The sequence below is a fragment of the Schistocerca nitens genome, chromosome 3, assembly GCF_023898315.1.
Source record: "Schistocerca nitens isolate TAMUIC-IGC-003100 chromosome 3, iqSchNite1.1, whole genome shotgun sequence".
In the NCBI taxonomy this organism is placed as follows: Eukaryota; Metazoa; Arthropoda; class Insecta; order Orthoptera; family Acrididae; genus Schistocerca; species Schistocerca nitens.
The window spans coordinates 851,814,036-852,961,655 of NC_064616.1; the positions used below are offsets into that span (position 1 = coordinate 851,814,036).

Below are 1,147,620 nucleotides of genomic sequence, written 5' to 3' on the forward strand. Positions count from 1 at the left end.
CACACAAAGACATGTTAAAAATCCTTTTTTTTTTTTTTTGGGGGGGGGGGGGGGTTGCACATGCTACAGCTTAAAATGAGAAGGTTAAGATTTTTGTGCCAGACCAGGATTTGAAATCGGACATGAACCTTTTCTGGAGACCTTGAAAAGTTTGGAATCATGGGGAAACAACAAAACAGTCATCCTGAAGATGGGTGGCAGAGTTTGTACTTGCTGTAGCTTCTGTTTCTGTCATGGCCCAACCTATACCAACTTTGCTGCAGTCAGTAGTGAAGGTATATTGTGTTTAATATCAATTTGAACCCATGGTACAACTGTAAGCTGTTCAGTTGGCATTATCAAAGGTAAAGAGGGTCTTCGTGCTTGTAAAAGTGGTTGTCTGAAGTGTGAATCGAACCCAGACAGTAAGCATATAAAGCTAGAATTATTCCAACAGACCACCAAACTACATGTATGGTTTGTTCATAATTTTGTCGTAATGATGTATGCTCCACACTGGATGAGAATTCCAATTCCCTGGAGGTGGATCACATGCTGTACAAAACATTCATTTCCTTGTTTGTCAAAATGCCATTCACCATACACACAGTGCATACTTTTGACTTTGTTATCACTGAAATAAAATCACATAACAACCATCTGCACAAAGTGGCAACATGGTAGGATACAACATTTCTGTAGAAAGCTCTTTTTTTTTTTTTTTTTTTTTTCCCCCTCCAACTTAAGCTGCTGTGGTGGTGTGTACATTTGTAGTGTCGTAGTAAATATGACCTGTAGCCTATCATTTGAGATATTTTGTTCACTTTGGATTTAATAGAGAGTTGCAGGTAGTAGAAACAGCTCAAAACAACATTTGTGCCTTATACGAGGAAAGCACAACGAAGAAATCACATCAGAAAATGGATTTCTTCTATCAAGTAGGATTATTTACACGTGAATTATTTGCCCTGTTTAAGAAGACAGTTGATCTTTGATGAAGGACATTTTTATGATTCAGCAATGTGATCCACGTGTTTACTGGCAAATGTGATGAACTGCAACCTTCATGAGACACTTGCATTGAGTGGCCAATGTTGGGAAAAAAAGAAAGGGCAGATGATTAAATGCCCTTTTGCTGATGAGGTCATTAGAGATGTAGCAGAAGCTAGGACAGGGGTGGAAATTGACATAAACCTTTCAAAGGAAAGATCTATGCATTTGTCTTATTGATTAAGGAAATAACAGAAAACCTCAATCAGGATGGTCAGATGGAGATTTGTGTGTTAACTTCATTAAAAAATAATGGTTCGCCCTAACAGAAAAATATCTTAAACAAAGGCCAGTGTGAGTACACAAAATATAACATTGTGTGTCCGAAGACACAAATAGGTGTTCCATGTTACTGGAAATGTCTATCCATCACAGCTGGCATCTGTTGCCAACAACTGAGATGCCTTGCAATTGCAATATAAGAGAAGCGACAAAGGAAACTGCTGCAAGAGTTAATACTGCATGAAAATGTCCATCTGCGCTTGCTGTTTTCATGAAAGAACCTATCTAGGAGCTTGTCTGGAAAGCCATTCCTACCAAATTTGTACTTCTAATCTTGCTCCCTCAAATATTTACCTTTCTCGCTTTTCATCAAACAAGTATTACAAATTTTTTTTGTGGACAACTATGCACTTTAAACTTGAACTGACATCATCTTTATCTCTAAACTAGTTGCTTTCTACAGGCGTGGAACCAAAATCTGCCTGAGTATCATCAGACTGTTTTAGTTAATATGAGAGGATATAATGTTGATTGTTAATTTCTCTCTTAAGCTTTTTGTTATGTTCAATAAACCAATGAAAAACACTACACAAATATGCACTGTTCTTATACAAATGAATTACAACGTACCACAATAACCTTACAACGAAAGCGTAATTTAGTAAAACAAATAGAATCCGTTATATGAGCCTGTTCAAAATTTTACGCATTAGTAAAATATTGCGCACATTGACTTCAATATGGTGTCTCTTTGTGTGTGAAGCCCTGTGTGTTACCCAAAAAGTATTTCAGAACTACCATGGAAGTACTTAAGCCTGACAGTGAGAGTACACAAAAGAAATTCATTTCCACACACAGTTCAATCATATTTTGTATTCGCAAAAAATTAAAAATTCTGTCAGTATAAGTAGAAAAATATAAGCTTTAATAAGGGTACAATGTCACAATTTCTCAAATTTTTCATCTTTAGCTCAAAGGGGTAGTAAATTGAGGTTTCAGGAATGCTTAAGATGGAGAAATTATGATTTCTGTACTGAGTTTTGGTCTGGAGGATTGTAGCTTGGTAAGAAAATAGGTAAAAATATGGCAAAAGTCAAGGTCTCGAGCAAGATTGGAATCAAGAGCTAACAAGGCTTCCAGTTTACAAAGTGTCCACGTTTCATTATAAATAGTAAGCAAATGCTCTTGTTGCCGTATAGCGCCTGATAACACATAATTTAGAAAGCATCATTCATGCAAAACTCAGCTTGCCCTTTTCTCACATGATAAACTGTGACTACGGATGAAGGGCAACAGACAGGGTCTGTATTTCGAGATTTATGAAAAGCATTTGGCACTGTTCCCCACTGCAGACTGTTAACAATGGTACAAGGATATGGAATAGCTTCACAGATATGTGAGTGGCTTGAAGACTTCTTAAGTAAGAGAACCCAGTACGTTGTCCTCAATGGCTTGTGTTCATCAGAGACAAGGGTGTCATCAGGAGTGTCCTGGGGAAGTGTAATAGAACTGCTATTACGTTCCACATGCATAAATGATCTGGCTGACAGGTTGGGCAGCAATCTGTGGTTGCTGATGATGCTGTGGTGCACAGGAAGGTGTGATTGCTGAGTGACAGTAGGAGGGTACAAGATGACTTGAACAAAATTTCCAGTTGGTGTGATGAATGGTAGCTAACTCTCAATGTATAAAAATATAAATTAAGACAGATGAGTAGGAAAAACAAACATACAGTGTCTGAATACAGCATTAGTACTGTGCTGCTTGATACAGACATGTCATTTAATGATGTGGGTGTAACATTATAAAGCAATACAAAATGGAATGAGTGTGTGAGGATTGTGCTAGGAAAGGCAAATGACTGACATTGGTTTATTGGAAGTGTTTTGGCAAAGTGCGGTTCATCTGTAAAAGAGACTGTATATGACATGCTAGTGCAACCTAGTCTTGAGTGCTGCTTAAATGTGTGGGATCTGCACCAAGTCAGATTATAGGAAGACATCAAAGCAATTCAGTGGGTGGGCTGCTACATTTGTTACTGGTAGGTTTGAACAATACATAAGTATTACAGATATGCTGCGGAGCTCAAATAAGAATCCCTGGAGGGAAAGCGACATGCTTTTCAAGGAACACTATTGAGAAAATTTAGACAACCGGCATTTAAGGCTGACTGCAGAACAATTTTACTGCCACCAAAATATACCTGTATTTCGCGTAAGGACCACCAAGATAAGATATGAGAAATTACGGCTCATATAGAGGAATATAGACTAATTTTTCCCATTCTCTCTGCGAGTGGAACATGAGAGACAATTACGAGTAGTGATCCAGGCTACTCTCCACCAAGTACTGTATGATGGCTTGAAGAGTATGTACACTGCTGGGGGGGATAGTACACCTGGAAAGACAACATCAATTTTGATCTGATGATGGCATATGCCACCTGGAGGATATAGTAGATGTACTTGATAATGGTTTCAACATCATCTGCCAGCAGATAGGAGAGCTGCACAGCTACCTGATCGCCACCTGTGTCTACCGTTTAATAGAGAATCCTCACATCCAGAAGACTCATTTTGTGGTGCCAACATGTAAACCAAGCAGGCAACCATGCCATGGAGATGTACTCATGCTTCCTGCAGCCAACTGAGCGAGTTTGAAAAGTGTCACATTGCTGCCTTCCGTACTCATGCTTCCTGCAGCCAACTGAGCGAGTTTGAAAAGTGTCACATTGCTGCCTTCCAAGTGGTGGGATGGTTCTTTTGGAGAATTGCCACACATTGGATGTAGTGCGTCATTTGTGCAATGATGCAGGTATCAGTGGTCATTTAAACATTTTCACACCAATGGACGAGGTTCTGGACATCCACGCGGCACAGATGCCCGCAAGGATTGTCATACTGTAAGGGCAGCAGTGGCAGCACGGATAAGAGGGCTTGTGAGCCCAGATGTGTAAACATGACCAGTTGCGAACTGGTTATTAGGAGTAGGACTATGTGCACTCACACCTCTAGCCTGTCTTCCTCTCAACCACAGCATCAAAGTGCGCGGCCTGACTGGTACTGTCAGAAGATCTCTTCGAAAATGGATTGATGCACCATGGTCTTCAATGATAAAAGCATATCCTGCCTGCATGCAAGTGATGTCCGTTGGTGCATATGTCGTAATCCTGTTGAGCACTGTCTTGTAGCATGCATTTATCCAAGATATACTGGCCCCACCAAAGGCCTTATGATGTGGGGTGTGATAAGCGACAGCTCTCATTCACCTTCGGTGTTTCTAGAGGGGACACTAACCAGTGCCCGGTATGTGCAGAATGTTGTTAGACCCTTTCTTTTGGCATTCTTACAACAGAAGGTGATGTGTTGTCCCAACAGGATAATGCTCTCCCAACCACTGCCCGTAAAACTCAATGTGCTCTGCATGATGTGCAGCAGCTTCTCTGGCCAGCATGATCTTCAAACTTATCTCCAGTTGAGCAGGTGTGGGGTATGATTGGACGAGAAGTGACTCATATGACTCGTGAGCCATCATGCCAGATCGAGCAGGCATGGCATAACATATCCCAGGGCAGTATTCACCATCTGTATGATCAACTGGATGCCAGAGTCAGTCCCTGAATTGCCACCTGTGAAGGCTACACCACATACTAGTAAGGGTGTTTCAGCATGGGTTGATACCTGCTAACTCTGCTACTGATCTGTAAATGGAATCTGTTCATATACTCTGTATGAACTGTTGCAATAATAAATCTTGAGTGAATTGGAAACCTCTAAAAGAATGTACCAACTATTTTTCTAGCAGTGTATGTAGATGTAGAATTTGCAATGTAGAATATGAGATTAGCTATAGATTCTGCCTGGAACAACCTTCGTGGACTAAATACATAAATTTGATAACCTGATGTTACATCTTTAGTGAGAATCATTCAGATTATTTTTTGCACATGACAAAAAAATGTGAAGTGAATTAGCAGGATAATTCTGAACCTCTCCTGGAAATAAATCAACGGCCACGTAGTTGCCAAACACATTCTACAATGTTGCCCATTCTCCACTAGACTAGTGCTAGGAAGAACACGTTACCATAGCCAATGTGTCTTGCTAGCACCTGGGAAATTCATACGTCAAAAACATGGTGGTGCCAGCTACCACAGAGTCGAGTGATAGTCAAAATACCTCAAGTACAGATGGATGTGTTTTATTTCGCATTTCTGTAACTATGATTTGGGGCTAAGGTGTAGTTAAAATTAATATCTTTATGCACCAACTGCAACTAGATCATCATAAATAAGAGCAGGAGAAATTATTTGGGCAGTCATATCTATTACTGGTTTTCAGTCTTACGCATACTACAAAGCTATTCACATTGTTGGCATCATCCGACACAAATCACATTATGAGCATATAACGTTCTTTTTAATATCACATACTGAAAAAAACTGTTTTCCCTATGCATGCTTTCAGTGGCACCACCCCTAATAATAAAACAAATAAAAAGGCAACATAATACTGATTACTGAATGTGAACATCGACTAAGAAATTCCATAAGTTGTGAGTAACATATATTTTCAAATGAGGAAAGCAAACTTTGCAAGGAAATCATCTGCAGTTACCAAAAATAGGACTCAAAAAGCTGTAAAAAAAGTGAAACAAATGGATGAGTGCATTCCAGCTTCTGATAACATGAAAGGAGAAGCAACTGTGATGAGAGTATGGGTCAAGGAACACCAAACTTTGCCATTAATGTCTAGAATATGTCATCCTTAAGGAAAACTGTTATTTGGTCTATAAAAACCAAAGGAAGAAAAATTATCATATACTCATAGTTATAACAATATAACTGCTGATGAATGAGATTTTCAGTTTCCAGACTGCTTAAGAGGGAGAAAAATCAAAGTAACATGATGAGCTTCACCTAGGTGTGCAAGGGACAGAATTTCTATGTAGCTCCTTGTGGTTGGTGCATTTTGCTTGTACTTTACTTCCTATCTGTTCATTGTTTTCATAATTCTTGAAATTGCCCCTACATGGCAAACAAATGGTAAATACATGTCACTGAATATCTCTTTGAGCCGTTTTATGCACTTGCTTTGTTAACTCGACTGCAGTGGGGAGTGTCCACCACCTGCTACTACTACCATCACAATCCCAGTGCTATGCAATATCCAATCTCACTACGCGCCACAATTATGCCATTATGGGAAAAATGTATCAGCGTACCTGGAGCAACTCCCAGGTTGTAGATACGCTGCTTCCAGTCTCCACATAACCACAAACTAGGACGTTTTGTTTGGTTGGGAAGCTCAGCAATGATATATTTACAGGAAGACAATCATAAAGAGAAAATACAATAGTACACAAATCACAGGAAATTAAGCACTTCCCACAGAAACAATATGGTTTAACCTATTTTAACGAGAATAATGTACAGGGTGACCATAATTAAAGTTCCAGTTTGAAAATGCTGTAGAAAGAGAACCACTGCTCAACACGCTGTCAAGTTTGAACAGATTATTACTGGGGAAACGTCATGGAACAAAAAAGAAAAAAATTATGAAAATTTGACGAAGTTGTTGTAAGCATCTTAACGTAAGTGGGGTCGGCTACAAATGACAGATGACTCACAATAAGACAGATATGGTGTCAGTTTCACAATACACTGTCTGTACTGCACAAGTTCAGCAGTCAACAGTTGTGGCACTGGTAGCTAAGTAAGCCCATCCACCACAACAAGGTTATACCAAACAAGAGGGGAAAAAGTGGTGTTTTAATTGTCCTGAGGCCAATAACAGCATAAAAAGCAAAATGCATTGGTTTGTAATCGACCAGGGGGCAAAAACCGCATAAATAGCAAAGTTCCATTGGTTTTTAAGTGTCATGAGACTGGCGCAAGGCATGTTCAATATGCTGTCCACTATTTTCTGCCAAAAGTTGAAATCGAGAAACAGCATGTTCCACAACAGATCGGAGTGTCTCGGGGTCACATTCAGAACTGCGAAATGTGAGCCTCCAGTTCACCTACATTCATAATTAGAGCACTGAACACAACAGCTTTCAGATAACCTCACAGCCAGAAGTCACACGTATTATGATCAGGTGATCTGGATGGCCAAGCTGTAGGGACATGACGGCTGACAGTTCTAGTATTTGTGAAATGCCCGTGAAACAGCTGCTTCACTGACTGTGCATAAAGTCACATTTTGTGGACTCACACTAGTCATTGCTTGAGATTTTTTGTTATGGTCAACCATTATTTTCCTTTTATGACGTTAATACACAGTGGTAAAAATCCTCATCTGAGCATCCTGATTTTAGTTTTCCATTATTGAGAGTTCAGTTTATTTCCTTCCCACTCCTAGCTTCTGCCTCATCTCTAATGACCTTGAGATAGGTGGGATGTGTAACACTAATCATATTTCCTTTCTGTTTTCCCCTACATCTTTCACTGAATGCAAGAATCTCACAAGTGTCAAATGGTCGCAGTTCATCACATTTCCCAATAATCAGGTGGACCATATGGGCAAACTGTAAAAATTTCCTTCATTGCAGGCTGTTGGTCGTCTTAAGTTGGCAAATAATGCACATCAAAACGATCCCACTTGCAACAAGAAAACTAGTTTCTGATATTTCTTTGATGCACTTATTCCATATGTGGCAGAAATGTTTCCAGCTGCCTCCACTGCCTTTATTATATCCAAAGAGAAGAAAATGTCGGAAATGCTAACCTTTTTTCCTGTTTCACACACTGTTTCCTAATTCTTAAACAATGTTCATCTAAACCTTCAACTATGCCATGTTCTGTAAGTCATCACAAAAACAGTTCTAGAAGTTCAAATAAAAAATTAAGATTGATAAATCTACCTACAGCAACCTGCAGGATGACTTGCCAAACAAAATTGTCATGAACTTACACACCAGCCTACTTTTATCAGGTTAATTTTGCCCTTGTAAATTACACTTCTGAGGCATCTTTGAAACCAAGTTTTCTATTTATTCGGGTGGAAGAGACCTCCAAATGCAACGAATTTGCACTGACAGCTGTTTCGAAGTGAATTTTGTTTGCACTTGATGCAACGTTAAGAATGGGTTTCCCGAAAATAGTTTCATAATAATTTTTTCCATTTTTGAGGCAATTTACCCGTTGTGCCACGTTCTTCAAAGCCGTGCACAGTTTTAATCAATTTACAGCATGTTAGCCACTTTTGTATAAATGCCTTTGATTTCCCCATATATTTAGACACTGCAGCATGACTCATTTTAGGATCTTTAGGGTGGCTAAAGAGAACCACGAGTCTCAAAACCTGACATGCAATCTGCACTCATGTATCTTCTTGTATGTTTCAGTCAAGAATTCAAAGCAAACTAATGCTTTACGAACATGGCATTGGCTGTGAAGGAACTAAGCTGATATCTTTTACCATTTGTATGTAATGCCAACCACACTCTTAGCAGACTTATTTCAATATTTTTCACATCATATGCTGCATTAAAGAGAGAGAATGCAGTTTTGCATATTGAAATATGGTATAAAAAATAAAGAGAAGAATGTGCTTGATATCTTGGCTTCACCAGTAAACAATAACTACATACAACACCACAGCACTTCAACTGGAAAGCAGCAGTTCCTGCAGTAATGTTGTATCTTACCATGTTGCCAATTTGTGCTGATGATTGTTATGTGGTTTTATTTCAATGATGACAAAATTATGTCAAAATTATGCATTATGAAGCAGAGGCAGCAGGTGAACAGTGATGCAGACGCGTGAAGAAATGAATGTTTTGTGAAGAAATGTATGTTTTGTATAGGCTGTAATCCCCCCAGTGAGTTGGAATTATCATCCAGCATGGAGCACCCTTCTTTATGAAAACATCATGAGCCCAGCTGTATGGGTAGTTTGGAGGTCTGCAGGAATAATTCTAGCTTTGTGTGCTTAAAGTGTGGGTTTGATTAACACTACAGGCAATCATTTTTAACAAGTATGAACAGGCCCTCTTTACTTTTGGTAATACCAATTGAACAACTGTGGTTTCAAATTGAAATTAAACACAATGTACCTCAGTTACTGCCTGAAGGAGAGTTGGTACAGGTTGGACCATGAGAGAGCTGCCAAGACTCTTGTCACCGGTAAGCTTTCTTAATGAACCAGTCACCATGTAAGGTCAGAGACACTTGTTTCTTACTGTATTTGAATTAGAGATGTTGAAAATATTGATGCTGGACTAGGAATCTAACACTAATGTCACCTTTTGTGGGATTTGACACCTTCAAGACAATTGTTTTGACATTTCCCCAAGATTCCAAACTCCTCAAGGTTTCCATAAAGAGTGCATGTTTGCATTCAAACCCTGGTCTGCCACAAAAATTTTTATCACACCATTTCAAGCTGTAGCATGCGTGCTCCAAATTAAAAGTGAAAAATAATGGTGATTTTTAATGTGACTGTGTGTGTTGTCAACAATAACGATAGGTGCTGGTTTCAACTCTCAGTGAGAGACAGAATTTTTCATCACGCCATTTCAGGTTCAGGCATGCCACTCCTGGCTACTGGTGAAAAATAATTCTATAGTTAACACCTCTGTGTGTAGTCAACAATGATAATATGTGTGGGTTTGACTCCCATATCAGCACAGAACTTTTTGTCACATTATTTCCAGATATGACATGCACACATCTCACTACTGCTAAAATAAACTGATACTAAAATCTAGTCATGGCTAGAAAATGAAGGCAATAGATGTTGGGTTCACATTCCTGTGACACAAAATATTTGCCTCATTAGTTCAGTTTCAGTCATTTCACTACTGGTGAAAAAATTCAGTATCTAACATTTGATTGTGCTTAGTTAACAATCTGATTATGTGCTGGTTCGAATCCACATCCAGCACAAAATTTTATGCCACTTGATTTCTAGTTTAAACCACACTTTGTTACTTGTGAATGAAACCATATTTATGGTCTGTTAGTTAACAGGGACAATAATTGTTGGATAGAAGTCCCAGGGTCCCAGTCCAGTACAAAAATTTTAACCATTTAATATCAAGTTTAATCTTTCTTTTTGAAATGTCACTGGTTGTAATAAATGAGTTTAGAAGACCAAGCCATCTTTAATAACATGTTTCCTGATAATTGCATTATTTATTTATTTTCGTTACAGCCGTTTATGGGCTATGTTCACACAACTTCTCTCACTTTCTAAAGTTCCCTTCCTTCCTCTTTCATCAGTACTACTCCATCAGTTGGCTCACTCATGCGCATTCTTCTCCCGAGAATACTCTGTTCTTCCTCGTTTTCTCCTCGAAGAAATCCTTCACCTCTGTAACCTTTTTCCTAAAGAGCTGTCTGTTCACAATTTCTTCTGCTGTGATCCTGCATTTTTCTAGATCCCAGTGCACTTCTTTCACCCAGGGAACTAGTGTCTTCCTGTTCTCCTGGAAGAGAAGAATCTTGTTGGCGAGCCTCTCCGATTCCATTCTTTTAATATGTCAATAGAAAGACAGTCTTCTTTTCTTCATTGTGGTGATGATATTTTCAAATCATTGATAAAGTTCTTGATTTGATTTTAGGCAGAACGTAAATTCATTAGATTTTTTCAGGGCCCAAGAATCTTTCTAAGGAATTTCCTTTCTTTCTTTTCCAAGTCTGAAAGTCACTTCCTGGCTATTGTCTCAGATTCATATAAACATTCAGGTTTGACGACTGTGCTGTAGTGTTGGAATTTGGCCTAGTATGAGAGTGATCCAGATTTGTGTGTGTTCTGACACAATCTGAATGCTATTTCCATTTTTCTTGCCCGTTCTTCAATTGTTGCATTTTCATTGTTGTTTGGGGTCAAAATCTCTCCTAGGTGCTTGAACTTCTGAACTCTCTTGATGTCGCCATACTTCGTCCTCATTGTCCAGACTGGATTATTCTGGAATTAATTTTCATCTGGACTGACAGCCATAGAGACCTGTGTTTTCTAGAGATCTCTTTTAGTATTCATTTTGTATTGTCAAACAATTGTACCACAGGGAAATTAGAAGAGCTGCAAGAAAGTTACTTTATGTGGGTCACACACTAATCAGACAGAATGCAATTCATGTCATTACAGATATTTTTTAGTATGATCGTATATAACAATGATGAAAATGTACAAAATTTCTTAAATATTTACGTATTTAAAAAATGTCAAATATCTACCTGAACCTACATGGATGCAATATAAAAACAACATAACATTTCAGTTGATCTCGGCTACAGTCATGTTATTTCCTTATCAAAAAATATCTTGAAAACATTGTGTAGTTTCAAAGCATTCATATCTGTATTTTTCTTGACAAGTAAATGCAATCTTTCGAATAGCTATTTCTAACGTGCTACCCTCAGTATCTACAACAGACACCTGCAGCAGAACCACTGAAGTTCCTGCCACCACCACCACCCCCCCCCCACCCCCCCCCCCCCCCCACCACCACGAATTAACCTTAAGGTTAATAAAGATGAAAATGAGCTTGGATTGGACAATGATAGGGGAGGATATATGGTGTGTGCTTTTCAAAACAACCATCCCAAAATACGTACACTGAAGCGCCGAAGAAACTGGTATAGGCATGCGTACTTAAATAGAGAGATATGTAAACAGGCAGAACACGGCACTGTGGTCATCAATGCCTATATAAGACAAGTGTCTGGTGTAGTTGTTAGATCGGTTACTGCTGCTACAACGGCAGGTTGTCAAGATTTATGAGAGTTTGAACGTGGTGAATATAGTTGGCATGCAAGCAATGGGACACAGCATCTATGAGGTAGTGCTGAAGTGGGGATTTTCCCGTATGACCACTTCGTGTGTGCACTGTGAATATTAGGAATCTGCAAAACATCAAATCTCTGACATCGTTGCGTCCGGAAATAGATCTTGCACGAATGGGACCAATGACGACTGAAGAGAATCGTTCAACATGACAGAAATGCAACCCTTCCACAAATTGCTGCAGATTTCAATGCTGGGCCACCAACAAGTGTCAAGTGTGTTAACCATTCAATGAAACATCATTGATATGGGCTTTCGGAGCCGAAGGCCCATTCGTGTACCCTTGAAGCTTTACACCTCGCCTGGACCCATCAACACCTACGCTGGACTGTTGATGACCGAAAACATGTTGCCTGGTCGGATGAGTCATTTGGAATTGTGTTGAGTGGATGTACATGTAAAAGTATGGAGACAACCTCATGAATCCATGGACCCTGCACATCAGTAGTGGACTGTTCAAGCTGGTGGAGGCTCTGTAATGGTGAGGAGCGTGTGTCATTTGAGTCATATGGGACCCATGAAGCGTCTAGATATGACTGACAGGTGATACATACATAAGCATCCTGTCTGACCACCTTCATCCATTCATGTCCATTGTGCATTCCCATGGAGTTCGGCAATTGCAGCAGGACAATGTGACACCCCATATGTTCAGAATTGCTACAGAGTGGCTCAAGGAACACACTTCTGAGTTTAAGCACTTCTGCTGGCCACCAAACTTCCCAGACATGAACATTACTGAGTATATCTGGGTTGCCTTGCAATGTGCTGTTCAGAAGAGATCTCCACACCCTCTTACTCTTACAGATTTATGGACAGCCCTGCAGGATTCATGGTGTCACTTCCCTCCAGCACTACTTCATACATTAGTCTGAGTCCATGCCAGGTTGTGTTGTGGCACTTCTGCATGCTCGTGGGGCCCTCCACAATATTAGACTGGTGTACCAGTTTCTTTGGCTCGTCAGTGTATTAACACATTGGCTGCACACTTAAGTGATGGATGTTTCAATGGCGTTAGACTGTGGCCACACAGCAGTCAACATTTTAAATAAAACCTGAACTTGGTCGGCCGTACAGGGATTTAAACCTCACTCAGGAATGGGTGTCTAGTACCTTTTGGCCGTGGTTAACTACACTGTTGTTAAATGATTATTAAAAAAACTGCTACCTGTGAATAAATTCTTTCCTCATTCAGCTATATAGTGATATTTTGTTCTCTCATCCACTCATGAACTTTGCTGATAATCATATCAATTGTTGTGTGTGAATTTAAGTTAATTTCCCATTGTACTGTACTCCTGGGAGAGACTAAACTGCTTGTGCTTTTGGTTTTTCAGTCCACAATTTTACAAAACCCATTATCATGTCTGTGTCTACTGTACAGCATCTCCAGATTCATTTCACAAATTTATGATATTTCATGAGTAGTCTTGGAGAAAGCTTGAACTTTCACTTACAGCAGTTCCCGTTTCTTTTGTCTTCCCCCCCCCCCCCCCACACACACACACACACAATAGGTTACCAAGCAATAACAGATGTGGCATGTACCATATTTGGCAATTAACATTTCCATTTAATCCACAATGGTGGGAAAAAGAAGTGCACCATTTACCTTTGTTCCTTTAACTTCTGTGCTATGCTTCCAACCTGCATAACATTTTCTCAATGATTTTAAGCTTCTTGTAGACAATCTGCATTATTGCCTTTCAGTCTAATTTGTATACTCGGTACTTCCCATTTGGGCATATTTATATTTATCAGGCAAACTACTGAAAACCTAAATATGGATGGCCAACCACAGAATTTTTAAACTCATTTCTCCCAAATGCAAGCCCAGTGCACAAACCACTGTATCACTGCACTGAAACTTAACATTTTTATTGTGTTCAAAATACTCTTTGCAGTTGTGCGACTCATATACAGTGCGACAACTGGACACTCGTGGGAAGAAATAGGAGTAGAGAAAAATTTGGTAACATGTATAAACACAGTTTATTAAAAATATTTGCACTACAAAATGTACAGTGAGTATTTCTCAGTAGTTAATGAAATTTTCAGCTGAATTAGGATATTTCTTACTCCATTTGGAGACAAACATCTCTCCACACAATTAGAACTTTTAAATTCATATGGTAATGTACAAAAAATAAAAATAATAAAAAAAAAGACTGCATCAGGCACCATATGGTGGTGGTATTTTCTCTGGGCCCTGAGCAGAGTATAATGATGGAATGGTGCTTGTTCCTGCTGCATTATTGCTGGGGACTGCTTGGTGGGTTCCACTGTCTATGTCCTCATATACAGTCCTGGTTCTGCCAGAATTACCTGAAAAATTCCGGATTAAAGGATTTAAATTTTACAAATATTGTAACATGAGTACACGCTTATGTATAACATAGTAACTCTTATGGTTACGATGCCACCCAGTTACATTATATGAAAAATGTACAACTGGCACTTAAATTATTAACTCTCACAAGGAAACATCCCTAACTTGATCTCATATTTTAAGGAGAAAAAAGCACATCTGCAAGATATTAAGCCCATCAATCAACCTTTTACAAAATTTTGCACTGGATCAGTATGAGAATATTGTTAAAATAATACTGAATATATATAGGTGTGAGGTTGAGATATTACACAGTCATATTACTTACTGTTATTCAAGTAGAATAATGTGTGTTCTTAAACCAGATTTTAAAACTCACAGAGCAGATTTGTGCACCTACCCCCTCCTCTTCCCTCTCATTTTCAACATCTCGCAAACAGAGCACTGGTTGTCACTCTGCTGTACTGTATTTCGCACTCTGGCATTAGGTGGTGGTGGTGGTGGTGGTGGTGGTGGTGGTGGTGTAGTGAATGACCAGCAACCAGTGCATGCAAAAGTTTGAGAGTGGTACTTTCAGAAGGTTATAACTGCATACTTTCAGAATTATGGCCCAAATTTTCACTCTGGCTCAATTCCTGGGGCTGATACCTTACAAGTGCGCTTTTTCCTCCTCAAAATATGAGGTCAAGTTGGTGATGTTTCCTCGACTGAGCAAGCTTTTCAGTAGTTTTGATATTTTTTTCCAGAGCTCAAGGTGAAGGCTGGGAAAGTGCCTCATAATCCACATTTGGGCAAAATGATGAGGGTGCTTAAATTTCTTACTTTATGAGTTTGTATCTTTCTGGAATGTGGTAAGTGATTTGTTGTACTGGTACTGCTTTAAGGAGTAGGAGCATCCAGAGATGATACAATAAAATTTCAGGAAGATATGCATGAAATGCCATAATAACAGTCACTACCTCCCAACAATTTTGAAGTGCTGTCAAATTGACAGTGTACTTTAACAACTGTGACAAACTTCTCCTATTGGAAAGCTACAAACACCCTATGTCAGTAGCAAGGGTGGGTCCGGTAATCATTGGTGGAGCAAACTATGCAGAAATTGGTGGCAAATACAGATTGTGGTCAACATCACAACTAATGATGCAAGTTGTGAGACTAGACTACATTCCTTCCAATGATATAAGTACAGTTGACAAGACTAGCCATTGTGCTTTGATATGCTCACCTTCTGCAGTTTTGTTCTGAGAGATGACTGCAGGCCTCTGATTCTGATACATGTGGAAGGCCTGAGCCAGATACTTAGACAATTCTGTGACAATCCACATTGTGACTCATGACAAATGAGTGACACTGGGTGAAGCAAATCTCCTGTTAATTTTGTTTTCATTACTGCACAGTTTAAGTTGGGAAGCCATTTTCAAATTTGTACATGGTGTTCAATGATGACAATTTTTCAGATAGTTGACTCTCCACCCAGTCAAGTAACAGTTACTGACCACACACAACCTTCCACAAGATGAAAATACGGTATTAGGAAGCCACTCTACAAACTTTCACAGAACTAGTCCAAGTTGGCTAAACCTAAAAGACGAGCTATGTAAGACTCAAGCGAAATTAAATCAGTCTCCCCTGAGCCTGTACCACTGGTCCCTTTCAACCTGGGGTAGGAATGAACTGACTCCTCCCTCCCAAAACCATCACTTTTTCTCTCCTGAGGAAAGAACGAACAGTTCCAAGAGTTAGGAACAGTTTCTCACTTTTAAATGAGTGCTGACAGTGCTGGAAGCTTACCTCCTGAGGGTAAATACTGGCCAGCTATTCTCTCTCTTTTTCACTCATAGTTTCATTTATAAGCAAATCAAATGGCAGCCTTACATTTATGAGTTGAATCTTTCCACTAATTAAAAATCTGGGAAGTGACCCATGCTAGAATAGGCCTTAAGTCAGTGGGGGGTCTGCTTAGCATGCACTTATGAAGGTTGCATGAAGATCACAAAATTATTGACATGTAAGAGTAAAGGAACTGTTGGTAAACCTGAACTATTAGACAGTAAGAAAAATACCAAATATCTCATGAACATTTTCTTAGGAAATTCCAGGAACTAGCCTTCCGGGCACAATGTATGAATAGGCTACAACGCTCTACTTATCACTGACAGAAATGAAGCAGCAAAATTAGACTAATAACTTGCACAATTGTACAAGCAAGCAGTCTGTGAATGGAACTCAAAGAACCCTTAATATATGGTGCAATGAGACAGACACAACCACACACTTCACAGTGACCATACAGTATAGAATAAGGTATTAATTACAATGGTCTTCAGGACTCTATAATATCTAGAAACAAATAGCAGCATAGCAACACTATGAAAGCCTGACACCTGTATGTATTTAACATTTTGCAGGCAACTGCACAACAAAAAATTCTTATCAAACTTTTTTGTTGTCCTCCAAACTCTTTCAAAATCCATGTTAGACACCAGTCTGCAATTAGCTTCAATTAATAATCTGTACATTTACATCTGCATTTATACTCAGCAAGCCACCCAACGGTGTATGGCGGAGGGCACTTTATGTGCCACTGTCATTACCTCCCTTTCCTGTTCCAGTAGCATATGGTTCGCGGGAAGAATGACTGCCGGAAAGCCCCCGTGCGCGCTCGAATCTCTTTAATTTTACATTCGTGATCTCCTCAGGAGGTATAAGTAGGGGGAAGCAATATATTCGATACCTCATCCAGAAACGCACCCTCTCGAAACCTGGACAGCAAGCTACACTGCGATGCAGAGTGCCTCTCTTGCAGAGTCTGCCACTTGAGTTTGCTAAACATCTCCATAATGCTATCACACTTACCAAATAACCCTGTGATGAAACTCGCTGCTCTTCTTTGGATCTTCTCTATCTCCTCTGTCAACCCAACCTGGTATGGATCCCACACTGATGAGCAATACTCAAGTATAGGTCGAACAAGTGTTTTGTATGTCATCTCCTTTGTTGATGGACTACATTTTCTAAGGACTCTCCCAATGAATCTCAACCTGGCACCCGCCTTACCAACAACTCATTTTATATGATCATTCTACTTCAAATCGTTCTGTACACATACTCCCAGATATTTTACAGTGTTTGTTCTGCTATCATATAATCTTGTAGTTAGCAGAAGGAATACTACAACTTTTTTTCCCAGGAGTAAGTCGGAAACAGATGTTTCCAACATAAAAACAGACTTGTTTACATTTAACATTCTACTAATTTTCACATCCTGTTTACATTTAACATATTGGTAATTCTTTTATGCTGCAGGTGTATCCGACAGCTTCTTATTAGTTACCGTAAATCTAATTTTCCTGGTGTAGATGTGCCATTCATCATGCTACTTGTGCATATTTTGACAGTATTCAGGCAATAATGATGTTACTGACACTTAAGAAGACAATCATAATGTAATTTTGAATGAAATATTCTGTTTTAACATTTAAAATGAAATACTTCAGCTTTCAACAGCTGTGTGTGCCACTGTTGTCAGAACTAAAACTACTGACTACTGGGGTTGTCACAGTGTCCCATTTATACAAATGAGGCAGCAGAGTCTGGAACCTTCCAGAAGACAACAGAAATGACATGAGTGGGAAGCTGAGTTGGGCAGCTGGCTATTAATCTGCACAGAGCCTAAGGATTAACCTCATGAAATACCTACAGGATTACACTTGACTGATATTTTTATTTCTGATGAGATAGGTGTAATTGAAAGCCACCAACTGGAAGACCGACACAATAATGGGTGGATGCAATTTTAATTTCACGATACACGAGGTCAAATATTTTGAGAGGTTACTCCCCATACAAATAAGAATTTTGTTGCACTGTCCACTTGTGGCACGTAAAGGAAGATTAAGGTTTAATGCCCCTGTAAATAATGAGATAATTGGAAACCAAGCACAAGTTCAAAATTGGAAAGGTACGGAATGTAAGTGGTCACTTCCTTACTTAGGGCTCCTCTTGGCTTTTACTTTAAGCATCTTAGAGAAGCTAAGAGAATCCTAAATCTGAATGGCTGGACAGGTCCCATGAATGTAAGTCCCAGCCCACAAATTCGTGTATTCGGCGAGGGACTACTTTGAAAAAGAAAAGGAAAACAGTAAGCCTTATTTGTTAAGAGAACTGCAGCAGCATTGAAAATAAGCAAGATTGCTTTTTGTAACTACAGGGAAAGAACACTACAGTATATACAGTGGTGAGAGTGGCACAACAAGGCTGAACACACCAGCAAAGAAGCAGCTGAGGACAAAGCCATTGACTGCTTTGGACGATTTCCTTTTTTTTTTTTTTAGGGCGCAAAACTGCTATGGTCATTAGCGCCCGGTCCGTGACTTAGGAAACAGTAAAAAACCGAAAATGGAAACCAGCAGCAATGGGAACGAAAGTCATAAAATTGGAGAAACTAAAAGCAGAAGGAAGGCTCAAAAATCCACTACAGAAAGGGGTTGGTTGTCCCCAAAAAAAGCTTCAAATGACTGACATCATTTCACTGGCACTAATAAACTCGAGAACGCGATCGGCTGAGCGCGTGTCATCTGCTAAAATCGACGATATATCAGGCGATAGCTGTAGACGGGAGCGTAACGGATTAAAATAGGGGCAGTCAATTAAAAGGTGTCTTACCGTCCACAGCTGAGAGCAGTGGGGACAGAGTGGGGGACGATCGCCGCCTAAAAGATGTCGATGGCTAAAAAGACAGTGCCCTATCCGAAGTCTAGTTAAAATTACCTCCTCCCGACGACGCGTTTGGGAGGAAGAGGTCCAAGCACAAGGAAGAGCTTTCACGTCCCGCAATTTATTATGGGGAAGTGTCGACCAATGCGCATGCCATAAATGAACAACACGACGACATAAAACGCTCCGTAGATCGGCGAAGGGAATCGATCGAATAGCTGGCCGAAGAAGAGAGACTGCAGCCTTGGCTGCAATATCGGCCGCCTCATTTCCACAGATACCAACGTGTCGCAGGAGCCAGAGAAACGCCACCAAGACGCCCCCCAGGTGGAGCAAGCGCAGACCGTCCTGAATCCGGTGGACCAGAGGGTGCACAGGGTAAAGAGCTTGGAGACTGAGGAGAGAGCTGAGAGAATCTGAGCAGATAACGTACTGTATTCGCTGATGGCGGCAGATGTAGTGGACAGCCTGGAGAACAGCGTAAAGCTCCGCAGTATAAACCGAACACTGGTCGGGAAGCCGAAAGGGATTTTGGGTGTCGCCAACAATATAGGCACTCCCTACACCTAACGATGTTTTCGAGCCGTCGGTGTAAATAAATGTGGTGTCCGTCATTTATACACATAGAGCAGCAAATGCCCAACGATAAACAAGTGAAGGGGTACCATCCTTGGGAAATCGACAAAGGTCACAGAGCAGGCAGATCCGGGGAGGGAGCCAAGGCGGTGCTGTACCCCAAGTTGTCAAGAAGGTTTTAGGAAAGCAGAAGGAAAGAGAATGGAGCAGTTGACGGAAGCGGACTCCCGGTGGTAGTAGGGAGGAGGGGCGGCCTGCATACCCTACATCAAAGGAGGTGTCGAAAAAAATGTCATGGGCTGGATTAGCAGGCATGGAAGACAGATGGCTAGCATAACGACTCAGAGGGACTGCTCGCCGATTGGACAGCGGAGGTTCAGCAGTCTCAGTATAAAGGCTTTCCACAGGGCTGGTGTAAAAAGCTCCAGACAGTAAACGTAATGCACGGTGGTGGATAGAGTCGAGACGCCGAAGAATAGACGGCCGAGCAGAGGAGTAGACTATGCTTCCATAGTCCAATTTCGAGCACACTAAGGCGCGATAGAGGCAGAGAAGGACCACTCGGTCCGCTCCCCAGGAGGTACCATTCAGGACACGGAGGGTGTTGAGGGATCGCAGACAGCGAGCTGAAAGATAGGAAACGTGGGAGGACCAGCACAGTTTTCTGTCAAACGTAAGACCCAAGAATTTAGCGACGTCTGAAAACGGAAGGTTGACAGGTCCTAGATGTAAGGAGGGTGGAAGAAACTCCTTACGTCACCAAAAATTAACACAAACGGTCTTACTGGGAGAAAAACGGAAACCGGTTTCGATGCCCCAAGAGTGGAGGCGATCGAGACATCCTTGAAGATGTCGTTCAAGAAGGCTGGTCCGTTGAGAGCTGTAGTAGATCGCAAAATCGTCCACAAAGAGGGAGCCCGAGACATCAGGGAGGAGACAATCCATAATTGGATTTATGGCGATGGCAAACAGTACAACACTCAGCACGGAGCCCTGGGGTACCCTGTTTTCTTGGGAGAAAGTACGGGAGAGAGTAGTGTTCACCCGCACTCTAAATGTGCGCTCTGCCATAAATTCGCGAAGAAAAAGGGGCAGCCGACCTCGAAAGCCCCAAGAGAACAGTGTGCGGAGGATGCCTGTCCTCCAACAGGTATCGTATGCTCTCTCCAGATCAAAAAATATTGCTACTGTTTGGAGTTTCCGGAGAAAATTGTTCATGATATAAGTGGAGAGAGAAACAAGATGGTCAACTGCAGAACGATGCTTTCGGAAACCGCATTGGGCAGGTGTTAAAAGACTGCGGGGCTCCAGCCACCAAGCTAAACGGCAATTCACCATACGCTCCAAAACCTTACATACACTCCTCGTGAGAGAAATGGGGCGATAGCTAGAGGGGAAATGTTTGTCCTTTCCAGATTTCGGAACAGGAACGACGATAGCTTCCCGCCATCGTCTGGGGAAAGTACTGTCGGTCCAAATTCGATTGTAAAGGCGAAGGAGGTAACGCAGACTATGGGATGATAAATGCAGCAACATTTGGACGTGGATACCATCTGGTCCTGGGGCGGAGGAGTGAGAAGAAGAGAGTGCATGTTGGAGTTCCTGCATGGAGAAAACAGTACTGTAGCTTTCGCGATTTTGAGAGGAGAAAGCAAGATGTCACACTTCCGCTGCACGTTTCTTCGGGAGAAACGCTGGCGGGTAATTTGAAGAGCTCGAAATCTCAGCAAAGTGCTGACCCAATGAGTTAGAAATTGCGACGGGGTCCACTAATGTATCATGTGCGACAGTGAGCCCAGAGACTGGGGAGAGACTAGGCGCGCCTGAGAACCGTCGAAGCCGACTCCAAACTTCCGAGGAGGGAGTGAAGGTGTTAAATGAGCTAATAAAGAATTTCCAACTTGCCTTCTCGCTATCGCGGATGACACGACGGCATCGCATACAGGACTGCTTATAGAGGATACAGTTGGCCAAAGTAGGATGGTGGCGGAAAATGCGAAGAGCACGTCACCGCTCACGTAATGCGTCACGGCATGCCTCGTTCCACCAAGGAACTGGGGGGCACCGGGGCAATTCGGAGGTGCGTGGTATTGAACGTTCCGCAGCTGTAAGAATAACGTCTGTAATATGTGTGACCTCATTGTCGACGCTAGGAAAGTGACGGTCATCGAATGTCGCTAGAGACGAAAAAAGTGTCCAATCGGCTTGGGCAAACTTCCAGCGTCGCGGGCGCATATATGGCAGTTGAGGCTGCAGTCTAAGGACACATGGAAAGTGGTCACTCGAGTGTGTATCATCAAGGGCGAACCATTCGAAGCGCCGAGCTAGCAGAACAGTACCGACCGCAAGGTCCAAATGAGATAAATTTGTCGTGGAGGCAGACAAAAATGTGGGGACCCCAGTGTTGAGGCAAACTATATCCGCTTGGTGGAAGACGTCTAGCAATAGTGAGCCATGTGGACAAGGATGTGGAGATCCCCAAAGCGGGTGGTGGGCATTAAAGTCCCCAACCAGCAAATAGGGGGGTGGAAGCTGACCAAGAAGATGAAGCAGATCAGCTCGTGCCATTGGTGTGGACGATGGCATGTATACAGTACAAAGAGAGAACGTGTATCCAGAAAGGGAAAGACGGACGGTGACAGCTTGGAAGTAAGTGATTAAGTGGATTGGGTGATAATGGAGAGTATCATGGAGAAGAATCATGAGTCCTCCATGGGCTGGAGTGCCTTCAACAGAGGGGAGATCATATCGGGCAGACTGAAAATGAGGGAGAACAAAGCGGTCATGGGGACGCAGCTTTGTTTCCTGAAGACAGAAGATGACCGGCGAGTAGGATCGTAAGAGGATCAACAATTCATCCCGATTGGCTCGAATGCCGCGGATATTCCAGTGGATAATTGACATAGGGTGAACAGAAAATGGAGGAATGTGACCAAAGTTGCCGTCAACTCAACGACTGCTCAGAGCTTGCAACTGACAGCATGGAGTGGCATTCAGCCGAAGGCAGAAGATCCTGATCCATAGGTTGTTCAGGAGCAGCTCCTGCCACCAGCGATCGGCCGGTTGATCGGCTGCCAGCAGTGCGTCTCGGCGACACAGAAGACGGCTGAGGGTGATTTCCGCCAGGTGGTGCTGTAGATGGGACACGCCTTGGCGGAGGAGGAGATGAACTGGGTTTCTTTGTAGCCTTCTTGGAATTATGATGTTTAGAAGAAGGAGGAACCGATGGTTGTGAAGTTGGGGTACGTAAAAAATCTTCACGAGTGTGCTCTTTTTTCGAAGACTTGGTGTCTGACTTTTGGGCTCGAGATTTAGCAGAACCCGATGAAGGGTTAGCCATAGAGTGGGCAGGCGAAAGTGGTGAGGTTGAACGGGCGATCTTTGCGCTGGCCGATCTGACGACCGTGGTACTGAAGGTGAGGTCGCAAGTCTGCGTGGCCGCCTCCTTTGTTGGCCGAGGGGAAGCAAGGACAGTGCTGTATTTTCCTGTCTGAGGCACGGTGGGCTGTCGACTGGCAAATAATTTTCGAGCAGCAAAGGTCGACACCTTTTCCTTCACTCTGATTTCCTGGATGAGCTATTCGTCCTTAAAAACGGGGCAATCTCGAGAGGAAGCAGCGTGGTCACCCATACAGTTGATGCAGCGAGGGGATGGAGGTGGACAAGCACCCTCATGGGCATCCTTGCCACACGTAACACATTTGGCCGGATTGGAACAGGACTGGCTAGTGTGATTGAACCGCTGACACCGATAGCAACGCGTAGGGTTCGGAACGTAAGGGCGAACGGAAATTATCTCATAGCCTGCTTTGATTTTCGATGGGAGTTGAACTTTGTCAAATGTCAAGAAGACAGTTCGGGTTGGAATGAGGTTCATGTCAACCCTTTGCGCAACTCTATGAACAGCCGTTACGCCCTGGTCAGACAGGTAGTGCTGAATTTCTTCGTCAGACAATCCATCGAGGGAGCGTGTATAAACGACTCCACGCGACGAATTTAAAGTGCGGTGCGCTTCAACCCGGACAGGGAAGGTGTGGAGCAGTGAAGTACGCAGCAATTTTTGTGCCTGGAGGGCACTGACTGTTTCTAACAACAAGGTGCCATTCCGTAATCTGGAACAAGACTTTACAGGACCTGCAATTGCGTCGAAACCTTTCTGAATAATGGAAGGGTTGACCGTGGAGAAGTCGTGACCTTCATCAGACCGAGAAACAACAAGGAACTGTGGCAACGATGGAAGAACTGACTGTGGCTGAGACTCAGTGAACTTATGTTTGTGAGCAGACATAGTGGAAGGTGAGGAAACCATTGCGGAAGAATCCCCCATGATTACCGGCGTCTCCGATGGCGCGCTCCTCCCTTGTGGGAGCCCTCTCTGAGGGCACTCCCACCTTAGGTGATTGTTCACACCTCAGGTCACACCTCCCGACAAACGGACAGAGGGACCAATCGGCACTTTCGGAAGGTATCAGCTCGGGTAATCACCCCTCCCTGAGCCTGGCCGTTACCAGGGGGTACGTACGTGTCCTACCTGTCTACCCGGGGCGGGGAATTACGCGTTACCCTGTCACCGGCTACGCTTGGAAATGCGTGGGTCGGCCTTCAGACACGCACAGGGAGGAAAAGAGAGAAAGGGAAAGGAAAGAAGAGGGGTCTCAAACGCCGCAGCGGAGAAAAGGGTAAAGAGAAGAGGTAAGGAAAAGAGAAGGACAAAGGAAGGATGAAGACATACAAGCAAGGAAGGCGAAGAATGCGGTACATTTACAAGCGTCCGTCTCTGGACGTAGGCACAAACCATACTCCCAGAGGGGGATAAAGGGAAGGAAAGAGCCAGAGGTGAGGGGGGGGGGGGGGAGCGAAGGTGGGGATGGGGAAGGATGCAGAAAGGGAAGGTATGCAGCCCGGAAAGGAAGGAAGGCCACATTAGCTCGGGGTCCCGTGCTCGCTACACACGTATCCACAAAAGAGTTGTGGACCCCCTGGGGGGGGGACGATTTTTGAGAAAGACGCTATTTGTCCTCATACATATGGCTATTATAAGAGAAGCAAACATTCCACTCTACCTGTGTCACTTCACAAAGATGATCTTTCCAAGAAAGCAAATTTTCATTACATACAGTACTAAAAGACAGGCTTGAGCTATTCAGTGTTTAATGGACCCAAAATATTGATGGAAAGGACAGATTTAATCGCATGGCAGTGTATATTTCTGCACAAGATCAAGGTTGAAAATATAGTGTGGATAGATGAAACGTGGGTTAATGCCAGACATTCATTATGTAGGGGCTGGAGTGATGGAATGCCACAGGGGACCAAGGCAATGCCTGTTGGAAAAGGAGGGCACATTATTGTTTTATATGCAGGTACGTCGAACAGTTATGTGCCAAACTGCTTGTTTATGTTTTGTTAAAGAAAGACTGGTTATTACCATGAAGAGAAGAACAGTGTGGTTTTTCAAAAGTGGTTCGAAATGTTGCTTATGACAAATCTGACAAGTCCATCTGTTATTGTCATGGGCCATAACCCCTTATCATTCCGTTGTTCACAATAGGACAATGACTATGGCAACAAAAAAAGAAGATATTATTCAGTGGCTGAAATGACGAAAAGTGGATTTGAAAGAATCTATGAAGAAGGCAGAATTACTCAAGATTATGCCATAAAAGAACCACAATTTCTGACATATGTAGTTTATGAGAGTGCAAAAAGGCACGAGCATGAAATTGCTTGGCTTCCTCCATATCATTGTCACTTCAAAGCCGTTGAAGGGATATGGCCGCAAATAAAAAATTATTTTCCTACATACAATACAAAATTCATTATGTATGAAGTTGAAATCTTTTTGTAGCAGATATTAATCAAGTACAAATGAGACATGGACAAAAATTATTGTACTGTTCACAAGTGTCATCAGAGAGGCAGCCAAAAATGAAGGCATTGTGGAAGAATGCATAGAAAATTTAATTATACAACTGGGAAGGAGCAGTGAGAGTTCGAGCAGTGCCGAAGAAGACTATTTCATGTCACATTCTGACAGTAATTAGAGAGGTGTTCCTCCATTAGCATAGCTACAACACACTCCGTAACATAAGGAGTGACCAATCATCATTATTGTGAGTACCACCTTCAGATTTTAACTGTTAATACTTTGCTGTCCACACGTCTCGTACAAATGTATTCGCTTGGTGCCGGCAGTGCTAGTTCAGATTACTTGGCTTGTCGCCAGCCGTTCTTGACATTATCGGGAGGTTATACATTGTTAAGTTTTCCTAATCTTGTTGTTAGTTCTCCTAAGGTCACAACCCTGTTTCCCCATTCTCATAAAATTTCAGAGATATACATAGATAAATAAATACAAAATCTGTTTGTTTCATATATTTGTTTATTTGTATTGTCTTTGGTACTTAGTACTACTCTTTCGTAAGATATGCAGCAAAAAGTCTCCAAGATGTAACGCAACTCCACAAGACTTGCACATTAAGTTTGTTGTTCTCCATTTTTTGTTTTTGCTACATACATGGCAGTTACTTCATTTTCGTTTATTCGTTTCGGAAATAAGTATTAGCTGGTGTTGCTTTACGTGGCCGGAAAGTCTGTCAACCAGATCATGAGGAGACGAATGCAATGTAGTGGCAACCCTTAAGTTTTGCTCAGAAGCAGGTACACTGTCTTTTGTCCACGAATCACACACCTCCAATAAAAAAAATCGTGAAATCACTCTTGTGGTCTGTACTGAAATATTGCCACGTATGAGACACATTAAATAATGCGCAATTAAAGAAGTACATGCAAACCTTTTTTTGACCATTTTATAATTTTTCTGTATATAGGGTAATAACTCAAATATTGGTCTGCCCGATCCACTCCTTTCATGTATTTGTTGTAGTCTAATACACTTCAGCTTTTTTATTGTGTAATTGGTTTTTCTACATTTTCTTTGAGTGTCAAAGTGGCATTATGTATTGTAGAGATCATTTGTATTGTTTTAGTTTTCGAAGCTCTCCATACCTGTGCGAGTACTTCACCTTTCCATTGATGACAAGATTCAAACACATTGACTTTTGCGTGCTTTAATTTTTCCCAAAATCCTATATTTTGCCGTATCATTCCACAAACTCTAATTTTCTTTTCCAGTAACTTCTCTGCAAGTTCTACACTGTTATAATTATCCATGTAGAGGTCATGCCACTTTCCATAAGAAGGTGTCAATAGTTCAATCACCGTTTTTGCTAAAGGCTATCATGCACCGCTATATATCTTGAATGAGGAAACGTATCCCACACTCTAATCTCACAGCATCTGAATGAGTATGCCATATTACGTCATTTTCGATGGATTGTAAACTTTAAAATTTAACCGTCCACGCCACAGTATCATTCCTTCATCAATTGAGATGTTTTGACTTGAATTAAAGGTCTCTCTCAACTTTTCAGAAAACAATCAATTACGAATTGCACTTCGAAAAGCCAGTTGGCATTATCCCGTTAATTATTGTTGTCAGAAAAAATGTAAAAATAATAATATTTGTCTGAATCAGATGTGGGACATTGTTTTGTGAAATATCGGTGTGTCTATCAATGGATTCGTTGACCAATAATCAGTGATCCTTGCTGTTTTTTTACAATTCCCATAAGGACAGCAAGCCTAAACCATTTTCGAAGTTTGGGTCCCATAATGTCGACAAATTTGCCATTTTTTAAAATCCAGTTTCCTTCTACTGCAATTCTGACTATAGTACTTGTTGGTTTTGTTGCTAATATATTCAAATAGATCATTCCCAATATACAATTCTATGATATTCTCGATGCTCTGTGTATCTTTGGGAAATATGTTTGGACTGCAAAATCTTTCAAATTTCTTACTGGTCCTTGGTAAATCAAAGTCTGACCACTGTGCACTGTCGTCGTCTTCTGATTCATCCAAATCAGTTGGCAACTGTAGCATTCGCCGAATTCTTCTTGAATGTATTTTAGTATCTTCTGACAATTCTGCTTCACTTTCATTTTTTTGATATTCAGTGTCTTGTTCCCACTCGGCCAAGTCGTCTGAAACGTCAGACAAGGCGTCCACGCATTCATCGTAAATAATCTTACTGTCTCTCATCTGCCATGATGAAAGGGCACATACTTGGTGACGTGTATAACTTATTGTTACCTAAATAAAACACCAACAGAATGCAAAAGATACTAAAGTGCTGTCGCTTGCCACTGCGCGATACTACGCTCACGACACCACTGTGTTGTCGCCAGCCACTGTGCGATACTATGTACACGACACCACTGTTGTGTCACTGGCTGTTGACTGCTGTTTCGTGCACGGCACCACTGTGGTGTCGCCGGATGGCATATTGTTAATATACTGATAAATTATTCAGTCTCTCATTGCAGAACTAATTAATATTGCTAATATTTAACAATGGAAACAAAAATTGTGAATTTTCGATTTGAGAAAATTTTTTTCATTTGTATTTTGAAGTTTGACAAATAACTCGATGCTGTTTCGGGATATTAGATACTAAATATGCTCATTTACATTTTTCGTTATTATACAGGGTGTTCCATTTATCTGGTGACCGTCTGTGCAGTGCAATGGATACTGGGCAATGAGAGCTCCGTTGCCCATTTACTGCTGCGGTACAACATGAATACATTTAAAATTTAAGCAAATAAATTTTGTACTCGCCAATGTCATGCAATTACCTGCCATTATTTTCCACACATTTCTGACATCTACTCAAGAAATTATCACATGATGTAATTATGTCCAAGATACTGAATTAATTGATTCACGGATATTATCCTCGAGTTCCTCTGTCGTGTGAGGATTTGTTGTGTACACTTCGTCCTTCAGTGCACCCCACAAATAATCACATGGAGTTAAATCGGGACTTCTCGTGGTCCAGATATTGTTACTAATCATTCTTTCATTGAACACATCATTAATTGCATGCAAAGAAACATTGGTCATATGAACCCTTGCTGAATCCTGTTGAAGAAATGTGAAGCTTCATTCTCTTTCATTTAGTTCATTAAAAATGACTGCAAAATGTTTTTTACACATCTTTCACTTGTAACTGTGTCATCAAAAAGAATTGGGCCTATTATTCTGTCACCACTAACTGCACATCACATCCCTATTTTTTGATCATGACATGGTTCCTCATGAAGCACAACAGGTCTACCTGCGCTCCAATGTTGACAGTTTTGGGAATTAACATACCTGTGTAATGGGAACCAAGCCTCATCTGACAACAGAATGAGGTAAGGATCCATTTCACCTTCACACACTTTTTTAAAAAACCCATTCGCAACACTTAACCCTGTGTGCAGGATCACCAGGTCGAAGTTATTGTACTACTTCTACTTCATAAGGCCTTAGACCAAGCAGCTTAGCACTTCTTTGTACAGAGGTGCACAATATTTGTGTTTGCTGCAAAAGATGTCTAAGACTTTTCAGGTATGCAGTGTCATCGCGATGAGCTTCTGTGAGCACCATACGTCATCTTCTATGCTTCTAGTCTTTAACACTTCTCGCTTCACAAAATTTATTCACTAATTTGTGAACTCCGTCACAACTCTGAACTCTAACACCTCGAAATTTCTGTTCAAACAATCTCCGAACAGTATGGCGGACTCTCTACACACAAATGTATCATAAACAAACATTTGTTACAGAATTGAATAATTCGCTCTTGCCATGGTTGCATTCGCAAACTTCCCTGTTACACTTGTGATGCCCGTTTCACTGCTCTAATAACACAGCTCGACAAAGTATGTGTGTATGGCCTTCAGGCATGGCTGGCCTGCAGTATCCCAGGTAGGCAGTCATCCGATAAATGGAACACACTGTATATTACAAGTAGCAACTGTAACTAAATTCATGCATACACTATAGCTAACAGCACTTATGGTCCTGGGTGAACCAACAGAATTATCTTTTTAGGTTTGCCTTCACTTGATCGAATGTCTTCTGCATTTCTCGTGTCTAATGCAGTGACTGCTGGCCACTCATGTTCTTTACCATTAATCCTGCTAACAGCACCTGCGCACTGGCCACCCTTGGCAGATGTCGATTGCAGTTTCGTGCTCCTAAAAACCTTCCAAGTTTGTGGTAGTCAGTTGATCAAAGTATCTCTTCAATTATGGCTATTTTATCCTTCAAGGGGCACATCCCAGCTGCTGACCGTTTGTCACCAACGAATGTCACCTGCTGTTGCCAGAACATGCTTTTTGCCTTACTGATTACCATTCCATATTTATTGATGTTCTCAAAAATGGCCCTGAGGTGCTCTTCATGCAACTCCTCTGACTTTGAGAACACCAGTATATTGTCCAAATATACAAAACAACTTTGCAGTCCCTTTAGCAGCTCATTAATAAACCACTGCCATGCCGTGTCTGTGCTGTGCTGTGTTCTTCAAGCTGAATGGCATTTGCACACACTCAAACAAACCAAAGGGTTTTGTTACTGCTGTCTTTGGTATATCCTTCTCAGTTACTTTCATCTAATAGTATGCTTTTCTTGTAGTCAATTATGCTAATTATTGTCACTCCTGCCAGAACTCTGGTGACATCCTTGATGATGAGTATCAGGTAGTGGTCAGGCACTGTACCGGTGTTTAACACCTGGTAGTCACATAGAGCTTCCAGTTGCCATCTTTTTTTACCATGTGCAGTGGCGACACTCGGCGGCTATCAGATCTACATAGCATGCTCACCTTACACAAACACTCAAATTCTGCCTTTGATACTATGAAATGGTCTGGGGCTAACCTTTGTTGGAGCACTGTGTTGTGCAACACCATTGGCATATGCGCCATGTTGTTGCCACTTTCGTCAGTTACCACACAACTGTGTGTGTGTGTGTGTGTGTGTGTGTGTGTGTGTGTGTGTGTGTGTGTGTGTGTGTGTGTCATGGTCCAACTTTTTTCTGTCTTAGCATACCTGTGATGAATTCTCCTCTTTCCTAATTTGTGTGGTGCTGATGTGTACCTCTATTCCTATCTGACACAGGAAATTGGCAACCACTACGACCTCTGCTAGCACAAAGGTCGATCAGTAACTCTGCTGGAACCCTTAATATCTCAATTTCACATTTTCTCCATCATAATCTTACCTGCTGAGATTCCAGTAACCTCTTCAGAGGAAACTTATTTACTCAAAGTTTTCGCCAGGTTGTTCAAACTATGACAAACTCAGCAAACTAGTTATGTGAATTTTATTAGGCACAATGCTACATTAATAAAGGAATAGTAATCACATACTTATGAATATAAACAAGCAAACAGCAGTGTTCTTTTTGTGGCCTGCCATGCCTACTGCTGTCATATGAGTGTGCACAAGTGGCGGTGGTGGTGGTTAGCGTTTAACGTCCCGTCGACAACGAGGTCATTAGAGATGGAGAGTGTGCACAAGGTTTTGTGAATCTTGTTGCTCTGTTGCCAAACCACCGGTGATACCAACAAATCTGTTCCTGTTGGCTGTTTTGGGCAGCTCTTAATTGTTTCTTGGCCAGGTAAGTTTTTCTAGTTTTGCAATACTACTGACACTTGCCTCTGTAGTGCATCATATTGCTGTTAAGCTTGTGCATTTGTTTAGTAATATCCACGTGCTGGCCCTTCCGTATTGCTGCAGTTTCTTGCTGTGTGCAACCATCTCACCATTGTCACGTTTGCTCTATGTGTACTGTCCAATTTTGCATAAATTTGGTCTGCCAGTGTTATCAGCATCTAAACATCGTCTCTCACCAGACACTACTGCTGCCCTGACTGCACCTTGCAACTACGCTAGCCACATGTGTCTCCGTATAGCATATGGTAACTGCTTCTGCAATGATTCCTTGTAAGTACTACCAATATTTGGAGAGTGTGTTCTATCTTCAGTACCTGTTGTATATTTTTACCTAGTGGTTTACACATTCTGCTGATCAACAATATTTCCAAGCATGTATACCGCTGTTTTACCAGTGGATTAAGTATGATATCTGCACCTATGGCAGCTGCCCTGGTGTCTGATGCTTTTACTGACACTGCAAACCTCATGCATTCATCTTATCTCATTCTGTTCAAATGCCAGCTTAAGCATTGTAAACCAAAGTTCCGGTTTGTTCAGCGTTAACTGTGATGTCTGCACCTTCGTTTGGGATTCATTTGTTGCTGCACATCTGCTGCTAACTGCTGGACTTCGGCTCACTGCAGAATTCTCCTGTTCCTCAACTGCCAACTGCAACCCAACTTCTCCGATAGCTGCTAACTCTCACTGTGTGCGCATGCATGTTTTGCCCCTTGACTCAACAGTATTGCTTAGCTCTGCATACCCATTTGTGTATCTCTGGTTGGTTGCATGATCACCACTCATATGTTGTATCCAAATAATTACCACACGTCAGGATTTCTCTAAACCTTATTACCAATCTTAGGCACGCATTGTCAAAAGAAATGCAAAATATTACAACCAAAGACAAATAATTAAATCCAAGGCATAAAGCAACTACCAACTGGGTCTGCTCCAGGGAATAAAAACCAACTTGGACTGTGCACACGTCACTCTGGTGGCAACAGCTCCCACAATGTTATTAGTGTTTGGCTGAACATCACATGTGTATCCACACAAGTACTGTGGTTTTAAAACTTCCTGGGGTTGTTTTTACTTGTGATAGCTCTGGTACCTAAGACAGAAGCTTTTCACAGCAACTGACTGTGGTACAATATGCTTTTCTGTCAGTGCGTACAACCTGTGGGGCACCACCTATTGAAAGTATTTCATCACTTTAGGCAAGTGAACACTCAAGATCCAGACTTTCACACCCATTCTTAAAATTAGTGAAGTTACAATATGACAACAGTACCATTAACAAACAATAAATCTAGCCTATTTTGATGGTCTGTATCGTAATCCATAAAATATTAAAAGAACTCTATGTGTTAAAGCATAGAAAACACTACGTAAATAACACTTACACCCACTTTTTATTTTCCTTGCACTTTTATTGGTGCTAAACCTTATGAATTGCAACATTGTCTAACTAGGTCCAATGCCGTGCGGGTGGAAGAGTAATACTAATTGTTTTAATGCAGACTAAACAGTTTAAAATTTACACTACTGGCCATTAAAATTGCTACACCACAAAGATGACATGCTACAGACGTGAAATTTAACCGACAGGGAGAAGATGCTGTGATATGCAAATGATTAGCTTTTCAGAGCATTCACACAAGGGTGGCGAAGGTGGCGACACCTACAACGTGCTGACATGAGGAAAGTTTCCAACCCATTTCTCATACACAAACAGCAGTTGACCGGCGTTGCCTGGTGAAATGTCATCGTGATGCCTTGTGTAAAGAGGAGAAATGCATCACGTTTCCGCCAATTCCAGGAAACGCATTTGCATTTCCTGACCTATCCCAATGAAGACGGTACAAAGTAATGGCTGTGACAGGTCTGACCAGAAGATTTAACACAGCCATTCCACTGCTAAACTTTTCACCTGAAGCTGAAATAATACAATGGCATGTAAATACACAACCGACACGGTCACATTGTAGCCTATCGTGATTGCGGTTTATCGTATCGCGACAATGCTGCTCGCATTGGTCGAGATCCAATGACTGTTAGCAGAATATGGAATCGGTGGGTTCAGGAGGGTAATACAGAACGTCGTGCTGGATTCCAACGGCCTCGTATCACTAGCAGTCAAGATGACAAGCTGTAACGGATCGTGCATCCACGTCTCTATCCCCGAGTCAACAGATGGGGACGTTTGCAAGACAACTACCATCTGCATGAACAGTTTGACGACGTTTGCAGCAGCATGGACTATCAGCTTGGAGACCATGGCTGCGGTTACCCTTGACGCTGCATCACAGACAGGAGCGCCTGCGATGGTGTACTCAACAACAAACCTGGGTGCACGAATGGCAAAATGTCATTTTTTTGGATGAATCTAGGTTCTGTTTACAGAATCATGATGGTCGCATCCATGTTTGGTGACATTGCGGTGTACGCACACTGGAAGCGTGTATTCCTCATCGCCATACTGGCGTTATCACCCGGCGTGATGGTATGAGGTGCCATTGGTTACTCGTCTCTGTCATCTCTTATTCGCATTGACGGCACTTTGAACAGTGGATGTTACATTACATTTCATTTCAGATGTGTTACGACCCGTGGCTCTACCCTTCATTTGATCCCTGTGAAACCCTCCATTTCAGCAGGATAATGCATGACCGCATGTTGCAGGTCCTGTATGGGCCTTTCTGGATACAGAAAATATTAGACTGCTGCCCTGGGCAGCACATTCTCCAGATCTCTCACCAATTGAAAACGTCTGGTCAATGGTGGCCGAGCAACTGGCTTGTGACAATACGCCAGTCACTACTCTTGATGAACTGTGGTATCATGTTGAAGCTGCATGGGCAGCTGTACCTGTCCATGCCATCCAAGCTCTTTTTGACTCAATGCCCAGGCGTATCAAGGCTGTTATTACGGCCAGAGGTGGTTGTTCTGGGTACCGATTTCTCAAGATCTATGCACCCAAATTCCGTCAAAATGTTATCACATGTCAGTCCTAATATAATATATTTGTCCAATGAATACCCGTTTATCATCTGCATTTCTTCTTGGTGTAGCAATTTTAATGCCCAGTAGGGTAATAATCTGTGATTGTAGGAGCAGTGCTACTTCATCATTCAGCACACCATAGAAATTTGTAGATAGAACAAATTATATAGGTGTGTTGCATTAACAGAAATGCAAAAGCAGAAAAATGCATAATAAGCTTCCAAAATCACATATAGCTTGTGCAGAAATTTTGTATCAATTAACTAAATTTGAAAATTGTGTCAGGGATTAGTAATTAATGATTACCAAATATACCACCAATTCCAGGGAATGCATTTGTATTTCCTGACCTATCCCCATGAAGACGGTACAAAGCAATGGCTGTGACAGGTCTGACCAGAAGATTTAACACTGCCATTCCACTGCTAAACTTTTCACCTGAAGCTGAAATAATACAATGGCATGTAAATACACAACCGAATATTTTCAACCATGTTCAAAACTTAATATATCAGGGAATTAACAAGTATTAAGATATTTGTTGGAACATTACACATTAGGCCATTAAAAACACTTATTGTCTCATTACTGAAGGCAGGAAGCAATATTACACAGTCAGAAACTAAATATTTGACACATTATGAATCACAAAAGTTTATGAAACTGACTGTGCAGCATATCTTCTAATGTGAAAACCTGTGCAGGAATAAATTTAGCAGTACTGGTAGTGACAGTCACATACAAGTTTATTCTTTGCATGCTAATGTACATGGACATTAAGAATTATTCTTTACTTTCTTTAGATAACAATTGCAATCTTTTTCAGATTAGGAAGGAGAACGAGCAAGTTTGCTTAAAGATTGCTTAAAGATTGCGCACTGAGCATATTCATTTATTGCTCTTTGAGCCCAAATTATTGCTATAAAATTTTAAACTGTAAAATTAGATCATAGTAATGAGTTGTTAAAAGAATGTAAACAACCCAGAATACCTTTCATATTTTTTACATCACACCCAGAAAAAACATAGTGATGACAACGTCTACAATCTGTTCTAAGAGGTATGAAGATAATTTATAACAGAACAGTATTTACTCACTAATACACAAGTAAAAAAAAAAAAAAAAAAAAAAAAAACAGGTTCAGCCCTTTCTCAATTTTGAGAACACTAAACAACTGAAAAACACACAGTGGCAACTTTTAAAATTTGATAATTAAATTAAAATACAATTTCAGAGCTTCACGCGCACTGCTTATAAAACTGAACAAGTTGATGCACTCTTCAATTACATATACCCACAAACCAACACAAGGAAAAGAAGTAAATAAATTTAATCAGCCACAACCACCACAGCTAGGGTCTTTTGCCTATTTTATCTATTCACAACTGATATTGTCATTTCTTCTTAGGTATTTCCAAGGACAGTTTCTCTGTTGGTTAATACTGATTTATTGTTTTAGTTATTAGTGTGGTTACCATTCAACACATACGCCCTCCACTGTTTGATACTACTTTTTCTAGTTTAGTAATATTTAATTCTGAACAAATATGTTCATATCTTTTCCTGTTAAACCACACACACACACACACACACACACACACACACAGGGTGTTACAAAAAGGTATGGCCAAACTTTCAGGAAACATTCCTCACACACAAATAAAGAAAAGATGTTATGTGGACACGTGTCCGGAAACGCTTAATTTCCATGTTAGAGCTCATTTTAGTTTCGTCCACCTACGCTCAATGGAGCACGTTATCATGATTTCATACGGGATACTCTACCTCTGCTGCTAGAACATGTGCCTTCACAAGTAAGACACAACATGTGGTTCATGCGCAATGGAGCTCCTGCACATTTCAGTTGAAGTGTTCGTACGCTTCTCAACAACAGATTCGGTGACCGATGGATTGGTAGAGGCGGACCAATTCCATGGCCTCCATGCTCTCCTGACCTCAACCCTCCTGACTCATTTATGGGGGCATTTGAAAGCTCTTGTCTACGTAACCCTGGTACCAAATGTAGAGACTCTTAGTGCTTGTATTGTGGACGGCTGTGATACAATATGCCATTCTCCATGGCTGCATCAGCGCATCAGGGATTCCATGCGACGGAGGGTGGATGCATGTATCCTCGCTAACGGAAGACATTTTGAACATTTCCTGTAACAAAGTGTTTGAAGTCACACTGATACGTTCCGTTGCCGTGTGTTTCCATTCCATGATTAATGTGATTTGAAGAGATGTAATAAAATGAGCTCTAACATGGAAAGTAAGTGTTTCCGGACACATGTCCGCATAACATTTTCTTTCTTTGTGTGTGAGGAATGTTTCCTGAAAGTTTGGCCGTACCTTTTTGCAACACGTCACTGGCTATTATTCCTTGCTCATCTTTTATCTTTATAGCCCCGTTGTCACTACCATGTAGCAAAGATTGAATGTAATCACATTATAAAATTTGAGCAGCATTTCTATGCAAATTTTTTTTACCAATGATCACTGAAAAATTCTGCATAAAGAATTAAAACCAACCCATTTATTATCTTTCATTGTTTGACTCTTATTTGATAAAGTTGCCTTAATATTTTGAATGGTTAAATTTTTCTATTATCTGACTTTATTTTAATTAGGTCTTTAAAGTCTGAAAAAGCAGATTGTTTTATTAACAGAAATATTCAAATTTTAGTCTTTACTAAGACGAGGGGGGAGGGGGCGGCGCGGGGGGGTCCCATCAGATATTACGGCGGGGGGGGGGGGGGGGGGGGTCCCACCATAGTTAACAAGGACCCATGCCCCAACACAGCTTAAGGAACCTATCATTTCATTTGCTAGGGGAGTGGTTACTCCCATAGTTCCCTAGCTGTATTTGGCCTCTTCTGCTATTTACTTTGGTACAAATATCTCTCTGTTCCCTCATGTTGGTCACACCTACCAACTTTTGTTTCTTCAACACAGACAGGTGAAGCTTTCTAAGACTGAGGGTACATCAAATGTCCTTATCTAATTGTTAAACCATCTCTGTATGGATTAATAGTCAGATGTGGTTTCATCAAAATTTCTGATATGAAAGCTCCATCGTACTCTTACTTGGCAAGATTCCAGTAAGCTCTTCAGAGGAAACTTATTTACTCAAAGTTTCCACCAGATCGTTCAAATTATGACAAACTCTGCAAACTAGTTATCACGTGAATTTTATTAGGCACAATGCTACGTTACTAAATAAATAATAACCACATACTTATTAATATAAAGAAGCAAATATCAGTTTTCTTACACATGATTTAACAAACTTTTATAAAGGAAACTTGTGTGCACACAAAATGTGAAACTGTAAACAGTCTGTCCTTAGAAGTGCTAAAACGTGAATACAATATTACAAAGTAAAAGCTAAAATAAGAATTGCATTATCGCTCTCTTACAAAAGCATTTTTATGAGCCAGTCTCTGAAAGTACATCAAATCTCACTCCAAATTATTTAGGAAGCATATTATTCATTTCAATAAGTCTAAAAAATTCACTTTATAATTACATCTGTTTTAACAGAGTGCAGTGCTGTTGGTTTATTACCTCTGCTCCCTTGTCTACATATGCGAAACAAATTAATATCAGTTGTATGAGGCCAAAAGTAAATGAAAACTGGTAAAACTGATCACACCAAAAGCAATTTTGAAAGAGATACTTTATATTTATGGGGGAAAAAATCAAACTAAACTCTGCATTACAGAGGTTTTAAGCTCCCTCTAGTAAAAGAGTCTACATAATACAAAATTCACGAACACAAAATACAGCACTGTTAAATTGTAGATATCAAAATATCAAAAACAGGACATAGACTAAGGTCATATACTTTGTAAACAACAACAACAGCAGCAGCAGCAGCAACAACAGCAACAGTAACAGCAACAACAAAAAATAACAACCTACAGCACCATATGTTCTGCGGAGCTGACCATGGCTGTGGAACAATTCAAAGTCTATCATTAATAGGGTCTGTTCTCAAAGAACTTCCGAATGCTCCTTTAATGACTAATGACAATGACAACAGTGCGCTCGTGCCCACGCACATACACAAATGGAAGTTGTTACTTGTGCCATAAAAAAATTGGCACATATGTACAACGGTAATTCCTATGTAGCAGTGATTTCAATCCCTGAACTTTAACAATATGATAAATTATAGAAAGTCATCTAGATTTATTTCTCAACTTCTTAGAATTGCCATTTTCTTGCCTTATGTTTGTGCAGTTACTTGTTAAATACTTTTGGCATCATCAGATCATATAAATCCAATATAATATGCTATTTCAGAAGGCAAAGTAGACATAGAAACATGTTTGTATAATATTGTGGTTTCGTATTTCACATCAATAAAACCTATGTCGAAATTCAGGGCCAGAAATAACATCCTGAGGTGCAAAACCACAGGAGGTTAGAACCACTGCATTGGCTGTTTTGCAACTTTGGTGCAAAATATGCATCCCCTGTGTGGTAAAGGACAACCCATGTCAAGACTGTGGGCCCTGCCTTGATCCAAGTTCGCAAATTAATCACCGGGTGCCTAAAACCCACCCCTGTCTAAAAGATACACTGTCTTGCTGACATTGCACCTGCAAGCATTCACTGTGAAGCTGCTCATGGTCAAATGCAACTGAAGGTTGAGAACATTGAAGCTCACCAACTGTTTGGCCTTCAACAGTCTCAGCCTAGGCAGAAATAAAGGGAAAGTTTCCTCTAGACATCAAAGCCTTTGGAAGTACCTTGAGATAAGGAAAGCCTTTGGAAGTACCTTGAGATAAGGAAAGCCTTTGGAAGTACCTTGAGATAAGGAAAGCCTTTGGAAGTACCTTGAGATAAGGAAAGCCTTTGGAAGTACCTTGAGATAAGGAAAGCCTTTGGAAGTACCTTGAGATAAGGAAAGCCTTTGGAAGTACCTTGAGATAAGGAAAGCCTTTGGAAGTACCTTGAGATAAGGAAAGCCTTTGGAAGTACCTTGAGATAAGGAAAGCCTTTGGAAGTACCTTGAGATAAGGAAAGCCTTTGGAAGTACCTTGAGATAAGGAAAGCCTTTGGAAGTACCTTGAGATAAGGAAAGCCTTTGGAAGTACCTTGAGATAAGGAAAGCCTTTGGAAGTACCTTGAGATAAGGAAAGACTTTGGAAGTACCTTGAGATAAGGAAATACTTTCATTGTGGAAACCCAAGCACCAAGACTATATGGACACATGTGGACATTTCTGGCTGGTTACAATGAGAACTGGGGGGTTTGGAGGTCCCTAAACTGAATAAAAACTAGTGTCGACAGGACTAAGTCACTGCTCAACTCGTGGGGCTTCACATCAGAGGACATCAAGTGCAAGTGTGACCAAGAACAGTCAGCCATATGTGCCAATGTCATCTCTGCCCACTTTCATGTCCATAACAAGATTTATTGTCTGGCAGTGACAATACCCTAAGTGTAGATCAGTTCTGGAGAAATGTTATCTGCGTGTAGATTTGGTCAATTCCTTTCTCTTTTTAATTTTTTGTAATATATGTATACATAACTATGATTGTTATGTTCTCATGTTTATATTTCATTCTATATATTTGACATACTTCTGACATGCATAAATACAAATAAATTGAGGTGTTGACTCAGACATCCCAATTAATCTTATGTTTTTTTGATACTGACCCTTGTTTTACAAGTTTTAAGTTGGGATCTGGGTGATAGCAGTAGCTGAAATTATGTTATAAATAAAGATCCTTATTAAATAATTTAGACAGTTTTATTCACAAAATGGACCAAAATAAACTAGCATTTTTGTCTGGAAGTAGTACGATCCTGGACTTGTGCGTTTACCACAAATATGAGAGTAATAATTACAGCTTTGAAACTGACATTTAATAGATTTGGAAGTTCATTTACAAAAGTAAATAACAAAAATACAACATGTTACGTATTTTGAACTCGTCAGCCAGACTTCGATTTTATTCTTATTACTAAGGATTTCTGCACTCTGTTCTCGAGGAAACAGTCCTTCCATTTAAGTGGAAGAAGGCAATTAATGTTATAATTGCAATGAAAGTTCTTCGATTACAGTATCAGAACTTATGTGAAGTTATATGTATAGCTATCTTTAAAAAGAACTCTTCAAGGAAGCAACACAGCGTGTGTGTGTGTGTGTGTGTGTGAGAGAGAGAGAGAGAGAGAGAGAGAGAGAGAGAGAGAGAGAGAGAGAGAGAACAGGGGTGGGGGGTTATGAATAAATATATTAATGCTACAAGTGTACATCAGAAACAGCATGCAGAGAACATTATAATGAATAGCGAAGTACATTAACTATGATACACTAAAGATAATTACTAGAAAAATAATAAAAGAGTAACTGACCCCATATCATATGATGATGGAAATTTCTTTTAAAAGAGACTGCAATGAAAGATAAATGTATTAATTTCATTTCAAAACCAGATTTCTAAATTCTTACTAGAATTCACTGACAAATCCTTAAGCTTATCAGCACACTGAAGTGTAGCAAGGTGGAATAGATCCACTTGTTATAATGCACTCCCAATAAATATACTATTATTTTCTGCTATTTCCTGAATGCAATAAATATACCATTTGTATATAACCTCTAAAACATTTCCAAAACATTATTGAGTGTATAATTTAGAGGCAGCCAATAATTACAGTCTAAGTAATTTATATAGCTCCATTTTCTTTAATGAAATATTCAGTCAACTATTCACTAAAACTATATGCTCTTCAAAATTCAACAGTTAATGATCCTCTATTTTAGGACATTATTTGAAAGTCGCTATTCTTGTGCTTCTAAAGAAGATCTCATTTTTCCTGAAAACTTTATAATTACAAAGCTATCTTTATTCAGAATAGTCAGTTTTCAGAATAATAATCTCAAAATGTATTCCTTTTAAAAATTCAATGCTGTTGTCCCATAGTCCTAATTTTCCTGTTTCCAAAAAGATATATTTTTTTCTAGAACAACATTTTAGTTAATGAAATATCTTAATCAGAAAATTAAAATTTTTAGAAAAATCTTAGCAGGCTTTCCCAGGGACACAGGTGTACGGCCAAAATATCCTTACATGAAACAGAGTTTACCATTTACATCATTTTGAAGATAGTTATGCAACTGTTGATCAAAATAATAATTTCACTGCCTAATACGTATACTGAGGTGACAAAAGTCACGGGATAGCAAAATCCACATTACAGATGGTGGCAGTATTGCATACATGAGGTATAAAACAGCAGAGCATGGGTTGAGCTGTCATTTGTACTCAGGTGAGTCATGTGAAAAGGTTTCAAATGTGACTATGGCAACACAATGTGAACAACAGACTTTGAATGTGGAATGGTAGTTGGAGCTAAACACACGGGACATTCCATTTCGGAAATCGTTAAGGAATTCAATATTTTGAGATCCGCAATGTCATGAGTGTGCTGGGAATAGCAAATTTCAACCATTACCTCTCACCATGGACAACACAGTGGCCAACTGTCTTCACTTAATGTCCAAGAGCAGTGGTGTTGGCACAGAGCTGTCAGTATTTACAGACAAGAAATACTGCATGAAATAACAACAGAAATCAATGTGAGACATACAACAAACATCCATTAGGATAGTGCCACAAAATTTGGTGTTAACAGGCTATCACAGTTGACGATCAACACAAGTGCCTTTGCTAACAGCACGACGTTGCCTGCAGTGCCTCTCCTGCATTCATGGCCAGTGGGTTCATGACCACATCAATTGGACTCTAGATGACTGGGAAACCATGATCTGGTCAGACGAGTTTCAATATCAGTTGGTAAGAGCTGATGGTATGGTTCGAGTGTGGTGCAGACCCCATGAAGCCATGGATCTCAGTTATCAAAAAGGCACTGTGCAAGCTGGCGGTGCCTCCATAATGGTGTGGGCTGTGTTTACACGGAATGAAATGGACTAGATCCTCTGGTCCAACTGAACCGATTATTGACTGGAAATTGTTATGACTGGCTACTTTGTGACTCTTTGCAGCCATTCAACAATGGAATTTTTGAGGATGCCAATGCGCCATGTCACCAGGCCACAATTACTTACAATTGTTTTGAAGAACATTCTGGACAATTGTAGCGAATGATATGGACACCCAGATCGCCCGACATTATTCCCATCTAACATTTATGGAACATAAGAGGTCAGTTCATGCACAACATTCTGCACTGGCAACAATTTCACAATAATGGACAGCTACCGAAGAAGCATGGCTCAAAATGTCTGCAGGGAACTTTCAACAACTTGTTGAGTCCCTTGTTGCTGCACTATGCCTGGCAAAAGATCTGACAATATTAGGAGGTATACTGTGACTTTCTGGATCCGAAGTCCAACTTGTCCCTCTCTACAGCTGCATAGTAATGATGAAATGCCAGATCCTGGCTTGCTTGGCAGTAGCTTTTGCAAAATGTTTGGCCAGTGTCTGAGCGATGTCTCCGGGCGTCATTTGGAGACATGCCAGTGCTACTATTGGTCAACGGCTACTTTTACCAGAAATCCTCCTAGTGGCTTCCCCTACTTTTGTAGAACTGGAATGGTTAATGGAGTCCAGGAACGCTTGGCATGATCGTTTTTTGTTCTCCTTAATGACACATCGAGCCTGGGCTCTTGCGACTCTACATGCCGTGAGGTTTTCCGCTGTCGGGTGGCGTTTAAATCGTCGAAGAGCTGCATGTCTGGTCCAGATGGCTGAGCAGCATTCTCCTGTCCACAAAGGTGCAGGTTGCCTGCTAACAGGAATGAAAGACTGTGGTATAGAGAGGTCAGTGGCATGACGGACCACACACAGCATGACGGACCACACGCAGCATGACGTGGTCCACCCATTCCTGAATGTTGTCACGGTGTGCAAACACAGCCAACTGGCTGAACAGTGCCCAGTTAGCCCTGCCAGTCATCCATGTTGGTGGCTTCTGTTTCAAATGCACCATCCAGTAGGTGAATGTGGATTGGGAAGTGGTCACTGGAATGAAAGTCGTCAATTACCTCCCAGTGAACATAGTCAGCAAAGAATGGAGAGCAGAGACATAGGTTGATGGCCAAGAATGACCCAGTAGCAGCAACGAATGAGTGGGAGTACCAGTGTTTATGGTGCACAGCTCTTGAGATGTCAGGAGGCTCTCCAAAACCTGGCCCTGAGGGAAAATAGTGGCTGAGCCCCACAGGAGATGATGGCCACTGAAGTCTCTCAGGACGACAAATGGTCAGGAGAGGTTTTCCGTAAGATCTGTGAGAGCCTCAGAGTCTACTGCATCCAGCAGAGGTAAATACAGAGAGCAAACTGCAAACCTCCAACTTGCAAAAATTGCAACTGCTACTGCTTGCAGGTTAGTAGTCAGGGGAAGAGCAGAAGAATTGTGCGCATTAGTAACAAACACTGCGAACCCTCCCTTGGCTCTTTCCCCCCATAGGTAATCCTTGAGGTATTCCCCCCATAGGTCATCCTTGTTGTATACCTTATAGCCCCACAGCAAGGGACATCTGTATCTGTAAAATATGTTTGTTGTAAACACAAGCACAAGGGGCGTGCCTGTGCTAGGAGTTTCAGTTCCTCTACGTGATTCCTGAACCTACTCAAGTTCCACTGTAGTATGGGAGCCATGTCATTGGTGTGGTTTTAATTTACCCCTATCTTTGCACTGGAGAGGTGAGGCACTTGTAGAGTGAGGGCAAATGGAGGGGCTGCTTGGATCCGAGGCATCCAACTTCACGATGTCCTCCTCATTAGTCAGAATTGCCATAATGACATCAGACTGTGCCCGGGACAGCTTGTGATCTGAATGTTTGGATAATTTCCCTACACCCTATCCCATCGAGGATGATGGGGAAAGGGGACGTTGCGAGGCACTCTGCTTTACGTGTGCCTTCTGGATGCTCACTGTGGGAATGTTGGTCTTTCCTGTTGCAGCTGCCTGGATTGCTTTGTCCTTACTCTTTTTTTTCCTTGGCATGTACAAGTGCAAGTACAGGTGCTTGTGGTGGGTAAGGCACACTAGACATTGTCTGTGCTGAAGCGTCCACCTTGGGAATAGGTTTCTGCACCAAGGAAGAAAACGAGATAGCAAAAGCAGGCAGTTTCGATACCTTATATTATTTTTTTTGTTTCAGCAAAGGGGGTCCGCTTAGTCACTTATTTCCTGTATTTTGTGTTCCTCAGCAAAAAAAAGGGCAGTCTCGGCTGCAGACTGGGTGGTTCCCAGAGCAGTTGCCGAAGACCGCTGGAGACAGGTAGTCAGTCCCACCATCATGAGCTGCTTTTCCTTACTTCCCGCAGGTTGCTTCACCTCCACAACTCATGGCTGTATGGCCAAAACACTGGCATGTATAGCACCACATTGGGTTTGGTATTAAGGCCGAACATTAAGTCGAACAAACCCCACCACAATATGTTCAGGCAGTGTCGGAGAATTGAATGTGACAATGAAAGTGTCCATCTTTTCAGTGTCTCCATTAGTCCTTCACGTTCGTTGCTCCACATCAACTATCCCCTGAGATGCCCATTCTTGTTTCATTTCCACTATGTCCATGTACATGATATCTCAGCATGTGACACGTTCTTTCAGGAGCTGAGAGAGGTGTGCATCTCATCAATGATATATTCATCCAGTTTCTGCAATTTCTTAAGAAGTTCCACCTGCTGTGGCCTGTTAGTTTTGACCAATAGTGAGCCATTATGCAGTTGTTTTATAGATTTTAAAGTGACAGCAATGCCTTCCTAATCTTTAAGGATATAGAAAGGGACACTTTTTCAAATGTCCATCCTTCCTCTTTATCACCAAAAACAGGTTATTATTCAAGACTCCACGAGTCCTTTCTGAAGTCCAAAGTATTATTATCAGGAGGACTAGCCTCTCTCATTCTTTTGGATGAATGGGTGTGAATACTCCCGGGCAGTACACCCTTCCCACTGGAAGGAGAAGATGATGATTTTGAGGGTTCCACCTCGGGAACCAGCTAGGGAAATAAGGGTCCACTCAGACAGAGCCCCACATGGCAGGTTCCCCAGAGTTCGCTCACTAACGACTGTTCCACCTCAACAGCCATACGCCCCATCAGCACGCAGCACATCTTGAGATTGAGGGTTTTTATGGAGGTTTATTCCATCCTTGCGATCCAAGCCGTCAAGCCAAGATTCCATTCCCTGAGACACACAATGTTCCATCGCCACACCACATTGTGGTTGCTGAAGCATGCCCAGAGTTTATGGTGACGGGGGACTGGCAGTGCTTAGCAGTCTCCAGTTCAGGAACCCTTGCTGTGCCCCTGAGGGTGCATGTACTGAAAGCAGCCATCTAAACAACCATGGTTTCGACATTTGTCACTGGGATTCTGTAGCAGAACAATGTTAACATCCTGACTAACAGCTACTGAGGTCAGAATGTAAGAATGAAGAGAGAAAGATTGTTAAAAATGTTCTCTGCATTTTTACACTATCTGACTAAACTACATCTGTCAATGGAACTTCCCCTGTAGGCACATTTAGTTCCTTTTCTCCGCATCAAACTGAAATGATTTTCCAGAGTGGATAATTAGCTTACTAAAAACTCTGACAGCCAAATTCCAGTGGGATTCATGATTTAAAATGCCCAGTACAATATCTGACAAAGGAAGAGAAGGACAAGGCAGTTGAGAAACAGGAGCTAGCGGAAATTGAGACCAGGAAGGTTATGGAAATAAGGTGAGCATTTCTGGGAGAGTACTAACCCAAGCAATTCAGAAAAGTTAATGTATGGCATGGCTGCTTTTACAAGCAGCTCTGACCCATAGGTCATATTCCTGTGGAAAAGTGAAGTGCTGCAGTCTGGAACCGCGAGACCGCTACGGTCGCAGGTTCGAATCCTGCCTCGGGCATGGATGTGTGTGATGTCCTTAGGTTAGTTAGGTTTAACTAGTTCTAAGTTCTAGGGGACTAATGACCTCAGCAGTTGAGTCCCATAGTGCTCAGAGCCATTTTTTTTTGAAAAGTGAAGTGCAAAGGTGAAAGGCCTGTCCGTCCCCACATCTGCCCACTACCTCTTATTCCAGCTCAGTCACTGGCATTTTTGGACACATCAAAGGCAGACATCTGTGGAAGCTCATATATCATTTTCACTGCACAACACTATTTAGATATAACCAACAAACTATTGCTGAAGGACAACTAACCACTCAACTGCACAGCCAAACACACTACTGTTGATTTCAACAACTGATTCACAATCTGTGCCATTTAGATTCTCCCAATAAACACTAGCTTTCCTAAACTGCACATACTCCCTGGTCTTAACAACCCCCACATTCCCTCACTTCTCCATTATATCCCCATCCTAAAAACCACTTCTTTGTCATATCAGCTTTTGACTGTCTGTGAATGTTGCTTGCTTCTTGTTTACCAGCAACTGGTAACTTCACCTGACTCTGCAAAGTTGATGTAAGATGATTGTAGTTATATTTGATGTCAATGTCTTATTAGTAAAGGTACAACTCTGCACAACTCATGAGGAAGTGCTGCCCACAAATGATTTGGCACTCTGTAAAGTTCTAAATTTAGATTACACATTTTTTGGAGCATATATTTCATACACCAGATATATCACCTTCTGGATTGCATCTACTCCCGTACATGAAGAAATTTGTGGTTAGGAAAAATTTTCAACCCAATGAGGGGGTTATGACACCTGTAGATTGATATTTTGCAGACGTTCCAGGATGTCACTTCAGGAAGAGAATCTATTCACTGGTGAAATATCACCATCCATTGACCTAAAAGGGGAGTATGTTGATAAATAAGATAAATCTTAATTCAAATACAGTCTTTATGGCAGACGAAGAAATTTTTATGTACCCACATAGCAACTACTTTTAACATAGCAGAAGGCAATCAGATTAAACTGTTCATTTCCTGGTGGACCTTTCAACTGTATTAACAATATCCATATGTAAGGTACTGAAGAAAATTATGGAACCTGATCTTTTTATTACATAACATGAACTCCAAAGACATCAACTATAACACAAAGAATGCAGTCATGCTCTTAATACAGAACATGACTGGCAAAAGAAGAATACAGGAGTTGCAGTCAAAAAGTAGGCTGTTATATGGTATTAAATGTTCAGCTGGAATTGTTTCTATTACTTTTTGGAAAAGTACAGAACACTTCCTTAGCTTTGAGGAGAGAAGGGACTGGGGTAAGATGAGGGCACAATGCAAGGCTACATTCCAATGAGAGAAAGCCTCAAGATCTGAAGACTGTGAGTCCACTACCTTTTACATATATTATTCTTGCTTATTTCACTGAGCACATGCACATTTTTGTGGGTGAGCATTGTCTCTGACAATAACTTAATTCTTTGAGTGAATCTTAACGTAATCCAAAATGTCATCCCTAAATTTCTGATCAGGCACCGGGAAAGATGAAGGCACAGAGTAATTATTTACCCTGAAAGCTGTCAACAAGAAACAAACAGAATGGCACCCCACAAATTTCTCTCAATGGTTTTCAACATATGTCAATGTTGCCTTCATTCTGCACATATCACAATGAGTTGAGAATCACAGTCTAAAGGAAACTAAGTGTCTCTGCTTGTGGACTAAGATAACCCATGTACTAGTCCACCACAATAATCAAATTTTCTGATATGCTGGGTGAGTTATAGATATGTCATGGGCTTCAAGACCTATGCATCATACATTCATTCATGACTGTATACACAACTGTGTTCATGGATGTCGTTCAGTCACTGGCACTCACTTTCAGGCAGTTTCAAGTGTTGTGATTATTCATTCAAAGTATTCATGAAAATGTGTTGATCATCAGTGCCCAAATGTTGATAACTGTCTTAACTCCAGGTCTTGTTTTATTAACATTAATATCCTGCACAGTTAACAGGTCACTGCAGGCTGTACCCTTAGGCCTCTAACAATACCAGGCTATCCTTGCCCTGCTCCAGTCTTTTACATGCACGCTACCAACATATGGAAGAAAAAAGCTGTCAGTTATTTTGGCTGTTTTCTCTTACAGACAAAAAAGACCACTCTAACAGTTGTGATGTAACCAACCATTACCTGAAATGTTTAAATTCTTTTTTAGTTTCTAATTTATGAAGCATGTGAATTTGTCAGGAAATGTAAAAATTTTCCATCAAAGAAAATGAAAACCACAGAAGCAAAGAGTGAAAGGCAAGCATTACATCCAGTCATATGGTAAAGGTGGCACTAGAACACATATTTTAATCAAACTGAAGGAACCCAATTATAGAGAAGAGTTGTCAAATTCCATTCCAGAACAAAACATCTTAACTCAATAACACACAAAAAATAGAATTAAGCAGGTGGACAATGAGCCATGGTAATTAGAGCTCATTCATGACCAAAAATTTAAAAAGACAAGACAAATAATGGCTAGAACAGATAAAGAATTTCTGAAAGACACTTCAAGACAACATTGTTAATTTATTACACAACTGCCATCAAAAATTTTTTTACTGTTACTCTTCTCCTCCCCCCCCTTTCCCCCAACTAATTTCTTTATTTCATCTTATTTCTTTCGTCATCCCTAATTTTTACATTTTCAATAATAGTATCAATTTTTCTTGTCACATTGTCCGCCCTGCACTTACATTACTGATCAAGTCCCTTTGCCAATACAACTGATTTTACCCCTGGTGGTGGTTTTGTCCCAAATTATTAATAGATTTCCTCAATATTTGTAGCCATTATAAATATTTAACAACAATATGTAAAGACAAATAAGATGCTTGGGTAACAGTGGCAGATGTAATGAAGCTGAGAAAGAATACCCAAAATGCCTGGCGATTTCCTAAGAGATTCTGTAGCAGTGGCATGCAAATGTTACTGCCAATCAATTAGCCCATCAACTTCTCATGAACAACAAACATGAAAATTGAAAGTCATGCAAGAATGGATTCCATTCCTGGAATCTGATTCTGAAAAGTCTAAATTACACCTCTACAACTGATACTGGTTCTTCATTGGACTCAATATGTTCCACAGCTACAAATTGTTAAGCTGTGGGAAGAGGTGCAACTTTAAGGGTAGCACATCTGATAAATAGGTGGATGTTTCAACATTTTGCATTTCAAATTATTCAGTTCACTAACAAATCATCTTTGGGGTCAGGTGCACTGTAACAAATGAAGATGATTTTTGTTTGTTTAGTTTTTAAATCCACATCCCTATTCCTGTATTTTGATCCTTTAAGATGGTCAAGAGGATCTGTGATGCACACACCCATAATGGTCTTAGACTATGCAAAGTATTTAGGTAGTATAATCCCCTTTGGTGCCCAGATAACATTGGACACAACCTTTCTGCCACACAAAACATTTCATTTGACCTTTGGTGCAAGGTCACTGGCTTCCATTCACTGCACTCATTGCTGTTTCACTTCTGGAGTTTGTGGCACAGTAAAAAATCATCACACAAAATCCACTGAGTTCTCTTTAAAACAGTCTAGACCTTTATTTTTGCATCTGCTTTTGATCAGCATTCAACCACTTTACTGGAATTAGGTGTGAGGCACTGAATTGATTTCAGTCTTATGTGAACAGCATGAAGCAGGAGGTTGCTTTACATTGTGATATGGCTGGGACCAAGGTTCCATCTGATGGGATACCCTAATATGGGAATTTTTCAGGATTCCAGTCTAATTATTTGCCATCAACTGTTTCAAGCAACTGTAAAGCTACCAGCATCTGACAAGCATACTTTTAGAAATTCAGGCCGTGAGCTGAATAATCAAATCAAATCATGTTTTGAAGATGAGCAACTTTCAGTTCATGAGTAATAGACCAAATTTTAGTTCCAATAAAATATGATACAGCCAGTTTCTTTGAATAATTCTGTTTCTGTTGACATTAAAATATCTTAAAATGTTGGCACTATAAGTGAAGCAGTTTTTTTTTTTTACGAACTTATGGTAGCTGGGAAGTCCTTGTGGCTAGCACACATGCACATCACCCTGCATAAACTGACTGAAGCTGCCTTTACGATAATAATATTTGCTAGTCAGCACCATTGATCAAAATAGATGACAGGGGATAGAAAAACAATTAAAATCGCTCAAAAGAGGAAAGGCTGCTGGACCTGATGGGATACCAGTTCAATTTTACACAGAGTCTGCGAAGGAACTTGCCCCCTCCTTGCAGCGGTGTACCGTAGGTCTCTAGAAGAGTGTAGCATTCCAAAAGATTGGAAAAGGGCTCAGGTGATCCCAGTTTTCAAGAAGGGATGTTGAACAGATGTGCAGAACTATAGACCCATATTTCTAATGTCACTCAGTTGCAGAATTTTGGAACACTTATTATATTCGAGAATAATGACTTTTCTGGAGACTAGAAATCTACTTTGTAGGAATCAGCACGGATTTCGAAAAAGACGGTCATGTGAAACCCAGCTCGCGCTATTCGTCCACGAGACTCAGAGGGCCATAGACACGGATTCCCAGGTAGATGCAGTGTTTCTTGACTCCCGCAAGGCATTTGATACAGTTCTCCACAGTCATTTAATGAACGAAGTAAGAGCATATGGACTATCAGGCCAATTGTGTGATTGGATTGAAGAGTTCCTAGATAATAGAATGCAGCATGTCATTCTCAATGGAGAGAAGTCTTCTGAAGTAAGAGTGATTTCAGGTGTGCCGCAGGGGAGTGTCGTAGGGCCATTGATATTCATAATATATATAAATGACCTCGTGGATAACATTGGAAGTTCACCGAGGCTTTTTGCAGATGTAACAATGGAAAATTTTACTGAAATGCAGGAGGATCTGCAACGTATTGACGCATGGTGCAGGGAATGGCAATTGAATCTCAATGTAGACAAGTGTAATGTGCTGTGAATACATAGAAAGACACTTTATCATTTAGCTACAATATAGCAGGTCAGCAACTGCAAGCAGTCAATTTCATAAATTATCTGGGAGTAGACATTAGGAGCGACTTAAAATGGAATGACCATATAAAATTAATCGTCAGTAAAGCAGATGCCAGACAGATTCATTGGAAGACTCCTAAGGAAATGCAATCCAAAAAACAAAGGAAGCAGGTTACAGTACACTTGTTCGCCCACTTCTTTAATACTGCTCATCCGTGTGGGATCTGTACCAGATAGAGTTGATAGAAGAGATAGAGAAGATCCAATGGAGAGCAGCGCGCTTTGTTACAGGACCATTTAGTAATCGCGAAAGCGTTACGGAGATGATAGATAAACTCCAGTGGAAGAATCAGCAAGAGACACACTCAGTAGCTCGGTACAGGCTTTTGTTGAAGTTTTGAGAACATACCTTCACCGAGGAGTCAGGCAGCATATTGCTCCCTCCTACGTATATCTCGCGAAGAGACCATGAGGATAAAATCAGAGAGATTAGAGCCCACACAGAGGCATACCAACAATCTTTCTTTCCACGAACAATACGAGACTGGAATAGAAGGGAGAACCGATAGAGGTACTCAAAGTACCCTCCGACACACACCGTCAGGTGGGTTGCGGAATGTAGATGTATATAGAAACTTCTCTACTTTGAACACTTTCATTCCTTGATGCACTATCCAAGAGATATGCAGTGTTAATTCACAAAGCTCAAGCAACTACATAATGAACTGCATAAATTTTTATTTGCCCCTCTGATTTTGCCATGCATTGAAACAGTGATTTTCTTTGTGCTTCTGGAGGGAGTAGAAAGCCTTTTATATATTGTATAGGGTGACACAGCTGCCCCTACAACCATTTTTGCAACATGCAATATTATATCTCGCCTTCACAAACCACATGCATGATTTTCATTTACTTTCATCACTATGCACAAAATATTAGCTCTTCAGCAGAAAAGATGAACAGGACTTCTGTAAGAAATTTTATGTAGTTAAATTTTGTACTGGGATACATTTTCACTGTAGGTCTTATAAAAGTGACCTTCAAATGCACATCCATTCCCAAGTTCAACCTCCACCGGTCAGGATTTCTTGTATTTTGTTCATAGCACTCCCTCCTACCACTGTATTGCATGAAATATTTCCGGAATTTGAATTTTTTTTGGTCTTCAGTGACTAGCATTTTTACCCTACCTGTTTAGTCTAGCACTTACAAAGTATAACTGACATGTGTGTAGATTTTACCTAACAATTTTGTGAATTTTAACAGCATAAAATAAACAATTTTATTGTTATAAACTTCAGGATTTCTGACTATGAAACTACCGTGCTTGTAAGGATTAAGTTTGGACTAAAATTGCTATTTTAATTAGTTTTAGCATAACGATTACAAAAGTCATTTTTCTTTCATTACCCTCATGGTCATGTTTAAATTATGAATGTTAACTATGCCAATGGCTTAATAGCCCCACCAATAGAGGCCAAAAAGGACTAATATCAGGAATAGTTCATAAAGTTGGAAATATTTGAACAGTGCTAGAGAGGAGTGCCACAAACAACATACTAGAAATCCTGACTGGTGAAGGATGAGAGTGAGGTGGAGGTGTGTCTGAAGATCACTTAAGTATGTTGTTCTTGAATAACTAACACCGTGGCCTCCAGCAAAAATACTTTCCAGCACAAAATTTAATTATGTTAAATCTCCTATAAAAAAAGTCCCACTCATTTTTCTGTAGAACAAGTAGTTTGGACACAGCGAGCAGGAGAATATGAAAATCTCGTACATGGTTTATGAAGGCCAGATATAACACTGCAGGTTACATAAAATGACAGCAGTATGGACAGCTGAATTTTCCTGTATATAGGAGGGGGGACCCGAAAGTAACTGGAATCGTAATGATGCACATTATGTACTTGTAGTAGCACGTTGCACCGCCAGAGGGTTGTAGTAGGAGCTCTGCTGAGTCATTCTGCCACGCAGCATCACCCAACAGTGAGAAGTGTGGTTTCTTTGGCAGTTCTTTGAGTATGCGTACAGTGCAGACATGACACGAGGAAAAGGCTAGTTCTTACGAACAACGTGCGGCAGTGAAGTTTTGTTTCTTGCTCGGCAAGAATGCAGCAGAAACTGTTGTGATGATTCAGACAGCCTACAAAGACCATGCTCTTAGTAAAACGCAAGTGTATGAATGGTTTTCTCTGTTTAAAAAGGGAGAAATGGTGGTTGAAGATCAGCCCCATTCCAGTCGACCTTCAACTGCTCGAAGCGAAGACAACATCGACAAAATCCGTGATCTCATCAGTGAAGATAGACTCAAGACAATCAACCAACTCGAGAACGTGTCCGGGTTGTCCTGGAACTCAATTCAGCGCATCTTGACCATCGATTTGGGGATGCGAAGAGTGGCACCAAAATTTGTGCTGAAGCTTCTTACCGGAGATCAAAGGGATCATCGCGTTCAAGCCTGTCTCGAAATGAAGGACGCGTTCAAAGATGATCCACATTTTTCCAACAAAATCATTACAGGTGATGAGAGTCATGGTGCTATGTGTACGATCCAGAACGTAAACAGCAGTCATCACAATGGAAGTCACCTGGCTCACCTCGACCAAAAAAAGCTCAACAAGTGAAACCGAATGTGAAAACGATGTTGATGTTTTTTTTTTACACTCTGAATTTGTCCCTGAAAACCAGACCGTAAACCAACAATTCTTTTTGGATGTTATGAAACGGCTTCGCAGAAGTTTGTCTGTGAAAACTTCCGGCTTTGTGGGATTCTGGTGTGTGGTTCCTGCATCACGACAACGCTCCCGCACACACGGCTCTCAGCGTTCGCCAGTTTTCGGCCTCAACGAAGACGACTACCTTGACCCATGCACCCTATTCACCAGATTTAGCACCCTAGAACTTCTTCCTATTCCCGAGGGTGAAAAGAGGTTTGAGAGGGAAGCGTTTTGCGGATGTGGAAGACATAAAATGCAGTGTCATGTAAGTGCTGGCAGGTATCAAAGAGAACGAATTTAAAAGGTGCTTCGAACACTGGAATGAACGTTTGGACAAGTGTATTAATGCTAATGGAGAGTACTTCGAAGAAGATTAAGGTTGTATTTGAAAACAAAGTATATTCTTTCTAGAAAGAAATTCTGGTTATTTTTGAGTCCCCCCTCATATATAATCACTTCCAGGCTGTTTCCTCTCCCTCCACTGAAAAGGGGGATGGGGTGAGGATGTAAAAATTATAGAAGTGACCAAATTGGAATCATTTTTTAACTATCCTGCCATAGATTGTGTGCTTATTTTCATTTCAAAAATAATTTGATTTCATTTATGGTATTACACACTCTTACAGTTCTGAATGACTTTCACTTCACTGAAAGGACATACAAAATGTAGCAAAACTGTAACAAAATACTTATTTTCAATCAGTAACAAACTATATAAAACAAAGTTCTGGTAAGTATGGTTATAATTACTTGAATAGAAGTTGTATTGCATTGGTGGTGGCAGTTGTGATGGATACCATGATGTAGGAAGTGACACCAGTGTGACATGGTGTTTTTTCTATTTGTGGCCAGTTAAAACTGTGTCAGACTGGGACTTGAACTCTGATATCTGGCTTTAATAGCCAGTGTGTTACTAATTTGGATAACTCAAGCAAGTCACTTTACCCAACTCAAAGCTTCAATTCAGCAAACACTTCCACCCAACCACTTCCAAAAATAAATGTACAAAATACTATATTCAATGAGGAATTCAGCGAGATCTGCTGTAGATTAAATGAGGTTCAGTGGCAAGTATAAAATGAATCACGTGGAAACTTTTAAACACTTTCACCGCTAGTCTGCCAGAGAAATGCAACTCATTACTTGAACTAGACTACTGCTGGCATAAAAATATCTAGTGATAACAAAGGAAACATGCAGAACTGAAATGCAATAAAAGCCCAGGAGTTCATAAATTTTGATGAACACTATAAAAAAAATTAAGTGTGTTGTATAGACAGGAAAAGAAATTACATTAAATTCATCCAGAAGCAAGGAAACAAATTAATGGCAGTTTGGACAGTCATTAAACCATAACTTTGAATTAAAGCCAACAATTAAGAAACTTCAAAAATTAAGATACAAGATACACTGGTGGAGAAAAGACTGCAACACAAAGGAGGAGTTGTGTGACAAACAAAAGTTGGAAGGCATGTTTCTACATCTGAAAGATGACGTCCGTTCCATTGTCACAGCAGTCGCATAAGAATGACACTAGCAGCACCACTATGAGGATGCAAATCACATGTGCTTTAAATACATGCTATAACAGTCGTGAGCGACAGTTACCTTTGAGACTGGATGTGATGAGTTCATGTTTGTCAAGAATGCCTTTAAGGCAGCGGCGGCACCGCAGCCGTCACTATCAAGACCTCACCGATTTTGAACAAGGTCATATAATAAGGCTATGAGAAGCTGGATGGTCTTTCTGCAATACTGCAGGAATGTAGCCACTGTACACGACTGCTGGCAGCAGTCGTCACAAGAATGAACGGCTGCAAGGTCGCACTACCGAGAAGGAAGATCACTGTGTTAGGCACATGGTTGTGGCGCATCGTAACCACATCTGCAGCGGCAATCAGAGCAGCGGCTGGCACCACAGTGACCACAAACTTTTACAAATAGGTTACTCCGATTACAGCTCTGAGCCAGATGCCCTGTAATGTGCGTTCCACTGACAGCGAACAGCTACCATTTCCATCTTCAGTGGTGACAAGCGAGAGATCGTGGGAGGGCAGGTTGGAATTCTGTTGTGTTTTTTGATGAAAGTTGGTTCTGTCTTGGTGCGATTGATGACTGTGTGTTAGAAGGTGGCCAGCTGAGGGCCTGCAGCCAACCTGTCTGCATGCTAGACACACTGGACCCACACTTGGAGTTAGAGTCAGGGATGTGATTTTGTATGACAGCAGGAGCACTCTGTGGTTATCCCACAGACCCTGACTGCACATTTGAAATTTTTACATAAATCTGATAATTTGACCTGTTGTGCTGCCATTCATGAACAGCATACCAGGGGGTGTTTTCCTACAGGATAACACTAACTGATATACCACTTCTGTAACCCAATATGCTTCATAGATTGTTGACATGTTGCCTTGGCCTACTTGACCACCACATCTATCTCCTATCGAGCACATATGGGACATCATTGGATGACAACAACAGTGTCATTCACGTATAGCATCCACTGTCCCTGTATTGACTGATCAAGTGCAACAGGCATGGAACTCCACACCACAAACTGACATCCGGGACCTGTACAACACAAAGCATGTTTGCATGCTTTAATTCAACTTTCTGATGGCTAAACTGGCTATTAATGTACCATCAGTTCACATCCGCAATGGCTTTTCTCACGCTTATGTTAACCTGTGCCTACAATTTTAATCACTCAGATATGTTACCTAGACAAATGTATTCTCGAAATTTCATTACTTTATTTTTATTTTCTGCTAGTGTAGTTGTACTGTAAATCGTGCTTAAATACTAGAACAGTTATATGATTTCTTCATAACTGTAGCAAAATATCTCAATGTAAAACAATACCCAGAAAATGAACATTTACTCTTTTTTAATCTAAATGTAAATTTTCTATTAAATTTGATGAAGGGATTGACAAAGAGGTGGAAACAACAACACTATGCTTAAAAAATAAAAACTATGTTGAATGAGCTTTTGGTATACAAGCAGGCCTATTATTCATGATTATAAATCAGTCATTTGAAGAGGGATACTTTCCAGATTTGCTAAAATATGCTGAAACCAAACCCTTAATAAAAAAAAAAAGGCTCCAAAGACGACATTGAAAACTACCATATTGTCCCTCCTCTTACAGAATTCCCTAAAATCTTTAGGAAGTTTGTTGCAATACAATTAGCAAATTTAATTTAAAAAATTGATGTCACTTCAGATTTGGTTCCCAAATAGGCAATGGCACAATTTCTGCTATTAACGAGTTTGTGGAAAGAATTAGTTTATCCATAGACAAGTCTCAGAAAACTGCAGAAATTTTCTGTGACTTACCAAAAGCCTTTAACAGTGTAAACCACTCTTTACTTCTGCAGCGACTGGAAAAATAATGAACTAATGGCTGATGTTTGAAATGGTTTGAGTTATAAGAGGGCAAGTCAATTATTAACCACAAAGTAGTTATAAAATTTTATTGTAATCAAATAGAAAACCTACAAGAACATAATTTTTCAACAGTCTCCTTGCGTTTCAACGCACTTGGTCCACTGTTGTACAAGCTTCCTGATGCCCTCATAAAAGAAGGCTCTCGGTTGACCTGCGATCCAGGAATGCACTGCTTCTTTCACTGCTTTGTCTGAGGCAAATCGATGGCCCCTTAATGCCTGTTAGAGTGGACCAAAAGTGATACTCAGAAAGGACAAGATCAGCAGTATATGGAGGATGATCCAGTACTTAAAATTTGAGTTTCTGGAGCATTTCAGCAGTGTGGGCAGCAGTATGCACACGGGCATTATTGTGCAACAACACACCACCTTTTGACAGCAATCCTCGGCGTTTTCTTCGCTTTCCCCATAATGTTCCAGTACTGGACCTTGTGTGGCCCGAAAAAACCGTAAGCACGTTTTACTGCAGACAGTTGGGTCTAACTTTTTCTTGTACGGCGAATTCAGATGTTTCCCTTCCATACTCTGCCATTTACTCTCTGGCTCATAATGATGGATCCATGTTTCGTCACCAGAAGTGATCCTGTCCAAGTTGCCCCCTTCATTACCATAGCGATCCAAATGTTTTTGCAAATGTCCAAGCGCGTTTGTATATGCAACTGTGTGAATTGTTTTGGGACCCATCTTGCACAAACTTTATGAAACCCAAGTCTGTTGTGGATGATTTCGTAGGCAGAACTGTGACTAATTTGCAGATGATGTGCCACTTTATCAATAGTGAATAGTCTAAGAGAATCATTTCATGTGACTTCTCAATGGTTTCTTCATTTGTGGCAGTAAACTGTCGTCCGGCTCCTTCATTGTGTGTAACACTTGTGCAACCATTTCAGAATTTTTCAATCCATTCGTAGACACTCCATTGTCGCAAAACACTGATCCCATACTGTACCCAAAGTCTTCCATGAATTTTGGCCCCTGATGTGCCTTCTGACCACAAAAATGGATCACTGAACATTATTCTTCTTTGGTGCAAATGGACAGTAGAGAAGCCATGATTAAAGCACAGCAGCAATAACTAAACTAACCTAGCAGCTTGAAAATTGCAATGATATAACAACAAATAAACAAAGCATGCGTCATCACCGTAAAACAACAGTACTAGTAAAATAAACAAAAATATAACTAAATTGCAGATAATAATTGACTTACCCTCATACATAACAGGCAGAAAACAATGGGTCATCGTTACATAAGTCAACAAAAAATATCCCTAAGAGCAGAAAACTATTTTAAATGGACTTCCATGAGGTTCTATATTAGGGCCAATCCTATTTCTTTTTTATGGAAACAACTTGCCACTCAACAGAAAATCCCATTCAGTTCTACTTAGAAATGACATCAGTGCCAATTGAAAATAGTAATGCCGACAAACTTCCCAAAAATATCATAGGTGCCCTAGAAAACAGGTACTGGGTTCTATCTAAATGGATTAAAATTAAATATTTCAAAAACCCAACTGATGCAATTTAAAATCAAACAATCAAAAACAAATGATATTCACATCAAGCACAAAAATTGGGAACACCTAAAGAACATAGATTGTGTAAAATTCTCGGGAACGCATTTGGACAAGGCATTGTCATGGTCATCACATATTGCGCACCTGGCAAATAAATTAAACAAGCTGGCATTTGCCACGACAATCTTAGCCAATACAATCTACATGCCTGAATAGCGTACATTAATTACTTTGAATCCCTGGTGAGACACAAAGTCTGCCAAGCTTTTGTGGTCGGTTTGAGCGACCGCAGTTTGTTGTCCGACACTTGCAACCATTCAGTCTACCACTGACGCATGATGCATTTGTCAGAAAATGATAATAGCATGCAACAGGATGGGACATTGATGGACAGCACCATCCCAACATGCTCCTTCGGCAGCTTTATCAGCCATGTCGTTACCCTGTATACCAACGTGGCCAGGTACCCAGCAAAAGATCACCTTCTTGCCACGGCGTTGGAGCCGATGTAAGCAGTCATGGATGAGCTGAATCAGTGGGTCTACCGGATACATTTGGTGAAGCGCTTGCAGTGCACTAAGAGAGTCAGAACAGAAAAGAAAACTCTTACGGTAATGTCTGTGAACCCTCTCCAGTGCCATTAGAATGCAATATAACTCCGCATCATAATTTGTAAATTGTTCCGGAAGATAAACTTTAAAAAACCTATCAGGGAAAACTGCACAACAACTGAGAGCATTCCCCTGGTGGGATCCATCTGTATAAATAACGATAAAACTATGGTACATACATAAAATAGACTAAAACAAAGTTGTAAAAACCATATCTCGAGTACAATTTTTCGGGTACTGCTTCAAGCTTAAAATCACTTTGGGCCTCCGAAGACACGAAGGCGGCTGTGCGTTCCATCCCTGGGTGTGTATTTTCATGCGCGAGAGATCCAGATCCTTGTGGCAGGCCGTAGCACATATACCAAATGGCTGGGTCGCTTGAGGCCGATTCCTGAACAGTCATTCAAAGGCAGGTTGGAGCACTGAACTAAATGCCAACGACTGGGGTGATGCTGAGATTTCCAGCGCCTGTCGAGCCAAAAGGATATGCCGCCGAATCCAGAGTGGTGGTTCACCAGCCACTACACACAGACTCTGAACTGGGCTGGTACGAAAGGCTCCAATCGATATCCGAATGCCCGCATGGTGAACAGCATCTAACATCCGGAGGTAGCAAGGACGAGCCGATCCATGGACCACACTGCCATAGTCTAAGCGTGACCTGTCAGCTCCCCATGTTTTTCTCCCAACGAATTTCAAAATGTTCAACAACTGGAAGCCCTTTGTTCGTAGGTCTTTCCGGTGTGGGAGCCATGTTAATTTCGAGTCAAATAATAAACCTAAAAGCGCACTGTGTCTTGAAAAAGCAAAATACGGTCCCCCATTGTAAGCTCTGGCTGGTTAAAACTCTGACGAGCGTGATTAAAATTGACAAACACAGTCTTCTCAGGTGAGTACCGAAAACCAGTTGTCTGGGTCCAGGTTTCCAGCCTCCTAATGATCAGTTGTAGCTGCCTTATCATCGTATGATCAGAGGAAGAGTAGAAGACTGCAAAGTCATCCACAAACAAAGAGCATTTGACAGGGCTCCTGACTGCAGAGGAAATGCCCTTGATAGTGATGGCAAACAATGTGACACTGAGGACACTGCCCTGGGGCACACCATTCTGCGGAACATAGCAATCAGATATGGCATCGTCAATGCGATAACAAAAACGCATGTCCTCGAGAAAGGATTGGATCGGAAGTGGTATGCGTCCACATGGTTCCCATTCATGAAGTTGGCGAAGGATGTTGTACCTCTAAGTAGTGTCATATGCTTTTTCTAGGTCAGAAAACACACAAACTAAATGGTTTCGGTGTAAGGAGGACTCCTGTATTGCCGTCTACAGTACAATTAACTTGTCAGGAGTGGAACGGTAGCACCTGAAACCACAATGGGAGCGGCTCAGGTAGCCTCGGGATTCAAGCAGCCAGATGAGGTGGCAGTTGACCACGTGTTCAAGAGTCTTACCCATACAACTAGTAAGGGCGACACTCCGATAACTGTTAGGGGTGCTACGGTCCTTACCTGGTTTCCAGAATGGAATTAAGATTGCCTCCTTCCAAGTCATGGGTTACTGTCCATCAAACCAAATATGATTGAAACAAGAGAGGAGCAGACCTTTCGTTTCAGGGCACAGATGACGAAGCATGGTATAATGGATCTCATCAGGTCCTGAAGCAGTGTCTCTGGCTGCAGATAAAGCTGATTCCAGTTCCCACATGGAGAATGGAAGGTTGTAGACTACTTCATTACGCGAGAAAAAATTGAGTTTCCTGATCTCTGCAGTCCGACAGAATACCTGAACAGCAGGAGCTTGTCTGGATGACTTAGTAACTGTAAAGAAGTTTTCAGCTAAAATGTGAGCCATCTCTTCTTGGCATGTCCACCAAGACCCCATTGTTTGACAAGGCCATAAGGGGATGTGGACTACCCTTGCCTGAAATCCATCTTACTGATTCCCAAACATGTGCAGCGGAAATGGACCGATTAATGAAAGTCTTGAATTACCTCCAGGAAGCCCTCTTACATTCTTTGATCATTCGCCTTACATGTGCTCTCTCAGACCTGAAGACATGAAGATTTTCTGTAGTTGGATACTGTTTGAAGTTCTGAAGAGCTGTCCGTCTGGTCTTGATTGCCAATCGACAGTCTTCATTCCACCAATGTACAGGCAGTAGTCTGAGGTGGTTACTAGACCTGGGGATAGACTCTGCGGCAGCCCTTTGGATCTCAAGAGTGATATGGGCCATCGCCTCTTGTGTACAATCCTTTTGTTCAAAAACAGCCTGTCAACTGTACTGTAACCAATTTGCCCTTTGTATCATCCACCTGCTTGGTCTCCTGTTGGTCACTGTCCTAGGCGGCAGACAAATCCACACTGGGAAGTGGTCACGAGAATGTAAATCTGGAGCCACTTCCCCCTGAACTGAATCTGCAATAGCTGAGGAACAAAAGCAAAGATCAATAGCTGAAAAGACCCTGTAGCTGTGGAGAAGTGAGTCGTCTGACCCGCATTCAGAAGACAGATATCCTCAAAATGGACAAATTGCTCGATCAGCCGACCCCTGGAGCAAGTAGTAGCCGAGCCCCACAGCACATTGTGGGCATTTAAGTCCCCCCACAAGAAGGAATGGGCGCGGGAGTGCCTGGAAAGGTCTGCCAGTGCATCCGCATTCAAAGTGTCATAGGGGAGGGGAGGGGGGGGGGCAGGTAGGTACAAAGAACCTGTGATAGCAAACAGTGAGGAAACGTTCACAGCAATTGCTTGGATGGTCGTGGTAACAGGGCCAACAGAGGAGTGGTATCTGTCATCAAGAAAAATAGCCACTCCACCTTTAGCCCTGCCTACAGTAGTGTCATCTTTCCTGTACATGTGGTAGCCCCGTCGTGTGTGCGCGCGTGCGCGCGCGTGCGCGCGTGACTAAGATGCGTTTCTTGTAAGCAGATACAGAAAGGTTTATCCGGGATCAACAGCTGCAATTCTTCTAAATGTGAGCGATATCTATTCAAATTCCACTGCAACACCGAAGCCCCTATGGAAACCATTGGGTAGCGATGGTGTTTCTTTTCTCTCTCCCTCTGAGGCGGTGATTTACTGGGTAGGTCAGGGAGAACGTTAGCCGGTTCCGCGTTCTCTAGTTGTTCTGACTGGAAGTCCATATCTTCAAGAGCATAGTCGCCATCAGAAAGGGAGAGCGCTCGTCATTCCGAAGGCTTACCTAATGCTTTCGTGGACTTAGAACTACTTTTAGAATGATGTTTTTCTTTACTGACAGGAGGAGGACGCTGCCTGGGTTGCAGGGTGGCTTAGGTGGCTTCTGAAGTTGAGGAGTGGTATGTGGCTACTGCTGATGGCTTGAGAGGGACATCAGTTGAAAGTGGAGCATTTCCTCCACAGGTACAGCAACAAGTGCATGTGCTTGTACTTGAATCTGTGGTCTGAGTTTGTGTGAAGGCATCACACTTAGCTATCTGTTTTTTAAGGGCTGATGCAAAAGAAATTGCAAAAACTGGTGGTTGCATGGCTTTGTAAGCCTTTTTAGCTTCACCATAGGGTATGCATCTCTGTACCTTCAACTCTTGAGTTTTCTTTTCCGCGTTGTTAACCCCACACTTTCTGCTCCACACTGGGTGATCCCCAGAGCAGTTAACATATTTCGGAGGAAGTGTACAAGAAGTCTCTGACTCTTGAATGGAGCCTCCAAAATTGCCACATGTAGCCTTCCCATTACATCCCATGGTGGTATGGCCAAATCTTTGACATTTATAGCATTGCATGGCATTATGAACAAATGGTCGAACCTTAAGGCAGATATAGCCAACAAGGATATATTCCAGTAATCCAGGAGTACTAAACATTAGAACAAACATTGCCGATTTTTCCAATTTGTCATTGACTTTCCTCATATAATTCTGCACCTCCTTGACGCCCACATTCTTCCACTCTTCACGCAACTCTGCGAGGTCCATCTTGATTGTACCTTAGCAGGTAACCACACCCTTACACGGGTGTTATACAATTCAGCTTCGATTGGGTAGTCACCTAAGGCCTTAGATCTCAGAAGCTTAGATATTTGGGTGGAATTAGCAGTTTCCACCAAAAGCGTTCCATTACATAGTCTTTTGACACTTTTCACAGACCCAGCAATACCTTCCAATGCCTTGTTAATATAGGAAGGGGATATCTTCTCAAAGCTTCCCCCCCCCTTTCTGAATAATTAACAGGTTTACCACTGTGAAGGACTGACTGTCTTCAGTACGTGAAACCACTACAAACTGTGCTGCACCTGGAAGGGTCTTTGAATCCATAGCCTCAGTCCATTTACGTTTCGTAGTCGTTGAGTGTGAACATGATTGGCTCATTATGAGAAAATCCCCCATGATTGCCAGCGTCTCTGATGGCGTGCTCCTTCCAACTAGGGGCCCCCTTCACAAGGGGGCGCACCCGCCTTTAGGTGATTGCTCACACCTCAGGTCACGTCTCCCGAACACCTGGCAGAGGGACCAATCAGCAATTTGGGAAGGTAGCAGCTCAGGCAATCACCCCTCCCTGGGCCTGGCCTGTACCAGGGGGTATGTGCAATTGCTGACCCAGGGCTGGGAATTACGCATTACCCAGTCACCTGTGATGCATCAGAGGCATAGACCAGCCTTCAGTGCGCACAGGGAGTAAGAAGAAAAAGAGGAACCTCAAGTGTCAAAGTGGAGGAAGGACAGGAGAAGGGAAACAAAGAAAGGGAATGAAAAACAGTGGAGAGATTGTTCTTCTGTCAGAGACTGACAATGTGGAACATTCCCAATAACACCCCAAACATGTTCCCAAGGGAGAGGAAAAAGAAGAGCAAGAGGAGAGACATGCAGCACAGAAGGGAAAAGATGCTGCAAAGGCTGGGGCCCTATGGTAGCCAAGCACAAACCCACCAAAGAGTGGCAAGCCCCGTGGCGGGGGCCTCTGTGATACAGAAATATTTAACTGTGCATCTGGGTATTTACTGTTTGTGTGAAGGCCTCCCAGAAGCAATTTATGTACATAAAATCTATTTACTTTTTCTTAATGTATTTAACATAAAAAGATGAGCCTTTTTATGGTCCTCTAATAAATTTGACTCCCCATTTGACAAAATTGTGGCTATGTCCTTGGAATATATTAAGAGTTTCGTGCCTGTAAATATATGCTCTAACTCTCTTTATACGCAATGCTAATCTACAAGCGCATGCTCAAAAGTAATGCCTCTGAATTTTTTTTTGTGAAAAATCAAAGTTCTTTAAATAAAACAAACATTTTACATATTTATTTTTCATATCTATATATTTTCATCCCACTACCACTAGAAGGCTCCAAATTTTAGCATGTAACATGGTGGCCTGTAACAGAACTATATCAGTGTGTGAGAAATGGTATACGTAATCGAGTTTTGACTCCAAAAACTTCGACACATGGAACACCCTCTCCTTTAGTGATTTTCACCTTTTTCTGAAACTTAAAGAATGCCTTCAAGGACTTCACTTTGATAGTGATGAAGTGTTCCAAGCAGAGGTGAGGTTGGGGCTCTGTGAACAAAGTCAAACATTCTACATTGATGGTCCTAACAAACTGGTCTTTCGCTGGGAGACATGTGTGTGTCATCAATGCATGTTGAGAAATAAATAAAGGGACATGAAGAAGAAAGATGCAGAATATTGACAAAGCTCATTTTATTTGAAAAATGATTTTAGAGTTTTCACATAAATTCAACAATTTTAGTAAGTAATTTCCAGCTTATGTACAGTGCTAGAAATGAACAAAAATTCATGCTTCTAGCCCCAACCTACAGTTATTTACCCAAACCACATAGTACATAAAATCTAGAGTAGATTGCTGAAGAGATAATTGTACAGTGTGTTAGTCCAAAAGTGCTATTGCACAGGAGAGGAATTCTTGAATGACAGTGTCATAATTTGAGCAGGATATAGCAAACAGAACTGAAATATGTAAACCTACAAATTCTGTTTTAACAATGATTTGGTTTTCATATAGCGTGTGAAATTATTATTAAAGTTAGATTCTACAACACCAAAATATCTTAAAACTAGAATTTAGCATAGTATAATGTTGATTAGCCTCCTTCAAAATAAATCACCAATTTAACTTTAATTTTATGAAACAAAGTTCTGATTTCAAATCATACAGTTTCTCCTACAGTGCTGTTGAACTAGCACCTCTCGGAGAATGGTTATGGCAAGGAGTTTGGCATCCCTTCCAGGGTCATTACTTGAATGGGATTACTCTATTCTTTTGTGGATATTGCTCTGTACATGAAATGGAGGTTTCATGCTAACATCCTGAAACCTACAATGTTTTCATTCCTCTTGTATAAATCAACTAGAAGAAAAGTTTTCATTTTATGTGAAACATTTTGTTTCAGATAGTTATGTAGAAATTCATAAAGAGATACCTGTATTTTTATCCCTCATATTCATGCCCTATAAGAAACAGATGAATGAAAATGGCAGAATCAGTTAACAGAACAGCTGCATCCATCAAGTCAATCACTGAGTAAAGACACACTGATAATGACATACATTTTTTGATACTGTTAGAATATACACTTCCTATCATGTAAACGCAGAAACTTCAGCAGCATTTTCCAATAACACAAGTAGCAAATGATCAGTATCAATGAACACTAAATTAATAAATTAAGGTTACTGAAAGAGATCAAACTCTACTAACTGTCTAAACCAAAACAATGTATTCCAGACAAATTCCCTTATAGGTGTACTTACCTCTTGAACTTGAAGGAAAATAGATGATAAGTATCACAATATCTAAAGCGATGCACAAGACATTCAGCATCAATGCCTGAAATAACAAATCAGCATAAAAAGGTTGGTTTTAACACCAAAGAAAGTATGTTACATATTCAGTGACAAACATTTCTTATTTACATGAAAATACATTCATAAATGAGAAAGCTCTTGCTACTTTGTAGGAACCAGCTACTAAGAAAGCACATGCAGATTAAATCTTTTTGGGTCTAAAGATAATATAAAAGTAGTACAGCAACTGTTTGTATGAGGGTTGGAACTTTAATAGTGGCAACTATTTATTTACAACGTAAATGCAATAGACATGTTTCATAGTTTTACTGCCCTATAAAGTAGTCACCAGCATTGTGTATAACCCTTTACCAGTGAACTGGAAGTCATAGGATACCCTTTGCAGTGGCAGTTGTATTGACAGTTCGAGTGGAGCTGTCTATTGCCTGACAAATATCTAACAGCTGTGAAGCGAATGCTATGAAGTGCCTCCTTCAATTTAGGAATGAAGTTGTAGTCACATGGGCTTAAGCCCTGTGGAGTGTGGTGGGTGGTACAGCACTTTTGAGCCAAATCAGTCATAATTTGCTTCGTATGTGCATGAGCATTGTCCTCCAAAATGATGGGCAGGTCCTGCAGAAAGTGTTGCTGCTTCTTTCTCAAAGCTGGTTGCAGGACCCAACCAATGGCTGCTTCACAACCCGTGCCATCTGGACCCTTCACCCCAGCACCAGCTTTTCTGAACTACATAGATAGGAGTTACCCTTTCAACACATCCCACATTCTCGTAATCCAGATGGCATCAATCTGTGCTAATCCCCTGCACTATCTTCCCTCCCAGTCTCCTCTTCCTCTGTCGTACCACCCTATCCCATTAAAATCCCTTACATTATCATCAACATGCACTGCAAGAATTCTCCAGTTAAAATGTCTAAGTGTTGCATTTCTCTCTCACAAACCTACTGCTCCCTCCAAGCTATGAGTCACCCTTTTCCAAACCTCCTTCATGTTCCCATCTCTCATTCCCTCACTCACTCCACACAACACAACCCATCACCCCAGTTTACAGTCTACCCGGACTGCAGAGAGAGAGAGAGAGAGAGAGAGAGAGAGAGAGAGAGAGAGAGAGAGAGAGAGAGAGAGAGAGAGAGAACGGGGGGGGGGGGGGGGGGGGGGGAATGGAGAGGGTGCCTTTTGTAGGCCAATTTGAGGTTGTTTCCCAGCTTCATAGACCATAAGTGTGTCATACCAAACTTCATTTCTACTTGTCTTGTATCACTGTGGTACATTGAAAACAGCTAGATGGGCAAAATATGTGGTGGGATAGTCCAGCAATAGTACACAAAGAAACAAATTTTATTTAATTTCACACTGAAACTGGAGAACAGTTAAGTAAGAATATCACCAAAGCAAGATGATATTAATTTCAACTCAAAAGGCAATCATTTTTCCACCAGCATTGACGCAATGAAGTGGCGACTAAAGAGAACTTTAACAGATACGATATATGCTTTTTGAAACTCCGAATTAGACTAATTCTACACTATACAAGGCGCAAGTAAAAACATAACATTTGGGGGAAAAAGCTCAAGCCATCAAAATTTACTAGAAGTCTGAAACTATAAAAACATTTTTAGGCTTCATTTTGATAAAAGATATTTATAGTTAATTGCTTTTAGAAGTTATGTCTATTATACAGCTTTTTGTCTCCAGTCACATCCAAAATACCTAGTCAACCAGAGAGAAAACTCATCTTAAGACAAATTCACTTATAGGAAATAAAATTACTGCAGTCATGTATATCCCAACTTACCATTTCTGTTGCATCAGAAGATTCCTTGTCCTTAATAGCCCAGAAAAGAGCAATGAAGAATAGAAGTGAGTAAAAGAAATATGAATCTGGACACCAGTCGCCTTGTAAGGCCCTGAAAGTGAAGGGACGTGCATATTTTAATTGACAAGCTAGCAGTGTTAGTAACAAGAATATCAAACAACTGTTGTGTAAATTGTCTAGCAGTACATTCACCAACTTCCTTTAAGTTGATTAGGAATGGAGGCTATAGTTAAAGTATTTTAGAATGGTAACATTAAGAACAATGGAGTCTACTCACCATGTAGATAATATGAAGTGTATAATAAATATAACCTGAAAATGAAATACCCATGATTTTAATACAAAATTCTCCAAAAACAAACAAATCTTTTAGCTTATTACTTTCTACAGAATTTTTATAATTCTATAATTAATACATATCATTTTAACCAGTGTTGTCAGGGGGCTACAACCTAGAGGGTACATGACGACCCCATCACAACGGGCTGGCTACCGTGCTGGATTTCGGGTGCCATGGAAAGTCCATCATGATCGTAGGTGCAGATGGGGACGCACTATGGGCGTAACTTGTACAACCCATCAGGCGTTTAGGCCCAATTTGAGGAATAGTGGGTATGGTTACAACGCCGTTACAGTGCTGAGTGCCAAGGTCTTAGTGCACGGAGGACCAGTGATACACCACGGAAGGCGTCCTTCCCCCAAAGGCACATACTTCTGTAGAATTTTGAAAAATGGAGGTCAAACCCCAAGGGGGACCATCACATGGAAGGCCGAAACGGTTGAAACTACTTTTAGTCGCCTCTTACGACAGGCAGGAATACCTCAGGCCTATTCTTACCCCGGACCCGCAGGGGGACTAGTCAAGTTGTGCCACAAACTCCTCTTCTCCCCAATCCTATTCAATACCTCCTCATTAGTTATGTGATCTACCCATTTAATCTTCAGCATTCTTCTGTAGCACCACATTTCAAAAGCTTCAATTCTCTTCTTGTCCAAACTATTTATCGTCTATGTTTCACTTCCATACACTCTATACAAATACTTTCAGAAACGACTTCCTGACACTTAAATCAATACTGGATGTTAACAAATTTCTCTTTTTCAGAAACGCTTTCCTTGCCATTGCCAGTCTACATTTTATATCCTCTCTACTTCGACCATCATCAGTTATTTTACTCCCTAAATAGCAAAACTCCTTTACTACTTTAAGTGTCTCATTTCCTAATCTAATCCCCTCAGCATCACCCGATTTAATTTGACTACATTCCATTATCCTCGTTTTGCTTTTGTTGATGTTCATCTTATATCCTCCTTTCAAGACACTGCCCATTCCGTTCAACTGCTCTTCCAGGTCCTTTGGTGCGTCTGACAGAATTACAATATCATCAGCAAACCTCAAAGTTTTAATTTCTTCTCCATGGATTTTAATTCCTACTCTGAATTTTTCTTTTGTTTCTTTTACTGCTTGCTCAATATACAGAGTGAATAACATCGGGGATAGGCTACAACCCTTTCTCACTTCCCTTCCCAACCACTGCTTCCCTTTCATGCCCATCGAATCATAACTGCCATTTGGTTTCTGTGCAAATTGTAAATAGTCTTTCGCTCCCTGTACTTGCCCCCTGCCACCTCCAGAATCTGAAAGAGTATTCCAGTCAACACTGTCAAAAGCTTTCTCAAAGTCTACAATTCCAGAAATGTAGGTTTGCGTTTTCTTAATCTATCCTAAGTCAAGTCATAGGGGCAGTATTGCCTCATGTGTTCCAACATTTCTACAGAATCCAAACTTATCTTCCCCAAGGTCAGCATCTACCAGTTTTTCCATTCTTCTGTACAGAATTCGTGTTAGTTTTATGCAGCCGTGACTTATTAAACTGATCGTTTGGTAATTTTCACACCTGTCAACACCTGCTTTCTTTGGGATTGGAATTATTATATTCTTCTTGAAGTCTGAGGGTATTTCACCTGTCTCATACATCTTGCTCACCAGATGGTAGAGTTTTCTCAGGGCTGGCTCTCCCAGGGCTATCAGTAGTTCTAATGGAATGTTGTCTACTCCCGGGGCCTTGTTTCAACTTAGATATTTCAGTGCTCTGTCAAACTCTTCATGCAGTATCGTATCTCCCTTTTCATCTTCATCTACATCCTCTTCCATTTCCATGATATTGTCCTCAAGTACATCGGCCTTGTATAGACCTTGTATGTACTCCTTCCACCTTTCTGCTTTCCCTTCTTTGCTTAGAACTGGGTTTCCATCTGATCTCTTGATATTCATACAAGTGGCTCTCTTTTCTCCAAAGGTCCCTTTAATTTTGCTGTAGGCAGTATCTACAGGGTGTTTCAAAAATGACCGGTATATTTGAAACGGCAATACAAACTAAACGAGCAGCGATAGAAATACACCGTTTGTTGCAATATGCTTGGGACAACAGTACATTTTCAGGCAGACAAACTTTCGAAATTACAGTAGTTACAATTGTCAACAACAGATGGCGCTGTGGTCTGGGAAACTCTATAGTATGATATTTTCCACATATCCACCATGCGTAGCAATAATATGGCGTAGTCTCTGAATGAAATTACCGAAACCTTTGACAACGTGTCTGGCGGAATGGCTTCACATTCAGATGAGATGTACCGCTTCAGCTGTTCAATTGTTTCTGGATTCTGGCGGTACACCTGGTCTTTCAAGTGTCCCCACAGAAAGAAGTCACAGGGGTTCATGTCTGGCAAATAGGGACGCCAATCCACGCCGCCTCCTGTATGTTTCGGATAGCCCAAAGCAATCACACGATCATCGAAATATTCATTCAGGAAATTAAAGACGTCGGCCGTGCGATGTGGCCGGGCACCATCTTGCATAAACCACGAGGTGTTGGCAGTGTCGTCTAAGGCAGTTTGTACCGCCACAAATTCACGAAGAATGTCCAGATACCGTGATGCAGTAATCGTTTCGGATCTGAAAAATGGGCCAATGATTCCTTTGGAAGAAATGGCGGCCCAGACCAGTACTTTTTGAGGTTGCAGGGACGATGGGACTGCAACATGGGGCTTTTCGGTTCCCCATATGCGCCAGTTCTGTTTATTGACGAAGCCGTCCAGGTAAAAATAAGCTTCGTCAGTAAACCAAAGGCTGCCCACATGCATATCGCAGTCATCAATCCTGTGCACTATATCGTTAGCGAATGTCTCTCGCGCAGCAATGGTAGCGGCGCTGAGGGGTTGCCGCGTTTGAATTTTGTATGGATAGAGGTGTAAACTCTGGCGCATGAGGCGATACGTGGACGTTGGCGTCATTTGGACCGCAGCTGCAACACGGCGAACGGAAACCCGAGGCCGCTGTTGGATCAACTGCTGCACTAGCTGCGCGTTGCCCTCTGTGGTTGCCGTACGCGGTCGCCGTACCTTTCCAGCACGTTCATCCGTCACGTTCCCAGTCCGTTGAAATTTGTCAAACAGATCCTTTATTGCATCGCTTTTCGGTCCTTTGGTTACATTAAACCTCCGTTGAAAACTTCGTCTTGTTGCAACAACACTGTGTTCTAGGCGGTGGAATTCCTGCAACAACACTGTGTTCTAGGCGGTGGAATTCCAACACCAGGAAAATCCTGTGTTCTAAGGAATAAACCATGTTGTCTACAGCACACTTGCACGTTGTGAACAGCACACGCTTACAGCAGAAAGACGACATACAGAATGGCGCACCCACAGACTGCGTTGTCTTCTATATCTTTCACATCACTTGCAGCGCCATCTGTTGTTGAAAATTGTAACTACTGTAATTTCGAAAGTTTGTCCGCCTGAAAATGTACTGTTGTCCCAAGCATATTGCAACAAACGGTGTATTTCTATCGCTGCTCGTTTAGTTTTTATTGCCGTTTCAAATATACCGGTCATTTTTGAAACACCCTGTATCTTACCCCTAGTGATATACACCTATACATCCTTACATTTGGCCTCTAGCCATCCCTGCTCAGCCATTTTGCACTTGCTGTCAATCTCATTTTTGAGATGTTTGTATTCCTTTTTGCCTGCTTAATTTGCTGCATTTTTATATTTTCTCCTTTCATCAATTAAATTCAATATTTCTTCTGTTACTCAAGGATTTCTAGTCCTTTTTTTACCTACTTGATCTTGATCCTCTGCTGCCTTCACTACTTCATCTCTCAAAGCTACCCATTCTTCTTCTACTGTATTTCTTTCCCCCATTCTTGTCAGTCATTCCCTAATGCTCTCCCTGAAACTCTCTACAACCTCTGGTTCTGTTAGTTTATCCAGGTCCCATCTCCTTAAATTCCCACCTTTTTGTAGTTTCTTCAGTTTTAATCCACAGCTCATAACCGATAGATTGTAGTCAGAGTCCACATCTGCCCATGGGAATGTCTTACAATTTAAAACCTGGTTCCTAAATGTCTGTCTTACCAATATATAATCTACCTGAAACCTTCCAATATCTCCAGGCTTCTTCCATGTATACAACCTTCTTTCATGATTCTTGAACAAAGTGTTAGCTATGATTAAGTTATGCTCTGTGCAAAATTCTCCCAGGCAGCTTTGTCTTTCATTCCTTATCCCCATTGAATATTTACCTACTACGTTTCCTTCTTTTCCTTTTCCTACTATCACATTCCAATCACCCATGACTATTAAATTTTCGTCTCCCTTCACAATCTGAATAATTTCTTTTATCACATCATACATTTCATCAATCTCTTTGTCATCTACAGAGCTAGCTGGCATATAAACTTTTACTACTATGGTAGGCGTGGGCTACAATAATTAGTTCACTATGCTGTTCATAGTAGCATACCTGTGTTCCTATTTTTTTATTCATTATTAAGCCTACTCCTGCATTACCCCTCTTTGATTTTGTATTTATAATCCTGTATTCACCTGACCAGAAGTCAGGTTCTTCCTGCCACCAAACTTCACTAATTCCCACTATAACTTTAACCTATCCATTTCCCTTTTTAAATTTTTTAACCTACCTGCCAAATTAAGGGATCTGACATTCCACGCTCCAATACGCAGAATGCCAGTTTTGTTTCTCCTGATAACTAAGTCCTCCTGAGTGGTTCCCGTCCGGAGATCCGAATGGGGGACTATTTTACCTCCGGAATATTTTATCAAAGAGGACACCATCTTCATTTAACCATACAGTGAAGCTGCATGCCGTTGGGAAAAATTATGGCTGTAGTTTCCCCCTGCTTTCAGTCATTCATAGTACCAGCACAGCAAGGCCGTCTTGGTTGATGTTACAATGCCAGACTAGTCATTCATCCAGACTGTTGCCCCTGCAGCTACTGAAAAGGCTGCTGCCCCTCTTCAGGAACCACACATTTGTCTGACCTCTCAAGAGATACCCCTCCATTGTGGTTGCACCTACGGTACAGCTATCTGTATCGCTGAGGCACGCAAGCCTCCCCACCAACGGCAAGGTCCATGGTTCATGGGGAGCATTTGAAAATAGGGATGACTTTACTCATTTTTAAAAGAAGTTGGGAATATTCCTTCTTCTATGGCTAAGTTTATGATAAAAGTCACAGGATTTACCACCAATTGCATGTGTAATATCTGTTTTCTCAAAATCTAGAGAGGCACTTTAACTACTGTTTGGTGGGCAAGAAAGCCTTACGAATACTACTTGCTTTTGGAAGGATCATATTGTTGCTGTATTCATCTCTGTGTCACCTTCTACAATTTTTACTCCCACACTTCTCTCCAATAAACTGGCGATCCCCTTATGTCTCAGAATGTGTCAAACAACAAATCCCTTCTCTTAGTCACATTGTGCCACAGATTTCTTGTCTCTTCATTTCTATTCAGTAACACCTCATCAGTTACATGATATACCCATCTACTCTTCAGGATTCTTCTGTAGCACTATTTCAAAAGCTTCTATTCTCTCCTTGTCTGAACTGTTTATTGTCCACATCTCACTTCCATGCAAAGCTACACTCCAGACAAATACCATCAGAAAAAGACCTCTTAATACTTAAATCTACATTCAACATTAAACTTTTCTTCAGCAACACTTTTCTTGCCATTGCCCGTCTACATTTTATACCTTCTCTACATCGGCCGACACCAGTTATTTTAGTGCCAACTTTAACTATCTCAGCACCTCCAGGCTAATTCGACTACATTCCATTATCCTTGTTATGCTTCTGTTGATGTTCATCTTATATCTTCCTTTCAAGACTGTTCATTTTGTTCAATTGCTCTTCTGTGTCTTTTACTACGTATGACAAACATGTTAAACCTCGAATTTTTTATTTCTTCTCAGCGAACTTTAATTCCCACTCCAAATTTTTCTTTGCCTTCGTTAAGTGCTGGCTCAGTGTACAGATCAAACAACATTGAGAATAGGTTACAAATCCATCTCACTCCCTTCGCAACCATTGCTTACCTTTCATGACCTTGATTCTCAACTACACTACTCGCAAATAAAATTGCTACATCACGAAGATGACGTGCTACAGACGAGAAATTTAACCGACAGGAAGAAGATGCTGTGATATGCAAATGATTAGCTTTTCAGAGTATTTACACAAGGTTGGCGCCGGTGGTGACACCTACAATGTGCTGACACGACGAAAGTTTCCAACCGATTTCTCATACACAAACAGCAGTTGACCGGCGTTGCCTGGTGAAACGTTGTTGTGATGCCTCGTGTAAGGAGGAGAAATGTGTACCATCACGTTTCAGACTTTGATAAAGGTCGGATTGTAGCCTATCGCAATTGCGGTTATTCGTATCGCGACATTGCTGCTCGCGTTGGTCGAGCTCCAAGGACTGTTAGCAGAATATGGAATCGGTGGGTTCAGGAAGGTATTACGGACTGCCGTGCTGGATCCCAACGGCCTCTTATCACTAGCAGTCGAGATGATGGGCATCTTATCCGCATGGCTGCAACGGATCGTGCAGCCACGTCTCCATCCCTGAGTCAACAGATGGGGACGTCTGCAAGACAACAACCATTTGCACGAACAGTTCGACGACGTTTGCAGCAGCACAGACTATCAGCTCGGAGACAATGGCTCCGGTTACCCTTGATGCTGCATCACGGACAGGAGCGCCTGCGATGGTGTACTCAACGATGAACCTGGGTGCACGAATGGCAGAATGTTATTTTCTCGGATGAATCCAGGTTCTGTTTACAGCATCATGATGATCGCACCCGTGTTTGGTGACATCGTGGTGAACGCACACTGGAAGTGTGTATTTGTCATCGCCATACTGGCGTATCACCCAGCGTGATGGTATGGGGTGCCATTGGTTACACGTCTGGGTCACCTCTTGTTTGCATTGACAGCACTTTGAACAGTGGACAGTACATTTCAGATGTGTTACGACCCGTGGCTCTACCCTTCATTCGATCCCTGCAAAACCCTACATTTCAGCAGGATAATTCACGACCGCATGTTGCAGGTCCTCTACGGGCCTTTCTGGATACTGAAAATGTTAGACTGCTGCCCTGGCTAGCACATTCTCCAGATCTCTCACCAACTGAAAATGTCTGGTCAATGGTGGCCAAGCAACTGGCTCGTCACAATACGCCAGTCACTACTCTTGATGAACTGTCGTATCGTGTTGAAGCTGCATGGGCAGCTGTACCTGTACACGCCATCCAAGCTCTGTTTGACTCAATGCCCAGGCATATCAAGGCCGTTATTACTTCCAGAGGTGGTTGTACTGGGTACTGGTTTCTCAGGATCTATGCACCCAAATTGCGTGCAAATGTAAGCACATGTCAGTTATAGTATAATATATTTGTCCAATGAATACCCATTTATCATCTGCATTTCTTCTTGGTGTAGCAATTTTAATGGCCAGTAGTGTACTATCTACATCTACATCCATACTCCGCAAGCCACTTGACGGTGTGTGGCGGAGGGTACCTTGAGTACCTCCATCGGTTCTCCCTTCCATTCCAGTCTCGTATTGTTCGTGGAAAGAAAGATTCTTGGTATGCCTCTGTGTGGGCTCTAACCTCTTTGATTTTATCCTCATGGTCTCTTCGCAAGATATACTGCTTGAATCCTCAGTGAAGTATGTTCTCGAAACTTCAAGAAAAGCCCGTACCGAGCTACTGAGCGTGTCTCATGCAGAGTTATCCACTGGAGTTTATCTATCATCACTGTAACACTTTCGCGATTACTAAATGATCCTGTAACTAAGCACCCTGCTGTCCATTGGATATCTCTCTCTCTCTCTCTCTCTCTCTCTCTCTCTCTCTCTCTCTCTCTCTCTCTCTCCCCCCCCCCCTCCCCCCTCAACCCTGTCTAGTACAGATCCCACGCCGGTTAGCAGTATTCAAGCAGTGGGCGAACAAGTGTACTGTAACCTACTTCCTTTGTTTTCGGATTGCATTTCCTTAGGACTCTTCCAATGAACCTCAGTCTCGCATCTGCTTTACCGACCATTAATTTTATATGGTCACTACATTTTAAATCAACCTTAATGCCTACTCCCAGACAATTTATGGAATTAACTGCTTCCAGTTGCTGATCTGCTATATTGTAGCTAAATGATAAAGTATCTTTCTCTGTATTCGCAGCACATTACATTTGTCTACATTGAGATTCAATTGCCATTCCCTGCACCATGTGTTAATTCGTTGCAGATCCTCCTGAATTTCAGTACAATTTTCCATTGTTACAACCTCTCGATATACTACAGGCTTTTTGTGGATGATGATGTAGTATATCGAGAGGTTGTACTGAAATGCAGGAGGATCTGCAACGAATTAACACATGGTGCAGGGAATGGCAATTGAATCTCAATGTAGACAAATGTAATGTGCTGCGAATACAGAGAAAGACACTTTACCATTTAGCTACAATATAGCAGATCAGCAACTGGAAGCAGTTAATTCCATAAATTGTCTGGGAGTAGGCATTAAGATTGATTTAAAATGTAATGACCATATAAAATTAATGGTCAGTAAAGCAGATGCGAGACTGAGGTTCACATATCCGCCATATTGGCGGGTGACCTTGAACGAGTTTCGCCTGGCCGCCGCTAGGGCGCAGAGGATCGCGCTATAGTTCTAACGAAGCGCGATCCGCAGAATTGCTTGACATCCGGCGCCGCCATTGCGGTTTATCTTGGCGCTACTTCCTGCCGCGCCCAGTGTTATCAGTTGTGACGTCAGTTCTACTGAGGCAGCTGCACGCTCATTCAACTCGAGGCAGCAGCACGATACACACAGCCATGCCGTACAGGAGGAGGATCTACAGGAGGAGGAGCAGAATGCCAGTGTATAAGAGTGTTGACAGCTTTTCAATTACTCCAAACAAAACAGGACAGCAAGAGTTATTACAAGGACCTATTACGTTTGTTGGTTGCAAGATTCAATTTTCGTGTACAACTACAGAGGTAGTTAGTGGAAATTCTTGGCTAACAATTGCAATAATTTTTTGTGAATAGCAACGGTCCTACGAAACTCCCCTGCGGCACACCTGAAATCACTTACTTCAGAAGACTTCTCTCCATTGAGAATGACATGCTGCGTTCTATTATCTAGCAACTCTTCAATCACGCAATTGGCCCGATAGTCCATATGCTCTTACTTTGTTAATTAAATGACTGTGGAGAATTGTATCAAATGCCTTGACTTCCGCAAGAAACAGGGCATCTACCTGGGAACCCGTGTCTATGGCCCTCTGAGTCTCGTGGACGAATAGTGCGAGCTGGGTTTCACACGATAGACTTTTTCAAAATCCATGCTGATTCCTACAAAGTAGATTTCTAGTCTCCAGAAAAGTCATTATACTTTAACATAATGTGTGTTCCAAAATTCTACAACTGATCGACGTTAGAGATATAGGTCTATAGTTCTGCACATTTGTTCGATGTCCCTTCTTGAAAATGGCGATGACCTGTGCCCTTTTCCCATCTTTTGGAATGTTCTGCTCTTCTAGAGACCTACGGTACACCGCTGCAAGAAGGGAGCAAGTTCCTTCACATACTCTGTGTAAAATCGAACTGGTATCCCATCAGGTCCAGCGGCCTTTCGTCTTTGGAGCGATTTTAATTTTTTTTCTATCGCTCTGTCATCTATGCAACAATCTAGAGATGGAACTACAGTGCAGTCTTCCTCTGTGAAACAGCTTTGGAGAAAGACATTATTTCGGTCTTTAGTCTGTCATCCTCTGTTTCAGTAGCATTTTGGTCACAGAGTGTCCCGACATTTCGTTTTGATCCACCTAGCACTTTGACGTAAGACCAAATTTTCCACTTTTGAATTCACTCAACGCCTCTCACATAGCCCTCTTCACACTACATTTCATTCGTGTAATTTTTTTTTTACCTGCAAGGCTTTGGCTACGTTTATGTCTGCTGTGAAGTTCCCTTAGTTTCCGTAGTAGTTTTCTAACTTAGTTGTTGTAGCACAGTGGCTCTTTTCCATCTCTTACAATCTAGCTGGGCACATACTTATCTAATGCACATTGTATAATGGTTTTGAACTTTGTCCACTGATCATCAACACTATCTGTACTCGAGATAAAACTTTTGTGTTGAGCCATCAAGTACTCTGAAATCTTGCTTTTTGTCACTTTTGCTGGACAGAAAAATCTTCCTAACTTTTTTTAATATTTCTATTTACCGCTGAAATCATCGATGCAGTAACCGCTTTATGACCGCTGATTCCCTGTTCTGCATAATTGTTTCAAATGGTTCGGGTCTGTTTGTCACCAGAAGGTCTAATATGTTATCGCCACGAGTCGGTTCTCTGTTTAACTGCTCAAGGTAGTTTCCAGATAATGCACTTAAAAAAATTTCACCGGATTCTTTGTCCCTGCCACCCGTTATAAACGTTTCAGTCTCCCAGTCTGTATCTGGTAAATTAAAATCTCCACCCAAAACTATAACATGGTCAGGAAATATACTCTAAATATTTTCCAAATTTTCCTTCAGGTGTTCTGCCACAACAGCTGCTGAGCCAGGGTGCCTATAGGAACATCCAATTACCATGTCTGAGCCTGCTTTAATCGTGATCTCCACGCAAATTATTTCACATTTCGGATCTCTGTCAATTTCATTCGACACTATTGCACTTGTTATTGCTATAAACACGCCTCCCCCTTCTTCACTGTCCAGCCTGTCTCTGCGGTATACATTCCAATCTGAGTTTAGAATTGCATTACTGTTTATATCCGGTTTCAGCCAACTTTCCGTCCCTAGTACTATGTTGGTCACAATGCCTGTTTATTAACGGTAACAGTTATGGGACCTTTCTATAGAGGCTCCTGCAGTTTACTATTACCACATTAATATTGTCATTCCCTGTTGTGTTTTGCCTACTGCTACCTTGTCACATCTCAGGAGGAGTCTTGTCGGGCCTAGGGAGGGAATTCTCTAACCTAAAAAACCCACATGTGCACTCCACACGTACTCTGCTACCCTTGTAGCCGCTTCCTGGGTGTAGTGCATGCTTGACCTATTCATGGGGATCCTACATTTCTCCACCAGATAGCGGAGGTAGAGAAATTTGCACCCAAAATCTCTGCATAATCGCCCGAGCCTCTGGTTTAAGCCTTCCACTCAGCTCCAAACCAGACGACCGCAATTGGTTCTGGGAACGACACTACAAATAGTTAGTTCAGATTCCACCTCACGAGCAAGGCTTTCTGCCTTCACCAACTCCACCAACCGCCTGTATGAACTGAGGATGACCTCTGAACCAAGATGGCAGGAGTCATTGGTAGCGATATGAGCAACAATTTGCAGTCGGGTGCACCCAGTGCCACATCTCAGGTGATATCCCCCTAGCAAGAAGATAGAGTGAACACTGGCCTTCTTCCCTAACCTTTCCACTATTTCCCTAAGGGGCTCCATCACCCACCTACCATTGGAGCTCCAAATCACTAATAAACCCCTCCCCCCCCCCCCCCCCCCGTGTGCCTGCTCGGACCTTGCTGAAGGAGCAGTCACATGTCCACTCACAGACAGAGCAGGCGACACCACACCGCCAGCCTCCACATTGACCCTCCACCTCGCACGACACGAACACTGTTGAACTCACCACTCCCCTTGGGGGAGAGGGTGGTCCAACCACGTCTGGTTCCCGTGAAGATGTCTCGAAAGCAGGGACGGTGGGAGAAGCATGTAACACCTGGGGTGTACCATGCGACACACCACAATCCCCACTGCCGCTACACTCCGAGGCAGCAGCCTGAAGACTGCTGATGGTGGGCATCAGCATGTGTCTATACAAGTTGTATTTTACCCCTGCTACATTCAAAATTCACATATTATCTATTCTGATATAAATAAATATGACAACAGAAATACCAGGGTGGTATATGTAATGGGTGTGGAGACAGATAGAACTTGCCACATAGTTGAGGCAATGAGCAGTCAATACATGTGCATTCTCTATTAGTTAGCTCCAAAGGAGAACATTGTCCGAAAGCTTAATAATACAAGGTGAGGCAAAAAGGTGTTGACATTAAATATATGTTCTCTTGTTTTTATTTTTTGCAGATTAAACAACAGTGTCCCAATACTCCATATAGGAACGAAGAAGGATAGCTGCCTGGATGGACATCTTTCAGTCAGCAAGCATCGTAAAAGAAAAATTCGAGGCCTGGACTGGACTGGCTTTCACAAATGCACCTGACAATCTGTAGAATCTATGAGAAGTTTGTAATGATGGGGTCTGTTCAAGACAATTGCAAGGGGAACAGCGGTAGAAAGAGGTCTGTCTGAACTGAAAGGAATATCATGCCAGGCCAGGAAGTGACTGTAGCCATCCCAAACAAGGCCTCATGCAGACTCTCTAGAGATTAACATTTCTTGAAGGTCAGGGATTAGAATTTTGCACTGTCATGTAGGAATGAAGCCATACCACTCACAGATTCTGCAGCAGCTCACAAACATGGACAAGCAAGCACGTGTGAGTTCTGCATAAATTATCTTGGAAATGGTGCACATGGAGCCTGACATTCTGTTCATGTTATAAGATGCAGCAACATTCCATGTCAGTTGTCATGTTAACAAGCACAACTGTGTCATCTGGGTGACCAAGCATCCTCTAGAAGTTCCAGAGCACATGCGAGATTCCCCCAAAATGAACATTTGATGTGCAGTGAGCAAATCTGGAGTGATTAGACCCTTCTTTTTTGAAGAACAGACCATCAGGGGAAAGAATTACTTTGCTATGATCAGCATGTTTCAGGAGGAGAACACGCCACTTCCCATTCTCCAGTGAGGGTACTTTCAAGATGGCACACCTACCCATTGCAGTCAGACAATTTGGGAGTACCTGAACATTCAGTTAACACTGGATTGGTAGAGGTGGTCCTCTCCCATGGCCAGCATGTTTACCCAACCTGATGCCATGTAATTTTTGGCTGTGGGGCATGTCACTGACCATGTCTATGCCAGCAAACCTAGCAAATTGGACAACTTCAAGCACCTCATCACTTAGGTCGTCACTTATATCCTTGCCCACATGGCCCACTGGACCTTACAATCAACAATGGACAGATTCTAGACAAGAAGAATCACATTCCAGTCAAGAGTGTTGCTGCCCACACCCTCCTCGATGGACCTTGTATATTTCTTGGATGTTCACCTAATTTTAGCTTGGATATAAACGACACATTCTCACATGGAAATGGATAGTTCACTGTTGCCATAGTGAGAGGTGGTAGTTGAGTTTCTAGTGTACCAGGACTTGAAAGTTTTAATGATAGAGATGTAATTGCCTATCTTACTTATCATATGCTTGAAATTGCTAATAAAGACTTTGGTAAATCTGCTTATGAGTCTACTTCTCTTGTATTGTATACATGGAACAAAAGAATACCAAATTTAAAGCATGTAACCAAATCCTTGACTTGTAATTTCATGTGATTGTACAGCCATTTAATGTTAACATTTTTTGCTTCGCCCTGTACTTACTGTCTTGCTTACATACTTAACTGCTTAACACCCCTACTATACAGAGAGTTGTCAGTACTACCATCATTACTGATATAAATGAATGTTCAAAAGAGTTACAGTTGAGTTTATAAAAATATATTTCAAGCAAAGAGTGAAGCAATTTGTCTATTTCCATATTAAGCTCATTAATTTTTGTTACCACCACCACCTATTATAATAATAGTAATAATAGTAATAATAATAATAATAATAATAATAATAAGGCAAAGAAAGCTCATTTCTAAAACACTGCAAGACTGGACACAAGTAAAGACAAACTGTAATAAAATTATATGGCACTAACAGCTGGGATACCACATCTGGGGTTGACCTATTTAACACCTTTTTGGCAACTTGTGCAATACCAGTACCCCCATTAAAAAAAACCACCAACCCATCCGGGAATTTACCCTGGGAACCCATGATCTAGAGGCCATGGCACTAACCACCAAACCATGAGCTGTGGGAAAGGTGTGTGAATGCAAGTTTTCCCTGAAAATGTGGGTGAGAGTTGAGGAAGGCAGGACAGGTGATTCTGTTTGTACTTCTGCAAAGCTTAATTTCTGGATTAATTGAAATCTCACACTAAATAAAGTGAATAAATTTACTGGATGCCTACACTGAAGTTACAAGAATTATTGAGTACTAACAAGAAACTAGTTACTCACCTTCAAAGGGTTATTTATTATATTCAGTTCCACCATTCTTCTGGATCTCACAAACTGCAATTACTAACAAGTATCTGAAATTCTGAATAAGATAAACAAACTGTTATATGACAAAGTATATATAGACACACACACACACACACACACACACACACACACACACACACACACACACAAGGCAGACAGACAGAATGTAAATCTATGCGTAACTAATTTTATGATCCACTTCACATCACGCCAAAAATCCATTTGAATGAACAGCCTGACAAGCACCTCAAAAGTAGAAACTCATTTCCATAATTACCTGACAATTCTTTTTATTCCAAAAACCTGTAAATTTAGTTTTCATAAAGAAGTGTATGAACAGACGTAACACACAGAAACATTGAATACCTCACTAACATCTGTCTCACATCTTAGTTCACCCGAAGTATAACCAATTCCACTGTTACAAATAAAATGAATCATTTTAAATATACTTAGGGTGAACTGTAACAAAAAAGTGAGTGTGGCTATTTCAGTTATATACAGCTTACATTTCATTCATAGGGCAGGAACTCCTCAGCTAGGTTAATGGCAATACTCACTTCTGAGAGGTCAGTTTAAACCATATCCAGTACCAATATGCAACCAAGTTTCTCTTTTGGATTTGATGATGCACTCTTCAGCAATCTGATCTACTATGGTGTTACATCAAACACCTTACAGTTAAAATTAGAATACAGAAACAGATTGTATCCATCAGACGAGCAGTGTTACGGGAACAGATACTAGAATATAACAAGCATTATGTATTCATACTTGGGCCCCTTGCCATTTCTAATATTTCTATATGACTTTGGGTGCAATTCACAGATACTTTAACAACTGATATGGCCGTATCTTGTGGCAAAGAACCTACACAGAGAATTCATAAAGCAAATGTTATATTCAGTATAACAGAACAGTGGGTCAAAGAATAGAACATGAAAAAGATTATGATAACTATTGAAGATCTTATGTAGTCTTGGTGATACTGGGTTCTTGGATACATAGGAATTGTGAAATATTGTGTGTGTGTGTGTGTGTGTGTGTGTGTGTGTGTGTGTGTGTGTAAACATTCACACATTGTACCTCTTTTAAAAATGAAAACATATAACATGCTCATGCTCTCTCTCTCTCTCTCTCTCTGGTGTACCATTCACCCTTTCATTGCCACATCAATTACAGAATTTTTATTATTTTATTCTATGTCTATTTCTAATAGTATCATTGACTGGTACATGATTATCACTTTGTAAGATACAGTAAAATTTGAAGAGGTTTGGTATTTCAACAAAGAATAGAATCTGCATTAAACTCTGCACTGCTCTAGGTGTACCATAACAATTTTTTTTTATAGTTTCTCCACAAGGAACTTTTCAATTTGTTTCATGTTATTCATAACCAACAATCACACAGTCTCTCCCCCCCTCCCCCCTTTTTCTCCAAACACATCGAGGAGAGAAAAAAAACTATACATATGTTATTTCACTTTTTAGTATTGATTTGGCATAAATTTTAAAGAGCTTGTAAGGAGTGAATGTGCTGCACTCTTATCTGTCAAAGTAATACAGCCTAGTGAACCCGCACACATACTCCTTTTTTTATTTTTTACAATTTATGTTTATGTAAATGCATAAAGCTTTGTTTGTGTCTTAAGATTTTTGTCACAAACAAAGCAATAAATTTTAAAAAGTCAGAAGAAATTAGCGCAAATCATTTTATTGTACCATGCAAAATGATCTAATTAAATTGTATATAGATCACAGACTGCTACCACTTTTTCCATACTGAAATACTTTGAGAGATTGTAAGGGTACATTGTAGTTCTATCACCCCATTTTATTTCTGATCAATATTTTATCACATCTCCGGAGAGATTTAAGCTCTGGGATGATTCAAGATTACACATATAAAAAGAATGAGTACTTTTCATAGTCATAAATACCAGTTTTCCATAGCTGAACACCAAGAGAAATTATTTTTTAACACACTTTGAAATACTGCAGAAAACAGCTTCAGGACCAAACTGTGTGAATCTGAATGCACTCTGCAAGTTTGAAAAAACACCCGCTAACAAGATCATACTTGCCCTGTCCTAAATCATGTACGGGCTATTAACAAAAGTTTCAATTAAAGCAATCCACTCACTGTAATACCTACAATAATTGACAATTTGCTAGTTTACATTTTAAAATGATATAATACACTTTACTAGAGGAAAATATACTTCAAACCCAAAACTAGTTAAGGAAATGAGTGATAATAGCTTTAATAATTTACATTTTGTTTCTGTCACAATGTGGGTGAAAGTTACGCAGTAGAACCCCTTGCATTTTTCACAGTTTATGTTCAATATATGTGAATGATCTAGGCCTACATTAAAACACTCATTGCATAACTGTCCATTTCTTAACATATTCTTTTGGAATTTATCTTGCAGTTTTAATTTTTAAGATGAAAATCTGGCAAAACGCATTGAAATATGGAGTGTACATAAACATTAGGCTATGCTGCAGATTGAAGTGTTACTATGTCCATTATGTGGCATTCACATTTGTTGGCTTTGCCTGCTTACAACCAAATTATCACCTTTCTACCTAAACTATACCTCAGGCGACACTAAGGATCAGTGTTGCCACAACCACGATTTCTGAGAGGGTGAGTGGTCCAATATCACACTCACACCAGCATGTGTTCATAAAGAAAATCGTTTACTAACACAGTAAAGTTAGAATTACAGGAATAAAGAAAGGAAAAAACTTGTTATTTTGCTTGGATGTAACATCTCAAAACAAGACTTACATATTACATAAATAATTTAAATGCTCTTAGCACCAATGAAGTAATTAATGGAGATACAGTTGTAACAAATACTGAAGTCCTGTTCCGACATGAACTTGTAAACACGTATCACCTTCAGTGCTGCAACTACTGGTACACAGCATTTTCGCTCAAAGACAAAAACAGCAAAGCTGATCATGGAGAAGTAGTTACAAAATTACTGCTGGTCTAAAACAGAATTATGGATAGCTGATGGCACATTGGACAGATCTAGATCCACAAAGAATAAGATCAATTTTTTCCTTCTCAGTGAAAAGACAAATGACATGGACTATAGATCATGAAGAATTAACAAATTTTAAGCTGTTACATATTACAATTTTGCTGAACACACACTTCAGATATTACCACAGAAATGAATACATCACTCATTACATTCAAATGTCTTTCTTTTGCATACAACACACCACATAAAACTTATTAGTATAAACAAATATAATGGTGGCCTAACATGAGAATAAATAGCCAACTTCCTCAATACTGAATTGTTGCTTAGTTCGGTGGACGGCAGTGGGGATTGGGGGGGGGGGGGCATGGAATATCAGTAGCAAAGCAGTGTGGAGATGAATTACAGCTGAAAGAAAAATATGAGTCTTCACTAACAGTTAAACCACGAACAGAAAACAAATGTTTCTACCTAACAGCACGAACAGATAGCTAAAGCATCAACGGTATATTGAGTGCACCAAGTTATATTACTAATATTGGCAACTGGTCCAGATGTGGCTAGCAGATGCTCTTCTTTTACAAAACAGATAAATAGTTGTGTGTCAGGACAACTACATTCACTGGATGTGAAAATTTGGTACAATACATTTATCTGAGGACGCCTATTAATGATACTAAAAACTGTAACTGGGTTAAAAATGTGACAACACAACTGAAAAATTAACTCGGAAGGGGGAGGCAGGGGGGCGGCGGCAAAATGAAATTCTTTTAGACTAAAGTACGCGTTACGTAACTTTTCAACAGAGCCACAGTTCAAATCGGAGAATACTCCGGTTTCTGTATCTATAAGCCAATTACAGGTTTATATCACTTCATATTTCGTCATCACACGTCCCATAAACGGTTTTAACGTTAACTCTAAATTCCAAAAATAAGTAAAAACTTACTTCTCTTCAAGAGCTTGACAAGTCACTATATCTGCTGATGATATCTCATTTAAATCAATACCGCCGTCTCACTGACGCAACGGGGAAAATGAAGCTAACACGCTGAGCATTTAACTTATCACGATACATACACAAACATCCCCACGCGACGATGACAGTTCTGCCGCGCCAGAGTTATTTTATTTTGTTTGTGCTTGTCACGTGCATTTCTTCTGATCCCACAGTGTAGCTTGTGAAACATCTGTGGAGAGCCGTCAATGTGTGTAGAAAAATGCAGCGAGGACGATCTTTTTACGCCCCTGTCCACTTAATAATAATCAGTTTTGTGTAAATGTTAGTTAAGAATTTCAATTTCCTAATCAGAGTTTTATTTTACAAATTAGCAACAAAGTACCAGAGTTGCAAGCGCTCAAAAAAGCAATAAAGCTCACATAATACAACGTACAGAAAGCTGTATAAAACCTAAAATTGATAGAAGTGAGAGTTTTGAGGAAAATTTTTGTGTATGCCGAAGGGATACGCTAACGTGATATGGATAGGTTGTATTTGTCGCAGCAAAAAGAAGCTCAAATCCACCGAGGTGGAAACTTAAGCTGCATGCGTGATGGTCTGGACAAGACAAAGTACCAAGGATAGACATAAACTTACCACTGCATCTTTTTATTGACCACCAGAATCACGTACAGATGCAACTGAAAAATTTAGAGAAAACCTCAGTTCTTTAGTATGCGTGTTCCCTTACCATACTTATCGAGTTATGAAGGAAATTGATTTCAACCGTTGCAGTGACATCACTAATGCTACCGGTCTTAAGAAAATCAGCATTTTATCAGAATGTTCAGGGTCTCAGAAGCAAATTAATCTACTGGCTATAAACACTAGTCATAATGGTTTCTCAATATATGGAATTTCTGTAGGGATATTGAATATTTTCTTCAAAAATGAGAATATTGGGTATAGAGGAATGTTATATACGAGTCACCGGCTTTGACCCGTGATATAGGAAACGTATGACAAAGGCCGCAAATATAGCGATGTAATGTGATGATATAGGCGAGTTTTTCAATGGAATGAAGCTACTGATCAGGCCGTCAGGACAACCAGGTTTTGTTAATATCACCTTCGTTGGCTTTGCCGATTCACAACCAAACTGTCACCTTCCTATCTAACCTAGACCTCGGGCAAAGCTACAAACAATCTGCTTCCACAACCAATTTCTTTTGCTTTGTATTCAAAGACTTCGCCAATTAGCAACAAAACTGTTTGTATATATAGCCAAAGAGGATGGAGAATATAAGCAACACAACAGATTTACATGTATAGTTTGTAAATTATTCCATGTAATCTAAAAGCCTAGGTCTATAAGAGGAGTCTTATGATTCATGTAATTAGTATTGTGTTCATATGTCACTGTCGAAATATATAATTTTTTCAGATAGCATAAAATGACCTTGATAATTGCATCTCTCTAATTATTCATTGTTTATAAGAACCATAAAGTAGGGTTTCTTTGCACCACATTTGGACAGTTTTTTGAACAAAGTCTTTTAATGCATAGTAGTTTTGTAAAACGACTTTGAAAAAGGGCTTAGTCTGTTCCATAAAATGCAAAAAACTATCTACTACCCGTAACATACAAACACATCAAAGATATGTTTTTAATATTTAACAATATTTTAAAAATTGGAACAAGGTAGCCCCTGGAGTGGGTTACTTTGCTCCGCTTAATATAAACATCATTTTAAGACAGGATAATAGCTTGAGGCAATGGCTTGTATTACCTTATAGAGACATACTAAATCAACATTTCTGTATTTTTTGGTATTAAAGGGACAAAACTAATATAGCTCCAGGGCAGCGCAATAGTTTTTATTTAACATGCAAGTAAGTATCAGACATGAACAAAATTTAGATTTGTTTTGTTATCAAAGAACTGTCCAATGTTCCATTAGGTATGCTGGCGTGTCAAAATGTCAGTGACTATACCAGGAAAATATTTTCATCAACTTTGAGCAGCCCTGTAATGGAGAAAATGCTTCTTTTACTTAACTGTTTTGAGGGGGGTTTATACATTCAATTAAATCATCCCATTTGTGAAAAAGGTACATCTTTATTTACAGGTCATTTCCAGTTGTTGAGAAATTGCAGTATTTATGGTCGCACCATCTTCAATAAAACTTTCAATAACACCAGGGTAATGTTTATTTTTCATACTGTGCAACCACAAACACAACAATCTGCTTGTTGATTGGTGTCAGTTCTTCACGTGGTTTCGACTGGTGCTCTTCATTCTCAGCAGAGGCCACTAACACTTCCATTTGATTCCTTCTGTGTGATTCTCGATCTTTGTTCAACCTTTTGTCAAGAACAAGTTCTTCTATTAAGTCTTCATCACTAGAATAACCAGGTACTGCTAGATTTTTTTTCTTGAGTTGTATACTAGTAACTGCCACTGGTTTAGAAGCATTATGTGACACTTCAAGCATGTGTTCCATTTTTATGGATTCCAGGCATTCTATCAGATTTTCAGTGTTGTAAACTGCATATAGGCAAAGTCCTAACCACTTGTACGATACTATAACAACATAAATGACTTAGTTGTATTCATTTTCAACTAATAAGATTCCTGCCAAAATGAATGAGGTAAAACAAAGTTGTGAAACTAGTATGGAGCTACTTTGATCCACTATCAGTGGAGCAAATTTGCCCCATTTTTCCAAGAAAGTAACATTTGCAGCTGCTTTCATTCAGACAGTCATCAATAACTTGTTGATTACAAGTTTGTGGGTATAATTTAGATAATAAATAATTTACACATATAAATGAACGTCATTTGACTTCTGTTTAAGATGTTTTCTGGTAGCAAAACACCACTTTTTCGTGACAAAAATTATCTCAAAAATACGCTGGTACAGAGCTGATTGGCAGAAAAAAACCAAGATAAAAAGTGGTAGAATAACTCAACATATGATCTAATAGAAACTGTCAACTGTTGAGCAGAATCAAAACTGTTCCCAAACGTTTCTTAGAATATGTGCTAGACAGGACTGAATCTTTTTTCAGAGTTGGAGCAAAGTTACCCACTAGGGGCAAAGTAGCCAAACTTTATGGTAGTTATTTTAAGGTTAGTAAGCATGTCTTCTGTAGATGTAGACCTGTGTAACTCGATGCAACATGCAGAAAGAAACTATATGTATATCACTGTTTTTAGATGCTTATATTAAGATAATCATTTCTTTTATTGACATATTCATATTAGTGTGCGATTTCGAAACTTATTATTTTGTAATTTTTTAAACTCCATGCAAAAATGTCATGTCCAAAACCATTGTCCTGAATGGTCCACAGATAAATAAGACTATTACTTTCTCTAGGCTGCCTTATGTAATTCAGTGATAAATAGTGTGAATTTGTCTCTATCTGGACTTTCCTATGTATATTTTATTTATTTTCTGTTAGTCTTGTGTAATATATAGTACCTTTGTTATAATGATGAAATCTATACCAAGAAATTTGTCTAGAGATGAATGAATAAATAAGTAAACAAATATACTCTTCTACATTACGATTTCTCTGAAACAAAGCAAAAATTATCTATATTTTTGCTGACTTTAATGTTCACTTTTCGAGTGCAAATAGTAGTGGGACTGAACTTTCGCACTTAATGAATACATATAATTTCATTGCTTTTGTTGATTTTACCTCAGCAGTCACAGATACCTGTAAATCTCTCTCTGACAACATTTTCATTAACATGACCAGAAGCCCCAACATAACAGTAAAGAAAATTTTAAACTTTTTTTTGCCCATGATGACCAATTACTTATAATCAGAAGTGTTAACACATATACCAAAATCAATGTATGTAGTACCATTACAGAAAAACTTATAGGCTTAATAAATTCTTTACAGAACATAAACTTGGATCCAATCAATAATGTTGAAAATGTAGATGTTAAGTTTAATCTATTTTCCGAGATTTTATGTTCTTGTTTCAATCAATCATTCCTAAAAAAACTGTTCATGAAAACTACTGTGTACCCACTGATAAATGTTAGATTACACAAGGGATCAAAACTTTGCATAAATGGAGATGAGAGCTGTGTGCTTCATTTTGATAATCCAATGTCCTGGAGAGAAAAGCACACTACCATACTGCAATATCCTAAAAATGGTTCTGAAAAAAAACAGAGAGTATGACTATTAGGTCTGGAATTGATGCTTCCAATAACAACATGAAGACCATATGGGGTATAATAAAAAAAGAGAAAGAAGAGAAATTTCACCAGACTCCAACATTGGGGAATCAAACATGGTGGTATCGTTTCCAAAACATCTGAAAAAGTAGCAGAGATTTTCAACAATCAATTCCCATCAGATATATTCCCAAACTGAACGTAGGGGCTCTTTTACTGAATGTTAGATTTGTTGAGTATCTCGTATGGAATACCTGCAGGATGTAAGTGGGGCATTGTCAAGTGTAAAGTCTCACAGGGCTCTGTGCTTGATCCCCTTTTGTCCCCATCTTTGCTAACGACCTTCTAATGTGTACGAGCTTTGAGGTAAATTTTCCACTTTTTGCAGATGACAAGACTATCATGGTTAACAAAGAAGGTAACTGTAATCTGGCTGTATCTGGCATAAGGAAGTAAAAAAAACTGGGTCCTGGTTTGGATGAAATGAGGTGTAGAAGTAATCGGCTTTCCACGAAATCAGACTCTTTGGCCTTTCGGGAGACGATAGTACACGATAAAAATCTCAAATCCAAATTGAAAAAAAAGAATAAGATCAGAATATTTTGAAAAATCATATATCAGCGAACACAGTGACACTATGAACACCGAAGTGTGACTCGCATTACGTCACTCCTTTTACTAATCACGAGTTGTCCATCAGACACAAATCTAAGCAGCAGATGAGAGTGAACAGTGGTCGCGAACAGAGTTCATCATTCTTATCGGTGCTGGAGAGTGTAAACACAGGAACTCATGCATTTCAGACTATACTCCGTATTTCTACTTGTTTAGGATGTTCATATAAACTGATTTTTAATATGGTACTCAAATGAAGATAGGGAAACACTCCCAATAGATACTGGTTAAATGGTAGCAGCTGGAATTGCATTTTATACTGATTCCATTTGCGTGTATAGGAATTAGATCCCCATAAAACAAAAAATCAATCAGGTTGGCCATAACTTCCAAATCAACCAGAATGTAAAGGAACCTAACATGCATTTCCGTTAGCAGATACAGAATTAGTTTCAGCAACTGCTATAGCTCGACAGGTGCAGCACAATGACTGGAGATTATCAGCAGTGGCAACAAAAAACCCAAGAGCAACAGCCTATACCTCTAGAACTTCTACCACCCTATCATGAAGAGTTTCATCAGCCCATGTAGCCCCAGTGCGAGCTACAACAGCAGCAGTGGGAGCAGGGCATGAATGTGTCAACACTGCTGATCACAGGAATCTGCATAAAAATTTGACTTGAGTTTATTGAACCATAGTGCCAACAGCTTGTTACATTTATCAAATCACATATGCAGAAAAATTACAAAATCTATAGTTGATTTAAAATTATTTTACAGTGTCTAAGGTAGGTACAATATTTATGTCTTATGAACATTCACTTATCAACTACAGACAAAACAGAATATAAGAAAGAACTCAACAGAGATTGGAAAATGTACACTTGAAAATTAGAGTATTTATACAACCACAGATAGTACACAAAATTCCATATACACTCATTACTACTGGAAAACAGCATGTTGATTACATCTCCTTCTTCTTTCTTCTGACTGTCGCAGAAAGTGGTACCCCTGATGACTATGAGATGTAAATGGGAAGGAGTTGACCCATGGTTAGGATGCATTCACAAAAAGGTGGCTACCAGTGTTTTGCTCACCTGAAATTATCGAAACTAGGGAGTGATTATAATTACTGGTTGGAACACAGCATATTATTGACATGGCATATTATGAGAGATTGAAATGCGCCAGTCCTCTGCCCATGCTACCTCGGCCAATTTCTGCATTCATAACTTGAAAGCAGATGTTAGTAGATTGAAGTTCTTTATGGGACCAGCTGGTCGACCTTTTCATTGTAAAAGAATCATGAGCTGGCCCCATGAAATGGAGATACTCATACCTCTTCAGCCGTATAATTTCCAGTAACTGAATATTCATTCCACTTTTCCACTTTTGGTTTTCAGTAACCTTCAAATAAGTTTTTGATTCTGACACTATCAATATGTTCTGGAGCTCTGCATGACGGCCAAATATGAGAACTTCTCGAATCGTTATCGCCTCTGCATTAATAATTGAATAATATGGTGCAGACAGAGTTACTTAAAATATTTCAGTTTGGGGACAAGAACTGCACATTGTACAGCTGCTGTCTCCTGATATCGAGAGCGGTCTGTATACTTGTGAACGAAGTGTGGTCAATAAAAATTAATGTAAAGCACTAAAACTTTAACTGATTGTGCCAAACCAATTGTTCCTAAAACTGTAATAGTGAATATTGAGGTTTTTCATCAGATATCTGAATGGGATTATGTTGCTACATGTTTGAATCCAGTGACTGATGACCAGCACTGAGTCTAATGCTGCCACAAGTAGAGGGAAAGGGTTCTGCATTTCTGATGAAGACATTAATGGAAGACTGTCTCTCAGTTCTTGGAGGAGGGTGAGTAACCTACTTTATTTTAGGCAGGTGACTCCTCTAGAAAGAAAATACACAGCATGTTCAGCGAATTACAGTAAGGCTTCAATGGAATCAATGTGTTGCTCCTAGGCAAATCCACAGCCATCTGAACTGTATCATGTCAAATTCATGAGGTGCACATTTAGTTGCATTGTAATATGAGAAGCATCTATAATCGATGATGAGTAGATGAGGCCATTGTCTATGATCAAGAGAATGTAAGGGCCTGTATCTCATCAAGTTCCAGCTTCAGATGTCACAGTGTTAATGTTATTATCTGTTTTCTTGATTGCATGAGATATGTGGATCAGTCAAGATTAAGAACATGTCACATACCATGCCTAAGACCTTCACTTTAGTCTGTGAAGCCTGGAAGGCAGGGCATGAGGTACTGGCGGGAGTAAAGCTGTGAGGACAGGTCATGAGACCTGGCAGGGTAGCTCAGTCGGTAGAGTACTTGCCCGCGAAAGTCAAAGGTCCCGAATCCGAGTATCGGCCCAGTACACAGTTCTAATCTCCCAGGGAGTTTCATATCAACGCATACTCCACTGCAGAGTGAAAATTCCTTTCTGGAAACGTCCCCTCGGGCTGTGGCTAAGCCATGTCTCTGCAATATCCGTTCATCCACAAATGGTATTCCTGCAAGATTCACAGGAGAGCTTCTATGAAGTTCGAAAGGTGGGAGACGAAGTACTGGCGGTAGGAAGACTGTGAACTCAGGTCGTATGTAGTGCTCGGGTAGCTCAGTCGGTAGAGCACTTCCCTGTAAAAGGCAAAAGTTCCGAGTTTAAGTCTTGACATGGTACACAGTTTTAATCTCCTAAGAAGTTTCATATCAGTGGATTCTCCTTTCTTCTCTTTAGATGCTCACAGGAAAGAAAGAATTCCTAATAGGATGTCTAAGCTGGTTGATTACTCCTTTTAGCGACTAAACTACTGAAGATGGCGCAGTTGAAACGGTTAAGCTGTTGATATATAACTAGTGGGTTAACATGTAAATGGTCCTGCCTGATTTACGCAAAGAAAGTCAAGATCGTGACGTGTAGAAGAAAGGCATAAATCGTCTGCATACTGGAGAGTTTTAATGCGCACTGAAACAGCATTGTCCATATTTAGTGTAGACATGAAAATAGAAAAGAGTTGAGGGTTGAGCCATGGGGCAGTTCTTTTGATGCTGTACAAGGACTGAGTAATTTGTTCTGGAAACTTACCTATACAGGGCGAGTCTTCTAAACCTTACACCACAGATATTGCGGAAATGGAAATTGCTATTGATGTGCTGGTTTCACAGAATGGATAGGTAGTCAGGGGCTTGAATTGTTAGCCAATCAACAGATTATAACAATACTTAGAAAGTGTATTTTTTGTGTAAACATACACTTTTTTAATTGATGCAGTGCCTATTGCGATTTACAAACTACAAGTAGGGTAAATTATAATGTCAGTGGAGTTTGTTGCAGGATCGTTTACGAAATATTGTATTTTGAAAAGTTTCCACACTGACACTTGTTTGAGCCATTCAGCACACCTAGTTGCTTCGTAAAATGTTGCTATGTTTGCTTACAGTGTGCTTGTGTGTCTCTTGTGTGCACTGCAATTTGCTAGTCAGTTATTGCATAACACATGTGTGACGCAGTTATATGCATTCTGACAAGTAACGAGACAGTTGACCATCACAGGTAGTGTTGAAAATGACCATCGGCAGCAGCAGTACACTCTTCCATTCTGGTATGGAACGACTGCTGCACACATGCTAGCATTTCAGCGGAGATGTCCGAGCAAGCTGCAGTAATACGTCGTTGCATATCATCAGGTGTAGCTGGTATTTCCTTGTAGACAGCGTCTTTCAGCTTTCCTCTCAAACAAAAGCCTACAGGCGTCGAATCCAGGGAAACAATCTGTGAAGTCATGCTGTAGTACTTTATGCTTTATAGGCTGGACAGCCATGTACTTGGTACAGCAGATTTCCCACAGTTTGCAGAGGAACATCTTCTAGCATCCGTGGAAGAGGGTCCGTTAGGACGCCGCGATACTTGTGCGCGTTCAGTGTTCTATCTATGAAAAACAGCCCTATGGGCAGATGGTTCACTATCCCAGGCCACACGTTTAAACTCTGTGGACACTGACATTCTGTGCGACAAAACCAACAAGGATTCTCAACAGTCCAATTGTGCATGTTTTGGTGGTGTACCTGGCCATAACTGGTAAATGTGGCTTCATCACTAAATAAGATACATGATATATCTGAAGTATCTTGTCTTAATGCACCACGTACAGAAGTTAACATGAGTCTCATAATCGTTTCCATGGAGTTCTTCATGGAGAGAGTTGTGACGGATGGTATCTATGTCGATGGAGAATGCATAGGACACTTGCCTGGCTCATGCCATTGTGCAGGAGCTGACATGAGGATCAACTGCAACAGTATCCTGAACATCAATTTCCCCCTCTCCTGTCGTCACTTGTTTCCTTCTGTTACGTTGTCCAGATATTATACTACCACTTTCACGTAACAGGTTGAAGAAGTTGATAAAGAACTGTCGATATGGTTGACGTCCATCGAGAAATGTTGCCACATACACCATACGAGAACGAACTGCATTCTTGCTACACTCTTCATACGCCATGAGCTTGTCGGCTTTTTCTGCACTGGTAAAACCCATCGTCCAATCACGAGTGTCACACACTAACTGACTACCAAGTCGCAATGTACTCAAGGGACGCACAAGCACACTGTGAGGAAACATAGCAACGTTGCACCAAACAATTACGTGTGCTGAATGGCACAAACAAGTGTCAGTGTGGAAAATTTTCGAAATACGATATCTCATAAACGATTCGCACTATGATCCTGCAACAAACACCACTAACATACTATTTTACCCTACTTGTAGTCTGTCAATCCAAACAGGCATCGCTTCATTTAAAAAAATGTAAGTCTACACAAAAATACGCTTTCTAAGTATTGTTACACTCTGTTGATTGGCTAATAAATTGAGCCCTTGACTACCAGTCCATTTTGGAAAAACAACACATCAATAGCAATTTCCATTTGGGCAATATTTGCAGTGCAAGTTTTAGATGAAAAAATGAAATGAAATGATTGTGTGTCATCGTTGGCCAGGAGGCTCCATCAAGGGAAGTTCGGCCACCGTGTTGCAAGTATTATTTCAGGTGACACCACTGTGGGTGACTTGCACATCAGTGATGATGAGATGATGATGATGAGGACAACACAACACCCAGTCCACGAGCAAAGAATATCTCCAATCTGGCCAGCAGTCGGACCTGGGCGTGTTACATGGTAGGCAAACATGTTACCACTCAGATACGCAGGCAGACAGTTCTAGATAATTCCCCCTGTATATGTAAGTTTAAGGAACAAATTACTCAGTTCTTGTACAGTGTCATGAGAACTGCCCCATGGCTCAACACTAAGTCCTCTTCTGTTTCAATATGGACAATGCTGTTTCAGTGGGCATTAAAACTCTCAATTAAGCAGACGATTTATGCCTTTTTTCTAAACGTCACGATCTTGAATCTCTTTGTGTAAATTAGGCAGGACCATTCGCACATTAACCCACTAGTTGTATGTCAACAGCCTAACCGCTTCAACTTAGACATCTTCTGTAGTTCAGTCATTGAAGGATGCAGTCAACCCGTTTAGGACTCTATTAGCAGGTCTCTCTTTCCTGTGGGTGACTAAAATGAAGAATTTAATTTTCTCTCTGCAGGTGTCCGTTGATATTAAACTTCCTGGCAGATTAAAAACCTGGCTTGGGGCTAAGAAATGAAAGAGGAAGCCGCCTGGTAGAATTTTGCACAGAGCATAACTTAATCATAGCTAACACTTGGTTCAAGAATCATGAAAGAAGGTTGTGTATATGGAAGAACCCTGGAGATACTAAAAGGTTTCAGATAGATTATATAATGATAAGACAGAGATTTAGGAACCAGATTTGAAATTGTAAGACATTTTCAGGGGCAGATGTGGACTCTGACCACAATCAATTGGTTATGAACTGTAAATTAAAATTGAAGAAACTGCAAAAAGGTGGGAATTTAAGGAGATGGGACCTTGATAAACAGAAAGAACCAGAGGTTGTACAGAGTTTCAGGGAGAGCATAAGGGAACAATTGGCAGGAATGGGGGAACGAAATACAGTGGAAGAGGAATGGGTAGCTTTGAGGAATGAAATAGTGAAGGCAGCAGAGGATCAAGTAGGTAAAAAGACGAGGGCTAGTAGAAATCCTTGGGTAACAGAAGAGATACTGAATTTAATTGGTGAAAGGAGAAAATACAAAAATGCAGTAAGTGAAACAGGCAAAAAGGAATACAAACGTCTCAAAAATGAGATCGACAGGAAGTGCAGAATGGCTAAGCAGGGATGGCTAGAGGCCAAATGTAAGGATGTAGAGGCTTATCTCCGAGGGGTAAGATAGATACTGCCTACAACAAAATTAAAGAGACCTTTGGAGAAAAGAGAACCACTTGCATGAATATCAAGAGCTCAGATTGAAACCCAGTTCTAATCAAAGAAGGGAAAGCAGAAAGGTGGAAGGAGTATATAGAGGGTCTATACAGGGGCGATGTTCTTGAGGATAATATTATGGAAATGGAAGACGAGGTAGATGAAGATGAAATGGGAGATATGATACTGCATGAAGAGTTTGACAGAGCACTGAAAGACCTGAGTCGAAACAAGGCCCCGGGAGTAGACAACATTCCATTAGAACTACTGACAGCCTTGGGAGAGCCAGTCCTGACAAAACTCTACCATATGGTGAGCAAGATGTATGAGACAGGCGAAATTCCCTCAGACTTCAAGAAGAATACAATAATTCCAATCCCAAAGAAAGCAGGTGTTGACAGGTGTGAAAATTACCGAACTATCAGTTTAATAAGTCACAGCTGCAAAATACTATTGCGAATTCTTTACAGACGAATGGAAAAACTGGTAGAAGCCAACCTCGGGGAAGATCAGTTTGGATTCCGTAGAAATGTTGGAACACGTGAGGCTATACTGACCCTACGACTTATCTTAGAAGAAAGATTAAGGAAAGGCAAACGTAAGTTTCTAGCATTTGTAGACTTAGAGAAAGCTTTTGTCAATGTTGACTGGAATACTCTGTTTGAAATTCTGAGGGTGGCAGGAGTAAAAAACAGGGAGCGAAAGGCTATTTACAATGTGTACAGGAAGCAGATGGCAGTTATAAGAGTCGAGGGACATGAAAGAGAAGCAGTGGTTGGGAAGGGAGTGAGACAGGGTTGTAGCCTCTCCCCGATGCTATTCGATCTGTATATGTTCAACAAGCAGTAAAGGAAACAAAAGAAAAGTTCGGAGTAGGTATTAAAATCCATGGAGAAGAAATAAAAACTTTGAGGTTCGCCGATGACATTGTAATTCTGTCAGAGACAGCAAAGGACTTGGAAGAGCAGTTGAATGGAATGGACAGTGTCTTGAAAGGAGTGTATAAGATAAACATCAACAAAAGCAAAACGAGGATAATGGAATGTAGTCGAATTAAGTCGGGTGATGCTGCGGGAATTAGATTAGGAAATGAGACACTTAAAGTAGTAAAGGAGTTTTGCTATTTGGGGAGCAAAATAACTGATGATGGTCGAAGTAGAGAGGATATAAAATGTAGACTGGCAATGGCAAGGAAAGCGTTTCTGACGAAGAGAAATTTATTAACATCCAGTACTGATTTAAGTGTCAGGAAGTCGTTTCTGAAAGTATTTGTATGGAGTGTAGCCATGCATGGAGGTGAAACATGGACGATAAATAGTTTAGACAAGAAGAAAATAGAAGCTTTTGAAATGTGGTGCTACAGAACAATGCTGAAGATTAGATGGGTATATCACATAACTAATGAGGAGGTATTGAATAGAACTGGGGAGAAGAGGAGGATGTGGCACAACTTGACTCGAAGAAGGGATCGGTTGGTAGGACATGTTCTGAGGCATCAAGGGATCACCAATTTAGTACTGGAGGGAGACTAAGAGATGAATACACTAAGCAGATTCAGAAGGATGTAGGCTGCAGTTGGTTATGGGAGATGAAGAAGCTTGCACAGCATAGAGAGCTGCATCAAACCAGTCTCAGGACTGAAGAGCACAACAACAACATCAACAGTGTCTAAAAGTATTGTTCCATTTAAATAGTGTATGTCTGTACAAAAAACACATTTTCTAAGCGTTATTATAATCCGTTGATTGGCTGACAATAGGAGCGTATGACCACCAATCCGTGCATCAATAGCACTTTCAAAATGGCTCTGAGCACTATGGGATTTAATTTCAGAGGTCATCAGTCACATAGAACTTAGAACTACTTAAACCTAACTAACCTAAGGACATCACACACATCCATGCCCGAGGCAGGATTCGAACCTGTGACCGCAGCGGTCGCGCACTTCCAGACTGTAGCGCCTAGAACCGCTCGATCACTCCGGCTGGCCAATAGCACTTTCCTTACCCACAATATTTGAGTTGCATGTTGTAGGTGATCCACTTTGTATGGTTCTGTGCTCTAGCAAATGCTCAAAGCCAAACAACAAAACCTTTTGGACTGCCTATATCGCTTAATGTTTGAAGTAGACTCGGAATTGCAAAGTAGTAAGGCTGTGCCAGTTCGGGGACAATGGGCCCATTAGTCTTCTTAAGTAAACAAAGCCAGCCACTTATTCTGTTTATTTCCAAAACTCATGTAAATAAACCACACCTCAATAAGCCACTTACAGTATTATGCAGTATTTATTTTAGTCAAATTTATGACCTAATTATTTCAATGGTTATAATTTACGACCAACAATAAAAAAATGGTTACCTATATATTTATGCTACCTTACCTTAATTGCTATTATTCACAATATCCTTATCTCAGTTACTATCGTCAGTCACCCAAAACTATACATTGCAGTCAAATAAGGCTGCCCAGCGCAAGCCAGACACTTTGACATTGCAATGGATTTGTTAAAACGCCAGGAAATTAAAAAATGCAAGTGATATAGAATGGTCTATGACCTGCATCTTCCAGTATTATGTAAAAAATCACACCAGCATAGTGCTAATTACAGAAAGCACAATTTCTGACGTGATATAACTTTTTAAAAATGTGTTTAATGTAAGGAATTTGTCCTCACAATATCAGGGTGCTCAAGTAAATCAAAATGCACTTCCTGACATGTTATAACTTTCTAGTGATGAATCACAATGCGTATCCAGTGTAAGGAGTGAGCATCAAATAGTTCCTGCCACACGCAGATGCTGGCACAGCATGTCAGGTGGCCAATAAACAATGAGTGGAGACAGAGAGAGAGAAATAGAGAGAGAGATAGATAGATAGGTAGATACATAGAGAGAGAGAGAGAGAGAGAGAGAGAGAGAGAGAGAGAGAGAGAGAGAGAGAGCATCAAGTGCATCAAGTGGACTCACTGTCTAATGATGCACTCCAGCCTCCTCAGTGTTTACTAATAGGGTCATGTGTAGTGAACAACTGTTTGGCTATAAACAAACTCTGGCCAGAAGCATTGGGGGAACACACTATAGACAGGCATCTCTTTGTTACTCTCTGTCTAATCGCTGCCATTGCATTCTACAGAGGCGACCAACAAGTCACACAATGCTCTGAAAATACTCACTTATCTCTGTGTTATACCAGTTCATATTGTAGGTAAGCTATGAGGGTCACCATACTTCCAACTACGTAGTTTCAACTAGTTTTCAGTGTCATCCAACTACCCATTACTCTGATCAAAAAGACTCATGTTGTAAATAGGAGACTCTAAAATTTTTAGCAGCGTAGTGAAAAAGAAAACAAATGTTCTAATACAAAAGCTTTTCTTAATTTTTACATGCACATTTTCATGCAAAAAACAATTCTTTTTATACTTATGTTTGCTGTAGTTTTAATAACATTGAGCTTATTATTTATCTTATAATTTAAATCTTCATTAAAATCATCTGACTCTTTTTCCAACATTTGAGAAGAAGGTATGTTCTCCAAACCAAAATTAGCCAAGTGCATAACGATGAAATGAACATCATGCCAACTCAAATGGTGGAAAGAAAAGGTTATGTGCCATGGCAATTGGTAGTTGGAGTTGCATGCATTGTGTGCTGCACTGTGGAACTTGCCAGCTGGATGTCAAGGATCCCTGTGTGGAATTTCGACTTTTTTTCTATAATGACAGCCAACAAACATGGAAGTTCATTGCTGCGTCATATACAGGGTGATCCAAAAAACGTTTCCAAGCTGACATAGTACATTGGGAATACAACAAGAATCAGTAATCTCATAGGAACCAGAGATCGCAAACGCCATGAGAGTGCACTATGATCGGAAGAGGGCATTGCTATACAAACATGGGCAGAGCACATGGAGGTTGTAGCCATTAATGCCTTGGAAGCGTTAAGGGTAACATGGATGGCTACACATGCTGCGAAATGGCTGAGATGAATTTGATTTATGGTGTGGCCAACTGCCACAGTAGTGTGATTGCATCGTGTGAAATATCCCAATACAAAGGTGCCATGTTACACATTATTCGCCATCCTGCACCGCTAATTGTCGGAACTGGCTCGTTCTATGTACACAAGCTGGATGTTGCTCGCCAACAACCAACATGGAGATCTGTGGCTGAAGAAAACGTTCTCAAAAGGGTACAGTGTATACCATCAGCAAGTACACAAGGTTTATCCCAACCCACTTATATCCCCAAACCCTTCGCCTGTCGCATTGTGCATGACAAAGGAGTACATTCATTTCATTTCCAGTGCATCCAGATGTTGCAAACAGGGGACTACAATGAGTGCACGGTATGTGAGCATAGGTTCCTGCAGGAATCCGTTGCAGACCAAAGCTTCACAGCAAGTGTCCTCTTCGCTAATGAAACTGCATTCTCACTTGAAGGTGTGATGAACGTTCACATCCTGTATATGTGGGCGGATTTGAAACCACATTCCACACATACACATGCCTGACAACGCAAATTTGCCTTTAAAGTGTGGGCTGGCACTGTCGAAGACTGTTTAATTGGGCCGTACATTCTCCATGATCTACTTGTTGGTTGCATGTATCTCATATTCCTGAGAGAGGTTTTGCCAGACATGCTGAAAGGTGTTCCCATGCCTTTTCGTCGTTGTATTCAATTTCAGGATGATGGAGCCTCCACAGACTTTAGCAGACAAGTGAGGGCACATTTGCAGGCGACCTTTTCTGGCCGCTTTCTTGGTCATGGTGGGCCAGTCGCATGGGCACCATGCTTACCCGATCTGTCGAAAATCGAATTTTCCTGTGGGAGTATCTACAGGGCCTTGTGTATAAAACATATTATGTCACCGAAGGACCTAGTGGGCAGGATCATTGCAGCAGTAGGATGTCTCAGAGATACACCAGATATCTTTAAGAGTGTGCACTGTTCATTGCAGCATCGATGTCAAGTGTATCTCAGTGCATCTGGACATAACTTTGAGCACCTCCTGTAGTGAGAGTCCATTTGTAGCATAACTGCAACCTTTGCAAATGACTGGTCCTTGTTGTATGCCCAATTGCCACGTCAATTTGTAAATATTTTTTTGAATCACCCCACAGATCATTATTTTCCTATGATTCTGTCATTTGAATGTTTATGCAATAAATCACAATATTCCTCACTGGTTGCTGAAGCTCAGAGAGCAAACATCTCTCTGGATTTTACCCAATGTATGAATTAAAATGATTATGACTCAAGTAATATGTGTGTACAGCATGGTATGCCACCACATAATGTAGTGTCATTTTGAAGATAAAATGTGAGGTATTGGGATACCCTCTCAGCACATTATAGGGGCGAGGAGCCACTCAAACTCAACATATACTACAAAGGGGATTTGCTCCTGGTTGTGGACATTTATGAATTCTAAGAATTTATTTCCCTCAGTGGGCTTTTCCACATGTGCTGGTTCCTGCATAGAGTAATCCAGCAGATGCTCTGGTAATCGCTCACTCATAGTAAATGAGCTGAGACATCCAGCACAATAATGTCATTTACGACCATCTATACTCAACAGGGAGGAAGTTATGTGAGACATGGTCTTGACCTAGGTGTAATGTGGTTTCTCCCCCTGAGAGAATAACAACTAATCTACATGTTTCTCACGCTAACCAGCAAAATTAGAACAGTGAAGGGGACCAATGACTTTATGTGTAACAACACCATTATCTGCCTTGGTTTTCCCTAGGCTGTAAACATGAATAGATATATGAGGATTCTGCCAATTGAATTTAGATAAGCTCAGGAGTTAAATGGGGAAATTGATACCATCGAAGCTATAAAATCCACGAAAATCATCCATTTCGTTCCAAGTTGTACTTTTGGGATGATTCCTGTATTTTCTTTCACAATACAGTAGTGACCAAACAATGGAAAAACCGTCATCTTTATTTTGAACTTTAAAACTGTTCTGTTTTTTAGCTATGTTCTCTGTGCATGGGATATATGTGGGCTCCCCATTTAATGAGTAAAAACATGTGAATGAATATTCAGGTGATGCACATGGCTGAGTGCCTTAGCTGAGCTCTTTACTGCATTTCAGAAAATAGGTCCAGTATGACACCCCAGTCATAATCTCAGAACCACTCAGCAATTTACATGCCCTGTTATATCACACCATTTCCTGTCCAAATATGGAAAATAATCTTCTGGTCACCATGACCATCTTTTTTTTAGTATTGACTGAGTTCATGGCATAAAACTGCATTGCACTTAATGGCAGAACACTGCAGACCATTCACGGTTTCAGGAAACCGTCTTTCCAAAATGGTTAGACATGTGTTTAGGAAACGAATTGGATCCTGGTAGCCTTAGTCGAGTTATCAATGCAGGCATATTAGATCCTGCCCCAGATGTGACTGTAATTATTTTAAGCTGCTGTGCTGCTAACCTGGTGCTGACCTACACTAGTGCAATGGACAGGGAAACTACTGCTAGTCAGTAGATAATTAAAAGTAACAGCTGATGGTCCAGAATGAGCTGGACTGGTTCTACCTGAGGCGACATCTACAGTCTGGGCCAAGGTGGTGTTGCTGCTGCGAGACTGCTTCCAGACAGTAGCTTATGTTTGTATGTTCTGCCTCACTTTTGGCTCACTAACTCACTCATGAGTTCGTTAGCTAGTTCACCAAAGTTAGCCAAAACATACAAACTTTAGCTACTACAATATAAATTTTTCAGCTCAAATTCACTACATTTTAAAAGGTGAATGTAAGAAAATAAATTTAATATAATTTTTTATAAAAGGTGAATGTAGGAAAATAAATAAAATGAATTGGTTAATGAAAATTATTCACTAGCAGTCATGAGGTTTTTTATGAAGAGCAGTTTGTAATTGTCTTTTTAAAGAAGGTCTGTTCACAGTTTTACCACAGTCACATGTGACTTTAATTGTTTGGTAATGATACACACATTTTCTACATATATTTCGATGTCCATCTTTTCGATGTATATCTTTATGAAATTCAGTAATTTTTTTTCATCCATACATTGACTACATTGCTTTAGCTGTATGGTATTGTCTATATAAAGATTATGAATGACTCTATATCACGAAATTCATTATTTTTATTTTTAAATTTCTTCATCCTTTTACATCTCATCTGCTCATTTTTAATCAGTTCAAAAGCCCAACTAATAATTAATTTAGAAAATGTATCTGGTAAAATAATCTTCAACTCATCATTAAGCTCCATACAATTTTATTTCTCCATATCTAGTATTTAAATATTCGCATCCAGTAACAATATATAAAACATTTATCTCTAACACACTTATTTTTTAATCTCTTTTGAGGCACTTGCATTGTTGAGCCTCTTGATTAGAGTCGCCCTTTATTTAGGTAAAATTTTAATAGAGACATAATTATTTTTACTTTTACTGTTAAATTTTATGCTTTATAAATGGACTGAGAAAACTACAATGATATCGTACTACAGTTTATACTGTTGAAGAGAGAGCAGGAATGATACATAATAGACCCAAATTAATTTTCTTATTTTTAAAGAAGAAGATGATTATGAATATGAAGATTATCCTGATTATTATGAAAATGACAGTAATGAGTAATGTCCATAAAGTAATTTATCAATTTTATTTACCAAAACAAATCTTTTATTATCATGAGGGCTGAATGCTTTCTTGTTTATTTCAACTCTGCATATTTTGTGCTTTTCACTTCAAATCGCATGAATTTTTCTGTACTGTTCTCTATCGTTAAACAAACAATCTTTATGACCTTCTAAACTTATTCTATTTTTAACAACACATTTCTTAACTCCTTTAGATTTTTTCTCTATTTTATCACCAACTTTATAAGCATACATTATTGATCTTAAAATACAGAATTCTTCCATTATTTTCCCATTACATTCATCTTTCATTTTTCAAAAAACGTTCTTGTTTACTTGTGGAATTCCATAAATATTATTTGCTGGATAATCACTTGTATCAAAATAATTAATCATCGATTTCATGTGCTCATAAATATCTTCGTAAATGTAACTGTCTGTATCTTGATATTGTAACTCAATATTTTCTCTGTATTTTGATTTCACTATTCTATAGTGAAAATCATACATCAATTCTTTAGATGAATCTATTATACTCATTCCAACATAGATAGGCTTATTAAATGTGATTTTTGTCTTGTCAATATGGATAGCAACAAGAGGTTCATGAAATATACTGCTTCCTTTAAAGTTCAGATTTGCTCTTAATTTATCAAATTTTTCTCCATCAGATACTAATTTTATATCACGTCTATTTCTAATATTTTCCATTGTCTTCCCACATACAGAATTATTCATTTATAGAAATCTTTCTCAGAGTGATTTGTAGCCTTGGTCCTCATTTTAGTATTCAAATCTATATATTTCTTCAACCAGTCTGATTGATTAAATTTTAAAATTCTCTGTATGTTTGTTAATTTCATTCTGAGAGATAAATACTGTTTAAGATTTCCATAATGAACTATATATTTATGTTTGTCATTCAGCGTAGTCAACAACTAGCTCTCTTTAGTTCCTGGTACAACTTTATTTTCAGAAACTAATGGTAAATCTTTATGTAAATCATGTAACACTTTCGAATATTCTAAATCTACTTCAAAAATATATCCAATTTTAGCAGTATCTGATATTTCACTTATTTTTGCACAATCACACTTAACACTCAGGTCATTAGACCAATCAAAATTATTTGTTTTATCCTATTCAAATTCACCAAATGGCAAATGTTGACTCATAGCATAAACATATAAATTGTTTGCAACTAAATATGCTAAAGAATTCGATATTTTTTATCATCAAAATCTTTTAAGTATTTATAATTTGCTTTTACATATTTTTTCAACCATAACAAACATATCATAATCATCTAATAAATCAAGTGGTTGTTTAGTCATTTTCAACATTACATCAAATGATAAACCAGGTACATTAAAATACCAAGATGGATCTAAATCACAGGCTTTTATACAAGATTTTCTAAAATTTTCAAACACATCAGACAACAACCGTACAACAGTTTTAAGTTGTAAATCATTATATTCACTTAGATTTTTCATAATAAATTTTTCTCAAACTGTTTTTGCATGTTTATAATCGTCATCATTTATTTTACAGTCGTCAGTTTATTGTAAAATTCTTCTTTTCTGGTATTTGTGTTTCTTTAAATTTCTCCGATGAATCTATGTAATCATATGGATAAACAGCTTTTCTGATCACTAGACTGACTAAGTCTTCTGAGTAAAATTTTCTAATGTTTTTCATTTAATTCTTTTTCAGATTTGTCTAAAGTTTGTCAAGTGAAGAAGCTATAAGTTTAAATTTGTCAATAAATCTCACCTTCAATGATCCTGTCTTCTTTCCAAAACTAATATATGTATCTTGATTTTTTGGTATTAAATCTATTTGCTTATTGTATAACCAAGTTCTTTCACAAACAAATGAGAATCATATCTAGATAAATTATGTAAATAAACTGGTGCGAAAGTTTGATGTTTAAACTGTAAATCACAATTATTACATAATGGATTTATATATTATCTGGTCAAATGATCATCATGATGAACCTTTTTATTTTTCTGTGAGTAGTGACATTTACACAAGGTACTAATTTTAGATTTATTGTGTCTTGATTGTTCTTCAGTAATTAATGGACTAATTTCTTCAACTTCAGAATATATACTTGCAATTTCTTCCCCTTTTGTTTTTATACATTCAATAAATTTTTGATGACAATTTGGTCCTCTATAAACAACTGGATCTTTATAATGTTCATTTACATAGTTGATATAATAGCAGAATCCACTTGATTCGTGTTTTTGATATTTGATTGTATATGAACTTTCTGGATTTGGTTGGCTATTATCCATTATTAATAGCAAATTTTCGGAAAGAGCATAAATAACAAAAGGAACTTCCAGTGTATGTTGATAATTTTTAAAACGAACATATCAACCTATTTCTAGCATCTCTACTTTTAATGGTTTGTTAATTAAGCATTTTTTTGTATGACCATCCAAATTTTTCTTACTGTTGAAATGTAGTTAACACATATCACAAATAAATTATGGTTTTGTGTCTTTTGTAATTTGACTTGAAACAAGTCTAGGTAAATTTTTTATCCAACAATAGTGTGAATTTTCACCATTTTTAAATTATAATAAACTTACATGTTTCCCTTTCTTACATGTTGTAATTTTTAATGGATACAATTGATATTTTTCATCAAATGAATTAACATTAACAGATACATTAATTCGACTCTCAATTTTTGCAATATGATCAACCACTATAGGAAATTCAAGGTTTTGAAGTTTCTGATAAAGACTGAGACCACCATTTTATATTTTTTTACTCTTTCTGAATTTTTATCTACAGGATACAATGCAGATTTTATTGCCCACGGAAAATATTTTTGATCTTCATTTTTTACATTAATATGGGCTTTTTTACTTTTTATTTTATCTGATAATTCAATGTAAGATGATTCTCTCAATGGAACATAACTGTTAATACCTAACTGAAGCTCAATAATTCTGTTTAATGTCCCCTATGATCCACGAGCTTGAAAATCACCCATTCTCGATAAAATGTTTCATTTACTTGTTTTAAATTTTTTAATTAACTTTCTTCCATGTGTGATCCTATAGGTCTGTGCCTGGAACTGAAATTCCATAATATTTCTATTTGACTGCATTTGGTACTCACAAAAAAGTTTAAAAGCTATTTTCAGTCCTTGATATATTTTTAGATTATCTTCCACAATTTTCATAATTATGGTTTTACTGCAGTCAAGAAGTGATTAGGTTCAATTGAGTTTACATTATTCTGAACATTTTTCGTTTGTAATCTCTTTGAAAATGCAGTTTCTACTAGATAATCTCTAATAGTTTCTGTCTCTCGATTTCTCAAATAAATTAGTATGAAAAGGAAATAATAGTTCATTATTCGTTCTGTCGTGACCTAAGGGTGGGTTGTGCTAGGGATTGAGCGACATGGATCATGAAAGGGATCTAGCTAGTTGACCTTAGTGAGAGGGAGACTTTTTGATCTGGCTAAGATGTTAAAATCCCTGGTGTGAAGGTACAAGGGTAGGAGGTGATAGAAATAAACTCTTCTGAACGCTACACAAGTTCTAGTTTATTCAGTAAGAATACAGATCACCCTAACTGCATTGGTGGTTGTATCCACAGGATGGCCAAGTCTTTCACAGTGACGGTCTTTAGACTGTGTCTGCTCCACTTGGTCCTTCTATTTATAGAAAACAAAATAATTTTTTAAAAAAATTATGGTCTCAAACTTTCAAGGCTTCTTATTTGTTATTTAATTGATATTTAAAAGTTAAGTACAAAATTTTTCTAATTTCTTATTTCTCATATATTCTAAAGAAAATTTTTACATTTTCTGTCATGTTTATCTTTATGTGATGGATTTATATAAAAAACACTTAAATACTTAATTTCTTGACCAACTACATTATTTTGTAGCCGGATCAGCGACAGCTTTGTCATTATTCATCGACAACAATATTTCTGAATGTTCTTCACTCGGAATTCGTTGTCAATGACCTTTATAGTAATAGTTGGCAATATTTTTTTCACATATCCAAGGAATTCGATTTTCATTATAATTCTTTAAACGATGTTTATTTACGCAATGGCTACACAACGTTCTACAACCATATTTCTGAAAAGTAAACTTATCAATTGACTTCTCAGAATTATAACATTTACAAAATTTGGATTGGATTGGGTGCTCCATTTATGTAGAAAAAATTTATTAGTTTTGCAAAAAAGTAAACTTTTCCAATCTTTAATGTATCTTTTAATATATTTGTTACCTCAACCACTAATGTTATACATTTAATACCAAATGAAGATAAATCACTTTGGCCAGCTCTAACCACTTTTTTTAAATTCATTATATTTGTAGACAGTATCATCCTTGAAAAAATATGACATTCCATTAGTGTACCTAAATGCAGAATTCATTTTAGTTGGCAGATGTGGAAATTCTCTTGTTATAACTCATTGTGATTTGTATGTAAAATTACACTCATCTAATTCCACATAGAAAAGTTCATTAAAGAATAAAAACGTTTTCCCTGAATAATTGTTGACTGCACCATTTAATAAAAAGTGTTCACGTAATCCTGTAGCAGAAATCAGTTTAAACTATCCTGAAATTAATTGCAATGTTTGTAAATTTACCATGTATATTATATTGTAAACAAATAATACAACTTGGCCACTTCGTCTTTGATATATTCAATCTATTTTTTGGGAATTTTGAGGTACGAATGTTAACCAACTAGTTATCAGTTTTGGCTTATTACCACCTCTCGAAACCCAGTTCTTATGAAAAATGTATAAAACCACATTTAAAAAAGTAAGTGATCGAACTTTTTCATTTGACATAATGACTCAATTAGTTCATTTAGTAGAGAAGGTTGTGTTGATGATGGCTGAACTGCTACAGTTAGTTGTGTCATTATTTTTTACCTTACAAATTTTGAATAGCATCAATATCATCTCGAAATAATTCTAAATGTGAACAACTATAGTATGGATACATTATTGACTCATAAACATCTAAATGATATAAACCTAATGAGTGACCAATTTCGTGATCTAAAATTTCAAATAAATTTGTCAGGTGTTTTCGTGTATTTTGTTCAGTTTCTAAGTACCATAACTTATCATCATCCATATGTATCTCTACTGGATCATTATTCTTATTTGGCAAAATGCATGACCTAACACTTTTGCTTTTCCGTCTAGATCCTTTGGAATCGATGACCACATATTTCATTTTTATGTCTTTGTCATTTATTTGAAATTAAAATAGCAGGGTTATTGTTATTGAGATGAAATTTAATATCAGAATAATTTTTGCCATAAATGAAATTCTTTTTCTAATATTACTAATACTTACCCAATTGCTCCTTTATAGAGTCGTTTTATATCCTTTTGTCCATTTATACATACTAGTTGTATAAGTTCTAGAAGAATGTCTTATACTGCATCTAGTTAGATTCATAAAATTTAAATCATCTTCACTTAACTCGCTAGTGATTTCAAGATGATGTGTTAATTGAAAAAACATTAATGATTCTCTTAGTAGAGGTTCAGTAACTTGAGTATTTTCTGTTCTTGATGAAATATCTAAGTATCCACAATCAGATAAATGCTACTTTGCTCTTTTCATTTGCCAGTACTATTTTAACAAAGAACAATAGCAGAAGTACCTTCATTGATATACACTCCTGGAAATGGAAAAAAGAACACATTGACACCGGTGTGTCAGACCCACCATACTTGCTCCGGACACTGCGAGAGGGCTGTACAAGCAATCATCACACGCACGGCACAGCGGACACACCAGGAACCGCGGTGTTGGCCGTCGAATGGCGCTAGCTGTGCAGCATTTGTGCACCGCCGCCGTCAGTGTCAGCCAGTTTGCCGTGGCATACGGAGCTCCATCGCAGTCTTTAATACTGGTAGCATGCCGCGACAGCGTGGACGTGAACCGTATGTGCAGTTGACGGACTTTGAGCGAGGGCGTATAGTGGGCATGCGGGAGGCCGGGTGGACGTACCGCCGAATTGCTCAACACGTGGGGCGTGAGGTCTCCACAGTACATCGATGTTGTCGCCAGTGGTCGGCGGAAGGTGCACGTGCCCGTCGACCTGGGACCGGACCGCAGCGACGCACGGATGCACGCCAAGACCGTAGGATCCTACGCAGTGCCGTGGGGGACCGCACCGCCACTTCCCAGCAAATTAGGGACACTGTTGCTCCTGGGGTATCGGCGAGGACCATTCGCAACCGTCTCCATGAAGCTGGGCTACGGTCCCGCACACCGTTAGGCCGTCTTCCGCTCACGCCCCAACATCGTGCAGCCCGCCTCCAGTGGTGTCGCGACAGGCGTGAATGGAGGGACGAATGGAGACGTGTCGTCTTCAGCGATGAGAGTCGCTTCTGCCTTGGTGCCAATGATGGTCGTATGCGTGTTTGGCGCCGTGCAGGTGAGCGCCACAATCAGGACAGCATACGACCGAAGCACACAGGGCCAACACCCGGCATCATGGTGTGGGGAGCGATCTCCTACACTGGCCGTACACCACTGGTGATCGTCGAGGGGACACTGAATAGTGCACGGTACATCCAAACCGTCATCGAACCCATCGTTCTACCATTCCTAGACCGGCAAGGGAACTTGCTGTTCCAACTGGACAATGCACGTCTGCATGTATCCCGTGCCACCCAACGTGCTCTAGAAGGTGTAAGTCAACTACCCTGGCCAGCAAGATCTCCGGATCTGTCCCCCATTGAGCATGTTTGGGACTGGATGAAGCGTCGTCTCACGTGGTCTGCACGTCCAGCACGAACGCTGGTCCAACTGAGGCGCCAGGTGGAAATGGCATGGCAAGCCGTTCCACAGGACTACATCCAGCATCTCTACGATCGTCTCCATGGGAGAATAGCAGCCTGCATTGCTGCGAAAGGTGGATATACACTGTACTAGTGCCGACATTGTGCATGCTCTGTTGCCTGTGTCTATGTGCCTGTGGTTCTGTCAGTGTGATCATGTGATGTATCTGACCCCAGGAATGTGTCAATAAACTTTCCCCTTCCTGGGACAATGAATTCACGGTGTTCTTATTTCAATTTCCAGGAGTGTATAATTAAAATATTATAAAGCATTTTTTCCCAAGAAGAACTGGTTAGTGCTCAAAATAAAAATCAATTTCATTTTCATCTGTTTGACTTGGAACATTGAATTTAATATAATTTCCACAATATCGTCAATTCTTTTGTTCATATAATCATTCATAAATACTCTTTTTATCAAAAATATGCTTACACCCTGTTTTTACAAATTGGTGATTTTCATTAGTTAAGCATATAACACATTCCATATCTTCAGAGTGTTCAATTACTTCAAAAGATTTAAATACACTCTCTAAGAATGCTTTTGACAGATATTTATATTCTAAATTTTGTCCTCAATAAATTTTGTCTTTTAAAATCCATTAAAAAACCCTCATTCAATTTTTGAACAGTTGATGTACGATCCCAATTCAATTTATCTTTTAATTCTCTTGTAAAATTTTCAGACAATTTATGTCTATACTATATAACTTCCCAATCTAATTTATCTTGAAATTCTCTTATAAAATCTTCAGATAATATCTGACTATATGATATTTTTTACAAATCTAATTTCTCTTGAAATTGTTCATTGCAGTGTATTTTATCTTGAAATCCTCTTGTAAAATCTTCAGCTAATGTTTGATCATATGATATTCTTTCCACATCTAATTTATCTATAAATTCTCGCATAAAATCTTCACACATTTCTTGAAGAGATGAAACAGCAATTCAATTCAATTCATCTTGAAATTATGTCATAAAATCTTCACTCAATTCTTGTTTATAAAGCATTTCTTTCGAATCTAATATATCTTGAAATTCTCTTACAAAATCTAGAGAATTTTTTTTTGGAATATGGATATGTGATTCCAATTCAATTTATCTTGCAATTCTTGCATAAAATCTTCATTGAATTCTTGATATCTTGAAATATCATTCCAATCTAATTTCTCTTGAAATTCATTGTTAGTGTTGATCATATCAATAAAGGTCTTGTTTTCTCATTTTATAATAACATCTAATTCCTAATTGATTTGCTCTAGTTCTCAGTTCACTGACTTTCAGATTAATTAGGCTCACCATTTATTAGCAATAATTATTAATAGTTTTGTAAAAAAAAGGGAAATCAAAAAATGAGTTAATCATGAATGATATTTTGTGATTTATTCAATTTGGAATTTCATACTGGAAGGTCATCCTGAATTAAAATAATAATGAAAATCGCCGATCGAATTTTATAATTGTTGAAAAAAAGATAAAAAAGCTGTTTTGATAACAAATGACATTTTGTGCTTTATTAAATTCCGAATTTTACAAGTGCAAACCACCACCTCTGGAAATATAAAGCAAATTTAACGACATCTAATTAATTCTTTAACAAATTACATCCTCGAATATAAGGAAATAGAACAGAGATGCAATTATTAAAAATGTCGATAAAGAAGGTAAACGAAATTTTAGAAATTTTTCCGACGTCGTTCTGAGAGACCTTTTAGAATCTGAAATTTCTATCATACCTAAAAAGAACATTAAAATACTACTTGGTGACTTCAATGTGCAAATTGGGGGGGAAAAGTAATTTAGGACTATTGTAGGTGAATATCCAGTGCACTCAAGAACAAATAGAAATGGTGAAAGGCTGAAATTGTGTGAAATTTTCCAGTTAAAACATTTCCAAAAACTACCAAGAAAAGCCAAAACTTGGAGACATTCGGATCCAAACCTAGAAGAATTTCAAATCGATCACATAGCAATATCTAAAAGGTATATCATGGAAATTATGAATGATAAAATATTCAGAAAGGGGAATTAGACTCAGATCATTATCTCTCTAAAACAAAAAAGGTGACCAAGAAAATGAGCAGATACAACACCACAACAGCTAATATTACAAAAGAAAATATAGATAATTTTAGAGACGAAATTAAGACAAGTAAAGAAGGTGATTGCGCTGAACTCCAGATGCAAATAACTGAAGCAGCAGAGAAAACTTTAGGATTGGCCAAGAATAAAAAGAATACATGCTGGAATGTGGAATGTGAAGAAGCACTAATACAAAGAGCTCAAAAATTGAGAAAATTGAGAAGTTCGAAAAAAGAGGAAGTTCTTGAACAATACAGACAACAAAGATAAGAAACAAAAAATAATCCAGAAAATAAAAAGAAACTTTAAAAGTTCTCAGCTTATTGAAACAGAAGAAAAGCTCTTAAACTGTCCAGATCCATCAGATAAAATAGAATTTCCAGTGACACCTCTAAATCTAGAAGAAGACTTCCGACCAACAGAGCTGGAAATTCATGAAGCCATCAAAACACTCAAAGACAATAAAACAAGTGATGAATTCTTCATTACTGCAGAATTGTTGGTCAGAATCAAAAATCATGAAGGACCTACAACTGCTTCTTGAGAACGTTTGGAAAACTGGAAAGATTGGAGTTGAGTGGCAAACAGCATTAATCCACCCACTACATAAAAAGGCTGACAAACAAAATGTCAATAATTACAGAGGACTGCCACTTCTGCCAGTGGCATACAAAATATTATCAAAAGTTCTCCTGAACAGAGTTGTAGATACTTCAGACAAACAATTGGGAGAATATCAGGGCGGTTTTCGAAAGGGAAGATCCACTGCAGAACAAATTTTTAACTTTAAGTCAATATTTCGCCATAGAATGTCACCCAGCATACCAATAATAGTGTCATTTATTGATTTCATGAAAAAATTTGATTGTATGGACAGAGAAACAATAGATAAGGTCATTAGAGAATTTGGTGTTAAATCAAAATTATCAAACACTAACAAGTACAAAATCTAAAGTCATATTTATGGCAGAAGTTCTCAGCCATTTGCAATAAAAACTGGTGTTAGACAAGGTGATGTTTTATCACCTTTGCTGTTTAATTGTGTTCTCGAAAAAATTGTAAGAATCTGGATTCTGGAGCTAAAAAATCACAAAATGGAACCAATAACTGTGGGAAGGAAAACAAATGGAATCAAGGTAAACTGGTTGGCTTTAGTGGATGATTTTGCTATACTTTCAGAAAACCTGACAGAAACAGTTATTCAGATTAACTTTCAGGAAAAAATAGTAAACAGAACTGGTATCTAAATTTCAGATGAAAAATCAAAATTCATGACAAATATAAAAAAATATATCAAAATTCATAGAAACTCAAATAGGTAAAATAGATTGAGTAAATAAATTTAAATATCTTGTAGAGACTATACAGCAGAATGGACTAGAAAAATCTGGAATAGATGTAAGAATTAACAAAATGGAAATAGCAGATGGTTTGACCAAAAATATTTACAATAAGAAACGTATGTCTATAAAAACAAAAGTAAAACAATACACCATGGTGGTTCGACCAGAATGTTTACATGGATCTGAGTGCCTAACAATGTACTACAAGATGGACAGACTTGAGGTATTGGACAGAAGGATTATTAGAAAAAAATGGGTGCAATAAAATCTGCAGGTGGTTGGAAAATAGAAAGTAATGAAGAGATCTACAAAAACATATATAAAATATCTTAAGTAATGGCCAAACGAAGATTAACTTTTTCGGACACCTCTATCGAATGGATAGAAACAAACTAACAAAACAAATACTCCCATATATCTGGAAGAAGAAATCGACAATAGCATGGATTACATAAGTAAGGAAAGATCTACAAAGAAACAACATCAAGGAATCACAAAAAAACAAAAAGAAACCGTTTTAAAAATGAAATGCTAAATTTGGAAGGCTTTCAAAGTAGAAGAAATAAAAAATCGAGAACATCGACAGACGAAAGGAAGAGACTCCATGGGTAGAAAATGAAGGAATACTGGAAAAAGTAGGAAGCAACATCAAAGGAAGAAGAGTAACTGAAGTTTTTAGCATGATCCTAGTTGGTCAATATGACTGTAAAAAATATTAATTTGACGTTGGTCAGTTACAAACGTTAGAAAAAATGTATGCAAACACTATATTTATAAATCAATCTGCACTACACGAGTTTATATTCCGATCTGAAATGCCCGCAGCTGAGAAATTTACAGATTGGGTAAAAAAAGAAGTTTTACTACCAATCAGAAAACATGGTCAATATCAACTAAAATCAACTATTGAAAATGTACAAGAACGTGCTGAAGATTTAAAAATTGATAAAGAAATGGCTATGTGTGTTCTAAAGAAATGAAGAGAAGATATTCAAAACTTAAGACAGCTAATTAATGTGAAAGATGAAATAATAGTGAAATACAATCACATGTAGTTACACCAAGTGAAGATACTAATTTGACACATATCTTTATTCTTCTAAAATTATTTGATGGTGATTGTGAATATGATTACTATGTCAATAGAATGCTAAGAAGATATGTACAAAGACAGCTATATGGAAATGTAGACTGTTATACAAGTTGTGAACAAATGTTAAGACTTGAATACTATCCTAAATCACTAAATTTATACCAAGGAATAAAAGAAAATTGGACCATTGCTGTCATCTCCACTATTTCAATACTTTGAATAACTATAAACATGAACAATTGATTAATGATATTAATATGCTTCATCAGCGACAATTAAAGCAGTCTTCGACAGCATCACACTACGTTAATATAAGTTTTTTGACACATCTAGGTCATAATATTTTATTCATTATGGAATTTCAGGTCTTACACTCAGATACTTGGAGATAAATAGTAAAATTGAATAGAATTTCAGATGGTATGAGAATACTGGCAGAAAATATTAATGATAATAATAGGAATTTAGTAAAAACACTTAAATGTTTTAATTTTGAATACACTAAAAAACTGACATAAAATAAATTTACTTATTTTTTACAAAACTAATAAAAATTATTTCTCTTAAATGGGGTCGATTGTAGATCTAATCAACAACATGCTTACATATAATAATAAGCAAGTGATTATTGATGAAGAGAACAATCCTTGGTTTAAAGCAAATGACATTACTGAAATTTTAGAATACAGAGATACAAAAAACCAATACACAAAAGTGTAGATGTTGATGACACAAATAATTATGAAAATTTAAAGGGGGTTTCTCAGTCCCTATTAAGAGATAATGAAATATCTTCAATATTTGTCAATAAATCTGGATTATATTCTTTAATTTTAAAATCGAAACAGCTGCAAAACAATTTAAAGGAAGGGTAACCCATGAAATTTTTACCTTCAATTCTACAATATGGAGAACACAAAATGAAAGAGAGAATAACTCACATGGAAAATTTAAATAAAATCAAAGATGAAAGTGTAGAATGGTTCAGAGAAGTAATTCCTAATGCAATTGGAATAATAAGCGAAAGAAACAGAGAAATAGATGCACTCTTACCTCATTTGATTCCTCAAACAGTTGATGAAAATTTACGACCAATCTTTATTCCTTTGGAGTTATTTGATGATGAATGTGGTTATAATTACTATGTCATTAGAACACAGTGAAAAAAAATTATGGAAACTGCTACATAGAATCGAAGATAGGCATCCAGATTGTGAACAAATGTTGAGACTTAATTACAATCCTAACTCAGTCAATTTATACCAAAGAATGAATTTTAACAGATTCATTTAGAGATATAAATATTTTATATTTGTTTTTTCATTTCAAGTGATGGCTTATTGAATTGTGTTACATATAAAAATCCCAGTTCATCAACATTGAATCTTTTTATCTCTATTTTAAAATCAGTAGGCGACATGTTACGATTTACATTGGCTTCAAATAAAATAATTCTCTTGATTTTGACATAATACCAAAATGTGTATTTCAATATTTCTGTACCAGGATTAAAATCAAACTTCAGTTAATGTTTGTCACACATTCTGTTCTGAAAATCACTTATTGTAGTGTTAAGTCTACCTTTGAAAAATAATCTGTAATAGCTTTTTCTACTTTCTTGTTCGTAAAGAAATTTGTTATAGTGTTATAGTTATGTAGATGAATCTGATTATTTTTTTATTAAGCTGTGCAGCAGTGACATAGTTATAAAACCGTGTTAAAATACTTGTGTATTCAGGTATTGTAACATATTCTCTCTCTATGTATTGTTTAGTAACTGGATCATAAGCATTTACTCGATCTTTTATATCTACAGTTCTTCTACCTTTATAATCAATATAAGTTTTAGTTGCTTTAAAAATGGTGTGAAGTTCTTTATGAAAATGTTTGATTAAGCTTTCTATTTTTGGATCAATTACACTTTGGATTTTTTCTAGATCTCCATTCTTTAATTTCAAAAAAATGGTTTAAGTGGCTCTAAGCTCTATGGGAGTTAACATCTGAGGTCATCAGTCCCCTAGAACTTAAAACTACTTATACCTAACTAACTTACAGACAACACACACATCCATGCCTGAGGCAGGATTCGAACCTGCGACGTAGCGGTCGCACGGTTCCAGACTAAAGTGCCTAGGACCACTCAACCACATCGGCCGGCTTCCGATTATTTATTCCAACTTTAAGCAGTATTCATTTCGAAAAATGTCCATTGATTAGATTCAACATATAATTAAAATTGTAACTATCACACAACAGTTTTAAAACGAACAGACGCAAATGACCACATATCATTTCATAAAAATTTGTATAAGTTGTATTTTATAATACAGCTGATTTGAACAGAGATATTTAGCCAGTTCTTTAGGAATATTTCCCCAAATCGTCCAAAAACAAAATTTTCATAATGATTCTTATAAGTACGAATATAATAAGATGTATTAAAATTAACTACTCCACATTCATTATTGTTTGGTTCATTAGGTGATTCGTTAATCATAAAGACACCACGAAAGTGATTGATTTTTAATTGTTTAACTAAATATTCTATGTAAAAATTAGGTAAAGGATTATTATGATTTTTGATTATTTTTTCGAATTTTTTTGCTTTTTGAGTCTAGCTTTCTTTTCCATTTCTAAATTATGTCTTTTTTGTTCTTCCAATTCCTTATTTGCTTTCATTTTATTTATAACCGCATTTGCAATTGCTGCAGATATGCCATCAAGTGAACCAATTGTTGGAAGATATAGCAAAGCTGTTAATAATAAAGGAAGAATCACACTATCATGTTTTGTTAGTCCTGCGCCTTCTTTCTTTTTTGTTAGATATTCAATGTCTTTTTAACAAATCAATAGTTATAGCAACAAGCAAATATGCACCTGTTTTTTCTCTTTCTTTCTTTTTGGAACATTAGTGAAAACTGGTTCAATTGCATTTAATTGATCTTTATTTAATTTAAGTTTAATTGATTTTGACTTTGTTTTGCCACATGGAAGCAATATATATTCAATTGTAAAGCTGTTCATTTATATAGATAAAATTTTATTAAGGAGTTATAAACCTCATCTGTTTTCATCAATATCTAATCCTATTCCTAATTTTCGTTATCCATACAATACTTCTCGAACTACAGTTGCTGCAATTTTTTCACCTAATAAATATGACTTATATGCATATTTTCTTTTCTAGCTAGCTAAAGTTCTTTATCTGCTTCATGTCTTTTTTCTAAATGATTATTATCTCTATAAGGTATATCATGTTATTTACAAGTTTCATCTAATGGATTAATCCTAGATCTCCTCTAGCTAAACTTTCTTCTAATTTGGTTCCCAAACCACAAGATGGATAACTAGGAAGATGCATCAAGATTGGTTATTTGTTAATCAAAGTTTTTACAAAGCTTTTTCCATATTTTTCCCTTTTCCAAAGTGAATGTGGTAGATTATCAAAAATCTAATCAAATATGGGTTTCCTTTTGGATTATTGATAATAAAATCACTAAACGTATTTTTCAACATCTAAGTTATTCCAACTTTCTCATTATGATCATTTTTAATTCCTGCTAATGCTTCACCATGAATTACTGCTAATATATCGACTAAATCTCTAACATCATTCATCCAAACATATTTAACTGGTTTTTCTGTACATTTTTTAATTAACCATTTACCCATTTTATCAGGTGAACGTATTTATGAAGAATCTGAATCTGATGGTACTTGATATACTTTTGGAAAATAGACATTAAACATTTCTTTTATCGGTTTATTGTATTTTTACCTCTTTTCAGAATACAATTCCCTAGCATGGTATAATATATCTGCATGGTTTGATAAATCTTACCATGAAATTTATTATCCAATGAATCCATAGTAGTTTGTTTTTTAGTAAATCTGTGCCCTCATATTTTTTCCACCAATTTTTAATTTATCGCTATCGAAATCAATAGGAAAACGTTCAACAAATTTAAATCTATCAACAGGTCTTAATCCAAAAGTTGGTTCTTCACTTTGATTAATATACTTACAATTCTTTTGTTTTCGTTTTTTAACATTATCAGACTGTTTTTTTATTGGACTGAATCTATTTTAATTTTTTGACATATTCAGACTTTTTTCCTCTTTTTCATATTTATTCAATGCATCTTGAATTTTTGATTCACTTAATGTATAGTCATATTTTCCTGGAATATCATCAGGCGAATCATGCAATTGTCTAATTGGTGATAAATCTCGAAAATCTTCATGATGGTGATATGGAATCATTTGTTTTTCAACTTCTCTGTTTTCTGTAATAGCTTACAGAACATTGTAGCCTAATCGTTCGACTCCTTGTATAACTTGTTGAATAGCATCGATAACTGGTTGATCCTTTTTATGTTTTTCATATTCTGTTCTTGGGTGTTTTTCCAAAACTCCAATTGTTCTTTCAATTCTTCAGCTTTCTTTCTATTCTGTTTGGCTTTTTTAACAACCCTCAGATTATATTTTGCAAACATTTATTAAGGGTGAAATCACATGAATTAAAAATTTAATGTTTATGTAGAACGTTTATGTTTGCATTATGTTATGTTGTTATGAAATGTTCTATTTCATTTCTGAACTTTCCTTCATTTGTTTTTCTAGTCATATCTATCGTAAAAAATCCAAAATCATCATTCCAACATTATTAAAAATTACTTTAAAATCGCCAAACTTTAAATCATCTTCAACAAATTCATGATAAATATGATTTAAATTTGTGTCATTCTGTCTGAAAATATTTAGAAAATTATGATTATCTCATACCAATTGTTTTGGTATTTTTGAGTAAGTTAGAGGTAAATAAAAACGATCTATTCCTTTATGTCTTTCTCTAGTAAAATATTCTCTAACTACATTTTCATTTTCGAGATGAAGTCATCAAATACAGCAATGGAATTATCTAGAAATTGATCTAGTGCAATAACTTCATCACTGTTTTCAATAAACATAGTAATCTTTTCATTATTTTTATCTTCAATTTTTGTACACATTTTTACAGATTCAAAATGTTTTTGGCTCATCTAAACTTTTGAAGTAAACATACAAGTGATTAATTTTATTCCAATATAATCATCCCAGATCTAGAACATAATTATCAATCATTAATGTATTTTTCCATAACCACTTGGTCCTATGATTGCACACCGAAAAGAATTTGCTAAAAGTTTATCATGTTTATTTTTTGATTTCTTTTCTGATACTCTTATTTTGGGTTCCCAGTCAATTTTTTTCATTAATTTTAAAAACTATTAATAAATGTTTCAGTTAAATTAACTGAGTGTAAGGTCATCTGTCCTTAAAAAAAGATTGACTGGACCTATACCTGAAAGTTATAAAAATGTTTCGCTTGTTGGTTTTTATTCAACTTTTTTAACTCCGAATATAACATCAAAAAATGATAAATTATATATAATGATGGAGAAACGATAGAAATTCCAATTGGTCAATAGACTTTGAAAAATTTAGAAAAACTTATTCATTCCAAGAAACCAAAGAGTCACATTAACGCACATGAAATTCTGAACAGGGTTACTGTTGATAGTAATGTTAAATTATATATGGATATAAAAGAAGATAATGTTGCAAGTATACTAGGATTTAACAATCAAATTATTGAAGCTAATGAAAAGACTGTTGCTAAAGATGTTCCTAAAATTTTTCCCCTTGAATTAATAAATATAAATTTTAGTCTGGCTGATCGAAAATTGTGAAACATGATGACCATTTTCACAGAAAAACTTATATTATTGCTTCATTCAAACCTACTGCTGAATTTGAAGCATCAATAATTCATGAACCACATTATCCAGTAACTATTGCAATTTTTGATGCTATTCAGGATTGGGAAATTACTATAACTGATCAAGATGAAATTTAATTGGGTTTAATGGAGCTACAGTAACAGTTGTTTTAGAAATGACTTAATCTTAATAAATTATTTTCCTTAATAAAGCAGTGACAGCTAAAGCAGTCTTTGTCTGTGTCATGAATAAAATCGAGAATTATCAATTCTACTCATTCCCTTTGAATGAGAAAACTAAAAATAATTTAAATATGTCAAATAAGGATACAGAAATTGAAATAAATATTGGCGATGGATGGCTTCTTCCGAATCATGCACAACTTTATATGAATTTCAGTATTATTGAAACTGATGCAACAGGTTATCCAACATATGGTGGAAAATCCAATAAAAATTAATAGACAATTATGTGGCAAAACTGTTTGATTTTATAAGCATAAAGAAAGGAAATAATATTTTATCTAGAATGGAACATCCTATTATTTCCTCATCAGTTTTACTGCATTTGACTTCAACTGTTACTGATAAAATAAGCTTAGAGTGGCATATTCTTAATAATTGAGTAAGAGATGTGAAGTACTATATCCATTATCAATGCTTGGTGGATTTTTTAAAGATTATAAGGAAATTATGTGGGAAGGAGATTTAACTATAGTGTTTACTAGAAGTTCAAGTCTTGAAGATGTAATTCTTCCATAATGATGCTGGAATTGAAATAAAAGACACTCTTAGAAAGGAAGGAAATATTATCATTGAATCGATGGAAATTCGTGTACCAATTGTTAAATATGAACCAAATTACGAGTTAGAGTGATGAGAAAATATTCTGAATAATCCAAAAATTCCGTTATCTTTTTAAGAACTGTAGAAGTTGCTGCATTAAGTGGCAAGAAAAATTTTCAGTTAGATATCGTGAATTACTATAACTCAGTGGAATTTGACATGCCATATTTTCTAGTTGTTACAGTTCAGACACATCTTAAAAATAATCAGGTAATTGATGCATCATTATTCGATCTTGTTAAACTACAGAATATATATTTTAAAAATGGAAGAAACGAAATTTTGCCACAGGAGATGTGGAATATTAATCCTCCAGATAAGTTTGTCATAGCATACAACGGATTTCTCGATTTTAAACGAGTTACTGTACTATAAGGAGTTGTGTTTTAACTATTGTTACATTTTATTTACAAATTCGACTCTTCATACAAAAGTATATTTTGATAAAATAGTTTGTGTTTATTCAAAAATAAATTGGTGAATAATGGCACTTTTAGAACATGCTTTGTCACTCGAATAACAACTATATATACGATTTATACATAGAATTTCTTTGCACTGCGGAGTAAAAAGCAGAATTCCTATAGAAACTGATTCAGGTGGGCAAATGTTATTGTAATTTGCTATCATAGTTCACTGTTTGACCCCATCAAGAAAAAGAAGGTGCCAATAAGAGTCATCAGGAGCTCCTCCATCCATTTCAGAGGCAGATGACAAGATGCAACAAGAAGAAAAGAAGTTGATGGGTGGATGATGAAGCAACCAAAGTTGCAGGACAATACGCGACACTCAGAAAAAAAAAGTCCCTTGAGGGTGAAAATGAAATAAAGAGAGTACCATCAAGAAGAAAAACACCCCCCAAATTTTCCTTCAAATCGCGTTGAAGGTTTTGCATTGTTGGACAATGGATTTATTTTAATTCATTTTATTTTTTTCCTGTTGAAGTTTATATTCTTTAAATGGAACAGCTAAAGCAATGTGGTATGTGTGTAGAGAAAAAAAATGTTAGTGAATTTTACAAGGATAAATATCGAAAAGGTGGATATCATAGAATGTGTATAGAAAGTAGTAGAGAATATCATAAAATAAATTTTACTTGTGAATGTGGTAGAACTGTATTCAAGAAATCACTCAAACAACATAAGCAATCAGGAGTTCAAAAAATCTTATTGCTGCTGAAGAAGAAAGAATTAGGAACATTTTAGGTAAGAAATAGATTGCCATAATCAATATTATTTATATTATTATGTTCGCCTTTTATAAGAAATTATATTAAATTTATTTTCTTACATTCAACTTTTATAAAAAAAATATTATATTTATTTTCTTACAGTCCCCTTTTATAAAAATATATTAAATTTATTTTCTTAAGTTCTCCTTTTAAAAATATAGTGAATTTAACCTGAAAAATATATGTTATAGTAGCTAAAGTTGGTATGTTCTGGCTAATTTTCGTGAACTAGCGAATGAACTCAGTTGGCAGAACAACTGAGAGAAAATTTGGAATACATTTCACATAAATTTCCTCAGCATGTTATAGTCTTAGGTGGAGATTTCAATTTACCAGATATAGACTGGGACACTCAGATGTTTAGGACGGGTGGTAGGGGCACAGCATCGAGTGACATTATACTGAGTGCACTATCCGAAAATTACCTCGAGCAATTAAACAGAGAACCGACTCGTGGAGATAACATCTTGGACCTACTGATAACAAACAGACCCGAACTTTTCGACTCTGTAAGTGCAGAACAGGGAATCAGTGATCATAAAGCCGTTGCAGCATCCCTGAATATGGAAGTTAATAGGAATATAAAAAAAGGGAGGAAGGTTTATCTGTTTAGCAAGAGTAATAGAAGGCAGATTTCAGACTACCTAACAGATCAAAACGAAAATTTCTGTTCCAACACTGACAATGTTGAGTGTTTATGGAAAAAGTTCAAGGCAATCGTAAAATGCGTTTTAGACAGGCACGTGCTGAGTAAAACTGTGAGGGACGGGAAAAACCCACCGTGGTGCAACAACGAAGTTAGGAAACTACTGCGCAAGCAAAGAGAGCTTCACTCCAAGTTTAAACGCAGCCAAACCCTCTCAGACAAACAGAAGCTAAGCGATGTCAAAGTTAGCGTAAGGAGGGCTATGCGAGAAGCGTTCAGTGAATTCGAAAGTAAAATTCTATGTACCGACTTGACAGAAAATCCTAGGAAGTTCTGGTCTTACGTTAAATCAGTAAGTGGCTCGAAACAGCATATCCAGACACTCCCGGATGATGATGGCATTGAAACAGAGGATGACACGCGTAAAGCTGAAATACTGAACACCTTTTTCCAAAGCTGTTTCACAGAGGAAGACCGCACTGCAGTTCCTTCTCGAAATCCTCGTACAAACGAAAAAATGTCCAAGGAATAGAAAAGCAACTGGAATCACTCAACAGAGGAAAGTCCACTGGACCTGACGGGATACCAATTCGATTCTACAGAGTACGCGAAAGAACTTGCCCCCCTTCTAACAGCCGTGTACCGCAAGTCTCTAGAGGAACGGAGGGTTCCAAATGATTGGAAAAGAGCACATGTAGTCCCAGTCTTCAAGAAGGGTCGTCGAGCAGATGCGCAAAACTATAGACCTATATCTCTGATGTCGATCTGTTGTAGAATTTTAGAACATGTTTTTTGCTCGAGTATCATGTCGTTTTTGGAAACCCAGAATCTACTATGTAGGAATCAACATGGATTCCGGAACCAGCGATCGTGTGAGACCCAACTCGCGTTATTTGTTCATGAGACCCAGAAAATATTAGATACAGGCTCCCAGGTAGATGCTATTCTTCTTGACTTCCGGAAGGTGTTCGATACAGTTCCGCACTGTCGCCTGATAAACAAAGTAAGAGCCTACGGAATATCAGACCAGCTGTGTGGCTGGATTGAAGAGTTTTTAGCAAACAGAACACAGCATGTTGTTATCAATGGAGAGACGTCTACAGACGTTAAAGTAACCTCTGGCGTGCCACAGGGGAGTGTTATGGGACCATTGCTTTTCACAATATATATAAATGACCTAGTAGATAGTGTCGGAAGTTCCATGCGGCTTTTCGCGGATGATGCTGTAGTATACAGAGAAGTTGCAGCATTAGAAAATTGTAGCGAAATGCAGGAAGATCTGCAGCGGATAGGCACTTGGTGCAGGGAGTGGCAACTGTCCCTTAACATAGACAAATGTAATGTATTGCGAATACATAGAAAGAAGGATCCTTTATTGTATGATTATATGATAGCGGAACAAACACTGGTAGCAGTTACTTCTGTAAAATATCTGGGAGTATGCGTGCGGAACGATTTGAAGTGGAATGATCATATAAAATTAATTGTTGGTAAGGCGGGTACCAGGTTGAGATTCATTGGGAGAGTGCTTAGAAAATGTAGTCCATCAACAAAGGAGGTGGCTTACAAAACACTCGTTCGACCTATACTTGAGTATTGCTCATCAGTGTGGGATCCGTACCAGATCGGGTTGACAGAGGAGATAGAGAAGATCCAAAGAAGAGCGGCGCGTTTCATCACAGGGTTATTTGGTAACCGTGATAGCGTTACGGAGATGTTTAATAATCTCAAGTGGCAGACTCTGCAAGAGAGGCGCTCTGCATCGCGGTGTAGCTTGCTCGCCAGGTTTCGAGAGGGTGCGTTTCTGGATGAGGTATCGAATATATTGCTTCCCTCTACTTATACCTCCCGAGGAGATCATGAATGTAAAATTAGAGAGATTAGAGCGCGCAAGGAGGCTTTCAGACAGTCGTTCTTCCCGCGAACCATACGCGACTGGAACAGGAAAGGGAGGTAATGACAGTGGCACGTAAAGTGCCCTCCGCCACACACCGTTGGGTGGCTTGCGGAGTATAAATGTAGATGTAGATGTAGAGTGAGCTAGTGAGCCAAAAGTGAGCCAGAACATACAAACTTTAGCTTCTCCAAACAGTTACAATATTCCGATGGGAAAAAAACATGATGTTGATAAGTAATGCATGACGATTCTGAACAAAAATCGTTTGCAAGCATAAATATTTTTCTGGTATTTATGTAGACCACAGTCCATGCCAGTGTCGATCCATTTGGAGTACATCTCCTTATCATTATGAGATTGGATAGTTCTCAATATATTATTCACCTTGGCATTGGGATCTATATATGCCACCACCAATCATTATGAAGCACACCTAGAAACAAAGAAAATATGTGACAGGAATTGTATATGTTATGTTGAGGCCCTGCACTTGTTCAGCCAGCAACCAACACCATAGACAGGTTATGCAGGTGTGGACCTTGCACGGGCAGCTCTTCAGACGATAGACAAGGTGGTTGCACTCTGCCTGGACATCAGGTGGCAACCCAAGTGCCACCATGGTCACTGGTCCCACAGACCTTTTCTCCTCTCCTTCTCTTCTCTGAATGTAATACCTGCAGTATCCTGGTGCTTGGGCCTATTTAGGCTGGCGCCCAGGCTACATTCGAGCAGTTCGTTCAGAGTGAATGTCCTGTGCCAGGCACTGATTGTGAAAGCATTTATGCAATCAGAATTTCACTCTGGAGCCACCACTATGATGACGATGCATCCACATAGATCTTTGTTCCCAGGAGCTGCCAACTATGGACCTACACCGTTTGAGGTCTCTAAACTGAAAAGACATGGCATCTGACGCTGTGACCAGCAACTGGACTAAGTAATATATGTTTTTGTTTTTCATTGGCAATACTCCAGACTTACACTTTTGTGCAGCCCTTCAGGACTATGACTGCGACACACTTAGTGTTTGGATATTGGATTTTGGCACTTTCAATTAACTTTAGCATTATGAGACCTTCAGCCTTCAGAAATTATTCTTGTTCTTCCAGTATTCAAGAAGTGACTTGTCAGAGAAGATTGTTTATGTCAGTTATAACAAAACTTCATATTCATTTGATACCTGGGCATTTTTCCTGAACTGCCTCCTGAGGACACATCAGTTGACAACGAGGTATTTTTTTTCGAGTCAGTATATCATGTGTGTGCTCTGACACAGATAGACAGTGTTTTGGGCAGTGTTTGTTCTTCCTCTTTCAAGTACACTTATTATCATTTTACTTCCAGTATGATGGAAGGTAAGGTCCAGGTGTTGTTTCTGCTCCAGCAGATGCAGAGCACCCACAAACTCCTGACTGAGTGACTGGCAGCCATCTCCACATCACTTCCAGAGCTCTCCAACCACTTCCCCTGCATCTACTCTATGGTCAAGGGTTTCCACTCCCCCCCACCACTGTAGCATCTTTACAAGAAGGTTGAGCGGTGGGCAAACTACGTCACATGCATGGAACTGCACTTTTTCACATAGCCTATGGCGCCACAGGTGATTTCCAGCAGAGTGCACTGGCATACATGTGGCTGGACATTTACCACTTTCTGCAACAACTAAATCCAGTAAGGAATCCCTCGCTCTGACCTATGACAGGTTAAGTCCAATTTTGAAAATTAGGAAATTTGTGGTAAGTTCATATGGGACCAAACTGCTGAAGTCATCGGTCCCTAGGCTTGCATTCTACTTCATGTAACTTAAACTAACTACGCTAAAGACAACACACACACCCATGGCCGAGAGAGGACTTGAACCTCCGATGGGGGTAGCTGCACAATCTGTGGCAAGGTGCCTTAGACTGCACGGCTATCCCCTGTGGCTTAGTCCAGTTTGTTAAAATACTCTGACTCCCAGGTGCATCTGGTGGCAGCCTGCCACAAGTTTTAAAGCAATTGTATGGGCTTTCCTTTCTCCAAGAATTGATTCTCATGCATGCTGCTGATGAAGGACTATGCACTGATTTCTTTAAACTGAAGGACCCTTCCTTAGATACATGTCTCCCCATTATCAGAGCCTTTTAACTGTCTGTCAGATTATTAGCCACCCTGCATGACCCATCACAAGTGTTTGCTGCTTGTTTAACACACTGTGTTCAGCCCCAGTCATGCTCCCCACTCAGGTCAGATCCACACAATGCAGGCAAAGAGTTAGTGGTCAGATGGTGGCCTCAACAGCTTCCTTCCCGCAGCCAGTGTTTTATCAGTCACCAAAGACACCACTGCCTCAACCACCTCTTCTGGGAAATCTGTACAGAGAGCTGAAGTGTGCCAATAAGGACTCAAAATGAATAATTACTGTGCATGTATGGACCTCTCAGATGTGGGGTAGGATGAGATGACGGACCTGTTCCCAGACATGTGATACATGCAATCTGTGCTTCTTCACTCAGAGGAATCTCTATCGCTCACAGTAGCCAACATGTCTGAGATAAGCAACTCTGATAATGAAAGTAAAAAAAAGGAATATTGTTGAAATGGAAACAGGGCATCCAAGAGCACAGGAAGACTGTATTACCATGAAACTGAATGAAAAGTTGATTAACAAAAAGTCAGAGGTTGAAAATATTTTTAATAATCATCTTTTTAAACGTTGTGGAGAAAAATAGGATTCAAATGTTCATTAGAAAAGGCAAAGCTCTATATGGAAGAGGCAATACCTGTACAATTTAATAAAACTGAAATTCTGCCCATCTCTCCTTCTGAAGTTAGGAAAATGATAAACTAACTCTAAAGTAAAAGCTCGCACGCAATTGATGGCATCTCTAACGAAGTATTGAAAGCTCGTTCCCCACAGATAAATAGGATTCTCAACCACATACATAATAGCTCACTGAAAGAGGGCATTTATCCTGATAGATCGAAATATACTATTGTTAAACCATTGCGTAAAAAAGGGGATAGGTCTGATGCCAAAAATTACCCCCCAGTCTCAACGCTGACAGCTTTGTCCAAAAATTTTGAAAAAGTAATGTACTCATGAGAAGCTTCACATATTTGTAAAGAAAAGTACTAACAAAATGCCAATTTGGCTTTCAGAAAGACTTTTCAGCAGAAAATGCTATATATGCTTTCACTAATCAAATTTGATAAATTCTCTAAATAACCAAACATCACCAGTTGGGATTTTCTGTGGTCTCTCAAAGCCTTTTGAATGTGTAAATGATGGAATTCTCGTAGATAAGCTTAAGTATTGTGGTATGAGTGGAACAGTTCACAAATGGTTCATATTAACTGGAAGAGCACAGAAGGTTGAAATAAACAATTTAAATAATGTGCAAAGATCAGCAGATTCCTCAAACTAGGGAGGTACCAAGAATGGGGTCCTACAAGGTCCAATCTAGGATCCTTTGTTGTTCTAAATATATTTTAATGACTCTGTATTCATGAAGGTGTAAAACTAGTTCTTTTTGCTGATGATACAAGTATAGTAATGACACTCAAGAAACAAGAATTAGCTGCGGAAATTGTAAATAATGTCTTTCAGAAAATTGTTCAGTGGTGCTCCGCAAAAGGACTCTCATTACTTTTTGATAAAACATAGTATGTACGGTTCTGTACAGTAAATGTCACAACACCATTAATAAATATAGAGTTTGAACAGAAGTCTGAAGCTAAGTCAAATTATTCCATATTAATGGGTGTGTTCATTGATGAGAGATTGAACTGGAAGAAAGACATTGATGATCTACCAAAATTTTTGAGTTCAGCTACTTATGCTATAAGGGTTATTGAAAATTTTGGCGATAAACATATAATTAAATTAGCTTAATATGCCTATTTTCATTCACTGCTTTCGTATGGCATCATATTTTGTGATAATTTATCATTAAGAAAAAAGGTTTCATTGCACAAAAGTGTATAATTAGAATAATAGTGGGAGCCCAGCCAAGATCATCTTGCAGACATTTATTTAAGGAACTAGGAATATTCACAGTAGCTTCGTAATATATTCATATATTCACTTACGAAATTTGTAATTCATAACCCATCCCAATTCAGAAGTAATAGCAATGTGCGTAGCTACAACACTAAGAGAAATGCTAATCTTCATGACTGTGTGTTAAATCTAAAATTGGCACAGAAAGGCTTGAATTTTACTGCAAATAGCATACCAAATAGCATAAAAAATCTGATAGACAGCCAACCAACCTTTAAAAACAAATTAAAAGAATTTCTAAATGATGCCTCGTTCTACTCAATAGATGAATTTTTAGATATAAATTAGTAAGCTTACAAGGAAAAAAGTTGAATTACGACATGTAAAGAAACAATTGTTAAACTGTTACATTCCACATCATTATGGAGTGTCGTATTCATGATCTATGGAAGAAATATTAATCTAAACTAATCTAATCTAATCAACATTGTGCCCATCCAGATGCAGATAGACACAGTGTCCTCCATGACCATCATATATTGGTAATCTTATTATCACTTAGGGCTCCCACTCCTTCAACCTTTTGACGCTCTGCTGTGTAGTTACAGCAATGACATCTCTACTGTCAAGTGTCTGGGCGCCAAATCCTACCTAAAAGACCTCTCTTCCAAGTTTAGCTCAGTCTTCGTACAACACTCCTCATGTGTCAAAGTTTTTGAAGCACATGTGGCTCTTCTCCCAGCAGTGACACCAAAGCTCTTCAGAGTCAGAAATGTTCCCGTCACGCTCTGAGATAAACCTTGGCTGGAACTAACGTGATTGCAAGAATAGAGTATTCTCACTTCTATTCCCAGCAGTCTATGGTCCACCCCGACCACCACCATAGAAAAACCAATCGGCACATTGCACATTTACAGGGACTTCAAGACAACCACTAATGTCGAATCTGTCACAGTCACTTATCCTGTTCCTAAGGTAGAGGACCTAATAACCTGCCTCACAGGTGGAAAAGCATTTGCCAAGATTTACCTCCATAACTCATATCTCCAGCTTCAATTTGGCAGGTTTCTCGCACTTCTTGGTGATCAATACGCCATTTGGATGGTTTCAGTATAAGAGACTTCCATTTTCTGTGCTACCTCGAGCATGTCACCTGCAGTGTGGCAGGTATGGCAAACTATTTAGACAACATTCTTGTCACAGACAAGGACATACAGGACTTGGCTAACAACCTGCAAGCACTGTTCACAGTCCCCCAACAGGCCAACCTCAAGTGCAATAAAAACAAATGCTGTTTTTTTTGTTCGCCAAGTGGAATACTTGGGTCATGCAAAAATGTGCATCAGGCATTTCCCCACCCTGCAGTATACTGAGGCGGTCCAAAAACTTCTAACCCCCACCAACACCATCCAGCTGAAATCAGTGTTGAGACAACTCAATTATTTCCTTAAATACACTCGCAGCAGCCACTGAAGAACCATTACACCACCTCTTATGCAAAGATGTTTGCCTGTAGTGGACCTCAGCACATGATAAAGTCTTCAGGGATTGGAACCCCATATGTCTTAAGGGCATATGACCCCACCAAGTCCCTGAACTTGGCAGCTGATGCATCAGACTATGTGTTGATTCAGGCCTTTCACATGTGATTGATGAGGTGGAACGACCAACTGCATTTGTGTCTAAGAGTCCCTCCGCTGCACAGAGTAACTACAGTCAGATAGAAAAAGGAGTCATAACCATAATATTTGGCCTAAAGAGTGACATGGGCGCCAAACTTGTCATTTACCACACTACCAAGGACTCAGTGCTCTATGAGTTACTCTGAATGGTGGAACATGGTTGGCTGTTGGCCTGCAAACAGGTATGACATCCAGAGGTCTAGGTATTGGCAGGATGAACTCTTCACCCTTAATGATGTGCTCCTGCTCCAAGGTAACACAGCCATACGATGGTCATCATCCTGGTAGCCATCCAGCAGCATTTATTGTCTGTCTCATGCGTTGGCCACTGGGGTGCTGTGCTCAACAAGTGCCTGGCCCACCAACATGTCTTTTGGTGCGGTGTGGGGTTTGGGATTGGGTTGTTTGCGGGAAGAGACCAAACAGTGAGATCATCAGTCTCATCGGATTAGGAAATGACAGGGGAAGAAGTCGGCCATGCCCTTTCAAAGGAACCATCCCAGCATTTACCTGGAGCGATTTAGAGAAATCACAGAAAACCTAAATCAGGATAGCCAGGCTCGAGATTGAACAGTCCTCCTCCCAAATGTGAGTCCAGTGTACTAAACACTGCGCCACCTCACTCTGTAGGTCGGGTGTGGTTGTGGCTGTCACCAACATGGTTACCTCCTGCTTCACCTGACAGAGCAAGCAGGCTATCCCTCCATGTTTTTTCCTTGGCCAGAATATGCCGCCCCCCGGTCCCAGCTACACCTGGGTTTTGTGAGTCCCTTTCTGGAGTGCTCCTGGTTAATCGTCATATACGCTAGCAGTGTCTTTCCCTACATCTCAAACATGTCTACTGCATCTAGAGAGCAGTCTATTCAAACCCTGTGTCCCACAGTTTTTCAATTGAAGGACTCCCGGAAATTATTGTCTTGATAAACATCCCCAGTTTGTTTCCTCAGAAGTCTCTGCTTTCTGTGAAGCAAATGGAATAATGCTGATACATACTGTGCCCTTCCACCCTCTTTCAAATGGTCTAGCGGAATACTTTGTACCCTTAAAACCCAGCTGTTCAGGCTCCATCACCATCAAACTTTGGATGAGGCCCTTATACTCCTTTTGGCTTCTTATCGTTCCACACCCAGGACAGGTCAACATCTGCAGGAAAGCTCTGTGATTGACCATGTTGGGCGCTATTATGTAATACCAGTCCCACCATCACCTCCTCTCAGCAGTCTGGCTGCCGCTGTTTCTCTCTCCAAGATCCTGTGTGGACCCTTGTCCTTACTAAAAGCCGACAACATTCGATTCCTGTGGTCGTTTTCAATCATCAGGGCAGCGCCATCACTGTAAGCGCCTTAGCGAACTGAGGCCTCACTGTGGTCCTCTTTCTGAGTTCAGTAGTCTACCATCATCTTTTTTGCCAGAGGTGGAGTCCTCCACAATGCCCATCCCATACACTGCCGATCCATCTCAGCTCCAGCCTTTGGCCAGCACCCTGGAAGGGTCCGCAGCTGCTCAATATGCAAAATCATCCGGCCGCGGTGGTCGTGCGGTTCTAGGCGCTCCAGTCCGGAGCCGCGCTGCTGCTACGGTCGCAGGTTCGAATCCTGCCTCGGGCATGGATGTGTGTGATGTCCTTAGGTTAGTTAGGTTTAAGTAGTTCTAAGTTCTAGGGGACTGATGACCACAGCAGTTGAGTCCCATAGTGCTCAGAGCCATTTTTTTTGCAAAATCAGTGCAATGGAGGCAGACCTCAACTCCTACCCCCCCACAGCCACCCCAACCGCCAGCTAGGACCCAGCCCCTTCCAGAGGCATTGAGATGTGCTACCACCTCTCCTCCCCTTCAGGGCGATGGGGCAGGGGGGGGGGGAGAAATGCTATGAAGAGGCCTTGCACCTACTCAGCCAGCAACCAACAGCAGAGAAAATGCAGAAACGGACCTTGCAGGGGACAGCTTTTCAGATGAGGGACAAGGGATGGCAGCATTCTGCCCAGTCACCATGTGGTAACTCAGTGCAGTCAGATGTCACTGACTCCATGGACCTTTTCTCCTCTGTGGGTCACGTGATGGAAAATAGTACTTGCAGTGTCCTGATGCCCAGGCAGTATTTAGGCTGGTGCCCAGGTTAAGCTCAAGTAGTTCACTCCGAATGAGTTTCCTGGGCCAGGCACTGAATGCAGAAGCATCTCCACAATCAGAATCTCACTCTGGAGCTGCTACTACTTTGACACCGTGGTCCACGTTGATCTTCAGCCCCGGTACTTACCAGCTGTAAACCTACACCATTCATGACCTCTACTCAGAAGAGGCATGATCTTCAGCACTATGACCAGCAACTGGACTTTGTAACATTTGTCTCTGTGTTTCATTGGCAGGACAGAAAACTTTAGCTTTTACTTGTCCTCTCGTAACTTTAACTTTTGCAAGTCCTTCTGAACTTTAGTAGTGTCATGCTTAGTGTATGGATATTGGATTTTGGGGATTGCAACGTACTGTAACATTTTCAGGTCTTCAGACTTCATATACATGGTGGGGTAAATAAAAGTGGCCTAGATGAGTGGATACAAGTGGACGTGAATTCGTGGCAGCATTAACGGAGGGGGAAAAGACCTACAGTTACTTTCAACTGGATGGAACAACTGCCCATACAGCTAGCCGAACCTTGGAGCATATTTACGCAGTCTTCATGCCTGACAGAGTTGTTAGCAGAGGTCAGGGCTGTCTATAAATCCGTAAGAATACGAGGAGTAGGAGATCTCTTCTGAACAGCACTTTGCAAGGCGTCCCAGATATGCTCAATAATGTTAATGTTTGGAGAGTTTGGTGGCAAGCGGAAGTGTTCGAACTCAGAAGAGTATTCCTGGAGCCACTCTGTAGTAATTTTGGACGTGTGGGACGTCGCATTGTCCTGCTGGAATTGCCCAAGTCCGTCGGAATACACAATGGGCATGAATGGATGTAGATGATCAGACAGGATGCTTACATACATGTCATCTGTCAGAGTCGTATCTAGGCTATAAGGAGTCACATATCACTCAAACTGCACATGACTCCACACCATCACAGAGCCTCCACCAGCTTGAACAGTCTCCTGCTGATATGCAGGGTCCATGAATTCATGAGGTTCTCTCCATACCCGAACACATCCATCTACTCGATACAATATGAAACGATACTCGTCCGACTAGGCAACATGTTTCCAGTCAACAGTCCAATGTCGGTGTTGACGGACCCAGGCGAGGGGTATAGCTTTGAGTCATGCAGTCATCAAGGGTACACAAGTGGGCCTTCAGCTCCGAAAGCCCATATCGGTGATGTTATGTTGAATGGTTCGAACGCTGACACTTGTTGATGGTCTAGCACTGAAATCTGCAGCAATTTGTGGAGGGGTTGCACTTCTGCTATTTTGAACGATTCTCTTCAGTCGTCGTTGGTCCCATTCTTGCAGAATCTTTTTCTGGCCTCAGCGATGTCGGAGATTTGATGTTTTATCGGATTCGTGATATTCACGGTACAGTCGTGAAATGGTCATACGGGAAAATCCTCACTTCATCGCTACCTCGGAGATGTTGTGTCCCATCGCTCGTACACCGAGTATAATACACAATCAAACTCACTTAAATCTTGATAACCTGCAATTGCAGCAGCAGTAACCGATCTAACAACTGCGCCAGGCCGCGCAGAGTGGCCGCGTGGTTTAGGGCGCAATGTCAAGGATTGCGCGGCCCTTCCCACCGGAGGTTCGAGTCCTCCCTCGGGCATGGGTGTGTGTGTTGTTCTTACCGTAAGTTAGTTTAAGTAGTGTGTAAGGCTAGGGACCGATGACCTCAGCAGTTTGGTCCCTTAGGATTTCACACACATTTGAACAGTTATTTGAACTGCGCCAGACACTTGTCTTATATAGACGTTGCCGACTGCAGCGCCGTATTCTGCCTATTTACATATCTCTGTTTTTGAATACGAATGGCTATATCAGTTTCTTTGGCGCTTCAGTATAATAAACTTTATTTTCATTCGATTCCTGGGCATTCCTCGTGCTCCACCTTTGGCGGACCCAACAGTATGTGAACGTAATTGTAGATATGTAAATTACTGCTTATGTATTCAGTCATCTATAACTGGAGTCTATTGCTGTGAACTCATATTCGAGATTGACGTCACAGCGTGGGATGGAAAAATATCAGCCATCTCATCACATTCAGTGTCGACGGCTGTGACGTTAACCCATTCTGCCACGGTCGACTCATTACCGAGCACACCCGGAAACAAACACATTTGGTAAGCACAGTATGCAAAACTAAATTATTATTGCAGCAAACGAATTACCACTCTTGTATTCGGCCATCTATAATCGGAGCCCGTCACTGCGAGCTGATAGCTGAGAATTCCATCATCAAATCCACATCATCTACATGAGAGCAAAGCATCCCATCATCAGGGATCTGGCTCTCTCTGATATAACGGCCAGTGACAGAGCACCATCCCTGGGTGCTGGGCAGTGTCGAGTACCGGAATACTGGCTCAATATTTCCAAAAAACGCAACGGACGATGGCGTATACGCATCTAATTGAAATATGCCGACTGAAGGAAAATGCTGCACTTGGTGGTCGGCATATGATTCCTCATTCCAACTCAAGACAAAAGAGTATCCAGCAAAACCTGGTCATGCCAATAGGTTTAATAGGAATGTGTCTTACAAAACGAGGCTATGGCAACTATGTAACTACATGCAGCGTGGCTAAGAACAGGTGGCATGAACTCTGCGCTGTGCTGGAGCTGTCCCTTTAGCTCAGTGAGACAAGGCAATTCTGTGGGGAACAGATATGCAGACTCGCTGATTTCCCAACTGCGTTCGCACCAAACTTTTTCTTTTCAATTAAAGTGTCAAATTGTATCCAATTTACCCCTCCACAATGCGGTATCTTGTGTATTTATTTATCTCACTCTTACCTTTACTTAAACATTTAAGACATAGCATGAACTTCTTACAGTCGTAAATGACCACTTTGTTTCGTCCATGACACAAATAAAGCCAACAAACATTTGTTTATCACCTACTCTTTTCAACCTCTACTTGCAAAATATGATTGACCAATGCTCATTAGATGACAAAGGTGTAGAAATTGGAGGAAGAAGAGTAGGGTGTTTGAGATTTGCTGATGACATGGTACTTCTAGCCACAGGGGAAAAAGAATTACAGGATTTGGTGGACACCGTTACAACTAATGGAAAAAAAATATGGAATGAAAATTAACGCAAATAAAACAAAAATATTGGCACTAGGAAGAAAAAATGGAAATAAAAATTATGCTGAATGGAGAACACTAGAACAGGTGCAAAATTTTAAGTATCTTGGAAGCAGGGTAGACACCGACTGGAAGTGCACCACAGAAATTAAAACAACGATAGCAATGGCAAAAGAGGCGTTTTATAAGAAAAGGAGAATCTTCTGCAGCGGTCTGGACAGACAACTCAGAAAGAGACTCATAAAATGTCTTGTATGGAGTGTTCTTCTATATGGCGCTGAAACATGGACTATGAGGAAAAAAGACAGAGAATGGCTGGAGGCTTTTGAGATCTGGACATGGCGGAAGATGGAAAGAATAAGTTGGGTGGACAGAGTAAAAAATGAAGAGGTACTGAGAAGAGTGGGAGAGGAAAGACAGTTACTAGATGTAATAAAGAGAAGAAAAAGAAATTGGATTGGGCATATATTAAGAAAGAATAACGGACTGATAAAAACAGTTTTAGAAGGTTATGTAGAAGGGAAAAGGAAGGAAGAGATTCCAGATACTTGGATGACATGATGGACGGTACAACATACAGCAGCCTTAAGAAGGAAGCAATGAATCGCAGAAAATGGAGAGGCAAAGGACCTCCTAATATAGCAGGTAACTGATGATGATGATGACATCCATGGGTGGAGTATTATAAACTTTTTCCTTTAACTGTCCCACAAATAAAAATCTATTGGGTCCGGGGAACGTGGAGGCCAGAACATTAAATCTCCACGACCAATCATTTTCCCTACAAAAGTTTCATTTAAACAGAAACGCACATTGATTCCAAAGTGGGGCGGTGCACCACTACGCTGAAGCCATAGCTGTCGCTGAACACCAAGTGGAACGTTTTCTGACGCGTCAGACAAGTTTTTGCGGAGAAACGTACGATACAGGGGCGCATTCAACTTGTCTGGCAAATTGGTAAAAGCCTACAAGCATTCCTCCCACGATTTTAGCCCACAGGTTCATGCCAAAGCATGCCTGAAAGCCACATTCAGGTGTGAGATGTGGGCTGTGTTCGGACTAATAACGGCTGTTGCAGAGGTTGAAAATACCTTCACGACTGAAGCTACATTCGTCAGTCCGTTTCACGTTATTTATAAAATGTTCGTTATCTTCGACTTGGTGCAAAAGTCGTTCACAATACCGAATGCATCAAATGCGGTCTTCTGGACGCTAGTTTTGAGTTTACGTGTAGTGATATGTGTGCAGTTCTTCATCGTGCAACACGTCCAAAACCAGTCTTTGAGATATCTGAGGCTGCCTTGCAGTATCATGGGTATTTAACCCATGTGACTGGTGAACGATTTAAGGAAATATGTCATCTGTTAGTGGAGTACGTCTAGTCCTCGAATGACCTCTATCAATTATTTGTGAACAAAGATTACCGGTTTACCCTTAGGCGTTGCTCCAGGCGACGAAAAACATTCTTATCAGCCTTTAAGGCTTCCGAACAGCATACGCAAGAGCAGCAGCAGCGTGGTTATCAGATGCATCCAGCAGCAAAAGCATATCGTCGTATTCATCGTCTGTATACTCCATTGGAAAGCTGCCACACATGAAACTAACAAGACCAGTTATGGTTGTACACTGTGCAGTTAGTAGAAACAAATATGCAGTTCAATGGATCCCACTGTCATGTGATAGGCTACAATCATGTGACAAAATAATGTCCTGAGTAAAAACGTCGAGAACTGGGGAAAGGACTTCTAAAAAATAAAAAGGAACGTGGTGAGTTTCTTTGTCGCCTTCCCATTTTTTTCCGCGAGCGGTCACCTTAACGGTTTTTTTACAATAGACTTTAGTTTTATTTTTTTATTTTTACGGATAGGGATGTATAGGGGTAAAAATATGTTATGTGTGACCATCACCAAAATAACAAATAATTAAGATCAAATAGGACGCCCTCCAGGCGAAAAATAATTTTGTGCAGTTAGCATCTCTAACAAAAGAAACATTAATGGAAGTAAAAACGCCCGCCCGGCGAAACAAGCAAAATAGCATCTGCTCGCCGCCCAACCTGCGAGTAGATGCACTCAGAATCCCAAGCAAGTCAGGCATGTTCTGGGCACGTGTTATCGGAGAATATTCCATTTTGTCGGTGCACTGCTCTGACAGGTGAGTCCTGGCATTACATACTCACAATGAAATCACCTTCTCACATGGGTGACACTCCAGCTGTAGGAGGGGGTGGGGGACCCAACAAAGCACAACTCAAACAGTTAGCATAGCACTGACGGTGTCTCGAATTGTGTGTGAGAAAGGTAAAGCGATCCTGCAGAAGTGTCCAAAAACAAGTACACTCTTATCTTCTTCAAGAAACAATTAAGAAACTGATGGGTCCTTTATCCAATTTACCGCATTGCTTTCATAAATGGGAAATAGGTCTCATCTGGGAAAGGAAGTGAGTTCAGTGCAGTGGCATGGGGAGCTGTACATAGAAGAAAGGAAATCATTTTTCATCAGATACCAGGTTGTACAAGCGTTTGTTTTGAGGAGGACATGTTGCGGTGCACAGGACGCCAGACCATGGGCCATGCGACCATAAGATATTGGCTTTCCACCACATTCTGGGTAACATCTCTCATCATTAGGCGATAAATATCACGTGCTGTAGGGTTCCTGGTGCAAGACACGTCGGCATATACATAACTGTATTCGATGAAAAAGGTCCTGACATGTGGGAGGGAGACAGAAATATGCGAGACTGCAACTTGCGTCGCTTGGGACGGAGGGACCAGTTCATCAATCAAGCTTCCCGTTAATCTAGTTCGATAGAGGGTCCACGATTTAACCGTTGCACATACATAAAATGCTGTCGCTCTCGCATGTACGTTGACAAGTTCGAGGCCACCATCTCAAGCAGGAAGAGTTATCATGTAGTAGCGGACTTTGATGATAAAACTCTTGCTTACAAAGTAGACAAATGTCACATGCAATTTGTGTGCTATTGCCTTTTGCATTGATAAAACCTGTTCCAAATGAGGTAGTCGTGAAGTCAGATGAGTGTTAAGAAAATCCACTCATTTTATCATATCCAATGCTCCCAGGAGGTTGCCACAAACGTTTGTGCAGACCATTTGAAGGAGGCATTTATAGCTAAGTGAGACTACTCGCTGTATATCATGCACGAAAGTGATCCTCAGACATTTGCGCTTGTCCTTAAATGGCAATGGGAACACATTCCCTACTGGGAGACCTCTCCCAATGAACATAGCACCAGACGTCGTCTGATTCACATGGCTTTCCATAGCAGTCCCATATTGGTTGATCCATTCCAGTGCCTCTCACACTCTATCCCCAAATAGATCCAAGAACAACAGGTCATCGGCATATGCACGACAGATGAAAGCTCATTGTGATCTTAGTCAGTCGGCTCTGCAAAGCGTGTAACAATGGTTCAAGGATGATGGCTTGAAAAAGCATCGACAGAGGACATCTGTGTCAGACCAACTGCCTGACAGTAATAGGGCCTGCTGCACGGCCATTGACTAGCACTCATGATGTGGCCCCTCGGAGGAGTTGCAAGACGATGTGTGCAAATGAGTGGGGGAAGACCATCTCTCACAGAACTTTCTCTAGAAAGTCGCGAATCACTCTATCAAAGGCGTCAAAGGCGTGGTCGAAGTCCACTGTCACTAAGGCACTGTGTATGCAGCAGGCTCTAATTTACCGTCTAATAAAATCGTCAGACGATCAAACACAATTACAAAATGATCTAGAGAGAATTTCTGTATGGTGCGAAAAGTGCCAATTGGCACTAAACAAAGAAAAGTGTGAGGTCATCCACATGGGTACTAAAAGAAATCTGATAAATTTTGGGTATACGATAAATCGCACAAATCTAAGGGCTGTCAATTCGACTAAATACCTAGGAACTACAATTACGAGCAACTTAAATTGGGAAGACCACATAGATAATATTGTGGGGAAGGCGAAACAGAGACTGTGCTTTGTTGGCAGAACACTTAGAAGATGTGACAAACCCACTAAAGGGAGAGCCTACATTACACTTGTCCGTCCTCTGCTGGAATACTGTTGCGCTGTGTGGGATCCTTACTAGGTGGGATTGACGGAGGACATTGAAAAAGTGCAAAGAATGGCAGCTTGTTTCGTGTTATCGCGCAATAGGGGTGAGAGTGTCACTGACATGATACGCGAGTTGGCGTGGCAGTCACTGAAACAAAGGCGGTTTTCTTTGGGGCGAGATCTATTTACGAAATTTCAGTCACCAACTTTCTCTTCCGAATGCGAAAATATTTTGTTGACACCCACCTACGTAGGGAGAAATGATCAACATAATAAGATAAGAGAAATCAGAGCTCGAACGGAAAGATTTCGGTGTTCCTTTTTCCCACGCGCCATTCGGGAGTGGAAACGTAGAGAAGTAGTATGAAAATGGTTCGATGAACCCTCTTCCAGGCACTTAAGTGTGAATCGCAGAGTAACCATGTAGATATAGATGTAGGCACTGTCAGGGCTATGGTGTCGCGATAATCGCTGAGTGCTGTCTGAATGTTACTGTCACCACCAAAGCACGTTTGATCCCAGGAAGAGTCGAGGTAAAAATCTTGAAGTCACAGTTTAACATGGGCAACGGCCGATGATATCCAACTCCCCAACCCCCAGATGGCTTGGGCGCTGGGATAAGCAGGGCTTCTACGAATTCAGATGGCTGGAGAAGGTCAGGGTTCATCAGTTCCTGATACATCACAGTCCAGTGTGAAGCCATGATGTCATGGAATGCACAGTAAAAATCCAGCGGGAAGCGGTCAGGATCTGGGGATTTGCTTCTCTCTCCCTTATGGAGAGCATCAGCGACATCATCAGTCGTAATCGACGCTGTGAGAATCTCCACAGCAGCCCCATCAAGGGTTCCTATCAACGAGTGGAGGACATCATTCATTGCTGTGCTGTCATGGTCCTCTGCCCCACAGAACTGTTTGTAGTGGTCCACAAAGGTGCCTGTGATATCATTCTGGGACATCAATTGGCGACCATCTGGTATGTCGAGGGCGTGGACAAGCGTTCTCTGACAAGACTGATTCTCTTGGATAATAATCGAATTTATCTTCACCTTATTCTGTTGAATTTCAACCTGTCTTTGAACAGAGGGAGCGTGTCCTGAGAACTTGTGGAGAAATGTGGAATAATATTCTATGGTATGTCGTTGCCACACGCTTGCGTGCCGTATCCTGAAGATGGGCGACATTCAGATTCCATGTGCCTCGATCGCATCACACTTTTTGCCGCTGGAGGGAGACAGTGCAAATGTAGACGATATGGTCAGAGAAGGCTGTAGGCCGTAACACAGCGTCAAGCACGGCCAAGATGACTCGACGAACGTCTGGTGAAATACAGGTTGACAATTATTGAACTGTATGAAATAAAATCGTCGTAACTTCTGAACTGTTGGCTTTAGGACTTACAAACTGTACGATTGGCCGCGGGGCATGATGGGAATTGGTGTGCGTCTGCGCACAAGCCTTGTTGTTGCTGGCCATTTGCATGTGAAAATGTCATGGTAAATGTGCCTGAGCGCATAGCGCTTGCGAAGACCTACTATGCGAGCAATAACAGCCCAGCTGCGGCTCAAAGGAAGTTTGTGGCAGAGTTCAAGCTGAAGACAACCAGTTCAAGTGCGCTAACAATCAAGAACTTGATTAACAATTTTGAGAGAACGGGTAGTGTTCGTGATGGCAGTGTTCGCAATGTCAGTCGTCCAAAAAGGGTGAAAACGCCTGAAAACATCGACAAGACAAATTGTTGTTGAAGACCTGCATCTCTTCCCATACACAATTCAAGCCCATCAGCCATTAAGCCCCAGGGCCATGGAACAGCGGTTGTGTTTCGCCAACACTATTGTCCACGGAATTGACAAACAGGACTTTTATGTGAGATCGATTTGGTTTAGCGACGGAGCCCACTTTCATTTGGATGGGTCCATCAATAAGCAAAATTGGCGCGTTTGGGGGACTGAGAATTCGTATTTCGCGATCGAGAAGTCTCTTCACCCTCAACGGCTGACTGTGTGGTGTGCAGTATCCAGTCACGGAATAATCGGTGCGATATTCGTTGATAGCACGGTGACTACCAAACGGTACGTGAAAGTTATGGAGGATGTTTCTATCCCCATTACCCAAAGTGAGCCTGATTTCCAAAAGATATGGTTCATGCAAGAGGAGCTCGACCCCATCGAAGCAGGAGAGTGTTTGATGTCCTGGAGGAGCACTCTGGGGACTGCATTCTGGCTCTGGGAAACCCAGAGGCTACTGGTATGGACCTCATTTGGCCGCCATATTCTCCAGATCTAAACACATGCGACTCCTCTTTGTGGGGCTCTAGTTCAAGACAAGGTGTACAACAATAACCCCAAAACCTGAGCAGAAAACAGCCATTCAGGATGTCATCGACAACATCGATGTTCCGACAGTTCAGCGGCTCAAGCACAATTTTACTATTCGTATGCGCCACATCATCGCCAATGATGATAGGCATATCGAACATGTCATAACCTAAATCCGAGTATCTGTAGTGACGTTTACGTGTTCAAAAATGTATGTGCACGCCATAGTGTGTAACTAATTTACGTTTTTTCCATATAGTTCAATCATTGTCACCCTGTACATATATTCAGGCTGATCACCATGCATGCAGTCCCAAGTGTTGGTGAGGTTCAGTTCATGCACAAGCAGCTTGGGTTCCTGGCATGTGGTAGAGTGGGGATTTTGGTCCTTCTAGGATAAAACACAACTGAAGTCGCCACCAAGTAAAATATGCTCTTAATGGCAAACGGGCGATCTCTTCCGAATAGACTCACGACTGTCCTCATCGCTTGGCCATGCCAGAGGAAGCATAAACATGAATGATTCTGACACCATGGAAGGGCACAGCAGTACCCCTAGCCGATGGTAGGTAAGCCACTTTCTCTACCTCAGTATCTTGCTTTAAAAGTACAGCTGTGCCACTACCACTGTTAGCATACAGTGTGAGATAAGAAACATAACCATAGATAGTCAGAAAGGTCTCTAGTCGAAATTCCTGCAGGGGGCTGTATTGAGGTCTGACATCCTCACTATTTCACGGAGAAATTGTACTTTGACAGATGTGCCAGTGCTGTTGACATTGACTGAGCCAAGCCTGTAAGCTTTTCGTGGAATGATGACTACTGGGACGCTCATTGAGGCAGGAAGAGAAGTAACTCACAGGAGTGTCATCCCAGCAGGCAGCACATGCCTGTCCAGTACCTGTGTCGATTAGAGGTCGTGGGTTGGAGCAGCAGCATCTGCAGCTGTCGTGATGTTGGGTGTTTTGTCTTCTACATCAACAGAGCATGCAGAAGTGTGTGGACACCGAGCATCCAATGGGGAACCTGTTGAGTCCGAAGTTGTTGTTGTGTCTGCAGTGGAAGAGTGGAGCTAGTTCAACTGCTGTTCAGTGTCCATAGGTACAGTGCCTGATGCACGCATTGATGGTTTTAGCTCTGACGAGTAGTTGGCTTGTGGTTCCACCACAGAATCTTTCATTGAGAGATGATCTTGGTACATGTGATCCACATCATCTTGATATTGTGTCCTGCAGGTATCAGACAGGGTGATCTGCCATTAAGATGTCTCTCCAGCGACCATTGCTTGCGCACATGATTTCAGTGTCTGAAGACGACTGGCGTGCCTGATGGCCATGCACAAAAACCTCAGTAGGCACAACTGGATAAGACAGGTGGTATAGGAGGGGGTAAGGGCTTACCCTCAGGTAATACCAGAGATGGAATGCTTCAGCAGCAGGAATCAGCATGGACTGCGATCAGTCTTCGTTTTGGAGAAACTCGACATACGTCATTGGGAATGTCGTCAGGGTGGCTGTGACAATCTCGTCTCCAGGCAGTAATTGTGTGATTCTGGGTTTCATACAGCTGAAATGCAGGTGTCCTTCTTGGACACATCCTGAACTTTTCTTCGGCTGCTCATCGTAAACTACAATGGGACCGATCCACCAATATATAAGTAGGATGGCACATGTTCGGTTCACTCTATGTGGATCTGCTGTACCCTTTTGGGAAACCGGTATATGGAGAGTTGAGCACACGTTTCAGCTGTATGGCTAATCACCTTCCCATACAGGGAGAATGCAGATAACACCACCTCTAGAGAGACCTCAAAAGGAAGTTAAAATACATGGATTGTCCACATTTCAAGTCCCGCATGCTCCACAGTTACATCACTGAGGTTTCCATCAGAGTGATGGAATTGAAGACCACTTCTACCTGCATGTAGAATTCTGTCACATACATTGATAAGCCAAAACATTATGAGCACTGCCAGCGTGACGTTGGATGCTGCCTGGTGGCATTGCGGGCACATGATGCATATCAACGGTATGTAAGTGGAGCACACATCGACAGGGATTACCCTAGCGAAGATATGGGCTACAAATGCGGAAATCCATTGAGATAAGCGACTTTGACAAAGGGCAGATTATTATTACACATAGCCTATGAACGAGTATCTCGAAAACGGGGAAGATGGTGGAATGCCCACATGTTACTATCGTGAGTATCTACGGTAGGAGGCAGAAGGGCAGTGAAACTACCTCTAGGTACTAAATAGCTGGACGTCCACGACTCTTCACAGAACGTGACGTTCAGAGGCTTTTCTGGCCTGTAAAGTACGATAGATGGTGATATGTGGCATCTCTTCGTCTAAAGTTATCTTGAAGAAAATCAACAAGAGCGTCTGATTTTTCTTGAGGCCGGTAAAGTGTACCAGCTACGTTTGTCTAGAGGCGAAATTCGAGTTCTGGCGCTGGTGGAAATTCTGCGTCCCACACTGAGGCGTCAGATAGTAGAGAGGAGAGTTTGTCAGTCCATCTCTGGTACTTAGAAGTGAACTCCTGGAGGGAAAGCGCTACTATTTATTCTGCTGTGTTCCGCCAGCCGCGGTAGACAGCATTATCTTCAAAGAGCGCAAGACAACAGCCACTCTCGGCTTACCTTCACATATAGCATGGTCAGTCACCTCCTAGATGGCGCACATACGAGTAATTACTTTACGCTGCCGCTACAAGGCGTTCAGGAGTTACGTCTGCCACCACAGAGAGTGCTGAAACCAGGAACAGTCTGATGCATCCCCCAAATACATCTCAGTTGCACATTAATCTGCCAAACGCAAGATTTAATCAGCTGTAAACCGACTCTCAGCCAGTTATCACTCAGTTGCCTTCAAGTGCCTACCGTTCCCGGATAATTATCGGACAGTTCTCATCAGTGAACGTCCAGCAGTTGCCAACAAGTTATCTACAGCTGCCGACCAGTCCAGTCGTTGAACAATTAACGCCAGGTATCTACGGTTAGTCGAAGTAATAGTCAAAGTGTTTATCAATTTAGAGACTGGGCCGGCCGGAGTGGCCGAGCGGTTCTAGGAGCTACAGTCTGGAACCGCGCGACCGCTACGGTCGCAGGTTCGAATCCTGCCTCGGGCATGGATGTTTGTGATGTCCTTAGGTTAGTTAGGTTTAAGTAGTTCTAAGTTCTAAGGGACTGATGACCTCAGAAGTTAAGTCCCATAGTGCTCAGAGCCAACCAACCAATTGAGAGACTTAACTTGTAAATTATCTAACTACAGTCCATACTTAACTTCAACTAGAGTAATTATTCATTATATACTGTGTTAGGTTAGACTGGCTTCAGAACATTAACATCGGTGACAAGCCTGCCCCTCAAACAAAAGCTCAATATGTTTTAATGTGTGCTACATGCTTTTAATGACTATTTTTATTTCTCATGTGTTGCCATAGCTATTCTATTGTAGATATACAATAACGACCCAAAACATTGCGACCAACTGCTTAATAGCTTCTTTGTCCGTCTTTGGAACGAGATGCATCACTGATTCTGCATATCAGGGACCCGACAGTTTGCTGATAGGTGATAGGTTTATGGAGATATCTGGCATTAGATGTCTACGCACAGACCCCGTAATTCGCGTAAATAATGGGCCGCTGATTTGCGTACACGATGATCGCGCCAGATAGCGGCCCAGATGGGTTCCATAGGATTTAGATCAGGCGAATTTGGTCGCCCAGACATCAGCGTGAGTTCACTATAATGCTTCTGAAACCACTGTGCAACTGAGAAGACATCAAGCATGAAGGGATGCAGGTTGTTCGCAGCTGTCAGCGTGTCTTCGATCACTACCACAGGTCCCATGCAAGAGCAGGAGACAGTCTTCCATAGCATAATAATGTTTCCACCATCCTGGGTCCGTAGCGCGCTACACGTTTCTAGCCGACGTTCACCTCGATGACGGCGTTTGTGGAGACGACCAGCGACCTAGTGAAATGTCCCCTTAGAAAAATTTATACATGACTGTGCTTAAACTGACACACAATATTTTTAGCGCAACGCAATCTGACTTTCAATAATCCCTACAAAAGAATGGCCCTGACTAACATTAACCTATACCTTTCACAAATCACTTACCTCACAAAAATCTTCGTTACTCGAACTACAGCAATACAGCGAGCGCCACTACTGCCAGCTAAATAAAAGATTCAAACTACGGAAGGCACTAACTACTGATAGGCATAGTTAGCAAATGAAAGATTTTAATAGAGAACAAACAATGTATTTACCTTAATAGTCATAATATACACTCCTGGAAATTGAAATAAGAACACCGTGAATTCATTGTCCCAGGAAGGGGAAACTTTATTGACACATTCCTGGGGTCAGATACATCACATGATCACACTGACAGAACCACAGGCACATAGACACAGGCAACAGAGCATGCACAATGTCGGCACTAGTACAGTGCATATCCACCTTTCGCAGCAATGCAGGCTGCTATTCTCCCATGGAGACGATCGTAGAGATGCTGGATGTAGTCCTGTGGAACGGCTTGCCATGCCATTTCCACCTGGCGCCTCAGTTGGACCAGCGTTCGTGCTGGACGTGCAGACCGCATGAGACGACGCTTCATCCAGTCCCAAACATGCTCAATGGGGGACAGATCCGGAGATCTTGCTGGCCAGGGTAGTTGACTTACACCTTCTAGAGCACGTTGGGTGGCACGGGATACATGCGGACGTGCATTGTCCTGTTGGAACAGCAAGTTCCCTTGCCGGTCTAGGAATGGTAGAACGATGGGTTCGATGACGGTTTGGATGTACCGTGCACTATTCAGTGTCCCCTCGACGATCACCAGTGGTGTACGGCCAGTGTAGGAGATCGCTCCCCACACCATGATGCCGAGTGTTGGCCCTGTGTGCCTCGGTCGTATGCAGTCCTGATTGTGGCGCTCACCTGCACGGCGCCAAACACGCATACGACCATCATTGGCACCAAGGCAGAAGCGACTCTCATCGCTGAAGACGACACGTCTCCATTCGTCCCTCCATTCACGCCTGTCGCGACACCACTGGAGGCGGGCTGCACGATGTTGGGGCGTGAGCGGAAGACGGCCTAACGGTGTGCGGGACCGTAGCCCAGCTTCATGGAGACGGTTGCGAATGGTCCTCGCCGATACCCCAGGAGCAACAGTGTCCCTAATTTGCTGGGAAGTGGCGGTGCGGTCCCCTACGGCACTGCGTAGGATCCTATGGTCTTGGCGTGCATCCGTGCGTCGCTGCGGTCCGGGCCCAGGTCGACGGGCACGTGCACCTTCCGCCGACCACTGGCGACAACATCGATGTACTGTGGAGACCTCACGCCCCACGTGTTGAGCAATTCGGCGGTACGTCCACCCGGCCTCCCGCATGCCCACTATACGCCCTCGCTCAAAGTCCGTCAACTGCACATACGGTTCACGTCCACGCTGTCGCGGCATGCTACCAGTGTTAAAGACTGCGATGGAGCTCCGTATGCCACGGCAAACTGGCTGACACTGACGGCGGCGGTGCACAAATGCTGCGCAGCTAGTGCCATTCGACGGCCAACACCGCGGTTCCTGGTGTGTCCGCTGTGCCGTGCGTGTGATCATTGCTTGTACAGCCCTCTCGCAGTGTCCGGAGCAAGTATGGTGGGTCTGACACACCGGTGTCAATGTGTTCTTTTTTCCATTTCCAGGAGTGTATATAGCAGTTCATGACATCCAGTCTTACAAATTTCAAAACTCCGCCATCTCTCTCCCGACATCCACCACTGCTGGCGGCTCACCTCCAACTGCGCAACGCTACGCGCTGTTAACATCCAGCTGCCCAACACTACAATGGCAGACAACAATGCAAACTAGTCACAGACTGCACACAGCACAGCCAGTGATTTTCATACAGAGCGCTACGTGGCGTTACCAATAAGAAAACCTAAACAGCCTATTTACATAGCCCCCATGCTCCCCACAAAAAATTTTACAAATTGTTTTGGGCAGTGGCCAATAATGATTTGACAAAATTTTTCATAATTACAATAACAAAGATATCAAATGCACACACTTGTTGATACAATGTTGGTCTAAAGCTAAAATTTTCTCACTGTCCATAAAGACAGTCCTGATCATTCATCACAGTAAAATTGCAGTGTTTTTCTCAAAGTCTGAGCAGTAAAAGAAAATGCACACGGAAGTAGTGGATTTCCATGCAGTCTTGAAGAAGTAGTGTTGTCCTTCCAATGGAAAGACAGTGCTGACTCTTGACATGCAGACAGGTAATGGGCCACAACAGAGCAAACCCACAGCAGAGTCATTCGAAGGTTTGAAGAATATTGGTAGGTAGGTCATCACAGAGTAGACCTACTGTAGTCCTGGTAGAGATTACAGTATTGGTGGGCCACCAGAGGTGCAGACCCACTGCAGACCTTGTAGAAATAATGGTACTGGTGAGTCAGCAAAGGTGTAGACCCACTGTAGTCCTAGTAGAAATAATGGTATTGTTGGTTCATCAAAGATGCAGACCCACTGTAGTCCTTGTAGAGATGGCCAGCAGCCATCTGTTGTGACTGTGCAGGTGCACAATCACCATTGAAGAGTCTTGCGGATAATATAGCAAGTCCATAACCACCACTTGCGCACTCACAAAGTTTTTGGAATTGTCCTTAGAACCAGCAATGCTGTTATCCAGTCCCTTGCTGAATGATTAACACACGTGCAAACACTAACAGTCCCTACTTCTCACATATTGTCCATATACTATGACCAACAGAAACGTGTGCAGTGAAATGGAACTTACAAGTTAATAATATGATGAACTGGTGTCAATTACAATTTTATAACATAAGAATACAATTACAAAGGTACAAAATACATCATTAAAGAACATATCAATACAGATAACATTTGTAGTACAGGCTTTACAAAAGAATCGAAATAACATATACATCAGTGTTACAGGAATTATGAGATAAGTTAATATATAAAATAATGAGAATAGTTTTCGAAACATTAATTTCACACATGAGCCTTAAAACAGAACAGAATAAATAATGTCTAAACATCTTTACAAAGAAAATAACATATTATTAGAAAAATTCCACAACATAACTCATATCAGCTAAACACATAAAGACAGGAAAAACACAAATATACAAGAGTACACAAACACATAGGGGGATAACACAATGGAAAGGACAGGGTTCATTTTCAGTGTAACATTTGGTACTGCAGTATTTTGCAAACAAAACCTTTTTTTTCTTGGAGATCTCCCTTCGTTCATCATTATTCCCAAAAAGTCCTATCTATACCTGCTTTCTGTATTTTTATGTTCACATATTTCTCACCTCATTATTTATTTCCCATTATCTTACCTCATCATTTATTTCCAAGAAAATCCTACCTAAACTTGTTGTCTCTAAAACCTTTTTTGTTCATATTCTCTTTAAAAATACTTTTTTGGCCAAACCATTTTCTTATAGCTTCTCAATGCATTTCTTCCAATGCATCGCAACTCATTCTCTTATATAGTCTACCCCCTCTTAAGCTAACTTAAATCTACTGAGCTCAGGTGCTAAACTAAAGGACGAGGCAATGCAGCAGCACAAAACAATTAACACAAACAGCAATGATAAAAAATACAAATGGCAAAGCAAGCAGCATAAATTAGCAAAGCAAATGCAATATTACAACAAATATAAGGCAATGCGCAGCAAACAAGAAAAATAAATTCGTAGTAAAACTGGCTTAACAGAGTAATAAAAAGTGAAATTTAGTAGCACTATGCCTGGCACACAGCAGCAGCAAATGCAATAACTTATATCTAAACATGACAAAGCTCAAGCAGAAAAAATATTACAGTAAAAATGGCCATGTTTAATACCTATGTCACATCTTAACACTAGGGTGATGCATCACGAGAACTTACACTAGCAGATAAGTTACCAAGTCGTAAAAAAATTATTTATGCAATTCCTGTGAAGGGAAATGTCTATTTATGTCCCTCGTTTTCTTGGAAGTAGATCATAAATTTCTTATTGACTGGATCTGTAGGCATAAAATAACCATATTAGTACATCTATTAAATTTTACTTCAACCAATGCTGCAGTGCAGCTAGAAACTAGATATTAAACAAAATGAGTAAATAAATACATAAAGCAAGCCATATGGCATTTCTCTCAACTAGCAAGACAATAGCTGTGAAATGTTTCTCATCGTTTCATTAGGCATTTTAGTAAATATCATAAATTAAGAACTCTACAGTGTAATCATGTTTTCAAGTTCGAGGGTGTCGTATTTACGATGTTTTCTACAAAGGAATGTCAATAGCGAGGATAATGGCCTCCTTTTTTCTCCACCTGTGCCTCTGAAAGGCACACACTAATGGCTTTTTTCCAGGCGACTGTCGCGCAGCTGCCCACGTAATGTGTCGTGCCCATGATGCTTTACTTGAAGGTCACTTAACTTTCTTACTGAAATATTTACAACACCAGTTTGCACTACAGTGGCAGTCTCATATACAAAATTTCACGGGTCGAGAATTTGCGTTGCAAATGTGTAGAAACAAAATCTTATGAATATAACAGTGTCCAAAAAATTTTCGGCGGCATTGTAATACACTCACACATTTACATACATTTCATTACTCTTAAAGTACGATTCTTGGTTTCCAAAAACCTTTTCCACAAATCAGAGTCCTTAACCACTACTCATTATTCCTTACCTTATTATACATATACATATTCATCGACACTTCTTCAATATTTCATCATAACAGATACGTAGCATAGTCAAATTCCTCATATAGCATCAACTTATAGATCATAAACATATCTCAACAGCATAATACACATCATCGTCGTAATAATATCATAACATCTCAGTGAATTCTCAAAATCGTCGTAGCTTCCTCCAATAATTTCAAAACCTAAAAAAAATATTCTCTGCTCATTTCAATAGTGTCATCTACCTCAAACGTACTTTAAAAATCATGATCCCATACCACATACATCATTCGAAGCTCTCATAGCATCACAATGGTTTCGAAAAAATATGAACAGTTCACAAAGTACAGACAAAATACAATTTCGTAAGTGTCAAGTTACCCAACTGTGTAATTGCGTAAACATGTGTCACTGATGTAGTAAAAAAAATGTTTATCTCTCAGTTGAATGATCAGATAGCGGTGTAATTTGTGTGTTAGAGAAATATGGTACCGATGTGTAAAGTTGTAGAAGCAAATACCATATTAGCTAGGGCTCCTTGTGCTTGCCAAACACATGGTACACAAAGTAGGCGTGTACCCCCTGAGGATTAATGTAATTATACCCTCAGGTGTTACAGATTACGGCAATGGAATGAAATGTATCACGGAAAACCTTTGTATCATTGTACTTCAAATATCTTTAAAAATAAATAATTTAAGTACAAAATTAATCACTCAAATACGTGTCCTGTAGCGCTAAATGTGCGTCTTGCTGTAAGATAATCTCTGTGGAAGTGTCGTAGTTATCGTCCTCTGTAAGCAAAGTTCTGCTGAAGTCAATGTACTTACCTCATCATAAACGAAAGTGAAATGCTTTGCGTATATATATCGTAGTTATTACGTACCCTACCATGATCAAGAAAGTACTATAAAGTGACGTATTGTTGTGCTACGAAAAAGTCTGTCTCATTGTAGCTATACCACAAAAGTTACTACTAAAACATATTTTACTTTCCAGAATAATGCAGAAAAACTGTGCAGATATAAAACAGATGCAGCGCAAAAGCAACAATGTAAATTGTGTCACACATTAGTAGCGTCATGATATAATCGTGTTGCTGTCAAAGAAACCAAATACTAAGTTATCTTTAATCTCACAGAAAGTACTTCAAATAAAGAATGTATTTTCAAGTAAACCAGAATGTTGCATTAAAATCTCATTAGCAGTATATGTTCTAAGTATGTGAGCCTTATAGTCGTTACGTTATCGCGCAACTAACAAGCAAGAATGTACACACACAATAACACTGTGTCGTCTGTTCACAATAACAATGCATTCGTAATTACTGTCTAAATATGTTCCATAGGTTCTAGACTGGATAGTTAACTTTAAAACATAGTTGCATGTTATTAGTTTCTACGTGTGACAAATTGTACTAGTAACGTGAAGTGAAAAATTTTATGGCAAAGATTAAGTTAAAATAAACGGTTTTATAGGTGGAATGTGGTGCAATCGTTTACCCTTCCTGGTACGCAGAGTTCCAGCTTCAACGAAATTATCATGTGGTATATGGTACATCGGTAAAGAAGGCTCAAATTTTTCTCAAGGTTAGCATCCATGTTATTTTTCTCTGAGCCAGCCGGCGCACGTGGCTGCCTGCGGTGCGAGTCATTGTCTGTCTCTTTGCTGGCGCGCGCCGTTATTGGGATTAGGAGACCGAACTTCTACAAATTCACCTTGTCGAGAGTGCCCTGCTCTGTTTGTATCTCGCCAGTTCTGATGCAGTTCAGGTCTGTCGTTACGATCATATCGTCTGTCGTCATGTCGGTAGATTCCATAGTTTCTTTCTTGTCGGTCACGTGGTGGAGAATTTCTCCCTGAATAGTAACTGCGCGCTGGACCGTTGTGTCTAAAGTTATTCTGTCTCCCTTGATAATAATTGTTTTTGTTCCCATATCGTCTGTTTCTATGGTTGTCTCTGTGATAGTCACTACCGCGGAGAGGTGATCTTTCCCTGTAATTATTACTACTCTGCCCACGGTTGTCATACGGGTGGTGTCTGTTTTGGTCACGATTTACGTAGTGAGAATAGCCTTGTCGTCTCCAGTTATTATTTCTTTCATCGCGGAATTGCGACGGATTGCACCTGTAATTGTTGTGTTCCTGTTTTCGCATTCCGCGTTTATCAGTGTCAATTTCTAATTCTTGTAAGAGTCCCTGAAAAGCTTCAGTGTCGTCTTTGCAACGTCCTGCTAAAATAATATGTCGTAAATGTTCAGGTAATTTGATTAAGCAAATGCGGATGAGTTCTGAGGGGCTGTATGGGTTTGACAGGTACTGATTCTTGTGCAACATGTCATCAAAATATTTCACAAGACTGGAGAATTCAGATTGTTCGAAATGTTTCATCATTATGATGCTATGTTTTACTCAGTCTTGTGTAGCTTGAGACCAATATGCTGAGAGGAAGGCATGATAAAATTCTCCTTCACTGTGACAATCGTGAATGACCGATCGCATTCTTACAGCTGGTTCATTCTCTAAGTAGCCACACATAAATTCTAATCTGTGTTCTAATGACCGGTTGGGAGGAAAACAATGAGAGAATTGATGAAGCCACGCCTGTGGATGAATGTCGTTGCCAGAATTCTTAAATGTTTTGAATTTACGTGTAGTAATCAACAGCTTATAGTCAAAATCATCATGTCGGCGAGTCGCATATCGGTCATTGTTACGTCGTTTCGGCGGTTCCATCTCAAAATTCGGTGTACCTCGCCAATTTCTTTCATAATTTCCGAAGTGCCCTGAGTTATTATTTTGTGGCTGTTCCGTATTTCTATGTCCCTCTTCCCGTATTGGAGCACGAGTCACCTCTAAAATATGTAATTCCTGTATTACCTGTGTCAACTGATCTTGTACTTCCTGGATTTCTCTTTGGTGTTGCGTATTAATTTGATTCTGATTTTGTTTGAATTTCCTAATTTGTTCGCACTCTTCTGTGTCATTAAAGACTACCGGTTTTATGTCATTCAGATTATCATCTACCTTCGTAGATAAATTATTTAGCTGATCCGAAAGTTCAACTACTTTCTCTGATAATGAACTAATTTCCTCCACGTGTCTTTCTGAACCAATTTTCAGAGTATCTACTGTGTCCTTCAAGTTTTCCTGAGTTTTTGCAAGTTGCGTAACCGAATCGGTAGATGCAACTGAGTCAATTTTAGCTTGCAAGGTGTCGTGATTTTCATGAACTATAGTTTGCAGTTCCTTTATGGCTGCTTCGTGATTCTGCAATGCATTTTCATGACGCGAAAAAATAGGTTGGAAATGAAACTTCCTGGCAGATTAAAACTGTGTGCCCAATCGAGACTCGAACTCGGGATCTTTGCCTTTCGCGGGCAAGTGCTCTACCTTCTGAGCTACCAAAGCACGACTCACGCCCGGTACTCACAGCTTTACTTCTGCCAGTATCCGTCTCCTACCTTCCAAACTTTACAGAAGCTCTCCTGCGAACCTTGCAGAACTAGCACTCCTGAAAGAAAGGATACTGCGGAGACATGGCTTAGCCACAGCCTGGGGGGTGTTTCCAGAATGAGATTTTCACTCTGCAGTGGAGTGTGCGCTGATATGAAACTTCCTGGCAGATTAAAACTGTGTGCCCGACCGAGACTCGAACTCGGGACCTTTGCCTTTCGCGGGCAAGTGCTCTACCATCTGAGATACCGAAGCACGACTCACGCCCGGTACTCGCAGCTTTACTTCTGCCAGTATCCGTCTCCTACCTTCCAAACTTTACAGAAGCTCTCCTGCGAACCTTGCAGAACTAGCACTCCTGAAAGAAAGGATACTGCGGAGACATGGCTTAGCCACAGCCTGGAGGGTGTTTCCAGAATGAGATTTTCACTCTGCAGCGGAGTGTGCGCTGATATGAAACTTCCTGGCAGATTAAAACTGTGTGCCCGACCGAGACTCGAACTCGGGACCTTTGCCTTTCGCGGGCAAGTGCTCTACCATCTGAGATACCGAAACACGACTCTCGCCCGGTACTCACAGCTTTACTTCTGCCAGTATCCGTCTCCTACCTTCCAAACTTTACAGAAGCTCTCCTGCGAACCTTGCAGAACTAGCACTCCTGAAAGAAAGGATACTGCAGAGACATGACGTAGCCACAGCCTGGGGGATGTTTCCAGAATGAGATTTTCACTCTGCAGCGGAGTGTGCGCTGATATGAAACTTCCTAGCAGATTAAAACTGTGTGCCCGACCGAGACTCGAACTCGGGACCTTTGCCTTTCGCGGGCAAGTGCTCTACCATCTGAGATACCGAAGCACGAGTCACGCCCGGTACTCACAGCTTTACTTCTGCCAGTATCCGTCTCCTACCTTCCAAACTTTACAGAAGTTCTCCTGCGAACCTTGCAGAACTAGCACTCCTGAAAGAAAGGATACTGCGGAGACATGGCTTAGCCACAGCCTGGGGGATGTTTCCAGAATGAGATTTTCACTCTGCAGCGGAGTGTGCGCTGATATGAAACTTCCTGGCAGATTAAAACTGTGTGCCCGACCGAGACTCGAACTCGGGACCTTTGCCTTTCGCGGGCAAGTGCTCTACCATCTGAGCTACCGAAACACGAGTCACGCCCGGTACTCACAGCTTTACTTCTGCCAGTATCCGTCTCCTACCTTCCAAACTTTACAGAAGCTCTCCTGCGAACCTTGCAGAACTAGCACTCCTGAAAGAAAGGATACTGCGGAGACATGGCTTAGCCACAGCCTGGGGGATGTTTCCAGAATGAGATTTTCACTCTGCAGCGGAGTGTGCGCTGATATGAAACTTCCTGGCAGATTAAAACTGTGTGCCCGACCGAGACTCGAACTCGGGACCTTTGCCTTTCGCGGGCAAGTGCTCTACCATCTGAGATACCGAAGCACGAGTCACGCCCGGTACTCACAGCTTTACTTCTGCCAGTATCCGTCTCCTACCTTCCAAACTTTACAGAAGCTCTCCTGCGAACCTTGCAGAACTAGCACTCCTGAAAGAAAGGATACTGCGGAGACATGGCTTAGCCACAGCCTGGGGGATGTTTCCAGAATGAGATTTTCACTCTGCAGCGGAGTGTGCGCTGATATGAAACTTCCTGGCAGATTAAAACTGAGTGCCCGACCGAGACTCGAACTCGGGACCTTTGCCTTTCGCGGGCAAGTGCTCTACCATCTGAGATACCGAAACACGACTCACGCCCGGTACTCACAGTTTTACTTCTGCCAATATCCGTCTCCTACCTTCCAAACTTTACAGAAGCTCTCCTGCGAACCTTGCAGAACTAGCACTCGTGAAAGAAAGGATACTGCTTCTGTGTTTGTTCAAGTGTGGTGTCTAACTTTTGAAGATTTTGTTCCATTGTGTCTAACTTTTGAAGATTTTGTTCCATTGTGTCTAACTTTTGAAGATTTTGTTCCATTGTGTTTAACTTTTGAATATTTTGTGCCATTTGTTTCTGATTTTGTTCAAGCGTTGTGTCTAATTTTTGAAGAATTTGTTCCATTGTGTCTAACTTTTGTAGCCTTTGTCCCATTTGTTGCATTAACTGTAATAACAATGCACTGGTGTCTGAAACATGTTCCTCAGTGCTTTTCGGTAGTGAAGTTGCACCGGCAACATTCACATTTTGACAAGCAGAAAATGTGTCTTGACTTATTTGAGAAAACGGTGAGGACCTAAAACCTGAATCTGCAGTATTTGCAAAATTGTGTCCTGTCATTCCCGATTCTTGAGGCGGGCTGTTTCCGACCGATCGATCGATACTGCTTCCCAGTTCGCTAATTGTTTCACTGTCTACACCATTGTTTGCCGCCCGCTCCATTTCCCTATGCACAATTACCATATTACTACTTTGAACATTAGTTAATTCACTACACGGTGGCGCTAACACACTGCTTTCGTCTTCACTATCATTTCTCAGTTTACTTTGGAGCCTAGTATTACGTTTTTCACACGCCATTATTGTCACAATATTTCACACGACAACACAGAAAAGCACAATTGGAAGAGCAAAATAAGAAAACACATTAACATAGCATTGAAAATGATATCTCGTTAATTGCAAGCGCAGCTGCGAAATACTTGTTGCAAATCTACATGCATGCCACAACTGTTTTACTGTACAAGAATGAAAAACTACAACTACAAAGGAAATTCTCTCTACAATTACGCGCTAGCAATAAACAAAAGCTACACTAATTACACAAACTACAAGAAAAAATCAGAAGATTCCAGTGAGGTATCCTCGGCTAAGGGTCGACATATGAAACGTCCCCTTAGAAAATTTATACAAGACTGTGCTTAAACTGACACACAATATTTTTAGCTCAACGCAATCTGACTTTCAATAATCCCTACAAAGGAATGGCCCTGACTAACATTAACCTATACCTTTCACAAATCACTTACCTCACAAAAATCTTCGTTACTCGAACTACAGCAATACAGCGAGCGCCACTACTGCCAGCTAAATAAAAGATTCAAACTACGGAAGCCACTAACTACTGATAGGCATAGTTAGCAAATGAAAGATTTTAACAGAGAACAAACAATGTATTTACCTTAATAGTCATAATATATATAGCAGTTCATGACATCCAGTGTTACAAATTTCAAAACTCCGCCATCTCTCTCCCGACATCCACCACTGCTGGCGGCTCACCTCCAACTGCGCAACGCTACGCGCTGTTAACATCCAGCTGCCCAACACTACAATGGCAGACAACAATGCAAACTAGCCACAGACTGCACACAGCACAGCCAGTGATTTTCATACAGAGCGCTACGTGGCGTTACCAATAAGAAAACCTAAACAGCCTACTTACACTAGTGTACCATGAGTGTGACTGACCCGAGGAGCCAACATGTTTCCCTTGATCTACGATCAAATCGCGATAATCCAGTGCCAACTGCAGTCGTAATCTACAATATCGTTGGGTCAACATGAGAACACATAGGGGTGGTCTGCTGCAGAGCTCCATTTTCAATAATGTAAGATGAACGGTGTGTTCCGAAACACCTATGCGTGCTCCAGCATTGTGCTCTTTCGGCAGAGATGAAACGGATCACCTTCTATCCTACTTCACAGAGTACATAAGCCTCCGAACCCCACGTTCTCTGGAGACTCATGGACGTCCAACCATTTAGCACCTAATGGTAGGTTCGCTGTTCTACCTCTTCCCATAGATGCTCACGACAGTAGTACGTGAATATTCGACTAGCTTCACCGTTTTCGATATATTAGTTCACAGGCTTTGTTTAGTAATCGAGGGCCCTTTGTGAAAGTCATTTATCTCAATAGATTTCCTCATTTGCCGTCCATATCTTCGCTAGGATGATCCCCCATCTGTGTCTGCTCCGCTTACATACTTTTGTTATCGCGTCACGTGCGCGCAATGCCACCAGGCAGCATCCAACTTCGCGGTGAGCAGTAGTCATCATGTTTTGGCTGATCAGTGTATTTCCCTGTGAAGTGACCGTGGCAAGCGTGCAAATAGGCCACTTCCCAACAACCACGGAACTCCGTAGCAGGGGGTTCGTTTCCTGCTACCTTTAAACTGGGCACCTAAGTTATTGGTGAACGCACTATAAGCTGGTGACAAGGTAAAGTCCTTCACCTGCCAATATCACATAAGAAGGAATAATCCCAGTTTTACATAAACTGGCGACAAGAACAAACTGTGATAACTGTCGATAAATTTTCAAGGGGATTTAAGACAGGATTTCAGCTAGTACAATTTAGCTGGCAAACAAAAATTTTGCGCGAGTGAATATACAGATTTATGTGGTAACGTTTTCACACTGCGTGGCCTTTACATTGATTACTGATTGTTTAAATCTGTCTGTAGATTTCCAATCCCGTTTCCTTTTCGGGAAGATTTCAGAGAATTTTGTTAACTGTTTTGGCTGGTATTTTTCAGATATGGCTCAACCTGACTTGTGCAGCCAATGATGTTGTGTTTGCAACAGCACTCAAATATGCAAAGCTGCTTCTGGCGAGGCTGGCAAAACTAGAAGCCGTGAAGCAACATTGCCAAAAATTATTTAAGATGCTGCCGCCATCACTCCCGGCGTTCGACCGGAAGCTTGAAGCTTGGCACAGTTATATCTCTCGAATGGAACAACATTTTACTCATACATCAAGTATTACGAGATGCTGGGCGTAAAGCTTTCTTTATTGCTAATCCTGGTCGTGAAGTGTTCAAATTAGTGAAAACGTTATGTCCAGTGACTCTGCTCTATGCAGAAATGAAAGGTAAATTAGAATCATATTTTGGGGCTCAAATTGGTGTTGCCGACGCTAGGCATGAATTTTTTCGGTGCTGAATTAGGGTTATGGAAAGTATATTGCACAATTACACGGCTCAGTTAGAGAGTGTAAATTTGAGTGCGAAAACGACGAATGTTGAAAGTCAAATGCAGCTTCTCTCATTCAAGATATGCTGAACATACACTTGCTAGACAGTAAAATAAAGAAAGAAAGATCTGTTTAGTTAATCTGTTGTTGCAAGACTCTGCCATTAATTTGGGCGTCTGAACAGACGCAAGCATCAGCAGACGCGATACATTTTGACGATGCTGACGTGTCTGCAACACAAACACCTCGCTTTCCCCAGCACTCAGAAAGGGTATGCCAAGAACACGACATAATCAGATTCCATAAACGATTTCTCTAATGCTAAATCAAAATCCTATGCACGCTGTCGAGTTAACTACACGCAAGAAACTGTTTCTTTCAAAATAAACAATGATATTATTGTAAACAATCATACAAAAGTGGTTCAGAATAAAAATTAAAGCGAACACGTACAAATCAATAAACTCTCACGATCAATACGTAATGTGAATGCAACAATTTCAGGGAATTACAAGGCGTTATGTGTAACAATTTGTGTTAAGATAATGCCATTAAAATTTTAAACTGACACAGGCTCGTCAATTTCCATAATTAATCTATGGGCGTACAAGAAATTAGGATTACCGAAATTGAATGAATTTCAGAGTTTGCTGGTTAGTTACAGTGAACAACAGATCGCTATCAAAGGTCAATTTATTACAGATGTTGCGCGCAAGCAACTTACCAGACAGGCCCGATTCATAGTTCTCATTTCACAGATAGTAACAAATTGGTTCGACTTTGATCTATTCAACACACTTGGCTTAACTATTCAGGATGGAGAGAATCAGATTCATACTAGTGTTACAAAATCTGTTGCAGGGAACATGATCATCTTGAAGAAAGTGGTATTATATGCTCCATAACCAGTAGTTAACGGGCAACACCAATTGTGATAGTACAGAAACTTAATGTCACACTGAGATCTGTAGAGATTTTAGAGCGACAGTCAATATGAAGTCCATCACTGATTCTTAACCATTTATGAAACTAGAAGAATTGCTGTCTGAATTAGTGGGTGATCTATACTTTGCAAAACTTGATCTCAAGGAGGCCTGTTTAAAAATAACTTTGGCTAGCGACACACAAAGATTCATCGCTCTAAATACTCCGTTCGGTCTATACCAATAAAAGAAGTTACCATTTGGAACTGATAGCGCTCTGAGTTTGTTACACTGATATTTAGAATAATTAATTAGGAAGTCTCCTCACGCTTTGAACTATACGGACTACATCACTGTCTCAGGAAAACCTCCAGACGAACTGTTAAATAATTTGGGATCTGTCTTCAAAATTTTGCAAGTTGCAAATTTAGGATGTCATAAAGATAAGTGCACATTCTTACCGCGTGAATTATAATACTGAGGACACATTTTGTCTGCACACTGCATCAGGCCGACGCTGCACAACATAATGAAACAATCCAAACCCTTCAGGCTCCCAGAGACCTCAAGTAGTTGTGTGCCATCTTAGGACAAATAAATTTCTACAAGAAGATCATTCCACATGCAGCTTGCATAAGTGAACCACTTCGCCCATTATTATGCAAAGGCACAAAATGGAATTCGAACAGTGAATGCTAACGTGCATTCGGCAAACTGAAAAAAATCTACTCGACGCCAAATGTCTAACAACATATCACCCTCTTAAAATGTAGAGAATTGCAGATAACATGTCAGATTACTGAATCAGCGCCGTTTCATCGCATTGAAAGCATGGTTTTGACTAGCCTACAGCTTTCCCGTGAAAACACTGACAATTCCCCCGAGGAATTGCACTCAGATTTCGAAAGGCACATTTGCAATTATTTTCTATGTTAAAATGTTTCATGGATATATTTACGACCCTCGATTCATTCTATTTATGGAATACAGCCATTCGGTGGGTATCTTTGGGCCAAGCAATACCGTTCCTTCCAGAACATCTCAACGTTTGCAGCATTGTTCGCTACTTTTGTCGAACTATGACCACAGAATAATTATCAGATCCACAGAACAACATACAAACACAGTTTTGTTTTCATGACTGCCAATAGGGAAAGATAAAAAGCTCGAATCTTCAACAGGAATATGTTTTTCATTATATTTAGTTAGCAGAGACATTGTTGAAAATTTCCCACTGAATTTTAATTTGATTGCAAAGTTTGTGCCCAAGATTCCAGTTTTATCTAAGATTAAACAGTACATTCAGATGGAGTGGCCTATAGATCTAAAACGTTGATAAATAGCCCGAAATTAAATAATACTAGCACATGAGGCATGCTCTCACCGTTTAAAAAGCTGTCATTGTGATGAATTCAGATTTAGGAAAGACACGCTTGGTTAGTTGCAAAGTCCTTAAGTCCAAAGTACTTCAAATGCTACACTAGTGCCACTGGGGCATAGTACATACCAAACGCATTGCCTAAGAGCAATGCTATAGGAAATATATAGACAAAGATATCGGAGTGATGCTGTCTAAATGCCAATTATGCCAAAAGTACCAGTCAGCTCCTCCACGTCGATGTTTTCCGTGGCCACAGACATTGGGAGCCAGGCCACGTTTGCTGCACCATTTTTAGGTGGTTACTGGCTCATCATTAACCTTTTTTCCTAATCTGTGATCATCTATGATCATCTGTGCTCCAGATGTCATCGATTGCATTCAAGAAAACAATTCAAGGTATGTCAAGGATTTTCTACATTCAACGATTGTCAAAAGCAATAGTTACTGACAATGGCAATCAGTTTTCTTCTCATGAGTTCAAACATTTTTGTGAAAGAAATGGTAGTTCACCCTTTAAAACTACATCTGGAAACCAATGGATTACCAGAAAGATTTGTACAGATCATGAAGTCGCATATGCCACAGCTCACACAGCAGTATAGTAAGGATAATGTTTTAGTGATATTTCTCTCTCAATACAGAGCCACTCCTCATGATGCAATATCTCTACCTGAAAGACTACATGGGAGACAACACGTATTTTATGCCAATTTTAAAGCCGTTCGTGCATCCTTAGCTCGAGCATCAACGACAGTTGAGACAACAGTTTTTTTAAAATTAATGATCCAGTACTCATAACAATGTAGAAGCATAGAAAGAAATTCTGGGTACAAGGCAAAGTAATACAGTATTTCGATGATGTCATGTTTAAAATATTAATTTCTCATTGTGTCTCAACACGCCATAGGGATCAGATAGGGCTGCAACGCGCTCATACACATATGGGCTGAGCTCCTAGGCTGCACTCTTTTACAGACTCACACGCCTTCGATGCAGCCAGCCGTCTGGAGGATCTACAGATGAAGTCGGGCAGCCCCCGACTTCGTCTCCGGCAACAGGGCCCAGCTGTAGCCAACCAGTGACCACCAGCTGGAGATGAACGTCACGCCTCGTCTCACAGACGAGCCTATGAACCTGGACGGGGCCAACGTTTGACCGACCGCCCTCTCACTGATGTTTTGGGTGTTGTTTCCAACGGTGCCACAGGCGACTGCCAGGGGAGCAACATATGTGCACCCACCATATTTGCACTGGGGATGAGGAAGCAAGAAGTGATTCTTCAGACGAAATAAATCTCGGGTGAACAGCCTTGTGTGAGTGTACAAAGGACACAATATTTCGGCAATAGACCTTGTTTCCATCATCAGGTGTGCTGTGTACATCAGGACACCTGATGATGGCAACAAGGTCGATTGCCGAAATATTGTGTCCTATGTACACTCACACCAGGCTGTTCACCCGAGACGTATTTCGTCAGGAAGCAAGAAACTACCGAAGACAACTTCATCAGCTTCACGCCCCCCCCCCCAGGGATGGTGTATTGTGTATTCGCCAACTGCGGTACACAATGTCATCATCAGACGGCACCATACAACAGGCAGTCTCAGCGAGTAGTATGGTCAATCACCTCCTACATGGCGCACATACGAGGAACAAGTTTATGCTTCCACTACTAGACATTTTATAGGCCATCCATTCGCCAACTGTTCTATCTGCCACTACAAAGGATGCTGAAACCCGCAGCTACTTCAATACTGAGAATGTTATGCACCTGTCGTCAAATGAGAGATTTTTTAGCACAACATGGTTCGGGACTACATTATCCCATTATCAAGTGCTATAAAACAAAGAAACAAATAAATACATTGCAATACTACACATACTGACACCCATTTAAATATCTAAATTGCCCTGCAGCATAAGATCGTTGAATTTTTTATGCCATTAGTCACCGTCAAACGCAAATGGTCAGCAACAAACACATATTGTCAAACATTTAAGTCTTCTGTGGACATTTCATGTCGACGAATCATACTCTCTCAAGGCCCAGTTGTGAACTAAAGTCAACTGCCTTTATTTACCGAAGATAGTACTATGCTATAACGTATATACATGGCCCAGTCACATTAACGTCACCTCCACCTATGTTCGACATCAACGTGCAATAACCACTCACAGACGACAGGGGGCAGCACTAGCAGTGGAGGTTAAACAAGCCGTGTCGGGGACAGAAAGGGGGGGGGGGAAGTTCTCATGAAGTTCGGATATCTACAGAACCAGATAGGAATATTGGTGCCTTGTCTTGTACACTAAGGTGACAAAAGTCATGGGATAGTGATACGCACAAATACAGATGGCGGTAGTATCGGGTATAAAAAGTATAAAAGGGGAATTCATTGGCGGAGCTGTCATTTATATTCCGATGATTCATGTGAAAATGTTTGCGACGCGACTATGGCCACTCGACGGGAATTAACAGACTTAACACGGACTGGTAGTTCGAGCTAGAAGCATCGGACATTCCATTTCGGAAATCGTTAGGGAATTCAATATTCCGAGATCCAAAACGTCAAGAGTATGCCGAGAATGACAAATTTCAGCCATTAGCTCTCACCACGGCTAACGCAGCGGCCGACGACCTTCAGTTAACGACCGAGAGCAGCGGCGTTCAAATGTTCAAATGTGTGTGAATTCCTAAGAGACCAAACTGCTGCGATCATCGGTCCCTAGACTTACACACTATTTAAACTAACTTATGCTAAGAACAACACACACACCCATGCCAGAGGGAGGACTCAAACCTCCGCCGGGAGGGGCCGCGCAATACGTGACATGACGCCTTAAACCGTGCGGTCACTCCGCGCGGGCAGCAGCGGCATTTGCGTAGAGTTGTCAGTCTGACAGACAAGCAACACTGCGTGAAATAACCGCAGAGCTCGATGTGGGACGTGCAACGAACGTATCCGTTAGGACAGTACGGCGAAACCTAACGTTAATGGTCTATGGGACCATACGATCGACGTGAGTGCCTTTGCTAAAAGCACATCACCTGCAGCGCTTCTCTTCAGCCCGCGATCATATCGGATTGACCCTAGACGAGTGTAAACCCGTGGTCTGGTTAGATGAGTCCCGATTTTAGTTGGTAATAGCTGATGGTAGGGTTCGAGTGTGGCACAGACCCCACGAAGCCATGGACACAGGTTGTCAACACGGCAATGTGCAAGCTGGTGGTGTCTCCATAATGAAGTGGGCCGTGTTTACATGGGATGGACTGGATCCTCTGGTCCAATTGGAGCGATCATTGGCTGGAAATGTTTATGTTAGGCTACTTGGAGACCGTTTGTAGCCATTTATGGACTTCAATTATGGATGATAATGAGCGATGTCAGTGGGCCACAACTATTTGCGACTGGTTCGAAGAATATTCTGCTCAATTCGAGAGAATGATTTGGCCATCCATATCTCCCGACATGAATCTCATCTAACATTTACGGGCCATAATCAAGAGCTCAGTTCGGGTACAGTATCCTGCACCGGCAACGCTTATGCGATTATGAGTGGCTTTAGAGGCAGCATGGATCAATATATCTGTAAGAGACTTCCCACGATGTGTTGAATCCACGCCACGTCGCTACAATACGCCGGGCAAAAGGAGGTGCGACACGATGTTAGAAGGTATCCTATGGCTTTCGTCACCTCAGTGTACATTTACGATTGGTGTCATTCATGCGACAGGCCTGAAGATGACGCGATTGGTAAGTCGAAACTGTTTGCCTAATAAAACAGTATCAAAATACCGGCTGTTGGTATTTCATCGACCAGCTGCTGTCGCACGCTCCTGAGCCCAAGACAGAGTTACATTTACTCCATATGTTTAGGTCGCTGAACGACACTGAGGTCCAAGAAAAACAGAAGACGACACACGCCAGCGCACAGAGGCAAGACAGAGGACGCCGGAAGCATTTATGCAGCTCAATTGGCTGAATTGGCCCAACACCGGTTGAAGGAGAGATGAACGAAATAGGCGTGACAGGGACAGGCGTCGTGATCCTCACCAGAGAGTGCAAGGCTGAACGAAACACAGGACCGCGGACGCTATGTGAGTCGCCTTCAAGCGTCGCGTAAAGACAGAGGGTATGAAAGTAATGTGTGCGCGCCACCAGTGGCCACGGCTAAGGCACAGATGCCCGAGACTGTATTAGTAAGTGGCCAAAGAGAATAAGATTTCCCAGGGGACTATTCATTTGAAACTATCACATACGGAATGTGTGGCACTGGCGATCAGAAGCGCAAGGCGACATTGACTAGCATTGTGATGACCCAGAGATACCTGAGAATGGATACAGCCGGTGTCCCCCCATCGAGATAGCCTTGGAAGGAATCAAGAGCAGGGTGCGTCTGTATTCTGGTTCCAAAGAGATGACGCTTTCAACGTCATTTTACTCAAAACCTGGAGTGTGTGACAATAAATTAGGTGAGATGCCCATAAAGAAATTCCCACGTTTCGTGGGAAAAAGGAGCGTGTGGAAAAACAGTTCCTGGTGTCGGTAAGCGACGGAGGAAGCAACCTTCAATTAAATGCAATGATTATCGACTTTATAATCAGCAATGATTTATTCCAGAGCAGAATGTATTCATGGACTGGACCACAAAAAATGTGACTAATTTGTTTAAAGATCCGATTGCATAGAGTTCAAAGGGCACTATTGGCGCATGTAATTTAGTAAATTATAAGGAAGGCAAAGAAATGTGTATAGGTGGCCCGTGAGAACTAAAAGGTAATTTATTAGATGGAACAGGGGTTCCAGTAGTAATGATCATTCCAAGCACCTAGCCGATGTAAGAGAATCTGATAGACATGTCACGACTGCTAGTAGATTAAAGAAGCTCGCATATTTGTTGATATCGTTTGGTAGGTAAGAGGCCGTTAGCCTCCCCATGCCGCCCATGCGAATACGGAAGTCACGCACCGAGAAGAACACACTAGTACGTAACAGACGAATATAAAGATGGGAAGTGGCGTCGCCATAGTAATGGAGACGCTCATTTGGAGCGGAGAGTGCAACAGAGATCGCAATGTGGCAGAGAAACACTTTGAGTTGCGATGAGTTGCGATAAGAAAATATAGGAAATGCCCCCCCCCCTCCCCCACTAGCAGTGAGACTCGATGTTGTCCGTCCACAGAAGCAAGAGTTACAACAGTTAGGTGATTGTCAGAGGACGACGAGTTTCTCCACCCATCAATGTGGTGGGAGAGAGGGCGAATACCTCATTCACATGAGGTTGATTAATTGTAAGGACTGGAAATACTCAATTTTTGTCAATGCGTTGCATGTAATCATAGTTATTACATAATTATTGTGGTTAGATAATAATTTCAGTACATGAGGACTATAGGATATTTGTATGGATGAGACAGAGACAAGAGCGGATTTAGCGTTTGGTTGTGAGGCAAGGGGGATAAAGGATTGTTACTGTCCTTCCCCCTTTAAAATCAAAAAGAGTAAAACAGCCTGCTGTCATTCATATGTGTGACAGAAGTCTACGTTTAAATAATTTAACAATAAAATATACCTACAGTCATACTCCACCAGCCAACTTACAGTGTATGGTGAAGGGTACATCTTGTATCACTACCTTTCCTAAGTTCCATTTGCTAATGTCTCATGGAAGACTGACGGTCGGTAACCTCCATATTAGTTCTCAGTCGCCGGCCGTGGTGGCCGAGCGGTTCTAGGCGCTACAGTCTGGAACCGCGCGACCGCTACGGTCGCAGGTTCGAATCCTGCCTCGGGCATGGATGTGTGTGATGTCCTTAGGTTAGTTAGGTTTAAGTAGTTCTAAGTTCTAGGGGACTGATGACCTCAGAAGTTAAGTCCCATAGTGCTCAGAGCCATTTTTTTTAGTTCTCAGTGGGTGTGTAATACCGATTCAGGATATAAAATGACCTTCGGGGCACTCATTGAACTTTAAGGTCATCATTTGCACATGAAGTGATCACCCATGATGTCATCACGACCCCCTCTCCCCTTCCCCTACCTTTCCTCTCACCAGCCAATCAACCTGAAGTATCGTAATGAGGCAATCAATCGGAATGTAACTGCAAGTTTCTGAGACCTATTTTGAAGATATGCTTTATTTCTGACACCTTCTCTTGAAAGTCAAAGATATTTGCTTAAAATTGCTTACTCACACAGTCGATACAAACCAGGTTGACACTCAGCATATTGAATGATGGGAGCGACCATGAAGGCATCTGCCTCTGCAAATACTGTACTATTTTGTCATTTAAAGTTCATCTCCGATGTGTGCGATAAAATATTCTCAAATTTGTATGATTTATAAACCCCTGTAAATTTCATATCTCTCTCTGTCCACCGCTACCTCATTATATAGGCAAGAAACGTGGGTTGTCGTGCTTTCAACTGCCTAGTTCAAATACTTTTCAAGGTCACCCAACTTTCCACTTTTGGTTACTTTGCTAGGTCATCAATCAAAAGACAGAAGAAAAAATAATCTTTTTTGGTTTTGAAACAACCATCATAATGCTGTTATCTGCGGCAATGTACCCAAATGCTTTGAATTTTTTTTACACTGCATTCAAAATAATTTATTTAAAAATTATATAAAGTCTGAAACTTGCAGTATTTTTGGCCATTCTCTAAAGTATCTGAAGGTTGTGAATTCTTTTGCACCATGCTCAAAATAATTTATCCTAAAATTATGTAAATGATGTAACTTACAATGTTTACAGGTACTTTACACAACTAGTATATTGACGAGAGTTCTGGCTTAAAGAGCAATTTGGAGTAAAAATTCCAGGATGCAAACCAAGAATCTAATTTCAGTTTTCCCCAACCAAAAAATTTATGTACACCCACAAAAACAATTTCTCATTTTCTCATTTTTAAAATTTACAAATCTAATAAATTTTATTCTTGATAAATAAGAACCACCAAAACTAATTTTCATATATTGGAAAAACCAAATTCTAATTTTCTCAGTTAAAAATTTACAAACCTAATGAATTTTTTCTTTATAAATAAGAACCCACGACCTATCCATATCATCTACTGAAATTTTAATTAAAAATCTCAAAGGTACATTTTAACCATTAACATTTTAATAAAAATAAAAATCAAAGTTCATTCTACATGAATACATCTACATATATATATACGTGATTACTTAAATTTTTCTGTGCGAGCTCTGATTTCTCTTATTTTATCGTGATGATCATTTCTCCCTATGTAGGTGGGTACCAACTGAATGTTTTCGCAATCGTAGGAGAAAACTGGTGATTGAAATTTCATGAGAAGATCCCATCGCAACGAAAAACGCCTTTGTTTTAATGATTGCCACTCCAATTCACGTATCATATCTGTGACACTATCTCACCTTTTTCGCGATAATACAAAACGAGCTGCTCTTCTTTGAACTTTTTCGATGTCATCCGTCATTCCCACCTGAATCGGAACCCACGCCGCACAGCAATACTCCAGAATAGGTCGGACAAGCGTGGTGTAAGCAGTCTCTTTAGTAAACCTGTTGCATCTTCTAAGTGTTCTGCCAATGAATCGCAGTCTTTGGTTTGCTCTACCCACAATATTATCTATGTGATCGTTCCTATTTAGGTTATTTGTCATTTTAATCCCTAAGTACTTAGTTGAGTTTACAGCCTTCAGGTTTGTGTGACTTATTGCGTAATCGAAATTTAGCTGATTTCTTTTAGTACTCATGTGAATAACTTCACACTTTTCCTTATTCAGGGTCAATTGCCACTTTTCGCATCATACAGATATCTTATCTAAATCATTTTGCAAGTCGTTTTGATCGTCTGATGACTTTACAAGACGGTAAATGACAGCCTCATCTGCAAACAATCTAAGACGGCTATTCAGATTGTCTCCTATGTCGTTAATATATATAAGGAACAATAGTGGGCCTATAATACTTCCTTTGGGGACGCCGCATATCACTTCTGTTTTACTCGATGACTTTCCATCTATTACTACGAACTGTGACCTTTATGACAGGAAATCACTAATCCAGTTGCACAGCTGAGGCGATACTCCGTAGGCATGCAGTTTGGTTAGAAGACGCTTGTGAGGAACAGTGTCGAAAGCCTTCTGGAAATCTAAAAATATGGAATCAATTTGACATCCCCTGCCGATAGCACTTATTACTTCATGAGTATAAAGAGCTAGTTGTGTTTCACAAGAACGATATTTCCTGAAACCATGCTGACTATGTGTCAATAAATCGTTTCCTTCGAGGTACTTAATAATATTCGAATACAGTATATGTTACAAAACCCTACTGCAAATCGACGTCAGTGATATAGGCCTGTAATTCAGCGGATTACTCCTACTTCCCTTTCAGGGTATTGATATGACTTGAGCAATTTTCCAAGCTTTAGGTACGGATATTTCTGTGACCGAGTGGTTGTATATAATTGCTAAATATGGAGCTATTTTATCAGCATACTCTGAGAGGAACCTGACTGGTATACAACCTGGACCGGAGGCCTTGCCTTTATTAAGTGATTTAAGCTGCTTCGTTACTCCACTTCTATGTTTCTCATCCTGGCAGTAGTCCTTGATTGGAATTCAGGAATATTTACTTCGTCTTCTTTGGTGAAGGAGTTTCGGAAAACCGTGTTTAACAACTCTGCTTTAGTGGCACTGTCATCAGTGAAGATATTGATTACGTCTTGCTTTATGTATGACCAGAATCTCTTCGGATTTTCTGCCTGATTTTGAGACAGAGTTTCGTTGTGGAAATTATTAAAAGCATCTCGCATTGAAGTACGCACCATATTTCGAACTTCTGTAACACTTTGCCAATCTTGGGGATTTTGCGTTCTTTTAAATTTGCATGCTTTTTTCATTGTTTCTGCAACAACGATCTGACCCGTTTTGTGTACCATGGGGGATCAGTACCATCACTTATTAATTTATGTGATATATATATCTTAATTGCTGTCGATACTATCTCTTTGAAAACATCCCACAACTTTTCTACGCTTACATGATCAGATCGGAAGGAGTGAAGTCTGTGTCTTAAAAAGGCGTTAAGTGCATTTTTATCAGTTTTTTTAAATAGATATACTTTGTGTTTCTTTTTTATGGTTGTGGGTGTTACGGTATTCAGCCTAGCAGCAACTGCCTTGTGGTCGCTTTCCCTTTATTCGTCACAATACTCATTATTTGTCCAGTATTACTTGTCGCTAAAAGGTCAAGTATGCTTTCGCAACCATTTACGCTTGGAGTGGGCTCATGAACTAATTGTTCAAAATAATTTTCTGAGAAAGCATTCAGTACAATTTTGGATGACGTTTTATGCCTGCCGCCGGCTTTAAACATACAATTTTTCCAGCATATCGAGGGTAGATTAAAGTCACCACCGACTATAATTGTATGAGTGGGGTACTTACTTGAAATGAGACTCAAGTTTTCTTTGAACTGTTCAGCAACTACATCTTCTGAGTCGGGAGGTCGGTAAAACGATCCAATTAATAGTTTAGTCCGATTGTTAGGTGTAACCTCCACCCATACTATTTCACACGAACTATCTACTTCAATTTCGCTACAAGGCAAACTCCCTCTGACGGCAATAAATACTCCACCATCAACTCTATTTAATCTATCCTGTCTGAACACTGTTAGATCGTTTGAAAAATTTCGGCTGAACGTATTTCCGGCTTTAGCCAGCTCTCTTTACCTACAACTATTTGAGCTTCTGTGCTTTCTATTAGGGCTTGGAGCTCTGGTTCTTTCCCAGCACAGCTACGACAATTTACAACTACAATACCAATCGTTTCTGCAACTACCTTACTGTGTTTTACCTGCCCAGTTTTAGACGGACGTCCCTTCTGTGGTTCCCTGAGACCCTCTAACCTAAAAAACCGCCCAGTCCCTTCCACACAGCCGCCACCTGCGTGTAGTGGACTCCTCACCTATTAAGCGGAACCCAGAAACCCACCACCCGATGGCGCAAGTCAAGGAATCTGCAGCCTGCATGGTCACAGAACAGCTTGAGCCTTTGGTTCAGACCCTCCACTCGGCTCTGCACCAAAGCATCACAGTCGGTTCTATCGACGATGCTGCAGATGGTGAGCTCCGCCTTAATCTCGGAAGCAAGACTGGCAGTCTTCACCATTTCCGCTAGCCTCCCGAAACCAGATAGAATCTGCTCCGTTCCAAAGCGACAAACGTCATTGGTACCAACATGAGCCACCACCTGCAGTTGGCAGCACCCTGTACTCTTCATGGCGTCTGGAAGCACCCTTTCCACATCTGGAATGACTCTTCCCAGAATGCACACGGAGTGCACACTGGCTTCCTTCCCCTCCTTGGCAGCGATGTTCCTAAGGGGCCCCTTTACGCGCCTAACGTTGGAGCTCCCAACTACCAGCAAACCCACCCTCTGTGAATGCCCAGACTTTGCGGGCCGAGAAGCTTCCTCTGGAACAGGGTGGACGACTGCATCCAGCTCAGAGACATTGTCAGCCACGAATAACGCCCGAAACCTGTTCGTCAAACGAACTGGGGAGGTCCTACGATCGGCCGCTCGGAAAGTTTTTCACTGCCTGTCAGACTTTGGAAAGATCTCCCACTCGACCACAGGAGAGGGGTCAACCTCAATGCAGGCAGTACCCGGGGCGGCCACAGCAGTGGACCGATTGGAGGACATGTGGGAACTGCTCGACGTCCCTCACATCGCCGCGTTCGATCCCCCACAGTGACGCCCCTTGGCAGCAGCCTCAAGCTGTGCCATGGAAGCCAAAGCAGCCTGAAGCTGTGAGCTAAGCGTCGCCAACTCAGCTCGCATCTGTACACAACAATCACAGTTTCTATTCATTACTGCAGTCGCTCCTGTTTGAAGCTCATAAAAATATGTAACAAGCAAACGGTGTACTCGTCTTATTAGTAGCAGTAACTAGCGGTGCTGCTCTCGCTGACGGTCTAACCGACTGAGCTGTTCTAACCAAACAAACAAAAGCCTGTACAATACGAGGGTAGATACAAGCGTTGATAACAACGGCAGTACTGTACGCTACACTGTTATTAAAGTAACAGGTTGTGCCTAGTAAGCGCTCAAACACGCAAGAAATTTCAAAAATAAACTAGTAACTACCCAGATAAGTGAAAATAAGTCACTCCTGTTTGAAGCTTGTAAAAATATATAACAAGCGAACAGTGTACTCCCCTTATTAGTAGCAGGAACTAGTGGTGCTGCTCTAGCTGACGGTCTAACCGAGAAAAACAACATAGTGACCAACAAAGCTGAGTTATTAAAAACTTAGAAAGTTATAGGAACGGAAAGTATGGACTCTGTTATAGACTTAGAAAATTATTGTAATGGAAATGGTTATTGAAATGTAACTAGACAAGATGTGTTGGAATATATTGATTATTTTAATAGGAAAGAAATGAGTAAAGAAATGGAGAAGAAAGAATTAAAATATAAAAATATAAAAGAACTTTGTTCAATTGCTAAAACAGAAAACTTAAAGAGTTATTCCAAACTTAATAAACAAAAGCACTCTTATTGTAAACCCTGTTGACAATATTAATAACAACGATAACAATAATGAATCGAATAAAAATCTTTATAACAACTTTATCAAATCTGCAAAACGAAAAAAATAAAAAACTTTGACTTTTACTAAGTCAATTATTCAATCTATCAAAAAATCAGAAGTTTAAATTAATAATGACAACGATTTAAGTAAAAAATCTTTACTTGATCTTCATAAAATATGTGAAACGAAAATTTTAAAAATTATTCTGATCATAATATACAGCTAATCAATCTCATCAGTAAATCAGAGCCAAAATTAATAATAACAATAATGATAATTATTTTCAAAAGCATCTAGCAGAAAAATATCAATAAATTAAACAAACAAAATATCACAAAAATTTACCAGGTTACAATTTTCTAGATGATGGAAATTTTTTCAAATCAGCCAAAGCAATTCAAAGAAAAGTTCAGGTTTCATATCAAAGGTAGTAAGTTATGGAATTATCAATAATGATAATATTGTTAAACCACAATCAAATTAAAGTTTAAGTAGTTGCCAAATTAAAAAAAAATATTTTAATACGAGGAAGAGCATTATAGTTAATATGAAATTTTATTATTATTTTAGTAGACAAGGTGAAATACAATGAATTAATCTTAAACCCACTAAGCAAGTTTTCTGAAGAATAAGTGGTTTAGAAGATTATTATAAAAAATAACCAATAAGCTCTTAACTGCAATGGACAAAAATACAACAGCTAAAATCTGGGTGGTATTTATTTAATTTAGATAATTTAGAATTTAAGTGTTAATAAACAATGTAAAATTTTTGGTTCATCTTATATCGATTTACCTGAACTAATTTAAAATATAATAGCTGTATTTAATGTAATAACACGGATAAAAATGTTTCTGTGGGCTTTAAAATCTGAATTATGCATTATAACCATAAATTCAGGAAGACTTAATAATTATAAGATATTGGATCATAAATAAGAGAACTTTTTGAAAAGCAGAAAATTAATTTACCTGTGCAGGTAAAAGAAATTCCAGAATTTGAAAAGGAATCTAATATTTCAATTACGGCTTATGCGTATGAAAGCAATGGAGAAGATGAAAAAAAATATTGTATATCCTCTTTGCCATACACAAAAATGCAAGAAAAACAAGTTAATCTTCTTTTTAGTACGAGAAGAAAATAATTCACATGATTGTTGGATAATAAAATGGATCTGGATTAATTAGTTCACAAACAAGTGAACACAATGGAAGAATTTATCTTTGTGGTCGATGATTAAGATATATTCATCCACAAGAAAAAATAGGTAAGTAGTAAAACAATAGCAAAGAACATAAAGAAGAAAAAATGGATATTTCGAATGTTTTTTAAAAGATATTAAAAGTTGCCAACCAAATCCTGAAAAATCTTAAACTAAAATAAAAAAATTTAGCAATTTGATTCAATTACTATGTCAAATTTTGTAATTGTGATTACAAAAATCCTGTTGCATATACCACTACAGATGAAGCAAAAACATTCTTTGAAATGTTAAAAAGAACAATCTAGAGAAATTGCTAGAATATGTAGTTGAAATATTACAATGAAAATGACTAAAGAAAATTAAATCTATTTTATAAATTGAAAACCTTGGGAAATTTGTGAAAAAGAATTTATTTTTGGTGAAAAGAAACCAAAAGCACATTGTCATTTAAGAGGAATATGCATATAGAGATTGTAACCTTAATTACCAAAATACTATATTAATTCTAATTTATATTTATAATTTAACAAATTATTATGTTCCGTTGCTTATTATAGAATTAACTATATATAATAAAGATATTTATGCAAGCACATATAATGAACAAAATATTTTTCTTGTAGTAATTATGTTGAAGATGGATTTACATTAAGGAAAATTTCAAGGAGTTACGAAATCTGTTGTGAAAAATGAAGTCGGTTTTGCTGATTATAAGAAACGTTTAGAAAACAAATTAAAACAATATAGCGAAATGAATTGTCAGTCGATAGTTTAAGTATGAATTATATGCTATTGAATGTGAAAAAATTGTATGGAATTAGCTATATACAATAAAGATATTTATGCAACCCCATATAATGAACCAAAATATATTTATTTCAGTAACTATGTTGAAGATGGATTTACATTAAGATTCCTGAATACATTTGGATTTATGACTTCAAGTATTGATAGATTTCGTTAGAAAAGAACAATTTAGAGAAACAGCAAACTATTTTGTAGATGAACAACTACTCGTAGATTTAGTAAATAAAAAATGAGTTTACCATTACAAATACATGGATTCTTAAGAAAAATTACAAGAATCTAAATTCCCAAAAAAGAATATTTTGATTCAATACTTAATAAAGATAATATTTCTGATGAAGAGTATAACACATCGGAAACACATTGGAAAAAATTCAATTTTAAAATTTAGATGAATATACAAATTTATGTCATAAATCTAATGTTTTAATTTTAATAGATATTTTCGTAAGTTGTAGAGATACATATATTAACTCTTATGAACTTGATCTATCTTGGTGTTTTACTGCACCAGGATTATTTTGGGATACTATGTTCGAAATGACAAAAAGTCAAATTAGATTTATTACATGATTATATGTTTTTAATTCTCAAGAAAGGAATTCGAGGTGGAATTTTTTAAAGTATTAAAAGATCTAAAAAATAATATAAGAAAAATATGAAAAATTTTAAGCCAACAAGTAAATCATATTACATTGAATTATATGATGCAAATAATGTGTCTTGTTGAGCAAAGTCTCAATTTTTCCCATTCAAAAATTTCAGTTAGGTGGAACCAGAAAATTTTAATTCTGAAAACATTCTTAAAATGTCAGATGGTCACAAATATTGTTTTATTTTAGAAGTGGATTTAGCATATCCAAAGGACTTAAGTGATTTACTTAAAGATTTACCATTTGCAGCCGAACTAGCAAATAAATCATTTAAAACTTTAAAAAAATAAAGAAATATATATATTACATTATGGAAATCTTAAACAATGGTTAAATCTTGGGTTAAAATAAAGGAAAATTAATGAGTTCGTTTGAACTATCAGACTGGTTCAAGCAATACATTGATTTTAATTACGAAATGAGAAAAAGGGGTTCTAAACATTTTGCAAAAGATTTCTAGAAGTTCGTGAATAATTACGAGTTTGGAAAAACAATGAAAAACATTAGAAACAAACAATACATTAAATTAATTACAGCTCCAGGAAATATACGCACTGTATTTGAAAACCAAATTATGAATATACTACTGCATTTCCAGAAAACTTATTTGCAGTCCATATGTTTAACATATAAATTATGTTAAATAGAAAAGTAATATTCGAAGTGTTTTCTACATAATTCGAAACTAAAAATGTATCATGTTTATTATAATGTTACAAAACCAAAATATGGTGAAAAATACAGTTTATGTTTAGGGATACTAATTATCTTTTTTATGATATAAGAAATAAGGATTTTTATCAAGATATGAAATCAGTGTTTGGTAACTTTGACACAAGTTACAATCCATAAGACAATGTTTGTGGATCTCGACAAGTAAATAAGAAAGTCTTGGAAAAAATTAAATAGGAAAATTGTGGAAAATTATGATAGAAAACGTAAGTTGGTGATAAAGGAGAGAAAAAATTTCAAGGATTTACGAAATCTGTTGTGAAAAATGAAGTCAGTTTTGCTGATTATAAGAAACGTTTCGAAAACAAATTGAAACAATATAGAGAAATGAATTGTTTGTGGTTTGTTGAAGTATGAATTATATACAATTGAATGTAATAAAATTGTTTTAAGTTCTGAGGAAGATAAACGTGTTGTATTATAAAATGGAATTAATACATTACAATATTGTCATATAAATTAAACCCAAACTAATACAGAACATGATAAAATAATTTCTTAAGAATATTAGAAAGTTGCAGAAAAGATAAGATAAAATAAAAAATTAATTACTTTTTAATATTTTTTCATTATACGGTAATTTTTGATGTACTGGCAAAAAACATTTACAAACATATTTTCCACAAAAATATTCAACTTTTTGATAATCTATTTGTTTTACTTTTTGGGTAAAGTAAAACTCTTTTTTCATCTTTTGAATGATCGCTGCTATGAATATATTTAGAAGAATTTTTAATCTTATTTCTACATTTTTCACAAATAAATGTTTTAATGTACCACTTACGAAAACCATTGTTTTATTTTCTTTCTTTTACAATATTACAACCTGATTTCGAAAGAATATTCTGTTTTGTTATTTTAATTTCTGTATAAATTTCTTTTTGTTGATTGCAGAATGGAAAAATCATTTTATTTCCACTTACCATTTATAACGAAAGAAATTTATTGAAATAAAAATAATGAAAATATACATTAAATTAATGGAGTCGCTTGTGGATCCAGAAATTAATAAACTTATATACATTAACAAACAAGTTTTAATATTCAGTGGTGAAAAAAATAATTATTGTTTTTGTACATATCATGGTGGTTAAGTTTTAGGATATAAACGTTCTCAAGAAGGTATACAGCAAACATGAAAGAAATTTCACTGAAATTTCATAATGTTCAACCACAATCGAGAGTTATTGATGAAACTGGATGATATTCTTTAGTTATGTATTCACAATTACCATTTGCTGAAAGTTTTCAAGATAGGAGTTATAAAGAAGTTTGACCATGCATTAGAAAACATGGTGAATATGAAATGAAAGAGAAAATAACTCACGTGGAAAATTAAAATAAAACCAAAGATGAAATTGTGGAAAGTTTCAGAGAAGAAATAAATACATTATCACCACACATTGTTGCTCAATTAAGTAACCGAAATATAGGACCAACTTATGTTATTTTATAATTACGTTATTTTAATTATGAATAATATGTTAATTGACCAAATTTAAAACTGTACAAAATCAAACAGACGTTATCAGAAAAAGACATCTAAATTGTGAAGAACTCTTAAGAATTAGTTATGTATAAAATTCATAAAATTTATATATGTGAATCAAAGAAAACTTCAGAAATGTTTGCCACCGAAATTATTTCAGTATTTTGGTTGAGTATTCACGAGATCAATTGCATTAAAATATAAATAAACTAGCAAACGTTTCTTAGATTATAAAACTAATTTTTTTGTAATCAAATTCTAAATAACATTTATAAAATTTGTTATATTCATCTACTAATCCAAACTCACTAAATCTATCGTTTTATTCCATCAACTCAAATTTAGACACTCAAATAATTTTGACACTAAATCGTCTTTTCAACCCCTGTTTGATTATCAAAATATACTCTATCTTCTTTAATGAAAGAATAAGCACAATGAAAATAATATTGATTGTCAAACATGTTTAAATTTTCAGTAACGAATTCCATTTAGGTATAATATTTTAATTGACATAAAAAATTACTTTACTTATATTTACCCAACGATTGTGTGAATTATCAAAACGTAGCCATTTAACAAATGCTTATCACCTTTCTCATTTAAAACGTTTTCAACAAGGAAACCATCAGGATAATTTGTTTTAAGTAGTTCTTGTTCACAAAACTTTCATTTTTTTGCCATTTAAATATTTCAATTTATGTGTGATTGGAGTGGAATGTGTAGCAACTTCTTTTAAAAAATTTCTGTTGATCAATTTCTGTGCAATTTTTTTAAAAAGTTGCTTTTAATTTAATTACTCTTACTTTATCAACTATTTTTTATTGTGGTTCAGTATCTAGCAAATTTTTCAACAAGATTTCTTAACTTCCTTGATTCTTGTGTTTTGGGGCTATTCTTATCATTCAATGTTTTGTATTATTATATTCAACAGTCAGTTTAGAAGCTAAGTTTACTCATTTATAATTTCCTTGAAGAGCAAACTTCTTCCACACTCTTTCTTTCAATGTTTTATTAAATTGTTCAATTACAGTTGCTTTGAATTCACTCAAACGTAAATAATGATTAATGTTAAATGTTTCCATTAATTCTTTGAATTCTTTATCATAAAGTTCTTTGGAATTATTTGTTTTTTGTTTTCTCAATTCAAATATTTTACCAAAAGGATCAACTATGTTTTTACCTGTTGTATCTTTAACTGGAATTAAACAGGGAAATTTTGAAAAATATCCTTAAGAGTTATTAAATATTTCTATCCTTTATTTATTTTTAAGGTTACTTTCAACTGACCTGAATCCATCAGGTAGCTATAAATCATTCACTCCAAAAGAAATTACATTTCTTCTTTTATAACTTTTTCTAAATTGTTTAAGTAGTTCATTAATAATTTCTTCAGGAATCTATAGAACATAACCCACAAAATGTTTTAGCTAATTTACTACTTTTACTTTTACAAATTGAACAAAGTCCTTTGATACTTTGATTTTCAATGTTTATTGTTAATCTACGATAATTGTGTGTTACAGTGAACTCTTTGCACTTGAGACAGTAAATGAGATTATCATTGTTCGTTTACATAGAATAAAAGTAATTATATTATTTGTCCAAATAAAATTATCTTTACATCAATTAGAAGAGTTCTAACAGAATATTTTAATGTTACTGTTAGAAAATTATCTATGGAAACAATTTTGATTGCTATGATTTCAGGAATAGTTTTCGAAGTTCGTTAACAACACTTATCCATGTATCAAAATCATTGAATGTGAAATTTGTCAATACGTATTTATCAACAGAAATAACTCTTTTACGCATTTAATCAAATTCATTGAAATTGTGCATTTTTTGTTTGCTTCCAGTCATAAAAGTAAATTCAATAATTTGTTTCTCATATACTTCATAATTACGTTTCTTTAACTAATTTAAGTACGGAGTTTACTCCATTTTTTAAATAACTTAGTCAATTCTCTTCTTTGTAGAGTAGTTACTTAGTTCTTGTTTATTAATATGATTATTTAGTTGTGTTCGAATACTTGTGTATTCAGGCTATGTAACAATATTTGTTAACTCATTCTGTAAATAATTTTAGTTCACTGCATCGTTTTCATCAATTGGATCATTAACACTCACAATTATTCTACCTTTAAAATCAATGTAAGCCCTAGTTACGTTAAAAATTGCATTTAATTATTGAAATTGATTATTGGAACTGATTCATTATTAATTTTTGTTCCAGTGATTAAAAATCTTTTATTTTTTCTTAATCAGTGAGTTTATTTCCAAAAAGTATTTTTCATGAATTTAAAATACCATTAAACTTGTAATTAGTGCAAAATAGTTTAAATCAAATAAACAGAAATGCCCACTAATTACTTCATTGAAGATTAATATCATTTCGATATTTCAGTATAAATAATTTTTTCCAAATTGTTAACCAATTGTTTAGGTATAAGTATTATATCCTTAATTTTATAATAACAAATCCAATGAGTACCAACACTGTCAGAAGTATCTAAATTTACTATTCCATAAATGTATGGTTCATTAAATATTTCATCAATCATAAAAACGCCTAGAACACATTTAATTTTTAATTGTTTAACTGATTCTTCTATGTCAAAATTAGATAAAGGATTAATAAATTTTTCGATTATTTCCTTGAATTTTTTCCCACTTCGACTTAATTTTTTTTCTATTGTTAAATTATGTCGCCTTTTTATTATTTGAAACTACATTTGTAATTGCAGCAAAAACCCTAGCAAGTGAACTAATAGTTGCTATATTTGGAGATGAAGCTACTAATAATGGAAAAAATTAACATTAGTGTTTTGTTTCTTTTTTGGTTGTTAAATATTCAATAATCTTTGTCACATCAGAAACAGCTAATGTAAAAGCCAAATTAGAACAAGTTTTTTCTGTGTCTTTCTGCTTTGAACATCGCTTATAATTGGTTCAGTAGTATATATTTGTTCATTATTTAAATTAATTTTAATTCATTTTGGCGTAGTTTTCCACTAGTTAACATTCTGTAATCAATTTAAAAATTATTCATTTATTTAGATTTCAAAATAATAAGGAATTTTTATAAACCATATACATTTTGATGTTCCATACATTATTCCTCTAAGTGCAGTTCAGTAGTTTTTTTCCCATAATGAATAATTACTTGCATTATTCTTTCTTTTGCAAATAATTGAAGTTTTTTATCTGCTTCATATCTTTTTTTAAATCTTTAGTATAAAAAAATTCCAGTTGTTTACATTTTTCATGTGATGGATTAATTTCTTTATCACTGACAGGTTTCAGTTAGATTATATAATGGTAAGACAGAGATTTAGGAACCCGGTTTTAAATTGTAAGACATTTTGAGGGCAGATGTGGATTCTGATCACAGTCTATTGGTTATGACCTGTAGATTAAAACTGAAGAAACTGCAAAAAGGTGGGAATTTAAGGAGATGGGACCTGGATAAACTGAAAGAACCAGAGGTTGTAGAGAGTTTCAGGGAGAGCATAAGGGAACAATTGACAGGAATGGGGGAAAGAAATACAGTAGAAGAAGAATGGGTAGGTTTGAGGGATGACGTAGTGAAGACGGCAGAGGATCAAGTAGGTAAAAAGACGAAGGCTACTAGAAATCATTGGGTAACAGAAGAGATACTGAATTTAATTGATGAAAGGAGAAAATATAAAAATGAAGTAAGTGAAGCAGGCAAAAAGGAATACAAACGTCTCAAAAATGAGATCGACAGGAAGTGCAAAATGGCTAAGCAGGCATAGCTAGAGGCGAAATGTAAGGGTGTAGAGGCTTATCTCACTAGGCGTAAGATAGATACAGCCTACAGAAAAATTAAAGAGACCTTCAGAGAAAGGAGAACCGCTTGTATGAATATCAAAAGGTCAGATGGAAACCCAGTTCTAAGCAAAGAAGGGAAAGCAGAAAGGTGGAAAGAGTATATAGAGGGTCTATACAAGGGCGATGTACTTGAGGACAATATTATGGAAATGGAAGAGGATGTAGATGAAGATGAAGATGAAATGGGAGATATAATACTGCGTGAAGAGTTTGACAGAGCACTGAAAGACCTGAGTCGAAACAAGGCCCCGGGAGTAGACAACATTCCATCAGAACTGCTGACAGGCGAAATTCCCTGAGACTTCAAGAAGAATATAATAATTCCAATCCCAAAGAAAGCAGGTGTTGACAAATGTGAAAGTTACCGAACCAGCAGGTTAATAAGTCACGGCGGCAAAATAATAATGCGGATTCTTTACAGACGAATCGGAAAACAAGTAGAAGCCGACCTCGGTGCAGATCAGTTTGGATTCCATAGAAATGCTGGGACATGTGAGGCAATACTGACCCTACGACTTATCTTAGAAGCTAGATTAAGGAAAGGCAAACCTATGTTTATAGCAGTTGTAGATTTAGAGAAAGCTTTTGACAATGTTGACTGGAATACGCTCTTTCAAATCCTGAAGGTGGCAGAGGTAAAATACAGGGAGCGAAAGGCTATTTACAATTTGTACAGAAACCAGATGGCAGTTATAAGAATCGAGGGACATGAAAGGGAAGCAGTAGTTGGGAAGGGAGTGAGACAAGTTTGTAGCCTCTCCCAGATGTTATTCAAACTGCATATTGAGCAAGCAGTAAAGGAAACGAAAGAAAAGTTCGGAGTAGGTATTAAAATTCATGGAGAAGAAATAAAAACTTTGAGGTTCGCCGATGACATTGTAATTCTGTCAGAGACAGCAAAGGACTTGGAAGAGCAGTTGAACGGAATGGACAGTGTCTTGAAAGGAGGATATAAGATGAACATCAACAAAAGCAAAACGAGGATAATAGAATGTAGTCAAATTAAATCGGGTGATGCTGAGGGGATTAGATTAGGAAATGAGGCACTTAAAGTAGTAAAGGAGTTTTGCTATTTGGGGAGCAAAATAACTGATGATGGTAGAAGTAGAGAGGATATAAAATGTAGACTGGCAATGGCAAGGAAAGCGTTTCTGAAGAAGAGAAATTTGATAACATCGAGTATAGATTTAAGTGCCAGAAAGTCGTTTCTGAAAGTATTTGTATGGAGTGTAGCCATGTCTGGAAGTGAAACATGGACGATAAATAGTTTGGACAAGAAGAGAAGCTTTCGAAATGTGGTGCTACATAAGAATGCTGAAGATTATATGGGTAGATCACATAACTAATGAGGAGGTATTGAATAGAATTGGGGAGAAGAGAAGTTTGTGGCACAACTTGACAAGAAGAAGGGATGGGTTGGTAGGACATGTTCTGAGGCATCAAGGGATCACCAATTTAGTATTGGAGGGCAGCGTGGAGGGTAATAATCGTAGAGGGAGACCAAGAGATGAATACACTAAACAGATTCAGAAGGATGTAGGCTGCAGTAGGTACTGGGAGGTGAAGAAGCTTGCACAGGATAGAGTAGCATGGAGAGCTGCATCAAACCAGTCTCAGGAGTGAAGACCACAACAACAACATCACCTCTATCTAATCTTTCTTGTAACATTCCTCAGGGACCACAATAATTATAACCAGGTAAATGCATATAAAGTTATAGCAAATTATCCTTTTCTACATTTTTCACTTTCCCAAACTGTATGTTTTAAATTATTAAATATTTTAATTAAATAAGGAATTTCCTTTAGATCATTAATAATAAAATCACTAAATTTATTAGTTTTTATTTGAATTATTACAACTGCGTAATTATAATAATTTTTATTTACAGTTAATTCTTTACCATCAATTACTGTTAAACTATGATTTAATTGATGAACATCATTCATCTAAACATATTCCTTGGTTTTTCGGAATATTTTTTTTACTAAACCTTCACCAACTTTTAGAAGTGAATCAGTTTGATTTCCTTCTGTAAAATTAGATAAAATTCTTCCACAATTATTTTAATCAAATTAAAATATTTATTTCCTTTACCTGATTTCATTTTATTTGAATTACTTTAATTATAAACAGCATTTGAGCAGCATAAAATTCTTACATAATGTTGTAAATCAAGAGAATCAAGTTCTGTACTTAAATCAACAGTAGTTATTTGTTTGTAGTTAAAAGATACATTAATCCATCCATTCCTTCACATTCTTCTTCATCAGTTTCTATGTTATAGCCATAAAAATAAACATTATCTACTTGTAATTTTCCAATGTGTTGAAATTTACCAATGGGTCTAAATCCAAAAATATTATCTTCACTATAATTAACAAATTCTAATGTTATTTCACATATATTTCTAACATGTCTGTCTTTTGATTTTCTTTCTTTTTCAAACTTTAAATCACTTAAAGTATCATCACTGTCATATTGTTTAAATGATGAAATATCATTAAATTCTTCTAAATAATGTCGTTTATAAAGACTCATTGCTTTCCAGCTTCCCCTTTCCTTCAATTCCTTTTAGAACTTTTTCTCCTAATCCTTCAGTTTTTGGTTAGCATTTTCAATTATATCGATAACTGGTCGATCTTCATTTTCAAATTTTTCGTATTCTGTTCTTGGTTGTTTTTTCCATATTTTAAACTTTTCTTTTAATTGTTCCTTTACTCTACTGTTTTGTTTGGCTTTTTTAAACAACTTATAGATTGTATTTTTCAAACAGTTATTAAATAAAAGAATATGTTAATCATGTTTATTTTATGCTCAATGTTTATATGCAATGTTTATTTTTAATGTTTATTGTTCAACATTTATACTTAATGTTTATGTTCAATATTTATGTCCATGATGTACACAACTCTTAATCTGTTATCTATATATACCTCCATTTATGTTTCTTCTCATATCTGTGGTAATGAGACAAAATTTATCATTATTCCAACATTTTCCTTAAATTTACGAAACTCTATATCACCACCAACAAATTCATGATAAATATGACTTAAATTTGTATCATCTTGTGTAATAATATTTTAAGAAATGAAATTATGTCTAACTAAATGTTCTGTTGTTTTTTAATAAGTTTGACTTAAATTAAAACAATCTATTCCTTTATGTCTACCTCTAGTAAAATATTCTCTAACTGTGTCTTGATTTTTCAGGATTCAAATCATGAAGAACTAAAACTTAATTATTTTAATATTCATCTAATGTAATAATTTCATCATTGTTTTCAATAGAATATGCCAGCTTTTCAATAACTTTGTCTTCAATTTTATCACATCTTTTTATGCATTCTGGACATTTTGTTGGTCTAACTTTTAGAATAAATATAAAAATGACTGTGATTCTTCAGTTTCTACAGGCGTATTTTATAATGAAATAAATCTCGGGTGAACAGCCTGGTATGAGTGTGCATAGGACAATATTTCGGCAATCGAACACGTTGCCATCTTCAGGTGCGCTGATCTACTGACCAGTGTTGGACCAGCACCATGTATATATAGGATAGTTCCCTTCCCGCTTCTCCCTCAGGCTCTTCCGATGAGTTGGTGCGGCTCCGCGCGCATTCCAGGTAGAGCGTCAGTTCTCGCGCCATCTGGGCTGTGCGTCCTAGGTCTTCTCGTTCAGGAGGGTCTGCCGACACTGCTCTCGTTATTCTTCCCTCCTCCCCCGAAGTTGGTAGACTCTGGAAAATATCATTTTTCTTCTTAATCCGGGTGATTGCGGGTTCCCACACCTTCCTAAGGATGTAACCGCTGTTATGATTTAGTTGTGACTCATTTACTGTCATCTCTATGCCTTCTTTGTTGAGACAGTCCCAGTATTTGCAAGTTTGTGTCAGGGCTTTGGTTTGGTCATAATCCACGCTGTGGAGTTCCGACAGGCAATGCTCAGTGATTGCGGACTTACTGGGCTGTTGGAGTCTAGAGTGCCATTGATGTTCTTTGCATCGGGCCTCAATTGTACGAATGGTCTGGCCTATGTATACACTACCACATTGGCAAGGTATCTGATAAACCCATAATTTACGTAGACCAAGGTTGTCCTTGACATTACCAAGAAGGCTTTTGATTTTGATTGGGGGGCAGAAGATGGTTTCCACCTGGTGATTATGTAAAATACGTCCAATTTTTCTGGATAAGGCCCCACAAAGCGGAATAATAGCCAAGGCCAAACTCCTCCTGAGGGTCATCCTCAGTTTCCGCCGGTGCTGCAGGTGTGAAACGTAGAGCCTTCCGCATTTGCCGTTCCTTGTAACCGTTCCTCCGAAACACGGTCTTCAGATGGTCCAATTCTTGTTGGAGACTGTCTCTGTCGGAGATGGTGTGTATACAAGAGTTTTGAGGACGCCATTCTTTTGTGCCAGGTGGTGGCAGTTATCCACATGTAGGTACAAATCGGTGTGCGTCTTCCTCCTATACATGCTGTGGCCCAAAGTGCCATCAGCTCATGTTCTGGTCTGTTCACCTGAGATTTATTTCATCATACAAATGACTATATTTTCCAATTTAACTATGCAGGTGCTAAAATATAATTATCAATCATTAATGTTTTTTTCCACAGCCACTTCATCCTGTAATTAATATCGAATTGGTAAATGTTTACCCTGTTTGATTTTTAATTTCTTCTCCTGAATTATTATTTTCCATTCCCAATCCATCATTTAATAACATAATTTTTACTACCATCAATGAGTACATTATTTCGACTGTGTGATAATTCCCCTGTTCTGAAAGAACGATTAACTGTTCCAGTAAGCAAAAATTATAAAATTGTTTAACTAGTTGCTTTTTATTAAAATTTTCTAACTGCAAATATTACATCGAAAAATAATAAACTTTACCGTGACAGAGAAACAATAGAAATTCCTCTTGGCCAATGTAGTTTGCAAAATTTAGAAAAATTTGTTCATCCGAAAAATTCAAATATTCATTTTAAATATGAATTGTTGTAGAAAGTGATTAAAAATTTTACATGGATATAAAAGAAGATTATATTACTAGTGTTTTAGCATTTAATAATCAAATTATTGTACCTATAAAAAAACTGTTGCTTAAGATGTTCCTAAAATCATTTCATTTGAAATAATTAATGTAAATTTTAATTGGTCTATTTAATGTTTGTTAAATATAATGATCAGTTTCATTGAGAAACTAGTATTGTTGCTTCATTTGAACCTAATTCTGAAATCTGTGGTGCAATAATTTATGAACCAAATCACTCTATAAGTATTCCAAATTTCGATACTATTCAGAATTCAGAAATAACTATAACTGATGAAAATGACAAATTTATTGATATGAATGGTGCTTATGTAATGGCTGTTTTAGAAATGAATTAATAAACTGTTCCCTTAATAAATCATGAGCCAAATCGAAAGTTATCAATTTTACTCACTTCCTGTTATTGAGATAACTAAAAATAATTTTTATCCACCTAACAAGGAAACAGAAATTAATAGTAGTATTAGTTATGTGTGGATGCATCTTGATTGTTAAGAACTTTATATATCTTTTGATCTTATTCAGACAGATGGAACTGATTTTTCTGTGTATGATGGTAAATCAAATATTAAACTAATTGATAATTATGTTTTAAAATTGTTATTAGAGTTCAAAAAGGAAATAATATTTTACCTGGACTCGAACATCATTTTATCTCTTTTCAACTCTTATTTGATAAACTTAACCACCTTTGAATAAATTAAATATGAAGATCATATTATTAACAATGAAAAACGAAAACCAAACAAATATGAAGTTGTTTATTCACTAGAATTATTTGGTGGATTTTTTGAAGATTAAAGAGAAATTAATTTTGAAGATGAGTTCACTGTAATTTTTACTTGGAGTTCAAGAAAGGATGAACAAGATTTTATTCTTTGTTGAGCTGTGGGAAATGATAATTCTACACTTCCAAAAGAAAATAAAGTTGTTGCAAAAACCTGAGAAATTCGTTTTCCTGTTGTTTAATATAAACCAGAATGTTCACTTGAACTAGAACAAGAAAAACTTTAAAAACCCCAAAAATTCCATGTTATTTCATGAATCCAATGAATTGGCTTTGCTGGTTTACAGGGAAACAGAAATTTTATACTTAATATTACTAATTATTATAATTCCATGTAATTTGCCAAACCAATAGAAAACATAATCAATTACTCAATTCTTCTTTATTCAATCATGTTAAATTACAAAATATCCATGTTAAAAATGGAAGAATGAAGTTTCTCCTCAAGAATTACAGAATCCTGATCCATCAAATAACTTCTTAAAAGTTTATGATTCTCTTAGAGGTTTAAAAGAATAACCCTATTAAATGATGGTGTAAATCTAAGTCCATTCAATTTTATTGAAAATTATCCTCTTTATGTAATTAATATGTCTTGAAGAATGAATGTTTCAACTTCTCAAAAAACAACAACGAAATTACGTCCATTCCTTAATGAAAATATCCCAAATGATATAATTTCATATGTTATTATAATGGGTAAAAAGAATTTAACTTATGATTTGCAACACAGAAGGCTTATTGAATACTTTTAATTAGAGAAATGAATAAAAAATTAGAAAAACTTAAAGACCTTTTAACTTCATGTTTTAGTTTCCTTTTGAAATATTTTCAGAAAATGAGAGAAGGTAAAAACTGAAAACTATAAATTTTCAAAAATTAAAACGTTTTCTAAATGTTTGAATAAGATATTAATTTTTGATTCCTTAATTTATTTGTATACATATAAATGAAAGTGGATGGTAGCATTGAAAATCTATTAACTGGACTTAACAATTATAGTAATGGTTGTTCAGAAGTGTTCACCAAACTATCAGAATTTAAAAAAACGTAAATCTTATATCATTTCAAAAGCTGAAAATTTACCAACTAAATCTGCTGGTATAGCTTTATTACCTTTACATGATAAATATAAAATGACTCTTCCAGATCATTATACTGAAATCTTTACAAATGATGATGATAAATTAAATTTAATTGTGGGATTACAATTTATTTATTGTGAGGAAAAAGAAATAAAAACCTATTCATATTTCTGAATTTGAATAAATTTTAAAATATTTGTATTTTTCTTTTAATTAAATAAAAATTTTCTTTTAGTATAATTTTCTATGTTATTTTAAACAGCTTAACTTTTTTGTTAATTTTGTATATGAATTTGGTATATGAATTAGGTATAGAATTTGGTTGGGAAATACAGCAAAATTAGATTGTTGGTTTGCACCCTGGAATGTTTACTCCAAGATGTTATTTGGGGCAGAACTCTTATATAATACACTACTTACAGAGTACTCAAAGTATCTGAATGCTCAGAATTTTTTTTCACCATAGCCAAAAGTATTTGTACAAAAAATTATGTAAAGCAGCATTTGAATGCAAATGGAGCCTCAAATTTATTATTTTCCTAACCTTAATTGTTATCATTGTTATATGACACTTGTCTAGTGTCACAGGGCTGGCAGGCAGGCAATGTCAAAGTTTAACTTGCTAAATAAGCGTTTTGCCTATTCTGATAAATCTTGTCACAATGACTTCTACTATATTTGACTCTCATGTTTTATACACCACTTTCACAAATATTTGTGTGTATGTAGAAAATAACACTTTGATAGTGTGTGTGTGTGTGTGTGTGTGTGTGTGTGTGTATGTTTGTATGCATATTTAAATACCATGGCAGCACTTGACAAGCTCCACAGAACAATTTCAATGTAATCTGTGGGTTCATTGCAGTTTACGGCAAGTGTGGGCCTAATTAACTATGTTCTTTCAGTAATTCACACTACTTATTTTTTGTGTTCTTGTGTAGTATGTATTTTAGATAACACATATTTTCTGCAGTTATAAGCCTAATCTTGTTAATTTTACAACATAGATCTTTTAGAGATAACTTATAATGTCAACTGTCTGTTATTTTCCTATTTAGGCATGGAAATAGCATTTTGGTAGTTCAAATTCATGTTTTACACTCTAGTTTGACGAATAGTTTTTTGTATGTGGAAAATAACACTGTGACACTTGATGTGAGCCATTCATATTTGTGAATTGCTGATGTATTTTTGTTATACTTGAAAAGAGCACTGTGACACTCGACAAACGTCATACTTTTTAAAAATAAGTAATTGGACTTTGTCCTTGGCGTCTGCTGAAGTGAGGTTGCACCTTTTTCGAAAATAATGCCATCTTTGAACCTGACACTATTTTTACAGAGTTCAAGTAATATTATGCTCATTAAATACAGAGTTACCTATGTGTAGGCAAGTTTATGCTATAACCTTTGACTTTCAAGTGAAGGTTTTGTAAACAATGCGTATCTCCAAACTTGGAGCCAGATACTTGTAGCTACATTCTGATTAATTGCCTCATTTTAATACACTGACAGAAGGAGTTGTGTGACATAAACGAAAATGGTAGGAGGGTTTCTACATATCGAAAACGATGTCTATTCAAATTTCGAACCAGTTGCATAAGAGTGACACTAGTAATGCCACTATGAGTATGCAAATCACTTTTGATTTAAATACATGCTCTGACGGTTGTAAGCCTTAGTTACCTTGGACATTGGATGTGGTGGGATGATGTCAAGAATGCCTTCAAGGCGGCAAACACGCCAGTATCAGCATGTCACTGAGGTTGAATGGGGGTCTTGTCATTGGGCTACTATAAGCTGAATGTTGCTTCTGCGTTTCTGCAGAAAGACTTTGCAGGAATGTAGCTACTGTCCATGACTTCTGGCAGCTGTGGTCAGGAGAATGTAATGAAGACCCAGCTTTGGATAGTTTCGTGGCACTGCTGAGAGCGAAGACCATCATGTTCAGCATATGGCCCTTGTGCATCATACTGCATCTGCAGTCTGAGCAACAATTGACACCACAGTGACATTATGAGCTGTTAGAAATCAAAGACTTCAAGGAAAGCCCCATGCCAGAAGCCCTGTAGCGTGAATTCCACTGGCCCCGAACGACCACCATTTGCGACTTTTAGTGGTATCAAGCAAGAGCTTATTGGAGGGCGAGGATGGAGATCTGTTGTGTTTTCTGGTGAAAGCTCGATCTGTATCAGTGTCAGTGATGGCTATATAATGGTTAGAAGGGGGCCAGTTGATGGTCTGCAGCCAACCTGTCTGCACGCTAGACACACTGGACCTACACCTTGGATTATGGTCTGCAGTACAATTTTGTATGACTGCCGGAGCACTCTAGTGGTTATCCCATGCATCCTGACTGCAAATTTGTACATCATTCTGGTGATTCCACCTATTGTCCTGCTATTTATCAACAGCGTTCTGGGCGTGTTTTCTGTTGTGACTTGGCAAGACAGCCAAGCCACTAGGAGATAGCCAAAAGGCACGCGTTTAAGCTCATGCAGGTTGGCGTGAGGTCTGGAACAGTTAAAGGAGTTGAGTCTAGTAAAAAAGTACGTAGCTTCTGGAATACTTAACTTTAATCCATAATTGGTGAACATCGGTCTGACGGTACATGCATCACAAGATAATAGCAAATGATAATGGCGCCTTGCTAGGTCGTAGCAAATGACGTAGCTGAAGGCTATGCTAACTATCGTCTCGGCAAATGAGAGCGTAATTTGTCAGTGAACCGTCGCTAGCAAAGTCGGCTGTGCAACTGGGGCGAGTGCTAGGAAGTCTCTCTAGACCTGCCGTGTGGCGGCGCTCGGTCTGCAATCACTGACAGTGGCGACACGGGGGTCCGACGTATACTAACGGACCGCGGCCGATTTAAAGGCTACCACCTAGCAAGTGTGGTGTCTGGCGGTGACACCACATTTTCCAACAGGGTAACGCTCGCTCACATACATCTGTTGTAACCCAACATGCTCTACAGAGTGTTGACATGTTGCATTGGGCTGCACGATAACCAGACCCGTTTCCAGTCTAGCACATATGGGACATCAGTAGATGACAACTCCAGCATCATCCAAAAACAGCATTAATCGTCCCCGTGTGGACCGACCAAGTGCAACAAGCTTGGAAGTCCATACCACAGGCTGATATCCGGCGCCAGTACAACACAAAGCATGCACGTTTGCATACTTGCATTCAACGTTGTGGCGGTTACACCAGTTATTAATGTACCAGCATTTCACATTTTCTGTCGCTTACCTCGTGATAACATTAATCTATGATCTTGGGATGTTAATCACTTAAATACGTTACCTAGACAAGCTTGGCATTAATTATTTTTTGGTGGTACGATCTTCTTTTCTGTCAGAATATTTTTCAGTGATTGGCTAAAGGGTGGAGGGGGAGTAGAGGAGAAAGGGGAGGGCAGGTAGGAGAGAGAGGATGTGGAGAATAGGGATGGGAGTCTACATGACGTCATGGGTGATCACTTAATGTGCAAGTGATGACCTTCAGAGTCAATAATTGTGTTCCAGATCATTTTATATAAAAAAAACTCGGCATTGCATAGCGACTGCTTTAATTTATCAGATTTACTCATTGTGGTCATTTCGTGGGATGCATGTATGAGAAACTAATATGTTGCTTGACTCTTCAAGGAATGTAATCTTTCACTCTTTCAATATTTCAACAGTAAACCTCTCATGTGCAACGTCTTACTTTTGGATCCTGACACAGGAGATATTTGAGCATGTGCGCTGACGATCTGGCGCCGACCAAACGATCCTATCACGAGACTTTTCGCTTTTCGTTCGATTTTGTCCGTATCTTGTACTAATCTAACCGGACTGGCGAGCAATGCTCAAGAATCGGTGTTTTGTAAGCCACTTCTTTGATGATTGGATTGTATTTGCTAAGGATTCTGCGAATGAATTCCAGCCTGGAATCCGCTTTCCCTACTTTTTTATGTGGTCATTCCACTTTAGATCGCTCCAGACAGCTACTCATAGGTATTTCACAACAGTTACTCTTTCCAACGATTAATAGAGAATAGTGTAATCGCATAGTAGTGAATTTCTTTGCCGATTTATGCGCAGTGCGTCGCAGTTATTTATGGTCAGGGTCAATTCTAGTCCTTGAACCTATCATTAACCTCTACACGTCTTTCTGCAATTCTCTACAGTCTTCTGAAATTGCTGCGTCATAGACAGCCATCTACGTTACCAGCCTCATGGGCTTCCGATGTTACCATGTTACCCAGTACATCTCATATATGTTGTAAACAGTACTGATCCTATCGCACTTCCTTGGGGTACTCGTGAAATCACCTTTATATCTGTGAGTTCGTGTGGTTTTTTTCCGTTAAGTGCGCGTGTTGAGTTGTATCTGTGAGGATGTCCTGATTACAGTCGCAAATGTTGTTGGATACAAGGTAATATCGGATTTTGTTCACTACACGAGGAAGCGGAACAGTATCAACTGCCTTCCTGAAGTCCAGGAAAAGACATCAATTGGGAGCCAATGCTTACGGCATTCTGGGTCACACGGAAGAACACAGGTAGCTGAGTTACGCAAGATCTCTGTTTTCTGTAACCATGTTGATCTTTAAGGAGAAGATTTTCCTCACAAAAGCGTCATAACAAGTGAGCAGAAAACATGTTCCATAATCCTACAGTTTATTGACGTCAGTGATAGCGGTTCATAATTACGTGCATCTGTCCAATGACCCTTTCTGAAATTGGTAATGACCTGATCTTTCCTCCCGTCGCTTGGTACCATTCGCCCGCATCTCGTGGTCGTGCGGTAGCGTTCTCGCTTCCCACGCCCGGGTTCCCGGGTTCGATTCCCGGCGGGGTCAGGGATTTTCTCTGCCTCGTGATGGCTGGGTGTTGTGTGCTGTCCTTGGGTTAGTTAGGTTTAAGTAGTTCTAAGTTCTAGGGGACTGATGACCATAGATGTTAAGTCCCATAGTGCTCAGAGCCATTTTTGGTACCATTCGTTGCTCCAGCTACCGGTGATAAATTACTGCTAGAAGGGGAGCAAGTTCTTTTTCATAACTTCTGAAGAATCTCACGTATATTGTCGCAGAAGAAGCAGAATAGCACCGTGGTATAGTGGATATGATACTAAACTGTTGCATGGATTGTCGTGAGTTCAAAACTCACCTGGACTGTACAATTGCCGGCCGGTGTGGCCGAGTGGTCTAGGCGCTTCAGTTTGGAACCACGCGACCGCTACTGTCGCAGGTCCGAATCCTGCCTCGGGAATGGATGTGTGTGATGTCCTTAGGTTAGTTAGGTTTAAGTAGTTCTAAGTTCTAGGGGACTGGAGACCTCAGATATTAAGACCCATAGTGCTCAGAGCCATTTCAACCATTTTTGACTGTACAGTTCTAATTTCTATATTCGGTTCGAGTACATTCTAGAAGTATCCACAAATGTCAAGAATCATTGTACTGGAATGTTCTGTAGCTGTATATATACTGTATGTGTTCTGGCCGGAGGCAGTTCGCTCCGCGCTCTTGTATGTGCAAGTGCTGAATAAGACTTCGTTAAGTGAAATTAGTGTTCGTCATTCATCTGATTACACATTCTTCTACGTGACATTATTCTGATGGAGGCGATGGGTATTGGAACTTGTGATAGCGCACATTATCGACGACACGGTGACTCCCATCAGGCACCGACAGAGCCGCCGTTTACGTGGCGAGAAACCCGAGTTCGAGGCATATTCAACAGATCGTAATCTATCGGAGGCAGAAGAAGAAGAGGACATAACGATGACAGCAACTGTGTGCCACGACATGAGACATCCTTCCGGGTTCTCTGGTGACGATGGCCAAGATCCAAACAAGTGGCTGAAGGCATATAAGCGTATAGCCAAATTTTACAAATGGGATGACACCGTGTGTTTGGCTAACGTATTTTTCTACTTGGAGAGCACTGCCAAGCAATGGTATGGGAACAACGAGGAGTCTTCAAGAAGGGTCGTCGAGCAGATGCGCAAAACTATAGACCTATATCTCTGACGTCGATCTGTTGTAGAATTTTAGAACATGTTTTTTGCTCGAGTATCATGTCGTTTTTGGAAACCCAGAATCTACTCTGTAGGAATCAACATGGATTCCGTAAACAGCGATCGTGTGAGACCCAACTCGCTTTATTTGTTCACGAGACCCAGAAAATATTAGATACCGGCTCCCAGGTAGATGCTATTTTTCTTGACTACCGGAAGGCGTTCGATACAGTTCCGCACTGTCGCCTGATAAACAAAGTAAGAGCTTACGGAATATCAGACCAGCTGTGTGGCTGGATTGAAGAGTTTTTAGCAAACAGAACACAGCATGTTGTTATCAATGGAGAGACGTCTACAGACGTTAAAGTAACCTCTGGCGTGCCACAGGGGAGTGTTATGGGACCATTGCTTTTCACAATATATATAAATGACCTAGTAGATAGTGTCGGAAGTTCCATGCGGCTTTTCGCGGATGATGCTGTAGTATACAGAGAAGTTGCAGCGTTAGAAAATTGTAGCGAAATGCAGGAAGATCTGCAGCGGATAGGCACTTGGTGCAGGGAGTGGCAACTGTCCCTTAACATAGACAAATGTAATGTATTGCGAATACATAGAAAGAAGGATCCTTTATTGTATGATTATATGATAGCGGAACAAACACTGGTAGCAGTTACTTCTGTAAAATATCTGGGAGTATGCGTGCGGAACGATTTGAAATGGAATGATCATATAAAATTAATTGTTGGTAAGGCGGGTACCAGGTTGAGATTCATTGGGAGAGTGCTTAGAAAATGTAGTCCATCAACAAAGGAGGTGGCTTACAAAACACTCGTTCGACCTATACTTGAGTATTGCTCATCAGTGTGGGATCCGTACCAGATCGGGTTGACGGAGGAGATAGAGAAGATCCAAAGAAGAGCGGCGCGTTTCGTCACAGGGTTATTTGGTAACCGTGATAGCGTTACGGAGATGTTTAATACACTCAAGTGGCAGACTCTGCAAGAGAGGCGCTCTGCATCGCGGTGTAGCTTGCTCGCCAGGTTTCGAGAGGGTGCGTTTCTGGATGAGGTATCGAATATATTGCTTCCCCCTACTTATACCTCCCGAGGAGATCACGAATGTAAAATTAGAGAGATTAGAGCGCGCACGGAGGCTTTCAGACAGTCGTTCTTCCCGCGAACCATACGCGACTGGAACAGGAAAGGGAGGTAATGACAGTGGCACGTAAAGTGCCCTCCGCCACACACCGTTGGGTGGCTTGCGGAGTATAAATGTAGATGTAGATGTAGAAGTTCACAAGCTGGGAAGTATTCCAGGCGGAACTGCACAAGTATTTCGGCCACACACAACGATAGAAGTGCAAGGCTGAAGATAAATTAAAGTGCAGGGCACAGCGTCCAGGAGAAACTACAGCATCCTATATTCAAGAAGTCTTGGAGCTGTGTAAAGTAGGGGATCCTAGAATGAAGGCGGAAGATAAGGTTGCACATCTTATGAAGGGTGTTGCCAAGGACATGTATCAAGCCCTACTCCTGAAGGAGGTTTCGACAGCAGACGACTTCATAAAATGGTGCATCAAAAAAGAATTACACGCAAGAAGTTTGAACGGCTTCCAAACGTCGTATCGATGTCTGTGATGGAGGAAGAAACTGATTTTACAAATGTTCTTCGTGAGCGCGTGAGAGAGGAAGTTCAGAAGGCACTTGGATTGCACGGCAAGCAAAAAACCGAGACGCTTCAAGAGGTAATAAGGGAGGAAGTGGAACAGACATTGAACGCAATCTCTCGTTCTTCATTCCCTTTAATACGGTGAAAAAGTCGAGACCCAGGCGGCGTTACGTTCCTACAATGCCGCATGAGGAACCTGTTTGGGCACCAAGGAAGACTGATGTCTGGAGGACCCAGGATAACCAACCAGTATGTTTCCACTGCGGACGACCGGGACATGTGGTATGCTATTGTCGAGAAAGGCGTAGGATATTCGACGAAGCCCGCTCCAGAAGACAGCAGACCGATATTTGCCGACGCCAACTCCGGGACGACGAAGATGAACAAGAAGATGTGGGTGCAGGACGACGTAGGTCACCATCGCCGCAAGCTAGCCGCTGGAGAGGGCGCTCCCCAACACGCCGATCAAGGTCTCCATCGCCGTTTAGAAACTCCAGCCGATCACCCAGCCGCCGCAACCTGAAAAACTAAAGGGTGCGGCCTTCCTTGGAGGTGAGGCCGACGAAGAGAAAAATCCTCCGCCGTCGATCATTAGAAAAATGATAGGAAACTACGTCGACATCCTCATGCATGGCCGACCAGCCCAAGCTCTTGTGGACTCTGGAGCATCAAATTCAGTCATTTCGGAGAAGTAGCGTCGCCAATTGCAGAAAACCGTATTCGTCGACAGCAAAACATCTCTGCTGGAGGTGGCTAATGGGAAATATGTAAAACCTACAGGAAGATGTACCATTCGTGTGGGTATAAGTGGCCATACACAGCCCTTAGAATTCATTGTCTTACAAGAGTGTAGTCATGACGTCATTCTCGCATGGGACTTTTTGAAAGCTTCTCAGGTAATTATAGATTTTGGTCGCTCGAAGATTATGCCAGACCAGATGAGATACTGTGGACAGGAAGATGCGCATCCGAGTGTGTGGAGACTGTGCTGGATGAAGTGGTCATTCCTGCAGTCAGCGCTAGAAAGGTAACTGCCAATTGTCATGCCATGCATCAACCAATGGCTCTTGTAATGGAATGTAAGAGAAGCATACTACTGAAGAATAACTTGGTCATCCCAGCCTCTGTTGTCTCATTTAAGAACGGATTCGGTGAATTGTGGATAGTTAACTGCAGCCGAGAACCGAGAACCGCAGATCCTTCCAAGTCGCTTGTGCGTAGCAAACGCTGAGCCGTTAATTCAAGAACAGCTGAGCGTCATAGAAACCTCCAATGCCGAGTCTGTGGACGAAATTAGCGCTAACACTACGAGACAAGATCTAGCTCGACTATCTCCAGATCTCAGCCGCGCGGGATTAGCCAAGCAGTCTAAGTCATGGACTGTGCGGCTGGTCCCGGCGGAGGTTCGAGTCCTCCCTCGGGCATGGGTGTGTGTGTTTGTCCTTAGGATAATTTAGGTTAAGTAGTGTGTAAGTTTAGTGAATGATGACCTTAGTAGTTAAGTCCCATAAGATTTCACACACATTTGAACATTTTTTAGCCAGATCTCACTAAGGAACAACAAAGAAGCTACTTGCCATTCTTCAAGAGTTCTCTGCTTCAGTCCATAGGCGAAGAGCAAATTAGCAAATCGACGGTGAAGCACCGGATTAGCACTGGAGACCATCAACCAATAAGCCAGAGAGTATACCGTGTGTCAGCAACGGAACGTCGAATAATTCGCGACGAGTTAGAGAAAATTATGAAGAATGACATCATTCAGACTTCGCAGAGCCCATGGTCGTCACCAGTGGTCCTCGTCATGAAGAAGGATAGCAGTTGGTGCTTTTGTGTTGATTACAGGAAGCTTAATAAGATAACTAAAACGAAATTGACGATACACTAAATTGTCTGAAGGGGGCTAAGTTTTTCTCAACCATGGACATGTACTCGGGACACCGGCAAATCGAAGTAGATGAGGCTGATCGTGAGAAAACTGCATTCATCACCCCTGATGGCCTGTATGAGTTTAAGGTAATGCCGTTTGGTTTGTGTAATGCACCAGCAACTTTTGAACGGATGATGGATAATCTTCTAAGGCACCTGAAGTGGACGATGTGTATTTGATATTTAGATGACATTATAGTGTTCTCAGAGAAATTTGATAAACATATAAAAAGACTGAGGGCCGTTCTGTGGCCGAGCGGTTCTAGGCGCTTCAGTCCGGAACCGCGCGACTGCTACGGTCGCACGTTCGAATCCTGCCTCGGGCACGGATGTGTGTGATGTCCTTAGGTTAGTTAGGTTTAAATAGTTCTAAGTTCTGGGGAACTGATAACCTCAGATGTTAAGTCCCATAGTGCTCAGAGCCATTTGAAACATTTGAGGGCCGTTCGTAAGTTCTCCAACAAGGCGGACTGAAACCTAATCCAAGAAAGTGTCTCTTTGGAGCAAAAGAAATCAAAATACTTGGACACCTTGTGTCAAACGAAGGTGTGCGGCCAGACCCAGAAAAGGTGAGATCTAAAACGGAATTTCCTATTCCTAAAAGTATTATAGATGTGAGCAGCTCCTTCGGATTATTTTCTTATTACCGTCGTTTTATCAAAGAATTTTGTATCAAAGCCAGGTCACTCCAAGAGTCGTGAAAAGCTGATGCTAAATTTATCTGGGGTGGTGCTCAACAAGATTCTTTCGATGTGCTGCTAAAAACTCTGACGACTGACCCTGTACTTGGTCTGTATGATGAGAGAGCACCTACAAAACTACACAGAGATGCCAGCGGGTATGGGATCGGTGCTGTTCTGGTACAAATTTGGATGGAAAAGAGAAGGTTATAGCCCATGCTTCTACGACACTTACAACAGCCGAGAGAAACTATGTGTCGCACTGTGGAGAGTGCCAGAGGAGACAGGCAGCTCCTCAGAAACCATCTGGCCGACTCATACCAATTCCACCAGCCGAAACGCCTTTCCAGCTTTTTGGGATTGACCTCCTCGGACGATTTCCAACGTCTGCTAGTGGTAATAGATGGATTATTGTTTGCAGATTATCTGACACGCTATGCCATTACAAAAGCCGTGAAAACAGCCGAAGCATCTGAGGTAGCCAAATTCATCGTGGAAGACATTGTATTAAAACACGGTGCCCCAAGGTTGTTAATTACGAATCGAGGGAAAGTTTTCAATCGAATCTTGTGACAGGGATAAACCGTCGATGTAACAATACTCATCACATGACGACTGCCTACCATCCGCAAACTAACGGGCTTACTGAACGCCTTGAATAGACCTTGGCCGACATGCTATCAATGTTCGTCAATGTTGAGCAGAGCAACTGGGATGAGGTGCTACCTTTCATGATGTTTGCCTACAACAGTGCCAAACAAGACACCACAGGATTTACGCCATTTTTCCTGGTGCATGGGCGTGAGGCGACTACGACGATGGACACTGTGTTTCCGTTTACATCCTGATGACGTGGACTACGACTACATCGGCCAGGTGTTAACCAGAGCTGAGGAAGCTCGGCAGTTAGCTCGACTTCGCACGCTGCAGGCTCAAGAAAACAATCGCCGAAGGTATGACGCGAGCCACCGCCATGTTGTCTACCAGCTTAGTGACCTTGCCTGGATCTTCACTCCTGTTCGGAAGGTTGGTCTCTCTGCGAAGCTCCTCAGGCGCTACTTTGGACCTTATATGGTTTTAAGACAGTTGTCTGATGTTACTTATGAAGTTGAAGATTTCGACCCTGACACAAGACGACGAAAGATCAGATATACGGTCCATATCCTTCGGATGAAACCGTGTAAGGATCCTGCAACCCAGGATAAATTCGAAGCTCCAGCGACAGGCAACAAGCGGAAAGGTGACGAAGAGCGTAGCGGCAAAAGAAGTTCTAAGAAGATCACCGCCAGGGCGGGAATCAGTCATCGGGAGTCGGAGAATGCAGGACTCGTTCCCGGACTAGGACGACGTAACACCAAGACACTGTTCACTTAAGGACGGAGCAATGTCATAGCAGAAGCTGAGTACCAACGTGGTGTAGGGTATGATACTAAATTGTTGCATGGAGGGTCGTGAGTTCAAAACTCACCTGGACTGTACAATTTTAATTTCTGTATTCGATTCGAGTATATTCTAGAAGTATCCACAAATGTCAAGACTCATTGTACCTGGAATTTTCTGTAGCTGTATATATACAGGGTGAGTCACCTAACGTTACCGCTGGATATATTTCGTAAACCACATCAAATACTGACGAACCGATTCCACAGACCGAACGTGAGGAGAGGGGCTAGTGTAATTGTTTAATACAAACCATACAAAAATGCACGGAAGTATGTTTTTTAACACAAACCTACGTTTTTTTAAATGGAACCACGTTAGTTTTGTTAGCACATCTGAACATATAAACAAATACGTAATCAGTGCCGTTTGCTGCATTGTAAAATGTTAATTACATCCGGAGATATTGTAACCTAAAGTTGACGCTTGAAACCTCCGACGTTCAGTTGCGTGTTGTAACAAACACGGGCCACGGTCGGCGAGCAGCATCTGCAGGGACATGTTTATGATGACCGTGTTTACGAGTGTGGCTGTAGTGCACTGTTGTGATTTGGTCTGTGGACTGTAAATGTATGGTGCGAAATCATTGGCGACCACCTCATTGATCCTCACTTCATTGCAGGGGCCCAAACAGCTGCAACATGCATCGCGTTTCTACGGAATGATCTGCCCACGTTGCTCGAAAATGTCCCACTGGAAATGCGTCGACGTATGTGGTAACAGCATGATGGTGCACCTGCACATTCCATAATTAACACTAGGCTGACCCTTGACAGGATGTTCGACGGGCGTTTCATAGGACGTGGAGGACGCATAAATTGGCCAGCCCGTTCTCCTGATCTTACACCTCTGGACTTCTTTCTGTGGGGTACGTTAAAGGAGAATGTGTACCGTGATGTGCCTACAACCCCAGAGGATATGAAACAACGTATTGTGGCAGCCTGCGGCGACATTACACCAAATGTACTGCGGCGTGTACGACATTCATTACGCCAGAGATTGCAATTGTGTGCAGCAAATGATGGCCACCACATTGAACATGTATTGGCCTGACATGTCGGGATACACTCTATTCCACTCCGTAATTGAAAACGGAAACCACGTGTGTACGTGTACCTCACCCCTCATGGTAATGTACATGTGCGTCAGTGAAAAAGACCAATAAAAAGGTGTTAGCATGTGGACGTAATGTGCTGTTCCAGTCTCTTCTGTACCTAAGGTCCATCACCGTTCCCTTTGGATCCCTACGTAATTCGGTGCTCTCCGATACACACGATCGAACAGCGGAGGAGTGGTACTCAAGCATCAACTTTAGGTTACAATATCTCCGGATGTAATTAACATTTTACAATGCAACAAACGGCACTGATTACGTATTTGTTTATATGTTCAGATGTGCTACCAAAACTAAAGGGGTTCCATTTAAAAAAACGTAGGTTTGTGTTAAAAAACATTCTTCCGTGCATTTTTTTACGGTTTGTATTAACCAATTACACTAGCCCCTCTCCTCACGTTCGGTCTGTGGAATCGATTCGTCAGTATTTGATGTGGTTTACGAAATACATCCAGCGGTAATGTTATGTGACTCACCCTGTATACTGTATGTGTTCTGGCCGGAGACAGTTCGCTCCGCGCTCTTGTATGTGCAAGTGCTGAATAAACCTTCGTTAAGTGAAGTTAGTGTTCGTCATTCATCTAATTACACCTTCTTCTATGTGACAATATCTCATCAGTTCCAGATGCCTTTCCACCGTTAAGCAATTGTAGTTGCTTTTTTATTCTGTGATCACTTATCTGGGTATCTCCCATTTCAACTCTCTTGCGGTGACTAAACTGAAGAACTGTATTACAATCAGTATTCAGTATTTTGGCCTTCTCTCCGTCATCTTCCATTTCGGTGGCAGTATGGTCGTTGAGCTACTAAGTAGATGGCTTCGTTCCGCTTACTAACTTTACCAAAGACCAATACTTGTTAGGATCTTTAGTTCAGTCGATTGGCAAAATTTCATCTTAAAATTGATTGAACGCCTCTCTACTTTTTCTTTCAACCCATTTTCGCTTCTTTCAGCTTTCGTTTTTCAGCTACTATTTGACTTCGCTTATACCCGTGATGTCACTTTCGTAGCAACTTTCTAACACAATTATGAAACGACTTCCTATTTTTTTTCCACATCTTCATCCTCAAAAATGAATAACTGATATCCAATTCCCATATTCTCTGCAATTTGTGTCGTGTCCCTCTTGCTAATCAAAAATATTTTCTTACATTTCTTAACATTCCTTGAAACACCCATAGTAGTTGGTGCTATCACAGCATTATCATCACTGCTGGCCTCCTCTACGTTGACTGATTTGAAACTTTAAGTCCTACGTGTTGCTGGGAGACCCAAGACGTTACCCTTCGTAGTAGGGTAATGGGTGCGGGAGGATCATTTGTCTGTGCAGGTCGCATACATTAGAGGCAAGCATGCTCTCAGGGGAAATGATGACATCATGCCTTAAGCTATTGTTCTTCTACGCCACTTTATATCAAATTTCTGGTACCGAGCGCCGCGGGTTTCAAATCGGCGCCAGACGTCATGGAACTCGATGACCACTAGAGGTCGCTGCAGCATTCGCGCCGTAAGCCATGGCTGTGCACGCTCCTGGCCCTAACGTGAGGGCGCCACTGTGGAGCACGTGGTCCCAGCGGCCAATAGCGACGTACCCTGTAGTGTATTTAGGCGGCTGCGTTTCACTCAGCGAGGCCCCCCCCAAATTCTATCAGTCCCTCCAGATCCTTGAGCGTCATGCACTCCGCCTCGCCTTCCGTATCCGCCTCCCGTCCCCCACGCGGATCCTCTATGATCTCATTCCTTTCCCCCATCTCCTCCTATTCCTCGCACATATCCGCATCCTCTACACCTCCCGCCGTCTTGAACCCCCTCACCCCCTGGTTGCTCCTCTCCTCTCCCATCCCCGACCCCTGCCACGTCTTCACCGTTGTGTCCCCCCTACCCTCCATCTCTACACCCTCCATCTCCTTTCCCAAGGTGGCTTCCGTCAACTCCCCCTCCCGGATGATGCCCTCTCTCCCTCCATTTATCCTTCCTATCAACTCTGATCCTCACTCCCCCTCCTTTCCTCCGTCCTCTCCCTGGGCTCCCTCTTCCTCCCCCCCTTCCCTCCTGTGTTTTCTCCCCGCCCATCCTCCCCCTAGGTCCCTTCTCCCCCCCCCCCCCGAGTCCTTTTGCATTCCCCTCCTCTGCCTTCCCCACTCCCTGGCCCGTCTGCTCAGCACCCCCCACCCCTCTTATGGGTCCTCATTCTCCACTGGCTTCTTTCCCCCCTCCCACCCTTCCCTTTTCCTCTCCTTCCCCCCCTTTTTTATTTCTCCGTCTTCTGTCCTGTTTCCCCCCCACCCGCTCTCGGCTGTGGTATGTCATGTTTGTGCCCACTTTTTAGTGCCGTGTTTAAGTGAGTGTTCGGTGTTGTCCGTCTTTCCATAGTGATGCGAACAGAAATCATGCTGTCGCTGGGTGTGCATTTTATATTTTGCGAACAGAAACCAGACTGTCGCCGTGTTTTTTAACTGTCTGTCTGCTATTTTTCTGCTTCTTGTATCGTCAACCCTGTGTTTTATGTTTTAAGTTCTAGAATTTTCTGCCATTTTACCTTTAAGTCACCGATTTTCTCGCCAACTGTTGTTTTTTCTTATCTTCATCTTTTTAACGCAAATTCTGTAGGCTGAAGAGCGGCGTAGTAAGCTGCTGCCAGCGCGCCCCCTTCGGGGGGAATTGAAATTCAATAAAGAAAAAAAAAAAAAAAAACTCAGCGAGGCAGTCTGGTATACGCGTTGATTCAGTTGACATCTTGCTTACAGACATCGTGTTTACATTGTGTGTTCAAAAATGGTACAAATGGCTCTGAGCACTGTGGGACTTAACGTCTGAGATCATCAGTCCCCTAGAACTTAGAACTACTTAAATCTAACTAACCTAAGGACATCACACACATCCATGCCCGAGGCAGGAATCGAACCTGCGACCGTAGCAGTCTCGCGGTTCCAGACTGAAGCGCCTAGAATCGCTCGGCCACAGCGGCCCGCTTTCGTTGCGTGTGCTTACTTCCTGTTTATGAGTGGGCGTTGTTTTGATTTCATGAGGCTGTCTCTTGCGACCCCGTTGCTTAATACTTTGTCGTTGATCTTGGTGACTTACTCTTGCCTGTCCTTCCATTCCCGTCCGTCCGTCTTCTTTCTTCACGGGCCACTCGTGCCGGTCCCACCACGTTTTCGTTATCAGCAAACCCGCGATAGGAACTGCCGCGGAAACAACAAAATTGATATTAAATTAATTATGCAACTTAATTAGACTGACCAATCAATCAATTCAATGACACCATCAGTTTTTCCCTAGCAAGACGTGGCCACCGATACAAGCGCACTTTTCTTTGTCACCCTCCCTTCTGGGATATCCCCAACACTCCCCCGTCTCCCTTTCCCTCCCCACACGCTTTTGAAGGGGTTACTGGCGCACCTAGAAGAACCTGGCGTGTGCTCAACAGAATCCGATATGGACATGAAAGAAAAAAATGGCTGTGAGCACTATGGGACTTAACTTCTGAGGTCATCAGTCCCCTAGAACTTAGAACTACTTAAACCTAACTAACCTAAGGACATGACACACATCCATGCCCGAGGCAGGATTCGAACCTGCGACCGTAGCGGTCGCACGGTTCCAGACTGTTGCGCCTAGATCCGCTCGGCCACTCCTGCCGGCGACATGGAAGAACTAAATCCTTCACGTACAAATCGGAACTCTCAGACTCCGTGTTGTGAGACAGTGGAGCAACAGAACAGCCTGCTGAACACAATGTAGAGGAATGTTCCAATAGATGTTTTCGTGGAGGCTGGAATTACATAATTAACACCTCGCCAACAACACTGGATTGGATAGACTCTTTGTTCAAAATGTTCAAATGTGTGTGAAATCTTATGGGGCTTAACTGTTAAGGTCATCAGTCCCTAAGCTTACACACTACTTAACCTAAATTATCCTAAGGACAAACACACACACCCATTCCCGAGGGACGACTCGAACCTCCGCCAGGACCAGCCGCACAGTCCATGACTGCAGCGCCCAAGACCGCTCGGCTAATCCCGCGCGGCGATAGACTCTTTGGATATCAGTTTGTGATATAATTAGTGACCATAACTCTTGTGCACTCCTTTCGTTATGTATAAATATTTCTTTGGTATTGTGTAAATATCTCTGTAAATTTCACGTGTATTTCCGTACGACAAATAAATAAATAATAAACTGGCGCACTTTCTTTGTCACCCCCTTAACCTATCGTTCTGTTCAATGTCAGCACTTTCGATATCAAATTAATTCACCAATTTATTAAATTGATCGAAAAAATTGGTAAGAAATAGTTCAACTGTGCTACTTCCCCTCCTCTTAACCTACTGTGCCACTTGCAGTATTCTGTAGTTGAACACGAGCTGCATCAGGTGAGGCCTGAGTTATACGATTAGCCCCCCGCCCACCCAACCAAATGAATTGACTAATTAATTAAACCGACATGCTTTTGTGTGGGGACAGTTTTCCTTTGTGGATACTGCCCCCTTCTGGATATATTGCTTGACTGGCGGGATATCTATCGCATTGTGTGGAATATTGTTTATTTAAACAATTTGCCAGGAAAATGATTGCAGTGTGTGGAATATTTAAACAATTGCAGCACTCTTTATATCAGATCGCGTAAGGAATACCGTCATGAAGCACTCACTACTTGTAATTACACTGTCACAGATGGCGCTAAATGTGACCGGCGAAAAAAATCTCCCAATCGCGTCGCTGACTGCCACATGAATCACGTCACTACGCACGACACTGGTCAGGGACTGCCGCAACTGCCGCATCGCGCTAATTCTCCGCAAACAAAGCAACTCTTTGAAATATGACACCACACTAGCTTCCTGCCTCTCTCTCTCTCTCCATTTCCCTTTCCCTCTCTCCTTCTCTCTGTCTCAAATGGTTACTACCTGTTTGTCTGAACCAACGTATGCAAACACACACAGACTAAGATTTCCTCGTCACCCCTCCTCCTTTCCAACCCCATCCCCCACCCTCCCCACCCATCAAAGGACTTAAACCCATAAAGAATGCATAATATGAGCCATCAGTTGTTAGTCCCATTGGCGGAGGAATGGAATGAATTTCATACACCCAGGCCAGCATGTGTGTACCCTCATCCCCCCCCCCCCACATTATTTATGGTATTTTAATCAAGTTTACGTGTTTTCCATAAATGTTCGTAATTTTACCGGGTTTTCTCTAATTTCAACGCATTGTACTCAATTACTCGAGGTCCAAAGCATCACTTTCTACGAGCTGTCACGTCAACAAAAAGTCTCTTTGCGTCGATTGCATCATGTTATCAGCCAATGACATTGCAGCATGGTTCTCATTTTCTGTATTATTGCTAAACTACTCCCTCCATTACTCTGTGAGGGTCATATACATGTGGACATCTCACAGAGTAATGGAGGGAGTAGTTTAGCAATAATACAGAAATTGAGAACCATGCTGCAATGTCATTGGCTGATAGCATCACGACGTCGACGCAAAGAGACATTTTGTCGACGTGACAGCTCGTAGAGAGTGATGCTTTGGGCCTTGAGTAATTGAGTACAATGCGTTGAAATTAGGGAAAAACCTGGTAGCATTACGAAAATTGATGGAAAATACGTAAAATTGATTAAAATACCATACATAATGTGAAGGGATGAGGGAACACACATTTGGCTTGGGTGTTTGAAAATCATTTTGGAGGGCCGTTCGGAGATGCTCCACAATGCGACAAAATCTTCCAGTTTCCGTACGCTGAGATGTCTTCCATATTTTTGTCAATAACAAATACCACCTCTGTCTTTTTTCAACCATCCTCTATGTTGTGGGAGCAGCTTAACCTGCACCCCGTGATGCCCAGCTCTCTGTGAGAGCCGATGGATCGAAACGTGTAGGTAAGCGATATTCTGACGAAAGGGGAGTTGAGAGGTGAGCTCTATACCCCTTCTTCTCAGTGTTGTAATGTATGCAACATATTACAACCTCTCACATACGTCTTGCGGAGTTACAGCAGTAAGAAAACTAGGAGCTAATACGAAGATTTTTACCGAGAGACAATCAGCAGCAGAAGTTGCATCTTTTGTTTTCTCGCTAAGTAAGAGACAACATTCCTCGATGATGATTGAGTGCCTACAAATGGTTGGAATGACATCTCAACAGATAGACTAAATTTACATTTACATCTGTATGCGTACTTTGCAAGCCGTCTTACGGTTTATGGCGGAGGGTGCACCACTACTAGTCATTTCCTTCCTCTTCCACTCGCAAATAGAGCGAGGGATAAAGACCGCCTACTAGCCGCTTCAAGAGCGCTAATTTCTCGTATCTTATCTTCGTGGTCTTTATGCGAAGTGTACGTTGGCGGCGGTAGATTCCTTCTGCAGTCGGCTTTAAATATCGGTTCTCTATAGTGTTCCTCGAAAAGAACGTCGTCTTCCTCCCAGGAGTTACCATTTGAGCTGCCTGCCGAGTGTAATCCAAAGCTGGAAAAAATTACTCACCATGCAAAGCGACTCTCATGATCAGTTTAATTGATTAGCCTATCAGTCTGATATCAGTGACGTGTCGCCGGGTGGGGGAAAATTATGTCCAGTTATAAGAAGGAAATAGATTTAGATGGGCAACTGATATTTCTAGAGCAACAGTCGTCAGGAGGAGCTATTTCCGATACTTCGCTCTTTGTCAAATGTCACCATATTGGGGCTGCACTCGTAATATTTAACTGTAATTACACTGATAAATATTTGGCTGGTTTCCTTGGATGACTGCCTGCAATCCAGGTGCATGGCAGAGGTAGCCAGTGACTGGAACGAATGGACATATCCAGCTCAAGGCTGTCGGGAGTGATGAGTACAAAGAAAAGTTCCGGCTGGAGAGCTAGCCGTCTCTTTCCCAAGGCTGCGGAGGCAAGTTCCATCGGCAACCCTAACGATGCCCTCTGCATAGATGAATATTGAAATAACCAGTATGCTGGAAGAGTGGTGACAGAAGCGGATGTATGTGCTGCATGAGAAGAATCAATATGGTGAGCGTTTGCGTTGGACAATTATACCCCCTCATGTAAATTGATCATCTGATGGCTGGGCGGCCACGGTGATACGCTATTTGGCCCCTGAGCATCTAGTACAGCAGGTGTGCTAATACTGGAAGATGAGTGTGCAGCTGCTGGTGTGACGATCACACGGAGGTGGCCTATGGAATTTTCCGCGATATCCAACACCTAGCCATGACAACTACTGCCACGGAATGAATCGTGGTTTATGTGTGTCATGTCTAGTGCTTCTCTATACATCGTAGTGGTCTCTGTCTTGCAGTGGTATTTGTTATTGTCTCTGTTCTATCACACAGTAGGCCCTCACTCCTCCTCCTTCCAAATGGAGCGGGGTGGACCAACTTAGGAATTCTATAGTGTTTTAGAAAACAACGTGAAATTCCCGACTCAGCAATTTATTGTACCCGATAGTGGTATTATAAGCATGCATCTACCCAAGTCCTTACCAGACTGTTTAAAGATATGGCGCAATTGAGCTGAAATTTTAAATTCTTAGCTATCTCCAATGCTCAGAAATGGGCTTCCTGAGAAACGACCTAACTGTGTCTGTATCCACTAATAAGAGGTAGGGAAAACATTTGGAAGGGGGAAGAGTAGGGTTTGAAAACCGGCGGTTGCGGGTTTGAATTCCAGAATTTCTACATATACCAGTCCTAATGTCCACCAACAGAATGCAAGGGAAAACTGCCTACACCCAAAGGGTATCGATTTAATTAATTAGTCAATAAACCTGATAGAGTGAGGGAATATTTACAAGACAGCCACAGCCTTGCATTTTCGGAATTGCCGGAGATTTCCCAGGTATCTACCGCTTTGTTCAGGACAAAGGAGGGGTTAGTGTGGCACAAGACAGATGCTACCTACTTCTTCTGGAATGTCTTCGTTCCCTCTGCAGTATTAATGGTTTCTATAGCAATGGATGTGTGAGAATAGAGGGATATACCGACTACCACCACCAAGTCTGCATGAGCAGTGGGGAGACTGGTGGACGGCGTTGGAAGGGAGGAGGGGTGGGGAGGATATATTGGCCTGTGTGTGTTTGCATACGTTGGTTCACACAAACAGGAACTAACCGCTTGAGACACAGAGAGGGTGAGAATGAGACGGAAAGGAGAGAGAGGCAGGAAGTGGGCCTGGTGTCAAATTTCAAAGAGGTGCCACTACCTGAAGCATTGTTTGCGGGGGATTAACGCTCTCCATCAGCTGTGGCGGTCCCTGACTGGTGGCGATCACGGTGCAGTAAAACCGGCCCGACAGTCAACGACGTGATCGGAAGTTTTTTAGCCGGTCACTTTTAGCGTGATCTGTGACAGTGTAATTACATGTGGTGAGTGCATCATGATGGTATTCCTTAGGCGATCTGGATAAAAGTTTGTCTAAATATTCCACACACTGCTATCAATTTCCTGACAAATTGTTCAAATAAACAATATTCCATACACTGTAATAGATTTCCCGCCAATCAATCACTGATTTCCAGAAGGGGGCCAGTTTCCATCAAGGAAACAGTCCCACACAAAAGTATATCGATTTAATTAATTAGTCAGTCAATTTGATTGAGTGGGAAGGGTGTTATTCGAATAACTCAGGCCTCACCTGATGCAGCTCGTGTTCAGTCACAGAATATAGCAAGTGGCATATTAGATTAAGAGGAGGGGAGGTACTGCAGTTGAACTATTTTCCAGTTTTTTCTATAAATTTAATTAATCGGTGAATTAATTTTATATCAAAAGTGCTGGCATGGAACAGAACAATAGGTTAAGGTGATTACAAAGAAAGTGCGCCAGAAACCCCTTCAAATTCGTGCGAAATTCAGAAAGTACGCTCGTATCGGCAGGGTGGGAGGGGGATGGAGGGGGAGGGAGGAGGAGGGGGAGGGAGGAGTAGGGGGAGGGAGGGGGTCAAGGATTTTCCAGAGGGGAGGGTGACAAAGAAAAGTGCATTAACGTCGGTGGCTACGTGCTGCTACGGGAAAACGCATGATGTCATTGAATTTATTAATTGGTCAATTTAATTAAGTTTCATAATTAATCTGATATTAATTTGTTATAAAGCTACATAGAAGAACAATAGGTTAAGGGCTCACATGAATCAGTGCAATAGCTTAAGGCACTATGTCATCATTGCCTCTGGATGTATGCTTGCCCCTGATGTATGCGTCCTTCACAAACAAATTGTCCTTGCACCCCCATTATCTTAGTACTCCCCTCATGAGTTGGTTCTCTAACTATCTGCTTGAAGTAATTTTTATATTAGAAATTCAGAATAATCTCTAACGAATCACTGTTCCTGGCACCATTTTTATAGAATGGCTCTCCCATTCTATAGATTGCAAATTGGAGTGTGCACCTATTACAATAGCGTGATCAGGAAACTTACTCATCATACGCTGCAAGTCCTCTGTGAAGTACTCTGCCACTACATGTCCTGATATGAGTGGTCTATAATAGTATCTTAATACCACCATTGACACACTTTTGATGCTTAGCTTCACCAAGATTATTTCACTTTTGGATTATCTTATAACCTCACTAGATACTATCATGCAGTATGCCAATAAATACGCTGCCACCTTTGGCGTCTATTCTATCTTTGCGATATACACTCCAACTGATTTACAATTTCGTTGTTATTGTATTGTATTAACATTTTCGGCCAGAGTTATGTTCTGAATACTATGTGGACATTATTGCCTTTAATATGCAATACGAACGATGGGACCTTACCATGGATCCTCCTGCAGTTTACTAATGTCACGTTACCCTCTGGTGTTCTGGGTCTGCGAGGATGAACGTTTTCTGAGAGTAATGTGGCTGACATATTTTCGATTTCGGTAAGCTGTTAATCACTGACTTAAAGAAACTCCCGTGTGCACACTACATGCACTCTTTTACCACGGTAGTCGCTTCCTTTGTGCATGCATGTCCGATCTATTGAGAGGGGGAGGGGGGAGACCGATAATTCTCCATCTTATAGCGGAGGCCTAGAAACTACCAGAAAATATCATTGCCGAATCGTCTGAGCCTCTGGTATGGACCTTCTGTTCTGTTCAAAACTAGACAACCACGATCAATTCCGGCTACGATGCCACAAATAGTCAGCTGAGCTAGCGAGCTACATACGATGCTACCACCTAAAGAATCTGAGGATAGACTCAGAATCCAAGCAGCAAACGTCACTCATGCTGACTTAACCAAGAGTTGCACCCTGTGCATCCAATAGGCGGTGGCATAGTGTCCTCCACATCTCAGACAAGATGTCTCGGCAAACATACTGAGTGTACACTGGCTTTAAGATGCTTGCTACTTTTCTGAGGGCTTCATTACTCGCCTAGCGTTGGAGCTCCTGATGACTAGCATACCAACCCTCTACAACTGTCCAGACTGGACAGGAAAAGCGGTTATGGCCCCAACAGGAAATACATCTCATGCTGGTTCAAGTCTGTGATTAACACTGGGCAGCGCCTTGTACTTGTCGCTAAGGCAAAAGGGGACAGCTGTGCAGCCGGTTCCAACTTATGTTCTCCGCACAGAGGCAATTAACCCAACACCTGTCCACCACTTACGATCAAGCAGAAACACTCAGACGAGTCAGACGTTGCACATGGGAAGATGCAGTGTGGCATGTACCCGAATTCGCCTAAGGGGATTGGCAACCCTTCAGGCACTGAAGCGTCACAGCTTTGCATCTGCACAAGGCATTGCCTCCCTGGATTGTGTCGGTCACAACAAGGACGACAGATGGCAGGACAAGGGCCACCTGAGGTCCTGCATGACAGGGACCTATTTCCTCCGCCGTATCACGTGTGCGGAACTGGATCGGTGCGAATTCCTCTGCGCCCCGGTTGTATGGTGCGGTGCAAGCCAACACGTTGGTAGTTCACTCAGCAGAAGTTCTTGGTCAAATCATATGCCCTCTCTTAAAGTCCATCGTCAGAGGCTGCTCGAAAGCCACCACAGTGGGTCCTACAACTTTCCAGCGATATCCTGAGACGTACCTGTAGGCCAATTACGCCTAAAACTCAACCTCTGTCGTTAGGGATTATCGGTGGCTTAGTCTACACGTCCCACTATGTTTATTCACTGTGTGTTCCAATCGTATGCGCGTTAGTGTCTGAGAAGTTGATTTCTTTTTATTGAGAAGAGTTTCTCCTTTGTTATTAAATCTCTCTATGGTGGTCCAAATAAATCCTTGTTTTTGTTTGCCTGTATCTTATTATTACTTATCAAGCATCTCCTCATGAGTCATATAGCAGTGACGACACGATGTTTGAACCCAAGGGGCCAGGTGTGTTTTTTTTTCTGTTCCTTATTCTCCCAGCTCACCTGATATTCGATTTCTTTTTCTTGTTTCTCCGTGGTCAAACAGCCAGTTTTTGAATCCCCTGACCTGGCGCAAATAATGTTGCTGTATCTGCAGTCCATGCAGCATGTCATGCAAGGATTAATCGCCATGGTAGCGAGCTTTCCAACAGCGTCCGCCAATGGCTCCCAGTGGCCTTCTCGGCCGGACCTTACGGTTAAAGGCTTTCGCGACGCATATCCACCCTTCCCGTCTTTTGACAAAAAAGACGAACATTGGGTGAACTTCGTGGCGCGCCTTGAGAGGCTGTTTCTGGTGTATGGTATCACAGGCGACACCCATCGTAGGGCATTTCTCCTCGCCTATCTTGTACCAGAGGTTTACCGTCTTCTTCAGCAACTGAAACCTGAATTAGAACTACATCTACATCTACATCCATACTCCGCAAGCCACCTGACGGTGTGGCGGAGGGTACCCTGAGTACCTCTATCGGTTCTCCCTTCTATTCCAGTCTCGTATTGTTCGTAGAAAGAAGGATTGTCGGTATGCTTCTGTGTGGGCTCTAATCTCTCTGATTTTATCCTCACGGTCTCTTCGCGAGATATACGTAGTAGGGAGCAATATACTGCTTGACTCTTCGGTGAAGGTATGTTCTCGAAACTTTAACAAAATCCCGTACCGAGCTACTGAGCGTCTCTCCTGCAGAGTCTTCCACTGGAGTTTATCTACACTCCTGGAAATGGAAAAAAGAACACATTGACACCGGTGTGTCAGACCCACCATACTTGCTCCGGACACTGCGAGAGGGCTGTACAAGCAATGATCACACGCACGGCACAGCGGACACACCAGGAACCGCGGTGTTGGCCGTCGAATGGCGCTAGCTGCGCAGCATTTGTGCACCGCCGCCGTCAGTGTCAGCCAGTTTGCCGTGGCATACGGAGCTCCATCGCAGTCTTTAACACTGGTAACATGCCGCGACAGCGTGGACGTGAACCGTATGTGCAGTTGACGGACTTTGAGCGAGGGCGTACAGTGGGCATGCGGGAGGCCGGGTGGACGTACCGCCGAATTGCTCAACACGTGGGGCGTGAGGTCTCCACAATACATCGATGTTGTCGCCAGTGGTCGGCGGAAGGTGCACGTGCCCGTCGACCTGGGACCGGACCGCAGCGACGCACGGATGCACGCCAAGACCGTAGGATCCTACGCAGTGCCGTAGGGGACCGCACCGCCACTTCCCAGCAAATTAGGGACACTGTTGCTCCTGGGGTATCGGCGAGGACCATTCGCAACCGTCTCCATGAAGCTGGGCTACGGTCCCGCACACCGTTAGGCCGTCTTCCGCTCACGCCCCAACATCGTGCAGCCCGCCTCCAGTGGTGTCGCGACAGGCGTGAATGGAGGGACGAATGGAGACGTGTCGTCTTCAGCGATGAGAGTCGCTTCTGCCTTGGTGCCAATGATGGTCGTATGCGTGTTTGGCGCCGTGCAGGTGAGCGCCACAATCAGGACTGCATACGACCGAGGCACACAGGGCCAACAGCCGGCATCATGGTGTGGGGAGCGATCTCCTACACTGGCCGTACACCACTGGTGATCGTCGAGGGGACACTGAATAGTGCACGGTACATCCAAACCGTCATCGAACCCATCGTTCTACCATTCCTAGACCGGCAAGGGAACTTGCTGTTCCAACAGGACAATGCACGTCCGCATGTGTCCCGTGCCACCCAACGTGCTCTAGAAGGTGTAAGTGAACTACCCTGGCCAGCAAGATCTCCGGATCTGTCCCCCATTGAGCATGTTTGGGACTGGATGAAGCGTCGTCTCACGCGGTCTGCACGTCCAGCACGAACGCTGGTCCAACTGAGGCGCCAGGTGGAAATGGCATGGCAAGCCGTTCCACAGGACTACATCCAGCATCTCTACGATCGTCTCCATGGGAGAATAGCAGCCTGCATGGCTGCGAAAGGTGGATATACACTGTACTAGTGCCGACATTGTGCATGTTCTGTTGCCTGTGTCTATGTGTCTGTGGTTCTGTCAGTGTGATCATGTGATGTATCTGACCCCAGGAATGTGTCAATAAAGTTTCCCCTTCCTGGGACAATGAATTCACGGTGTTCTTATTTCAATTTCCAGGAGTGTATCATCTCCGTAACGCTTTCGCGATTACTAAATGATCCTGTAACGAAGCGCGCTGCTCTCCGTTGGATCTTCTCTATCTCTTCTATAAACCCTATCTGGTACGGATCCCACACTTCTGAGCAGTATTCAAGCAGTGGGCGAACAAGCGTACTGTAACCTACTTCCTTTGTTTTCGGATTGCATTTCCTTAGGATTCTTCCAATGAATCTCAGTCTGGCATCTGCTTTACCGACGATCAACTTTATATGATCATTCCATTTTAAATCACTCCTAATGCGTACTCCCAGATAATTTATGGAATTAACTGCTTCCAGTTGCCGACCTGCTATTTTGTAGCTAAATGATAAGGGATCCATCTTTATATGTATTCGCAGCACATTACACTTGGTTACATTGAGATTCAATTGCCATTTCCTGCACCATGCGTCAATTCGCTGCAGATCCTCCTGCATTTCAGTACAATTTTCCATTGTTACAACCTCTCGATACACCACAGCATCATCTGCAAAAAGCCTCAGTGAACTTCCGATGTTATCCACAAGATCATTTATGTATATTGTGAATAGCAACGGTCCTATGACACTCCCCTGAGGCACACCTGAAATCACTCTCACTTCGGAAGACTTCTCTCCATTGAGAATGACATGCTGCGTTCTGTTATCTAGGAACTCCTCAATCCAATCACACAACTGGTCTGATAATCCATATGCTCTTACTTTGTTCATTAAACGACTGTGGGGAACTGTATCGAACGCCTTGCGGAAGTCAAGAAACACGACATCTACCTGTGAACCAGTGTCTATGGCCCTCTGAGTCTCGTGGACGAATAGCGCGAGCTGGGTTTCACACGAATGTCTTTTTCGAAACCCATGCTGATTCCATCATCATTGAAGAAGTAAAATTTTAAGTCGCAGACCACGTTGCTGCAACATGGCACAAATTTTTCAGCTGCCATAAGCAGCAGTATTCAGTACTACTGGGAATCGATTGCGACCCTCCAAGGCGTTTCTTGGGACTACCAATTTTGTGTTCCAATGAAGCATGTAAACAGTCTCACGCCATGTCACTTGTTTGGGATATGCTCCTGTTACCCACACCTGATGAGGGACTTTGGTCAGACTTACTGCAACTGAAAGACCCTACATTGAATGTTTGTCTTCTGGCTGTTCAAGCATTCGAGCAGTCCATCCATGTGTCAGCTACCATACGAGATCCTTCTTCTGTCTATGTGGGCTGTCTACCAGCTACCTGCTACCCAGGCAGCCCATGCTCTCTACAGACTCACTGCCAATTGGTAAACAGGGACTCCCCACCTGCCACCCCGAACAGTTGCCCTCCTACATACTTAGCACCAGCGTCAGTTGAGCCATGCCATCACAAGTCACAAAGCGGAGGTCTGTCAGGCCTCAACCAAGAAGCACGTGGATTCGGCTTAAGTGGACACTTTCCTGATGGAGGAATCAGACATGGCGGCCCAGAAGTGCTTCACGTCTGTGTCGTTCTTCCTCTCTGGGATCGAAAAATGTTCGTCAATGATCGGCTTCCAGATGGACACTGGTTCTACCGCCTCGATCATCGTGTGGAACACCTACAAGTGGTTAGGCTGTCCCCCATGGTAATCGTTCTCCCAGCGTTCCACAGTTACAACAATGACATAGTGGCGGTCAAGGGACAGATCACAGCCCTCTTCCAATGTGGGACCACTATCTTCTACACACCTCATCATACAGTGTTTGAGCCTTCTACTACGGGCATTGCGGGATTTGAGCACATATCACCCTCCAGCCCTCTTCCAATGTGGGACCACTATCTTCTACACTCCTCACCATACAGTGTTTCAGCCTTCTACTATGGGCGTTGTGGGATTTGAAGCACATATCAACTTCGTCCCAACGGCCATGCCCCTCTTTTTCCTCTTTTTCATGGCTCAGAATGTCCCATTCACCCTGAGGGATAAGTTACATGTGGAACTGCAACGTTTGCAAGACGATGGCATCTTATCAACTGTTTCCAATAGTCTGTGGGCAACAGCCATCGTACTGGTCGACAAACTGGATGGATCTCTCGGCATATGTGGCGATTTCAGGAAGATGATCAACGCACAATGCATTGTGGATACTTACCCTGTCCCAAAGATAGTCGATATTCTTACTCTACTGACTGGGGGCAAGGTCTTCGCGAAGTTGACCTCAAGGACGCATATCTACAGCTTCCACTGGATCAGGCTTCTCGTGAATTGCTGGTAATCAACACACCTTTCGGTCTCTTCCGCTACAACTGCTTCCCCTTTGGGATTACGGGCACCCCATCGAAATTTCAGCGATATTTGGAACACCTTTCGCGGGAAGTGCCAGGCATAGCCAACTACCTAGATGAAATTATCGTTGCAGGACGGTCCGTACAAGACCTGTCTGATAAGCTAGACACTCTTTTCTGCGTCCTACGTGCTGGAAATCTTGATTGTAACTTGGAGAAGTGCCAGTTTTACGTTCCTCAAGAGGAATATCTGGGACATATCCTCAGCTCTGAAGGAATCCGCTCGACGCTGCACTATATCCAGACTATGCACGATTTACTGCCATTGACGAATGTCAAGCAACTTCAGTCTGTGTTGAGCCACCTGAATTACCATCGTAAGTTCATTCCCCATTCTCAACTATCGCTGCTCCGATGCACTGTTTCTTAGGCAAGAATGTTGCGTGGAATTGGGACACTATCTGCGACCAGGCTTCCCAGGCCCTTAAACGGACATTGCTTCAGTCTACCTGTCTGATGGCTTACGATCTGAGACTTCGCGTGGTCATCGCGGCTGACGAATCCGATTATGGTGTAGGAGCCATCTTCTCGCATGTAGTCGATGGTGTGGGACGACCAGTGCAACTATGGATAAATAGAAAAAGAAGCCCTGGATATTGTCTTTGATTTTAAAAAATTACATTTTACCATACTGATGAACCACAAACTACTGCTGTCTCTATTTCATGCCAATGCCAACATCCCTACAAAATCGGCTCGCCGACTTCAGCGATGGGCTCTGTTCCTCACCAGTTATTCCTACGAAATTCAGTACCGTTCTACGACTCGCCATGCCAATGCAGACCTACTTTCGCGGTTTCCAGTGGTTTGGAACTCCTCCTTTCAGTCCGATACAGACGGCTGTCGCCCCTTAGATACTGTAGATGGAACAGCTCTCACCTCGTTCCATATTGATGCTAAGCTCGTATCCCTGCGTTATGTGGGAGGCTAGGTTCTTCATGAACTTCTCATTCTGGTCCAATGGGGATGGCCATTGGACTTCCAGCAGATAGTCAACTCAGCTGTTTAAGATTACTGGAAACGCCAGCATGAATCCTCTGACCTCAATGGTGTCTTGTTGCCTCAGGGAGAAAATGGCTGGACTCGAGTGTTCATCCCATCCCCTATTCAACGCCAAGTGCGTCACCAAGGTCATTGGGGAGTCATACCGACAAAATACCTGGCGTGGCAGCATGATTTGGAAGGGATAGACAGTGACATTGCTGGCTTGATGGTCACCTGCACATCTTGCCAAAGCAAACAAGCAGCCCCACCGCTATTTTCCATGGATAGACTCATCGACACCATGGTCATGACTCCACCTGGATTTCACCAGCCCTTTTCTCAGCCTTTCTTGGATCGTTGCAGTCGACGCCAGATCTAGTTTTCCATGCATCTTCAAGATGTCTTCTATGTCACCTCAATATGTGATTCAAGCCTTGACCCACATCTTCGCAACTGAACGTCTGCCAGAAATAATAGTCAAGGACAATGGGCCTTAGTTTACATCTACCAAGTTCATATCTTTCTGCGCATCCAACGGAATTGCTCATGTCCACAGAGCTCCTTTCCACCTAACGTGCAACAGTCTGGCAGAGCAGTTCGTTCGAACATTTAACGGTCAGCTGACGAAGCTTTGCCATCACCAATCTCTCGATGATGCACTCTCCACCTTTCTGGCCTCCTATAGATTGACACCACAGGAAGAGACCAGTCCAGCTGAACGACTCCATGGACACCTGCAGCGATCGCTTCTTTCCCTCCTCCACCCACGACAGTCAAAGCAGCAACCATCGTGAGGTCGTCCACCTCGCTTTTCCATCCATGATGACGTCTGGGTCCTGACTTTCTCCCGGCATGGATGCTGTTGGACTCTGGAGATAGTGAAACAGCTGTTGTGATGGGTGATGGTCGAAGTACAACTCCTGAATGGTTCATGCTGTCTCACACATTTGAACCATTTCGCCCAAGGAAACTGTTGTTGGAAGCTGACACAGACTCTGGGCCTTTCCTTGTTCCAGGTACATCTGCGCCACAGGCTCCACCCCTGGCAGCCCCTTCATCTTCCCCTGTGGAGGGTGGTCTTCCAGTGCCCACTTCTGGGCCAGCATCAATGGACGTCGACCACAGAGGTCGTGATCCACATCCACTAGATGCCCCTCCTGACGCCATGGAAATCAACCCTGACGTTGAAATCAACTACCGACTCTCCCATCCACTTGCGTGGGAGGGATGCCATGTACTTGACGTTCGCCTAAGGAGATTGGCTCCCCTTCAGACACTGAAGCGTCATGAAGTTGCACATGCACAAGGCGTTGCCTCTCTAGGCTACGTCGATGACAACAAGGACGGCAGTTGGCAGAACAAGTGCCACCAGAGGTCCTCCATGACAGGGACATATTTCATCCATCGTGTCACGTGTGCGGAATGGATTGGCATGAATTCCTCTGGGGCCTGGCTATATAATGCGATGCAAGCCAAAGCGTTGGCAGTTCGCTCCACCGAAACTCTGGGCCAAATCATGCGCCAGTCAGGACCCGGTCGAAAGCCACCGCAGCGGGACCTACGACTTTCCAGCGATATCCCGAGACGTACCTGTCGCCCAGCTGCGCCAAACGCTCAACCTCTGTCGTTAGGGATTAGCAGAGGCATAGTCTTAGCATCCCACTACATTTATTCACGCTATGTTCCAGACGTGTGCTTGTTAATGTCTGAGAAGTTATACTATTTTTATTGAGAAGAGTTTATCCTTTGTTATTAAATCTTCATACGGTGGTCGTAATAAACCTTTGGTTTTGTTTACCTGTGACTTATTATTGCTTATCAAGCATCTCCCCGTGGGAGATATATACTGAAGCGCCAAAGAAACTGGTATAGGCATGCGTATTCAAATACAGAGATATGTGAACAGGCAGAATACGAAGCTGCGGTCGGCAACGCCTATCTAAGACCATATGTGTCTGGCGCTGTTGTTAGATCGGTTACTGCTGCTAAAATGGCAGGTTATCAAGATTTAAGTCAATTTGAACATGGTGCTATAGTCGGCGCACGAGCGATTGGACACAAGATCTCCGAAGCAGCGATGAAATGGGGATTTTCCCGTATGACCATTTCACGAGTGTACTGTGAAAATCAGGAATCCAGTAAAACATTAAATCTTCGACATCGCTGCGGCCGGAAAAAGATCCTGCAAGAACGGGACCAACGACAACTGAAGAGAATCGTTCAACGTGACAGAAGTGCAACCCTTCCGCAAAATGCTGTAGACTTCAATGCTGGGCCATCAAAAAGTTTCAGCATGCGAACCATTCAACGAAACATCATCGATATGGGTTTTCGGAGCCGAAGGCTGACTCGTGTACCCTTAATGACTACACGACACGAAGATTTACACTTCGCCTGGGCCCGTCAACACCGACACTGGACTGTTGATGACTGGAAACATGTTGCCTGGTTGGACGAGTCTCGTTTCAAATTGCACAGAGCGGGTGGACGTATAAGGGTATGGAGACAACCTCATGAATACATGGACCTTGCATGTCAGCAGGTGGCCGTTCAAGCTGGTGGAGGCTCTGTAATGGTGTGGACATGTGCAGTGGAAGTAATATGGGACCCCTGATAAGTCTAGATACGACTCTCTCAGGTGACACGTACGTAAGCATCCTGTCTGATCATCTGCATCCATTCACGTCCATTGTGCCTTCCGACGGACTTGGGAAATTCCAGCAGGACAACGCGACACCCCACATGTCCGGAATTGCTACAGAGTGGCTCCAGGAACACTCTCCTGAGTTTAAACACTCCAGCTGGCCACCAGACTCTCAGATATTAACATTATTGAGCATATCCGAGGTGCCTTGCAGCGTGATGCTCAGAAGAGATCTCTACCTCCTCGTATTCTTACGGATTTATGGCCAGCTTTGCAGGTTTAATGGTGTCAGATCCCTTCAGCACTACTTCAGACATTAATCGAATCTATGCCACGTCATGTTGCGGCACTTCTGCGTGCTCACGGGGCCTCTACAGGATATTATGCTGGTGTACCAGTTTCTTTGGCTCGTCTGTGTAGATCAGTGAAATAGTGTTTTCCAGGGTATTCCAACGGCACCAAAAATGTTGCAGCTTTCGTCACTGGTGCCTCCATCTCATTGCAGCTTAGAACAGTAGCCTGAGGCCTATCAGCCACGTCCAACGCAGCTTGTGTATAAAGTGGAAGCAACAATTCGGCAAAACACCCAGAAGCACACTATTAACGACGACATTTCTGATGAAGGAAAAATAACGATGATACTGGATTGGTACATACGTTCTTGGTGTTTTTCCGTAAGTTTAATGAACACAATAGACATAGATAAGAGAGACTTTAGTCATTGATAACACATTCTCCTTCGCTATTTATAACAGTCTGCCAATGCGGCGGTACGTCTTCGATTCTGTGATTGTAGAAATCGCATGGTTTGAGGCCTAGATCTCATCGAACCATATTCGGAGCTCATTTTCGTCCAGGAAGGAAGTTCTTTGAAGGTCGTTCAATAGGAAGCGCGAAAGGTGAAAATATGAGGGCGCAAGATCAAGTGAATAAGGAGTGTGCGGTGTGCGGGATGACTTCTCAACCCAACTCTTAAATAGTGCTTTTTGTCAGTCTATAAAAATGCGGGGGGAGGGGGGGGGGCGTTATCGTGTTGTAGCAGCACTTCACAGAGTCTTCCTGGTCGTTGTTCTTGGACCGCGTCTGCAAGACGTCGAAGTTGTTAAAAACAAATGTCAGCTATTCATAGTACACCACACCGTTGCCGTTCCACCAGACATGTAACATTACTTTTTTGTGGATGCGCGAATGTCTTTGTACGGGGAGTTTCTGCTTTGTTTGGGCTCAACCATTCGTTCCTTTTCCTTACCTTAGCATAAAGATGTCATTTCTCGTCATCAGTAATGATACAGGATAAGAATTGTTGGTGCAATCAGGCATGCACATATGGCCACCCGCTGATTTTTGTGATGCGGTACCCATACACCCGATTTTTGAACCCTCCCGATTGCATGCAGATGTCGCACGATGGTGGAATGACCACAGTTCATGACATTTGCCAGTTCCCTCATACACTGACGTGGATCCTTGTGGATTAATGCGTTTAAACGATCTTCGTCAAACCCCGAAGGTCCACCTGAACATGAAGAGTCACTAAAGTCAAAACGATCCTCTTTAAAACCAGAAACGCATTTTCTTGCTGTATCCTTGTATTATCTCCATACACGTGGCGAATGTTTCCTGCTGCCTTCGCTGCTGTCACCCCTCTGTTGAAGTCGAACAGAACATGTCGGGAAAGTTCCTATTTCTCCACTTGGCACTCCGTTTGCTAGCATCCAGAGCTCCACTCAGTCTCCAAATGACAAAATGACAACATGTAAACTCAAGTAGCAACAGTGAACTACAAGTAAAAAACTTACAGTCGATGAATAAACCCATAGCAACCGGAATACTAACATGCAAAAAAGACAACTACGAGCTTATGCACGAATTTAATATAAGCTAGCCGAAGAAGAGACAAAAAACAACAGAAAAAGGTGGCTCACTGAGTAACGGGCAGACTAGAAATCCAAAAATTTCTGGGTTCCATAATAAGTTGGTCCTAAGATTTTTACTGTCTCTTATCACGTTATAGAAATTCTGAAGCAGCACCAGTGAAACTCTTAAGCGATGATCACAAAGAAAGGCATACGCTGAAAGTTAACTGTTTATGTATTTTCCTACTTGTTTCTACGTGATATAACTTTATGTTAATGTGTAGCTGTATGTAGCCATTAGCAACAGTGTCGTGCATATACCGTGATGCAGAAGTGCCATAACTATACTACTTTTGAATATAAACATGAATTGTGTGAATTTCCTCAAATATGTGAGATGCAATTACGCTAAACAGAAAGTGACAAACCGTAAATGATTAATACTTGGATGTCAAGAGTAAAATTTTGTGGTATACTGAATCCTTATATAAACAATCAAAAGCTTAACTGTCAAGTGTCGCATGTTAAATCTGTCAACCGTGCTAAAATGCACTATGGTATAGAAACAATACTGATGATCACTGTTCCTAATTACAACGCGCAATAGTTGGTTTTGGCCCTATGATTTATTTTTACCTACGCAATAGACAACGCTGTTCTCCTCTGCTCTAAAGTTAGAAATAAAATGCTGAGCGGTATGTTCCTGAAAGAAATCACTGCACGGCTCATAGCCTTAACATTTAATTTAGCTGCTTGTCAGTAAGTATAGGTACGTTACCGGGAATGCAGCTAGCTGATCTCGCAATTGCTGACAGGATGCGGATCTGTGATGTTATCCTTACGTCTGGGCAGGATTACTCACTAACGTGGGTCCATCGGGTGACAGAAGTAATCGAAAGTTGTCTGAGCGATTTTGAGGGCAGAGGAAAAAAGTGCCACGGGAAAAAACCTTAGTGACAGTCTGGGCGGATAGTAAGAGCAGACCCGGTTTTCTTGCTTTTTGTTGCAGACCATGTGAGGATGTGAATATGTAAATAGCGGGTATCATGCAATGCTCGGTACCAGTTTCATATCCAGTGTTCATCGTAAGACTGTCAATCCAGTCGATGAGAGGTAAACAAGCCAAGTCGTCGTCTCATTGGTCGGTTTTATTATAAAATCGGCTGTCTGTGTGAAGGCAGAGTGGGGTTTGTTTGCGTTTCATGTGTGTTTGGCTTCCCTGCTGTCGCCAGTTTGTCGGCTATGTTATTCAGCTGGCAGTGCCAGTTAGATTTACTGTATTGCAGGGGATCACCGACATTCCGTTGCTTGTGTGTACTTAAACTAAGCGTATCATAGGTGGTTAATTATCCCTAAGGAGGAGTGTCTTTGGACAATTATGATTCCACCTACGGCTGTGATCGTAGTTACACAAGTTATGGATGAAAGGGTTGTTCGAATATCTCGAATTCCTATGTAGTCTTGTGGCGACTTTTGTGAAAACTGCCGAGAGGGTTTCAAGGCAGTACTCACTGTGAAGGTCCGCAGTGGGTGTGTATCGTGTAGCATTACTTAAGATACATAAAATTTGTTCTGTATGACCTGCAGGCGGCGCAGATGTCTTGGATTTGCGCATCCCTAGACTGGAGCAGCGTATGTCATCAGCAGTCTAAAGAATGTCACGTACATGGACCTCGGCGCTCCTATCAATGTGCTTAGCCTGTCTAACATAGGGTACAGTTGTTTGAGCCTCTCATACGCTTTGTTAGCGACGTGTTGTATGTGCCCCCCCCCTCGCCCCCCCCCCCCCCCCCCCGGAAGATTCTGATCCATCCAAACACTGAGGTATCTCACTTTTTCGCGGAAACGGATTGGACGGGTGTGTAGTGTTATTTGTCTACAGAGTTGGTGTTTATGCTGTTGCCTCGGTCTGCGTGTAGACAGAACAACTTCACACTTACCGACGTTTACTTTTATACACCATTTCTCCAAACAAGGCTCAACTGTTTTGAGTGCTGTCTGTTGTTATGTTCTATGGTTCTCAGTCTTGCGCTAGAATGGATATGTCATCCAGGTAGATGGCACCCATCGTGTCTCCTCTCCTCTTTCCCGAATCTCAAATAGTGTTGTAAAGCTGTAAATTCGATCTTCAGTAGTGTTCGGGTGAATTTAATGTGCAATTTAGGATGAAATACTTAATTTGAACCCTCATTCTGCTTACCGAGTGTGAGAAATCTAACATAAATACAATTTTATTTTTATCGAATTTTAGTGAAGATCATGCATATTAAATTTCAGAAACCGACAAGCTGCGTATTTTTTAATAAGTTATACAGACAGTTCAGAACGGAAAATATTTATTTTTAAGGCCGATAGAGCTTGCAAGTGCGGTGTCTTAGATATAATATAATAAATGATAAATAAGTGTATTTTTTCGAAATATGGACCCTGAATTTGTCTTTCGACATGACACATCTCCCTGTTACTGTCTTTGGTCGCCTCATGAGCGTTTATAAACATAGTATGTCGATCTGCAGTTTAGTGGTACATTGTAATAAAACATCCTCTTACCTCCTGGCATCGAACATCTTTCTCCTTCCTTCCTTCTTAATGTGGCATTTATTTGTCTCTTGGCTATGTCATGGATGTCCCGTATTTTTATTAGGAGGTAGTGTTATTTAAAAGTTGATTATAGGAGATACAGTCTATAAACCTTGTAGAGAGATTTGGCACCATAGTTCTGACTGCAACAATCGCCAAAGTTTGTTATTGTTTATAACCTCCCCCCCCCCACCCCACCCCCCGTCGGAAGTTCGAGTCCTCCCTCGGGCTTGCGTGTGTGTGTTGACCTTAGTGTAAGTTAAAGTTAGATTAAGTAGTGCGCAAGCCTAGGGACCGATGACTTCAGCAGTTTGGTCTCATAGTCCTTACGACAAAATTCCAAATATCCATATAACCTCTGGTAGACCTGAGTTATTTGTAACAACAGCAATAATGATCATCGATTCTATTAGTAATGCACCACCTTTATTCCTCCTATAATGGTGCTTGAGAGCAATTTAAATGTGAAAATATTTAATCTGTGTGCGTATTGTGACTTCCGTCAAGAGTAGGCCTAATTAATTACATTCAGACTTTATGTGCTTGCCTGCTTAGCATAGCCGCGCGTAGTGGCCGCGCGGTTTGAGGCACCATGTAACGGATTGCGCGGACCCTCCCGCCGGAGGTTCGAGTCCTCCCTCGGGCATGGGTGTGTGTGTTGTTTTCAGTATAAGTTAGTTTAAGTAGTGTGTAAGTCTAGGGACCGATGACCTCAGTAGTTTGGTCCCTTAGGAATTCACACACATTTGAACATTTTGCTTAGCATAGTTTTTTAGCTAACATGTTTTTTCTGCAGTTATAAGTCTTCTTTGGTTAGTTTAACGATATCTAACCCCTAGACCCAACTTATAAAAAGTCAACTGTTATTTGTAACTAATTAGGCATGAAAATGACATTAGAGTACTTCCTCTTTAGAGTTGACAATCATGTTTTAAGGACTAATTTGGTGAACGTGGAAATTAACATTATAATACTTGATAGACGCATTTTTACAGACATTTTAGAATATTTTGACATTTTATAAGCATAATAGATGTGGAAAATAGTTAGTTTAACACTCTGTTATGTCTTAATAGAAGTGTGGCCCATGGATGGAACTTTGAACGTTTTTGCTAGTGCAGACATTTGTTGGTGACCGTAAGCAACTTGCAGCACGAAGAGAAAACTTTTGCCATTTTTGCCAGTGAAGCCATTTGTTACATTAGCATTCGATTTTACATTACGGTTTTAGGTTTTGTGGAATAGTATTTAAAATAAAACTTAGGTTCGACAGCCATGTACGCCAATTGCTAATTAAGTATTGCATTTTATAAGAAGACGTCGTTTTTTTAAATTATTAACAGAGTATATATTATATGCGCCAACGGCCTTGCCACAGTGGCAACACCAGTTCCCGTTAAATCACCGAAGTTAAGCGCTGTTGGGCTTGGCTAGCACTTGGATGGGTGACTGTCCGGGTCTGCCGAGTGCTGTTGCGAAGTGAGGTGCACTCAGCTCTGGTGAGGCCAAATGAGGAGCTACCTGATTTGGAAGTAGCCACACCAGTCACGAAAACTGACAACGCCCAGGAGAACAATGTGCTGACCACATGCCCCTCTGTATCTGCATCCAGTGACTCCTCCGGTCTGAGGGTGACACGGCGGCCAGTCGGCACCGTTCGGCCTTCAAGGCCTGCACGGAAGGCGTTTGTCTGTTTGTTATATACTCGTTCCAGTATTTCCTAGCAAATGAAATAAAGCTTTGAATGAAATTTACAGATGCGATTGGTGCAGTCCATAAAAGAGGTTTTGGAAATTAGTAATGCAGACCTAGTTTGTCATGTTTTACTCAATTCAGACACTCTGATGTATTTTTCGATAAATATTTGGGATACTTTTGATCACAGCCCAGATGCAGCTACATTGTAATTCGCTCTTTCAATTTAATTCTTGGTTGTGATTGTAGGAGAGGTAGTCATCATCATCATCTTGGATAGTTTCCAGCCACTGGCTGGGTCTGTCGGGAACACAAGCCTCTCCATCGTGTTTTGTCTTTCCACCATTCCCCCTCTTCCACCTTCGTCCAGTTCTCTCCTCTTCTCGTCACACATTCCTTCACTCCCTTCACCCATCTATCTCTTGGTCTTCCTCTGGGCCTCTTCCCCTCCAGTTGCAGCTCAAACATCCTCTTTGGAATTCTTCCCTCATCCATTCTCTTCATGTGTCCATACCACTGCAGTCTTGATTTTTCAATCCTGTCCTGTACTGGTTCCTCCTTTAGTCTTTCCCTCACATACACATTTCGCAATCTGTCTCGTCTTGTTACACTCAACCTGCTCCTCTGGAACTTCATTTCACTTGCCTGTATTCTACTTTTGTCGCTTTTGTGCATTACCCATGTCTCACTTCCGTTTGCCAATATGGGGACAAAGTAGGTTCGGTATATAATTCCCTTGGATTTCTGTGGCACCTCCTTGCTCCAAATAAGCCCCCTAATGCATTTGTAGAACTGCCCTGCTTTTCTGCACCTTTCATTTATTTCCATTGCGTTTCCCCCCTTACTTTCAATCATGCTTCCCAGGTACTTGAAGTTCTCTACCACTTGTAGTTTTTCCCCTCCACAAGTTATATCCACATTTGGCCTATTCTTCTTCCTTGTTGTGACAGTTATTTCACTTTTCTTTGCAGAGAAATGCATTCCATATTGTGCTGCCGTTGCCTCCCATGCATCTAACTGCTCTTGCACCACCTCCTCGCAATTTCCCCATAACATCAGGTCATCGGCAAAAAGCACTGCTTTCATTTTATGATCTCCAATTGCATCTGATACTTGCTGTAGGATTTCATCCATAACAATAATAAACAATAAAGGCGAAAGTGCACTTCCCTGTCGCAGCCCATTTTCCAGCTTGAACCATGCAGTACATTCCCTCCCCACTTTCACACAACTCTCACTTCCCTCATACATTTTTCTGACTTTTCGTGTTATCTCTTCATCTATCCCTTTTGCGTTCAGCACATCCCAGAGCTTGTCCCTACAGATACTGTCATACGCCTTATCAAGGTGGCCAAGGTGGCGTGTGATGTATATATTTTGATAAATAATTCATCCTGGAATCTCATTGACTGTTGTAGAGTTGTCTGCAGTGTTGAGTCCCGCTTTGAAATGTTCCCAGATGGCCAGCGAAGACGTGTCTGGAGACTCCCCGGACAGCAGTGGGATACCAACCTGACTGTCACTAGCCATACGACTCGAGAACCAGGAGGCATGGTCTGGGGTGCCATTTCTTTTAATAGCAGGACCACTTTGGTTGTCATCTGTGGCACCCTTACAGCACAGCGGTAGGTCGACGATATTCAACGCCCCGTTTTGTAGCCTTTCACGGCCAGCTATCCTAGGCTTACATTTCAGTGACACAATGCACGTCCGCACACGGCGAGAGTTTCTACTGTTTGTCTTCGTGCTTGCGAAACCTTACCCTGGCCAGCAAGGGTACCGGATCTCTCCCCAACTGATCACTATGGGCAGGGCCTTCCAACCATCTCGGGGTTTTGACGATCTAACGCACCAGTTGTGCAGGAATTGGCACGAAATCCCTCAGGAGGACATCCAACAGCTCTGTTGGTCAATGCCAAGCCGAATAACTGCAGAGCTGATCCAATGCGTTACTGACTTGCTCAGTTTGTGAAGCTCTTTCTCTTGAATAAATCATCCAATTTATCAGAAATTATAATGATTTGTTTATCTGTACATGTACATCACTTCTACCGATTTCCGTCCCATTCGGATGACCTCTTGGTCGTGTGTCGGTTTTTGTTCCAGAATTGTTTCTCACATGCTAAGGTCGGTGGCTGTACCCAGTCTTTGAGGGTCCTGTGATGTTATCTTTCAACGCTAGACAGCAAGTTGCTTGTGCTGCGCTGACCTACATCGGTACAGAAGGTGTTCAACTGTTGCCCTGACCAGCACTTTCTCCTCATATATTACCCACTGGGGAACTTCTGATGAGCTGATGATGAATTGCCTAGAGAGTGGCACTCCACTAGTCACCAGTCACTACGACTGATGAATTCAGTCATACAGTTGAAGCAGCATGGAATCACGTACCCGTATCTGTCATCTATGCTCAATTTGACTCTATTCTCAACTGGGTTTTTAGGCATTGTTGCTGCCAGAGATGACAACTCTGCGTACTAAATTTCGCATTATGTGTACTCGTAAATCATTCTCTATACTAAAATGACACACACAATAAGTAAAATTCCGTTATTCGCTTGGTTTCAAAAAACAGTGTAAAAACACTAGAATCTACTGTCACCCTTAGAATAACCGTGCAAGGATTTCTAAAGCTGACCAATACAAAACATAAACAATTACAAACAAAATACCATTAAAATAAGGTGGCTACTTCCCTTGCATCTGTGCCCTCCTAAGATGTACTGCCACATCAGTGTCAACTGATAAAATAGATAAAAATGGAATTCCAAATGTTGTCCAGGATACATACAGCGTCACAGTAACAGCTAGACTCTACATGCGTATAATGGCAGCGTTAAAAAAAACAGCTACGCTGATGAGCCAAAACATTATGATCACCTGCTTAATACCTTGTTTGCCCGTCTTTGGAGCAAAATACATCACTGATCCTGCGCATCAGGGATCCGACAGTTTGTCAGTAGGTTTGTGGAGATATGTGGCATTAGATGTATATGCATATGTCATTTAATTCGCGTAACGCGGTGCGAACGAGGTGATGGCTCCCGATAGTGACTCAGATGGGTTCCATAGGATTTACATGAGGCTAATTTGGTTGCCGAGACATCAGCATGGCCGGCCGTTGTGGCCGAGCGATTCTAGGCGCTTCAGTCCGGAACAGAGTTGCTGCTACGGTCACAGGTTCGAATCCTGCCTCGAGCATGGATGTGTGTGATGTCTTTAGGTTAGTTAGGTTTAAGTAGTTCTAAGCCTAGGGGACTGATGACTTTAGATTTTAAGTTCCATAGTGCTTAGAGCCATTTGAACCATTTGAACATCAGCATGAGTTCACTACAATGATTCTGAAACCACTATAGCAAGGTTCTGGCTCCGAGGTTCAAACAATTATACTGCTGAAAGGTGACATAGTCGTCGGGGAAGACACAAGCATAAATGGATGCCCAGCGTGTCTTCGATTACTACCACAGGTCTCATGCAAGCGCAGGAGAATGTCTCCCATAGCATAATACTGCTCCCACCAGCCTGCGTCCGCTGCGCGCTGCTCATTTCGAGCCGCCGTTCACCTCGATGACAGTGTTTTTGGTGACGATCATCGACCTATTGTAGCAAAAATGTGATTCACCCAAAGAGCCGACAAGTCTCCATTGATCGACAGTCGAATCCCAATGGTCCCGTGCCCATGCAATTGTAATCGACGATGCGGTTGGGTCAACATGTGAACATATACGTGTGGTCTGATCTGGAGCTCCATGTTCAACAATGTACGATGAACGGTGTGTTCCGAAACACTTTTCCGTGCTCCAGCATTGTGCTCTTTCGGCAGAGATGAAACATATCACCATCTATCCTACTTTACAGAGTAGACAAGCCTCCGAACCCCAGGTTCTGTGAAGAGTCATGGACGTCCAACCATTTGGCACCTAATTGTAGTTTCACTGTCCTCCTACTTCTTTCCGTAGATGCTCACGACAGTAGCACGTGAATATTCGACTAGCTTCACCGTTTTCGAGATATTCGTTTTCAGGCTAAGCGTAATAATAATCTGCCCTTTGTTAAAGTCGTTTATATCAATGGATTTCCCCATCTGCATGCCATATGTTCGCAAGGGTGATCCCCCTTCCTTGCCTGCTCGTCTTACTTTTGTCCCCGCATCGCGTGCGTGCAACGCCACCAGGCGACATCCAACATATCGGTGGGCAGTGGTCATAATGTTTTGGCTGTTCAGTGTATATGCATACATAGTCCCTGTATCTTCCTGAAAGCCACACCCCGCAGGCAAACACCGAACTAACGGAAGTGAACACTTCGTGAATGTAGGAATGAAATCCAAATTTTGTATCCTTCCTGGTTATGCAATTTTAATGGCCAACAATATAACTGAATGAGCCTCTGGCCACTAATACGCTTTGCAAATTTATCTTGTTTATAGGAGCCCGAGATGCTTGAGAAATATTCCAGCCTACTTCACATAAATTTTTATGAGCAGCTTTCGTCGTGTAGGATTAGAATTATTTAATATTTTGGTAAATGATTGAAGCGTACAGTTTTCCGGCCGGGGTGGCCGAGCGGTTCTAGGCGCTACAGTCTGGAACAGCGCGACCGCTAAGGTCGCGGGTTCGAATCCTGCCTCGGGCATGGATGTGTGTGATGTCCTTCGGTTAGTTAGGTTTAAGTAGTTCTAAGTTCTAGGGGACTGATGATCTCAGATGTTAAGTCCCATAGTGCTCAGAGCCATTTTGAAGCGTACAGTTTGCTCAAGACAAAACTGACAACCACGTGATGCTTTGAATCCTTTGGTTCCTCACTTCAGTAAAAACGTCATACGACCAAATTGCAGATAAATGATCGCTGTACTGTGGAACTACAGATTTCTTACTGCGTAAAACTACAGTGATGCGTGTTGGAAGACCGGAGCCGTATAGAATCAGACTGTCCATGAATATTTGTGAAATATGTCACAAGTCATTGCATTCCAGGAACAGACCTTCACCTCTACAGTCCAAATAAAAATAAGATCAGTTTCTAGAATATATTTTCTTGTGTCATACTTTACGAACACCAAACATGATGGTTCGAGGTACCAGTATTCTAGACACTCCAAGCTATAGATGCTCTTGGCAGCAACGAAGTTCGCCTGCTACGATATCCCTCATTTAATGGTTCAAATGGCTCTGAGCATTATGGGACTTAATATCTGTGGTCATCAGTCCCGTAGAACTTAGAACTACTTAAACCTAACTAACCTAAGGACATCACACACATCCATGCCCGAGGCAGGATTCAAACCTGCGACCGTAGCACCCGCGCGGTTCCGAACTGAGCGCCTAGAACCGGTCGGCCACAGCGGCCGGCCCCCATTTAATTATATCTATGGATATCCCTTCTTGCAAGGGAAGTTTGTAAGAGTGCTTTTTTATAAGATACCAATTCGCTAGCCGAGCGGTCTGAGGCGCTGCAGTCATGGACTGTGTAGTGTCGGCAGACTTGCCAACACTGCGCACACTAATTGAAAGAGGCGGCCAAGATGCACGCGCTAACTCACGAAGGATGGAGTGAGGTCTGAAACAGGATACGTAATGAATGTTATAAAGAAAAGTACGTAGCTTCTTGAATACTTAACTTTTAATCCATTTGTATACAACATTCTTGATGAGACATCTGGAGATTGTGGCGATACAAGTGAGGCTCTTTAGATACATGCAATGTTACAAATGGCGCCTTGCTAGGTCGTAGACATGGACTTAGCTGAAGGCTATTCTAACTGTCTCTCGGCAAATGAGAGAAAGACTTCGTCAGTGTAGTCGCTAGCAACGTCGTCGTACAACTGGGGCGAGTGCTAGTAAGTCTCTCGAGACCTGCCTTGTGGTGGCGCCCGGTCTGCGATCCTGACAGTGGCGACACGCGGGTCCGACATGTACTAATGGACCGCGGCCGATTTAAGCTACCACCTAGCAAGTGTGGTGTCTGGCGGTGACACCACAGACTGTGCGGCTGGTCCGGGTGGAGGTTCGAGTCCTCCCTCGGGCGTGGGTGTGTGTTTGTCCTTAGGATAATTTAGTTTGAGTAATGTGTAAGCTTAGGGACTGATGACCTTAGCAGTTAAGTCCCATAAGATTTCACACACATTTGAACATTTTGAACCAATTCGCTCTTAGATTGGCCGTTCATGTGTCAGGTCCCTCACTCACCATGTGTGAGATTTCTTCGGTAGTTGAGCCGTCAATACAGCAGAACTGTAGATTCGGATATAATATTTCTGAAACGTTTTTATCACGGTCACATCAAAGAGATTTGAGTTGATGTGGCGAATTATAAAGGCTCTCACGGCAACAGTTGGTTACTTTATCAAATATTTGTTTTCGGAAGGTAAGATTGATCGTTCTATGCTTTTAATCTCTTCTTGACATCACTATGTGTCACATGCGGAGAGATGTAATTAAAACTTGAAGATTCCTTCGAGCTGACGCAGTCTTCTGGGACGTAATTGGAGAAGCAATTCATCCTCCGTTAGCAACTGTCTTCAGTGGAAAGAGAACCAAGTGTATTATTAGATCTATGGCCGCTCACTTTTATGAGAGCAATGATCTCTCTGTACTATGTTTTTAAATAATGCTGCGGACTTTCTTGTTCTTAGTCCTGCTTGGGTGATCATCATATTCTTTGGATTTTCGAATCGCTGTCATCAACAAGAAATTTGCACTTGGAGAATCACTGTAAACGTTAGAAGTTAGTTTCAATTCACTGATACCAGTACAGGAAGTTAAGGACATAATGCATATTAAAACAGTTTCCACAACATAAACGGCATTTATTTTCATATAAAACATGAATTACAATAACAAAATATACAGTGAACGTATATGGTACACAAAGAACTCTTTAAGAATAATTACGGCTCTACAGAGATACAAATACATGAATCAGCATTCCATAGAGATTTTTTTAAGTGGTAATTTTTATATTTTTTAAATACCCGACCAACCGATCGGGTGATCTTAAGTTTCTCACTCTGGGAAGCAGTTACGAACAACTGTCAAAACACCATTCTCAAGAAGCACATTCGCTCTTAACAGAGGAAGTACTATTGCGTGCCAACAGAGAAGAGAAAATATAGACAATATTTTCGGCTGTAAAATTGTCATTAGAACAACTGATTACATGATTAATCACATATGTTACACTACGATACTAATTCCGTTTAGGCAGCATTACACATGTAGAGTTTTCATATAAGAGCAAGTTATAACTGCTCATAAATAATGTTTACAGCAAACACGGTTTCAACAATTATTTTCAAAATAGTCGAATTCCATAAACACATTTAACACCCAACATATAAGCTGTGGGATAATATTTTTGGTTCATCTTTACCTTAAAACATTTAATAAGTGCAATATTCTAAATATTTAGATGAAACATGCCATAGATAATTAGTTCAACAAGAATGGAAAATATACATTTGGCTTAAAATGCGATACTTTGTGTCAAGTTTCGTCTACAATCGAATTTTCATAACGTTGAGGCAGGCCAAATGTCAGGTGTATATCTTGTTATTCGATCACCGACCCACAACTGCTGCGATGCTGAGGAAAGAAAGATCAACCCTATCAGTTCTCTTTACCATTCCACTCACAATTACCCCAAGATTATTGACATCTATATACAAGAATGACTTTTCGGTAGACAAGTGTTCTTTGTTTTATTTGATGTGACACATGTTCGATAAATATTCTGGTCATTAAACAACTTCTTCAACTTATGAAGAAACATAGATGGTTTCTTATTTATTTTATAACAGTTACATGGAGGCCGACTCAGATAAAATGTTTCTGTATATAAAGGAAATATGTTCTAGCACGTTAATCTGGGATCATTGCACTGAATGAATGTTTACCTTCTGTTCGGAAGGGCCATTCGTACAGTTAATAGTTACGATTCATTTATAGATGAGGTGTACTGGTGCACTGAACCACAAACCAAACAAACCGCTAATGTTTATATCAGTAGCAAAACGTGGTATCGTGACATGTGCAGATGGATTCTTTTACTAAGAGACAAGTTGATAGCACTCTCCCTGTTGTCGTTTTAATGTAGAATTGGTCTCTAATGTGAACCACACTGATTATCCTAGTCTATTGGTTCACTCCAGAAAGAGAAAGTTAACATTAGATACGAAACAAGAATGTTTATCACACATTAAATAAAGATTTTGCTGCCTCTGAAACACGTTTGTGATAATAACCATAAAAATATCGATATGTTGTTTTGATGGTTCCATAAGAAAACACTATACACTATCCCATAGGCGACGAAGATGACTCCGAGGCAGCAGTTGTATTTACATGTCGCTAAATGCACAGCAGATTGTAAACGTTCTCGATAAGATTACTATATGTCACGCTCTAAAATTATTATGCAATACTCGCAGCGATCCTAAATAAACATACTCTGAAGGAGATTTTGGTAGGGCTAATCGAGTTGTGTGTCAGAGCTGCACTGGGCTACAGTCGCCTTAGATTTTCTCAAAGCGGGAGAGTATTTACTGACAAGTTTGGTGTTTCCTAAAAACGTAAAATGCGTGACACAACCGAAAAGACACATTGGTACCATCTTTAAATTCTCTTAATGGTTCAGTCAACCATTTATTTATGCAGCCAAACGAAATATGGACGTAGTACTGCGGTATTAATTGTCAATGAATGATAACTAGGCCGAAACAAAGATTTCGATCTATGGGATAAACAATAACCAATTCCTTCCAGATATCAGGAAGATATACGACTAGAGCATTTAATAAATTATAAACATTAATATTTCAGTGTCCGAGCAGTAACTTTAGAGTGTTTGATGTGTATCCAGTGGAATATTGGCGGAGGTAAAGTGCACGTTTTTAAAATAAACTTTTGACTGATTATGAAATTATTGTAGTGATTTTTCAGTAATTTTTCAAAATTCAGTGAAGAGAAGCGAGTTCAAACCGGCAATAGAGCAAATTTGCGAAAATCTGTGTAGAGAGCAGAAATACACATCAACGTAAACAAACTTCTTGATTTTTCAGCGGGGTTGGCAGTTTTATAGAATCGTCAAGCCAGCTGTACATCTGGAACTGTTTATTCTATTAGTCATGCCAGCAACATCTAAGAAATCACATCGTAAACCATAATCAATGTGTCTAGGATATAATTAACCACTCCGTCTACAGGCCACAAGTGGCCCATCGGGACCATCCGACCGCCGTGTCATCCTCAGTGGAGGATGCGGATAGGAGGGGCGTGGGGTCAGCGCACCGCTCTCCCGGTCATAATGATGGTATTCTTGACCGAAGCCGCCACTATTCGGTCGAGTAGCTCCTCAATTGGCATCACGAGGCTGAGTGCACACCGAGAAATGGCAACACGCATGGCGGCCTGGATGGTCACCCACCCAAGTGCCGACCACGCCCGACAGCGCTTAACTTCGGTGATCTCACGGGAACCGGTAGGATATAATAAACACATCTGATATTCCATAAATTTATTTTTTATGTTCTGCTAAAGGTGAAATGGACGCGTAAAAATACCAAAGGAAACTTTATGTTGAGTGCAATTTAGAAAATGTACACTGCGAGTCCCCAGGACGGCAGCTTAGTTCGGATTTGGCCACACGAGATGCAACGAGAGAGGAAAGGAAGACTGTGGCAAGGCACCTTATTTACGGTCCAGGTTCTCTTCCCGTCGAAGATCACAGAAATTTTCGTAAATCAGTCATGAATTCTTGATGAACTTGCCATATTTCTTCTTAGTTTAATTCTATTACAAGAATAAATGCTCTTGCTTTAACAATTTCGTCATCGACAATGCACAATTTGACGATTTCGTATATTGCTATGAGGATTACGTCTAATTCCGGCAGCCTCAACAAATCCTAAAATATTCTCTAATATTTAAAGAAATTTATTGTTTTGATAGTGGATTAAATCAAGCGATATAAGCCGACCCAACAGAGCCTAGCGGTCATTAAAAACGTCCAGTCACTGATTTCTTTTATATGCAGCCTGATGTTCAGTTGTATACAAGAAACTAAGGTATGGACGTTATCAATTATTTTAATTTGGACGACAGTGTAATATTTAGATTTACACACACCCCGTTTGCGAGGACTCCAAATTATTCCATAAATCGCGGAAAACGAATAAAAGTTGTTATAGATAAATGGGATGTTTACGGAAAAGTGGAGACTTTTGGCGAGTCTATTTCTGAGCTGTAATGTGCTAATAAATTTAGGAAGTTTTATCGCGAATCATTATTTAAATTAACTTTGAAGAAAGTATCGCAAATAGCGAAATGTGTGTGGTAGTCAGTTGCATTACCACCGTCGGACCTAAATCTGTCTATCAGTTATAGGATTCCTGGAGTCCAAACCAGAGGCTTTCAATCTGATGCAACGTAGAATTCACAACAAAGAATTACAAACAGACTCTTTACCATCGTAGATAGTTCTCAATAAATAAAATCTGTATCTCATTCATGAAAGCTAGTTACAGTTCATGTTCGGACATTCGTGGTAGCTTTCTGAATAGTCTGTACGAACGTTACTACCAGTGGGAGGAGAAAAGTGATAAATAATTTTCGTGATGGGTTACTACTGAAGAGCATAAAAACTCCTCTCCATCAGTCCTTTTATAGAGACATATTTCTGTGATCTGGGATGGCTTCTTTGCTCTGGCAGCGAAACGTTTAAGTATCCTCAGCTTGCACCCCTAGCTATACGTGTAACTACACTGTGGAGAGCTGGAGACTAAGCAGCCGTCTATTTTGTTCCCCCAGCACTGAACAAGATATGGAGTGGCAACCACCACGCTGCAGGAAAGCTCTGATATTAGAAGAAGGCTAAAATAAACCCTTGGTTATTACAAACACTGCGACAGTCCGTCGCACACTTTCTACCACCTGGACTGCCCTAAATCAGTCCGCTATTTCAATTAACCTTTTACGGACGAAATGATTTAGATAATCAATGATCAGAAACAGTCTGAAAAGCTTGTAAGGGTGCTACAGGGTAGGTTGCGCTGAGAAATAATTGTTAAGAAAATTACTCCATGCGCTTAGCCGTTTCCGAGATAATTAGCATTGAAGTTAGCCAACGAGGCTGCTGATCGCGTCAGGCTGCCCGCCGAAGACGGTGATGCCAAAATTTATTCTTCGAAAACCGAACAACAGAGCGATACAATAACTGGACGTGGGGCGCTAGCAAGGGTCGAACCCGAGCCAAAGGCTGAGCAGTCTCGTGCGCTATCGTCTTCGCTAGCAGAACTTCTGACACTAATTTTATCTAAAATGTCGAATCAAAACGCCTGCAGCCGTCTAAATTTTCAGTTGTTGTTTTATTTGAGCAACTAGTTTCGGAGCTACATTACACCATCTTCAGGCCCCCTGACCGACGTGTAGGAAGAATCGCAACTTCTGTCCAGTCAAAATAGGGGCCAGCATTCAGTGAATGGTAACCGTAGATTTTTGAAGTAGCAGTGCCTTCGATCATCACTTGCCGATTCACGGCGTAATGTAGCCCTGAAACTTGTTGCTCAGATAGAATAACAACTGGAAATTTAAACGGATGAAGATGGTTTTGATTCGACATTTTATATTGAGCAGCAGAGATTCCGCAACCATCTGTAGAAAGATGGACTTACAGAGACTAATTTTATCTGCCGGGCAGCTTGAATTTGGGAGTAACGCATCGAATTTTTTTCTTAAGAATTATTTCTGAGCACAGCCTACCCTGCAAATCCCTTACAGGCTTCTCAGACTATTTTTGATCTCTCTATCCTCTGACAGTAATTTCAAAAATCAAGATTTATGGTATATTAATTTTAATGGAATACACCTGATGACAGAGGTATAATGCTTCGAAATGAGTCCAAGATTTTTAAAATAAAACAAAATTTCTACGATTTTTTTATTTTTCAAGTCAAAGTTTTTTTGGAGTTTACTCAGAATACAAATTTCTTTGTTTGATTTGTTTGGCTTATTCACAGGGGTCAAACGTTAGAACAGCGTGGCGGGAGAGGAATATGTACATTCCATAAGACACTGAGAAAACGAATGACACCGGTGATTAAACTTGAACTATTAGCACATTTTGACATCATATATGTTACAAATTCTTAATACATTAGCTCGATGTTACCTTTCCTACAAGCAGCGAAGATCAGATGATGCAACTCTCCGTGACCCTAAGACAGAGATGAAACAAATAGTTGCGAGGATATCTCAACAACTGGCGACTGGCAACTATCTCCAGTGCTTTCACACACGTAGTCGCTATGTGTTTCATATTAGAAGCCAGCTCTAAACGCAATCAACTCGAAACAACGCACTGAAATAGTGTTTGATATTTAATAAAATTGCTGCCTCAAGATTTTTGTCTAGCGTCTGAGCGTTTTTCCACTTTTGAATGACTTACGAGTTCTTTTTAGGAATATGCAATCAGGACACTTTCCTGTTCGATAGAGTTTTTTAAATGTGAGAATTTAACGTGTTTCAGCAGTTTCGTAAAAGCGAAGTATCGATCTTCGTCAAAGATATCCCCCACGATGGGGAGGAATTATGGTGCGTAACGATAATGACACATGAAATGATAATTAAATAGACACCCTAGCTGCAAGCAGGCGTTGATACACTTCATTGGGGACATGTTGAAAATGTGTGCCCCGACGGGGACTCGAACCCGGGATCTCCTGCTTACATGGCAGACGCTCTATCCATCTGAGCCACCGCGGGCACAGAGGATAGTGCGTCTGCAGGGAGTTATCCCTTGCACGCTCCCCGTGAGATCCACTACATTCGTAGTGCGCCTAATAGATGTTTGCCCATCATACTCAGTACTCGTGGCAGATTAATCTACCAAGTCCCGTACGAGTTCGGGCATAGCATGTGCGTTCGCACAAGAAGGTCAAAGGCCGGGAACCCATATTTTTAACTATATATGACACACTTGGTAAAGGCAGCTGTTGGGTCGCCACAAAGTCTTAAATAAGCCGTATTTCGAAATTTACCATAGAATTATCGAAACGGATGAAAGATTAAAAATGACCCTGGTGTAATATGTGGTGATATGGAATAGCAATGTAGAATTTGTTTTCTTCTTAACGTCTTAGGTATTAGACGAACACTATGTCTCCAAGGATAACGCTACCGAAAACAGTCACTGGATGGCTGTATTACGTCTCAGTATCCGTCGACATGATAATAATTTGTATGACGGAGCCACACATGATCACAAATAACATGAAGAGGAAAGCAGCCAAAAGACTAACCATTTTTCTCCTGAAAACTAGCTTATCTTGGCAGTCTTGATGTTCGGACCACGGCAGGATTTTGTGCTTTTTACATACACAAGTATTCCCAGAGGAGAAAGACAAGCTACGAGGCAAATGAAACCCCTAGAACCGACGAACATTCGGAGTCTTAATACCTTAATCTACTAAACAGATTAGACGACTAATAGGTATTAATGATGGTACTAAGAGATTTAGGCTATCTGTAAATAAGAACGTGGAAGAAAGCATTTGTTTAGTGATGAAGAAAGTGGGAATTAAAAAGTATTTGGTAAGAGAATCTGACTGCGAAAGACCATATTACACCATTGCAGATGGCATGACCTTGAAGAGATAGTAAAATATGAGCAGGGCTGTAGATGTTTCACGTAAGTTTACGAGGTAAGAAACGGAACTTAATTTGATCCGTTCACTGCACGAGAGATACTGCCTCAAAAGGTTGTCGATAATGTGCAAAGGTAGCAACTTATTCTGTGTCAGCATGTAACCAAAGTCATTCTTTTTAATTAATTTTGTCGTTATACTCATTTATGCTGTATCTTAAAAAGTGGCCGAAAGTGCTGCATCGATTCACTTAGCAGAAACGGGTCATTGCAGAGGTGGGGAATTCAGCACACAAATTTAGGTGCAATACCTACGACGTGCAAAGTGTTGGTGGTAGAAATCGTTTGTGGGAATTTACTCCAACTCTCCTTGCTCGGCTGAAACGTACAGATCAAAACTCAGGTGCTTATGAAAACTATAGTGGAACCTCCGAAAGTCGTGGAGGACGGGATAACTGCACGTGATCGAATCCAAATCTGATCCTTCTGAGAACGGTTTCAACGTTCTGTTGCTCAGCTACCTCGGTGTGTTTCTCATCCTCTGTAGAGATGATCTAGGTTCACGTTAAAATCAGGGATGAAAAAAAATTAACCCAAAGATTTAGCGTCGAGATCTTAATGAGACCGAGCAGAAGTACGAACTGGACATGGATGTCGGCCTCTATGTAATTTCCTTATGGTCTGATTAATAGAGTGCTCAGTATTTTGCACCACGTCAAATTCTAACTGTGTTCATAGTGTCATCTGCTCACGTATTTGCATATTAACGTTTCTAGCGTAAGTAACAAAGTGAAAACGGCGTTCGTTACGCAGTTATCTGTTAAAAACGGAACTCGTGAAAGTTTTATGGCTTTGTAATACGTAGATATGGCTGATGCAAACGAGGAGAAAGGTTGAAAAACTGTTCAAAAATCTTTCACTCCAATGAAAATACACAGCTTTTACATCAAGGTTTGCCATTCGCAATTAGGGGAGCACGTGTGAAACAATTTCTACAGCAAAATCATCGGTAGGAAGGATGAAAACTTGACACTGATGAGAAAAATCGCCTCACTCCTTTCCCGAAATAATTTGATACTGCCGCAGCAGTAGCATTCTTCTACCCAAAAAAAAGAAATGAGTAAGCCAATGAAATAACAATCTCTTTAGTTACAATATTATCTTTGGTCAATCCCTGCGTTAGAAATTGCAAATAACACAGTGATTCTTTATTTTGTGCTTTAAAGAAACTTACCTTTTCTGCTATAATATTGACTATGGTAGCGTCATTTTTATATCCGCCGCTATAACCAGGCTCAACAATATAAAATAGATTTCTTCGATAGGAAAACCACGAAAAGCGATAGCTTCTTTTGTAAGTACAGCAGAAAAAATATTGCTGTTGGATTGCATTCAACGATGAATAAATTCCACGTAACTTTCTTTAACGGTTTAACAATCTAAAAACTATAGGGGATTCAGAAGCACTAGCGTCGAAACAGACATTTAATTGATTGCTGATTTCTCTGCCAGCGGCTTCGACCTATCTTCCGGCGCTATTAATCGTATTTTTGTTTCTATCCAGGCGTGGTTAACAACAGGAAATGTACCTTTATGAAGAGACCATTCCTTCTAATGTTCATCGTTTACTGACTAACACAGCTGTGTAAAATGTCCACCACAGATAAATCTTACTGAATGATTTTTGGATGTTAAGGCTGCTATTGCAACACGCGTTTTCTGTCGGAATAAGAGACACGCCGTCGATAAGACTACTAGCTTTATTAATCAACGGGAAAGCTATGATTAAACCATCTGTCTCTATGCTCATAAGTAGTATCTGAATGATTCGGAGAAAATTCAATAAATGTAATACTGTAGGATATTGTTTGCTCTCGCAGGTGACTTTTTTCGTGATGAGTAACTAGGCTTCAATAAAACCGAATGTAACCTTTAAAGATGACACGTTCGTCGAATTGAAACCAACCTCGCATTTACGATATTTTCCGACCTCTGTAAACGTACAGAACTTCGCCAGCTTTCCAAACAATTAGTGATGAAAAACAGCGATCGGCGTGCGCCATGTGCTTCCAGACAATGCGTACGTACCACTTGTCTTAATCAAATTTCACCATTGGTAATGCTGATAAATCACAGAAAATTCCAAAATGGAAAGGACAAAAGTTAGTGTTCCGTTACGCTCCACTTTACTCGGACCTGCTCCTTTTCTGTAAATATCTCAAGTCACTTAGTGGTATGTTCTGTTAAGAAAAAATGAAAGAAAATCAAATTACAGAAAGGACAAAAGCAGTAATTATTACGTGGAATTTGGTTGCTATATCGATATTCCAGGTATCAAGTGAACTTCAGTTACCGCCTCAATATTTCTGTAGAAATGGTGGGGAATATAGCTGGTAACGTGAGGCAGGATGGCTGCAACTACGAATACCTAGACTAATTTCTGCTAAGACAAAAATTAAAAATGTGTATCAGAACGGATATGATATAATTTCATTCCAGTTCGTGCCTACTAGGGAGTACGACGGAAAAGCTTCGAATTTTTTTTTTTTTAGTCAAGGTTGAGAACTATTTGTTTGTCGAAATAAGTGTGAAAAAAGAGAAAAAACAAATGTTGATCACATTGATTCAATGGAGTCAAAGCGTAACATGTCGAGGCCGAAAGGGCATGAATAGCAAAAACAATGTTATTTCTCAGGAATTTGAAGTGGCTATAAGTATTTAGGGAAACGAAATCTGAAAAGCTAAGTAACTGTTTTTCTCAATATCTAAGACTTAAGATATCGTATTGAGTATTGACTTAAAAAAAAATATTTTACTTATTCGTCGAGCTACGAGGGGAACATCAGTAAATTTATAGACAGAACTTGTTGTATGTATCATGAATTTCATTACACGTCGTGAAGAACTGCTATTTACTTCCCTCATGTTATCGTGAGACAAGATTATAGCAAATTATTATTCACCATAATTAGTACAGGAATACCCTGGACTAGAATTTGAAATGTGCACATCCTCAGGAATCATTTGAAGACGATTTACATCCTTAGTCGTGTTTATTTATAATAAGTGATCGTAGACAAGTCTGATGAGTTTGTTCTTCGGCGTCAATTGTTCCTTACCGTGCTAGGGTTTTCTATGTAATATAATTACTAAAGTAGTTCCGTATCTGAAAGCTCGTTTATCCTGAGAAGTTTCATGCTTCTAGATGCGCAGGATCATTTTATTGAAACTGAAGAGAATACTACAATTCCAGGAAACAATTGACTAAGAATAGTATGCAGAGTTGACTTAATTCGCCAGAAATCAGATATTTCTCTTGTGTCACATATGCGTTCTACGCAGACCACTCAAAATTAGTCTCTTGATTAATGGCAGATGATCGCCTAACCTAATTCAAATGTGCCACGGCAACGAGTACACTCCATATGACTTTGCGTTAACATTATTTATTACGTTCCAGCCTTGGCGGTGGGGTCATGGTTGAGTGTTTATACTCGGTATCACTGGGGCATTGACCAGCTGTGCATTATTATAAATTCATGCGCAATTATTTGGTTGTGATTCCACGTAATCATCATTAAGAAGCCAACAGCATTTATCTTGCCGAGCCAGCACGTCCATAGTGTATTATTAAGTGGCGTAATTTTGGGAGGATAGTGCATATAAATTGAGCACTCTGGCTGGAGGGCTTGAACCATTTAGATGCAAAGTGTGGCTTGTCTACCGCCTCCGTACCTTCCCACACCAACAGATTTACAACACAACACTAATTCCGGGGAGACTCTAAAAACCTGACGTCTCAACAAATTCTATTAATCTCAAGATGTATCAGTAGCATGAAGGTTGCTATTTAAAATAGGGTCCGCAAGAAGAAACTGACAAGAAATAGGTCGCAAAAGATGTTTCGGATGATAAAATTTGTTAGGCAGCGATGAATGAGTCCTGAGTGCATTTGCTAGAGATGAAAATCTCTTTTTAATTACTACCGCGAACACTTTCTAGCTCGGTCGGCTCCGTGTGCTTCCAGAACTAACACCAAAGCTTTTCTGACTGAGCGCAAACAAGAGGAAGATCCCATGAGGAAAGATTATAGACTGAAAAATGAACAATGTAATTGTTTGCAGATCACAAGTTTTTCAAACTTTCGAGCTTGTTTTCGATAGAAAATCATCAGGAGATGAGCACCGTCAAAGACACTTGATAAAATATGTGAAAAATGAAATGTTAATGCCATCAGTGAAGCTACACTACAGCGAGAATCCACGCAACGATCTAAAGCACTAAGAATAACTCAACAATGCTATTACATCCAATGGAAAACTCTACGTTGGAGCAGACACACTTATAAAGATATATACTGAATGCAGGATAAACATTTATTCAAATATTTTTCTAGCAAATCTCACAATTTACACTTAATCCTCTCTCATGTATAATCGAGAACACGGCGCTTTGTATATGCGATACATTACAATTTTGTGTTTCACACTAAGTTATATGTACATACAGCAACATTTAGATACTGTTCAAAACTCCAGGCACTACATACTACTCTGTATACAAAATTTATTCTTCTATGAACTCCTACCTTTCCTCAGAATCTCTTAAATGTTAATATATTATCACGCCCACTTTAATATATTGTCATATTTTAGAAATCATTTACACCTTCGTATTTCACCAGAACGCTTACTTTTCCATTTCAGGTAAACATGAAGCGTTAACTAAATGATGATCAACTTACGTGCTTTCAGGTGAGGAATCACGAGAGGTTTCGTATAAGAGGTTTCGTGTACTTGAGGCTTTCAGATAAATAGGGGCCAATAGATAATGGATGTGTTTTAGTTTTCATACAACTGCATAAGTACACTACAAAATGAATACAATAAGTTAGTGAACTGGTGGATAGTCATTACCAAGTTAAAAGCACTCTGAAGTATTGTAGCGATTACAGTTGAGCTCACAAAAAAACTTTAGGGTTCAATCACAAGATACAACCTAACTTAAAAGACTGCCCTAGACTACTTAATGTGGCAAAAGTTCGCATAACAAATTGGTTAGAGACAACCATTGATTTTTGACGTGACAGTGACAGAGGTGTAATGAAACATACTTTTATATAAAATTTCAGGTAGCAACGTGAATGGTTAGATCAGTGTAACTGCAGAACCAATTTCAATAAGGAAAAAAGACCGTGTGTATGCTTTAAAAATTAAATAATAGTTATTTCTATTACTGCTGTAAAAGTTGTGATTTCGTTAGACACTGTAGAAGAGTGAAAGTTGTATACAGAAGACTGGATAATCGGTACATCCTATAGCTATACGAGATAAGAATATTCACTCCCCAACATGTTAAAGGTACGTTACTTGCGTGCTTAGACAGCTGTATGAAGACTGAAAGGAGCGAGAAATGTAGAATTGGACAGAAATTTTGTGTTCAGCTCGTCAGTGTTAATCTTGCGACTATAATTACTGTAAATTATTATGGAATGGATCTGAAGCGCTGAACTAACACTTCTTAAAACATTGTATGTTTTGCTCCATAATTTCCTAGAAAGTGTTTACATGACTGTAGAGTGAGGAGAACTCTTTTACGTTCAGATTCATGTTCAGGGAGACTACCTTCTTTAGTCTGGTCATATACTAGATAAACAATGACATAACTGAAGGCACGTGTGTGCAGCTACATTTTTTAATTACTTTGAAGTGGTTCACTTGTATTAGGTATTTTAAAGAAGCTATTGCTGGGAACATGTTGGAATAACCAAGATATGAAATCCTCCTCCATCAGTGATCTGGCTTTCTGATGACAGGTGACATCAATGATCCAACTTAACTGCTTAACAGCCACTGTGGCATTTCGGTGGATATACTTCGATTAAGCCTGTGAAAGTAAGCTAGAGTCCTTCATCATGCATTTATGGCACTTGAGACCATTTGTACATGCACAGAGGAGACTAAAAAATCAGTGAACCAAATGTATAACAAAATTACGAAGACTGGCAGTCGAAAATTCTGAACTCTTTACAGTTATGAAAAAAAAGCTGTACAAACTGAAGTATTGTGAATTTTGATGAAACTCATTAGCACGTCCAATAAGGTACTTGAGATACTGAGTTGCAATGAAAATTATTGTGGGATCTGATCGTATCATGTATTCCAGTGTTCTTTTTTTATAGTACTGTAGAATGCATGTTCCTAAATAATTGTAATAGTACAAGATTTTGCATAAAAACTCCCTTAACGAGGATTAAACTAATCTGCAGCCTATCATTTACGTCTATTGAGAGGCTTCACGAGAGACTTAAGTGAAAGTTCTAGATGAAGCATTTGCTTCCTTGCTGAGATAATTCTACCATCAAATGTGTTTTTGTTTCTCAGCCTAAAAAATAGGTTTCAACACTATACCTTTGGTCTTGATAACAGTGTACTATACTGTTCATGCATTTATGTTTACAAGTAACACTTTCTGCTAACTCAAAACAAACATGAAGTAAAATCTCATCAAATGGTTTCTGTGTACCATGACTGCAAAATTATTTTTGTTATTGCGTAAGAGCCACATTTTACAAGCAAAATTATGTGCACACTTTCAGCAACTCATGAATTTTTCGACTACACTTTGTACGTGAAAATTCAGAGGAAACTACAGTTCAACTGCAAGATCCTTATAAAATTTTTGTCAAATGAGAAAAAACTCTGGCTTCCATAAATAGTAAAATGGGCTAATTGTGGAACAGTGTTTTAATGTAAGTGATAATGTAAGGCTTTTTAATGACAATATACTATTGACTGGGCAAGAAACTTTAAATCATTTAAAGGAGCAAAAGAAGTTGTTACTTTGTAGCACTGCATGAATTTAATTTTATTTGTTTTTGTACATCCAGAGTGTAACTAAAAGTTTGATGATAAACAAGCTGAATCTGTGCGATGTTGATAATATTACAGTTGGGTTACAAAAATACTACAGAAGTCAATATTTCGAGCATCAACTGACAATATATCTTCACTGTTTGGATATTAGGCAAAACTGATTAAATTTCAGTTCATTGTGTTATTTATTTCAATAAAAACCTATATCTGGCAGAAATATGAAAAAGCTGCGAAGAGCCAAAGAAACCATTTGTGGGAATGTTAGTAGAACTGTCTGCCATAGAGAAGATTACAAACAAAATTTTCTTATGATCATCTTACTAAGTCAACCCATGTTCATCATAATCATCATTTTTTAACTGATTTGCTATTTGGTAAAAGCTGTAAGTTGTAAACTCAATTTTCACACTGGATCTGATAACTTCTCTTTCCAGCAATACTTTTCAGTGGACTCAGTCGAAGAGATTATTAAAATGATACATATAAGTATAAACGTATTGTATTTTATGTAACTTTTAAAATGCCACTCCACTCAGAACTGATATAACTTAACAAGAGTTTCCAAATATCTTATAACACGAACACTTATGATTAAACATAACCTTTCAATGATAAATCTTTACATAAACTGATACTGATAACACCTAATGTGATGTTAGAGCAATAAAACAAATATAAATACAATAAATACAAGAGTAATAATTAGGATGCTTCAGTGAAACCTCCTATACTGGCTTTCTCTTCCTACAATGACTATCAACCACAGATTGGTGCACCTAAGTGGTTGACAAGGAAATGAAAACAAACATTCACAAATAAACACTGTATCTGATCCTAAACTGCATAAATTTGCTGCAATTTTTATATGAAGTATATATGTACATATAAGTATGTCTATGCTAAAACTTTTGAAGACTGAAATTATACATGAATGCAATGTGGAATCCTAGAGACTTCTCAGTTTCACCCCTAATGGTACAAAGAAACCCAAACATCAATTCTTCATGAAAGAGTAACTTGTATGAAGTATAATTTATTTGGGAAAAAGAACAATTATGGTAGCAAGAAAATTAGTTCCTTTGCTATGATTCTTTGAATGTTGCACCGGATTATATGAGAAAGTGACAGCTCATTACATTTGCAGATACAAAACAATGAAAGACTAGATTGGAATCTGGCACTGTTCCGTTATTTTGTCTGAAATGATTCTCCAAATGCTATGTAACATAAGGCACAGTTATTCACAATATATATTTATATATATATCTGACACAGTCTCAATTCATGTTGGTTTGGTATTTCACAGGGCAAATCTTTAAATGTTTACAGACTGCTATGGAAAGCTTCACCATCAATCCAAACAAATTTTGGAAACACTTACATCCCTTCTCATCCATTTAGTGACAAAATGATGTTCACAGTGATTGATGTAAGGGATTTAATTAAGTCAAAGAGTTTTAAATGCCATTAGAGATCACCAATGAGATTGCCAATTACATGTCATACTATTTTCTTAATTACTGTAACGAAATTCTGTTTGCTGGTACATGATTTGCTGAAGATATTATGTATATAATAGTGTAAAGTGAAAGCTTTTGTTTTGTTATGGTGCTCCTGTTAGACAACAGTATGAGCTACTCTGTGTTATTGACTGAAAACTTGGGTGTTAAAAAGAACAGTCAATGTTGGACCCTTCATTTCTGATAATGGTCCTTGTTAGACCATCAAAAGTGCTTAATTTTCAGAATTAGTTACTAAATGTTCTGTCTCACATAATGTATGTGCAAGAGTAAACATTAGGACTGAACAGAAATATGTATAGGAAAAGAAATGCTACATACAAAATTTAATTTTAAATAACCTGTGAAGAAATTAAAAAAGCTAACTTAGGATATGACACACTTCTGTCTTATTGAAAGTATGTACCACACAGTCTCACCTAATTCTCACCTTCATGTTAACATGGTAATTAAGTTTATGGATTTTTACCAAATATTTAGAAAGTACTTCTCTTTACAGTACTCTGATAATCATTAGTTCCTGAACACCTTTTTACTGTTGTGTGAGGTCACAGATGATACCAGCAGAATTTATTTTGTAATCTCTTCAGAGTGAAGAAAATATTAAGCTCTTTATGCTCATGAGAACATTTAATAATAATAATGACGATCTTAATAATAGTAAATACATATGAATTTTAAAACGACTTGCTTCTATTAACTGGAACACACTGAAAGAACATTATTTCGTGTAATACCTCATTTATCATGTAATTTCTATCCATGTAGGTATCCAAACTACTTTTTGTCCAAGCTGATACATTATCTTAGAGTAATACATGGTCTCCATTCCTAACTTATTATTTTATATTCTTGGAGGAAAACTCTTTGTATCTACGTATCTATTAGTATGAAAGAAATACAACAGAATGCTTTAAAATGTGTGGCATAGCAGACGAATTGCTCGCTACAAATGACCACTGTTCTTTAGAACAGACCATTACTGATAACAGCAAGAAGATCGAAAAATAACTATATTATAGTTTCTGTGATTTTTATATCACTCTATATAGATACAGGGAAGAAGTTATGTATCACTATGTGAGGTACAAATGAGCACATGGGTTTGTTTTCTGAATATCAATGGCAGAACAGTAAGTGATAATTTGCCATTCATCATGACTGTATTGAGCATTCCTATATCAGTTGCCAGTATCTGTGCAAATTTTTTATATTGATTTCTAAATGCATGAAGCATTCCATAGCAAGGATCTCCACAAAGGATGTACTCGCCAAAATTCCAGTACTCATTAACTGGTTAATTGTCAGTTGAAAAATACGCTACAAAAATTCAATTTGTGAGCATTCATTTTCCACTGTATACATAAAGTGGAGTGTCTACATTCCTATACCTAAAACAACACAGGGACTGCATTTGTTTGAGTGTAAGGAAGGAAGGAACATTAGGGCATAACATCCTATTGATGATGGGGTCATTAGAGTTGCAGCGTAATCTTGACTGCAGTAGAATGAGGAAGGAAATTGGCTATGTCCTGTTCAAAGGAAACATGCTGCCATTTGCATTAAGAGATTTAGGGAAACCATGAGAAAGCTAAATCTGGACGTCTGGACTAGAATTTTATTTGCCAGTGTGAGTCCAATGTCAGACCACTGAATCACCTCACTTGGTACATTCCAATGAACTGAAACTTCTCTTCCCAGTTGCATTAAAATTTCCAAGCAGCGAAAACTTGTTGTACTTCCCAGTGATGATTTAGGCAGTATAATGTTAGAAAGTTATATGAATTTTTCTTATATATCTCATAAAACAATTTCATCTCAAAATATAAATTGAAATGAAATCATTGTATCAATCTACATCTACATCTACATATAGACTCCGCTAGCCATAAGCGGAGGTACAAATGCTTAGACATATGAGACCCACGTTGGGATGGTAGTGTCACAGGAAATGACATTGTTGATTTTTGAATGACTGTTCAACTGAAAACAAAGCCTAATGAAATGTGTTCACATTGTAAATCTCATTTAAAGAAATGAATAGCAGCTAGCAAATTTAATGACATTTAATTTCTAATTAATTATTTGGTGTGAAGACTATTCTTTTCAATAGAAGGTCTTTATGGGCAAAACTATAAATATGTCAAGCACCCAGTGTTACTTTGATAAAAATGTGCACAACTAAAATTATCTAAAGAATACTGATGCCAAAGTACTTGAAACTGATACATCCAAATCAATATGATCAGATATTTTCATACAGCATGCCAGCACTAATGATTTTATCTATTTGGTGACGTTGAAATTGGTATAGGAACGTCACCTGCCTGGAAGAGCTCTCATGCATGAGCTAACTTATACCTACAAATTCACATTACACTACAAAAAAAAAAAAATTGTCCGTATCGTTCTTCAGGATCAGTACTTTTTCCTACAAAGGTTTTAAAAGTGGGGAGGAAGGTTATAATTACACAATTCAACTAAGGACAACTGCAGCTGAAAAAACTATTGTAGATCGGCAATCGCGTAATACTACAGTCTTTACTTTCTTGTACAAGTGTGAAAGCCAGTACCTGTAGAGAGCACACAGTTATAACTGAAACTGTTTTATTATTTGACACTTGAATTTTAGTTATTACCTCCTCCTGGAAGTACAAAACCTTTTCATGAGAAAGAGTAAAAGATTCTTCAGTTCACATACCTCCAACAATGAAGATATACTTGTTAAACCGATAATTCTGTTTTGCTTTTCAGACACACTAGTATTGTGGAAGCACAGCCAAACAGTTTATCTTGTTGATGACACTTCAAACTGGCATGGAATTATTTACATGCACTGTTTCGCATATGGATATGTACTCATGCCTTGAGTTCACAACGAAAATTTGTTCAGCTGTAAAACTATTTCTAAACCAAAATTGGCAAGAAATTCTTTTGCATCTTGCTGATGCGGATAAAGGATCTACAAGATAATTACTAAGCTGAAATAAACACATATAACATTTTATTTACAAGACATCGGCATTAGTTTAGGTCGTTGTGGGAGGAACTAGAAGGTATATTACAGCTTGGCATAATTTTGAATTGAGACAGTTTCGAGCTAATGACACTCAGACAACATGAGGCTGTGATGTTAATAGCTTTTTCGAGGAAAAAATGACACGTACATGCACAGTTATTTACTGAATTAGTCATTCGAACTGTAACCTAAATAATTCACAATTTCATGAAAATTTTCGTAAAATAATGATTTAACCATAATCATTCTATGTTCATCAGAGACGTTTTGGAGCGTGTATCAAGTGCAACAGCTGCGTTCAGGAGTAGCTCGGAAATTAAGACAGATACTTAATAATGTTTGAATAGTCACAGAAGTTGTACTATTTACACACTTTATATTAGTTTGAGAGTTTGCTAGTGAAACCTCGACCTCAGTTCGGATAAGACATTTAGATTCAAAGTTTCACTAGTTTCGAATTTACCATCATAGCCTCTTTCATTGTAGAGTGTCACGTACACAGTCTTCGTTGTAAACCGGCACTCAGTACCGTGAATAATGAGGCTGAGACTGGAGACTGTAGGACTACCTTTTAACACTTTTCGTTGTACACAAGCTTTTGCCGCTTTCTTTGTCGGTATAATTTGCACGAAGAGAAGAATAGAATAAAAAGGATTATAAACATATTCAGGAACTAAAAGAGTCGGGCAACAGTGCCTAGGCGAGAGAACATCAGTAGTGTCTGTCCCTGCACACTGAAAATGTGTTCGCGTTTGGTACTCACATCCAGTTTTCTGTATTCGTCGTACACTGTCAGATGACACACGGTACTGTTTTGCCATTACAGACGTATAAGGGGTCTTAAAATATTGTCGCGTTCGTGTTACAGCGGGAATGTTCCTCCGCCTGTAACACTACCCAGGCCGTCGTACGTGAAATTTAGATATTATACAAATCATAGCTAACGACTTTTACGGACAGGGGTTCTACACAAATATGAATATATATGCGGTAGGGTGGTCTACTGCGTGTGCACGCGGAATCCGTACTCCTCGTCGGAGGAGGACGACGAGTAGTGGCGTCGCGCGCGGCGGAACTCTTTCTCGAGCGACTGCGAGATGTTGCGGCGAGCGCTCTGCTCGCGGAACAGCGAGTAGAGGTTGCTGCGCTGCTTGGGGCGGCTGGCCGCCGGCTTGAAACTGCGCGGCCGAGCCGGCAGCGGGGGCGGCACGCGCTTCGGGTCGTCGCGCGGCCGCGTCGTCATCTCGTACATTATCTCCTCGTACACGTGGTACTCGGTGGCCGGCTGCTGCGACGGCGGCAACGGGGCCGGCTCGGGGGGCGACTGCGTCTGGTTCTGCAGGTCCTCGATGATCTCCAGCATGCACTTGGCCACCTCGGAGAAGCGTCCAGAGCGCGCGCCGGCGCCCGAGGCGGAGGCGGCGGCGGCGGCGGCGGTGGCGGCGGCGGCGGAGCAGGACGGCTGCGCCACCGGCAGCACGGGTGGCGCCAGCGACAGAGGCAGCGGCAGCGGCATATTCACCGCGTTCAGCGCCGGCAGCCGAGTCGGACTGGCGCTCGCGCTGGCGCTAGGGCTGGCCGCGCAGCTGCTGTCGCTGCTCGACGATGACGCGGCGCCCGCCGGGCCGCCACTGCGGCTCTTCTCTGCAACACAACGCACGTGTTCCTTTAGCTGCAAGACGTGGTGACCAATGGTTGGTTTCAACTTTTGTAGTCCTGTCTTCCTCAGTCGCGTGTAATATTACGGTATAGGGATGGCTAGAGAACAAATGTAAGTATGTAGAGGCGCATATCACTAAGGGTAAGATAGATACTGCCTACAGGAAAATTAAAGAGACCTTTGGGGAAAAGAGGACGACTTGCGTGAATATCAAGAGCACAGATGGAAACCCAGTACTAAGCAAATAAGGGAAAGCGGAAAGTTGGAAGGAGTATGAAAGGAGCTATACAAGGGCGATGTTCTTGAGGACAATATTATAGAAATGGAAGAGAATGTAGATGAAGATGAAATGGGAGATATGATACTGCGTGAAGAGTTTGACAGAGCACTGAAAGATCTAAGTCGAAGCAAGGCCCTGGGAGTAGACAACATTCCATTAGAACTAATGACAGCCTTGGGAGAGCCAGGCCTAACAAAACTCTACCATCTAGTGAGCAAGATATATGAGACAGGCGAAATACCCTCAGACTTCAAGAAGACTATAACAATTCCCATCCCAAAGAAAGCAGGTGTGACAGATGTGAAAATTACCGAACTATCAGTTTAATAAGTCACAGATGCAAAATACTAACGCGAGTTCTTTACAGACGAATGGAGAAACTGTAGAAGCCGACCTCGGGGAAGATCAGTTTGGATTCCGCAGAAATGTTGGAACACGTGAGGCAATACTGACCCTACGACTTATCTTAGAAGAAAGATTAAGAAAAGGCAAACCTACGTTTCTAGCATTTGTAGACTTAGAGAAAGCTTTTGACAATGTTGACTGGAATACTCTCTTTCAAATTCTGAAGGTGGCAGGGGTAAAATACGGGGAGCGGAAGTTTATTTACAATTTGTACAGAAACCAAATGGCAGTTATATGATTCGAGGGGCATGAAAGGGAAGCAGTTGTTGGGAAGGGAGTGAGACAGGGTTGTAGCCTATCCCCGATGTTATTCAATCTGTATATTGAGCAAGCAGTAAAGGAAACAAAAGAAAAATTTGGAGTAGGTATTAAAACCCACGGAGAAGAAATAAAAACTTTGAGGTTCGCCGACGACATTGTAATTCTGTCAGAGACAGCATAGGACTTGGAAGATCAGTTGAACGGAAGGGACAATGTCTTGAAAGAAGGATATAAGATGAACATCAACAAAAGGAAAACGAGGATAATGGAATGTAGTCGAATTAAATCGGGTGATGCTGCCGGAATTATATTAGGAAATGAGACACTATTTGGGGAGCAAAATAACTGATGATGGTCGAAGTAGACAGGATATAAAATGTAGACTGGCAATGGCAAGGAAAGCGTTTCTGAAGAAGAGAAATTTGTTAACATCGAGTATAGATTTAAGTGTTAGGAAGTCGTTTCCGAAAGTATTTGTATGGAGTGTAGCCATGTATGGAAGTGAAACATGGACGATAAATAGTTTAGACAAGAAGGGAATAGAAGCTTTCGAAATGTGGTGTTACAGAAGAATGCTGAAGATTAGATGGGTAGATCACATAACTAATGAGGAGGTATTGAATAGAATTGGCGAGAAGAGGAGTTTGTGGCACAACTTGGCTAAAAGAAGGGATCGGTTGGTAGGACATGTTCTGAGCCATCAAGGAATCACCAATTTAGTATTGGCAGCGTGGAGGATAAAAATCGTAGAGGGAGACCAAGGGATGAGTACACTAAACAGATTTAGAAGGATGTATGTTGCAGTAGGTACTGGGAGATGAACAAGCTTGCACAAGATAGAGTAGCATGGAGAGCTGCATCAAACCAGTCTCTGGACTGAAGACCACAACAACAACATTGATAATTTTTACTTATGTACCAAAAAAAATGGCTCTGAGCACTATGGGACTCAACTGATGAGGTCATTAGTCCCCTAGAACTTAGAACTAGATAAACCTAACTAACCTAAGGACATCACAAACATCCATGCCCGAGGCAGGATTCGAACCTGCGACCGTAGCGGTCTTGCGGTTCCAGACTGCAGCGCCTTTAACCGCACGGCCATTTCGGCCGGCGCACTTATGTACCGTCTGACAGCAACTGAAGAAAACACAATTTTAGTGCCATACGCGTTTCGCCTTTATTTTCTGCAAGGCATCATAAGTGGGCTGGAATATGTACATATGTTTGCTATTTAATTTACATTTTTGTGGCTGTACCTATAGGTTATAAACAGTACTGGTGGTTGGTATTTCCTATTAAGTAGTAATGTTTTGAACTGTACTTACAGGTTGCGTGGACAATTTCTTACATATTACGCTCCTGTTGCATTTTTGGTGTTGTTGTTCTTATGAATGCCAATTAGCGGTTGTTTTTCCACATTCCACAGCACTATGAACTGAACGCTTGTTTCAATGCAATGTTTTGGTTTCTGTTGCCGACTGTCAAATGTTTTTGCCAAAGATCGAATGTTATTGCCCAACTTTAGAGTGTAATTATTGAAGTATCTGTGATCTGTTCGTGTATGCATTTGTGTGTGTGTGTGTGTGTGTGTGTGTGTGTGTGTGTGTGTGTGTGTGTCCAGAAGGTGAAGGGGGGAAGAGTTTTTTTGTTTTATCTTATTTCCTTCATTAAGTGTAGTAGGGAGCCTGTGCTGATGTGTGTTTGTTCATTTATCACATGTTTGTTTTCTGCTATGGCTTTCTGGATGTGGAAGTTTTCTTGCGTTTGTATAGGATGTTTATCATGGTTGCTTATTCTCATTGTATTCATTTCTTGTTCTATGTTTGTAGGATGATGGTTATGGTGTTTTAAATTTTCTGCAAATGTGTAATGGTTTGTTTCATACTTCCAAATGATATGTTCTTTGTATCATGTTTCAAAATTCCTGCATGTCATGCCTATGCATACTGCATCACAACTTTGACATTCAAGTTAATATATTCCTGATTGTTGGAATTTGTCCCTCTTGGTAGCTGACTGGCTTAGGTGCGATTGGAGGGTTTGCCCTGGCTTATATGCTATTTCGAAGCCCTGTCTCTTTAGGATGTTTGTAACGCTGTAACAGTTTATGTGTGTAGGCCATGCTGTACCATCTGGTTCTTTTCTATGTGGTGTTGTCACTGTGTGTGTTTGTTGAGTGTGTTTGTAAGTTTTCAGCTTGCGAGTTCTCTTGTATTCTGGAAATGTTGTGTTTGTTTTGTATTTGTGTTTTTAGTTTTTGATTGAGCCTGTGTACCACATGTGTGTCATATCCGTTGTTCCTAGCTATTTGTATGATTGTACTCATTTCTTGTTCATAGTTTCTCGTGTTGAGTGGGATTCTGTTTAATCTATGTAACATGTGTCTTAGTGTTGCAAGTTTCTGGCTGTGGGGATGATGGATGTGGAATGTATTATTGCGCCTGTGGCTGTTGGCTTTCTAAAGATGTTAAACGTATGTTTGCCATTTTCTTTTTTTATTGTAATGTCAAGAAAATTTATTTGAGTTTCTTTTTCGTTTTCAAGTGTGAATTTTATGGTTTGATGAGCTTTGTTTATTTCCGAATGGAGTTCATCTATTTTTTTGGTTGGTTGGTTGGCTGATTTAGGGAAGAGGACCGAACAGCGAGGTTGTGAGTTCCATCGGATGAGGGAAAGATGGGGAAGGAAATCGGCCGTGTCCTTTCAGAGGAACAGTCCCGGCATTTGCCTGGAGCGATTTAGGGAAATCACGGAAAACCTAAATCAGGATGGCTGGACGCGGGTTTAAACCGTCGTCGTCGTGAATGCGAGTCCAGTATGGTAACCTCGCTCAGTGGTGACCAATGAGAACGTGTGAATACAACTCCTTCGGCTTATTGTGCGAAGGGCTCGGATATTAAAACAGTTTCAGGCTTTACTAATCTGATGGAATTAAAATTTCCTTGAGACATATGAGTCTCAACTTTGCCTTCGATAATGACAGAAACTGAAGAAATCAATTAAATTTTTGCCACGACCAGGACTTTAACAAGGATCTCCTGCTTATGAGGCAGATGTGCTAAGCGAAACATTACTGTAGAGTATGTTAAAAGCCAAGTTCGATGCCCTCTGTAACAAGAATTTCAGTTCACGCCTTCAGCCCATTTTTCCCCTTCTTAAAACGTCAGTATTGCTGGGGCTCTCTGGTATTAGAACAAACCAGAGGTTTGTACATAATGGGTAAATCCTGCCCGTACCTCAGGCGTTGGTGATCTATTGATCTGATGGAATTACAATTTCATTGAAATATGTGAGTCTCAAATTTATCGTAACAATCATGGAATTTAAAGAAATGAATTAAAATTTGTGCCACAGCTGGGACTTGAACCTGGGTCTCCTGCTTACCACTCCGTTAGCCATACTCTATGACGCCCGCACTGTTTGGTCAGAGAGGCGGTGGCCCTCTGTAATAAGAAAACTGAGTAAAGGAATCAACGATCAACTTGAACGGATGTCATGTGACGTCCGCCCAGACCAAACGCAACGAGTAACACAGAACAAAATAAAGAGATAAAAAAAAAATATGGTGTAATGGTTAGCACATCTGCCTCGTAAGCAGGACACCTGGATTCAAATCCCGCCTGTGGCACAAATTTTAATTCATTCCTTCAGCTTATATCATTATCGAAATTTCAGGAATTCTTGCGAGCTCAGGAAATCTGGTATTAGGGAATGTAGGGGGGAACTCGCAGGCTCTCTGGGGCAGAGGTGACGTTCAAAAGTATTACATACTGCAGCTCGGTAGCGAGCTGTCCTCACTGATCCATGAAGATATTCTGCCAGTAATGAAAGGTTCAAAGAATTTGTGAGTGCGCTCCTGTGCACGGACTTATGATAAGTTATTTCCGATTTTAAAGCCTCCAGCCCAGTGGTTGTCAGACATTTTTGGCTTGAGAGCCAGTACTGACACTGGAGGGTGACAACTCGGGCCACCACGAAAGGTGGAGGTTTTGGGGGGAGGGTAATGGTCACTCAAAGAAAAACTCAATTTTCATCAGACCATGTTTACTGTTAGAACCACACCGCTCAAACATTTTGAATCTGCACATTTTAAGATATCACGCCAAATATTTTAAGTAAAAAAGTAAATAATATATTGGAACTACATGCATTTTTCTGAAGGCTCACGTAGTGACCAGCTTTCTGTACCTAAGCCGGTAATGTGGCCAGTGCTGTCGCAACAGATCCCATGTTTGTTGTATGATTTCCGGGTGCATTTTCTTGGCACCTTCGTGCCCTACTATCAGAGAATACAAAGCGATTACAGCTCACCGTTTTGAATCGGACTTTCGTATTAGGCCAAATATATCAGAACAGAGACTATAATGAAGCTTTATTAATTCAAAGTTGTCAAAAAGGCACAGAATGGCGGATGACAACTTTGCATATACAGGTTGAACATTAATATAACCGGCAAACTGCAGGGTCGGTTTCCTGAATGGAACTGGAGGAAAAAGGTCCTATCAACAAGTGTCTGGAAATGCATCGTTGCCACGGCAGATGACGCTGATTAATGACAGTTCCTCTGATCATGTGCCGTGTGTTCCTCGTGTGTTGCAGGCTGTGTGATTGACACAGCGTATTGTAACCAGTAGAATGGTCCGGTATTCATGCCGATAACAAGTCCAGATGGTGTTTGTGAAGGGCCAAGTAGATGGAAATGCTTGAGAGGCAGCACGGCTGTATCAAAACCAAGTACCCTCATAGACGCCAACCACACCACACAACATTTCAAGCTCTTTTTGGGCGTGTATGTGATCATGGGTCCTTTCAGACAGACGAAAGTGCAGGGAGGTGGCGGACTGTGCGTAGCCCCTATTTGGAGGACCAGGTATTACAGGATATTGAGACGAACCCTAGCCCAAGTTCCAGGCAAGTGGCTCGCTAACATGGTGTAAGCCTAAGTACGATTATTTCTACCCTGCATGACAATCGCTACAGTCCCTATCATTTGCAATGCTATGGAGGCCATTTTGAACACTATTATGACGTGGATGCGATGCAGCTCTGTACTATATTCCAGAACGATTTGTTCTCATTGCACGCATACCGTCCATTACCGGACGCATGTTCACAGGGCCTTTTTCCTCCATTTTGATTCAGGAATCCGTTCTTGCAGTTTGTCGATTTTATTAATGTTCACCCTGCATAATATGGTGTAAAAGTCAGTCTGATCTGTAATATTTTGCGTGATACGTGGAAGTAACTGACTTATTAGGGTGAACACCTTGGCCACTTTTCCTGAGGAGTAGTGTGACCACTTTTATAGATCGGACGTCCTGTCGGCGGTAGTGATCCATACCGGTCGGGGTGGCCGAGCTGTTCTAGGCGCTACAGTCTGGAACCGTGCGACCGCTACAGTCGCAGGTTCGAATCCTGCCTCGGGCATGGATGTGTGTGATGTCCTTATAGTTAGGTTTAAATTAGTTCTAAGTTCTAGGGGACTGATGACCTCAGAAGTGAAGTCCCATGGTGCTCAGAGCCATTTGAACCATCTGAAGTAGTGATCCACAGAAGAAACTATCAAATTTAAATAAATAACAAGGAACTACATTTTTAGGCCAAAAGACTCTGTTTAAACATTGATATTGTACAAATTACTACGCTTCATACAAGGGAGATGACAAAAATAATGTAAAAGACTTATCTTACGCCAGAGTACTCAAAAACAAAAAAGATTTTACCAAAAAATAATGAGAGAAGCTTCTTCTGCCATTATCACTGACAACAATGGCGATGTATTTTAGAACTCGTTTGACGATTTTTTGGCAAGCGGTAACGCCGTTCAGTTAAAAAACGCAGCCAATGGCCACTTTCCGCTACCGATCTTGCCATTAATTGGTAACATACATAAATTAGTATTTATATTGTATTCTATTGTATGGAACTGGGGACCTTGAAACGACGGCGAGGCTTCGTCCCCGCCGTAGCCCGCAGTGGTACGCAACCCTGAACAGGTTCGTCTACATGTATATCTACATCCATACTCCGCAAGCCACCTGACGGTGTGTGGGCGGAGGGTACCTTGGGTACCTCTATCGATTCTCCCTTCTATTCCAGTCTCGTACTGTTCGTGGAAAAAAGGATTGTCGGTATGCCTCTGTGTGGGCTTTAATCTCTCTGATTTTATCCTCACGGTCTCTTCGCGAGATATACGTAGGAGGGAGCAATATACTGCTTGACTCCTCGGTGAAGGTATGTTCTCGAAACTTCAACAAAAGCCCGTACCGAGCTACTGAGCTTCTTTCGTGCAGAGTCTTCCACTGGAGTTTATCTGTCATATCCGTAACGCTTTAGCGATTACTAAATGATCCTGTAACGAAGCGCCCTGCTCTCCGTTGGATCTCCTCTATCTCTTCTATCAACCCTATCTGGTACGGGTCCCACACTGGTGAGCAGTATTCAAGCAGTGGGCGAACAAGTGTACTGTAACCTACTTCCTTTGTTTTCGGATTGCACTTCCTTAGGATTCTTCCAATGAATCTCAGTCTGGCATCTGCCTTACCGACGATCAACTTTATACGATCATTCCATTTTAAATAACTCCTAATGCGTACTCCCAGATAATTTATGGAATTAACTGCTTCCAGTTGCTGATCTGCTATATTGTAGCTAAATGATAAGGTTACAGCAGTCCACTCACCCCACCACCGCCCCACACCGAACCCACAGTTATTATGCGGTTCGGCCTCCAGTGGACTACTTGTCCGACGACTAGTACGTTGTGTTTCGTTGACACTCGCAGATCGGCAGCACAGTTTGTGAAAGTGCCAACAGCGCAAAGACTGGACCAACGAGGAATGGGGTCGAATGTTTTTCTCGGATGAAAGCAGATTCAGTCTGAGTAACGATTCTGGACGTACCCCATACGGTGATACACACTGCAGATCCAAAAAAAACTGGCATATTCCAATACAGAGATATATAAACAGGCGGAATACAGCGATGCGGTCAGCAATGCCTACATAAGGCAACAAGTGCCTGGGGCAGTTGTTAGATCGGTTACTGCTGCTACAATGACAGGTTATCGAGATTTAATTGAGTCTGAACGTGGTCTTATAATCGGTGCACAAGTGATGGGGCACAGCATCTCCGAGGTAGCGATAAAATGGGGATTTTCCCGTACGACCATTACACGAGTGTACCGTGAATATCAGGAATCTGGTAAACCATCAAATCTCCGACATCGCTGCGGCCGGAAAAAGATACTGCAAGAACGGGACCAACGACGACTGAAGAGAATCGTTCAACGTAACAGAAGTGCAACCCTTCCGCAGATTGCTGCAGACTTTAATGCTGGGCCATCAACAAGTGTCAGTGTGCGGACCATTCAACGAAACGTCATGGATTTGGGCTTTCAGAGGGGAAGGTCAACTCGTGTACCCTTGATGACTGCACGAAAAATGGCTCTGAGCACTATGGGACTTAACTTCTGAGGTCATCAGTCCCCTAGAACTTAGAACTACTTAAACCTAACTAATCTAAGGACATCACACACATCCATGCCCGAGGCAGGATTCGAACCTGCGACCGTAGCGGTCGCGCGGTTCCAGACTGAAGAGCCCAGAACCGCTCAGCCACCCCGGCCGGCTGACTGCACGACACAAAGCCCTAAGCCTCGCCTGAGACCGTCAATGCCGATCATGGACTGCTGATGACTGGAAACATGTTGCCTTGTTGGACGAGTCTCGGTGCAAATTGCATCGAGCGGATGGACGTATACGGGTATGGAGACAACTTCATGAATCTATGGATCTTGCATGTCATCAGAGGACTATCCAAGCTGGTGGTGGCTCTGTAATGGTGTGGGGTGTGTACAGTTCGTGTGATATGGGATCCCCGATCGACGGACTTGGGCAATTCCAGCAGGACAATGCGTTACCCCACATTGCTAAAAAGTCGCTCCGGGTACACTTTTCTGAGTTTAAACACTTCCGCTGGCTGGCACAGTTCAGCGTTATTGTGACAATTTAGTCCTTCTCCATGTTCGTCTTTTCAGGGGTGAATTCGACCCTGACTTTATTTTTATGGATGACAATGCGCGACCGCCTCGAACAGCGCAGGTGGAGGACCTCTTGGAACGAGGAGATATTCAGTGAATGGACTGGCCTGCGCGTTCCCTGTACTAAAACGCCATCGAGCACGTTTGGAAGGCGGTGGGGACACGTAACGCAACACTTCCACATATACCAAAGACCGTCCAGAAGTTATCAATCACGCCCTACCACAAGAACCCCTCACCATCTCTGTGGCAGCATAGGGACACCTTGCAGAGCATTCATTACCGTCCGTAGTGACCACATACCCTATTAAAATGCCGTCTTGAGCCGCTAGTTCGAGAGCCCACACACAATGGAAATACTCCAAGAAAAATAAAAACGAGTAAACGGTGCACCATTAAGGAATTATTCGAGTGGGACGGAAATCGGAAGATGTGATGTACATAAACATACAAAAAAGGGTAAAATTTCAGAAAAAGTGGATGATTTATTCAAGAGAAAGAGCTTCACAAAGAGAGCGAGTCAATAATGCATCGGTCTACCTCTAGCCCTTAAGCAGACAGTCATTCGGCTGGGCATCGTTGGTATTTGGGATCAGTTCGAAACTGGACTCATCACTGAAGACAATTCTACTACAGTCAAGGAGATCCAGGCCGAAGGTGTGTCTGCAGACGCCCCAGACAGCGCTGGGATACCAACCTGTCACCCGCCATATGGCACGACAACCAGGAGTGATGGTCTAGTGGTTCTTTTTTACGGAGCAGGACCCTTTTGATTGTTATCCGCGGCACTCTTACAGCACAGTGATGCATCGACGATATTATACGCCCCGTTTTGTTGCCCTCCATTATAAGCCCTCCTGGGTTACATTTCGGCAAGATAATGCCCGCCCGCACACAGCGAGAGTTCTGCCGCTTGTCTTCGGGCTCGCAAAATCATACCTTGGCTAGCAAGATCGTCAGATCTCTCCCCAACTAAGAACGTTTGAAGCATTACGGGCATGTTCCTCCAACCATCTCGGGATTTTGACGATCTAATGCGCTAATCGGACAGAATCTCACACGATATCCGTCAGGACGACATCCGACAACTGTAACACTCAGTGCCAAGCCAGATATTTTCTTGCATAAGTGCCAGACGTGGACCAACAAGTCACTGACGTTCTTAATTTGTGAAGCTCTTTCTCGTGAACAAATCATCCAATTTTTCTGAAATTATTATCATTTGATTTTCTGTACATATACATTACATCTATCGAATTCCGTCCCATTCGGATAATTTCTTTGTGGTGCGTTATTTGTTTCTTGTCTTAGAGTGTATTTTAGAGCTTGTAGCTACAAGCAGACCTGACCTTATCGACAGTACCAGTACAGAGATAGGGATTAGTAATCATGAAGTCGTCATAGCGAAGATTTTTACTGAAGTTAACAAATCAGCCAAGAGAGCTAGGAGTGTTTTTCTGCTAGGCAGAGCAGATAAGGAGTTTTTAGCATCGCACTTAGACAATGAATGGCCATCATTTACTTCAAATATGATGGACGTAGAGGAATTATGGGCAAAGTTTAAACTGAGTGTACATCGCGCCCTGGAGACGTATGCGGCATGTAAGTTGGACTAAAGACGGAAAAGACCCACTGTAGTTTAACAATAAAAATAGAAAATGCTGGGGAAACAAAGAGTGTTGCACTCTTAGTTCAAAAGACAAAGCGCAACTTACGACAGCCGAAAGTTAATAGAGATTCACGCGTCAGTAATAACAATTACCACCGTCATACCTTAGCAGGAGATCTTGCCGAAAAACCGAGAAATTTATGGTCATACGTAAAATCGCTAAGCGGGTTCAAGGCTTCTGTCCGGTCATTGTTGACGTGTTTGGTGTGGCTATAGAAGGAAATCTGAAGTTTTAAATTTTACATTTAAGAAATCATTCACGAAGAAGTATCGTACAAACATAACGTCGTGTGACCTTCACACAGACTCCCGTATGGACGACATAGCAACAGGCAGCCTTAGCATAGAGAAGCAGCTGAATCGGGGTGGCCGGGCGGTTCTAGGCGCTTCAGTCTGGAACCGCGCGACCGCTACGGTCGCAGGTTCGAATCCCGCCTCGGGCATGGATGTGTGTGATATCCTTAGGTTAGATAGTTGAAGTAGTTCTAAGTTCTAGGGGACTGATGACCTCAGATGTTAAGTCCTGTAGTGCTCAGAGCCATTTGAACCAATGAATTGAAAACAAATAAGTCGCCAGGTCGCAGTCGAATCCCAATTCGATTTTACAAAAGTACTCTACGGCATCCGCCCCTTACTTACCTTGCATTTATGGCGAATTTATCGTCCAGCGCAGTCCCAAGCGACTTGAAAAAAGCGCATGTGACTACTGTATATAAGAAGGGTAAAAGAACGGATCCGAAAAATTACAGATCAATATCCTTAACATTGGTTTGCTGCAGAATTTTGCAGAACAACAGGCAGATTCCCTATTCCTAGATTTCCGAAAAGTGTTTGACGCGGCGCGCCACTGCACACTGTTAACGAAGGTACGAGCATCCGCAATAGGTTACCACACATCTGAGTAGCTCGAAGACTCTTTAAGTAACAGAGACCAGTGTGTTGTACCCGACGCCAAGTGCTTATCAGAAACAAGGGTATCGTCAGGGGTGTCCCAGGAATAGATAATGATGTTTGTTTGTGGGGCGCTCAACTGCGCGGTTATCAGCGCCCGTACAAATTCCCAACCTTTGCTCAGTCCAATCTCGCCACTTTCATGAATGATGATGAAATGACGAGGACAACACATACACCCAGTCATCTCGAGGCAGGTGAAAATCCATGACCCCGCCGGAAATCGAACCCGGTCCCGGGAATAGGACCTCTGTTATTTTCTGTATACATAAATGGTCTGACGAACAGGGCGAGCAACAGTCTGCGGCTGTTTGCTGAAGACACTATGGTGTAATCGAAGATGTCATCTTTGATTGTCCGTAGGAGGATATAGGATGAATTATACAAAATTTCTAGTTGGTGTAGTGAATGACAGCTAGCTCTAAATGTAGAAAAATGTGAGTTAATGCAGATGAGTAGGGAAAAAAAGTCCCATATTGTTCGAAACAGCATTATTGGATGCTGACACAGTCATGTCGATTAAATATCTAGGAGTAACGTTAGAATATGAAATGCTAGTTGTGGTAAAAGGTACCCTCCCCCAGGCCCGTCAAGGTGGCTTCCGGAGTATGTATGTTTATGTAGATGTAAGAACCATGTGTGGTGTCACCGCCAGACACCACACTTGCTAGGTGGTAGCTTAAATCGGCCGCGGTCCAGTAGTACATGTCGGACCCGCGTGTCGCCACTGGCAGTGATCGCAGACCGAGCGCCACCACAAGGCAGGTCTCGAGAGACGTACTAGCACTCGCCCCAGTTGTACGACGACTTTGCTAGCGACTACACTGACGAAGCCTTTCTCTCATTTGCCGAGAGACAGTTAGAATAGCCTTCAGCTAAGTCCATGGCTACGACCTAGCAAGGCGCCATTAGTTACTTCATGAATCTAAAGATAGTCTCACTTGTATCATCAAGAATGCTGTATACCAAAGGACGATATAAAAGTTAAGTGTTCTAGTAGCTACGTCCTTTTCTTTATCACATTCATTACGAATCCTGTTCCAGACTTCGCGCCAGTCGGCGTGTGTGTACGTGTGCCCTTTCGGCTACCCGTCACTGTGGACTGGCTGCCTTGTCAGTCCACTACACCATGTTCCACCTTTTTTGATTTCTAGGGGACCGTGATAAATTGCGGTGACTTCAGTGCATTTATTGTCTTTGAACAAAAGTGTCATTTCTGTTCGCTCCATTGTGTTTTTTTTTTTCAGGTAACTCCTGTACTATACTGTGGAATTTCTCTCTATGAATGGTACAAGTTTTGTTGCGCTGTGCTACTTGGAAGCGAAACATCACACGAAAGTTACTTTCGACCTCAAGTTTCGCGCACCAGTGTAGAGCCACTTTAAATTTCTCTACCGTTCCATTCACGAATAACACGTGTGAAAATGATCATCAGAATCTTTCAGTGCGAGCTCTGAACTTTCTTATTTTCTTATGCTAGACATGTATCTGTGCGTAAACGGGAGCCAACAAAACGTTTTGGCATTCGGAGGACAAACTTTGTGATTGTAATTTCGTCAAAAAGTCTCGCCGCAACGAGAAACACCGTTGTTTCAGTCACTGTCACCCCGTCTGACGTATCATATCCTTGATGATCTTTACTTCTTGGTACTACAGAACGAGCTACTCGTCTTTGAACTTTTTCTATATGCACGTCATTCCAGTCTGGTAAGGATACCATACCGCGAACAAGTACTTCAGAATAGGACAGACAATCTTATTGTAGGCAGGCTTCGAAGTAGATTTACTGCATCTTGTAAGCGTTCTGCGAATAAAAAGCCGTCTTTGGTTCGCCTTCTCCACAAAATTTTCTGTGTGATGCTTTGAATTTACGGTGTGCATGCCTGTAATCCTTAGGTATTTAGTTGACTCGACGGCCTCTAATTTTATGTGAGTTATTGTATAACCGAAATTTAACGACGGATTCTTAGTACACAAGTGGAGAAACTCACACTCTTTATTGTTGAGGACATTTTCGTACCATGAAAAAGCTTGTCTGAATCATTTAGTAATTCGTTTTGATGATGAATTTAATGAACGTTGAAGAACGCCACTATCAGCAGACAGTTTAAGAGGGCTGTTCATATTGTCTCCTAATTCGTTTAAATGGATTAAGAACAGCAAAGAAGTAACGTTGCAACAACTCGTGACGCGGCAAATAAGGCGTATGCAACCGTTACGTTTCCAACGGGCCGGTGCACAGCCAGAAAGTCCATGACAGCCTTACGCAGAATGTTTCCAGAGCACCTTGTTTCCCGGTTTGGTCATGTCAACTGGCCACCCTGTTCGTCCGATTTATCGGCATTTGATTTTTTCCTCTGGAGGTTCCTGAAATCTAAAGTGCATGCTAATAGGCCTGCTACTATTCTGGACTTGAAAAACAACATTCATACCGAAGTGGAGGTCAAGTGACACACCTTATTAACTAATGGCGTGTGTGTGCTCTTGCCGTACGCAGTATTGTCGACAAAGTTGGATACCTGTATGACGCGACGTATGTAATGAATGGTATGAAGTTATCTTTGGAACAGTGTGCACTAATGTTGTGTAGCTGTAATTCTTGATACTTGGATATGTTGTCTGAGCTGGACCACTGTTTTCGTTGCACCTTTCAATTCTTCATTGGTACAAGTATCTAAACATTTTTTTTCAGCAGGTGGCAGTATTCGAAGTGATGATTATTTTGCTGAAAATTTAATAACAGCAACCTTGTTATCTATCGAGATTTAGAAACAAGAACAAGAACAAAAAATTTTCGATGTGCTCTTAACGGTATATCACTAACTTCCAAAAAATGGAGTGTGTGTTAATATCCGTACAGAAGATTTAGGAAAAAGTATTTCGGAAGTGTTGTAAATGTGAAGTAAAAATGAACTGGAACAGATAAATTTAAACCTCGCCACGTTATGTTTAGACTGTATTGTTTTTACCGACTTCGATCTCAGATTTTATACATTATTATGAATACAAATTTTAAATATTTTCAGAATATTTTTGTGAACCGCTTCTCTGCGAAGTGTGCTTTAACGCGGTATTATCCTTCCTCAGATCGATCTAATGGTTTTAGTAATAGTAGACCTACATCATTCGTTTAAGAGAAACTTATTTTATCAATACCTTAGAATATAAAGAAGTCACAAGTAGTAACTAGATAGTGAAATTTTTTTTTTTTTTTTTTTTTTTTTTGCGTACTGCCAATGGCCGAAAACTTTTTTGTTGGGAGAAAATATTGTTTATTATCGCTCAATGAAGTTCGTCAATATTTAGTTTCAAACATACGTAGCACGAAGCATTTACTATAATTTACTGTAACGCTGTACAAAGAACAGGATATTAACAAAAATGTATAAAGTGAGAAATCAGTATAGCGCATAAGAAAAAATATGTTTAGTTGCTTGTTATTTGTTAAGATGCCTGAATGTCAATATTTTCAGAAAGCTGGTGAGCACGAAAATATATTAAAATTGTATATATTTCGAGGAAGTTGTTAATCCAAAGCTCTGGAAAACAGATTTCGTTTGTTCGTGTCCTTTTATTGGAAATATAGTGTGAATGACTTTGTTCAGTACGTTCAGTGTTTTCTGTTGTATTCCAACATAAGTTAACGACGTAATATATGGAACTCTTGCCATAATGAAACTCTTTTACACTAAAAAAGCTTATATATCAACTAAATGATGTGAAATAAGTTGCCGCATCACGTATTCCTGAACAAGTTATCATTATTTGATGCCAGTTTTCCGCACCTTACTAATGTCGTAGATGAATATCTTGTGTTTAGCTACAATCTAGCTTTTTTAGTTTCCTGTTTTTAGAATTATCTACGAATGACCTCACTTAAATAATATAGCTGTTACGTATCTCTTTAATAAGTTTGCACTAATCTGAACTTGCGTTTGACATTTCAATTGTATCTTTAGGGCGCGGTTAGATGCATTACTATGTCCGTCCTTTTATGTGAGAGTAATCTATAAACAAATTTGTGCTTGTTTTACGGGTGATGACTTAAAAATGAAAATTAGGGTTTAACATCCCGTCGAAGATGACATCATTAGAGACGGAGCACAAACATGGATTGGGGAAAACTGTCGAATGAAAATGGAAATGCCCTTTTTTGAAAGGAACCATCCGACATTTGCCTGAAATGATTTTGGGAAACTACGAAAAACCTACGTCTGGATGGCCTGACAGAGGACTGAACCTCGTAAAATCCCAACATTTGCGTAAAGCAATTTTGGGAAAATACAAGAAACTTAAATCTTAATGGTCTGACAGGGAACTGAGCCTCGAGTCTCCCAAATGTGAATCGAATGTCTGAATTACTGCGCCACGCCACTTGATAAGTGTAATTGAAAACTATATTGTCAAGCGTTGTGATTGGGTGGATCCATAATCGGCATTCGGCTGATACTCTTCCTTTTGTAACAGAACGTTCTGTGATAACTCACCTAATCGTAAAAGGAAGACGTGTGCAGATTATAGTGCAACGTACGAATCACAGAGAAGTTTACCAAAGACTATGTTATACAACAGTGAATCAACACTAAAGAAAGGCATTAAAGAGTTCTGTCAAAAACGCTGCAGGAGGATTTAATGAACAATACGTCACACTCACATTAAAAACGCATACAGAGGTGCCTACTTAGCGCCACAGTTTGGAGAGAAGTTACAATTATTTATGAGCCGTGATATATAGGATATTACGTGTATTGTAGCTGAGAGGTGTTGATTATATTGGGTAATGATTGCCAGGTACACTGTTTATCGATGCTATCCTTCGATGGTAAATTTAGCTTCATATACGCCTTCTGCTGTGTATTTACTTAGACTATCTGAATCCAAAAAAAATAGTTCAACGAGGAGGATATATTTTATAACCTTATTATGAAACAGTTATTTAAATTATGGTGCTCAGGAACCAGTGTAGGAGGAAGAAAGGAATATTGCGTTTACCGTCCTGTCGACATTGAGGTCATTAGGCAAGGAGCACAAGCTCGGATTGTGTCAAGGATGAGGAAGGAAACGGGCCGTGCATTTTCAAAGCAACCATCCCAGCATTTGCCTGGCGCGATTTATGGAAATACCGGAAAACCTAAATCTGGATGGGTTTGAACTATCGTCCTCACGAATGCAAGTCCAGTGTGCTAAGCACTGCACCAGCTCACTCGGTAACAAGCTAGATATTGCACCTGTAATGCCGTGTGCTCACCTCTCAGTAGGACATCCTCTGGCTCTTACCAGCTCATGCGATCAAGCAAGTAACTTCCTTCGTCCATTGGCCACCCATTCGCTTGACTACATGTCCCAAAAACATCCAAATCAATAACAGGGTGACACTTATTGAACTACACTCCTGGAAATGGAAAAAAGAACACATTGACACCGGTGTGTCAGACCCACCATACTTGCTCCGGACACTGCGAGAGGGCTGTACAAGCAATGATCACACGCACGGCACAGCGGACACACCAGGAACCGCGGTGTTGGCCGTCGAATGGCGCAAGCTGCGCAGCATTTGTGCACCGCCGCCGTCAGTGTCAGCCAGTTTGCCGTGGCATACGGAGCTCCATCGCAGTCTTTAACACTGGTAGCATGCCGCGACAGCGTGGACGTGAACCGTATGTGCAGTTGACGGACTTTGAGCGAGGGCGTATAGTGGGCATGCGGGAGGCCGGGTGGACGTACCGCCGAATTGCTCAACACGTGGGGCGTGAGGTCTCCACAGTACATCGATGTTGTCGCCAGTGGTCGGCGGAAGGTGCACGTGCCCGTCGACCTGGGACCGGACCGCAGCGACGCACGGATGCACGCCAAGACCGTAGGATCCTACGCAGTGCCGTAGAGGACCGCACCGCCACTTCCCAGCAAATTAGGGACACTGTTGCTCCTGGGGTATCGGCGAGGACCATTCGCAACCGTCTCCATGAAGCTGGGCTACGGTCCCGCACACCGTTAGGCCGTCTTCCGCTCACGCCCCAACATCGTGCAGCCCGCCTCCAGTGGTGTCGCGACAGGCGTGAATGGAGGGACGAATGGAGACGTGTCGTCTTCAGCGATGAGAGTCGCTTCTGCCTTGGTGCCAATGATGGTCGTATGCGTGTTTGGCGCCGTGCAGGTGAGCGCCACAATCAGGACTGCATACGACCGAGGCACACAGGGCCAACACCCGGCATCATGGTGTGGGGAGCGATCTCCTACACTGGCCGTACACCACTGGTGATCGTCGAGGGGACACTGAATAGTGCACGGTACATCCAAACCGTCATCGAACCCATCGTTCTACCATTCCTAGACCGGCAAGGGAACTTGCTGTTCCAACAGGACAATGCACGTCCGCATGTATCCCGTGCCACCCGACGTGCTCTAGAAGGTGTAAGTCAACTACCCTGGCCAGCAAGATCTCCGGATCTGTCCCCCATTGAGCATGTTTGGGACTGGATGAAGCGTCGTCTCACGCGGTCTGCACGTCCAGCACGAACGCTGGTCCAACTGAGGCGCCAGGTGGAAATGGCATGGCAAGCCGTTCCACAGGACTACATCCAGCATCTCTACGATCGTCTCCATGGGAGAATAGCAGCCTGCATTGCTGCGAAAGGTGGATATACACTGTACTAGTGCCGACATTGTGCATGCTCTGTTGCCTGTGTCTATGTGCCTGTGGTTCTGTCAGTGTGATCATGTGATGTCTCTGACCCCAGGAATGTGTCAATAAAGTTTCCCCTTCCTGGGACAATGAATTCACGATGTTCTTATTTCAATTTCCAGGAGTGTATTTGATGGCTTCAGGAGCTGTTTAATAATTGAGGTGGACTGGGAGAGGTTTAACTGTAGCCAAAGAATTACATTTGTTTCGTGAAATGTGGTGGTGTGTTTTACATGATTTTTACCTGTCTCTGAATTACAATCCTGTTATGGCGCTGGGGAGATTGTCATCAGAAGCTGCTAGGAGCCGGAGGCGGCTGGAAACAGTGCATGAGCCGCTAGCAGAGTAGATTTTCTTGTCCAGTGGTCGGACCTCGACTCTCAGAAAGTGGTAAGAGTGCTACGGCGAATTACGTACTGATTTTGGATCAGTGACGAGCTTAAACGTGTCTCGCGTGTCAGCGTGTGGCTGGCGACCATTATGTAGACTTATTTGTAAGTGTAATAGTGCAGAGGACAAATCCAGGTTCGCCAATAAAAGTTTCCAATTTAATCTGCAGGGCAATAGGTCGCATAATTTGACCCGCGCGCCACACGTCGTTAAGAGTTGGACTTGGCTGCGTACTTCGAATGAAGTTCAGAGGCACAGACAGTAGAAAAGATGCACTGTGTCATACGCACAGTCGTCAGTCGTTAGCGAATGTTACAGCCAAGAGTATAGGAGAGGTTATCCACGTATATAGACTGCTTGAATTATTCAATAAAGCAACATGTTTGGGAGTGTAAACCTCTGCAGTGGCAATACAAAGATGTTTAACAAAAGAAAACTTATATTTATTGTTGTCCTGCGTGATCTTGGCAGTTTTGACTGCCATCTTGTTTCTGCTGCACAGCAGAATTGATTTTCATACCACGATTTAGTATCTTTCGCAAGTTTATCAACAGAGCTCAACAAGATTCAAGGAGCCATAGCAGTGGAGGTAACTGAACACACAACAAGAAGACGGCCACTTTAAGTGAACAAATGTGACCACAGCACATGCCAAGACTGTACAGAACAGCTTTAATATCTACACTACACACACAATTAAAGGATCATTTATTCTGAATCCCGTAATTGTGTCCCATTCAGACACATAAGTTTGAGTTTTGGCTCAAGGTGCCTACAACCTTGATATGTAATGGTGAAACTGCATGGCGTACTGCGATGTCGCCCTAGGTCTCGATGAAACTTCATACAGCGAGATGTGGACAAATGCGATAAAAGGTCAGAGCTCAGCAGTTCATGTGACGTGTAAAGTGTGTTAATGATGTTACATTGGCACCAAATTTCACAAAAATTCTGGACGTGTCACACGATAGGAAGGTCGTGACATTCCCCGTTACCCACATTTCACCCCTCCTTTTGACGCCTCTGCGATGAAGGTCGGAATCGCGACGCCCAGCGTTGGAAGCACGCAATTTTTTTTTAGTGAGTGACCGAGGAAAACATTTCAGTCACACCGCCGCTCAGAACCGAAACGAAGAGGCCTCAGGGGGTGACATATAGGGCGTCAGTGAAATCAAGCCGCGCGGGGCAGCCGCACTGTCTCTGGCGTCCTGTCACGGTTCGAGTCCTCCCTCGGGCATGTGTGTGTGTGTGTGTGTGTGTGTGTGTGTGTGTGTGTGTGTGTGTGTGTGTGTGTGTGTGTGTGTGTTTTGTCCTTAGCGTAAGTTAGGTTAAGTTAGATTAAGTAGCGTGTAGGCCTAGCGACCGATGACCCAGCAGTTTGGTCCCTTAGGAACTTACCACAAATTTCCAAATTTCCAATGAAATCACCCTTTCCTTGAGACGTTGATTCCCACACATTTCGCATTCTAAAACGACAGTTTGCAGTGTGAGTAGCAACAGGAAGACGTTCTTGACAATCTTTGACACTGATAATCGCATCGGACGTTACAACCCTTCTCTAAGGACATTGCGGTGCTGCAGCCCCAATGAATGTGATTGCACCCGTTTGGAGTGTATAGCGAGCACAATTTTTGTTATGGTGTACAGGTTGTAGCCACTAGGAACCATTCAGGGCCATTCAGAACCATTCAACGAAATCTGAACGTGATCCACAGCAGAAAAGGGTCTTTACCATTTTTGAGTGGCCCTGTGGCACGTTCATGGACAGGTGTAACACTGACGCATGCGCAAATAAAACGGCAATGGATCCCTCTAAGGCCACACAGTTCAGCAAAATCCTCTGTGTCATCCGCCTAAATTTATTGAGAATTTTAAAAGTGTACCTTTACAGAGAAAACCTGCAAAGTAGTCTGAGGCGCTAACAGATACTGCCGCACGGAGTGGCCGCACGGTTTGAGACGCATTGTCACGGATGGTGAGGCCCCTCCCGCCGGAGGTTCGAGTCCTCCCTTGGGCATGGATGTGTGTGTTGTTCCTAGCGTAAGTTAGTTTAAGTAGTGTGCAAGTCTAGGGACCGATTTGAACGTTTTTTTTTTCTAGCAGATAGGCAACCACTTGACACCCCTCCAAGGCCAATTTCCTGCCTGCAGGCGCCTAGCAGTATTTCGCTGGTTCTTAATGAGAAAGCACATTTTTTAAATTCTCGATAAATGTGGACATGTGTTATGGAGGGTTTTGCTGAACTGGGGGAGGAGAGGGGGAATCTCACAGGGAGCCTTCGTCGTTTTATTCACACATGTGTCAACATCGCACCCCTCTGTGATCACACAACAGGACGATGTGACATAGGTGCACAGAAAACCCATAAGGACGCTTTGTTGCTTTGGATCAGGTTTAAATTACGTCGAATGGTTTTGAACGACCCTTAGTGGTTCCATCCTACACACCAGAGCAAAAAATTGCGGTCGCACTGTTCTCCAAAGAGTTGAGATCACGTACAGCCGCATGATGTCCTTCGTGAAGAGCGAAGCGCCCAGGAGGTGTAAGGAGTATCAAAGGTTGCCAATAATGTCGTCCTTTTGCTCATCACACTGCGAAATGTCGTTTTAAACGACGAAATGTGTGGGTTGGTTGGTTGGTTGTTTTGGAAGAGACCAAACAGCGAGGTCATCAGTCTCATCGGATTATGGAAGGACGGGGAAGGAAGTCGGCCGTGCCCTTTCAGAGGAACCATCCCGGCATTTGCCTAAAGCGATTTAGGGAAATCACGGAAAACCTAAATCAGGATGGCCGGACGCGGGATTGAACCGTCGTCCTCCCGAATGCGAGTCCAGTGTGCTAACCACTGCGCCACCTCGCTCGGTGAAATGTGTGGGAATCAACGTCCCGAGCAAAGGGGTAGTTTCACTGACGCCCTTTATGACACCCGCTGAGGCGTCTTCGTTTAGATTCTGAGCGGCAGTGTGTCTGAAATGTTTTCTTCGGCCACTCATAAAAGAACTGCTTGGTTTCAAAGCTGGGTGTCACGATTCTGACCTCTGTCGCAGAGGTGTCAAAAGGAGGGATCAAATGTCACACCTTTTCTGTCCCAAAAGACAGTCGCCATCACCTTCCTTGCCGACTGTCTTGTGGGCGAGAAAAGGTGTGATTTTTGTGGATTTCCTGGAAAGAGGCACTACAATAAACTCTCAAAGGTATTGCCAAACTCTGCACAACCTCAGAAGAGCAATACAAAACAAGCGCAGGGGAAAGTTGGGCTCAAAGATCTTGCTGATTCACAACGCCCGGGCCCACACCGCAAATGCCACTCGTGAAGTTCTCGAATCTTTTAAGTGGGAGTTGTTTTGCCGGCCGCGGTGGTCTCGCGGTTCTAGGCGCGCAGTCCGGAACCGTGCGACTGCTACGGTCGCAGGTTCGAATCCTGCCTCGGGCATGGATGTGTGTGTTGTCCTTAGGTTAGTTAGGTTTAAGTAGTTCTAAGTTCTAGGGGACTGATGACCACAGCAGTTGAATCCCATAGTGCTCAGAGCCATTTGAACCATTTTTTTTTTGGAGTTGTTTCCTCATCCGCCGTACAGTCCCGACCTGGCACCGAGCGACTTCGACTTATTCCCAGCAATGAAGAAGTGGTTGGCTATGCAGCGTTTTGATGACGACGCACAGCTTCGAGAAGAGGTAACCACGTGGTCGAAGGCGCAGGCGGCCGAATTTTACGACGAAGGAATTTCCAAGCTCGTCCATCGCTACGGTAAGTGCCTTAATTTAAATGGCAACTATGTAGAAAAGTAGCATTTCAGTGTGGCTTTCATCTGTATATAATAAAAAGAAATTTCCAATACTTTATTTATTTTTAATTCCAAAACGTAATGTACTTTGTGGATAGCCCTCGTACCAAAGGGAAATGGAGCCGCCGCCGTTCATTTAGGACACATGTCTAATAACAGATGTCGCTGTCGCACATGTGCAGCACTTCCGCACGTCTGCACACTGTGCAGCGTTTGGCCGGCCCTGCACTAGACGCAGACAGCAGGGGTACACAAATACCGTCCAGGGGGATACGAGGTGGCGGCAGGAAGGACCTCCGGCCACCCCTTTACACCAACCTTGCCAAATCCGTTCCTAACAATTCCGACCCTGCGTCAGCGCGGGACACGGCACCAGTGAAAGAAGAAAGAAAGAGGTCGATTTACAGTCTACGGTATTAAATTGGAGAGTGTAGAAGCTGGCGGGTAGCTACCTCTGAGCTTCTTGACCCTGGCGACGCTGGAGCGGCGGTACTTGTCCTCGATCATGGTGACGTAGCTGCACGGCTGGCCGTACAGGAGCGTGTCGATGTCCTCCTCGGCCGTGGCGAGGCGGCAGGCGGCCGGCGACGCGCTGGGCGACGGCGAGTGCGTGCGCGACTGCGGGCACGACGACAGCGCGCCGCGCCGCGGGCTGCGCGACACGTCCGCCGCCGCCGACGAAGACGCGGACGCCGACGCCGCGCCGCCAGCGGACGGCCCCGCCGCCCCCGCGCCGCCCGCGCCGCCACCGCCTCCGCTGCCCTGGCGCTCGTACCGCTGCATCGCGCTCAGGATCGACTGCCGCAGGTACATGAGGTGGTCCAGGTCCCGGCCCGCGTATTGCGGGTGCGAGTGCCTGCAAAAGTCACACCCACTTGTAACAAACATTACACGCACTATACGCTGTTCACAATTACACTACTGGACATTAAAATTGCTATACCACGAAGATGACGTGCTACAGACGCGAAATTTAATCGACAGAAAAAAGATGCTATGATGTGCAAATGATGAGCTTTTCAGAACATTCACACATGGTTGGCGCCGGTGTCGACACCTACAACTTCTGACGTGAGGAAAGTTTCCAACCGATTTCTCATACGCAAACAGCAGTTGACCGGCGTTGCCTGGTGAAACGTTGTTGTGATGCCACGTGTAAGTAGGAGAAATGCGTTCCATCACGTTTCCGACTTTGATAAAGGTCGGATTGTAGCCTATCGCGATTGCGGTTTATCGCATCGCGACATTGCAATTCGCGTTGGTCGAGATCCAATGACTGTTAGGAGAATATGGAATCAGTGGGGTCAGGAGGGTAATACGGAACGCCGTGCTGGATCCCAACGGCATCGTATCACTAGCAGTCGAGATGACAGACACCTTATCCGCTTGGCTGTAACGGATCGTGCAGCCACGTCTCGATTCCTGAGTCAACAGATGGGGACGTTTGCAAGACAACAACCATCCGCATGAACAGTTCGACTACGTTTGCAGCAGCACGGACTATCAGCTCGGAGACCGTGGCTGCGGTTAGCCTTCACGCCGCATCGCAGACAGGAGCGCGTGCGATGGTGTACTCAATGACGAACCTGAGTGCACGAATGGCAAAACGCCATTTTTTTGGATGAACCCATGTTCTGTTTACAGCATCATGATGGTCGCATCCGTGTTTGGAGACATCGCGGGGAACGCACATTGGAAGCGTATATTTGTCACTGCCATACTGGCGTATCACCCGGCGTGATGGTATGGGGTGCCATTGTTTGCACGTCTCGGTCACCTCTCGTTCGCATCGACGGCACTTTGAACAGTGGACGTTACATTTCAGATGTGTTACGACCCGTGGTTCAACCCTTCATGCCGGCCGCGGTGGTCTAGCGGTTCTAGGCGCGCAGTCCGGAACCGCGCGACTGCTACGGTCGCAGGTTCGAATCCTGCCTCGGGCATGGATGTGTGTGATGTCCTTAGGTTAGTTAGGTTTAAGTAGTTCTAAGTTCTAGGGGACTGATGACCACAGATGTTAAGTCCCATAGTGCTCAGAACCATTTGAACCATTTTGAACCCAACCCTTCATTCGATCCCTGCGAAACCCCACGTCTCAGCAGGATAATGCACGACCGCATGTTGCAGGTCCTGTACGGGCCTTTCTGGATACTGAAAATGTTCGACTACTGCCCTGACCAGCACATTCTCCAGATCTCTCACCAATTTAAAACGTCTGGTCAATGGTGGCCGAACAACTGGCTCGTTACAATACGCCAGTCACTACTCTTTAGGAACTGTGGTATCGTGTTGGAGCTGCATGTGCAGCTGTACCTGTACACGCCATCCAAGCTCTGTTTGACTCAATGGCCAGGCGTATCAAGGCCGTTATTACGGCCAGAGGTGGTTGTTCTGAGTACTGATTTCTCAGGATCTATGCATCCAAATTGCGTGAAAATGTAATCACATGTCAATTATAGTATAATATATTTGTCCAATGAATACCCGTTTATCATCTGCATTTCTTCTTGGTGTAGCAATTTTAATGGTCAGTAGTGTACTTTAAAATTGACTGAATACATTCGTGTTCTTACATTTCATTCTCCCTAACTAGCAAACTATTCGGTGTACAAAGATGGTACTGGTATCAGTCATATTTACGGTACAAATTACTATCGTTATATATGATTTATACAGTACGACATGCATCGATCTCTGATGAGCATTGTATTGTGAAGAAACTGATACACTGTAACCGTCAACGATATATCCGTAGCTCGACGGGCTAAAATAACGATATAATATTTATATGATCTGAGGCTTTCCCGGGGTATACGTTGCTTACAAGGTTTCGGATATACTGCCGGATCGAGTCTTCGATATTTCAGCGAATAACATTTCAACCATCATCAGGTGGTGCTGATGGAATCCTTCGACGATTGGATCGGGCAGTACGCCCGCCAGAGCCTTGGAAGCATCTCCTAACATACTGGAGCCATAGTGGCATCGTCAAATGCTGAACATAAACTCAGCAGTGTGTTTTGAACAATAGTCCTGCTAACAAGATGTCTCTTGTATATACTATTATTTATATATATTTGACGATGCCGGCATTGAGTTTGTGTTTAGCGTTTGACGACGCCACTGTGGCTCCAGTATATTAGGTCTTGTTTTTGTAAAACAGATCTGAAGATGGTAATTATAAAACGAAACCGGTAATCTGATGATAAATAAAAAATTGTGACAATAGACGTGAAGTAAAGGGTCACTGTTCAATTCGCGACCATGTCGCAGCTTGTGAAACCTTGGAAGCAATTCAATATTTGTCTCCCTGTGTTGGCATCATGAATTGTGCTTGTTTAAGGGTTGTGACTACGTGAAATATGGAAGTTCGGATCGGTGCTCGGATAGCCGAAGTGGCTAAGGTGGCCGCTCGCGACGAGTGGGAAATCCACGTTCGAGTCCCGGTTTGGCACAAATTTTCATGTGTCGCAAACAGCTGACGTCAATGTGTAGTCGTAGAATGCGAATCTGTTTCCTAACAAGTTACTAAGACAATGTAGAGAAAGTTCACGAAAATGCATTTCCTGCCTACTTACCGAGTTTAAGACGCTTGGAAAAAGTTTTTTGTTACCGAATTTAGGTGAACACGCGATGCGGACGAAATCTTTAGAATACATCACATATTCATGTGCTATGAATCACAACCCTGTCAGAGATCTCTAACACGAGTTATCTGAGTTAACCCTACAACACTAAAAGGGGGGAAAATATTACATTGCTGCTTAACCATCATAAAGTTTCCTACTCCATATTTTATTCAAATGTGTGTGAATTTCTAAGGGACCAAACTGCTTAGGTCATCGGTCCCTAGACTTACACACTACTTTAACTAACTTATGCTAAGAACAACACACACACACACACACACACACACACACACACACACACACACACACACACATCTATGCCCGAGGGAGGACTCGAACCTCCGGTGGGAGGGGCCGCGCAGTCCGTGACATGACGCCTCCAACCACGCGGTCGCTAGCGGGGCACATTTTATTCCAAGGAACTCATAATTTATAACTTATGTACTAGATAATTACCATTATTACATCTCCAATTGTATATTACATACCAAATTAAGTACAAAATGTTCTGTTTTACACCCTACTGCAATATTAATATTTGGAAGAGCTCACTTAACCTTGGCTAAATATGAAGCATAAATCTCTGCTCGTGCGTCGTAATCTAGACAGTCATCTGTTCGGTTTCATTACAAGATACAGGTCCCTAGGTTTTTAATTAAACTTTTTTTTACTTTTCTGATAAAACTTTCTACTTATTTATCACATAACAACTACTATTTACATTACTCTTGTTGCTGACACAGATGCTTGAAGCGGAGCTAACAACGTCATTACTTAATAATGTGATAATTTCCTTTACAGAAATTCCTAAAACTGCTTCATTCGTCCATGCTTTTTGCAAAATGCGCTGCGTATTATTAACGGCTTTATTCTAATCTTGAGAGATGGCTTTTCTAAAAATTCTGGTGGTAGGTACTTTGACTACCGGAGAAGCAAATTTCTTAATTATTGTCAGCAATGTAAACTTTAATTTGTGCCCATATCAGTTTTGTTGAGCCTAAATGACAGTGACTGTACTCTCACATAGTTTTAGCAAATCGTCGATTTCGCATCTCAAGAACAGTGGTTTACGTACACGCTCAAACTTTTAGAGATTATCACTTACTTTGACGCTGCAATGCTTAAGCCAATCAAACATCTCTTTATTTCGCTTTGCCATGGTAAGCATCTTGTCAATAACAACATAATGCTTATAAGATTTATGGAGAACAATTATTGACGGCGTAGGCACGTAACGCGAAAGCCAGTTTCTGTCGACTGATCTCGTATGGCAATCCCCCGACCTAGTAAACTACGTCAAACTTTTCCAATCACAACATTTGAAGATATTACTTCTGACAGTGTTCACTATCACACAACACAAAGCAGACAACAAATACTACTAAAATCTGACAAAATACGAACTCTCATAAGCGTAATAAATGGAAACAAACAAAATCACAATCCACAATGAACAACTGCAAAGGAGAACAACTGCCTGAAACTGAGGCATAATAAAAGCAGGAAGCGCTGCACTGATGGGAAACGAAGCTTTGTCAGCAGCAGATGGTTGCTACGGCAGCAGTACACTAAATGCGAACCGTGCTTCCCGTGTGAGCCTCACACCAATACTGCCTTTGTAGCTATCAGTCGTAAAATAATCTACACCGCCGGCGAGTATGTAGATGATTAGCCTTAAAATTCTCTGTAACATAATGAGTTACGGATGTTAATGTTTAGTTTTGTTACCTGACCTGATAAGAGCGTATAACGAGTGTGGACACTACCATACGTCGAGTGATCACTCTGAAGGACACAGAGATGCAAGGTACTCGTGTGAGACATTGTTATCAGCACCTGACAGAGGTTGAAAGGGGCCTTATTTCCTACATCTACATAGATACCCCCCAAATCATCGCAAGGTGTGTGGCGGAGGGTACCCTGTACCACAACTAGTCATTTCCTTTGCTGTTCCATTCGCAAAGAGAGCAAGGGACAAACGACTATCTATATGCCTCCGTATGAGCCCTAATTTCTCGTATCTTATCTTCGTGTCCTTACGCGCAATGTATGTTGGCGGCAATAGAATCGTTCGGCAACCAGCTTCAAATACGGGATCTCTATCGCTGCGTGGTATGGGATCCTTACCAGGTAGGATTGACGGAAGACATCGAAAAAGTGCAAAGAAAGGCAGCTCGTTTCGTGTTATCGCCAATAGGCGTGAGAGTGTCACTGAGGCGGCCGCGGTGGTCTAGCGGTTCTGGCGCTGCAGTCCGGAACCGCGGGACTGCTACGGTCGCAGGTTCGAATCCTGCCTCGGGCATGGGTGTGTGTGATGTCCTTAGGTTAGTTAGGTTTAAGTAGTTCTAAGTTCTAGGGGACTTATGACCTAAGATGTTGAGTCCCATAGTGCTCAGAGCCATTTGAAGTGTCACTGATATGATACGCTAGTTAGGGTGGCAGTCACTGAAACAAAGGTGGTTTTCTTTGCTGCGATATCTATTTACGAAATTCCAATCACCAACTTTCTCTTCCGAATGCGAAAATATTTTGTTGACACCCACCTACGTAGGGAGAAATGATCATCATAATAAAATAAGAGGAATCAGAGCTCGAACGGAAAGATTTAGGTGTTCCTTTTTCACACGCGCCATTCGAGAGTGGAATGGTAGAAAAGTAGTATGAAAATGGTTCGATGAACCCTCTGCCAGGCACTTAAGTGTGAATTGCAGAGTAACCATGTAAGTGTAGATTGTGCGCCAAGCACATCGTAACCCCTTCGGATCAGCGCCTGCCATTCTGTGTCATCCCGTGCCATTCATCGGAGTCTAGCAGCAGCCGGAGTAGGGAATTACCGCGCCATGCGTAGGCTGCCGTTAACACTACAACAAAAACGGCAGCGTTTGGAGTGCTGCCGCGACCGAGAAGCATGGACTGCTGACGAATGGCGTCACACCGTGTTTAGCGAAGAATCGCGGTTCTGCAGTATCCCAGGTGGCCATCGTCGCGGAATATGGTGGCGACCTGCGGAGAGGTCTCATTCATCCAATGTTTAGGAGACACACATCCTTGTTACTCCTGGCGTCACGGTGTGGGGAGCCATCAAGTATGACTTCAGGTCACGCCTGGTAGAGACTGAGGAATCTCTGACGTCACAGTGGTAGATCACGGACATTCGTGTCCTCGTGTATTACCTCTCATGTGATAGTATCGTAGTGGCATTTCACAACAGGACAATGCTCGTACACACGACACATGGCTCTATTAACAGTCTGCGTGATGTTGAGGTACTTCAGTGACCAGCAAGATACCCAGATCTTTCTACGATAGAACATGTGTGGGACCAGCCAGAACGTCAACTCCATCCGAGTTCTAGTATCAAGGATATCAAGTATCAGGTACAACAGTTGTGGTCCAGCTTGCCTCCGAAATGAATATAACACCTTTATGACACCCTTCGCAATCTAATCTGTGGTATCATTCAGAGATTGCGGTCCTATAACAAGGTCTGCAACTCGCATCGATGCCACAGAAGATAGCAATATTTCGCTGCGTTCCGCAACAAAGACTGGGAGGCGCTGGCAAAGCGACGCACTTCTCCCAGTGTCGCAGCGCCACCACACAGAGGCCGATATGCAGCCGAGCAGAGGAAGGCTTAGCCCAGTTTGGGACCTCCGATCAAGCAGACAACATCTTGGTTGGGTTGGGTTGTTTGGGGGAAGAGACCAAACAGCGAGGTCATCGGTCTCATCGGATTAGGGAAGGACGGGGAAGGAAGTCGGCCGTGCCCTTTGAAAGGAACCATCCCGGAATTCGCCTGGAGCGATTTAGGAAAATCACGGAAAACCTAAATCAGGATGGCCGGACGCGGGATTGAATCGTCGCCCTCCCGAATGCGAGTCCAGTGTGCGAACCACTGCGCCACCTCGCTCCGTCAGACAACATCGTCTACTTATGTGTGTCTTAGCTTGAACTGTCATTCTGATCTTTGTGAACTTTGCACTTCAAGAGAAGAGTTAAGCAAATGTGTGCATCAAACGATGCTTCAATATTCGAAAAAATTTGTATATATTCGGCTCATAATCTGAGGCAATTGACTGTAATAAAGTGAACTAATATTCTACTTCACCATCTTCCAGAGCAATGAAACAATCCACAGCGTAATTTCATCAAGTCACAACAGAATCACACCAGAGGGAGTCCAACGTCATACTAATAACTGTATTCATACTGTCAAGTTCTTTTTACGTTTGACTCTCCTTTGCAATCACTAAAATAACATCACATACCCTCTCAGCCCGTGTAGTTTATTTTCCATTTCTCCTTCTCATCTTCTTCTTCTTCTTCTTCTTCTTTTCCATGGTGTTTCATTTCTTATTGTCGGACAGTGCATTAATAATACAAAGAAAGACAGTCATAGCGAAAACTTCAGTTCTGATGCATAGAACTTATGGGCTAATAAGGAAACTCTTGCAAGAATTGTTGTGTCTATCGGAATTCGCTTCAGAATAGGAAAGCGAGTCAAATTGCTCTAAGCACTATGGGACTTAATTTCTGAGATCATCAGTCCCCTAGAACTTAGAACTACTTAAACCTAACTAAACTAAGAACATCACACATATCCATGCCCGATGCAAGATTCGAACCTGCGACCGTAGCGATCGCGCGGCTTCAGACTGTAGCGCCTAGAACCGCTCGGCCACCCCGGCCGGCGAAAGCGAGTCGTCAAGTGTTCTAGCGAGGGGAGAAAAGTGCAAAAGCTTGGATGGTTTTGGTTTTGGGGTATGGAATATTTTATTGGAGTCCGATTTAGAAAATTAAAGTTTTCTGAACTCGGCGCCCTACTTCAGGCACTATTAGACCTTTTTGTAAGATTTGAATTGTTATCATATACATACCTAGGTATTTTTTCTGACTCGCGTTGCTGGAAGGATGAGTCTCTGTATCCATGGACGTCGCAGTTTCATTGCTTAATAAATTGTGTAATTTAAGGTGTCTAAGCACGCCCGTCATATTTTTTCAAACATTACGGAGCTTTTCGAGACAAATGTTGCAACAAACCTTATTGCCATCCTCCATAAAGTATTGCCAGCTCCTTGGATTTCGTATTCTTCTATCCGTATTGATTTGAATCACAACTCTATAAAATGAAACCTGATGCATACAAGTTGCGACCACAGTGAGCCGCGAACGTGTTTGTCTAGTGCAGGGGTGGCTAAGATTTCGGCTCGTGGGCCATGCCTGGGCCAGAGTGCCAAATTGCTCACCCTCGATTCACGTTTCCCCCACCGCCATACCGCGCTGTCTGAGCGGGAGGAGGGGGAAGAGGGGAAAACAGAGAACGCGCCGCATTTAAATGGCAGTACAGTCGTACTGCAGGCGACTTGGTTTTAATTTTATATTTCTCAACAACATAGATCAAAACGAAATAAGCTGTTAGTATTAATTAGTTATTTTGGGAGCGCTGAAGGCGCAATATAATTTTTATCTGTTACAAACTGCCGGCATATGGACAGACGCAGACAATTTCAGAGCGTTTCACACTCAAGTCCCCACGTAATCGTGAATTATTTAGTTTCATAATCGAATAAACCTCTTTCATACAAATATGTCGATCGAAATATTGTAGCACTTTTGCGTCATCATTATGGAGACTTGGAAAATCTAACTGAGAGAAGCAATGTAGACGTCCTGGACAGTTTTCCCATAAAAAGATTTGTAATTAAAACTTACACCCGCACATGCGTAGGGGCACTTTCAACTGAAACGGAAAACGGTCTCGAAAATAACTCGAAAACAGATGTAAAATTGACAGTGTCCTCAAAACCTTTATAAAACTGTTGGTGTAATTCTTGAGAGGCCACAGTGAATTCTTCAACCTCGCGCTTTCTTTAACGTCAATGAGCTTATGAAACTGGATTTTCTTTGTCAGATTTTATTTTTAAACGCATGTCCATCAAATGATAAAGAAGTTATCTTGCAATGCCGTACTCAAAATTCGAAGTCTGCAATCCATTCCCGATGTTCTAATTTTCGTTCCTGCACTCCTTTTTCCTTCATAAATTCGACAATAGCGAGATTTAAATCGAAAAATCGTTCCAGGCGTGCCCCTTTACTTAAGCAACGTACTTTGCAGTAATTGCTTCCATTGAAAACTGTTGCAACTGAAAATAGAACGGGTGCGTCTTCAGAAATTTTAATACTCGTACCATCAGTTTGTTCAAGTATTCCATGCCTGCAAATTTAGTACAAAGTGCTTCTTGATGTAAAGAACAATGAATGCTGTCTGTCGATCTTTGTAATTTTTTGCTCTTTCATTGCCATGTACAAGTTTTAATTCTTTTTCGTAGCAGATAAGTAGTACCCAGAGCTTATACGAATTTTGAATTCTCATCCTTCTCTTCTGTCATTCCCATTCATTTTAAGGGATTGTGACGACAGATCGCTAGACTGCCTCTTTTTGTGCAAACAGCTACTGGATCTGTGAACGTCCTTCATACCACAAACAGCGAAGGGTCAACAGCTCTGACACCACGATTCTGCCGAAATCATAGAGTTTTGGCCATCGCAAATTGCCGCACCGCAATCCTAAACGAAATGTCGCGCTGTTCCGGGAACTTCCGAGAAGGACCGAAGAAATCCGAATGACAGGCAGGGGCTTGGCCCGCCCGCGGCATGCACACGCTGCACGCGTGAATTTTGGTACGCCGTGGCCAGCCCCGGTCTTGTGTCAGTATTCACTTCAAGTAACAACCCCGGTGCATGTTGTCAAAGTCAGCTAGATATATATATATATGAAGATGGTATCTGTTCTTTCGGCTCGTTAGAATGAAATTACAATGAAATGAATACCTCTAGCTGCATACAGGCGTTGATATAAGTCAACAGGGACAGTTGAAAATGTGTGCCCCGACCGGAACTCGAACCTGGGATCTCCTGCTTACATGGCAGACGCTCTATCCATCTGAGCCACTGAGGACATTGAGGATAGTGCGACTGCATGGTATCTGTTCTTTCGGACATGTCCGAAAGAACAGATACCATCTTCATATACGTATTGTATTGTATTGTATTGTATTGTATGTTAACCGGGGACCTAGAAGCGACGGAGAGGATCCGTGCCCGCCATAGCCGCAGTGGTCCACAACCCCACGACGACTGCCGCAGTCCACTTCACCCCTCCGCCGCCCCACACCGAACCCAGGGTTATTGTGCGGTCTGGCCCGCGGTGGACCTCCCAGGGAACGTCTCACACCAGACGAGTGTAACCCCTATGTTTGCGTGGTAGAGTAATGGTGGTGTACGCGTACGTGGAGAACTTGTTTGCGCTGCAATCGCCGACATAGTGTAACTGAAGCGGGATAAGGGGAAACAGCCCGTATTCGCCGAGGCAGATGGAAAACCGCCTAAAAACCATCCACAGACTGGCCGGTTCACCGGACCTCGACACAAGTCCGCCGGACGGATTCGTGCCGGGGACCAGGCGCTCCTTCCCGCCCGGAAAGTCGTGCGTTAGACCGCACGGCCAACCGGGCGGGCTCATATACATATAGTTAAGGCTCACCGGCCATTTGACCATCTTCTTCTGTGCGGATGCACAAACAGTGTCCGAACTCTTACGGAAACCGGCAGTAAAGCCGCGAGTAATGAGTATAATGGGCAGTGGCACTATGAATATAGTGCAGGACAACAAGTTGGGAATGTGGGTCTCACGGGAGGCGTGCCAGAGAAGTCCCTGCAGTCGCACTATCCTCTGTGTCCTCAGTGGCTCAGATGGATTGAGCGTCTGCCATGTAAGCAGGAGATTCCGGGTTCGAGTCCCGGTCGGGGCACACATTTTCAACTGTCCCCGTTGACTTATGTATGTAGCTAGGGGTATTAATTTCATTGTAATTGCAGTCAGCTAGCGCTCAGCGACACAAGTCGCCGCACTGCTTCTTCTGAGCTTCGCGAAAACTGCTTGAGAACTATCACTGCACTCAAATCGACGAGCATCGCCATCCCATTCGTACCTCAGCGAGAGCAGTCCATCCACACAGGCGATAGCTTACAGAACCCTCGTTCTACCTTTTCTTGAATGTTTCTCGTCCGTCTGGGACCCGTACCAGAAAGAATTGAGACAAGAAATAGAGAAGATCCAAAGAAGAGCATCGCGTTTCGTCACAGGTTTGTTTAGTAAGCGCGAATCTGTCACGGGCGTACTTATCCAACTCCAAACGTAAACGTTACAAGAGAGTCATTGACCATCACGTTTAGATTTAGCGTTAAGATTCCATGAACATAGTTTTTATAATATTTATAATATTTATTATATTAAACTTAGTTATAAATGATGTGTCAAATGAAAGAGCAACTCAAACAGTTTTACCAAGAACCTTATAAATGTCCAATGTGAGCAATATTTGTCACACGGCATACATCAAGTCTATAGCCGAGCTCTTCCCAAACGTTGATATGTGTGTCTTCAGTGATTGTAGCAACAGCTGCTTCAATCTGGTTTCTTAATTCAGGGAGGTCTGCCGGTAGCGGAGGCACTTAAAAACGATCCTTGATGAAGCCCCAAAGGAAAAAATCGCATGGCGTAAGGTCGGGTGAACGTGGTGGCCGTGCAGAGCAAGCCCTGTCATTGGGCCCCTTGCGGCCTATCCAGCGCTTGGGTACAGTGAAGTTCAACCAATCGCGTGCTTCGCTATGCCAGTGAACATTTATAAGGTTCTTGGTAAAACTGAGTTGCTCTTTCATTTGACATATCATTTATAACTGTAAGTTTAATGGAATAAATATTATAAAGCGTTAATACCCCGATATTCATTTATAAACACCCTGTATTACTATCTTCTATTTCTATTTCGCGAAAAGAACATGAATATAAATTTAGAGAAATTCGAGCTCACGCAAACTCTTACTATCAGCTGTTCTTTTGCGTACAATTCGCGACTGCAACAGAAAGTCGGCACGGTGAGTGAACCGTCAACCACACATTGTAAGGTAGTTTGCGAAGAGTAGATATAGAGGAAACTATCACTGCCAGAGCCTAATGGAACGGGAAATACCTCGCAACTGACAGGAGTTTGCCGCCGACTATTGCGTACAATAGCAGCGGATAGACAGACCACAGTGATCCAAATCACACGCCAGATAGACCGTTAATCGTTGAGTAGCCGCACCATCCAGAATTACCTTCTCATAACGGGGTACAGAAGCCACTTCCCTACACATATACCACCACTCATGGCAATTCATTAGATACAGAAACTAGCGTGGCGCGGGAATACCGCTATTGTACGCTCTAAGCATGAAACAAATCGCCTACATATAAGGCACACACCGATGGCAAGGTATGAGTGTGTTGAAAACCACACGAAGCGATGCATCCTGCTTTCTAGCAGGGGTCGTTTGGCCAAACCGAGCGAGGTGGCGCAGTGGTTAGCACACTGGAATCGCACTCGGGAGGACGACGGTTCAATCCCACGTCCGGCCATCCTGATTTAGGTTTTCCGTGATTTCCCTACATCACTTCAGGCAAATGCCGGGATGGTTCCTTTGAAAGGGCACGGCCGATTTCCTTCCCCATCCTTCCCTAGTCCGAGCTTCTGCTTCGTCTCTAATGACCTCTTTGTCGACGGGACGTTAAACACTAATTTCCTCCTCCTCCTCGTTTGGCCAAGTGCTGGAGGTATTCTGATGCGAGAATGAAAGGGGGTCCTTGATGTCTTCTATCGTCTTAGACAAACAATTCAGAAATCCACTGCCTGATAATGTGCATTCCTTTGTTTGCCGACAGCACTCTGGAAGTAAGCTATACTTTCAGCGAGACTATGTCACAAATAATCACTACGTCTACATACATACTTCGCAAGCCACCGAACGGTGCGTGGCGGAGGGTACCCTGTACTGCTACTAGTCTTCCTGTTCTACTCCAAATAGAGCGATGGAAAAACGACTGTCTGTATGCCTCCGTATGAGCCCTAATTTCTCGTATCTTATCTTCGCGGTACTTTCGCGCAATGTATGTTAGCGGCAATAGAATCATTCTGCTGTCAGCTTCAAATGCTAGTTCTCTAAATTTTCTCAATAGTGTTCATAGAAAAGAACTTCGCCTTCACTCCAGGGATTCCCATTTAAGTTTTCGAAGCATCTCCGTAACACCTGCGGGTTGTTCGAACCTACCGGTAACAAATCTAGCAGCTGGCCTCTGAACTACTTCGATGTCTCCCTTCAATCGGACCTGGTACGGATCCTAAACACTCGAGCAGTACTCAAGAACAGGTCGCACTAGCGTCCTTTATGCGGTCTCATTTACAGATGAACCACACTTTTCCAAAAGTTTCCTTATAAACCGAAGTCGACCATCCGACTTCCGTACCAGAATCCTCACATGCTCGTTCCATCTCAAATAGCTTTGCAACGTTACGTCCACTTATTTAAACGCCGTGAATGTGTCAAGGAGGACATACTAAAGCTGTATCCGAACATTACGGATTTGTTTTCCTTACCCATTCGAATTAACTTATTATTTTTCTACATTTACAGTTAGCTCCCATTCACCAGACCAACTAGAAATTTTATATAAGTCATCTTCTATCCTCCTACAGTCACTGAACACCTTCCTGTACCTCAATATCATCAGAAAACAACCGCAGATTGATGCCCACTCTGTCTGCCAGATAATTTAAGTGTATAGTAAATAATAGTGGTCCTATCACACTTCCCTGGGGCACTCCTGTCTCCAGAAATATGTCAGAATGCTTTGACAGACTCTCTGCAGACACGATGGAACATGTGTGGCCAACAAATCTCCTGACCTCAGTCCTGTTGAGCACATTCGAGGCGTCAATGGGGGAAATTTCGTGCCTTAAATCAATCTCCAAACAATCTTTATAATTTTTGGGTGGCGATTAATCACTCATGGAGCAGCTTTCTGTATCTCCTGATGCTCACGTCATCATGCGTCACCGCCATTATCAGGACGAATTTAATGCTATCCACAGCTCAATAGGTGTCTAATTCTTTTGCTTATGAATAGCGTTAGCACTCTCTTTACAGAAAAGAAACTCCCTATCGACTGGAATAAAAACGATACAACCTCAACAACGCTGACACTGTCGACTCACATTGTTATAAGCCTCTGTTAATACCCAGATTAATGGCATTTGCACCTTACACAGCACATAGGCAAGTTGAAAGTGACTCATGCAGGTGGAAGTAGGTCTTCACAGTTATGTTTAAGCCTATGGTCTGCATTGCTTCCATAGCTACGGCAAAGTATTTCCACATTGAACAAAACCATTGGCAAAATCCTGCAAGCGACTGAGCGAGGTGTAACCCCATTCGAGAGGACGGCGATTCAATTCGACATTCAGCCATCCTCATTTAGGTTATTTGTTTGGTTTTAGGTAGTATCCTAAAATTCACCAGCTACATATGGTTTACACATCTACGTTTGATGCGCTTTTGAAATTTGCTTACATGTTACATAAAAATATACACACGGTTACGTTTACATATATAAACATTCAAAACAAAATGAAATTAAATATTGATGTCTAAGTCTAGTAGGTAGATTACTATGATGTGATAGATCTTAATATCATGCGCACATACGAATACAGTAATGGTTGGAGGTAATGGAACCTTCAGCTGGTTCAATTTGCGGTATGGTTTTCTTTGCTGTGTTCGTTACTTTGTACACGGTGATATTACGTTATTTATATCTGCTTCTTCTTCACTACGTTGCTACAGTAAGGAGCCTGTAACTTTCACTTTCTAGAGATGACTAAGGCTAACACCCATGACATAATCGCATTCTTATTATAGAGCTCTGGTGCCGTTTACTCATTCTGACAGTCTCAAACCACGGTTTCCTCGCCATTTACGGCTGAATACTAGCATAAGACCCTCCTTTGTTTCTTTGCGATATTGTCCACTCCTTATTCAATTTCTCCCGTAATTGCTGACATTTTCTGTATGAAGTCATTAGATAGGAGTCTCATTCCTTGGAATATGCCTTGAGTTTCCAGGTAGTTCATCTTCCTCTCTTTGTGGATTTTAAGTAAGACTTAATATTGCGCCTTGTAGCTGTGGCCTTCTTTAAGTAGGTTGTCTGCAGAAATAGAGTCTTACACAGAGTGACTCAGCTGTCCCTACCGATGTCGTTTTGTGCAACCCACAACGCCTAGCCATATGTGCCATGCAAAACTTGTAGGGGGTATGCTTCTATTAAGAATAGATTAGAGTACATACTCTGTCAGTTCGGTATTTAATACATTATTTACTTTACTGTTACATTGTTTTAAGCATTAATTTAGCACTTTGTTACACCTGGTCACTAGGCATAACATATTAACACAGTTACATGGTAGACAAACAGAGAGAAATGATTCAAAGGATTGATGTTTTGTGAACAGACTATACCACCTGTCAAATGTGTTCAGAATCGTTTGCAAGATGTACTGAACATTAGTACCATACAGTAAGCCAGCAAAGGAATGTCAGCCTTATAGCGACTTCACATATTTGTTGGGCTGCTTTAGACAATTTCTGTAGGGGCAACTGGAAACTGAATCACCCTTAGCAAATACACGGCGTGATTCAGCTGCGCTTACCAATAACCCTGAAAGAGTGGTTCGGTGTGGGGCGGTGGAGGGGTGAAGTGGACTGCGGTTGTAGTGGGGTTGTGGACCACTGTGGCTGCGGCGGGGACGCAGCGCCTCTGTCGTTTCTAGGCCTCTGGTTAACATACAATACAATATATACATACAAGGTATATCTTGGTCCAAAAAATACTGTGTAACTTGTGGCCAATCCTCACTCGTCTTTTTTACAGTATGATTGAAAACAGAGAGGGAACTTCTATCGATCACGTGGCTGTCGTCTGTCCAGATACCGTTCCTCACACAGACATAGTGAGGGTTACATAAAACGACATCGGTAGGGGCAGCTGAATCACATTGCAGAAAATTTGCCTCAGTTACAAATGACTTTCTATATTCCACTCTTTTCCAAATCTGATGTGCTATCTTTACCATTCGTCATGAAGTGCCCAACAGTGTTTCACACATAAAGTGATGCTTTTAAGTTCCTGGATTTAAGCTTTGTGGCCACATTCAGAGAGACTTTTCCTAAATATGCAACAGTTACTAAGGTATTCAGATCGTGGGTCGAACACAGCGTAAAGATGGGAGGAGACCCCTTTTCGTTTTCTAATGTATTATGGAGTCCACTGAGGCAGCTGTGTAACCATTTCCTGATGTTATTTGTTTGACTGTATTTAATTCACTTTGGAAGTTGTCATCACTCATGGAGATGGATATTAGGTGATTTAACCCTGAGTGAAAGGCAGTAATGCTTCTCGAATTGTCAATATTTCCGCGAATGTAAATGGACGCTTCACAAGGTACAACATACCTCCCTGTAGAATACACTCCTGGAAATTGAAATAAGAACACCGTGAATTCATTGTCCCAGGAAGGGGAAACTTTATTGACACATTCCTGGGGTCAGATACATCACATGATCACACTGACAGAACCACAGGCACATAGACACAGGCAACAGAGCATGCACAATGTCGGGACTAGTACAGTGTATATCCACCTTTCGCAGCAATGCAGGCTGCTATTTCCCATGGAGACGATCGTAGAGATGCTGGATGTAGTCCTGTGGAACGGCTTGCCATGCCATTTCCACCTGGCGCCTCAGTTGGACCAGCGTTCGTGCCGGACGTGCAGACCGCGTGAGACGACGCTTCATCCAGTCCCAAACATGCTCAATGGGGGACAGATCCGGAGATCTTGCTGGCCAGGGTAGTTGACTTACACCTTCTAGAGCACGTTGGGTGGCACGGGATACATGCGGACGTGCATTGTCCTGTTGGAACAGCAAGTTCCCTTGCCGGTCTAGGAATGGTAGAACGATGGGTTCGATGACGGTTTGGATGTACCGTGCACTATTCAGTGTCCCCTCGACGATCACCAGTGGTGTACGGCCAGTGTAGGAGATCGCTCCCCACACCATGATGCCGGGTGTTGGCCCTGTGTGCCTCGGTCGTATGCAGTCCTGATTGTGGCGCTCACCTGCACGGCGCCAAACACGCATACGACCATCATTGGCACCAAGGCAGAAGCGACTCTCATCGCTGAAGACGACACGTCTCCATTCGTCCCTCCATTCACGCCTGTCGCGACACCACTGGAGGCGGGCTGCACGATGTTGGGGCGTGAGCGGAAGACAGCCTAACGGTGTGCGGGACCGTAGCCCAGCTTCATGGAGACGGTTGCGAATGGTCCTCGCCGATACCCCAGGAGCAACAGTGTCCGTAATTTGCTGGGAAGTGGCGGTGCGGTCCCCTACGGCAGTGCGTAGGATCCTACGGTCTTGGCGTGCATCCGTGCGTCGCTGCGGTCCGGTCCCAGGTCGACGGGCACGTGCACCTTCCGCCGACCACTGGCGACAACATCGATGTACTGTGGAGACCTCACGCCCCACGTGTTGAGCAATTCGGCGGTACGTCCACCCGACCTCCCGCATGCCCACTATACGCCATCGCTCAAAGTCCGTCAACTGCACATACGGTTCACGTCCACGCTGTCGCGGCATGCTACCAGTGTTAAAGACTGCGATGGAGCTCCGTATGCCACGGCAAACTGGCTGACACTGACGGCGGCGGTGCACAAATGCTGCGCAGCTAGCGCCATTCGACGGCCAACACCGCGGTTCCTGGTGTGTCCGCTGTGCCGTGCGTGTGATCATTGCCTGTACAGCCCTCTCGCAGTGTCCGGAGCAAGTATGGTGGGTCTGACACACCGGTGTCAATGTGTTCTTTTTTCCATTTCCAGGAGTGTAGAAAGCATGTCACATTCGTTGTGATGTCCGCTTACATTTAGACGTAATTTTCTTTTCTTTCTAACCATTTTCTATAACAGGAAATGTTGTCTGGTGGACTTCTTCACCGTTTGTCAATTATAGAGAACAAAATACCTTGTTGCCAATGCACGCTGATTTAGGTTTTTCGTGGCTTCCGTAATTCAAGTAAGGCAGTTGCCTTTGGATAGGACGCAGCTGTCCTCCTTCCTCTCCTTAGATAATCCGAGCGTGTGCCCTGCCTGTAACGAGCTTGTCGTCGTGGACAGTTACCCTATTATTTCTTTCTTTCTTTCCTGAAATTTGTGAGCATAAGAAGTACTGTGAAGCCACTATCATTCCATCTAAGTTTCAGACACTGTTAAACAAATGACATGCGGTATTATATTGTTGAAAAAATCCTGTCTTCTCTCGGGAAAATAATCATCGTGGATGAGTGAACATAATAGTGAAGGAGGCCTGATTCTGACAGTCTACAAAATTTCTACCCTCACTCCCACCAGCACTGTAAGTCTTGTTAGTATTATGGAAGGCAAAATCTGAAGATGGCAGAACTAGCGCTCTTGTGCTACGGAAAAATGAGCATAAATTCAAATTCTGGCAGGAAATTTCAAAATTTGTCCTTTACGTCAACTTAGAAAGTTGAGAAAATTTTCAAAATAGCCTACTTGTCCTAAGCGGAAACTGTCAGAAAATAACTAGGACCAGGCTTCAACAACAAACCCTTACACACGGGTTTTCGCCGATGTGTTTGCGGGTTAGGGGTCTGGTAACGAATTTTTCGAATTTTCGTTAATTTCACAGTTTTTCGTGAAGTTAGCCGTTTCCAAGTGATTGTAAAGTGAATTATGTCTCACTTCTGTATTTCGTGGGGTATTACCAATAATACCAATACAGATGGAAAAGAGCCACCGTGGTACAACAACCGAGTTAGAAAACTGCTGCGGAAGCAAAGGGAACTTCACAGCAAACATAAACATAGCCAAAGCCTTGCAGACAAACAAAAATTACGCGAAGCGAAATGTAGTGTGAGGAGGGCTATGCGAGAGGCGTTCAATGAATTCGAAAATAAAGTTCTGTGTACTGACTTGGCAGAAAATCCTAAGAAATTTTGGTCTCATGTCAAAGCGGTAGGTGGATCAAAACAAAATGTCCAGACACTCTGTGACCAAAATGGTACTGAAACAGAGGATGACAGACTAAAGGCCGAAATACTAAATGTCTTTTTCCAAAGCTGTTTCACAGAGGAAGACTGCACTGTAGTTCCTTCTCTAGATTGTCGCACAGATGACAAAATATTAGATATCGAAATAGACGACAGAGGGATAGAGAAACAATTAAAATCGCTCAAAAGAGGACAGGCCGCTGGACCTGATGGGATACCAGTTCGATTTTACACAGAGTCCGCGAAGGAACTTGCCCCCCTTCTTGCAGCGGTGTACCGTAGGTCTCTAGAAGAGCGTAGCGTTCCAAAGGATTGGAAAAGGGCACAGGTCATCCACGTTTTCAAGAAGGGACGTGGAACAGATGTGCAGAACTATAGACCCATATCTCTAACGTCAATCAGTTGTAGAATTTTGGAACACGTATTATGTTCGAGTATAATGACTTTTCTGGAGACTAGAAATCTACGCTGTAGGAATCAGCATGGGTTTCGAAAAAGACGGTCATATGAAACCCAGCTCGCGCTATTCGTCCACATGACTCAGAGGACCATAGACACGGGTTCACAGGTAGATGCCGTGTTTCTTGACTTCCGCAAGGCGTTCGATACAGTTCCCAACAGTCGTTTAATGAACAAAGTAAGAGCATATGGACTATCAGACCAATTGTGTGATTGGATTGAGGAGTTCCTAGATAACAGAACACAGCATGTCATTCTCAATGGAGAGAAGTCTTCCGAAGTAAGAGTGATTTCAGGTCTGTCGCAGGGGAGTGTCATAGGACCGTTGCTATTCACAATATACATAAATGACCTTGTGGATGACATCGGAAGTTCACTGAGGCTTTTTGCAGATGATGCTGTGGTGTATCGAGAGGCTGTAACAATGGAAAATTGTACTGAAATGCAGGAGGATCAGCAGCGAATTGACGCATGGTGCAGGGAATGGCAATTGAATCTCAATGTAGACAAGTGTAATGTGCTGCGAATACATAGAAAGATAGATCCCTTATCATTTAGCTACAAAATAGCAGGTCGGCAACTGGAAGCAGTTAATTCCATAAATTGTCTGGGAGTACGCATTAGGAGTGATTTAAAATGGAATGATCATATAAAGTTGATCGTCGGTAAAGCAGATGCCAGACAGATTCATTGGAAGAATCCTAAGGAAATGCAATCCGAAAACAAAGGAAGTAGGTTACAGTACGCTTGTTCGCCCACTGCTTGAATACTGATCAGCAGTGTGGGATCCGTACCAGATAGGTTTGATAGAAGAGATAGAGAAGATCCAACGGAGAGCAGGGCGCTTCGTTACAGGATCATTTAGTAATCGCGAAAGCGTTACGGAGATGACAGATAAACTCCAGTGGAAGACTCTGCAGGAGGGACGCTCAGTAGCTCGGTACGGGCTTTTGTTAAAGTTTCAAGAACATACCTTCACCGAAGAGTCAAGCAGTACGAGTATATTGCTCCCTCCTACGTATATCTCGCGAAGAGACCATGAGGATAAAATCAGAGAGATTAGAGCCCACACAGAAGCATACCGACAATCCTTCTTTCTACGAACAATACGAGACTGGAATAGAAGGGAGAACCGATAGAGGTACTCAAGGTACCCTCCGCCACACACCGTCAGGTGGCTTGCGGAGTATGGATGTAGATGTAGATGTAGAACGTAGGGGCGTGTCCCAATAATCGTGGCTGATCGGAAAACTGAAACGCCGTGTTTCGTGATCCGCGTCTCGTCAGTTTCGTATCGATAACAACTTTCTCTGCTGACGGAGCGGTGTATTCAGAAATCAGAGACGCGGCACGGCCTGCTGCTCTCACAGGGTGATAATTATTGAACTATGTGAAATAAAATCGCCATATTTCTGAACGGTTTGCGTTACGATGTTCAAACTGCACTGCTGGCCGCGGGCCGTGACGGGAATTAGTATACGCATGTATGGTTTGGTTCAGCAACGAAGCACACTTTCATTTGGATGTGTTCGTCAATCAGAAAAATTGGCGCATTTGGGGGACTGAGAATCCGCATTTCGCTATCGAGAAGTCTCTTCATCCTCAAAGGGTGACTGTGTGGTGTGCAATGTCCAGTCACGGAATAATCGGTGCGATATTCCTTGATGGCACGGGGACTACCGAAGGGTGCCTGACCGTTTTGGAGATAATTTCATCCCCATTTTCCAAAGTGACTATGATTTCGACAATATGTGGTCATGTAAGATGGAGGTCGACCCCATCGAAGCAGGAGAGTGTTTGGTATCCTGGAGGAGCACTCTGGGGACCCCATTCTGGCTCTGGGGCACCGAGAGGCCACCGCATGGGCCTCGATTGGTCGCCATATTCTCCGAATCTGGGGACATGCTACTCCTCTTTTTGGGGCTATATTAAAGACAAGGTGTACAACAATAACCTAGAAACCATTGCTGAGCTGAAGACAGCCATTCAGGAGGTCATCGACAGCATCGATGTTCCGACAGTTCAGCGGGTTATGCAGAATTTCGCTATTCGTCTGCGCCACACCATCGCCATTGATGGCAGGTATTTCGAACATGCCAAAGTAAATCTGAATATCTGTAGTGATGTTTACATATTGAAAAAAGTGTGCGCACGCCCATAGTTTGTAACTTAATTACTTTTTTTCATATAGTTCTATAATTGTCGCCCTGTATGTATATGTGACAGAGGGCGAGTGATCAGTCCAACATTTCGCTTCATGAAGGACTTCATATGCGTTGTTAGTTCGCGTCCCGGAATGACAGCTGACGTTTAAACGCTCTTTGTGGAACTTTTAGGATGTCACGGTGACATTTAAAACAAAATGCAACTGGCGAAATAGAAAAGGAAGAAAGCTATTGCTATGGTTAAGATAAGAGAAGTCCTGCACACTGCGTTTGGCGTACCATTAACAGAAAATCGACTTTTTAAAAATAATTACGAAAATGGAAAACAAGGTGAAGTAGGAAGCAGATGTGCCACAACAAGTCAATACGTCTAATTACTGTAAGAAAGCCTGACTACGTTTGTTGGAACCATCTGTAGATAATGTAGTCTGTGTTAGAAACTGTTCTGCTCTGGTTCTAACGTGATATTAGCTGACAGACCTGTAACCAAACCGGTTAGATGTATTTGCCGTACATTAACAGTCCTATAAAACGTGATATTCGTCACACGACAACATTGTCAATATCTAGTTTTTCTCATATATATGTCCACAGCCTCACTGTAACTTCTAAATGATGAAAGCATTTTAGAAACCACCGTGGGCAGTCAGTTTTATTATGCAAGATGCCTTTACTGCGCCGTTTACAGTACACATATCACATAACCGGCCAGTTTCAGCCTTTGACCTTTTTCGAATGTCTGCGAATACAGTAGCAAAAAAGAAAAAGAACAGGAAAAAGGTGGGATACATAAGTGATTATCATTAAGCTTGCATATTAAATTTGTTGTTGAATCGCTTACATAGATTTGGTGAAGTTTGTGTCATGTTTAAAACCTGTTTTTTGCTATGTGAGGGCAGACAATTGTTCCCACACATAAACATATCTGTTACAAAACAGCATTATCTAAAGTTATACTTAGACATGCCATTTTTCAGAGAGCCAAACTTCATCGACTGACTGAGGCTATAGTTACGTGACGTCAGCCTTGCATACTCGTCGTTAATTCTTCATGAAAATCTTACATAATCACCCTGCTGGTCATAAAAAAGAATTCTTCCAATCCAAAATGACGAAACTGATAAACAAAACTAAGAATATCAGAAGCCATTGCTACAAATAACGGTTAAGATTTAAACGTGGTTAACGGAATGTGCCTTTAGCGGCTGAAAGTGAAACAGTAAGGAATAATGAAACTACGCTAGCTGCAGAAGTAAAAAAAGGAAATATAAAATAGGCTGTGATGCCATACGACGGAACGATTTCATTTAAACTAGCACATATGTTTCGTATGACTAACGAATTTAATGGTTCAGATGGCTCTGAGCACTATGGGACTTAACTTCTGAGGTCATCAGTCCCCTAGAACTTAGAACTACTTAAACCTAACTAACCTAAGGACATCACACACATCCATGCCCGAGACAGGATTCGAACCTGTGGCCGGCCGCGGTGGTCTCGCGGTTCTAGGCGCGCAGTCCGGAACCGTGCGACTGCTACGGTCGCGGGTTCGAATCCTGCCTAGGGCATGGATGTGTGTGATGTCCTTAGGTTAGTTAGGTTTAAGTAGTTCTAAGTTCTAGGGGACTGATAACCACAGCAGTTGAGTCCCATAGTGCTCAGAGCCATTTTCGAACCTGTGGCCGTAGCGGTCACGCGGTTCCGGACTGAAGCGCCTAGAACCGCACGGCCACAACGGCCGGCACTAACGCATTTAGTTGGTTTCCATACCGACAACACGCTGAATAACATCATCCGTCACAAAAAGTATCAAGAGCTGCCTTTCAATCAATCCAGCATTTTAAAAAAAAATTGCAAAGATTGCTATAAATTTTACATTGGCCAAGCGGGGCGAAATTTTAACACACTGTTTAAAGAACACTTCAGACAGAGTGGAAATATTTAGTCCATGTTTAGTAAGCATCTGAGAGAAAAAGCCACTCCGCACTAAACGAACAAAACATTAAAAATTTTACACAGAGAAGATAAGGGTAAAATCATGGATACCTTGGAAGAGAAAGAGATGTACGAAAATCTGATAAAGAAGCCAGTACAAATGCTAATCAGCAGATAGGCTTGCGAAATAGAAGATTTTTATGCAATTTTATTCGTGTTTTGAGTTCTGTGCGAATTAACTAACAAATGGGACAGTTTTATCGTCACGAAACCTAACAGTGGTTACGGAGTAGCACTGTGTTTCTGTGTAGGAGTGGCTTTTGTATTTTTAATGGCGACGTGAACTGTTAATTTTAATACATTACTTTAGGGAAAACGAACACATGAAATCAGTTTAAAAGAGTCTTGGAGCAAACTGATTGGGTTGTTCGTTCATGGCCTTGGCTTCGCAAAAGGACAGTGTCTGACTTGCAGTATACATAATACACTAAAGGTAATTGTGCCTACTTGAACATATTTCTGAGCACTGACTGATGACTAGTTTCTGTATTTGTCTCTCGATACCCACTTCGGAGGACACAGTAGCTTCTAGCAACCAGTATAACAACCACGTGAAACACAAAAAACTCGCGAACGGTGACTACGCCATACACAGACTGGTAGCCGAATACTGTTCACAGCGACTAGGACGTCTGAAAGCCGGAAATAAGTAGGAGAAGAATTGAAACTTCCTGGAAGATTAAAACTGTGTTCCGGAGCGAGACTCGAACTCGGGACCTTTACCTTGCGCGGGCAAGTGCTCTACCATCTGAGCTATCCAAGCACGACTCACGACCCTCCCTCACAGCTTCATATCAGCGCACACTCCGCTGCAGAGTGAAAATCTCATTCTGGAAACATCCCCCAGGCTGTGGCTAAGCCATGTCTCCGCAATATCCTTTCTTTCAGGAGTGCTAGTTCTGCAAAGTTCGCAGGAGAGGTTCTGTAAAGTTTGGAAGGTAGGACACGAGGTACTGGCAGAAGTAAAACTGTGAGGACGGGGCGTGAGTCGTGCTTGGGTAGCTCAGATGGTAGAGCACTTGCCCGTGAAAGGCAAAGTACCCCGTCTCCCACCTTGTAAACTTGAAGCTCTTCTGGGAACCTTGCAGGACTAGCACTCTTGGAAGAAAGGATATTGCGGAGACATAGCTTAGCCACAGCTTGGGGAATGTTTACAGAATGAGATTTTCACCCTGCAGCGGAGTGTGCGCTGATAAACTTCCTGGCAGTCTCGGTCCGGCACACAGTTTTAATCTGACAGGAAGTTTCGTATCAGCGCACACTCCACTGAGAGCGAAAATCTCATTCTGGAAAGGCGAAAAATTACTTGCCAAAATATGCAATCGGAAAATCGCGTTTTCTACACACACTAAAATACCACTTACAGTTACGCTGTGGTATTATCCTCTTCACTGCTGGGAACGTCGGACCTAGTTCCCATTCGATGGCAGGTGGCATTGCCCAGTGTCGATATGATGGGCTGGTTTTTCCGTACATACATACAAACATATTCCACAGGCTAATATACTGTCGATGCGACCACTCTGCTCTGTCATTGGTGGTGTGTTTCAGTTCCACGTAAGCGTCACATCCTCTCCTCTTCTCTTCTCAATGTCTCTCAAATACTTTTTTCTAGGCCGCGCTCTTCCTTCCTTTCTGAGCATTTTCTGTTCAATAAATATGATGATGAGAGTGTTGTGTCTGATGGAATGATCAATAAATATATTTCTGTCTTTTCCATTTCCTTTAATAATCCACTCTTTTCGGTGACTTCCCGTAAGACTTCCATGTGGGTTTTTCTTTTCATCCAGCTCTTTCTTTGCCGGCATATACACATTTCAAGTCGATTCTTTCACGGTTTACCAAAAGACCAACTTTCATTTCCGTGTAGCAGTGTACTCCATACAAATGATTTTCTGAAATCTATATTTACATTTTTGCAGGTTAATTTTCTTTTCTTTGTCATACACTGAAGAGCCAAGGGAACTGGTACACCTGCCTAATATCGTGCAGGGTCCCCGCGAACACGCAAAAGTGCCATAAAACGACGTGGCATGACTCGACTAATGTCTGAAGTACTACTGGAGAGAACTGACACCATGAATCCAGCAGGGCTGTCCATAAATCCTTAAGAGTACGAGGGGGTGGAGATCTCTTCAAAAACAGCATTTTACAAGGCATCGTAGATATGCTCAATAATGTTCATGTCTGAGGAGTTTGGTGGAGAGCGGAAGTGTTTAAACTCAGAAGAATGTTCCTGGAGCCACTCTGTAGCAGTTCTGGACGTGTGAAGTGTCGCATTGTCCTGCTCGAATTGCTCAAGTCCGTCAGAGTGCACAATGGACGTGGATTGCTGCAAGTGATCAGACAGGATGCTTACGTATGTGTCACCTGTCACAGAAATATCAGGGGCCTCATATCACTCCAACTATTACAGAGCCTCCACCAGCTTGAACATTCCCCTGCTGACATGCAGGGTCCACAGATTCGTGAGGTTGTCTCCATACCTGTACGCGTTCATCCGCTCGATACAATTTGAAACGAGACTTGTCCGACCAGGAAATATGTTTCCAGTCATCAACAGTCCAATGTCGGTGATGACGGGCCCAGGCGAGGCGTAAAGCTATGTGTCGTGCAGTAATCAAGGGCACACGAGTGGGCCTTCGGCTCCGAAAGCCCATATCGATGATGTTTCGTTGAATGGTTCGCACGCTGACACTTTTTGATGGCCCAGCATTGACGTTTGCAGCAATCTGTGGAAGGGCTGCACTTCTGTCACACTGAACGATTATCTTCAGTCGTCGTTGGTCCCGTTCTTGCAGGATCTTTTTCCGGCCGCAGCGATGTCGAAGATTTGATGTTTTACCGGATTCCTCATTTCACGGTACACTGGTGAATTGGTCGTGTGGGACAATCTTCGATTCATCGCTACCTAGGAGATGCTGTGTCCCATCGCTCGTGCGCCGACTATAACACCACGTTCAAACTCACTTAAATCTTGATAACCTGCCATATAGTAACAGTAACTGTGCTAACAACTGCGCTAGACACTTGTTGTCTTATATAGGCGTTGCCGACAGCAGCGCCTTATCCTGCCTGTTTACATATCTCTGTATTTGAATACGCATGAGTATATCTGTTTCTTTGGCGCTTCTGTGTAATTTGCCGTTTTTCCAAAGCAGTCCTCTTCGCTTCCATTATGCATTTGTTTCCTCTGTGATTCTACAACCAAGGTAACAAAATTGTTTCACTGATCAATTTAGATGTCATAATTTTTATATTGGTTTTATTTTTTTTCAATTTTTTGCAGTTCTGCTGTTAATTTCGTATTCCGTTTGTTCATTTTTAATTTCCACATTTTATGAGTGTCATACCACCTGCAGCATTATATTGATTTCTTTCTCGGAGCCTTCAACTATTTAGATGTAATCAGCAAATTTGATTCAGTATCTATTTTCATCATTAGCCTTTATTCCCTGTCTTATCCTTCATGATCAGATTACCTTTCTCCTTGAAGACATTAAATAAATACAGGGTCATCCTTGTCTAGTTCCTTTTCTAATCCTGGCCTCTTCCTCTACCTTACTGGTGTTTGTTTTTGTGTCTTAGTTCTGAAAGAGCTGATTAATGATTCTTCCGTCCATCCTATTCTTTTCGTAGTTCTAAAGAATAGCTTCAAGTTTACGGTGTCAGACGTTGAAAACTTCGTGGTCTGTCCGAGATACGATCCCACGACGTCTCAATTTCAACGCACACGCTATACCATTAGACCACCATACCGGGCATATATATATATATATACTCTTAGATAGCTTATAAGTTTCGATGGGTAACTTCGCGACTATCAAAATATGTGGCATATATGACCGTATCTATTGACTTACACGCTTGAATTATTTACACCGCCAAGGGACCACAGACCTTAGTGTTTGACATAAATGTCAAGCTGATACCTCCACCCGGTCTTGAGAAAAACTTGTCTTAACAGATGGACAGATAGACGACCAACAAACGGCCAAAACCAAGATATATTTTTGAAGTGATATAATTGCAGATTAAAAATTTTCGAATTTTTTTCATGTACTTATGCTCTGAAACCTTTCTTCTTGCCAGATTTTGTGATTCTAGGTCAACTGGAAGTCCACTCTAGGTATTGATGAGTGAGCTTCCAAATAGTGAAATACGCGACACAAATGGCCATATCTTGAAGCTTAAATTTTGCACACTGCCAAGGTGTGACATTAATTTCTATTTGATACCGCTAACTGTTCCTGAGAAACAGGGGTCTTAACAGTCTGCCGGAATGATAGAGAGACGGATGAACAAAAATGTAATTCTAAAGGACTATTTTTGCCGATTGAGGTACGGAGCCCTAAAATGAAAACAGTTGGAACATTTGTTACGAAGTGAGGTGGCGCAGTGGTTAACACACTGGAGTCGCATTCGGGAGGACGATGGTTCAAACCTGCGTCCGACCATCTTGATTTAGGTTTTCTGTGATCTCCCTAAATAGCTTTAGGCAAATACGGGGATGGTTCCTCTGAAAGGGCCCGGCCGACTTCCCTCCCCATCCTTCCCTAATCAGGTGGGACCGATGACCTCGCTGTTTGGTACCTCCCCCAAATCCAACCAACTCATTCCTTTTATAGCAGTCCATAATAATAGATTACGTAGAAAATATAAAATCGTATTATTACAGTGATAGATTTACTTTGCTGTTAAATTTTTTACGCTGTAGAATAATTTCGTTGTACATGCTCAAATTTTACAAGGTGTTCAACTTTGCTTCTGCCGTTTTTTCCCCAACATTTGAGGCTTTAATGGTTCAAATGGCTCTGAGCACTATGGGACTTAACATCTATGGTCATCAGTCCCCTAGAACTTAGAACTACTTAAACCTAACTAACCTAAGGACATCACACAACACCCAGTCATCACGAGGCAGAGAAAGGTCTTTAATGGAACAAATTGGTTACACATGTGTCATTCAGTGTATTTTCCATCGCTGGCCAATACTTTCTTCCATCTTTCGGGCAGTGTACGAATCCCGCGTCGAAAAAATTGTTCATCTTTTGAAGCGATCCACGAATCAATCCAATTTGTGACTACTTCATGAGATCGGAAGTGTTGGTCAGCCAGGCCACGCGCCATTGATCTAAACAGGAGATAGTCGGAGGGAGCAATGTATGGAGAATACGGCGGATGGGGTAGGACTCCCCTTTTAAAGTTTCCAAGTACGTTTTGATCTCTTTTGCAACGTGGGGTCGAGCGTTGACGTGCTGCAAAATCACTTTATCGTGCCTCTCGCTATATTGCGGCCGTTTGTCTTTTAATGCTCTGCTCGAACGCATGAATTTCTTTCGATAACGAGCACCTGTGATTGTTTTACTTGGTTTTAACACCTTATAGTACACGACGCCGAGCTGGTCCCACCAAATGCAGAGCATGATCTTGGAGCCGTGGATATTCGGTTTAGCCGTCGACGTGGAAGCGTGGCCGGGATATCCCTATGATTTGTTGCGTTTAGGGTTATCGTAATGAGCCCATTTTTCGTCCCCGGTCATAATGCAGAAATCCCTTCCATTTTTTGCCTCTGAAGCAACTGTTCACAAACACACAAACGACGTTCAACGTCTCTTTGTTTCAGCTCACGCGGGACCCAATTTCCTTCTTTCCGAATCATGCCCATGCCCTTGAGACGTTTTGAAATGGCTTGCTGTGTCACTCCCACTAATCGTGCCAATTCTTTCTGACTTTGATGCGAGTCTTCACTCAGCAGTGTGTCCAATTCTGCGCCTTCAAAAACATTCTCTCTTCCACCACTATGCCGATCTGCGACGTTAAAATCACTATTCGAAAAGCGTTGAAACCATTCACGACACATTCTTTTACTAATAGCGTCCTTACCATATGTACTTGAGAGCATTCGACGAGACTCAATCGCTGTTTTCTTCATATTGAAACAAAACAGTTACACCTCCCGCAAATGACGAGAATTAGGCTCGTAAACTGACATTTTTCGATCAAGAACAACTTTATAATGCAGGCACAAATCGACTAATGTTTGAATGAGGTTATGTTGAGCGAGGTTTAAGTTAAATGGTTCAAATGGCTCTGAGCTCTATAGGACGTAACATCTATGGTCATCAGTCCCCTAGAACTTAGAACTACTTAAACCTAACTAAGCTAAGGACATCACACACAGTCATGCCCGAGGCAGGATTCGAACCTGCGACCGTAGCGGTCACGCGGTTCCAGACTGAAGCGCCTAGAACCGGTCCAAGTTAAGTGCCTGACGTCTGCGATCTGTTTCTTTCGACCACTACTTATCACTGTCGCCACCTATCGGCAAACGGCGGAAGCAAAGTTGTACACCTTGTATAAGTTCTATGCGGCAAGCTCAGAGCCGAGGAGGCTAACTCGGGGCCTGTGTACCAATTGGAAGGTCAGTAACGCATACTGCAGATGTGGCGGCAGAGCAACGGACGAGCGTTGCCACGTGAGGGAAGCTGAACAGCAAACGCCACAGTGCTGCCTAACAAGTTAGTATGAAGTAACACTTGGTAACCCGAGCGACACTGCAATAGTCATACGCTGCAGAAAGTCTCGAGCTTGGCGGCCCACAATAATTACTGAATTGCCACAGGAAGGCATGGAGCGTCTTTGAGACCCATGCATGTCGGCCAAAAGTCGATCATGCACCCAGAGCCACCTCGTCACAGGCTCGGCTTCGGCTCTTTAAATAACGAGGCTTTTGGAGCTAAAAGTCATATCTAGTCGTGAACAATGAGATTTTCACTCTGCAGCCGAATGTACGCTGATATGAAACTTCCTGGCAGATTAAAACTGTGTGCCGGATCGAGACTCGAACACGGAACCTTTGCATTTTGCGGGCAAGTGCTCTACCAGAGCACTTGCCCTAACAGAGCACTTGCCCTAACAGAGCACTTGCCCTAACAGAGCACTTGCCCTAACAGAGCACTTGCCCTAACAGAGCACTTGCCCTAACAGAGCACTTGCCCTAACAGAGCACTTGCCCTAACAGAGCACTTGCCCTCTCAGAGCACTTGCCCTAACAGAGCACTTGCCCTAGCAGAGCACTTGCCCTAACAGAGCACTTGCCCTAACAGAGCACTTGCCCTAACAGAGCACTTGCCCTAACAGAGCACTTGCCCTAACAGAGCACTTGCCCTAACAGAGCACTTGCCCGAGAAAGGCAAAGGCCCCGAGTTCGAGTCTCGGTCCGGCACACAGTTTTAATCTGCCAGGAAGTTTCATATCAGCCTACACGCCGCAGCAGAGTGAAGATCTCATTCTGGAAACATCCCCCAGGCTATGGCTAAGCCATGTCTCCGCAAAATCCTTTCTTTCAGGAGTGCTAGTTCTGCAAGGTTCGCAAGAGAGCTTCTGTAAAGTTTGGAAGGTAGGAGACGGGGTACTGGTGGAAGTAAAGCTGTGAGGACGGGGCGTGAGTCGTGCTTGGGTAGCTCAGATGGTAGAGCACTTGCCCGCGAAAGGCAAAGGTCCCGAGTTCGAGTCTCGCTCCGGCACACAGTTTTAATCTGACAGGAAGTTTCATATCTAGTCGTGCCACCTTTCGGTCTGTGTCTCTATAACCAGACAGAGTGATGGTCTGTCGCGTTTCCGTGAAATCACGACGGACTGATCGATGGTTGTCTACCTGCTTACCCACTTGCTGACTTCAACACCGAGACGCAGCCAACCTGATGCAAACCGTGGTCTGCCGTTGTTGCCTACTGGGTAATTGTGGACGAGGGTCAATTGTGGATGATCTGCAAGTTGTCGTTCCACACGGCCCAGGCGTGACACATTTGCACAGCCCCCTGGCAGAGTGGTACACATCCACTGCAGTTTTGGTCGATCAGTGGTGCATGAACAGCGCCTAGTCTTGATGACAGCTGACGTCCTGGACCACACAGGTGGATGTCCTGACCTGAACATGCGATGGGCTATCTACGAGAACACTGAGATGTGAGCCGTACTATACTGCAGAACATCTGGACGCGTGAAGCCTAACTGTTTTCATGATGGCGTTGGCAACACACAGCAGCAGCTCACTGAACTGTGGCTCTGATAACACGACTCGCTGATGGGATGTGTCATCATTTCTTCATGGCTCGTGCTTATGCGTGGCCACTGTCTGATGTCCTGAGAACTGTGTAAATTCATCCCGGAAAGTAAATGTTATCACTATGTCACTAACGCCTCCGGGCGTAAACTGGACCACTCTACCTCACTCTGTGCCTGGCCTCTTGCACACAGCGTGATCCCAGCACCCCAGGTCGCGACACAGTGTTGATATTCGCCTGCGGTGATGGATACAGCTGCCACAGCGCTTCTGTGTGTTAGCAGCAATGTTGGGTACAGCCATCACAGGGCAGTTATTGGGATGTTGTTAAATTTTTGGAGGTATTTCGTTTTCGTAGTGGTAAAACTATTTTAACAACGGCATGTTTATATAGGAATGGATTTACAATTGAACGTGTATGTTTGATTTTTGAATTCTCCAGTAAAATACTCGTGGCGGCCGTGTAGAACATCTAAGACATAACGAGTCAGAAAGCTATCTTGTCAGACACAATGGACGTTAAGGCATGTTGTACATGTTCCGCAATATCTCGTTCACAAATACCTTGTAAGGTGGACACATCTTCGGAAACCTCGTATGTTACCTCACATTTTATAATTAATACACAATTAAAACTTTTTTGTAGGTAAATGAGTATTTAAAGCAGTTCTGAACTGTGCCCAGTTTCATGTTGCATTTTAATGAAAAAAAGAGTCGCCGATAAGAAAAGGAAACTGTCATGAAGAACTTGTGCTCATCGGCAAATTACGTGAAACCGTGTGGTGCAATCGGTGGAAACTATAGCGCGCGACGCAGGGACGCTAAAAACCGCTGGAGAGGATGCCGGAGCAGCATCAGTAACGTCACAATACAAGAACGGCTTAGAATGGCGACAGTGGTAGACGTGAGGTCGAATGATGGTAATAGAGTTGGGAATGTTGTAGAAATGTTGAAGTAATTAACAGTTTCAAACAGAATACTGAAGGCATAAAATCGGCGTGATTATCGAACAAGAAAATTATCGAACAAGTTTTGCTTTAACAAGGCGGTGAACAGAGTGCAATAATGTGCTTCAATCAATGGTAATGTTGTATTACAACAGTTGGTGCAGTAAAACATACGGCATAACTCAAAAGGAATAAGTGTAGGTCTATTATTTCACTTCCCCCATGAACCATGGACCTTGCCGTTGGTGGGGAGGCTTGCGTGCCTCAGCGATACAGATGGCCGTACCGTAGGTGCAACCACAACGGAGGGGTATCTGTTGAGAGGCCAGACAAACATGTGGTTCCTGAAGAGGGGCAGCAGCCTTTTCAGTAGTTGCAGGGGCAACAGTCTGGATGATTGACTGATCTGGCCTTGTAACATTAACCAAAACGGCCTTGTTGTGCTGGTACTGCGAACGGCTGAAAGCAAGGGGAAACTACAGCCGTAATTTTTCCCGAGGACATGCAGCTTTACTGTATGATTAAATGATGATGGCGTCCTCTTGGGTAAAATATTCCGGAGGTAAAATAGTCCCCCATTCGGATCTCCGGGCGGGGACTACTCAAGAGGACGTCGTTATCAGGAGAAAGAAAACTGGCATTCTACGGATCGGAGCGTGGAATGTCAGATCCCTTAATCGGGCAGGTAGGTTAGAAAATTTAAAAAGGGAAATGGATAGGTTAAAGTTAGATATAGTGGGAATTAGTGAAGTTCGGTGGCAGGAGGAACAAGACTTTTGGTCAGGTGATTACAGGGTTATAAATACAAAATCAAATAGGGGTAATGCAGGAGTAGGTTTAATAATGAATAAAAAAATAGGAGTGCGGGTTAGCTACTACAAACAGCATAGTGAACGCATTATTGTGGCCAAGATAGACACAAAGCCCATGCCTACTACAGTAGTACAAGTTTATATGCCAACTAGCTCTGCAGATGATGAAGAAATTGATGAAATGTATGACGAGATAAAAGGAATTATTCAGGTAGTGAAGGGAGACGAAAATTTAATAGTCATGGGTGACTGGAATTCGTCAGTAGGAAAAGGGAGAGAAGGAAACATAGTAGGTGAATATGGAGTGGGGGGAAGAAATGAAAGAGGAAGCCGCCTTGTAGAATTTTGCACAGAGCATAACTTAATCATAGCTAACACTTGGTCCAAGAATCATAAAAGAAGGTTGTATACCTGGAAGAATCCTGGAGATACTAATAGGTATCAGATAGATTATATAATGGTAAGACAGAGATTTAGGAACCAGGTTTTAAATTGTAAGACATTTCCAGGGGCAGATGTGGATTCGGACCACAATCTATTGGTTATGAACTGCAGACTGAAACTGAAGAAACTGCAAAAAGGTGGGAATTTAAGGAGATGGGACCTGGATAAACTGAAAGAACCAGAGGTTGTAGAGAGTTTCAGGGAGAGCATAAGGGAACAATTGACAGGAATGGGGGAAAGAAATACAGTAGAAGAAGAATGTGTAGCTCTGAGGGATGAAGTAGTGAAGGCAGCAGAGGATCAAGTAGGTAAAAAGACGAGGGCTAATAGAAATCCTTGGGTAACAGAAGAAATATTGAATTTAATTGATGAAAGGAGAAAATATAAAAATGCAGTAAATGAAGCAGGCAAAAGGGAATACAAACGTCTCAAAAATGAGATCGACGGGAAGTGCAAAATGGCTAAGCAGGGATGGCTAGAGGACAAACGTAAGGATGTAGAGGCTTGTCTCACTAGGGGTAAGATAGATACTGCCTACAGGAAAATTAAAGAGACCTTTGGAGAGAAGAGAACCATTTGTATGAATATCAAGAGCTCAGATGGCAACCCAGTTCTAAGCAAAGAAGGTAAGGCAGAAAGGTGGAAGGAGTATATAGAGGGTTTATACAAGGGCGATGTACTTGAGGACAGTATTATGGAAATGGAAGAGGATGTAGATGAAGATGAAATGGGAGATAAGATACTGCGTGAAGAGTTTGACAGAGCACTGAAAGACCTGAGTCGAAACAAGGCCCCGGGAGTAGACAACATTCCATTAGAACTACTGATGGCCTTGGGAGAGCCAGTCATGACAAAACTCTACCATCTGGTGAGCAAGATGTATGAGACAGGCGAAATACCCACAGACTTCAAGAAGAATATAATAATTCCAATACCAAAGAAAGCAGGTGTTGACAGATGTGAAAATTACCGAACTATCAGTTTAATAAGTCACAGCTGCAAAATACTAACGCGAATTCTTTACAGACGAATGGAAAAACTGGTAGAAACGGACCTCGGGGAACATCAGTTTGGATTCCGTAGAAATGTTGGAACACGTGAGGCAATACTAACCTTACGACTTATCTTAGAAGAAAGATTAAGAAAAGGCAAACCTACGTTTCTAGCATTTGTAGACTTAGAGAAAGCTTTTGACAACGTTAACTGGAATACTCTCTTTAAAATTCTGAAGGTGGTAGGGGTAAAATACAGGGAGCGAAAGGCTATTTACAATTTGTACAGAAACCAGATGGCAGTTATAAGAATCGAGGGACATGAAAGGGAAGCAGTAGTTGGGAAGGGAGTGAGACAAGGTTGTAGCCTCTCCCAGATGTTACTCAAACTGCATATTGAGCAAGCAGTAAAGGAAACGAAAGAAAAGTTCGGAGTAGGTATTAAAATCCATGGAGAAGAAGTAAAAACTTTGAGGTTCGCCGATGACATTGTAATTCTGTCAGAGACAGCAAAGGACTTGGAAGAGCAGTTGAACGGAATGGACAGTGTCTTGAAAGGAGGATATAAGATGAACATCAACAAAAGCAAAACGAGGATAATGGAATGTAGTCAGATTAAATCGGGTGATGCTGAGGGGATTAGATTAGGAAATGAGACACTTAAAGTAGTAAAGGAGTTTTGCTATTTAGGGAGTAAAATAACTGATGATGGTCGAAGTAGAGAGGATATAAAATGTAGACTGGCAATGGCAAGGAAATCGTTTCTGAAGAAGAGAAATTTGTTAACATCTAGTACAGATTTAAGTGTCAGGAAGTCGTTTCTGAAAGTATTTGTATGGAGTGTAGCCATGTATGGAAGTGAAACATGGATGATAACCAGTTTGGACAAGAAGAGAATAGAAGCTTTCGAAATGTGGTGCTACAGAAGAATGCTGAAGATAAGGTGGGTAGATCACGTAACTAATTAGGAGGTATTGAATAGGATTGGGGAGAAGAGAAGTTTGTGGCACAACTTGACTAGAAGAAGGGATCGGTTGGTAGGACATGTTTTGAGGCATCAAAGGATCACAAATTTAGCATTGGAGGGCAGCGTGGAGGGTAAAAATCGTAGAGGGAGACCAAGAGATCAATACACTAAGCAGATTCAGAAGGATGTAGGTTGCAGTAGGTACTGGGAGATGACGAAGCTTGCACAGGATAGAGTAGCATGGAGAGCTGCATCAAACCAGTCTCAGGACTTAAGAGCACAACAACAACATATTATTTCACTTAATCATTTAGCTGCAAATCAATTCCAGGAACAGATAGACGTGCTCAACCGGAGATAGCCACCATCTTAAACGTAACACAGAACAGAGTATACGCATGTATAGCAGAACACTACTTCAGAGTAGAAGATATATCATGAAACACTGTTTTATGATAAAGACTCGTGAATTCAATGATCAAGATTAATGACATGATTATTACGAATATATATCCGCCCCTGGTAGCTGAGTGGTCAGCGCGACGGAATGTCATACCTAACGGCCCGGGTTCGATTCCCGGCTGAGTCGGAGATTTTCTCCGCTCAGGGAGTGGGTGTTGTGTTGTCCTTATCATCATCATCATCATTTCATCCCCATCGACACGCAAGTCACCGAAGTGGCGTCAACTCGAAAGACTTGCACCAGGCCGACGGTCTACCCGACGGCGTTTTCATTACGAATATCAGCCACCTTTACTGTTCTGTAATTGTTTTTATTATATATTTTATAAATCACTCACTATGAGTCCATTTCTGCATATTACCATCATCAGTCACTAACGCTCTGTAATTACGTAAGTAAGCAATAGTGTTAATATAACGGTCTGTAACCACGATTAGAAAAGGTATAAAACATCGTTAGGTGTTTTTACCTTCGTAATACCGCTGTTTGTTTTTTTTTTTTTTAGTTGATTTCCATGTATGCTATTTTTCTGACAGCTTGGACAACAGTGGATCAGCAATATTGCATGTTTACATAGTTACCATTACAAATAAGTGATGTGTTGTAATTCAGTTGCTTTTTATTATTTATAATTATGTTTTATCTGGAATTCTATGATGATGGCGATGTGTCGAAATGGACTCATCGTGAATGATTTATATATAAAAAAAAATTCCAGAGCAATGTGGCTGGATGATACTCGTAATTATCATGTCATTGAAAGACATATTATGCACTGCCAGCCCCAAAGAACAAAAGATCAAGGATAAGTTTGTAGGTCACAGGTGCTCGTATCACTAACAGTTCCTTGCAGTCAAATTATATGAACAGATATAAAAATCGGTTGAGCAAATAAAAATTTAAAAACTAACAGTTACCACAAAAGTTCAAAAAACCACAAAACTGCAGTAGTAGGCACGTTATACTTATTTTATTTAAAAGTCCAAACGATTTTGCCAAATGAAGTGCCACACGTTTGACTGAGTTCCACTGGGAAGTTGACGCGAGGGAACGCTAGGTTTGAAAGATAAATGCACACTTCATTCGCATCAACTGTCAACTGAAAAATGCGTCCGAATAAACGTAAACAAAATAATTACGTCTAGTTCTTTCACGATTGTAAGAGTGTCTGCCCTACAATACTGAAAAACAGACATTTCCTTGTTTTAAATTTTTGTGCTGCAGCCTAGATAGCCTGCATAAATATGACCCTGATTGTTCGCGCACAACATACGAGAATGGAACGTGAAGAAGCCCCAATGATTGGTACAACGTGACGACCCATTTTACAGTGGTTTGCAGAACACAGATGTAGTTGTAGACGCCATGTGTAACATATTACTATCTTTACGACGTTTCTCATCGAGCCATATACGTTATCTCGCATTTCCAGCTGCTTCTCTCACAAAAAAATGATAAAAATTCAGAAATTCAGGGTCGCCAACAGCCCAAGCCCTTCCTAACCATTTAGAAAAAAAAGGAGCTGGAAAATTATTAGTTTAATTACTTTAATAATTTAATTACAAGTATGCAAATTTCTTTAAGTAGCCAGATAAATAGCACTCCATGTCGTGCATGAAGCAACTTGATTAATTCAGGATTGGAAGTCTGAGTAAGTGAGTAAGATCAACACACCAGAATTTATCTTTCACGTAGATTATTTATTGTATCTAAGTATTTGGTTGCACATCCTAACTACACGAACTGGTGCCTGACTGGAAATATTTACGTAAGAATTACGTGAGAATGTAACAGAGCACAATTTAACTAAAGCAAGAAGAAACACAGAAAACGGGGGTGGGAGACAATGATACTACCATCTCCGTTGCATTCATACCATAAAAACATCTCAGTGAGATTCGCATTACGATTGTACGCATGCACTATTCTGGACAGAAGTTTAACCAATGCAAGAGGTTGTGCGATAATTATTCAACATACTAACTACGTCTGCTGCTTGTAAACGGCCGAACTAGAGCACGTGGTGCATTCCGAATCAAACTGTTGTGCTGCTTTGTAGAAAGTGCACGAAAGGACATATTATGCAGAAATTGTAGCTCATTAAACGAACAAACTGTTAAAATAAAGCCTATTGCGGTGCCGTGGTGGACCAGAAGGGTCTTTGATTACCAAACACGTGGCACAAAATCGACACACAAAGACAAAAGCAACTTCCACAAAATATAAGATTAAAAATCATTAAAAGTCATACTCGCTTCGACACAGTATTACACTCACGTACTGTCAAAGTGATCCTAACCATCTTTTCCTAATCAGATTTACCGTTTGAAATTCTACTTCATCGTTGTTCAAAATGAACAAAGTAACTTCCACACTTTTAACTCAAGCATCCAAAAATCGCCTATTTAAAGCAATATAATTATGGTACATTCGGCAAAATAACTCGCTTCACACGCTTCAGTTAAGCTGAAGTTCTTAAGTATTTCAACAGTTAAACATAACGAAGTCCTAACGCAACCTGCTTCCTATCACCTGAAACCCCCCTTAAGAGCTACGATCCGTACTCACCAAGCGTTTTTCATCTACATCTACATCCATACTCCGCAAGCCACCTGACGGTGTGTGGCGGAGGGTACCCTGAGTACCTCTATCGGTTCTCCCTTCTATTCCAGTCTCGTATTGTTCGTAGAAAGAAGGATTGTCGGTATGCTTCTGTGTGGGCTCTAATCTCTCTGATTTTATCCTCATGGTCTCTTCGCGAGATATACGTAGGAGGGAGCAATATACTCGTACTGCTTGACTCTTCGGTGAAGGTATGTTCTTGAAACTTTAACAAAAGCCCGTACCGAGCTACTGAGCGTCCCTCCTGCAGAGTCTTCCACTGGAGTTTATCTATCATCTCCGTAACGCTTTCGCGATTACTAAATGATCCTGTAACGAAGCGCCCTGCTCTCCGTTGGATCTTCTCTATCTCTTCTATCAACCCTATCTGGTACGGATCCCACACTGCTGATCAGTATTCAAGCAGTGGGCGAACAAGCGTACTGTAACCTACTTCCTTTGTTTTCGGATTGCATTTCCTTAGGATTCTTCCAATGAATCTGTCTGGCATCTGCTTTACCGACGATCAACTTTATATGATCATTTCATTTTAAATCACTCCTAATGCGTACTCAGAGATAATTTATGGAATTAACTGCTTCCAGGTGCTGACCTGCTATTTTGTAGCTAAATGATAAGGGATCTATCTTTCTATGTATTCGCAGCACATTACACTTGTCTACATTGAGATTCAATTGCCATTCCCTGCACCATGCGTCAATTCGCTGCTGATCCTCCTGCATTTCAGTACAATTTTCCATTGTTACAACCTCTCGATACACCACAGCATCATCTGCAAAAAGCCTCAGTGAACTTCCGATGTCATCCACAAGGTCATTTATGTATATTGTGAATAGCAACGGTCCTATGACACTCCCCTGCGACACACCTGAAATCACTCTTACTTCGGAAGACTTCTCTCCATTGAGAATGACATGCTGCGTTCTGTTATCTAGGAACTCTTCAATCCAAGCACACAATTGGTCTGATAGTTCATATGCTCTTGCTTTGTTCATTAAACGACTGTGGGGAACTGTATCGAACGCCTTGCGGAAGTCAAGAAACACGGCATCTGCCTGTGAACCCGTGTCTATGGCCCTCTGAGTCTCGTGGACGAACAGCGGGAGCTGGGTTTCACACGACCGTCTTTTTCGAAACCCATGCTGACTCCTACAGAGTAGATTTCTAGTCTCCAGAAAAGTCATTATACTCTAATATAATACGTGTTCCAAAATTCTACAACTGATCGACGTTAGAGATATAGGTCTATAGTTCTACACATCGGTTCGACGTCCCTTCTTGAAAACGGGGATGACCTGTGCCCTTTTCCAATCCTTTGGAACGATAGGCTCTTCTAGAGACCTACGGTGCACCGCTACGGTACACCGAAGAGTGCCGCTTTCTCTTTCGAGATTACCTAGCTCCCCGTGCAGCGGAAGCTACCAGAGGGGCAGTCCTCCGTCACAAACCTCACACACAAAAACAGCCTTCGACAAAGCCTTCTGTTCTGGTATTGGAAACCTAAGTTGGTCATCCTGTGCTCTCCTTCGAACGAGAAGCAACATCGTCTGCTCCCAGCAGACGATGACCAACTCAGTGTTTCCCACAAAACAAAACCGAAACCCCACATTAAAACACACACATAATATTCAATAGGCCTCATTTGAGTGCTCAGTCATTCTGGAAGAGTTCATAAATTGAGCCAAAAATCAGGTAGTAAAGTGAATAAGTTGTGGTACAACGTGACGACCCATTTGACAGTGGTTTGCAGAACACAGATGTATTTGTAGGCGTAGAATAGCGCAGGGATCCCGGTCGCGGGTGAGACCTCGAGCGACTCTACGACATCGAGGACGAGACTGGCAGCATTTTAACACAAGAAGGGCGTATTTAGTGTCTGACCTGTTGATGACCTTGGTGCCCATGGCAATGCGCGGCTTCTGCGCCGAGGCGGCGATGGAGGAGCGCTTGCTGTCGCCGGCGTACAGCAGCAGGCCCGCATCGCCGGGCTCCGGCGTGGGACACGAGCTCTTGTAGCCCGAGTCGATCGAGTTGGAGCCCGCGTAGCCGATAGAGTCCTTGTCTGCGTTGTCCAGCCGCTGCGCCGTCGAGCGACCCGACGGCGCGCCGACCGGCGGCCCCAACTCTTGATCCGAATCACACGCGTCCTGCAAACAATTTACTTCTCGGTAATACTTCTGTGACCCAAGAGGGGTAGGGCCATAGTGCTATCTCTTCACATTGAACTAGTCATTCTACATATTTTACATTACGTTAATATTGATACATTATGTTGTTTGGTTGGTTTGAAGGAGGGGACCAAACAGCTAGGTCATCGGTCCCATCGGATTAGGGAAGGATGGGGAAGGATGGGGAAGGAAGTCGGTCGTGCTCTTTCAAAGGAACCTACCCCGCATTTGCCTGAAGCGATTTAGGGAAATCACGGAAAACCTAAATGAAGATGGTCGGACGCGGGTTTGAACCGTCGTCCTCCCGAATGCGAGTCCAGTGTGCTAACTACTGCGCCACTTCGCTCTGTAACAAATAAGTAATTTAAAAATGACCTTAATGGCCGTCAACGTTTATCTATTAGCAGCCGTATTAAATCTTTAGCATGTCTATATCGTGCAGCAGTGTGAGTAAGTGGATTTTTTGTGTCAGATGAACAGTGCAAAATACACGATGTATCAAAATCAATCATCCAAAAAAAGGTTCAAATGGCTCTGAGCACTATGGGACTTCTGCCGGCCGGAGTGGCCGAGCGGTTCTAGGCGCTACAGTCTGGAACCGCGCGACCGCTACGGTCGCAGGTTCGAATCCTGCCTCGGGCATGTATGTGTGATGTCCTTAGGTTGGTTAGGTTTAAGTAGTTCTAGGGGACTGATGACCTCAGAAGTTAAGTCCCATAGTGCTCAGAGCCATTTGAACTTAACTTCTCAGGTCATCACTCCCCTAGAACTTAGAACTACTGAAACCTAACTAATCTAAGGACATCACACACATCCATACCGCTCGGCCACCCCGGCCGGCCAATCATCCGATTTGGCACGTCTGTATTTCTGAAACCAACAAACGTGTACAATGAATTTCGTTTTTCGATGAACGGGAAACTCAAAAAGTTTTTTTTCTCATACCTATGCATAGGTGTTCAATGTGTCCCCCCCTGAGATACACGTCATATGTCAATGCAGTATTCAAATTGCATGCGGTAAGCATGTCTTGAGTTATAGCTTCCACGGCTGCTGTTATGCGATATCTCAGTTCATTCTTTGTTGCTGGTAACGGAGGCACACAAACTTTTTTATAACCCCCGCCCCCCACAAGGGTAAATACATACAGTCAGGTCCAGTGACCTTGGAGGCCAGTAATGTAAGGCTGAATCATCTGATCAAGAGCGACCGATCCATCGTTTGATTTAAAAATTCCCGTACTTCCAGATGTCAATGTGGTGTTGCCCAATCCTGCTGATAAATAAAATCGTTCGAATCAGTCTCCAACTGTGGGAAAAGAAAGTTCTCAAGCATAGCGAGATATGTGCTTCCTGTAACAGTCTTCTCGGCAAAGAAAAATGGACCATACACCTATTCCTGTGAAACTGCACAAAACACATTAAATTTTGGGGAATCCCTCTCATGTTGTACAACTTCATGTGGTTGTTCCGTACCAGTTCACCCTTCCATTTAAATGGAATGTTGTCTCGTCACTGAACACTAAGCGTGGAAGTAAACTGTCATCCTCCTCCTTGCCAAGAACGAAATTACAGAACTCAACAAGGTGCTGTTTGTCATCTTCACAAAGAGCTTGCAGTAGCTGAATTTTGTAAGGTTTCATATGTAAACATCGACGCAACACACGCCATACGGACATGGGGGGCATGTTGAGTTGTCGGACTGCACGGCGAACGGATTTCTGCGGGCTCCTTGCGAAACTGTGGCGGATGCACTCTACGTCTGTGTCAGACACTCGGGGACGGCACGCCGATTTGCCTTCACACAAACAACCTGTTTCTCGGAATTGTTCATGCCACCGTCAAATGCTCTGTGTTGTAGGAGGATCCACACCATACCTAGTACGAAAGTCACGCTTAACTGTTATTACTGACCCGCACTGCGCAAAACGTAGCACAAACAACGCTTTCTGTTGTCCCGACACCATTTTTATTAGAACTGAAGAGAGCGCACACTGCTGCTACCTAGCGGGGAGCATGTAAAACTCGAGAGTCTGCTCTTTCCAATAGTACGTTGTTCACGCACATATATCAAATAACATAATAGTTATGCTTTTTTTTTTAAAAAAAATGGCTCTGAGCACTATGCGACTTAACATCTATGGTCATCAGTCCCATAGAACTTAGAACTACTTAAACCTAACTAACCTAAGGACATCACACAACACCCAGTCATAATGTATGATTTTTTTAAAATGAGGATGATTCTTTTTGATACACCCTACATAATATCACAGAATTATGTTTATTAATTCCTTTTAAATCGATCTGACTTAAATCAGAGTGAGGTTCAGAACGATGCTGCTGAAATTGAGGGTGCTTTCAATTATGGGGACATGTAGCGACCGCTCTTGCTATACGCAAGTTCTCGTATAACTCGAATGACTGGTAACGTATACATGATAAAACCCAGTCTATAGTTTTGCAGTGCTTAACCGAGACACCGTTTTGTTAATTTTTAAGGAAGTGTCAGGTTTTCAATAGTAAAAGCAAACTAAGGATGTGAGAAAATTTAGTGCAGCGTCTGGCGCTGCTGGTGCAACTTATAATGGTGAATTCTCATTTCACTGTTTGTTACAACATTGGCTTTTATTTTGCTGCATCAGAACCCAAGCAGAGTATGTTTATGCACTGCTCATGCTACCGTTTAATGATCCAAGACCTACCAATCGCCGGCAGTGGTGGCCGAGGGGTTCTAGGCACTACAGTCTGGAACCGCGCGACCGCTACGGTCGCAGGTTCGAATCCTGCCTCGGGCATGGATGTGTGTGATGTCCTTAGGTTAGTTAGGTTTAAGTAGTTCTAAGTTCTAGGGGACTGATTACCTCAGAAGTTAAGTCCCATAGTACTCAGAGCCATTTGAGCCAACCTACCAATCGCAACACTTTAAGCATGTACAGCGAACATGGCATGATGTCGAAAAACCACTGTAATAACGAAATTTGTAAATACTGCAGGTTTTCTTTGAAATTTTACAAATATAATGAACCATGACATCTACTGAGAGCTTTAAATCACTTCTAATAAGTTAATAAATGTTACTGGCAGGGGATATATGTCATTATAAAATATTTAAATTGATTACATCAAGGAATGCTGATGCTGAGTAAGTGTTTAAGGAGACCAGGCAGCTAAGGTCATCAGTCTCCTACTCACCGCCCCGGACAGAAGCAATGTACGCAGTCTGTCTTCGTATAAGGTCAGCGTGAAAGTGCTCTCAATGATTATGTAGACTGTTCCTGAGACGGAACGTGGGAACCAGCCCAGTATTCACCTACTGGAATGTGAAAAATCGCCTAAAAGACACATCCAGGGGGGCCGGCACACCGACCCCTCGTCGTTAATCCGGTGGGGGGATTCGATCCGGGGTCATTAAGGGGCGATAGATGAGGACAGTCTGTATGATTTTTGCTAAAAGAAAGGTCCGTGTAAGTGTTGACTTCAGATCATTCCCATGAACTTTATTTCCTTGGCTACATGGTAGATGACATCAAAGTAATTTAAAAAAACGTCAGGTGCTCTAATAGAAAATTACCCATTTGTCATTCTGCATTTCCCAACGAAAATCTGCAATAGATGAGTAATATCGGTATGTTATAGAAATGTATGTATGTACGGACGGGTCTATTAGGGAAAGTCGAGTGAGAACGGGAAAAATGGAAAAAAAGTAGGTCAGGTGTTTATTACTTCAAAAGTAATAGTCATAACTGAAACTTCCTTTCAGATTAAAACTGTGTGCTGGACCGAGACTCGAACTCGGGACCTTTGCCTTTCGTGGGCAAGTGCTCTACCTTTCTTCCAGGAGTGCTAGTTCTGCAAGGTTAGCAGGAGAGCTTCTGTGAAGTTTGGTAAGTAGGAGACGAGGTACTGGCGGAAGTAAAGCCGTAAGGCCGGAGCGCGAGTCGTGCTTGGGTAGCTCAGTTGGTAGAGCACTTGCCGCGAAAGGCAAAGGTCCCGAGTTCGAGTCTCGGTCCAGCACACAGTTTTAATCTGCCAGGAAGTTTCATATCAGCGCACACTCCGCTGCAGAGTGAAAATCTAATTCTGGTAATAGTCATACTGTCAATGCATCTATCCGACTGTAAGACAAGACGTTCAATGCCTTCATGGAAAAATGACTGCAGCTGCCTACTGAACCAAAACTGTACCCAGGTGTGCACCTCTTCATCCGAAGCCAAGCGACGGCCACGAGCGTGTTGCTCTAGAGCGGAAGCCGCATGCGGAGGGATCGGGACTGTATGGAGGACGTGTAAGGACTTCCCAGCGAAACTTCTGTAGTGCAGTCGAAACAACCTTGGCAATATGTGGGGCTTTATCCTGTAACAAATGTTGCCGTCCGTCACGATTCCTGGGGGTTTCGACTTGATGGCGCCCTTCAATTTTTGCAAAGTGTCCACGTACCGCTGTGTGTTAATTGTGGCGCCGTGTTCCAGAAAGTCAATGGTCAACGGGCACTTGCAGTCAAAGAAAGAGGTCGTCATGATTTTCACGGAGCTGTCATGCTTAACTAGCGGAAATTTTCATTAGTTATAATCACCCTAATGTACAAAAAATTTATTATATGATGATTTAGGCAACGAAAACTTACTGCAATGTTTAACATGTAATCAATGGGGGAATCAAACTTCTTAAAATGTCTTGTAGTACCATTCACAAAATATATCTGTTGTTTCTGTTTCTGAAGTTATTAGTTTCTCTGCAACGTTTTGTGTGTTTCGTCACTCGTACGTGGTTAATATCTGTTCAGAAACATATACGAGGGCTATCCACAAAGTACATTACGTTTTGGAATTAAAAATAAATAAAGTATTGGAAATATTTTTTATTATATACAGATGAAAGCCACACTTAAATACTACTTTTCTACATAGTTGCCATTTAAATTAAGGCACTTATCGTAGCGATGGACGAGCTTGGAAATTCCTTCGTCGTAAAATTCGGCCGCCTGCGCCTTCAACCACGTGGTTACCTCTCCCTTTGGGAAAGAAAAGGTGTGATTTTTGTGGATTTCCTGGAAAGAGGCACTACAATAAACTCTCAAAGGTATTGCCAAACTCTGCACAACCTCAGAAGAGCAATACAAAACAAGCACAGGGGAAAGTTGGGCTCAAAGATCTTGCTGATTCAAGACAACGCCCGGGCCCACATGGCAAATGCCACTCGTGAAGTTCTCGAATCTTTTAAGTGGGAGTTGTTTCCTCATCCGGCGTACAGTCCCGACCTGGCACCGAGCGACTTCCACTTATCCCCAGCAATGAAGAAGTGGTTGGCTATGCAGCGTTTTGATGACGAAGCACAGCTTCAAGAAGAGGTAACCACGTGGTTGAAGGCGCAGGCGGCCGAATTTTATGACTAAGGAATTTCCAAGCTCGTACATCGCTACGATAAGTGCCTTAATTTAAATGGCAAGTATGTAGAAAAGTAGTATTTAAGTGTGGCTTTCATCTGTATATAATAAAAAAAATTTCAAATACTTTATTTATTTTTAATTCCAAAACGTAATGTACTTTGTGGATAGCCCTCGTACAAGCAGTGCTGGTCGTTGTTATGAATGCCTCAGCGGTAAGGTTTCTGCAGAGCATAACTGGACGCATACGTGTATGAATACAAGGTAAAAAAAATAATTAAATATGACATTGGGCATTAAATATAACTTTGGATTTCTTGAGATGTTACGATATCTATCATAATGCCTTTTGTTAAAGATACTGGACATTCTACAGCGAAAGTTGGTAATTATTAAATAAAATGACACCCTGGAGCTATGTTAAACAACTGATTTGAGTCGTAATAAGCATGAGTCGATGTCGTATCTTACAATAACCAATCTGCGACAATGTATTAATCACAGGTCAAATGGAACAGATCGAAAGAAAGAGTACGCGATATTTTATTACAAATGCTGGAGCGAAATCGATTACCAAGTGCAAACTGTTGCGTGTCTCATAATTTTCAGATGACCTGAAGGTGACAGTTTTTTAATCAATTATCAGCTTCACAGGCCTAGAGCTAGAAACATAATAAACTGTAGCAGTAATATTTATTTTAGCGGTGAACAAATGCAGTTTCATTAGCACGAAAACAACCACCAGATTTATGTAAGTCTCTGCAGGTTGCTAGCTGTATAACTTCTTGTACAGCACATGATGACATACCCTATAATTGCCTGCATCGGGCAACGGAAAAAATGAACTGCAGTACATCACTTGCCAACTGATTTACATGGCGAATATGAAAGCGCCATTAATAACTTCCCAGACAAAAAGTGAAGACAAGTTGTCGTAAATTTCGAGCTGAGATTTCAAGAAAAGAACGCCAAAAACAGCTGCAGAGGAAAGATTAACAGTAATTACAACACATCGTAGAATAAATTAACTCGAGATATGATTTACGTAATTCGCACGCGATCGATAGTCTATCCCGCGATAAATTTCTCGAACTAGATCTGGATTGTAGCAACAGAAATAGGGTAACGATCCTCATTGCCTATCTCAACAGTAGTTACTTCGGTATATTCGCTGCTGTAAAGAGTATTGTGTCGATTGTCCAGACAGCTGTCTTTTTTGAGAATGAGTCAACGGAGAGATTTGTAGGGACCTGCGGTTTCGGTCATTCGGTCAGAGATATTTCTCTGGAGAGAGAGAGAGAGAGAGAGAGAGAGAGAGAGAGAGAGAGAGTCCACTCTCACTGTAGAGAGAGAGAGAGAGAGAGAGAGAGAGAGAGAGAGAGTGTGTGTGTGTGTGTGTGTGTGTGTGTGTGTGTGTGTGTTTCGACGCTCACTGGTTTTAGCACGTGCAGTGTGGAGCGGTCGTCAGACAGATTTCATCTTCAGCAGAGGACTACCGTTGATACTCAAGTACAGGGGTTTGTGGCGAAACGATTAATCGTGAGACGATAGAACTAGGTTATTATCGCATGCAGTAGCTCTGAAGCCACCGATTAGAAGAACGAATTCATGACGTTGCTTGGAATTGCGCAACCAGTATCTTCACATCTACGTAAAATAGTGGAAGATGATTTCAAGATGTGGTAAGTCACGCTGCATTATATTAAACTCAGGTGGATGTATGTGGCACTGAGAGATGCCTAACTAACTGCACTTATCTCAGTGTGTTGTAATGATGGCAAAGTTAATGATGGTGCTCATGGAAATATTTTACATAGGAGCACCCCTCTCAAGGTTTGACAACAGTTTGAAAAGAGATGTTTCGTTTATCTGCATGCTACAATTCATTTCACAAACCAAGGGCTATAGCATAGTGTTTCGAAGGCAGTTTGACGGACTAACTGCACTGTCCTGCTCAAAATACACAAAGAGAATTCCTTGATACTTCTTCAGCATAAAAGGTTGCGTGCCAGGTCAGTTCGCCCAGAAATTTAGCAAAAGGTATTCAGTGTGATTGAGTTCTTTTTCTCGGTTGTTGTTTCATCCCCCTCACCCCAAATGGGGGGGGGGGAGGGGGTTGGTTACCAGTGGCACAAAAAACCCACACTCTTCAGATAATAGGTTTAAAAATACATAATGTCGAAACAGTATAATGAAAAAGGTAAAACATTTACAGTGGAAATTCGTTCATGGTATTAAAAGCAAATTAAACTGTTAACTTTCTTTTTTCAATTAAATACAAAAAGTAAAGGTAAAAGAAGAGACTAAAAGGTGAAGATGAAGCACTGTACATATACTAAATGTTGAAGGTCCTACACTGGGGACGAACTGTTAGTGACTCGAACGTTAGAAGTACTGTAGGTCTGCTGAATGTGGATATTAACATGATTGAGACGAACACTAGAAAAGAAATTGCATTTTTAGTATGTCAGAAATCAAGGAAATTCTTTCTCAAAGATTAGATGCTGTAATAGTTGAAATAGGTGCCATAGCAGGTATTAATTACATTGCTGGCATGTTTGGGCAGACCACCAACATGTGAATCTCATGCATATCTGTATTAGCAAACGGCTAACCCGGTTCTGGGTACATAGTCTCAGTTGCAGGTTAATTATCTAACAACTTATGGGGAAAAAAGGAGGAGATGAGGAGATTAAGGTTAACGTCAGTCGACAACGAGGTCATTATGGACAGAGCACAAGCTCGTAGTGTTTGTTTTTAAGGATGGGGAAGCAAATAGGCCGTGTCTTTTCAAAGGAAAGATCCCGGAATTTGCCTGGAGTGATTTACAGGAATCACTGAAAACTTAAATCTGGATGTTCGGAAGCGTATTTGATCCGTCATTCTCTAGAATGCGAGTACCATTTCCTAATGGGGCAACAAAAATTTTATTCTCAATTTTTCGTATAATTATTAACGGTATTTAAAAATGTAAAATAATGTTGTAATTACTCATAAACAGGAATAATATTTTAAAGGTTTGACACAGTGAAGCCGCGTGGTTTGAGGCGCCATGTCACGGATTGCGCGGCTCCTCCCGCCGGAGGTTCGAGTCCTCCCTCGAGCATGGGTGTGTGTATTGTTCTTAGCATAAGTTAGTTTCAGTAGTGTGTAAGGCTGGGGACCGATGACCTCAGCAGTTTAGTCCCTTAGGAATTCACACAGATTTGAACATTTTGACACAGTGAAACAAGGATTACAGTAAGAAACTGTATATACAAGTAAGCCTTGAGGCAGCTTAACTCACGGCACGTAAATTACCCAGACATCCAGTACTCAAGAATGAGTGCGCTTAAAGACTCCCAACAAACTTTACATATGATTTCAAATCATTACGAAACTTGTTTCCCCTGACACATTCGAAAAATAATGAAATGAAATTTTTTATCGCTTACTACATTTTCGCTTTTCATACAGTGAAACTACAGCATGAGGCATGGTATTTTAATTTATTACTTCTACGCTAGTAACTCTAATAGCAACACATCTGCGGACAGTATCCACATATACAACTGAATGTACTTACAGTATTATATCGTTGTTCGACACACAGTTCAGCAGATATGTCAAAAACATTGAGATGCGTGAAAAGTTAGCTTTTGCTTAAAATAGCGCGCATATTACCCACACCATACTCAGCCATTGGGTGAAAACGAGAGTGCTTAGCGACTTCCAGTAAATTTTAAACATAATTTCAAATATATAGAGGGTGTTTCAAAAATGACCGGTATATTTGAAACGGCAATAAAAACTAAACGAGCAGCGATAGAAATACACCGTTTGTTGCAATATGCTTGGGACAACAGTACATTTTCAGGCGGACAAACTTTCGAAATTACAGTAGTTACAATTTTCAACAACAGATGGCGCTGCAAGTGATGTGAAAGATATAGAAAACAACGCAGTCTGTGGGTGCGCCATTCTGTACGTCGTCTTTCTGCTGTAAGCGTGTGCTGTTCACAACGTGCAAGTGTGCTGTAGACAACATGGTTTATTCCTTAGAACAGAGGACTTTTCTGGTGTTGGAATTCCACCGCCTAGAACACAGTGTTGTTGCAACAAGACGAAGTTTTCAACGGAGGTTTAATGTAACCAAAGGACCGAAAAGCGATACAATAAAGGATCTGTTTGAAAAATTTCAACGGACTGGGAACGTGACGGATGAACGTGCTGGATAGGTAGGGCGACCGCGTACGGCAACCACAGAGGGCAACGCGCAGCTAGTGCAGCAGGTGATCCAACAGCGGCCTCGGGTTTCCGTTCGCCGTGTTGCAGCTGCGGTCCAAATGACGCCAACGTCCACGTATCGTCTCATGCGCCAGAGTTTACACCTCTATCCATACAAAATTCAAACGCGGCAACCCCTCAGCGCCGCTACCATTGCTGCACGAGAGACATTCGCTAACGATATAGTGCACAGGATTGATGACGGCGATATGCATGTGGGCAGCATTTGGTTTACTGACGAAGCTTATTTTTACCTGGACGGCTTCGTCAATAAACAGAACTGGCGCATATGGGGAACCGAAAAGCCCCATGTTGCAGTCCCATCGTCCCTGCATCCTCAAAAAGTACTGGTCTGGGCCGCCATGTCTTCCAAAGGAATCATTGGCCCATTTTTCAGATCCGAAACGATTACTGCATCACGCTATCTGGACATTCTTCGTGAATTTGTGGCAGTACAAACTGCCTTAGACGACACTGCGAACACCTCGTGGTTTATGCAAGATTCGCCAGACATGAACCCCTGTGACTTCTTTCTGTGGGGACACTTGAAAGACCAGGTGTACCGCCAGAATCCAGAAACAATTGAACAGCTGAAGCAGTATATCTCATCTGCATGTGAAGCCATTCCGCCAGACACGTTGTCAAAGGTTTCGGGTAATTTCATTCAGAGACTACGCCATATTATTGCTACGCATGGTGGATATGTGGAAAATATCGTACTATAGAGTTTCCCAGACCGCAGCGCCATCTGTTGTTGAAAATTGTAACTACTGTAATTTCGAAAGTTTGTCTGCCTGAAAATGTACTGTTGTCCCAAGCATATTGCAACAAACGGTGTATTTCTATCGCTGCTCGTTTAGTTTTTACTGCCGTTTCAAATATACCGGTCATTTTTGAAACACCCTGTATATATATAAAGCCGCGAGTAATGAGTGTAATGGGCAGGGGCACTATGAATATAGTGCGGGACAATAAGTTGCGAATGTGGGTCTCACGGGAGGCATGCCAGAGATAAATCGCTACAGTCGCACTATCCTCTGTGTCCTCGGTGGCTCAGATGTATAGAGCGTCTGCCATGTAAGCAGGAGATTCCAGCTTCGAGTCCCGATAGGGGCACACATTTTCAACTGTCCCTGTTGACTTATATCAACGCCTGTATGCAGCTAGGGGTGTTCATTTCATTGTAATAATTTCAGATATTTTCTAATTTAAAAAATCGTGGGGTGGGCCTTTCCGCTGTATTTTGTACAATCTCAAAGTTTCTTGTTACATAGGGTGATTATAATTAATGTTCCAATTTCAAAACGCTCTAAAAAAAAAAAAAACATTTCCCCGAAGAACGGGGAAATGTTACGCAAACAAAAAAACTTACCACTATATGGCAGTGTAAGTGGCAGAATACGCAAAGTAAAAGACGCAGGGTACACGGCTGTTCCTCAGTTTACGTCTGAGCCTGTGGCTATCTTAATGCAGGATCGCGCGCTGTTGGTAAAGCTCTTTTACAAGATAGGTGACTTTGCTGCGCCAGCAGCTCCGCAGAAGTTCCGGACACTTAAGGGCATGAAAAAGGGCGTTGGCCCGATGAAAGCCGAGTGCCTGGAGAAAATAATTATGAAATTCGAAAAAAAAAGGTTCTTTTGAAGTGTAGTGTGACAGAGGGAGGAAAATAATTGATCAGACGTCAGTAGATGATGTGGTCGCAGCACTGCATGTGGGGGCCGGGCGGTGGTGTGCAAACATGCAGTGCACGAACTCTGGACGTGCCTGTGAACACGGTGCATAAAATTCTACGAAACATCCTGCATTGTTATCCATACAAAATCACCCACGTTCAGGAGTTGCTTCGAGCTGACGTACTAGTAAGAATTGCTCTGGAATTTCTTGCTCGCATGGAAGTGGACAATGAATGGCCATGGAACATTTTGTGGACAGACAAAGTCCATTTTCCATCTCCAAGGATATGTCGATACACAGAAGTGCAGAAAATGAGTAACGGAAATCGGCTCGCACATCAAACGGTAGCGCTTCATTCTGAAAAGGTAACAGTGTGGTACGGGTTGACGGCATCGTTTACCAAAGGGTCATATTTGTTCTAGGAGATGGGTCCTGCGGGTCCTGTTACCCGCACCACCACAGGTAAATGCTATGAGAGTTTTCTGCTTAGCAACGTCATTCCAACCCTTCAACAAAGGGGAGGTCTGGGTAGGATAATTTTTATGTAAGATGGTGCTTCTCCGCACATTGCACAGCCAATGAAGCGGCTGCTGCAGAGACATTTTGGAAATGCCAGAATTATCAGCCATCATTTCCCTACGGCCTGGCCCTCCAATCACCTGATCCTATTTACAATCCGTGTGGCCTATGGTTGTGTGGTTATCTGAAAGAAGCTGTGTTGAGCGCTCCGATTACGAACGTAGCTGAATTGAAGGCAAGCATTGTGCAGTACCTTCTGAACGTGACCCCTGAGACACTCCGATCTATTGTAGAACATGCTGCTTCTCGAAATCAACTGGTGGGAGAAAACGGTGGGCATCATGTTGAACATGTCTTGCGCCAGTCTCACGACTGTTAAAAACCGATTCCATCGTTGCTTTTTTGCGGTTTTGGCCTCACTGCCGATAAACCCCGATTTCATTGCTGCTCTTTATGCGGTTTTTGGCCCTAGCACAATTAATAAAATTTTTCCCTTGCGATGTGATACGGCCCTGCCTAGATGGAAGTTCTTACCTAACTAACAGCACCCCAACCGTTCAATGCCGAACTTGTGCGGTATTAAACATAGAACGGTACGTTTGGTTTAATGTGCATCTCATTCTGTTACCATCATATTGTGATTTATCTGTCATTTGTAGTTGAACCCATGTGCGTAATGACGTTTTCCCTTTCTTCTACAATATTTCGTACAAATCTGACGTCGTTCTGAGCAGCGCTTCTTTTTCTTTTACAGCGTTTTGAAACTGGAACTTTAATTATAATCACCCTGCATATTCGAAGTATATGAAGCAGGAAAACTAGAAAATGTGGTCCAAGAAATAACGTGTCTCAGTTTTGGTATACTAAGTATAGCAGAAGAATGGTGGCCAGATAGTGGAGCATGTTCTACTGCTGGAGGTACACTCTTTTCTTCTGGGACTCTGGATTGAAATCATGGAAGATAAGTGGGCGTTATAGTGTCGGAATGCGTTTCCAAGAGTGTTACAGGTTTTGTCCCATATTGTAATAGAGTTGCCTTGTTAAAATTCGCTACCAAGTCACTGAACCGTAATTTCATTCAGATGTATGTATAAACTGCTAATAAGAACGAGCAACAAGTGGATCCTTTGGACTCTTCTATGGCCAAATCAAGGAAGTACTTGCCCCCACAAAACATCACAAAATATAGTAATGGGAGACTTCAACGCCAAACTGGGAAATGACGTATGTGAATACCTGTAGGATCTTCTGTTTTAGGAACACGAAACGAGAGATCTGATCGACTACAGGAATTCTACCAGGAAAAAAGAAAGAAAGTCACTGAAATGGAATGATCAAATGACCATCCCACCAGCGGTTTTTCGGCCGCCCAGTGCAAGTCTTTTTATTTGAGACCATTTCGGTGTCTTGCGCGTCGGTGATGACGAGGACAACATAACACCCTGTTTCCTGGCGGATCTATTCGCAGACCCGGCCGGGAATCGAACCCAGACATCCGCGTGGCAGTCGAACGACCTGATCACTCAGCTACTTCCTTTTTACTTCCACTCAATCACGATAGGGCTCTCCAGGCGGAAAATGATATTTTTGAAACGTTCCTTATACCTAACATTTACATTCACTATTGAATTTGTCGCACTGAATAGAAAATGTGTGCCTGTAATTCATATATTCACTCGCGTTCCGCTCATCTCAGTGCATAACACAAACATTATCCATATAATTTTTCTTTTCTTTTTATTCTAAAAATATTAAAAAAACAATTATTAACATTTCAGGATAGACATACAGCTCCTACAGCATATAACGTATACGGACATAAGAAACCTTACAGCCACAGGCCATGTGTTTACGTTTAGGCCTCTTGTGGAATCAGAACCACAAAAAGATATCATAGGTCTATGATCAAACATATGCACCTCGCGCAACATAACTGTTTGGCTACTAAGCAAATAAATATTTTGTTAATGAAAGTTATTAATGGCGTATCGTATTCTTTAAATGTTCGTGCCATTATCTGTTTAAGGGGTGGGGTCAGGTTTAACAGTCAAAGACAACGATAAAACAAATTTTACTTCCGCTCAGTCATAAAAAGCTCCTTAAATTCAATATGATATTTTTGAAACAGTTCATTACCCACACTTACATTCACCACTGAAGTAGCCACATTAATTAGAACAAGTGTGCCTGTGTTTCACATATGCATTTTAGTTTCATTTCTTCCGGTGCACAACCCAAGTCATTTCAATATCATCCATATCATTTTGTCTTAGAGTATCAGTACTGTCTATTGCAAAATGGCAGTTAGGCTTCATTTGGTGCGTCCGGTGGTTCGTCAACCCAGGATATGTTATTTTGCTCGCCAGAGCTTTCTTGCAACTGATGAAATTCCTTGTTATGCAACACAGAGATTGGCACAATTTCATTGTTCTTTCTTTTCCCTTTTATGTTTCGTGATATAATAAACTGGAGTATGGATTTCTCTTCTCTGGCCGGCGTTTGTGGCCGAGCGGTTCTAGGCGCTTCAGTCTGGAACCGCGCGACCGCTACGGTCGCAGGTTCGAATCCTGCCTCGGGCATAGATGTGTGTGATGTCCTTAGGTTAGTTAGGTTTAAGTAGTACTAAGTCTAGGGGACTGATGACCTCAGATGTTAAGTCCCATAGAGCTTAGAGCGATTTTTTTCTCTTCTCTGCTTCTTCGCTGTTTGCCGTATATGTTTTGAACAAGATACTGTTCTTGGTTTGTACCTGCAGAATGAATATTTTGATGACTGTCGCAATGTAGAAGAGCGTTTGGCATTGCATGCATGGTCGTCCACGGACTTTTCCAGCATGATACCTCAATCAGTCATAGATTCGTCGTCGCATTTGTTTTCTGTGTATCCTCAATATGTAGTTTCACTGTGTTTGAATTGTTCTTTACAATCAATAATGCTTGCTGCCCTCTCGACATCCTCTTCCATTTCCAGAGGCGCATACTGACATTCCTGATCCTGTACGTTGGCAGTGAATATGGTAGCAGCTTCGCCTATTAATTTAGCTTGATTGTTTACTATGCGGCTATGCATTCGGTTCCCTTGCTCTGTAGCGGTAGTTTCACAGCGTTTGTTGCCACGCCACAGCCTCTTCCACTTCAATAAGCGAGTCTTCGTGTTTCTCACCATGTGCGTCATCGGTGACGGTGAAGCCACCCTTCTCGGTTTAGTTATGTGTATGACCAGCTTTACTGTTGTCCGCTCGGTTCTCTTGCTGGTCGGAGATGGATTTTGTAACTTCCTTATTTACATTTCTGCTACTGCTAGGTCTTGACGTACCCATAGTGGGGTCATTCCGCCACTACAGAACAGTTGCATTTGTCATGGCTCCAGGTGGACTTTTCTCAATACGCAATTGTACAGGGCCTCTACGGTCACAATTTCTCCTCAGGTGTTCTGTCGAATTCCATATGGAGCACGTGCGGGGCTGGTTTTCATACATAACATACGCCTCATGACCACCAAGTGTAGAAGTATGAAACCGGAATTTGGTTGCAATAATTACACGTCTGTTTGAAATTGATAAACAATATTTTATTCAAAATAATCTCCATTGCTATTTATACATTTCTCCCACCCCTCCGGCAGGCTGCGAATGTCACGCAAAAAAAAAAAAAATAAATAAATAAATTCTTTTGAAGCGGACCAGTCAGCGAGCCATTTTCGTACATTTTCATACGAATTGAAGCGTTGTTCAGCGACAGCGTGTTCGAGTGATGCAAATAGATGATAATCGGACGGAGTCTGGAGAATAAGCCGCATGCCCTAGTATTTCCCAACTGAACGCCCCGATCGTTTCCCTGGCCCGTTTTGCTGTGTGTGATGGGGCGTCATCATGGAGCAATATGACTATGTTGCATTTTTACATATTCCGGTCGTTTCTCACGTAATCTTAGATATATATATCAATCATTTGCTGTTGATAGCGATCAGTGTTAACTGTTTCACCAAGTTTTAGGAGCTCATAATAGATTATACCCTTCTGATCCCACCAAACACAGAGGATTGTCTTCTTTCCACAGCGATTTGGTCTTGCAGTAGATGTCAATGGTTAGCCTGGATTCACCCATGATTTACGACGCTTAGGATACATTTTTAATCACCTGTCACTATTCAATGGAGAAACGACTTTCTTTTGTATCTGGCGAGCATCATTTCACAAATGGTCTTTCGATTTGCTTGCTAACTTTCGTTCAGTTCATGCGAAACCCGTTTTCCCACTTCCTGCAGCTTTCCCATAGCGTTCAACTGGAGGCAAACGGCTTTGTGCGTTACATTCAATTGTTCCGTGAGGACGGCCGGTGTGGCCAAGCGGTTCTAGGCGCTACAGTCTGGAACCGCGCTGGTGCTACGGTCGCAGGTTCGAATCCTGCCTCGGGCATGAATGTGTGTGATGTCCTTAGGTTAGTTAGGTTTAAGTAGTTCTAAGTTCTAGGGGACTGATGACCTCAGCAGTTAAGTCCCATAGTGCTCAGAGCCATTTGAACCATTTTGTTCGTAAGTTCCTGTTGAGTCTGAGTATCATCTTCATCCAATAAGGCCTGCAATTCGTTGTCTTCGAATTTTTTCAGTGGTTTCTCGCACTCGTCGTTTCTCACGTCATAATCACCAGTTTTGAATTTTTTTAAACCACTCGAAACACTGTGTTTTCCCATGAGCGTGTTCGCCGAAAGCTTTGATAAGTATTCGATGGGATTCTGCAGCAGTTTTCTTCAAATAACAGAAAACCAATGCTGTCCGCAAATCGTAGTTCGTAGGCACAAAACTCGACATGTTTACGGGTTTGAAACTGATACCGATGTATGGAAATTGGGTTACGGTGTGTTGATATTCTTCGTCAGCCGTTACAGGAAGCAGATGGCACTGCAGACGCCGTCTCACGGGCCCTACACTGACTGTTAGCAACATCTATAGGGAAATTCCGGTTTCATACTTCTACATCTGGTAATTCTACTTTAGGTATTCGATTGCCATTGAGATTGCCATGTCAAAATATTCTAACCTGACTTCTTCTCTGATACTGTAAATTATCCCGAATGAACTAAGTACTTCTCTGATCTCTTCGAGTGGCACTTCTAACGGTAAATTACAAATCAAGACCTGCGTATGTCGTTGATACTCTGCGGCAGAACCCTCATTATGCTTAAATTTTACTCTGCCATTGTTGTTCCTGCCTATTCGCTTACAAACGTCGTTAGCCATACATTTTACATATACACAATTCACATTATTGTCCGTATGAACGTCTATCACCTCCTACTCAAGCAACTATACATCATTAACCATCAATTTCCGAGAAGCGAGAGGGGTAGTTTTGCAGTGTGCCATTCGAAACTAAATTTCAAGGCTTCTCTCCTCGAGGAAGACATGTTACTTACAGTTCATCAGACACTTCCTGCAAAAACGACATTCTGCAGCAAAGAAGCGCTCCTATACACATAGCCGCGGTGGACTTCCGCAGGCCACACCGGCCAAACACGGACAGATTAACTACACTCATGCTCATAAATTAAGGATAATTGCAGAATGTGGTGCCACACAACGTGGCACTACAGAAAACTGGCGCTAATAGCATAGGCACATAGGGAACACACACGACACAGATCTGTAAGTCCGCGGTATTGGTAATAAGTTGAGAAAACCGTCCCGAAACACATGTGCAACAAAACGCCACTGTTTCCTGTGCATGTACCCTGACATCAATATGGGATATGATCACCATGCACACGCACACAGGCCGCACAACAGGTTGGCATACTTTAGATCAGATGGTCGAGCAGCTACTGGGGTATAGCCTCCCATTCCTGCACCAGCGCCTGTCGGAGCTCCTGAAGTTTCCTAGGGGTTTGAAGATGTGCAGCGATATGTCGACCGAGAGCATCCCAGACGTGATCGATGGGGTTTAGGTCTGGAGAACAGGCAAGTCACTCCATTCGCCTAATGTCTTCTGCTTCAAGGTACTCCTCCACGATGGCAGCTCGGTGGGGCCGTGCGTTATCATCCATCAGGAGGAACGTGGGACCCACTGCACCCCTGAAAAGGCGGCCATAGTGGTGCAAAATGACGTCCCGGTACACCTGACCTGTTACAGTTTCTCTGTCAAAGACATGCAGGGGTGAACACCAATGACAGAGTAAAATTTAAGAATAATCCCACCCCACACCATCAAACCACGACCTCCATACAGGTCCCTTTCAAGAACATTAAGGGGTTGGTATCTGGTTCCTGGTTCACGACAGATGAAAACCCAGCCAGAATCACTGTTCAGACTATACCTGGACTTGTCCGTGAACATAACCTGGGACCACTGTTCCAATGACCATGTACTGTGTTCTTGATAACAGGCTTTACGGGCTCTCCTGTGACCAGGGGTCAGTGGAATGCTCCTTGCAGGTCTCCGGGCGAATAAACCATGTCTGTTAAGTCGTCTGTAGAAAGTGTGTCTAGAGACAACTATTCCAGTGGCTGCGGTAAGGTCCCGAGCAAGGCTACCTGCAGTACTCCGTGGCCGTCTGCGGGCACTGATGGTGAGATAGCGGTCTTCTTGTGGTGTTGCACACTGTGGACGTCCCGTACTGTAGCGCCTGGACACGTTTCGTGTCTGCTGGAATCGTTGCCATAATGGTGAGATCACACTGTGTGGCACACGGAGGGCCCGTACTACGACCTACTGTGTTTGACCAGCCTCCAGTCGCCCTTGTATTCTACCCCTCATAACGTCATCAATATGTGTTCTTTGAGCCATTTTCAACACACAGTCACCATTAGCACGTCTGAAAACGTCTGCCCAGTTACTCGCTGCACCGTACTCTGACATGCACCAACACACGTCTGCGTATGTGGACTGCTGCCAGCGCCACCGTGCGTCGACTGCATGTCAAATGCACCGCATTGTCATACCCCGAGGTGATTTAAACCCGCAAACCGCCCACCAGAGCGTTGTTTCACCATGTATCAGCATTATCCCTAATTTACGAGCAAGAGTGTATATTTTAATCAACAAGCGCTTTGAAACTCCAAGCACAAGAGCATCCACGTATCCAGGAGGAGATTGCCATCTAACCATACGCTACTCGTAGGTCTTCTAAAGCCAAAACTCATAAAACACAAAAGAAAACCATCTCTATAGAAAAGATGGCTTAGGAAAAACTCAAACAGCCTGAATTGAGTAGAGCATGGTATCAACAGTAAAATACTGACGACAGTGACGCCTCTGACTGATAGAGTAAACTGTACCAAAATATGGGAAAACATTGTGATAATCACTGCTCAAGATAATCTAGGTCCGCAGCTCGAGGTCGTGCGGTAGCGTTCTCGCTTCACACGCCCGGGTTCCCGGGTTCGATTCCCGGCGGGGTCAGGGATTTTCTCTGCCTCGTGATGACTGGGTGTTGTGTGATGTCCTTAGGTCAGTTAGGTATAAGTAGTTCTAAGTTCTAGGGGACTGATGACCATAGATGTTAAGTCCCATAGTGCTCAGAGCCATTTGAACCATTTTTTTTGATAATCTAGGCTATGAAACAAGAGAAAAAAAAAAAGAAATGGATGATTGATGAAATTCTTTCATTGATTGATAAACAATATTCTGAAACTTTCAAGGTCAAAGATTAGAGCAGCACCAATGGTGACAACGCGAATGTGAAAAAATTGAGAGCTTGCAAACTTCACATGATTATTTTAACTTACATAAAAAGTTGAAAGAAATCACCGGGGATTTAGAAGAAAAAGCATCTCCTTGACAATAGATAATAAAATAACCCTTGATGTTACGGAGACGAAAGAAATAATGGAAGACAATATTAGGAACCTCTTGAGATGATAGACCAAACGTTGAGATTTCTAGGAATGATAATGTAACAGCTCCTCCAGTTACAGAAGAAGAAATGGAGAAAGTACGAAACTCAAAACCAACAAAGGAACAGAACCTGATGAAATTCCAGTGGAAGTCATATGAGGAAGGTATCGGAATGGGTATCAGAGTGTTTCATAAACTTTTTGACAAGATTCACGGCACAGGTCATTACCCTGCCAGATGGCTATTATCATATTTCTTTCCCTTACCAAAAAAAGAACGATGTGAGAAAATATGAAGATTACAGATTCAGCAGTCTTATGAGTCATTCCTTCTCATTATCTTTGAATGTCGTCCATCAATGTTTATATGAAAAATGTGAGAAGTTCATTGGTGACACACAGGTTGGTTTTACGAAAGCAATAGTTGCACTACAAGTTCTAGTGCAAAAATGCTATGATCGGGATAGAAATGTAGGCGTTTGCATTACTGATTTCGAAAAAGCCTTTTACAGAATACAGCATCATAAGCTTATCGAAATTCGAAAAATAAGGAATATCCAAGGTGATCAAAATTCCACCGGCAATCTTTCAGAGGTTATTCAGGAATACATTCTGAGTATTTAAGTATATGAGACCCTCGGTCTATGGCGTTTCGTAACGGAGTAATAATGCAATTATGATTTAAACGGTTTGTTATGACAATCACGCTTGTTTGTGTGAAAATGTGAAAATATCTTCACAGCAGTGAAGCAGCCTGCAATATGCAATAACCGAAACGATCAACGTACAAAGCTGGGTAATTAAAGAACCCTCATACGCAAACGTTGTGTGATGCATCGCCGTCGGCGTGGGAAGAGCTCAGTAAGAGTCTGACGGAGAGGAACCTTCGAGCATTGGAGAACGGAGGGTGGTTGCCAAAAATGGCGTGGAATCAGCCGAAGGAGTCACTCTTGATTTCCAAAGTGCTAGCAGCTATCCAGCCAGCACTGTGACTGTGCGTAGGGAGTTAAAAAGAATGGGGTGCAATGTTACAACAGCTCCTCACAAGACAGACGTTTCTGTAGTTACTGCTAAGCGACGAACGAGATAATGTGAAGAGCGACGCAACTGTACAGTGAGTAACTGGAAATGCGTGATTTAGAGTGATGAATCACGCTGTACCCTGTGGCAATGCGACAAAAGGGTTTGAGTTTGGCGAATGCTGGGGTACGTTTCCTAGCATCATGAGTAATGCCAAGAGTGAAGTACGGAGGAGGTGATGTAATGGTATAGGGGGACTTAGGGTGCGGCCCACCTTACTGTGCTTAATAAAAAGCTAAATGCGGGAGAAATGAACACATTTTACACAATTGTGACTTCGTAAAATAGAGAAAAATCTCTGAGGTAAAGACTGTATCTGAATGACAATACAGTACTGGCCATTAAAATTACTACACCACGAAGATGACATGCCACAGAAGCGAAATTTAACCGACAGGAAGAAGATGCTGTGATATGCACATGATTAGCTTTTCAGAGTGTTCACACAAGGGTGGCGCCGGTGGCGACACCTACAACGTGCTGACATGAGGAAAGTTTCCAACGGATTTCTCATACACAAATAGCAGTTGACCGGCGTTGACTGGTGAAACGTTGTTGTGATGCCTCGTGTAAGGAGGAGAAATGCGTACCATAACGTTTCCGACTTTGATAAAGGTCGGATTGTAGCCTATAGCGATTGCGGTTTATCGTATCGCGACATTGCTGCAAGCGTTGGTCGAGGTCAAATGACTGTTAGCAGAATATGGAATCGGTGGGTTCAGGAGGGTAAAACGGAACGCCGTGCTGGATCCCAACGGCTCCGTATCACAGTCGAGATGACAGGCATCTTATCCGCATGGCTGTAACGGATCGTGCAGCCACGTCTCGATCCCTGAGTCAACAAATGGGGACGTTTGCAAGACAACAACCATCTGCACGAACAGTTCGACGATGTTTGCAGCAGCATGGACTATCTTCTCGGAGACCGTGACTGCAGTTACCCTTGACGCTGCATCACAGACAGGAGCGCCTGTGATGGTGTACTCGACGACGAACCTGGGTGCACGATGGCAAAACGTTATTTTTTCGGATGAATCCAGGTTCTGTTTACAGCATCATGATGGTCGCATCCGTGTTTGGCGACATCGCGGTAAACGCACACTGGAAGCGCGTATTCGTCATCGCCATACTGGCGTTACCACCCGGCGTGATGGTATGGCGTGCCATTGGTTACTCGTCTCGGTCATCTCTTGTTCGCATTGACGGCACTTTGAACAGTGGACGTTAAATTTCAGATGTGTTACTACCCGTGGCTCTACCCTTCGTTCGATCCCTGCGAAACCCCACATTTCAGCAGGATAATGCACGACCGCATGTTGCAGGTTCTGTATGGACCTTTCTGGATACAGAAAATGTTCGACTGCTGCCCTGGCCAGCACATTCTCCGGATCTCTCACCAATTGAAAACGTCTGGTCAATGGTGGCCGAGCAACTGGCTCGTCACAATACGTTAGTCACTAATCTTGATGGACTTTGGTATCGTGTTGAAGCTGCATGGGCAGCTGTACCTGTACACGCCATCCAAGCTCTGTTTGACTTAATGCCCAAGCGTATCAAGGCCGTTATTACGGCCAGAGGTGGTTATTCTGGGTACTGATGTCTCAGGATCTATGCACCCAAACTGCATGAAAATGTAATCACATGTCAGTTCCAGTATAATATATTTGTCCAATGAATACCCGTTTATCATCTGCATTTCTTCTTGGTGTAGCAATTTTAATACCCAGTAATGTACATACAGTCGTAAAGCGGCATCTGTGAGGCAATGGTTTGTGAACAATAACATTCCTGTAATGGACTAGGCTGTCCTGAGTCTGAACACCTTTGATGTGAGTTAGAACGTCGACTTCGCTCCACACCCAGCGTCCAACCTCACTACCTTCTCTGGTTACTGCTCTTGAGGAAGAGTAGGCTGCCATTTTTCCACAGAGGTTCAGATACCTCACTGAACGCGTCTCCTGCAGAATTCAGGCGGTAGTATAGGCGGACGGTGAACACACCCTATATTTATGTCCGCTAATAGGAGTCTCAATACTTTTAATCTGACAGAGTATTTTACGGAACACCAAATATACACTCCTGGAAATTGAAATAAGAACACCGTGAATTCATTGTCCCAGGAAGGGGAAACTTTATTGACACATTCCTGGGGTCAGATACATCACATGATCACACTGACAGAACCACAGGCACATAGACACAGGCAACAGAGCATGCACAATGTCGGCACTAGTACAGTGTATATCCACCTTTCGCAGCAATGCAGGCTGCTATTCTCCCATGGAGACGATCGTAGAGATGCTGGATGTAGTCCTGTGGAACGGCTTGCCATGCCATTTCCACCTGGCGCCTCAGTTGGACCAGCGTTCGTGCTGGACGTGCAGACCGCGTGAGACGACGCTTCATCCAGTCCCAAACATGCTCAATGGGGGACAGATCCGGAGATCTTGCTGGCCAGGGTAGTTGACTTACACCTTCTAGAGCACGTTGGGTGGCACGGGATACATGCGGACGTGCATTGTCCTGTTGGAACAGCAAGTTCCCTTGCCGGTCTAGGAATGGTAGAACGATGGGTTCGATGACGGTTTGGATGTACCGTGCACTATTCAGTGTCCCCTCGACGATCACCAGTGGTGTACGGCCAGTGTAGGAGATAGCTCCCCACACCATGATGCCGGGTGTTGGCGCTGTGTGCCTCGGTCGTATGCAGTCCTGATTGTGGCGCTCACCTGCACGGCGCCAAACACGCATACGACCATCATTGGCACCAAGGCAGAAGCGACTCTCATCGCTGAAGACGACACGTCTCCATTCGTCCCTCCATTCACGCCTGTCGCGACACCACTGGAGGCGGGCTGCACGATGTTGGGGCGTGAGCGGAAGACGGCCTAACGGTGTGCGGGACCGTAGCCCAGCTTCATGGAGACGGTTGCGAATGGTCCTCGCCGATACCCCAGGAGCAACAGTGTCCCTAATTTGCTGGGAAGTGGCGGTGCGGTCCCCTACGGCACTGCGTAGGATCCTACGGTCTTGGCGTGTATCCGTGCGTCGCTGCGGTCCGGTCCCAGGTCGACGGGCACGTGCACCTTCCGCCGACCACTGGCGACAACATCGATGTACTGTGGAGACCTCACGCCCCACGTGTTGAGCAATTCGGCGGTACGTCCACCCGGCCTCCCGCATGCCCACTATACGCCCTCGCTCAAAGTCCGTCAACTGCACATACGGTTCACGTCCACGCTGTCGCGGCATGCTACCAGTGTTAAAGACCGCGATGGAGCTCCGTATGCCACGGCAAACTGGCTGACACTGACGGCGGCGGTGCACAAATGCTGCGCAGCTAGCGCCATTCGACGGCCAACACTGTGGTTCCTGGTGTGTCCGCTGTGCCGTGCGTGTGATCATTGCTTGTACAGCCCTCTCGCAGTGTCCGGAGCAAGTATGGTGGGTCTGACACACCGGTGTCAATGTGTTCTTTTTTCCATTTCCAGGAGTGTATACTCCTAGAGTTGATAGTAGAAGAGGAGATCCAGGGTAAAAGAAGGAAAGGGCGAAGAGGTTAGACAACATAAAGCAGTGGACAGAATTACCAAGGGCTGTTCAGCTACTTCATAGACGCATGGTGTGGTCATTGACATCCATTAAGGCTTAGGCAGGAGAAGATACACCTCCTCAAACACCTAGTACGCCTGGCTAAGTTTCTGTAAACTTAACTCCAAAGACACCACTGTATTCCTCATTCTCGTGAATCGTGAGCGCTTCTTGCACCTATTATCAGCACATCTCCGCTTTGTTTCATCTCTATACATTCTGTCCTCTGTCCCAGGGCAATTTTTACCACATCTTCCCCCCTAGATCATGAAATAATTCCAGCGATACAGTTCTTCAATCAGATGTAGCCTACCCTCACCTGTCGTATTCAAAATTTTAAACATGGCTGCAGCAGCAACTGTTAACATTCTTCACAATAAAAGGATGACAGCCAAAAACAGTTGCAGGATAAAATTTTTATATTAAAATTCTTGACCAAGGTTTCGGTACATATAAATATACCTTCATCAGAAGTAAAATAAAATTATATCATGTTCATAAGCGAGGTAATGGTGCTAAACTGTTCGCTTTGACCCTGTGCCCATTACAGATGTTGTACAAATGGAGATGATGTCTTAATTACTGACGACGCCTTTGGCATAATTGTTTTATTATTCTCCATTGCATGATGTAATTTTATTTTACTTCTGATGAAGGTATATTTATATGTACCGAAACCTTGGTCAAGAATTTTAATATAAAAATTTTATCCTGCAGCTGTTTTTGGCTTCATCCTTTTATTGTGAAGTATTCCAAATTAATGTACCAAACCACCCTTCTACTTCCTAAGTGCAACCGTACTCATCTCTTAATTCATAAATCCCATATATCAATGCCTTACTCCATACGCATCTGACAACCTTCATGATAGAACCTCCTCTCCAGCGCCTTCTTAATTCAAATACTTTAACTGCTGTTACCAACTCACTCCACGATCAACATCCTTATTGCGAAAAACAATGCAAATCACCATAATGATGTCATAAATTCGTCATTGGTCTATCCTTTTGAAATTTATTTTTGTATTACCTTTCTCTTTGTAAACCGAAGACTAAAGAGCGGCAACCTGGTCACTACCATCCTGCCTCCCTAGAAGGAAAGATCACATAACAGAAAAAAAATTAAAAGTATGACTTATTTTCCTAGAAGGCAATAGTACAAAACTGAAAAAAATAAAAATTTTGATTTATTTCGAAAGTTCGAACCCCTCATTAACTTATGGAGTAATTATCCTTGGTTACTGTATTGATCACTTGCCATGTTTGCATAAAGTTCTTGCGTTCGCTGTTTCTCCGTGTGTTTCTTCTCTTATGTTATCATTTGGATCACTACCGTCATCTTCGTCATCGTCTATGTTATCTATATTCCCATCACTGTCATCGTTTGCGTTGACTTGTGCATTGTCAAAGACCTGATAGTTTATCACCTATGACATCTCCTGTATCATAGTCCCAGTCACCTGCCTTCGCCTTTCACCTTCAGTGAGTATTCTCTATCTTATATCGTTGGATCGCCATTTCATCGCCTCTCATCCCCTGTTTTCGTTTCTGTCACTTCCTGCCGCATTGCTCTACACCGTCTCCAGAACTACTGGTCCGACGTCACTATCATATAGAGATAAATCTGCCCATTATCACCACATCCTTTGTAATAATCGACTCATACAATCACATAATTCTATTCCTTTTTCTTTATTCCCTCTTGTTCGTCCCACCTTCCCAACCTATCCCACTACTATTGCGGTACATTCATTTTTTCACATAAAAACCAGCCTTTGGCTTTCCAGCCCCTTATCTACCCCAGCTCTCCCACCTGCACCTACTGCATCACCACCACGAACAGCAGCTTTATTCCCACTTCACATCAGCAGGCATGTAATTAGTACAGGCCTTTGCAAATGTAGCATTGACGCCCACTCTACCCACAGTTTACCACTTACCTCGTAGTCTAACCACAAGCACTCCCCCTGACAGCTCTTATCAGAACCACCCTATCCTATACCAACTCAGAGTTTCAAAAACTCTGAAGATAAATCTAATGAGTTTGCCAGTCCTACATCACTCGCAAACATGAACCTCAATACCCTACTGCATCCCCAGTCTTTAATCCTCCTGTCGTGTCTAAATCAGTTGCATATCACCATTCTTTCATTTCCAAACGCTCTATATCATTATCTTCCCAGACAGTGAAATCATCCCTAAAATCTACCCATTCTACCAACCGTAACCTACCCTGCCCATTCCGTTCCAAATCATGATTCTAACCTACATTTTTCACCGTCTACTTAAATCCTACTCACAGTCCACCACCTACTCGTGCGTTTCGACTGTAACAATCATTCTCCACACACATCGACGATCATTTTTAGATCTCCTTAAATCCAATCTCCATCAAGTTCTTGCTGTCAAAGTCACCTAGAAGGATGGAATAAAGAAAGAAACGATGGTATGGTTTCAAAAATGTTCAAATGTGTGTTAAATCTGCTAAGGTCATCAGTCCCTAAGCTTACACACTACTTAACGTAAATTATCCTAAGGACAAACACACACACACACACACACACACACACACACACACACACACACACCATGCCCGAGGGAGGACTCTAACCTCCGCCGGGACCAGCCGCACAGTCCATGGCTGCAGCGCCTTAAACCTCTCCGCTAATCCCGCGCGGCTGAGGGTAAGGTTTATCGAGCCATCGACATCGAGGTCATTTGGGAAGAAGCACAAGATCAGACCGTTTCTTTTTGTTTTATAGGAATCAGGGTCACATTAGCCTTAAGCTAGACAGGAAAACCACTGCAAATATAACACAGGGTGGCTGTAAAAGGGTTGTTAATTGCCATCCTCCAGAATGAAAGTCCATGGACTTACATTCTTGTTACCTCGCTCGGTACAGTGACCTTGAACCCTATAGGCAACACTTTTTTGTAGGTAAGGCGCCACAGCAGCTATGAATCTCTCGAAGGAAGTCATTTTCCTGCGTAGGCTGTTTTATTCTGAAATGAATACTTTATTTCATAATTTAGCAATCAGCTAATTTCGCCTTCGTGGGTATTATCATGGAACATCACAAATGGTTCAAATGGCTCTGAGCACTATGCGACTTAACTTCTGAGGTCATCAGTCGCCTAGAACTTAGAACTAATTAAACCTAACTAACCTAAGGACATCACACACATCCATGCCCGAGGCAGGATTCGAACCTGCGACCGTAGCGGTCGCTCGGCTCCAGGCTGTAGCGCTTAGAACCGCACGGCCACTCCGGCCGGCGGAACATCACAGTAAAATTTACTGTGTATACAGAGTAGTGAGAAACTGTCTGAAAAGCTTGTCAACTCCTGTTAACTCAGACACTGATCTGATTGTTAAACGGCGATCTTGTCGAACAAGTTTACCGATTTTTTCAATGTTTGCATCAGTTTTTGCTGACAATGGTCTGCCAGTGCGAGTGTCATCACTGGTGTCTTCGCGGCCATCTTTAAATCGTTTAAACCACTCAAACACTTGTGTTCGCGATAAACAATCATCGCCGTACACTTGTTGTAACATTACAAACGTTTCACTTGCAGATTTTCCTAGTTTGAAACAAAATTTGATGGTAACACGCTGTTCTTTCTGTACACTCAACATTTTCCGACGCACAGACAAAACGTCAACTACTTAAAACAGACGCCACGGGAAGACTGAGTGCAGGAGGCAGATGAAACTCGAGCAGTAGGCGGAGCGAGAGTCACGTGACAGGTCACGCGACTTTCAGCCTTATTGCATTCGTTTTATTGTTTCACCAGTACTAGTCCGGTTTTTTTCTAGCCACACCTCGTATATTTGGAAAAGTCTCCTCTTTACTTTTCTCACTGAAAGTCAGTCATGAACATCTAGTTATTTGTTATTCGAATAAGGCGAAACGTGACCCTCTCTTCTGATATTTATTGCACACATGAAATGTCACGGCAGATACGGATATCCGCGTTCTTTGTCTCCATTTTATGTGGTTACGAGCCTTGCGGGGAAAAGCCAGCGATAGCAGTCAATAGACAGGGTATCATGTTGACACTGTTGTGCTATTCGACTAACCTAGTCTGCTCGCTCTGAACGTAAACTGATTTTCGCAATAGAGTACGTATTACATTGCAGTACGTATCGTTCTTTTGTTGTCCGTCGGTATTCAGTTCCACACAGAGCAACAAGACAATTTCGCATAGATTTAAGCCGATATTAAAGCGCTTTATCCTTAGAACGCCAGTCATCGCTAGCCGTAGACTCATGCACCACTCTTCTAATCTACTACTTCGTCCTTCAGACTTCTGTCACCGTCAGCGTCAATCAAGGTATTCTGTATGTTTCTCTAGAAAGATCAATATCATGAGTGTCAATGATATTCAGACCATTAGGTCTTACGGTGCCTGTTGCTTTTCCTTTATGTAGAGTGATAATCGAACGCTAGGATTTTTTTTTTGCTTTCAACCGCACATTAGTTACGAAATATCTGGTACAAAGTGCTGTGTTGGAAACAGCAAAAATCTGACAATGAGGTGCTCAAGCAACATGGTCTATAAATGCTTCAATATTTCACTTATATTTTGCAGCTCGTCTGCGCTATACTGAGTGCGATAAACACGCATAAGCCGGCCGTAGTGGCCGTGCGGTTCTGGGCGCTACAGTCTGGAGCCGAGCGACCGCTACGGTCGCAGGTTCGAATCCTGCCTCGGGCATGGATGTGTGTGATGTCCTTAGGTTAGTTAGGTTTAATTAGTTCTAAGTTCTAGGCGACTGATGACCTCAGAAGTTAAGTCGCATAGTTCTCCTAGCCATTTGAACCATTTGAAACACGCATAAACAGTAAGTCTGAATGAACTACGGCAAAATAATTAGCCCAGCCAGTCGAGCAACAAGACTGACACTCATCTTAATAAACCTGTTATTCGAGTTGCAAGAAGATTTTCAACGCTGCCATTATTTATTCTGAAGACTCTGTGATACTAAGTGCTGGTCTTGTGTGCACCTGACCGAGAAAATGATTAAGTGCCTAATGGCCGGTAATAATTCTTTTACGACATGAGAGCACTAGACTGGAACGCAATGAGATGGTGCATTAGTATTCACTACAGAAAAACGTTTTTACAGTCCTGAAGAGTATAAAAGAATCCTTTGCTAATGTAAAGCGGCAACATGAATGAACTTCATACTATTTTACAGCCTTCGGCCGGATGAGCTAATGCAGCGCTCTCGTCATCATCACGATGCTACACAGAACTCGAGTCCACTCGTTGTCACCAGATTTTCAAATGCCACTCCAAATGCTTTTGTGCTGCAACGAAAAATTCAAAAATTTTTTCTCTCGTTCTTCACAAATCCGCCCTCTGTTCCCCGTCAACTCACTTGTAACTGAACGGTGAATAAAAAGAGAAAAAGGTGCTGAAAAAAATCAGCAGACGTTATGTGCGTATACTTTATAGAAATTCTACGGTGTTTGATTACATTGTACCAATTACGAACCGCTAATCTCTCGGAATAACACCAATCGAGCGAAATGGAGCGGTGAGTAATTACCTTCCACCCGGGAGGAACGGCTTTCTAATCTAATTTACATTTTCCACGGTTTGGCTGCATTAATTCTGGCAAACTCCGGAATAGAAACTTCCTGGTGTCTCTTCCACGTATTTAAACTTCTTTCATGATCCTTAAAGCAAGTGTTTCCAATGATTAAATTGTGCTCTGCGTAAAATTTTGTCACATGGCTTCCCCTTCCAATGATCTATCCCAGTCTCTGTTTTCCTACTATTCACCTTTCTCTCCCCTTTTCCACTATCAAATTCCAGTCCCTCACCAAAGCCATATTTTTAACTCCTTTAACGCACTGAATAATTTCTTTCAGCTCATGAAACATGTTTCACGATTTCTTCATCCTCCGAGGAGCAAGTGGACGTATAAAACTTGTACCACTGTAATGGATCGTGGTACGCATTATATCTATCTTGGCTATAACAATTCGTTCACAGTGCTGTTAATAGTAGATTACTCGCATTCATATCTTCTTGTCGATTATTAGTCCTACTTCTGCGTTACGCCTGTTTGATTAAGAGCATTCACTTGAAATGAAATCCTATTCACAACCGAAAAACACAAAAATGTGACTGTTCTACAGTATTAATTTATTTACTAATTTGTTTTCAGTTTAAAGAGTCATCGTTAAAAATAAATGATTGTCACTAAGGAGGATCCAGTTCTGGTAAACAACTTTGAAAAATATACAGGGTGTTACAAAAAGGTGCGGCCAAACTTTGAGGAAACATTCCTCACACCCAAAGAAAGAAAATATGTTACGTGGGCATGTGTTCAAAAACGCTTACTTTCCATGTTAGAGCTCATTTTATTACTTCTCTCCAAATCACATTAATCATGGAATGGAAACACACAGCAAAAGAACGTACCAGCGTGACTTCAAACACTTTGTTACAGGAAATGTTCAAAATGTCCTCCGTTAGCGAGGATACATGCATCCACCCTCCGTCGCATGGAATCCCTGACGCGCTGATGCAGCCCTGGAGAATGGCGTATTGTATAACAGCCGTCCACAATACGAGCACGAAGAGTCTCTACATTTGGTACCGGGATTGCGTAGATAAGAGCTTTCAAATGCCCCATGAGTCGCATGTCAACACAAGCACCGAAGTCAACATTACCTTCCTTCAATTGGGCCAACTGGCAGTGAATCGAGGAAGTACAGTACATACTGACGAAACTAAAATTAGATCTAACATGGAAATTAAGCGTTTCCGGACACATGTCCACATAACATCTTTTCTTTATTTGTGTGTGAGGAGTGTTTCCTTAAAGTTTGGCCGTACCTTTTGGTAACACCCTGTATTGCACATGGAAAATGAGATGCAAAAACGGAGCAAATGTCATTTTTGACAGTAGAATCTCAAAATAATTGAAAATGTTTAAAGTAAACAGGAAATAAATGTTAAGGAAACCTACCTGAAAATATTAAGATTAAAATTAAAAACCACTGTGTGTAGGTGTGTGCAAGGACGAGCAATAAGAGGATGATAATATGAACAAAAAGTGATAATCTTTTTCCAGGTTGTTCGCGACTACTGTCTGTCCTCTGACAACGACAGTCAGTCAGACAATAACTGTTCCCTTGCACGGTGAATACCAGGAATTTAATAAATTAATTCTCTAGAAAATTCACATTTTTGTACTCTTCATTTATGAATATGAAGTACTGGATGGTTATAATTAAACTTTCCCTATTTAACACGTTATAGCGCGAAACTAATTCCCGTGTGAGTACCAAACTTGGCAGCATTAATGTCGAGGACATGGGGAAGGGAAATAATGTAGAATAAATTTAGTTGACACTTTTAATGTGCTGCTACGGTACATCGTATCATTACATACCGGTGCCATTACTGCTATACAATGGGCTCAATAGGGCGCCCATCAGTGCCCAGAAGAGTCTGAAAGGGCAGGATTGATTTATACACTGCAGATATGCTGGCTACCTCTCGATATGCTGCGCTTCAGATCGACACATGTGTGAACGTTTCCCTGGTAAACCCTGTCCTTCAAGTAGCCTACAACCAAAAACTACAGGGAATGAGATCAGATGATCGTGCCGGTCAATGTGTGGTGGGGCCCTATCTTGCATGAAAACTGTTCAGTTCAAATGGATCAAATGGCTCTGAGCGCTATGGGACTAAACATCTGAGGTCATCAGTCCCCTAGAACTTAGAACTGCTTAAACCTAAGGACATCACATACATCCAAGTCCGAGGCAGGATTCGAACCTGTGACCGTAGCGGTAGCGCGGTTCCAGACGGAAGCGACTAGAACCGCTCGGCCACACCGGCCCGTTCAGTTAAATAAGTCGCTGTCCTTACGGTAGGTATGACATGCTGGCAAACCATATCACAGTAACGGTGGCCACCCACATTGCACGTCTTTGATTCTTGAGCGCCAACCTGTACAGAGAAGAATGGGCCAATGATGAACGCAACCGCGAAGCCACACCATACGGTGACACGTTCACCATGCAGAGGAGCTTCATGCACAGTGACTTGAGGTGAAGATCCCCATACTCGGCAATTCTGTCTGTTCACCTCACGCGTCAGAGAAAAATGAGTTTCGTCTGTCCAAAGGATGGGCCAGGGCCAGCCCTCGTCAACTTCAATCCTTGCGAGAAAGTGGAGAGCGAAGTCAACACGTCGTTGTGCGTCCTGTGGTGCAAGGTACTGTAGTTTTAGATATTGTACGGAAACCATTTTAGAATGGTTCGAAGCACCTTACGTACAGTGGAACACGGGATGCTCAACTGTCGTGGCACAGCACGCGCACTGCTTGACGATCGGGAATTGCGCGCAGCGTTGTCTGCCATAGCAACAGCGATTTCATCAACCACCTATGGTGTAACCGGTCGTCGGCCTTTTCGCGGAGAGACGCCCAGTGCTCCAGTTGATTCCAACTTCTTCATCATGCTCCGCACGGCAGGTGGAGAAAGCTGCAGCTGCAGCTGCAGCATTGCTATTGTTTTGATAATAGAAACCAAAGGTTCAAATGGCTCTGAGCACTATGAGACTAAACATCTGAGGTCATCAGTACCCTAGAACGTAGAACTACTTATACCTAACTAACCTAAGAGCATCACACACATCCATGCCCGAGACAGGATTCGAACCTGCGACCGGAGCGGTCGTGCGATTCCAGACTGAAGCGCCTAGAACCACTCGGCCACATCGGCCGGCTTTGATAATAGAGTTTCACCGATACTGCACTGCTCCCTATATCCCCGCTCCTGTTGACCCGTCAACAAGTGCACTGCGACTGGTCAGGTGTGTGAGGCTATGGGTCACGATGACTGATCACGGCACCTGGTGGCCATAGTTGGAACTGGACAGTGGCGCTGTGACGCATGGAAATCATGCACCCCATACTCTGGAAATTATTGCTGCCGAGTTTGGTTTCCGTACGGTAATTACACTACTGGCCATTAAAATTGCTACACCAAGAAGAAATGCAGATGATAAACGGGTATTCATTGGGCAAATATATTATAATAGAACTGACATGTGATTACATTTTCACGCTATTTGTGTGCATAGATCCTGAGAAATCAGTACCCAGAACAACCACCTCTGGGCCGGCCGAAATGGCCATGCGGTTAAAGGCGCTGCAGTCTGGAACCGCAAGACCGCTACGGTCGCAGGTTCGAATCCTGCCCCGGGCATGGATGTTTGTGATGTCCTTAGGTTAGTTAGGTTTAACTAGTTCTAAGTTCTAGGGGACTAATGACCCCAGCAGTTGAGTCCCATAGTGCTCAGAGCCATTTGAACCACCACCTCTGGCCGTAATAACGGCCTTGATACGCCTGGGCATTGGGTCAAACAGAGCTTGGATGGCGTGTACAGGTGCCCATGCAGGTTCAACACGATACCGCAGTTCATCAAGAGTACTGACTGGCGTATTGTGACGAGCCAGTTGTTCGGCCACCATTGACCAGACGTTTTCAGTTGGTGAGAGATCTGGAGAATGTGCTGGCCAGGGCAGCAGTCGAACATTTTCTGTATCCAGAAATGCCCGTACAGGAACTGCAACATGCGGTCGTGCATTATCCTGCTGAAATGTAGGGTTTCGCAGGGATAGAATGAAGGGTAGAGCCACGGGTCGTAACACATCTGAAATGTAACGTCCACTGTTCCAAGTGCCGTCAATGCGAACAAGAGGTGACCGAGACGTGTAACCAATGGCACGCCATACCATCACGCCGGGTGATACGGCAGTATGGCGATGACGAACACACGCTTCGAATGTGCGTTCACCGCGATGTCGCCAAACACGGATGCGACCATCATGATGCTGTAAACAGAACCTGGATTCATCCGAAAAAATGACGTTTTGCCATTCGTGCACTCAGGTTCGTCGTTGAGTACACCATCGCAGGCGCTCCTGTCTGTGATGCTGCGTCAAGGGTAACCGCAGCCATGGTCTCCGAGCTGAAAGTCCATGCTGCTGCAAACGTCGTCGATCTGTTCGTGCAGATGGTTGTTGTCTTGCAAACGTCCCCATCTGTTGACTCAGAGATCGAGCCGTGGCAGCACGATCCGTTACAGCCATGCGGATAAGATGCCTGTCATCTCGACTGCTAGTGATACGAGGCCGTTTGGATCCAGCACGGCGTTCCGTATTACCTTCCTGAACCGACCGATTCCATATTCTGCCAACAGTCATTGTATCTCGACCAACGCGAGCAGCAATGTCGCGATACGATAATCCGCAATCGGGATAGGCTACAATCCGATCTTTATCAAAGTCGGAAACGTGATGGTAGGCATTTCTCCTCCTTACACGAGACATCACAACAACTTTTCACGACGCAACGCCGGTCAACTGCTGTTTGTGTATGAGAAATCGGTTGGAAACTTTCCTCATGTCAGCACGTTGTAGGTATCACCACCGGCGTCAACCTTGTGTGAATGCTCTGAAAAGCTAATCATGTGCATATCACAGCATCTTCCTCCTGTCGGTTAAATTTCGCGTCTGTAGCACGTCACCTTCGTGGTGTAGCAATTTTAATGGCCAGTAGTGTAGTTTCTGTGTTATAACGTGTTGAATAAGGAAAGTTTAATTATAACCATCCGGTAGTCCAACAAGCAGTGATGGCAGAATCATTTAATTTAAAAAACCCTTATCACCCTGATATCGCTCTTCGCTAATTTCCAGTGTACGTAACAAGGCAGTCTGTAGCGCCACGTGGGTACCAGCCCAGTATTCACCCAGCCATATGAGGGAACCTGCCGGAAAACCACATACAGGCTGGCCGAAATACCGGTCCTGTTCGTTAAACCACCGAGCGGATTCGGTCAGGGACTGGCACGCTGCCCGAGTCCCGGAAGCGACGTGCTAACAAGCACGGCGATCCGGGCGGGTCCTTAAAGAGGGCAATGAAATAAATAAATGTCGGTGGTCCCATACATGCCAGAAAAGCCAATCGCTTTGCCCCTGGTTTGTGGTTTCGTAGCTGCACGCTGTACGCATTGCCTTCTTAATTTGTGCAGCCATTCTTCTGGAAGATATCCCTCAGGTATTTCAGTTCAGCAGGCAGACTTCTGATCGCTTATGGCCAGAGACCCGCGGAAAAGAGTCATCAGAATAGCACTGTGTTGGGCCGGGTGGTGCAACTACACGCATGCAAATTAAGATCAACGTGCGCCGTTTCCCCGTACACAGAGTGACCTGACGTACCATCCTGTTTCTTCCGTACGCAAATGTCCACGAGTGGGAGCCAGCCATTTTTCTCCACCTTCATGGTGAATTTTACGTTCTCGTGGATGACGCTGATGTGTTTGAGATATTCATCTAGTGACACTCGCCGAAACGTCAGGTCATTTCGACCAACCAACTAGGTTGGACACCCGACAGGTTTATTTTAGTTAAGAACTGAGTGTTTATTTTATTTAATTTATTCGCTTGTTTACCCTCGTCAGATTGGAGCAATGTGATCACAGGGTGCTGTGTCTGCAATGTATTTTTCACGGGAATTCAAGGCGAGATCAAGGCGCTGCGAGTTATTTTTTCGATGTTGTTGTAGGATGCCGCAGTAATCGTAGATGGACAAAACCACCGAGCCTCTCCTCCCGAACTATTTTGAAGTGGATGTTCAAACCTTTCTTCGGTTTTGTGATATATGATGTGACGCCTACGCCTTCATGCACAGAAAGAGATTATTTTCATTCCAGTCCACACATTTATTCAGTATTACACCTATTTCTCTAACTGAGAAACTGAAAAGCGTTTCTACATTATTTAGAACAATATGTAGAAGCGATTCAGGCACTGTCAAATCACTTCAATTGAAAAGCGTCGGCTCACGTATGGCAGTTGCTATTTTAAGGTATGGAAGATAAATCATTAACAAATAAGGAAAGTAATAATGGACGTAACACTGGTCCTTGACGGATAGCCGATGTCATATTTCTCTATTGTGGCTGATGCGTTTTTTTTTTTTTTCTTCAATATGCGCTGGTGGTTTGTGCTCCACAAGTCGTGACAAAAGTCAATAGGTTTTAATTTTTCTAATTAGTATGTCAAAATCAGCAGGCATTCTTCAAATATAGAATGATGGTGTTCTATAGCCAGGTTTACGTTATATATCTCTGTGATAAGAACGCTACTATGGTGTTTCTGAAAGCCTTACATATGAGCCTCAACTGGTTCATTTGATCTTAAGCATCCAGCAAACCGACTACGAATATAAAAGTAAATGATAAATTTTAATCACCGTCCTTTCTTATTGTACTTTTGTAAAATATCTAAGTTAACTTACAATGAACAACGGGTTGCGGCCTTTTTCTTCCCTCTCAGAGACACACAGAGACTTAAGTACTACGGAAAAAAGAAAACTCTTGGAGCAGTAGAATCATTTTTAAACTACACTGAAGACAGATGCCCATCAGAAATCAGTAATGATAGGGATTTCTGCATATGGGACTCAAGATGACTATCACATCAAGCTGTCAAAATTTGCCAGGAATGACTACTTAATATACCAGTGAAGCAGAGTTCCCTTGCATGGATTACATACGATGATATTTTACGCTCGACTGAAGACTGATACTTGGACTTCTGCAGCATTATGAAAGGGTTACTGCAGTCTTGATTCCTGAAATTCTAAAGTGTGAATACATGTTGCAAGTCAGTGTGTTCCAGCGTTAAAAAAAATGCTTGGGACAATCCGTTTGATCGATGCATGTGTGTGAATCTTATCATTAATACAACTCGAAAAGGGCGTTGCTTAAGCAACGTATAGTTGGGGAGGTTCATTGATAATCGGAAGCGATGGAAAAAAAAATATTAGAAGGATGCAAATATATATGAACTCTATTCACAAAAGCGAATTTCGTCGATCCAAAGAAATCGGATGACAAGAGTTAACTTGCGTGATTTAACACGAGTGAGGCCTTCTTGGGAATTCCTTGTGGAATACCTGTGAGTACGACAACAGACGAACCAGCACTGTTGGATGTGGATGGGACTAGCGAGAACCGCAGATACTCGCCAATAAATGTCAACTCCAGCTACAACTGGCTCTGTCAGAGACCGTTCAGCACTTTGTGGGTCCCATACGATGTTATCCATCACTTCTGGAGAAAGGAAATCCTACCTGGAAGACGCGACTCTCCAGCATTTGCAACGCGATATTTTACGTACAGACAGACACCCATTAATATTCAATGTGGAGTAATTGAAAAGTCACAAAGTAGGAGTTGTGATTTGTAAATGATTAAATTGGTGCCGCAAAATGCCGCTCGATTATGCTAATGGAGTTCGTTTCCCATAACTAGTCAAGTATGGAATACCATACAACTGAGTGATAATTCAAAAGAGCACATGCCGTACAGATCAGTTCAGTATGTTATCACGAAACAGTATCATCCAACTCTGCTTCAAATGGTTAAGTCCATGGAACGTGGACTGTGATATCGTCCGTGCAATCTTTGCGGCATTCCAGGAATAAATTAAACTCACAAAGTGCGACTACATCTTTATATCAGCCAACGCGCAGAGAGTGGTCTTACGGATGAAGACATAGTTTTATCAGTAGGATCTGCAGCTCTCAGCCAAGACTGAGCAACAAGTACAGGCATAAAAACCGCTAGATCTAAGTGTACATTTGCCTTATGAATGTTGGGGTGTGCTTACGGGACATAATTGGAATGAGAGCCGTGGGATACTGCAGGACAGGGCATCTACTCCTTTGTAGCTTCTATATCTACGTCTGTACTCTGCAAGCCGCCTTACGGCGTGTGGTGGAGGGTTCTTTGTGTACCACTGTCACTTTCCCCTTTTTTCTGCCATAGTCCACAATGGTTTGCGTGAAGAATGATTGTCGGTAAACTTCCGCATGAGCTGGAATCTCTCATTTTACCCTAATGGTCTTTCTGCGAGACATGCGTAAGAGGAAGCAATATACTGATTGACTGTTCCAGGAACTCATGCTCTCGGTATTTTGTAGTAGTAAACTACGTACTGATGCTGAATGCCTCTCTGAGCATCTGCCAATGAAGTTGGCTGAGCATCCCCCTGAAGCTTTCGCGCTTACTAAATGAACCTGTGGCGAAACGCGCTGCTTTCCTTTGGGTCTTCTAAATTTCCTCCATCAAAATTATCTGCTACGGATCTCAGATTGATGAACAATATTCAAGTATTGGTCGAACGAGGATTTTGTAAGCTGCTTCCTTTGTGGGTGCACAACACTTCCTGATGGTTTTTCCGATTAATCTCAGTGTGGCATTTGTCTTACCTGCGATTAGTTTTGTATGTTCGGTTCTCTTTAAATGGCTCCATGCGCATACTCCTAGATATGGATATGACGGCTTCCATTGACTGTCCTGCAGTCGTGTAGTCACACAGCAATGGGTCTTTCTGCTTAATTATGTACAATAATTTTTAAGTTTATTCATGTTGAGGACCAACTGCCGATCCCAGCACCAAGAATCAATCCTCTACAGCAGTGGTTCTCAAAGTTCCCGATAACGCTGACCCACGGTTTATTCGGAAAGTGATCTGCGGACCCCTTGGAATGCTATCTGAAATTTCAAACGGTATTAAAAATACTGTACTAATTAGAATTACCACTGACCAGAAGGAGATAAAGAAAAATAATGCAATAAATAATTTATTCTAAAAACACATGATTGTTGCCTGATGAACGAAATTTCTATTGAAAATACCGCAACTTACAGTAACGGTACAATAATACAGTAAGAATAACATCAAGTCAGTTTCTCTTTGTTGCTTAACAATATAGCAAGTCCCAAGTCTTATTGTATTTATATTTTTAATTTTACTTTTAATTGATCACTCACGGAAAATGAAAGAAGCAGAAAATTTTTGCTTCAACAATAATAAGACCACAGTGCAATATTATTGTTCAGACTTGTTCTTACCTTTGCTGGAAAGGAAGCGGTTAAAAACCAATGTTGTTACAATGAAATGAATACCCCTAGCTCCATACAGGCGTTGATATAAGTCAATGGGGACAGTTGAAAATGTGTGCCCCATGCCCCGACCGGGACTCGAACCCGGGACCTCCTACTTACATGGCAGATGCTCTATCCATCGTTTTGATACTTTTAATCTTTTCACAAATTGATTGAATCAAAGCAATGTTCTTATTTCTCTGTTGTGATCTATCTTTCAAGATAATTTTACGTTAAGCGCACCGGATTTGAATCAACAGTTGTGGTGGTGGTGGTGGTGGTGGTGGTTAGTGTTTAACGTCCCGTCGACAACGAGGTCATTAGAGACGGAGCGCAAGCTCGGGTTAGGGAAGCAAATCGGCCGTGCCCTTTCAAAGGAACCATCCCGGGATTTGCCTGAAACGATTTAGGGAAATCACGGAAAACCTAAATCAAGATGGCTGGAGACGGGATTGAACCGTCGTCCTCCCAAATGCGAGTCCAGTGTGCTAACCACTGAGCCACCTCGCTCGGTAATCAAGAGTTACTTGCTGTGGCGGATCTAGGAACATATTTTGGGAGGAGTTCCTCATGTTTTTTTTTAGAAATTCCAGAATTGGGGAGGGTAGGGGAGGGGGTGAGACTTGACCTTTATAAACAGAGGAATGACTGACTTTTACTTTCTTAAACCGACAATGGTGGCAGTGGTGGGGAGCTTGTCGCCACTTGAAGATAAAATTCATGAAATTCCGACGCGTTGTTCAGTTGATGTACAAATGCTTTTGAAAACGTTCACTAACAAAGAAGGACTTTCTCTCACATTAAGTAGCCTTTATAACGGTTGACCAGCTTCAGGACAGAAATGTAGTAAAGTAAGAAAACATTTAAATTTGCAAACGTTGGTATAATTTCTAATTGCATTCTTTTTATTAACTGAAAAAATACTTCTTGCATAACATCTATGAGTTCCATTTTATTACAACACATTTCAATTTTTTGCGTCACGGACCCCCTGGCTAGGCGCCGCGGATCCCTAGGGGTCCGTGTCTGAGAAACACAAAACGAGTGTCCCGGAGATGCAGAGATCAACCTCTATGGGATGTATGTATTACACTTCACAAAATGGACATCGTCGACATTCGAGAAATGTTCAAACCAAACCACTGACTTGCACCATGAACACCAAACGAGAAATGGCGCCCCACAGCGATCACAAAGGCACGCACCATCAAGATAGAAGGCGAACTCGTTGCGAGTTATAAACCGTGAAGATCCTTCAGTTAGGTGTCCACTCTTAAAGAATGCATATGCAATGATGTTGGTGTAACGGGGTGATGAGAACTGATGGAACGTGATAGCATGCAACGGAATGAGAAACAGGCTGTTCTGGAGCTTATCGTGCAACTGGCTATCCATTAAGGCGTAGCTGTAGATAGTGCGATAATATGTTTTATAGGCACGGATAAAACAAACATCTAGAGGCTGCATTTGTCCTGTGGTTCCAGGTCGTATGAAGTGCAATTTCACACATTTCTCAGAGGGATACTTTGCTCTAAAGGAAAACAGACCAGGAATCATGCAAAAGCAATTTATTTTGACCAACTATTCGCCAAAAGCAGTGCTTATACATAGTTCTATTATGCCCATTTTCCACTTTATTTGCTGTGAAATGAAGCAGGCAGAAAGGAATACAAACGTCTCAAAAATGAGATCAACAGAAAGTGCAAAATGGCTAAGCAGGGATGGCTAGACGACAAATGTAAGGGTGTAGAGGCTTATCTCAATACGGGTAAGATAGATATTGCCTACAGGAAAATTAAAGAAACCTTTGGAGAAAAGAGAACCACTTGTATGAATATCAAGAGCTCAGATGGAAACCCAGTTCCAAGCACAGAAGGGAAAGCAGAAACATGGAAGGAGTATATAAAGGGTCGATACAAGGGCGATGTACTTGAGGGCAATATTATGGAAATGGAAGGATGTAGATGAAGACGAAATGGGAGATATGATGCTGCGTGAAGAGTTTGACAGAGCACTGAAAGACCTGAGTCGAAACAAGGCCCCAGAAGTAGACAACATTCCATTAGAACTACTGACAGCCTTGGGAGAGCCAGTCCTGACAAAACTCTACCATCTGGTGAGCAAAATGTATGATACAGGCGAAATACCCTCAGACTTCAAGAAGAATATAATAATTCCAATTCGAAAGAAAGCAGGTGTCGATATATGTGTAAATTACCGAACTATCAGATTAATAGCCGGCCGAAGTGGCCGTGCGGTTAAAGGCGCTGCAGTCTGGAACCGCAAGACCGCTACGGTCGCAGGTTCGAATCCTGCCTCGGGCATGGATGTTTGTGATGTCCTTAGGTTGGTTAGGTTTAACTAGTTCTAAGTTCTAGGGGACTAATGACCTCAGCAGTTGAGTCCCATAGTGCTCAGAGCCATTTTTTTTTCAGATTAATAAGTCACGGCTGCAAAATACTAACGCGAATTCTTTACAGACGAATGGAAAAAATTGGTAGAAGCCGACCTCGGGGAAGATCAGTTTTGATTCCGTAGAAATGTTGGAACACGTGGGGCAATACTGACCTTACGACTTATCTTAGAAGATAGATTAAGGAAGGGCAAACCTACGTTTCTAGCATTTGTAGACTTAGAGAAAGCTTTTGACAATGTTGACTGGAATACTCTCTTTGAAATTCTGAAGGTGGCAGAGGTAAAATACAGGGAGCGAAAGGCTATTTACAATTTGTACAGAAACCAGATGCCAGTTATAAGAGTCGAGGGACATGATAGGGAAGCAGCAGTTGGGAAGGGAGTTAGACAAGGTTGTAGCCTCTCCCCGATGTTATTCAATCTGCATATTGAGCAAGCAGTAAAGGAAACGAAAGAAAAGTTCAGAGTAGGTATTAAAATCCATGGAGAAGAAATAAAAACTTTGAGGTTCGCCGATGACATTGTAATTCTGTCAGAGACAGCAAAGGACTTCGAAGAGCAGTTGAACGGAATGGACAGTCTTGAAAGGAGGATATAAGATGGACATCAGCAAAAGCAAAACGAGGATAATGGAATGTAGTCGAGTTAACTCGGATGATGCTGAGGGAACTACACTCCTGGAAATGGAAAAAAGAACACATTGACACCGGTGTGTCAGACCCACCATACTTGCTCCGGACACTGCGAGAGGGCTGTACAAGCAATGATCACACGCACGGCACAGCGGACACACCAGGAACCGCGGTGTTGGCCGTCGAATGGCGCTAGCTGCGCAGCATTTGTGCACCGCCGCCGTCAGTGTCAGCCAGTTTGCCGTGGCATACGGAGCTCCATCGCAGTCTTTAACACTGGTAGCATGCCGCGACAGCGTGGACGTGAACCGTATGTGCAGTTGACGGACTTTGAGCGAGGGCGTATAGTGGGCATGCGGGAGGCCGGGTGGACGTACCGCCGAATTGCTCAACACGTGGGGCGTGAGGTCTCCACAGTACATCGATGTTGTCGCCAGTGGTCGGCGGAAGGTGCACGTGCCCGTCGACCTGGGACCGGACCGCAGCGACGCACGGATGCACGCCAAGACCGTAGGATCCTACGCAGTGCCGTAGGGGACCGCACCGCCACTTCCCAGCAAATTAGGGACACTGTTGCTCCTGGGGTATCGGCGAGGACCATTCGCAACCGTCTCCATGAAGCTGGGCTACGGTCCCGCACACCGTTAGGCCGTCTTCCGCTCACGCCCCAACATCGTGCAGCCCGCCTCCAGTGGTGTCGCGACAGGCGTGAATGGAGGGACGAATGGAGACGTGTCGTCTTCAGCGATGAGAGTCGCTTCTGCCTTGGTGCCAATGATGGTCGTATGCGTGTTTGGCGCCGTGCAGGTGAGCGCCACAATCAGGACTGCATACGACCGAGGCACACAGGGCCAACACCCGGCATCATGGTGTGGGGAGCGATCTCCTACACTGGCCGTACACCACTGGTGATCGTCGAGGGGACACTGAATAGTGCACGGTACATCCAAACCGTCATCGAACCCATCGTTCTACCATTCCTAGACCGGCAAGGGAACTTGCTGTTCCAACAGGACAATGCACGTCCGCATGTATCCCGTGCCACCCTACGTGCTCTAGAAGGTGTAAGTCAACTACCCTGGCCAGCAAGATCTCCGGATCTGTCCCCCATTGAGCATGTTTGGGACTGGATGAAGCGTCGTCTCACGCGGTCTGCACGTCCAGCACGAACGCTGGTCCAACTGAGGCGCCAGGTGGAAATGGCATGGCAAGCCGTTCCACAGGACTACATCCAGCATCTCTACGATCGTCTCCATGGGAGACTAGCAGCCTGCATTGCTGCGAAACGTGGATATACACTGTACTAGTGCCGACATTGTGCATGCTCTGTTGCCTGTGTCTATGTGCCTGTGGTTCTGTCGGTGTGATCATGTGATGTATCTGACCCCAGGAATGTGTCACAGTTTCCCCTTCCTGGGACAATGAATTCACGGTGTTCTTATTTCAATTTCCAGGAGTGTAGATTAGGAAATGAGGCACTTAAAGTAGTAAAGGAGTTTTACTATTTGGGGAGCAAAATAACTGATGATGGTAGAAGTAGAGAGGATATAAAATGTAGACTGGCAATGGCAAGGAAAGCGTTTCTGAAGAAGAGAAATTTGTTAACATCGAGTATAGATTTAAGTGCCAGAAAGTCGTTTCTGAAAGTATTTGTATGGAGTGTAGCCATGTATGGAAGTGAAACATGGACGATAAATAGTTTGGACAAGAAGAGAAGCTTTCGAAATGTGGTGCTACGTAAGAATGCTGAAGATTATATGGGTAGATCACATAACTAATGAGGAGGTATTGAATAGAATTGGGGAGAAGAGGAGTTTGTGGCACAACTTGGCTAAAAGAAGGGATCGGTTGGTAGGACATGTTCTGAGGCATCAAGGGATCACGAGTGTGGTATTGGAGGGCAGAGTGGAGGGTAAAAATCGTAGAGGGAGACCAAGAGATGAATACACTAAGCAAATTCAGAAGGATGTAGGTTGCAGTACGTACTGGGAGATGAAGCAGCTTGCACAGGATAGAGTATCATGGAGAGCTGCATCAAACCAGTCTCACGACTGAAGACCACAACAACAAAAACATTTGCTGTGACGTAAACATTCCCTACTGGCCTTACAAGATCACGCACACGAGAAGGAAGAGTAGGGGGCAGGACACGTCCAGCTTCTCGCAGCACAATAAATGACTTTCCAACCATTTTATCATCCATATTAATAGTCGCCATTATTGTATAAGAATGCGTTAAGACACTGATGTTAGTTGATCTTGATACAACTCTCTTGGTATCTTTAAAAATGTTCTAATGTGTGTGAATTCCTAAGGGACCAAACTGCTGAGGTCATCGGTCCCTCGACTTACACACTACTTACTTATGCTAAGAACAACACACACACCCACGCTCGAGGGAGGACTCGAACTTCCGGCGGGAGAGCCCGTGCAATCAGTGACATGACGCCTCTAACCGCGCGGCCACTCCGCGTGGCCTTGGTATCTTTAATTTCCGGGTTTTCTTTCATTCGCATTTCCTCTTGAAATGGCGATTGGTTGGAGATGAAAACCGATTCCTCACTGAACGATGGGATAAGTTTGTTTATCTCATCTACAAATTTTCGTGCCGATTCTGCAGTTTGCTGTGAATAGTCAAGTCGAAGCTTTGTTTGAAATTTTGCTATCTTACGTCTTCCAATCCTGTACCATTGTTTGAAGTTATGCAACCATCCACTGCTTCAGTTGGAATCACTGTAGTCTAGTCAAGCGTAATTTTATGTACTTAACTTTTTTTTTTTACTGTACTGGGGATGATCTTCGACCCGCCAGGATAGCCGAGAGCGTTAACGCGCTGCTTCCTGGACTCGGGTAGGCGCGCCGGACCCGGATCGAATCCGCCCGGCGGATTAACGACGAGGGCAGATGTGCCGGCCAGCCTGGATGTGGTTTTCAAGCGGTTTTCCACACACCGCTTGGTGAATACCGGGCTGGTCCCCATGATCCACCTCAGTTACACGGCTCGCAGACATCTGAACACTTTCGCACTATTCCGTGGATTATACTCTACGCAGACAGTTCGGGTGCACTAATTCCGTCCCGGGGGGGGGGGGGGGTTAGGGGTGGCCGCAGGAAGGGCATCCAGCCAACCATTAACATGCCAAACCCGAGAAACGATGGCTGACCGTGCGTAAGTGCGGGACAAGGCTCAAGCGATAGAAATACTGGGGATGATCTTCCATGTACGTAATTACGTTTAGCGCCCACATCTTGATCAACGATGGCCCTTTACTACGTTTCAGTGCAGGATGATGAACTGCATGGCTCGACATCTGTTTCAGTATCACTTTTACTTGTTAAGCACGTAACGTCATCATTGTACTTCTCATCTATATCGTCCGCACAGTCGAGAGTATACGACACCACATATTTCACAGACTCATCTTGCAGAAACGCTAATATTTCATCTGCCACTTCGTTCTCACTCTGCGAAATTCCTTGGGTTCCTTTCTGACGAATTGTGAACTTCGGAAACTGTTGTTGTAGAGATAATGCAGTGTTTGCTTTGTTTATCGTTGTCATTGTTCAGCTTTGTATAAACACCACTAGCAGTGTACCACTATTGTGATTTACTAGTCGACTGAGCAGTTTAACTACACTCCATGGCCACATGCTGTGCTCACCATTGGATACTTCCAGTTCCGACACCAGTTGACATTAGCAGCCAATATTGTGGATGCATGGTAGAAAATATGTGGGGCGACAAACGCCAAACGCCGTACATCATTGGCTTTTTGCGACCTCGCACTCAAGAGGTTTCTTCTGAGTATCATGTGGAGTGGTAGCACAAAGCGACTTAATCTTTCTGAACTGCTGAGACAGTTAATTGACCATAAACGTTTCAACTTTATCCATTGCGAACATTTGTGGCTCACACAGCATTAATTCAGTTTCATCGGTTTACTGATTTACAGCAGGTTTTGTGCCAGTACTTTTGTTTCGGTAACCCATCACGTTGTCTGTATTAGTAACGGAGCATTCTATTCTTCCAGTTGATATTAAATGTTTGCGTCTTCAGCGCTTGTTTACCAGACGTGTGGATTATTTGTAGGAGAACTTTTCTTTGAACAGACGTGTTTTCTTTTGTCCACATGTCTACCAGGTGTAACCACTAGTCTCTCACACTGTGCACATGTTCTTGTATCATTAACTAACGTATAAATCAATATACTGCCTGCACAGTAAGCGGCTTTGCCAGTCGAATGAATACCTATATGCAGTGCTAATTTCCGCCCATTTCATTCAAAATCAATTTAAAATATTTATTTAATTTCATGTCTGTCCGTAGTTGAGGATCACCCTTTCTGCTGAACCTATACTAGTTACATAGGTATCTTTCCTGTGGTACAGAGAGCACCAACAGATGTGTTAATGATATCTTTTGTGTATCCACTCCATGCACTGAGGCATGCATTTCGCAACCTTTCACCATCGGATATTACAAGCAGTCGTAAACGAGTGGACAGTGTTTGTGCATCAGTTTCTCTGTATTAGTGAACCTCTGACTCATTTATATCATGAGTGCGGGCAATTAGGTTGATTATCTTTAGCCGACGTGCTGTGTTAATAAATCCGAAACACAATCTTCTATATTACAGTGAAGTCCCAAATCCTTATCTAAATTTCATGATTTTTAATAATTGCGTTATCAGTCGCATTTTATAAATATTTCACCCAGAAAATTCAGCCAGCATTAACTACCAAATAAGTAAGTACCTTTCATGTCCGTACAACTATTGGCTGTGCCACATCTGTAAATGACATGCGTAATGTAATTTGTTAATTCCAGTACCAGATACCTCATAAGCTTCTGACTACATCGTATGTATCTGCAGGATATCGCTAATGGTTTTCTCTAAGAACAGTTAGTAAAGGAGGCCTTGCACGTGATGACGATAGAACAATCATCAAAACATGTTGAGGATAAAATAAATTAGAGGAACATTATCATTCAAATTTCATGCTGTCCTTTTTCGTCTAGTGGACCCATGGCCCAATGAGACATACACTCCTGGAAATGGAAAAAAGAACACATTGACACCGGTGTGTCAGACCCACCATACTTGCTCCGGACACTGCGAGGGGGCTGTACAAGCAATGATCACACGCACGGCACAGCGGACACACCAGGAACCGCGGTGTTGGCCGTCGAATGGCGCTAGCTGCGCAGCATTTGTGCACCGCCGCCGTCAGTGTCAGCCAGTTTGCCGTGGCATACGGAGCTCCATCGCAGTCTTTAACACTGGTAGCATGCCGCGACAGCGTGGACGTGAACCGTATGTGCAGTTGACGGACTTTGAGCGAGGGCGTATAGTGGGCATGCGGGAGGCCGGGTGGACGTACCGCCGAATTGCTCAACACGTGGGGCGTGAGGTCTCCACAGTACATCGATGTTGTCGCCAGTGGTCGGCGGAAGGTGCACGTGCCCGTCGACCTGGGACCGGACCGCAGCGACGCACGGATGCACGCCAAGACCGTAGGATCCTACGCAGTGCCGTAGGGGACCGCACCGCCACTTCAAAGCAAATTAGGGACACTGTTGCTCCTGGGGTATCGGCGAGGACCATTCGCAACCGTCTCCATGAAGCTGGGCTACGGTCCCGCACACCGTTAGGCCGTCTTCCGCTCACGCCCCAACATCGTGCAGCCCGCCTCCAGTGGTGTCGCGACAGGCGTGAATGGAGAGACGAATGGAGACGTGTCGTCTTCAGCGATGAGAGTCGCTTCTGCCTTGGTGCCAATGATGGTCGTATGCGTGTTTGGCGCCGTGCAGGTGAGCGCCACAATCAGGACTGCATACGACCGAGGCACACAGGGCCAACACCCGGCATCATGGTGTGGGGAGCGATCTCCTACACTGGCCGTACACCACTGGTGATCGTCGAGGGGACACTGAATAGTGCACGGTACATCCAAACCGTCATCGAACCCATCGTTCTACCATTCCTAGACCGGCAAGGGAACTTGCTGTTCCAACAGGACAATGCACGTCCGCATGTATCCCGTGCCACCCAACGTGCTCTAGAAGGTGTAAGTCAACTACCCTGGCCAGCAAGATCTCCGGATCTGTCCCCCATTGAGCATGTTTGGGACTGGATGAAGCGTCGTCTCACGCGGTCTGCACGTCCAGCACGAACGCTGGTCCAACTGAGGCGCCAGGTGGAAATGGCATGGCAAGCCGTTCCACAGGACTACATCCAGCATCTCTACGATCGTCTCCATGGGAGAATAGCAGCCTGCATTGCTGCGAAAGGTGGATATACACTGTACTAGTGCCGACATTGTGCATGCTCTGTTGCCTGTGTCTATGTGCCTGTGGTTCTGTCAGTGTGATCATGTGATGTATCTGACTCCAGGAATGTGTCAATAAAGTTTCCCCTTCCTGGGACAATGAATTCACGGTGTTCTTATTTCAATTTCCAGGAGTGTATAATCAGTAATGCATGGAGGGTGTGCCAGCCGAAGTGGCCGTGTGGTTCTAGACGCTGCAGTCTGGAACCGCGAGACCGCTACGGTCGCAGGTTCGAATCCTGCCTCGGGCGTGGATGTGTGTGATGTCCTTAGGCTATGTAGGTTTAAGTAGTTCTAAGTCTAGGGGACTGATGATCTCATATGTTAAGTCCCATAGTGCTTCGAGTCATTTGAACCACTTTTGGGCCTACCCTTTCAGGTTACAATGAAAATGATCCAGGATGTTTATTTTAACATTCTTGGTGACGAAGCATTCTTCTACGTCTTCGTAATGAGTATGTTGCGGATACTCTTGTCTTCTAAGACGATAACAGTTGTGTTAATGGGACTGCAAGAATACGTTGTTAGTGTAACGAACATCCAGGTCACTGTCACCTCGACTGGCCATTTGAATCACCTGTTTTCATCTAAGAAAAGTTCGCCCCGATAGATGAATGGTCAGCGTGAAGGGCCGCCCGAAGTGGCGGTGTGGTTCTAGGCGCTGCAGTCTGGAACCGCGAGACCGCTACGGTCGCAGGTTCGAATCAAATGGCTCTTAGCACTATGGGACTTAACATCTATGGTCATCAGTCCCCAGGTTCGAATCCTGCCTCGGGCATGGATGTGTGTGATGTCCTTAGATTAGTTAGTTCTAGGGGACTGATGACCTCAGAAGTTGAGTCCCATAGTGCTCAGAGCCATTTGAACCATTTTCAGCGTGACTGACTGCCGTCCTAAGGGGCCCGGGTTCGATTCCCGGCTGGCGCGGGGATATACTCCGCTCAGGGACTGAGCGTTGGGTTGTCTTCATCATCATTTCATTCCCATCCGGCGCGCAGGTCACCCAATGTGGCGTCGAATGTAATAAGACCTGCACCAAGGCGGCCGGACCTGCCCCGTAAGGAGCCTCCCGGCCAATAACGCCAAACGCTCATTTCCATTTCCATCTGAGAAAAGTGTCTGGGACTATCTGGACCAGCGGGTGAAAAGTAGGAGAGAATTTCACGCAATTTGGTAGCTCTGCCGGATGCAATCATCAGCGAGTGGCTTTAGCTGGACATGGCATACGTGAGGAAGTTCCGACTTAATGCTAGAGGGGTGTTACACGGTATTTACGAGATGTCTCCTGGGCGACAATTTTTTTGTTCGGTGTGCTTATGTGACTTAGGGATACGTTGCAAAACGTCGACAGAATGTGTAAGCCGAATGAGAGAAAAAGCGCCGTACCTGTATGCAGCTGATGGTGTCGAGCAGCGGATTGTGGCGGCGCGCGGGCGGGCGGCGGTAGCGCTTGCACGGGTGGTAGACGATGCTGAGGTCGTCCTTGGCACCCTGCGGCACCATTCCCGCGTCCGCGTCCACGCTGAACTCTATGGCCGCCGTCGCCGACGCCGACGTCGACGCAGACGTAGACGCCGCCGGCGCCGCAGGGCCCGACATGGCGCCCAGTTCCAAAGCACTACCACCGATCACGGCACGCCTGTAGAGCGAACAGAACACACCCACATGTATGACTGACCAGCAATTGATGAGTGAAAAAATCTCAGAAAAATGGAAAAATATTCCAGAATTCGAAACCAGAACAGCTAGTTCTGCAAGGTTCGCAGGAGAGCTTCTGTATAGTTTGGAACGTAGGAGACGAGATACTGGCAGAAGGAAAGCTGTGAGGACCGGGCGTGAGTCGTGCTTCGGTAGCTCAGATGGTAGAGCACTTGCCCGCGAAAGGCAAAGGTCCCGAATTCGAGTCTCGGTCGGGCACACAGTTTTAACCTGCCAGGAAGTTTCAGAACAGCTGTTAGCATGAGTGATATAAAAGTAGGTATCGTAGGTGTTGCGAAACAACTCAAATCAGTTAAGAAAGGCAAGTCTTCCCGTCCAGATGGTATGCCAATCAGGTTCCTGCCAGAGTATGCAGACACAATAGCGCCTTTCTTACAAGGGAACCTCCCAATCGCACCCCCCTCAGATTTAGTTATAAGTTGGCGCAGTGGATAGATCTTGAAAAACTGAACACAGATCAATCGAGAAAACAGGAAGAAGTTGTGTGGAACTATGAAAAAAATAAGCAAAATATACAAACTGAGTTGTCCATGTGCAACATAAGCAACATCAATGCTAATCTGAGCTCAGGAGCGCCGTGGTCCCGTGGTTAGCGTGAGCAGCTGCAGAACGAGAAGTCCTTGGTTCAAGTCTTCCCTCGAGTGAAAAGTTTACTTTTTTTTATTTTCGCAAAGTTATGATCTGTCCGTTCGTTCATTGACGTCTCTGCTCACTGTGATAAGTTTAGTGTCTGTGTTTTGCGACCGCACCGCAAAACCGTGCGATTAGTAGACGAAAGGACGTTCATCTCCAATGGGAACGGAAAACATGGGATCGCAAGGTCATAGGTCAACCGATTCCTCCACAGGAAAACACGTCTGATGTATTCTATTCGACACTGGTGACGGCATGTGCGTCACATGACAGGAATATGTTGTCGACCCACCTAACTTGTACACTTGGCGAATGGGTAAAAAGATTCTTCTACCTTGCCCGATTTAGGTTTTCTTGTGGTGATCGCATCGGACGGACAGATAATAATTGTCTGAAAATAAAAAATTAAACTTTTCACTCGAGGGAAGACTTGAACCAAGGACCTCTCGTTCGGTAGCTGCTCACGCTAACCACGGGACCATGGCGCTCCTGAGATCACTTTAGCCTTGATGTTTCCTGTCCTGTCCATGGACTACTCAGTTTGTAAATTTTGCTTTTTTTCATAGTTCCACACAACTTCTTCCTGTTTTCTCGATTTATCTGTGTTTAGTTTTTCAAGGCCTGTCCACTGTGCCAACTTATAACTAAAACTGAGGGGGGTGCGATGGGGAGGTTCCCTTGTTAGCAATCATATACAACCGCTCACTTGACGAAAGGTTTGTTCCTAAAGACTGGAAAGTAGCACAGGTCACACCAATATTCAAGAAAGGAAATAGGATTAACCCACTGAAAAACAGACCCATGTCACTGACCTCAATTTGCAGTACTATTTTGGAGCATATACTCTACTCGACCATTGTGAATCACCTTCAACAAAATGACTTATTGATACATAACCAACACGGATTCAGAAAATATCGTTCTTATGAAACACAGCCAGCTCTTTATTCCCATGAAGTAATGAGTGCTGTCGACAAGGGATCTCAGATCGATTCCATATTCCTAGATTTCCAGAAGGCTTTTGATACTGTTCCTCAAAAGCGACTAGTAATCAAATTGCGTGCATATGGAGTATCGTTTCAGTTGTGTGACTGGATTCGTGATTTCCTCTCAGAGAGGTCACAGTTCGTAGTGATAAACGGTAAATCATCGAGTCGAACAGAAGTTATATCTGGCGTTCTGCAAGGTTGTGTCATAGGCCCCCTGCTGTTCCTGATCTACATAAATGCTCTAGGTGATAATCTGAGCAACCCTCTGAGACTGTTTGCAGATGAAGCTGTAATTTACCGTCTAGTAAAATCATCAGACGATCAATTCCAATTACAAAATGATCTAGAGAGAATTTCTGTATGATGCGAAAAGTACCAATTGGCACTAAACAAAGAAAAGTGCGAGGTCATCCACATGGGTACCAAAAGAAATCCGATAAATTTTGGCTATACGATAAATTGCACAAATCTAAGGGCTTTCAATTCGATTAAATATCTAGGAATTATAATTATGAGCAACTTAAATTAGAAAGACCACATGGATAATATTGGGGGAAGGCGAAACAAAGACTGCGCTTTGTTGGCAGAACACTTAGAAGATGCGAAAAACCCACTAAAGAGACAGCCTACACTACACTTGTCCGTCCTCTGCTGGAATATTGCTGCGCTGTGTGGGATGCTTACCAGGTAGCATTCACGGAGGACGTCGAAAAAGTGCAAAGAAGGGCAGCTCGTTTCGTGTTATCGCGCAGTAGGGGAGAGAGTGTGGCAGATATGATACGCGAGTTGGGGTGGCAGGCACTGAAACAAAGGCGGCTTTCTTTGCGGCGAAATCTACACTCCTGGAAATGGAAAAAAGAACACATTGACACCGGTGTGTCAGACCCACCATACTTGCTCCGGACACTGCGAGGGGGCTGTACAAGCAATGATCACACGCACGGCACAGCGGACACACCAGGAACCGCGGTGTTGGCCGTCGAATGGCGCTAGCTGCGCAGCATTTGTGCACCGCCGCCGTCAGTGTCAGCCAGTTTGCCGTGGCATACGGAGCTCCATCGCAGTCTTTAACACTGGTAGCATGCCGCGACAGCGTGGACGTGAACCGTATGTGCAGTTGACGGACTTTGAGCGAGGGCGTATAGTGGGCATGCGGGAGGCCGGGTGGACGTACCGCCGAATTGCTCAACACGTGGGGCGTGAGGTCTCCACAGTACATCGATGTTGTCGCCAGTGGTCGGCGGAAGGTGCACGTGCCCGTCGACCTGGGACCGGACCGCAGCGACGCACGGATGCACGCCAAGACCGTAGGATCCTACGCAGTGCCGTAGGGGACCGCACCGCCACTTCCCAGCAAATTAGGGACACTGTTGCTCCTGGGGTATCGGCGAGGACCATTCGCAACCGTCTCCATGAAGCTGGGCTACGGTCCCGCACACCGTTAGGCCGTCTTCCGCTCACGCCCCAACATCGTGCAGCCCGCCTCCAGTGGTGTCGCGACAGGCGTGAATGGAGGGACGAATGGAGACGTGTCGTCTTCAGCGATGAGAGTCGCTTCTGCCTTGGTGCCAATGATGGTCGTATGCGTGTTTGGCGCCGTGCAGGTGAGCGCCACAATCAGGACTGCATACGACCGAGGCACACAGGGCCAACACCCGGCATCATGGTGTGGGGAGCGATCTCCTACACTGGCCGTACACCACTGGTGATCGTCGAGGGGACACTGAATAGTGCACGGTACATCCAAACCGTCATCGAACCCATCGTTCTACCATTCCTAGACCGGCAAGGGAACTTGCTGTTCCAACAGGACAATGCACGTCCGCATGTATCCCGTGCCACCCTACGTGCTCTAGAAGGTGTAAGTCAACTACCCTGGCCAGCAAGACCTCCGGATCTGTCCCCCATTGAGCATGTTTGGGACTGGATGAAGCGTCGTCTCACGCGGTCTGCACGTCCGGCACGAACGCTGGTCCAACTGAGGCGCCAGGTGGAAATGGCATGGCAAGCCGTTCCACAGGACTACATCCAGCATCTCTACGATCGTCTCCATGGGAGAATAGCAGCCTGCATTGCTGCGAAAGGTGGATATACACTGTACTAGTGCCGACATTGTGCATGCTCTGTTGCCTGTGTCTATGTGCCTGTGGTTCTGTCAGTGTGATCATGTGATGTATCTGACCCCAGGAATGTGTCAATAAAGTTTCCCCTTCCTGGGACAATGAATTCACGGTGTTCTTATTTCAATTTCCAGGAGTGTATTTAAGAAATTTCAATCACCAACTTTCTCTTCCGAATGCGAAAATATTTGACACCCACCTACGTAGGTAGAAACGATCATCATAATAAAATAAGAAAAATCTGAGCTCGAACGGAAAGATTTAGGTGTTCCTTTTTCCCACGCGTCATTCGAGAGTGGAATGGTAGAGAAGTAGTATGAAACTGGTTCGATGAACCCTCTGTCAGGCACTTAAGTGTGAATTGCAGAGTAACCATGTAGATGTACATGTAGATGTAAGTGGTATTACTCTTCAAAAAGAGTGGTAAGGCAAACTTGGAGAACTACTATGCAGTTAGTTTGTCATCACATTTTACAAACTCCTCACTAAAATTGTAACAAACCGCTTCACAAAAGAGCTGCATTTGTATCAACCCGTTCAGCGAACGAGATTTCGGAAAAGGTTTTTCGACTATGGTTTATATCCAGACTATTCGTCGTCTTCTTGAGAAAGCAACCAAGTACATCATGAGCTTTCATCTAGCCTGTATAGAGTAGAGACAATTTTTCGACTCCGTGGAGATTTTGGCGGTCATAACCGTCCTTGGAAATGCCGGGATAAACTCAAGGTTTATAAAGCTCCTGAAACACATTTATGAACAAGCAACCCTGTCAGAGTGGATGAAGAAATTATCACCACTTTGATCCAGATCGGCAAAGCAGTTCTCCAAAGTGACACCATCTGTACGAAACTATTCGCCCTTGCATTGGGAGATATTTTCAAACCACCAGGCTGGAATAAAAAATCAATGCCTCATATCTGAATCACCTGCGTTTTGCTGGCGGTGTTGTGGTCACCAGTGAAGACTTGGAAGATCTAAAGAATATGATGCCTCTACAAATACTGGATTGGAAATGAGCATAAATAAAACGGAACTACTAACCCTGAACAACCAACCACTTACAGTCGGAAACCAGCCTACAGAAGTTGTTGGTGGATACATTTACCTTCTCCACAAAATTAATCTAGGGAAAACAATCAAAGAACAGAAATTCTCAAGGCTAGGGTTGTAATACATGGACCCTGCCGGCCTACGGCGGGGAAACTGTGACTCTAAGGCAAATGTTCGTAAACTACAGCGCTCGTAACGAGCCATGGAGCGATAGATGCTAGGATTGAGCCTCAGGGATAGGATTCTATCAGAGGACATTAGCAGGAGAACAAAGGTAACAGACGTTCTAGAGAGACTTGCCACCCTGAAGTGGCAATGGGTCAAATACATATCTTGGCAAGATCACAACAGGTGGACCGGTAGAATTTTTCACAGCAGATCATGGGACTACAAGAGAGGCACTGGAAGACGTCAAAAGATATGGCTTGATGACGTGAAGCTGGCGACTGTAATACGATGGTTCGACGTAACTCAAAATCGAAGACAATGGAAACATACAGAAGCGACTTGCAGCCATTGATTGAGATATGTTGAAGAAGAAGAAGAAGAAGAGTGTCTAAATTAGATGTATTTTATTTACGTGTTTTCACTGGCTCCGTTGAACCATCTGAGCAACGAGTATTTGGTCATAGGTACGAATTTCACGTTGTAGCGAAAGGGTCTCAATGGTCTTTTGAAAAGAGAACCCTCTTATCACCTCGACAGTCTGAATACACAGACAAACGTGAAAAGCGTTACACCATGCACACCTTACTCGACCGCTTAGAAACTGGCAATGCGCTATTTCCATGCTTATGGATTATGTAGATTAATCGCACATGCAGCTCATCGGGCTCTTTCCTATTTTGAGGAAGGTCGAATCCGTGCCATGAGGGACATAGGACCATCATAACCACGTATTGCCTCGTACAGTAGCTGCAATGTTACGACTATAGAACTAGTTGTAATAAGATGGACTCAGCACAACAGCGATTCTTCCAGAAGAACTATATCACGAGAAGGTAGGATTGGACTTACGCTGACGACTAGACTGATGACAACAGCTATAATGCGGGCAGAAGATTACAAGCACTGGCAACACGAATCGTCGGGAGCAGATTCGTGGTTGCTGGATTGAGATCTTTAGTTTCCATCTGTCCTTTACCGGTGACATCATACCACAGACAAGAGAGATGCTGTAGATCTAGAGTAGCATTCTTTACTGTTCAGCGATGTGTCACAGCTCTGTTTGTGGCGGGCAGGTCGACGCCAATGTGTCCATAGACGACACGGTGAAAGGTTCAAAATGGTTCAAATGGCTCTGAGCTCTATGGGACGTAACATCTATGGTCATCAGTCCCCTAGAACTAAGAACTACTTAAACCTAACTAACCTAAGGACATCACACAACACCCAGTCATCACGAGGCAGAGAAAATCCCTGACCCCGCCGGGAATCGAACCCGGGAACCCGGGCGTGGGAAGCGAGAACGCTACCGGACGACCAAGAGCTGCGGGCACGGTGAAAGGTCACAGGAAGCAGCGGCTGTCGAGACCCATACCTCTCAAAGTCAAGGAACCATGGTGTGGGGAGCAATTGGATATGGTATCAGGACTTATTTGGTAATTGTCGAATGTGGCAGAATGCTCGCCAGTAAGTGGTAAGAATAATAAACGGTGATGTCATAACCTTCATGACCAAGGTACAAAACGGCGTGTTCCGGGAAGGTAAGGTATGACCCTGCACCGCAGTTCATACCATAAACACTTTGAGGAATCTACAGATCCTTGACTGACTTGCCCGGTCCTCCGATTTGTCATCCATAGAGCATGTCTGATATGCGATGCAAGGACGCTTCGACTCAGGTCTTTCAGTGCTCTGTCACACTCGTCACGCAGTATCATATCTTGGATGACGATATCCTTCAGAAAACCAGCGCGCATATTAAGCTCATAGGCCGCAGCGACTATTTTGCAATGACATGTGACTGGCTATGTTCTCCGGAAAACACGTGTCTTAAAAAAATGTGCAAATGTGTGTGAAATCTTATGGGACTTAACTGCTAAGGTCATCAGTCCCTAAGCTTACACACTACTTAACCTAAATTATCCTAAGGACAAACACACACACACACACACACACACACACACACACACACACACACACACACACACACAGCCATGCCCGAGGGAGGACTCGAACCTCCGCCGGGACCAGCCGCACAGTCTATGACTGCAGCGCCTGAGACCGCGCGGCTAATCCCGCGCGGCTCACGTGTCTTAGGTAGCGCAGATAGACATAGATTTATCTATATTCTGCTTTTAATCCAAATCTGCATCTATTATCTTCCAAACTACTGTGAAGTGCATGATACAGGGTATTTGTTACTGTATCACGGATTAAGGTTTCTTCAAGTTCCATACGCGTACACAGCGCGGAAGAATTATTGCTTAAATGCCTCTGCGCGCAATGTAATTGGTCTAACAATGTCTTCGTGGTCGCTAAGGAGCAGAACGCAACGAGCAGCAGTATATTTCTGTATTCCTCAGCGAATACTGTTTCTTGAAACTTTGTAAATAGGGTTTCGCCATATAATTGGCGTCTATTGAAGGTGAAAAGGTGACTGTGTAGAACATAGAACAGTGATGTAGAGGAAGTCGAGACGAACAATTTGGTATGGGACACTTGTGGTTTATCAGATCGGGTTACTACCTCACACTGGCGTACAGAAACCACCTAAGCTACGGCGCGTGCGCGTCACGCGAGATTTTCAATATTCTGTCCCTCTCCTCGCGCTAACTACTAATCCTAGAGAAAAATGAAAGTCTTTTTTGTAGGAAATTTAATGTAGTCTAGTTTTATACACAAATTCGTTTTTGCTGGACATCGCGGTTTCCGAGTTATTCAAGAAAACGTACGAAAGTGAATTTCAAACGCACTCCCATACCCCAGTCACTCCCGCCGTTCAGGATTGTTGGTATATCGTTCATAGCAGTCGTTCTTACCACTGTACAAATATTTGCGACTACACGAAATATTTACCGTATTCGACCTTTTTTTATCTTCATTGATGAGGCTATTACAAATTGTAAAACTGACTTTTGTGTAAAGTTTGCCTCACCATTTTGTGAACTTTCAAAGCATAAACTTAACAATTAAATCTTAATAGGAAAATCTCCGCCCCCTTAGCTGACTGATCAGCCTGTCTGAGTGCCACGCAACGGGCCAGGGTTCGATTCCCGGCCGGGTCGGAGATTCTCTCCGCTCGGGGACTGGATGTTGTGTTGTCCTTATCAGCAGTTCATCATCATCGACACGCAAGTCGCCCAGTTTGGCGTCAACTGTAAAGATTTGAAACTCGGCAGCCGAACTTTCCCAGGTGGGGACACACTACCATCACTCCCATACGATCATCATCATTACGATTCTACTGTCCTTGTAAGGGTTAAAAGTTTAGATCGAATTGTAAAAATAATTAGTTTTTGTATAACGTCTACAAAAGTCTGTTTTCTTCCATTACTCTCACGGGAAAGCTTAAATTAATAATGTTAACGAAAGCCGCGCGGGATTAGCCGAGCCGTCTTGGGCGCTGCAGTCGCGCACAGTGCGGCTGGTCCCGGCGGAGGTTCAAGTCCTCCCTCGGGCATGGGTGCGTGTGTTTGTCCTTAGGATAATTTAGGTTAAGTAGTGTGTAAGCTTAGGGACTGATGACCTTAGCAGTTAAGTCTCATAAGATTTCACACACATTTGAACATTTTTTTGTTAACGAAATAGTCGATTAAGCCGGTTCAATGAAGATAAAATGTCGAATATTGGAAGTAATTCTTGTACTCGCCAATTTTTGTACAGTGGTAGTAGAGTGTGCTATGAGCAACATACTGAAAATCTGACTGGTGTAGTGAGAGTGGAGATGGGCTGCGTTTGAAGGCCGCTTTTGTAGGTTTCTCTCGAATAATTCGAAAACTATCGCTTCTAGTGAAAACGTATTTCAGCGCAAAAATGAACTAGATTAAATTTCGTGTAAAAAGGTCGTGTTCATTTTTCTCTAGGACTAATAGCTTGCGCGAAGAAAGCGAGCCGGCCGGTGTGGCCGTGCGGTTCTTGGCGCGTCAGTCTGGAACCGTGTAACCGCTACGGTCGCAAGTTCGAATCCTGCCTCGGGCATGGATGTGTGTGATGTCCTTAGGTTAGTTCGGTTTAAGTAGTTCTAAGTTCTAGGGGACTGATGACCACAGATGTTGAGTCCCATAGTGCTCAGAGCCATTTGAACCATTTGAAGAAAGCGAGAGGATACTGATAGTCTTATAAGACGCGCATACTCTGTATTTTAGGTGCTGTTTGTAGGCCAATTTGATGTAGTTCCCCATCTGACAGACCACAAATGTTCCATACGAAAAAATTGTCTCTACTTCCTCTGCACCACTGTAGTGCGTTGTAAACAGTTATCGTTTACATCCTGTAGACAGGCGTCTGCCAGTTTATGGATTTCGGCATATAGGAATCACGAGTGTCATTAAGTTGTGTGTTTGACAATGAGTAATGTCGTTCGAAATCCAACATTTTGGTGTAGCACATGTTAGTCATTTATTTCTTTCTTCCTCCGTCTAATATTAATTCCATTATGTACAAAGTGAAAGATACAGTTTTCAGTGTTTTTGTGAAGCGATATTTCGTCACCGGGTGCTGTTAACGCGGAAGTTAATAGAGAATCCTCACGTTATGTCCGTCTCTGTCAGCTGCGTAAACAGCGTCGCAGATATAATCTGACATTCAGATACAAAATCAGTCTCATTAAGGCAGTAGAATAATTATGAGCCGTATAGCGTGGAGAAGAGAGACTGTTTAAGCTATGCATGTCACCCAGTGATGGACGTCGTGCTTCCAGACACCTAGCGAAGCTGCCCAGAGGAGAAAAGCGACGCTGTAAGTGCTAACAGCGTTTTATTTTCCATACTATATCTGATCTAGCCCACCAAGTTATTTGATAATTTTTTCCGGGAACAGGAACGGAGGACGACAGGGCCCTAATTAAGGAACTACCCCGGAATTCACCGTCAGTGGTTTATGGGAGGCACGGAAGGCTTAAATCAAGATGGCTCTTTCGGATAACCGTAATCGCGCTGCCTGGCCCACAATTCCAGCTTTTTATAGCCTCCCCGTCCCGCTCGGCTGAAACAGGATCACGGGCGTGCCTTCCTGCAGATTCGCACGCACTCGGCGCCCGTGCTCGTTAAGAGCCCGGGAGGGCCATAACGGACAAACTTCCTTGTGTACTTACCCTCCGGCCTGCTTATCGAGCACGCGTAGCAGCGTGTTAATAACAGCGAGGAATCTCGATACATGTTCATCTCGCCTTTGTATTACAGGTCGTTAAAAATTTCTGCGCAAATTCTGTAAAGTGTTTTGGGAGAATCTGCCGTGACTCGACTGATCCCAGCGTCATTCTCGAGAGCTTTAGGAACTGCCCAGAAACATAGTCGTTAATTTCTGGAACGCTCGTCGAATGCTCGGCGCTGCGCTATCTCCATCAGAAACAATACTGAGGTGTGGTTTATTTCCTTGGACACGTACGCGCCAGACGTGATGTCCTACCAAGTGGGGAGACAGACTTGCGATGAGGGGCAGCGTTGTAACGTGTTATGCTTAGGAACGGAACTGCTGCAGTTATTCGTATACTCTGGATGGCTGAAAACTGGAGCACTCTGCTGTACTCAGGACGAAAAATACAATGTGACCTCTCGGGTATTCTCGGTATTGTTGATAAATGGTGTGTGTTCAACAGAGTTGTCTCCATTTTTAAGAACAATGTTTCTGAGGCCGAACCGGTCGTCTTCTTTAAGTGTTGCGAGGTGTGTTGTCATTCGTATACATTAATCATTGATTAACTTTTTATATCTGGGATTCACAGTCATGTAGAACTTTATAAAAGACATCATATTTACGCCAGTGACTGCAACACTCTTTATTTCACGATTGCAATTTCGGCCTTAGGCCATTATCAAGTGAAGCTGAAAAATACAGAATGTTTCGTTCGTTGGTAGTTCAGCAACATCCCGTGTGCCTGGCTGTATTTTTCAGCTTCACTAGATAATGGCCTAAGGCCGAAATTGGAATCGTGAAATAAAGAAAGTGTTACAGTCACTGGCGTGAATATGCTGTCTTTTATTGATTATTGACTTTACTCTGTATACACATAAACGTATACAAGGCTTTCAATTTTTTGTTTAGGACAGTTTGTCCCATAATTAAATCGAAAGTTGTTCCCATCACCGGTCCTGATCAAGATTTTTGGGAGGTTTCCTTTGGTTGTAACATAATTCCTAAATATTCTCAATCTTCCTTCCTTCCTTTCTACAACGGCATTTGGTGTGTGGCTGAAAAGGTCCAGATTCTACAGTGGGTCAGAATTACTTGAGCCCTCTTTGGCTTTAGGGTAGAGAAGCTCTGGCTGTTTGTCAGTTAATAGTGGATCAATGATGTATCTACCCTTCCTTTGACGTTATTGAGTTATTGCTATGAATTCGGGCTGAATGGCTATCTTTAGGTTTGACCTGTATAGTACGCTGCGACTTAGCCTGGCTTGATTTATTGTCTCAGTTCAGCTTGGTATATTCTCCTGTGGTTAAAAGCGTTGCTACTGTTGTGTCTACGTGCACTTTCTCCACGTATTAATTGATTACATTCTTGTAGGGTCTGCCGCCGGATCATAAGCCGTCTTGACACAATATTTCAGCAGTTCAGCTGGTCGCCGTCTTCAGGTGATATTCAGCAAACAGCATTCTCACCTGAAAGTGGCGACCAGATGGACTGCTAAAATGTTACGTCGAGATGACTGACACGGCTGCAGACTCGACACGAATATAAGCAACATTGGTACTAGGCGCAGAACCAAAGTTTAATTTGTATGACATGTTAACTCTGTAGATCGAAGCACCAAAAATACTTATTTCATTGTGGTAGACATACATGAATGTCGAAGTTCATGTTTTCCGTGCTTCTTTTTGTAAGTGATGTTGCAGTGATTCTTCTTTTTCTCTTATTTAGTTTGAGTGGATTATCACTAGTTAATGTTCCTTCACATTTTGCGGTACTGGCCAATGCCACAGTATCTCGAAACTGTCGATGACTTTTTAAGTAATACGTTTTTTAAAGTATTTTCACATCGATGTACAACATCAGTGAGGACAGTTACTGAACATATTATCAGTCCAATTTGACGTACTCCACTCTTATTCCGTAGACTTCACGTTCACCAGATGGAGTTATATCAGTTCCCTAATGTCCTCGTGAATTCACTCAGCTAGGATAAGACATGTAGCCTCTGGAGCCAGCTATAATATGTTGCGACTTAGGTGGGAAGGACTTAAATGAATGCCTGATTTACGCCCAGTCACCAAGGAACACGTACTGAACATCTCTAGAGTACATTTGAAGGCTGTGATGATATATATTTTGCGGCACACTATGAAAGCATGTTTAGTGCCCCGCGAGTCATTCTCAGAGACGAACTGAGTTATAAATGGAAAAATATTCCATAAATGACTTACTTCAGTGGAATCTACTAAAGTACACCACACAATTCACCTAAGTTAGTTAAATCATTACATAAATCTTCTTCTATAACATACAATAAAAGCAAGGAGACGGCTAAAGAGAAACATCTAAAACATAACCTATTCGTCTGGATGGCTAATCACTACATAAAAAATAGATGATCTAGCTACTCTACAGCACATCATAATCACCACACCAGGGCCGCACGGGGTAGCCACGCGGTTGAGGCGCCTTGTCACTGTCCGCGCGGCTCCCCCCGTCGGAGGTTCGAGTCCTCCCTCGGGCATGTGTGTGTGTGTGTGTGTGTGTGTGTGTGTGTGTGTGTGTGTCGTCCTTAGCTTAAGTTAAGTTAGATTAAGTAGTGTGTAAGCTTAGGGACCGATGACCTCAGCAGTTTGGTCCCGTAAGTCCTTACGACAAATTTCCAAATTTTTTAGCCAGCAACGGTAGCCGAGCGGTTCTAGGCGCTTCAGTCCGGAACCGCGCGACTGCTACGGTCGCAGGTTCGAATCCTGCCTCGGGCATGGATGTGTGTGATGTCCTTAGGTTAGTTTGGTGTAAGTAGTTCTAAGTTCTGGGGACTGATGACCTCAGATGTTAAGTCCCAGAGTGCTCAGAAGCCATTTGAACCAAATTTTTTCACCACACCGCTCGTAACTTCTAAAAGTGCACCACACTAATCCAGTAATCACTTAAATCAACAGTTGTCCTCTTATCGCAGTATACTATACGGGGGCCGTTCAATATGTAAAGTAATACATTTTTCTCTTGGTCAGTTTCAATGTAAAACATGTGAAATTTGTTGTGGGACATGGAACATTCTCGCTTCAGCCCATATAGTTTCATGAAGTTCCGATAGGTGGCAGCGCTATACGTAGCCTTCAAAATGGCTTCTGTAACGGAGATGCGTTAGATTAGATTAGATTAGATTAATACTAGTTCCATGGATCATGAATACGATATTTCGTAATGATGTGGAACGAGTCAAATTTTCCAATACATGACATAATTAAGTTAATTTAACAACATACTTAAGTTAATAAAACAACTTTATTTTGTTATGTTGTTTTATTTTTTAATATTTTTTTTTCTTAATTTATATCTAAAAATTCCTCTATGGAGTAGAAGGAGTTGTCATTCAAAAATTCTTTTAATTTCTTCTTAAATACTTGTTGGTTATCTGTCAGACTTTTGATACTATTTGGTAAGTGACCAAAGACTTTAGTGCCAGTATAATTCACCCCTTTCTGTGCCAAAGTTAGATTTAATCTTGAATAGTGAAGATCATCCTTTTTCCTAGTATTGTAGTTATGCACACTGCTATTACTTTTGAATTGGGTTTGGTTGTTAATAACAAATTTCATAAGGGAGTATATATACTGAGAAGCTACTGTGAATATCCCTAGATCCTTAAATAAATGTCTGCAGGATGATCTTGGGTGGACTCCAGCTATTATTCTGATTACACGCTTTTGTGCAATAAATACTTTATTCCTCAGTGATGAATTACCCCAAAATATGATGCCATATGAAAGCAATGAGTGAAAATAGGCGTAGTAAGCTAATTTACTAAGATGTTTATCACCAAAATTTGCAATGACCCTTATTGCATAAGTAACTGAACTCAAACGTTTCAGCAGATCATCAATGTGTTTCTTCCAATTTAATCTCTTATCAATGGACACACCTAAAAATTTGGAATATTCTACCTTAGCTATATGCTTCTGATTAAGGTCTATATTTATTAATGGCATCATACCATTCACTGTACGGAACTGTATGTACTGTGTCGTATCAAAATTCAGTGAGAGTCCATTCACAAGGAACCACTTAGTAATTTTCTGAAAGACAGTATTGACAATTTCATCAGTTAATTCTTGTTTGTCAGGTGTGATTATTATACTTGTATCATCAGCAAAGAGAACTAACTTTGCCTATTCATGAATATAGAATGGCAAGTCATTAATATATAATAAGAACATCAAAGGACCAAAGATTGACCCTTGTGGAACCCCATTCTTGATAGTTCCCCAGTTTGAGGAATGTGTTGATCTTTGCATGTTATGAGAACTACTTATTTCAACTTTCTGCACTCTTCCAGTTAGGTACGAATTAAATCATTTGTGCACTGTCCCACTCATGCCACAATACTTGAGCTTGTCTAGCAGAATTTCATGATTTACACAATCAAAAGCCTTTGAGAGATCACAAAAAATCCCAATGGGTGGTGTTGGGTTATTCAGATCATTCAAAATTTGACTGGTGAAAGCATATATGGCATTTTCTGTTGAAAAACCTTTCTGGAAACCAAACTGACATTTTGTTAGTACTTCATTTTTACAGATATGTGAAGCTACTCTTGAATACATTACTGCGTTCCAAGCAGAGAGCTGTCACTGAGTTTCTTTCGACGGAAAACCAGAGCATCGTAGATATTCACAGGTGCATGCAGATATTCACAGGTGCATGCAGAATGTCTAGGGAGATCTGCCAGTGGACAGAGTGAAGCGTCCGTCATCATCGCAAGAAGGTCGCACAAACCACTCCGATCTCCCGCTTGCCGGCCGGCCACACACAACCCATTCGAGGAGATCGACTGATCACAAACAAACACCTCGCCGGCTTTGGTGGCCTAGAGGTTCTAGGCGCTACAGTCTGGAGCCGCGTGACCGCTACGGTCGCAGGTTCGAATCCTGCCTCGGGCATGGATGTGTGTGATGTCCTTAGGTTAGTTAGGTTTAAGTAGTTCTAAGTTCTAGGGGACTGATGACCTTAGATGTGCTCAGAGCCATTTGAACCATTTTTTGAACAAACACCTCGCTGCTCAGCTGGACGTCTTTGTTGGTAGTGCTGACACACTCGTCCACCATTTGCGGTACTCAAAGTCGGGTGTGCGCTGGCTTCCTCGCTGCCTAACAGAAGATCACATAGAGCAACGGAGGATGCACTCTGCGGTAAATAGTACGTGGATGATGGAGAGGTTACTCTGGCTCCGATATCGACCACTGGAGTGGTACTATGCGGACATCCAGGCCTTCGCAGTAAAATGGTACAACGCCGGAGCACTGAAGGAAGATTACGTTGGAAAATTGGGTTTTGTACCCAAAGGACTGGGGGATAATATGGTGTATTGGAACCCTGAATAAAACCAACTTGCTTCCAGAAAAAAACGTGTTGCGTTACTTATTGAACGTCCCTTGCATATTTCATTTCTGACGTGGATTTTGAAGATTCCAACGGCCTTGTCGCAGTGGTAACACCGGTTCCCGTCAGATCACCGAAGTTAAGCGCTGACGGGCTGGGCTAGCACTTGGATGGGCAACCATCCGGTCTGCCGAGCGCTGTTGGCAAGCGGGATGCACTCAGCACATGTGAGGTAAACTGAGGAGCTACTTGATAAAGAAGTAGCGGCTCCGGTCTCGGAAACTGACATGTGTCCGGGAGAGCGGTGTGCTGACCACATGCCCCTCCCTATTCGCATCCAGTGACGCCTATGGGTTGAGGATGCCACGGCAGCCGGTCGGTACCGTTGGGCCTTCATTGCCTGCTCGGGAGGAGTTCAGAGTTTTAGAATTTTGAAGATATGAACCCAGGGGGATCCACTTACTTTGATCTATCCTATAACTGTTAAGAATGTTACCTAGCGAGGTGCCGCAATTGTTAGCACACTGGACTCTCATTCTGAAGGACGGCTGTTCAATGGCCTTTCTGGCCAGCTAGATTTAGGTTTTACGCCATTTTCCTAAATCACTTAAACCAAATGACAGGATGGTTCCTTTGAAAGAGCACGGCCGATTTCCTTTCCCTTCTTCCCTAATCCGAGCTTATGTTCAGTCACTAATGACCTCGTTGTCAACGGGACGTTAAACAACAATCATCCTTCCCTCCTTTTTGTACAATGTTAAATTTGTGACGCTGACTCAGAATGTTATAAAACAAAAGATAAAGGGATATAGCCATCGACAATAGTGTGTTAGGTGGTAAACATTATGTTGAGTTTGTGTATACTGAAGTGAGCTAATATTACTGATATCTTGGATAGGAAGTAGATCGTAAATGCTGTTCAAATGGCTCTGAGCACTATGGGACTTAATATCTGAGGTCATCAGTCCCCTAGAACTTAGAACTACTTAAACCTAACTAACCTAAGGACATCACACACACCCATGCCAGAGGCAGGATTCGAACCTGCGACCATAGCGGTTGCGCGGTTCCAGACTGTAGCGCCTAGAACCGCTCGGCCACCCCGGCCGGCGTAGATGCTGTGAAACACTTTGCCTCGACCAGATGGAAGGCAGTCAGCTTGGTGATCCGTTTGGCGTTAACGCCCTACATTTATCTTACCACGTGGCACATACAATGCTGAATTCTGCAGTGCCAGAAAGTAGGATTCTAGCCAACTGTTATGTCATTTTCTGGATGTCTCCAGGGCTCTTCATAAGACTGCCACTCCTCATTGCTTCAGTTATAGGGAATCTTCTACCTGCCATTCCCCTGAGTGCCCAAATAGAACTAAAGATTTAGTGGAGATGCTTTTGCTATTCAGAAGAGAGCCACTCCTCCATTCCTACACGCTGTCTTGAATAATCCATAGAAATATAGTCTGCATTATGCTTAAGGTTACAAGGTTCTCGGCGAATGTCCTGTGTTTGAACCTCTTAGGTCCCTTATCACAGTGTGGTATCCCTCACTTTTTTGGAAATTTGTGGTAAGGTCTTATAGGACCAAACTCCTGAGGTCATCGGTTCCTAAGCTTAGACACTGCGTAATCTAACTTTATAAACTAACTTACGCTATTGACAACACAAACACTCATGCCCGAGGGAGAACTCGAACCTCCGACGGGGGGAACCGCACGGACTGTGATAAGGCGCCCTAAGACCGCGCGGCTATCCCTCACTTTGCTGGGGAGCATTCGGCCTTCCGTGCTACAGACTGTGGGATAAATACTATAAGGTACAGTGGATCGTGTTCATAATGTGTTCTCACTCCTGATTGCTGTTATATTGGTAAATAGTCAGTTGGCTGCTTAGCGCTCAGTTTCACTTGATAGTGTCCCTATCTTGGTGGTTTCCACGCTAACATTGCTGTACCTGACAAATGAAACCGGGACAGGAAGTCGTCATTTAAGTGCAGACACATTAACAACTTAACACTGAGTAGTGTCTACTAACATGAGAGAGCATAATGAGAATTTGATGACGGAGAGCGACCACGTAACAGAACTGATTTGCATCTTCTGTTTTTTGTTCAGAAAATATGCATAGGTCTGGAGTATGAGGCTCCCAACTGTGCGAAACTTTCACAGCTGCTAACAGAGCCTAACAGCACACGGAGTATACTAAAGTATTCACAAATCAGAAATTGTCAGTGAGAAGCATAATGACGTCGTTAAAGAACACCGTGCTGTCACAGATGTGCAGAGAAATTTTTAACTTGTAAAGCACTCTCACTGTAAAAACAACTGCTTGTATATTTGAAGGAAGAGTGAAGGATAATGATTGGTATTTGTTTATAGAAGACAACAACTTCAACTTAAACCCATCCGCCAGAAAGACTGCGCTTTCTTTGGAGACTACAAAGCCTTAGTGTAGGGGTGTTCGAAGATTAAAAATGTCTTAGTGAACATAAACGCAATATTCTTCCTTGTGCTGGAAGGTTACACCACCTATTTCCTAAACCATTTGTTTTAAACGAGCATAGCGAGGTTTTTGTCTTTCTTACCCTTGTTTTTATGCGGAGATGGGAAGACTGCAGCACTGGAAGATTTAGGCGAGGGCTTTCTGGTTCCCTAAGGCGGGCTCTGCGTTCCACAGCCTGGGTACGACCATCAGTCCTATCAGACGGACAAGATCTGACGGCTTCAGACATGTCTCTTATGCTCCGTTCAGCTTTAATCCCGTGTTTATCTTTTAATAACGATGGCAGGTCATTATGTGACTATGCACGTATGTATGTATTAAACCGGGGACCTGGAAACGACAGAGGCTTCACCTCGCCGTAGCCCTCAGTGGTTCGCAACCCTACAACAGGCCACAGCAGTCCACCCACCCCACCGCCGCCCCACACCGAACCCACGGTTACTGTGCGGTTCGGCCCCCAACGGACCCCCGGTAACGTCTCATACCAGACGAGTGTAACCCCAAATGCTTACGTGGTAGAATAACTATGGTGTACGCGTACGTGGAAATGGTGTTTGCGCAGCAATCGGCGACACAGTGTAACTAAGGTGGAATAAAGGAAACCAGCCCGCATTCGCCGAGGTAGATGGAAAAACGCCTTATAAACCATCCACAGGCTGGCCGGCACCACGGACCTCTAAATTAATCCACCGGGCGGATTCGTGCCAGGGACCGGCACGGCTTCCCGCACGGGAAGCAGCGCGTTAGACCGTGCGGCTACCCGGGCGTGCGTAATGTGACTAACTATTTCCTTCCCTCTTCCTGTTGGGCAGCTGCAGTAATATGAGCTACGTTAGAGTCTATGCGCCTGATCGTTCCAATATGAAGCCTTATACGTTTATTCACCTGTATTAATGAGAAAAAGTATGTTCAGGTGTTTTTTTTGTCGTAACTACGCTTGTATCCAGAATTTTGCAAGGTTGCGTTTATTTTGCCACAAAAGAGTACAGACAGGTGACAGTAACGTAGCAACAATGTAAAGGATACAGGATGTAAACAACTGCAACAAGCATAACGGCCGGCCGGGGTGGCCGAGCTTTTCTAGGCGCTACAGTGTGGAACCGTGTGACCGCTACGGTCGCAGGTTCGAATCCTGCCTCGGGCATGGATGTGTGTGATGTCCTTAGGTTAGTTAGGTTTAATTAGTTTTAAGTTGTAAGGGACTGATGACCTCAGAAGTTAAGTCCCATAGTGCTCAGAGCCATTTTGAACCATGCATAACGGTAGACAAAAATGTTCATTTTTTCCAACGTAACGGGTTTTGCACGCACATTACGACAACTGTTTAATGTGCTCAATATGGGGTGTGACCACCTGTGGCAGCAATACAGGTCTGACAATGACGGGGAATGCTGTGAAGGATATCACCAGTCTCACGCTGAGGCAGTAACTCCCATTCTTCCCTCAAAGCTGAGCGCAAATTATGGAGAGTGGTTGGTAGATGTTGACGTGATTCAACGCGTCTCTCTAGTGCATCCCTGACACGCCCTATGGGATTCACACTGGGAAAGCGAGTAGGCCACTACATGCTTGCAATATCTTCCATTTCCAATAAAACATCAACTACCCGTGCTATGAGAGTGAGCTAATCGTCCATCGTTACGAAGTCTGGGCCCAATGCGCCTCTCAACATGAGATCCCATGGTATCTTCACGGTACCTGTCAGCAGCAAAATCTTTCATGAAGAGGTATTCGAGTGGGTTCAAATGGCTCTGAGTACTATGGGACTTAACATATGAGATCATCAGTCCCCTAGACTTTGAACTACTTAAACCTAACTAACCTAAGGACATCACACACATCCATGCCCGAGGCAGGATTCGAACCTGCGACCGTAGCGGTCACACGGTTCCAGACTGGAGCGCCTAGAACCGCTCGGCCACTCCGGCCGGCTATTCGAGTGGGCCCTGCCCACACCATTAGGGATCCACCACGATACCGGTGTCTTTACACAATGTTTGGGTTCCGAAATCCTGTTCCACGTTCCCTCCAGACGTGAATCCGTCGATAATCATTTACCAGACCAAAGCGGAACTCATCTATGAAAAGAACGTTGGCCCACGGTTCGACCGTCCAGGTTGCACGTTGACGACTCCATTGTAGACGTTCCCTTCTCTGAAGAAGAGTAGAGGTACACTTACAGTAGGTCTCCGACAATAAAGGCCACTCTGCCGAAGCCTTCTGTACACAGTTTGAGACGCGCGGGTAGCCGCGGGTCTAGGGCGTCTTGTCACAGTCCGTGGGGCTCGCCCAGTCGGAGGTTCGAGTCCTCCCTCGGGCATGGGCGTGTGTGTTGTCCACAGCGTAAGTTAGTTTACGTTAGATTAAGTAGTGTGTAGGCTTAGAGAGCGATGACCTCAGCAGTCTGGTCCCGTAAGACCTTACCATAAATTTCCAATTTTACACCGTTTGCCTCGATACAATACTTCCAGTGGATGAAGCAAGGTCAGATACTAGTTGCCGTGCTGTGCTGAGGTGGCACCGTCGTGCCCTTACAACCAAATAACGGTTCTCTCTTTCGAATGCCACGCATGGTCGTTCATGCCCTGGTCTTCGGAATACAGTTTCGATCTCTATAAACTGTCGCCACATACTAGAAGCAACAGAACGGTTCACATTAAGCCATCGGGCCACACCAGTTTCGGTAGCTCAGATGGTAGAGCACTTGCCCGCGAAAGGCAAAGGTCCCGAGTTCGAGTCTCGGTCGGGCACACAGTTTTAATCTGCCAGGAAGTTTCAAAACAGAACATAGCTTGTCATATACATACTACCAGTGAAAAGTCTTTGAACATGTTGGTGTTGAGGAAAAAGTGCAAATTGTAACCAAAAATGTTAGAAATACTCGTAAATCAGATTTGGAATAACCTTTTATTGAAACTAAATACATGCAGTTAAATTTGACTCTCCTCAAAGTAGCCTCCTTTGGCTTTAATCACTGATCTGCAGACGCGAGGCATTCTTGCTGTCACGTGCATCGCGCTTTCCTCGGCGATATGCCGCCATTCCTCTTGTAGCTTAGTTTAGATATGATGAACCTCGGTAATAGGCCTTGATTTAACTGTTCTATTCAAGTGATCCCAAAGCAATTCAGTAGAAATGCAGTCGGGGGATTGGGGCTACCAGATCATGTTTTACAGTTCCTTCTTTTTTTATAAATTTTCCAAATACGCTCTACACAGTTTTGAAGCGTGTTTAGGGTCGTCTTGCTGTAGGACGAATCCATTGCCAATAAAACGTCTTCCACCTGGCTTTGTATGATACTGTAGAATGCATGGTAACCCTGTTTCTTCATTGTTCCGTTTATTTGTACAAGATAACCAGTCTTATCGGCTCCAAAACATCCCCAGATCATGAAGGAACCTGTTCCATGCTTTAATGTTGGAGATACTCACCTGGCAAACTGCGAACAAACTTGAGTTTCTTTGTGTCAAAGACCTCAAATTTGGATTCGTCAGTGAAAGGTACCTTTTTCCACAGTTTTACTGTCCAATTTTCATGTTGTCTTTCTCAGCGTAGCCTCTTCTCTCTAATAATAGCCGCCAGTAATGGTTTCTTAGCCACCACACCCCCGTAAAGTGTAGTACTTACACTCTCCGGCTTTTCCCTATTGTTCTGCTGCTAAAACTGGCGCTGTTTTGAAGCGATCAGGTTTATTTGTGACTACTATATATTTGTTATAACTTTTTGATGTGACTTTTCGCCCACCCTTTCGACGTCGGTCCATATTCTGGCTAGTATCCGCATGCCTCTGCTAGGTATAATGGACAAATACAAAGGAAATATGTTCATGACGTGCTATTTGTCGCACTGTCGCCGGCCGGAGTGGCCGTGCGGTTCTAGGCGCTACAGTCTGGAGCCGGGCGACCGCTTCGGTCGCAGGTTCGAATCCTGCCTCGGGCTTGGATGTGTGTGATGTCCTTAGGTTAGTTAGGTTTAAGTAGTTCTAAGTTCTAGGGGACTGATGACCTCAGAAGTTAAGTCCCATAGTGCTCAGAGCCATTTGATCCATTTTTTTTTTTTGTGGCACTGTAAGACCAGCTGCACCTAAAGACGCAACTGCAGAACGTTTTTCTGTTGAAAGATACTTTCTTCGCCCCGTTACCGATGTTAACACTGGGCACTCAGTGTAGTTCACTCTTTGATATCTCGTGTATAACTGTATACTCCTTTCTTGCCTGTATCGTGTTTACAGAATTATTGACGTCCTATGAACGCCATCTAGTGAGGAAAGATATTATGCCACCACAATACAAAATTAGCGGCATGCAGTGCTCGTAACCTGAATAGCATAACAATGGAAAGTTATGCTTTGAACGATTTCGTTTTTAAAAACGTGGAACACTACTCTTAAACGTTATACTGAGCAGGACACTGTGGAAACAGTATAGTTAATTCTTATTTGTAGCGAAATCCAGGAAGACCAGTAGGGAATCGACGCCTGGTACAGGGAATGACAATTGACCTTCAAAATAAGCAAATGTAACGTATTGCTAGTACTTAGACAGAAGAACCCTTTCTTGTATGATTAAGCAATTGCAGAATAATGACTGGAAGCAGTTACTTTCATAAAATACCTACGAGTAAGCTGAGGAGTGATCTGAAGTGGAACAATCACATAAAATTAATCGCGAGTAAGGCGGATGCGAGATTCAGATTCTTTGGAACAATCGTTAGGAAATGTAGCCCATCAACAAAGGAATAAGCTTACAAAACCGTAGTTCGATCAATACTTGAATATTGTCAGTAGGGGATCCAGATAGGACTGATACAGAAAATAGAGAAGATCCGAAGAAGAGCAGCAGGTTTCGTTAGAGATTCATTTAGTAAGTGCGAAAGTGTCACGAGATTCTCCGTCCACTGAAGTGTCAGAAGCTGCAAGACACGGTATGACGCAGTGTTAAAGTTCTGAGAGCATATGTTCCTCTAAGAGCCAGAATAATATCGCTTCCTCTTACGTGTATGTCTCGAAAAGGTCATCAAGATAAAATTAGAGATTCGAGCGCACATGGAGGCTTATCATACGCGACTGGAAATGGAAAAGAGGAAAGTGATACTGATACACAAAGTACCCCCCACCACACACCGGAAGGTGGCTTGCGTAGTGTTGATTTCGATTACAAATACTTTAAGGGGCCAGACGTAGGTGCGGCAAATTGAGAGATCTACGAGGGCTATTCGGAAAGTAAGGAACGATACGTCGCGAAATAGAAACCACAGTGAAAACTAAAACTGTTTTATTTGCAACAGTTAGCTACAAATTCCAGCCACTTATCTCCATAGTCGCCGATCCGACTTAGACGTTTGTCATAGCGTTGTACCAGCTTTCCAATAGTCTCGTTATAGAAGGTAGCCGCCAGTGCTTTCCGCCAATTCTCTACGCTGGCCAAAATGTTGTCTTCATAGCTGGCGGTTCATGTGAGCAGAGCTGAAACTCAGAGGGAGACAATTACGGGCTGTATTGTGGGTAATCAAATATTTCCAAATGAAAACGATGTAGGAGCATCTTCATTGCCCCTGCAGAATGCGGCTGAGAATTGTCTTGAAGGAGATAGATAGTGTCTGAAGTTCCATGCGGCTTTACGCGGATGATGCTGTAGTATACAGAGAAGTTGCAGCATTAGAAAATTGCAGCGAAATGCAGGAAGATCTGCAGCGGATAGGCACTTGGTGCAGGGAGTGGCAACTGACCCTTAACATAGACAAATGTAATGTATTTCGAATACATAGAAAGAAGGATCCTTTATTGTATGATTATATGATAGCGGAACAAACACTGGTAGCAGTTACTTCTGTAAAATATCTGGGAGTATGCGTGCGGAACGATTTGAAGTGGAATGATCATATAAAATTAACTGTTCGTAAGGCAGGTGCCAGGTTGAGATTCACTGGGAGAGTCCTTAGAAAATGTAGTCCATCAACAAAGGAGGTGGCTTACAAAACACTCGTTCGACCTATACTTGAGTATTGCTCATCAGTGTGGGATCCGTACCAGATCGGGTTGACAGGAGATAGAGAAGATCCAAAGAAGGAGATAGAGAAGATCCAAAGAAAAAAGACGCGTTTCGTCACAGGGTTATTTGGTAAGCGTGATAGCGTTACGGAGATGTTTAGCAAACTCAAGTGGCATACTCTGCAAGAGAGGCGCCCTGCATCGCGGTGTAGCTTGCTGTTCAGGTTTCGAGAGGGTGCGTTTCTGGATGAGGTATCGAATATATTGCTTCCTCCTACTTATACCTCCAGAGGAGATCACGAATGTAAAATTAGAGAGATTCGAGCGTGACGGAGGCTTTCCGGCAGTCGTTCTTCCCGCGAACCATACGAGACTGGCACAGGAAAGGGAGGTAATGACAGTGGCACGCAAAGTGCCCTCCGCCACACACCGTTGGATGGCTTGCGAAGTCTAAATGTAGATGTAAAAGAAGAAAACGCACGACAGTTATGTAATGTTGGCTGCATAGCTTCAGGCGAAATTTCTCACTAGGACCTCTTACTTGGCGGGAGACACTATTGTTCTATGTGTCTTTATGTGCTCCCTGTGTGCTCAGAACTAAAAAGAACGACGTAACGCGATCGATGGGCATACTAGAGGCACTGCCCAACACACCTAAGCAAAACTTCATCGGATTTTCACTGTGGTTTCCTTACTTTCCGAATAACCCTCGTATCTCAGTTTACTGGAATGAGATTAGGACAAGTGTGTCGAAGACTGGGTACTACAAAGTATCCTGTCAAGAGTAGTAGCAGAAGTCGTAGTGAAAGATATACAGGGCTATTCTCAAGTACCCCCAGGGCTTCAGAATACTACTGTTCAAACACTACAAGACACACAGAAACTAGACACATGTCAGTGGATACAGCATCTTTAGACTTTACGATTCGTAATACGCGCCGTGACGTAGTTATTGTGTGGTGCAGCTGTGTCAGAATCCTCCACTTCGTAGTGTCGCACCGAATTAGTTCGCTACTGCAGATAGGCAACCCAGTGAACAGAATTCTTAAGGAGGCCGCTGTCACGACTCTCCAGGCATTTCATGTCAGCTATTTCAATGAATCACAAGCACGTATTAACATTTGCCTTATCACAAACTGTATCCAAACTGAGCACTGATAATGTGAATTAAAAACTTGGAGACATACTCTATCCACTTATATGCGTCCATTTCCTCTCTATCTTGTAGTTTACGCGCAGTCATCTTGTGAATCTCCGGAGGTACTTACGAATAATCCTGCATTTAACAATGTAGCGTGTATTAATCACCGAAAATCAGTTCTCAGATATTGGAATTGACGAACATTGATGAGGATAGCCATAAAGAGCTAATTCATTACAAGTGACGTCTACAGTAACCTATTTGAACCGTTACACTCCGATCTGAGCTGCGTAAATTGTATATGGATGGTCGTGGGGCTATCTCCGAGCCTATCACCAACAACAGTTTGTGGCACGCAGATCAACAATGTTGAATCCAGGAAAGTAATCCGGCCTGATGAATCATCCTTCCCTTGCCTACAGCAACAAGTCAGGTTTATGTACTACACACACTCAAAGAAGTTTATGTGCAGGACTGTTGCTTCCTGTCGTTAAACTGGATGGTGATTCCATGCTGTTACGTATTCAAATTTCATGGTATTTAACAGGTCACGTTGACACGCTCCAAAGGCGAACTACAAGGTGCTCCGTGAGGAATGATCAATATTCAGGGATATGGCAGGAACGATCACTCTAAGAAAAAAAAAGTGTCTAGCAAATATGAGCTCTAAAATACATACTTTATCAGATCTTGGCTATCCACATTTTGAGAGGTGATAATATGAACAAAACAAGAAGAAAATGTCCAGTACACATGTGCTCTGAAGTGCATGGCTTAACAGCTGTGACCATTTCTTCATATCCGCTAATGTGAAACAAATCTCTTTTACTGACCAGGTGCTCATAGCTCTGAAGGTATACATATTAGAGCCCACGTTTACTAGAAGGTTTTTATTTTTTTTTTTTTCGGAAGACCGTCCCTGTCATATTCCTGGATACTGACCGTAGCTCCTTGAACACCAGGTGTAACCATGAATTATGTGGGAGATAAGGAAGGAAGGAGGGAGGAAGATTAAGTTTTAACGTCCGGTCGACATCCACGTCATTAGAAATAGAGCACAAGTTCGAGTTGATTCAAGGATGGGAAAAGAAATCGGCAGTGACCTTTCAAAGGAACCATCCCAACATTTCCCTGCAGAAATGTAGGGAAATCACGGAAAACCTGAATCACGATAGCCGTACACGGATTTGATCCGTCGTCCTCCCGAATGCGAGTCAAGGGTGCTAACCACTGCGCCACCTCGCTCCTTTTGTATGGGATACACTAGGTAACCTAGTGAACCCAGTGGGTAGACGTCCTTTCCCAAGAAGGCTATCGTCATCTTCCAGCACGAGCATGTCGTCATTTACTGTGGTAGCTCTGGCATCATTAACTTCGGAACGCTCCAGGGCTACTCTATCACCGAACACGGATATTATCGAACAGATGTCCTTTGATTTAAGGAATAATTCTTGCTTCAGTGCCACTAGTGGAAATGAGTGCTGGGCTGCATTGTGACTGAAAACGGCTCCACTTCTTGGAGTCATTTATTCGGCGAATAAGCGGAGCCATACGACGACTGAAGGTGGCTCAACGCTATGCTAACAGTATGAAGTACATGGTGACAATTATTGAATTACTCGTATATGAAAAAAACGTAAATTGGTTACAAACTACGGCGTGCACACACTTTATTCAACGTGTAAACGTCGCTACAGATATTCGGATTTAGGTTATGACATGTTCGGAATGTATGTGGCGCAGACGAATAGCGAAATTCTGCATGACCAGGCGGTGTGTCGGAATATCGAAGCTGAATGGCTGTTTCCACCTCAGCGATGATTTTAGGGTGTTGCTGTATACCTTGTCTTTAATATAGCCTCACAAAAAGGAGTCGCTTGTGTTCAGATCCGGAGAATATGGCTGCCAATCGAGGCCCATAACAGTGTTCTCTGGGTACCCCAGAGCCAGAATGCGTTCCCCGAAGTGCTCCTCCAAGACGTCAAACACTCTCCTGCTCCGATGGGATCGAGGTCAGTCTTGCGTGAACCACATCTTGTCGAAATCAGGGTCGCTTTGGATAACTGCGATGAAATCATCCTCCAAAACCTTCACGTACCTTTCGGTAGTCACCGTGCCATTAAGGAATATCGCACCGATTATACCGTGATGGACATTGCACACCACACTGTCACTCCTTAAGGGTGAAGAGACTTCTCGATTGCGAAGTACGGATTCTCAGTCCCCCAATTGCTCCAATTTTTGCTTATTGACGAACCCATGCAAATGAAAGTGGGCTTCGTCGCTAAACCAAACCAACCATGAGCATACTAATTCCTATCATGCCCCGCAACCAACCGTGCAGTTTGAACTCCTAACGCAAACCGTTCAGAAGTAATGACGCTTTCATTTCATATAGTTCAATAATTGTCACCCTGTTATTGATATGGATGTTTTTGGGACATGTAGTCAAGCGAATGGATGGCCAATGGACGAAGGAAGTTACTTGCATATTAATTCCCATCATGCCTTGCGATCAACCGTGCAGTTTGAATGTCATAACGCAAACCGTTCAGAAATTATGACGATTTTATATAATAAAATTATAAACAGCCGACCAGTTGCAATGGATAAAGAATTCTTTGCCTAGGTTTCGACAAATATAAATTTTTCTTCTTCAGAAGGTGGCAATTTTACATTAGTAAGGACTAATGTACCATCGCCGTTTTTACAAATGTCGGCATGGATCCATTTGTCAAAATGAAATATAGCCGTAGAATTAGGGTTTGTCACGTAAAGATAAATTAGTACATGGATCTTGCAGATCTCACAACCGGTGAGATCCATGTACTAATTTATATTTATGTGACAAACCCTAATTCTAGGGCTATATTTCATTTTGACAAATGGATCTATGCCGACATTTGTAGAAACGGCGATGGTACATTAGTCCTTACTAATGTAAAATTCCCACCTTCTGAAGAAGACAAATTTATATTTGTCGAAACCTAGGTAAAGAATTCTTTATCCATTGAAACTGGTCGGCTGTTTATAATCTTATTACGTGAAACCGTTGCTGTTGTGCAGCTATGTTTAAAATACGATTTCATATCATATAGTTCAACATCTGAGGTCATCAGTCCCCTAGAACTTAGAACTACTTAAACCTAACTAACCTAAGGACATCACACACATCCATGCCCGAGGCAGGATTCGAACCTGCGACCGTAGCGGTCGCGCGGTTCCAGACTGAAGCGCCTAGAACCGCTCGGTCACTTCGGCCGGCGATGGAGAAGGACAGTGTATCACTGAGATGGCGAACCCTGGTCCGGAAAGGACAGAGTCGATAGTTGTAACGAAAAATATAAAAATTCAGGTTTATCGTTGGTCTGCAGACGTTGATAGAAATCCAAACAAATACATTACTTCAATAATTTTATGTATCTGCACAACTTGCTTATAACAACGGCGTCTTCCAGCTTCTATGCGGGGATGATACGTCACATGAAGTTCTGTTATCCATGTGTGAACGATCCCAGTATTGTTAGAACACTGTCACAAGCAGTGAGAACTCTTACCACGGGATGCTTTTCTTTGTCGACAGGCAGTGGTGTAACTTGTGTATGGTACCGTTTCTGTGGGACTGCAATCCTGAGAGACGAAAAAATGAGGAATTGCAAAAAGGAAAGGGGAAGAGAGAGAACGAAGTAGAAAGTGTGAAGAAGAAGAAATAGAAAAAGAAGAAGGCAACAGACTGGAGGACACTAAGGGAGTGGAGATGTATGAAAAGATTTCACGAGGAGATTCGGATTAAACTGTACCTAGATTTCCCTGGTACGGGGACGCTTGTGCCATGTTTTCGGATATTAGATGGAGCCACTCTCGTTATGCAAAGTGAGCCAACTCAATGAAGTGTGAATAGTATATTCTGCGTTTGATGTTTTGTTTTCTACGGTTTTGGATTAATAGATAAGTAAAAAATCAGGAAAAAAATAAAAAGGAATCCTGTTACTCGTGCAAGCAATGCGACATTGCACTGTGTGTTTTCCGTGTTTCGAACTGCATTGTACAAAAGAGAATTATTGAAATGTTTACATTCCACTTCTTTGTTAAGTCTAAGCAGCCATGTGGATTAAACAAAAATGAGGAGTTGTCGGCGGGCGCAAAGTCGAAATTTGGCCTGGGTGCTAGTTGCCTCTGTCGACTGGTGTCTCGTATACAAGATTTCTTGCACGATGCCACAAGAATGCACCAAGTAAGATCCGATTAGTTGAACGAGCTGGCCAAAATGCAGGACATCCTCCTGTTCCCTTTGTTATTTTTAACGTGTTTCTATGCCGTAATATGTTACTGAATCTCTGAAGTATGTGAATTTAAGTCTACATAGTAGTTGTACATAATGTTTTTCTGCTACTATGTTTATCTCGGTGCGTTATATTATATCTTTATAGGAGTTTGACACTGGTACATAAGCAGAAATTGCAAAATCAAAATAAAAACAGTTGCAAAAAATTTGGAAAATGTAAAGAATTTACAGAAGCTGTGGATGCGCCTTACAAGAAGTTCATTACCTGAAGAGATAATAAAAAAGGCAATAGAAAAAGACAAGTTCGGGACTGGTTTACCGTTGGGCTGGAAAAAGACAGTTGGGATATACCGATAGGGAAGGTATGCCAATGAAGGTAGAAGAAGCTTTAACCTTCTGTTGGACATGTATAGCTGCTGAATCATACGCAGGTTACTGGTTAGTTTGATTCATAGAAATATGGCTTATTTATTTATTTATTTATCTGTGTCCAAAATATATATATAATGATTACAAAGTATATGTGCATATTTATATTCCATGTGCTGCCCAAAATTCCGCTGGACGGACTGCCTTATCATTGGCAACAACCAGATCGTCCATGGAAACAGGTTCTGATAGTTTCCTGCAGTTGAGTAAGTGCTGGTGGTCTTGAGGTTCACCGCACTCACACAGTTCGTCCCCTGAGATGAATCCCCATTTCGTCCTGTTCACCTTACACTGAGATACTCCAGTTCTCAGTCTACTGAGGATCTTCCATGTTTCGTATGGGAGGTGATGACCTGCAGCAAGTTGTTCTTTGCCAGAGTTGTATCCTACGGTTTGCAGGTGTTGTCTCAATTGGTTGCGTTGTCTGGAGGAAACTTTTTCTCGATTTGAGTCTTGATGGTTGATGTTCTCTTCCAAACAGGGGGTGTCTTCGGTCTCTCTCCTGCTTCTTTCTATTTCAGCTGCTGTCCTCCTTCGGAGGTCTGGATGTGCTAAGCCAATGAGGAAGTAAATTTGTTAACAGAGGTTGCCCCCAAGCAACCGGTCACTATTCGTCCTGTTTCATTTAGAGCAATATTTACTTGTTTGGCATGGCTGGAGTTCTGTCATGCAGGTGCTGCATATTCAGCAGCGGAGAAGCTCAAACAAAGAGCAGATGTGCTGAGGTGGTGGTGGTTAGTGTTTAACGTCCCGTCGACAACGAGGTCATTAGAGACGGAGCGCAAGCTCGAGTGAGGGAAGGATGGGGAAGGAAATCGGCCGTGCCCTTTCAAAGGAACCATCCCGGCATTTGCCTGAAGCGATTTAGGGAAATCACGGAAAACCTAAATCAGGATGGCCGGAGACGGGAGGATGTGCTGAGGACATGTGGATGTGCTCCCCAGGTGTTGCCGGTCAGTTTTCTAATAATGTTATTCCTAGCACAGACTTTCATTTTTGTATCTGTGCAGTGGTCTCTGAAAGTGAGGAAACGGTTCAACTTTACTCCGAGGCATTTTGATGTGTCACAGTGGGTTAGCTGTTGACCTCTCCAGGTTATTCTCAGTTTTCTCCGAGCCTTTCTGTTCCTCAAGTGGAATGCACACACTAGAAATATGGTTTAAATAATAAATGTCACTTCCTGCCAAAGTTAGACACCTGTTGGCAACATTTTTAGTTATTATGTGCTAATTCCATAATTTTTTTACTATGTTCCGATTTTTTTAGTTACTGAGTGTGTTTCACCGTAGTTAATGGAGCATTTTATTCAGACTCTCACATTGACCAAGCAAAATCGCGTAGTTCTGATCTATTTTTTCTAGTTTCTTAGAATAAAAGAACTCGGCAAGGATCTCAGATCAATGAAAATTGTTCACGAATTATGAAACAAATGTTTTGTTAACAACATCCTTCTTAAAAACACTTATTTAGAATTTATTTTTTATAAATCTCATATTAGCAACCGTCATAAGCTCCTAAAAATTTACATTCGCATTCCACTCTGAACTGTTTCGGACATTTTTGACTGTGACTAATTACAGTATAGTTTCGCCAATGATATGGTCGAATAATATCGGATGTTTTCGTCTAGTTACCAGTATCAATTTACATTTATGTATTTTGTGGGTCACTTCTCTAGGAACCCTGCGGCGTCAGCAAGAGCATGAAAGTCTTGCAACGGTAATTTACCAAGATGTTTATCTACATCGTAAACATTAAAGTTATATCACACTTGACTGAAGTACTCCGGACGCTATTTCGTTTCTGGAGATTTCTTCCGATTAAGAACGTCGTACTGAGCTGTAGTTGTTAGGAACTCTCCAGATGAATCGTACACCAGTTATGACATTAACTACGCGTTTATTTTGTTTATTGAATGACGGTGCAAAATTGTATTGAAGGATTCCCAGAAACCAAGTATCAAGGGACTAACCTGGGCTCTACTATTTACAGCTTATCGGTTCTCGTTAAGGAACAGAACAAACTGAGTTTGACGCAATCTGTGGCTACGGAAATAGTATTCGTCCTCGTAGCGTCATTTCCATAACTCAACAACAAACAGACGTTAATGAGTTCCGTAGCTGTGAGCATGTCTTGCGACCCTTCTTGAACACTGGAACATTCTGCGCCTCTTTTCAAACACGTCGTGATCCGAAGTTCCAGCCATATGTAATACTCTTTATAACAGATGAGCTAGTTCTTCCGCGTGTCAGATATACTCGTAGTATCTAACAAGCGGACTATGAGGGCCACTGACCTCAGTAGTTTTACAATTCTGCTTCACTTTTTTTCATATCTCTAATTTTTGCACCCATGTGACAGTGGAACCTAGGATTTGTATTTTAATTTTCTTCGGTAAAGCAATTTAGGAAAACAGACTTGAGTACTTCAGCCTTTTATTCCTTTCCGTTTCAGTACCGTTTTAAGTAGGAAAGATCGCGATTAATGTCCAGTCGACGACTAGGTCGTTGGAGACGGACCGCAAGTTCAGACAGACCAATGAAGGGGCAACAAATCGGAGACGTCCTCCTTTAAGGACCGTCCCCAGCATTTGCCTGGATCGATTCAGGGAAACCACGAAAAACAGAGGTCTGAATGGCCAAATGGGGACTTGTACTTTGCTCCTCCCGAATGCGAGTTCATCATCTTAATCACGGCGACATCTTCCTCCGTTACATGAGTAGGTGCTACCTACTCGACATGGAAGCGAAAGATGCTGTTCTATTTATTACTTTACAGAAGATACTGGTAGGAGAGAATTTTCGTTAGTTACTCTTTGTTCGAATTAAAGTGCAGGCCGTTGCGGCTTGTAGACCGCAGAACTCTTCCCGCAACGTTATAACAGTCGTCCTAGAAGAAGGCCACGGTGGAAGCTTATGCATGGGAGAGGAGAGTGACTCAGCACCGCATTTAGCTACAAGCGCATCCTAGGAACACGTGTGACCAGATCTTAAAACTTTTATCGTTGACTGCATCCGCGAAGCCAAGTGACAGCAGACACGCTAAGATGTTTTATTTTATGTGTTTATTTTATGTGTGAGGTACAGTGCTTGATCGTCTGGGGTAACGATAAAGACTCTCAGTAGTTGTGTGCGCCATTAGGAGGAGACCATCGTCACCACAGAGATGAACACCACAGAATCACGAATGCACTTTCCAGGCAGCGTTAACTAGCAGTAACATACTGTGATGTCTACGCAATTTTTTTTCTCCAGAGGAAAGGTTTTGTAAGAGTTAACGTAAGAATAAAATATAAAGAGTTTCACGAAGTATTAAGACACGACACAGCTCTGTTGAAGTCGCTAATTGTGAGAAAAGAAGGTATGAATTTAATGTGGAGTCAACATCGTGGTCATTAGAAATAATCCGATTTTTTGAAGCACCTCATTGAAAATATTGCATCCTGCGCAACGACTACATAAGGAGCGATCAAAAAGTTTCCGTTCGAAGGTCGTACAGTCCATAATCGGTAAGTTAACCATGAAAAATCGGCTTGAGCGTTGAGGTAATTATCGGACCAACACACCAGGGTGAAGATATCCGTTTGGTAAAACACTGTGTCCTGGGGAGAAATACGTCACTGTTTGCGGCACATCCTCATCCGACAGGAACCGTCAATCCTTCAAAGCGCTTGTAAGGGACCAAAGGCGTGATAATCTGATAGGGAGAGATCAGGATTAGACAGTGGGTGCTGGAGTGACGCCCACTTGAGTTGGCGTAACCTCTGCGTTAAGACATCTGAGATATAGGGCCTGCTTTATCGTTAAGCAGCAGCAGCACCCCCTGTTGCAGTTTGCATTCGACAACGGTGGTTTCCAATAGACATGTTGCCCCTTCTACATTCTTCATTCTCCGATGGATGTCTACCGGCGTTTGTCCTTCGGCAGAAAAGAAAAGGACAATAACTCGTTGGTCCTGCTTGGATATATTTGGTAATAAAGTCGCCATAGTTGTTTCCGCATTTAGCGCACCCACGTCGGAAAGGCACGAAAGTCAAACTAATCCCTTGCCTTCATGTCGATGCTTATATACCTGCATCGCAGTAGCGCTACGTTGCATGCCCGCTGCAGAAACGCTCCCAAACGAAAACTTTGTGACTGACCCTTATATAACAGGGTATGTCCCTTCTATCGTCTTTTGCAAGTGAGAGACCAAATAAGCAAAATATTATTCATTAAACAGCAACTTCAGAGCTAAGATCACGAAAGTTACCATACTCATGTTAGGCTGTTCACCTAACATTATCTTTTAATGAGTTAATGACGTTTCAGCAGGACAACTGTCGAACATATGTTCTATCTGTGCATAATATCATATCATTAAAGGCATTCGACGAAACGACTACGAAACTGGACCAGTTTTCAGGAATAGTTTAATCCACGTTCAGTCATTTACGGAGCTTCTCTAAAACACTTCGGGCGAACACCACTTTGATTTTCCATCTCCAGCTTAATCCTAATAAACTACGTTAGCGCAAAAAAGTTAGGCACGAGGAAAAAAAACAGGAAATGGGAATAAGAATGGTAAATTACCGTTAAAATTTCATTTCAAACTGGAATTTAACTAAACGTGAAGCAAAGGTGTAGCCCCTACCTCGAACAGGTACAAGATTCGAAGATAATAAGAAGCAGCGCATTAGTTAACTAACGTATTAGTCCTGTTCGTACTTTAGTTGTGAACTAGGCGCAGTTTGTTCGTGAAGTTTACAGCGTAGTGTCACACGGGCAACACTTGACTGCCAGAATGCTCACACAACTTGGATATGTCCAGTCAGAGATCGCAGTCTCAGCAGCATTTAATGTATCACAAACGTTATTTCAATTCTTTGAGGATGTTGTCAAGTCACAGAAAGTGTTCCTATAGGCCAGATCAAGGCCGACCACTATACAACAAGACCCATATTTCGCTTTAACCGCTCTACGAAATGCAACGGTATCCGCAAGACAATTACGTGAATAGCTTTATGGTCGCGATTTACCGATACGCTGTAGTGGGGGCTCAGAGCAATTTGTAAGTACGCCAGATGTCCAGCAATGAATGTACCCGTATGCCAAAGCAGAGGCAACTTTGTTTCTTATAGGGTTTCTACCGTGAATCAATGTAGGGAGGAATGTACTCTTCACAGAAGACTATTATTTAAGACAAGACGTGAGCTATTATGGCGGTTTGAATGTATCTCCGTTTCGAACAAGTGGTGAGTAAAGGCCGACAGCTAATCTCTTGATGTGGTACCAGATACTATAAGAATAATAAACTGTGACTGAATGAATGACCATTTTTCATGAATCAAAGTATTCTTATAGTACTGATTGACACTAGGTGATTAAGACCATTTTCTCGTCATGAAATATTCATACATGCATTCCACGTTGTATAGTAGTAGTTACGTTAGCATTTTTGTTTTGTTTGTTATCTTGTTTAGCCTCGAGTTACCTTAGAACTTGGAAATACTCTAAAGATAAAAGATAAGTAATGACATGAAATGGAACTTAACGCCATCCATCTTTCTGTTTCTCTATAAATCGGAAAGGAACTATAACCCTGATATAGTAACAAATGTCTAAATATTTAAGTACACAAACACAGCAAGTCTAAAATTGCTTATAAGCTACACGGGTAAAACTACATTTACAAAACTCTGCCCTGTAATGAGATCAATGTAGTTATGCAGTCACCAACTTCTTATTTGGTAATTCATGCTCAGTTTTGAAGTAACAGCAAAATACTTCAGATTACTCGAGTGAAAGAATGGACTTTATTCACTGCATGGAATTTCCCATAATCCATATTTATGTTGTTGAATGATTCACTAAATTATCAGAATGCCGATGGGAAATCTTTTGTAGATTTTGAGTCTGACTCCATTCACACATTTGTTACTTACTTTTGAAGAATTTTCCTTTCATGTTTTATAAAATAATTCTGACATAAGAAAGGTGACACTGCAGACGTCTGTTGGATCAAAATTGATTATTTGTTACGTTATATCAAAGATTTTACTGTGCAACTCCTTCATTGTTGATTGAAAATGTAGAAATTCCTATTTTTCTACAAAAGATTTCCTATGTGTAATATACAGGGAGTTTCGAAATCTTTGCTTCAAGTGTCTAGGAGTGACAGATCTTGTCATGGAGAACTACTTTTCTTATAGAGAAAATGTGCCCCGGCGACACTAGGGATCTTTAAGTATTCGCCGGCCCTGGGACGAGATTTAACCGAACTAGCAGTATCTACTAACTAGGTATGGAGCATACTACCTACCACAGTAAACTGATAGAGCGATTTTCAGCGAGAAAGCAGTAAGAATGAGTGTCATTATGTGGAAAAATATATTTTAGAAGTGAATTAGGAACCTTTATTTTGGTCAATCCAGTCCCTCTCACACAGACAGAGGATAATAGGAAACACAAATTGCCTGAGCACCCAGCAGAGTATCTACATCCCGTCGCCCGTCAGGAACGTAGCCCATGCAAAAGGACGCCTTGCATCGACAGAAAGCATCAGCAGCGAACATTTTGTTCCCCATTATACGGTCTATCACTCATTGAGATTTGGTACAAAGTCTTCGTAACATCTTGTGTATTCAGTTCAAATACTGTTTTTATGTATGTTGACAGGTGGTTTCTTCCTTGGCTTATATTCTTATACAAGTTGTTAATGAGTGTTGTGGTATATATTTGTTGATAGAGCGTTTATACGTTAAGCAATTTCTAGAGATTAATTTTATTTCAGGGAAATCTATACGCTTTATGACTATTTAATTACTACTGTCAAGGGGAATTATGGGCAGTTATTGTGATGTCAGTTTAATCACTACCCACCGGGAGTAATATAACATCTAATTCTCATTCAGTTTCGGCGGCTTCACTAGGCCTGCCTCTCTTTATTATATTAAACAACAATGCTCTTACAAAAATGAGTAACTCTTTCACCTCAACGGATGCCTACTGCCTTCCCTTCCCTTCCTCGCCAATCCTGACTCGTTAACATAAAGCAGGCGAAAAGTAATACAAAGGTCTCAAAAATGAGACCGACAGGAAGTGCAAAATGCCTAAGCAAGGATGACTAGAAGACAAATGTAAGGATGTAGAAGCATATGTCACAAGGAGTAAGATAGATACTGCATACAGGGAAATTAAAGAGACCTTCGGGGAAAAGAGAACCACCTGCAAGAATATCAAGAGCTCAGATGAAAAACCAGTCCTAAGCAAAGATGGGAAAGCAGAAAGGTGGAAGGAGTGTATAGAGGGTGTATACAAGGGCGATGTTCTTTGAGGACAATATTATGGCAATGGAAGAGGACATAGATGAAGATGAAATGGGAGATATGATTCTGCGTGAAGAATTTGATAGAGCACTGAAAGACCTAAGTCGAAACAAGACCCCTGGAATAGACAACATTCCATTACAACTACTTATAGCCTTGAGAGAGCCAGCTATGGCAAAACTCTTCCATCTGGTGTGGTGTGCGTACTGTAAGACCTTCTGTACACACACCATAATATTATTTGACTTGTCGCTCTAACGAAGTAGGCGAGTGTCAGCAATATGTCTCGTGGTCTTATCGTGGCGTGCTTATCTTCTTCCGTTAGGTCAGACGATAGAAATGCCGCTTGCACGCTTAGAGTAGCAGATTGACGGTGACCAACTTTAAACAGAACTTGATTAATTTTCACACACACTTATTAAAATAATAAGCATAAAAATAACTTAACTTGGTTCTGGATGCTATTTACAATGGTCAATCTGAAGTTCCTTTGGTCTTGGTACGTTAATCTTATTCTCACTTATCTCTGATACTTGACAAAGTGTCTATACATTTATCTTCATGGCTATGTACATGATATGATAATCTTATTAGGCGCAGACTGAGACATGACTATAGACTGATGCAGACTGACTAATCGGAGGTCTGTACACTCGTTATAATACCTCGAGCGTTCAGGTATCACTGCACGAGTGTGATCCGCGAGGAGAAAAGGTTCTACGTTAGCAGCAATCTCATTGGCTGAGTTACGTATTAATACGCGGATCGGCGGAAGCAGAATTTGGACCGTCTTTGTGGCAGCGCCATCTCGTAGAGCGGAGACGGTCGAGCGCTGCGCCCGCGCTGTTGTGCTTAGCGGGGCGCGCTCTACTGGGAAAGTTGTGTACGCGCTGACTACGCGAAACAATGTACACAACATCTGGCGAGGAAGATGTATGAGACAGGCGAAATACCTTCAGACTTCAAGAAGAATATAATAATTCCAGTCCCAAAAAAGCAGGTGTTGACAGATGTGAAAATTACCGAACTATCAGTTTAATAAGTCATGGTTGCAAAATACTAAGAAGAATTCTTTACAAACGAATAGAAAAATTGGTAGAAGTCGACCTTGAGGATGATCACTTTGGATTCCAGAGAAATGTAGGAACACGTGACGCAATACTGAATCTACGACTTCTCATACAAGATAGGTTAAGGAAAGGTAAACATATATATATATATATATATATATATATATATATATATATATATATATATGTGTGTGTGTGTGTGTGTGAAATCTTATGGGACTTAACTGCTAAGGTCATCAGTCCCTAAGCTTACACACTACTTAACCTAAATTATCCTAAGGACAAACACACACACCCATGTCCGAGGGAGGACTCGAACCTCCGCCGGGACCAACCGCACAGTCTATGACTGCAGCACCCTAGACCGCTCGGCTAATCCCGTGCGGCGGCAAACCTATGTTTATCGCACTGGTAGACTTAGAGAAAACTTTTGACACTGTTGACTGTAATAGTCTCTTTCAGATTCTGAAGGTGGCAGGTGTAAAATATAGGGAGCGAAAGACTATTTACAATTTGTACAGAAACCAGATGGCATGAGCCGGCCGAAGTGGCCGTGCGGTTAAAGGCGCTGCAGTCTGGAACCGCAAGACCGCTACGGTCGCAGGTTCGAATCCTGCCTCGGGCATGGATGTTTGTGATGTCCTTAGGTTAGTTAGGTTTAACTAGTTCTAAGTTCTAGGGGACTAATGACCTCAGCAGTTGAGTCCCATAGTGCTCAGAGCCATTTGAACCATTTTGAACCAGATGGCATGAAAGGGAAGCAGTGGTTGAGAAGCGAGTGAGACAGGGTTGTAGCCTATCCCCGATGTTATTCAATCTGTATATTGAGCAAACAGTAAAGGAAACAAAAGGAAAATTTGCAGTAGGAATTAAAATCCATGGAGAAGAAATAAAAACTTTGATGTTTGCCGAAGACACTATAATTCTGTCAGAGACAGCAAAGAACCTGGAAGAGCAGCTGAACGGAATGGACAGTGCCTTGAAAGGAGGATATAAGAAGGACATCAACAAAAGCAAAACAAGGATAATGGAATGCAGTCGAGTTAAATCAGGTGATATAGAGGGAAATAGATTAGGAAATGAGACAAAAATGTTTCAAATGGCTCTGAGCACTATGGGACTTAACATCTGAGGTCATAAGTCCCATAGAACTTAGGTTAGTTAGGTTTAAGTAGTTCTAAGGACATCACACGCATCCGTGACCGAGGCAAGATTCGAACTTGTGACCCTTGCGGTCGCGCGGTTCCGGACTGTAGCGCCTAGAACCGCTCGGCCACTCTGGCCGGCAGGAAATGAGACACTTAAAGTAGTAAATGAGTTTTGTTGTTTGGGGGTGGTCGAAGTAAAGAGGATATAAAATGTAAACTGCCTATGGTAAGAAAAGCGTTTCTGAAGAAATTTGTTAACGTCGAGTGTAGATTTAAGTGTCATGAAGTCTTTTCTGAAAGTATTTGTATGGAGTGTAGCCATGTACTGAAGTGAAACGTGGACGATAAACAGTGTAGACGAAGACGAGGATAGAAGCTTTCGAAATGTGGTGCTACAGAAGAATGCTGAAGGTTAGATGGGTAGATCACGTAACTAATGAAGAGGTACTAAACAGAATTGGGGAGAAGAGGAAGTTGTGTCACAACTTGACTAGAAGAAGGAATCGGTTCGTAGGACACGTTCTGAGACATCAAGGGATCGCCAATGTAGTATTGGAGGGATGCGTGGCGGGTAAAAATCGTAGAGAGAGACCAAAAAATGTATACAATAAACAGATTCAGAAGGACGTAGGTCGCAGCGGTTATTCGGAGATGAAGAGGTTTGCACAGGATAGAGTAGCGTGGAGAACACCGTCAAACCAGTCTCTGGACTGAAAACAACAACAAGGGACGGACAGACAGACGGACAACAAAGTGTTCTTATGAGGGTTTCGTTTTCACCCGATTGAAGTACGAACCCCAAAAATGAGAATATCGGGCTACAGAATAACATTTTCAGTATCACTGAAGTATAACTATACTCACTTTCAGAACTGACTGGCATTGAATGGTATAGACTGATTTTTGGCCCCTGGCAAGTTTAGCGACAGGAATGCACTGCGTATAACTCATCTAGCGTGTCTCTGAACTAAGTGATTTTAAATGCAAATAGCTATAACATTTCAACAATTAATTCCACGTTTCCCTCGCAGTTTCGTGGACGTAGAAGCGCCACACATAATGTTGTCTGCTACTTTAAGTTCCCACCAGTCAATACTACTTGACGTCTTTTGCTTTCTTTCGTATCTGAAACTGTCATTACCCACCCCGCTTATCTTATTAGATTTTGTGAATAGTAGAATAACTTCCTGAAATAAACCTAGTGACTTAAAATAACGTTCTGCAAGAGAAATGATATGAATGGTCACAGATATATGTGAGAGAGAGCTTTGGAATATTTTCGTACACATTTTCATTGCAAATAAATAACGAAGAACATCAGAGTATTTTAATGAGAAAGAATGTACAAACAAAGTCATGCTATGCAAAATGTGTCACAGAGCCAGTATAAGGAACATGTGAAGAAAACCCAATTCTAAACACTTTTTTCTAATTTCCTCCTGGAAGAATACATGTAGCGAGGTAAAAGCGCGAACTGTCAAAAGGGATAATTGGTTGGATTACTGTCCCATTGATTTTTAACTGCGGATTTCATAGTTTTCTACCGTTTATGCCTTCTGAATGCTTAAAAGTTTCGACTTCTCCGCTAAAAAGCAATAGCTGGAGTACCCATTTCAGTACGTAATAATCGTCTGGGTAATGTACAACTATGTTACCTGAGTTGTAAAGAAACTCCCTGCGCTTCCACATACATTGCTCAAAATTTATCTTCTATTTTCGTTACTGTATAATTTTTGTTTTTGTAGTATGCAGTCCTAAGGCTAGTTTGACGCTTTCCTACTCCTGAGCTCTTTTGTATGTCGTTTGAGGTGTAGTGAAGGGCACTTCGTGTGTGGGGCGAGTGACTTCTGTAGCCTACAGCGAGGAGGTGGTTTCGATAGTATAGGTACTCACCAATTATTACCGAGCGAAGTGGCGCAGTGGTTAGCACAAAGGACTCGCATTCGGGAGGACGACGGTTCAAACCCGAGTCCAGCCATCCTGATTTAGATTTGCCGTGATTTACCTAAATCGCTTCACGAAAATGCCGGGATGGTTCCTTTGAAAGGGCACTGCCGATTTCCGTCCCTAATACGACGGGACTGATGACCTCGCTGTTTGTCTCCCTCCCCCAAATCAACCTACCAATAACCGGTTATTGCCGATGAGCCTTAAACTAACGACTGGCATGTAGTCATAACTATTCATCTGCTATCACACTTCATGATACTCAGTGACAACAACCGAGGAAGGTGCGTCAGTAATAAGAAATCGGACTCACATTCTGGGAGAACGACGGTTCCAATGCCACAAATGGTTCAAATGGCTCTAAGCACTATGGGACTTAACATCTGAGGCCATCAGTCCCCGAGACCTAGAACTACTTAGACCTAACTAACCTAAGGACAACATACACGTCCATGCCCGAGGCAGGATTTGAACCTGTGACCGTAGCAGCAACCGGTTCCGGACTGAAGCGCCTAGAACCACTCGGCCACAGCGGCTGGCTCCAGCATCCCAACGAATATCGAGATTTTACATAATTTCGCTAACTGCACATCTGGGTTATTCTTAGCCGACTCCGTTCCCCATCGATCTCAGTTCGAGCTTTTGCTTTGTTTCGTCTGACCTTGACGCGATGGAACATTAAATCATAATGTTCCTTCCTTCCTTTCATTGGTAATCCCTCTCATCAACACCTTCAATACATTGTTGCCCAAGGCAGTTGAGCCTGTTGGTAGATGTTCTTTTTTCCAAATTGAGTTACTCTCGGTAAACGCTAGGCACGGTAGCACGTGAAAAGCCAAGCATCTGCACGACCTTTGAGATGTACTCAAGAGCTAGCTGCGATCAAACGCTCTGATATTGCGCGTGGTGTATATCTGGAGTTCGACTGCCACGCCCAACAGGAGCGCTTCCTCCCTCTTTCTCTCTCTCTCTCTCTCTCTCTCTCTCTCTCTCTCTCTTTTTCTTTCTTCATACCTTCTACGACTATTTCAACCGTTCATAAGTGTAAACTCAGTGTGAGTGTTCTATTTGGCAAACAATCTAGGGACATAATTCTATGAGAATTATATATATATATATATATGTATATGTGTATATATATATATGTATATGTATATATATATATATATATACATATATATATAACTGAAACAAACATGAAATAAGACAACAGTAGACATAAACAGGAATCGTATAAAATACAGATGGCCTCTGTCGTAACCTATATTTGGTGTCCTAACACGACAATGACGTTTCGCATATCCACTGTTGCACATCTTCACAAACTCAGTCACTTAATCATTACATCGTGGGCTGTAGGGTAGGCATAACATCACAAATATTGAGACGCATGAAAAATTAGCTTTTGCTTAAATTGCTTAGACTATATTCGTCCAGTGTTTCATAACGAGAGCGCCTAGCGACTTCCAACAAACTTTAAAAATAATTTCAAACCTTTCATAAACTTTTGTTGTTTACGTACCTAAAGATCAGTATTTGACACATGTACTCCTTTGTAAAGTACTCAGACTTTTGACGCTGTTTTATACATCGGAGTTCGATTCTTTAAGGAATCAGGGGTTTCCTGGTAAGACATAGTTTTCCTATAGAATAAAGTGTTACACGTCGTAAGAGACCATCAATCAGTGCAACAGACGGACTTACGCTTTGTTCTCCACGTCGAAATAGTTTACTTTTCCAATTGTTTTGTCTATTATAGCATAAAATAAAACTGAAGAAAGTGAGTACCTTTATTTGACAATTGATCTGTCACTGAGATCGTCACAGATTTTGATAGCGACTTTTATACTCGTATTTTTAGTTTAAAGTGCAGGATTTTATTCAATTTATGAGGGACACTTCTATAAATATTTCGAATTGACACTGCAAAAATTGTATTTTAAAAAATCTATTAAAATTATACCTGAATCTTAACCGAATTATCATTTATCTTCTCACAATATCCACTGCACATATACATTGTCAATGATAGATCCATATTTGATCCAAATCGACATCATCATTTAAGGAATCTTCAACGTATGGATTATCCTTTCGAACATTATACATGTAAAAATTCATAAAACGCAGTTGTTCTATAGTTTGAACAACTGTTGGGTCCTTTTGTATACATAACTAATAACAGTTTCTTCCTAGTCATGTGGAGTCGGTTACTTCTTCCCGATTTTGTTGATAATTTTTGTGGAGGCTGTTTGCAAAGTAAAATTATTGAGCTTTAAAATGTCCCTGAGACTGACATCACATCCGAGGGCTTTATATCTGCCTAACGTCGGTACGCTTTCTTCAATTTCTAATAAACTGTATTCTTCCTTTAAATGCTATTATGCAGAACAGTTGCGTGGTGAAAAAGAAACTGCATTACGAACAGAAGGAAAAACTGACGGTATTAAGTATTTTGCAAATATTACAGAACACAAGATGTAGTACGAGAAACAGTGGAATTAACAAAGCTTTTCACGTGGTCCTGTAACGAAATACTGATTTGGAACGCTTTCCGTTAACCTTCTATTTGAAAAATCGTTCAATAAACAATAAACGGCTGAGAGCTCGAAAAGACTGAACATAATGATATGAGTTTAAGCCACTTAATACATAGGGTATGCACTATACAAAACAACCTGGGTACGTTCTTCCCGACTTCAATTCTTGTTAACAAAACATTTTTACCTCGAGACGTCGTTACTTATCTTTTTTACACTAATGACCATTAAAATTGCTACACCACGAAGATGTGCTACAGAAGCGAAATTTAACCGACAGGAAGAAGATGCTGTGAAATGCAAATGATTAGCTTTACAGAGCATTCACACAAGGTTGGCGCCGGTGGCCACACCTACAACGTGCTAACATGAGGAAAGTTTCCAACCGATTTCTCATACACAGACACCAGTTGACCGGCGTTGCCTGGTGAAACGTTGTTGTGGTGCCTCGTGTAAGGATGAGAAATGCGTACCATCACGTTTCCGACTTTGATAAAGGTCGGATTGTAGCCTTTCGCGATTGCCGTTTATCGTATCGCGACATTGCTGCTCGCGTTGGTCGAGATCCAATGACTGTTAGCAGAATATGGCATCGGTGGATTCAGGAGGGTAATATGGAACGCCGTGCTGGGTCCCAACGGCCTCGTATCACTAGCAGTAGAGATGACAGGCATCTTATCCGCATGGCTGTAACGGATCGTGCAGCCGCGTCTAGATCCCTGAGTCAACAGATGGGGACGTTTGCAAGACAACAACCATCTGCACTAACAGTTCGACGACGTTTGCAGCAGCATGGACTATCAGCTCGGAGACCATGGCTGCGGTTACCCTTGACGCTGCATCACAGACAGGGGCGCCTGAGATAGTGTGCTCAACGACGAACCTGTGTGCACGAATGGCAAAACGTCATATTTTCATACGAATCCAGGTTCTGTTTACAGCATCATGATGGTCGCATCCGTGTTTGGCGATATTGCGGTGAACGCACATTGGAAGCGTGTATTCGTCAGCGCCATACTGGCGTATCACCCGGCGTGATATGGGGTGCCATTGGTTACACGTCTCGGTCACCTCTTGCTCGCATTGACGGCAATTTGAACAGTGGAAGTTTCATTTAAGATATGTTACGACTCGTGGCTCTACCCTTCATTCGATCCCTGCGAAACCCTACATTTCAGCAGGATAATGCACGACCGCATGTTGCAGGTCCCGTATGGGCCTTTCTGGATTCAGAAAATGTTCGACTGCTGCCCTGGCCAGCACGTTCTCCAGGTCTCTCAACAAATGAAAACGTCTGGTCAATGGTGGCCGAGCAACTGGCTCTTCACAATACTTCAGTCATTACTCTTGATGAATTGTGGTATCGTGTTGAAGCTGCATGGGCACCTGTACACGCCATCCAAGCTCTGTTTGACCCAATGCCCAGGCGTATCAAGGCCGTTATTACGGCCAGAGGTGGTTGTTCTGGGTACTGATTTCTCAGGGTCTATGCACTCAAATAGCGTGAAAATGTAATCACATGTCAGTTCTATTATAATATATTTGTCCAATGAATACCCGTTTATCTTCTGCATTTCTTCTTGGTGTAGCAATTTTAATGGCCATTAGTGTATGTCGCGTAATATTCGTTTAGTTAATATCTGTGTTCAAAAACTTACTGAATCTGTATTTACACGTTAAGATGGATATTACAATGAACTGAAATGTGTAAGAATCAGAAAATTTAACTTCGCAGTAGTTAAACTTATGAACGGAATTATAGTATCAGCCGGGGAAATGTATCAGGCTTATTGACCTCCCTCATTTGTTGCATCTTTCGCATCTGGTGCCAAGAAAAGTATGCAAAAAGCAGCGTGCCTCTCTGGCCGCATAGTCGAGCTGCAGACAGCCTCTCGTTGTAGCTGAGGCAAAGCACTGCTATGGGGTCGTTCTCGGCCATTGATCTGTCGTCTTTTCCATCACTAGCGCAGATTGCTGAGTAGTAAACGGGGCGGACAGTCGCCAATGACCTCAGTCGATCGACTGTTTCCAGTTCTGGATATACCTACCTTACAGTGCAGTACCCGAACGAAATCCACTTAGATGCGTTCCCCGTAAGTCAAACTGGACGCTGTTTAGCTAATTGGTTGTGTTGGATAGAAGAGAGAGCATCCATTGATGAGTGGATCACATTACCAGCACATTGCGTCAGTTTGCTGATGGATCCAGATAAAAAGATGCCAGGGCAGCTTCAGAGGGAGTCAGCTTTCTAATGGAGTGAATGTCACTCCGCAAACACTGAGGGCGCACTCCTCTGGGAAGGTTTGAGAACTTCCCAGGCTTGCGAATAGCTACGTCCAAATGCTGTCATGTAATTCAGGAGAATAGTAACAGATCGTGGCAAGAATTTCGGAATTCCACAAATCGTTCCACTAAACGTTAGACTGTACAGGAGACATTCATGTGAATTTCAGGCAGTGGTGAGTGGTGCTCTGTTAGTGTAATAGTGAGATGTGGTATTCCCCAGACCACAATGGACATACCGTGACGTAGCATTTCATTCCAATTACTGTCACTACTAACAATGAGCCAGCTGTCTGTCGTCACTTAGTGACCGCTGAGAGAAGCAGTAGAGACCTGGGTTTTACCAACACCGCCCTATCTCTAAGTGAGAGCTGGATGCATGACTGACTACAGCACGAGGTTACGGCCATGTCCATTTAAGATTGTTGCAGTACATCACCAGAAACGCTAAGAAAGTCCTCCTCGATCATTTTAACTTCTTGTACGGAGTAGAACAACTTCCTGACTAATGGAAAAAAAATTACTTCTCTTGCTGCTGCTGCTGCCGCTGCTGAGTGATGTTTGCATGGCGTGTATCTGAGGTGGAACATGGGAACCAGCCCTGGATTCGCCTAGTGGGATGTGGAAAACAGCCTAAAAACCACATCCAGGCTGGCCGAGACACCGACTCCTCGTCGATAATCCGCGTAGTGGAATCGATCCTGGACCGGCATACCTTCCCGTCCCGGAAGCGGTCGCGTTAACACACGCAACTAACCGGCGGGTTTCTCCTCTTGAAACTCAAGGAAGTTATTATGTGATTGTACAGCTTTCGTCAACAGCTGTACGGGAAGAACTTTGGAGCGAATCGTCAAGCGCCCCTGTGTCTGAATCTCAGAATTTAGGTAATTCCTTAATTCACTTCAGTGTGTGTTCAAGAGATATCACTCCGTTATTGGTAATCTGAATCTGCTAGAGACGACTATACTACGGAATTTACGGCTCAGGTACCCGCCTCTCAAGCCGAGGTAGCGATAGCCCTCGACTCGGCGGTAAGTTGGTTCCAATCCAAGTGGTGGATGAAATTTTCAATGCCAGTATTTGGCAGGTAAGGGGAGTAGTAGTGGTAATGTAAAATTTCTGATCAACAATCTTTGCATCTATGTCCTGGATTAAATCCCAAACTACTTCGCAATGTCTCTTATAGTGAGGGAATGTGACACTGCTGCTGCTGCTGATGATCCGTCCATCGGATGGGGACATTAAGTTCGACGGCCCTCTTGGTGGTTGTGGTGTCACCGCCAGACACCACACTTGCTAGGTGGTAGCTTAAATCGGCCGCGGTCCATTAGTACATGTCGGACCCGCGTGTCGCCACTGTGTGATCGCAGACCGAGCGTCACCACAAGGCAGGTCTCGAGAGACTTACTAGCACTCGCCCCAGTTGTACGACGACTTTGCTAGCGACTACACTGACGAAGCCTTTCTCTCATTTGCCGAGAGACAGTTAGAATAGCCTTCAGCTAAGTTAATGGCTACGACCTAGCAAGGCGCCATTAGTTACTTCATGAATCTAAAGTCTCACTTGTATCATCAAGAATGCTGTATACCAAAGGACGATATAAAAATTAAGTGTTCTAGTAGCTACGTTCTTTTCTTTATCACATTCATTACGAATCCTGTTCCAGACTTCGCGCCAGTCGGCGTGTGTGTACGTGTGCCCTTTCGGCTACCCGTCTCTGTGGACTGGCTGCCTTGTCAGTCCACTACAGTGCTATTCGAGAGGAATACGCTACGTGCGGCACCAGGTTTCACTCTGTACCTTCTTGCATCACCAACAGACAACAAAAAAATAACTCTACACTATACACACATTCCATTCTCTCACGTACGCTCTACACATACACATAAGACACAGCTCTCACGTAGCCAGAAGGAAAGGGGTCAATGCGCGTTGAGGAACACCCTTTCCTACAGGCGGTTGAATCAACCCCGTAGAATATCCCAGTCAACAATGCCATACGACATTTACAAAAATTGGAAATTTGTGGTATGTTCTATGGGACCAAACTGCTTAGGTCATCGGTCCCTAGGCTTACACACTACTCTACTCGAACTTAAACTAACTTACGCTAAGGACAACACAAACCCGTGCCCGAGGGAGGACTCGAACCTCCGTCGGGGGCAGCCGCGCGACACCTGGCAAGGCGCCGTAGACCATGATGGTAGTAGGGGGGCCCACCGGAGAACTAAGTACTAGCTCCACTTCCAGGATTTGTGCCCAGGATCGTAGGAGGCTGCTCTCCAGGTAAGAACTAAAATGGTTCAAATGGCTCTGAGCACTATGGGACATAACTTCTGAGGTCATCAGTCCCCTAGAACTTAGATCTACTTAAACCTAAATAACCTAAGGACATCACACGCATCCATGCTCGAGGCAGGATTCGAACCTGCGACCGTAGCGGTCGCGCGGTCCCAGACTGTAGCGCCTAGAACCGCTCGGCCATTCCTGCCTTAAATGGATCCAGCAGTGTTCGACAGAATGGGTAATTTTCAGTACATTTAATACAAATGTTTTACTATAATAACTATCGTTCTTTGCTTAAATTTTACTTCAGTCGAAATGGAAAAAAATACATGGAATAATAGGTTTTATGTCCAGCAGACGACGAGGGCGTTGGAGACATGGCACAAGGTGGTGGTGGTTAGTGTTTAACGTCCCGTCGACAACGAGGTCATTAGAGACGGAGCGCAAGCTCGGGTTAGGGAAGGATTGGGAAGGAAATCGGCCGTGCCCTTTCAAAGGAACCATCCCGGCATTTGCCTGAAACGATTTAGGGAAATCACGGAAAACCTAAATCAGGATGGCCGGAGACGGGATTGAACCGTCGTCCTCCCGAATGCGAGTCCAGTGTGCTAACCACTGCGCCACCTCGCTCGGTCATGGCACAAGGTCTGATAAGAGAAGACTGGGGAAAGAAATCGACTGTGCGCATTGCGAAGAATGGGCTATATATTTAGACAGGGAACCTATGGAGACAGCCCACCTATCTATGGCACCGCAGCATCGCTCATTTCAGAACACATTCAAGAGCTTTCGGCGCCTCTCGTGGCCTCAGTGTGGCCGTGTGGCAAGTTGCATACTGCGAAGGCTGCCCGCACTGCTGGCTCCGTTCCGATATTACTGATATGAGCAAGATCGATATTTTTGTTTTGATACCTGCGATATCGGTATTGATATAAGAAGTTAAACGTTTACATAATATCAGTATCGATAGGATAGTATTTAACTTCTATGACTTAAATAATGAAACACTGCAGCAGTTACGTGTTTTTCCATGCTTAATGAACCGCGTTTTGAGAATTTATTCTCATTGTCAGCGGTATTTTGTGAGATGTTTTCATGTGTTTTTTCTGCCTCCTTCGCCCTGTTGTCGTCTTCATGAGCTTATACTGCAATCGGAAAGCCAGGAAAACTAAATCTTGTGATTTTTGAATATGCTAATTTTAGAAATATTATTTTTGTCCATTTACTTACAGATACTGTGCCTCCTCTATTACGCAGAATACTACACACACTCACTAGCAATCACCCACACTGTTTCTTTTTAAAATCAAAATATCTTACAGAGCTATTATGGCAGTATGGTTTCACAGCGAGCTTAGTTAGAGTGCAAGAGGGGCACAAAATTACACACGCAGACATCGCACAAAATATGTCTGTAAGCAAATGCACTTGACAGTCAATAAATTCTCGAAATGCGTGGCACTAAGCATGAAAAAATACGTAACTAAAACAATATTTCATTATTTAAAACATAATTTATACAGTTGCAGGCTTCCCACAAAACATCGATTATGATGAGTGAAATTTCACTTCTACTTAAATGAGAATTACATTATATGCCATATGTATGTAGTACACAAGAAACATATGCCTTAGTAAAAAGTACATAGCATATGATAGCGTATGATGAACATATCAGTTTTAATCAAAATATGACAGTTACACCGTACATGTACTCATTACTTTGAAAGAATATTTGAAGGGTTGATATTATACTAATGTTGGTACATACAAAAAAATTTTAAGTCTCGTATTTTTAGTTTTATTGCAAACGATTGCGTGTATTTGTAGCGTGTCAAAAAAAAAAATGGCTCTGAGCACTATGGGACTTAACATCTGAGGTCATCAGTCCCCTAGAACTTAGAACTACTTAAACTTAACTAACCTAAGGACATCACACACATCCATGCCCGAGGCAGGATTCGAACCTTCGACCGTAGCGGCCGTGCGGTTCCAGACTGTAGCGCCTAGAACCGCTCGGCCACTCCGGCCGGCTGTAGCTTGTCACTCATGTCAAGTATTATATTTTATTGGTCGTTCAAATAATTATTATTGAATTTATACTCAGTTCCCTTAAATCGCCTTATGGTCTGAATGAATCCTTTTTTGTTAAACCAGAGTTTAAAAATACGTAAAAACATAATCAATATCTTGCGACTGAGTTGGTATCTGTTGATCGCACATTATCGAGGTATCGATACAATGTAAGATAATAGTATCGGTAACAAATAACATATCGATTATGGTGTTGGGAAGTTCCCACGGCTGCGTCGGCGAAACTAGAGCGTCCCTACGCACTGTTATTCCGACTGTTCATTCTCCGATGAACTACACGCTCTTATAGTGTTTGGTTTTGGACATTCTTAGGACTGTAGGTGGTAGTGTCATTCACAATGATTAAATGCCACCGGACAGTTTTACTGTGCCTTATCACTTTCAGAACATTAAGTTCATTATCATTTTCGACAGTCATAAAAGGAATTGTCCCCGCATTCACCTTAAACGATAAGGGGAAACCACGGAAAACCTAAATCTGGGTGGCAAGACGCGGTTCTGAAACACGCTGGCCCCGAATGCGAGTCCAATGCTGTAACCATCATGCCACTCAGACTGTCATTTTTTGTTAGCGTTTCGTTGCATAGACCTCTTCATCAGGCAGTCGTGGCAAAAATTAAAAAAAAAGCATTTAGCCTAGGTGTACAATAGTTTCTGCAGTGGTATGGTTAACTTGGCGCCATGGAACGCTTGGGGAGAAAAAGAAGCATATCACATCGCCGTCAGCCAGGCGAACTTCTGCTCGAAACGTGCACCGCTCCACGGTCGCGGGCTAGTTGGGGCAGTATATGCTATGGGAGACATTCACCTGCGCTTCCGTGGTACGTGTACTAGTAATCAGAGGCACCATGACACCTGCGGACTATGTGATTATTGCTGCGGACCACCTGCACACCTTCACCCTTGACGTCTTGCCAGGCGGCAATGGCATCTTCCAACAGGATAACTGTTCGTGACACAGGAGCAGTATCGTGCTGCAGTGGTTTGAGCCACATAGAAGTTGATGTCTTTGCCACTACATTCGCGTGATATAAATTCAATGGAACAAAACTGGGACGCTACCAGGCGCCAGTTACGCGGTGACAAAACACCGATCAGTAATTTAGGTAACTGCGTGTCATGTGCACAGACATACGAGGTGTGGCTAGAAAAAAACCGGACTAGTACTGGTGAAACAATAAAACGAATGCAATAAGGCTGGAAGTCGCGTGGCCTGTCACGTGACTCTCGCTCCGCCTACTGCTCGAGTTTCATCTGCCTCCTGCACTCAGTCTGCCCGTGGCGTCTGTTTTAAGTAGTTGACGTTTTGTCTGTGCGTCGGAAAATGTTGAGTGTACAGAAAGAACAGGGTGTTAACATCAAATTTTGTTTCAAACTAGGAAAATCTGCAAGTGAAATGTTTGTAATGTTACAACAAGTGTACGGCGATGATTGTTTATCGCGAACACAAGTGTTTGAGTGGTTTAAACGATTTAAAGATGGCCGCGAAGACACCAGTGATGACACTCGCACTGGCAGATCATTGTCAGCAAAAACTGATGCAAACATTGAAAAAATCGGTAAACTTGTTCGACAAGATCGCCGTTTAACAATCAGAGCAGTGTCTGAGTTAACAGGAGTTGACAAGGAAAGTGTTAGGCAGATTCTTCATGAAAGTTTCAACATGAACAAAGTGTGTTCAAAAATGGTTCCAAAGTGTGTCACAATTGAACAGAAGGAACGCCGAAGAATGATTTGTTCTGACATCCTGGAAAACATTGAAAGTGATCCCACCTTCTTACAAAATGTTATTACTTGCGATGAATCGTGGTTTTTTACTTACGATCCCGAAACTAAACGCCAATCGATGCATTGGAAAATACCTGGTTCTCCACGACAAAAAAAGCACGAATGTCAAAATCGAAATTCAAGGTAATGATGATTGTTTTTTTTTTGACATCAAAGGGATTGTGCACATTGATTGGGTACCAGAGGGACAAACAGTGAATCAGCATTACTACATTAGCGTCCTGGCTACCCTACGTGAGCGAGTACGGAGAAAACGGAACGATTTGTGGAGAAAAAAGTCATGGATCCTTCACCAAGACAATGCCCCAGCTCACAGTGCGTTGTCAGTGAAGACGTTTTTGGCAAAACACAACATTCCCATCTTAGATCATCCACCCTACTCACCTGATTTGGCCCCCTGTGACTTTTTTCTTTTCCCTAAAGTCAAGTCAGCTTTGAAAGGAACTAGATTTGAGACTGTTGAAGCAGTAAAAGAAAAAGCGACGGAAGAAATGTATGGACTTACCGAAAATGATCTGCAGCATTGCTATGAACAGTGTAAAATTCGTATGGAGCGGTGTAGAGACCGAGGAGGAGAGTACATTGAAGGAGATAACATGAAATTGTAAATAATTGTAAATAAATGTTTTTTCCAGCATCAGTCCGGTTTTTTTCTAGCCGCACCTCGTATGGCGCCAGTACCTCCAGAAACCAACTAAGGACTTATCGAATCCATGCCACGCAGAATAGCTGCAGTATTATGTTCCGAAGTTGGACCAGTATACTGTTAAGAAGGTGGACATATGCTATTAAGAAGGTGGACCTTAAGTTTTGTCTCATCCATGAAACGTGAATAAACAATATTTATTCTCCGAAATGAAGTAGTTCTGGGCGGCCAGACGCAGATTTTAGCTCCGCTTCTCATGTATCTTTGCTGATCCGTCACCTCGTTGCGTATTAAGTGAGAGCAAATAAACACAAGCATTTCTCCAGCGGTTATCCTGTAGTATTCATTTGGTTTCAGATGACTTTCACCATTATTTATAAACTAACAGTCAGACTAAAAGTGCATTCGGCGTTACTACGGTCTCAGGGTGATAATGAATTATAATGTCAGCTCTGCTGGGCCTGCATCTTGTATGAGGTCATAATATGACATCTTCTTACATTTACAAAATTAGCTGCAAATTGTTTATTTCTTCCTGTTTTTGCATAGGTACAGGACAAGCATATTTCGGCGCTTGTACCATTTTCAAGGGTTCCTGCTGACATTACATTTATAAATGATTTTATTCTACGTCCATGTAACTGAAATTTTTATCTTATATTGTGCATACATCTAGATGGAGTGATTTCCATAAAACATCTTGGAACGTAATTTATTTAGTCTACTGCGTTGTTAATATGGGTCACATATTTACCTTGTATAGAAATTTTATCTTATTTTTTGTCAGTTGTCAAACGACAGATCGTTCCACTGACGCATTATGTTTATAAGTAAATTATGTCTTACGTTGTCAGTGATATTAGTTTCCCGAGATAATTTACATTATGTTGATATGCGAATTTTAATGTTGTCTATTGTTTATTGTTTAGCGCGTGACAAAAAAGAATAGTTAATATTAAAATTCGCATCTCTACGTAATGCAAATTATCTCTGGCAAATAGTGTCTCTGACAACCTAGGAGATAAATTACTTGTAAAAATAACGTATCAATCGAACAACCTGTCATTTGACAACTGACAAAAAATAACACGAAATTTCTATGCAAGATAAATATGTGACCCATATTAACAACGCAGTAAACAAAATAAATTACGTTCCTAGATGTTTAACGGATATTACTCCAGCTAGATGTAAGTGTAATATAACATGAAATCTCTTAGTACTTTTGCAAAGACGTAGAATAAAATGCTTTATGAATGTAATGTCAACAGGAACACTTGAAAATGGCACAAATACCGAAAAAAATTTGTCTGCAACTGTCTACGAACAGGAAGAAATAAACTATTTTCGACTAATTTTGTAAAAGTATGAAGAATGAATTAAAATACTTTGTTGTCTCTGAATATTATTGATACAGTTAAGTTGACTAACGAGTTATTAAGTTTTATGTAAGCTTTATCACTATTCTGCGAGAGTGTGCTGAAAAATAATGCCTCTGAATTTTTATTCTGTTCTCAATATCGACTGAGGTATTAAATGTCATGCATATTACTCTGTTGACTTTCCTGCTTCGCTGACGCATGTTGAACGCTCTGACGCTGGAGGATCTTGGAAAGATCTGGGGACTACTAAACTGACTTCTACATCTACTGTATACCCATACTCAGCAAACCAGCTAGCGGTGTGTAACGAAGGCTACTTCCGCTAACATTATCGTTTCCTACATTTCCCGTTCCATTCGCGAATAGAGCTTTGGAAGAACGATTATCGGTAGTCTCTCAGATTTCCTGTCATGGTTTCTTCGTGAGTCGTGTGTGAGACGAAATAACACGTTGCCTGCCTCTTATTAAAACGTCTCCACGCTAAATTTTAAGCGTAAATCTCTCCGTTGTATAAAACGCACCTCTTGTAGCTTCTGGCACTGACGTTTATTAAGCCGCTCGGAATGGCCAAGCGGTTCTAGGCGCTTCAGTCTGGAACCGCGCGACCGCTACGGTCGCAGGTTCGAATCCTGCCTCGGGCATGGGTGTGTGTGATGTCCTTAGGTTAGTTAGGTTTAAGTAGTTCTAAGTTCTAGGGGACTGATGACCTCAGATGTTAAGTCCCATAGTGCTCAGAGCCATTTGAGCCTTTTTTTTTTTTTGACGTTTATTAATACTTCTGTGACGCTCTCATGCTTGTCATGCTTGCTCAAAGCAACCGTGACGAAACTCTTATTTGTATCATTTCTATTTTCTCCAGCAATTTTTACCGTTATTCTCACATATCCCTATGTGACATCATTTCAAACTTCCTGAAGAGGATCGCAAACTCATGAGTTACATTCAAGAATTAGTCGAACGAGGGGTTTGTAATCTAGTTAAATTTTGTTATAATTCTCCATAGTAATCTGCTGGGCATCTACTTTTGCCAGTGTTATATGGCCATTACTCATTAGGCCGCTTCGGATCCATGGCCCTAGATAAGGGGGTGTGCTGGAAGCAGTGACTTCGAAGTTTTTATTCTGTTCTCAATATCGATTGAGGTATTAAATGTCGTGTATATTACTCTGTCGACTTTCCCGCTACGTCTACACAAGTTGCAGCCCTCTCCCATTAGAGTGCTCTGAATTGTAGCGTGTAATACGAGAGTGCTTAATGTTAACTATGTTGGCGCGTGAGAAACGGCATCGAGTTTCTAACCGCAGAAAACGTGTCTCTAAGTGAAATCCGTGGGGCACGCTTTCCTTCAGAAAAACAATGCCAGACCACACACGATCCCTGCGGCACCCGCATCAATAATGCTCTCTGAGTTCACCGTCGTCGATCATACTCAAGACAGTCCCGACTTGGCGCCATCCGATTTTCACCTGTTTACAAAACTTAAAGAACACCTTCGACGGCTTCACTTTGATAGTGATGAAGCGGTGAAAGCATAAGTGAGATTTTGGCTTCGTCAAGAAAGTCAAACATAAATGTAAACATGGTCCGTAGTAGGCTATAACGGGATTTTTATTTAACCGTGCGATTCACGAATTTCGACTACTTGTCATTGTCAAGCACTTGTGAAACCAACGCGGAAAAGCACTACTTTGTGTGCAGGCATCGCATGTACACTCCTGCAAATTGAAATAAGAACACCGTGAATTCATTGTCCCAGGAAGGGGAAACTTTATTGACACATTCCTGGGGTCAGATACATCACATGATCACACTGACAGAACCACAGGCACATAGACACAGGCAACAGACCATGCACAATGTCGGCACTAGTACAGTGTATATCCACCTTTCGCAGCAATGCAGGCTGCTATTCTCCCATGGAGACGATCGTAGAGATGCTGGATGTAGTCCTGTGGAACGGCTTGCCATGCCATTTCCACCTGGCGCCTCAGTTGGACCAGCGTTCGTGCTGGACGTGCAGACCGCGTGAGACGACGCTTCATACAGTCCCAAACATGCTCAATGGGGGACACATCCGGAGATCTTGCTGGCCAGGGTAGTTGACTTACACCTTCTAGAGCACGTTGGGTGGCACGGGATACATGCGGACGTGCATTGTCCTGCTGGAACAGCAAGTTCCCTTGCCGGTCTAGGAATGGTACAACGATGGGTTCGATGACGGTTTGGATGTACCGTGCACTATTCAGTGTCCCCTCGACGATCACCAGTGGTGTACGGCCAGTGTAGGAGATCGCTCCCCACACCATGATGCCGGCTGTTGGCCCTGTGTGCCTCGGTCGTATGCAGTCCTGATTGTGGCGCCCACCTGCACGGCGCCAAACACGCATACGACCATCATTGGCACCAAGGCAGAAGCGACTCTCATCGCTGAAGACGACACGTCTCCATTCGTCCCTCCATTCACGCCTGTCGCGACACCACTGGAGGCGGGCTGCACGATGTTGGGGCGTGAGCGGAAGACGGCCTAACGGTGTGTGGGACCGTAGCCCAGCTTCATGGAGACGGTTGCGAATGGTCCTCGCCGATACCCCAGGAGCAACAGTGTCCCTAATTTGCTGGGAAGTGGCGGTGCGGTCCCCTACGGCACTGCGTAGGATTCTACAGTCTTGGCGTGCATCCGTGCGTCGCTGCGGTCCGGTCCCAGGTCGACGGGCACGTGCACCTTCCGCCGACCACTGGCGACAACATCGATGTACTGTGGAGACCCCACGCCCCACGTGTTGTGCAATTCGGCGGTACGTCCACCCGGCCTCCCGCATGCCCACTATACGCCCTCGCTCAAAGTCCGTCAACTGCACATACGGTTCACGTCCACGCTGTCGCGGCATGCTACCAGTGTTAAAGACTGCGATGGAGCTCCGTATGCCACGACAAACTGGCTGACACTGACGGAGGCGGTGCACAAATGCTGCGCAGCTAGCGCCATTCGACAGCCAACACCGCGGTTCTTGGTGTGTCCGCTGTGCCGTGCGTGTGATCATTGCTTGTACAGCCCTCTCGCAGTGTCCGGAGCAAGTATGGTGGGTCTGACACACCGGTGTCAATGTGTTCTTTTTTCCATTTCCAGGAGTGTATAACTAACAGCTTACACACAGCACATTAAGATATAACATTACTGCACAAATTTTATTTGGATGAAGATGAATCTGTGACAACAAATTTTCAGCTGCTACCAGTTACCATGTGGTTGTAAGAAATTTGTGCAGTAATGTTTTGTCTTAATGTGAGGTGTGTAAAGTGTTAGTTATACACGCGATACGTGCAGATAATGTAGTGCTTTTCCATGTTGGTTTTACAAGTGCTTGACAATGACAAGTAATCGAAATTAGCTAATCGCACGATTAAATAAAAATCACGTTACAGCCTGCTACGGCCCATGTTTACGTTCATTAAGTATCTGAAGGCTGTGGATATTTTAAAGTCAAACATTCTATAGTCAGTGTTTCAACAAACTGGTCTCTCGTTGGGAGAAATGTGTTCGTCGCCAGAGTGACTATGTTGAGAAATAAATACGCAGATATGAGAAATAAAAATGTAGAATGTTAATAAAGTTTGTTTTATTTAAAAAGTTTCAGGAGTTTTCTCATTAAAAATTCGGAGGCATTACTTCACAGTAAGCCCTCGTATATGTCCCATAAACTTGTGTTTTGTTCTCTAGGCGAAAGTTTGAAACAGTATCGAATTCCTTCCGGAAGCCAAGGATACAGCTTAACCCTGGGTAACGGTACGTAATGCCTTCTGTATATCACCCACGGACAGAGAGAGCTCACTTTCCCAATGTTGTTTCGCAGCATCCATGTTGAATCTTTGGGAGGAGACGGCGATTCTGCAAGAACGTTATAACACGCAAACATAAAACGTGTTTCATAATTAACAGCGCTAGGACGAAACAGAGGATAATCTATAACCGAAAGATGTCCTGGAATGGATAAGCGACGTACAGAGTGCTGTTGGCAAGTAAAAGTAAAAATGAGAGGAAAAGAAGAAAACATCATCTGTGTTTACAGACTGAAAGTACCGTGAAAGTTACTAATGAGCGCAAAGGTTATAATTGTCGAAATGTGTGTTCCATGTTCAATATCAAATGAAATCCTGCGTAATATTTTGGAAATAAGTGTTTTAAGGAATGTTTATCTTTACTTTCGTTTCAAAAAACTACCAAAACCGCAAAGACGCCATGAGCATCTTTAGTACACTACTGGTCGTAACAATTGCAGCACCGTGAAGACAACATGCAGAAAACGTCACATTGGCACGAAGTACGCTACATGCTTGGATATGTAAATAATTGCCGTCTTGTAAAGTAATCAGTTGAGCAAAACTAACTGAAAAATGGTTTAGACACTGTATGTGTATGGTGAGAAAAGTGAAAATTGACTTTAAATAACGAAAAGTGTGGAATCATCCACATGAGTACTACAAGTAATCTGCTAGATTTCGGTTACACGATATATCATCCAGATCTGAAGGCTGTAAATTCAACAAAACATATTACGAATAACTTAAACTGGAACGATCACATAATGTTGTGAGGAAACCAAACCAAAGACTGCTATTTATTGGAGAATACTTAGAAAACGCAACAATTCTATTAAAGAGACTGCTTACACAACACTTGGCCGTCCTCTTCTGGAGTACTGCTGTATAGTGCGGGACCCATATTAGCTAGGATTGACGGAGGACATCGAAAAATTTCAAAGACTGACTGCTCGTTTTGTATTATTGCGAAATAGGGGTTAGAGTGCCGCGGATATGATACTCGACTTGGGATGGTAATCATTGAAACAAAGGTGTTTTTAGCTGCAGCAGCATCTTCTCGTGATATTTAGATCACAAGCTCTCTCCTAAAAGTGCGAAAATATTTTATTAGCGCCCACCTGCAAAGGAAGAAAAGATCATTATAAGAAAATAAGAGATATCAGAGCTCGCACTAAAAGATTTGTGTGTTATTTCTCCGCGCACTGTTAGAGTGTGGAACGGTAGAGAAACAACTTGAAGGTGGCTCGATGAACACTCTGCCAGGCAATTGTAAAGTCCAGAGTAATCATGTAGATGTAAATGTAGATTAGTATTTCAGCGGCACCGCAGGAAGTAAGTATGAGTATAGCCATCAGTATTTTGTGTATAGAGGAGGACAACGCAGCGGGGTTTTCGTTCAGGAAGTGTACTTCAATGTAAGTTGTATGCGAGGATATCGTGTTACGCCTCGTTTAAGAAGGAGAAATGTCTAGTAACTCGAGTTGGAATTTGAGTCAGGATCGTGGCTTTTCGACACTGTGGGTTATCGTTCCATTGTATTGCTGCCTGTGTTGGTCAGTAACTCAGGGTTGTCATGCGAGTAAGGAGTCTATGAGTTCAGGAGGCCCATTTTCAACGCCATGTAGGATCTCAATAGCTGCATGCGACTAGCGCCCGACAGAACATTTTGTTCGTTCGGTTGTGAAAGATCGTACAGCCCTGTCACGTCACTTGAGTCTGGAAATGGGCTGTTTTCGAGTAAGAAGAGCAGTGCGACATCATCTGGAGCTAGACTATCGGCACGAGTACCATTTTTGCGGCTGCCCTTGGCGTGACAGCGCAAAGAGGCACACCGATACTGGGGCATCCAATCACAACACTGGACATCATGTCGTTCCTTCAGACGAGTCTCGGTTGTACGTACAGCATTCTGACAGTCGGATTCATGTGCGTTCTTGTCATACTGCCTCAACACCTGGCTTGATAGTACAGAGTGCCATTGGGTACACAACACGATGACCATTGCTTCGCAAAGCCAGTAATTGGGACAGCAGACGTTGCATTTATGACCTGGTAAGACTGGTCGCTGTGCCGAATCTTCGTTATTTTTCAGTAAGATAGAGTAAGACTTCATTTTCCCCGCGCTCTCTTGACCTACTTCGACACAGTTGGTGTTCGACTTTTGCTCTAGATGCATGTTCTCGAGACCTGTCACCTGTTGAAGACGTGTGGTCGTGGTTACGGAGACTGGCACGCCAGCACTCGCCAGCCACTTCGACTGATGAATTCTGGCATGGAGTTAAAACAGCATGGAATGTCGTACCCACTTCTGTCATCCAAGCACAGTTTCACTCACAAGGGGAGGCCGCCAATTGTGAAATTCAGATTCGATTCATACTGCGCATAATAAAAGCTCATGGCCAGAGGTGTAATGTGGCAAAGCACCAAGATGCACTTCTCAGCCGTTGTCGAGAAAATCGACAGTTAAAAGAAACCGTTGCGGTGAAATACTCTCTACGATTTATAATTTCCTACAGCGTCGTGGCGCAGCGGTAAGCGCTCGGGTTCGTAATCAGAAGGTCGCCGGATCGAATCTCGCGCCATGCAACTTTTTGTTTTAGTATTTGTTTTTTGTAATTCAAATATATATATAATCAGTTGCAACAATTATGCATATAATAAGTAGTTGAAAGTCGTTTGTCGTGGAAAAACTGGCGACTTCGAACATGATTATGTTTTCCGCAAACAAAGTTGTATTTCACAAATGTTACTAATTGTCTTCATAATGTTTACACGTGTAGTTAACAGAAGACGTAGAAACGATATTCCGAAACGAATACGTATAGTGTAAGTCAAACGTATATGAATTAAAAAAAAAAAACAAATACTAAAAACAAATGTTGCATGGCGCGAGATTCGATCCGGCGACCTTCGGATTACGAACCCGAGCGCTTACCGCTGCGTCACGACGCTGTAGGAAATAATAAATCGTAGAGAGTATTTCACCGCAACGGTTTATTTTAACTGTCGATTTTCTCGACAACGGCTGAGAAGTGCATCTTGGTGCTTTGCCACATTACACCTCTGGCCATGAGCTTTTATTATGCGCAGTATGAATCGAATCAGAATTTCACAATTGGCGGCCTCCCCTTGTTAGTGCCTGGATTACAGCCATCGTTGCTTTCGGAAGTGCAGCTCTGTGCACTAAATTTCACACCCTAAACATCCCCAAGTCGCATACAAATTTAATCCCGTGTTCTTCCTATTATAGCAGTTGTTCGCTGATGATGCTGTGGTGTGCAGGAAGGTGTCGAAGATAAGTGACTGTAGGTTGATACAAGATGACCTAGACGAAATTCCTAGTTGGTGTGATAGTGGCAGCTGGCTTTTAATATAGAAAAAATGTAAGTGAATGCGGATCAGTAGGAAAAACAAACCCGTAATGTTCGGATACAGCGTTATCAGTGTCCTGCTTGACACAGTAAGGTCGTTTAAATGTCTGGTCTAACGTTGCGAAGCGATGTGAAATGGAAGGAGCATCTGAGGTTTGTGGTAGAGAAGGCGACTGGTCGACTTCGGTTTATTGGCAAAATTAGGTCGGATAAAAGTAGACATCGAAATAATTCAGAGGTGATCCGCTGGATTTGTTACAGGTAGGTTCCGTCAGCATGCAAGTGTTAGAAATATGCTTCGGGAGCTCAAGTGGGAATAACTGGAGGAAAGAAGACATTCATTTCGAAGAACACTACTGAGAAAACCAGAATGAGATTTTCACTCTGCAGCGGAGTGTGCGCTGATATGAAACTTCCTGGCAGATTAAAACTGTGTGCCGGACCGAGACTCGAACTCGGGACCTTTGCCTTTCCCGGGCAGACGAGGTACTGGCAGAAGTAAAGCTGTGAGGACGGGGCGTGAGTCGTGCTTGGGTAGCTCAGTTGGTAGAGCACTTGCACGCGAAAGGCAAAGGTCCCGAGTTCGAGTCTCGGTCCGGCACACAGTTTTAATCTGCCAGGAAGTTTCACTACTGAGAAAGTTTGGAGAACCAGTATTTGAAGCTGACTGCAGAACGATTCTACTGCCACCAGTAAAGATTGCGCGTAGAGACCACGGAGATAACGTACGAGAAATTAGGGCTCATACGGAGGCATATAGGTAGTCGTTTTTCCCTCGCTCTATTTGCGAGTAGAACAGGAAAGGAAAGGAAAGGAAACCATTAGTTGTGGTACAGAGTACCCTCCGACACGCACTGTACAGTGGCTTGCAGTGCCTGTATGTTGATGCAGTGTACGCTACAGGCGCAATACTTAAAAAATTTCGTTATTTGCTATCCTTCCTGTTGTTGGAGTCTTTATACTGAGCCGTTTATGTGAAGTTGGGACAGACTGTGAGCACGCCAGCACTAAAGAACCGGATGAGAAATGTTTGTGGTAGCGACAGGACAAGGCAGGTGATGAAGAGAACATTAACGGGTAACGGGGAACGTATTGGAAGTAGGCGGAAGAACATTCCTCGATCTGCAGCGAGCGGGTCCTGGGTGTTGGCGGGGCGGTGCGTAGGCGATGAGAAGCTGCGCCGAGTGGGCGATTTGGAACAGCGCAGAAGTTCTGGTGGGCCACTACAAAGACTCGCGCTCTGAGACGCCTACCAGCCCAATCACGAAGAAACTGGAAGCACCCGCTTATTCCGTCAAAAGACTATCTAACTGAAGACTCTCCGCTTACGCAAGGGGGAGCTACGCTTGACACTTCTGTAAACTAAAGATGTCAATTATAATACGGGGAGAGTGAAAGTTTTAATTATCACCTCAAAAAAAAAAAATAAACCTACGTAATAAATTCTTTATTTGTAAGTACATATCTGCAGTCCTGTGACCCACTGAAATGACTAGGTCGCAGTACTGTAGGACGCCGTTTCACGAGCCAAAATAAGATATCGCATCCCAATGATTAGGTAGAGTATCGAACGATAATACGTTTTCGGCAGCAGCAGAAATGTTGCCGCTGTGTCAGGCCAACTTGTTCATCCGTCCGGATTAACCTGATATAGTTGCAACATTTTCGCCAAGTAAGCGTGGCCTCTTGCAGCCCTGTTCCGCTACACATGCGGAGAAAGAACTACCGCACCATACTGCACCTTATCAGTGGGCTGCGGAACTTCGTTTCGGTTGCTCTAGCGGAGTGCTGCGCTACTGTGTCGCGAGAATTCCAATATATACCACGATGCACACATGTATATGCAAAAAAACAAAAGCTTAATTACGTAGCTTTAGTCTTTCGAGTTGATAATTGAAGTTTTATGACTACCTTTCGCAAAGTAACGGTAATAACTGGTCTTGGACATTTGATGTGATGGTCACGTCACACGAAAGACCCATATTCTATTCCCAGTACCACCGAGGATTCTTCTTAAACGAGAGGATTGAAACAGATGGCAGTTCACCTAATACAAACAGACAGCACGGTATTTAGCGTTGTAGGGACTCCAGTGTAGAATGCGAGTATTAATAACCGGGTAAACGATTTATTTAACAGGTACTTCTCTAGTTTCACAGCCGAATAGTACCTTAGGGAGAGGACCTCATGACCTGATGGTGAACGTATATCTATAGTCTGATAGACAATTCGGCATTTGCATGAGGTTGTCTACGATGCTGTTGTCTAAGGACAGTCTCAACACAAGGACGTGGAAGCGAAATGGAGAAAGACGTACAGATGATCAACGTTTAATGTACGGACTGCCAGCTGATCCTCAACGTAGAATAGCGTAAAGCATCATGCATAAATAGGCAATAGAGAATACCTGTGTGATTATACAGGGTGACAATTATTGAACTATATGAAATAAAATAGTCATAACTTGTGAACGGTTTGCGTTAGGACTTTCAAATATCACGGTTGGCCGCGGGCATGATGGGAATTATGGTTTGTTTAGCGACGAATCCCACTTTCATTTGGATGCGTTCGTCAATAACCAAAATTGGCGCGTTTGGGGGACCGGGAATCCGCATTTCGCGATCGGGAAGTCAATTCACCCTCAACGGGTGACTGTGTGGTGTGCAATGTCCAGTCACGGAATAATTGGTGCGATGTCCCTTGATGGCACGGTGACTACCGAACGGTACGTGAAAGTTTTGGAAGATGATTTCATCCCCATTATTTCTCTGATTTCGACAAGATGTGGTTCACGCAAGACGGAGCTTGACGCCATCGAAGCAGGGGAGTATTTGATGTCCTGGAGGAGCACTTTGTGGACCGCATTCTGGCACTGGGGTACCCAAAGGCTACTGGCATGGGCCTCGATTGGCCACCATATTCTCCCGATCTGAACACAAGCGACTCCTTTTTGTGGGGCTATATTAAAGACAATATATACAGCAATAACCCAAAAACCGTTACTGAGCTGAAGACAGCCATTCAGGAGGTCATCGCCAGCATTGATGTTCCGACACTTCAGCGAGTCATGCAGAATTTCGGTATTCGTATGCGTCACATCATCGCCAATGATGGCGGACATATCGAACATGCCATAACCTAAATCCGAATATCTGTAGTGACGTTTACAAGTTGAATAAAGTGTGTGCATGCCGCAGTTTTCTAGTAATTTAGATTTTTTTCGTATCCTAAAGAGGAACGACCTTAGAAGAACAATTGTATGAAAAGTAAGTGCCGGGCTGAGAGCCACTGGAAATGTCACGATGCAATGTAATTCACCCATGAAAAAAGTAGCTTGGAAAACCCTCATGCCACACATTAATGAGTATTTTTAATCATCTTGGGGCCCTTATGAGGTAGCATTAATACGGTAGTACAGAAGATCAAAAGAAGAGGGCTATATCTCATGGGTTAGTTCACTGTGCGTGAGTGCGTCACCAAAATTTCATCAAATTCCACTGACAGACTCTACCGAACAGTCGTTGTATACTGTTAAAATTCCGAGAGCCTAAGTTGACAGCCGGCCGGAGTGGCCGAGCGGTTCTAGGCGCTACAGTCTGGAGCCACGCGACCGCTACGGTCGCAGATTCGAACCCTGCCACGGGCATGGATGTGTGTGATGTCCATAGGTTAGTTAGGTTTAACTAGTTCTAAGTACTAGGGGACTGATGACCTCAGCAGTTAAGTCCCATAGTGCTCACAGCCATTTGAACCTAAGTTGAAAGAACAGTCAGGCAGCATATTACTTCCTCCTACAAACATCTCGCAAAACGCTGCCATAGACAATTAGGTAGCATGCGAAATATATATTTGCATTGCCGTGAGAATATTTTCATTAACATACGCGGTGCCTTAGGTCAGCATTTAACAATCTTCATCCCATCATATATCACAGTGCTACCACAGTACTCAAGAACGACCTCGAGAACTGCAGAGAGGAATGTGGTGGCAACGGACATCTACATTCGACACGGGACTGCGTCGTGATGCCAGTCAGACAGCGTGCCGTGCTGTATGCAGCCAGCGCAGAATATCGCTGATCTCGCGCTTGCCAGTTCGTGACATTCATGGACCGCGCAGATTTATTACATACAGCGCGCCTGAATCGAATTCACAGAGTGCGCTCTGCGTTACACTATGCTGGAACTAGAAGCGTCTTCCAAAGGCTGGTAATAGGTAATCGGAGAATTTTGTATAGATGCCACAACACGCTTATATACGACACTGAATGTACATGGTGTCTCCAGAGGAGTGGCCAGTATTCAGGGCCATGACATGAACAATCATTTGAAGCAAAAATTTCTAGCAAGCATGAGGTATAAAATGCATACCCTAAGAGCCGTGAGCACTTCATCTTCGATACTGTGAAACAAATCTTCTACTGCGAACTCATCGCTTTCCATATTTTGGGAGGAGGTAGTATGGACCAAAACAAGAAAAGATTGTCCAGTAAACATGGGCTCTAAAGTGTATACTTGAAGAGCTATGAGCATTTGTTCCGTAGAAGAGATGAGTTTCACATTAGCGAAGCTTATATTTTTTTATTTTGGTCCATACCTCCAACTCTTAAAAATTGGAAAGCAAAGATCTTGCAGTAGAAGAGATTTTATTTACAGTACAGAAGATGAAGAGGTGCTCATAGCTCTAAAGGTACGCGTTTTAGAGCCCATGTTTGCTAGACTTTTTGCTTCGAATGATCGTTCCGGTCGTATCCCTGAACATTGACAACTTGGCAAACCACGCACAGTTTAAACTGATTAACCAATTAATATAACATTAAGTATACGTACACATATAACTACAGGCTCCATTTATCAGTACCATCTCCTCCCAAATTCTGTCCTATAATCAAGACAATTTCACTGATTCTCACTCTCTCTCACCCCCCCCCCCCCCACACACACACGCTCTCACCCCCCCCCCCCCCCCCACACACACACACAAGGGTCACAGGCTGGCAACACTCACAATGTGAAAGAAAACAAAGGAAGAGACATAAAAACTACTACTGTGCCGAGTGAGAAACAGTTTACAATAGTGAAGTGTAAATAATGCAGCGCAAGAAATACTGCAGAATGGCAAAAACTGCCAAGTGTATATGTGAACCGAAGTCCTTCTACGTCAGCCGCCGTTAGCAAGGAGGGAAGAAGCAGAATATGTTAAGAAACACCATAAGCAACTTGTACACCAACTTTATAAACGAAAATCTGTCTTTTATCTAAAACAATAAAAAATGAACAAACCTTTGCATCCAGTTTGCAGAATAACCACGGGAGATGCTTTATAAATAAAAGCGAAACGTGTCTGGCGTAATTCTCTTTAATTAAACTGTAGTAAGCTCAAGACGGATAACCGATAGTAACTGATTGACAGATCCTCCTGTGGCAACCTGTATGGATACACTGGGTGTTTGAAAACGGTGCCTCGTATTAGTAACGGAGACACTACTTGCCAAAGCAAGGAAAAAAGATTGTTGCAAATATATGGCAGCCTTCCTACTGACGTTCACTGTTCATTTCTTACTAACTGCGTTTGTCTTTGTAATTGGTCCTTTGTGATGCTGTCTTCAACATCAGCCATTCCGTATGCATCGTTTTGAGGTTGTGACGACAGCAGAAGAACATAGTGATTCCATGGTGTGTTAACAACATGAACCGTGAAATTGAGTCCAGTTATTCCACGCCGGAAACGGTAGGTGGTATTCTGTTATGGTTTATCCAAGCGCGTTAGTCAAAAAGTGCGTGTCATGCTCGTCAAAGAGATGTTCAGGAGGTTATTTCAGTGACTTGCTGCACGGGGCCATTCGCAACCAGATCAGTGAGTCGCTCTAGACCTAGTACAGTTCGTACGTTAGATATTGATGAGCAAGAGGCACACGAGCAGAATATTTTCTTGGAAAAAGTGTGAGAAAAACAGGGGCTGCTGAAGGCATAAAGCGCACTGCTCTACTGTGGAATCTGCACGGGCAGTTCTTTTAACCGTATCGCCAACAGCGGAATGATTCGTTTGAAATGGACACGGCAAATTTCCTTCCACTACCCGAATTTGTGCTGCGTCTCTAATGACCTCGTCATCGACGGGACGTTAGAACCTTCTCTTCGTTGCTTCCATGTACAGTGATGAGGTGCGGGAAGAAGGAAGAGAATGACATCTTTGCCTATTGTTCTGATACCTGCAAACACTCATTACGGCAATGCCCCAGTCTATGTTGTGGTAGCTCTGTGGTCGGGAGCGGCCTGTTGCCTAACACTAACAAAGAGAGGTGACGCAGTGGTTAGTTTGCTGGACTCGCATTCGCGAGAACGACGGTTTCAATCCCCATCCGTACTTCCAGGTATACCTTTTCCGTGATTTCCCTAAATCGGTCCAGGAAAATGCCGGGATGATTCCTTTGAAAAGAGCACGACCGCCTTAATTCCCCACCCTTTTGTAATCCGAGCTTTTGCTCCTTCTCTAATGACTGCACTGTCGACGAGACGTTAAGCGCTAATCTTCCTTCCTTTTGCATGACGCGGCGGTCCGTATCACAATAGTTGTGTGTTTATCGTCCGGAAGCAGAACAAGAAGCATGTCTTCCTCAGACAATAGTTCAACACTGAAACATACAATGTGTTGGGCAGTTCTTCGAAAATGCCATTAGCGTTCTATTGACCCACCATACGCCCTTACTGAAAGTAGTTAACTGACCATTGTGCCTTTTCATGCCGTTCTGATACGTTCCCAGTGTTTATAACAGCAGCGTTTTCATTCCGCACTAACAGTAAATATTCCGTTCATAGAATGGTACACCGATTCATTGCAGTTACCGCCTCCCAATTGGTACCCCATGCAAATATGGTGTTTCTACATCAATGTCATTTTCAAATCCTTCGCTGAACGTTTTGATATAATACAACTTGGGTACGAAACTGATTCAGGCGTGCCGGTCCCTGGCATGAATCCGACCGGCGGATTAGTGGCGAGGTCCGGTGTTGCGGCCAGCCTGTGGATGGTTTTTAAGGCGGTTTTCCATCTGCCTCGGCGAATGCGGGCTGGTTCATTCCGGCTCAGTTACATTGTGTCGTCGATTGCTGCGCAAACAATATTTCCATGTACGCGTACACCATAATTATTCTACCGCGTAAACATTTGGGGTTACACTCGTCTGGTATGAGACTCCACTGGGGGCCGAACCGCACAATAACCCTGGCTTCGGTGTGGGGCGGCGGTGGGGTGGGTGGACTACTGTGGCCTGTTGTGGGGTTGTGAACCACTGAGGGCTCCGGCGGGACGAAGCCTCTCCGTCGTTTCTAGGTCCCCGGTTCAATACACACACACACACACACACACACACACACACACACACCAGTGTGAATCGATAACAGTGTAAGTTAGGAAGTTGAGAGACCTCGAGCGAATGGCGTGAATGTAACGGCAGCTATATAGACTATTTTTGGCGCTTAGCAGTGCTGTGAATTAAAAGAAGAGATTTATTAAAGTGCTTGTCCTTAAGAATTAATGTGGGAGCTACGATGATTGAACAGTGGAGGGGAAGAGTTGCTGTGTGCAGAGAGGTTAGCGAACAGTACGTACTCTGTGCGAAGTACGTTTGTTCTGCGGTCTCAGCCACAGTAACTTAACCAACAAGGAGACTGTAAATAACGCGCATTGTACTGCATTGTTATACCAGTGGCCGTTCCAAGATGACAACTGCGGTTGCAGTTTCTAATGCGGACTACGCCATTGCAGTAAGATTTATGGACTGCCTACGTGGAAGGATGAAACGCAATTTCTGACAGCTAAGAGTTCTCATCAGATATTCTGACAGTTAGAAAGCACTCCTCTCGTATTCTGATTGAAATAAAGATTTAAGTAATACATATATCATTCATTCGCTGATCTTACATGTATGAAACATCATTGTTGTTATCTGCACAATGTGTTCCCACATTTTTACATCATTTTTAACCGTTTCAGAAGCTCAGAATATAAAACCTTTGAGCGAATACCTTTCTTGACATTGCTTCCACACTTGTGGTATTTACTTGTGTTATATACACTCCTGGAAATGGAAAAAAGAACACATTGACACCGGTGTGTCAAACCCACCATACTTGCTCCGGACACTGCGAGAGGGCTGTACAAGCAATGATCACACGCACGGCACAGCGGACACACCAGGAACCGCGGTGTTGGCCGTCGAATGGCGCTAGCTGCGCAGCATTTGTGCACCGCCGCCGTCAGTGTCAGCCAGTTTGCCGTGGCATACGGAGCTCCATCGCAGTCTTTAACACTGGTAGCATGCCGCGACAGCGTGGACGTGAACCGTATGTGCAGTTGACGGACTTTGAGCGAGGGCGTATAGTGGGCATGCGGGAGGCCGGGTGGACGTACCGCCGAATTGCTCAACACGTGGGGCGTGAGGTCTCCACAGTACATCGATGTTGTCGCCAGTGGTCGGCGGAAGGTGCACGTGCCCGTCGACCTGGGACCGGACCGCAGCGACGCACGGATGCACGCCAAGACCGTAGGATCCTACGCAGTGCCGTAGGGGACCGCACCGCCACTTCCCAGCAAATTAGGGACACTGTTGCTCCTGGGGTATCGGCGAGGACCATTCGCAACCGTCTCCATGAAGCTGGGCTACGGTCCCGCACACCGTTAGGCCGTCTTCCGCTCACGCCCCAACATCGTGCAGCCCGCCTCCAGTGGTGTCGCGACAGGCGTGAATGGAGGGACGAATGGAGACGTGTCGTCTTCAGCGATGAGAGTCGCTTCTGCCTTGGTGCCAATGATGGTCGTATGCGTGTTTGGCGCCGTGCAGGTGAGCGCCACAATCAGGACTGCATACGACCGAGGCACACAGGGCCAACACCCGGCATCATGGTGTGGGGAGCGATCTCCTACACTGGCCGTACACCACCGGTGATCGTCGAGGGGACACTGAATAGTGCACGGTACATCCAAACCGTCATCGAACCCATTGTTCTACCATTCCTAGACCGGCAAGGGAACTTGCTGTTCCAACAGGACAATGCACGTCCGCATGTATCCCGTGCCACCCAACGTGCTCTAGAAGGTGTAAGTCAACTACCCTGGCCAGCAAGATCTCCGGATCTGTCCCCCATTGAGCATGTTTGGGACTGGATGAAGCGTCGTCTCACGCGGTCTGCACGTCCAGCACGAACGCTGGTCCAACTGAGGCGCCAGGTGGAAATGGCATGGCAAGCCGTTCCACAGGACTACATCCAGCATCTCTACGATCGTCTCCATGGGAGAATAGCAGCCTGCATTGCTGCGAAAGGTGGATATACACTGTACTAGTGCCGACATTGTGCATGCTCTGTTGCCTGTGTCTATGTGCCTGTGGTTCTGTCAGTGTGATCATGTGATGTATCTGACCCCAGGAATGTGTCAATAAAGTTTCCCCTTCCTGGGACAATGAATTCACGGTGTTCTTATTTCAATTTCCAGGAGTGTATTCTTGAAAAATTCTGTAACGATAGGTAATTATTCCAGTTTATGTTTTCCTCACTTTTTGTTGTACACTGATGAGCCAATACATTACGATCACCTGCTTAATAGCTTGCTTGTCCGTTTTTGGAACGAAATACGTCACTGACTCTGCGTATCAGGGATCTGATAGTTTGATGGGAGGTTTGTGGAGGCATTTCGCATTAGACGTCTACGATTAAGACATGTAATTCGGGTAAATAACTGGCCGCTGATTTGCGTCCGCGGTGATGACACCCGACAGCGACCATGTCCGGGGTGATGACACCCGATAGCGACCCAGGTATATTCCGTAGGATTTACATCAGTCGGATTTGGTTGCCGAAACTTCAATTTGATTTCCGAGACACGGACAATTATACTGGTGAAAGATGACATCGCGCCGGCCGGGGTGGCCTAGCGGTTCTAGGCGCTACAGTCTGGAACCGCGCGACCGCAACGGTCGCAGATACGAATCCTGCATCAGGAATGGATGTGTGTGATGTTCTTAGGTTAGTTAGGTTTAAGTAATGTTCAAATGTATGTGAAATCTTATGGGACTTAACTGCTAAGGTCATCAGTCGCTAAGCTTACACACTGCTTAACCTAAATTATCCTAAGGACGAACATACACACCCATGCCCGAGGGAGGACTCGAGCCTCCGCCGGGACCAGCCGCACACTACATGATTGGAGCGGCTAATCCCGCGCGTCTACGTTTAAGTAGTTCTAAGTTCTGGGGCACTAATGACCTCAGAAGATAAGTCCCATAGCGCTCATAGCCATTTGATGACACCGCCGTCGGGAAGGACATCAAGCATGAAAGGATGCAGGTGTTTCGCAGCTGTCAGCTTGTCTTCGATTACTACCACGGGCCCCATGCAAGCGCAGGAGAATGTCTCCCACAGCACAATACTGCTCCCACCAGCCGCTTTCCTTGGTGCGATGCACGTTTCGAGCCGCTGTTCACCTTGACGATGGAGACGACCAGCGACCTAGTGCAGCAAAGGCGTGATTCATCAGAATAACAGACACGTTTACATTGATCAATGGTCGAATCCCGATGGTCCCGCGCCGACTGCAATCAGAAGTGACGGTGTCGTTGAGCTAACATACGAGGTGCGGCTAGAAAAAAACCGGACTGATGCTGGAAAAAACATTTATTTACAATTTCATGTTATCTCCTTCAATGTACTCTCCTCCTCGGTCTCTACACCGCTCCATACGAATTTTCCACTGTTCATAGCAATGCTGCAGATCATTTTCGGTAAGTCCATACATTTCTTCCGTCGCTTTTTCTTTTACTGCTTCAACAGTCTCAAATCTAGTTCCTTTCAAAGCTGACTTGACTTTAGGGAAAAGAAAGAAGTCACAGGGGGCCAAATCAGGTGAGTAGGGTGGATGATCTAAGATGGGAATGTTGTGTTTTGCCAAAAACGTCTTCACTGACAACGCACTGTGAGCTGGGGCATTGTCTTGGTGAAGGATCCATGACTTTTTTCTCCACAAATCGTTCCGTTTTCTCCGTACTCGCTCACGTAGGGTAGCCAGGACGCTAATGTAGTAATGCTGATTCACTGTTTGTCCCTCTGGTACCCAATCAATGTGCACAATCCCTTTGATGTCAAAAACCAATGCATCGATTGGCGTTTAGTTTCGGGATCGTAAGTAAAAAACTACGATTCATCGCAAGTAATAACATTTTGTAAGAAGGTGGGATCACTTTCAATGTTTTCCAGGATGTCAGAACAAATCATTCTTCGGCGTTCCTTCTGTTCAATTGTGAGACACTTTGCAACCATTTTTGAACACACTTTGTTCATGTTGAAACTTTCATGAAGAATCTGCCTAACACTTTCCTTGTCAACTCCTGTTAACTCAGACACTGCTCTGATTGTTAAACGGCGATCTTGTCGAACAAGTTTACCGATTTTTTCAATGTTTGCATCAGTTTTTGCTGACAATGGTCTGCCAGTGCGAGTGTCATCACTGGTGTCTTCGCGGCCATCTTGAAATCGTTTAAACCACTCAAACACTTGTGTTCGCGATAAACAATCATCGCCGTACACTTGTTGTAACATTACAAACGTTTCACTTGCAGATTTTCCTAGTTTGAAACAAAATTTGATGTTAACACGCTGTTCTTTCTGTACACTCAACATTTTCCGACGCACAGACAAAACGTCAACTACTTCAAACAGACGCCACGGGCAGACTGAGTGCTGGAGGCAGATGAAACTCGAGGAGTAGGCGGAGCGAGAGTCACGTGACAGGCCACGCGACTTTCAGCCTTATTGCATTCGTTTTATTGTTTCACCAGTACTAGTCCGGTTTTTTTCTAGCCACACCTCGTATGTCTGTGCACATGACACGCAGTTACCTAAATTACTGATCGGTGTTTTGTCACCGCGTAACTGGCGCCTGGTAGCGTCCCAGTTTTGTTCCATTGAATTTATATCACGGGAATGTAGTGGCAAAGACATCAACTTCTATGTGGCTCAAACCACTGCAGCACGATACTGCTCCTGTGTCACGAACAGTTATCCTGTTGGAAGATGCCATTGCCGCCTGGCAAGACGTCAAGGGTGAAGGTGTGCAGGTGGTCCGCAGCAATAATCACATAGTCCGCAGGTGTCATGGTGCCTCTGATTACTAGTACACGTCCGCAGGTGTCATGGTGCCTCTGATTACTAGTACACGTTGGTCGAGATACAATGACTGTTAGCAGAATATGGAACCGGTGGGTTCAGGAGGGTAATACGGAACGCCGTGCTGGATCCCAACGGCCTCGTATCACTAGCAGTCGAAATGACAGCATCTTATTGGCATGGCTATATCGGATTGTGCAGCCACGTCTCGATCCCTGAGTCAACAGATGGGGACGTTTGCAAGACAACAACCATCTGCACGAACAGTTCGACGACGTTTGCAGCAGCATGGACTATCAGCTCGGACACCACGGCTGCGGTTACCCTTGACGCCGCATCGCAGACAGGAGCGCCTGCGATGGTGTACTCAACGACGAACCTGGGTGCACGAATGGCAAAACGTCATTTTTTCGGATGAATCCAGGTTCTGATTACAGCATCATGATGGTCGCATCCGTGTTTGGCGACAACGCGGTGTACGCACATTGGAAGCGTGTATTTGTCATCGCCGTACTGCCGTATCACCCGGCGTGATGATATGGGGTGCCATTTGTTACACGTCTCGGTCACCTCTTGTTCGCACTGACGGCATTTTGAACAGTGGACGTTACATTAGATGAGTTACGACCCGTGGCTCTACCCTTCATTCGATCCCTGCGAAACCCTACATTTCAGCAGGATAATGCACGACCGCATGTTGCACGTCCTGTACGGGCCTTTCTGGATACAGAAAATATACGACTGCTGCCCTGGCCAGCACATTCTCCAGATCTGTCACCAATTGAAAACGTCTGGTCAATGTTGGCCGAGCAACTGGCTCGTCACAATACGCCAGTCACTACTCTTGATGAACTGTGGTATCGTGTTGAAGCTGCATGGGCAGCTGTGTCTGTACACGCCATCCAAGCTCTGTTTGACTCAATGCCCAGGCGTATCAAGGTCGTTATTACGGCCACAGGTGGTTGTTCTGGGTACTGATTTCTCAGGATCTATGCACCCAAATAGCGTGAAAATTTAACATGTCAGTTCTAGTGTAATATATTTGTCCGATGAATACCCGCTTATCTTCTGCATTTCTTCTTGGTGTAGCAATTTTAATAGCCAGTAGTGTACACTGCCACTTCACGGCCAAGGTGATCGCCATGAGAGGCATAGAAGTCATATCCTATTATCCGTGGTAGCGCCGAGAAATGCACCTCCTGTACCAGTGCGATGTTTAGTTCCGAAGCTCCAATCATTTCTTTCAGGAGATGGATCTTGACGTGCCTGCAGACGCCGTTGACATTCAGTGCAGCCATTTTGGAACGCGTGGAGCTGCCTCTTACCGGGGTGGAGGGCAACAGGTCTCTGCTGTGAAGATACGGGCGCCCGGCGGCAGGCGTTGCAGGCCCCCTCGCACGTCGCTGAAGTTGACATCAGCAGGTCGCCTCCCCTAACGGCAGAGACTACTGTACGGGATCTGCTGTTCCTTCAAATACTCGCTCCACGCCAGCGGGACTCGGACTCGGTCGCCGTGATATCCACATATTCAACTCCTGCTGGCACCGCCACATCTGCTAGTATCGTTCCTTCTTCAGTAGGGACTTCAGAGGCAGGAACATTCCATTCCGTCGATGCGAGAGTCACTTGGGGTCGCCGTTCCACAGACGCACTGACAACGTTTTCGTTCACCGTCTCAGACTCTGACACGTTTAGTTGCTCAACAGGTAGTGTATCATGTGGACAGGGAGAAGAGTCCCGTTCCGATATCGTAAGGCGCCTCCTGCTGCGTCTTTTAGGGGAGGGTTTTTTACGCAATCTTACTTCCGTGTCCGAAGACGAGAGGAAGTCACGCCGGTCAGGCAGAAAGGCCGCCGTCGGGACAGTCAAGGAGTTGACCAAGGAGTCACGTTCGACATCAGTGTCGGCCATGGACGCAGCCGGAGCAACCACCCGAACTGAGGACAGGGCTGAAGTCACATCATGCCACCTCGTCCACAACTGCCTCAGGAAGGGTCGGAACACGGTCCATCAGCCATTCACGTGATTCCGAGGCCGCCGGCGGCTTAAGTGCGGTCCAGTTGGTAACTGCGTTATCCGTCGCTGCAGACGTTCAGTTCTGATGTGGCCCTCTTTCCCACACCAAGAACAAGTACGCAGCTGTACGTCGTACATGATCAGGGCCCGACGTACGCAGATGGTCGGATAAGACGGAACATGAATGAGATTATACTCTGCAGCGGAGTGTGCGCTGATATGAAATTTCCTGGCAGATTAAAACTGTGTGTCGGACCGAGACTCGAACTCGGGCCCTGTTGTCCTTCGCGGGCAAGTGCTCTACCATCTGAGCTGCCCAAGCACGACTCACGACCCGTCCTCACAGCTTCAATTCTGCCAGTTCCTCGTCTCCTACCTTCCAAACTTCAAAGAAGCTCTTCTGCGAACCTTGCAGAACTAGCACTCCTGGAAGAAAGGATATTGCGGGGACAAGGCATAGACACAGCGTGGGGGATGTTTCCAGGAAAAAGGTCCCGAGTTCGAGTCTCAGTCCGGCACACAGTTTTGATCTGCCAGGAAGTTTCAAGACGAAACATGGCTACGCAGATCAATAGTGATCTGACGCACCCCGTTAAGAACAGGGTATGTGCGGAAATGGACCCAGCTTTCTGCCTTATGATCATGAACAGCGCCGCATGACCGGAAAGCCACTATGTTGTCCTCTGCAGGTACCTCGAACGGCAGTTACAACACGCAGATAGATCTAATGCCTAATCCCTAATGTCCCACTTCGCCAACGCCGACGTTACCGTCAGCGTGACGGAAACGGAGTCCCTATTCAGTCGCGTTTAAAACGCGCTCTCACGCTGCGACATTGATTATTTTAACGTCAACGGTGTTACTGAGGTTCGAGAAATGAATACCCAGATGTTCCGATGGCGGTATTTTCGCCTTCTCAAGGAGAAAACGTTCCACATCTAATTTCCAGAAATTATTTGCCATGATCTTAGTGCACGAAGCTCGCGCACAGACCAAGTCGCAAAGTAAACTAACACGAGCTCACACGCTCCGCAGGCGGAAATACGGCACGTCCTCTCCGGTCGGCCGCTAAAGCCAGACTGAGGCCACCCAGCTACATGGGCGGACATAGTTGTAGTATTTTGTGCTCTATGTAGATGAAATACACGTGTCATGTAGGATTCGCCATTGAACCAATTGATTACGACCAATCCAAGTAAGCGTAACTGGATTTTCATTGGTGAAGAGCTTAGACCGCGAGAGAACTTTAAATTTAACAAGTGCTTATTTACTGTAGGGTTTGTTTTACTGCTGAGACCTCGTCATACTGCAGTATTCCAAAGCCCAAGTTGGACTTGTTTTGGTGAATATCATAAATAGTTCCAGTCCAAGTGAACCCTGAGAACAGCTAATCCTTTTTTTTTTTTTATAATTCTCGTTTTTAATTTTTCCGAGATTGAGTGCAAGGGATCTTATACTCATTCCACTAGTAATTCGTCAGGTTCCTATGCCTTCTGGCTTTTTTTTATTAGATTCTAACGTTACTTGAAAGATCATTTTTTCATACAAATTTTGCAAGAAATCTGTCATTCGTAGTATAAGTAATATTGGAGAGGATCCGGTTCCGTTCAGAGTGACGGTATGACAGTTCGTGATCGCTTCCCCCTATCATCCTGCAGCTGTACTTCAGCTCTGTCTCCAGTGACTGATGCCAACGAGACGTTCATGTCTGACCTTCCTCCGCGTGAAAAAGGATTCAAATGGCTCTGAGCACTATGGGACTTAACATCTGAGGTCATCAGTCCCCTAGACCTTAGAACTAGTTAAACCTAACTAACCTAAGGACATCACACACATCCATGCCTGAGGCAGGATTCGAACCAGCGACCGTAGCGGGCGCGCGGCTCCAGACTGAAACGCATAGAACCGCTCGGCCACAACGGCAAGCCCTCCGAGTTACTCTGATTATTCTTTGAGGTGATAAGTGAGTTCTGGCATCATTTCTATAGCATCCGGCCTTTGGTTGTTTCTGACAACATTCATAAATATTTGTATAACTCAGGATAGATTTACCTTTCTCTGTTAACGGTCTGGTACGAGTCTTACGTTCCGTCATCATCTTGGATGCTGTAGCTCTCGATACGCCTATTACTCTGGCAGCCGCCCAGCTAACTGCGCTCCCTGTTCTTACAAGATTGTGTGGCGCAGCATATAAGGATCTGGACTTGTACTTCGAGAGAGCATGGTTCAAAACACTATCTGGATTTTCTCAATTGGGTTTTCTCGATTTATGAACCTCAATGGGAGAAACACTGGCGGCGTTTGTCGTCTTTTAGTGTTAGGAGGCAGGTTATGCAAACACATGACAAAATAATAAATTAAATCACAGCTCTGGACGCTTGAAAGTGAGGTAGTTGCCAGTATTATTTCAGATTCCTTTTGACGTTTATAAAAATTCGCATTTGGTAAGAAGCGGTCTGTTCTGAAACTGACCACAGAACACTAGTATTTTATGTACTGATATAATCATTGCAACCATTTCACTCATTTTGTTTATTTATAACGCATAAGAAGTATCGAGTGGCTACGCATTCGTCTTCAGATGTTCGAAAAAGAGGTTTCTTATTTATGTCTGTCTAAAAGGTCTTGTTAAAGCCGTCTCAGTGTAGTGGTTTGGACAATTGTAAATACAGAAGCCGACAGTAAAATACTTAATGTGTTTATTGTTGACGAAACAGTTCACGGATACAATGATGAACATTTCCACTCTATAAACGTATGTGAGACACCTTCCTGTAAATTATATTGAGCGAACATGCGAATGAATGGCAGTAGATAGAAGTAAACACCATACTTGTCTTTGAATGCGAACACTGTATTCCGCTCGTAACGACTACCATACAGTGCCAGTCATCAGCACGTTTTCCCAATGCGATTATGAACTTCCCTTAGCCAAAAGCAACAATTTAATTAGAGCTTTCTGCTTTCCTTGCGTGTTTCACCGTGTATTTCGAGCATGTGGGGTGCTCCGGTTGGGATGCAAACTTTCTAGAGTAATGCACTCCGTCTTAAGGCCACGAGTGGCCTACCGGGACCATCCGACCGCCGTGTCATCCTCAGTGGAGGATGCGGATAGGAGGGGCATGGGGTCAGTACACCGCTCTCCCGGTCGTTATGATGGTATTCTTGACCGAAGCCGCTACTATTCGGTCGAGTAGCTCCTCAATTGGCATCACGAGGCTGAGTGCACCCCGAAAAATGGCAACAGCGCATGGCGGCCTAGATGGTCACCCATCCAAGTGCCGACGACGCCCGACAGCGCTTAACTTCGGTGATCTCACGGGAATCTGTGTATCCATTGCAGCAAGGCCGTTGCCTTCTAGAGTAATAGCGAACGGCAAATGTATCAGCTTGAGATAAGGAACCCTGGTCGGGAAACGAGCGAGTCGAGATCTAAGAAGCGAAAGGTGCTTTGAGATACGTCTGCGTGTGAATTATGAGAAGCACCATGTGATAAACTGAGTTATTATGTAGGCCTATATATTTGCTAGCATTGCAAGGTAGAAACCCCGGCCAACATGTAAGCGTACGGCACGAGGAATGGGAACAGGAAGTTACACGAATACATTGGAGATGGCTTGATCTCGGTGCACGCATGTGATTCCATCATGATAGAAATCCACCTCGTACAACACATGCCGGTTAACACTTGCGTTTGACACACTCTGAAGCGTGTATAGCAAGAAGAGCTCTTGTCTCGTGGCCAGTTCAGTCACTCAGTGTGCCCTCTTTATTTCTTATTGTGGGCTCATGTCGAAAGATTTGAGAGAGACTCGCCTGTCGCTACTGAAGATGATATCCTGTCAAGAATTCGTGCTGTCTGTTACTGGGGTTTTTAGAAGGGAGATGATAGTAGATCGTGTGTCTTTCTCATGCCTGCATAGAAACTGGGGAACGCCACTCGGCACAGATGTGGTAAACGCAGAACCCTTGAAAGTTGACCACATAAATTATTCATACATGTCTACCTGTTGTTTGACCACTGTCAGACGAAAAACTGTAATCATGTAATTTTCACACTTTCATTCATTTCGTGGTTTCTCTTATTCCTCTGGCAAAATTATCTCACAACACGTTGGTTTCGCAACTTTCAACTCATCGCATCCGGACCAGGTTTCCGTACCTCCAATTGATGTTTTTGACCTTCTCCATAATTCCTCATGGATTGGATTACTATCGCGGAAATAATCATCATGAGAATGAAACGTCAAAAATTAGACCGAAACATACGTTACACTAATGACGCATATCGAACGGAATGACCTCGTCCGTATCACCCAACACTGATTCCAAAAACAACGGTCATGATGAACTAAATTCGCGCTTTTTTTAAGTGACATTCTGAAAGCCGTTGATCACTGCAGTCACGGAGATAGACTACTTTTAGGCTTGCGAAAAGCATTTATATCAGAACCAAGCCAACGCTTATTAATGAAAGTAGGATCATATGGAATATCATAAGAAATTTTTTGCCTGGACTAAAGATTTCTTGTTGCGGAGGACGCCTAAAAGTTATCGTGGATGAAGAGTCATGAACAGACGTGAAACTAACTATGGGTGTGCCCCAGGGATGCGTGTTGGTCCCTCGCTATTGGTTGGTTGGTTGTTTCGGGGAAGGAGACCAGACAGCGAGGTCATCGGTCTCATCGGATTAGGGAAGGACAGGGAAGGAAGTCGGCCGTGCCCTTTCAAAGGAACCATCCCGGCATTTGCCTGGAGCGATTTAGGGAAATCACGGAAAACCTAAATCAGGATGGCCGGACGCGGGATTGAACCGTCGTCCTCCCGAATGCGAGTCCAGTGTCTAACCACTGCGCCACCTCGCTCGGTCCCTCGCTATTGTTAATGACTAGGCAGACACTGTCAACAGTAACCTCAGAATTTTTGCAGATGGTGCAATTATCTATAATGGAGTACTATTTGAAAAATAGCTGCACAAATATGCAGCTAGCTGTTGATTAGATTTAGAAGTGGTGCAAAGGTGGTACTTTCTGTAAATGTTCACATACATAAACTTGTGCACTTGACAAAACGCAAAAACGAAGTCTCAGGTGAGTAAATTATCAGTAAGTCACAGTTGGAATAAATTAATTTATACTAATGCCTGACTGTTATAAATTATCTGAATATGAAATGGAAAGATCACATACGCTTAATTGTAGGTTAAGCTGGTTCCAGACTTCGGGCAATTGATACGATACGGCAAAGGAAATTGCTTAGAAAACACTCACTCTATAGATTAACAATGGATACTCAGGGCGTCCGCGGAGGAATGGTCAGTGTTCTGGGATATGATAGGAACGATCATTTGAAGTTGAAAAGCTTCATGTGGACATATGCCCTATTCCGAATGGTTACCGTGGTAGAAAACATTTAATGTGTTTTGTTATTTACTCTATGTATAATTCAATACACCGTCTGGTTTACACGTGGACAGCAGTTAGGAAACTGTCAACCTCAGAGCATTTTTGCACTACCGTCTGATCAGGGGAGGCCACGACGGTGGTTTCACTGATTTACTTCAAACTTTTGTACAACTTTAGCACGCCGTTAAAACAACAATGTGCGAGTAGTAAGGTGCAATTCTCTGGCAATTCCGAGAAAATCGCAAGAGAAGTTTTACGCGTATTGTAGGGAAGCAGCCTACTCACGCTGTAGTAAATTCACATCAGTCTTTCCATTGTGTGCCAGCCAGTCTGCTGTAACTAGCTCTGACGTCATAAATGTTGCGCAATACTTTAAAAATCAAGCAAATAACCTAAAACATTTCTAGCATGTCAGAAGTAATACTAAATTAATATGTGTTGAATATCAGTGCGATAACTTAAGCCATTTTCGAAATTTGGATGTTTTTCTGTAAAAATCATTGGCGCTACAGAAAAGAGCTAGAGTCTTCAAAATTTATATTTAGATTCATCTTTCATAATAATTTAATAAAAACAGTACTTTGGATTTCACAAATTAAGATTTTAATGGAAATTCATGATTTTCTGGTTTTCGTCTCAAAACTTAAGGAAGCAAGATAGATAAGGTAGGCTAATAAATAAGGCTAGGATGTTTAGATTTAAATAGGTTGGAGATCCGCTATAGCTATGAAGATGTGAAAAGTTTCATTTGAATACCTATAAAATTACAGCGATAGCGTATCTCCAAAGGGCCAGTTCAGAGTTCGTCTACTGCGTGCAGTGTAATTAAATTAATTCTCTCGCCCAAAATATTTAACTTAGCCACGTCAAACGTTTATTATCAATACTTACCTGCGTGCTGAATGCACATTTAAATTAAGAGCTTCATCGGCCATCAGCAAGAGAAGCTATGATTTATTAGGTACCTTAAAGTGGTGCATTACTAGCCCAGCGGCTAGTCGGGAGAGCCGATTTGATCAGGCGTTCCCTTAGCCGTCCGCACCGCGGCTTTATATATAAGAAGGCCCCAGTTCTCTCCATACGCCGAATAACACGCCATCTGTGTCGGGAGTCGCGTCGCGTCGGTATGGTTGGTTGTTTGGGGGAAGAGACCAAACAGCGAGGTTATCGGTCTCATAGGGTTAGGGAAGGATGGGGAAGGAAGTCGGCCGTGCCCTTTCAAAGGAACCATCCCGGCATTTGCCTGGAGCGATTTAGGGAAATCACGGAAAACCTAAATCAGGATGGCCGGACGCGGGATTGAACCGTCGTCCTCTCGAATGCGAGTCCAGTGTGCTAACCACTGCGCCACCTCGCTCGGTGTCGTCGCGTCGATATCACTGCTAAAAACAGCCTCGGATGCCGTATTCAGTTACTCGAGATGCGCGTAACCAGGAAATCATTTTCAAGTGAAGTGTTAATTCTGGGATGATTTTCATTATCTAGCTTCAGTTTGCGTATTGTCGTATTTTCACGTGCCGTCGCGGGACCGACATTCTACCAATTATTTAGCGTGGCGTTTGATGAAACTAATCATCAAATTATGGCGAGCATTCATTTTAACATTTTATTCGGACATTCATAGTTGCATCAGCGCATTAGACTCTGAACTGCTCTGTTAGTTAGGTTGTATGGATACTTGTGTTTTAATCTGTGACTTTCAGAATATACTCACTTATTTTGGAATATCGTTTTTGATTAAAAATCCAGGACAATCTCCTAATTCCTCAGAGCTATAAGCTGCAGCTATAATTGTATTCTCAGATGAAGTGGGCACTAGGAGTTCTAATTACAGGCTTCACGTTTTGTTAAATCACTTTCTGGTTGCTAAAGTGTAATTAGAGAGCCAGTGTTGAGAACGGCGAAAGACAGCATAAATAACATTCTAAATAATGGGAACTGAGTTTACATTCACATATTTATACAGCAACAACCATATATTTTCAAAAAAAAAAAAAAATCCGCCGCCCCACAGTATATTGTGCAACTGAAGTATCTGTGCGAAGATACACGTCGGGAGTCATTGCGGTCACGCGGTTAGCATTAACCGATTGCTAGAAGGTCGTAGATGAAAATACGGTTCGAATACCAGCAACACGTACTTTTTAATCTATATTTTTTCCATCACTAGCCACATTTTTTAATTTATATGACTTTTGAGAGGTCATATAATAAAAAATATGTTGTAGTGAATTTCATATGTTATTTGACTATTTACTATTTGTAATTAAGTTATTAAGGACAAGGGACAGGCTTGGAAACCCGAAGTAAAACCTCGATAAATAATGATGCAAATGACGTTATTCACAATCAGTAATACAGTAAATCACAATGTGCCGGGCCACAAGAGTGATGTACATTTACTCGTCGAATGTGCTCTCGACATCACACGTTGGAGGATGGTATTTGTCTCACACACACACACACACACACACACACACACACACACACACACACATGGAAAACAAATAGCAACTTCATGCAAATACACGTGTTTTTATATTACCGCTCAAATGTCATAGTTTAAACAATACGACCAGAGACGAAAAATATAAATTAATAATTTCGAGCGGGAGTCGAACCGTGGCGAATCTCGAACGCTAACCACTTCACTACCATGAACTCTGCCGCCTGACACCTAAGCACAGGTACAGGAGCAAATAATAGACGCGTAAAACTTCTCTTGCGATTTTCTCGGAATTGCCAGAGTAGTACACCTTACTACTTGTACATTATGTTGTTTTAATGGCCTACTGAAGGTGTAAAATGTATTAAGTAAATCTGTGATCCCAATGTCGTGGCCTTCCCTTGTTAGTGCCTCTGCACAGCCGACCAATGTGGAAATCTAATGGCATAATATCTGGCGTTGTTACTGGCCAGTTAATCGTACTACCACGACCAATCCAGGGATTAGGTAAGTGCGGTTGAAATGATCCTTCACAGGCCTGGTAAAATGGTGAGGGGTTCCGTCACGCTAGACGTACATTGCAGTCCGCGTAGCCAAAGGAACGCCGTCAAGGCCTCAAGAAACGAATTAAAAAAAAAAAAGAAAAAAAAACGTAAGTAATTCTGTGCCATCATTCGTTCTTCTAAAGTGACTAGATCTATAAACACGTTACCGGTCATGCCGCACCAAACGTATTAAATGTGTTTTGTCTCGGAAACCATTCGGAATAGGACAAATGTCTATATGGAGTATTTTGCTTCTACATCTACATATACATGGATAATCTGCAAATCACACTTAAGTGCCTGGCAGAGGGTTCATCGAACGATGTTCACAATAATTCTCTGTTATTCCACTCTCGAACAGCGCGGAAAAAAACGAATACCTGTATCTTTCCGTGCGAGCTCTGATTTCCCTTACTTTATTGAGATGATCGTTTCTCCCTATGTAGGCCGGCGTCAAGAAAATATTTCCGTATTCGGAGGAGGAAGTTAGTGATTGTAGTATCGTGAGAAGATTCCGTCGCAACGAAAAATGCCTTTGTTTCAATGGTGTCTATCCCAGATCCGTAACATGTCCGTGACACTCTCTCCCCTATTCCGCGATAATACAAAACGTGCTGCTCTTCTTTGAACTTTCTCGATATACTCCGTTAATCCCATATGCTAAGGAACCGAAACCGCGCAGCAGTACTCCAAAAGGTTAAATTTTCTAAGCATTTTACCAATAAACTCAGTCATTAGTTTGCCTTCCGCACAACGTTTTCTGTGCGTTCGTTCGAATTTAAGTTGTTTGTTATTGTTATTCCTAGGTTGGGGAGAGGTTGTTCGGGGGAAGAGGTTGTTCGGAGGGGGAGGTTGTTCGGAGGGGGAGGTTGTTCGGAGGGGGAGGTCGTTCGGAGGGGGAGGTCGTTCGGAGGGGGAGGTCGTTCGGAGGGGGAGGTCGTTCGGAGGGGGAGGTCGTTCGGAGGGGGAGGTCGTTCGGAGGGGGAGGTCGTTCGGAGGGGGAGGTCGTTCGGAGGGGGAGGTCGTTCGGAGGGGGAGGTCGTTCGGAGGGGGAGGTCGTTCGGAGGGGGAGGTCGTTCGGAGGGGGAGGTCGTTCGGAGGGGGAGGTCGTTCGGAGGGGGAGGTCGTTCGGAGGGGGAGGTCGTTCGGAGGGGGAGGTCGTTCGGAGGGGGAGGTCGTTCGGAGGGGGAGGTCGTTCGGAGGGGGAGGTCGTTCGGAGGGGGAGGTCGTTCAGAGGGGGAGGTTGGTCAGAGGGGGAGGTTGTTCAGAGGGGGAGGTTGTTCGGGGGGAGAGACCAAACAGCGAGGTCATCGGTCTCATTGGATTAGTGAAGGACGGGGAAGGAAGTCGGCCGTGCCCTTTCAAAGGAACCATTCCGGCATTTGCCTGGAGCGATTTAGGGAAATCACGGAAAACCTAAATCAGGATGGCCGGACGCGGGATTGAACCGTCGTCCTCTCGAATGCGAGTCCAGTGTGCTAACCACTGTGCCACCTCGCTCGGTGTTATTGCTAGGTATTTAGTTAAATTTACGGCCTTCAGATTAGACTGATTTACCGTGTAACGGAAATTTAATGTATTCCTTTCAGCACTATGAGGTCACACTTTTCATTATTTAGGGTCAACTGCCAATTTTCACACCATACAGATATCGTTTCCAAATCGTTTTGCAATTTGTTTTGATCTTCTGATGAGTTTACTAGACGATAAACGACAGCATCATCTGCAGCCAACCTAAGACGACTGCTCAGATTATCTCCAACACCGTTTATATAGATAAGGAACAGCAGAGGACCTATAAAACTACCTTGAGGAACGCTAAATGATCTTTCTTGTCATAGCCATTCCTCCTCGGACACTCTGTAGAACATATACTAAGAGTGACAGCAGGTATGGTCACAGGTTTCTTTGACGACTGGAAATGGTTGAAGAAGATGGTGAAGACTGGCTGACGCTTGAGGATAAACATCAAGAGTGCCGTGAAAGTTTATTTGCAAAGTTTAAAAAATTAGTATTAAGTGCTGTCTGTAAGCATGTACTACAGGGCTCTCGCTGGGACAGCGAAGACAAGGTTAATGTATTACAGCGCGCATTGTCTTTTGAGGAATGGATCTTCCCGCGCTTGATAAGTGAATGGTACGGGGAAAATGTGGTTCAGTGGTAAGTACCTTCTGCCGTGTATTTCACAGTGGTTTTCGGAGTACGTCTGTATCTATATTTATTTTCTGTTCGATGATTTGTCGATGCTCTATCCGGCACCATACTATTTGCGGAATGGCATCCGTGCCTTCGTAGCGCTCGGGAGCAAGTGTCGATGGCATATCTGACGAAAGGAAAGAATGCCGTAGAGAAATACGACACTGTGTAAGGTATTCGCCTACTGTTGCCAGATGAGGGAACGGGCCGGCAGCCTATTTGGCAGTATTAGGTGTACGGCGGATAGGGAGCGCGCCTACAGCTTGTGAACATGCGAAAGGGAAATACGTCTATTTGTGTGCAGGCTGGGCGCCGCGGGAGGAGAAAAAGAAGTCGGCGGTTGGCGTCTGGCGGCTGACGGCTGACGGCTGTTTGAGGAACAGGTCGCGTCTTCCCAGAACAGGTTTGAGGCGGCGCCGCCCTCCGCCTGCTGCCGCGTAATTGCTACCCCGACCGCTGGCCCGGCGACACGCCGCCGCCTACCGTACCAGCCGGCACCCGTCTGCCCGTCCCAAAGCACACACGCTTCCTGTACCCCACTGCGCCTTCCTAACACTCCAATCTCTCGCATTTGAATGTTCTGCTCGGGCTATAAATAACACCCGGTATACAGGGTGTTGAACCACACTGCAGTTGTAAGAGTCGAAAGGAATGCCGGACATTTGCCACACTTGCCCCCTCGCCAGGTAGCGATCCCTCAGGTAAGGGACGCCCTTCCTCGTACTTCTTCTGTCCGCTTTCAAACCTCCGTCTCCACATCTTACTCGATACAACCAGTACGTAAGGGACCTTCTTCTTCAAAATGGTTCAAATGGCTCTGAGCACTATGGGACTTAACTTCCGAGGTCATCAGTCCCCTAGAACTTAGAACTACTTAAACCTAACTAACCTAAGGACATCACACACATCCATGCCCGAGGCAGGATTCGAACCTGCGACCGTAGCGGTCTCGCGGTTCCAGACTGTAGCGTCTAGAACCGCTCGGCCACTCCGGCCGGCCCTTCTTCTTCGACATCTTGGCGAAATACAGAGCTTCTTTTCCGAAATCGAAATATTTATATCTTTTGGGAAACGAAAGCATTTCCGACGATGTCAGTATGTAATTAGTTCTGCAAGTATAAATATAGATCCCTCAGTCTGTACGGTAGCTTCCTTTCAAGTTTACTGATCGCGATAGAAACAGTCCATCGGCAGGGGAGCAACAAGAGAGGAACGTTGTAAAGAGAGTACGAATGTACGCTAATTATTTCTTTTTGATTACTGCATTTGTGCCTACTTTAATTACTACAATAAGGAAAGAAGAAGTGGGAATATGAATGTTAGAAAAGAATAACGACATACTGCATATTAATTTACTCTGTAAAATCCGATATCCCTTGCGGCGAAACATTAGTTAATAAAGTGTAGCGGGACAATGTTCAAAACATGACTGAAAATACGTTCACTAAATAGAGAGGAGAACATCTCTGACCGACATGTCATCTAAAGTCGACGTACAGTTTTAAAATGTTAGAAATAAGGATATGAAGTAATACAGAATGCTATGCTTGTAACGTACGTTGTTGTTCTACATTGTTTAGCTCTGGTATTTACAGGGTCACAGAGAAAGCATCCTAGGTTTTGGAGGGAAAAGCCGTAACTGTAATGATCTGCACTGAAACAGAAACAAGAAGCACAACTTAAGGAAAAATAATGTAATGTGTGTTTCAGCTCACAAGCGACATTGAACTGTGACTTAGTATGGGCAGAGGTTATATTCGACAACAGGAATAAATTAATAACTGGCTTCTTTTACCGACCCCCGGTCTCAGATGAAACAGATGCTGAACAGTTCAAAGAAAACTCGAGTCTCATCACAAATAGGTACGCTACTCATACAATTATAGTTGGCAGTGACTTGAATCTACCTTCCTCATGTTGACAAAAATATATTTTCAGACCCTATTGTAGATAGAAAACAACTTCCGTAATTGTTCTAAATGCTTTTTTTAAAATTATTTTGAACAATTAGTTCATGAGGCCATTCAAATTTTAAATGGTTACGAAAACACTCTTGACCTCTCAGCCACAAATAATCCTGAGCATCACGACGGATACAGGAATTAGTGAACACACAGTCGAGCGAGACTCAATTCCGTAACAAAGAAATTCACCAAAAATAAACGCGAAATATATCTATTTATAAAAGCAGCTAAAAATTCGGTTGACGTCTTTCTAAGAGACGGTCTCCAATCCTTCCAAACTATGTAAGTGAAGACCATATGTGGCTTAAGTTCAAAGAAATAGTATCAACAGCACTCTAGAGATTCATACCAAATAAATTAATAAGAGACGGAACTGATCCCCCATGGTACACAAACACGCCAGAAAGCTGCTGCAGGAGCACCGAAAAAGGCACGTATAATTTAGACGATCGCAAAATCTCCAAGATTGGCTAAGTTTTACTGAGGCTCAAAATTTGGTGCGAATTTCAATGCGAGATGCATTTAATAGTTTCCACAACGAAAGACTCTCTAAAAATGTGGCAGAAAATCCAAAGAGATTCTGGTCCTATGTAAAGTAAACCAGCGGAAATGCTCAGTAAGTACCTTTACTGCGCGACAGCGATGAGGAGGAGGAGAGGAAGACAAGAGACCCAACTCTTCGGAGCAGGTAAAATCGTGGCAAATGTCCGGCGCGGCGTGGCAAATGTCCGCACACCGTCGAAAGACGTGAAAGGGAAGCGGTAGTTGAGAAGGGATTGATGCAGCGTTATTCAATCTGTGCGCTGAGCAAGCAGTACAACAAACTGTGGAAAAATTTGGAAAAGGAATTAAGGTTCGAGCAGAAGACATAATAACTTAGAACTTTGCGGATAATATTGTGATTCTGTCAGAGGTAGCACAGGACTTCGAAGAGGTATTGAACGGAAGGGAAGTCATCAATGAAATGATCGTATGGGACTCATGGTCGGAAGTCCCCACCTAGGGAAGTTCGGCCGCCGCGTTGCAAGTCGTGTCATCTGGTGCCACAATGGGCGACTTACGTGTTGATGATGATGGTTTGATTGTGAGGACAACACAACGCCCAGTCCCCGAGAGGGGAAAATCTTCGACTCGGCCGAAAATCGGACCTGGGCCGCGGGATGGCAATCAGACACGCTGATCTTTTTTTCTCTTCTGCAGACAACCTTGCAGGTGGAGCAACCACAGATATGAGTATTCTTCTTGGGTATTAGTAACCATTTCAGCTGTATTTGGTCCTTTATTACTGTATCACTACCGGTTTCGTGGCGCTAAAAGTCACATCTTCAAATGAACATTTTTTTCCCTTCATTTTGTTCGTTATAGTTCGTTGCATTCGGCCGTGGCGGACGTTACAAGATACCCTTTCAAATTCATGGTAGATCTTGTCACTCAGTTTTTTTAATACAGAGAGCATCCAGCCCTCTGATCGAACACGCTGAGCCATCGTGCCGGCAACCATTCAGCAGACAGGTCATAATATGAACATCAGCAAAAAGAAAAACGAGGGAACTGGAATTAGATTATGAAATGAAGTACTAATAATAGATTAGCTTTTTCATTTCGTCAGCGAAATAAGACATGTTGATCGAAGTACAGAGAATGTAACGTGCCGACTGGCGATAACAAGAGAAGCATTTCAGAGAAAGAGAAATTTCTTAACATAAAATTTAAATGTTAGGAAACCTTTTCTGTAGGTATTTGTCTGGCGTAAATACTTGTACAGAAGTGAAACGTGCACAATAAACAGTAAAGACAAGAAGAGAATAGAATATTCTGAAATGTGGAGGTACAGAAGAATGCTGGAGCTTAGATGGGTTGTCGAGTAACTAGAGATACTGCACCGAACTGCGCAGAAAAGAGCTCCATGACGCAACTTGATAAAAATAAGTAACCGTTCGTTAGGAGAAATATTGATTCATCAAGGAATAATCAATTTTGTAGTGGAGAAAAGTGCGTGGGATAGAAGTTGTAGAGGCAGATGAAATCTTGACTACGGTAAACCGGTTGCAGTAGTTAAGCGGAGATGAAGAGAAGTTCATTCCATGGGTCAGTATGGAGAGCTACATCAATTAAATCTTGGAACGGAAGACAACGATGACAGCAACAATCACAGCTACTACTAAAACTATTCTTACTACTACTACTACTCAGGTTTTGACAGCCGGATTCAATTTTTAAAATCTGGTGGACGTGTGATCGCGCCATGGTGCATACATTGTTATCCTAACCACCTACAGTAGCAGTCAAAACGTTTGAGTATTTGACTATAGAACGTTGTCACAAAGTAGCAATGGAGAGCTTATGGAATAATGGAGCAGATTTGGGAGTGGAATCAGTACTTCCTAGCACCCAGAACTCTTCGCGCAATTCTTAAGGTGGTCAAATTTAAGTACCTTCGGGAGTGGCCCAGAGAGTATTGAAATGTAAGGGGTGGATATCGGCTTAAGCCGTGGAAGATTAAAACTGTATCACTGCTCGGGACAAGTGTCTGTGAAAGGCAAACGTTCGATGTCCAGCACACAATTTTAAACTGCCAGGAAGTTCAGATCAGCGCACACTGCTTCAGTGTGTCTCCAGGCTCGCACTCTACCACAGTAACGACAATTACGAGGTGTGTATGTGTTACTTGGGTGTATGTGTTACTTGGGTGTATGGAATCAGCACAGAAAGGTAGGTCGACGTAGAGACGCGACTGAGTGAGAGAAAGGAGCTACTGAGTGTAGATTTGACCCTGACAACATCGTGAACGAAATTTTTGCTATATAAAAGCGGTCTCTACAACGCGTCTACAAGGAACGTTGTTGCACTGGATCATCCGTACCTAACCTAAAACGCGAGTAGTGAAGCGGGAAAACCTCTAATACACCAAGTACTTGCGTTCAGATCCACGAGGCCACTAAAACTAGTTCGAAAAGCAAAATGGAGGTAGAGTATCGTAGCCACTGAGGTTATATAAGATCACTTAAAAATGTCATGGTACATGTTTCCTCCTACACGTATTTCTGTAATAAAAAATTTATTTCTTCCTTTTCCCTTTCTATTCTTCTTTCCAGTCCCTCTCTTTAGTTTTTAATTATTATTAGTGCCACAGTTTCGTAATAGTGAGTGGACTGTTGTTTCTATGGGAAGTTTTGATGAATAAATTAATAACAGTTAATTTACAGTTAGTTGTTACAAGAAACAAGTCCAGAAGAAAAGCACACTGCTATGACACTCGTCTGCCGACAGGTTACGAGTTAACAGTATACACCAGGTACTTTAAGAAGTAAGAATAACAATATATGCGTTTTGTACAACTTCTTTCAAAATGCTGTGTAAAAAACATTCCACTTAGTTAGCTAGGTTATTGACCATTAATAAAGATAAATGAATGAAAAACAGATATAGTCTTGTTCTTTCTGGGTATTTGACGAGACCGAAATGACGAATGAGAAGTATAAGGGTAAAATATTGGGACCATTACCAGAGGAAACATAATTCACGCTGCAATTCTACTTATTAGATATTTCGATGTTTTACTCGAACACACTCAGTGAGTGGCCCCACTTTGTCCGAGATAGTCAACTTTGGCCTTCTGCTGACATATTAAAATACTAGCATTTTATCCGCCGCTTCGCCAGCGTACACACATATCACTTGACTGCACACATCTCCTCCTCTCTCCGTCCAATTCCTTCTCTCTCCCTTCTCTGTACATTTCCCCCTCCTCCCGCTCTGTCCATTTCCTCCTCCCCCCTCAAGCTATATATATATCTTCTCCTCCCACTGTCTCAGTGCATCTTCTCCCCCCCCCCTCTCTCTCTCTCCCACCATTTCCTATGTCCACGCTCACCTCCACCCCAATGGGACGTGGTTCTTAACCCTCCCCTTCCCCACAGTATTTCTTTCCAGATAATAAGTAGTTTGTGTCCCATTTTTGGCTGAAATCGACCCAGAGGCTTAGGATGAGATGTGCAACATACATACATAAAACTAAACCAAACCCCGTCCGAATAGGCTTTGGAAGGCCCAACGGAACCGACCGACCGCCATGTCATCCTCAGACCACAGGCGTCATTGGATGCGGATATGGAGGGGCATGTCGTCAGCACACCGCTCTCCTGTCTATATGTCAATTTACGGTACCGGAGCCGCTACTTCTCAATCAGTAGCTCCTCAGTTTGCCTCACAAGGACTGAGTGCACCCCACTTGCCAACAGCGCTCGGCATACCGGATGGTCACCCATAGAAGTGCTAGCCCAGCCCGACAGGGCTTAACTTCGGTGATCTGACGGGAACCAGTGTTACCACTGCGGGAAGGCCGCTGGCTACATACATACATACATTTTTATAATATGTATAGAGATATAAATTCGAGTGCCATGAAGCAGTAGCCTAGATAGAGTAAATAATAGCTCCTGTCATAAATCTCGTATAACTGATATTCGCTACCATTTGTGAAAATTGCATCAACCACAAAAATAGCCCAAAATATTCCAACTCCGAGAAGATGTAGAGCAATGTGCCAGCAATAAGTGATCAGGGCTGCTAGAAGGAGGCGTGTTACTAGGTAGTTCAAGCAATGGCAGTCGTCAAACGAAGTGCAAACGTGGGAACAACTGCCAGTATGTTTCGTCGACATCAGAATGTGCAGTTAACGTAACTGTATGATTGGTCTCTGGGGATGGAATTTGTCATACAGCTTCATTTCGAATTGTGCAGAGCACACTGCTCAGTGATGTGTGTGCGAGACCAGAAGAAAGTCATTCGCAGGACCCATCGAGATGGAATTACGCTACACAGTTTGGTCAGATTGTCGCAGTGGTAACACCGGTTTCGTCAGATCACCGGAGTCCGCCTGCTTAGCTGAGTGGTAACGTGCTTGCCTACCATGCAGAGTGCCCGGGTTCGATTCCCGAGCGGGTTGGAGATTTTCTCCGCTCGTGTACTGGGTCTTGTGCTGTCCTCATCAGAAAGGTCACAGTTCGTAGTAATAGACAGAAAGTCATCGAGTAAAACAGAAGTAATATCCGGCGTTCCCCAAGGAAGTGTTACAGGCCCTCTATTGTTCCTTATCTATATTAACGACATAGGAGTCAATATGAGTAGCCGTCTTAGATTGTTTGCAGATGATGCTGTTATTTACCGTCTTGTAAAGTCACCATATGATCAAAAGGACTTGAAAAATGATTTAGATAAGATATCTGTATGGTGCGAAAACTGGCAATAGACCCTGAATAAAGAAAAGTGCGAAGTTATTCACATGAGTACTAAAAGAAATCAGCTAAACTTCGATTACGCGATAAGTCACACAAATCTGAAGGCTGCAAATTCAGCTAAATACTTAGGGATTACAATTACAAATAACCTAAATTGGAACGATCACATAGATAATATTGTGGGTAGCGCAAACCAAAGACTGCGATTCATTGGCAGAATACTTAGAAGGTGCAACAGGTCTACTAAAGAGACTTCTTACACCACGCTCGTCCGCCCTATTCTGGAGTATTGCTGTGCGGTGTGGGATCCGCATCAGGTGAGACTGACGCATGACATCGAAGAAGGGCAGCTCGGTTTTGTATTGTCGCGAAATAGGGGAGATAGTGTCACAGACATTGCACGTGAATTGGAGTGGCAGTCATTAAAAGAAAGGCGTTTTTCGTCGCGACGGGATCTTCTCATGAAATTTCAATCACCAGTGTTCTCCTCCGACTGTGAAAACATTCAGTTGGCACCCACCTACAGAGGGAGAAATGATCATCACGATAAAATAAGAGAAATCAGGGCTCGCACAGAAAAATTTAAGTGCTCGTTTTTCCCGCGTGCCGTGCGAGAGTGGAACGGTAGAGAGACAGCTTGAAGGTGGTTCATTGAACCCTATGCCATAAACTTTATTGTGAATAGCAATCACGTAGATGTAGATCGACGCGCAGGTCGCCCAATGTGGCATCACATGCAATAAGACTTACAACACGGCGGCAGAACTTTCCCAAACCGGGCCTCCCGGCCAACAATGCCATACGATCATTTCATTTTGTCGGATCACCGAAGTTAAGCACTGTCGGGTTGGGCTAGCACGTGGCTGTTGGCAAGCGGGGTGCACTCAGCTAGCCCTTGTGAGGCAAACTGAGGAGCTACTTGATTGAGAAGTACCGGCTCCGGTCTCGTAAACTGACACACCGTTGGGAGAGCGGTGTGGTGATCACATGCTCCTGCATAACCGCATCTAGTTGCGTCTTTGGGCCGAGGATGACAAGGCGGTCGGTGGGGTCTTCATGGCCTGTTCGGACGGAGTTTAGTTTTAGTTTGGTCAGAGCGTGGGACGATCTTGAGACCAGATGTGGACATTTCTCCGTCGACTCTTGGGCACCATCTGCCGTGGGCTGGACTGGTGGCACGCATGCCATTCCGTCGCCTTCCATTGTCCAGAAACCACAAACGCCTTTAGACAGCAGTGAGTATGTGGACGTGGACGTTGTCGCTGGCGCGCTGAAAGGCCACATTAGTGTTTGGAGAAGGCCTTTCTCCAACCTGTTCTAAAGTGAAGGCCACACGCGTGTTGGGCGCTATCGTGTGACTGCCATCTGTCAACCTGCTTTGTGTGTAAGAACTCCCTACTTCTCTCCTTAGTGGTGCGGAGTCGCGAAAACACGTCCGTGCCGCGTCTCGCGGGCTTCGGCGACGCACGCGATGACGGCGCCCCCCGCCACGTAATTACACTGCTGTTGGCAAAAGAAAAGGAAAAGGATTCGGAGCAACTTTCCGCATTACTGTATTTGTGAAATAGTTTTTGATGAGAGTTGGCAGTCACGCTTGGCTCCTCAGACAAGGTTAAAGAGTCACGACTCTAATATTACTCAACACCAGCCCGCAGCAATCTAACTACACTCTGTTCCCTCGGAGACAGTGCGGTTTATTCTTAGTTTAACAAACCTCGTCGATACCGGTTCTTCGATCACCACCTTCTTCGTCTAATTATAAACTAGCATTTGCTTAAGACTGTTTTCTGACAAATTCTTACAGATTTTGACCTGCTGAACACAAATCTGGCACGTATTTTTCTTTAGTGTTAGTATTTTGAATGATATTGATAGTTTTAATAACTGAAAATATAGATTTCGAAGAAAGAGATTGCATGTATTGACTGCAACATCCATTATCTGGCAGTAAATTTCCATCTTTAAATAGATGGTTGTGACAGACATTCATCATATTCATTTCTTTGCAGGTGCCGCGCGGTATTAGCCGAGCGGTCTCAGGCGCTACAGTCATGGACTGTGCTATTGGTCCCGGCGGAGGTTCGAGGCCGGCCGGAGTGGCCGTGCGGTTCTAGGCGCTACAGTCTGGAACCGTGTGGCCGCTACGGTCGCAGGTTCGAATCCTGCCTCGGGCATCGATGTGTGTGATGTCCTTAGGTTAGTTAGGTTTAAGTAGTTCTAAGTTCTAGAGGACTGATGACAACAGCAGTAAGTTCCATAGTGCTCAGAACCATTTGAACCATTTATTTGGAGGTTCGAGTCCTCCGTAGGGCATGGGTGTGTGTGTTTGTTCTTAGGATAATTTATGTTAAGTAGTGTGTAAGCTTAGGGAATGATGACCTTAGCAGTTAAGTCCCATAAGATTTCACACACATTTGAACATTTGTTTCTTTGCAGGTGAGTGATGGTATAACATGACTGCACTTAGAAAGAAGTTCGACAGTTATAAAACATACAAGCTTGGGAAGCCTTTCGCGTTTTAGTAACTGGATTTCTTGTGCCAAATCGGAGACATGTGATAGGCAGGTTAAATCATTCATTGAACGATATAGAGTACTTGGTTGTGGAATGGCTCTCAAACGGCACGTGCTTCTTTCACACCTGGACCTCTTTAGGGAAAATTTGGGTGACATAAGTAAAGAGCATGGAGAGCGCTATGGAAAGCAGATTTTAAGGAAGCTGGGACAGTGCAATGACGGATGAATATATCTGGGGATTACTACAAGCCTGCCCATAAAAGAAAGAGGACAACCAATCTTCATTTCTGGCTGTGAAGTTTCAGTTTCCTTGTGATTATGCTGAGAACATTGACAGTTAACATTACTGTACATATATGTGCGGTGCTTACAAACACACTTTAGAGTTTTGAATTGCAAATTACAGTAGCAGTGATACCAAATATACTGTATTAATGACTTTATTATGTTTCATAACGTTATAGCCCATACGCTTTACTACCGCTTGTAAATAAATCTCTTATATTTGCTAAACCATTGACACTTTGGCAAAATGGTGTGAAAATTACCTATAAACCACCGAAAAATAAATATAAGCAGAAATTTCGTTAAACTTTGTGTATCTGTGTTATTAATTCCTGGATTTATTACTAAGCTGCTGTCTAATAACACAGGCAAACAATAGATTTTTTTAAATGTTACTTATTCTTGAGTATTTTCGTATCCTGAATCTTAATAAGCTAATAAAGTTGTTTGACCCACTATTTATTTTAAATTAACGCTCAATATTATAATAAAATGCATTTTACCGATCTTAATTACGTACATATAGGAAGAGTCAAAATTCGCGCTCTCAGATGGCACAGTGATTTCTCGCATACTAACAGCATAAAAATTACAAACAAAATTTTATCGCTTGCATTTTTTCGGTAGAAGATGGATGTCAAAGGAAGGCAATTTGGCAACATTGTAATAACATGTACGGTAAGCAATCTGATTCAATACTGTGTACCTGTGCTGGTTAGTTACTGCAGTTAGCGTTAGAATACTACAGTTCGAGAGTTGGGTCAGTTGTACGAAACCATACCGTATCGCTTTTAATGAATGCCAAATTTTTTGCTGGGTTGAAATCCGGGTCGAATAATTCCTCCTCTAACAACCGCGCCGCAAAAACTGGAATGAAATTTTACATAGAGTGCTGTCGCTGGGAAGAGATTTTACTATTTCTGAAAAGAAAAAAAAAGAAATTTTGAGAAAAGACTAGATGCTTGATATTTACACTGGCCAAACAAGCACATTGGAAATAAGTTATTTATCCCTACGAGACCTAGCAAGGCGCCATATTCAGTTACTAACAGATGATATTGTGAATCATGTACCGTCAAGAGCGACGTTCATCATTAATGGATTAAAGTTAAGTATGAAACTAATTAGTCCGCTTTCTGAATTCTCATTCCTTGTTATGTTCCAGACCTCACGTCAGTATAGTTCTTCCCTTTTCACGCCAGCCTCCTCTAGTTCCTTATGTTCCTTATGTGGTCCACCGATTGCACACACATGTTGTGCTTTGTCCTGTACATCGCTGATGATAAAAGTGGGACATATATGTAACAAATGCTAAATATCTCAAGAAAATGTCTTCGCCAAGTTGTAGATAGTACCTGCAGTAGACCAGAAATTTCTTCGTTACTCGCTTCGAAACAGATACATGAATTGATTGCACGACATAGCAGTAACTACACAAGGGCTATTATAGTGATGTACACAGTACTATTATTATTATTATATTATTATTACTGTTAGAGACTGTGGTCGGGCACAAAACATTAACAGCCTGAAGTCTTCCAATGTCTATCAGTTCAAAAGTAAGGAGCGCAGCAATCTAGTGATTTACGAAAGTAAGTATAATGTACACGTTTTAACTTGGCTGATTTTAAATGGGGTTGCGGTGTGCAGGTCAAGCAAGTGGGGCAATGGAGAGCAATAATGCAGGGAAAGTTAGTTTGTTTTCTACCAAGTGCCTACCCTCATTGTAGATAATTAACTTTGGTAATATAGGGGCGGGGGCACGACAGGGGTACTAGCTTATGTCTGATTGCACTCAGGGGTAATGGTCTACGAAAGGTTAGGAACCATTGGTCGATTCGAATGCAGGAACAACCTAGAAACCACATCCACTCCGGCCGGCGAATCTAACGGACTGGCTATCTTATCGTTAATATTGATTGTTGTAGTCCCGAGCGCTACTGACATGAGCCAAACCGCAACGAGAAACGGAACATCTTGTCCTCGGGCTTCAGTTCTCAGGACATCTAGAACACGTACGAATAGAAAACGTTTCAATTTGGTGATTCGAAAACACAGTTACAATGCTTCCCTCTCCAGCTGCGCGCGCGACTGCTAGAACGAGCGAGTACGTGCTTTCGGCCGCTATGTAACACTTTGCACCTTCAAAAACTGTGGAACATCACTCTGTTCGGCTTGATATTTCCTGCTTACCCTTTCCAATGAAAGTCCTGTGTACTTCATTCCATACATGGAGGAACATTTTCACAATAATCTCTATAAAAGGCTGCAATCTGAACGTACAGGATTAGGCTCCGAAGATAGGTTGCTTCTTAGGTCATCAGTCCCCTATTACTTAGAACTAATTAAACCTAACCAACCTAAGGAGGAACACACATCCATGCCCGAGGCAGGATTCGAACCTGCGACCGTAGCGGTCGCGCGGTTCCAGACTGTAGCGCCTAGAACCGCTCGGCCTCTCCGGCCGGCCGGAAGATAGGAAAATACACTTTTCACCCCGTACAGTGACATCCCTTTGATTCGTTCTCGGACAAGTCGTGGTGTCGCGCGAAGTTTCCTACTCTGGAAATCAACGCGCTTGCATCGGCAAGCGGTGCACATAACAAACTGCGAAGGGCGTTCAATAAGTAATGCAGGACATGCTTTCTCGGCCAGTTACGGCTGAAAAAAAAAATGCGGTATTTGTTGTGGGACACCTTTGAATATTCCCGCTTCAGCCCCTATATCTTCATGAAATTCCTATAGGTGGCGGCGCTGTACGTAAACTTCAAAAATGGTTCAAATGGTTCTGAGCACTATGGGACTTACCAGCTGAGGTCATCAGTCCCCGAGAAAAATGGCTCTGAGCACTATGGGACTCAACTGCTGAGGTTATTAGTCCCCTAGAACTTAGAACTAGTTAAACCTAACTAACCTAAGGACATCACAAACATCCATGCCCGAGGCAGGATTCGAACCTGCGACCGTAGCGGTCACGCGGTTCCAGACTTAGAGCCGCTCGGCCACAAACCGGCCTGCTGTAGACTTCAACATGGCGTCTCTAACGGAGGTGTGTTCCAGGCAGACAGTTGCCACTGAGTTTCTTTTGGCGGAAAATCAGAGCGTCGCAGATATTCATAGGCGCTTGCAGAACGTCTACGGAGAGCTGGCACTGAACAAAAGCACGGTGAGTCGTTAGGCGCGGCTCGAGTGATCACGGCAACAACGTCGCGCAAACCCGTCCGATCTCCAGCGCGCTGGCCGGCCGCACGCAGCAGTGAGTACTGTAATGCTGGAACGGCCACCCGCACACAACTGTGATTCCTATAATGTTTGAACGTGCGGAGACTCATTCAGAGTGATCGGCGGACGACAATCAAACATCTCGCGGCACAACTAGACGGCTTTGTTGGTAGTGCTGACGCACTCGCTCACCAGTTGGGATACTTAAGAGATTTGTGCCCGCTGAGTTTCTCGTCGCCTAACAGAACACCATAAAAAGCAACGAATGATCATCTGTGTGGAAATGCTTGCTCGTTACGAGGCTGATAGTGACAATTTTTTGCCGGAAATCGTCACAGGAGTTCATAAAACTTCAATGGACTGCTCTTCCACATCCACCGTACAGCACCGATCTCGCATCTTCCGACTGCCATCTGTTTGATACAATGAAGGATGTACTCTGCACGAAGCAGGACGTGAATGATAGGGAGGTCATTGATGCAGGATACTTTGGTTCCAACGTCGACAGGTAGAGTAGTACCTTTCTGGCATACAGGCCCTCGCAATAAGGTAGCGTAAGGCCGTCAAACTGAAGGGAGATTATGTTGATACCAGGGTTTTGCAACCAGAGGAGTGGGAAATAATAGATGTATCGGAATCCTGGATAAAATCAACCTGCTGTCAGAAAAAAAGTGCTGAAAAACTTATTGAACTTCCTTCGCAAGTTATGTATTGCACTACTGGTTAGTCATGAAACGATTTCACGTGAGCCCAGATAAATTATTGATACTAACACACTTTTTAAAACATTCCCATCCTCACTTCGACTTGAGAAACTACCTCTAGTGAACGCACAGTAGTACTTCAGCTGCATTTAAAAGATTCTGAGATCCGATCATTGCCACTCCAAACTTACATAGTTAAAAAAAAAAAAAAAATGGTTCAAATGGCTCTGAGCACTATGGGACTCAACTGCTGAGGTCATTAGTCCCCTAGAACTTAGAACTAGTTAAACCTAACTTAACCTAAGGACATCACAAACATCCATGCCCGAGGCAGGATTCGAACCTGCGACCGTAGCGGTCTTGCGGTTCCAGACTGCAGCGCCTTTAACCGCACGGCCACTTCGGCCGGCGTACGTAGTTCACAGTCAATATGCTTCCTCCGGCTGGTACCTTGTAATAGTGTTACACAAGAGAGCCATAGTCAACTTTAATTTAGTGTTCGTTTCGTTTGACCCACTGAAAACGTGCAGCCTTATGTGGCACAGTTTTTGCGGTACCTGACACCAAATGTCCATTAACGCCTTTACTTTCACAATTTTCTGTCGGAAAATCGTTAATTTCACTGACTAGCAGTACCTGTCGGGTTTGAAACCGATTGCCTTTTAAAAGGCGTAGGCCTCGTCTCCACGCCATTTCCGTTAGGATCTTTTTAGTACCATTGTTCTTACGCCATGTGGGATTCAATAGATGTCAAAACCCAGCTGACAAACAAAAGCTGAACGAAGCAACAAAATGAGAGTAAGGAGAACAATGGGAGAAGTTTTCAATAACTTTCAAAGTAAAATCTTGTAAACCGATTCGTGTAAAAATCGTAAGACGTTTTGGTCTCACGTTAAGTCAGTAAGCGGTTCGAAATCCTCTCTTCATTCCCTGTGTGACTATACTGGCAGCGAAACGGAAGATAACAGAGACAAGGCCGAAGTACTGAATCAGGTCTTCCGCGGCAGATCGTAATACGATCCTTTCCTTCAGTCATCGTGCGAACATCGAAATGGCACATATGGATATAACCGAGCGCAGAACAGTAAAGCAACTACAATCGCTTTGTAGTGGGAAGGCATCAATCACCTATGTGATTCTACAAAGATTATACAAAAGAAATTGCTGTCCTTCTAGCAACAGTTTATCGTAGATTGCTGGAGCAACAAGGGTACACAGCGACCAGAAAAAAGCGCAGGTCATTCCCTTTTCGGGGTACGGTGCAGGATAGATACACACAATTATAAGTGTATATCGTTGATGTCAATCTGTTTTAGAATTATGGAATATGTTCTATGCTCAAGGATTATGACGTTTTTAGAGAACGAAAATCTCCTCTATGAAAATCAACATGGATTCTGAAAACAGAAATCTTGCGACACACAGCTCCCTATGTTCATGAGATCCATAGTGCTGTACACAACGGCAATCAGGGTGATGCCGTGTTCTGGACTTCAACAAGACATTTGACACACACACACACACACACACACACACACACACACACACACACACACACACTGCTCTTGAAAAAATACAGCATTCAAGACTTCCCTGCAGACAGAATTCAACAAGTCGCTCTTAACGGAACGAAATCGACAGATGTAAAGGTAATTTCCAGAGTACTCCAAAGAAGTGTGATAGGACTGTTGCTGTGTATATACACTGAAGAACCAAAGAAGCTGGTACACATCGATAAGGGCCCGCGCGACCACGCAGAAATGCCGCAGCAGGCATTGACTCGACTAATGTCTGAAGGAGTGCTGGAGGGAATTGACACCATGAATCTTGCAGGACTGTTCATAAATCCGTAAGAGTACGAGAGGGTGGAGATCGCTTGTGAACAGCACGTTGCAAGGCAGCCCATATATGCTCAATAATGTTAATGTCTGGGGAGTTTGGTGGCCAGCGGAAGTGTTTAAACTCAGAAGAGTGTTCATGGGGCCACTCTGTAGCAATTCTGGATGTGTGAGGTGTCGCATTGTCCTGCTGGAATTGCCCAAGTCTGTCGAAATGCACAATGGACATGAATGGATGCAGGTGGTCAGACAGGATGCTTACGTCCGTGTCACCCGTCAAGAGTCGTATCTAGACATATCAGGGGCCCCAGTCACTTCAAGCTGCACACGCCTCACACCATTATAGAGCCTCCACCAGCTTGAACCGTCGCCTGCTGACATGCAGGGTCTATGGATTCACGAAGTTGTCTCCATACCCATAGACGTCCATCCACTCGATACAATTTGTAACGAGACTCGCCCGACCAGGCAACATGTTTCCAGTCATCAACAGTCCAATGTGGGTGTTGATGGGCCCATTCGACTCCGAAAGCCCATATCGATGATGTTTTGTTGAATGGTTTGCTCACTGACACTTGTTGATAGCCCAGCAACGAAATCTGTAGCAATTTGCGGAAGGGTTGCACTTCTGTCACGTTGAACGATTCTCTTCAGTCGTTGTTGGTCCCGTTCTTGCAGGATATTTTTCCGGCCGCAGTTATGTCGGAGATTTGATGTTTTATCGGATTCGTAATATTGACGGTACACTCGTGAAATGATCGTACGGGAAAATCTCCACTTCATCGCTACCTCGGAGATCCTGTGTCCCGCCACTCGTGCGCCGACTATAACACCCCATTCAAACTCACTCAAATGTTGATAACCGCCCGCCCCCGGTAGCTGAGTGGTCAGGGCGACAGAATGTCAATCCTAAAGGCCCGGGTTCGATTCCCGGCTGGGTCGGAGATTTTCTTCGCTCAGAGACTGGGTGTTGTGTTGACCTAATCGTCATCATTTCATCCCCATCGACGCGCAAGTCGCCGAAGTGGCGTCAAATCGAAAGACTTGCACCCGGCGAACCGTCTACCTGCCGGGAGGCACTTGTCACACGACATTTATTTATCTTGATAACCTGGTATTGTACCAGCAGTAACCTATCTAACAACTGCGCCCGACACTTGTTGTGTTATATAGGCGTTGCCGACCGCAGCGCCGTATTCTGCCTGTTTACATATCTCTGTAATCTGTATTTCAATACGCATGCATAAACCTAAACGATCGACGATGCAGAGCTTCAAAGCTATTGGCGTCGCCACCTGAAATGTATGTATCTACAGCGCGATTCCGTGATAGTGTTATTAGCTTTCAAGGATGATGGAGAAGGCCCGACCGGTGTGGCCGAGCGGTTCTAGGCGCTTTAGTTTGGAACCGCGCGACCGCTACAATCGCAGGTTCTAATCCTTCCTCGGGCATGGATGTGTGTGATGCCCTTAGGTTAGTTAGGTTTAAGTAGTTCTAAGTTCTAGGGGACTGATGACCACAGATGTTGAGTCCCATAGTGCTCAGAGCCTCTTTTTTTTTGTTTATGGAGAAGGATAAATGTATCAATTTGAAGTAAGGGTCTCTCTACCGGTAACGAATGAGCCGAAAGTTATAAGCGAAAATCGTTGTTATGCCTCTGAAAGTGGAAAACATGTACCGGTACTGTTGTTGCTAAGACAGTAGAATAGACAACTTTCATAGGCGGTAGTATGGACCCAAACAAGAAAAAACGTGTAGCAAACATGGGCTCTTAAATGCATACCTTAAAAGCTATGGGCGCTTGCTCAATAGAGGAGATGTGTTTCACACTAGCGAAGATGAACAAGTGCTCATAATCCTCAGGTATGCATTTTAGAGCCCATGTTTACTACACGCTTTTTTCTTGTCTTGTTCCATACTACCACATCTTAAAGTTGCGTACCCTACATTCTTAGCAACAACGGTACGGCACTTGTATTCGACTGTCAGAGGTGTCAGAATTATTTTCGCTTGTAACTTTGGACTCGTTCATTTCCAAACCAGTGACCCTCACCTAAGATTGATACATTTATCCGTCTCCATTATCCTGGAAAGTTTGTGACATCATCACGGATGTACACACATTTACAGGCGCAGGCGCCTGTAACTTCGATGCTCTGCAGCGTCGCTGGTTTACGTTTCCGGACCTGTGTTCCGAAGTAAAACTTGATCTGTTAGGTCCCCCCTATAGCCTCTAGAAGTGTGACTTGAATTTTGAAACACCCTGTGTATCAGCCACTAAAATAGGTCAGCAGTAATGAAGTGATACGCTATGCTATCAATGTAGATGTGTGTCCGTCACAGCAATCATCGCTTTTCCGCAATTTTCTGTACAATTTTGGCTCCTGATTTGTTTCAACACTCCCACTGTGAACGATCACCCGATGGGCACATTTACGTAGAGACTTAAGAAAGTAAATTATACATGCCGTGCCACGCTAAGATCATTCCCCAACAAGAGTGACGCTTTGTATGGATCTGAGCACTATGCGACTTCTCAGGTCATCAGTCGCCTAGAACTTAGAACTAATTAAACCTAACTAACCTAAGGACATAACACACACATCCATGCCCGAGGCAGGATTCGAACCTGCGACCGTAGCGGTCACTCGGTTCCAGCCTGTAGTGCCTAGAACCGCACGGCCACTCCGGCCGGCGTGACTCTTTGTAGGAAGAGATTATATGTTATGGGTTTCCTGCAAACACAGTTCTGGTGCGGTACGGATAACAGGAGCCGGCCGCGGTAGCCGAGCGGTTCTAGGCGCTCAGTCCGGAACCGCGCGACTGCTACGGTCGCAGGTTCGAATCCTGCCTTGGGCATGGATGTGTGTCATGTCCTTAGGTTAGTTAGGTTTAAGTAGTTCTAAGTTCTAGGGGATTGATGACCACAGATGTTAAGTCCCATAGTGCTCAGAGCCATTTGAACCATTTTGATCGGGAAGACCAGATCTTACACCACGCTGTTTCCGTTCCTTCGGCAAGCTGAAAGAACATCTGAGAGGAAAAAGACTTTTCAACGATGAAGACGTTCACACAGCTTTTCTCGAATGGCTCCGTGATCAAGGAGTGATTTCTACCGTCGGGGAACTGAATGAGTGGTACAACGTGCCGACTGTTGTTTACGGAGACTTGGTGACTATGTTGAAAAATAGTGTCATGTATCGGTGTCACTTTGAAACGCAGTGCAGCATTTAATACAAGTTACTTGGCCTGCCATAATAGTGTATAACTTGCTATTTGAAAACCTTTCGTAATAAGACGAATACCTTTGAAACAAACTCTGTCCAAGCAGGCCTCGGAAGGCCCAAGGGTACCGACCCACCACCGTGTCATCTTAGGCCGAAAGGCGTCACTGGATGGGGATATGGAGGGGGTCGTGGTAAGCAGTGACCAGAGCCGCTACTTCTCAGTCAACTAGCTCCTCAATTGGCGTCACAAGGGCTGAGCGCACCTCGCTTGCCAATAGCACTCGGCAGACACAAACGGTCACCTACCCACGTGCTAGCCATGCCCGACAGCGTTGAACTTCATATACTTATATAGATATGGTGTCTGTTCTTTCAGACATGTCCGAAACAACAGACACCATAACCATGTAAGTATTTAGTTCTGGCAACACCGGCCATGACCTCCTCCTTCTGTGCTGATGCACACATAATCCCCGAACTCTTACTGGACTTGGTAAGAATATCTTCCACGAGTAATGAGTGTGTTGGGGTGGGACACTAAAAATGTAGTGTGTGGACATACAAGGTGAGAATGTGGATCTCGCGGGAGGCGTGCGCGAGATAGTCCCTGCAGGCGCGCTATCCTCTGTGCCCTCGGTGGCTCAGATGGATATAGCGTCTGCCATGTAAGCAGGAGATCCCGGGTTCAAGTCCCGGTCGGGGCACACATTTTCATCTGTTCCCGTTGATATATATCAACGTCCGTTAGCATTTGAAGGTATGAATATAATTCTAATTGCGTTGAACTTCGGTGATCTGAGTGGAACCGGGTGTTACCACTGCGGTAAGACCACTGGCCCACCGAGCGAGGTGGCGCAGTGGTTAGCACACTGGATTCGCATTCGGGAGGATGACGGTTCAAACCCGAGTCCTGCCACCCTGATATAGGTTTTCCGTTTTTTCCGTAAATCGCATCAGGCAAATTCCCGGACGGTTCGTTTGAAAGTGCACGGCTGACTTCCTTGCCCATCCTTCCCCAATCAGATGGGACCAATGACCTCGCTGGAATGAGATTTTCACTCTGCAGTGGAGTGTGCACTGATATGAAACTTCCTGGCAGAGTAAAACTGTGTGCCAGAGACTCGAACTCGGGACCTTTGCCTTTCGCGGGCAAGCGCTCTACCAACTGAGCTATCCAAGCACGACTCACGCCCCGTCCTCACAGCCTCACTTCTACCAGTATCTCGTCTCCTACCTCCCAAACTTTACAGAAGCTCTCCGGCGAACCTTGCAGAATGCCCGCGAAAGGCAAAGGTCACGAGTTCGAGTCTCGGTCCGGCACACAGTTTTAATCTGCCAGGAAGTTTAATGACGTCGCTGTTTGGTCGACTCCCCCGAGTCAACCAACCAACCATTGGCCCCTCTTACCACGTTCTAGGCCCCTGCCCCGCCAGAGGTGAAAGCTCGGGGAATGACAGGTGACGAACGGCACTTATAGCGTGTTCTGACTATCGACGCCGTCTAGTCTACAAAATGTTTTGTTTACTGTGAGGGTCGGATCTGAGTCAGTCCGTGCCCGCGCACTTTGCAGTAAACGTCAATTATGATTTACCTGTTGTTTATCTTTCTACCATTTAAAAAAAAAAATGGTTCAAATGGCTCTGAGCACTATGGGACTTAACATCTATGGTCATCAGTCCCCTAGGGCTTAGAACTACTTAAACCAAACTAACCTAAGGACATCACACACATCCATGCCCAAGGCAGGATTCAAACCTGCGAACGTAGAAGCAGCGCGGTTCCAGACTGAAGCGCCTACAACCACTCTGCCACAGCGGCCGGCCCCTACCATTCTGTGGTGAAACTTATGCAGGTAAGTGCATTTATTTTCACTTTATCGTTCTTTACCTATAAAATAATTATTTTCAGTGTTATTGCGCACTGATTTTATTTTTATAGAAGTGTCTCAAAACAGGCGTGGACGTAAAAGGAAATTATTTCCTGTTGAAGTTAAATTTAGTATGTAACTACACTGAAAATAAATAACTTATAGGTAAAGAACGATAAATTGAAACCGGCAGGGGTGGCCGAGCGGCTCTAGGCGCTACAGTCTGGAACCGCGCTGGTGCTACGGTCGCAGGTTCGAATCCTGCCTGGGGCACGGATATGTGTGATGTCTTTAGGTTAGTTAGGTTTAAATAGTTCCAAGTTCTAGGGGACTGATGACCGTAGAAGTTAAGTCTCATAGTGCTCAGAGCCATTTGGACCATTTTTGAAAACAAATGCACATGCGTGCACAAGTTTCACCACAGAATGGTAGAAGGATAAAAAAACAGCTAAGTCGCGACCGACGTTCACTGCAGAGTGCCTGGGCACGGACTGATGCAAATTCGACCCACACCGTAAACAAAACATAGACTTCAAGGCGCCGATAGTCAGAACACTGTGGGCGTGGCGTCGGTGACCTGCCGTTCCCCGAGTTACCACGCTTGGCGGGGCGGTGGCACCAAACGCTTTAAAAGATGCATTCTGTTAATTTGCAAGCAGCGTTACGGCACAATACTGTTAAATTACAGCAGAACACTTCACAAGCAAACGTAGTACTATAACGTTGGCATGCTATACAACGTACAGGGAACATAAGCCACAATTCACACACAAACTATATAATGAAGTTTTTACAAAATAATAAAAATGAAAGTGTCGAACTTGAAGCAAAGTAGGCTTATAGTTACAGAACATGTAAATTCGAGGAATGTTCTACCTCATGGTCTCGGAGAATAGCGATGAGCCTTTCGCAGAAGAGCACTCCGCGAGATGCGACGGCAAAGTGATTTCAGAATCCGCACCGAGGTCCTTTATACAGGGCAGAGCCAGAGGACTGCCACGAGTCTCACGTGGCTGTAAAGCCCTCCCCCGTGGCCGCTGCAGGAGGGCCAAGAAATAGGCCGATTTTAACGAGCCTGCTCCGGACGGGTATTATAGAGTGAAACGACAGACGATTTAACTCACGTGGCACAGGCGAGGCACGTTGCTGCGCGTCTCCAGCTATGGACTGTAAAGCCTTTGACACGTGCTGTCGGAAGCAGAAAACCTCGCTTTCGATTGAAGCGTCAGAGAGTCGCTCCAGGCCTCTTTTCTGGTCACGTTCCTGGGACGAACCTCCCCCTCTAATGGCTTTGTGTGCAGCCCTTGCTGCTTGCTGTTCTTGAAGTCCAAACTTTGAATACGTCAGAGTTCTTACAAAACTGAGGTAAGACTTTTTGCTTCGGAGTATGTCTCCTTAGAATGGCAAACATAGGATCATACACAAACGACATGTACTGTCATATAATGATGCTACTGGTTCTTAAACCGGTGAGTTTATCTGAATGGTGCGAAAGTTTTCTGCCAGTCCGCGTGAAATATTTAGTTTTAAATCGCATGGCTGCCTACAAGAACTACGTCTAGCGATGAATTCTCGTTCAAAACAACACGAAAATTCTGAAACAACGGAAACTGCTTTTCAATTACAGGGGCGGAAACATCAATATTGTTAAGTCAAATTTCAGCCGAAAAGGCTGCGCCTAAACAATGCGCAGACGTCCGTTGAAATAAAACTGTTTCGAGCAACACTAACGAATCTACTGTTCATAAGGAATAAAATGAGGAAACGAAAGGTAAGGAAGTAAGCACAGAGACGTAATGACCAACATAAAAAGCAGTAGATTGTTTAGGACTGTAAAACATTCAACACCTTTATTATTAATACACTACTGGCCATTAAAATTGCTACACCACGAAGATGACGTGCTACAGACGCGAAATTTAACCTACAGGAAGAAGATGTTGTGATATGCAAATGATTAGCATTTCAGAGCATTCACACAAGGTTGGCGCCGGTGGCCACACCTACAACGTGCTGACATGAGGAAAGTTTCCAACCGATTTCTCATACACAAACAATTGCCGGCGTTCCCTGGTGAAACGTTGATGTGATGCCTCGTGTAAGGAGAAGAAATGCGTACCATCACGTTTCCGACTTTGATAATGATCGGATTGTAGCCTATCGTGATTGCGGTTTATCGTATCCCGACATTGCTGCTCGCGTTGATCGAGATCCAATGACTGTTAGCAGAATATGGAATCGGTGGGTTCAGGAGGGTAATACGGAACGCCGTGCTGGATCCCAACGGCCTCGTATCACTAGCAATCAAGATGACAGGCATCTTATCCGCATGGCACTAACGGATCGTGCAGCCACGTCTCGATCCCCGGGTCAAGAGATGGGGACGTTTGCAAGACGACAACCATCTGTACGAACAGTTCGACGTCGTTTGCAACAGCATGGACTATCAGCTCGGAGACCATGGCTGCGGTTACCCTTGACGCTGCATCAGACAGGGGCGCCTGCGATAGTGTGCTCAACGACGAATCTGGGTGCACGAATGGCAAAACGTCGTATTTTCGGACGAATCCAAGTTCTGTTTACAGCATCATGATGGTCGCATCCGTGTTTGGCGATATCGCGGTGAACGCACATTGGAAGCGTGTATTCGTCAGCGCCATACTGGCGTATCACCCGGCGTGATATGGGGTGCCATTGGTTACACGTCTCGGTCACCTCTTGCTCGCATTGACGGCAATTTGAACAGTGGAAGTTTCATTTCAGATACGTTACGACTCGTGGCTCTACCCTTCATTCGATCCCTGCGAAACCCTACATTTCAGCAGGATAATGCACGAACGCATGTTGCAGGTCCCGTATGGGCCTTTCTGGATTCAGAAAATGTTCGACTGCTGCCCTGGCCAGCACATTCTCCAGGTCTCTCACCAAATGAAAACGTCTGGTCAATGGTGGCCGAGCAACTGGCTCGTCACAATACTTCAGTCATTACTCTTAATGAATTGTGGTATCGTGTTGAAGCTGCAGGGGCACCTGTACACGCCATCCAAGCTCTGTTTGACTCAATGCCCAGGCGTATCAAGGCCGTTATTACGGCCAGAGGTGGTTGTTCTGGGTACTGATTTCTCAGGATCTATGCACCCAAATTGCGTGAAAATGTAATCACATGTCAGTTCTAGCATAATATATTTGTCCAATGAATACCCATTTATCATCTGCATTTCTTCTTGGTGTAACAATTTTAATGGCCAGTACTGTAGTTTGGAACGTTTGTCTTTCAGAGCTTTTTGCGAGCGAAAATGACAGGATTTTCGATGTTTGTCTTTTTCTTGAGCACTGTTTGCTGTTTTTACGTCCCTGTGTTGAAAATAATGCGAGTAAAGAAAGAGGAAAGTTGCTAAGCTGGGACATGTTCAACAATATCATTCTTTTCCGTAATTTAGAGCAAATGACCGACACATGCAGTCTCGTAAAGTTGCGATAGCCGAAGCGGAAATCACTAATATGAAGAAGACGGAGAATTCATTAGAAATTTCCGTCGTTTCTGTCATAAAGTAAGCGATCTATTTGAGTAACGGAAAGTTTCACTCGCAGAACGGATAAGAACTTATATCGGCAGTGAAACATCCCCTTAGGAAAATTTATGAATGACTGTGCTGATAAACCTATTACATTATTTGATTTTCAAACAGCTGAGCAGAACTGAACGTACTCAGACATTTCTCTCTTTACTTATTCTGATCATTACTAAACTGACACACAGTATTTTTAGCGCAACGTAAGCTGACTTAATAATCCCTACAAAAGAATGGCCCTGACTAACAATAACCTATACCTTTCATTAATGACTTACCTCACAAAAATCTTCGTTACTCGCACTACTACAATACAGCGAGCGCCAATACTGCCAGCTAAATAAAAGATTCTAACTACTGAAGTCACTAACTACTGATAGGCATAGTTAGCAAATGAAAGATTTTGATAAAGAACAAACAATGTATTTACCTTAATAGTGTTCAAAAGTCATAATACATATATCAGTTCATGACATCAAGTCTTACAAATTTACTGTCTGTGATGGACACACGTCCAGATCATCCGCTCTCAAAACTCCATTTCTCTCCCCACATCCACCACTGCTGGCGGCTCACCTCTAACTGCGCAACGCTACGCGCTGTTCACATCTAACTGCCCACTACAATAGAGAATTTTTGAACAATGCAAACCAGACACAGACTGCACACAGAACAGCCAGTGATTTTCATACAGAGTGCTACTTGGCGTTACCAATATAAAAATCTAAACAGAAACAGCCTACTTACAACAGTAACTACGAATTTACAGGGACATACAATTCTTCCAATATGATACTTTAGAAACCAAGTTCAATATGAATGTGGAAGGACTGTTAGAATAATGTTGTCCTTGTTCAAGGCATAGGTCAGAAACCATCTGAATATGTCTACTTGTCTCGATTTTCAGTCTAGGAACGCAGTCGTCACATCAGAATGTTCTAACCTAATATAAGACGGAATTCAGATTTTCGCTAAGTGCAAAGACGCTTGTAAACTACTAAACGTTAAAAGTATGCATCGTCTTTTTTTCACTTATTGATAACGATGGTACCATATAAATTTAGAGATGCTAACCACATGTGGTCTTCTATAGCCCACATTTCAATTGTTACATCTCTGGACGCTTTCAAACGCCTCTAGCAGAGATTATCCCGCGGAATTTAGAAATCCAGCGACTTTATGTTCCTGGCGTGCTTCGCATTCGCTACACAATCCTAAATCGGCAAAGGTGAAGGCCTTATGCAGAGCTTCTGAAACGGCACTAATAACCAAGATTCAGTTTGCTGTGGCCACAGAGACAGAGACAGAGAGAGAGAGAGAGAGAGAGAGAGAGACAGAGAGAGAGAGACAGAGAGAGAGAGAGAGAGAGACAGAGAGAGAGAGAGAGAGAGAGAGAGGTGTGGGGGGGGGGAGGACCACACACGATCGTACATGTTGTATCTTGCTCCATTGAGGTACTAAAAAGTAATCTTCGCTTTCTAACAGGTGAGGTCCTCTATCAATACAGCTACCCATCATACACCTATCCATGTCTTTACATCAATTTAACGTTTTGCCTTATTGTTCAATTATTTTTACAATTTGCATTTTCGTGAGTTTTTGAGTTTTCCTCTAATATTACAGCCAACGATAAGCAGACACTGTCATAGGGTCCGACTTTGATGTCATAGAACATTCGTACCATGCCAATGGTCCAGCGTCTGCCCAAAATGTCGTGAAAAAACATCTGTTCTGGACATATTCTCTTATGCTCAGGTGCGAGTTTTAGAAACAATGTCCTTCACACGAAACGTGTTCACAGTTACAAATATGGACAACTGTCAGCTGTGTAACGGAACGACGACAATGAAACTGTGTGCCGAACAGGGACTCTAACCTGGATTTAATGTACACTACTGACCATTAAAATTGTTACACCAAGAAGAAATGCAGATGATAAATGGGTATTCATTGGACAAATATATTATACTAGAACTGACATGTGATTACATTTTCACGCTATTTGGGTGCATAGATCCTGAGAAATCAGTACCCAGAACAACCACCTCTGGCCGTAATAACGGCCTTGATACGCCTGGGCATTGGGTCAAACAGAGCTTGGATGGCGTGTACAGGTACAACTGCCCATACAGCTTCAACACGATAGCACAATTCATCAAGAGTAGTGACTGGCGTATTGTGACGAGCCAGTTCTCGGCCACCATTGACCAGACGTTTTCAATTGGTGAGAGATCTGGAAAATGTCCTGGCCAGGGCAGCAGTCGAACATTTTCTGTATCCAGAAAGGCCCGTACAGGACCTGCAACATGCGGTCGTGTATTATCCTGCTGAAATGTAGGGTTTCGCAGGGATCGAATGAAGGGTAGAGCCACTGTTCAAAGTGCCGTCAATGCGAACAAGAGGTGACAGACGTGTAACCAATGGCACTCCATACCATCAGGCCGGGTGATACGCCAGTATGGCGATGGCGAATACACGCTTCCAGTGTGCATTCACCGCGATGTCGCCAACCACGGATGCGACCATCAGGATGCTGTGAACAGAGCCTGGATTCATCCGAAAATATGACGTTTTGCCATTCGTGCACCCAGGTTCGTCGTTGAGTACACCATCGCAGGCGCTCCTGTCTGTGATGCAGAGTCAAGGGTAACCGCAGCCATGGTCTCCGAGCTGATAGTCCATGCTGCTGCAAACATCGTCGAACCGTTCGTGCATATGGTTGTCGTCTTGCGAACGTCCCCATGTGTTGACTCAGGGATCGAGACGTGGCTGCACGATCCGTTACAGCCATGCGGATAAGATGCCTGTCATCTCGATTGATAGTGATACGAGGTCGTTGGGATCCAGCACGGCGTTCCGTATTACCCTCCCGAACCTACCGATTCCATATCATGCTAACAGTCATTGGATCTCAACCAACGCGTGCAGCAATGTCGCGATACGATAAACCTCAATCGCGATAGGCTACAATCCGACCTTTATCAAAGTCGGAAACGTGATGGTACGCATTTATCCTCCTTACACGAGGCATCACAACGACGTTTCACCAGGCAACGCCGGTCAACTGCTGTTTGTGTATCAGAAATCTGTTGTAAACGTTCCTCGTGTCAGCACGTTGTATGTTTCGCCATCGGCGCCAACCTTGTGTGGTTGCTCTGAAAAGCTAATCATTTGCATATCACAGCATCATCTTCCTGTCGGTTAAATTTCGCGTGTGTAGCACGTCATCTTCGTGGTGTAGCAATTTTAATGGCCAGTAGTGGATTTCATAACGACTGTAGTCACCGCAGTGCCTGTTTCTTTGGACATGAGTGCATGACCGAAGGGACATTTTAGCGTACTTCAGAACAGCACAGGCACACCAACATTGTATTTATACGCCGACAGCGGGCAAGTGACGTTCAATTAAAATGTCTAATCTTTACGGGAATATACGTAATGGATATATGGGTGCTTTTTCATTCAAGCAGCTCCTAATGTGGCCTCACGACTTTGAAGCAGCGGTGATAGTCGGCTACGGAAGCAATCTCAAGCAAAAGGTATCGTATATAGTACAGTGAGGTGACAAATGTCATCTTAGGCGTACTCTTCGTCCAGATTCCGGTCGGTCAGGACCACAAGGGAGGACTGTCGTATTGTGCTGCAACTAAATAGTAACTCCTTCACACCTGCACACCTGCACGAAAAATGGACGCCCTGCAACGTTCTGTGTCGTCTCTCAGCTATGGTTGGAGACAAGCAGCAGCCGAACTAGGTAATTACCGCCCTATGCTTAGGTTTCCGTTAATGCCACAACACAGGCGACTGCGTTTAGAATGGTGTCGTCACCGGGAAGCATCCAATGTTTCTGAATGGCGTCGCATTGAGTTCAGCGATGAATGGCGGTTCTGTACTACCCCGGATAACCATCTTCGGTGAGTATGGTGGCGACCTGGGGAGAGATCCCATCCTTGCAGTATTTTGGGGACGCACAGAGGTGTTACTCTTGACGTCGTGACCGAGCGACCTGGCACAGTGGTTAGCACATTAGACTCGCATTCGGGAAGAAAAAATGGTTCAAATGGCTCTGAGTTCTATGGGACTTAACTTCTAAGGTCATCAGTCCCCTAGAAGTTAGAACTACTTAAACCTAACTAACCTAGGGCCATCACACACATCAATGCCCGAGGCAGGATTCGAACCTGCGACCGTAGCGGTCGGGCGGTTCTAGACTGTAGCGCGTAGAACCACTCGGCCACTCCGGTCGGCCATTCGGGAAGACGATTCAAACCCAAGTCCGGCCATCCTAATTTAGGTTTTCCTTGATTTCCCTAAATCGCTTCAGACGAATGCCAGGATGGTTCCTTTGAAAGGACACGGACGGCTTCCTTCCCCATCCTTCCTTAATCCGATGGGACAGACGACCTCGCTGTTTGGTCCCCTCCCCCAAGCAAACCTACCAACCAACCAACCAACCAACCAACCAACCAACCAACCAACCAACCAAGCTTCGTGGTGTGGTGAGGTGAGCCTTTGGGTACCACTTCAAACACCGCTGTTAGTGTTTGAGGGATCTCTGTCGGCACAGCGGTGTGCTACGAACATCCTCCATCGTCACCTGTCATTCGACAGTATCGTGGAGCCATTTTTCAACAGGAAAATGCTCGTCCATACATGGCGCATGGAACAAAGGATCTTCACATCACTGTTTACGTTGTTTGGACACTACTGAAACAGTTATCATACTCTGATACCAGCACACTGTAGTAACATTATGTACGAAATGATAAGTCTACAAGGCATAGGAAAATAGCATCACAGTTACACGACTAAGAAAAGCGACAGACGTAACCAGTGAGCAACAACGTCAACAAGAAGAACGTTTACTTCACTACCATATCTCCCTAGTTATATTTTTCCGCCCAAATGTTTACTGGATTTTCGTATAGTTTTGACCAGTGCCGTCCCATGTAGGAATTGGGGATAATTTTCTTAAATAGCCTGGTTGGGTTGTTTGTGGGAAGAGACCAAACTGCGAGGTCATCGGTCTCGTCGGACCAGGAAGGACCAGGAAGGACCAGGAAGGAAGTCGGCCGTGCCCTTTCAGAGGAACCATCCTGGCATTTGCCTGGAGCAATTTAGGGAAATCACGGAAAACCTAAATCAGGATGGCCGGACGCGGGATTGAACCATCGTCCTCGCTCGGTTAAATAGCCTGTATATACAGTATGATTCTTTGTAATATGATAGCCCGCGATTATCAGATTCCTTAGGATAAATGAATAGAGAAACATTTGTAAAATACAAGGTCTAAGGTGATTCTAGAGGGAGACTGACATCCTGAAACGAAGTGGTTTCAGATGTGTTATGTAGTGGGAAATTGTAAACCGATAGCGATAAAGCAACGAAAAATGGCGCACAGGTAAACGTTCACAAGACACGTTATCAGACAATACACAGACATCTCATGCATTAAAGAGAGGTACCTATTCTGGAACTGCTTAGAACTTCCTAGCATTAGACTTGAAATAAGTTTACACGACGAGTTAGGAAGCAGAAAGCAAAAGGGCACAAAAATCGTCGCCTTTGTGGTCACCGACAATCCTCACTGTTAAAGCGTAAATCACATTTTGTAGGTAGAAAGCAATGAAACCCAGTTCAATCACTACACCATTTGAACACACGTGAGATATGTATCTGTCAATTCGTCGTTACCCCATATAATGAAACGCTTAGTTCAGAGCCGTCTGCTGTTATGTAAAATATCTTCACAGCGTTAACGGAAACACAACCTCGTCACAACATTATGCAATAGCAAGAAAAGGAAAACTTATGTGATGTTTGAGAATGGTAAATTCTGTTTTCTTAGCCCGTTGCCTGAAGGTAGGGACGTTAGCCAGGTTATCAGTTCACTCGCCATGTACCACAGTAGTGTGGGCTGCCTAACTTGCAGGCAAACACCTGTTCACTTTCCGCGCACGAATAGTGATTCTGAGGCAACTGTGAGGCTTGGGATTTATAATAAAAGAGATCAAAGATTACGATGAGCTAATCAGTTCGAGGATGTGAAGCCTAGTGTATAAGCTTATGAGTTAAGTCTCTGTAACGTCAAGCTCTGTAGTAGCTTATTTTGAAAGCTTTCGCTCGTGTGCCATTTTCGCTGATATTCACGTTTTCCTAGGAGGAGTGATCCATATTCGGGGAAATGACAGGAACGCTCATTGTAAACAAAACAGTTCATATGGAAATATCCTCTATTCCTAAAGGTTTCCGAGATAGACCATGTTAAGTGTACATTTGTTTCTGGGCTAGCGACGGGCACAGATGTGTCTGATAACCCAGCCTCTTTGACGTTTTATTCTAGCCCATCCTATCCCGTTATTTTCAACCTCATTGCGTGGGATGTCTTTCTGTCGTTAAACTGGGCCGTTGGACACGCAGTTGTCCACGGTGTGTTGTGAATGAAATAGTGCGAGGGACTGAGTGTTTATCAGAGAGAAGCATCGGTTAACTGTATTTGGACACTCGCTGGATAAAATGCCACACATAAACATTAATGAAGAATATGCAGGCATACTGTATGTTTAAGGGGTTGGACGAAGATTGAGACGTAGAAACTAAAGGTGAATAAGCGAGATGAGCAGTTTGCTCGTGTTATCGACGCGACTGCCCTCATTAGGGAACGTGCAGAGGCACTCAAACAAGCAACCCATGTTCCTCCAAGAGCACACAAATGCAGAGAAGTTGATGGTGGCATATTCAAACATTTATCATGAATTTTACAACAGCTGTAGTGGATCTTGTAAGATGATGCATGGAGGTGAATGTGATGTGTTCAAAATATTTATTTTTCGATTAATACTTAGTAAAACGCATGTTGTAATGTTTACTATCTGTTGTACCTGTGTGAATCTGATAATGTGCTGATTAATACAGAAAATAAATAACAATGTACAATAAATGTGTTATATCTCGTAAACAGCCGGCCGGTGTGGCCATGCGGTTCTAGGCGCTTCAGTCTGGAACCGCGCGACCGCTACGGTCGCAGGTTCGAATCCTGGGCATGGATGTGTGTGATGGCCTTAGGTTAGTTAGGTTTAAGTAGTTCTAAGTTCTAGGGGACTGATGACCACAGCTGTTAAGTCCCATAGTGCTAAGAGTCATTTATCTCGAAAACATTTCGGAAGGGGCATATGTCCATATGAAATTTCTTAGTTCACATGATCGTTCCTGTCATATCCCAGAACATTGACCAATCCTCCTGAGACACCTTGTACAGCTGGTAGCACCATCTTAGACCGCCTAGCTCCCTCAAAAATCGCTATAGTCCTTTACTGAATGTAGGTTTTTCCTGTTTATTTAGAATCTGCTCATTGTGGGTTAGCACTTAATAATAAAGGAACATCCTGTGTACTGCATCGGAGCTCCAACAATCCGGTGACCTTCGTCGGTTGAGCTTCTGCACAGATCAAAATGGCTCTGAGCACTATGGGACCCAACTTCTGAGGTCATTAGTCCCCTAGAACTTAGAACTAGTTAAACCTAACTAACCTAAGGACATCACACACATCCATGCCCGAGGCAGGATTCGAACCTGCGACCGTAGCGGTCTCGCGGTTCCAGACTGCAGCGCCTAGAACCGCACGGCCGCTTCGGCCGGCTGCACAGCTCACCTGAAACGCATCCAATATCCTTGGTTCATATAAAAAAAATTATGTCAATGTAGTCTAAATACTACAAACATTCACATTATCCTCTAAAAATTATTATTGCCGTTAGGACATGCGATAAGAATCCACAAACACTCTCGTCATGATTTATAAACTAGTTATATCGATATTGAACACGGAAACCATGCATGACGCACATTTTATTGACATATTTTATACCATATTGATAATGTTCAATATGCGTATTACTGGAGTTTATACATCATGACGAAGCTATTTGTCGATTCGTATCACATCCGAAGATGACAATAATATTCTGAAATCGGGACTGGAAATATTCGTAGTAATTAGGTGAGCTTCATATAATACTTTGTTATAGGAGCATTTATAAGCTCGCACATTTCATCTACATCTATATCATAATCCGCAAGCAACCTAATGGTGTGTGACGGAGGGTACTTTTTGTACCACCAGTCCCGCCCTCCAAACCTGTTCCACTCGCGAATAGCGCGTGTGAGGAATGATTGTCGGTAAGTCCCTGTATTGGTTCTAATTTCTCGAATTTTCTCCTCGTGGCCAGTACGCGAGACGTGTGTGATGGGAAGTAATATGTAGCCCGACTCTTCCCGAAAAGTGCTCTCTCGAAGTTTCAATAGTAAATCTCTTCATGATGCACGGCGCCTCTTGTAACGTCTGTTGAGCTTCTCCGTAACGCTCTCGCAACGACTTAACGAACTCTTGACGAAACGCGTCGCTCTTCGTTGGATCTCTCTATCTCTTCTAGCAGTCCTACCTTGTAGGGATCCCATGTAGATGAACAATACTCAGGCAACGGTCAAATAAGGGCCTTATAAGCCACTTCCTTGTTGGATGAGTTTTATTTCTTTAAGATTCTTCCTATGAATCTGAGTCCGGCATCTGCTTTTCCCGCTATTTGTTTTACATGGTCGTTCCACTTAAGGTCGTTCTGGGTAGTTACTCCTAGATATTTTACGGTAGATACTGTTTCCAGCAGTTTGTCATCAATAATGTAGCTGTACAATAGTAGACTTCTTTTCCTATATATGCGCAATATGCTACATTTATTTACGTTCAAGGTCAACTGCCAGAGCCTGCAACATTCATCAATTCTCTGGAGGTCATTCTTCAAATCGTTACTAGCGTCTGGTATTGCTACTTTGTTATGGACAACCGCACCATCAGCGAACAGCCTTAAAGAGCATTCGACACTTTCTACTACATCATTTATATATATTGTAAACAGCATCGGTCGTATCACACTTCCTTGGGGTACTCAGAAAATTACCTTTTCATCTGACGATTTTGTCCCGTTAACAGCGATGTGTTGAGCTCTGTCTCCAAGGAAGTCTTGAATCCAGTCGCAAACCTTCTCCGGTACTCAATAAGCTCGTCTTTTTTTATTAAACAGCAATGCGGGACGGTCTCACATGCCTTCCTGAAGTCAAGCAACACGGCATCAACCTGAGCGCCGTTGTCTACGGCGCTGCAGATCTCATGGAGGAACAGAGTGAGCTGAGTTTCGCAAGATCTCTGCTTGCGGAATCCATGTTGATTTTTATTGAGGGGATTTTCATTCTCCAAAAACGACATATTTCGAATACATTGCAAATGACATTTAAGTGATCATCGAACCACTTTCACAATTCTCCATTATTTCAATCTTGTATAGCGTGCGGAAAGAATGAACACCTATATCTTTCCGTACGAGCTCTTATTTCCCATACTTTATCGTGGTGATCGTTCCTCCCTATGTAGGTCGGTGTCAACAAAATATTTTCGCATTCGGAGGAGAAAGTTGGTGATTGGAATTTCGTGAGAAGATTCCGTCGCAACGAAAAACGCCTTTCTTTTAATGATTTCCAGCCCAAATCCCGTATCATTTCTGTGACACCCTCTCCCACACCTGCAGCAGTATTCTAAAAAGAGGACGGACAAGCGTAGTGTAGGCAGTCTCCTTACAAGGGAACCTCCCCATCGCACCCCCCTCAGAGTTAGTTATAAGTTGGCACAGTGGATAGGCCTTGAAAAACTGAACACAGATCAATCGAGAAAACAGGAAGAAGTTATGTGGAACTATGAAAAAATAAGCAAAATATACAAACTGAGTAGTCAATGGTAAAGATAGGCAACATAAAGGATAACGTGAGCGCAGGAGCGCCGTGGTCCCGTGGTCAGCGTGAGCAGCTGCGAAACGAGAGGTCCTTGGTTCAAGTCCTTCCTCGAGTGAAAAGTTTCATTTTTTTATTTTCAGACAATTATTATCTGTCCGTCCGTCCGTCCGATGCGAGGTAATTGCACTGTAGTATGGGGACGCTAGACCTAAACAAACATCGAAACACACGTCAGTCGACTACAGCGCACGGAAGAGAGAGTATTCCTGCTAACGAGGCTCCCTGGCTGGCAGTTGACTGTTCGCTACTTTGGACGAGAGTGCATTAAATACGTGAGATGTATTCCGTGGGCAATATGAATCCAGCAAATACTGTCCGTGAAAATAAAGAAATAAACGGACAGATAATAATTGTCTGAAAATAAAAAATTAAACTTTTCACTCGAAGGAGGACTTGAACCAAGGACCTCTCATTTCGCAGCTGCTCACGTTAACCACGGGACCACGGCGCTCCTACGCTCACATTATCCTTTATGTTGCCTATCTTGCCCACGGACTACTCAGTTTGTATATTTTGCTTATTTTTTCATAGTTCCACACAATTTCTTCCTGTTTTCTCGATTGATCTGTCTTCAGTTTTCCAAGGCCTATCCACTGGCCAACTTATAACTAAATCTGAGGGGGGTGCGATGGGGAGGTTCCCTTGTTAGTAGGTCTGTCACATTTTCTAAGTGTCCTGCCCATAAAACGCAGCCTTTGGTTAGCCTTCCCCACAGCATTTTCGATGTGCTCTTTCCTGCACTTTCTTCCAGTCGCTAGATACCCATCGTTGCTCAAGCGATCTACGATAAATTACAGTTAGAAAGGAAGCAAGTTCTTACTCATAATCTTTGTAGAATGTTATAGGTATCCCATCTAGTCCTGACGCTTTTCCACTACTAACCGATTGTAGCTGTTGTTCTATTCCGCGTTCGGCTATCTCAGTATCCGCCCTTCGGCGTTCATCCGTTCTGATTTTGTAAGATACTCATTTGTGTTAGCTTCTTTTAACGCTCCGTTCCTTCGAGGGGCGTTCAATAAGCAATACAATACATTTTTTTCTCGGCCAATTTCAGTTGAAAAAGGAAAAAAAAGGAAGGCAGAATTTGTTGTGGGACATCGTAGAATATTCCCGCTTCAGACCCAACAGTTTCAAGAAGTTCCAATAGGTGGGAGAGCTATACGTATCTTTCAAAATGGCGTCTGTAACGGAGATGCGTTCCAGGCACAGAGCTGTCGTCGATTTTCAAAAAAAATGGTTCAAATGGTTCTGAGCACTATGGGACTCAACTGCTGAGGTCATTAGTCCCCTAGAACTTAGAACTAGTTAAACCTAACTAACCTAATGACATCACAAACATCCATGCCCGAGGCAGGATTCGAACCTGCGACCGTAGCGGTCTCGCGGTTCCAGGCTGCAGCGCCTTTAACCGCACGGCCACTTCGGCCGGCGTCGATTTTCTTTTGGCGAAAAACCAGAGTATCGCAGATATTCGTAGGGGCTTGCAGAATGTCTACGGAGAACTGGCAGTGAACAAAAGCTCGGCGAGTCGTTGGGAGAGGCGTTTTCCACCATCGGAACAAGGTCACGCAGACTTTTCCGATATCTCGCGTGCCAGCCAACCGCACACATATGTGACTATGGGAATGTTGGAACATGCAGACACTCTCAATCGAGGTGATCGACGGATCAAAATAAAACACAAAGCCCCTCGCAAATCTGTGCATCCGAGAGGAGCTCACAAAACGTCATTGGACTGTTCTCCCTCATCCACCCTACAGTCTCGATGATGCACCTTTCGCATTCCATCTGTTTGGCCCAAGGGAGGATGTACTCTGCGGAACGCTGTCAGCGGATGATTGGGAGGTTACTGATGCAGCAAGACGTCGGCTCAGACGTTGACCAGTACAGTGGTAACATGCGGGCATACAGGCTCTTCCAGTAAGGTGGCGTAAGGCCATAGAATTGAATGTAGATTATGCTGAAAATAGGGTTTTGTAGTCAAAAGACTGATGAATAATAAGATGTATTGTAACCCTGAATAAAACCAACCTGCTATTAAAAAAAAAAAAACTGCTCCATTACTCAATAACGGCCCTCGTAGGAATTCATTATTTTGTTTTATTTTGTTGTGGCCATGTGCACCCTCACTACCACTCGAAATACTGAAATTTCTGCCTTGTCAGTGTACACTACTGGCCATTAAAATCGCTACACCACGAAGATGACGTGCTACAGACGCGAAATTTAACCGACAGGAAGAAGATGCTGTGATATGCAAATGATTAGCTTTTCAGAGCATTCACACAAGGTTGGCGCCGGTGGCGACACCTACAACGTGCTGACATGAGGAAAGTTTCCAACCGATTTCTCATACACAAACAGCAGTTGAGCGGCGTTGCCTGGTGAAACGTTGTCGTGATGCCTCGTTTAAGGAGGAGAAAAGCGTACCATCACGTTTCCGACTTTGATAAAGGTCGGAATGTAGTGTATCGCGATTGCGGTTTATCGTATCGCGACATTGCTGCCCCCGTTGTCCGGGATCCAATGACTGTTCAGGAGGGTAATACGGAACGCCGTGCTGGATCCCAACGGCCTAGTATCACTAGCAGTCGAGATGAGTGGCATCTTATCCGCATGGCTGTAACGGATCGCGCAGTCACGTCTCGATTGCTGAGTCAACAGATAGGGACTTTTGCAAGACAACAACCATCTGCACGAACACTTCGACGACGTTTGCACCAGCATGGACTATCAGCTCTGAGACCATGGCTGCGGTTATCCTTGACGCTGCAACACAGACAGCAGCGCCTGCGATAGTGTACTCAACGACGAACCTGGGTACACGAATGGCAAAACGTCATTTTTTAGGATGAATCCAGGCTCTGTTTACAGCATCCTGATGGTCGCATCCGTGTTTGGCGACATCGCGATGAACGCACATTGGAAGCGTGTATTCGTCATCGCCATACTGGCGTATCACCCGGCGTGATGATATGGGGTACCATTTGTTACACGTCTCGGTCATCTCTTGTTCGCATTGACGGCACTTTGAACAGTGAACGTTACATTTCAGATGTGTTACGACCCGTGGCTCTACCCTTCATTCGATCCCTGCGGAACCCTACATTTCAGCAGGATAATGCACGACCGCATGTTACAGGTCCTGTACGGGCCTTTCTGGATACAGAAAATGTTAGACTGCTGCCCTGACCAGCACATGCTCCAGATTTCTCACCAATTGAAAACGTCTGGTCAATGGTGGCCGAGCAACTGGCTCGTCAGAATACGCCAGTCACTACTCTCGATGAACTGTGGTATCGTGTTGAAGCTGTATGGGCAGCTGTACCTGTACACGCCATCCAAGCTGTCTTTGACTCAATGCCCAGGCGTATGAAGGCCGTTATTACGGCCAGAGGTGGTTGTTCTGGGTACTGATTTCTCAGGATCTATGCACCCAAATTGTGTGAAAATGTGATTACATGTCAGTTCTAGTGTAATATTTTTGTCCAATGAATATCTGTTTATCATCTGCATTTCTTCTTGGTGTAGCAACTTTAATGGCCAGTAGTGTAATAAACCCTTTCTTGAGAAAATTTTAGCTTACCTTTTTACACATTTACTAATCTTCTAGCGTCTCCAACCATCCATAAAACAAGTTTTCCTTTCGTAGTTTTGTCACGTGAGGTAAAACAAGAACAATAGAGGCAAGTAAGTAACTTTCGTCAGACGCACAAAACAAGGTTTTGTTTTTTGTTTATCCTTTATGTATGTGTTGCTCATACACAGCACAAACGAGTAAACAGCTCAGGACAAATAAGTAGCACAAACAACATTCCACGTCATTGTTGCAAATTTAGTATGCTAACTGCAAGGTTTTGGCTTCTCTGATAGTGTGTTTCTTGAAGTTTGGCCCGCGGATAGACTAGTCCATTACCTTGCGAGCGCGCATACGTGGCAGCAATAATTATTTTTTCGGTATTTCGGCTATTAACGGTACAGTCATCATCTAGGTGAGACGGTGACTGAATTGAAACGGCTTGATACAGTGATATATTTGATGTCGAACAACAGTTTCAAATATTGAAATTTATTCCTGAAACTCAAGTTAACTGTAATAGCTATAGACATACTATCTAAAGTGACATATGAAAATTTGTGATGGACCTGGACTTGAACTTGGACTTTGCGCTTCTCGCGAACGATCGCTTTACCATTTAGGCTGGACTGTGCCGTGACATTTAGGAAGCACCGCCTAAATACAAAACATAAAGTCTCCGACCGCAATAAAATCATCCGAATGCTCACAATAGCGGATGGGGTGCTCAAACGAAAGTACTCAGAACATCGCCACTTGCATTATGTTACTCTGCCGCTAAATACGTCTGCCCTGTTTGGTACAGTTCTGTACATGCTAGGCATGTGGATGTTGCCCTCAGCGAGACGTGTAGAATAACATCAGGATGCCTGAGAGCAACGCTTACCTTGGCGGGGACAGCCCCACCAGATATGAGGCGGGAAGTTGCCGCGAACACAGAGAGAAGCAAAGCGGAACTAAACGCTGCTCACCCGCTGCATGGACACCAACCTCCCCCAAGCTGGCTCATATCTAGGAAGAGCATCTAAAAATTTCCGTCAAAGACAGTACATCACTATCAATGGCATGACAAAACTTGTAGACAACCAGAAAGGCAGATATCGCATCATGGATTAAACCTTCGGAGGCTCTGCCCCCAGGTGAAACCTGCAATGGGAAACGTGTAAGTCCCTCAACAGGCTAAGAAGTGGTGTCGGTAGAACAAAGCATAATATAGCCGAATGGAACTATCTTGGGGACCCATCAACTGCACGCGAATATGGAGCTGAACAAACCACCAAGCACCTGTACAACTGTCCTCAGTACCCAGTTTCCTGCACGCTGTAGGAAGCGCTGTGAGCCAGGGACAATGCCGTCGAAGTCGCTAATTTTTGGTCTGATTACATTCATTTTTTGTAATCTGTTCATATATAACTATTATTATACGGCTCTATTTGCTTCACATTGTATCTATAATTCCTTTGTATGTATTAATTTTATTTATTAGTCTCCTTTCTCCTTTTCTCTAATTTTCATGCATAGCTTTTGACACGAATTAAAAAAAAAAAAAAAAAAAAAAGAACTTAGGCTATACGAACACGCTCCCCGGTACTATTCAAACTTCCATATGTCACACATATCTATTTCTTCTTACATATTATTAATACCGCATATCTCGTGATTTTCGTGCAAGTTTCGGAATGAAAGCAACGAGAATTCAAATTTTTCATTTGTCGCTTTAGGTAGTACATCTATGCCTATTACAATTAAATCGAATTTCAGGAATAAATTACAGTGATACACTGCCAAGTAAATGCATGCGAGTCAGAGATAAGACAGCCGGCGCAAGAGTGTCACTCATAGAAAAACTTAGTGTATCTCAGAATAAAATATTGCAAGCGCTAAGTCAGCAAATACACAGTGCTTATGAAATTTGTGTTTCATTATTTAAATGGATGACACGTGTTGGAATGCCAGGCAGCGAACACTCAGAACAATAATTCCTCTGAGAGTGCAGACGTGAAATTATTAGTTTCCACGTTTTGTCGACTTGAAAAACCCGCATTTCGGTTGAACAGGTTGTCCGATATACACAGCTTCCTTGACCAGTGGGTAATAACTGGATAAAGCTGTCGTCAGTATCGCGACTTTCCCGTAATCCGTGGAATGACCAGTCGAGATACAATGTTCCAGCCACTGCACATTAGCAGCCGAAATGTAAGTAAAATAAGTACTGCTGACCCGGATGCACGAGCAAAAGATGGCGGGATCATCACTGCTGACGCTGTACTGAAATGAAGGCTACTGACCTGTGGTGGGTGTGGGCGTGTGCGTGGGCGTGTCGCGGGCGCGCGCGCGACTTGGAGGCGCGTGGCGCGCGCCCATCCCGAGACTCGACCAGCTCCTCAAAGGTGGCGTACATCTGCCATATCTGGCGCGTGAAGTCGTCCCCTTGCACCGACAGCTCCGCCTGCAACATCGTAAACATACGCTCAGCACCTCGCACGTGCCTGCCAGCAGTTCCGGCAGTGCTGCCACCAGAAGTATAGCTATCACACCCGACGGACAAGAATTAACTGGTGAAATTGTAAACGATGTTTTTCAGAAAATCATTAAATGGTTCTCTGCAAATGGGCTCTCATTAAACTTTGACAAAACACAGTATATACAGTTCCACACAGTAAATGGAATGACCCCATTAATAAATATATACTTCGATCAGAAATCGGTAGCTAAGGTAGAATATTCAAAATTTCTAGGTGTATGCATTGATGAGGGGTTGAACTGGAAAAAACACACTGAGGATCTGCTGAAACGTTTGAGTTCAGCTACTTATGCTATTAGGGTCATTGCAAATTTTGGCGATATACATCTGAGTAAATTAGCTTACCACGCCTATTTTTCACTCTCTGCTTTCGTATGGCATCATATTCTGGGGTAACTCATCATTGAGTAAAAGAGTGTTCATTGCACAAAAGCGTGTAATCAGAATAATTGCTGGAGCTCATCGAAGATCATCCTGCAGACACTTATTTAAAGAGCTACAAATCTTCACTGCAGCCTCACAATATATATATATATATATATATATATATATATTTTCACTTATGAAATTTGTTATTAACAATCCGAACGAATTCAAAAGTAATAGCAGTGTACATGGCTACAACACTAGGAGAAAGGATGATCTTCACTACTCAAGGTTAAATCTAACTTTGGCACAGAATGGGGTAAATTATGCTGCCAAAAGTGTCTTTGGTCACTTACCTAATAGCATCAAAAGTCTGACAGATAGCCATATAGCATTTAAAAGGATATTAAAAGGAGATTAAAAGAATTTCTTAATGGAAACTCCTTCTAACCATTAGATGAATTTTTGGATATAGTAAGTGAGTAATTTCCCCAAAAAAAAAAAAAATTGAAAATATTGAGTGTCATGTAATATTTTGTCTAATGTAATATCTTGTATAGACACCTTTTATAACCTGACACGTTCCACATCATTACGAAGTGTCGTATTCATGATCTATGGAACAAGTTCTAATCTAATCTAAGAAGGGTAAAGTTCTCTATGACAGACAGCAGATGGGCAATATGAATAGCACATAAAACACAACACTGAAAAACAGGTGTGACTTACATTATAGAAAGAAACAATCTGATTTAGAGAGCTTCACGAGGTTATTCCTGTCCTTCAATTAACATTTAGCGAGGTTCTCATGCGCTGCAACAACACTATCCACCCAGGGTTTGTATTCATTGGGAAGTGCCGAAGAGACATACCTCGATGTTAGTTACTCAAAATGGTTCTAAGCACCATGGGACTTAACGTCTGAGGTCATCAGTCCCCTAGACTTAGAACTACTTAAACCTAACTAACCTAAGGACATCACACACATCCATGCCCAAGGCAGGATTCGAACCTGCGACCGCAGCAGCAGCGCTGTTCCTGACTGAAGCGCCTAGAACCGCTCGGCCACAGCGGCCGGTCTGTTAGTTACTATTTATTAATTGCTAAATGCGCTCTAGCATCTCGAGTAAAGCGTCTCTGCGTATCACTGTTTTGCTTTGTCTGCTGGCGCTTGCTAGTAACTTGACCTTCATCTATCTATTCCGACAATCCCTACCAAAGACTGACCTTCCAGCAGCTGAAGTGTGGTGTCTGTGTCTCACATGTGGCGAGGAGTAGCCGTTAAAAGAAACAAGTTTGCTGGACTTTGTGGAAGGAATGGTGAAAGTGTGGACATGGTTGTTACACTATGGTCAGTCTTATTGGAAAGTTTGGGAAGAGAAGACGCCACGGGGGAACTAGATTGATCCGTAGAAAGCATGTTTCAGTAAATGGTTACCTGCTCTTTCTTTGTAAATGCTGTTAGCTGGTGAACATATTTTTGTAGTGTGTACATTGTCGTCTTGCGATTCACACTAAATTTTCCCATCGAAATTGTTTGCAGTACGATGCCAGATAAAGTCACATAGCACTTCTTTCAATAAATAACTGCCACTTGTAATATACCATTATGTTCATCGTCATGTGTCTCATTTATGTAGTGGTTTAAACTTTCTGTTTTGTTGTTAAGACTTGCATTAGGCCGCAACATATTATGATTTTACTTGAAGCAAAAAAGCTTCAAATAATTATTATTAAAGTTAATCCCTTCACGTTATTTAAGATATACCGTAACTAAATGCAGTTTCCCAATTTACTGTACACCTGAGTCTGTTTTGTAGAGGTCATAAAATTGAAGCGTTATAAAATTAATTCATAATTCATTTGATATGTAAAATTCATCACAGGCGCCTCATCTTAGCTATATATTTAAATACATTCCGGGATCCATTTTATTATTCTGTTTCTCAGCTCTCTGCATATGTGTATATCAATTCCCTCCCTCCCCCCATGTTAAAAGATGACGTCACAACCCTTTAGGATCCCAGGCAACAGAATATCTGAAACTAAGTATTTAGATATTAGGAACAAATGGTCGGAAATGAATACTTCAGGCAGTAAGATATCATTAATGAGCAATGCGTGTGAAGCGAGTGTTTGCAAACTGCCTATGTTTCAAAACAGTTTAGTAACGCTTCGAAGTCGGTGGCGTTGTATCGAAAAGCAATAAACAGTTATCTATTAGGTATCCATGGTAGACTTTGGTACTGTTTACAGTTCATGGTCGGCTGTTGAAGATGGAGCATTAAGCGTTACAGGGACTTTCAGACCTGCATGTAATATATGGTGCAACACGAGATAGTGTCCAAAAAACGAATGTACAGAGAGAAAAGTTTCGTATTTAGCGTCAATCTAATTGCAAAAAAATTATCTTCGTGGAAAAAAATTACCATTTTGCTGGCCTACTTAAGCAGCAGACGTATAGCAGAATTTCCGACAAAGAACTACTTGTACAGTAGAACTTTAGATGATAATCTCAATGAGTGGAAGGGAAATTAAGGTTTATCGTCCCGTCGACGAGGTCAGTAGAGGTGGAACTCAAGCTCGGATTGGGGAAGGACGCCGACTTGTCCTTCTGAAAAGAACCATCCAGGCATTAGCCTTAAACATCTGAGTAAATTAGCTTACCACGCCTACTTTCATTCTTTGCTTTCGTATGGCATCATATTCTGGGGTAACTCATCATTGAGTAAAAGAGTGTTCATTGCACAAAAGCGTGTAATCAGAATAATTGCTGGAGCTCATCCAAGATCATCCTGCAGACACTTATTTAAAGAGCTAGAAATTTCACTGTAGCCTCACAATATATATATTCACTTATGAAGTTTGTTATTAACAATCCGAACGAATTCAAAAGTAATAGCAGTGTATATGGCTACAACACTAGGAGAAAGGATGATCTTCACTACTCAAGGTTAAATCTAACTTTGGCTCAGAAGGGGGTAAATTATGCTGCCACAAAAGTGTTTGGTCACTTACCTAATAGCATCAAAAGTCTGACAGATAGCCATATAGCATTTAAAAGGAAATTAAAAGAATTTCTTAATGGCAACTCCTTCTACTCATTAGATGAATTTTTGGATATAGTTAGTGGGTAATTTCCCAACCCCCCCCCCAAAAAAAAAATTAAAAATATTGAGTGTCATAATATTTTGTGTAATGTAATATCTTGTATAGACACCTTTTATTAACCTGACACGTTCCACATCATTACGAAGTGTCGTATCCATGATCTATGGAACAAGTACTAATCTAATCTAATCTACTTAGGGAAACCATAGAGAAGCTAAACCTGGATGGCTGGAGCGGATTTGGAACGCTGTCCACCCCGAAGGCGAGCCCAGTGTTGGCAATGGCTACGAGAGTTCAGTCGATAGACAGTGTTGGATCGTGAGGGATAAGAGTCATCAATAAGTTCCTGATAATTTTCTCGTGAAATGCACAATTCGAAGAACACAGTATGGAGACTATCGTTAGAATAGAAATTACACTCCTTTCCTCTACAACATGTACAAGCAACTGAGTCAAGTGATTGTAAATTCAGAGTGCACTTCCGTCAATGAATTATATTGTAATGCACGCATAAGCTTGCCAATAACCACTTCGAATAGTTACTATGTGTTGCTAAAAGGTATTATTTGTGTATGTCACGTCAGAACGATGACACTCTTTCCGGATACTGGTGGTTCGAATCTTGATTGTGGAAGAAGTTTTTTTTCATCAGTAGGCCTACTTGGCTGCCAAGAGGAAAAGAGTTGGTGGGCTCCAATTTCTGATCACTTGACTGCGCGACAATGTACTAAACTAAGGCCCTTCTTAATATCTCAAGGAGTAATGGCAGTTGAAAGTGTTGGTGGGCACCCAGCCGCCGAACAGATGCGTTGAACTCTATGATCCTCTTGGTACTTACACTCACAGCAATGCAAACACCACACTACATAGTCAATGTCCTGATCACTGCCACTCCCACAATTTAATACATGCCTGTCATATCATACAATGGTCATAGACAGGCAGCTATAAAGCAATTCTCATCGGATATTGTGAAGTAATGAGGAAAATGTTTGTCAGACAGGCAGTCATTCATAACTTGGATCCGAATTCTCAGTCGTCGTATCCCAACTGATGTTATTAAAACGACTAGCCAAATCTCCCTCTCCTAACATACAGGTTCAATCACCTAGTAATCGCATCCCCTCTGTTTCGTGAACAGTTCAAGATAGCGAAACGACATATCCCACAAACCGTGGTAGGCAGTGGAGCACGTAATTTTGTTGTATAGATAATAAACTCAGCTCTTGTATCGACCGAGCAAGTATGTTTTTTTAATAGCAAGATGCAAGTTCTTTTAACGACATCCGATAACGTTTGAAAACGCGAGTACATTGACACAACCCTTGCTCATTTTGGAATTAAAACTTTTCGTGGGAATATTCTAGATGTGTGTTAAAACTTGGCAAGACGGCCGGAGTCGGCTATTGCGGTCCAAACACGTCCGAGTAGGGTCTCATGCCAGGCTCCCATAAGCCCTCTTCCGATAGGTGGACCAACGCGTTATTGACTTGCTCGATTTGTGTAGCTCTTTGCCTCGAATGAATCATCCAATTTTTCTGAAATTTGTACTTGTCTGTACATGTACACCATATCTACCCATTTCCGTCCCATTCGGGTATTTCCTTCGTGATGTGCCTTTTGTTTTTGTCGTAGATTGCATTATGGTCAGTCGGACGTTTGAAGGCTGGTCCTTCCAAATGCGAGTCTTGTACGCTAACCACTACACTGCGTGGCTGTGCAGGAACTTCACTATATGCTGATTATCTAGCAGACAAGAAAAACATTTCAAACGTTGAAAAGAAACTAACAGCTCTTCTGGAGGCACTTTATAGTCATTTACACGAAATTGTACTGAAGCCTAAGCCATTCAAGACCTTTATGTGTACTTTAGATTTTTGAAATACAAGAGCACTGCTGTACATCTAAATATACAGGGTGATTCAAAAAGAATACCACAACTTTAGGAATTTAAAACTCTGCAACGACAAAAGGCAGAGCTAAGCACTACCTGTCGGCGAATTAAGGGAGCTATAAAGTTTCACTTAGTTGTACATTTGTTCGCTTGAGGCGCTGTTGACTAGGCGTCAGCGTCAGTTGATGCTAAGATGGCGACCGCTCAACAGAAAGCTTTTTGTGTTATTGAGTACGGCAGAAGTGAATCGACGACGGTTGTTCAGCGTGCATTTCGAACGAAGTATGGTGTTAAACCTCCTGATAGGTGGTGTATTAAACGTTGGTATAAACAGTTTACAGAGAATGCGTGTTTGTGCAAAGGGAAAAGTTCTGGACGGCCAAGAACGAGTGATGAAAATGTAGCACGCATCCAGCAAGCATTTGTTCGCAGCCCAGGAAAATCGACTCGCAGAGCTAGCAGAGAGCTGCAAATTCCACAATCAACTGTATGGAGAGTCCTACGAAAAAGGTTGGTTATGAAACCTGAACGTCAACTACCCCAGGCGATGGATCGGCCGCCAGGCAGCCCGTGACAGAGCACTTCATCACTGGCCTCCAAGAAGCCCTGATCTTACCCCCTGCGATTTTTTCTTATGGGGGTATGTTAAGGATATGGTGTTTCGGCCACGTCTCCCAGCCACCATTGATGATTTGAAACGAGAAATAACAGCAGCTATCCAAACTGTTACGCCTGATATGCTACAGAGAGTGTGGAACGAGTTGGAGTATCGGGTTGATATTGCTCGTGTGTCTGGAGGGGGCCATATTGAACATCTCTGAACTTGTTTTTGAGTGAAAAAAACCTTTTTAAATACTCTTTGTAATGATGTATAACAGAAGGTTATATTATGTTTCTTTCATTAAATACACATTTTTAAAGTTGTGGTATTCTTTTTGAATCACCCTGTATTATAACTGTGAGCAGAATCCTTCCATTAAAGAAAAATTGCGAAAATGCCAAAATGAAGTCACAGCTCTTAATAATTTCCGTTGCTGACCAGCCAGCTCAAAGTGTGTAGCATCCATCACTACTCTCCACACAACTGCTCCTGCGCTTTGCTTTCCACCAGCAGAAAGTGCTTCCAGTGTACAGTTCTTTCGAGAATGGAAAAAAAAAGATGGAAAGTACAACAAATTAACACTGTAGAATCATCGCCGAGTGCTGAAAATCAACGCCAGTGTGCACATATTATCCGAAATATCACCATCAGTGTGAAGGGACGTATCAGCTGAAGTGAAAGTGAAGAAAATAAATTAGAAACTGTGACGTGTGATTTACGAGGTGTGGCTAGAAAAAAAACCGGACTAGTACTGGTGAAACAATAAAACGAATGCAATAAGGCTGAAAGTCGCGTGGCCTGTCACGTGACTCTCGCTCCGCCTACTGCTCGAGTTTCATCTGCCTCCTGCACTCAGTCTGCCCGTGGCGTCTGTTTTAAGTAGTTGACGTTTTGTCTGTGCGTCGGAAAATGTTGAGTGTACAGAAAGAACAGCGTGTTAACATCAAATTTTGTTTCAAACTAGGAAAATCTGCAAGTGAAACGTTTGTAATGTTACAACAAGTGTACGGCGATGATTGTTTATCGCGAACACAAGTGTTTGAGTGGTTTAAACGATTTAAAGATGGCCGCGAAGACACCAGTGATGACACTCGCACTGGCAGACCATTGTCAGCAAAAACTGATGCAAACATTGAAAAAATCGGTAAACTTGTTCGACAAGATCGCCGTTTAACAATCAGAGCAGTGTCTGAGTTAACAGGAGTTGACAAGGAAAGTGTTAGGCAGATTCTTCATGAAAGTTTCAACATGAACAAAGTGTGTTCAAAAATGGTTCCAAAGTGTCTCACAATTGAACAGAAGGAACGCCGAAGAATGATTTGTTCTGACATCCTGGAAAACATTGAAAGTGATCCCACCTTCTTACAAAATGTTATTACTTGCGATGAATCGTGGTTTTTTACTTACGATCCCGAAACTAAACGCCAATCGATGCATTGGAAAACTCCTGGTTCTCCACGACAAAAAAAAGCACGAATGTCAAAATCGAAATTCAAGGCAATGATGATTGTTTTTTTTGACATCAAAGGGATTGTGCACATTGATTGGGTACCAGAGGGATAAACAGTGAATCAGCATTACTACATTAGCGTCTTGGCTACCCTACGTCAGCGAGTACGGAGAAAACGGAACGATTTGTGGAGAAAAAAGTCATGGATCCTTCACCAAGACAATGCCCCAGCTCACAGTGCGTTGTCAGTGAAGACGTTTTTGGCAAAACACAACATTCCCATCTTAGATCATCCACCCTACTCACCTGATTTGGCCCCCTGTGACTTTTTTCTTTTCCCTAAAGTCAAGTCAGCTTTGAAAGGAACTAAATTTGAGACTGTTGAAGCAGTAAAAGAAAAAGCGACGGAAGTAATGCATGGACTTACCGAAAATGATCTGCAGCATTGCTATGAACAGTGAAAAATTCGTATGGAGCGGTGTAGAGACCGAGGAGGAGAGTACATTGAAGGAGATAACATGAAATTGTAAATAAATGTTTTTTCCAGCATCAGTCCGGTTTTTTTCTAGCCGCACCTCGTATATACACAAACCTTCCACGTGAATCATTTTATCTGTTACTGAAAACAGTATCATAATCCCTACAGTAGTTCCTGGATTAGACTTCACAGTCAACCAGAAAACCGTGACGAGGAACTTATAGCAATATAGCACGATTTCTATTTGGAAAGAAGTCTGTGAGGCCGTTATCAAATTCAGTCACGTCAATCGTATCCTCGGCGCTACTGATTGGATTAATCCGATATCAACAGCTTCCTAGCAACAATAACGTCACACCTAGTGGATAAAGAGAAGCTAAATGAGAAAATCACTCAGTGACTTGCCAAAAACCGCACGGAAAACAAGATTTTACTTCGGTGGTTATATCCATTCAAGCAACATACTCGGTAAACATGCGGAGGTGCTCACACGAATTATGTTGCAGTTGTCGTGACAAATGGAAATACGAAAAGCATCGTGGCGGTGTGAGTGGTTCAAGATGTTATATTGCGACCGAGCATGTTCCCCGCAGCCATATAACACTGCATACACGTTCGTTCCAAACAAAAATACCAGCTCTGCGCAGTGATCAGATGCTGCCCTCGGTCACAAATCATCTGATTATGCGGTCGAGCACAGCCCACACGACATTTATCGTCCAAGCGACAGCAAACCGCCGCATAAGCAACACTCACTGTGTAAGATAAAATGAAATGTAGCGGTCAGCGAGGTTACTACACTTCATACAATGTCTGTGATCGATACAACTGTCTGTTCATCGAAGGTATCATGAAACAATGTCGTGCCATTGCGCACTATATTCACCTGATCATAGCCGAGAATATAGCCGCAATTTGCGATAGAGGTAGCAGTATGCCGACAATAAACAAACACGTCAAAATGAACTGATCGAAAAAATGTATTGTAACACCACTGTTAGTAGCAAAATATACTAAAAATCTCTGTTAGCTATCGCAGAAAAAAGGCAAACTGATGTCGATTTCTCTTACGAAGTATCAAGGGAAAATGTACGCTTTTTCCGTGAACAAAACTTTTCTGTGACAGTTAGAAATATCACTTCCAGGCAACGACTTGAAGAAGCAGTTTCCATTCTACAGAAAGGTCCTTCATGGAAGTATCTCCGGTAGAAAACTTATACACATTTGAACTAAATAGTCTAACAAGCAGCAGTACAACACAGTGAAAACGCATCTTTAACAAAGAACAATTGTTCTCTACTAAATCGACCAGTTTGACGGCGGAAACGACTTCGACTGCAGTGTTTTCGAGCTATTTTGAAAAGGTACATCAATATCAGTTAACGAAAAGCACTCACGCACGTTTGCCTTACTGATACGGGCTTCGAAAAATTTTGTGAAGTAAACACCGTTTCCCTTTAGGAAACATGCTAGGTGATTCGTTCTAAATTGTAGTCAATTTTTAATAAATGTGCGCAGCAACGGGCATACACCAAATTCTGTTGCTTCTTGTGTCAGTGAGTTATGATACCAAGGTACACCGCTACGAACAGAAATATTGATTTACGTGTCATGCACTTCAACATGAGCCACATAAAGTAGTTAACGAATGACTTTTAGAATAGAAAAAAATTCTGCTTACGACTCTTCACGAAAAACTGAGCATTTTGAAAATTTTTGTAAAGGTAGTGGATAAGAACTCTGAAAACTTTTGTATCAGAGCACGAAATTTCCACGTATGAGCCTAATCAAAGAGTAGACATGCGAACTGTTTAAGGATGAAACCTCAACAGTATCCTAACAGGTGATGAGAAACTAGCGTTGAATATATTCGCTCAAGCATCCAACAGTTTCTTTAGAAGAACAGAGGTAAATAACTGTAAGAAGCCAATGGAAAATGTTTTGTAGTGAGACAAGAGACTAGGGTGTAGCAAGTCCTCCCTAAAGTTACACTACCTAAATTCTACTTTCGGAACTGTTTTGACATAAACGAAGAAAATAAGGAACGCTTCAACCAAGAAATTTTTTCGATGAAATGAAGATACGCGAGAAATTAAGTAAATCTCTTATAGTCGATCAATACTTGGGCACTCATCGGAAAGTCAGCAGTAACGAAATACAAACGGTAATCAAAGAGACTGTCCTTTCAATTACAGTTCTACGTGGGAGAAAAATAAGGTAAATACATGACTCTGGCTCTAGCGGTACATCATAGCCTGAACTTCCTTTGTTCCCTACTAACAATCGAGAATTAGTTTCAATTGATTCTGGAAAAACTCCAAGTAGCCACATGCAAACAGAGAGAGATAAACAGCATTAATCTTTAAGAAGAGAAACATGAAAGTGACTCAAAAGAACTGTTGATCAAAGGACTGCATTGAGTAAAAAGAGTGTTTCTTCTTCTATGTGCGCTATTTCTTATATCTGCCTTCAGTGAAACAGGTGAAATTCTGCTCCAGGCCATAGGTACAAATAGAGACTTTCGACGGCCAAAGTTGGTTGCAGTTTAAAGTATTTTAACAAAAAAGAAATTCCTTCATTTATAGTTCAAGAAAATTAATATTGCTAGTACAACCAGAACAGAATCTATGTTATAAATAAATACACGAATCTGTAAGAGTCTCAGAGGAACACATACAACTCCCCCGCTTTCTCGACAGCGGGCGGTCTCTGGCACTTCCTCATCTTGCAATTCATAGTTTGATTTCTGAGGCTGGATGCCATTACTTCTGCCACATCCTAAGGCTGGCTTAAAATCGGAGGGAAAGTCATGAATAGAATACGCTGTTTTTCTGCTAAAAGCGTATATCTTGTTCACTAAGTTTCCGTACCCTAATTGCTGGGGCGTTGTATTTGTGAGCCGGCCGCGGTGGTCTAGCGGTCGCAGGTTGGAATCCTGCCTCGGGCATGGATGTGTGTGATGTCCTTAGGTTAGTTAGGTTTAAGTAGTTCTAAGTTCTAGGGGACTGATGACCACAGATGTTAAGTCCCATAGTGCTCAGAGCCATTTTTGTATTTGTGAGGAGGGGATTTGGAAACAGCGTGACATTTGATTAGGTGTTAACATTTTAAAAATCAAGTGAACCAAATCCTAACTGTAACTGGCTGTTGCTGTATGTTTGCAAACATTTTGTATTAGAAGAGCCACAGACACTCCTTCCGTTCCCCTGCCTTCATGTTATACCTATCCTACCATTTACTGTTATTTTGGTGGACAACGTAAAAGTGAGAAACTTTTTGCACGTCCGATGTTATGGAAGTGTGACTTGAAATTCAGATGTCACATGAGTGACTTTCATGAAACGTAATTATTTTATATCACCTATTTAACGACAAATTACGTAACTCAATATTAGCAATTACTTGGAGTAATTTGCAGTACAACATTGCAATCTGAATATGTTTTTCGACTTCTCTCCAAAAATTTATGGAGACCTTTGCTACTTTTCAAAATTATTTTCCAGGCTTTCGGATACAGTAAAATCAGTTATATTTTTAAGATAGCGCCTGATCTGAAGAAAAATAATCTAAAATCGTGCCCTTAGGGTTTAAAATTTAGATTCCAGTACTAATGCTAGGTCATATCATACGAAGTAAATTACAATACACTAAGCAATTCAGTCTCTCTTCAGTTTTTGTACCTCGCAAAAGTAGCTACAATTTTCAGCATATTTCAGGCATTCTGAAGTGAGTGAAGAATTATCAAGCAAATTCTAAATGAGGAGACGTCTTAAACTGTATTTTATCAGCCATGCATTAGCAAGTGACTACATAAAGAAAACGGGAATCTTGACGAGCTAGCAGACAAATTTCCACGTGTGCATTGCGTGAGAGTATGCGGACAATTTAGCTCTGAAAGTGCCCGCATTTCAGACTCAAAAATACACTGCACGCCATGTAGTTTATAAGATTACACTCACTATATAAAAACGCGCCGCACGTCATGTCATAAGCATGCATTCTTTAAAAACAATGGAGTCCTTAAATATATTCTAAGCTACATTTAATCACAGGCTTGCGCATTAAAATTGTTGGTAGTGTCGTAGACACGGAAATAACATCTGTGGGAAATATTGCTGGCTATCGATAAATTATTATTATTATTATTATTATTATTGAAAGAAATAATTGTCACTCTTTGATTGTTTTTCGTTTCCATTTCATTTTTTTCTTGGGTAATATAACATTTGGCTGTGTAGACATTCTCAAGCGAAAAGTTTAACCCTTTAACTTCCTAAGTTTTGGGTTACAGTCATGCAGTTTCAGGGACATGGAAGGCATATGACTGTAACCTAAAACATACGTAGGTAACGGGTTAAATATTTTGCTTGAGAATGGCAACAGAGCCGAAACATTGTAGAACACAAAATAAAAATAAAACGGAAAGATAAACAGCCCATGTAGGAATCTTATTTCTTTCAAGAATCTTATCACGTCTGTGGACCCTGTTGCAAATAAATTATTGTTACTATTGTTATTAGTGGTATTATTGCTTCGGTTTCCATATTTTGAGACCTCGTTTATTTTCCAATCTTTAGCCGATCCGCTCGTTTTTGTAATGGAACCCCGCCATCTGTTACTAAATCGAGTTCTACAGCATTAGAATTGTATTTTCTGCGTAAATAAAGTAATATTATAATAAGAAGTTGTTTTTTTTGTAGGGCTGAGACAGAGCCACTGGGAAGACAGGATGGTGCAATGCGCCAAAACGTCTAGAGCGTTGTGAATGTCATTGTTACAGGAGACGAGGACAAGCTGGTATTTATTTTGCAACAACCCGGGTGCACCCAGTAAGCATACGAACTTGCACGAGACCCTAAGCAAAAACCGACCTGATACATAGTCTGGTCAGAGACACATGGGAATGTTGATCAGAGACAACGGTACAGTCAGGAGTGCCCCAGGGGAGTGTGATAGAACCGCTATTGTTTCCTACACGGATAAATGATCTTTCGGGCAGGATGGACAGCAGTCTGCGGTTGTTTGCTGATGATGCTGTGGGGTACGGGAAGGTACTGAGTGACTGTAGGGGCATACAAGATGACTTCGACAAAATTTAGTTGGTGTGATTAATGGCAGCTGACTCTAAATGTAGAAAAATGTAAGTCAGTGCAGATGAGTAGGAAAAACAAACCCATGACGATGGGTTTAGTAGTGGCCTGACTGATACAGTGACGTCGTTTAGATATCTGGGCGTAACGTTGCAAAGCGATATGAAATGGAACGAGCATGTGAGGATTGTGGAAGTGAAGGCGAATCTTCGTCTTTGGTTTATTGGAAGAATTTTGAGAAAGTGTGGTTCATCTGTAAAAGATACCACCTTGGCCTATTCTTGAGTATCCATCATCGAGTGTTTGGGATCTTTACCAGGACAGATTAAAGGAATACATCGAATCAGTTCAGACGTGGGATGCTATATTTGTTACCGCTGCATTCGAAAAACACACAGGTAATGCGGATATGCCATGGGAATTCAGAAGGGAATCCGTGGAAGGAAGGTAATCTTTTCGAGGAACACTACTGAGAAAATTTAGAGACCCGGAATCTTAACTGATTGCAGAATGATCCTACTGCCACCAACATACTTTTCGCTTAATGGCCAGGAAGATAAGATTCAAGAAATTAAGGCTCACATGGAGGCATATAAGCAGTCATTTTTTTCTTGCTCTATTTCTGAGTGGTTCAGTAAAGGAAATGACTAGAAGTGGTACAGGGTACCTTCCGCCACGCACCGTGTGGTGGTTTGAGGTTCAAATGGCTCTGAGCACTATGGGACTTAACATCTATGGTCATCAGTCCCCTAGAACTTAGAACTACTTAAACCTAACTAACCTAAGGACATCACACAACACCCAGTGGTTTGAGGAGTATGTATGTAGATATACACTCCTGGAAATTGAAATAAGAACACCGTGAATTCATTGTCCCAGGAAGGGGAAACTTTATTGACACATTCCTGGGGTGATACATCACATGATCACACTGACAGAACCACAGGCACATAGACACAGGCAACAGAGCATGCACAATGTCGGCACTAGTACAGTGTATATCCACCTTTTGCAGCAATGCAGGCTGCTATTCTCCCATGGAGACGATCGTAGAGATGCTGGATGTAGTCCTGTGGAACGGCTTGCCATGCCATTTCCACCTGGCGCCTCAGTTGGACCAGCGTTCGTGCTGGACGTGCAGACCGCGTGAGACGACGCTTCATCCAGTCCCAAACATGCTCAATGGGGGACAGATCCGGAGATCTTGCTGGCCAGGGTAGTTGACTTACACCTTCTAGAGCACGTTGGGTGGCACGGGATACATACGGACGTGCATTGTCCTGTTGGAACAGCAAGTTCCCTTGCCGGTCTAGGAATGGTAGAACGATGGGTTCGATGACGGTTTGGATGTACCGTGCACTATTCAGTGCCCCCTCGACGATCACCAGTGGTGTACGGCCAGTGTAGGAGATGGCTCCCCACACCATGATGCCGGGTGTTGGCCCTGTGTGCCTCGGTCGTATGCAGTCCTGATTGTGGCGCTCACCTGCACGGCGCCAAACACGCATACGACCATCATTGGCACCAAGGCAGATGCGACTCTCATCGCTGAAGACGACACGTCTCCATTCGTCCCTCCATTCACGCCTGTCGCGACACCACTGGAGGCGGGCTGCACGATGTTGGGGCGTGAGCGGAAGACGGCCTAACGGTGTGCGGGACCGTAGCCCAGCTTCATGGAGACGGTTGCGAATGGTCCTCGCCGATACCCCAGGAGCAACAGTGTCCCTAATTTGCTGGGAAGTGGCGGTGCGGTCCCCTACGGCACTGCGTAGGATCCTACGGTCTTGGCGTGCATCCGTGCGTCGCTGCGGTCCGGTCCCAGGTCGACGGGCACGTGCACCTTCCGCCGACCACTGGCGACAACATCGATGTACTGTGGAGACCTCACGCCCCACGTGTTGAGCAATTCGGCGGTACGTCCACCCGGCCTCCCGCATGCCCACTATACGCCCTCGCTCAAAGTCCGTCAACTGCACATACGGTTCACGTCCACGCTGTCGCGGCATGCTACCAGTGTTAAAGACTGCGATGGAGCTCCGTATGCCACGGCAAAGTGGCTGACACTGACGGCGGCGGTGCACAAATGCTGCGCAGCTAGCGCCATTCGACGGCCAACACCGCGGTTCCTGGTGTGTCCGCTGTGCCGTGCGTGTGATCATTGCTTGTACAGCCCTCTCGCAGTGTCCGGAGCAAGTATGGTGGGTCTGACACACCGGTGTCAATGTGTTCTTTTTTCCATTTCCAGGAGTGTAGATGTAGACAGACATAAGGGCACATGGCACTGGTGCACTGACAAGAGAAGTATTCAGCTTAGGGTCGCCGATTTTTCTCATCTTTCGCTCGACTGTATTACATACGAAAAGGGCTCTAGTGCAACGTCCTTCTCAAGCGTTTCAGGCCAATTGAAGATGAAAGTTTTACGAGCCAGTCGAATACCATAGCGCCAGCAGCCGAGCGCAAGCGGCTGGGGTACCAGACTCGGGTTGATAAGGGGTTCACATCTCGCCATTTTTCTCTAAGCTTCCTCCAAACAATCGTTTCATGATTCTTTCGTATGTGTTGAAGATCCTGATACAAACACAGTAAACGTGTCTTTGCAGTGTGAGTACTGAGTGGTTATGAACTGCTGACTGTTGACGAATAATCACCTATGGTACCGAAATGAGGCGGTCTGCAACAGATAAAAAAGCAGATAACCACGGCAAATTTCACAAACTGGTGAGACAGCTGGTCTCTATGCTCGACAACCAATACAAATACAGTATACATAATTCGAAACTTGTAGACTTCACTGCGATACGCATTTGGATTTATGGATCGATAGATCTTCGTTTCATCGCGATTCCTTAGTATACTTCGCCTCCAATGTACTTCTTTCCTGGCCTTATTCCGAATCTTCACGAGGTCGGCATTTTAATCTGGATTTGGCAGTGTTAGTAGTAGAGGGTAACGCAATGCTCCCCCACCCCCTACCCCCTCGGAACGTAATCTGTGAACTCTGTCTGCGTGTAGTATCATCCCATGCAAAAATGTGAGAACGTTTTAGAAGTACATGTGAATCTTCTAACTGAGGCGGGTAGTGAGTAGAAGCCAAATATTCACCTAGTCGGATGTCGGAAACCGCATAAAACCCACATATAGGCTGACCGCACACCAACTCACATCGTTAATTCGCCTGGCGGATTCGATTCGGGACCGACGCGCCTCCCCGAATTTCAGAAGCGGCGAGTTACACGCATGGCTATCCGAGTAAGTCTATGTATTTCGGTGACTATAACCATTACTATTACTAGTTTTTGGTGGTGGTAAGTTCCTATAGCACCAAACTGCAGAGATCATCGGTCCCTAGGCTTACACACTACTTCATCTAACCTAAACTAACTTAGGCTAAGGACAACACACACACCTGTACCCGAGCGAGGACTTTCACCTCCGACGGGGTGAGCCACGAGAACCGCGGCAAGGTGCCTTAGCCCGCGTGGATTTACTATTATTACCATTATTATTATTATTTCTTTTCTTTCTCAGACGTCATGTCTGGTTAAAAATGGAAAGTGACGCGGATCTTGATCAAGCGTGACCTCCTTTTAAATGTACGGTATATGTTACATTGCATTTAAGAACTTTCGGGTAATTGAACATGTATCAATAATTACGGATTTCTGTAGTTGTATATGTAAGTTTGGATGTAGCTGTATTGCATTGATGTACTGGTGGATATTGTGTGGTATGACTCCTGTAGTTGATAGTATAATTGGTATAATGTCAACTTTATCCTGATGTCACAAGTCCTCGACTTCCTCAGCCAGTTGGATGTATTTTTCAATTTTTTCTCCTGTTTTCTTTTGTACATTTGTTGTATTGGGTATGGATATTTCGATTAGTTGTGTTAATTTCTTCTTTTTATTGGTGAGTATGATGTCAGGTTTGTTATGTGGTGTTGTTTTATCTGCTATAATGGTTCTGTTCCAGTATAATTTGTATTCATCATTCTCCAGCACATTTTGTGGTGCATACTTGTATGTGGGAATGTGTAGTTTTATTAGTTTATGTTGTAAGGCAAGTTGTTGATGTATTATTTTTGCTACATTGTCATGTCTTCTGGGGTATTCTGTATTTTCTAGTATTGTACACCCGCTTGTGATGTGATCTACTGTTTCTATTTGTTGTTTGCAAAGTCTGCATTTATCTGTTGTGGTATTGGGATCTTTAATAATATGCTTGCTGTAATATCTGGTGTTTATTGTTTGATCCTGTATTGGAATCATGAATCCTTCCGTCTCACTGTATATATTGCCTTTTCTTAGCCATGTGTTGGATGCGTCTTGATCGATGTGTGGCTGTGTTAGATGATACGGGTGCTTGCCATGTAGTGTTTTCTTTTTCCAATTTACTTTCTTCGTATCTGTTGATGTTATGTGATCTAAAGGGTTGTAGAAGTGGTTATGAAATTGCAGTGGTGTAGCAGATGTATTTATATGAGTGATTGCTTTGTGTATTTTGCTGATTTCTGCTCGTTCTAGAAAGAATTTTCTTAAATTGTCTACCTGTCCATAATGTAGGTTTTTTATGTCGATAAATCCCCTTCCTCCTTCCTTTCTGCTTAATGTGAATCTTTCTGTTGCTGAATGTATGTGATGTATTCTATATTTGTTGCATTGTGATCGTGTAAGTGTATTGAGTGCTTCTAGGTCTGTGTTACTCCATTTCACTACTCCAAATGAGTAGGTCAATATTGGTATAGCATAGGTATTTATAGCTTTTGTCTTGTTTCTTGCTGTCAATTCTGTTTTCAGTATTTTTGTTAGTCTTTGTCTATATTTTTCTTTTAGTTCTTCTTTAATATTTGTATTATCTATTCCTATTTTTTGTCTGTATCCTAGATATTTATAGGCATCTGTTTTTTCCATCGTTTCTATGCAGTCACTGTGGTTATCCAATATGTAATCTTCTTGTTTAGTGTGTTTTCCCTTGGCTATGCTATTTTTCTTACATTTGTCTGTTCCAAAAGCCATATTTATATCATTGCTGAATACTTCTGTTATCTTAAGTAATTGGTTGAGTTGTTGATTTGTTGCTGCCAGTAGTTTTAGATCATCCATGTATAGCAAATGTGTGATTTTGTGTGGGTATGTTCCAGTGATATTGTATCCATAATCTGTATTATTTAGCATGTTGGATAGTGGGTTCAGAGCAAGGCAGAACCAGAAAGGACTTAATGAATCTCCTTGGTATATTCCACGCTTAATCTGTATTGGCTGTGATGTGATATTATTTGAATTTATTTGGATATTAAGTGTGGTTTTCCAATTTTTCATTACTATGTTTAGGAACTGTATCAATTTAGGATCTACTTTGTATATTTCCAATATTTGTAGTAACCATGAGTGGGGTACACTATCAAAAGCTTTTTGGTAATCAATGTATGCGTAGTGTAGCGACCTTTGTTTAGTTTTAGCTTGATATGTCACCTCTGCATCTATTATCAGTTGCTCTTTACATCCTCGTGCTCCTTTGCAACAGCCTTTTTGTTCTTCATTTATAATTTTGTTCTGTGTTGTATGTGTCATTAATTTCTGTGTAATGACTGAAGTTAATATTTTGTATATTGTTGGTAGGCATGTTATGGGGCGATATTTAGCTGGGTTTGGTGTGTCTGCTTGATCTTTAGGTTTCAGGTAAGTTATTACATGTGTAAGTGTATCAGGGAATGCGTATGGGTCTGCAATGTAACTATTAAATAATTTAGTTAAATGTGAATGTGTTGAGGTGAACTTCTTTAGCCAGAAATTTGCTATTTTATCTTTTCCAGGGGCTTTCCAATTGTGAGTAGAATTAATAGCTTGGGTGACTTCATGTTGCAAAATTATCACTTCAGGCATTTGTGGTATCATCTTGTATGTGTCTGTTTCTGCTTGTATCCACCGTGCATGCCTGTTATGTTGTACCGGGTTTGACCATATGTTGCTCCAGAAGTGTTCCATGTCTGTTATGTTTGGTGGATTGTCTATTTTAATGTGTGTGTTATCTATTGTCTGGTAAAATTTCTTTTGGTTTGCGTTGAATGTTTGGTTTTATTTCCTTCTATTTTCACTTTTTTTGTATCTCCTAAGTCGTTTGGCCAATGCTTGTAATTTCTGCTTCTTCTCATCTAATTGCTCTATCGCTTCTTGTGAGATTTTACCTAACGTTTTTCGTTTTTTTTCTGACATTTCATTTCTTATAAATTGTGTTAGCTGTCCGATGTCCTTTCTCAGTTTTTCTATTCTGATCTGTAGCCTGTGTTGCGATGCTGGTTTTGTTGTTTTCTTCTGTGTGTTGGTTGGTTCTGATCTCTGCCTAGTGTGTATATTTAGTGTTGTGAGTGCTCCTATATAAACCAGTAGTTGTAACTCTTCCATAGTTGTGTTTTCATTTATTTTGTTGTGTATGATTGTGTTGATAGTTTTTATTGTTGTCTCGACTTGTGGGTTATTTGGTGGTCTATGCAAGAATGGTCTAATGTCTGTATTTGTGTCTTTGTATTCTATATATGTCAGCTGAAATTTTTCTTCTATATCTAACATGTGTGTCACTTCGTGTTCTATTTGTGCTTGTTCTGGTGGCTGTCGTAAGATTTCGTTTTCCTCTGATTGTTTAATTGATGCGTGTTGTTCTTTGTTTGTTTGCTCTGGGATGTTTGAGTCCATTACTGTATTTTCTTCTTCTTCTGTTTGCACATTATTTTGTTCCAGTATTTGTTGTACTTGTTGTTTGATGTTTTCTAATTCTGACTGGGGTATCCTGTTATTTTTGATTATTACACGGATCTGATCAGCTAGTCGTTGTTCTGTTAAAAATTTTAATTCTGGGTATCTGGTAATTAATGTTGTGTATACGTGTGATCTGTATCCAGTTGTGTTGGTTCCTAGGTTTGTTGCTTGGTAATAACAGAACATGAGGTGTCGATTAACTTCATCTGACCATCTCATCCTCTGCCTTTGTTTTCCTTCTAGGGTGGTTGTAGGAAGCATATCCTGCAAAACACCTCTATTTGGATTTAAATCATTTTCCAGTTGGCTAGCAGTGTCGTTACCATTATGGGTGGGCATAGGGTTCAAGCGTCGTCCCCGACCGACCATGACGGCGCTTGTCCGAGGCTTCTTTAGTTCTGTCCTGAACCAACTCACACTAAAAGGGGGGTTAGCCCTATTAGTGGTTTGTTCTTTTCGTCGCCTTTGACGACTGGCAGAACATACCGGAGGCCTATTCTTTTCCCGGGCCTCCACGGGGATTATTATTATCTTTACTTTCTCAGACGTTAAGTCTGGTTAAGAATGGAGTGACGCGGACCTTTATCAAGCGTCACTTCCTTTTAACTGTACGGTATATGTTATATTGCATTTAGGAACTTTCGGGTAATTGAACATGTACCAATAATTACGGATTTCTGTAGTTGTATATATATGTTTGGATGTAGCTGTATTGCATTGATGTATTGGTGGATATTGTGTGGTATGACTCCTGTATTTGATAGTATAATTGGTACAATGTCAACTTTATCCTGATGCCACATGTCCTTGACTTCCTCAGCCAGTTGGATGTATTTTTCAATTTTTTCTCCTATTTTCTTCTTTATATTTGTTGTATTGGGTATGGATATTTCGATTAGTTGTGTTAATTTCTTCTTTTTATTGGTGAGTATGATGTCAGGTTTGTTATGTGGTGTTGTTTTATCTGTTATAATGGTTCTGTTCCAGTATAATTTGTATTCATCATTCTCCAGCACATTTTGTGGTGCATACTTGTATGTGGGAATGTGTAGTTTTATTAGTTTATGTTGTAAGGCAAGTTGTTGATGTATTATTTTTGCTACATTGTCGTGTCTTCTGGGGTATTCTGTATTTGCTAGTATTGTACATCCGCTTGTGATGTGATCTACTGTTTCTATTTGTTGTTTGCAAAGTCTGCATTTATCTGTTGTGGTATTGGGATCTTTAATAATATGCTTGCTTATTATCAAAGGATTCTCCCAGTAAATGGAAGACGTTAAGCAAGTAACTCAGTCAACATCTCTACAGGTTCTTCTTCTTGTTACAGTAGGCTGCTGGTTGGTTGCTGTCGTGTAACTTTCCATTTGTCAGTCTGAAGGGAGCTCTCTCTAAAATGTCGGCTGGTCTAATATTTGAGTTTTTGAGGGCCTTTCGAATTTTGTTCAACAAAGGTGTTGAGTCCTTGAGCGGTGTTACACAGTCGAATACACTTTTTGTCAGTCCCTTTTCTGGTAGTCTGTTGACATGTCGAAGGGATTTAATTCGCCTTTTCTTAATGTCAGTTTCGATGTTTGAAAACTTTCCTTCTGTTTTGAGTGATTGTAGTGTAACCGCCTCGGATATGTTTTGATCCTAAAATTTTCCTCATGATCTTTCTTTCTTCTTCTTTGATTTCTTCAAGTTTATTTTTTCTGTTAAGCGTCAGTGTTTCGCGTACGTAGAGGACTGCTGGTTTTATGACTGCGTTGCAGTGCCGAATTTTTGTGTCTGTCTTCATAGGGATTTTTTGATGTAGAGGCTGTGTACTAACCCTAATGCTTTATTGACTTTTCGGAGGCGATTTTCCTGTGAGATTTTTTTAGGTTCGTCGGTTCGATGAATTCTCCGAGGTATATATTCTACGGAACCCTCGTACTGTTTTCAGGCACACGATTTCTGCCTCGCATTATTATTATTATTATTATTATTATTATTATTGTTCCTTTTCGATGAAGCGCGATACACAGTAGCGATACGTGTTTGGAGCAAGATGGCGAGACTCAAAATCAGCAAGGGCGCAGATTTAGTCTATCGCCTTAGCCGGTTGCGCTATCGTCGTTGCTCAAAACGATTGCAAAACATCGAATGTCGATTTCTCTGAACCGCCTGAGGAGTGCATGGTACTAGATTAGCATTTTTTTACATCCAAGTATGTACTACAGCGGTGCGAAAGGTGAGCAAAGTCAAAAAAATGGCTCTGAGCAGTATGGGACTTAACATCTATGGTCATCAGTCCCCTAGAACTTAGAGCTACTTAAACCTAACTAACCTAAGGACATCACACAACACCCAGTCATCACAAGGCAGAGAAAATCCCTGACCCCGCCGGGAATCGAACCCGGGAACCCGGGTGAGCAAAGGCGATATCCCTCTGTTGTAGGAGTGAGATCCTTCCTAGGGGTTTTTGGCACCATTCCAAGTGACATCCCAGACTGTGAAGTTTTACTACTTTAGACATTAAGAACATCACGGCAGATCTGTAAGAAACCTGAACGACAGACGCTCTAAACACGGAGCTTAGTCGTGTATCGATTGAGGTGGGATATTTGGTATATCTACCGTTGATGTGAAAAATCAAAACTTCTGGGAGCAGCAAAGTTAAAATCCCCATTCGGCCATCAAAGTTTAGGTTTTCTGTGGTTTTCCAAAATCAATTAGGAAAAAAGTGAGAATGGTTCCGTTGAAAAAGATATAACCGATTTACTTCTCCAAACTATCGACTCCGGTCTCCTCCAGCGAAGTCTTCGTGGACTGGAGACCGCTAGTACACAGGGTGTCCCAGATCAAAATAATACATCCTTTGTAGGATTCCACTGAGTAAGGTCAGAAATTGCGGTACGGAGTGTTGAGCAAGCAATGTGCATGAGACACGTGATTGTAAACTGCTTAAATTTAATTTAAAGAAACAACTACCTGCCCCATGGGAGTGGTGGAGCTTTTCTGAAAACAATACATAACCTTCTGCGACGTGTACATAGTGGGGTTAGCCAATTTTTACGATTAATGACCGGCTGGCAAGGATGGAGTATTACTCGTTATGAGAACTGACAGACATATATATTTAGTGTATTGAAGTGCAAAATGTGGTGTTCGAAAGACCGAACTATCGCACAGAGCAAAGTATCACAACAAACGTCATGCTAACTTATATACGTTTACCACCTTGGGGTGAAATTATATCGTTCCAGTAACAAAGCTTGGCAACGTTCTCGACAAAATTTTGTTCGCATAGAAGAATCTGAGGAGATGGTGTTGGATTGTAATGGAAGAGGTTCATCATCAACAACACCTTACTGAAATGCCCACTTCAGAGAATACAGTGTGAAAAGTAGTGGTGGAACAACAATTCCAACCTGTTCACAAAAAAAACGTGTATAGGCAATGCAGGCAGATTATGTTGACTAGAGAGTTCAGATAAGTCACTGAATTATGTTGTAATGGAGCGTTGGGATTGCGGTTTTATAGTTGAAAATAAAATAACTTTACATGTCTGCTGTATTGTGCTGCTATTGGTATTAATATTTTTAAGGTATGTGTAAAATACCATCTTAGCTGATGTTAAGAAATTCTTGGTTTCCACAGTTAGTTACGTTCATTGACCATTTTCAGGTAAAAAAATATGTCTAGGATGCCGCCGAGTGCTTTGGTACACATGAAAACAGTTTCACTAGCATCTGATTTTACGCCAACCCTCATGACAGAGTAATAATAAGTATAAATGCCATTGTAGCATAATAGACAACTATACATCGTACGAGCCCTCAGGCAAGCTACAGACAATACTCCGTGCTCGTCTACGTCACAGAAAATTACGCTACGTACACGAACACGAAGAGCTGGTTGTCACTTGCTTGCGGTCAAGTATGATGTGTAGCTGACTCACTCCGGCTTTGCTCTCCGTCATTATGCCGCATCGTTATTACTTAAAAACGCACGCTATTGAAACTGTTCGCACGCCCACCAAAATACTGGGTAATGTCGTAGACACCTCTCATGTGAAGACGTTCAGTAAACGTAACTCCTACAGGAAATAAAAGCATTTCTTAACGGCAGGTGAAGTTGAGTTCTACATACCTCTTTGCTGTTATGACTAGCTTATGCAAATAAAAAACTAAATTTATTCATTCTAGACCATTATTTCCTTACCTCTAAGTGCTCAGTTTGTGACACTGTACTTTTGCAGTTTTCATCCGAAGTGTGTGGGGGCATAGTGTACAACGGTGGTGTAAAATGCCTCAATATTTCGTCTTCGAGATAGTGGTGAAACTATGTTATCAAAACACACAGCCTTGTAGGATGTATAATTCGTAATAATTTTGCGAATGTATGCAATCGGAAAAAGGCAAGTAAACAGCTCGGTTCTCCTTGTACGAAATGGTTTATATTTGACGGGGAGGGGGAACAGGACAGTTCTGTCAGATGTACACTCGGGCTAGCGTGCGTGCTACTGGCGGTCGTATATAAAGTTCTCTGAGTAGGAAACAACCCTTTAACAATGCCGCCCGTACTAGCGAGAACAAATGGAGGATAATTTATAAGCGAAGCGGTTGAAAAGGACATAAAAAGAAAGAGCGCGGGGCAGCCTCGCCATTGTACTTGCCGGTCGGGCGGAAGGCAGTGACCGCAGCACCAGCTGGTGGCCACACCCCGGGAACTTCTCGCGCATCCGCACAACGCAGTTTTTCAATTCCTTCCCGCTGTACAGATTACCTAGTAGCACTGCTGAACGCAAGTACAATACATTTTACTCTAACGGATATGGAAAGCCTTACACCACCAACACGTAGGTCAAACGCTGCCGAACTAATACGCCAGTTTTACATGCGTGTGATATATCCGTTCGGCCGGCCGTAGTGGCAGAGCGGTTCTAGGCACTACAGTTTGGAACCGCGTGACCGCTACGGTCGCAGGTTCGAATCCTGCCTCGGGCATAGATGTGTGTGATGTCCTTAGGTTAGTTAGGTTTAAGTAGTTCTAAGTTCTAGGGGACTGATGACCTCAGCAGTTAAGTCCCATAGTGCTCATAGCCATTTGAACCTGCGTGTGATATATCCCTTCATATTACACACTGAGGTGCCAAAAGTCAAGGATACCTCCTAATATCGTGTCGGACCACCTTTTGCCCGGCGTAGCAATTGTACGTGGCACGTGTTCAAAATGTTATTGGACGTCCACTGCAGAAATAGACATACTGTTTCTATAGCCGTCCATAACTGCGAAAGTGATACCAGTGCAGGATTTTGTGCACGAACTGGCCTCTCGGTTATGTCCCATAGACGTTTCATGAGATTCATGTCGGGCAGTCTGGGTGGGCAAATAATTCGCTCGAATTGTCCAGAATGTTCTTCAAACCAAACGCGAACAATTGCGACCCGGTGACATGGCCCATTGTCATCCATTGAAATTACATCGTTGTTTCGGAACATGAAGTCCATGTATATCTGTAAATGCTGTCCAAGTAGACGAACATAACTATTTCCAGCCAATAGTAGGTTCAATTGGAACAGAGAACCCAGCCCATTCCATGTAAACAAAGCCCACACCATTATGGAGCCACCACCAACTTGCACAGTGACTTGGTTGGTTGGTTGGTTGGTTGACTGCCGGCCGCTGTGGCCGGGCGGTTCTAGGCGCTTCAGTCCGGAACCACGCGACTGCTACGGTCGCAGGTTCGAATCCTGCCTCGGGCATGGATGTGTGTGATGTCCTTAGGTTAGTTAGGTTTCAAAATGGTTCAAATGGCTCTGAGCACTATGGGTCTCAACTTCTGAGGTCGTAAGTCCCCTAGAACTTAGAACTACTTAAACCCAACTAACCTAAGGACATCACACACATCCATGCCCGAGGCAGGATTCGAACCTGCGACCGTAGCGGTCTCGCGGTTTCAGACTGTAGCACCTAGAACCGCACGGCCACTCCTGCCGGCTAGTTAGGTTTAATTAGTTCCAAGTCTAGGGGTCTGATGACTCCAGATGTTTAGTCCCATAGTGCTTAGAGCCATTTTTGGTTGGATGATTTCAGGGAGAGGACCAAACAGCGAGGTCATCGGTCCCATCGGATTAGGGAAGGATTGGAAAGGAAGTCGGCCGTGCCCTTTCAAAGGAACCATCCCGACATTTGCCTGAAGTGATTTAGGGAAATCACGGGAAACCTAAATCAGGATGACCGGACGCGGGTTTGAACCTTCGTCCTCCAGAATGTGGGTCCAGAGTGGTAGCCACTGCGCCACCTCGCTCGCTGCAGTACCTTGTTGACAACTTGGGTCCATGGCTTCGGAGGGTCTGCGCCACACTCTAACCCTACAATCAGGTCTTATTAGCTGAAATCGGGACACATCTGACCAGGACACGGTTTTCCAGTCGTCTAGGGTCCAACCAATATGATCACAAGCCCAGAAGAGGCGCTGCAGGCGATGTCGTGCTGTTAGCAGAGGCAGTCGCGCCGGTAGCCTGCTGCCACGGCCTATTAAAGCCAGATTTGTTCGCACTGTCTTAACTTCATCGTCCGACTCACGTTGAATTCTGTGGTTATTTCACACAGTGTTACTGGTCTGTTAGCACTGACAACTCTACGCAAACGCCGCTGCTTTCGGTCGTTAAGTGAAGGCCGTCGGCCACTGAATTGTGCATGGTGAGAGCATGTGTCTCCAAAATGTGGTATTCGGACACATTCTTGGCACTGTGGATCTCGGAATACTGAATTCTCTAACGATTTCCGAAATGGAATGCCCGATGCGTCTAGCTCCAATTACCTTTCCTCGTTCAAAGTCTGTCAGTTCCCGTCGTACGGCCATAATCACATTGGAAACGTTTTCACATGTATCAGCTGATTAAGCCGGCCGCTGTGGCCGAGCGGTTCTGGGCGCTTCAGTCCGGAACCGCGCTACTGCTAGGGTCGCAGGTTCGAATCCTGCCTCGGGCATGTGTGTGTGTGATGTCCTTAGGTTAGTTAGGTTTAAGTAGTTCTAAGTCTAGGGGACTGATGACCTCAGATGTTAAGTCCCAGAGTGCTTAAAGCCATTTGAACCACCAGCTGATTACAACCAACAGCTCCGCTAATCTACTGCCCTTTTACACCTTGTGTACGAGATACTGCCGCCATCTGTATAAGTGCATATCGCGACCCCATGACTTCTGTCACCTCAGTGTAAATATGAATTTATGTATTTGTGTTTCGCATCTCCCGCTAAACCACTGGACCGATTTCAACCAAACTTGAAACAATGATCACTTACTGTCTGGAAACAATCGCTGTGAAGGTAAGAACCATCTACCTATCAAAGGATTGGGGGTGAAAAAGACGCGCGAATGCCTAGACTTTAGTCATCCAGTATCAGAAAATGACAGCACTGGGTGACTTGCAATAACCTCTACACCCATTTTAAACCTTTAGGAAACTTTTTGTCGTTGACAACCTCCACTAAATGATGAAAGGGAAAAAATTTATCGGTAACTACGATTTCGCTGTTAATTCAGTAAACCTGCAGCATAAGGCACGACGTTTTAATTTATTACTTCTAAACTACCACACATATGCGCGTGAAATTTTGCAGAGAGTATTCAATTATACGACTGCATGTGCCTGCAACATTATATCTTTGTACAGTACATAGTTCAGGAGATATGACGTCATAAAGATTGAGCTGCATGAAAACGAAACTTCAGGTAAGACTGGAATTAATAACTAGAGAACGCCGGGTACTGAGCTAGTATTAATTAAAATTTTGTACATACGCGAACTTGCTTTGTATGTAGAAAAAAGAAATTTCTGCAGATGAAGGATGGTGTGAGTAGGTGGTCGCTGTTGGGTGTGACTAACTTTACTGCGACTTTTCAATTGGATATCACAACTCAGTATGCCCAGAGGACGTGCAACTAATCGCTACTTCACGACTTCGAGAAAGGTCGAGTCGCTGGCACGAGGGACAATAGGGCATCACACCGACAAATAGCAGAGACAATTGTCTGTAGTACAATTAATGCAGAATGGGTGGAGATGAGCAGGACTCAAGACAACATCGTAGCAAGAAGGGTAGTCGCGAGCTCTTGCAGAACGACTACACGAGAAGATATCAGGATTGGTCGACTGAATCTGACAGATAGACGGATGATAACAGCTGAAAGAGTTTACAGGCAAAACGTCACCACGGACCGTCGGGAGGAGATTAATGGAAGCTGGGCTGAGATCTCGAGGTGCTATGCGTCGTTTACCGCCAAGACTATACTGCAGACAACTAAGTGTAGAGTCACAGAGACATTCTGTGGTGTTGAACGATGAGCCTCACTGCTGTATGCGACGGTCATATGGACGCCAAAGTGTCCATGTGGAACCTGGTGAAAAAAAGCCACAGGATGTAGTGATTCTCGAGACCCATGCCTCTCCAATTCCTGGAACCATGGTATGAGGAGAAGTTTCATATCAGCGCACACTCCGCTGCAGAGTGAAAATCTCATTCTGGTAACATCCCCTAGGCTGTGGCTAATCCATGTCTCCGCAATATCCTTTCTCTCAGGAGTGCTAGTTCTGCAGAGTTCGCAGGAGAGCTTCTGTAAAGTTTGGAAGGTAGGAGACGAGGTACTGGCAGAAGTAAAGCTGTGAGGACGGGGCGTGAGTCGTGCTTGGGCAGCTCTGTTGGTACAGTACTTGCCCGCGAAAGGCAAAGGTCCCGAGTTCGAGTCTCGGTCCAGCACACAGTTTGAATCTGCCAGGAAGTTTCATGGTATGAGGAGTTATTGGCTATGATACAGGACTGACTTGGAAATTGTTGAAGGGTGGCTGAATGGTTGCCAGTATGTGGAAAGGGTGGTAAATCCGGTTGTATTACGATTCATTATCAGGGTACATAATGGGCAATGGCATATTCCAGCAGCGCATTGCAAGACCCATCAATACAGTTCACACCACATACACCTTGTGGAGTGTACGGATCCTTTAGTGTCCTGCTCGGTCCTCCGATTTGTCACTCATAGAGCATATCTGGGAGATGTATATTTTCATGTCAGCCTCCAGCCAGCATGTTAATTAAGTGAGACAGCGTGTGTTTCAGGCGTGGCAATAAATTGCTCAAAGTGACACTCGGGGACTGTTTTCCGCCGTGCCAAAACGAGTAAAAGAGTGTATTTGTGCCTGTGGGTGTCACACCTGGTGTTACTCGCAGCCGCCTTGTGCGGCTGCGTTGAAATGCTGATCATTTGCGTATCCTCGTCCAAGCATGTAATACACTTCATTTCAATTTGACGTTTGTTGCATGTCTCGTCTGCACGATCTGCACGATCTGCACGATGCTACGACGTTAACACCAAGCAGAGCCGTAGCTGTGAGAAAATGAAAACATAATAGAATTGAAAGCAGGACTAACGTTTTATTATAGAGTGTGAGGATCTTATGCTTTTGTACATACGGCACTATTTAAAATTATAGGCCTATTAATACAGCGCATGCAATGAGGCTAAATATCGATGTTAGAAGTAGTAGTTTGCGGCACTAACAATGGTATTTTGTAAGAGCAGTGTTGGCTACTGCTGAGTGAAGCAGTTGGTGTGTGGCTTCTCTTCACGTCACACCAGCGTATTTGGTAAACTGATACAATCAGGAAACATTAAATGTAAATTTTATCAAATTATTTTAGTTCACCGGAAGAATAAGTCTTTGGCTCTGAGCACTATGGGACTTAACAGCTATGGTCATCAGTCCCCTAGAACTTAGGACTACTTAAACCTAACTAACCTAAGGACATCACACAACACCCAGCCATCACGAGGCAGAGAAAATCCCTGACCCCGCCGAGAATCGAACCCGGAAACACGGGCGTGGGAAGCGAGAACGCTACCGCACGACCACGAGATGCGGGCAATAAGTCTTTCATATTAGCAAAAGTATTATCTTGAACGTAGGAAACAGCTTTATAGCTTATGAAGCTTGGGTTTCAGAGGTCTAGTGAACAAATCTGTGATTGTTAAACACGAATTAAAGTTAGCCATTTGACGTTACATATATTATTTCGGGTCTGCGTCCGCTTCCTAAAGAAGTACTGTACGTGAATAGCGAGGCTGTGGCAGACGGAATATTGCAAGAGGAACACAGCAGGGAGTTAATTAAGGAGAATCGTTTATTTCAGAAACCACCTAAGTGACACTTTTAACAAAATGAAGATTTTGATGGGATGTTACTATTTGGAGATAAACACATCGTTTATTGCAGAAACAGCCTATGTTCCACATAAGGATTGCTATTAGGCAGTTGTTTATAAAATGTGTTTATTTTAGAAAGAATCCAAGCACCGTCACTTAGGTTCTTTCTGCGGTAAATTAATTCCTCCACTCATGACGGTTGGTGGTCCTGTTAGGATTACGTGTTTCGAGACCCTTCTTTTGTTTTTACTGAGTCTGTTGTTGTTATGGTAACAAACACAGAGTGATCGAGAGTGTGTTTGTAGTGGAAATATAGGTGTATTTATCGATTATTAAGTAGTGTGCAGTTCTTAAACCATGTCTGACAGTTCAGACGATGAACCTAATCCTAAGCGTAAACGTGAAGTGAGACATGAAGAAAAATGCAAGCGGAACGTTGTCCGGAAAGCTAGAGCTCAAGGACTGTGGTACGTGTCCCACAAAGGAAAAGAGGTGGCACAGAAAGCCCCACCGAACATTGTAAACTGTAAGTGTAGCTATAAATGTCATTCAAAACTTACTGAAGACTCTATACAGGCACTCTGGAATAAATTTTATTCTTTGGAGAGTAAAAACACGTAAGACAACTACTTTCAAACATTGGTTCAGGTTATACCAGTAAAACGTAGACGTAAAAACCCTAACATAGAGCAACAAGTTCAAGTTAAAATTCAAGAAAACGCTGACATGCCTATTGATCAATTATGTAACAAAAAATTACACTCTTATAAATACAATTCAAAACTGAATGCTGTTCTAACTCCAGTATGTAGAAATGTTTTCTTGCAAGTTTTTTGGCATTTCAGACAACAGAATTAAGAGAATCAATAAATGTTCTGTCCTTAATAAAAGCCCAGTGGACAGGAGAGGGAAGTCAAAAAGTTGGAACAGAGTTCCAGGTGAAATTTGTGTACACATTCATAAACAAATTGAGAAGTTTGACGTGAAAGTAACCCATTATGGAAGCAAACCCAAAAAATACCTTCATGCACTACTTGATGTAAGACAATATGTTCATTCTAGATAACCCTGATCTAAAAGAGAGTTTAGTATAGTTTCTACTATAAATACTTCAAAGAGAACTTCTCATATTCGTTTGGTCAGCCTCAAGTTGACATTTACTCAACGTATGAAAGATTATCTGTAAAACTGAAAGACAAAGCTCTGAGTGAAAACGCTAAACGGAATGTAGCAGCTGAAATGGTTTTGCTTAACAGAAGATCCAAAAAATATTACTCAGCTATGAAAGGAGCGTCTCAGAACAATGACGATGACACCGTGGCATTAGCATTTGACTTCATGCAGAACGTGCCTTTGCCTCATATACCTGCACAGGAGGTATTTTATATGAGACAGTACTGGTTAAATGTTTTTTCAGTACATAACTTAAAAAAATGGTTCAAAAGGCTCTGAGGACTATGGGACTTAACATCTGAGGTCATCAGTCTCCTAGAGCTACTTAAACCTAACTAACCTAAGGACATCACACACATCCATGCCCGAGGCAGGATTCGAACCTGCGACCGTAGCAGTCGCTCTGTTCCAGACTGAAGCGCCTTTTTTAATTTTTTTTATTTTTGCACTTTGTTCGTTGTTGATCGTAGCGTTTGGTCGTTACGGACGTCACATGACATCCGTTCAAGTTCGTTTGTTGATCCTTCCACTCAGTTTTTTTATTACACAGGCCAGCCGGCGTTCTGACCGAACACGCTGAGCTACCGTGCCGGCTGGTTCTAGAACCGCTCGGTCACACTGGCCGGCCATGACTTAAAAACTAATCGTTCGAAACTCTATGTGTACCATGAGGGAGAAGCGCACAAAGGTCCAGATGAAATCTGTTCTGTGCTGCTACATTACTTTGACACTGAAATTCCATCTAATGTCAAGCACCTTATATTGTTTTGTGATGGGCCAACGGGCCAAAATAAGAGTCACACAGTTGTGCGATTCTTATTGAATATCTGTGACAGAGGTCGGTTTGAGACGATTACGCATAACTTTCCAGTCCGTGGACACTCTTTTTCGTCATTTTGGAAGTATCAAACGGCTCTTGAGCACATCAGTGCTCTGAGCTCATGTTTAAGGCAAGTGCTTCAGGACGTTTTCCCGTTTATCATCTTACCTCGGACGATGTTTCAAGTTTTAAACATTGGTGGCCTACGTCGTACAAGAGAGCTACAAACTCTTATGAAACATCAGGCAGGGATGTACCAAGAGAACGTAAGGAGTCATTCAAGGAATCTAGTTACAAACAATTCCTGTACTCTAAAGATACTTAAGGAAAAGTTGTGGTAAAGGTGTTTATTGGAGGATTTTCATTTACTTTCACACTGTTGAAAACTGACAGCCCGTCTGAACTACCTTTTGAGAAGGCTTATCCTTTGGGAAAGGTACGTTGATTACGGTAATGTTATTAGTCGGATATCAAATTAGGGAGCACAACGTAATTTTAGGTTTCAATCAACGAAAAGAAACTTGATGACCTGATAAAATTAATGGACTACACTGTTGGTTACGAAGAACTTTATGACAGTATTGCTCAATGGCCAACAACCGAGAAAGAAACTGTCGAGGACATGCCAGAGGCTGAGTAAAGCCAGAAAGGCGTTTACAGTACAAATTTGTATTTTGTGGTTCACTAATGTATACCTGTTACATTTTCATAAATAGAACGGTGTTATTTACTTAATCTTTCATCTTAAAACATGCAAAGTTTAATCAGTTTACCTGTCTCTTTCTATATTATTGCTACACAAATTAACAGGAAAAGTGGTTTGTTTCAGAAACAACCTAAGTGCAATATTTTAAAAAGTTGTTTAGAGAATATTAAATTTCTTTAAAATTCTTTCGCGCTTTGTACACATTTCTAGCACCTCAAAGTTTTGTTCAAAAATATTAGAAGGAGATCAGACTTCAACTTACAATGCCACACAGTTTTTTTTTAATTTCCCAACATCCTGGAAAAGCGTACTTCGGTGGTTTCTGCAATAAGTGATTCGTATTTACTCTAAACAAGAAAAAAACACAATAAGGGGGAATACCAAGTTGATGGAGACGTTAACGGGAATATCGATTGAGGAGGGATGCGTGCTGGGTTAGTCTATGCAGTCTGTGCCAGGGTAGTAGTAGACACAGCGTGTGGTAGTTACGTAACTTGCCTCTTCTCAAAAATCCTAAACGGACTTATTCAAAACGGTAAATACTCCAAATGTAAGGCATAAAAACATTAGCACGTACTTGTGCCTATAAATCATTGTCACTACCTGTCCTGGTCGGACTGCATCATGTGGAATTTTTTAACCAAAATTTTTTGAGGATAGAAAGAGCTTTTCCAGGGGCTGAAAATACCGTTGACCACACCAATTCTAGGAACGAATTGGGATCGAACGAGAACTTTCGATTCTTTACACTGACCAATCACAGTGCGATCAGCCACGCCGTACTACTAACAGTTACAAGCCTTCTTATTTTGAGGAACACTGTACACTTTTTGCATCCATAGTGGTCTATTATATGCCATGCAGGGGTGCCCAGTTATAGTACAGACCTGTATTTGTCTTTACAAATAAAAGAGTTCCTGCGTCAGAAACTTGTCTATTTTGTAAATCCGCGTTTCGATGATTCACACTATCATCTTCAGGTGGAGAACTGTTTATTTACTTAGCTGGTGTTGGTCCAGAGTAAAGACGTATATTCACAGTATCAGACCAAGGGCAATGTAGGTTATTGTACGTCTTTTGAGGGACGGTGGAGTTATAAAAAGTCTGCTTTCTGCCGCCTGGTGTTCTCTCTACTGCCTGCAACTCTATAGTCTCTCAAAGGTCGAAAAATAACCTACGCTGTCCTTGGTCTGCTACTGCGAAAAGACGCCTTTGCTCTTTACCGACACAAGCTATGTAAATAAACAATTCTCCACCTGTAGATAATGATGGGAGCCATCGAAACGTGTCATAGCAAAATACAGAACTGACCGACGCAGTAAATATCATAATGCCGTCCCTTATGTATGAAATATTCAAATTTTTTCTTCAGTAGTAAGTCTGCTCAAAATATTCGCTGTTGTCTGATCATGTGTAAATTGTGAAAAGAAGGTTTATGCGTCATCATCGTCCGCTATGCGCAGGTCATTGTTCTGTTATCGTTCTCTGCTCTTCCGTGACCATTAAAAATATTTTAAGGTTTCAGGCTCCTTGTGAATGACGTATAGGCCACTTAGAAGCTGAGGTTATTATTTAAGCAGCAACAGCTAAACATATGGTAAACCCGCGTTAATGCTCTGAAAAGAAGAGCGCTAATGGAAACCCTTATCTCTGAACACTCAGCGAGAAACGCCGTGGATATTACACTCCTTTGAGAGGGCGCCACGATAGTAGACTTCACTTAGACACCATTATCTTAGCTTTCAAGGTGCTTCGTGAGCTGAAGCCTTAATACACTTTTCACGGCCGTATGAGAAATGCGTCCACGCATTTCGACCAAATGCAACAGATGCTGTTCGGTCGGTAATTGCACGCTTCTAGCTCCGAAATTTCGTCCGATTCACCAGGCTAGCCCGACTAAGGTGGCATCTTTCCTAAAACTGCAGAACAAACTCCTCTCTGCAGCCTTTCTTTCCTAATTTGCTTCCCTGTTTCACAATAAACTGACTGGGTTTCAGGCAGGATCCCCCGTTTTATTCGATACTGAGGTGGTATTTCAATAGAGCTGGAGAGCCTCAGCGATGTTGTTCTAGCCGGCCGCGGTGGTCTAGCGGTTCTAGGCGCTCAGTCAGAAACCGCGCGACTGCTACGGTCGCAGGTTAGAATCCTGCCTCGGGCATGGATGTATGTGATGTCCTTAGGTTAGTTAGGTTTAAGTAGTTCTAAGTTCTAGGGGACTTATGACCACAGATGTTGAGTCCCATAGTGCTCAGAGCCATTTGAACCATTTTTTTTGATGTTGTTCTAGTTTAAGGGGAACACCACGTGGGCTCAGGCGTGCATGGGAATTTGAATTGAGGAGGGAGGCGTGCTAGGGTCGTCCGTGCAGCTGTGAAAAATCACTCTGACAGGGTGGCGTAGTGGTCAGCGAGTAGGAGACCTGGGTTCGAATCCCGGCCTTGGTAAAAAGTTTTCATTCGAAGCTTCAGTAACTTAGTAATTTTTTATATAGACAGGGTGAGTCAGGAGGAAAGGTACATGCATTGAGGGATGATAGCATTAGTGTTTTGAATTAAAAAACTCCATATGGGGAAATGCAATGTTCCGAATGGTTTCCGAGATAGAACGCATGTAATATCACTTCTCTATGATTTCTTGAATCACTCGAAACCCGCACCCTTCAGCGAAAACATGTCGCAGACAAAATTACATTCAGTTTCCTCCCCCAAAAAAAGGGACCGATTCATGTTTCTCTTGGACTTACAGTTTGCCCAAAGACAGCGCGAGGATACTGAAATACAGGCGAGACGCGAATGCGCTGTAGCTTAGGTACTCTTTTTAGCCCAATTTGAAGTAGTTTCCCGACCTAACGGAACACAAATGTCCTGTATCAAACTGTTCGTCTACATCTACATCTACATAGATACCCTGAAAATCACATATAAGTGCCTGGCAGAGGGTTCATCGAACCAGCTTCACAATTCTCTATTATTCCAACCTCTCGGAAAGAACGGACGCCTGTATCTTTCCGTACGAGCCCTGACTTCCATTATTTTATCGTGGTGATCGTTTCTCCCTATGTAGGTCGGTGTCAACAAAATATTTTCGCATTCGGAGGAGAATGTTGGTGATTGGAATTTAGCGAGAAGATTCCATCGTAACGAAAAACGCCTTTCTTTTAAGGATGTCCAGCCCAAATCCTGTATCATTTCAGTGACACTCCCTCCCATATTTCGAGATAATACAAAACGTGTTGCCCTTCTTTGAACTTGTTCGATGTACTCCGTCAGTCCTCTCTGGTAAGGATCCCACACCGCGCAGCAGTTTTCCTGCTGCATATAGACGTTAATGATATGGGCCTGTAATTAAGTGGTTTACTCCTATTATCTTCCTTGAATATTGGCGTGACCTGTTGAATTTTCGAGTCTTTCGGTACGGATCTTTCGTCGAGCGAACGGATGTATATGATTGATAAGTATGGAGCTAATGCATCAGCATACTCTGAAAGGAACCTAATTGGTATATAGTCTGGACAAAAAGACTTGCTTTTATTAAGTGATTTGAGTTACTTCACTACTCCGAGGATATTTACTTCTACGTTACTCATGTTGGCAGCTGTTCTTGTATCGAATTCTGGAATATTTACTTCGTCTTCTTTTGTGAAGGTATTTCGGAAGGCTGTGTCTAGTAATTCTGCTTTGGCAGCACTGTCTTCGATAGTATCTCCATTGCTATCGCGCAGAGAAGGCACTGATTGTTTCTTGTCGCTAACATACTTCACATTCGACCAGTATCCCTTTGGATTTCAAAATGGTTCAAATGGCTCTGAGCACTATGGGACTTAACATCTGTGGTCATCAGTCCCCTACAACTTAGAACTACTTAAACCTAACTAACCTAAGGACATCGCACACAACCATGCCCGAGGCAGGATTCGAACCTGCGACCGTAGCGGTCACGCGGCTCCAGACTGAAGCGCCTAGAACCGCAAGGCCACAACGGCCGGCTATTTGGATTTTCTGCCAGGTTTCGAGATAAGGTTTCGTTGTGGAAACTACACTCCTGGAAATGGAAAAAAGAACACATTGACACCGGTGTGTCAGACCCACCATACTTGCTCCGGACACTGCGAGAGGGCTGTACAAGCAATGATCACAAGCACGGCACAGCGGACACACCAGGAACCGCGGTGTTGGCCGTCGAATGGCGCTAGCTGCGCAGCATTTGTGCACCGCCGCCGTCAGTGTCAGCCAGTTTGCCGTGGCATACGGAGCTCCATCGCAGTCTTTAACACTGGTAGCATGCCGCGGCAGCGTGGACGTGAACCGTATGTGCGGTTGACGGACTTTGAGCGAGGGCGTATAGTGGGCATGCGGGAGGCCGGGTGGACGTACCGCCGAATTGCTCAACACGTGGGGCGTGAGGTCTCCACAGTACATCGATGTTGTCGCCAGTGGTCGACGGAAGGTGCACGTGCCCGTCGACCTGGGACCGGACCGCAGCGACGCACGGATGCACGCCAAGACCGTAGGATCCTACGCAGTGCCGTAGGGGACCGCACCGCCACTTCCCAGCAAATTAGGGACACTGTTGCTCCTGGGGTATCGGCGAGGACCATTCGCAACCGTCTCCATGAAGCTGGGCTACGGTCCCGCACACCGTTAGGCCGTCTTCCGCTCACGCCCCAACATCGTGCAGCCCGCCTCCGGTGGTGTCGCGACAGGCGTGAATGGAGGGACGAATGGAGACGTGTCGTCTTCAGCGATGAGAGTCGCTTCTGCCTTGATGCCAATGATGGTCGTATACGTGTTTGGCGCCGTGTAGGTGAGCGCCACAATCAGGACTGCATACGACCGAGGCACACAGGGCCAACACCCGGCATCATGGTGTGGGGAGCGATCTCCTACACTGGCCGTACACCACTGGTGATCGTCGAGGGGACACTGAATAGTGCACGGTACATCCAAACCGTCATCGAACCCATCGTTCTACCATTCCTAGACCGGCAAGGGAACTTGCTGTTCCAACAGGACAATGCACGTCCGCATGTATCCCGTGCCACCCAACGTGCTCTAGAAGGTGTAAGTCAACTACCCTGGCCAGCAAGATCTCCGGATCTGTCCCCCATTGAGCATGTTTGGGACTGGATGAAGCGTCGTCTCACGCGGTCTGCACGTCCAGCACGAACGCTGGTCCAACTGAGGCGCCAGGTGGAAATGGCATGGCAAGCCGTTCCACAGGACTACATCCAGCATCTCTACGATCGTCTCCATGGGAGAATAGCAGCCTGCATTGCTGCGAAAGGTGGATATACACTGTACTAGTGCCGACATTGTGCATGCTCTGTTGCCTGTGTCTATGTGCCTGTGGTTCTGTCAGTGTGATCATGTGATGTATCTGACCCCAGGAATGTGTCAATAAAGTTTCCCCTTCCTGGGACAATGAATTCACGGTGTTCTTATTTCAATTTCCGGGAGTGTATTATAAGCATCTCGCATTGAAGTCCGCGCTAAATTTCGAGCTTCTGTAAAAGATCCCAAATCTTTGATATCTTGTGTCTGTTTGAATTTGGCATGTTTATTTCGTTGTCTCTACAACAGTCTTATAGCCCGTTTTATGTACCCAGGAGGATCATCTCTGTCGTTTGTTAATTAAATAAATCTCTTAAATGCTGCCGATACTATTTCTTTGAATTCGAGCCACATCTGGTCTACACATATATTATTAATTTTGCAGGAATGGAGATTGTCTCTCAGGAAGGCTTCAAGTGAATATTTATCTGATTTTTTTGAATAGGTATTTTTTTCGTTTATTTTTGGAGGATTTGGGGGTTACAATATTCAATTGCACAACGACAACCCTGTGTTCACTAATCCCTGTATCCGTTTTGATGCTCTTTATTAACTCAGGATTATTTGTTGCTAAGAGTTTAAGCGTGTTTTCACAACCGTTTGCTATTCAAATGGTTCAAATGGCTCTGAGAACTATGGGACTTAGGTACGGAACCCTACAAATCAGTCCCAGTATCCTCGGAAGTAATTGGAGGAAACCGCGGAAAATATAAATCGAAATGGTCCGATGAGAATTTTATTCTCGTTCTTCCATACCAGAGTCCAAAGTGTTAATCACTGTACCACCTTGCTGGATTCGAGTTAAACAGGCAGAACACATATCGATGAATGACTGCTACTTCGTGAAATTCCTTTAGGAGCAAGCCGCGAGGCCCGGCTGACGCAATTCGCTAGATTTTACACTGAATAAACTGCGGAATTAACCTCTTTCCTAGCTTACAATTATCGAGAATCTTTTGCCAGCGAATAGTTCCGCAGGACTGGAAAACCAGAGCAGGTGACTCACATTATGACTCTCACAGAGCAAACGACACGAGTTTCAAAGAATGAGCATAGATTAAGGAAAAACTAGTTCTGTGTAACACACAGTATCTTGCAAGTGGTATATCAAAGCGAAAAGACGGATTCAGTCTTTCTAAATTACCGAAAGGTGTTAGACACTGAACCGCCATCTTTGACTAATAAGGGAGACATGATCGTACGGAGTATTTTCACAGGTATGTTGTTGGTTTCATGAGTGTATGAACCGTAAAAATTAGTAAGCAAATTCTCGACACGTTGTTCCAATTTAATTTTCGCTCCACTGCAAAGATGGGTGATGTAGATACACTGATAATGGGTTTGATAACTATCTGAAATTGCTAAAACTGGACAAATTTCCAGAGCCAATAGGAATCCCTGTGAGATTCTATACAGAATTTGCGCCTGAGTTATGCCCTATTTTAACCATCATCTACTACAGATCTCTCACACAGAAAACCGAGACCAGTGGATGGAATAAATCGCACATCATACCCTAATACAGGAAGAGTAGCAGAAGCGATCCACAAAAGTACCATTCAATGTCCTTGACAACAATTTATTGTAGAATCTTAGAGCATATTCTGAGCTCAAACGTAACGAGGTGTCTCGAACACAATGATCTTCTCCATGCCAACCAGCACGGATTTCGAAAACAGATCACAGGAAAGCCAATGTCCTCACAGGCGTGGATGAAGGCAGTCAGGTAAACGTAGTACTTCTGATTTCCGAAACGGGTTTGACTCAGTATCACACCTACGCTTGTTATCGAAAGTACGATCATATGTGTTAACAAGAGAAAGTTGTGACTGGATTGAAGGCTTCGAGGTGAGGACGAAGCAGCATGTTAAAAAAAGAAAAATGTGAAATTGTATGAAAAAACGTGGTACCAGAATATCAACGAGTCACAGTTGGCATCGGTCAACTCATACAAATAACTGGATGTAAAAATTTGTAGGGGTTGTGAATAGAACGATAGCAAAGCAGGTATCAGACATCGGTTCATTGGTAGACTAGTAAGGAAATGCAATCAGTCTACAAATGAGATTGGTTACGTAGCACTCGTGCGACCCATCCTAAAATACTGATCACGTGTGTGGAACCCATACCAAATACGATTAACAGAGGATATTGATCAAACAAAGATACAGACAGGACGAATGATGACAGGTTTGTTTGACCCGTGGAAAAATGTCATGGAGATGTTAAAAAAACTGAACTGGCAGACTCTAGAAGATAGAAGCTAACTGTCCCGAGACTGCCTACTTACGAAGTTTCAAGAACCGGCTTTAATGGATGACTCCAGGAATACATTACAAGCCTCTACATATCGCCCCCGTAGGGATCGTGAGGACAATATAAGGTTAATAACAGAACACTAGAGGCATTTAAGCACACATTCTTCCCACTATCCATACGTAAATGGAACAAGAAGGCGCCGTAATAACTGGTACAGTGGTATGTATCCTCAGCCACTTCTTCAGCATGTCACAACGAATAAATATTTAGCGGTAATACTAGGAAGCGATATGAAATTGTACGAACTTGTGAAATAAGTATTAGGGAAGGCGAATGAAAGACATAGGTTTCCAGAATGAGATTTTCACTCTGCAGCGGAGTGTGCGCTGATATGAAACTTCCTGGCAGATTAAAACTGTGTGCCCGACCGAGATCGAACTCGGGATCTTTGCCTTTCGCGATTATGCTGCCACCGTCAAATATCTTGCGTAGGGATCGTGAGAAATAGTTATGAGAGATTGAGGAGGATAAAGAGGCACATAGACAATCTTTTTTCCCTCGCTCAATACAGGACTGGAATAGGGCAGAAACTCGGCGCGAAGTATTCTCCACCACACACTGTCCTGTGGCTTGACGGGTAGGTATGGAGACGATTGATTTACCTATATGACAAGAGCATAATTCATATAACGTGTTTCTGCATCCGAGCGAGGTCTAAAAAAGCTACTGAAGCGATGTGAATCTTGTAAAAGAATTTGAGAAGAATAACGATATTTAAAAGAAAGTTTGGAAATTAAAATCTCGTTGGTATCTAGGTAAAAAAGACAGAATCCTAGCTAAGTTTTTGAAGACAGGCACCAGACAGACTCAGTATGTCTTATTGGCCGGTTTCTCTCTTTAATTTTACAAAAGCATCATCAAAACCTCTGCAATTTACGGTTTTAAAGTACAACAGTCAGGCAACTAATGCTCTTTTAAAATTAAAGAGCAAAATCGGCTACTAAAACATACGAGTGCTACTTGTGTAGTCCTGAAAAACTTAATTTCAACAGTCGTTGTTTTCCCCACAGATAATGCTGCTCTCGCTAGAATCCTAACTCACCTGAAACAGGATAAGGTACGATGTCATCCTTGGACTCGCCGAAAGAACCATCCTAGCATTTGCACGATCGGATGTAGGGAGATAATATAAGAAACAGCAGTCTCAGCATCCTACTATATTACACAAACGCTGAAATACCGTAGTGGCTTTTGAGTCGTCGTCAAAAGAGATAAAAATCCATCATTATCCTCTGAAGGTCGGGAAACGGTAAATATAAAGCCATATTCTTATGCGTGACTTCTAGACATGTACCGTTATTGTCCACGAAGTTCTAACGATATCGGTAATAGTGTGGTCGTACAAAGCACTATCTTTATAGTTTACCTACATTGTACACACTGTAAGGCATAGCGGACATTAAAGTTCAGATGATTTGAGTGATGACTTCATGTAGCTCAGTTCTCTTGTTAACTGGGGCTTTCATACTTCTGTTATCGTATACTTTCATCCTTGTCGGTATATAAACAACCTTTCACCTAAACTGGTCAACCAGAAACAGCGCTCTTTCCTGATTATGCAGTCATCTTAACGAAGCCGAATAAAATTGAAACATATATTGAGTGTTTCTTGGTAAATGGCCTATCACTAAGAAAAAACAAACCAGTTAATTCCGTTGCCTACAGGGTCCAATGTATCACTATCAATAACAATAGAGCACGAAGGAAAGAAAATATGTAAAATTGTGTGTTCAAAACCCCTAAGTGCGAATATTCATCGCATTTAATCGTTTTTTCAAGCACTTGATATCAGAAGCATCTCCTCTACGCGTAATTGCTGATTTCGATGATCCAAGCACCAAGAAGTTGGCTTACTTTGGGTGTTTCTATTCACTGATGCCATATGGAATACTTCCACACTGAGAAACAAAATATTCATTGAACAGTGAGGTGCTGTAAGATGAAGTCTGGCGGTCATCCTCGAACCTCATGAACCTTAGAGCACGTTTACTCTCTTATCAAGTATCTTGTGAAGAGCTAGCCACAATTTGACAATAATGGCAACATTTATAAATATGGCACTGGGAAGAATGTGTCCACCGTCCACAATGTAACATTACTCTTGCACAGGAACGAAAAAAGCATGTATCCATAAAAATATTTGACTACATCCTTTACGAATTACATACTACCAGCCAATGAAATCGGTTTCAAAAATAAATTGAAATTCTTTCGGCTTGACAACTGATTCCACTCCATAGTTAAATTTCTCAGTGGATAATATCTGTGTGTTTCCTTGCTACATTTTTAAATTTTATTGTAGAGTAAGAAAAACATAAAACAAAACAAATCAAAAACTGTGTAAATGACTAGCAAGTAGCCATATTTACACAGAGAAAATTGTCTTATTCTTAAACCTACTGATACGTTTCACATAATTGTGAGTTGTCAAAAATATTATCCACGGAAAACACAAATAATTAAGTTGTACCATCCTTGTCAAACCGAGCTTCTATTGCGTCTTAATTTAGAATGTTAACTTACATACCTCCGCATCTATCCAGGTTCCTTGGTCATATACCTCACTATCTTTAAGCTGGGCCGCCAGTTACTGACTTCGCGTTCGTCTGATAATACAAAAGTCTCGTACTGTTCTCATAAATGTCTGACGTTGGAACAAATCAGTTAGCGACATCCGAATAATCGTACTTGTTCTAAATCTGTGAGGTGCTTGTTTCTAACAAGACATGATATGACTCACGAAGCGTTCTTGCAATGTGATGGTTCATCGTTCTTTGCCTGCAGACTCTCCCGTGACCTATTGAAACGTCCCCTTAGAAAAATTATACATGACTGTGCTTAAACTGACAATATTTTTAGCGCAACGCAATCTGACTTTCAAAAATCCCTACAAAAGAATGGCCCTGACTAACATTAACGTATACGTTTCACAAATCACTTACCTCACAAAAATCTTGGTTACTCGAACTACTGCAATACAGCGAGCGCCACTACTGCCAGCTAAATAAAAGATTCAAACTACGGAAGGCACTAACTACTGATAGGCATAGTTAGCAAATGTAAGACTTTCATAGAGAACAAACAATGTATTTACCTTAATAGTCATAATATATATAGCAGTTCATGACATCCAGTCTTACAAATTTCAAAACTCCGCCATCTCTCTCCCCACATCCACCACTGCTGGCGGCTCACCCTCCAACTGCCCAACGCTATGCGCTGTTAACAGCCAACAGCCCAACACTACAATGGCGAATATTACAACAATGCCACCCAGCCACAGACTGCACACAACGCAGCCAGTGATTTTCATATAGAGCGCTATATGGCGTTACCAATATAAAAACCTGAACAGCCTACTTACACTATATACTCGTATACACGATCTCTTCCAGTTCAGAGAATCTCTGCTGCCACATGATCCACGATGCAGTTCATCAGATGTCAGTGCCACATACGTCGAAATTACGTTCCTGATCGTTGTAAGTACTGCACTTTCGCAAAGAATGTTGCGTTATTGGTACTCGTTGAGAGCTTTTATTGTAAGTTCACATGAATTCTTAATGTAAATTAGTGATGAGCTTGTTAGTGGCTGCAGCTATATGGCCATTGAAGGTGACTGGAACAGCAGATTCCGACACGTCTTTGTCCGTAAGATACGATCAGTATCAAGAGGGCTGTTCCCTGCTCTGGTCGGTATCAGCTACTCCTAACGAGCTGCGCGAGTGGGTAGGACCACAACGACGCCCTCGTTGTTATGCGAGCCGCTTTATGTATGCTTAAAATCTCTCTCTCTCTCACTGCAACACACACACACACACACACACACACACACAGCCGCGCGCGCGCGTTACCTATGTTATTGCCGTACAAAATTCTTTTGTCCTTAGGACAGCTTCACAAAATTTCGAAGTTGTTCAGATCATTCGAATTAGCACATTTTATAATGCGTAAGAATTGTCGCAGCCGGTTTTAATATGCATAGCTCAATATTTCAGTTCATCAAAAATTTATTGAGACGGGTTTTCGGCAGCTGACAGTGTAGTTGCTGTTGGGATTAATTATCAACAGTAAACTTCCTCAGCCTCAAATTCCAGTAGATGAACCTCCTGATGTTTCTGAGAATAATCCGGTTCATAGCTTTCCCGACATGATCGATAGAAATTCATTCTGGATTATTATTAATACAGGAGGGTATTGATCTTAGAGCTTCATGCTGGTTGTGCCGTAGGTAGTGGGGTAAGGAATCGACCCATGTGAACGTATATTATCATGTAGGCCTAACTCAATTCTCCGTATATTTAATTCTGGGATTGGGTTAACAGCGGCTAAAGGTCCCAAAACAGGATTCATTAAATAACAAGTGATCAAAATTTATTCCATCGAACCAAATCACAAGACAATATGGACGAGCTAGCCACAGTGTAGTAAACAACACAGGATGTTGTTAGCCAGCTTAAGTGAAAGACATCAATCGGTTTAAGTGTGACGCACTGTATTCTATATTTGTGGAGGAAATAGGAAAGAAGCCCAGACGTGCTTACACAGGTGTAAAACATCTACAAGCACCAAAGTGGAAACGATGCTAACTTTCTAGAGTGTGAACGTTGATAACTTTCTAGAGGCTCCACTAGTTTCTCTGGCCGGTACGGCTAACGTGGTAAACTCTGTACTAACAACAACGCAATCCACAACCGTGACTTCTATTACGAAGGTCTACACTGAGGTACGAATCCGAGTAATATGTAACAAGTCTCTTGAGTCGTTAATTGCAGTGAAGTAAACACATATGTCTTTATGAGGTGGCAAGACTTTGAAAACACGCTTCATCTACACGGCAAATAAATGAACAGTGAGAGCCTTGGTGTGGCTGTTACGTCTGATGATTTCTGGAATAGGGGGGGCGGGGGTGGAAATGATGGGCTGGTCCTTTACTAATCCCCTTTGGAGGCCTACGAGTGGGAAACGACCAATGAAATTGGTTCAAATGGCTCTGAGCACTATGGGACTTAACATCTGAGGCCATCAGTCCCCTAGAACTTAGAGCTACTTAAACCTAACTGGCCTAAGGACATCAAACACATCCATGACCGAGACAGGATCCAATGAAATTGTCTGCATGCAGCTGCTGTGTCTGGTTGTCCGATACGCTTGAATGTTAAACAATTTTGTGGAGCTGTTTTGGAGCTCGTCGAATGGAGGAGTCGACCTGCAGACGTCATAGGCTTGAAGTGGCAAGTCGTGTGTCCTATAGGACGGCGTGGTTGTTTTAAAGTGTTTATCTGAAGTCAAGAGACAGCGATCTTTCACAGAAAGTTTATTATTTAAATACGGAAAGACTACAAGAATGGGAACTGCATTCCCGTAGGCGAGAGTGACATTCTGTTCTGTCATTTTCGTGTTTTTCTGGGCGACTCTGCCGTTTAATGAGTTTCTAAGTGCTCTATAGGAAGTGGTATCTTGCATCAGAACGTGGAACTGACAGCTAGAAGTAGTGTTCACTTAACTAAGAGGACTTGGTGGGATTTAACTATAACAAATAAATTCCATTTGGTTCCGTGGAAATTTGAGCGTTGTGCTTTGGCGTGTCCTTTGACGCGCGGCCGCTACGGTCGCAGGTTCGAATCCTGCCTCGGGCATGGATGTGTGTGATGTCCTTAGGTTAGTTAGGTTTAAGTAGTTCTAAGTTCTAGGGGACTGATGACCTTAGAAGTTAAATCCTATACCGAGTGAGGTGACGCAGTGGTTAGCACACTGGACTCGCATTCGGGAGGACGACGGTTCAATCCCGTCTCCGGCCATCCTGATTTAGGTTTTCCGTGATTTCCCTAAATCGCTTCAGGCAAATGCCGGGATGGTTCCTTTGAAAGGGCACGGCCGATTTCCTTCCCCATCCTTCCCTCACCCGAGCTTGCGCTCCGTCTCTAATGCCCTCGTTGTCGACGGGACGTTAAACACTAATCTCCTCCTCCAGTTAAGTCCCATAGTGCTCAGAGCCATTTTTTTGTCCTTTGACCTTTCGACGTGGAACTGCGTTCTGGTTTTGTTGTTGCGGAGGTTGTCGGCGGAATTTCAGTGGTCAATGTGAGAATCTTTCTGAGAGTCGTTAGATAGCTACAGGAACCGCATGCAGGCAATTTCATTAAAACTGTCTCTGGTTCAAAGAGAGGCTGGCGTTCCGTATTCGTACTCATTTTAAAAGTGTAGTTAATGCTGAGAACTGATTTCGATCCGCCAATAAGCGTTTCCGAATAAATCAGTGGAGCGGTACATTGCGTAATTTGTCTCGAGCACCGGACATCATACAGACTTTGCGGTTTCTGACCGCGGCCGGCACTGAGATTTTGCGCAACGTCGCGTAATCTCCATGGCACGGACGAGAAGGAACGATTCGGGCCCACCTTTGTAACCCCCTTTTTTATTTCTTTATCCCCAAAATATATTTCAACACGATTGCACTATCTTCAGTTGAAAAATATTTTGAACATAAAGCCATAGATAACTATGTCTTGCAACGTTGACTTTGCCAGTTTTGTCTTAGTCAGCAAACACGGAATCGGTACAAAGACAATAGTTACCACAACTTTCTGCTGAGCAGAAATGATCTTGAAAAATACCTGTCTCTTTTTCCACAGTCCGTGATACAAGGAAAAACACTCGCTCCCACTTCAAAGCAGGAATTTTCCTTTCTCATTTCTGCATTAAGCGAGATCGAACTACCTTCATGCACTGCTTTTATAATCAACTGAAGAGGCGTATGTTTAAAGCATCCAGGCGAGGTTTCTTAAACAAGACGCTGTTTGGCTCCTTACCAGATTCCTGTGTAACACGAACAGTCTCTCTGTTTCTGTAGATGCTACACTACAAGACGAAAGTGTAAAGCAAAACGTTGCTCTATGGGTACCTATCCCTACAAAATGATTATAATCCACCCTCTACGTATTGTTGCTGCGGTATCCTATCAAATCTTGGACGAACTCCGGAAGTTGATAGTTTTGTTGTGAGTTGGCAAAGCCGACGAATGTGGTGGTATGACAAGTAGATCAGCTTCATGTGCCGAACATGTCAAGAAATTGTACAGAAGACAATCAGTGATCACAGGTTATGTACTTCCCACATAACTGTTGTTATCGTCTTCGGCCCGAAGACTGGTTTCGTGCAGCTCTACATGCTAGTTTACACTGTGCAAGCCTCATCTCTGTATAACTACAGCAACCCACAACCATTTCATTTCAAACTAGTCATTGTATTCAAGCGTTAATCTCCTAAAATTTTTACCCCCGCACTTAACTTCCGTTACCAAAATGACAGTTCCTGCCGGCCGCAGTGGCCTAGCGGTTCCAGGCGCTTCAGTCTGGAACCGCGCGACCGCTACGGTCGCAGGTTCGAATCCTGCCCCGGGCATGGATGTGTGTGAAGTCCTTAGGTTAGTTAGGTTTAAGTAGTTCTAAGTCTAGGGGACTGATGACCTCACATGTTAAGTCCCATAGTGCTCAGAGCCATTTGAACCATTTTGGCTCTGAGCACTATGGGACTCAACTGCTGAGGTTATTAGTCCCCTAGAACTTAGAACTACTTAAACCTAACTAACCTAAGGACGTCACAAACATCCATGCCCGAGGCAGGATTCGAACCTGCGACCGTAGCGGTCTTGCGGTTCCAGACTGCAGCGCCTTTAACCGCACGGCCACTTCGGCCGGCGAACCATTTTGAAACCTAACTAACCTAAGGACATCACACACATCCATGCCCGAGGGAGGACTCGAACCTCCGAGGGGGGGAGCCTCGAGAACCGTGGCAAAGCGCCCTAGACCGCGCGGCTCTTTACTGTCATTTCAATTGTTTTAGTCGATTTCTTGCTTTGTGTTGGATGGTGAGGAGGTGTACATACGTCCTAAGTCTTTACTGTGACAGTAAGAGGAATGGGTTGGCTGAAATGGCAATCGGGACGAAGGAATCGTTGATTGGTGCGTCCAAGTATGGTATGCTGGCTTTTGAGTTGATTTACTTGGAGTTTACATTCGTTGCGTTACTCAACCTGGAGAGTCAGGCCAAGATGGAGAAAGGCGTGGGAGAGTTAGAGGGAGCGATGGGCAGGTATATAACCAGTGTCACCAGTAAACTGGAGAAAATGGGTAGGGGGGGAAGAATTTAGGAATGTGTGCTATGTATAGAGAATACAAAGAAGACGGGACATATGACCTTGAGGCACCACAGCAGTAGGGTGTAAGATGCGGTAGTTGGTGTAATTGATTGTGATATCCGCAGGACAATGATGGATGGAGGGTGCCGTTTCAAGGACATAGCTAATTGGGAGCGCGTGGGTCTGTAGTTGGAAGGGCAGACCAGAGTGCCGGGTACAAGAGGAACAGAAACGGCGGATTTGTGCTTATTTAGTTCGTGTGATAAGGCGGTTGAAGACAAGCAGTTTGTCATCTGTCGCCGGCCGAAGTGGCCGTGCGGTTAAAGGCGCTGCAGTCTGGAACCGCAAGACCGCTACGGTCGCAGGTTCGAATCCTGCCTCGGGCATGGATGTTTGTGATGTCCTTAGGTTAGTTCGGTTTAACTACACTCCTGGAAATGGAAAAAAGAACACATTGACACCGGTGTGTCAGACCCACCATACTTGCTCCGGACACTGCGAGAGGGCTGTACAAGCAATGATCACACGCACGGCACAGCGGACACACCAGGAACCGCGGTGTTGGCCGTCGAATGGCGCTAGCTGCGCAGCATTTGTGCACCGCCGCCGTCAGTGTCAGCCAGTTTGCCGTGGCATACGGAGCTCCTTCGCAGTCTTTAACACTGGTAGCTTGCCGCGACAGCGTGGACGTGAACCGTATGTGCAGTTGACGGACTTTGAGCGAGGGCGTATAGTGGGCATGCGGGAGGCCGGGTGGACGTACCGCCGAATTGCTCAACACGTGGGGCGTGAGGTCTCCACAGTACATCGATGTTGTCGCCAGTGGTCGGCGGAAGGTGCACGTGCCCGTCGACCTGGGACCGGACCGCAGCGACGCACGGATGCACGCCAAGACCGTAGGATCCTACGCAGTGCCGTAGGGGACCGCACCGCCACTTCCCAGCAAATTAGGGACACTGTTGCTCCTGGGGTATCGGCGAGGACCATTCGCAACCGTCTCCATGAAGCTGGGCTACGGTGATGGTCGTATGCGTGTTTGGCGCCGTGCAGGTGAGCGCCACAATCAGGACTGCATACGACCGAGGCACACAGGGCCAACACCCGGCATCATGGTGTGGGGAGCGATCTCCTACACTGACCGTACACCACTGGTGATCGTCGAGGGGACACTGAATAGTGCACGGTACATCCAAACCGTCATCGAACCCATCGTTCTACCATTCCTAGACCGGCAAGGGAACTTGCTGTTCCAACAGGACAATGCACGTCCGCATGTATCCCGTGCCACCCAACGTGCTCTAGAAGGTGTAAGTCAACTACCCTGGCCAGCAAGATCTCCGGATCTGTCCCCCATTGAGCATGTTTGGGACTGGATGAAGCGTCGTCTCACTCGGTCTGCACGTCCAGCACGAACGCTGGTCCAACTGAGGCGCCAGGTGGAAATGGCATGGCAAGCCGTTCCACAGGACTACATCCAGCATCTCTACGATCGTCTCCATGGGAGAATAGCAGCCTGCATTGCTGCGAAAGGTGGATATACACTGTACTAGTGCCGACATTGTGCATGCTCTGTTGCCTGTGTCTATTTGCTTGTGGTTCTGTCAGTGTGATCATGTGATGTATCCGACCCCAGGAATGTGTCAATAAAGTTTCCCCTTCCTGGGACAATGAATTCACGGTGTTCTTATTTCAAATTCCAGGAGTGTAGTTCTAAGTTCTAGGGGACTAATAACCTCAGCAGTTGAGTCCCATAGTGCTCAGAGCCATTTTTTTTGTCATCTATCGATCAGTTATGACAGAAAGCCACACTGAGTGTTGGTAATAGGTCGGTCTGTTGCTGGTGAAGATAAATTTTTCCGACACTGATGGTTTAATGATGTTGCTGAAAACAGATGTGGGGCTGTTTTCACTTTAACTAGTTCGCCTTCTCTAATGACTTCACGTACTGAAGTGGCTCATTGGTAAGACACCGAGCTCTGATTCTGACGATGGCAGTTCAAAACCCCGGTCGTCTACCCAGATTTAGGTTTTCCGTATGTCCCCATATCGTTTAAGGTAAATGATGAGATGGTTCGTTTGAACGATAACAGCATTATCCTTTTGCCGTGTTTCGTCTTCGACAAGGCATTGACACCTGATATTCTTCTTCCTTTTCTAATGACTCCGATTTACGAAATATCACGTTTAGAATGAATTAGGTAAATTGGAATGAAATTCCATCCAACTGAAAAAGTGAAAACTTTCTTAAGGTCAGAATACAGGGTGATTCAAAAAGAATACCACAACTTTAGGAATTTAAAACTCTGCAACGACAAAAGGCAGAGCTAAGCACTATCTGTCGGCGAATTAAGGGAGCTATAAAGTTTCATTTAGTTGTACATTTGTTCGCTTCAGGCGCTGTTGACTAGGCGTCAGCGTCAGTTGATGCTAAGATGGCGACCGCTCAACAGAAAGCTTTTTGTGTTATTGAGTACGGCAGAAGTGAATCGACGACAGTTGTTCAGCGTGCATTTCGAACGAAGTATGGTGTTAAACCTCCTGATAGGTGGTGTATTAAACGTTGGTGGTGGTGGTGGTTAGTGTTTAACGTCCCGTCGACAACGAGGTCATTAGAGACGGAGCGCAAGCTCGGGTTAGGGAAGGATTGGGAAGGAAATCGGCCGTGCCCTTTCAAAGGAACCATCCCGGCATTTGCCTGAAATGATTTAGGGAAATCACGGAAAACCTAAATCAGGATGGCCGGAGACGGGATTGAACCGTCGTCCTCCCGAATGCGAGTCCAGTGTGCTAACCACTGCGCCACCTCGCTCGGTATTAAACGTTGGTATAAACAGTTTACAGAGAATGGGTGTTTGTGCAAAGGGAAAAGTTCTGGACGGCCGAGAACGAGTGATGAAAATGTAGCACGCATCCAGCAAGCATTTGTTCGCAGCCCAGGAAAATCGACTCGCAGAGCTAGCAGAGAGTTGCAAATTCCACAATCAACTGTATGGAGAGTCCTACGAAAAAGGTTAGTTATGAAACCTGAACGTCAACTACCCGAGGCGATGGATCGGCCGCCAGGCAGCCCGTGACAGAGCACTTCATCACTGGCCTCCAAGAAGCCCTGATCTTACCCCCTGCGATTTTTTCTTATGGGGGTATGTTAAGGATATGGTGTTTCAGCCACCTCTCCCAGCCACCATTGATGATTTGAAACGAGAAATAACAGCAGCTATCCAAACTGTTACGCCTGATATGCTACAGAGAGTGTGGAACGAGTTGGAGTATCGGGTTGATATTGCTCGTGTGTCTGGAGGGGGCCATATTGAACATCTCTGAACTTGTTTTTGAGTGAAAAAAAAACCTTTTTAAATACTCTTTGTAATGATGTATAACAGAAGGTTATATTATGTTTCTTTCATTAAATACACATTTTTAAAGTTGTGGTATTCTTTTTGAATCACCCTGTATATTGTTGAGTGTGAGCGCCACGATTGCCCTCATCTCACACTACAAGCTGTTGACAAATTGTGACACACAACTAATAGTTCCATCGATCAGCGAAGACGAAAACCTGATTGAAAATTCAGGCGTGTAGGATCGTCCTAGTAGTAGTCGATGCAGGAAAGGTTAAGATTCTCGACTCATTTTTGGAAGATAGAGGATTTAGACATTATCAGCAGATGCGGGCAGCGCCTACCGGGGACACAGTTCAAATGGCTCGGAGCACTATGGGACTCAACTGCTGTGGTCATTAGTCCCCTAGAACTTAGAACTACTTAAACCTAACTGACGTAAGGACATCACACACATCGATGCCCGAGGCAGGATTCGAACCTGCGACCGTAGCAGTCGCACGGTTCCGGACTGCGCGCCTAGAACCGCGAGACCACCGCGGCCGGCAGGGACACAGTGACAGTTGTATTTAGTCTTCAGATAAAACGGTCACAGGTCGTAACAATTTCGTACACTAACAACGGTTTCGCTCGTCGGACACGAACAACGTCAGATAATCATTGCTGTAGTGGCAACACTCCAGGAGGCTAAAAGTTCCGCTCGGTACCACAGTCAAATTCACACCACTTTGTGTGTGACGTGGATATAGACCCACCTGCTGCTTGGAGCTGCCAATGACCAACATTCCCATTTTCTATGCCTGTCTGGGCTTAGCAGAGAACAGGCAACAGGCGAGCCATCCCATGATTGCTCAGATTTATTATCAACACATTGCAGTGCGTTTACCTTTCACTAACACGTGAAGGGCAACTGTATGGGCAGTTCCTAAATTCGTCTTGCGGCCAGAGAGAGGAGAACCCATCATTGTCGGCCACTCACCCTCGACTGAAGAAAACCAGTCAAATGTTGCACATCGAAAAATGCAGTGGCATGCGGCTTTCCAGGAATTTTCAGCGGCATCAGAGTCGTCATAGCTTTCGCCACTTGTGTCCTAACGTCGCAGAAGCCTGAAGTTTGTCAGCCGTGGCCAACACAGCTTCTAACTGTTTCCGGAAGCCGGCCAGGCCAATTCATTGTGTCGCACAGCATCTGTTCATTTCCTACAACGTAAAACTACACAAAATTACGAAAAGTAGTAGGAGTCTAATTCAAAATGCACAAATAATCCGCAACAAGGGATCAAATTACTCGAGTATAGCGCTGTAGTCAGAGTAAATCTAAGCTACTAAAATTACGATAGACAAAAAATATAAACAAGGAAAACAAAAATTAAAAACTAGCGCTAAAATCTGCACTGCAAAGTTAGCTGATGCGACACTAACGATCACAAGAGGGGCAAACTCTTAGAATAAGAAAAATGGTACTACTAAAGACTTAAGTAAACAGTTACTATCATTCTAACTTTAACTCTCCTGTTGGTCCCTGTCTGCATAAAACTGACACACACACACACACACACACACACACACACACACACACACACACACACACACACACACATATATATATATATATATATATATATTACTCGCCGCGCGGGATTAGCCGAGCGGTCTAAGGCGCTGCATTGCAGTTATGGACTGTAAGGCTGGTCCCGGCAGAGGTTCGAGTCCTCCCTCGGGCATGGGTGTGTGTGTATTTGTCCTTAGGATAATTTAGGTTAAGTAGTTTGTAAGCTTATGAACTGATGACCTTAGCAGTTAAGTCCCATAAGATTTCACACACATTTAAACATTTTATTAATGCTCCCCCTTCCCCCTTTCCCGCTCAGAAAGAAACAGGTGTCGTAACAATTCCCATCACAGCTTTCAAAATTTCTCACGATACGCGATGCATCACGCCACAAACCTCAATTGTAAGATGGCGTAATATTTGTATTATTACCACAGAGAAACGTTATGCTTTTTATGTGTTGTGTGAGCAACTGAAGCCGATTAACTAGCGTGAAAACACGATAGAATACGCCAGAACCCCGTGCCCACCAAGACTGTGTCACAATACTACCCCAAAATCCATTTGTAATAACACAGACGTTTGTAATTTCGCATCTGTTAACAATAGCAACTTGTACCTTCGCAGATGACATGCCGTGCGCTGAAAAAAACTCCAACAAACATAGAAATTATTCACACAAACTTGGAAACAGACAGTATACAGTAACACCGTTTCCTTTGTAAAGTATTGGAAAGTTGCTAAATTTTTCATGTTTCAGAATAAAGAAACACACTGATGATGGTAGTATTTCGCCGAAACTAGTTTGGGGAAGTAAATAAACATAAATTTTCGTTTCATGGCTGATACACAATCTTATGTTTCTTCTCAGGCGAACGGAAAAAACTAATAAACTAAACAATGTGAACGAAGCGTGTGGTATTAATGCTCCTGGCGGTGGTTGCTGTCCACTTTACGACTTCTGTAATACTGACGGTAATGCCTTATGAACGTCGGCACTTGAAAAAGACATTTCGTTAGCAACTTGTCACAGACGTAACAGCGTGTGCGTGTGAGAGCTTCCGCCGCACCTTGCAAGCAACAATCATTCGCGCCGTCGGGCAGACTTACGACTAAACGTGCTCCGTGTAACGCAGGTTATATAGATGATGTGTCTCTCAGGTGGGGTCGTTAAGCTCAGCGACCCTCTTGGTGCTGTTCGAGAGGCGTAGTCTATGTGCTGGCAGCGGTCTTCACCCCCCAGATCCTCTCATCATCATCAATTACACAAAGACGACACTTATTACACAGTGCCCTACTCGAGACTTCTACACCTACACGTGTGATGTACAAAACGCCAAGTTGTTGACAGATGAAAATTGCTTTCACCACTCCGTTAAGCTGCGGCACGAATTCATTGCGCCTTCATCACTATCAGCTAGGAAAGGCCCCAATGTAGTCGCTGCTCTTTCTTTTTCTTTTTCTTTTTTTTTTTAATGGACGGTAACTTGTGCTTGAGTCGTGAGACAAAGTTAAAAAGGCGTTTCTGTATTCTCTTTAGGAATCCGATCAGTAGGCTGGAAATATAAATCTCTAACAGTTTAACCTACAACTGGAGCTTTGCAATGTCCTCGGCTGTTTCAGCAAATAAAAAATCTCGGGATACAAGTTCAGAAATATGAAAGACAAAAAGGACACTTTACAATGAAATACTTTAGTTTCTTGGTTTCTACAGAGACAGTATGATATGTTCCCGCTTTAATAAACCGCACCAAGTCTGCTTCTCCTTTCATCAGAGTATTTGACTCGGTCTTGAGGATCGCTGTGGGAAGTCTTGGTTGATTCATTAACAACTCTGTGTCTACTGCTTAGATTACGACTAAGAACTGAAACTAAGGTGGCGAATCAAAACAAACTCTTTTTTTCTTTTTGACTTTAATATCGACGTTGGGGTACACCAAAAGAAGACATGCAAAACTGACGAAGATGTCTTAAAAAATGCAGCCTAAGTGGAAAAGCGTTACCTTCATTCATCAAATTATCGGTGGTACCAGCTACTTTCAAACAGATTTACTACGTTTAACAAACAGATACAATAAAAAATCCAGCATGCAGTATCTCAGTGCTGATACAGTTTTTCAGAATTTCCCAAACACAATAACGATTGAATAAAATTAGTAAAAAACGGTCCCGATTGCACAGAAATTAATTGAAAATCTGATCGGTTTCGGCCTCTAGTAGTAGGCCATCTTCAAATAATGCACCATCCGACTAACGATGATGATGCTTTTGACTAGCTGTGCTTACCCCAGCAGTTTCGCGACTGGGGTGAGCACAGCCATTCCAGGCGTCATCATCTTTAGACTGATGGTGCATTATCTGAAGATGGTCTACTACTAGAGGCCGAAACCAGTCATATTTTTAATAAATGACTGTTCCGAGATTGAGTTTTACTAATTTTACTTAACTAACAGATCGCTGTTTTCCAATAATGTTATCTAACGACTCAGTAGACGAAAATGAAAAACCATGAACAGATATTTGGAAAAACCAATTAGCCCGTAATTGCTGGAATTTGTCCAAGAACATTCCAGATAAATATGAGGAAGGTTCCTTAGAGAAAGTTCAACAAGGGTATCTTCTGTAAGACCTAGGTCGACGAATTTAATGTTTAAACTTAAAAAAGCTAACATACCTTTAAAACATTTTCTGGAGGGGACATTTCCGAGCATCAAAATTAACACCCAGATGAACCGAATGGTTACCTCACATGTTGCAATTCGCAAATGAGTACATGCGTCCAATAACGTGTTAGCAAAGAGCTGACTCAATAGAGGGTTGCAGAAACCAGTCAAATTTTTCTACGGGCCGAAGACTATAGCCAATGAATTAAGATAAGAAAGTGCCCTTATCGTCCAAAATGCAACTACATTTAGCAGCGTAATACAATAAAGGGTGATGTTATTCACTCTCGTTTTAGTGTGAGTTCCAAGGAGTTTGTTTTTGCGTATTGTGCAGTGTACGTTTATACGAGGGTTGCTGGAAAGTAGTTATAATTTCGTAGTAGTTGCGCATTAAGGCAAATTACTTTCAGATTCTCTCCCACCGCCACAGTAACCAAGATTTAATATCTGTTAGGCAGCAATACGCCGTCTGACGTTCGTACTGCAAAACAGCTCTCTAGAAGGTGAATACGTGAGCCAAGCGTTTCGTGAAGTCGTCGGGATACGATCAGTTGACATTTAAAGCGGCACTCTTTGAGACCAGCTAGGGGAGCTTGTCCTTCAAGCGAAGCAAAACAAAAACCGCCGTAACCTCACTTTCTTCTTTATTTCTTTGTGTTTTTTATATTGTAGTCGCGCGCTTCTGGGCACCTACCAATTTCAGCAAATTAACAGAACATGTTAATTTGTGTTGACTGAGGACGCTTCTGCTAATAGTACATTTCAGATTATGTTCTCTGTTGAGTTACCTACTTATTAATTTATAATAATATAAAAATACCATTTCCATATAGTAGTTAAGACTCTTTCTAAGAAAAGTTCAGGATATTTTGCGTTGTTTGTGTTGATGCGGTGATATCCAAAATTTGGTTTAGTGTTCCAGTGTCAGACGTTTACACGCGTAAAATCCAAGGGTCGACATGTGGCAGCACCAATTGGAATATTTCACTTGAACTAACTGCTGTTGATTTTCATTAGTAATGCTCTTCTGTGTGTTCAACTATCTGAACGTGGACATTGATTAATTTTTTTTTTTTTTTTGTATTCAGCAATGTAATTTGTGTTTTGTTTCTGGTCAGCAGTTCAAATTGTCGAGCGAACTGCGCTATACAACTAATTACAGTCTTTTATGCCTCGCACTGTTTTTACTGTAAATCTTCAAGCTTGTCTTTGGTATGTTAAGTACAAATGTATTTTATGAGTTAACAGCTGGTATTAAAAGCCAGTATTTGGTATTTCCATTCTGACCTAATTCATCACAGCAGCCGGTCGGAGTGGCCGAGCGGTTCTAGGCGCTTCAGTCTGGAACCGCGTGACTGTTACGGTCGCAGGTTCGAATCCTGCCTCGGGGATGGATGTGTGCGATGTCCGTAGGTTAGCTAGGTTTAAGTAGTTCTAAGTTCTAGGGAACTGATGATCTCGGAAGCTGAGTCCCATATTGCTCAGAGCCATTTGAACCATTAATCACAGAAAAATCATCTCTGTATATCTGGAATGTCACGTCTGCCTTCATTTCGATATTACCTCAACAACAAACGACCATATAGTGAAGACTGGCTTCTATACACTGGATGTACAACACACATACGAGTATTACAAGACTAGGCCGCTCCATGATGGCGATACAAAGCACAAAAAATGGGTAAATGGAAAGCTGTTCGGCGGGAATTAAGTGAGTTTTAGTGTTGAATAACTAGACTTAGAGAAAGCTTTTGACAATGGTGACTGGAATACTCTCTTTCAAATTCTAAAGGTGGCGGGGGTAAAATACAGGGAGTGTACAGAAACCAGACCGCAGTTATAAGATGTGGTGGTGGTGGTGGTTAGTGTTTAACGTCCCGTCGACAACGAGGTCATTAGAGACGGAGCGCAGGCTCGGGTTAGGGAAGGATTGGGAAGGAAATCGGCCGTGCCCTTTCAAAGGAACCATCCCGACATTTGCTTGAAACGATTTAGGGAAATCACGGAAAACCTAAATCAGCATGGACGGAGACGGGATTGAACCGTCGTCCTCCCGAATGCGAGTCCAGTGTGCTAACCACTGCGCCACCTCGCTCGGTTGCAGTTATAAGAGTGGAGGGGCACGAAAGGGAAGCAGTGATTGAGAAGGTTGTGGGACAGGGTTGCAACATATCCCCGATGTTATTCAGCCTGTATATTGGCCAAGCAGTAAAGGAAACCAAAGAAAAATTTGGAGTACGAATTAAAATCCATGGACAAGAAATAAAAACTTTGAGGTTTGCCGATGGCATTTTAATTCTGTCAGAGACAATAAAGAACCTGGAAGAGCACCTGAACGGAATGAACAGTATCTTGAGAGGAGGATATATGATAATCGTCAACAAAAGCAAAAAGAAGATAATGGAATGTAGTCGAATTAAATCAGGTGATGCTAAGGGAATTAGATTAGGAAACGAGACACTTAAAGTAGTAGATGAGTTTTTCTATTTCGGGAGGAAACTAACTGACGATGATTTAAGTAGAGAGTATATAAAACGTAGACTGGCAATGGCAAGGAAAGCGTTTCTGAAGAAGAGAAATTTGTGAATATCGAGTCTAGATTTAAGTGTGAGGAAGTCTTTTCTGAAAGTATTTGTATGGAGTGCAGTCATTTATGGAATCGAAACATGGACGATAAATAGTTTAAACAATAAGAGAATAGAAGCTTTCGAAATGTGGTGGCAGAAGGATGCCGAAGATTAGATGGGTAGATCACTTAACTGATGAGGAGGTACAGAACAGAATTAGGGAGAAGAGGAATCTGTGGCACACTTCAGAAAGGCTTTTCAACAGAAAATGCTATATATGCTTTCACTGAACAGATATTAAATGCATTGAATAACCGAACATCACCCACTGGGATATTTTGTGGTCTCTCAAAGTGTTTTGATTGTGTGAATCATGAAATCCTTCTCGATAAGCTTAAGTATTGTGGTATGAGTGGGACAGTGCACAAATGGTTTAGTTCATATTTAACTGGAAGAATGCAGACGGTTGAAATTAACAGTACAGATAGTCTGAAAAAAAAATCAACAGAGTCCTCTAACTGGGGAGGTATCAAGAATGATGTTCACAGGGTTCAGTTTTGGGTCCGTTATAGCTTTTAATATACGGTACATTAACAACTTGCCACTCTATATCCATGAAGATGCAAAGCTAGTTCTTTTTGCCGATTATACATTATAGTAATCACACCCAACAAACAAGAATCAGCAGAGAAAATTGTAAATAATGTCTTTCAGAAAATTATTAAGTGGTTCTCTGCAAATGGACTCTCACTAAATTTTGAGAAGACGCAGTTTATACAATTCTGTACAGTATATGGCATAATACCATTGACAAATATAGACTATGAACAGAAGTCTGTTGCTAAGGCAGAATACTCAAAATTTCTGGGTGTGTGCATTGATGAGAAATTGAATTGGATAAAAATACACCAATGATGTGCTGAAACGGTTAGGTTCCGCTACCTATGCTATTCGGGTTATTGCAAATTTTGGTGATAAACATATCAGTAAATTAGCCTACTACGCCTATTTTCATTGACTGCTTTCATATTGCATCATATTTTGGGGTAATTCGTCATTAAGAGAGAAAGTATTCAGTGCACAAAAGCGTGTAATCAGAATAATAGCTGGAGGCCATCCAAGATCGTCTTGCAGACATTTACTTAAAGTACTCGAGATATTCACAGTACCTTCGCAATACATATTTTCACTTACGAAATTTGTAATTAGTAACCCATCCCAATTCAAAAATAACAATGAAGTGCGTAGGTACAAAACTAGAAGTTGATCTTCACTATTCTGGATTCAATCTCACTGTGGCACAGAAAGGGATGAATTATGCTGCCACAAAAATCTTTGGTCATATGCCAAATAGTATTAAAAGTCTGACAGATAGCCAACTAACATTTAAAAGCAAATTAAAAGAATTTCTGAATGACAACTCCTTCTACTCAATAGATGAATTCTTGGATATGAAGTAGTAACTGTAAAAAAGAAAAAGAAAAAAGAAAAAAAACTTACATTAAAGAGACACTTTCTACATCATTACGAAATGTCGTATTCATGATCTACGGAACAAGGTTTAATATATGTATGTATGTATGTATGTACTTGACTAGAAGAAGTGATCGTTTGGTAGGACACGTTCTGAGGCATCAAGGGATCACCAATTTAGTATTGGATGAATGCGTGGCGGGTAAAAGTCATAGAGGGAGACCAAAAGATGAATACACTAAGCAGATTCAGAAGGATGTAGGTTGCAGTAGTTATTCGGAAATGGGGAGGCCTGTACAGGATAGAGTGGCGTGGAGAGCTGTATCAGACCAGTCATCAGACTGAAGACCACCACCACCACCACCACCACCACCACCACCACCACCACCACCAACAACAACAACAACAACAACAACAACAACATAAACCACCAGAGGCATTGCTTTAAGAACGACAGTGGGAATGCAAAATTCGTAAGACCAGTGGATATAAGACAACACCATTTAAAACTGCTATGTTAGTAACACCTGATTTCTCGGCTATTGATCTCCATGACTACTTTATTATAATACATCTAGAAAATGTGTAATACCTTCTTTGATGGCAGGGAGTCGAGAACGAGGAGGCAGAGAATGGAATATGTAAATTACTCTTAACAGATAATTAGTGTCTCATTTACCTGAAGATCTTTATAAAAATCGCATGTACACATAACTAAACTGATCTGTAAGATCATAGCGCCCAGAATTGCAATAGTATGTTGCTCCCATCTGGCACACGAGAAAGCTGCGATTCGTCTTGGTATGGCTTCTGTGAGTAAGTGGACGGGGGAAGATTGGAATAACATGTTCATGTACAGGTCACGCAAGTCCTCTAGACTATAAAGAAGTAGACTGTGGTCTGTTAGCTGGTGCTGTGAGACAATATTGTGTGTGTTGGATAGAGTTCGTATTTAGCGAATACTGGCGTCAGTATGTCATCTGCACTTTGCTATTTTGCTCATCGACGCACTGTAATGAAAGTATGCACAGATATCGCTTTCAGACAAAAAATAACTTAATTCAAATGACGCAAAATGCCATTTTATATCCTGTGGATCAATATTCAGATTATTCTTTTCTTACAGCATCAACATGAATGGTTTTTAAATTGTTTCTTGAGATGTTGTCGACAAAACTACATTTACAGTACACACGATGAATACTACGATAAATACAGGCTACTGTTATGGATAGATACAATTACCATCAGGGTAGCAACGTAAGCTAGCTCCAAACCTTGGATACAGCTTTATCTGTAGCCTGAAAGGGGTTAAGGGAAGGGAGGAGGAGGTTGAGAATTTTCTTCAAATTCGAGCGTAGCGTGACACTCGCGAATGCTTGCATGGCACGTGGGATACAATGTGTTTTTCCTGACGTCACGTGAACTTTTTTGGTCGTTAGTACGCTAAGTTAGAGCATGAGCGTGGGAGAGGGCTCAGGCAATGAGAATACACACAAGGCAGCGACAAGCCACACGTTCTGTAGCTACAGCACTGAGTGGTTAAGAAGCCTGAATATTTAACAAGTTACTGAGTTGCATGCACCCGTCAGGTTGGGGAGTCCATCCCGGATCTTCGTGGAGAGGAGGAGGTGGTATGTCCACTGAGACCTGGACGCCTCGTGATATCGGCAATTTCGAGTTTATCAGACGAAATCTAGGATTGTAGAACAGCTTAGCTGGTGGAACTTCATGGCAGATTAAAACTGTGTGCCAGACCGAGACTCTAACTCGGGACCTTTGCCTTTCGCGGGCAAGCGCTCTACAAACTGAGCTACCCAAGCACGACTCGACCCGAAATCGTTGCAGCACAAACCAGCAGCCGTGCGTCGTCTAATGTGCGCATTGCTGTTCCTCTTTTACCTCTCGCGCTCACTTCATTGACTGTTTTTAAACTATGGGCAATGAATTTGTAATTAAATACAAATTTAATTGCCTATTCAAATTCACTTATTTACATATTGATTACAAACTAGTCTAGGGAAGTTAGTTATAAATATGTAATTTAGTCTCATTAGTACGTGTCAAGTTGCGTGGTAACGAATCAAAATGTTCGTTTCACTACGGCAGTGACCAGTCGTTTCAGTGGTCTGAATACGAGGTGCATTCAAGTTCTAAGGCCTCCGATTTTTTTTTCTAATTAACTACTCACCCGAAATCGATGAAACTGGCGTTACTTCTCGACGTAATCGCCCTGCAGACGTACACATTTTTCACAACGCTGACGCCATGATTCCATGGCAGCGGCGAAGGCTTCTTTAGGAGTCTGTTTTGACCACTGGAAAATCGCTGGGACAATAGCAGCACGGCTGGTGAATGTGCGGCCACGGAGAGTGTCTTTCATTGTTGGAAAAAGCCAAAAGACACTAGGAGCCAGGTCACGTGAGTAGGGAGCATGAGGAATCACTTCAAAGTTATTATCACGAAGAAACTGTTGCGTAACGTTAGCTCAATGTGCGGGTGCGTTGTCTTTGTGAAACAGCACACGCACAGCCCTTCCCGGACGTTTTTGTTGCAGTGCAGGAAGGAATTTGTTCTTCAAAACATTTTCGTAGGATGCACCTGTTACCGTAGTGCCCTTTGGAACGCAATGGGTAAGGATTACGCCCTCGCTGTCCCAGAACATGGACACCATCATTTTTTCAGCACTGGCGGTTACCCGAAATTTTTTTGGTGGCGGTGAATCTGTGTGCTTCCATTGAGCTGACTGGCGCTTTGGTCCTGGATTGAAAAATGGCATCCACGTCTCATCCATTGTCACAACCGACGAAAAGAAAGTCCCATTCATGCTGTCGTTGCGCGTCAACATTGCTTGGCAACATGCCACACGGGCAGCCATGTGGTCGTCCGTCAGCATTCATGGCACCCACCTGGATGACACTTTTCGCATTTTCAGGTCGTCATGCAGGATTGTGTGCACAGAACCCACAGAAATGCCAACTCTGGTGGCGATCTGTTCAACAGTCATTCGGCGATCCCCCAAAACAATTCTCTCCACTTTCTCGATCATGTCGTCAGACCGGCTTGTGCAAGCCCGAGGTTGTTTTGGTTTGTTGTCACACGATTTTCTGCCTTCATTAAACTGTCGCACCCACGAACGCACTTTCGACACATCCATAACTCCATCGCCACATGTCTCCTTCAACTGTCGATGAATTTCAATTGGTTTCACACCACACAAATTCAGAAAACGAATGACTGCACGCTGTTCAAGTAATGAAAACGTCGCCATTTTAAGTATTTAAAACAGTTCTCATTCTCGCCGCTGGCGGTAAAATTCCATCTGCCGTATCGTGCTGCCATCTCTGGGACGTATTGACAATGAACGCGGCCTCATTTTAAAACAATGCCCATGTTTCTATCTCTTTCCAGTCCGGAGAAAAAAAATCGGAGGCCTTAGAACTTTAATGCACCTCGTATTTACCTTGGCTAGCGGGTTAAAGCCGCGTTGGCTGACCGTTATGAAAAATATTTTTTTCAGTAGCACAGCAGTGCTCAGAGTTGCTCCAGCAGTTATCGTAGCGAAGTGTGATCGCGTGCATCGCTAGGACCTGGAGGCTGTGGACTGCTGCATGGACGTGTTTTCGCGACACCGCACTCTTAAGAAGACAAAAAAAGTTTACTTCATTAAACACTCAATTCCTCAGAAAATTCGGTAGCTTAAGGGAACACAAAAAAATGGCTCTGAGCACTATGAGACTTAACATCTGAGGTCATCAGTCCCCTATAACTTAGAACTACTTGAACCTAACTAACCTAAGGACATCACACACTTCCATGCCCGATGCAGGATTCGAACCTGCGACCGTAGCAGTCACGCGGTTCCGGACTGAAGTGCCTAGAACCGCACGGCTACTGCAGCCGGCAAGGGAACACACATTGCTGCTTAGAGAGGATACAGCACAAAGGCAGTCATAAAGTGTTAATTATCACTTCCAAAAAATTCAGCTGTACATGAAATTTGGTGTCAGTGTTAACCCTTCTCTACATGTTCACTATTAACTGCCACACATTATTTCCTAACGATGGATGATTTGACGGACACCTTGGTTGTATAAGTATGCATTTTGGCAGTTCAGGAATGGTTGCACCTCGAAAATCACCTCGTTGTTATCATTCTGGAATTCCCTGCGACGCTGTGGATAATTCGGGGAAAGAGGAAGTAGTCACAGGGTGATCTGTCGGAATAATACGGAGAGTGAGGCGTAATTTGATGGCCCAAAGCAGCAGCATGTGTAAATGCCCTGTGCAGAATGGGCTGGGGTGTTGTCGTGGAGCAAAACGCCTTGTTGGGCAGCTTCTAGCGATGCTTCATCTCGACTGTCTACCGAACTTCTTCACGAGATATCGGTGGAACAGGGTGGTTATAATTAAACTTTAGGTACTTGAGACAGTGTAGGCGGAAAACTACTTACCGTATTGGTGCCAAATTTGCCGCTTCCTGAAACTTTCTAAGTAGGCTTTCGTGATAAATCTTACTTTTATAAGGGGTAATCAAAAAATTTACGTTCGAAAGCCGTACTGTCCAGAGTGGTATGCAAATGAGGTAAAATCGCAGTGAGCATTGAGGCAATCATCCTATCGACGCACCAGTTTCAAGAGACCCGTTTGGTAAAACTCCGTGTCCTGCTGCGTGAAGAAATCTGTAACTGTTTGCTGCACACCCTCTTCCGACAGGACACGTCGACCCTTCAAGGCCTTTTTTAAGGAATCGAAGGCGTGCTAATCAGGACTGTAGGGTGGGTGCTCGAGGATCTCCCACTTAAGTTGGCTTCACTTCTGCGTCACCAAATTTGCGATATGGGGACGTGCGTCATCAAGAGGCAGCAAGGAACTTTGCGCACCATCCCACAACGGTGGTTTCCGAGAGACATGCTGCCCCACACACACTCTTCATTCTCCGATGGATGTCTACCGGTTTTTGTCCTTCGGCAACCAAGAAAAGAATAACATGTTGGTCCTGTTCGGACGCATTTAGTAATAACGTTACCATAGTTCACGTTTAGGCATTTGTCGCACACATGGCAGAAAGACACGAATGCCACACTAATGCCTTGCCTACATGTCGGTGCATCTGAGTCGCGAGCCGGCCACGGTGGCCGAGCGGTTCTAGGCGCTTCAGTCCGGAACCGCGCGACTGCTTCGGTCGCAGGTTCGAATCCTGCCTCGGGCATGGATGTGTGCGATGTCCTTAGGTTAATTATGTTTAAGTAGCTCTAAGTTCTAGGGGACTGATGACCTCAGATGTTAAGTCCCATAGTGCTCAGAGCCATTTGAACCATTTTTCGGAGTCGCGCTGCGTTACATACACGCTACAGCAACGCCCACAAACGGAAATTTTTTGATCGCCCGTTATATTCCCATTGGCAGTCTCCCCTGGGTGAAACGGGCCTATCACCATTCGAGCTGCCTTTCTTTGTACACGCGAATATTTCCGGTTGCGCCTTGTTGGTACGGGTCCCATACATCTGAGCCCATGTTGTATGATGAATCACACGAGTGTTTCGTAAGCACTATTGTTTGTAGGCTGACAGCATTTTTCCACATTCTATCACTGGACCGAAGCCTGACACCTGGGTCGCGTCGAGCGAACGCTAGTACTGGAGCAGAACGACGAACGAAATCGGCCATGCACTGTTCAAAGGACCCACACTGGCGTTTGTCTGACGCGATTTAGGGAAACCGCGGGAAATCTAAATTCTGAGGGCTGGGCGGAAATGTGGGCTACCGTCCTTCCGCAAGCTCGTGCAGCGTGTTAACTACTGTGTCACCTCGCTCGGTATTGCAACCTAAAGGCGTCCCTTCACGGGACGTGAAAGCGTTCGTGACGAAGAACTGGTCGAATTTAATAACGTCACAGCGTGGAATTTTACGTTCCACTTCACTGTGAAGCCTGAAAGTCAAGTCGCGTAGGAAACGCCGTATTGGTTTACTTACTCCGTGTTTGGTGACTTCTACGAGGACAAACTGAAAAGTAATGCCTCCGAACTTTATATTCTGTTCTCAAAATCGGCTAAGGTCTTAAAAGTCATGCGTATTACTCACAAGGGAACCTCCCCATCGCACCCCCCTCAGATTTAGTTATAAGTTGGCACAGGGATAGGCCATGAAAAACTGAACACAGATCAATCGAGAAAACAGGAAGAAGTTGTATGGAACTATGAAAAAAATAAGCAAAATATACAAACTGAGTAGTCCGTGTCCAAGATAAGCCACATCAAGGTACATGTACCCTGATGAGCACCGTGGTCCCGTGGTTACCGCGAGCAGCTACGGAACGGAAGGTACCTGGTTCAATCCTCCCTCGAGTGAAAAGTTTTAATTTTTTATTTTCAGACAATTATCAAAGTTCATGCAATCAGACATGATCAACTTCGCTCTCCAAAATTCCAGGACATGTTCAGATTTGCTTGGACACATGCAGGATTTGACGGTCTACACACGGAAAAACTTGAAAACGTTAAAAACGTATGTTTTGACAGAGCACAGGGAAAACTGTGCGACTGTGAAACTTGCATTCATTTGTTGCCGTTTATGTGACAAACTCTTATGTTTTCATCACTTTTTTGGGAGTGATTATCACATCCACAAGAAAACCTAAATCGGGCAAGGTAGAAGAATCTTTTTACCCATTCGCCAAGTGTGCAAGTTAGGTGGGTCGACAACATATTCCTGTAATGTGAAGCACATGCCGTCACCAGTGTCGTATAGAATATTTCAGACGTGTTTTCCTGTGGAGGAATCGGTTGACCTATGAATTTGCGATCAAATGTTTTCGGTTCCTATTGGAGAGGCACGTCCTTTCGTCTACTAATCGCACGGTTTTGCGGTGCGGTCGCAAAACACAGACACTAAGCTTATTACAGTGAACAGACGTCAATGGATGAACGGTCCGATCGTAACTTTGCGAAAAGTAAGTAAAATTTTTACTCGAGGGAGGACTCGAACCAAGGACCTCTCGTTCCGCAGTTACTCACTCTAACGACGGGACCACGGCGCTCCTCATCTCACACACTCCTTGATGTTGCATATCTTACACTTGGACTACTCAGTTTGTATAATTTGCTTATTTTTTCATAGTTCCACACAACTTCTTCCTGTTTTCTCGATTGATCTGTGTCCGGTTTTTCAAGGCCTATCCACTGTGTCAATTTATAACTAAATCTGAGGGGGATGCGATGGGGAGGTTCCCTTGTCAGTAGACTTTCCCACTTCGTTTGATAAAAGTTGCAATGCCGTGCCGCTAGAGGGCTCCGAACTGTTTGTTGCATGAAATATGGTGACGAGCAACTTAACTACATCGGTGTACTACGAGGCCTTCAGAAAACCGAAAGCACGAATTCGAAGAGTTCGTCAGCAGATGGAGCACCCTTCCATTCAGCATAACAACGCCAGACAACACACGAGCGCTGCAACATCTCCAACACTCGGACGCCTTGGATTCACTATCAACAATCGTCCTTCATACAGTCGCGGCTTGTCACTGCCCGATTTTCATCTGTTTCCAAAACTTAAAGTACACCTTCGAGGATTTCACTTTGATACTGATGAAGCGGTGCAAGCAGAGGCGAGGTTTTAGATCCGTTAACAAAGACGAACATTCCTCAGTGACAGTGTCAACAAATTGGTTTCTCCTATGTTCATTGTCAGGGTGACTATGTTGAAAAATAATATGTAGACATGAAGAATAAAGCTGTAGAATGTCAATAACATTTATTTAATTTAAAATGGTTTAGTTGTTTTCACATAAAAATGCGGAGGCATTGCTTTTTAGCATCCCATCGTATGTTATAACGTATGTGTTACGAATATAAGCGGTTTCGAAACAGTGCCGCGCGGGGTAGCCGCGTGGTCTAATGGCGCCTTGTCACGGTTCGCGCGCCTCCCCCCGATGGAGGTTCGATTCCTCCCTTGGGCCTGAGTCTGTGTGTGTGTGTGTTGTGTGTGTGTGTGTGTGTGTGTGTGTGTGTGTGTGTGTGTGTGTTTTGTCCTTAACGTAAGTTAATTTAAGTCAGATTAAGTAGTGTGTAAGCCTAGAGACGGGTGACCTCAGCAGTTTGGTCCCATAGGGACTTACCACAAATTTTCAGAAATTTCAAAACCGCATCACATTAAGTGTCTCTCGAAAACGCTTTGTTTGTAGTTGATTTGTTTCAATAAACTGATAGCAAACTTCATATCCATAGTTATGGGCTTCTCGTATTTGATGCTTTTCGTATTATAATTTCCGTAATATGAAGTATCCCATTTCAGAGCTACGGTGCATTGATGATGTATGAAAATCGCCTCGTTTCAGGTACAAATTTTTGTAGTTAAATATCAAATAATGACATCCATGGTTGCAGCCTTTAGACATTTGCATATATTGTGTAACTGTCACTTAGACGCTACTGTCATGTTAGAACTGTAGCATAGTTGACAGAGTTGTTACCTACGAAGGGAAAGGTAGCAGGTTCGTATGTAGGTAACTGCATTTACTTTTTTCACCTTGTTTTTGTTGTTGTGGTCTTTGGCCCAAGGACTGGTTTGATGCAGCTCTCCATGCTCTCTATGTAAGCCTCTTCATCTCCGAGTAACTACTGCAACCTACATCCTTCTGAATCTCATTAGTGTATTCATCTCTTAGTCTCTCTCTACGATTTTTACCCTCCACGCTATCCTCCAGTACTAAATTGGCGATCCCTTGATGCCTCAGAACGTGTCCTACTAACCGATCCCTTCTTCTAGTCAAGTTGTGCCACAAATTCCTTTTTTCCCGAATTCTATTCAGTATCTCCTCATTAGTTACGTGATCTACCCATCTAATCTTTAGCATTCTTCTGTAGCACCATATTCCGAAATTTTCTATTCTCTTCTTGTCTAAACTAATTATTGTCCATGTTTCACATCCATAGATGGCTACACTCCACACAAATACTTTCAGAAAAGACTTCCTGACACTTAAAAGTATACTCGATGCTAACAAATTTCTTTTCTTCAGAAACACTTTTGTTGCCATCGCCAGTCTACGTTTTATATCCTCTCTACTACCACTACTCTTAGTTATTTTGCTGCACAAATAGCAAAACTCATCTGCTAAGTGACATTTCTTAATCGCCTCCCCAGCATCGCTTGGTTTAATTCGACTACATTCGCCTATCCTCGATTTGCTTTTGTTGACGTTCATCTTATAGCCTCCTTCCAAGACGCTGGCCATTCCATTTAGGTGTTCTTCCAAGTCCTTTGCTGTCTCCGACAGAATTTCAATGTCATCGGCAAAACTAAAGATTATCACCTTATGGTTTCTTAAAGATTCTGAGACTTAGGAAATTGGAAATTTGTGATAAGTTTCTACGGAACCAAACTGCTGAGGTCGTCGGTCCCTAGGCTTACACACTACTTAATCTAACTGAAACTAACTTACGATAATGACAACACACACACACCCACGACCGATGGAAGACTCGAACCTCCGACGGGGGAAGACGCGCGAACCGTGGCAAGGCGCCCAAGACCTCGCGGCTACCTCGCGCGGCTCTGACACTTACTTATTAATTTAATAGACGTCTTATTTGCAATACTCGATGTTATTTATTGCAAGTAAGAGCGCTCTTTCCTCCAGGAGAGAGTTTGTGCGATTTTGTGAATGTGCCAGGGATATGGACCAATGAATTACAACGTTGCAGCGTATGTCGCTAGCTGATTCTCTCCTCCTCCGACGATCGCTAACTTAGTTAACGCAGCTATTTCAAGCGCGTTATTTTCGTAAACAAGCAGTAGAATCTTCGTGACAGATACAGTCTACAACTGCCGCCGGACACCACTGCAGTCGCAAATCACGATGAGCAGCACGTTTCTTGAGCTGTAGCAAGTCGTTTCAGAGCGTGCTGCAACCACGACGGATACCACATCTAGAGTGCTTTGCGATGAGAAGCGCGTCCCGTGTGAGGAAGGCTTTAGGCACTAAATGCCGTCAGGTGAGAAAGTGTGGAAGGTATTTCCTCGGAGACCGCCCCGTCTAGCGTGGTCGGAATGGCCTTTGGTTGACGCACAGAAGGGGGACCGCTACTCGGAACATCCGAACTCGTGTCGAAAGGCAGGCAGCGTGAGCCCGGGCGGCTAATCTGATGGAAGCGTGCCATTTAAAGCCCCTAATGTGGCGCTTTAGAAAGGGAAAGCTGGCCGCTCGCCGCGGGCCGAGCCTGAAGAAACTGTTTCCGTGGAATCTGCCGCGGGCCGCAGCAGGTAGCCGTAATAGCCGGCCGCCTAAAGGCCACCTACCAACCGTTCTCTGCACCGGCAATTCAGAGCTCGGGCGCTCCGCCGGGACAAGTTTGTCGGACAAAGCCGACACCGCTATCCACTTTAATACTCCTAGACAGTAACAGTAGCGATCCTTATGAGACAAGCTGGTATACGACGGTTCAGAGTCAGTAATTGCGTGCTAACTGCTTGTATCCTGACCAATAAACACGCGAGCGAAAGCGATAGACATGATGCTTCATCAGAGTACATTCCACATATGTCCGCCTCCGTAGTTAAGCGGAGGAGTCGGGTTCAATTATCGGTACTGGGAAGTTTTTCCTTGATGGGTATGACTGGAACGAGGTGCGCTCAGCCTCGTGATGCCAATTGAGGAGTTGCTTGATTGAGAAGAGGCGACTCAAGGTCTGGAAAGAAGACAACGGCGGGGATCTCGGTGTCCTGTCTCCATGCCCCTCGATGCATACGTTTGGTAGATGCCCCACTGATGACTGTTGAAGGTCAGAGCATACTGTTTAGGTTCCCTGATACGTGAGAGGTTCGAAGAATTCGTATGTAATAGAACCCAGTACATTGTCCTCGACGGCTAGCGTTCAGAGACTAGGGTGTTGTCACGAGTGCCCCAGGGAAGTGTGAAATGACCACTATTATTCTCTATATACGTAAATGATCTGACAGACAGGGTGAGCAACAAATTACGGATGTTTTCTGATGACGCTGTGGTGTACGGAATGGTGTCGTCGTTGAGTGATTAGGAGTACATAAGATGACTTACAAGGAGAGGTCCCCATTTGTGGGATCGACTTTTTGAAACCAAATTTTCCGTGATGTAGGTTAAGATTCTAGGTATCATAGGCTGCAGCCATTCACCCTGGTGGACCGTCGTTTGCGAGTAACTGACGAAAAAATTTTGGAATTTTGCGTGATGCACAATAAAATTATAAAAAGTCGAGTTCCAAGATCTAGCTAGGTTGTGTAATGGATACGATAACAGTTACACATGCAATAGGTCGTGGGATCGAATCTCGCCAGGTATAGTAACTTGTTTTCATTTTTAAATCTTTGTCGGAATGACTTTGATCATTATTTCTATTCTTAACTGTTTTAAACGTAATTTTTTTATTTCTATTCCTTTGTCATATTATTTGAATCACCATATGAACTCTTTTCATTTGCTTCATTGTTTTCTTTATATCATTCATCCTCCAATCGTAATTTCTGTGAATATGACTAATTATATTTGTTACAATATTCAATTATTTGAAAATTCCGGGCTATCAGGAAACTCAAAGTACCAAATAATCTATTTATATTGACTGTACAGTGGTGTGAAAAATGTATTTCTCATTACCAGACATGCAATTTTTTTGTATGGCAATGGCTTGCAAAGATTTAAAACGTAACTTATATACCTATTGCACTATGTACAAAACAACGCACATAAAGATTTAAATGAAAGAAGGGTTTATAAGTATAACTAAATTCAAACAAAATCAGAAATAGATATAATGAATGCAATAATGTGGACGAAAAGCCAAGCCGGCCGGGGTGGCCGAGCGGTTCTAGGCGCTACAGTCTGGAACCGCGCGACCACTACGGTCGCAGGTTCGAATCCTGCCTCGGGCATGGATGTGTGTGATGTCCTTAGGTTATTTAGGTTTAAGTAGTTCTAAGTTCTAGGGGGCTGATGACCTCAGAAGTTAAGTCCCATAGTGCTCAGAGCCATTTGAACCATTTGAACGAAATCCAGAGTGAGAAAACAAAAGAAATTAAATGGAAATTAATACACAAAATTAATTAAAAACTCACGAACAAAGATTTCAAGTGGAAAAAGAGTGATAGGAAGAAAAATGAGAGCAAATGAAGAAGCTGATATGATTAAAATGATGTGACAAAGGACTAGAAATAAAAAATTACATTTAAATCAGTTAAATGGCTAAACATGCTGATCAAAGTCATTTAGTTAAAGATTTTAAAATAAAAAAAAATTACTTCTCCGCGCGAGATTCGAACCCGGAACCTCCAGTTGACGACGTTACCATACTATTAATTACACAACGCAATTACAGCAGTCTACTGATGCAACGATTTAAACGCTATTGAGAGTTACACAGAATTTCGAAATTTTTTTTTTTCGTCAGTTAGTCGCGAATGCGATCCTACTTGGATGAATGGCTGCAATGAGTGTTACCTAAGCTCTTAATCTGCACAACCGTATAGATGGTTTCAAAAAAATAAATCACACCGCTGGGCGCCTCTCCTTGTCAGACAGGATTTATAGTTGGTGTGCTGAATGGCAGCTTGCTCTAAATGTAGAAATATGTAAGATAATTAGGACGTGTAGGAAAAACAATCCTGTAACGTTTGAATGCATCATTAGTAGGTTGGAGCTTGACACAGTCACATCGATTAAATATCTAGGCGTAATGTTACAAAGCGATGTGGAATGGAATGAGCAAGACAGGTTAGTAGTAAGGAAGGCGATTGGTCGACTTCTGTTTATTGGGAGAATTTAGGGTAAGTGTAGCTTATCCATAATGTAGACGGTGTATAGAACGCTAGTGCGACCCATTCTTGAGTACTGTTCGAATGTTTTCGATTCCCACCATGTCGGATTAAAGGAAGTCATTGAAGCAATTCAGACGCGTGCTCCTAGATTTATTACCGGTTGATCAGCACGCAGGTATTACAGAGGTAGTTCGTAAATTCAAGTGGCTATCCTTGTAGGGAGGGCGACGCTCTTTTCGCGAGGTACTATTGCGAAATTGTAGAGAACTGATATTTGAGGCCGACTGCAAAAAGATTCTCCTGCTGTAATGATACTTTTCACCTAAGGACCACGAAGAGAAGGTGCGAGAAGTTACGACTCGAACGGAGGATTATAGACAGTTGTTTCCCCCTCACTCTATTTGCGAATGGAACAGGAAGGGAAATGACTGGTGGGGGTACATGTTACCCTCCGCCATACATCGTACGGTGGCTTACGGAGTATTTGAGTAGAAGTAGGTATAGATGCTGCATTCAAATGGCAGGAGATCCACGGCAAGCGGGCAGCTCTACGTGGAGCTAATCGCAGATTTATTTTCAAATGATACAGCACAACAATCCGTCGTCCTTTTCATTCCAGTTTTATTAGGCGAATCCAGATTTTGGCTAACGCCTAGCCATTATCAATGCACTATGTCATGGTATCAATGCATGTCCTAGTACGTCAGTCACCTATTGTTCGGGCTTCTGTCACGGTTCGTTTATTTGTTTTTGTACTCACCGCATAGAATTCAGGGGTGTATGGTTGGTCTTTTAGATCGGCCACTCACGACAGAGTGAGGTGACGGAGTGGTAAAACATTGGACTCATTTTCGGGGGGGGTTTCAAGATCCCTTTCCACCATCCAGGTTCAAGTGTTCCGTGACGTCCCTAAATCACTTGAGAAGAATACCGGGATGGTTCCCTTTAAAGAGTAAGGCCAATTTCTTTCCTCACTCCGAGCTTGTGCTCCGCCTCTAATGACCTCGTCGAGGACGGGAAGTCAAACCGTAATCTTCCTTCTACGTTTATTCATTCTTGCGTCTTGTACAAAGTACTACAGTCGTTCACGGTGAATGACGCAACACGATTCGGCGTCACCTAATTCGCGTTTTCTGCCGTACAAGCAGTTTTCGTTATTCTTTTCAAAATCGTATTCGATTAGGACTCTCAAAGATTATACAATCCACCAAGGCGAAATAAGTTATTAATAGCGCAAAACAAACCAGTATCATTGCTTAAAACCTTAGCCTAATGTTTACGGTTATGTATACCCGTTTTCTTCCGTGCCGTGAATAGGCTTAATGTCTATCCCAGTCTAAATTATACTGTAGCCTCATGTTACGTAGACAATTATAATATCTCACAAGCTATTTAGGATATCTAAACAAGGAGTTGTTCAAAATAATAAAAATCATACATCTTATAAATTTAAGTATGCCGCCGCAAGTTGCTGTCTGTAGGTGAAGACTAATCTCGGAATCTACTGTAGGGATTTTGATACGGTTTTCAGTAACAGAGCGACTCACGAGGAAGGTTTGTGTGTATAATTTATAACCGCTATGCCAGACGAGTTTTCCGGCCGTAGATATTTACAAGGGGCCCATCAGACATGTTAATCACAGATTTTAATATGTTGTAGAGGGAGCTGTCTTGAGTACTTGGTAAGCGGCTTTCCACGCGACGGTCGCTACTTTCCGAAAAAATCAATCTTAAAGTTTTATGGATACTCGTAACGTTAACCCGGCGAGCGTAGGGCAGAAGATTGGGTTCTCGGCTACCACGCTGGCTGTATCAGTTCAAACCCTGTCAGAGTACCTCTTTTTCAATTCCATCGTACAGAATACCATTAAATAGTATTTGTCATGCAAATTTATTCAAAAAAATGGTTCAAATGGCTCTGAGCACTATGGAACTTAACATCTATGGTCATCAGTCCCCTAGAACTTAGAACTACTTAAACCTAACTAACCTAAGGACATCACACAACACCCAGTCATCACGCAAATTTATTCAAAAATTTTCATTTTCATGGCAGTGATTTCATTACTAAATCAATCCTACCTCTGGCATGGATGTGTGCGATGTCCTTAGGTTAGTTCTAATTTTTAGGGGACTGATGACCTCAGATGTTAAGTCCCACAGTGCTCAGAGCCATTTGAACCATTTGAACCAATCGACGTACAATATCTCCTTTGCGGAACAAGGAGCGAAACCCGATGTGAATAATATCAGTCATTTCTTCACAGCGCAGTATGCTACTCGTATAACTGCGTCAGGACAGACGTTCCCGTACGTTTTCACATTTATTCAAGAACCTTCCGTGAAATCTGGTCGAATTGTTAAAAAAAAAAAAAAAAGTTGACGACTTGACTAATAAATTGAAAATTTAATTGTGACCTGCACTAAATTTGTAAAGTTGAGGAAAGTGCTACACGGAGACTTTTTAAAATACGTCATTCTTCTGTACGTCGAACAAGAAAAATTTCTTTACATGACTCATTCGAACGGAGAGAAGACTGATCAGACACTTTATGATCAAACCTTTATAGACTAAAGACAAGCACCCACATGCATCGTAAAAGCTGTCCCACGCAAATATGCTCCACTTTGCCAATCCTGTGAGGTTCATTTTTATAGGAAGGCTAAAATTTTCACGAAAAAAATTCAAAATGCTCCCGACTTGCTGAAGACCAACAGAGAAATCACTTCGAGGGAAGAGTCCATTAAAATTCATTCTTTAATTCTGCATCGATTGAGTGTACCTGATTACACAGCAATGATCTAATATGCGTGGTTCGCATCGGAGTTGATAGAAGAAAGAACAATCTTTTTGAATCGACACGAACTGTGTTTTCCGGCACCGCTTCTGAAAAATCCGTATGTCTGCAATGCAGTAGCTTTCATTAAATGTGCGTGGTGGTCTAAGAATTTGTGTTTCGGTTTCTTCTGTGACAAATACCATCCAGAATTCTGTTCTAGTACAGCTAGCGATGCTAGGGATAGAGGGTATGGCGATTCTGTAACCCATTCTGTAACAAACGGAATACGGTGCACCTTTGAAAAAAGTTTGCTGTACTAATTGAATTATTAATGAAATTACTATGGCGAAAATGACAATTTTGAATAATTTTTCATGATATGTGTAAGCTGACGTGGTTGACAGTAGGGTTTAGCACGCTGGCTCTCAAGTTCCTCTGGAATCTCGCCTCCAAGATCGCGAGATCTCACGCTGTATGTGTGTTTTTTGTGGGGGTTCTGAGTCTCCATCTGTGAGCCTACCCTTAAAATACCTTTGCGTCAATTGCAAATCCTCACAGCAACAGTGGTGAATGCAGTAACTCAAGACATGCTTGCAGAACTAGGGGACGAGTTTGTCTATAGTCTGGATGTTGTGATCCTAAACTTACCTGTAAAACCAACCCCAAGATTGTACCTGGTGGTTATAACTGAAGTGTAGCTACTCGCGGAGGTTTAGTGTGGACTGCCATCATCGTATGGCAACGTAACTTAATGGAAAGTTGGTAGATATTCTAAGCGATTTACGCTGCAAGAAGTTAGTTCCAGTTTTGGGCACCAGGTGCACATCTGGCGCTGTGAATGCAAGAAAGACGTATATAAGAACGGGGCGTGAGGAGAAAATGTTAAACAAATGAGAAAGGCGTAATGTTGATTTTATTATTGACCGCCGCTTGCACAGTTTGTTCAGTATGGGCACCAGAAATGCCAACGAGATGCTACATCCGTAAAATGACGTGATCTGCAGTAACTCATTGCAGTTCCGGTGGAATCAGAGCAATGTTTTCCTGTGTACTGGCCTTCAGATGAGGTAGAGGCCGAAAATGTTCCTGGAAAACGTGTTCTTTTACATATCTTTTAGGTATTAAATATGGATTCAGATAAGGTACTTCGCAGGCCATGCTTCTGGAAAACCTCTGGAGGTTTCCACACATTTGCGCTGCTCCAAAGCAGGAATCAAGGAGGTCTCGATAACGACCAGACGTCTCGGCACACCCGACAGGCCCTCTCGGTGTATTATCTTCATAGAAGAACGGACCAAAAATAAGGTGCTTGTGAATACACACCACAGTCACATACGGCGACTGCAATGGCTCTTGTAAGAAAATGAAGCGCCTACAGCCGTTCTTATGACTTTATTTATGGTGTAGGTACCATTTTCGGCCCTTCAGTGCGTCATCTTCAGGCCTTGGTTGACGTTGAAAGGGTTATCACGATCCATATATACGCTGTATCAGTCGCCAATATAACTGGTTTACGTAGACTATCTGCAACTGTGATGTTAGCACTCCAACCAACAATTGCCAAACCCAGCACTATCCCAAATTCGGAAGTTCTGTGTATTCACCGGACCCGGTAGTGTAAAACGTGCCTCGTGACTCCATAGAATATTGTCCGGTCACATGTCATCAACTTCGAGCCGTGCCAGAAACTGAAGAGCTAATTCATATTGTTACTGCGGATCATGAGATTTCAGTTGCTGCACCGTCTGGATCTTATACGGGTACCAATGTAAAGAAGACCGCAAAACTTTCCGTAGTGTTGACCATGAGACAGAATTCTCGTGACACTGTACGAGCACTAACAGTACTCTGGACCCGTGTTGCATGGTCAGTTACAGTAACGGCAACTTTGTCAAAAACTTCCACCTGGACAAGATGCCTTCCTCTTCCAGATGACGCTCCAAGCTCACCCGCGTTTTCGAATTTCATTGTCATTTTCTTTAAACTATTTAATGACATCGAACCTCTATTCACACCTCTCAGTCGGCGATACGTGACTGTAGTTACTGCCGTTCGCATCAAACAGTTTCACTAACAACATACAGTTTTCCTTCACTCACGTTACGGTTTCTCAAATGACAACTTGAATGTCATATCGTCACAAAAATTATGTTCAGTGCCAGATTTGGTTCTGGAGGCCTAAACTGGAACTAATTGTTTTTCCAGCGTAAATTGGTTCCTCATTAATGCATTCACATACCAAGATTCGCTGCCATACGATACTTACAGTCCACACTCTACCTCTGCACTTTAATTATAACCATCCGGTACAAACATTTAAAAGAAAAGATATACCTCTGACAAATCAAATGGCTCTTTTGGAAATAAAAACTTTGTATTTCCATGCATATGTTAAAATGTACTCCAAATTTCTACCTCCATTGGTTTAGACAATATGTTCTTGAGAAATCGGATGAATGTTTTTGAAACACCGTCTACAGTGGAATGTACATGAACAATGAACGTCCAGAAAACCGGAAGAAAACATCGACAATTTAATATTAAAAAAGAGAACACTTCCTAATGTTCTGCAAAATCATGTTTATTTTGTCACAAACTGGCTTTCGACTTCTCAGGCCGTCTTCAAGAGACGGAACATAAAGGAAGTGTTTTCCTTTTTAATGTTATTATCATGTTCTCCCAAGCGCAGTCGGAAAATTCAGTTAACTTTACATCATTGACGATTTCATTCGACAATTTGAAAATCCATACAATCTGTATTCTGTTATTACAACGATTTGTTTCACTCATCGTTCCAAATGGAGTAAGCTTGACTTGCGCAACGGCGGTTACTAAGGGAACGGCGGTTACTAAGGGCCGGGCGGTGTGGCCGAGCGGTTCTAGGCACTTCAGTCTGGAACCGCGCGACCGCTACGGTCGCAGGTTCGAATCCTGCCTCGGGCATGGCTCTGTGTGATGTCCTTAGGTTAGTTAGGTTTAAGCAGTTCTAAGTTATAGGGGACTGATGACCTCATATGTTAAGCCCCATAGTGCTCAGAGCCATTTGAACCATTTGGTTACTAAGGGTCGGTGCGTAGTATAGACCGCTTGCTGTTTCTCGCGTTTACGGGAAAACAATGGATGCGTGCAGTGCGTGCAGCAAAGTGCAGGCAGCACTTCGCCATTTGTTAGAACTTGAGTGATGTTGGTGTCACAGTTAAACTTTGTATTCGAGCACTGAAGTTGTTGAACGGTGTAGTTCTCGGCACCGGATTATTCTGCTAAAAGTGATAAGTAATATTTTCATATTAGTATTAAAATTTAAATAGTCTAATGTAGATTGTATCGTAATAATAAAATTTCGCTCATTCAAGTCGGTTTCTGTTTCCGGCGTATTCTAATGTGCAGTGTCAGTCAGGTAGGATTGGCCATGCCAATGACGCGTGGGTGGTATGGCCCATATAAATACTCTTTTTTATTTTTGTTTTTAGTGCACGGCGACAAGTTGCAGAAGTGGCCTGCTGTTGAGGGTCGAAGGGAGCGGACCGTGTCTGCAATGGAACAAGCGGCTTCATGAGTTTGGGAAGACTATTTCACCGAGAGAGGCTCCTTCCGATCGTTTTAATATTCCTTAAGCCACACTCCAAAGGAGATTAAAATCATTGTAGGGAATCATCCGACATTTATGATGCCTCAGATGTGGTTTTTCAAACTAAAATATGATTAAAATTATGGAGAAATGCTGGTAGCATACATGAGGGATTCAGATTCCAGGTTAATGCCGCTAATTAACACTAGGTTTCAAAAGTTAGCTTCCGATTTGGCAGAAAATTTAAAACTGCCTCAAAGATTTGACAGAGAAAAGAAACTGGCAGCTAAAGATGTCTATCAAAACTTTATGAAGAAACACAGAGAACTGTCATGCAGAAAACCTTAGCCCTCAAGTTTAACCTGTTGTTTCAGGTTAAGTCGACCACAAGTTTCTTTAAGCAACTGCTTTTCATTATATTCTACTTTTTATGTATAAACAGATTAATTTGCTTTCGAACCACAAAAACACCTTTTTTATTTAAAAACATATATTTTGTTTTATGACCCATACTACCCGACACACTTCTTAACATCTCGAACTGAGTGTCTTAGAAAAAAAGATCTTTTCTTGCAGCATGTCATTTTTGCTAGAAATCGTTTTTCAGAATGCACACCAAAACAAATGTTCAAATGAAAGCTTTATGCAATTATACCTTATTTCAAAACCACAAAATTTTATATCAGTTTTTCCTTCAGTGGCCCATACTAGCCGCGGTTCCTCTGCTGGTAAAGCGTGTGGTAAGATGCACCTCCCTCACGAACATACTTACCAGGAGTATTGAATTTCTTCTTGTAATTCAGTTATGCTGTGGTAGCGTTACAAATAATAAGTGTGTCCAAGCACTACGCCGGTGACGGGGAGAACAGAATTGCCTGGTATTGGAGCGGTGTTTGCAGAGAGCTGCACCGAATACGGAAGTTTAACAGTCGACCGACTTCGGATACAAAGTGCGTAGGATCGTCTCGCTCAGTTACACCCGGCGAAAGCAGTTAGCGCAGACGATGGAGATGACCGCCATCATGTAACCGTGGCCCATAGTTAGCGGCTGTTCTCGATGTAATTTTGTCATCGCGGGACTATTTTAAGAGCGCCATCCTTTTATTATTTCCTTTTGTGTTTTTTTGTACAAATTGGTTCCTCCAAAAACCAGTCCGCGGCTGGGAAGAAACTCAGCGTGACGAGAAAAGCAGTGCTGGGTCACACCCAGCTGCACAAAAAGCGCGCGCGCGCTATTCCGAACTCGCCTTGTGTTTCAGCTATGAACATCCTCGGAAATAAACATTTTCGTAACAGTGGTAATCTTCGGCAACAGTTTGATTCACTTGTTTTCTAGGGCAGGTATGCCCACTGACATTTTGTCGGTTATATATAGGGAAATATGGGGTTAAGCGGCCAGGGTGGGGGGAAGTGGACGTTGCATACTCTTTGTCCCGAACAGTACTGCTGCCTACCTACGGGCACATTATAGTTGCTTCACTCTGTCATTTCTCTGAGGGCAGACGTCTGACAAGAGGACTTCAATGCTCTGCTGCCAGATTGACCCAACCGTAAGATTGGCCCGTTATCTATAGGCGTGGTTACGGCCTTGTATCTAGCGTAAATGTCCTGAGAGGCAGGTGAAGTTATTCTACAGTCCAGTCAATGACAATAATGAAAAATAATAATTAAACATATTAGTTAGATGTTTAAAACCGAAAAAATTAAGTGTCACAAAGTAGTCTCTGTAGTCAGAAAGTAATCTGTTTCACAGGATACAACAATCAGATACAAAAGCAAATGAGGCTGCTTGAAATACAAGGAAACTATTTATCGCGGAGTATTAGTCCGCGGCTGTTTTTCGGCCATGAACTGTGTCCTTGTGCTATTACCATTTTTATAAAAAACGAGCAGTGTGCTAAATACGTGTCCTTGAGCTCCATAAGTAGACCAAATGTATGTGCAGGCTCACGAAAAACGATATGAAAATATATCTGGAGCAGTGGACAGAACATATGTCGACCCAAATGGTTCCTACATTATAGGTAATCACAACTAATAGAATATATATTTGGTGTGTACATAAAATTGCAACAACAGTCTCGCTTCTTTTCTCAGAGATCATACACGACATTATCTGGCGCGGCTGAAGAACATTATTGTAGTGAACTAATCGTCATCTCGTGCTTAGTTGATCGAGTAGGCTGAAAGTTATCAAGGTTTAAGAACACAGTTAAGGCTAGAAAATCAATCCAACACGCATTAATGCACCACAAAAAAGTTCCTTAATAAAGTGAGCAGATTTTTTCCTTTTTTGAAGAGATAGTACACCCTCTTCTTCCTTCCCCACCCCCTCCCCCCAATCACAAACTATATATATATATATATATATATATATATATATATATATACAGGGTTATTACAAATGATTGAAGCGATTTCACAGCTCTACAATAACTATTATTTGAGATATTTTCACAATGCTTTGCACAGACATACAAAAACTCAAAAAGTTTTTTTAGGCATTCACAAATGTTCGATATGTGCCCCTTTAGTGATTCGGCAGACATCAAGACGATAATCAAGTTCCTCCCACACTCGGCGCAGCATGTCCCCATCAATGAGTTCGAAAGCATCGTTGGTGCGAGCTCGCAGTTCTGGCACGTTTCTTGGTAGAGGAGGTTTAAACACAATCTTTCACATAACCCCACAGAAAGAAATCGCATGGGGTTAAGTCGGGAGAGCGTGGAGGCCATGACATGAATTGCTGATCATGATCTCCACCACGACCGATCCATCGGTTTTCCAATCTCCTGTTTAAGAAATGCCGAACATCATGATGGAAGTGCGGTGCAGCACCATCCTGTTGAAAGATGAAGAAGTTGGCGCTGTCGGTCTCTAGTTGTGGCATGAGCCAATTTTCCAGCATGTCCAGATACACGTGTCCTGTAACGTTTTTTTTTTCGCAGAAGAAAAAGGGGCCGTAAACTTTAAACCGTGAGACTGCACAAAACACGTTAACTTTTGGTGAATTGCGAATTCGCTGCACGAATGCGTGAGGATTCTCTACCGCCCAGATTCGCACATTGTGTCTGTTCACTTCACCATCAGGAAAAAATGTTGCTTCATCACTGAAAACAAGTTTCGCACTGAACGCATCCTCTTCCATGAGCTGTTGCAACCGCGCCGAAAATTCAAAGCGTTTGACTTTGTCATCGGGTGTCAGGGCTTGTAGCAATTGTAAACGGTAAGGCTTCTGCTTTAGCCTTTTCCGTAGGATTTTCCAAACCGTCGGCTGTGGTACGTTTAGCTCCCTGCTTGCTTTATTCGTCGACTTCCACGGGCTACGCGTGAAACTTGCCCGCACGCGTTCAACCGTTTCTTCGCTCACTGCAGGCCCACACGTTGATTTCCCCTTACAGAGGCATCCAGAAGCTTTAAACTGCGCATACCATCGCCGAATGGAGTTAGCAGTTGGTGGATCTTTGCTGAACTTCGTCCTGAAGTGTCGTTGCACTGTTATGACTGACTGATGTGAGTGCATTTCAAGCACGACATACGCTTTCTCGGCTCCTGTCGCCATTTTGTCTCAATGCGCTCTCGAGCGCTCTGGCGGCAGAAACCTCAAGTGCGGCTTCAGCCGAACAAAACTTTATGAGTTTTTCTACGTACCTGGAGTGTGTCGTGACCATATGTCAATGAATGGAGCTACAGTGAATTTATGAAATCGCTTCAATCATTTGTAATATATAAAGTTTTGCATCACCTCGGTTCCGAGAGTTCCGGAATCTGTACAGAAAATTGGAACAGAGATCAACATAAATATCATTTCTGCCCTTTTTATTGCTCATGAAAATCACACATTGCACCATACAGCGAGACTTTCACAGGTGCTGGCCCAGATTGCTGTGCACACCGGTACCTTTAATACCGAGTAGCACGTCCTCTTGCATTGATGCATGCCTGTATTTGTCGTGGTATACTATTCACAAGTTCATCAAGGCACTGGTGGTCCAGATTGTCCCACTCCTCAACGGCGATTCGGCGTAGATCTCTTAGAGTGGTTGGTGGGTCACGTCGTCCATAAACAGCCCTTTTCAATCTCTTCCCCCTGCCCCTTGTTCGATAGGGTTCATGTCTGGAGAACATGCTGGCCACTCTGGTCGAGCGATGTCGTTATCCTGAAGGAAGTCATTCACAAGATGTGAACGATGGGGGGGGGGGGGGGGGGCGCGAATAGTCGTCCATGAAGACGACTGCCTCGCCAATATGCTGCCGATATGGTTGCACTATCGATCGGAGGATGGCATTCACGTATCGTAAAGCCGTTACGGCGCCTTCCATGACCACCAGCGGCGTACGTCGGACCCACATAATGCCACCCAAAAACTGTAGTGAACTTCCACCTTACTGCACTCGCTGAACAGTGTGTCTAAGGCGTTCACCTGACCGAGCTGCCTTCAAACACGTCTCATCGGCGAAGAGAACGTGATGCCAACCCTTAGCGGTCCATTCGGCATGTTGTTGGGCTCATCTGTACCGAGCTGCGTGGTGTTGTGGTTGCAAAGATGGTCTTCGCCATGGACGTCGTGAGTGAAGTTGCGCATCATGCAGACTATTGCGCACAGTTTGAGTCGTAACATGACGTCCTGTGGCTGCACGAAAAGCATTAGTCAACATGGTGGCGTTACTGTCAGGTTTCCTCCGAGCCGTAATCCGTAGCTAGCGGTCATCCAGTGCAGTAATAGCCCTTGGACGGCCTGAGCGAGGCATGTCATCGACAGTTCGAATCTCTCTGTATCTCCTCCATGTCCGAACAACAACCCTTTGGTTCACTCCGATGCGCCTGGTCACTGCCCTTGTTGAGAGCCCTTTCTGGCACAAAGTAACAATGCGGACGCGATCGAACAGCGGTATTGACCGTCTAGGCACGGTTGAACTGCAGGCAACACGAGCCGTGTACCTCCTTCCTGGTGGAATGACTGGAACTGACTGACTGTCAGACCCCCTCCGTCTAATAGGCGCTGCTCATGCATGGTTGTTTACATCTTTGTCTGAAAGAACAGACACCATATCCATATAAGTTTATAGTTCTGGCAATACCGGCCATGACCTCCTCCTACTGTGCACACATATTACCCGAACTCTTACGGGACTTGGTAAGAATGTCTTCCACGAGTGCCCGCATATCGTGGTCGTGCGGTAGCGTTCTCGCTTCCCACGCCCGGGTTCCCGGGTTCGATTCCCGGCGGGGTCAGGGATTTTCTCTGCCTCGTGATGGCTGGGTGTTGTGTGCTGACCTTAGGTTAGTTAGGTTTAAGTAGTTCTAAGTTCTAGGGGACTTATGACCACAGCAGTTGAGTCCCATAGTGCTCAGAGCCATTTTTCTTCCACGAGTAATGAGTGTGTTGGGTAGTGACACAACGAATGTAGTGTGTGGACATATAAAGTGCGCGAGATAGTCCCTGCAGTCGCACTGTCCTTTGTGCCCTCTATGGCTCAGATGGATAGAGCGTCTGCCATGTAAGCAGGAGATCCAGGTTCGAGTCGCGGTCGGGGCACACATTTTACCCTCTCCCCGTTGATATATATCATCGCCCGTCAGCAGCTGAAGGTATTAATATATAATTCTAATTTCGTTCTAGACGGCTGCAGGTCATCAATCTGTCCGAAAGAACAGACACCATATCCATGTAAGTATAGAGTTTCTTCCTCTCCCTTCTCTAATCGTCATGTAGTACAAAAAGACACCACACTATCCATACATCAATTACAAAACTGGAGCTGACATCTTAGAGTGTTCTTGAACAAAAAATTATAAAAGGAGAGCGTCGACTTACTGTGTTGTGTAATCTAGATGTGTATCATACGATAATAATATTGCGTAATGAGTATTGTAACTGATTTATTATCATTTGATACTTTAGACCTGCCGATTGCAGAAAAGCGCACAAATAACTAGGAAGTCACGGCAAGCACATAATTAATTTTAAATTTCTCAGCAGATGAACAGTTTAGATTTAGGCAGAAGTAGCCAACTGTGACGGCAAGTGCTGAACGGGAAAAACATGACGAATTGGCCATGTCAGATTCCTTCCGCGCTAGTTAACTGCGGAGAAAGTAGACAGGGCCTTTGTTGCAGCTGATATCTTATGGTGAAAGGCCAACGCTTGCTTCCTCTTCGCTTCTTTATGTTTACCGTTATTAACATCAATTGTTTGCTTCAGTGAGCACACCTAGTCACAGAGAAAAGTTTTATTTGCAAAGCTGTAAGCAAACGTAGTCACGCGCCTAAGTGACTGTCAGGTGTGAAATACGGCGACCCGCGCCATGGTGGCGCATATCTACAAAGAGCCGAGTACAACATGCTAACTCGAAAGTCAACAGAGGAGGAGAATTATTTACCCGTCTCGAAACTGTTATGATACCTCACTTAATGAGATTTATATTTTCTGCTGTTTCAACAATTAGGGGCTGATATTTGTGAAAAGGAACTATTTAGAGCATTTTTCTCAAATTTTATCAGATATTGCGGTAATTGTTTTGTCTTTTGACAGAAAGCACAATCCATAACAACCAACCTACCTAGCCCTATGTTAAACTTAAATATTCGTATGACAAGTCATAACATGTCATTTCAGATAGTCTTCAGTCACGAAGATTAAGACAAGAGTCAGAAACGTTTCTTGACTCAAGATGAATTGAGAAAAAATATGAATATTAAATATACCAGACAATAAAGCTGGCAATAAATTGAAATATTAACACGAACCGACTGTGGAAATGTTTATTTTTACCGTACCACATAGCGTAGCATCATACTAAAGATAAAACCAAATTATTACGTAACAGGATTATATTTACAAACTTTTCCCTGAATGTAACTTCATAGAATTTTTATTTGTTGAAAAGGGAAGGCATAAACATTTCTCCTGTACATTCCTCAAGGCGAAGAACAATAGACACTGAAATACACTGAAGCGCCAAAGAAACTGGTACCCCCGTAAAATATTGTGTAGGCCCCCGCAAGCACGCAGAAGTGCCGCAACAGGACGTGGCATGGACTCGACTAATGTCTGAAGTAGTGCTGGAGGGAATCGATACCATGAATCCTGCGGGGCTGTCCATAAATCCGTAAGAATACGAGGGGGTGGAGATCTCTTCTAAACAACACGTTGCAAGGCATCCCAGATATGCTCAATATGCTCATATCTGGGAGCTTGGTGGCCAGCGGAAGTGTTTAAACTCAGAAGAGTGTTTCTGGAGCCACTCTGTAGCAATTCTGGACACGTGGGGTGCCGTATTGTCCTGCTGGACTTGCCCAAGTCCGTCGGAGTGCACAATGGACATGAATGGATGCAGATGATCAGACAGGATGCTTACGTACGTGTCACCTGTCAGAGTCTTATCTAGACGGACCAGGGGTCCCACATCACTCCAACTGTACACATCCCACACCATTACTGTCTCCTGCTGACATGCAGGATCCATGAATTCATGAGGTTGTCTCCATAACAGTACACATCCATCCGCTCGATAGAATCTGAAACGAGACTCTTCCGACCAGGCAACATGTTTCAGGTCATCAACAGTCCAATGTCGGTGTTGACGGGCCCAGCCGAGTCGTAAAGCTTTGTGTTGTGCAGTTATCAAGAGTACAAGAAAGGGCTTTCGGCTCCGAAAGCCCATATCGATGATGTTCCGTTGAATGATTCGCACGCTGACATTTGCTGATGGCCCAGCATTGAAACTTGCAAAAATTTGCCGGAGGGTTGCACTTCTGTCACGTTGAACGATTCTCTTCGGCTGCCATTGGTTCCGTTCTTGCAGGATCTTTTTCCCGCCTCAGCCATGTCGTAGATTTGATGTTTTACCGAATTCCTGATATTCACGGTACACTCGTGATGTTGTCGTACGCGTAATCCCCACTTCATCGCTATCTCGGAGATGCTGTGTCCCATCGTTCGTCCGTCGATTAAAACACCACGTTCGAACTCACTTAAATCTTGATAACCTGCCATTGTAGCAGGAGAAACCGATCTAACAACTGAGCCTTTGTTGTATTATATAGGCGTTGCCGTCAGCAGCGCCGTATTTTGCCTGATTACATATCTCTGTATTTGAATATACACATCTATACCAGTTTCTTTGGCGCTTCATTGTACAAAGATGCCTGTGAACTGAATGTATAAATATAGAGTAATTATGTGGAACTATTGTTGCGAAAAATAATATGTCGATATAATTAGTATATATACTTATCTGGGGTCACCAGCCGGCCTAAGCTTTTTGTAGAGTTTAAGGCCCACGCCTTCCGGGATATTATAATCATTCGAGATCTGTAAACACCAAGAGTTTCTCAATGACGAAGCTCGATGGTCTAAATTTTGAAAGTTGATCTACTGCAAAGTAATAACTATTTTACTGCGTAACGTGTCTTCTCTGTGGCAGACGGTAAATGATATGAGTGGTAACTTTATTTGCGCACATTGTTATCCTAGTCACAGATGGAGGATGCAACAATCATTGTCGATACTGGGCTTTGCCTTAATACTTTTTCTGTGTTTACATCCGTTAGACTCTAGCTCTAGCTTTAACTCTAGGTCTAGGAATCATGTAGTGATACATACTATGTTTTCCTTTTAGTTTTCCATTCAAGTTCATTAAACATCTATGAATAAAACTGATATATCAATAACACAGTATCGCTTTCAAATGCACCATTCTTCTCTAGACCTTCTCATGCTCTTCCGATTTCGCAAGTCCGAAAGTGGGCTGCTGGTGAGGTTAGAGGTTCAAAAAAAGAAAAGAATTTCCCATAATTCTAAAAGCGAACAGAAATGTATCCATTGTTCTTCGTATCACTGTGCGTACAAGGCCAGTCTACGTTACAATGCTTTGAATGGATTGTCCAATCTGCAATCAAAAAAATTTGCTTTAAATTCCACCATTTATTCAAGCAGTAATTTTACATAGTTTCGTCGCACCCCTTCGAGCAACTTCGACGCTGTTCGAGAAACGTCACATGCAATGAGAATTCAGACCAGCAGGTCCTTTCCAGTATCTACGGGCGATTCTTTTACCCATCGAGATGGTATAGTGGTTAACACATTCGGGAGGGCATCTCCATCTGGCCATGCAGTCTTAGCTTTCTCGTAATTTTCCTAAAGCTGTTAAGCAATTTGCTAGGATGGTTCCTTTGAAAAGGATGTGACCGATTTTCTTCCCCATCCTTCCCTAATCCACGATTGTAGTCTGTTTACCTAACATTTCTTCCTTCTTCTTTGCTGACTCTTACACAAGGCTTTTCATGCAATCCTATAAGAACACAACCGAAGCAGTCGAATGAGTTAATGGTGTACAGCACCCCTTAAGATGCAAGCCTACAGTTTGATTTAGTTTGCTTACCCTACAATGTGTACAACCATGTATCACGTCTGTCAGAACAGATTCGAGACTGGTTTAGTAAAAACCGTTGAGTATAACGCACAGAACTCGCGCGTCACCTTCACACCGTTTGCGGTCTTGCTGAAACATGACAGACCCAGTATCCACTTTGTTGTTTTGTGGTAGGTTCGTGATGTGAACACCGAGTCTCGTCATCCGTCTCGATTTTTCCATTAAAGAGCTGTCCGCATTTTTCATTTCAGTCACATCGCAGCAGGCATTCATGCGTCATGGTTTCTGTTCAGGACTCAAGATGCGCGGGACTAACTCTGCATACAGTTTTATTTTCTTCAAAACATTTTGAAGAATGTCTTTAAATTTACAGACGTTGCCGCCGGGGTGGCCGAGCGGTTCTAGGCGCTACAGTCTGGAACCGCGCTACCGCTACGGTCGCAGGTTCGAATCCTGCCTCGGGCATGGATGTATGTGATGTCCTTAGGTTACTTAGGTTTAAGTAGTTCTAAGTTATAGGGGACTGATGACCACAGCAGTTAAGTTCAAAATGGTTCAAATGGCTCTGAGCACTATGGGACTCAACTGCTGTGGTCATCAGTCCCCTAGAACTTAGAACTACTTAAACCTAACTAACCTAAGGACATCACACACATCCATGCCCGAGGCAGGATTCGAACCTGCGACCGTAGCAGTCTCACGGTTCCGGACTGCGCGCCTAGAACCGCGAGACCACCGCGGCCGGCAGCAGTTAAGTCCCATAGTGCTCCGAGCCATTTGAACCATTTTTACAGACGTTGCTCCACTACGATTTATGACAACTTTGAGAAACTACAGCCTCACATCCGCTACTTAACACTACCTGGTTACAACTGACTCGTCGAAAGCAAAGCTGGTTCTTACAGTTGTTAGTTCAAGATGCCCCCGTAGTTACTGCACTGCCGTCGCCTGTAGGCCAGGTACGAAATCAGTTTGGGAACTTTTTGGATGGACCGCGCGTATAGAGCTGTTGGTCGTATGTTCATCACACCTAAGCCAAATTAAAAAAAATGCTTATATAATAAATCAGTTTATTACATCGAGTAGACAAAGAGTTTTAGGTTCTCATATACCAACCATATTCCACTGACAGAGCTATCCTACCACATGTTCAGCTTTGTAACTTCACTGTCTTCAATGGATTCATCTGGCCTGTATGTTTTTATCATCGTCACGAAAACATCCTCTGTGTTCAGATAGTTTAAACACCTCCATGAAATCGTTAGTGTGGAGATGAGACGGTCAATAGTGAATTCACTTTCAAAGAGCAGCCATTTCATAAATTAACACGCTAAACAATCTGTATATTAAAAACCGAACGTGCAAAAGTTTCAGCTTACTTATCATTGTTTCATATATGTCTAAAAAGTTCGGTGAATGGTTTCAGAAAGCAAAGAAATAGGATATAAGCAATATTCTTAAAGATTCCGCTGGACATTCTGTGGAGTCATGGTTATTCCTAAAAGTAATTCCACGTATAAATTCCTCAGAATATGTCAATCAGAGACTGTTATTCTGCTCCAGTGCTATGAAGTTATACGAAATTGAGATGAATGATATGCAATCTTGTTTCATAAGAGGTCGGTCAGAGCTACAGTACATAGTGTTACGATTCATTTATTTCACTTGAAGTTCCAATGAGTAGTTGTCTGTAAATTCATGCCGTGAACGTCAGCTTGTTTATGCGGCCGTGGACGCTTAGATTGTCCGAGTTCAGGTTGGAAGAGCGAGGTAGGCAGGGCCATCCCAGCACCTTCGGACACAATGAGCGCTACTGTGGTCCGAAGCGAAACTCGCTTCCCCAGTTTACTGTAAGGAAACGCCCAATCCGGAAGACTCTCAGACGTATACGCCTGACGCCTCTCGAGAGAGCAGGTTGTCCCCGAAACATAGGATTTCTCCACCTTTAGCCACGTGAAGAGGAAAATGGTGGTAGGGAGAAACGTAAATGTTAGAGCTTGAAACCAACCCCATCACTGGCTGGATACAGCGAAGTGGGAATCGAGAGGACATTTCTGCCCCGTGAAAAACTAGTGGTCAATCACAGCAAAGTGAAGTACAGGGAGGAGAAGTCCATAAAAGTAACAACAATTCTGATTCGCCGAAGTCCACACTACCTAAGTTGAAAGGTAGCTCGCGCCCAAAAACCGAACCGAATAGGTAGATCTCATACTTCAAAACGACTCTTGTTGCTGCCGTGGAGTAAGACTGTCGTTGCCGACCTCGTCCGAGAAGCGCCGCTCCGCTACACTTGCCAAAGCTATCCACCGCCGCGAGCCAGTGCAGCCCTCGCTACTCTTACGCGACTCACACTAAATTTAAATAGACATCATCCTTCAGATGTACAGGCACGTCTACCAACTTTCGTTTGTGTCGTACAACTCCTCCTTGGTGTTGTAACTTTTTTCCATCAGTGTAATTTCATAAACAAAATTTGTACACTGGGTCTAAGATGTCTCTGTATACTTTACCAATTATTCTGCGACATTTTGACAATTTGCTTCACCTCTCCAGAGTGAAATGTCCCACAACATCATTCTGTTATGTGCGGTTGCATAAAACGTCTTCGATAGGTGCAGCTTAATCACACTACATATTAACGGCTGTGAAAGAAGTCGATGCATTATTTATTGAACGAATATCATAACCAATACATTTACATAACGTATGATGTCTATTACGATTATTTTCAAGTTGGAATTAAGTCTGTTCCTTCTCCATATTATTGATAGAATGCCGAAGATATTTTTTATATCAACTGGTAACACAACAGAGAAAATTACGTACCAGTTGTCGGTGTGTTTTCCAACAAGATTTCCAGAAAAGAAGAGACAAAGTACTGCAAAGTTGCATATCGACAGGGATTCTCGGAGTATGATGCTATACTGTTTCCAGGTGACAATGGACTGGCGCTCCAGGTTTGCTCCGGTTCTGGTGTTAGACTGTGAGGAATGCTGGGGCCATTCTCAGGGACAAGGTTCCCCGGTTGGGATGAGGTAATCGACTTTCGTTCTGGACTGCGGCGATATATTACACGCAGTTATGTGCTCGCTCCGGAACAATAGCAAGCGTGAAGGAAGAAAAGGCCGGCCGCTTAACGGTGCTTTAAATGGTCTCGCTTATCACGGCCGCGCGCACGTACGCGGCTCCCAGCCGGACGTCTCGGGCAGCGCCACCACCAAAAAAGGATCGCGTCCCGTATTCAATCTGCGCTTGTCTCAGTCATTTGTCATCTGCACGGGTATGACACCGACAATATATTTCTCTCATTTCGTAATAACAGTGTCATAAGACGTCGTGACCGGCCAGAGGGTGCGCGCTGCTCTGTGAAACGGGAAGGCAGACGAATGCGAATCAAATTCGCGTGTTGAAATGATCGACGGTTTCGTAAAGTTAGCAGCTGACTTGTGGACAGTTCTTAGACGATTTTCACCCTAACTTCGTTTAGTACAATACAGGTTCGCAGAAGGTATGAAAGTGCTTAAAAATGTGTCAGAAAATGTGGAAGACTCAAACCTAAGTTTCACTTCACTGCAGCTACATTAGAGACGTTTTCATTCCACCTATATTTGGTACAACGCATTCCGGCAACATACTGTCATCTTCAAGTAGATAAATACGTGGTTTACGTCGAATTAAATGTAGCCAGGGCATATATTCTGTTCAGTCACTATGTTTTTATTAGCTTTGCTCCTTAAGTTGTGTGACAGTACAGTGTGTTTTAGTCCTCACTGATCAGTTTCGAGGAGAAATGGGCCACATTAAGGAGATGGTTTCTTGTTTAGAAATATTTGCTTTTAAGCTATTGCTTATGAGGCATGGCACCAACATACCATCGTCGATGCTTTGCTATTCGTCCTACTCCCAAGCCACTAATGTACCTTAACAGTTCATGTTTACGTGGGAGTTTCTGAATCAAAGTAATTAAATCTGTGCCGGCCGGTCTGCCGGGCGCTTCTAGGCGCTTCAGTCTGGAACCGCGCGACCGCTACGGTCGCAGGTTTGAATCCTGCCTTGGGCATGGATGTGTGTGATGTCCTTAGGTTAGTTAGGTTTAAGTAATTCTAGTTCTAGAGGACTGATGACCTCAGATGTTAAGTCCCATAGTGCTCAGAGCCATTTGAACCATTTGAACTAAATCTGTCGTAAACCAGTAGGTTGGTCTGCGCACCGCAGTCATTTACTAGGCATGGTTCTACTGGATATAGTACGCTTCCCATGCTTGAACTTATTTACCCATCTAGAAATGTGTGGTTCCCAAACTGAGGCGCGAGTTGGCATTTTCATATACACTCCTGGAAATTGAAATAAGAACACCGTGAATTCATTGTCCCAGGAAGGGGAAACTTTATTGACACATTCCTGGGGTCAGATACATCACATGATCACACTGACAGAACCACAGGCACATAGACACAGGCACATAGACACAGGCAACAGAGCATGCACAATGTCGGCACTAGTACAGTGTATATCCACCTTTCGCAGCAATGCAGGCTGCTATTCTCCCATGGAGACGATCGTAGAGATGTTGGATGTAGTCCTGTGGAACGGCTTGCCATGCCATTTCCACCTGGCGTCTCAGTTGGACCAGCGTTCGTGCTGGACGTGCAGACCGCGTGAGACGACGCTTCATCCAGTCCCAAACATGCTCAATGGGGGACAGATCCGGAGATCTTGCTGGCCAGGGTAGTTGACTTACACCTTCTAGAGCACGCTGGGTGGCACGGGATACATGCGGACGTGCATTGTCCTGTTGGAACAGCAAGTTCCCTTGCCGGTCTACGAATGGTAGAACGATGGGTTCGATGACGGTTTGGATGTACCGTGCACTATTCAGTGTCCCCTCGACGATCACCAGTGGTGTACGGCCAGTGTAGGAAATCGCTCCCCACACCATGATGCCGGGTGTTGGCCTTGTGTGCCTCGGTCGTATGCAGTCCTGATTGTGGCGCTCACCTGCACGGCGCCAAACACGCATACGACCATCATTGGCACCAAGGCAGAAGCGACTCTCATCGCTGAAGACGACACGTCTCCATTCGTCCCTCCATTCACGCCTGTCGCGACACCACTGGAGGCGGGCTGCACGATGTTGGGGCGTGAGCGGAAGACGGCCTAACGGTGTGCGGGACCGTAGCCCAGCTTCATGGAGACGGTTGCGAATGGTCCTCGCCGATACCCCAGGAGCAACAGTGTCCCTAATTTGCTGGGAAGTGGCGGTGCGGTCCCCTACGGCACTGCGTAGGATCCTACGGTCTTGGCGTGCATCCGTGCGTCGCTGCGGTCCGGTCCCAGGTCGACGGGCACGTGCACCTTCCGCCGACCACTGGCGACAACATCGATGTACTGTGGAGACCTCACGCCCCACGTGTTGAGCAATTCGGCGGTACGTCCACCCGGCCTCCCGCATGCCCACTATACGCCCTCGCTCAAAGTCCGTCAACTGCACATATGGTTCACGTCCACGCTGTCGCGGCATGCTACCAGTGTTAAAGATTGCGATGGAGCTCCGTATGCCACGGCAAACTGGCTGACACTGACGGCGGCGGTGCACAAATGCTGCGCACCTAGCGCCATTCGACGGCCAACACCGCGGTTCCTGGTGTGTCCGCTGTGCCGTGCGTGTGATCATTGCTTGTACAGCCCTCTCGCAGTGTCCGGAGCAAGTATGGTGGGTCTGACACACCGGTGTCAATGTGTTCTTTTTTCCATTTCCAGGAGTGTATATGAACGATTCTAGATTGAATCCCGTGCCGTTGGATCTTTAGAGTAACACTTGCCTAGCGAACCACACTCTCGAGTCAATATCTACTAATCGTTGTATCTCATTGACATGGTTGTGTGTTGTGGCGAGTCAAGGGGCAACGGGGGATATCTTCTGTCTACGAGCATTTGTTTCCTATCACGAATGTCATCCTCCCCACATTACATTGTTGCACTGTCTCAAGACTGTAGTAAGGGGGACAACTTCCTTAAGGGGGCAGTGGTTTCTGGGCGACTGTCTTGATAAAATCTGGGGGTAGTTCCATTCTTTCTTTCTTTTGTGCACTAGAGTCGTCCGTTAGATTGTTCGTATGTCTTTGGAGATTCAGTTTCTTTTCAAAAACGCAAGTCAGCAATCAATAAACATTTTAACGAAAATGTCTTATGCTTTTTAGTGTGTTTAATTGAAATATGATAACAAAAAATGCCGTAGCACCCAAAACGTTTATGATTAACCCTCAATATTTTAAAAATGCATTTCTTGGTTTTAATGATATATACTTCATTAGCTATCTACATTATTTCAGTCTTATCTGAATGGGATAGTGGAGCAAGGGATCAAAATTGCTCCAGAATAAATGGGTTTGCTAAAAAATCTTTTAATACTGGAAAAAAATGGTTTGAGCAAGAATCTCGTGGATCCATAACAAAAAAAAAATTAAGTACCTCTGCTCATTGCGTTGAGCCTAATTAAACTCTTTGTGAAAGCCTTACCAGAGAATGGAGGATGTTTCAAATACAAGGGGTGGACAAAGATATGGAAACACTACAAACGCAACAGATTACCATGCCTAATACGCTGTAGAAAAACCATTCGCATTCTAAACAGCGTCTAGTCATCTCGGAATAGGTAAATAAAGTTCCTGTATGGTTTTTTAATGGAATCTTGTAACAATCTTCCTGAAAAATAGCGGCAAGTTCAGGTAACGATGAGCCGGCCGCTGTGGCCGAGCGGTTCTAGGCGCTTCAGTCCGGAACCCCGCTGCTGCTACGGTCGCAGGTTCGAATCCTGCCTCGGGCATGGATGTGTGTGATGTCCTTAGGTTAGTTAGGTCTAAGTAGTTCTACGTCTAGGGGACTGATGACCTAAGATATTAAGTCCCATAGTGCTTAGAGCCATTTGAACCATTTTGAGGTAACGATGACGGAGGTGGATAGCGTTCGTGCACCCTTGTCTCCAAAGTAGACCTCAAACGCTGCATAGTCCAGGTTTTGTGGCTTCGCCATGACGTTATCCGGTAAAGGGCATTTGCATTACAGCTGAGTGGTTTTGGAGTTGCAGCTCGCCCTGCAAACTCCTGCTTTAGGCGTTCCCTTCGCGTTGTTTTGTTGCTGACAGGCTTCATGTGTGCGACATACAGTTCTACTGTGACTTTCGCAGCTGTTGTCCTCTTATGTTTCGTCACAATCCTCTTCAGTGACCGACCGTCACAATGACTCAAAATATAGTTTCGTCCGCTTCTTGACTTAGCGGATGAGGTTTTTCCGCTACCCCTGTGTGCAATGTAACTCTTCGAGACTGTTCTTTAAACACCAAACACCTCGGCTAGAGTGGTTACGGAGAGCAGCTACAATTTGCCCCCGTTTTAATTAACTCAGCTCCAGCACACTGCACTGAAGGCTACACAGAACACAGTTCTGATCACGACTTACACTTGCAGCATATTGTAAGCATCGCGCAGATGCCGTTCGTGCTCAGAGACAATTGCGCAACCTGTAGGGTTGGCTAGCATCTGCATTTATGTTCAAACATTCATTTCTCTATATTTTTGTCCAATCCCTATATCCCTCCGAGGTTTTACACTCATCTGTCAGAAGAAACATTTAAGAATGGGCGTTAGTTGGATCTGGAATTTTAAATACACTACTGGCCATTAAAATTGCTACACCACGAATATGACGTGCCACAGACGCGAAATTTAACCGACAGGAAGAAGATGCTGTGATATGCAAATGATTAGCTTTTCAGAGCATTCACACAAGGCTGGCGCCGGTGGCGACACCTACAACGTGCTGACATGAGGAAAGTTTCCAACCGATTTCCCATACACAAACAGCAGTTGACCGGCGTTGCCTGGTAAAACGTTGTTGTGATGCCTCGTGCGAGAAGGAGAAATGCGTACATCACGTTTCCGACTTTGATAAAGGTCGAATGTAGCCCATCGCGATTGCGGTTTATCGTATCGCGACATTGCTGCTCGCGTTGGTCGAGATCCAATCACTGTTAGCAGAATATGGAATCGGTGGGTTCAGGAGGGTATTACGGAACGCCGTGCTGGATTCCAACGGCCTCGTAGCACTAGCAGTACAGATGACAAGCATCTTATCCGCATGGCTGTAACGGATCGTGCAGCCACGTCTCGATCCCTGAGTCAACAGATGGGGACGTGTGCAAGAGAACAACCATCTGCACGAAGAGTTCGACAACGTTTGCAGCAGCATGCACTATCAACTCGGAGACCGTGGCTGTGGTTACCCTTGACGCTGCATCACAGGCAGGAGCGCCCTCGATGGTTTACTCTACGACGAACCTGGGTGCACGAATGGCAAAAAGTCATATTTTCGGATGAATCCAGGTTCTGTATACAGCATCATGATGGTGGCATCCGTGTTTGGCGACATCACGTTGAACGCACATTGAAAGCGTGTATTCATCATCGCCATATTGGCGTATCAGCCGGTGTGATGGTATGGGGTGCCATTAGTTACACATCTCTGTCACCTCTTGTTGGCATTGACGGCACTTTGAACAGTGGACGTTACATTTCAGGTGTGTTACGACCCGTGGCTCTACCCTTCATTCGATCCCTGCGAAACCCTACATTTCAGCAGGATAATGCACGACCGCATGTTGCAGGTCCTGTACGGGCCTTTCTGGATACATAAAATGTTCGACTGCTGGCCTGGCCAGCACATTCTCCAGATCTCCCACCAATTGAAAACGTCTGGTCAATGTTGGCCGAGCAACTGGCTCGTCACAATACGCCAGTCACTACTCTTGATGAAGTGTGGTATCGTGTTGAAGCAGCATGGGCAGCTGTACCTGTACACGCCATCCAAGCTCTGTTTGACTCAATGCCCAGGCGTATCAAGGCCGTAATTGCGGCAATAGGTGGTTGTTCTGGGCACCTATTTCTCAGGATGTATGCACCCTAATTGAGTGAAAATGTGATCACATGTCAGTTCTAGTATAATATATTTGTCCAATGAATACCCGTTTATCATCTGCATTTCTTCTTGGTGTAGCAATTTTAATGGCCAGTAGTGTATATATAAATTCGTGACATCCAGCTTAACAAATTTCCTTTTTCTGATGGACACACGTCCATATTGTCCGCTCACATTAACATCTCATAACTCTGGCATCTCTCTTCCCACATCCACCACTGCTGACGGCTCACCTCCAACTGCTCAACGCTACGGGCTGTTCACATCCGACTGCCCCATACTACAGTAGCGAAAAACTTCCAACAATGAGTTCAACCTGTCACAGACTGCACACAGCGCAGTCAGCGATTTTAATACAGAGCGCTAAGTGGCGTCTCCAACATAAAAACCTAAACAGCCTACTTACAATAGTGGTAACTTCGGGTGTGCCCCAGGGTAGTGTGTTGGTTCCCTTGCTGTTCATGTTGTATATTAGCCATTTTGCAGCCAATATTAATGGTAAACTCAGACTTTTGGCAGAGGATGCCGTTATTTATAACGAAGGACAGTCTGAACAATGCTACACAAATATTCAGTCAGATCTTGATAAGTGATACACAGATTAGCAACTTGCTTTAAATGTTCATAAATGTAAAATTGTGCACTTCACAAAACGAAAAAACATAGTATGCTATGAATATATCAGTGTGTCACAGTTGGAATTGGTTAACTCTTACAAATTCCAGGGTGTAACACTTAGTAGGAACATGAAATGAACGATGGAATGATCACATTGGCTCAGTTGTAGGTAAAGCAGGTAGCAGACTTCGTTTTATTGGTAGAACACTAGTGAAATGCAGTCAGTCGACAAAGGAGTTGCTCGTACGATCCATCCTAGAATACTGCTCAATCATGTGGGATCCGAAGGAGATACGATTCACGGAGTATCTTGAACGTATATACAGAGTGTCACAGACATGCTGAAAGAACTAAACTGACCGACTCTTGATGATGATGATTACGAAGTACCATACTCCTTGACGGAGCGTAGACCCACACCGCTGGACTAGGCAAGGTCCTAGCGGAGGTGTTTTGCCATTGCCTTCCTCCGACCGTAATGGAGATGAAAGATGATGATTAAGACGACACAACAACACGCAGTCATCTCGAGGCAGGTGAAAATCCCTGACCCCGCCGGGAATCGAACCCGAGACCCCGCGCTCGGGAAGCGAGAACGCTACCGCGAGACCACGATCTGCGGACCGACTCTTGAAGACAGATTTAAACTATCCAGAGAAGGCCTGCTTACAAAGTTTCGAGAACCAGTCTTAAATGATGACTAGGAATATACTACAACCCCCTACATCTCTATCATACAGGGATCGTGAGGACAAGATTAGATTAACTGCAGCACGCACAGAGGCAGTTAAACAATCATACTTCCCGCGCTCCATACAAGAATGGAATCAGAAAAATCACGTATAACTGGTACAGTGGGACGTACACCCTTCCCTGGACTTCAGAGTTGTTCACAGAGTACAGATATAGCTGTATTTATGTTTTTAGCTTACTTTCTTCCCCTGTTCCACTTTTATGAGATGTCTACACTACACGTCGAACTCTATTTCCACGTTCACCGTATGCCAGTGATGGGATTTCATCATATTCAAGAACTACAGTTGAATGAATCTGTTATAGCACAACTGCCGTCATTATGCTTCTGGTCACACTAATTAACGGTCGTACCTGAAGCTGTCAAATATTTTCTGTGAGATATATCAGCATCAGCGGATGAGGTATACGTTTCTGTTGTCTACATTATTTGTCGGTTCTTGACGTTACGAAATACGCTTTTATAGCGAATGATATGAACTTCCTAACAAAGGTGATGTTTATCGTGAATAATGACAGGACAACAAAGTTGAGAATAACGTCAGATGCACGCCTGCCACTTGCTCCGTTTGAAAGGAGGCTGTCGGAGAGGAATATTACTCCGGCTTTTAACAAAAAGAAATCTCAGCGGCAACTGGAAGACTCATTGCGTAAGGCAGCTCGTGCCATCTGCGTTCACAACAGCTCACTTTCTGAAGTTGAATAAAGTCACCTTTTTATCTCTTGTGTCGTGCGACAGCTGTCGCGACGCCTGCGACAGGACCGGCCCTTTCAGCTCAGGGGATTTTCTGTCTGCGTCAGAACTTTTGTTAGAAAAAAAATGTCAAGAGTTACGTCTCACGCAGAGGATGGAAAGGAGGAAAGAAGCTTAGATTTGGCCTCCGATCATTGGAGATGGAGCAAAAGCCGTTGGAAAGGGTGGGGCAAGAAATGAGGTGACGTTCGTAAAGGAACCAATTCACATTCGCCTAACGTGATTTACCGAATTTATCAAAACTGTAAATTTGGATCGATGAGTCCAGTGCCTGACTAGTCGCTGTAAATTCATAAAACCAAAACACTCGTTCCACTGTCGATCTAAATAACTTCTATATTCTCACTTTATTCTGGAAAGAACACAACATAATTACCAACGCAAATATCTTATTTCTGTCCTGACTGCTAAAATCTTCGCTCAGATCCAGTAACAGTTGTGATGCAGGAATAGAGTAAGACCATTAAAGGTTCACGTAGACAACCGAACGCGTTATTAGGGAGGATCAACAAATCGACAACGCAGAAAGTCAGACATCACCTTTAATTACGTTCTATTCGCACCGTTATGGGAAGTGCGATCATTTCGGTGCAACAGTTTTTCCTTACAACCACAACTTTGGCCCGCATCTCGTGGTCGTGCGGTAGCGTTCTCGCTTCCCACGCCCGGGTTCCCGGGTTCGATTCCCGGCGGGGTCAGGGATTTTCTCTGCCTCTTGATGGCTGGGTGTTGTGTGCTGTCCTTAGGTTAGTTAGGTTTAAGTAGTTCTAAGTTCTAGGGGACTGATGACCATAGATGTTAAGTCCCATAGTGCTCAGAGCCATTTGAACCATTTTTTGAACCACAACTTTTAATTGTTTATGTAAAGATTCATCCTCGTTTCAATAAATTAGTATGCAATATTCGGTCTCCTCTTCTAACCATAGGAAGTCCAAAAATACTGGCTGCTTCGACGACCACGAACTCATCTACATCCCGATCATCATTTACATCAGTACTGCGCAAGCCATCTGACGATGTGTGGCGGAGGGTGTCTGATCCCTCTTCCCTGTTACATTCGCAAATGGCGCGTAGGAAGAAGAAATGTCGATAAATTTCCGTAGGAGCTCAAATTTCTCCGACATTTTCGTTGTGGTAATTTCTCGAGACATATGAGGGAGGAAGGAATATTTTGTCCAACTGTCCTTCGAATGTACGCTCTCTTAATTTCGTCGGTAACATCCGTAATAAACAACGCCGCTCTTGTAGCGTCTGCCATTGTAGTTTGTTCAGCGTGTCCATAACGCTCTCACGCTTAAACGATCGCAGTCGGAATGTGCCGCTCTTCGTTGGATCTTCTGTATCTATTTTGTTATTCTTCTTGGTAAGGGTCCCAGACTGACGAACAGTATTCGAGAATTGGTGGAACAAGTGTAAGCCATTTCTTTCGTGGATGAATTACACTTCTTTAAGATCCCTCTCATCAATCTCACCCTTGCAACTGCGTTTCCTGCAATTTGTTTTATGTAGTCATTCCACTTTACGTCGCTCAGGATAGTTACTCCTGGGTATTTGACGGTTGTTACTCTTTCCACTGACTTTCCAACTACAGCGTAATCGAACAGCAATGCATCGCTTCGCCTATTTATGCGCTATATTTTACCTATATACATGTTTAGTGTCAACTGGTAGTCCCTGCACCAGCCGCTCCTTCCCAAGTCATCCTGCGTTTCGCTGGGAAAAAAAATTTATATACATCATACACAGTGTCCAGTCACATTAATGTGACGACCGCCTGTGTTCATGATAGCATAAAATGTTTCATGTTACGAGCAAGTACTGTCTTCAACAATAAAAAATCATAGTAATGAGTTACAAATAAGAATCACATTAGTTAAGGGAAACTGAGGGTGTTAAATAAGAGTGTCAGTAATGTGTTGAAATTGAAGGAAGTTCGAAGACAATAGGAAAGATCAGAGATGGGTTGTAGAGTCCCACCTCAAAGTCCAGAGGGGTGGGGTATGGAAATGATGGGGTGGGAGGCTACCACGTAAAGACATCGAATCACGTTCCCATCGCTTGGTCGTTTTGTTGCTGATATATGTGCTTACATCTACATATAGGTTTTACGTGACTCTAGTTACAATAACATGTCACTAGATGATTTGCTATATGAACTTGTCATTATCGTCTGCATTACTGGTTGGGTCAGTATCTCTCTCTTTTTCGGAGATGTTTGTCATTTCTTCTTGTTTCCTGAGTCTCATGTCGGCTTTGTCTTTTTTTACAGGGGTTGGACAAAAATATGAAAACATACCTAGAAATTCATGCTTGACCATACACTACTGGCCATTAAAATTGCTGCACCACGAAGATGACGCGCTACAGACGCGAAATTTAACCGAAAGGAAGAAGATGCTGTGATATGCAAATGATTAGCTTTTCAGAGCAACCACACAAGGTTGGCGCCGGTGGCGACACCTACAACGTGCTGACATGAGGAAAGCCTCCAACCGATTTCTCATACACAAACAGCAGTTGACCGGCGTTGCCTGGTGAAACGTTGTTGTGATACCTCGTCTAAGGAGGAGAAATGCGTACCATCACGTTTCCGACTTTGATAAAGGTTGAATTGTAGCCTGTCGCGAATGCGGTTCATCGTATCGCGACATTGTGCTCGCGTTGGTCGAGATCCAATGACTGTTAGCAGAATATGGAATCGGTGGGTTGAGGAGGGTAATAACGGAACGCCGTGCTGGATCCCAACGGCCTCTTATCACTAGCAGTAGAGGTGACAGGCATCTTATCCGCATGGCTGTAACGGATAGTGCAGCCACGTCTCGAGCCCTGAGTCAACAGATGGGGACGTTTTCAAGACAACAACCATCTGCACGAACAGTTCGACGACGTTTGCAGCAGCATGGACTATCAGCTCAGAGACGATGGCTGCGATTAACCTCGACGCTGCATCACAGCCATAGCGCCTGCGATGGTGTACTCAACGACGAACCTGGGTGCACGAATGGCAAAACGTCATTTTTTTCCGGATGAATCCAGGTTCTGTTTACAGCATTATGATTGTGGCATCCGTGTTTGGCGACATCACGGTGAACACACATTGGAAGCGTGTATTCGTCATCACAATACTGGCGTATCACCCGGCGCGATGGTATGGGGTGCCATTGGTTACACGTCTCGGCGACCTCTTGTTCGCATTGACGGCACTTTGAACAGTGGACGTTACATTTCACATTTGTTACGACCCGTGGCTCTACCCTTCATTCGATCCCTGCGAAACCCTACATTTCAGCAGGATAATGCACGACCACATGTTGCAGGTCCTTTCTGGATACAGAAAATGTTCGACTGCTGACCTGGCCAGCACATTCTCGATATCTCGCACCAATTGAAAACGTCTGGTCTACGTTGGCCGAGCAACTGGCTCGTCACAATACGCCAGTCACTACTCTTGATGAACTGTCGTATCGTGTTGAAGCTGCATGGGCAGCTGTACCTGTCCACGCCATCCAAGCTCTGTTTGACTCAATTCCCAGGCGTACCAAGGCCGTTATTACGGCCAGAGGTGGTTGTTCCGGGTACTGATTTCTCAGGATCTATGCACCCAAATTGCGTGAAAATGTAATCACATGTCAGTTCTAGTATAATATATTTGTCCAATGAAACCCGGTTATCATCCGCATTCCTTCTTGGTGTAGCAATTATAATGGCCAGTAGTGTAAATTCAGACGACAGCCAAGCCTTCAGGTTGCGCTACTGTTTTCGACCACGGATGGCATCTGTGGAATGTCCTCAGTAAGGTGCAAATGTTAATCATGGTCAGAACAGTGTTCTGTGTAGTTCTGAGAGTGTTATGTCGGAGATAAGTGAAGCAGATCGTGGGCAAATTGTTCGTGCTGACATTCTGGTCATCATAGTAGTGGTGCTTTTCCGCTGCCTTCCTGCGAGGTGTTACGAAGCGTCTGGCATGTATCCAGTATCGTTGTTTGAATGTCTTGAGTGCTTTTACAGTGCAGTGTTGTTTGCAGTTTTATGGATGAGAGTAGAGGATAGAGTGATACTCTGCGCTGGTGCGTAACTAACTCCTCTTGAAAGCACCAAGGGAGCCGCGTGGACATTAACACCCTATCCGACGGACGGATCACTACGTATGTTAACTGTGTCACAAGTGAACAGGTATGAACTTAAATCCATGAAATTTGGACAAAATATTGGATTTGAAAACTTGATACCACCTCCTCTCCTCCCCTTGCTCACCCAGATACTAGCAACGAAAATGTGTTATACCACCAGGATTGGAACCAGCTACCTCCGAACGGAACTCGATCACGTGGGCGACCTCGGCTTCAGAGGTGGTTGAGTTACAAGCCGGAACGTGTAATTCTCTACTATGAAACCCGTCCCTACGGCTTAGAACCACAGGTCACAAGCCGTTGTAAGCGGTACTGTAGATTAGTTCCAGAAGGAGCAACAGCACTAAACGAAACTCCCAAAATTCAAATGTTCTAATTTACTAGAATCACATAAAATCTAAAACGAGAAGGCTAGTAAGCCTACTGAAATCGAAACTTAAATCTCTAAACTACGAGACCAGTGCGTTCTTTCTACGCCAATTCGCTTATTTATTACATCATGTTACCAGGATAGAGCAGATTTTCCCATATGCCTTGAGATGATTCTGTGAAATGCTCAACAAAAGGATTTTTTTTGAATGAAAGTAACTACTCATTCGCGGGAACTGCTGTTCAACTCTCGGTCCGGCCATCCACGTTCATATTTGTCGTGATTTCCCTAAATCGCTTTATAAAAGTCTCGGAATGGTTTCTTCTAAAAAGACACTGCAGGTTCCCTAACCTACCACGAGATTATGCTTCGTCTCCAATAACCTCGTCCTAATTTTCCTTCCTTCATGACAGCTGTAGCTGCGTTTCTAATGTATTCATTGTTTCCGTATTACATTCTACTTGTAAATACTTCACAAATAATGTCAGAAGAGATATACTTTTCATGAGCCTATTTTGTGATTGTAAGCTCAAAATGGTTCAAATGGGTCTGAGCAATATGGGACTTAACATCTGAGGTTGTCAGTCCCCTAAAAGTTAGAACTACACTCCTGGAAATTGAAATAAGAACACCGTGAATTCATTGTCCCAGGAAGGGAAAACTTTATTGACACATTCCTGGGGTCAGATACATCACATGATCACACTGACAGAACCACAGGCACATAGACACAGGCAACAGAGCATGCACAATGTCGGCACTAGTACAGTGTATATCCACCTTTCGCAGCAATGCAGGCTGCTATTCTCCCATGGAGACGATCGTAGAGATGCTGGATGTAGTCCTGTGGAACGGCTTGCCATGCCATTTCCACCTGGCGCCTCAGTTGGACCAGCGTTCGTGCTGGACGTGCAGACCGCGTGAGACGACGCTTCATCCAGTCCCAAACATGCTCAATGGGGGACAGATCCGGAGATCTTGCTGGCCAGGGTAGTTGACTTACACCTTCTAGAGCACGTTGGGTGGCACGGGATACATGCGGACGTGCATTGTCCTGTTGGAACAGCAAGTTCCCTTGCCGGTCTAGGAATGGTAGAACGATGGGTTCGATGACGGTTTGGATGTACCGTGCACTATTCAGTGTCCCCTCGACGATCACCAGTGGTGTACGGCGAGTGTAGGAGATCGCTCCCCACACCATGATGCCGGGTGTTGGCCCTGTGTGCCTCGGTCGTATGCAGTCGTGATTGTGGCGCTCACCTGCGCGGCGCCAAACACGCATACGACCATCATTGGCACCAAGGCAGAAGCGACTCTCATCGCTGAAGACGACACGTCTCCATTCGTCCCTCCATTCACGCCTGTCGCGACACCACTGGAGGCGGGCTGCACGATGTTGGGGCGTGAGCGGAAGACGGCCTAACGGTGTGCGGGACCGTAGCCCAGCTTCATGGAGACGGTTGCGAATGGTCCTCGCCGATACCCCAGGAGCAACAGTGTCCCTAATTTGCTGGGAAGTGGCGGTGCGGTCCCCTACGGCACTGCGTAGGATCCTACGGTCTTGGCGTGCATCCGTGCGTCGCTGCGGTCCGGTCCCAGGTCGACGGGCACGTGCACCTTCCGCCGACCACTGGCGACAACATCGATGTACTGTGGAGACCTCACGCCCCACGTGTTGAACAATTCGGCGGTACGTCCACCCGGCCTCCCGAATGCCCACTATACGCCCTCGCTCAAAGTCCGTCAACTGCACATATGGTTCACGTCCACGCTGTCGCGGCATGCTACCAGTGTTAAAGACTGCGATGGAGCTCCGTATGCCACGGCAAACTGGCTGACACTGACGGCGACGGTGCACAAATGCTGCGCAGCTAGCGCCATTCGACGGCCAACACCGCGGTTCCTGGTGTGTCCGCTGTGCCGTGCGTGTGATCATTGCTTGTACAGCCCTCTCGCAGTGTCCGGAGCAAGTATGGTGGGTCTGACACACCGGTGTCAATGTGTTCTTTTTTCCATTTCCAGGAGTGTATTTAAACCTAACTAGTCCAAGGACATCACACATATCCATGCCCGATGCAGGATTCGAACCTCTGACCGTAGTGATCGCGCGGTTCCAGACTGAAGCGCCTAGAACCGCTCGGCCACAGGGGCCGGCGATTGTAAGCTGTTGGTATATTTTTGTGTGTTGATTTAACGTATCAGATCAGGTCCATTATGTCCTCTTTTAAATCGGAGCAGGTTTCCACAATCAATAATGCAATGACATTAATGGAATTAAAAATTATCGGAATGTCTCTAAAGACAATGCGAATAACAGTACTAACGAGTAATAACGTTAAAACTAACAGTACTACAACTACATCTGATGCTGCCGCTAATAATCTACAACTACATACATACCCCTAAATCCTCCGTACGGTGCGTGGTGGAAGGCACCTTGTACCACTTCTAGTCATTTCATTTCATTTTCCACTCGCAACGTTATAATAATAATAATAATAATAATAATAATAATAAACTAATAATAATAGTGGTAGTGGCAGATAGTAGATACAAAACGTGTTTATATCCGTATGAAAGTATTATTTTCTAAGATAGTAAGTTCTAAGGAAGAGAAATTTACGTACAGTGCTCCAGCTAAGAGCTCTGGGAAATTGGAAAGATCCGGTTGGAAAGAAGGACACTTAGCTCTAAACAGGTAACGAGAGCGTACAGGAACAAATGCAAAATTTATTGCTGCTTTAGTAGAGATGGCTTTGTCTTTTGAAGCCGGAGATGCTATTCAGTTCTCTGATGTATGAAGGAAGTCATTCCATAATAGGGGCCGGCCGAAGTGGCCGTGCGGTTAAAGGCGCTGCAGTCTGGAACCGCAAGACCGCTACGGTCGCAGGTTCGAATCCTGCCTCGGGCATGGATGTTTGTGATGTCCTTAGGTTAGTTAGGTTTAACTGGTTCTAAGTTCTAGGGGACTAATGACCTCAGCAGTTGAGTCCCATAGTGCTCAGAGCCATTTGAACCAACCAACCAGAATAGGGTTCGAGCTACTGGAAAAGACGTCGTAGAAGCGGCTGACTGATGAAGTGTGAGAGAAGGGATTTGATGGGAACGAGAGTTTCTGCTGTGTTGTTCACACAAGAGCGTCAAGATCGAGAGGACTTATGAGAGACCGTGTTCGTCGATAAGACAGAAGAGGAGGCAGAGTGAATGGAAATATCTGCGCTTGTCTGCGTGTTGTCAGGATAGCTGTGCGAGGATGGAGAAATATGATCCAGTATTCGAACGTCACAGACATATCGATAGCAGGTGTTCATCACCGTTTATTATACAGAAAGAACTCTTAATACTACCAAACATTCTTACTTTAAACTATATTTCTTCTGTACTATTTACATTCATACATGAATCATCATTTTTCTGTGATATGGAATACCTTGTTTCAAAATGGACATCGAATATTAAACCTATTGACAGCTGGCTAACAACATGTATCAAGCCATAGTTCGTTAAGAAAACTACAGTTTTTGAATGTGGTCTCACATTAAAAGTACATGTCAAAACTCATAATACACACTGACCGTAAACTTTACATTTTAGACACATCGAAAACATAATTTATTAAACTGAATTTAGTTCATCACAGATACTCCAGGCCATTTTTATTATCTTGTTTAATCTTTCGCTCCCCATCCAGACAGTACTTTTAACTGCCATAAGTAGAAAAACTTGTCAACTCCTATGACCTCTTTGTTAATTCGTGCTATAGTGTTTCCAGTGTTTAGATTGTTTTTATTATAGTCTTAATGATTTTATGACGCACTTTAAAATTTACTATATTAACTTCTGTCATTCATTGTTGAGACTTCTCTTCACTGGAGGAAAAGGATATCTTCTTCCTCTTGGTCTCTTCGAATAATGTTCGTGACATAGGATCATCTTTCCTGACTGTTCTTTCAGTTCTCAAGTTCCCACCATCCTGATAAAGTACAATACAAACTGTAGCATTAATGTGTGTATTACTCATTGTACTAAAATATTTTCCTCGATCGCAAGTGCTGTTAGCACAGATATGTTTGAAAATCTATAAATCCAGACAAAGAGGTAATTCTTAGGCGTTGCTGCGTCGAATAATTTAGTTCATGGTCTTGTGTGCTGTATCCAATTCTAAAGCCACCTTGTTCGTTTACTTGATTAAAATCCCTTGTTTCTATAACCGGTTAACGATCATTTTAGTGAGTAATACCTTACAGAGAGGGGGTTGATACATCAATACCTCTTTTTTACGTCTTATGTGCCTCTTTTATTGTGAATCATAATAAATAAAACATTTTCCCGTTTCTGGGCATGTTGCTTGTCTGCAGACTTTCTGTAAGAAACATTGCAAGTTCCCTTTGCCTTTTTTCCCTTCAACTTTAATGATTTCCATCGAAATACCATCATCTACGGCCATCTTTTTTTCCTTTTCTCGTGCCTAAAATGATGTATCTGAAATGTCATTCTTTTCATTATTTTTTATCAGGGTTCTTGAATTATTTGTTGAACTACACGAATGCTTAAAGAAATCTTGGAACGCTTGTGCAATTTTCCGTTTGTCGACACTACGCCATTTGTCACCTTAACTGACGGAATTTGATATTTACTCAGCACATGTTTATGTTCTTCTCTTTATAATAACGTTGTTTTCAGTCGTCTGTCTTATCTTCGCGAACACAATCTCTAACAGTTTTGTTTAATTCAGCATATCGTACCGTGTTCCTACTATCATTTGTTTCAAACTCTCACCTTTTCTGTAACATCTGCTTTGTTACATTTAAAATTATGTTTTCATTTACATTCTTCATACCTGTAACATCTTTCCAAGTTTCATATATGTGTGTATGCGTGTGAGCCGACAGAACAGGCACGACACTGTTGTTGATACAGCTGCTGTAAGTATCAAATTTCGAAGGCGAGACCGATTCCAGCCGTAATCGGGCATCGAAATAGTCTGATGGTGAAAGTTGGAAATTTGTGTCCGCTAGGACTCGAACCCAGATCTCCCGCTTAACATGAGCGGTTCCCTTAACCGACTTGGCTATCCTGACACGCTTCCCTTCCAACCCAAATTCTCAACTTGTCACACCCTAGTAGCGTTCACTGTTCATTCACTTACTTGCTTGTAGCGAGTCCTGTACTAGTCTACGATCTCTCACATTTCTAATGCTGTACAATATCTTTATTGTTTCACTAAATATGATGAAGTTAGCTTTTAATTCCACTTCTTTTCTGTCAGAAGAATGTGTTAACGACACACTTGTTGTAAGAATGTGTCAACGACACACTTGTTGTAAGAATGTGTCAACGACACACTTGTTGTAAGAATGTGTCAACGACACACTTGTTGTAAGAATGTGTCAACGACACACTTGTTGTAAGAATGTGTCAACGACACACTTGTTGTAAGAATGTGTCAACGACACACTTGTTGTAAGAATGTGTCAACGACACACTTGTTGTAAGAATGTGTCAACGACACACTTGTTGTAAGAATGTGTCAACGACACACTTGTTGTAAGAATGTGTCAACGACACACTTGTTGTAAGAATGTGTCAACGACACACTTGTTGTAAGAATGTGTCAACGACACACTTGTTGTAAGAATGTGTCAACGACACACTTGTTGTAGGAATGTGTCAACGACACACTTCTTGTAAGAATGTGTCAACGACACACTTCTTGTAAGAATGTGTCAACGACACACTTGTTTTAAGAATGTGTCAACGACACACTTGTTGTAAGAATGTGTCAACGACACACTTGTTGTAAGAATGTGTCAACGACACACTTGTTGTAAGAATGTGTCAACGACACACTTGTTGTAAGAATGTGTCAACGACACACTTGTTGTAAGAATGTGTCAACGACACACTTGTTGTAAGAATGTGTCAACGACACACTTGTTGTAAGAATGTGTCAACGACACACTTGTTGTAAGAATGTGTCAACGACACACTTGTTGTAAGAATGTGTCAACGACACACTTGTTGTAAGAATGTGTCAACGACACATTTGTAAGAATGTGTCAACGACACACTTGTTGTAAGAATGTGTTAACGACACACTTGTTGTAAGAATGTGTTAACGACACACTTGTTGTAAGAATGTGTTAACGACACACTTGTTGTAAGAATGTGTTAACGACACACTTCTTCTTATCGGTCATTCCCCGTGATGTATGACCCTGTCGTTTTTGGTATCACAACCAAAGTTTCCCATTTTGTTTTTGCTATGCTTTTGGAACCATTATCATCTTGTAACGGGTTTAGCTGTCTTTCATCGGTTTCTGTAACTCTTCGCGGAGGTGTTCTACTTCTTCACTAAAATTTTAAGACAGACTTGAGTGTTTTCTATGGAAAACTTTTGTTTATGTTGAAAACAAGTCTTACTATTCTGTAAGAGAATTATTCTATATCTGTAATACTGTTTCGATTTTTCTTATTTAAAATGAAGCCTATATCTGAAATCACCAACTGGTCTTTTCCTCTGTGATAAAGCACTTGTTCTGCATTTAATTTACTTTCATGTTCGTTTGTTCATTGCGCTGCTGATAATCACAATCATGCCATTTGAAGTTTGAACTCGTCTTCCATATACATTAATCTACCTTCAGTTTCTAAAGTTATGCCGTATGTTATCTATAAATAACAAGTAGTAGAAGCAATTGTATTTCCAAGGACCATTTTGTTGTTTGTTCAGCTAATTTTCGTGTAGCAAGGGGCTGGCAGAGAAGTAGCTAAGATGGCTCAACCCATTCCCAGGCTCCCCCAACTCCACTATTCCCAATGCTATTTTATATGAATCCATACAACTCTACTGTGCAGATAAATAACTAACGTTTATCGTAAAAAAATAATAAATGAATACATCGGAAAGTAAGGAAGGAAGATTAGGTCGTAACGTGACTTGTGAAACTAAAGTAGTTTATATGAACGGGGTAGTAAGGTCTTTCTGCTCAATACTGTAATGAAGCCATCAAGGTAGATGAGAACCTTCTTAACCTCTTTTCTTTGTGTGCTCTGCGTTTTATCTATACATGGACGAGTTTGCCTTACGATCGAAAACGCGGTTTGTAACTTTTATATTCACTCCGAAGTTACTGCAGCAGAAATATTCTCTGACCTCTGCAGTTCATAATTCAACTAGTACCGTACGCACAGCATTTTTAAGACCTCCCTTGGAGATCGCGCTGTTTCCTTTATTGTCGGCGCTCTTACACTTTTTTTCGCGAAGAGTGGAATCACAACTTATTTATTCAGAAACACGGTAGATATATTCGCGGTTTGACAGTGTTTTGCCTTCGCGGAGTGCAGCGAAGCATATATCAGTACAAGTTTCCTGGTTTGTTGGGCGATACTATCGCGTAACATACTGCCACATTTGCTGTGGATTCGTTTTCAGTCATGCCCACGTAACAAGCTGGGCTCAGTATCTGCAGACTGTTGCAGCACGTAAATTTAAGCAAGTAGCTGTTAGGTACGTCTCCTCAAACGTGCCAGGCTTCCGCGAGATAAACGATGGATTTTAATGCACCACTAAAAACCACCTTTGAGGTTTAAGGAACGGCTCCAGTCGCGGGGAAGACGGAGAGAACCTCTCAATTCTAGTTCGTTCGCTCTGAGCTTCATATCTCAGATTCAGAACTCCAGATTGCTACCCGAATTATAATTATAAACCTTGATATCTGATTCACTTTCAAATAAATGTGTGCCCAGGAAACATATGTTTGTCAGGTGATCTTTTAACTTCTCAACCTACGTGTTGTACTTTACAACTCTGAGGACACCTCAGAATAAGAAATACTACGGTTGATATTTAGACGCCGAGTATGAGAGGGCAAATACGTTGTAGTACGTTTATACACTAATGTATCTAGACAAAGAGATACTCCTTCTAGATAGTTTTTTATTGCATAAACCTTGCCATTTTACGCGTTTCGACTTTAAGCCATCTTCAGAATCTTTCAGATAAAAAGGCACAAATGAGAAGTAGTTAATGTATCTTTCAGAGCACAAAACGCTATACACATATACACAAAAAGGTTACATATTATTTTGAGAGGACATCGATACACAGTATCTTGTCATAAATTCCAGTATACAAGGTTACCATAGCCTAGATCTATCTTTCATTGACATAGGCTGCAAATTATGTCACTAAACAGTATGACTAATTCATGGTAATCTTCTACGCTGGAATTTCTGACGAGGTACTGCGTATTGGTGTCCTCTTAAAACAGTATGTCTTTTTTTTGTGTATATGTGTGTGAAATTTTGTGATCTGTAAGATAAGGAGACCGAGACCCATTATTGAGTACTGTTCGAGTGTTTGGGATCCACACTAGATCGGATTAAGGAACGACACCAAAGCAGTTCAGAGGTGGGCTATTAGACTTATTACCGGTACTTTCGATCAACAGGAGAGCATTACGGAGATGATTCGTGAATTCAAATGGGAACCCTTTGAGGGAAGACGAAGTTCTTCTCGCGAAACACTATTGAGAAAATTTAGAGAACCGGCATTTGTAGCTGACTTCAGAATTCCACTGCTGCCAACATATATTTCGCTTAAGGACCTAGAAGACAAGAGAAGAGAAACTAGGACACTCACAAACGCGTACAAACTATCGTTTGTCCCTTGCTCTTTTTGTGAGTGGAACAGAAAGGGAAATGACTAGTAGTGGTACAATGTACCCTCCGCTACACTCCATACGGTGGCTATCGATGTTTGTAGAAGTAGATGAAAGCATATTGCTCCGGAAATGCGCAGTGCTAAGATAAATAAATGTGAATGGATACTAAATAAAACTGACTGGCTGCAATTACTTGTGTAAAAAAATGGTTCAAATGGCTCTGACCACTATGGGACTTAACAGCTGTGGTCATCAGTCCCCTAGAACTTAGAACTACTTAAACCTAACTAACCTAAGGACATCACACGCATCCATGCCCGAGGCAGGATTCGAACCTGCGACCGTAGCAGTCGCGCGGTTCCGGACTGAGCGCCTAGAACCGCTCGGCCACCGCGGCCGGCAATTACTTGTGTATTCCGGTTGATTTTCATAAGTTCGTCTAACGTAAAATGTACGCATTCTAAATTGACCGTACTGTCGACAGAAGTGTGCGACGAGAGTCTTGTCCAAAGCGTACACTGTCGATTTCAAACCATTCTTAGGTGGGGAAATAATATTCTTACTATGCAGAGTACCGTGTTCATCTTATGCATAGGAGGTATAGTTCTATATCTGAAGCATAGATTGTAGTACGTATTGATATCAAATGCTCCGAATTTGGACTGAAACTTGTTCACGTCCTCGGCAAACTGTAGTGACGGCAAGTGCCTGAAAAAGGACTAATAAGAAATCTTCATCGAAGGAAGTAGCGTCAATGGTAGGAGAATTAACACGCATTTGGGAGTTGAATAAAGGGCGAGGCGAGAGGATAAAACACCAAGTGGCCATTCTGATTTACATAATTTCATGTATGTTCTGTATATTTTACACTCACGATCCTACGTTCTCATTGCTATGTTCTTTTTTCATTTGAATTCATTCATGTATTCCTGAATTGATACTAGTTGCCTATCACGCTCACCAGTGAAGAGGTTAAAGTAATACCTCCAGATATTATGGAGATATTATGGAGACTCTCGATTTCTTGCTGTTACTATTGACAAAATTACTTCGTAAGACTCAATAAGCACTTTGTGTGTTTAAGTTGTGACACAGTCAACCATGCGTCACGTGGTTGATGACATATGGAAGTCTGGGTCTGGTTGTGAGTCTTGCTCGGATAGCCAAATGGTTAGTGACAGTTCGAGATAAGCGGAATATCCGAGTTCGAGTCCCGGTCTGGCACAAATTTTCATTGTCGTCATTCCATTATACAGCTGATGGTAGTCAATATCCGCAACTGAGAATACATTTCATGTAATACCAGTTTAAGTCATCGAAGACATATTATCATAATTCTTAAGTATCACCGTACTTTATAGGACCCTTTATAGCTGAATTTACTTCTGTGTCGCACTTGTTGGTAGCGTTCTGTACTATTAAAGTTCACCGTTGTTACTAGCATCCGTTCCACCAAATGAGTAGGCACCGCATGAAATGGTCATCGTTCCTGCACATCGTGTAGGCATAAACGGAAGTCGCCTAGAAATTACGTCAAGTACGATTAAAGGAACAGTTTATCACTGACGTGTTTGTTGCGGCTTTGGTCTACCTCCCCGAGTTGTAGCGAACTCAGTACCTGTCAGAAATCGCACCGTTTCATAGAACTGCTGAGACCAAGAAACATTGAAAATTTTCAAACTATAAAATACAAAATAAGAGGGGATTTGCGCAAACGTCAAGTCACACCGTGAAGGAGCTCGCTGCATTGCTGAGCTTACTGGCTCGTCACGTCCATGATGGAGCGACACAGCCGAAACAATGTTTCTCTTGTTCGTCAATGGGAAAACTGTTAGCCGTTAATGGATAAACGTGCTCATCCGTCAAGCAGGTCTCGCGCTGCCTACAGGAACATCTGGCAGTTAACGGAACAGTTCACACCTTAATCCTAAGGGCGTGGCCGTCTAGAAGCGAGCTGACAGGGCGCGAACTACAACCACCACGCGAAGGTTACAATTACACTGGATACTTCACCTCGATAGCGTAGGCCTGCACTCCCTCATTCTAACCTGTCGTACCCTGCTCTTGGCTGCTCGTCTATTTTAACTAACAGAGTGTGTACCATTTCCGCTTTATTATGCCCATATGCAGTTGCTCAGAAGTCGCACGAGAATCAAATCAATAGAATTAGCATGCTAACTAAAGAACGGATATTAACATTGCTTTAAAGGACTGAAATATGGTACTCATTTCAAGCAATATGGACGTCTTTGAAACAATCGGTACTGAATATTTAGTGTTACAAGCAGAGTAGAAATAATTCACCAATATTTTAATACATCTGCTACTTCCATGTAATAATTCCAACAGAATATTATGAATTTCTCATTTTCCTATTTGTGTAAGTCTAGCTTTTAGACCAACCCTAATTATCTAGTCGTTGATGGACGTTAAACTCTAAATTATTTCTTTACAAGACACCATAATCTCATATGAAAGGAAACAGGAATTTTGTCAGAGATTACAGAAAAATATCTTCTTACAGAAAATATGTAACGCCCTGGGAAATATTATTGGAAAAGGCTAATAGGACGAATTTATCGAGAGGATACACAAATCACAGAATAAAACTAAAATAATGTGAAAAGTATAGTGAAAAGAACGTCAGCAAAGCAAGAGAAATGTTTGGTTATTAATTCACTGAAATTGGTGAAGAAGGATGTTACTGACATTTCAGAGATATTCAAAAGCATCAATGGTTATTTCTTTTCAATTGCGAGTAAAATGAAACAAAACTCTTACTCAACATCAATTGCACACATTTCTGAGGAAATGTTTTTTTAAAGAAATAACATGACATGAAGGTATTGGGGATTAATGTCACAGAAATAATTAACAATGAAGTTTCTGAAGAGTAACGACTCTTGGTTATGGTCAGATACCAGTAGAATTATAAATATTTGTTCAGTCTGCATCAGACACATTTATTTCTGGCTTACTTGCCTTCAACTGCAGCAAAAACTCCGAAGCTGTTTGGATTCCTGATGATATGATGATTCATGTTAGTATTCAATAACAACACAAATATTGTACACGGAAGGAGCATCACAGTTAATAGGCCGACTCTTAATGGCAATAAAAACAATCCCTCCAGTTTCTTACATAAACATTTGCTCGTACTGACATTCTACTTCGACAACGGTGGCACGATTAGTGAAGCAGAGGATATACATCGACTACCTCATGCAAAAGGTAAATGCTCCTAACTTCATGACTAGAATTTAGCCCATACGCAGGAGAAGTAGCAGCAGCAGTACACTGAACCCTGTTTATTTCGCATACGTTCATTCATTGTTGCCGCAGGGAAAAATATATGAGCGCATCTCAGTTCAGACAAACTGAATTTCTTTTAGCCCAAACTGCCAAAAATACCGGCGCGTGGTGTTAATTCATGGATTTTAAGTAAGTCTCTATTTAAAAAGATGAGAATTCTCACGACGGCAAAGCTGTAAATCTACTCACATTCAGAGGCTTGTGTCTGAGAACATTAACTCATTTAATAGGGACAGCAAAATTCGGTGAACACAACAGTTTACACACTGCCAGCACATCCACAACCACCGTTAAAAATACTCTGCAGCATCCTGCAACATACGTAGTTAATATGCTTCCACATGACCCGGTGGCTGCAAGTGGCAGATCACGGTTTCCAAACCCGAGGTAGAGGCTCTTATGCTGGACGAATATTCCCTGTGATGACTTACTGCCTTCAGCATGCACGTAAAATAAATAAACGTCGTGTGGCACAACGGCCTGGTGCAAGTCTTTCACTTGGACGCCACTTCGGCGAGTTGCGTGTCCCGCAAACTAACGGCACCCGGTTTCTCCCCGAAAGGCCACCCATCCAAGTACTTGACGAGCTTAACACTGCTTAACTTCGGGGATCAGGCGGGAGCCGATGTTACCAACGTGGCTAGGCATGCAGGCAAACAACACAGGCAAACAACTCAGATTGCGTAACATGTTACTCTTGTCATTGACAACAACTGTTGATTATGTTACCACCAAGCGCGACACAGGTCTACAAGGGCAACGCTAGTTTCACCTGTTACTGTGTCGTGAAATGATATCGAATCATTATAACGGCACGTAAGCCGAAATTACAATAGCTACACCCAAAAGTGGGGGGAGGAGGGGTCACTACTGCACTGAAGCCCTGCGTCACTATCCGTAGCCAAATAAGAAACACACTAAGAATGCTCGTTCAAGAAGCCGCATTGTAGATCGAAAGAACACTGCGACCAGACCAGGCTGAAATAACAGACTCTAAGCAATTTAGTAGACAGTTTCCACGTAGACATGTGTAACGGAATTTTTTCAATGGCTTCTAACTTTTACTGAAGGATCCTTAAAAGATTTTTTCATCTATGTCAATTTTTCCTCGTTTTTTTTCTGAAATGTTGTTTTCCTCCCCATACTCTTAGTGCAGTTTAATCACTTACTGTATTTTACTGTATCAAATTACTGAAAAATTTTTTTCATAATTTCTTACCGCTTTTAAATTATAATATGTCTTCATACTATAAAATGTTTAAAAGTTGTAGACACATCTGCTATACAAACTGCTGTAACCTTTCTATCATGTAAAGCAGATGTTACCAATTTTCATCACTAGATGGCGTGGTACCTAATGTCCACATCGTAGTATAGCCACCCAGTCTGATGCCACCTGTTTCAGTATACACAAGCAGCCCTTAACAGCAATCTTTAATTTTTAACTAGAAATGACAGTAAAACTTTTACGTAGGATGTTTTATTATGAAATGGGTCAAATGGCTCTGAGCACTATGGGACTCAACTGCTGAGGTCATTAGTCCCCTAGAACTTAGAACTAGTTAAACCTAACTAACCTAAGGACATCACACACATCCATGCCCGAGGCAGGATTCGAACCTGCGACCGTAGCGGTCTCGCGGTTCCAGACTGCAGCGCCAGAACCGCGCGGCCACTTCGACCGGCTTTTATTATGAGACGTGGCCTTTTCGGTGTTAAAATTGTATGACGAGAGCTGGTTTGCTCAACTTTTTTCGTATGTAAGTACATCTTTATATACGAATATTAATTATTACTGTCTTGTACTTTTCTTATTAATGACTAAATTTGTATCCCCCTTATTTAGGTAATATAAATTATGAAGAAGACTCCCTTAGTTTAGGAGTCGAAACGATGGTCAATTCGACTATAAAATCCATTGCTACCAGTGGGCTGTCTTTACTATTAAAAAAAAAATTAAACAGTGTAGTCAAGCACGATCAACTTAGCATTGTATAATAGCAAAGGACCACAGCTATTATAGTAACAAGCAAATTTATAGTACATTCTTCATTTCCTGCATAGGGAGTAGTTTTAAGTATTTTCTTATGTAAATGTCTCGAACCATAATAGTCTTCCAGATTCACACAAAACGTTCATTATTCCAATTAATTATAACTTAAATGTTGTCGTTTCATTATAAGCGCCTGTGAGCTAGATTAAAATGCATTTATTTCAGCCGAAGCATTGATCTGAGGAATATTGTCTTTAGTATTGTTGCAAACGTTAGCAAGTAAGCTTTTATTTAAAACATATGTCTCGGTTGTACGATATTTAACATTAAATTTGTAGACCATTTTGTGCATCTTATGACATGGTAAGAAAGTCGTGCTGTCGGAAGACACAAGACTTGGTAATTTACTCATGTGATAGGAGAGTTTTGTAAGCTTCTGTTCCGGATCATCGGAGGTGCAGTTTTATACTTTGTAAAATTCAGCTACAAGTGGGACTTGTCACTTTCGAACTTACAATGAATATTTCAATTATTGGGAAACCTAATAAGATTCATGCTGCGTTTTACGCAATATCAACTGCTGCTTAATAATTATTCTATAGCCTTGCTTAACTATGATTTGTAGGCCCACCATTTCTGAATAACATTGCCATACTTCCGAATAAATTATCAGATGTGTGCAACTTTAAACTCGTGGTACCACCTACATTGATAAGCAAATATTTTCCAGATTCTTCATTTCCGATCATTGCCCATAACTGCAATTTTTTATTATTAAATAATTCGCTTAACTTCCCTGTGCTTAATTAATTAGACAGTTAACTACATATTACACAATTTACTACACATTATGTAACTATTTTAGCTACTGGGCACAAAATAGGCATGTACGTCTCGACCCTACGACATACAAGAGCCACATTTTCAAACAGAGCCATACACAGGTCGTTAGCGATTCTTGTTTCTAACATATACTACTGAGTGTGTAGGAAGTGTAAAGAACTCGATAAGTCGCAAGAGTCACGCTGGTGAGGAATACATTTCTCCCAACGAGAGATCAGTTTGTTGATACCTCACTGCATAATGTTTGACGTTACTGAGGGCGCAACACCCTCATCTCTGCTTACACAGCTTCATCACTATCTAAATGAAGTCCTCGAAGGTGTTATTTAAGTTTCTGAAACAGATGAAAGTCAGATGGCACCAAGTCATGACTGAGTGAGGATGATAGATGGCGGTGAACCCACGACGTTGGATTTTTGCAGATGTCGCAGGGCTCGTCTGTGGTCTGGCAGTGTTATACTGAAAGATGGAGTGCTACAAGTGTGGACGAACTCTTCGAAATTAAATACAGCACGCTGTTTCTCACACAACGACATAGTTAAGTAACCCGCCACCAAGTTACTCGATACAATTTGGAGCTGTCTAGAGGCAGAAGGTTGCAACTTGCCTCAGCGAAGCGGGAAAGTCGACCGAGCAATATGAATGACACGTAATAAAATGGCTCTGAGCACTATGGGACTCAACTGCTGTGGTTATCAGTCCCCTAGAACTTACAACTACTTAAACCTAACTAACCTAAGGACATCACACACATCCATGCCCGAGGCAGGATTCGAACCTGCGACCGTAGCAGTCGCACGGTTCCGGACTGCGCGCCTAGAACCGCGAGACCACCGCGGCCGGCAGACACGTAATATCTCAACTGATATTGGGAGCAGAACCCTGTACATATCTGCTCCTTGTTCACAGAGCTATTCGATGATAGCTGCATGAACGTCCTCATCTTTGGAAAGTCTCTTTCTCCCCAGATGTTCCTTCAACTTGTAGAAAAGACGGAAAGCAGATGGTGCAAGGTGTGGATTCTTGATCAGTGTCACCCAAGTCTATGCGGTCTAGATTAAACTGTAGACGGCGTTTCATTAGACCTGGAAACAGCATTTCATTTGGTACGTGTATCGACAGAACTTAACGATGAATCTGTGCGCAATTTAGACGTTTTACCTACAAGAATCGTATTGTCCGGCGTAATTCAACTTTGTAGTAAATTTCCTGCTGCCGCGCCATTCCAGTCGGACACTGTAATGCACCTGTTACCCGTACCGCAGCTAAACTATTTCTACAGGAAAACTGTAACATGTTATCTCTTCTGACACCGCGTCACTCTGCTTTGCGCAGTGGTTTTAACGTGGCACGGCATGTGTAGCATACTGCTGTGTACGAACTGTACGCTCTACACACCAGCAACCTAACCTCTAAGGAGTTACATCAGCAGACGACAGAGCTTCAATCATGCACACGTCCGAGGCCAGCAGCTGGCAGTGCAAGCGCCGCCAGAGGTCGCTGGCTCTGGGGACCTGTTTGCCTCCATGGGACACACGACTGTAAGTACACTGGAGTCCAAAATTAAAGCAACAAACTGAAATTTGGCTAGGTTGCGTTTATTTTGCCACAAAACACTATACACAGGCGGTAGTTAAGTATAAACAATGTAAAGAAAACAAAACGTAAACAACTGCAACATGCATAGCGGTAGACAAAAATGCCCTTTTCTTTTCAAGTTAGCCGGCCAGAATGGCCGAGCGGTTGTAGGCACTACAGTCTGGAAGCGCGCGACCGCTACGGTCGCAGGTTCGAATCCTGCCTCGGGCATGGATGTGTGTGATGTCCTTAGGTTAGTTAGGTTTAAGTAGTTCTAGGTACTAGGGGACTGATGACCTCAGAAGTTAAGTCCCATAGAGCCATTTCAACCATTTTTTTTTTTCAACTTAACAGATTTGCACGCACATTCTGACAACTGATTAACGTGTTCAGTACGGGCTGTGACCACCTCTGGCAGCAATGCAAGCAACGGATGACAACGACGGGGGCACACTGTGAATGATGTCCTCAATGTCATATTGAGGCAGTAACGGCCGTTCCTCCTGCAGAGCTGCTCGCAAGTCTTGGAGAGTGGTTGGTGGAAGCTGTCGAGATGCAACCCGTCTCCCAGTACATCTCAAACATGCTCTATTTGATTTAAATCGGAAGAGCGAGCAGGCCACGCCATGGATACAATATATTCCTTGCCAGAAAACACCTATCTATCTATCTATAAGGCCGAATATTATCGTTCATCAGTATGGGCCCACAGAACCTTGCAACAACCTCAGATGAAGTCCCAAGATCTGGTCACGGTATCTGGCAGCAGTTAAACCTTGCCGATTCACCCGTACAATTTCGTGAAGAGGTGTTCGTGTGGCGAACATAATGCCTGCCCACATCTCCTCTATATCAGACACTTTCCACAGTGTTTGGGTCACAAAATCGAATTCCAGGTTGCCTCCAGATGCGAATCAGTCGAGACTCACTCTCCAGACTAAATCGGGACTCATCTGTGAAAACAACATTGGCCCACCGTTCGATCGTCTAGGTGGCATGTTCATAAATTCACTCTAGACGTTCCCTTCTCTGAATACTCGTCAGAGGCAGACCTGCAGCAGGTCTCTGACAATAAAGGCCACTCTGCCGAAGCCTTCTGCACGCCGTTTGCCTCGGTACAACACGTCCAGTGGATGACACCAGCTCACATGTCAGTTGCCGTTCTGTACTAAGGCCGCACTGTCGTGCCCTTACAGCCAAGTAACAGCCCTCTGTTCTGAAGTCACACGTGGTCGGCCCTGGCATGGTCTTCACGATACACTCACAGTCTCTGCGGACTATCGCCACATCCTAGAAATAACAAAGATTCACATTAAGCCATCGGGCCGAATCAATTTGCGACTGTCTGGCATCCTTTCTTTCTATAGCCCTCCACCGAAGAGTGTCTTGTAAGCATCTACTTTGTGCTATTCTGCACCGTCTGTGACTGTGCGCACAGCGACTGTGGATGTGGGGCTATCACGCAAACACTACCTCGTTTCATAGGTGCCCTGACGTCATCGTTGGCATACTTGTCCGTTGACCGGAATGCCATCTTCCGTGCAGAAAACAATCGTACGGACATCTCGTTGACTGTTAGTTTGATTATATCGTGAATTAACACAGAACGGGGAAATGGCGGTTTTTTGTTTTAATTTTGGACAGCAATGTACGTACCGTCGACCGTGTACACGTGTATGAAGTGACAGTGTCTTCTGGGTGATTCACTTTTTTTCTCAGGTGGTGTACATTGTATCGATAACGTCGGACGCGGGAAGCTCCGTCAGAGCGTTATCGGATTATGCTAGTGTATACAGAAATTCACATCTGAAAATTTTAGCGAAATGCTGGAAGACTGGCGAAAGATCGACAGCTGGAGCGGAGACTGGCAGTTGACTCACAATATTAATATATGTAACGTATTTAACATCTTTTCGATTACACTATTGGCTATCACACGATAGTAACAGTAACTATACTGGAATGAGTACCCGCGCGGGGCGACAAATTGGGCCGAACGCATAAAATCAGTCGTGCAAAAATCAGATTCCAGACGAAGATTCATCCGAAGGATCCTAAGTAAGTGAAATCAATCGCGAAAAAGGACTCTTTAAGTCGCCTTTCGATCAATTCTTGAGAATTAATAGCCTGTGACCTGTGATGGGATTAACAGAGAAGATTCAGAGAGCCACATGTTTCATTACGGGTTGGTGGATTGTCATGTTCTTTGGTTCCAGCGTCGGATATCCACCCTTACCCCCACCCCCCTCCCCCGTGACCCGGAACCTTGTACACTACAGTACAGCCGCACAGCCATGGCGTCCACATCCGGCCTCCAGTGGACATCGACTTCAGCCCAACGGGTTTACCAATCAAAATCTAGTGGCGGACACTACATTGAAGGCTTTGTACAACACGGAGAAGTTTATTGTTAGAAACTGGAGAGCGTTCATTCGTACAAGAATCAGGCAACACATTACTTCTTCCAAGATACATTTCGTGGAATGATGGTTCAAATGGTTCTGAGCACTATGGGACTTGACATATGAGGTCATCAGTCCCCTAGAACTTAGAACTACTTAAACCTAACTAACCTAAGGACATCTCACACACCCATGCCCGAGGCAGGATTCGAACCTGCGACCGTAGCGGTCGTGGAATGACCATGACGGGAAAAATCAAAGAAATCCGAGCTTATTCAGAACATTTTTGTCAGTTGTTGTTCCCACGGACCATTCGCGAATCGTAAAGGTAGGGGAAATGATAGTGGTATCCAAAGTACCTTCTGCAACAAACTGTAAAGTGGCTTGCGCTGTCTAGATGTAAAGGATGTCCCGTAAAGAACGCAACTTTTAAATGCATAAAAACATACAAATTTACTGACGAAATTAAGTAATTCAATTACTATTGCAGTGGATACTACTTGTGATAATGTGTGAAATCTGACCTTACTCATGTTTCTGTGTAATGGCAAGTTGCTTCAAATGGCTCTGAGCACTATGGGACTTGACATATGAGGTCATCAGTCCCCTATAACTTAGATCTACTTAAACCTAACTAACCTAAGGACATCACACACATCCATGCCCGAGGCAGGATTCGGACCTGCGACCGTAGCGGTCGCGCGGTTCAAGACTGTAGTGCGTAGAACCGCTCGGCCACTCCGGTCAGTAATGGCAAGTATTCACACTTGAGATAGTAGGATGATATGCCAATTGCGGTAATAATCTGAACCGCACGGCTGCGGAACATTGTTCTGATAAGGTATGTCCGTATTGCTATGAAAATAAAATGTCCTCTGACGCCAATGACTCTATTTGGGCACGGCTTTTAATGGAAATGCGTGTATTGTATACTTCGCGTAGGAGTTTTTGACAATAGAATGGGAGAAACTCGTAGAACTTTTATTGTGTTTCTTGCACCTCAACATCTAGTGAAAGTGACATTCGCATTCTGTGTACTAAACGTCGACCTCGGCGACAAATTCGTAGGTTGAGATGTACAAGAAGTAATTTGTGTCTCGAGAGTAGCAGCTGCAGTAGCGTTGAAGTTCAGAGGCCTCACAGGCGAATTTAAGACCCCTGGTTCGAGTTTTGACTGATGTAAGCTACTGGAACAGATTTATCTGATGTCCTATTCACAGGAGTACCGTATTGTGGATCTGGTGTTCATTGGAAAATTTTCTCCAAAAGACTAGTAAGCTAGGTTGATGCTAACGAAGAGATACTTAGGAATGTGTCTCACGTAATTAGTCAATAGCAACCCTGTGCATGACGAAAAACAACCACTGTAAAGTCTTTTATTCTATTTCGTGTTTTTCGAGAAAACTGATGTTTTCGATTATGATGTCGCAAGCTGAAACAAACCAACACTGGAGCAAAAAGAGTTCACATTTTCATAATATTTGAAACCGACTGTTGTGCTGTTAGCGTAGCCAGATATGTACTTAGGTTTAACACTGAGTCTTTCTGAAGAAGTGTGAGGTGATACACATAATACGGCGGAGAATTCCCCCGTTTGAATTCTCGACATTTAACACAAATTTCCTTTTTCTTTTCGTTGTTGCTATTGTAAACAGTAAAAATGTTTCATTCCACGTTGAGAAAAGATGAGGATACATCTTTTGTTAACGTTCAGTGTAGCACTCGTTACTGTTACAAGTAGTTTATGAACGAGGAGAAAATTCTTGAAAGTTATGTCACATCCGTGTCGTGTCAAATGCCGTTTGATAACAACCTATGTCGTCGTACACAAGGTAAACGCTAAAAGCAGATAAACTCACTACTCTGAATGGAGATCGCTTGAAGAAAAATTAAATGGCACCTATGAAAATTCGAATGAGTACGGCTGCATTTGAATTTAATGGAGAATGGCTTAACTTCTGGAAGCGAACAAAGCAGCGCGTACGGTTACATTCTTACGTAGCCTTATTGGGCATGGCGGACAAATTACGCGCCGAACATGTTTCTAAAAGTTACACCGTGTAAAAAGAGCACGATGGACTGTTAGAGATAGCTGAAGTATCCATAAAATAAACATCGTACACAGCGAGCGAAGGGATCCACATGAATATTCATGGACAGGTTCCCCAGGGCGCGCACCAGAATTCAATCACTCCGACACTGTGACGTGGCTACAATAATCACAACTAATTTATGCTTTATTGAAACCGTTTTATTAAAGGAGCTGGAATGTTCATCGTAATTGCTTGTAATATGAACGAGAATGAAGGCTTTCTCCACATAAGCATTCGGTGTCCGGGATAGCCGGAAGGAACTTTGGATGAAAGCGTGGCTTCAGGCAGGATGCCCCTGCCTCAACATTAGAAACTGACCAGTCCATAGCTATTTGCAGAAGCGGTCCAAGGCTAGCTTGCTACAGATTGGTAGCTTCTGGTTAATGCAGTGATCAGCTAAGCGACTGTCGAGAAATTTCACAGTGATCTGCATCTCTGCGTCCATTGCAGAGGCCATCTTCAAAGCTTGTCAAGTAACGTTCTTACAGGTGCAGTGTTCTTGCAGTAGAGCACTATTTATACGTTAATAACTACTGGAAAATTTCATAAAACAAGATTTCAGGTAGACCGGAAAATCAATTAAAATAAACCGAAAAGAATGTGCAACTAAGATATCTAGAAGTAAATAGTTCTGTTTAACAGTGAAGTCGCAAAATCAGTTGAGCCCTTGATTGCAGGATGTTGGAAGACAATGATGATGTGAACAGCAAAAGAAATAAACGGAAGAGCAACAATAATCCGGGCCGTTCGTAATACAGTAAACAGAATTCCCAGAAATAAGCTTTCACTATGAAACTTCCTGGTAGATTAAAACTGTGTGCCGAACCGAGACTCGAACTCGGGACCTTTTCCTTTCGCGTGAAGGTGCTCTACCATCTGAGCTACCCAAGCGCGACTCGCTCCCCGTCCTCACAGCTTTACTTCTGCCAGTACCTTGTCTCCTACCTTCCAAACTTTACAGAAGCTCTCCCGAGTTCGAGTCTCGGTCCGGTACACAGTTTTAATCTGCCAGGAAGTTTCATATCAGCACACACTCCGCTGCAGAGTGAAAATCTCATTCTCCAAGCTTTCACTATGCCTGATAAGGAAAGTTAATAGTTAATGTGTGAAAATTAGGCTTCAACGTGGCTGTTATTGAGACAATAAGTCTACTATTGCCAGTCACCATTGTTTCCCCTATTTGTTTCAGAAGTCTAAACCTCTATCATCAGGTGAATTTATGCGAACACGACCATATACGTATTGCGTGTACGACTTGGGAGTATCCTGTGGCACTGTCTAGATTCTGCAACTAGGCAGTGATACAGATTACCCTAAAATCGTTAATGCAAGACGTATTAATTCACATAAATCCACCAGGTAATGGAGGCTTAAGGCTCTGAAACGAGCAGAGGAAATAAGATACATTGTAACTGGCAACAGTAAATTTGTAGTTTCATTTGAATTAATGTGTAATACCAATTTTGAATTATAGCAATAGGATATGGACTTCCACATTGAAAGTTATTAAGAAACGTAGTGTTGCTTGGAAGGAAATGGAGAGAATTGATGACAGACGAACCGAGAAATGTCTCTTCTGGATTATAAGAGATAAGGAAAAGCCTAGAAAACGATACATGGATGTGTAAAACCGAAGATAATCATCATCATCATCATCATCATCATTCACGACTAATTATGTTTAATGACGAGTCTTCTTCCCTCCTGTTAATGCATCTAAACGCCTTACAGATTTTGATACATACTCCTCACACAGACGGGAAAAGGTGAGTGATAGTGAGTGATATGCTTTTCACGTTCATCAATAATACTTGTGGAATATTAGTCTGAAACGAGAACGGTGAAGTAGTGTCGCATTTTGCGTGGCGAGTGCACGATGTAGAGGAGAGGTCGCATACCACGAGTTGAATGCGATTCGTGTTCGTGTTCTCTCCCCTCGCCCCGGCCCAGAAAGACATTTGTGGCGGTAACTCCGCCGACGGTCGGTTGTTCTACGGGCCTCGGACTTGGACTTGATTTTTGTTTCTTCGAAGAGAAGTGATTCAATAGCGGCTATATAAGGCGACTAACGGGAGAGGGGACACCCCTCATGTTTTGGAGGCAAAAAAAAGAACAGTGTCTACGACCGCATTCTCGTCACTGATCACTCTTGTTCAGTGTGACTGTTTCTTTCTCGAGTTCCCGGAGGCATCGGCGACACCGCAGCAGACATCTGAGCCGCGCCTGCCTTCCAGCCATAAACCTGTAACCAGGCGACGGAAGTGAGTTTATTTAAACTCGTCTTTGTGAACAGTTACACGTTTGAGTTATTGAATTAAGGAGAAAAAGACACTTATTTTCTGTTTCATGTCATGGCAGGAAGTTTGACAGCGTGGAAAGGTGAGCAGAAATAGCAGTGTATCAAAAGTTTGACTCCATACATTTTTGTCATAGTCATTAGATCAGTATAGAGAAGAAATGCGGACGATGCTTAGAAGGTGCGGCTGAGTGATGGAGGGAGAGAGGAGGGAAAGTAGAAATTAATTTTAGCCAATTAACAAAAATTATCGAGACATAAAAAATTTCAATCTCAGTTTCCACTATAAGTTCAATAACATAAACGCCTATAAGAGACATGTCGCGAGTTCAATGAGGCAAATCATTCACGTAGATTCTATTAGAATAGAAACATACTTTAGAATAAAGCTCCTGTATGACTAATCCAAACGTGGAAAGACTAACAGATCACGCGTGTAAGACAGAGTAGTAATGAATTAGTGATATTCATGCGGTGTTTTAAGATCTTCGAACGAGACTACCCATCGATATGTACCCAGGGACGGTAAAATCAGCTTCTCGCTACACGCATTGGGAAGTATTTCGAGCCATCAATGCGACAGTGGAGAAACGTTGTAGAGAACCACCATACAGCGATAGAATGCTCGATTCGTAGCTTCCTGGTAGAATACGAAGATCTTCATACAGCAAGTGACTGGTACAATGTTTCGTACATAAAAATATTACTCCAAAATTATCATCTAGCGACATGATTGTTGCCGGCCGAAGTGGCCGTGCGGTTAAAGGCGCTGCAGTCTGGAACCGCGAGACCGCTACGGTCGCAGGTTCGAATCCTGCCTCGGGCATGGATGTTTGTGATGTCCTTAGGTTAGTTAGGTTTAACTAGTTCTAAGTTCTAGGGGACTAATGACCTCAGCAGTTGAGTCCCATAGTGCTCAGAGCCATTTGAACCATTTGACATGATTGTTATTATTTATAAAAAGTATACGTAGTTTTATTTGTATTCTCGGTATGTTATACCCAGCAACAATATGTATGCAATGAGTAACCTACAGTCAATTTTTCTCAGTTTCTTTGTTTCTTTTGGAAATAAGTCTTAAATATCAGGGATATACCTACCTCTATATTGTTGGAATATTATAGAATATGCCAAGAACTGCAGTCAATATGGAGATGCAATGAATTTCATATGGTCTTCATCTCAATAGTACTTAAGTATTTAAAAAATTGCTGTAGTGCGAAGTATGAGTCAGTCTATGTGACCGCAACCGATCGTGCGTTTAACTAGTCTAGATGTTTAAAAAAAGATCTAAGGATAGATGTAAGACTGATCGCTTACATGTCATTCACAAGTGTTTAAACTTATCAATATGTTGTGAAATGAATGTTGGATGTTTTGGCAGTTCAGCTGTCATAACATGAAGTTGTTGAAGTTTCGACCGAAAGAAGCTTTAATGATCTCAACTAATGTTGCTAAATGCGATAAATACTAATCGACAATAACTTACACTGGTGCAGTGTTACATTAGCCGCGTACAGATGGACAACAGACTTGGATTCAACCATCAATGATGACCCATTTGTTGTGCTTTTTGATAAATCATGCTTCTTTGTCAGTTGAAAGCCCTGATAATGGTCCATGAGCAGCACTTGTAACAGCAATATCCTGGCATGCTTAAATATTAAGTTACAGTTGACACTCAGACATTAGGGCAGACAATCCTTAGCGTATGTTCATAGAATCATTAGCAGTGTGTGATACACACATTAATATTTGTGCGACACAGTAGTCTACCTGAAGTATTTTGCTAGATTTAAGTAGTTTCTGATTGTAATTCCGAGCAAGATTACGTAGTTTTGTATTTGTTTTAGTGCACTAAATAGCACCTGCAAGCCCCCATCGAAGCACCGCTTGGGCTGACATTAAATGGAATTTAAAAAAATAAACGTACTTTGCCGTATCAAAAGTTTGTATCTTTTTATCTAACGTCTGATATTTTATGAGTAAAACTTTTTCAAGGATTAAATTCCGATAAACTGTAGTTCAAGTCACAAAATAAAATGTCTGTATACTGAAGTCAAAAATTATTCTGTAAAACAACTGCTGGATTACATCAAACACTTTTTAAACTTAAAGAAACCAGACGCACTCTGATGAATAAAATGTACATAACAGTTTTGGTGAATAACGCAACCAGCCACAAGTAATTTTTTTAAAAAGATTTATTTCAGTGCCATAAACGGTTCTGTGCCACCATGTCACTCTCCTGATAGTTAACGTTTCCGATTACATTACAGGTTCCATTAGCTGACGACGTTGCTGATGAAAACGTTACCATAATCATTACGAAATGGGTTCGCAAATTGCGAATACGTATTGACGTCACGTTTACATTTTATCAGAGACACATAAAAATTTTTGCTGGACCGGGACTCAACCTGGATTTCCCCTTATCGTGAACGGTCGCCTTAACCACTTCAGCTATCCGTACACGCCTCTCGGATCGAACCAAACTTCCACATGTCATGTTTTCCGTATCCCCTATGCTTGCACTTAGTGATTCCCACAGAGAGAGTGACAAATTTGTATTATTGTCATTTTAGCCCGTCGAGGCAGAGTATGCCGCGCGGGATTAGCCGAGCGGTCTAGGCGCTGCAGTCACGGACTGTGCGGCCGGTCCCGGCGGAGGTTCGAGTCCTCCTTCGGGCATGGGTGTGTGTGTGTTTGTCCTGAGGATAATTTAGGTTAAGTAGTGTGTAAGCTTAGGGACTGATGACCTTAGCAGTTAAGTCCCATAAGATTTCACACGCATTTGAGGCAGAGTATAAACACGGACATTGTGTAAATCATTAACATAGTCGTACATGTTAGTCATTTGAAGATTGACATGGTAGCCCGAAACCGGTTACGACACTGTAATAAAGTTTTTAAAAGTATTTATGACTGGTTACGTTATTCACCAACAAACCTTAACGGCCGTGAAATTTGCGCGATCCAGCACGGAGAAAATTGTGTTTAAAAGTGTTATCTTTGTTTGCAACTACTGTACGAAATCTGTCCCATCGTTTTTAACGTTGCTGTCGAAGTGCTGTTGACGAAAGGAAACGGTGACATTCAACAGAATCAAGTTCTTAAAACGACGCAAGAAGATGGTAGTACATCACTGGTCTCAGATAGAAACGCCACATAAAACCTATAAAACCTATACCTAGCTATCCTGTATCAGGAACACATCTCAAGTTCCCTAGCGAAACAACGTAATGTCCCAACCTTTCCATGTCTCTTACTTTCGCGGTTGTATTGTCGAACAAGCACTTTGCACAAAACATAGGCGTAGTCGTTCACTTCTAAAGACATTTATCTTGAATTGTAAATCACAAACTCGTGTAGCGTGACGCGACCTGCGTTGGGAGTCTTCGCGGGTTCTGCCTAGCATGAACTGAGACAATATTTGTTGCTATAATAATTACATGAGCAAGCATGTTGTCAACACAAAAAATGGTTTAAATGGCTCTGAGCACTATGGGACTCAACTGCTGTGGTCATAAGTCCCCTAGAACTTAGAACTACTTAAACCTAACTAACCTAAGGACAGCACACAACACCCAGCCATCACGAGGCAGAGAAAATCCCTGACCCCGCCGGGAATCGAACCCGGGAACCCGGGCGTGGGAAGCGAGAACGCTACCGCACGACCACGAGATGCGGGCTGTCAACACATGTACTTAAAAATTTAGTTTACGAAATCCATTTGATAGTGATATTCTTCTTCATTCAAGCCAAGTTTTAGTTTAATTAAAAACTGTTAATCAGTTAACGAAATACTTGTATTTATTTGCGACTGCTATTAGTGTGAGCTCAATTGAAGGACAGATTTTTAGCAACACCTTATTACGGTATTTCAAGGAAAAAAAATCCACATTGTGAAAATATTTACTATGAAAGTGAAAAGACGTTTTAGTAGGTAACGTAATCTCTCTAGCGTAGTTACACAATGTTAAGAACCAAAAATAACATAAGGAAATTGTGCACATTTATAAGATGTACAACCCAAGCACTACCAATAAATTTAGGAAAGCAGTGTTGTCGAAAGTGTTCACAAGTATATAAATCTATCATTCTAAAAGATAACTGCTACTCAGGAGAAAATAAATAAATTAGTGTCAATAGATAACTCTAAATCAAGCGCACTGAATCTGTTACACGATCTGGGAATCCGTACTAGAAATTAGAAATGCAGCAAGGTGCAACTGAGAAGAAAAATAATAATAGATAAGAGACATACTGCAATAAGCAAACAGATAAATTATTGCAGTAAATGGTGCATAAGAAAAAATTATGCTGAGTGTTCAGTATCATTGCATATGGACGTGAAGCACGTGTACTTTCAGACAGAGCTAATAATATGTGATGGAAAAATCTGGGCAAGAATATTGGTAACTCACCTGTGCAGTTAATAAACAGAAGGAAAAGGACAAAGACTTAAGGAATTAAAAGAATGCGGTCTTCGAATCCGTTCAACCTGTGTAACCCACTTCATATCCTGTGTCTGTATTATGTTAGGCAGAAGGTCTTCTGGTGCATTGAGGCACTGCAATCTTTTCTCTCTCACTCAAGGTGTTCAGGAGGCATGAATCCTCTTTGTAATCCGTTACACTTTTCGTTCAAAGATGAGTGAATGTTCGGGCGGAGAAATCGTCGTTACCAATGGAAATTTTTATTGTAAATTCTGTATAAGATATCAGGAAGCATAAAGACAACTACGTTACCTGTGTCTTTGGTTCAGAGCATACGCAAGTATTTAATCAAGTGCACTTCTCTTGTCTGCAGAACTCATGTATTCTATTTGTCGACTGTCAGCTGTTATTTGTTTATTCTAACGAAATTCAATTTCGATGAAGCTGCATTTGTTATTTTATTTTGGTGTTTATTCCACACATGTAATATTGACTTTAAGACAAAACTGTCTCGCGTTCAGGTACCTGTTTGGCATGTCTGATGAACTGAATGTCGTAACTATAATACTGAAGATATAATACTGAAGATGAGACAATATTGTCTTGAAATCGATAATACACATATGACATAAACATCCAAATATAATTAGAAAATACAGCTGCAAGGAAATTGCCTTTCACTGGCTTAAATGAAAAAGTTATTCAACACATCACTTAATCATAGTTTTATGATAGAAAGCAACTTCTATTTCCGTTTGCAGTACGCCCGTGTTTGTTGAGTGTGGGCTGACAAAACTGCTTCTACACCACTTGTTCACTTACAGTATACATCTAACTCTATCCAACAAATATACTCGTTTCAAATATCGGAGAGTAGATACGGATACTAAAATTTCGTCTCTTTACGCAATCCAGATTGTGTGATCAGGAATCCCCATCAGTTACCTTTCCGAGAATTTTTAGTCAGAGGAAGAGCCACTTTAAACTTAAGCCGTTACGGCGACCTTCGCACATACAAGCTCGGCGTTCCGACTGGGATAGCTAAACTCCTACAAATAAAAGCACATACTGCCTGTAACTCTGAGTGAGCCAGGCAGTGAACATTATCCATCGCATACACAACAAAATGAAGTAAGACATTCAGGAAGTTGGAGAAAAATATTCTCGCAGTTTACTTGGCACGAGCAGGGGCTGAGAGATCTGTTGTGTCACGCAATCACTTGGAGACTTATGTGCGCCTGATCTGATCTCAGCCCTGCTACGTGGCCTGTACTCTCGAATTTAGTTGTATCTCATCCGTTCATTGCTTCCTAAATATTCCCATTTCTCTTTTGCCGACTACCTTATCTTGTATCTTGCAGCTGCACTGCGTGTGTAATATTTCGTTTCAGTTCGTCGTCTCCAAACAAGACTCCTCTTCTGCACCATATTTATTAGTAACAGTCTCTGCGGTTTCTGTAATTAATGGCGATGGGGAATAATCCCAAGGGTACAAATACGCTAAGAAAACTCTCAGATTTCATATAATGTCGCCTAATAACACGCAGACTGCTAACAAACATTTATGTTATGGCACAGATCGAAAGTGTTTCACAAACCAATTCAACAGAATTTTTTATTAACATATTTATTCAATAGAGTTTTGCGACGATGCTTAGTGTTTTGGGATGACATCAAAAGAAACTGACGTTTGTTGTCTGTGAGAATACTTTACTCAACTTCACAAAGTTACGCATAATATCTACGTAATACAGAGTATTTTGCAGGTATGATATAGAACTGCAAAATGTCACAATTAATAAACTATTCCGGGCTATTATGCCGTGGTCTGATGGATTTCACACAAAAACGTTTCATCCCCACCTGTGGAGGAAATTTTTAAATGGGTTCGTAGCTTCCTTGATTGTCCGATTCACATACTAGATATATGACGTCACCCCACTGCGCAGGAGCACGCGTAAAGCGGAATTTTGCTGTGGATCGGACACTCAAAGAAGATACGGTCCCCCTTGAAAAGGTCCTCCACAGATGATAACGAAACGTTGGGTTTTAATCTGAAATCCATCACACCACGGCATAATAGCCCGGAATATTTTGTTACTTGTGATACAAAATGTTATAAAAGTTAACGTAATTTTTTGAGTTATTCCAGTTTGTTGTGCCATGTGCTAGAGTTACAGACTCACTGGAATCTGAGTGCTGCCACAGTAAATATTTAGCACTCATTCAATGGAGATTAAAATATTATTACCTAAGTATGCACGTTTAATTCTTTTAGGAATTTTCCAGATAATTATGAATTTTCAAACTAAAATTTCAGCACAGTACAAATATTTCTATATATCTTAAACCATTCAACAGTAAATTGAGCTTTGTTATCTGCAAGTAAATAAAGGAGCTTAAACTTCTGTGGCAAGGCTTTTTCAAGGTGTCGTACCACTTCTAGAAGTAACCACGATTAGAGAACAATTATTGATTTAATGATGTTTGACTTTCGCAGTACCAGAGATGTAAAGCTGCCTTGCCCAGAAATTCACAAAGCAATGTGAAATAACTGACAGCTCGTAACTATTGACAGTGGACTCGTACTGTCTTCAAGTCGCAGCGCATAAAAATCGTCTGTATAGTTTGAGTTGCGCTTATGATTTGTACAACCACTTTTATCAATGCTTGGCAATTCACATGTTGAGGAGAGAGTGAATTTTTAATAAGAAGTTACTAATTTTCCGTCTGGATGAAGAGATTTCCTTATTTGCGAAATCCGGTGGATGAACTCGATAGCTATGAACTTTGTGAAGTACCCTTCTCAGGATGCTAGAGGGTTCGAGACGGGTACTGATATACATATATACCGCAACCTACAAAACACTGAAGTATGTGTGAATTTCCGCCCCCGTGATTTGTGAGTGTGGAACAACGTACTATGCGACTAACCAGAATGTCATGAACGTTTTATGACGATGTGATGTGTTATTAAAACATGTTTAGAATGACCTACACTGAATTTAAACTCAATGTCAGAATCCACAGGTTCTCAACTGTTGAGGAGCATGTTTATTATTGTATAATCCTTCCAGCCTATCTTCTAGTTCAGATTTGCCAAACATAAAAAAAAAATGGTCCAAATGGCTCTGAGCACTATGGGACTTAACATCTATGGTCATGAGTCCCCTAGAACTTAGAACTACTTAAACCTAACTAACCTAAGGACATCACACAACACCCAGTCATCACGAGGCAGAGAAAATCCCTGACCCCGCCGGGAATCGAGAACGCTACCGCGAGACCACGAGCTGCGGACTGCCAAATATAATTACACCTCATTGTTCAACACAAAACTACCCTAGTAGTTATTAAAGAACATTAATATGCAAAAGAAATGTGACACCACTTTTTAATGTAAGGATCGAAGGTCTTTCACCACGATTAGAAAGTTACTCAATTCTGATTAGGAATAACTAGATAATAAGAGAGACAGGTTTTCTCTAAGTTTTTATGAATGCATAGTATCTGTTCCTACGGAAGAACAGATACAACGTGGATCCTGAAGCTGTGCAACATTATGTGTAAATGGAAGCTGCAGTGGGAAATTAAGCGGAATCAGCGGCGCCATGTGAACCGGACCGGGATTCGAACCTGGGATCTCTTCCTTACTAAGCTGTCTAATAAGCAGGAGATCTCGGGTTCGAATCCCAGTCCGGCACACATCTTCGCTTGGTGCCGCTGATTCCGCTTAATGTCCTGCTGCAGCTGACAGCAGCGATCTCTGTACTTGTCGCTCAACAAAGCTTCTAGAAGAAAACGAAGTCAGCCTTCAAAACAGCATTCTTGGGCTGTAACGTTTGAAAGATTTTCTAAAGAAAAAGAGAAATACTATGAATAGGATATAGAAGAATATTTTGTTTGTAAAAGACTGGCGTTGCGACGAATCTACAGTCGAATCCTTACACGGAGGAGCGAAATTTAAGACAGAAGGCAGTGATTTTCAAGCAGCCAAATGAGAAAGTAAGTCAACCATAGCAGGCAACGTATTTTCCGTTGAGTCATTATTCACAGGGCTTTATTTGTAGATATAACCCCCTGTCACCTTAGCTAATAAGTAGGTTTTCGTGACTCGGAGCCACGGCATCCGTAGATGTCCTCAGGAAATGTGACTGACAATTTTGTTTTCGCTTCAGTTATTAACGGATTATGCACAAACGGGCTCGATTTAATTCTCTAAAAAAAAGAAACACAGCTCATTCATTTCTGTACTGCCAAAAATATCCCATCTCCTAACAACGCAGTGACCAAGAAATAATAATAAACAGGATATAAAGCTCCAAGTTCTTGTGTGAGCATATTGATCCACACTTAACTTATAGAAATCATACCGTAGTTTTGCTATAAGAATAATCGTCATTTCTGGAGACACACAGATCAATTATTTACCATATTTTACATCTTTTCAGTCACGGCTGTCATATGGGATAATAGTCTGGGTTAACTCCTCATTTAGGAAAAAAGTAACTATTGCACAAGAAAAGTAATTACAATTATCTACAGGTTTCACACACACAGCTAGTAGCGGGAATCTTTAAAAGCTATTCGGAATATTAACCACAGCCTCATAATGCGCCTGTTCACTAATTAAATTTGTTGATAACGAACCACTGCAGTTTGAGAGTAACAGAGATATTCACAAATGCAATACTAGAAACAAACGTAATCTGCACTTCCCTCTATTAAATATAATTTTGGCACAGAAAGGAGAGCTATGCACAGCTATAAAACTCTATACTCTCCACACGGAAAATATCTGATAGGCAGGAGGAATGTTTCCAAATGTAAATGTAAATTCCACATAGGCACTCCTAAACAGAAATAAGTAGTAAATTAGATACATCAAAATCTGTATCCATACCTGTAAATACATACCTGTAAATGGTCACCAAGTAGCCATTTCAATGTATTTTTAATTACTGAAACCATCTTTTGGTTAACTGATACGTTCCTGATCACAACGTGTATGGTGAATATGATCTGTGGAAGTTTGCTGATTGGCGGTATGATGCCATATGATGGTAGGTCCGCAACTCTTCAGTACTGAGGAAATTATTTAATTCTTTAATTTCGTCCACCTCAGTCGTATTGATATACAATTGTTGCTGCAGTGGTTACAAGTTTCGGGCTGACACGCCCATTCTCAAACCACTCAACTTCTTATTAACCTAACTTGTGATATAATATGGTACCAAAAGGCGCTAATACCTTCTGTGCAGAAAGTTAAACTGTTGGCAACGATTACTCTCATTGATGTTAGCCTGTGTGTCTGCTGTTGGCTGTGTCACTCATGTGCAATAGTAGACACATGGGCTAATATCGATGCGAGTACTTGTTGCCCACAGATTAACTTTGTGTACAGAAGATATCAGTGCCTTTTGGTACCATATTGTATGACTAGTTACGGTTAATAAGAAGGTCTGTCGTTTGAGAATGAGCGTGTCAGCCTGAAACCGGTAATCACCACATCAAAAATTGTGTATCAACGCAACTGATACAAACGAAATAAAAAAAAGATTTCCAATTTTCTCAGAGCATGCAAGTGAGTGGCTCATCTTACACACCACGGTCAACACATGGATTTGATCACAGTCAAAATATACGAACTAGTTGTATGGTACAGCTATATTGCCGCTGACTTAAATATCCAAAGCCGATCTCCTGCGGAACTCCAGCGGTGGTGTCGGCTTACTGACTACCTCCAAGGTGACGTAGACACCATCCCACAGCATACCCCTACTGACAGAAATTCCGCCCTAGACTTTATCTTATCCTATAACTGCCTTGAGTGCATTATTGTAATAGTTATCTATCCAATTCGAAGTGATCACCTGATCGCCTAACTTACTGTTCCCAGCACACCACCTCAAACCCCTAGCGTCTGTCCAAAGCTTATCGAAGACTACTCCAGCACCAATTACAATGCCTACTAGGAATCTATACGTAAATCAGAAGTCATCTCTTACCCTTCCAACACTCCGATGATATCTCCCATGCCATTTCCTTCCTACAGCAGACCTTGTCCGATGCCATATCCACCCACATCCTAACTGAATCAATCTAGCCACACCTCCCCACTCTCCCTCGACTAACTCTGCTCCTTCCATCTTCCCCTACTATTTCCAACTCATAACAGTGGCTTAATCTCCATACTGTTTACATATGTCTATAAACTATGCTTCCCTACCATCCCCCTATAGCAACACTACACCCATTTGCAAATGCCATGCCAAACTTCTCAGTCCATTGATACCCAAGACTTGACACCACTAGAATCAGTCAAACTTTACTCTAACAAACCATGCCTTCGCAGTACAGTCCCCTTCCGATTTAGTGCAGGAAGTACTTCATCGGTTTTACCAGTAAACAATACCTGAAAACTGCTCAAATTTATAACCACCCTTCTGGGGATAACAGAATACTGCTTTTCTCACCGTGTCAGGACTTTTCATCTCATCATTCTTCTCTCCCATTCGACAACGTAATATGGGCTTTTCAAGTATCTTTTCAGTTCCGTATCTTTTTCAAAAAGCCTCATCACGGACTGCTCATTACCTAATTACGAAACAAGTTGGCTTTAATCTTTTTAAAAACTCACTTCAGCTTAAAACTTCCTGTAATTTAACACATTTTAATGTTTTTAAATCACTGTTATGTATTATTTAAAATATCTCTGGTTGCAGAGTGCATATGTTACTACTGACAGGATATGTGTGCGTATTTGTGGTGGGGTGTGGTGAAAGAACATAAAAAAAAACAAATACAGCCATGGATACTGACGTGTCATATGTTGTGGCACACTATGGCTCTGTTTTAGTTTTAATATGGCATGACACTGCAGAACGATTTGGAAATGGCATATATGACGAGACTGGATATCATTTAGGTTACAGTTGTCTTGTGAAATTGTCATTTCAGAAATACAGAAGAACTGTGGCGCCAGGTAGAGTGAACAAATAGCAGCACAATATCTTTAATATTTTTTAACTGTCAATAGTAAAACTATATTAATTATTTTTGACTTTGGAGCCTCTGTATGCAACTGAATAAATCCAATATTTATTTTCGCCTTGATTTATTAACGTATCGCTGATTAAAAGGTACCTAGATCAGATCTATTTTCCACTTACATGTATAACAGAATAACATGTAAGTGAAGGATCTGCATACTAGAGCTGTTGATAAAATATCGATTCCAAAAAATATCGGTAGATATCGGCGATATTTTCTCCTGGACCTATCGATATCAACATGGCAATATCGAGTGCCGATATTTTTATTTTATATTGTATTTTTTTCATAATTTTCGGTACATATTTGAAGTTGTTCTTTTGAAACTGTAATAGCATATAATTTTACTTTCACTGTGTGAAGGATTCTTACTACTTCTTGAGCTTTCAACACGTCCAATTTTTCTCTTTGACTGTGTGAAGGAAGTACATGTGGGACGAAAGAATAAGTCCGACTGCACTGGGGGGTGACGGTGTAAATGGAATAACAAGACTTCCTATGTGAAGTAATAGCACACCAGTTGCGTTAAAAAACAATTTTTAACACAACTAGTGTGCTGTTTCTTCACATCGGCTTTCTTCAGAAACAGTTGCTGAAAATGAACAAAAATCTACATGTCAAGATTGGTCTTGGCAGTGGGCAGGGGCGTGTGATGGGGAAATGCTGACGCAATCGGCTTTTGGAGCTACCAACAGAAACTGCAACATTTAGCATCATCTTACAATTTTGACACTACATACTACAACTACTACCGGTAGGTCGCTGGCGTTGGAAAAAAAAAAAAAAAAACCAGGGAAGTCTACATGAAGTGTTCCGGAAAACTCCGATGTGTGACAAAACCGAGCGACGAACCCATCGGACACCTTTTATTATGCCACTTACATGCAGTTACCATTGTTGGCAAAGTGGTTCCCGCCGATCGTGAACATGCATAGTTTTCCTTTCAATTTATGGTCTAATGGGATACGCAGGCTGCTAGTTTGTTGATGTACAGAATATCTAGTAATAAATCAGTACTTAAATATACAGCTCTAAAACCGGCAGTATATTTACAATGTGAAGCCGATAGTTTTATAGGCCAGAACGCCGATATTTTTCCGTCGATATATCGATATAGCGACATTTTTTTCTCTATGTGTCGGGAGCCGATAGTAATAATTCATTAAATATAGATATATCGGATTCCCGATATTTTCAAAAGCATCAACAGTCCTACTTCATACAAATGAACATGTATATGTATTCACGTCACTAATAATTCGCTAATAAATTGAGACGATACGCATCTGGAAACTGGGGGGTCGCGGGATCAAATCCTCGTCGGCCTACGGATATGCTTAGAATTAGCCTTCATCTCTCAATTATGTGATGACTCACAAGAAACGAAACGCGGTTCAGATTACGTGTCAAACTGTCGGTCCTGTTCTCCCAGCAGGATTGCAGTGGTAGAAAAGGGACACGCCAGCCGCTGAAGTGTAGTTCAGTTGAAAAACTTGCATCAGGCCGTTGAGACACAAGGAATTATTATGATCTTCACGACATGAAATCAGGTTGAACGCCTCAGAAAAGAAGACGTCAAAAATTGAACCAATCAACAAGAGTCACAGATCAAATAAGAGTAACATCAGGCCAAAAAGTCTGATGACTGTCGCTGACTTAATGAGCTCCATTAGACAGCTACTACCGAGCAAACTGCTATCAGGTCTAGGAATGCGGCCGTTCTTTTCACTGCGTTGCAATAAATTCTGGCGCTGGGAGTTGGTACTCGTAGCCAATAAAACTAACGAACACGGCTCGTAAAACTGTTCCATCGGCGCCCCACCGCGAACAGGCTAGCCTGGAAGAGACGAGCGTAACACGTCCAACGCGCTGACCCGGAAAAGAGCGTAAAGTACGAGCCGGGGTGACTATTGCAGCGGGCGTACTCCACGTACCGTTAGGCGAGCTCCCACATGCAGTGTCCACCTTCGACCGTACGAACTTTCTGGCTACTGGAGCAAGTGGCTTAGTTCCACCAGGAGTAATATCATTGAAGAGGACAAAGGCACAATTGAGTACCTAAGGGAAGAGCAAAACTCTAATCGCACTAAGTATTTAAATATTTGAAACGACGGCCTTCACATCATTCTTTGGCGGAACGGAACGTCAATGTCAAGGATTCTCTGTAAGGAAGTTTTAATTTATGCAGGGCGGTGGCGTCGCCGGCTAACATCGGAAGTTAACCTATATTCGCTGCACTTGCTCAGCTTCAGTAGTGGATTTTGTATTTCTGTGTCCTCCAAAAATATTATTTTCTTGCTTTCTTTCTATTCCCGACACAGTGGAAAGGTTGCATGAGCACTTGTTTTTTTTTCGTACGAATGTTTTTGCACGACAGACAACGAAATCAAAAAGTAACAAAAAATTTGTTAGGTTTTAAACTAAATCTACAAAGAAAACTAAACTGCTATGAATAATTAAGAAGATAAACACCAATAAAGATTTTTAGTACTGGACAACTCGAAAGAAAACAACAATTAAGGACAAAACAAATGCCTTTTGAGTATTGTTGTGCTGGCTTACAAGTTTTTGGGTTTTTAGCCGAAATGTTACACTACTGACCATTAAAACTGCTACACCAAGAAGAAATGCAGATGATAAACAAGTATTCATTGGACAAATATATTATATTAGAACTGACATGTGATTAGATGTGGGTGCATAGATCCTAAGAAATCAGTACCCAGGACAACCACCTCTGCCCGTAATAACGGCCTTGATACGACTGAGCATTGAGTCAAACAGAGCTTGGATGGCGTGTACAGGTAAAGCTGCCCATGAAGCTGCAACACGATACCACAGTTCATCAAGAGTAGTGACAGGCGTATTGTGACGAGCCAGTTGCTCGGCCAACATTGACCAGACGTTTTCAATTGGTGAGAGATCTGGAGAATGTGCTGGCCAGGTCAGCAGTCGAACATTTTCTGTATCGAGAAAGGCCCGTACAGTACCTGCAACATGCGGTCGTGCATTATCCTGTTGAAATGTAGGGTTTCGCAGGGATCGAATGAAGGGTAGAGCCACGGGTCGTAACAAATGTGAAATGTAACGTCCACTGTTCAAAGTGCCGTCAATGCGAACAAGAGGTGACCGAGACGTGTAACCAATGGCACCCCATACCATCGCAGGCGTTCTTGTCTGTAATGCAGCATCAAGGGTAACCGTAGCCATGGTCTCCGAGCTGATAGCCCATGCTGCTGCAAACGTCGTCGAACTGTTCGTGCAGATGGTTGTTATCTTGCAGACGTCCCCATCTGTTGACTCAGGGATCGAGACGTGGCTGCACGATCCGTTACAGCCATGCGTATAAGATGCCTGTCATCTCGACTGCTAGTGATACGAGGCCGTTGGGATCCAGCACGGCGTTCCGTATTACCCTCCTGAACCCACCGATTCCATATTCTGCTAACAGTTATTGGATCTCGACCAACGCGAACAGCAATGTCGCGATGCGATAAACCGCAATCGCGACAGGCTACAATGCGACCTTTATCAAAGTCGGAAACGTGATGGTACGCATTTCTCCTTACACGAGGCATGACAAAAACGTTTCACCAGGCAACGCCGGTCAAATGCTGTTTGTGTATGAGAAATCAGTTGGAAACTTTCCTCGTGTCAGCACGTTGTAGGTGTCGCCACCGGTGCCTACCTTGTGTGAATGCTCTGAAAAGCTAATCATTTGCATATCACAGCATCTTCTTCCTGTCTTAAATTTCGCGTATGTAGCACGTCATCTTAGTGGTGTAGCAATTTTAATGGCCAGTAGTGTATTTCCTTTGCACGATATGTCGGCAACTTACCTTACTGTTTCTCTCAGGTCCTAGGTGCTTCAAATCCAATCAAACGTGGCGCGACCCGTTCACAGTTCTGTTGAAGCCCAAACACCTAGCAACTGAAGATCACTAGTGAAGCTGTCGAAATATTGTGCAAGGAAAAAAAGACTACTTTTAATCCGTCATTTTCGCGGAGCAAACCTGAAAAATCATATTACTGTTCACGTTTTACGAACACTATCTGATCGAAACTATGCGGACATTAAACTTCCTGGCAGATTAAAACTGTGTACCAGACCGAGACTCGAACTCGGGACCTTTGCCTTTCGCGGGCAAGTGCTCTACCAACAGAGCACTTGCCCGCGAAAGGCAAAGGTCCCGAGTTCAAGTCTCGGTCCGGCACACAGTTTTAATCTGCCAGGAAGTTTCATATCAGCGCACACTCCGCTGCAGAGTGAAAACCTCATTCTATGCGGACAATAGTTGACATTAATTTGGTGTGTTTCCACTCTTCACGTTTATGACGGCTTGAACTCTGCTGGCGACAGTTTCAGTAAGGTGTCAGAATATCTGTGGAGGAATGGCGGCTCATTCTTCCTCAAAAGCCGAAACGCGAGGAGGATGTTAGACACTTGGGTCTGTAGCGAAGTCGACGTTCTAACTCAATCCAAAGGTGCTCCATTGGGTCAAAGTCGGGACTCGTGGCAGACCAGTCCATTTCAGGAATGTTATCATCGACAACTCATTGCTTGACACATGTTGATGCAAACAACCGTCATCCCCACACTAACCACGAAAGACATCCCAAAATCATAACACCACCTTCTCCTTTCTTCATTGTTGGCACTGCATATGATGGCATTCGCCAAAAGCCAAATCGTTCCCTCGGATTGCTAGAAGATATATCGTGATTCATCACTCCAAATCACTCTTTTCAAGTAGTCCCCCGTCCAATAGCGCCGCTCTTTACACAAACTCTAGCGTCGCTTAGGACTGACTAAAGTAATGTGTGGCTCATGGGGAGCTGTTCCACCATTTTATCCCATTCCTTTTATTTCCCTGCGCACAGTCATTGTGCTAGCTGAACAGCTGGTAGCAATTTAGGGTGATTTCCTCCCACTGATTTCATGCGATTTTTGAAAACATGTGCCGCAATGTTCGACTCCCCTTGTCCCGCCAATATATGAGGTCTACTTCGTTATTGTTTAGTTCTGTTCCTTCGCGTTCCCTCTTCGCAGCCACATCTCGAACAGTCAATTTGGGCAGCTTTGGCGAAATGTTCCTGATTGATCTGATACTCACGTGACATCCAGTGAGTAGTCCACCTTCGAAGTCACTGGTGCCTCCTGATCAACACATTGTGCTGCAAATGCTTCTCTGTTGACAACACAGTAATTCCCCCTCTCCTTTTACATGGCGGGTTCGCCTCCAGTAGAATTTAGTGGCCAATTCTGGACTATATAAGGGTGTCCGGATACTTATGATGAGAAAATGAATAGAAGGTGAACTACCTATAATTGACACCTTTTTTCATTTCGTGGACTGTTCTAGGGTTCAAAAGGAGGTTTGCCTATGCATCTTATTCCGTTTAACTCTATTTTAACGTTCAGATCTGATGTTGGTCAGCGAGTTATTATGTGTATTATCTAATATTTTCCTTGATCATATGGAAAATAAGATTTTCAAAGAGCACCCAGTGCTAAATGGTGGTGGTGGTGGTTAGTGTTTAAGGTCCCGTCGACAACGAGGTCATTAGAGACGGAGCGCAAGCTCGGGTTAGGGAAGGATTGGGAAGGAAATCGGCCGTGCCCTTTCAAAGGAACCATCCCGGCATTTGCCTGAAACGATTTAGGGAAATCACGGAAAACCTAAATCAGGATGGCCGGAGACGGGATTGAACCGTCGTCCTCCCGAATGCGAGTCCAGTGTGCTAACCACTGCGCCACCTCGTTCGGTCCAGTGCTAAATGGTAAGAGACTGTATTATAGACGTTACGTAGACGCACGATTATTTTGTTCAGTGGAACAAAGGAAGAGGCATCCACTCTTCATCTGAAATTCACGAACTCCACAAAAAGACACAATTCATCATTGAATATGAAAAAGGTAAGAACACAAACTTTTTACGTGTTACTATCCATAGTGAAAATTGAAATCCTACATATAATGTTTTCCTAAAACCAACCACGTCTCAATGGTTAGCACACTGGACTCGCATTCGGGAGGACGACGGTTCAGTCCCGCGTCCGGCCATTCTGATTTAGGTTTTCCGTTATTTCCCTAAATCGCTCCAGGCACATGCCAGGATGGTTCTTTTGAAAGGGCACTGCCGACTTCCTTCCCCATCCTTCCCTAATCCGATGAGACCGATGACCTCGCTGTTTGGCCTCTTCCCCCAAACAACCCAACCCAACCCTACCACGTCTGATGGGATAATCCACGACATCTCATGTCATCCCATGATATACGAAAATGCATTTTTTTAATGCTGTGATAGGCAGAACAATCTGCTTACTGCTATCTGATAAGAACGTTAAAATGCAGTTGGGTTGTTGTTGGGGAGGAGAGCAGACAGCGAGGTCATTGGTCTGATCAGAGTAGGGAAGGACGGGGAAGGAAGTCGGCCATGCCCTTTCAAAGGAACCATCCCGGCATTTTCCTGGAGCGATTTAGGAAAATCACAGAAAACCTAAATCAGGATGGCAAGACGCGGGATTGAACCGTCGTCCTCTCGAATGAGAGTCCAGTGTGCTAGCCACTGCGCCACCTCGCTCTGTCGTTAAAATGGAGAGAAATAAATTGAGACACTTAAGCAGAAAAAAAACGGACACAATCCTGAATTATTTAATGAACTCTGTATGGATAAGAAAAGTAAGAATTACAAGATAAGAAAAAGAGAAATAACCTTAATAAATGAAGATAAAAAGCAGGAACCTAAACTTACATATTTTCCCCACATCGGAGAAAAATCTGGTAAAAACAGCTAGGCGTTTGGTAAAACAGGGACAAAAATTTGTTTTCGGAATGGAAACACAAGGCTGTTTAATATAAGACATAAATTTTACCCGATACCCTACTACCACTAATAACATTTTCTACACATTTAAGGGATGAAAAGTATGTAGCTGATAAAATTGAAAATAGTGTTACTATTCTCCACAAAGCAGGGAAAGGAAGATTAATGGATGTCATGGAAGAGCCAGAAAACTGTCCATGTTACGTAAGAATCCAAATTTCATTTTGAATGAACTGCACGTACTTAAAAACAAAAAAATATTTTGAAAATTTTCGTGATATTTTATTACTAAGTTAAAACTAGTCATAACGGCAGTTATTTTGCCGTTTTACTTTATACATTTTTTGGATGGTTGTACGACTGACACTCCATGCATCTACATTAGCATGATGAAATATTAATTATAAATATTATATTTTGACATTTGTTATATAGGGTGAAAAAAAATGTACGGCTCAAACTGTAGGGCGCATTCCTCACACGTAACATGCGTCTGCAAAAGCTTTGTTTCGTTGTTACAACTCATTTTCTCTAACTCATTAATCATGAGAAACACACAAGAATGTTACAATCATGGGAAACATGCGCTTTTGGTGACGTCTGGTTACGTTGTGCACCGCCAGTGTTTTTTTTTTACGTGTCCCTGTTGCCATCCGACGCACGTCATTGCTTGTTTGCAGGTAACATCAACTGTTCCAGCGATCAGTACGACCGTTGCAAGCACATGGGTTGCTACGTAGAGTTCATCACAGACTTGACTCGCGCAGTGACGGCGTACACAAATGCATTGGTGGCAGATACCCATTTGGTGTACGGATTACCTGACGGAAATGGCGCTCGCGCTTAACGTTTTTACCGGGAGAGATTCCCAGGACAAAGGTGCTCCGACAGCAAAACTTTTGAAGCCATTGATCGTCGACTTTGGGAACATAGGGCAAGTAAGGCTGATACTCGCGACCTGGAGAGGCCTAGAAGGTCAAGGACACCGCAACCGGAGGCGGCCATTTTTCATGCAGTTCAAAAAATGGTTCAAATGGCTCTGAGCACTATGGGACTTAACATCTGAGGTCATCAGTCCCCTAGAACTTAGAACTACTTAAACCTAACTAACTACTTAAACCTAACTAACCTAAGGACATCACACACATCCATGCCCGAGGCAGGATTCGAACCTGCGACCGTAGCGGTCGCGCGGTTCCAGACTGAAGCGCCTAGAACCGCTCGGCCACTTCGGCCGGCCTCATGGAGTTGACGACGACCCTATTGTCAGTGCAAGGCATGTAACTGCAACACTGAATGTTGACCACATGACGGACTAGCGAGTCTTACACGAGGACCAGCTGTATCCATTTATAGTGTGTGCAGGCACTATCAGCAGCTGATTTTCCTGCACGGGTACCCTTTTGCGAATGATTTATTCAGCGAAGTATCAACCCTTACGGTGCTGTTAAAAGATATGGCGTTCTTTAAAAGAGAGCAGATTTTAAATTTTCACAATCATCATGTATGAGCAGATGTCAATCCTCACGCAACTGTTGAAACAAGTCATGAACAAAGATTTTCTGTCAATGTTTGGTCCGGCATTGTTGGTGACTGTTTGGTACGTCTCACTTTCTTCCAACCAGGCTCAACGGAAAAAAAGTTATCATAATTTCGTAGAGAATGTTCTACCTGATCTGTTAGCAGATGGGCATTTAGCTGTGCGACAAAACACGTGCTTCATGCAAAATGGAGCACCTCCTGATTTTAGAGTTAATGTCCGTCGGCTTCTAAATAACAGATTCGGCGACAGATGGATAGGTAATGATGGACCAATTGCCTGGTCTCCACGATCTCCGGAACTGTAGCCACTGGACTTTTATTTGTGGTGGCATTTGAATGCTCTTGCGTATGGATCCCCAGTACATTATGTTGAGAGTCTCCGTGCCCATATTATGGAAGGCTGTGAAACCATAGGCAATACGCCAGGGATACATCAGCGCATCCGTGATTCACTACAACGGCGTGTTGATGGATGTATCGATGCCCACAGAGGGCATACTGAACATCCCCTGTGAGAGTATGTGGTATGGTGGAGGGTTCTGTTCGGGTGTGTTTTTCCCACGATTAATGAGTTGGAGAAAATGAGTTGTAACATGAAAACGTGGCTGCACGATCCGTTACAGCCATGCGGATAAGATTCCTGTCATCTCGACTGCTAGTGACACGAGGCCGTTGGGATCCAGCACGGCGTTCCGTATTACCCTCCTGAGCCCACCGATTCCATATTCTGCTAACAGTCATTGGATCTCGACCAACGCGAGCAGCAATGTCGCGATACGATAAACCGCAATTGCGATAGGCTACAATCCAACTTTTATCGAAGTCGGAAACGTGATGGTACGCATTTCTCCTCCTTACATGAGGCATCACAACAACGTTTCACCAGGCAACGCCGGTCAACTGCTATTTGTGTATGAGAAATCGGTTGGAAACTTTCCTCATGTCAGCATGTTGTAGTTGTCGCCACCGGCGCCAACCTTGTGTGAATGCTCTGAAAAGCTTATCATTGGCATATCACAGCATCTTCCTCCTGTCGGTTAAATTTCGCGTCTTTAGCACGTCATCATCGTGGTGTAGCAATTTTAATGGCCAGTAGGGTATTTTAAACAGGAACATATTCGCTTTTTTGTGCTCCGATAGGGACATTTTTATGCTGGTCCGATTTACTCACGTTATCTTCAGCATTCTTCTGTAGCTCCACATTTCTACGCCTTATGTTCTCGTTGTATACGATATGTTTATCGTGCACGTTTCAGTTTCGTACGAAGCTAAGCTCCAAACGAATGCCCTCAAGAAAGTCTTCCGAACCCGAATTTATAGTCACTATGAACAAAGTATTTTCAGAAACACCTTTATTAATATTACCTGCCTTTATTTTATGTCCTTTCTACTTTAGCCGTAGTCAGCTGTTTTCCTGCCCAAATAGCAAACGCCATATTGAATTTCAGTGTGTCATTTCGTAGCCTAATCCCTCAACATCACTTGCTCTGATTCAACTAAATTTCATTCCCCTTTACTTCCTTTTGTGATATTCATCTCACAACATCTTTCCAGGATTGTACCAGTATGGATATATGCATCAGTTTCATTCTAAATTTTTTCAAAAGCGCAAAACTGAACACCACAACTCAATATATAAACTTTAAACATTGTTCAGAAGACCCAATGTCTCAATAACACAATATTACGATGCACCAAAACCTCCGCGACTTGAAAAAGTGTTCGAACAACTTCCCTGTAAGACGTGTGGGCCAGCCGTGGTCACCTGGCAGAATTGGATTCTGCACGTATTTCCATTACTGCCAAGTCGACTTCCTGGGGAAGTCAAAACGTGAATTCTTTAGTACTGTGCCCGCTTTCTATAGCTGACCAGAGGTTAAAGTATCCTGTTTCGGCGCCTGCATGAGATCAGAGAGAGGTGAAGATGAGAGGTGCTTCGGGGACTGGCACTGCCAATTATTGCTGCAGTTCTTTTTTTCGTGAAGCAGGGAGCGGAGCTGAGCTATCATTATCATTTTTCGTGTTTTAATTAACTTGTCTTTTAACCGAAGGCCTTCATTAGTTAGGAAGGAATACACACATAAACAAATCAGCTGTGCACCTACGTTAGTGGGAAGCTGCGTTATGGACATTCCTCATACATTTTTCTTCATTAAGTTCATAATCATGTAATCTTGGTTCTGGTGTATTTACCTTCTCTTTTATTTACCTACTCTGTGACTATGCATTGGAAACACGCGAGTAATATAACAAACAACTCGGAGGAAGATATGTGAGGATATTTTCTAAAAAGTTGTTTTGTGGTACTGGTAGTGAATTAATAGATGGATCACAAGAAACCCGTAAACAATTGAAAGAAACACTGTGAAATTAAAACACTGACACAAAATTACTAGCTACTCAATGAGACATTAAAAGATAATAACGCAATTGAATGGGCAAGGAACAAATGCATTGCTTGTCACTTATTTTACCAACACTTGCTGGTGTGGCTCCAGACAAAGAATGAATTAATCGGGAGGTCTTTCGTGACGAAGATAAACATGAGAGAAATGAGAAATAAAGCACATCATCTTATATTCTAAAATATTTCGCAACACTTACTCAGAGTAACTCAAGTTGCGAGCTGGCGTCAAATACTTCCGCGACGTAAGCAAGCAGTGAAAGAAGAAGACAGGCCTACAACAGCTGCAAAGCGTTTTAAACAACTCTGATCAACTGAAACTAAGCAACGGTCACAGGTACAAATAAACAACAAAGGAAGTACTCTAGCGGCATATTTCATTTCATGACTTAGGTAGGCTCGTAATCATGTCTTCGATTTGAAACTAGTAGTGACGGCACAGTACGGCTTTTACCACAGTTTTGCAGTCGTGTACATGGCAAAAGGTCCTTCGATCACCAAACTTGTTGCTACAAACGAGGGCGTGCTGAAAATAATGCCTCCGAATTTTCAGTGTGACAACTCTTAAAGGTTTCCACAAAACAGACCTTATTAACATTCTGCATTTTTAATCTTCATGTCTACATATTTATTTTTCGACTTCGTCATCCTAACTACGAACACATTTCTCCCAACGAGAGACCAGTTAGTTGATACCGTCTCTGAAGAATGTTTGACGCTGTTGACGGAGTCACAACCTCCCTTCTGCTCGTACCACTTCATCACTACCAAGTGAGGTCCTCGAAGCTGTTCTTTAAGTTTTGGAAACAGATGAAAATCGAATGGGGCCAAGTCGGGACTGTATGGAGGATTATCGAGCACAGTGAGTCCAAAGCGTCGGATTCTTTCATATGCCGCAACGATTGTGTGTGGTCTGGCATTGTTATACTGAAAGAGAGGGTGCACCGTGTGTTGAAGAAGCTTTCTGCAATTCGAATCTCGATTACAGGTCGCTGCTTCTCACCAACCGACGTAGTTTCATTACGCATCACCACGATACACACGACAATTCAGAGCCCTCTAGTAGCAGAGGACTGCAAATACGTAGACATGAAAAATAAATGTTTAGAATGTTAACAACGTTTGTTCTATTTAAAAACTTCAATATTTTTCACATTAAAAACGGGAAGCATTACTTTTCAGCACCCTCATCCATTCATCACCACCACATCACAATTGCAACCATCATTGTCATCAGTAGGCCGATTAGAAATCCTCGAGCACTGAGTGCATTGTTGTCAGAATTCACCCAGCCCTGTCTGAAGTCATGGGCTGTTGTCAGATATCTGACAGAGGCCAATTGCCCTATCTACACTACTGGCCATTCAAATAGCTACACCACGAAGATGACGTGCTGCACATGCCAAATTTAACCGACAGGAAGAAGATGCTGTGATATGCGAATGATTAGCTTTTCACAGCATTCACACAAGGTTGGCGCCGGTGGCGACAACTACAACATGCTGACATGAGGAAAGTTTCCAACCGATTTCTCATACACAAACAGCAGTTGACCGGCGTTGCCTGGTGAAACGTTGTTGTGATGCCTCATGTAAGGAGGAGAAATGCGTACCATCACGTTTCCGACTTCGATAAAAGTTGGATTGTAGCCTATCGCAATTGCGGTTTATCGTATCGCGACATTGCTGCTCGCGTTGGTCGAGATCCAATGACTGTTAGCAGAATATGGAATCGGTGGGCTCAGGAGGGTAATACGGAACGCCGTGTTGGATCCCAACGGCCTCGTGTCACTAGCAGTCGAGATGACAGGCATCTTATCCGCATGGCTGTAACGGATCGTGCAGCCACGTCTCGATCCCTGAGTCAACAGATGGGGACATTTGCAAGACAACAACCATCTGCACGAACAGTTCGACGACGTTTGCAGCAGCATGCACTATCAGCTCGGAGACCGTGGCTGCGGATACCCTTGACTCTGCATCAGAGACAGGAGCGCCTGCGATGGTATACTCAACGACGAACCTGGGTGCACGAATGGCAAAACGACATTTTTTTTTCGGATGAATCCAGGTTCTGTTTACAGCATCATGATGGTTGCATCCGTATTTGGCGACATCGCGGTGAACGCACATTGGAAGCGTGTATTCGTCATCGCCATACTGGCGTATCACCCGGCCTGATGGTATAGGGTGCCATTGGTTACACGTGTCGGTCACCTCTTGTTCGCACTGACGGCATTTTCAACAGTGGACATTACATTTCAGATGTGTTACGACCCGTGGCTCTACCCTTCGTTCGATCCCTGCGAAACCCTACATTTCAGCAGGATAATGCACGACCGCATGTTGCAGGTCCTGTACGGGCCTTTCTGAATACAGAAAATGTTCGACTGATGGCCTGGCCAGCACATTCTCCAGATCTCTCACCAATTGAAAACGTCTGGTCAATGGTGGCCGAGTAACTGGCTCGTCATAATAAGCCAGTCACTACTCTTTATGAACTGTGGTATCATGTGGAAGCTGCATGGGCAACTGTACCTGTACACGCCATCCAAGCTCTGTTTGACTCAATGCCCAGGCGTATCGAGGCCGTTATTACGGGCAGAGGTGGTTGTTCTGGGTACTGATTTCTCAGGATCTATGCACCCAAATTGCGTGAAAATGTAATCACATGTCAGTTCTAGTATAATATATTTGCCCAATTAATACCCGTTTATAATCTGCATTTCATATTGGTGTAGCAATTTTAATGGCCAGTAGTGTACTATGTCTGGAAAGTGGCGTACTACCTGCCTCTTTCTACGTCCTTCAGCACCTTTAAAATTGCGATATTCGCGCTCTTTTTCACAGGCAATTCACCTCTCACTAGCACAAGCTCCCCTCACTGCAACTCGCCCACACCCACGAGGCCATTGCTATATATCGCTCATACCCATCAACTGTCTCTGGGCCATTCTCACTCACTCAGTCAGCCCAACTCATTTTCTACAACTGTCACGGACAGTCTCCTGTCACACAGCCACAGTATCCTTCGTCATGTCCTACTACTACGGTCTCCTCTCACTTGCCACTGCCTCACTCTTGCCCTCTCTTACTTCTGTTATCTCATTCATTCCTTCCCACTGCTGCTGCCTCTTCTCACTGTCACTGTCTCTCCCTTCCTCGATGTCATTGTCATTACTATGTCTCTCATTGTCGCTGGCTCTCGCCCACTTCCACCATCTTCTTTTATTTACTCCTCTCCCACTGGTACTGTCTCCTTCACCCCTTTCCTAGCGCTGCTCTCTCACTGTCAACTATTTTCCATTGCTACTGTGTCTGTCTTTCTCTCACACTGCCATTGTCTCCTTCATTCTTTCCATACCACAACCAACGTCTACTATCTTCCAGAATTTATTACTTTTCCGTCTCTTTGCCACTGCCACTGTCCCCTTGTCTCCCATCATAAAAAAGCGTTTATATGTTCGCAAGCCAACATGTTTGGAAAATTTTTTAAAGGTGCTGAGAAGGGTAGAATGACGCAGCTGGTAGAACAAAAAAATGTCTCTGAGCACTATGGGACTTAACTTCTAAGGTCATCAGTGCCCTAGAACTTAAAACTACTTAAACCTAACTAACCTATGAACATCACACAAATCCATGCCCGAGGCAGGATTCAAACCTGCGACCGTAGCGATCGCACGGTTCCAGCCTGTAGCGCCTAGAACCGCTCGGCTACCCCGGCCGGCCCGGTAGAACACTTTTCATTCATAGTGTTACATAAACACCAACATATTTACAGTGTTTGTGCTCCAATAAAAGCATTTTTCCGCTCGTCCCCTTCCTTTACTTGCTACAGCAGGACCTATTACTGATATGGAAAGAACTTCATGAATCAGGAAAATTTTGATAGTTTTCTTATGGGAAACTGAAATAACGCATTACTAATTTTATACCTCAAATCGGATTTTACGCGCACAAAAAGTTTCCACGTGCTTCAGTACAACAACATAGATTCCCAGAATCTATGTAATGAAAAGCAAGACACTTTCCAGCATATTTCTCCGTGCTACGTCAGTTTATAAACTGCGTTTTCGCCTTACGACGGATTTTACAGGAGTATTTTACGAGTACATGTAAAGTAATTTTGAACCTCTGCATCTGGGGAAACTGATGAAGTTATATAGAAAATTTATAATGTTCTTCGAGATCGGGATCTTAGGAATATATAGCAAAAATTTCAGCCATTTGCTGTGCATAACAGTCTTCGAATCCACGGCTCTGTTTTCGTAACCAGAAACCATGTTTATGTAAACGGGAAGCTGGCACTTTTACACAAATGCCTAAAAAATATAGCGTGAAAATTAGAGCATTTTTACAGTCTGGAACCGAGCAACCGTTACGGTCGCAGGTTCGAATCCTGCCTCGGGCATGGATGTGTGTGATGTCCTTAGGTTAGTTAGGTTTAATTAGTTTTAAGTTCTAGGCGACTGATGACCTCAGATGTTAAGTCCCATAGTGCTCAGAGCCATTTAGAGCATTTTGTAAATAATAGATTTCAGCTATCAGTCGTCTTTTTTTAAATTTTATTGGCAGATCTAGATTCAGCTAGAAACTAGCCATTCTCAATGCACTATCATTTTTGATCAATGCATGTAATGCCTGTTGGTCGGGCTTCATCCACAGTTCATTGAAAACTACGGTAGTATTCAGTGAACTGTAGATGATGCCCGACGAACAGACATTACATGCATTGATCAGAAATGATAGTTCATTGATAATGGCAGGTTTCTAGCTGAAATCTAGACCTGCCAACAAAATTTAAAAAAAATTAAGACAGATACCTGAAATCTATTATCTACAAGTCAATATAACAGTCGCTGAGTGCAACAGCCTTCTGAATGGAAGGTAGCCTGATTTGAGCAATTTCCTGCGGTTAGGAATTTAGATATGATGAAAATCACTTTCTTAGGGCTTTCTGAGGAAAGGCCACATCTAACGCAAAATGACACAACCGATTTGCTCCATTTACCGAAGCTGGAGAAAGTGTGTAATATTCAAATTAACTTTAAGCCTGCACTGTGGGAAGTCACATTAAGACGGGTCTTGTTTGTGCTCTTCACGGGTACGATCGTCTTCACTACACGATATTTCCATGTGGCCGCCATCTTCAGGTGCGATCGCTGAGTACACTATCATGCCGGAACTGAATGGACATCAGAAACGTCGTTCGACCAGTTCCGGCGTGATTGTGTAATCAGCGATCGCACTTGATGGTGGCCAGATGGAACGCCGAAATATCGTGTAGTGAAGACGATCATATCCGGCAGCATACCCGTGAAGAGCATAAACATATAAGTCGCCGGGAAAATCTACGGACTCACACAAGACGACTCTTCTTTGGGTATACAAACAGTCCCTAGCCCAAGGGCTATACAAATCGCTTGACCCTAGCTTTCTGTCACCAATAGAACGCGAGTATGAGCCCCGGAAAAATTCTATTATTGCGCGCGGTGTTTTGGAACATGACTGGTAGCGCACGCTGTCGCATGCGTACCGATAGCTAATAGAGAAGTGCAGATTCTAATTGGGAAGAAAAGAATCATATGGCGCAATTTGTCTAGAAGAAGGGATTGGTTGTTAAGAAACGTCATGAGCATGAAGGAATGGTCAATTTGATATTGGAATGGGGAGCGACGGGGATAAAATCGTAGAGGAAGATCAAGGCTTGATTGTAATAAGCAGGTACAAATGGATGTAGGCTGAAATAGTTATGTATAGATGAAGAGAATTGCGCAGGACAGACTAGCGTGGAAAGCTACATCAAGCCAATTTATAGCAATAATAAAGCTGATGTTGTTACTGTGGTGTCACCGCCAGACACCACACTTGCTAGGTGGTAGCCTTTAAATCGACCGCGGTCCGTTAGTATACGTCCGTCGGACCCGCGTGGCGCCACTATCTGATTGCAGACCTAGCGCCGCCGCACGACAGGTCTAGTCTAGAGACTCCCTAGCACTCGCACCAGTTGTACAGCCGACTTTGCTAGCGATGGTTCGCTGTATACATACGCTTTCATTTGCAGAAAAGACAGTTTAGCATAGCCTTCAGCTACGTCATTTGCTACGACGTAGCAAGGCGCCATATTAAGTTACTATGTCTTCTGAACAGATAATATTGTGACTCATGTATCGTCAAGAGCGACGTTCATCATTAATGGATTAAATTTAAGTATCAAACTAATGACGTCCGATTTCTGAATTCTCATTCCTTGTCATGTTCCAGACCCCACGTCAGTATAGTTCTTCCCTCCTCACGCCAGCCTGCCTGAGCTAAAACGCTTGCATTTCGGCCTCCACTCGTAACACGGTGTTGGCTCTTCTGCTACCACAAAAGTTACAATACAATTTTTGAATAATTTTTTACTGTTACTTTGAAATATCGTGTCTGCATTTTTAACTTAGCGGTCAGCGTGTCTGGCCAGTTAGTGGAGGACTGGGATTTATACGGTAGGAAGACGGGAAACGGGTGCACTCAGCTTCTTGAGGTCATGTGAGGCGCTACTTGAATGAGAAGTAGCAGCACCAACGCACGAGATGGCGACGAAGGTCGGGAGAGCGGTTTGCCGACCCCTGCCCCTCCACACCGCATCCAGATCGCGCCTTACTGCAAAGGATGACAGGGCAGCGCCTGGCCTGTTCACGGAGTTACTTGCTTTGTAATATAGTGTGAACTGCGTTCTGCGACAGTTGCTAAAATAAATTTTGTTCCAAGACCTTACAACTATCTTGAAACTGGATGGGTTCTAGTATTTCCCAAACAATAGTTATATCTTATACACTGGTGTCCAAAACTAAAGCAACAAACCGCTATTTCCCTGTCGTGTGTCAAATTCACGATATAATCATAAAAAAATGTCAACAGCTGTCCGTACCATCGTGTTCTGCACGGAAGACGGCATTCCAGTCGACGGACAACCACGCCAACCATGACGTCAGGGCACCTATCAAACAGGGTGGTGTTTGCCGGGTAGTGCCACATCCACAATAAAAAAAAAAATGGCTCTGAGCACTATGAGCACTATGGGACTTAACAGCTATGGTCATCAGTCCCCTAGATCCTAGAACTACTTAAACCTAACTAACCTAAGGACATCACACAACACCCAGCCATCACGAGGCAGAGAAAATCCCTGACCCCGCCGGGAATCGAACCCGGGAACCCGGGCGTGGGAAGCGAGAACGCTACCGCACGACCACGAGATGCGGGCCACACATCCACAATCGCTGTATGTCACAGAGAAGACGCCTGCTAGACTGTCTGCGGTGAAGGGCTAATGGAAGCAGGACAGTCGCAAACTCATGTGGTGCGATGGCTTAATGTGAATCGTTCTGTTGTTTGTCGGATGTTGCGTCAGTTTATACACACCGAAACAATATCCCGAAGATCACGCGTGAAATCAGAAAGAGAGGACCGTCACTTGGCTTTAAGGGCACGACGGTACCGGCTTAGTATTGCACAGCAGCTGGCATCTGACCTCGCAGCACCCACTGGACGTTTTGTAACGTCTGGAGTGGAGTCGTTAACATTCCACCTGGACGGTCGAACAAAGGGCCAATCTTCTTTTCACAGATGAGTCCTCGATTTGATCTGGAGAGTGACTTGACGGATTCTCATCTGGAGGGAACGTTCAACACGATTTCTGTACCCAAACATTGTGGAAAGATACCGGTATCGAGGAAGATCCTTAATGGTGTGGGTAGAGATTATGTTAACCACATGAACACATCTTCACGAAATTGTACTGGAGAACCGACAGAGGTTCGAGTCCTCCCTCGGACATGGGTGTGTGTATTTGTCCTTAGGATAATTTAGATTAAGTAGTGTGTAAGCTTAGGGACTGATGACCTTAGCAGTTAGGTCCCATAAGATTTCACACACATTTCAACATTTTTTGAGAACCGGCAAATTTTAACTGCTGTCAGGTATCGTGACGAGATCTTGGGACTTCATGTGCGGTTGTTGCGAAGTGCTGTTGGCCCAGACTTCGTATTGATGGACGACAATACTCGACCTCGTAGAGCACAGGTGGTTGATGTTTTCTTGGAAACTGAAGATATTGCACCGATGGCGTGGCCTGCTCACTCTCTCGATTGTACCAGGGAGACGGGTTGCATCACGTCCGCACCCACCAGCCACTCTCCAAGACTTGCCAGTAGCTCTGGACGAAGAATGGGCATTATTGCCTCAACATGAAAATTGGAAATTTGTGGTAAGGACTATGGGACCAAACTGCTGAGGTCATTGGTCCCTAAGTTTACGCACTACTTAATCTAACTTAAACTAACTTACGCTATGAACACACACACACACCCATGCCCGAGGGAGGACTCGAATCTCCGACGAGGGGAGCCGCACGGACCGTGACAAGACGCCTTAAACCGCACAGCTATCCCGCGCGGCGCCTCAACATGAGATTGATGACATCATTCACAGCAAGCCTGTATTGCTGCCAGAGATTGTCACACCCCATACTGAGCACATTAACCTGTTGTGGGAATATGTCTGCATACACGTAAGTTATAAAAAACGAACATTTTGTCTACCGTTATGTATGTTGCAGTTGTTTCGGTCTGTATTATTTACATTGTTTCTACTCTCCTATTACCTGTTTATAGCGTTTTGTGGCAAAATAGCCGCGCGGGATTAGTCGAGCGGTCTAAGGCGCTGCAGTCATGGACTGTGCGGCTGGTCCTGGCGGAGGTTCGAGTCCTCCCTCGGGCATGGATGTGTGTGTGTTTGTCCTTAGGATAATTTAGGTTAAGTAGTGTGTAAGCTTACGGACTGATGACCTTAGCAGTTAAGTCCCATAAGATTTCACACACATTTGAACATTTTTTGTGGCAAAATAAACACATTTTGCAAAATTTACGTTGTTGCTTTAATTTTGGACACCAGTATACATAAGTTAGGAGTTTCAGTTTGCGTCCGGCAGCTGTGGCGAGCGGTACTAGGCGCTTCAGTCCGGAATCGCTCGCCTGCTACGGTCGCAGGTTCGAATCCTGCCTCGGGCATGGATGTGTGCGATGTCCTTAGGTTAGTCAGGTTTAAGTAGTTCTAGGTCTAGGGGACTGATGACCTCAGGTGTTAAGTCCCATAGTGCTTTAAGACATCTGAACCATTTTCAGTTTGCGTTTTTGCCATTACGAAGAGTGGGACTGATGCTGACGGATACATCCATACAGATCGAAAAAGCACCTCGTGTGCTTTATGTTAATTTGTGATAATCATAATACGAAGGCATGCTGTAAAGTAACGGCTCAGAATTTTTTGTGTGAAAACTCTTAAAGCTTTTTAAAGAAAACAAACGTTATTAACATTCTTCATCTTTGTTCTTCATGTCAACGTATTTGCAGCCCACTGCTGGTGGAATTCTACGTACAGTAGCGTGTAACATGGCGATGTGTAACGTAACCATATCGGTGGATGAGAGACAACGTTCCGTAATCGAGTATCGAATTGGAAGAGATCGTCACCATATGGAGCATCCTCTTCTTCGGCACGACAATGCCAGACCACACACGAGCGCTCTGACATCTGCAACAATCCGACGCCTTGTATGCATGATCATCGATCATCCTACATACAGTCCCAAACTGGTCCCATCATATTGTTATCCGTTTCCAAAACTAAAATACACCTTTGAGGACTTAGTGAAGAAACGGTGCAAGCAGAGGTGAGGCTATGGCTCCGTCAACAACGTTAGACATTCTACAGTGACGGTAGCAACGAACTGGTCTGTAGTTGGGAGAAATGTGTTCGTTACTAGGGTGACTACGTTGCGAAATAAATACGTAGACATGAAAAATAAAGATTCAGAAATTTAGTAACGTTCATTTAAAAAGCTTTCAGAGTATTCACTTGGGAATTCGGAGACATTACTTTTTAGCACGTCCTCATAACAAATGTTTTTCATTGCAGCCTGTCAATCTTCTTCGTTGTTGTTACGTGCATGCGAATTAATCACATCGGTTATTTCTTAGGCGAGCGTATCTCTGGTATCCGACAAGCGGAACAACACAAGAATGGTACAGTCTTCTGTTATTTAGCTCTTTACATTAATTTGTAATCGTAAGGTAAAATTCCGTAGCCTACATGTATTCAGTATGAAACACACTTAAACAGTTCTACGGAAGAAGCTGTACCGATATAAAAATTAGCTTTCAAAATGTTTTGTTAATATTTTTGAGTCTTTCATATTAAATGCCATATCGTAATTGTAAACTAATTATTTTCCCATGAGTGAAATGAGTTCCGTAAAACCCAGTATTGAAAATGAAAATTGCCGTGTAGCTCGTAAACGCAAATTTGCTCGCAGAAGCAGTTGAATTTGTGCAGACACCAAACTCCCTTTTCTGTAACCACTTTCCCAATAATTCCGTTTTTGATAAGTCGAGGTAGAAATTAACATTTCCTTTAAAATAGTTATATCTCTCTTATCACAATAAATGAACATAACAAAAAGAGAGCCGAAGATTAGCGGTCGAAGAACTGAGCAGCAGAGTGAAACATTGCGTTACACACACACACACACACACACACACACACACACACACACACACACACACACACACACACACACATATGAAAAACAATACATAACACACAGCTTCATGTTGCCTTACACCACATTATTCTTAGTTCTTTTGACCTCTTCGACCTATTCTTAAGATATTAATTTTTTATGTTTGCTTATCTCAAAGAATCTTAGCACTGCGTCTTGCATCGAAATAAAGAAGTTGTTACAAGATGATGGTGCTACAATACAACTCGCGAATAATTATTTTTCCTGCCGTTTTAAAATATCGTGTCCGCTTTCGTTGCTGCTCCATAAGCGTAACATATCTACTGAAGACACTGCCTGCACTACACATGTCCGTCGTGTTTTAGAATACTATTGCGCGGTGTGGGATCCTTACCAGATAGGACTGACGGAGAACATCGAAAAAGTTCTAAAAAGGGCAGCACGGTACGCATTATCGCGAAATAAGGGAGAGAGAGTCACTGAAATGATACAGGATTTGGGATGGACATCATTAAAACAAAGGAGTTTTTCACTGCGGCGGAATCTTCTAAAAAAAAAAAAATTTGGTAAGGTCTTATGGGACCAAACTGCTGAGGTCATCGGTCCCTAAGCTTACCCACTACTTAATCTAACTTAAACTAACTTACGCTAAGGACAACACACACACACACACACACACACACACACACACACACACACACCCATGCCCGAGGGAGGTCTCGAACATCCGACGGGGGCAGCAGCGCGGACCGTGACAAGGCGCCTTAGACCTCTTGGCTACGCCGCGCGTGGAATCTTCTCACAAAATCACCAACTTTCTCCTCCGAATGCGAAAATCACCACAGTAAAATATGTGAAATCAGAGCTCGCACGGAAAGATGTAGGCGTTCGTTTTTCCGCGAGCTATACGAGATTGGAATAATAGAGAATTGTGAATGTGATTCTATGAACCCTCTGCCAGGCACTTAAATGTGATTTGCAGAGTATCCTTGTAGGTGTAGATGTAGATGTAGCGTGTCTGACTGCTATGTAGCCGGCCGTTGTGGCCGAGCGGTTCTAGGTGCTTCAGTCTGGAATCGGGCGACCGCTACGGTCGCAGGTTCGAATCCTGCCTCGGGTATGGACGTGTGTGATGTCCTTAGGTTAGTTAGGCTTAAGTAGTTCTAAGTTCTAGGGGACTGATGATCTCAGATGTTAAGTCCCATAGTGCTCAGAGCCATTTGAACCATTTTTGAAGTGCCATGTAGAGGACCCGGTGCTGCTAGGAATTTTTCCACAGTAGGATTGGGAAGGGGTGCTCTCTGTCTGTTTAGGCCAATTGAGGAGCAACCTTTAATAGACGAAGCGGCTTAAAGGTACGGGAAATTCCAAATGGGCGGGAGAGCAGTCTGCAGACTCCACGACCATCAGTACCGCATCCAAAAGACGCCATATGGCAGAGGACGACACGGTGACCGATCCTCTGGACCTCATCACAGAGTTATCTTTTTTTTTTTTTTGTAATATCGTGTGGGATGAATTCTTGGACGGGTGGTAATAAAAGTGAGCAGCCGCTAGACAGGGCGGCGGCTAGGTGTGGCCAGCGGGCAGTGCAGCAGCTTCCGGATTGGGGTCGTGCCGCTGGCCGCTGTTGCCAGTACGACGCAGACGCAGTTTAACGGTCTTTGTGACTGGGCGCTGCAGGCTGCGCGCTCGATTCACACGAACCGGCCTCTGGCTACGTACGAGCCGAACCGCAGCGACTCGATGACAAGTTTTTGCCGCGGTCGTAAAATGCGAGCGCGCGAGTGCAACTACCGGACGCGAACAAGTTGGGCCTCATCCGGCCGGGCCAGCGCAGCCAGCGTGAAACGACACGGGAGGGCAGCCCGCCGTATAGAGGTCGGCATAAATCGAGGCACGCCGGTGACACAGCATTCCTGCCTTTTTGCCGGCCGCGGCCGCGGCTGCGGCAGCGTCGCTCCACTGACATTGTGTCCGACATCCGGCTCCGCCCTGCATTTGCCTGTCTGCACCGTTCCCACCCCTGTCGGCACACACACTAAACACCAGCTGCGACTACTGCCTCGTACTCGAGCTAGTCGACGGACTATTTACCGTAGTTAGGGTGAAACCATCGAATCCAGAAGGAATCGCTAGTTCCAAACACAGCTTGCCCTTTTTCCGCACCACAGATGAAGGCCAATGGGCAGATTTCGTGTTCCTAGATTTCCGGAAAATGTTTGACGCCATACCACACTGTTAACGAGGTACGAGCATACGAAAAGGATTCTCTGATATCTGACAAGGAACCCATTGAGTGCGAGGTCGCAAGTTCGATCTTTAGCAAGGCTGATTTGAAAGTTGTGTGTTAACAACTATGACAGGAAAAATATTAGCTGCTAAAGACTCACCGTGTGCATCAGGAGAACGACAGAAGATGAGCGTCCGGAAGGTGGAGAGATCAACCTTCTATGGGATGTATGTATTACACTTCAAAAAATGGACATCGTTGACATTTAAGAAATGTTCAAATGGTTCAAATGGCTCTGAGCACTATGGGACTTAACATCTGAGGTCATCAGTCCCCTAGACTTAGAACTACTTAAGTCTAACTAACCTAAGGACATCACACACATCCCTGCCCGAGGCAGGATTCGAACCTGCGACCGTGGCGGTCGCGCGGTTGCAGACTGTAGCGCCTAGAACCGCTCGGCCACCCCGGCCGGCAAGAAATGTTCAAAACAAACCGTTGCATTATGAACACCGAATGAAAAATGGAACGAGTGATCACAAAAGCTCACCCCATCAAGATCGAAGGTGAACTCCTTGGGATTTACAAACCGTACAGAACGTTCAGCTAGATGCTCACTCTTAAAGAATACATATACAATTATTCTGGTGTAACGGGGTGGTGAAAACTGATGGATTGTGATGGCATACAACCGAATGTGAACAATCTGTTGTGGAGCTTATTGTGAAACTGGCTATCCTTTTAGGCGTAGCTGCAGATACTGCGATAATATGATCTGTAGATACGATAAAAATAAATATGCAGCGTCTAAATTTGTCCATTGATTCCACTTTTCAAGAAGGGTACTTTCCTCTAAAGGAGTATGATTTGTACACGCAGACCAGGAATCAAGCAAAAGCAAGTTATTTTGACCAGCTATTTGCCAGAGCACTGCTCATACCTTAGCTGTTGTGCTCTTACTCCCATTTCACAACTATTGCTTGCTGTGACGTAAATACTGTGCCCTTGTAAGATCACGTAGACGAGAAAGAATCGTAGGAGGCAGAGAAGCTCCAACTTCTCACAGCACAATAAATACAATGATAAGCCAAAACGTTATGACCACTGCCCACCGTTCGACGTTGGATGTTGCCTGGTGGGGCTGCGAGTACGTCACGCGGTAACAAAAGTATTGAAGCGGAGTAGATGCGGACTGGGGATACCCCTAGCGAAGATATGGGCTGAAAATTGGGAAATCCATTGAGATAAGCGACTTTGACAAAGGGTAGATTATTACACTGACAGAGCCAAAGGAACTGGCATAACTTTCTAATATCGTATAGGGCCCCAGCGAGCACTAATGTCTGAAGTAGTGCTGGAGGGAAATGGCACCACGAATCCTGCAGGGCTGTTCACAAATTCGTAAGAGTTAGAGGGGGTGGAGATCTCTTCAGAACAGCACGTTGCAAGGCATCCAATATACGCTCAATAATGTTCATGTGTGGTAGTTTGGTGGCCAGTGGATGAGTTTAAGCTCGAAAGAGTGTTCCTGTAGCACCCTGTAGCAATTCTGGACGTGTGGAATGTCGCATTGTCCTGCTGGAATTGCCGAAGTCAGTCGGAATGCACAATGGACGTGAATGGATGCAGGTATCAGACAGGATGCTTATGTATGTTTCACCTGTCAGAGTCGTATCTACATGTATCAGGAGTCCCATATCATTCCAACTGCACACGCCCCACACCATTACAGAGCCTTCATCAGCTTGAACAGTCCCCTGCTGACATGCACGGTGCATGAATTCATGAGATGGTTTCCATACCAATACATGTCCATTCGCTCGATACAATCTGAAACGACACTCATTCGACCAGGAAACATGTTTCCAGTCATCAGCAGTCCAATGTCGGTGTTGACGGGCCGAGGCGAAGCGTAAAGCTTTATGTTGTGCAGTCCTCAAGGGTACAAGAGTGGGCCTTCGCTCCGAAAGTCATATGGATGATGTTTCGTTGAATGGTTCGCACGCTGACACTTGTTGACGGCCCAGCACTGAAATCTGCAGCAATCTGAGGAAGGGTTACACTTCTGTCACGGTGAACGACTTTCTTGAGTCGTCGTTGGTCACTTACTTGTTGGAGCTCTTTCCGGCCTCGGTGATGTCGGAGATTTGATGTTTTACCGGATTCCTGATATTCACGGTACACTCGTGAAATGGTCGTACGGGAAAAATCCGACTTTATCGCTACCTCGGAGATGCTGTGTCCCATCGCTCGTGAGCCGATTATAACACCACGTTCAAACTCACTCAAATCTTTCAGAGCATATTGTAAAAATTAATCCACTAAAAGGAATTTGTGCACACAAATATAATTACGATCTACACCGTGCAACACAATTAAAAGATCACTCTACCTCCGATTGCGGCATAGAAGCTTGAAACTTGGCTCCAAGGTGCGTGCAACTTTATTCTGTTCTGGCGCAAAAGCGCAGCGCCTCGAGACATCACCTTAGGACTCGGCAACGTTTCGAAGAACAAGGTGTCGAGATATGTGAAAAATAAGCTAGAGGACAGAAGTTCATGCGAGCTGTGAGGTTTATTAATGATGTCGCACTGGCACAAAATTTCAGCAAAATTCTGCCCAACGCCATCGTGGAGTGTCACTGAGATGGAGAGGTTGTCACACCCCCTCTTATCCACATTTTACCCCTTCTTTTTACGCCTCTACGCTGGAGGTCAGAATCGCGAAGCCAAGTGTTGAAATCACACGGTTTACTTACAGGTGGTGGAGGAAAGCATTTCAAACACACTGCAGCTCAGAATAGGCACGAAAACGCCTTAGGGGGTGGCTTAAAAGCGATCAGTGGAACAACCCCTTTCCTTAGAGTGTTGATTCCCACACATTTTGCAGTTGAAAACGAGAGTTCAAAATGTGATGCGTAACAGAACGACGTTTTTTACAATTTTTGACACTACTGACTCTCCCGGACGATTAAACTCTTCTCTAAGAACATCACAGGCCAACGTGATTGCTCCCCTTTGCAGTGCATTGCGACCGTTTTTGCTCTGGTGCACAGTGTGGAACCACTAGGGAACGTACAAAACCATTCGACGAAATTTGAACGCGATCTGAGGCAGCAAAGGGCACCAAATTTCAAACTTCTACGTCGAAATGGCAGACAATTACGGCGTTCGGAAAAGAATCCTATAACTGAGTTGCGCGGTGTATTTAGAAAAGATAAGCCAATGGCAACAGAGACTTTTTTAAACCGAATTGTAGAATAGGAATGAGATGTTATTTGTAGTGTTGATAACAAAACTTCAAATGGCTCTGAGCACTATGGGACTTAATATCTGAGGTCATCAGTCCCCTAGAACCTAACTAACCTAGGGACATAACACACACCCATGCCCGAGGGAGGACTCGAACCTCCGCCGGGATCAGCCGCACAGTCCATGACTGCTGCGCCCTACACCGCTCAGCTAATCCCGCGCGGCAAAACGACTGAAATAGTCACAATAGAATTGCAGTGACCCATTACAAACAGTATTGTAAGGTGCTTAAAAATGTAATAAGGAGGGCAAAAGGCATGGAGAATGCAAATAGAAAGTTACCCTGAACCTCTGGGTATGCCACTAGCCTCGATGATTTCAAAAGAACAGGTGTCTGGGTCATAATCTGGGAACGCAAGTGATCCATTCACTGTTACTTGTGATGATGTAGCGCAGTAACAGTGCATGTGCATAGCATCTCTCTCCTGCGACACTGAACTTGTCATCCACACCTTTATATAATCGGTGTGTAATCAAGATAGTACTACTGTGATGCGGCTGTTATACATCCATACGAACACTGTCTTAAAAGTTAATTATGAGTGTTACATAGTTGTTAATGTAGATGCGATGATGAATGTGGTTGTAACACCAAAAGTCGACTCGCAGGAGGCAGAGTAGACCGGTGAGGAGCAGGTTCTAGTAAAAAATACTAGTAGACTCCGTCTGGTTAGTGAAAGACTTAACCTTTTTTTCCATGACGCTCACTAAACCAGCACATTACGCACATGTTAGGAACTTATGATAAAGCAATAAATAACATTTTCTGGGAATTCCTCAACTTGTTACCATTATTTTATTTCGTCACGAAGTAGTAACGACTTTTCCAGAAACAATAATTTGTTTTTCTAGTTTATTTAGTTCAGTAGCTATTTAGGATGTTATACTATACTCTACATTAACTACCGACTATCATCCATTTGTTATTGATGTTGTATACAAATATGCATGTTGTATACAAATGTCACACTGTTGCCCACTTTAAATATCTATGTGGTTGGTCAACTCCAGGAATAAAATGCAAGTAAACATAAAAACGTCCTAAATCACATGAGGCAACTGCGAGGGTGAGCTCTTCCCAGAGGCTGAGGCTGATTTCCTTCGTCATCATTAGTTACCTGTGTTAGTCTTCCATTCGTAGCCGGCCGCGGTGGTCGAGCGGTTGTAGGTGCTTCAGTCCGGAACCGTGCGACTGCTACGGTCGCAGGTTCGAATCGTGCCTCGGGCATGGATTTGTATGACGTCCTTAGATTAGTTAGGTTTAAGTAGTTCTAAGTTCTAGGGGACTGATGACCTAAGATGTTAAGTCCCATAGTTCTCAGAGCCATTCGAACCATTTTGAACTTCCATTAGTAACGGTCACTTTATCTTTCCTTCTCTCTCTTCCTCCCGGTAATGATATTTCGGCTAAAGAACATAGTTTTAGCAAAATTTCCTGTAATTCCAGGCAACAAGTTTCTAGTAATCAAAAGTCCAATGTCGGTGTTGGCGGGCCCATGTGGGGCGTCAAGCTTTGTGTCCTGCAGTCATCAAGGGTACACAAGTGGAACTTCGGCTCCGAAAGCTCATATCGATGATATTTCGTTGAATGGTTCGCACGCTGACACTTGTTGATGGCTCAGCACTGAAATCTGCAGAAATTTGCGGAAGGCTTGCACTTCCGTCACGTTGAACGATTCTCTTCAGTCGTCGTTCGTCCCATTCTCGCAGGATTTTTTTCCGGCCGTAGCGGTATCGGAGATTTGATCTCTTACCGGATTCCTGATAGTCACGGTACACTCGTGAAATGGGCATATGGTAAAATCCCCAGTTCATCGTTACCTCGGAGATGCTGTGTCCCATCGCTCGTGCGACGAGTGTAACACCACATTCAAACTCATTTAAATCTTGATAACTTGCCATTGAAGCAGCAGTAACCGATCTAACAACTATGCCAGACACTTGTATTATATAGGCGTAGCCGACCGCAGCGCCGTATTCTGCCTTTTTATAGATCTCTGAATGTGAATACGCATGTCTATACCAGTCTTTTTGGCGCCTCAGTGTACGTCTCCCTACAGTTTAGTGATGAATTTCTCTCGCCTTTGAACGTCGCTTAATAAAACGATGGCCATTTGCAAAGTAAGGTCCGACTGGACGGTAAATGAAAACCACTGTGAAAATAAAAAATATTTTAACTACATCTTCCAGTTACTTCTCTACATAGTTGCCGTCGTTCCGATTTTGCATTTGTCGTAGCGTTGTACCAACTTTTCAATACTCTAGCCATAGAAGGCAACTGCCTGTGCTTTCTGCCAGTTCTCTACGCTGGTCTGCAGCCGGCTGCATGTGTCCAAATGTTGTCTTCGTACTCAGCGCATCGTGTGAGGAGAGATGAAAATCAGAGGGAGGACGTCCGGGCTGGATGGTGGGCGATCCAAGACTTCGCATGCAAAACGCTGCACAACGTTGTCGTTACCCTGCAGTGCGCTGCCGAGAACTGTCAGAGAAGCTGCTCAATTTGCACTCACAACTGACAAAAATGGCGTAACGCGATCGATGGACATACTAGAGACACTGACGAACACATTTGTGCAAAGCTTCATCGGACTTTCGCTCTGGTTTACATTTCGCACCCAGTTGCACCCTACTTTCCGAGTAGCTCTCGTACTGTAGCTTCCTTCTCAATTAAAATATTATTTCAAAGATTTGTCTTGATGTCTAAGCCTATTCTCAGCCAGCCGCATTACCGTCTGTGCTGTAGCATGATTTATGGTACTGGTAGTATTTCAAATTTATCTAATTTCGCCGTCTTGGTGATTTAGTGAGATGTATGTGTGTTTTACTCTTCTTAGATATGCTTGTGCTTTACTCTTCTTAGAATTTTCTCGAAATTTTAACATTAAGACTCCTAGAGATTGACAATGCGTCTTCTGTACCGTGTGCGTTTGACTGGTATCTCCGTAACGCTTTCGCTCTTACAAAACACACACATAGGGAGCGCGCAGTTCTTCTCTGGATCTTCTCTATCTCCTCCAATAATTCTACCTTTTTAGGGTCCCAGGATGACGAGTAATACACAAGAATGGACGAGTATTCTGTGAGGCAGTTCTTACGTGGACGAGTAATATTTCTTTCGAATTCCTCCAGTGAATCTGTTCCTGGCATATGCTTTTCCTACTGCTAGTTCATGAGGTCGTTCCACTTTAGGCTCTTCTGAGAGGATACTCCCATACATTTTATGGCTATTGCCGTAACCAGTGATTTACGTCTAATAGTGTAATGATATATTAACGGGACTTTTCGCATATTTATGCGCAGTATGTTACATTTATTTACGAGAAGTGCCAGTCCCTGCACAAAGCGCTGACCCTCTGCAGGGATTGCGTTATTTTGCTACAGCTTACTTCATAGAGCAAGAGAAGTAAAATACAGAAAATGTTCTGTAAAACTTCATCTCTGTCAGCAGCTTCAGTCTGGAGAAACGTAGTCATTTGAAAATCGATGCAGGAATAATAAAACCGAGTATTAATAAACAACGCAGCAAATGCGTATGGAACATTTGTTTACGTAAAACCTGAAAGCGAGCTACGATCAAACAGCATTCAGGCATAATGTCTAAGAAACAAGTGTCGAAAGAAATGTTTTTAGAAAATTTATCGAGACGTTATACTCTCATTTATCAAGATGCTGACTGTTTTTAAGAATACAGTTAAATTTGGTGAGTGGGACAAGAGGAATTGTCGGAAATGAGGCTGTGTGATGGTGGTGGGGGGAGGATTGTGAGTCGTGCTTCGATAGCTCATTCCTTAGAGCACTATCCCGCGAAAGGCAGAAGTCCCAGGCTCTAAACTTGGTATGGCACACAGTTCTACTTTTCCAGGAAGTTTCAATAAGTTATTTATTTTGATGGGAAAGCTGTATGGAAAGAAGTATGCAGAGGGGCTGTTCAAAGGAAACAAACTACTTGAAAGCAATATCATAGAAAGGGAAGAAGATGTACTTGAAGTCAAAACAAGACTCCTGGAGTAGACGACATTCCGCGAGAACTACTGATATCCTTTGGAGAGCCAGCCAAGACAAAACTATTCCACCTGGTATGCAAGATGTATAAGACATGCAAAATATCTTCAGACTTCAAGAAGAATGTAATAATTCTAGTTCCAAAGAAAGCAGGAGCTGACAGGTATGATTATTATCGAATAGTTCGCTCTATGAAGCGGGAGAAAGAACATCGGCGCGCAACGGTGTAAGCACTTCCTACTCGGCTAGTGCTCACGCCGAGTACACAGTGATAGTTGTTCTACTTGCATAGGATCAGCTGAACCGTTAAAACTTTTGCTACGCTGCGATCATCATCACAGACAATCGAGATTTCAGCCGACCCCCTCTCTCCCTCCCTCCCCCCCCCCCCCCCCCAACTTCGCAAAACCAGCCGCACAGTGTCGCAATGGATACTGAAGCACTTCGTGCACCCACGACTGAAGTGATCAGCGACCCAGGTGGTTGATTGGTTGGTTTGGGGGAGGGGACCAAACAGCGAGGTCTTCGTTCCCACGGGGTTAGGGAAGGATGGAGAAGGAAGTCGACCGTGCCCTCTCAAAAGAACCTTCCCGGAATTTGCCTGAATCGATTTAGGGAAATCACGGAAAACCTAAATCAGGATGGCCGGACGCGGGTTTGAACCGTCGTCCTCCCGAATGCGAGTCCATTGTGCTAACCTCTGCACCATCTCGCTCGGCCAGCGACGCAGTCATGGCGTCCCACAATGGAGACACACACCAACATGTTCACCAGTCGATCCACCTACAACAAGAGACCTGCACACCTTACAGAAACGCCAACGGCACCGCACGAGGGAGGAAGGACACGACGATCGAGACAAAATTTAGAAAGTGCTACGTGTCGACGCCAACCAAGAAGGCACGTTCACCACCAACATGTAATCTGCACTGCTAACTTACTCACAACTATCGACATGGGGTCTTTCATCTTATTTGTTGAAAGTGTAGACAGAAACATAGGTAGGCTCCATACTATGTGCCTATACAGAATTATTAGACAGGAATGTGAGTCGTTATTCAAGCATCTAATCAATATTACGGTGACAGGGAACCGTATAGAGACAGAGACTTCGTCATGATGAACTTTTTTAGACAAGGCAAATATAGAGCCCCATGTTCTGAAGCTCTTCACTACTAAACAAGGTATCATACTGTGGAAGCCTCCCTTATAGAGAACGAATTACTAACGGAAATGACGGGTTGCTGCAAAGTTATTGCCATCAGGAGATTCAGTAAAGTTATAATGCTGAATAGGCAAAAGACAACAAAGCCGCCTCCAGTTTTTGTTGTGACATTTAGATCACAGCTGCCCCCACAATTTTTTTATATTCATGGAGTATGTACCTTCCGTCATCCAACGTTATAACTGTTTGCGATTTGGACATGGCAGCAAACAGTGCAAAAGCAACACAAAATGTGCTTACTAAAAAAAATGGTTCAAATGGCTCTGAGCACTATGGGACTTAACTTCTAAGGTCATCAGTCCCCTAGAACTTAGAACTACTTAAACCTAACTAACCTAAGGACATCACACACATTCATGCCCGAGGCAGCATTCGAACCTGCGACCGTAGCAGCGGTACGGTTCTGGACTGAAACGCCTAGAACCGCTCGGCCACAGCGGCCGGCACCAAATGAAGTCCCAACGGCAGTGGACTTGAGTTTAGCATTCTCTGCACTGTCTAACTGAACATCAAGGGAAGTGATACCGGATAATTTAGTTTCGGATTATTTGCCTGTTCAAATCATAATAAACACACAACCTATGGAGACTGTCAAACACGCAGTCAGCCGGAAATGGAACACAAACAAAGCCAACTGGAACCTATACGAAACCGTGCTGGAAGAAAAACTGGAATCGATCGTCGAAACTGAGGATCCCGAGGAAGACTATGGGATCTTGGTATCGCTTCTATCAATGACACAGAGGAGGTTTCAATACCGCAGAAAGGACACAAGCAGACTACTCATCGATCATCACCCTGTTGGTGGGATCTAGAATGTGACGCACTCCTCAAGAAACCAGGGAGGCATTGACGAAATACAAAAACCTCTCTAATGATACGAACGTTCTTGGTCTTAAGACAGAACCAGCGACAGCCAAGAAAATATTCCAGTAAATAAATAAAATCGTGGCAAAATTTCTGCGCTGCAGTCTGCAAAGAAACACAAATAAACAGGATCTAAAATGTGATAAGGAACATAAAAAAACGCTCTGACAATGGACGTGCTCACACCTCCACCATAAAACGAACGTAGAATCGTTGTTGTGTATGATAGTCCAACCTGACGTAATGGACAAGGAAGACGAGGCGAAATATGAAGAGCATTATCATTACGTAACTTTTCTCTGAAAGAACTCCAGATTGTGCTCTTCCAAGGGAAGGGTACTTACTGCACCTGACCCGGATTATATTGACTACCCAACGATTCGACACACCCCATACAAACAGAAAGTGCTGCTGCTCCAAATTTATAATAGTGTGTGGACACAGAACATCCAAATAGACTCGCTGAAAAAACGTCTTGTGGTATCCTCCATAAATGTTATGAACTCGAGTCGCATCAGACTAGCACCTTACTATCTTGTTCGGCGAAGGTAATGAAAAGAATTATTAACAATGGTGATGTGAAAACTAAATGAGATTACCGGGAAATCGACTTGGGTTTCGAAAAGGAAAAAGACATCTGAAATCCTTTTATGGTTAGGTACGATACACAGAAAAATATCTCTCGGAATGTTTATTTGAAAGTTGCGTTCATAGATTTGACTAAAACATACGAACAAGGTCGTCTTATCGATCTTTGGGGAAAAGATGGAGAAAGTCCAGATTGCAAAAGTATTGGTGTGTAACATTGCACGCCTTCTGAGCAATAGGAAGACAGTAATTTTGCATCACTGAACTACACTAGGTCCGTGAGAACCTAGCAGAGGACTCCCTTATTATTAAATTTCTATACTGCAGACCTCCATCGCCTGTTTGCCAGTGACATCCAAATATTACAACACGCAGATGACGTATGCTTATATTGTAATGACATTATTCTTCAGTGCAGTCACCTGGAAACGCACTCCACTCTCATACTTGAGCTCTGAGCACTATGGGACTTAACATCTGAGATCATCAGTCCCCTAGAACTTAGAACTACTTAAACCTAACTAACCTAAGGACATCACACACATCCATGCCCGAGGCAGGATTCGAACCTGCGACCGTAGCGATCGCGCGGCTCCAGACTGTAGCGCCTAGAACCGCTCGGCCACTCCGGCCGGCACTCTCATACTTCTTCATGAGTGGTGCACAGAAAGTAGCTTCGAAATCTCTGGTAGCAAGCCTACTCTCATGACTTCTCTCATGATAGGATTCCACTTCACAAACAAAGCAACTGGGACTACATACCTTCCCAGTTGCCAAAACAACTCAGTACCTTGGGATGGTTATTGATGATAAACTAAGATAGGCTCCTCATATCCGACATATCATTACCAGATGTTCGAAAGTCTGTAGTCTTACTGGAGCCATGACTGGAGTATGGTGGGGCTCTGATCGGCGGACAGCGATTATAATGGTCTCTCCTAAGGGCACACTTTGATTAGGGGCACCTGAGCTAGGAATCAGCATCAGAAAGCACATTCCGAAGACTCGACACTATGCAGTACAAAGCCTTACGTGTAATCCTGGGACGTTCATGCAAACTCCAACCAACGGATTGCTTGTTGAAATGAATCAAAAGTTTTGACGAATATTCCTCTGCAAGAAACTCGTTCTGCGACTATTTCGACGAATATATCACCTTGAGCAAGAAATTCGGGAATTAACATTATTGTGTGTGGGGAAGATACTGGATAAATAAACAACTTCCACCAGTCACGGCTGAATATATGGAGATGCAGACATCAAGGCACCAGGTGTGAAAAAGCCTCCTCCTACTGCCCTGCAACCATGCCATACGAAACGTTGACTCTGCAGATTGATTCCAGGACTAGTTTAGCGTTTCAAAACCAGGACCCACCTAGCGCAACAACAGTGGAATTCCTCTCTCACTATCATGGTGCGGTCGTGGTATTTACAGATGAGTCCATGTCTAGTGAAGACGCTGGTAGTGCTTATTGGGTACCCTGAAACAAACTACAACGTCTATACAAGCTGGATCGACACTCCACTTTGATTCCCATTTTGGAAGCCCTACTATGGACACAGGTGAACCACGACAGACACAAAAGTAATCATCTGATAATATGTCAGCCCTACAACTGATTATAAACGACTATAATAGTTGTATGAAGCCCACAGTTGCAAAAATTGTCGGCGATGTGTTTCGGGTGGAGAAGGGCTGCCGCAACATCGTGACGGTGTGGATGAAAGGTCACTATGGGATACTTGGAAATGAAGTAGTTTTGCTAGCAAAGCAGGCATCTCTGGATGGAGTTATTAAATACGATTAACTCCTTTTATCAGATATGATACCCATGCTGAGAAAGCGGTTGTACCCGGACTGGCAAGAGGAATGGCTGCGGACCTAAAATCAAAAGCAGTCACTACGCAGTAACTCCTTGCACTGTTCCAAGAGTATAATGTTACAATAAGGCCCAAACATGAAGGAGCTTGAAAATTTGTGCGAGACTGTGGTTTGAACCGACTCTCCTGCTTTCTAGCCACATGTGCTGATCACTGCAACATTTGGACACAATGGCCACTGCAACACTCAAATTCTCAACTTATCCACACACTACTGATCTAGTGCCCCTTGCCCATTATCCTTCTAACTCGCGGCATTTCGTCGATTCCCGTAAGGGTTCTAGAGTGCTGTGGGTCCGCAGTGAAGTGATCATTGGCCGCCCTCACCTTAGTTCTGTGTGTGGTGTCAGTGAGCATCCACGCCACGCTCGAACTGCCGCGAGTAATGAGGATAATGTGCAGGGGGTACCACATCAGTAATGTGTGGGTAAGTTAAAGATTTGGGTCTGACGGGAGGCGCTGGCGTAGTCCGTGGAGTTGTGATGGCCACGTTGTGCCGATGGCGCAGTGGCAGCGCATCTACGTCGCAAGCAGGAGAACTTCACTCCGACACAAATTTACAAATTCCTCCATTGATTTTAATCGATGTCCACTGACAACTAACGCCATTAATTCCTTTGGGTCTTTGTAAAGAGTTTGTTGCATGTTCTTTAGCGCTCTATGAAAATATAGGTATCATGGATGTGACATTCTTAGCAGAGTTGAAGAGAGTATAGAAAATGTAAGTTTGTAGTGAAATTTATTGGTTTGTGTGTCTGCAGGCGAAGAGTCACTCACGTTCGGGAATAAATCAGGAGTTGTAGCGCAGCTGAATGTGAAAATGGAAAACCTTCCCGTTCCCACTTTGCACTGACCTGCAGCTCGAAGTAATTGATCTGCAGTGCTACATGCAATGTAAAAACAGTCTAGATCTATGCAGGCATTTCCGGTATCGACTTCCTCGTTTACACAATTCTCCACATGGACTCAGACTGTGACGATGGAGGGGTACAGTGGTCGCCGCTCGCAGGCTTGAGCTCACCGTCTGCTCGTGGAGCATTTTTGCTATGAAACCCTGTCTTAGAAGGTAGAGTAGGTAAAGGTAAACCTACGTTTATGGCCTTTGAATGGTTTGCAGAAAGAATTTGACAATGTCGGTTGGAATATACGAGGTGTGGCTAGAAAAAAACCGGACTAGTACTGGTGAAACAATAAAACGAATGCAATAAAGCTGAAAGTCGCGTGGCCTGTCACGTGACTCTCGCTCCGCCTACTGCTCGAGTTTCATCTGCCTCCTGCACTCAGTCTGCCCGTGGCGTCTGTTTTAAGTAGTTGACGTTTTGTCTGTGCGTCGGAAAATGTTGAGTGTACAGAAAGAACAGCGTGTTAACATCAAATTTTGTTTCAAACTAGGAAAATCTGCAAGTGAAACGTTTGTAATGTTACAACAAGTGTACGGCGATGATTGTTTATCGCGAACACAAGTGTTTGAGTGGTTTAAACGATTTAAAGATGGCCGCGAAGACACCAGTGATGACACTCGTACTGGCAGACCATTGTCAGCAAAAACTGATGCAAACATTGAAAAAATCGGTAAACTTGTTCGACAAGATCGCCGTTTAACAATCAGAGCAGTGTCTGAGTTAACAGGAGTTGACAAGGAAAGTGTTAGGCAGATTCTTCATGAAAGTTTCAACATAAACAAAGTGTGTTCAGAAATGGTTCCAAAGTGTCTCACAATTGAACAGAAGGAACGCCGAAGAATGATTTGTTCTGACATCCTGGAAAACATTGAAAGTGATCCCACCTTCTTACAAAATGTTATTACTTGCGATGAATCGTGGTTTTTTACTTACGATCCCGAAACTAAACGCCAATCGATGCATTGGAAAACTCCTGGTTCTTCACGACAAAAAAAGCACGAATGTCAAAATCGAAATTCAAGGCAATGATGTTTGTTTTTTTGACATCAAAGGGATTGTGCACATTGATTGGGTAGCAGAGGGACAAACAGTGAATCAGCATTACTACATTAGCGTCCTGGCTACCCTACGTGAGCGAGTACGGAGAAAACGGAACGATTTGTGGAGAAAAAAGTCATGGATCCTTTACCAAGACAATGCCTCAGCTCACAGTGCGTTGTCAGTGAAGACGTTTTTGGCAAAACACAACATTCCCATCTTAGATCATCCACCCTACTCACCTGATTTGGCCCCCTGTGACTTTTTTCTTTTCCCTAAAGTCAAGTCAGCTTTGAAAGGAACTAGATTTGAGACTGTTGAAGCAGTAAAAGAAAAAGCGACGGAAGTAATGTATGGACTTACCGAAAATGATCTGCAGCATTGCTATGAACAGTGGAAAATTCGTATGGAGCGGTGTAGAGACTGAGGAGGAGAGTACATTGAAGGAGATAACATGAAATTGTAAATAATTGTAAATAAATGTTTTTTTTCCAGCATCAGTCCGGTTTTTTTCCAGCCGCACCTCGTACTCTTCGAAATTCTGAAGGAGCAGGGGCTAAATACAGGTAGCGATAGGTTATTTACAGCTTGTACAGAGACTAGGCGGCAGTTTTAAGAGTCGAGGGGCACGAAAGGGAAGCAGTGGTTGAGAAGGAATTAAAGTTCAGGGAGAAGATATAGAAACTGCGAGATTTGTCGATGAGATTACAATTCTCTCAGAGACAGCAAATGACTTTAAACAGTAGCTGAGCGGAATGGACAGTGTCTTGAAAGGCAGATTAAGATATGCGTCAACAAAAGCAAAACAAGGGTGATGGATTATGGTCGAATTAAATCGATGATGCAAAGGGAATTATACTAGGGAACGAGACAATTTTGCTATAAAGCAGTAAAATAACTGTTGATGGCTGAAGCAGAGACGATACAAAATTTAGACTGGCAAAGATGAGAAAAGAAATCTGTTGACATGGAATATAGATTTAAGTGTTAGGAAGTCTTTTCTGAAGTTATTTGTCTGGAGTGCAGCCTAGTATGGAAACGAGACGCGGACGATAAACAGTTCAGACAAGAAGAGAACAGAAGTTTTTGCAACGTGGTGCTACAGAAGAATGCTGAGGATTAGATGGGTAAATCGCGGAACGAATGAGAAGTTAGTGATTAGAACTGGGGAGACAAGAAATTTGTGGCATAACTTGACTTACAGAAGAGATCAGTTGATAGGACACATTATGAGGCAGCCGGCCGGAGTGGCCGTGCGGCTCTAGGCGCTACAGTCTGGAGCCGAGCGACCGCTACGGTCGCAGGTTCGAATCCTGCCTCGGGCATGAATGTGTGTGATGTCCTTAGGTTAGTTAGGTTTAATTAGTTCTAATTTCTAGGCAACTGATGACCTCAGTAGTTAAGTCGCATAGTGCTCAGAGCCAAAGAGCCATTATGAGGCATCAAGGGATCACCAATTTAATACTGGAGAAATGTGGGAGGGGCATTCAAATCGTAAGGGGAACCAAGAGATGAATACAGTAAGCAGATTCGGAAGGATGTACATTGTGGTAGGTATTCGGAGGTAAAGAGGCTTGCACAGTGTCCTAGCATGCAAAGTTGCTTCAAATTCGTCTTCCGACTAAAGACCACAACAACAACAACAACAACAACAACAACAACAATGATGGTGATGCAATAAAGGCTGGATTGGACGAAATAAACTTAAGAGTAGATCATTAAGCCACGGAAACTATAATTGTCAAGAGTTCAGTAAGAACCTACAAACCCACGAAACTGTAATCGTCGAAAGTTCAGTAAGAACCATACGGACGGCGGCAGCGAGATTCTCCCTGAATTATTTACACTAACGCTATAGTCATTAATAACTGCCTGTTTTTCAGTGCTTAATTTCATCCATTCATTCATTTCCGTGTTATATCTCGAGCTGTATAGTAAACATTCTCCTGACTGCGATTATGTGAACAAAATAACCACATTTGGCAACAATGGTGTTGTTTTGGAACCCATGAGCGTTTTCAAGTAAGCTTTACTGATTCCTCACAACCTTTGCAAAACTCACTGTTCTGTAACAGTCCACAAGACTGCGGGGGACGCAGAGCTCAGATTGCGACTCTATTCCACGGGATGAAGAGGGTGAACGAGTCGTGGGCGAATGTTAATCATCGATAACGTGGTATTCGGCGTAGCTTGTTTTTCGGCGCGGCAGTAATGTTAGTGTATTTTATGAAAATGAAGCCTGATCTTTCGAGGGAGAGTAGCATTAATCAGAAGGCTGGCGCGGGCACAGCTGCTAAGACTCTGCGTCGATTCGTCATTCTTAAAGACGGCCGAGTGCCCTTGGAGGAACGGGTTTGCCGTTGGTAAAGCAGCGGCAGAGCCCGCCGTGACTCACATCACATCACCGGCCGCTCATTAAATGGACACTCGCCCGCTTGTCGCAGATGCCTCCAGCGGTCGCTCTCTAAGGAGCATTCGGGCGCTAACGCTATGCAGCTAATACACTTCCGTCGGTCTGCTACTCGCAGAGGCGTACTAAACATGAAATACGAGGGAGTTCAGTAAGTAATGCTACACATTTTCTTTCTCGGCGAGGTTCGGTTAAAAAAATGCGGAATTTTTTGTGGGACTTCGTGGAATATTCCCATTGCAGGCACTATAGGTTCATAAAATCCGACAGTTGGTGGCGCTATACGTAGCATTCAAAATGATGTCTGTAACGGAGGTGGGTTCCAAGCACAGAGCTGTCATTGAGCTTCTTTTGGGTGAAAACCAGAGCATCGCAGATGCCCACAGGCGCTTACAGAATGTTTACGGAGACCTGGCAGTGAACAAAAGCACGGTGAATCGTTGGGTGAGGCGCCTGGTATCATCCCGACAAGATCGCGCAAACATGTCAGATCTCCTGTGTGCCAGGCGGCCGCACACAGCTATCACTCCAGCAATGTTGGAACGTGCGGACACTCTCATTCGACGTGATCGATGAATTACAATAAAACACCTGGCTTCACAACTGGATGTCTCTGTTGGAAGTGCTGACATACTCGTCCACCAGTTGGGGCACACTGAGCGCCCTTCCTCGTCCATCCTACAGCCCAGATCTCGCACCTTCTGAATTCCATCTATTTGGCCCAATGGAAGGAGCAGTTCGTGGATGATGGGGAGGTTATTGACGCAGCAAGAATTTGGCTCTAATGTCGGTCAGTACAGTGGTACCACGCGGCCCTTCCACTAAGGTAGCGTAACACGTCGCAATGACCGGAGACTGTGTTGGAAAATAGGGTCTTGCATCCAAAAGAGTGGGGAGTAGTATGGTGTATTGAAATACTGAATAAAAAAAATGGTTCAAATGGCTCTGAGCACTATGGGACTTAACATCTGTGGTCATCAGTCCCCTAGAACTTAGAGATACGTAAACCTAACTAACCTAAGGACATCACACACATCCATGCCCGAGGCAGGATTCGAACCTGCGACCGTAGCAGTCGCGCGGTTCCGGACTGAGCGCCTAGAACCGCTAGACCACCGCGGCCGGCTACTGAATAAAACCAACCGTCTCTCAGATAAGTAATGTATTACATTAATTACTGAACGCCCTTCGTAATATTTAGCCAGTACTCTGCCTCATCCGAAGCAATAGCTCTGTGGTAAGAAGAGCTGCAAGAAATCTAGCTCGAGAGCAACGCTCTTTGCAACCAACACATCCACATCGTTAGACCCAACGGATGTGACAATGGGCGATGGGCGATTCTGGTACCACGAGCGTCTCCCCTCCTCTTTTCCTATTTAATAGGAGGTAAAAAATACTATCGGCAAGACTCCGTTTGAGATCGAACCTCTCCGATTTTCCCGATGTAGCCTTTTCGCAAGATGTATGTGATCGGAAGTAATAGCTTACCTGACTCCTCTTGTAAGGTTTTACCTACGAATTTTATCAGTTAACTTCTCCGTGATGCGCTATGGCTTTCTTGTAGTGTCTGACAGTGGAATTTGTGGAGCATTTCCGTAGCGCTCTCGCACTTACTAATCCCAACCTTGGCCCCATAATCCACTATTCCCTGTCTTCTGTACTAATCCTGCCTCGTAAGGTCTACGCTAAAGAGAAACACTCATGCATCGATCGGAGGATTGTGTAAGCTACTTTTTGCGTGGTTGTTTTAGGGGAGTCCAGAACAGGTTGGTACGCTTTTTTCCTTGATTTTTTGTTTGTTTATATTTTAAGATTTCTATTGATCATTTTATGTGGAAACCTTGGTACATCGTTTCAGCATATTTACAACTAACTAATTAAGGCTCCTCATTGTTTATCTCTTCATAAAAAATATTTCGTATAATAATACCACTTGGGTCAACCTATCCCACCAACGGGGCGAGTTCGCCCATGTGATTTTATAGTTTAATTTGATTACGACATTGGTTATTTAATTCAAAACATATCGACTTTAATATTCACAGCTTATTTTAATGCAAAGTCCTAGAACTTTATGACAAAAACGACACAATCATGAATTGTGTTAGCATTGTAATACTAACATTTTGACAAAAAAGTATGTCCAAACGTTTTTATCATTCTTCGTCTGAATGCCAAACAGAACTTTCACATTTCAAAGATTCTCCATTGCACTGATGCCCATGTGGAAAGAGGGCGGTATTATTGCCACCAGCCTCCTTGGTCTCCCCCACATTTCCTTAAGATTTTTCTAATGAATTTCATCCTGACGTCTCATTTTCCTACAACTACAGCGCCTGAAAAAAAAAAAAAAAGTGAGGCACACAGAAGACATGGTCGGATGTCAACGTAACGCCGTACACGTAAACACCAACAGCGGTATCTTATTGTTTACAGTTGCAATTCCCTGAGATATGTAGAACCGTAGTCAGAAGACTGGATGGTTTAGCGAGCCTGTCAAACTGCGAAATGCTTCCTGAGTTTTCCTCAAATAAGACACGCATGCCTGCAGCCCTGTGAATGCGGCTGTTGTCTTCTTCGACGACGCTAGAGACCGCGGCATAATCATCACGAACATGTAAAAGAAAGAGCAACAGTTGGTCACCAAGAATGTTGAAATAACCATCCTGGATCACGTTCACAGTATTTGAAGGAGTGGGCCCAAGTCATGATACGAAGAACACTCCCAAAACACCACTCCCAGATTTGATTATATTCTCTACACCCTACGGCACTGGACTCGCATTCGGGAGGACGACGGTTCACTCCCGCGTGCGAACATCCTGATTTACGTTTTCCGTGATTTCCCTAAATAGCTTCAGGCAAATGCCGGGATGGTTCCTTTGATAGGGCACGGCCGATTTCCTTCCCTAATCCGATGAGACCGATGACCTCGCTGTTTGGTCTCTTCCCCCCCCCCCCCCCCCCAAATCAACCCAACCCAACACCCTACGGGTTAAAGACCTCATTGGGCCGTCGGTACAGCTGTAGTGTTGCATCATCTGACAAGATGCAAAATGACTACTCGTCTAACCACACGGATCGCCTCCAGTCACCAGTCTGTGTTGTTTGACCCAAAGAAGCCGTGCAGCTCTATGTGCCGCTATGAGCAGTCTGACCCCAAATATGTAACGAGCGCTTATGGACGGTAGCAGGGAAGAGGATTTATTGGGAAAATTTTAGAAAATTGTAGCTGATCTATAAAGGAGACCGCTTATAGAACACTAGTGCGACTCATTCTTGAGTACTGCTCACGTATTTGGGATCCCTACCAGTTCCTATTCAAGGGAGACATCGAACAGTTCAGAGGTGTGGTGCTAGATATGCCACCGGCACGTTCCATCAACACGCGGATATTTCCGAGATGCTCAGCAAATTCCAATTTGAGTCCCAGAAGGAAAGGCGAGGACCTTTGCGCGAAATATTGCTGAGAAACTTTAGAGAATCGACATTTGAAGGTGAACGGAGAACGATACCACTGTTGCCAACGTACATTGTGCATAAGGACCACGAAGATGGGGCCGGCCGGTGTGGCAGAGCGGTTCTAGGCGCTTCAGTCTGGAACCGCGCAACCGTTACGGTCGCAAGTTCGAATCCTGCCTCGGGCATGGATGTGTGAGATGTCCTTGGGTTAGTTAGGTTTAAGCAGTTCTAAATTCTAGGGGACTGGTGACCTCAGATGTTAAGTCCCATAGTGCTCAGAGCCATCTGAACGATTTTTTGAACCACGAAGATAAGAAACATTAGGGAGTGGAATAGGAAAGTAAGTAACTAGTAACCCTCCGCCATGAAGCATATGGTGGCTTGAGGAGTATGTATGTGGATGTAGAAGAGACTGTCCGACAATCGACGTGAATCATTAAGCTGAATGGTAGCTTAACTCCGTGGCACATAGCGTCCTCTACCATGGGGAGCTGTCAGTGGTCGCTTCTTTGACATTTTAAGTCAGTACTGCTGCTGCAAAGGCACACAGTCCACTGCAGTGGTCACTCCCTGGTGGCATTGTGCCCTACATGCATTTACAGCCTCATGACTGAAAACGTCAGGGAACTGACAGTTAAAATTTGTCCAGTGTGGTGAAAATGGTGCACCACAGGAAAACCGTGACGTGAGCACATACGTGTATACATACGTGGTGGCGTGGGCGTGGTTGGCAAATTGATTAATGAGCGGCAGAAACGATCACACGAGACGTGGTCGACTTCGGGTATGCACCTGCAGCACTCTTCAGTGGCATTTGTCAGCTACTTCCAGTAAACCAGTCACTCAGATTTTGCTGCTTAAAATAGACACCCATTCAAACAGCTGCGTTGACTTGATTAGCAGTTATCTAAGATGCCTCGAGAATACTGTGTAGGAGTCAGTTGAATCGGAGGCGCTCAACATATTGAAAAGAAAGCTTCGATAATGTTAGTCAAGCCCTAAACAGACACTGTTCGCTTGGGACTGCTGTAGGTGTTGTAGAAATGCTATCAGGCGATCATGTGACCCTTCTTCGCTGAAGGAGGAGGAGGAGGAGGAGGAGGAGGAGGAGATAAGTGTTCAACGTATCGTCGACAACGAGGTCATTAGAGACAGAGCACAACACGAGTTAGGGAAGGATGGGGAAGGAAATCGGCCGTGCCTTTTCAAAGGAACCATCCCCGGATTTTCCTGAAGCGATTTAGGAAAATCACGGAAAACCTAGATCAGGATGGCCGGGCGCGGGTTTGAATCTTCGTTCTCCCGAATACGAGTCCAGTGATCCAACCACTGCGCCACCTCGTTCGGTATCCCTCGCTGAAATAAACTGTGGCAGTGAAGTGGTCTATATGTGCCACTCGATTGCATGGAATCAGCTAAATAAGATGCGCCGACATGGAGACGCGACAGAATGGCAGAAAGAAACTGTCGTGTTTGGACTTGCCCATGAGTACATCGAAAATGAAGTTGTCTCATTTGTTGGTGTATCAAAGTAGACCGTCCAACATGTCTGCTTTGTGCAGGGACTGGCACTTCTCGTAAATAAATGTAACATACTGCGCATAAATATGCGAAAAGTCCCGTTAATATACCATTACACTATTAGACGTAATTCTGGCGCTACAGTCTGGAACCGCGCGACCGCTACGGTCGCAGGTTCGAATCCTGCCTCGGGCATGGATGTGTGTCTTGTCCTTAGGTTAGTTAGGTTTAAGTAGCTCTAAGTTCTAGGGGACTTATGACCTCAGCAGTTGAGTCCCATAGTGCTCAGAGCCATTTGAACCATTTTTTATTAGACGTAAATCACTGGTTACGGCAATAGCCATAAAATGTATGGGAGTATCCTCTCAGAAGAGCCTAAAGTGGAACGACCTCATAAACCAGCAGTAGGAAAAGCATATGCCAGGAACAGATTCACTGGAGGAATCCGAAAGAAATATTACTCGTCCACGTAAGAACTGTCTCACAGAATACTCGTCCATTCATGTGTATTACTCGTCATCCTGGGACCCTTAAAAGGTAGAATTATTGGAGGAGATAGAGAAGATCCAGAGAAGAACTGCGCGTTCCCTATGTGTGTGTTTTGTAAGAGCGAAAGCGTTACGGGGATACCAGTCAAACGCACACGGTACAGAAGAGGCATTGTCAATCTCGAGGAGTCTTAATGTTAAAATTTCTAGAACATTCTAAGAAGAGTAAAGCACAAGCATATCTAAGAAGAGTAAAACACACATACATCTCACTAAATCACCAAGACGGCGAAATTAGATGAATTTGAAATACTACCAGTACCATAAATCTCGCTACAGCACAGACGGTAATGCAACTGGCTGAGAATAGGCTTAGACAAAGACAAATCTTTAAAATAATATTTTAATTGAGAAGGAAGCTACAGTACGAGAGCTACTCGGAAAGTAGGGTGCAACTGGGTGCGAAATGTAAACCAGAGCGAAAGTCCGATGAAGCTTTGCACAAATGTGTTCGTCAGTGTCTCTAGTATGTCTGTCGATCGCGTTACGCCATTTTTGTTACATGTCGTATAGCTTTGAAACATTGCGCTTAGATATTTAATCGAAATTACTGTATCGAGCAGCACACTACTAATGCTGCATTAGAAAATTAAGGGATTGTTTTTCCTGCTCATTTGCATTAACTTACATCTGTCTAAAATTGGAGCCAGAACTTTTGTCTAGGTCATTTTGTATCCTCCTATGATCACTCAATGACGACACCTTCAGGTACACCACAGCGTCATCAGAAAACAGCTGAAGATTGCTGCTCCCCTTTCCGTCAGATCATTTATGCATATAAAGAACAAGAGAGGTTCTGTCAATCTTACACGGTGGAGTCCTGACGATACCCACTCGCAAACAGAGCGAGGGAGAAACGACTGCCTATATGCCTCCGTGCGAGCTCTAATTTCTCGTATATTACCTTCGTGGTTCTTATGCGCAATTTACGTTGGCAGCAGCAGTGATGAACACTCGTCATAGACGACAACGTACTGTTTTCTATTACTAAAAAGTCTGCGACCCACTCGCATATCTGGGAACCAAATCCGTAAGTTCGGACCTTCGTTAACAATTTGCAATGGGGCGCCGATCCGTAAATCTAAAAATATGGAATCTACATGTTGCCCTTCATACATGGTTCACCGGATATCACGCGAGAAAAGTGTAAGCATAGTTTTGCAAGAGTGATGCTTTCTAAATCCGTGCTGATTTGTCGACAAAACCTTTCCTGTCTCAAGGAAATTTATCATACGAACTCACAATATGTTCAATAATTCTGTAGCAAACCGACATTAAGGATATTGGTCTGTAATTTAGCGGGTACGTTCTCTTACTCTTCTTATATGCGGGAGGCACCTGCGCTTTATACTCTTACACTTTACCAAACTGCACAATTCTGCGGAACTTGGTCTTGGTATCACTTCACTTCACAACCTACTAACGACAAAATGTATATCTCTGTATCTAATCCCCACCCATATGAATTATGACGATAAAATATACTTACGTCAACAGGAATGGAACTGAATAATTTTCGGTCCTACTTACTTTGATCTGACGGTCTCAGTCAATGGGCAATGGGGAGATTTTTGGTGTCCTTTATATATAAAAAATATCTGAGTGTGCAGGCTGGGGGGGGGGGGGGAGGGTGTGGTTAAAACCAACGAAATTATCAAAACATTTCCATTTATGCCTCACTCTTCTACCTTACATCTGCATTCCGCAGCCCACTTTAGGATCGACATGGGTCTACATCATCCAAGGAATAGAAAAGCAACTGAAATCACTCAACAGAGGAAAGTCCACTGGACCTGACGGGATACCAACTCGATTCTACACAGAGTACGCGAAAGAACTTGCCCCCCTTCTAACAGCCGTGTACCGCAAGTCTCTAGAAGAACGGAAGGTTCCAAATGATTGGAAAAGAGCACAAGTAGTCCCAGTTTTCAAGAAGGGTAGTCGAGCAGATGCGCAAAACTATAGGCCTATATCTCTGACATCGATCTATTGTAGAATTTTAGAACATGTTTTTTGGTCACGTATCATGTCATTTCTGGAAACCCAGACTCTACTCTGTAGGAATCAACATGGATTTCGGAAACACCGATCGTGTGAAACCCAACTCGCTTTATTTGTTCATGAGACCCAGAAAATAATAGATACAGGCTCCCAGGTAAATGCCATTTTCCTTGACTTCCGGAGGGCGTTCCGCACTGTCGCCTGATAAAGTAAGAGCCTACGGAATATCAGACCAGCTGTGTGGCTGGATTGAAGAGTTTTTAGCAAACAGAACACAGCATGTTGTTCTCAACGGAGAGACGTCTACAGACGTTAAAGTAACCTCTGGCGTGCCACGGGGGAGTGTTATGGGACCATTGCTTTTCACAATATATATAAATGACCTAGTAGATAGTTTCTGAAGTTCCATGCGGCTTTTCGCGGATGATGCTGTAGTATGCAGAGAAGTTGCAGCATTAGAAAATTGCAGCGAAATGCAGGAAGATCTACAGCGGATAGGCACTTGGTGCAGGGAGTGGCAACTGACCCTTAACATAGACAAATGTAATGTATTGCGAATACATAGAAAAAAGGATCCTTTATTTTATGGTTATATGATAGCGGAACAAACACTGGTAGCAGTTACTTCTGTAAAATATCTGGGAGTATGTGTACGCCGGCCGAAGTGGCCGTGCGGTTAAAGGCGCTGCAGTCTGGAACCGCAAGACCGCTGCGGTCGCAGGTTCGAATCCTGCTTCGGGCATGGATGTTTGTGATGTCCTTAGGTTAGTTAGGTTTAAGTAGTCCTAAGTTCTAGGGGACTAATGACCTCAGCAGTTGAGTCCCATAGTGCTCAGAGCCATTTGAACCATTTGAACCAGTATGCGTACGGAACGATTTGAAGTGGAATGATCATATAAAATTAATTGTTGGTAAGGCGGGTGCCAGGTTGAGATTCATTGGGAGAGTCCTTAGAAAATGTAGTCCACCAACAAAGGAGGTGGCTTACAAAACACTCGTTCGACCTATACTTGAGTATTGCTCATCAGTGTGGGATCCGTACCAGGTCGGGTTGACGGAGGAGATGGAGAAGATCCGAAGAAGAGCGGCGCGTTTCGTCACAGGGTTATTTGGTAACCGTGATAGCGTTACGGATATGTTTAGGTTGGTTGGTTTGTGGGATTAAAGGGACCAGACTGCGATGGTCATGGATATGTTTAGCAAACTCAAGTGGCAGACTCTGCAAGAGAGGCGTTCTGCATCGCGGTGTAGCTTCCTGTACAGGTTTCGAGAGGGTGCGTTTCTGGATGAGGTATCGAATATATTGCTTCCCCTACTTATACCTCCCGAGAAGATCACGAATGTAAAATTAGAGAGATTCGAGGCTTTCCGGCAGTCGTTCTTCCCGCGAACCATACGCGACTGGAACAGGAAAGCAAGGTAATGACATTGGCACGTAAAGTGCCCTCCGCCTGACACCGTTGGGTGGCTAAGCCAATACACTGAAGAGCCAAAGAGACTGGTACATCTGCCTAATATAGTGTAGAGCCCCCGCGAGCACGCAGAAGTGCCGCAACACGACGTGGCATGGACTCGACTAATGTCTGAAGTAGAGCTGGAGGGAGCTGACACAATGAATCCTGCAGGTCTGTTCATAAATCCTTAAGAGTGGGTGGAGATCTCGTCTGAACGGCACGTCCCAAGGCATCCTAGATATGCTCAGTAATTTTTTATCTGGGGAGTTTGGTGCCAGCGGAAGTGTTTAAACCCAGAACAGTGTTCCTGGAGACATTCTGTAGCAATTCTGGACGTGTGGGGCGTCGCATTGTCCTGCTGGAATTGCCCACGTCCGTCGGAATGCACAGCCGACATGAATGAATGCAGGTGGTCAGACATGATGCTTACGTACGTATCACCTGTCACATAGACGTATTAAAGGTCCTGTATCACTCCAACTGCACACGCCCCACATCATTACAGAGCATCAACCAACTTGAACAGTCCTTTGCTGACATGCAGGATCCATGGATTCATGAGGCTGTCTCCATACCTGTACACGTCCATCCGTTCGAGACATTTGAAACGACAATCGTCCGACCAGGTAACATGTTTCCAGTCATCAACAGCTCAATGCCGATGTCGACGAGCCCATGAGAAACCTAAAGTTTTGTGTTGTGCAGTCATCAAGAGTACACGAGTGGACCTTCGGCTCCAAAAGGTCATATCGATGATGTTTCGTTGAATTGTTCGCAAGCTGAAATTTGTTAATGGCCCAGCATTAAAGTCTGAAACAGTTTGCGGAAGGGTTGCACTTCTGTCACGTTGAACGATTCTCTTCAATCGTCGTTTTTCCCGTTATTGCAGGATGTTTTTCCGGCCGCAGCGATGTCGCAGGTTTGATGTTTTACCGGTTTCCTGATATTTACGGTATACTCGAGAAATTGTCGTACGGCAAAATCCCCACTTCATCGCTACCTCGGTGATGCTGTGTCTCAGCGCTCGTACGCCGAATATACGAGGGGCGTTCAGAAAGTAAGCTCCGATCGGTCGCGAAATGGAAACGACTATGAAAATCCGATAAAGCTTTGCACAGATGTGTTGGGTAGTGTCTCTAGTATAACCCCAGTTAGCATCACGTCGCTCTTCTCATTTCTGAGCTCGCAGTGAGTGCGTAAAGATGTCTAGAAAATAGTGTCTGCCGCCAAGTACGAGGGCCTGGTGAGATATTTCGCCTGAAGCTATGCAGCTAACATTACATAACTGTCGTGCTGTTTCTTCTTCAAGACAATTCTCAGCCGCATTCTGCAGGGGCAATGAAGTTGCTCCTGCTTCGTTTTCAAATGGAAATGTGAGATTACCCACAATACAGTCCGCAATTGTCTCCCCCTGAGTTTCATCTCTGGTCACATGAACCGCTGTCTTTGAAGACAACATTTTGACACAGACAACGAGGTGTAGGCCAGCGTGGAGAATTGGCGGAAAACACTGGCGGCTGCCTTCTGTGATGAGGCTATTGAAAAGTCGGTACAACGCTATGACAAAAGTCTAAGTCAGAACGGCGACTACGTAGAGAAGTAGCTGAAAGGTGTAGCTAATTGTTACAAGTAAAACATTTCTGATGTTCACTGTGGTTTCAATTTGGCAATCAATCGGAGCTTACTTTCTGAACAGGCCTCGTAACACCACGTTCGAACTGACTTAAATCTTGATAACCTGCCATTGTAGCAGCAGTAACCGATCTAACAACTGTGCCAGACACTTGTCTTGTATAGACATTGCCAACCGCAGAGCCGTATTCTGCCTGTTTACATGTATCTATATTTGAATACGCATGCCTATACCAGTTTCTTTCGCACTTCAGTGTAATAAACTGCGGCTCCCGATAGTCGATAGGAGATATCACTGCAGAGGAATAGTGTACAACTAGATATCGAATAATTTAAAAACTACGAGAAAAAGTCAAATGCAGTTAGTGAAAAAATATTTTGCTTGTCCGTTTTTGGCCCTGACTTCTGTATTTTCGTCTGAAGTCCTCAGTGAGATTTTCAACACTGACTACTAGCACCTTAAAGTTAGTCGTTTTCTTAGTTTTATTAGTACCAGCACTTGGTTCGCGATAGCATCTAAGATACTTCTGTTCCTAATTCAGTTGCTGTAACTGTCAGGCAAAAGATATACGTTTACCACACCTTTAAACAGTTTGCTAATCCCTAAAACTGGAACTTGGTTTCGTGACCAATCCGTCGTAAAACCAAAACTTATAAATGTGTATTCAAATTAAAAATCCTTCTCTGCACATTGTCGTAATTTATTTCGCCAGGCAAGTAGCACTAGAAACTCTTATATCTTCACGATTTTCCCCCTCGGATGGGGTAATTTACGATCGCTTATAAAGTCGGCACACACTTGGCAGAACGTACATTTTGCAGTTATTTCAGACAGAAAGAAACGCACGGCCGCAAACTGCACGTAATATTCCTAGAAGCGCACTGACGCTGGAGCATTGGGGACACAGGAGCAACAGCTGAATAATTCAGACCGGTGATAACCTTCCGATCAAAGATGATGATAAACACAGAAAAAGATGAGACGACTACGAAGTACAAGATAAAAGAAGAGCAACCAGTAGATGTAAATAAAGTAGCGTGACATAAACTAGTCGACTGCACGAAGGCTTCCGTGATTATGATACTAGGAAAGGCCAAGGTAACGGATATTCTGTTGGCGTAGCTTAGCAGCTCGTGCGCAGCGAGAGAAGAGCGCGGCCGCTAGGCGAGTCAGCGATAATTACGTAGTCACTCTCATCGCCGGCATTCTTAATAAACATATCAATGACCACAAAAACCGCTTCGTAACGGGATCTCACGCAACCGACGCGCCAGCTCTGGCGCCGCCGCCGCGCGCGCCCGCTACAGCTCTCAAGTCCTCCGTGCTTATGCTTTTAAAAATATCCCGTCAGCACGCCATTTCATAACATTTCCACTGCCACGAAACATATTCGCAGGAATTTTTAAATTCGTTTTCGACCTCACATAATTCCGCACTTAATATTTTCACTAATGAGGATACTACCATAACAATCTTTACTGTCGAAAATACCAGATGGCTATAGTTAAACTGTAGCTAGTCACAGAAGACCAGTGTGGACTGTAATTATCGATTGGCAGAAAAACTTTGGCAGATATTGTAATGCGTTAATGCGGAATCCATTTACGCTGGAAAAAAATTAGTTCCAATTTTGGCCACCAGGTGTAAATCTGGCGCCGTGAATGCAAGAATGACATGGATAATATTTCCGTAGGCAACCGATTAGGAACGGGACGTGAGCAGGAAAGGTCAAAAACTGAGAAACGCATGATGTTGATTTCATTATTAACTGCCTGTTACACAATTTGTTCATTATAAGCACTGGAGACGTCGACAAGACATTGCATCCGCAAAACGACGTGATCAACAGCTGTTTACAGCAGTTCCGATGAATTCTGAGCAACGTTTTCCCGTAAACTGGCCTTCAGACCAGGTAGAGCTCGAGCATGTCCTCGGTAAAAGCGTTCTTTTAGATACCCCAGAGCCAAAAGTCACATGGATTCAGAACAGGTCATCTTGCAGGCGATGCATCTGGAAAATCTCTGGAGATAACACGTTCGTGGAATGTCGCGTAAAGCAGATCTTTCACTGGGCGTGTGACAGGAGGTATTGCACCATTTTGCATGAAAACACTGGTTTCCACACAGTTGCGCTCTTCCAAAGCGGAAATCACATGCTGTTCAAAATGGTTCAAATGGCTCTGAGCACTATGGGACTTAACATCTGAGGTCATCAGTCCCCTAGACTTAGAACTACTTAAACCTAACTAACCTAAGGACATCACACACATCCATGCCCAGGGCAGAATTCGAACCTGCGACCACAGTGGTCGCGCGGTTCCGGACTGATGCGCCTAGAACCGCTCGGCCACCATGGCCGGCTCATATCGTGTACAGGGAGGTTTCGATAACGTGGCGACGTCACGGTACATTTGACATGCGCTGTCGGTGAATTCTCTTCAAAGAAGGACGGGCCGAGAATAAAAATGATCGTGAATCCACACTGCGCAGTCACATACAGTGAGTGAAATGGCTCTTCGTGGAAAACGCGCAGTTTAACACTACCCCAAATTCGGCATTGTGTGTATTCACTGCACCCTGTACTGTAAGATGTGCCTCGTCTCTCCATAGTATATTTATTGCCCAGCCCATGCGATCAACTTCGATCCGTGCAGAAACCGAAGAGCAAATTGAGAACATTAATGCGAATCATGAGGTTTCAGTTTCTGCACCGTCTGGATGTTGTACGAGTACCAGAGTAAAATAGACCGTAAAGCTTTCCGTTATCCACGGGATTCTGAATTCTCGTGACACTTCACGAGCACTAAGCAATACCCGGAGCAACCTCGTCAATGACGTCCACTGGGAAAGAACTCCCTCCTCTTTCAGGTGCCATACCAAGTTCACCCGTGTTTTAGAACATCAATATCACTTTCTTTACACCATTTAATGACATCAGGCTCTCCTCACACCTTTCAGCGATACTCTCTCAATGATGCAGTGTAATTGCTGCCGCTCACATACGATTGGAACAGTTTAATAACAGCGCACAGTCTCTCTTATTGACAGCCAAAACGTTATGGCTTGTCAAGTGACAGACGTCATGCCATCGTACAAAATGTACAGCGCCAGATCTGCACCTAGAGGCCAAAATTGGAACTAATTGTTTTCCAGTGTAAATTACTTCTGCACTGCATTGACGCATTAGCATATCTAGCAAGTTTCGCTGCCATACAATAATTACAGTCCACACTGCCTCTCCGTGAGTTGCTGTACTTTAATTATAAACACCCGGTACTCATAAATTAGAGATATTGTAATAATCATTCTGAAAATCAGTTCAAACTACTCAAAGCGAACAAGGCACTAAGCTCTGGTGGAATTCCTGTAAGATTTTACATTTAATACTCTGCAGAATCAGCGTGACTAGAAAGGAACGCAGGTCACTACTATTTACAAAACGAGTAAAAGACTAGATGCACAAAACTACAGTTTAGTTTCGTTAACGTGTATCTGTTGCGTCTTCTACAATATATTATACAGGCGTCACACATCGCGCCCATATGCGATCGTAGATGAACAGCAAGTCCCCTTGTTCTCGGTTTCAGTTACTCTCCACTTTGCACACACGACCACGTACTTGCCCTGTTTGCTGCACAGTTCACTTTCGCTACCATTGTTGAACTGTGTCACACCTTGTCTACACCTGCACCGAGCGAACTGGCGCAGTGGTAAGACGATGGACACGCATTCGGAAGGGTGGCGGTTCAAGTGCCCTATCGAGATTAAGGTTTTACTTTTCGCTTAAGTCTAATTCCGTGGCGATAGAATTCCTTCCCGAATCCGAGCTAGTACTCCATTTCTAATGACTTCGTCGTCGGTGGGACGTTACACCCTAATCTTTCTTCTGTACTTCATGCTGTAAACCTGAATGACCGACAAGTGCCACCTGCAAGTACCAGAGTTTTGTTTTTACGGTAGTTTCGTACATCTATCTTCACGACAAATATGAACTGCGAGAGGGAATGCAGGAAACATGTCTGTAACTCAGTGCCGACTAATTGTTGGACACAAGTTTACAGGAGAGTTTTTCTTCTTTTGATTATTGAATTCCTCCCCCACCGCCTCCCCGCCTCCCTGCCTCCACGACCAACACCCGCTTTGTGGTTTGTAAAATTGTTCAATAACACACTATTACAGAGAGACAGTATTTCCCTAGGCCCTCTCCATGCCGAGTGCGGCTTCGCTTGCTAGCTATTGCTAACTGTAATTGCACGTACAATTTGTCTCTCTGCCGACTTGTCTTTCCGCTATTGTTCAGCTGCTTTTGTTCCATCGCAGCGTAATTTCTGAGACCGTCTTCTCATCTAAAGTTGAGGGATTTTTCTAGCAAAGGACTGCCTCCGTGCGGAAGCATAATCGTGTGCTTAGAAACGATGAAAGACTTCCCCACATTTTCATTTAACCTTTGTCAAATTGATATTTAAATGGAAGAAGAGAGTATTCGTAAACTGTACATTTTTGTATCGAGCCTTACTTAATACCGCAAGATCGGTATTAAATCAAATTTCCTTGCTAAATATTGTTTGTATATGTTATCAATTGTATTTTAATGTGTAAAACGTTTCTTGTTGAGTCGGTAGTTTTCTTTTAAGTAACAAACCAAATGCAGACACTTGAGGATTCTGGTTTGATCATTAACTATTACGAGACTAAAAGCGAAAGTTACCATTTAGCGGGTGTGTGTATTAGAAGAGACGTTTATCTTAGAACATTGTTCATAATAAAAATAAATCTACTCATTTTAGCGCACCAGGCATTTCGCGTCAGACAGCTTTATCGCAATCTGACTTATACAGTGTAATGTTCTTACTTGTTTACGTTTTGGTGCTTTGTGAGAATTGCAGGACTAGAACACTGACGCAGTACTTTAGTTTGAAACTTATATCTATGCACTTATAAAAAGACTACTTCTCCAACCAAGCCTTCAATTTGGAGATGACTGTTAAACAATGAATTTCCACCATGGGAAATAGGCTTTACTTACCAGCAGGTGCAGAATGTAATAATGCAGTGGCTTGTAGCCAGTCGGAACAAAAAGATCTATATGATGTTTCATAATTGAGGTGCGACTCAAACTGACGATATTAAATTTAGGAGGTTTTCCGGAGGCATTCCAACTTCATAAAACCGTAAATAATAATTTTTCCGCCGCTTTCATGTAGTTACAAGCGTGTTTAGAATGAAGGTGGCTAATCAATTTTGCGAATTAGAGGTTACTTGATTATTTAAAATTCACACACAAGAAAAGACAAGAAATTTCTTAAGTAAATGGTCTGTGTTATATTCGAAAGATCCTCCGACAGTTTTTCATGTAAGATTGCTGAAGGTAATGAGTTTTCGAACCCCATGACATGTGCCTTTCATTCCTGAGTCCTGACGCCTCTGTACCATGTTATCCTGCACTCTGAGTAACTTCGTTTACGCCATCTACAAGCTAATCGTGTAAACAAGGGTCACTTTATTTCTTTTTAAACTCTTAGCGTCTTGCGTATCTCAGGCGAAAATGGAGACGAACTCAATATTTGTCAAAACGAGAGTAGAAAACAGCTTGAAAACCACAGGAAATCCAGTCGGTGTAATATTCCAATTGTTATTCACCCAGCATACTTTTTCTGCGTGACATTTCTGAATAATCCACACACTTTATCTTAACGTAAAATTTAATGTAAGTCGCAGTTACTAGTAGCTGCTCGAGTTTGTTGGGAAGCTCACAATCTCTACTCGTATAATGAGGCGCGTTGACCGGTTCCTCGTTCAGTGTTGGGCAGGGGAAACTATCAGCCACTTGTTCGTCCTTACGGTAACTTCAATTACGCTTCACCTAAGGGAGTATGGTGTTTTATAGCCACAAATTGTCCATGAGATGTTATTTATAGCAATCATCTCTAAAATTAACCGGCGTCCACAATTTATGTAGAAAGTTTTAACAGCAAGATGAAAGTTGTGGGATGTTCCCTTCACGCATTTCCGTGGAGACGCGACCGCCTCACTGCCGTCCTAATTTTCTAGTGTCCAGTTTTTGTCGTCCCTTGAGTCCACCATTTGGTACTGACAGCTGCTTTGGCCCTTGCAAAACACACTGTCGGTAACTCTTACAACGATGTATCTCACCTGTAAGTTCAAAAAAGGAGCCGCAAGTTGGCTGTTAAAACCACGTAAAAACAGATTAACTGCGACACTTTACACGAATCGATTTTCTTTCCACATCGTTGAGCAGGATTTTGTTACGATCTGTTTTGAACTTCAGGCACTTGCTTGACCAAAACAACAGTTTGTTAATTATCTCATAAACAACCACGTCTAAAATAACGAATGTGCAATGTGTAGGTATAAAATAGTTCTGGAATAATTGTTTTTACTCGTTACTGCTCTTTAAAGTGTGCCGAAATATACTGTAGACAATATGAGTGTAGTTTGATTTATTTTATGATATTTAGTTATTCTCTCTCTCTCTCTCTCTCTCTCTCTCACACACACACACACACACACACACACACACGGCGGTAGCAGTCAGCGGGCCCCAAGGTGGTACATGCTGCACATGGTCTCAAGCGTCATTCAAAGGCACGTCGAATGTTTCTCTGAAACTTTTTGTGCTTAAAATAGCTAGGCCTCGAAGAGGTGAACTTTTTGGCACTTCATTTACATAACTAGCAGCAGCAATTGGTGAAAAATTTACATCCTCCTTCAAATTACTAAAGTTTTTTTTAATTTCCCTAATTATTTACAACTAATGTATAAACCTAATGCTGGTCAGTGCCCCATTTGTCCATTTCCCAGATTCGTTTGGCTATGAAAATTTGGACAAAAACGCATTGTGTAATTTATAGGGAGTCTTGTTTTCGCTCCACTGAAACATTTGACCACAAACAGTCCAGTAGCTTTACGTACTTTGGGAGAATGGAGAAAAAACAGAAAGCGTACTATTCTGTGGCGGAGAACGTGCCGGGTCACAACCGACGTGTCACTACGAAGGTGAGGCAGTCACAGCTGTACAGAGTTGTGTTACTGATGTAACAACCTGCAACTTCACTAAGGTCGAACGGCTTGAGACTACAACAGTTGTTCATAATTTTAACTGTCGATCATGTAATTTTACTGAGCCCTCAATAACACATAAAAGACATGAAATTTGCATGTACCAAAATCTCAAGATTTTAACTGCTAGTGCTAAATTAATTTTTTATTTAGAAATAAAAGTTAATTTCGTGCATTGCACAACGGTTGCGTGAATAACTATTCTTATGTGTGACACTAACGGCACATGGGACTGCTTAGTGGTATTTTATGAATGGTTTAATTACATATTGTAATTTCTTAAATATGTCCGTTTCAGTTCCTACTTAGTTTGTTCTAATTTGCGCTGCTGCTTTGCATGAAATTCCATTCGCGCTAAAGATATAGAACCCATAAAAAAAACTGCGGGAGAGAAAACTCAGTGGAATTCGATACAGTGAAGCTTACTCGAAGCCAGTCATTTCGATATTTTGGTTGTCATTATTTCCCTTAGGCTTGCACTTTTTATTTTGCGGATTTGAGGATTTAAATTAATAAGCACACTCATGACAGATTTCATGTTGCTTGAAAGTCGAGATCGGCTGTTGCGAGTAAATGACTTGACTGATATTGTAAGATGGCTAAATTAATAACAGTCTTGATCTACTTTCTGCGGAGTAAAATGTTACAAAATTCTAATCATTCGCGGTTAGTGCTGCACACGCAAATGTCATTCATCGAGCGAACCGATGCAGTGGTCAGTACACTGCACAGGCATTAAGAAGTAGCAGAATTCACATCTCCATCAGGTCGGCTGTGAATCCCCCAAAACAACTGTACAGAACGAGATGGCGCAATTTTAAGTTCAAAAATGGCTCTGAGCACTATGGGACTCAACTGCTGAGGTCATTAGTCCCCTAGAACTTAGAACTAGTTAAACCTAACTAACCTAAGGACATCACACACATCCATGCCCGAGGCAGGATTCGAACCTGCGACCGTAGCGGTCTCGCGGTTCCAGACTGCAGCGCCAGAACCGCGCGGCCACTTCGGCCGGCTGCGCAATTTTAAGTCGCTGAACTTACATTTGGAGAGAACTGGACTTTAGTATTCGATCTAACACCAAGAATTAGATTTTTCTGTGTGGTTTTCCTAAATCGCTTTTGGGAAGTGCCGGAATGGTTTCTTTTCCTCTCCTTCTCCAGTTCGAGCTTGCTGTCTATCTCTTATCCTTGGTTGATTTGGAAGAGGGGACCAAACAGCGAGGTCATCGGTCCCATTCGATTAGGGAAGGAAGTCGACCGTGCCCTTTCAAATAAACCATCCCGGCCGGCATTTGCCTGAAGCGATTAAGGGAAATCACGGAAAATCTAAGTCAGGATGGCTGGACGCGGGTTTGAATCGTCGTCTCCCGAATGCGGGTCCGCCTCCCTCGGTCCCCTTATACTCCTTGTTGATGAATCGTTAAATTATAATCTTCCTTTTGTCAGTTTTCAGTCGTGTGAATAGGGCCTCCCGTCGCGTAGACCTTTCGCCTGGTGCAAGCCTTTCGATTTGACGCCACTTCGGCGACTTGCGCGTCGATGGGGATGAAATGATATCAGTACTGTGGTATGCCGATGGAAGATGAAAATAGTATGATCGGAAGACCTGAAAACATTTCAGGTGATAGGTGGGTGATTCTCACGCTTAATTCCGTCCTCCTTTCTGAGATAGTACAGGATGGGGCAAATACACTCCTGGAAATGGAAAAAAGAACACATTGACACCGGTGTGTCAGACCCACCATACTTGCTCCGGACACTGCGAGAGGGCTGTACAAGCAATGATCACACGCACGGCACAGCGGACACACCAGGAACCGCGGTGTTGGCCGTCGAATGGCGCTAGCTGCGCAGCATTTGTGCACCGCCGCCGTCAGTGTCAGCCAGTTTGCCGTGGCATACGGAGCTCCATCGCAGTCTTTAACACTGGTAGCATGCCGCGACAGCGTGGGCGTGAACCGTATGTGCAGTTGACGGACTTTGAGCGAGGGCGTATAGTGGGCATGCGGGAGGCCGGGTGGACGTACCGCCGAATTGCTCAACACGTGGGGCGTGAGGTCTCCACAGTACATCGATGTTGTCGCCAGTGGTCGGCGGAAGGTGCACGTGCCCGTCGACCTGGGACCGGACCGCAGCGACGCACGGATGCACGCCAAGACCGTAGGATCCTACGCAGTGCCGTAGGGGACCGCACCGCCACTTCCCAGCAAATTAGGGACACTGTTGCTCCTGGGGTCTCGGCGAGGACCATTCGCAGCCGTCTCCATGAAGCTGGGCTACGGTCCCGCACACCGTTAGGCCGTCTTCCGCTCACGCCCCAACATCGTGCAGCCCGCCTCCAGTGGTGTCGCGACAGGCGTGAATGGAGGGACGAATGGAGACGTGTCGTCTTCAGCGATGAGAGTCGCTTCTGCCTTGGTGCCAATGATGGTCGTATGCGTGTTTGGCGCCGTGCAGGTGAGCGCCACAATCAGGACTGCATACGACCGAGGCACACAGGGCCAACACCCGGCATCATGGTGTGGGGAGCGATCTCCTACACTGGCCGTACACCACTGGTGATCGTCGAGGGGACACTGAATAGTGCACGGTACATCCAAACCGTCATCGAACCCATCGTTCTACCATTCCTAGATCGGCAAGGGAACTTGCTGTTCCAACAGGACAATGCACGTCCGCATGTATCCCGTGCCACCCAACGTGCTCTAGAAGGTGTAAGTCAACTACCCTGGCCAGCAAGATCTCCGGATCTGTCCCCCATTGAGCATGTTTGGGACTGGATGAAGCGTCGTCTCACGCGGTCTGCACGTCCAGCACGAACGCTGGTCCAACTGAGGCGCCAGGTGGAAATGGCATGGCAAGCCGTTCCACAGGACTACATCCAGCATCTCTACGATCGTCTCCATGGGAGAATAGCAGCCTGCATTGCTGCGAAAGGTGGATATACACTGTACTAGTGCCGACATTGTGCATGCTCTGTTGCCTGTGTCTATGTGCCTGTGGTTGTGTCAGTGTGATCATGTGATGTATCTGACCCCAGGAATGTGTCAATAAAGTTTCCCCTTCCTGGGACAATGAATTCACGGTGTTCTTATTTCAATTTCCAGGAGTGTAAAAGTGGCCCGGAGAACAAAGTTCCGGGGTACAAAGAAACACAGCAGAGGAAAGCAAATACAGTACTAAGCTGACTATACAAGATGTTGAAAGTGACCACCATTCGGCTCTTGGCATTTTTTGGCTCTGGTAAGCAAGTTGCTGAAGGTGGATAGAAGTTAGAACTGGTGCAATCTCTTCGGAAATGTTCTGCTGCAGTTCTTGAACACTATAAGGGTTAGTGTGGTACATTTTAGATTTGCGGGTTCCCCACACAAAGTAATCGCACACTGAGGGAGCATCTGACCTGGATGGCCAGCTCGGGCAGTGACCAGACTGTCCTGTACCAACAACTCTGTCCGGCGTGAATATTGTGTAAAATGGTGTAAATGGCTCTGAGCACTATGGGACTCAACATCTTAGGTCATAAGTCCCCTAGAACTTAGAACTACTTAAACCTAACTAACCTAAGGACAACACACACACACACACCCATGCCCGAGGCAGGATTCGAACCTGCGACCGTAGCAGTCCCGCGGTTCCGGACTGCAGCGCCAGAACCGCTAGACCACCGCGGCCGGCGAATATTGTGTAAATGTGCTCCAAGATTCAGCCGGCTGTATGGGCAGTTGCTCGGTTAATGCTACACAAATTCACGTCCAATCATGTACACTTGATTGGGCCACTTTAATTTGTCCCACCCTGTATTTAACAACTTATGTATCTAATATACAAACGGTTCAAATGGCTCTGAGCACTATGCGACGTAACTTCTGAGGTCATCAGTCGCCTAGAACTTAGAACTAATTAAACCTAACTAACCTAAGGACATCACACACACATCCACGCCCGAGGCAGGATTCGAACCTGCGACCGTAGCGGTCGCTCGGCTCCAGACTGTAGTGCCTAGAACCGCACGGCCACTCCGGCCTGCAAACGGTTAGTTACCTCGAGAGCTTCGAGACAGCGGCCACTCGACATTTTATTTACAGGGTTTGTGATACTATGGCGTTGCAAGGTCATTTCAAAGAATTATATTAGCTTCATATATGGAAGCATAAATATGGGTTTCTGTGTTGCTTCTCTGGTAGAATAAGAGACAGTCAAATAAAAAGGGACCGTTGGAAAAATTAAGTAAACTGTTTATTATTTCGAAAGTAGTCGCCATGACTGTTAATACATTTATCCCATTGTGAGATACGACTGACAGTGTCTTCATGGAAAAATATTTGTGGTTGCCTAAAGAACCATGACTGTACCAAGCGTGGACCTCTTCGTCCGAAGCAAATCGACGGCCACCAATGTCTTTCTTCAGGGCTCGAAAACTATGGAAATTGCACGGTGTAACAGACATCGTCCACTAGCATTACTTTTCCTCTACAGTAGCTGTCGATACCAGTATTATTTTTAGAATTTTGGAGAGGTCAATATTATCTCAGCTGCTTTTCAGAAAACTTACATATAATTTTATACACAATATGTTAAATTTCAAGCTAAAATTTATGAAAAGGAATTAATTTATTTTCGATGTTACAATCGATAAGTACTGGCTCTGAATGTACAATTGAAATTTATTTCAGAAACATTTGAAATTATGAATTATTTGGCACACTTCAAATTTCTGTTATTATCAAGAAAAACTGTAAACCCTTTCTAATAAGGTTATCACCACAGACTGAAGTAGTAGCAAGCATGTCTCTGATGTGATCGGACGTATTTTTGTATTTTTGGTGAACAATGTAATTTCGGCCCTGTCAATGTGAAAATGTATGATATACTAAAATGTGACAAAATAAATTAACGTAACCACAAAAATTCTGCAACAACAATCTTCAAATCTATTTAGATCTATTCAACCATGAGGACCTACAATGTGAGAATTTCAGCTTCAAGAATCAGACTCCTACACAAGAAGAACTGGAGCGGACTCTATACGGAAAGCTAAGTAAACTAGAAAGATTATTGCAATCTTCGCTACTCTCAAATTTTTCATAAAAGACTTCGCTCATTGTAGACAATTACTGGAATTAGAAAGGAGGGGGGAGATTACAATGCGGAGAGATGGAGAATGTGTAAAGGCTTCCCGGCGAAACTTCTGCGGCGTAGTCGAAACATCAGGCACGCGAGATCGGGGGAAGTCACGACGACGTTCTTCTTTCACTGCAAGGGCCCCCTGCTCATTGACTTTCTGGAACACGGCGCCACGATTAACGCACGGCAGTACGTGGACTCTTCGCAAAAGCTGAAGTGTGCCGTTAAGTCCAGACGCCCAGGAATGTTGATGGACGGCTCCAGTCAGTTGCAGGATAATGCCTGCCCACACGCAGCCAAGGTTGTTTCGACTACGCTGCAAAAGTTTCTCGGGGAAGCCCTTGGTCATTCTGCATACAGTTCCGATCTCTTCCCACGCGATTTCCATATTATTGGAGCACTGAATTAAGACATTTGTGGCCATAGATTTACTGCGGACGAAGAGGAATCGGCGTGGATACAATAATGAATCGGTAGGCTAGCGCAAACATTTTACCATGAAGACATTGCTCGTCTTGTCTCACAGTGGGATAAATGTATTAAAAGTTATGGTGATTACTTTTGAAATAATTAACAGTTTACTTACTTTTTGCATCTGTCTCGTTTTCATTTGTCTGCCTCTTATATTAAATATCGTTAGGGGGATTCCGGTTTGATAGAGCAACGGGAAGGTTAACCAATAGGCAGCATTGAAGTACTACAGATGTTAAACAAAATGGTTCAAAAAATGGCTCAAATGGCTCTGAGCACTATGGGACTTAGCTGCTGAGGTCATCAGTCCCCTAGAACTTAGAACTACTTAAACCTAACTAACCAAAGGACATCACACACATCCATGCCCGAGGCAGGATTCGAACCTGCGACCGTAGTAGTCGCACGGTTCCGGACTGCGCGCCTAGAACCGCGAGACCACCGCGGCCGGCTGGTCTTTAGTGTTTAAAAAATTCATGTGAGCTGAAGAGCGTGGTAATGGCAGCTGACGGCTGGCCCCGATGACTGTGAAATTAAAAAGATAATTAAATAAAGTAGAAAAGAAGATTAATCGCTAGCTCTTACTGTGCACTTTCTTCTGTGGGATTGGAAATAGCCATTGAAATGAATTTCAATGACATAACATGTGTGGAACTTGATAAAATTATAAAACGATAACAGTTATCATACTAAGTAAGTCAAGTTGAGCTCTTTCGGTAGACTCAACAAGTCAGTAAGAAACTATTCAGTGAAATTATATCATGGAAAGAGCGAAGTGCTGCAGATGTATGTAGATGAAAACAACTGAATACACTGTCGTGAGCAATTGAACGAATTTCCTTAGTTATTTGGTTTAAAAGCCAACGGCCTTTCGCAGTGGTAACACCGGTTCCCGTCAGATCACCGAATTTAAGCGCTGTCGGGCTGGGCTAGCACTTGGATGGGTGACCATCTGGTCTGCCGAGCGCTGATGGCAAGCGGGGTGCACTCAGCCCTTGTGAGGCAAACTGAGGAGCTACTTGATTGAGAAGTAGCGGCTCCGGTCTCGTAAACTGACATACGGCCGGGAGAGCAGTGTGCTGACCACATGCCCCTCCGTATCCGCATCCAGTGACGCCTGTGGTCTGAGGATGACACGGCGGCCGGTCGGTACTGTTGGACCTTCGTGGCCTGTTCGGACGGAGTTTAGTTATTTGGATCTGCAACCAGCAGTATAAATCCCTATACATTCATTCATCCTGATATAGGTTTCCTGATGTTTCCATAAACAGCTTCAAACGGCTGCCGGAATGGTTTCCCAGTCATATCAGGACCATTGCATTGCTTTGTCTCTACGAAGCTAGTACCTTGACAATGTCGACGAGGAGTTAAGCCCAAATTTCCCTCTTATCTAACGAGTCCGTAGCGAATAGTTTAGACATACACATCACCGCGCCACAGAAGACAAAAAGTTCTATAGAAATAAAACCTACTTATTATGTCGAAAGTTATGGATAATGATCTGGTTGGCTCCGAGATAAACTTCCTGTACGTGGCGTCAACTGCACGCTTACTCCTTCGGCAGAGAAGACGCCGATTCCGGAGACCATCAGGCAGTCGAAGCGTGGTTTTCATGCGAAATGAGACGTCAACGCCACGACAAGTCGTGCTGCCCAATAGTGAATGGTGGAAGTGAGGCTGTGAGGAACCGCCAGTTTTGCAGAAAGTTTGAATTTAGTCCTAGCATTAAGGAAGCGAAATTCAGCCAACTCTCTCCCACAGAATGAAATCCGTACCGAGGTTTGTGCTGCTAGCTGTAACTCTTCCTTCCGTATCTAATCCCACAATTGGGCTAGGCCCTCCCTTCATCTTTCCTTATTCCTTTCCTCTTCATATCATGGTCCGTCCCACACCCACTGCCTCACACTTCATTTACCTTCCTACCATCAGACCTCCCCTCTTCGCCCCCTCCTCCCGACCCTCATCTCCAATCTTCATATTACAGCCCACCTGCCCCTTTCTATTCATACCTCACAACTCTACAGAATTTCTAAACTAGTTCCTCCTAAGTCAGTTCTCGTCTAGCGCAGGCGTTTCTACATTCAGTGAAGGTCTAGTGCTTGTTTTTAAGTTTTTCTCCATTTCTGCGCCGCTTTTTCTAGTTACGAGGGGCGTTCAATAAGTAACACAACAACTCTTTTTCTGAAAGAAGCTTGGTTTTATTCAGGATTCCAATACACCATTTTGGGTACAAAACCCTATTTTCATCATTCCGTTCAATGCGATGGCCGCAAGCCATCTTCTGAGAGGGCCTGTATGCCCACATGGTACCATTCTACTGGTCAACGTAGGAACCAACGTCCTGTTGTATTATTACCCTCCCCACCATCCGCGTACTGCTTACCGCGGAGTGCATCCTTCATTGGGCCAAACAGATGGAAGTCGGAAAATGCGAGTTCCACACTGTAGGGTGGATGAGGAAGAACAGTCCAGAGGTTTCCTGAGCTCCTCTCGAGTGCCCAGACTTGTGTCTGGAGGAGGAGAAGTTCCTTTCCATCACTTCGAGTGAGTGTGTCCGCACGTTCCATCTTTGCAGGAGTGACAGCTGTGTGCGGCCGACCGGCACTCGGGAGTTTCGACAAGTTTGCGCAACCTTGTTGCGATGTTGACAGACGCCTCGCCCAGCGACTCACCTTGCATTTGTTCACTGTCAGATCTATATAGACATTATGCAAGCGCCTATGAATATCTATGATGCTTTAGTTTTCCGCCAAAAGAAACTCAGCCCTCTGGCGGGAACATACCCCCGTTACAGACGCCATTTTAAAGGCTACGTATTGCGCCGCCACCTATTGGAAATTCATATACCATAGGACTCGATGGGGGACAATTACACGATGTTACACAACAAATTTCGCATTTTTTAACCGGAATTGGCCGAGGAAAAGATACGTTTCATTAGTTTTTGAATGCCCCTCGGAAAAACGAAGAAGAATCTCAATAGTGACATTTAGTTAATAATAACCGTGAAATCTTCTTTTCAATGATTATAAAAACACACAGATTTCACTTTCTGTAATTAGCATGGACATTTCGGAGATGGGGTGTCTTGCATGCTTCAGCTATATATTTAGCCGTACCACATGTGCAACCACAACAGTGGGGTGTCGGTGGAGAGGTCAGAGTAATTCATGGTTCGTGAAGGGGGGCCAGCAGCCTTTTCAGTACTTCCACAGGCAACATTCTGTATGACTGACCGATCTGACGTTGTAAATTTAGCATAACGGCCATTCTGTACTGGTAAGTACTATGAACTGCTGAAAGTAAGAGTAAACTACAGTCGTACAATTAGTTACAAACTACGGCCTGTACACACTTTATTCAACATGTAAACGTCATTACATATATTCGGTTATGACATATTCGATATGCCTGCCATTGTTGACGATGAAGTGACGCAGACGAATAGCGAAATTCTGCATGAGCAGCTGAAGTGTCGGAAAATCGATGCTGTCGTTGAACACCTGAATAGCTGTTTTCAGCTGAGCAGTGGTTTTGGGGTTATTACTGTATACATTGACTTTAATATAGCCTCACAAAAAGGAGTCTCATGTGTTCAGATGGGGAGAATATGGCGGCCAATCGAGGTCCATGCCAGTCGCCTCCGGGTACTCCAGAGCCGGAATGCGTTCCCCAAAGTGCTCCTCCAGGACATCAAACACTCTCCTTTTTCTGTGGGGTCGAACTCCGTCTTGCATGAACCACATCTTGTCGAAATCAGGGTCACTTTGGATAATGAGGATGAAATCATCTTCCAAAACCTTCACGTGCCGTTCGGTAGTCACCGTGCCATCAAGGAATATCGCACCGATTATTCCATGACTCGACATTCCACACTACACAGTCACCCGTTCAGGGTGAAGAGACTTCTCGATCGCGAAATGCGGATTCTCAGTCCCTCAAATGCTTCAGTTTTGCTTATTGACGAACCCATCCAAATGAAAGTGGGCTTCGTCGCTAAACTAAACCGTACAATGCATATTAATTTCCATCACGCCCCACAGCCAACCGTGTAGTTTGAACTTGCTAACGCAAACCGTTATGGCGATTTTATTTCACACAGTTCAATAATTGTTACCCTGTAGACTAGTAAACGAGACTGTAAAAGTAGTAGATAACTTTTGCCATTAAGTCAGCAAAATAACTAATGGTGGTTGAAGTGAAGATGATATAAAATGGAGATTGGCAGTAGCAGGAAAATATTTCTCAAAAAGTTGAATTCGTTAAACGGAAAAAATTCATATGTTAGGAAGTATTTTAGGAAAATGGTTCAAATGGCTCTGAGCACTATGGGACTCAACTGCTGTGGTCATAAGTCCCCTAGAACTTAGAACTACTTAAACCTAACTAACCTAAGGACAGCACACAACACCCAGCCATCACGAGGCAGAGAAAATCCCTGACCCCGCCGGGAATCGAACCCGGGAACCCGGGCGTGGGAAGCGAGAACGCTACCGCACGACCACGAGATGCGGGCAAGTATTTTAGGAAGGTACTTGTCTAGAATGTAGTCTTTTACGGAAGTGAAAGGTTGACAATAAGCAGTCCAGACACAAAGAAAATAAAAGCTTTTGAAATTTGGTGCCGTAGAAGAATACTGAAGGTTAGATGAGTAGATCGAGTGACTAATGGAAATTTTCTGAATGAAAATGAGATAAAGAAAATTTGTTGTACAATTTGACTAAAAGCAGGGGCAGGTTGATAGGACACAACTTGAGGCAACAAGGGATTGTCAGTTTGTTAATGGAAGGAAGAAGTGTGGGGGGTAAAACTGTAGAGGGGGACCAAGGTTAACACAGTAAGCAGATTAATCTGGGTTGAGCTAGTTATGGAAAGATTTGCAAAGAATGGACTAGCATGGCGATCTGTATGAAAATACTCTTCGGTTTCAAGACAGAACCAACAGCAAACAACAATTATATCGTATCGATCTATTTATTTACAGAAATCGGCTGAAGAGCGAAATGTCTATGCAGCTGATAGCGCAGGCGTTCGCCCGTAACAGGCTGGGGTTTGAAGCAAAAATAAATGAGAAAAAAACTAAAAACGGTAGTAGAATTTATGAATGGGTTTTGCTTTATTCACTGCGTCTTTTTTTTTTTTTGAAAAATTCTAATTACAAACAACTTTAAAATATGAATTTTTTCCCTTAATAATGCTCACTGTATGAATGTTGGAGAAATTTTCACTAAAAATTTCTTATTTCGTACAACGTAAATTTTTGCTTTGTCTAGTTGTTTTAAAACATAGTTTTTCGTTTTCGGATAATGGCTCTCTTTCGTGGGAGAACACTAATGACAAATATGTGCTCAAGCAACCTTCTTAAAACATCACGGAAACAAAGGAAAAATAAAATACGAATTAACGTTGCACAAAAACAGAGAATCTACTGTCATAACGTGAGTAAATGTAGTGAGAAGAAGTTAATGTACATTATTGGCAGATGCCGCCACCACCCCGTCTACGTCATTGCTGTCATGAGGAAAGCATTTGACACTGAAGTGCCGAGGCGTTCCATTCCGTCGATATCGAGTGTGATATCCGTCATTTAAAATGCGTTGCGGAATATTTTGACGTTTCATGACCCAGTATGCCGTCCACGATGAACCTTGGTTCAGTAACGTATCCGGTGTAAGTGCTATCGTCCACAATCCGACATGTTCTGCTTGAGGATACAGTTTTGACTCGAGTTTCGCGTAGAAGGCATGGTCTTGAATGTCTATGACTTATTTCATAGCCGGCCGAAGTGGCCGTGCGGTTAAAGGCGCTGCAGTCTGGAACCGCAAGACCACTACGGTCGCAGGTTCGAATCCTGCCTCGGGCATGGATGTTTGTGATGTCCTTAGGTTAGTTAGGTTTAACTAGTTCTAAGTTCTAGGGGACTAATGACCTCAGCAGTTGAGTCCCATAGTGCTCAGAGCCATTTTTGAACTTATTTCATAACAGGGCTTATGGTACTCCCGTGACGCAACCACTCCCATTTTGCCAACGATTAAATCGCTATTATTTTCCATTTACTGTTGTCACCTACAGCCCTTCTATCTACACCACACCTGGAGTTATTATTCACTTTGACATGCCGGGGGGAGCTGATTAATTGTCTATTGAGTTTAGCTAGCTGTGCTAGCTGCTGTTCTTCATGGAATTCCTGGATACGTAAGGGCAATAGTAAGCTTAACAGCGATTCAGAATTTATTTTAGTTCAGAATCGTGCAAGTTTGGCGGTATTGACTGAAATAAGCAGTGCCAGGAGAGATGCCTGTAACAGACGAGAATGATATATGGTTTGGGAACTATTTACGGAACAACTTCTAGAGATTTATGACGTAAGTTGGCTGTTTTATTGATGCGGTTGTTAGCTATAACAACTTTCAATGAATCATGTGATATTAATGCACTGGACATGTATTTTGTCACTTGGGTCATTAATTCTAGGTTGAGATAAATCGCAAGAGAACATCAATCTTCTGCTACAAGAAGACGACATTTTCTCACTCATGTTGTAATATTTAAAAGACCTCTTCTTCGTGACGTCATGCGCACAACTACTTTTAGACAATATACATCTATTTTCAAGCATTTGCCTACCACATCAATAGTTACTTCGTAAATAACAAGTTGAAAACTATAAGTAACTATGTCGGCGTTAGTACAACTCTAGAGGCGCTATGCAAATTGTACTTACGTATTCTAGTATCAATGCGGGCGTCAATAAGCGTTAGCAACGGTTATGCTCAGCAGCTACAGTACATATTATGAATCAGCACGTAACAGCGTACCTGTAAAAGAAAATTACACGATGTTAATGACATGAAACTAGAAGACAATCGTGCAAAAGCAAAATAACGACAAAAATTTTACCTATAACAAGGCGACACAGACATAGATGTAGTAACAAATTCAAAAGGTATGATACCGTTCGTGATAGTTTACAGACTGCTGGTGCACTTAACACCAGCCGCACAAGAATCCAACGAGAGCCAAAGAATAAATCTGAGGTCGCACTAGAAATTTCAGAGAGCCATCCACGTATACTATATTTGTTCGTAAACCTAAATAAAGGGCCGGCCGTTGTGGCCGTGCGGTTAAAGGCGCTTCAGTCTGGAACCGCGTGACCGCTACGGTCGCAGGTTCGAATCCTGCTTCGGGCATGGATGTGTGTGATGTCCTTAGGTTAGTTAGGTTTAAGTAGTTCTAAGTTCTAGGGGACTGATGACCACAGAAGTTAAGTCCCATAGTGCTCAGAGCCTAAATAAAGGCGAATACAAAATATAAACAATAAGAAATATGTGGGGTTGTTCAGTCAGAAGGTTTGCAAATGTTGGGAAAAAAAGAAATAAACTATCAAGTGTGTATGAAAAACTGGCGCCTTCATTCAACACATTTACGGCTATCGTGCCCATAATGAAGTAGAGTAGTCATCTACTCATCAAGTTGTAGCATCGTAACATATTATAGCGCGCCATATACATGTCATTCGATCTAACGAACCTTTGATATACTCTGCGATCAAAGGTTTGTTGTTTCGAATGGTTCCGATCCTCAATAAATTCAACAGATATTACGACAATGGACATTTTCCTCTGAAATCAAGGAGTTTAATATATTATATTCGGAGCTCACACACAACTCCTGGCTGTGTGTGGTAACCGCTAAAACTGTAATGTGTGATCAAAAAGTTTCCGTTCGAAGGCCGTACGGTCCAGAATCGGCATGCCAATCATGCAAAATCACGTGAGCATTGAAGTAATCATCCTACCGACGCACCAGGATGAAGATATCCTTTCGGTAAAACACTGTGTCCTGCTGCGTGAAGAAGTACGTAAAAATTTTGGAAATTTGTGGTAAGTTGTGGTAAGTTCCTATGGGACCAAACTGCTGAGGTCATCAGTCCCTAGGCTCACACACTGCTCAATCTAACTTAGGCTAAGGACAAAACACACACCCATGCCCGTGGGAGGACTCGAAACTCCGACGGCGGCAGCCGTGTGAGCCGTGGCAATGCGTCCAAGACCGCTCTGCTACCCATCGGGGCAAAAAGCCCGTAAATTTTGGTTAAAACAACAGGAAGACTGCACTGTAGTTCCTTCTCTAGATTGTCGCACAGATGACAAAATTGTAGATATCGAAATAGATGACAAAGGGATAGAAAAACAATTAATATCGCCCAAAGAGGAAAGGCCGCTGGACATGCTGGGATACCAGTTCGATTCTACACAGAGTACGCGAAGAAAATTGCCGCCGCCGCCCCCCCCCCCCCCCCCCTTCTTGCTGCGGTGTACCGTAGGTCTCTAGAAGAGCGTAGCGTTCTAAAAGATTTGAAAAGGGCACAGGTCATCCCCGTTTTCAAGAAGGGACGTCGAACAGATGTGCAGAACTATAGACCCATATCTCTAACGTCGATCAGTTGTAAAATTTTGGAACACGTATTATGTTAGAGTATAATGACTTTTCTGGAGACTAGAAATCTACTCTGTAGGAATCAGAATGAGCTTCGTAAAAGGCGATCGTGTGACACCCAGCTTGCGCTATTCGTCCACGAGACTCAGAGAGCCATAGACACGGGTTCCCAGGTAGATGCCGTGTTTCTTGACTTACTCAAGGCGTTTGATACAGTTCCTCACAGTCGTTTAACGAACAAAGTAAGAGCATATGGACTACCAGACCAATTGTGAGATTGGATTGCAGAGTTCCTAGATAATAGAACGCAGCATGTCATTCTCAATGGAGAGAAGTCTTCCAAAGTAAGAGTGATTTCAGGTGTGCTGCAGGGGAGCGTCGTAGGACCGTTGATATTCACAATATATATAAATGACCTTGTGGATAACATCGGAAGTTCACTGAGGCTTTTTGAGGATGATGCTGTAGTATATCGAGAAGTTGTAACAATGGAAAATTGTACTGAAATGCAGGAGGATCTGCAACGAATTGACGCATGGTGCAGGGAATGGCAATTGAATCTCAATGTAGACAAGTGTAATGTGCTGCGAATACATTTAGCTACAATATAGTAGGTCAGCAACAGGAAGCAGTTAATTCCATAAATTATCTGAGAGTAGGCATTAGGAGTGATTTAAAATGGAATGACCGTATAAAGTTGATCGTCGGTAAAGCAGATGCCAGACTGAGATTATTTGGAAGAATCCTAAGGAAATGCAATCCGAAAACAAAGGAAGTAGGTTAAAGTACGCTTGTTCGCCCACTGCTTGAATACTGCTCACCGGTGTGGGATCCGTACCAGATAGGGTTGATAGAAGAGAGAGAGAAGATCCAACGGAGAGCAGCGCGCTTCGTTACAGGATCATTTAGTAATCGCGAAAGCGTTACGGAGATGATAGATAAACTCCAGTGGAGGACTCTGCAAGAGACGCTCAGTAGCTCGGTACGGGCTTTTGTTGAAGTTTCGAGAACATACCTGAACCGAGGAGTCAAGCAGTATATTGCTCCTTCCTACGTATATCTCGCGAAGAGACCATGAGGATAAAATCGGAGATTAGAGCCCACACAGAGGCACTCCGACAATCTTCCTTTCCATGAACAATACGAGGCTGGAATAGAATGGAGAACCGATAGAGGTACTCAAGGTACCCTCCGTCACACACCGTCAGGTGGTTTGCAGAGTATGGATGTAGATGTAGTCGAGATCGGAATAACATTTATTTATTATGTCCAGTTTCGGCTTGTGTTAAAGCCATCCTCAGTTTTTTTGGGTCCCCTGTGGCTGGTGCTGTCGGTCCTCGGTTTTTCACGTGATACCATGATCCTATCCTACCCAGAATACGATCGTGGTATCTCGTGAAATACCTAGGAGCCGCCACCACCAGCCACAGGGGACCCAGAAAAACTGAGGATCACTTTAACACAAGTCGAAACCGGTAATAATAAATAAATGTTATTGCGATCTCGACTGTTTTTTTTAACCAAAGTATAGCACCAGATCGCTGCGCTCTACGGACAATGTTGTCTGAATTTATGAAGTCCGTAAATGCCTGGTGAACGTCGTTGTCCGACAAGAATCGTCGACCCTTCAAAGCCTTTTTTAATGAGGCCGAAGGCGGGATAATCGCATGGGGAGAGATCAGGTCTACAGCAGGGGTGCTCGAGTGTCTCCCACTTCTACAGTACGACGTGTGCGTTATGGGGACGTGCGTTATTATGAAGCAACAGCATCCTAATGACCACGGCGGTTTTCGACAGACATGCTGCTATATACACATTCTTCATTCTCCGATAGACGGCTACCGGTCTGTGTTCTTCGTAAGCCAAGAAAAGAACAACTGCACATTGGTCCTGTTCGGACGCATTTGGTAATAACGTCGCCATAGTTTACTTCCGCCTTTACTCCATGCACGTCGAAAAGACACGAATGCCACACTAATTCCTTGTCTACATGTCAGTGCTCATATACGCGCATCGAAGTCTCGTTACGTTTCGTATACGCTGCAGCAACGTCCTCAAACAGAAACTTTTTGATCGCTATTTTTATAAGTCAACAGCGCATTCGGCACCCCATCAGGAATCAAACTACTGTATGCGACCTTTTGAACAGTAGCTTTAAAGGAAGAGCAGGAGTGGTACAATTAGTACGAGACTTATTCTAAGGATGTTTTGCTAATCATCATATTTACGGAGTGTTTGTTTTCTACACTGTGCTGTAATGTTGCAGCCATTAGATAGAGTTAACAATATGATGTTTGACATGGAGAAGCTGGCTGGAATCCTGCTGCTGGAAGAAAATTTTATGACTAGAATTTGAGATGTAAGTGGACAAAAAATGACTTTATTTCAGTCCAAGAATGATTCAAATGGCTCGAAGCATTATGGGACGGAACATCTCAGGTCATCAGTCCCCTAGATTTAGAACTACTTAAACTTAACTATCTTAAGGACATCACACACATCCATGCCCGAGGCAGGATTCGAACCTGCGACCGTAGCAGCAGCTCGGTTCCGGACTGTAGCGCCTAGAACCGCCCGGGCACAGCGGCCGGCTGTTATTTCGGCCGTGATCATTACATATGCATTTGTGCAATGTCTGTATTGTACAAGATCTGTGTAGTTCGATACAATGTTTTATAGCAATTGGCGAATACATTTCATGGCATTACATATACGCCAAAGACCTAGTTGAAATTATATACGTCTCACAGTTTCTTCTGACGTATAAACACAGCACACTATTGACAGTTGTGTGTTGGTCAGATAGAAAATTAAGATCCTTAGCCACCTTGCTGTTACTAGTGAGAAGTGGCCTTTTTGTCACCATTGGTTTTATTTCCCTTCTTTCCTTACTTTTCCATAATTATCCATGATAACATGAGCATAACATTAAAATTTACAAGTACTCTTTAAACACAATATAAATGTACGTCTGCAGCATCGCCCACTGTCGGAAGAATGCAATAACGAACAGCTGCAGAGGGATCTCGCTTTGCTACAATGTTAAGTGTCAGTGACGTGTAGCTCCAAATTCCTATACGATTGCTTGTGCTCTATGATGAAATTATTTTTCTCCCTTAGCTGTCAAAGCCCGCCGATAAATAATAACTCTGATGATTCATTATAAAGGCTATGGTATTGATTTCAGTGTGTGCTGTAAAACATTTTAGGTATTTGTGTGCGTCTCTCTGTAAATTATAAGCTTCCTTGTATGACAATCCAAGGGAAGTGAAACATATCTAATATTAATTGGCAATATGAAACGTATCTAGAAGAAGACCACAGGAAGTACGTGTTCGTTGTTTACAAAATTTAGACGACATCACTGGACATAATTACAGTTTTGTTTTAATTTGATCTCGTATCCAATCAGCTTGCCTTCAAAGACAGAGATTTGGCTTCAATGAGTTCTATAAACTACATCCCAATGTAATTGGAGGACACTGTACGTCCTATTCGATTACACTGAATTCTATGACCTAATGTTGGGTGTATGTAGAGGACACTCACTGTAATGCTACATTTAAAAAGGAACACCTGTTCTCGCAATCTCCATTTTACAAAGCAGCGACGCTACCTCGAAACGAATTACATCCGCATCTTTCATTGAAGTTCGTCGGAGGACAGATTAGTCTGAAAGTGTGGAACAACTCTTGAATAGAACACCTTAATATTTGAAACATAATACACGCATACTAAAATTTTAAGCGAGTCGTGATCATATGCATTCACGACTTCCTCCCATGGCTTAGGTCAAAAAACAGAAGGGGCAACAGGAATTACATCCGGCCACAGAAAGACAAGAGGAATGCTAGAAACAGCGGATAGGACGAATGCTCATCACATACGGCAGTGAAACAACATAGGAAGGAAGAGGGGGAGAGATACTACAGACAGATTGTGACACGTAAATGACATACGAGTGTGAGTAGCTGTACAGCCGACCGTTCCTTGAAAATGTGGCGGATTTTTGTAGCAATACCATAGAGAGAAAATAATGTACCGAAAAATTTCTTTCTCTCTCTCTCTCTCTCTCTCTCTCTCTCTCTCTCTCTCTCTCTCTCTCACACACACACACACACACACACACACGGGCAGTCACAAAATGGCAATGCAGCTGAAGTTCATAAAATAGAAAAACGTGAAGGACGCTTTTGAGTGTTCCTGTGCTCCTACAAAACCAGGAAGAGCGGCAAGACAGCACAACTTGTCTGCGACGTCGTAGTCTATGTCTGTCGCTCTTCCCGTTTGCAGCTAAAACGTCAAGTGGCAAGAATTTAAAATCAGTCAGTGTCAACAACGTCTGGTTCAGAATTTCTTGTACAATTGTTCTTACTCTGCGACGAAGTTAGCTTTTTTTTCGTTATCGTTCAGAACACACTGATGAGTAAGGACTTCGGTTACTCAGGTAATGCGCCCGTGGGTTGATAGCATGCCGATAATTTAAGGATTTTTAATGCCTCGTTAAATGGATAGCCTTTTTCTTTATTTTCTAAACAAGAAATCCAGGAGAAAAAAGGTAATAATGGTTCTTGATTTATGCGTAGCAGCATGCGATCCTCAAAATATTTTCCCCCATTTATGACTCACGCAACAGAAATACTGACGTGTCGAAACATGATCTGCGCTCATTTCGAGACTCAATGCCACCTGTGGTGATACGGGCACGTGAGGCGGTAAGCAAGTACTCTAAACTAAAACCAAACTCCACCCGAACAGGCCATGAATGCCCAACGGTACCGACCGGCCGCCGTCTCATCCCCAGCCCACAGTCGTCACTGGATGCGGATATGGAGGAGCGTGTTCAAATGGTTCAAACGGCTCTAAGCACTATGGCACTTAACATCTGAGGTCATTAGTCCCCTAGACTCAGAACTATTTAAACCTAACTTAACGTACGGACATCACACACATCGATGCCCGAGGCAGGATTCGAACCTGCGACCGTAGCAGCAGCGTGGTTCCGGACTGAAGCGCCTAGAACCGTTCGGTCACAGAGGCCGGCGAGGGGCGTGTGGCCAGCACACTACTCTCCCGGCAAAGGAAGTACATGGTAGCTATAAAACTCTCTCTATTTGAGCCAAGGCAACGCCCTTGCCTCAGTGAATACACCGGTTCCCGTCGGATCACCGAAGCTAAGCGCTATCGGGCGTGGCCGGCACTTGGATGGGTGACCATCCGGGCCATGCGCTGTTGCCATTTTTCAGGGTGCACTCAGGGTGCGTGATGTCAACCGAGGAGCTACTCGACCGAATAGTAGCGTCTCCGGTCAAAAGAAAACCATCATAACAACCGGGAGGGCGGTATGCTGACCACACGCCCCTTCTATCCGCATCCTGCGGAGTGCTGCTACTGCCGCTACTTGAGCCAACATAGACGGAAAACTATTTACCTCTGGAGTAGCCAACTTTACAGAAATAAATTCAGGCAGTGCGCTGCAGGATTTGCGTTGTTAGTAGTGTTGGTGTCATGGCTTGCTGTCAGGCGCAGGCAATGGTACGGCGACGTAGAGTTGAAACATAAGCATCAGTGTCCTTTACAGTTGCAGCCAACATGGGTGAGGAGGGCTTTATTCATAAAGCTGATTTACCAAACCAACAGCAACAGTGTAGACACATTAAAGAAATACAGAGGTCCTCTTTTCGCACCGAGGATAACGAACATGATTCCGAAGTTCGAATTAACTGGCCATTTGGGAATTGCTCCTGGGAGAGGCCGACGACCATTACGCCACAAATTGTTGAAGTTACTGTTACCGTGGCTGAGAATGCTGTACGAGCTGTGTCGCGACAGTTGAACACAGCCGCGCGGAGTGGCCGCGCTGTTTGAGGCGCCACTTAACGAATTGCGCGATCCCCCCCCCCCCCCCTCCCCCCCGCCGGAGGTTCGACTCCACCCTCGGGCATGGGTGAGAGTGTTGTTCTTAGCATAAGTTAGTTTAAGTAGTGTGTAAGTCTACGGACCGATGACCTCAGCAGTTTGATCCCTTAGGAATTCACACACATTTGAAAATTTTGACAGCTGAACATTTTATGATCCACTGCTCGAAAAGTACTGCCAACAGTTGTGAAATAGCATCCGTACAAATATCACAGGCTGTTGAGTGTATGGCTGCACGAAAGATTGGGTAATACTGCACAGCCACCCAATTACCTTCAAAATGGTTCAAATGGCTCTATGGGACTTAACATGAGGTCATCAGTCCCCTAGAACTCAGAACTACACTACTGGCCTTTAAAATTGCTACACAAAGAAGAGATGCAGATGCTAAACAGGTATTCATTGGACAAATATATTATACTAGAACTGACATGTGATTACATTTTCACCCAATTTGGATGCATACATCCTGAAAAATCGGTACCCAGAACAATCACCTCTGGCAGTAATAACGGCCTTGGTACGCCTGGGCATTGAGTCAAACAGAGCTTGGATGGCGTCTACAGGTACAGCTACCCATGCAGCTTCAACACGATACCACAGTTCATCAAGAGTAGTGACTGGCGTATTGTGGCGAGCTAGTTGCTCGGCCACCACTGACCAGACGGTTTCAGTTGGTGAGAGACCTGGAGAATGTGCTGGCCAGGGCAGCAATCTAACAGTTTCTGTATCCAGAAAGGCCCGTACAGGACCTGCAACAGGCGGTCGTGCATTATCCTGCTGAAATGTAGGGTTTCGCAGGGATCGAATGAAGGGTAGAGACACGGGTCGTAACACATCTGAAATGTAACGTCCACTGTTCAAAGTGCCGTCAGTGCGAACAAGAGGTGACCGAGACGTGTAACCAATGGCACCCCATACCATCACGCCGGGTGATACGCCAGTATGGCGATGACGAATACACGCTTCCAATGTGTGTTCACCGCGATGTCGCCAAACACGAATATGACCATCATGATGCTGTAAACAGGACCTGGATTCATCCGAAAAAATGACTTTTGCAATTCGTGCACCCAGGTTCGTCGTTGAGTACACCATCGCAGGCGCTCCTATCTGTGATGCAGCGTCAAGGGTAACCGCAGCCATGGTCTCCGAGCTGATAGTCCCTGCTGGTGCAAACGTCGTTGAACTGTTCGTGCAGATGGTTGTTGTCTTGCAAACGTCCCCATCTGTAGACTCAGGGATCGAGACGTGGCTGCACTATTCGTTACAGCCTGTCATCTCGACTGCTAGTGATACGAGGCCGTTCGGATGCAGCACGGCGTTCCGTATTATCTCCCCCTTACACGAGGCATCACAACAACATTTCACAAGGCAAGGCCGGTCAACTGCTGTTTGTGTATGAGAAATCGGTTGGAAACTTTCCTCACGTCAGCACGTTGCAGGTGTCGCCACCGGCGCCAACCTTGTGTGAATGCTCTGAAAAGCTAATCATTTGCATATCACAGCATCTTCTTCCTGTTGGTTAAATGTCACGTCTGTAGCACATCTTCGTGGTGTAGCAATTTTAATGGCCAGTAGTGTACTTTAACCTAACTAACCATCTGAAGTCATCAGTCCCCTAGACTTAGAACGACTTAAACTTAACTAACCCAAGGACATCACACACATCCATGCCCGAGGCAGGATTCGAACCTGCGACCGTAGCAGCCGTGTGGTTCCAGACTGAAGAGCCTAGAACATCTCGGCCACAGCGGCCGGCCATATTACCTTCGATCTCGATAAGGAGCATCCGGCAGGTGAACGCGATAAACGGGGTCCTAGTCAAGGACACGACGGCCCAAGGGATGTCTACCGGCCGCCGTGTCATCCTGTGCCTTGCGGCGTCATGCGGATGAGGTACCGAGGGTCACGTGGTCACCACAGCGCTCTCCCGGACGTTTTGTAGAATTTCCAGACTGTGTATTCGCCACTGTTCAGTCAATTGGCATCACGAGGCTAGTGCACATCGTAACAGACCTCTAAAAAATGGTTCAAATGGCTCTGAGTACTATGGGACTTAACATCTATGGTCATCAGTCCCCTAGAACTTAGAACTACTTAAACCTAACTAACCTAAGGACAGCACACAACACCCAGCCATCACGAGGCAGAGAAAATCCCTGACCCCGCCGGGAATCGAACCCGGGAACCCGGGCGTGGGAAGCGAGAACGCTACCGCACGACCACGAGATGCGGGCAACAGACCTCTCACCGTGGAAAAATCTTTGACGGTACCGGGAATCGAACCCAGTGCCTCCGCATGGCATCCATCTACACTGACCACTCGGCAACAGAGGCGGACATCCGAACACGATCCCGGCTGCAAACAGAAGTGACCTACGCACCTGGTAAACCAAATCACTGCATGCCTGAGTTGCGCATTGTCGACTTGCCGTCTACACACACTTCTACCTTTATACCACCAGACGTCAGATAAATGCTGCACTCGTCTATGAAGTGGCCCCGACACCACTGCTCCAGATTCCATTCCAGATGTTCCCTTGCCCACCTCCTTCGCACACTGCGGTGAATGGCGGTAGTACTATTGTTCGCAATGGGCGCCTGGAGGCCAAATTGATCGTATACTGCTTGGGTCGGCACAGCCCTCCTAGTTGCCCCCAAAAAGGCGGCGCGCAGTGCTGTTGAATTCTCCTCGGCGTATCTAGAAGCCGTAATTTGTAGGTAGCGGTCATTAGCTGGTGTTACTGACCGCGTGCGACCACTACGGGGCGAGTCTCACGTTTTGTGCTTTCCGAATGAGGTTGACTGTTCCAACGACTTAGGTGAGGTGACGCCAGTGCTGATAACACTGCTATAAGCTCCGAGGCATGCTGACAGACTGAACAGTGTACAGAAGTTGCCTGGAGAGACATTGCGCTTTACTGAACTGCACTGAGAATGAAAGTTTACTTTTATCACACCGGTGGCTTTACGTAGCCATTTCCAATCGTAAAAATAGCATTCAGAAAGAAGTCTCTGATTAAAAAGAAAACCGTATGGTCCATTTGGACGTGTTATTCTCTGTGTCCTTTAAACTGACTTACCCATGTGAGTGGCTCGAAGAGTTCTTAAGTAACAGAACCTAGTACGTTGTCCACTATGGGAAATGTTCATCAGAAACAAGAGTACCGCCAGGAATGCCCCAGGGGAATATGATAGGACCACTCTTAATCTCCATATACATAAATGATCTGACAGACAGCGTAGGCAGCAGTTTACAGCCCTTTGCTGTTTATAGGGAGGTGTCGTCGTTGACTGACTGTCGGAGAATACAACGTGGCTCAGACGAAATTTTTGTGATGAATGTCAGCATGCTACAGATTTCGAAAAATGTAATTTAAGGCGAGGTTTACTCTCTTTGGCCCGAAAAAAGAATGTTCTTTGAGAATTTTTTTCTCTAGATGCGTTATAGATATCAATGTCAAATTTGGTCAAAATGTTTATTGATATTTCCTCTACAAACTGGAATTTTTTCGACTGGAAATGTTGAAGAGCAAAGGCGGAAGTGCCGTCGGAACGAAACAAAATTTCGATGTAGACCTGCACGCGCTTTATGTCACAGGTCAGCCGGCTCGTCTGAAATCAAAATTGAGTTGACGCTAGCGAAGTATGTAAGATCCTTTGGGAGTTGTACCTCGCTTAAGTTAGTTGTACCTCGCTTAAGTTAGTTGTACCTCGCTTAAGTTATTTGGACCATAGGAAACAAAATGGCAGCCATTTGAAAAAAAATGTTTATTTTTATTGATTTTTTGACGTCGTCGGCCAAGTAAAAATATTTATAGTTAATGGATCGGAATAAAAGTGGTACAACTCTTAGAAAATTTATTTAGCTTCGTTGGAAACAAAGAATCATGCCAATCTGTTCAGTAGGTTTGAAGTTACCATACCGCGCGGTAAAAAAAAGTCATTTCGAGAAAAACGCGTTTGAAGTTTTCACTACATATAAATGCAATATTATGCAATGTTCGTTCAATCTGCTTTTCCGGGGCCATGAACTAGTCCTTCCTCTTCCTCACAGAGGGCGTTCTGCTCGATTTGGACCATCCTGCGCTGCTCCAGAGCCGCTCGTACTGCCGGTGACAAGCGGTTTTCGGCTGCTTGAATCCGGTGGTCGTCCGAATGCTTGGCGAACTGCGTCGAATAGAGTCGCAGGGTGACGTCCATCGTTGTCATGGTCTTCAGAATTGCTGAATACCCTTCGTTGAAGCTCCTCACTGCCGGGAAAGTCGCAATTTCCACAGTATTCGCACCAGAATGCAAATGCTTGGGGTCTAACTTCGAAACACACTCGTTCAAACTTTCATTTGAATTTTGTGTGTTTCCTCCCAAGAACTGGTACAATAACTCCTCGTCCTCCGAAAGAAAAAAAAACTGGTGCGTGAAAAAGGCCGATTTAAGGAAGGTGTGTTTTTTTGTTCAACCGCGAATAACAAACATTTCCGTTCCGTATTCGGAAGAACCGGTTCAGGGGTGGATTCTAAACACTTTTATGGATCCAAAAATGCAATTAAAAATCGATTTTTTGAATCAAAAGATAGTAAATCTCCCCTTAATACGGGTGAGTAGGAAAAACAATCACGTAGCATTCGAACTCAGCATTTGTAGTGTACCGTTTGGCGCAGTCACATCGATTGAGTACCTATGTGTAACGTTGCAAAGCGATATGAAACGCAACGACAACGCCACGCTGGTAGTAATGAAGGCGAATAACCGACTTTGTTTTATTGGCAGAATTATGGGAATATGTAGCTCATCTATCAAAGAGACGGCGGTTATAATGTTAGTGCGACCCGTTCTTGCGTACTGTTCAAGTGTTTCGGATCCCCAATAGGGCCGGATTAAACTAAGACACCGAAGCAGTTCAGATGTATCGTGTTAGAGCTGTTACCGGTAGGTTCGTTCAGCACGCAAGTATTACGAAGATGCTTCGTACATTAAAATGGGAACCCCTGGAGGGAATATGACGTTTTGCGAAACACTACTGAGAAAATTTAGAGGATCGGCATTTGAGACCGACTCCAGAACGAGTCTAGTGCATTTCACGTAAGGACCATGGAGATATGATGAGAGAAATTAGGGATCGTATGGAGACTTATAAACAATCGTTATCCCTCGCTCTGTTTGCGACTGGAACAGGAAAGGAAATACCTAGCAGTAGTACGTTGTGTCCGCCGTCATGCACCATACCGTGCGGAGTATGTAGATGCAGATGCAGATTTACAGTTTGGCATAGTCTCTGAGTTGCGTTGCTACTTCGAGTTATTGATAATTAATAGTAATTACCGGTGTGGAAAGAGCGATCCTACGACTGACTGAAGTCGAACCACGAAGCTATAGATATGCTGCAGCATGTAATCACTGGCTACCTTATTTACAAAATATGCAATATAACATTTCACATATTTACATCACAGTAACAGGAAAAAATCAGTTTAAAAATTGCATACATTATAACAGGTTCACACCAAATTGTTCAATTGGGAAATTGTAAGAGTATGCCTTCTACTTATTTTCCAGCTTGGCTCGCCTTCTTTGTTATGTGAGTTTAGAAACACTTTACGATTTTAACTTATGTATGTTTGTTTCTCGTGGACGATAAATAGTTTGGACAAGAAGAGAATAGAAGCTTTCAAACGTGGTGTTACAGAAGAATGCTGAAGATTAGATGGGAAGATCACATAACTAATGAGGAGGTATTGAACAGAATTAGGTACTGGAGAAATTTGTGGCACAACTTGATGAGAAGAAGGGATCGGTTGGCAGCACATGTTCTGAGGCATCAAGGGCTCACCAATTTAGTATTGGAGGGCGGCGTGGAGGGTAAAAATCGTAGAAGGAGAAAAAATGGTTCTAATTGCTCTGAGGTCATCAGTCCCTAGACTTAGAACTACCTAAACCTAACCTAAGGACATCACACACATCCATGCCCGAGGCAGGATTCGAACCTGCGACCATAGCAGCAGCGCGGTTCCGGACTGAAGCGCCTAGAACCACTCGGCCACAACGGCCAGTGTAGAGGGAGACCAAGAGATGAATACACTAAGCAGATTCAGAAGGATGTAGGTTGCAGTAGGTACTGGGAGATGAAGCTTGCACAGGATAGAGTAGCATGGAGAGCTGCATCAAACCAGTCTCTGGATTGAAGACCACGACAAAAACATGTTTGTTTCTATCGTCTCTTTCTCGACTGTGGCTGTGTTTTTCCCTTTGTGCTGCGTTTGTATGTACGAGCGGTTTCACATCCGCGTGTAACATTGTTACTAGGAATATGAGTGATACCTCAGCAGACGTTAGAACACCTGACTCTTACCTAATACCATTAAAAAAGAGTAGCACATGTCGATTTCCTTACTGAAGTTCTGTTTCAGCATTTCAGCTTATCGTAACAAGTTTCTGGTATTACGATTCTTTGAGTGTAGTTGATTTAATACTCTAGCTTTACGCAGTAAACATCACAGAAGGATCGCGTCGGGAGGAACCAGCTTTAAACTTAGCCTGGTTTCAACTGCTACGCTTAGACAATTACCTCGAGCTAATATACACGGCCCAGTGACTTTAATGTGACCACCACCTATGTTGGAAGTCAGCGTGCATTAACTATTCACAACGGCAGATGGCAGCACTAGCAGTTAAGGGTATATAAAACGCGTCCGGGGAAGGTAGGCGCGGAAAACAGCAGTTGTCGTAATGCGGAAACCGAGGGGTTTACCTGACGTCCAAAACGGCATGATCATTGGCTTTTAGGCTAGGGGTGGAAGCATTTCCGGAATTGCTAAGTTTGTAAACTGTTCGTGTGCCGCCACGGGCGAAGTGCATGGCAAAATGGCGCTATGGAAAACCGGCGCCGAGGCAACTGTGATGCAGCGAGAGTGTAAAAGTAGTAGATAACTTTTGCTATTAAGTCAGGAAAATAACTGATGGTGCTTGAAGTGAAGATGATATAATATGGAGATTGACAGTAGCAAGGAAAATATTCCTCAAAAAGTTGAATTCGTTAAACAGAAAAAAACGGAAATATTAGGAAGTATTTTAGGAAAGAGCTTGTCTAGAATGTAGTATTTTACGGAAGTGAAAGGCGGGCAATAAGCAGTCCAGACAAAAATAAAATAAAAGCTTTTGAAATTTTGTGCTGTAGAAGAAAGAAGGTTAGATGAGTAGATCGAGTGGCTAATGGTGATTTACTGAATGAAATTGGGAAAAAGAAAATTTATTGTACAATCTGACTAAAAGCAGGGACTGGTTGATAGGACACAACTTGAGGCAACGAGGGATTGTCAGTATGTTAATGGAAGGAAGAAGTGTGGGCGGAAAAAAACTGTAGAGGGAGACCAAGGTTAACATAGTAAGCAACTGTGATGCAGCACGGGCCATAGATGACGGCTGTGGAGATATATACGGGCGAATAGAAGTGCAACTGTTTAGCAACTGATAGCCCGGATGAACCAAGGGGCTACCAACAGTGTCTCCTCAACTACCGTTCAGCGAACGTTTCTGCGTATGTGCCTCCGGAGCCAGCGCCTGTTTCATGCACCGTGCTGACTGCTGTCTATCGGCGACGGAGGCTGCAATTTGCAGTCCAACACCGCAACTTAATGTCCACTGAGTGGCGAGAGGTGGCCTTTCTATCGGACAAATGGCCAATGGGGTCTACTGTAGTAGAAGTCAGAAAGTAGACACTCTGCAACATTCATCGGAGTGGTCCAGAGGAAGGAGCGTTACGGTCTGGGGAATGTTTTCGTGTCATTCTCTTGGTAACCTCATTCTGGAAGCACAATGAATCATCGCAAGTATGCATCTATGCTTGGGGACCATGCCCAGCCCTACATGCAATTTGTTTTTCCTCGGCACGATGGCACCTACCAGCAGGACAATTCAACATGTCTCGCAACTCACAGTGTACATGAATGCTTGGAAGAGCACCAGGATGAGTTAATTGTACTCCCCTGTACACCAAACTCTCCAGATTCAAACCCTGTCGAGAGTCTGTGACACCACCTCGATCGGGCTGTTCGCGCCATGGATCCTCAACCGAGAGACAGACCTACCACAGCTGACCACGGCACTGGAGTCGGCACAGCCCCATTCCTGTTTGTACCTTCTAGAACTTCACTGACTCTCTTCCTGCACGTCTCCAACACTGCAAAAGGTGGTTATTCAGGCTTTTGGGAGTTGGTAACATTGTGACTGGACAGACTACTTAGCAGCTGCACTGTTTAGCATAATAGGTATTAAATGGGAGGACTTAGCTTCAACGTAGACTCTTTGTCGTGCCCATCGCCGTTTTATGGCTGCAGCTATGAGGGCGGGTCTCAATCGTGCTTGGGCAGCTCAGTCAGTAGATCAAATGACGGCAAAAGGTAAACGTCCTTGTGTACATAGTTCCGCGTAGTGAGCGCGTACACAACTTTCCCACTAGAGCGCGCCCCGCTAAGCACAACAGCGCAGGCGCAGCGCTCGTCCGTCTCCGCACTACGAGATGCGCTGTCATAGAGACTGACCAAATTCTGCTTCCGCCGATCCGCGTATTAATATGTAACGCAGCCAATGAGATTGCTGCTAACGTAGAACCTTTTCTCCTCGCGGATCACACTCGCGCAGTGATACCTGAACGCGCGAGGTATTATAACGAGTGTACAGACCTCCGATTAGTCAGTCTGCACCAGTCTGCCTTAGTCTGTACCAGTCTATAGTCAAGTTTCAGTCTGCACCTAATAAGATTATCATATTCCTGTACATAGCCATGAAGAGAAATGTATAGACACTTTGTAGTGTATCAGAGATATGTGACAATAAGATTAACGTACCAAGACCAAAGGAACTTCAGATTGTCAATCGTAAACAGCATCCAGAATCAAGTTACGTAATATCTATGATTTTTATTATTTTAATAAGTGTGTGTGAAAATTAATCAAGTTCTGTTTCAAGCCGGTCACCGTCAATCTGCTACTCTAAGCGTGCAAGTTGCATTTCTGTCGTCTGACCTAACGGCAGAAGATAAACACGCAACGATAAGACCACAAGACATATTGCTGACACTCGCCTACTTCGTCAGGGCGTCAAGTCAAATAATCTGATGGTGTGTGTACCGAAGGTCTTACAGTACGCACACCACAGTCCTAGAGTCGATTCCCAGTCCAGCACATAGTTTATCAGTACCGAAATAGTACTCCGTTTAAGTACAAGCATTCAGTAGCTAAAAATTTGTGGTAGGGACCTCTAAGAGATTCGACGTACTGACAGCAGTCTCTAGTAAATAAAATGAGCCCCCAATTTTCTCACAGAAAGTTAGAAGTCAGAGGCAGTTCTATACTCAAGGAATGAGCATTACAGCTGATGTGGAACTCCAACATTGCCATTCTGGGCAACGTCGGACTGGAGGTGTTTTGCCTTTATCTTCTTCCGACCAGTCCGGAAGTGTCAACTGTATTTCTGTGCCGTGTAGATGATCAGTCCTTGTACAGTATATGATATGTTTGTTTAGTTACTGGGCCGGCCGAAGTGGCCGTGCGGTTAAAGGCGCTGCAGTCTGGAACCGCAAGACCGCTACGGTCGCAGGTTCGAATCCTGCCTCGGGCATGGATGTGTGTGATGTCCTTAGGTTAGTTAGGTTTAACTAGTTCTAAGTTCTAGGGGACTAATGACCTCAGCAGTTGAGTCCCATAGTGCTCAGAGCCATTTGAACCATTTTTTTCATTAGGATAAAATGGATCACTCGATATCTGCAAAGGAGGAATCGGAAGATTGCCCTCCAGCGTCAACAAACAGGAAAAAGATTTGTATTTGACTGGATTCATGTTAAGTTGGTTGGTTGGTTGGTTGGGGAAGGAGACCAGACAGCGTGGTCATCGGTCTCATCGAATTAGGGAAGGATGGGGAAGGAAGTCGGCCGTGCCCTTTCAGAGGAACCATCCCGGCATTTGCCTGGAGTGATTTAGGGAAATCACGGAAAACCTAAATCAGGATGGCCGGACGCGGGATTGAACCGTCGTCCTCCCGAATGCGAGTCCAGTGTCTAACCACTGCGCCACCTCGCTCGGTGGATTCATGTTAAGTCTGTAGTGCCACAGAATTCTGCTCTCGGACGGTAGATTTCCGATCTATGAGTATTTTGCTAATTTTCTGTTTTCGACATCCCCTAGCTTGGTCGGATAATATGATCAGTTTTTCTCCCCCTGTACCTTGCATTCAGGGTGAGGCAGCAAAGACGGACCACCTCATGTACACTCCTGGAAATGGAAAAAAGAACACATTGACACCGGTGTGTCAGACCCACCATACTTGCTCCGGACACTGCGAGAGGGCTGTACAAGCAATGATCACACGCACGGCACAGCGGACACACCAGGACCCGCGGTGTTGGCCGTCGAATGGCGCTAGCTGCGCAGCATTTGTGCACCGCCGCCGTCAGTGTCAGCCAGTTTGCCGTGGCATACGGAGCTCCATCGCAGTCTTTAACACTGGTAGCATGCCGCGACAGCGTGGACGTGAACCGTATGTGCAGTTGACGGACTTTGAGCGAGGGCGTATAGTGGGCATGCGGGAGGCCGGGTGGACGTACCGCCGAATTGCTCAACACGTGGGGCGTGAGGTCTCCACAGTACATCGATGTTGTCGCCAGTGGTCGGCGGAAGGTGCACGTCCCCGTCGACCTGGGACCGGACCGCAGCGACGCACGGATGCACGCCAAGACCGTAGGATCCTACGCAGTGCCGTAGGGGACCGCACCGCTACTTCCCAGCAAATTAGGGACACTGTTGCTTCTGGGGTATCGGCGAGGACCATTCGCAACCGTCTCCATGAAGCTGGGCTACGGTCCCGCACACCGTTAGGCCGTCTTCCGCTCACGCCCCAACATCGTGCAGCCCGCCTCCAGTGGTGTCGCGACAGGCGTGAATGGAGGGACGAATGGAGACGTGTCGTCTTCAGCGATGAGAGTCGCTTCTGCCTTGGTGCCAATGATGGTCGTATGCGTGTTTGGCGCCGTGCAGGTGAGCGCCACAATCAGGACTGCATACGACCGAGGCACACAGGGCCAACACCCGGCATCATGGTGTGGGGAGCGATCTCCTACACTGGCCGTACACCACTGGTGATCGTCGAGGGGACACTGAATAGTGCACGGTACATCCAAACCGTCATCGAACCCATCGTTCTACCATTCCTAGACCGGCAAGGGAACTTGCTGTTCCAACAGGACAATGCACGTCCGCATGTATCCCGTGCCACCCAACGTGCTCTAGAAGGTGTAAGTCAACTACCCTGGCCAGCAAGATCTCCGGATCTGTCCCCCATCGAGCATGTTTGGGACTGGATGAAGCGTCGTCTCACGCGGTCTGCACGTCCAGCACGAACGCTGGTCCAACTGAGGCGCCAGGTGGAAATGGCATGGCAAGCCGTTCCACAGGACTACATCCAGCATCTCTACGATCGTCTCCATGGGAGAATAGCAGCCTGCATTGCTGCGAAAGGTGGATATACACTGTACTAGTGCCGACATTGTGCATGCTCTGTTGCCTGTGTCTATGTGCCTGTGGTTCTGTCAGTGTGATCATGTGATGTATCTGACCCCAGGAATGTGTCAATAAAGTTTCCCCTTCCTGGGACAATGAATTCACGGTGTTCTTATTTCAATTTCCAGGAGTGTATAACCCGAATGAATAAAACTAGCGAACTGGCGTTTTCGCCAAGTTACAGCAGACAATGTGGCGAATTTCCTGACGTTTGCGAGTATTTTTTTTTTATCGTTTGTTGTCGCCGAATTACTACGTCGACTTTGTTTTTTTTCTTCCCTAATGAGACTACAGAAGTTTTCCTGTGGCATTTGAAAGAAGCTTCTAAGAGAATTTCAGCGATTTAACGTGTATGGGACTTGATCAAAAAGTATCAAGATAAAAGCGCTGCAAACCATTGTTACACCATGAGAAGAGGTTCCACAAACGTCCATCATACCATTCCAAATGTAAACCGATCGAGATGGCGCAGTGGTTAGCACACTGGACTCGCATTCGGGAGGACGACGGCTCAAACCCGCGTCCGGCCATCCTGATTTAGGTTTTCCATGATTTCCCTAAATCACTTCAGGCAAATGCCGGATGACTCCTTTGAAAGGGTACAGACGTATTACTTCCCTATCCTTCACTACTCCGATGGGACGGCGACATTACTGTTTCGTCCCCTCCCTCAAATAAACCAACCAACAAAATGTAAGCAAAAGCGTAACTGAGGTAAGGGTCTTGTGTTTACCTGTGATCTTGAAGCCCACCAGTCTATGTTCTGTGTAGTAATCAGATAACTTGCTCGTAAAGCTACTGAGGCATTCATAATGTACACGACAGTCGAACAAGTTAATATCGTTTATGGGGAATGTCGCCAAGCTATTCGAGCCTCGGTGCGGTTGTATGATGGAAAGTATCCAGAGAGTGTGAAGCACTCACTAAGAGTCTTTGCAGACATTATAAAAGAATTTCTAGAAACTTGAAGCGTGGAGAACAAAGTATCATAAGGAAAAAGAAGAGCGGCTCATGGAAGAAATGAAACTAACACTTTAGCACCGGTCGGTGTGGCCTTGCGGTTCTAGGCGCTGCAGTCGAACTGCGAGACCGCTACGGTCGCAGGTTCGAATCCTGCCTCGGGCATGGATGTGTGTGCTGTCCTTAGGTTAGTTAGGTTTAAGTAGTTATAAGTTCTAGGGGACTGATGACCTCAGAAGTTAAGTCCCATAGTGCTCAGAGCCATTTGAACCATTTGGATCAACCAAACCAGTGTTCTGCGTTCTCTACATTCCATAGCATTTAATTCCCTTCACATTTCGCATAATCTACAGCTTCATGGCAATGACTTCCAGAATTGGTTGGAGTTCTCCGAATAATATCTACGAAAAATGCAAAGTGATGCTGCATATTTATGCAAAATTTTGTTTAAGGAAGAAGGATCGTTTACAAACCAGGGGAAGGTCAATCTTCGCAATATGCAGTAATCGTCAGCTGAAAATCCACGCTGACTCAAAAAAGTGGATAAAAACAGCGCCCTAGGTCCATCTACGTTTGGTGCGTGTTTTTCAAGACCCACATATGTGATCCTCGCTCTGTTGATGGGAACGTAAACACACTTAAGTATCTGGAGTTCCGAAGATATGCTGCTGCCATAGTTAGTGGAAGACACCCCACTGGACGTAAGGCTATCTGTGTGGTATCAACATGACGGATGTCCCTCCTGTTACGGAGTAAGGTCAGCGCCGGCACGCCATTCGGGAACGACAGGTAAGAGAAAAATGGTTCAAATGGCTCTGAGCACTATGGGACTTAACTTCTGTGGTCATCAGTCCTCTAGAACTTAGAACTACTTAAACCTAACTAACCTAAGGCCATCACATACATCCATGCCAGAGGCAGGATTCGAACCTGCGACCGTAGCAGTCGCGCGGTTCCGGACTGAGCGCCTAGAACCGCTAGACCACCGCGGCCGGCAGATAAGAGAAGGCTGTGAGAAGAGGTCAGCCAATCGCACGCTGACTGACGTCCCTCCAGGACGACAACGTAACAGCAGCGGCCCCTAGGTGAAGACGACATAAGCGGCGCGCGCGACTGGTGGCAGCCCACTTCGATAGCAGCTTCAGCGTTAGCCACTTCGTTAGCCGACGCATCGCAGCCTCTTCATTATCAATCTCTACATAGTACAGTTAGAGATCAGCAGTCACTGCAGTTCAGTTGACAGACTCTAGTTAGTAGCGGTCGCTATGACCAGAAGTGTTACTTGTGTTTGTCTATTCTCAAGAAGACTAGGTTAAGTATTTCTACTTGTTTTGTTGTAATAAAACTCATTGAAACGAGTTGTTTGATTGATTGTCTAGCGAACCGAGTATGCAGGATTCCAAGCCACAACACCTCTCATTCCGCACACGTCACGACAGAACACATTTGGAGAGCATTGGAACGCTCTTTCAGTAAATGTAGAATGGTCTGTACACTCGGCAAAATTTAACATTTCTGTGCTTTTATATCTACATCTACATCCATACTCCGAAAGCCACCTGATGGTGTGGGACGGAGGGTACCTTGAGTACCTTTATCGGTTCTACGTTCTATTCCAGCCTCGTATTGTTCGTGGAAAGGCAGATTGTCGGTATGCCTCTGTGTGGGCTCTAATCTCTCTGATTTTATCCTCATGGTCTCTTCGCGAGATATACGTAGGAGGGAGCAATTTACTGCTTGACTCCTCGGTTAAGGTATGTTGTCGAAACTTCAACAAAAGCCCGTACCGAGCTACTGAGCGTCTCTCTTGCAGAGTCCTCCACTGGAGTTTATCATCTCCGTAACGCTTTCGCGATTACTAAATGATCCTGTAACGAAGCGCGCCGTTCTCCGTTGGATCTTTTCTATCTCTTATCAACCCTATCTGGTACGGATCCCACACCGGTGAACAGTATTCAAGCAGTGGGCGAACAAGCGTACTTTAACCGACTTCCTTTGTTTTCGGATTGCATTTCCCTAGGATTTCTCCAATGAATCTAAGCCTGGTATCTGCTTTACAGACGATTAATTTTATACGGTCATTCCATTTTAAATCACTCCTAATGCCTAATCTCAGATAATTTATGGAATTAACTGCTTCCAGTTGCTGACCTACTATATTGTAGCTAAATGTATTCGCAACACATTAAACTTGTCTACGTAGAGATTCAATTGCCATTCCCTGCACCATGGGTCAATTCGCTGCAGATCCTCCTGCATTTCAGTACAATTTTCCATTGTTACAAGCTCTCGATATACCACAGCATCATCCGCAAAATGCCTCAGTGAACTTCCGATGTTATCCAGAAAGTCATTTATGTATATTGTGAATAGCAAAGGTCCTACGACACTCCCCAGCGGCACACCTGAAATTACTCTTACTTGGGAAGACTTCTCTCCATTGAGAATGACATGCTGCGTTCTGTTATCTAGGAACTCTTCAATCCAATCACACAATTGGTCTGGTAGTCCATATGCTCTTACTTTGTTCGTTAAACGACTGTGAGGAACTTGTATCAAACGCCTTGAGTAAGTCAAGAAACACGGCATCTACCTGGGAACCCGTGTCTATGGCCCTCTGAGTATCGTGGACGAATAGCGCGAGCTGCATTTCACACGATCGTCGTTTAGAAATCTACTCAGTAGGAATCAGCATGAGCTTCGTAGTCTCCAGAAAAGTCATTATACTCGAGCATAATACGTGTTCCAAAATTCTACAACTGATCGACGTTAGAGATATAGGTCTATAGTTCTGCACATCTGTTCGACGTCCCTTCTTGAAAACGGGGATGCTGCGAAAATTTAAACAAGAGGCATATTAAGAAACACCGACGACTCCCGAAGACATGAAATGCCTTATAACATTGGCCTGTGCACCGTTAACTCCATATGAAATGCAATGTGCAGTATTGCTTCTCCAGAATCGCTTTAAAGCGTGTAGCACTGCTCATGGTCAACATTTTGAGGAATTGATGTGGCTGCCGTAATGATAAACGCACGAAATGTACCTGAGTTACGTGTTTGCTTTCATTTGGTACATGTATAATAGTGCAGGCGTTTGTGGAACCTCTTCTCCTGAAGGGGGGACTGTGGTTTGCAGCGCTGTTTTCTTGATACCATTCGATCAATCATATATATGTTATGTTTTTGAAGTTCTCATAGAAGCTTCTTTCAAATGCCATAGAAACGAGTCTACAGGGTGTTACAAAAACGTACGGCCAAACTTTCAGGAAACATTCCTCACACACAAAGAAAGAAAATATGTTATGTGGACATGTGTCCGGAAACGCTTACTTTCCATGTTAGAGCTCATTTTATTACTTCTCTTCAAATCACATTAATCATGGAATGGAAACACACAGCAACAGAACGTACCAGCGTGACTTCAAACACTTTGTTACAGGAAATGTTCAAAATGTCCTCCGTTAGCGAGGATACATGCATCCACCCTCCGTCGCACGGAATCGCTGATGCGCTGATGCAGTCCTGGAGAATGGCGTATTGTATCACAGCCGTCCACAATACGAGCACTAAGAGTCTCTACATTTGGTACCGGGGTTGCGTAGACAAGAGCTTTCAAATGCCACCATAAATGAAAGTCAAGAGGGTTGAGGTCAGGAGAGCGTGGAGGCCATGGAATTGGTCCGCCTCTACCAATCCATCGGTCACCGAATCTGTTGTTGAGAAGCGTACGAACACTTCGACTGAAAAGTGCAGGAGCTCCATCGTGTATGAACCACATGTTGTATCGTACTTGTAAAGGCACATGTTGTAGCAGCACGGGTAGAGTATCCCGTATGAAACCATGATAACGTGCTCCATTGTGCGTAGGTGGAAGAACGAAACTAAGATGAGCTCGAACATGGAAATTAAGCGTTTCCGGACACATGTCCACATAACATCTTTTCTTTATTTGCGTGTGAGGAATGTTTCCTGAAAGTTTGGCCGTACCTTTTTGTAACACCCCGTATAGTTCCATTCGAAAAAAGTCTGTGTCGTAATTCGGGGACTATAAAAGATACAAATTACTTGCGAGCGTCAAGAAATTTACCATATTGTCCGCTATAACTTGGCGAAAACCGCACCTCGATGCATTTATTCATCTTGATATATTTGAAGTGGACTGTGTTAGCTGCCTCACACTGTGTGCGTATTCGCTAATCTGACCCCCTCCCTTCCCCGAGTTATTATCCGAGAGAGAGGTGCTCTCGCGACTCGCTGCCAAATGAAGCACTTTACACGGGACGACGGCGTGCTGAGTCAGGGCGCAGTGACTGGCGTATGATCCAGTTAGGCGGTGACCGGCCCTAACGGTGCGGCCCACAACAAACACAGTGTCGATACATCATCGTCGCCGGTTCCGAGTAGGTGCGCTTCTCAGAGGCAGCGTCCCGCGCGCTTCCCGGAAGCGGCGCTCGCATAATGCGTCGCCTTCCTCGCCCTGCGCCCACAGCCCAGCGCCGGTTACGTCACCGCCTCCGCAGGTCGGGGTCACCAGCCGCCGACCTACCGCTCGAAGCGGTCTACTCACAAAACTGTAACAGCTCGCAAGCCAACTAAGTGTGGCGTAAATTTCTTTTTTTATTTTATTTACTAGCTGAGTACCCCGCCTTGCCTGGGTATGTATTTATTCTAGTCTTCTATTAATCCATTCCCTCCTTCCCATGCCGGCCGCGGTGGCCGTGCGGTTCTAGGCGCTCCAGTCCGGAGCCGCGCTGCTGCTACGGTCGCAGGTTCGACTCCTGCCTCGGGCATGGGTGTGTGTGATGTCCTTAGGTTAGTTCGGTTTAAGTAGTTCTAAGTTCTAGGGGACTGATGACCACAGCAGTTGAGTCCCATAGTGCTCAGAGCCATTTGAACCTCCTTCCCATCTCTGTCCATCCTTTCACCTCCTCCATCCTACCTACCTACCTCTCTCTCTCTCTCTCTCTCTCTCTCTCTCTCTCTCTCTCTCTCTCTCTCTGTGTGTGTGTGTGTGTGTGTGTGTGTGTGTCTGTCCACCTCCTCCATTCCCCACTCTGTCCATTAACTGCTGCCTCTCAATCTGTTCATCTCTTCCTCCCCCTTCTATCTGTCAATCTGTCCTCTCCCTCTCCTTGTTCATCTCTCCGTCTTCCTTTTCTCTGTCCATCTTCTCCTTCCCCTCTCTCTGTCCAGCTCCTCCTCGTCCCTTTTTCTGTCCATTTTCTCCTCTCCCCCTCTCTGTCCATTTCTCCCTACCCCCCTCTCTCTCTCTACCTATCTCCTCCTCCTCCCTATCTGTGCTCATTCCTCCTTAGCCCCTCCCCCCAATGTGTCCATCGTCTCCTACCCCTTCTCTCTCCACATTACCACGCTCATCCCAATAGAAGGCTGGTGATTCTTACTCCAGTATTTTATACCAGATTGTAACTAATGTGGCACTAAATTTGGTTAAAATCGTTCCATTGGTTTAGGATGGGCATTCTATTCGTGGATTTGCCAGCGTACGCACATGTCAAACACACTGAAGTGCCAAAGAAACCGGTACAGGTATACGTATTCAAATACAGAGGTATGTAAACAGGAAGGATCAATTGTTAGATAGGTTACTGTTGCTACAATGTCAGGTTTAAGTGGGTCTGAAGTGGCGTTATAGCCGGCGTACGAGCGATGGGACACAACATCTCCGAGGTAGCGATGAAGTGGCGATTTTCCCGTACAACCATTTCACAAGTGTACCGTCAATATCAGAAATCGGGTGAAACATCAGATCTCCGACATCAGAGCGGCTGGAAAAAAGATCCTGCAAGAAAGGGACCAACGACGACTCAAGAAAATCGTTCAACGTGACAGAAGTGTAACCCTTCCGCAAATTGCTGCTGATTTCAATGGTGGGCCATCAACAAGTGTCAGTGTGCGAACCAAAAAAATGGTTTGCAACTCTCTAAGTGCACTCATTCTCAAATACTGGATGACTAAAGTACGCGTATTCGTTCGTCGTGGGCTACACTTTTTTTCATTCTCATCCCTTTGTGGTCCTTACTCTCAGAGCTATGATTTACAGACAGTAAGTGGTATGTATACAAAGTTTGGATGACATCAGTACAGTGATTTAGGAGCAGATGTGGAACATACATACATACATACGTAGACTCATTTTTACGACGTGTATGGATACTGATTTCTCAGTCTCCGTAGGAAAATTTGAATCTAAACTACCTGGTCATGGAACGAGTTACTAGACAGATTACAGAGCGTCAATTGGAAAATTTATGAACAAAATATGTGAAGAATTATCAACACAATGTGAGAGCCTTCTTTTTCTTGTGTGTTTGTCTCGCAGCGGTGCAGGGTCGGTATGGTTATTATTAACGGATTTGGCACGGTTAATTTAAGGCGCGACCGGATGCCCTTCCTGTGTCACGTTGTTTAGACATTTAAGGTTATGCGCAGCTATTGTGACTGTGTCGCTTAGAGGGAAGCGAGGTGTTATGACACAGTCACTGACTATTTCCAATCTTGAGAAAAGACAAAAGGGTCACGCTATAGACAAAATAGCACGTAAGTTTTTACGCAAGGAACATATCCATATCTAATATGGAACTAATTAGAAGTTGGCGTTCATAAACAGAACGACGTCCCACTCTATCGATATAAACCAAATTCTGGAACTGGACTGGAATTTTTTCCCAAGAGCCCGACAGCACAAAAGCAACTAAAGGTTCGCAAGGCACTATGTGCAGTAGATACTTACGACTAACAACCTAACAATAAACGATTTCGTAAGCTACCTCTCCATATACAGCAATCGAATTAGAGTGGAAGCTCCACCAGAGGTATGAAATACTTTTTTCAATTTTTATGAAAGGCATTTTCACACTCTTAAACAGTCCTAGTATATCTATTATTACTGGTTTCTCCGTCTTAAGCTTACTGCAACTAATTAAAGTGAATTTTACACCAGACGCGTTTCGCTTTTATTTACAAAGCATCTTATGTGGTCATTCTGCGAATTGTACATTTTAATTGTTTTAGATTAAAAACAGCATTTTGTTTATAAAGTTGTTGTGCGGTTTACTTACGGTGCTTCTGACTTTTTTACATATTCTCAAAACCACTGCTCTTTTCCTCTTTACTAGCAGAAGTTCCTTTTGATATCAACCTCTTCTGACAAACAGGAAAGAAGCAGTGGTTGGAAAACATTTAAACAAGAGCCAGAAACACCATACGTAAATTGCACACCAACTTTACAAATAAACTGCTATCTAAAACTACCAAAAATATACAAAAATATGTATCCAATTTACGGAATGACCACAGAAGATGCTTTGTAAACAAAAGCAAGACGCGTCTGGTGTAAAATTCTCTTTAATTGTTTGCAGTAAGTTTAAGACGGAGAAACCAATAATAACTGATTTTAACAGCTGCAAACGAACATATTAATCCTAGTATGTTTCTGGTCAAGAACATTGATAAAATTGATTCTAATTTTAGTTCTTTTCAAGTTAAGCCAACCAGAAGATTTAATTTCTTTCTTTTTTTCTACTTAATTTTGTTTTTGTAATACTTATTACTATCCTTTCAGTAATAAAATATTCCAACGTTTTAGGGAGGCTGGAAAAGAACGTGAAAGTGGTGGGTGTAAGGCAAGGCTACAGGAAACCCAAGTTGCCCAGTCAGTCCTAGGACTTTCTCCCTTTATGTCTCATCAGTTTTTTCATATCTGTCAATGATTTGTCCTAGAGAAAAACGCCAAGTTCCACCGTAGTTCGGAATCCGCGTTAAGCCGTGGGTGCCCCTGCAACTAGAGTAAGTCAGTGTAAAATTCTAAGAAAGGCAAAGGCATACCGCCTCGAAAGAAACATTGTGGTGTTCAAATAAACTTTCGGGCTATGTTAGTTTTAAGTTCCTGACACGTTCTTATGAAGTAGGGACTCAAAACTACGAGGGCTGTTCGGAAAGTAGGGAACGATAGGTCGCGAAATGGAAACCACAATAAAAATCAAAACTGTTTTATTTGCAAAAGTTAGCTACACCTTGCAGCTACTTCTATACCCAGTCGCCGCTCAGACTTAAACATCTCTCGTAGCGTTGTACCAACTTTTCAATTCCCTCGTTATTGAAGACGGCCACCAGTGCTTTTTGACAATTTTCTACTCTGGACTGCAGCTCGTTGTCTGCGTCAAAATATTATCTTAATAGTCAGCGGTTCATTTGAACAGAGATGAACCTCAGGGGTAGCCAATTACGGGCTGTATTGTGAGTGATCAAACACTTCCCATCGGTAACGCTACAGGAGCATCTTCATTGTCCCTGCATAGTGCGGCCGAGAATTGTCGTGTAGAACGAACCGCATGACAATTATGTTATGTGGATTGCATAACTTCAGGCGAATTCTTTCGCCAGGCCCTTGTACTTGGCGAGAGACGCTAATTTCTAGCCATCTTTACGTTCTCACTGTGAGCTCAGAATTGAAAAGAGCGACACGATGGGCTTGTTGGGATTCCAATCGCTTTCCTTCCGTGTGTGTGTGTGTGTGTGTGTGTGTGTGTGTGTGTGTGTGTGTGTGCTACGAAACTGAATGTGTTTTTTTTCTCCCATGTGTTTCCGTGAGATTAATCAGCTCACCACATTCCTGGGGTAGGCGAACCACTCTCAGAACAGTATTATGTTGAAACTGATTTGCTTAACTCTTTACGACTTAGGCTTATGAACTAGTCTCAATTAAAAACAATTATCTAAACGAAAAACGTTACTATACCACGATTTAAAAACGTAATGAAAAGTGTAAAATAATTTCTCCCAGTCTCATTCAGATTCCTAAATCCGTCTAATTTGTCCTGAAAAGTTGTGCTAGTGAATTTATAACAGCTACGACAATACTTATAAAATTTAAAACAAAAAATTTGGGGCGTATGCAACATAACTAATGCATGAATAGTGACGTACAGACCACTGTGCGCCACATTTCATTGGACTCTTATTTTCCAACCAGCAGGCCGCGGCGGATTTGCCGACTGATCTGTCCTCTATTTTAAGTAACGTTCAAATGAATGTGGTTTCGAGTTTTAAAGTTTTTTGAGTTAGCCGACGTCTTTCCCAAGATCTTAGGGAGATGGTTTTAATGTGACTGGCGCACACATATTTTTTGTAAGTAGTCAGCCAATAACATTTGCCTTTGCTTTTCTTGTAGCTCTTTATCGTTTTACTTGTGTTTTTATCTCATGTGTAGTTACTTTTACCCTTTCTCCGTTGTTTTAATGCATGTGAGATAGAGTGATTGCGTAATTGATTCGAGTGCGTGAGTGTGGAACAATTTTCGAGACTTTAGCCACATTCATTTGTTTTAACGAGTGTAAGGGCGCTGATAATCCGCCGCTGAGAGCCCATATGCTCCAAACATACATAATGCATGAACAGTTCACCTATGTCACTAAAATTTTTATTGCACTTCAAAGATATGAAATGCTGTATGATTTTTCTGAACAGCTGCTACCTATCTCCTTGCTATTTTTTGTTAAATGCACCCAAGTTTTTCGTTTTAAATCTTATAAGTGTTGCCGTAGCTACTAAAAATTTACCAACATATATATTCAGGACTATCTGTATGTGGTCAGGAATCTGCATGGAGCCAGGAGATATTATTTTATACTTTCTAATCCGTTTTAAAAACGTGTTATATCACTTTTTAGTTCAAATAATTATTTTCTGCTTTATAGTCTCGTGTGTGTGTATGTGTATGTGTGTGTGTGTGTGTGTGTGTGTGTGTGTGTGTGTGTGATATTTCAGTTGATATGAAACGTTTTGATTACAACAGAAACGTGGTAAATTTCAGGCTTATTTAATTTTCCATTCGCCACAATCAACGAATATGCAGGATGGTCAGAAACAGTGTGAAACGCTTCTAAGGGTGTTACAGGATAGTTTGTGCTGAGCAATAACTGTTAAGAAAAAAATTCGATACCTTGCGCCGTAAATTGGACTCTTGATGACTGAAACATGTTGCCTGGTCGGACGAGTCTCGTTTCAATTTGTATCGAACGGATGGACGTGTACTTGTATGGGGACAGCCTCATGAATTCACGGACCCTGCATGTCAGCACGTGGCTATTCAAGCTGGTGGAGGCTCTGTAATGGTGTGAGACCCCTGACACGTGAAGATACGACTCTTGCAGGTAACAGGTACATAAGCATCCTGTCTTATCACCTGCATACATTCATGTGCATTGTGCATTTCGACGGACTTGGGCAATTCTAGCAGGACAATGTGACACCCCACACGTCTCGAATTGCTACAGTATGGCTCCAGCAAAACTCTCTTGAGTTTAAACACTTCTGCTGGCCACCAAACTCCCCAGTCATGAACACTGTTGAGCATATCTGGAATGACTTGCCACGTGCTGTACAGACGAGATCTCCACCCCGTCGTACTCTTACCGATTTATGGACAGCACTGCAGGATTCGTGGTGCCATTTCCCTCCAGCTCTACTTCAGATATTAGTCGAGTCCATGCCACGTCGTGTTGCGGCAGTTCTGAGTACTCGAGGGGGACCTACACGATATTAGGCAGGTGTATCAGTTTCTTTGGTTCTTCTGCGCGAGGAACTGACTTAGGCGTGAAGCAGTACAGTTATTATGTAACAATTCGAAAGGAAACAACGGCACACCCATTTATCACTTAAGCACATTTGTTTGTATTGATAGTGAAACATTACGTATTTATTCCAAAAGAAAAAAGAACACAGAGTACTGTACGTACAGAGCACTATTCCTGCATTGCAACGACGGTTCGATGTGGCGACCACCAACACTACAGACATTCTACCTGCGAAGCTTGTTGTTCTGGTACACTCTCCATTCCACCTGGTGTCTCTTCGGTTTCTAGTGCAGCGGCCAGAACTCGTACCAGCAGACCATCCTCTGTTTCTATAGGTGTCTCATAAATTAAACTTTGCATAGAACCCCACAAGAAATAGTCCATAGGAGTTAAATCCGGGGACCGCTGCGGCCACGGGGTTGGACAACCTCTGCCTAACAGTCTTTCACCATATCGTACTCAGATGCATCTGAGCATGTGAGAAGTAAGCTGGTCTATCATGATGCTGAATACGCATTTCCAAGCGTTAAGTGACATCAGGTGGTCGTCAGGTGTAGTACACATCTACCGTACTGCATACCAGGACAAACAACTCTGCGACTTTTTTCTTTCTCTCAGGAGACTCGGACGTGTTACACATTGAATTGAAATCGTCGTTGAATGGAAACGGTTCGTTTCCGGACATGGATTCCTACTCAGAATTTTATGTAGTCACTCCCTTCTACAAGTTCAAAAGGTTCAAATGGCTCTGAGCACTATGGGACTTAACATCTGAGGTCATCAGTCCCCTGGAACTAAGAACTACTTAAACCTAACTAACCTAAGGACATCACACACATCCATGCCCGAGGCAGGATTCGAACCTGCGACCGTAGCGGTAGCGCGGTTCCAGACTGAAGTGCCTAAAACCGCTCGGCCACACACCGGCCGGCTTCTACAAGTCTTAGAAGTTTGTAACTAAAATTTCCGAACACCCTGTATAGTTACTCATCTATTGGTTTTGATTAGCGAGTCTGCGAGGTTCAAATTATCTGACAAATGGCTGTAGCTTATGATCGTTTCAATTTTTTTACACAGTGGACCTTAGTGTTTAACATAAATCTTAACTAGATACCTCTACCCTTTCCTGAGAAAACTAGTCTTAACCAACAGACGTACAACGAAGTGATTCGTATAAGGGTTCCGTTTTTAGCGATTGAGGTGTGGAACCTTAAAAATTGAGATATATGTCTCATAGGAATGGTGCAAGGATCTACAGGTATTACTACTAGAGTTATCTCAAATTCAGTCTGTAACCGAGCGACCGCTACGGTCGCAGGTTCGAATCCTGCCTTGGGCGTGGATGTGTGTGATGTCCGTAGGTTAGTTGGGTTTAAGTAGTTCTAAGGTCTAGGGAACTGATGACCTCAGATGTTAAGTCCCATAGTGCTCAAAACCATTTGAACCATTTTGTTACCTGAAATGATATATTTAGAATATTTAGGAAGTCCTCCAAAGAAATGTGTGATGAATAAGTGAGGTCGCTTTTCAAGGGTTTTAATATTAAGGTGTACTGCCTCAGTATGACTCTCGTTCCTCAAGTTTACTTCTGAACAGGGAAACAAGGATGATTTATTCAAACTGATTCCGGCCTTGCCAGATGCTTCGAAAGCCTGTCAGACGACTACGTAAGGAAGGAAGATTAGGGCTTAATGCCCCACCGTCGAGGAGGAGGAGGAGATTAGTGTTTAACGTCCCGTCGACAACGAGGTCATTAGAGATGAAGCACAAGCTCGGATTAGGGAAGGATGGGGAAGGAAATCGACCGAGCCCTTTCAAAGGAACCATCACGTCATTTGTCTGAAGCGATTTAGGGAAATCACAGACAACCTAAATCAGGATGGCCGGACGCGAGTTTGATCCGCCGTCCTCCCGAATGTGAGTCCACTGTGCTAGCCAATACGCCATCTCGCTCGCTGTCATCGTCGACAAGGTCAGATAGGTGACGGATTGTATGGGAAATCGGCCGCGCCCTTTTCTTCGGAAATATGATGGTATGAACCTACAATAATTTAACAGAACCGCAAAGAACGTTATGTGGGTGACCGGAGGAGGCTCTGAACCTCGGCCCCCTCGGTTCTGAGCCCAGTGCGCCACCTTACTCGCTGAACAATAGGGCAAGAGGAGGGCTTTGGTAGGTTGTGTCATCCGCCGGCAGTCAAGAATCCCTCACAGGCAGCACACGTGCGGGCCTAATTGAACGTGGAAACCTCGAGAGGTATCCGTGACGCATTGGTGACTGCCTCAATAATGCGGTAACTACCGCTTCCGGGACGATTCGCGGTTGCCTAATACTTGGCGCAGACACGCACCCTGCGCGCCAAGGTCTGCACCTCAGCTGTGCTGCTACTCGCCAAGCCCGCTACCAACTTTTTTCCGTTGTTTATGATCCTAATTTCCCTGAGTTTGTTACATTTTCTACCCACTGACTACAAATGTTTCTTACGCATGTCGCTGCTTCTCAAATACTTCGCACTGCAATTGATTCTCCTCTTACATTTCTTTCCTAATTTCGTTTGACATTTTGACCTTAGGTTACTGTTGGTTGGCATCCAGAGGGAAATACTGTGCAAGAAATGTGATGTATCATTCATTAGTTTGCCATTATTCTGAGCAATATATACATGGTGGAGCAATCAACCAGATAATATCTGAACAGAATAGCGGACGTCGAACCGAGCAAACTTTTCCGAATAACCGTCTGTCGGAAATGCACCTCAGCCTAAAAACGGCAGCCAATCATCGACGAGTGCACGGAATTGTGTGCATTTAAACTAACTTGCCACAGTTAATTTCTCATAATGCCAAAGCACACAGTTCTTGAGGACTGCACGAGCGTTTTAGATGCCCACGAGGTCGGATTAAAGGAGGAAATCGAAGAAATTCAGAACCGTGCTGCTAGATTTGTTACCGGTAAATTGGATCATCACGCGATTGTTACAGAGGTGCTTCGTGAATTCAAATAGGAATACCTTGACGGAAGACTACGTTCTTTTCGCGGAACACTATTGAAAATTTTTTTAGAGAATCGGCATTTGTTACTGACCGCAGAAAGATTGTAACGCCGCCGACATACATTTCTCTTGAGTATCACTAAGATAAGAGAAACTAGTGTTCGTACGGAAGCATACACACACGTTTCTCATTTGTTCTGTTTGCGAGTGGAACAGGAAAGGAAATGACTAGTAGTGGTACAAGGTACCTTCTGTCATGCCCTCTACGGTTTTCCTGCTCAGTATGGATGTAGAGGTAGATGTAAATGTAGTAATTAAATTAGCTAAAGATACGAGTTTCAGCCGAACAGTAAAGATAGGCAAATTTTAAAATGCTATTCACGGCTTGTTACGTTAGATGCTAATTTTCTGCGACGTTAACTGGATAAAGCTTGACTGCTAAATTAAATAGGCCAGAAGTAAAGTAAGTCTATCAATTTCTTAAGATAATATACTGTACTACAGGAACAAAACTACTGCAAGGTAGTCCACTTGTAGTACTGTAACGTGCAATATTAGATAATCAGATCCAAATGCCACACGTTTTAATTCTTGCCGATGCACAGAGTGTATAAATGAATTTTTATTTTAACAACAACAGGAATTTAATAAATATGAATGGCGAAAAAGAAAACAGAAATTAAGTTTAAACACTTGCTTTCAAAAATCAACCAAAATCACTACTAAATAATTTGTATACCTCTAGAGACTTCCTGGCATGTTGCAAATGATTGTCGCTGCCATAACAAATTATTTTGACCAATTCTTAGTGGAGAAACTTCGGCACTCTCGCCGCTAAATTGCCGTCGTTCTATGACTGATGCTCCACGACATGCATTTTCGATCTGTGGTTATCTGGAAAATTTTGCATAACGACCCCTGCCCTCGTCTAACATTATTAGGTTATGTTTCACTCTTCCGTATATTATATATGTGTCTGTTACGGTGGAAACTGCGGTCCATTCGTATACTGAGACAAAAGGCCGTATCACGTTTACACTGAAATATTGTGTCCATAAGATCGAGTAACTGATGAAGAGACATTGAAACGAAATGGGCAGAAAAGAGCTCTCCGGTACAAATTGACTTACAGAAGGATAGTTTGATAGGAGATATACTAAGACATCAAAGAATAGTTAATCTGGTAAGGAGGGAAGTGTCTTTTGGGAGGGAGGGAGGCGTAGAGAGAGAGAGAGAGAGAGAGAGAGAGAGAGAGAGAGAGGGAGAGAGCGCAGAGCTTCACACTAAGCACTTTCGAGTGGATGCCAATTTTTTGTTGTTGTTTAGAGATGAACGCACTTGCAGTGGGTAGACTAGCGTGGGGAATTTCTTATTGAAAACCACAGTAACAACAGCTCCTACGTACAGTGACTACTACTCGCGATGTAATATGATATCCATTTCTAGCTTCATTATTTACTATTTATTTGTACCACACCACAATAAGTAAAGGCCACTCTCCCTCGCCCCCCCCCCTCTCTCTCTCTCTCTCTCTCTCTCCCGTCCGAACAGGCCTCGGAGGGCCCAACGGAACCGACCGACCGCCGTTTCATCCTCAACCCACTGGTGTCACTGAACGCAGAAATGGAGGGGCATGTGGTCAATGTGCCGTTCTCCTAGCCGTTGTCAGTTTTCGTGACTGGAGACGCTATTCCTCCATCAAGTGGCTCCTCAGTTGCCCTCACAAGGGATTAGGGCACCCTGCTTGCCGACAATGCTCGCCAGACCCGGACGGTCACCCATCCAAGTCCTAGCCAAGCCCGACAGCGCTTTACTTCGGTGATCTGACGGGAACCGGTGTTACTACTGCGGCAAGGCCGTTGGCACTCTGTAATTTTCAAAGTTTGATTTTCTTGCAGACTAGCAATCTTATGAATGCTTGTCACTTGATCGTATGTCTAGATGTATTTACGTGTCACACTATAGATTCAAAAGTTCAGCGTTCAGTCCTCAGGCGCTCCAAAGACGTTTTACTCACACTTACGGCTACTTTCACGTGGTAATGATTTGCACGTGTGAAAAATGCCACGTTACATTGTAATTCGGAGTACACTTTAAGCTGTGGACTCCACAATAACTGACAAAGTATGTCAGTTCAAAGGCCAGAACGGGAAGCGCACATGTATCACCTCCAATACAACCTCGCCTTGTAAACTGACAGCTGTATCTACCCAGTTGTTATAGGGTGATAGCCTAATTGGCCGGAACCGGTTCTTGATGCTGTCTGTATGTATTTCAGCCTTCTGTTTATTGAGCTTGTTACTTTTTCTGATTAGATTAGAGGCTTCCCATGTACTTTTACAACAGAACAGATACAGCACACAAGGTAGCCACTTTGCACTTGCACGCGAGGATTCATAATCTCTTAAGGTCATAACAGTTATAGTACACAAAGTAAAACGACAATAAGTAAAAGAAAAATGATACAAGGGTCAAAACGCGTCAGTGGCTTTGAGTAACAATTTCTGATGGCTCACAGCGTTAATATGGTGGACGATTGCTGACTTCTAGTTTTAACCTTTTTAGTCAGATGGTGCGTATGTTCTGTATTACAGAGCACGCTATTCTGTTTTTGCAGTGCGTGTAATGTAGGAAAATTAGGCATGAACTCCAGTACTGAGATGGTTGATAAACCATAAAGGCGAGTGAAAGTATCGACTGTTTCAGTGGTGCTGAGATTTTGATTACTGGGGATACGACGAATTATGGAATTTGTTTAAGCAACATAGTTCTCTATAGGAACAGATAAGGGGATCATAGAAAAATGTATACTCTTATCTAATTCAGCAGGTTAGGTGGTAGTATAAGTAGTTGTTAACAACTTCTCGTAGCGTTTCACAGTGGTTAGGGACTTCGGATAACAATCCAGTTCTGTTTAATGTGTTTGTAGTAAGGCTTTCTAAAGATCTTTATAGGGATGGAAACTCTACTGTCGCCCCAGTTTAAATGTTCAGTCTGCATTACATTGCATTCTGCCTGGGGACTTGAAAGGGACCTATAAAGCGTTTAGAAAGTTAGGCAGAACGGATTGTCACTAGAATAAAGTAATAAGTCTCACGCGAGCAGTGATTATGGAGTGTCGTGTGTTACAAGCTCAGCCATAATATCGAGGGCGTGCTGAAAAGCAGAGCTTCCGAATTTATATGTGAAAACTCGTAAAGCTTTTTAAATAAAACAAACGTTGTTAACATTCTACATCTTCATTCTTCATGTCTACATGTTTATTTCTCAACAGTCACAAAGGTCGCCCTGGCGAGGAACACATTCCTCCCAACGAGAGACCAGGTTCTTGACACCGACACTGTGGAATGTTTGACTATATTGACGAAGACACAACCTCACCTCTCCTTGTACCGCTTCATCACTATCAAAGTGAAGTCGTCGAAAGTGGTCCTTAAGTTTTGAAAACAGACGAAAATCGATTGGGACCAAGTCGGGACTGTATGGAGGACAGTGATTCCAAGGCGTCAGATTGTTGCAGATGTCGCAGTGCCCGTGTGTGGTCTGGGATTGTCGTGCTGAAGGAGAGGTCGCTTCATTTTGGACGATCTCTTCGAAATCGAAACTCGATTACAGCACTATATTTCTCACGCAGCAATATAGTTACGTCACATGCCGCCATATTACGCGCTACAATTACGAGGCTTCTAACGGCAGAAGGCTGCAAATATGTAGACATGAAGAATAAAGATGCAGTATGTTAATAATGTTTGTTTTATTTAAAAAGTTTCAAGAATTTTCACATACAAATTAGGGGGAATTACTTTTCTGCACGCCCTCATACACAGAAGAGAATCATTAGTAGGCTTTTAATCTGTCCTCAGGGTATATGGTCGTATCTTAGTATGGATGTTGCGTCCTCTATACATGAGATTTTACAAGGCCTTCAAGATTACGAAATGAGCAACAAATTGAGGCGAGCCAGGCTACTATTACTCTGTTTGTTTATTACCCTTCAATTTTTATCTTCCAAGATATCAAAAAACGACCCTTCGTTTAAATAAACCGATGTACTTCATTAAAAGGGATCCGAAAGTTGTCGAAGAGAGCAATTAGTGACATAACATATATCATCGTTCGTGATGAAACTTTTCCCTAAATTTGCTAATTATGACGTCGGGCGCTCCTCGCAAAGTACAGAGTTGATTCCTCGTTCGCTGCTGAGATACACATACGTCACATCAGGTCTGAAGTGAATACTATCGCCAGACTTTCCATATTGGTCGAATGTTTGAAGTAAAGAATCTATGGTTTCTGGCTTGACTTTACTAAATAATTGCAGGTATTTGCAGCTTCATCGCATGTTATTCGTATTTTAATAAAATGTTTTCGGTGTTTGGCATACTAGATAACAGGCATGTGAAGAAAGCAAACAATTTTCCTTTTTTATGTTGCGCAGAACTTAATTTAATCGCAAGGCAAACACTGGTCTGTGTTTCACCATTGTACGCCTCTCTTCCACGAACCTGTCCAATTCCCTTAAATTAACCATTGCTATTTCAATATTTCTGCAAATAATGATTTGCGAGCTTTAATAATACAGTACAATTCTCATCCCCTAGCATACCATCACCTGTTAAATATCTTATTTCGGTGTCATGAACCATTTATGGAAATAATAGTCGCCCCACTCTTCGAAGCAGAAAATTTTTGCAGCAGAGCTGGATGACGAGACGTAAACTGTCGGTGATAATAACTCTAAATTATACCTCAGACTTTTTGTGTCTCAAGGTCGACGAGGCCCAGTTACACCCCCCCCCCCCCCCGCCGCCTCCTACCTCCCCCTCTCTCCCCGTCTATCCACCGGAAGGACGTCGGGATGTTCCTCGCAAAGTACAGAGAGTTGATTCCTCGTTCACTGCTGAGATACACGTATGTCAAATGCAAGGCGGAAGTGAATACTATCACCAGACTTACCGTATTGGTCGACTGTTCTGATGTAAAGAATCTATGGCTTCTGGCGTGACCTTACTAAATTACTGCAGTTATTTGCAGCTTCATAGCATCTTCCTTGTATTTTAATAAATTGAAAATAATGTTTTTGGCGCTTGGCATACTAGACAACAGGCATATGAAGAAAGCAAACAATTTTTTTCTGTTGCGCAGTACTTAATTTAATGATGAGGCGTTTTGCTGCAAGTACAATCACGTGGTGAAAGTGATAGTAATCTTTACATATGAAATGGTGAACACTATTAGTTAATACAAAAATGCACACACTTATTTTAAATATAAAGAACGCCAGAATACAAAATCTACTGACATGCGCCAACTTCAATGGAAGCGGTATCTCTAAACAATGTGGACGCGGCTGCCTTACCGAGAGTCGTTCTCAGTAACGCGAGTGCCTCATGCTATCTGATCCGCCCGATACGCTTTTGTCAAAAGCAGATGCTGATCCGACAGCCATGTTAAATCTCACATTTTGTTTGGATTCACGCCTGCAACTTTCAGCTTCAAGTCACGCTCTGGACACCACATTCTGCAGCGTCCAACTTTTTTTTATTCAAACCAGTCTACGTGGTCGAGGTTACATTCTACTAGGAGGAGGCAGCTTCGAATCCTGGTGGTGATAGAAAATTTCACCGCCAGTATTTGGGTGGCAAGAGGTGGAGAGGTAATGGTGCAACTTCCTGATCAACAGACTACGGGGAAATTTTCTTGGTTAAATTTTTAACCTCTCCGTAGGGTCTCATTGAGTTATGTCATGTGATCATGTCCGTCATATGGGGCTGTTTACATCGGTGGTACCCTTCTCGCTATTTGTTTGGGTTACATTATGTGGCAGCACTAGTATTCGCTCACTCTCTTTCTTTCGTCCATAACAACACAACACTACACTAAGCATACCACACCCTACAAGCAGTCGTAGTAGCATTCCATATCAAAGAAACATCCCTGACAGTTCACAACAGATCGCCGACGTTCTCCTGTTGTAGAATTGTGGGACACATTTTTCACTCGCGTATTATGACTTTCACGGGGACCCCTGCAGGAATCAATAACGATCCGCAAAAAACATTCTTGTAAAACTCTGCTCTCTCTATTCGTCCATGAGACCCAAAAAAGAGCAGACAGCAGCAGCCTGGTTGATGTAACGTTCCTTGACTTCCGCAAGGCATTCGAAACTCATCCACGTTGTAATATGATCTTGCGGAGTATCGAACCAGATCTGTGCCTGGATTCGGGACTTCGCAGCACATGCAACTATAACGCATATTTCTTAATTAGACAAAACCATTACAGGGCAGTGTACCTTCGAACATACTCCAAGGAAGTGTTACACGTTCGTAGCTGTTTACAACGTAGGGGAAAGTTTCGTACATTGTATCGGTTCTTAATTTATGCCACTACTATAAAATTCGTACGCCTTTACTATCCGCCATTTAGCAAGATCAGTGTATACTACATGCTTGTTGGAGGCAAATTGTCAGCTATGAACTCTGTGTGTGTTGAAAAACAGATCGTCTGCAGATGGAGTTGATTTTGTCGCAGTTTTCATCTAACTTTGTGTGTACGTGGTGAAGAGAATTACTGTAATAAGTGGAAATACAGTGTTTTATTTATAAGTGAATATACATGAGATAACCTTACTTTTTAGACAGTCACGAAACTGTATTCGTCGTGATTCGTTTGAAGGAAACTGGCAAAGGTAAAATAACGACGTTTCTTAGAAATTTTTATTAAAAATGAAACTCCTCCAGCTGTACTTAAGATTTCATATTTATTTGGCTACTAGTTTCGACGTTGCGTCAACGCCATCTTCAGGCCCGTACACTTTGATGATATCAGTTGTGTGTGGCTGCCCGCCATCCATGTGGAGCATCAGACTAACGAAATGTGGTTCCATGGAAAGTGTGTATGGGTGGGGAAAGGAGTGAAAAAGTTATACTGCAATGCCTGAAAAACAGTGATGTAAGAGCTAATACATGGAACATTGCCTTTAACTTAGACTAGTACGTATCTTCAATCTCAGCGAGACAGTTTATGCACCCATTGCTACTAACTAGGAAACAAGTATCCTTATTTATATCACTTGCAGATGTTTGGAAAATTAAGCGTAGTGTATTTATTTTTCTCAGAATTTCCATTCTATAAATCAGATACCAAGAACAACGTCGTACAGTTAAGAATGGCATTGTTTAAACTGGACATGAATAGGCAGAAATGTTCAAAACTGTTCGAGTACAGTATTGGCGATAAATGACGGGAAGTAGTAACAATCTTAAAATATAGAGCAATAAGCGTCCGGAGCAACTTAAATTGGGGCGACCTCACAAAACTACTGGTAGGAAAAGGGGATGTCAGGCTGAAACTCATTAATAGAATCCCTAGGAAATATAATTCACTCAGGAAACAAGTAGCTTAAAAATCCTTCATTCGACCTATGATTATGAGTAGGAAGTAGGGTTAGTACAGGAGATAGTGAATATTCAAAGAAGAGCGGCGTGTTTCGTGATGGATTCGTTTAGCAAGTGTGAGAACGTCTCAAAGATACTCACCAACAGTGTGGGCGTTACAACAGCACTGTTGTGCTTCACGGAGTAATCCGCGAACGAGAGTTTTATGAAGTCTGGCAGTATACAATTTCCTTCTACATACATTCCACGAAATTATAAAGACGAGAAAATCAAAGAAATTAAAACGCATATAATGGTTTAGAGACAGTCGTTTCTCCCGCGCTACATTTGCGACTGGAAAATATTATGGAAATGAATGATACTGTTACCCGAAACACCCTTCATAATATATATATATATATATATATATATATATATATATATATATATATATATATATATATATATGAGCGTATGGCATTGGTGGCCGGGAGACCCCTCACGGGGCGGTTCGGCCGCCGCTCCACAAGTTCTTTAACGTCACTACGGCGACTTGCGAGTGAATGAGGATGAAAGACACACAACACCCAGTCATCTCGAGGCAGAGAAAATCCCCGACCCCGCCGGAAACCGAACCCGGGAACCCGTGCGCGGAAGTAGATGGAGATGTAAATTTAGAACTGCCCATGTAGCACATTAATAACATGAAGTAAAAAAGAAGCTTTATGATTAGATCCAGAGAATCGTGCAGTGTCGGTTGATCGCTGACTCAGCGTCCGCTTTAACCCTTTGAGTCCTAGTGATTTCTGCCTCAAACTACCTTTTTCACTTTTTTTTTATTTTACATTTTAGTGCGTGAAACCACGAGTGCTATTGTAAGACAGGGACTCCCAGCGATACACTGAGGTACTTCTACGAATGTTGTGTAATGTAGCAATCGCTTACAGCGTTCAAAGCAAGGGTCGCCGCGGAGTGTTTGCTACTTGATTTGTGTTTGCAAATTTATGTTACACACTTTACTTGACGTGTGACTTTTGCATAGCGATCATATCGAGGAGATCATTGACAGGGAAATTAAGCATATCAAAAGTTACTGTAAAGATAAATTTGAGTTTGTACAACAGCTTTCATGAGTGGTTTCGACAGAAAACCACTGGGGCTGTACGTACTTATAGAATTAATTTTGTAATTAGATGAAAATTTGTTAAATTTTAGGTACATTTTTTCTTGTTATTTATGATTGTAATTGGTTTCAGGCATTGTGTTATCATGGAAGTTTTAATTCGTCACTCATGATCTAAACGTATGTCTTTTGGAAGAAGAAACTGAGTGATTTGGATTGAGATATCAGGCAGAAAGTGACCCTGAGGATGCTTATCTGAATGTTCTCCATCAGGCAAGTACATTACGAATTTCAGCTCCATTGCCAGGTCCTGACTAATAAGATGTAGTTCACATCGTACAAATTAGCAACTGTGCGTGACTTCTCTAAAGAGGTGGGGCGAAATGTTGATGTAAACTGTGAATCTGCGGTGGAAGTATTTCTGAGCTTGTTTCCATATGAAATGATGGGAGGTGCATAACTATGTCCCAGTGGTTAAAAAGTAAAAACATCTCCATAAACAATCTATTGGTTACTTTTGGCAATTTCTTGTTGTATTCGTTTCTTACGATAGACAATAAAGGTTAATTTTGTTAAAATGTTATTATTACATTTCTTAAGCATTGTTGGGACTAAAAGGATAAAGGCATTATTTTACAGCAGAATTCAGGGATACAACAGGGTGACAATGATTGACTATGTTGTTTTGGCCTTCAGTCCTGAGACTGGTTTGATGCAGCTCTCCATGCTATACTCTCCTGTGCAAGCTGCTTCATCTCCCAGTACCTGCTGCCTACATCCTTCTGAATCTGCTTAGTGTATTCATCCCTTTGTCTCCCTCTACGATTTTTACCCTCCACGCTGCACTCCAATACTAAATTGGTGCCGGCCAGAGTAGCCGAGCGGTTCTAGGCGCTTCAGTCGGGAACCGCGCGACCGCTACGGTCGCAGGTTCGAATCCTGCCTCGGGCTTGGATGTGTGTGAAGTCCTTAGGTTAGATAGGTTTAAGTAGTTCTAGTCTAGGAGACTGATGACCTCACATGTTAAGTCCCATAGTGCTCAGAGCCGTTTGAACCATTTTTTTTACTAAATCGGTGATCCCTTGATGCCTCAAAATATGCCTTACCAACCGATCCCTTCTTCTAATCAAGTTGTGCCACAAACTCCTCTTCTCCCCAATTCTATTCAATACCTCCTCATTAGTTATGTGATCCATCCATCTAATCTTCAGCATTCTTCTGTAGCACCACATTTCGAAAGCTTCTATTCTCTTCTTGTCCAAACTATTTATCGTCCATGTTTCACTTCCATACATGGCTACACTCCATACAAATACTTTCAGAAACTACTTCCTGACACTTAAATCTATACTCGATGTTATCAAATTTCTCTCTTCAGAAACGCTTTCCTTGCCATTCCCAGTCTACATTTTATATCCTCTCTACTTCGACCATCATCAGTTATTTTGCCCCCCAAATAGCAAAACTCATTTACTACTTTAAGTGTCTCATTTCCTAATCTAATCCCCTCAGCATCACCCGATTTAATTTGGCTACATTCCATTATCCTCGTTTTGCTTTTGTTGATGTTCATCTTATATCCTCCTTTCAAGACACTGTCCATTCCGTTCAACTGCTCTTCCAAGTCCTCTGCTGTCTCTGACAGAATTATAATGTCATCGGCGAACCTCAAAGTTTTTATTTCTTCTCCAATTGACTATATGAAATATAATCGTCATAACTTGGTGAACGGTTTGCGTTAGGGCGTCCAAACTGCATAGGTGGCCGCGGGGCATGATGGGAGTTGTATGGTTTGGTTTAGCCACGAAGTCCACTTTCATTTGGATGCGTTCGTCAATAAGCAAAATTAGCTCATTTGGGGGACTGAGAAACCGCGTTTCGTGATCCAGAAGTCACTTCACTCTCAATTGGTGACCATGTAGTGGGCAATGTCCAGTCACGGAATAATCTGTACGATATTCTTTGATGGCACGGTGACTATCGAACGGTACGTGAAGGTTTTGGAAGATGATTTCATCCCTATTATCCAAAGTGATCCTGATTTCGACAAGGTGTGGCTTACGCAAGGCGGAACTCGAAGCAGGGGTGTGTTTGATATCCTGGAGGAACACTTTGGAGACGGCATTCTGGCTCTGGGGTACCCAGAGGTCACTGGCATAGGCCTCGATTGGCCGCCATATTCCCCGGATCTGAATACATGCTACTCCTTTTTGTTGGCCTATATTAAAGACAACGTGTGCAGCAATAACACTAAAACCATTGCTGAGCAGAGAAGAGCCATTCAGCAGGTCATCGATAGCACCGATGTTCCGACACTTTAGCAGTCCATGCAGAATTTCGCTATTCGTCTGTGCCACATCATCGCCAATGATGACAGGCATATCGAACGTGTCAAAACATAAATCCGAATATCTGTAGTGAAGTTTGCATGTGGAATAAAGTATGCGCACGTTGCAGTTTGCAATTAATTTACGTTTTTTTTTTCATATAGCTCAATAATGGTCACCCGGCAAGTTAGCTAGAGACTTGCAACTGGAGTGTCCACTTCTTCCTGGGTGCCCTCACACACCACCGATACAGAACGATAGTATCGGAGGTCGAACCCGGTCCTCTGTGTGGGTGTCGCAAACATTCACTGCTCACCTACGGAAGCTGACCGTATTACTCATTATAAGTTACCCTGCCTCTTTTCGACTGTCCCCCTGAAACCGTGCTCTCTGTTGCACTGTTGGCTCGACCCGGTGCGCTACATGTGTTCTGGCTGCCAGTGTGACCCGTTGAGTGACGAAGTCCGAGAGCAGCTCGTCTGCGCTGAGGACGCAGCGCAGCCCAGCGCGGGGAAATCTGTTAGCAGGTGCGCGGCACGGCAGCCGCCTTCGTTACGTATTCCGGTTACGTGCCGCCTCTGGCCACGGCGTCTCGGTTTTTTTAACGTCTCGTCGAATATATAGCGTACACAAATTTCATGCTTCCCACAACAAAACCTATTAATGTATACAGCCATCTTAACTACTGCAATGTAAATTATAGCGTAACAAAAAGGTGCACCTCCGTTTTACGTGCAGTTCCATCGTTAGGTTTCTCAGGGAACGCACATTCTTTGTGACTGTTCCGGTCACCGGATCGAAACGAACGGCAGAACCGCGCGTCTAGCAAATCACGCTCCGCCGCTGTTTCCCTTGTGACGAATTCTAACGACGTACCGCGCCGTGCGTATTTCATTAACGCAAGAATGTTTTAACGGCCCTTCAGATTCTTCTCGAGAAATTATATCCGACTTGTCAGTGCCCAGATGTGAATCTAAGTCCGCGATTCGTCAGTTTTTTTTTCTGGCAGCTGGGTGTTCCTTTTTTTTCCTGTAATTCCACAGACACTCCGCCATTATGTACCACAGCATTGTATTAAAGTTGTTCTACGCGTGTTACAAGTCCGAACGGTCACGGTAAATTACTGCCACTAATGAAAGACCAGTCACTTTACTTACTATCTCGCGCACACTTCACACCGAGCCTTACATGTTTTTGTAGTAGTCGCAGGCGATCATTGACGACTGAAATAACTGAAGACACTCTTCGAATAGGTTTTACGCAGTTCTCCGACAGCCAACACGGAATGTGGTGCAACCTCGTACACATTAACGGTTCTGCGGCCAGTAGCAGGTGTTGGATACAATATATTGCAACTGTCCTCCACTGTGTATTCGTGGATGCTTATTCGTGAAGAATCACGCTATAAATATGTGAACTCTGCTGTTAGCATATAGAATATATAACGTTACAGGACTGAAAGGTAAAAAACTGTATAACTGTAACGTCCATCTGCACTAGGAACATCGTTTACCGGGAACTCGCTAGGCCGTCAACAAACTGTCCGTCCACCGTAACAGCGTAACTGAATTCCTCGAAAATATTATTGTGTATCCCTATCGCAATAGTTTACATATAAATAACAGAGATCTACAAATTATCTTTAGCTGTCACGTAACTAGTTTCTCGTGTTCCATTAATAAATTATTTACGTGCTCTGGCCACACTACTGTTTCGCGGCAACTGGAAAATTAATTACAAATTATTTAGTGCTCGGGTATGCATTTTCAGTCTACACCACCAATCTAACATGCTAGACTTCTCGCCGACCGCAGGCAGCGTCACAGTAGAAATGTATCTTTTTTGCATATGCGCGTGTAGATTGCAGAGTCAAGATTTAAGCATCAAATATATGATTTTTGTAACTTATTTTGCAATAAGGACATAAAGAGGCGATTAAAGTCTCAAATCAATACTACTACTTTACTGTCACACTTTTTGACGCTTCCAAGAGCTATACGTGACAGAACGTTGATGAAGGTCCATTAGGACATGTAGCTGTTCGGCTCAGCATCCCTAATAATGGTTCCAGGCAGTTCTCATCTTCCTGTAACTCTCCAGTTGTCCTCCACATTTCATCATTATTGCTAGATCCCACTACATCAGCGACCTGTCTCACATATTCGCACACAAGTGTGCCCCAGCGATTCGTTCTTTCACCATCCGTACTACAAGAGTTTTCAGCAGCCACTCGTGTCGTTACTTGTGCCCATCCACTGTACACATTTAGTTCATTATGTTCTTTATCAGCTACTGTTTGTCATTCACACCTTACAAAACGTCATCGTTCCTATCCATGCTCTACACCCATGCAAAGCTGTGTCCTAGACACAGCTTTTGACCGAGCGAGGTGGCGCAGTGGTTAGCACACTGGACTCGCATTCGGAAGGACGACGGTTCAATCCCGCGTCCCGCCATCCTGATTTAGGTTTTCCGTGATTTCCCTAAATCGCTCCAGGCAAATGCCGGGATTGTTCCTTTGAAAGGGCACGGCCGACTTCCTTCCCCATCCTTCCCTAACCCTATGAGACCGATAACCTCGCTGTTTGGTCTCTTCCCCCAAACAACCAACCAACCACAGCTTTTGGGGACTCATTTTCTGGCCTCGAGGTTTATATTTTTAAATGCTGACAGCTGTTTATTTTTATAGAAAACCCTTATCGTTGTGAAATTCTTGTTGCTAAATCTTTCTTTATTCTTACTTTCAAGACAGCAAATTGGTCCACGAGCCTCTTCTTCACGTACCTCTCGTCCAATCTTAATCATGTTAACCATCAGCTAGAATCCTACTTAGCACCTGTTCACACCTGGTGACCACTGCTATGCCATTAGCAACATGGTACCATACAAATGTCTTTTACTTTCCTCACTGCCTATTCAGTATATAAACTCTAAGTGTTCACAATGAGCAATGCGACTTCATTTTGTAGAGACTATGGCAGGCTCGTTATCCACTATGTCATTTAATATGGAATGTATGCCAGATGTTGGTTTGTTGAAATCTAGAGCTCCGACTGCTGGAAGAAGGATGTGATCTCAGAATCTAGTGCTTTTCTCACTCGATATCTTCTCTTAAGCTTATCAACATATCACAATTGGGACAGCCGTTTAAATCAAAGAGGAAAGGGCGTCACAATCATATTTGCCATTCGTTCATAAGGCGGCGGTGTGTGTTATAGTCTACTCAGAATACAATGCCTGCAAGAATGGAGACAGTATCATACTGAGTAGTAGCAAGCAACGTTTGTGTACAAGTGCCGCTTAAGCATGAAACAGTGTGTTGAACGCAATACATAACACACTACTAATTTTAAGTATCAATTGATTTATATTAGAAAACACGATCACTGGGCTATGAACATCTGCCTATTCACATGTTGTTCGTTTTTCCATTCCATCTGATCTGACTGTGGTAATGACAAAGCGATGCTAAGGACAAAAAGGCTGCGAGCAATCTGGTCTCCGGTAGTGATATAATGGCAGAAAAGGCGTTGGGTGTTCTGTGAAACTTCCCAGGTTCAGAATGCGACTGAAATATGCTGAAGCTGGAAGGCTCTCAAGAATTATGTCAATATGAACAGCGTTATTTTATCTATGACGACTTGAAAACAGTATTTTTTCCTATACATCACGGAGAAGTAAAATGCAACCAACCATACTTTTTGAATAAATAATTCGTTTCACTGCACCTCGTTTCGGGCCTAGGCCCATCGCCAATGAAACAGACGTCTACACTGATGCGCCCCAATACACACATCAAAAAAAGTTTTGCATCACCCCGGTTCCCAGAACTCGGGAAGATAGACGTTGACTGTGGATACTGTATCACAGACAAAGAACCTTTGACTGATCAGAGATGTCACTAAACCTACCCAAAGATGTAAACAACCATGCATGAGCAGTGCCTATTAGACGGATGGGATCTAACAGCCGATCAGTTCCAGTCATTCCACCAGGAAGGAGGTACATGGCTCGTGTTGTTTGTAGTTCAACCATTCTTAGACGGCCAATAGCGCGGTTCGAGCACGTAAGCATTGTTTCTTTGTGCCAGGAAGGACTTCAACGAGGGAAGTGTCCAGGGGTCTCGGAGTGAACCAAAGCGATGTTGTTCGGAGATGGTGGAGATACAGAGAGACAGGAACTGACAATGACATGCCTCGCTCAGGACGCCCAAAGGCTACTACTGCAGTGGAAGACCGCTACCTACGGATTATGGCTTGGAGGAACCCTGACAAGGTCACCATGTTGAATAACGCTTTTCGTGCAGCCACTGGGCGTCGTGTTACGACTCAAACTGTGCCCAACAGGCTGCATGATGCGCAACTTCACTCCCGACGTCCATGGGGAGATCCATCTTTGCAACCACGACACCATGCAGCGCGGTACAGATGGGCCCAACAACGTGGCGATTGGACCGCTCAGGATTGGCATCACGTTCTCTTCACCGACGAGTGTCGCATATGCCTTCAACCAGATAATCGTCGGAGACGGGTTTGGAAGCAACCCGGTCAGGCTGAACGCCTTACACACACCGTCCAGAGAGTGCAGCAAGGTGGAGGTTCCCTGTTGTTTCGGGGTAGCATTATGTGCGGCCGACGTACGCCGCTGGTGGTCATGGAAGGCGCTGTAACAGCTGTGCGGTACGTGAATGCCATCCTCCGACCGATAGTGCAACTATATCGGCAGCATATTGGCGAGACATTCGTCTTCATGGACGCCAATTCGATCCCCCATCGTGCACATCTTGTGAATGACTTCCTTCAGGAAAACGACATCGGTCGACTAGAGTGGCCAGCATGCCCTCCAGACATGAACCCTATCAAATATGCTTGGGATAGATTGAAAAGGACTGTTTATGGACGACATGACCCATCAACCATTCTGTAGGATCTACGCTGAATCGCCGTTGAGGAGAGGGACAATCTGGAACAACAGTGCCTTTATGAACTTGTGGATAGTATGCCACGACGAATATAGGCATGCATCAATGCAAGAGGACGTGCTACTGGGTATTAGAGATACTGGTGTGTACAGCAATCTGGACCACCACCTCTGAAGATCTCGCTGTGTGGTGGTACAACATGCAATGTGTGGTTTTCATGAGCAATAAAAAGGGCGGCAATGATGTTTATGTTGATCTCTATTCCAGTTTTCTGTACAGGTTCCGGAACTCTCGGAACCGAGATGATGCAAAACTTTTTTGATGTGTGTATTATGACCACTTCCTACCACAAGACACAACGCCACCTAGTGGCGCTGCGGGCAAGCGACGCTCTAAGGAATGTTTGTAACCGAAGTAGAGACGAATGGGGAATAATTATACTGACGATGTGGGTCCCATACTCATTCAAACGAATTGCTTTGACAAAGAGCAATTGTTAAGTTTCAGCGCCTGGAAATGAGCATCTCGAAAACGCGAAGCTATCCGGCTGTGTTCTACTATCGTGAGTATCAATGGAAAGTGATGGAAGCACAATGAAACCACGAGCAGGCTACAAGGAAAACGGAAGGGTTTACCGTCCCGTCGACCTCTAGGTCATTAGAGACGGAGCATAAGCTCGGATTGTGTCAAGGATGGGGGGAAGAAAATTGGCTATGCCCTTTCAAAAGAAGCATCCCGGCATTTGCCTGGAGCGATTTAGGGAAATCACGGAAAACCTTAATCTGGATAGCTGGACGCGGGGCTGGACCATCGTCCTCCCGAATGCGATAGGCTACAAGGAGTTGGACGTCCACTTCTTAGTGTTTCCCTGTTTCCACAACGACATCGTCAGTTACTATTGGGGCTGGCACAAGATCATCGAGATTGGACGGTGAATCAAGGGAAACCTGTTTCCCGGTTGAACGAATCATGTTTCTCGTAATACTAAGTCGATGATCGTGTGTGGATACGTCGTCACCTAGGTGAACGCCTGCTCGAAACATGCATTGCACCGCCGGCACGGAGTGGAAAGGGACAACATTACGTTATGACTGACATTCTCCTGGGCTTCCATGGGACCTGTGGTGGTAGCTGAAGGTACTATGACAGTTGTGGAATACGTGAACGTTATTGCGAACGACCTGCATCCATTCACTGTTGATGTCTTCCCAGATGGCGATGGCATTTTCCAGCAGGATAACTGTGTCACAATTGCAGAACGGTGCTACAGTGGTTTGAGGAGCATGGTAGTGAAGCAATGGAACACGTCTGGGACGCTATCAGGCTCCAGCTTCGCGACCAAAAACCACCTGCCCGTAATTTAGGAAAAAAGAATGACTGCTGCATTACGTTCCAATATCGTAGTCTGCGCAATGGGCGACGTGAGCTCAACCCCCTTTCTGTGGGCCGTGTATTAATGGTCATTGTGGTCACTGAAGCGCCAGTTGCACGTCAGATCGATGATAATGACTCTCTGAGTGCCTTTCAGACGATTTCTCAGTCGTCACGTTCTCTCATCTCTCTACGTCGATGGCTTTCTTCTTGGCGCTGCATTCGGCCATGGTTCATCCATTCCTGCTCATATGGCTTTGAGCACTATGGGACTTAACATCTGGGGTCATCAGTCCCCTAGAACTTAGCCTAACTAAGCTAAGGACATCACTCATTCATGCCCGAGGCAGGATTCGAACCTGCGACCGTAGCAGACGCGTGGTTCCGGACTGAAGCCCCTACAACCGTTCGGCCACACTGGCCGGCTCCATTCCTGCCAACATCGTGAAATTGTGACATTTGCTCCTATTCAAATGTCGAGGGATTCACAGATTACTCCAACCGGCTTCTTTGAGCCCAACTACATGTACTCTCTCAAACAGCGAAATCTGCGTGTATTGCCGGCCGCTGTAGCCGAGCGGTTCTCGGTACTTCTGTGCAGAACAGCGCTGCTGCTACGGTCGCAGGGTCGAATCCTGCCTCGGTCATGGATGTGTGTGATGTCCTTAGGGTTAAGTAATTCTGTCTATTGGACTGATGACCTCAGATGTTAAGTCCCATAGTGCTTAGAGCCATTTGAACCATTATTTTCTGCGTGTATTGTTGACGCGCCTATCTGCGAGGCATAATTACTGTCCAGCTGAGTTCACGGAATGGAATTCGCAAAGACTTTATGCCCTGGTATTGACATGTCCCTGTTTATTATCATTGCCAGCTGCTCAGTGAAATTGCGCTGCAGTGTCACCCATTCATCCATCGGACGCCAAAGTTTACAGTGTTGCATTTTCCGTCGATACCTATATGAATATCAGTTCGTGACCAGTTTGGGTAACTGCTTCGTGGTGCGTTGATTTTTGTCTTAGAGCTAAATTTAGAGAGATTCGTACTGACACGGATGCCTAACGACAATCTTTCTTCTCGTGCACCATTCGCAAATGAAACAGGAAAGACGGGAAGTGACGGTCCTACATCAAGAGCCTTCCGTCACTCAGCATAATGCAGTTTGCGGGGCATACATGTAGATGTTATCGATTGCGAGAAGATTTGTCAATATATCTCCGTTAAGTAACTCCTTAAATTCACACTTCGGAGAACACAGTGCAGAGAATGCCGTGTCCAAGCAACTGGGCGATCAGTGGTGATACTTCGTCAGGCAGCTGGTGTTTAGTGTGAACTAAATATTTTGTCTTGAGTGATAAGAAGAGCCCACGTCAGGTGATTGTCTTCACATATTCAGTTCAGTCGTTATTTATTCAGTGGGCTTCATTACACGGTGTAGTTAAACGGAATTAAAGGCTTCTTGTGGGCGCTCACCTACTGTCGAGCCGGTCAGTGTGGCCGAGCGGTTCTAGGCGCTTCAGTCTGGAACCGCGCAACAGCTACGGTCGCAGGTTCGAATCCTGCCTCGGGCATGGATGTGTGTGATGTACTTAGGTTAGTTAGGTTCAAGTAGTTCTAAGTTCTAGGGGACTGATGACCTCATATGTTAAGTCCCATACTGCTCAGAGCCATTTGAACACCCTGTCGACGTCCCAACTAAAGAGCCACATTAGAAAGGCCCTGTCTACGAAAGATGGACGCCAGTAGGGAAGCAGAATCTCGTTCGAGGAGCCTCGAGGAAACTGAGCACTGAAGGGGTGGGTGATCGGCTCATTGAAGCCTCATCACAAGGTCTCGTTCCCCGACTTCGAAGTGTCATCTAAGTTTATTAGGGGGACGTCGCATCTTGAGTCGCATTAGGGACGAAGGAGTTGAAATCTCTTCCGCCCACTCTCAAGGCATTCCACTACGTCACTTCAGGAGAATGCTGGGATGAGTTCTTTGATAAGGACACGGCCAGTTTATTCTCCTCGGTGTGAGATAATGTGTCATCTCTAACGATCTCGAAATCAACGAGACGTTAAATTCTGACATTACTTCTTTCCATCGTGTCAATTGCACTGGTGGTTCACTATGTTCCCATAGCGACACCTACACACAGTAGTTAAGCCACACGCCTCATGTTCGTGAGTAATGGGGTTCAAATACTTGTTCAGTCATCAAGATTTATATTGATGGCAAAAGCCAGGAGAGTTACTTTGAAAATGACACTATTGATTTCCTTTGCCATTTGGAGCTTGTGTTCCGTCTTTAATGACCACATAATCACCAGGGCGTTAGACACTTATCATTTTCATTGCTTACGAGATCGAGGCCCACAACCACTTGCGTCCTTTATAGAACACCAATAAATTCTTCCGTTTCTCCGGCATACTGGAATGCTCATTACCTACTGAGTTACTAGAACGGCCGGTATGCGCTACTGGCTTGTGTGACGATACACAGCCAACTTTACATGGTTGCACGGCCGAGTAAATCCGTGATCACTCCGTGTATAAGGCACGATTAACGACAACTAGACCACTGCACGGCCAGTTTACAACAACATAAATATGTTAGTATCTCGCGCTTATCGACAGTAGGCAGTAAAACGAGTCCGGAGAAAGGTGACAATAAGGCGGTCTTGAAGAGCACGCACGCTGCACGCATGTTTGCAACGGAACTGGCGTAATAGCCGATGCACGAAGGCATCCTTCTTCCATCCCTTTTTTCAGCAGCTATGCAAGCGTATAAGTTAGGAGGGGCTGTACCAGGAAAAATTTATAGCGGGGTTTATGAGTATCGTAAACGCCAAGACATATACCAGGAGTTAAATATCTGACATTCCTCGAGTGGACGTAGGGCTGCTTGCGCACGAACGATGCCGACGTGGACGCTTGTAGCCTCCCAACACTCTCCCTGCATCCGAAACACAATGAGCAGGGCACTACAGGCAGCTTTTCAAAGAAAACTTGACACAAGGACGCCTGTACGTCTCAGCAACGGCAAATAGGGGTCAATGCGCTTTCAGAACTTTCATTCGGCTAATACATCTAACAACATTTTGTTCCTTGTCGCCTGCTTATTTGTGCTCTGATTACGAATTTCCAGAAAGAAACAATATTAGTTTCTATTTTAGCATTCACATCGTTGGCCATTAAGATCATGAATTTTTGTGGGCAGATAAATGGCCGTATCTTTTGATTGCATTGACTTAGAAATTTCAATTTTTTTACACGCCCAACAGGTAGTAGACCTTCAAATTTGTAATAAAATTGAACTTGATACCTCTTCCCGTTCGTGAGAAAGAGAGATCTTAACAGTCGTACACACAGACGGACAACGAAGTGATCCAATAAGAATTCCGTTTTTAGCGATTTAGTTACGGGACCATAAAAACATCGTCACCATCAACATCTTTATTTTCTCCCATTTGCATTCGTGAGCATGTGAGCTCAAATCTCCGACTGGCCATCATGATTTAGGTTTTCCTTGGTTGCAATAATAAGAATCAGGAAAATTCCTGGATGCTTCCTTTGCCAAGAACATAGCAGATTTACTTCCCCATGCGTTCCAAACCCGAGTTTGTGCTCCATCTCTCATGATCTCGTTAAACACTAATTTTCCTACCTTCCTTCCCCAATCTTCGCCCTTTCCGGGTGCTACCAGAAAATGTGATAGCTGTATGCACGTTGCAGACTCCAGTGACGTACCTGTCACGGTGATTCTAATCAAATGGCTCTAAGCACTATGGGACTTAACATCTGTGGTCATCAGTCCCCTAGAACTTAGAACTACTTAAACCTAACCAAAGGACATCACACACATCCAAGCCCAAGGCAGGATTCGAACCTGCGACCTTAGCAGCAGCGCGGTTCCGTACTGAAGCGCCTAGAACCACTCGGCCACAGCGGGCGGCTGCCACGGTGACGTAAACAATGAAGTCACAGCATGTTCCAGACAACACGATAGCAAAACGTAGTGCTTATCTATTCTCAGTGTAGGATAGTAGCATATAGGGTAAATCTTTCATTGCTGGAATAGGCGTGGCCGTATTGCCGTTAAGTCCATGTCATTTATGATCTTAGAAGAAGCCCTTCATAAGTGTTACACAAGTTCCAACAGCTTAACACAAATCCAGAACCATTCTGCAGCTAAATTTTCTCACACACAAAGCAATTTCATAGGTGAACGCTCTCTTAACTGCCAGAAAAAAAAACAGTGGTAACAACTGAAGATCGAATCTGGGCCCTTCGGATTTTTAGATAATTACTGTCCGACGAAAATTATTATGTTATGGAGATACCTTTACAGAATTTATCCTACAGCATAAAAATAATTCCAGAGTTCGAGTCTCGGTCCGGCACACAGTTTTAATCTTCCAGGAAGTTTCATAAAAATAAGTATTTACAGCGGATGGTCTGGCAAAGACAACAGTGAACGGAAGTCTTATGAAATCTCCATGAATTGGGGAACTATCACGATTAAGAATCACTGACAAGAATGGTTCAAATGGCTCTGAGCACTATGGGACTTAACATCTGTGGTCATCAGTCCCCTAGAACTTAGAACTACTTAAACCTAACTAACCTAAGGACATCACACACATCCATGCCCGAGGCAGGATTCGAACCTGCGACCGTAGCAGTCAAGCGGTTCCGAACGGAGCGCCTGAACCGCGAGACCACCGCGGCCGGCGAACTACTTCGTGCACATACTTTATTCAACATGCAAAAGTTACTACACATATTCGCATTTCGGTTATGATATGTTCAATATGTCTGCCATCATTGGCGATGATGTGGCACAGATGAATAGCGAAATTCTGCATGAACCGCTGAAGTGTCTGAACATCGCTGCTGTCGATGACCTCCTGAATGGCTGTTTTCAGTTCAGCAATGTTTTTGGGGTTATTGCTGTACACCTTGTCTTTAATATAGCCCCACAAAAAGAAGTTGCATGTCTTCAGATGGGGAGAACATGGTGACCAATCGAGGCCCATGCCAGTCGCCTCTGCATACCCGAGAGCCAGAATGCGGTTCCCAAAGGGTTCCTCCAGGATACCAAACACACTCCTGCTTCGATTGGGTCGAGCTCCGTCCTGCATGAGCGACACCTTGTCGAAATCAGAGTCACTTTGGACAATGGGGATGAAATCATCTTCCAAAACCTTCACGTAGCGTTCGGTAGTCACCGTGCCATCAAGGAATATTGCACAGATTACTCCGTGACTGGACACTGCGCCCCACACAGTCACCAGTTGAGGGTGAAGAGACCTCTGGATCGCGAAATGCGGATTCTCAGTCCCTCAAATTGGCCAGTTTTGCTTATTGACGAACCCATCCAAATGAAAATGGGCTCCGTCGCTAAACCAAACCATACAGCGCATACTAATTCCCGTCATACCCCTCGGCCAACCGTGCAGTTTGAACATCTTAACACAACCCGTTCAGAAGTTATGACTATCTGATTTCATATAGTTCAATAATTGTCACCCAGTACGCAGTGACGTTACTGAAATATTGGCCTCTAGCAATACACAAAAAATACAAGTTGATGAATATATCGTGAAGAATAAGATTAGGTTTAACATCCCGTTACCATCGAGGTCATTAGAGATGGAACACAAGCTCGGACTGTTTCAGCGATGGGTAAGGAAATCGGCCGTGTCCTTATCAAGGTAACATCGCGATTTTACCTGGAGCGATGTAGGGAAATGACGGAAAACCTAAAGCAGGATGGTCGGTGTGGTGTCACCGCCAGACACCACACTTGCTAGGTGGTAGCTTAAATCGGCCGCGGTCCATTAGTACATGTCGGACCCGCGTGTCGCCACTGTCAGGATCGCAGACCGAGCGCCACCACAAGGCAGGTCTCGAGAGACGTACGAGCACTCGCCCCAGTTGTACGACGACTTTGCTAGCGACTTCACTGACGAAGCCTTTCTCTCATTTGCCGAGAGACAGTTAGAATAGCCTTCAGCTAAGTCCATGGCTACGACCTAGCAAGGCGCCATTAGTTACTTCATGAATCTAAAGAGTCTCACTTGTATCATCAAGAATGCTGTATACCAAAGGACGATATAAAAGTTAAGTGTTCTAGTAGCTACGTTCTTCTCTTTATCACATTCATCACGTATCCTGTTCCAGACTTCGCGCCAGTCGGCGTGTGTGTACGTGTGCCCTCTCGGCTACCCGTCAGTGTGGACTGGCTGCCTTGTCAGTCCACTACAGTCGGAATCGCGTTTGAATCGTCATCCTCTCGAATGCGAGTCCTGGTTGCTAATCACTGGGCCACCTCGCTCGGTAGAAACGCTCGAGTTAAATTCACTGAAACGAAATAGATGAAGACGAAGTCAGTGACGATGTAATGACATTAAATGGTGTCAGTGAAAACCGATCAATATACAGAAACCACAGTATGAAGAATATTTTGTGATAACTGAAAATTTATGCCAGAACGGGACAGATTAAGTGTTAAGGTGACTGCTCGTGATGAGGATTTATTTCGTTAATACATATTCATTACACTGCAGGTTTTGCTTTTATTTTGTTTTAGTAAATTCTATTCAAATTACACAGGGTGATCAGATACAGTGTGAAAGGCTTGCGAGGGTGTTGAGGGTAGATTGTGCTGAGAAACAATTGTTAAGAAAAAAATTCAGTAGGCTACGTTGCGCCGTTTCCGAGTTAATTAGCACTTAAATTTGGCAATCAGGCCGTTGCGCGCGAAAATGCAAACGATCTGCCAGAGACGGTGTCGCCAAACGTGTTCTTCTGAGCAGTCTTGTGCGTTATCGTCTGCCCTGTTAGGACAACTGACACTATTCTACCTGGCGAGCCGCATTTCGCACGTAACGGCCAGATTGCCTAACTTCAAAGCTAATTAACTCGGAAACGGTGCAACGTACCTAATTTTTTCTTAACAATTATATCTCGACACAACCTACTCTGCAACACCTTTAAAAGCTTTTCAGACTGTTCGGATCACCTTGTAGACCACAACTATGGCGATAAGTGTGTGTTAAAGTTCAAACAACTTTAGAGTAATTTCACCGTGGGCTAACTGATCCAGACGGTAGCAAAATCCAGGTTTTACTGCTTCACCAGGATGCTACGGAAAGCCTCGACTGAAATTCGTAAACCCAGAAGATAGAGCTTTCGCTGCGAAATTCGTATACGTTAACTTTTAAAAAAGTTAAATACAAACAAAAATGGATTTGAAATTATACAACATATGCTTGACACTGTCTCTTCCGTGTCAAATGAAACCGACATGGTTTCGTTAGGGTGATGGAGGAAATACGAATTTGAGTCTCGGTATGCCACAGACTTTCATTGTGAAGACATATGAAGCATAAAAAACGAACTTGACAGAGCAAACCGTTCGCAGTGAATAGAAAATTTCCACTGAACGGGTAGGGCGGCTTTCAATATAAGCAAAGCTAAGTTAAGAGATGTAGTAAAAAGTTTTATTATTACTTGGAAAGAATAACGTTACGTAACCAATTTTTTTGTTTGATTACAGGCACATGTCTACAGCAGTGGTACACATTTGATATCACCGCGCCACAGTATTATCTCACCACTGCATTATTGTACTTGGCTTCCTATAGCAGTTATCGAAAACAGCCAATGACCTTACAGTAAACAAGTACAGTGGTGACTTAGAAAAACTCATGTCACTGTGAATGATTTCACGACAGTTGTGCATATACACTGAAGAGCCAAAGAAACTGGTACACCTGCCTAATATCGAGTAGAGACCCCGCGAGCACGGAGAAGTGCCGCAACACGACGTGGCATGGACTCTACTAATGTCTGAAGTAGTGCTGCAGTGAATTCATACCATTAATGATGCACGGATGTCCATAAATCCGTAAGGGTGCGACGGAGTGGAGATCTCTTCTGAACAGCACGTTGCTAGGCATCCCAAATATGCTTAATAATGTTCATGTCTGGGGAGTTTGGTGGTCAGCGGAAGTTTTTAAACTCAGAAGAGTGTTCCTGGAGCCACTCTGTAGCAATTCTGGGAGTGTGGGAAGTCGCATTGTTCTGCTGAAATTGCCCAGACCGTCACAATGCACAATGGACATGAATGGATGCAGATGATCAGACACGATGCTTACATACGTGTCAGTTGTCAGAGTCGTATTTAGACGTATCGGGAGTCCCATATCACTCAAACTGCACACATCCCACACCATTACAGAGCCTCCACCAGCTTGAACAGTCCCCTGCTGACATGCAGGGTTCATGGATTCACGAGGTGGTCTCCATAACCGTACACATCCATCCGCTCGATACAACTTGAAACGAACGATCAGGCAACATGTTTACCGTCATTAACAGTCCAACGTCGGTGTTGACGGGCCCAGGTGACGCGTAAAGCTTTGTGTCGTGCAGTCACCAAGGGTACACGAGAGGTCCTTCGACTCCAAAAACCCATATCGATGATGTTTCGTTGACTGGGGCCCAGCATTCGTTGATGGCCCAGCATTGAAATCTGTAGCAATCTGCAGAAAAGTTGCACTTCTGTCACGCTGAACGATCCTCTTCAGTCGTCGCTGGTCCCGTTCTTGCAGGATCAATTCCGGCCACAGCAATGTCGGAGATTTCATGTTTTACCGGATTCCTGATATTCGCGGTACACTCGTGAAATGCCTCGGGCATGGATGTGTGTGATGTCCTTAGGTTAGTTAGGTTTAAGTAGTTCTAAGTTCTAGGGGACTAATGACCTCAGCAGTTGAGTCCCATAGTGCTCAGAGCCATTTGATTTTTGAACACTCGTGAAATGGTCATACGGGAAAATCCTCAGTTCATTGCTACCTCGGAGATGCTGTGTCCCATCGCTCGTGTGCCGATTATAACACCACGTTCAAACTCACTTAAATCTTGATAACCTGCCACTGTAGCAGCAGGAACCGATCTAACAACTTCGCCAGACCCTTGTTCTCTTATACAGGCGTTGCCGACCGCGGCGCCGCATTCTGCCTGTTTATATAACTCTGTATTTGAATACGCATGCATATACCAGTTTCTGTGGCGCTTCAGTATAATGAACAAGTACAGTGGTGACTAAGGAAAACGCATGGCACTGTGAATGATCTCACGACAGTTGTGCATGTACTATCAAGTGTTTCAGCATGTCCTCGTGAAATATCATGATAAAAACTCGCGGTAAGCCGACCGAAACTCCCTCACTCCCAGGTGCTATAATATCGTAGCCGCCTCTACAGGAGTCAAAACGTAACAGCGCCGCCCGTTGATAAAGCGGATGGTAGCGAGCAGCGGCGTGCTACTGTACCATGGCGCCCGGGTTTCAGTCTGTACCAGGCTGCTGACATCTGTTATATACATAACTTTATTTTTTCTTCGATTTGAAAGTTAAAAGTATAAGGCTACCCCTAGGCGGAAGCTGCCGTCTTTTTAGACTCCTCCTGCTTCTTAATTTCAAAAATTTAAACACTGACAGTTCAGTGAGATGGCGAAGTAGTTACTGCTGCGGATGACAGTCGTCTAGTGATTTATGTCACAGTAGAAGCTATTGCAAAAGAGTTCCGCAGAGAGGCTCGTTATTTTTCATACGGGGACACTGCGCAGTGCGCTGAAGATGCGGCCGCACTCTGAGCTATTCCACGAAAGCGGAGCAAATGCATTACGCCATTGGCTGCGCTCACATTGTAGAGAAGTTGCGCAGCACGGAGAAATCCCTTCACAAAAGCAACGAGGATTTGCCATTGTGCCGGCTGAACGACACGTTAGCAAAGCCTTCTCTCGATTCCGAGAGGGAACGAGCGGTCGCTTCACTTGGCGGTCCAGGTGTCTTCCAACACGAGCAGCAGGCACGCGCGCACATTCTTATACTTAATAAGCAACAGCAACGTTTTTCAGTTGCATTCACGCTGCTTCGGTGTTACAAAGTCACACTGAAACCGTGTTTCTCTGAAAGAGCCGTTGCCAAACGTGTACAATACACTGGTCACCAAGTGTTTTATACGTCGGCTGTAGTTAAAGACACTGGACTCGTGAACTTGTCGCTACAACCAATCTCCACTCTTGCAATCCTGATTCAGCTACGGCATCCTTTTCCCATATCGTTTTGTGAGAGTGTCGGGACAATTCAACAAAGCCACGGCCGAAGACTTTACCTATACCACAATTTTCCCAACAGAGCTAAAGTTACCTCAGTTCATTGGTAGTGTTGTGCCGCAGAAAGATATCATGGGCAAATGCAAAATTTTATTAAAGTTTTCTCCAACCATCGCCAAGCCAAGTTAAACTAGACTGGTGTCCACAATCAGAGCAACTGACTGAAATTTTGCAAGGTTTCGTTTATTTTGCCACGAAACAGTATACACAGATGATAGTAAAGTAGAAACAATGTAAATAACACAGAACGTAAACAACTGCAACATGCATAACGGTAGACAAAAATGTTAGTTTTTTCCAACTTAACGGATTTGCACACACATTCTGAAAACTGGTTAATGTTCTTACAAGGGAACCTCCCCATCGCACCCCCCCTCAGATTTAGTTATAAGTTGGCACAGTGGATAGGCCTTGAAAAACTGAACACAGATCAATTGCGAAAACAGGAAGAAGTTGTGTGGAACTGTGAAAAAATAAGCAAAATATACAAACTGAGTAGTTCAAGGGAAGATAGGCAACATTAAGGACGATGGGAACGCAGGAGCGCCGTGGTCTCGTGGTAACGTGAGCAGCTGCGGAACGAAAGGTCCTTGGTTCAAATCTTCCATCTAGTGAAAAGTTTAATTTTTTATTTTCAGTTTATGTGACAAACTCTTATGTTTTCATCACTTTTGTGAGTGATTATCACATCCACAATAAAACCTAAATCGGGCAAGGTAGAATAATCTTTTTACCCATTCGCCAAGTGTACAAGTTAGGTGGGTCGACAACATATTCCTGTCATGTGACGCACATGCCGTCACCAGTGTCGTATAGAATATATCAGATGTGTTTTCCTGTGGAGGAATCGGTTGACCTATGACCTTGTGATCAAATGTTTTCTGTTCCCATTGGAGAGGCACGTCCTTTCGTCTACTAATCGCACGGTTTTGCGATGCGGTCGCAAAACACAGACACTAAACTTATTACAGTGAGCAGAGATGTCAATGAACGAACGGACAGATAATAACTATGCAAAAATAAAGAAAGTAAAATTTGCAGTCGAGGGAAGACTTGAACCAAGCACCTCTCGTTCTGCAGCTGCTCACGCTACCACGGGACGACGGCGCTCTTACACTCATAATGTCCATTATGTTGCTTATGTGGCCCATGGACTACTCAGTTTGTATATTTTGCTTATTTTATCACAGTTCCACGCAACTTCTTCCTGTTTTCTCAACTGATCTGTGTTCAGTTTATCAAGGACTATCCACTGTGCCAACTTATAACTAAATCTGAGGGCGGTGCGACGGGGCATGCTGTAAATGACTTCATCAGTCTCATGTTGAGGCAATAACGCCCGTTCCTCCTGCAGAGCCTCTCGCAAGTCTCAGAGTGGTTGGTGGAAGCTGACGTGATGCAACCCGTCTCCCGTGCATCCCAGACATGTTCTATGCGATTCAAATCGGGAGAGCGAGTATGCCATGCCATGGGTGCAATATCTTCCGTTTCCAAGAACACATGGATCACCTGTGCTCTAGGAGGTCAAGCAGTATCGTACATCAGTACGAAGTCTGGGTCCACAGCTCCTCGCGACAACCACACATGAGATCCCAAGGTCTCATCGCGATACCTGACAGCAGTTGAAACTTGCCGATTCACCCGTGCAGTTTCGTGAAGAGGTGTTCGTGTGGTTAACATAATCCCCGCCCACACCATTAGGGTTTCTCCTCGATATCGGTCTCTTTCCACAATCTTTGTATACCGAAATAGAGTTCCACGTTCCCTTTAGATCACTCGTCAGGCCAAATCGGGACTCATCTCTTAAAGGAACATTGTCCCACTGTTCGATCGTCCAGGTGGCATACTGATGACTCACTCTAGACATTCCCTTCCGCGAAGACGCGTCAGAGGTACACATACAGCACGTCTCCGACGGTAAATGGCACTCTGCCGAAGCCGTCTGTATACCGTTTGTCTCGATACAACACGTCCAGTGGATGCTACGGGTCAGATGCCAGTTGTCGTGCAGTACTAAGGCGGTACCGTCATGCCCTTACCACAAAATAACGGTCCTCTCCTTCTGATGTCACAAACGATCGGCCCTGCCCTGGTCTTCTGGATACAGTGTCCGTCTCTATAAACTGTGGCCACATCCGGAAACAACAGAACGATTTACATTAAGCCATCAGGCCACATCAGTTTGCGACTGTCCCGCTTCCATTCTTCCCGTGGTGCTCCACCGTAGAGCGCCTGCTGGGCGTCTTCTCAGTGCCATACTGCATCGTCTGTGACTGTGTACACAGCGACTGTGGATGTGGGACTTCCCGGCAAAAACTACCCCGTTTGATAGATGCCATGATTTCGTCTTTGGCGTCTCCGTCCCCCGGTAGGTGAGTGGTCGTCGGGACAGAATGTCACTCCTAAGCGCCGGGGTTCGATTCCGGGCAGGTTCGGAGATTTTTCTCCACTCAGGGACTGGGTGTTGTGTTGTCCTAATCATCATCATTTCATCCCCATCGACGCGTAAGTCGCCAGAGTGGCGTCAAATCGAAAGACTTGCACCCGGCGAACGGTCTACTCCACTGGAGGCCCTAGTCACACGACACTTATTTATCTATCATTGGCGTGGTTGTCCGATGACCGGAATGCCACCTTCTGTGCAGAACACGATCGTACGGACATCTGTTGACAGTTTAAATGATTATATCGTGAATTAGACACAGAAGAGGGAAACAACTGTCTGTTGCTTTAATTTTTGTCGGAAGAACGAGTAGGCGCTTCATAACAACGTCTATTAGCGTGTTGACATGGTGCAAACACACTAAACTGAAAGCCACTGTTGAGACACCGAGATCCGGCGAAGAACACTGATGAGCAGAGAAAACGATAGCGTATTCGGTCATCCTCGGCCAGACACCATCGCCTCAGACAGACAGGAATAAATACTCAGGCTTCCCAGCCCATATCGTATTCAATTACAGTCAGCCAGCTATTAAGCAGACCCTGCGACGTGCTGTCTACCATTCACCAGATAACTTCTACCTTCGAGAGAATTCCGCCTGTCTGGTTTGCCCGATCTGGTCGCTGTGATCTTCCAACATCTCATCCGCTAATGTGAAGTCTTCGGAACTTCTGCCTCCGTCTTACTGAGAGTCGAACTGATGGTGTTTGACGCACTGTTAAGCTGTCGCTGTGACGGGAGGCGAGTTCGACTTGCATCTGTGAGCAGACACTGACATCCACGGCCTATCTCTGGTGGATAAACATGCCGCAGCTCTGCACTAGAATCTACACTACTGGTTATTAAAATTGCTACACCAAGAAGAAATGCAGATGATAAACTGGTATTCATTGGACAAATATATTACACTACAACCGACATGTGATTGCATTTTCACGCAGTTTGGGTGCATAGATCCTGAGAAATGAGTACCCAGAACAACCACCTCTGGCCGTTATAACGGCCTCGATACGCCTGGGCATTGAGTCGAACAGAGCTTGGATGGCGTGCACAGGTACAGCTGCCCATGCAGCTTCAACACGATACGACGGTTCATCAAGAGTAGTGACTGGCGTATTGTGACGAGCCAGTTGCTCGGCCACCATTGACCAGATGTTTTCAATTGTTGAGAGATCTTGTGAATGTGCTGGCCAGGGCAGCAGTCGAACATTTTCTGTATCCAGAAAGGCCCGTACAGGACCTGCAACATGCGGTCGTGCATTATCCTGCTGAAATGTAGGGTTTCGCAGGGATCGAATGAAGGGAGAGCCACAGGTCGTAACACATCTGAAATGTAACGTCCACTGTTCAAAGTGCCGTCAATGCGAACAAGAGGTGAACGAGACGTGTAACCAATGGCACCCCATACCATCACGCCGCGTGATACGCCAGTATGGCGATGACGAATACACGCTTCCAATGTGCGTTCACCGCGATGTCGCCAAACAGGGATGCTACCATCATGATGGTGTTAACAGAACCTGGATTCATCCGAAAAAATGACGTTTTGCCATTCGTGCACCCAGGTTAGTCGTTGAGTACACCATCGCAGGCGCTCCTGTCTGTGATGCAGCGTCAAGGGTAACCGCAGCCATGGTCTCCGAGCTGATAGTCCATGCTGCTGCAAACGTCGCCGAACTGTTCGTGCAGATGGTTGTTGTCTTGCAAACGTCCCCATCTGTTGACTCAGGGATCGAGACGTGGCTGCACGATCCGTAACAGCCATGCGGATAAGATGCTTGTCATCTCGACTGCTAGTGATACGAGGCCGTTGGGATCCAGCACGGCGTTCCGTATTACCCTCCTGAACCCACCGATTCCATATTCTGCTAACAGTCATTGGATATCGACCAACGCGAGCAACAATGTCGCGATACGATAAACCGCAATCGCAATAGGCTACAATCCGACCTTTATCTAAGTCGGCAACGTGATGGTACGCATTTCTCCTCCTTACACGAGGCATCACAACAACGTTTCACCAGGCAACGCCGGTCAACTGCTATTTGTGCGTATATGAGAAATCGGTTGGAAACTTTCCTCATGTCGGCACGTTGCAGGTGTCGCTACCGGCGCCAACCTTGTATGAATGCTCTGAAAAGCAAATCATTTGCATATCACAGCATTGTCTTTCTGTCGGTTAAATTCCGCGTCTGTAGCAAGTCATCTTCGTGGTGTAGCAATTTTAATGGCCGGTAGTGTAGTAGCTTGGTGCATAGGTTCGTAGAGTTTTTCTTTTCCATGTTGCTGTTCCGGTTGCTATAGGTTTATTTATCGATTGTCATTTTTTATTTGTAGTACACTGTTAGTGTTTGAGTCTGCATATTGTCATTTTGTCATTTGGAGACAGTGAATGGAGCTGTGGAAGTTAGAAAATGGAGTGTCAAGTGGAAAAATCGGAAAATTTCCGACATATTCTTCTGTTTGAGTTCAATAGATGGGTGACAGCAGCCGAGGCAGCCAGAAACAATTACGTCGTGCTTGGGGGTAATGCCACTGGACAGAGCACGGCAAGAAAATGATTTTCTCGTTTTAAGGAGCTTCGTTCTGAGATTAGTGACTCTTCCCGTATAGTAAGACCTTCGGGTTTTGATGAAGATCGTTTTAACGAATTAATCCACTGTGATGCAAGTCAGTGTACCCGAAAACTTGCAAATTTGGTAAACTGTGATCATTTCACCATCGTGCGACATTTGCATGCAATGGGGAAGGTTCAAAAATCGGGTGAATGGGTACCGCACGCTCTAAGCCAAAATCACAAAAATCAGCGTGTGATAATATGCTCATCTCTTCTAGCTCGTCATCAATTGTCCAGTGGACAACACCGACCACTCCTATCTTGCACCGAGCGAGTCGGCGTAGTGGTTAGCACACAGGACTCGCATTCGGGAGGAAGACGTTCAATCCCGCGTCCGCCCATCCTGATTTACGTTTTCCGTGATTTCCCTAAATCGCTCCAGGCAAATGCCGGGATGGTTCCTTTGAAAGGGCACGGCCGACTTCCTTCCCCGTCCTTCCCTAATCCGATGAGACCGATGACCTCGCTGTCTGGTTTCCTCCCCCCAAACAACCGGATCCTATCCTGCATCGTCACTGGCGACTAGAAATGGTGTCTTTATGTTAACAGAAGGAAAATAATGGAATGACTCAGCCCAAGCAAAGCAGCAACTCCGTGTACAAACATCCTCACGCATCCACAAAAGATAATTTTAAGCAGCTGGCGAAAGAACGACGCCGAGCGGTTCTAGGCGCTTCAGTCTGGAACCGCGCGACCGCTACGGTCGCCGGTTCGAATCATGCCTCGGGCATGGATGTGTGTGATGTCCTTAGGTTAGTTAGGTTTAAGTAGTTCTAAGTTCTAGGGGACTGATGACCTCAGAAGTTAAGTCCCATAGTGCTGAGAGCCATTTGAACCATTTTGAAAGAGCGACGGTGTTGTGTACTACGAATTGCTTCCCTAAGGTGTAACCATCACTGCTGACATCTGTCGTCAACAACTGAGATGTCTTGCAGACGCAAGCCAATAACGAACAGGAAGACTGTGTGAAGTGATGCTACCGCACAACAACCTCCGTCCGTGTGCTGCTTGACTGACGAAACACACTGTACAGGATTTGGGATGGGAGGTCATTCCGCACCCATCTTATTCAGATGATCTTGCGCCCGCAGATTTTCACCTTTTCCGTTCCCTTTCGAACAAGGAACTTTCTTTCCGGATGAAAATGCTCTCCGAATATGGCTCGACGAGTGATTTCTACAGTTGTGGAATCGAGAAGTTATCGCAACTTTGGCAGGGTAGTGTGAATAGTGAAGAAGAATTTATTATTCATGACTAAGTCTCTGTCATGTGTATCTATTGTGTTTATTAAACTTACGGAAAATTTGTGATAAGTCCCCATGGGACCAAACTGCTGAGGTCGATCGGTCCCTAGGCGTACACACTACTTAATCTCAATTAAACTAACTTAGGCTAAGGGCAACACACGGACCCATGCCCGAGGGAGGACTCGAACCTGCGACGGGGGGAGCCGCGTGAACCGTGTCAAGACGCCCGAGACCGCGCGCCTAACCCGCGCGGCATTAAACTTATGGAATACGCTACGAACTTATGCACCAACCCAATAAATCACGTTCACAGCTGTTGGAGTTTACTCACTCGGGTACATCCGTTCGAAGTCCATGAGGGTGCACTGGTAACAAGCAGTCTACTGTCTGGTGATCGGCGCCACTGTATGTACTGGGTCAGCCATTCGCTCGCCTGCACGACATTGCGGTATTACGTGAGCTGCTGCAACGGTCTCGAGAATCTCCTCAGCAGTACGAGTTATCGCCATCTACTCTGCGTGCTCTGTACCCATCCTTTCTCGCTGCTACTGCGGAGATGACTCAATTTTAATACTTAATGTATATAAATATAAGTCTTGGTAACGTTATTTCATTAGCTCACAGAGTGCCAAGCGACCTTCATCACCGTACTCAACATCCTGCAACCGTAAGGGTCTCAGAGCACGCCATTACACTGGGACGCTGGGAATCTGCACTTTGTCTACAAACGATATCGCATGTAGAACACTTCTACGACACACATTTGAATACTGCTCGAGTATATGGAGCCCGTATCAAGCTGCACTAACAGAAGATAACTAGCGAATAGAAAAAAGGTTGGCATGAGTGGTCAGTCTCGACTGGCGAGAGGTACGTTTAAAATTTTTAACTGGTGAATATTCTGTAAAAGATGCTGCATATCTCTCCAGGAATTGCTCACAAAGATGTAACCGTCTTTCAAAACAGGACCTACGAATATTCAACCTCCTACGTATCTACGCCGTAGAAATCACGAAAAAAAAGAACGTAAACAGTAGCTCCAACAGGACGTGCAAGCAATCATTCATCCCAGGCACCATCTATGAATGGAACGAGAAAAAAATGTAAATATATGGAACGATAAAAGTACGTCGCTAGCAGTCGCTTCAGTGCTCTACTTGAAGTGATCTGACATAAAGGAAACAAATGCAGGAATTCGGTTAATTGGCTGCCGTTGCGAGAAAATCCGCAAGAGCCGTAAGCTAGTATTAAGCAGGAAGATTAGGATTTTACGTTCTACTTAACTACGACGTCATTATACTCGTTATTTTGCTTTGGATGGGGAAGGAAGTCGGCCGAGCACTTTCAGAGGAATCATGCCTTTAGAGAGTTAGGGAAACCATGGGCAACCTAAATCTGGATTGCCAGACGGGGATTTGAACCGCCGTCCTCCAGAATAAGCGTCCAGTGTCTCACCACTGCGCAGCATCGCTCAGTTTTGTTCCTTTCAGATTTGGTCCAAGAGTCCTCCAGTTTAAAAAAGGAAGTAAAACTTCCCGTCGCTTAATAAAATACTTAAAACAAATATTTACAAGGTGACAATTATTGACTTATATGAAACAATGTAAATTAGTTAGAAACTACGGCGTGCACATACTTTAATCAATACGTAAACGTCACTACAGATGTTCGGATTTAGATTATGACATGTTTGATGTGCCTGCCGTCATTGGCTATGATGTGGCGCAGACGAATAGCGAAATTCTGCGTGACCCACTGAAGTGTCGGAACGTCGTCGTTGTCGATGACCTCCTGAAAGGCTCAGCAATGGTTTTGAGGTTATTGCTGTACACCTTGTCTTTAATATAGCCGCACAGAAAGGAGTTGTATGCGTTCAGATCCGGGGAATATGGCGGCCAATCGAGGCCCATGCCAGTGGCCTCTGGGTGCCCCAGCGCCAGAATAAAAACTTAAACTCCTCCCGAACAGGCCATGAAGGCCCAATGGTACCGACCGGCCGCCGTGTCATCTTCAACCCATAGGCGTCACTGGATTCGGATATGGAGGGTCTTGTGGTCAGCACACCGCTCTCCCGGCCGTATGTCAGTTTCCGAGACCGGCGCCGCTACTTCTCAGTCAAGTAGCTCCTCAGTTTGTCTCAAAAGGACTGAGTGCACCCCGCTTGCCAACAGTGCTCGGCAGACCGGATGGTCACCCATCCAAGTGCTAGCACGGCCCGACAGCGCTTAACTTCGGTGCTCTGACGGGAACCGGTGTTACCACTGCGGCAAGGCCGCTGGCCCCAGAGCCAGAATGCGGTCCCCAAAGTGCTCCTGCAAGACATCAAACACTCTTCTGCTTTGATGGGGTCAAGCTCTGTCTTGCATGAACCACATCTTGTCGAAATTAGGTTCACTTTGGCTAATGGAGATCAAACCATCTTCCAAATGGGGATGAAATCATCTTCCACATACTGTTCAGTACTCAGGGTGACATCAATGAATATCGCACCGATTATTCCGTGACAGGACATTGCACACTACACAGTCACCTATTGATAGTGAAGTGACTTCTCGATCGCGAAACGTGGTTTCTCAGTCCCTCAAATGCGCCAATTTTGCTTACTGACGAACCCATCCAAATGAAAGTGAACTTCGTCACTAAACCAAACCATTTAATTCCCATCACGCCCTGCGGCCAACCGTGCAGTTTGAACGCTTTAACGCAAACCTTGCAGAAGTTATGACGATTTTACTTCATATGGTTCAATAATTGTCACCCTATATGATACGTATAGGCGATTTTGACGTCGTTTAAAAAGCTACACTATCTGATCAAAAGTATCTGGACACCTAGTTCTGGACATTAATATGGAGTGTGTCCACGCTTCGCCTTTATAAGGGCTTGAACTCCGGTGAGGACATTGTTAATGTGGTATCTGTCTGTCTGTAAAAACGTAGTAATATTCAACGCTATCATGTGGAGTGAATTCGACGTTCTGACTCATCTCAAACGTGTATGACTGGGTTCAGGTCGGGAGTCTGGACAGGCCGTTCCATTTCATTTCAGGAATGTTATCCTCCACAAACCATTGCCTCACAGATGCTGCTTTATGACAGGGTGTACTGTCGTGATGGAAAAATCATCAAGAAAATTGGCTTTGAGCACTATGGGACTCAACTTCTGAGGTCATCAGTCCCCTAGAACTTAGAACTACGTAAACCTAACTAACCTAAGGACATCACACACATCCATGCCCGAGGCAGGATTCGGACCTGCGACCGTTGCGGTCGCGCTGTTCCAGACTGTAGCGCCTAGAACCGCTCGGCCACAAGGGCCGGCTCACAATATGCCTCGACTACTTTTATACTGGAGGGTCCGCCTCTTGTGGCCACTTCCACGTTACGTAGGGGTGTTCGGATACTTTTTACCAGATAGTGTACATCTTTTAGGCTGCTTTAAAAGATGCTTTATTGGAGATGGAAGTTCAGGCTCTTTGATGTACCTACGAAATAGATTTTCAGAGAAATTGAAGAGGCAGAGAAAAAGCTTACAGTTTTTATCTCGTCCGTATAGTGTCCTTTGGAGACAAAGGAATGAATCAATGAATCAACAGCACAAGCGTGAAGGAAGAAATCATCGTGGTCTTTTTAAGTAACGATTCCTGAATTTATCTGCACTGATTTTGGGGATGCACAGAAAAGCTAAATCGACACGTCTAGACTGGGAACCTCACCCTGTGCCTCCTATTATGAGTCATTTGTCTGAACCACTACACTGTTTCACTCGGTCGTAGAAATTCAAAAATGGTCGAAGTAGAGAGGATACATCGCTATGGCAAGGAAAGCGTTTTTGAGGAAGAGAAATTTGTTAACATTTAGTATAGATTCAAGTGTCAGGAAGTCGTTTCTGAAAGTATTTGTATGGAGTGTAGCCATGTATGGAAGTGAAAAATGGACGATAAATAGTTTGGACAAGAAGAGAATAGAAGCTTTTGAAATGTGGTGCTACAGAAGAATGCTCAAGATTAGATGGGTAGATCACATAACTAATGAGGAGGTATTGAATAGGATTGGGGAGAAGAGGAGTTTGTGGGACAACTTGACTAGAAGAAGGGATCAGTTGGTAGGACATGTTCTGAGGCATCAAGGGATCACAAATTTAGTATTGGAGGGCAGTGTGGAGGGTAAAAATCGCAGAGGGAGACCAAGAGATGAATACACTAAGCAGATTCAGAAGGTTGTAGGTTGCGGTAGGTACTGGGAGATGAAGAAGCTTGCACAGGATAGAGTAGCATGGAGAGCAGCATCAAACCAGTCGCAGGACTGGAGACCACAACAACAACAATAGATATGTTTTGGTATGAAGTAACCGAAAGTGCAAGACATTCAATACACAGCAAATAAAAATTGTTAATCTTGCCGATTTCGTGCACCAATCGTATGAGTAGGTATTGCGTCGTCTCCCTAAATTAGGAGAAATACTAAAATGGTTCCTTTGGAAAGGACATGGCCGATTTTCTGCTCCCTCCTTCCCCAGTTAGAGTTTGTACTCTGTTTCTAATGACACTGTCATCGACTGGACGTCAGATTATAAACTTCCTTTCTTTTTGGCGTCTCGCAGGTAAATGGTCCAGGATTAACGATTAGAAGCGTGGGTATTGACTGAGAAAAGAAAGTTTACTGAATTTATTCAGATTTCTCTTGTTCCTACGCACTGCAGGGGTAATTATAAGGAAGAAGTTGGAAACATTGTACGTCACTAAATGCAGATGAACCTAGTTGATGGCGACAGGCAGTCATATTCATTCTGTTTATATTTTACTTCTGCACTTAAACTGTTATAACTGTCTCTAGATGTATGTAGCATGTTTTAGGTGTTTGGAACGTCTTTTATGACAATACTTACGTTAATGCAACCTTGAGGAAGGCTTTAAGTGTCTACATTAAAAGACACAGAGCGCATTACGCACCAGTCTACACGTCCGCCTGCCATAAGCGTTGCACATAAATTGTTGACGCCTCCGCCCCACAGTGGGAGTTTACTACTGAACATGCGATGCCCATAAGCGAAAACTCCGTGAATGACCGCAGAAATCCTTTTCCAGCCCACCACCCAGTCCTCACAGAGAGCAGTCACTGGCTTCGCAAAGCGTTATCTCGACGGATGTAATAACTAGGCACCAGAGCCATTCGCTACTTTTAAGAAACATGAAAATCCTGCGTGCATTTCTTGTGATATTCTCCTGCACTTCAGCTTTATACTGTATGTACAATTTCTCTCATAAGCCTACGTACCGGATATCGTTGTGGGTACATAATGAACTACTACTCTGTTCCTCTCGTGCATGGTTTGCGGGGTGTAAGAGTACCTTTACGCCTCTGTACGAGTCTAAATTGTTCTAATTTTATCACGATAGTCATTATGCGACAGGTAGGTGAAGACATCGCACACACCTTTGCCTCCCCTCGGAATATTTTTGGAGTTATACTTTTAGCAGTGGAGAGAGTAGATCCGACTTCGGCGACAATGGTGCAATTACGCTGCGTAGCGAGATTTCGTACATTGCAAAGGCCTAGGGCGTGAGCACCGAGGCACCGACGTGTTTTCGCAACATCGCCTTTCCTTCAGAGGACGAAAAGGAAGATTATAATTTAATGTCCCATCGATGACGTCATAAGAGAAGGAGCACAAACTCGAGTTGGGGAAGGATGGTGAAAGAAACTGGCAGCGTCTTTTTCAATGGAACCATCGCGGTATTTGCCTTCAGCGATTTAGAATAACCACTTACTGCTGCACAGTCACAACACACCACACTTTCACGACAGAAGTGGGCGCTCTCTACACGAAATTTGCTATTTCAGATATATTTCACCTTTGTCTCGAAAGGCGATGATACTATGATACTCCTTTCTTACAACTGAGAAGAATCCTTTCCTTTGACCATGATTTATACAGCCAGTCCGCCACTCCCTAATACAACTAGTATCCTTATATCGCGTGACATACGATCTACGCACTGCAGAAGTCTTATCTCTTAAGTTTTCGTAATAACTTTACGGAACCATCTTCGTAGATCGGAGTCAGGCATCAGATTTCTCGGAAACTAGATTTGTGTTGTTGCTCACTAGATGTTTCATGCTACGATTCACGGCACGTAATATCACGCATTATCCACTAGAGTGTTTAGGCGTTCTATTGGAGTGATACTGATGTGACATAAGCGTGTAGTCCAGTGTTGTGCCCTCTGAAGTTAATTGTCCGTCACAGACGTTTGTTTGCATGGCCATCTTCCGCAGCAGCTGTTAACCCCTTTTAATTAAATTGCAATGAGCTCAAGATGGAAAACCAATAGTAGCTGAGATTACTCCTCTTCATAGCTTTTACACTTTTAAGCGTTATTAATTCTTTTTATAGATTTTATCTTGTGAACGCTGCGATAGATGTAGGAAGACTTTCTCTCAATGGAGAGAAGTCTTCCGAAGTAAGAGTGATTTCAGGTGTGCCGCAGGGGAGTGTCGTAGGAGCGTTGCTATTCACAATATAAAATGACCTTGTGGATAACATCGGAAGTTCACCGAGGCTTTTTGCGGACGATGCTGTAGTATATCGAGAGATTGTAATAATGGAACAATTGTACTGAAATGCAGGAGGATCTGCAGCGAATTGACGCATGGTGCAGGGAATGGCAATTGAATCTCAATGTAGACAAGTGTAATGTGCTGCGAATACATTTAGCTACAATATAGCAGGTCAGCAACTGGAAGCAGTTAATTCCATAAATTATCTGGAGGTAGGCATTAGGAGTGATTTAAAATGGAATGACCATATAAAATTCATCGTTGGTAAAGTAGTGGTGGTGGTTAGTGTTTAACGTCCCGTCATTAGAGACGGAGCGCAAGCTCGGGTTAGGGAAGAATTGGGAAGGAAATCAGCCGTGCCCTTTCAAAGGAACCATCCCGGCATTTGCCTGAAACGATTTAGGGAAATCACGGAAAACCTAAATCAGGATGGCTGGAGACGCGTTGGTAAAGTAGATGCCAGACAGAGATTCATTGGAAGAATCCTAAGGAAATGCAGTCCGAAAACAAAGGAAGTAGGTCACAGTACGCTTGTTCGACCACTACTTGAATACTGCTCACCGGTGGGGGATCCGTACCAGATAGGATTGATAGAAGAGATAGAGAATATCCAACGGAGAGCAGCGCGATTCTTTATAGGATCATTAGTAATCGCGAAAGCGTTACGGAGATGATAGATAAACTCCAGTGGAGGACCCTGCAAGAGAGACGCTCAGTAGCTCGGTACGTGCTTTTGTTGAAGTTTTGGGAACATACCTTCACCGAGGAGTCAAGCAGTATATTGCTCCCTCCTACGTATATCTCACGAAGAGAGAATGAGGATAAAATCAGAGAGATTGGAGCCCACACAGAGGCATACCGACAGTCTTTCCTACCGCGAACAATACGAGACTGGAATAGAAGGGAGAACCGATAGTGGTACTCAAGGTACCCTCCGCCACACACCGTCAAGTGGCTTGCGGAGTATGGATGTGGATGTAGATGTAGATTCCTACGAGCGTTTTCCTTTTCGTAAGCGAGATGCTATCGCACACTCAGGTGACAAAATTCATGGGGTAGCAATATGCCCATATGCAGATGGCGACAGTATAGCGGACAAAAGGTATAAAATAGCAGAGAAACGGCAGGGCTGTCATTTGTATTCAGTTGACTCGTGTGAAAGTTTATGGCGTGTTTATGACCGCACGACGGCAAGTAACAGACTTTGAATGCGGAATGGTAGTTGGAGCTAGACGCGTGGGACGTTCCATTTCGGAAATCGTTGGGGAATTCAATATTTCGAGATCCACTGCCGAGGATACCAAACTTCAGGCATTACCTCTCACCACGGAGAACGCAGTGGCCGATGGGCTTCATTTAACGATCGAAAACAGGAGCGTTTTCATTGAGTTGTCAGTGATAACAGACAAGCAACACTGCGTGAACTAACAGCAGATATCGATTTGGAACGTACGAAGAACGTATCCGTTAGGACAGTGCGTCGAAATTTGGCGTAAGTGGGCTGTGGCAGCATAAGATCGACGCGAGTGCCTTTGTTAACAGCACAACATCGCCTGCAGCGCCTCTCCTTGGCTCGAGACCATATCGGTTGGACCCTAGACGACTGCAAAACCGTGCCATGGTCGGATGAGTCCCAGTTTTAGTTGGCAAGAGCTGATGGTAGTGTTCGAGAGTGGCCCACACCCCACGAAGCCACGGACCCAAGTTGTCAACAGCGCACTGCGGAAGCTGATGATAGCTCCAGAATGGTGTGGGCTGCGTTTACATGGAATGGACTGAGTCCTCTCATCCAACTGAACCGATCATTCACTGAAGATGGTTATGTTCGGCTACTTGGAGACCTGGAGACCATTTGCAGTAGACAACGACGAAATTTTTATGGATGACAATGCGCCATGTCAGCGGGCCATAATTGGTTGCGATTGGTCTGAAGAAAATTCTGGACAGTTTGAGCGAATGATTTGGCCACCCAGATCGCGCAACATGAAGTCCTTCGAACATTTATGGGACATAAATTCGTGCACAAAACCTTCACCGGCAACACTTTCGCAATTAGGGGCGGCTATAGACACAATATTTCTGCAGGGTACTTCCAACGACTTGTTGAGTCTACGCCACGTCGAGTTGCTGCACTACTACTAGCGAAAGGCGGTCTAACAAGAAGTAGTGAGGTATCTCAAGGCTTTTGTCATCTCAGTCTAATTGCAACTTTCTTCTTATTTGTCAATTAGACACAAAACAATAAGTAATAAACACGGCTAAATGATAGTATTCTTCGAATTTTAAATGATGTTTTTCTCTACACCTGTAAATATTTCCTGGAGAAATAAGATGACTTGATGTCGTCGTGGATTTGTACGACGATTTTTTACTTATTTCAGATTCCTGCTGCGTATAGACTTCGCTATTACAGAGTTTCTCAGGCATATATATTATAAATTTTGCTTTGCTCCTTAATAAATGCAACTACCGCCAGCAGTAGCTCCTTAACATTGAGACATAACTTATTTGCATTTTAAACTCAATACCGAGCGAGTTGGCGTAGTGATTAGCACACTAAACTCGCATTCGGCAGGACGACAGTTCAAATCTCCGTCCTACTATCCTCTTTTACATTTACCGTGGTTTCCCTTAATCGCTACCGAACGAGGTGGCGCAGTGGTTAGCACACTGGACTCGCATTCGGGAGTCTCTTGTTCCTGAGCCAACTCTATATTTTTCCCAATCTAGATTTTTGACGTGATTTTGGTGCCCTGCACAGCGTCCGGGAACTGTGTGAGTTGACTGACATCAGTCAGTTACAAGAAATGTTGGTTGTTGCGAATAACACACTAAAAAATTTCACTTTACCGTTGACATAATCAAATAAATTAGAGTTAACGCAAACAATAATACGGTCAGCTTGGATATGGCCTCTGTTTACAAAAATCGCTGTGGAAGATACGGTCAATCTCTTGCCAACTTTTTTTCTCCAGAGACTGTAAAGATGTTTCGACACACATTACCGACCATCTACTTTGGAAAATTCTGCGAAATGACGGACGAAACTGGCATGGTTTCTACGTCATCTCCAGCGGTGGCCAAGTTCTTTAACGAGCATTTCAGGGAACATTGCCGTAAAATTGGCTCCACTTCGCCCGTCTCTATTCTATCATCAGGTCGACGATAGCTTTGTAATCTCGCGACATAGTGTCGAAGGTCATATCAATAGCCGACACTCTAATCTCCAACTCTTTCTGGTTCAAATGGCTCTGAGCCCTTTGGGAATTAACATCTGTGGTCATCAGTCCCCTAGAACTTAGAACTACTTAAACCTAACTAACCTAAGGACATCACACACATCCATGCCGGAGGCAGGATTCGAACCAGCGACCGCAGTGGTCGCGCCGTTCCTGACTGAAGCGCCTCGAACCGCTCGGCCACGATGCCGGCCAACTCTCGCCGGCCGTTGTGGCCGAGCGGTTCGAGGCGCTTCAGTCTGGAACCGCGCTGCTGCTGATGTCGCAGGTTAGTATCTTGCTTCGGGCATGGATGTGTGTGATGTCCTTAGGTTAGTTAGGTTTAAGTAGTTCTAAGTCTAGGGGACTAATGACCTAAGCTATTGAGTCCCATAGTGCTTAGAGCCATTTGAACTCACTCTCGAAGCGAGAAGAAAAGGTAACTTGCCATTTTGGATGTTGTAGTTGGCCGAAAATTACTTTACGTCTCGGACACTCTGTACACAAAAAAATTAACAAATTTACTTGCTTCAGCTTCTGTCTCCCAGCACAGAAGATATCGGTTTCAGATACGTTGAAACATACCGTTTCTGAGAAGGACTGAAGCTTATGTTTCGAATGAATGGCTATGGGGACAGATATATCACTTTAGCAGTCTACAACAAACAGAAACAAGATGTCCAACATTCAAGATTATCTACCTACTGTCCTCCCCCTTTCCCGTGCCTGCAAGTTGTAAAAGCGGTTGTTTCACGGGCAGGTTAGGCGTTCGACTTATTTTTCAGTCAACTTAACAGATAAAATATATGCAGTCGTCTGTTGGGCCTGAGTGGGAAATTAACTATGTCGTTATATGAGCGAGGATGTCCTCGCGAGAAACGAAAACTACAGTCTTAATTGCGCCTATGGAGAACAAAGTAATTTCTATAAAAGCCAGATAGTGGTATTCATACATGGACGTTGAAACCAGAAGACATGGCAATAACCTATGGGCACAACAAATATGACTACTGCAACAAGCCAAGTACGTAGGAATTAACATGGATTTCACACTATCATGGAAACCATGTAATATAAGCAAGGCAGTGGCAAACTGCTAAAGGTCACCAGAGGAAAATTTCTCGATTTAGCCGCAGAAAAGTTATTATAACCCTACGTTTCACTCATTAGATCTGCTGTAGAATATGCCACCTCTACGTGCAAAATCTCCTCAGGAAATTAAAAACTCAAAACGAATGCATAAAATTGAATAACCACCAGATCGACGAAATACACAGTAGATGTATGACTGCTAAGAAATAAAAATACAAAATAATAGAAAAAGTTGATTAAACGCACTGATGTCAAAAACAAGCAAAACAGATTAGTGACAAAAAGGTGAACCAGAAACCTGATCAAGATAGAAATAATTACGTTCAATTGCCCTAGATTTCTGAACGCATATCTGCCACACAATTTCTCAATGAATCAGACAGTTATAAGACGACAGTACAAATTTCATCCCAATAGGACCTACATATGCCGGCCGGAGTGGTCGTGCGGTTCTAGGCACTTCAGTCTGGAACCGCGCTACCGCTACGGTCGCAGGTTCGAATCCTGCCTCGGGCATGGATGTGTGATGTCCTTAGGTTAGTTAGGATTAATTAGTTCTAAGTTCTAGGTGACTGATGACCTCAGAAGTTAAGTCGCATAGTGCTCAGAGCCATTTTTGACCTACATATGTAATAAATCGCCTACCACAAGAAACTCAGATGCACAGATAAACCAAAAATATACTGAACGCAAAGCAAGCCTCTGTGAAATCCTAGAGGATTTATTTCTTATCTGTTAGGCGAATGACGGGACTGAAAATCGTCCTCTTAGTTACCGAAAGATATCAGGTAGGAAAATAAAAAACCAAACAAAAAACTGACAGCTGGAACGTAATATTATATTATGTAAATAAACTGTGCCACAACAGCATAACATCACCTACGAATGAGAGGATTTTTATTTCTAATGGCCCTTATGTCCCGATAAGGAGTAGGAGTGGAAAATTAATTCTTTTTTCTGCATCTACATGTACGTACACACTCCGCAAGCCAGGGTAAGGCGCGTGGCGCCGTGTGCGATGTGCCACTAATACTCATTTCCCTTGCTGATCACTGGCAAATAGAACGAAGAAAAACAACTCCATACGAGCCCTAATTCCTCTTATCTTATATGTTCGTAGTCCTTAGATGACATATACGTTGGCGGCAGTAGGATCGTTCTACAGACAGCTTCAGATGCCAGTTCTCTAATTTTCTCAACCTCGGATAGAACATCGCCTTCCCTCCAGGGATTCCTATTTCATGTCCAGAAGCTCTGTTCTGAAGCAATACTTAAACTGACGGAAAAAATTGCAGCACCAAAAAATATTTAAAGCATAGTAACGAAATTTCGTGTATACATTTGTCTAGGCAACATATATGATCAACACTGCAAGATCACACATCGCACAAATCTAAAGGCTGTCAATTCGACTAAATACCTAGGAATTACAATTACGAGCAACTTAAATTGGAAAGACCACATAGATAATATTGTGGGGAAGGCGAAACAAAGACTGCGCTTTGTTGGCAGAACACTTACAAGGGAACCTCCCCATCGCACCCCCCTCAGATTTAGTTATAAGTTGACACAGTGGATAGGCCTTGAAAAACTGAACACAGATCAATCGAGGAAACAAGAAGAAGTTGTGTGGAACTATGAAAAAAAAATATATATATACAAACTGAGTAGTCCATATGGAAGATATGCAACATCAAGGACTATTTTAGCACAGCAGGGCCGTGGTCCCGTGGTTAGCGTGAGCAGCTGTGGATCGAGAGGTCCTTGGTTCAAGTCTTCCCTCGAGCGAAAAGTTTAATTTTTTATTTTCAGACAATTATCAAAGTTCAGGCACTCACACATAATCAACTTCGCTCTCCAAAATTCCAGGACATGTTCAGATTTGCTTGAACATATGCAGGATTTGACGGTCTACACACGGAAAAATTTGAAAACGTTAAAAACATATGTTTTGACAGAGCACAGGGGAAACTGTGCGACTGTGAAACTACTGCATTCATTTGTTGCAGTTTATGTGACAAACTCTTATGTTTTCATCACTTTTTTGGGAGTGATTATCACATCCACAAGAAAACCTAAATCGGGCAAGGTAGAACAATCTTTTTACCCATTCGCCAAGTGTAAAAGTTAGGTGGGTCGATAACATATTCCTGGCATGTGACGCACATGCCGTCACCAGTGTCGTATAGAATATATCAGACGTGTTTTCCTGTGGACGAATCGGTTGACCTACGACCATGCGACCAAATGTTTTCGGTTCCCATTGGAGAGGCACGTCCTTTCGTCTACTAATCGCACGTTTTTGCGGTGCGGATGCAAAACACAGACACTAAACTTATTACAGTGAACAGATAGGTCAATGAACGAACGGACAGATCATAACTTTGCGAAAATATAGACAGTAAATTTTTCACTCGAGGGAAGACTTGAACCAAGGACCTCTCGTTTCGCAGCTGCTCACGCTAAGCATGGGACCACGGCGTTCCTATGCTTACATTGTCCTTGATGTTACCTATCTTGTGCATGGACTACTCAGTTTGTATATTTTGCTTATTTTTTCATAGTTCCACACAACTTCTTCCTGTTTTCTCGATTGATCTGTGTTCAGTTTTTCAAGGCCTATCCACTGTGCCAAATTACAACTAAATCTGAGGGGGTTGCGATGGGGAGGTTCCCTTGTTAGAAGATGCGACAAACCCACTAAAGAGACAGCCTACGTTACACTTGTCCGTCCTCTGCTGGAATATTGCTGCGCGGTGTGGGATCTTTACCACGTAGGATTGACGGAGGACATCGAAAAAGTGCAAAGAAGAGCAGCCCGTTTCGTGTTATCACGCAACAAGGGTGAGAGTGTCACTGATATGATACGCGAGTTGGGGTGGCAGTCACTGAAACAAAGGCGGTTTTCTTTACGGCGAGATCTATTTACGAACTTTCAATCACCAACTTTCTCTTCTGAATGCGAAAATATTTTGTTGACACCCATCTGCGTAGGGAGAAATGATCATGGTAATAAAATAAGAGAAATCAGAGCCCGAACGGAAAGATTTAAGTGTTCTTTTTTCCCACGCGCCATTCGAGAGTGGAATGGTACAGAAGTAGTATGAAAACGGTTCGATGAACCCTCTGCCAGGCACTTAAGTGTGAATTGCAGAGTAACCATGTAGATATAGATGTAGAAATGCAAGCGCGAGATAAGCCATTTAAGCCATTGCAAATGTGAAATGGTGGTACATTAATACCCGGTGTAACTATCAGAATGTTGAATGCAAGCATGCAAACGCACGTGCATTGTGATGTACATGTGCCGGATGTCAGTTTGTGGGATGGAGTTCCATGCCTGTTGCACTTGGTCGGTCAGTACAGAGACGGTTAATGCTGTTTGTGGATGACGCTGGAGTTGTCGTCCGATAATGTCCCATGTGTGCTCGGCTGGAGACAGATCTGGTCATCGGGCAGGCCAACACAACATATCAACACTCTGTAGAGCGGTACGTGGGAGAGCGTTATCCTCTTGGAAAACCCCTCTGGAATGCTGTTCGTGAATGGCAGCACAACAGGTCGAATCACTAGACTGACACAAATTTGCAGTCAGGGTACGTGGGATAGCCACGAGTGTGCTGCTGCTGCCATACGAAATCGCATCCCGGACCATAACACGAGGTGTACGTCCAGTGTGTGTAGCACTCAGACAAGCCGGTTGCAGGACCTCAACTGGCCTCCATCTAACCAGCACAGGACCATCAATGGCACCGAGGCAAAAGCGGCTTTCGTTAGAAAACACAACAGACCTCCAGCCTGCGCTCCAGCGAGCTCTCGCTTGACGCCACTGACGTCGCAATTTGCGTTTGTTCGGGGTGAGTGGAATGTACACTAGAGCGCTTATGGCTCTACCTGTCCTTTAAGTAACCGATTTGTATCAGTGATGCCAACTGCTGCTCAAATCGCTGCTGGAAATGCAGCACAATGCGCCACAGACATACGCTGAACTCTACCGTCTTCCCTCTCGGTAGTGCCACGTGGCCGTTCGGAGGCGATCTTCTTGCGACCGTAGGTTATCGTGACCGCCACTGCCAGCAATCATGTGCAGTAGCTACATTACTGCCAAGCCTTTCTGCAGTATCGCAGAAGGAAGATCAAGCTTCTCGCAAGCGTATAGGACGACCCTGATCAAGCTCAGTGAAGTGTTGATAATGACGTCTTTGTCGCCTTAAAGGCATTCTTGACTAACATCAACTCATCACGTCCAATCTCAAAGGTAATTAACGCTCACGGCCGTTGAAGCGCGTATTTAAAGCAAACCTGATTTGCATCCCCATAGCGGCGCTATGAGCGCCACTCTTACGCGACCGGTGCGAAATTTGAAATCATCATTCAGATGTAGAAGCACGCCTACCAACTTTCCTTTAAGTTGCATAAAGGTTATTTGCCCACAGATATCGTACGAGTACCAAGAGACCTAGAGACTGTTGGTCTGACATCAGTTGGCTATGCACAGTTGGCAGCACCTACCTTCACTTTAGATCGCGGTGTTGATTAGTTGGTTGGTTTGAGGGAGGGGACCAAACAGCGAGGCCATCGGTGCCATCGGATTACGGAAGGATGGGGAAGGAAGTCGGCCGTGCCCTTTCAAAGGAACTATCCCGGCATTTGCCTAAAGCGATTTAGGGAAATCACGGAAAACCTAAACCAGGATGGCCGGACGCGCGTTTGAACCGTCGTCCTCCCGTGTGATAACCACTGCGCCACCTCACTCGGTCGCGGTGTTTGTCACATAACCATACTCCGCATAGTAAGTTTTTTTTTCTTTCTTAATCACGAATAAAGGAACAGTTTACTATTGCATAACATATAGATGTGCATTTCCTGAATTATTTGTTTATGGTAACTAACTGAAACCCTCAGCTACCGACAGGTGTTGTTGATATACCTCGATGGGGACAGCTGAAAATGTGTGCCCCGACCGGGACTCGAACCCGGGGTCTCCTACTTACATAGCAGACGCTCTATCCATCTTAGCCACCGAGGACACAGATGAATAGCGCAACTGCAGGGACGTATCCCTTACACGCTCCCGTGAGACCCACATTCCCAGCTGTCCGTAATCTAGGTACGCAATGTTCCTAACAGATATTTGCCCACCCACTCATTACTCGCGCCAACTAAGGTGACGATTCCTGTAAGAGTTTGGACAACCTGTGCGCATTCGCACAGACGAAGGTCAATGGCCGGGTAGCCTTTAACTATATATATGAATATAATAACTGTTCTCGAAAGGCTACCCGTGCGAATGCGCACAGGTTGCCCAAACTCTTACGGGAATCGTCACCTTAGTTGGCGCGAGTAATGAGTGGATGGACAAATATCTATTAGGAACATAACGTATGTAGATTATGGTCAGCTGGGAATGTGGGTCTCACGGGGAGCGTGAAAGAGATAAGTCCCTGCAGTCGCGCTATTCATCTGTGTCCTCGGTGGCTTAGATTTATAGAGCGTCTGCCATGTAAGCAGGAGATCCCGGTCTCGAGTCCCGGTCGGGGCCCATATTTTCAGCTTTCCTCATCGAGGTATATTAACAACACCTGTCGGCAGCTGAAGGTTTCGATTAATTATCATTTATTCTAGAGAAGCTGCACGGTCATCAAGGGTATCTGCTCTTTCGAGAACAGTTACTTGTTGTGTTGGCAGAAGAGCCAACACCGTGTTACTAGAGGAGGCCGAAATGCACGCGCTTTAGCTCACGCAGGCTGGCGTGAGGAGGGAAGAACTATACTGACGTGGGGTCTGGAACATGACAAGGAATTAGAATTCAGATATCGGACGTCATTAGTTTGATACTTAACTTTAATCCATTAATTATGAACGTCGCTCTTGACGATACATGAGTGACAATATTATCTGTTCAAAAGACATAGTAACTGAATATGGCGCCTTGCTAGGTCATAGCAAATGACGTAGCTGAAGGCTATGCTAAATTGTCGTCTCTGCAAATGAGAGCGTATGTAGACAGGAACCATCGCTAGCAAAGTCGGCTGTACAACTGGGCCGAGTCCTAGGGAGTTCCTCTAGACTAGACCTGCCGTGTGGCGGCGCTCGGTCTGCAATCACTGATAGTGGCGACACGCGTGTCCGACGTATACTAACGGACCGCGGCCGATTTAAAGTCTACCACCTAGCAAGTGTGGTGTTTGGCGGTGACACCACATTACTATCTTCATATATATTTGTTTATGCACTGGAAGGATATAACTGCGTACGAAGTACTATGTCACAAAAGAAGAAATTATATAAAACTTACTGCATTAAAGAATCGAAATAAAAAGGGTGGTTGTTGTGGTCTTCAGTCCTGAGACTGGTTTGATGCAGCTCTCCATGCTAATCTATCCTGTGCAAGCTCCTTCATCTCCCAGTACCTACTGCACCCTACATCCTTCTGAATCTGCTTAGTGTATTCATCTCTTCGTCTCCCTCTACGATTTTTACCCTCCACCCTGCTCACCAATGCTAAATTTGTGATCCCTTGATGCCTCAGGACATGTCCTACCAACCGATCCCTTCTTCTAGTCAAGTTGTGCCACAAACTTCCCTTCTCCCCAATCCTATTCAATACCTCCTCATTAGTTACGTGATCTACCCACCTAATCTTCAACATTCTTCTGTAGCACCACATTTCGAAAGCTTCTATTCTCTTCTTGTCCAAACTATTTATTGTCCATGGTTCAAATGGTTCTGAGCACTATGCGACTTAACTTCCGAGGTCATCAGTCGCCTAGAACTTAGAACTAATTAAACCTAACTAACCTAAGGACATCACACACATCCATTCCCGAGGCAGGATTCGTACCTGCGACCGTAGCGGTCGCTCGGTTCCAGACTGTAGCGCCTAGAACCGCACGGCCACTCCAGCCGGCTATTGTCCATGTTTCACTACCATACATGGCTACACTCCATACAAATACTTTCAGAAACGACTTCCTGACACTTAAATCTATACTCGATGTTATCAAATTTCTCTTCTTCAGAAATGCTTTCCTTGCCATTGCTAGTCTACATTTCATATCCTCTCTACTTCGAGCATCATCAGTTATTTTGCTCCCCAAATAGTAAAACTCATTTATTACTTTAAGTGTCTCATTTCCTAATATAATTCCCTCAGCATCACCCGACTTAATTCGACTATATTCCATTATCCTTGTTTTGCTTTTGTTGATGTTCATCTTATATCCTCCTTTCAAGACACTGTCCATTCCATTCAACTGCTCTTCCAAGTCCTTTGCTGTCTCTGACAGAATTACAATGTGACTGGCGAACCTCAAAGTTTTTATTTCTTCTCCCTGGATTTTAACACCTGCTCCAAATTTTTCTTTTGTTTCCTTTACTGCTTGCTCAATATACAGATTGAATAACATCGGGGAGAGGCTACAACCCTGTCTCACTCCCTTCCCAACCACTGCTTCCCTTTCATGCCCCTCGACTCAGAACTACCATCTGGCTTCTATACAAATTGTAAATAGCCTTTCGCTCCCTGTATTTTACCCCTGCCACCTTCAGAATTTGAAAGAGGGTATTCCAGTCAACATTGTCAAAAGCTTTCTCTAAGTCTACAAATTCTAGAAACGTAGGTTTGCCTTTCCTTAATCTTTCATTAAGGTAAGTCGTAAGGTCAGTATTGCCTCCCGTGTTCCAACATTTCTACGGAATCCAAACTGATCTTCCCCGAGGTCGGCTTCTACCAGTTTTTCCATTCGTCTGTAAATAATTCGTGTTAGTATTTTGCAGCTGTGACTTATTAAACTGATAGTTCGGTAATTTTCACATCTGTCAACACCTGCTTTCTTTGGGATTGGAATTATTATATTCTTCTTGAAGTCTGAGGGTATTTCACCTGTCTCATACATCTTGCTCACCAGATGGTAAAGTTTTGTCAGGACTGGCTCTCCCAAGGCCGTCAGTAGTTCCAATGGAATGTTGTCTACTCCGGGGGCCTTGTTTCGACTCAGGTCTTTCAGTGCTCTGTCAAACTCTTCACGCAGTATCGTTTCTCCCATTTCATCTTCATCTACATCCTCTTCCATTTCCATCGTACATCGCCCTTGTATAAACCCTCTATATACTCCTTCCACCTTTCTGCTTTCCCCTTTTTGCTTAGAACTGGGATTCCATCTGAGCTCTTGATATTCGTACAAGTGGTTCTCTTTTCTCCAAAAGTCTCTTTAATTTTCCTGTAGGCTGTATCTATCTTACACCTAGTGAGATAAGCCTTCAGATACTTACATTTGTCCTCTAGCCATGCCTCCTTAGCCATTTTGCACTTCCTGTCGATCTCATTTTTGAGACGTTTGTATTCCTTTTTGCCTGCTTCATTTACTGCATTTTTATATTTTCTCTTTTCATCAATTAAATTCAATATTTTTTCTGTTACCCAAGGATTTCTACTAGCCCTCGTCTTTTTACCTACTTGATCGTCTGCTGCCTTCACTACTTCATCCCTCTACTGTATTTCTTTCCCCCATTCCTGTCAATTGTTCCCTTATGCTCTCCCTGAAACTCTGTACAAGCTCTGGTTCTTTCAGTTTATCCAGGTCCCATCTCCTTAAATTCCCACCTTTTTGCAATTTCTTCAGTTTTAATCTACAGTTCATAACCAATAGATTGTGGTCAGAGTCCACATCTGCCCGTGGAAATGTCTTACAATTTAAAACCTGGTTCCTAAATCTCTGTCTTACCATTATATGATCTATCTGATACCTTTTAGTATCTCCAGGATTCTTCCATGTATACAACCTTCTTTTATGATTCTTAAACCAATTGTTAGCTATGTCTAACTTAAGCTCTGTGCAAAATTCTAACAGACGGCTTCCTCTTTCATATCTTAGCCCCAATCCATATTCACCTACTATGTTTCCTTCTCTCCCTTTTCCTACTGTCGAATTCTAGTCACCAATGACTATTAAATTTTCGTCTCCCTTCACTACCTGAATAATTTCTTTTATCTCATCATACATTTCTTCAATTTCTTCGTCATCTGCAGAGCTAGTTGGCATATAAACTTGTACTACTGTAGTAGGCATGGGCTTCGTGTCTTATCTTGGCCACTATAATACGTTCACTATGCTGTTCATAGTAGCATACCTGTGTTCCTATTTTTTTATTCATTATGCAGCCTACTCCTGCATTACCCCTATATGGTTTTGTATTTGTAACCCTGTATTCACCTGGCCAGAAGTCTTGTTCCTCCTGCCACCGAACTTCACTAATTCCCACTATATCTAACTTTAACCTATCCATTTCCCTTTTTAAATTTTCTAACCTACCTGCCCGATTAAGGGATCTGACATTCCACGCTCCGATCCGTAGAACGCCAGTTTTCTTTCTCCTGATAACGACGTCCTCTTGAGTAGTCCCCGCCCGGAGATCCGAATGGGGGACTATTTTACCTCCGGAATATTTTACACCAGAGGACGCCATCATGATTTAACCATACAGTAAAGCTGCATGTCCTCGGGAAAAATTACGGCTGTAGTTTCCCCTTGCTTTCAGCCGTTCGCAGTACCAGCACAGCAAGGCCGTTTTGGTTATTGTTACAAGGCCAGATGAGTCAATCATCCAGACTGTTGCCCTTGCAACTACTGAAAAGGCTGCTGCCCCTCTTCAGGAACCACACGTTTGTCTGGCCTCTCAACAGATACCCCTCCGTTGTGGTTGCACCTACGGTACGGCTATCTGTATCGTTGAAGCACGCAAGCCTCCCCACCAACGGCAAGGTCCATGGTTCATGGGGGTGGATAAAAAGGGTACCACGATAATTCTTGTCGAGATTTTAATACGGTAACACATTGAAAGTTCACAAAAAATGTTCACAACAACAAAACAATTTCATTAAAATTTAAAAATGATGTTAACATTGTAGTGTTATGTTCCCACTGCAAACTGTGACAAATATCCTCTTGTAACGAACAAACACAAATACTGATTTAGTTAGGAGGAGAGCGGTCTGTCAATATTGTGATGGTTTGGCTGTCTGCAGCAAGGTGAAGGGGAAAGCTCAGTACGATCGAGCTGCAGGATGCAACCTTGCACAAGCGAGTCGCGGGCTAGGCACGCTTTCCTAGATCCGGCTGCTTATCTGCCGTAGTATCTGGTCACGCGCTCGCCGCCCAGCAACCTGCCGGAGAACTGGGTCGCCGCGGTGGCAGAACAATTAGCGGCCGGCGTCACACGCCTCGGGTTCGAAGCCCGCCGGCCAGAAAGGTAGCTCGCCGCGCCGAGTAATTCATCCGGCCTGCACGACGAGGACATGATTTCTGCGGTATCGCAGCTGCCATCAGTTTTGCCGACAGAAACGACATATGATTGTACAGAGCACCGACACTTATTGGAATTCATTCATTGGAGACACGATACAGCTCCTCTTGAAGTCGTTCGAGGATTTTTCATTTCTTTAGCCTACTCACGACCCTGTTTCTATTACCCGTATCGTTATCCGCCTACACATCACGTTGGAAAATGTACTACAATGACATCTGTTACACTCTTTGTCTATTCCTTCCACTTCCTTAAAGATGACTGCTACCGAAAGACGAATAAAAGCAAATTAAATCTTAACGGCGAGTTACCCGTGAAGTTCTAAACCACAGAATTGTGTCTTAGGCTGTAATTTAACTATTGAATACCAAATGCGATCGATCGGTAGTACGAAACTTGGCTAATGTCACGTTTGTCCCTATTTGGAGTTGCAAGACTGCCACTGTCACGGGAATTTTCCTCGCTCTACTTACAGACGCTTGGGCCGTTACCACGTACTTTTATTTGTTCGTCACAATGAATCAACTTCAACAGTTATTTCTGCAGTTAACTTTAGCCACTATAAAAAACTGGCAAATTTTCACACTTTAAATTATTGTCAATGTTATCTCTAAAATCCTCCGGGGTAAAGAATTGCGTTTTGATATGAGATGTAAGTGACGTTTTGGCCTATGTCACAATCCGATTCTCAAGATGGCAACTGACGCTCTAAACTCGTAAATCTTCTTCATATACTGCAACTACTCAACACGACGTTTGCACATACACGTTCGATAACCGTGATCTGGTACCTATTAAAAGTCTCAAAAAAATGGCTCTGAGCACTATGGGACTCAACTGCTGAGGTCATTAGTCCCCTAGAACTTAGAACTAGTTAAACCTAACTAACCTAAGGACATCACAAACATCCATGCCCGAGGCAGGATTCGAACCTGCGACCGTAGCGGCCTTGCGGTTCCAGACTGCAGCGCCTTTAACCGCACGGCCACTTCGGCCGGCATTAAAAGTCTCAGCAGGGGGTATGAAATGCAAGAGATGTGAACGATAATCTAAAATTTTTTCAACATACAGATCACTGTCAGTGATGGCATCACTCTCAACGAAACGTTTAGCCCCAATATCCTTTTCCTCTTGAAACATTATCTTCCATACGAGTGTGTGTGTGTGAATTCCTAAGGGACCAAACTGCTGAGATCCCTAGACTTACACTCTACTTAAACTAACTTACGCTAAGGACAACACATACCCATGCCCAAGGGAGGACTCGAACCTACGGCGGGAGGGACTACCTTCTATCTTCGAATCCAAACATCACAGCGTCATCATGATTTTGCGACATTCATCAGTAAGTCAGACGCACGTAACTGGAATATAACGCTTCTAAACCTTAGGCTTTGAAAGAGATAATCTCCCTATTTTATTGTCAGTGAACAGGTAAAAACATTTTCCAAAGTAACCCCTTAGGTGATTTAGACATTAGTCGTAACGTACATTATGGAGGTCTCTGTTCCCATAGACAGTGAATTTGTTTCTCCACTTAAGCTGCCAGTTATTTGTCAACGGACAGAGTCCCTCTTAGACGTTTCTGTATTTTCTCTTACAAGCAGACGTGCGTGACATATATGCAATATTTATGCACGCTGAACATGCTGACAGCAACAGGCGTGTAAAATTCACTTGTGATGATGGCGCCAGTGGTGATCATCAAATTTGTATATGTCAAAGTCAGTATCCTATCATTTTCACTAAAAGCTGATCATCTGCAAGTTTTCGTTCATTTAACGATGCAACTTCAGCCACAGGAGGGCAGAAAATTGGGTGCAATTTGTATTTGTTTCCACAAAATCATCTAGCGTGACAAATAAAAAGATTTTCAGGTAGCTATTGGCTTATGATTATGGAGATGAAGACATCCGCAGAGTACGTTAAGCGACAATCTTGGGATGCCAACACCAACGTATATACTCCACAAGCCACTGTGGAATGAGTGGTGAAGGATACCTCGCACCACTACTTTCCCGGATTTCATTCCCGTATTGAGGGACGGAAAACTGTTTATCTGTCTTTTTCGCCTCTAATCTCCTTTATTTCTTTCTCGTTATCCCTATTCGAGATACAAGACAGTGCCAGGAGAATTATCGCACAGATTTCATCGAATACCAGTTGTTTCAGTCTATAAAAAAGAAAAAAAAACAATTTTTCGTGAGAATAAAGTCGCTTTTCTTTCAAAGACACCAGTCGAAGTTCCCTATCATCATTTTTACACATTCGTATCAGCTATACCGAGCTATTACGAACCTATCAGAGTCCCCGATTCATACTTACTTCGTGAGGATTCCAAAACTGGAACAGTGCTTTAGAAATAATCGCACTAGCGTCTTTTACGCGACTACCTCTATAGATGCAAACTGCACTTCCCTGGAATCCTTCCAGGATATCAAAATCGCCCATTCGTCTTCCCTATTACAGGTTTAACGTGTCTTTCCTATTTAATATCGCTTCTTAGTGTAAGCACTTTAATTATGTGACGTCCTCCAGATCTGGTATACTAACCTTGTATGCTAAAAGGAATTTAAATATCCACTGTAGGCTGTAGAATTCTTTATATAAGGTGACCTTTATCGCATTATGTATGATCATCTTGTATACAGAATTTTACAGCCTACGGAAGATATTTAAAATGGTTTTAGCACTCAAAAATTACTTAAGGGCTGTGGATTCACACATGAAGAAACTAACTTTGTAATCTCATACTATCGAGTTCTATTTCTTTCTTATCAATGTTAAGTTTTTTTTTTTCAATTTAAAGAAAGTTGCCAACCATTCTACCAAATAATTTTTTTGTCTTTCCTTTTTCATATAATATCGCCCAACGACGATATATTCCTGTAGACAACAATACTGACAGTGAAGAGTCTGATTACGCTGCTGAACTTTACTGACTTGGGGCACATCTTATGACAATTCCGTTCCTGTTCAAGATTCTCCATGTGGCACAACGTACTGGAACCTATCAGCCAAAACTTCACGAAGCCATTTATAGACATTTGCCCAACCACTCATTACTCGCGCACGCTTTGGCGATTCCCGTAAGAGTTTGGGCAACCTGTGCGCATTCGCACAGACGAAGGTCAATGGCTGGGTAGCCTTTAACTATATATACGAAGACAGTAACTTGTTCTCGAAAGGTTGTCTATAAGGTACAATACATATGTAGAATTGTGGACAGTTGGGAATGCGAGTCTCATGGAAAGCGTGCAAGGGATAAGTCCCTGCAGTCGCGCTATTCATCTGTGTCCTCGGTGGCTCAGATGGATAGAGCGTCTGCCATGTAATCAGGGGATCCCGGGTTCGAGACCCGGTCGGGGCACACATTTTCAGCTGTCCACATCCAGGTATATCAACAACACCTGTCAGCAGCTGAGGTTTCAAGTTAGTCATCATTTACTGATAGTTTTGTTGCTAGTACTGATCCACTAATCACGTTTCGAGACAAGCAGCTATGTGTGGACGGACTAAGTTTCCTTTTGTTTGCACATTTCATTTAATATTTTGATTCTGAGTGTCTTGAAACTGAGAGAGTCAAATTTCTTTCAGTCTGTTAGATTTCTACCTTTATTACAGGAAATAATAGAAATAAAAACCGAAAATCGGTTATTTCAGAAACCGGTTTTTTTAACGGTTTTGACAGTTCGGTTAAACTGGCGTAAAAAGATCCGAAATAATCTAAACCAGATGGCTTTGGCGATCGCCAGCCCTAGTTTGGATGTGGTCCCCTTCATGTGCTTAAGCAGACAGTTCGGAGACGTTGACTGTATGAGCATGACAATGCACCCTGTCGTAAACCACTATGTGTGAGGGAACGGTTTGGGGACAGTAGCAGTCCTGTAATGGACTGGCCTTTCCTGAGTCTCACGTGAGACACCTTTGAGATGAGTCAAAACGTCGAATCCGTTCCAGACCACAGCTGTCAACATCACAACTTCTTTGCGAGCTCGGTTCCTGGCGAAGAATGGGCTTGTCATTTCTCCACAAACATTCAGACACTTCTTTGAAAGCGTCCCCTGCAAAGGTCAAGCCGCCATGAAGGCGAAGCGTGAACCCACTCCATATTAACGTTCGATAATACAATTTTGTTCAAAATTAAAACAACAAATCACTGTTTCCCTGTCCTATGTCTAATTCACGATATATTGATCCAGACTCTCAACACGTGTCCGTACGATCGTGTCCTGCGCGGAAGATGGCATTCTAGTCAACGGACGACCACGCCAACAATGACGTCAGTGCACCTATCAAACTGGATGTGTTTGCCTGGTAGTCCCACATCCACAGTCGCTGGTGCAGTATGGCACGGAGAAGTTGCCTACCAGGCTCTTTGCGGTGAAGGAAAGATGGAAGCAGGACAGTTGCAAGCTGATGTGGCCCGATGGCTTAATGTGAATCTTTCTGTTTTTCGGAAGTGGCGACAAATAATAGAGATCGAAACTATCCCGAAGACCAGGGTGGGGCCGACCATGCGTAACATCAGCAATACAGAACCGTTGTTTGGCTGTAAGGGCACGACGGTACTGTCTTAGTACTGGACGACAACTTGCATCCGACCTCGCAGCATCGACTGGACGTGTTGTAGCGACGCAAACTGTACAGTACGCTTCGCCAGAGAAGCCTTTATTGTCGGAGACGTGCTATATGTGTACCTCTGTCGCGCCTTCACAGAAGGGAACGTCTAAAGTGGAGACGTCAACATGCCACCTGGACGGTCGAACAGTGGACCAACGTTCTTTTCACAGATGAGTCCCGATGTAGTCTGGACGGTGATTCTCGACGGATTCGCATGTGAAGGGAACGTGGCACACGATTTCAGTATCCAACCATTGTGGAAAGAGACATATCGAGAATGATCCCTAATGGTGTGGGCAGGGATTATGTTGACAACACGAACACCTCTTCGTCAAATTGTACGGTTATATCGGCAAGGTTTAACTGCTGTCAGTGTCCGCCCCCGGTAGCTGAATAGTCAGTGTGACGGATTGTCAATCCTCTGGGCCCGGGTTCGATTCCCGGCTGGGTCGGGGAATTTTCTCCACCCAGGGACTGGGTGTTGTGCTGTCATCATCATCCTATCATCCTCATCGACTGCAGGTCACCGAAGTGGCGTCGAATTGAAAGACCGGCACCCGGCGAAAGGTCTGCCCGAATGGGGGCCCTAGCCATACGATTAAATAAAATAAAAAAATTGCTGTCAGGTATCGTGACGAGATCTTGGGACCTCATTTGCGGTTGTTGCGAGGACCCTAGACTTCGTATTGCTGAACGATAACGTTCGACCTCATAGAGCACGTGTGGTTAGTGTTTGCTTGGAAACGGAAGATACTGCAAGCATGGCGTGGCCTGCTCGCTCTCCAGACTTGAATCCCGCAGAGAACATCTGGGATGCACTAACGAAACGGGTTGCATCACGTCAGCTTCCACCAACCACTCTCGAAGACTTGCGATGCAGGAACAATGAGCGTTATTGCCTCAACGTGAGATTGATTACATCATTCACAGCATGCCCCGTCGTTTGTCAGGCCTGTATTGCTGCCATAGATGGTCACACCCCATACTGAGCGCATTAACCAGCTGTCGGAATGTGTGTGTAAATCCCTTAAGTTGGAAAAAACGAAGAACGTTTTTATCTACTGTCATGCATGTTGCAGTTGTTTACGTTCTGTATTCTTTATATTGTTTCTACATTACTATCACCTGATTATACTGTTTTGTGCAAAATAAACACACTCTTGCCAAAAAATTTCGGTTTGTTGATTTAATTTTGGACACCAGTGTAGATATCCGGATGCTTTCGGTCCGATAATCTAATTTTATTCCCCTGGGGCTCACTTTTACAAGGACACTGCAGTGATATGGTATTACAGGTTGTAATGGTTCTTTATTTACGTGACCATTACGGCACTCCAACCCCAGTTCTCGATACCAGTAATATCGTACTACTTTTCTGCGAAGTAACAGACATTTTTGTGACAATATTCACATTTGGTTTTATTGATGTATAGGTACTCCGATGTATCGATATATTACAGTGATATGGTTCTTCTGTGTATTCATTTCTGTGAGACTGTGATAATCTTTGGCTGATTTCTAACCGTTTTGGCGCGAATCCGCACAGAGCAGTCTTTGTTTCACTTTGAAGAAGTTAAGTTGTTATTTCGCTTTGTAAAAGAACAGTCAACTCTTGTGTTTGGTTAAAGTGGAAATTAAATATATGAAGATTGATACAAAACTGTTTTCTTGATGATGTGACAATTAATAAGAAGTATACGTGAATTTACAAGAAGTCTAATAAAAATGTGGATCGTGGACACCAAGTCAAAAATTATTTCTACCATACCTTTGTTGTGATCTGGTATTGTTTGATCATTTCCTGAAAAACGCATTTGTTAGGTCTTCAAATATTGCTAAAATACAGATCTGGACCTTCTAGCAGTCAAAGTGGAATCACCCTAGAATCAACAAGATGAGCCATAACAACTTCGACGAAATCTACGTGGGAATCCATTCAAGATGAGTGCCAAAATTAATGACTTTTTTACAGTGACTTCATTATTTCCATTCTGACGATACCATCCGCAGTCTATAACTCGGTTGTTGCCCGATAAAGCGAACATATGCTGCGTGAGCAACATTATTAATCTTATTTCTAACCTACTTTCCAAGTGGTGGTATTGTTAAAAGGTAAAGAACAAAAAAATCATAATTCACATTTATGGGTATTTACATACTTAACGTCTAGTAAGACAGATTTAGGAACCAAGTTTTAAATTTTAAGACATTTCCAGGGGCAGATGTGGATTCTGACCACAATCTATTGGTTATGAACTGCAGATTGAAACTGAAGAAACTGCAAAAAGGTGGGAATTTAAGGAGATGGGACCTGGATAAACTGAAAGAACCAGAGCTTGTACAGAGTTTCAGGGAGAGCATAAGGGAACAGTTGACAGTAATGGGGGAAAGAAATACATTAGAAGAAGAATGGGTAGCTCTGAGGGATGAAGTAGTGAAGGCAGCAGACGATCAAGTAGGTAAAAAGACGAGGGCTAATAGAAATCCTTGGGTAACAGATGAAATATTGAATTTAATTGATGAAAGGAGAAAATATAAAAATGCAGTAAATGAAGCAGGCAAAAAGGAATACAAACGTCTCAAAAATGAGATCGACAGGAAGTGCAAAATGGCTAAGCAGGGATGGCTAGAGGACAAATGGCTCTGAGCACTATGGGACTCAACTTCTGAGGTCATTAGTCCCTTAGAACTTAGAACTAGTTAAACCTAACTAACCTAAGGACATCACAAACATCCATGCCCGAGGCAGGATTCGAACCTGCGACCGTAGCGGTCTTGCGGTTCCAGACTGCAGCGCCTTTAACCGCACGGCCACTTCGGCCGGCGCTAGAGGACAAATGTAAGGATGTAGAGGCTTGTCTCACTAGGGGTAAGATAGATACTGCCTACAGGAAAATTAAAGAGACCTTTGGAAAAAAGAGAACCACTTGTATCAATATCAAGAGCTCAGTTGGCAACCCAGTTCTAAGCAAAGAAGGGAAGGCAGAAAGGTGGAAGGAGTATATAGAGGGTTTATACAGGGGCGATGTACTTGAGGACAATATTATGGAAATGGAAGAAGTGGCCGTGCGGTTAAAGGCGCTGCAGTCTGGAACCGCAAGACCGCTACGGTCGCAGGTTCGAATCCTGCCTCGGGCATGGATGTTTGTGATGTCCTTAGGTTAGTTAGGTTTAACTAGTTCTAAGTTCTAGGGGACTAATGACCTCAGCAGTTGAGTCCCATAGTGCTCAGAGCCATTTTTTTTGGAAGAGGATGTAGATGAAGGCGAAATGGGAGATAAGATACTGCGTGAAGAGTTTGACAGAGCACTGAAAGACCTGAGTCGAAACAAGGCCCCGGGAGTAGACAACATTCCATTAGAACTACTGATGGCCTTGGGAGAGCCAGTCATGACAAAACTCTACCATCTGGTGGGCAAGATGTATGAAACAGGTGAAATACCCTCAGACTTCAAGAAGAATATAATAATTCCAATCCCAAAGAAAGCAGGTGTTGACAGATGTGAAAATTACCTAACTATCAGTTTAATAAGTCACAGCTGCAAAATACTAACGCGAATTCTTTACAGACGAATGGAAAAACTGGTAGAAGCGGACCTCGGGGAAGATCAGTTTGGATTCCGTAGAAATGTTGGAACACGTGAGGCAATACTAACCTTACGACTTATCTCAGAAGAAAGATTAAGAAAAGGCAAACCTACGTTTCTAGCATTTGTAGACTTAGAGAAAGCTTTTGACAATGTTAACTTGAATACTCTTTCAAATTCTGAAGGTGGCAGGGGTAAAATACAGGGAGCGAAAGGCTATTTACAATTTGTACAGAAACCAGATGGCAGTTATGAGTCGAGGGGCATGAAAGGGAAGCAGTGGTTGGGAAAGGAGTGAGACAGGGTTGTAGCCTCTCCCCGATGTTATTCAATCTGTATATTGAGCAAGCAGTAAGGGAAACAAAAGAAAAGTTCGGAGTTGGTATTAAAATTCATGGAGAAGAAGTAAAAACTTTGAGGTTTGCCGATGACATTGTAATTCTGTCAGAGACAGCAAAGGACTTGGAAGAGCTGTTGAACGGAATGGACAGTGTCTTGAAAGGAGGATATAAGATGAACATCAACAAAAGCAAAACGAGGATAATGGAATGTAGTCGAATTAAGTCGGGTGATGCTGAGGGAATTAGATTAGGAAATGAGACACTTAAAGTAGTAAAGGAGTTTTACTATTTGGGGAGCAAAATAACTGATGATGGTCGAAGTAGAGAGGATATAAAATGTAGACTGGCAATGGCAAGGAAAGCGTTTCTGAAGAAGAGAAATTTGTTAACATCGAGTATAGATTTAAGTGTCAGAAAGTCGTTTCTGAAAGTATTTGTATGGAGTGTAGCCATGTATGGAAGTGAAACATGGACGATAACTAGTTTGGACAAGAAGAGAATAGAAGCTTTCGAAATGTGGTGCTACAGAAGAATGCTGAAGATAAGGTGGGTAGATCACGTAACTAATGAGGAGGTACTGAATAGGATTGGGGAGAAGGGAAGTTTGTGGCACAACTTGACTAGAAGAAGGGATCGGTTGGTAGAACATGTCCTGAGTCATCAAGGAATCAAATTTAGCATTGGAGGGCAGCGTGGAGGGTAAAAATCGTAGAGGGAGACGAAGAGATGAATACACTAAGCAGATTCAGAAGGATGTAGGTTGCAGTAAGTACTGGGAGATGAAGAAGCTTGCACAGGATAGAGTAGCATGGAGAGCTGCATCAAACCAGTCTCAGGAGTGAAGACAACAACAACAACAACAACAACAACGTCTAGTTTGACGATGGGCGCTAGGAGTCGGATTTGCGGTCGCGCTTAGCCACAGGTATTTTACGAGTAACAAAGAAAAGAGAAAGACGAGTGAGCTGCGAGCAACTACTGTTGCCGTCGCCGGGCAGGTGACATTAATTGCGCGAGCAGGCCGTACAGAACCTGCTGGCGTGATGGACGGCGCTCACGTTCCCGTCCTTGCTACACTGCGGCTAATCAGGTCGGTGCAACTACCACGCTAAACGCCAGCTACGTTTGTCCTCGACATTCGTCATCAATCGAAACGTTACGGCACATCTGTTGCAACACACGCACCGATGGCACCTGTTTTTCTGCTCGACATCCTGTCTCACTGCGACGCTGTCGGTACGAGTCGTTTTCTCGCGACGTACAGTGATTTCCAGGCGTGCGCGTGGCGTATCCACGCCGGAGTTGCACACCTGCGGCGGACACCTAGCGCTCTGCCTTCGATGATACATGCGGGCGCGTGTCTCTGCGGCCGGTATTAATCTCGCTGCCAGCGTGCGGTACATTGTCATCCCGGCAGGCAGCCCCTCCAGATGTTGCCGTCGTGGCAAATGAGCAGAGGCGCTGGAATGCGGCTCCAGGAGCGACAGGAATGCACCACAGATGCGCGACGAATTAGCATAAACGTTCCTGAGCCTTTAATCCAGGGTACTATATTGGACGTTCCTCGCTTGTTAATTCCGAGAATGTTCACGCGCAGGCACAATGAGGTGGTGTAATGACGTCAAGTCGGGCCAGGTCAACTCGAAAGGGCGCTATACGGCACTCATATACATACTTCTCCCCACACTGACGAGCCCACAGAGAGGAATACTTCGCAGCATCACTAGTCGCTCTCATTGCTGTTCCATTCATTCGTTAACGAAACGGCTGAGGTGGTGGAGTCTTTAAGATAATGGTCTCACATTCTAGAAGAGAAGACTGCAAATCGATATGCAGGCGTCTAGATTTATAATGGGGTGACAAAAAGTCGTGCGCTACAGTCTGGAACCGCGCGACTGCTACGGTCGCAGGTTCGAATCCTGCCTCGGGCATGGATGTGTGTGATGTCCTTAGGTTAGTTAGGTTTAAGTAGTTCTAAGTTCTAGGGGACTGATGGCCTCGGATGTTAAGTCCGATAGTGCTCAGAGCCATTTGAACCATTTGATTCATATGAAAAGGTTTCCGACGTCATTACAGCCTCTCGACGGGAATCAACAGACTTTCAATGCCGAATGGTAGTTGGAGCTAGACGCATGGAACATTCAATTTCGGGAATCGTTAGAGAATTCAATATTTATATATCCACAGCGAAAAGAGTGTGCCGAGAATACCAGATTCCAGGCATTTCCTCTCACGAAGGACAACACAGTGGCGATGGCTTTCACTTAACGACCGAGAGCAGCGGCCTTTGCATAGATTTATCAGTGATGACAGACAAGCAACACCACATGAAATAACCGCAGAAATCATTTGGGACGTGCGACGAATGTACTCGTTAGGACTGTGTGGCGAAATTTGGCGTTAATGGGCTATGGCCGACTCGTGTGCCTTAGCTAATAGCACGACATTGTCTGCAGCTCCTCTCCTGGGCTCGTGACAATATCGGTTGAACCGCAGCCTGGTCAGCTGAGTCCCGCTTTCAGTTGGTAACAGCTGATAGTAAGGTTCGAGTGTAGCGCCGACCCCACAAAGCTATGGACCAGGCTGTCAGCAGGGCACTGTGCAAGCTGGTGGTGGCTCCGTAATGGAGTGGGCTGTGTTTACATGGAATTGACTGTTTTCTGGCCCAACTGAACCGACCATTGACTGGAAATGATTATGTTCTGCTACTTGCAGACCATATGCACCCACTCAACAACGGAATTTTTGTGGACGATAATGCGTCATTTCACCAGGCCACAGGCGGCCGCTGTGGCGGAGCAATTCTAGGCGCTTCAGTCCGGAGCATCGCTGCTGATACGGTCGCAGGTTCGAATCCTGCCTCGGGTATGGGTGTGTGTGACGTCCTTAGGTTGGTTAGGTTTAAGTAGTTCTAAGTCTAGGGGCACTGATGACCCCTGATGTTAAGTCCGATAGTGCTTAGAGTCATTTGAACCCTTTTTTTCACCAGGCCATAATTGTTCGCGATTGGTTTGAAGAACATTCTGGACAATTTGAGCAAATGATTTGGCCACTCAGATCGACCGACATCAGTCCCATCAAAATTTATGCGGCATAATCGAGAGGTCAGTCCGTGCACAAAATCCTGTACAGGCAACATTTTCACTATTACGGACGACTATAGAGGCAGCATTGCTCAATATTTCTACATAGTACTTCCAAGGATTTGATGAGTCCTTGCCACGTCGAGTTGCTGCACTACGCCAGAGAAATGGAGGGCTGACATGAAATTAGGAGGTGTCAAATGCTCAAATGTGTGTGAAATCTTATGGGACTTAACTGCTAAGGTCATCAGTCCGTAAGCTTACACACTACTTAACCTAAATTATCCTAAGGACGAACACACACACCCATGCCCGAGGGAGGATTCGAACCTCCGCCGGGACCAGCCGCAAAGTCCATGACTGCAGCGCCTTAGGAGGTGTCCTATGACTTATCATTTCTGTGTACTTCGCAGCATCACTACTCGCTCTCATTGCTATTCCATTCATCTGTTAACGAAAAAGATAAAGTGTTGCAGTCTTCAACGCAATTGCCTCCCATTCGGGAGGAGTGGGCTTTAAAGTGTCGTGTAGTCATCTAGATAGAGATTTTCCATGAGTTCCCTGAGCGTACCATGATCTGCGTTAGGGTGGAAGGAATATTAGTGTTCAACATAACGTCATAGATGAAATTATCAGAGCACAAGTTCCGATTTGGTAGGGACTACCCTGGCATTAGCATTAGGGTTTTGAGGAAGTCACAGAGAACCTAAATTTGAGTGCATGCGTGTGTGTGGATGGGGCACTCATATGTAGCAGGGGGAACAACAGAGAAAACTAAGCACAAATTTTTAAAGGATAAAACTCAAAAAAATTGAGAACTATACCACTTTATAACAGGTATCTACCAGCTACAAGATTCTTAACTGAGACAGTACAGCTTGAATGAGACCTGCAAATATTATTCTGCTATCTGGAAGGTGAAGTTCAGTTACATACGAACATGTTTCACATTTTTGTAGTTCTTGACAATGGCTGGTAATAAGTGGAAAAACTGGCCAGCTGCGAGTAGGACTCTCGCTCTGAGTGTTCCATACAAACTTAATTCTGTATATGGATAGTTCATCCATCCCGGTATCTGTCTATCCGTTCCTGAGAAAAATGAGTCATTACAGACAGACAATCGGATAACAAATGACAAAAAAATTTTTTCGTGCGATATAATTAAAAGTTACCTTTTTCAGGATTTTTCTTTTACTTGTACTGTAAAAACTTGCTTCTTGCCAATTTTCATGATTCTATGTCAACAGGAAATGCACTATAAATTTCGATGAATGGGTTTGCGAGTATGAAAATGTATGACAAATGGCTGTATCTCTTAATTGCACTGACTTAAGAGATAAAATCTTTTACACCGCCAGGGGTCTATGGGCTTAATCTGTGACGTAAATTTCAACTTCATGGTCTGCCGGTTACTGAGAAAAATGGGTCTTAACAGTCGGACAGATGGACAGACAGACAGACAGACAGACAGACAGACAGGCAGGCAGGCAGGCAGACGGACAAAAAAGTGATCCTATAAGGGGTCCATTTTTACCTACTGAGATACGAAGCCCTACAAAACATCGCGAATTGTAGGTAAAAGCTAGCGGAAGCTTTTAGAATACAGAGCCATCTGGCATTTTTTAAAATGAAAATCTAATACTGGTAAAGGAAGTAGTTTCGTTATTCCACGACAGATGCCTCTGGGAGCACTTGTTACTAGTCGGTATGGATTACAAGACCTCAGGTTTTGAGTTCGAGGACGAGGAGGTTGGGGGAGGAGGGCAACGGCCCTTGGCAGTTTCTCTAGATTATTAAAAAAAGCGAGAGAAGGATTGCGATTCAAGGACATATGTACTTCCAAAAATATTACAGCTAAAGTACTAAAACTTGACACTATTATGTACAACCTAATGCTTGATTTTTGTGCAATTTTTGTTTGAAAATGTTCATCGATGTACATTTTACAAGGGTTTGAACTTTTAATAACCATTTTTTCTGAAATTTACTTTTTCTCGTCAACTAATCAAGCAATAAAACTGGAATTTCACAGTTAGAGGCTAATAAAACATGAGGAACAGATTTTTGTTTAAGGACATAGTTGCTCTGAAATTAATTTTTCAGTTTTGTGTTACCTGGAACTGTTCTATTTTTCTCAAATTTTAAAGGAGAACTTACCTCAGAGAAAAGATAGCGAAAAAGTTCTGCACACGATTATTCAGTAAATTATTCTTAAGAACTGTGCCAAATCTCAAGATGTTAGCTTCTTAGTTCCTGAGGTACATTATAGCTCAAAAAAATCTGTTTACAGCAATTCGCATTTAAAGCTTTTATTTCAATTTTTGACAACATTGCTATACCTCTATTGACTAACGCTGTCCATATCCATAATCTTTATTTTCTTCCTTTGCCTATCCAACTTTTTTTTTTTTTTTCCTGAGCTTTGTCCAGTCTCACTTCATCGATGCTTCTGAGTATCTTCAGTGTGAACGCACCTGGATACAAGTCTATTCTCTCCAGGCACTTAATCGTACCTACGTTTCCACTAGTGAGCACTAGACAGGCATCACATGCAGAAATCTTCACAACAATTGAGGACACAAAGTGTTTTTGGACAACGCATTCATATAAGGTGACTGTAGCTCTCATTTATATTATGTGAAGCAAAATACCACAGGACGGGTGAAGAAAGCAGGAAATACGAAGCAGAATAGCACAGACAAAGAAGCTATTAACCTAAATCCACTGGAAAACTCGGCTTTGGCACTGTACACAGCATCATCAGTTCCTTCACTAAATTTCTTCTTCGATGAACTCAGTGACTTTGTCGAAAATTTTTCTTCGCGCTTAGGAGCAACATCTAACACTTTTTTAAATTTCCGGTACCTTTTACACGTGAAATTCGATACTTCCTTAATTTTTTGTATATGCATCCACTGTTACGACCCATTTCGAGCAAAACAGGTTTATATATGCAAAACTAAAAACTGAAATAAGGTTGTAGGATGTACTATTCAAAAAACCACGTTGTAAATAAAGGAACAAGCAAAGACAATCCTTTTCACAGCCTTCTAGACTCATCTGCAGTTCGTTTCGATCGTGTGAACGAAACATTAACGCACAAAACGTTTCTAGCGTAGAGAAAGTGTGGATCACAGCATAGAAAGAGTGGGCGTGGCAGGCGCAGACGTCCAAACAAACTTTTTAAAAATATACTTCTACCCAGATTTCGATTATTAAACTTTGCAAAGAATCAACCCAATAAATTACGCAATAAAAAAACGATTTTTTCGCAATTTTGCCCTACGTCTGCCCTTAACGTCTCGTCGACGACGAGGTTCAAATGGTTCTAATGGCTCTGAGCACTATGGGACTTAACAAAAAAAAATGGCTCTGAGCACTATGGGACTCAACTGCTGTGGTCATAAGTCCCCTAGAAGTTAGAACTACTTAAACCTAACTAACCTAAGGACATCACACACATCCATGCCCGAAGCAGGATTCGAACCTGCGACCGTAGCGGTCTTGCGGTTCCAGACTGCAGCGCCTTTAACCGCACGGCCACTTCGACCGGCGACGACGAGGTATTAGAGACGTTAAATTAGGAGGGCGTACTGGAAAGTAATGCCTCCGAATCTTTCATGTGAAAATTCTTAAAGCTTGTTCAATAAAACAGGCATAACGAACATTCTACATCTATATTTTTCATGTCTACATATTTGCTGCCCGCTGCCGTTAGAGGGCTTCGAATTGTAGCGTGTAACATGGCGGTGTGTAGCGAAACAATGTCGGTGCATGAGAAAGAGCGTGCTGTAACAGCGTTTAGAATTCCACGATTTTATCCACTCATGGAGTACCCTATCCTTCAGCATGAAAATGCCAGACCACACACGAGTACTGCGACGTCTACAGCAGTCGGTTCCTTTGGTTTCACTGTCATCGATCATCCTCCATATAGTCCGGCTTGGCTCCACCCGATTTTCATCTGTTTGAAAAGCTTGAACATCTTCGAAGACTTCACTTTGATAGTGGTGAAGCGGTGCAAGTAGAGGTGAAGTAGTTGCTGCGCCATCCAGATGAAACATACAACAGTGGCGGTATATATAAAATGATATCCCTTTGGAGGCATGTGTTCGTCGCTAGGGTGCGTATGTTGAGAAATTAATATGCAGGCATAAATAATTAAGATGCAGGATGTTAATAACGTTCCTTTTACTTAAAAAGCTTGATGAGTTTTCTCATTAAAAATTCGGAGGCATTACTTTTTGTCCTCGTATATTAGGTGAATGTCGGAAGGTCAAACAGCCGCAGCCCATTTCTTGCTCCATCCTTGTAAAATCTGACCTTGTTCTCGGTCTATAATGACCTCGTCATTATACCCAAATCTTCCTTCTTTGGTCAGTTTAATGAGGAACAAAATTGAAAGTTTGTTTGAAGATACTGTAGTTGATTCCGTAGACGCTTTTCTTCACTTTAGGAAGACATTGGTCAGATTTTAATGTTGCGTCGACATTGAGGTAACATGAGACCAAACACTAACTAAATTCGACAAGGACAGAAGTAATTTGGCTGTGATCTTGTTGAAAGAACAACAACAAATTGGCTCTGAGCACTATGGGACTTAATATCTATGGTCATCAGTCCCCTAGAACTTAGAACTACTTAAACCTAACTAACCTAAGGACATCACACACATCCATACCCGAGGCAGGATTTGAACCTGCGATCGTAGCAGCAGCGCTGTTACGGACTGAAGCTCCTAGAACCGCTGGGCCGCAACGGCCGGCCAAATTCTATCGAGCGGATGAAAGTGTACAGGTATGAAGACAACCTCATGAATCCATGGACCCTGCATGTCAGCAGGAGACTGTTCAAGCTGGTGGAGGCTCTATAATGATGTGGAGCCTGTACAGTTGGAGTGATATTGGACCCCTGATACGTCTAGATACAACTCTTCCAAGGGACGCGTACGTAAGCATCCTGTCTGATCACTTGCGTCCATTCATGTCCATATTCGTTCCTACGGACTTTGACAATTACAGCAGGACAATGCGACACCCCACACTTCCAGAACTGCTGTACAGTGGCTCCAGAAACACTCTTCTCAATTTAAACATGTCCGCTGGCCGCCACCCTTCCCAGATATGAACATTATTGAGCATATCTAGGATGCCTTGCAACGTGCTGTTCAGGAAAGATTTCCAAAGCCTCCTATTCTAACGTATTTATGGAGAGGACTGAAGGATTCGTGGTGTCAGTTCTCTCCATCACTACTTCAGACATTAGTCGATTTCATACCACGTCGTGTAGTGCCGCTTCTGCTTGTTCGCGGGGGCCCTACACTATATTAGGGGTGTGTACCAGTTTCAATGGATCTTCAGTGTATATTTTTTGGAAGTTTCGGACACCTGCAAATATTTTAGCAGATTAACAGTGTTTCACATAGCCTATTTCGTAATAAATCGTTGTTTGTGATTTACAAAAAAATGGTTCAAATGGCTCTGAGCACTATGGGACTTAATATCTATGGTCATGAGTCCCCTAGAACTTAGAACTACTTAAACCTAACTAACCTAAGGACGTCACACAACACCCAGTCATCACGAGGCAGAGAAAATCCCTGACCCCGCCGGGAATCGAGCCCGGGAACCCGGGCGCGGGAAGCGAGAACGCTACCGCACGACCACGGGCTGCGGACTGTGATTTACAATTACTGTAAATTTTTAACATATGGTGTCACATTAGTTCTCCCTTTTAGCAGTAGTGTAAATGCTCTTCATTTACCCTAAATTAATGCTACAGTCAATTTTTCTTAGCGGCCATAACCTGACAAACTTTTCAGAGAAACAGTAAAACTTGTAGCAAGTTTTCTGTCGTCGTAATATGTCTCTCGTTTTTGGCTATTAATCACTTTAGCTCCAAAAGGCAACTGGTAATACTTCTACCATATCAGAATCATAAATTAAATCAGCAAGGTTAATGTAAAGCTATTTGTTTACTGTTCGGTACTATGCTGCACCAGGCGTATGTTATTTGTTTACTCTTCTGTAAAATATTGCACCAGACATAATGCAACACCACTGTGTCTGCAGTTCTCGGGCAAGGGATCAGTTAGTTGCTTATCGTAAGCAGCTAGAAATCGACCTGACTACGGTCGAGCGATTAGAAGCTACGAATGGGTGGTGGGTGGGATACCAAGAGTTGTTTACCAGTACTATCCTCTCCTGTGGATACTGTCAGCGCATACAAGGTGTGTTGTAACAATTCTGTAACGTGGTCAACAAATGAACTGAAATCGTCACGTGCAGTAGCAGTGTTCTGAAGTGACTGCGAAAACAACCTCGGTACAGAAAAAATTCTTTGCTCATTCAGAACCAGTCTTGTAGTGTAATTTAATCAGACAGTGTAGATAAATGCTCTAGGAATACCAGTTGGTCTCTACTTCTAGATAATTCGTAGGGTATGTGGCACCCTCCTGAAAGGTTCCTCGTTGATGCTGTAATCATTCCTGCTTAATTGTTACGAGGTTTGTAAATGGTTGCATGTTACTATTCACACACACACACACACACACACACACACACACACACACACACACACACACACACACACACACACACACACACACACACACACACACACACATTATATATTTCCACTCATCTGTAAAAGAAATTTATTACCAATATCTATCTAGATAAAGAACACATCTATTCAATATTTTTAAATTCTGAAATTGGTGAGTATCCAGAAAACGTTGCAGATGAAAAATGGGATCACTAATATATCATAGAATAGTGTATACTCTTAATTTAAATTTCAGCTAACATTTTCAGCTAAAAGCCTCTCCTGGTATATTAACATGAATTTCATGTAACATTCCTACGCCATGTAACTCTGATAATAATTTCACAACAGATTGATTCCCAACACTCGCTCACTTTTCATAAAAACAGTAAATACTGACAGAAATGATGTAGAAACAAAATGCTAGACTGTTTAAATAAATCTTAACAAATCGAAAGCTACGCCCTGATTTCATTCCAACCGACTTCGTTCCACTGAACTTGGCTCAACTGCTAGACACTCTGTCGGGAGAAACTGGAGTCCAGTCCTGATGCTCCTTTTCCGTAGTAATGCCAAATCATCTGCTACAAGGGACGTTAAGAAAGTAAGTTTCGTCATTGGTTTTGAAAGAGAAGATGACAAATGGCCAACGAATCCACTCCTGTTGCTGGTTCAACGACGGAAGGGGCATCAACGGAGGAGGAATGACGCATGCGCACCACGCCGATTCAGAGAGATTAGCAACAGACTGGCGTGCATGAGGCCACTCGAGTACACATCACGATGATAGACGGGCATGCACTGACGAGGTGGTCGCCAGTGAAGGTGCGTGCTGTTCTCCAGTATGAATGAGCACGTGGTACTAGTGAGTGTCATCCGTAAACGCTTTCAGACCGTGTGCGGTGAAGAGGTAACGTCTCCTCGGAAAGTTGGTCACTAATGTTGCATCTTCAGAGAAGGGAGCTAGAGTGCGGAATATGAAGGTCGAAGTGGGCGTCACTCCACATCCACAAACGAAAACAACATTGCTAGAGTAAAGGACATGCTGTTAGCGGAGCATGCTATGCTACACCGCGTTTTGCAAGAGTGGTTTCTTCACACAACTTGTCTCAGTGTCGGAGACGACTACGTCGAAAAATACTGCAAGCCGTATAGTTTATGATGCCATGATGTATTTGTTTTTGGCAATACAGTTTTCTTGCGAAAACAATGTCGAATCTTACTTTCGGAACGTCCCTCGTACGATGACTGAAGAGGCGCTCAAAGTTCCCGACGTATAAGATGCATCAGGTTAGTACAATTAGCCTGATTGGGAAGGTTGTCATGGCGTGGGTCAAAATCCAGCATACTGCGCCGCCGAGAACTAATGTGATAACGATGTGCATTCTGCTAGAGTAACGTGTAAAAGAACATAGAGGGACCGCAGCTGCTGTACACAACGTGAATAACGCTAAAGAGGGTAAAAATCCGATTACTAAAACATAAGCCTATTTTGAAGCCTTCGGCGGACGGAATTAGGGCTCTAACCTGCTTTCTACTTTTGGCTGCCTGTGACCTTGACGATATAATGGTTCAAATGGCTCTGAGCACTATGGGACTTAACATCTGTGGTCATCAGTCCCCTAGAACTTAGAACTACTTAAACCCAACTAACCTAAGGACATCATCACACACATCCATGCCCGAGGCAGGATTCGAACCTGCGACCGTAGCAGTCGCGCGGTTCCGGATTGAGCGCCTAGAACCGCTAGACCACCGCGGCCGGACTTGACGATATAGCGTAAATGACAACTAGTGCGACGTCGTCAATAAAGTTTCTAATATAGTTTCTTCTTCTGTGAGGCCTTCCTATTCTTAACCTTTTTTATCCAGTTAGGTTATCACTTTAAAACTTTAAATGTTACGGTAGCCCGTGCGAACTAAGCCGAGAGAGTTGCGGCTTGCACACACTCAGCGAGTGTACGTGTAGCTTTTTAAATGTCGTGCCATTCACGTTTTTGATGTTTTCTCTTTCATGCACTTCCCCGCTGTTGTTAAGAAAAGTTGAAATTAACACACTGTATAGAACAGAGCTATGGAACGGCGGGAAAATAAAAATTGTTCGTTTGAACGAACCATAAGCACAATTAAATTGTAAAACGTAACAAAATCAGTGAGATTAATCATATATCACAATTCTCACACCTTTTGCGCACAATCGCTCGACACTAGTGGAGCATATAGTTGCAGTATTTTGAAGCGTTTCTGAGACGTTAGGGGTGTCCAGACATAGCTGGACACATTGCGTTCTTTACATGGGCTTCAGATTCAACAATACGCGTTCTTACACACTTCGAGCAAAATAGTTTTCTCATTACACGTGTGTTAATAGGTTAATGGCTGCAAGGATATCGACATTCCACTGCAAGGCACTTCATCTTTAGGTGTTGCATATATCACATCTCGCAAATTAGCTGCTCTTATTCAATTATTTAGCAATATCTTTGGGAAGCATTTACCGGCACCACTTGTGTGCGCTGTAACTAAGTATGACCTCGTGCTACCACTTAGTAACCACTCAATGGAAGGATATACAGCTCCTGAGGGAAACATTAAACCGACAAACGTTTATGTCCTGCACGCGGCACAGTTTGAGAGACTAGCACGGGACTGCATTGACACACATTTTTCACGAAATGTCTTAAAAAACGAAGCAAAACTAGGCAGATCTCAGTCATTAGTGTCTATTACTTCACAGCGACCAACTAACTAAACACTCTAAATTAAAAAATTAAAAATACAATGGCCTTTCATACACGAACAACCTGCGTCAAAGTCATTCTGAAGCCAGATATTATCTTAAGTAGTGTAAACTTCGAAAGATAAACTGCAGTCACAGGGCTACGAAGGTTCGGAACATACGTAATGTAAGAAAAAAGAGTGGTAATTACTTTTACTGTCTGTTTCTATCCTCTGAGAAGAACATTTTGAGAAAAACTAGACTGAAGAGCCAAAGAAACTGGTATAGGCATACGTATTCAAATACAGATATTTAAACAGGCAGAGTACGGCGCTGCGGTCGGCAACGCCTATATAAGAAGTGTCTGGCGCATTTGTTACATCGGTTACTGCTGCTACAATGGCAGGTTTCAAGATTTAAGTGAGTTTGAACGTGATGTTATAGTCGGCGCACGAGCGATGGGGCACTGCATCTCCCAGATAGCGATGAAGTGAGGATTTTCTCGTGCGACCATTTCATGCCGGTGCCGTGAATATCAGGAATCCGGTAAAATATTAAATCTCTGACATCGCTGCGGCCGGAAAAGATCTTGCAAGAAAGGGACCAACGACGAAAAAAGAGAATCGTTCAACGCGACAGAATTGCAACCCTTTCTCAAATTGCTGTAGATTTCAATACTGGGCCACCAACAAGTGTCAGCGTGTGAACCCTTCAACGAAACATTATCGATGTGGCTTTCTGACCGAAGGCCCACTCGTGTTTCCTTGAGGACTGCACGACACAAAGCTTTACGCTCCGCCCGGGCCCGTCAACATCGACATTGGACTTTGATGACTGGATACATGCCTGGTTGGACGAATCTCGTTTCAAATTGTATCGAGCGGATTGACGAGTACGCGTACGGAGACAACCCCATGAATTCATGAACCCTGCATGTCAGCAGATGACTGTTCAAGCTGGCGGAGGCTCTTTAATGGTGTGTGGCGTGTGCAGTTCAAATGGCTCTGAGCAATATGGGACTTAACTTCTGAGGTCATCAGTCCCCTAGACCAGAACTACTTAAACCTAACCAACCTAAGGACATCACACACATCCATGCCCGAGGCAGGATTCGAACCTGCGACCGTAGCGGTCGCGCGGCTCCAGACTGTAGCGCCCAGAACCGCCTGGCCACTCCGGCCGGCGCGTGTGCAGTTGGAGTGATATAGGATCCCTGGTACGTCTAGATACGACTCTGACAGATGACACGTACGTAAGCAGCCTGATCGTCTGCATCCATTCATGTCCACTGTTCATTCTGACGGACTTTGGCAATTCCAGCAGGGCAACGCAACTCTCCACACGTCCAGAATTGCTACACAGTGGCTCCAGGGACACTTTTCGTCGTTTAAACACTACTGCTGACCACGAAACTTCCCAGGCATGAACATTATTGAACATATCTGGGATGCCTTGTAACGTGCTGTTCAGAAGAGATTTCCACCCGCGCGTACTCTTACTGACTTATGGACAGCCCTGCAGGATACATTATGTCAGTCCCCTCCAGCTCTACTTCAGACATTAGTCGAGTGCATGCCACGTCGTGTTGCGGCACTTCCGCGTGCTCGGGGGGCCCTACAAGAAAGGTAGGTGTACCAGTTTCTTTGGTTCTTCACCCCATATATCTAGTCTCCCAATAAACGTCCCTCTTTCTTTTTACGCTTAAAAAATAGTCATCCGTCGAGAGCTATTATGTTATGATGAAACGCATATTTATTCTAGTTTAGTCTACATTAACTGAAAGAAGCCATTGTAAAGACTGACGGTTAGTCCGTAAGTGGAGGGACGCAAAAATGTGCATTTTATTTATTTATTAATAGGACTGAAAAACACCTGCATCTATATAAAAAAATGTAAATGTTTCTTTGTTCAAAATCTTATATATACGAAAGCTCTTCACCGATCCCCTTTCAATTTTGACACAATTTTGGATTCGAATACCCGTGTTTTTATATACCTACCGGAACGCCATTCTGAACGTAACAGCAACACGCGCAATATTAAACATTGCTCATGCCAGACAGCGTGCTTCATGACAGTTGCTGTTTCCGATTGTGTTGTTGAATTGAATTTTCACAGATTTAGATTTATTTTCATTTTTTTCAATTATTCCGTGTGACATTGAGTTGGAACTGAGATGTCTCGCTTACCATAATGTTAATTACGTGTGTGTAGTTTATTTTTTCTTTTTCCGTTTTTTCATTTCGTTTTTTAAAACTGTTTTCCTTATTTTACAGTGCAACTGGTGGAGGAATTGAGCTGTCGATTGATTTTCATTCGAATTGGAATATTTCGTTAGTATTTTTTATTTTTTGTTCTTTGTTTTTCTTTGTATTTTTTGCTGGTTTTCCTATTAAATTTTTTGGAGTTTTATACTTTTGCGTTACAACTTTCTTTATTCTTTGTAAGTGGAATGTAATTGTTCTGGGATTAGCCGTGCGGTCTAGGGCACTGCAGTCATGGACTGTGCGGCTGGTCCCGGCAGAGGTTCGAGTCCTCCCTCGGGCATGGGTGTGTGTGTTTGTCCTTAGGGTAATTTAGGTTAAGTAGTGTGTAAGCTTAGGGACGGATGACCTTAGCAGTTAAGTCCCATAAGATTTCACACACATATGAACGTTTTTTTGTTTGTAATTGTTCTGCATCGTGAAATTTAACATATAGCACCTTCCAATGGCATTAATGTGAGCACCACCTATGGGCGACGTCAACGTGAAATAACCACTCAGATAGCAGGTGGCAGCACTAGCAGTGGAAGGTACATAAAGCGGTTTGGGTGGCCGGGGGAGACAGTGGTTGGCGCCTCTACCGCACTTGTATCCGCCCAGTCATTGATTATGCGTGTGAAGTCTGGGGCAATGCTGCCCCCTCGCACATACAGAAGCTCGAACAACTGCAATTCTTCGTCGAGTCTACCACGTTCCAAACTACTTTCCGCATCGCCTCCTTCACGAAGCTGCAGAAGAGCCCCTAGTTAAGGAGCGTTATCAGCAAGAGCGCGCCGGTTTTATGCCACCATTCGCACTTCTGACAATCCCCTCGTCTAGCAACTGGGATGACCGAATGAAATTTATGACCATTAAAGGCGGCCCGTTGCCCTGATCGACTAATCACAGGTCAACACTGCAGTTTCACCACTACCACTTCCTCTCCGCGACTCATACCATCCACCAAGATGCCCAACGCCACTCACAATCATCCGCAGTGTAGGAAATGCCCGCCTGGGTAAACCCTACTGTCAAGATAGACTTGGACTACCCAACTGTTCAGTCCAGAAGAAATGGGGTGGCGCACTCGTTGTTTCAACGATCATCCATTGTGAACGTTGCTGCGTATGGGTCTCCCCGCAGCAGGTAACTGTTTCATGCACCCATGATGACAGCTGCTCATTGGCGACGACAGCTGGCATTTGCACACAATTACCGCAACTGGACGTCCGTGATTGGCGACAGGTGGCCATTTCAGATGAATGACGTTTTATGCGACATCGGACAGATGGCCGTTGGCTTGTACAGTGTAAAACGTCTGAAAGCAGGCCAATGGAGGGAGTGTTATAGTCTTGGGAATGTTTTCGTGTCATTATCTACGTGATCTAGTCATTCTGGAAAGCACAATGGATCAGCACAAGTATGCCTTTATCCTTGGGGACCATATCGATCCATACATGCAGTTTGTTTTTCCTAAGGACGCTAGCATCTACCAGCAGGACAACGCAACGTGTCACAGAGGTCGCAGTCTACGTGCAGGGGTCTAAGAGCCCCAGGATGAGTTTACTGTACTCCCCTTGCTACCAAACACCCCGGGTTTAAACCCAGTCGACAATTTGTTGGATCAGTTCCATCGGGCTATGCGCGCCATGTACCCTCAACTGAGAAACTTAGAGTAACTGGCATTGATAGCACGCATCCGAGGGATAGGAGTTGATTTCGTTGTTCATATAGGCTTTACAACTGAGCGAGATGTCACTGTGCTAAGACACTGGACTTTATTCGGATGGCGGTGCTCGAAACCTGGCTGGCGATACATATTTTCATTTTTCATTGCTTGTCTAAACGCTTTAAGTGAATGCCGGGATGGTGAACAGAATACGACCGATTCCTTTCGCGTACCTTCACCAGCGCTATTTTATGCTACGTCTCTAATGGTTAAGTCGTCGAAAGGACATTACACACTCATCTTCCTTCCTTTGTTCCTTCCTTTGTTCCTTCCTTTGTTCTGGTGTGTTTTATCAAAGTGGGAATGAGTCTTCTTAGTATGCCAGCTGCGTTGCCATAGCAACTTTGTACACTAACATGAGAGCTCCTTACGGAGAGTAGATGTGTCAGTTAGTCTTAAGGTATTACACAATCTCTTCAGATTGTGGGGAGTATTGAGATTCTGTGTGTTTTTTTCCAAATTTGAAAATAGTTGTTAGTCTGTCACCTAAAAAAGCTGTCACCTTCACGAGACGTAAATATGTAATTGCTTTTAAATACACTGTAACGAGTCACACAAATACATGGAAGAAATAATGTGAGGGTCAGTTAAGCGAAATGATCAAATAAGCCGCGTCACGGGTAAAGGAAATAAAGGGCTTAGATTCAGTGGTGTCATACTGGGAAACGTCAGCGTATTTTTCAGAGATTTCTTACGAAAAACTCAAGGCCGTACATAAAAATTCGACTCAAATTGGAGGACTCCACCTCCAGTTGAACTAACAGAAGATATCAGTCATATCGAAGAAGGATGGTGCGAGTAGTCGCAAGGTTGGTTGTCTCCCGGAAGAGCAAAATAGGAAAGTTACAAAATCTGAATTGGATAACACGCTAAGAAAGACATCGCATATTTCGCGCAGATGCACGAGCGTGAACTGAAAAGTAATGCCTCCGAATTTCTTATGTGAAAACTCCTAAAGCTTTTTAAATGAGATAAACGGTTATTAACATTCATCTTTATTCTTCGTGTCTACATATTTATTTCTCAACATAGTCACCCTGGCAACGAACACATTTCTTCCATTCCAACGAGAGTCCAGTTTGTTGATACCGTCACTGTAGAGTGTTTGACATTGGTGACCTCACCTCTGCTTGCACCGCTTCACCTTTGTCAGAGCGAAGTGTTCGAAAGTGTTCTTTATGTTTTTGAAACAGTCGAATTTCGGATGAGGCCAAGTCGGGGCTGTATGGAGGATGAACCCAAGGCGTCCGATTGTTCGAATGATACAGCGTTCGTGAGTGGTCTGGAATTATGCTGAAGGAGAGGGTAATTTGTGTGTGGACGAACTCTTCGAATTCAAAACAGTTGTCTCTGATACACCGACAGATTGCGTTACACGTCCCCGTGCTACACGCTACAATTCGAAGCGGTCAAATGGCAGAGGGCATCAAATATGTGGACATGAAGAGCAAAGAGGTAGACAGTTAATAACTTTTGTTTTATTTTAACATCTTTAAAATTTTTCACGTAAAAAATTCTGAGCTATTACTTTTCAGTACGTTCTCGTACTTACAGGCTTCCAAGAACTGGTTTTCGCAGTGGAATACACGAACATTCTGCTGCCGCCCACAAATCACTTCCGTAGTGATCGCGAAGACAAAACTTGATAACAGCGCTTCAGTCTGGAACCGCGTGACTGCTACGGTCACAGGTTCGAATCCTGTCTCGGGCATGGATGTGTGTGATGTCCTTAGGTTAGTTAGGTTTAAGTAGCTCTAAGTTCTAGGATACTGATGACCTCAGATGTTGAGTCCCATAGTGGTCAGAGCCATTTGAACCATTTGATAACAGCTCGCACAGAAACATGTAAATAGTCAGTCTTCCTTCGCTTTGTTCATGTTTTGGACGCGAAGAAACCTTAAGATATCACACAGTACAAGGAACGCCCACTTCACAGTGATTTGAGAAGTATTCAGACAATTGTAAAGTTGTTGGAATATAAGTAAGAATGAATCCCGGCTCATACATTTTTTCAAATATAAATTGGCTTTCCGGACGTGCCCATACAGTCATTTTAACAGGAGAAAGTACGAAAAAGTGTTTCCGCAATTCATCACAACAAGGTTCAAATGGTTCTGAGCACTATGAGACTTAACTTCTGAGTCTAAGGCGCTGCAGCCATGGACTGTGCGGCTGGTCCCGGCGGATGTTCGAGTCCTCCCTCGGGCATGGGTGTGTGTGTGTTTGTCCTTAGGATAATTTAGGTTAAGTAGTGTGTAAGCTTTGGGACTGAAGACCTTATCAGTTAAGTCTCATAAGATTTCACACACACACAATTAACTTCTGAGGTCAAATGGCTCTGAGCACTATGGGACTCAACTGCTGAGGTCATTAGTCCCCTAGAACTTAGAACTAGTTAAACCTAACTAACCTAAGGACATCACAAACATCCATGCCCGAGGCAGGATTCGAACCTGCGACCGTAGCGGTCACGCTGTTCCAGACTGCAGCGCCTTTAACCGCACGGCCACTTCGGCCGGCTAACTTCTGAGGTCATCAGTCCCCTAGAACTTAGAACTACTTAAACCTAACTAACCTAAGGACATCACACACATCCATGCCCGAGGCAGAATTCGAACCTGCGACCATAGCGGTCGTGCGGTTCCAGACTGTAGCGCCTAGAACCGCTCGGCCACCCCGGCCGGCTTCAGAAAAAGGCCGTACCCTGGTACGAAGTTACACGTCCTCAGACTTGTCATGTGACGCCATGCAGACGACTTTTGTGTCAGTTATGACGGTACGTAGATAAAGACAACACCACACCCAGTCCCCAGTCGGAGAAGTCCGCAACTCGTGGTCGTGCGGTAGCGTTCTCGCTTCCCGCGCCCGGGTTCCCGGGTTCGTTTCCAGGCGGGGTCAGGGATTTTCTCTGCCTCGTGATGACTGGGTGTTGTGTGATGTCCTTAGGTTAGTTAGGTTTAAGTAGTTCTAAGTTCTAGGGGACTGATGACCATAGATGTTAAGTCCCATAGTGCTCAGAGCCATTTGAACCATTTTTGAACCAGTCGGAGAAAATATCCGATACGACCGGGAATCGAAACCGGGTCCCTTCGACTCACACTTGTTAGCTCAGCTAACACATCTTCACCCCCCCCCTTTCCTTCCCTCCCCCCCCCCCCATTCAAAAGCTTTTATGGTAAAGAGGATACATGATACGGCGGCAACATGAGATCGTCTGTATTATCATCGTGACACTATATACCTTAATCAAAGTAAGTTCCCTATCTCCTCTCCCTCAACCCAGTAATAAACTTACCCGCTTCCCAGCTTTACCACCATGAAGCTTGTCATGAAACTTTAGTAGCTGTAGACAAACGTTAGTTTACAACACCTTACAATGACCAGTCAGTCGCCTGTGTCACATATGCTCTTTGGTAGATCCACGGAAACATGCACCGCCGAGATTAGCTTTGCGTGATGTGTATGTCACTCTCGACGGAGAGTGGACGCTGGAGTAATCGCCCGGGCGCGCCATTCAAACGGCCACAACAGCACAAAAATTCCTACATTCAATATATTTTTACTCCGAAAATTCTTGTCGGAACTATATAAGTGTGATATCATTGAATTTACCCCACGTAAATCTGCTATTTGGGCGCAAACATGAATGACAGTCCCATTACAAAAGGCGCTAGTGACTGCTATATTTATTAAAAAATCAAATAGGCTTAGTACAGCAAGGAGATAGGGATTTTGGAAACAATGCTTATCTCAGCCATTTTCTTGCTAAGGCAAAATCAACACAGTTCTTGCAATAGCGGCAGATCCACGAGGGTTCATACGTCGCAATGCCTGCAAATTCAAGCGAAGCACCGGAAGACTTGCAGAGAACTGACGCTCGATACAATGAATTGCAGTCGATTCTCTACACAAACAAATCTTAAGTATTGCTCGTAAACTGCTTTAAAGACTCATTATTGGTTGTTCTCAGTATTGGTTATCAAAGACCGGAAAGAGCAAGTACCGTAAAATGTTTAGCAGCACGCGTTCTCTGTGAGCTGAGGTGGAACGAGCACATAATACTAGTTGCAGGCAATGTAGATCCTACACCGAGATTGTCAGTAGAATTCTAAGAAAATTTAATTCACCCACGAAGGTGGTAGCTTACAAAACTCTCGCTCAACTGATTCTTGAGTACGAAAGTCTTAGTCTTGCCAGGTAGGATTTATATACGAGATAGAGAACATTCTAAGAAGAGCTGTTCATTTCATCACGGGCTCTTCTATCCAGCGCAAGAGCTCAGAGATACTAATCAAACTCCAGTGAAGTACATTATAAGAAAGGTTTTATCACTGAGGAGTTTAGTATTAAATGTCCTAGAGCGCCAGTTTCCAGGAGAACCAAGTGAAACGTTACTTGCTTCCATATATAGCTCACATGAATATAAACTCAAATATATTCGAGTTTATGCAGAGGCTTACAGGCAGCACTTATTCCTGCGCACCATCCGTGGGTGGATCTGAAAAAGGATGGGAGGGGTGTGATAGTGGTTCACAGCGTACCTTACCTCAGGCACATATCGTAAAGTGGCTTGCGGAGTATAAATGTAGTCACAAGACGTTCCTCTATTAGTGAAAGGAGCTTGTTGCAATTTTGTAGCGCAGCCATAGCAGTTTTATGTTTTTCGCGATGGTCCTGCAAGTACGAGGCGAATCCCATACACGAGAAATTCTTCCGCAAGCCTCGTAAGTGCGGCCTGGTACCCCTTTGTGAGGTCATAAAACAAAGGAAGTGCTTCAAATGTAGATCTGGCCAACTTTTTGCATCCTTATCCCTTCCTATGTTTATTACTGCATATACAATTTGAGTCCGCCGCTAGTGGTCTCGCGTTAGCGTTCTCACTTCCCGAGCACGGGGTCCCGGGTTCGATTAGCGACGGAGTCAGGGATTTTCACCTGCCCCGAGATGACTGGGTGTTATTGTGTCGTCTTAGTCATCATCATTCATGCCCATTACGGTCGGAGGAAGGCAATGGCAAACCACCTCCACTAGGACCCCCGCATCGTTCCCCTTCGCTCTGTGAAGCAGTATGGGACTGCATTATCATACAATTTGAAAGATAGTTTTCAGTGCACACTGGATAATATGTGATGCCAACAGCCTTTGTCTCCGTTCCTGACTCTTCCGTGAACGACGCGTAGGGGAGAAGAACTGAATGTCTCTGCGAGGGTCCTGGTACCTCTTAGCTCGTATTGTGTGAAAAATATAGCAGAAAATTCATTATAGGAACTACTGGCTTTCAGAACTATGCCAGCTGCATCTGGCTACCGTAAAGTGGCATATCTTCCTTTTCTTGTTTTCTAATTGAGCTTCAGTTCCTTCATTAAAGACCTAAGCGTAGCATTAAAGACCAACCTTCCTTTCCCTTTACAATTATTTCAACGTCAACAGTACACGATACACGGCAATGGGCATAGGTTCTGTTGTAGGAAAGCTATATTTTATAATCAGTTTTTTTATTAGATAGATTCTGATATCCCATAAAAGTGAAAATGGGAGGAATCTGTAATTTAAGGAACATCACCGAATGATGTGACTCCGTGAAATAAAGCAATGGACACGTATTCGGGAGGAGCGGGGTTCAGATGTTTGTCCAGCTCTCCTGAATTTGGTTTCCTGTGGTACCCTGCTCACTTCAGGAGAATGCCAGGTTCCTTTTTTAATAGACCACCCCTCTTATCAGCTACACTTGATTTCTTCAGCGACCTCGACCTTGACAGTTCGTAAAACGCCAAATAACGTGATGTCACGAAGTAAATCGCACGTCTCTCATTTAATCTGTTTTAGACGCCTGTCATAGACTTAGCGTTCAAAAGCTGACGACTTTCTCTGTTTACGTAAATTACTGGATTCGTATTCCAGAGGACGGCGATTCTACCCCCTTCCAGCCACCCAGATATGTATGTTTTCTTTAGTGAGCCTAAATCGCTTAAGACAAATGCCGGGATGGGTCGTTTGACAAGGACGCGGCCGATTTCCTTCCTTGCCCTTCCCCACTCCCAGTTTTGTTCTGTCTCTATCGTCCGCGTTGTCGATAGGAAGACAAACCCTAACCTTCATTTCGTCTTCAGTTACGTTACACAACAATTGTTCACAATAAAGGCAGATGATATTCAACACTAAGCAGAAATTTCTGTTGCTCGGTATCATTCATTTAAAAAGACATGGGCAGTGGAATGATCAAGTTGAGATACCTATACCAGGCCACTGTGTAAGTGTTGATATTTTATCACATTCAGACGTTCATTAGTTTCCGGTCATGTATGTACGGTAAGAATAACGTCTGCTTGCATGCTTGTGTGCAGGCTGTAACTAATTTGTTCTTATCTTCAGAATACAAACGGAAGGCATATGCAAGAGGCTTCAGACGTTCGTACATTCATCACAAAGGAAAGTTTCTTGAAATTATGTAAGCAGATTGTCATGAGATTGCTATCACTCAATTAATATTTCCGAGTAGATCGTATAAGTATTGTTTAGTCAGTGCCTTTCACAAATGGACAACATTTTTTTGGTACTGCACACCACAAGTGAATTGAGGGGCAGCAGCAATTATTTAACTCTCATTTCCTGCTATTTCATCATTCCGCTTCATATCCTCAGTTATTTTTATTCCCCGATACCTGTGTGACGTAACTGATGGCAGATCATTTAACACGTACACAACCGATGTAACATTTTAGCACTTAACTACGTGTACAACTTTACATATATCTGCTATTAAAGTGCGTTGTACTCCATTCTCATACTTTCTTGAAGCGCACACAAAGGTAGTTCTGAGCCAGTTGATGAGTGTGCTTATGGTTGTTCTGAAAATCAAGGAAATCCACGTTATTTATCTCAGTTTGTTTATACGTACCACATGTGATGTTTGCGAATTGAGTTTTCCTGGATCGTACTCACGCAATCTACGCTGCGTGCCACTGTTTCATTAAAGGTAATACTAAATTCTGAGTATTATAGAATTATACAATAGTAGATAATGTGCAAAAATGTGCGAAATACTTTATATTTCAAATTTTTGGAGTAGTCCACCAATTACTTCATGCCAGGTCAAACTAATATGGCAAAATATATTCCCGTCGTATCATTTATTGTGTCTACACCTTTTTCTTAGAAGTAGCCTTAATAGTGAGTTTCCACTGTTTGTCATGGTTTAACACTCTTTACTGTTAAGTAACTGCCTACGCAATTGACAGTTATAAAAGCTGTTGAATGGTGGTTCGCTCTTAGGAAACACTAGTTGCGCTGGCAGTTTAATGAGAGCTACCATCGCCATCCCCTGCTGGCTGCAGGACGCTCATAAATGCTGCTATAAAGAAATACGTTTTAGTATGTATCTGCTCGCAGGCTGTATTGTGTCAAGATACTTGTAAGTCGGGTGGCAGTGAACACCTACTTAAATTAAAAAGACGAAAATGTCCCGTAAGAACTTAGAACTACAAAAGGGCTATCCATGTTGGGTGACGCCTATCGTGAATATGCCGAGCCACTACTGGAACGCGTGCGCTAGAATGCGATGGGATTCTTTTGACAAACAGTGCAAGACCAGAGCAGAACAAATCGATGTGCGGCGAGTTGCTATGGAAAGAATAAGGCGATGATGTATCGGAAACACAGCAAGATAACGACTACAATAAATTCAGGCAGCGGACCACATGCCTCGTTTCGGCTGCCAAGATAATGCGCTTAATCCATGTGTTACGGAGATTACGCCCAAGAAACCCCGCGGAAAATAAATGCAACTCGCTGCACAGCCCAAACGAAACATATTTAGATTTTTACTAAAACTGCAGAAGTACTACAAACAATTTCCTGGCGTCCTTTCTTGGTAACGTTGCGTGTGAAGTGCATATACGAAGCGTACGGTCCCTCTTTCGCGAAAGAGGAAAAACCAACTTTGTCACAACAATACCTATGGAAGGAAATACGACTGAATCGGCGAGAAACCAACAAACGGAGAGGGACAAGTTTTTTAGCAGTTTGATACATGAAACTGGCTGGCTACACAACCCTATCTCTCTCTCTCATACACACACACACACACACACACACACACACACACACACACACACACACACAGAGAGAGAGAGAGAGAGAGAGAGAGAGAGAGAGAGACGCTTATATATTGTGTTGTACGTTGCGCAGCCGGCGACTTGTCAAGCGCGCACAATAACCTGTGGAATGCTGTTCTGCGCTCTGCCATCTCCACATTTACTGTTACTTACAGCCCGACCACTGTGATCTTTCCTGCCTACCTTTGTAGATAATTACTACAAACAAATCTCGCTTTCGGATGAAGCCAGTAAAACTGCTCCAAAATAATTTAAATATAGCGGCGTTTAAAGGCACCCAAAGATCGGGACCGTAGCAAGAGCGTTTTAAAGTCGCCGAGTATTATAATAACGGAGTATTACTACTTTTGGCTCAGTACGTGACCGTAAGTTCCTCCTTACTAACAAAAATATTGTTAAAATAGGAACTGGTCACTATCGCTGTTCTAGCAGAAAAGGAGATATAGTGTTACTAATCGAACTTCTAAACCTAGCAGATACAGCGATTAATAAACATTCGTCTTGCGCTTGGCTTTGGACTAAGGGTTTTAAAAAAATAAAAATAAAGCTGGAGATTGCGATACGAGCACTGTAACATATATATATATATATATATAAAATTCGTTGGTTACGAAAGAAGGGGAAATTAAGAAGGGGCTTCAGAGTGCAGCGGTCCGGAGCGGAATGTCCGGCGGCGGTGTATAATTAACATTCCACAAGCACTCACTGTTGCTCGCACATAAAAACGCTGGCTTCCTCCGGAAGGGCAGCAGCGGCACCGTAGACACCTTTTGAAACACAGCATAGACCTTGGCAGGCTTATATTTACCTTCCCGGGAGGCGAGAGGTTGACAGAGTCGGAGAGAGAAGAGAGCGAGTGACGCGCGCGGCCGACCGGCTGGCGCTGCGCTGCGCGTCGCGTCCGCACTGGCCGCATTCCACGGCCGCCGCGCCCGGCCGCCGCTTCGGCCGCCGCCGCCGCTCTTCGGGCCCAGTCGCATTCCTGCCCCTCCACGCGCGCGCCCCCACCCCTCCCGGCGCCGTCCACGTCGTCGTCGCTGGCGCTCACCCGCCTATGACCGCGCACGTGTGATTGCTTCCGTGACCGAGACACGGGCATTCCGATATCGCCGTAAAGTGAACAGCCGCCTTCCGGAGGCACGACCTCCCCGGGTGAGCTGGTTGGCCTCGCCTGGTATTCCTCTACTGGGGGAGAGCTGACACCACTCGGGTAGTGCTATGACAGAACGCTTCGCCACAAGCACTCGACGTCTATCCGGTGGAAATTTGTGCTAGACCGGAACTCGAACTCAGATTTCAAACTTTCCATATACCGGGTGATCAAAAAGACAGTATAAATTTGAAAACTTAATAAACCGCGGAACAATGTCGATAGAGACGTAAAAATTGACACACATGTTTGGAATGACATGGGGTTTTATTAGAACCAAAAAAAGAACAAAGTTCACAAAATGTCCGACAGCTGGCGCTGGACAGCAAAACTGCTACCGTGACGGGTGAGAGGTACGCTGATATGTTACAGAATCGCATCATTCCCAGCCTGGCTGATAAACACCTGCTGGAACGTACGATGTTTATGCAGGATGGCGCTCCACCCCATATTGCTAGACTCGTGTGTGGTGTCACTGCCAGACACCACACTTGCTAGGTGGTAGCATTTAAATCGGTCGCGGTCTGTTAGTATACGCCGGACCCGCGTGCGGCAACTATCAGTGATTGAAGACCGAGCGCCGCCACACGGCAGGTCTAGACTCCCTAGCACTCGCCCCAGTTGTACAGCCGACTTTGCTAGCAATGATTCACTGACTACATACGCTCTCATTTGCCGAGACAACAGTTTAGCATACCTTCAGCTATGTCATTTGCTACGACCTAGCAAGGCGCCATATTCTTCAAGAATGTATTCTGAACAGTTAATATTGTGAATCATGTACCGTCAAGAGCGACGTTCATCATTAATGGATTAAAGTTAAGTATCAAACTAGCTACATCCGCTTTCTGAATTCTAATTCCTTGTCATGTTCCAGACCTCACGTCAGTATAGTCCTTCCCTCCTCACGCCAGCCTGCGTGAGCTAAAACGCGTGCATTTCGGCCTCCTCTAGTAACACGGTGTTGGCTCTTCTGCCAACACAACATCGTGAATGATCTCTTGCGCGCGTCGTTGGGTGATGATCTTGTGCTCAGCTGCCACTTTCGTCATGCTTGGCCTCAGACCTCAGCTTGTGAGATAATTGGCTTTGGGGTTACCTGAAGTCGCAAGTGTATCGTGATCGACCGACACCTCTAGGGATGCTGAAAGACAACATCCGACGCCAATGCCTCACCATAACTTTGGACATGCTTTACAGTGCTGTTCACAACATTATTCCTCGACTACAACTATTGTCGAGGAATGATGGTGGACATATTGAGCATTTCCTGTGAAGAACATCATCTTTGCTTTGTCTTACTTTGTTATGCTAATTATTGCTATTCTGATCAGATGAAGCGCCATCTGTTCGGACATTTTTTGAACAGCCGCCTTCTGGAGGCACGACCCCCCCGGGTGAGCTGGTTAGCCTCGCCTGGTATTCCTCTACTGGGACACCACTCGGATGGTGCTTTGACAGAACGCTTCGCCACAAACACTCGACGGATATACGGTGGAAATTTGTGCTGGACCGGAACCCGAACTTAGATTTCAAACTTTCCATATACCTAGTGATCAAAAAGTCAGTATAAATTTGAAAGCTTAATAAACCACGGAATAATGTAGATAGAGAGGTAAAAATTGACACACAAGTTTGGAATGACATGGGGTTTTATTAGAACAAAAAAAAAAACAAAGTTCACAAAATGTCCGACAGATGGCGCTGGACAGCAAAACTGCTACCGTGACGGGTGAGAGGTACGCTGATATGTTACAGAATCGCATCATCCCCAGCCTGGCTGATAAACACTTGCTGGAACGTACGATGTTTATGCAGGATGGCGCTCCGCCCCATATTGCTAGAAGCGTGAATGATCTCTTGCGCGCGTCGTTTGGTGATGATCGTGTGCTCAGCCGCCACTTTCGTCATGCCTGGCCTCCCAGGTCCCCAGATAGTCCGTGCGATTATTGGCTTTGGGGTCGTTGTGTTGGCAGAAGAGCCAACACCGTGTTACTAGTGGAGGCCGAAATGCAAGCGTTTTAGCTCACGCAGGCTGGCGTGAGGAGGGAAGAACTATACTGACGTGAGGTCTGGAACGTGACAAGGAATTAGAATTCAGAAAGCGGACGTAATTAGTTTGATATTTAACTTTAATCCATTAATGATGAACGTCGCTCTTGACGGTACATGATTCACAATATTATCTGTTCAGAATAGTAACTGAATATGGCGCCTTGCTAGGTCGTAGCAAATGACGTAGCTGAAGGCTATGCTAAACTGTCGTCTCGGCAAATGAGAGCGTATGTAGACAGTGAACCATCGCTAGCAAAGTCGGCTGTACAACTGGGGCGAGTGCTAGGGAGTTTCTCTAGACTAGACCTGCCGTGTGGCGGCGCTCGGTCTGCAATCACTGATAGTGGCGACACGCGGGTCTGACGTATACTAACCGACTGCGGCCGATTTAAAGGCTACCACCTAGCAAGTATGGTGTCTGGCGGTGACACGATACTTGGAAAGACATGAGGTTTTATTGGAACAAAAAAAAAGAAAGTTTACAAAATGTCCGACATATGGCGCTGGACAGCAAAACTGCTACCGTGACGCGTGAGAGGCACGCTTGTAAGACGTGTATATTTCTGTTGTCTATTGTCAAATCACAATTTGTGAAAGATGTTTATATTTTATTAATAGGACTAAGTAGGAATAATTAATATTTGTCATGTTGGAAATAATTGTGGTAGCAGGGAATATCTGCACCAATGTATTGTTGACAAGAGAGACCGCAAATTGATATACGAGGCCTGTTCAGAAAGTAAGCTCCGATTGATTGCCAAATTGAAACCACAGTGAACATCAGAAATGTTTTACTTGTAACAATTAGCTACACCTTTCAGCTACTTCTCTACGTAGTCGCCGTTCTGACTTAGACTTTTGTCATAGCGTTGTACCAACTTTTCAATAGCCTCATCATAGAAGGCAGCCGCCAGTGCTTTCCGCCAATTCTCCACGCTGGCCTACACCTCGTTGTCTGTGTCAAAATGTTGTCTTCAAAGACAGCGGTTCATGTGACCAGAGATGAAACTCAGGGGGAGACAATTGCGGACTGTATTGTGGGTAATCTCACATTTCCATTTGAAAACGATGCAGGAGCATCTTCATTGCCCCTGCAGAATGCGGCTGAGAATTGTCTTGAAGAAGAAACAGCACGACAGTTATGTAATGTTAGCTGCATAGCTTCAGGCGAAATTTCTCACCAGGCCCTCGTACTTGGCGGCAGACACTATTTTCTAGACATCTTTACGCACTCACTGCGAGCTCAGAAATGAGAAGAGCGACGTGATGCTAACTGGGGTTATACTAGAGACACTACCCAACACATCTGTGCAAAGCTTTATCGGATTTTCATAGTCGTTTCCATTTCGCGACCGATCGGAGCTTACTTTCTGAACGTCCCGCGTAATTTTAAAAAGGGTGGGAGAGACCATGTATGGATAAATTTTAAGAAAAGAGCGGGAAAGACCACGCATTGATACTTTTTGTAATGGTAGCAGGGATTGTATGCACCAGAGAGCATTGTTGGCAGGAGAGACCGCACTTTAGCGTTCGCAGGAAATCAGTAGTAAGCGAGAAGTGAAGCGAGTCGGTAGCAGGTCTGAAGCGAGAGGTTGAGAGGAACGGTGTGCCTGCCAGCCACTAGCTATTGTTTACAAGAGATTATAAACGGATGTACAGAGACATCAGCTAACTATTATAATAAGAGGAACTAATATTATTGAATTAATTTTTTTGAGAAACTCGAGAGTACTGAAGGTATGTTTGCGCATTGCTAGTTGTAAGATTATTGTAAAAAGTAAGTCCCATTTGAACGTTTGTAAAATCATTTCATTCAGAATATAATTAATTTTTGCCAGCAATATTGCATTAGTGATTATAATCCATCCCAAAAACCATCAACGTAAAACTTTCCAAAATTTTGCTGTTGTCAAGAAAAAGTTTAACTATGAATTACGTAACGTCAGTCAAATTAATTAAAGAATAACGTCAGCTTTGCTATTAAAGAATAACGTCAGTTTTGGTAATAAATACAGCCACTTATTATGACAGCCCACCAGCAGTTAATAGAGTATAGTAAACGAGAGTAAGTATATTCATGTCGCAGTTCGATGTAGCAGTCAGATGGCGATCGAGTAACAGTAAAAAGAAAGGTAAGGAACAGTTTTGGGTTATTGCAGATAACGACTGAGGGACAGCCACGACGACGACACATTCTATGTTTCGTCGAAATAATCAGAAAATCACTTTTAATAAGCAGCAATTAAATTTGTATACGAAGAGTGAGAAAGAGAATAAATTTCAAAGGGAAGATTTCATTTGTTATTATTAAGCAAGAGATAGAAATCCTAAGGAAAGGTTTCATAGTTTATTGTAAAAGGGAAGGTTGCGTAACAAAAGAGATATAGAGGAGACGGTTATTGCGTAACAACAAAAGAGATATAGAGGAGACGGGAAGGTTTCACGCTGATATGTTACAGAATCACATCATCCCCAGCCTGACTGATAAACACCTGCTGGAACGTACAATGTTTCTGCAGGATGGCGCTCCACCCCATATTGCTAGACTCATGCTTGGCCTCCCAGGTCCCCAGACCTCAATCCGTGCGATTATTCGCTTTGCGGTTTCCTGAAGTCGCCAGTGTATCGTGATCGACCGACATCTCTAGACATGCTGAAAGACAACATCCGACGCCAATGCCTCACCATAACTCCGGACATGCTTTACAGTGCTGTTCACAACATTATTCCTCGACTACAGCTATTGTTGAGGAATGATGGTGGACATATTGAGCATTTCCTGTAAAGAACATCATCTTTGCTTTGTCTTACTTTGTTATGCTAATTATTGCTATTCTGATCAGATGAAGCGCCATCTGTCGGACATTTTTTGAACTTTTGTATTTTTTTGGTTCTAATAAAACCCCATGTCATTCCAAGCATGTGTGTCAATTTGTACCTCTCTATCTACATTATTCCGTGATTTATTCAGTTTTCAAATTTATACAGACTTTTTGATCACCCGGTACAGAGAGATTGACAAAAAATGTATTAGATTGGGCCATAACTTCGTAGCGTTTTTGTTTTCCATGTTGGTAATCAGGTAGCTATGGCTTACCTCTATGATTGTTATTTTTTATTTGTGGTTCAATGTTGCTATTTGAATTTACATATTGTCATTTTGTCATTTGGGGAGAGTGAGTGGAGCTGTGGACGCTAGAAAATGAAGTGCCTAGAGGAGAAATCGGAACATTGCCGATTGTTGACAATGTAAAAGTGGATATCTTGTTTGACCAACAACGCTGCAACGCAGCATCAATTATGTCTATCTTCTCCGATGACAAAGCAGTCCAAAAGTGTGAATGGTTCGTTCGGTTTTAATCATGTTTCGATGATGGCACAAATGTCTGCATTAGTTTCGAGCAGAAAAAGTCGAAACCTGTCTTCGTTTGCATTAGACGATCTTGCGTTCCACTGGATGATTTTACAAGCCATTTTGGGTTTTAAGGCGTGGAGTCAACATATTTTGGGTAGACAATTAGATTGAATCTGTAGTACTGGTGTGGGCAAATTAGAAGCCTGCTGGTACGATATATCGTTCATCACAGCCATAATTATACTTAAAATGTTGTTAACGATGTAGTTGCTGCGGATCGTAGGTGATGGTGCTTATTTCCATTGAGCCGCAGTTGAGTTGGAAGGGGTGGGAATTTTTCACCCTGTCTGTACGTTTGGGAGAGAAGTGACTGCATTCGCGTAAGGCTTGTTTTAAAACACATCTGCTGCATCTCGGAAGGTAACATTATGGAGAGACATGATTCTGTTAATTTTCTAGTGTTTGGGACACATTGTGCAGGTTCGAGATAGGGCACCGTGACCACCAGGACAATGAATACAGGGTAGTTGAGTGCCCCTCCCACAGGCATCACTTCTGTGTGGGCCTGTGCAATACTCACATCTTGTGTTACTTCTGCACTGTTTGCTGCCATGTCCTAATCGCAAACAGTTATAACAATGTAAGACGGTGGGTACACCATACTTGTGCACTGGACAGCAAACACCACGAATGCAAACAAACTGTGGGAGCAGACGTGATCTAAATGTCTCAACAAAAACTGGAGACGGCTTTGTTATCGTTTGCCCAGTCAAGATTATAATTTTACTAAATCTTCTGATGGCAATAATTTCGCACCAACAAGTAATTTCTGTTAGTAATTCGTCCTCCGCAAGGAACGTTTCAAAATTACTGATGATACCTTGTTTAATAGTGAATAACTTCGGAATATAGGCCTAAAAACTTGCTTTGTCTAAGAAAAAATGTTGAGCTAAGGCATTGACAGTTGATATTGACACAGTCTCAGTTTTCACACGGTTTTTCCCTACCTTCGTAATATTGATTATGTGCCTAAATTACGACTCTCATTCCCGTCTAATAATTTTGCCTAGTGCCATAGGGTGGAGCCTGTCTATGTTTCTGTCTCTACTCTAAACAAATTAGATGAAAAGCTCTTTGTCGGTAGTTGTGTATAAGTTAGCAGTGCACCCTACAAGCTGGTAGGTGATGGTCCCTTCTTGGGTGGTGTTGAAACGTAGCACTTTCTCTTTGCCTCCTTGGTCGTCGTCGCCTTCGTCAGTCGTGCAGTGTCGTTAGTATTTCTGCGAGGGCTCCAGGTCTGCTGCTGTAGTTGCATCGACAGGTGGAACATGTTGCTGTGTGTCTGCGTTGTGAGGCGCGATGGATGCGTCGCCAATCACTTTACTGGTGGGTGCACAGAGTGCATCGCTATCCATTGCGACATTGTGCGGCTGGTTTTGCGAAGTTTGTGGCGCAGGGAGCCTGCAATCGCCACCGTCCATGGTGATGATCGCAGCGTAACAAAAGTTTTAATGATCTCCAAGAGCCTATGGAAGTAGAGAAACCATCACTGCGCACACTGACTGATCATTAGCCGAGTAGGAAGTGCGTACACTGTAGGGCACCTACACTATGTGATCGAAAGTATCCGGACACCCCCAAAAACATGCGTTTTTCATATTAGGTGCATTGTGCTGCCACCTAATGCCAGTTACTCCATATCAGCGACCTCAGTAGTCATTAGACTTCGTGAAAGACCAGAATGAGCCGGCCTCTGTGGACGAGCGGTTCTAGGCGCTTCAGTCCGGAACCGTGCTGCTGCTACCGTCGCAGGTTCGAATCCTGCCTCGGGCATGGATGTGTGTGATGTCTTTAGGTTAGTTAGGTTTAAGTAGTTCTAAGGGACTGATGACTTCAGATGTTAAGTCCCATAGTGCTCAGGGCCATTTGAACCATTTTTAGACCAGACTGGGGCGCTCCGCTGAACTCACGGACTTCGAACGTGGTCAGGTGATTGGATGTCACTTGGGTCATGCGTCTGTGCGCGAGATCTCCACAGTCCTAAACATCCCTAGGTCCACAGTTTCCGATGTGATAGTGAAGTGGAAACGTGAAGGGACACGTACAGCACAAAAGCGTACAGGCCGACCTCGTCTGTTGACTGACAGATACCGCATACATTTGAAGAGAGTCGTAATGTGTAATAGGCAGACATCTATCCAGACCATCACACAGGAATTCCAAACTGCCTCAAGATCCACTGCAAGTACTATGACAGCTAGGTGGGAGATGAGAAAACTTGGGTTTCATGGTCGAGCTGCTGCTCATAAGCCACACATCACGCCGGTAAATGGCAAACGACGCCTCGCTTGATTTAAGGAGCGTAAACATTGGAGGAATGAACAGTGGAAAAACGTTGTGTGGAGTGACGAATCACTGTACACAATGTGGCGATCCGATGGCAGGGTGTGAGTATGACGAATGCCCGGGAAATGTCATCTGCCAGCGTGTGTAGTGCCAACAGTAAAAATCGAAGGCGGTGGTGTTATGGTGAGGTCGGGTTTTTCATGGAGGGGGCTTGCACCCCTTGTTGTTTTGCATGGCACTATCAGAGTACAAGCCTCAATTGATGTTTTAAGCAGCTTCTTGTTTCCCACTGTTGAAGAGCAATTCGGGGATGGCGGTTGCACCTTTCAACACGATCAGGAACCTGTTCATAATGCACGACCTGTTGCGTAGTGGTTACACGACGATAACATCCCTGCAATGGACTGTCCTGCACAGAGCTGCCGGCCGCGGTGGCCGTGCGGTTCTGGCGCTGCAGTCCGGAACCGCGGGACTGCTACGGTCGCAGGTTCGAAACCTGCCTCGGGCATGGGTGTGTGTGATGTTCTTAGGTTAGTTAGGTTTAAGTAGTTCTAAGTTCTAGGGGACTTATGACCTAAGATGTTGAGTCCCATAGTGCTCAGAGCCATTTTTTGCACAGAGCTCTGACCTGAATGCTACAAAACACCTTTGGGATGTTTCGGAACGTCGACTTCGTGCCAGGCCTCACCGACCGACATCGATACCTTTCCTCAGTGCAGCATTTCGTGAAGAATGGGGTGCCATCCCCCAAGAAATCTTCCAGCACCTGATTGAACGCATGCCTGTGAGAATGGAAGCTGTCATCAAGGCTAAGGGTAGGCCAACACCATATAGAATTCCAGCATTGCCCATGGAGGGCGCCAAGAACTTGTAAGTCATTTTCAGCCAGTTGTCGGGATACTTTTGATCACATAGTGTATGTTGTCTCTTTTACTTCCCGGAGCGAACTCCAGGGGCAAAGCTCAAATCCCATTCCAGCCATCTAGGTACTCCGTGCAGTCGCCAAAACAGTTTAGTCGAATGTAGGAATAGTTCCTTTGAATGTGACACTACTGATATTCTGCCCCATCCTCGTCCCATCCAACCGTAAGTTCCAGTCACCGACAGATCTTTTCCAAATAAGCGTTCTTGAACTTGAAGACTCGGACATATCATGGTTTTTAAACAGAATCAGCAAGGCAGGTGAATAAATCATTTCACGTATTTCATTTTTAGTTCGATACACCTCAACCGTCACTCAGTTTCACGAAAATTCACAGAACTCTGAGAAATAATTACGGTTATGCCAAGGAACTAGAATGCGATGATCCATAAAGTTACCAGTACGATGCAATATGTGACGCTGTTATGCTTAGAGATACGTTTAGGGGCGTTGTTCTATGTCGGAAGAAAGTGGTTACCTTTCCACTACTGTAGCTGATACAATCAACGTTTCTTCACACTCTATTGAAAAGTTTTCGTTAAGTATTGTCTTCAACACTCCTCTGTGATTGTAATAGTCTTCTGTACATCTACATTTACATAAGTACTCCGCAAGCCACATGACTGTCTGGGGAGGAACGTACTTCTGGCACCACTAACTGATGTCCCCTTCCCTGCGAATGATGCGTAGGAAGAATGATTGTTGATATGACAGAGCATGCGGCTGCATACCTGTATGCGGTTCCTTATACACTGAAGCGCCAAAGAAACTGGTATAGGCATGAGTATACAAATTCAGAGATGTGCAAACAGCAGGATACGGTGCTCCGGTCGGCAGCCCCTAAATAAGATAACAAGTGTCTGGCGCAGTTGTTAGATCGATTACTGCTGCTGCACGTACAATGGCAGATTATCAAGATTTAAGTGAGTTTGAACTTAGTGTTACAGTCGGCGCACGAGCGATGGGATACAGCATCTGCGAGGCAATGATGAAGTGGGGATTTTCCCCTACGACCACTTCACGAGTGCACCGTGGATGGCAGGAAACCGGTAAAACATCAGATATCCGAAATCACTGCGACCGGAAAAAGGTCGTGCAAGAACGGGACCAACGACGACCGAAGAGAATCGTTCAACGAAAAATGTTGTCTGGTCGGACGAGTCTCATTTCAAATTGTATCGAGCGGATGGACGCGTACGGGTATGGAGGCAACCACATGAATTAATGGACCCTGCATGTCAGCAGGGGACTGTTCAAGCTGGGAGAAGGTCTGTAATGGTGTGGGGCGTGTTCAGTTGGAGTGATATACGACCCCTGGTACGTCTAGATACGACTCTGACGGATGACACGTACGTAAGCATCCTGTCTGATCGCCTGCATCCATTCGTATCCATTGGGCATTCCGACGGACTTGGGCAATTCCAATAGGACTAAGTAACACCCCAAACGTCCAGAACTACAACAGAGTGGCTCCAGGAACAGTCTTCTGAGTTTAAACACTTCAGCTGGCCATCAAACTCCGTAGAGATGAACATTACTGAGCATATCTGGGATGACTTGCAATGTGCTTTCCAGAAGAAATCTCCACCACGCCGTACTCTTACTGATTTAGCCTTTCAGGATTCACGGTGTTAATTCCCTCCATCACTACTTCAGACATTAGTCGAGTCCATGTTACGTCGTGCTGTGCCACTTTTGCGTGCTCGCGGGGGGGCCCTACACGATATTAGGCAGGTGTACAAGTTTCTTTGGCTCTTCAGTGTAGATCGGAGAAGCGATCACTATGGTACGATTTGTTTTGGACCCATCCACTATACTGGAATTCGCAGTTTTTAATCTCTGTCATGCCGTCTTTTAGCGGTGTTTTGTTTTGACGGATAACGAATGTTGGGTAAAAAGATTCCGAGCTTTTCCGCTCTAATGTTTTAATTATATGTTCACCTGGAGATGTGGCTTTTAGTGCCACGAAACCGGTAGTGATCCAATAATGAAGGCCTAAATACAGTTGAAGCGGTTATTAATACCCAACATGAATGCTAATAGCTGTGGTTGCCCCACATACAAGGTTGTTTGCAGGGCCGGCCGAAGTGGCCGTGCGGTTAAAGGCGCTGCAGTCTGGAACCGCAAGACCGCTATGGTCGCAGGTTCGAATCCTGCCTCGGGCATGGATGTTTGTGATGTCATTAGGTTAGTTAGGTTTAACTAGTTCTAAGTTCTAGGGGACTAATGACCTCAGCAGTTGAGTCCCATAGTGCTCAGAGCCATTTGAACCATTTTTTGTTTGCAGGCTGTTGATAAACCTTTGTATCAGCTCTAATATCACGAATTTTCTCATCGTGGTCATTTCGCAGCTTTGTGTGAGGCCCTGCGTTGTCATCGAGAAGGAGAAGTTTGTTTTCATTTTTGTGGCGACGAAAAACGCTGAAGTCATTTCTTCAATTTCCTGAGGGTAGCACAATACACTTCAGAGTTGTCGTTAAACCATGACCGAGGACATCAAACAGAATAGCCTCTTCAGAGTCCCAGAAGACTGTCCCCATGAATTTACCGGGTGGGGGTACGGCTTTAAACTTTTTCTTCGGAGGAGACGTGGTATGGCGCCACCCCATGGATTGCCGCTTTGGTTTCGGTTCGAAGTGATGAAACCATGTTTCATGGCCTGTGACGGTGTTCGACAAAAAAGTGTCGCGATCAGCCTCGTAAGACGCAAGCAGTTCCGCACACGTTGTCCTTCGTTGCTCTTTATACTCTTCTGTTAGGCGGACTGGTGGACGCGTGTGTCAGCACTACTAAGAGAGACGTCCACACGTGCAGCGAGGGATTTGATTATGATCCGTCGATCACCTCAAATGAGAGTGTGCACACGATACAACAATACAGGAGTCACAGCTGCGTGCGGCTGGCCGGACGCTGGAGGTCTAACAGGTTTACGCGACTTTGTTGCGATGACGACAGACGCCTCGCCCAAAGACTCACCTTGCTTTTGATCACTCCCAGGTCTCTGTAGATATTCTGCAAGCGCCTGTGAAGCTCTGGTTTTCCGCCAAAAGAAAGTCAGTGACAGCTCTCTGCTTGGAACGCATCTCCGGTGACAGACGCCATTTTGAAAGCTACGCATAGGGCCGCCACCTATCGGGATTTCAGGAAACCATAGGAGCTGTGCGTGTGGCTAGGTCCTCCCATCGGGTAGACCATTCGCCTGGTGCAAGTCTTTGGAGTTGACGCCACTTCGGCGACTTGCGTGTCGATGGGGATGAAATTATGATGATAAGGACAACACAACACCCAGTTCCTGAGCGGAGAAAATCTCCGACCCCGCTGGGAATCAAACCCGGGCCGTTAGGTATGACATTCCGTCGCACTGACCATTTTTTTTTAAATTCATTTTGTTCGATATTGTTCTTTGCGTTTGGTCTGGGCGGACGTCACAAGACATCCGTTCAAGTTGATCGTTCATTCTTGGACTCAGTTTTTTTTATTATTATTACAGAGAGCACGCGGCCCAACCACTCAGCTACCAGGACTAAAGTAGCTGAAGCGGGAATATTCCACGATGTCCCACAATAAATTCTGAATTTTTTCAACTGGAATTGGCAAAGAAAAAAATGTGTTGCATTACTTATTGGACACAGCTCGTTCCTATAATGCTTAATTGTCAAGTCACGACAACCAGTCATGGACTGTAAAGATTGGTACACTCCACCGTGAACACAGTACAGACGATTGTGTATTGCTTTTCAAGGTAGCGCCACCAACACTACTGCGGCAGACGGTTGTTTGTTACGAAATATACGGAGTGTACAAACACAAACCTCACGGGAACCACTGAATCAAGACCTCGTATTGCCTGAAATATTAATTCTCAACGATTGATTCGTAGTTCCTAGATACTGACTTTCGGATTCTGTTCCGTCTGTATTATTTTGTCCTTGTACAGTCCGCCAGAAAGTTCGATATGGGTTCTTCCTGCTTGTCGCGAATAGTAGAAGATAGAATTAAAATCATGTAGGCTGTAGGCTGGAAAATTATTGCTACAGATCAAGCGAGGCGGACGTGACCAGACTATCTCATGTGTAATGTGTAAGGTGTACTCGACTAACAAGAGCGGAGTATGCAGTATCACGAGGCTCAAGCACAGTTAGTGGCAACCCTTGGACACAGCAAACAGTGGAGAATGGCTAGTTCATCAAGTAGGCATCACATGCTGCCGCGTGACTAGCCTACTCAGAGCTCAAAGTTCGGGGGTGCTAGAACCTTCTAGAATAAGTGGTGCCGGGTGCACTACCCTCTATAAAAGCGGATAACCGCTAGATCGAAGGACAGTGATGGAGTGAGGTACCTAGGACGCCGATCCACGTTAGTCGGCGTCGGGATGCTGCAAGAGTTGCAGGAGAGTATTGAGCACAGTAACAAGTAGGGACTTAGGCTGAATCGAAACAGCTGACACTTAGTCTGGTGCGCTCGCCTCTGCTGTATTAGGACTTAGGTTTGGGAAGTTAGGAATGGCAACTGCATAGCCAGATAGACAATCATTGGAGACTGTATATAGAATCTTATTTAAATCACAAGTGCCAGGGGTACTTCCAGTATAATCGTTCTATACATCGAGTGTTCATACATGAAAGCTTCCCTAAGATCCTATCCGAGTTCCGTACTCTAGCTCACCTTGCAGCCTTCTCTACCACGGAGCAGTGAGGAGTTGGCGGCCCACACCACCGAGACCTCATGCCAAGTAAGTTCTCTGACGCGCACCAACGCAGTCCTTCCACTCCCTCTCAGGACACGTCAGTGGGACACGACATGCTGATACTGCTCACGATTTCCCAATTATCACTTACAGTCGTGAGCCAACGCACTATGACTGCCTATGTAACAGCGTGTTGGTTCCCTTCGCAACGCAGCACAGCACTGGTTCCGAGTTAGAAGAAGTCTACAGTGCATTGGTAGGTGTCCAGAGGTACGTGGCACCGCAGGTCTACGCACAAAACACGCAATTCCCGTAAATTACGGACTGGTGGCTGCGGACACAGCGCTAGTTTTATTTATTTATTGTTCCGTGGGACCACATTAAGGAGAAGTCTCCATGGTCATGGAGACACGATAGTAGAAACATATAAAATGAAATATAAGAAACATATTCAGGCGACAAGTCGTAAGTTTAAATAAAGAAAATCAACAATGTAGCACTGGAATTTGCTTAATTTTTCAGCTCTTCCAGGAGATCCTCGACAGAATAGAAGGAGTGAGCCATGACGAAACTTTTCAGTTTGGACTTAAAAGTATTTGGGCTACTGCTACGATTTTTGAGGTCTTGTGGTAGCTTATTGAAAATGGATACAGCAGAATACTGCACTGCTTTCTGCACAAGAGTCAAGGAAGTCCATTCCACATGCAGATTTGATTTCTGCCTAGTATTAACTGAGTGAAAGCTGCTAAAACTTGGGAATAAGCTAATATTGCTAACAACAAACGACATTAAAGAAAATATATACTGTGAGGGCAATGTCAGAATTCCCAGACTATTGAATAGGGGTCGACAAGAGGTTCTCGAACTTACACCACATACAGCTCGAACAGCCCGTTTTTGAGCCAAAAGTACACTTTTTGAATCAGAAGAATTACCCAAAAAAATAATACCATACGACATAAGCGTCTGAAAATGTGTGAAGTAGACTACTTTTCGTGTTGAACTGTCACTTATTTCAGATACTGTTATAATGGTAAATAAAGCAGTATTTAGTTTCTGAACAAGATCCTGAATATGGGCTTTCCACAACAGCTTACTATCTATCCGAACGCCTCGGAACTTGAACTGTTCCGTCTCGCTTATAATATGCCCATTCTGTCTGATCAAAATATCGGTTCTTGTTGAATTGTGAGTTAGAAACTGTAAAAACTGAGTGTTACTGTGATTTAGCATCAAATTATTTTCCACAAGCCACGAACTTATTTCATGAACTACATTATTTGATACTGTTTCAATATTACACAAAAGATCATTCACTACCAAGCTGGTGCCATCAGCAAACAGAAATATTTTTGAATCACCTGTAATACTAGAAGGCATATCATTTGTATAAATAAGAAACAGCAGTGGCCCCAGCACCGACCCTTGAGGAACGCCCCACTTAACAGTGCCCCATTGGGACTTAACATCACTACCACTCTCAATATTGCGGAGAATTACCTTCTGCTTTCCGTTCTCAAAGTAAGAGGCGAACCAATTGTAAGCTACTGCCCTTACTCCATAATGGTCCAACTTCTGCAGTAATATTTTGTGGTCAACACAGTCAAAAGCCTTCGTTAAATCAAAGAAAACACCTAGCGTTCGCAGCCTTTTATTTAATCCGTCCAAAACCTCACAACCTGGTATCTGACAACGTTCCTGATGTGTTATATAGTGTGAAGATCAGGTGAACGTGGTCGTCAACCCATCAACATGTGCTCAATATCATACTCCTCAAACCACTACAAGACGATTTTGGACTTGTGACACAGACGGTTACCTTGCTGGAAGATACCATCACTGTCGTAGAAGGCATCAAGGATGAAGGGATGCATGTGTCCACCATAATATTCACGCAGTCCACAAATCTCATGGTGCCTTCGGTTATTACCACAGGTTTCACCGAAGCCCGTGTGAATATCACCACTAACATAAGACTGGTACTGCCCCTACCAGCCTACGTCGGTTGTGCGGTCTATCGTTCCAATAGCCGTTCGCCTGGATGACGGCCTATCTGGACACGACCATCGACCTGGTGTAGCAATAGACAGGAATCATTCAATCAGACGACACGTTTCCACTGATCCACGATCCGATCACGATGATCCCAAGCACACTGAAATGGTAATTGACGATGTCTCTACGCCAATATGGGGACACGTAGGGGTCGTCTGCTGTGGAGCCCTCGTGTTGAACAATGCGCGCTCAGCAGTTTGCTCCGAAAACACTTATAGCTGCATCAGCCTTGCACTCTGTCGTCGGATCGGTTACAGAGCGCCACCTTTACTGATCTGCAGAGAGGACAACCTTCCACCCCCTACGTTCTGTGATGATGCGTTTACGTTCAATACCATGCCGCCACTGTAGCACAGCGTGTTCGGCCAGAGAGCTGGTTGGCCTCCGTAATAATAAAAACTGAGTGGAAGGATCAACAAACGAACTTGAGCGGATGTCATGTGACCCCCCGCAACGACCAAACACAACGATCAACAACGAATAAAATGTAAAAAAATAAAAAAGTGCCTTGTCGCCTACTAGTAGTTTCACCGACCGTTAGTCACTTTCCATAGACGCTCACGATAGTGGCACGTAGAGCTGCGTCTACGAGAACTACGGTTCGGTAGGTTTGGTACAGTACATAAATAACGTAGTACACTGAAGCACCACAGAAACTGGTACAGCAGATACAGAGATATGTAAACAGGCAGAATACGGAGCTGTGGTCGGCAACGCCTGTAAAAGACAACAATTGTCTGGAGTAGTTGTTAGATCGATTACTGCTACTACAATGGCAGGCTATTTAAACGAGTTTGAACATGGTTTCATAGTCGGCGCACGGGCGATGGGAAACAGCACCTCCGAGGTAACGATGAAGTGGGGATTTTCCTGTAAGACCATTTCATCAGTGTACCGTGACTATCAGGAATTCGGCAAAACATCAAATCTCCAACATCGCTGCGGCCGGAAGAAGATCCTGCAAGAACGGAACCAAGGACGACCGAAGAGAATTGTTCAACGTGACAGAAGTGCAACCCTTCCACAAATTGCTGCAGATTTCAATGCTGGGTCATCAACAAGTGTCAGAGTGCGAACTATTAAACGAAATATCGTCTATGTGGGTTTTCGGAGCCGAAGGCCCACTCTTGTACCCTTGATGACTGCACGACACAAAGCAGCCTCTACTGGACACTTCAACACCGACACTGGACTGTTGATGACTGGAAACATGTTGCCTGGTCGGACGAGTTTCGTTTTAAATTGTATCGAGAGGATAGACTTGTACGGGTATGGAGACAACCTCACGAATCCAACGGCCCTGCATGTCAGCAGTGGACTGTTCAAGCTGGTGGAGGCTCTGTAATGGTGTTGGGCGCGTGCAGTTGGAGTGATATGGGACCCCTGATACGTCTAGATACGACTCTTACAGGTGAGAGGGACATAAGCATCCTATCTGAACATCAGCGTCCGTTCATGTCCATTGTGCGTTCCGACGGACTTGGGCAATTCCAGCAGGACAATGCGACATCCCACACGTCCAGAATTGCTACAGAATGGCTCCAGGGACACTCTTCTGAGTTTAAACACTTCCGCCGGCCACCAAACTCCCCAGACATGAACTTTATTGAGCATATCTGGGTTGCCTTGCAACGTGCTGTTCGGAAGAGACCTCTACCCCGTCGTACTCACACAGATTTATGGACAGTCATTAAGGATTCATTGTGTCAGTTCCTTCCAGTAGTACTTCAGACATTAGTGGAGTCTATGGCATGTCGTGTTGCGGCACTTCTGCGTGCTCGCGGAGGCCCTACTTGATATTAGGCAGATGTACCAGTGTCTTTGGCTTTTCAGTGTGAATCGTAGGATTGGAAAGAAAGAAACATAAACGATTCTGTGAGAGAGAAACTGGGAGCCGAATACTTCTCTTTGTTTTTTGTTTGTTCGCATCGCATGTAATTAGAACGGCATGTCATTCAGCGTTAGTCTACTGTGTATTTTATATCCTTACAAAATATAAATTGCATTTTAAAAGCAATAAAAGTTAACTAACTTTTATTGCTTTTAGAATGCAATTTATATTTTGTAAGGATATAAAATACACAGTAACTTCTGCGCTTTGATGTAACGAAAGCAATTACTTTGGATGGAATTACGGTCTACATACACAAATACAAAAATGCTATATAATTACCTGTTGGTAGTTTGTACTCAGTAGAACGTTCTTCATTTTGATGAAAGGCAAGGGTTTCCTGTTATTGTTGACAAGTGCGAAAATTATTTAGGAATAGCAGAAATATTTTTCATATAAGCTCGACGAAGTAATGAAGCTATATTTCATATGTTTTTTATTTAAATTTTACCTGTTTTTGAGAAAATTGCATTTTCCAGCTCTATGTAATAAACATGTAATTTTTTGTTTTTACTACAACATCCCTGTGTTTCACCTTACAGATCAACGATATTAGAATTTAACCTCAAGTAATCATTGACATTTTCCATTTTTTTGTAAGTACTTTTTATCTTTAAGTAACACACCGAAGTATGCTTGCGTAGAACAAAAATGTTCCGTGGGTTACACAGCCCTTTATATACCTACACACAGTTTCTAGGCGGTTCACCGCTTCCAATTTCTAGGAGAATCTAGTAAGATACTGGCAAACAAAGTGATTGAAATGAGGTAGCGCCCGAAAGGCATGCAACACACCTAATGTACAGGTAACGTGCTTTCGATCCTAACTGACCAAAGCTACCGGGAAAATTACCGTAGTTTGCGCTTATTTAGGAAAGTCTATGGCAGCCTAAGGCAGTTTCATAACTCTAGTTCGACACGCAAGTCGCCGAAGTTGCGTCAATTCGGAAGACTTGCCGCAGGCCAACTGTCTGCCCGACTGGAGGCCTAGCCACACGGCATTATTTATAGCTCTAGTAGCACGCGAACATCCGACAAGCTCCGCCTTTTCCGAGATGATCGTCCCCAGGCGCCAACCAAGAACAATCTGCCCTTTGTCAAAGTCGCTTTGTGTCAGTTTCAGCATGAAGGATTCCCCATCCTTCTCTGCTCGGCTATACGTTTTCTTTGCCGTGTATTGTGCCCGCAACGCCACTAGATGGCATTCAATGTCGTGGTGGGCAATGGTGATAAAAGGTCTGGCTCGTCATCTTATTTCATCTGCATTCACATCTACGCTCCACAAGCGAAGTATTCCTCTTGTACCTCTATGTTCACACCTTCCCCGCCCCTTTCTTTCCTTCTGTTACATGGGTGTGGGGAGAATGTTGTCGGTAAATCTTCGTATGAACTCTAATTTCTCTGATATTCTCGTTGTACTCATTTTGCGAGACTTATGTAGCAGGAAATAATAAATTTCTCAGCTGTTGGACAACGTACTTTCTTTATATTTCAATACAAAAATCACTGAAGTTTATTGTGAATATCCGTAACGCTGACTCGTCCATTAAACGATCCCGTGACGAAACGTGCCGCTCTTCGCTGGATCTTCTCTATCTCTTTTATTAATCCAACCTCGTAAGAGTCCCATACTGATGAGCCGTACTCAAGACTCGGTGGAACAAGTGTTCTGTGAAGCACTTCTTTCGTGGATGAACTACATTCCCTCACGATTCTTCCAATGGATCTCAACACGGCATCTGCACTTCTTACAATTTATTTTATCTCGTCACTCGCCTTTATGTCGCTACGGATTATAACTCTTACGTATTTTTCGGCAGTTAATGATCGTAGTGACATTTCGCTAATATTGTAATTGAACAGTAATGGCTTTCTCAGCTTGTTTACGCACAGTACTTTACACCTATTTCCGTTCGTAGACGACTGCCAGAAATATCATTAATTCCCCCTTAAGGAGTGCGCTAAAACACAGTTTTCATGGCTTTCTTCTTTATTTCCTGTTTTTCTTTCCAAAAACACCTCATATATTCATTGTGTTTCTTCTTCCTCGTTTTTGTTCCCTTCTTCCCTACATCTACATCTACCTTTATACTCGGCAAGCCACCCAGCGGTGTGTGGCCAATGGCAATTTACGTGCTACTGTCATTACCTACGTTTCCTGTTCCAGTCGCGTATGGTTCGCGGGGAGAACGACTGCCGGAAAGCCTCCGTGCGCGCTCGAATTTCTCTAATTTTACATTCGTGATCTCCTCGGGAGGTATAAGTAGGGGGAAGCAATATACTCGATACCTCATCCAGAAACGCACCCTCTCGAAACCTGGACAGCAAGCTACACCGCGATGCACAGCGGCGCTCTTGCTGAGTCTGCCACTTGAGCTTGCTGTCCGCAGCTCGTGGTCGTGCGGTAGCGTTCTCGCTTCCCGCGCCCGGGTTCCCGGGTTCGGGCGGGGTCAGGGATTTTCTCTGCCTCGTGATGACTGGGTGTTGTGTGAAAGTCCCTTAGTGCTCAGAGCCATTTGAACCATTTTTTGAGGTTGCTAAACGTCTCCGTAACGCTATCACGCTTACCAAATAAACCTGTGACGAAACGCACCACTCTTCTTTGGATCTTCTCTATCTCCTCTGTCAACCCGACCTGGAATGGATCCCACACTGATGAGCAATACTCACGAATAGGTCGAACGAGTGTTTTGTAAGTCACCTCCTTTGTTGATGGTCTACATTTTCTAAGGACTCTCCCAATGAATCTCAACCTGGCACCCGCCTTACCAACAATTGATTTTATATGATCATTCCAATTCAAATCGTTCCGTACGCATACTCCCAGAAATTTTACAGAAGTAACTGCTACCAGTGTTTGTTCCGTTTTCATATAATCATACAATAAAGGATCCTTCTTTCTATGTATTCGCAATACATTACATTTGTCTATGTTAAGGTTCAGTTTCCACTCCCTGCACCAAGTGCCTATCCGCTGCACATCTTCCTGCATTTCGCTGCAATTTTCTAATGCTGCAACTTCTCTGTATACCACAGCATCATCCGCAAAAAGCCGCATGGAACTTCCGACACTATCTACTAGGTCATTTATATATACTGTGAAAAGCAATGGTCCCATAACACTCCCCTGTAGCACGCCAGAGGTTACTTTAACGTCTGTAGACGCCTCTCCATTGAGAACAACATGCTGTGATTCTGAAACTTCCTGGCAGATTAAAACTGTGTGCCCGACCGAGACTCGAACTCGGGACCTTTGCCTTTCGCGGGCAAGTGCTCTACCACTGAGCTACCGAAGCACGACTCACGACCGGTACTCACAGCTTCACTTCTGCCAGTACCTCGTCTCCTACCTTCCAAACTTTACAGAAGCTCTCCTGCGAACCTTGCAGAACTAGCACTCCTGAAAGAAAGGATATTGCGGAGACATGGCTTAGCCACAGCCTGGGGGATGTTTCCAGAATGAGATTTTCACTCTGCAGCGGAGTGTGCGCTGATATGAAACTTCCTGGCAGATTAAAACTGTGTGCCCGACCGAGACTCGAACTCGGGACCTTTGCCTTTCGCGGGCAAGTGCTCTACCACTGAGCTACCGAAGCACGACTCACGACCGGTACTTACAGCTTCACTTCTGCCAGTACCTCGTCTCCTACCTTCCAAACTTTACAGAAGCTCTCCTGCGAACCTTGCAGAACTAGCACTCCTGAAAGAAAGGATATTGCGGAGACATGGCCTAGCCACAGCCTGGGGGATGTTTCCAGAATGAGATTTTCACTCTGAGTTTCATATCAGCGCACACTCCGCTGCAGAGTGAAAATCTCATTCTGGAAACATCCCCCAGGCTGTGGCTAAGCCATGTCTCCGCAATATCCTTTCTTTCAGGAGTGCTAGTTCTGCAAGGTTCGCAGGAGAGCTTCTGTAAAGTTTGGAAGGTAGGAGACGAGGTACTGGCAGAAGTGAAGCTGTGAGTACCGGTCGTGAGTCGTGCTTCGGTAGCTCAGTGGTAGAGCACTTGCCCGCGAAAGGCAAAGGTCCCGAGTTCGAGTCTCGGTCGGGCACACAGTTTTAATCTGCCAGGAAGTTTCATATCAGCGCACACTCCGCTGCAGAGTGAAAATCTCATTCTGGATGCTGTGATTCTGCTTGCTAAAAACTCTTCAATCCAGCCAGACAGCTGGTATGATATTCCGTAGGCTCTTACTTTGTTTATCAGGCGACAGTGCGGAACTGTATCGAACGCCTTCCGGAAGTCAAGGAAAATGGCATCTACCTGGGAGCCTGTATCTAATATCTTCTGGGTCTCATGAACAAATAAAGCGAATTGGGTCTCACACGATCGCTGTTTCCGGAATCCATGTTGATTCCTACAGAGTAGATTCTGGGTTTCCAGAAATGACATGATACGCGAGCAAAAAACATGTTCTAAAATCCTACAACAGATCGATGTCAGAGATATAGGCCTAAAGTTTTTCGCATCTGCTCGACGACCTTTCTTGAAAACTAGAACTACCTGTGCTCTTTTGGTTCATATGGCTCTGAGCACTATGGGACTTAACTTCTGAGGTCATCAGTCCCATAGAACTTAGAACTAGTTAAACCTAACTAACCTGAGGACATCACACACATCCATGCCCGGGGCAGGATTCGAACCTGCGACCGTAGCGGTCGCGCGTTCCAGACTGCAGCACCTAGAACCGCTCGGTCCTGTGCTCTTTTCCAATCATTTGGAACCTTCCGTTCCTCTAGAGACTTGCGGTGGACGGCTGTTAAGAGGGGGCAAGTTCTTTCGCGTACTCTGTGTAGAATTGAATTGGTATCCCGTCAGGTCCAGTGGACTTTCCTCTGTGATTTCAGTTGCTTTTCTATTCCTTGGACACTTATTTCGATGTCAGCCGTTTTCCGTCCGTGCGAGGATTTAGAGAAGGAACTGCAGTGCGGTCTTCCTCTGTGAAACAGCTTTGGAAACAGGTGTTTAGTATTTCAGCTTTACGCGTGTCATCCTCTGTTTCAATGCCATTATCCTGCTTTCTTCTCTTTGGGCGGTTGCTAAAATTTCTGTTTTCCAATTTTTTCTCTGTATTTTTCCCTGTCTGTCATATCTTCTGTGGAGATGTTCCATTTTTTGAGGTCTTACATGAGTTCCTTTATCCAGTTGATTTTCATTATATTATTTATTTTTTCATCTCGATTTTCGTTCTTTGCTTGGCTACTGTTGTTTCTGAGGCCTCTGGTACGACAACTGAATTATAGTGTCTCAATTTGGCGTTGATGGAAATAGTTCTTTTGTTGAAGTGGTTCCATGCAAGTCTGTATGATTTTTGTAGTTTTGTGATCCTTTCTTCATTGGATGTGGAGCTCAGTCATGTTTTCTGTGTAATCTCTTCCAGGCATTTCAAACTTTCTACTTGTGTTACCTTTCCATACTTCGTTACCAGTAGGTGTCCGTATGTGGATTTTTTGTCCCTTTAGTGCACTGTTTCATGAAAGATTTGCAGTCCTGTTTTGGGAGAGATTTCGTGTATTATCTTTGTAGCTTCTTTGACTTCCTTTCTGTTTTTTGTTATCGTGGCTATATTATCAGCAAGGCCAGACATTTTGTGTTGACAGTTCTATCCTTGTGTCTCCCTATATTTACACCACTTACTCCTTTGTTCCATGTCCCGATTATTTTCTCCAAAACCGAATTAAACAGAGTGGGTGACAGGTCATCTCCCTGTTTCACTTCTGTCTTGATTTAGAATGGTTCCGAGATCTCTCCCATAAACTTCACTTTGAATGTTGCATTTATTAATATTTCCCGGATTAGCTTTCTGGTCATGTTGTGCACCTCCATTTCTTCCAGTGTGTTAAAAAATGTTGTTCTATCTATGGAGTCGTAGGCCTTCTTGAAGTCGACTAATGTTATTGTGGTGTTCCTGGACTTTCTTGTTGTCAGTACTGTTCTCAGGCAGCAGATCTGTTTAATGTATGATCTTTCGTTTCTGAGCCCTTCTTGGTATTTTGCTGTCTGTAGATCTGTCTGGGGCTCCAGCCGATTGAACAGAGCTTTAGACAGAACTTCTTGTGTCACAGGCGGTAGTGACATTCCTCTATAGTTATTAGAGCGTGTTTTGTGTCCTTTCTTGTGAAGGGGATGTATTAGGTCTTACTTCCATTCTTCTACTACCTCTTCTGTTTCGCAGGTATTTTCTATGATCCTGTGTATTTTGGGTGTAATATTCTCGTGCTGTAATTTCCAGATCTCCGTAGTCAGTGCATCTTCTTCATGAGCAATGTTATTTTTCAATTTATTTATTTATTTATTTTCGTTACAGCCATCTATGGGCTACGTTTACACGTTTCAATTATTTTATTATTTTCATGATTTCCTCGTGTGTTGGGTTTTGAATCGAGGTAAAGTTCTGGCTTCTCCAACTGTAGTCTCTGCATCAGTTTATCACAGTTTAGTAGTCTGTCGAAGAATTGTGCTAGTATTTGATAGTCCTTTGTCTGGTGTGTCTCCCGTGTCCCGTCTCGTCTTTTGATGCCAAAGATTGGTGGTTGATACCCTGTCTTACTTTCTCTGAATGTTCTGTAAAAATTTCGTGTGTTGTTTTTGTTGAAGTCTTCTATCTCTTTCAGTCTGTTGTTTTCGTAACCTCTTTTTTTCTGCATTCGAAGTGGTCTTCTGTATCCTATTGAATTATTCCTATTTTTCGGATATTCAATGACTTAAATTTTTTCCAGGCCTGTATTCTGTCTTCTATGGCTCTTTCACATGTCACGTTCCACAATCTGTGTTTCCTTTTTCTCGGTGGTTGCCCCAGTTTTATCAGTGCCTTCGTTTTTCTGACAGTTCTGTCCAGTCGTCACTATCGATTTTCTTAATTTTTTCTGTTACTTCTCTCTTGTTTAACTATAGGTACCCTGGATATATTCTGGAAGTTCTGTTGGTTGTCTTGATTTGTCTGTTGGGTATAAATTTCGCTTTTATTTGAAGTAGGTGATGATCGGATTTAAAAATTCTTTCCTTGTTCTTATATCCATATTTTCTCTGGTGTTTTCGCGGGTATCACTACGCGGTCATTCTCAGACTCTCCTTGGGCGTTGTTAGGCAATTTCTAAGTTCGTAGCTTCTTGTGTGGTTTCTAGAATTGCGTTGACATGATTCTGAGGTCGCAGTTCCTGCCTAACTTTATCACGTTCTCTCCATTCTAGTTTTCTCCTCTTATGGGCCGTGTGTTTTCCTATTGTCTCGCTGAATTTTCTTTCCCTGACTAATTGGACTCTAAAATCTAGTAACACTTTCATAAGCTTCGTGTTTGGTGGTTTCTTCCAGATCTTCAAAAATCTTCTATCATCTGTGGGTTTTTCATGTTTTGTGGGAATGTGCATTGATTATTGTACAGGCCCTGTTTCTAGATCGTATCGTGTTGATATTGTTTTCTGACTTTGAAGTGAAATCTATTACAGAGTCCAGTATCGATTTGTGTACTACAAATTCTGTTTCGAAGCGTTTGAGATTTTTTCCTGGAATCGTTATGACTGTTTTCCCCTTGTATATTCTGTAGTTGTCCGAGTCAAAATGGTTCTCATCTGATAATCGTGTTTTCTGTATTTGCCTGAAGTTTCATACTGAATTTATGCGTGATATTTGTCAGTTGTTTCAGTTTACCTGGTTTCAGTATTGTGTTCGTGTTGACTGATCCCACGTAAAAATATTCTCTTAGTCTTGAGGGTTTTTGAGAAGCCCAGATTCTTCTCTTCGTGACATGCCTGATTCCCTGGAATCTGACTATTAGGCCTAGTATCTAGCCTTACTGATTGGGGACCATGATAGTTGATCGTTTCCCATTGTTCTGTCGTGATTATTAGTCCGTGTTGAGGTTTTGGTGGTGAAATCCCAAAGGACGTAACAGAATTTCGACTGACGTTTTGAGTCCCAGAAGATTCAATAACAGCCGACCTCACAGAGTCAAAAGACGCTGGCCACATTACCGGTAGCTACTACACAGATGCTTCTAGATTTTGGGGTTTCACCCGTAACCCTAGGCAGGAGCCCTCACAATGTGCTACCATCTGGAGCCAGATGGATCCGGGTCTTTCTTAACGAGGTCGTCACTCCCCCACCCCCACCCCCTCCTCCTCCTTCGTCATCACTTGCGAGATGAGGCCTCGACCTTGAGACCGCAATGGAAGATTTTTTATATATAATCTGCCATTGCCAGACCCAAGCCAGGGGCCTCACCTCGCAAGTGATGAGAAAGGGGGATATAACATCGGAAGCTCCATAAAGGAATCCGCAGACGATGGAGATTTATATACAGGAGGTGCACAAAAATATGGAAACCACAGACACTGCACATTACCATGCTTAATATGTAGTAGGTAAACCGCTGGCATTGAAAACACCTTCCAGTTGTCTCGGAGTGGATAAATACAGGCCCTGTATGGTTCAGAAGGGAATCTTACGCCATTATTCCTGCAAAATAGTGGGAAGTTCAGGTAACAATGATGTAGGTTGGGCCGGCCGGGGTGGCCATGCGGTTCTAGCCCTTCAGTCTGGAACCGCGTGACCGCTACGGTCGCAGGTTCGAATCCTGCCTCGGGCATGGATGTGTGTGATGTCCTTAGGTTAGTTAGGTTTAAGTAGTTCTAAGTTGTAGGGGACTGATGCCCACAGATGATAAGTCCCATAGTGCTCAGAGTCATTTGAACCATTTTTTTAAAATGTAGGTTGACAGCGATCACGCACCCTTCTCTCCACAGTAGATCACAAAGGCTCAATAATACCAAGATCTGGTGACTGTGGTGGCCATGGAAGATGCAACAATTCATCCTTGTGCTCTCAAAACCACGACGATGCGAGCTGTGTCATCGTGGTGTCCAGCATCACCGTTTGGGAGCTAAGATTTTATCATTGGATAGGCCTAACCAGTCAAAATGGCCACTCAATCCTTGACAGTAGTGCGACTTTGCAGAGTAACCATGGGTCCCATGGAATATGTGATAAGGCTGCCAATATCATCAACGAACTACCGCTATGTTTCACACTTGTGATGCAGACTCGGCCAGAAACTGGAAACAGGGTGAAAAAAGACTCATTCGATCACATGACATTTTCCCATTGCTCCATAGCCCAGGTTTTACGGCTTCGGCAATACGTTTTCTTATTAAGTGCATATCCATCACTGATGAGTAGTTTTGGAATTCCTGCTCACACTGCAGTTCCCTGCTTATGGAGCCCCGTTCGTGTTCTTTTGCTACTGAAAAAGCTCGCAAGTGCGACATTCAGTTCTGCAGTCACTTTTGAAGCTGTTGTTCTCATATTGTTTATCACAATCGTCTTCAGTTATCGTCCGTCATTCAACATACATTGTCGACCGCATTGTGACTTCGCAGATGGCCGACCGCTGTGGCCGAGCGGTTCTAGGCGCTTCAGTCTGGAACCGCGGGACCGCTACGGTTGCAGGTTCGAATCCTGCCTCGGGCATGGATGTGTGTGATGTCCTTCGGTTGGTTAGGTTTAAGTAGTTCTAAGTTCTAGGGGGACTGATGAGCTCAGATGTTAAGCCCCATAGTGCTCAGAGCCATTAGAACCATTTTTTTGACTTCGCAGACGATGTTTTCTCACTTTCCCTGTGTGCGGTCTAAATGTTGGATACGGTGCCTCCTAAAACACGAAAAAGTTTGGCTAGTTCGGTTGTGGAAACAACCGCCATACGATCACCAACAATTTGCACACGCTCTAATTAATTTAGCACCAATATAATGCACTCACAGCTACACAGAACGCTGTTCTCACCACGACTGACACTTGCAACGTACTGAAGACATTCGATACAGTTACGGTCTTATCGACTTTCTTGAGGTACTCCTGAAATTGCCTTTACATATGTCATAGACGCCGTGCGGTGTTGCCACGCGGTCTTAGGCACCTTGCCACCGTTCGCGCGGCTCCCCCCGTCGGAAGTTCGAGTCCTCCCTCGAGCATGGGTGTGAGTGTTGTCCTTAGTGTAAGTTAGTTAAAGTTAGATTAAGTAGTGTGTAGGCCTAGGGACCGATGACCTCGGCAGTTTGGTCCCATAGGAACTTACCACCACCGCCCACCAACATGTCATAGTTGGAATTTTGGAAATTTGTAGTGAGGTCTTATGGGACCAAACTGATGAGGTCATCGGTCGCTAAACCGACACACTACTTAATCTAACGTAAACTAACTTACGCTATGGACAGCGCACACACCCATGCACGAGGGAGGACTCGAAGCTCCGACGGAGGGAGCCGCACGGTGCGTGACAAGGCGCCCAAGACCGCGCGGGTACTCCGCGCGGCTCCATGTCATAATCGTTTCGTTAACGGCGACTTGTTGACGTCTGTCTGTACGAAATTTCTAAATCTAATCATAAATATAGTCTACTTAAGTGAGACTTTAGTCCTTGTTTCTTTGGAGTTTCATGACGCTGTAACACTATTGCACAGGACGGCCACTGTGGAAGAGCGGTTCTAGGCGCTTCAGTCCGGAACCGCGCTGCTGCTACGGTCGCAGGTTCGAATCCTGCCTCGAGCATGGATGTGTGTGATGTTCTTAGGTTAGTTAGGTTTAAGTAGTTCTAAGTCTAGGGGACTGATGACCTCAGGTGTTAAGTCCCATAGTGCTTCGAGCCGTTTGAACGTTTTTTGAACTATTGTACAATCTTGAGTATTGCAGAACTTATTTGCAAGTTTTGATACCAGCATTTCTCTTCAAATCTTCGTGTATCTTAAGATGATCCTTGACTTTAAACAGAGTAGCTCTCAGTAAGCATAAGCTGTGTAATTTCTATGAAACACGTGAGAAAAGAACGGTGTCGGAAACTAAGGTCCGATCAGGCTCGAAATGGAAACCACAGTGAAAATCCGACGAAGCTTTGCACAGGTGTGTTGGAGAGTGTCTCTAGTACGTCCACCGATCGCGTCACGTCGCTATTTTCAGTTCTGAGCTGACAGTGAGAACATAAAGACTCCTAGACCTTAGTGTCTCCCACCAAGGATGAAGGTTCAAAATGGTTCAAATGGCTCTGCGCACTATGGGACTTAACATCTGTGGTCATCAGTCCCCTAGAACTTAGAACTACTTAAACCTAACTAACCTAAGGACATCACACACATCCATGCCCGAGGCAGGATTCGAACCTGCGACCGTAGCAGTCGCGCGGTCCCGGTCTGAGCGCCTAGAACCGCGAGACCACCGCGGCCGGCAAGGATGAAGGCCTGGTGACAGATTTCGCCTGATGTCATGCAGGCTACATAACATAACCGTTATGCGTTTCCTTCTTCATGACAGTTCTCAGCCGAACTCTGTAGTGGCAATGAAGATGTTCAAGTTGCGTTATCGATGGGAAGTGTTTGATCACTCACAATACAACCCTCAATTGGGTCCCCCTGACTTTCATCTGTGCTCACATGAATCGCTGTCTATGATGACAACATTTTGGCACAGAAACGAGCTATAGGCCAGTGTAGAGAATTGGCGGAATCACAGGCGGCTGCCTTCTGTGACGAGGGTAATGGAAAGTTTTTAAACGCTACAACAGATGTCTAAGTCGGAGCGGCGACTACGTAGAGAATGAGCTGGAAGGTGTAGCTAACTATTGCAAATAAAACATTTTTGATTTTCACAGTGGTTTCCATTTCGCGACCGATGGACGTTACTTTCCGAATGGCCTTCGTATGAAGACTCAGACACGGTGTACAAGGGAATGAATGGTTTTGACCTGACAACACAGCTAGGGTCGTTAAGCACGCCCGTGTTGGCGTTGTTCTGGAGAGTAGTTGGTTCAATGCCTCTTGTTGGAGGAAATTTTCACCTCCATTATTCGGCCGACAAGAGAGAAGAAGTGGTGGCGTAAAATTTCTGATCATCAGACTTCCGGCAATGCCATGAATTAAATTCTAGACCCCTGCAGCCTTACCTCATGTACCGAGAGCATGTGAAGGTGTTGAAGGTGGTCCATCGGATGAGGAAATTAAGCCCCGCAGTTTGGTGCTATTCTGGAGTAGTAGACTCTGTGTCGGCACCGGGTTTCACCGGTGGCATTGCGCTCGTAGGAAGAAAACGTTTCCGAATAGCAGGCAGAGCCTCCCTCAGCCTTTTCTGTTTATTAAGGCCCATGTCACAGCGTTGTTTATTGGAAGAGCACTGGGAAGATAGAGTCCTACACCTGTCAAATGCAGCGGGCCCTCCGCCCGCTCCTGTCCGGGCGAATGCTTTGTCTACATCTACGCCTCATTGGTTCAGCTGTCACAAGCACTGCTTCGTTCAAAATGGCTCTGAGCACTATGGGACTCAACATCTGAGGTCATAAGTCCCCTAGAACTTAGAACTACTTAAACCTAACTAACCTAAGGACATCACACACACCCATGCCCGAGGCAGGATTCGAACCTGCGACCGTAGCAGTCCCGCGGTTCCGGACTGCAGCGCCAGAACCGCTAGACCACCGCGGCCGGCAGCACTGCTTCGCCTCGACGGCAATGACGTAAAATTTCCTGTAGAAGATGGAGCCTGTGAGAGACTCTTTACTTAGCTGTGGAAATGAAAGCAATCCGCAACAGAGCGAACAATGCTATTGACTTTTCATTCTCCCATAAATGGCGCGGGCCGTTAATTGCCACTACGACGCCCTTCACTATCCATCATATTTTAAAATTTACAGCATTATTTGCAATAATAAAAAGAGGCTAACACAAGAAAATGAAATATTTAAAATACGTTGTTAGATGTCGTAATCTTCGCTGTACTGCCGGTGAGTACTGCTTTTACGAGGGCTACTTTTTTCAACGTCCGTAAGGGCGCGACATGGAAATCGCAGTGAGTACAAAAAATGTTTTATTTTCATCATTTAGCTATACCGAAGGAAGGAAGACTTGGTTTAACGTCCCGTCGACATCGAGGTCATTAGAGACGGAACACAAGCTCGGATTGTGTCACAGATGGGGAAGGAAATCGCCCGTCCATTTCTAAGGTACCATCCCCGCATTTGCCTGGAGGGATTTAGGGAAATCACGGAAAACCTCAATCTGGATGCAGATTTGGGTTTGAACCGTCGTCCTCCTAGACACGAGTGCAGTGTGCTAAGCACTGCGCCATCTCGCTCAATATTTAGCTACACCTTCCAACTACTTTACTACCTAGTCGCCGCTCCAATTTTTACATTTCTCGTAGGGAGATACCAAATTCACAATACCTTCGTCATCCAAGGCAGCCACCTATGATTTTTGCCAATTCCCTACGCTGGTCTGCAGTTCCTTGACTGTTTCAAAATGCTGTCTTCGTAGCCAGCGATTCATGTGAGGGAAGAGATGAAAATCAGAGGGAGCCAATTCCTGTCTGTATGGAGGGTGATCAAACACTTGCCATCGAAAGCGCTGCAGGAGTTCTTCGTTGCCCCTGCAGCATGCGGCCGAGAATTGTAAAGAAAGAAACGCGCGAAAGTTACGTTACGTGGGCTGCATGAAACCATGCGAAAAATCTCAGCAGGGCTTCAAACTTAACGAGAGACAAAATTTTTTTAATCTCAGAGCTGAAATGTGTGACGTGACGCGACAGACAGGCACAATAGAGACGTTCCGCAACACATCTACGGAAAGCTTCACTGGATTTTCACTGTGGTTTTAATTTAGCCACCAACTGCAGGTTGAAAACCTAATAGCTCTCGTAGTAGTTGTACATGGGTAGATGATTGAGTAGGCGAGACGTGAAGTAATATAGTTGATGAACTACACTATTTATTTATATAGATGAGGCTGCTTGTTTATTTACATTTTGCCGATTATGAAATAACGTTTGAAGTAAAATTGGTATCACGAGCTTCATGCGGGTTTTATCGAGAGAGGTGGTGCAGTGGTTAGCACACTACACTTGTATTCGGGAGAACGACAGTTCAAATCCCTGTCCGGGTACTGAGATTTAGGTTTTCCGTGATTTACCTGAATGGCTCCAAGCAAATGGCGAGAGCGTTGCTTTGGAAGGGGCACAGCCGATTTCCTTTCTCATCCTTTCATAATCCGAGCCTGTGTTCTGCCTCTACTGACAGCGCTGATGCTAAACTCTAATGTTCATTTCCTTTTCTTTAGCATGGTTATAGATAGTAAGTTGTATTTGGATATTACACACTGAGTGTAAATTGGATGGGTGGAATCGGGTTTGTAGGCATGGAGAGGTAAAGAACCGAGGACAGCAGTTAGTAGGAAGAAGATATTTCTGTGCAGATTTCTGAATCAGGGGTCTTAAGTTGTTTTGAGATCAGATGCGGTGTGTGGAGATGAAGAGACAAACGTACATGCTGGTTCAGGTGGGGCAGCGGCCTAGGCTGGGTCAAGAGTTGGGACACGATAGGAAATTACTGATCACATTTAAAGGGACGAATAGGAATTCCGGAGGTGTTCAAGGAATTCGGCGATCTTTTCACCTGAAGGTGGAACAGTAGTTTGCGACGCTGTTGTTTTGTTGCTCTTTGATCAACTTTCACGTAAGTTATGTCACTGAAGTCCTCTTAAGAAGTTATTTCTAATATTGTAGAAGAAAGGATGCAGGTTGTAAACGATAACTGTTTACAGCGTACCACAGTGGTGCAAGAGAAGTCGAGACGAACAAATTCATATAGGAAACTTGTGGCCCTTCAGACGGGGAAAAAACCCTCAAATTGCCCTACAGAAGCTACCTAAGGTAATGCACATGCACGCTGTGGGAGGTTTTGGCTAAAATCGTCCCCGAACAACTAAAAAAATTGTTGTTGCATTTACAAAATGTAAAACTGACGGTTGTGTAAATTTTACCTCAATATATTGTGAATTTTAACATAAAATTACAAATTAAATTGTATTATTTGTCTGGCCATCTTTTTACGAAACTAGTGTGCTTATAAGGGTTAAGTTTGTATCAAGTTTAAAAGTAATTAGTTTTTGCATCACGATTACAGAGGTCTTTTTTTCTTTCATTACCCTCATGCGAAGCTGTAGATTACTAATGTTAACAAAGTAGGCGACTAAGTCGGTGGCATAAGAGAGCTATAGGATACTGAAAATCTCGAGCGGAACGCAGGCGCAGTAGCTTAAGCGGCTTTTGTAGGCCAGTTTTAAGTTGTTTGCCGGCTTGATAGATCACAAGTCTCCTGATTCCAGTGAAATTAATGTGACGACCTGTAAAAAACTTAAATAGCCACCTTATGCAGCGCTGACAACTGCGAAAGGTGCAGGAAGAGAGTCAACGAAGTTGTAGAAGGTACCGATAGGGATGTAGAGCCATGCTGACTCCAGTGTCGTGGCCAGCTGCCCTAGCTTCCTCAGTTGAGGCCGGCCGTTGTGGCCGAGCGGTTCTAGGCGCTTCAGTCCGGAACCGCGCTGCTGCTACGGTCGCAGGTTCGAATCCGCCTCGGGCATGGATGTGTGTGATGTCCTTAGGTTAGTTAGGTTTAAGTAATTCTAAGTCTAGGGGACTGATGACCTCAGAGCCATTTGAACCATTTTGAACCTCGGTTGAGGATCCATGGCGCGAGCAGCAAGATCGTTGTGGTCCCACAGATTCTAGATTGGGTTTAAATCGGGGGAGTTGGGTGATCAGGGGAGTATGGTAAACTCATCCTGGTGCACACTACAAGTTGTGTGACACCATTGTCCTGCTAGCTGATGCCATTGTGCCGTGGAAAAAGAAACTGCTTCTTGAGGTGGACAGAAAAATACTTTTATTGATCCATTATGTCCTCCATAATAATGACATAACCCGGGGAATGCCACGATAATATTCCCCAGACCATAAGGCTCCCAGGCCTGGACCCTTCCGAAGATAGTTGCAGGGAGTTTTCTTTCAGACGCTTCACTCCGTACAAGCCAACGACCATCCTTGATCTGAAAAGGCCACCTGCCACAACTCCGTGGTCATCCATTTTCGGTACTGGCCTTCGTCGACGATGAGCAACAGTCAGTACCGATGCATGAACCAGTCGTCAGCTGCGGAGGTTTATATGCATCAACGTTCGCTGAACGGTCGTTCAGTAGAACTGTTGGCAGCCCATGGTTCATTTGGGCGGTCAGTTGCTCAACAGTTGCACGACTATTCGCAATTACACTTCTCAGCACACATCACTCACTTCTGTCATCTATGGTCCGTAGTGCACCACAGTTGCCTCAATGCCGGTTTTGGACAGCGCCATTTAACCATGCACGGGATACTTTAGGCACGGTGGCCCACGAACAATTTACAAGCCAAGTCATTTTGGAAATACTTCCAACTTTGACCCGAAAGTCCATGATCATGCATTTTTGGACGTCAGATAAATCTCTCCGTTTCCGCATTACGATAACGACTGAGCCGTTTTCCGCACCCCCCCCCCCCCCCTCACGACACACTTTATATACCATCGTCTGCTAGTGGAGTCACCTGCTGTCTATGAGTGGATACTGCACGTTGATGTCGAACATAGGTGGTGGTCACATCAGTATGACTGGGCCATGTATAACAAATTGTTCCTCTTGACTTCCCCTAAACCACTGCAGTTCGTTGTTAACAGTTATCGCTTACATCATGTTCGAGTATAATGACTTTTCTGGAGACTAGAAATCTACTCTGTAGGAATAAGCATGGGTTTCGAAAAAGACGGTCGTGTGAAACCCAGCTCGCGCTATTCGTCCACGAGACTCAGAGGGCCATGGACACGGGTTCACAGGTAGGTGCCGTGTTTCTTGACTTCCGCAAGGCGTTCGATACAGTTCCCCACAGTCGTTTAATGAACAAAGTAAGAGCATATGGACTATCAGACCAATTGTGTGATTGGATTGAAGAGTTCCTACATAACAGAACGCAGCATGTCATTCTCAATGGAGAGAAGTCTTCCCAAGTAAGAGTGATTTCAGGTGTGCCGCAGGGGAGTGTCGTAGGACCGTTGCTATTCACAATATACATAAATGACCTTGTGGATGACATCGGAAGTTCACTGTGGCTTTTTGCGGATGATGCTGTGGTGTATCGAGAGGTTGTAACAATGGAAAATTGTACTGAAATGCAGGAGGATCTGCAGCGAATTGACGCATGCTGCAGGGAATGGCAATTCAATCTCAATGTAGACAAGTGTAATGTGCTGCGAATACATAGAAAGATAGATCCCTTATCATTTAGCTACAAAATAGCAGGTCAGTAACTGGAAGCAATTAATTCCATAAATTATCTGGGAGTACGCATTAGGAGTGATTTAAAATGGAATGATCATATGAAGTTGATCGTCGGTAAAGCAGATGCCAGACTGAGATTCATTGGAAGAATCCTAAGGAAATGCAATCCGAAAACAAAGGAAGTAGGTTACAGTACGCTTGTCCGCCAACTGCTTGACTGCTCATCAGTGTGGGATCCGTACCAGATAGGGTTTATAGAAGAGATAGAGAAGATCCAACGGAGAGCAGCGCGCTTCGTTACAGAATCATTTAGTAATCACCAAAGCGTTACGGAGATGACAGATAAACTCCAGTGGAAAACTCTGCAGGAGAGACGCTCAGTAGCTCGGTACGGGCTTTTCTTAAAGTTTCGAGAACATACCTTCACCGAAGAGTCAAACAGTATATTGCTCCCTCCTACGTATATCTCGCGATGAGACCATGAGGATAAAATCAGAGAGATTAGAGCCCACACAGAAGCATACCGACAATCCTTCTTTCCACGAACAATACGAGACTGGAATAGAAGGGAGAACCGATAGAGGTACTCAGGGTACCCTCCGCTACACACCGTCAGGTGGCTTGCGGAGTATGGATGTAGATGTAAATGTATAATTACATTAAAAAAGGCCACATTATGAAATGTCAGGTATGAAAATTAAAAATCACTTGTGTAGGCCAGAAAACTCGTCACATCGACGAAAACCGCAGATCAACATATTTACTCATTCCGTTTGTATTTTTGGTGGCCTGTCTTAGGTAAGTCATCTTGTACACCAGACAGTGCCACTGAAGCTGAAATTTTTTGCTGTATTGAATGGGACACTAATAAAATATTACTCACAAAATGTGATTTTCTCCAGGTAGAAACGTTTGAATTTGAGAGAGAAGATTCATTGGAAGTATCGCAACGACATGAAGTTCATCCATGGAGGTAATAGTTTGCAAAGCTATCGTTCAACCGGTTCTTGAGTATTGGTCCTCTTTCCAGGTAAGATTAATCGAGGAGGCAGAGCTGTTCCGAGTAAGAGCGGCTCGTTTTATAACAGCTTCGTTTAGTGAGCACGATTGAAGGTGCTTACCTAGCTCCAGTCGCGGAAGCTAGAAGAGCAGCGTTGTGCATCAATGAGAGGTTTAGTACGAACATTCACGGGGCGGACGTTCCAAGAAGATTCAGTAAATGTTTTACTTCCTCCCACATGCAGGAGGAAAGACACCTGTTTTGAGGCGTATAATATTAGTGGTTCTGAACCAAACGACTTGATGTGAACATACATCCTGTTCTTAACATTTTTCGAGGTACTGAACAAGAAACATATTATGAACAGGTTCCGAGAAAACTAATGGAAGTAATGGACAATAGGAGAAATGTGGGTGATAGTAAATGAAACATAGTGATCTAATGTTTTGTTTCATTGTGTGCATTTCCTCACGAAAATGTGCAAAAAGTCAACCGTCAACTGCAATGCATTTTGCAGTTCTCGTAGGCAGGTGCTGTGTTTCTCATCTGAGCTCGTTCTTACTATTCCAGATTCGAGCACACCCATGTAAAATACAAGAGAAAAGTTCCTCCTTTGTGTCCACTTTGTGCTTGTAGACGTCGCTCTCGAGCCAGTCACGCAAAAAGCAGTCCAATGACCAAGAAATGACTTCTCGGCGGGCGACCGATCAAACGCCCAATATACGTTTAAGTGAGATACTGTGCCACTGACAGTACGGAATATGCCGGAGCTCCATTGTGCTGAAAGTACTGGGTGACAATTATTGAGCTATATGGAAAAGAAACGTAAATTATTTTCAAACTACGGCTTTCACACACTTCAATCAACATGTGAATGTCATTACAGATATTTGGATTTAGGCTATGACATGTTCGATATGCCTACCATCATTGGCGATGATGTGGCGCAGACGAATAGCGAAATTCTGCATGATCCGCTGGTATCGGAACATAGATGCTGTCGATGATCACCTGAATGGCTGTTTTCAGCTCAGCAATGATTTTGGGGTTATGGCTGTACAGCTTGTCTTTCATATAGCCCTCAAAAAGAATTTGCATGTGTTCAGATTCGGAGAATATGGCACCCAATCGAAGTCCATGCCGGTGGCCTCTGGGTACCATAGAGCCAGAATGAGGTCCCCATAAAGCTCCTCCAATCCAGAACATCAAATAGGCTCCTGCTACGATGGGTTAGAGCTCCGTCTTGCATGAACCACATATTGTCGATAACATGGTCACTTTTGATAATGGGGATGAAATCATCGTCCAAAACCTTCAGGTACCGTTCGGTTGTCACCGTGCCATCAAGGAATATCGCACCGATTATTCCATGACTGGACATTCCACACTATACAGTCACCCGTTGAGGGTGAAGAGACTTCTCGATCGCGAAATGCGGTTTCTCATTCCCCGAAATGCGCTAGTTTTGCTTATGGACGGACCCATCCAAATGAAAATGGGCTTCGTCGCTAAGCAAAACCATGCAAGCGCATACTAATTCCCATCATTCCGCTCGGACGACTATGCAGTTTGAACATCCTAACGCAAATAGTTTAGAAGTTATGACAATTTTTATTTCATATACAGGGTATTACAAAAAGGTACGGCCAAACTTTCAGGAAACATTCCTCACACACAAATAAAGAAAAGATGTTATGTGGACATGTGTCCGGAAACGCTTAATTTCCATGTTAGAGCTCATTTTAGTTTCGTCAGTATGTACTGTACTTCCTCGATTCACCGCCATGATTTCATACCGGATACTCTACCTGTGCTGCTAGAACATATGCCTTTACAAGTACGACACAACATGTGGTTCATGCACGATGGAGCTCCTGCACATTTCAGTCGAAGTGTTCGTACGCTTCTCAACAACAGATACGGTGACCGATGGATTGGTAGAGGCGGACCAATTCCATGGCCTCCACGCTCTCCTGACCTCAACCCTCTTGACTTTCATTTATGGGGGCATTTGAAAGCTCTTGTCTACGCAACCCCGGTACCAAACGTAGAGACTCTTCGTGCTCGTATTGTGAACGGCTGTGATACAATACGCCATCCTCCAGGGCTGCATCAGCGCATCAGGGATTCCATGCGACGGAGGGTGGATGCATGTATCCTCGTTAACGGAGGACATTTTGAACATTTCCTGTAACAAAGTGTTTGAAGTCACGCTGGTACGTTCTGTTGCCGTGTGTTTCCATTCCATGATTAATGTGATTTGAAGAGAAGTAATAAAATGATCTCTAACATGGAAAGTAAGCGTTTCCGGACACATGTCCACATATCATATTTTCTTTCTTTGTGTGTGAGGAATGTTTCCTGAAAGTTTGGCCGTACCTTTTTGTAACACCCTACGACGTACTGTTGCCAAGGGAATACGCTCCAAGTATTCTGGTAACGCATTTTGAAGGAAATCAAGATACTGTACTGAATTAAGACGGCTATTTAAAACAACTGGGCGATGAGTTGATCATCAATAATAAGTGCACATTGAAGTTGTCCGTAAAGACAACGCTAATTAGCGTAACGTCGCTTTGGTTGTTTTCGCACATGACTGTTGGTTAAGATGGATATGCGACAGACGTCTGTGATTTTCAATCCGTTGTATGATACGGTTAAGAAAAGGGCATATGTCCATTTGTTCAGAATCACCAATACTATCATCCTTCAAAAGCATGTACCTGTCCTCTTGCCTCACCGTGTATATTTCGCAAAATTATCACGACAGGAAAATCAGAGAAATTAGATCACTTACAGAGGCTTCCCAATAATCGTTCTTGCCACTCACCTTTCGCGAATGGGAAAGGAAAGAATAGTGGTATCAGTCAGTGACTTGTGGAGGATAGATGTAGATGTAGATGTTGAAGAAAATTTTTTGTGTTGAATACTCGTATATCAGCGCGTGTGGAAAATCTAGCTATGAGACAAGTTACAAATACAGTGATTTGTAATGACAAGGTATAGTATTAGCGGCGTCACTCAATTACTACGGAGTTAACGCTATACCTGGGGACGGGAGAAATTAATTTAATATCTGGCGATAATTATATCTACTTGCAGTATGGCTCATGACTGGCAACATTACAGTGAAGTGCAAAGTCCTGTACCTAGTTACACGGAATAATAGAGTGTTGTTTTGTTATTACTGCAGCAGAGATAGGCCGGTCGGAAGGTGACTTTAATTGAATGCAAGTACAGGAGCAACAACCTTAGATGCACTAACGTAAAAATGAGTGCAGCGGCAGCAAATAGAAGAGCAGCGCTTGTTGGCAGAGTTTCAAGCGAGAGCGCAAGAGGCGGAGCGCGTGATGATATTCGCGTCATCCGCCGCGTAGTGGTACCGGACTCATTAGCGTAGCTCAGCAGTTAACAGAGTCCTAACGGCGACGACAGTACCAGATACGCTGGTAAAGCACCTCAAGTGCTTCTCTCTTACTGGCCTGGACTGTTCTTATGGCTGCAGGAAGCTCAGTTAAGTAAGTTATCTTCGACAAACGACTAAGTATGGGAGACTAGTTTTATCTTCGTCTTGACCACTTCAGAAGCTACAGTAAACGTGGTAGTTGGCTTCGTCGATTTTACACTCTTATGCTCCCAAAATTGCTTCATCAGTCAGCTACGCATTTTATCTCCCATTATTGTCACTATTTATTGCCATATTTCTTGTTAACCTTCTCCGTGAATCTGTGTTTCTTTAATAGCGTTCCAAAGGCTAGACAGTTTATAATGGTTCGTTATATTACGTTAAATAAAATGTCGTGTGACTAGGGCCTCCCGTCATGTAGACCGTTCGCCGGGTGCAAGTCTTTCGATTTGACGCTACTTCGGCGACTTGCACGTCGATGGGGATAAAATGATGATGATTAGGACAACACAACACCCAGTCCCTGAGCGGAGAAAATCTACGACCCAGCCGGGAAAAGAAACCGAACCGGGCCCTTAGATTGGCATTCTGTCGCGCTTACCACCTTTTTTTTTATCTCATTTTGTTCGTTTTCGTTCGTTGTATCTGCTCAGGGCGGACGTCGCAAGACACCCGTTTCAGTTCGATGTTGATCCATTAACTCAGTTTTTTTTTTTTTATTACAGAGTGCAGCTAACCCTCTGACCGAACACGATGAGTTACCATGCTAGCTTTTTTTGATCGCTATTGTTCGTTGCATCTGCTCGGGGCGGACGTCGTAAGATATCCGTTTAAGTTCGTTGTTAATCGATTAACTCAGTTTTTTATTACAGAGGGCAGTTAAACCCTCTGACCGAACACGCTGAGCTACCGTGCCGGTTTTTTTTTTTTTTTTTTTTTTTTTTTTTTTTTTTTTGTTCAATGTAGTTCGTTGCGTTTGGTCTGGGCGGACGTCACAAGACATCCGTTCTAGTTGATCATTGATTCCTTGACTCAGTTTTTTTATTACAGAGAGCACGCAGCCCTCTGACCGAACACGCTGAGCTACCGTGCCGGCTTTTTTTTCCGTTCGTTGCATCTGTTCGGGGCGGATGTCGCAATGTCGCAAGACACCCGTTTCAGTTCGTCGTTGATCCATTAACTCAGTTTTTTTATTACAGAGGGCAGCTAACCCTCTGAGCGAACACGCTGAGCTACCATGCCGGCAACCACTCAGCTACCGTGGGCGGACGTTATATTATGTTCATGTCTTGTAGCTCTTCCATAGTCCATTCTGAGCTGCTGACATACACATTTTTTGAACTGATAAAGTTGAGTAGCCTTTTGATGAATCTACTGCTGTTCGTTCCCTATAGATTGCTCTGTAGAGCTTGATGAGATGGATAAAATAAGATACCATGTTGACTACTCGCTGAAAATAAATGAAAGTGAGGGAGCATGAGGCCAGTGGTCTCCCAGTTGTGCACAGAAAGCAGGACGGCACATGATGTGAGGTCAGCGTGACTATAGCGGCAAATGAAGGTGGCCCCGCAACACTAGGCAGGCAAATGAAGGGGAAAAGACAGTGTATATCAATCAGCGAGTAAGTACTGTACATTGTGGTGGTGTTCTCCATTACAACAGGGCCCAGGAACAAGATTTGGAAGACTTCACACGGGGAAGAATCACTGGGAAACTGTTGATGAATGTTGCCCAGGAGTTTGATATTGCTCACAGCACGGCTTCATGTGCATGGGGAGCGCTCCAAACCACAGGCACTGCTGCCTCAAGGAGAGGAAGTGGTCGACTAAAGTCAACTACAGCAGCAGATGACCGCTACAAAGTACAACATGAAAGAAGGAACCTTGTCAAATACCGGGTGCAATTGCAACCATATGTAACGAGACTGCAAGGCAAGCAATCTCAAGCTCCAATGTGACACGAAGAATGCATGGTGGGTGGCTTTCTTGCTCGATCACCAGCACGTTGCGTTTCTTTGGCACCAACACATCGGCAGCACCGTTCGTGATGATGCTATGCGCACAGGTACTGGGCCAACGAGAAGTGAGGTCGGGTGCTCTTCTCGGGTGAGAGCAGATTCAAAGGAGGGGGGGGGGGGAGTAGGGTCATCCTGTCTTTGTTGGCACGTTTCGTTGAGATTCGAGTTCCTGAGCGGATTGGCGCAAATGCTCCGTAAATAGTTCGCGGTTCAAAAAATGGTTCAAATGGTTCTGAGCACTATGCGACTTAACTTCTGAGGTCATCAGTCGCCTAGAACGTAGAACTAATTAAACCTAACTAACCTAAGGACATCACACACATCCATGCCCGAGGCAGGATTCGAACCTGCGACCGTAGCGGTCACGCGGTTCCAGACTGAAGCGTCTAAATCGCACGGCCACACCGGCCGGCTATAGTTCGCGGAAGTCGCAATATAGCGTCGATGTCAGCGCATGTTGTGGTGTTGTATTTGGAGACGAGTCCATAAGTCTGCTAGACCGACGATGAAGTCCCTGAAATGGTAGCTGATAGCCATGCCACTAATGTATGTGATGCCGTATCATGTACATAACGCAAAATACAGGTGGGTCGCATCAGGGTATATCAGCAGAGTAGGAGAGACGTGATGTGGTGGTACTCGGAGGCAGTAAGCCACGATCTTCTGTACAAGGGTTCAGACGGTTGCTGCTGCCCAACACTCGACACAGCGTAAATCCTTATCTTCGACGTTGCATTTGAGGTACAGAGGGCAGTACAGTTTTTGTCCTGTAGTATATTTGGCGCTGAAGAGAAGGTTCCACGTCACGGTAGTGTCAGTGGTGTGATACGCTTGATGGATCATTTTCCAAACTGTAGGCACGGAGAAGGGAGTGACGTGCCTCGACGGGGTTATGGGGTTGGGGTCGGAGAAGACAGTAGATGTCGCGGGTAGTCGTCTTCTGGTCCTGAGGAGTAGCTGTATTCCAAAACTACCGGTCGATGTGTGACATTGGAGGTGGGAAATGTACCAATAATGTCAGCAGGAGTCTCGAAAATAAGTGCGATCTCGGTAGTCAACATTTCAGTGAAACTAATGTTTTGGCTTTTACACAACCAGAGTATCGTATTGGTGTAAAGTGCAATGGTCCTAGCCCTAACTTTAACCAGAGCCAGGATACCATGCAGCTTTGGTAAGGTGAGGGCAGCATATTGGACTCTGAAGATGTGTCCGGAACATATAAAATACCCAAAGGTCGCCTGCACTCTGGTTGCCATTGTCACAGTGATGGGCAAAACCTGTCCGATGTGGAGTATCCAGGCTGCCAGGTGTGTATTGGCAAAAGTGGCCCTCTGGCACATATTAAAAGGGTGCAGTAGGTAGGTGGCTCTGTATGTTTGCTTATATGCGTTGCAATAGCAGCCGAAAACTGATCTCCGAAGTCCGACGACTGTTTCGAGTGCACACCACGCCGAGACAGCAGAGGGTGCCCGCTGGTTGAAAGGGGGCTAGGCTATCACGGCTGATCTTCATGACGTATTATTTTGTTCCGCACTATAACGGGTAACTCATTGCATTGTGGCTTGTATTTCGGCCGCCGAACGTACTATGAAGGCCAAGTCGCCCTCGTAGGTATGACAACAGGAAACATTCTCCCGGAGTGGATTACCTATCAAGCATCGCCATAATCCACAGATGAGTGGATCCATCGCTATGACGTAAGGCACGGCCGGCAGCGGGCAACCCTGACATCATGAGCGTTTCTATCCGTATAATTTCCGTGATTTTTCCGTTGATTAGAAGCCTGGATGTCGCCCGTCAAAAGAGGCCATGATCGCGTGCATGAATGTCGGGAGAATCGTCACCTGGTCCATCACTGCGTTGAGGATGCATGATTGACGTGATTGAACACTTGGCTGAGGTCGATGGAGATTAAAACTCCTGGTTGTCGGGAGTGTGTTGCCACACTGACATCGAAATAAGTGTCCAAGGAATAGAAAAGCAACTGGAATCACTCAACAGAGGAAAGTCCACTGGACCTGACGGGATACCAATTCGATTCTACACAGAGTACGCGAAAGAACTTGCCCCCCTTCTAACAGCCGTGTACCGCAAGTCTCTAGAGGAACGGAGGGTTCTAAATGATTGGAAAAGAGCACAGATAGTCCCAGTCTTCAAGAAGCGTCGTCGAGCAGATGCGCAAAACTATAGACCTATGTCTCTGACGTCGATCTGTTGTAGAATTTTAGAACGTGTTTTTTGCTCGAGTATCATGTCGTTTTTGGAAACCCAGAATCTACTATGTAGGATTCAACATGGATTCCGGAAACAGCGAACGTGTGAGACCCAACTCGCTTTATTTGTTCATGAGACCCAGAAAATATTAGATACAGGCTCCCAGGTAGATGCTATTTTTCTTGACTTGCGGAAGGCGTTCGATACAGTTCCGCACTGTCGCCTGATAAACAAAGTAAGAGCCTACTGAATATCAGACCAGCTCTGTGGCTGGATTGAAGAGTTTTTAGCAAACAGAACACAGCATGTTGTTATCAATGGAGAGACGTCTACAGACGTTAAAGTAACCTCTGGCGTGCCACAGGTGAATGTTATGGGACCATTGCTTTTCACAATATATATAAATGACCTAGTAGATAGTGTCGGAAGTTCCATGCGGCTTTTCGCGGATGATGCTGTAGTATACAGAGAAGTTGCAGCATTAGAAAATTGTAGCGAAATGCAGGAAGATCTGCAGCGGATAGGCACTTGGCGCAGGGAGTGGCAACTGTCCCTTAACATAGACAAATGTAATGTATTGCGAATACATAGAGAGAAGGATCCTTTATTGTATGATTATATGAAAGCGGAACAAACACTGGTAGCAGTTACTTCTGTAAAATATCTGGGAGTATGCGTGCGGAACGATTTGAAGTGGAATGATCATATACAATTAATTGTTGGTAAGGCGGGTACCAGGTTGAGATTCATTGGGAGAGTGCTTAGAAAATGTAGTCCATCAACAAAGGAGGTGGCTTACAAAACACTCGTTCGACCTATACTTGAGTATTGCTCATCAGTGTGGGATCCGTACCAGATCGGGTTGACGGAGGAGATAGAGAAGATCCAAAGAAGAGCGGCGCGTTTCGTCACAGGGTTATTTGGTAACCGTGATAGCGTTACGGAGATGTTGAATAAACTCAAGTGGCAGACTCTGCAAGAGAGGCGCTCTGCATGGCGCTGTAGCTTGCTCGCCAGGTTTCGAGAGGGTGCGTTTCTGGATGAGGTATCGAATATATTGCTTCCCCCTACTTATACCTCCGGAGGAGATCACGAATGTAATATTAGAGAGATTAGAGCGCGCACGGAGGCTTTCAGACAGTCGTTCTTCCCGCGAACCATACGCGACTGGAACAGGAAAGGGAGGTAATGACAGTGGCACGTAAAGTGCCCTCCGCCACACACCGTTGGGTGGCTTGCGGAGTATAAATGTAGATGTAGATGTAGATGTAGACAATCTTATCTCGATATTCACTGAGAGCAGTGTGGATGTTATTATCGCCACCTAAGGAGGTTTGTTCATGGGACACAATTTGTCGTAATACATGTTTGAATACCATAGCTTCAAATCGGAATTTAGTAATATGATCCGCCAGTAACAATCAAGCCGTGTTTCTCCTGCAGGTTTCGGGACTGGTATACGTAAGCTTTCCATGAGCGTTGGTGGCGGGAGCAGCGCACCAGACAAAATATCCTGGAAGGCTCTGTAAGACTCTAGTGATAAGCTGGCCAGTCAGGGAGACATTCAATGATCCTTTGGCCACAGCTACCAGTTCTCATTTCCGCGGTGAATAGGGCTGCTGCCGTTGCGTCTAGTGTACAGTGGATCTCCTGGTTAAACTTGACAAGTCTCCACACCAACCAGTACTTCTTGATAGTGAATTGTTAAGGCATCAGTGATGGGAGCTTGCGATGTCAGCCATCGTCCATCAGGTATGTCTAAGGTCCATATTAAGGCTTGTCGACGTTGTCGAAAATTTTGGGCGATATGACGCGTGGAAGGTTCTTCACCGCTAGTCCTGTCTTGGCTGCATGCCTGAGTAACAGCTCCCTCCAAACGTCACCTGGTCAAGGTTAAAATTTTTGCTTTGATGCATGGAGCTTTTGTTGATGGTCTGGGGACGGCAGTGCATGATACTGCGGAGAGCGCTATAGTAAAAAAAATGTTGTGTTGTGGCTCCACCAGGCTTTGGCTTTACAATATTGTGTCAAGGTGCGGCGGATAGCCGGTTTGGCGAACGGTATTCACCACTGCAGTTTGGTCCCGTATCGCATGATGAGTTCAACACAGGCGTGACATTTTTCATTATCCTGTTGTCGACATTCAGATTAATTGTCAAAGACGGACCATGACCTGTTACAAGAACTCGCAATGTATGGTTGGGGGCCGATAGTGTGTCCGGAAAACCGATCGACAGAACAGAGAGAAGTTTCGAACAGAATTCTGTCACGGAGCATAGAAACTTTTGAGAAACTCAACGTACAAGCAACTTACACCTGGCCAAGTTGCCGGGAATGAATTATTAACGCAACAGAATGTGAGGAGATGGTTTTAGAATGTATGGAAGAAGACTCATCAATATGTGCACTTCGAAGAAAACAGTATGCAGAGTACTCGTGTAAAGCAACACGAGTAGGCGATTGAGAGAAATGAGTTTGTACTTTCAGCTCAGTTCCGTCAATGGATTAACTAGAGCAGTAAAGCAGTGAGGAACTTGCTACAGCTTAAAGTGTTCTCGGATGAGACTTCTTTCAGCAGTGATTGCGTTCTCAAATTGTGATCGAGATGGCGCAGTGGTTAGACACTGGACTCGCATTCGGGAGGACGACGGTTCAATCGCGCGTCCGGCCATCCTGATTTAGGTTTTCCGTGATTTCCCCAAATCGCTGCAGGCAAATACCGGGATGGTTCCTTTGAAAGGGCACGGCCGACATCCTTCCCTAATCAGATGAGACCGATGACCTCGCAGTTTGGTCTCTTCCCCCGAACAACCCAACCCAACCCCCTCTCAAATTCTGTGTCTAGATTGATGAAAACCTGAAGGCTTCTCACGTCTCAGATCACCAAAAACGATTCTCTATCAACTCATGGGCCGCTATTGTACAAGATCAACTGTTGAGGCCTATTTGAATATGGATGTTCGAGGACAGTGTCCTCTTAAAAGGAATGATGTATTGACGCACTTCATAGTGAGCTATCACTTGAAAATGGTCTTAGAAGGCGAAATCACGATCGTGGTGAATAACAGTCCTGGTGAGAAACGTTGTCCATTGTTAAATGCTGGCTCCTTATTTGTTGGCACTTCGTTTGAAAGCCCGTTATCTGGAGCTCATAAGGGATGTGCTGTCAAAGTTATTGGATAGTATTTGCAGTGTCTGTGTTATACGATGCATGAATGTCTGAAGAACAATGCACAGTACATCGTGTAACATAGACACAGCAAATACTATTTCGTGCCTAGATAAGGCTGCGACAATAATAATAAAAGTCTCTCCCTGTGCGGGAATCGCCGAGTACAGGCCGTAGACACATTGTGACTTATGGAGGTTTGGGTCGGTACTGGAGACGTGTTAGGGTAGTCTAAGTGGTTAAGGCGACCGCTCGCGATAAGCGGGTAATCCGGGTTGGAGCTCCGGTCCGGCACAAATTTTCATTGTCCCTAATCCGTTGTGCAGCTGAAGTCTAATCCCATTCGCAGTTTCGAATACATTTATATTCACACTTATTGGAGACTGTACCTCTTTATGTTCGCGAGAAGTTGTAATTTCAATACGATGGACCTTCAGTATTAACATGAGCACCTGAACGACATATATCCTCAGAGTTATCAGCTCCTGCTCCATGCTTAGTGGGTCGCGAGATTTCACTGCTTTGGACTTTCTTCCTATGTAATTACTTAAGTGTTTGGTGTTTGAAACTCCAACGAAAACTGATTGGTAGCTTCCTAGGTGCCTGTCCGATTGCACCAAAGGGCACAGAGAGATCTGAGAGGCCGGGCGTTGTGACCGAGCGGTTCTAGGCGCTTCAGTCCGGAACCGCACTGCTGCTACGGTCGCAGGTTCGAATCCTGCCTCGGGCATGGATGTGTGTGATGTCATTAGGTTAGTTAGGTTTAAGTAGTTCTAAGTCTAGGGGAGTGATGAACTCAGATGTTAAGTCCCATAGTGGAAAAAAAAAGATCTGAGAGGCTGTGGCAAAATTTTCGATGCCGTCATAATGACCACATAAAGACTAGCTGTCGTGACTTAGAGCAATAGCTTGATTTAAAATTGTTGCTATGTATACACAAACACACAAGTGAGCCACGATATTATGACCACTGTCCACCGCAAAATTGGAAGTTACGGGTCGCAAATGGGGAAATTCAGTACCATAAGTGACTTCGAGTAATTTCATATTTTTATGGCTCGTCGCCTGGGAACGAGCATATCGAGAACGGCGAAGCTGGTCAGTTGACTGCCGACTGTTGTGAAGAGTGGCTGAAGTACGATGAATCATGAGTACACGACACGGAGATGGACGTCCAAGACTCATAACGCTCTGTAAAGCAGGATAGGCGGCTGTCTGTGGAAGATATGACGGTAGAGTGCAACGCTGGTGCTGGCTCAAATGTTTTGGAAAAAACCGTTCAGCGCACATTGTTGAACGTGGGGCTGCACAGCCAACGACATCTAGAATTCCAATGTTGATCCAACGACATCGTCAGTTTCAATTGCAGCGCGATCGGGCTCATCGAGATTGGATCGTGGAGTAATGACAACGAGTCACCTGGTCGGACGAATCTGTTCTATTGTAAGACCAGGTCGATGGACGCTTCCGGTTACGCCGTCACCCAGACGAGCGGCTGCTCCAAGCATACACTGGCAACAGACGGAGGCTGGTGAGGACAGTATTACGCTATGAGTGACTCTCACCTGAATCTGTCGTAATAACTGATGGCACCATGACATCTTGAAGCATATCCAACTCTCTTGTGGTTCTATTTCTAGGTACTCCACGTCGAGTTCTGCTCGTAGATACGTATCGTCGGTAGGTTTTCCGGCTTTACTTCCCGACGTGACAGCGACGACTCTCAGATTAGGTGCGGGCCTTGTGTTTTGCTATTACTGCGAGTCTTGTAAATATCGCTTTTATTTAGTAATTTGCCCGGCTAAAACTCTCCTCTTTTATGATTAAGCCAGCCTGCGCCACCTTTCGGAGGGAGTGGGGACGTCAGAGAGTCACAAAAGTTCATATTAAGCAGTCCGTAAAACACGTAAACGTTCACTTCAGTTAGTGTGTTAGTTAATGCCTACGCTTTCCGCTAGATGGTGCTGACTTACTGCTGAATAGCTTTGGTTCCGTAAAACCTTCACTGATTAGTACTAGGTAAATGAAATAAGCACAACACTCTTGTATTTCACTTTCACTCTATATTCAAGGATTAAGATGGTGATGGATGGTGGTCTATTTAAAAGGTTCCTAGCCTGGAGGAATCTAAATAGTCCGCAAATTCCGATATGCACGCGCTCTACGTCCAGATTCGCAACTAACGGCACACGACACTTTCAAAAGTCCACACATTAATATCTGAATACCGGTACCTCTGAATTCACTCGTATCAGCAGATAATTTGAGTTTCTGTCGTCTATATGTCCGTAAAGTTCCAATCTAGCACTAAACTCCTAAAATCCCCTTAATACTCCGTTGCTACCAACAGTCAGAGATCGTACACTACATCACCTTTAATCTCCGTAATATTCTAACAGTTTATCGTGAATCTTAACACGATAAAGTCCAATCTAATTATTGTCTCGCTGATTGACACAGGTTCCCCGCCCTTTAACAAAACAATCAAGGAAAAAGAAAGGCGGCAATAATGACGATCAGGCCTTTTTATAGGTTTTTCATCACACGAGTTTAACGTCACTGCCTTCTCCATGACGGAGCTTCCGTGGCTTTGCTGTACTTAGACGTTAAACTACTTGCTGATATACTATAATTTTGATCTGCAATTACCGAACTCTGATTCTACCCTATTTTCCCCTCTAAAAATTCTATTCTTAATTTTAAATTATTCTTTCTATAGCTTTTTTCACTGTAAACTGAACCGAGGTGTTACAGTCTGTGGACTACGAGAACATTATGCCAGACCAGCGGCATCCCTTCATACTTGATGTCTTTCCCGACTGCGATGGTATCTTCCAACAGGATAACTGTCCGCGTCACAACGTCAGAATCACGCTACAGAGATCTGAAGAGCATTATAGTGAATTCTCGTAGATGTGTTAGCAACAAAATTTGTCTGTTCTTCGCCCAATGAAAAACATTTGCGACGCTATCAGGCGTCAGCTCCTCGGCCACAAGCCACTAATCCGTAATTGGCAGGAACTACGTGAATTTTGAGTAGACATTTGATGTCACATTCCTCCATAAGCTTACCAAGGACTTGTCTAATCTATGCAAGGCAGGACCGCTGCTGAATCGCGTTCCAAAGTTGGACCAATACGATATTAGTGAGGTAACCCTTATGTTTTGGCTCATCAGAGTATGCCTTCCTGTCCATCAGTCGATTATCGTCAGGTGGTCTCCTAACATCTGTTAAGGGGCTCCGGAACGCCCTATACTTGCAATGTTAAAATAACGCTTATAAGTCACATCTTTCCTCACAAAGTACTTGAGGTAGGAAGTTGAACTTTTTACAGATTATTTATTGGAATATGGGCTACAACTTAACACAGGGATTTTACAAAATTTTAGTTCAGTTATTAAAGATGATTTTTTTCAATTGTAATGAAAATTCACAACATTTTTTTGCAATTTTTTATTTATATATTCAAAAATATACAGTTTTTTGGAAAAAGGCTGCGTTAAATTATGCAGAAGGTACTGTGTAACATTTACTGAAAGTTTGAAAGAAATATGTTTGGAAGATCCTTAGAAAACATGTAATTAGTATGAGAAAATAAAAGTTTTGGGAATCGAGCGACAAAGATTGGATTAACTTTTTAGTGCATTCCAGGTCCATAGGATGGATTATCTTCATCCTCTGCAAACTCCTCCTCCAGCTTCCTCTTGTTCCTCCTCCTGTTTACTCTTGCTTGTATTTCTAGACTCTTTACAGCCCTGTCTGCAGCCCGAAGGCGTTCCTTGTCTAAAGCAAGCATCGCTCGTACCATGTTAGAACCTATCTTCATTCCCATATTTCTAAATACCTTGCACCTTACAATGTTGCCATCATTGAAAGTCGCAACAGCGTCATACACACCAAAGTGAAGTGTTTCTATTCCAACAAATATAGTCTTGGGGATTCTCGACCATATAACACTATTTACACTTTCATTGGGGTTTTGAGTTTTTCCGTGAATACACTTTTTCAACAGTTCAGGTGCTGCTAAGTCTCTGAAAATAGGTTTTATACTTTATCTCACATCACTAAAATGTACCTGATGAACACGGACGTTAATAACACCATTTGACAGCAGTTTAAAACAGCGCCACAGTGGGTCACGCCCATGTAGAACACATTTCAAAAAAAATTTAAAAATAGTTGTAGTCTTCGGAATTGAATAAATTATATATCTATTAAAAGGTAATAGTCTGCAGATTCAGAAAACGCAAAAAAGTAAAAATTGAACTTTTCATGATTTTGAGCCTTTCCGGAGCCCCATAAGTTATGATCCTCTCACAGCGAAGCGTGAAATACCTCAAGAACTCGCCCATCTAAAGACAGTATTCAGCGAAAATAGGTATCCTATCCGGCAGATTAACAGGGCACTAACAGTTAAAATTAAGAAGCAGGAAGTGGATAAAGAGGGGAATATGACGGAACAATCTTTAGCTTTTCTTCCTTTCATTGGCAACACTTCGTTTAAAATAGCAAGAATCTTCCGAAAAATTCAGGTAAAAGTGGTTTTCCGCCCACCATCGAAGATTGCATACCTTGTGGGATCAGTAAAGAACAATCTGTTACTACGAAAGGCCGGAATTTACAAGATACAGTGCCTATGTGTTATGGCTTATATAGGTCGAACCACACGCACCGAACGCTGCACTGAACGTCAACGTTACATCTGCCTTTTGCAGCCAAGCAAGTCCGCTGTTGCTGAACATTGTATTTCTACTGGACATTCAATGGAGGATGAGAAAACAACGATTTTGTCCAGAGCAACATCTTTCTGGGACTCCATTATTAAAGAAATCGTAGAAATACGTCTAGCGGAAAATCTGTTGAACCGTAACAGCGGCTACCAGCTGGACAGTGCACGGAATCCCATCATCTCCACGATTTGCTCAAATCGAAGACGACAGAGTGCGCCGACGGCCGCGGCAAACAGCAACGCAGAGGGCGACTGAGTTCCGCTATTTCACCAGGGAGGGCGCTGCTGGCGGGCAGTGTGGTCCATCTATCAAGTTTTCGACGCCTGCGCAGAATAGTTACAGCGCGCTATATATTTCGGAACGGAGGACGTTTTCGCCACCTGTCTGCTTATATGTATTTTATTAGCATCATCAACCCTTTGTTCTATGTTTTAAGTTCCACGATTTCCTGCCATGTTACCATTTAAGTCTCCGATTTTATCGCCTGTCTTTATTAGTTATTATCTTCATCTTTTTAAAACAAATTCTGTAGGCTGAAGAGCGGCATACTAAGCTGCTGCCAGCCCGCCCCCTTCGGGGGGTATCGAAACTCAATAAAGAAAAAAAAAAAAGAAAAAAAGAAAAAAAACGTTTTCGTCAGTCTGCGACGGCTCACCTGAAGATCACTGGCAGGTGCCCAGTTGAAATGTCGTGCGAGGTATTGAACGACGACCAGCTGCAGGCCCGAAATTTGTTTGAACAGTCAATTAGCCGGGAAAATTTTAAAATTCACAAACGTGAAATAAACAATCCTTCATTTATGTAAAATATATTAGGTTGATGCAGATGTTCGTAGCGTTTTTCAGTTAACAAACACAACAGATACACACAACAGAGACTTATTCATCAATAATATATTCTATTTCACTATTTACAACAGTCTGCCAACGCTGGAGTAACTTTTCGATTCCGCGATAGTAGAAACCATGTGGTTTTTAAAAAAATGGTTCATATGGCTCTGAGCACTATGGGACTTAACATCTGTGGTCATCAGTCCCCTAGAACTTAGAACTACTTAAACCTAACTAACCTAAGGACATCACACACATCCATGCCCGAGGCAGGATTCGAACCTGCGACCGTAGCAGTCGCGCGGTTCCGGACTGAGCGCCTAGAACCGAATGTGGTTTTTAGGCGAAGAACTCGTTGAGCCATGTTCGGAGCGCATTTGCATCCGAAATGGAAATATCTTGAAGGTTCTTCGATAGAGAGCGGAGGAGGTGAAAATCTGAGGGCCTAAGATCAGGTGAGTAAGGTGGGTGTGGAAACACCCCAATCCATCTCCTGTTCAAATACACTCCTGGAAATTGAAATAAGAACACCGTGAATTCATTGTCCCAGGAAGGGGAAACTTTATTGACACATTCCTGGGGTCAGATACATCACATGATCACACTGACACAACCACAGGCACATAGACACAGGCAACAGAGCATGCACAATGTCGGCACTAGTACAGTGTATATCCACCTTTCGCAGCAATGCAGGCTGCTATTCTCCCATGGAGACGATCGTAGAGATGCTGGATGTAGTCCTGTGGAACGGCTTGCCATGCCATTTCCACCTGGCGCCTCAGTTGGACCAGCGTTCGTGCTGGACGTACAGACCGCGTGAGACGACGCTTCATCCAGTCCCAAACATGCTCAATGGGGGACAGATCCGGAGATCTTGCTGGCCAGGGTAGTTGACTTACACCTTCTAGAGCACGTTGGGTGGCACGGGATACATGCGGACGTGCATTGTCCTGTTGGAACAGCAAGTTCCCTTGCCGGTCTAGGAATGGTAGAACGATGGGTTCGATGACGGTTTGGATGTACCGTGCACTATTCAGTGCCCCTCGACGATCACCAGTGGTGTACGGCCAGTGTGGGAGATCGCTTCCCACACCATGATGCCGGGTGTTGGCCCTGTGTACCTCGGCCGTATGCAGTCCTGGTTGTGGCGCTCACCTGCACGGCGCCAAACACGCATACGATGCGGGGCGGGCTGCACGATGTTGGGGCGTGAGCGGAAGACGGCCTAACGGTGTGCGGGACCGTAGCCCAGCTTCATGGAGACGGTTGCGAATGGTCCCCGCCGATACCCCAGGAGCAACAGTGTCCCTAATTTGCTGGGAAGTGGCGGTGCGGTCCCCTACGGCACTGCGTAGGATCCTACGGTCTTGGCGTGCATCCGTGCGTCGCTGCGGTCCGGTTCCAGGTCGACGGGCACGTGCACCTTCCGCCGACCACTGGCGACAACATCGATGTACTGTGGAGACCTCACGCCCCACGTGTTGAGCAATTCGGCGGTACGTCCACCCGGCCTCCCGCATGCCCACTATACGCCCTCGCTCAAAGTCCGTCAACTGCACATACGGTTCACGTCCACGCTGTCGCGGCATGCTACCAGTGTTAAAGACTGCGATGGAGCTCCGTATGCCACGGCAAACTGGCTGACACTGACGGCGGCGGTGCACAAATGCTGCGCAGCTAGCGCCATTCGACGGCCAACACCGCGGTTCCTGGTGTGTCCGCTGTGCCGTGCGTGTGATCATTGCTTGTACAGCCCTCTCGCAGTGTCCGGAGCAAGTATGGTGGTTCTGACACACCGGTGTCAATGTGTTCTTTTTTCCATTTCCAGGAGTGTAGTTCAAATTGCTCTAAGCACTAAGGAACTTAACATCTGAGGTCATCAGTCCCCTAGACTCAGAACTACTTAAACCTAACTAACCTAAGGACATCACACACATCCATGCCCGAGGCAGGATTCGAACCTGCGACCTTAGCAGCAGTGCGGTTCCGGACTGAAGCGCATAGAACCGCTCGGCCACAGCGTCCATCTCCTGTATAGTGTTTTTTGTCAGTTTAGCAGAATGTGGGCGGGCGTTATCATGGAGTAACATCACTTCATGTTGTTCTTGGATTGCGTCTGCAAGACGTCTCAGTTGTTGATAAAAATGTCAGCAGTGATGGTTAGACCGCGAGGAAGCAATTCGTAGAACACCACACCTTCGCTGTTCCACCGGACTCATAACAAAACCTTTTGTGAATGCGCACAGATCTTCGTATGGGGAGTAGCTGTCGGTTTGGCCTCAGCCATTCCTTTCTTTTCCCTGTGTAAGCTAAAAACCCCATTTCTAGTCAGCAGTATGGATGCAGTATACAGGAATGATCGGTGTTGTTCACGAGCTAGTTGATGACGAGCAAGCAGAAATGCACAGATGGCTACCTGGTGATTTTTGTGTACTGGGATGTGAGCTTGCGGTACCCATACATCCCATTTTTGAACATTCCTCATTGCATGCAGATACCACACCATGATCAAATTTCATCACATTTGCCAGTTCTCGAGAACATTGACGTCGATCATTGAGGATCAATGCGTTTAAAAGGTGTTCATCAAACCCCGAAGGGTCGGGCGGAGTGGCCGAGCGGTTCTAGGCGCTACACTCTGGAACCGCGCGACCGCTACGGTCGCAGGTTCGAATCCTGCCTCGGGCATGGATGTGTGTGATGTCCTTAGGTTAGCTAGATTTACGTAGTTCTAAGTTCTAGGGGACTGATGATCTCAGAAGTTAAGTCCCATAGTGCTCAGAACCAGAGACAAACCCCGAAGGTCTTCCTGAACGTGGAGAGTCACTAATGTCAAAACGAACCTTAAAACGAGAAAATAATTTCCTTGTCATGTTCTGTCCAATGGCATTATCCCTATACACGGCGAAAATGTTTCTGGCTGCCTCCGCTGCTGTCAGCCCTCTAATGGGCTCAAACATAAGAATATACACTCCTGGAAATTGAAATAAGAACACCGTGAATTCATTGTCCCAGGAAGGGGAAACTTTATTGACACATTCCTGGGGTCAGATACATCACATGATCACACTGACACAACCACAGGCACATAGACACAGGCAACAGAGCATGCACAATGTCGGCACTAGTACAGTGTATATCCACCTTTCGCAGCAATGCAGGCTGCTATTCTCCCATGGAGACGATCGTAGAGATGCTGGATGTAGTCCTGTGGAACGGCTTGCCATACCATTTCCACCTGGCGCCTCAGTTGGACCAGCGTTCGTGCTGGACGTGCAGACCGCGTGAGACGACGCTTCATCCAGTCCCAAACATGCTCAATGGGGGACAGATCCGGAGATCTTGCTGGCCAGGGTAGTTGACTTACACCTTCTAAAGCACGTTGGGTGGCACGGGATACATGCGGACGTGCATTGTCCTGTTGGAACAGCAAGTTCCCTTGCCGGTCTAGGAATGGTAGAACGATGGGTTCGATGACGGTTTGGATGTACCGTGCACTATTCAGTGCCCCTCGACGATCACCAGTGGTGTACGGCCAGTGTGGGAGATCGCTTCCCACACCATGATGCCGGGTGTTGGCCCTGTGTACCTCGGCCGTATGCAGTCCTGGTTGTGGCGCTCACCTGCACGGCGCCAAACACGCATACGATGCGGGGCGGGCTGCACGATGTTGGGGCGTGAGCGGAAGACGGCCTAACGGTGTGCGGGACCGTAGCCCAGCTTCATGGAGACGGTTGCGAATGGTCCTCGCCGATACCCCAGGAGCAACAGTGTCCCTAATTTGCTGGGAAGTGGCGGTGCGGTCCCCTACGGCACTGCGTAGGATCCTACGGTCTTGGCGTGCATCCGTGCGTCGCTGCGGTCCGGTCCCAGGTCGACGGGCACGTGCACCCTCCGCCGACCACTGGCGACAACATCGATGTACTGTGGAGACCTCACGCCCCACGTGTTGAGCAATTCGGCGGTACGTCCACCCGGCCTCCCGCATGCCCACTATACGCCCTCGCTCAAAGTCCGTCAACTGCACATACGGTTCACGTCCACGCTGTCGCGGCATGCTACCAGTGTTAAAGACTGCGATGGAGCTCCGTATGCCACGGCAAACTGGCTGACACTGACGGCGGCGGTGCACAAATGCTGCGCAGCTAGCGCCATTCGACGGCCAACACCGCGGTTCCTGGTGTGTCCGCTGTGCCGTGCGTGTGATCATTGCTTGTACAGCCCTCTCGCAGTGTCCGGAGCAAGTATGGTGGTTCTGACACACCGGTGTCAATGTGTTCTTTTTTCCATTTCCAGGAGTGTAGTTCAAATTGCTCTAAGCACTAAGGAACTTAACATCTGAGGTCATCAGTCCCCTAGACTCAGAACTACTTAAACCTAACTAACCTAAGGACATCACACACATCCATGCCCGAGGCAGGATTCGAACCTGCGACCTTAGCAGCAGTGCGGTTCCGGACTGAAGCGCATAGAACCGCTCGGCCACAGCGTCCATCTCCTGTATAGTGTTTTTTGTCAGTTTAGCAGAATGTGGGCGGGCGTTATCATGGAGTAACATCACTTCATGTTGTTCTTGGATTGCGTCTGCAAGACGTCTCAGTTGTTGATAAAAATGTCAGCAGTGATGGTTAGACCGCGAGGAAGCAATTCGTAGAACACCACACCTTCGCTGTTCCACCGGACTCATAACAAAACCTTTTGTGAATGCGCACAGATCTTCGTATGGGGAGTAGCTGTCGGTTTGGCCTCAGCCATTCCTTTCTTTTCCCTGTGTAAGCTAAAAACCCCATTTCTAGTCAGCAGTATGGATGCAGTATACAGGAATGATCGGTGTTGTTCACGAGCTAGTTGATGACGAGCAAGCAGAAATGCACAGATGGCTACCTGGTGATTTTTGTGTACTGGGATGTGAGCTTGCGGTACCCATACATCCCATTTTTGAACATTCCTCATTGCATGCAGATACCACACCATGATCAAATTTCATCACATTTGCCAGTTCTCGAGAACATTGACGTCGATCATTGAGGATCAATGCGTTTAAAAGGTGTTCATCAAACCCCGAAGGGTCGGGCGGAGTGGCCGAGCGGTTCTAGGCGCTACACTCTGGAACCGCGCGACCGCTACGGTCGCAGGTTCGAATCCTGCCTCGGGCATGGATGTGTGTGATGTCCTTAGGTTAGCTAGATTTACGTAGTTCTAAGTTCTAGGGGACTGATGATCTCAGAAGTTAAGTCCCATAGTGCTCAGAACCAGAGACAAACCCCGAAGGTCTTCCTGAACGTGGAGAGTCACTAATGTCAAAACGAACCTTAAAACGAGAAAATAATTTCCTTGTCATGTTCTGTCCAATGGCATTATCCCTATACACGGCGAAAATGTTTCTGGCTGCCTCCGCTGCTGTCAGCCCTCTAATGGGCTCAAACATAAGAATATACACTCCTGGAAATTGAAATAAGAACACCGTGAATTCATTGTCCCAGGAAGGGGAAACTTTATTGACACATTCCTGGGGTCAGATACATCACACGATCACACTGACACAACCACAGGCACATAGACACAGGCAACAGAGCATGCACAATGTCGGCACTAGTACAGTGTATATCCACCTTTCGCAGCAATGCAGGCTGCTATTCTCCCATGGAGACGATCGTAGAGATGCTGGATGTAGTCCTGTGGAACGGCTTGCCATACCATTTCCACCTGGCGCCTCAGTTGGACCAGCGTTCGTGCTGGACGTGCAGACCGCGTGAGACGACGCTTCATCCAGTCCCAAACATGCTCAATGGGGGACAGATCCGGAGATCTTGCTGGCCAGGGTAGTTGACTTACACCTTCTAAAGCACGTTGGGTGGCACGGGATACATGCGGACGTGCATTGTCCTGTTGGAACAGCAAGTTCCCTTGCCGGTCTAGGAATGGTAGAACGATGGGTTCGATGACGGTTTGGATGTACCGTGCACTATTCAGTGCCCCTCGACGATCACCAGTGGTGTACGGCCAGTGTGGGAGATCGCTTCCCACACCATGATGCCGGGTGTTGGCCCTGTGTACCTCGGCCGTATGCAGTCCTGGTTGTGGCGCTCACCTGCACGGCGCCAAACACGCATACGATGCGGGGCGGGCTGCACGATGTTGGGGCGTGAGCGGAAGACGGCCTAACGGTGTGCGGGACCGTAGCCCAGCTTCATGGAGACGGTTGCGAATGGTCCTCGCCGATACCCCAGGAGCAACAGTGTCCCTAATTTGCTGGGAAGTGGCGGTGCGGTCCCCTACGGCACTGCGTAGGATCCTACGGTCTTGGCGTGCATCCGTGCGTCGCTGCGGTCCGGTCCCAGGTCGACGGGCACGTGCACCTTCCGCCGACCACTGGCGACAACATCGATGTACTGTGGAGACCTCACGCCCCACGTGTTGAGCAATTCGGCGGTACATCCACCCGGCCTCCCGCATGCCCACTATACGCCCTCGCTCAAAGTCCGTCAACTGCACATACGGTTCACGTCCACGCTGTCGCGGCATGCTACCAGTGTTAAAGACTGCGATGGAGCTCCGTATGCCACGGCAAACTGGCTGACACTGACGGCGGCGGTGCACAAATGCTGCGCAGCTAGCGCCATTCGACGGCCAACACCGCGGTTCCTGGTGTGTCCGCTGTGCCGTGCGTGTGATCATTGCTTGTACAGCCCTCTCGCAGTGTCCGGAGCAAGTATGGTGGGTCTGACACACCGGTGTCAATGTGTTCTTTTTTCCATTTCCAGGAGTGTAGTTCAAATTGCTCTAAGCACTAAGGAACTTAACATCTGAGGTCATCAGTCCCCTAGACTCAGAACTACTTAAACCTAACTAACCTAAGGACATCACACACATCCATGCCCGAGGCAGGATTCGAACCTGCGACCTTAGCAGCAGTGCGGTTCCGGACTGAAGCGCATAGAACCGCTCGGCCACAGCGTCCATCTCCTGTATAGTGTTTTTTGTCAGTTTAGCAGAATGTGGGCGGGCGTTATCATGGAGTAACATCACTTCATGTTGTTCTTGGATTGCGTCTGCAAGACGTCTCAGTTGTTGATAAAAATGTCAGCAGTGATGGTTAGACCGCGAGGAAGCAATTCGTAGAACACCACACCTTCGCTGTTCCACCGGACTCATAACAAAACCTTTTGTGAATGCGCACAGATCTTCGTATGGGGAGTAGCTGTCGGTTTGGCCTCAGCCATTCCTTTCTTTTCCCTGTGTAAGCTAAAAACCCCATTTCTAGTCAGCAGTATGGATGCAGTATACAGGAATGATCGGTGTTGTTCACGAGCTAGTTGATGACGAGCAAGCAGAAATGCACAGATGGCTACCTGGTGATTTTTGTGTACTGGGATGTGAGCTTGCGGTACCCATACATCCCATTTTTGAACATTCCTCATTGCATGCAGATACCACACCATGATCAAATTTCATCACATTTGCCAGTTCTCGAGAACATTGACGTCGATCATTGAGGATCAATGCGTTTAAAAGGTGTTCATCAAACCCCGAAGGGCCGGGCGGAGTGGCCGAGCGGTTCTAGGCGCTACACTCTGGAACCGCGCGACCGCTACGGTCGCAGGTTCGAATCCTGCCTCGGGCATGGATGTGTGTGATGTCCTTAGGTTAGCTAGATTTACGTAGTTCTAAGTTCTAGGGGACTGATGATCTCAGAAGTTAAGTCCCATAGTGCTCAGAACCAGAGACAAACCCCGAAGGTCTTCCTGAACGTGGAGAGTCACTAATGTCAAAACGAACCTTAAAACGAGAAAATAATTTCCTTGTCATGTTCTGTCCAATGGCATTATCCCTATACACGGCGAAAATGTTTCTGGCTGCCTCCGCTGCTGTCAGCCCTCTAATGGGCTCAAACATAAGAATATACACTCCTGGAAATTGAAATAAGAACACCGTGAATTCATTGTCCCAGGAAGGGGAAACTTTATTGACACATTCCTGGGGTCAGATACATCACATGATCACACTGACACAACCACAGGCACATAGACACAGGCAACAGAGCATGCACAATGTCGGCACTAGTACAGTGTATATCCACCTTTCGCAGCAATGCAGGCTGCTATTCTCCCATGGAGACGATCGTAGAGATGCTGGATGTAGTCCTGTGGAACGGCTTGCCATACCATTTCCACCTGGCGCCTCAGTTGGACCAGCGTTCGTGCTGGACGTGCAGACCGCGTGAGACGACGCTTCATCCAGTCCCAAACATGCTCAATGGGGGACAGATCCGGAGATCTTGCTGGCCAGGGTAGTTGACTTACACCTTCTAAAGCACGTTGGGTGGCACGGGATACATGCGGACGTGCATTGTCCTGTTGGAACAGCAAGTTCCCTTGCCGGTCTAGGAATGGTAGAACGATGGGTTCGATGACGGTTTGGATGTACCGTGCACTATTCAGTGTCCCCTCGACGATCACCAGTGGTGTACGGCCAGTGTAGGAGATCGCTCCCCACACCATGATGCCGGGTGTTGGCCCTGTGTACCTCGGTCGTATGCAGTCCTGATTGTGGCGCTCACCTGCACGGCGCCAAACACGCATACGACCATCATTGGCACCAAGGCAGAAGCGACTCTCATCGCTGAAGACGACACGTCTCCATTCGTCCTCCATTCACGCCTGTCGCGACACCACTGGAGGCGGGCTGCACGATGTTGGGGCTTGAGCGGAAGACGGCCTAACGGTGTGCGGGACCGTAGCCCAGCTTCATGGAGACGGTTGCGAATGGTCCTCGCCGATACCCCAGGAGCAACAGTGTCCCTAATTTGCTGGGAAGTGGCGGTGCGGTCCCCTACGGCACTGCGTAGGATCCTACGGTCTTGGCGTGCATCCGTGCGTCGCTGCGGTCCGGTCCCAGGTCGACGGGCACGTGCACCTTCCGCCGACCACTGGCGACAACATCGATGTACTGTGGAGACCTCACGCCCCACGTGTTGAGCAATTCGGCGGTACGTCCACCCGGCCTCCCGCATGCCCACTATACGCCCTCGCTCAAAGTCCGTCAACTGCACATACGGTTCACGTCCACGCTGTCGCGGCATGCTACCAGTGTTAAAGACTGCGATGGAGCTCCGTATGCCACGGCAAACTGGCTGACACTGACGGCGGCGGTGCACAAATGCTGCGCAGCTAGCGCCATTCGACGGCCAACACCGCGGTTCCTGGTGTGTCCGCTGTGCCGTGCGTGTGATCATTGCTTGTACAGCCCTCTCGCAGTGTCCGGAGCAAGTATGGTGGGTCTGACACACCGGTGTCAATGTGTTCTTTTTTCCATTTCCAGGAGTGTAGTTCAAATTGCTCTAAGCACTAAGGAACTTAACATCTGAGGTCATCAGTCCCCTAGACTCAGAACTACTTAAACCTAACTAACCTAAGGACATCACACACATCCATGCCCGAGGCAGGATTCGAACCTGCGACCTTAGCAGCAGTGCGGTTCCGGACTGAAGCGCATAGAACCGCTCGGCCACAGCGTCCATCTCCTGTATAGTGTTTTTTGTCAGTTTAGCAGAATGTGGGCGGGCGTTATCATGGAGTAACATCACTTCATGTTGTTCTTGGATTGCGTCTGCAAGACGTCTCAGTTGTTGATAAAAATGTCAGCAGTGATGGTTAGACCGCGAGGAAGCAATTCGTAGAACACCACACCTTCGCTGTTCCACCGGACTCATAACAAAACCTTTTGTGAATGCGCACAGATCTTCGTATGGGGAGTAGCTGTCGGTTTGGCCTCAGCCATTCCTTTCTTTTCCCTGTGTAAGCTAAAAACCCCATTTCTAGTCAGCAGTATGGATACAGTATACAGGAATGATCGGTGTTGTTCACGAGCTAGTTGATGACGAGCAAGCAGAAATGCACAGATGGCTACCTGGTGATTTTTGTGTACTGGGATGTGAGCTTGCGGTACCCATACATCCCATTTTCGAACATTCCTCATTGCATGCAGATACCACACCATGATCAAATTTCATCACATTTGCCAGTTCTCGAGAACACTGACGTCGATCATTGAGGATCAATGCGTTTAAAAGGTGTTCATCAAACCCCGAAGGGCCGGGCGGAGTGGCCGAGCGGTTCTAGGCGCTACACTCTGGAACCGCGCGACCGCTACGGTCGCAGGTTCGAATCCTGCCTCGGGCATGGATGTGTGTGATGTCCTTAGGTTAGCTAGATTTACGTAGTTCTAAGTTCTAGGGGACTGATGACCTCAGAAGTTAAGTCCCATAGTCCTCAGAACCAGAGACAAACCCCGAAGGTCTTCCTGAACGTGGAGAGTCACTAATGTCAAAACGATCCTTAAAACGAGAAAATAATTTTCTTGTCATGCTCTGTCCAATGGCATTATCCCTATACACGGCGAAAATGTTTCTGGCTGCCTCCGCTGCTGTCAGCCCTCTAATGGGCTCAAACATAAGAATATATCTGAAATGTTCTGATTTCTTCACTTTGCACTCAATTTTCTAGTGTCCACAGCTGCACTCAACTACCTCTAAATGACAAAGTGACAATGTGTAAACTACAATAACAACGGTGAACTACAAATAAAAAATGACAAATGTAAATAAACCCATAGCAGCTGGAGTACCAACATGCAAAACAAACGCGCTACGAATTTATGCACCAACTTAATGTATACCTATCTCTAGGTTTTGTGGACTGTCTCATGTTTGAATGCTCCCGGTAAATATCTTTTTGAGTGATGGTGAGCAGCTTCGAATAAATCTCCTCTTCCATTCGAATGAAATTACTAAACGAATCTCGATCCTCAAGTCTATGTGATGAAGTGCCTTACTTCATTGTGTTGGTAGTCAATGAAACATCGAGAATATGGATAATCTGCACGCTCAAACTGACATCAGACACTATACCTTAATCATATTCAATTTAAAACCCAAAATGAGATGAAAATTAAATTGAATTATCGAATAACTTTTACTGGTATGTATCATAGATACTTATACAGCATTATGTAGTGTTTCTCTACCAGCGGTTCGTTGTTGAAACCATCGTCGACTCAATAATCTTCTTCACGATTTTTTCCACTCTTCTTAGACAACCGCTAGCAGAGTTAACGCAGCTATTTTACGCCCATCCATTTTCCCGAAGAAACTGTGTGGTTTTAGAGCCAAATAAAGCCGGCAACGGCCGCTGGAGAGCTCAAAAAGCCCAAATCACGTTAACCAACTCGTCCCGTGTGCCGACGCAGCTGTCTCTCGTGAGGTCGGATGTCCGCAGTTATCGCGTCCACGTCAACGTTAGCTGCTTCGTCCCATGTGAGGACGGCTAAGGGTTTGGGACTAACTCTTTCTTCACTTACGCCGCTTCACTATTCTTCCTTATCTAGGCATTCTTCAACAGCATGCTATGTGTAAAAAGACACACAATGATATAAAAATACCAGCCACATTTATGCCATGTAAAAGACTACAGCTAAAATAGAGTTTTTGAATGTAAATAAATTTTTCTTGTGATAATATGTCTCTATGTAGCTATCTTCTAAAATTTGTTTCCATAATATGAAAGTAAGTAATCTCTTGACAGTGGCCTCCGCGATGCATCAAGTTTCAGACTCACCATTGTGACTAGATTCTCATATTTCGCTGTCCACTAAGATGATAACTTATAGAGAATTGCAGCATGCTGCTCGTTAACCATCATCTCATAGGACGTATTTCTCATCATGAGGCAGGCAAAATTTGGTTTCCATCGTGGTTAGTGTACGCTCAGAAATGAGTTGGTTTACCACACGGCACACGTTCCTCATCGTGATTTGAGGCAACAGAACCCTCCATCCGCAGTTATCAACTAAGACCAGTTCGCAGACTGAATTACGAACGAATCAAGCATTGACGTACATATCTAATTTAGAGTCCCTTGATCCATGCTAGCTGTCACGTTCACATAAAAAAATACCTCAGTCCTGAACGGATAGCGCTCTTGAATATCCACCGAGGCTACAAAACATACTTTTATTAAGTTAATAAGAAAGTCGCAGAATCTTTAGCAAAATCTGAAAGTGACCAAAAAAATATTTGCAACAACCAGGACGCGAAATGGTTTCAGTTCATAATCCGTGAATCTGTACTCAACATTACAGTAGACAAATATTAGTATTATGTCTTTGGTGGTACCATGTCCTGAGGACTTTAATCGCCGACATGTTATTAACTGACATTTGATTACAACGAGTCGTACTAAAAACAATTCGTTTTTGGTAAATCTGCAATGCACTGGTGATTTGAAATGGCATACTTTCATAATAAGCAATTTACAATACGAAAACACCAAATACGAGAAACCTTTCAGCATCAATACGTCGTTTCCTGACAGTTTTTAAAAGACACCGTACCAAAGTCTACGGGTTTTTGAGCTATCGTGTGGTTTTGAACCACACACATTCATAGCACTTGAGTTGTAATACAAAAACCCCGCAAAATACCGACATCGGGTTCTAACAGAGATAAAGCAGTACCATTCCAGCTTAACGAAATTTGCGATCCTTTCTCTTTCTTAGGCTGTTCACTCCAAATGTAGGTATAAAATACAGGAGGCCTTTCTGTTGGTTTAATACGCTATGCTAAAATATGTATGAAAATTTCACACTTCCCCAAATTATTCAACAATATATTGAAACTTTATTTTCGCTACAATATTTAGTTAACCTATAGATTCCACTTTAATTACAACAAATGCCACATATTTCTAATGTTTTTCCATGTGTAATTTACGTAATTTTCCATGAAATTTTATTATTCACCAGATAGAAAACTACTGTTGCGTTTAAAAAATATGCTTAACGTCTTCATAAATAACTTCGTATATTGTAGAACGATAAGTATTTGTTGTCTTGTACACATGGTATATTCCATAATTTCAAAAGTTATATTTCGTAATTGTTTGAAACAATTTATGTTACTATTTTTATCCTTACATTTTTCAAAACATCAAAGGACGCAGTTTTGCTTAAATTGTCCACTTACTTACAAACATGAAGTTAATGCCATTGTTATTTTGACAAATTATCGCTTCTAGAACATACTATAAGCTCATGTTGTAATTTATAGGTCTGAACCCGCGCCAAATGAGTCAGTAGTTGTTCAGCAGTCATCTAGCCTTTAACCAGTCGTAGTCTGTGCGCCAAGCGCATGTTCTTTGTTAGAGTTCACTGTTATTCCACGTGAAACATCGCGCGTCTTTTGTTATCACGCAAAAGGCACTGAATGTAGAAGCACTTTTTAGCACAAAAAGGAAGACTGGTGTGAATCTCTACTGTTCTGACATATGAAAATGTGTAATAAAACCTTGTGCTGTGATACCTAGAAGAAGAGTCTTTACTCTGAAATAAAAAACCCAGAATATGACGAGCCTGGATTACGAACAGAATAAAAGATGAATGCAACATTTATTTACATTATTATTCATCGAGATTTTAGTTTTTTCGGCTCTTTCATGGCGGAGCAAATATATACTGAAGTAGCAGTGACAAATGCTGGAAGAGTACGTTATTAAAGTACCTAACTCTATGTATTATGTTCACGTAATATTGGAAAGACCGTCAGTACAAGGTGCTGATAATGTAATGCAACATGGCGTCTCTTAATTCTACTTGTGGCGTAGAAAGCGATCTTTTCTCTCACTTGCCACGTCCCTCTCCAGTAACCAAAAATCTGACGCGCCCGATTCTGCTTTCTGCGGTTGCGAATGCTACACAAAGTGTAATTCGACGTTGTGACAAGACTCGACTAGCTTCAAGTCTCGGGAGAGACCGCCATTAGTATCGGCAACCCCGCAGAACTTCGATGGCTTAGTGCGCGCTTTGTGGTGCCGAGCGAGGACAAACGCAGTGGCAGATTCACTACGGCGGTGCGCCGGCGTTCCGCTTTGTTTGTGCAGAGATTTGTGACACGGGAAGCCTCGGGCGCAAGAGCTGAGACCGCGGCTGACGCAGGGCTGCACGGCACGGCCAGCCGGCCTTGGAGCGGCCACAGATGTCCCCTGGACCCCCGCCGCTCCACTATGTGCCAAGCGCAGCCACAATTAATATCTTCTGCTCCTCTTCATACTATACTGAGGGATAACTCCTAACACAGTGTCGGACCTCAAAAAATGGTTCAAATGGCTCTGAGCACTATGGGACTTAACATCTTAGGTCATCAGTCCCCAAGAACTTAGAACTACTTAAACCTAACTAACCTAAGGACATCACACACATCCATTCCCGAGGCAGGATTCGAACCTGCGATCGTAGCGATCGCGCGGTTCCAGACTGAAGCGCCTAGAACCGCTCGGCCACTTCGGCCGGCTGTCGGACCTCTTTTTGCCTGGCGTAATGCTGTAACTCTGTGTAGCATGGGATCAACAAGTCGCTGGAAGTCCACTAGAGAAATACTGAGCCGCCTCTATAGCCGTCCATAACTGCGAAAGTGTTGTCGGTGCAGGATCTTGTACACGAACTGACCTCTCGATTATGCCCCACAATGTTCACTGGGATATGTTGGGCGATCTGGGTGGCCAAATCATTGGGCTCGAATTGTCCAGAACGTTCTTCAAACCAACCACGAACAGTTGAGGCATGTTGACATGGCGCATTGTCATCCATATAAATTCCATTGTTTTTTAGGAACATGAAATCCAAGAATGGCTGTAAATAACCATTTCAAGTTAATGATTGGTTCAGCTGGATCAGAGGACACAGTCCATTCCATGTAAACACAGCCCAAACCATTATGGAGCCATTACCAATTGGAACAGTGCCTTCTTCACAGCTTAGGTCCATGGCTTCGTGGGGGTAAGTGCCACACTCGAGCCCTACCATCAGCTCTTACCAACTGAAATCGAGACTCATTCGACCAGTCCACAGTTTTCTAGTCATGAGCCTAGGAGAGGCGCTGCAGGCGATGTCGTGCTGTTAGCAAAGGCACTAGCGTCGGTCGTCTGCTGCCATATCCCATTAACGTCACACTGTCGTAACGAATACGTTCGTTGTACGTCCGAGATTGATTTCTGCGTTTAATTCACGTTGGGCGGAGAGAATCTCCGACCCAGTCGGGAATCGAACCCGGGCCCGTAGGACGGCAATCCCTCACGCTCAGCTATCGGGGCGGACGTTGTCCATGGTGAGAGGTAATGACTGAATTTAGGTATTGTCGGCACTCTCTTGACTATATGGATCTCGAAATATTGAATTCCCTAACGATTTCAGAAATGGAATGTCCGATGCGTGTAGCCCAGCTACCATTCCACATTCAAAGTCTGTTAATTCCCGCCGTTCTGCCATTATCACTTCGAATACCTTATCCCATGAACCACCCGAATGCAAATGATAGATCCGCCAATGCACTGCCCTTTTATGCTTTGTGTACGCGATACTACCGCCATTTGTATACATGCATATCGCTATTCCATGGCCTTTATTACCTCAATGTATATACATTTCTCGATTTCCTTGCTTTCCTTCACATGAAATAAAGAATACATGTTTGTTTGTGTCAGACAGAGCCAAACTAACCTCACCAGCCAAAATATCAGAAGAGCACACCGGTCGGTTTCGAACGCAGGTAACGGTGTAGAATGTGTACCAGGCACCACTACCATGGCACTGAAGTGGTGTATGTGCGCCAGTCAGTTTCATGGAATCAGCACAGCAAGATGGCACAATGTGAAGAAGTAACAGAGTGGCAGAAAGGCTCTATCGTCTTCGGACGTGCCGATGGCCTTATAGTAATGATTACAAAACTGTTGCTTTTGGTATCTTAAAGCCTGATACTAATGATGCAATCGTCACTATATCTAACAAATGTAATACTACCATATTTGTTAATGAACACCAAAACACCAACAATACATTAAAGTTCTTTTCGCAAAAGAATATTACCAAAATAGCCAGGGATTCCACAAAAGCGTTACAAGTAAAGTTAGAAAAAGTATTAATCTGATGGAATTAAATTTTCCTGGAGATATATGCGACACAATTTTATCTTAGATAAGGAAAGAAGATAAAGCAATGGATTAAAATTGGTGCCACAGCCAGGACTGGAACGCAGGTGTCCTACTGAAAAATGAAATGTCGTGTGACGAGGGCCTCCCGTCGGGTAGACCGTTCGCCTGGTGCAAGTCTTTCGATTTGACGCCACTTCGGCGACTTGCGCGTCGATGGGGATGAAATAATGATGATTAGGACAACACAACACCCAGTCCCTGAGCGGAGAAAATCTCCGACCCAGCCGGGAATCAAACCCGGGCCCTTTGGATTGACAGTCTGTCGCGCTGACCACTTTTTTTTCTACCACTTTTTTTTAACAAAAATGAAAAAAAAGGGAAAAAGGATTTTGGAAGGTTTGTTTTTCTGCTTTTTTATTTTATTTTATTTTATTTTTATACAAATGGGTAAAAGGAAGGCCGTTCCTCTTCGGCTACAGAAACAGAATAATAGGAAGTCGTCCCGTTACGACAAAGGATGCTCCATACTACAGCCCGCTGCGAATTTTGCGATGACTGTCTTCTCGTTGCTGTGTTGTTTTCGTTGTTTGTTCAATCTCATAAAAAAAGGAACTGGGAAGAGGTGCTATGGTTATCTTCTCATGTCATCGATAATCCAGCTGCGAGGCGGATTATGGAATGCGCTCCAAAGAAAATTAGAAAAATATTGCCTATATTTAGGGTTCTTGACGATCGCACAATGTCGTTCATGAGGTAATACCAAAAATCGGGTACCGTCTTTTCGCCATTACCGAAGAGGTAGTGAACAGCGTGGCCGCTGATCCACGTCACAGACTTCGTTTTTGCTCTTGGGAAATAAATCTTATCGGGGAAAAGAAGTGATCGGGTAGTTATCCTGTAGGGAGTCGTGCGTGTGAGAAAAGCCAATATCTGACGCACCAAATACCAAACGTCCTTTGCCGACCCGCATTCGAAACGATGTTCATCCGTGTCAATCACTTGGCATGTGGCACACAAGGGTGAATCAGCTAGATGGATGTGATGTATGCGGACTGGCACAACTGTTTCCCATTAACAGTTACGTACCATGCAGACTGCACGTCAGTATCAAGGGTGGTGGCATTCACTGCCTGCCACACAGCGTGCCATTTTGTGGTGGGGTGTTTGCTTTCAATCACATTCGGCGTCCTGTTCATTTGCATGGCAGCATATATCGCCCTCGTCATCATCAAGCGTGTGGGTAGTAGTGCGGTGCGGATGTAGCTGAATTCAAGGAAGAATTGGCTGATGTAGAAGAAAGGTGCTGGGATGTCCGATATCATCACAGGGGGTGCGAGTGAGATTGGTCGTAAGGCTTCCAGTAAGAGACTTGTGAGGCACGTCGGACTTCGTCGCCACAGTTGCAGGTGACAGCTGACGAACAGGGCCTTCGCTCTGTTCTGAACATGACAAAGGCCTAAACCCCCTCTGCTCCTCGGGAGGGTTAGGGACTCGTAACGAATTTTAAATAACATGCCCGTATTAACAAAGGATCCCAAAACCGCCAACATGCGGTGAGCCAGGGTAGGTGGTATGGGGAGTATCTGTGCAAAATGGGGGATACGTGACGCCAAATAGACGTTAGCATATCGTGTCCGTTGCAGGAGGTCTAGATGTCGCAAACGGTGGTCACTTATTCCTGCTCTCATCTGATGCAATAAACGCCTGTAGTTAAGGGCTGTTGAACGCTTCATGTCAGATGTGAAATCAATGCCAAGACAGCGGATTGTGTCACTGATTCTTAGCGGTGCGACACTCTCGTCGGGTAGGCCTCTGCCTATAGACAGGGCGTGTGATTTGTGGAGATTGAGATGGCTCCCCGATGCCGAGCCGTAGGTCGCCACCCACGCCAGTGCTGCACGAACATCGTCATTATTGCGAAGAAGGAGTACCAGATCATCCGCATAGGCAGTGCAGCAAAAAGTGTGTCCACCAAGGGACATTCCAGTCAGGCGTTGTCGGAGGCCGCAGAGGAGTGGTTCCAAGACGACGGCGTACAATATCGCCGAAAGAGGGCAGCCTTGTCGCACCGATCGCTGGATCTGTATCGGCGGCGTAAGACGGCCATTATATAACACCTTGGACGTCGCGCCGCGTAGGAGACGCATCAGTACATTAACTATGACGTCCGGATACCCCATGTGTCGCAGTACCTCCATCAAAAATGTGTGGTCGACTCTGTCAAAGGCCTGGCTAAAGTCGAGTGAGGCCAAAACTCCTGGCAGTTGGCGAGCTTTGGCTAGCGCGATCATATCTCTATATCGGCACAATGCAGTGCGAATATTATGGCCACCACCTAACGATGCCTGGTCCTGCGACACAACACATCGTACTGATCGCTTTAGGCGTGCCGCCAGAAGCCGGGTGAAAATCTTCAAGTCACTGTTGAGTAAGGTCAAGGGCAGATAGTCACTGATCCTGGATCCGCCTCGTGGTTTGTGTATAGGCACAATCAGTCCTTCTAGGAAGGCCCCAGGTATCTGAGTCGTGGGAGACATAAGATCGCGGCAAATATCAGTCCATGCTGGTGCCAGCAATTGTTGATACGTCCGGTAAAATTCCAGAGGAAGGCCATCAGGTCCCGGGGACTTATGAGCAGCCCCAGCCTGTATTGCTTCAATGATTTCCTCTTCCGTTACATCTGCAGTCAAATTCGCCGCCGCTATCGGAGAGATCGAGCCATAAGTGAGTTGAGAGACTTCGGTGATCACCTCTGGGGGATGTCGATGTTCCGAGTACAACCTAGCGTAGTGAGCATGAAGGGCGTTTCCTATGTCGCGCTGGGTATCAAGGCGTCGTCCGTCTTCCGTCGTGATAGCTTGGATCAGTGTCCTGCGTCGGCGCCGTCGTTCTGCAATGACGTGGTACATGGAAGGTTCCTCCTGGGCCACTCTGTCTTGAGTGCGCGCTCTGACGATCGCACCCTCAAGGTGGCAACGTGTTAATCTGATGATCTGTGCCTTGGCACGGTTCACCGTCACCTGCCGTGCAGGTGAGTACGGCAGTGTTGTACATTCCCTTAAGATGCTGTAGTAAAAGTCCATGGTATGTCTCTTCCATGCTGCAACATCTCGGCCATAGCCTATCAAGGTCTTACGGAGGGCTGGTTTGGCGCAGAGTAACCACCACGACAGTGTAGACCGGTAGGTACCACGCCGGCGGCGACAAGAGTCCCACGTGTTCTCTATAAGGCGGCGGCATTCCTGAGAAGCGAGGTGGGCGACGTTCAACTTCCAAGGACCACGGCTGTGCCATACCTTCTGGCGGCCGAGGGTAATAGCGCAGATGTAGGCCTCGTGGTCAGAAAAAGCTGTGGGCCAAACTTCGGCAGCTCTTGTCCCCACAGCTATGGAGCGCGAGATGTAAATCCGGTCGATGCGGCTGGAGGAATGGCTGGTGTAGTGAGTAAATCAGGGCCGATCGCCACAAACGTGTACCCACGAGTCCACCAATTGAAGATTATTTATAATTGTCGTAAGTTCTGCGCAGGGAGAATGATGTGGTAACTGATCCTTAGGTGCTTGGCTACAGTTGAAGTCCCTTTCCATTATCAAGGCGTCCTGACGGCCCATAAAGAGGGGCGTGATTGTATGAGCGAAAAAGGTGGATCGTTCGCGACGCCGACCAGATCCTGACGGTGCATAGATGAATAAGTTTGACTCCTTGGATAGTAAGAGCCATGCCTCTGGCGTCAGGGAGATACTCGACGTCTTCTGCGGATATACCTTCGCGGAGGAGGATCGCCACACCACTGCCATTGGCAGACGCATGTGAGACCCAAGTCTTGTAGCCATAGGGTCCCTTGAAGTCTGTGACATACACCTCTTGAAGGAGCGCAATGTCGATGTCTGCTGCGTTGAGCAGGTCCTGTAGCATCGCTAGTTTATGTCGGGCACGTATGTTGTTGATGTTAATCGTCGCTAGACGGTACGTTTGGTCAGCCAGGTCGGCAACTGGGTTGTGTAGGAGGCCAGATGTGGGCGGCAGGGGAGGCCCCACAGAGGCTGACGATACAGCCGTAGTCACTGTTGTTGGTCGGTGCTGGGTACAGCCGAGGGAGCATCTCTGCCTTCGGCATCCTCCTGGTGCAGTGGCTCTTCCTCGACATCATCCGCCCAAGAATCAGATGCAGCAATTGGTAACTGATGATTAGTGCTATCAGTAGAGCGCTCGCGCGCATGGTCAGTAGCAGAAGTGATGTTGTCAGACTGAGGCTCAGAAATTGTATCCGCCGTAGCATCGTGACGGGAAGGGTGAGTTGTGGTGGTAGAGTCCTGATTGTCGTCCGATGCAGGAGGTTCGTCCGGGTCACACATCCGAAGTAGGCAATCATCGGATGGCGTATGGCGCCGTTTCTTGCGTTTTCGAGGGGACCGTTGTTTCCGGACATGTTGTTCTGTGTCAGAGTGCGGGCCACAATCATCTGATGCGGTCTCCATTGGTAGGAAGGCAGAGGTCAGGACAATTTCAGTTTCTACTTCCATCTTCTCTTTAGGCTCGTCTTGGTGGCACAATTGATCACCGTCTTGAGGCAAGTCTGCCGATGACGTTGTAGAGGGGGATATGCTGTCCGCCACACTGTCATCGACCACTGACTGCAATATGGTGTTACGATCCTGGGCAGGAACAGCTGTTGCGGTTGCAGCCGCTGCATACGTGATGGGGAGTGAAGTAGGCGTCGCCGGGGATGGAACTTCACCAACCGGTGTCTGAGTCAGTCGGCGTTGAATGCAGGCCGATCGGACATGTCCTTCCTGGCCACAGCCGGCGCAGGTACGCGGTTGTCCGTCGTACATGACAATGGCTCTGCAGCCGCCAATTACTAAATAGGATGGCACATGCTTCGTCAGTTCAATCTTAATTTGTCGTACTCCATTTAAGACGGGGTACGTTTCAAACGTTTGCCATTTTTCAGCCAAGTGGCTTAGCACGTTGCCGTACGGTTTGAAAGCTGTCATCACAACATCTGGCGGGACTTCGAATGGCAGCTCGAAGACCCTCAGAGTGCGAAGGCCTAATCCAGCGCGGTCGATCGTGACAGTTCCTATGTGACCATGAGAATGCTTGAATTTAAGTCCATGAACGTGTAGACACACAGCATCAGTGCACGCCTTTTCATTGATCATTTTTATGTAGACGACACTTTGTGTTATAGAAAAGGGGATCCCAATGATGTCTTGAGGTGCAATATGAAGTTCTTCCCGGATGAAACGTTCAATGTCAAGTGCTCGAGGTCTTGCATAGTCTGCTTGAAATGTGATCTTAATGGTGGACTTGCGGTACAAGTGCGCCATGGCACTACCGAGACACGGACGTGTGACACTCGCCGCAGCGGAAGGTAAACAGTAAACACTCGCGCGCGCGGTGCGCTAACAGGGGGACACAGGCACGACGACCTTGCCCCACCGCTGCTAACAGCGGACTATGACCACTCAGCTATCGGGGGTGGACAGGTGTCCTACTTACTTGGCAGATGTGCTAACCACTACATCACTGTAGCGACGTGGCTGCCAGGGCTTCATGGACTACCCTAGGCCAAGCCTGTGGTAGCCACAATGCTATGAGCACATCTGCCTAATAAGCAGAAGTGCCAGATTCGAGTCCCTGCTGTGGCAGAAATTTTAATTCATTGCTTCAGCTTCTATCCCTAAAAAATGTATTATAAAAGATATTTGAGCTTCTAAAGGAAGGATCAAAGATGTGTTATTCTGTCATAATCCCAAGGAGTCCACAGCTTAGGTCCCAATTAAACATACACATGGAAAATCGTCCTGTTAGAGTGATTATTAATTCTAGGGACAGCTCCAAAATGCTTAAGAAAATATTAAGAGTTTTATGTCTTCGGGGAAAACTTTTAGTCAGTAACAACTCAGCATAGATTAATGAAATCAAGGATGAGCCTGTTGTTGATGTTGTCCAGCTTGTGTCTTTAGGTATTAAAAACCTTTGTGCAAATATGCCTGTTAATGAAGCCATTGAGGTCATCAGAGCAAATCTGCTAAAGTATAAAACACTACTCATGATGATAACCACTATCTCAACAAAGATTGTGGGATTTATCGAATTTCTAAAATTTGTTCTCAATTATAATTAAGTTTCTTTTAACAATACATTTTATATGCAAAAAGATGCAATGGCTAAGGACTCCACCGTACCTAGAACCACAGCATAATAAATTCGAAAAAAGGAACCTCATTAACCAACAACACCCTGTGGATAAAATCTTATATTACAAGTACCATGTAGACGCTGCTTATGATCAATGAAAGAAAAGTTTCCGAAATTGTAAATAAATTTAATGATTTACACAATGAAACTGAATTTACTTTAGTACAGGAGAAAAATGGTGAACTGAAACTTCTCGACTTAAGTATTGTGAAGCAAGATGGTAGACATGCCATCAAAGCATTCAGGAAGCTGACAACAACGGGTATTTTATTACATAGGTCTTGTCGTCAGAATAGCCAAAAACTTTCTGCCTTTTGATGTCTAGTAAATCGAGCATTTAGTGTACCGATGAATAAGCAAGACAGAATGTCTCAGCTGAACGTAATAAAACAGCTGGCCGGGGCCAACTGTTATCACGAAAATAGTGCGGATAAATTAATAAGCAAGATATATGTAAAGGAGAATGCCGCACGGAATACTGTTGAATAGATCGACTCGCAGCGAATTGTTGACTTGAATACGATATCGACTTTAAAAGATTTGAAAATTACCACATCCTGAGAACGATCACTGAAGTATGGGATTGTGACTCTCAGTGATATGCGCATATACGGATGGCGGCAGCATCGCATATACAGGGTATAAAAGGGCAGCACATTGGTGAAGCTGTCGTTTGCACTCAGGTGATCGATATGGAAAAGGTTTATGACATTATTTTGACCACATAAGGGGAATTAACGTACTTCTAACCTGGAATAGTAGTTGGAGCTACATGACGGGACATTCACTTTCGTAAATCGTTAGGGAATTCCATATTCCGAGATTCACAGTGTCAAGAGTGTGCAGAGAATAGCTAAATTCTGGCACTAAATGTCACCACGGACAACGCAGGGGTCGACGTCTGTTACTTAACGACCCAGAGCAGCAGAATTTGCGTAGAGTTGTCAGTGCAAAAAGACAAGAAACACTACTTGAAATAACAGCAGATATCAATGTGGGACATACGACGAACGTATCCGTTACGACAGTGCGGCGAAATCCGGCGTTAATGGGCTATGGCAGCAGACGACCAACGCGAGTGTCTTTGCTATCAGCACGAGATCGCCTGCAGCGCCTCTCCAAGACTCGTGACCATATCGGTTGGACCCAAGAATACTGTATAATCGTTGCCTGGTCAGATGAGTCCCAATTTCAGTTGGTAAGAGCTGATGGTAGGGTTTGGGTATCACTGACCCAAGTTGTCAACAGGGCACTGTGCAAGCTGGTGATGGTTGCATAATGGTGTGGGCTGTGTTTACATCAAATGGACTAGGTGCTCTGGTCGAACTGAACCGATCATTGACTGGAAGTGTCCCCAAAAATGTAACTGGGCCACAATTGTTCGCTAGTTTTTTGAAGAACGTTCTGTACAATCTGAGCGAATGATTTGACCACAGATCGACCGACATGAAGCCCATTGAACATTTATGGAACATAATTGAGAGATCAGTTCGTCCACAAATTCCTGCACCGGCAATACTTTCACAGATATGGACTGCTACAGAGGCAGCATGGCCCAATATTTCTGCAACGAACTTCTAACGTCTTTTGAGCCCATGACACGCCGAGTTGCTGAACTACGGTGGGCAAAAGCAGGTCTGACGCGATATTAGGTGGGATCCCATGACTTTTGCCACCTCATTGTAAAGGCATTGGTCCTTACCGAATTGCTTTCATACTACGTGTTTCTCACTGTATACGTGTTTTTCTGGCTTTCACGCCAAAACTAGACATGAAAGAAATTCTATCAGTCACTGTTACAACTTCTACTATCAGTCTTTTAACTCTTGCTCTTAATTGTACGCATTTGCGCATAGCAATGCTTAAAGTAATGATTTTTCACTCTTCAGCGGAGTTGCCTCGATATTGAGACGGAACTTGAGTATCAGTCGCACATTCACCTAGTGGGATGTGAGAAACCGCCTGAAAATCACATCCAGGCTGGTGGCACACCGGCTCTCGTCGGTAGTCCTCCAGGCGGGTATGATCCATGGTCGGCGCACCTTCCTGTCTCGGAAGCGGGCTTTACCACGCACCGCTATTCGGGCGCGTCTCCCGTACACGAACTATAAAACTGATCTAGCTGTTATCGTCGTCTTGCATAAAAACCTAAGTACTACGGTATGAATACACTATACCTTCGAATTCGCTCCTACAACGAATACTGTAAAAACTGGATTATGTTCAAGGTTTCTGAAACTACACAATGAATACTTAAAGCATTTAATCTTCCTAGTAAACTAAAATTGTGTGTTGAGAAATTAGAATGAGATACTTGTTTTACTTCGTAAAATAAAAAACTTTCTGTAGCCAAGATCTATAAATTCTTCATTATTTTCGGAAACCAGTTTCGACAGACTTTGATGTCATCTTCCAGTCTTCAAAGTTATTTGTTACGACCCGACATGTCAAGCAAACGTAAACAGAGATACAAATGTGCATTTTTTGGTATACTGTGATTTTTTAAGAGTTGACAGTCATCTGCGAGCGCTACATATACGGACATGACCATATACAAAAGATGCTTCTTGATTATAAATGTTTCATTTATGTCATGGACTGTGCGACTGGCCCCGACGGAGGTTCGAGCCCTCCCTCGGGCATGGATGTGTCTGTTTCTCCTTAGGATAATTTAGGTTAAGTAGTGTGTAAGCATAGGGACTGATGACCTTAGCAGTTAAGCCTCATAAGATTTCACACACATTTGAACATTTTCTTTTTCATTTATGACTATCCAGTATTATGGCAACATGACATGAGATTCTGTCACAACGAATATGTTTTGTAACAAAAAATTTGAGGACCAAAAGATGACAGCAAAATCTGTCGAAACCGGCTGTCGAAAATAAAGTAGCTATAGAAAGTTTTTATCAAAATTGACACATGCGTGGCTGATTTCGAATATACCTCAGGGGATTATTGAAGTGCTGTTACTATGTAGAATGTATGTAAATGATCTAGTGGATAACGTCGGAAGTTCCGTTCAGCTTTTCGAGTATGATGCTGTTCTTTATACACTCCTGGAAATGGAAAAAAGAACACATTGACACCGGTGTGTCAGACCCACCATACTTGCTCCGGACACTGCGAGAGGGCTGTACAAGCAATGATCACACGCACGGCACAGCGGACACACCAGGAACCGCGGTGTTGGCCGTCGAATGGCGCTAGCTGCGCAGCATTTGTGCACCGCCGCCGTCAGTGTCAGCCAGTTTGCCGTGGCATACGGAGCTCCATCGCAGTCTTTAACACTGGTAGCATGCCGCGACAGCGTGGACGTGAACCGTATGTGCAGTTGACGGACTTTGAGCGAGGGCGTATAGTGGGCATGCGGGAGGCCGGGTGGACGTACCGCCGAATTGCTCAACACGTGGGGCGTGAGGTCTCCACAGTACATCGATGTTGTCGCCAGTGGTCGGCGGAAGGTGCACGTGCCCGTCGACCTGGGACCGGACCGCAGCGACGCACGGATGCACGCCAAGACCGTAGGATCCTACGCAGTGCCGTAGGGGACCGCACCGCCACTTCCCAGCAAATTAGGGACACTGTTGCTCCTGGGGTATCGGCAAGGACCATTCGCAACCGTCTCCATGAAGCGGGGCTACGGCCCCGCACACCGTTAGGCCGTCTTCCGCTCACGCCCCAACATCGTGCAGCCCGCCTCCAGTGGTGTCGCGACAGGCGTGAATGGAGGGACGAATGGAGACGTGTCGTCTTCAGCGATGAGAGTCGCTTCTGCCTTGGTGCCAATGATGGTCGTATGCGTGTTTGGCGCCGTGCAGGTGAGCGCCACAATCAGGACTGCATACGACCGAGGCACACAGGGCCAACACCCGGCATCATGGTGTGGGGAGCGATCTCCTACACTGGCCGTACACCACTGGTGATCGTCGAGGGGACACTGAATAGTGCACGGTACATCCAAACCGTCATCGAACCTATCGTTCTACCATTCCTAGACCGGCAAGGGAACTTGCTGTTCCAACAGGACAATGCACGTCCGCATGTATCCCGTGCCACCCAACGTGCTCTAGAAGGTGTAAGTCAACTACCCTGGCCAGCAAGATCTCCGGATCTGTCCCCCATTGAGCATGTTTGGGACTGGATGAAGCGTCGTCTCACGCGGTCTGCACGTCCAGCACGAACGCTGGTCCAACTGAGGCGCCAGGTGGAAATGGCATGGCAAGCCGTTCCACAGGACTACATCCAGCATCTCTACGATCGTCTCCATGGGAGAATAGCAGCCTGCATTGCTGCGAAAGGTGGATATACACTGTACTAGTGCCGACATTGTGCATGCTCTGTTGCCTGTGCCTATGTGCCTGTGGTTCTGTCAGTGTGATCATGTGATGTATGTGACCCCAGGAATGTGTCAATAAAGTTTCCCCTTCCTGGGACAATGAATTCACGGTGTTCTTATTTCAATTTCCAGGAGTGTATGAAGGCTGCAATGCCAGAAGACTGCAGCCAAATGCAGGAAGATAAAACATTTTTGAACTTTAATAGAATGTCTAAAATCAAATCTAACTTTTAAGTTGACCATTTTAGTGTGTTGTGACATTTTCCTGTCGTGTTCTATATCATTCTCTGTTGAATTTCTCCTTCTTATAATAGGTTTTGTAACCTACGGATAAGTAGAATTCAGTGCGGGCGCGTGTTTGTTAGAGTGTGTGTGTGCGAATAGTTTTTAGGGAAATTCTATATTTTAATTCTAGTCAGATTTCAACAGTTTTATTACAATTACTTTCATTTACCTTACAACTTTTCGTTCGGGCACTAAGTCGTGCGGTAGCGTTCTCGCTTCCCACGCCCGGGTTCCCGGGTTCGATTCCCGGCGGGATCAGGGATTTTCTCTGCCTCGTGATGACTGGGTGTTGTGTGCTGTCCTTAGGTTAGTTAGGTTTAAGTAGTTCTAAGTTCTAGGGGACTGATGACCATAGATGTTAAGTCCCATAGTGCTCAGAGCCATTTGAACCATTTTGAACCACTAAGTGCATAGATGTCATGAATCCAAACAGAACAATGTTATGTCTTTCACGTCCAGATGTCGCTTGGTTCAATTTTAGCACTGACAACTTCTGTTCTCGTTCTTATTTCTTGTTACTTGTATATGGCCTTGCCCTTCTCTGGACGTTTCCTCCCTTATCCGTGTTAGCAATCCATTTACTACTGTTCTCACTACTCTTCTTCCACACTATTCTTCCACGCCCCGTACTTTATATGATCTCTGGAATTCCTTTATATCTCTACAATATTTATGATATTGGCTTCGTTACGTTTTCACTGGCTGAACGTTTAATCTACATCTACATCTGCATGGATACTCTTCAAATTACACTTAAGTGCCTGGCAGAGCGTTAATCGAACCACCTTCTCAATAATTCTCTATTATTCGAATCTCGAACAGCACGCGGAGAGAACGAACACCTGTGTCTTTCCGTGCGAGTTCTTATTTCCCTTATTTTATTATGATGATCGTTTCTTCCTATGTATGTCTGCGTCAACAAAATATTTTCGTATTCTGAAGAAAAAACGGATGATTGAAATTTCGTGAGAAGATTCCTCCGCAACTAAAAACGCCTTTGTTTGAACGATGTCCACCCCAAATCCTGTATCATGTCAATGATATTCTCTCCCCTATTTCGCGATGATACAAAACGTGCTGCTCTTTTTGAACTTTCTCAATGTACTCCGTTAATCCTGTCTGGTAAGGATCCCAGATTGCGCAGCAGTACTCCAAAAGAGGACGGACAAGCGTAGTGTAGGCAGTCTCTGAAGTAGATCTGTTACATTTTCTTTCCACTCATTCTTTCTTCCAGAGTTTTTCTATCTCAGTTACGCTTGACATTTACGAAGTATTGGTGACAGTCTTGAGACAATACCGACGAGTGTAGTTAGGACGATAGATGTGCATATGTTTTCGAGATGGCGCTGTATTGTTTTTCCTAGGGTAAAGGTGGAAACACTGTGACAGCGAGATATTTCAGTGCATCGATCTCGTGTTACTGTTTTTATTCAGAACAGTAATAAATAAACGTTATTCGAAGTTTTTTATTATTTGTAAAGTTAGAAAACATCTCAGTCAACATATGACGCCGTAAAGCTGTCACCATGGCCAAAAAATGACTGCAAGGTAAATGTATCCACGGGAGCTGTCGATTTAGGAATCTATGTTATTAGTGAGGGTTCGAATCAATTCAGCTTACACTCAGTTATAGGTATAACTCACGGTATCCTAGGAGATTAAAGTCGGATTCATGGATTAATTAATGGGTTTGTCCTGTATTAAAGCGGTAAGTAGTCTGCTGTTATAATTCCGTCCAGTCATTCGCGATGAGCCGTGGTGCGGTCGACCTAGCTTCAGTGCTTATCTCGGTTCGATATCTCGCGCTAAATTGAAGCTCTGATTACTAGAGGGACTCTGGCGCGACTAGATTTAAAAAGCCGAGCGCGATGGGGCTGGGAGAGAGAATGAATACGTCCGTGCGGAGACGAGAAGCGGAGCCACCGTGCAATTAGCCGTATGCCGTAGGCTGTGTGTTGTGTCCCGTGTGGTCGTATATGGCGGTGTTGGGTTCTGCCAGGCTGAACGAAGTGCGCCGTGCCTGCCCTCGGCGCGTGTTAGCTTGGCTTAGTTCCAGGTGAGGATCGCGCTTTCGGCAAATGCCGTTGCTGTTTGTTTCCTATTGAAGGCACCGTTACGGTTATAGCTTGTGGAACAAGGTATTACCGATTGTGTGTGGAACGCAGTCAGCTCTGGATGGGTCTCAAAGAGCGGCTAATGTAAATGGGAATGGAATTACAGTACTAGCAATGAAGGACGCAGTAAGAGTTTTATTACTGGTAAGCACTACCCTGCTCTAAACACACGTGTTGAAGTAAAACTATGCGCAATTCGAGGTAACCAGACATAGATTTAGTTTCAGTGTTCGCGTAGAAACGCGACGGAAAGACCTTTCCTCAAATTTGAGTCATTTAGATACTGTTTATCGGTAGTTAAATTTACTAGTTGACATTTTTCACTATCTCGTCTGGCTCCATCCATTGTTAAGCAATAAACATTCTTGGTAACTTAAATTCTTTGCCTGAAATATGCTAATTACACAAAGACCTGGAAGTTTCAAGGTTAAAAAATATTTTATTCCCGCTACCTGATTATTGTACGTGCTTGACAGTTGTTGTATTGCAGGATATATTATATGCACTCAAGTTTTGTTTCTAACGTTAACGTAAGGCCAACATCGAATCCATAGAGGCGACATGTACTCGTATATGTGATACAAGCCGAACGTTCAATCTAGAGTAAATGCCGCCATGAAAAAGGGGTTCGTTTTTTAAAACAAAAAAATGGTTCAAATGGCTCTGAGCACTATGAGACTTAACTTCTGAGGTCATCAGTTCCCTAGAACTTAGAACTACTTAAACCTAACTAACCTAAGGACATCACACACATCCATGCCCGAGGCAGGATTCGAACCTGCGACCGTAGCGGTCGCGCGGTTCCAGACTGTAGCGCTTAGAACCGCTCGGCCACACCGCGAAACAAGTCGCCTGATTCCCACTTACTGTTAAAGCGATTGCTCTACTTGCCATTTCATTCCTTATTTTTTTCTAATAATTTAAACTTATTGATAAATTTTGGATACATTTTTTTAGTTTATTGTAAAAATTTACTAAAGGATTTTTGAAACTTATGAAACCTTCGAAAATTGAAAGTCTTAAATATTTGGTGTTTCCTTATTAACTGTAAAGTTTAATTGAAACACGTATGTTGTGCGGCAGCGATGCTGAGGCATTGTAGAATCTCTGACCAGAGCAGTTGCGCTCGAAGCGCAGTGCAGTACAGTTGTATCTCGGTAGCTGTCGCGTAATGTAGTGTGTCGCGAGCAGTCGCATAAAGTAGTCTGTTGGTAGCTGTCGCGGAGAGTAGTATGTCTGTAGCAGTTGCGTCGGCGGGCGTCGGCACAGCGATGGTCAAGATTCAGGACAAGGTATAATTTTATTAAGTAAATGTTTATGCAGCTTTGCGCTTATCAGATAATGTAAGGTCCACTCATTGTAATTTAACTTTCAAAAAATCGCCCCCAATAATAATTTGGATTTAAAAACAAATTTACAAACAATCATTCAAATTCCCTCCATTTCCCTTTAACAAAATTTTTTTAAAAAAAAAAAAAAAAAAAGGGCAATTGCAATGTTTTTCCTCCAAGCCGCAGCCAACAATAAGAGCAGAATTTTGACATGCAGTTTTAATAAGGTAAGAAATTTATTCTGAATTCGCACAGGGCAAAGACCGACATTTCGGTTAAATTGATTTTTGAGTATCACTGTAGTTTCATTGTCATGGGATTCTCGTTCGTTATTTTATGGGAACTTGCACTTGAGTCAGATAGCGAGCTTTTATTTAATTGTCTTTGTCATTAATATTTTGCGGGAGGCTACACTTGGCATCATTTCTAATAAATATTCATTTTTTTTTTAATATTTCTTGTGGGGAGGTTACACTTGGCGACCCTGCCAGGATCGTATTTCGTTGAGAATCTTTTGAAAAACAGTCAGATATCTGCTCTTATTTGCTTAAATATAATTATAATTTGGCGCAACGCTTTTACTAATTTGTAACTTTCTCTCCTTAGATCATCGGCAATTCTTTGCTTTGTTGTATTTGTGTGTTGCTTTTGCATTGTGTTTATTTCTTTTGTGAATATTTGTGTCTATTGTGAAAATGCCGCGAAAGACAGTGAATAGTGTATCGCGAGGCATTATGAACGAAATTACCGACTTAAACAACGTGACCAATAGTACTAGTGACACGCAGTGTAATGATGACAATGCTGTGTTCACTAACAGTCAGTGCGTTCCAACCGCTAATGACGACTTTTACCTTAATGATGAACAAGAGAACTCAATTGTCTCCTCTGTTAATTTGACGACAATTGATGACGCGGGGCGTTCTGTTGGAATGAGCGCTGCCCAGCTTAACACGCCCGGTTTGGAAAATTCAAATAACGTACAGACAAATTTCTCTAATGAAAATGAGCAGGATACACAAAGTACGACGGATTTATTTAATTCCGAAATAATGTCTGACAGTGTACATCCGACTGATAAACCTTTTTGTAAAGTACAGAATGACCAAATGGTCACACAGGACGTGACAATTGCATGTACCCCATCACAGAGCACTGAGAATGCAGCAGCTACTTTTGGTTTGGAGCAATTTATGGCAGTAATGCTACAGTTTAAGAACGAATTTAGCGTAATTTCCAAACAACTTAATGAAAAACTAGACAACACTTCCAGACAACAGAATGAAAAATTAGACAGTCTTAATGAAAAACAAGACAAACAGAGTAAAAAATTAGACGACAATGATGAAAATCTCAGACAACTTAGTGAACAGGTCAAACAACAGAACGAAAAACAAGACAAGCTTAATGAAAAATTAGACAACAATTCTAGGCAGCTTAGTGAACAAATTAGAGCCGTTGCCGCGCAATGTCATGACACTAAAGTACAGTTACGCGAGGAAATTGAGGCTTGTTCAAAGAAAAGTAGCGAAGAGATTAGAACTGTTGCTCAAGATTTGAGGGAAATGCAAACAGCTGCAACAGAAACACTCAGAGACGAAATTAGCGGAGTCGCTAAACAATGCTCTGAAAAAGCTACACAATTACGCGACGAATTTAAAGCAATGACAGCAGAACTTTCGAGCACAGTAGATGCAAAGATTGACGCGAAATTCGAACAACAGAACTCTCAAATTAACGAACGTCTTAGTGTTCACATACAAAACAGTGATACGCGTTTCCGCAAATTTATTGATGATCAAAATAAAGTAAAACGTCAAGTAATGGAAACAATCACTGCTCAGAGACAGGAAGACAAACGCAAAATGTTTGCGAAGGCAAAAACATATGTAGACAATAATATTGCCACAGTGTCCGACGAAATTAATACATTCAAACAGTCGAACACAGAATTACGTGACGAAATTTCGGATCTTAAATCAAAAACAGATACACACACAATAGATATTCAAACAGTGACCGACAGACTCGAACAATTAGAACTAACACAGGATTCCGATGTCGTCAAAGCTGACGTTAGAAAACTGAACGAAACTACACGTAAATTGCAAAACCAGATTAATGCCACAGACACTAAAACCGATGATCAGGTTAAAATACTGACTGAAAAATGTGATGAATTGGCCAGTCGTATTGACGTCATCGAAAGTACTAATGACAATAAATCAGATGATACTTCACCGGTTTCGTTTAATCAAACACCTGAATTTCAAAATTTACAGCAAACAATTAATGAGATCGATTCGTCTAATAACACCTTGCGTAGAAAATTGTCAAGTTTACAGCAGGAGGTAACAGAGATGAAAAACACTTCAGTTAATAACACAGCACAGCAGACGCCACTTTTCGAACATTTGCCAGACTCGCGCAACGCGTGTAATTTGGGTAATCTACAGAGAGTACGAGACTTAGAGTCCGAACAATCACAGTTCAACAGATTCTCTTACAACCATGAACCTGTTCCATCACACAGAGACGATAATTTCGATTACAAACATTTTCTGTCAGTGAGAAAGTTTAAAGTGTTTAAAAACGACAGAACACAGATTCACCCGCTAGATTGGATCCAACAATTTAGCTTTGCTTTTCCACCGACTTGGCCTGTAACGCATAAACTTGAATTTATTTGCAGCTTTTTGGAAGGCGAACCGGCAACTCGTATGAGGCCGATCGCGAGGCAATGTTATTCAGTGGAAGAGTTTCAGAATGCGTTTCTATCTGCGTATTGGTCAAAAACGACACAGCGCGGAATTAAAGATCAGTTAATTAGCTTACCAAATTATGAGAACTCCAATTTTCCGAGTGTGATGCAATTTTTTGAGCACATGGTGCAACAGAACCAGTACCTAAGTGAACCGTACAGTGAATCCGCCCTCATTCAATTATGTATCTCTAAATTACCACGGTCATTAAGAGTGTCACTTTTAACAGGTCAACAAAAAGAAAATATTTCGGCATTCAGGGATCTGCTGCAGCTTTTAGAAGTGCAGCAATCAGATTATTCTTTCGTAAACAAAAATTTTTCATATAACAACCAAGGCCAACAGACGTACAGCAATTATGATCAGACACGTAATTTTAATAGGAAAAGTAACAGACGTTTTAGGAATGAAAACCACCAAAGCTTTAATAACAGACAAAATTCCAATTATCAATATCGTCAAAATTTTGAGCAACAGGAATCACATTTTGGTAACAATAGACGTTTTCCACCACAACAGCATGAAAGTCAACCGGTTAACATGCCTAACCAACAATGGAATGCACAAGGTCAACCAGGCTTTAATGTTTCGCCGCGTGCACGTATAGTCCCTGATACAACAAATAGTAACGCACGGCAGCAAGGAAATGACTACGTACAGAGAAGACAGTATTTCAATTCCTATCGCAATGCACCGTATAGGAATGAGTATCACGACAGACGTAAAAACGATGAGCACAATTTTCAGCGTACATCTAACAACAGTCGGTCATACCAACAGCAAAATTATCCACAAGAACCTATTCTCATGAATGAACCCGACAGTAGGTATCATCCAGAGCGTAATACGTCTGGAAGAAGTAATAGAACTGTTCAAATAGTAGAAATGTCGCAACATCCTCCAGAAAATAATAACACGTCAGATAGAATCTGACTAGATACTGTACAGGTTGCATCTTCCAATAACACAAGCACTAGTTCTGACACGCAAAATGTTGTTCACGAGAATGTAATTACGTTTGACGACATCAGAGACACTCTTTTGCAGGAAAAACCAGTTATTCAGAAAATCATTTCACACCCTGTCATAGAAATTAAAATTGGTTCATCGAAATTTTCAGCAGTAATTGATTCCGGATCACCTATGTCAGTTATAAATGAGGAGACTTTTAATGAGTGCAACAAAGAGAATACCTATCCCACATTACCTTTAGGCAAAACCAAAGTGAAAGGAGCAGTATCAAGTAAAGGTGTAGACGTTAAATTACAGACGCATTTATCATTTTGTATTGGAGGTCATACTTTTCATTCAAATTTTTGGATTGTTCCGTTATTGACAACAGACGTTATTTTAGGCATGAACTTTCTGGTACAACACGACGCAGTGGTCGATTTTCAAAATTCTTATTTAATGTTGAAGGACGAAAATGTGCAATTGGCTTTAGAATTTCAGCACTCATTATCATCAGAAGAGGAAACAATTAACTGTACAGAGGTCATTTCAGTATTGCGTAACATAGACTGTAATCCCACATTGTTCACAGACACGTACGTACATAACTATAACATTCCAGACGAAACCGACTACGACGTAATGCAGATGATTTCTAATAAAGTTAAACAAAGCAGTGCAAATACAGACGACGAACGCACGCAGCTACATAAAATTCTTTTACAGCAAGCTCCAGTTTTTGACAATGTTCCTGGTACTATGTCCGGCTTTATGTATGAATTTCAAGTGAAACAGCACGATACATTTAAAGCAAAACATTATCCGATTCCATATATTCATAGAGAACAAGTTAAAAAAGAGTTGCAGGATATGCTCGATCAAGGAATTATAGAACCAGCAGTTAGTCCGTACATAAACCCGCTGCATATTGTTAAGAAAAAAGATGGCTCACTTCGCCTTGTACTTGATTCACGACATATTAATGACATTATTATTAATGAAACAGATCGACCACAGACATTAGAAGAACTGCTACAGAAATTTCATGGTACAGCTATTTATTCTACATTAGATTTGAAATCGGGATTTTGGCAAATTCAACTTCATCCGAATTGTAGAAAGTACACAGCATTTCTCTGTTTTGGCGACTGTTATCAGTTTTGCAAATTACCATTCGGCTTAACTATTTCCTCTGCAGCTTTTATTCGCGGTTTGAACACAATACTTCCGACAGAACTGAAAGACAGAATTACGACGTACGTAGACGACATTCTTATCGCAGAAGCTAACTGGTCTGAACACAATCTGATTCTTGAACGACTGTTGCAAACTTTCCATGCACAAGGACTTACAGTTAACCTCAGTAAATCGCATTTTGGCAAAACTTCTATAAAATTTCTTGGACACGTAATTTCAGCAAAAGGCATTGCGCCTGATCCAGAAAAACTTCAAGCTCTACGTGACATTACTGTTCCTACAACGAAGAAACAATTACGCAGTTTTTTGGGTTTAATTAACTTTTTTCGCAAATTTATTCATCACTCTGCTTTAGACACGCCTAGATTATGCCAATTAACAGGTAAAAATACTATTTGGTCTTGGGATAAACAAGCACATTCTGAATTCGTGAACCTGAAAGATGCTTTGTTGAATGCTCCACTTTTATCGCACCCAGATCTTAGCAGAAATTTTTCTATTGCCACCGACAGTTCCAACACAGCTTTAGGCGTACATATTTTTCAGGAAATTGAAGAAGATGGCTCAACAGTAATTAAAAACATCGCATTTGCAAGCCGCATTTTGTCGCCTGCTGAACGAAATTACTCCGTTACAGAACTAGAAACATTATGTGTTGTTTGGGCTTTTACGAGATTTAGGCACTTTCTTTATGGCAGACATACCACCGTTTACACAGACCACAGAGCGATTCAATTTTTACTTTCAGCTAAATTCACTCATGACAGACTGAGCAGATGGAAACTTTATTTACAGGAATTTAATTTTACAATTGTTCACATTCCCGGTACACAAAATGTTATAGCAGACGCACTTTCTCGTTCTCTCAGCAACAATCAGCAAGACGTAGCAACCAACTTCTGCAAAGCAAATTTCAGCGTCATGTACATTCAACAAGTTGCATTTGAAAATTTTATTTCATCGTCATTACAGGACATAGCACGAGAGCAAAGCAAAGACAATGTGTGGAAAGAAATTAAACACCTTTGGCAAGATAAGAATAATGTTACGATTAGAAACCACTACACTGTACGCAATGACATTCTGTTTCGCCGCTCTCATCCAGACAGTAACAATTGGTTATTATGCATTCCTGACGAACTGGTTAACAAATTAATCTGGTACACTCATTTAAGCTACGCACATTACGGAGCAAGAAAATGTTTTCTTATACTGAGACAGAACTGTTATTTTTCAAACATGGAAAAACGCATACGACGAGTTTTAGCGTCATGCAAAATTTGCCAGAAAGCTAAGTCCGACACCACTTCACACATTCCTCCATTATATCCAATTGTACCTGTTAAATTAAGACATATGGCCGCAGTGGACATTTTTGGTCCAATTCCGAGAACTAACAGAGGTTTTTGCTACATCTTTGTCGCTGTTGAACTCACTTCAAAATTTGTTACTTTCACTCCGTTACGTAAAGCTACTGCCAAAACTGTTTCGAAAGCATTTCTAAAGCATTTCTTATTTCATGTAGGGCATGTGATGAAAGTAATTTCTGACAATGGATCACAATTTCGTTCTACTATATGGACACGCATGTTACGAGCTAGAAACATTTCTCCGATCTATATATCCAAGTACCACGCTTCTTCGAACCCTTGTGAACGACTAATGAAAGAAATTGGTAAACTGTGTAGAATATACTGCCACAAAAGACATGTTAATTGGGACACACACATACACTCATTCCAAGATGTAATTAATTCCATTCCAAATGAATCCACTATGCTATCTCCGTATGTTATACTGAAAAACGTTGAACCACCAAACAAAATTAAAGAATTAGTAACATTTCCTACATCTCGTCGATTACGACACCACGAAATAATTGACATTGCGCTGAACAACATCAAACGTGCCGCAGAGCGCCGGAGAAGACAGCAAAAACAGGTTTGTAGACGCCGAGACTTTCACGTTGGACAGAAGATATTAGTACGTACACACTATTTATCCAGCAAATTAAAAGGTAAGTGCAGTAAATTTGAACTTCTATACGCAGGTCCATATCGGATTCGCAGCATTCCTCACCCCAATGTTGTACACGTCGAAACTTTGAGAACCAGAAAATCGAAAGGCAATCACCATATCTCCAATATTAAACCCTTTATCGAATGAAACCACTTTACGATGTAACATGCTATGAGGCCGTTTACACATTTTATGACCACTTATGCAATTATATTCACATGACTAATTACTGATGATTATCGTATTTTTTCTTGGCAAGTGCCTGGCAAGGTAAGGTTAGCAGGTCGCTCTTCTTGTCGTTACACATCAGACCGTGCACATTTTTTCAGATGAACTTACACATTTTATGACCACTTATGCAATTATATTGACATTACTAATTATTGATGATTATCGTATTTTTTCTTGGCAAGTGCCCGGCAAGGTAAGGTTAGCAGGTCGCTCTTCTTGTCGTTACACACTAGACCGTGCATTTTTTCAGATGAACTTACGCATTTTATGAATAATTATGCAATTCTCTATAATGACGCATTAATTTTATCAAATTCTCTCTCCATTGAAGTCTTTAATTATCGCATCTATTAACTACACTACATATAAGCTGAACACAACGAATGTCACATTTTGTCTTTCTTATGTATGTACGATTGTTTTTATGTTTTGTTTGTATGCACTGTGAACTAGTTAAGGTATAACACACACCATTTGACTTTGACATTTTGCCTTGTGATATCTCAACATCATGACTGTTTTACATTTTCCTTTTTTGCTGCTGCATTACGATATTCTCTGTACACTTTTTGCCTTTAAACACTGTCTGTGTTTTGAGATATTACGTTTTCTGTCATGTTATGTTGTATGCTTAATTGAGTCACCATTAACCAGTCACTATTTAATGGGTATATGATTTAAATGCAAGACATTAATCTTTGTTCATCAATTTCAGAAATAAATGATGCGTACAGGAAATGAATTAAACAGAAGTGGGAATTTCACCTATGGAATAAACGAAAGAAGATGCAATAAGCTAATGAGGACGAGTAAATGGATCAGAATTAACAAGCATTAACCAGAATATATTATACACATCGCAGAATAGCAGTCTTAACTAATTTTTTCTTTCAGAATACAAAGCGATTGATGCAAGCTGTCAGACAGAACTACACATTTTAGTTTTAAGTGATGAAATATGCTAGGGATTAGGAATAGTTGTGTGATGAATAATGAAATGATTTTTGCAGATGATAATGAATGCTGATAATGAACAATGATGAAGAATATGGTAATATGAATAATGAAGTTTTTGTTTACAGGTGATGATAATGATGGAGTTATGATGATATGAATAATGAAGTTTTTCTTTACAGATGAGGATAATGTTGAAGTTATGTATTTATGCTATGTAGTTATTTAAGTATTTGTTGCAGTTTACTTTGACAGCAGGTGTTATATTGCGTAGTAGGATGACTGAAGGTTTTGGAAAGGACAGCTATGGAACACATTTTTTATACACATTTCACTACCTGTTAATTCGAAGTTCACTACTTTTCAGCATAGTCTGCGTTTCTTCTTTCAGCTCAATAATCCATTTTGTATTTTTCTTTCAGGAGAAGCTTTTTATGATAGTTACTAAACTTGTTACTTATTATACCTGTTCTAGTACTTGCATTTTTCTTACCCACTTGTGTCTATCATTTATAAATGTGATAACCTTGCTACAGCTGACTCATGACGAATGACGTTACACAATCTTTTCATTTATAGGAACAACCTAGAAGCAATTTTTTCTCTTATTTCTTCTTGCTTTCCCTTATAATTACCCAAAGCAATGCATTGCTAGCAGAAAAAACAAAATGTATTAACAGTCCCAGATAATGTCACTAGTTTATGATAATTCTGAATAACACTGATCAGCTCTGAATAGTATGTCACTTGAATAATGACTTCTTAATGATACCAAAACATAATTGCCACTATCTATTGTAATGAGAGTACTTATTATGCCCATGCTTATTAATGCTACTAATGTTTTGTACTATTCAATACTTGCTGGACACTGAGTGCCCATAATTAATGTAACTTATAATGCCCATGGTTATTAATGCTATGACTGTAATTAACTGATTTTTCTAATAATGATTTCTTAATGATATGAATAATACTGAATGATGAATAATGTTTTATACTATTCAATACTTGCTGGCCACTGAGTGCCCATAATTAATGTAATTACTTATTATGCCCATGATTATTAAGGCTATGACTGTAATTAACTGATTTTTAATAATGATTTCTTAATGATATGAAGAATACTGAATGATGAATAATGTTTTATACTATTCAATACTTGCTGGCCACTGAGTGCCCATAATTAATGTAATTACTTATAATGCCCATGCTTATTCATGCTATGATTGTAATTAACATTTTTCTAATGATGATTTCTTAATGATATGAATAATACTGAATGATGACTAATGTTTTATACTATTCAATACTTGCTGGCCACTGAGTGCCTATAATTAAGACTTTTTATGAACATGTTCTGTAATATTAAAATACATGGTACAGAAATGTTCAATGACTAGAGTATGGATACCGCAAACTACTTATGTAATCACTAATCAAGACTTGTGTGTTAGTTAATGTCCTTCACCTTCTGACCTAACTACCTGAAATTATTGTAACATCCATTTGTCTTGTCCATCCTCATTATCATGGAGCACTATATTTGGTTTTTGCACTAATTCTACGTTGGTGTGCCTCTTAAGAGCGTGGTGTTGACACGACATGCTGTCCACCACTGTAACCGATGAAGACGTTATTATGGTCCCACTGTTTGGTGTACCTGATGTACTGCCAAATGATAGCATGGAATGATACCACGACGTTTCACTGTCTTGATACGCTGATAAATACTTCTGGGAACGGACATGCAGATTGTATCACTTAGTATTGTGATTCTGTGGAAAGATATGGACTTTCAGTGCAGCTATGTGCAAACTAAAGTGCTACAACCATGATGCAATCCTTTCATTTCCTATCCTAATAGTGAAAATCATTTTTTTACTAACACCATTTATGTTCATGGCCTATACATTTTTTCTCGATTTGTTGAACTCCAGTGCGAGTACACTTGTGTCACTTGTCGACATGATTTTTGCGATTTGTTGTCAAAATACTAAAGACATTTTCGATTTGTTTTGAAGTGCAGTATGTGTGCACTCTTGTCATTTATATTGTATATACTTTTTGTGATTTGATGATTTTTTGTACACTTGCGTTTATTTCTTATGAAAATGTTCAAAAATTTGCAGTGCATGTGCACTTATGTGAATATGTTTTCAACTGAACTCCAGTGCCTGTGCACTCTTCTCATTTTCAACATGATTTGTGTTTTTCTGTACAATTGTATGATTTATGTCATTTGTTACTCATTGTATATATATTTCGTCTTTGCACTTTGTTATCTGTCAAATAATTTGTATATACATTTTTCGGATTTGCTGATATGCTCAGTACTTATATTTTCTCTTGTCTGTAATGTTTTGTAATCAGTGCATGCGCACAACATTTAATTCATGTATTACACCCAAATAATTTGTAAATGTTAATTAATTAAATGAAAAATTTGTTACGATGGCAAGTCCAAATGACTCACCATCGCTGCCAAATTTTTTGCCCCCCAGTGGAGGGTTATGAAACACGTATGTTGTGCGGCAGCGATGCTGAGGCATTGTAGAATCTCTGACCAGAGCAGTTGCGCTCGAAGCGCAGTGCAGTACAGTTGTATCTCGGTAGCTGTCGCGTAATGTAGTGTGTCGCGAGCAGTCGCATAAAGTAGTCTGTTGGTAGCTGTCGCGGAGAGTAGTATGTCTGTAGCAGTTGCGTCGGCGGGCGTCGGCACAGCGATGGTCAAGATTCAGGACAAGGTATAATTTTATTAAGTAAATGTTTATGCAGCTTTGCGCTTATCAGATAATGTAAGGTCCACTCATTGTAATTTAACTTTCAAAAAATCGCCCCCAATAATAATTTGGATTTAAAAACAAATTTACAAACAATCATTCAAATTCCCTCCATTTCCCTTTAACAAAATTTTTTTAAAAAAAAAAAAAAAAAAGGGCAATTGCAATGTTTTTCCTCCAAGCCGCAGCCAACAATAAGAGCAGAATTTTGACATGCAGTTTTAATAAGGTAAGAAATTTATTCTGAATTCGCACAGGGCAAAGACCGACATTTCGGTTAAATTGATTTTTGAGTATCACTGTAGTTTCATTGTCATGGGATTCTCGTTCATTATTTTATGGGAACTTGCACTTGAGTCAGATAGCGAGCTTTTATTTAATTGTCTTTGTCATTAATATTTTGCGGGAGGCTACACTTGGCATCATTTCTAATAAATATTCATTTTTTTTTTAATATTTCTTGTGGGGAGGTTACATAATGGAAAATTTTGGATACTTGTTTCATTGCGAAGTTTATTTAAATTCAAATTCAAACTGTCATGGTTTGTTAATGAAAGTAAACGAACGCTTTGCTTAAAGTACGAAAGATTTCAGCAAGTTGTAATTTTGAAATTACCGTTCTCAGATGTGTAGTACAATAAATAAGCTCTTCTGAAATCGTGGTCAAACATTTCTTGTCCAAGCACCTCTCTTATTCCACAAGCTTTGAACTGCCTGTTTGTTCCAAAATAATTAATATTTGTCTGTTTAAAACTTCGTTTGAACTTACGTTTTAGAAATTACGGGACCACGCGTCACTGCTATGAAGTGGAAAACCAAAGTGGAATAAAAGAGTATAACATTCAGTAGATTTCTACGACAATGCTTAATGCCATTCTTCCACTGATCACTGTCCAAAGATTGAAAAATCTTAAATACAGCAGCAAGAGCAAAAGATTTACATCCTGTGATTCGCGTCTATTTTCGTTCAGAAGTCACCGTCTGCTTTTTAATCTGGTCATCCATATGCTATCAAGGACGTGGGTTAAAGGCGTCTCTTTCGTTTTCTCTTATTCTTCTTTTCCGTTCTCATTTTTTTCTCAATGATTTTGCGTTGGAGTAATTCTAGTTTAATCCGAATGAATATCGAGAGCCTTAATTTTTTATGTCCTTTTATAGGTGTGTTCGTCGGTTTTTCACCTGTCCACTTGCAAAATAAAAAAAAGGAAAAGGGAGAATGCTGCACATGAAATGTGAATCCTAATTATTAAGAGTGTTTCACTAACAGATACACGATTTATTGCCCAATATTGGTAATCCATGCGGGGTGTTTCAGCGGAGAACGGGCTAATAATTGTAGGCATTTATTCATCACAGAGTACTGTGTCTTCTTGATTCACCTTGTGTTCGGTAACTCTACCGGCCTTCGCTGACCAGAAATTTTATTCTACGTAGGTCGTCTACTAGAACACAGTTTAATCGTGGGATAGCGTCAGTGTTACTTGTCGAGTGAAAGAATGAAACGCATAGTTCTACGAACATAATTTTCTGTGATATCTTCTATAATATTTGTCTTTTATGACTTTTAACATTCATTTTATTTCACAGTTATTACTTGAAGTTTCCAGTTGCGAAATGCCACGTACTTTTCGTGATTCGATCGTAGAGGGTAATTTCTCACATTCTTATAAATTATAGTACTGTCTCATTCTTGTTTATTGACGACTCGGAGATTAAAATTAGCTGATTTGCAATAAAGACGCTATTCACAGTCAAAAGCACTTATTTGGCAAGACTACGGTGGATAGACGTTCTCTTCAATCTACCCGATCTCACACCGTTTGATTTTCCCTGCAAATGTGTAATCCTCACTACTACCACTGACATGTAGATGTTCTACTCATGGGTAATTAATACTTTGTTAGTGCAGGCATAACGATTACCTTTTAACAATGTAATAGGCGCTAATTTTGTTATAACTTTTGCTGCTGGCTGCTGGCTAGTAAACAGTTGAAAGGGAAATGTACTGCTGCCTGTTAACATAGATATCTGTCTACATAGACCAGAAAATAATGTAGTTACTTGTGTCTAACACGGAAAGACATTTAATTGGATATACAGAGTGGTCAGAAATAGCGTGAAGGTTGTAAGTGTGTTACAAGGTAGGTTGTGCTGAGAAACAACTGTTATGGAAAAAACTCCATACTTTGCGCCGTTTCCGAGTTAATTAGCATCGAAGTCAGCCAGTCAGGCCTTTGCACGTGAAACTTCAAGGGACCCGCCAGAGACGGTGTCGCCAAACGTGTTCCACAACCGAACACGACAGCGCCACAAAAATTGAACATGAGGATCGAACACGAGTCTAAGGCTGAGCAGGTTAGTGCGCTATTATCCATGCTATGAACATGACTGACACTAATTGTACCTGGCAGGCCGCTTGAATTTGCTAACTCTAGTGCTATTTAACTCGGAAACAGTGCGAAGTATCGAATTTTTACCAGGTGTACCGGTATGAAATGAGCGTTAAGATACAAATGTGTCGATAGGGAACATTTGTTGTGAACGAGCCTTAATTTTTTTTGTTTGGTTGGTATGACATCTGTCAAAGAAATTTGGTATACATCAAGTCATGGAACAAACAACATCATATGTTTTCATCGTGTTAACAATGTCGAATTTTGTGCCAGAAAGTGATGATTTGCGGAAAGCAATAATTTTTTTTTTAATTTGAAAAAAAGTGCTGCAGAGTCGCATCGAATGCTTGTCGAGGCATATGGCGATCATGCTCTATCGGAAACAACATACAAAAGATGGTTTCAAAGGCTCAGAAATAATGATTTTGATATAAGAAATGAAGAACGTGGAAGACCACCAAAAAAGTTCGAAGACGCCGAATTGCAACCAATATTGGATGAAGATGATACTTTGAGTCAGAAGCAAATGGCAGCAATACTAAATGTTGTACAACAAACAATTTCTGACCGTTTGAAAGCTATGGGAACGATCCAAAAGTGTGGAAAATGGGTGCCACATGAATTGAATGAAAGACAGATGGAAAATCGAAAAACCATTTGTCAAATTTTGCTTCAAAGACATGAAAGAGAATCAATTTTGCATCGAATTGTTACTGGCGATGAAAAATGGATTTATTTTAAGAATCCTAAACGGGAAAAATCATTGGTTAATCCGGGACAAACATCAACAACGGCTGCAAAACCAGATCGATTTGGCAAGAAGACAATGCTCTGTGTTCGGTGGGATCAGAAAGGTGTGGTGTATCATGAGCTTCTAAAACCCGGTGGAACTGTAAATACTAATTGCTACAGACAACAAATGATCAATTTGAACTATGCATTGATCGAAAAACGACCAGAATGGGACAGAAGACACGGCAAAGTAATTCTTTTACACGACAATGCACCCGCACACAAAGCAAAACTCGTTCAGGATACAATCAAATCACTTGGCTGGGAGCTGTTACCCCACCCGCCGTATTCACCAGACGTGGCCCCTTCCGACTACCATTTGGTTTCATCAATCGGACACGCATTGGCTGAGGAACACTTCGATTCCTAGGACACGCATTGGCTGAGGAACACTTCGATTCCTACGAAGAAGTCGAAAATTGGGTGTCTGATTGGTTTACTTCAAAAGACGAACATTTCTATTGGCGTGGTGTCCACAAATTGCCAGAAAGGTGGTAAAAATGTATAGAAAGCAATGGCCAGTACTTTGAATAAAATGTTTTTACTTTTCAATTCAAAATCTGTGTTTGGTTTTCACAAAAAAAACGCTTATTTCATACCGGTACATCTGGTATCTTAACAATTATTTAATGTTCGCTGACGCTTCCTGACAATGCTAGCATCCTTTACTTTTCGCCGGCCCTGGGACCACGAGATTTCACCGAACTGGCAGGGTCTACTAAACAGGTGTGCTACAGATCAACCAACTCCAGTAAATTGATGAAGAACACTGCTGGCCACCGTAAATGCAACACCCTGAAGGAAGCATCCGAATCAAGTGAAATTTACACCATGGGTTTGCAGCGATGAGATATGCAACTGATTAGAATTTCAGCGCAGACGCACATCACGCGCGCCTGTGGCGCCACCTCATAGCGCCATTTAAGGCTTGGCGATTTCGACGAGTGTACGTTCGGCACGTGTGTTTACCTTTTGGTTGTTTCACAAGACGATCAGTTATGCCTCGTAGACAACAGCGAACATCGTTTGATCAAGTATCCGAGTTCGACAGAGGAAGGATAGTGGCTTACCGAGATTGTGGATTATCATACAGAGAAATCGCTAGTCGTCTTGGACGAAACCAAACAACTGTAATGCGGATATGTGACCGTTGGATGCAGGAGGGTACGACGGACCGACGTAGTCGATCGCATTCACCTCGGTGCACCACTGCACGTGCTGATAGGCAAATTGTGCGCATGGCAGTGACGGATCGCTCAGTGACATCCCGAACCGTAGCACAGCACATTGCGTCTGTAACGCATCATCCAGTGTCTGCGCGTACCATTCGACGCCGTTTACAGCTGAGTGGTCTGTCCGCAAGACGTCTATTGCTTCGTCTACCATTGACGCAGAACCACAGACGTCTCCGTCGCCAATGGTGTGATGACAGACGGATGTGGACGGCAGAATGGAATGACGTTGTCTTTACTGATGAGGCACGCTTCTGTCTGCAGCACCACGATGGTCGGATTCGAGTGTGTAGACACCGTGGAGAGAGGATGCTGGACAGCTGCATTATGCACCGCCACACTGGTCTTGAACCGGGTATTATGGTATGGGGCGGTATTTGATATTACTCTCGCACGCCTCTAGTACGCATTGCCGGTACTTTAAATAGCCGGTGCTACATATCCGAGGTGCTGGAGCCAGTTGTCCTTCCTTACCTTCAGGGCTCGGCCACAGCCATATTTCAACAGGATAATGCGCGACCACACGTGGCACGCATTGTCAAAAGGTTCTTCGTCAATAACCAGATTGAATTGCTTCCATGGCCGGCTCGCTCTCCGGATCTTTCGCCGATAGAAAACATGTGGTCCATGGTTGCTCAACGAGTGACCCAGATTACATCCCCAGCTGCCACACCAGATGATCTTTGACAACGTGTGGAAGCTGCTTGGGCTGCTGTACCCCAGGAACACATCCAACGTCTCTTTGACTCAATGCCGAGACGTGTGGCAGCGGTGATCTCCGACAATGGCTACTCTGGCTACTGATTCTGGCAGGAACCACATGTCACAGACGTCTGTAAACGTAATCATTTGATACTTGGTCAACATGTTATCTACAAAATAAATTTTGTTGTGCTACCTCTTGTCTTTCTTAGTGTTGCATTTACGGTGGCCAGCAGTGTAATTTTCCACAAGCAAACCTAACGATGTCTGTCACTAAGCGGAGAAAGATAATTTAGAAACACTTGGTGCGAGGGATGCCAATTGACTCTCAAAATAATCAAACGTTAGGTATTACGTATACATAGACAGAAAGACCTGTTATTGTATGATTACACGATTGCAGAGAAATCATTGGAAATATCTAGGATTATGCGTACGATTTAACGTGAAGCAACACTAAGAGTGATCGCAAGTAAGACGGATGCCAGACTGAGATCCACTGGAAGAATCCTCAGGAACCGTAGCCCAGCAACAAAAAACGTAGCTTACCAAACGCTCGTTCCACCAATATTTGAGTACAGCTCGTCAGTCTGGGATCTGTACCACATAAGATTGATAGAGGAAATAGGAAAGATCCAAAGAAGAGCAGCATATTTCGTTACAGGTTCATTTAGTTAGCACGAAAGCGCCACGGAGATGCTCAGCCAATTCCAGTGGCAGGTGCCGGCCGCGGTGGTCTCGCGGTTCTAGGCGCGCAGTCCGGAACCGTGGGACTGCTACGGTCGCAGGTTCGAATCCTGCCTCGGGCATGGATGTGTGTGATGTCCTTAGTTCGTTAGGTTTAAGCAGTTCTAAGTTCTAGGGGACTTATGACCACAACAGTTGAGTCCCATAGTGCTCGCAAGGGAACCTCCCCATCGCACCCCCCTCAGATTTAGTTATAAGTTGGCACAGTGAATAGGCTTTGGAAAACTGAACACAGATCAATCGAGAAAACAGGAAGAAGTTGTGTGAAACCGTGAAAAAAATTAGTAAAATATACAAACTGAGTAGTCCATGCGCAAAATAGGCAACATTAAGGACAATGAGTGCTAAGGAGCGCCGTGGTCCCGTGGTTAGCGTGAGCGCCTGCGGAACGGGAGGTCCTGGGTTCAAGTCTTCCCTTGACTGAAAATTGTACTTTCTTTATTTTCGCAAAGTTATGATCTGTCCGTTCGTTCATTGACGTCTCTGTTCACTGTAATAAGTTTAGTGTCTGTGTTTTGCGACCGCACAGCAAAACCGTGCTATTAGTAGACGAAAGGACGTGCCTCTCCAATGGGAACCGAAAACATTTGATCGCAGGGTCATAGGTCAACCGATTCCTCCACGGGAAAACACGTCTGATGTATTCTATACGACACTGGTGACGGCATGTGCGTCACATGACAGGAATATGTTGTCGACCCACCTAACTTTTACACTTAGCGAATGGGTAAAAATGTTCTTCTACCTTGCCCGATTTAGGTTTTCTTGTGGATGTGATAATCACTCCTAAAAATGATGAAAACATAAGAGTTTATCACATAAAGTGAAAATCAAAAATTAAAATTTTCATTCGAGGGAAGACTTGAACCTAGGACCTCTTGTAGCGTAGCTGCTCTCGCTAAGCACGGGACCACGGCGCTGCTCGACTCCCTGTGTCCTTGATGTTGCATATCATCGAATGGACTATTCAGTTTGTATATTTTACTAATTTTTTTCATAGTTCCACACAACTTCTTCCTGTTTCCTCGATTGATTTGTGTTCAGTTTTTCAAGGCATATCCACTGTGCCAACTTATAATTAAATCTGAGGGAGGTGCGATGGGGAGGTTCCCTTGTCAGAGCCATTTGAACCATTTTTGAACCAGTGGCAGGTACTGCAGGAGACGCTTTCTGTATCACCTTACTGTTAAAGTTCCGAGAGCGAACGTTCCTAGATGAGTCAATCAATATATTATCTCGCGAGATGACCATGAAGACAAAATTAGAGAGATTGGAGTCAACACACAGGCTCACCAGTATTTGTTCTTTCCACGAACAATCCACGACTGGAAGAAGAAAATGGAGAAGTGACAGTTCTAACATTCTGCGTGGTGTCTGTTTGTTCTAAGTCGTGTCTCCCTACCACTTTCGCGCAACGACGCTCTGAGCGTGTTTTTTAAGGAAGTGACTAGTTTGAACCTGGGACCTATTGCTGTTGCTGACATGTAGAGTTCAGAAGAGTTCAGCGAGACTGGCGATGATATAATCAAATACTTAATGATTTCAGCGTCAGCTACACTGCACTCCCTGTAAAAGAATCTTAATACTAACTAAATTTAATGGAAGTGGTTCAAGGCTTTCCTGTTTTTAGTTAGCTGGTAAAATAACGTCGAAAAAGCAGTTAAGTTTACCATTGGAAATTTTATTCTACTCACAAAACATTGTTAATAAATTGCACTATTGATAAAAGGAAATATTTTAATATCGGATGATAAAAACCAACTGCGTTCAACAAAAATGTGAACGAATATTCCCTGAATGGGATTCCAAGTTCTATAATGATTGAAGGATGACCTATGCCATATCACATCTATAATCTAGATTTAAGTTAAGTTTCATAAAAGAAAAAACTATCAACATGGTCTACAGTGACCCTCAATTATCTTTAATTACTTATCTAACTTGTCGTAAATTACAGTGGCTGATGTGGCTTCTCAATAATTACACTCCTGGAAATGGAAAAAAAACACATTGACACCGGTGTGTCAGACCCACCATACTTGCTCCGGACACTGCGAGAGGGCTGTACTAGAAATGATCACACGCACGGCACAGCGGACACACCAGGAACCGCGGTGTTGGCCGTCGAATGGCGCTAGCTGCGCAGCATTTGTGCACCGCCGCCGTCAGTGTCAGCCAGTTTGCCGTGGCATACGGAGCTCCATCGCGGTCTTTAACACTGGTAGCATGCCGCGACAGCGTGGACGTGAACCGTATGTGCAGTTGACGGACTTTGAGCTAGGGCGTATAGTGGGCATGCGGGAGGCCGGGTGGACGTACCGCCGAATTGCTCAACACGTGGGGCGTGAGGTCTCCACAGTACATCGATGTTGTCGCCAGTGGTCGGCGGAAGGTGCACGTGCCCGTCGACCTGGGACCGGACCGCAGCGACGCACGGATGCACGCCAAGACCGTAGGATCCTACGCAGTGCCGTAGGGGACCGCTCCGCCACTTCCCAGCAAATTAGGGACACTGTTGCTCCTGGGGTATCGGCGAGGACCATTCGCGACCGTCTCCATGAAGCTGGGCTACGGTCCCGCACACCGTTAGGCCGTCTTCCGCTCACGCCCCAACATCGTGCAGCCCGCCTCCAGTGGTGTCGCGACAGGCGTGAATGGAGGGACGAATGGAGACGTGTCGTCTTCAGCGATGAGAGTCGCTTCTGCCTTGGTGCCAATGATGGTCGTATGCGTGTTTGGCGCCGTGCAGGTGAGCGCCACAATCAGGACTGCATACGACCGAGGCACACAGGGCCAACACCCGGCATCATGGTGTGGGGAGCGATCTCCTACACTGGCCGTACACCACTGGTGATCATCGAGGGGACACTGAATAGTGCACGGTACATCCAAACCGTCATCGAACCCATCGTTCTACCATTCCTAGACCGGCAAGGGAACTTGCTGTTCCAACAGGACAATGCACGTCCGCATGTATCCCGTGCCACCCAACGTGCTCTAGAAGGTGTAAGTCAACTACCCTGGCCAGCAAGATCTCCGGATCTGTCCCCCATTGAGCATGTTTGGGACTGGATGAAGCGTCGTCTCACGCGGTCTGCACGTCCAGCACGAACGCTGGTCCAACTGAGGCGCCAGGTGGAAATGGCATGGCAAGCCGTTCCACAGGACTACATCCAGCATCTCTACGATCGTCTCCATGGGAGAATAGCAGCCTGCATTGCTGCGAAAGGTGGATATACACTGTACTAGTGCCGACATTGTGCATGCTCTGTTGCCTGTGTCTATGTGCCTGTGGTTCTGTCAGTGTGATCATGTGGTGTATCTGACCCCAGGAATGTGTCAATAAAGTTTCCCCTTCCTGGGACAATGAATTCACGGTGTTCTTATTTCAATTTCCAGGAGTGTATATAACAGAAAAATCATCCCGTTTCAGATTTTTACTTCAAGTAGCAAATGTGCACACCATGAGATTTAATTGACGATCGACACTAGTATTACTTAAAAAGGGGATGTAACAGATGAGACTTCTGCAGTTCTGAGTGAAGCCTTATGCGCTCAAAAATGCGGCATCGCGTGCGTTCATTACCTTGTCGGTGTTTAGGCAGCGTTAGGGTTGGCGGGCGGCGCAGCTCCACACCTCGCCGTCTCGGAAGCAGGTCTCTCCTAACTTCTCCTTACTACAATTTACCGAAGTTGGTTTAAAAAAAGCTATCTGGCTGTGTTTTCAACTGACCTATCAGGGTCTCAATGTTAACCTTAAGCTCCGCCTACAAAATTCTGTCTATCCAGTGAGAAACGTTATACTTTTCGTGGTGGGGCAATGTTTTTAACGTTTGCAACGTAACAGAGACGCGAAAAAGTCGCACGCTAAAACTTGCAGCTGGTGTGGCCCTTTTCGTGTTATCGTAAAATATATACTGTTCTTCTGGAGGGCTCTATCTTTTAACATGGGCTGGGGGGTGGGTTTGGCGGTCAGCTGGCGACGTGGGTGTCCGTCCCTTATCGTAGGGCCTCCTAGCCTACACGATTCTGCTCTCGGCTTCTGTTCTCGTTTCTCCCCTCGGAACTGCGTCTGTTTCACGGTGGGAACGTATGAAATGCATTTAGGCGTTCTTGTGTTAGTCTGTGGTATTCCATTTGCTCACTCGTTGATCGTATTACTATGGTTAATTTAATGTCAGGATTTACTCGGAGCTATGTGACATACTGTCGGATTTGCTATCATGTCAGGGTTTTCATGGAAGGTGTTGGATTTGCATGAAACCTTACACAGTGATGACAGAGTGCCCTCCACTGATCCGCCCGGATAGCCGTGCGGTCTAACGCACTGTTTTCCAGGCGGGAAGCCGTGCCGGTCCCCGGCACGAATCCGCCCGGCGGATTTGTGTCGAGGTCTGGCGTGCTGGCCAGTCTGTGGATGGTTTTTAAGGCGGTTTTCCATCTGCCTCCGCAATGCGGGCTGGTTCCCCTTATTCCGCTTCAGTTACACTATGTTCAATACAATGCAATACCCTCCAATACAGCATACACCGTATGGTGGCTTGAGGAGTACAGATGTAGGTGTGAATGTAGAATTACGAACTTTAATTTTGCTGGACCTGCCCTCTTCCACACGGAGCAGGTGATTGGATTATGCGCAACACACAGAGCATACATACGACGCAGAGTGCCTATGTCCTGCCACCACTCAGAGGCATAATCTGTAGATTAGGACGCCTAGCATCGCTGCTAAGCGTCGGCGAACATTTTGGCTCTAACAAAAGTTGCTCCCTGCGACGTGATCTATCACCCGTAGACATTTGATGCAAAGTCTTTGAAACAAAGTTTTGGCCGAAGGCAAAAATAATCACTTTTAATATCATATTTCATGAGAACTCTAGAAATTTTGAAGAAATACTTCCAGCAAAGGGTAGAAAGCAACTGATTTACTACAATCCGGCGCTGGTTCACGTGATGGTCAACTTAATTTTAATGATCGGTATATCCGTTGAGCTTGAAGACAGCCTTAAGATATTACAGTTCCTGTGTAAAATTTTCTGGATCAGAAATGGCATAATCAATCTTGACCAATTTACGTAGAACGCCCACGCCTTTGGCCAAGACTAGAGCCCTGTTTGGATCTCTTAAAGATGATTTGGGATTGAGAAAGCCTGGAGTTCATAAAATTTCCTGTCATTGGGGAAAGGCCTGTATTGGACAGACTATTTGCACTGTTCGTGAGCGATGTGTGGACTATCAGCGTCACATACGTTTGCTCCCGCCTGAAAAATCTACCGTCGCCGAACATTGTCTCAACGAAGGGCATAACATGTCGTTTAAAGAGACACAAATTGTTGCTCCGGCTTTTCGTTACTGTGATTGTGTACTCAAGGAATCCATCGAAATACGATTATTCGATGACATTGTTAATAGAGACAGAGGTTTTCCTTTAATCAAGATATGGAACCTTTTTTTATCTGATATAAAACGACAACGGTCTGGTTTTCGACTCGCTACAGTTCAATTTGCGATTTATCACTTTCGCCAGTTTCTACCGCCGGTGGCGCTGCAATTCTTCCCTTCCCATGGGGCTTCTAAAAATGGTTCAAATGGCTCTGAGCACTATGGGACTTAACATCTATGGTCATCAGTCCCCTAGAACTTAGAACTACTTAAACCTAACTAACCTAGGACATCACACAACACCCAGTCATCACGAGGCAGAGAAAATCCCTGACCCCGCCGGGAATCGAACCCGGAAACCCGGGCGCGGGAAGCGAGAACGCTACCGCACGACCACGAGCTATGGTCAGGGGGGGGGGGGGGGGGCTTCTCACGCAGGCGCAGTGGCCAGGACCCGGTGCATAAAGGAGCCGCCGTTCCTAGTTACGGCGTGATTGTGTGATTGTGTCTCAGCCAACGCGCCTGGCGGCCAGAGGGATCGCCGAAATATTGTGTATTGAAGACGATCATATCCGACAGCTTACCCGTGACAAGCATAATCTTATAATAAATTTTCTTGAGAACGAGAATCTTACGTCCTCAGATCAGCATGGTCTTGCAAAGCATTGCTTAAGCAAGACTCGGCTTGCCCTTTTCCCATGTGATATACTGCGAACTGTGAATGAAGATCATAAGGCAGAGTCCATATTTCTAGATTTTTGGAAAGCATGTGCAGGCTGTTAAAGAAGGTACGATCATATGGAGTCTGTTCCCAGACATGTAGGTGCCTCGAAGACTTTTTAAGTAATAGAACCCAATATGTTGTCCCCGACAGCGAGTATTCATCAGAGACAGGGTATCGGCAGGAATTACCCAGGGAAATGTGACAGGAACGCTAATATTTTTCATATACATAAATGATCTGGCGGACAGTGGGGGCTTGCAGTCTGTGCTTCCACAGTGAAATTTTCACTCTGCAGAGAGTGTGCGCTGATATGAAACTTTCTGGCAGATTAAAACTGTGTGTTGGACCGAGGCTCGAACTTGGGACCTTTGTCTCCCGCGGGCAAGTGCTCTACCGACTGAGCTATCCAAGCAGGACACCTTTCTGCAGGAGTGTTAGTCTTGCAAAGTTGGCAGGAGAACTTCTGTGAAATTAGGAGGGTAGGAGACGAGGTACCGGTGGAAGTAAAGTTGCGAGGGAGGGTCGTGAAATCAAATGGCTCTGAGCACTATCTGACTTTACATCTGAGGTCATCAGTCCCCTACAACTCAGAACTACTTAAACCTAACTAACCTAAGGAAATCACACACATCCATGCCCGAGGCAGGATTCGAACCTGCGACCGTAGCAGTCGCGCGGTGCCGGACTGAAGCGCCTAGAACCGATCGGCCACCGCGGCCGGCAAGGGTCGTGAGTCGCGCTTGGATAACTTTGTCGGTAAAGCATTTCCCTGCGAAAGGTAAAGGTCCCTAGTTCGAATCTCGGTCCGGCACACAGTTTTAATCTGCCAGGAAGTCTCAATCTGCGCTTGTTTGCTGATGGTATTGTGTATAGTAAGGTGTCCAAGACGTAGCGTTGTAAAGCAACATGAAATGGAACGAGCATGTAAAGACTGTGGTAGGGAAGTCGAACGGTCGACTTCGTGTCATTAACAGAATTTTGGGAAAGAGTGGTTCATCTGTAAAGGAGACCGCATACAGGATGTTGCGAAATTCCTGGTACAAACTTTTAGAATTTTTAGAGGGGAGTGAGTACATAATATTTTGAATAGGAATCCGTGCCTGGAAACTTACCGTTTCTGTTGTAAGACGATTTCAGTTCAGATGTTTAACCTTACAGCTTCCGCGTGAAGCATTACAATTATTAGGTAACAGTTCGAAAGGAAACATAACGAAATATCCATGTATTACTAAAGCACAGCCGCTCGGGATAGCCGCGCGGTCTCGTGCGCCTTGCCAAGGTTCACGCGGCTCCCCTCGTCGGAGGTTCGAGTCCTCCCTCGGGCATGGGTGTGTGTGTTGTCCATAGCGTACGTTGTGTGTGGGTTTAGGGACCGATGACGTCAACAGTTTGGTCCCATAGGATCTTACCACCACCACCACCACTTACGCACATTTGTTTGTATTAACACTTAAACATTACGCGTTTACATTATTTCAAAACAATAAAGAACCCCGCATACTATACGTACTATACGTATTTTACTATACGTATAGTACTATACGTATAGTACTATACGTACTGATTCATTACAATAGTGGTTCGATGTGGCGACCACAAACGTTGTTACAGGTACTACACTGACTAACCACGTTCCGGTGCACACACTTCATACCATCTGGTGTCCCCTCAGTTCCTAGTGCAGTGGACAGAACGCATGCCAGCATATTTTCCTCGTAAATTAAACTTTGCATCCAATCCCACAAGAAGTAATCCAACGAGTTAAATCCGGCAATCGCAGTGGCTGCGCGTTTGGGACCACCTCGGCCTGTCCAACTTCCACCATATCGTCTGCTGAGATGTCTCCGGACCGCACGTGGGAAATGAGGTGGTGCACCATCATGCTGAAACCATATTTCCTTACGGAAATTCAGTGGCACATCATCCCATCTACCCTACTGCATACCAGGACAAAAAGCTCTGAGACTTTTCTTTTCCCCTCAGCAGACGTAGACGCATTTCGCATCTGGACTGAAACAGTCATAAAACGGAAACGGTACGTTTTCAGACATGGGATCCTATTCAAAATATTACGTACTCACTCCCCTCTACAAGTCTTAGAAGTTCGTAACGGGAATTCCCGAACACTATGTATAGGACGCTAGCGCGACATTTTCTTGAGCACTGCTCGAGTGTTATGGGGTCTTTACCAGGTCGGTTTAAAGGAAGACATCGAAGCAATTCAAAAGCGGGCTGTTAGATTTGTTATTTTGTCCAAAACTGACATGGTGAGTCCGTGGCTGTGTACAATTAATGTAGGTTAATTCTTACAAAGAAGAAGACAGCAACCAGCCACTATTAATACTGCTATTTATTTAGGTAAATAGCGCCGTTACCGGTTTCGAACTGCCAAGTTCATCATCAGACGGCTGTTCACATCATTTCCAAGATACACTTTACATTATCGTCGGTTTTCGATTTTTATTCTTCCACTGTGGCCAAGTATTTTTGGTGTATTGTTGATGTCGAAAATTCCGCTCTATTTTGTCGCGAAGTTGCAGGATTGTATTTTTCGAATATTCCAAAATATATCCAGCACTTATGTAATTTGTACATCATCATACTGTGTAAAGCACCACACACACACACACACACACACACACACACACAAACCAAAAAGAATTTTCCACAGGTGAAGTTATCACAAGGATTGCAAATTTACAAATACAACCTTTGAAAATCTGCAATCTTTGTGATAACTTCACATGTGGCAAATTATTTTCGGTATGTGTGTATATATATATATATATATATATATATATATATATAAGTGTAGTGAAGACATCTGCAAGGTATTAAAGTGCATATATATATATGTGTGTGTGTGTGTGGTAAGGACATATGTAAGACGTCTTTACCACACTTTTTATTATTTCCAAATTCGCCTTACGAGTTTCGGCATTCCGTCGTTTTCAAAGACTATAGAAGAACAATGCAATGCAAAACTGGTATCGAAAGATATGGAAATGTTACGTTTCAGTATTGATTATAGACGTAGTGTAATGAATAGAATATGATTTTCTAGTTTAACAATGTCATGTCAGTCATATAAAATTATTCAATAAATACATTTTATTTCATCAATATTCTCAATAACTAGACAAGTGCAAACTGCTACCGAGGAACAAATTGAAAACCAAGCAGACTAAATAGTTAGGCGGGACTCGATGCGTGGTACAAGCAGCATTTATTTGTTCACAATTGCATTTTTCGTTGTTACATCGTATGAAACAATTTCATCAGTAAACAATTTACTTTCAGTAAACAAATCAGTTTACAATATTTTACAAAAATATATTATTTTTACAAAACAATGCATAATAGATCTTTCGAATGGTGGAAAATAATACATCAGAAGAGGTCAATGAGCGGCGCTACGATACATGAGTCAAATTGTCTGTTAACAAAAATAATTTTTGACAAATTACAGCGTATAAATTAATAGCATCAGTAAAGTTCATAAATGTCGTTGTATAATAATTTACAAAGTGTAGAAATACCAGTTGAGACATGTAACTCTCACTTATGAAGAACAGGCGGCGCCCATGCATTGCCATTTCTGCCAAATGCATAAGCGTCATACAGGAAATTCAAACAATTTGAGAAGCACTATCTTGGAACGCCATGCATCAGCTGCATCATTAGTGTATGGCAACCAACACAGATCGCCTTATCTAATTAGCTCCTTAACCCCAAAACATCAATTTAACAAAAGCGCCATCCAAAATACAATCATATTACAATATACATATTACAATATTATTGCTAATGCTACATTGGTAAATTTGCTACCTTACATAGCTTGTTCCCTTTTACTTATATTACAAGTCACATTTTTTTCTTAGAATTTGTAGATAAGTCTTAGAGAAATAGGTGTAACTGCGTAATAAATGTAAGCTGTAATTGTACATATGATAATTAATAAAAATTAGAACTAAAGAGATTAGAAAGGGGTAGGAAGGAATAGGTTTAGAGCTGGCACATTTAAAATAACGAACATAAGATATTCTGCAATGCTATTACTACAAATTTTTTATAAAATGAAAACTTTAAATTAAATAACGCGAAACCTTGTGAAACAGCTATAGTAGCGCTGTTGTAGGGGACTTCCAGTTTGTGCAGTGCAGCGTAAAGCGTTGAGTAACAACTTATGAATATTCCATTCCTCTGACCAATACGAAGGAATGACGATATATGTGTAATGAATAATTATACATTTACTCATCTTCTGTAACAACTAGAACATAGGGGAAGCCACATAAAGGATCACAGCTTTGTGGGTAAAATACAAAATGGTGCAGTATTAATATTTCTTGGGCTACCCATGTATTCCTTTCGAGCACTGGACTGACGTTTGGGAGGAATGGAGCTCTAATCCCCATAGAGTTATCTCGATTTAGGTTTAACGTGATGCCTTTACATCGATTAAGGCGAATTCTGGGATAGTTCTTTTGATAAGAATATGTACGATTTTTCCCATTCTTCCCCTATCCGAGCTTGTCTTCATCTGTAATGATCTCGTCTTGACGGGACGTTAAACCTTGATCTGGCTGCCTTCGCAGGATGCTCACCTGTCCGTATAATGCCATGTTTATGCAAACGAAGAAAAATGTCACCATCTTGTAGTCCCTTTTGATTTATCCTTCACTTTGAACGCAAGACATTAGGAACCAGAGGACCGATAACGTGACGTGCACGCCCCTTGTTTCCACAGACAGATATCCCCGGCCACGGACCTGACGTAGCTTCATTTCGCAAAGATACAAGTCACGAAAGCTTTCGGCGCAACGCTTAGCGACCTTCTCTTAGAGAGGAAAAAAAAAGAACTTGGTATGAGCCATTAATAAAATTCGCAAGCAGATTAGCAATCCCTTGTCCGTAAATACCCAGTAAGTAGTAATAAACAAGAATTAATGTCTCCTGCGGCGTCGCAGCGAGGACCTTAATACGGCCACTGATTCTGCTGAGTTATGTGCTCTGCGGCAGCTAAGCTGAGCGCACGCATGGCCAATCACCGCCGCAGTTTACATCCGAGTAAATACGGCCTTACAGTCTCGTCCGCTGCGTTCCACAGAACCCTCGTCTCTCCATAGAAGCATGCTGACAACCGACTAGACGTTCTCACTGTTGCTATGGGTTGTCGTCAGTTGGTGGCATATCTTAAGTTAATGTATACTTCTTGGCTGTGTTTTATGAAATACAATGTAAGATTTAAAAAAGAGTGAAAAATTAATTAAAAGAGAATGGCAGAAGAACATTCGTAAATTCAGTGCGTCCGTAACCTTTAGGGTCGACATTCTACACTATCTGATCAGAAATATTTGGACATTCCTATGTAATGCGGAACTCATCACTAGATGTCACGGAAGCGGACCCATCAACGTAAAAGAAGGGGTGGAATATTGTGTTCTCAGTAAAGTAGCAGTAACAGAAGAATCGATGGGTCAAGAAGCATAGTGACTACGAACGTTGGTTATTCATTGTATATCACCTGAGTAACAAATACATCGGGGACATTTCAACCACTATAAATCTGCCCAAGCCGACTGCTGGTGACGTGATCGTGAAACGGAAACGCGAAAGAAGAACCGCAATTAAACCAAGACCAGACAGACCTCCTGTAATGGCGGACAGGGACCTTCGAGCACTGCGGAGAGTGCTTATAAAAAAACAGTCGAGCAGCTCCTCAGAAGCTGCACGTTTATGTATTCAGCGTTAAGCGACGCTTGAAGTTTTGCAGAGAGCAATGCCATCGGACAGGGGATGACTAGAAACGAGTAATTTCGAGCAATGCCTCGAGAACGTTACCTGGCATTATGCGTAGAGTCAACAGTGAAGTGCGGAGGAAATGGTGTTACTGTATCGGGGTGTTTGTGGTGCTTAGAGAGTGATCCTCTTACTGTGTTTAAGAAAACGTTAAATGCGGAAGGATACGACACATTTTATTGCATTGTGTACTGTGTACAGTGGAGGAACAGTTGGGAGACGATGATCACTTTTATCAGCATGATAATCTACCATGCCATGAAGCAGCATGTGTGAGGCAAACGTTTGTCGAAATGGAGTGTCCTGCCCAGAGGTACGACCTGATCTCAATGGAAAATCTTTGGGATGAGTCAGAAAATCGGCTTCGCTGAAGACCCAGCGTCCAACATCACAGCCTTCTCTGGTTTCGGATCTTGACGAAGAATGAGCTACAATTCCCTCACAGACAGTCGAGCACATCACTGAAAGTGTTTCCGGCAGAGTTAGGCCGTCATATAGACCAAAGATGGAGTCACGGCAGATTGTCTACTTATGGGTGCCCAGATACATTCCATCAGATTGTCTAGAAAGGCAAGAAAATCTGAGGCTACGAGATTTGTGTAAGGAACATGTTCATACAGGTTGACAATTATTAAACTATATGAAATAAAATCGTCATAACTTCTGAACGGTTGGCATTAGGACGTTCAAACTGCACGGTTGGCCGCGGGGCATGATGAGAATTTGGTTTAGCGACGAAGCTCACTTTCATTTGGGTGGGTTGTCCGCCCCTGGTAGCTGAGTGGTCAGCGCGACAGAATGTCGACTGTAAGGGCCCGGGTTCGATTCCCGGCTAGGTCGGAGATTTTCTCCGCTCGGGGACTGGGTGTTGTGTTGTCCTAATCATCATCATTTCATCCCCATCGACGTGCAAGTGGCGTCAAATCGAAAGACTTGCACCCGGCGAACGGTCTCTCCGACGGAAGGCCCTAGTCACACGACATTTGAATGGGTCGTCAATAAGCAAAATTGGCGCATTTGGGGGACTGAGAATCCGCATTTCGCGATCGAGAAGCCTCTTCACCCTCAACGGGTGACTGTGCAGTGTGCAATGTCCAGTCACGGAATAATCGGTGCGATCTTCCTTGGTGGCACAGTGAATACCGAATAGTACCTGAAGGTTTTGGAAGATGATTTCATCCCCACTATCCAAAGTGACGCTGATTTCGACAAGATGTCGTTCATGCAAGACGGAGCTCGACCCCATCGATGCAGGAGAGTGTTTGATGTCCAGGAGGAGCACTCTGGGGACCGCATTCTGGCTTTCGGCTGCCCAGAGGCCACTGGCATCGGCCTCGATTCGCCACCATATTCTCCGGATCTGAACACATCCGAATCCTTTTTGTGGATCTATATTAAACACAAGGTGTACACTAATAACCCCAAACCATTTCTGAGCTGAAAACAGCCATTCAGGAGGTATTCCGAAACTTTAGCGGGCCATGCGGAATTCCGTTATTCGTCTGCGCCACATCATCGCCAATGATGGTAAGCATATCGAACATCTCATAACCTGAATCCGAATATCTGTAGTGATGTTTACATGTTGAATAAAGTGTATGCACGCCCTAGTTTGTAACTAATTTGCGTTTCTTTCATATAGGGTTGTCCGCCCCTGGTAGCTGAGTGGTCAGCGCGACAGAATGTCAACTAGTCTGAATGGTGCACGTTAGCTGGCGTTCCTTCTAGATGCTTTGATACGGTTATTCGAGTCGACACTTCCTGTGGTCTGCTTCATGGCATGGTAGATTATCATGCTGATAAAAGTGATCATCGTCTCCCAACTGTTCCTCCACTGTACACAGTACACAATGCAATAAAATGTGTCGTATCCTTCCGCATTTAACGTTTTCTTAAACACAGTAAGAGGATCACTCCCTAAGCACGGCAAACACCCCGATACACCATATAAACTGCTCCAGTTTCGCAATAAAGAACTATGTGCCGCAATAGCTATGTTTGGAGTGATGAAAATCCGTACGTCGCACTTGCTTCATATCACCAGAAACGATTCTTTATGAACTTGTGAGTTGGAATTCAACAAGATACACTAATAGGACCTGCCACTTAGTCTGAATAGTGCACGTTAGCTGGCGTTCCTTCTAGATGCTTTGATACGGTTATTGGAGTCGACACTTCCTGTGGTCTGCTACAGAATGTGATTGCGGCAAGCTATGCTGGAGAGCTTCTGTGAAACTTGGAAAGTAGGACAGATTCATTGATGCAAGCATGGCTGTGAGGGAGAGTTGTGCGTCGATCCTGGACGGCTAATTTGACAACAGCGTTGCGCGCAAAACGCAGCGTTCCGTATTCGAGTCCCGGTAGGGAATAAATTTGTAATCTGTCCGGGAGTTTCAAAACAGCACCAACTCCGAAGAAGAATGAAAGATTCGTACTGTATTCCACTCTGACATTCATGTCTGTGAGCACCTGTACAACAGGTACTCTCATTGGTGGATGGTGCTGCAACCTCTAAAAGATACGAGATACAGCCACACGGCAAGGCCAGCGTCCAGAGAAGAACAACATGGTTACGGCTAGACGCCATAGAGGGTGCACACAACATAGATTATGTTATCTACCGCTTAACGTCGCACCCAAACCGTCAGGACAATCACCAGCGAGGACAACGAGAACCAACAAAGCGGTGGCAATAGAAGCACCGAAGAGCAGAGACTACCCAATAACAGGAGCTTAGAAGAACTCGTTCAAGGGAGAGCGAGCTATAGTCACTCAAAAATGTTCCCAGGTGATCATCCATCTGGATATGAGCAAGCGCACGGCTCGACTCAGACACTCCGTTCGACTGTATCAACACTGTGACTCAGGATGCATTAATAGCCACCGCGCAAAAGAGCCCATCTGAATGTTCTACAAGTTATACAGGGTGATTCAAAAAGAATACCACAACTTTAGGAATTTAAAACTCTGCAATGACAAAAGGCAGAGCTAAGCACTATCTGTCGGCGAATTAAGGGAGCTATAAAGTTTCATTTAGTTGTACATTTGTTCGCTTGAGGCGCTGTTGACTAGGCGTCAGCGTCAGTTGATGCTAAGATGGCGACCGCTCAACAGAAAGCTAGCAGAGAGCTGCAAATTCCACAATCAACTGTATGGAGAGTCCTGCGAAATAGGTTAGTTATGAAACCTTATCGTCTGAAATTGGTTCAAGCACTGTCTGAAGCTGATAAGATTAAAAGAATCGATTTCTGTGATTTTATCCTTGCTCAAATGGAAACAGACGAATCTTTCGTTTCAAAGATTGTGTTTAGTGATGAAGCAACTTTCCACACTAACGGGAAAGTCAACCGTCACAATGTCTGTATATGGGGCACTGAGAATCCGCGGGAAACAACTCAGTATGAACGTGACTCGCCTAAGGTGAACGTTTTCTGTGCCATTTCAGCCAATAAAGTTTTTGGTCCCTTTTTCTTCGAAGGTGCTACTGTAACTGGACTGCAGTATCTGGAGATGTTAGAGAATTGGCTGTTCCCTCAGCTCGAACAAGAAGCACAACAATTCATATTTCAGCAGGATGGAGCGCCACCACATTGGCACTTATCTGTCCGTAACTACCTGAACTTCAACTACCCGAGGCGATGGATCGGCCGCCAGGCAGCCCGTGACAGAGCACTTCATCACTGGCCTCCAAGAAGCCCTGATCTTACCCCCTGCGATTTTTTCTTATGGGGGTATGTTAAGGATATGGTGTTTCGGCCACCTCTCTCAGCCACCATTGATGATTTGAAACGAGAAATAACAGCAGCTATCCAAACTGTTACGCCTGATATGCTACAGAGAGTGTGGAACGAGTTGGAGTATCGGGTTGATATTGCTCGAGTGTCTGGAGGGGGCCATATTGAACATCTCTGAACTTGTTTTTGAGTGAAAAAAAAACCTTTTTAAATACTCTTTGTAATGATGTATAACAGAAGGTTATATTATGTTTCTTTCATTAAATACACATTTTTAAAGTTGTGGTATTCTTTTTGAATCACCCTGTACTAGTCATTGTTCGCTAGATTCGAGACTAGATTAGAATTCAAAGAGAGATCAGTGCGAGTGAACTTTGAACTACACTGCCGCGCATCACCTTCACATTTAATTTACATAGTGTAAAAATGCTATTAATAAATCACTATAAATTTTCGAAATTTGTGTTGCCTTTAGTTCTGCCGCAGTGTGCCTAAATCTACACTGACAGAAAAAGAATCGCAACACTAAACAGGACTTGCCCAACATAAACGAAAATTGATAGGCGTGTTTCTACATCTGAAAGACAATGTCTATTAAAATCTCGCACTATTCGTTTACGAGTGGCGCTAGTAGCGCCACTATGAGGATGTAAATCAGGTTTGCTTTAAATACACGCTGTAACCGTCGTGAGCTTTGGTTACCTTTGACACTGGACGTGAGAAGTTGACGTTAGTGAAGAATGACATTATGGAGAAAAAGACGCCATTATCAACACCTCACTGAGTCTGAACAAGGTCGTGTAATAGGCCTACGAGAAGCTGATAGTTCCTTCTGTGATACTGCAGATAGACTGTGTATGATAGCTGGCAGTGATTGGTCACGAGACTCTACGGCCGCAAGAAGACCGGACTCCGGATGGCTATGTGCCACTACCGGGAGGCAAGACCATCGTGCTGGGAATATGGTTCTGTCGCATCGTACTGCATCTGCAGCAGCGATCTGAACAGCAGTTGGCACCACACTGACACAACGACCTTCAGCAAATCGGTTGTTTCAAGGACAGGTCCAATCCAGACGTCCTGTAGCGTGCATTGCACTGACCGCAAACCACCGACATTTGCGACTTCAGTGGTGTCAAGCGAGAACTCATTGGACGGCAGTTTGGAGGTCTGTTGTGTTGTCTGATGGAAGCTGGTTCTGCCTCAGTGCCAGTGTTGGCTTTGTGTTGATTTTCTGCATGCTAGGCACACTGGACCTACATCTGGCGTTATGGTCTTGGTTCAAATCGCTCTGAGCACTATCGGGCTTAACATCTGAAGTCATCAGTCCTCTAGACTTACACTACTGGCCATTAAAATTGCTACACCACGAAGATGACGTGCTACAGACGCGAAATTTAACCGACAGGAAGGAGATGCAGTAATATGCCTATGATTAGCTTTTCAGAGCATTCACACAAGATTGGCGCCGGTGGCGACACCTACAATGTGCTGACATGAGGAAAGTTTCCAACCGATTTCTCATACACAAACAGCAGTTGACCGGCGTTGCCTGGTGAAACGTTGTTGTGATGCCTCGTGTAAGGAGGAGAAATGCGTACCATCACGTTTCCGACTTTGATAAAGGTCGGATTGTAGCATATCGCGATTGCTGTTTATCGTATCGCGACACTGCTGCTCGCGTTGGTCGAGATCCAATGTCAGTTAGCAGAATATGGAATCGGAGGGTTCAGGAGGGTAATACGGAACGCCGTGCTGGATCCCAACGGCCTCGTATCCCCAGCAGTCGAGATGACAGGCATCTTATCCGCATGGCTGTAATGGATCGTGCAGCCACGTCTCGATCCCTGAGTCAACAGATGGAGACGTTTGCAAGACAACAACTATCTGCACCAACAGTTCGACAAAATTTGCAGCAGCACGGACTATAAGCTCGGAGACCATGGCTGCGGTTACCCTTGACGCTGAATCACAGGCAGGAGCGGCTGCGATGGTGTACTCAACGACGAACCTGGGTGCACGAATGGCAAAACGTCATTTTTTCGGATGAATCCAGGTTCTGTTTACAGCATCATGATTGTCACATCCGTGTTTGGCGACATCGCGGTGAACGCACATTGGAAGCGTGTATTCGTCATCGCCATACTGGCGTATCACCCGGCGTGATGGTATGGGGTGCCACTGGTTATACTTCTCGGTCACCTCTTGCTCGCATTGACGGCACTTTGAACAGTGGACGTTACATTTCAGATGTGTTGCGACCAGTGGCTCTACCCATCATTCTATCCCTGCGAAACCCTACATTTCAGCAGAATAATGTACGACTGCATGTTGCAGGTCCTGTACGGGCCTTTCTGGATACAGAAAAAGTTCGACTGCTACCCTGTCCAGCACATTCGCCAGATCTCTCACCAATTTAAAACGTCTGGTCAATGGTGGCCGAGCAACTAGCTCGTCACAATTCGCCAGTCACTACTCTTGATGAACTGTGGTATCGTGTTGAAGCTGCATGGGCAGCTGTACCTGTACACGCCATCCAAGCTCTGTTTGACTCAATGCCCAGGCGTATCAAGGCCGTTATTACGGCCAGAGGTGGTTGTTCTGGGTACTGACTTCTCACGATCTATGCACCCAAATTGCGTGAAAATGTAATCACATGTCAGTTCTAGTATAATATATTTGTCCAATGAATACTCGTTTATCATGTGCATTTCTTCTTGGTGTAGCAATTTTAATGGCCAGTAGTGTAGAACTACTTAAACCTAACTAATCTAAGGGTAGCGCACACATCCATGCCAGAGGCAGGATTCGAACCTGCGACCGTAGCAGCAGCGCGGTTCCAGACGGAAGTGCCTAGAACTGCTCGGCCACAACGGCCGGCCGTTATGGTCTGTATGACAGCAGGAGCACTCTCGTGGTTATCCCACGCACCCTGACTGCAAACTTGTATGCAAGTCTGGTGATTCGACCTGTTGTACTGCCTTCAAGAACACCATATCTGGTGGTGTTTTCCATCAGAATAACGCTCGCCCACACAAAGCTGTTGTAACAAAACATGGTCTACAGAGTGTCGGCACGTTGCCTTGGCCTGCCCGATCACCACATCTGTCTATAATCGAACACATATGGGACATCAACGGACGACCCTCCAGCGTCATCCACAATCATCATTAACCGCCCCTGTATTGACTGACTAAGTGCAACAGGCATGGAACTCCAGCCCACAAACTGACATCTGGAAGCAGTACAACACAATTCCCTAAGGAAATGCAATCCGAAAACAAAGGAAGTAGGTTACAGTACGCTTGTTCGCCCACTGCTTGAATACTGCTCCGCAGTGTGGGACCCGTACCAGATAGTGTTGATAGAAGAGATAGAGAAGATCCAACGGAGAGCAGCGCGCTTCGTTACAGGATCATTTAGTAATCGCGAAAGCGTTACGGAGATGATGCAGGAGAGACGCTCAGTAGCTCGGTACGGGCTTTTGTTGAAGTTTCGAGAACATACCTTCCCTGAAGAGTCAAGCTGTATATTGCTCCCTTCTACGTATATCTCGCGAAGAGACCATGAGGATAAAATCAGAGAGATTAGGGCCCACACAGAGGCATACCGACAATCCTTCTTTCCACGAACAATACGAGACTGGAATAGAAGGGAGAACCGATAGAGGTACTCAAGGTACCCTCCGCCACACACCGTCAGGTGGCTTGCGGTGTATGGATGTAGATGTAGATGTAGTTGCACGTTTGCACCCAATATTCTCGTGGTTACATCCGTTGTTAATCTACCAGCATTTAATTTTTGCAGTGGCATATCTCGCGCTTACCTTAGCTTTTGATCTTGTAACGTTATTCACTGAAATACGTTATCTAGACAAATATGTTCCCGAAATTTCATTACTCTACATTAATTATCTTTTTGTGTTGCGATTTTTTTTTTCAGCGCGCGTTTGACCCATTGACGAGGCTGTATAGTTTGTGGTCGAAAGAAAGCCACCTTGATGAAATGGGTTCTCTTCTTGCTGTTTGAATAATACAACACTCTGAAAGCAGAGACGCTGTCATGTGATCAGTGTCATCGTCAGAATTCGTTCCTACATGGTTATGTGAAATCGTTTGTGAATGAAACACGAGAAGGTAGTCGGCACATTTTCTTACGTTCAGCAGTGCCGTTGCTACCTGTTTCATTGTACGTAAAATAAACCACAGAGATGTTTGAGAGAATGCAGCAAAATTTAATGCGCTATCGTGACGCATGTAGTGATACAGGCTATCGTCATTGCTAGGAGCGCAGTTGCACTCGTCGACAGATGATGCAGGAGGCTTGACGGAATCCGATAGCGTTAGACGTTTGAATTTATTTGATATTCGAGTCGTAACGACCAACAGTAGAGGGACTTCCTTCCTCTAAGTCTTGCAAGGCGCCTCTGGAGGCTTTAAGAGTGTTGAGAGCTTCTCCAATTGGCGCAGTAAATGAGACAATTAATCAGCGGGCGTTGGTGTGAGACGCTGTTTGCGGAGCGGAGGGTGTAGTTCTTGGGGGGTGCGGAAGTGGAGACGGATTGATGAGCTGTTAAAAGCTCGCGTCTCGAGAGTCAAGACACTCCATTTATTCGACACGCCGAACGTCGAGGCTTAGCTCTTTATCCTGCACTATAGTTTACTCGCACAGAAAGCCGTAAAACCAACAGTAGCCACACTTTATCTCTCGACCCCTCGCAATGACGGTGTTCATACTTTCTTATTGTCGTGGAATACTACCATTCATTATTATCACCCCGAAACTGCGGCAGCCGCCATTTGACAAAGACTGCTGCATAAATGTTTTGGCTAAATCAGTTTAATTTTACTCACAGTCATAACTACGCCTTCAGTCCCAGCTGTTACTCGTACCATTTGTACGTATTCCTGTCTCGCCTGGTAATTATTAAAACGCATATCACCATTGCTAACCGAGAACCTATAATTTTCAATGTTTTCTAGCTTTGAAAGTCCATGTATCATTGACAAAAGAGAAAACTCGTACTTTACATTAATTTAAAGTTTCCATTTCAGTCACGTCGACAGCTTCGTTTTGAAGACTCTATTTAGTTTACTAACAGAACTGAAGTATGTTTAAAAGAGACAGAGCACGAGCTCGGATTACGCAAGGATGGGGAAGGACATCGGCTGTACCTATTTCAAAGGGAACATCCTGGATTTGATCCGGAGTGATTTAGGGAAATCAGGTAAAACCCGAATCTGAATGTCCGGATGGGGATCTGAACGGTCGTCCTCCAGAATGCGAATCCCTTGCAGTCGGTGCCTTCAGCTGTCCTAAATACAAAACTAATCAACTGCTTTGATGTCTCCATCGTTAATTTCTAAAGCTTTCCATACAAAGTCTTGATTATGAATTATTTTAGGCTTATTGCAGTTGATTATCAGGATTCCTTCTTCATTTTTACAGTTTAGAAACTTAAAAACATCTTCAGTGTATGCTGGGAAGATGGAATCTCCTTGCGTCACTATTCCTTTAATTATTAATATCTCACTAATGGAAACTATAGAATTAAGGTATACAGGGTGTTACAAAAAGGTACGGCCAAACTTTCAGGAAACATTCCTCACACACAAAGAAAGAAAATATGTTATGTGGACATGTGTCCGGAAACGCTTACTTTCCATGTTAGAGCTCATTTTATTACTTCTCTTCAAATCACATTAATCATGGAATGGAAACACACGGCAACAGAACGTACCAGCGTGACTTCAAACACTTTGTTACAGGAAATGTTCAAAATGTCCTCCGTTAGGGAGGATACATGCATCCACCCTCCGTCGCATGGAATCCCTGATGCGTTGATGCAGCCCTGGAGAATGGCGTATTGTATCACAGCCGTCCACAATACGAGCACGAAGAGTCTCTACATTTGGTACCGGCGTTGCGTAGACAAGAGCTTTCAAGTGCCCACATAAATGAAAGTCGAGAGGGTTGAGGTCAGGAGAGCGTGGAGGCCATGGAATTGGTCTGCCTCTACCAATCCACCGCTCACCGAATCTGTTGTTGAGAAGCGTACGAACAATTCGACTGAAATGTGCAGGAGCTCCATCGCGCATGAACCACATGTTGTGTCGTACTTGTAAAGGCACATGTTCTAGCAGCACAGGTAGAGTATCCCGTATGAAATCATGATAACGTGCTCCACTGAGCGTAGGTGGACGAAACTAAAATGAGCTCTAACATGGAAATTAAGCGTTTCCGGACACATGTCCACATAATATCTTTTCTTCACTTGTGTGTGAGGAATGTTTCCTGAAAGTTTGGCCGTACCTTTTTGTAACACCCTGTATATTCTTCAGTATGTTAACATGGGAAAAAACAGTACCGTATTTCTTAAGGGCTGTTAGTACAACTTTGAACCTGGGCCAAAAGCTTTCTCGGAATCCATGAATAACCAAATTATTCAATAGCGTTGTTCGTGGCTTTCATGTAATTCATAGTGCTATGTCCGCTTCCAAAGCCAATTACTTATTTCGATGAATTAAAATGCAAGTGGCTGGCGATAATTTTACTAAACATCTTGAACATTACAGAAAGGATGAAGTTTTTTTTTTTTGCCTTTGAATAGTTTCTTGTGAACTGTAACACTGACTTCATTGTTCAAATTTTGGATGCCGTCCCCCATAGATATCCTGTAAATAAGTATTCAGGGATACTTTAGATAATGTGCATCGTTATTTGCATGTCTGGTCAAGAACATGCACCGCCATTAGTGGTTACCACGAAACAAAAGTAGATATGTGAGAGGCATTCGGGCACTAAAGTGTGTCACTTATGACTCATGGGATTTCTCCACTCCCACTCTCCCCTACCCCCCCCTCTCCTTCCACAACCACAGCCTGCATGACTCGAGCTAAAATCAAGCGAAACTTGCAACATGCAGGAACTACACTTGTACTTTAACCCGAATGACAGGGAGTCAAAATCCATATAAGTTGAAAATAACTTGTAGCCCTCAAGTACATTTTGCATGGAAATAAAAAAATCTAGAGATGCACATTCGTTCTCCTGGTGATGGACACTTGTCAGGTGGCTTTGAAGCCAAAAGAATATGTTGCACTTCTATGCTTACAAAATTCACCAAAAAATGTGTGGGTAATGAAGGTGCCTATCTACTGACAGTAACATAATCCACCATCACAGAGTCATATATTATGTGCTAAGTAAGTAGCAGCGATGCTTATTTTCAAATCGAAACGTAGCCATCAAAAACGCAGCAAATAAGTATGGTAGGAAAGCATGTTTTTCTGTGAGAATATTGGTCAATACCTCACTTATACAGGACATTTCAAGACAAAAAACTGAACTGCACTAACCGACAGAGTCCGTCATCATCTGTCAGTTCTAATATATAGCCAGGAACCCCCCCCCCCCCACACACACACACACTGTCGCAGTATGAGGGGAAGCGTTGCATTTCTGTGAATAGACTACAGTTATTTGAATGACACTTCAATGTGTAGTGCATGCGGCCAGTAGCCAACAGCATCACCCCGTAACACAGTCGACCACGGCTTGTCGAACTTTCCGTCAGGTCACAGTGCATACTTCAGACCACATGTCTCCATAGGATTTCTAAATGGTGACAGACGATGCACACAACACGTCATTTGATTTTCACGTAAATTTCTTGATGAAATCAATTAATAACATACGGATATCAGTGAAATTTCCACCTGAAGTCTCTCTTCAGTTGTGGTCTTATGCTTTTAAAACGAACGTTGTACCGACAACATTGAATCTTACGCTTCAAAAAGCGAATATAGTACCGAAGTTAATGAAATTCGAACCTAAATAAGTGTAAACTCATTCTTCAAGTGTGTTCTTATGCTTTCCGACAGACACCATCTCAATATGTGTTTTACAGTGCGTGCTTAACTTACCGAAGTCAATGAAATTTCCATCTAAAGCCGCTCTACAGGTGTGGTCTTATTAAAACGAATATTGTACCGACATCACTGAATTTTTTGTCTTGGTATATCTCTTTAGGCATTATATACAGCGTTGCCATACTGCGTTACATGGATTGGACAAGCTCTTGGTAGGTTGGAACGGATAGAATACAGGTTGTTGTTATGCTGTCTCCAGAAAGGGGCATAAGACATTTTCCAAAAGTGAACGACCGCTAGCGCTAGTGGATTAGACCACTGGTTGTATGCATCAATTCGATAATACTTTGTACAGTAGATTTTACATTTCTACCATAATTTCAAACTCGCAGAACAGGTGCACTTTTGACATATGATGCATTATCACGTTAAGGTGTTCCCATTTCTGCTACAGATCTAAAACCTCAAGAACTAGGAAACTAAGAGTTCCACACACATTTTGAAGAATAGTGGTGCTTGTGATATGACAGCTTTTTAATGTTTCCAAGAGAGATAAGTCTTCCGTCCACTTCTCCTACACTTTACAAAACCAAAAAACGTCTCAGCTCTAACTGTGATGGTCATAATCATAATAGTTTGTGCAAAACACACACAATGCCAACGTGCTCATGATGATACAAGGGCATCCAACAGTCGTTAGTTCCATATGTTAAAGTAAAATTAACAGAGCAGTACTGCGTTGCCCTGCAGGAAGCACAAAACTCCAATCATTGGTCCTACATAGGAGTTTGATATAGCTTTTCCCAGTAGAGCATTCCCTGCAATTCTTCTCAGCACACAACTTGTTGTACAGGCCCCCCCCCCCCCCCCCCACACACACACACACACATGCGCTACAAAAACTTTCCAGAGTTCGTTGTCGTTTATACTCGCAAAAACCTAAAAGATATCTCACTAGGGAACGCGATGGCCAAGAGGTGATGTGGAGTTAGTGTACTTCACATGCATCATCGATGGAAGGACTCTTATCATCTAGAGGGAATACAACCTAATTCCCAAATATTGTGTGAGAAAACTTGGAATTTAACATTGAAATTAGTTTTCCAGCGGTTCGCATCCATCCTAAACCAACTGGGGTCCACTCAATCGCCTTTCTAAGATTTCATTTTCTGGCTTATTAGAAGAGACGTGAAAGTCTAGTACTTACAAGTGTTGCAAATAGTTGTAGACATGGCAGAGTAGCCCTTTGAATTCGACTACAAATGTCCTTCATCTAAATATATGAAAACAACTGACATAAACACCAACCGCTTACAAGAGATTTCTAAATAATTTCTGATGAATTTTAAGGATGCTTTAATAGGAAAATGTGCTATAACAACTCATTCAGCACTACTAATAGTAGTAGTTGTAGAAGTTTCAGCAGATATAAACAGTAGGTCTCATGACGAACTGAGATTGCAATAGTTACCCAATTAGATGTAGGATTCTCAGACAGCTGTAATACAGTGATTCATATTCTTATTTCATGGATGACAACATTATTTTTTGACTAGCATTGATTTTCAATGTCCGTACACCTTGGTGTGATGGAAATTTGAAATCAGTGTAGATGGAACTTTAAACGCCAACCACTCCTCTTAAGAAGAGGAAGTGATCTGATGTCTGGGCTAGCACCACAGTCTTAAGTGATTCCTCACACAAATTGTGTTTCGCGCTGCACACAGAGCATCTTCTCCAGCTGATTTCTATCCATCACTCACCTGTTGCGTCCAGGGTTGATAGCTATCACGGATATATTGGCCAGCTTGGACCTACTTGATATAAGACTCCACTGCACTGGTGGATGTCACAGACCACCAATCAGCAATGTAAAGTATGGAACGCTCGTATGGTGGTTAGGATGCTGAGAGTATTGATAATAATGACGGAAGCTGTATTTTGGCAAGTATTTTTCTACAGTTGGGACGTATTTTGTTTGTCACTATGACACAGATTGGAGACCTTGTGTTACATTTTTTTTTGCTGTAACATGTATGGATTGGAGTGTTACGTAGTCTCCACTGATCAGTTTCCTGCTTCATATAAATTCCTCCAAGTCCAAACTTCATATGAAATATTTCATATCTACCAGAAAATTTCAGAAGAAGACGTCTATGCAATGAATTTCTAGCATGTTATTCACAAGTGATATTCCAACACCGTAAAGCATTGAGCCCATTTGGGTACCTTATGGCGTCGCCCTATGGGTACTAACCTCTATGGTTCTAAGTTTAGAATCCAATATGACGATCCATGACGTCTTCGATGACGTCACAATCCACGATGGCTGACCTGGGGATATGAAAACAATGCAAAATAGTTGTTCCAATTCCCATAGCATTGTGGTCATCTACTTACACCATACATCCTCAACATTTAGGCTTATTATCCATAATGTCGACTGGTCACTTGTGGTCTGTACTCCATAGTGAAAGATTGATCAAAATCATGAACTGTCATCAGAGATCTACGACCTCCATGCAGGAGAAGCTATCTGACATACTCGATTGTAAGAATTAAAGCATTCCTCTTTGAATGTGTATGTGTTTTTCACAGTTTTGATTTATTTCTCCCTCAGTTCAATAGCTCCATGATGTAGACGATGTGGTGCCCAATACATTCGAGAATCAGCAGCAGTTATCAAGCAGGCATGCAACCTGGCTCCCTGATGCATCTGCTGACATGGAAATCAATTCAGCGTGGTGAACTATTCCAGCCCTTGAGTTTCCACTATATCCATAACTGGCACCACTAAGTCAGCAGGCAGGCAAGTTTCCTGATCCAGCGCCTGATGTACGTATCAGAGCAGGACATAGAACTGTTTCCAGACTTCAGCTTTCGACTATATCCACTGCCTGCGCCACACATCGAACCCCAGCTGAGTGGTTTCACCGTGCTATTGTTCAACACTACTTATCAACCGACCGCCAGTGGATCAAAACATGCTAATGTTGCGTTAGCACTTGACATAGCCTTCAATGTTATAATGGCAATGGAGAATGTCCAGAGGTGCAGTTCAGTGATGTGGTGTAAGATCTAATGTATGGCAAGCTGAAATATATTGAGAATTGCATGACAATCTAGAACAATCTATTGCCTCAAAACAAGAATATCTTTAGCAGCAACAATGTATCGATTGTCGACATATTTGGGGCTGACACAATGAAGTTAAAATCTCAAGATCCGACGCAATGTGTATTTTTAAAGTGTCCAACTTAACAAACCTGCATGGTCTGCACAATGAAGTATGGATCACCATAGAGAAACTATGTCTATAGTGCAGGTATGTTAAACCACTCTTCAATGATACTGTCAAGTATCTAAAGGAATGTAAAATTCATAATGAGGATGAGGGGTTAAATATGTGTATGTGTGCATGTATTGTGCTATACCTAAGTCTGCTAACATTACTGCTATAAACAGAAACTCCACAGAAATGGAGTTTACAGAAGGCGTTCCTAAGTCTATCAGTGCTCCAGTTGCTTTGTGTGAGATACATGCTGAATTTAAAGCGTACCAAAAATCGTTATTTCGAATATACTGCAGAGTGATGAATAGGGCTGAGGTAGAAAAAAATGACACTGGTTTTTTAATGATGATGATTAATTTCCACAGTCTTCGAAGTACCAAATATACATTAACAGTGTACAGAATTTGTATCAAAAATATACATGCTAAATAATAATAATCCTATCTTATATGTTGTAACACGTTTTATTCCACCATAGACATATATCTTGAGACTTTACAGTTCAGATGTTGGAGAGCGTGCCTTAGTTGTTCATACAACTGCAACGTCAGGAAGAGCTTATGGTTTAGTTGTTATCATGTCAAAGAGACTTAACACATGTATGTCCTTCACAGTCACATACTGTTGAGATGACAATTTACTTGATGCTTTAGGACTACCAACCACTGTGTATTCGTGAAGTTTAGCACTAGCTGTATCACTTTCTGTAATTAATACAACTTTGTTTTGACAATTACTATCTACGAAAAATTTTTCTCATAAAATTCTCTTCATATATGACTTCTGTGGCAGTCATCCAGTACAGGTGACAAAATTTTGGATAGATCTTCGATATGTGTATCGAAGCGACTATGTTCATGGGCGGCCTGTTCCCATGGACCAATGTGTGCAGGATGATAGGCAAAATCCCAAGCAATTAATGTGCAAACTGTCTTACATTCTCCTTCGTTTACAAACTGCCCTTTCTGCTTTTTCTTATTAGACAAAGCAGAATATGTATTCGAGGTTTAAAGACTTCTTGATAGTTAATCCTAACTATACTCATCTGATGTATGCCCTACACTACGTGATATGATGAATCAGAACCATGTATAACCAGAATTATTTGTATCAAATAGGTGAACCCTACAAGGAGTTTGTCACAGGGAAGGGGTGACTGTCACTCATGAGCATCACTCTATCCTGGGCTGTTTAATCCTCCGACTGACTCCTGGTACAGGGCCGCACCATACTATTTGGCTAATGCACTGTTTGACACCATCCACAAGTGTGTTTGAGTGCAGTGCTGTACTCTGCCATCCACCAAATGCATTGTATCACCTAGTTCAAACACGTGTTTGGATTCGGTGCTATACTCTACTGTCTGGCTAATGCACTCTACCACCCTGTCCGAAATCGCGTACAAATACAGTGCTATACTCTGCAATTCCGATATTCCACATACAAGAATACACATGCACATAAGGGTGACACTCGCGAAATGCAGTCCTCACTCCCTGCCACAAACACATTATGTGGGTCACATGTTTGAAATATATGATTCCAGTTACACGTGATTCTGACCTATTATGTCACATAGAATAGAGCATACATCAAATGGGTATAGATAGGATCAACCATCAAGCACATGGGGTGTTGTCGTCTTGCAATGTTAAGTATATATAAGAAGCAGTAAGCCACGAATAAACAATTTGCTTTGTTTCATAAGAAGAAGCAGAAAGTGCAGTTTACAAACGAAGGAGAATGAGAGAAAGTTTACATATTAATCGCTTGAGATTCTGCCCATTACGTTGCACATATTTGTCCATGGGATCAGGCAGCCCATGATCGTAGTCGCTTGCATAAGCCTAGACATATCTAAGATCTATCCAAAATTTTGTCACCTGTACTAGATGAATGCCACAGAAGTCATATATGAAGAGAAATTCACGAGAAAAATTTTTCATAGATATTAATTCTCTGAACAAAGTTGTATTAATTACAGAAAGTGATGGAGCTAATGTAAAATTTCAGAAATATGTAATGGTTGCTAGTCATAAAGTATCAAGTGTATTGTCATCTGAACAGGACGTGACTGTGAAGAACATAAATGTGTTAAGTCTCTTTGATATGATAACAACTGAAGCATGACATCTCTCTGACGATGCAGATGTATGAACAACTAAGGCACTCTCTTGAACATCTGAACTACTGAGCCCCACAGTAGATGTCTATGATGGAATAAAACATATAACTTGTAAGAGAGGATTAATGTTAATTATTAAGCATATTTTTGATACAAATCATATACATTGTTAATATACATTTGGTACTTTGTAGACTGAGAGAATTAATCACCATCGTTAAAGAATTAGTGTCACTCTCTTTTTTCTACATGAGCCCTATTCATCACTCTGCAATACATTGGAAATAACGGTTTTTTATATGCTTTAAATTCAGCACATATTTCACACAAGCCAACTGGAGCACTGATAGATTTAGGAATGCCTTCTGTAAACTCCACTTCTGTGAAATTTCTGTCTGTAGCAGCAGTTTTAGCAGACTTAGGTATAGCACAATACACACACCTGTGCACACATTTAGCTCCTCATCCTAATCATGAATTTTAAATTCCTTTAGATAGTTGACAATATCACTGAAGAGTGATTTAACATACTTGCACTATAGACTGAGTCTCTCTGTGGTGATTCATACTGCAATGCTCAGGCCATTCAGGTTTGTGACAGATGGACACTTTAAAAATACACATTGCGTCGGATCTTGAGATTTTAACTTTATTTTACCAGCCCCAAACATGTCCATAATCTATAAATGGTTGCTGCTGAAGATATTCTCGTTTTGAGGCAACAGATCGATCTTGGTTGTTATGCAATCCTCAATGTATTTCAGGTTGCCACACATTTCATACTACACAACATCGCTGAACACTACCTTTGTGCCCCTGTGGACATTCTCTATTTCCACTATAATATTGAAATGTATGTCAGGTGTTAACACAACATATGCATGCTATGATCCGTTGGCGGTTAGTTGATAAGTAGTGTTGAACAACAGCACATTGAAACGACTCATCTGACGGTCGATGTGTAGTGCGGGCAGCGGATATAGTAGAAAGCTGAAGTCGGGAAACAGTTCCGTGTCCTGCTCTGATATATCAGGCACTGCATCAGGAAGATTGTCTGCATGCTGACTTAGTGTTGCCAGTGATGGATATAGTCGAAACTCTGGGTCTGGAAACAGTTCACCACGCTGACATGATTTCCACTCCACTACATCAGCAGCTGCTTGCCTGGTTGATACTGCTGCTGTTGCTCGAATGTATTAGGCACCACTTCGTCTACATCATGAAGCTGTTGAACGGAGGGAGAAATGAAGCAAACTTGTGACAAACACATACACACTCATCGAATAATAAACACTGCCAGAGAGGAATGTTTTGATACCTGCAATCGAGTGTGTCAGTTCTTCCGCCAGTAGGTGGTAGATCTCTGATTGCAGTTCATGGTTATGATCAATCTTTCACTATGGAGTACAGAGCTCAAGTGATGAGTCGACTTTATGGGTAACAAGCCTGAATCCTGAGTATGAATGGTGGAAGTAGATGACTGCAATGTTACGGGAATTGGAACAACTATTTTGGACGGTGTTCATATCCCCAGGCCACCCATCTTGGATTTTCATGTCATCGAAGACGTCATGGATCGTCATCTTGGATTCTAAACTGACAACTATGGAGCTTAGTACGTATAGGGCGACGTCATAAGATACTGGTACCCGGCTCAACGGTTTACTGTGTTGGAATATCACTTGTGAATAACATGATAGAAATTCACAGCATCATAGACTTCGTCTTCTGAAGGGTTCTGGTAGAACGAAATAGTTCATATTGAGTATGGACTTCTACGTTTGTGTGTGTGTGTGTGTGTGTGTGTGTGTGTGTGTGTGTACAAGACTTTCACGCTTCTTCAGTGAATCTAAAAAACTGTGACCTTAGCTGGGCTTCGTCAGATATAATTAAGAAATTAAGATGTGGGACATTCTCAGTCCTGTACAATGGGCTGTGTTTTGTGAAAAATTGCAGGGCTGTACTTTGAAAATCTGTATCATACTCTTATAAAGGCTCAATGAGTGCAGCATTGTGCGTCCTGAACGGCAATGCAGTATTGCTCTATAGATTTTATTTTAACGTGTGGTACCAACTGCTGTTGGATGGCGTTAAATAATCATGAGCGCATTTGTACCGTATGTGTTGTGCACTCTCACCTTGTGTGCGCAAACCGTGATGATTATGATCATCACAGAGTCAATAAAATTCTTTTGGATTTGAGGCTGTATTGATGACCTCAAACCAAGAAGGATATTATTGACTGTGACAACGGCCGCGGAAGCCTACGTTTACAGTCACAGTTAGAATTGAGTCATTGGGCCGGCCAAAGTGGCCGAGCGGTTCTAGGCGCTACAGTCTGGAACCGCGCGACCGCTTCGGTCGCAGGTTCGAATCCTGCCTCGGGCATGGTTGTGTGTGATGTCCTTAGGTTAGTTAGATTGGAGTAGTTCTAAGTTCTAGGGGACTGATGATCTCAGAAGTTAAGTCCCATAGTGCTCAGAGCCATTTGAGTCATTGGTTTCGTAAAGCACGGGAGAACTTGATGGAAGACTTAGATTTCTTGGAAACACTGACACACTGTTATATCACTAGCACCACTACCCGTCAAAATGTGTATAGAACTTTCAGTTTCCTAGGACTTGTGGTTTTGGATCTGTAGCAGAAATGGGAGCACCTTAACGTGATCATTCACTGGATAGTACTGCCATATGTCAGAACTACACTTGTTCTGCGTTTTCGAAATTAGAGTAGAAATATCAAATGTGCTGTGCGAAGTATCATCACGTTGATGCATAAAACCAAAGATCTACACTCCTGGAAATGGAAAAAAGAACACATTGACACCGGTGTGTCAGACCCACCATACTTGCTTCGGACACTGCGAGAGGGCTGTACAAGCAATGATCACACGCACGGCACAGCGGACACACCAGGAACCGCGGTGTTGGCCGTCGAATGGCGCTAGCTGCGCAGCATTTGTGCACCGCCGCCGTCAGTGTCAGCCAGTTTGCCGTGGCATACGGAGCTCCATGGCAGTCTTTAACACTGGTAGCATGCCGCGACAGCGTGGACGTGAACCGTATGTGCAGTTGACGGACTTTGAGCGAGGGCGTATAGTGGGCATGCGGGAGGCCGGGTGGACGTACCGCCGAATTGCTCAACACGTGGGGCGTGAGATCTCCACAGTACATCGATGTTGTCGCCAGTGGTCGGCGGAAGGTGCACGTGCCCGTCGACCTGGGACCGGACCGCAGCGACGCACGGATGCACGCCAAGACCGTAGGATCCTACGCAGTGCCGTAGGGGACCGCACCGCCACTTCCCAGCAAATTAGGGACACTGTTGCTCCTGGGGTATCGGCGAGGACCATTCGCAACCGTCTCCATGAAGCTGGGCTACGGTCCCGCACACCGTTAGGCCGTCTTCCGCTCACGCCCCAACATCGTGCAGCCCGCCTCCAGTGGTGTCGCGACAGGCGTGAATGGAGGGACGAATGGAGACGTGTCGTCTTCAGCGATGAGAGTCGCTTCTGCCTTGGTGCCAATGATGGTCGTATGCGTGTTTGGCGCCGTGCAGGTGAGCGCCACAATGAGGACTGCATACGACCGAGGCACATAGGGCCAACACCCGGCATCATGGTGTGGGGAGAGATCTCCTACACTGGCCGTACACCACTGGTGATCGTCGAGGGGACACTGAATAGTGCACGGTACATCCAAACCGTCATCGAACCCATCGTTCTACCATTCCTAGACCGGCAAGGGAACTTGCTGTTCCAACAGGACAATGCACGTCCGCATGTATCCCGTGCCACCCAACGTGCTCTAGAAGGTGTAAGTCAACTACCCTGGCCAGCAAGATCTCCGGATCTGTCCCCCATTGAGCATGTTTGGGACTGGATGAAGCGTCGTCTCACGCGGTCTGCACGTCCAGCACGAACGCTGGTCCAACTGAGGCGCCAGGTGGAAATGGCATGGCAAGCCGTTCCACAGGACTACATCCAGCATCTCTACGACCGTCTCCATGGGAGAATAGCAGCCTGCATTGCTGCGAAAGGTGGATATACACTGTACTAGTGCCGACATTGTGCATGCTCTGTTGCCTGTGTCTATGTGCCTGTGGTTCTGTCAGTGTGATCATGTGATGTATCTGACCCCAGGAATGTGTCAATAAAGTTTCCCCTTCCTGGGACAATGAATTCACGGTGTTCTTATTTCAATTTCGAGGAGTGTATATCGCTAGTGCTAGTCGGTTGTCCAATTTTGGGAAACGTCTTATATCCTTTCTGCAGACAGAATAACAACTTGTATTCCATCCCTTTCAACGTATCAAGAACTTGTCTAATCCATATAACACAGAATCGTAACACTATATTGGGTGCGAAATGTAGTGGACCAACATGGTAGAATTCTGTGTTGTCGGTATAATAATCGTTTAACGAAGATCACATCTGGAGAGCGTCGTTAGGTGTAAATTTCATTTGTTTCAGTACGTAGCTCTTTGATTTCAACATGTAACTGACGTGAAAGTCCAATGGCCTGTTGCCATTTATATATCCTGTTGAGACGTGTGAGGTTAAGTATGGACTGTGATACGACGACTGTGGTCGGTTGAGTTACAGGGTGAAGCTGCTGATGGTCACTGGCAGCTGGCTACTTGCTGCATGCGCTACATGTCGAAACATATATGTGCAGTCTATTTATGGAAACTCAGTACTATCCCTCAAGCTGAGGCAGCGTTCTGGGGGGTTCTTGGTTACATACTACACATGATAGATGGCGATGGACTCTGTCAGCTATTGCAGTTCAGTTTTTCGCATTGAAATGTCATGTACGAATATGATATTGATCAGTTTTCTCGTAGAAAAATCACACTTCTCCATTATACTATTTTCCACGTTTTTAATGACTACTATATATATATATATACATATAAGTGTGTTTCATTCTCAAATGTTGTTGCTACATGCGGAGTACTTGTAAGTTTGAGTATTTGACGACTCTGAGACAGTTGGTTAACACACCTACTCCTGAAACAGGTCCACTTTGCTTTCACGCTTCTCAACACTCTCATTTAAATCCCTCCACCCCGTCACCCACACAACCCACTTCCCAGGCTCTCATCATGGTGTGACAGGAACATAGCATCTTACACATCCGCTTCCTACCCACTAACAAGCACATTTCAATGTGTACCTTCTCTGAACACTATGTTGATACCTTCATTTTCAATGAAACGTTCCATCAACGCTATCACACCAACTGTACCTTTCCCTACATCCTTCACCACACACATAATCCTCTTCCCAGGACCAGAGTTGGAGCTAGAATTGGCCACTACAAAAACATCCCCATTCGGCCACAATGCTGACTCAGTAATCTCACCTGACACCTTATCCTTAGCGTCTTCTTCAAACCTCTGACTGGCAACTGTGTTACTGTCTACATCTGAGCTATTCTTCCCCTCCCCTACTATTTCCTCACCCACTGTTCGTACCTTTTCCACCTTTATTATTGCTGCTTCCCTCAACATCCATAGTAAAGCCCCTGCAGAACTTCAGCAATGGAGTCGGTTTACAGACTCCCTCCAAGGTCACATTGTCCTCATCATATACCACACCAGTCCTGAAAGCAATACCAACCCAGATATCATCCTAGTATCTCCTAACCTCCTTGGATGGCTCACTGCAGAAGTCCTTGATCCAATTGGAAGTGTCCACCTACGTGTCCTCCTAATCATCTCCAACTCTCTACATGATCCCCATGCTCCCAATCACAGTCTCGGTCCAAAAGCTGTCCTTGACTATTCCTGTGCCAACTGGAATGCCTACCAGGAATCCACAGATACCAAGATTGGAAGCCATCCCCTCATCTTCTAGCAAACTGACGATTTCTCCAAGCCACGTCCTTCCTGCGGATGACCTTGTTGGATGATATATCTGCCCGCATCTCTACTAAGGCCACGTATCCTCACATCCCACGTGCCCCCTAACAAACACTACTCCTTCTCCGAGAATCCTATCGCTTATACTGCACCTTCCTAAGGACTTGTGCCAGGATATACTCACGTGCCACTGACAAATACAGAGATACATCAGAAATTGACTCTACGCCAAAAAAAGTCAGGACTGGGGCAAGTCATGCACCACACTCGACACTACATTCCCATTAACTCTCCTAAGTACTGGAAAGCATTCCGCCGATTCACTGGCAAGCATTCCATCTCTCACTATCTGCTCCTCCACAACAACTATCCCTTGCCTGAAAACCAGAGGAAAACTGACCACAGTGCCTCCTATCTCTATTGATCCATCGTGGATACAGAACAGCGGCCACTCAGATACTTACCAAAGAAAAATCATCAAACAGCGGTATGTTTTCAGAAGTTGTTATTTTACTCAATCAACCAGTTTCAGTATCTCATTATGTCATAGTCAGACACCTATGCACTCCATCTATAGGGAGTCAGACACGTCGATGCATGCCTAATCAGAGCCATCAATACTTGGATTCTGTAAATTTTTTATGGAGTGTGTACTTTGATGACTTGACAACAACAGTAGTTGTCAGTCTTTGAGGTACATACCACAAGAAATTCACTGAACTCCAGTACTGATGGCACCAGTTATGCATGCATCATTGTATCTGATATTCTATACATGGAGTAAATAGGGCCCTTAGGATGGCGTTAATGAGATACCAAAACTGTCCATGTACATAAAATAACAACTTCTCAAACATACAGCTTTTTCGCGATTTTTCTTTGGCAAAAAGCTTTGTACCCTATCTCTCTGATATTGTCTGAATCCCGAATGATCCTCACTTTAACTACTCCCTCTTCCCTACCATCCATGAACGTATAACTACCTCTGTTCCATCCCTGATCCTCAACTTTCAGTGCTTGGACAACATGCAACAAACAATTAAACTCATCAATCACAGCACATGACATAAAACAAGTACTTCACAGAAAATGCAACACATGTCATGGTCACAACCGCATCACCTATCAACACCTTAAAAATGCCCCTTTTCGTTTCCAGTCACCCTTGCAACCCTTTATACCGCTACTCTCTGTGTTGTGGAAAACATCGAAAATTCTAGAATGAGATTTTCACTCTGCAGCGGAGTGTGCGCTATTATGAAACTTCCTGGCAGATTAAAACTGTGTGCAAGACCGAGACTCGAACTCGGGACCTTTGTCTTTCGCGGACAAGTGCTCTACCGACTGAGCTACCCAAGCACGACTCACGACTCGTCCTCACAGCTTCAATTCTGTCAGTTTGAAAGGTAGGAGACGAGGTACTGGCTGAATTGAAGCTGTGAGATCAGGTCGTGAGTCGTGCTTAGGTAGCTCAGTCGATAGAGCACTTGCCCCAAGGCAAAGATCCCGAGTTCGAGTCTCGATCCTACACACAGTTTTAATCTGCCAGGAAGATCCAAAATTCTACTTTTCCTCCTACGCAAGCCTCCAGTTACCAACCTATCTGCCTCATGTCAGTATTCAGCAAGGTCTTTGAATCATCCTTTCCCAACGTATTCATCTACACCTGAACGAACACCACCTCCTTCCCATTAACCAGTGTGGCTTCCATACCATCTTCCCCTCCAATGACCAGCTCAACACCCGTAAATCCGCTATCGTCCTTTCCCTTGATGTAGAGAAAGCCTATAACCATGTATGGCACTCAATTCTCCTCTTTAAGCTCGATTTACACACTTCCAGTAAATTATGTCAATCTGATTGCATCTTTTCCTTCCAATCACCCATCCTTTGTCACCATTATCAATACTGTTCCTGTACCTTGCTTCCCACTGCTGGGGTGCCCCAAGGCTCCATCCTCTCCCGTCTAATTTATCTCCTTTACACTGCTGATATGCCCAACCCACCTCCGCTACTCCACCTCACTCAGCATGCTGATGACACCCCATTCCTTGCCCTTCATTCTACACTCCAGAAATACCAATGACCCCTCTAACACCAATTCAATCAGTTTACCTCCTGGTATAACTAATGGCTCCTGAAGATATGTCCTTCCAAAACTCAGGCAGTAATAACAGGACGCACCACTCACACCTTTTATCTCCATGACTTACACCTAAGACCTTCCTATCCAGTTAACTAACACAGTAAAATATCTTGGACTGACCATCGAGTGGCAACTAACGTGGAAACATCATCCATCCAACAGAAAGCCCACAACAGGTTAAAACTGCTAACTTGGCAATTGCACCCCTCCACTGTCCACCACACTTACAAAACTTTCACCCAACCCATCCTTTACTTGCTACGTAAATGTAGTATGGATATCCGACCCCCCTACCCCCCTCCCAAGTTCTGCAAGACCCTCCAGATTCTTGAACACAATGCATTCTGCATTGCCTTCCACATCCATCTCTCTTCCACAACTCATCAAATTCCCATCTGTCTTCACTCACACTGAAAGCCTCCGAACAACCTACACTATCCAGAGACTTGACTCAATTAAGACTATAGTTCCCCTCTACTTTCCAACCCATGTAGACTACAGTGCCTCTACCACCACATTCCACCAAACCTACACCTATACACCCTCCACATTCTCTCCCAAAGGATGTTCAGCTGTCTTCCCCTCCCAGATCATGAACTCCATCCAGACATTTACTACTACTACCAACCTTAAATCCTCCCCACCCATCCCACATCGTCAGGGCCCCCTGTTCCACCCTTCCCCATATTTTCCCTAGCCCCCCTTTTTCCCCTTCCACCCTTCTTTCCCTACCCCCTTTTCCCCATTAGATTATAGCTTCATTAATACCCCCTCTACTCCATTCCCTCTTGTATCCCAACAGTCACTCCTATCCTGTCCAGACATTCGCACCCATCCTCCATCCATTTATCTCCTCCTTTCTACCCTCCACAACGACCAACGTTTCACCTTTAACAACATACTACCTATCCCAGAGCAGGTCCTTTCACTTTAGTGCCAATGTAGTGCCTCCTCGTAACAACAGTGCTCTGCAACAAGGTTTATTAAGTGTTTTTAAATGTAATCTTACTGAGTTTCTCCTTTTTTATCTTATTGTAAATGTTTTTAACTAAAAGCGAAGGATGTCATGTCTCTCTTACATATAAAAGTTTTCATTTCATTTTCAAGTTTAAAAAGTTTTAATTTCATTGTAAATATCTCACTTTTCTGTAAATATCTCACGTTTCTGTCTATTATTCTTTCATCTCATTTAGATTTTCTGTTGTCAAGAGCGAATTGAATGTACTGCTGACAGCCCTCCATCCCCCCCCCCCCATTCATATGGGGCAAGGTGGGTTAAAATAACAATAAAGAAAAAAACAGATGGTTGGCTATGTTACTGTTGGTAAATAGACATCACCAATCCCACACACAACTTTTGTTGTCAGTGGTGTTTGAAGTGATAGCTGTCTCAAAAATCTATGGATACCAGTTATTGAATGCTGGCTCCTGTTGTGACTGGACCAGAGGTGGGAAGCTTCATACACGCCGGTCATGGGGCCTGAAGATGGCGTAACATATCGGATAACTGGTACCCCAGTAAAATGACAATTTGGAAATTTAGATAGCTGAAAGTTGTTTGATTTGACATTCTGTTTTAAGTATCTTTCTTCCTTTTCTTTTACTGTCCAGTATTTACTGCTGTATAACACTACACTCCAGGCATAACTTCCAGTGCCGGCCGTGGTGGCCGAGCGGTTCTAGGCGCTTCAGTCCGGAACCGCCTGACTGATACGGTCGCAGGTTCGAATCCTGCCTCGGGCATGGATGTGTGTGATGTCCTTAGGTTGGTTAGGTTTAAGTAGTTCTACGTTCTATGGGACTGATGACCTCAGCTGTTAAGTCCCATAGTGCTCAGAGCCATTTGAACCATAACTTCCAGTATATCTTTTCCTCAGCTGTCAACGGCCATGTCAAGGTGGATACGCCCGTTCCCGTCAGATCGTCGAAGTTAAGCACCGTGGGACATGGTTGGCGCTAGGATGGGTGACCATCTTGGCTACCATATGCTGTTGACATACCGGGTGCACTCAGCCTCACGATACCTGTTAAGCAGCTACTTGAGCTAGAAGTAGTGGCTTCAGGTCACGAAAACTGACAATGGTTGGGAGAGCGGTGTGCTGACCCGACGCTCCTATATCCGTATCGAAAGCGGCCACTAAGGATGACACGGCGGTCGTCCGTGCCGTGGGATCTTCCGACGCCTATTCGGACAGAAAGAGAGATAACTTTCCTTAGCTTCATTCGAATTCTTCTAGACATTCGTAACTGCTTCACCTTTTCAAATGCTCTCTTTCCACAGATATCCTCCGCCTAAATCCGTCTGTACAGCTTCCATTTCATGTCATTAAGGAAAGCATTTTACTTGTTCTATTCATTTACCGTCTAGGAATGTGTTAACTGAAGCCGCTTTCTTGCATATTCTCTGTTTTCCTGTATTTATCTCATTCCATATTCCTTGCTCCTTCCTGCAATGCCCTTCAACACCTTGTGTAGCTCCTCTTCTCATTCCGCCAGCACTTCTTGATCATACGCGTGTTTTATAGTATTTATGCTTTCTCCTTCAATTGCAATACCTTTCGCATCCTCTGTGGCCTTACCTATTTGTTCTTCTCCATATAATTACATTAAATAGCTTCGGTGACAGTGAGTATCCTTTCCTTACTGCCCTTCCAATGGTCATGTCTTCCGTGTCTTCATTCGTGACTCTATCTGTCACTTTTTGCTTTGTATAAATCTTATTTATTAACCTCTTATCTTTCCAGTCTATAGCAACATCATTTAAAATTCACAGCAGTACACTTCAGTTGACTCAATCCAAAGCTCTATCTCAGTCGATTAAAAAAAAAAAAAAGAGAGAGACACCTCCTTGTTCATTTCTATAATTCATTCTCTAGTCATCCTCAGGCAACCTATAGCATCTCTCGACCCTTTACTGTTCCTTAACTCCAACTGGTCTTCTACAGTATTTTCCGCGATATTCTTTCCAGTTCTCCTTAGTATGACTGTCGTTGTAGCCTTTGTAACATTACTCATAAAATTAACTGTCCTATAGTCTTTGCATTTTTTTGCATTCCACTTTTCAGGTGAAGGTACTAAATAGCCTTAAGCAGACATTCAGGCGTAATCTCTATGTCATAAATTCTGTTTACTAACTCAGTGACCCTGGCTACTGAAACTGGATATTAGACTTTCAAGCCTTAGATGATTTTCCGTCACAGCCCATTGCTTTCTTTTCCCAGAGCTCTTGAATTGCTTTCTTCAATTCCCATTTAAGTATTTTAGGACTTCTGTCTTCTTCATTTTGTTTGCTGTCATCTTCCATAACCAGTCTGGTGTTACCAGCCTGTGCACCGTATAACTCTTTCACACAGTCCATCCAAACTTCCTTCTCTGATTTACGTACTGTTTCTTCCAGCAGACTTGCTGTTATGCATTGTTTTTTAAATATTGTCCTTTTCACCTCTTCAGTTTCTGTCTCTAATGCTTCCACTATTGTATTTCTAATGGTATTCCATTCTTTAGTGACTTCAACACTTCTCCTACTTGTTCAAATTTATTTTAGAGATAGTGACTGTATTCTGTCTTACCCAGCCCGTTACAGGCGGACTGACAGTTTAACGTGAACTCCAAATCATTGTGTAACTCGTCGTTTTTCAAGTTAAGAAACATTGACAGAGGTGAAATAAATGACAGATAAAAGCTCGAGGACCGGCCAGGGATTGTACGCGAGATCTTTGGATCTGTAGTCTTGAATTGTACCCTTAGCTACTTTAAATTGAATTCGAAACTAAGATTTCCACATAACGAAAAACAGGAGAATTTTAATTTTAGTCATAGTTACTTCAGCGTACCCTTTCCCCATTTTTCTTTAGCCTGTGGCATTTTCAGAGAGTCTGAGCAGAATGTATTAAGCCTTTGGTGAAACGAGAATGGAATCACATCCACAAAATTTTACACATCTCTGCGCAGTTAATGCGATTTCTCAACCAATCAACCTTTTAATCGTTAAACCAGTCGCAAATATTTCGAAACAGTGCAATCTTCCTGGGACTACGGACAGAGGAGGGAAGCCGCCCTCCGGCTGCAGCCTACACAGTATTGACTAATGAAATATCCGGCGGCGGGTCGTGGCCCCTTGCGCAGCTGCTAGCTGCCTCGTGTTTTCCCTATCGATTTCAATCTCGTGAGGCGAACGCTGCGGGACAGGCGAGCTTGCGACAAAGGATATTGCGTGGAGAACTCGGGCTCCACAAAACCTTAATCTCGAACTAAGCGTTATATTCAGCGCACACTCTGCAGATGAGTGAATGGGCTTTCATTAATTTTAGCTTATGTGTCGATGAACGAAATGGCGACAAGTGACTCTTTTTTTACTTGTTAATGGATTTATGCAAACGACGGTAGGTGCTCCAGCACGTTGTATTTAGTTTCACGGAGTCGTGAAAATATACTGCGGCTGGTTAGAACTACAAACGAAAAAGTTTCGGCTGCGGTGTCCCGTTGTCCCGTTCAGCCCCCCCCCCCCCTCCCCCTACCCAACCTTTTTCCTACATGAATTAGTACTCGACTCCAAGGTTATGCGGTAGCGCTTCCCTAGACAATATTCTATTGGTGGTGGGTGACGATCTGAAAACTGGTACATCCAGTTATAGATTAACCTAGAATTTAACGTGCACCGGGAACAAAGTGGAACGTGTGATTCTCGACTTTACTGAAGGTTGCACCTAGGAAAAAAACTAGAAACGATCGGAAATCGAATACTGGACCATTCTATTTATAGTCTGACATTGATGTACTCATCAGCATACGTCCACCTATACACTGAGTTGACGAAAGTCATGGGATAGCGATAAGCACTTGTACAAATGGTTGCAGTATGGCGTACACAAGATGTAAAATGGTAATACGTTGGCAGAGATGTTATTTGTACTCAGGTCATTCATGTGATAGGGTTTCCGACGTGATTATGGCTGCACGACGAGAATTAACAGACTTCGAACGCGGAGTGGTAATTGGAGCTAGAAGCATGGGACATTCCATTTTGTAAATCGTTAGGGACTTCAATATTCTGAGATCCACAATGTCAAGAGTGTGTCGAGAATACCAAATTTCACACATTATCTCTCACCATGGGCAACGCAGTGGCCGACAGCTTTCACTTAACGACGGAGAGAAACGGCATTTGCGTGGAGTTGTCAGTGATAACAGACAGTGCGGCGAAATTTGGCGTTAATGGGCTATGGCAGCAAACGAGCGACTCGAGTGCCTTTGCTAAGAGCGCGACATCGCCTGAAGCGCCTCTCCTGGGCTGGTGACCATATCGATTGAACCCTAGAAGATTGGAAAACTGAGGCCTGGTCAGATGACTCTCGGTTTCAGTTGGTAAGAGCTGACGGTAAGGTTCCAGTGTGGCGCGGACCCCACGAGCCATAGACGCAAGTTGTCAACAGGGCACTGTGCAAGCTGGTGGTGGCTACATTATTGTGTCGGATGTGTTTACATGGAATGGACTGGGTCCTCTTGCCCAACCGATCATTGACTGGAAATGGTTGCGTTCGGCCACTTGGAAACCATCTGCCGCCATCCATGACTTCATATTCCCAAACATGTCATCAGGCCACAATTGTTCGCGATTGGCTTGAAGAACGTTCTGGACAGTTCGAGCGATTGATCTGGTCACGCATATAGCCCGACATGAATCCCACCGAACATTTGTGGGACATAACTGAGAGGTCATTTCGGGCACAAAATCCTGCCCCGGGAGCACTATCGCAATTAAGGACGCTATAGAGGCAGCATGGGGTGCACTCAGCCTCGTGATGCCAATTCAGGAGCTACTCGACCGAATAGTAGCGGCTTCGGTCAAGAATACCATCATAACGACCGGGAGAGCGGTGTGCTGACCCCACGCCCCTCCTATTCGCATCCTCCTCTGGGGATGGATGACACGGCGGTCGGATGGTCCCGGTAGGCCACTCGTGGCCTGAAGACGGAGTGCTTTTATTATAGAGGCAGCATGGCTCAATATTTTTGCAGAGGACTTCCAAAGATTTGTTGAGTCCATGCCACGTTGAGTTACTGCATTACGCTGGGCAAAAGGAGATCCGACACTATATTAGGAGGTATCCTATGATAAGCCATTAACACTGACATATACTGTACGTAGATGCATTACTGTAATTTCTTTGTTGTTCTTAATGCAAGCTACAACTCGCATCGTAGACGTACATCTTTCTCTGTAAATCTCTAGCTGCAGTCGGAAACTTATTCCAGTTTGCCTGTAATTATGTCTTCAATGACACAGATGAATCTCTAATTGAAAAAAGAGAATAGTTTCCGAATCACCAAGTAATGTTTATTATTGTTGGAAAAGGACAAAATTGTAATACACTACTGCCCATTAAAATTGCTACACGAAGAAGAAATGCAGATGATAAACAGGTATTCATTGGACAAATATATTATACTAGAACTAACATGTGTTTACATTTTCACGCAATTTGGGTGCATAGATCCTGAGAAGTCAGTACCCAGAACAACCACCTCTGGCCGTAATAACGGCCTTGATACGCCTGAGCATTGAGTCAAACAGAGCTTGGATGGCGTGTACAGGTACAGCTGCCCATGCAGCTTCAACACGATGCCACAGTTCATCAAGAGTAGTGACTGGCGTATTGTGACGAGCCAGTTGCTCGGCCACCATTGACCAGACGTTTTCAGTTGGTGAGAGATCTGTAGAATGTGCTGGCCAGGGCAGCAGTCGAACATTTTCTGTATCCAGAAAGGCCCGTACAGGACCTGCAACATGCGGTCGTGCATTATCTTGCTGATATGTAGGGTTTCGCAGGGATCGAATGAAGGGTAGAACCACTGGTCATAACACATCTGAAATGTAACGTCCACTGTTCAAAGTGCCGTCAATGCGAGCAAGAGGTGACCGAGAAGTATAACCAGTGGCACCCCATACCATCACGCCGGGTGATACGCCAGTATGGCGATGACGAAGACACGCTTCCAATGTGCGTTCACCGCGATGTCTCCAAACACGGATGCGACCATCATGATGCTGTAAACAGAACCTGGATTCATCCGAAAAAATGACGTTTTGCCATTCGTGCACCCAGGTTCGTCGTTGAGTACACCATTGCAGGCGTTCCTGTCTGTGATGCAGCGTCAAGAGTAACCGCAGCCATGGTCTGCGAGCTGATAGCCCATGCTGCTGCAAACGTCGTCGAACTGTTCGTGCAGATGGTTGTTGTCTTGCAGACGTCCTCATCTGTTGTCTCACGGATCGAGACGTGGCTGCACGATCCGTTACAGCCATGCGGATAAGATGAATGTCATCTCGACTGCTAGTGATACGAGGCCGTTTGGATCCAGCACGGCGTTCCGTATTACCCCCCTGAACCCACCGATTCCATATCATTGGATCTCGACCAACACGAGCAGCAGTGTCGCGATACGATAAACCGCAATCGCGATTGCCTACAATCCGACCTTTATCAAAGTGGGAAACGTGATGGTACGCGTTTCTCCTCCTTACAAGAGGCATCACAACAACGTTTCACGAGGCAACTCCGGTTAACTGCTGTTTGTGTATGAGAAATCGGTTGGAAACTTCCCTCATGTCAGCACGTTGTAGGCGTCGCCACCGGTGCCAACCTTGTGTGAATGCCCTTAAAAGCTAATCATTTGCATATCACAGCATCTTTTTTCTGTCGGTTAAATTTCGCGTCTGTAGCACGTCATCTTCATGGTGTAGCAATTTTAATGGGCAGTAGTGTATATCATTGTAATGGTTTGTATGTGCAATAGATGGCGCCTTATAGCCGAATCTGATCTATACACGGTCATGGAATCGCCGAGTGGTACAGAGACACGCTGTATCTTCTCGTTTGACGTTATCAGCATCTTTATCGCGATCGGCATAATCATCTTCAGTCATTAGATAAGTAACGCTAGATAAAGCTAGATCCTCAAGAATCGTCCACGCACCACTATCTTCAACTAAACGCTTCTCTGCTTGTTTCATAATATCACTGTCTGCTACCCACAACCCATTACGTCGTCTCGGTTTTATCCTGTCTCAGCAAGGAACTTCTTTGGCCCATGAGACATCCATTCGCCTGGCTACATGTCCAGCCCATCTCCACCTCATTTTCACAACATTCATGACTGCGTCTTACGTTCTGGTCTCTTCCCTTATCCATTTATTAGGATTCCTGCCTCTGCTAGCATTCCTCAGCCTCAGGTGAACAGATTCTGCATTTAAGCCCTTGTCCCACTGTCGACATTCAAAACTAATAAAATACACTGATTCGAAACTTCCCATTTTAAAGCCGCTAAAAGCTGTGGAGTTTACCAAAAACACTGAAGGACATTTTGACTTTTGTGTTTCTCTTTTTTCCTGTCCACCCAGTCGTTGACTGCAACTGCTCTACATTTTAAAAAAGCAGCAATAGGTCCCATGCCTCAATCGTTAATTTGCCTCATCTGCATTATATATGAAGACCTACACTTCTATAATCACTTTCTGACGTTTAAAATTTGCCAAAGATTGAGGATTGTCTCTCCACATACTCCAGTTAGAGTTTCCAGCCCCACGATGCCTTTCGCACTTTGTTTTTGCTGACAGGCTCAAGGCTAGCATGCTATTGACCTCACGAGGGCTGTTTGGAGATTAGTTCTCAAATTTCCCATCCACAGCTCCACTTGTCGTTGGTATTAACTTATTTTCTTTATCATTAGGTTTTTATATATTACTTATCACGTGGCTTATGTGTACATATATTTTCGTTTACACCTTATGATAACTCTAGTTATGTAAGGTTTTGTTATATTATACACTCCTGGAAATGGAAAAAAGAACACATTGACACCGGTGTGTCAGACCCACCATACTTGCTCCGGACACTGCGAGAGGGCTGTACAAGCAATGATCACACGCACGGCACAGCGGACACACCAGGAACCGCGGTGTTGGCCGTCGAATGGCGCTAGCTGCGCAGCATTTGTGCACCGCCGCCGTCAGTGTCAGCCAGTTTGCCGTGGCATACGGAGCTCCATCGCAGTCTTTAACACTGGTAGCATGCCGCGACAGCGTGGACGTGAACCGTATGTGCAGTTGACGGACTTTGAGCGAGGGCGTATAGTGGGCATGCGGGAGGCCGGGTGGACGTACCGCCGAATTGCTCAACACGTGGGGCGTGAGGTCTCCACAGTACATCGATGTTGTCGCCAGTGGTCGGCGGAAGGTGCACGTGCCCGTCGACCTGGGATCGGACCGCAGCGACGCACGGATGCACGCCAAGACCGTAGGATCCTACGCAGTGCCGTAGGGGACCGCACCGCCACTTCCCAGCAAATTAGGGACACTGTTGTTCCTGGGGTATCGGCGAGGACCATTCGCAACCGTCTCCATGAAGCTGGGCTACGGTCCCGCACACCGTTAGGCCGTCTTGCGCTCACGCCCCAACATCGTGCAGCCCGCCTCCAGTGGTGTCGCGACAGGCGTGAATGGAGGGACGAATGGAGACGTGTCGTCTTCAGCGATGAGAGTCGCTTCTGCCTTGGTGCCAATGATGGTCGTATGCGTGTTTGGCGCCGTGCAGGTGAGCGCCACAATCAGGACTGCATACGACCAAGGCACACAGGGCCAATACCCGGCATCATGGTGTGGGGAGCGATCTCCTACACTGGCCGTACACCACTGGTGATCGTCGAGGGGACACTGAATAGTGCACGGTACATCCAAACCGTCATCGAACCCATCGTTCTATCATTCCTAGACCGGCAAGGGAACTTGCTGTTCCAACAGGACAGTGCACGTCCGCATGTATCCCGTGCCACCCAACGTGCTCTAGAAGGTGTAAGTCAACTACCCTGGCCAGCAAGATCTCCGGATCTGTCCCCCATTGAGCATGTTTGGGACTGGATGAATCGTCGTCTCACGCGGTCTGCACGTCCGGCACGAACGCTGGTCCAACTGAGGCGCCAGGTGGAAATGGCATGGCAAGCCGTTCCACAGGACTACATCCAGCATCTCTACGATCGTCTCCATGGGAGAATAGCAGCCTGCATTGCTGCGAAAGGTGGATATACACTGTACTAGTGCCGACATTGTGCATGCTCTGTTGCCTGTGTCTATGTGCCTGTGGTTCTGTCAGTGTGATCATGTGATGTATCTGACCCTAGGAATGTGTCAATAAAGTTTCCCCTTCCTGGGACAATGAATTCACGGTGTTCTTATTTCAATTTCCAGGAGTGTATTATCGTACATTTACCCCACCCTGAGACCAACCTCAAGATATGCATGTCATTAGCTGATTAACTCCAGTTCTGGCATTATGTCTCCACTTGTTGTTCGGCTTCTTTATACAATTTTTGTGGAGGCACTATAAACCACATGTAAGCATTTACGAGATCTTTTTGTATTAATGGTTCAAATGGCTCTGAGCACTATGGGACTCAACTGCTGTGGTCATTAGTCCCCTAGAACTTAGAACTACTTAAACCTAACTAACCTAAGGACATCACACAGACCCATGCCCGAGGCAGGATTCGAACCTGCGACCGTAGCAGCAGCGCGGCTCCGAACGGGAGCGCCTAGAACCGCACGGCCACCGCGGCCGGCTTTGTATTAATGGCTTCATTATTTCTCTTGTATTTTTAAAGACCGCAGCAATACACTGCATGCATCTTATTGTTGACACTCACAAATTACGCAATAGTTGTAAATATGTACCATTTTTAACTCTAATTTTTTGAAATTTTTAAACCTTTCACTCTTAATTTTACTTATTCCTGGTATATTTTTCTGTACAGCCTTCTGAAGAAGGGCACTAAGTGCCTGAGACCGGTTAAGGTTCAAATGGCTCTGAGCACTATGGGACTCAACTGCTGAGGTTATTAGTCCCCTAGAACTTAGAACTAGTTAAACCTAACTAACCTAAGGACATCACAAACATCCATGCCCGAGGCAGGATTCGAACCTGCGACCGTAGCGGTCTTGCGGTTCCAGACTGCAGCGCCTTTAACCGCACGGCCACTTCGGCCGGCAGACCGGTTAAGGAAATAAAATTTCTTTCATGCAACTGGTTGCTTATTGTTTCAATGTATATTCAGTAGTAGTACTGCAGCGGGGCTGCGACCACACAGTATCTAAATGTCGGCCTTAGGCCATTTTCAAGTGTTACAACGTCAAAAATTGCCCGACTTATGTAAAGCACATGTCGTCGTCGAAATTTTTTCCTTGTTTTCATTTCATCCCCTATCGCTCCGTATGGGCGCGGGTTGGGCTGTCAGCGCTACATTAAACCCGCTCTTCACTCAACTGATAAGAAATTCTAAATGAAATTTAAAAACATTTATAAAGGTGAATGTAAAAGGGAACATTTTGTATGTAAAAACGTGATTTCTTTCGCTTTTTGTTAAAAACAGTTGTAATTAAAGATAAAAACAGAAACACAATGAACGTACATTTCAAAACATTTAAAAAACATAATGCAAAACACTGATGTTAAAACGAAGCACATAGCTGGTACTAAAACTAAAAGGACCGGTCCTGGGATGGATAATCTTTTTCTGAAGGCGAAAAGGTTGGCCATTGAGAGGGGTAGATGAAGGGAAGTGGTATATGGATGGAGGACTGGGGCAGATGTATAGAGGGGATAGGTGCGTCTGTTGAAAGCAAGAGGGGATGGTGCAGAGGAAGTATCAGTGAGGATGAACTTTGATAGGGAAAAGGGGCTATGGAAAGAAAGGTGGAAGGGAAAAAGGGGATAGGGATATATAACGAAGGGTGTGAGAGGGAGTCCTGAGAAGATGGAACAGGTGGGGTGGGTTTAAAGTCGGTAGGATTGGTAAATGTAGGGATGGAGCTTATGATCAGGGAGGGGCAGAGAGTTGAAGTTTCTCAGGAAGAGTATGTGGAGGATGTGGAGTGTAGGATAGTTGAGATGTGTTGGTAAAGAGACAGCAGCATACAAGGATTCTGAAAAAGAGAGGAAACTATATGATTATTGGAATCGAGTTTGCAGATGGTGTAGGCTGTTCAGAGGTGTTCAGTGTGAGTGAGGAGAGGTGGGAATCTGATGAGTCGGTAAAGGATTTATGTAGGGAAGAGTAATCAATCGGGTGTGGAAGGCGAGGCAGAGTGCATTGCATTCAATGATCTGGAGGGGCATATAGAACTTAGTTGGGGTGGATATCCATGCAACGTTTGCATAGCAAAGGGTGGGTCGGATCAAGGTTAAGGATGGGTTGGATCAAGGTTTTGTAAGAGCGGTGGACAGTGGAGGGGTGCAGTCCCCAAGTGCGCTGAGTTTGTAGTTTTAGTCTGTTGTGGGATTTCAGTTGGATGGTTAGTATATGAGGTTTCCACGTTAGTTGCCAGTTGATGGTCAGTCGAAGATATTTTAGAGTGTTATTTAACTGTATAGGATGCTCTTAGATGGTGAGGTGGAAGTCATGGAGACAGAAGGTGCTGCTGATGTGTCCTGTAATTACTGCCTGAGTTTTGGAAGGATTGATCTTCAGGAGCCATTGGTTGCACCAGGAGGTAAACTGATTGAGGTATGTTTGGGGGCACTGCTGAGATTTCTGTTGTGTAGGATAAAGAGCGATGAAAGCAGTGTCATCAGGATTCTGAATGAGGTAAACTAGTGTAGGTAGTTTGGACATATCAACAGTGTAAAGGAGACAAAGGAGAGAGAGGAAGAAGGAGCCTTGGAGCACACCTGCAGTGGGATGGAAGGTATTGGAACTGGTGTTGATAATGGTGATGAAGGATAGGTGATTAGAGAAAAAGGATGCAATAAGTCAGACATAATTAATTGGAAGTGCGTAAGTCTGGAGTTTTAAAAGGAGACTGGAATGCCATACGTGGTTCTAGGCTTTCTCCATAATGGATGGTTTCCAAGACCTTGCTGAATACTGAGGCGAGGCAGATGAGATTGTAGGAGAATGTATCAGTATAGGGGTTGTGCAGTTTGAGGAATGTGGGATTCTAGATGTTTTCCACAGCTCAGGATAGTAAACTGTGGGGAGCATAGAAGTATAAAGGGTTGAATGGGTGACCTGAAAGCAGAGGGGGCATTCTTCAAGGTGTCGATAGGTGATTCGGTCGTGACCAGGAGATGAGTTGCGTTTTCTGTGAAGTACTTGTTTTATGTAATGTGCTGTGATTGTGTTTAATTCCGCTTGTGGTATGATGTCTAAGTCCTGGAAGTTCTGGGTCACAGGTGAGATAGTAGTATTTATATGTTCATGGATGGTAGGGGAGAGGGAGTAATTAAAGCGAGTGTCGTCAAGGACTAAGGTGTCAGAGAAGTAGGATGCAAACTGGTCAGCTTAGCTCTGGTAGTCAGGTAAGGGATGGTTGTTGTGGAGAACCAGGCAGTGGGGAAAGGAATGGTAGTAGTGAGACAGTGGAATAGTTTCCAGTGCTTGGAAGAGTTAATGGAGAGTGTAGCATTGAGTCTGCCATGTCTAGCTCCAGCGTGACTTTTCTTAGTGTTGAGTAAATTTATTATGTGGGTGACAGAATGGAGAGGTTTAAATAAGGGTGTCGAGGTGGTTAAAGCTGAAGCGGACTTGGTTTTGGGAGTATGTGGCTTGGGTATTGACGTTAGAGCAAGCAGCGAGGAAAATTTGTTGTTCAAATGGTTCAAATGGCTCTGAGCACTATGGGACTTAACTTCTGAGGTCATCAGTACCCTAGAACTTAGAACTACTTAAACATATCTAACCTAAGGACATCACACACAGCCATGTCCGAGGCAGGATTCGAACCCGCGACCGTAGCGGTAGCGCGGTTCCAGACTGTAGCGCCTACAACCGCTCGGCCACCAGGCCGGCAAATTTGTTGTAGGATATATTGATGTAGGAAGAGGTGAATATTTTGGGCGACGATGGTGAGGAATCTGATGATGTCTTCAGCTGTAGGAGTTGGGCAAAGTGAGTTATTAGGGTGGCTAGGATGATCAGTAGGATGGATGAGGACTATTAATTCTGGTTTGATGGGTGAGGTTTAGCCTTGCACTTGGCGGAACAGGTAGGATGGGCATAACTGCAGGTGTTGCAGGTGGACGTGGAGGCGACGTTTGGATATTGTTTGAGGAAGTGCCAGTCTTTACAGTGAGGGCAGATGGGAGGATTTTTTGAGTCAAGTGTGATGTGATCATTGTAGATGAGGCACTTTTGGCAACAGTCCGACAGTTGGAGTGGTTTGGAGGGTTCTAATTTATGCTGGCGGTTGTATATTAGGGCTGCCACCCTAAGGAGGCATTAAATGGTTGGGGCAGTCTCTGAAGACCCACATGTGGAAAATGGGACCAGATACAGTGGGCTGGGTGGATTTTTAAAGCAGGGGAGAGTTTAGCTTGTAGACTGCCTCCTCTGCTGTGATCTCAAAGCCAATCTTTGTTATCATGGCAGTGAGTGTGATAGAACGATGAAGAGGCTTGGGCCGTTTGAATGTGAAGGTGATGACGAAGGCATTGGGGAAGCATGAGGACCAAAGGTATTATGTGAGATTTTGAAGAGAAGGTATGAGTGGACATTGGGATTCGTAGATTTCGTAAACGACTAAATCTTGGTGGGTAGGATTTGAGTGATGGGAATGTGAGGGATGTATTTTCTGACTTCTAGATTGAGTGATAGGCATTTAGGAATATGGGGTGAGGGTGGGAGTGAAGGAAAGTGCAATCAGCCGTGGGAGAAGGTGCAGGGGAAGTAGCAGTGTCCATGTATTTGGAACAATTAGGTGTTGTTTGTGATTTTTTGTTTATAGTGCTGATAGTGGGGCGGTTCTGTGATTTTTTTGGTGATTATAAGCTGAGGCGGGGGTTGAGGAATTGGAGAAGGTGGGGTATGTCGCTGAGCTGGTCCTTCAATTGGGCTAGATTTGGTAGAGCTGCTTGTGGACTGTATTATAGCTTCTGGGGTAGCCACAGTAGCACAATAAGATGTTACATTTGCAGACATTTCAGGTGATGTGGCTGGTGAAGGATGAGTTGGAAGTGAGGGATAAGCAAAGGAAAAGGCAGGAGGTGGGGCAGAGGTGGTGGGAAAGATAGTGTAGATGAAGGAGGTGACTGCAGATGGTGATGAGACTACCGGAAAGGGAGGGTAGGCATAGCGGATGGAAGGAGGAAGTGCTCTAGATATTGATAGTGAGAACAGAGGAATGGGAGTCTAAATGATGGAGGTGACCTGAGTAACTATAGGAAGTTTAAGGAACCAAGGAACAGAAAGTCAATGATAATTACCTGCATTGGAGCGTCGCTGGATGGTGGCAGATGACAGCAGCGAGGTCCGATGCGGTGTGATGACAGCAGATGCGGACGGCGACGACGACGACCAAGACGGAGGCGACGCGTAGACTATGGCAGTGGCGGTGCCGATGATGACAGTCTCGATGGCGATGAAGAAAACGCGGGGAGACAACCAGAGCGGCGGCAGCTGCGACGACGGGAAGACGACTGACGCGGCAGTGGCTTCGACATCGGTGAAGTAGTGGCAGCAAGATGGAATAGGCGACAATAAATGACAATACGCAAGGAAATGATGATGAATGCACATGTGCTGGAAGAGAAGAAAGTCTCGACGGCACAGGCAAACTATGTGTTCTCGTAGAACTTTGCAGCAGTATGTCTGAATAAAATCGTTTTCCAGGTTTTCACGGAAAGTGGGTATAAAATACAGTTCGAAAAGAAGGCAGTGTTGGCTCATGCATCAACATATCAGGATTACATTACATGGGTGGTGGCTGAGATTACAATAAACACCAATAATTTTAACAGAGACCAGGGGTGAACACTTAGTAGGGTGTGGGGAATATTGGGGCTAGGCTGGTTCTATTCCAAAAGAACCATTATCCAAGAAGGCGGTGATGACGTTATCCAAGATGGCGGCGATGACGTCAATCAAGATGGCGGATATTGGCGGGACATTTGAATTTTGGCAGGAAAGTGCCACGCCCCCCTCGCCCAAAAAAATGGCGCAAATTCCAACATAATAATGCATCACACCCCAGTTAGCTTTACTAAGCAAAGAAAATGGCGGGGAAAAAAGTACTTGCCTTTATTATTTAACCAATTTCAAGCTCTTGTGATCTCCACTGGGTCTGGACTCCAACTGGCTTAGTTCATATCAGTGCCACCAGAGGGCGCTCTCCTGACATCAGGTGATGACGCAAGTAGCGTTATTCAAGATGGCTGTACCCGGTGTGTTCACCACGAGCTCCAGAGCCCAACTGGCTTAGTTCATACCGGTGCCACCAGAGGGCGCTACCGTGACATCGGTTGATGACACAACCGTAAGGTGGCTCGCGGAGTATAGATGTAGATGTAGATGTAGAAGATAGTCCGCTATCTCTCGCGCCACGACACCGGCCCGTGAGCGTCCGACGGCTTACGTCACACACCCTCGGCCGCCACCTCAATACACGCGCCGGACATAGTCCTCTATAAATATTCTAACTAAACTAACACTCACATCACGCATCTAACGTATTAATTTCCTAATTACTTAATTCGATTTCAATTTTAATCATATTCAGTAAGTCGATTTACAATTTCAATATTAGATGATCAAGTAAAAAGTTTCGCATTTTACCACTATCAGTGCGGTGTTCATTCATAACCTAACACGACCCACCCCTAGAATGCTGAGCTCCTATTGGCTACTGCATAAGCCACGTGATTCGACTTCATAGAACCTAGGACTTGTAAACAATTTTCACCAATGCCACACCCATCTTGGAATCAAATAGTTAAGCTCTTCATCACGATTCTCAACCCAGCACCACGCCCCCCTGACCGACCCATGCTGGCAAGCTAACGTGTACTAACGTGGACTAACCTGTACTAACGTGCACAGCCCATGGCGTCATCCAAGTTAGTGAGGCGAAATGGCGGGGAAACAGATTTGAACACAAGTCTTTATTTTACAGGCGGTGTCTTCACCACGAGACTTACTGTCAAACTGGCATAGTACACATTAATGACATCAGATCGTGCTGTCATCCCTCCTACGACCTAATCCTAGATTGTGGTCTGTAGGGGCGAGAATTATGCTAAAATCACTCAGACTGTGATACATTGCTGGGGAGAGTATTTACTTTCGCACAGTTTATTTAGAGATCGAATATATTTATCACACTGAGGCAGAATACTCTCCATCTTATCCTGGCACTCACAATACACACTCTGCAGAATCGCAAACACCTCCTAATTTACGCAAATAATTTAATTACAGACATTCATACTCATCCTAAATAATTCAACACAGGTATGTCTAGACACGCTCAGTACTCGTAAGCTGTCCAAATAACTGATCGCACAGGCTACACACCTCCTCACAAAATAATTCAATCAATGCCCACAAGCACCCTCCTCCAACTCCTATCCATTAGAGCGCACAGACCGTCCCAAGCGACGACATCTCATTCATACTTCATTTCAGAGAAATTCCTATCCAAATATGTGTTAACCTAGTCACACATGCTAATGTGATCGGGCAGGAGTGCAGCCAAAAGCTGCCCCCGAACGCTGCCGAAAGTTACACATATACAGTTTCCCTTATACCCAAGTCACAGAACTCCAAGGCACAGCCCCATACTCGAGACACCTCAGGGCAGCATTGTCTTTACCATGGATGGCAGAATAGAACAGCATGCATCCATCGAACGGAACATATGTGACGTGTTCAGCTGTGCTTGGCCACCACACCATGGCTCACCCCGCGTGTCCCGGCGAAACCTCCGCGTCGCGGCTCACCATATAACAGCATTCCCAGTCTTATCTAACGTCACATTACTTTGTAAATTGTATATTCTCCCAGACATAGTTAACGATAACTTTCTATATGTCCTAACTTGTATGCACGGAAATTCCTACTCTAACAGAACCCCCTTACGAAAATAACATCGAATGCACTCACCCTAGCGCTCCTAACGTCTTCCCCCTCCAGATTTCAACATACGCCAACGTTCCCACCGCTATGTACAGACCCCTATATCCCACCACAAACGATGGAGCATTCTGAGTGGTCTTATCGAATTTACACGCCGAATTACTGATGCAGCCAGTATCGAAGCACCATCCACCTATTCTTTCTGGTGCTTTCAGCCGTTATATTACACAGATCGCTAAATTGCATTCACAGATAAACCCGCATTATCAAATACATACCAGACTCACAAGAATACTGCAAGACAGGAACATATTTACCACTGCAACTACAATTAAATATTATGGTTCCTGCTACAGTCTGACAGCAATCAATGTACATGTAATCTCTCCTCTTGACGACTGTACTTCAGTATTTATAGTGAATATAATTTTCCACTTAAAGATTCTCACTCATACCCTCTTCGCTATCAACCTGCTCAATCTATACGTCCCTCACGTTAGGACACACAGTCAGCCTCTCTATTCATGCCATAACATAAACCATACTATCTTTACGATGCAATATATACACAGTTTACACATTGTAGCCAAGGAAACTTTGCAATACAATATATACACATTTTAGACAAACAGTGCAGTTATCTTTTATATCTGTACAGCACCCAAAAACATTTTGTCTACAGATCATCAAATACATACCAGACTCGCAAGAACACTGGAGCGTGAAACCGATCACCATCCCAGCGATATATCAACGACTACCTTGTCGACCTAGTAAACATAAAGTTCACATCCCCCATCATGTAAAATCACCCCTTTTACATCAGCGAACCAAAGTCACTCTCAGAACTGTCCCACAAATTCGCGATCGTTTCCCCTCGACACAAACGCGTTACTGTCTCTGCTACCTTGCCTGCTCGCTTTTCTATGCACATCTCCAGACTCAGGGATTACAAGAACACACCTATATTCGCCATAATATTATACCAATTTCGCTATATTTCTCGATATCAAGTACACAGCAGTAGCTTCCCGATAGCTAACGCAACATAATTCCCGACATATAGACTCGAAACCATTACTCTATAAACACGAGACATTAGCTACGTGGAGCATCCTCCAGACCACTGAGCAACTACAAACAAACATATGAAAAATCATATTTCGAACCGCGAATACCGATCTCGCTGATCTAACATACTCCAGATCATCCATATAATTTTCAAGCCAACTGAGGTCCTTCCCATGTCTAGAGAACAGGCAGACATATCTTCCACACACCACATTCGATCTTCTCTCAACTAAATAAAGACGTGAAACGTGCACAAACATTCAACGAAACAACAATTTACATTAGCGGGAATAACAGTCCATCGCAATCATACCATCTTCTCAAAGTTCCACTTGATCACGAAAGCCGCCCAACACTTACTAAGTATTAGTTCGCTATCTGGCCTTCTAAACAAGGGCAATGTTAACTCATACAATCCTACAATCCAACAGCCTCTACATTCGCACAGATGCTGCTGTTAACAGGAAACGTGAATCATTACCATCCACAGACTTTTCATACACGGATTCATTCCAGAAAACCGGTCGCATATATCTTTATCATTTTACTGACAATTAAATATTACGATCGCGCTCTCAATTGAACAGCATTCGACAATGAGCGATGTATCGGAAATACACCCTCTTGTCGGCAGTGGCTGTGGAAATAGCTGTATCTTCCTTTCAACTGGACATACTCCCACCATTGCTATCACAGTACTCCAGGTCATATCCTTACCTTCCCTACAACAGGGCATAGTCATCTCGTTTTCACAAACACACATACTTTATAAACCTGATACTCAATTGCCAACATATCACGCACCCACCAATACTATTAAGTATATTACTTCGTCAATAACTGATTGCCTACCACACCAAATAATACTGATCGAAAATCAGCGATGGGCATGTATGTCTCTTAAGTTCTTCTTTCGAGTCCTATCACTGTGTCCTAGAAAGAGAAACGTAATTGGCTAGATGTTAAAGAAAAAACCGATCCCAGCAACTAGCGCATGTTACTGTCACAGTCAGTCATGGTTCTACAAGTGCACACAACTATCCATGTTAAAATCTATACCCGCTTTACGAATCTAGGCACGACATTACCTCTGAGTGAGGTGTTATTTTCTGGAAAAATGCGTGATGGTGATCGTAGGAATACGTATTATCAGCCAACTATGCCGGTTAGGGATAAGATCACCGAACTTTGAAAGTGATTTGGCTAAGGAACGTGGTATGTACGCGGTATTTGCGACACCCTCACCCCCCCCCCCCCAACTAGATAATTCTTTAGTATTTGTAACGCACTATGTCTCAACATCATATCAGAGGTTCCACGATATATCCACCGAGTGATAGGCGATGTCTGGTTGAGAAGGAACACAAACAGTAGTAGTAGATGATGTGCTGGCAGAGGTCGTGGGAAGAAAAAAGGACACTAGCTTCTCAGATCTCTAGTGTTACGCTATATGTTAGAAAATATGTCACTCATTTGGACTCACCACTCTCCATTCAAACACATACCTACATCGGATTACAACCACTACTCAATCAAATTTGTCGCACTCTCGTATCTCGAAACCAGTCACCTTTCCCGAACCTAGCTTCTACAGTAAAATTCCAACGTGGTTTTAGTCACCCCCTACACGTCGTGCAACTGATCCCATTTCTACATCTTCGCGCATGTGATCGGTCCAACTTAAGTGTGGACTGAGCGGAAGTTGGAGAAAGATATATCCACCACCTTCAGCAAGCTCTGTAGAAACGAAACGACCTGAATTACTGCAACAGGACCGTGTTTTGACCATTCGGTGGAAATGCACGCCAGGTGGTACGTCCCAAAACTAGATACAAATACTACAGATCCACGTCCAATCAAATCAACCCACCCAGCAGATAAAAATTACGACCTACAAAAGCTCATATGAATTAAAAGTCACCACGGCAGCGATGCGGGTGCAATGGTGCATAGCTGAGGTCGGCCTCCAGCGCGGGGAAGCAGATTTCACAATACTTCCCACAACAGCGTAGCGTGCAGCCATCCAAACATTCCGAGGCATATAACCCTTCCTCACCGGCTCTCACCTCAATCTGCTACTGCTACTGAATGTATGACACTATTCTACTAAATATACAGACACCGCCGTCGCCACTTTTAAATTTGATCACCTATACCCCAGGCGAATTTTCGTATGACATTCTCCCAATGGTCCTGTTAAGTTGTCTCAAACACTGTTTTCTAACACGCTTTTGTACAACGCCAAACATTTCGTTTTTCTGCCACGAATTCGATGCCTGTCTCGTGTTCTAAACTAACATTAAGATGCCCTGATACACGGCCTCTCACAGAAAACTAGACATCGCACGGTGTAAATCATTTTGTTACTGCGACAACTATAACATGACACACATCTGCTTATTCTAAATAAAAACCCGCTTACAACATAACGAAAGCAGAAGACTTTTACGGCGTTGGCGTAGGTCTCCAAACTCATGCCTGAAAGCGAATGACGACCTATACATTTAGGGTCGTCTCTCACAATGACGGAACAGCTGACGACTATGCGTTCCCTTTCGACTTATTCCTCATTTTGCTCCCATGTACGCGATCACTGTTTCGCTGCTATCAACCACCAGTAGTTGCCGTCCATCCACAAAAGCGCTCCAGGCAAATGCCGGGATGGTTCGTTTGAAAGGGCATGCCCGACTTCCTTCCCCCTCCTTCTCAAATCCGATGACACCGATCACCTCGCTGTTTGGTAGCTTCCCCCAAACAAACCAATCCAACCAACCACGAAAACTTTTTCCCCAACTGAAACAAGGCATATCAGTGAATCATTATCTGCTAACCAATGCAGGGATGGGATGGAAAAGACACCATCCATGTACTCTAATAATAAACATGAACTATCATAGCGCAAACAGTTGGACACTAACTTCAACACCGGCCAATCATGTGACAGCATGTTTCTTCAATTTCAGTGTCATAGCTAAAGCATCCCTTCTCTGCTTTGCGAGTATCATTGCGAACATGGACAGATGGCTACCCAGTACGCCCATTCATAGTTAATTCTCGAACACTTAAAGCATCGAAAGTATACCAGACAGCGTTCCACATGTTTCTAAGACCTCGAGCATAGTACTTAATTTACTATCCATCTCTCTTCGTATGGGAGTCACAGAGCATTCTCCCCGTCTTAGGGTAAAAGGCCATCCTCATACAGTCATTGACCAGTCCGCCCTGCAGCTCCATTAGAGAATTAATCTCCAACCGATCAGAAGAAGACCGCTACACTCCACGTCTCGTGAATCAATAGAGTTTTCCGAGTCCTAACCCGTCCCCATGCACGAGTTTTCTCGAGATGTGGCCATGTCGAGGAGCTTAGCACTCCTTATCGATGTATAGTAAAAGGTTTCAAAGTGCCGTAATTTAATAGCATACAGTTAAGAAGAACAAGAAAAGACTTATTTTTATACGCAATAGAGCTCGAGACGACTTGAGTTGGACAAATGTTTACCTATATCAACGACACTATCAACTCTAAATTATTGTTCTAGATTCTAGGACCTGTACATGGAAGACATTGGTAAGAGAGGGAACATAAACACACGCAGTCCTAAGACTACAACGTTCTGCACTTAAAAACGGGCTATAATGTTAGATCGAATACCTGTCCGGCCTATCAGACATACATCCTTCTTCACAGTTTCTCTACGCTGAACTATGTTATCGTATCGTAAAACGAAAAAACTACTTCCTTAAAACATTTACTTTGCATCATACGAGCACAATGTAGCTTTACGGAGGCGTATAGTGTCCACTGTTCACATCCGATCACAGTTCAGAAATTATACCATGCCTGCATCAGGCCTATATAAAATGATAGCAGCGAGGGATACATCCTACAAGGAAACAGATAAACGCATAGCAGCAGCGTCCGACATGTGAAAATTACAAGTCATTCCGCCACTAACTCTGTAAACACAATATGGGTCGGGAAAATGTGTACACGGGGATGGTAGTGCATCACAAGCTCATACCGCTATCTTAGTTATGACGCTGAAGTCTCGATTTTTACACACAAGATGCGACAGGGGCGATCGCATAAATCAAAGCTCGTTTAGAGGAGTGTGTCAAGTTTCTTCACACATGAGATGGAAGTCCTCTGATGACCGACAGGTTTACCGTTAACAATCGCAAGTAGACATGGCTTTAAAACACATATGGGACACGTAGCTTTATACGAGTAAAACGCAGGCTATGTTACGTGACTGATGCATCTGGACAGAACACTGGAAAAAAATCGTCCTCCATCAACTTATCCCTCTCTAGATTGAATCTGTTAGCTATTAAACCGTACCTCGTTACAACTCCATCTCAATCGATCACTCGGACCACTCTCTGTTATCCTTTAATGCAGATGGAAGTAAGTTTAGAAATGAATCGTTCTCTGTCGTCCAAAAAAGCATCAAATACCGTTGTCAGCTCTCGTGTATCACTGGTACCTCAATAGACATATAGTATAATGCTGCCTCAGTGCCTGCCGCCCTTATTCCTTTCGTTTCGATGTCCGCGTTTTCCCAGATTCCTTCTGTTGCCGCATACTTGGTCCTGTATACAAATTGTTGGGCGCGAACCAGAAGATAGCAAAGTACTTCCTCAATTTCACCGCATTCGGTTCTATATTCGGTCAATTTATACCTATTAGCTCCTCGTTTTTCATAATTCAATCGATTTTACGTCAGATCTACCCATGCGATCATGACATAACATCTAGTTCTGTGTTCTAAAATTGCTTGTAAATGTAGCACAGCTGCCAACACCTACCCAAAATGCAGTGATTGTGGGGGTGTAACATAGCACTGTACTCGAATGTATCCAGTCACCTCCACATTCGGAGAGCGTTTGCTCTATATTGTGTATGTCTGCGTAAATGCACGCATTACGCACACAAAATAGAGCAAACGTAGTCTGCGTAATGCGTGCATATACGCAGACATACACAATATAGAGCAAACGCTCTCCGAATGTGGAGGTGACTGGATACATTCGAGTACAGTGCTATGTTACACCCCCACAATCACTGCATTTTGGGTAGGTGTTGGCAGCTGTGCTACATTTACAAGCAATTTTAGAACACAGAACTAGATGTTATGTCATGATCGCATGGGTAGATCTGACGTAAAATCGATTGAATTATGAAAAATGAGGAGCTAATAGGTATAAATTGACCGAATATAGAACCGAATGCGGTGAAATTGAGGAAGTACTTTGCTATCTTCTGGTTCGCGCCCAACAATTTGTATACAGGACCAAGTATGCGGCAACAGAAGGAATCTGGGAAAACGCGGACATCGAAACGAAAGGAATAAGGGCGGCAGGCACTGAGGCAGCATTATACTATATGTCTATTGAGGTACCAGTGATACACGAGAGCTGACAACGGTATTTGATGCTTTTTTGGACGACAGAGAACGATTCATTTCTAAACTTACTTCCATCTGCATTAAAGGATAACAGAGAGTGGTCCGGGTGATCGATTGAGATGGAGTTGTAACGAGGTACGGTTTAATAGCTAACAGATTCATTCTAGAGAGGGATAAGTTGATGGAGGACGATTTTTTTTTCCAGTGTTCTGTCCAGATGCATCAGTCACGTAACATAGCCTGCGTTTTACTCGTATAAAGCTACGTGTCCCATATGTGTTTTAAAGCCATGTCTACTTGCGATTGTTAACGGTAAACCTGTCGGTCATCAGAGGACTTCCATCTCATGTGTGAAGAAACTTGACACACTCCTCTAAACGAGCTTTGATTTATGCGATCGCCCCTGTCGCATCTTGTGTGTAAAAATCGAGACTTCAGCGTCATAACTAAGATAGCGGTATGAGCTTGTGATGCACTACCATCCCCGTGTACACATTTTCCCGACCCATATTGTGTTTACAGAGTTAGTGGCGGAATGACTTGTAATTTTCACATGTCGGACGCTGCTGCTATGCGTTTATCTGTTTCCTTGTAGGATGTATCCCTCGCTGCTATCATTTTATATAGGCCTGATGCAGGCATGGTATAATTTCTGAACTGTGATCGGATGTGAACAGTGGACACTATACGCCTCCGTAAAGCTACATTGTGCTCGTATGATGCAAAGTAAATGTTTTAAGGAAGTAGTTTTTTCGTTTTACGATACGATAACATAGTTCAGCGTAGAGAAACTGTGAAGAAGGATGTATGTCTGATAGGCCGGACAGGTATTCGATCTAACATTATAGCCCGTTTTTAAGTGCAGAACGTTGTAGTCTTAGGACTGCGTGTGTTTATGTTCCCTCTCTTACCAATATCTTCCATGTACAGGTCCTAGAATCTAGAACAATAATTTAGAGTTGATAGTGTCGTTGATATAGGTAAACATTTGTCCAACTCAAGTCGTCTCGAGCTCTATTGCGTATAAAAATAAGTCTTTTCTTGTTCTTCTTAACTGTATGCTATTAAATTACGGCACTTTGAAACCTTTTACTATACATCGATAAGGAGTGCTAAGCTCCTCGACATGGCCACATCTCGAGAAAACTCGTGCATGGGGACGGGTTAGGACTCGGAAAACTCTATTGATTCACGAGACGTGGAGTGTAGCGGTCTTCTTCTGATCGGTTGGAGATTAATTCTCTAATGGAGCTGCAGGGCGGACTGGTCAATGACTGTATGAGGATGGCCTTTTACCCTAAGACGGGGAGAATGCTCTGTGACTCCCATACGAAGAGAGATGGATAGTAAATTAAGTACTATGCTCGAGGTCTTAGAAACATGTGGAACGCTGTCTGGTATACTTTCGATGCTTTAAGTGTTCGAGAATTAACTATGAATGGGCGTACTGGGTAGCCATCTGTCCATGTTCGCAATGATACTCGCAAAGCAGAGAAGGGATGCTTTAGCTATGACACTGAAATTGAAGAAACATGCTGTCACATGATTGGCCGGTGTTGAAGTTAGTGTCCAACTGTTTGCGCTATGATAGTTCATGTTTATTATTAGAGTACATGGATGGTGTCTTTTCCATCCCATCCCTGCATTGGTTAGCAGATAATGATTCACTGATATGCCTTGTTTCAGTTGGGGAAAAAGTTTTCGTGGTTGGTTGGATTGGTTTGTTTGGGGGAAGCTACCAAACAGCGAGGTGATCGGTGTCATCGGATTTGAGAAGGAGGGGGAAGGAAGTCGGGCATGCCCTTTCAAACGAACCATCCCGGCATTTGCCTGGAGCGCTTTTGTGGATGGACGGCAACTACTGGTGGTTGATAGCAGCGAAACAGTGATCGCGTACATGGGAGCAAAATGAGGAATAAGTCGAAAGGGAACGCATAGTCGTCAGCTGTTCCGTCATTGTGAGAGACGACTCTAAATGTATAGGTCGTCATTCGCTTTCAGGCATGAGTTTGGAGACCTACGCCAACGCCGTAAAAGTCTTCTGCTTTCGTTATGTTGTAAGCGGGTTTTTATTTAGAATAAGCAGATGTGTGTCATGTTATAGTTGTCGCAGTAACAAAATGATTTACACCGTGCGATGTCTAGTTTTCTGTGAGAGGCCGTGTATCAGGGCATCTTAATGTTAGTTTAGAACACGAGACAGGCATCGAATTCGTGGCAGAAAAACGAAATGTTTGGCGTTGTACAAAAGCGTGTTAGAAAACAGTGTTTGAGACAACTTAACAGGACCATTGGGAGAATGTCATACGAAAATTCGCCTGGGGTATAGGTGATCAAATTTAAAAGTGGCGACGGCGGTGTCTGTATATTTAGTAGAATAGTGTCATACATTCAGTAGCAGTAGCAGATTGAGGTGAGAGCCGGTGAGGAAGGGTTATATGCCTCGGAATGTTTGGATGGCTGCACGCTACGCTGTTGTGGGAAGTATTGTGAAATCTGCTTCCCCGCGCTGGAGGCCGACCTCAGCTATGCACCATTGCACCCGCATCGCTGCCGTGGTGACTTTTAATTCATATGAGCTTTTGTAGGTCGTAATTTTTATCTGCTGGGTGGGTTGATTTGATTGGACGTGGATCTGTAGTATTTGTATCTAGTTTTGGGACGTACCACCTGGCGTGCATTTCCACCGAATGGTCAAAACACGGTCCTGTTGCAGTAATTCAGGTCGTTTCGTTTCTACAGAGCTTGCTGAAGGTGGTGGATATATCTTTCTCCAACTTCCGCTCAGTCCACACTTAAGTTGGACCGATCACATGCGCGAAGATGTAGAAATGGGATCAGTTGCACGACGTGTAGGGGGTGACTAAAACCACGTTGGAATTTTACTGTAGAAGCTAGGTTCGGGAAAGGTGACTGGTTTCGAGATACGAGAGTGCGACAAATATGATTGAGTAGTGGTTGTAATCCGATGTAGGTATGTGTTTGAATGGAGAGTGGTGAGTCCAAATGAGTGACATATTTTCTAACATATAGCGTAACACTAGAGATCTGAGAAGCTAGTGTACATTTTTCTTCTCACGACTTCAGTCATCACATCATCTACTACTACTGTTTGTGTTCCTTCTCAACCAGACATCGCCTATCACTCGGTGGATATATCGTGGAACCTCTGATATGATGTTGAGACATAGTGTGTTACAAATACTAAAGAATTATCTAGTTGGGGGTTGGGGTGTGTTTGAGGGTGTCACAAATACCCCGTACATATCACGTTCCTTAGCCGAATCACTTTCATAGTTCAGTGATCTTATCCCTCGCCGGCATCGTTGGCTGATAATACGTAATCCTACAATCAGCGTCACGGTATTTTTCCAGAAAAAAACACCTCATTCATAGGTAATGTCGTACCTCGATTCGTAACGCGGGTATAGATTTTAACATGGATACTTGTGTGCACCAGTAGAACCATGACTGACTGTGACAGTAACATGCGCTAGTTGCTGGGATCGGTTTTTTCTTTAACATCTAGCCAATTACGTTTCTCTTTCTAGGACACAGTGATAGGACTCGAAAGAAGAACTTAAGAGACATACATGCCCATCGCTGATTTTCGATCAGTATTATTTGGTGTGGTAGGCAATCAGTTATTGACGAAGTAATATACTTAATAGTATTGGTGGGTGCGTGATATGTTGGCAATTGAGTATCAGGTTTATAAAGTATGTGTGTTTGTGAAAACGAGATGACTATGCCCTGTTGTAGGGAAGGTAAGGATATGACCTGGAGTACTGTGATAGCAATGGTGGGAGTATGTCCAGTTGAAAGGAAGATACAGCTATTTCCACAGCCACTGCCGACAAGAGGGTGTATTTCCGATACATCGCTCATTGTCGAATGCTGTTCAATTGAGAGCGCGATCGTAATATTTAATTGTCAGTAAAATGATAAAGATATATGCGACCGGTTTTCTGGAATGAATCCGTGTATGAAAAGTCTGTGGATGGTAATGATTCACGTTTCCTGTTAACAGCAGCATCTGTGCGAATGTAGAGGCTGTTGGATTGTAGGATTGTATGAGTTAACATTGCCCTTGTTTAGACGGCCAGATAGCGAACTAATACTTAGTAAGTGTTGGGCGGCTTTCGTGATCAAGTGGAACTTTGAGAAGATGGTATGATTGCGATGGACTGTTATTCCCGCTAATGTAAATTGTTGTTTCGTTGAATGTTTGTGCACGTTTCACGTCTTTATTTAGTTGAGAGAAGATCGAATGTGGTGTGTGGAAGATATGTCTGCCTGTTCTCTAGACATGGGAAGGACCTCAGTTGGCTTGAAAATTATATGGATGATCTGGAGTATGTTAGATCAGCGAGATCGGTATTCGCGGTTCGAAATATGATTTTTCATATGTTTGTTTGTAGTTGCTCAGTGGTCTGGAGGATGCTCCACGTAGCTAATGTCTCGTGTTTATAGAGTAATGGTTTCGAGTCTATATGTCGGGAATTATGTTGCGTTAGCTATCGGGAAGCTACTGCTGTGTACTTGATATCGAGAAATATAGCGAAATTGGTATAATATTATGGCGAATATAGGTGTGTTCTTGTAATCCCTGAGTCTGGAGATGTGCATAGAAAAGCGAGCAGGCAAGGTAGCAGAGACAGTAACGCGTTTGTGTCGAGGGGAAACGATCGCGAATTTGTGGGACAGTTCTGAGAGTGACTTTGGTTCGCTGATGTAAAAGGGGTGATTTTACATGATGGGGGATGTGAACTTTATGTTTACTAGGTCGACAAGGTAGTCGTTGATATGTCGCTGTGATGGTGATCGGTTTCACGCTCCAGTGTTCTTGCGAGTCTGGTATATATTTGATAATGGGGAGACAATTTTGCGGGTTTAACTGTGAATGCAATTTAGCGATCTGTGTAATGGAACGGCTGAAATCACCAGAAAGAATAGGTGGATGGTGCTTCGATACCGGCTGAATCAGTAATTCGATGTGTAAATTCGATAAGAGGAAATGAGAAAGCTCCATCGTTTGTGCTGGGATATAGGGGTCTGCACATAGCAGAGGGAACGTTTGCGTATGTTGACATCTGGAGGGGAAAGACGTTAGCAGCGCTGGGGTGAGTGCATTCGATGCTATTTTCGTAAGGATGTTCTGTTAGAGTAGGAATTTCCGTAAATACAAGCTGGGAGATACAGAAAGCTAGAGTTAACTGTTTCTGGGAGAATATACAATTCCGGAGAAGTCGATTTGTCTATTATCTTTCTTTTACACAGCAATGTGACGAAAGAATAAGATTGGGAGCGTTGTTACATTGCGAGCCAAGACGCAGACATTTCGCTGGAAGACGCGGCTTGAGCCATGGTGTGGCGGGCAAGCACAGCTGAACACGTCACGCATCCGCGGTAAAGACAATGCTGGCCGGAGGTGTCTCGAGTATGGGACTACGCCTTGGAGTTCTGTGACTTGGGTATAAGGGAAACTGTATAGACACGTCAGCATGTGTGTCTAGGTGAACACGTATTTGGATAGGAATTTCTCAGAAATGAAGTATGAATGAGATGTCGCCACTTGTGGGACACGAACGGGGGGGGGGGGGGGGGCTGTGTGTTGTTTGACAGTTGACGGCTGTGCCCTGTGCCACGTCATTGGAGCTCTCTGTGTGCTCTACTGGATAGGGGTTGGAGGAGGGTCCTTGCGAGCATTGATTGAATTATTTTGCGAGCAGGTGTGTAGGCTGTGCTATGAGTTATATGGACGGTTTTCGAGTACTGAACGTATCTAGACATACGTGTGCTGAATTATTTAGGATGAGTGTGAATGTCTGTAATTAAATTATTTGCGTAAATTAGGAGTTGTTTGCGTGTCTGCAGAGTGTGTATTGTGAGCACAAGGATAAGATGGAAAGTGTTTTGCGTCAGCGTGATAAATATATTCGATCTCGAAATAAAATGTTCGAAAGTAAATAGAGTGGACTCATCCTTATTCTCCCCAGTAACGTAGCACAGCCTGAGTAATTTTAGCATAATTCTCGCCCCTACAGACCACAATCTGGGATTAGGTCATAGGAGGGATGACAGTACGATCTGATGGCAATAATGTGTACTATGTCAGTTGGACAGTAAGTCTCGTGGTGGAGACACCACCTGTAAAATAGAGACAGAGCTGTTTTCACGCCATTTCGCCCCACCATCTTGGATGACGTCATATGCTGTGCACGTTAGTACAGGTTAGTCCACGTTAGTGCACGTTAGTACATGTTAACCTGCCAACATGTTTCGATAAGGGGGGCGTGGTGCTGGATTGAGGATCATGGTGGAGAGTTTAACTATTTGATTCCAAGTCCAGGTTGGTGTGGCATTGGTGAAAATTGATTCCAAGTCCTAGGTTCTATGAATTCGAATCGCGTGACTAATGCAGTAGGCAATAGTAGTGCAGCATTTTACGGGTGGGGTGTGTTAGGTCGTGAAAGAACACCGCACTGATAGTGCGAAAATGTGGAACTTCTCATTTGACCATTGAATATCGAAATTGTAAATTGACTAATTGAATATGATTGAAATTGAAATGGTATTAACTACTTAGGTAATTAATACGTTAGATTCGTGATGTGAGTGTTAGTTTAGTTAGAATATTTACGGAAGGCTATGTCCGGCGCGTGTATGGAGGTGGCAGCCGAGGGTGTGTGACGTAAGCGGTCGGACGCTCGTGGGTCGGTTGCGGGGCGCGAAAAAGAGCGGACGATCTTGTGTCACCACCCGACGTCACGGTAGCACTCTCTGGTGGCCACGATATGAACTATGTCAGTTGGGCTCTGGAGCTCGCGGTGCACACAGTGGGTGCCGTCATCTTAAATGCCGGTACTTGCGTCATGATCTGACGTCAGGAGAGCGCCCTCTGGTAGCACCGATATGATCTAAGCCAGTTGGAGTCCAGACCCAGTGGAGAACACATGTGCTTGAAATTGGTTAAATAAGAAAGACAAGTACTTTTTTCGCTCCATTTTCTTTGCTTAGTTGAGAAAATCAGGGTGTAATGCATTATCATGTTGGAATGTGAAATTTGTGCCGTTCTTCTGGGCGAGAGGGACGTGGCACTTTCCCGCCAAAATTCAAACTTCCCGCCAAAATCCGCCATCTTGACTGATGTCATCGCCGCCATCTTGGATGACGACATCGCAGCCATCTTGGATAATGGTACTTTGGAATAGAACCAGCCTAGCCCAATACTGTGGGGGAGGCCTTTGGATATCGAAAAGAAGCAAAGACGGGTGCTTTACACATGTAGTGAGGCGGGAGCTGCTGTTTCAAACGTGGCGCCGGTTGCTCGTGCCACTTGACGTCACCCGATCCTACGGGTAGCCGAAGCTGCTATGAACTGTTCAACTTTCCTGCTATGCACACGTCGTTTTGACTGTCTCTGGTTGGTGGCAGACGATGCAATCGTGCCTCTATAAACTGAAAACTGTGCCAGCCCCAGCAGTCAGTTACTTTTACTCCAGATGACTATGGGAGGGACAGCCATCGAAAGCTCGAGATTTTTTTCGAATTGACACAGCTTGTAAACCTAGAAGATTTTATACAAGCAATCAACACAGACGATCATATACGAACGCAAAGCATAGGGGAGCTGCCCCTACCAGTCTGTGTAGTAAGTATAGCAACAGAAAGCGAACTAGTACTATTAGAAGACAGTACTATAAGCTGAGTGCTATGGTGTACCAGTCATTGTCGAAATCTTTTATTGTAATTTCATCCCCCTGCGCCCCACATTTGCTGTCAGTCATACAGTCAACCTGCACTTCAGCAAACTGACTATAAAAGCTAAATGATAAGAAGAAACAAGAACCAGAGAAGTGAAATACTTACAATGGATTCAAAAATGTATATATACAAGAGACATGACTTCCTGCTCTTTTGGTTAAAGTCATTTGAAACTTTGATGCCGAACACTGATATTTAAAACAAGAACTTTCCTGGCACTATAAGTACAAAGCTCTGCCCTGGGATAAGGGGTACGTTCTGAAGGGGAAAAGGCTGATCTGTGAGGAGAGTAGGAACGTGTTGGTATTTGGATGGAGGACTGGTGCATAGTATTTATGGGGCATGAGTGGCTGTTGTGACATAAGCCGGAGTGAAGTTGAGGGGGATATTGCTGAGACTAAAATCTGATTAGAAATTGGTGGTAGGGAGAAAAGGATGATGGTGATAAAAAAGGGAAAAAGAAAATACGGGAAAAGGAGGGAATAGAGCCCTAATTAGGTTGAATGGGTGGTGTGGATTTACAGATTGTAGAATGGGCAAATGTCAGGTTGTAGTTCATCATCTTGCAGGGTGAGGTGGTTCAAGATAATTTGTGAGAATTTGTCGAGTATGTGCAAGTGTGTGGTTGATGGGATGTATTGGTAAAGGAGCAGCAGCATACAAGGATTGGGAAGTATAGACGAAACTAAAGGATTATTGGAGTCGAGTTTGCGGATGGTGTAGGTTATTTGGAGGTGTTCATGGTGAGTGAGCAGAGGTGAGAATGTGATCTGTCGGTAAAGGATCCTTGTGGGGTAACTTAAATGCATGTGGGAACTGAGGAAGTTTGAATAGCATTCTAGGATCTGTAGGGACCTATAAGACTTGGGTGAGGCCAAGATCAATGCAATATTTGCATAGCAAAGGACTGGTAGGATCCAGGTTTTGTACGTGTGGAGGACAGTGGAGGGATGCAGTCCCCAAGTCCACTCAGTTAGTAGAGTAGTTATAATCTATTGTGACTTCTGTTTGTTGGTTAGTAAGTGAGATATTCACGTTAGCTGCTAGTCATTGGCCAGGCCACGATATTTTAATACGTTAGTAGGTTGGATAGTATGGTCATAAATGGTAAGATAGAAGTCATGCAGGTGTAAGGTGTGGGTGGTGCATCCAGTAATTTTTGCCTGGATTTTGGAAGGGTTTACCTTGAAGACCCATTGGTTACACCAAGAGGTAAACTGGTTGAGGTGGATTAGGAAGGATCATTGAGATTTCTGGAGTGTCGGATAGAGAGAAAGGAAAGCAGTTTCATTAGCATACTGAAGGAGGTGGGCTGGAGGAAGTAATTTGGGCATATTGCCAGTGTAGAGGAGATAAAGCAGAGAATAAAGGAGGGAGCCTTCGAGCACAGCTGTTGTGGGATGGAAAGTGCAGGGCTTTGGTGTTGTTAACAGTGACAAACGATGAGTGGCTGATGAGGAAGGATGGAATAAGACAGACATAATTAATTGGAATCGTGTAAGTCTGGAGTTTGGAAAGGAAACTGTAATGCCACACATAGTCATAGGCTTTCTATAAGTCGAGGGAGACAAAAATATTAGATTTACTGGTGTTGAGCTTGTGGTGTAGGAGCTGGGTGACTCTCTGGAGCTAATCATCAGAGGAGAAAGTGGGGCAGGAGGTAGACTGGTTAATGGGAAGGAGGTCCTCTTGGTTCATATGTTGATGGATGTGTTTAGAAAGGATGGATTCAGAGATGTTGCTAAGCACTGATGTGAGGCATATATGACAGTAGGAAGAGATATCAGTAGGAAGATTGTGCAGTTTCAGGAAAAATTAGATTTTGGAATTTTTCCACAGCTGAGGGTAGTAACCTGTGGAATGGTTAATGGTATAAAAGGTGAACAGAAATGAGAAAGGTCATTCTTTATGGTTTCGATAGTTAGCGCAAGTGGGGTCAGGAGATGTGTTGCATTTTACATTAAGTACTTATTTAATGTCATGGGCTTTGGCTGGGGTGTTTAATTCTCTTTTTGGTATGTTGTCCAAGTACTGGAATTTGGGAGCCAGGGGTGGAGCAGCGGTGTTTGTAAGTTCATGGATGGTAGAGAACTGGGAATAATCAAAATGAGGGTCATCAGGGACTATGAAAACATCAGAGAGATAGGATGCAAAATGGTTAGCTTTGCTCAAGTTTTCAGGAAATGGATGGTTATTTTGGAGGAGCAGGTAATAGGGGATGGAATGACAGCCAGTAAGTCAGTTGAATGCTTTCCAGTAGGTGAAAGAGTTAATGGGGAGAGTAGCATTGAATCTGTTTTGGTGTTTTCTTATCACTTTTTAAATTCCTGGTGTGACTCTGCATTCACTGGTGGTAAATGAATGAATCCCATTCAGAGATCATAGGAAGGAATGGCATAAGCCTTGGGATTCCCCGAGAAGGAGCAGGGGTTGTGGGAGGAAAGTGGAACGATGAGGATGTATAGCCTTGGTAGGGGTACTGGCGACTACAGTACCCAACAAGGTCTGCTGCAGGAAGGACGTGGCATGGGGATTCGTCAGGTTGCTGAAAGCTGAAGGGGTGGCTTCCAATCTGCGTATCTATGGATTCCTGATAGGCATTCTACTTGGCGTGTGAGTAATTGTGGATAAGTTTTAGACAGAGCCTAGGATCAGGTGCATGAGGATGAGGTGGTGTGTGGGAAATTGTGAGCAGAACAGGTAGATGGTCACTTCCAATTGGATCGAGGACTTCAGCAATTAGAAAGTAGAAAGTCAAGGAGGCTGGCAGATGCTAGTATGATATCTAGGGTGGTGTTGCTTTCAGGACAGGTGGGTGTAGGATAAGATGATATCCCAATGATCCCTCCCAATCCATGTCAATCAGTTTATCTCCTTATGTAATAAATGGCTCTTCAAGATCAATCTTTCAAGAACCTTGACAATAATTACAGGACACACCATCTACTCCTTCCATCTCCATGACATCTATATCACAATTTATGGCCATCCTATCCTGTTAACTAACACTCTAAAATAGCTTGGACTAACCATTGACTGGCAGCTAATATGGAAATCTCAGCTATTAACCATCCAACAGAAAGCCAACAATAGATTAAAACTACTAACTGGCGAAACTTGGGGATTGCACCCGTCCACTGTCCAGCACACCTACAAAATCTTAATCTGAATCATCCTTTCCTATTTAAATGCTCCCTGGATCTCCCCCACTCCCACGTAATTTCTATAAATATCTCCAAATCCTGGAAAACCATATAGTCCATCTCTCATTCCGCATCCACTTATCTTGCCCCATAAAATACTTTTACCAACTCATCAAATTCCCACCTCTTCTCACTCACATTGAACACCTCCAAATGACCTACACCATCTGGGACCTAGCGAGATGGCGCAGTGGTTAACACATTGGACTCACATTCGGGAGGACGACTGTTCAATCCTGCGTCCAGACATCATCATTTAGGTTTTCCATGATTTCCCTAAATCGCTCCAGGCAAATGCCGGAATCGTTCCTTCGAAAGGGCATGGCCGACTTCCTTCCCCTTCCTTCCTTAATCCGATGAGACTGATGATATCGCTGTTTGGTCTCTTCCCCCAAGCAACCCAACCTAACCCACCCCAACCCATCTGGGAACTTGACTCCAACGATCCTGCCCTTTCTCATGTAATTTCCAATCCTCAGATGCTGTTGCTCCTTTACTAGCACATCCCAGCAATCCCAAATCTACACAATCCACATTTTCTTCTAAAGGTACTTCAGTCATCTCCCAGATCATGAACTCCATCCTGGCACTCACTCATCCTATTAGCTCTCAATCCACCGCAACCATTCGACACCATCAGGGCTCCCTCTTCCTCCATTCCTTGTATTTTTTTACCCCCCCACCCTTTTCCTACCTGCCTTTCTTTCCCTATCCCTCCTTTCCTATCAAATTTTAGCCTCACCAGTACCCCTCTACTCTAGCCCCTCTTCTATCCCAACAACCATTCCTCCCACATTGATACTACGCACCAGACCTCCATCATTATTACTTCTTTTAATTATCAGTGTTCGGCATCATGTTTTAAATGTGCCCTTACTTTAGTATTTTATCTTTTATTATTACTGTTTTTAACTAAAAGTGCAGGAAGTCATTCATTTCTTGTTTTTTTCTTCTCAGTTACTTTTATTGCCATGTGGCTGAGGAATGGGTTGACTATACCGCTGACAGCCCACTCTCTGTCCCATATGGGATGAGGGCGATGAGAAAACAAAAAAGAAAAAAGAATTTCGACGATCCTTTGCCAGCAGTGTACTGCCTAGTCGTAGTTTCGTTTGATGCTGTTTAGACCGTCGCATAGACTGGTAGGAGTAGTCCCATACGCTTCGCGTCCATACATGTTCATCTGAGCAGTTTAATGTACCTTCGAGACTCTTCTTTGTGTGTGTGTCTGTGTGTGTGTGTGTGTGTGTGTGTGTGTGCGCGCGCGTGCGTTCATCGTCACTCCATTTTGTGCATCATCGTCACTGTCTCTGTCTCCATCCCGCCGCCGTTTCGTCGGTGTTCTGTCCTGCCGCCATCACCGCCGTTGCCATCGTTGCTGCTGCTGCCACTGCTGCCGCTACCGCCGCCATCGCCAAATAGACTGTCATCATCGGCCCCACCACGCCTTACTGTCGCTGGGGTCATCCATCCACCAACTGGTAACTACACCATCACCATGCCTTCTCACACCTGTACCACTGTTTACATGCAGTGCAACAGTAAACTCAACCATTACCATGACTAAAGGTATCATTATTAATAAAACTAAAATTAAAATTACAGCTTGCAAATACACAAGGACCATCGACAATAGAGGTAGAGGCAGGGCCTTTCAGTTTATTTTTTGTAACACCCACACCAGTGCCACTCTTCATTACTATGCTAATTATGTTCTTGAAAACATTATCACAATGATATGCATGACGATGACGCCCATAGTGTTACATTGCTAAGTAGCTCGTTCAATGCAGTTGACAGTGCAACAGGCCTATGCCCCCCACCCAGCCCTGTTCTCTCCAGGAACGCCATCCTCAGTAACACCCCCTTCAGATCCAAGACCTTCAGGACAAGGATCAGCATCATCATAAACAGCACCAACACCCGATTTGCCACCATACATCGATTCACTTACGCCATCACCACTGACTCAACCAGATGTTTCTACAACAGGTTCCTGTACTGTGGTACCCTCTTGTCCAAACCCCATTCCTAACAATCCTATCACCTGTTGCCCCCAGTTGTATCCACCACTACCTCATTGCTTACACCCATCAGGAAGTCATCAAAATGCCTCAGCACTGACATTGAGATCACACCGATTCAAAAAATTCCCCAGAGCAAACAGAAAGTCCAAATGTTATGGACTGCCAGGCCATCCCATCTGAAATCACCTCTATAGAGCTTCAAATCTTCCTCCTCTACTGTCCTGACCCCCAACTTCCTCAAGTCTGAAATCCTCCTCCTTGAAATCCAAAAATATATCTCTTCCTTGCCCACCACTCAGATCATCCCTAGAAAAGACTCAGTCCTGATCAAATCCCCAGATCCAGAATTCCACACCAAACTCCTCCAAAAAGTCGCTCATGTCACTTTTGGTCCCTATGCAAAACTTACCCCTTCCCACAACCACCCAGACCAAGCAACCACAACCTCCTCACTGTCCCCCCAAACTCACCACTATCATCAAAGAGGTCAACCCAGAGACCACAGTAGAGGAAATGGAGTCTGAGCTCATCTTCCATCCTCATCTAGAAGTTTGGAAAGCGCACTGCATTTTTGGTGACTCCAGCCCAACCTTCAAAGTTCTCATTTTTACTGGATCCCCATCCATAATCGACCACCTTCTTCACCACAGGGCCATGATCTTTAAGTGATGGCCTTGTGATGACTGAGTGTTGTGTGATGTCCTTAGGTTAGTTAGTTTTAAGTAGTTCTAAGTTCTAGGGGACTGATGACCATAGCTGTTAAGTCCCATAGTGCTCAGAGCCTTTAAGTGATGATACATCATTGAACCATAGAAAACCTGTCTTCAATCCTACTGCTGCCAAAGATGTCTAATGTATAATAGCCACCTAACCACCACTGTCCTAACCTTGGTTCCCCTCCCTCATGTAATACCCATAACCTGTCCACACGACCTTTTCTTCCAAGTACAAGGCTCAACCTCCACCTTCCAAACCTGAGCTGATACTTCTCATCAAACCTATTGACAACCTCCTCCACCCCAACAACTCCCTCTGCCCACCTTCTACAGCTGAGGATATCCATTTTATGGATATCAGCCACCCTTTTTGGAAACCACACCCCCCACAACAAATTTCCCTTGCTGCCCACTCTGCATTCCACCTCAACACACAAGCCATCTGTTCCCACAGTTAGGTTCACTTTAATTTCACCCATCTAAATAACCTAGTTTAAACCCACTTGCTACCCTTGTGCTGCCATATCATCAGATTTACCTCAATGTTTAGCAAGGTTTTTGGGTCAATCCTATCCAAGTATCCATAAACAAGTACAACAATTACTCATTCCTGTCCTGTGGCTTCCATCCCAGTTCCTCCTCCAATGACCAACTCCTGTACCTCATCTCCTGTCCCAGCAGATCAACAACCTCAAATCCGCCATTTTTTTCTCTGTTGATCTCGCAAAGCGTATGGTCGTTATAGTTTTCCACCTTCCTCTTTAAGCTTCAGACTTACTTGTTTCCCATAAATGTCTTACACCCCAGTGCAGTTATGCCCCTGGCATCTGTCTTTTCTCTTGTCCTATAAGTCCTCTAGACTGCCAATGCGTCAATTTGCCTCATCCAGTTCATCTCTTCCAGTATACCAATGACAGTGCCTTTCTCACCCTGTGCCATACCTCCAGATATCCAAATGGCCCCTCCAGCTCCATCTCCATCTGTTCACCTCCTGGAGTAACCAATGGCTCCTCAAAATCAACACTAGCAAATGCAGGCAATAATTACAGGCTGAACCACCTTCAGCTTCCACCCCCAGAACTTTTATGATACCATTTACGCTAACTAACAAACTAAATTACCTCAGACTAACACTTGATCGCCCACTAACTTGGAAGCCCCATCTACTAACTGTTCAACAGACAGTCCACAATAGACTAAAATTACTAAAACTACTAACCAGTCGAACATGGGGTTGATCTTTCCACGATCCTCCACATCTACAAATCCCTGATGTGATCCGTCAGCTGCTATGCAAATGTGGCTTGGACTTACACTCCTCCCTCCTTTTATCATACCCTCCATATCCTTGAACACCAAGCCTTTCGGATCCATTTAGATTCCCCCACCATAATCCTCTACCAACTTATAAAATTCCTTGCCCGAGTCTTCCATTCTGGACACCTCAAAGATTGCTACATTACTTGTAAATTCGACATTACCCACAAGATAGTTTCCCCCTGCTCACTGATCCCGATACTCTGCCATACCTCTACCATCACATTCCCAAGTAGTACACTTCCACAGACTCCACTTCCTCTCCCAACTAAACTTTAATCATCTTCCCTTAACCGACCATGAAATCCGAGCTGATATATACCCATCCTACCAGATCAAGAAGAAGTCACTCCTCGTCACCTTGTTAGGGCTCCTTTCCTCTGCACTCCTCTCCCCCCCCCCCCTCCCCGTACGTCATAAGACTTTTCCCGGATCTCCATCCATCTTCACTCTTCCGTATCCCACAAAACACCCTCTTGTGCACATCCCAACTGCTTGACTGCTACATTCCCATGATACCCCTATCCCTGGCAATCTTCATCCACTCATCACTTCACTTGTCAATGCCTCTATCTTAATCAGTCAGTAGATCGGCTATTTACCTTTTAACTTATTCAACTACCTATATGTCTGTTATATTATGTGAAACATTCATTTGACTTTTCATCTGTGTCAATATTTTAATTAATCAACAAATCAGCGCTTTATATTTTAACTTATTCAACTAACGATCAATCTTTAAAAATTGTTACTATAATATGGCTGAAGAGCGGTGACTTGTATGCGCTGACAGTCACTCCCCGCCCATATGGGGCGAGGGAGCGATTTTAGACATTGTAATGCTTCGAATGGCCTAAAGCCGAAATCTAAATAGTGAAACAAGCACATTATATTCAGTAACGTGATGGACCTATCTTTTCAAAAAGTTTGTTAATATGTTTATCCAGAAAGCTCACTGGGAAACTGTTAGTTACCTTGTTCATAGAACACACTAGTCGCATTGTATTGCTGCACTTTGTATGTTTCTGGAACCAGGTGATATTTTGACCCCAAAGCCGTGGCAGTGAAACGATTTATATGTGTTCCATTCGGTTGTGTGGAATCAGCGTAATAAGACGGTTGGAGAAGTGACAGGAATGGCAGAAAGAAGCTATCAGAAATGGTTCAAATGGCTCTGAGCACTATGGGACTTAACATCTGAGATCATCAGTCCCCCTAGAACTTAGAACTACTGAAACCTAACTAAGCTGAGGATATCACACACATCCATGCCCAAGGCAGGATTCGAACCTGCGACCGTAGCGGTCGCCCGGTTCCAAACTGAAGCGCCTAGAACCGCTCGGCCACACTGGCCGGCAAGCTGTCACACATCAGTGTGGGTGTGACCACACTGTGAATGAAGTTTGCCGATTTGTGTGTATAACGCCAAATTCCCATCGTGTCTAGAAGGAATGATGCACCACTCGCAGATATGTTACACAGTGTAAGAGCAATGGTCAAAAAAAGTCCCTAGAGACAGGGATCAGGGACAAGAGTCGCACCTTTTCAATGACAATAGGTTTCAAACCTGACAGGGTTTGCTGATGTCGGTACATGCAGGTCAATCTCAGCTAGCTTCTGGGTTCACATTACGAAGGGTACTGTATGGAATGGGCATTTAGAGTCGTGTACCTATCAAAAGGCCATAGACTACAGCGTCATATAAAGCCGCAGGTCTTCAGTGTCCCAAATATTACAGAAAGTGCACAGTGCTGTCTGAAGGCTTGTAGTGCTATCTGATGAGTCACGTTTTTACCTTTTTTCGATTGATCCAGAGTGTAAAATACACTGACGGCCCAATAAGGCGTTTATCTGTAGCGTGTGCAAGGCTGAATTCAGTCTGCAGGTGGTTCTGTGATGATTTTAGGGTGTTTTTCATATCATGATTTTGGCCCATTCATTCAGGTTAGCATGAACATGAACTGCGATGTTTATTTCAACATTCTCGGTAAGAAATGTTGCGCTTCCGTTTACATCTACATGATGAGCATGTTGTGGGCACGCTCACCTCACAAGTTGGCAAAAATCTTATTCACAAAACTGCATGCATAAGTTCTCGTTTTTGCGAACACTCAGACACCATTCAGTGCTTTGTCTGTGTTGCTAAATGATCCGATTTTAATATTCCAAACAATCTACGATAATTACAGAATCTGAAGAAACGAATTAAAACTAGTGCCACAATCAGGACTTGAACCCAGGTCTCCTGCTTACTAGGCAGGTGTGTTAGCCATTACAGCACCATAGCAGTATAACTAACAAAGCTACATGAAATACCCTAGTCCATTGCCCTCCCTAACACGGCCTTTAGTTCATGCCTTCTGCCTATTTCTCCTTCTTACATCTAGAAAATATCTGGGACTAGAAGGAACTGTGGGTGGAATGGAAGTATCAAAAATGGTTCAAATGGCTCTGAGCACTATGGGACTTAAAAGCTATGGTCATCAGTCCCCTAGAACTTAGAACTACTTAAACCTAACTAACCTAAGGACATCACACAACACCCAGCCATCACGAGGCAGAGAAAATCCCTGACCCCGCCGGGAATCGAACCCGGGAACCCGGGCGTGGGAAGCGAGAACGCTACCGCAGAAGTATCAATATCCACGTAATTTGGTAGCTCTATGGGACCAAATCAATATGTGACCTCAGTTTAGATCATTATTGTGGTATCATAGATTGATACCATCCCCACCGACGTATCACAGTTGACAACAGCAACGTACGTTTCCAACAGACGCCGACAGCAATCGCACGGGGACGCAGCGGATCCAATGATGCGCGCACACTAAGCCACGCATTCAGCAACTCTGACTAGGAACGCCCTTTGCCACCGCCATATAGAGTGGCCGGCAGCAGCTACACGTCCAGTTGCAGTCGCAGTCTTGGTCAGTTCTTAGTCTCAGTCAGCCTTCGACAGTTCGCTTGTGCATTAGGGGAGCCACATGTTACACAACGCTCTTTAGTTTGCTTCTAAAATAGCTGAATTTCTGTTTGTTCTTTTGTAAAGTTTCTTCACAACGCTTGGAGAAAGCCGTAAGTTAAATAAAACTTCTCTTCACTGTATTTACGTGTTCGCTAATCATTTCTGTTCCTGTCCAGCTTCCCCATGATGACAACTGTTGAACAACTCCACAGCCCACCTCTCCTTACCATTGTGTACGAAGTAGTACACAAAAATTATCTTATGGTTCAAATGGTTCAAATGGCTCTGAGCACTATGGGACTCAACTGCTGAGGTCATCAGTCCCCTAGAATTTAGAACTACTTAAACCTAACTAACCGAAGGACATCACACACATCCATGCCCGAGGCAGGATTCGAACCTGCGACCGTAGCGGTCTCGCGGTTCCAGACTGCAGCGCCAGAACCGCGCGGCCACTTCGGCCGGCTTATCTCATGGGAGTGATTAAATTTTTGTCCAATGTGGCATTAAAAGTTCTATGATTTACTCATTAACTCTAAAAAAATTTTAAGCTTTTAATCTTAATAATAGCATTTTCCAGTTTTGTTTTCTTATAATTCTAGGAACAGCCAGCGCCGGTCTCTGTAGCATCGCGAATCCTCCGGATTCGATTTGGGCCGGTAGGGTAGGAACGGAAAAGAAATTTCCTGCATAGACAATTTCCGGACTGAGGCCGCCCGTCGACAGTTCCGGCAACGTCGCAGGCAAGAAATCGCGTTACCGCCCCACCGCTGCACCGGCAATCCGCTCGAGGCATTTCTTCAGCCCACCTTTCATAAGGGCAGCGCTTTACCTAGTCACGGCACTCCTGCTGCCCACTTCGCAGCTTCAACTGCTTTAGTATCACTCTCGAATACATCACTCTAGTACGTGAAACTAAAATTCCGCTACAAATAAATTATCGCTATTAGACAGGCCAGAAAATCTGCCATGTTGTAGATGAGCAGGCAAGGATGATACCTTGCTTACGTGCTCTGCGAATCATTATACAACGTGTGACCAAAAACCTTTAATCGTAAGTTCGAGCTTCACAAAATAAGGATGAGGTGTGGATAACAGGTGCATCACGGGATGCGAGTGAAATGGCGTGGCAACCGGAAATTGACTCCAAAGCTGAAGTATGCAGGACAATACGATTCTCGTCGGAAAAATGTCTAAATTGCACACGGTTTCGCCGTGAAATTCTGGCGTGTCCAACAGTATAGTGAAATGGTGCCACAAATTTGACCAGTGCCAAAGAGACGTGCGCGATGCTGATGCGCCATACAGTTCAGACCTTGTACCACATGATTTCCATCTTTTTTGGCAAGGTAAAAAAACATATGGAGGGAAATATATTTTCCCGTGACGAGGGCGTTCACACAGCGGTTCTCGAATTATTCCGTTACCAAGGACCAGATTTCGATCGCCGAGGAACTGAACGACTGGCAGAACGTTCCGATTGGTGTTCACAAAGACTTTATATTGTTCAAAATGGTTCAAATGGCTCTGAGCACTATGGGACTTAACATCTGTGGTCATCAGTCCCCTAGAACTTAGAACTACTTAAACCTAACGAACCTAAGGACATCACACACATCCATGTCCGAGGCCGGATTCGAACCTGCGACCATAGCGGTCACGCGGGTCCAGACTGAAGCCCCTAGAACCGCACGGCCACACCGGCCGGCTTTGATGTTGTAAAATGTAAACTTCCACTCCCGGAAATGTTACAGTTAGTAAAATATTCCAGACTATTATGCGGTGGTCGAATGGATTTCACCTTAAAACCCAACGTTTCGTCTCCATCTGCGGAGGACATATTCAACGGGGATCGTAGCTACTCTGAATGTCCGATTCACACCATGGCTCGCTATTGACTACAGGAATATTCTGCTTCCACCCAGTGGCGTGACGTCACATGTTTTGAATGCGTGAGGTCGATAACGGCCAATTGCGCTTCCTCATTCAAAACATGTGACGTCACGCCACTGCGCGGAAGTACGTGGAAGCGGAATTGCTGTAGTCAGTAGCGAGCCCGAGTGTGAATCGGAAATTGAAAGTAGCTACGATACCTCTTGATAATGTCCTCCGCAGATGGGGACGAAACATTGGGTTTTAAGGTGAAATCCATTCGACCATGGCGTAATAGCCCAGGACATTTTATTAACAGAGACTTTGTGGCTACGTCTAAAAATAGTATCATCTAGCTGTGTTACTTTGAAGAGTAGTGCAGCATTCAATGAATATTACTTAGCCTGCCATGACAATGTACAACTTATCAATGTTTCTTGTTAGTGCTCCTTTTTGTGATTACGTGTGCGAAGTCTTTAGAGATTCTTGTGAGCTTAAATTAATCTTTGCCATCTCCACGGGAGCTACATCTCGGGACTGAAGGCTATTTGTTGGTTTAATGCAGAAAATGGTTCTTGCAAATTCCAAAGTATGTTTTCGTCTCAAGTGTCTGTGAGTTCAGATTTATTAGCATATCTGTCAAAACTAACTCGCAAATGTTAGCATTAGCGGTGACATTGCTTGGTACATAGTATTAAATTACGTGAATCACATTACATAGATCACTAACGTCCCTGCGTTTGGGATGAAGTAAAAAATAATGTGCATTTTATTTCAGGCCAGTGTAACAGAATAACTTAGCTATGCGAAATTTTGTAGTATTAAAATGATAATATCGCTACTACTAGCACTATAGCCTGATGCATTAATTTTTGGAGTCCCTATGAAGACACTCATGAACGACTTGCAAGAACTTGCCAGACATCAGTCTTACCTAGGAGCCACTTAATTTTTTCCGGGCAGTTATATAATACATGTGGACCGGGGTGGCTTTTATATGGCATTTCTTTTAAATGTTGGAATTTTTTCTTGAGCTGCCCTACAGCTTTACTCTATTCCGTGTAAAAATGAGCTGTGTGATTTCTTTGTCTTAGTAGGATATGCTGAAGGGGTGCTCCTCGGCTTTCCAAATCATAAAACATAGAAAAACCGAAAAACTTCAACGCTGCGAAACATGACTACTACATAACAAATTCATTCATTAACTAATGCTGGTATGCTGTTTGATTTAGTCTCTTTAGTCGGATTCGCCCTCGTTTCACAGAGTGCATTAGTGGAGTGACGTGTGGACTCGGTGCCCCCAAGCCAAACAGAAAGAGGTTAGAGAGACACAAGGGTTCTTTTTTACAACTCAGTGCAGACTACCCCAGTCGTCTATTTCAATAGAAGCAATGTCATCATTTCAGTTCGTCTACGGGAGGAAATTTATTTCCTTCGTATTACTGGCATGAAATAACTAGAAGCAAACTGCCATCTGTATCATTAACGTTCTGGCTTCCTTTTACAATTTGGTGGTATGTAAACTAACTGTCCATCAAAGTGCCACCTCAGCTGCACAAGAGGTACAGGAAAAACCATTAATTCTGACACAGAACAAACTGTACACCGAAATTAGAAGCTTTGTATCAACATCGAATAGAAACTTTAAAAACACTCTGGAAAGTCGTCGGACCTTGACAAGCCATATGAAATAGTTTTTTTTTTTTTAAAGAAGGGTGGACGTTTTCGTTGTAGTTCATGTTATTTCTTCGAATTTCGTCAGTATTGCAGGAAATAAGGAATTTTTTATCCATAATCGACTGAAAAAAACGGCCAGGTTTGAATTGTGATGTCGATCACCAGTTGTTTGATGCAGGGAGATGTTCTTTTGAGCACACTGTGGCAGCCGTGAAGACGCGGGAGAAAAACTTGCGACAGTTCAGGAACTCATTTATTAGAGTATCTATAAGAAATTTTGAATATAATTTTTCTTAAATCAAAGAAATTAAAAGTCCAGAAGTCTTTCAATATTGGTCACTTTTCCCATCGTATAAATTTTTCTTGGCTTTCTGCTCAGACCAATTTGCTGAATTGAAGTTTAGTTCAAGCAGTGGTGATTCAGATCACTTGATTTTGAGTAAATTACAGGAACATCGACTAATAATAACCTCAAAAGTTTCGTGACCCTAAGTAAAGAGAGAAGATGGTGTTAACCAGTAATGACTCCTGAAATTTCTGCAGCCGTGGGTAAACGTAGTATAAGTGACAGAGAGCAGTTCACACCCTACTAGTTATTACCGTAGATCATGAAGTCAACACTAATTCTATTGACAATACCCGAATAAACTCCACAAGAAAAAGTCATCTGAAACTAGGAATCAGTTTGGGGAAAAGATATTGAAAATTGTCTCTGTGGACTGGAGTGGTAAATTACGTCCAGCATTAACAAATAACAATATGACAGAAAGACTTTCTGAGAATCTTTCAAATACTGGTACTGAACAACTTTTTGGAGTACCTGCTTTTAGATGTGCTACCGGAAGAGAGCAGGTAACGTTCGTCCATGAAACTTTCACTGAATGTAGTCTACAGTGCTACGGTAAAGAATTAGTTTAGACAAAACATGATCAAATACAGGGACATATAGAACCCGCGAGTTTGTATTGAAAGCTTTTTGGAAGGTTTAAGTTGAAGGCATCATATATAGGGGTGTTCGGAAATTCCCGTTACAAACTTCTAGGACTCGTAGAGGCGAGTGAGTACACAATATTTTGAATAGACCCCATGTTCAGAAACGTATCGTTTCCGTTCTTCGACGGTTTCAGTTTAGATGTTTAACTAATCCACTTTTGCCTGAGGAAGTGAATTAGGCGTGACGCAGTACAATTATTGGGTTACAACTCGAAAGGAAACATAACGAAACATCTGTGTATCACTTAAGTACGTTTTGTATTAAAACTTAAACATTACTTGTTTACATAATTCCAAAACAAAAAAGAGCCCAGCATACTGTACGTACAGAACAAATGGTTCAAATGGCTCTGAGCACTATGGGACTTAACATCTGAGGTCATCAGTCCCATAGAACTTAGAACTACTTAAATCTAACTAACCTAAGGACATCACACACATCTATGCCCGAGGCAGGATTCGAACCTGTGACCGTAGCGGTCGCACGGTTCCAGACTGAAGCGCCTAGAACCGCTCGGCCACTGCGGCCGGACGTACAGAACAGTACTGATTGATTACACAGTGGCTCAATGTGGCGACCACTAATGTTGTTATCGACATTATACCTACGGAGCATGTTCTGCTACACACTCTCCATACCACCTGGTGTCTCTTCAATTTCTAGTGCAGCGACCAGAGTTCGTGCCAGCAGATCTTCCTCTGTCCCCACAGGAGTCTCGTAAATTAAACTTTGCATACGACCTCACGAGAAGTAGTCCATAGGAGTTAAATGCGGCGATCGTGCAAGCCACGTGGTTGGACTACCTCGGCATTTCCATTTTTCACCATACCTTCTGCTGAGATGTCTCGAAACAGCATGTGAGAAGTGAGGTGGTGCACCATCATCCAGAACCCACATTTCTTGACGGACATTCAGTGGCCAATAACGGGTCCAATACGTTTTGTAGGAAGATCGCGTATCCGGAACCAATTAGCTTGAGCGAAAGGAGGTGTAGCCCAATCGCACTGACCGTCCAGAATACCTGCCCACACGTTAATACCAAACTGGTGGTGAAACCCCAGAACTCGCGTGGCACGACGGTTTTCTTCTGCCCAGATAATACTGTTTCGTGAATACAGAACACAGCCCCTAGTTAACTTACATTACTCTGTGAACAGTGGTCGATGTGGAAACAGGGGTGTGTCGACTGGAAACACCACAGCCCTGCCTCTTCACGGTGAAGGTACCCGTTTCTCGGAGCCACTGCGTAACTTGGAAAAAACATCTGTGCAATGGCGCGCTACGTTCCGAAAAACGTTCGTAATACAGCCGAACCATGTTTACTGAATCGGAAGCGCACGAGAATTGAATAGGTGTCGCAGCAAGACAGACATTAAGTGGCATCACGTGGCTTCTGACGTAGTATACGTCATTATGTCTACCCTCCTGCATACCAGGACAAGAAACGCTGACATTTTTGAGGAAAAGTTCGTCATTAGAAGCGCAGATCCGACTACACCAACCTAAAAAAAATCTAAACACTTGGATTGAGAACGATGCAGATAAATTTCAAATTGGAGTTTTGCATGGAAAAGTGAAAGGATATTTGGCGTAAATCGAACAAGCTTCGAATCCTCCATTTTATTCAAGATACATTGAAATTTGTAAATTTGTGGTAAGTTCCTGTGGGACCAAACTGCTGAGGTCATCGGTCCCTATTCTAACACACTACTTAATCCAACTTAAACTAACTTAAGCTAAGGACAACGCACACACCCATGCCCGAGGGAGGACTCGAACCTCCGACGGGGGCAGCCATCCCGCGCGGCCCAAGATACGTTGAGGGAACATCATCTGCCTACATGGGTTATAGATAATTTTTAGCATTAACTGCGATCTTTCTTGGCGAAGCACCACTTCATTTTCTTGCTTCTGGCGCCATCCCTCATGGGAAAGCAACAGAGAAAGCTATTTGTTATTTGAAAATATTTATGTTTCACATTGAATTTGAATTACCAGCAAAAGAAGAGAATGTAGCCTACGATATTTGTATTTTCCTTGTCAGTGTGTACATCGTCTGCCCAAAAAGTATCGAGATTCACTTTATTCGTGGCGTGTAAGCGACGTCAGCGCGGTAAGTGAGGCGGCAGATTGAACTAACAACTGTAAACAACAGATGTGCGTTCGACCAGTCAGTTGTGAGCAGGTAGTGTGAAGTAGTGGACTTGCAGCCGTAATGTGTCGGCTTTGTTGTGTCACAAACCGCAATAGAGCAGCATCTCTAAATGAAATGTTCAAAACATTCCCCAAAATAAAAATTTTTGAAAACATTATCAGCGATCATTTATTACTATTATAATTAAAAAACATAGTCTTTATCGCAAATTTCTTTCAATCGGAGTGACCGGTTTCAGTCCTTAGGGATCATCTTCAGACTCCAGAATGGCAGGTTGACTTCCATGGAGCAAGCTGCGCCGACCCACGACGCTGAACTGACTGCTCAGCGTCGTCGGTCGGCGCAGCTTGCTCCATGGAAGTCCACCTGTCGTTCTGGAGTCTGAAGATGATCCCTAAGTATTGAAACTGGTCACTCCGATTAAAAGAAATTGGCGAAGACTGTGTTTTTTAATTATAATTCTGCTAAATGTTTTCAAGAAGGAAAATGTGTGTAAAGTCTGTCTAGCACACTGACTTCCGAACAAAAACAACTAAGTGTGGATCGCGACTTGATTGAAATGCAAAATGCAGGCAGTTCCTTTCTGGAAAGAATTATCGCAGGTGACAAGGCTTGGTGTTATCGATACTAACCTACCACTGAACAACACAGGGCAGAAAGTCACATGAAAGGGCAACGCTTTGACGACATGACCGACATTCAAGCAAATGTAACGCGCAAGTTGAACAAAATCCTAAAGAATGATTTTTCAGACAGTTTTACGTGGGTATATGAACGTTCTGTGCGTTTTACGCAAGTAGGGGGTGATACTATGTAGCATACGTGAAGCATTAAAACCACCATCTTTACTTTCCCCTAGTTTTTATTAATCGAATCTCGAAACTTTCTGGATGATGGGCTATGTTGAAGCGAGATTCTCTTCGCCAATACGTCCTATTTAGAACTATGCACATATCAAGTTTTCGATCCTGACACCTTCCATGTGGCTTTATAAAAACTGAAAAGTCATTTATGGTACCTGTCTCCACTGTCTGACGCTTTTGTATTCTTTGATCCTAATTTGTCCTTTGAATCAAAAATGACAGTAGTCAGTTCATTGAATTGTGGGTCAGAACCATCACACGGCATTTTAAAATTGTTGGAGAAGGTATAGATCCGATCGCAAAAATTATCGATACTGAGACGGAACATTTAATTTCTAATAAATCAAGACTATTTTTGACCTGAGTTTACTTGATTGACGAGTTAATTAACAAGATTCTTCTCAGTGGCATGAAAATGAAGATTTCGCCAACACTCTCCATACTTAGATAAGAACAGCACGTGACTGGCATGGAGGATCACAATGAATTATTTACAAAAAAAATTGTAGCAAGTACTTTAGATTGTATCCAACTACCGCTATAAATTTTTTGGGCACACGAAGAAGACTTTGTAAAATAATAAAGTTTTATTTTTTAAATTGCATACGACTGATTAGTTCGGTCAACTTAACAACGGTTGATCGTAGCACAAAAAATTAGCTTATAAACAAGAACGTACTATTGCAGACATTACATACATTTCAGTGACGTTGCAGTAGAAATGTCACAGCATGAGAATCACCTTAACCGATGGCTAAACATTCTGGACCATTTGAATTCTCGTGAAGATATTAGCTTTTTTTTATCCACGAGGGACGTGGCACTTCGCCTTCATATTTGCTGGTTTACAACTCTGTACTAACCGAGCTTGTCGTAAGACCTCTCCTCGGCCACACAACGCGGGGACCTGCTGGCTCTACGTGAGGGCTATCTCAATCACTCTTAGCACTGTTCTACACAGCCTCCGAGTTTGAGCCTTTACATCCAGTTGTTGCAGTATTTGGTGCAGTTATTCTATGGCTTGAACAATAATGCTGCCGTCGTATTTCTCTGAACCATACCCAAAACTATATCAACATACGAAATAAAAGAAGAAGGGACTGGCAACAATTTTGTTATGTGATAGCCTTTTTCCCTTTACAATCATCAGAAATCGGTGTGCGACTAGGCCCTCTGTAACAATCTCAGTTTTGACTCAGAAGTTCACTCATCGATTCTCTAGAACATAGATACTAGACTACAGGAGCAAGCTCTCTAGCAGGAACGGAAGGTTGTAAATTACCGTCCCAGATCACAACCATTAACTTAGGGATCTAAACTTTACTGTGACTCAACTGGAAGTTTATGGTTCACGCAGTGCTTAGCTAAGACGCGATACTCGTGGAGGCAAATACAGAAGAATAATTCCTAACCAGTTCCATTCCGGTGTCACTGAATAAAAACACAAAAATCCTTAAAATTGCAGATAGCGTTACAATTTAGCGGGCCGTTACAATTTAGCGGGCTGTAGTTTAGAGCCTTTAAAAACCGCAGTCGAGGCAAAGTATTGGACAGGAGTGGTCTACATTCCTCGAAAGTCTGTCATTAGTTTGTGGAAGAATAATAGCTTTTGACCTGAGCCTGTCGTTAAGGAGGCCCCTCCCTAAGCTTACCTGGCATATTTGGAGAGAGAAAAAGAATGAAAGAGAAAGAGCTCTGATGGTTGGCCAAAACTGGAAAAACGTGTGTGTGTGTGTGTGTGTGTGTGTGCCGCCACAGCCGCCTCACATTGTTTCTGTATGATCAAGCAACAAAATCTTGTAATAAATTACAACGAAATTGACATGAGCAGCCAAAGCATACGCTTAGGAAACTGAAGTCTCTCATGTGCAGTAGGAACCGTGTCTAATAACGAATACAGAAAATGACAGCTCCATGCTTAAACTGGTATGTTACAAATAACCGTAAAACGGCGTGAAACAGGCTGTACGTGATTCTGCCGTATATTAAAGTTTCTTACTGTTCCATTCAAGGCTGCAGCCTCGGAATAATGGCTGCTTCTAAACCTCTGTGGAGCTGTAATTAACTTAATACGGTTATCTTGAGTACAGAGGAGCTGTTGTAAATTTCTTATTCCTCGGTAGAAAGCAGCATTTAAAATTTTTGTAGCTACTATTCAAGTGGTACTCCTTATTTTTCGTTTAATGTGTAAGTTTTGTTTTTCACACTTTCTCGCGAGTCAAACCAATCTGTGAACAGTAACGATACACTTCCCAGTGGATGGTCATTACGCCGTTAATCCAAGATGTTATAGATTCGAATAAAGTATTACTATAGGTCGTACGAAGCACTTTAGCATTAGAATCGGCAGAGTGCAGAGGTAGCGCCACAAATGTACAGGAAGCAATCGACTCTGGCTGCAGATGCATGTTGCACTAAAATGAACAGCCGTTATGCATATCAATCACATTACGTCCTTTGCTCTAGCTATAAATGACTGATATTTTAGGAACTCACTATACCTGTAAACAGTGGTCCGTTGTGGAGTTTAAATGTGACTCTCTTCCTTCACACTGACGATAAAGGTGAATATGTGGTTTCCAGGAATAACAAAATTTATTTATAAACATTTTTCAACGTCTACCATTTTGTCTGCATTTTTTTGTAAATTTCCTACAGCATTGTAACTACAACGCCATTATCTATATCGGTATGATGTTTGTGATCTCTGATGTCGGAGAGAGAAACCAGTGTACTATATATTATATACTATATTCTTCGCAATCCTGTCAGTCCTTGGACAATGAATTAATTTCTGATACGAAACATCTGTGTGTATTGTACAGTAACTTTGCCCTGTTTATGTTCACGTTCGTAAAAAAACATGGTCAATGTGTGCCATTGCAGTATCTTGCATGAAACAGACGCAGCTCATTTTGTTAGTTGTTGGTTCTACGAAAAAAATGCGGTACATTGTTCACATATCTGTCAGAAGTGATGCTTTGGTGGCTACAATGATTCGTGTTGCACTACCTGTATACATGCCATGCGGAGGTTGTTGATATTCCCGAGCCGGCCGAAGTGGCCGTGCGGTTAAAGGCGCTGCAGTCTGGAACCGCAAGACCGCTACGGTCGCAGGTTCGAATCCTGCCTCGGGCATGGATGTTTGTGATGTCCTTAGGTTAGTTAGGTTTAACTAGTTCTAAGTTCTAGGGGACTAATGACTTCAGCAGTTGAGTCCCATAGTGCTCAGAGCCATTTGAACCATTTGATATTCCCGAATTCCAACATCGATTGTACCGCGAGTTCATATACATCGATAAATTTCGAGACCTCCCCTGTTTGCGTAAAATGTTCTTCTAATGTCTGATCTGACAGGTGAGATTCTAGTAACAGATCTATCTCAGGGTGCAGTGCCAATTAGTGAGGTTACGCAAAGAGTTTTGGCTAACGCTATCTGCTGTAAGGGGCTTTGAGCACTGTTTCCTGAGTGTGGTCTTTTTGAAGCCTCTCTAACTCTTTAATATGACATGGCATATACTAGCTATGAAAATAAGGTCAGGAATTATAATATCCAGAATCTATTCCATAAACAACGGTGTAGTTTGTAAGGATTGAACACTGACGATTCACAATCTCATCTCACTTATTGTATGACAGTTCACATTGACAATCACACTGTTGGTTGCAAGGCTCGGAGCAAAGTAAGGGTATGAATCAGGATATGAGACGATCCTGTCATATTTATAGATATGCAAAGTAGTATGGTAGGTAAGCTCCTATTGGGGCAGGAGTACCATTCTGGATGTACCATTCGTATTCGAACAAACGAACCGTTGTGCGTATCAATCCTTGGCATGATGCTGCAGCGTTGTGTTCTTACCGTGAGCTGGCATCGAACTCTAGTACTCGAGATGACCCTACGTCACTACCGGTCGTGTGTGCCCCACTGATGTCTACCGCCACCGTTGGGTTACTGCATGTTAAAAGTCCAATATTTTTCGTGTTCCCAGTCAGAATGTTCTACTTCGTGTCCACCGTCAGAACCCTAATCTCCTCTAAAAAGTGCACCCTTCCTCGCCAGCCCATAGCTTTTCATGATTCCTCAAACTTTTTATCCAATCTCTTACTTTTTCGTCAACATTGGTCAATTGTATAAATTTATGTCTCTCTTACTTCCTCCATCGGCTCCATAGAGAACCCTCTCCCAATCCACTTGTGTAGCTCCTGTCTCTGCTGAAAAAATGGAACTTAGGACGGACGTCATAGCCCCTTCACTAAGTCAAGGCGTGTTCTTCCCACCAGCGCGTACTCGCCACCGTGGGAAAATACAAAAGAAAAAATAGCTTAACCTGTTTTAGCATCAGCTGGGAGAGTCACTTGCCCCCCTATTGTGGTGGTTTTTAGTTAGCCTTCTATAGATATTATCTATATCCGGTGTCTATGCTCCTGCGCGCAGGGAATAACTTTTTCCGAATTCCTTGGTATGGTATAATAGCGCTAACTAGCGCACGGAACTCTCTTACTAGTAAACTACAGACAAGGCCGATGGTGAAATTTTGGTATGTTTACGTCAGGTACTGTGGGCCTGCCATCGTTCCCCATATGCGAACGATGCAGAATGCGGTAGGCACATCATGTGCAGCAGTTTGTTTGCCTACAGCCATCTGCTAGAGACCTGTACCTTCTGTAAGACGGTGCACCACCCCATCGCTACTGAATTGAGTGATAGTGGTTCGATGAGCACTCCACACACACGAGGGTGCTTGTCTGGCGCCTGACCTTAATCCTATTGAGCGCTTCCCGCTTCCCAGCTGCAGCCGATAGGAGGGTGTGACCCGCGACCTCAGCCGTGGCCAGCTGCTCAGGTGTCAAGACTCCTGGTGCGTCCGTCCTCTCGGCGAATCCATCCTGGCAGTATCCACAACCGTCACAGCGAAATGCGGCGCTTTTCGATAGTAGAGAGATATCGCCAGTTCCATTACTCATCAGTGTATACATAACTGAATGAATATTATCAGCGATAGACGTTGTAGGTAAGCTCTTTAGGTTTTTATGTTGGTAACGCCACGTAGCGCTCTGTATGAAAATCACTCACTGTGCTGTGTGCAGTCTGTGGCTCGTTGGAATTTTTGAAATATTTGCTATTGTACTGTTGGGCAGTAGGATGTGAACAGCACGTAGCGTTGTGCAGTTGGAGGTGAGCCGCCATCAGTGGTGGATGTGGGGAGAGAGATAGCAGAATTTTGAGAGGGGACGATCTGGACGTGTGTCCATCAGAAAGAGTAAATTTGTAGTACTGGATATCACACACACACACACACACACACACACACACACATATATATATATATATATATATATATATATATATATATATATATATATATATATGATCCTGGCAGGGTCTCCATATGAAACATCCCCTTAGAAACATTAATGAATTACTGTGCTGGTAAACCTCTTACGTTATTTGATTTTCAAACAGCTGAGCAGAACTGAACGTACTCAGACATTTCTCTCTTTACTTATTCTGATCAACACTAAACTGACACACAATATTTTTAGCGCAACGCAATCTAACTTTCAATAATCCCTACAAAAGAATGGCTCTGACTAACAGTAACCTACACCTTTGATTAATCACTTACCTCACCAAAATCTTCGTTACTCGAACTACTGCAATACAGTGAGCGCCAATACTGCCAGCTAAATAAAAGATTCTAACTACTGAAGGCACTAACTACTGATAGGCATAGTTAGCAAATGAAAGATTTTGATAGAGAACAAACAATGTATTTACCTTAATAATGTTCAAAAGTCATCATATATATATCAGTTCATGATATCCAGTATTACAAATTTACTCTTTCTGATGGACACACGTCCAGATCGTCCGCTCTCAAAATTCTGCCATCTCCCTCCCCACATCCAGCACTGCTGGCGGCTCACCTCCAACTGCGCAACGCTACGCGCTGTTCACATCCAACTGCCCAACAGTACAACAGCGAATATTTCAACAATGCCAACCAGCCACAGACTGCACACAGCACAGTCAGTGATTTTCATACAGAGCGTTACGTGGTGTTACCAACATAAAAACCGAAGCAGCTTACCTACAACGCTTGATAAGTTCTAGTAAAGTTTCTCATTTGCTACACGATAATAGATCTAGAAATGCTGTCCTAGTTCCGCAGTTCAAAATCTTGATATTGACCAGGCGATGGTTCCTGGCTCGATTTTTAGATGTTCTGTTACCTCAAAACTCCGACCGGCCCATATACGAAGGGTACGACGAAAGCTTTGCAATACGTCGCAAAAATAAATCGCAGGAGGCTGACTGTTGCTGTGTTCTGAGAATACTTCATACTTCGATTGTAGCAGCTGTGCCAAGTATGTGGGCGCAGCCGTTCACTAGGAGTGTTAGTTTAAAGTGCTTGCTGTGGCGTCACGATCACGAAGTAAGACTCGGTCAGTTTTGCGGTACAGCTTCGCGCGTGGATTAAACGTAGACCTGTGCTTTGAAGAAATGACTCACACTGGGTGATGTGTGTCCACATCGTACAACTATATTCAGGTGGTACAGAGAATTCCAAAGAGGAAATTTCACTCTGGAGGACGCTGAGAGGACGGCAAGGCCACGATCATCAGTTACGGAGGAAAACATTGATGCTGTGAGGAAGATGCTAGATGAAGACAGGCGAGTGACCCATAAGCAGATAGAGGATGCCTTAGGGCTAAACGCGCCAGCAATTTGTTCGATTCTGCATGATCATTTTCAAGTAAAGAAACTTTGTTGTCTCTGGGTGTAGCATAGACTGACGGAAGAGCAGAATACACGACGTGTGACTTGGTGCCAGGAAATGTTAAAGATATTTTCTAAGGGACAATCTCAGTATGTGAATAACCTCGTGACAGGTGACTCGAATTGTCTGTACTATTATGACGTGCCGAAATTCAAATGGTTCAAATGATTCTGAGATCTATGGGACTTAACATCTGAGGTCATCAGTCCCCTAGAACGTAGAACTACTTAAATCTAACTAACCTAAGGACATCACACACATCCATGTACGAGTCAGGGTTCGAACCTGCGACCGTAAAGTTGCAACAGACGACAGAGGACGTCTTTTTGGCACGTTTCAGACTTGGACCAACGAAGAATAGCTGCCTATGGTGACTGCGGATTATCCTTCAGAGAAACCGGTGCTCATGCCGGACGGAACCGAATAACTGTGATGCGGATCTGTAAGTGATGGATGTAGGAGGAAACGACGGAACGACGGGACCGATTGTGCCCACCTCGTTGCATCACTACAGTGTGATGACAGGCATATTGTACCCACGGCAGTGATGGATCGCTCTGCCATATCACGAACCGTATCACAACAATTCGGGCTGCTGCGCAACGAGCAGTGTGTGCGCGTTACTATTCGACGTCGTTTTCAGCAGAGTGCACTGACCTCAAGGAGCTCACTGCTGTGTTTACCACTGAGTCAACGCCACAGGCGTTTTCGCCGGCCGTGGCGCGATGAACGAAGGCCTTGTATATCCGAATGGAACGACATTGTTTTTACCGACGAATCCCTTTACTGCCTGTACTATCACGATAGTCGCATTTGAGTCTGCAGACACCGTTGCGAGAGACTGTTGAACTGCTGCATTATGCATCTCCGTTCTGGTCTCGCACCCGGTATTATGGTTTGGGGTGATATTGAATTCTACTCTCGCAGCCCCCTAGTACGTACTGCCGGTACAGCAACCTACCAGAGTTGTATCTCTGAAGTGTTGGAGCCTGTTGTCCTCCAATACCTTCGCAGCTTGCCGATGGCTCCATTCCAACAGGATAATGCGTGACCACATGTACACATGTGGCACTCAGTGCTCAAGACCTCTGCGTCGCCCATCGGATTGCATTGCTGCCTTGTCCTCCCTGTTCTCCCGATCTCTTGTCTATCGAAGAAGTCTGGTTGATGATTGAGGAACGACTGGCTGGAGATACACGACCCGCTGCTGCACCAGATTAATTTTGGCGAAATGTGGAACCAGCATGGACTGCTACACCCGAACAACACATTCAGAGCATTTCTGATGCAATGCCAAGGTGTGTAGCAGTGGTTATAGCCAGCAATGGCGACAACACTCAGTACTGGTTTCATCCCCTTCCTCACTATACATGGCGCTGTATTTTCAATCATGCGATCTTTGTACAACATGTTAGCTCCCAAATTAATATGGCTGTGATACCCCCGGATCTTGTTGGTGCTGCATTTTAGATGGCCAGCAATGTATTATACCCTCTCCTGGCAATGCGACGATCTTGTTGCGCAATTGTCACAGTGTGGGACGACGTATGTAGCTAACTTTCTGAAGTCCCTACGTACAAGCACGTGACTTTCTATCGCGCTTCCGTCGCTTTGAACGTTATGATGTATTAGTCTCAACTTTCGTTCTTCATTTTTGAGATGATTTCGAGACAGTATCTCTTTTGTGAAGAAACAGTATTCCGAATTTAGTCACATTTCAGAAGATGATTGTACGCTTCCACCCAGGTTTTACTAGAAAAACCGCAATTCTGATACTGAAAATAGCGACATAAGTACGACAAATGTCAGTCCATATCTGGAGACATGCATATTACAGGTCAGAAAAAATAAAACATTCTCGGAATGTACGGTAAACATTGTAGAACAATTAAAACATTCTTTCCAACTCCTGGAATAGGTAACAAGTGGATGATATGTGTTAGCCCCTGCTCCTCTGCATTTACAAACAACGGACTCGAACATTTTCGGATAAATATCGAACCAGTTGAAAAGAAAGGGGATCCTGTAAAACGTGAACAGCTTGCTCCCTCTGGAGTGAAACTGGCTGTAAATGTGAAAATCCTGTGCCGCCGTACAGTTAACAGAATGTCTCGAAATCTAACACATCAGAAAATCACACTGATCCTACATAGACGGTACTCTTTGAGTTTCTACAATACACACATAAAATTCAGTGCAAAATACGTAGCTTCAGATTTTGTTCAAAAAACGGCTCTAAGCACTATGGGACTTAACATCTGAGGTCATCAGTCCCCTAGACTTAGAACTACTTAAACCTAACTAACCTAAGGACATCACACACATCCATGCCCGAGGCAGGATACGAACTGTGGGTACTGGTGGAGCCACAATTGCACCCTTATGTCCTATTACCACCTTGAGCTGCTGCTGTAATTATTTATATAACCAGTTTCATTCGTCGGGGCATCATCAGGTACTCACATAAAAGTATTCATAGAATCATCTTAGGCGAAATATTAAAATTATTATCATCATATGATAAAACCATGAATAATATACTGTTATCATATCGTAATATAAATTACGTCGTCAACCTACAACAAGTTGTGCTAGGGGGTATACTTCTTCATGTTAAAACGTCAGTGGACAGATTCATACCACACGGAGCCGACTGAACAGAACCTGTTCACAGTGCTGACTCCTATTACAGTTTTAACATCATTGGATATACTCCCTAGCAAAGTTTTTATAGACTGACGACGTAATTCATACTAAGATATGATAACAGTGCATGGTTTTGACGCCTGACGATAATGATTTTATGTTTCGCCTAACATGATGCTGCGAATACTTTTACGTGAGAGCCTGATGATGGTCAGGTGAGTGAAACTGGTTTATAAATAATTTTACCAGCAGCTCAAGGCCGTAATATGATATTTTTCAAATATACTTACGGAAAAAAATCGCAACACCAAGAAGGGGTTGTGGGACATAAACGAAAGTTGGTAGGCATGTTTCTACATCTGAAAGATGATGTCTATTCAAATTTCGCGCCAGTCGGATAAGAGTGGCGCTAGTAGCACCACTATGAGGATGCAAAGCAGGTTTGCTTTAAATACGCACTGCAACGGTCGTGAACAATCAAATCCTTAATCCGTCACATCCTCTGTTATGCCAGTCCTGCCTAGATATCCGCCCCCCCTTCCAAATTCTATAAGTCCCTCCATATCCTCGAGTGCCATGCACTCTGCCTCGCCTTCCATATACGCCCCCTGTCCCCCATGCGAATCCTCTATGACCTGATTCCTTTTCCCCATCTGCTCATTTTCCTCGAACATATCTGCATCCTCTACACCTCCCATCACCTTGATCCCCCTCATCCCCTGGTTGCTCCTCTCCTCTCCAATCTCTGCTCTCTGCTGCACCTCCACTGTTGTGTCCCCACTACCCTCCCTCCACCTCTACACCCTTCATCTCCTTCCCCAAGGTGGCTTCCGTCGACTCCCCCTCCTGGATGATACCCTCTCTCCCTCCATTTATCCCTCCTATCAACTCTGATCCTCACCTCCCCCTCCCTTCCACTGTCCTTTTCACGGGCTCCCTCTCTGCCCCCCCCCCCCCCGCATTCCATTCTGTTTTTCCCCCCTACCCTCTCTCTGAGTCCCTTGTCTCCCCTGTGTCCTTTTGCTCTCCTCTCCACTGCCTTTCCCACTCCTTCTCATGTCTGTGCCCAGCCCCCCCTTTTTTCTATGTCACCATCCTCCATTTGGCTCCCCCCCGGCTCCCCGCTATTTTCTTTTCCTCTCCTCCCCCTCCTCCTTTTCCCCCTCATCGGTCTGGGTCCTCCCCCCCCCCCCTCCATCTGCCCATCTGCCTATCTGCCTCCGTGTCGCCTCTATAGTGCTGCTGTTTTAAGTGAGTGCTCAGTGTTGTGCGTCCCCTGTCAGTGTTGTGAACAGCCACCATACTGTCACTAGTTGTGTTTTTATTTCCTGTGGACAGAAACCAGACTGTCACCATGTTGCTTAATTGTGCCTGTCTGTTTGCTATGTGTTTTTATCAGCATCACTGACCGTTTGTTTTTATATTTTCTTTGTACCTTTTTCTCTATGTTTCAGTTTTTAACAGCCACTGTTTTATCGCCTGCATTTATTGTATTCATATCTCCTGATTCTGGTTTTTTAACTTTTCTGTAGGCTGCAGAGCGGCGTATTGTGCTGCTGCCAGCCCGCCCCAAATCCATAAAGGAAAAAAAGTTGTGAACGATAGTTATCTTTGAGATTGGAAGGTGAGTTGATGTGAGTCAAGAATGTCTTTGAAGCGACGAAAACGCCATTATCACACCTCATTGAGTTTAAATGAGATCGTGTAATAGGACTACGAGAAGCTGTATATTCCTTATGCGATACTGCAGAAAGACGTGGCTGCAATGTAACCACTGTATTTGATTGCTGGCAGTGGTGGCCACCAGAACGTATGGTCGCAAGAAGGCCGCCGTCCGAGCGGCCACGTGGTACTGCCGAGATGGAAGACCACCGTGTTCGGCGTATGGCTCTCGTGCATCGTACTGCATCAGCAGCAGCTATTTGAGCAACAGTTGGCACCACAGAGACACTATGTAGTCTACAATTTAGATAAACTTGTCAGTATGTAGTCAAAGTTTTTAGCATATAAGAAAGACAGTTGATGCACAGATTCCGAGTATGAATTGGCATATCAAAATGTAATTTACTGATATTCACAAAAAATAGTAATAATGTCATCGTGAGAATATTATTATTAGTTGTATATAATAATGTTCAGTACAAAACACTCCTTTAGTCCTACAGTTTTCGTCCAACTAATAGTTCGCGTCGTTTAGTCAGACCCGTGTAAACTTTACGAAAATTGTTAGTACAGGGTGCAAATAAATTATTTATTGCACAAGAACCAAACATTGTACAGATGTCATACATATGTATTTTTCCAGGCGTTCACAGGCAAGTTACCCTAAGCACGTTAGTCCTGATTCTGCCACTGGGCTACATACACGTCCCTGTGGTACTAGTCGAGAGAATTAAACGAATTTCCGCCGCTTTTGATACACAGACAACCGTGGCGGACGGTGACAGTTATAGAAGCTTTTTCTTGCGTTCGCAGTACTCGCCGAGTCTGTAATTGCAGCCCCGCTGCGACAGATCCTTCACATTGCTACAATAGCGCGCTTTTTTCTGATTTATTGCGGGCGCCTGGCTGTAAGATTCCTCTCCAATTAGCATACCCTTGTGCGTGACAGCTGGAAAAAGTCTGTTTTCGGAATTAGCTGTACGTGCGCGGCGGCCCGGCACGGAATGAGGAAGCGGCGGTGCGCCGTTCCGAGAAGGCAGCCGGCGCCGCCAGCCGCTCATATCGCCAGCCCGCTGCTACGGCACTCAGCCTACTTCACGTTGTCTCCAAAATGTAAAGTCATCTATCACGCAGTTGTAGTAAAGCACTGAAAGCGTCCATATTGGAGAATATTAGTAAACAACATTCATCTTGTGAGTGGTCAACGGAGCGTTGTAACACTATTGTAATAACTGTGAGTTGCGTCAAGGACGCGAAGCGGTGGGAATATGGCTGGCGAGGAATACGCGCGAAGGTGTGGCAGTGTGCTGAGCATTTTGAAACTGGACAGTATTAAGTGGATTATATTGCTTTGGGGTGTAAGTTAGTGGCGTTTCCCCATAAGTTTTAAAAAAGACAATAGATACCCATAAGAGAGTAATCAATAATACACTGAAGAGCCAAAGAAATTGGTACACCTGCCTAATACCTTCTAGGGCCCCCTTGAGCACGCAGAAGTGACCCAACAAGACGTGGCATTGACTCGACTAATGTCTGAAGTAGTGATGGAGGGAATTGACACCATGAATCCTGCAGTGCTGTCCATAAATCCGTAAGAATACGAGGGGGTGGAGATCTCTTCTGATCAGCACGTTGCAAGGTATCCCAGATATGCTCAATAATGTTCATGTCTGGGGAGTTTGGTGGCCAGCAGAAATATTTAAACCCAGAATAGTGTTCCTGGAGCCACTCTGTAGCAATTCTGGACGTGTGGGGTGTCACATTGTCCTGCTGGAATTGCCCAAGTCCGTCGAAATGCACAATGGACATTAATGGATGCAGGTGACAGAACAGGATGTTTACGTACGTGTCACCTGTCAGAGTCGTATCTAGACGTATCAGGGGTCCTATATCACTAAAACTGCACACGCCCCACGCCATTACAGTCTCCACCAGCTTGGACAGTCCCCTGCTGACATGCAGGATCCACGGATTCATTAGGCTGTCTCCATACCCATACACGTCCATTCACCCGATACAATTTGAAACGGGACTCGTCCGACCAGGCAACATGTTTCCAGTCATCAACAGTCCAATGGCGGGTTGTGGTTCCAGTCGAGGCGTAAAGCTAAGTGTCGTGCAGTCATCAATGGTACACGATTGGGCCCTCGGCTTCGAAAGTCCGTATCGATTATGTTTCGTTGACTGGTTCGCATGCTAACACTTGTTGATGGCCCAGTACTGAAATCTGCAGCAATTTGTGGAAGGCTTGCACTTCTGTCAAGTTGAACGATTCTCTTCAGTCGTCGTTGGTCCCATTCTTGCAGAATCTTTTTCCGGCCGCAGCGATGTCAGAGATTTGATGTTTTACCGGAATCCTAATATTCACGGTACACTCGTGAAATGGTCGCACAGGAAAATCCTTACTTCTACGCTACCTCAGAGATACTGTGTCCCACCGCTCGTGCGCCGACTATAACACCACGTTCAGACTCACTTAAATCTTGATAAACTGCCATTGTAGCAGCAGTAAACGATCTAACAACTGCGCCACACACTTGTTGCCTTCATTTCATCCCCATCGATACGCAAGTTGCTGAAGTGGCGTCAACTGGAAAGACTTGCACCAGGCGAACGGTCTACCCGACGGGACGCCCTAGCCACACGGCATATCCATTTTATATAGGAGTTGCCGATCGCAGTGCCTTATTCTTCCTGTTTACATATCTCGATATTTGAATACGCATGCCTATACCAGTTTCCTTGTCGCTCCAGTGTATATTCCTTTTCACTATTTACAACAATCTGCCAACGCTAAGGTAACTTTTCGATTCCGCGACTGTAGAAATCACGTGGTTCTGATTCAATAACTCGTCGAGCCATGTTCGGATCGCATTTTTCATCCGGAAAGGAAGTTTCTAGAAGGCTGCTCGATAGAGAGCGGAAAAGGTGAAATCATAGGCCGAGAGATCAGGTGAATGAGGTGGGTGCGGAATGACTTCGCAACTCACATACTGTATAGTGTGTTTCGTCAGTCTAGCAGAATGCGGGTGGGAGTTACTGTGGAGTAGCATAACTTCACGCAGTCTTCCCGGTCACTGTTCTGAAAGACATCTCAGTTGTTGACAATAAATGTCAGCAGCATTGGTTACAAATCGGGAAAGCAATTCGTAGTACATCACACCGTTGCTGTTCCACCAGATGCATATCATTACCTTTTGTGGATGCGCGCATTTCTTTGTACGGGGAGTTGCTGCTTTGCTTGGGCTCAGCCATTGCTCGTCACCAGTTAAGACACAGGGTAGCTGTGGTCGGTGTTGTTCTCGAGCCAATTGATGACGAAATAGCAGAGTTTCACATACGGAAATGGAAATTTGTGGTAAGGACTTTGAGTCCAAACTGCTGAGGTCAGCGATCCCTAGGCTTACGCACTACTTAATCTCACTAAAATGAATTTACACTAAGGCCAACACATTCACACCCATGCCCGAGGGAGGACTCGAACCTCCCTCCGACGGGCGGGGGAGGGAGGGGGGGAGCCGCGCGAACCGTAACAAGACGCCCTAGACCGCCCGGCTACACCGCGCAGCTTCACATACGGCAACCAGCTGACTTTTATGATTTTGGTTTAGAGCACGCGGTACTCATACACCCGATTATTGAACGTTCAACATTGTATGCAAAAGTTGAACATGGTGAAATGATCACAGTTCGTCATATTTGCCAGTTCTCGAGTACACTGATGTCGGTCATAGTGGATTAATGCGCTTAAAAGATCTTCAGCAGACATCAAAGCGTGGATGTGGAAAGTCACTAATGTCAAAACGTACCTCTTTAAAACGAGACAACCATTTTTTTTCCTGTGCTCAGTGCAGTGGCATTACCCCCTTACAGAGCGCAAATGTTTCTGGCTGCCTCCGCTGCTGTCACCCCTCTATTGAACTCAAACAGAAGAATATGGGGGAAATGTTCCGATTTCTGCACTTGAAAATCCTCTTTTTAGCGTCCACAGCTCCACTCACTATCTCCAAATAAAATGACAATATGTAAGCTCAAATAGCAACACTGAACTACAAAAAAGTGACAATCGATAAATAACGCATAGCAACCGGAATACCATCAAGCAAAACAGAAACGCTTCGAACTGTTGCACCAACCTATTACGAGGGGCGTTCAATGTTCATTACGCAATAAATCTTTTTTTTTTTTTTTTTTTTACAGCAGGTTGGTTTTATTCGGGTCTTAGATACACCATATTATTACCCTCTCTTTTGGCTACAAAATCATATTTTTCAACATGATCTCCATTCAGTGCGACGGCCTTGCGCCACCTTTCTGGGAAGTAATGTACGCCTGTGTGTTACCTATCTACTGTCGAGGTCGCAGCTAACGCCTTGCTGCATCAATTTCCTCCTTATAATCCACGTACTACTTCCCGTGGAGTGTATCCTTCATTTGGCCAAACAGATGCAAGTTGGAATGTGCGAGATCCAGGCTGTAGGGCGGATGAGGGAGAACAGTCCAAAGAAGTTTTGTGAGTTTCTCTCGGATGCGCAGCCTTGTGTGAAGCCTTGCGTCATAATTGAGAAGAACACGCTGAAGTCATTTCTTCAATTTTCTGACGGTAGCACAACACGCTGAAGTCATTTCTTCAATTTTCTGACGGTAGCACAATACGCGTCAGAGTTGATCGCTGCACCAAGAGGAGGACATCAAACAGACAACCCCTTCCGAGTCCCAGAAGAGTGTGACCACGACTTTACAAGCTGAGGGTGTAGTTTTGAACTTTTTCTTCGGAGGAGAGGTGGTGTGGCGTCACTACATGGATTGCTGTTTTGTTTCTGGTTCGAAGTGATGAACCCATGTTTCATCGCCTATGACAATGTTCGACAAAAATCGTCACGATCTGCCTCGTAACGCGCAAGCAATTCCGCACAGATGTTCTTTCGTTGCTCTTTATGGTCTTCTACTAGGCGGTAAGGAATCCAAGGGCTACACTACTTTGAGTAACTCAACTGGTGGACGCGTGTGTCAGCACTACCAACAGAGATGTCCAGTTGTGCAACGAGGTGTTTGATTGTGATCCGTCGACCACCTAGAACGAGAGCGTCCGCAGGTCCCAACACTACAGGAGTGACAGCTGTGTGCGGCCGGCCGCCACGCGGGAGATCGGAAGGGTTTGCGCGACCTTGTTGCGACGATGGCAGATATCTCGTCCAACGACTCTCCGTGCTTTTGTTCACTGCCAGGTCTCCGTAGACATTCTGCAAGCGCCTATGAATATCTGTGGTGCTCTGGTACTCCACCAAAAGAAACTCGATGAAAGCTCTCTGCTTCGAACGCACCTCCTTTACAGACGCCATTTTGAAGCTACGTATTGTGCCACCACGTACCGGAATTTCACGAAACTATAAGGGGTTGTAGCAGAAACATTCACAATGCCCCAACAAATTCTCCATTTCTGCATCCTAAATTGCCCGAAAAAAAATGTTTCATTACTTATTGAACGTTTCTCGTATTTATGGAGAATATGCCCGTAACTATACTCCACGTGTGGCACTGCAATTATGTAAGTATGGATAGCTCACTGACGAAGCTGAAGGCGCTGGCAACATCATTTTAAGCCGGCCGCTGTAGCCGAGCGGTTCTACGCGCTTCAGTCCGGAACCGCGCGTCTGCTACGGTCGCAGGTTCGAATCCTGCCTCGGGCATGGATGTGTGTGATGTCCTTAGGTTTAAGTCTAGGGGACTGATGACCTCAGATGTTAAGTCCCGTAGTGCTTAGAGCCAACATCATTTTAGATGTCTAGAGTTAGGGTAACATGCTGGAGAACTGCTGTACCTCTGTTAGGCCCACTTACAGTTTTAGATTGATCACTCAGTAACTTCAGATACGTTGTAATGGAGATGACAGTACTTTAGATGTACCTCAGCTCTGTTTTTATCCGCGTGAAGTATTTCATCTCGAACTAAAATCTGTCCCTATGTCCTGAATTGTAAGCATAAGTCATGAGCTAATGTTGCTACTGTAATTAATTGTGTGAAGAATTAATCAAAAATCCATTCACGTAGTTACTGGTTTCAAATTAAATAGAAAAGTATGTATCACTACACGAGGCAACTTGTATAGTGAAATGCAGATATATTTTTGTCTCTAAATCGCCCCTACAAAGACGGCATAGTCGTGTGTTAAATGTGTTTGCGAGCATATAAAGATAGTGCTGATTATACCGACACGAATGTAAAGGTGAATGCGTTTCTGTTCATTGGTCATACTGCTACATTCTATCTGCTGTGATACTGCTGCGTTGTGAGTGAATTGGCGTTGTGGATTGACGTAGCAAAGAATTCTGATCACTTAAGTTACGTTCTTCTGAGAAGTGATTTGCGAAATTTGTTCCTTGGTTGATATATGTATTTGTCTGTAATAGTTTGGAAGGAATAATTTTATAACTAGTTTGCATTTTTTGTGTCATTATGTATTAATGGAAGTCAGGTCCACAACCAGTCTAAACAATAACTTGACTGCTTCCAATACTTGATTCTTTCGGTGAGAAATAGAATCAAATGTCCGTCGTAGCATTGCAGTACTAGAAATTTTCAATGCACACTTGGTTCTTTGGTTCAGAAACACAATGAAAAGTCAGACATTGCACTTCAATAATGGAAATTTGCTACACACAAGTAATACACTAAAGCGCCAAAGAAAATGGTATAGGCATGCGTATTCAACAACAGAGACATGTAAACAGGCAGAGTACGGCGCTGCGATTGGCAATACAAGACGCCAAGTGGCCGGCGAAGTTGTTAGGATGGTTAAGCTGCTACTATGGGAGGTTATCAGGATTTAAGTGAGTCTGCACGTTGTGTTATAGTCGGCGTACGAGCGATGGGACACAGCATCTGCGAGCTGGCGATGAAGTGGGCATTTTCCCGTACGACCATTTCACGAGAATACCATGAATATCAGGAAACCGGTAAAACATCAAATCTTCGACATCGCTGCTGCCGGAAAAAGATCCGGCAAGAACGGGGCCAACGACGACTGAAGAGAATCGTTCAACGTGGCAGAAGTGCAGCCCTTTCGCATACTGCTGCAGATTTCAATGCTGGGTCATCAGCAAGTATTACTGTGCGAACCATTCAACGAAACATCACAGATATGGGTTTTCGGAGCCGAAGGCCCACTCGTGTACCCTTGATGACTGCATGACACAAAATTTTACGCTTCACCTGGGCCCGTCAACACCGACATTGGACTGTTGATGAATGGAAACATGTTGCCTCGTCGGACGAGTCTCATTTCAAATTGGAGTGATATGGGACCCCTGATACTTCTACATATGACTCTGACAGGTGACACGTACGTAAGCATCCTGTGTGATCACCTATATCCATTCATGTCCATTGTGTATTCCGACACCGCACACGTCCAGAATTGCTACAGAGATGCTCCAGGAACATTCTTCTGAGTTTAAAAAGTTCTGATGGCCACCAAACTCCCCAGACATGAACATTATTGAGCATATCTGGGGTGCCCTCCACCCACATTGTATTCTTACGGATTTATGAAGAGCCCTGCAGGATTCACGGTGTCAGTTCCCTCCTGCACTACTCCAGACATTAGTAGAGTCCAAACCACGTCGTGTTGCGGCCTTCTGCGTCCTCGCGAGGCCACAACACGATTTTGGTTCAAAATGGTTCAAATGGCTCTGAGCACTATGGGACTTAACATCTGAGGTCATCAGTCCCCTAGAACTTAGAACTACTTAAACCTAACTAACCTAAGGACATCACATACATCCATTGCCCAGGCAGGATTCGAACCTGCGACAGTAGCGATCACGCGGTTCCAGACTGAAGCGCCTAGAAACGCACGGCCACACCGGCCGGCCAACACGATTTTAAGCAGGTGTACAAGTTTCTTCGGCTCTTCAGTGTAAGAACAGCTTAAGGTACATAATTTAATTTCGAGGCTGATAGGCGTTACTGTAACGCTGTCCCTTTGTAATTACGCTAAATGCACGTATCAATTAAATTTTTAAAAATTAAACCCTGTAACAATTTATACGTTCTTCTGAAGCCTTTGCGCCACAGTTCCTTCCTATTACCTTCTGCGCCCAGCTGACCGTGTACTGGTTTCTGACTTCGGCCCAGCCTGCAGTGTTGTTGTAGCGTGACAGCCGAGCTGGGGTCTCGGTGATGGAAGCTCTGCACTCTTAGAGGCACTGAATCGTGTCACGCAACAGTTAAAAGCGTCCAGCTTTATTAGAAATTGATTGCATTCGATTTTCGTTGCTGGCATAATAACTTCAATTATTCTTTACCTTCCCAGCTTTGGAACACAAAAGCTGGTGTTGCGGTCCAAGTTGAAAAGATTCATCATCATCATCATCATCATCATCATCATCGTCAACAACAACAACAACCGTTACTGATCAACTGCTAGACAAGGATCTCTTCTAGACTTTTATACGCTACAGGGCGTGGACGAAAATATTGAAATATCACAAACACAACACATTACCATGCCTGATACGGTGTAGCAAAACCGTTCAGATTCGAAACAGCTTCCAGTCGTGTCGAAGTGGATAAATACAGCGGTCTAAGGCGCTGCAGTCATGGACTGTGCGGCTGATCCCGACGGATGTTCGAGTCCTCCCTCGGGCATGGGTGTATGTGTTTGTCCTTAGGATAATTTAAGTTAAGTATTGTGTAAGCTTAGGGACTTATGACCTTAGCAGTTAAGTCCCATAAGATTTCACACACATTTGACATTTTTTGTTAAATACAGATCCTATGCGGTTTTCAAGCAAATCTTATACCATCCTTCCTGCAAAACAGTGTCAAGTACAGGTAACGGTTATTGAGGTGGATTTCAACCACGCAAAGTTCTCTCCAAAGTAGACCACAAAGGCCCAATAATATTGGGATCTGGTAACTGTGATGGCCAGGGGAGACGCAACAATTCATCCCTGGGCCTACAAAACTAGTCCTAGAAAGGCGAGCTGTGTCAAAAGGGGCTCTGTCGCTTTGGAACATAGCATCTGGATTGGGGAACAAACGTTGTATCATGGGATGGACCTGATCAGTCAAAACGGTCTCGTAGTTGGCTGGTTCAAATGGCTCTGAGCACTATGGGACTTAACATCTATGGTCATCAGTCCCCTAGAACTTAGAACTACTTAAACCTAACTAACCTAAGGACAGCACAGAACACCCAGTCATCACGAGGCAGGGAAAAACCCTGACCCCGCCGGGAGGTCTCATAGTCCTCGGTAGTAATGAGGTCTTGAAGAGTAACTATGGTGCCGGTGAAATATCACGCTATGGCTGTCCAAAGCAAACTGAACCCGCCACATTGCACTCTCGGGTCGTAAACTCTTCCAGAAGTTGTAAACGATACTCATCCGACCTAATGGCATTCTTCCATTGCTCCGGAGTCCTGGTTTTTTGGCATCGGCACCAAGGTTTCCTATTACAGACATTTTCATAACTTATGAGTGGTTTTGGAATTCCACCTCGCTCTACAGTTCCCTGTTTGAGGTGCTTCCTTCGTTTTGGTTTGGTGCTGACAGATTTTGCGATTGCGACATTCCTCTTATTTTTCGTTGCAATGGCCGACTATCATGATCACTCAACACACACCGCCGACCATGTTGAAACATAGCAGACGATGTTTTTGCGCTTTCCCTGCGTGCGTTGTAAATCTTTGATACGATGCCTCTTGAAACACCGAACACTTCGGCTACCTTGGTTACGAAAGCACCAACAATTTGCCCACATTTGAATTAACGTAGCTCTGATACTATTCTTTCACAATCACACAGAACACTATTCTCGCCACGACCGACACTTGCAACGTATTGAGGAGCCGGCAGCGGTGACCGAGCGGTTCTAGGCGCTTCAGTCCGGAACCACGAAGCTGCTACGGTCGCAGGTTCGAATCCTGCATCGGGCATGGATGTGTGTGATGTCCTTAGGTTAGTTAGGTTTACGTAATTCTAAGTCTAGGGGACTGATGACCTCAGATGTTAAGTCCCATTGTGCTCAGAGCCATTTGAACCATTTTTTCGTATTGAGGACACTGCACAGGTGCGGTTCGTGGCCAGGTAGAGCAGTGCCACCTGCAGGTTTGGCGAGCATCGGTATTTATGTTCAAGCATGCATTTCATGCGCTTTTTCCAAAATGGTTCAAATGCCTCTGAGCACTATGGGACGTAACTTCTGAGGTCATCAGTCCCCTAGAACTTAGAACTGCTTAAACCTAACTAACCTAAGGATATCACACACATCCATGCCCGAGGCAAGATTCGAACCTGCGACCGTAGTGGTCGCGCGGTTCGAGACTGTAGCGCCTAGAACCGCTCGGCCACTCCGGGCGGCGCGCTTTTTCCATATTTTTGTCTAACCCCCATATTTGGTCTTCATATATGGCATCAATGCCAATTCTTCATGTTTTCTAATATCATCTACTCACCTTCCATTAGGTGATCGTTTCCCTCCTTTCTTATCTCTTTTTATCCAGCAAAGAACTCCCTTTGTCCATCTACGACTCATCTGCCTGGCTGTACCCCCCGGCCATTTCATTATCTTTTCCCATTACGATCGTAATTATGTTCTAGCTTGAATTTGTTTTCTAATGCATTTCTTTGTTTTTATGTCTCGCCTAGTAATTCGCAACATGTATCTTCCCTCTACTCCGCTAGTGACTCTTAGTGTTTCAATGGTGTTCGTGAAGTTTCTGTCTCAACGCCACGAATCGTACCTGGCAACACAAAACCATTGCGAATTTTCCTTTTCAGGCACATCGGAAGCTTAGTATTGAAAACATTTAATTTCCTAAGAGCACTCCACTACACTTGGAATTTGTGATTTATTTCGTTTAAAGCCGTCCAGGCACTGTTGTGAAAGACCCTAAATGAAAAAAATGTATCCACTGAATCTATGAGTTCATTATTAATTTACTGTATTTCATTTTAGATGAATTGGTTATACATAATTTAGTGTTACTGTAATAACCTCCGGCGGATGTGGCCGCGCAATCCGTGACATGACGCTTCTAACCCGCGACCACTCCGCGCGGCCTTATCTATTATATATGGAAATATTATACATCGCCGGCCGGAGTGGCCGAGTGGTTCTAGGCGCTACAGTCTGGAACCGAGCGACCGCTACGGTCGCAGGTTCGAATCCTGCCTCGGGCGTGGATGTGTGTGATGTCCTTAGGTTAGTTATGTTTAAGTAGTTCTAAGGTCTAGGGGACTGATGACCTCCGAAGTTAAGTCCCGTAGTGCTCAGAGCCATTTGAGCCATTATACATCCTTATTACATTCACAGCGCCAGATTTGCAACTGGTGTCCAAAAGCAGAAATAATTTTTTTCAGCGTAATTCGGTTCAGCATTAACACACTAGGATATATACGAAGTTTCGCCGATATACGACAATTACAGCTCCCGCCGGAGGTTCGAGTCCTCCCCCGGGCATGGGTGTGTGTGTTGTTCTTAGCATAAGCTAGTTTAAGTAGTGTGTTAGTCTAGGGACCGATGACCTCAGCAGTTTGGCCCCTTAGGAATTCACACACATTTGAACATTTGATAATTACAGCCCACACTCGACCTCTGTGAGTAGCCGCACTTTAATTACAACCACCCGGTATTATATCCACTCCGAAAGACAGCTTGCTACCTTGGCTAAGAAATACGCATCTTTAATGAAACAATAAAAAGAAAGTGTAATACTCCTTCTCTCCGTCTCGTCGCAAAGGAGAGCGGGAAGATTAATGTTTAACAACCCATCGACGAAGAGGTCATTAGAAATAGAGCAGAAGTGCAGACGGGACATAGATAGGGAAAAAATAAAGCACGTCTCAGCCAAAGGAACCATACCATGATTCTCGTTGTATCGATGTACCGAAAGCACAGAAAACTTACTCAGATTTACCACACGGGGATTTGAATCTCACTCCTTCCGCAGGGAGGTAGCAGCGTGGTCTTGGGCGCCTTGGCCGGCCGGGGTGGCCGAGCGGTTCTGGGCCCTACAGTCTGGAACCGCGCGACCGCTATGGTCGCAGGTTCGAATCCTGCCTCGGGCATGGATGTGTGTGATCTCCTTAGGTTAGTTAGGTTTAAGTAGTTCTAAGTTCTAGGGGACTGATGACCTCAGAAGTTAAGTCCCATAGTGCTCAGAGCCATTTGAAGCCATTTGGGCGCCTTGCCACGGTTTGCACGGCCTTCCCCGTTGGAGGTTCGAGTTCTCCCTCGGTCATGGGCATGTGTCGTCCTTAGCGTAAGTTAGTTTAAGTAAGGTTAAATAGTGTGTCCCATAGGAACTTACCACAAAATTTTCACACTCCTTCCACTGTACCATCTCGCTCTTTGTCTGGGCACCAAGTCCCATAGAAAGGGTCCCAGTTGTCGCCCATGCGCTCCGTGTATCGTTCGCCCCAAATGAAGAAATCTCCTGCACTTCTATAGTTGTGAATATGTTTTGTTACTTGCTTTAATTTGAAAGAAGGATCTTAAATAGCCACGATTCTTACTGATTTCAATCTTGCAGCTACCTCATTGAACATAAGGTAAGTATTGATGCGATATCTGGAACGGAAATACAATAATGCACAACAAACAGCATACAAATAACCTCCAAACTGGTCCTTGCAACATGTGCGGACTCTGAAAAGCCAGGTCTCGGCATAGTAGTACAAATGAACAAGAGAAAGAGCTGCCCAAAATCAAACACTTTACTTTCCACGTGAACAACATGGCTTATTTCCACTTGAAAAAACCTCACCAAGTCCATTTCTTTAACCAAAGCGTTCGCGAGACAACTCTTACCTCTACCACCTCACACAACCATGTCGCCGATTCACTCTGTAAACTTAATCTGAAACACATCACGTCCCCCCAATGACCCACTCTATAGAAGTTGCTCGCAATATAAAACGAAACTATTATTTCTCATTAATTCTGTGCACTTGTAACGTAACTAATACGATCCTATCAACAACGACCCCCTTATTAGAAGATGAAACTCGGTGATCACTATAGTTCCCTTATCGACAGAATACCAGAATCTATCTTCTGTATTCACAGGAGTCCATAATCGACTCCCAGATTCCACAAGGGCACAGAAATCCGATAAATGTTTTCACACTACAAACTTTCAGACATTTAACGCCGTTTTACAAGCTGAGATGTAGCGATGTTTAGTGATCTACGAAGACTAGGAGTTTCTTTCTTTATTTCCGATCTGTTTTCACTAAACATTGCCCCAGGCTGCCGCTTTCGGTCAGTAATGGCCGTCCTTAGATCTGAACACAGCTAGACAGAATAACAATATAACTCAGCTTGGAGCCAAAGTAACACCGTCACAAAGAACTTACCGTCTTGAAAAGAAGACATCGTTGGAAAGAACGTCACAAATTGAATGCTGTCAAAATCACTATACAACAGGAAGCTTGATGCGACTAGTACGGCTAAAAGTAACAGGCTCCTCAATTCATTCTTGCATGTGAGGTGTTCAAAAAAATGAAAAGAAGCTGAAAATAATTATTGGGAACAACATTATTTGTTATATTGAGCTTAGACAATATGAGTCTTTATTAGGATCCGGTCTGGACGATCGAGTGAATTCTTTGACATTGTTACAACAAAAGTTCTTTTGTGGCGTGAAATACACACTATTTGTGACGTTGCCTGGTTGCAGTTTTTGCAGAATCCTTTTAAGGGAAACAAATACGAAATACAGTCCCTTCCCGTATGGGTGAATGTGTCTTGACACTGTCGTAACAGCCGATTTGAATCCCAGCAACCAATAGGGTGCACTTTCATTTCACATACTGTTTACACACTGTTTGAAACAATCCTCTTACAAAGACGCCTCAGCGGGTGGACGGTGTTATTCAGTTCACGAGATGCTTTCTGAAGAAAGAGAAACTGTTGAGTTAAAATAGTAACACTTCCTGGCTTCGAAGACCACCTGTCTTAAACAAGGAATCAGAGGAAGCTTCCACAGACCTCATGTCAGTGATAGCTTCCGAAATGATTACAACAGAAAGTGACTAGGTTACATAAATGCTAGAGATGCGTAAAACTGAAAAGTTACCTAAGGGGACGTGCAAAGCCATACGCAGCGACAAACGAGCAGACCTTGTTCGTTGAACAAAGAACGTTCTCGAAACTGCAGTGTATCGTTGCTCTTCAGGCGGCTCCATCGCCTGCTCCGACGCCTGAACTCTATTACCGTCCACATGGCGTGTGAAGGCAACGACCACTTTACGCCACGCTTTCTCATCTGTTCCACGAGACGACTTTCCGTCAGCAACTACACCGGCCGTGAAAACAGCGTCAGTGAAGGCAGCCGAGCGAAGGAAAAGGACACCACCGATACTGAGAAAGTTTCCTTTCTTTATGCGGTTGGATAGAAAGTTTTCTAACAGACAGAGAACAGTATTTCGTCCTGAATGGGTTGACTTCAACTGAAACAAGTGTAACTTCAGGTGTGCCCCAGGGCAGCGCAATAGGACCGCTGCTTTTTACGATTTACATAAACGATCTGGTTGATGGTATTGACAGCGGCATTAGACTGTTTGCCGATGATGCTGTAGTCTACAGGAAAGTAGTATCACACGAAAGTTGTGAACAAATCAATGAGAATTTGCAGAAAATAAATGGGTGGTGTAATGACTGGCAGTTACTTCTCAATATTAGTAAGTGTAACCTACTGCGTATAACAAGGCGAAAATCCCCATTGATGTACGAGTACAAAATAAATGTCCAGTAACATCCGTCAAGTATATGGGTGCGACTATTCGAAATGATCTCAAATAGAGTGATCAGATTACACAAGTAACGGGCAAGGCGAACTCTAGATTGCGGTTTATTGGTAGAATCCTGAAGCGATGCAGTCCTTCAACAAAGGAAATAGCTTACAATACGTCAGTTCATCCAGTCTCTTATTTTTCGTCTGAATGGGACCCTTACCACCTGGGTCTGATTCAAGAGATTGAGAAGGTCCAAAGAAGAGCAGCAAGATTCGTGACTGGTACATTTAGCCATCGAGAGAGCGTTACAGATCTCATTGGAAGTTTCAAGTGGGACACACTTGCACATAGACGACTCGCTAAACGGAAGGGACTGCTCACTAAATTCCGAAATCCGATCTTCGCCGAGGATGTAGAGCATATATTATTACCACCAACTTTCAAATCCCGCAATGATCACCATTCAAAGATAAGGGAAATTAGAGCTCGTACTGAGGCGTTCAGACAGTCGTTTTTCCATCGTGTGACCCACGAGTGGAACAAAGGAAGGGGGGGGGAAAGAGGGGGAATATGACTTTGGCGCGAATTGTGCCCTCCGCCACACACCGCTTGGTGGCTAGCGGAGTATTTATGTGGATGTAGAAAAGGTCTCATACGTTCTGTGGCAGCTATATGGATCTGGGATATGAACATCACTTAACAAAGGGACGTTATATCTGCACAGAACATAGGTATCAATAGGAATGAAAATAATCTAACAGAGTGCTGTAGATAGTTCAGTTTATTTTATTATATCTTTTAATCAAGACACAAATCATACACCCAGCACATATAATTATCAATTTTTATATTATTTATTTGGCACTTCGTGAAGTTAACTGGGGAACGTATGGAACGTACTGTGTTCGTGGACTAATCCTGAAACTGAAGTTTCGTCCAGTAATTTGTATGGCGTCATATATTTCGATCAATGCCGTGCTCAACGCTGCTCAACTATGCACTATACAGGATAGAGAAACAAATCTTCAGAATTCAGTTTTTTTTAATATGAGAGCAACAATGTATTATTTTAAAATTTTACAAGCTACTCCACCCCATTTTTAATCGAAAAAACAGTCATTGATATTTGATGGGGAGGGACACGTAAAAAAAGTAAAATCTTTTAATTATTTGGGGTATTATATACTTCTCACCCCTAATTTCCTCGTAGCGATCCTTCTATTCCGTTTTTGATATAATTCTTTGGATAGGATAAGAACAAAAATAAACTTTTTGCCCTGCAGTAGAGTCGGCGTTTTTTTGAAACTTTCTGTGGCAGATTGAAAATTTGTGTCGAACCGAAAACTTGCATTCCTGGACAATCCTCTTACCCAGGCACGACTCCCAGTTCCACTGTCACTAGTACCTCTCTCCTACTATCCACACCAGGAGGTAAACTTACTGAGGTGAATTTGATGGGATCTTTGAGATTTCTGGAGTGTAAGATAGAGAACGAGGAAAGCAGTGCCACCAGCGTATTGAAGAAGGTGTACTGGTGGAGGTGGTTTGGGCACTTTGGCAGTGTAGAAGAGATGAATGAGATGGAGGAGGACCGACCCTTAGGGCACACCTGCAGTGGAAAGGAAGGTATGGGAACTGGTATTGTTAATGGTGACAAAGGATGGGCGACTAGAGAGGAAGAATGCAGTAAGTTGAACATAGTTAACTGGAAATGCGTAAGTCTGGAGTCTGAAAAGTAGAATGGAATGCCATACACAGTAGTAGGCTTTCTGTACAGCAAGGCAGACAAAACTAGCGGATTTACGGGTGTTGGGCTCGTGGGATAGGATATGAGTGAGCTGCAGGAACTGGTCATAACGTAAACAAGGCGGGATGGAAGCCACACTGGTTAATGGGAAGGAGGTGGTGTCGATTCAGGTGTTGATCGGTGTGTCGGGAGAAGATTGATTCGAAGACATTGCTAAACACTTAGGTGAGGCATATGGGGCGGTAGGAGGAGCTATCAGTAGGAGGTTTGTGTAGTTTGAGGGTAAGTGGAATTTCGGAGGCTCTCCACAGTTTAGGGTAGTAACATATCGAGAAGATAGTGGTATAATGGGTTCCAAGGGTGAGTTGAAAGGAGACAGGGGATTCTTTAAGTTGTCGATAGGTAATGCGGTCGTGACCAGGGGATATGTTACGTTTCCTGTGACTTACTTGTTTTATGTCTTGTACTGTGATTCCCCCCCCCCTCACCCCCTCTCCTCCTACCCCATGTACAATGAACCTTGCCGTTGGTGGGGAGGCTTACGTGCCTTAGCAATATAGATAGCCATACCGTAGGTGCAACCACAACGGAGGGGTATCTGTTGAGAGGCCATACAAACGTGTGGTTCTTGAAGAGGGGCAGCTGCCTTTTCAGTATCTGCAGGGGCAACAGTCTGGATGAATAACTGATCTGACATTGTAACATCAACCAAAACGGCCTTTCTTTGCTAGTACTCTGAACCGCTGAAAGCAAGGGGAAACTACAGCCGCAATCTTTCCCGACGGCATGCAGCTCTACGGTATGGTTAAATGATGATGGCATTCTCTTGGATAAAATATTACAGAGGTAAAATGGTCTCCCATTCGGATCCGGGCAGGGACTAATCAGGAGAACGTCGTTATCAGGAGAAAGAAAACTGGCGCTCAACGGATCCGAGCGTGGAATGTCACATTCCTTAATAGGGCAGGTATGTTAGAAAATATAAAAAGGAAAATGGATAAGTTAAAGTCAGATATAGTGAGAATTAGTGAAGTTCGGTGGCAAGAGGAACAGGATTTTAGGTCAGGTGAATATAGTCTTATAAATACAAAATCAAATAGGGATAATGCAGGAGTCGGTTTAATAATGAATAAAGAAGTAGGAACGCGGATAAGCTACTATGAACAGCATAGTGAACGCATTATTGCAGCCAAGATAGACACAAAGCCCACACCCACCATAGTAGTACAAGTTTATGTGCCAACTAGCTCCGCAGATTACGAGGAAATTGAGGAAATGTACGATGCGAGAAAAGAAATAATTCATACAGGAGACGGACATTTAATAGTATTCATGGAGGACTGGAATACGGTAGCAGGAAAAGGCAGAGAAAGAAAAGTAGTAGGTGAATGTGGACGGGGGAACAGGAATGAAAAGGGAAGCCGCCTGGTAGAATTTTGCACTGAGCATAATTTAATCATACCTAACACTTAGTTTAAGAATAATGAAAGATGGTTCTATACGTGGAAGAGACTTGGAGACACCGGAAGTTTTCAGATTGATAATATAATGGTAAGACAGAGATTTCGGAATCAGGTTTTAAACTGTAAGACGTTTCCAGACTCTGACCACAATTTATTGGTTATGCACTGCATATTAAAACTGAAGAAACTGCAAAAAGGCAGGCTTTTACGGAGATGGGATCTGGATAAACTGAAAGAACCAGAGGTTACAGAGTATTTCAGAGCGAGGATTAGGGAACGATTGACAAGAACGAGGGAAAGGAGTACAGTAGAAGAAGAATGGGTAGCTTTAAGAAATGAAATAGTGAAGGCAGCCCTTGGATAACACGAGAGATATTGAATTTAGTCGATGAAAGGAGAAAATATGAAAATAAAATAAAAGAAGCAGGCGAAAGGTAGTACAAAGGTCTAAAAAAGGAGATGGACAGGAAGTGAAAATGGCTAAGCAGGAGTGGCTATATGGCAAATGTAAGGATGTAGAAGCATATATGACTAGGTGTAAGATAGATGCTGCCTACAGGAAAATGAAAAAAACCTTTGTAGAAAACAGAACCACCTGTATGAATATCAATAGCTCAGATGAAAAACCAGTCCTAGGCAAACAATGGAAACTACAATAGTGGAAGGAGTGTGTAGAGCGTCCATACAAGGGAGATGTACTTGAGGGCAATATTATGGAAGCAGAACAGGACGTAAATGAAGATGAGAAGGGATATATGATACTGTGTGAAGAATTTGACAAAGCACTGAAAGAATTAAGTCGAAAAATGGCTCCGGGAGTAGATAAAATTCCGTTAGAGCTGCTGATAGCTTTGGGAGAGCCAGCCACGACGAAACTTTCCCACCTGATGAGCAAGATGTATGAAACAGGCGAAATTCCCTCAGGCGTCAAGAAGAATATAAGAATTCCTATTTCAAAGAAAGCACGTGCTGGTAGGTGTGAAAATTACCGAACAATCAGTTTAATAAGTCACGGCTGTAAAATACTAACACGAATCCTTTACAGGTGAATGGAAAACTCGTAGAAGCCGACATCGGGGAAGATCAGTTTGGATTCTGGAGAAATGAAGGAACACGTTAAGCAAATACTGAATCTACGACTTCTCATAGAAGGTAGGTTAAGGAAAGGCAAACCTATGTTTATAGTATTTACAGACATAGAGAAAGCTTTTGACACTGTTGACTGTAATACTATAATTCAGATTCTAAAGGTGGCAGGGGTAAAATACAGGGAGCAAAAGGCTATTTACAATTTGTACAGAAACCATAGGGCAGTTATAAGAGCCAAGAAGCACGAAAGTGAAGCAGTGGTTGAGAAGGGAGTGAGATAGGGTTGTAGCCTACCCCGATGTTATTCGATCTGTATATTGAGCAAGCAGTAAAGGAAAGAAAAGAAAAAATTTGTATAAGACTTAAAGTCTAGGGAGGAGAAATAAAATCTTTGAGATTTTCCGATGACATTACAATTTTGTTAGAGACAGCAAAGGACTTGGAGGAGCAGTTGAACGGAATGACAGTGTCTTGAAAGGAGGATATAAGAACATTAAAAAAGCAAAATGAGGTTAATGAAATGTAATCAAATTAAGTCAGGTGATGCTAAGGGAAACAAAAAAGTCAAGTAAAGATGGGCTCTAAAACGCATACCTAAGGAGCTATGAGCAATTATTGATCTTCGAGACAGTGAAACAAATCTCTTCTACTGAAAGCTCTTTGCTCTCCATATTTTGGGAAATGGTAGTATGGACCAAATCAAGAAAAAATGTCCAGTAAACGTGTGCTCGGGAAAGCATACGTTAAGAACTACGAACACTTTCTTCATCTTCGCTACTTTGAAACACAACTCTTCGAATAAACAAGTGTTCATTACTTTTAAGGCATGCATTTTAGAGCACATGTTTACTGGACATTTTTTTCTTGTTTTGGTCCATACCACCACTTCTCAAAATGTGGAAAGCAAAGAGCTTGCAGTAGAAGAGATTTGTTTCACTGCATCGAAGATCAAGAATTGCTCATAACTTTTCAGGTATTCGTTTTAGAGCCCATGTTTACTTGGCTTTTTTTGTTTCGAATGATCATTTCTGTCATATCCCTGAATGTGGATCATCACTTCTGAGACACCCTGTATACCCATTTCCTCGAGTGTTTTCATAAATGTTCCTTTCTTGCTTGTATGTGGTATTTTTAGGGCTTTGGTGGCCTATGAAATAGTATGGAGAGTCTCTTCCAAATACACTGCCACTATGGAACAATTGGTCTCGAACAACTTATGTCTGATGTTGACATTACCTTCCGTCGGACCTATACATTTTTGGCATCTCTCACAGTTAATTTTATAGATCCGACACTGTTGTATGGTGCATCGACCTACTCACTGTGAACTAAGTACGGAGCTGATATTTACTGCTGTTGTGTGGCGCATCGACCTATCCAATGTACACTCAATACGGAGTTGATATTTACTTCAGGAACGTGCTATTCTGTCCGAATTTTTACCAATATACAGTACCGAGGCGTATTTGGCTTTCCTCACAACCTCATCTTCACTAGCCAAGGTAATTTCCCTGCAGTTTCCGCTCTATTTTATTTACCAGCGAAATGACGAAAAACCTTGTTGACTTCCTTTAAGAAATTCTTCGTAGGAGCCTGAAGAAAATCAACTAAGCACGTGAGTCGTGAAGGGGAAGTGAGTAGCGATACAGTATAGTAGGCGGCGCGCGCTGCTACAAAATGCGGCAGATTTTCCGTGGGGAAGCCATGTATCACTGCCTGCGCGCTGCTCCCCGTTACAACCGGTTGCCATGCGACGCTCAAATTTCAGGAACTTGCGGTATCACGCCGCACGACCGCTAAAATAAGTCGGAGTTTTGTTCTCCTTGACATAAATATCCCCTTGGCATGTGAGCTTACTGGAACCGGCCAGTAGGGCGTTACGCTGCCCGCGCCGTACGTGATGCATAGCCGAGCTTTTATACGCAAGAAATACGGCACCGTGTCACAAAGTATCCACGTAAGAAACTGAAACAGAGTCGAACAGGAAGCGTGCCGCTGAAATGTAGGTCAGTAAGGAGCACGAGCCCTAACTCAGTTGTACAGGGGTGGGGAAGGGAGTCAGACATGGTCGTTGGGAAGGAGCGCTCAGGTATGCGGGTGAAAAGGTTTAGGAAACTACGGAATCAGTCGAGGGATAGTCGAGTGAAGTGTAATATAAAGGAGTGCCATATCTATTAATCAAAACACGAACCCTCAATCGGATAGCAAGAAAAGGTTATTCGCGTCTTAATAAACTAATTGTAAAATACGCAATATGCAGCCCTACACGACGGAATGGCAGGAAAACACATGCAGGAGAGAGGCAACTCAAAAGTATTTCCTTGGTGGAATTATGGTGTCCACTTAATTACAAGGTTCTCCGTGAAGACAAAGGCCACTGATTGGCTGAGATGAAAACTAATTTCAAGAATGACTCTCTTTCTCTATGTTACTTTTGACAAAGATTTTATTTTTTGACAAGGACAGAAAAGTATCACTCATGCCGTGAAATATTTTCAGTACCAGTATTGCCATACACGGAGCGTTTCCGTTAGAGCGTGCAAAAGTGTAACAGGACATAGAGAATGCTCCAATGAACAATTTGAGGTAGGGAATCTGAGATTGGAGAAGCCAGCTTAAGGAAATATGGAAGTAAACTTGTCTACCGTTTTGTCAAGTATTACAGTTTTCCGCTTATTTATAACCAACATTCACACAAGTTTACACACACTGTGCTGTTTATTTATATGAACATTCTTTATTTCCTGCAAGGAAACAAGGACGACGAACCTGTTTACCTGGAAGTCAAGATGCGGGTTTTGTTTACTTTACTTGTCCATCAGGTGGCTCTGTTGTATCGTATTTATACTGTCCCAAGACTGAACGTGCTATGAATCAACGACAGACCCATTCATTACTCAGTGCTATTCTGTTCAGAGCCCTACAGCACAATACGATGGAGCAATACCGGTACAGTATTTCATGGTCGCTGGATTGGATGGATAGGTCCTATTCCATGGACTGGAAGGTCATCTGACCTGAATCCGCTTGATTATTTCGTATGGGGATATCTAAAGTCACTCGTCTATGAGACCCTAGTGGATACGGAGATGCAATTAGTTGCCAGAATTGTAGCTGACTGTGATGCGATTCGAAACACATCAGGGGTTTTTGTCAGGGTGTGTCAGAATCTCGTTCGCCGATATCATGCTGGCATTGAGGTTGATGGCCGTCAGTTTCAGCACATTTTGTAAGATACAGAACAAATGGTACGTCCATTGTGTCAATGATGGTATCGGCTGTTAACTAATGCAAATAAAAAATACACAGTAATGTGATTTTATTTCTATTATCTCCTTAAGCTGGCTTCTCCGATGCCATGTTTCCTATCTCAAATTGTTCAGTGGAGCATCCTCTATGCCACGTTAAATTTTTGCACGCTCTTATGAAAACATCATGTATTTATGAATGGTGCCACGTACAGTCCGTTAAATAATGCAATCACAGGAAACAAAAGATGGAGCAGTAGACCTAATTTATTCTAAAATCTGTATTTTGTCCCGAAACTGAAGGGCCCCTTTCTTTAACGTCACTTTTAGAGTTTTAATTGTCTTCCTGAAGCCTGTTTCGTCGAATAATTCTTAGTACGCTGCTTTTTTTTGTTTTATCACTGCTTTGTTTCAACAAAAACTTTTGCCGTAACGGGATTTATTGTATCTTAACGGAAAGAAAAAAATATTTCGTGTCAGGATGTGATTGTTATGTACACAATACAGAACGTTTCAAAGACAAGAAGAATCTTTTTGCTCAACCACAGTCCACAAGACAAAACAAGAAGGAAGGAAGAGTTGCGTGTAATGTTACATCGGTAACTAGCTACAAATTCCACTTGGGGAAGGATTAGGAAGTAAATAAACCGTACCATTTTCAAAGGAACCGTCACGTCATTTCCCTTCAGCGGTTTAAGTAAACCACTGAAAACCTAAATCTCGATAGCTGGACAGGGATTTGAACCGCCAAAGTCCCATTCGCTGTTTTAATACTGCTCGATGGTTAAAAAAAAAAAGTCCCTCCAGAAACATGCAATACCGTTCTCTCTTCGATGCCTTGAGTAAATGTCACTGCTCATAGCACACCTGCTATGTACACTGAGATGACGAAAGTCATGGAATAACGGTATGCACATACACAGATGGCAGGAGTGTGGCGCACACAATGTATAGAAGGGCACTGGATCGGCGGGGCTGTCCTTTGTTCTCAATTGAATCATGTCAAAAGGTCTCCGACGTGATCACATCCGCACGACAAGAAATTAAAAACTTTGAACTGGAATGGTAGTTGGAGATAGACGGGTGGGACATTTCATTTTGGAAATCGTTAGTGAATTCTATATTCCGAGATCCACAGCGTCAAGAGTTTGCCAAGAATACCAAATTCCAGGCATTACCTCTCACCATGGACAAGACAGTGGCCGACGGACTTCACTTAACGGCCGAGAGCAGCGGCGATTGCGTAGAGTTGACGGTGCTAACAGACAACCATCGTTTCACGAAATAACCGCAGAAATCAGTGTGGGCGTACGATGAACGTATGAGTTACATCAGTGCGGCGAAATGTGGCGTTAATGGGCTAAGGCAGCAGACGACCGACGCGAGCGCCTTTGCTAACACCACGACATCGCCTGTAGCACCTCTCCTGGGCTCTCGACCATATCGGTTGCACCCTAGACGACTGGTAAACCTTGGCTTGGTCGGATGAGTCCCGGTTCCAGTTGGTAACAGCTGATGGTAGGGTTCGAGGGTGGCGCATACCGCACGAAACCATGGATCAAAGTTGTGAACAAGGCACTGTGCCAGCCGGTGGTGGCTCCATAATAGTTTAGCTGTGTTTACGTGGAATGGGATGAGCGCTCTGGTCCAACACTACCGATCAGTTACTGGGACTGGCTACGTTCAGCTACTTGGAGACCATTTTCAGCCATTCAAGGACTTAATGTTCCCAAACAAAGATGGAATTTTTATGAATGGTAGTGCTCCATGTCAGCAGGCCAAAATTGTTCGCGATTGATTTGAAGAACATTCTGCCAATTCGAGCGAATGGTTTGGCCACTCACTTACAGTAAGATCACAAAATTCATAGGATAACTTCTAATATCGTGTCAGACCTCTTTTTGCCCGGATTAGTGCAGCAACTCGACATGGCATGGACTCAACAAGTCGTTGGAAGTTCCCTGCAGGAATACTGAGCCATGCTGCCTCTACAGCTGTCCATCATTTTGAAACGGTTGCCGCTGCAGTGTTTTGGGCACGAACAGACCTCTCGATTATGTCCCATAAATGTTCTATAGGATTCATGTAGGGCGATCTGGGTGACCAAACATTTCGCTCGAAGTGTCCAGAATACTCTCCAAACCAACGTGAACATTTGTGGCCAGGTGACATGGCGCAGTGTCAATTGGTTCAAATGGCTCTGAGCACTATGGGACTTAACTTCTGAGGTCATCAGTCCCCTAGAACTTAGAACTACTTAAACCTAACTAACCTAAGGACATCACACAAATCCATGCCCGAGGCAGGATTCGAACCTGCGACCGTAGCGGTCCCGTGGTTCCAGACTGTAGCGCCTAGAACCGCTCGGCCACCCCGGCCGGCGGCGTGGTGTCACCCATAAAAGCTGCATCGTTGTTTGGGAACATGAAGTCCATGAATGGCAGCAAATGGACTCCAAGCAGCCGAAAATAACCATTTCTAATCGATGTGAGGCGTAACCACAGCACACGCCATTATAAAGCCACCACCAGCTTGTACAACTCTTTGTTGACAATTTGCCTCACTCGAACCCTACCATCAGCTATTACCAACTGAAATCGGGACTCATCTAACCAGGCCATGGCTTTGCAGTCATCTACGGTCCAACCGAGCCACGAGGCCAGGAGACGCACTGCAGGTGTTGTCGTACTCTTAGCAAAATCACTCGCGTCGGTAGTTTGCTGCCATAGCCTATTAACGCCAAATTCCACCGCACTATCCTAACGCACTCGTTCGTCGTACGTTCCACATAGATTTCTGCGGTTATTTCACGCAGTGTTGCTTGTCTGTTAGCACTGGCAACTCTACGCTAACGCCGCTGCTCTCGGTCGCTAAGTGAAAGCCATCGGCCACTGCGTTGTCCGTAGTAAGAGGTAATGCCTCAAATTTTGTACTCTCGGTGCACTCTTGAGACTGTGGATCTTTGAATACTGAATTCCCTAACGATTTAAAAAACGGAAGTCGGTGCGTCTATCTCCAGCTACCACTCCGCGTACGAAGTCTAGTAATAGCCGTTGTGCGGCATTATCAAGTCAAAAACCTTTTCACATGAATCAACGGAGTACAAGAGACAGCTCCGCCAAAGCACTGCCCTTTTGTACCTTTTGTACGCGACGCTACTGCCATCTGTATCTATGCATATAGCTATCCCTTGACTTTTGTCGCCTCAGTGTAGTCTAAAGGATTGTTCGAGCACAAAATCATGCGCCGGCAACACTTTCCCAATTGTGGGCGGCAGCTTGGTTCAGTATTCCTGCAGAGGACTTTCTATGACTTGTTGAGTCCACGTCACCCCGAGTTATTGCAGTAGGCCAGGCAAAAGGATGTTCGACAGGATATTAGGGGGTATTCCACGATTTTTGTCACCACAGTGTAAATTTTACTTACGCGAGGCACTCTTGGACCCCCTTCTCCTCTGTCTTCGTGTGGCTCCTTCCTCACAAACACAGCCTCAGTTTCTCACCAAAATCAAATTTCTTCACCTTCCATGCTGCACATGCTACTAATTTTAGTTAAAAATACGTTTATAAAATACAACAAATAACTGTTCAGAAGGATCACCCAAATTAATGTCAAGAAATACGGAAGTACATATTCGGCATGGAGAGGCAGAAGCTGACGGCTTTCCACTACTGTGTGTTAGACTGCTGCGTATGGGGTTGGCTATTACCTGATATAAATCTATGGGTTAATCTGGTACAAATGACGCAGAGGCGACGGTGGGCGGGGGATTCTTCCCAGGAGGAACAGAGAGAGGAATGCCATGCAGCCATAGTTGCTTTATACTGCAGAGTTCATTCAGGGGGAAGTATGCCATTCCATCTTCGAGAGAGAAGAAGATTTATCGGCGCCTGTGATCGTCAAAGCGAGTGTTGAACTAGTAATCGTTGCCCTAGACAAACCGTGAGGCAGTTCATTCCCTGTGATACTCGCATGACCTGTGACCCAGAGAAAGACAGCTGAGCAGGTAGTATGACTTATGAGAGATTACGAAAGTCGATAAGGGTAATATCAGTAGCCTGGAGATTCCTCATTGAGTTACTATGAATTAAACGCGGTCGATGGAAATTAGTTCAATGATACATATGGTTCTGTTAATGGCTCTCAGATCCGGCGTAAATACACTACATGTTACCTGAAAGGAATGCTGTTCTTGATTGGCAGGAGGTGTAGAATCATATCCCGTCTGTCCTTGGTTTCAGAGCTGCCAGTGTAAATGACGTTAGTATCCTACTGCTGATGAACTCAGAGGAACAGACGCTGAAAGGTCGTGAGGACGACTGAAACTTTAGGTCCTTGTGACAGATCGGTCCTAATTCGTGGGCTGGGTACTAATCAAGGGGGAGAGCACGATATTATACGGGGAGCACACAAGAAGGGAGCCAGAGGAGTTCCCGTCAAAGGGCCTCTAGGAGCATTCCGACGGGGAGGGCGAGTGTCAGGGGGTCGATAACCCTGTATAAAACGGAGCAAGAGTTAATATCGTCGGAAACGAAAAGGTAAGAGCCTCACTTTGGTCTGGAGACTAGTCTAGAAGGCGACAGTGGTCGCTCTCACTCCTCGATGATGTACTGGGTCCAGTAATTTCAAAGCTGAAAGTGTCACAGAGCCATAAACCAGGTAACCACAGTCCAGTTGGGACGAGACGAGGGCCCAGTAAATACGGAGTTGAGCAGCATGAGCCACACTCCAAAAGTTGTGGGCGAGGAAGCATAGAGCATTAAGCTTCCGCCTGCAGCTGGTTTTAAATTGACGAATATGGGGCAGCTATGACAGCTTTTTATCGAAGAGGAGTCTCAGAAATCGAGACTATTCAACAACGTCCAAGTGCTGGGTACCCAAACAGAGTTCTTTGTCAGGACAGACTGTATTACAATGGTAGCAATACATGACTCGCGTTTTCGCGGGAGAAAATTAGACGTCATGGGAAAGGATCCAAATGGAGACCCTCCAATTGGCTCCTTTGAGTTGACGTTAAGGCAGGGCTACAGATTGGGAGTTATATCAAAAGCAAAAGTCGTTGACGTAAAGTGCAGGGGTAATCACTGGTTCGGCAGAGGTTACTAGCCGTTTGATAGTGATAATGAAGAGTTTAACACTCAGCACAGAGCTTCGGGAGACATTGTTCTCTTGGACACATGAACCAAGCAATGAACCAAGGCTAACCTGAAATGATCGGAGGGATAAAAACGGACGAATAAAATTGGTAGGGAGCGCTGAAAGACCTAGTCATGGAGAGTAAGTGAAATGTCATGCCGCCAACCAGTATCTCATTGCCTTACGTCAGTCGAAAAAGAAAATTCGCTTTCTGAAAAAGTCTATTGGCTTGATGTTTCCAACCTAACCAGCGGGTTACTTGTGGACCGTCCCTCCTGGAAATCTCACTGGTAGGGGGGAAGAGGTCCCACGATTAGAGAATCAGCGTAATTGTCGGGTTACCATACATTCAAGCAGTATGCAGAGCACCTTGGTGAGACTAATCGGTCGGTATTTATCGATGGAAGTTGAGTTTTTGCCTGCTTTAAAGACAGAGATGAGTACACTGTATTTCCATTGTGAAGGACAAACACCTATTCGCCATATACGGTTGAAGACTGTGAGTAGGAGTCTGTGAGTCACATTCAGATGTTGGGTCATCTGATTATCAATGGCATCAAGGGCCTGCGGTCGTATCGTGGGACGAGGCAAGAGCAGGACGCAGCTCCCATTCAGTGAAATGTGTATCATATGCATCAGGGTTACGGAGGGCAAAGGATAGAGGCATGTCTTTAATTTGTCTTTTATGCGTTCGAAAGCTAGCGGGATAAGATGAAGCAAAGTGGGACGCGAGGTATCCAGCAAGAACAGACGTATCAGTAGAAATACCACCATGAACCAGGAGACCTGGAACAGTTGTTGATCTCTGAAAATCCAGTGGACTATGGAACTTGATCCACACATGGGATGAAGACGCATATGTTCACGAGGAGGAGACGTAGCACCCCGATCATTCCTTCTTACTGCGTTTAATTAGGTTGCGAGCCTTTGTACAGATACATTTACATCAAAACGATGAAGGCTGTTGGTAAAGAATGTCGCTTTAGATGTTCAAAAGCCCTTCGATGGTCCTGAATACCTTTTTCCACGTCTTTGGTCTAACATGGTACTGTCTGCCGGTGGAGAGGGCTTGAAGGAAGGGTAACAGCAGGTCAATCGGCGCTGGTCTCGCCGGAAACGTCTCCAAAATCGTATATACAATCTGACCGAGAGGCTACGAAAGTGACTACAGAGGAATACAGCTGACAGTTGGCATTTCTGAGAGTCCAGAGTCGTAGTTGTTCCATCAAGTGACAGGAACACCGGGAGGCGTTCACAGTCACAAAATTTTTCGTATAGCGACCACTGCAGTGAAGGCACGAGATTGGTAAAAGAAATCGAAAGCTGGGCACTAAAGTGGGTACCGGTCCCGATGTTGAGGAGACCCAGATCAGTATGAAAAAGAGGTCGGCCAATCAGAACGATGTAATCTTCCACAGGAGTTGGCGTGCACTGAAATCATTGAATAAGCGGAGCCGGCCGCGGTGGTCTCGCAGTTCTAGGCGCGCAGTCCGGAACCGTGCGACTGCTACGGTCGCAGGTTCGAATCCTGCCTCGGGCATGGATGTGTGTGATGTCCTTAGGTTAGTTAGGTTTAAGTAGTTCTAAGTTCTAGGGGACTAATGACCACAGAAGTTGAGTCCCATAGTGCTCAGAGCCATTTGAACCATTTTTTGAATAAGCGGAAGGAGGTCTAAATTTGTCAGATTAAGGTGGCCATCTCAAGATTATGTAAGTGCTCTACCAATGGGCAGATACCTGTTCAAATGGGAATCGCTGGGATCGTTCACAATCACACTGCTATTGCTTCCAATGTGGTACGCAGAGTAACTTTAAGTGGAATGACCATATTAAGCAAGTAATAGGAAAAGCAGATGCCAGACTGAGATTCATGGGAAGAATCTTAAGGAAATGTACCTCAACCACGAAGGAAGTGGCTTATAAGGCGCTTGTTCGACCGATTCTTGAGTATTGTTCATGAATATGGGGTTATTACTAGGTAGGATTGATAGAAAAGAGAGAGAGAGATGATCCAACGAAGAGCTGCGCGTTTCGTCACAGGATCGTTTAGTCGGTGCGAGAGCGGTATAGAGATGCTCAACAAACTCAATTGGGGGACTTTACAAGAGAGATGTTGTGCAACATTGAGAGGTTTAATATTGAAATTTCGAGAGCACTTTCCAGGGGGAGTCTGACAACATATTACTTCTTTCCACATACATTTTGCATAATGACCACGACGAGAAAATAAGTGTTATTAGAGCGAATAAAGATTCTTACTGACAATCATTATTTCCACGTCCCATCCGCGAGTGCAATAGGGGAGGGGAATTACTTAGAGGTACCAGATGTACCTGCTGCCACACATCATTAGGTGGCTGCGGAGTATGTTGTAGATGTATGGAGAGATATCCACTCACTGACGCCATTCGTTCAAACCGCTCCAGATAATCTCTCGGTGCAAGTATGGTTCCGACAGAAGGCACAGGAACCTCAAAAAGTTGGAGAATGTGCATCAGCGAAATGCGTTCCTTGGAGAGCAACACTGACCGCAGAGCAGGAGGACCACAAGACAAGAGGGCCTACCTCGTACATCAGCTAATTTACTTGCGCGACTGCCAGAGGTAGACGTTGAAGGAATGGAAGGAGACCACGATTTTAAATTTTTTAGGAAGTGAATCGCACTCAGAATGGAGGATGACGACTCTGCAGTCAAAGTTGTTGTCTGGCGGGCTTCGACGTACGCAGTATGTGACGTTGAGTCCCTTTTCTCCAAATTTTCGTGTAATTCCTCATCTGTTTGTAGCGTTCAGTCCCGGTGAAATGTTAAACACTGTACCATGTCCAGGCCCTTATTGGGTGTTACGGTAGTACTTACATCATCAAGTTTCTTGCAAAAGAGTACCACTCGGGACTGGGTAGCATTCGCTGTTTTAATTAAGAAAGAATCACTTCGTTATTTGCTGAGGGAAGAGATTGCTCCAAACATATTTCGATATTCTCTACGAATAAAATCGGCTTAGTAGATAAAAAGGACCTCCATCAGTCCGGGTGTAAATCGAGGACAGGAGGAATAAGAATCTACAGTTCGTTTGATTTTGCTTTCTTCGCATGGTATATCACGTTGAAGTATTCTGGTCTGTCTGAAGAGATATTTGGAGCCGCAAGGCCACTTGTTGATAGCTTTGGTCTTTTCACTGCGCGAGATATCCGCCCCGTTGCCGCCTACTCTGAACGAGAGCTCTACCCAAGGGCACTATCCAACCAGAGTAATGGCCAACTGGTTTAATGGCCATTGCCTTGAGTTCAGGAGCCCCCAAACGAACGGGACCTACTCCTCAGCATTTAACAGCTCGGTCATTAATAGTGCGTTCCCTGCATAGTCTGGTTACAACACTGTACGGTTGTCGAGCATGAATTTCATAAAATCCCCGCTAACATAGAAATGTACAGAGCTATGTAAAATCAATGGCACTTTAAGCTGCATGAAATATACATAACAGGTGCTGGAGATACAGAGAAATCATTCCATCTACTTCGCTCGCTGAGACACAGGCATACACGCGAAGTTTCTGCTTATCTGTACGATGTTGTGGACTTCGTAACCGTTTTATGTAGACATTTAATTTAGGTAAATAAAGATCAGCGACACTACCTGTGCAGCCATTAATGGAAAGTGTGAATCACAATGATGTCATAGCACTTCCCCAAGGTTACGAGCTAATATGAAGCTCTCTCGGAACACACGACGACAGACAAAGTCTAAGAAAAAGTAAAATACATAAACTAACCTTTTGTAAGACATCCAAGCACGTGGTATGCTCCATCAGAAGAAAATAAATGACCTATCACATAGATACGTCTATATGTGAAATATGCAACCCTTGTGAGATGCGATGAGTGAGGGAGTAACAACAATACAGTACAATCTCCAACCTGTCTTCTCTCTATGAATTTTAAGCGTGTTGTTTATAGAAATCTACTCATGTTAATTTGTTCTGTGTATGTACCCTGCGACTTTCGAATATGGCATTTCAGGAACAAATTTCTTCAGAACGATAATGATGGAAGCTGAATAATGAATTAAAATTAAAATTCTTCAGAACGTTTGAACGTTTCTCCCTTAACTTTTCATAACCGATGAAATGGAATTCTAACCTGATATTCATTCGAATCTCCTGGGTGGCATCTTCGTTTTTTTTAATTGTTTGCGCTTCTATAATTCTTGACACTTTGGACGTAGTTCTTGATACAGGATACATTTTAATCCAGCCCATATACAAGAAATCCAAATATAGCTCCAACTTTTTTCATTCTCCTTCTCAGAGACGTGTGTTTCGAGTGAAGTCTGGAATTTGTAATAGGCTAATTTTTCTTGTAAATTAAAGGTTAAAGTCTTCGTTTCCACGATGTTCTTTATTACTCTCCTTCAAAAGTTTCATCTAATGTGTGTACACAACTAACCATTTCGCCTTAAGAGGCGAATTTCACATGCAATAAATATATTTGGCCGTTTTTTTTTCGAATAAAGACTAAGTGACCTACGCGTCTTTATTCGAAAAAATCCACAATGATCGAAGACTCATCTAGAGAATGTATTTACTTCACCAGTAAGTTGATTTCAGGTGAGACCAACATGAGTTGATTTTTTTTTTTTTTTTTTTTTTATGAGAAGATTAAGCGATTTGTATGACAGTATTCGTAAAGATCCACGACTGTAGACTCATTAAGGGAATGTCTTTCAGTTATTAACACTGGGCAGAAATCCGTCAGTTGTATATATGTATTGAATAAAACGTTGCAGATAAAGAAATAAAGAGCCGAGATGTAAGCAACGGCTTGAACCTTTAAAAAATTCACGGCTGTGGTACCCCCTGAGCAGAAAGGTATTTACTTGTAAATTTTTCCCAAATTCGTCTTCAGATAAAGCGCACATGACTACGTACTTAAAACGAACCATTTCACTGATTACCTAGACGATTACCCTATTAGTGTTACAATGAAAGGTAGACACGAGATTACATTAAATGCCACGATCCCTCTGAATTTGTAAGCCTATACTGGGTGTGCGCCTGTCTGCGTATGTTACCAGCGCATCTGGGATGTTAATGCGGCTGCCTAAATTCGCACCGAGCTCCGCTTACATTTACAGGGCGTAACAAAAAGGTATGGCCAAACTTTCAGGAAACATTCCTCACATGTAGAGGAATAAAATGTGTTACGTGGACATGGCCCCGGAAACGCTTTATTTCCATGTTAGAGCTCATTTTATACTTCTCTTCATAATTACGGTAATCATGGAAACACACTGAAACGGAATGCACCAGCGTCGTAAGAAACGTTATCTTACATGAAATGTTCCAAATACTCTCGTGGTTATGTTTAGCTCGAATCTACACTAAGTTGTTATTCTTCCGTTCACCGCCATTGTTTGTTGTCCCAGCTGAACGAAGCTAATGTTGACATGTGACTAACTAAATGGCTCTGAGCACTATGGGACTTAACATCTATGGTCATCAGTCCCCTAGAACTTAGAACTACTTAAACCTAACTAACCTAAGGACAGCACACAACACCCAGCCATCACGAGGCAGAGAAAATCCCTGACCCCGCCGGGAATCGAACCCGGGAACCCGGGCGTGGGAAGCGAGAACGCTACCGCACGACCACGAGATGCGGGCTGTGACTAACTTCGTTGCTCGAGTCGACCGCTGTGATCGAGAGGTTCTAGGCTCTTCAGTCCGGAACCACGCGGCTGCTACGGTAGCAGGTTCGAATCCTGCCTCGGGCATGGATGTGTGTGCTGTCCTTAGGTTAGTTAGGTTTAAGTACTTCTAAGTCTAGGGGACTGATGACCTCAGATGTTAAGTCCCTTAGTGCTTAGAGCCATTTGAAACATTTCGTTGTTCTAAAAACATCAATTACGTAGCGTCAGCTATTTAGTGTTCATCAAGGACTGTGCAGGTACGTAGCATTATCTGTTTAGTGTTCATCACGGAATGTGGAAGCACGTAGCATCAATTGTTTAGGGTTCATCAAAAAAAAAAAAAAATGGTTCAAATGGCTCTGAGCACTATGGGACTTAACGTCTTAGGTCATCAGTCCCCTAGAACTTAGAACTAGTTAAACCTAACTAACCTAAGGACATCACACACATCCATGCCCGAGGCAGGATTCGAACCTGCGACCGTAGCAGTCGCGCGGTTCCGGACTGCGCGCCTAGAACCGCGAGACCACCGCGGCCGGCTAGGGTTCATCACTGTGTTTGTTGAAGGTACAGTGCAATGTAAGTGTACTCTAATGCGCAGTTGGCAGATGCCCACTTGGTGTAGAGATTAGCAGATGGTAGGGGCCGTGGCGCTCAACGTTTACATCGGGGGCATCGGGGGGGATTTCCAGAGCGACGGTGCCCTGACAGGAAGACGTTTGAAGAATGAGACGTTTAAGCCTACGACTCTCGACTGGGAGAGTTCTAGAAGAACGCTGACGCCTCAACTGGAGGAGGAACTCCTTCGTACAGTTGACTACAATCCTAGTATCAGCGTAAGACAATTAGCCCCAGCAAGTAACAGCGACCACATTACTGTCTGGAGAGTCCTACATGAGAACCTGCTGTATCCACATCATGTACAGCGTGTGCAGACACTATCAGCAGCTGATATTCCCGCAGGGATACACTTCTGTGAATGGTTCTTTCAACAATGTGTCAACTTTCACGTTAGTACAAATGTGTTACTCACTGATGAGGCTTCTTTTCTAGGTGATCCAATTGTAAATATTCACAAATAAGCACGTATGGGCTGTTGAGAATCCTCAAGAAATAATGCAATCACGTCATCATCAACGATTTTCTGTCAACGTTTGGGCCGACATTGTTGGTGACTGTTAGAGCCACATGTTCTTCCACCCAGGCTCAACCGAGAAACTTACCATGCTTTCTTAGAAAATATTTCACCTGTTCGTGCTTTTACGACTGCGACACTATATGTACTTCCTACACGAAGGAGCTCGTCCTCATTTCCGTGTTACTGTTCGTAGGGTGCAAAATAACCGGTTTCGTAATAGATGGAAAGACAGATGTGGACCAATTCCTTGTCCTCCACCCTTTCCGGACCTATATGTATATGACTTCTATTTGTTGGGGGCATTTGATAGCTCTTGGGTACGGAACCCTGATACAAGGTGTATCGGGTCTTCGTGCCAGTATTGAGGAAGGCTGCGAGGCAACCATCAGTTCTTAGTGATACATCAGTACATCTACATCTACATCTACATGGTTACTCTGCAATTCACACTTAAGTGCCTGCCACTCTCGAATGGCCCATGGGTAAAAGGAACACATAAATCTTTCCGTTCGAGCTCTGATTTCTCTTATTTTATTATGATGATCATTTCTCCCTACGTAGATGGGTGTCAACAAAATATTTTCGCATTCGGAAGAGAAAGTTGGTGATTGAAATTTCGTAAACAGATCTCGCTGCAAAGAAAACCACCTTTGTTTCAGTGATTGCCACCCCAACTCGAGTATCATATAGTGATACTCTCACCCCTATTGTACGATAACACGAAACGGGCTGACCTTCTTTGCACTTTTTCGATGTGCTCCGTCAATCCTACCTGGTAAGGATCCCACACCGCGCAGCAGTATTCTAGCAGAGGACGGACAAGTGTGATGTAGGCTGTCTCTTTAGTGAGTCATTGCGACGATGCGTTTACATATTTTGAATAATGCTTTCAGAGAAGCGTTTCTTGCTGTGCTGGTCCGTTCTTCTCCAGTGTGTTTCACACGATTAATGTGTTGAAGAGTTGTAGAAACTGAGCTCTAAAACGGAAATAATGCGTTTGAGGATCGCTCTCTACATAGCATATTTTCTTCCACTGCGTGCGAGGAATGTGTCCTGAAAGTCTGGCCATACCTTTCTGTCTTTTTCTTACACCTTGTACACTCCACAAGTCACCTCATGGTGTGAGGCGGAGCATTCTTGTGTTAAGATTACCATTTCCTCCCTATCATTTACATTCGCGAATGGCGGGTGGGAAGAACTATTGTCGGTAAGTCTTCGTGTTCAATATAATCTCCCCGATTTTCTCCTAATGGTTAATTCCCGAGACTTATGTGAGAGACAGTAAAGGTTCTAAGTATTTTTGGAGCACGCACTCTCGGAATTTCGACAGGTCAAGTCGTTGTGAGTTCTAACACGCACTAAACACAATCGTCTCATAAATAGCGCACGATACCCCAATCTTAACATTAGACAACGACTGTTCAACTTAATGATTGGTGAGTTCAGAGCAACCACCAGCAGAATCGCACAGGCGCTGGTTAGTATTGGAGATCTGGAAGGAAAGAGGCAGGTCCTATTTGAAACTTTTCCGATACGATGATATTTTAATTCGCACTTGCACAGCTGATCGTCGTTGTAATTTTTCAAGACTTTTCTGCAGTTTATCTGTTTCCTGTTTGTTCGGATTGTATTTGCAGCGGTTTGGCTGGCTCTGAGCGCTATGGGACTTAACGTCTATGGTCATCAGTCCCCTAGAACTTAGAACTACTTAAACCTAACTAACCTAAGGACATCACACACATCCATGCCCGAGGCATGATTCGAACCTGCAGCGGTTTATTTGGTATTTATATTGCATTCTCAACAAATGTGGAAAGTCATTTTGGGCCCACTTTTATTTTGGTCATCATGAGGCACCTTTGGGATGATTCGGGATACGTCATGTGAATTACGGCACGCAATGCAACACTCTGAGGAGCGAGTGTTGGCATGCGAGATGCTTGGCGAATAATATTTATCTGAATATTTCGTGACAACAGCCGTGTGATGAGCTGGACCGGTTTTTCGAGATTTATGCTCGTGGCGTCAGTTTAATCGCTGGCAAAGTGAACGTAAATGCTTATCAAAATACTTTAGAAAACTGTGCCAATAGTGTGGGAACGGAACCGAGCCTGTGCGAGCGTGGTAACAATCTCCTTCCTAAAGCAACGATTATTGCATCGAGGTTCAAGGACAAATAGGAGGACGACCCAATTCAAAGTCCACACCTAAACTGCAACGACAATCCTTCGAATGAAGTAGTGTGTGGGCTTGATTCCAGATAATATCGCACAAAAATGAGGCTCCAGAAAAGCTGTAAACATACAATGCCCAACAGAATTAAAAAAACACTTTTGCGAAACTCCGCAATTACCTCCCACTGCAATGCATAAGTTTGAAATTTGGCTCAAAGGTGTGTACAACTTTCCTTTACAGTGATGCAAGAGCGACCACAATTTTTGATCTCGTGTACAGGTGAGAACCACTAGGGACCGTTGAAAACCATTCGATGTAATCTGAATGTGATCCGAAGCAGCAAAGAGTACTTAAGCTTTTTCAACCCTCCTCATTTCCACTGTCCTGTGGCGTGATCACATGGGAGTGCAACGTTAACATGTGCGTGAATAAAACGACAAAGGGTCCTTCAAAGACCCCCAGTTCGGCAACACCCTCGGTGTCACACACGTACCTTTTTTGAGCGCATTAGAAATGTATCCTATGAAATCTCGACACCAAATCAGCCTGGCGGCTGGTCTGGCGCCTGAGGGTTAGGCAACCCTTCGACACTCCTCGAGTTGGGTTTGACTACCTTCAGGCACAGATGATCGGTTCAGACGAACCAGAGGACCTAGTCAATTCCAAGTAAACACAGTAGCTGAACGTAGCCAGTCCCAGTAACTGATCAGTACAGTTGGACCAAAGCCCTCAGCCCATTCCACGTAAACACAGATACACTATTGTGGAGCCACCAACGGCTGGCACAGTGCCTTGTTGACAACTTGGATCCATGGCTTCGTGCGGTCTGCGTCACATTCGAACCCTACCATCAGCTCTTACCAACTGAAATGTGGACTCATCCGACCACGCCACGGTTTACCGGCCGTGTAGGGTCCAACCGATATGGTCACGAGCCCAGGAGATGCACTGCAGGCGATGTTGTGCTGTTCGAAAAGGCACTAGCGTCGGTCGTCTGCAGCCATAGCCCATTAACCCCAGTTTTCGCCGCACTGTCCTAACTAATACGTTCGTCGTACGTCCCACATTGATTTAGGGGGTTATTTCATGCAGTTTTGCTTGTCTACTAGCACTGACAACTCCACGCGAACGCCGCTGCTCTCGGTGGTTAAGTGAAGGTCGTCGGCCACTGCGCTGTCCATGGTGAGAGGTAACGCCTGAAATTTGGATTTTTGGCACACTCTTGAGACTGTGGATCTCGGAATAGTGAATTCCCTAACAATTTCCAACTACCATTCCGCTTTAAAAGTCTTTTAATTCGTTTCGTGCCGCTTCACGTCGGAAACCCTTTCACACGATTCACCTGAGTGCGAATGACAGCTCCCCCAATGCACTGCCCTGTTATACCTTGTGTACGCGATACTATCGTATCTGTATATGTGCATATACAGGGTTATTACAAATGATTGAAGCGATTTCACAGCTCTACAATAACTTTATTATTTGAGATATTTTCACAATGCTTTGCACACACATACAAAAACTCAAAAAGTTTTTTTAGGCATTCACAAATGTTCGATATGTGCCCCTTTAGTGATTCGGCAGACATCAAGCCGATAATCAAGTTCCTCCCACACTCGGCGCAGCATGTCCCCATCAATGAGTTCGAAAGAATCGTTGATGCGAGTTCCCAGTTCTGGCACGTTTCTTGGTAGAGGAGGTTTAAACACTGAATCTTTCACATAACCCCACAGAAAGAAATCGCATGGGGTTAAGTCGGGAGAGCGTGGAGGCCATGACATGAATTGCTGATCATGATCTCCACCACGACCGATCCATCGGTTTTCCAATCTCCTGTTTAAGAAATGCCGAACATCATGATGGAAGTGCGGTGAAGCACCATCCTGTTGAAAGATGAAGTCGGCGCTGTCGGTCTCCAGTTGTGGCATGAGCCAATTTTCCAGCATGTGCAGATAAACGTGGCCTGTAACGTTTTTTTCGCAGAAGAAAAAGGGGCCGTAAACTTTAAACCGTGAGATTGCACAAAACACGTTAACTTTTGGTGAATTGCGAATTTGCTGCACGAATGCGTGAGGATTCTCTACCGCCCAGATTCGCACATTGTGTCTGTTCACTTCACCATTAAGAAAAAATGTTGCTTCATCACTGAAAACAAGTTTCGCACTGAACGCATCCTCTTCCAGGAGCTGTTGCAACCGCGCCGAAAATTCAAAGTGTTTGACTTTGTCATCGGGTGTCAGGGCTTGTAGCAATTGTAAACGGTAAGGCTTCCGCTTTAGCCTTTTGCGTAAGATTTTCCAAACCGTCGGCTGTGGTACGTTTAACTCCCTGTTTGCTTTATTCGTCGACTTCCGCGGGCTACGCGTGAAACTTGCCCGCACGCGTTCAACCGTTTCTTCGCTCATTGCAGGCCGATCCGTTGATTTCCCCTTACAGAGGCATCCTGAAGCTTTAAACTCCGCATACCATCGCCGAATGGAGTTAGCAGTTGGTGGATCTTTGCTGAACTTCGTCCTGAAGTGTCGTTGCACTGTTATGAATGACTGATGTGAGTGCATTTCAAGCACGACATACGCTTTCTCGGCTCCTGTCGCCATTTTGTCTCACTGCGCTATCGAGCGCTATGGCGGCAGAAACCTGAAGTGCGGCTTCAGCCGAACAAAACTTTATGAGTTTTTCTACGTATCTGTAGTGTGTCGTGACCATATGTCAATGAATGGAGCTACAGTGAATTTATGAAATCGCTTCAATCATTTGTAATAGCCCTGTAACTAGCCCATCACTGTTGTCACCTTAGTGTAATGTGATCACTGTTTGCATTGAACAAGAGTGGAGAGAGAATGTAGCCTTATTTCACGCCAGCATTACTAGAAAAGATATCTGAGAAAGTGTTACTGATCCTCACTGTCGCAGTGTTCGAGAAGTGTACTGGATCAGGTATGCTAGGTGTCTTGGCGTAGCCACCTCGATGTGGGTAGTCCATAGCTTTGACAATTTCACTTGTCGAAAGCTTCCTTGTAATACACGAAGCAAATAAACATCTTGGTATTATATTCCCTTGGCAACTTTGTGAGCTGCCGGATGTTCAGGATCTGTTCACGGGATCTCTGCATGGAACAAACCCAGTTTGCTCATCGGATGTTTGTGGAAGTAAGAAGGTCTTCTGCCTCTTATTTAGTATTGTGAGAACGATTTTAATGGCGTGGGGGACAAGGACTATCGTTTGATAGTTCGCACAATGAAATGGAGAAACTTTTTTAAACAGTGGCATGAGAAGGGGGTGAAATCATTGGTCCGGCCAGTTACCAGATATCCAGATCTTTTGACATAGCCTACGCATTATTTCCACACGCAAGTTATCCATGTTTCTTTAGGGCTTCAGCAATAATTTGACCCTGGCTTGGTGCCTCCTGATATCGCAACTTTTTCAGCGTGTGTTGTACTTCTGCTGGTTCAGTTTCTTTTGTGCTCTGGTACCTCGAGTCCCCAGCGAACGGCTTCATGCAGTATTCACTCCATACATTGGCAGTGCCCTTTGCGTTTGTGATGATATTCACTCGGTCGTCTTTAATAATCTGAGTCCTGGGTGAAAACTCCCGTGCTAGCATTTGACCTTTTCGTATAGTTCTGAGCTGTGGTTCTTCATAGCCTGTGCCTCTAGCTCTGTGCAAATTTTCTTAGTATGATCATTCTCATCTTCCCTGCAAGAGTGTTTGATTTCATTATTCACTTTTTTTATAAGTTGTTCTCGTTGTCTTGTTGAGTCGTTTTCAATCATAGCCGAAGTTTCGTTAGACATCCAGTGATGTCGCTTCACCATGATCTTTGGGATCTTGCTTACCGTATCTGTGATCCATTGTCCTATCCTCATCCAATCTATGTCGCAATTTATCTCTAGGTCAGGTGGTCCAGTGTTTGGAAGTCTCGCTTCCCACGCCCGGGTTCCCCGGTTCGATTCCCGGTGGGGTCAGGGATTTTCTCTGCCTCGTGATGACTGGGTGTTGTGTCCTGTCCTTAGGTTAGTTAGGTTTACGTAGTTCTAAGTTCTAGGGGACTGATGACCATAGATGTTAAGTCCCATAGTGCTCAGAGCCATTTTTTTGTTTGGAAGTAGTGTTTGGAAAGTAATTGGGGGTCACGTGCTGTCAGCCTTTTCGACTTTATTTTAGCCACTCAGCTTAATTTTAAGATACGCCTACATTATACGGTGATCAGATCAGCATTCGGCACTAGGTTTTGTTTTGACATAGCGGAAAGAGGTTCTCCCTCTCTTATCAACAAAGATGTAGTCCATTTGATCCTTTTGATGTTCATTTAGGGAAAGTCACATAAAGAGACGGTGAATGTGATGTTTAAACATGATATTCGTTATGGAAAAGTTATTGTAGGTTACAAACTGTAGAAATCAGTTGTCTCGCTCATTGAGTATTCGCAGGCCATATTGTCCCACAGTCTCTCGCAAGTGGTTCCGACTTTAGCATTGCAATCTCCCAATATGAACATGGCTCCTCTAGGTTTCATGACAGTGATGGTACCTTCTATGTTTTCATAGAAGTCTGCAATTACATGGTCGTCTGCAGCATTGGTGGGCAGATATTTCTGCATAAGATGTTATTTATATGGTTTCGTAGTGAGGGTGAGGGTCAATATTATCTCGTTGATAGGTCTGTATGCTCAACATATCGCGACATACTCTTGCTAACAAGAAGCGCGACGCCATTGTGCTCTGAAGAACCCGCTCCTGCAATGTAAGTGACGTGATCATCAGTTTCAAAATACCCAGAGCCTTTCCAGTGAGTTTGTGATAAGACACAGATGTCAATAAGTTGCTTCTTTAGTTCTCGTTCCACAAGGTGAAATTTCCCCATCCTAAGAAATCCTCTCGCTTTCCATGTAGCTGTTATTTTACCTTTGCGACGTTGATCTGTCCTTGATGACTCAGTAGCAGAGTGACCGTACAAGTCCTGATCGTTCACCTCACACAGTTTGGCCCGGACCCAAATAGACGCCGATCAGTACTCGGATCGCTCGGCTCGGCTCGGCTCGGCTCGGCTCGGCAAGACATTTTTCGCTTCTTGACTTTTCATGATGCGTTCGCGGGATTTTAATCCTGTTGCCTTGCTGATCTTTATGCCGATGGTGCCCGCTTTTAGGGATAGTTTCCCACTCAAAGGGCAAGACGTTGCCCACGCCTCTATCCGCTTATCCGCCCTCCGAGGAGGCCTTTGATGCTGTTCTTTTGCAAGGGCTACTTGCACATAGATGCGTATATGTTGTTTGTCCTGAATATTATCTTCTAAAAATGGTTCAAATGGCTCTGAGCACTATGGGACTTACTTCTAAGGTCATCAGTCCCCTAGAACTTAGAACAACTTAAACCTAACTAACCTAAGGACATCACACACATCCATGCCCGAAGCAGGATTCGAACCTGCGACCGTAGCGGTTGTTCGGTTCCAGACTGTAGCGCCTAGAACCCCCCGGCCGGCATATCATCTTCGTCTTTTGATATTCCGCGTACGGTATGAAATAGATGGTTCTCTACAGTTGATTTTTTTGACACATTCATTTTATGTCTGTAAGATAAAGGCCGATATGTGGTTTCCAACTCAGCATTTTATAACTTCGACGTGACATATACATATATTTATACTGTTATTTTGAAAGCTTTACTTATATTGACACTTAGATATTGTTGATGCTGTCCTTTTGCGCATAGATGCATATTACTTTAGTTTACTTATTTCTGGTGTTGTAGTTTCTTTCCTACATCTAGCATTTTCTACAGTTAATTTTGTAGTTTGGTAAGTTACTTCAGGATTTTGCAAAAAAATGGTTCAAATGGCTCTGAGCACTATGGGACTCAACTGCTGAGGTCATTAGTCCCCTAGAACTTAGAACCAGTTAAACCTAACTAACCTATGGACATCACAAACAACCATGCCCGAGGCAGAATTCGAACCTGCGACCGTAGCGGTCTTGCTGTTCCAGACTGCAGCGCCTTTAACCGCACGGCCACTTCGGCCGGCAGGATTTTGCAGTTTAGTGTATCATCTAACTCACCAATTTTTAATCAAGGAATACTTATTTAATGATTTTATTAATACATATTACATTTGTACAACGCATAGAATGGAAATTCGTTATAGTATGTGACAATGGATGTATCTGTTGGTTTTTATCAAATGAGTACTGTAAATTGACTTATATAGTATTGTCCTTGATTTCTGTTTTTTTCTTTTTTTTTTCAATCTGTTTTTGTACTTGCATGGTTAGTAAGCTGTTTGTGCACACAGTCCCAAAGACAGCGTATAGAGTCACCGAAACTGGTTGCACTATTATAACATAACATCAAAATGACGGCTGTAGGTGTTTCATTTTATTATTTATACCGGTGGTCATTTGGTATGCGATCGCAGTTTAACGTCACGCCCAGGTCCAGCGTGTTAGTCGTGGGTTCAAATACAGGTGCTGAGAACAGTTAGCTGTCTCTCTGTCCGGCACCATAAGCATTTCTAGATGCACCATCAGGTTCTTCGGTCTTTGCGTTTTGATCACTTTCTCCTGCCATAATGTTTGTGGAGTCCAATACTATCCTCTCGTTTCCTGTGCATATCCATGTTGTGAGGCATCCACAGCAGTTATTAAGTAAGACAAATTGCATCTCTGCCATAATATCCTTTATTAATAATCCTACTACACTGAAGCACCGAAGAAACTGATATAGACATGCATATTAAAATACAGAGATATGTAAACAGGCAGAAGACGGTGCTGCTGTCGGCAACGCAACATGAGACAACAAGTGTCTGGCGCAGTTATTAGATCGGTTACTGGTGCTACAATGGGAGGTTATTAAGAGTTCAATGAGTTTGAACCTGGTGTTGTAGTCGGCGCACGAGCGATGGGACACAGCATCTCCGAGGTAGTGATGAAGTGGGGATTTTTCCCGTACTACCATTTCACGAGAGTACCGTAAATATCAGGAATCCGGTAAAACATCAAATCTCCAACATCGCTGCGGCCGGAAAAATATCTTGCAAGAACCGTACCAACGACGACTGAAGAGGAAGTGCAACCCTTCCGCAAATTGCTGCAGATTTCAATACTGGGTCTTCAACAAGTGTCAGCGTGCAAACCGTTCAACGAAACATCATTGATATGGGCTTCCTGAGCCGATAGCTCACTCGTGTACCCTTGATGACTGCACGACACAAACCTTTACGCACCGCCTGGGCCCGTCAACACCGACATTGGAGTATTGAGGACTGAACCATGTTGCCTGGTCGGACGAGTCTCGTTTCAAATTGTATCGAGCGGATGGACGCGTACGGGTATGGCGACAACCCATTGAATCCATGGACCCTGCATTCGGCAGGGGACTGTTCAAGCTGGTGGAGGCTCTCTAATGATGGGGGGCGTGTACAGTGATACGGGACGCCTGATACGACAGATACGACTCTGACAGGTGACACGTACGTAAGCGTCCTGGCTGATCAACTGCGTCCGTTCATGCCCATTTGAAATTCTGACGGACTTGGGCAATTCCAGCAGGACAATGCGACATCCCACAAGTCCAGAATTGCTACAAAGTGGATCCAGGAACACTCTTCTGAGTTTAAACACTTCCGCTGACCATCAGACTCCCCAGACATGAAGATTATTGAGTATATATGAGATGCCTTGCAACGTGCTGTTCAGAAGAGGCCTCCACCCCCTCGTACTCTTATGGATTTATGGACAACCCTGCAGGATTCATGCTGTCAATTCCTCCCTGTGCTACTTCAGATATTAGTCGTGTCCATGCCACGTTGTGTTGTGGTTCTTCTGAGTGCTCGAGGGGGCACTACACGATATTATGCAGGTGTACCAGTTTCTTTGGCTCTTCAATTTTGTATTGGAAGATAAAACCTGAGTTTCGATGCATTTATCCTAAATCTTAAAATATTTAAGCACAATGTAATAACCATGAATTGTAAGGCGTGACATCTTTAGATACCACGTGGCAAAACCACTAATTCGACGGTACGTAATAGGCTTGAACATGAATGCAGAATAACCCAACAGTATATTACAATTAAATTTTGCATGTTCTACCTTACACAAATGCAAGCTGAAAATACATACACTCGCTGCATTTACAACATGGACCAGTAATTGCGAACTGTAGTAGGAAGGGCACGTTCCGCTTATAATCGAATACGTAATGACTAGGCAGTGCTTTTCATGTCTCCTACGACTTTCACATCTTTGGGTAACGGATTTTGTACCGTCGTATTTCGTACTCCATGTGTGTTCATTTTTAGCTTGCATTTGTGTAGTGGATGCTTGACTGCGATTGTTTATCTCCCGCACGGTATAGATTTTCAGGCCCCGCGTGTTACAACATTCACAATTCATTGTGTAAGCTTGACGTCTTGGACAGGGTTTACTAAGGCTGTTTACGTATTTCCGTTAAGTGCTGAATTGTAGATGGTGGTTATATTCCGTATTCGCATCAATGTTTTAATTATCAGGTTTGTCAACGGATATACCTTCTGTATGGTTTGACGACGCTTTTAAATACGTGACAGTTTGTTATTGCAGGTCAGGGGGCAGCGGTAATTGACCTTGTCTGGAAGTGAGTATTTGAGCTTCACTTACGCCTTAGCATTGTGGGTTTACCTCTTAGGCTACTAGTGTTCCGACGTAGGTTATCTTTAGGTATTCGCTCTGACTTGCACTCTTTCGTTTTTTATGACTAATAAGTGGTTTAACCATTCCGTTCTCACATTCAAGTTCGTTATGTAACGTCGACATGCCGCTTTTGACATGTGATAACTAAATATGTAATCCCTTACAGTTAACAGTTGTTAATGTGCATTGGGCATTGAAATGGTATGGGCTTCAGTGTCAAAGGTTTAACTGAAACAGTTAATTTTTCGTAACAGGTCCCATGGCTCAAGTACAATTGGAAGCTGGTAGCTTATACTTTCCCATGTGGCTGCAATTGTCCGTGTCAAAGTGATCTATGCTTCTACGAAACAGTTTTACTGTCGTGGTGTTAACTATAATTACTTTCGGTTCATTTATATCTGGTCTGTTTCAGAAATATAATCCCGTTTGATAGAAGCCTGAGGATGAAGGATTAAACACTTCAAACCAGTAGCACTATAAATTAAGGAAATTTTAGAGGAGGTGAAATTTTATTTACTGCTCTCTCCATCTATCTCGAAAGTATTCATTTCACGTGTTTAGGAATCGCGATGGCATAACTGCAAAAAGGAGAAGACATAATCGATAGAAGGTGAGCAAGTCCTAGTTTGTATTTCACCGTTCAGATTTTTCAAAGTTTAAAGTAAGCTCACAGCGGATTTCTTTCCCAGACGTTTTCAAGCCGTAGCACTTCTTCCGCATTGACCTCACATTCGACAGAACATTACACTGAGGTGACAACACCCATGGGATACCTCATGATATCGTGTCGGACCTATTGTTGCCCGGCGTACGAGACATGGACTCAACAAGTCTTTGGAAGTTGCACGCAGAAATACTCAGCCACGCTGCCTCTATAGACGCCCATAATTGCGAAAGTATGGCCGATGCCGGATTTAGTGCACAAACTAACCTCTCGATTATGTCCCATAAATGTTCGATAGGATTCATGTAGGGCGATCTGGGTGGCCAAATCGTTCGCTCGAATTGCCTAAAACGTTTTTCAAACCAGTCAGCCATAAAAATTCCATCGTTGTTTGGGAACGTGAAGTCCATAAATGGCTGCAAATGATCTTCAAGCAGCCGAACATAAGCAAAAACACTCAACGATCGTTTTGGTTCGACCAGAGGAGCCAGTCCATTCCATGTAAACACAGCTCACACTATTATGGAGCCACCACTAGCTAGAACAGTGCCATGGTTTGGTGGGATCTGCGCTACGCTCGAAACCTACCATCAGCTCTTACCAACGGAAATCGGGACCAGACCACGATTTTTCTGTCGTCTAGGGTCCAACCGATATCGTCAAGGGTTCAGGACAGGCGCTGCAGGCGATGTCGTGCTGTTAGCAATGACACGCGTTCATCGTCTGCTGCCATACACCATTAACGCCACATTTCGCCGCACTCTCTTAACGGATACGTTCGTTGTACCTCCCACATTGATTTCTGCGTTTATTTCACACAGTGTTGCTTGTCTGTTAGCACTGACAACTCTAAACAAAACGCCGCTGCTCTCGGTCGTTAAGTGAAGTCCGTCGGCCACTGCGTTGTCTGTATGAAATGTAATGCCTGACATTTGCTCTTCTCGGCACACTCATGACACTGTTGTATCTCGGAATACTGAATTCCCTGAGTTCCGAAACAGAATGTCCCATACATCTAGCCCAGGTCTGCGGCCATAATAACGCTAGAAACTTTTTTACATAAATCACCGGAGTACAAATGACATCTTCTCCAATGCACTGCCCTTTTATACCCTGCGTAAGCGAAACTGGCGCCATTTGTATATGTGCACACCGCCATCTCGTGACTTGTCACGTCAAGGTATAACGCTCAACAAAAACGAGTGCAAGGCCAGACGAAAGACGGCGCGTTGTTACGTCGGGCGGGTAAGCCTCTGGCGCGCAGCTCGTGGCTCGTCAGTAATTCGTTTATGACGTAACGGGAGCGGCCCTCGGCCGGTGCTTCGATTACTCGGAATAGCTGCGAGAAATGCGCCGAGCCAGCTCCTCAGCGCCGGCGCTTCCACCGTAAACATGAATCTCTGCTAACGAGGTTTGCTTAAGGGAGTTTATCCGATAAGCAAGTGCTTGCGCTCGCGCCCAAGTTTCATTCTCTTCTTCGAGGAAATTTCTATCACCCAGCGTACCTTCGTGTAAGAAGCAAATATCAAAATATTTTATCTTTCCACTGTCAGCCGTCATTATCTACTACATCATCTCGCAGCAAATTCTACAGTAAATATCTTCGTCCCAGAAATACTTGTGCCAATCTCAGACATAATTATATAACAGTTTGTATAGAATTAAAGAAGCTCAGTTTAGCACTGGTAAATCCGTATTGAAAAGATCGTTCCGCATATTTTCTGGAGCACTTTTTGCGTACTTAAGTGCCTTATCCTGACTTTCAACCTACAGAGATGATCGTGAGAATCCACCATTACCGTCTTGAGTAAGCTTCAAATTGATGTGGTCTACAGTGACAGCAATTATTACATACTAAATGTAATTTATTTACTCTAGTGTTACGAATAAGACTAAAAGTGAGGAGAAAATGGTTCAAATGGCTGTGAGCACTATGGAACTTAACAGCTCAGGTCATCAGTCCCCTAGAACTTAGAACTACTTAAACCTAACTAACCTAAGGACATCACACACATCCATGCCCGATGCAGGATTCGAACCTGCGACCGTAGCGGTCGCGCGGTTCCAGACTGAAGCGCCTAGAACCGCTCGGCCACTCCGGCCGGCAAAAGTGAGGAGAAAAGCGGACAAAGATGCCTGGTACTTATTGGGAAATCGTTATGAGGCATGAGAAAGGAAGCCGCGCTTTGAACTGATATTTCATGATTTAATTTGTTTTAGTGTGCAGTGTTGCGTTTTCATTCTGACTTGATAGTGCAAATATTAACCAGTTGATACACGGACGTGAAACACATAAAATTCTTACCGCATGCGTTGACAAATATTGAATTATTTGCTTGAATATTTATCATCCCGCGTTTCACGTTCTTTCCTTTTTACTAATAACCGCTTCTCTTCAAATAGTGAGTGGTGTATAATTTAAAATAAAAAGCTATCTGTGTCTTCAAATAAGTTGCGCGTTTGAATAAGAGGTACAGTATTACACACTGTGAATCTGTATTTTAACACGTTACAGAACAACCCATCTTGCCTAGCACATATTCGAACATTACGTTATGTTAGATAGAGTAACAACTGTACCTACAGTACACTTGCAACTTCAGAGCGTCGAAAAATGTGTAACATTCATAATATTGCAATGAATAAACAGTTAATATTCACAGTGTTAGTCCACGTTGAGCGCTTGACCTTTACACTCAATTAATTTACGTACTTTGATTAACTAAAAGAAATACAGATAGAGAAAAATAAATGTAAATATCTGAAAGCATACTGTAGGAGGGTTTCGTTTCAAACGGCATATCGCCACAAAATTCCAGACTGCGCTTTGGTGTTCAACATAGAATGCAGGCGCGGGTGAGAAGCCAACTTCATCACTTTTATCTCTCTACTCATCCTGACGATGGAAATGCTTCCAGCTACCACTGTGTAACCGACTGGCATCTCGCAGGCATCGAAACGCATCCATTATTCAGTGACCTCTGAGGCGTATGACATGCGTATAGGTACTCTTGAATAACTCTAATCACTGACTTCAAAAGTAAATATCACTATTTCGGTAAAAAGGAGAGGAAATTCGGCTTCAGGCCTTCACACTATGACTCACTACACGGATTTCTGCTCTGAACGTCATTCCAATATTCTCGTCAGGTAACCTTGCCTCAAACACGAACGTGGATCCATTATTTAACGGAGTCAGAGACGATTGAGTACAGTGAGCCCCGACTGTAGCTCCTGACATCTCTCATCATTAAACCAATGCTTAAATAAAAATTTATGGGAACTGCCGTTCCAGAATTCAACAGACAGCACACATTTGAGATCTCTAGTACGATATTTGCTCCCGTCTTTGTTCCACTTAGACTCGCCTGAAGATATAACTTGTGAACGAAATATTGTGCTGCATTTCACTTAGGAAAAAGCTCTAGAATTTCAAAATTCATTTCCGCTTGGGTCCTTGTCACTTGTTAGATGTATAGTACATACGAAGTCATGTTTCCCAACATAGAAGTTGCTGTCTCGTCATACGTTCTTCCTTATTCGTCGCCGGCCGAAGTGGCTGTGCGGTTCTAGGCGCTGCAGTCTGGAACCGCGAGACCGCTACGGTCGCAGGTTCGAATCCTGCCTCGGGCATGGATGTGTGGTGTCCTTAGATTAGTTGGGTTTAAGTAGTTCTAAGTTCTAGGGGACTGATGACCTCAGCAGTTAAGTCCCATAGTGCTCAGAGCCATTTTTTTGAAGGATAATTGGCCCCCATTTTACCGATGGCAGTCTAAATGGTGCAATGTATGCTGATGTCCTACGTAATGTTCTACCGATGTTACTACAAGATGTTTCACTGAATGACAAAATGGCGATGTACTTCCAACATGATGGATGTCCAGCACATAGCTCGCGTGCGGTTGAAGCGGTATTGACTATCATATTTCATGGCAGGTGGATTGGTCGTCGAAGCACCATACCATGACCCGCACGTTCACCGGATCTGTGGCGAAAGTTGAAGGACATTTGCTATCGTGATCCACCGACAACGCCTGACAGCATGCGTCAGCGCATTGTCAATGCATGCGCGAACATTACAGAAGGCGAACTACTCGCTGTTGAGAGGAATGTCGCTACACGTATTGCCAAATTCATTGAGGTTGACGGACATCATTTTGAGCATTTATTGCATTAATGTGGTATTTACAGGTAGTCACGCTGTAACAGCATGCGTTCTCAGAAATGATAAGTTCACAAAGGTACATGTATCACATTGGAACAACCGAAATAAAATGTTCAAACGTACCTACGTTCTGTATTTTAATTTAAAAAACCTACCTGTTACCAACTGTTCGTCTAAAATTGTGAGCCATATGTTTGTGACTATTACAGCGCCATCTATCACAAAGCGATAAAAGTGGTCCAACTACAACATTCATATTTCTTTACGTACTGCAAGAACATGTAATAAAAAATGGGGTTCCTATTTTAAAAAAACGCAGTTGATATCCGTTTGACCTATGGCAGCGCCATCTAGCGGGCCAACCATAGCGCCATCTGGTTTCCCCCTTCAAGCTAGACAGGTATCGTTCTTTATAGTTTTTTCGTTTGACGCTTATTTCGTGAGATATTTGGCCCGGTCTCGATCAATGGACCACCCTGCAGATGCCTAGCTGTTTCCTAAACAATACCTCATTTATGACTGTAATGAATCTAAGAGTGATGATTATTTGTGAGTGGTGTTGTCTCTTCGGCGATGTACGTACATCTACATCGAAACTCCGGAAGCCACCGTACGGTGCGTGGCAGAGGGTTCCCTGTACTAGTACTAGTCATTCTCTTTCCTGTTCCACTCACAAATAGAGCGAGGGACAAACGACTATCTATACGCCTCCGTATGAGCCCTGATTTCTCGTACATTATCTTCGTGGTTCTTACGCGCATTGTATGTTGGCGGCAGTAGAATCGTTCGGCAGTCAGCCTCATATGCCGGTTCTCTAAATTTTCTCAATAGTGTTTCGCGAACAGAACGTCGCCTTCCCTCCAGGGATTCCCATTTCAGTCCTCGAAGCATTTCCGTAACACTTACGTGTTGTTCTGACCTGCCGGTAACAAATGTATCAGCCAGTCTCTGAATTTTTTCGATGTCTTCCTTCAGTCCGACCGGTACATATCCCAGACACCCGAGCTGTCCTCAAGAATAGGTCGCACCAACGTCCTGTAGTCTGTCTCCTTTACAGCGAACCACTCTTTTCGAAAATTCTCCCAATAAACCGAAGTCGACCGTTTGCCTTCGCTACCACAATTCTCACACGCTCGTTCCATTTCATATCGCTTCGCAGCGTAACGTCCAAATATTTAAACGACTTGACTGTGCCAAGCTGGACACTATCAATACTGTATCCGAACATTACTCGCTTTATCTTCCTACTCAGCCTCATTAACTTGCATTTTTCCACATTAGAAGCTGGATGCCATTGATCACACCAACTGAAAATTTTGTCCAAATCGTCTTGTATCTTCCCACAGTCACACAACTTCGACACCTTACCGTACTCCACGGAATCATCAGCAAACAACCGTAGATTGCTGCCCACCCTGTCCGCCAAATCATCTATGTATACAAAGAACAGCAGCGATCTGATCACTGTGTTGCTCTGGACTTTAGAGTACTTTGAAACAGCGATTGTACATACGAGGTGCATTCAAGTTCTAAGGCCTCCGATTTTTTTTTCTAATTAACTACTCACCCGAAATCGATGAAACTGGCGTTACTTCTCGATGTAATCGCTCTGCAGACGTACACATTTTTCACAACGCTGATGCCATGATTCCATGGCAGCGGCGAAGGCTGCTTTAGGAGTCTGTTTTGACCACTGGAAAATCGCTGAGGCAATAGCAGCACGGCTGGTGAATGTGCGGCCGCGGAGAGTGTCTTTCATTGTTGGAAAAAGCCAAAAGTCACTAGGAGCCAGGCCAGGTGAGTAGGGAGCATGAGGAATCACTTCAAAGTTGTTATCACGAAGAAACTGTTGCGTAACGTTAGCTCGATGTGCGGGTGCGTTGTCTTGGTGAAACAGCACACGCGCAGCCCTTCCCGGACGTTTTTGTTGCAGTGCAGGAAGGAATTTGTTCTTCAAAACATTTTCGTAGGATGCACCTGTTACCGTAGTGCCCTTTGGAACGCAATGGGTAAGGATTACGCCCTCGCTGTCCCAGAACATGGACACCATCATTTTTTCAGCACTGGCGGTTACCCGAAATTTTTTTGGTGGCGGTGAATGTGTGTGCTTCGATTGAGCTGACTGGCGCTTTGTTTCTGGATTGAAAAATGGCGTCCACGTCTCATCCATTGTCACAACCGACGAAAAGAAAGTCTCATTCATGCTGTCGTTGCGCGTCAACATTGCTTGGCAACGTGCCACACGGCAGCCATGTGGTCGTCCGTAAGCATTCGTGGCACCCACCTGGATGACACTTTTCGCATTTTCAGGTCGTCATGCAGGATTGTGTGCACAGAACCCACAGAAATGCCAACTCTGGAGGCGATCTGTTCAACAGTCATTCGGCGATCCCCCAAAAAAATTCTCTCCACTTTCTCGATCATGTCGTTAGACCGGCTTGTGTGAGCCCGAGGTTGTTTCGGTTTGTTGTCACACGATGTTCTGCCTTCATTGAACTGTCGCACCCACGAACGCACTTTCGGCACATCCATAACTCCATCACCACATGTCTCCTTTAAGTGTCGATGAATTGCAATTGGTTTCACACCACGCAAATTCAGAAAACGAATGATTGCACGCTGTTCAAGTAAGGAAAACGTCGCCATTTTAAGTATTTAAAACAGTTCTCATTCTCGTAGCTGGTGGTAAAATTACATCTGCCGTACGGTGCTGCCATCTCTGTGACGTATTGACAATGAACGCGGCCTCATTTTAACACAATGCGCATGTTTCTATCTCTTTCCAGTCAGGAGAAAAAAAAATCGGAGGCCTTAGAACTTGAATGCACCTCGTAAATGACGAATTCTTCAGATAAACGCCATTTATAGGTGGTAGAACAGACACATATCAATATTTAAAATGATTTTTCTTCGGTTTTTAGCTTTCGAGCTCCGGCACTTCTCTTGTAAGCAAGACAAAAATCAGTTATACTCTGAACGTCTTTTGTATGCACATTCGTATTTAACATTAACATTTGGTGGATGTCTAAGAAAAAAACAAGTGTATTCTCATCTTTGTAATTAGCAGCTATCTGACGGTGTGAAAAATATGTTCAGAGCAGCTCTTCATATTGTCTCCAAGTAGAATGGAAAATATGGTGGAGCGGTTTGTAAAATTCAGATCTGCAAGAGAAAAAGAAGATACAAGGGGAGAGAGAGAGATAGAGAGAGAGAGAGGGAGAGAGAGAGAGAGAGAGAGAGGAAGGGGGGAGGGCGAGGTTCGTCACGTTGCTATGGAACTATTTCTCGTGAGATACTAGTGCTAGTGCGCGAATGCTTCTCGAATTGTGTCTTCACGCTCAAAGTTGATCAACTCAGTAGAAATGGCCGAGAAAAGACGTTAGTATTTGATATCTGCTGTATGCCATGGCCTCCGGAAACCGTTCCTCCGATAAAGACTCGAAGGTATGGCATACAGTATTCATTTCTAAAACAGTTTTCCAAATACAACCTCGCATTGTCGTATTCATCTTGCTGTTAGGATTCCTTAGACCTAGCAAACAAATGAACATCTTTTAGAAAATATCCGTAATGTGGTAAGAATTACTCGGCCGCGTTCCTGCAGGAGTGCCTTCTCTTGGCTGGAACACGGTGGATACACAGTTACTGTGTTACAACAGACCTACTACAAAACACCAGTGTCGTTATTAGTTCGAGTATCGAACGTAAGGACGTTAGTGTAAGCCGCATCACTGCTGGCTCATTTTGCCGGCGTCAACTAATTTCACGCATATTGATTACCTTTGAACGCTCCGCGAACCGGTGTAAATTATATTTTCCGGTCGATATCGCCAGTAGATAGCCCGACAAATTTGAGCTCTACGCCCCTATCGTCGTAACTGGGAAGGGCCACAGTTCGCTCATGGCTCTTATCGTTCGCAAACATGAGGAACGATGCCTGGTAGAATATTAACACACAGAAAATAGCAATCCTTGGACGTAGCTCAAAATGGTTCAAATGGCTCTGAGCACTATGGGACTCAACTGCTGAGGTCATTAGTCCCCTAGAACTTAGAACTAGTTAAACCTAAGGACATCACAAACATCCACGCCCGAGGCAGGATTCGAACCTGCGACCGTAGCGGTCTTGCGGCTCCAGACTGCAGCGCCTTTAACCGCACGGCCACTTCGGCCGGCTTGGACGTAGCCACGAACATGAATTTGTAACAGAGGCGTATCCTCGATGATCATTTGTCGTTTTGTTCTACGAATTCTTTTCGTCTTCGTCGTATTTAGTGCTACAGCATTGCCCGATACCGTACTTTTTTTATTGGAACATAATGGCGTGCCCATAAAGATGTTAGCAGAGACCACATACTTACCTTCGAGACCACATACTTTCCGTCGACAGTAGTGAAGAGAATAACGGTACAAAGGCTTTCTTCGGGTACTACATGGACATTCACTTAGATCCTTCGGAAAGTAGAGAACTTCTTTGGTGATACTAGCCTGATTCGTATTGGAATCGTTGTCTTCCGCATTACGCTTCCATCACCACATCAGTTCGTTGTCTGCTTGGTTAGTTACAAGTACAATTTCCCTACAAATAAAGAGCTATCTAGGGAGGTGTGGGTAGCATTACATGCGTTAGAAAGTCCATTATGTGGCGGAGCACTAACCGGAAAGCGTGCGAGATAGAGTAGTTTTAAGGCACTTAACTTAGTGAGGAGGCGTGCAGTTCAAATCTCTATAAGTTTCCTGAGGAAAAAGTAGCCATCCTTAGAGTTGTTTTTACCGACATGCTGACGGTTCTGGTTATAGATATTAGGGAAATAACTGGTGTTAGAAATGGTTGAAATGGCTCTGAGCACTATGGGACTTAACTGCTGTGGTCATCAGTCCCCTAGAACCTAGAACTACTTAAACCTAACTAACCTAAGGACATCACACACATCCATGCCCCAGGCAGGATTCGAACCTGCGACCGTAGCGGTCACGCGGCTCCAGACTGTAGCGCCTAGAACCGCCAGGCCACTCCGGCCGGCTAACTGGTGTTAGAGAAAAGAGCATTGATAGTTTCCGTGCATCGCTTCCTTTCCTTGTTTCCAGTGGATGTTGGTGAACCTCTGTCCTTCGCCCTCCTTGATTCAACCTTTTGGATACCAAGCTGGTGAGAAGACATATAGCCTATGCGTCGGGACTCCGTAGTCTAGGAAGAGAAAGAAAATTAAGAGTTCAACAATCTGCCGACAACGTCATTAGGGACGGAGTGGGAGCTCGAAGTGGACAGGAATGCAGAAGGAAATAGAGCGTATCTTTTTGAAAACAACCATATATGCGTAAAAGTTTCAGAGAAACCAGAGAAAGCACGAACCTACTTGTCCAGGTGGAGATTAGAGCGCTTCCAAATGCGACTCAAGTACATGGTCATGGAGACGTGTCGTGTAGTGCAGTGGTCAGCATTAGAGTCACATCATGTGCATAATTTGTTTTATGTACACTTTCTGCATGTGTGGTCGAAGTATATGACTTTGTTATCTTAGTGCATTCACAGTGGAAGGACGAACATTTAATCATCTGGTCACTTCCGTCGTAGTATTGCCCGTCTTTTTTCCTGCCAATGACCCTCCATCACAAATACTATGATGACTGATAGCAGATCAAATTGATTATACCTGCAATCCCTCTAACCGTTCTTCCAGTCATAAACACGCAGTTCCAAGCGAGCTACAAAAGAAGCAGGAGATTCGCAGAGCCGCTGGCTTACACGTAGTACTTATGTGCTAATAACAGTAAAAATTTATCCAACGTCTGTGCCAACTGCTCTCCATTTTTCCTGCGTTATTACTTTTTTCCGAATTTTCCTAGACTTGTAGGAACGAGTGTCCACTATGTTTATATTTTGTAAATGCTCCATGACTTATATGGCTCTGAGCACTATTGGACTTAACTTCTGAGGTCATCAGTCCCCTAGAACTCAGAAATACTTAAACATAACTAACCGAAGGACATCACACACATCTATGTCCGAGGCAGAATTCGAACCTGCGACCGTAGCGGTCGCGCGGTTCTAGACCGTAGCGCCTAGAACCGCTCGGCCACCTCCCCCGGCTCCATGACTTATACATTACATATATGTTGATTTGTCTCCTGTTATTAGGCAATAGTGTAACTATATGTAACTTGTTAGTAACTTTTCTTAAATTGCCACAAAGAATATTTGGTCAGTTTCTGAATCTTTTTATTTCGTCGAAAGCCGAATCTTTAAAAAGTACTACTGTTAAATTATCAATCTTAGAAGTTCCAGATGGAGAAGAGTTTTAGAAGTAGGTGTATGTATGGTCACTGACGACTGAGGTACCCATTTGGGTTTCTCAGATGTTGCTGACGCAGCGAAAGAACGCAGTACTTGTAACAGCAATCCCCATTCAGCATTCCATGAAAATATCTGAACGACTTGCTTACAATTAGTCACAAGTGTTAAATGGATGATGGAGGATGTGTGATCAGCGTGGTCAGAAACAGTCTGAAAAGCTTGTAAAGTTTTTGCAGGATTGCATGTGCTGAGAAACCGCACAATAACACTGGGTTCAGTGTGGGGCGGCGGTGGGGTGAGTGGACTGCTGTAGCCTGTTCGTGGGTTTGTGTACCACTGAGAGCTACGACGGGAACGAAGCCTCGCCATCCCAGTTCAATACATACATACACCTATTGTATGCATAAGTATGTATATAGCTTAAAGCTGAAGCTTGGCCGGAATTTCGTAGTTATTTCGATGTAAATAGTCGTTACAACAGTTTGTGGTGGTTCCACGTGTCGTCCTTTAGATGCACTGAAGTTTCTAAAGTACGGTTTGTAGAGATCATGCGAAATACACATGATCTGTAAGTTACGATGTAATTGTCGACAACTGTGCCCGACACAGGCAGGAAAAGGAACATAGCAAATGGAACGTGCTGTTACTAAATCCTCCCGTTAACGTAAATGAATAGGTAAATTAGTGAGAAGTCTGCGAGTCATGTGAAGGAATGGTTATGTGTAACATACGTTGGAGGAGCCATGAAATCCGTGGATTGATCATTACCTTTAAATACGGTTCCAAATATTAAAACAAATTCACTGATGCGCCAAAGAAACTGGTATAGGCATCTATATTCAAATACAGAGATATGTAAACAGGCAGAATACGGCGATGTGGTCGGCAACGCCTGTATAACACAACAAGTGTCCGGCGCAGTTGTTAGAGTGGTTACTGCTGCTACAATGGCAGGTTGTCAAGATTTAAATGAGGTTGAATGTAATGTTATAATCGTCGCTCGAGCGATAGGACACAGCATCTTCGAGGTAGCGATGAAGTGGGGATTTTCCGTACGATCATTTCGCGAGTGTACCGTGAATATCATGACTCCCGCAAAACATCAAATGTCCGACATCGCTGCGCCGGAAAAACATCCTGCAAGAACGGGACCATCGACGAATGAAGAGAATAGTTCAACATGGCAGAAGTGCAACCCTTCCGCAGATTGCTGCAGATTTCAATGCTGGGTCATCAACAAGCGTCAGCGTATGAACCATTCAACGAGATATCATCGATATGAGCTTTTGGAGCCGAAGGGCCACTCGTGTACAATTAATGACTGCACTACACAAAGCTTTACGTCTTGCCTCGGCCCGTCAACACCGACACTGGAAACGTGTTGCCTGGTCGTACGAGTCTCGTTTCAAATTGTATTAAGCGGATGGATGTGTATAGGTGTGGAGACGTCATGAATCCACGGACCCTGCATGTCAGCAGGGGACTGTTCAAGGTGGTGGAGGCTCTGTAATGGTGTGGGGCGCGTGCAGTTGGAATGACATGAGACCCCTGATATGTCTAGATACGACTCTGACAGGTGACACGTGCGTAAGCATCCTGTCTGATCACCTGCATCCATTCATGTCCATTGTGCATTCCGATGGACGCGGGCAATTCTAGCAGGACAATGCGACACCCCACACGTCCAGAATTGTTACAGAGTGGCTCCAGGAACACTCTTCTGAGTTTAAACTGTTACGCTGGCCACCAAACTCCCCAGGCATGAACATTATTGAGCTTATCTGGGGCGCCTTGCAACGTGCTGTCCACAAGCGATGTCCACTTCCTCGTACTTTTATGGATTTATGGACAGCCCTGCAGGATTTATGCCACGTCATGTTGCGGCACTTCTGCGTGCTCGCGGGGTCCCTACACGATATTACACATGTGCATCAGTTTCTTTGGTTCTTCAGTGTATAAGTGTAGCTGAAAAACGAATACAGAATTTTTATGGATATTGCAAGGTCAATTGAACTGAGCGACGTCAGATTTATGCAACGACTTACAAATCAAATAAATGAATAAATAAACAATTGGGGTTCGAATGTCAGCCTTATATCTGTGCTACTGTCTGTAGTTCGTAAAATTGTAAGCCAGTATAAAGCTCAGCATGAAACGTGACACACTCCGCTACATTAACGACAAAACAAGGAGCTGGGAGCTACAGGAAGTTCTTTCTGTCTCTCCGTCTGTCGCAGCTCTGTGCTGGGGACGAGGAGACAGACACCAGTAAATGCTGCCTGTCAAGCAGACGGCGGCGCTTTCGCTAGCAGAGGAAACAGCCGAAAGCACTCCCCGCGAACCAGACCCGGCTGCTATACCATTCCACTTACCCAGCCGTGTCACACCTTGTTCGCAGTTCCGCTGCAGTAAATGGAGCTATGGGGATATTCTGTCCGAAGTTCCTAGTTAAGTAATACCTGCTGTAGCTCGTTGATGTTTTGAGTAAGTGTACCAAGAAATGTATTACACTTCTACTCACTGCGAAAAGAGCTAAACTGATGTCGTCTACTCAGTTTAGGGGCTTAGGAAGTTGATAAACTGGAATCATATTCATAATAGATTCTGGCTGATTCTTTTTCGAAACCATGATTAAAGTTAAGCAATAATGTACATCTTATTAAAAATAGTATTCGCAACTCACTTGACAATTAGCACCGTGTCGTCAGGACAGGAATGGAAACCGAGCTTTTTCCCCCGCCAAGATGTATCCTGAGTCGTATAACACATGAAAAGAGGATTGGTAAAAACGACTGGCAGCTCAACGAATTCATTAATCATAAACGTCAAACACTTAAAAATTTCAAAAGAGCACTGAATGAAGTTCTTTAGAAACATGTTATTAAATTTATTTGTTTAGGATTGCAATTTAGGCCACTGTATCATTCTCAGGAACTGCTGTAACTACGCACAACTGCTAAACAGCAATTCAGTTGTAATGATGCATCCTGTTCCTAAATATTTTTGTAAAAGATAATTTAAATTAAAAACACTGTTCCCTACCTCACTGCCGGTCGCTGTGGCTGAGCGGTTCTAGGCGATTCAGTCCCGAACCGCGCGACTGCTACGGTCGCATGTTCGAATCCTGCCTCGGGCATGGATGTGTGTGATGTCCTTAGGCTAGTTAGGTTTAAGTAGTTCTAAGTTCTAGGGGACTGATGTCCTCAGATGTTAAGTCCTATAGTGTTCAGAGCCATTTGAAACACTTTTTAACCCTACCTCACTATTAAGTGCGTCAGTGCATACTTCCTACTGTTAAGAGGACATTGTCCTCATGTAAACTATACTCACATATTTCATCTCATATGCAGAAAAAAACAAGACTACTCATCATCTATCTAATGAGACGATCGAACGAGGTGGCGCAGTGGTAGGCACACTGGACTCGTATCCAGAAGAACGACAGTTCAATCCCGCGTCCGGCCATCCTGATTCAGGTTTTCCGTGATTTCCCTAAATCGCTTCAGGAAACTGCAGGGATGGTTCCTTTCACAGGGCACGGCCGACTTCATTCCCCATACTTCACTAATCCGACAAGACCGATGACCTCACTATTTGGTCTCTTTCCCCAAATCAATCCAATCCTAATGAGACGTAAAACTTCACTAATTCCGATAACACTATCTCAACGAAATATTTAAATATGAAATCACCCAGTAATTCCTGTCTAATTCGTGTATATATCGTGCGCTTATTTATCACAGTGCGTGCACTAGCTGTGGCATTTTACAACTACAGTTGTGTGAAAGCACTGGATTCTACCAGCCAAACATCATATCTGTTGTCCCAGAGATACCGTTTTACTTAATTTTCCCTGTTCGTTCGTTACGGTACCTAATTAGAAACTAGAAAACTTCTTTAAATGTATAGTGTTTCGATGAGAAATGTAGGAAGGAATCTTATTCCTTATATGTATGACGTGCAATAGGCCTATGTAATATTTTCGATAACAGAACGTTTTCCTGTTACCAGTTGTGAATATGTATGGACTTCATAATAATGGCATAGTAAGTGGCAAGTGGTAAAAAATTGAAAGCAATTTGTCTTTTATGATTTATTATAAAGGACATAATGTACCCCTTGGGACATGTTGTTGCGTCTGAAATTCTGCTCGACTGTGGACGCAAGTAAACAGATAAAAAGCGAATAAACCTGAAGTTTTCATTTCAAGCTGGTGATCAACTGTGACGCAACAGATTTAATCAAAGGAGTGTGTTTGATATTCTGTTTGTGAAAGATAGAATATCCACAGTACTTTCACTGTGATCCTCAAATATTGACATGTACAATGAACAGGAGAGGGAAGAGGATGTTGGAAAATATTGACAATTTAACAACGCTATTAATATGAAGCAACCAATATAATTTTATTACATTTAGTTCCAAATCCCACAGTCGTTGAGACAACATGTCAGCAGTGCACCATCTTCAGAGAAGAGTACCACATCACTTCGTCAAGGTCCAGCATCTGAATACGGCGGCCAAACGATCACTGAAATGTTATGTCTAGTTGATTGCAGAATCCGGCGGCTAGCCTCACAAAGAGTAAAGGGATTAACATGCCAAGACACAACATGTAGATCCAAAGTAATCATCGAGTTGAATTTAAAGAAGAAACATTACATTAACTGTGTATGCAAACATATAATGATTTTCATATCAAAACGTCGAGTGTAAATGTCATGGTGTTGCCACTTTCGGTAAGTAGGTGAATATGATGAGACAAATATTCAACATTTATTCCTCTGTATGTAGAATTGGGAAAATTGATAAAAGTTCCCTTTTCTTTATCTCTGTTTTCCTTTTGGTTCTGATGACTACCACTGCAGCCCGATAATGGATAAAGTTTTAAAGCTTTTCGTAATTGTGTGAAATGATAATAAAGTGTTTATCTTGTAGGTTAAAGAAATGAGAAGTAGCACACTGCTTGTGGAGTAATTATGGCAAGTATCTTGCACAGAAACGTATTTAGCCTATATGTATGTCGTTCATGTTAGGGAGTAAAATACTTCCTAGTATCACATCGAATAATGTCCTCGGAAATCTTCTCTTTTCCTTGATTTTGAAGTTTTGTTGAACCTAAAATTATAGAGACGACGCAGTAGCTTCTTTTGTGGTGGACATGAGATGACCTGAATTCTAATCTTCGTCCACATATCGTGATTTACATTTTCTGCATTTCGCCTGAATAACTTCAGACGATTAATTCATCAAGACTCCATCTCCGTCTAATCTAGTTAGCCACCATTTGTAATAACCTCAATGTTTACGTCGTGTTCGCGAAGTAGGAGATCTCAGGAGATTAATACTGTCAGCGTTATTGTAGAAACAATCTTGACGATATAGAAAAACCGCAAATGATTTTAAGCAGCACACCTTAGCTGATACACTATGTGATCAAAAGTATCCGGACACCTGGCTGAAATTACTTACAAGTTCGTGGCACCCTCCATCGGCAATGCTGGAATTCAGTATGGTGTTGGCCCACCCTTAGCCTTGATGACAGCTTCCACTCTCGCAGGCATTCGTTCAGTTAGGTGCTGGAAAGTTTCTTGGCGAATGGCAGCCCATTCTTCACGGAGTGCTGCAATGAGGAGAGGTATTGATGTCGGTCGGTGACGCCTGGCACGAAGTCGGCGCCCGCCGGTGTGGCCACGCGGTTCTAGGCGCTTCAGTCTGTAACCGCGAGACCGCTACGGTCGCTGGTTCGAATCCTGCATCGGGCATTGGTGTGTCTGATGTCCTTGGTTAGGTTTAAGTAGTACTAAGTTCTAGGGGACTGATGGCCTCAGATGTTAAGTCCCATAGTTCTCAGAGCCATTTGAACCATTTTGAAAGAAGTCGGCTTTCAAAATATCCCAAAGGTGTTCTATGGGATTCAGGTCAGGACTCTGTGCAGGCCAGTCCATTACAGGGATGTCATTGTCGTGTAACAACTCCGCCACAGTCCGTGCATTATGAACAGGTGCTCGATCGTGTTGAAAGATGCAATCGCCATCCCCGAATTGCTCTTCAACAGTGGGGAGCAAGAAGGTGCTTAAAACATCAATGTAGGCCTGTGATGTGATAGTGCCACGCAAAACAACAAGGGGTGCAAGCCCCTTCCATGAAAAACACGACCATACCATAACACCACCGCCTCCGAATTTTACTGTTGGCACTACACACGCTGGCAGACGACGTTCACCGGACATTCGCCACACGCACACCCTGCCATCGGATAGCCATATTGTGTACCGTGATTCGTCACTCCACACAACGTTTTTCCACTGTTTAATCATCCAATGTTTACGCTCTTTACACCAAGCGAGGCGACGTTTGCCATTTACCATCGTAATGTGTGGCTTATGAGCAGCCTTTCGATCACGAAATCCATGTTTCCTCATCTCCCGCCTAACTGCCATAGCACTTGCAGTGGATCCTGATGCAGTTTGGAATTCTTGTGTGATGGTCTGGATAGATGTCTGCCTGTTACACATTACGACCCTTTTCAACAGTCGGCGGTCTCTGTCAGTCAGCAGACGAGGTCGGCCTGTACGTTTTTGTGCTGTACGTGTCCCTCCACTTTTCCACTTCACTATCACATCGGAAACAGTGGACCTAGGGATGTTTAGAGGTGTGGAAATCCCGCGTACAGACGTATGACACAAGTGGCACCCAATCACCTGACCACGTTCGAAGTCCGTGAGCTCTGTGGAGTACCCCATTCTGCTCTCTCACGATGTCTAATGACTACTGAGGTAAGTGATATGTTGTACCTGGCAGTAGGTGGCACGACAATGCACCTAATATGAAAAAAGTATGTTTTTGCGGGTGTCCGGATACTTTTGATCACATAGTGTATTTCGACCTAGCTGCACATCATCCAGTAATGCGTCCTCTATAAGATATTTATGCGGGTACTTGGTCTTGTGTTTTGTTGCGGAAATAGTACTTTTTGAAGTTCGTCCTCATCTAGATGTAGGGGGTACTCAAATGATAACAAGATAGATGGGAAAAAGTAAGTAAACTGTTTGTTATTTCAAAAGCAATCAAATAAAATGGCTCTGAGCTCTATGGGACTTAACATCTGAGGTCATCAGTCCCCTAGAACTTAGAGCTACTTAAACCGAACTAACCTAAGGACATCACACACATCCATACCCGAGGCAGGATTCGAACCTGCGACCGTAGCAGTGGCGCGGTTTCGGACTGAAGCGCCTAGAATTGCTCGGTCACCGCGGCTGGTTTCAAAAGCAATCGCCATAACTGTTAAATAAATTTATCCCAAGACAAGGCGATCAACGCCTTCACGGAAAAATCTTTGCGTTTGTGTACGGAACCATGGTTGTACCCAGACGTGCACCTATTCGTCCGAAGAAAATCGACAGCCACGAATGTCTTTCTTTAGGACATGAAAAATATGGAAATTACATAGGGTGAGATCGGGACTGTGTGAAGGATGTGTAAGGGCTACCCAGAGAAACTTCTGCAGAGTAGCCGAGACAACATTGGTTACGTGTGGGCGTGCGTTATCCTGTGACGGAATGATGCCGTCCTTCAACATTCCTGGGCGTTTGGAGTCGATTGCCCCGCTTCAATTTTTGCAAAGTGCCACGTGGACATGCGATTGCCATATCTGCGGAGTCCTAAACAGAGACAGTCGTGGGTGTCTATTTGCTTCAGACGAAGAGGTGCACGCCTGGGGACAGCCAAGGTTCCTCAGGCTACCGCAAACACTTTTCCATAAAGGCATCTCAAGGAGGGATAAATGTATTAACATTTATGGCGATTACTTTTGAAACAATAAACAGTTTACCTACTTTTTCCATCTGACTCGTTTTCCGTTGGGTGCCCCTTACACAGCCTCTGACTGTGAAGTGCGTGGCCGATGGTACTGTACCATACTTAGGCTTTCTTCCCTTACCTGTCGCACGAGAGCGCAGGAAGCATGGCGGCTTAAATGCCGCTGCGCACTCCCTGAGGAAGCGATAGGTAGGAGATTGAAGAATATCTCTAGATTCTTCCCTTAATATTGTTTCGTGAAACTTTGTAAGTAAGCTTTCACGAGTAATTATCATCTATCCGTAAGAGTCTGCCAATTCAGATTTTTTCGCATTTCTGTGACGCTCTCCGGCGAGTCAAACCTGTGACCATTCGTGACGTCCTTCTTTGTATACGTTCAGTATCCCCTGTTAGTCCTCACTGATATGGGTCCCACACACTTTATCAGTATTTTAAGATAGGCCACAGAAAGTGATTTGTAAGCAGTCTCCTTTGCAGAATGACTGCATTTTTCCAGTCTCCTTCCCATTAACGGGTCTGCCACCCGCTTTCCCTACGACTGAGTCGGTTTGAACATTCCCTTTCGCGCCCCTAGGAAATGTCACTGTATGAGTTCACATGTTCCAACTGTGATTTATTTATGTTGTTATCATAGCATGTTTCTTTTCTGTGTCTTGCGAAGTGTACAAATTTACGTTTGTGGAAGCTGCCAGTCTTTGCACCACTTTGAAATATTATGAAGATTTGAATGAATATTTGCGCAGTTGCGTCATCTGCAAAAATTATAAGATTAGTATAAATGTCGTCTGACAGTCATAAATACACACCACGCAAAACAAGGGTCCCAAAGCACTTCCCTAGAGCACGCCTGAAGTTACTTCTACATTTGTCGATGACCTTTCATCCAAGACCTTGCGAGGTGGTGCAGTGTACTCGTATTCTGGAGGACGACAGTTCAAATCAGCACCCGACCATCCATATTTAGGTTTTTGTGATTTCCCTAAATCATTCCATTCCCATAATTTCGTATAATCTGTGCTTGTGCTTCAACTGTAATAACCGCTCTGTAGGCGGAACTTTAAACTCTTATCTTCCTTTTTTCCTTGATAACGTGATGCGTCCGCCGTACCAGGAAGTTCTCAGTCCGTCCGAGGTGGAGTCGAGTGCGTTGTCAGCGAGTTTGCAAGAACCGGCCGGCGCGCAGCCGTGACAGGGGTTCACGTGCGTGAGAGCTGGGCAGGCGAAAAGCTGCCGGAATCAATACGGCCGGTGCAGACGCGTTGTTTCCAAACAGCGGCCGCCACGCCGTCTCGGCCATTTCCTGCGTCCGCCTAATGGCTGATTTCGCTAAGTGCGCTTCGACGTCGACACAATTCAAAAGCTTCGCGCACGTGGATCGCCTCAAAGACATAACGCTATGCGTTTACGTATCTCAAGTATTGCAATCGTGCAGTTATGTGAACAAAGATTTGCACTCTCTGTTCCGTGGAAGGTTCAGCGAGAGAAACCCAGTTTTAACTCGTATTCCACATCTGGGGAATTTAAAGGCCGGATCAGAACTGTACCAATGAAATTTCAGGGTGCATCAGCGATACTTTCTGAGGGACACGTGGTCTCGGGGTTTACCATTACGGATTAAATAATGTAGTTATAACACGTAGGTGTCGTCTGCTTCACAGCATTCACACATTGAACAATGTGCTCTGAACTGTGTGATCCGAAATACTTTTGCCTGCACCAGCATCGTGCTCTGTGATCATATTACTTGCAGGTAATCCTGTTTTACAGAGCGGACAAGCCTCCGATCTCGACGTTCTACGATGAGGCACTGACATGCAACGCCTTGTCGCCAGTAATAGGGCGTACTATGTTGTGGTGCATTTTGTTAGTGTAGGATGCCTACATCAGGGGCAGGTATCAAACTTATATGAGTGAGAGGGAGCTATTTGAATAACTTGGGCCTGAAAGTGTATCTGTCTCAGCGAGGGGGAGGGAGAAAGGTTGGAGATTTCCTGAGGGGTTGGGAAGAGGATGGGAGGGGTTGGGGGACAAGAGGTTGAGGACCTGTCAATGAGAAGGAAGGCTTAGCAGAATAATAGGTTAATGACCTGTCAGTCAAAGTAGAACAATAGCTTTGCTCCTGAGTGCATACCTGCTCCTGATGTAGGCACCCTGCGCCAACAAAATGCACCACAACACAGTTTTCCCTACTACTGTCACCTACTCGTAAAAACCGTCCTTCAGCCACTATGCATAGACGCTCACGATAACAGCATGCCAACAGCTGACCAGCTTCACTTTTTCAGAGATACTCGTTCTGCAGGGCTCTAACAATCTGTCCTATGTGAAAGTCACTTATGTCAGTATATGTCCCGAATTGGGACCAATATCAACTCTAGAAAGATTCCCCAACCGTCTCTGCTCTTTTGATATACCTGTCTCAACTCCTCACATGCGTGTAATAACACCAGGCAGCATTCATTCTTGTGGTGGGCAGTGGTCATAATGTCTTGTGTTATCATTGTAGTTTTCAGCTCATGCGCAATTTGCATTCTACACCTTCAACCTCTAGCACTTGCTAACTGCACATGAGCAATCTCTTTATATAGTTTCCATCTACTACCTTTCAGCGACACACTGGTTGGTACAGTTAATATGTCATTTAAAAGACGCACTTGCAGCAACTGTTTTTTGTTGTTCATCACAAAAAGAAATGAATGAAAGTTGAATTTTGACGCCTTATGGACGATAAGATGATCAGATGGAGAAAAAATTCGGATTGTGAAATGCTGGTGAAGAAAAGCTAAAGTGTGCTATTCAACGGAATCATCCCAGCGTTTCACTTAATCGATTTAGAGAAACAACAGAAAATATAAATCTGGATGGTCAAACTGAGATCGAACCGCAGTCTGGATCCAAGTGCCAGACCACTGCACTACGTCGACTTGTCATTATTTGTCACAGCCTGCTTCTGTGATTGTCTCGTTTTTCAGGCTGCACATTCGACCTTTCTCGTGTTTAAGTTAAGCGACCGTTTCATTTTTTGTAGATTCCTCCATGCCATTACAATAAATATTTCAGTATATCCATGAAATATTGTACGCTGAGATGAGTACTAATGATTTGTACCCTTTCAATCGCTATACAGGCTGAAGAAAAATTCACGCACTCGGACTTAGCAGTGTGATTTCTCACATACAAGACTACAAAAATGTATCTCACAAAATTTAGTCTTGCGATTATTTCGGGCAGTAAATGGACGTTAAAGATTGACAATCTGGCAACACTTTAATCACATGTACAATTATTACCACTGCCAGGGGGTGCAACTGTTATGTGCAGTTGGTGCAGTGGACAGCATTTCGGGTTAGCAAGCAGTAGGTTGAAGGCTCGATTCGAGGTTTATTTGTTTTTATTTGCTAAAACTGGTTTGCGTGGTACAGTCTCTGGCGTCGTTATCACCATACAGCGATTACCGTGGGTCTCCTACAAAACATTTGGAGTTACATACTACGAACACAGAAATGAAAGTACAATCGTTTTTACTGGTTAGCTTTTAAAGAAGCTTTTTGCATGTCGTGGACTCGATTTGTTTCGCTCCACTGCATCTATTAGATTCCAGACCTATGTGCCCTTCCAAATGGTCCCATCGAAATTATTTGCAAAGCATGTTGCTAGCTACCGGTGACGTAAGGCCCTATCTAAATGTAATGGACCTTAATGTGGCAAAAATAATAGTCGATGGGACCATTGGGGGAGAGTACACACACAAAAGTTTGGCATCTAGGACATGCAATGGTGCGAAACAATTCGCATCCACGACATGCACAAGCCTTCTTTAAAAGCTGATCAATGAAAAGTACTTCCATTTCTGTGTTCGTAGTATGTAAGTGTAAATGTTTTATAGAAGACCCACTGTAACCGCTGTTTGATGTTTAAGACGCCAGATATCGTACCACGCAGACTACTTTCAGAAAATAAAAGCAAATAAGCCTCGACCCAGAATCGAAACATCGACCTCCTGCATGCTAACCCAAAACGTTATCCACTGCACCAACTGCGCAGCACTTCTTCGATTCCCTCACAAAGATAGTTACCGTACCTGTGATTACAGTGTTGCTAGACTGCCAATCCTTAACGTCCATTTACTGCCTCAGAATTCACAGGACGAAATTCTGTGACAGGCATTTTTGTATTGCTAGTAAGTGAGGAATCGCGCTACGAAGTCAGTGTGAGCAAATTTTTTTTCTCCCTGTATATCGTAACATTATACACTATCACCAGCACAGACGTTGTCTCCAAAGATACGAGTTCGCTTACTGCTTCGGTGAGTTTTGTTTCAAACGGAATTAACAAATTAATTTCACACAGCACCCGGTTTCACACAGGAAGGAGTCGTCGGTTTTAACAACCCTAAATTTTGAGCCAACGAATTCAAATGGTTCAAATAGCTCTGAGCACTATGGGACTTAACAGCTATGGTCATCAGTCCCCTAGAACTTAGAACTACTTAAACCTAACTAACCTAAGGACAGCACACAACACCCAGCCATCACGAGGCAGAGAAAATCCCTGCCCCCGCTGGGAATCGAACCCGGGAACCCGGGCGTGGGAAGCGAGAACGCTACCGCACGACCACGAGATGCGGGCGCCAACGAGTATACATTTCGCTAAATGCAGCGTAAGGTAGGAGCAGTACATGCTGATGAATACTTTGTGGAAATAATCTAGTTGTGTGGGTCCTGAGACGTAAGAATCTGGTAGAATACGCCAATCGGAGTGAAGCGTGACATGTGACAGAGGCTAAACCTTGAGTATAATTTTGGCAGATTGTGCCTTCTAATCTTACTTTTCCATCGATACCCACTTTGGTTCACAAAATTTACGTTAAATTAGAAGACAGCTCCATCCGAATGGTTCAGATGGCTCTGAGCACTATGGGACTCAACTGCTGAGGTCATTAGTCCCCTAGAACTTAGAACTAGTTAAACCTAACTAACCTAAGGACATCACAAACATCCATGCCCGAGGCAGGATTCGAACCTGCGACGGTAGCGGTCTTGCGGTTCCAGACTGCAGCGCCTTTAACCGCACGGCCACTTCGGCCGGACAGCTCCATCCGACCCCCGTCTCGGAAGGCCAAAAGGTACCGACCGACCGCCATGTCATCATCAGCCGATAGGTGACACTGGATGCGAATATGGAAGGACATGTGGTCTGCACACCGCTGTCCCGGCCGTTCCCAGTTTTCGTGGCTACTTTTCAGTCAAGTAGCTCCTCACTTGGCCTCACAAGAGTCCAGTGTACCCAGCTTGCCAACAGCGCTTGGCAGCCCCTGACTGTCACCCATCCAAGTGTTAGCCAAGCCCGACAACACTTAACTTTTGTGATCTGACGGAAATCGGTGTTGTCACTGTGTCAAGGCCGTTGGCAGAACACAACGTAACTCACAGCTAATTCGCAGCATCGTCACACACAAAAATGCACTGCAAATTTTAGAGGAAAGGCTACGGTTGTAAGATATCTTAATATCTATTTTTTAGTTTCCTCAAATCACACACTTTGCTATTTAAACAGATTCAAAAAGTATGCTGTTGGTTGTTTCTTCAGTTTTTACTATAGGCTTTCACCCTCCAAGGGAAAAGAAATATTGACCATATTTGTTTGGTTTAACGCTTTGCATAAAGATAGGTAGTCATGTGCAGCGACATCCACACTTTTCTCATCGTAAAACTGGGAGATTGTATGTTGCAGGAACAGTCAGGCGACGTATTACCCCCTCCCACACACATATCGTGAAAGGTCGATGACAGGAAAATCAGAGAAATTCGAACTTGTCGCTACTACCGCGCATAGCTCGCGGTTGTAAAAGGAAAGGGGAGAAATCTTCGTGGTACGGGAAGTATCTTCACTACACACTGAAAGGTGGTATCTTGAGTATAGATGTAAAAATTGTAGCAGATACGATGTCCTGTACCAGCAGCACGTATATCCGTTCACACTACTCTGACGAAAGCAGTGCGGACAGGAGATTGCCTGGACGCCTATACGCATGCTTTAATATATCTAGATTTATCGTTGTTGTTATTAGGTGATGAATGTCAAAAAAGTACGTATAAATGCTCGAACTCACAACCACAAAACAGTAACTCGCAATGTTGAAAGTAATCCTCATAGCGATGAAACATCCACATTTTTACAGACTTCCAATTAATTTTGTTGAGTATATCAGTTACAATTTCGTACTCAACAGAGGCACTTTGCAAGGCGATACGAAACGGAGGAAGCACATCATGTCGGTAATAGGGAAGGTGAATGATCGGACTGGAAGAATTTTAGGAAAGTGTAGCTCATCTATAAGGAACACAGGGTATAGAACACTAAATCATTATAGTATGATCCATTAACAGGGATGGTGAATGGTTGAATTGGGAGAATTTCAGGAAAGTGTAACTCATCTATAAAGGAGACAGGGTGTAGAACATTAGTGGGTCCATTAACAGGGAAGACGAATGGTCGAATTGGGAGAATTTCACGAAAGTGTAACTCATCTATAAAGGAGACAGTGTATAGAACATTAGTGTGATCCATTCTTGGGTACTGCTGGAGGCCGGCCGGAGTGGCCGAGCGGTTCTAGGCGCTACAGTCTGGAGCTGCACGACCGCTACGGTCGCAGGTTCGAATCCTGCCTCGGGCATGGATGTGTGTGATATCCTTAGGTTAGTTAGGTTTAAGTAGTTCTCAGTTCTAAGGGACTGATGACCTCAGAAGTTAAGTCCCATAGTGCTCAGAGCTATTTTACTGCTGGAGTGTTTGGGATCTTTTCACGATAATCTATTTAGAAAATTTAGAGAACCGGCATTTGCGGCTGACTGCAGAATGATTTTTCTGATGCCAACGTACGTTACGCCTAACGACAGCGAAGATAAGATGAGCGAAATCAGGACTCGTACGGAGTCTTCATCCGGCCCTGTGGCCGAGCGGTTCTAGGCGCTTCAGTCTGGAACCGCGCGACCGCTACGGTCGCAGGTTCGAATCCTGCCTCGGGCATGGATGTGTGTGATGTCCTTACGTTAGTTAGGTTTAAGTAGATGTACGTCTAGGGGACTGAAGACCTCAGATGTTAAGTCCCATAGGGCTCAGAGCCATTTGGAGTCTCCATCTGAGAGTGTAACGGGAAAGGGCAGAACTGGTAGATGTACAAGGTATCCTCCGGCCGTCACCATATGATGTCTTGCGGAGTATGCATGTAAATGTAGATGTGACAAATCGTACAACTGTTCTTTCAACCATTTTATCACTTCAGGTGATAGTGTCTTGTAAGGATTTCAAACAGGTGGAAAATATTCGAGACAGTTTTATTAAAATTTATAGATAACGTACTTCGTAAAGAAGATAGATAGATTTCAGAATAAAGCTTTCGCTCTGCGGCGATGTGTGCAGTGTTTTCACACATCTCGGCGGATTTGTACTGGATGCTGGACTGGGACACGAACCCGGAACCTCGTCTTTCGCGAGCATTGCTCTTACCGGCTGAGCTGTCCATGCACGTCTCAGGCTCATTCCTTACATCATCAGTTCTGCCAGTAACTCTGTCCTACTTTCCAAACTTTTTTATAAATCAACAAAACAATATTTGTGAGTGGCCTTAAACTCGGATCAGCGAGGTTGTTCAGCCAGTGTCTACAGTGATGTGTCGAACTTTTAAGTCATTCCTTGAATCTCAATTTCCAAATTATCCTTACGATGTGCTTCATAATATATATATAAAATCACTAGTCCTTCCATTTTCCATTATTTTGAGAACCCCATGCACACGCAGCACTAGTCCTTCCATTTCCCACTTTTTCGAAATCTATATATACGGATGGTGTATATTAGTTTTTAAAATAGCTTTGAGTATGCGTTAGCGCGGGGCAAGGCCCAAAGAAAGAGAGAAATAGGATAAAATAACATAAATTAATTAACGACTACAAAATGACTTCAGAATGTAAGTTACGTATTATTATGGCAGGCCAAGTAACTTTTATTGAATTCTGCATTACATATCAGAATAACATGGATACATTACACTATTTTTCAATATAGTTACGAAGTCTCTGCAAACAACGATCAGAACGTTCTACCAATCTTTCAATTCCTCGACGATAGAAATCCGCTTGTTAGTCACGGAGGGATTCGAGCACCGCTATGTAAATGACCTCATCGTTGGGAAATCTCTCTCCCCCTGATGTTCTTTCAGCTTACCGAAAAGATGGTCTGGAGATTGCCGTCTGTGGTCGATGTCGACACCCTTCCTTCCCTATCAGTATCACCCAGCTCTGTGTGGCCTTGGTCAAATTATTGGCAACATTTCACTGCCTCTGGAAGTGACATTGTATTTGGTCCATATACCGCCAGAATTTCAAAGTAAATCTGTGTGCAATTTAGACATTTTACTCACAAGAGTCGTAACGTCCCTTATACTTAAACTTTGAAGTACATTTATAGTTTCCGCGTCATTTAACTCGCTCCGTGTGGTGCAACTGTTATCCTCACGGCAGCAGAACTGTCTCTGCAGCTATCCTGGATTTGGTACTCTCTTCTGACCTTGCGATGCTCTTGTTGCACAGTGGTCTTAGCGTCGGACAACATGTGTAACTTTTCTGAAGTGTATATATATATATATATATATATATATATATATATATATATATATATATATATATATATATATAAATCAGTCCTGGACGATGCGAGCTGTGTGAACAGTGGCCCTGTAGTCTTGGAACACGTTTTCACTGTTGTGGAGCGAGCATTATACCATGGGATGGGCCTGATCGGTCAAAATGACTATATAATCCTTGCCAGTAATGCGATTTTGCATCGTAACGTGGGGCCACGATATGCCTACCCCAGTCACCACCAAACCCCCGCCTGCCGCTGTGGCCGAGCGATTCTAGGCGCTTCAGTCCGGAACCGCGCTGCTGCTACGGTCGCAGGTTCGAATCCCGCCTCGGGCATGGATATGTGTGATCTCGTTAGGTTAGTTAGGTTTAAGTAGTTCTTTAAGTCTATGGGTCTGATGGCCTCAGATGTTAAGTCCCATAGTGCTTAGAGCATTTGAACCATTTTGAAACAAACCCCTGCATTATTTCACTCTTGGGGTCGTAAAATCGGACATAAGTGAGAATCAGTGTGAAACGAGACTCATCCGACCAAATGACATCCGTACTTTGCTCCATAATCCTTGTCAAGAGCATTTACCTCACTGATGAGTTGTTTGGGAATTCCAGCCTGCCGTACAATTCCCTGTTTCTGCAGCTCCCTTCGTGTCCTTTTGGTGCTGACACTGTTAGCAAGTGTGGCATTCAGTTCGGCAGTGCCTTTTACAGCTTTCGTCCTCTTGTTTTCGGTCACAGTCCCCTTCAATGACAGTACACCACGATCACGCAACACACACTTTCGTCCGCGTTGTGACTTAGCGGATGGTTTTCTGATTTTCCTGTATGCGGTATAAATCTTCGACATGGTGTGTCTCGAAACAACGAACACGAGAGCTACCTCGGTTACTGAAGTACCCAATGTACGAGCACCAACAAGTTGGCCACGTTCGACTTCGCTTGGCTCCGACGTTATGTGTACAAAACTACACAGAACGCTGTTGTGGCCACTACTGCCACTTGCAACGTGGTGCCGGTCGTGGTCAAATATAATACAACAGCGTAATCTGCAGGCTTGGCTAGCTCTGCATTTCTCTTCAAGCGTGCATTTGTCTTGGTGTTTCAATATTTTTGACCGACTCCTGTAGATTTTTTCATCATACCTGGATACGTTTTGCTTGATGTGTGTACTGTTTTCGTTGTTCTCATTGTGAAACGTTAACTGCAGTTGCTTGTATGTTTAATTTTGTAGAATCAAATCTGTCCACAGTCTTAGATTACTTTTCATAGATATTGCAGTAAGCTATTGTTGTCTTGGCAATATAACTTCATACCTTCTCTGCAATGAAGTGTGTTCTAAGGCCATTGGCTGTATTATTAGACATCTTTCTACTTTACTCGAGTAGGTTGAATGAAATTATTATTTGACTTTATTAAAAGAGTCGTTGTGAGTATAGCGACGTAAATAAGCAATTCTGCGTTATGTCTTATACGACTTCAAAATAAAGAGCTAATTTTCCGTTAAAAAAAACTGTTGCCAATAATACCTCAAATTAACATGCACCCATCGAAGCGTGTTATTCCTTTTGATAATCAGGTGCTCTGTTGCGGGCCACTAATCATTAGGCTCGAGTAAAGAAAACAGAGTAAACGTCTTAGTTACTGTGTACTCTTTTTGCTCTTATCCCACTGACGACACCAACCTTCATACTAACATTGACTGTGCACCTTTCTTACCACTCAGGACACGACAATGTCATATCCGATACACAGGCAATGGATATTTCGTCAAACTGAGCAATACGTTGGGAAGGATAAGAGTTCAGATCCTTGTTAAATGCCCATTCGTTTTTATAAACCATTTAAGTTTGTTTTCTGTTTGGATTAGGGCGCTCAGCATCTAGGTTATTAGCGCCCGTAGATATTTTCATGGACGAATGAGTTTAAAAACTAATAAAGCGTTCTTATCCATTCGTTAAATCAACTCTTGTAGACACAGGATAACAGTGTTCAATAAAAGATACAACAACAAGATAAAAGCCTTGATAAATATTTTCAGTCGAAAGAAAGATAAAGAAGAACGTGGAATTGTGACAAAGATGTGTGTGAGAATTGTTTTTGATTACATCTGTACTAAATTTTTAATATGGGAGACACTTTTTTCATCATGAAATGTATATTCATTTCAAATTTGTTTGTAAGATTTTCGACTGTAGTACGTCATATTGGTGGAAGTCATTAGCTGAATACTATCACTGTTAGTCTGGCGCTAGTGTATGTTGAAAACTAAATTAAAAATGCCCCTACATGAAATAAGCATACTTCTTTTTTAGTCCGAACTAGAAGAGAAGATAGCAACTTGGACTATACCGACACAACGCGTAGGCTGAAAGTAAATGAAATAACCGGGCAGCGATGGCTTGTACATGCCACATAAAATGATTCTTGTAGGTGAACGGCGAGTACATCTGACCGTAGATACGCAGCAGAAAGTTGCGAGCACTAAGTTTCGCCAAAGTAGAAGGCGCAGCAACGACGTTTTGCGAATATTATCCCGGACTACGAACCCAATGCCAAACGGTTAAGTGTGAATTGCAGATTAATCGTGTAGCCGTAGAATTTGCAGAAACGTCGAAAAATAAGCGCTTAGCACGCCAAGACTAGATACGCCACTGAATAATATAAACTCGTCATCTTTGAATGTGTCTCTCCATGCATTAAGAAGAATTCGTTTGCACAAGTGATAGTCACACATTACCAAAAATATGTATTGAAATAATATCTTCGCTTTTCTGTGCAATGGCTACTTCCGAAGAAGATAATGGCGACTATAACTTTCTGTAAATAGATATTGTGTCCGAACCGTAACTGAAACTTGTATTTACCACTGCTTGCGAAAGTTGAAGGTATGGGTTCGAGTCCATGTCCATTCCTTCAAAAACTTTTATTGCGTGGTGGAAATTTAGACCATAATAATAAAGATATTTGATGGTTTACTAGTTCTATTATTCACTAATCATTCTGAAATAATTGGACTGCGAGCTAGTGGATGCAAATAGAAAAAACTTCAAGCTGCGTATGAAATACCGGTCACGAGAAATGACATTACATGGCGCTACTCCTCATAAGTTCAAACAACAATGCCACAAGTATTCAGTCAGCGCTATAATATTATGCACAGAAAATACTCATCAGACCCCTCATCTGTTGATAACTGATGCTGCAAGTACTTGGATAATTGTTGTTTGGAGGCGAGAAATTTCGCCAGTAAGCTGAGGATGAAAAACGCGTTTTAGCAGTTCCCTGCAAAACTACGGAAGTTATACTAGGACAGCAGTGTCCTCTGAGCGCTGCCGAAATCGCTGAGTAGGAATGAGGCAATGGTGCGTCACTATGAAGCGATACTTACATGGTATGAAGTACAGTGTTAAAACTACTCAACTATGAGACTATTACGCACCAAATATACTCACGTAGTGGCTTACCGATAACTGCTATTTTAAGCATTTACACAGTTTCATGATCACTCAAATGAATGACGCTGAAGTAACTAAAATAAGTTTAAGCTTATCCATTTTGGAGACTGTAGCTCCGTGACTGTATATTAAATGAAATATTGATGTCACCTGCACTCTACGAAATATTTATTTATTTTCAGGAAACAGTTTTCGAGTCTTTTCTGGCTCATTAGGTGAGAGATGCAGAGGTTCACATATTTATACTTGTAGTATGGTGGCGCTTGGTGCTGTTTCGCCTAGTATGGCAGATATTTGGCACGTTGTGAGTAAATAAATTCACCTCTCAACACAACTAGCCAAATACCTGCCACACGAGGCAATGTTTCCCATCTTCTTGTCCCAGCGAAGCAACATCCGGTGCTCAGCAAAGTGCTGTAAGTATAAATACTTAAACTTTTGCGTGCCTCGTGTGACGATAAGGCTGAAAACCTGTAAAAGTAAGTTGCGAAAAGAAATAAATATTTCATAAGTAACCGATCGTAGATGTCTGTAGTTATATTTCCTTGACAAAGGATTCTTCTGCGTCGAATTAGGAAAATGGCATTAGTGACGTAGTGTCTCTTCAGGAGAAGCGAATAGCGTGTCCATTCGAATTAATAAATTTTTCTTTCAGCCGAGCTGGAGCAACGTAAAATTTTGTAAACAAAGCGGCCGTTTAATTCGCAGCGGCGTGCGAATGCGAGCGCGCTGCCGGAGAAGGTGACAATGGAGCAGGTGCGTGACCCTAGGTCCGCCTGTCGTAGGCGCCGCCGGGTCGGGTTAACGATCTGTCGGTGGGGCGTTTTGTCCACTGCCACTGCAGACAGCGCGTCCTTTATCGCCGCTGCTCCGTCACACAGGAGCGCGACAAACTACGTGCCCGGGACGCGCGCGAAAGCCAACTTCATTCTCCGGCGATTAGGAAGACATCAACTACTCAGAGCTGAAACGAATATTCGGACTGAGCAGATGTAGTACAAACGAATCCGAACTGGGGTGACTCGCTCTAGTGTCGAAATGCTGTAACGAATGTACGGATTGGACGGGAAGAGGTGCGCTAACTGGCGGTCTGGCTGGTTGGCGGGCGCAGCGAGCAGCGCGCAGCATACCATGTTCTGGCGGAGCTTGTGCAGGAGGTGGTCCATGCCGCGGCCGGCGCCTCGCCGCTCCAGGCCCGACTGCCGCTTCGTCCTGCCTCTGCCGCCGCCGCCGCCGCCGCCGCCGCCTCGCGACGCCGCATCGATCTGTCCGGACGCGGGCGCCGCGCATGCGCACCGCGCACGCCGCTGCACGCCTCGCTGGCCGCGCCGTCTGCAGTTCGAACCCCGCCCGGACGCACTCCCAGCTGGCTACGCATCTACCTTTCAGATTACGCTGATACAATAGGTCCCTACTTAGCAATCGTATACAACCGCTCGCTCACCGATAGATCTGTGCCTACAGACTGGAAAATTGCGCAGGTCGCGCCAGTGTTTAAGAAGGGTAGTAGGAGTAATCCATCGAACTACAGACCTATATCTTTGACATCGGTTTGCAGTAGAGTTTTGGAGCATATACTGTATTCAAACATTACGAATCACCTCGAAGGGAACGATCTATTGATACGTAATCAGCATGGTTTCAGAAAACATCGTTCTTGTGCAACGCAGCTAGCTCTTTATTTGCACGAAGTAATAACCGCTATCGACAGGGGATCTCAAGTTGATTCCGTATTTCTAGATTTCCGGAAAGCTTTTGACACCGTTCTTCACAAGCGACTTCTAATCAAGCTGTGGGCCTATGGGGTATCGTCTCAGTTGTGCGACTGGATTCGTGATTTCCTGTCAGGAAGGTCGCAGATCGTAGTAATAGACGGTAAATCATTGAGTAAAACTGAAGTGATATCAGGTGTTCCCCAGGGAAGCGTCCTGGGATCTCTGCTGTTCCTGATCTATATAAATGAGCTGGGTGACAATCTGAGCAGTTCTCTTAGGTTGATGCTGTAATTTACCGTCTAGTAAGGTCATCCGAAAACCAGTATCAGTTGCAAAGCGATTTAGAAAAGATTGCTGTATGGTGTGGCAGGTGGCAGTTGACGCTAAATAACGAAAAGTGTGAGGTGATCCTCATGAGTTCCAAAAGAAATCCGTTGGAATTCGATTACTCGATAAATAGTACAATTCTCATGGCTGTCAATTCAACTAAGTACCTGGGTGTTAAAATTACGAACAACTTCAGTTGGAAAGACCACATAGATAATACTGTGGGGAAGGCGAGCCAAAGGTTGCGTTTCATTCGCAGGACACTCAGAAGATGCAACAAGTCTACTAAAGAGACAGCTTACACTACACTCGTTCGTCCTCTGTTAGAATATTGCTGCGCGGTGTGGGATCCTTACCAAGTGGGATTGACGGAGGACATCGAAAGGGTGCAAAAAAGGGCAGCTCGTTTTGTATTATCACGTAATAGGGGAGAGAGTGTGGCAGATATGATACGCGAGTTGGGATGGAAGTCATTAAAGGAAAGACGTTTTTCGTCGCGGCGAGATCTATTTACGAAATTTCAGTCACCAACTTTCTCTTCCGAATGCGAACATATTTCGTTGAGCCCAACCTACATAGGTAGGAATGATCATCAAAACAAAATAAGAGAAATCAGAGCTCGAATGTCCACTTAGCGTGTGCGAGTCACAGTTTATCAATTTGTGCATTTTATAACTATTATTTCATCCCCTACTCCCCATAAAGGCGGAAGGTGGGCTCTCAGCGGCACATCTTGCTGTTCAACCAAACGCTTCACAACATACCGGGTGATCAAAAAGTCAGTATAAATTTGAAAACTTAATAAACCACTGAATAATGTAGATAGAGAGGTAAAAATTGACATACGTGCTTGGAATGACATGGAGTTTTATTAGAACAAAAAAAAAAAAAAGTTCACAAAATGTCCGACAGATGGCGCTGGACAGCAAAACGTCAGTCACTGCGCATGACAATCGTGCATAAAAGGAGCTGTAATGAGAGAGACAGAATCAGATGCGCCAGTAGTCGCAGCATGTTGACGTTACCTGAAAAGGAGCTTTTAGTGAAGCTGTATTATCAGAATCAGAATCTCTTGCGCGCGTCGTTTGGTGATGATCGTGTGCTCAGCCGCCACTTTCGTCATGCTTGGCCTCCCACGTCCACAGACCTCAGTCCGTGCGATTATTGGCTTTGGGGTTACCTGAAGTCGCAAGTGTATCGTGATCGATCGACATCTCTAGGGATGCTGAAAGACAACATCCGACGCCAATGCCTCACCATAACTCCGGACATGCTTTACAGTGCTGTTCACACATTATTCCTCGACTACAGCTATTGTTGTGGAATGATGGTGGGCATATTGAGAATTTCCTGTAAAGAACATCATCTTTGCTTTGTATTATGCTAATTATTGCTATTCTGATCAGATGAAGCGCCATCTGTCGGACATTTTTTGAACTTTTGTATTTCTTTGGTTCTAATAAAACCCCATGTCGTTCCAAGCATGTGTGTCAATTTGTACCTCTCTATCGACATTATTCCGTGATTTATTCAGATTTCAAATTTATACTGACTTTTTGATCACCCGGTACATAACGACGTTATAAATACGACTAAAGTATGAAAAAGTTACAAATGTTTTTAAAATAGGCAAAAAGTTGGATTTTTCGATGCTATTCACATAAAATTAGAAATTTGAGTTGCTTTGTTTTTTAATTAATCTCAAGAAGTCTAAATGGTAAAGATGAAAATAATTGTTTTTAAAACACGTTGAAAATAAAACCGCAGAATTGCAAGTAGGACGCGAGCTCTGACGGTTTCGTACAAACTCAGTTATGTATACAGATATTTAATGGATAGGTGAGTTTGCGAGCACCTAAATATGTGACATAGATGTCCATATCTTTTGACTGCATTGGCTTGGAAGCTTAAATTTTTTACACTGCCATGAGACCGCAGACTTTAGTATTTCGCATAAATTTCAACCTCGTTCTTGAGAAAAAAAAGGGGTCTTGACGGACAGACAGACAGAAAACAAAGTCAGGATACCTTCCGTTCTGAAGGCTGTTGCACTCAGCGACTGTTATATTGACGCGTAAATTATAGACTGCAGCGATCAGTCGTCCTTTTTTAAATTTTATTGTGCAGATCTAGATTTCGGCAACTGTATTCAACGAACTGTGGATGAACGCCGACCAACAGGTATTACAAGCATTGTGCGAAAATAATAGTGCATTGAGAATGGCTAGCTTCTAGCTGAAATCTAGGTCTGCACAATAAAATTTAAAAAAGGACGACTGATCGCTGCAGTCTATAATTTACAAGAAAACAAAGTAATCCTATAAGGCTCCCGATTTTACTGATTGAGTTACGGAACCATACAAACGGCGACGCTCGTTAAAAGGAGCACTGCACTTTCACTATAAAGTTGAAGGACCTCCGCTGGGGATGTTTTCGGGGAAGGGCAGCATTGGGTGTTACGTAAGACTGACGCGTGTGGGTATAAATACAGGGGCGCGTTGGGCGGTATCTATGGAAATGAAGTTAAATGTTTGGGTGGTCAGTGGGAAGACAGGAAAGGATGAGGAATTTGGTCTGTGGGCAGAAGGCTGCACTATATGGAGGAGAAGGGCTGGGGAAATATAGAGAGGGAAGAATGGAGAGGGAAAGAGGAGCCCTGATGTGGCGTGGGCTTGATGGTGAGCAGTTATAGCTGATAAGATGGATAAGTCTCGCAGCGGATTTCATTGTCTCTGAGGGGAGTCGGTCGAAGTTGCGTTGGGATCACTTTATATACAGCCTAGAGACTAAGAAATATCAATAGCCTTTTGTATGAAAGAGCCCACAACCGCTGTGAATGAAGTCATAGTCCTGTGTATGCTGTTTTATTTTAGAATAAATACTTTATTTTCTAATTTAGAAGTCCACACAACACCAACGAGAGCTTCCAGGTGTACAAATACTGTTACTTCCAAATATATGTGACGATTTGAAGGTTATGCATCAATACGAAGAAAACACAAATTTCAATGTTATTATTTGACATCGGTACAAACCAAGAAATAATACACTCCTGGAAATTGAAATAAGAACACCGTGAATTCATTGTCCCAGGAAGGGGAAACTTTATTGACACATTCCTGGGGTCAGATACATCACATGATCACACTGACAGAACCACAGGCACATAGACACAGGCAACACAGCATGCACAATGTCGGCACTAGTACAGTGTATATCCACCTTTCGCAGCAATGCAGGCTGCTATTCTCCCATGGAGACGATCGTAGAGATGCTGGATGTAGTCCTGTGGAACGGCTTGCCATGCCATTTCCACCTGGCGCCTCAGTTGGACCAGCGTTCGTGCTGGACGTGCAGACCGCGTGAGACGACGCTTCATCCAGTCCCAAACATGCTCAATGGGGGACAGATCCGGAGATCTTGCTGGCCAGGGTAGTTGACTTACACCTTCTAGAGCACGTTGGGTGGCACGGGATACATGCGGACGTGCATTGTCCTGTTGGAACAGCAAGTTCCCTTGCCGGTCTAGGAATGGTAGAACGATGGGTTCGATGACGGTTTGGATGTACCGTGCACTATTCAGTGTCCCCTCGACGATCACCAGTGGTGTACGGCCAGTGTAGGAGATCGCTCCCCACACCATGATGCCGGCTGTTGGCCCTGTGTGCCTCGGTCGTATGCAGTCCTGATTGTGGCGCTCACCTGCACGGCGCCAAACACGCATACGACCATCATTGGCACCAAGGCAGAAGCGACTCTCATCGCTGAAGACGACACGTCTCCATTCGTCCCTCCATTCACGCCTGTCGCGACACCACTGGAGGCGGGCTGCACGATGTTGGGGCGTGAGCGGAAGACGGCCTAACGGTGTGCGGGACCGTAGCCCAGCTTCATGGAGACGGTTGCGAATGGTCCTCGCCGATACCCCAGGAGCAAGTGTCCCTAATTTGCTGGGAAGTGGCGGTGCGGTCCCCTACGGCACTGCGTAGGATCCTACGGTCTTGGCGTGCATCCGTGCGTCGCTGCGGTCCGGTCCCAGGTCGACGGGCACGTGCACCTTCCGCCGACCACTGGCGACAACATCGATGTACTGTGGAGACCTCACGCCCCACGTGTTGAGCAATTCGGCGGTACGTCCACCCGGCCTCCCGCATGCCCACTATACGCCCTCGCTCAAAGTCCGTCAACTGCACATACGGTTCACGTCCACGCTGTCGCGGCATGCTACCAGTGTTAAAGACTGCGATGGAGCTCCGTATGCCACGGCAAACTGGCTGACACTGACGGCGGCGGTGCACAAATGCTGCGCAGCTAGCGCCATTCGACGGCCAACACCGCGGTTCCTGGTGTGTCCGCTGTGCCGTGCGTGTGATCATTGCTTGTACAGCCCTCTCGCAGTGTCCGGAGCAAGTATGGTGGGTCTGACACACCGGTGTCAATGTGTTCTTTTTTCCATTTCCAGGAGTGTATATTGCATGGATGTGTGTGATGTCCTTAGGTTAGTTAGGTTTAAATAGTTCTAAGTTCTAGGGGACTGATGACCTCAGATGTTAAGTCCCATAGTGCTCAGAGCCATTTGAACCATTTTATCGTGAGCCGGCCATTACGAAAACTTTTGCAGATGACGTCCCACTCGAGTGGCGTCTCAAGCCAGTTTCGAAAATTAAGCTCAACTGCCGTTCTCATGCGTCTGCTGCAAAGCTGAACAAAGAACGTTCATTTGAGTTCACTAAGTTCCATGCGTTTTCAATTGCACCCACTTACATTCAATCCGGCGATCAGTCATGTTTAGGAAAGGCGGTTACAGGCACATGGTGTGCTGAATGTCAAATATAATAAAACGTGAAAATAGAAGACACAATTTCGGTACCCAGTGTGGTCTTCCCCTTGGCATTGAAAAAATATATAGGATTCGAACCTGCGACCGTAGCGGTTGCGCGGTTCCAGACTGTAACGCCAGAACCGCTCGGCCACCAGCGGCCGGCGATTATGATTCTGTAACTGCTACCATGACGGGTGAGAGGTACGCCGATATGTTACATAATCGCATCACCCCAGCCTGGCTGATAAACACCTGCTGGAACGTACGATGTTTATGCGGGATGGCGCTCCACCCCATATTGCTAGACGCGTGAAAGATCTCTTGCGGGCGTCGTTTGGTGATGATCGTGTGCTCAGCCGCCACTTTCGTCATGCTTGGCCTCCCAGGTCCCCAGACCTCAGTCCGTGCGATTATTGACTCTGGGGTTACCTGAAGTCGCAAGTGTATCGTGATCGACCGTCATCTCTAGGGATGCTGAAAGACAACATCCGCCGCCAATGCCTCACCATAACTCCGGACATGCTTTACAGTGCCGTTTACAACATTATTCCTCGACTACAGCTATTGTTGAGGAATGATGGTGGACATATTGAGCGTTTCCTGTAAAGAACATTATCTTTGTTTTGTCTTACTTTGTTATGCTAATTATTGGTATTCTGATCAGATAAAGCGCCATCTGTCGGACATTTTTTGAACTTTTGCATTTTTTTTTTTGTTCTAATAAAACCGCATGTCATTCCAAGCATGTTTGTCAATTTGTGCCTCTCTATCTACATTATTCCGTGATTTATTCAGTTTTCAAATTTATAATGACTTTTTTATCACCCGGTATGTTACCTAGACAAATGTATTCCAGAAACTTCATTACCCTATATTCATTATTTTTGGCTGCTGCGAATTTGTTTCGTCTGTGTATATACAGTATGCACACATATAGTGGGCAATCAAGCATGCACACTCATAAAAACATACCTATGCAAGCTGTTCACCTAACTATTCTGCAAACACTCACACATATTTTCACTGTTTACAAACAAATAAAATAGATTCAAAGTCACACACTCAGTCATTCAATGAATAGTGTGAGTACAGGAGGGTGCCGGTCCCATCCCCACAAATGAACTGTTTGCTATCATGACAAGACAGCCCTACTTTCAGCTGCAGTGCAGTGTGCACCTCATGGCATCATGATCGAAAGATTACCTTGTGCACAATATGTGGAGCTGCGTCCATGGACTCGAGGAAGCAACTGTTGTAACATCGATTGTGAGAGCCTTTGAAATTACACGATTCACACACTTAGCCCGTCTTTGCATGTCACCTACATTTATGTGGTGTGCATACCTTTTCGAATTGAGACCCACAAACTCCACAATCTGCCAACTATTCGCCTCGTCTTTCATCAGGCAAATAACCTTTTTGTTTTGTGTGTTATACCAAAAGGATTATCGGCCTCATATCCAGACGTGTCGAATTAATCATTCTATCTTTCTTTTGCTTGTGCCTTTGTCCTGCAATGACGCAGGGTCGGCATGGTTAATCGGATTTGGCAAGTTTAATTTAAGGGGTGGACAGATGCCCTTCCTGCTCCACCCCATACCCGCCAGGACGCAATTAGTGTACCCCAACCGTCTGTGTCTAGTGTATTCCATGGAATAGTGCGAATGTGTTCAGATGTCTGCTGGCTATGTAACTGAGGCGGGACGTGGGGACCATCCCGGTATTCACCTAGTGAGATGTGGGAAACCGCCTAAAAACCACATCCAGGATGGCCAGCACACCGGCCTCCGTCGTTAAGCCGCCGGGCGGATTCGATCCGGGGCCGGCGCGCCTACCTGAGTCCAGGAAGCAGCGGATTAGCGCTCTCGGCTAACCTGGCGGGTCTGTCGAATTTTTCATGATTGTACCTAATTACTTCATACGGATTGCAGCCTTTCACGCAGTAAATGAAACTGTCAGTATTCATACAAGACAACCTGGGATTGGTGAAGTTTGATTTCACTAACATGTAGCGGAATCGGTACATATGAAGTTTGAAGAGGTCCAGAACACACATACCGATGTAGACAAGCTTCCTGAACTGCATTGAAACCTTGGTCATCTACGCAGCGACTAATCCTTCATTGAAGATAGGGGCCCACTTGAAATTTAGCCTTGTAATGTAACCTCTTGCACCATAACCACAGTGCTGCTTCAAGGAAATGCCACAGGTGACACTATGGAGTCCATCTGCAACCTGAGGAATTGTTGGAGGTTTTTGTATTACAGAGTATATCGTTGCTTATTCCCCAGCGTTGTTAACAGCTTAGGGAGGGAACCATTCCGTGAGACTAGGTACTCCAGACACAGTGACAAGTCGCTATGTCGTCAGACAAATGGGTGGAATATGCCAGTTTTACCTCCATCACACATCCGTCCCCAGCATCCGCAGCCACATCGTGGATCATTTTCTTCCGCCTGACAATTTCCTCCTCAGATAGTCATCTAATCAGTAGTGGTTATTTACGTCCAGGTAAAGGAGGTAACCTAAATCGCCAGATGGCTTGTACTCCTCCTCACTCACTCACGTGTTATTCGCCTTGGCATACTTGTGGACACACTGGTAAAGTCTTCCACGAATCCCACGTTCGAAGAAGAGCAGCATTTCAGCACTGGTCAACAGTTGATGTTGACATGTGCTCGTCTTAACATCGCGTCCCACCAAATCACTGACATGGTAAAATAGAAGGCAGGATCCAAATAATATGTGCCCAGGCATACACTCTGAAACTTCTCGAAAATGTCCGTGAGCGGGTGAACATTGGTATTTGTATAATCCGGCATATTCCCCTAAATTAGGGAGCCGAACTCCTGCTAAACATTCACTGTGTGCTCATACTGTGCATCCATTATGGCAGTGCCTGTTTCAATTATTAGCACGGGAGGACACTTCCTTCGTCACAAACTGAAGCTTTTCATCATTGGGACAGGTGATGTCTCAGCAAGTTTCTGAAGAAACGCATGCATGAAGGAACATGAATTGAGAAAGAAGAATGATACTTTTGGCATGATTCTCTTGGTAAATGAAATGTACTATTTAGTGGTATTAGGGCTGCCACTGACTGTATCATCTCCAAACCGAAATCACCCAAGTGCTTGTCGAGAAAATGGATACTACATCCATCCAAATTTTGAAATAAGACAGGTATGTGCCGTGATAGTTGGCACGTCAAGCTGCATGTGTTATGACCTGCACCACAGAACTTCCCCATTAGATGGCAATGGCCTCTATCTGGGATTTCCGCTTACCCATACAATGGCAGCCCACAAATATGACAATGAACTCCCTGCTTATTCTTCTGCAAGTTGATTCTGTCACCGCAGGGTGTCGCCGACCCGCCGAAAATGAGCAAACAATGTCGGCCTCCCCTTCAAAACAAACAAATAAATTCGCCTCGCGCTTTGGACGAAAACTGGCCACTGCACATCGGCCACGGTACCCTGCGCGTACTCTACTTCTGGTACCATGTTCTACAAACTCTTCTTGTGTGGTATGTCATTGCACCACATATCTCACCATGCCAGTTGACATGTCATTTCCACAGACACTTGCTAGTGTACAAGGCATTGATACATGATATGGTATATAGCCTTTGTACATAATCAGGTTACTTGCAGCTGATCTCACACATCAAGATGCATTTTTGTCAGTGGACACCATGAATCTCTTTTTGGACTGAGATATAAGTACATTCCTTTTTGTTTGACTGATCATTTTGTAAACTTATATAATTATATTCTTTACTTTTTAAAAGGCAGTAACACCACACTCTCAAAGAAGGCGTTTACTGTGTGTTCCCTCACAATTCTCCTTTTCCTGCATTTATTCATTTCCGTTTATCTTATTGATATTGCTTAAGATCCTCATATATTCTACAGTTATAATTTTTTCTTCTTTCAGTTGGTTTGTGTACCACTCTCCATGACTTATACCTCCTGAAGTAGCCTTGTCAGGTACTAATATTAATTTATTTTAATGCTTTTTCTTATTAATATAAACTTGTATGTAGGCTTGCTGTTGCTATTTTGCCTTAAAGTTTTCCTGTTTACTCTGCTTATATTTATTTACTGTTCAACTTTGTACTTTTTACATTGCATTGCCACCACATTGTCAAAGATGTTATTTACCGTACGTTTCTGCCTCGCCGGCCGGTGTGACCGAGCGGTTCTAGGCGTTCTAGGCGCTTCAGTCTGGAACCGCGCGACCGCTAAGGTCGCAGGTTCGAATACAGCCTCTGGCATGGATGTGTGTGATGTCCTTAGGTTAGTTAGGTTTAAGTAGTTCTAAGTTTTAGGGTACTGATGACCTCAGATGTTAAGTCCCATAGTGCTCAGAGCCTTTTTTTTTTTTTTTTTTTTTTTGTTTCAATCTAGATGTGTAACTTCTTTTCCAGTGTCGTTTACAAACACTGTAACTTCTTTGGTGACAATAGCCAGTAGGTGTCTGATGATGGCCTTGTAAGCCGAAAACCAGTTAACACAATGAAAAGTAATACTGTAAAAAAATGGTTCAAATGGCTCCATGCATTATGAGACTTAACATCTGAGGTCGTCAGTCCCCTAGACTTAGAACTACTTAAACCTACCTAACCTAAGGACATCACACACATCCATGCCCGAGGCAGGATTCGAACCTGCGATCGTAGTAGCAGCGCGGTTCCGGAATGAAGCGCCTAGAACCGCTCGGTCACAGAGAGCAATACTGTAGAACAAAAGGAAATAGCGCTTTTCATTTATTATAATGCTGTTCTTCCAATAAACAACGAAGGATTCATTTAACATAATTATATTTCTTTTGTAAATCGTGTAAGGCCGGAGTGAGAGCAAAGACAAACCGCCTTTGGAGAATATTTCATGTGTAAATTTTGTACTTATTTTGGTTCTGAATACTTTTTTGGGCTGTATTGTTTTAAAATAATAATTAAAAGTTGTGATGTACTACTAGGATTAAGGTTCCCCCTTGGGTCCTCATCAATGTGTCAGGACGAATAACAAAAGAATAAAACCGTTACACCCTGATATCATATAAAAATAGTAGGTCCAGAGCAAATTTTCTCCTGGGCATTGGATTAATGAAAGACATCTGTCTCTGCCACCTTTTATGAAACTATTATTACACGAGTAATTATTAACTTGGCTTCACCTAGTCCAGCAGATTGTTTTTCTGCTATTTATTTGTCATACAACCATGCCTGGGAGAAGGATTGCATGGGGAACAACTTTATCGATTTTATTTTCTTTTACCTAGTATCAGCATCCTACGTTACCCTTATCCATAAATTTATCACAGTGAGGTCTAAGATGTATGAATGTACGGTTCATTAGGAGTTCAAATGCGGTTGTAGAATCATATCTTTCTTGGTTCCCGTTGTAGAAGAGTGAGAACATTCGCTGAGTTCTTAGCTTTCAATGCTGACTTGTGGCGTGACTGGACCAGACACACCAGTCTGTCCTGCTCTTTTTTAAAAATTCGTCTTGCGATTGGTCCCTTAGACCAGCGCACGAATTGTAGAATTTTCCACCGAACTCTTGTTCGAATGTTTGCTCGGTAAACTGGTATGAGACTGAGTAATGAGTCTTGGCATTCTACATCTACATCTACATGATTACTCCATAATTCACAATTAAGTACCTAGCAGAGGGTTCATCGAACCACCTCCAAGTTACTTCTCTACCATTCCACTCTCAAACAGCGCGCGGGAAGAACTAACGGCTAAATCTTTCCGTGCGATCTCTGATTTCTCTTACTTTATTATGATGATCATTTTCCCCTACGTAGGTGGACGCCAAAAAAATATTTTCGCACTCTGAGGAGAAAGTTGGTGATTCGAATTTCATGAGAAGGTCCTGCCGCAGCGAAAAACGCCTTTGTTTTAATGACTGTCACTCCAATTCTTGTATCATATCCGTGGTACTCTTTCCCCTATTTCACGATAATTCAAAACGAGCTGCCCTTTTTTAAACTTTTTCGATACCTTCCGTCAATCCTATCTCATGCGGATCCCACACCGCACGGCAATACTCTAGAAGCAGTCTCCTTGGTAGACTTGTTATACTCGTATTTTCTACGGGTTCTGACCATAAATAGCAGTCTTGGGTTTGCATTCGCCACAACATTATCTGTGAGATCGTTCCAGTGTAAGTTATTCGTAATTGTAATGCCAAAGTATATAGTTAAGTTTACAGTCTTTACATCTGTGTGATTTATAGTATAACCGAAATTTAGCGGATTTCCTATAATACTCATGTGGATGACTTCACACTTTTTATTACTCAGTCAATTGTGACTTTTTGCAACAGACAGAGATCTTGTCTAAATCATTTTGTAATTCGTTTTGTACATATGATTCAATTACAAAACGGTAAATGACAGCAGCATCTGCAAACAATCTAAGAAAGGTGCTCAGATTTTCTCCTAAATCTTTTATGTGGATGAGGAGCAACAGAGGGTCTGTAGCACTTCCTTGGGGAACGCCAGATATTAATTCTGTTTTACTCGATGACTTTCCGTCAGTCATTATGAACAGTGACCTTCCTGACGTGAAATCACGAATCCGGTCACACAACTGTCACGATACTCCATAGACACGCAATTTGATTAGAAGTCACTTGTGGGGAACGGCGTCAAAAGCATTCCAGAAATCTAAAAATATGGAATCAATATGACGCCCCCTGTCGATAGCACTCATTACTTAGTGAGAATAAAGAGCTATTTTCTGAATATGTGCCGGCTATTTATCAATAAATGTTTTTCTTCGAGGTCATTCTTATTGTTTGAGCGCAGTATACGTTCCAAAATCCGACTGCAAATCGATGTTACTGATATGGGTCTGTATTTCACAGGACAATCAGCCTCATTTCACATGCAGTCAAAGTGATGTTAAGAATAATTAATAAGATACCTGAAAAAGTAATGGAGGAGAATCTTGGTGAGGAGGAGTTTGGCTTTAGACGGAATACGGGCACCAGAGTTGCAATAGGGCTCCTACGAATCTTGGGAGAAAGGTTTATTGAAAAAGGAAGAGAGCTTTATATGAGCTTCATCGATCTAGAAAAGACATTTGACAATGTGGCTTGCGACAAGCTGGTGACTATAATGATAGAAAAGAGAGTGGACCCAGAAGACTTGTAAACTCATTACATCTTAATCACAAAGCCTCAGTTAAAGTGAGAGGAGAAAGCACAAACTGGATCGGACTAGGAAAAGGAGCAAGACAAGGACGCTGTCTATCGCCGAACCTTTTCAACTTTCGCTTGATGATATAACTGACCAATGCTCATTAGATGACAAAGGAGTAGGAGGAAGAGTAGGGTGTTCGAGGTTTACTGATGTCATTGTCCTTCTAGCCACAGGGGAGAAAGAATTACTGGTTTTAGTGGACACCATTCAAGCTAACTGAAAAAATTATGGAATGAAAATTAACACAAAGAAAACAAAAGTATTGGCACTAGGAGGGAATAAAATAAAAATTATGCTGAATGGAGAAATATTAGAACAGATGGAAAATTTTAAGTATCTTGGAAGCCGGTAGACACCGGCTGGAGGTGTAGCACAGAAATTAAAACAAGGATGGCAATGCGAAAATAGGCATCTTATAAGAAAAGGAGAATTTTCTGCAGCAGTCTGGACAGAAAACTCAGGAAAATACTCATAAAATGTTTTGTATGGAGTGTTCTTCTGTATGGCGCTGAAACATGGACTTTGAGGAAGAAAGACAGAGAAAGGCTAGAGACTTTTAAGATGTAGACATGGCGGAGGATGGAAAGAATAAGTTGGATGGACATAGTAAAAAATGAAAAGGTACTGCGAAGAGTGGGAGAGAAAAGACAGAAGAAAAAGAAATTATTGTTGCATATATTAAGAAAGAATGACGGACTGATAAAAACAGTTTTAAAAGGTTATGTAGAAGGGAAAAGGAAGCGAGGAAGGAAGAGATTTCAGATACTGGATGATGTGATGAACGGTACAACATACAGCAGCCTTAAGAAGGAAGCAATGGGTCGCAGAAAATGGAGAGTCAAAGGACCTGCTAATATAGCAGAAAACTGATGATGATGATGACTCATACATCCTTTCTTGGGTACTGGTGTGATATCTACAAGTTTCCAGTCTTAGGGTATGGATCTTTCTGCGAACACGCGGTTGTATGTCATTCCTAAGTGTAGAGTTATTGTATCAGCAAACTCTGAAAGGAACCTGACTGATATACAATCTGGGGCGCCTTGCCTTCATTCAGTGGTTTAAGCTGCTTTGCTACTCCAAGGATATCTACTTCTAAGTTATAAATTATAGAGTGTAGCAATCAGTCGTCCTTTTTAGATTTTATTAGGCAAATCCGGATTTCGGCTAGTAACTAGCCATTCTCAATGCGCTATTTTTTATTCTCAATGCATGTAAGTCCCTGTTGTTCGGGAGTCACTCACAGTTCTTTGGAAGTCACATACAGTCGCTGAGTGCATCCAATTTCCGAATGGAAGGTAACCCGATACTTCTAAGTTACTCATGTTGGCGGTTGTTCTTGATTCAAATTCTTTACTTCGTCTTCTTATGTGGAGGTATTTCGAAAAACCGTCTTAAATAACTCGATTTACTGCGGAACTGTCGTCAATAACGTCACCATTGTTATCGCGCAGTGAAGGTACTGACTGCGTCTTACTGCCGGTATGCCGGCCGAAGTGGCCGTGCGGTTAACGGCGCTGCAGCCTGGAACCGCAAGACCACTACGGTCGCAGGTTCGAATCCTGCCTCGGGCATGGATGTTTGTGATGTCCTTAGGTTAGTTAGGTTTAAGTAGTTCTAAGTTCTGGGGGACTAATGACCTCAGCAGTTGAGTCCCATAGTGCTCTGAGCCATTTGAACCATTTTTTTTTTTTTACTGCCGGTATAATTTACATACGATCAGGCTCTCTTTGGGTTCCCTGGCAGATGTCGAGGGAGAGTTTCCTTATAAAATCTATTAAAAGCATCTCGCATTGAAGTTCGTGCTAAATTTCAAGCTCCTGTAAAGCTTCGGCAGTCTTGTCGATTTTGCGTTCTTGTTTCGTTGCTTCTGCAATAGTTTTCTTCCCTGTTTTATGTACCATGGGGGATCAGTACCATCTCTTATTAATTAATTCGGTATACAGGGTGTCAACACTTGGTTCAAGAATCATGAAAGAAGGTTGTATACATGGAAGCAGCCCGGAGATACTAGAAGGCTCTGAGCACTATGGGACTTAACTTCTGAGGTCATCAGTCCCCTAGAACTTAGAACTACTTAAACCTAACTAACCTAGGGACATCACACACACCCATTCCCGAGGCAGGATTCGAACCTGCGACCGTGGCGGTCGTGCGGTTCCATATTGTAGCGCCTAGAACCGCTCGGCCACCTCGGCCGGCGATACTGGAAGGTATCAGATATATTATATAATGGTAAGAAAGAGATTCAGGAACCAGGTTTTAAATTGTAAGACATTTCCAGCGGCAGATGTGGACTCTGACCACTATCTATTGGTTATGAACTGTAGACAAAAACTGAAGAAACCGCAAAAAGGCGGGAATTCGAGGAGATGGGACCTAGATAAACTGAAAGAACCAGAGGTTGTACAGAGTTTGAGGGAGATCATAAGGGAACAATTGACAGGAATGGGGGAAAGAAATACAGTAGAAGAAGAATGGGTAGCTCTGAGGGATGAAGTAGTGAAGGCAGCAGACGATCAAGTAGGTAAAAAGACGAGGGCTAGTAGAAATCCTTGGGTAACAGAAGAAATATTGAATTTAATTGATGAAAGGAGAAAATACAAAAATGCAGTAAATGAAGCAGGCAAAAAGGAATACAAACGTCTCAAAAATGAGATCGACAGGAAGTGCAAAATGGCTAAGCAGGGATGGCTAGAGGACAAATGTAAGGATGTAGAGGCGCATATCACTAGGGGGAAGATAGATACTGCCTACAGGAAAATTAAAGAGACCTTTGGAGAAAAGAGAACCACTTGTATGAATATCAAGAGCTCAGATGGAAACCCAGTTCTAAGCAAAGATGGGAAAGCAAAAAGATGGAAGGAGTATATAGACGGTCTGTACAAGGGCGATGTTCTTGAGGACAATATTGTAGAAATGGAAGAGAATGTAGATGAAGATGAAATAGGAGATATGACACTGCGTGAAGAGTTTGACAGAGCACTGAAAGACCTAAGTCGAAACAAGGCCCCAGGAGTGTACAACATTCCATTAGAACCACTGACACCCTTGGAAGAGCCAGGCCTAACAAAACTCTACCAGCTAGTGAGCAAGATGTATGAGACAGGCGAAATACCCTCAGACTTCAAGAAGAATATAATAATTCCAATCCCAAAGAAAGCAGATGCCGACAGATGTGAAAAGTACCGAACTATCAGTTTAATAAGCCACGGCTGCAAAATACTAACGCGAATTCTTTACAGACGAATGGAAAAACTGGTAGAAGCGGACCTCGGGGAAGATCAGTTTGGATTCCGTAGAAATGTTGGAACACGTGAGGCAATACTGACCCTACGACTCATCTTAGAAAATAGATTAAGAAAAGGCAAACCTACGTTTCTAGCATTTGTAGACTTAGAGAAAGCTTTTGACAATGTTGACTGGAAAACTCTCTTTCAAACCCTGAAGATGTCAGGGGTAAAATACAGGGAGCGAAAGGATATTTACAATTTGTACAGAAACCAGATGGCAGTTATTAGAGTTGAGGGATACGAAGGGCCACTACGGTCGCAGGTTAGAATCTTGCCTCGGGCATGGATGTGTGTGATGTCCTTAGGTTAGTTAGGTTTAATTGGTTCTAAGTTCTAGGCGACTGATGACCTCAGAAGTTAAGTTGCATAGTGCTCAGAGCCATTTGATATGAAGGGGGAGCAGTGGTTGGGAAGGGAGTGAGACAAGGTTGTAGCCTATCCCCGAAGCTATTCAATCTGTATAATGAGCAAGCAGTAAAGGAAACAAAGAAAAATTTGGAGTAGGAATTAAAATCCATGGAGAAGAAATTAAAACTTTGAGGTTCGCCGACGACATTGTAATTCTGTCAGAGACAGCAAAGGACCTGGAAGAACAGCTGAACGGAATGGACAGTGTCTTGAAAGGAGGATATAAGATGAATATCAACAAAACCAAACGAGGATAATGGAATGAAGTCGAATTAAATCAAGTGATGTCGAGGGAATTAGATTAGGAAAAGAGACGCTTAAAGTAGTAAATGACATTTGCTATTTGAGGAGCAAAATAACTGATGGATGGTAGAAGTAGAGAGGATATAAAATGTCGACTGGCAATGGCAAGGAAAGCGTTTCTGAGGAAGACAAATTTGTAAACATCTAGCATAGATTTAAGTGTCAGGAAGTCGTTTCTGACAGTATTTGTATGGAGTGCAGCCATGTACGGAAGTGAAAAGTGGACGATAAATAGTTTAGACAAGGAGAGAATAGAAGCTTTCGAAATGTGGTGTTACAGAAGAATGCTGAAGATTAGATGGGTAGAGCACATAACTAATGAGGAGGTATTGAATAGAATTGGAGAGAAGGGAAAGGGATCTCCAATTTAGTATTGGAGGGCAGCGTGGAGGGTAAAAATCGTAGAGAGAGACCAACAGATGAATACACTAAACAGATTCAGAAGAATGTAGGTTGCAGTAGGTACTAGGAGATGAAGAAGCTTGCACAGGATAGAGGAGCATGGAGTGCTGCGTCAAACCAGTCTCAGGACTGAAGACCACAACAACAACAACAACAACAACAACAACAGGGTGTCTCCGTAAGAGCGTGCAAAAATTTAACAGGACATAGAGGATGTTCCACTGAACAATTTGAGGTAGGGAACTTGGGGTCGGATAGCTAGCTTAAGGAGATAATAGGAACAAAACCACTTTACTGTGTGCTTTCTTATTTACATTAGTTAATTGCATATACCATCATTGACACAATGAACGTACCATTTGTACTGTATCTTACAAAATGTGCTGAAACTGACGGCCATCAACCTCAATGCAAGCGTGACATCGGCGAACAAGATTCTGACGCACCCTGACAAATATCCCTGGTGCGTTTCGAATCACATCACAGGCAGCTACAATTCGGACGACTAATTCCATCTCCATATCCACTGGGTCTCATACACAAGTGACGTTAGGTATCCCCATAGGAAATGATGATGGGGATTCAGGTCAGGAGATCTCGCACGCCATGGAATAGGACCCCCGCTTCCAATCCAGCGACCAGGAGATAGATTATTGAGATGGTTGCGGACATCCATACTGAAGTGAGGCGCTATGCTGTCATTTTGTTGTATCCACATCCTCTCACGGACAGCCAAGTGGGTACGTTCTCCAACAACTCATGTAGAACTCTTTGCAGGAATCTCAAGTACAGGTGGCCATTCACACTGCCAGATAGAAGATACGGCCCAATGAGATTGTCGCCTACAGTGCCGGCCCAGATATTCACGTACTTGATGGTGTGATTCTACTACAGGTTGAGGGTTTTCCTCATCCCACACTGGCTATTCCTACTGTTAGAAATACCATCTTGATCATATGAGGCCTCGTCAGTAAACAGCGCGATCTGTAGGAAATCTGGTCGATCAATCCGTTGTTGGAGCAACCAATGACACAATTCGACCCTTGGTGCAAAGTCAGTCGCAACCTTTGCATGGACTCGTTGTGGGTGATATTGGTGTAACTGTTGTTCTTCGAGTACTCTCCACACGGTAGTATGTGCAACGTCCATTTCAAGTGCAATACGAGGAGTACTTGTCGTGGAGTCCGCTACAACACGTTCTAGAACCTCCTCCTCAAAATGGGAGCTGCGAGTGGTCCTCACGTTCCTAGGTCCCTACTCTTCTTTCCAATGAACTAGTCTCCCGCATTCGTCGATCGGGAGAAATAAACACTCGTAGTGGCGGATGATGCCTGTTAGGGAAACGTTTCCTGTACGTCCCCGTAATAGCACTGAGTAATGAATGGGTCTGTCGTTGATTCATAGCACGTTATGTCAAGGGACAATGTAAATGCGACACTACAGAGCCACCTTATGGACAGGTAAAGTAAACAAAACCTGCATCATGACTTCCTAGCAGTCAGTGGGCTACTGAACTAATTGTTTCAAAATAATTTTCGGAGAAAGTTTTCAGTACGATTTCGGACGACGTTCTATACCTACCACAGAATTTAAACATGTATTTTCTCCAACATATCGAATGAGGATAGAAGTCACCACCAACTGTAATTGTGTGAGTGGGGTACCTATTTGGAATGGGACTTAGGTTTTCTTTTAATTGTTCAGCAACAGTAAGATCTGACTGAATTGGGTGGTCGGTAAAAGGAACCAATTATTAATTGATTCCAATTGTCAAGTATAGCCTCTACTCCAACTAACTCACAAGATCAATCTACTTCAATTTCCTTATAAAGCAAACTACTTCTGATAGTAATAAACACTCATCCACCAACTGTATTTAATCTATCCTTTATGAGCACTGTTAAGTCCCTTATAAAAATTTCGACTGAACGTATTTTTGGCTTTAGCCTGCTTTCCTTACCGATGACTATTTAAGTTCAACTGTTTTTTATTAGCTCTTGGGTCCCTGGTTCTTTTCCAACACAGGTACAAGATTGACGACTACAATACCGATTGTTTCTAGGTCTACGTTTCTGTGTTTGTCCTGAACCCTTTTAGATTGACTCCCTTTCTGTTGTTTCGTCGAGACCCTCTAACGTAACAACCGCCCAGTCCCCTCCACACAACCCCTGCTACCCATGTACCCGCTTCCTGTGTGTGGTGGACCCCTGATATTTAAGCGGAACCCAGAAACACACCACACTACGGCACATGTCGAGGCATCTGAAACCTACATGGTCGCAGAACTGACTGAGCCTCTGATTCAGCCCCTCCACTCGGGTCTGTACCAAAGGACCACAGTCAACTTTTCGACGATGTTACAGACAATGAGCTCGCAAGCAAGACTGTCAGTCTTTATCAATTCAGCTAGTGGCCTGAAACCAGAGAGAATCTCTTCCGATCCAAAGCGACACACATCTTTAGTACCAACATGAGCCACCACCTGCAGCTGGCTGCACCCTGTAATCTTTAGGGCTTCCGGAAGCACCCACTTCCATCTGGAATGATTCCTACATGTAGGCACAAAGAGTTCGCACTGGATTCTTTCCCTCCTTCGTAGCTATATCCCTTAGGGGGCCCCATTACACGCCTAACGTTGGTGATCCCAACAACCAGTGCCGAGAGGCTTCCTCTGGAAGAGGGCGATCGACTTCACCTGGCTCACGGACTTCGTCAGCCACAGATAGAGCCCGAAACCTGCTCGTCAGACGAATCGGGGAGGCCCTACGATCGGCCCCAGGAAAGGCTTTCGGTGGCGACTGTAGTTTGGAACGATCTCTCGCTCGACTATGGATGTGGGGTCAACCTCAGAGCAGGCAATACCTGGGGCGGCCACCGTAGTGAACCGAATGGGGGACACGTGGGTCGTACTGTACATCCATTGGATCGCTCTGCCCGGCTCCCCCCAGTAATGTCCATTGGTAACACCCTCAACCTGCGTTACTGAAAACATCACCGCCTAGAGTTGTGAGCGGAGAGTCACCAACAAGGCTCGTATCTGAACACAGCAATCATAGTTCCTATCCATTCTAAAGATGGCCTGATAAGTAAGAAGACACGCACGAAATATAGGAGTTGAAGCTAAAGAGCACCGACGAAATTTATAAAAAGTCACTTCTTATGTGCAGCCGTGTCAAGTGTCAGTACTGTGATACACTGTGCTGCTCTGAGAGCTACCACTCAACTGAGGGATCTAAGTACTACAAGTGGCTCTTGAAACACAAAATACGTGACTGGCGCGCTGCAAACTGCGTTTCTGTGCATTAGACAGTTAACAAAGCTCGGAACGGTGCCTGATAAATACACAGTTAGAGGAAAAGGTGGAAAAATGGGCCCCTGCTGGTATTATGGGCCCCCTACATATTTGGAAGTACAGACCATGAATTCTAGCGGAGAGCACATGAGCTACTAGAAATAGTTGCCAAACTTCACTGTAGAGTGTGCAGACGTAGTAGCTGTCATGGTTTGTGAGTAGTTGCGCTGTGAATTTTTTCGCTGTCTTCAAAAGTTTGAAAGGTTAGTGTTTCTTTGAATAAAACTAAAATTTCTAACATGTTATTACTAAAACTAAGGTAAGGTACGTATTTGGCTTATTGTTGGGATGCCGTTTTACATTAATTAACGTCGGTTGCGAACCAAACTAACCGTAGGCAAAATTGTTTTTCCCAAGATGTCGAGGGTGGATATATGGGCCCCTTTTGCTGCTGGTATTATGGGCCCCGTAAAATCAATCAGCTTTTATGGGACCATTTACAAATATTGCTACTCTTTATGTTTCAGATGCCTCGAAGACATCTTGTACCACCAAAAAAATCGAAACGGCAATCGTGGGACAAAGCAAGTATGTCAAATGCTATTGTAGCTATTAAAGAGAAAAAAAATGGTGTTGAAAAAAGCGGTTAAAGTGTACTCTGTCCCTCGTTCTACGCTCCAAAGGCTTTCACGAATCGATAAACCGGTCGAAGAAATAGTTAATATTAAACTGGGCCGTCCACCGGTTTTACCACAGGGACTTCAGAACGAACTCGTTAAATATCTTCTCGTTATGGAATCCAAATTCTACAGCCTTATGACGTCAGGTGCATGGCCTACCAGCTTTGAACAAGAAATAAAATCCCTCATCCATCTGTAAAGTGCAAAGTTTCTGGTCGAACTTGGTTTGACCATTTTATGTCACGGCACAAAAATATTCTGTCTATTTTGAAGTCATCCGGAACTTCGATTTCACGTGCTAATGAGTTTAATAAACAAGATGTCGACAATTTCTTCAGTTTACTTGAAGCTGCGTTCAGTAACTACAAATATACTGCAGGCAGAGTTTTTAATGTAGACGAGTCAAAAAATGGCTCTGAGCACAATGGGACTTAACTGCTGAGGTCATCAGTCCCCTAGAACTTAGAACTTCTTAAACCTAACTAACCTAAGGACATCACACACATCCATGCCTGAAGCAGGATTCGAACCTGCGACCATAGCGGTCGCGCGGTTCCAGACTGTAGCGCCTAGAACCGCTCGACCACCCCAGCCGGCAGACGAGTCAGGTCGTTCAAAGAAAAATTTCTCGTGTCATCGGCCTGAGGGGAAAAAGGCAAGTTGGTGCATTATCTGCAGCTGAAAGAGGATTACTTATAACGTGTAAAAAGATGCTTATGTGTGTGACTATTGTGAACAGACTAGGCATAGGCTGTGAAAATCATTCCACCAGTAGACTAATTAACAATGTTCAGAGTGAATCTTTCTTTCATTATACACAAAAATTAAATAAAATTATTTTTTCAAATTTTTCTTTCTTTTTATTTCGAACTACCTTGGGGCCCATATTACCAGCACAAATTCTTGACGCAGCAAAATGCAGACAATCAGGAAAAATAAAATTTTGTTTAAACTATTAAAAAGTTGAACCAAAACATGTCGTAACTATTTGCAGGACATACTAGAGAAATGCTTTATGTTAATTTCAGGTGATTATACTAAAAATAAAAGGTGTTATATAAAAAAAACTAAGTGGGGGCCCATTTATCCACCTTTACCTCTACGCACAAAGTTTTAACATCCACCCGACTGGGCAAAGCTTTTGGCGCATGGGGTCGTTTTTTTGTGACGATTGGCTGGCCACCACCCCCACTAAGGGAGGCTGCACTAGAGCACAGCGTCTGAGAGGTTTTAGAAAGCTTTTTGTAACATTAAGTCGTGGTCTGATGGTGTAGTAAGTAATATATGCTGCTCTCGAGTACACTTAGGATAAACAATTATGGCTGGGAATTCGGTTAGTCGTTTTGTTTCGTAATGTAGGTGATGTTCATTGCTAACAGCCTCAAGCTGCATGGCTGAGGCCATCACGGCCTGGAGTTGTGACCGTATGGTCACCAACTAGGCTCACTTCTGAACACAGCAATCACAGTGATTAATCCTTTAACTGCTGGAATTGTATAAATTCATGCACGCTCCTCGTGCCTCCAGTGCTAATGGCATATATATGCAACAGGAACTGCGCATTCCAGGTGTGTTAACCATCGGATACATACACTTCGAGGTTTCCTTAATAAATGGTAGTGACGCGGTAACACGGTGTCACTCATAGCGCTCCAAGGGTTGTTAATGGCAGACGCGGCTGGTTGTCGGCCTCGTGGCTTCCTTTGTGTTGTTTCATTGTGTTTGGAATTGTGTAAGCATGTGTTCTCTGATGAGGCAATAGAACTTATTCTGACGGTAAATGGTAGTGACAAAGAGTCTTCTCTTTCTTCGTCTAGAAGTGATGGCACTGTGCCTCTTAACTCTCGTTCTTCGACTTCTCTGAGGCCGGAAAGCCGTTTTTCTCGCTGTATACTTTCGCCTTGCAGAAGTATTGTAACACCATAGCTTAGACACTACATACCTATGTTGATTCATTTAGCTTTCTATTTTTATTCAACATCCCATTGTTGAACTTCTGTAATTAGTGTGCGATTAATTCGATACTTTAATGCAGTATAATCTCTGTAATGATCTTTTGTCTTCCTCATATAATCTCTTTTGTTATCTTTAAAATTAAATAATTTTATTTAAATAATTTTGTGTAAAACTACCAATATATGCAAATGTTCTGTTTTATTTAAAATGTTTGTTTGCTGTTATGTAAACTGCTGACTTTCACTTAGGGTTCTTAGTTATTTTGTATGTAAAAGGTGTTGTGGTTCCCCTCAGGAACGGAACTGTGTAGCGCGCGCAGATTGTGGTTGGACTAGGTAGAAAAGGTGGAACCAAGAGTCAGTCGGGGACGCATTACCAAACTGTCAATTGCTCATGTAAAAGCTGCATATTGTGCTGGTGCCGAGAGAGGCTTTCCGTGCCTTTCCAATGCCTCGGATGGATGGATAAAGAACTGGAGCTATTCTGGAACTGATGTCTATCATCGCCACCAAGAACTGACAGAGTTCAGCAATTCTACCTGCAAATCCATCTACCAACATGCAGTTGCCATCATATTCCGCAATCACTGTAATGGAAACTATAGTAATGTACAGTGTAGGATCAGCTCATTTGATGTATAGTGTACTCATATACAAGGTAAATTTTAACTGAACTTTTGTACCTACCCTGAATTATCCTCAGTCACATATCCACTTAGGGTCCCTCCCACGCTAAAGTGCTTACCGAGTGTACTTTATTGAAAGAAAGTTAAAGTTAATGTGGGAAGAGAGTGAGCTAAAGTACATGATGCTTGCTGAAAATAATTTTTCTATTAAAACTGCTTATTAATATGTTGTTGCAAACTTCAAAATTAAAAGTTCTTAAAACTGAGACTTATAAAGTTTTGCTTAGTAAATGATCACATTGCTGCCTCTAGTGAATCACAAAAAGTGATTCAGTATCTTACAAATATGTTAATTTTGTGTCTCACTGTAGTAAAAGTGGAAAACTGCAATAGTGGAAAGTTATATACACTCCTGGAAATTGAAATAAGAACACCGTGAATTCATTGTCCCAGGAAGGGGAAACTTTATTGACACATTCCTGGGGTCAGATACATCACATGATCACACTGACAGAACCACAGGCACATAGACACAGGCAACACAGCATGCACAATGTCGGCACTAGTACAGTGTATATCCACCTTTCGCAGCAATGCAGGCTGCTATTCTCCCATGGAGACGATCGTAGAGATGCTGGATGTAGTCCTGTGGAACGGCTTGCCATGCCATTTCCACCTGGCGCCTCAGTTGGACCAGCGTTCGTGCTGGACGTGCAGACCGCGTGAGACGACGCTTCATCCAGTCCCAAACATGCTCAATGGGGGACAGATCCGGAGATCTTGCTGGCCAGGGTAGTTGACTTACACCTTCTAGAGCACGTTGGGTGGCACGGGATCCATGCGGACGTGCATTGTCCTGTTTGAACAGCAAGTTCCCTTGCCGGTCTAGGAATGGTAGAACGATGGGTTCGATGACGGTTTGGATGTACTGTGCACTATTCAGTGTCCCCTCGACGATCACCAGTGGTGTACGGCCAGTGTAGGAGATCGCTCCCCACACCATGATGCCGGGTGTTGGCCCTGTGTGCCTCGGTCGTATGCAGTCCTGATTGTGGCGCTCACCTGCACGGCGCCAAACACGCATACGACCATCATTGGCACCAAGGCAGAAGCGACTCTCATCGCTGAAGACGACACGTCTCCATTCGTCCCTCCATTCACACCTGTCGCGACACCACTGGAGGCGGGCTGCACGATGTTGGGGCGTGAGCGGAAGACGGCCTAACGGTGTGCGGGACCGTAGCCCAGCTTCATGGAGACGGTTGCGAATGGTCCTCGCCGATACCCCAGGAGCAACAGTGTCCCTAATTTGCTGGGAAGTGGCGGTGCGGTCCCCTACGGCACTGCGTAGGATCCTACGGTCTTGGCGTGCATCCGTGCGTCGCTGCGGTCCGGTCCCAGGTCGACGGGCACGTGCACCTTCCGCCGACCACTGGCGACAACATCGATGTACTGTGGAGACCTCACGCCCCACGTGTTGAGCAATTCGGCGGTACGTCCACCCGGCCTCCCGCATGCCCACTATACGCCCTCGCTCAAAGTCCGTCAACTGCACATACGGTTCACGTCCACGCTGTCGCGGCATGCTACCAGTGTTAAAGACTGCGATGGAGCTCCGTATGCCACGGCAAACTGGCTGACACTGACGGCGGTGGTGCACAAATGCTGCGCAGCTAGCGCCATTCGACGGCCAACACCGCGGGTCCTGGTGTGTCCGCTGTGCCGTGCGTGTGATCATTACTTGTACAGCCCTCTCGCAGTGTCCGGAGCAAGTATGGTGGGTCTGACACACCGGTGTCAATGTGTTCTTTTTTACATTTCCAGGAGTGTATTCATGCTTGCTAAGCACTTGTTTCTTTTGGGTATTGAAAGTGCATATTAATAGTGTAATAGGATCCACAGGTTATCCTTTATGCTCATGATAAACAACAATTTATAGGAAGACCACTATTTATAAAAACAATAATTTCTTTATTCAAAAGACAGTGAGAAGTAACATGTTAGTGAATTCCAATTAACTTTCATTCTAAATAGAATAGTATTTAGTTGAGAGAGACTTAACCTGTGATCAGTTCATAATTTTGCAGTGAACTACATTTACAATTTTATGTCAGCTAGGAAAATGTGTGAAAAGTAATACTGAACCTATGTCCAATTTATGATTCTACAGTGAATATTAATAATAATGTTATAAAGACCATTCAGTTTGAATAAGCCCTGAAAGTAATAGTGTGTATTGTTATCTGGTATAGAGGCCGGCCGGAGTGGCCGAGCGGTTCTAGGCGCTTCAGTCTGGAACCGCGCGACCGCTACGGTCGCAGGTTCGAATCCTGCCTCGGGCATGGATGTGTGTGATGTCCTTAGGTTAGTTAGGTTTAAGTAGTTCTAAGTTCTAGGTGACTGATGACCTCAGAAGTTAAGTCCCATAGTGCTCAGAGCCATTTTGTTATCTGTTATATTTATGCAAATAATTTGTTCTGATCTGTCAGCTCTAATCTTACCGTGAACATATGCAGGTGTCAGAGTTCATTGCACTCGCGTGTGGCAAAGTATAGGTTGTGTTTGTTCGTTAAAGTTACTCATACTTATTTTCTTGAACAAGAATCACAATCATTCTCTTGCCTAATTAGGCTGGCGACCGTTTTCCTTATTCTTTGAACAGTGTAGATAGGTAAAATATTATTTGTTACTGTTTAAATATTTACGTAATTCTGACTTTCACTTCCGATAAGCCACCTCCGTTAGGTACAACACGGTCAACATAACAAAATTCCTCTCAGATGGTAACACTGCTCTGTTGCTTTATACCATAATTGCTTTAAAAGATAGTTTTATTTCACGACCTGTCTCCTACTTTAAGGTTATGGTATAGCAGTAGCAAACGGTAGTGTTGTAGTATGACTGACAAAAATAATGAAGGTGAAGATGACGTGCCGCCAATGAACAAAATCACGTCTGTGGACAAATTTTAGTGGTACAGAAAGGTGATGGATTGCAAGGTTCATGAGTTTGATGCAGCATATTCAGATGTGAATCTTACACTTCCAGACTGTTACACTCCGAAACACTGATCACGGAGGGATTATCCTTAGTTCTAAACGAAGCTAATAGATACTACACTCTTCAAAGCTTTAATCATTATTAGAAAAGCCGTTTGAAGGCCTAGAAAGATACATGGATATCAGAAATGTATTGTTTCCTGGCAGTGACTCTTCTCATGGTGAGAACTAAAAAACTGAAATATTCTGAACATTGTTCAAACGATCCTCACCTCTAAACTCCGAAAATTGGTTAAACAATGTCTCTTGAGATATATTTATTTTTATTACGAATGCTGCATTTTTGGTAATGGCAATGTTCTTGCTCAAGCTCATAGGCTTCTTCCATAAATGAGAGGGAAGTTGAAAAGAGCATTCAGTTCTTTCCAAAAAGTTTGTATTGACAAAAGTTTCCTATTGTTCAAGGGACGCTTGGCTTTCAAGCAGTACATTGCATCTAAAAGACGTCGCTTTGGTACAAATATATTTGTTCTGTGTGATTGTGAAATTAGTTTTATACTTGAACTTTTTGTTTGTATTGGTGCAAAGCGTGACATATTAGTCACTGTAGATTATTTGGAAATTACTAGTAACATAATGAAAACACTTTAGAAACTTTGTTATGGGAAGAGGAAAAAATGCAGTAGGTAGACTTCGCATTCAGGGAAAAGATTCGGCAAAACTTGAAGCCAAACAGCAAAGAGGAGATATAGCATTTAGATCAAGAGACTCTGTAAAGGCTTTCAAGTTTGGAAATTTTGTGGTAAGGTCTTATGGGATCAAACTACTAAGGTCATCGGTCCCTCAGCTTACACACTACTTCATCTAACTTGAAGTAACTTACGCTAAGGACGACACACACACCCATGCCCGAGGGAGGACTCGAACCTCCGACGGGAGGAACCGCGCAGACCTGACAAGACGCCTAAGACTGGTGCTTAAAGTGCGTCGAATAATCCAAAGTGGTGTGACTTTTCCATTAAAAGCTATCAAGTCGTCTTTGCAATCATCAAGTCACGGATGCAAGGTTTCTGGATATGACTCTTTAAAGTTTCGTGAGACATGGCTGCCGCTGAAACAATGGCTCTGGAAAGCGTCATGTTGCTGGGCGTGTATTAAGTTACCAGAGACGTGAAGAAGCCCTGTGAGATCATCGTCCACCACCGGCTCCAAAACGCAACCACAATCACACTTCTGTTGACGCAAACCACAACACGGCAAGATTTCCATTTTGTTCAGTGAAGTATTTTTGTTAACGGAGTATCAGGCACGTTAAGTCAAAGTGACACAGCGTTTAACGTGTACATTATAGTTTATTAGTAACAGTAATCAGACTTTTATTTGATTATTCCATTACTGTTAGATCCTCAATTATTTGTCATGTATTACAAACAACAGCGTCTGTAAAAATTACGATCATTATAATCACAAAAATACACTCCTGGAAATGGAAAAAAGAACACATTGACACCGGTGTGTCAGACCCACCATGCTTGCTCCGGACACTGCGAGAGGGCTGTACAAGCAATGATCACACGCACGGCACAGCGGACACACCAGGAACCGCGGTGTTGGCCGTCGAATGGCGCTAGCTGCGCAGCATTTGTGCACCGCCGCCGTCAGTGTCAGCCAGTTTGCCGTGGCATACGGAGCTCCATCGCAGTCTTTAACACTGGTAGCATGCCGCGACAGCGTGGACGTGAACCGTATGTGCAGTTGACGGACTTTGAGCGAGGGCGTATAGTGGGCATGCGGGAGGCCGGGTGGACGTACCGCCGAATTGCTCAACACGTGGGGCGTGAGGTCTCCACAGTACATCGATGTTGTCGCCAGTGGTCGGCGGAAGGTGCACGTGCCCGTCGACCTGGGACCGGACCGCAGCGACGCACGGATGCACGCCAAGACCGTAGGATCCTACGCAGTGCCGTAGGGGACCGCACCGCCACTTCCCAGCAAATTAGGGACACTGTTGCTCCTGGGGTATCGGCGAGGACCATTCGCAACCGTCTCCATGAAGCTGGGCTACGGTCCCGCACACCCTTAGGCCGTCTTCCGCTCACGCCCCAACATCGTGCAGCCCGCCTCCAGTGGTGTCGCGACAGGCGTGAATGGAGGGACGAATGGAGACGTGTCGTCTTCAGCGATGAGAGTCGCTTCTGCCTTGGTGCCAATGATGGTCGTATGCGTGTTTGGCGCCGTGCAGGTGAGCGCCACAATCAGGACTGCATACGACCGAGGCACACAGGGCCAACACCCGGCATCATGGTGTGGGGAGCGATCTCCTACACTGGCCGTACACCACTGGTGATCGTCGAGGGGACACTGAATAGTGCACGGTACATCCAAACCGTCATCGAACCCATCGTTCTACCATTCCTAGACCGGCAAGGGAACTTGCTGTTCAAACAGGACAATGCACGTCCGCATGTATCCCGTGCCACCCAACGTGCTCTAGAAGGTGTAAGTCAACTACCCTGGCCAGCAAGATCTCCGGATCTGTGCCCCATTGAGCATGTTTGGGACTGGATGAAGCGTCGTCTCACGCGGTCTGCATGTCCAGCACGAACGCTGGTCCAACTGAGGCGCCAGGTGGAAATGGCATGGCAAGCCGTTCCACAGGACTACATCCAGCATCTCTACGATCGTCTCCATGGGAGAATAGCAGCCTGCATTGCTGCGAAAGGTGGATATACACTGTACTAGTGCCGACATTGTGCATGCTCTGTTGCCTGTGTCTATGTGCCTGTGGTTCTGTCAGTGTGATCATGTGATGTATCTGACCCCAGGAATGTGTCAATAAAGTTTCCCCTTCCTGGGACAATGAATTCACGGTGTTCTTATTTCAATTTCCAGGAGTGTATTTTCAAAGATTATAGTATTTCCGAATACAATGTTAACAAGGCAGTTCATTTCAATAGCAATTTTAATTATCTATGTATCAGTCGCCTTTACTTTCCCATTTGTTGGCGTAAATGTTGCTAACGGAAAGTTCACAATCCAGTTACTAAATTTCAGTAGATGATTATATAAAACAGTTTAAGGATGACTGCCAGATCATGGCATTAGAATCAATATGGCTTGCTTATGTCTTAGAATTTTGAGCATAAAGTACAGTTAACAACTTTTCTTTTAAATTCAGAAGCAAAACGGAGACTAAATTTACGATCTGTTCTATAGCGAAGGTCATGCGCCACCGCTGTATAGATGACAGTTTTAGCGTCCGATTTCGTGCGCAGCGGCCGATGACGCGGATCAATATCTTTTTTCACTGAGTATTAACGTTTTGACCATACTTGGTTCATTTAAACGATATTATCTTATGCAACAAACAATTATAGGACAAATTGGTTGCAAAATATCGGTTTTATAACTGTCAAATAAGAAACTTCAAGCGATTATACGCAGTTTGTCGTCATTTAAAAGCACAAATTGTACTTACGTAAAATCGTGAGGATATAAGCACACGTGGCTTTGCTATTACAGGACGTTACAAAATCTCTATTGTATAAACAGTGACGTAATCAAGCAAAATTTCAGTCACATGGCTTTCACGTGGCATGACTGATCAGTTGCATAGGCCTGTGTTACGAGTAAACTTCGGCAACATGTGATCTGCCGTTAAAGAGTTTTCCTTAAATTCTATTGCATAAACAGGGCTATTTTGGCAGTTTTGGTAACATGCTACTGTATGGTGACATAACTTAAAGTGTTTGCGTCACGTTTTTGTAAAGTCTAAGGACGTGAGCTTGCAAAACAATAACAGAAAATTGTTCCGAAACGTTGAAAAAAATTGAATAAAGTGCATGTACGTAACAGCAAGACGGGAAAGAGGTTGTCGAAACGGGAATTTAAACCACGATGAAGAACTGGTATTGGAATTCATGATGGAGCCAAATAGTGTCGCAGCAGATGAGAACAACGTACATGCGGTCATAGAAGGTTCACCTGATTACCAACAGATGACCCCTGTGGCGAAATGTATAGGCGTGAGTGGGGTAGACGCCTCAGGATGCGAAGACAGTTTGTGTTTGCAGTAATAAAGTCAGGACCAGTCACCCCACGTCCAGTGGAAGTGACAACGCATAATGAAACTCACGAGCCAGAAAATGAGCTACTAGATCAGAGAGCAGTAGAGGTAGAAAAACTTTCGAGACCGAAATAAGGCAAATGTTAAGAAACATGAGTGGGTACAAGAGCATCATGGCTGGAAATATGAAAACGTTGAACAGTAATATGGATATTTCACATACTCATTTCATAACTCAACTGGAAGAGACCAACAAGATAATGGAGGCTAATCTTAAAGAATTGAAAACGGATGGTAAAAAATAGGAGGCTAAATTTTACTAGTCAGATAAAAAACTTGAAAAAGGGTACTAGGAAATTGGAAGGATAACTGGAGACGAACTTATCTATTTTGATTCAACAAAGCCGTAGCGTGACATAGCTTAGTAAATCTATGAGTTCTATGAAAAGGGAGCATCAAATATTCAAAAGCAAGTTACTGGTATCACCCTCAGATTTGATTCGGAAATACAGCCAATCGAAGAAAGTGTTGAACCAATGGTAGATGGAAAGATACAGACACAAGGTCTAGTATTAGAAACCGAAATTTCTGCAGAAACAAAATCAGGAATTTCATAGTTAAACACAGTTACGACTGCTCAAAATACTGTAGGTCGTTACATATTGTAAGAAATGCTACCACTGAAATTCACAATGAAATGGATTCGTTGTGTCAACAGCTACAAATAGGAGTATCAGCCTTCCACTAGTAGTACAGAAATCTGAATTACTGAGTCAAGAAGAGAAATACGATCCGTTGAAGAAAAGGGAGTTGGGACTCTTCAGACGTTACAAAGAGCTGTGAACAAGTACTACCGAATGATACGAGTAATAAGGAGAAAATCAATGTAGTGACTGATACCTTAGTAGGTACGGTAATGTAAAGAGGTGGGGTTTGAATCCAGACACCACTAGCACGACATTTCCAGAATTTAAAGGAGAATTTTTGGAAGAATTACAGCATATCGAAAAACAAGCCCGTTTATGACGTGAATCTGTCATCGCTCGAGTGCCCGATAATAAAGGAACGAATTCCATGAAACTTTTGTGAATTATGGTTTCGAAAACTCGATTACCTGAAAGACAGACAGTCTAAATCTGGGAACTCTGGAAATAGTTTCAGACGACTTAAGGCGTTACGTTGGGAATAACCATAAAACGATCGAAGATTTTTCGGAAGAGGTAGAGAATGAAGATGGTGGCGCGAATCTCGTGAACAACGGAACTTTAGGCAGGTGAATGTGTATGATAGGGGTGACCGGAATGAATCACAAATTACTACAATGAGAAGACGCAGTAGAGGTAACGTAGCAAATCGTGAGTGAGATAACTTCCATACCAATAGAACGCTATCAAGTCGTCTCTGCAATCATCAGTTCGTGGATGCAAGAATTCCCGGACTTATGAGACTGTGGAATATTGTGAGCTATGGCTGCCGCTAGAAAAATGGCTTTGGGAATTCTCGGTATTTATTAAGTTATCAGAGACATGAAGAAGTTGCGTGAGATCATCGTCCACCACTGCTTCGACGACGCAAGCACAATCACACTTTCGTTCACGAAAACCACAAGTAAAGACTTCCATTTTGTTCACTAAAGTACTTTTGCTAACGGAGTATCAGTCACGTTTAGTCAAAGTGAAACAGCATTTAATTTGAATGTTACAGTTTATTGGTAACAGTAATCAGCCATTTATTTGATTATTCCATCATTATCCTCAGTCCTCTGTCATTTATTGCAAACAAGAACTTGTGTGGTTCAAAAAATGGTTCAAATGGCTCTGAGCACTATGGGACTTAACATGTGAGGTCATCAGTCCCCTAGAACTTAGAACTACTTAAACCTAACTAACCTAAGGACATCACACACATCCATGCCCGAGGCAGGATTCGAACCTACGACCGTAGCGGTCACGCGGTTCCAGACTGTAGCGCCTAGAACCGCACGGCCACACCGGCCGGCCTTGTATGAAAATTACAATCTTTAGAATCGTCAATATATTTTCAAGGACTATAGTATTTTAGGACACAATGCTAACAATGCAGTTCATTTGAATAGCAATTTTAAGTATCTATGCACTGGTTGCCTTTACTTTACCACCTGCTGACGTAAATGTTGTTAACTGAAAGTTCACAATCCAGTTAATGGAATTCTGTTACTGATTATGTAAAATAGTTAAATGATAGCCGCCAGATCATGGCATTAGAATCAACATGGCTACCTAACATCTTAGAATATTTTTATGTTTTTAAATTCACAGTAAATTTCACAATCAGGTAAAATTTAATCACCCCCTTCAGAGCTTGGCAACCGTAATAACGTAGACATAATATTTGATTCAGAAGTTTTAATAAGGTAAGACACAATCTTATCTTTCCCTTCACCTGCAACTTACGCTTTTCACTGATTGAATGTATTACAGTATCAAAACGATACTGCAGTGTTTTTGTAATAGAGAATGAATTTTACGATCGAACCACTGCATCCACAAGTTACTTAAGAACTGATACTTGATCGCATTAATTGTTTAACAGCAATCTATTTAGAACGCACACTGTTCAGTTCATAAAGAAGGGTGATGATAATATCGTGGGTAGCTCAAATAAATATAATGCAGATACTCCAATGAGTGACAGGGCGAATCTTTTGTGTTCACTGAAAACTTTTAAAATTATGATCTGAGCTATTGCTGAGGCCACGTGCCACGGCTGAGCAGAAGGCAGTTGCAGTGTCCGACTTCGTTACTGAGTATAAAAGTTTTGATCATACTTGGTGCATTTAAACTATATTAACACATGTAACAAACAATATAAGGCCAATTGGTCACAAAACATCAGTTTTATAATAACTGTCAAATAAGAAATTTGAAGCGATTATATGCAGTTTGTTACTTCAAAACACAAACTGAATTTACGAACAATCGTCAGGGTTTCACATACAACTTGAAATGTCATATCTACATGCAATAATCACTCTTGGATATGTGATGATGAATAAATTCCAAAACATATCATACAGGCCCCCCCCATGAACCATGGACCTTGCCGTTGGTGGGGAGGCTTGCGTGCCTCAGTGATACAGATAGCCGAACCGTAGGTACAACCACAACGGAGGGGTATCTGTTGAGAGGCCAGACAAACGTGTGGTTCCTGAAGAGGGGCAGCAGCCTTTTCAGTAGTTGCAAGGGCAACAGTCTGGACGATTGACTGATCTGGCCTTGTAACAATAACCAAAACGGCCTTGCTGTGCTGGTACTGCGAACGGCTGAAAGCAAGGGGAAACTACGGCCGTAATTTTTCCCCAGGGCATGCAGCTTTACTGTATGATTAAATGATGATGGCGTCCTCTTGGGTAAAATATTCCGGAGGTAAAATAGTCCCCCATTCGGATCTCCGGGAGGGGACTACTCAAGAGGATGTCGTTATCAGGAGAAAGAAAACTGGCGTTCTAAGGATCGGAGCGTGGAATGTCAGATCCCTTAATCGGGCAGGTAGGTTAGAAAATTTAAAAAGGGAAATGGATAGGTTAAAGTTAGATATAGTGGGAATTAGTGAAGTTCGGTGGCAGGAGGAACAAGACTTCTGGTCAGGTGACTACAGGGTTATCAACACAAAGTCAAATAGGGGTAATGCAGGAGTAGGTTTAATAATGAATAGGAAAATAGGAATGCGGGTAAGCTACCACAAACAGCATAGTGAACGCATTATTGTGGCCAAGATAGATACGAAGCCCACACCTACTACAGTAGTACAAGTTTATATGCCAACTAGCTCTGCAGATGACGAAGAAATTGAAGAAATGTATGATGAAATAAAAGAAATTATTCAGATAGTGAAGGGAGACGAAAATTTAATAGTCATGGGTGACTGGAATTCGAGTGTAGCAAAAGGGAGAGAAGGAAACGTAGTAGGTGAATATGGATTGGGGCTAAGAAATGAAAGAGGAAGCCGCCTTGTAGAATTTTGCACAGAGCACAATTTAATCATAGCTAACACTTGGTTTAAGAATCATGATAGAAGGTTGTATACATGGAAGAACCCTGGAGATACTAAAAGGTATCAGATAGATTATATAATGGTAAGACAGAGATTTAGGAACCAGGTTTTAAATTGTAAGACATTTCCAGGGGCAGATGTGGACTCTGACCACAATCTATTGGTTATGACCTGTAGATTAAAACTGAAGAAACTGCAAAAAGTTGGGAATTTAAGGAGATGGGACCTGGATAAACTGAAAGAACCAGAGGTTGTAGAGAGTTTCAGGGAGAGCATAAGGGAACAATTGATAGGAATGGGGGAAAGAAATACAGTAGAAGAGGAATGGGTAGCTTTGAGGGATGAAGTAGTGAAGGCAGCAGAGGATCAAATAGGTAAAAAGACGAGGGCTAGTAGAAATCCTTGGGTAACGGAAGAAATATTGAATTTAATTGATGAAAGGAGAAAATACAAAAATGCAGTAAATGAAGCAGGCAAAAAGGAATACAAACGTCTCAAAAATGAGATCGACAGGAAGTGCAAAATGGCTAAGCAGGGATGGCTAGAGGACAAATGTAAGGATGTAGAGGCTTTTCTCACTAGGGGTAAGATAGATACTGCCTACAGGAAAATTAAAGAGACGTTTGGAGATAAGAGAACCACTTGTATGAACATCAAGAGCTCAGATGGCAACCCAGTTCTAAGCAAAGAAGGGAAAGCAGAAAGGTGGAAGGAGTATATAGAGGGTCTATACAAGGGCGATGTACTTGAGGGCAATATTATGGAAATGGAAGAGGATGTAGATAAAGATGAAATGGGAGATACGATACTGCGTGAAGAGTTTGACAGAGCACTGAACGATCTGAGTCGAAACAAGGCCCCCGGAGTAGACAACATTCCATTGGAACTACTGACGGCCTTGGGAGAGCAAGTCCTGACAAAACTTTACCATCTGGTGAGCAAGATGTATAAAACAGGTGAAATACCCTCAGACTTCAAGAAGAATATAATAATTCCAATCCCAAAGAAAGCAGGTGTTGACAGATGTGAAAATTACCGGACAATCAGTTTAATAAGCCACAGCTGCAAAATACTAACACGAATTCTTTACAGACGAATGGAAAAACTAGTCGAAGCCGGCCTCGGGGAAGATCAGTTTGGATTCCGTAGAAATACTGGAACACGTGAGGCAATACTGACCTTACGACTTATCTTAGAAGAATGATTAAGGAAAGGCAAACCTACGTTTCTAGCATTTGTAGACTTACAGAAAGCTTTTGACAATGTGGACTGGAATACTCTCTTTCAAATTCTAAAGGTGGCAGGGGTAAAATACAGGGAGCGAAAGGCTATGTACAATTTGTACAGAAACCAGATGGCAGTTATAAGAGTCGAGGGACATGAAAGGGAAGCAGCGGTTGGGAAGGGAGTAAGACAGGGTTGTAGCCTCTCCCCGATGTTATTCAATCTGTATATTGAGCAAGCAGTAAAGGAAACAAAAGAAAAATTCGGAGTAGGTATTAAAATCCATGGAGAAGAAATAAAAACTTTCAGGTTCGCCGATGACATTGTAATTCTGTCAGAGACAGCAAAGGACTTGGAAGAGCAGTTGAACGGAATGGATGGTGTCTTGAAGGGAGGATATAAGATGAACATCAACAAAAGCAAAACGAGGATAATGGAATGTAGTCGAATTAAGTCGGGTGATGTTGAGGGTATTAGATTAGGAAATGAGACACTTAAAGTAGTAAAGGAGTTTTGCTATTTGGGGAGCAAAATAACTGATGATGGTCGAAGTAGAGAGGATATAAAATGTAGACTGGCAATGGCAAGGAAAGCGTTTCTGAAGAAGAGAAATTTGTTAACATCGAGTATAGATTTAAGTGTCAGGAAGTCATTTCTGAAAGTATTTGTATGGAGTGTAGGCATGTATGGAAGTGAAACATGGACGGTAAATAGTTTGGACAAGAAGAGAATATAAGCTTTCGAAATGTGGTGCTACAGAAGAATGCTGAAGATAAGGTGGGTAGATCACGTAACTAATGAGGAGGTATTGAATAGGATAGGGGAGAAGAGAAGTTTGTGGCACAACTTGACCAGAAGAAGGGATCGGTTGGTAGGACATGTTCTGAGGCATCAAGGGATCACCAATTTAGTATTGGAGGGCATCGTGGAGGGTAAAAATCGTAGGGGGAGACCAAGAGATGAATACACTAAGCAGATTCAGAAGGATGTAGGTTGCAGTAGGTACTGGGAGATGAAGAAGCTTGCACAGGATAGAGTAGCATGGAGAGCTGCATCAAACCAGTCTCAGGACTGAAGACCATAACAACAACAACATCATACAGGCTGACAGTTATTGAACTATATGAAATAAAGTCGCCATAAATTCTGAATGGTCTGCGTAAGGGTGATCAAACCACACAGTTGGCTGCGGGGCATCATGGGAATTAGTATGTGTATGCGCACCACCGCGGCCGGCTTTGTACAGAACGCTCAGTGCGAGTCTTACTGGCACCTTGCCAACTTTTAACGTTTCCTTCGATATATTTCGACACGTAACAAAGCAGTCAGTACTTCTAAAAAACAATCGATAGATCTTTTGAAGCCCTAAACAATGTGCGATTGGAGTAATCGTTTTTTACCAATTTAAGAAAAACCGTTTGTTTCCACATGCGAAATTTTTGGACATGTTCGCTATCTTCGATTCAGTATCATGAAATAGAAACTCTGTTTAAAATTTAATTTCTTATACGCTCTTTTTTTGTTTTCAGCTGTTAATTTTTGCAATCACCTCACCATGATTATTGGACTATAATATGATGTTACAGTATCTGTGTTTCAAGAAATACGTTCCACTGTTCCCTTGTACATACATTCATGTCCGAAAGAACATTCTTTTGTGTTCCGCCTGGAAGGCGGCTCGTGGGTCTGCTCCTGTAAACTGAAGGGTAGGCCGAATGTAGGAAATGAGTAGGAGCAGGAAAAGGTGAAGTGCTTCGCTACTGCGTATAGAACGCAGCATGTCATTCTCAATGGAGAGAAGTCTTCCGAAGTAAGAGTGATTTCAGGTGTGCCGCAGGGGAGTGTCGTAGGACCGTTGCTATTCACATTATACATAAATGACCTTGTGGATGACATCGGAATTTCACTGAGGCTTTTGGCGGATGATGCTGTGGTATATCGAGAGGTTGTAACAATGGAAAATTGTACTGAAATGCAGGAGGATCTGCAACGAATTGACGCATGGTGCAGGGAATGGCAATTGAATCTCAATGTAGACAAGTGTAATGTGCTGCGAATACACAGAAAGAAAGATCCCTTATCATTTAGCTACAATATAGCAGGTCAGCAACTGGAAGCAGTTAATTCCATAAATTATCTGGGAGTAGGCATTAGGAGTGATTTAGAATGGAATGATCATATAAAGTTGATCGTCGGTAAAGCATATGGCAGACTGAGATTCATTGGAAGAATCCTAAGGAAATGCAATCCGAAAACAAAGGAAGTAGGTTACAGTGCGATTGTTTGCCCACTTCTTGAATACTGCTCAGCAGTTTGGGATCCGTACCAGATACGGTTGATGGAAGAGAGGAGGAGGAGATTAGTGTTTAACGTCCCGTCGACAACGAGGTCATTAGAGACGGAGCGCAGGCTCGGGTGAGGGAAGGATGGGGAGGGAAATCGGCCGTGCCCTTTCAAAGGAACCATCCCAGCATTTGCATGAAGTGATTTAGGGAAATCACGGAAAACCTAAATCAGGATGGCCGGAGACGGGATTGAACCGTCGTCCTCACGAATGCGAGTCCAGTGTGCTAACCACTGCGCCACCTCGCTCGGTGATAGAAGAGATAGAGAAGATCCAACGGAGAGCAGCGCGCTTGGTTACAGGATCATTTAATAATCGCGAAAGCGTTACGGAGATGATAGATAAACTCCAGTGGAAGACTCTGCAAGAGAGACGCTCAGTAGTTAGGTACGAGCTTTTGTTGAAGTTTCCAGAACATACCTTCACCGAGGATTCAAGCAGTATATTGCTCCCTGCTACGTATATCTCGCGAAGAGACCATGAGGATAAAATCAGAGAGTTTAGAGCCCACACAGAGGCATACCGACAATCCATCTTTCCACGAACAATACGAGACTATAATAGAAGGGAGAACCGACAGAGGTACTCAAGGTACCCTCTGCCACACACCTTCAGGTGGCTTGCGGAGTATTGATGTAGATGCAGATGTAGGTTATAGCTCTTTTACTGGTGTATGAACATATACAACTGATAATACTTAACTTTAGCTGAGATGAGCACGAAGCTGTACATCAATCAAGTTACACTGGCAAAATCTACAGTGGCTCGCCCACTATTAAATAGAAACAATGTTGCTTGGTCGTTTGCTCGGAAACAAATGGGCTGAATCTGGAGCGGCGCTCGTAGAGCTCCACGGCGCCGGCTAGAGGGCGCTGTCGTCGGCGTCGTAGTGCCAACGTAAGAACTTTTACCTACGCCGTGGCTTTGTAGCTATCGATACCAGACAGTGCATCGCACTTCTTAAAACAGAGGTACATACTTGCATGTCCGAACGAACATCGCATTGTATTTCTTAAAACACAAACACTGCAGCATCGTATTTATCTGCCGAAACCAGGCTACAGATTATGGCTTAATGTCTCCCCTCTACGGGAATTTCAGCAAGTGACGAGTGCAGGTTGATGTCACATGGACGACGACGTATGGGAGTTTGTGTCTGGTCATGAAGCGTGCACGGGTAGCCGATACTGTACAGGCGACCGCTCGCGACAAGCGGGAAACCCAGGTTCATGTTTCAGTCCGGCACAAATTTTCAATGTCGTCATTCCATTCTACAGGTGGTGATTGCCTGATTTCGTAGTTGCGAATACATTCCCAGTATACTATAAATTTGAAAGAAATTGGTGATGACGAGTAGGCGCAGTTACTTTGTAGGCCTACTGGTCCATACCGCAAGAGTTTGCGTCTGTTGTTACCCTCGGATTCTTAGGAGTTCCACGGAATCGTGACGTCAGATACGTGTGTCTCATGAAGCATGTGTCTCGAGATATGTGCCCTCACTTCCCATCACTAACAACCAGATGGAGACTCAGATGTTAAATGTTTTGGTCGAGTTACTCGCAGTAGCGGTTTTGTGTTGGTCAACAGTCTTTTGTGTGCCAGATACCCATTACAAAAAAATGGTTCTGAGCACTATGGGACTTAACATCTGAGGTCATCAGTCCCCTAGAACTTAGAACTACTTAAACCTAACTAACCTAAGGACATTACACACATCCATGCCCGAGCGACCGCAGCAGTCGGCTGGTTCCGGACTGAAGCGCCTAGAACCGCTCGGCCACCGCGGCCGGCCACCTATTACACGGAAAGATGATCTGAAGATGGGTGTTTGTCACCGAAACCAGTTATTTAGCGACTATCGATTGAACTGCGATGAAGAATACGAGCATTTATAATAAATGATACAGATCACTGAATATCCTTCACCTGACGATGTTTTGGAATTTAATGGATTAAATTCCAAAACATCGTCAGGTGAAGGATACTCACTGATCTGTCTCATATATATATATATATATATATATATATATATATATATATAGACTTTTCTGACTCGGTTTAAGATCCTGTACCATCTGCATAATTTAGATCTTAAATATTTGGGACTCCAGGTATAAACAAAAGACTTATTGTTACATCACGTCTTTACTTCGGACGTACATCATTTTCCTCTCTGCTGTGACATAGTGGATGTAGTAACCTTTTTGTAATGGTAGAACGTGTACACTGCAGTATTTTTGCCCTAATTACTTTCAAATATACAGGACGTCTAATGTGCACGAGAAACGTCGACTGAAGAGAGAGTAGATAATTTCAATCCCTCCTTAAGTTTTGTATGAACGGTGGCTAAGCCAATATTTAACGTTACCATTTTTTGTGTTCAGGAGTGACCTTTAGAAACAATCTGCTACTGGAACACGCAGCTGTGCAAGGGTGTCGGAACAAGCAGGCACATAGAAGACTTCCTGGTTCGTGTTGTCATTACGCGGTGAATGCATACGAGGATAAAGGCTAGTCAGCGTCGGTAGGAAGAAAGAGAGAGAGAGAGAGACAGAGAGACAGAGAGAAAGGGTAGCTGCGGCGCCAGCGCGGCAGATTGCTAAGCGGAGGGGCCCCGGTTCAATTCCCGGCCTCGATGGAGATTTTCTCCGCTCTGGGACGCAGTGTTGTGTTGTTCTTACCTTGCTGTTGTCGTAACTGACACGGAAATCACCTGCATGTTGTCACACGACAATTCTAAGACTAATTTCGTAACAGGGTACTGCTTGACTCTAACGAATACGCTGAATTTTCGAAGCAAACTGTCGTCTCGTCCTTCCACTGTTGAGATGGTTGAGTGGAGACGCACGGAAAGCCAATAAAATATTAAAAAAATAAAAATTAACTATCGAAATTAAATAACTAAAAAGTATAAAGAATAAAAATCAGTGTCACGAAACAGATATCGTATATAACTAGACACAGCGACACCAGTGTTCACTTAAGTTTCGTCGTTTTGTAACTGACGGAGTCGTCACTTAAATGAAGGTTCTGGCCGCCGCACGAGTAGTTGCGGAGTCCATACTTTTCTGCATCAGATCGATACACGAAAAATAGTAGATGTGTTTGGATTCGTGACTGGATAAAAGAAAGACGTGAGCCTCGTTCCACAGAGACGTTGTTACAAGAAATTATTGTAGAAGTCTCGAGAAGTTATTTCAGTAATTAGTTAGTCAGATGTTCCATACATCATTTGAAAGATTATTTTATCGGATGATTTGGAACGAATCAGTTTACGGGATATGCACACAAGTTTGGTGATTGCAGAGTCCATGTGAGAAGCTATACAGGTGAGCTCCATCCCCCTTAATGTTCCATTCAGTGTGTAACGGGCCATCCTTCTCTGGCATTACTTTTCCTCTACAGTAGTTGAGTTATTTTTCTGATTTTGGACAGGTCAGTATTATTTCAGTTGCTTTTCTGAAAATTTCGTATAATTTTATACACAGTATGTTATATTTCAAGCTAAAATTTATGCAAAGGAATTAATTTGTAAAATATTTTAGTTTCGATGTTATGATCGATAAGTACTAGTTCTGAATGTATTGTTAAAATGATTTTTTAGAAACATTTGAAATTATTTGCACACTTAACATTTCTGTTATTAATTACGCAATCCTGTACTGTTTACTATGTTTATTTCTGGATTCATTTATGAAATAATAATCGAAATTTATAATGTAACGAAAACTAGTAGGAATTCATTTGTTAAAAAAAACTGTAAACCCTTTGGAATATTGTTAGTTCCGCAGAATGTGAGAGTCGCAAGCTTTCCGCCGATGTGATCGGACGTATTTTTGTATAACAGGTGCGAACAACGAATGTAATTTCGGTTATGTTAATGTGAAAAATCAAAATACTGTATGATACACTGAAATGTGAGAAAAGCAGTGGAAAATATATTTACGTAAAAAATTCTGCAACAACAATCTTCCAAGTTATTTAGTTAAAACTAACCGCGATGACCTGCTGTTAGATTTTCAGCTTCAAGAATCAGACCCCTAGACAGGAATAACTGGAACCATCTCAACATGACAAGCTAAGTAAACTTGAAAGTTTATTTTAATCTTTACTTCTCTCAACTCTTCATAAAAGACTTTGCTTATTAATTATTTAGACTGTGCATTGTTTAATGTGGATAAAAGATGGAAGAAGGAAGGAGTGGGGAGATTACAAGCGTCATAATGAGAGAACGCACCAGGGCCTGGGAAGGTGTTGGGTACTACTGGTAGACTTTGCTGCTCCAAACTGTAACTAGAATTGGTACCTTTCTTTAAGTGTATCCCTAGACCTGAGTTCCAAAAAGATAATACTCTGTCTTAGATACATCTGAATTTTGTGCTTGAGACTCCAATTCGTCTCCGGCTTTCATTTTGTATCAAGCTGCCCATTTGACATGTCTGAGATTTCGTCAGCTAGCGACCTGCTCGTCGCATTTGTGCGGTGGCTCTAGAAGCGGATCGCAGATAGATAGTATTACCACCTATTCAAATCCTGAGCTTACAGCTCTATGAAATCTTTATAATGTGATCACTTCACGTAATAATTAGTTTCATGCTCTTCTGAATTGATGTTTTTGAACTACCAAAAAAGAGAAACAGCTCTCTTATTACTGATTTGCATGCAAAATGGTACATCACCTTTTGATCCTTTGCAGACTTGTCTGTCATTCGTATCGATGAGTCACCTTGTATACAGAGTATAAATTTTAAGTTGACAAACCAGAATAACTCGAAAAATAAGCTTCACACGAAAAAATGTGTAGAATACAAAGTTGATTATTTTCGAGGGGGACATCTTCTGGTGCTAAAATTAGCCCACCACCACAACCCCCTGGGGGTGGAGCGGGAGGCAACTTTAAAATTTCAAATGGGAACCCCCTTTTTGTATTGCGGAATCAGATTTTACATAAAGAACAACGTACATTTTGTCTTAAACATTTGTTGTGATTCTTGGTAGTTGGCGCTGTAATTCAAGAAAATCCATGTTCTCACTTTTGCGTGGAAAATGTTTACGGGTAAATAAAAAATACTTATTTACTTCGTAAATTTTGATTCGCTAAAACTAAAACTCTCCCTCTCTCCCCATAGGGTAGGGTTTGAGAGAGAGTTTTACAAATGTTGACCCAAATATTAATTTTTTCCGCAGATTCGGATAAGTTTTGTTTGGGTAAACATTTGTAAAACTCTAATTACTCTGACTCAAACCCCACCCTGTGGGGCGAGAGGGAGAGATTTAGTTTTAGCGAATCAAAATTTACGAAGTAAATAAGTTTTTTTATTTATCTGTAACCATTTTCCACGCAAAAATGAGAATGTGGATTTTCTTGAATTACAGCACCAACTATCAAGAATCAAAATAAATGTTTAAGACAAAATGTACGTAGATTTTTTTTTTGTAGAATCTCATTCTGCAATAGAAAAATGGGGGTTGCCGTTTGAAATTTTAAAGTTTTTATGTAGGCTGTTTAGGTTTTTGAATTGATAACGCCACGTAGCGCTCTGTATGAAAATCACTGGCTGTGCTGTGTGCAGTCTGTGGCTGGGTGGCATTGTAGGAATACTCGCTATTGTAGTGTTGGGCAGTTGGCTGTTAACAGCACGTAGCGTTGCGCAGTTGGTGAGGCGCCAGCAGTGGTGGATGTGGGGAGTGAGATGGCGGAGTTTTGAGAGCGGGTGATCTGGGCGTGTGTCCATCAGAGACAGTAAATTTGTAAGACCGGATATCATGAACTTATGACTTTTTAACGCTATGGAGGTAAATATATTGTTCGTTCTCTATCAAAATCTTTCATTTGCTAACTATGCCTATCAGTAGTTAGTGCCTTCAGTAGTTAGAATCTTTTATTTAGCTAGAAGTAGTGGCGCTCGCTGTATTGCAATAGTTCGAGTACCGAAAATTTTTGTGGGGTAAGTGATTCATGAAAGGCATAGGTTACTGTTAGTCAGGGCCATTCCTTTGTAGGGATTATTGAAAGTTAGATTCCGTTGCGCTAAAAATATTGTGTGTCAGTTTAGTGTTGATCAGAATAGGTAAAGAGCGAAATGTCTGAGTACATTCAGTTCTGCTCAGCTGTTTGAAAATCAAATAATG

At 43.2% G+C, this 1,147,620-nt stretch overlaps 2 protein-coding genes and 4 pseudogenes across 5 annotated transcripts; 2 read left to right on the plus strand and 4 right to left on the minus strand.

Annotated features, from left to right (window-relative positions):
* Positions 1-14,031: 14,031 nt before the first annotated feature.
* LOC126248882 (type-1 angiotensin II receptor-associated protein-like) lies at positions 14,032-86,879 on the minus strand. Of its 4 annotated transcripts, none has more exons than XM_049950339.1 (8): positions 86,778-86,831; positions 82,667-82,748; positions 68,341-68,375; positions 68,043-68,154; positions 66,197-66,272; positions 40,600-40,638; positions 34,533-34,670; positions 14,032-14,369 (listed from the first exon to the last, which is right to left on the minus strand). In XM_049950339.1, the coding sequence occupies exons 2-8, from the start codon at positions 82,700-82,702 to the stop codon at positions 14,218-14,220; spliced, it is 588 nt and encodes a 195-aa protein (XP_049806296.1). In that variant the 5' UTR covers positions 82,703-82,748; positions 86,778-86,831; the 3' UTR covers positions 14,032-14,217. The 4 variants fall into 4 exon arrangements, with proteins under 4 accessions (XP_049806296.1, XP_049806295.1, XP_049806297.1 ...); XM_049950338.1 differs by having other exon boundaries at positions 14,033-14,369; positions 86,647-86,858; XM_049950340.1 differs by lacking the exon at positions 40,600-40,638 and having other exon boundaries at positions 14,035-14,369; positions 86,647-86,850.
* Positions 86,880-229,279: 142,400 nt separating this feature from the next.
* Positions 229,280-229,398, plus strand: LOC126249944 (5S ribosomal RNA; annotated as a pseudogene).
* Positions 229,399-255,667: 26,269 nt separating this feature from the next.
* Positions 255,668-828,789, minus strand: LOC126249449 (uncharacterized). Its single transcript, XM_049951102.1, has 8 exons — positions 828,499-828,789; positions 497,363-497,523; positions 370,630-370,882; positions 320,245-320,510; positions 279,536-279,650; positions 279,247-279,412; positions 256,237-256,311; positions 255,668-256,077 (listed from the first exon to the last, which is right to left on the minus strand). Exons 1-8 carry the CDS (start codon positions 828,787-828,789, stop codon positions 255,668-255,670), a joined length of 1,737 nt encoding a protein of 578 aa, XP_049807059.1.
* Positions 386,521-386,638, plus strand: LOC126250410 (5S ribosomal RNA; annotated as a pseudogene).
* On the minus strand, positions 463,418-463,535 carry LOC126250155 (5S ribosomal RNA; annotated as a pseudogene).
* On the minus strand, positions 741,679-741,797 carry LOC126250222 (5S ribosomal RNA; annotated as a pseudogene).
* Positions 828,790-1,147,620: the final 318,831 nt, after the last annotated feature.

What these genes read in the sequence shown, in the direction of transcription:
- LOC126248882 (XM_049950339.1), bottom strand. Translation starts at nt 82,702, where the DNA reads ATGGTGGAACTGAATATAATAAATAACCCTTTGAAG. An exon ending in TAATAAATAACCCTTTGAAG is followed by an intron (nt 68,376 to 82,666) that starts GTGAGTAACTAG and finishes TTTCATTTTCAG; the next exon opens with GTTATATTTATTATACACTT. An exon ending in CACTTCATATTATCTACATG is followed by an intron (nt 68,155 to 68,340) that starts GTGAGTAGACTC and finishes CTTCACTTTCAG; the next exon opens with GGCCTTACAAGGCGACTGGT.
- LOC126249449 (XM_049951102.1), bottom strand. Translation starts at nt 828,789, where the DNA reads ATGCCCGTGTCTCGGTCACGGAAGCAATCACACGTGCGCGGTCATAGG. An exon ending in GGCACCAAGGTCATCAACAG is followed by an intron (nt 279,651 to 320,244) that starts GTCAGACACTAA and finishes TGACTTTTGCAG; the next exon opens with GCACTCGCACCCGCAATACG. An exon ending in CAGCTGCGCGGCCAGCCCTA is followed by an intron (nt 256,078 to 256,236) that starts GCGCCAGCGCGA and finishes CCGCCTCCGCCT; the next exon opens with CGGGCGCCGGCGCGCGCTCT.